Source organism: Meles meles, chromosome 10 (genome assembly GCF_922984935.1).
Source record: "Meles meles chromosome 10, mMelMel3.1 paternal haplotype, whole genome shotgun sequence".
Classification (NCBI taxonomy): domain Eukaryota; kingdom Metazoa; phylum Chordata; class Mammalia; order Carnivora; family Mustelidae; genus Meles; species Meles meles.
The window spans coordinates 29717646-30871078 of record NC_060075.1 but is presented as its reverse complement, the minus strand read 5'-3'; the positions used below and the strand labels follow the sequence as shown (position 1 = coordinate 30871078).

The 1153433-nt window shown below is 37.4% G+C and overlaps 4 protein-coding genes, 1 long non-coding RNA gene and 3 pseudogenes across 8 annotated transcripts; 4 read left to right on the top strand and 4 right to left on the bottom strand.

The window, feature by feature from the left end:
• Window positions 1-30945: 30945 nt before the first annotated feature.
• Window positions 30946-31993, bottom strand: LOC123951502 (annotated as a pseudogene).
• A 74487-nt stretch (window positions 31994-106480) lies between these two features.
• LOC123951501 lies at window positions 106481-107107 on the bottom strand (annotated as a pseudogene).
• A 74821-nt stretch (window positions 107108-181928) lies between these two features.
• KCND2 (potassium voltage-gated channel subfamily D member 2) lies at window positions 181929-678237 on the top strand. Its single transcript, XM_046021625.1, has 6 exons — window positions 181929-184064; window positions 659644-659806; window positions 669441-669536; window positions 670400-670492; window positions 673586-673833; window positions 675602-678237. The coding sequence occupies exons 1-6, from the start codon at window positions 182950-182952 to the stop codon at window positions 675777-675779; spliced, it is 1893 nt and encodes a 630-aa protein (XP_045877581.1). The 5' UTR covers window positions 181929-182949; the 3' UTR covers window positions 675780-678237.
• On the top strand, window positions 257263-258903 carry LOC123952098 (annotated as a pseudogene).
• Window positions 678238-684887: 6650 nt separating the features above from the next.
• On the bottom strand, window positions 684888-690671 carry LOC123952283. Of its 2 annotated transcripts, XR_006820600.1 has the most exons (3): window positions 690498-690671; window positions 688528-688654; window positions 684888-685053 (listed from the first exon to the last, which is right to left on the bottom strand). It is a non-coding gene; the product is annotated as an uncharacterized LOC123952283 (long non-coding RNA). The 2 variants fall into 2 exon arrangements; XR_006820599.1 differs by lacking the exon at window positions 688528-688654.
• A 26510-nt stretch (window positions 690672-717181) lies between these two features.
• Window positions 717182-779734, bottom strand: TSPAN12 (tetraspanin 12). 2 transcript variants are annotated; one of them, XM_046020790.1, is made up of 9 exons: window positions 779618-779734; window positions 779196-779364; window positions 778109-778244; window positions 765664-765746; window positions 764429-764564; window positions 743032-743106; window positions 738451-738558; window positions 734380-734523; window positions 717182-717594 (listed from the first exon to the last, which is right to left on the bottom strand). In XM_046020790.1, exons 3-9 carry the CDS (start codon window positions 778172-778174, stop codon window positions 717289-717291), a joined length of 918 nt encoding a protein of 305 aa, XP_045876746.1. In that variant the 5' UTR covers window positions 778175-778244; window positions 779196-779364; window positions 779618-779734; the 3' UTR covers window positions 717182-717288. The 2 variants fall into 2 exon arrangements, with proteins under 2 accessions (XP_045876746.1, XP_045876747.1); XM_046020791.1 differs by lacking the exons at window positions 779196-779364; window positions 779618-779734 and adding an exon at window positions 778418-779062.
• A 61489-nt stretch (window positions 779735-841223) lies between these two features.
• Window positions 841224-867816, top strand: ING3 (inhibitor of growth family member 3). Its single transcript, XM_046021360.1, has 12 exons — window positions 841224-841352; window positions 841598-841669; window positions 844263-844363; window positions 846610-846675; window positions 857237-857333; window positions 858922-858993; window positions 859843-859962; window positions 860242-860399; window positions 860999-861192; window positions 862335-862527; window positions 865064-865102; window positions 866885-867816. The coding sequence occupies exons 1-12, from the start codon at window positions 841325-841327 to the stop codon at window positions 866999-867001; spliced, it is 1257 nt and encodes a 418-aa protein (XP_045877316.1). The 5' UTR covers window positions 841224-841324; the 3' UTR covers window positions 867002-867816.
• An 8589-nt stretch (window positions 867817-876405) lies between these two features.
• Window positions 876406-1152921, top strand: CPED1 (cadherin like and PC-esterase domain containing 1). 2 transcript variants are annotated; one of them, XM_046020851.1, is made up of 22 exons: window positions 876407-877612; window positions 904388-904571; window positions 935268-935374; window positions 941958-942033; window positions 972685-972817; window positions 974431-974599; window positions 1002596-1002738; window positions 1003493-1003565; window positions 1004968-1005135; window positions 1006397-1006501; window positions 1008027-1008196; window positions 1012244-1012314; window positions 1014939-1014989; window positions 1019301-1019484; window positions 1021615-1021783; window positions 1111750-1111867; window positions 1119161-1119297; window positions 1131860-1132080; window positions 1132337-1132438; window positions 1132845-1132932; window positions 1137213-1137359; window positions 1150969-1152921. In XM_046020851.1, the coding sequence occupies exons 1-22, from the start codon at window positions 877364-877366 to the stop codon at window positions 1151188-1151190; spliced, it is 3087 nt and encodes a 1028-aa protein (XP_045876807.1). In that variant the 5' UTR covers window positions 876407-877363; the 3' UTR covers window positions 1151191-1152921. The 2 variants fall into 2 exon arrangements, with proteins under 2 accessions (XP_045876808.1, XP_045876807.1); XM_046020852.1 differs by lacking the exon at window positions 1014939-1014989 and having other exon boundaries at window positions 876406-877612.
• The last annotated feature ends 512 nt before the right edge of the window (window positions 1152922-1153433 follow it).

Genomic DNA, 1153433 nt, shown 5'->3' with positions numbered 1-1153433 from the left:
TTGGAAATTTGGAATTTTTAAAATCTAGCCAGTTTAAAATAGGATCATGAAACATCTAGATGTCATGTCTATTTATTCATCCTCCTTAGCACTTGGTTGACCTTGATTTTTGTTTCTTTCTACATTTTGCCAATTTTGATTTTCTCTATTCTCAAGTAAAAATATATACATTTTCCAGGAGTTTGTATTAGAAGAAAGTTGGAAATGTGGTACCTCAATTTCAATGGAGTATCTCTTGAACTTTTCTTTCTTTCTTTTCATTTATTGACTTTTATATCACATATTAGAGTCTGTTGCAAGTGGCAAGTAATCACTTAAACTACTTCAGTCTAAAATGGAATTTATAAGCTCATCTAAATGGAAAGTCAAGAGTATCGTTGACTACAGATGGACCTGATGTGCTTTTAAAGTCATAGAGCTTGGTTCTTCATGTCTCCTAGATAAGCTTTTCAGATGCCTTTCTTCCCAGAAAATATTTCTCCTTGTGGTCTCTAGAGGGCAGCAGCAGCAGCTCCAGACCTCATGAGACTCGGGAATTGAGTATGGAGAAGTAGATTTTCAAAAGAAAATGAAGAAGTCATGACAAGAAATAGATATGAGTAATGGTTTCAAACCAACAGTTACATAATGTACACTATAACTTGAACAAACTCCTAGGTTTACTAATTTTTTCTTTAGTCTTCCCTATTTTGCTGTTTAGCCCCTATAGCTAGGTCTCCTGTGGCATTAACTATTCTCTGGCTTAGAGAGGGCTTTTGCACACTCCTGGTTTCATCAGCTAGCTGCTCAGCCAGCTCTGTCTTTTTCCTGAGTTCTCACACTCATTGACCCTGTCTGGGGATCAATATTTCTGCTACCCTACTGGACATTATTAGCAAAATCTTGATTTGCTTGGTGGATTCTACAGCAACACTCCAAATGGTGATTCAAATGTTGACTCTGGTAACTGGAAAATCATGTCCCTTATCTTTTGTATTAGCATTCCTGCTCATTTGGACTTGTGATTTCTTTTCTCATTCAACTCCATGCATCTTTTCATATGGATATACTTCTTTTTTTTTTTTTTTTACATCTTTTACCTATTTCTAGGGATTTGGGCCAAGATGAAGAGACTATACCTATTAGCTACTGAATTTTCACAGTTTGCCACTATCCATATAGTACCAAAAATATACATGTTATTCCATTACCAGCTTTTCTTTCCATATTCGAGATACTTTATTCCTTTTCAAAAAATACTTTTACAGTTTCCTTTGTTGAGTGAGAGATGAAATGTCTGTTTTCAAACACTGACTGTTAAGTACCAATGTTATGGATTGTAAAGCAGTAAGTTTTCATCACATTCAGTTTATTATCTTTTCTTGGAATATTTATTTATTTATTTTTTACATAGGTATCTTTTACTTTGGAATATGGCTCTCATTTATATTGTAGGCTAAAATTATATCTGTAGGACATTAAATCACAGTAAATATCAAGAAATACTAGATTTAAACTGATACAGTTTTCAGGAAAGTAGCCATTTTTACAAGAAAAATGTATTTAGTTATATAAATATAATTAATTGAATTTTTATTGTTATTAAGTATCAAAATATTTATCTATTAATAGATACCATATATTAATTTTAAATTTAAATAATTGAATTTAAACTATTTGGGGGAAAAGGGAGAGTGCTTCCTTCAGTTCTTTTTTAGTTGGTATTCTATATTCTTTCCATGTTTGTTCATCTTTAGAATTCCAGAACAGTTTTCCTATCTAGTATTGTGCTCATACAGCAGGAGGGAATTCAACCTACTCATAGGCTACATTTGTATAGCATTTAGAGCTCAGCTGGTATAATTTACAGTGTTCTACAATGTGGTTTTTCTTCTTATGTGTATAACATAGAATGTACTTGCCAGAGAGACTTAATCACATGAATTTAAAAAAGCATGAACAGCTAACAATACCATTGCAAACAATTATACAGTTATTACACACAGACTAATCTACTTTTGGCAAATCATCAAAAACCCAAAAATAGAAAAAAGAAAGAAAAGGAAGGAAGGAAAGAACATAGGTAGAGAAGAATGTAGGTAGAAAATTTAGCAGAAGATATTATTGCATTACTAACGTGTATGATCACAATTAAAATATGTAATTATAATATCATTTTATATTATTAAAATATTGGATAAATTATTGGCCATTTCATTTACTGAAGCTACTAGTTAGCTCAGAATAAAAACATTTTGTAAAGTATTTTCTCCAAATACCATGTGAAAAATAGAGATTTAATGAACTGTAATTTCTGTCTGGTGCTCAAATAACAGGGGCTTTCACTTTCAAAGAAGAGTATTGCCTAGGGTTTATCTGAATAGCTTCTTTACTCGTGATAACAGGCATAAAATCATGTCAAGTTTGTTCTCTTATGAATTAAAGAATCACCATTTCCTAATTTTGTAAGTAGCATGTCTACCATCCTCAGTCCATCAGTCCTGGAACACATACATTGTTCTGCTAAAGAAGACGTGGCAATCATTATAGCTCTTTATTATCTCTGAAAATTTTGCTATTTCAGTCTTTAAGAAATTGAATGTTTGTTAATAAAAGAAAAATTTTATAAGAGTGATTTTCGAGGGGTGCGTGGCTGGCTCAGTCAGTGGATCATGTGACCCTTGGTCTCAGGGTCATGAGTTTGATCCCCATGTTGTGTGTAGATTTTACTTAAAAAAAAAAAAAAAAGGTAATCTTTGAGAGCCTATTGACACCAGATCCCCATCTGCCTCTTAGAGACTTAGCAGAATTTTATTTAGTTTGAACAAGGTTGATTAACCCAGCAGGGGGCTTACCAGAGGATTTAGAATAGCACTATTTTACCTGCTGCCCTGTGAAAAAGGCAGTATCAAATCCACATACCAAAACAAGTGAATTGGACTTTGATAATATAAAGTGTCCGTGTAAATTTTGCCTTTGTAAAGTAAAAATTAATACATGAAAAATAAATTTTGCCTTTGTGATTCAATATAAGAGAGAAAGAGAAACAGACAATGTGAAGTGTGAACAACCTAATCACATCACTGTTTTCCTACATGTCAGGAAACTAGTTTGAATCTCTTTGATTTTCTTGTTGAATTAACGTGGTGATTTGGAAAAGAAAAAAGGAGCATTTTTACTTAAAATATGTATTTTCTAAACAGAAAAGTTAAATGGGAAGTAAGGAACTCATAGAACCAAACAAAGATAACATTTGGGCAACCCTTATGGGGAAAAATATTGAGTGAGCCATACTTCCTTCTAAATACTTAAGTATCTTCATATCTAAAATAACGTGCAAGTAGAAACTACAATTCATTTTGCTTGACAAACATGTTAGGGCAGAAGACGAGAATGTCTAAGACCCCAAGTCCTTCTGCCTACTTCCTCATTTTCCAAAATCATCATTCCCATAGAAACAAATACCAGTAGAGTTAATGTTAAATATCACTCTGAATGACGACCAAAGGAAAGAAGGAACTTACCTGTACCTTTCTCTCTTTTCATGGAAAAGAGATGGAAGACATGGAAATCTAAAACCAGTTACAGCCTGCTAAAATTCATCTCTTTATTACAGGTTAGTGAAAGATAGACAATTACAGCTGATTTGACTCAGACATGGAACCCCTTGCAGTCCCAATAAACCATCTGCTTACAACTTACTTGAGTCCCATTACTAGCAAGTTGTACCAGATTGGTGCGAAAGCAAGTGGATTTATGTAATCTGCCTACTGAGATATTATACCTCATATTTCTTAAACAAATACCTCTTCCTTGCCACATACCTTATTACTATCAATGACATAGCTGCGTCTCTTATATCCAGAAAATAAATAGCATAGTGCGATGAAATCATGATTTGCCAAGTCATATGAAAGTTATATTCTTTTCCGCTTTTCACTGCATGATCACCAAAAACATTTGAGCTTTGTCAGCTGTCCCGTTCTGAATGAGAATGGTGATCTCTCCTACCCAACTCCTTAATGAAAAATTAAGGCTTCTGTAGCTTAGTTGCTATATTCCAGTGCCCTGAATCACGGGGTAATGACCTAATCATCTGATGTTGATTTTTGAAAGCAAGGTCCAATTACGATATCAGCTAGACTTTCAGTTTTTTTTTTTTTAAACATTTTATTTATTTGACAGAGAGAGAAATCACAACTAGGCAGAGAGGCAGGCAGAGAGAGAGGAGGAAGCAGGCTCCCTGCGGAGCAGAGAGCCTGATGCGGGGCTGGATCCCAGGACCCTGGGACCATGACCTGAGCCGAAGGCAGCGGCTTAACCCACTGAGCCACCCAGGCGCCCCTAGACTTTCAGTTTTTGACAGCAGTGAAAAGTGTTTTATCTTTGTGAACCCCTTGTTTCCATGTGAGTGTATTGCTCTTACCATACAAATTGAGCACATGGAGAACTGACGGCTACTGTATACACATTTGAACTTGGTAGTGCTTGGATCATTAAGAGTGGAATAGGCAACATAGATGAGACAAGGAAGGCATAATTTAAGTTTCTTGGCTCTAAACTAATACTTAGTGGTTAGTTCATACACAAATTCACAGGCCTAAATAAAATAATGATAGAAGTAAATATTTGAAAGAGTTCTTTAGGAATTTTTATTTTAACCAGGGTTTCCCTTGTGTGCTTATACTACAACATCTGAAGAAGATTTTGATTTATTTTGCTTTTTTAAAAGAAGGATTTTGTGGTCCTGGCCCTAGAAATCTAGAGATTCTGGATTATATATTGGTGGCAGAATCTAAATATCTGTTTTTAAAAACTCCTCATATAATCCTTGTGACTATCTAGGTTTGGAATCATATTCTCAAGCCAGCTCTTAACCAGTTAACTTGATGCTTTGATTTATTCGCCAGATGCCTTTAATAATTTCAATAGACTAGATTTCTTTTCTCATTTGACAGAAATTGTCCTGCAGCATGAGTTCATCATTACTGTTCTAACATGAGATAATAAGTGGCCATTTAATTTTGAAAAAACACATGGAAATAAATACATAATAATATATGCACAGTGTGTTTTCATTCAATTAATATCTACTTGCAAAAAATTAATTTCTCAAAAGTTTGTGATGTAGCACTAGAAATGGACTAGAGAAAAATTTGGGCTATGTCTGATATAGGATATTACTTTACCAGACTTTAACTATTTTCCTATTAATTTGTATTTTAATTGATTTAATAAACACTTCCTATAGCATTTTACTACCTGCCAAGCTATTTTCTTAGTACTTTTACAAGCACTCATATGTAATTTAGCCTTATAAATTAAGTGCTTTTTAAAAATTCTTGTTTATGGGTGAGGAAATAAACACAAAGATGCATTAGCGATATTTTTCTGTCTTTTTTTAAAATATTTTATTTATTTATTTGACAGAGAGAGAGGTCACAAGTAGGCAGAGAGGCAGGCAGAGAGAGAGGGAGAAACAGGCTCCCCTCTGAGCAGAAAGCCTGATGTGGGGCTCGATCCCAGGACCCTGAGATCATGACCTGAGCTGAAGGCAGAGACTTAAACCATTGAGCCACCCAGGCGCCCCTTTCTGTCTTTTTTTTAACAAGTCACACAACTGCTAAATATTTGAACCAAGAGAGATTTAATTTTAGGTACTCTCGGCTTCTGAGTCTGTGGACGTAAATTCTGAAATACATAGCTAGACTTAGTTTCCAAACATTGATGGACAACTTTATAACATTGAAATGATTAATACAATTGTAATTCAGAATGTCTAAAACATTTACATTTTATAGTAAAAATTGTCAATTTGTATTTAATTTACAAACTAATAGAATTTAAAAACATCAGAAGGCCCTATGAAAGGATTGAAATTATTATCATAATTTACATGTAGAGATTCAAATTTATAGCAAATAGTGCACAGGGAGTCAAAGCAGAAAGATAGGTCTGAACTACTGTTCTCATCTCTTTAGAAATTCTGAATGAAAGATATGTTCTCATTTCTCAGTGGTCAGCAATTGATGTCACTAAAAATGATCAAGTTGATATAAGTTAATGGAGACTCTATGACCTTATTCTTTATTCTTTCAAAAGAAGAAAGTGTTTTATTCTCCAAAATGGCATATATCATTACACTATAATTCAAATATTTCTCAGAAACTCCTGACTTCTAGAATTTGTATTAGTTCATACACCTTATTAGTTAAGAGTGTAATTAATTCATGCTCATTGTTTTTAAAAAGTCTAACTTGAAGGCAGATCGCCTCAGTTTAATTCTATATTCAAATAAATATATGTATTTAGAATTTAATACATATTCTTTCTAGAACTGGAATTTTTCACCTGATTAATTGGAACATCTTTCTTTGAAAGCATATATAGATTTATCTTATTCTGTGCAATTGCATCTTTATGTTCCATTGATAAAATGTATTTCATTAACATAAAAAGTAACTTATTTTTCGAGCACCCTCGGTGTCTTAGTCAATTAAGTGTCTGCCTTCAGCTTAAGTCATCATCCCAGGGTCCTGGGATGGAGTCCTACATCAGGCTCCCTGCTTGACAGGAACCTGCTTCTCCCCCAAACCCTACCCCCTTCCTGTGCTTGCTCACTTTTTCTCTCTGTCTCTCAAATGCATAAATAAAATCTTTTTAAAAATATATCTTTTTTTTTTGTTCTAATATAGTGATGATGCATATAAGTGGTAATCACTTTCAAATGACGCAGAATATAGAATTCAAAATAAAAGCACCCTTCCTCTTTCTCAATCATAAAGGCAACCAGTACTAAAAGTTTTTAGGGTGCCTGGGTGGCTCAGTAGATTAAGTGTCTGCCTTTAGCTCAGGTTATGATTCCAGGGACCTGGGATCGAGTCCCGTATCAGGCTCCCTGCTCAGCGTGGAGTCTCCTACTTATTTTACCCCTCCTACCTGCTTGTGATCTCTCTCTCTCTCTCTCATGCTCTCTCTCTCTCAAATAAATAAATCTTTAAACAAATTTTTTAGAAGTTTGTGATTTTAGCTCTTCTAATATTTGTATCTATTATATGCACATATATATGTGTATATGTGTGTATTATATATATATATCTAATATTTTATCTATCTTGAGCCTATTTTGTAATTTCTTTTTAAGAGTATTTGTTGATGTGCCATCATGAATTAGAGCAGTTGTACCTTAGCTGTTATTCCTTACCCTGTCCATATATGTCAATAAGGATATTTTTATTATGATTTCTTCTGATATGGGTAATTTTCATGATTCAGGTATTATGTTAAAACATTATTTGTTGATTCATAAACTCAAATAGGCCCTATTGGGGCACCTGGGTAGCTCAGTAGGTTAAGAGTCTGCCTTCAGCTCAGGTCATGATCCCGGGGTTCTGGGGTCAAGCCCCGCATCAGGCTCCATGCTCTGCAGGAAACCTGCTTCTCCCTCTCCCACTCCTCTTGTTTGTGTTCCCTCTCTCGCTATGTGTCTCTCTGTCAAATAAATGAATAAAATCTTAAAAAAGAAAACAAAACAACAACAACAAAATACCAGGCACTATTGCCATGTGAAACATTGCTCCAGCAACTATCCACCTTTTTTCCTCTGTCCTCAATTTTTTTTTTCACTTTTTATTGGATCATTTCCATGAACAAACACACAGTCCCACTGTTTTTCCTTCTCAAAAAAAGTACTGTTCTTATCCCCATTTTCCCCACCAGCTACTATGTTCCTTCTTTCCTCTTCCTTCCATCTTTACAGGAAAACCCCTTTGAAGAAGTCGATTATATTTATTTTCTCTAATTTCTGTCTTTCTAGTCAATGTATCCATGTTAATTTTAAAATATTTGATATATCTTTTCCTCAGAGAGTTGTGGTTTTTTTTAATCAAAAGCAACCTGTGCTTATTATGAGATCTATAGTATGTTCTTTTTTTTTTATGCTTACTGTTTTATTTGGAGTTATTTGATAGGTTTCATTTTTTTCTTAATCCAAAAAGAGCCTGCTTTTTGAAGGAATGTTTAATCTATTTATAATCATTATAGTTGCTGATTTATTTGGGATTACTTGATATGTACCATTTTGTGTTTTCTATTTAACAATTTGTGTGTGTGTGTGTGTGTGTGTGTGTGAGCTTCCTTCGTTCACCTTTCTTGATTTCTCTAACACGGAATGGATTTGACTTTTGTTTTTCTTACTCTATTGGTTTGAATGGCATATACCTCTACATATACTTTCAGTCCCCTCCCTTAAATTTTAAGAAAAAAATACATATATGTGCATATTTCAGTGATTTAAAAGCTTACTTTAACTTTCTTTTCAAGTTTCTCTTTGCTAATTTCTATTTTATTAATATTTAAAATTTTAATTTAGCTAGCTTTTAAACACATCAAATTAGATTATTCTAACTGCCATGTTTTAAAAATATAGTTATATGGATTAGCAATATACTTAACTGATTTGCTTGTTTACCTGTTCTCCTTGTAGCTCATTGCTTTTTTCTCTGGTGCTTTATAATTTTCTTTCTGGAATATATTCATCCTCTGAGAGTTTATGTACTCTCAGATAAATCAAAAGACATTTATTTTCCTAATGAAGACTGTTATTCCATTGTAAGCAATCAGTCCTTGAAAGTTATCTATAATGTGTGTGTTTATGTATGTTTTATATATATATATAAAATATGTATATATACATGTATATATACATATATATTATGTATATATATAAAACATGTATATATCATATTATATATATATATGATTTTCCTTCTTTTTGAGCATTTTTGTTTAGAAATCTTTTCTACTCCATAAAGATTTTCCTTTCTTATTTTTAAGATGTAATATAGCTTTATTCTAGTATTTAATCATAAATATTTCCCTTTTTATAGGAGTTGTCTTCATATTTGGGAGTCAGCTAAAGTACTGAGAATGTTTCAATAAAGTATTTTGGCATTCGTAGTTTAGGAAAATATTCAGAGATGGAAATACTGCATCTTTTGCTATCATCCAATCTTACATCATCAAACACACTCAATGTACTAAATAAATTTTCCTAATAATGTACAGTTCACTGAATTATTTCCCATTATACAAACAGCGGTAGGAAATTAATTTCTTCTGAAAGAGATAAAAAGTTAGGAAACTTTTTTTTTCCTAGACACCTGTGCCCTTTCTTAAATGATAACTGCTCTTGTCCTCATTCCCTAAAAAGATAGGAAGCTGAGGAAACTGAGTTAATCACCTCCCATCCCTTATCCCATCAATACCATTTCTCAGCTGACTGTGTCTGCAGAAGTTAGCTCATTAATCACTACCCCTTGTCTACCTGATCCAACAAATGGAGGAAATTGAGCTTGTTTCAGTCACCCAAATCACCAATTCATCTTATATCTGGAAATGCTTACACCTGTTTTACAGCTTCTCTTTGGTCTGGGGTAAGCATATTACTCAGTTTTATAACTTGCTTCTCTTACTTCATAGGGTATCTTCTGGATTCTCTTCATACTAAGCCTTTCTCTGTGTATTAACGTGCATTGCTGAGTGTACCTGTGTTCCATGGGATTATATCATAGAGCTATGGATACATTAGAAAATATATAAACTAAGTGCCTCGAGCTCTGTTCTAACTCTCAAATGTGCTTAATTTCTTCTCCTTTATTCAACATCACCCTCTCTCAGAGAAAGCACGGAAGTTAAATAATTAACTATACATTTTCAACTTGGAAATATTACCATTTTAAAAATTTTTTAACCCCTTTTCCTTCCTTCCCATTATTACTATTATTACTTTATTCAAGACATGTTTTCCTTCCTTCAGTCCTTAATAACATCTGTATAGGAAACAAGTATAATAATTAACAGTTCAACTGCTCTGTGGCAAAAGTTATCATTGCAGTCTTTCAATACTGGAAAAAAAATAATAGCAGTCATGTGATCCTCCACATCACTGTTAAACTATTCTATTTTTATATAAATGAATAAAACCATGTAATGATTTTCTTTATGTGAAGATATTGTGACCGTGTCTCAATGTGGCAAAAGTACCAAAAGGTTTGCTTATTGAAGGAGAGATGAAACATTGAAGGAGAGGCATTGTTCTAATTTTCACAAAGGCAAATAGAATTATGTTTAAGTTTTTGAAGTACAGTTCTCAGAAAATAATTATTACAGTAACAACTTCATTAAAAATAAAAATGAGCTCATTTAATTGAATTACTTGTAATTGCTAATCAATTAGAAACACTTTCAGAAAGGTTATGGCATTCTTGGGTTTCAGGTTAGATAACCCTCAGGGGAAAAAAGGCTCATTAACAGTTCTGTATTTAAAGATGAAATAAATTAGGACCTAGGATTGCAAAGAATTAGGCAATTTCTTAGCACATTTAAAATAAAATAGTAGGAAAAGGAGTACAGAACCTTAAATGAAAGCATGAAACAAATTTTTGCAATATTCAAGGTTCAAACATAGTTCATATCCAAACAGTACATGACTACGCAGTGTCATTTCTCATAATAGTTGTTTTAAAATTTTATACAGTGGATGTTTTTTGGTTGTTAAAATCACACTTTCTATCAATAATCTAGGATTGGCCTGCAGTTCAAGGTCTTTGCAGCAAACTTCAGCCCTGTATACGACGTCAGCACCGCCAGCACTGTTTACCAGTGGTGCGACCCTGGTGAATTGATTGAACACTCTGTGTCTATTTCCTGATCTATAAAATGATGTTAGTAATAGTTAGTGCTTCTTGGTTAGTTTGAGAACTAAATAATATAATAGCTGCAAAGTACTTAAAGCAATGCTTGGAATTGAGGAATATTTAGAAGTTCAGTGGTTGCTGTTATTATAATAGTTACTGTAATAATTATTAATACTATATAATCGTAGTTCTTGTACTTTGCTTTCTGTCCACTTGTGCATTTCCCTTCTTTCTTTAGATATAGAGGACAGTTTATCATCTAGAGCTCCAAGTACAATCCATAATTTCCCTCAAAATCTCACCTTGTACATTTCTCCTCGAATGAGGCGGCCTACTATTTGATCACCTGTAACTCTTGACATGAGAAAGATTTTTCAAAACAAGCAGAAGTATTTTTTTCTGTCAGCTACTGTTTTCTAGTGCTTTATTTGTGGGAGCTATACAGTTGAGAATTTAAAATGCCATCATGAGTGCAACCACCACCCGCCTGACGTGCGTGCGCACACACACACACACACACACACACACACACACACATTCTCTCTCTCTCTCTCTCTTTTATCCTCCGTGATTTTTTCTCTCTCCTGAGAATCTCTACCTTTGAATGCATGTGAAAAATGGTAGGTAGCTGAAAGGTCAGTACTCTGTCTGGAAGAAAAAGAATCAGCAAACAGCCAAAATATATTTGGTTGCTCAAATTTCATGTCATCAAAGACTGATTCTTTGATGCAGTCGATAGGCCATAAGAAAAATTTAAAGCATCCTCTATCATTTTGCAGGCAGCTGCTGTTTAATGAGAAGGAGAGAAAGAAAAAAGGTGAGAGGAAGAGAAGCAGGTCGAGGAGGGAGAAAGAAGCAAAAAAAAAAAAAAAAAGAAACAAAAGAAAGATGCTTTGTAATGAAGGGAAGCTTGGTAAATTCTTCATCACAAAATTGCTAGGCTTTGGATATGTGCTCATTTACAAGATTCAGACATTGTGTGCTTCTCTTTATTCTATTTACATTTGTGGGTTTTCATCATTTTGTGTGTATTTATAGATATTTTATGGAGTGGTAGGAGATGTTATATTGGAGGTTCTCAAATACTGTTTAATAATTCTATTTCTGAACTACAAGAAAATGTTGAAGATTTTATTTAACCATTTGAGAGAGAGAGCGTGGGCACACAAGAAGGTGGAGGGGCAGAGGGAAAAGGTGAAGGAAAGGGACAAGCAGACACCACCCCCGAGCATGGACCCTGAGATCCAGACCTGAGCCGAATTCAGCCGCTTAACTGACTGAGACACCCAGGGGCCCCTCTTCATGAAAATGTCCACTTTGAAATAGGTGGATGGATGGGTGTGCATATGAGTATGTAACAGAGAAAGAGAGAGAGAGAGACTGTTGAAGTTGTAAGTTTTGTGTGTTTATGTTAAGAGAAGAGAAAAGAAGAAAAAAGAGAAAAACTTTAACATAATCGTTGGTTTCTTGACTTGATCTGTCAGTAGCCCTCTTCCTGATCTTGCATATATGTGTTTTTCTATATTTTTTGTATATCATCCCACAATTCGAGACTTACAAAACTTGAATTATTTTTTTTCTATGAATAAAAACTGTTGTGACTTACCACAAACAGACTACATCATCTTATTAATTGATAACTGTGTACCTAAGGCAAGACAGGATTTATTAACATTACCTTATTAGTCAATTGATACTTTACAATCATGTTTTCATTAACTTGTTGAAGTAGTATTATTTAAGTATCAGCCACACACAGTTAGAAATACTTCAACCTGGTAAGTGCCTGGTGTTTCAAACACCATAGTCTATTAACTAGACACACACAATGTCAGCATGTTTTGGGAAATACCTGAGAACATGCAGACCTAAAGTTGCACATTCTTCATTCTTTAAAGAGTACAGTATTCTTAGATTACACTTTCCATTATCAAAAGCTTCTCAGTCCTCATTGCAGTGTTCTCAAACACTTAACAGTATTAGACAAACGAGGCTGTGCTGAATTGTTCCCCTTAATGCAAGTTTATCCCCTATCTGGTGACTAAAACTTTTTTTCCTCAAACTTGAATTTCTGTCCTATTTCTTTATAAAAAAGATCAAAAAGAGTGTGTGTGATTATGCTAGTTTTACCTAGTCCGTTCTGCCTCTTGCTATTTTTGAATTAATTTTGTTTTTTCAAGGGTTATTTTTGTCCTTTTTTTTAATCTGCAAGTTACATTTTCATCTCATCTTTTTCCCCCTTTATCTCCCTCTCCACATTTCCCTCCCTCTGCTTGTGCACTTTCTCTCTCCCTCACATAAATAAATCTTAAAAAAATATTGTTACACTATTTGTAGTGTTCTTGTCATTTATGGGAAATTTTTCTTCTGTTTCAGCATATACAAACTAATATACATTGTGCATGTATTAGTATCCATTTCTTGTCACTTTTTTCCTGCTTGGCTTAACTTTGTCCAGATCTTTTCTTTGCTCTTTGACGTGTTTTGACAATGTTCTCACCATATCCATATGGCTTGTACTCCCTCCTTTGTTACTGTTTAGTACCAAGTTATTTTCTGTTTTAACTACATTTCTATAGCCTGAAAGCTTGACAGATAAAGGAAAAAGCTTGAGGGAGACAGTATGCAATCCTTCTTACAAAACCCAAGTTCTGTTTTGGTTTCTGCAGTGACATTAAGTGACCACCACACTCTGTGTCCTCAGTGCCTGCCATAGAACCTGGCACATTGTTTAATTATCACTGCTAAATGATCATTAAATAAAAGAAGGAATAACTATCTTAGGCCAGAACACCTGTTACATAATTGGATGGTTATCACCCTTCTGCTCCAGAATGTTTCTTCTATTCATTATGTACTTTGAAATTCACACTTGAATTAGAATTAGCAAACTCATGCAATGCTGCATAAAACTGGAATTGGCACACTTTGCCTTCACTTGTATTTTATTCGTACAAGGAAGGCACAGGACTATGCCTGCTATTGGGGAAGAAGTACGTCCACTGTCCACAAGAAAGCTGAAGAAATACCAATGGGAAGAGGCATGTAGTCTTTGAGTGAAGGGGAGAAATATCCAGAAGCAAAAATATAACATACCTTAAGTTTCTCACACCTTCCATATAGACAGCCCTTTCTAGAACTCACCATTCTTTTTTTTTTTTTTAGATTTTATTTATTTATTTGATAGACGGAGATCACAGAGAAGCAGGCAGAGAGAGAGGAGGAAACAGGCTCCCTGCTGAGCAGAGAGCCCTAGAACTCACCATTCTTAATAAATGTAAGATAGGGACACAACCTCAGGTTTTTATTCTTTTTTTTTTTTATTAACATATAATGTATTATTTGCCTCAGGGCTACAGGTCCGTGAATCATCAGGCTTACACATTTCACAGCACTCACCATAGCCCATACCCCTCCCAATGTCCATAACCAGCCACCCTATCACTCGCCCTCCACCACCCCTCCCCAGCAACTCTCAGTTTGTGAGATTAAGAGTCTCGTATGGTCTGTCTCCCTCCCAATCCCATCTTGTTTCATTTTTTCCCTCCCTACGTCCTACAGCATCCTGCCCTGCCTCTCAAATTCCTCATATCAGAGATATCATATGATAATTGTCTTTCTCTGACTTATTTCACTCAGCCTAATACCCTCTAGTTCCATCCACGTTGTTGTAAGTGACAAGATTTCAGGGTTTTTGATGGCTCCATAGTATTCCATTGTATATATATGCCACATCTTCTTTATCTATTCATCTATTGATGGATATTAGGTTCTTTCCATAGTTTGTCTATTGTGGATATTGCTGCTATAAACATACGGGTGCATGTGCCCCTTGGAATCACGTAAATACCCAGTAGTGCAATTGCTGGGTTGCAGGGTAGCTCTATTTTCAACTTCTTGAGAAACCTCCGTACTGTTCTGCACCAGATTGCCTTCCCACCAACAGTGTAGGAGGGTTCCCCTTTCTACACATCCTCTTCAACATCTGTCATTTTCTGTCTTGTTAACTTTAGCCATTCTGACTAGTGTGAAGTGGTATCTCACTTTGGTTGTAATTTGTATTTCCCTGATGGTGAGTGATATTGAGCATGTTTTCATGTGTCTGTTGGCCATCTGGATGTCTTTGCAGAAATGTCTGTTCATGTGTTCTGCCCATTTCTTTATTGGATTATTTGTTCTTTGGGTGTTGAGTTTGATAAGTTCTTTATAGATTTCGGATAATAGCCCTTTATCTAATATATCATTTGCAAATGTCTTCTCCCATTCTGTTAGTTGTCTTTTGTTTTGTTGACTGTTTCCTTTGCTGAACAAAAGCTTTTGATCTTGATGAAGTCCCACTAGTTCATTTTGCCCTTCCTTCCCTTGCCTTTGGCTATGTTTCTAGGAAGAAGTTGCTGCAGCTGGGGTCAAAGAGATTCCTGCCTGTATTCTCAGGGATTTTGATGGATTCCTTTCTCACATGGAGGTCTTTCATCCATTTTGAGTCTATTTGTGTGTGTGGTGTAAGGAACTGGTTCAGTTTCATTCTTCTACTTGGTGCTGTCCAATTTCCCCAACACCATTTGTTGAATAGAATGTCTTTTTTCCATTGGACATTCTTTCCTATGTTGTCAAAGATTAGTTGACCATAGAGTTGAGGATCCATTTCTGGGCTCTCTCTTCTGTTCTATTGACCTGTGTGTCTGTTTTTGTGCCAGTACCATACTGTCTTGATGATGACAGCTTTGTAATAGAGCTTGAAGTCCGGAATTGTGATGCCACCAACTTTGGCTTTCTTTTTCAACATTCCTCTGGCTATTCAGTGTCTTTTCTGGTTCCATATAAATTTTAGGATTCTTTGTTCCATTTCTTTGAAAAAAAACGGATTGCATTAAATGTGTAGATTGCTTTAGGTAGCATAGACATTTTCACAATATTTGTTCTTCCAAACCATGGAAAGTCTTTCCAATTCTTTGTGTCTTCCTCAATTTCTTTCATGAGTACTTTATAATTTTCTGAGTACAGATTCTTTGCCTCTTATTTAGGTTTATTCCTAGGTATCTTAGGATTTTGGGTTCAATTGTAAATGGGATCAACTCCTTAATTTTTTTTCTTCTGTCTTGCTGTGGTGTATAAAAATGTAACTGATTTCTGTGCCTTGATTTTGTATCCTGGCACTTTACTGAATTCCTGTATGAGTTCTAGCAGTTTTGAAATGGAGTTCTTTTGGGTTTTCCACATAAAGTATCATATCATCTACAGAGAGTGAGAATTTGACTTCTTTTTTGCCAATTTGGGTACCCTTTATTTCTTGTTGTCTGATTGCTGAGGCTAAGACTTGAAGTACCATGTTGAATAGCAGTGGTAATAGTGGACAGCCCTGCTGTGTTCCTGACCTTAGGGGGAAAGCTCTCAGTTTTTCCCCATTGAGAATGATAATTGCTGTGGGTTCTTCATAGATAGCTTTGATGATATTGAGGTATGTACCCTCTATCCCTACACTTTGAAAAATTTTGATCCAGAAAGGATGCTGTACTTTGTCAAATGCTTTTTTAGTATCTATTGAGAGTATCATATGGTTCTTGTTCTTTCTTTTATTAATGTATTTTATCACATTGATTGATTTGCAGATGTTGAACCAACCTTGCAGCCCAGGAATAAATCCTATTTGGTCATAGTGAATAATCCTTTTAATGTACTGTTGGATCCTATTGACTAGTATTTTGGTGAGAATTTTAACATCTGTGTTCATCAAGGATATTTGTCTGTAAATCTCCTTTATGGAGGGGTCTTTGTCTGGTTTTGGGATCAAGGAATGCTGGCCTCATAAAATGAGTTTGGAAGTTTTCCTTCCATTTCTGGTTTTGTTTTGTTTTTTTTTTTTTTTTTTTTTGGAACAGTTTCAAGAGAATAGATATTAATTCCTCTTTAAATATTTGGTAGAATTCCCCTGGAAAGCCTTCTGGCCCTGGGCTCTTGTTTGTTGGGAGATTTTTGATGACTACTTCAATCTCCTTACTGGTTATGGGTCTGGTTATGGGTCTGTTCGGGTTTTCTATTTCTTCCTAGAAATCCAGTTTTGGTAGTTTATAGGTCTCTAGGAATGCATCCATTTCTTCCAGAATGTCAAATTTGCTGGCATATAATTTCTCATAAAATGTTCTTATGATTTATTTGGTGTTAGTTTTGATCTCTCCTCTTTCATTCATGATTTTATTAATTTGGGTCCTTCTATTTAATTTGGTTTATGAATCTTGTTAATTCTTTCAAAGAACCAGCTCCTAGTTTTGTTGATTTGTTCTACTGTTCTTTTGGTTTCTATTTAATTGATTTCTGCTCTGATATTTATTATTTCTCTTCTCCTGCTGGGTCTAGGCTTTCTTTGCCATTCTTCTCCAGCTTCTTTAGGTATAGGGTTAGGTTGTGTACTTGAGACCTTTCTTGTTTCTTGAGAAAGGCTTGTATTACTATAGGCTTTCCTCTCAAGACTGCCTTTGCTGTGTCCCAAAGATTTTGAACAGTTGTGTTTGCATTTTAATTTGTTTCCATACATTTAAAAAAAGAAATCTTCTTTAATTTCCTGGTTGACCCATTCATTCTTCAGTATGATGCTGTTTAGCCTCCATGTATTTGAGTTCTTTCCATCTTTCCTCTTGTGGTTGAGCTCTAGCTTCAGAACATTGTGGTCTGAAAATATGTAGGGAATGATCCCAATCCTTTGATACCAGTTGAGACCTGATTTGTGACCAGGATGTGATCTATTCTGGAGAATGTTCCATGTCACTGGAGAAGAATGTGTATTCTATTGCTTTGGGATGGAATGTTCTAAATATATCTGTGATATCCATCTGTTCCAGTGTGTCATTTATAGCCTTTATTTCCTTGTTGATCTTTTGCTTGGGTGATCTGTCCATTTCAGTGAGGGGAGTGTTAAAGTCCCCTACTATTATCATTGATGTGTTTCTTTAATTTTGTTATTAATTGGCTTATATAATTGGCTGCCCCCATGTTAGGGGCATAGATATTTAAGATTGTTAGATCTTCTTGTTGGACAGACCCTTTGAGTATGATATAGTGTCCTTCCTCATCTATTATTATAGTCTTTGGCTGAAAAATCTAATTTATCTGATATAAAGATTGTGACCCCAGCTTTCTTTGGATGTCCATTAGCATGGTAAATTGTTTTCCATGCTGTCACTTTAAATCTGGAGGTGTCATTGGGTCTAAAATGAGTTTCTAGTAGACAGCATATTGATTGGTTTTGTTTTTTTATCCATTCTGATACCCTGTGTCTTTTGATTGGGGCATTTAGCCCATTAACATTCAGGGTAACTATTGAAAGATATCAACTTAGTGCCATTGTATTGCCCGTAAGGTGACTGTTGTGGTATATTGCGTCTGTTCCTTTCTGGTCTACTACTTTCAGGCTTATGAAAGTATGCTTAGAGGCTCCGGTCATGATCTCAGGATCCTGGGATCGAGCACCGTATTGGGCTCTCTGCTCAGCAGGGAGCATGCTTCCTCCTCTCTCTCTGCCTGCCTCTCTGCCTACTTGTGATCTTGATCTGTCAAATAAACAAAATCTTTTTTTAAAAAAAAAATGGCTACTAGGCAAACCAATGTGATTCTAGAAACTAGAATCTCTCTCTATGCTTAGAGGACCCCTTTCAGTATTTCCTGTAGGGCCGCTTTGCTGTTTGCAAATTCTTTTAGTTTTTGTTTGTCTTGGAAGCTTTTTATGCCTCCTTCTATTTTCAATGAAAGCCTACCTGCATATAGTATTCTTGGCTATATATTTTTCTTATTTAGTATCTTGCCAGTCCTTTCTGCTCTGCCAGGTCTCTGTGGATAGGTCTGCTGCCGATCTAATATTTCTAACCATTGTATGTTCCAGACCTCTTGTCCTGAGCTGCTTTCAGGATTTTTCTCTTTGTCACTGAGACTTGGAAGGTTTACTATTAGATGACAGGGTGTGGACCTATTCTTACTGATTTTGAGGGGGGTTCTCTGTGTCTCCTGGATTTTGATGCTTGTTCCCTTCACCAAATTAGGGAAATTCTCTACTATGATTTGTTCCAATATATCTTCTGCCTCTCTCTTTCTTCTCCTGGGATCCCAATTATTCTAATATTGTTTGGTCTTTTGATATCACTTATCTCTCAAATTCTCTCCTCATGGTCCAGTATTTATTTGTCTCTCTTTTGCTCAGCTTTATTCTCTGTCATTTGGTCTTCTATATCACTAATTTTCTCTTTTGCCTCATTTATCCTACTGGTAAGAGCCTCCATTTTCTATTGCATCTCATAAATAGCTTTTTCGATTTCAACTTGGTTACATTTTAGTTCTTTTATTTCTCCAAAAAGGGATTTTAGTTCTCCAGAAGTGGGTTCTCTGTATCTTCCATGGTTTTTGGAGCCCATCTAGCATCTTGATACACTTCATTCTGAACTCTAATTCTGACATATTACCAATGTCCATATTGATTAGGTACATCCGTTGTTACTGCCCCTTATTCTTTCTTTTGTGGTGAGTTTTGTGCCTTGTCATTTTATTCAGGTAATAATAAATGAATGAGAGAGCAAAATACTAAAAGGGTAGAAATAACCTCAGAAAAATACACACTAACCAAATCAGAAGAGACCCAAAACCAGGAGGAGAAGAAAGGGGGCAAAGAAAGAAAAAAGAAAAAAAATATATATGTATATGACTTTTGAATACAACAGCACTACACACTTGATTTTGGCTGTATTTTTGTCTGTTAGAAGAAACTACCTCTGAAAATTTTATAGAAAAGCTTATTTATATAAAGACAAATAAGGTTAAACATGATGAAGGGATGGAGTATGACTCTAAAGATGAAAATTACAAAATTGTAAGATAAGAAGGTGGTTGGAAAAAAAAGGAAAAAGATTGAATTGGTAATATAAGAAGGAGGTAAAAAAAGGGGAAAAAAGAGGAAGGAATGTGATCAGGCTGGAGACTAGAACAAAGCCATCCTCTAGATTTAGGTCATATTTTGATCTATTAGAAGAAACTGTATCCCAAAATTTTAAAGAAAAAAAAACTATATGTATACATAAATTAAGGTTAGATACAATGAAGGGATAAAATATGAGCATAACAGTGAATATTAAGAAAAGATTTTTTAAAAGATATTGATAAGATAAAATAGTTAAAAATGTAAAATAAGAAGGAGGGAAAAGTTAAAAAATAGAATAAGAAAAAAAATTTAAAAAATTAACTTTGAAAGACTAAAGGATCATGGGGAAAAAGCCATGAATTCTGGGTGTTGCTTTCCCCTAGCTCTGGAGTTCCACAGTTCTCATTGAATAATGAACTTGGTCTTGGCTGGATGACCTTACTGATCTTCTGGGGGAGGGACCTGTTGCATTGATTCTCAAATGTCTTTGCCCAAGGCAGATTTGCACCGCTCTTGCCAGGGGCCAGGCTAAGCAGTCTGCTTGAGTTTGCTCTCTGGGGCTTTTGTACTCTGAACTCTTTGCTTTCCATACAGCTTTGGAGGATGGGTATGAAAATAGCAGCCTTACAATCTCCGGCCCCATAGAAGCCAAGAGCTCAGGACCCCACTCCTCAATGTGCCCTCAGAGAAAAGCAGTCAATCACTCCTGTCTCCCTGGTCTCCAGCCACACTGCATGCTCACCCAGCCTGTGATTGAGAATTTCTATTTCTGGCGCTCGGCCTTGTTTGGAGTATCCAAACCCAGACAATTCCTACAGCCCACTTCCATACTACTCCTCCCAGAGGAGGAAGGCGGGTATTGCCCTGGATCTGCCACTTGTGGGTTTCCTGATCGAAGAGCAGTGGCATGACTGTGCCTTGGATGACAGCTTAAGGTAACCCCGAGCTGAAAGCCTACTCCTTGACTCCATCTCTGCAGCCTGCTTCCCTGATCGAAACCTGGGAGCTCTGCCACATTCAGACACCTCTGGTTTTTTTGTGACCCCATGGGTCTTGAGACCATACTGTTCCTGCAAGGGCTCCACCCTCCGCTTAGCCTCTGGAGTGACATCCCTCAGTGGAGCAGACTTCTGAAAGTTCCAATTTTATGATCTGCTGCTCTCTTTCTCTCTGGGAGCCAGCCCTTCCCCCATTGTCTATCTTCCCATCTATTGCTTCAAATTCACTTCTCTGCATGGTCTACCTTCCGGAAAGTTGTTAATTTTCTGTCCATATTTTTATACTTTATATTTGAGGGTAATATGAATTTCCTGGCCTCTCTTTGCCTATCCTGTGCTCCCCTGGGTTTATAGGCTTCAGTTATCTTGATAGCCAGTCCTCTTGGCAATTTTTCTAGTTTCTAGAATCACATTGGTTTGCCTAGTAGCCATTTTTTTTTTAAGATTTTGTTTATTTGACAGACCGAGATCACAAGTAGGCAGAGAGGCAGGCAGAGAGAGAGGAGGAAGCACACTCCCTGCTGAGCAGAGAGGCCAATGCGGGGCTTGATCCCAGGACCCTGAGATCATGACCGGAGCCAAAGGCAGAACTTTAACCCACTGAGCCACCCAGGCGCCCCAGCCTAGTAGCCATTTTTAAAGGCTTTTGTTTATAATGTGTATTTTAATATTTAAAGAAAATGATACTGTGTTGCAGTCGAGTTCCACCATTTTTACATTGTTCAGGCTCAAATATTGGCCAAGATCCTTAAAGCAATAATAATATGTACTCTGGTATTCTTTCGTCCTGTCATCCCTCAACATTATCTTATTTATGAGTTAGTTTTATTCAATGCATATTTTCACATATTTACTATATGATACATCCCAGATGGTTAGTACAGTGTTCATACAGTGTTGGTGCTTCTGTTAATATTTTCTTGATTGCCTATTAGTATTATTTATGTCAAAAGATTAAAATTTCATCTGTTTAATTAAGAATTTAATTTATACTCCTTTTAAAAAGTTCACAATTAAAGATACCTTGAATTTGCTGATATTTTAAATTTTACAGTAACATTCTCATTTAGTGGACTATGTTTTGAAAGCCATTAAATCTTTAAAAAAAAATACGCCTTTCAACATAAACACATTTTGCAATGTGATGTTCATATTCGCTGTGTTCTGTTAGGATCAGTAAAAAAACTACGAGGTTGTGGGTTATATTTGGGGTATCAGAGTGATCTCGGAACTTGTGAATAACCAGAATCTCCATCCTTACCAGCATTTTTTCTTTCTTGTCTTTTTCATGATAGCCATTCTAACAGGTGTGAAGTGATATCTCATCGTGGTTTTGATTTGCATTCCCTAATATTAGTGATGTGGAACACCTCCTCAGGTTGGTCCATTTGAATATCCTCTTTGGAAAAATTCTTTATTCAGGTCTTTATTTGGCCAAATCATTTCCTTCCTTCCTTCCTTTCTTCCTTCATTTCTTATCAGATGTATGGTTTACAAATATTTTTCCCATTCCATAGGTTGCCTTCTCATTTTGTTAATCATTCTTTTTGCTTTGCAGAAACTTTTTAGTTTGATAGTTCCATTTGTTATTTTTTATTTGGTTGCTCATGTTTTAGATGTCATATCAAAAAAATCATTGCCAGGACCCATGTCAAGAAGCTTTTCCCTTATGTTTCTTCTAGGACCTCACTGGTTTCAGTTCATATATATATACGTATATGTATATGTATATATATTTTTTAAACGATTTTATTTATTTGACAGAGATTACAAGCAGGCAGAGAGGCAGGCAGAGAGAAAGGAAGGGAAGCAGGCTCCCTGCTGAGCAGAGAGCCCAATGCGGGCCTTGATCCCAGGACTCTGGGATCATAACCTGAGCCAAAGGCAGAGGCTTTAACCCACTGAGCCACCCAGACGCCCCTCAGTTCTTATATTTAAATCTTTAATCTATTTTGAGGTCTTTTTTTAAAAAAAATCTTATTTTTATTTTTATTTCTTCTAAAGATTTTATTTTTAAGTAATCTCAATACCTTATGTGGGGCTTAAACCTACAACCCTGAGATCAAGAGTCACATGCTCCTGTGGCAGCCAGCCAGGCACTCCTGAGTTAATTTTTTTAAGTGGCATAAGATAGGGATCCAGTTTCAGTTTTGGATATGAATATTCAATTCTTCCAGTCCCAATTACTGTCTTTTCTTCATGGAACACTCTTGGCTTCCTTGTCAAATATTAGTTGTTAGTGTTTTTGTCTCTTTTAACTACCTCTATTTTTTTACATTACAGAATATGAAGATATCCACTTACTGTTCTTTTTTTTCTAGTTTTAATATGTAATGTGTATCTTTTTTCACTGTAAGGTGCTTGAATTTTATAATTGCCTAGAAAAATGTGGAGGTGTTTAAATTGATGAAAATATGTTGGCGTTGTTAAAGCTAATTGCCCAAAGATTTATAAATAAGACACATTTAAAGGCACAGTAAGTATAGTAATTGCTGCAATGAATGCTGTGAACTTTCAGTATATTGTTCAGTAGTGCCCTAGAGACGTGTCATTTCTAACACATTATTTTTGATATCACATCTCTTAGACATTTCCCAGCAAGTGCCAAATTTATTATTGAATATATATTTCTAGTTAATATTTATGAAATCATCCATAATCAATTACAAATTATTACAACTCATAGATCTAATTTATAATCTAGGAAAAATTATGGAGAGTTAGATTTTAACATTTGTGGCAATAAACTATCTTAAAACAAATATGTTTACTTGGTTGAAAAGCAAACTTGAAGGAAAAATAAGCTCAGATTATTAAAAGTACAATACCACAGCCACCTGGTTTTTCAAAGCAAATACAAATGACAGAGCTTGCAGAGTTTTAAAAATAAAAAACTCAAAAAAACAAGTGTATAATTTTTAATGTTTAGTAAAGAATAAAAATAATTTAGAATAAACTGTTAGTCTAAATTAATGATTATTAAATTAAAAGAATAAATTATTTAATTTAGAAAATACATTTTTTTAACTCTAGTTCCACACTCTGTGAAAGATGAATTGCAACAAAATGTGTTCACTCAATTAAAAAAAAAATCACTCTTCCAATTACTGAAATTCAACATACATATCTCTGAATGTAACTGATAGTAAAACATCCTTCAGAGTGAGGGGTTTGAATCTCATGCTGTGGTTACAAGTGGCATGATTTGCAAGACGTACTTTTAGTTTGAGATTTTCAGTGTGTATTGATCAAGATGGCTTTAATGTTCCCCTCAGCTTCGCTATACTTTAGACAAAGCTTCTTCCAGACTATAGGCCCCAGACCTCCCCTTTCTTAGAGCATTTACTTTAGAAAACTTTTAATTGTAAATTCTTTCTCTGACCTGTTGAGATGTAAATCTTTTTAAAAGCTTCTTGCAAGTTTTACAACCCAGAAATGGTTTTCTCTAGGAAGTAAGACCCATTTATTTGAAGTGTAATCATCAAAAGTGACCGGTACTCTTATCGCTTCATTTCTGTGAAAGAATAGGGACCTAACTTCTGCAGGTGTCTTGCTTCGAATTGTAAAACTGCTTTCTGTCATAAAGATATGACAACCTTATCTTGCTTTTGGATAAGCCAATTGAACAAATACAGATGACCTATAACATTCTCCACTAAATTTCCACTATCTCATTCCAGCCCTAAGGAATAATACCACCTTCTACTTCATTGGAGTTGAGTTTAGACTTAGTTCCAACCTCTCTCCCCTATCACAATGATCTTTGAGGTCTTCCTTGCCTGATTAACTTTGTCCAGTGTAATTTTTGCCTTCACAGAATCAATGTTCAAATTATTTTAGTAATTTATGAAGGCACCTTTAATTTCACTTGTTTTATTATACAGTGGGAAAACAAAGCAAAATAAATAAAAATATCTGAACTTGAATAAGATAACCTGGATTTGAGGTCATTTTTTCCATTTGCAAATTATTAAAGGATATAGTTTATATTTTTCCTGTGATCATCAATTAAACATTAACAACACACTAAAGAAGGGGTATATACATTTCCTAGCCCTTGCCATAAACTGAATATTTGTGCTCACCACCACCCCTAAATTTATGTATTGAAACCTAATCCCCATTGTAATGATATTTGGAAGTGGGACCTTCAGAAGGGGATTAAGCCATGAGGGTTGAGTCCTCATGAATAGAATTATTAACCTTAGGAAAGATACCCCAGAGTACTATCTTACCCCTTCTGCCATGTGAGGGCACAGCAAGACAGCCATCTAAGTGGGTTCTAATAAGTCACTGAATCTGCTAATACCTTAATCTTAGATTTCCCAGTGTTCAGACTATAAGAAATTTCTGTGTATAAGCCACCCAGTCTTTTGTAATTTTGTTATAGTAGCTCAAGTGGACTCAGACAGCACCTTATACTAATTTAGCATTATCAGATTCATTTTTGTTTTCCTTCAAAAGGACAGATCTAATGATGGTATGATATATAAATAATTAACCAGGCGCATGAATAAATTTGGTCTGAAAATTACTTTCAAATATGTTGTGAATAGATACCTCTAAAAAAAGAAGTGCTAAGATATGTTCTCTTTTTTTTAAGATTTTATTTATTTATTTGATAGACAGAGATTGTAACTAGTCAGAGAGGCAGGCAGGAGAGAGAGGAGGAAGCAGGCTCCCTGCTAAGCAGAGAGCCCGATGTGGGGCTCGATCCCAGGACCCTGGGATCATGACCTGAGCTGAACGCAGAGGCTTTAACCCGCTGAGCCACCCAGGCGCCCAGCTAAGATATGTTCTTAATGTAATTTTATTATAGTTCTTCCAAACATTAGCACATCAAAAGATGAATCAATTTAAATGTGAAAGAACATGATTTATATAAAAAGCATATGCTAATTATTATTCTAAAATAGTAAAACAGAGCCCTTCTGAGATTCCTATAGACATATCTTCAAATGACAATGTCTGATCAGCAATAACAACACTCACTCGCAGTCCACATATCTTTTCTAACTGTGTAATATGCCTTTGATACCTACTAATGTTACAAGAATTATAATCCCACTCACTAATTAAAGATGTATTTATTTATTTATTTGACAGAGAGAGACCACAAGCAGGCAGAGAGAGAGAGGAGGAAGGAGGCTCCCTGCCAAGCAGAGAGCCTGACACGGGACCCGATCCCAGGACCCCGAGACCATGACCCAAGCCAAAGGCAGAGGCCCAACCCACTGAGCCATCCAGGAGACCCCTACTCACTAATTTATATTTGCTTTGTGAAAGCGTTCTCTGAGTTGGTTTTCATGCAGAATTCCTGACACTCACTTTGATTTTAGTTAAGAAATCCAAAAGAAAGTCAGAAGCTATCAATAAAAAAGACCAACAGATTTGCTTACACAAAGATGAAGATATTCTCTGCATTAAAAATCATAAATATGTTTAACAGACAAGCAGCATTTGGGGGAGAAATATTTACAACAAATATAGAAGATAAAACATTAATAAAGGTTTCCTGAAGTATAGAAAATTAGAATAATGGACCAAAAAAAGATACAAGCAGAAGTTTTAAAGAAGTAAACTAATTTCTCAACAAAACCACCAAATGTTGAAAACTAAAACAATTTAAATTACCCATGTATTAGAATATTTAAAAATATAAGATTGTTAATACACAATATTATTAATAATGAAATGATATTTTATCTAAAAAGTTGATTACTACAGAAATATTGAAGGTATTTTACATATATATGAATGTTTATTACAACATTGTTTATAATGGCCACATGTTACTAATAACATCCGTATCCACTTAGTAGGGAATGTCTTTAAATAAATTGTGAATTATTCATATAAAAGAAAATTATAAAATCATTAAATATACTTATCAGGAGCAAAGAGATCTAGAAGTATGTTTTAGGATGAGAAATTTTTAAAAAAGTAACTAGCAAGTTGCAAAGTTATGTGTAAGAAAGTATATTTTATCCCACATGTGTCAAAAACAAATATATACACTTGTATCTACACACACACACACACACACACACAAATGTACAAAAATATTTTGCATCCTCATATCAAAATTTCCATGATTGCCACCGATGGGGTGTTGAGAGATTAAAGAATTAAATGAAAACACACTGATGTGCTATTAGTTTGCTCACAGTACTTTAGTTCTGAAAGACATAAAATATAAAATGGTTGACATCAAAATTATTCCCAAATGTAATTATTTTAGAATAGTGATTTTAGTTGGAATAAACATTTATGTAGTTAGATTTTTAAAAAATTTAGTGATTGGGGAAATAACTATTGAATTAATATTATTAGATATGCCATTTCTTTGTAAAATTATATCCTATCCTTACAATTTTTATGCTTGTGGATATGTAAAATTCTTTAAATTTATTTTGAATTGATCTCTTTGGGAGAAATGATTAAAAGAGGTATTAACATTTACTACGAATTCTTATAAATGATAGAGTTTACTGTGATTTCTTATCAGTGGTAGTTGACTGGAGCTCCATGGTGATTACTTAGCCAAAACCAGATGTTCTTTAATCATATCCAGTAATCACATTTTTATCAGATAACATTTATTTCCGACAATACCTGACCGAGTGGAACCCATATTAGTGCTTCTGTAGGATATCACATTTGAGAGAGTGGACTAGCTCTAATCTTGAGTTAACCTTAATTTTGAAAGCCAGTGTAGCTGGTACAAGAGTTGGACATAAACCTTCATTCTGTCTGTAGTATTTGGCTCCACTGCTTTGCAGAAACTGTACCTTACTTACTTTGTCACTCATGTAAACTATTTCTTGTGTTTTCAGCTGAGATTAGAATTCAATAACATCCTCTTTTGCTTTTTTTTTAAGATTTTATTTATTTATTTGACAGAGATCAAAGTAGGCAGAGAGGCAGCCAGAGAGAGAGAGGGAGAAGCAGACTCCTTGCTGAGCAGAGAGCCCGATGTGGGGCTCGATCCCAGGACCCTGGGATCATGACCTGAGCTGAAGGCAGAGGCTTTAAACCACTGAGCCACCCAGGCCCCCCCCCCTTTTGCTTTTTGTTTTATAAGTAGTTGTATCACTATTCACTATTAGAATTTTAGAGTTATCATTGTCAAAGACCTTCATTTTAAGGCTTTGCATATTCATTCGTACTCAAGTAGAGAGAAAGCACTGCAGTGGAGGCTGTAATCCATGTTTTTTTGCAAAGCATCTGCTGAACATGTGAACGGTAGCTCAATGAACAGTAGCTCTCTCTGTCTCCCAGTTTCTGAATAGATTGATGGCAATAATAGCTAACATTTCTCATGTTCTTAAAATGTACCAGGTAAAATTCTATGTTACACTCTTTTTTATTCCTCACAGCTAGTTGAGCTGACTAGAATTTTATTCTTTTTTCACAGATTCAGAAAATGAGGAACAAAAGTGAAAAAGTTATCCAAGATCTTATTTCTAGTAAGTAGTGGGGCTCTGATCGGAATCCAAGCTATTAGCTTTCTTTTGTTTTTGTTTTTGTTTTTTGTCCCTCCCCCCTTATTGGCTTGGTTTGGTTGTGTTGTGTTGCATTGTATTGTTCACTTCTGCCTTTAGACTGTACTTCAGAAGGCCTACCAAATCAATTTAAAAATAAAGAAACTTGTTAGGGAGTTGAGATTCAAAACCAAGCAGTCTGACTCAGAAGCCATGCTCTGAACTACCGTTCTGTACTATCTAGATCCATTCCTATGTCTGTATCTGTGCTTTTACCTACCCGTTGATGTATTTATACTTACAAAGCACATATACTGATACATACATGTATATATGCTTAATTTGCAAGGCATGTATAAACACACAGTTATTGTATTTCAGGGAAAATACATACTTCATCAATTATATTTTCCCCAAAACTAGCTTGTCTAGCCAAATGGAGACAGACACACCTTGCTCCTGACACAGGTCTATATATGGAATTAGTTCCTTTGCTGTGAGTCAGAGACAATTTATTGGGACCATCTGAGATCGAAAACTAAGACAGTTCCTTTGTTCTCTGAATAGAAACAGAGAATCTTTATGCAGCACCATAGTTGTCCATGTACCACAGGGAGTCAGGTGAGAGTTTTGCCTCTGAGAATCTCTAGGATTGCGTAGAGCCGTCTTCTGTTTTATCACTCACTGTTAATGCCTGGCAGTGGGTTATCTGTGGATTGGACTCTATGGCTAAAGGAGAGGCTACAGGGACCCTGGACAAAGTTACTCAAGTGCACCTAGCTTAGATTTCTCCCTCTGTAAAGGAAGGATAGGAACTAAACACTCTACTGTTTGTAATAAGCTTCAGGTAAATTCTCAGTCCCCAATAAAAACATAAATTTCCACAAAATAAAAATTACTATCATAATCATCATCAACAAAAAAGTAGTCGTTTCTGAGAGGAAAGAGAAAGTAAGTGCAAACAGTGTAGGTTAGGGCAGAACAGGAACAAAGTCTGAGGGTGAGCTGAGGAAACAGGCCCCTGGGGAATGCAGACTTTAATCAACAAGAGCCCTGGAACAGAAGGGAGACCAAGGATCCCTTTCATCCTGTACCTACAGTAAAAAAAATATAGAGACAGATGCTGAAATTTGAAGAACTTTCATTTTCCAATTCTGTATTTTTTGGTATGACTTGGGTATTTGACAGTTCTCTAAAACTTTAAGAAAATTCCTAAAAATACATATTTTCATTCTCTTATATAAGAATATTGATGTTGAAATCTGGGAAATCTCAGGAAAAAATGTTCATAATTGGAAACAGATCATTATGGACTCTTATGAAGAATTCTCTTATAGTTTAAAAAAAAGATAGGAACATGGAAGATGAGACTGACAGATCAGAAAACTATATTTTACTTTATTTTACATTAGTTTAATAACTTTTATTTTCTTGAAATGCAGAATTTTATTTAGAAACTGTTTAATGTAGGATGCCTCAGTTGGTTAAGCGTCTGCCTTCAGTTGCCTCAGGTCATGATCCCAGGTCCTGGGATTGAGCTCCTCATTGGGCTCCCTGCTGAGCAGAGAGCCTGCTTCTCAAATAAGTAAATAAAATCTAAACAAAAAAGGAACTATTTAATGTAGAAAAAAAGACCTTTCAAGAAAGACCAGGTAGAAAATGGGCTCCCAATAAAATGGAAGTTTAGGGCAACAAAAGTCTAAAAGGCCACAAAAGAGAAATAGTACCATTGTTATTGGAACACCAGCTAATTCCTTGCATTTTTTGGCATTGTTAATCACTGAATCTGGATTTTTCTCTGAATTCCACACAGAGCATGCACTACACAACAATTTCACATAAAATATCTGCTTTCTACGTACATTGTAGGCAAACTACCACCAGAAACAAATCAAAACATCAGAGGGTAAGCAGTCTTACTAGTGGGTGGTGCACATTTTGCAGAATCCTGCCAAACAAAGGAACTGAATAGGCTAGGGGCAGAGAGGATGAGGAAGCATTAAGGAATGAAATATGTTATAGATTAATAATTCAGACATGGTACTGTATAAAAAAGAATTTAGCAAACACAGTAATGAGTTTTATCTCCAAAGAAGTGAGTGCATTGATAAAGTATTCCGATAACAGTGCAGGGCTGTGGACAGCAGGTAGAAATGCCAGGGATAACTGGAAAATCAGCAGAGAAGTAGTCAGTGAAATTCAAGCTCTTCAACTCAAACACCTCAGGCCTGAAACACACCTTCTGTTTATCCAGACAATGCCTCTTGCTTTGTAGAGGGGATATCATTTGGCTATAAAGCCAAATGGCTTGACAGTGTAACTTTTTAAACTTTGCTTTTGGGCCAAGGTCTAGGCCTTTGCAGATTCAAGCAGTCCTGCAAGGCCTGTGAACACCAGATTGCAAAGGTCCAGAGGTCTGGCCCGCCCTTCCCAGACACCATGTCAGACATGTAAAATCTCCTGTCATGTTACATTTTATATTTTGAAATATGGAAGCATATTTTAAGTACTCTTCAGGCATTTATTTATTAAAATATTCTCTGCCAGGATTTCACATGAGCTTAAAATTCAAATGAGTTCTTACACTTCTCTACTGAGGACTCCACCTCAGTGTGTTGCATAGAAACACCTTCTCCAGCAATGAGTGTCACCAGCGTCCACACGTTGAGCCCCATGGTCCGCCTCTTTGTTCCCTGGGTGACCCAGTTAGATGTTAATACTGCTTCGCTAAAAAGCTCCTGACCCAAACTCCTCGGAAAAGAAGTAATGCTTTTGCAAAGTGCACTTTAAGAAGAGGCGCTTTTTGATTACGTAAAGAAACCAGCGAGCCCTCTAAGAATAAAGAAGGGAGTATTTTACTGGTAAGCACATGATTTGAAGTGAGGAATTCAAATGTTGCTCTGCTGGTCCAGGCTGGGAATATCTTCTTGCCCCTCCTGTGGACCCCCTTTGGCAGGTAACACAAAGCCTTCATCTGTGCCATAGAGAATGTCCACAAACCTCTGCAATACAAGGTTGTTTTCCCTCTCGTTCTCTTGGCAAATCAATTCCATGTTCCTTAGCTTTCCAAAGTAGAAACGTCTCTCTTTCTCCGAGTCTTAGACAGTAAGTTTCGATATGTTGACCTGCTGTATCGACTCAGCTGCTCCATCATCTCTCTTTTTTTTTTAAAGATTTTATTTATTTATTTGACAGAGAGAGAGAGAGAGAGAGAGATCACAAGTAGGCAGAGAGGCAGGCAGAGAGAGAGGAGGAAGCAGGCTCCCTGCAGAGCAGAGAGCCGGATGTGGGGCTCGATCCCAGGACCCTGAGATCATCACCTGAGCTGAAGGCAGAGGCTTAACCCACTGAGCCACCCAGGCGCCCCCATCTCTTTTGCCCACACCAGGATTCTTTCACACCACACCCAGGCTGGCCTCCAGGGTTACCATGGTTCTCTGTGTTGCAGTGGGGGCTTCTGGGGAGCTCACTGTTAAGCTGAGAGTTTTCTTGGGTTTGTTCAGAGCTGGAGCAACAAGGGAGGGAGCCCCTGCAGTTCCTTGACCCTGTCTGTAAGCTACAGGGTCATACTTTTCCATCATAGTTTGCATCAAAAAACATCTTGAACCAGTGAACAAATTCAAAATTGTCTTGAAATGTTCCTTTTTACTAATTTGTCCACAGAAGTTATTTTGTCAACTCCTACTCTTTTAAAACCCGCGTGTCCTATTTTGAATTTCTGGATGTATTTGTGTTCCAGCTTAGCCTGGAGGTTCACTTTCTTCAGGGTAGAGGAGCAGGGAACCACCTGTTCATAAGCTAACACCAGGCAGCCCCTGAGCATGACTGTTCCATTTTTGTCAGATTCGGTTGCAGGGACTCATTGATCCAGGCTCGCATGTCATGTCTACTGAAGTTATTGCCGGTGAGTAGCACTGAGTGTATGTTCACTGCCATCTTCCACTCTTGGCGGAGCTGTATCTATTGGCTGTGCCTGGCTTCAGTTCAGTTCTGGTGTCTTCTCATTCAAACCACTGGGCCTGATGAAAAAGAGGCCTGGATATTTCCCCTCAACCTAATTCTGTGTAAGCCAAATAAATTTGAACAAAATGGAAAACAATACATTATAGAAAAGCAAGCATAGAGATTTGAAAATGTTTGATTCTCTATTCAAGGTTTTATTCATTGAAATCTCAAAGAACTACACTGGGAAAGAGTGACAACTATCACTATAAAGAAAAAATAGGATGTACCTGGAAAAAGAGGGCAAATATACCTACTACTAAAGAAAGGGAAAAAAGAAGAGTACACTTAAAGCGAAAGGAAATAATTATATTGAAATGGTTATCATTAACAGCAGACCTGAGGACAGCAAGTACCAGTGTCATCAGCTGTTAATGCTGATTTCATCAGGTGGATCAGAACCTCCATGTTTCCGGGAGGAAATGCAACCTATAGCTATAATTTCTAATTCCGTAATTACTCTCTTTTGAACAGGGTAGAAAAGAGTCACTGCTAGATCCATTCAGATCATTTCTTCTCTGCCTGAGGGCCCTACATTGTAGAAAAGCAACGTAAAAGAAATTGTGACTTAACTGTCCAATAAACCACTAAATCTCTCAATCAAAATGTTACATTTAAGAAGAGGGTTGCAACCATAGAGTTCATAATGATTAGCGGAGCTGGATCTGGGGAAGGGAGAGAAGAAATGGTGAAGTGTGGGGCATTTTTAGGGCAGTAAAACTACTCTGTATGACACTGTAATGGTGAATATATGACATCACACATTTGTCAAAACCCATGAAACTTCAGAGCACAATGAGTGAATGAACCCTAATGTGTACAAATTCAAAAAACAAACCAAAAAACCCCCGAAAACATGCAGAGGTTGCAGAATCTCAGGAAGAAATGTAGACTACGGACAAGAGGACCTACCAGCATTACGAATCGGTACAACAGCTTCAGTGACAAGAGTGGAGGCTCTCAGTTCAGTGACTTTGCAAGAACTTAATCCTGCCAAAATCACGAGGAAGCTTGGAAGTGGTTCCTTCCCCCACAGAGCCTTCTCTTAAGATCGCAGACACTGCCCTACAACACCTTGACTGTAGACACGTCAGAGGCAGAGGAAAACAAACAAACAAACAAAAAAAACCAAAAAACTAGTGCCTGGATTCCTGGGTCACAGAAACTGTGAGATAATAATTGTGTGTTGTTTTAGGTCACTAAGTTTTGGAGGTAATATGTGATATAGCGAGAGATAATGAATACAGTCAATTATTTCTTTTTCATCTCATTAAAATGCCTCCCAATTTGAAAAAAAAAAGGGTTGCAAAAAAATTATTTGAAACAAATACAAAGCAAAACTCTATATTTCTCTGCAGGCATATAAATGTGAATACATGAATATACACAGAAAGATCTAGAAGTTTAGACATTAAATTCATCATGGTTACTTCTTAGGAGATGATTTTGTGTATTTGACATGGAGAGATATTAATTTATCTGGTTTTTTTTTAAGTTTTTAATGATAAGGTTTTATTTGATTGTTTTATTTTAAAAAGTGGCTCAATCAGTTAAGCATCTGTCTTCAGCTCAGGGCATGATCCTGGAGTCCTGTTATCCGGCCCCACGTAAGGCTCCCTGCTCAGTGGGGAGCCTGCTTCTCCCCCCCTGCCCCCATCTGCTGCTCCCCAGCCTGTCACTCTCTCTCTCTCTGTCAAATTAATAAATATAATCTTATAAAAAAGTGAATAAAAAGGATAGATACATACATTGATAATAGCTAGATAGATACACTTCAGGGAAAAAGGATGATCTGCCAAATTTAAGATTTTATCTGAGTTTTTAAATATAAGTTTGAGTTTCAAAGCACTCTTAATATGTCAAAAAGCTAAATAAAATGTATTATGTTTTTTTATCCCCCATACCAATTTAGGACTTCCAGTATTCACTTATGCCTATGAGAGACAGAGACATATGTGAGTTTATCTGTCAAGCAAACTAAAACTCCACTGTGCTATCCTATAATCTGTATTACAGGAAATGAATTAGCTCATAAATTATTAGGTTTATAGTAGCATATGTCTTCCAGTCTAGCCTCTACTATTAATTAAGTTAGTACTTTTTCTCCCTCTACTATTTATCTGTCTTCATTCTCAATTATTTCAAAACTCAGAGAGGAAGAGAGGTGTTCTTTGGTAAGCCCCTTTTAAATATTTCACATTTTGTAAACTGTAAGTGTGTGTGTTCTGCCTCCATAGAAAATAAGCCACAATTGACCCTATTTTAAATAACAAATGTAACCTCGTAGAATTTCCAAAAATAAGATATCAGCCATTCATATTCTGTGACTAAAATGAAATAAATCTAGAAATTAAGAATAAAAACATAAAATCAAAATGTATTAGGACACCTCAATGACTCAAACAGTTAAGTGTTTGACTCTTAATTTCAGCTCAGGTCATGATCTCAAGGTCACAAGGCAGAGCCCTGAGTCAGGCGAGGAGCCTAAGATACTCTTTCTCCTTCTCCCATTTCCCACCTCTAAAAAAATTAAAGTTTACAAATCAAAGAAAAAATTAAAAATTAAATTTCCTAAATATAAATTTTTTTTTAAAAAATAGATGTGAGTTTTTCATAGGTGAGCAGAATTTATATTAAGTGAATCAGTGAAGAAAAATATTTTTAAGGGCTCCTAGATCACTCAGTTAGGCGGAACATATGGCTCTTAATCTGGAGGTTGTGGGTTCAAATCCCACATTTGGTGTAGAGATTACTTAAAAATAATTTTTTTTAAAGATTTCATTTATTTAAAAAAAAAAGATTTCATTTATTTATCTGACAGAGGTCAAAAGTAGGCAGAGAGGCAGGCAGAGACAGAGAGAGGGGTAAGCAGGCTCCCTGCTGAGCAGAGAGCCCGATGTGGGGCTCCATCCCAGAACCCTGGAATCATGACCTGAGCTGAAGGCAGAGGCTTAACCAACTGAGCCACCCAGGTGCCCCCAAAATAAAAATTTTTAAAAAGTATTTTAAAACAAGAATGAGAGGCAAGATGGTGGAGGACTAGCAGAGTGAAATGACATTAGATCCCAGGAGTTCAACTAGATAGGTATTAAACTATTCCAAGCACCTACAAACTCAACAGGAGATAGAAGAGAAGAAGAGCAGCAATTCTAGAAACAGAAAATCAACTACTTTCTGAAAGGTAGGACTTGCAGAGAAGTGAATCCAAAGTGATGGGAAGATAAACTGCGGGGGGAGGTGCCGGCTCCTGGCAAGCAGCGAGCAGTGGAGAACAAAATCAGAACTTTTAGAAGTCTGCTCCACTGAGGGACATGGCTCCAGAGGCTAAGCAGGGGTGGAGCCCTCACAGGGACAGTATGGTCTCAGATCCTGTGGGGTCACAGAAAGATCGGGGGTGTCTGAGTGTGGCAGAGCTGCCAGGTATCAGAGCAGGGAAGCTAACTACAAAGACAGAGCCAAAGAGTGAGCTTTCAGATTGGGGTTGCCTTAAACCATGATCCAAGGCACAGTTGGACCAGTACTCTTTGAGCAGGGACCCCACAAGTGTCAGATCTGGGGAGACTCATCTTCCTGCTCTGGGAGGAGAAGCACGGCAGGAATCTGCTGGGTTTGGAGACTCCAGATGGGGCTGTGTGCCAGAGATAGAAATGCTCAGTCACAGGTCGGGTGAACTCAGAGTGTGGCCAGAGACCAGGGAGACAGGAGGGAGTGATTGCTTGTCTCTGGGGTGCACTGAGGAGTGGGGCCCCGAGCTCTCAGCTCCTCTGGGCTGGAGAGTAGGAGGCTGCCATTTTCATTCCCATCCTCCAAAGTGGTGCGGAAAGAGTTCAGGGAACAAAAGCTTCGAGAGTGAACCTGAGCAGATTACTTAGCCCGGTCCCTGGCAAGAGTGGTGCAATTCTCCTTCAGGCAAAGACATTTGAGAATCACTGCAACAGGCCCCTCCTTCAGAAGATCAGGAAGACCATCCAGCCAAGACCAAGCTCACCGATCAAGGAGAAGAGCAGAACTCCAGAGTTAGGGGAAAGTGACGCATAGAATTCATGGCTTTTTCCCCCATGATGCTTTAGTCTTGAAAAGTTAATATTTTTTCAATTTTATTTTTTTCCTCATTCTATTTTTTTAACTTTTCCTCTTTCCTCTTTTAACATTTGTTAACTAGTTTATCTTAACAATACCTTTCTAAAAAAAAAAATCTTTTTAAACCTTCATTGTTATAGTCCAATTTCTTTCCTTCATTGTAATTTAACCTTATTTTTTTGTATACATATAGGTTGTTTTTTGTCTTAAAAATCTGGGGACACAATATCTTATAATAGATCAAAATATACCCTAATCTAGCACATGGCTTTGTTCTAGTCTCCAGGCTGAGCACATTCGCTCCTCTTCTTTTTTTTTTTTTCCTTTTGCCAACCAGCTTATCTTATCAATTCCTTTTTTAAAAATGTTCATCTTTACAGCCATATTCCATACCTTCATCGTATTTACCTTTATTTTTGTATATATATAAGTTTTTTGTTCTTTAAAATTTTGGGAGGTGGTGTCTTCTAAGACACCAAAATACACCAAAAGTCAGGTAGGTGACTCTGTTCTATTCACCAGTCTAATATGTATGTGTATATATATATATGATTTTTTATTTTTGTTCTTTAATTTTTATTTCTTTTATCCCACTTTCTTCTCCCCCTGGTTTTGGATCTCTTCTGATTTGGTTAATGTACATTTTTCTGGGGTCTTTGCCACACTTTTAGTATTTTATTCTTTCGTTCATATATTCTTCTCTGCATAAAATGACAAGGCAGGAAAACTCACCAAAAGAAAGAGTAAGAGGCAGTACTGACGGCTATGGACCTAATCAATACAGACATTGGTAATACATCAGAACTAGAGTTCAAAATGACAATTCTCAAGGTGCTAGCTGAGCTCAAAAAAGGCATGGAAGATATTAGAGAAACACTTTCTGGAGAAATAAAATCCCTTTCTGGAGAAATAAAAAAACTAAATTCTAACCAAATTGAAATCGAAAAACCTATTCATGAGATGCAACCAAAAATGGAGTCTCTTACTACTAGGATAAATGAGGCAGAAGAGAAAATTAGTGATATAGAAGACCAAGTGACAAAGAATAAACAAGCTGAGCAAAAGAGAGACAAACAACTACTGGACCACAAGGGGAGAATCTGAGAGATAAATGATACCAAAAGACCCAACAATATTAGAATAATTGGGATCCCAGGAGAAGAAAGAGAGAGGCAGAAGGTATATTGGAGCAAATCAAGTAGAGAATTTCCCTAATTTGGTGAAGGGAACAAGCATCAAAATCCAGGAGGCACAGAGAACCTGCCTCAAAATCAGTAAAAATAGGTCCATACCCTGTCATCTAATAGTAAACCTTCCAAGTCTCAGTGACAAAGAGAAAATCCTGAAAGCAGCTTGGGACAAGAAATATTAGATTGGCAGCAGACCTATCCACAGAGACCTGGCAGGTCAGAAAGGACTGGCATGATACATTAAGAGCACTAAATGAGAAAAATATGCAGCCAAAAATACTGTATCCAACTAGGCAGTCATTGAAAATAGAAGGAGGCATAAAAAGCTTCCAAGACAAACAAAAGCTAAAAGAATTTGCAAACAGCAAAGCAGCTCTACAGGAAATACTGAAAGGGGTCCTCTAAGCAAAGAGAGAGCCTAAAAGTAGTAGACCAGAAAGGAACAGAGACAATATACCACAACAGTCACCTTACAGGAAATGCAATGGCACTAAATTGATATCTTTCAGTAGTTACCCTGAATGTAAATGGGCTAAATGCCCCAATCAAAAGACACAGGTATTAGAATGGATAAAAAAACAAAACCCATCTATATGCTATCTACAAGAAACTCATTTTAGACCCAATGACACCTCCAGATTTAAAGTGAGGGGGTGGAAAACAATTTACCATGCTAATGGACATCCAAAGAAAGCTGGGGTCACAATCTTTATATCAGATAAATTAGATTTTCAACCAAAGACTATAATAAGAGATGAGGAAGGACACTATATCATACTTAAAGGGTCTATCCTACAAGAAGTTCTAACAATTTTAAATATCTATTCTCCTAACATGGGAGCAGCCAATTATATAAGCCAATTAATAACAAAATTAAAGAAACACATCAATGATAATAGTAGGGGACTTTAACACTCCCCTCATTGAAATGGACAGATCATCCAAGCAAAAGATCAACAAGGAAGGCTTTAAATGACACATTGGAGCAGATTGGACCTCAGCTGCAGCAACTTCTTCCTAGAAACTTCACCAAAGGCAAGGGAAGCAAGGGTAAAATAAACTAGTGGGACTTCATCAAGATCAAAAGCTTTTGCACAGTAAAGGAAACAGTCAACAAAACCAAATTACAACTGACAGAATGGGAGAAGACATTCGCAAATGACATATCAGATAAAGGGCTAGTATCCAAAATCTGTAAAGAACTTATCAAACTCAAAACCCAAAGAACAAATAATCCAATCAAGAAATGGGCAGAAGACATGAACAGACATTTCTGCAAAGAAGACATCCAGGTGGCCAACAGACAGATGAAAAAGTGCTCAACATCACTTGGCATCAGGGAAATAAAAATCAAAACCACAGGGAGATACTACCTCACACCAGTCAGAATGGCTAAAATTAACAAGTCAGAAAATGACCAATGTTGAAAAGGACTCCTACACTGTTGGTGGGAATGCAATCTTGTGCAGCCACTCTGGAGAACAGTATGGAGGTTCCTCAAGAAGTTGAAAATGGAGCTACCATATGACCCAGCAATTGCACTACTGGGTATTTACCCTAAAGATAAAAATGTAGTGATCTGAAGGGGCACATACACCTGAATGTTTATAGTAGCAATGTCCATAATAGCCAAACTATGGAAAGACCAGATGTCCATCAACAGATGAACGGATAAAGAAGAAGTGGTATATATATATTAATGGAATACTATGCAGCCATCAAAAGAAATGAAATCTTGCCATTTGCAATGACATGGATGGGACTGGGGGTATTATGCTGAGCAAAATAAGTCAATCAGAGAAAGACAATTATCATATGATATCCCTGGTATGAGGAATTTGAAAGGCAGAGTGGGGGGTTTGGGGGGTAAGGAAGAGAAAAATGAAACAAGATGGGATCAGGAGGGAGACAAACCATAAGAGACTCTTAATCTCACAAAACAAACAGGGTTACTGGGGGGAGGGGGTATGGAGAAGGTGGTTGGGTCATGGACATTGGAGAGGGTATGTGATATGGTGAGTGATGTGAAGTGTGTAAGTGAAAATTCACAAACCTGTACCCCTCTGGCAAATAATACATTATATATTAATAAAAATAATTAATAATTTAAAAAGTTTTTTTAAAACCACAATCTATGTCATTTCCATGACTAATCCATGCATCCTGAGTATTCTGATTTTCCTTTATCAAACAAGTCATGTAACAAATCATCTCAAACTCAGTGTCCTAAAGAAGAGAGAGGAAAAGGCAGGGTATATCTTAAAGTTACTACTTTTAAGATCACTTTCCCTTGCTTGAAATAAGCAAGACAATAGAATCTTAAAGATGATTAAAAATTAAACTGGCTAGGATTTGTCACAGGACTTTAATAGTATTTTAATCTCTTTGGACTTGTCTTTTATTTTTCCCCAGGACTAAGCTTGAATGGTGATACCATTCAGATTTCTAACATGACCCTCAATTGAGAAATTGGTGGAGAAGTAAATAAATACACTATTATGCCAGGGTGTGGGCAGAAAGTCAAATAAGGAAACTGCAGGAAGTAATGGACTGTCCTAGTGCTAGCAGTAGTCTACCAATAACATACAGAAGCCCAAGTGGTGAGCAGAGGGATTTGTAGAATAATCCAGAGAGAGAGAGAGAGAAATGTCATGCGGCATACACAGAGAAAGAAGACAGCACAGAAGAGAGCCAGGATTGACCTTATTCTCCTAACCTCTTTTCATGCTTCTAGCAGTGTTCTTTATTTTCTACCCTTAACTCTAGCACAAAGGATCCTTCTAATGAAATCCATACAGGTCAATCTCCCAGGGCAAAAAGCAGAGTTGGAGGAGAGTCAAAATAAACCCAGTTCATGTACCACAAAGAAAGATACAAACATAGCAAATGGTATTTGGCATTAATGCTAAGCCTCATAACTGACAGACCTACATAATAATTTTTCATCTTTGAGAGAGCATGCCAGTGCCTCAGCAAGAAGAGAGGGTAGTGAGGACATTGATGATATTGATCCAGAGATAAAACGTCAAGATTTTCAGTTGTATTCAGCCCTTTTGGCAAACCTAAGCTTTAGAAATATCTTAACTTCTTAATAAGATAGAAATACACTAAATTAGACCGTTTAAGCATGCCTTTCCACTTTCCTTCAAGAAACACAATATGAAAATAAAAATATGACCTCCAGTCAAGATATTATAAATACCTAGGGAGAGGTCGTTGTCTATTTCACATGCCTCAGGCTAACCTTCCTCCTGAATTTGTAGGAACCACCTCTGTCAGAATGGTAGCGACAGACTTCCCTTTTAAAGAAGTGTTATATAGGGATGCCTGGGTGGCTCAGTTGGTTGGACGACTGCCTTCCGCTCAGGTCATGATCCCGGACTCCCGGGATCGAGTCCCACATTGGGGTCCCAGCTCCACGGGGAGTCTGCTTCTCCCTCTAACCTTCTCCTTGCTCATGCTCTCTCTCACTGTCTCTCTCTCAAATAAATAAATAAAGTCTTTAAAGAAGTGTCATACAGCCTTCATCAGCTTTGATTTGAGTAATATGTTGCTTAGAATATGCAATGAATTTGAGATAGCGTACAAATTGGCTTAAGAGAATAAGAAATATTTTAACTGCCAAGTAGTAATAGATGCTGTCACTTTAAATAAACTATGTATTATGACAGTAATATAATTTCCTGCTTTTTTAGAGTGTATCTTAGGAGGGATAGCCTTGTTTCTGATTTAATCAGAGATGTGATCCGGTTGGGGGCTGTTCTGCTCTACCAGTCAGAGTTGACGATTTCATCTAAAACAGGGCACGGGGCTGGTGTGGTATGTATTTTGGACAAAAGTTAGGGGAAAGCTATGGGGAAAAGGAAGACTGGTGTGGTGTCTGTTTTCCTTGTTGAATCAGATGATGTTTGAGATCCAACTGGAAACCTATCATATTCCACTACAAACACTGGGAAATGAATATAGTTTAAAATAGTATACCAAGAAAATCAAGTAATAGTCCAAAAGAAGACATTAATAACAGAATTAATTTAGCAGAGCCACATCCAAGTCAAGAGATAAATCCAGGGCCATAAGTATAAGTATAGTCCTTGAGGGATAAAACTGGACACGTCCCCACTCCTATCCCTTAATGAGCCCAGTATATTTGGATAAGCTAAGCTTTAATTTCTCTAATTACTTTAAAACTATATGAATACTTTGGCAACATTATATAATGTAAAAATTTCTTTGTTCATTTTTACTCCATGGGATATTTATTGAATGCTGTTGTGTGCAAGGCACTGTTGGGGGCACTGAGGATATAAGATAAACAAGACAGACGAGAATTTGACCTAATGGAGTTTACATTCAAGTCCACAAGACAGTGTGTAAATAAAAGACTTAGATGCATAACAAAGCACAGATAATGTTGTATACCACAAAGAGAGATAAAGTAGGATAAACAGAGTCAATGGAAATTGTTTCAGATAAGGTGGTAAAAACCTGACCTTTGAACATAAACTTGAATGAAATTTGAGAGCCAAGCATACAGGAATCTGAGGGAAGTCTATTCCAGAGGAAGGAAGCATCAAGAGCAAACATCTTGGAATCGATTGGTAATTAGCATGTTCCTAAACAGCAAGGAATCCACTATGTCCAAAGTATCAGACAGAAACTTTGATAAGACAGAAACTGATAGATTTGTCAGGAGACAAATCTCATAGGGCTATTTAGGCAAAAGAAGTGGATTTGAATTTTATTCTACATGTGATGAAAGGCCTTGGGAGATTGGGGTAGAATAATTAGATGTCCTCAATCAAAAACTGACTCCTCTGTATTGTCCACGAATAATAAACTCTTAAGGGAGGAAGATTTATTCCGGGAGACCAGTTAGGGAATGATTATAGTAGTTTAGGTGAGAGATGATAGCAGTCTTATGCCCTTAGAACTTGTGACCTACTCTTTTAACAGTCATGCCATATGTTAGTTAATGCTTGTTTTGAAATGAAAACTCTACTCCTTTTTATATTTCTCAAATAATCATACAGCTTTTTCACTTAGAGGTAAGAAGGCCACTTGAAAAACACTGGGTCTGGGAAACATACATAACCTAAAATGTCATCTGACACATGCAATAAGTCTCTGCTGGTTTCTCTCATTAGTTGCCAAAACGTCCTCCACTTACTATTTTGCATTTGCTTCGAAAAACTCAGCATAATCTTCTGTCATCTCTGGACCAGCTGTTCTGATTGTGAAACTTCAAATAGTTTCTCTAATCACCAGCCTCCCATGACTGTGTTTTAAGTTCTGAAAACAACCTGGGATATATTTAGAAATGAAGAACAAAGCATACGTGAGTCTCTAGATTTAACAGTTTGTGGCTTTTAATGGCATCTGTCATCATGTCTTTGAAGAGCTATTTATCACCACAATTCCCTACTGTACTGTTTTGAAATGGTGGCCCTTTTATCTTCTTCACCCAAACATTTCATGTAAACAAAATCACTGGGATGAGAATAGGAATATCATATTTGATCAAGAATTCATTTCTGCTTTGGAAAAACTTAAAGGTATCAGGCATCAGATACTCAGATGAAATTAAATATGGAATTGTCATCTCATAACACTCATTTCCAGTATTACCAGGTCACATGACATCATGTCAGACATTTTCTCCACTTCACACAAGCATGGGCAGCCTGGGATACCGCAGAACAGAGTGGCGGGAGAGAATAGGAGAGTTGATATTAATGGTGTGTTCTATGCCACTGAGCTTGAACATCATCTGTATGGGCTATCATTACCTCATTGCAAAATTAGAAATTTCAATTAAATATATTTAAATTCCCTTTGGGGTCTGAACATTTACCCATTTTTGAGTGATAAGATAGATCTTCTATGTTTAGTTCCTCAAGAAAATGATAGGATGAATCACTAAGTAGAGGATAGATTAGATCTTTAGCTCTACTAATTTAATACAATTCATTACCAAGATAGATTTTTACTCTCGAAGTGCTTAAAATTAGCAACACACAATACCGAGTAATTTAGCTTGTAGTAATTTTTAGTAGTTGCGCAATGGGATTTTGTACTCTACTTTAAGAAAAATCATTATTTATACACATTCTGAGAACATAGGTATGGTAATATTTTCTTGAGGGTGGATGTCAGGTTGGGGGTGTTTTGTTTTTTTCCCCCCTCCAACCTGCATTAACTTAAAAGTTTTCCCTTCCTCTTTCTTTCAGCATCTCCTCAGTGTTTTCTGAGGTGTGTCAAAGTTTGGTTGGTAGTAGTAGATTTTAAATCAAACTATCTGCGTCATTATGAGGATGTCACAAGGCTCAGAATCTTTCCTGTCTAGGGACAGTCCAGTGTTCCATAAAGGCTCAGCTATCTCTGTCTTCAGAAATCCACTTCTATGGATTCTTTGTCTGAGATGAATACAACTCTATGCAATAGCTCAGATGTTTTCCTACTACCCTTGCCCTTTATTATTCACTTTGCAGAACCTCTCAGACCACATTAATTGAAACTGTGAATAAACTCCGTATCTGTTCATGGAATGATAATTCAGGACATTGTTATTTTGCAGATAATTTCCCATCTACAAAAAATTAACGTTTAATTTCACAGGGAAAGCTTTAGTGTAAGACAGAATGTGACATGTCAGTATATGTCAATTTGCTATTGCGATGTTTTCTGTCATTTTCCTATCTCACTTTCTGAGTGATAGTGACTGATGCATCAGAAGGACAAACCAAGGTACTCTATTCATCCCTTCAGGCAGGGCTGAATAGGCCTCTCCCTGCAGTGAGATGACAGCCAGTGTGGGCATGAGCCTCGCAGAGAACAGAGTTTTACAATTTTAGAAACAAAGAATGAACTCAGTTTTTTTCAAGTAAGGGACAAATCAAATATTAGTCATAGCCATATACATGTGTAGGTTCAAATTCACTTTCTAAAGCCTCACGATAGCCCCCCCAAAATTAGAAGACCACTGGAAGCAGCATAAATGCCCCATGCATTCTTATTAATTTCCAGTGATAAGTATCAATAAATTTCTAGCTAGTGAGTGACCTCAACTCTTCACTTTTTTTTTTTTTTTCTGGTTACATAGAGCACTGTATGCTTTGTTTGAAAAAAACAAAAAGAGGTTTTTGTTTTTATTTTTGTTTTTCTCATCAGGAAAATCTTACTCTTCATTACACTTGGACACTGCCATGCCCTGAGACATCACCTTCATGCAGTTCACAAATATCAGAAGTATATGTGTAATAACATAAAAGGGGTATCACCCCAATCAGTTTTCTTGATTTAGAGTCACTAGGTTTTATGATGATTTCTATGTTAACATCAGATTTCAGCTTTCAGTTTTAAATCATCTGTCTTCCCAGTATGTATTATTTCTTTCTAGCTTATAAAAATTTAGTAAACCTTCTATAGTGGTGAAACTGAACAGAAATCAGAAACGATGTTTCCTGTAACTATGACTAGATTTTAAGAAAAAATATTCCTAGACACTTATGAAACCAAATTTGTGTGCCTAGATACCCTATTTGAAGTGATGAGAATTGCTGTTTCGATTTCAGAAGCCCCCTGAAACTAGTTCATTAAGTCCTATGGATCTTGAAATAATTTGAAATAGCTATAGAATTCATGGGCGATATTAGTGTTGTTTTCCACATCTTCTCAGTATTAATTGGCTGTTTTGGAATTGGAATTGTTGGATGTGTATTCATATTCTGTTGATACTTGATATTGTGGCATTTTTGATAATACTTAATTAGAATCATAATTATACCAGATAAATATTTTTGTCTTAATTTGTGCATAGGTCATTGATACATCTGTATGACTTTTTCTCATTTTTTTCTGTAAGTAGGTTTGGTTTACCAGCTCCTACTAGAACTGTTTTTATTTTGTTTTGTTTTGTTTTGTTTTACTTTATTGTCACTTAAGTAAGATCCAGGCCCAGTGTGGGACTTGAACTCACAACCTGAGATCAAGAATCTCATGCTCTACTCACTGAGCCAGCCAGGCACCCCTAAAATTGTTTTTTAAATGTTTATCTTGTTTTCAAGGCTAAAATGAGTCCAAAACAAGTACCTTAAATATCGATTAAGGTATTCATTTTCTTCACCTAATTATCTTACTGGAGGTTCCTCTCAGATCTACAGTTTTATCTTAAGCCAATTCTGTCAACATAAAAGAAAAACTCAATCCATTTAGTTTAGCAAATATTAACTTCAAAATTCACTACTAAATTGTTAGTTTTCTTAATTTGTAAAATGTTTTAGATTTCTCTAAATTCAAAGGATAATTTTTAAAGTTAGGAAAAAAAAATTTCTGCATAAAACGAGACATTAGTTTAAGGATCCATTTTTGTTATTTTCATTACCTTGGAGGGGCCACAAGCATGCACTCATATTTTATACCCCTTGGTATACTTCTTTACCTGTCTACCTTATCCTCTTTTTATTATACTCTCAAGTGGGGCACAGCTATCTGGAGTTTCCCATCATTTGTATTTCCACCAACAGTTATCCCTATAGGTGCTGCTAGATACAGAACCCCTTATTACTTAACCACAGTGCCAAAGTGCAGATTTCTATTAAATGTAACCATAACACTAAACCGACTTTTAGGTAGATCTTCATGTGACCATCACTTTAGAACGAAACAGCAATATACATGTTCTTACAAATATAAGGATGTGGGGTTTTTTGACAAGTAAAAGCATGTTTAATATTAGGATTATCTTTGAATAGCCAAAAAAAGAAAAGATTTGAATATCATTTTGTATGCACATTAGGATGCAGGGCACTACCTCGTAATGTTTAGTTTCCAAATGTAGACTTACAAACTCAATTCTAATAATGGCCTTTTATTATCGTTATATCATCTTATCACTTAGACCTGGAGTGAATTTATCAGACATTTAAAAGGCTTTCTACAGTGCAACTGGAGGGCATTATGCTAAATGAAATAAGTCAGAGAAAGACAAGTACCATGTGATCTCACTTATATGTGAGAATTTAAACAAATAAAAACACAAGCTTATAGACACAGAGCACAGATTGGTAATTGCCAAAGGCAGAGGGTAGGGGATGGGGAAAATACATGAAGGCAGTCAAAATGTGCAAACTCGGGGTGCCTGGGTGGCTCAGTGGGTTAAAGCCTCTGCCTTCGGCTCAGGTCATGATCCCAGGGTCCTGGGATCGATCCCCACGTCGGGCTCTCTGCTCAGCGGGGATCCTGCTTCCTCCTCTCTCGCTACCTGCTTCTCTGCCTACTTGTGATCTCCGTCTGTCAAATAAATAAATAAAATCTTTAAAAAAAAAAAGTACAAACTTCTAGGGGCACCTGGGTGGCTCAGTTGGTTAAACATCTGACTCTTGGTCTCAGCTCAGGTCTTGACTTCAGGATCATGAGTTCAAGCTCCGTTGACATTTGGGTCCATGCAGAGAGTGGAGCCCACTTGAAAAAAAAAAATTACAAACTTCCGGTTATAGGTGACTATAGCTAATAATACTGTAGTGTGTATTTCAAAGTTCCTAAGAAAGTAAATCTTAAAAAAATTTCTTATCATAAGAAAAAAGTCACTAACTCTATGGTAAAGAATATTAACTAGCCATTGCAGTGATCATTTTGAAATATATACAATATGGAATCTTTGTTTTACAACTGAAATAATAAAAATGTTGGGGGCGCCTGGGTGGCTCAGTGGATTAGGCTGCTGCCTTCAGCTCAGGTCATGATCTCAGGGTCCTGGGATCGAGCCCCGCATCAGGCTCTCTGCTCCACAGGGAGCCTGCTTCCTCCTCTCTCTCTGCCTGCCTCTCTGCCTGCTTGTGATCTTTCTCTCTGTCAAATAATAAAATAAAAAAAAAAAAAATGTTGTATGTCAACTTTACCTTAATTAAAAAAATAATAAAGGGCTTTCTGTAAAAGTAGTTTTTAAATGTAACCTTGCTATAGATTTTTAGTGAATCATCAACTTGTTTTTTTTTTTAATATCTCAAATTACAACCAGAATCTTCAGAGATATAATGTCCTAAAAAATGATGAGGCACCCATCACCACCTATGGCCCAGTGATTCAGGGTGATCATCATTAGATAAATTAGGTCCCCAATTGCCATAAACTAGAGATAAATTAGAACTCCAGAATCATTTTATTTTTAACATAATTTGATCCCAAAAGGGTAATCTTAATGAGAGCATCATAATGGTTCTTAAGAAGATTCCAATTAATTTACCATGTGAGCTGGAGGAGAATGAATTGAGGCACTAAAATTAAGTTTAAAAAATAGAATTAATATAGCAAAAAATGTCATAGTGAAAGCAATTACACTTGTATTTTCACTATAAAAAATAGTGGAAAACACCACATGATTTGTCAGTGGGTAGGACTGTGAGACATATTTTTAACAATCAGAAATATAAGCCAGATTTGTTTTATAAGTTAATATTTATTCTCAATAAATGTATTACATTAAATTGGTTTGAAAGTAGACTATTCCTGGAAAGTTTAGTGTTTTTTTTTTTTTCCTTAAGATTTTGTTTATTTGAGAGAGAGAGCATGAGCAGAGCGGGGTGGGGAGGGCAGAGGGAGAGGGAGAAGCAGGCTCCCCACTGAGCTAGGAGCCCTACATGGGACTCAATCCCAGGACCCAGAGTTCATAACCTGAGACAAAGGCAGATGCTTAACTGACTCAGTCACCCACATACCCTCTAAATCATTACTCTAAAGAAAATTTTCCCTGACTCTTTAAGACTTCTTCTATACCTCAAAGGCAAATACATTTAATATTGAACTACTTTGTTTGGTAATATCTCCATAACTCTAAAGAATATGAATACGCTGCTGTAGCTTGTTTAATCAATTTAAACACTACCTAACAGATTCTTACTGTAAGGTTTTATTAGTTTTTTGGCTCACTTATTCCTTCTCTTTTCCTCTCAATATATGTATACCTCAATTTTTCTTAAAAACATTGTATTCCCCAAAACAAAAACAAAAAAACAAAAACAATTGTATTTCCATGATGACTTTTCAGATATTGTTCACTGTGAATCAAGAAATGTATTCTGATTATGTTTCTTTCCTCTATGTTGATTTTGTTACTGGAGTTAAAGATAACAACCCCCACCCTGCTTTGATTTGGTTTTCTTTGAACTTAGGAATAAGTCACCCCAAACATTCCAAAAACTCTGTAAAATGCCTCATCATAAAATTTTCCATATGGCCACAGCTTTCAACTCATTTTCAAGTATACTTTATTATGCTGAACACATGTCTAATGGAGACATTTGACTCTCCTACTAAAATATGACGTTGTGCACTCTAGTCCTACTTCACAACTATCACATGGAGACTTCCTTTTTGCTCTGATCTCGGGATTTTTTTCATCTCCCTACCGTGTTAAGTCTCCTACTCTGGGTCACAATTCTTCTATGTTGGTTTATTTTCTTGCTTTGACAGAAATCATCCTCACACAGCTTCCTATAAAGGTACAGGCAACTCAAATGTTCTATACTTTGAAAGTCTAAAGTACTTTTATTTTCTGATATGTGTTAGATACTCTAATGGATAAAGAATTTTAGGTTGTAAATAGGTTTTTCCTCAGAATTTGGAAAACATTGCTGAAAATTCTTCCTGTTTCTCCTGCTACATTTGAAAATCTGCTTCTGATTTATCATCATTTTTATCTGAATTTTCTGTTCTTTAAAATATTTTAGTGTTTCAGCTGTCCCTTATTCACCCCATTAGTGAGGGAGGAACTCATGTTCTGTGATTACAGGGATGTCTGAACATGTGACCTCTGACAGTGAGCAGAGGAGATTAACACCATTTTTATTAGGTACATGTACTTACAGTCCAGGGGAGAAGGACACTTCAGGCCCACAGGGGGATGCATTCTGGAATGGAGTGAAGGACAAGAAGCTGGAGAGGCAGGTGTTTTAGTACCAAGAGGTTAGGATACCCTTCATTCCTGTGGAAGGATGTGAAGCAAATGATATCAATTTTAGGACTTGGATACCATGTCCAAGTAAGGGGACATTCCCCTTACTTTCTGGGTGCTCCTATATGTTTGTGATAAAATGCTCTAAATAAGGGTCCATTTTTCATTCTCTGTGCTGAGCATTTTTTGGATCCTATGACTCCAGATTCCATGCCCCTATTTTGGCATTTGTTTGTTTGTTTGTTTTAATGATTGCTTTCAAGATTCCCTTTCTTTCATTTTCACTTTTCTCCTTCTGTTGGAGTTGTGTTAGCCAGATTTTGGATTACTTCAATTTCTTTACCAATTTTCTTTTCTATTTTCTCTTACTGAAAACCATCATCTTTTTCTTTTCCCTGAGAGATAAGATTGACATATTTCCAATCATTTTACTATTTTATGGCTATTTAAATTTTCCAAGGTTTCTTTTCTTATTGTCTGAATGATTTTAAAGTATTGTTTAATGCTGCTGTATCTTCTCCAATATCTCTGAAGATATTACTAATATATTTTCTGCTTCCATCATTGTCACCATTTCCTTTTTCCTATTTGCTTGTTTTGTCTATATCATTCATCCTTACATGCTGGCAGCCCATTTATATTTACAAATGAGGCACTAAAAATTGATTGGAAGCTCTGTGTGCATTGAATTTACTGTAAGGCAGTCAGATCTCCTGCCTGCATAGTATAAATCTGGCTGCTGTTTTTCTAGACCTGTTTAGGAAAAAGGGTGGATAATCAGAGGCTGACCTAAGGCAAAAAGTAAACTTCCACATTGCCTGCCTCTATCAGATATACGACATAGGGGACAAATACAGACTGCCTTTTTTTTTTTTTTTTTTTTTTTTTGGTCTTTTAATCAACTTCCCATCAGGCTCTCGTTTTCTGGTACAGCTGCCCATGCTCTCATAGCACCTGGTACAGCAGTTCCTGAAGCTTTCCAAAGGTTATGCTAGCTTTTCTTCCTCCGTCCCAACTTGACATAGGACTTCTTCCTCTTTGCTAAGTCATTTATTATGTATTCTTCAGCCTCGTGTATTTAAATACTCTGTGCCAGCTGTGCAGATTTATCCTACTTTCACTGAGAATAGATTTTGGGGTTGTACAACCTTGGTGTTTTGTTTTGTTTTTTTGCTTTTTCTTTTCTTACTACTTTTTTTTTAAAGATTTTATTTATTTATTTGACAAAGGGAGATCACAAGTAGGCAGAGAGGCAGGCAGAGAGAGAGGAAGAAGCAGGCTCCCCGCTGAGCAGAGAGCCCAATGTGGGGCTCGATCCCAGGACCCTGAGATCATGACCTGAGCCGAAGGCAGAGGCTTTAACCCACTGAGCCACCCAGGCGCCCCCTTTTCTTACTATTAAAGGAAATATTTTTAAAGTTAAGATTTAGGGTTTTTAAGTTCAAAACTACCCCCCCTTTTTTTAAATCCTGCGGTTGTTTCTTCCTTTGAATACTCTGAATATCACTTCCTCAATATCTAAAAAGAAAAAGGAAAAATAATAATCTAGACCTGAGAGATATGTTCTAGGAGTTAAATCTGAAAAGCTTTAAAAATAACTGGCACAGTGGTTGGCATATAATGTTATTTGCATCTTCATTATTGTCTTCATTATTGCTGATTAATTATCAGCAATATTATCTGAATCATGTTCATCATCGGTGCAAATATCTTTGTCCTTCAGCCTGACTTCTTAATTTTTCCTTACCCTCTTTCATTTAAATGTAGGCTTTCTAAATGGTAAAATCTTTGAATTTTTATTTATTCATTCATTCATTCTTATTATTTATTTAGTAATCATAGAGAGCAAGCACACATGCAAACTGGAGCAGGGAGGGGTAGAGGGAGAGAGAATCTTAAGCAGGCTCCATGTCCCGGCATGGAGCCCAACGTGGGACTCAATCTCATGACACTCAGATCATGACCTGAGCCAAAATCGAGAGTTGGGCATTTAACCAGCTGAGCCACCCATGTGCTCTGAATTTCTTTTTTATAGTTTCTATTCTTTGAGTAGCATATACTTTCATTTTTTTAATCATTTCTGTAGCATAGATTATAAACAAAACTTCACCTGTAGAAATTACCTTTTTTGAGAAATCCTGTCCCACGATTGACTTTATCCTACCTACCTTCACCCTAGTCTTTCATGCGTAGTTGGAATTTAGCCTGTTCTCAAACACTGATGACCCTACTATTCTTGTTTTTTTTTTTAAGATTTTATTTATTTATTTGACAGAGATCACAAGTAGACAGAGAGGCAGGCAGAGAGAGAGAGAGGAGGAAGCAGGCTCCCCACTGAAAAGAGAGCCCGATACAGGGCTCGATTCTAGGACTCTGGGATCATGACCTGAGCTGAAGGCAGAGGCTTTAACCCACTGAACCACCCAGGTGCCCCGACCCTACTATTCTTAACCTTCTTTCTCTTAATTTGTTTTTTGATGCCTTGTTTTCCATTCTTTTAAGTCTTCCGGATCAAAACCTTGGACTCAAACCTTTGATTTCCTTTTTTTAATCTTAAATTTCAGTATTTCTATTTATTACCACTTCCATGTCCTATTTCATGCCTCAATTTCTTTTCTCCCCCAAGTGTTTATTTATATTCCGGTTAATTAACATACAGTGAAATATTAGTTTGAGGTATAGAATTTCATGACTCATCCCTTACATACAACACCCAGTGCTCATGCACTCCTTAATCCCCGTTACCTGTTTAACCCATCCACCCACCCACCTTCCCTCTAGTTACCATTAGTTTGTTCTGTATAGTTGAGAGTCTGTCGTGGTTTTTTTCTCCCGCCACCCCTGCCTCCCACCCAGGTTCATTTGTTGTATTTCCTAAATTCCACATGAGTGAAATTACATGGTATTTGTCTTTCTCTATTTCAGTTAGTGTAATACTCTCTAGCTCCATCCACATCATTGCAAATAGCCAGATTTCATTCTTTCTCTTGGCTGAGTAGTATTCCATTTTATATATATGTATATAAAATATATATGTATATAAAATGGAATACTACTCATATCTCTCTCTATATATATATATATGAAGATGTGATATATACATATATATAGATATGTGATAAGATATGTATAGATATATATAGATAAGATATGATATACACACACACACACACACACACACACAAAACATCTTTTTACCCATTCATCAGTTAATGGACATTTAGGTTCTTTTCATAATTTGGCTCTTGTTGATAATGCTGCTATAAACATTAGAATTAATGTATCCCTTTGAATTAATATTTTTGTATCCTTTGAGTAAATAGTAGTGTAATTGCTGGATGGTAGGGTCATTTTATTTTTAACTTTCTGAGGAAAATTCATATTGTTTTCCAGGATAGTTGACCTTTTGCATTCCCACCAGTAGTGTAAGAGGTACTCCTTTCTCCATCATGCCTTAATTTCTAGTTGCTTAGAGAATAATAATGGTCTTCAAACAAGTTTAATAATTTCTATACATTTTACTCTTTCAAGCATTGGGAAACACTTTTTGCTTCTCTTCTGGGTGTCAAACACTATACCAAGCTCTGTAAATAAGTGCAATTGAGGTGCCATTCTTTATAAATATAAAGAGTAAAATGATGAACTTAAATTTAGGAGTCCATTTTTTTGCATAGAAGGGTTATTCTTTTCTTTTCTTTCTTTCTTTTTTTTTTGAGAGAGAGAGAGAAAGAGCACACAAGCAGGCAGAGAGGCAGGCAGAGGCGGAGAGAGAAGCAGTCTCCCTGCTGAGCAAGGAGCCCAATGTGGGACTTGATCCCAGGACCCTGGGATCATGACCTGAGCCAAAGGCAGAGGCTTAACTCACCGAGCCACCCAGGGTGTCCCTAGAAGGGTTATTCTTTAATCCACATAAAAGCCTTTGAAAAAGAAATGAATTGGAAAAGTGGTTCATACAGTTCATTCTAGATAAAATGACTGTGTTAAACTTTCTTCTTCACATCCTTTTTTTTTTTTAAGATTTTATTTATTTATTTGACAGAAAGAACAAGAGAGCACAGCAAGGGGAGCAGTAGAGGGAGAAAGAGAAGCAGGCCCCCTGCCAAGCAGGGAGCCTCATGCAGGGCTGGATCCTAAGATCCTAGGATCATGACCTGAGCTGAAGGCAGATGCTTAGCCATTTGAGCCACCCAGGTGGATCTCTTCTTCATATTCTTATCCAAAAACTTTTAGTTTCTCCATTCTATATCATGTACAATCTGGCAAATTCAGGCTGTTAGCAATATGACCAAACCATACTTTTTAGCCTTTGTATTCCAGTACCTCTTCAGATGCTTAAACCATTTTTTAATGTACCTGGATTGCTCACAGTTTCTTCATATACTACCCCCATTTATTTTGCACACTTTTTTATTTCTTCATTTGCGGGATCCATCTAAAGCTTTCTCATCTGACATTTCTGCTTATTAAGCCCTATTTATTTCCTTCATGAAACATTTTCTGATGTTTTCACCCATATGACCTCTTTTTCCTTTCCCTTTCCCTACTGTACATATTCCGCAGTATTACTGGTATTTAGCTTCTTTATTATATATGTACTAGATTAGAAACTCTTTGAGAACATTCCCCATTTTTTATCGTGTGTGTACATAAGTGCTGTACTTCCTAGGCATTCAAACATTTATTGATTTACATATGATTTTTAAGGCCAAGTTAATTTTTTTCAAAAACAAAAAATTTATTGGAAGTTTTTGTTTTCATAAATATTTTGTATTCAGCAATTATGCTGAGTTTAATATCTATTTTTTTCCAAAATAAGTGTATTTTAAAATAACAATGAAGCCTCTAGCCTCCAGTATCATTACTGAGTTCCTTCAGAGGTCAGAATTATGATAAAATGTTTGCTACATGAATTTCAACTTAAACTGAATTGCCAGGAGGCAGAAAAAGAATACAAACTGTCTTTAAGGCTAAGAAGGACAGCAAATTTTCAGTGCTTCTTATTAGAATTCATATCTCTAAAAAAATATGCTCTGTGAATCCACTAGTTTTGTCCTGTTAAGCATATTAAATAAATAAGGTAATTCATGGTTTGTACAACTCATGTACACACTGTCACTTTAAAAAAAAATCCGACGTAATACAATACAAAGTTGGTATAGTATTAGTACAGAGTTTAATAAGTACAATAATTTTAAAATTTATTTATTTTTAGAGAGGGGGAGGAACATAGGGAGAGGAAGAGAGAATCTTAAGCAGGCTCCCTGCCCAGCCACGCCCAACCTGGGGCTGTCTCATGACCTTGAGGTCATGACCTGACCCGAAATCCAAAGTCAGACACTTAACCAACTAAGCCACCCAGGCACCCCTAGAAATACTATATTTTTTACAATCCTTTCTGAATAACACAGTTACATAGGTAATAATTATAAGAATTATTTAAATATATCATAATCTATTCAATTTGAAGCTATTTATAGAATATTTACATTTACATATAGCTCTTGTCAAGGTTCTATACTTCCTCATTTTAACAAGATGCAAAGCTTAATTTTTTTTAACTATTACGGACTTTTAAAAAAAATTTATTTGAGAGAGAGAGAGCATGAGTCAGGGCCAGGGGCAGAGGGAGAGGGAGAAGCAGTCTCCCTGCTGAGCAGGGAGCTTGATCCCAGGACTCTGGGATCATGACCTGAGTCGAACACAGGTATTCAACTGACTTAGCCACCCAGGCACCTCACAAAATGTTATTCTTAATTGAAGTTCTTAATTATTATATTTATTTTTGTCATATTTATTAAATTTATTATTATTTAGTATTTTGTTATGCCTTAGTCTGTTTCTAACAGAGATGTTATTTTGTAAGTCATGAGTGCAAATATGTCAATTTCAGTGTTTCTTGTAGGAAAAATATCCAAGTTTACATAGCATGGCTTGAGTGAGACCTCAACTCAAGATCCTGCAAAAGAAAGGAAGGAATCCATAGTATTTTTTCCAGTCAGTACCTCTCCTGTGATTAGATTTATGCTGTTCCATTTACAACTTAATAGCTATTTTGATCATAAGAATGGAGGGATATTGTGTCTTTTTCAGTCCCCATTACAATTTCTGTAATGAGAATATTGTATGGAAATGTTAATGTTTTATATATTTCTGACAGTAGTAATGTACAATTCTATTTTGACCTTTCCAGTATGATACAGATCGATTGGCTGGGTACTTTATTTCTTCCTTTGTCTACTACTGTAATAGTCTATTAAGAAAAAGGGCAAAATAATCAATCAATCAAACTTTCTAATGTGTTGGATAATAGTCCTCCGATTTTGCCTAGTTTAGATAGACATATGTTCATTGTTTAAATACATCCATAAATATATTCATGTCAGCATAGGTGTTCTATTATTTAGATATACCGTTATATATCTTTTTTATGAATTATAGTTTTATTTAATATCTAGTCTCATGCTTTCCATTGCCAGTTATGGATTGTGAACAAAAAAAAAAAAATGAAAGTAGTGGCTTTTAGTTTCTAGCTTTTAGAAATTCGGGTGCTTTGTTTGACAAAGTGGAATGATTTCTCTAGGTATATTGGACAAAGTAGCAAGGTCCCTCAATGTTATTTCAAAATAATAAAAGGTTGTGCACCTTGAGGTTTGTGCACACACATGCAAGGTAACTGAGCTAAATGCATATTCTCAAATTGTTTATGTATGATAACACTGACAAGGAGAAAAGAACAATTCAAGTCTCATTCAAAGAGTCAGTCCATTACTGTATAGTTTAAACTTATTGGTTCTTATTTGTTTCATACAAAGGCATCTCTGTTCTATAAACCCAACATTTCACTCTAAAAATTCTATAAGGAATATCAAAATCACTGTTACGAGTGGGAGAGAGGTCTAATAACTTGTGTCCTGGATCTGGCTTACTCCTAAGGAAATCAATTAATAGCAATACAGTGATTAACAGCACTGTAGGCCTGGTTCCCAGAGTCAATAATTTCCATTTTCACCGCTGCAGGGATTTCATAAAAGAAATGCAATATGTTATCTTGAAGTTAAAATTAGTGTTTTTGCCACCTATTTGGCAGTCTTCAAAGCATTGCAAATTATTGAGGGTCATTGCTTATTAGTCCAGGTGACTGTTATACTTTTGATTTCCAGGAGGACATACTTGAATACTTGGAACAGAAAGTGTAGTGTACACTTCTTTCCAAAGTGAAATAAAAAATGTAATATAATCTTACAATTTTTGGAGGACTTAGCATGGTTTGAGATACTCTAAACAAAAAACTAAAATTGCTTATCTTCTCCCTGGTAATCTTTGATGTGCACTCAATTTTTCCAATACAAGGTGTAGTCCATTATTCCATTAGAGAAAGGAGAAAGAAAGGAGAAAAGGAGTTACAAGCTAACACTCGTGTTTATATGGAGATAAGGGGTACAATTAAACACTTAAGATGCATATCTGTAACCCCAGAGTCATTTCTTTCTGAATTATCCCAAGGAGAAATCTAGGAGTCATCTTGATTACTTTGTCTACCACACCATTTATATCTAATAGATATTCAGGGAAGGCTGTGCCTCCCCTTCTTACCATTTCTACAACCACTGTCTCCTTTTCATTCAGCAAGTAATTGTCCAGTTCCCAATTTGGGACAGGAACTCTGCTTTGAATGTCGCCTGGATTTTTGCAGCTATTTATGTGGCTCATGTTGCTCATGTCTCCATCCTAGTGTCATCCATGACATTCACTATTACGGCCTTTAGATCATTTTAATGTCTCTAGATAGTGTTAAGGGCTTCACATATCTTTTAAGGTTTGGATCCATAAGCATTAATGCCATCACATATTCCATAAATAATTGGCCAGTAACTCTTTCACCAAGAGAATCTCTTGTTTCTTACCTAAAGGATATTTAAAATTACTTAACAGTACTCAAAAACAGCATGTTCTAGACAAAACTACACTATTTGCATAAACTGATCTTTAAGCATGGACTGCTTCAATTTTACTTGCTAATTGGCTAATTTCCTTTTACTCAAATTCTTTAACCTGCTTATTTCAATTGTATAGCCCTACTATGTGCCCTATAACAACTCATGCTTTCCTTTATCTTCGCACTTACCACCTTGCATTTCAGTTTTAAGTAAACCTTTTAGTTTGAGATCATTGTAGATCCACAAGCAATGGAAAGAGATCCTGTGTCCCCTTTATCCAGTATCCCTCTATGGCAATTACCTCGCAAAGCACAATATCACAATGAGGATATTGACATTGATATGACCTACCAGTCTACTCAGATCTACTCAGACATCTGTGTAGTGTGTGTGTGTGTGTGTGTGTGTGTGTGTTTAGTTTTACATAAATTTAACACAAGTGGGTTTGGTGTAACACCACCAAAGTAAAAAATGGAACACTTCTATCACTACAGGGATTTCTCACTTTGACTTTTACTGTGCTTGATTTACCCTATACAATAAACTATGAGTTTATTGGTCCTATTGAGAAGTTTAATAAATGTTGGAGAGTAAATTTCCTGATTATATACATATATATATGTTTGTGTGTGTCTATGTACATGGATAGATAAATGGATAGACATATGTATGTATACATATATGTACATATATAGTTGTTTGAATTGGTATTTTGTTACGTTCATTTTGATTAAGGTTCTCATCAGTATCTCTGATTTATACATCCTAATTTTTTGTTTTATAATTGCTATCTAATACTGTAACAACTCATGTTGTTGGAAAGGGTGTGTGTGCACATGTGTGTATGCGTGTGTGTGTGTGTGTGATGTGACTCTAGAAGTTTGACCCTTAAAAGCTTAATAGAACTTGTTGTACATGAAATTTGGTGTTTTGATAGCTTGGATAAACCATGGAATGTGTGATTTAGCATTTCACATGATTACTGTGATTCACACATATTTGAATTCATGCTGATGCTCTGTGCTAAATTCAGTTAGGTGCCAAGATTTGGAATTTGGGTGCATCCACAATATTTTCCCCTCTTCTGTTTATCTGCTTGTTGTGATTGGTGATTACCAGCAGCTGCTGTGCACATTTGCTGATAATAAGAAATGTTTAGAGTTCTGTATCCAGTTTCTCTTGCTTCAGACCCTCCATGATAATCAGCTTATCTGCATTTGGCTTTCACATGATAAGATTATCTTACCCCTGTGAGTTTAGTCCTTCCATCATGGATATAAATCATTATGATTGGGCACACAGAGATGTTGGCTAGAGAACAAGCAAGAGTAGATCATTCTGGCTCAGCAATTGGAATCAGCCCCATCCCTTGGAGAAAAGATTAAGAGTTGGTCATCAAACATTCTTTTCTGCATATCTCTTCATTGTTAACTGGTCCCTGGAGATGGAGGACTGTTTCTTAACAGTGTTTCTGAGGAGAAGGTCCAACCATTCGCTAGAACTCTGTCATATTTGGATGTTAGCATGAGGATACCAGAGGGAATGTTTCAGAGATTGTCAGTAGGTATTCTTCTGTTCCATTTGCATACTTCAGTCACAATATGGGATGCAGAAGGGGGTATCTGGAACAAGGCTTTAAAAACCCATATACTCTTCTTTCAGTTAATGTCCCTTTAAGTATCTTTGTGTCAGAGTAGGAAATACAAGAGAAGCTAAGACAGAATGAGAACAAATCTATTGATTGAGAAGAAATGGTGCTCTTCATTCATCTTAAGAAATGTAGTTTCTTTTATTTTTTCTCAAAGATTTTATTTATTTATTTGACAGATAGAGATCACAAGTGAGAGAGGCAGGCAGAGAGAGAGAGAGGAGGAAGCAGGCTCCCTGCCGAGCAGAGAGCCCGATGCAGGGCTCAATCCCAGGACCTGGGATCATGACCTGAGTGAAAGGCAGAGGCTTTAACCCACTGAGCCACCCAGGCACCCCAGAAATGTAGTTTCTTTAGCAAATCTCATATCATTTAGTTAAGCAGCTTGAAAAGATGGATCTGCATACCCACCTCTGAATGGTTTGTGTATGAAATCATTTATCTGTGTCAACAGCATCTATTCGGTAATCTGAAATACATCAAATGCTTCTAAAGCCATCTTTGTTTAACTTTAGGGGAGTCTCATTCCACTGGCTTCAGCTCAACCCGAGAATGATTGATTATCGGTTCTTCAAATTTGCTGCATATTAGTATCTCCTGGGAGGCATTCAACACTCCTACCCTGATGTCCAGGTGATACCCTCCTCCAACTGAATTGTGACCTTTGGAAATGAGACTCAGGCATCCTGTAGAGCTTACAAGTGATTCTAATGGGCAGCCAAGTTGAAGAACCGGCAATTAACTGCTCATTCTCAGATACTCATATCAAAATAATCTTCTCCTCGGTTTATTGGGGTAGGAAAAATCTTTAATTTACATTTTCATCTCTTTCATTCATTTATATATTTTAAAGTTTTGTGTTACTCTTTATTCCTTTTTGCTATTATAAGCACCTCCCTTTTTGTTAAGGTGTAAATATCTACAAAATATTTCATCCTCAGATCTCCTAATTTTATGTCCTAACATACCTCAACAAACTCATGGTGCCTTCTCTGTTAACTTTACACGTTGAGGTATATAATTATATTCAGTTAGATGTAGAAATAAAAATTCAGTGACTTTTGGCAAATGTGTATACCCATATAACTATCCCTCCAATCAAGATATATAATATTTCCATTGTTCTTATTTTCATCTCCATACAACACAATTCTTAATGATAGGATGATATTGATTTGTAAGGATATACTATACTTTGTTTATCAGTGCCCTAATAATAAATAATAGTGCTGCTTCCTTCATTATAAGTTGTTAATATTCATGCGCGTGTATATATACATACACCTGTATATACAAGTATTTCTTTAGTATAGAAGTACAGATGTTCATTCAAAGCATCTATACATATTTACTCTTACATATTTATGTATTTTAGAGCGAGAAAGAGAGGGAGAGGGAGTCCTAAGCAGACTCCGCACTAAGCACAGAGCCCCACACGGGGCTTGACACCATGCCACCAAGATCATGACCCAAGCCAAAATCAAGAATCAGGCACTTAACTGACTATGCCACCCATGTAGTTTCTTTAGCAGATCTCATATCATTTAGTTAAGCAGCTTGAAAAGATGGATCTGCATACCCACCTCTGAATGGTTTGTGTATGAAATCATTTATCTGTGTCAACAGCATCTATTCGGTAATCTGAAATACATCAAATGCTTCTAAAGCCATCTTTGTTTAACTTTAGGGGAGTCTCATTCCACTGGCTTCAGCCAGTATTTTCATAATACTGTCAGATTATCTTGAGATGTATTGCTTTGTACTATAGGCTAGTTTTCCCTCATGTTGTGAACACAGGGAGCCAGGAGACTGCTATTAGGACCAAATTAAGAAGAGGTTTACTTGGCGTATGATATTTAAGTGTGTTTCAGCAGTGGGGCTGACTTTTCTCTTCACCCATTACCTCTCCATATGTATTGTGAAAATCCGGATTTATGCTGCTTTGTTTCTATTTTGACCCCCAAAACAATAAAAAAAAAAAAAAAAAGCTCTCACCACTTTCAGTTTATGAGTTTATCTGGAGGAAAACATAACAATCCAGTTACTTCACTTCCAGTGAGTTACTGACCTTATTTCTTAAGCAGTCCTTCAATTAGATATCATAAAATCTTGTCACAGCTCACTTTTAGTTGATCTAAACTGAACTTGGAGTTTCTCAGCAGCTTTGGCAAAGCCTATTCTTACCTACGCAATAGTCTTATTTTGTACCTATTTTGGTTGATAAGGCTTTTTCCTTTTCCAGACATGATCCCATCTGTTTTTCTATCTTCTAGTTTTTTTCTACTATTTCCTTTATATTGCTATTATATATTTAAAAGGATTATCTTTCCTGCTAATTCAAATGAATTTAATTGAAAATTAGTGGAAAGAAGTAATAAATGCATGTGCCCAGTCTGTCATCTGTAAACAGAATTCCTATTATGCTTCAAGAATCACAATTCACTCATACAGCTTCAGTGACTGTGGTTCACCCATGGTATGTAGCCATATCTCATATTTTATTCTCTTCCTGAAGTTAATAATTATACTATGTTCTTTATTCTTTTTCTTTAACACAAAAAAGAGGCAAATGTTAGAAAAATTTTCAACATTGTCTGATTTAAAGTGTTTGTTAATATCAGTTTACTCTTGGTATTTGAGCAGTTTTGATTGTTTATATGTCTTTATGCATGAATGGTTATATGGATATATGTTTATTGGGGTTCAGGGACTGTTTCAAATTGAGATAGTTCTTGCAAAGAATTGGTAATGAGTGCTTGATTTCATGAACATATAAGAATCTGTATTTACTGCCTTTTCTACTTTTTGAGATTCTATGACTATATTTTCTGAATAAAAACAATAGTATCCAGACTCTCAAAAAGAATGTATAAGCAACAAAATACTTTTGCTTCTAATTTCAGTTTAGGATACAAGATGAAATTGGCTACGTGTTTAGATTACATTAAAATTGGCTTAGTTGAGTTGTAACAAGTTACATTAAACAAGAAACCACTGAATTAAGAAGAAAAAAATGGAATTTACTTCATATGAAAGCCAATTTCCAATTTTTAAGTTTTATTTCAAGCTAAATGATGAGTAGTTCTTTTTTTTTTTTTTTTTTGAGGAAACTGAGCCTTAATAAAAGTTCTTTTTGAGAAAAGATGCTTATAGGTATTTTAGTATTTTGGTCATCACTAACCAAAGAAAAAATTTTATGAGTTTGTGATTTTTTTTTTTTTTTAAATATTTTATTTATTTTTTGACAGACAGAGATCACAAGTAGGCAGAGAGGCAGGCAGAGAGAGAGGAGGAAGCAGGCTCCCTGCAGAGCAGAGAGCCCGATGCGGGGCTCGATCCCAGGACTCTGGGATCATGACCTGAGCCGAAGGCAGAGGCTTTAACCCACTGAGCCACCCAGGCGCCCCGAGTTTGTGATTTTTTGCTCTTTGTTTTATTTTGTTGTTGTTGTTGTATTTTGTTTTTTGCTTATCTGTACAAAAAGTAAGATTATGCAATGGGAAGAAATTTGCCTTGGCATATATAGCGGAAGTTCATAGGACTCCTTCATACACATAGCCCTAGACCAGCGGCTGCCAGGGACTTTGAATGTTCATGGGATAATATATACAGCTTGATAAAGCAGAGCTCCTCCAGAACATCTTGGGAAATTTTAGTAACTTTAGAATCATGACCAGTATTAATAATTTTCCAATTAGGTGCAAAGATATTTTAATAATATACAGCACTATGGCTTATTAATAGGTTTTACATTTTTTAAAATGTTTAAAATTTTATGTAAAAAACTTTGATAACTGTGCTTCAGAAGAACACACTAAAGTCCAGCATACTTAAATAATATGTGTTAAAAATATAAGAGGGAGAAAGTTTCAAATTCAAATTAGGGTTTTACCATTTTGAATCCTTATTCTAAGAGTAATGGAGAAGTATTATAAGAACTCAATTTCATTTATTGAAAATACGTGATTAAGAGTAGTAGGGCACTTCAGCCAAAGAATGGTCCTATAAAAAAACTCTTCGTTAAAAGAAAACATTTTTCTTAGTTGAAGAATGTTATTTTCTAGGTTTTGCTTCTATGAGTTTAAAATATTATCCATAAAAGAAAACTAAAATACAACAAATTATTTTTTATCTTATCAAAGGAGTTTAACTGATCAAGAGGTAATTGAATCCTATTATTCAGCTACAAAGTTTCATATATCTGTAATACAAAATGTTTCACAAATGTAGAAATGAGAATTTAGAGATTCTGTGTCAGTTAGGGTAGGCTAAGCTACAGATGCTAATAACAAAATGTTAAAGACTCAAGGGAAGAATAACATATTTCTGTCTTATCTAATAGTGTGGGGCCAGTATTCCAAGACAGTGAAAAAAGTGTGTGTGTGTGTGTGTGTGTGTGTGTGTGTGTGAGTGAGTTGGGTGGGGGGTGGGGGTAAGGGGAACGGGAAAGGGATGGAGTGGAGGGTGTCTTGCTCCAAGTGTTCATTTGAAATCCCAGATCAATAAGAACTCTTCCATCTTCAATATGTGACTTCTCTAATTGTAGACATCAAAAGAGGAAAGAGCATGGAGGGATGCACACAGAAAAATTTAAGGATCTGTCCTAAAGGTAGCACATATCACTCTGTTTAATTGACAATGAGTTTTATAGCCATATCTAACTGTAGTAAAGGTTGGGTGGTAGCTTTTGCTGTATGCCCCAGTGAAAAACAAGAAAAAAGATTTTGGTAGATAGTTTGTAGCTTTTAGCATGCAAGCCGGTGTGCATTACTAATTTCTGAATTTGGGTTTATTTCCTTTATGTCCAAGGATCCTAAATATTTTAAGAAACTGGTTTCCTCATAAACATGATCAGTTTCTTCTTTTTAGAATACTCTCCTGACTTAAGTGGAGAGCAGCCTTTCGGCTCTTTTACACACAGAAAGACACCAGCACACAGACATACACATGCACACACACAGAAAATGATTCTGTACTGGAAGAAAAAGAAGAAATTGAAAGCTAATCTTCCTGACCGCAGGTACTGGTTTGATTTTTCTCTTGAGCAGTCAGCTCTGCCACATCATCCCGGGAAAGACATGACATGGCGGGAGAAGAGTGCCCATGAGTGGGAGATGTGACGGCGGGATGGACGGGCATGATCCTCGGTCACTTGGGCTGTAAGGAGTGGGCACAGGTCTGACAACTTTCTCCTTCTATGAAAAGGGGTGCTGCTTTATGAGGCCAAATTGTAGAGACAATGGAATTCTGTTGGGGAGTCAGGAGCCCAGTGCAGAGGAAAGTAGGCGAGAGTTCTGTCCTCTTACACCATGGCCTTCTTCGAGGACCCCTGTGACAGCTTCTCTATCCTTTGCAGAAGTGACAATGAAGCACAAAGATTTCTGACTGACAGCAGTTCGAGTCCCTCAAGTACTTAACCAGCTCCTCCTGGATTAGCATTCAAGAATCCTCATGTGCTTTGAAGAATCTTCCTTCCATGCTGTTCTGTTTTGCAATTCTTTCAAGTATCACAGCACTCGTGTAGAACATTCTCCTCCTTTTCCTACTCCTACCATCCCTTCAGATCTCTTTAGCTTATAACTGTGCTCTTCAGATCTCAATGCTCTTGATTCCCTGAGCACACTAGCCTGAATTCGCTCTCCCAAGTAGTGATTGCTCCCTTAGCCATCTGTCCTTTACCTCTTTTTTTTTTTTAAAGATTTTATTTATTTATTTGACAGAGAGAGACCACAAGTAGACAGAGAGGCAGGCAGAGAGAGAGAGAGGGAAGCAGGCTCCCTGACAAGCAGAGAGCCCGATGTGGGACTCGATCCCAGGACCCTGAGATCATGACCTGAGCCGAAGGCAGCGGCTTAAGCCACTGAGCCACCCAGGCGCCCTGTCCTTTACCTCTTAAATAGATATGACACTTACATGGGTCTCTTAAATGCTTGACTTCCCCTACTAAATTGTAAACTCCCTGAGAACAAGGGATGGCATATCCATAGTGCATTGCTCAGGACAGAGGACAGCCCTTAGCAACAGTAACTACCAATAAAATAGTTATTAGTTGAAAATTTTTTATTTTATATTTTTCCATGTATAGTCTGTATTATCCAATCCTGACTGTAAGCAATCACATACTTGAAACAATTTTTTTTTTTTTTTAACCTTAGGGTTTCTATACTAATTGCAGAAAACCTACGGGGCTCAGAATTAAAGTCACTCTGATTGATTCTGAAATCAAGTGTTCCCTATGTTGTTTTATTTCAGTTGTCCAAGCACAATATGTGTGTGTGTGTATTTATATATCTATACATAACTTATATATATACTCAAAGATATGGGATACTCATAGATTATCTTACTAATATGTTTTCATCATGAAAGATTACAAGCGTGTAAATGGACAACGTGATTTAAAAAGTAATTTTAAAAATAATTTAAATAGCAATTAAAAATAATTTAAAACAAATATTCTACTTCTGGATCAGTAGATTTTCATGTTTAAAAAGAGTTCATAGAACTTGTGTTAGGAAAGCAACATTTTCCAAAGTTATAGAAAAGATGGTATAGCATAATAGTTAAGAACGTAGGTTCTGGAGGTCAGTTGTGGGGATTCAAATCTCAGTTCCATTACCTGTGTGATTTTAAGGGAGTTATGTAGCTTTTCTGTGCACCTAGCACCTCCTTGGTAATGAAATGTGATGAAAATAATACCTCATGTTGGATACATCATATAATGTTCCTTCTTCACATCCTCCTCCTCCTTTTTTTCTTTTTCATTTTCTTAATTTAAGGAAATGCTCTACATAAATGCTGTTGTTTATTTTAGGAAGCATCAACAGAACATGATTTCTGAACTTATGAAAAAAACTGGCCAGTGAAATAAGAACCTTACTGATGTGTTAATTAATCCAATATTATTTCATTAGATTACACTCTTGAGTAGTGGTTATGTATGGCAAAGCTTAAACAAATACCATGACTGTATTTTTTTTAAAAGATGCTGTGAAACATATAATGTATTTTTATCCCCAGGGGTACAGGTACATTATATGTTTATAAAAAAAAAAAAAGAAAGGATGAATACCCAACTTTTGTAGCAACATGGATGGGACTGGAAGTGATTATGCTGAGTGAAATAAGTCAAGCAGAGAGAGTCAAGTATCATATGGTTTCACTTGTTTGTGGAGCATAACAAATGACATGGAGGATATTGGGAGATGGAGAGGAGAAGGAAGTTGAGGGAAATTGGAAGGGGAGGCGAACCATAAGAGACTATGGACTCTGAAAAACAACCTGAGGGTTTGAAGGGGCGGGGGTGGGAGGTTGGGGGAACCAGGTGGTGGGTAATAGGGAGGGCACGTATTGCATGGAGCACTGGGTGTTGTGCAAAAACAATGAATACTGTTACGCTGAAAATAAATAAATAAATTGGAAAAAAAAAGATGCTGTGAAACCATGTGATAATTGACTCTCTCTGCTTGACTTATTTCACTCAGCATAATCTCCTCCAGTCCCGTCCATGTTGATACAAAAGTTGGACATTCATGTGGAGTATAAGGAGTAGCACGGAGGACATTGGGAGATGGAGAGGAGAAGTGAGTCAGGGGAAATTGGAGGGGGAGACAAACCATGAGAGACTGTGGACTCAGAAACAAACTGAGCATTTTGGAGGGGAGGGAGGTGGGGATTGGGTGAGCCTGATAGTGGCTATTGTGGAGGGCACATATTGCATGGAGCACTGGTTGTGGTACATAAACAATGAATTTTGGAACACTGAAAAAAAAAATAAAAGAAAAAGAAAAAGAATTTTTTTAAAAGCAAAAAAACCCAAACAAACAAAAGAACTACCATGTCTGCTGGGTACATGAACAATAGAAACTAAAATTTAGGACCAAGAGGGTGCCCAGGTGGCTTAGTCAGTTAAGCATCCAACTCTTGATTCTGATTCAGGTCATATCCCAAGGTTGTGAGATTGAGCACCAAGTTGGGCTCCACACTGGGCGAGGAAAGATTCTCTCTTTCCGGGGTGCCTGGGTGACTGAGTGGGTTAAAGCCTCTGCCTTCGGCTCAAGTCATGATCTCAGGGTCCTGGGATCAAGCCCCACATCGGGCTCCCTGCTCGGCAGGGAGCCTGCTTCCTCCCCTCTTTCTCTGCCTGCCTCTCTGCCTACTTGTGATCTGTCTGTCAAATAAATAAATAAAATCTTAAAAAAAAAAAAAAGATTCTCTCTTTCCCTCTCCCCACTCCCCACCCCCGCTTGCATTCTTTCTCTCTCTTCCTCTCTCTCTAAAAATGTAAGGCCTTTATTTCCTTGTTGATCTTTTGCTTGGATGATCTGTCCATTTCAGTGAGGGGAGTGTTAAAGTCCCCTACTATTATTGTATTATTATTGATGTGTTTCTTTGATTTTGTTATTAATTGGTTGATATAGTTGGCTGCTCCCACGTTAGGGGCATAGATATTTAAAATGGTTAGATCTTCTTGTTGGACAGACCCTTTGAGTAGGATATAGTGTCCTTCCTCATCTCTTATTATAGTCTTTGGCTTAAAATCTAATTGATCTGATATAAGGATTGCCACCCCAGCTTTCTTCTGATGCCCATTAGCATGGTAAATTGTTTTCCACCCCCTCACTTTCAATCTGGAGGTGTCTTCGCGTCTAAAATGAGTTTCTTGTAGGCAACATACTGATGGGTTTTGTTTTTTTATCCATTCTGATACCCTGTGTCTTTTGATTGGGGCATTTAGCCCATTAACATTCAGGGTAACTATTGAGAGATATGAATTTAGTGCCATTCTTAGCCTGTAAGGTGACTGTTACTGTATATTGTCTCTGTACCTTTCTGATCTACTACTTTTAGGCTCTCTCTTTGCTTAGAGGACCCCTTTCAATATTTCCTGGAGAGCTGGTTTGGTGTTTGCAAATTCTTTCAGTTTTTGTTTGTCCTGGAAGCTTTTGATCTCTCCTTCTATTTTCAATGATAGCCTAGCTGGATAGAGTATTCTTGGCTGCATGTTTTTCTCGTTGAGTGCTCTGAATATATCATGCCAGCTCTTTCTGGCCTGCCAGGTCTCTGTGGATAAGTCTGCCGCCAATCTAATATTTTTACCATTGTATGTTACTGATTTCTTTTCTCGGGCTGCTTTCAGGATTTTCTCTTTGTCACTAAGACTTGTAAATTTTACTATTAGGTGACGGGGTGTGGACCTATTCTTGTTGACTTTGAGGGGGGTTCTCTGCATCTCCTGGATTTTAATGCTTGTTCCCTTTGCCATATTAGGGAAATTCTCTCCAATGATTCTCTCCAATAGACCCTCTGCTCCCCTCTCTGTTTCTTCTTCTTCTGGAATCCCAATTATTCTAATGTTGTTTCGTCTTATGGTGTCACTTATCTCTCGAATTCTCCCCTCATGGTCCAGTAGCTGTTTGTCCCTCTTTTGCTCGGCTTCCTTATTCTCTGTCATTTGGTCTTCTATATCACTAATTCTTTCTTCTGCCTCATTGATCCTAGCAGTGAGAGCCTCCATTTTTGATTGCACCTCATTAATAGCTTTTTTGATTTCAACTTGGTTAGACTTTAGTTCTTTAATTTCTCCAGAATGGGCTTTAATATCTCCAGAGAGGGTTTCTCTAATATCTTCCATGCCTTTTTCGAGCCCGGCTAGAATGTTCAGAATCGTCATTCTGAACTCTTGATCTGACATAGTACCAATGTCTGTGTTGATTAGGTCCCTAGCCTTCGGTACTGTCTCTTGTTCTTTTGTTTGTGGTGATTTTTTCCGCCTTGTCATTTTGTCCAGATAAGAGGATATGAAGGAGCAAATAAACTACTAATAGGGTGGCAAAGACCCCGGAAAAATGCGCTGTAACCAAATCAGAAGAGACCCCAAATTGTGGGGGGGGGAAGGGGATAAAAAACAGGTTCTGAAAAAAAAAAGAAAAGAAAAAAAAAAAAAGAAAAAAATTTAAAAAATAAAACAAATAAAAAAATATAAAAAAGAAAGAAAAAATATATATATTTAGATGAACTAGTCAAAAAACGTTAAAAAAGAAAAGGGTAAAAGTTTTTAAAAAAATTTAGCAGAAGAAGAAAAAAGAAAAAAGAAAAAAAATTGAAAAAAGAAAAAAAAATAAAAAATTGAAAAAAGAAAAAAAAATTGAAGTAGCCGCAAGACTAAAGAATCATGGGGAGAAAGCCATGAGTTCCGTGCTTTGCTTTCTCCTCCTCTGGAATTGCTCTGCTGTCTTAGGAATTGAATCTGCTTTCTCCTTGATAGATGAACTTCGTCCTGGCTGGATATTTTGTTGATCTTCTGGGGGAGGGGCCTGTTGTAGTGACTCTCAAGTGTCTTTGCCCGAGGCGGGATTGCACCGCCCTTACCGGCGGCCGGACTAAGTAATCGGCTCGGGTTCGCTTTTGGGAGCTTCTGTTCCCTGAACGCTTTCCGTAGAGTTCTGGAGGACGGGAATGAAAATGGCGGCCTCCCAGTCTCCGGCCCGGAGGAGCCGAGAGCCTGGGGCCCCACTCCTCAGTGCGCCCCCAGAGGACAGCACCCAATCACTCCCGTATCCCCAGCCTCTAGCCACGCTCCGAGCTCACCCAGCCCGCGACCAGTTCAAGGTAACCCCGAGCTGAGAGTTCAGTCCTCGGCTCTGTCTTTGCAGCCGGTTTCTCCGTTCTAATACCTGCGAGCTCTCCGACACTCTGACACCCCCGATCCTTCTGTGACCTTGCGGGGCCTGGGGCCACGCTGGCCCCGCGTGGGCTTCACCCCGGTTTAGCCCCTGGAGCAATGTCCCTCAGTGGAACAGACTTTTAAAAGTCCTGATTTTGTGCTCCGTTCCTCCGCCGCTTGCCGGGAGCCGGCCCCTCCCCCCGCGGTCTATCTTCCCGTCGTTTTAGATTCACTTCTCCGCCAGTCCTACCTTTCAGAAAGTGGTTGATTTTCTGTTTCTAGAGTTGCTGTTCTTCTTCTCTTCGCTCTCCCGTTGGATTTGTAGGTGTTTGCTATGTTTAGATAAGCTATCGAGCTGATCTCCTGTTACCTGATGTAGTCTCAGGCTGCTACTTCTCCGCCATCTTGACTCCTCCCCCTCTAAAAATGTAAATAAGAGTAAAATAAAATTTAAGACCGGGATATTTTATCATAATTACATTCTTACTCACAAATGAAGCAATATTGAAAAATACTAATTATATTTAATAATAGTATGTCAATTAAGACAAATATATTGCCAAGCAACATTTTGCCTTGTGCAATTCAGTTTTTTCCTAATAAATACTGATCTACTCTACTTGAATGAAACCTGTAGACATTATTAGCAAAACATTTTTTTTTTTCAAATGGAAAGAAAAACAAGGGAGAAAATTAGGCAGAAACAAAAAAGCCACCTTTAGTGCTAACCAGGAGAATGTTATGTGTGACAGGATACGTGCAATTATTAAAAGACTTTGTTGCTACCAAAATGAGCTTGTTTTGGACACCAATCAGGGCAGAGTAGTTCTGCTCAATATGCGGACACTCAGGCATGTTGTGTAATTTGCCCTAATTGCCACAGTATTGTCTTAGTTCATAATTTATGTTGTACTGTTCTGTGGAAGCACTTAATACTGTTGTAAATGCTCTAGAGTTTTCCTGTAAGATTTGTTCGTATTGCATAGAATTTGACTATTGAATGATAACTATAACCTGAAAGTCAGTTGCAGTATACTTTAAATTTAGCATCAGTAGCCTAGAGCTTTTTAATTCACATTGTATAGAATGTCATTCTGACTATAATTTTTTGTTGAAATTACCAGTTACAGTTATTCCACTGCACATAGTCACAGCAATCAATCCAGGTCTGCTTATCAAAGAAGTAAGTGATCATCTATAAGAGACAGAAGAGATTTTATACTTTAAATCTGGAAAAAATATTCCTTCCCAGGAACCTAGGAACAGAGACAGATACTTGGATTAATAGTGTATAAATGACATTGGAAAATATAATTATTAAGAAAAAATATCAGTGTTATATTTTTTCCCTAACATTTATCAGGTCTTTTCAGATATAGACCTATGACTTGTGTCTTAAAATCTAGACCTAAAGGGGCCCCTGAGTGGCTCAGTTGGTTAAGCTTCTGCCTTTGGTTCAAGTCATGATCCCAAGATCCTGGGAGTCCACATTGAGCTCTTTGCTCAGCGAGGGTCTGCTACTCCCTCTGCCTCTCTCCCTGGCTTGAGCTCTTTCTTACTCACTCACTCTCTCTTTCAAATAAATAAATAAAATCTTTAAAAAAAGTCTAGACCAAGATTTTCTTATCTAATATTGAAAACCAAAGTCCTATTTCACTCCTTCAAATCTGTAAGTTTCAGGAAACTAGAACTAGCCATGTTCCCTAATCTATCTGACAGGTGACAGAAATCCACATGGATCCTACTTACTTAGCAAGACACAATCTGGTATTGTGCTCAAAATACAGATCTGTCACTTACTTGTTGTAGCTCTGGGTGTATTACATTTTTACTTTGTGCCTATTCCTCAAATACATAGATATAATAATGTTAACTTTAGTATAATACCTATCCCACAGGATTCTGTAAGGACTAAATGAGCAAACCCATAAAAAGCATTTGCCACATGCCTAATAAAAGCTTGTTTAATAGGCATTACATATTATGATTAATATTTTATACAAGAAAATGTTAATTCCTCTCTACTATACTCTTTCCACAAAATTGCTAATTCTGAAGTAATAGTCTCTTAAAATAAGAGGTCTATATGTGTGATGTTTTAGCTAAATTAAGGATGACAAAATAAGAATAAATAGAGTCAAGATAAAGTTTCAGGTAAAAGATGTTAAAAACTAGTTTTGTGATATGTTTTAAGAAATTGAACTTTTAAACAAAAGTCAGTTTACCTTTCTATTTTTAAATGCAACACTTAAAACATTACCACTTCTCCTTTCAGGAGATTAACTCCTATTAAGCATTCAGAATTCCCAATAAACTATTTAATTAGTATTTATTTAATAAGAATTTAATAAGAATGATCTTAATTTTACTACATTATAACTAAGCAAACATGCCTATTCCCAAGAACTCATATATTAACAGAACATGCAGCTGTCAAGTATTTTTTGAAAAGGCAATCAAAATAACTGAGAAACTCTTTTTGGATAACATAATCCAAATGCAGAAATGCATTAAAACATCCTCTGCATATTCCATAGCTTAATGACCAGTCTCATCTTCATTTAGCATTTTCAGCTCCTTGTGTGTAAAAGGATAGAAGTAATTTTAAGATCATCTTTCATATAAACACAAACCACCTCTACAAATTATAAGAGCTACAGGGAATGCAAATGTAATATATTACCTGAGCAAAACACAAGGCCCTTCACTCTGATGTTCACAGCTGTACCTTGGAGAGGAACTGCCAATTATGAATCAGCAAAATGTGTGAAATTCTTTTATAGTGGAAGTGCCCAAAGTCTAGCAATTATTAAAGTTAAATACAACGAAGCTGCATGATAAAGAGAGTGAGATACCTTTCTTATAAATAAATGTGTTGGGTGTGGATAACATATTAGTGAAGTTCTTATTGACCCTTTCTTTTGAGATAGTGACTATTTTTGACCTTGGGATACAGAAGAATCAAATGTTACCATGCCAGATGGAAAATGATCATACTGATTTCCTTACCCAGCAATTGAAAGCCTCACATATGATAGAAAATTTTTATTTAAAAAACCCCTAAATTTCATGTTTTTCATTTACAGATAAGTGACTTCCCTTGAGGACAATGTTAACTTTGTACTTCATATTAGATTTAAAGATATATTGTATTTTGTAAGCAGTTATCTCCTAATTAATATCAGAATGGGAATTTTGAGTCATTTTCAGAAACCACATTTTTGTTTGTTTGCTTGTTTCTTTTTTGGTTTCTGTTTTCTGTTTGTCTGTTCTTACTAAGTGATTTGTATATGCCTGGCATCAACTAGTTTCCTCAGTTACAAATGTCTTTCTTTTAAAAACTAGGTTTGATTTAGGAGCTTTTATGTGATTTTAAATATAATGCTCTTAGGTTTCTTAAACTGTCAACCAAATATCTTTTTAAATGTATTATGACAGGGATTTCATATACTAAATTAAGCGAAGGAGGAAGATGTTTTACCCGAGTGTCATGATTGGGTTTCCTTTTCTTCTGAGCTCAGCCCTACTCATCCCCAACACTTTTTCTATTTCTTTGAGTAAGGTAATGAACTGAGAGGATTCAAGTTGGCAACCTGCCCCCTTCTGATTAGTTCAAAATGGGTTCCCCGTCATTATTTTCCCTGTTCAACAATCTATTCAATTCCAGGATTGTGATAATGATGTTTTCTCTTACAGAGCTATTGTGCTACTTAATTAATGTTTGTTACATACTTGGAGATCCTTGGATGGTAGATGATATTCTGGAGCCAAGTACATTATTATTTCATTAAAATTAATGCCAAGATGAAACACAATGTGGAAGGTGATGGCCTGGAAATTGTTTCCTATCACCAAGTGGAAAGGATATGTTTGTTTGGCAGCTTTCTAAGTACAGTGAAACAGGTGGCCATCAGCAAACTGATATATAGAAGGGAAATAAATAGTTCATCCAGATAATTCGGATTTTAATTGAATTATTTCCAAAGTATATGAAGTTTGAGTTTCTTTTGCAAGATGGAGACTTTGACCAGTTACTTTATTAAAGGGCAAATAGAGACCAATAAAGAAAAAAAAAAAACCACAAATTAGATTTACCCCAAAATGTTTACTTTCATGTAGTAAAAAAGCATGAGCTTGGAGTTAAGAAGGGCTTGAATCCAGTTACCATCAATGTTGAAGTTCCCTGACGCATAGATTAGATCTGTCTTGTTTACTGCCATTTTCTCGATACATAAAACATATCCTTGCTTCCACCTTATTCATATTTCTTCTTAACTAAATGTTCTGTTTTTTTTTATATATGTTTCACCAGTCTTTCCCGACAGACTTTGTAGTTTTTATATGTTTCATTAAAAAAGTCTTCCCTTGGTGTGCCTGGCTGGCTCAGTAGGTAGAGCATGTGACTCTTGACTCTTTTTTTTTTAAACTGATTTTTTTTTTAAATATTATATTTATTTGACAGAGAGAAATCACAACTAGGCAGAGAGTCAGGCAGAGAGAGGAGGAAGCAGGCTCCCTGCTGAGCGGAGAGCCCGATGCAGATCCCAGGACCCCAAGACCCCGGGATCATGACCTGAGCTGAAGGCAGAGGCTTTAACCCACTGAGCCACCCAGGTGCCCCATGACTCTTGACTCTTAATCTCGGGGTCATGAGTTCAAAGTTCGCTTTGGTCCTAGAGCTTACTTAAAAAAAGAAAAAATATTCTCTTAATTGAAGTGATTAAAACAAGTGCCTATATTTTATTCTATAAATTTTACTTTTTATACATAATCAATCTTAATTTATGTGGATTGCATTCTTTTGAAGTAAAAATTTAAAAAATTATAAGAGGAAAAACATTGCTAGTCTACTTAGAATTTTAATGTGGGTGCCTGGGTGGCTTAGTCAATTGAGCGTCCATCTCTTCATTTCATCTAGGCTCATGACCTCAAGGTCATGAGATCGAGCCTGGTGTTGGGCTCCACTAGAGAGTCTCTATCTCCCTTTCCTTCTGCCCCTACCTTCCCAAAATAAATAAATCTTTAAATAAATAAATAAAAATAAAAGATGTATTCGGGAATAATTAACATACCAATACTCTGTCTTCTAATAATGAATTTTTGTGTTTTTTCCCAATAAAGTCCTATACATATTTTAAGTTTTTATACTTAGTTTCATGTGCTAATACTGTAAGTGGTATACTTTTTAAAAAGAAATTTAAATATCTGATTAAATGTACTAAACTTGGAAGTGTAGTGTAGGTCAAGAAGTATCTATATTTTTATCTAACAGGTGCTTTTAAATAAATTGTTTGATCTTCCTTCCCTGCCGTGAACGACTGCTAAGATAAAAGCCATCACTTTCAGAACACTTTCAGTTACAGAAACAAATTTTATCTCAGTAATTATAACTCATGTTGAGGTATTAACATGATGGCTCCATTGTAGAACCCAATTTAAAATGTAAGTCTTCCTTCAAGTTCATAGATTTTTCCCTCTCCCTAGTGTAGGACTGACTTATGCCTAGGAGACCTGGGCTGGAGGATTCTGTCCCCATCTCTTCCTTCCTCATTCTTTTACCAACCTCTGTACAACTTCTGGGTTCCCCTTTCTTCTCCAATGTAATCGTGGTGTCAAAGCAGAGACTGCAGTGAGCAAAATGGACAGGCATGGAGGATTTATTCCACACTGTTGCAGTAGGACAGAGAGTCCAGAGCTCAGTCTGAGCTCAGCCCTGCTTGAAATAAAGGGTTGGAGAGTCTTGGGGGAGTCTTAGGCCACCTGTGTTTGCTAATTGTCTTTCCCCACAGGAAAAATGACCTATTCTTATCTTCAAAGCAGGAAGTAGTTTTACAACACAGAGCAAGGCTCCCACCAAAATTTGGTTCCAGATAGGTCCTCTGTCTTCCTTGATGAGTACATTTCAAAGGATGGCTCTCAGGTCCTCAGGAAAGACATTTTTGGTTGTAAAACCGGCAAGAGGCTTTTAAAAAAGATTTACATGTTAACAGGGCAGAGAAAGAATTTATAAGTACACTTTTCCTAAAGTAAGTGTTCTTTTATTTTCTTTAAGATTTTATTTATTTATTTGATAAAGAGAGAGTCAGAGAGCACAAGCTGAGGAGATGGCAGAAGGAGAGGGAGAAGCAGGCTCCTGCCTGAGCAGGGAGCTTGATGTGGGGCTCTATGCCAGGGTCCTGGGATCATGAGCTGAAGGCAGACACTTAACCATCTGAGCCACCCAGGCACCCACAAAAGTAAAAGGGAGCTCAGGGCCTGCCTGAAGGAAGGGAAAAGCGTATCTGAAGTTTAGTTGAGCTGAGGGGAAGGTTAAGGCCATCTTTGTCCATTGCCCTCCTCTGTCTTGTGCCTTAGCCAAAATTTAGAGACAACAGGAAAATCCCTTTTTCATCTATAACTTTTTCCAATTGTTTATATTGGTGTTTAAGAATACAGTCAATTTTTGGCGAACCATAAGAGACTATGGACTCTGAAAAACAACCTGAGGGTTTTGAAGGGGCGGGGGTGGGAGGTTGGGGGAACCAGGTGGTGAGTAATAGGGAGGCACGTATTGCATGGAGCACTGGGTGTTGTGCAAAAACAATGAATACTGGGGCGCCTGGGTGGCTCAGTGGTTTAGGCCGCTGCCTTCGGCTCGGGTCATGATCTCAGGGTCCTGGGATCGAGTCCCACATTGGGCTCTCTGCTCGGCAGGGAGCCTGCTTCCCTCTCACTCTCTCTGCCTGCCTCTCTGCCTACTTGTGATCTCTCTCTGTCAAATAAATAAATAAAATCTTTAAAAAAAAAAAAAAAAAAAAAAAAAAAAAAAAAACAATGAATACTGTTACGCTGAAAAAAAAATAAATTAAAAAAAATACAATCAATTTTTGTAAATTAATTTTTGTTTTATTCTGGAAAACTTGTGGAACTCTCTTTATTATTACAATAATTTTTTTGTGAAGTCTGTTAGTTTTTGTATGTAAGCAATTATTTTGCCAGTGAATTATGAGAGTTTTGTGTCTTTCTGATTAATCTTTCTCTTTTTTCTTTTGTTCTTTTTTTTGTTTGTTTTTACTTTCAGTGCTCACTAGAACCTTTTTTACAATGTTCAATATATGCAGTGATGAAAGGCATTCTTCTGCCTGACTTTAAAAAGAATGCTACTGGTCTCTCCTCACCTTTAAGTATGAAATCTGATACAAGATTTTTTAAGAGGATTCTACTTAAAAAGACAATACCTTTACATTTTTTATTTTATTAAGAACTTTTACCTTGGGATTGGATTTTATAAAGGAATTTTCTCCCTTTGTTACAGATTTGGAGATTTAATACAAATATAATATAGTCAAAGATAATGATGTTTGTATTCTATATGGTTTTTTTACTTATTTATTCATTTTTCATTTCAAAATGACACAGAAATTGACTAACACTTTTTTCTAGTACTTTTGAAATGTTATCTTTTTATATTTAAATATTTAATGCCTCTGGAATTAATGTTAGTAAATGCTGTGTCCCAGGGCTCTATAATTGTTCTCATTTGTGATGTCATTAGAATCATCCATAACATGGGGTTATGCTAGAATTTGTTCCTTGGCATAATTCTTTATGATATAATGATAGATATCATAGACTCTGAAGATAGTATACTCAGGTTCAATATCCAGCTTCTCTACCTTTGACTCTATGTCCTTGGCGGATATTTAACGACTTAGCACCTAGTTTACTCATCTGTACAACTGAGATGAGAATAGTACTAGGGCAGGAAGAATTATAATGATGTTCCCCCAAGATTCTCACCTTCTGGTTATTCCACAAATGCTAACCTAGGTACCACTGTCGTGGAACTTTGCAAATTCCATTTGCAAATGGAATTAAGGTTACTTATCAATGAACATTAAGATGGAAAGATTATCCTGAATTGCCTAGGTGGGCTCAATATAATTGCATGAGCCCTTAAATACAGAAGAGGAAGGAAGAAGGCAGCCAGAGATATTTGGCTAGAGTAGAAAGGAGAGATTCCAGAAGGACTCATCCCACAGTTGTTGGCTCTGAACACATGTCAAGGAATGTGGGCAGCCACTAAAAGCTAAAAATGGTAGTTAGCTGAGAGCCAGCAAAGAAATAGGGACCTCTGTCCTATAACCACAGAAAGTTAATTCAGCCAACAATTTAATGAACTTGGAGGTGGATTCTTCCACAGAGCCACCATTAAGAAACACAGCCCTAAGACACCTTGATTTTAGACGGGAAAAAATTTTGTTGAACATGTAACCTGTGGAAACTATGTATAGTAAGTTTGTTGTCTTAAGGCCCCAAATTTGAGGTAATTTGCCATGGCAGTGAGGGGGTTCAGGAAACACCCTATCCCACCCTGTCTTCCCCCGGAATGTGCCACTTTGTCATGTGGATTATTTTGAACTGAAGGCACGTGAGACCCTTTGGGCTTAAGAGAAACTTCTGTTCCTTCCTTAACCACACAGAAGAATCTAAATTGGGGGTCTTTCCCAGAATAAGTGTTATTAACAGAGATAAATTTTATTTGGGTATCCCATCTGTATGGTAGGGCAAATATCTAATCACCAAACATCTGCTCTTCTTATCACCCTGTGAAATGCTTTCCTTTCCTCTGAAATCTCAGATCTCTATACCCTTCTCCTTAATTCAGAATGACATATATACCTCATTTTGCCTGACTGTCTTTGGAATTTCCATGTCTGTGTGGATTCCTTGTATATACGCCTATTAAATTCAGTTTTCTCCTGTTAATCTATCTCATGTCAACTGGATTGTTAGTCTGATTCTACAACCTTTGAGGAGACAGGAATTCTTGCTTCTGACAGTAGATCAGACAACTAATGGAAGTACATGCATGAAAGAATTATGCATTTTAAATAAGTTCATTTGTGTAAAACACAAAGGATAGTGCCTAGTGAGAATTAAGTGAAAGATTGTGACTTTTATTAAGCTACTCCCTTTATTATTTCCTTCACTCAGATCTGATCTTATTTTTTATATTATTAATAATTTGGTATAAAATGTACCCATATTTTATATATATGTATATGTGTGTGTATATATATATACTAAAAATATGTTCTTAGGTAGCCTTACTCATTTATCCTTCCTCATTCTTTCAAATTTAAATCACCATTGGAATTTTTATTAAGAATACTTAAACATGTATGCATCAGATTCTACTTTCTATTTGATTCTATTGATAAAAATCAAAACTTTTATAAAAGCCAGGTGGTTATTGAATACTTATTATATTTGTGCTCTCTCAAGAATTATTTTTGCTGTTTCTCTTACTCTTGTGTCCATGTTTATATTATTTCAGTCAATTTTTCTTTTATTTGCAAGGATACATGTTATTCTCTGGTTGTATTTTATTCTCTATCCTTTATATCTGTTATTTGTTGCATTATCAATAGTGTATATTTAATGTTCTCTCATTCTAAATATTTGTCTTTATTCTCTGGACTATAAGGGACATTCCTACAGTTCTCATCTGCATCATTGAATAAATTTTATATTGTTTTCATTCAAAAGTAGATCAAGTTTTATGAACTTAAATTTGTCTTATAATATTTTTATATCCTGGTGAGTTCTTCCCTCCCTTCCTCCCTATCGTCCCATGCTTTGTTTCTATCACTTAACTTTTTCATTTGAATTAATTGTTATCATCTCATCTTTTATCTATTTTATATGGTCAACATTTTCTTTAATTTTTAAGAGTATTCAATTATATTTTTAATATTTATCTTCATTACTATTTTACTTTTTATGTTGACTTTTTTTCCATTGGTTTTATTAAGGAATTCAGATATTCTTTGTTTCCCAGTTGTTAATTGGGGAGATCTCTAATTTGGCTTAGGTTTTGACATAAAGAGAATGGGTAAATTATTTCTGCTCTTTTCTAATTCTTTGAGTCAGAAATGAATCTGGATTGTAAAATGTATCCCTAACTAACATTCTTATTAAAATTAAAAGGCTTTCTTGTTTTCAATGACAGGAATTTATAATAGTTGAAACAGGTTACAGTTCCTTCCTTTTCAGAAACAGTGCATGAGCCACTGTAACCCCTCACTCACCAACATTCCAGTATTTTCCATCCCTGTCCTCCCTGTAATGGACTTCACATGCTAGGCTGTTATCAGTCACTGGATGTCAACTCAGCCCTGAAATGGAAATGGATGAGAATTAAAGCATCCAATGTGGTTCACATTCTTGGGAAAAAACAAAACAAAACAAACAAACCGGAGACTTCTCGTGTAAGGTGTATGGATGTATGTTTTGGCTAGAAAAAGGAGTAGATATTTCTCCTTTCTAGTCTGGGAAGATTTGTTTTCTCTGTGATTGAATGAAAATCTGCCATCGTCTTCTCAACACCTTTCATTTTTTTGTGTTAGGGTCCTTTCTCTGCTATGATTCGTGACAGTTTCTTTGGAACTTGGAAAATTCTTGACCAGTGGTTCAGTTTTTAGCAGTTTGTTTGTTTTGAGAGAGAGTGTGAGAGTGCATGTGCGTGCACATGCACACGTGCACACACACACAAGCACAAGCAGGTGGGAGGGGCAAAGAGAGAATCTTAAGCAGACTCCATGGCCATTGGCCATGGAGAAGTCTTACACAGCTCAATCCTGTGCTTAACAGACCCAGATGCTAACTGGACTGAGCCATCCAGGTGCCCCCAATTTTTAGTAGTTTTGTAACATTATATCTTTTTCTGTGTTCTCATGAGTATTTCCATTGGAAGTCAATAGCCCTTGCTAGGGGTCATTATTTCACATTGTAGTAAAATTTCATTTTCCTGTATATTTCATCAAACCATTAGGTAGTAGAAAACCATCTAAGATTTTGACAATAGATGGAATGTTGATCTTTCCTTGTAATGGATGAAATTTTGGTTTCTCAGATATTTTGAAGTATTTTGTGAAAACTGGGCAATGGAATGTCTGGTAACATCTGAAATTCTGATTTTTACTTTGTATTTTTTATGATCACAAAATAAGCCAACTAAGCTTTCCATATTTTTTTCAAATTATTTGGTCACAATAGAGAAGATATTTTTGAAATACTGTTTAGTCAGACTTTTCAGGGGAGAAGTCCTCTATAGTTATGTGTCAGTAGTAAACCCACAGAAGCTGACAGATAATGATGTGACTATCCACAAGACTGTGTCTTATTTTGGTGATGTTTTCCCAGTGCAGTGCAACCACAGAACAGAATTCTATATGTATGTGGATTAGAAGACTACATGTTATTAAATTCATTTTGAACAGCTGACATCAAGAAATCTCAAATGGTTTGTCCTGTTTTAAGTAGGTCACAAAACTGTGTCTCACCCAACTTCTCCATTCCTATTATTGTTTTTCCCTCTTACTCTTTTGAAAATAATTGACTTTCTTGAAACCCTTTTATCTTTTTCAAAAGCTGAAAGAAGGCCTTTATAAGCAGCAGACTAGGCAAAAATAATAATAATAATAATTAATTAATTTTAAAAAAACTTCAAAGGAAAACTGAAACACAGTTTGAAACTGTGTTGCAAAGCTGGGAGCTGCTGAAACACAGAAAATTTTTCAGACTTATGGAGAGCTGCCTGGATGGAGCATGACTTCTCCAGTAACTTCTTTGGAGAGTTATAAGCAGTGATGCATTCACTAAAACACAGCTGCATTCACTAAAACACAGCTTTGCGCTCTACCTTCAGTTCAGTGCTAAAGGCCATTCACAACAACTTGGCTGGCTTTTGACTCATTCCTCTAAGGTTGTCCTATTTGTATGTGTATACTCTTGTCCTGGGCCTGTTCCTCTTTCTAGAATCACGAAGAGGGAAAGGGAGTAGATCAAGGTTTTTGATGGAAGAAACCATTCAGTGCTGTCCCCTGGTCTTTCCTTAACTCAGATCCAGTCCAAGTCACAACCACTATATATAGACATGAAATGTTATTGAAAAATATGCAGTAGTCATATAAGTAATTAGGAGACTACATAGATTTCTCTCATATTCATAGGGCATGATCTTTTTAATCTATGGATAAGCAACAGACTACTGAATGCTTTAAACAACAACCCCTTTAATATGCCTCACTGTTTTGTGAGGTATAAATATGGACACAGCCTCAGGGAGATTTTTGTGTTTCATGTAGTAGCAACACCCCCGTGTTAGTGTTTTGCTGATCTGTCTGGCACATTGGAAAGGAAAGACTGAAGGCAGAGCTCAGCTGTACACTTCTTCCACATAGTTGTAGGGCCTCTCCAAATGGTCTCCCCAGCCAAGGAGGTGGACATTTGGACATCTTTCATGGTAACTCAGGTTCCAAGAGGTAAAGATTGAAGTTGTTACATGCTTTAGAGCATGAGCACAGACCTTTATTGATCAAAGTAGTTTTGAGCCAGCCCAGATTCAAAGGAAATAAGAATATAGTCCAACTCCCACTGAAAAGAGAATTAAAGAATTTGTGGCATTCTTTTATACACCTCAGGACGTAATATGTATTCAGTGCTTAATACCAATTTATGGAATATTTAAGGTCCTTCACTTCAGTTCCATCTGTGTATTCAGCCCAATTCAGCACTTGGCAGACAGGAATTCACATTTTAATACAGTATCTGGGTGCATGCAAGCAGTTCTCTCCCCCTGCCCCTTCTCTTTCTTCCTCTTTCGCTATGTCATCTGTGTTAAAAGAGTGAATTTGAGGCAGCTAGCCTGAGCTTCAAAAGGTTTTAAAGTGTTACACGGTAAGAGGTGAAGAAGATAATCTCTCTCTAGGAAACAATATGGCACAAGCTCCATATACTCTGCGGTGGGTTAACCAAGTGTTACTTTAGAATTACACATGAGAAATAAATCACCAGTGGGTGATGAACTGAGGCCCAACCTCTCCAAGCCCATCACATGCTTTGTCCTTAACACACTGATGGGAGAGATAGCAAAGTCAGAGCTAATGAAATTGAAAGTGATAGGTCATGATATGGGAGAAAAATAGCAAGGTTTTCTTATTTGTTTTCCTGACTATGATAGAATACAATTATGCAAAGGAAAGAAGGAGGAAGGGTGGTGGTCAAGGAAGGAGACCAGAAGGGGAAAGCTGAAAGCAGGGTTGGGGTGGGGAAGATGAAAAATACAAAGAAAATGAAAAAAGGGGTGGAAAAAGGAAGCACTCCTCCTAGTTACTTTCTTCATCCGAGACCCATATAAATTGCATCCTACCAAATATCCATCAATACAAAATAAGCTTTGTTGCCATCATGGCTACCCCCAGGTAAAATATTTTAAGCTGTCATTAACTACTAGAAGGGAAGAGTTGTTTCTTTTGTTTCTTTGTCCCATGGCCTTTTCAGTATTTGACACAGTGCTAGGTAGGTACTATGTATGTATTAAAACCAGATTATATGAAAGATAATATAATTGAATCTAAACATTTCACCAGGTTGGGATATAATGAATGCATCAGATGTATTGACTTCATTGTTACATTAAATGTACCATTTATATCACCTTTATAGATATGATCTAAGTAAAGTAAAATTATTAAAATAATTAGGTATTTGGGAATGAACATACGGTCTTTTCACACTTTCTTAAGAAATGATTGCAGACTTGTTTGAGGATATGTCAAAGACAAGTGGGTAAGTATTAAAATATATCCAGTGAACATCACAATTATATTTAGAATTCGTTTTTTTTTCCCCATAATGTCATAATGCTTGTTCAACACCAAGCTGCCATTGCCCTATAGCTTAACACTACCCATTTGTATAGCAAAAATGTGTCTTACTGGGGCACCTGGGTGGCTCAGTGGGTTAAAGCCTCTGCCTTTGGCTCAGGTCATGATCCCAGGGTCCTGGGATCAAACCCAGCATCGGGCTCTCTGCTCAGCAGGGAGCCTGCTTCCTCCTTTCTCTCTGCCTGCCTCTCTGCTTACTTGTGGTCTCTGTCAAATAAATAAATAAAATCTTTAAAAAAAAAAGAAAGAAAGAAATGTGTCTTACTTACAGGCGTCTATTACAGGAATTTAGAATGAGAATGCCATCATAAGAAAGGCTATCCTCAGACTTTCAACTCATTAAAAACAAATCTACACCAATCTATACTGGAGATCCAAAGTCATCCTCAACTGAACACAAGGAACACCTTGTCAATATAGATTAAAAAACACATCATCTCTCATTTTATATTTCTCTATTATATTGAATGGTATGGCATATATATGTAGATAGCTTTTTAGAACATACACATCAAAATTTTAAGCAAATCTAAAAAATGTGGCTTGGCAAATACTATTATAGAGTTCTATATTTAATAGAAATGATTCCTGGAAAGTAATTATCACATTTACATGACAGTGATTTTGTAGTTGTTTTGTCAGTTTCTGGAATCAGTTATAATATATATGTAATATATATTGTAATAATATATATATATGTAAATTTAAAAAATTCATTTGAAAGTATCACATCATAATGCTTTTACACCAACTTTATTAATTACCATAGAATTTAACTAAAGCCTCTGCTTTGTGTGTGTGAATGTGTATATATGTGTGCACATGTGTATATGTGTGTATACATGTAGTATATATAGTAATTTCCTTGTAATGTCTGAAGCTTTATTAACGTTATAACATTGTGTGACTTATCACTGTTTAAAATGGTTATTTAGGGGCACCTGCGTGGCTCAGTCAGTTAAGTGTCTGACTTTTTTGGTTTGGGCTCAGATCATCTCCGCATTGTGAGATCTAGCCCTACCTCAGGCTCTGTCCTGGACATGGAGCCTGCTTAAGATTCTCTCTCTGCCTCTGTCCCTTCCTCCCCCACCCCTCTCATGCTCTCTCTCTTAAAAAAAAAAAAAAAAAAAAAAAGGTGTGTGTGTGTGTGTGTGTGTGTGTGTGTGTATATATTTAAAGAAATCTGTCTCATATTTTTCAAAGAAGAAACAACAGAGACTGTATTTATGTAGTATTTATTTGTATTTATGTAGTATTTATTTGTATTTATTTAGTACTATTGTTTTATCAAAACTATTCTTGGAGGCAAGGATCTCTACTATTTATTTGGAGGCTTATGATTTTTTATTATTTTTTTTCTGGTTCAGAGAAAAATAGTCAAAAGAAGACAGCAACTTCTTTAACTTATTATTCATGCATCTCATAAATTTAATCTTCTAAATTTTATGGTATTTGTATACAAAAACACTTTATATAGGAAATTTTAGGAACTCTGTGTTTTGGGCATGCTTTCCACTATCAACCACGAATTTCAATAGAAAATAACACTATATTGAAAATGTCACTTAAGTAGTTTCTATTGCAGAGCATTCTCAATTAAACTTAGGATATTTTTTTCCTCTTTAAACCGTACAGCTAACTTACTTTCAAAATTTAAATAGATGTGAAAAAAAATGCAGACAGAGATGGCTTGATAACAAATATAGAAATTAAAATGCTTATATAATAATGATTTCAAAATATTTAAATTAATGCTTAAAATAAGTCCATGCACATATAGTTTGGGCAGATAATATAGCACATACTACATGTCAGGTGCTACGCTGCAGGCTGGAAATTTAATGATTAATGCATGTGCTGTGGACACGGTTAAGGAGATTTTCTGCAAGAAAAGGTATATCCAACTTGAATCAAAATGTATTTTATGGTAACATGAAATATTTCAAATGTTATTCTTTAGCTCTAAAACATGGTGAGAATTTTTCCAGGTTAAATCAAGAATATAAATGAATTTTAAAGTTAAATTATTATTTCTTTCAAAGTCAGAAATGAGTTTATCATTTAATCAAACATATAATATATATGTTACATGCATTATATATATAATTATATATAATTATATATTATATAGATAAAATGTTCATATCATATAATCTATGGATTGTTCAACATTATCCTAAATTCTTTCAAGAGGCAGTCTGTTTCACTCTTTTCAGGTGCCCATAGAGCAAAATATTTATTTAACATGAGCTCAAACCTGCTGGTTGTCATTCTCCTGTGCTTGGGGAGTGGGGAAAGAGGATATAGATAGTTTTACTATCAAAATCTTAACCATTCTATCTATACCACTCAGTTACATGTTCATGTGCTCTTTTTTGTTTTTTAATGTCTGTCTTCCCCACTGGAATACAGTTCCCATAAGAATGACTGTTCTGGGCGCCTGGGTGGCTCAGTGGTTTAAGCCGCTGCCTTCAGCTCAGGTCATGATCTCAGGGTCCTGGGATCGAGTCCCGCATCGGGCTCTCTGCTTGGCAGGGAGCCTGCTTCCCTCTCACTCTCTCTGCCTGCCTCTCTGCCTACTTGTATCTCTCTCTGTCAAATAAATAAATAAAATCTTAAAAAAAAAAAAAAAAAAATGACTGTTCTGTTTTGTTGACTAGTGTTTCCTAGCAGTTAGAACTTTTTCCCAATAAAAGGTGTTCCATGAATATTGGATGAATAAACAGATACTACGTAATAGTTTTGAAGTAGAGAGTGGCAGATGCTATCGATGAACCAGCACATTTGCCTTGGGCCATCTGAGGTCACCTGTCGCTATCGACGGTTTCCAGCTAGCTTCTTCAGCTCCTGCTTCTTAACCAGAGGCCCTGCATCTGTTTCCCTTCTCTGCCTGCAAGCTTTTCTCCACCATTCAGGGAGCTTATTCCCCCCATCAGATGCAATTCTGTAGTGTGGTGCTGTCACCCTTGAGAGCAATGTTCCACTGCTCCACCTCCACCGGTGCATGATGGGAGTTAGCAGGAAAGTGCTAGAGTTTGCCTGCCCTGCGATAAGGCAGCCCTGGAGTTTTTTCCAGTGCTCCTCAGAGGGCCCCACCTCCAGGCAGGACGGAGCCTTAGTTGTTCTTCAGACCAGCTTCTTCGTTAAGGCGTTCATCCTTGACTTTTCTCTGTCCCACTTTCCCCACTACTTTCCCTGTGCTTCTCAGCACTCCACTTTGGAGAGGTCAGACTGTGGACACTTAAAAGTCTTCAAGGATGGTATTTTCTCTGAGCATTGCTTATTTATTTCATCAAGTTAAGTTAATGAGCAAATGCATAAGAATTTGCCATTTTTATTTTGTTACTTTTCTGAAGTAGGGGAAAAAATTCAGGAATCATTAAAATTATGCATCAAAATAATTTGGTCAATGATTATAAAGTACTAACAGATTTCAAATATGTTTTGTCCAGAAGTGTATATTCATTCTTATGCTTTACATCAGTGCCTAGCTCCCTGCTACTCCTGAGTACCCTTCTAGGTTTAAACTGTAGAAAAGAACCCATCTTATATAAAGTATAGATCATCTCATTTCATGTTTAACAATTATCTTCCCTGGATCTTAAAAAATTACATTTCAAGATAAGTAGTTGAAATATAGAAGAATGAAATCTTTTGTATATTATCGATTAGAATTTTTAAACTTTATGTATAATCCTTCCAAATGTCATTTTGATTATTTGTTTTCTAGTGAATTTTCAACAACATTCCATTTTTGAAGCATCTCTTTTTGAAAGATTAACTTTTAAAAATGAAGCTGAAAGGAACTTTGCAATAATTAACTTTAAATGAGAAACATCAAAAGTGATATGTTTTTATACATTATTTACTTCGCAATAGTAATTTTTGATGTTTGGTATATTTATTTTGTGTGAGTTAGCAAAATCATATAAAATGAGATCCATCCTTTTCTTTACCAAAAACGTGTTACTAGCTAACCCATTAAGAAGAAAGTGCGAAAAAGAGACTCTACTTTTGATGAGAGTGTTCTATCTTAGCATCTGTCTGCATATGTGCTATGTAAGAAGGTAGCACTAAAATTACTATGCCTTGTTGCTAAATCAAATGACCATAATGAGTTTCTTGGTGTTTATATAAGCCTCATAATTACAGTGTTTGAAAAAACAGGCAAGTTTATCTCACTTTTATGTAATAGTTCTAAATTAATAGTCAGCATTTACAAGACAAGTCTGTTCTGCCTGGACATTCAGAATCTTGGATATCTTCCACATCATGGTGCAGCCACAATCCCATAAAGCATTTCCATTGTCTCAAAGCTGAATCATGACGGTCCCTAACTGTTCTCTCAATGGAAAGGACAAGTCCTCAAGATAGTGGACTAAACACAGAAGTGGAAAGCATCACTTTTGCTCATAATCCATTGATAATTACTTAGAGAGACATACCTCACTGCAAGGGAAGAAGGAAATACATTCTTACCATTTTATCAGAAGGAAAGACACATTTTGGAGGACAACTCACTATTCTTGAAGCAAGTGGTTAAGGTTTAGTCACTACTGGGTATGAAAACACTTCATGTAATTTTAGAATTCTTGAGATTGGCATAAGTTTAAAAGGCAGTGTGTGTAATCTGCATTCCCATTGTGTTTGCTTAATAAATGTTGACCAGTCTTATGAACAAGGATTTTAGTTTCTAATGTATAAATTAAATCTAGCTTATGACATGTTTTAATAAAATATTAATGTAAAGCAATTAGTAGCTTGTCATATTCAAAGATGTTTAGTAGCAAAATGTCTCATGTAGGCATGTCTAACTACTTGAGCATAGATTCATTTCAAAATAATTACAGAATCATTCTGATTCATAACACTGCTAGATTTTTGCCAAGGCTGAAATACAGCAATTGCAATCATTGCACACATTCTTCCTTGGTGATAAAATTCATGGTGCTGAGCATGTAGGCAAGGACAGCTTCATTTTTTTTTTTTTTTAGTGAGCTTATGTGAACATTAATAACATAACAAACAAATAATCCTCAAACCCTCCTCTATTGCTACCCCTTAGCAGAAAATATCAGTAATGTTATCTTCCAACACAGCTTAACATATAGTTGGAGAAATTGATAAGCCAAATACACAACATTGTTAGAAACATTTGCACTTTAAATATTCATCACTGTAGTTATAATTATTTAATAGTAATTTAATAATAATTGTCTCAGCTTTTTGTTTCAGAAATATCAAGCTTCTTTGCATTGTTCTATTGTGTAGAGATTGAAAACGATATATTTAAAATTGATTATTTGATTTATATATAAGACTATAGCATTAATTTTACAAAACAGAAAACCAGAAGTAATCAACTTGAAAATGGTGTCATCTAGTTTCATGAAATAATTTTTCTATAGTATTTATTTTTGAAATAAAGTAGGCCTAATGGTAAGGGCATAAAAAATACAAAGGTATTTATCTACTTTACCCAGTGTGTAGATTGTATTATTTATTCATGGTATTTCCTCTTTTTCTCTCTCTTGCCATAGTTTAATGTGGTGGAAAAAATCTACTTTCCCACTGACCTTTGCCTTAGCCAGGTAACTTTCTTTTTTTTTTTTTTTTTTTTGGACCAGTAGAATGCAAATAAAAGAGAGTTTGCCATTACTGAGCAAAGGTATTTAGAGACATTGTGTGTTTCCATTCACCACTCTGAGAACACATTTCATATTAAGATATGTTCCTTCATTCTGGTTCCTAAATCGAGGAGACACATGGAGATATATTTCACCCAACTTGCATCCTACATTCAAGTCCAGCAAAGATAAACCCAGTAGAACTCTGAAGAATCACAGTAAACTCTCAGATGCTGAAGTAAGACATAAATCAAGCCATTGTAAACATCAGACTTGCCAGTTGAATGTTGTGCGTAATTACAACAAAACCAGGCTAAAGAGAGTGACAGCAGATGTAGAATGTTGCCGTAACCAAACCTCAACAGTGTGACATTGGCATTAGAGATACATGGTGGTTAGCCATGAGGCTGTTATTGTAGACAGAAAATATTCAACCCATGTACAATATTGTACAACCATGTACAATAGTTCAAACCCATGAACAAAATTTGAGAAAACTGTAATTGAAGTAACTTCGGGGTAGAAATGTTCCTAATGAATTCCTGAATGAGTGCACAGAAGTTCCCTGAGCTGGGGTGATTTATGCTAGTTCTGAGTAGAAACAATAAGAGGCATTGCATGTTTCTGTTTACTCCTCTTGCTGTCTTCCTCTTTGATGAAACCCCACATCCCAGGGGAGAGGTGCTCCTTCAGTTTGTGTCCTAGAATGAGAAGACATGTGGTGCAGGCTTAATCTTAACACTTAGTCTGTGGCCAGTCACAGCTAAGTCTAGCAGAGATAATCTCAGCAAATCACAGTATATAGCTCAGTAGAGAAGCAGCCAGAAACGCAAAGATCTGGGAGTGATTAACAAATGTTTGTCGCTGTCATTCACTGGGTTTCAAGATTATTATACATATATGACAGGTACAGATACTTACATTTTCACGTTCACTGCCAGAAATATATTGTTTGTCATTAAAATATTTTGAAAAAATTTTTTGTTCTTTTCTACAATAATATTTTAAAGTATTAATGAAATGGTTATACTTATAACCCATCTAAATATTTATCCTTTTATATCTTTGCATTCTATTGCTGCCCTATATTTTAGAATCTTCATATAGATAAGTAATCTTTTTTTTTTTAAGTATTATTTCACCTGATATATGTGTCTGGGATATTACTTTAGATTCTTGAAGGGAAAACTTGTCATTTCAATCAGCGGTTGAGCCAATTAAAAAAATAATTTCTGCTAAATTAGCTGGTATTTGAATTGCATATAATATTGTCATTAAAGGAACACATCAATAATTACCTAGAGATAATGTTTTTGTAGGCAACGTTTAAAAGAATCTAGACTAATGAATTACAAAATCATTCTAAAAAATCAGTCATTATCTATAAAAGATTCCTTCAATAACTTGCCTAATGTTCAGATTTTAGATTTGTAATTACTCGGTTTTAAAAGCTACTACAATCAGCGAGGTGCATCAGTAATTTTCTAAATAAATTAAATATTGTATACTAAATCAGACTTTCTATGATGAATAAAAAGGTAAATTCATTACAAAAATGAATATTTGTATCATGCAGCATTTTGATCTAAATTTCAGGCTAAAAAAAGTAATAAGGAGAAGAGATTATAATAATAGTTTTGGTGCAGACAAACTGAGTCTGAGAACCCAAGGGAGGGTCCCACAGGACCAGCCAAGAGGGTCCTTGGCTTTTTGCAGGGGGTAATCAAATGTGAGCCAGAGAAACTGAAAACAAGAGGTTATTGCATGGTGTAAATGACAGGTGTAGCAGATGGATGTCTGGAAGACTCGGAAAGGAAAGGAGAATGAGTCTCATTGTTGCTTGGAGCTAGGGGTTTATATTAAAAAAGGGTCTAGAGTACATGTTCCCCCAGGAATCCAGGGTAAGGTCCAACCAAAGGCAAGTGTCAAGTGAGCAATAGGTGTTATTCCATAAATGATCAAAGGCAGGGGTATTGATGCCACTGTCAGCCCAGGTTGGTTTGAAGCAAATGTGTTTGGGATCTGGTTGTTGGGTGTTACTAGGTGTTTGGGGCGTAGGACACAACTCAGGGAGTGATTCAGTATCTTGCTTCCCCCTTGAGGTGGGAACATAGCTTCTTTGGCTTATTCAGAGGCAAAATATGGAACATGAGTAAATGGAGCCATGTCGAAAAACAGCAGACAGGGAGCCTTTCTAAAATGGAATCCCTTCAGCCTCCCTAACTTGCTTCAACTCTTTCTTGTAAAATGATCCCTAAATAACTTCTGTGTCCATTTTGAGTAACTGATGTTCCTGAAGGTGATTTTGTTCTTAGGTCATTGCTATACTGTGTCAATTCAGTACCTCTTTCACTTATAAAATAATTAGATTTGAATCCCAGTCTATTACTTATCGATTGTGCAAAGTGAAAAATCATTTATTTTTGTCTTATTTCCTCATTTAATGTGGACAGTAATGTTCTCATTTTGTTATTGTCAGTAAAATTTCTTAGCACAGAACAGAGTATCTAGTATCTAATAAGTATGTAACTGTTTGTGCATTTCCACTTCACAGAGAAATCCCCTTCTCATCCCTGTGTAATCACCTGTATTGTTTCCAGAAGTCTTATTTATTCTTAAACATAATTTTCTCTTCATGCATAGGATTGCCTATGAGGAGTAGACAAAATATTCTGGTATTAACCTTATACAAAGGAAACCAATATGTATTTGTATACATACAGGTTATAACTCAACATTTGTATAGGTAGCTGTACAAATGTTGTTGTAACCTGTATGTATACAAATTATACATATATCTATATATATAGAGAGAGAGAGAGAGAACATTATACATGGATACCTATGTGTATGTGCCTGAGTGCATTTCTCAGCATGTTTATATTAGTATAAAAGAGGGAAAGAGATACACTTTGTAATAGATAATACACCCTTTGTTGGAATACAAATGATAAAGAAGTAACAATAGGTATGGCCTTTGATTCATTTTTAAATGACCTCCTTCTCAAATGTAAGTGAATCAAGTCAAATTATTTAATTTGAAAATAATCTTTTTTTTTTAATTTGACAGTGATTAAAGCTCAAGTTTCTGGTAAGAGGCCATTTATTGGACTGTAACAATAAAAATGAACACCAACGTTTATTAAGCCCTGAATCTTTTCTCTGGGAGGAACTGTCTTGCCTGTTGTTTGTCATGAATGCTCTTTGGCCCTAGCGGATATGAATGAGTGTTTGGGGGCACTCCATCCTTGGTATTGCACTCCCTTTAAAGCTTGCTGCTGATGGAAGACTAAGGGTCTAAATGATTCCAAAAGCCAGTGGTGTTTTTAGTTCAACATCATGGTTTCTTTACTAATAAGATCCATTCACAAATTTACTAGGCATTGCCTTCATCACTAACTACATGCTACGTTGATGCTATGTATGAGATGCTGTCATACATTTCAAACCTGCATTATGTTTGGCTGCTTTGCTCCCAGGTGCCCTGGCCTCAATTCAGTTCTCAAATTTGAGCACTCTCTCATGCTCCCTCCCTCCCTCTTCTCTCTTTCTTTCTTACACACTGTTCAGTAGAGATATTTTACCAAAATTTTGGTTCTTTTACCCCCTTGTTTAGAGTTAGAATCAGTGGCTTCAGCTCGAAAGACCTTTACCCCTTCATCTATGACCGCCAACTGGACGGTTGGTTCATGTATTAACCTATCTCTTAGGACATGGGCTTTAAATCCAGCCTGCAGAAGCCAAGGCAACCTAACAAGGTTTTGTATTCTAAGTGCTATTCTAGCTTCTTCCCCAGAGCAGCTGACCCACCAAATACATGGTGGGTTTTTGGTTTTTTTCCCTTCCTTATTGCAGATGATGATTAAGTAAATCTTTTGCTGTTACAAACATGGATTACTGTTTTTAAAATCTCCAGTATTAGTTTTCTCACTTTTTGCCATGCAGCTGTTAAGTCAATGCCACATATTTTTGGGTTTTGCTAAGACAGAACGCTGCTTCAAAAAGTCACTTTCTGTGTTAGGATGCTAATTTTCTATATTGTTAGGAGCTATATTTAATAAAGAAAGAAAAACTATCCATCCCAGAGTCTTCATCCTAGTATTACAAAGAAGTCAAAAGGAATGTTCAATAAACCAGTTATTTTATGGTAAATACGTAAAAAAATGCAAAATATGAAAGGCAACTTGAGAAGGAATAGGAATAAAACACAGTAAAAGTAACATCCCATTAAAAAAAAAAGAGAAATTTTTAAAAATTTAGTCCTTTGAAAATATCTGCATTGCACTTTTTAAAATTATTAATTGGGTGTTATGCTTAAATAACTAAATCTCCCTCCAGATATCAAGAAGTCAGATTAAAAAAAAAAAGCCTTCAAACAGAACAAATAAATTGTTTCATTACGATTAAGCCAACATCTTCGGACAGTCCTGATTTTTTAGATGAATAATAAGTAACACAGAGGTTTTTTAGAAATGACTAGTGGTACCATTCTCTGTGAATCAAATAATGATAGCTATAGGGTATATATTCATATAGTTACATGTATAACATAGGATTAATTAAAGGTACCTAGGGCATTCATTATTCAAGGGTGGAGAGAGGCAACTTTGAGTGAGAACCCCCCAAATATAAACAGAGTAGGGAAAAGTAAATTACTTTGTTAAAGGAATGAGCTTCAAGAAATTGATTTTTACTAATGATAACAAATAGAAATGTTCTCAGGAAAGCAAGTTCAAAAGGTAATGAGTCCAGGAAATGACATTGCCAACTTTCGGAAATAATTTCAGTGTATTTTCTAAATGTTTATATAGAATAAGAAAAAGAATAAAAACAGACCATCAAAACTCATAGCTACATAATAATGTGAAATTTAAATCTGCTAACATGGAAATAGGAAAAGAACAATCAAGACAATGGTAGTTCGAAGATATACTTCTCCTAGAATACAAAACAGAAGAACAAACATTAAGATATATTTTGTATTTAGGAAAAGATAACCAAAATAAAGCTTCAGTACTGTATTTTAAAGTAAATGAAATAAATTTGATACTAATGATAGCAATTAAAGCATATAATCCTTTATATATTTTATTTACATTTTATTTATTTTTCCATTAGTAATAGTAATATATGAAATATGGAAAATTGAGCTTCTATCTTAACACTGCCCCTAGCTTTATTTATTTACCAATAAAACACTTTTAAACATAATGTAATGGCAGTACTATTTTATATTGAACACTGGTAAGCCCACATAGTTTCTCTTTTCTTTTTGAAAGTTATTTACTGGTCACACACACACACACACACACTGTGTGTGTGTGTGTGTGTGTGTTTCTAAGTCCAAAAATTATTTTTTGGTATTTTATTGAGCCACAGAAAATTTATATATAATTTATTTATCAATCTACAAAAAAATTAAGTCTTTAGGATGTTAAGTAGTTTATCAAGAAACATGGCATATTTTAAATTTTTTTTATGTTATTTGTATCCCAGGATACCATTTTCTGTCTTTTTCATGTTATGTTTTTGTTGTTAAGATAACTATAGATTTACGTGAAATTGTAAAAAGTTTTTTTAAATATTGATATTAATGTGATCTTTTTATCATTAGTCTATTGATGTGGTACATTACTTTGATTGATTTCTGATTGTTAAACTTGTCTTCAATAACTAGAATACATACTTGTAGAGTATAATATATTATTGGATTTTATTTGCTAAGATTTTGTTGAGAGCTTCAGCATCTGTATTAAAGAAAGATATTGATCTGTAGTTTTTTATAATACATTTATCTACTCTGGTTATAAATTAGTCATCAAATTATTTAATAGATATAGGTCCATTCATGTCATTGATTTCTCCTTGTTTGAGTTTTGGTTTGTGCATTTCAATTATTCTGTTTCATCTACATTATTAAATTTGCGGGCATGGAACTATCTGTATTATTCTATTATAATCCTTTTAAAGTCCATGAGATCAGAAGTGATGACACTCTCTCATTTCTGATATTTGTGATTTATGTCTTCTTCATCCTGGTTAGACTGTGGGTTTTTCAATTTTATTAATCTTTTCAAAGAACTAGCTTTTGGTTTTGTTGATTTTCCTCGTTATTTTCTTGTTTTCAATTTTATGCATTACTTCCGTAATTTTTATTATGTCTTCCCTTCTGTTTGCTTTAAATTGAAAATTGTTCTTGTGCTCTCATTTCCTGAGGGGATGTTTAGATTATTGATTTTTGGATATTTTTTTCCATATACACATTCAGTGTTATAAATTTCCCTCTAAACACTGCTTTTGCTGCATCACACAAATGTCTTTAGTTATCGTTATATTTTTTATTATAGTCAAAATATTTTCTTATGAGAATTTTTCATTGAGTCATGTATAATATTAGAAATGTGTTGTTTAATCTCCAAGTATTTTGGAATTTTCCAACTGTCCTTATGTTACTGATTTCTAATTTGAATCCAGTTCTGAGAAAATACTCTGTATGATTTCTGTTCTTTTAAATCCATCAAACTATGTTTTATGGTGTAGAATGTCGTCTCTCATGGGGAATGTTCCATACAAACTTGAGAACAGTGTGTTCTTTGCTATTGTTGGATGGAGCTTTCCATAAATGTCATGTTCAGATAGTAGGAATTTCCTGTAGGGGCGAATTCCCTTATTCTCTGCTTTTCTTGAACCAACCAAGATCAATAACTGTAGGGCTGCTAACCCTATCGTCTCTTTTCCTCACCCCTACCTCCTTGCCTCATTGAGAGATTGATTCCTTCAAAATTTCTTATCTGTGTAATTCCTCAGTAACTATTATCTTTTTTGCTTATCCTTAGACTCTTTTGAAGTCAAATGGAATCATTCTACACCATGCATTGATATATCTTTTGTTTCAAATAAGGTATGTTAGGCTTTTCAGACAAAGTATACTCCTGCCTTTGGGGTATGGCAGAACATGTTGGTTTTACAGGATTGTCTGACATCTACAAGGATAAGTTGATCAATGTACTGTGTCAGATCTTTCAAAAAGTTTTGTCCAGTTGGGCCACTCACATGAAAATTGTTTGACATTACTCTAATAGGAATAGTTTTCTAAAAAGCATCCTAAGGTAAAAATATTTGAAGAAATTCTGTTAATAAATAGCATAACTATGGGCTGAATGCATGAAAGTTCCATAAAATGTGTTAATAAACTGCAGGGGGACAAAGTACTTAGAAAAAATTTATTAGAAATTAAGCAAACACTTTATTACATGCTAATCATAAAAACCAATATTTTAAATCACCATTTTATGTTTTGTATGAAACATTTGTTATAATGAATGTGATTTTTTAAAAAAATGGAGACAGTGATGAGGTAACAAGGCTTAAAAGATCTCAGGATTCTTTCTCTTTTATTTTATTTGTTTATTTTAGAGAGAGAGCACATAGGTGCATGCATGTGCAAGCTAGGGAGATGGGGAGAGGGAAAGAGAATCTTAAGCAGGCTCCATGCACAGCACGGAGCCATTCACACCATGGAGACTGATGTGGAGCTCCATCTCAGGACCCTGAGATCATGGCCTGAGCAGAAATCAGAGTCAGCCAGCCACTTAACCGACCATGCCACCCAGGCACCCCACAGTACTCTTTCTCTTAAGCAAAAGTGCTCAACAATCATTTATAATATGCATATCCACCTCTTATAAACCAGAACTGTGATAGAAAATGATAAATGTAATAGAAATTCAAGCAGTTGGTAGGGGAAAAAAAGAAAAAAAAATCTCTAACATTTACATAATCTCCTGGTACTGAAGTGTTTATTGTTTCAAATGACTGTTATTTACTTAATAATCTATAAAAAGTCATCTGACTTCTCCATAGATTTTTCTCATGCCAAAGCCCATTAGAGTCTTTCCAGTGAAATATTAAACCCTTAGGTTATAAAACTTGCAAATGAGCCATTACTGTCTATTAGGTCAGTACAGGTGTAAGTATAGGCCATCTCTTGGTTAAAATGGCTTATAATATCTCAAAGATAAAAATATCAAGCCTGTATGCAATGATTTACAATAAAAGATGCCATAAAAATAAAATGCATACATTTTCAAGAAAAAATCACTTGTGAGATGTTTGAAAAAAATTTAATCTCTAAACATTTTAAAAGCATTATATTTCAAAAAATATTTTGCAGCTGTAAATTTTTTAGAAAGATATATATTTAGAGATTAGTCAGATGCTATTCTAATTTATTCTGTTACGTGGGAACAAAACTGGAGGAATTATCCTAATTTATATCTAAGGCTGGAAGAACAAGACCAGAGACGAGGATGGAAAAGTAGCAACGTTGGAAACCGGAAAAAGCACAGTAGAGTTCAAAGATCTGTATGGTAGCCTGGGCTCTACCGCTAACTAGCTCTGTTATCCTAGCAAGGCAGTTCACTTTTTGTGCTTTCAGTCTTACTATCTCTAAAACAAAGTGTAATGTAGTATAATGTGTAAGGACACTCTCTTGGCTAAACTAATTTCTTAACTATGAGTGCCTTATTTAAAAGAAACTGAATTATAAATTCAAATGCAATTTTTAACAAAATAAAAATATACACTTAAAATATCTAACACTACCAGTGGAGTGTTGAACTAAGAAACTTCTCTAAATAAATAGGATAGAAATAATATAGTATAGAAAGTATACAGTTCTAAGGAAATAAAAAAATATAAGCTTGATGATCTAAATTGAGGTTGACATTGAACATCAGAGGTAGAACAATCACATAATTCCCAGTTGCTTTTGTTCAATGTGATATTCTTGATTGGATCCAGCAATAATAACAAAAGGACCTAGGTAAAACTTAAGAAACTATTAATGTAAGTATGAATTATAGTTAATAATAATGGATCTATAGTGTTTCATTAATTGTGACAAATATATATTACTAATGTGAGACATCAGTAAAAAAAGGAAACTGAGCTTGAGCATATGAAAATTTTAACACCTTTAAAACTTCTCTGTAAATCTAAATCTATTCTAAAATTCATTTTTTCTAGATGAAAGATTTTCTTTTAGCCTAGCTAATTTATCAATTTTTTAAAGAACTTATGTATTTATTAGAGAAAGAGCACACACAAGCAGAGGGAGAAGCAGACTCCCTGATGAGCAAGGATCCTGATGAGGGACTTGATTCCGGGACCTGGGGATCATGACCTGAGCTGAAGGCAGACGCTTAACTGACCGAGCCATGCAAGCATCCCTCTAGTGTATCAGTTTTATTTAAATTTTCAGACAACGAGATTTTGGCTTTAATTTTTTTTCCTGTTGTTTTAAATTTAGTTGATTTCTGCTCTACTTGTTTTTATTATTTCTTTTCTTCTACTTGCATTAGGCTTAAACTATTCTTATTTCTCTGGTTTCCTAATGTGAAAACTTAGATTACTGATTTCAGATCAACCTTCTTTTCCAATGTTTATTCCATGCTATAAATTTTCATTTAACCACTGCCCTTGAATCCCACACATTCATATATATTGTGTATTTATATTCACTTACTTCAAAATATTTTAATTTGTGTTATGACTTTTTCTTTGACTCATAAATTATTATAGTGTATTGGTTAATTACCAGTTATTTGGGGGTTTTCTAGTTATCTATTTTGGAATCTAATTTCATTTTGTTCTGAGAATGAACAGATTGGAATAATTTCCAGTCTGTATAATTTGTATATAATTTGTATAATTTCTTATTTTTAAATTTGCAAAAGTATGTTTCATGGCCCCAAAGGTGGAAAATCTTGGTTAGTATTTTGTATGACTTGAGAATAATGTGAATATTGTATTTTCTGCCTTTTTTAGATTGAGCATTCTGTAAATGTCACTTAGAACAAGTATATTTCTATTGCTGTTTGGGTCAACTATATCCTACTGATTTTCTTTCTGTTTGACCTGTCACTTACTGAATGAAAAGTGACTAAATTAGTGGATTATCTATTCTATTTTTAGTTCTATCAGTTTTTCCCTCATGTGTTTTGACACTTTACTGTTGAGTTTTTATTTATTTATTTATTTATTTTAAAGATTTTATTTATTTATTTGACAGATCACAAGTAGGCAGAGGCAGGCAGAGAGAGAGGGGAAAGCAGGCTCCCTGCTGAGCAGAGAGCCCAATACAGGGCTTGAACCCAGGACCCTGGGATCATGACCTAAGCCAAAGGCAGAGGCTTTAACCCACTGAGCCACTCAGGTGCCCTTTGAGTTTATATTTATTTTGTTTGTTTTACTTTCTTAGAGGATCGATCTTTTATCACACTTAATGTACTTCATTATCCCTGAAAGTCACTCTTGTTCTGCTTTGTCTGTAACTGATATAGCTAATTCAGATTTATTTTTATTAATGTTATCATAAAATATTTTTCTCCATCTATTTGCTGTCCTTTTATCTATTTCCTTGTATTTAAAATTAGTTACTTTTAGACAACATGTAGGATTTTGGTTTTGTTCATTTATCAGTTCTGACAGTTTGTCTTTTAATTGGTGTATTTGATCATCTATATTTAACTATTACTATAATTCAATATATACCATATTTGTAACTTCTGTATGTTGCATTCGTTCTTGTTTCATTCCCCCCCTTTACTTTTTCTGTTTTTCTTTGAGTATTTTACAAAGTCATCTCTCTTAGCACATCAATTACACTGCTTTTTGAAAAATTTTAATGATTGCTCTAGAATTTTCAATACACATACTTAACTACACTAAATATACCTTCAAATTACATTATATGGCTTTACATATAGTACAAATACTTAAAATAGAGAATTCCTGTTTCTTTCCTCTCATTTCTAGTAACTTCACTGTCATTTACTTATCTATATGATATAATCCCCAAAACATTGCTACTATATTGAAGTTAGCAAGTTGCTTTAAAATTAATTATTAAAAAGTAACGTATTTCATCTTCACTTCGTCTTTCTTTGTGAATTCTTTCTCTTTATCCTGATCCAAGTTTCTGATCTATATGCTTTGCTTTCTGCATTTAGAATTTCTTCTAAGATTTTTCAGTGCAAGTCTGGTTAACAATGAGTTACTTCGGTTTTTGTTTCGTGAGAAAAATCTTTATTTCTCTTTCATGTTTGAAGGGTAGTTTCAATAGATACAGACTTTTTTTTGAAAATTTAAATATATCTATATCTATTCTTAAATATTCCCTCCATTCTATTCTTTTTTCCAAGATTTCTTATGAGAGGCCCACTGTAATCTTATATTTGTTCTTTATTGCATAAAGTGATTTTTTTCCTCTGGCTTATTTTATTTTACTTTTTAAAGTGATGTCTACACCTAATATGGGGCTCAAACTCATGACCTAGAGATCAAGAGTCACATGCTCACCAACTGAGTCAGCCAGGTGACCTTCATCTGGCTTACTTTAAAATTTCTCTTTGTCTTGTCTGCAGTTGGAATATGGTATGTTTAGCTGTAATGACTTGTCTGTTTTAGTTTTAGTTTTGTCATTGTTTGTTTATGTTGCTTTTACTCTTCACTCTACTTGGTGTTGCCTGAGCTTCCTGGTTCTGTAGATTAGTGTCTGTCATCAATTTTGGAACCCCTTAGCCATAATTACTTCTTCTTCTTCTTCTTTTTTTTTTTTTCTGATTCTCTCTTTTTTTCTCCTCTGTTATACATTACACATATTTTATACTTTTGAAATTATCCCAAAGTTCTTAGATACCCTGTTCTACCTTTCTAATTCTTTCTTTCTCTTTTTATTTCACTTTTGTAGGCTAGTAACATTTGAGGAAGTTGAACATTCTCTGGTCTTCCAATTATATCTCATTATTTTAGTGGCCTGTTTTTTAGAGCTGTAAACTTCACATCAGTTTCTACCTCTGTACCCTCCTCATTCCGCACCATCTATTTTCTTCTCTAGCTACAATATTCTAGAGCCCTCATGACTCTTGTTTTTCTCTTTTCTGTTGAAACACAAAGGCTGGATGGGGTTAAGACTAGGCTCAGAATTGTGCTCAAGTTCTTTCCCCCAAGACAGCATGACTTTATTATGGTGAAGTCTCTAGACATGTTGCATACTGATTATTCTTTCCTTTTCTCTACCAGAGCCATGAAGGTGTCCTTCTTGGATCCTCACTCTGAGAAACTGGTGAGACTTCTAGAGGTAATTTGTGGTCCCGAGGACTTTCTCCTTCTCAACACTAGTGCACATTCAGCAGTGCATCGAAATTACCCGGTAAGTGTTCCTGCCAGTTTATCGCTCCCGTGCCACTTACTCCAGGTAAGCAAATTTCTTTGTTAGACAGGTCGGTCCTGTTTCTACACACTTGGGGCTCTGCACCCTCAGTTCTCTGATTTGTCCTAGATGTCACTGATTTTTGGTTTTTCCAGCTTGATCTTGTTGTAAGGATGATGTGATGATTTCCAAGTTCTTTACATGTAAGAAATGAAACTCAAAGTGTAATTAAGGACTTTTAAGCATAAAATTCTTAGCTAGTGGTTTCCAAATGCTTGTCCTATTTTTTTTTTTTTTTAATCAGAATGGCTGTGGAAGTAACATCTAGTCAGCTTCTTAGAAAAACAGATTCTTAGATATTCTCTTTCAAAAATGTTGTAATCTAGACCCTAGTATTGTTAAAAACTGCCCTTGGTGATTCTGTTTTGCAACCAGGTTATAGAAACTAAAATTCTAGAAAATAAAAAGGTTTTTTGGCTGATGCTATCAATTCATTGTTCTCTGTTTTCTACCTTTTCTAATATCTAGCATACAGCTTTGCTTATTTTAAAGCAGTTACTATGATCTTAAATAGTCTGTTTTTTTTAAATATTTCTTCCAGAATTTGTCCCACAGGATACTATAATCCAACTTATGGTTATCATCAATTTGTCTTGGGCAAAAGATAGCATGTTGGGTCACATTTGACTGGAACCAGTTATCTATTAAAATTCTAAAAAGACCTTCAAAAGATGATACATGGAAGTATTAATCAGTTTTCTTAGAATGATAGAAGCAATCCATTCCATTCATTGACAGGGAGGGAATACCCAAAAGTTCTTTAGAATTCTGTAGTAGAAAATGGCTAAAATTAATTAGGAAGATATATTTAGGGGGTTGAAAAATTTGATACATAAAGTGAAGTTGGGGACTATGCTTAATATTCTGTTAATATAAAAATTAATTCATGAGGGAAGGTGGGATTGGGAGAGGGGGAGGGGGCTATGGACATTGGGGAGGGTATGTGCTATCGTGAGTGCTGTGAAGTGTGTAAACCTGGCGATTCACAGACCTGTACCCCTGGGGATAAAAATACATTATATGTTTATTAAAAAAAAAAAATTTGGAAGGGGAGGCGAACCATAAGAGACTATGGACTCTGAAAAACAACCTGAGGGTTTGAAGGGTCAGGGGTGGGAGGTTGGGGGAACAGGTGGTGGGTAATAGGGAGGGCACGTTTTGTATGGAGCACTGGGTGTTGTGCAAAAACAATGAATACTGTTACGCTGAAAAAATAAATAAAATGAAAAAAAAAATTAATTCAGATCCCAGAACACACTTGACCTGTCTTTTTTATAATGCATCACTAAATATATGATTAGAACTCTAGAGTATTTGATGAAATAAACTTTTTACTCAAAACTGAACCTCATAATTTTGATTTAAAATTGTTTATTGTTATAAGTAGTATATGTGTATGTATATGTACATATGTATGTGTATTTCTCTGCTGACATGTATAGTTTTCTATCAGATGTAAGAGATTAAAAATTTGCAGAGACAATCAGAAGAGAGAAAAGAGTTAGAAAGCTATGTGCTTGAAAAGCCTAGATTTTTATTTCTCCCAAGTAGAGCTTAATGGAAGAGATAAACCTGGAGGGCCCTGTTCCTGCTTTTAGTTCTGAAATGCTTAGTCCTGCAGAGAATGTTATTGTCCCAATACTTTGACATGGTACAAGGGAAAATTTTAAATAAAATTTCTGTACTACTAAGATATTAATTTTTAAGTTCCAGAAGCCCGCGTAACAGATGATGTCACTGGGCACAAATCTATGAAGAATTTTACCAACACTAGAGAATCTATAACAGTAATAATTTCTTATATCTGAATATGCTGAGGGTAGAATGGTGGTAGCCTTGACTAAAACATTTAGAGACTCTTGGCCAACACAGAGTGCCTAGAACAAAAGCAAAGTATTTTTTAATGTATATTGCCATTGGGGGAACTAGGGAGGAGGAAATAAAATTGTGGTTAATTATACACCACATGATGTACTGGGTTTTGAATCTTTTGCTCCCTACCAATTACAATATTAACAAAGAAAGTAAAACAAGATGTGAATCTCGTAGCATGTTTTTGATTGTAAACTAACAGCACTGAGAAGATGCTTCCTTGGTCCCATAAGGAGTACAAGCTCATTTAAAGTCTGTTTAGCTAGCAAGTTGTCTTTATGGTATATAATAAGGTTTCCCGTATCCTGGATAAGAATAAGGAAATCAAACTTCATCATGGTACATGACACTTCAAAAGGTTTTTTATCTCACTTAATTTAAGATTCATAACTAAAGCCAGGCTATGATTTTATTCTGACATTTCATCTGCTTAGCATAAGGAAGAGTCATCATGACCTCAGAATCGAGCCAGCCACAGTCATTCGGCAATCTAATTTTATACTCAGTGGGCTGGAATACTTTTCATCATTCTGGAAATGTTCTGGTTCATCTAGGAAATACTGGTTCTTGTATTTTATCTTCTTAAATAGATAATGGAGTAGTAGTGATCATGCAGATTAAGATTAAGTTCATTTAATGGTCTTAAAATGTAGATTTAAAAAATCTTGTTAATGAGAATAATCCTCTTTAGGTATTTTGCCAGATGCTTGGTAACAACTGTTCTTGAGTGCGATTTATCCTGAGATATTTGCTTTTTGAAGTTTTCCTGATTAAGTGAAACAGAAGTAGTTAGAAGGCAATTTATACTCCTCTCAGTTCCAGATTGATCTGCTACACAGATTGAATTAGAGTTAACTGCTAAAAATGTTCTTTCTCATGCCTTCTTTTTCAAATTCTTGTGTACTTACTATTCCCCTCTTTAACTTTGTTTTAATCTGATGCAGTTCTGCTCAGCATGTATAAAACCAGTGGTGTAAGAACAATCTAACTTTTTCAAAGAATTGCATATCAAGATTCTAGCCCTTCTGCAGGTAGATAAATGACTAATACATTTTTTTTTTAATGGAGTGATTGATTAATCCTACTAAACTCTAGATAAAAACCAAGGCCCATTCATGATTAACTAAAGCATCAACATACTTTGAATGAGGGCTTTGGGAAGGAGATGAAAATAATAAAGACTATCTAGTCAGTGAGTTGGGTATATGTGGGCAAGCTTTCTAAGGAAAAGTGAAGAGGGAGAAATCCTTGATTAATTGAAAATGCTTGTGTTCCCATTGTGTTAGCATTTATGAAAATGAAAATTGGGTCACCTGTTCACTTGACAAATAAATAAAAACAGTAAATTTGTTAAATAAGAACCAAAAAATGCTTACAACAATTAAATAGGTCTGAAATCATATAGTCCTTGTTAAAACATTTTTTAAAAAACTCCCCACCACAAATTTCCAAAGAGTAGAGTGTTATGGCTGAAGCAGAAACTTAAGGAAAGAAGAAATATCCTGCTATCCAATTATCTGGGTTTTTTCCCCCCTCACAGTAGTCCCCCAAATATCTCCAGATAATCCAGAGACTCTGGGTAACAGAATTGGAAAATTACTATTCATTCTTTTTGCATGCCTATAAGCTTATCTGCAGCATTTTTTCCCAATTCTTTTGTTAAATATCATGCCTCTCAGCAGTGCTTTAAGAATTGTCTCTTAAAGATGATGAGGTCAAAGAGAGTTGTGACATTTATTAATAATGTTTAAAAGGTCAAAAACAGAGAGGATATGAAGCATAAAATAATATAGCATTCTATGGCTACGTGTGTTAATACCTTACAGTTAGGAGCAGAGTTTGGCTTGAAGCATGTTATCACTGAGACTACCAGTAAAAAGGACATAGAAACTCATAGATATGCGCTGGACAAGATTTATAGTTCTCCAAATGTGATTTGCAGGAGACTGGTTGTCCCCAAGGACATTGCAGGTTGTCTGCCAGCCCAGGTCTCTTCATGTTTATATTGCTTAATTTATTTATATCTTGCCTAATTCCAAACGTGATTTGGACCTAAAATACATTCAAGAGAAATAATTAAGTAAATGGGCAAATAGCTTAGCTAAGACCCAAAAGTAGACAAAATATGATACATCCATGGAGACGTTACTACTTAAAATAATACATGAGGTCCTCTATTATTGTCAGAATTGACACAGAAATTACGATAAGTTCACAAATGTCTACCATAAGAAGGAAAAATAATTCTATTAATTATAGTGTCCATGACACAATTCCAACCTTCTCAGTATTTACAGTCTAAGCTGTGAGACAAATACAGAAATGCCTAATTTCAATTCAGTGCCTAAATATTGTGATACATTGGTCAAAACGTGTGACCTATTGTATTTCAAGATAGGAAGCAATGAAACATGTTGGAATGCTGTTGTACAATCCAGCAACTGAGGTAGTTGTAGCAGGACGACAGATATTAAAGAGGTAGGTTTATAAAATTCAGTGATTGCTTGTATATGGAATATGAAGAAAGGATAGCACCACATCTTTGGCTAGTTGCACCATTCTCCAAGATTAATAAACAGGGAAAAGAATATGTTTGAGGCTGCTAAGGAGAAAAACAATTATTTTTGGAACTAAGGACAGAGTGAATTTTTCCATGTGTGTCTTCTTCAAGGCAGTATAGCACAGTGAGCAGACTTTCTCAACGATATCTTTGTAATTAATAACCGCAAACTTCTTTGGTCATTTCTTATATATTCTTCTACATAGTCCAAAAACAAGATTTAAATATAGCTAAGTAAAAGCAAGTTTAAGGGTTTCCAAAAGTATATCATTCAGATAGACAACTTGGAGAGTTGGGCTGTGGATAATTTTCTTCTTAAATTCTTTGGATTATTATTAATGGAAACTTCTTCCCTTTGGGGATTATTGGGAAAGCGATTTCTGCCTCTCTCTTCACTCTTGTGATTATTGTTTCTCAGGAGGAATGATTTATTTGATTTGTAGAATGACAAGAATCTCACAGCTACTGGTTATTCCTTTATTATAAAGGGCTGAGGTGTTAAATATGACCATTTCATTGTGGTTTTCTCTTTTTACTTTTAGGCTAGTTTGTGGCAAGAGATCATTCTTCACTGAATGTAGGTTTCATAAAATAAGCACATCTGGGCACAAGTCTAGGGCTGCCTTTTAGAACCAAGTTTGAATTGCAGCCTATTTTATCCCCACTCTCAGACCAAGACGAGTATAAAACGGTGATTTATCTTAGGCTGCCTGAGTAAATTTCCCAACTGCTGACCAAATCTCCTTCTGCCTGGATCTCAGTTCTGAATTTTGGAAAAGGTGGCAGAAACCTTTATTTTTGTAGCTTTTAATCTACTCTCATCTTCCCAGAAAGAAAACTGATTTTTTTAAAAAGATTTTATTATTCATTTGTTTATTTATTATTTTTTGGCTTCCTGCTTGGAAATGCTATTGGTCCTGGAGAAAGGAATGCAGGCAACCCCGACTTCCTGCCGAGGGTGGCCACGAGCTCTGACTACTTCCCCTGCTGCTGATGGGGAGGTTCACATGCTCGGAGAAGGCCAGGAAGGCTTGGAGCTTGGACTGGGCACTGAGGCATGCCACGCAGTTGCAAGTGGGGGGAAGGATTCCAGGTGACTGGGGGCCACGACCTGGTCAATCAGCAGCAAGCCTAGCAAGTTGTTGTCCACAAAGATCTGGTTGCCCACAATGAAGGCCTGGCCCCCGGTTCTGGGACAGCGAATTCTCAAAAGTCTCCAGGTGCCCCAGTGCCTTCACATACTCCTCTTTGCCCGCCTCCTAATTGGTGTAGATAAGGAAGAGGTATTTTCAATGGAGATTCTCCATACTGTCAGTCACCATGCCCACCAGGGGCACCTCCCTCTGGTCCATACACCCCAAGGGAGCTGTCCAGGTATCGCAGGATGGCATTGGGCTAATACAAGATGAGGTCTCCATCCTGGAACTTGGGAATCTGCCCATACAGATAGGAGGGCTTGAGTGAGCCTGAAGCCAGATCTCCCTTGCTCCAAGGTCCTCTTCCCTCCAGCTCAGGCCCAGGTTGGCCATCAGCATGTTGTATGCTCCACTTAGTGGACCAGCCAGGTGGCCCAAGAACACTGATATCTTGATTCCAATCTGATGTTTGTGTCTGCATTTCCAGTCTTTAAGAATCTGTAGTAGTGGATATACAGTTTTGTTTCAAAAAGAACCCAAGCACAGATCTCTCATTGGGGTGACTTTTGGAGTATTTAAAGAGGAGATGATATATACTGTACTCAAAATGGTCTAAAGTAGTATTTTGGTAACTATTTTTTGCAAATGTTTCTAAGTATTTTGATTCTTTGGCTATGCTTGAGAAACAGTAAAAATGCATTATTTTCCAATTCTAACCAGATAAAATAGATCTGGAGTGAGATCCAGTATGTATATCTTTTTAAAAAGGCCACAGAATATTCCGATTCAGATACCCACAAATTACCTAGGAGATACTGTTATAAGTTTAGAAGTAAAATACTTTTTAGTTGAGCTTTTGTTAAGTATTATCCCAAATAAGCTGTTTTTAAATATTATCCATTTGGAGTCTAAAACTTTACTCTTCAATAGCTACTGAAAAATAACTCCTACCCTCATCACTGTTAATTGAAACAAGGTTGGGTACCCAAATTAACACCGATGGTGACTTCTATTGTGGGCTGAAATATAAAGCTAAGAGGAAAAAAAGTAAATATCATTCTCTTCATAATGGGAACTAGAAAACATGTAAAGAATGAGTAGGAAGCAGTAGAATCAAAAGCCAAGGTCATAATATAGAGAAGAACTTGAGAGACAAAATGTATTGCTTTTCAGCTAAGTTTTGTGGAAGCAAAAATAAGAAAATGTGCATATATTTTATGAAACCAAGAAAAAATATTAGAGCCAAGAGTAAACCAATTTGCGACAGAATAGAAAGATCACCATGGAGCAATAGAGCCCTGTCTATGTTCAGTGATTACCGAAGCTATAGCAAAATTCCTGCTTATGTTTTCTGCTTTCCTTAAGTCTTTGTTATTTGGTTTGTGTGTGTGTAGTTTGATGCATATTAATCATTATAGTAAATTCTTCTATTTGGGATAAATTGTAGTTATCTTTACTTTTTTAAAAAGTGGTAAAACAGATGTCTTTCCTGGGTATGATTTCATACAGTTTCAAATCCAAAGACTATTTCACTTTATTCATTTTCTATCTACCTACATTGTATATCATACTAATAAACAATATTTTTATATGTTCAATTATAGTTTATGTGTTACTATTATTGAATAAAAACACATGACATAGTATGCCATGTTGATTTTTGTAACTCAGTTCAGGAAAGTATTTTAAGAGAACTCTGTTACCTGAAGAACCACCTAGGTATTTTCTTTTGTGCCTCTGCCTCTGGTGTTTGTTAGCATTTTGCTATAACTTTCACCTGCTCAAATTATAGACTGTTTTTTTTTTTTCACTCAATCTATCTGTGGGCATTACTTAATACTATGAGATATGATGAGGATATTTATTTTTTGTTATGTAGTAAACTTCTGGACTTCAAGAAATATTAGTATTAATTCTAGGGATGTTTTTAAATTAGCCTTCATTTTCCTCTTTTGATGGAAGTTGGATCAGTCAGAATCCATCTAGAAATTAGAAATCATTCCTGTCATTTCGGAGGAACATTGGTTACATGGCTGTTGCAAGACATAAAGAGTTGAAAGGGGATTCAGAGAAAATAAAAATTAATAATTATAGGAAGCAGCTACCATGTCTAAGTCTAAAGGGAAAAAGGAAGTGGTGGAATTAGAAGAACCTAGTTGCTCTGAAGAGGGACCCAACGAAGCTGATTCTCAGACCGTTCTGAAGGTGATACTTCCCAATGCTTCTCTTACCTATGGGGAACACAATCATGTTGACTCTGAAACTGACAGAAAATGGAAATCTGGAGATTTGCCTGCTGCTACTTTTAGGACAACGGATAGGAACAGGGAAAACAGGAAGTCAGTACCTTCTCCACAACTGCCACTTCCTACGATTTCTCTAGGGCCTACTCTCTAACCTGGATTGAAGCCAGCTCACAATGAAATGAATCCTAAGAGAATCATGCAGAGTATAGAAGTTTAATATGGAGATGACAGACAATAGATAAATTCACTGAAAAACATTAACCTTTTTTGATGTAGTTTTAGTGTTATGTAGACATTACATGCCCATCATTATACTAATTCATTTTCCTTGCTGTGCATATATATATATATTTTATTTTAATATATTTGAAATCGTTGTAATAGTAGAAAATATATAAATTATAAACAAAATAATGCTCTGAGAGTTACCACCCTAAAGGTAGAATGAGACGCAAACACAGGAAATTTGATGACTCTTCAAATAGCTTCTTGAAATGTTTCATCCTTTCTTCTTTTCCAACATATATGGGGAAGGTTGTAATTGTCTCTTTATGCTCTGCTTCAGCTGCTTCTCACAAGTTTTGATAAGTCTTATTTGTTTTTCAGTTACAAGTATTTTGTAATTGTCATTTCAATGTCTTTTTTGACCTGTGGGTTGTTTTGAAGTTTATGCTTAATGTCGAACCCTTTGGGGACTTCATAATCATTCTGTTAGTGCGCTGAAATCACTACAATTTAATTCCACATTATTCAGAAAAATCCTCTGTATTATTTTAATACTTTGCAATGTCTTTATACTTACTTAAGTGTCTACCATATAGTTCATTTTGAGAAGTGTCCCATTTATATTACAGATGATGTACGTTCTGTTCCTTTTGAGTGTAGGGTTCTATAAATGTCAAATAGAACAAGTTGGTGAAATGTGTTTTCAAATATTGTATATTTTTGCCATTTGTGTCAGTCTTTTCTAATAGTTACTAAGATTTGTGTTCAGATATTCATCTATGATTATAAATTTGTCTATTTTTCTTCTTAAATCTTCAAATTTTGGCTTTTTGCATTTTGGAGCAAATTTAAGATTATTATACCTCCATTTTTATAGGTACCACTTATCCATATAAAGTGTATTTCCTTGCCCCTAATATTTTCTACATTCAATTTTTTATATTATTATCACTATGTCAAATGTCTTTCAAGTATTTGCATATTTCACAGGATACTTTTTTTTAGTCACTCTTCTTTCAGATCTGTTTATATTTTTATCCATAGTGAGACTTTTATAATGGGAAAATAATTGTGTCTTTTGTTTTTAATCCTTTCTGACAACATTTGTCATTTAATTAGAAGGGTTTTTTTAATGTTTAATTTAACCACTGATACAGGGAGATTTAAATCACCATCTTGCCATTTATTTACTGATTGTTCTTTATATTATTTATTTCTTTATTATTTTCTAGCCTCCTTTTGAATAATCAAGTATCTTTTATTTTTTTGTTGTATCTCCATAATGTACATGTTATTTATGCTATTTTACTTTTACAAGTTAGCTGGTAATATATTCTTTTAAAAGTTAGCTAGTAATCTAGAGATTAAAATATGAAACTTTTGCTCCTTATAGTCTACCTTAAACAAATGCTTTTAGCATGTCTCAAACAATTTGAGAGTCTTAGAACAGTTGAACTCCATTTATCCCATTCCTCATCTTCATGCTATTATTGTAGGTTTTATATATTTGCTTTAACATTCACATACCATACTTAATTTTTTCTTTTGTTTTTAAATATAAGACTACTTTTTAATTTTGCTTATATATCTGTTCCTTTTGCTGCTATTCATTCCTTTTGGCATGATGGAGCTTCTGTCTGGTATAATTTCCCTTCCATACGGGATACACCTAAAATAATTAGCCGAAACAGTCTCAGGTGACTAGTGATTTACAAGAGGAATAGGAAGACCCCACCCAGAAGTTACGTGCAGATATTGCTTTTCTGCATGCTTGACCACCCTCCTCCTCATGAAGGCTAAGCAGAAAATAAGGATAACTTGTAGTACCACCCAAACTGTGTAAAAAGAAAAAAAGCATATATAACAGAAAACTTCAAATGCAAAGGAAGTACAATCAGGACTCAACAAGCATATGAGAAAAGCCAATGACATAAAAGGCTGATCATGACAAATCAAAGTAATTATAGTTGCCTAAAATATTATTAAAATCTAATATGGGGAAAGAGTTAAATCAACCCTTACATATTATAATCTGTTTCAATTTGGACCTTCTTTGCTTCTATGCTTCTGTGTTAGAATTTTCCTGCACTGTTGCTTATTTATTTGTTTGTTCGTTTATTTATTATGTTTGTGTCTGCCTTATGGAATAGGGACAGAAAATAAAGCATCATGCATTTACTTTGTCTCTCCAGAGGCTTAGATGAATTTTAACTTTTAATAAATAACTCTTCTTAACTTTAAAGTCTGAAATAGAAGTGATCTATGGGAATCTAAAATGAATGCAATTTTAAATAAGTACAAACAAATATAATCAGCAGGACAGCTTATCAAAGGAAACATAGATAAATACAGTTGAAAATTTTAGGTGGTTGTTGAAATAGTTTTTAAAATATTTAAATGTCAAATAGTAAAATGATAATTACGCTGGATTTATTATTTTTTTTAAGAGCTGAATAAAACACTACTTTTCTAAGATCTAGCCATGGAATCATTCTAAAATGGAGCACAAAGGGTTGACAATGAAGAATATGGAGAATAAAGACAAGTGAAATAGGAAATAGAAGTAGACATTCAAAATCTAATGGAGAATGAAGGAGAAAAGAGAGAATGGAAGAGTTTCTCTTTAAAGAAATAAAAGAGAAGGATGCTCCAAAACTGATGAAAAAGAGGAATACACAGATTGAAAAGGACATACAGCTCCAGGAAAAGAAAAAAAATTATGTTTCTCTCTCTCTCTCATTATATATGTATATATATACATAAACGCACACACACAATTATATATGCACATAATAAATATAAATATACAGACTAAATGCATAAATGTATAATATATAAATATATGTACATATATACTTATATATAGTATATATACAATACCAAAATTGATAACATTAACAAACAAAAAAATCTGAAATTATTATTTATAATAAAGCAGAATCAAACTGATATCAGACTTCTCATCAAAATAGAATCTAGGAAAGAGCAAATGGCATTTTCAAAGGAGAATTAACAGGTTCTATACCTAAGCAGGTAGGATGTTGAAGTAAAAATTACTCAAACATGAAAATTCTCAAGAGAGTATTTCAAATCTTCTAAATCCCCAAGGGAAGAATTTCTGAAGTGTATGCTTCTTTAATCCAAGAATTAGGTTGCAGGAAGATAATAGGAGCAATGAAATTAGTAAAGCAAATGCTAAATGTTAACTATAAATACATACAAATGAGAAAAATTAATAAATCTGGAAATAAATTGCCAGACAAAATATCATCAGAGGAAGTGAACACTAATGGTAAGGAAATGACACTTTCTCCTTGTCTAACTTGACCGCAGATAGCAGTCATTGGTCTGCTGACCCAAAAATGGGATGGGATCATTTGTTTTCCTGAGACGTAGACTATAGATACTAATTAATTCTATATATTCCTGGACAGCATAAGTTTAAATATGTGTTCTAAATATTGAATACTGAGAGACTTCTGATTCTTGAAACTAGATGTAGAAAAAAATTCTCCTACAATTCAAATAGCTTTGAATTTCTACAAACATACCTCTTAAAGCATTTCTGGGCTCATTGGAAAAAAGAATGCATGAGAATGAGCTAAATAAATGAGTAAAAAATAAGCTAAATTGATTGGTTTCATCAATGCACACAATTGCTTTGCCTCAGGTCAAAATGGCACAAGGCTGCTAAGATCTGGAAATGAAGCCTTGAGTTCACACCAAGGTGTAAGCTTATTAGGGTGGGACATTCAAAGTTAATAAGGTTGTTGCAGATAAGTAACATCATTTTTTTCTTCCTGGCAAAAATAAATGTAAACACAAATCTCATCTACACCCAAATGAAACATATCCCCAACTCAACTTGCCCTCAGATCCCTCCAAATCTCAGCAGCCACTGCAATGCCATTTAACCAGAGAGAGATTGAAAGGGACCCCAGACTGCCAAGTGGTCATGACCACATATATATCTTCTACTTGAAAACTTAACAAAAGGAGCTGATCCAGGAAAAAATTGCTGCAACTCTTATGGTTAGAAGAATAAAACTTTTTTTTGTTTTCTTCCTGCAGAGGTCCAGCCAAATTAGGGGCCCTAAAGTGTATGTTTCTCTAGCTTCATGGTTAGTCCACCTCTATTGCCCTGGCCTCCTCCCTCTTCCCCACATGTATTTCTCATCCATGTATCCCTGAAGTAGCTCTTAGGAGATGCAACATTGTGATGGCCCTGGAAGGCATAAGACTAGTGTCATATTAATCATCAGTTTGTTAGAATAATTAAGGAAATACCCCAGTTCAGATGATGCTTACTTAAATTTATTGCCCATGGCTTATAGTTCCTTTGACTTCTGAAACAGAATAAGAAAGACGAAGCCAGAAAGAAGAAGGAAGAAACTTTAGCTGTTATACCTCAAACAGAACCATTGACCTGCTGAACCTAATAGTCTACTTAGCTATTTTCCACAGGTTACAATGATAAGACTTGGGGAACAGTGTAATTTTGGGGAAGTTTATACATTTTGAATGACCCAAACTCTTATAAGGATACTTGTTGGCTCAGTTGGTAGAGCATATAATGCTTGATCTTGGGGTTGTGAGTTCATGTCCCCTGTTAGGCTTAGAGATTACTTTTAAAAATTAAAATAAAATAATAGAATAATGCTTAAACTAGGAAAAAATGAGACTCAGGTTCTAATGTCAATCTACATACTGACTAAGATAGCTTAACCTAATTTTTCTGAGATTTTTCTTTTTGCTAAAGAAAAAAAGCAAAACCGAATGAAGGAAAACAACTAGATTAAAAGGTTAAAAAAAAAAAGTCTCCTGTGATACACTCTCAGAAAACCACTTTGATATTGAAAATTTCACAAGCATGCACACACATATATGCAAACACACAGGTACCTATGTTTGCTTAATAGTGACGAAAAAAGATTACAGAGCAAAGGAAACACGTTACAAACTAGAACAATACAGAACAATACGATAACTTACCTAATAAATTAGGAACACCAAGAAAGAACAGTTAATGGTGAAATCTCTGTTGTCACTTTAAACGCTGAGGAAAAGGGCAAAGAGATTAAAGTGATAAGAATGAGATAAGTACAAAGAGACTGATGATCTAACAGAAGTTTCCTAAAATGGAGAATGCATCAATTGAAACCTGAAAAATGTATTCAGAGAAATGACACAGCAAAATTTCCCTGAAATGAAAAATTGTATAAGTAGATTAAAATATGCCAATTATACCAAAATGAATTAAAAGATAAAAATCAACATTGAATTATATACTGGATGTTATAAAGGTCAACTCTTTTTAAAGTATACTTGGTTAATCTAGGTAGAATATGAAAGTCACCTGCAGAGTGAAAATCAGGCTGGACTCAGACTTACCCACAAAATCGAAAACAGTTCAGCAACATTTTGAAAACACAGAGGAAATGTTGTTACCAAGAAAATTGTATTTAGCCTAATTTTCATACAAGTATAAAAACAAAAGGAAGATATACTCGAATATGAGGAAGCTCAAAGAAGACAGCATTCACAGTCACTTTATGGAAAAGCTACCTACTGGAATTTCACCAGGAGAGTCAAAATACACAGGTTGGAAACGAAGATATCATTTAGAAGGACTGTTGGTATATATTGAAATCCTATATAGAACCAAGATTCTGAAACAAGGAAAATTGTTGGTACAGACCAGATAATGTAAGCACTATAAAGTCTAATTAAACATATTCTAAAAATGCAAAAGTTGTACGAACGGAGAAATTAAAGTAAAAGTTATAGTGCTAATAATTTCATCTTTTACAGCAGGGACTTCATAATAGTAATACTTACAGAAACATGGGATAGAACTATTATAAAATACAAATATACATTACATTAACTATTATAAAATAGAAATAGCATTTTAAAGGGAAAAAGGAATGATTTCAAAATCTCTGATACCCCTTAAAGCAAAACTCTATAAATGCCTGTGCTCACTATCTGCGTTTCTCTCCCAAACCTGATACAATGAGTCCTTCATCCTCTCTCCACAGAAACTGCTTTTGTGAACTCTATGTTGCCATACCTAGTGGTCATTTCTCAGCCTGTATCTTATTTTCTTTATCTTCAGCGTTCGACACTCAGATTACCCTTCTCTTGGCAAGACTGACTCTCCTCTTAGAGGACATCAATGTCTTCCCATATTTTTTTTGGTTTTATGGCCTGCAATTTTTTAACATGTCAATCTTTCTCAAACTAGCAGCTATAAAGGTTGTAGAGTTCCTAGATTTAGTACTTGAATTTCTTTGTCTTTATGACTTCTTAAGGGATCGCATATGATTTCGTCAATACGTGAAATGAATTGTCAGCATTTATATACTGTCAGTTTTTAAAAGTACATCCATCCTAAACCTCATCCTGAATTCTAGACTCAAATATTCAACCACTTCCTTGACATCTAAATTTGAATATCTGATAACTATCTCAAACTTAACATGTCAGGAGTGAAACTCCTTCCCCCAAATTTCTCATCCTGCTGCTCATCCAGTTTTCTCCATGTTAATAAGTGACAACAATATCCTTCCCATTGACTTTTCTCTCTCATATCCTACCCACAATTACTCATCAAATGCTGTTCACTTTACCTTCAAAATATATCCATCTCCAGTATAGCCTGTACAAGTCACTATTAACTGTCAATGTATTATTCCAATAGACTCCTTTCAAGCTTTCTGCTTTTATCTTTATTCCTACAATCTATTCTTAGAAGAATATCTAGAATGAACATGCTAAAAATTAAATCAGATCATTTACTTTTGTACTCAAAATCTAATGTATTCTTGCCTCATAGTAAAATAATAATAAATAAGAATAATAATAGTTGGTGTTTACCGGTTTTTACCAATGAGAGTGAGGGCCTCCATTACATCTCTGCATCATAAGAAATAACCTTTGTTCATCTGCAATGAAGAGATTATTGAAGGCAAGTCTTTGATGGACCCACAAACCAGTATCAAAAAATATATATGGTAATGAGTAATTCAAGAAAGAGTTGGTGAACTGATTGTCTCTAACTACACTGAAATTTTTTAAAGAAAGTGAATTATAAACTTAAAATCCAAAATTCTCATCTCAAAGTCTAACCAAAAGATAAGAATTTTCTCCAATTTTATAAAAGAATTGACTGTAGTCATAACATTTAATCTACAGTGTACCAAACTATAGCATTAGCTGAATTCAGAGCCATGACCAGACTCCTCTGTGGAAAGGGTCTGTGAACTGAAAGGCAGGTATCATAGAGAACTCGGGATCTCCCTAGGAAACAGGAAAAGCTTTTCTTCTATTTTATAAGGGTCTTTATAGCTTTCTAGAAGATGTAATGATGTCTCTAAGGTATTTTATTGGCAAAAGGAAACAGGGTTGTTTTGTTTTGTTTTGTTTTGTTTTTCCCATCACTTACTTGCAAACACCCTTCTAGGCTTCAAGAGTCAGAGTCCAGTATTCTCCAAAGAAATAATATAAGTTTAAGCCCAAAAAAGTATGCACTCAAATCTCGAGATCTGCTAAATCCTTCATATTGAGAAAAACTTGGGAATGTGTGGGAATGGATTCCAAGATGATAGACCAGAAGGCTCAATTTATCAATTTGGATACATGTACCAAAGATTTGAATTTAAAAATGTGAGGGACATAATTTCTGGCTTTGTTAGTTGGTTGATGCAGAGGCTCAATGGTTGGCATTAACCAAAAGTGAATTCTCAGGATTTCTTGGTGTGTCACATACACTTCCTAAGGATGCCCAAACCAATACATTCTATCTCATGTGCTTTATTTATAACATGATTTTGATACTCCTCCACCAAAAGGTGTAAGTATGTATATGGGTCTCTCTCTTTGAAATCCAGGCAGGCCTATAACTCAGAAGTAACAACTTATATCTAGTCAATATGGGATACTCACCCTTGAAACCAAGCCACTTGACCATGAGTATGCCAAGCAGCCACATGGAAAGGCCAGACAGAGTCACCCAGCTCAGCTGAGGTCCTAGTTGCTAACCATCACCAGTACCCAACAAGCTAGTAAGTGAGATGAGATGTTAGATTCCAAGTTACCCAGCCAAAACTGAATACACCAGAACCCTACACAAATTCCCATTCATGAGCGAAATAATATTTCTATTGTGTTAAGCTACTAAGTTTTGGGCTGGTTTATTATTTTTTATTTTTTTTAAAGATTTTATTTATTTACTTGACAGAGATCACAAGTAGGCATTGAGGCAGACAGAGAGAGAGAGAGGAGGAAGCAGGCTTCCTGCTGAGCCGAGAGCCTGATGCGGGGCTTGAACCCAGGATCCCAGGATCCCGGGATCATGATCAGAGCCAAAGGCAGAGGCTTTAACCCACTGAGCCACCCAGGCGCCCCAGTTTGGGGCTGGTTTAATACTCAAAAGTCAATAACCAGAACACTTGGTGTAATGTTATTTTTTTGGCCTGTTGGTGCTCACATCTCTTCTTCACCTTTTCCCTGCTCTGCTCTGTATTGAGCAAGTATGAGACCTACAGGTTGCATCCCCAAATTCCTGCAAGTTGGCTCACTGCTTGTTTAGTTCAGTAAACAAAAAGAACTGGAAGTGGTTTAGAAAGTGGGAGGAAAGGAAAAGCCAGGATACTTAACATGAACATTCTCTCTCACATGAAATACCTTCAGTAACTATTATCTTGCCCATGGCTCCAGCTTTCACCAGATAGGTCCGTGGTGGTTTGAACTCCTTGTGGTTGACTTTATGTTTCTTGGAATATGGTAAAATGGCCTCCTTCCTTTGTCCGTCCAAGCTGGTAGCTTACAGCAATTCTAGGAAGCTGGTGCTTCCTCATCATTTATTATATGGATCCTCAGATAGTCCTTCACCTTTTTGACAAATTCTCTGTGTTAAATTCCCTGTATTTTAAATACTGTAAGTAGTTTATTTGGACCCTACCTGATATAAATATAGAGAATACAAATAAACAGAGAATCCAGAAAAGAATATAATAGAGAATTCAGAGGAATCCAAACAAATAGAGAACTAGGACATTTGGAGTTGATCCTTCATGCATGAACTTTTTATCTATCCTTTAATCATGGTAGAGGAGGGAGTAGTCATTAATAACCAGAGTTTTGGCAATATTGATGCTCATACTTGGCTTAGTCAACCCTTAGTTGTATGATTATTAATCCAGTTTTGAGTATGTGTTTGGAATAGATTTATTCACCAAGTCCCAAATATCTGGAACTGGGTTTGTATGGAGGCAAGTGGAAGTCTTAGGTCTCCCACTACTACAAAAAAAGTAAATCTGAAAGAACACTTAATCACAGTGGGAAATTCTAGGGTGATACTCTCATATTCCCTTTTAATTTACTGATAACCATACTGAAGAGAGATATTGGTGTAAATGTGATCTTTTAACTTGAGAAAATTACATAACCTGTGGATCCTGGTATATTATCCACTGATCTGGCAAATTCTTCATTTCTATCCCTCAAAGGAGAGAAGAACAATAGAAACAGTTGACTTTTACCAAGCAGGGAGAACAGAGTCCTCACAATCTTGTCTCAGATTCACATAAACTTCCCTGCTATTTATCATATGTCAATCCAAAGAGATCTTAGTTATATATATCAGCATGTGTATGTGCATGTATATAATAATCACTGAACATCACACTATATTGATGGCAAATGATGATATATTCTTGTGAATAAGACACAGTAGATACCCTAAATGCCTTGGAAAAGCACATGGATGCCAGTCATAAGAAATAAATCCCAAGAAATTCTAGGTTTCTGCCATCTGAATGAATTTCCTAGGAGGTCCAGTGTTGTGGGGTATATCATAACAACCATTCTAAATCATCTTTGCTTTTTTTTTTTTTTAATTTATTTGACAGAGATCACAAGTAGGCAGAGAGGCAGAGAGAGAGGAGGAAGCAGGTTCCCTGCTGAGCAGAGAGCCCGATGCCGGGTTTGATCCCAGGATCCTGGGATCATGACCTGAGCCGAAGGCAGAGGCTTTAACCCACTGAGTCACCCAGGCGCCCCTAACCATTCTAAATCAAAAGACATATTTAAACTCATTGCACTCCCTCCTGACTAAAGGAAGCATAGTGCTTAGTAGGTTTGTTAGCTGTTGGTTAAAATATATCATATTTGGGTATTTTTTTCACATCCTTTTAGTGAAGTCGTTTTTTGTTTTTTTTTTCTTGGAAGGAAAAACAGAAGTGTCTCTAGTTAGTCTCCGCTGCAGTTCAACCCATGCTACCTCTTGGTCCTTATTTCCCAAGATATCATGTTGTTTAACACTTCTGAAGTAGATCAGGTTAATGTGTGGAGTCTAATGTAAGCACCATGATGTAATACTGAGAAGGTCTTTAAATTTTTGGAACAAACTCTTGGCCTCTTCAGACAAATGATTATTCTCCATTTGATAACTATTAACTTGTCATTAATTGATTGTCTGACCAGAAGATATGAGAAGTCTGTGTCAACTGAGTTCCACATCATGAACTGAGTACCCGGGAACATTCCTTTTTCAAGTAGAGGAGGTATTTATAGGACTGAACTTTGACAAATAATGACATTCCAACCTCTGTCAACAAAAAAAGTTGTATTTCTATATATAGTTACACATTCTGTATGCCTATCCATGCTATATTGTCCACTGTCTTCAAATCATATATATAGCCTCATGGATATTTCCTATTACAATGTCCATGTTACCAAGGAGGGGGAAGAAAGAGGTCTTGCTTGACAAATAGGTCCTGGAAATAAACTTAGATAACCAGGATTGGTAATACTGCTGTTATGCAGCCTTATTCAGGAGTAGAGAAGAAAGAAAATCCTGCCAATGATTATAAATTCAACTTGTGTATCTCATCATCTACCCAGTCCTGAAGAAGGGAAGCATGAATTCATGGGCAATAGCTAAGAGATTGGCCAGACGTTCAGAGAGTGAAAGGAATATGACTAAAGTCTTAGAGGCAAGGCTATTTTCTATGAATGTACCCTGGTTGCCTTACAAATAGGCCCAGGCTAGCCTATTGGAGATTGAGACACCACATGGAGAAGAGTGATCTTTCCCAGTTGAGCCCATCCTAGACCAGCCCAAGTTCGGCCAACCAGCTATTCCCTGCAAATACATGTGTGAGCTTAGCCAAGGGCAAAAAAACAAAAACAAAAACAAACAAACAAACAAAAAACAATACCCATTAGAACCCAGAACAGTTTACTCAGAATTGCAAGTGAAATAAATTATTGTTTTAAACCATCTGTTTTTATTTCCAGCAGTTAAAGCAGAGTTTTGTAATTAAAATGTTCTGGGATCAGTTAGAGTCCTAGAATGAAAAGAACAACATGCTCTATTTAGGAAAATATAATTCAAGGAATGTTTAATGAAGGGCAAATAGGTGTGATGAGGTGGGGAGATCATAAGAAAGATCTTAATTCCTAGTTCTAGCAGCGCTAAGGCTCTTAGCATACTGATACCCAAAGTACCAAACAGAATAGAATGATTATTAGAACCTAGAGGAAGCGAGGAGCTGTCTTCCTTACAAGAGTCATACTCATCCCAAGGAAGCCAAAGAGAAATGGAGTCTCATCTTTCCTTTCCTTCCTTCTTCTGCCTTTTTTGTCACATCTTTGAAGCTTAACCCAGTCTGAGGCCAAGAGTAAGGAAGCCAGTTCATGTGGTTAAATAGATAATCCTCCTAGAGCAGAGAACAGGGCACACGATGGCATATAATGTATCTGGGAAAGCAAACATGATGTACATATTCTAGCACTGAAGAATATATATATTTGGATGAATTAGTGAACGCATGGATGTTGCTGTAGAACGTTGCAGTTACTCTGAAGGCAGTTTGGAAGCATTCCTTGGCATTTGAAATATTTGATCCCATATCTCAGAATCTAAATGAAAGAAATATTAGTACAAATGAAACAGGAGTTAAGTTTGAGAAAGGTAACTGAAAGATATAATTTTGGTCACCATCTGAGATTAGTGTAAGCTTTGTGGATAATCTTCTATCTATCATTAAAAAGTTAAAAGGATATTTTGTATGTATACAATGCAGATAATTACATGATAATTTATATTTTAGAAAAACAAATACAGTAGTTATACTAGAGCCAAGACAGAATTATTCCTCTTGGGTTCCTGGCAGCCAAGACAAAATGAACAATATAAAAGATTATATAATATTAATTGTCAAAAGCAAACAGACCAGTTGAGATAAATGTTTTATTTCTAGTAAGCTCCTTTCAATATTAAACACAATGTTTCTGTAATTTTTTAATATGAACTATCATATAAATGGCAGAAATAACATTCAAGGTATTATCTTATTGGGAGTTTAAAACAAATTGTAAAAGCATTCTTTTTCATGAACATTTTCTTACACCAAGTAGATAAAAATGATAGACATTGCTATTTGAAGGCCCAGTGAAACAATTAATGCAATCTTAAATACATTATGTTCAAGTAGTGTAATGTGAGCAAAGGATAAAAATGCCATATTTTAATTTTACATGCTATGATATACTATTTACATGAAAGTGGTTTTATAATAAAGAGTATATAAACTTCATCTTTTTATTAAACATTCTTACCAAAAACAATGATAGTTCAACAATAAACTGAAACCAGATTACAATAGGTGACCTATTGCTGTTTTTCAGTTATTCATCTTTCATGTATGAGTAGAAAAAGCAATAAAATAACGTAGGGGCCACAAAAACACAGTTTATAACAAAAATGGGATTGTGGGATTTTTCTGTGTATGCAGTTCTTCTAACTTTCTCACCTTGCTAACTTCACAGTTAAGTGCTCCTTATTAGAATGCATTTCAAATATTATAATATTTTATATACATTATACATATATTGGGACCTCAGCATGACCAAACTAGTTTGAGCATAATATACAAAGACAGTTATATTTTTATGGCTTTTAAGAGTTTTATTACAGAGAGTACCAGAAGAAAGAATTGTAGTTTTAGCATGAATTTTTGTAAAGGGTTGTATTTCACCTGCTTACAGATACCAAAATCATCAATTAAGTCTGAAAAACAGAAATATGTAAAAATGACGATCTCCTTTTCAAATAAAAAATACTGGTTATGACTATATAAGCCATAACTCTGGAATTTCCCACCAAAAATACAATTTCTTAGTATTAATAGCTGTTTGATTATGTATTTTGGTAAATAGAACATCCTAGTGATAGTTTATTTCCCATGTATGTAAATATTTACAAAAAAGATCAGAGTTCAATAAAAGGCATTAAATATTTTTAAAATTGTCATGTATATATGCCATGTCATATAATGGACTTTAGGAATTGGAAAAGCTAGACTCATGCTCTTGCCTCTTTATTCCCCCTTTATGTTGTCCCAGATGACAATGAATATGTGTATCTTACCAGACTTTTGAAAAACAGAACTTAGTGAATAAAGTCAAGTTTACAGGAACTTTTAAAAAGTGAAGAGAATATTGGGACGCCTGGGTGGCTCAGTGGGTTAAGCCGCTGCCTTCAGCTCAGGTCATGATCCTAGGGTCCTGGGATCGAGTCCCACATTGGGCTCCTTGCTCAGCCGGGAGCCTGCTTCTCTCTCTCTGCCTCTGCCTGCCACTCTGCCTGCTTGTATGCTCTCCCCCTCTCTGACAAATAAAATCTTAAAAAAAAAAAAAAAAGTGAAGAGAATATTGAAAAAAATGTTTTCTGCTAAGTCAAACTATTTCAAAAGTTGCGCAGAGAGGGGCGCCTGGGTAGCTCAGTGGATTAAGCCTCTGCCTTTGGGTCAGGTCATGATCTTGGCGTCCTGGGATCAAGCCCCACATCGAGTTCTCTAATCAGCTCTCTGATCGTGGGATCATCAGGGAGCCTGCTCTCCCCTCTCTCTCTCTGCCTGCCTCTCTGCCTACTTGTGATCTCCCCCTTTCTCCCTCTGTCAAATAAATAAATAAAATCTTTTTAAAAAGGTTGCACAGAGAAATAAAAGTATAAATCAGTTAGCTAACTCAGCTATTATTAATGGTTAAACTGGTGAGAGGTAGCACTGGGCAAAGACTCCTTGTCAGTATGGTGTTATAGGGCTGACTGTATTGACAGGGTGCATTTGGGGTAAAATGTGCTCGTGAAAAAAAATCAAAGAAAGAAAGTGGATGGGGGTAATAACTGGCTAAGTTAGAGCTATGTAAGGTTTAGTCCAATAGGATATTACTGCAAGGAGAGGTACAAGCAATGGTGAGTCGTCCATCAGCAAATTACTTGAAATTTCTCTAAAAATCCCTTTCTGTGTTATATCATGTCTTCATTCCAGACAAATAAAAAATGAATATTAACTGCATTATTGATGCTTGATTCATCTCGGAGGATGAGGTCAAAGTCTCAGCAATCGAGATTTTTAGCAAAGTCCTGACAACTTCAAGTCTTAGCCTAGTGCTTAGGAGAACAAGCCTTTTTCTACATAGCAATTATTCTCTCACTCTAAAGGCAAGGGATTTCCTTAGATATGATTACCCCCCCATAAAAAATTTACATTTTCTTCATGTACAGACTCAGTGCAATTAACTTTTGCTTTGCCTTCCCCAACTTGACACAAGAATCACTTCTTAATATCTGGACAGATTTGTTACATTCTCTCTTCCTTCAGAAACACAGATATGAAGGAGGAGATGACATCTACCTGACATTGCCAGGCTTTAAATAAATCAGTTTATCTGAAATCACCTGAGATTGCTATTATCCACATTTTACAAAGAATGGTGGATCACTGACTGGCCCAAGGTCAAATGGGAAGGAAAGGATTTGAATCCCAGATTTTGAGCTTTCACTTTTTCTAATAAATGATAGTTTCTACTAATATAAAGCATCTCTTTAGTATTCTGAGCTATCAACAATGTGCTAGATTGAATAGTATCCCACAAAAAATCCATGTTCACCCAGAACCTCAGAATGTGACCTTGTTTGGAAATAGGTTTATTGCAGGTATAATTAGTTAAGATGAGTTCTTGTTGGATTAGAGTTGGGCCTAAATACAATGACTGATGCCCTTTTAGAAGAGCATGTGAAAACACAGAGACATAGATAGACATAGATAGACAGAGGGAAGAAGACCAAGTGGAAACAGAGTCAGAGATTGAAGTGATGCAGCTATAAGCCAAGTCAAGCTAAGGACTGTAAAGCAACCACTAGAAGCTAGGAGAGGCAAGGAACCATTTTGCCGTATAACTCTGAGGAAACGTGGTCTTGCTGACACTTTGATTTCAAACCTCCAGAACTTAAAAGAATAAATTTCTGTTATGCTGAACCATCAAGTTCCTGATATTTTATAGGCAGGAAACTAATTTTTAAGGTATTTGTAATTTTTTTTTTTAATTTTAAAGGTATTTTGTATAAGGGGAAACTAATATAAAGGCCCATTAACAAAGTAGTTATAATTATCTTGCCACAGCGCTACTGGAAATAAATATCCTTTAATAATTTAGTGGATACTTTAGAATGTTGTATTTCCTCAAAATTATAATTAAAATAATTACCAGCCACAGTTTTTTTTTATCTATTTTTTTTTTTTTTTTTTGTCTATTGCCTCATTTGACTACTTTTCCCCACCTGTATAGCTAAACCCAAGCATTTGATGCAGTATATTCTCAGTGCTTTTATATTTGCTGGAGGAATGATTTAACAAAGGGTTGGCAGAATTTGTCATTGAAACTCAGAGTGAATGTATAGAGAAGCTGACTAGTAGAAAGTCTTAATAAAATTTGGCAAAACATTCAAAGCAAATATGGGACCTATGTCACTGACTTTTTCTCCTATGTAAACAAAAAACATATAAATCTGATGAAGTGGCTAAAGAACTAAACTCTATCATTTTTTATGCACAGCTACTGCCTCTTGAAAGAATACTTGCCAAGTGGCAAAGTAAGAATTGGATATATGAATTGAGAAAATAACTCTGAGATTGCCCCATCTCAGAAAAAGAGAAGTTATTGCCAGAAGTATCTGCACATAGATTAGGAGTCATGTCTCCAGTACCTGCAAAATCTTAATAACAAGGAATGGAAAACTAAAGCTATTGCCATACAAGTTGATAAAGTTTCTGAATATTAATACCTGAGCTTTAAACAGTTACAAAAGACAAATTTCTTTGCAATCATATTACTGTTATTCAAGCATCTATCTGAAAAGATTTGAACTGATTTGGACCTGGATTATTAAAAAAATAAAAGAAAGGATGCCTGGGTGGCTCAGTTGATTAAGCATCTGACTCTTGATTTTGGCCTAGGTCATGATCTTAGGGTCAAAATCTTAGGGTTGTGGGATCAGGCCCTGCATTGGGTTCTGTGCTCAGTGCAGTCTTCTTGAGATTCCCTCCTTTTCCCTCTCTCTCTGCCCTTCCCCTTGCTCTCTCTGTATCTCTCTCTTAAAACAAAACAAAACAAAAATCAAAAAAAAAAAAAAAAAAGGAAGGAAAGACAGAAGGAAGGGAGGAAGGAAGGAAAGAAGAAAGAGAGAGAGAGAAAGAAAGAAAAGGAAGGAAGGAAGAGGGAGAGAGAGAGAGAGAGAGAAAGGAAAGAAAGAAAGAAAGAGAGAGAGAGAAAGAAAGAGTGCAAGACAGGACCAAGATAAAAGAGATCAGTAATGCCCTTAGTTTGGTAATTAATTTTACAACCCCACCTTTAGATGTATCTATGAGGTATATATTTTTTGTCTTTGATATTTATACTTAAGTCATCTGTTTAAATAGTGTGTCTTTCATAACACATCTTTTCTGTCATTGACAAAACTGCTTTCTCACCAGGCAAGAGGAAATAAAACTCACAACCTCAAAAACAGGGAGAAGAGATCAGCTAAATCTACTCCTTATGCTTTTTATTTCCTTGGTTTTGCTCTTCTATAAATAAGAAAAAAAAAGTCTCTTCCATTCATATATTTAACATATGCAGTAGCTGTCAGCTCTGAGTCCCACAATTTATCACTTTTAATCAAGCTTAAACAAAAGACTGTGACATAATTGGATATATGATCCAAGAACCTAAATTGTCTTTTGTTAAGCCCACTTGTTTCCATAGCTTCACTGAATTCTAAAAAACTGAATTCTAGGAGTTGCTGAGCATGGCTGATAGCACATCTAGTAGGTGTCTAGAGCATCCTTGATGTTAGCACCGCAGGACAAGAGAGATCTATCCTTGTACATGGTACAGACCTCCACAGGGACAGCTCATTTTCTTTTGTTTTCAACTTGCCATAAAACACATTTTTCTTACAACTCAATGTTTAAAAAAAAAACTAGATTAAGTTCTCTGCTATTGAAAATTGATATAAACTACTTATAAATTTATTAAACTTGATTAGATCCACTCAGGTGTCCCCATGTTTTTGACAATTTAAATAAGAATTACTAAGTGGGTAAATTTTTTCATCTGTTTTGACATATATTATACAAGTACTTCCACAGTGGAGATAAAACATTATATATAGACATTTCCAGTAAAATATATCCCTTGTGTAGAAAGCATATTAAACTAGCAACCAACATCTTAGCAGCAGTGTATATAAATAGAACCTTAACCCAGAAGAAGATTCAGGTTGTACTCTTAGCACCACTTATGAATATGTAACCCTAGGCAAGTTATTTATTTGAGCCTCAAAGAGGCCATCTGAAATCTGGATAAGAAGATAAAACCTACTGAACTTTTTGGACTAATAACTGAGTTATTAAAATTGAATCAGATGGATAAGAAAGCACTGTGAAATAAATACATCATATATACATATATATATATACATCTGTAATGTTTTACTTTTTTTTAAATTTTTTTTCCCATTTTATTTATTTTTTCAGCGTAACAGTATTCATTCTTTTTGCACAACACCCAGTGCTCCATGCAAAACGTGCCCTCCCCATTACCCACCACCTGTTCCCCCAACCTCCCACCCTTGACCCTTCAAAACCCTCAGGTTGCCCCAACCTCCCACCCCTGACCCTTCAAAACCCTCAGGTTGTTTTTCAGAGTCCATAGTCTCTTATGGTTCACCTCCCCTCCCCAATGTCCATAGCCCGCTCCCCCTCTCCCAATCCCACCTCCCCCCAGGAACCCCCAGTTTGTTTTGTGAGATTAAGAGTCATTTATGGTTTGTCTCCCTCCCAATCCCATCTTGTTTCATTTATTCTTCTCCTATCCAAATAAGGTAATCTCATACTTTAAACATTTGACAAATTTGACTGTTAAAAGACATGTCAGAAATGGTAATCTTCTGTACATTTTGGTGTCCTCTAATCTCACTTCCCGTAGTCAACAACTTTCAAAACTCTGAGTATTTCTTCAGCCATTAATGCCCATGTTTTTTTTTTTAATATTTTATTTATTTGACATAGAGAAATCACAACTAGACAGAGAAGCAGGCAGAGAGAGAGGAGGAAGCAGGCTCCCTGCGGAGCAGAGAGCCCGATGCGGGGCTCGATCCCAGGACCCTGGGATCATGACCTGAGCCGAAGGCAGAGGCTTTAACCCACTGAGCCGCCACCCAGGCGCCCCAATGCCCATGTTTTTTAAAAATATGTTAATATAATTATTTATATATTTATAAATGTCATAGAATATTGATAGATATCCTATTATAAGTTATTTAGCTCTTTTGAATCTCCTGTTCCACCTTGAATCCCAAACCCCTTACCCTACCTATTCTATCAATATTGAAATTGTTGAATGTTTGCATTACTATTGACAATGTAATGTACTAGAATTAAGTTTCCATTCTTGTAAAAAAAATTTTCTCTGGATTTATTAATTACTTATTTCGGACATCTGTAGCTAATTATTAATATGCTCTAACAGATCCATCAAAGCACAACAATTGTTCTAACTGCCCAGGCAGATCAGGTTCCTTTCTTCCCCTTGGACACCACCCTTCCATAGCTATCTTCCTACTCTAATTTTGACTGTGCAGCCTTTGATGTTGCAAATGCCTTCCATAATTCACCTTTAGGAATCTCTTGTTTCATGAATGTCATCTCTTTTTGTTTATGTTTCTTCCTTAACATCTTCACCAGTCTTTCTAAAAGGAGGGATTACAAAAGAATTAACTGTTTTTCTGATTCCTTGCATGAAAAATGTTACATTGCATCCTCTCTTTTGAATGATTTGGGCCAACTATAGATCTCTTGCTCCTTACACTTACTGAAGAGTCTCCCTCCTCTAGAGATCATAGGGAACAGCCAGCTGTTGGGAGCTAGAAACCCCATGCCTTCCCACTAAGTCCTGCCCTTGAAGGAATACACATAGGTAGCAGACAAAGCAATGTAGATAAGCTCATCAGCCTCCATGCCAATGAGAAAAACAAGAGGTTTCCAATACCCAGAGGTTTCAAATGTACAGGTTGGGATTTACCTATATAAATACTTATTTTTGACCCAACTGTAGACCTCATCTAACTTCCCCTCCAGTCTCACTCAGGGTAGGGCCACAGATGTGCTTACTTCTCCCTCCAATTAGCTTGTTTATGTATAATGTCATAATGCATGAACTGAGATTTAAGCTATATTTTTCATGCCTCAACAGTCACTTTTTTCTTACTATGTATCTCTTTAAAATCTTTGTGGAGAAACAGAACATTCTTTTTCTTAATACCTTATAGACAACAGTTGGTATTAAACAGGATCCATCTGTTTTTTTTTTTTTTTCTTTTCCTACTGTCTGTACTTTGGTTTCCATTTTTAAATTCAAGCCATTTTTTTTCTACATATTGGTAGCATACTTCTAAAATACTATGTTAACTTGATTTTTTTTTTTCGTATATTTTATCGTCAGCCTTCAATCTATTCTCTAAGGTTGAGAGGTAAAAACCATCAGAAACTTGAAGTCATGACTCTGCTGTCTTCTGGGACCCAGGATTACTCTTCCATTCTGATTCCCAGTTTGGATATTTACTGGCTGCATCAGGGTGGACTTCACTAAAGAGTAGGCAATTTCATAAAGCTGATATTGTGCTGAGAGTGTCTAGAAACTTTAAGGTAAAAGAAGACAAAAAAAAAAAAACCATTCAGAAGTAGAAATCTTTGCAAGAAGGCCTGGGATTTCAATTATTTCCCCTAATTTTAAACTAAAAAAGTTTAACTTTTTATAACTGTACTGGGAAATAAAATTTATAGACACAAATATGGAGATGCATATACAAATGCACATGGATATGTCTATACACACACACATACACACAAATATATGTCTTTGGTAGCTAAAGGATTCTATATTATACCATAAGTTTAATAGAGATATGTGATTACTCAGCATAAAACAGTTTATTATTTATCTTTAAAACATAAAATGCCAATAATTCCAGCTAATTGCAACAAACATGGTGCTGAGTTCTGCTTATTGGCCTGTTTTCCAGCTTCATGGTAATTGCCTCTGCCTATTGTTTATTTCTGTTTTTTATAAGTCCAATTCACAGAAATCTATGAGCCTAAGGCTATTTTAAACAATTGAGGAAAGTGGAAAAGTGCCAAATGAAAACCAAACATAAATATATAATCAAGAGAAACTGCCAAATTAAAAAAAAAAAATTACATGTCCAGAAACTTATATATTGACTATCTACACAGTCTTATCAAACAACTGCCAGCTTTTAACCTTATTTTTCAACATATTTTCATTGAGTAATAGTGAGAGTAAGAGAAATTACCAAGTTCTTGTCCTTTCTGATCCATTGATTTGTTCTATGACCTTCTGTCTTGACACTGTTGGACCTCAATTTCACAATCTATAAAACCATTCCTGTTAGATTTACTATGGTACCAATTACTCTCATCTTGGGATACTTTAGAAAATAAACAAAAGGGGAGAGATGACATATCTACCCCACCTCTTTATAGTATGCAGTTCAAAATAATGCATTTCTTTATTACTTATGTTATTCTCTAATCTGAATTTTTCACAGATTATAATTTTTGTTATTTGTATGTATTTTATACAAGTTCAAGATATTGTTTTAGTAGTGATTTAAAAAGAACCATCTTCAATCTAAATTTAAATAATTTAAAGTATAATTGAAAACTACAGAAAGTATCATAGAATATATGATAGCAAAAATTATATTTGTATAATTAATTTTTTTTAATTTTTTTCCCTTCTTGGAAAAAATGAAAGTTCTCTTCTAATGGCACTGAAGAAACAGGTGATAGCTAGAATACCCACTAAAAAAAATACAACCTCCATGGATTCCTTATATAGATTTGATGTGCTATTCTCCTCTTTACAGATAAGAGCATTTTCAGTTCTCTGGTGTATGTGTTATAAAGTAAAAAAAAAAAAAAATCCCCCAGGGTATGTAGAGAAAACAATGTGCATAAATTTGGTGCAAAATTTACCAAACTATACTCATATGGTATCTTTTCAACTTCTTTAGTCTTTATGCATATAGACGGTTTTTGCAAACATTGTAATGAAGATCCCTAGCATTTTTTCCAAACCTTTGTCTTTCTTAAATCTTAAATTTTGCTGCCTTAATAAGGCAGTATCATGAGAGGCTTTGAAAAATTATTTTACTCCTAATTCAGGATTATTAGTCATGAAATCAATGGAGTTGACTTTTTAAATATTAGTCATTTTGTATCTTCATAATGAAAAAGTTGCTTTTATTTAAAGTAGAAGCTTCACTTCAACATTTTTTTTTAATTATCAATATATTTGTTTCTCCTTTACTGTGAGTCTATATAACTGAGTAGGGAGGATCCTTAAGAAGACAAAAAAGGAAGCATGCGACACCTAGTATCAACAGTCATTCTATTCTAAGGATACCTTTAAGAAAAGCTTCCTCACTAACCACACAAATAGAATTAAGACAAGCTGAATTCAGCTTTCCTTAACCCAATGTCAAGCATCTGGAATTCTTGCTCCCTCCCTTCTTAGGGTGACTGATAATACCGCACATTTCTTCTTAAAATATTTATAGGTCATTTATTAGAAATCAAGAAATGCCAGGAGGCCCAAAGTCAAAAGATACTTTACTAATGTTAAATATCTTATGTGTAACTTAGCAAGAGTAAACTGAATTTCGTAAAAGAGATATTGGTTGTGTGATATTACATATTTATTCTATAGTTAATATCAATGTGTAATAGAATATATTTGTAGCTGTATATTTGTACTAATACAAATATAATTGGTGCAATTGAAACCATTGAAAGGCAACTGAATCAATTGATATACAAGTAATACAGTAATATATACTTAATATAGAAAAATGAATTTGGGGAGCAAAATTTACCATTGATGGAGAAAATCTCTGGGTTTAAAGACCCAACATTATTTTTCTAAAGTATTCCTTTTGAAGCATCTAATTGTAATTTTGTAATCCTAGGAAATAAAATATATGTATAAAATCAGCTTCTATTTAAATATAACCCAAATTTATTTGAATCTTAAACATTCAGTTACAGCAACTCCAGAATCTATGTAAAAGAGTTGTTTGAAGGGTATTCAAGAAAAGTAGCTCCCTATTTCTCTAAAATGTAGATATTTTGCATATAGCACCATGTCATCCATGTATAAAGAGAGTTCTACTTCTTTACATTTTTTAAGATTTTTTTTAATGTAATCTCTATACCCAACATGGGGCTTGAAACTATAACCCCAAGATCAAGAGTTATATGCGAGGCAGGTGCCCCAGAATTTTACTTCTTCCTTACCAACGTAGATGCCTTTTATTTCTTTATGTTGTCTAATTACTGTGACTAGGATGGCTGGTGCTATGTTGAATAAAAGTGGTGAGAGAGGACATTCTTATCTTGTCCCTGACCTTACGGAAAAGCTCTCAATTTTTCACCCTTGAGCATGATGTTGGCTGTAGGTTTTTCATATAGGGCCTTTATTATGTTAAGATGTGTTCCCTCTAGACCTACTTTGCAGAGAGTTTTATACAACTCAGTACCCCTAAAAGAGCAAATAATTCAATTTAAAAATGGGCAGAAGATATGAACAGACATTTCTCCAAAGAAGATATCCAGATGGCCAACAGACACATGAAAAGATGTTCAACATCACTCATTGTCAGGAAAATGCAAATCAAAACTGCAATCAGATATCACCTCACACCTGTCAGAATGGCTAAAATCAAAAACAAGAAAGAACAGGTCTTGGTGAGGATGTGGAGTAAAAGGAATCCTCTTGCACTGTTGCTGGGAATGCAAATGAAAATTGGCAAGCCACTGAGGAAAACAGTATGGAGGTTCCTGAAAATGTTAAAAATAGAACAATCCTATGATCCAGGAATCGCACTACTTGATATTTACCAAAAAAAAAAAAAAGGAGGGGGGACATATGCACCCCTGTGTTTATTGTAGCATTTTTTACAATAGCAAACTGTGGAAGCAGGCCAATCCGTTGTCCATCAGTTGTTGATGACTGGATAAAGATTTGGTACACATACACACACACACACACACACACACACACACACACACACAGAGGAATATTATTCAACCATAAAAATAATGAAATCCTACCATTTGCAACAACATGGACAGAGCTAAAATTATAATGCTGAGCAAAATAAGTCAGTCAGAGACAAATACCATATGATTTCTCTTATATGTGGAAATTAAGAAACAAAAAAATTTTTAAAAAGGCAAACCAAGAAACAGACTCTTAACTGTAAAAGAACTGATGGTAAACAGAGGAGAGATGGGTGGGGTGATGGGGGAAATGAGGGTTTAGAATTAAAGAGTATACTTACCATGATGAAAATAAGTAAAATAAATAAAATGAAAACATAAAAAAGGAAATGTAGATGCTTTAGGTTGTTTCATATTTGTTCAACATGCTGTGCTTTATTTTTCCTCAAAGATATTCTGCAGATCTCATTTCTTAGATTGAGGGTTAGAAATTTCTGTGTACAACTATGATGCTACTATATGTATATATAGTTAAATATCTGTGAATACAGAATATATATATGCTATGTATATATCACAATTTATTGATCCAGGACTCAACAGCATTTGATTAAATGGTCAAGAACATCTATCAGTTAAACAAGATGACTCATGCATCAAGTTATTGATTTACCTTTATATATGGTATTTTGGTATTGTTTCAAACATAAGAATAAAGAGAAAATAATTCCTGGTGAATGAAATTCTAATTTCAAATTGTGTAATTTAGGGATGATTATCACTTTGCCTTATTTTACCAAGCAATTAACTTAAGGTGTATATTTTAAATGTGCTGGATACTTGCCCTCTTGCTATAATATAAAATAACGTCCTCACTGCTGCTCACATGGTTTTATGATCTTAGTTGTTAATAGCCTCAGGAAAGAACCCAACCATCTATCACCTCTATGTGGTACTTTGATCCTGTCCGTTTGTGTAGCCCCACCATGTTTTGGAGACTTCTGAGAAAGGAGGCAAGACAGTGACTTTCTTTTCTAGGGACCTTTCTGTAAGGAATTTGGTTTGCCATTTGGGCCCTGGTATCCTTGCATGGTGTATCTTAATGAGTACAAGAGAGAAGAAATTGTCCAGGATATGTGTGTACTACTATTGTATAACATTAGGGCAACAGAAGGCTGAGCAGATTCCTGTTTTATATGATGTCTGGCTAGCAATCAATATTTTTGGAGCTAACACAATTCTGCATTAGCTCCAGACTGCAATTCTCATGTCAATTGCATGAGATGGCAATTTTGTTGAAAATTTGGCAGTAGTTTGGAATTTAATCTTTAATTTTGAGTGCTTTGACTTTTTTCTAAATCTTCATAGATAATTTAGAGATAATAATTTACTGACTGCTGCTGATACCAAGATTCAAATTCTATATCAGCATAAAATTGGGTGATGATTTTTAGTTTAGATTAATATTAGACTAGAGAGTTCAGTATTGGCTAGAGTAAAAGACAGCCATCCATTTGAAATGTATGTACACAAATACATTTATTCATACATATCTACACACAATGTGGTGTTTTATATGCACTGTGTCTTAAATCTGCATTGTAAGTAAATGATGTTGATAGTAAATAACAAGAATTTTACTTGAATTGGTAGATGTTTTCAATATTGTGGAGAACAAATTTGTGGATTTCTCAAGCATAAAGAGGAAAATGAAAAAGAAGGTAAAATAAAATGTAAGGATGAGAGAGGATAGATATGACAAAACAAACAAACTTCTAAGTAAAAAATTATAGGTATTTCTCAGGAAAAATCATAATAAATCTCTGGAAATATGCAACCTATCAGGACTAAATCATGAAGAAATAAAAAAATATGAAAAGACCAATTATGACTAAGGAAATTGAATTAGTAACGAAACAACTCCCAACAAAGAAAAATTCAGGACCAGATGGTTTCATTAGTGAATTCTATCAAATATTTAAAGAAAAATCAATGTCATTCTTTTTCGTACTCTTCTAAAGATTTTAAGACAGGGAACATAATCCAAACTCATTTTACTAGGCCAACATTCTCCTTATACCAAAACCAGACAAGAACCCTACAAAAAAAGAAAGTTACAGGAAATATCCCTGATGAGCTTAGATGTAAAAATACTGAACAAAATATTAGCAAGCTGAATTTAACAGCACATTGAAAGAATTGTACACCAGGGTTGAGTGAGATTTATTCCTGGAGTGCAAAGATGGTTCAACAGTCAAAAATGAATAAATGTTACATACCACATTAAGAAAATGAAGAATAAATAGTATATGATTTCTCAGTAAATGCAGAAATAGCATTTGACAAATACAACATCTTTTTTATGATAAAGCTCTTAACAAATTAGGTATAAGTGGAATACATCCAAGTATAATAAAGGCCATATATGACAAGACCCACAGCTCTCATTTTCAGTGGTGAAAAGCTGAAGGATTTTCTTCTAGGATCAGGAACAAGAGAAGAATGCCACTTTCACCATTCCTACTCAACATAGTACTAGAAGTCCTAGCCAGAGCAATTAGAAGAAAAAGAAAAAGAAATAAATGATACTGAATTGTAAAGGAAGAAGTAAAATTGCCACTGTTTGCAGATATTTTATGTGTGTGTGTATACATATATATACAGATATGTACATATATACATATATATACAGATATCTATATATCTATAAAGACTGCACAAAAACAAACAAAAAACTATTAGAACTAATAAATGAATTCACCGAGTTGCAGGGTAAAAAAATCAATACACAAAAATCTGTTGCATTTCTTTATGATGAGGCAATATATCAAATATCAATTCATGATAGTAAATGCAGAGAAGAGGGCAAACATGTCCTATAGTATTTACATAACATGACTGTATTCAAATTACTAATCCAATCTTCTTCTTTTTATCTTTTCTTTCATATCTATGTACGTGACTCTAAGAAGATGTTAGCTTTAGAGGAGGTTGACTATTGCTTTTTCCCTTTCCAAATTTGAGTCAAGTAAAGGGGCTGCCTTCGAAGAAAATAAAGGGAATGCAGGAGAACCAGTCAGAGGGATTGATGGGCAAGGTGTGGGGCATAGATGAAAGGGAGAGTTGCACCCTAGTTGATAGCTGGACGTCTTTTTTTTGTTGTTGTTTGTTTGTTTTTTTGAGAGAGAGAGAGAGTTGGAGGTGGGTAGGGACAGAGAGAGAGAACCCTAAGCAGGCTGCATGCTTAGTATGGAGCCTTACATAGAGTTTGAACTCATGACCCTGAGATCATGACCTGAGCTGAAAGCAAGAATCAGTGGCTTAACTGACTGAACCACTTAAGCTCACCTGGACATCTTTTTATATAGTAGATTGTGCTTTACCTTCTGTGTTCATTTGAGCAAAGTCTGAAGAAACTTGGAGAAAAACAGCAGGTCAGAGTCATCCACAGAGCAGGCTGCTGTACCCCCACTAGTAAGACAAGTACTTATGAGTTTCTTGTGGGTGAAGTGTAGTTGGGGGTAGGTGTGGAGTGAAGGGGAAGAAGTCTGATCACAGACCACTTTCAAGGATAGTGAACTGTGCAATTGGAGATTTTCTGAGATCCTCTCATAGCAATCTACTACAGCTCAGTATTTGGAAACCTGCCCCCACAGAGTGCATTGTCAGTCTTCATTAGTGTAAAGTCCTCTGCCTTTCCCCTTCTTCACCCCAGCCTGCTGGAGCGTAGACTACAAAGGGAGGAAAGGAGAGATTTAACTATTTCAGGAGGAGGACTTCTTTGCATTCTAGGTCATGTGAGCTCAGGTGTAAACTGGTGTGGATTAGAAAGGAGGAGGTCACAAAGCTTTAAACTGGGTATGAGATTGGAATTTTTAAATAGCCTAGACTAGACAGAAGTTTATGAAATAGAGATTAAAATCTATAGATTTTCCAAAGGTATAATTTTGGAACCCAAGAAAAAGAAAACGGGTGAGGGTACATATTTCACAGCATGGTAAAAGGCAGTAACTGGAGAAATGAAAGCCATTTTTGTTCTGTAATCCACTGATTCCAGATAGTTTAAAAATTGGTTAAAGTAATTGCTTGACAAGAAAATTAATAATGGAAAAACAGCCTATCATTATCACTTGTGTCAAAACTCCAGATAATAATTTTGACTGCAGTCTTAGGAAAGGCTATATGCTAAATAATTTCATTCTCTAGGTCAATTATTTAATAACCTAGGAATGGGGGTGGAACTCTTTATAACTAACATTTCATGACAGGCCCTAAGTTGGTAGGCTTAATAATTTCTACTTCAATTAAAGTGCCTAATGTCTAATACCTAACTTTAAAATTTTAAATACTATATTATCTCTTCAGTCTATGACATGGAAATAGAAGGTTTCAGCCAATTATTTGAATAAATATAAAGATACTTTTTAGGACGGTTTTGGCCTCATTGATGGCCCTCGTGGAACATTTCTTCAGGTTGAGAGGTGATGACAGTTCTTGGAAGCAGATGCAGGCTCACTATTTTATGGCTTCATTTGTTGTGCTTCTGTGAAGACACAGGGATCACCTGTCAGTCAGTAACCAGGACATGCACTTATGCAGATCCTGACAATTCATGGTAGCTCAGTAATATGAGGCGAAGGTGCTAGAGCCACACTGCCTGAGACCACATCTCAGCTTTGTCCCTTCATGTTTACATAACTTTTCTGTGCCCCAGTATCCTCATCTTTACAAAAGGGGCTTAAAAGCTCTTTTATTCCATGGGGTAATTGTAAAATAGAAAATCAAAATAATGCACAAAGTCATTCAGAATATTGGTAGTAACTAAGACACCAGTTTTGAGTGAGCTCTAAACAGCTTTTGCCAAAAATTGGACTAAAATAATCATTATTTGAGAAAGATAAGAAAAAAGGATAAGTACATAATACCCTCTCTTCCCCTCAGATTTAGTCCTGTTTTTATCTTTATACCTGAACCATGAACCATATTATTTTAACACTCTGACATTTTTCTAGATTATATTTCAAGACTCATACAGCTCTAGTGGAGGAAATGGGTAATAAAGAAGATTGCATAGGCATGCCCTTGTATGATCATATACATGATACTTTTATAATTGAATAGCAACAATTTTTTTTCTCTTCCTTTAACATGAAATAGGATTATATCCTTTTTTTCAGTGGTATGTGGGAAATAAGATATAGTAATCAATTGTAACCATATCAGAATAGAATTTTTATATGATCTTCTCCCTTCAAATATTTTGCATTGTATTATTGCAATTATAGAAGTTCAAGTTAACTCAAATCCTATTGTTGAAGCAAATTGAAATTAAATTATAAAATTAATTTAGAGGACTATGTGTAAACTACTACTGACCTAGACTTTCCCATCCCATAGAACTAGCATTTCTCTGTTGAGTGAAATGCAGTCAGTTAGCATTTACCAGTAATCTATATAAAGAGTGGAGATTAGTATCTAATACAATTTGCCTATGATAAAGGAGTCCATCTAAATAAATCCTCCTGGATAGAGACAGAAAAGAAAACAAAAGAAAGATTGAGGAAGAGAGGAGAGAGGGAGAAGATGAAGGAGAGGAGGAGAAAAGAGAGGGAGAGGGAAAAAGAAAGGGAGAGGGAGTCTAATGTTAGGTGCAAACATCATAGACCACAGCTTCCACAATCAGTCATGGGCAAGCGGTTCGTAGGAGTAATTTATCTTTGTGTCTTGTTGCTAACCTCAAGAATAGTAGAACCCTCGGGATTGGGAAATTCTAATTGGGAAAATAACATACAATTGTATGTGAATTTGTTTAAGACCAATGATTGCTTTCCACAGGAAATCCTCACATATATTATTTTTACTTTGTTAGACACATAAAATATAAACATTGTGTGCTGTACAACCACTGACTCCATTTCACTTGCCCCTGCATTAGCAGTGAGAAAGAAGATTCACAGGACACAAAATATACTCAGTTTGCTTAAATTCAAAGTGTGCAAACAAGGTAGGATAGCATTCAGCCAAACAGCAGTTGTATCAGGAGTTTTGTTTTGTTTTGTTTTGAAAGATTTTATTTATTTAGCAGAGAGCGAGAGAACATAAGCAGGGGAACAGCAGAGGGAAAGGGAGAAGCAGACTCCCTGCTCAGCAGAGGATCCCAATGCGGGGCTCGATCCCAGGACCCAGGATCACAACCTGAGCTGAAAGCTAACGATTAACCATCTGAGCCACCCAGGCACCCCTGCCACAGGAGTTCTTGCAACATCTCTCAGCTTCAGAATCTAGGCCCCCTGCTTCAGAGGGAACTTACCATTGCAAGACAGGAAAATTGAAGCATGTATGGATCACTTCAGTCTGGGAATGGAGCCCCTCTCGTTCCTCAGATAATAAACTATTGCAAATAACACTTCTTGGAAAATATGCCAGTTGTATTGAGCTGAAACCCACCAATCAGAGGTTTAGCAGTGAGCACTTCTGATACCCGAGTTCAAGCTGCTTAATACGGCATGAACCAATAAACATTTCACATTTATCTTAACTCAGGACACTTTAGAAGGCAGAGTTCTTACAAAGATTCAAAATATAAATTTGGATCTTTGTAAGAAATTTGCACTATTTTTACTAGAAGTGAAGGTGAAAGAATGCCAAATCAAGCTAGTCAAGGATTTGAGTTATCCATCTACTGATTCTTATAAAAATACAGGATTAAGATGATTTTCCTTTGGAGACTCAAACTTAAAATACTCACCATCAGGCTGAGGTTCCTTTTGACAGTTAATCTGATTAATATATAGGCTATAGGTATGCATATCTCAAACAGGGAGAGCACAGTCTGGAAACTAGTAAGTGCTCAATAAACAAACACATATTTGTTAAATGTATTAATTTGTTAATCAGCACTTTTTGTTTAATCATTTATATTGGTTTTGTTTTTCAAAGCCTAGTTTGAGTTTCATAATGTATACCATGTATTTGAAATTTGGTTTTACCAGTATGATAGAATCAGTTGTCTTAATATCGTGATATCTTGGGGCGCCTGGGTGGCTCAGTGGTTTAAGCCTCTGCCTTCGGCTCAGGTCATGATCTCAGGGTCCTGGGATCGAGCCCCGCATCGGGCTCTCGGTTCAGTGAGGAGCCTGTTTCTCCCTCTCTCTGCCTGCCTCTCTGACTACTTGTGACTTCTCTCTCTCTGTCAAATAAATAAAATATAAAAAAAAAAAAATATCGTGATATCTTGAGCTGTCCTGTCAGCACTGATAAAAATATGTGCATGCCGGGGCACCAGGGGGCTCAGTCAGTTAAGCTCCGACTCTGGTTTCTGCTCAGGTGTGATCACAGGATGGTGGGAGATTCCTTCTCCCTCTGGCCCTCCCCCGCTCTAAAATAAACAAACAAACAAATAAATAAATATCTTTTTAGAAAATGTATGCTATCTCATATTAGTATTTTTATAATTAATAACATCATTTAGAAAATTCATCTCCTAGGAGATGAGGACTTATGTGTTCACTAATAGTTCTCCTTTTTTGATACATTTGGCCAAGAAAACATGTTGATCACAATATATAAACTTTTTTTTCTCTTTGCTCATTGTTTGTGACAAATGATGCTGATTACCTGCTGGACCCCAGGATAATCTCCTATCTAACTCATATTGCCATTCCTCATCATATTCTTCCTTTTCCTGGAATAGTTGTGGTTGCTTCTGAAATACTGGCATTATTATTACTTCCCAATGCTTACTACTAGTTCCTGCTTATATCCTACCTTTTTTAATACCTTACTTTTGTATCCCAATTACCTTTGATTTTTTTTTCATTATCTCTTTCTAATTGAAATATATACTAGTTAGGGTAATAATGTTAGCTGTGTAATGAACAACCCTCAAATCTTTGAGAATTAACAATACAAAGGTTTGTTGTTCACTCATGTCACAGTACAACATGGTCCCCAAGAGTGGGCTTAAAATTCAGATTGATTTAATCGAAGGGGTAAAAGAGATTGTGGAGCTTTTAACTGTTCCTATTTCATTGGTATCAACCAAACATATGACCCCATCTGTAATCAAAGGAACTAGAAAACAGTGTAAGAGCATTCAGAAAAAGGGGGAAAGTTTAGTGAGCATCCAGCCAACATTTGACATAACTTTCACATAAACACATGGATATTATAGACTCAGCTTTTTCCATGGAATTATTTTTTTATCATTACCAGTATGATGCTGATATAAAAATTGCCATGGCATTTCCAGTATAAGCTTTCACGCTATTTTCTGAAAACATATTACAGTTTGAGAAAATTCTTTTATTCTAGACAATGCGAAGATAGAAAAGATCCCTCTTAATCTTTTTCTTTACTCAAGACAGGGATTCAGCTATGCTCCAGATTCCTTTTAAGTGGAGAATAGTAGTAAAATCCAACATAAACACACATGGGCCAAGACTGCCACAGCTGCTGGGTCAGTTTTAGCAGTGACATATGGAAGATGTATATATTTAAGGTTATGAAGTGAAATGTATGTTTTAATTCAGTGATTATGTGGCAGTACTTTTTTTAAAAAAATAGTAATAGGGCTTCATTGACAACTAAGATTTCTTACAACTTTGACAATAGTTATTTTAAACTTCAGTTAAAACCTTTTCAGACTCAGTTGAGAGCCTAATCAAGGTATTTCCAGGTGAATGATGCTTGAGTCCAGTCATTTTTGAAATGCAATTTTTTTACTTATGACTATAATCAGAAAGCTGTCTGACTCCCATTACTAATAACCAACTGTGTCAAAATTTTCCTTGTAAGATAACTAGTAAATTGTACTAAAGATATATTCTATTATCTTATAGGGAGAATTGAGCTTAACATGCTATCACAAGTTGGTCTAAAATTCTAAAACTTACATAAGTTTCAGGTTTCCTTTTTCCCTTCACACTTTGAACGGAAAAACATCATCACTTATTTTTATTACTGAAGCCTAAAATTCTAAAAGTTATTTTGTGTGTATTTCATTTGCTGGGCCTTTTCTAGTCCCAAATTCATTCATATGCAGAATTACCATGATATTCTGAAGAAAACAGGATGTCATTCTCTAAATGAAACACTTGGAAGGAGGATTATTTCTATTTCAAGCCTCCAGTTTATTTTAATTTATTTGCTGATGGAGCCAAGATCTGCAAGAACAGTCCCACATTCTCATGCTGATTCTAAGTGCAAAAATCTACATCATGACCTTTGTATTAACAGACACAATATATCTTTAAAAATAGAGTATTCCTGCCATATGTGCCAGGGCCCTAGTGACTTCAAGTCCAAAACAGACAACATTACTATAGGAAAGCTTCAGTCTAGAGAAGAATGGCTTTCCTGCAGCTGAATGAGAATTAAAACAAGACCAAAAAAGAAAAAAAGAAAGAAAAAGAAAAAAACATGCTGTGCTCAAAATACATTGTCAGAGTACCAGAATCCAAAATAGGGTGAAAATGTATGCCTCAACTCAAGCAGTTTTTGTCTGTCACTCATCTCCTGGTTTATAATCATTCTGAAGTGAATATTATTAAGAAGGCACATTAGCCTCCCCAGTCTCCGTCTCCCGCAGGTACTCTTCTGTATGCGCAGGAACAATCCCCAAAGGAACCTTAGAGGCAGACTGAATTTGCTATTTACATCTGGGCTTCACAAGCTCCAGGGATGGGATCGAATCAGTGACTCAGCAGCTTTCTCTCTGTTCATGCTTGTTCTTCCCACTCTGCTATGATCACAGAAGACAGATCACCACTAGCATGTTTGGAGGAGGTTATGTGATAACAAGATAATTGAGTACTTGATTTGTTGTTGTTGTTGTTAGGATACAGATGTCACTGAGTAATATATCCTTGGAAGGCAATATAATTACTTAAAAGGAGAAGAAACTGTGGAAATTGTGGGCAGTTGGTCAGTGGAACTGGGGAAACACAAAGGAAATGGCAGTCTAGATGTTTTCCTCAGAAGATGGAGAAATCAATGTCGATTACAGCATCAATTAACAGTGTATAGCATTGCGTAGTTTCCTGTGAGTGACGTCTTATTCAGGTATTATTATAGTCAGTTAGATGGCACAGGTGTTATCTATAGTTATCAGCTGAACAAATGAAGATTTGCAGAATTTAAGTGATTTCATTTGTCTTCAACTTAATATGCTCCAGAATCAGCATTTTATAAAACTCTGATCCTTTGATTCAAAATCCTACATCTTCATCTTCTCGCTTTCTGTTTTTCTTTTTTCTTTTTAAACTACACTACTGATTTTCAGTTTGTATCTTGCAGTGATGTGAGTCTCTGGAAATGAACTTTGGGGTTACTATAAGGGGAAAGCAGAGAATCAAAGCAAGTGAGAATGTTAATAGCTTCTCCTCTTCCTTCAGTCAAAACAACCCTATTTTGATTGATGTTGAAATTGGGTTTTGTTGTTAAGCTTACATTTGAAAAATTTTAAAAACAGATCCAATAACTGCAAAGCATTGTACTAGGTCTTGTTTTTTTGTTGTTGTTTTTGTTTTTTGTTTTTGTTTCCAAATAGACTGCTAAAAATGATTCCTACATAAAAAGTTCATCTAGCGACCATCCTAGAACTCAAGACCTTTGGACTGTAAGATTGATGCACAGCTGGCTGCACCAAGGGGCAGCTCCAAATTTGCCTAGAAAAACCCAGGAATGGGGCACCTGGGTGGCTCAGTGGGTTAAAGCCTCTGCCTTCAGCTCAGGTCATGATCCCAGGGTTCTGGGATCGAGCCCCGCATTGGGCTCTCAGCTCAGCAGGGAGCCTGCTTCCTCCTCTCTCTCCCTGCCTGCCTCTCTGACTAGTTGCAATCTCTGTCTATCAAATAAATAAATAAAATCTTTAAAAAAAAAGGCAGGAATTACAAGGTTAGGATAGTTTTAAGCTAATAAATTAATGTATATGTTTTCTCCGCTAACCTTGTTTAAAAATCAAGTTGTAAATTCATTGATTAGACTCAGCAAATGTCCTATTTACCTACTGGGATTCTGCAAAGTAGACTAGCTGCATTAGCTCTTCTTTGAGAAGGACAGATGGATCCTTTGATGACAGAACCCAGACTCTCGACCACAGCCTGTTGAATTAAGGTTGACATCTAACCCAAGTTGGGTCAGTTTCATTACTTTGCAAATGTAAAAGCCACAGATAGCAAGTTAAAGCTGGAAGCTGAGTCACATTAATAGTGTAGCCTCAGCATACTGCAAAACCATCCCATCTCTGCCCATTCCGAAACATATTTTTTGATATTTCTTTTGAATCCTTGGCATTACTGCTCAAGTTAGCTGAAGCTTTTGTGTTTTTGTTTTTCCTCTTTCACAACCAACAATCTTACATTAAAGAGCAGTAACTTAAAAATCTATTTGTGGGGCCACCTGGGTGACTCAGTGGGTTAAAACCTCTGCTTTCAGCTTGGGTCATGGTGCCCGGGTCCTGGAATTGAGACCCACATTGGGCTCCCTGCTCGGCAGGGGCCTGCTTCCTCCTCCTCTCTCTCTGCCTGCCCCTCTGCGTACTTGTGATCTGTCTGTCAAATAGATGAATAAACTCTTAAAAAAAAAAAAATCTACAGGGCGCCTGGGTGGCTCAGTGGTTTAAGCCTCTGCCTTCGGCTCAGGTCATAATCTCAGGGTCCTGGGATCGAGCCCCGCATCGGGCTCTCTGCTCAGTGAGGAGCATGTTTCTCCCTCTCTCTCTGCCTGCCTCTCCGCCTACTTGTGACCTCTCTCTGTCAAATAAATAAATAAAATATTTTAAAAAAAATCTATTTGTGAAAGCAGCTGTGTTCTATAAGTCAGAGTGGTTTTTTTTCTCTTTATTCTTCTTTGTTAATGAGTTTAAGATAAATGCTTAATCACTACCATATTTTACAATAAGTCATAAATTCATCAATAAGTACAATAATTTTCTTAATTTGTTTCTAGTGTATTTTTAAAAAAATAGAAGTGATCTAAATATAGATAAGATTATATTTCCATAAAGCCTGTAAAATAAATCAGCTGACAGTGTTTTTCAGATATTAAATTCAAATTTTTCTTTTCTTAATTTCTACTGCTAATTCTAAAAATGGATTTCTATATTTGAGGAATCAAGTTTTTGCATGGCTATTACTCTGCTAAAATATTTGAAAATAGACTACTTAATTTTACAGTATTATCTCAAATATCATTACTGCATATGGCAGTTTATCTAAGTACATACTGTAAAATAGGACTATTCCTAAATGATCACCATATGAAGTAAAATTCCTATTTTATATCTTACTCTATTAGCAGAAATGTGGGCTATACAAAATGAGTAATTGTATATAAAGGAAGATTTTACTGATGATGATTAAGCTTCTGAGATTTTATTGTGTTTCACAGTGTATTCTTTTATTAACCTGGGGAGAAGAGGACACCTTGCACATCTTTTAGCACCCATCATTATTCAATTAAATAGACTATTTGAAAAATAAAATTCTCACAGTAAACTGCTGAATTGGGTCATTCTGAAAGTCTTCTAATCATTTTTATGGTTTGTTCTTAATAGTTGAACAGTATTGCCTTATGTTCCCGTGGTTCAGGTCTCCATCAATGCAGAATTTATTACGATAACCTCTCAACTGTCCTCCATATCTCTGGCTCCTTTCTTTCTTGTCACCCCAAATCCAATCCAACCTATACCCAATCCATAAATCAATCCTCATAAACACCATCTTCACTGGTCAGCAGCTTTTGAAAAACAAAAAGTACTTTAATTTCATTTTAAGAAAACAATTTAACACTTTTGGAAGTCATTCAAAAGTCTCTAACTTGATACTAGTTGGTCCAATATAAACCACTTTTATAAAGCTGAACTTTTGTAATGCATTTTTCATAATGCTCATAATAAACTTCTCAAGTACATTCAGTTATCCCAGTTTTACAGCTGAAGAAACTGAGACCCGAGAATTTAATTTCCCACAGTTATATAGCTAGTAAATAGAGACATCTGTTTTGAGCCCTAGTCTGTCTGGATTCCATAAAATATGTCATGAAAAATAGGTCCCGGGGCACCTGGGTGGCTCAGTGGGTTAAGCCGCTGCCTTCGGCTCAGGTCATGATCTCAGGGTCCTGGGATCGAGTCCCGCATGGGGCTCTATGCTTGGCAGGGAGCCTGCTTCCCTCTCTCTCTCTCTGCCTGCCTCTCTGCCTACTTGTGATCTCTCTGTCAAATAAATAAATAAAATCTTAAAAAAAAATAGGTCCCAAGGTCAAGCAAGTTTATGGAAATAATGTAGAAGTATATATTCATCTTAGAAATTCAAAGTTTGCGGCCACATTTTAGGGAACTGGATCGTTGTATATTAATAAATGCATTCCAATTTGATTAATCCTACATTTCCCAAACCTATTGGACTTTACTATCTTTTTCATGTTCCACTAATGTACTATCACTAGCAGACTATTGTAACAGTATTTTTCATCGGCCTAAAATGCGTTCACTTGCCATTTTCATGGCTTCACTGGGAGCTCCCTGCCTTGTTAAGGCCAGAGTCGTGGTATCAACCCATATATTTGCCTCCTCCCATTGCAGAGATAGATGTACTACTCTGGTTGTTCAATGAGAGGACCACATACTATAGGACACTGTAATTATTTCAAAATTACCAGATGTTCTGGGGGCACCCATTAGAATCTTTCCTGGGCATTAGGAAAGAAAACTTACCTTTACAGAAGCATCTTTATGTGTATGTAGAATAAAGTCAAATAAATGTGAAGGATGGAGAGAGTAACTGAATCCCGTAGGTTCAACTATAAAGTAAACTTATCCTTGAGTTCCACAGACGCAAAGGACAATGAATTTTCTTTTGGATTAAACTAATTTGAATTGAAATTCTATCACTTGCCATCAAAAATAGTTCTGACACATAAAAACTTGTGAAATTTATGTACCATGCTATGTACTTTGGCAAAAAGTGCACAGGTCTATGCTAAAAAATAATGCTTCTCATTTCTTCATAATATTGTGGATCCCAAAAAGCAATTTTTCTAGATAATATCTTTTCATTTTTCATTTCATTGTGATGTGACACATACTTACATGTCAAAAACTGCTAGGTTTTATTTGTTTTTGTTATTTACCTATAATGAACTTGAATCATATCACTCTTTAACTAGTTACTACAAACCTCTCTTAGATTCTCTAACTCAACCTTAGTTCCTGGGTGGGGATTCTTGAGCCAGTGAGTTACTAAGATGCTATGCTCAGATGAAACATAAAAGGGAGTGAGAAAAATAGGAGAGGGGAAGAAGCCTACAAACCTGCGCATGAAGATAAAATCCGGCCTCAGTCTGATCCCAGGGGGAGTTCTAGCACAGGAATGTCCACAGGTCCATCCAACCCTGAAGCAAAATGTGTCCCACACCCTGACAGTAATTCTAAGGAAAGAATGGAACTCAGCTGCTAGCAGCTACCACTCACAGAGGCTGGGAGATGGGTGATCTCAGACCAGTAAAGATATCTTGGCTAAAGCAACAACAGCCTACCATAACCACCAACTGCTTCAAAAACATACTTAAAAGAGTTTTGAGAAACTGTGCAGTATAATCGAGAAAGACCTTGATTGCTATGATCAGATTCATCTAGATTAAATTCTAGCTTTTGAATTTAATTTCTGGGTTAACATAGACAAGTTGTTTCACCTCTCTTGCCCTAGGAATATTTTTTGTGTGTGATTTTTTTTTTTTTTTTTTTTTTTTTTGGTGATGATGAGAGGTAGTAATATATTTAAAGCTTCCTACATAGAGGGCACTCATTAGCTACTAAGAGTTAATAATACATACAGTATCAAGCACTTGGTGGTTTTTTAAATCTCTGCCAATTCTGAGAACATTTATTCAGCATAGAAAGACAAAATAATTTAAAGATATGTTTTCTATATACCCTCTCTCCAAAAAAAAAAAGAAAAGAAGAAAAAAGAAGTTCCATTGGGGGATCACACCACTACCACATGTCCAACTGCTTTAGAGTCTTCATTTGTAAACTCTCCCAAAATCTAAACCACGAAGCAGCTGTCTCTAAAGTTTTAATCTTTCCTCCTTCTAGACTACCCCAATCCACCCCTCAGAACACAACCTTTATTGGGCATCTTGAGTTTGTTCTTTTGTGTATTCATTTGCTAGGGTTATTGTAACAAGTACCACAAACTAGGTGGCTTAACCAGCAAAAATTTAACCTCTCCCAGTTCTGGTGACTGGAAAGTCGGCTGTCAGTCAAGGTGTTGTCAGGATTGGTTTTCTTTCTGAGGTCTCTTTCCCTGGCTTGTCAATGACCGTCTACTATCTTTCTTTACTTGGTCTTCCCTCTGTGTGTGTCTGTGTCCTAATCTTCACTTTCTAGCCTGTCATATGCGATTAGGAGCCATCCTAATTATCTCATTTTAATTTTATTACCTCCCTAAAGGCCCTATCTCCAAATATGGTCACATTTGGAGCTACTAGGGGTTAGGAATTCAACATCTGAATTTTGGGGGAATACAAGTCACCCCTTAACACCTTCACTTGTACTGTAGCTAACATCTGTTAGATGTTCTTTGTTCTTTTCAGAAGCTCTCTATTCTTTCCAGTGTAAATTCTATTGACCCTTCTGGTTTCACAACTTCAGCTTGTTATTCTTTACTGTGATGCATAACACAATGACCCAGGAGTCACTCTGGCAAAGGAGAACTCTAATAGGCACTTAGGCAGGTAAGAATGAGTAAATATGATCATAAATTAAGTTTATTTCTGCCAGGGCATCTGGGTGGCTCAGTCAGTTATTGTCTGCCTTCAGCTCAGGTCATGATCCCTAGATCCTGGGATTGAGCCCCGTGTTGGGCTCCCTGCTCAGCGGGGAACCTGCTTCTCCCTCTCTCCCTGTGTGAGCATGCGTTGTCTCTCTCTCTATCAAATAAATAAATAAAATCTTTAAAAAAATAAACAAAATAAATTTGTTCCTGCCATACTTTATAATAAAAATAGATTAAAAATAATTTAAAAATAGATCTTACAGTAAAAGATCTCACTGAGATTCAACACGGGTAGTAGTAATATATGTTAAAGCAGGCAGTGATCATCTTACCTGGGAGGTAAGGAAGAGCCGAAAGAACTTAATTCTGTGAACCTGAAAATATTAGTTGAGGATAGTATGACTATTTCACCTTTTCCTCAGGCAAGGTTTTGTTTTACTTTAATTTCAAATCCAGAGTAGAAAATAGACTGAACTCTTACAGAGATGGTATTTACTTTATAAAACGTAGAGCTCTTGCAAACAGATAAGATTACTGGAAAGAAAATTACTAGATCAAGATTATTTTGTTTACATATACATCATGTCATAGTTCTTGAGAGCATAGTGTTATATTTGCCTGCAGCTGCTGCCTGAAGGCTGTGCCAGGGCTGGACAAACACAGGCACTGGAGAGAGAGAGAGAGAGAGGATCTCTGACATTTTTGCAATGGATGAGTCGGCTGCTGTGCTGAGAACCACAGGAAAGAAGTCACTGGTCTGGGGAGAATCGTGTATCCTCCAGTTCAGAGGAGTGGAAATCACTGTTGAAAAGAAACAGTCTAAGGGTCAAAATCAAGAGCCAGTGAATGAGGAAAGGAGAGGTAGAGGCTATCAATTTACAAATTATTTAAACTGAAAGTGAGAGACAGAGAGGGAAGAGAGAGAAACCAAAGGCCAGTTATTAATATTTTTTATTTAAGTTAAGATGAATTTCTTAATAATTTCTAAATAAAACCATATTTTATTTTCATTTCATAATTCTCCAAGATATGTCTGATTATTGCTAAATAATCCAAAGCTTTCCATTCTTTTATTTCTTTCCAGTATGAATTTTTAAAAATGAGCTCAATAGCTCAGACCCTTCAGAACCATCATTAACTTACCAGTCTTTATTTATTAATGCCCCTCCCTCACATCTTGTGCTCCCTTTTCTCCAAACTATTTGTAAAATTCTATTCTCTTCAAACCCTTTGGCTACCATGAATTATTTCTGCCTTTTTTTTTTCTTGTACTGAAAACTACAAATAATACAGCATATCTTTGTTGTTTCTTCTTTCCTTTTTTTTCACTTTCAGTGTCAGCTTTTATTATAACAAAAGATAGAACCATACTCAGGTTTTTGTAAGATAATACTAATGACTTAATAGTACAGTTTGCCGTAATTATCTATGTATTTCCAGGCTATTTGAAAAATAGAAGTATATAAGACTCATCCAATTTATAAGATATATATATATATATATATATATATATATACATACACACACACACATATATATATATAAATTCACATATAATGGCACATTCACATGTTGTTGGTGACATTTTATACTAATTCTAGTAATATGTACCAGAAATATTTGACAAAGTTTGTAAAACAGATATGCAGATACTAATCTGACTCAAAATGGATGTGTATTTACTGGAGTGGTGGCATATGCCACCTAGATTCCCCTTCAAGATGGAGGCACACCTTTCTGCACCTACTGGGAGTGTTGGCTACTGATGGCTCTTTGCTGATTCCCACTCAGGAAATTGTCTTCACCTGAAAAGAGTATCCTATCTGTGGTCACATCTTCATGGAAGTCAGCATGCATTCAATGAGTGGTTGATACTGGGACGTAAACACCTGGTGCCCTTGCCTCAAGCGGGAGCAATTTTGAAGCATTATCCCATCTCTAGAGTCTCCACTGGATTGACTGAGACCTTTCTTATTAACCCTCACCACTATGACATAGTTCAGTTCTTCCCTCTGTCCAATTTTCTTTCCTTTACTCTTCCACAGATGTGGACCCTGAGGGAAGTCCCTTATAAATTTTCAGCATAAAAAAATCTCTGCCTCATAATCTCTTTCCCAGGCAAACCACCATAAAACTATTGTTATCAGGAATGGCCCAAGGAAGCAGGCTCTAAAACAGGATTTTGAAAGTGGACCATGTACCACCCAGATGCCAAATCAGACCCCATTGGTTGCAAGTTGTTACAATGTAACTATGAAATTTTGCCAATGTTAATATCTTTGAAATAAGATAAATATGCACTGTAGGTATAGTATTTTTTAAAGTTCTTTGGAAGTGCAAATTATAAGAACAATTGTATTCTGATAACTCTTGCTAGGTGCCATTTATGTACTGGAGAAAGACATTAAAAAGTAGAAGGTCATTAATCACTGAATGAAAGTAAGTGTGCAAGGAAGAAGTCTTCCTTGGCAGCATAAAAAGAGACTCATCTCCTACAGCCAGAGGGCAGAAAAAACTAAGGAAGAAGTCTGCGACTTAATTAGAAAGAGTAGTAGATTTCCAGGGGAGAGAGGAGGGGGAAATCTAATGAATTGGACCAGGACCTGATTATATGAGTAGCAAAGTCGACAGAAGGTTAATTCTTAGCTTCCTCTACATGTTCCACATGTGCTGTGCCAAAGCATATGTGGGAAAGAGTTTGGTATTGAGACCTCCTTGAGGCTATCTGTTTCACCTCACTCAGAATCCTTGAGGTTCCAGACTCCACTGAACTCAGTGGGCCTGTAGAAGTGGCCCACTCCTTACTATTGGAGGGGAGAGCTACCTTCTTTCTTAAAGCTATAGCAGAAATCTCTGCCTTTCAGGACAACATGTATGCCCTTTAGGATCAACTCATACCTTCCCTCTTTTGCCAACCACCAGTACTAAAATCAAGTCACAACATGCTTAGGGAAGTTCCGGGCATTCTCTTATAATACAGGATAGAACACTCTAGCAAAGATCTCAGGAAGCAATATTAACTTACTGCTCTTGGAAATATGGAGAAAGTAATGGTCCTTGCTAGGTTAAATAGAGACACCAATGGCAGATGCTGAGAGAAAAAGATCAAAAGACTCAGAGAAGTAGGTTAGAATAGATATACCACATAAGGCTGAAAAATCGGCCAACTACCTATGTTCTGCAGAAGGACCTGAGTGAAGAACATCCCAAAATGGTACAGAATGCACGAATGAGAGAAACACTAATTTTACTGTAAACCTCAGTGGTTGCTGTCCTCTGTAGCAGGGGCTGATGGTAGATCTCTTGGAGAATTAAGCTCACTGATATCAATGGAGATGGCACACTCTCCCTACTCCCATAAGAGAGGCCAAAGGGAAACATTCAATTGTCAGAAGCAAGTAGAATTACAGTAATCCTAGCAAGAGATAAGGTTGGCATGAAAGCCAAGAAAGCCTCATTGCAGAGAGGTATGGATATGTTTAATACAATACGGCATCTCTAGGGTCAAGAAAGTTGGACAGTCAGTGAGCTCATTGTTCAATTTGCACCATCAAGAAATGAGGAGGAGTGGAGGGAGAGCGTGAGAGAGGGAGAGGAAGAGGGCCGAGGAAGAGGAGGGGACAAAGAAGGAGAAAGGAGAGGAAAGGGAGAGAATCATCAAGAAATGGAAGCCCACTATCTCACAGTCATGATCCTTCATGAAGTTTGTGGATCTGAGCCTATTTCCAGACCCTGATCCCATCGACAGAAGGAGATGCCAGATACTTAGAAGAAGTAAACCTGCACTAGCACATCAAAAGCACGTGGCCTAGATCTCTGCTGCGTTTATCAGTTTCACAAATGCCTTTCTCTGCCTTTCACCTGTCGCCACTTGGGGTGGAATACAGGTTACATCACCAGATAACAGAGGAGGAAAAAGAGCAAGCTTTGTTGAAAGACAGGTTGTCTCTGTGAATGCAGAATGTCTACTGCTGTACTTCTGCCCCACTAAAGACAGTAAGGGGAATTCTCTCAGTGAGCAAAGCTTCAGGTGCTTTGCTCCTTTAAATGGGCACTAAGGGTGAGGGTCTTTGTATTTCTTATTAACCCTCACCAAAAAGCCTCCACTACAGAAGGTGCACTAAACAGCCAAGAAGACATAATTACTGAACTAGTAGTTCTGACTTGGATCAGCTGGATTTTTGTCATTGTCTACTCCAGAGCAGTCATAACAGACGGACGAAAGACTCAATGGTAGTAAGGATGGAAGATATGCATGAGACTAACTACATAAGTTCCCACTCAACGAAGCAGATTTAGCTACTGCTGTTGCTAAACATATAGCTTTTCAGCACAAAGGCCAATGTTTGAGTCCTGATACAGCATTCTACCTAAAGGAAACAAGTCAGCGACTTGGCGGCACATTGATGACATTTGGCTACCTCCAGCCTGAAAAAGTCAGTAGTTAATTTTGAACAGAAAGAATACATATTTAGGGTGTATGTTTGCCCTTTATGCCCTTCTATTTAAAAACTTAAAAAAGCATTTAGTCCTCTGATAGACCCAGGATGACATTGCCCTGGACTAAGAAACCACTTTATAGCAAAGGGGTACAGTAGGAGGCACATGACCATTGAATTCGGTGGTCTTAGGAGATACCACACCTCCCAGAAGATTTTAACATGTTGTGTCCTCAAGGGATAGAATATATATGTCCAGGAACCATGCATAGGAGAAGGAGTGAAAAACCTATACATAATCTCATCGATTATTTTGATAATTGATCGATTTTGATAATAATTAAGCTTGCATCCTTATTTTAAGAAGAATTAAATAAATCCCCAATGTTGAAATACCTAGAAAGAATACTAATAATTTCCACCTTGATCTCATTGACTTACCATTTTTCTTTCCACTGAGAATCACCACCATTCCATATTTGCACCTAGATCAAAGCACGGAACAAACAGGAAGAACAGCAGAAATTAATAGTCTCTAAGGAAGAGGTGGGGAGGAATGCACTTTAGGGCCTCATTTATATGCAACAGTGTTCACATTTTTTAAAAATATTAACAAACTGAAATCAACTGAAATCTATCTTTAGGGAATTAGTTATACAAAATATGATATGTATGCATGAGCATGCAACTGTTTAAATTTTTTGTTGTTGCTTGAGTTACCCAATTTGTAGTTAGTAAGCAGTAGCATTTGGTCTGTAATGCATGTTGCTTTATGTTTAATCCAATGAGCCATCCACATCTAACTGGATTGATCTTAATCTCCTCAGACATCATCTGCGAGCACTACCACTCATTCATCCTCAACCCATTACCTTCCCTTCCAAATTATGTATTGAGATCAAAAAAATTAGTCAAGTTTTGATCAGTAATCACAATATGTGCATATAATTCATGAATAAGTTTTATCTCTGCTACTATTAAAAATGAATAAATTTTTCATCTTGCTTTTTAAAGTATATAATGGCAAAAGTATCACTATATAATAGTATGTAAAAATCAAAATATAAATAAAATGCATAGCATGGCTATATTTATCAATACATAATCACTGGGTATTAACCACAATATGATAAAATTTGAAGTGCATTGTATATCCTTTTTTATTTTTTTTAGATTTATTTATTTATTTATTTATTTTTTGACAGACAGAGATCCAAGTAGGCAGAGAAGCAGGCAGAGAGAGGAAGAAGCAGGCTCCCCACCGAGCAGAAATCCCGATGCGAGACTCGATCCCAAGACCCAGGGATCATGACCCAAACCGAAGGTAGAGGCTTTAACCCACTGAGCCACCCAGGTGCCCCTGTATTTCCTTTTTTTACTTTTCCACACTTTTCAAACAATTTCATAACTTTGTAATCTGAAAGCAAGAGCTACATTAAGACACAAATAAGGAAAAGTAATCAAGAAAGAAAGCAAAAAAAAAACAAACAAACAAAAAAACCCAAGTTAAGTGACGTAAAGCCCTACCACGATCTCCTGTGTACTGATCTGAACAATTTTAAAGGCATTTTTGGAAATGGTGTTTCTTTGTTGAGCATTATTTCTATAATATCTAAGTGAATTAAAAGTAACTAACATTTCTCCTTAATGAATATTAGCAAAGTTGTTCTCCAGGGAATAAAATTTTCTTGGAAAAAAAAAAAGGGTCCATTAGGATTTACAGAGTACACACAAGCTAGTACACTAGGTCAAATGCAAGCAGAAATTGCTTCTAAGCCTTGATATCACTTCCTTCGTCTCCTCCCAATCTTACTATGTTAGTTTACCAATGAAGTGGAAATGAGTATCCATCACCCTTTTTCTCAATCAACAAGAAGTTAAAAGCAACACCATGGTATATTATAAGAAATAAGGACTTAAATCAGGCGATATATTTCTTAGCCACTTACTTTATACCTTCCTTTATATTCTACCCAAAGGATTACATTAATGACAAAGCTATTCCCTTTGATTTTAGAACAATTGGGATAGATAGGTAGGTAGGTAGGTAGGTAGGTAGGTAGATAGATAGATAGATAGATAGATAGATAGATAATGCATTGGGCATGATGCATGATAATCATATCATCTGCTTTTCTGCAATGATTCTTCATAATAGCTGCATCAAGGTGCCTGATCATTCCCTGCTTCACTTCACTACTTACATGAAGTTAATTATTAGTTTCTTTGCTCATTGTATAGTTAAAAATCTTGATATACAAATAAGTAGTGTTTGTTATTTGAATAGCCACATTAAAGCACAAAGTAGCTTTTTAAACAGAGGGAGGGGGAGAAGCAGACTCCCCGCTAAGCAAGGAGCCCAATGTAGGACTCGATTCCAGAACCCTGGGATCATGACCTGAGTCGCAAGCAGGTGCCTAACTGACTGATCCACTTAGGAGTCTCCGAAGTAGCTTTTTTGAAATCACTACACATATTAAAATAAGCCATGAAATCAGAAAGTTGTTTTAATGTCTAATATATTTAATCATATTTTACCATACCAGTCAGATTCCCGACAGACAGAAATCAATTAGCACACTTGAAATAGCATATACTTTAAGGACTGTCTTTGTAGAGGGACTGTTTACAAAGACTGGGAGTCGTGGAACCTTGGATAGTGCATAACCTGGAGTTAGTGAGCTGGAACTCAGAGGGAAGAGGAGAAAGACTACTTGCTGGAGGAAAAGAGGAGGAAAGAGCCCTAGAGAATCTAGAGCCTTGGGAAGAGTAGTAATCTTCAATTGAGAGGCAAAGCCAACCCAAGGCATCCTAACAGGAGCACAGCCAGATTAAATGCCCTGATCTCACTCACTTCCTTCTCTCTTGACTTCTTGGAGTGGTTGCCCATTTTCAAGCTTCAATCTGACCTAGAAGACATGGATGCTTATAGATATATATTCTGTAAATTCATCAGAGAAAGATGCAATGTGTATCTGGAGGGAAAAAAGGTTTGCTTTACATGTTACATTTATTTAACCAGTTAAGAAAAATTAATATTTTTAAGGTTCAGTTTTAATTGTTGTCAAAATTATTCATGTTTCTTTTTAGTAAGTCAGTTCTATAAAGTTTGTTGTGGAAAAAATAGTTTCCACCTCTACTCTCCGGTTTTCCTCTTTCAGCATTAATTCTTCTTTGCTATATATAGCTTTTTTGTATTGTGACATCTTGATTGTTCAATTTCAGATATTTATTAGTTTGCTTGGGCTGCCGTAACAAAATAGCATAGACCAGATAGCTTCAACAGAAATTCATTTTCCAAGTTCTGAGGTTTGGTTTCTTCTGGGGATTCTCTTTGTGGCCTGTACATGACCACCTTCTCACCGTGTCCTCACATGGCTGTCTCTCAGTCAACATGTGTCTGTATCCTCATCTCCTCTTGTCCTGTGGACCAGTCATATTGGATTAGGGTCTACCATATTACCTCATTCTACCTAATTGCCTCTTTAAAATCCCTATCTCAGGTAGCCACATTCCAAGGTACTGGGGATTAAACTTTCAACATAGGAATTTTGAAGGGACACAATTCAGTCCAGAAACAGATATTTTTCATTGACATCTTACTAGGAAAGGTAACAGAAAGGTCGATTTGTAATTTACCTGGTAGAACCGCAGAAGCATTCTTCCCATCTTCTTATGTATTGAATATTGTTACATTGTAATATGCTTAAATCAATATCCAGTGTTCACATAATTAATATTATATAAGCCAATTCATAGCTTTTAAATTATTTTTTACTTTGTTCTGAAAATTTCTTCATTTTCCCTGGAGTTCAAAGCTGTCATTTTTGAGTTGTTTTCTCTGCAGTTATATTATTTTAACCCCAAAATGCTTAACTCTTTTTAAAATGTCTATCAAAGCATTCAAAAGCATGTGAATTTCACAGAGTTTATCTTCCTGGCGTGGCCTTCCCTGAGCTTTCTGACCTGCTCCAGGTCCAGGCCTGCATGTCATCTGCTACAGATCCATACTGACATTCTGGGATCTCCATTTACCAGCACTGCAGATATTTTTCTTGCTGCTCTTCAGTTAGGGCCTTTAGATCCTTCTTTCCCATATCCTAACTTCACACATGGCTGAAATAGAATTCTGGTTGGGAAGAACTTATCTTTGTGTATTTTAAAGGACATTTATTTCATTATCTTCTAAATGCTAGTGTTGTAGAGAAGTCTGAAGCTGAGCTTCATTGAGACTTTGTGTCTATGCTCTGTTTTCCTCTTTCTCTCTGGGATCTTCTGTAATTTTCCCTTGATTGCCTGTTTTCTTAAATTTTGTAACAATGTGTCTTTGTCAGTTTGTTTTATCTGCTTTGTTAGGCACTGAGTATTTACAACTTATCTGTTTGGTAACATTTCTTTTAGACTTAGGGCTTAAAAAAAATCTCATTGACCATTTTTCCCTTGCTTCTTTTAAAAAATAAACATGTCTGTACATAAAATCTCCTTTCCTCCTATACATACATACAGAGGATATGTATTTTTTCCCTGTCCCTCAATTTTCCCTTAAGAAACCAGCATTCTGGGCCCTTGGGTGGCTCAGTCTTTGGGCGTCTGCCTTTGGGTCAGGTCATGATCCCAGGGTCCTGGGATTGAACCCCATATCAGGCTCCCTGCTCTGCAGGAAGCCTGGTACTCTCTCTTCCACTCCCCCTGCTTCTGTTCCTTCTCTAGCTGTGTCTCTGTCAAATAAATAAATAAAATCTAAAAAAAAAAAAAAATGGAGAAAGAAAGAAATCAGTGTTCTTCTGATTGCTGAGGTTAGACAGTAGACTTTTTCCTATCTCCTTCATCCTTTGGCTTAATGTCATATTAATCTTACTGATCAATCTTACTCTTTCTTCCTTTAACTTATCTCTCAGGATTTTCACTTTCTTTGCTTTCTTAGTAACCCTATTCTGGGTCATTTGCATGTCACTGAAATCCCAGCTCAGTAAGTGTGAGGCCATTCAATGAATTTGTGTTGTGTTATCCAAATGAGATATCTTGCATAACTAATGATCATTTCAGAAGTGAATGTTGGAAATGTTTCAAACTCAAATTAAGGTTAAACCAGTTTCTATTAATTTATGTAAATATCATAATTTATTGATATCCGAAAGTGGAAGGAGATATAAGAACCAAGTGAATAAGTAGTGTTTTATTATTATTACATCATTGATTTAATTCATATGGACTTTGAGAAACACTTTTTCAAGTTGATTATTAAGCCCATGTATCTTTAAGGTGAAAGCATATTATTATATATTCCACACTGACGAGTTTATTCAGTTCCTACTATGTGTCGGTTGCTGTGTTGGAGTTTGGCTGAATTTTGTTTGGATGAGGATAGAAATCTGAATACGGAAATTAGAATGTGACCTCCCAGTCTTCCAAGTCTTTGTGATTGGTATGCTTAGTGGTATAATAGAGGTAAGGTCAAAGGGAATAGGTAGAAAGCAGGGAGTTAAGGAAGGCTTCTCAGAGGAGGAATCATTTGAAATGGGTATTGATATTATAGGGCAGGACATTCTAAGTGAACTCATCAAATAATGAGGTAGGATATGTTTAATCAATTGTGTAATTATTTTTGACAGTTCATCTTTGCGTTTCCATCACCTGAGATAGATAGCAGCACTTACTATGTACTTATTAAGATATTATTAAAAATTCATTACATTTCATTAATTTAAATGAATGTACCACATATGTTTTTAAAAAATGCACTACAAGGTAATATCCCTTGTGTTTTTGATAGGTATCCTTTATCTTTGTTCTCAGAACTAGGCTCTAGATGCTGTATCCCCTGCCCTCAGAATGATGAACAGCCCTGTTGAAAAAGAAAGGCTTGTGCAAATAGCCCATAATAGAACAATCTGTTCGGTATGTATGCAAAATAGAAGGTTTTGTAGAAAGAGCTCTGAACCAGAAGTCAGGAAACCAAGGTCCTATTCCCAGACTTCTCTCTAATTAGCTGGGTGACCTTTTTAGAATCAATTATCATTCCTATGTCCCATGTTCTTAATTTAAAAGCGTGTCTTGTGCTGGATAACGACTAAGTTTCTTTTCAGTTCCCAAGTTATATGTCGGTAAAATGACAAATGGACAATTCCCCCTGCCTCTATTCTTTCATAATTGTCTCTGGCAAGCTTGACCTTTGCTTCTAAGGTCAGCACAGAAGCCAACTTGTCTCTTCTGAACTCACATGGAATTTTGTTTCTAGCTCTCTTAAGGTTTAAGGTAGAATACGATTTAGAGTTTAGGTTCTGGAGTCAGACTGCCTGATGTTACAATTCAGCTTTACCTCTTACTTACTAGGTGTATAATCTTGGAAAAGTTATCTTCATCTCTCTGTTCTTTTGTTTCCTCATATATTTACACAACTCTTTTAGAAAACAAATGAAGAGGGACTTCAGTTTATGAGACCAGCATAAACCATAATGGTAATCCAGAGATAAGTTATAAGAATTATAATATGTATTTCATCATATTATCAGTATAAGGAGAAAAATCTTATTATTTTGAAAGCTTCAGAAAAATACTCTCAAAAATTGAATACCCATCCATGATAAAAATATTCAAGGTATTAATAATAAAAGGGAATTTCCCCAAACTGGTAATGGTAATGTAGAAAAATATATACTACTAACCTCATACGTAAGGGTGAAAGACTAAATGCTTTTTCTCTAAGATCAACAACATGGCAAGAATGCCCATTTTCACCACTTCAATTAAACATTGTGTTTGAGACTCAGACCACTGAAAAATAAGCAGAAGTCTTACAAATTGGGAAGAATTAAAGTTATATTTATATGTAGACTGTGGCACATGTGCGTTTAAAAAAGAAAGAAAACAAACAAGCTACAAAAAAGCTACTAGATTAGTTAATAAGTTTACATGGTACAAGGTCAATACCAATTTGATTGCATTTCTATATCCTAGGTAGGAACAGTTGGAAATGGAAAAATTTTAAAAAACACTTTATAGTAGTATTCAAAAATATAAAGTAATTAGGTATGAATTCACAAAATGCTCTGCAAATTACAAAACACTGCTGAGTAAAATTAAAGAACTAAATAAATAGAGAACTATACTATCTTTACTCATCGCAAATTGACAATTATCACCAACTGATCTATAAAGTTATTATAGTTCCAATAAAACTTCCACAGGCTTTTTATGTAGAAAATAAGAAGATGATTCTGCAATTTGTATGGATATACAATAGGCCTGGCATAGGCAAAAACATTTTGAAAAGATGAACACAGTAGGAGGACTTAGACTACCTGCTTTTGACACTTATAAAGTCATATATTATAAAGCTACTACTGTAGTCCAAAAGAGTAATGGTGTTAGATACAGCTATGGATGAGTAGAGCAGAACACAGAATCCAGAGATATACCTGCATATGTATGGTCAATTAATTTTCAAGATTACCAAGGTGCTTCAGTGAGAGAAAAAAAGTCTTTTCAATAAAATGGTCCTGGAGAAAAAAACCCCACATATTCATATGGGAAAAAAACCCAGCTTTGACCCTTAGCTCATGTTATATATACGCATTGACTCAAAATGAGTCACCTAAATTTAAAAGGTAAAACTGAACTAAAATAAAACTTTAGAACAAAATATAGGAGAAAAACTATAAGGCTTTTGGACAGGTACAACTTCTTAGGATATAAAAAGCACAAACAGGAGAAGTAAGTGATGGATTGAACTTCATCAAAATGACAAACTTACACTCTTCAAAAGAATCTATAAAGAAAATGCAAAAACAAGCCATAGACTAAGAGAAGGTATATTCACAATGCATGCATCAAAGTTTGAACTTGCATGATGAATGTTTTTTAAAACTTTATGACTCAAAACTAAGTAAATAACCTAATACAGAATAGCCAAGGGATTTAAACAGATGGCTCACAAAAAGTTATATAAGTGAACAAAATGTACATGAAAATGCTCAACATCATATGTTATCAGGGAAATGCAAATTAAATCCATAATTAGATATTGCTACATACGTGCTACTAAAATAGCTAAATTTGTAAAGATTGACCATACCAACTATTGGTGAGATTATGGAATGACTGGAAATCTCATTCCTTGCAAGGGGTAATATAAATTCTACAACCACCTTCCAAAACATATATATATATATATATATATATATATATATATAAAATAATACCTAGTAATTTCAATCCTAGGTATTTACCCAAGGAAATAAAAGTATATGTCTTAAAAAGACTTGTAAATAAATCTTTCTAGAACTTTTATTCAGACATAGATCTATATCCTATGATTGCAAACAAATAGAAAGTGATTGCCTAGAGTTGACTGCAGGGGATCAAATTGACTGGGAAGGGATATGGGGAAGCTTTTTGGGTGATGCTGACACTTCAGTTTGATTGTGGCCACTCATTAAAATATACACTACTTATATACTTAAATGGGGACATTGTATTATATGTAAGTCAGACAGAATCTCATTTCAAAAAAGTGTCAGGATTTTTTTTTAAGATTGTATTTATTTATTTTAGAGAGAGGGACACTCAGATCCTAGTTCTCTGTTTCTGTATACTGTTACAGAATTGTCATTAGGATGGTGTGCTGTCCCACTGAGGGTTTGTCATCCTTGCTCAAAAACATCAGATTGTATGCTTAAATGTGAGTATGCTCACCAGGCCACATTGTGGTTGGACACCAGCACATGCAGGAAGAAACAGAGGAAAAGGGAGAAAGAGAATCCCAAGCAGAGTCTGTGCTGAGAGCATAGCCTGACACAGGTCTCAATCCCACAACCCTGAGAACATAGTACTAAGCACCCAGGTGCCCTTGATTGAAGGAGAGTTGCTATTCAGTGTTACATTGGTTTCAGGAGTGGGGTTTTTGGGGCATATGATCTTAAATCAACCAATCATCTCCAGATTACATCTTTTTATATTCTGTGGTGTGCCTTCACTTCGGTGAACCCTGAAGAGCTAGTCTGAGCCACATTCACAAGCAATCTTTCTCTCTGCCAAGGTTCCAAGATGGCTCACAATGGACACCTCAGACTTAGCAGAGGAAAAAAACCCATGTACATGAATCTATATTCCTGCTGTCATATTTCCTCTGTAAATAAATTTGATGATATTAAAGTTTGTACTTAGAAGATATACTTTGTTTAAACTCTTCATGCAGTATACTGTATTTCAAATGAGAACTATCCATTTGAATATTTTAAAAAATACAAATGCTTAGAACTCCATAAATGACCCATGATTATATTCTATCCAACCTGAAATATATTTTCAAGGGCATTTATAGAGATTTATAAAGAAATTCTATCAGAAATACCAGTTTCAATTTGAATTACTTTCAAATGTTTGCCTCTCCTTTTTTCTGTTCCCAGAAGTTATTCCCTTTGCTGGGTCCATAAGCGTGGAATTAATCATGAAGCAGTAACTATGGCAATAGAGTCTAGACTAGACAAGTCATATAACTATTATTCAATTTCCAATAGAAAACTTTAACTTGTACCTTATTTCCACCAATTTAAAGTCATCATAGTATTTTTTAATGCTTTATTTGCTCTTATTAAAGGTATTTCCACATTGTTGTAAAAGTCAAAATTCAGCCCACTTTTTCTGATACTCTATCAGAAAATGATTCAGAAATGAAAGCGGAATATATCCAGCTTTTCATCCTGTAAAAATGAGAACCATATGGTACATAGTGCTGGCTACCTTCACTCTTTCATATGTATCCAGAAAATTTACTTGTGATGCCCAGCTTAATGATATATACATTGAACTAACCTTATTGGGCTGGGTGGCTTAGAATCTGCTGTATCTCTATAAATCCAATTCAAAAATCTTTGATAGGGGCGCCTGGGTGGCTCAGTGGATTAAGCCGCTGCCTTCGGCTCAGGTCATGATCTCAGGGTCCTGGGATCGAGCCCCGCATCAGGCTCTCTGCTCCACAGGGAGCCTGCTTCCTCCTCTCTCTCTGCCTGCTTGTGATCTCTCTCTCCGTCAAATAAATAAATAAAATCTTTAAAAAAAAAAAAATCTTTGATAAATTGACCATTAATCGTGATTTTCTTGGCATATTTTTTTCAGATCTACATTTATGGTTCATATAATATCCATTTGTTCAATTATTCAGACTCTAACATTGCTGGTTGGGGTATTGTAAATTGTCTGCAGATTTTTTATTTTGTTCAAATCAGTATAAACTTGCACAGAGATGGAGATATCCCTATTCACTATACATAGGAATAGGCTCAACAGCTTAATGTAATCCTTCTAAAGATTATAAGTTTGCCTAGGCATAAAAATTCAACGATGAGCATGTTTTGTAAACTGAAATTGATGAGAGGAATAGATCTGTGTAGAGTCTAGACACTTTGCAGCTTGTGACTTGAAGTCAAATTATATTTCCTTTCATAAAATACATTTCTTGACTATAAGTAGCAGTATACCAACAGTATTCTATTCATTGGTAAGACTAATGCCACTGACATATCGAGGAAAGAGAGGTCCATACAGTCTGATGAATTTGCAAAAGCATAGCATTAATGTTTACCATTTCTAAATACCAATTCCAAGTAATATGGCTAATTATATAGCAGAAATCCATACACAAGCAATGTTAGCTTTAAATTTATATGGTAAATATTTTTATAGTGCTATTTAGTTCCTTCAATCAATTCTGCAATCTCTCATTAATATCTATGCCTATAAACATGCCTCTAAAATGATGGATAGAGTCAAAGTTCTTTTAAGATGGTGTTTTATTACCTTTCATAACTTTGCTTGTTTTAAATTATGTGTAGTCACTTGGTGAATGCTTCTCATGGTTTCCTTTTCTCAAGAAGTAATGTTCAATGGAGCAGTAAAGGGCACTGTATTTACAGCCCGAAGATAGCACCTACTATGGGTTTATCAAGTGAGATATGAAGATAATGGATACCATTCCATCCTTGCAGAATTTAATACATGATAGACATTATTATACAGATATAAATTCTATGGGAGCAAAGTAGGGGAAGCATGCAACTTATGGTTTTGAAGAAAAATTTTAAAGAGTGAAGTTGCCAGATAGAGAAGGGGAGAAATAGCATTTAAATCAGTGGATACAGGAGTGCCTTGGCAGCTCAGTGAATTAAGTGTCTGCCTTCATGAGGTCATGATCTCAGGGTCCTGGGATGGAGTCTTGCTTTTGGCTCCTTGCTCAACAGGGAGCCTGCTTCTCCCTGTCCCTCTGCCTGCTGCTCCACCTACTATCTCTGTCAAATAAATAAAATATTTTAAAAATATATAATAAAATAAATAAATCAAAGGATACAGATAAAACATGTACAAAGAGATAAAAAGAAAATCTGGAAATTTGCAAGTATTCTGACATGGCTATGTTACTATATGTGATGTGGGCAATCATTTCGGGGATATGGGTAATGATGGGGGGGGGATGTTCAGATTGCAGGAAATGAAATGGAACCATTGTAGAGAGCATTGTAGCTTTGTGTTCCAGATAATTATGAGTTCTTCAAAGATTCGAAAGAGGAGTGAAGTAAATCTGTTTTTCTTTTTTGGTAATTTTTAATTTACGATATAGTGCTGTGCACTATAGATCTTGCTTGGGTAGAAAGCAAGGGCTAGTTGGGAAGTTTTGGCCATAAGCCACATGAAAAAGAGTTTATAGAAGAAATAGGAGTGAAAAGGAATGGATAGATTTGAGAGTAACTTTATACCTTTTTAAAAGTACTTTACTTACAAAAGGAGCTAGTAAACTTTTTATTGACTCAGCACAGAAAATGATACAAGTATTTCAATTCAAATTCTTATTTTACCCTATTGAATTAAACTTTGTCATAAAGGCAATAGTCACACTCTTACTTTGGGAGGAAGTCCCATTTTTCCCCCTCATCCAAGTTTCTACCTCATTATCCAAAAATGACTCCTCTTGTTAGGATCACTCACACATCTAATACATCACTATGATTCTCTTCATCATTCCACCTAGGTCAGAACTGATTTATCCTTCTTCTTCACTCCCATGTTACATATTGCTTATACCTTCTAACTTTTATTTTCTTTGCTACATTTAGTATCTTAAATGATCCTTGGGGGTGGGGATCTTGCCATGTTTGACAATCTGTGACAGATCTTCTATCATAAACGCTTGATAGATATTAGATTGAAAAGAAGAATAATTTATTCATACTCAACCCTAATTTTGTAATGTTTCCAAGTGATAAGAAGCTGCCAAGTCATATCTGTGGTGCAATATAACACAGAATTCCTGGTCGATGATTTTTGTGTATATCCCTCTTTACTCAGGTCTATATACAAAACATAAACATAGCTTTATGTCCCATCCATAAATGAGAGAATTCACTCTTGTTCTCAAAATCTTCATGTATAGTGTTGCATAATTATTTTATTGTAATTTTGGTTGTGAAGAGTTTTACCATAACATCTAACTTTCAACTTAACTAATTCAAGTTATCATTGCTACTAAAAACAAACTATTGGTTATATAAAGTATTACATTTAAATAACATCGTTTCAATGACAAGAACAGAATACTAGAATGGAATTATATACCTAATGGTACCATAGTTTATTAATAAGCCTTTAAGTATGGAATCCTGACAAGTTTTTATAACTACACCTTGATTATAAAGGCCATTATAATGTAAGACCTTTATTTTTTTAAAAGATGTTCTTTATTTGTCAGAGAGAGAGAGACAGCACAAGCAGGGGGAGTGGCAGAAAGAAAGGGAGAAGGAGACTCCCTGCTGAGCAGGGAGCCTGAGAGGGAGCCTGACAGGGTGCCTCAGTCCATGACCCTGGGATCATGACCTGTGCCAAAGGCAGATGCTTAACCGACTGGCCACCCAGGCATCTGGAGACCTTTATTTATTTTTTTAAATTCAGATCCCACATGATCTAGAATCCTGCCTCTCCACCACCACAGGATGGAGTATCCATATCTACTCCTCTTGACCTTGGGTTAGCCTCTTGAGGCAATAATGAGGTAAAAGTGGCACTATGTGGTGATTGTGATTATAAGTGGTAGAGCTGTCTTGCTCTCACTGCCGGTGCCTGCCTTTGGAACCCAGCTATCATGCTGTGAGGAAGACCGCACGGAAAGGTCTAGATAGAAGGGAACTAAGGCTACAGCCCTCAGCTCTGTCTTGAGCCTCCATCCAACAACTAGCACGATCTGTCAGCCATGTGAGTTTCTGTCACATGGCTTAGAGATGAGCCTTCCTTGCCAAGCCCTAACAACATTGCAGATGATCAGCAGAATGGAATGATTGTTCTTATTTGAGGCCTAGCAGTATTAAGGTGGTTTATTAAAAGGCAATGGTGACTTGAACAAAAGTAAATAAATCATTAATAGGAGATACATCAGCAGATGTGATATTGGTGCTTCCTGTTTGGTTGGTTTCTGTATTTTTGGTGCTTAGTACAGGGCTTGGCCCATAGTATTCAATATATAAAATAGTAATGAATGTATAATAAGATGCGTAAACATAAAAGATAATAAATGGCTATGAAAAACATATGCAATCAAGAATGTTTTCAAATTGAAGAGCACCTGGGTGGTACAGTTGGTTAAGCCTCAGAATCTTGGTTTCAGTACAGACCCTGCTTGAGAGTCTCTCTTCCTCTCCTTCTGCCCTCCCACTTGTGCTCTCTCTCTCTTTCTCTGAAATAAATTAATAAATCTTTTAAAAAGTTTACAAATTGAAATTTGTTAAAACATTACCCAAATTTATGAAAATGTTAGTATACATAAAAATTAGCAAAAAATATTTCTGTACATTTAAAACCATAAGAATTTCAAAATATAACACATACTTCCTTGTCACATTCAAGTCATGTTTTATTTCAAATAAGATTACTTATGTTGACCCTCCTCAGGATTGCTAAGTTTTAAATACCAAGTTTTGACTTAATAGTCTACATTTGGTTCATCTATTTTTTTAAGAGTACATGAGATATAGGAATTGATTTAAATATCTCAAAAATGTATTTTCATGTGTTCTTTCAAATATCATGTAGTTTTTATTCAGAATGTACTATGTTATCTTCTGCAAGGCAACTGTCCTTCTCATTTCTTCATTTATAATATAGGGTGCAAAGTAGGTGTGTCTTTCTTAATGTTTTCTCCTAGATGAAAAGGTCCCTGCAGGTAATATCAATCCAGAATTTCAGATTCAGCCATGTGTTTTCCATCTTACTGACTTGAAGCAAAGCATATCCTCTCTAAGCAATACAGAAGGCTTTGGGGAAAAATTCCATAACTATGAAACATGTTTTATTATTTACTCTGCATTGTGATGCAGAGCTCATTCCAAGTGTGATTGACAAGGAGGAACATTAAATAGGCAGAGGCACATAAAAATCAGTGTAAGAAAAATTATTGAGTAAAAAGTCAGTGAGTATGATATTAGCCATTTTATAGTTCTGTAATACAAAATTATCTAAGATGAATCTGAGAAACCTCCCATAAAGATATCCAAATATGTTCTAAAAATAACAAAACTATTCATTGGTTATTGTCATAATAATCACTGGTTCAGGAAATTCAAAGGAAATTCTATAATTTTAAATATTTCCTAAACTGAAATTTATTAAAACTATCAGAATATTGCCCTATTTGTGGAAATGCTATGCTGAATAAAAAGAATTATTTGGGAAATAAAATTAAAATAATATTTTCATATTTTTTTATATTTTATTTATTTGATAGAGAGAAATCACAACTAGGCAGAGAGGCAGGCAGAGAGAGAGGAGGAAGCAGGCTCCCTGCTGAGCAGAGAGCCCAATGTGGGGCTCGATCCCAGGACCCTGGGATCATGACCCGAACCGAAGGCAGAGGCTTTAACCCACTGAGCCACCCAGGTGCCCCTCATATTTTATTTTATTCAAGTTACTATCTAGGTATAGTAAATAACTTAAAAATTGCTAAAAGACAGATTTGTGTTTTAAAAATTAGAAATACTGATGGTTAATGTGAAATTGCAGAAATCCTTCACTTTGAAATGATAACCTATGAGAAGTTCTTGAAATTAAAAAATAATAGTATAAAGTAAAATAACAACACCAAAACCCACCGCAAATATATCTAAGGCTAACCTACTGGTCTCAATGTTTTTCCCAAGGTGGTCTAGCAAAGAATGGAGATGAACAGCCTTGTTTTTCAAAGGCAAATGTTAAACAACCTCATCCATACAGACACTATATTTTACAGACACTGTATTTTAAGTTGTTGACAGAGTATTTCATATTGCATATAATACATAAGTGATAAATTTCATTTTGTAGATGTATTATATTTTGAAACTTATAAGGTGGTTCTAAAATTGACAAACACCCCAAAACATATAAAACAAAATGCTAATATCACTGAGTAAAGAATGCCAAATTTATTGCCTCTTCTGATGTTTATCAGAATTTATGAGTAGGATAAAAATGTATCATAGTCTATTGCAGGAAATAGTTATTAAGTTGAAGAGAACTTCTATGATTCTGTTTTTTTTTTGAAAATATAAAATACCAAATAGCTAATTGCTTAATAATTTTCCAGAGTATCAATAATTTATTGATAATAGCACAAATAATTTTACTCAAAAGTGTAAATAAGGATAAAAACCTATCATTCTTTCTCTGTCCAGGATACCCATTGAATCACTCAGCTTTACTTTTTCCTCATCCTGAATGCTTCCTAAAGTATTAAGATGGGATACTTAATAGAGGAACTTCTGAGATCTGCCTTCTGCTTATATTTTTGGACATGGCTTTCCTTGAAATTACTGCTGAGGAAGCGATGTATTAGTTATGGATCTTCCTCTGCCCAGGGTCATGTTGATTCCCATTTATATGTTTGGTTTATGCTGTTTCTCCTGCCCAGAAATCCCATGAATGCCGTTTTCACTTAACAAAATTTGACTTAAAACTCAGTCCAAGACAAACCATAACTGACTCTTAATCTCACAAAACAAACTGAGGGTTGCTGGTGGGAGTGGGGGTTGGGAGAGGGGGAGTGGGGTTATGGACATTGGGGAGGGTATGTGCAATGGTGAGTGCTGTGAAGTGTGTAAACCTGGTGATTCACAGACCTGTACCCCTGGGGATAAAAATACATTATATGTTTATTAAAAAATAAATAAATTAAAAAAAAAAAACTCAGTCCAGGGGAGCACCTGGGTAGCTCAGTCGTTAAGTGTCTGCCTTGGGCTCAGGTCATGATCCCAGGGTCCTGGGATGGAGTCCCACATCTGGTTCCAGCCCCTCATCAGGCTCCCTGCTCCACCAGAATCCTGCTTCTCTCTCTCCCACTCTCCCTGCTTGTGTTCCTGCTCTTGCTATGTTTCTTTGTCAAATAAATAAATAAATCATAAAAAAAAAAAAACCACCTCAGTCCAGGAGTATGTGCAGTGTCTCCAGGACACTACCGCTTCCAGGATCGGCTGGACAGATTCACAGGAGTCAGCACGCAGGTGCCTTACCACAGAGGTGTAGTACAGATACATGGCTCGATCACATGCAAAAAAGGCATAGTGTCTGGAGGGACTCATGTGGTATATATATATATATATATATATATATATTTTTTTTTTTTTTTGCTCTATCCATCCCATGCAGTGTCCATAGGGAGTCCTTTTCCTGCAGTAAAGAAATGCAGCAACATGCAAATAGTGTCTCTGCCCAGGGAAGCACATTAGAGATGTAGCTGGGGACCGGTCATGCAGGCACCCTCTGCCTTGAATGTATGAACACAGACTTCGAGAAGAAAAGAAGGTATTTAGCATAGAGTATATTGTTTGCACAGCACATATTGTGTGAACCTTTATTAGTCAACTACTGACTGGGGGGGGGGGGCAAGTTTCTAGATGCCATCCAGGGCCAATACTTCAAGCAGGTCCTTCTAAACAAAGCAATGTCAGGCCTGCAGTGGTACTTTCCCTCTATCCCCCCAAAGAAATAGCCCCTAAGGACTCTGGCTCTGATTCCTGTAGAGGTAGGTGCTGATCTTCAGTGACCCCAGGCCTAGATATATATCTCCTAGTGTTTCTTACTTTGGAATACCATTACCAGTATGTTTAGCTTCTCTCCCATGTTATCAGGGGTAATACACGAAGCTCTGCACATGAAACTTGGGAAATAGTAGGCACTTAGAAAAGCTTGTTGGAAGTCAAATAATGAATCATCAAGTCCCTTTCCTTTAAACTAAGGTTTAAAGTCTTATATAGGTCTCCCTTTTCCCCATCTTTTTTTCTTTCCTGAACAATTTATTCCTACATTAAGTAAGGCTGAGCAAAGTGTGTGTCCCCATGTGAGGTAGAAAGGAAGCAGGCTGAGCTATGGTGGACCAAACCTGGAGTTAGAGCTGTGTGGAATGTGGAGGGACCCCAGGTGAGGAGTAGAACAACCCAAGATGTTGGAGCCCAGGTATGGTGAGGAAGGCGTCCCTGTGGGGAGGCAACCCAGCATGTTGTGTCAGAGCCTAGAGGGGTGATGGCAGCAGCCACATAAGGGGAGGCCAAAGGCAGGATTTCAGTTCTTGGGGGGGTGACCACATGGGGGTGGAGAGCGGTAGCAGTGTCTCCCAGAAAGTACGGGAGGCTACATATAGGGAAGAGAGGCAGCCATAGGTGATTAGTTGCATTAAAGAAGATCAATAAGTAAGTGAACATATGTAGGATAAGGAGAAACAGGACTCCAGAACAGAAAAGTACTACAGTTATGGAAAGGAAAATATTAGGGTTGGGTTAGGAGTAAGTAAGTAAGATGGAGAGAGAAAGAGACAGGAAGACAGAGATAGATCGATAGATGATATTTACATAATATTTAAATTATATGTTTATAATTTATACATTATAACAGGCTACGTAGGTATTGCTGTTCTCTGTGGTCCTAATACATGAGCAAAAGAGAATTTTAAATATTTTAAAACATTTTAACCCAACAGTCCACTGGCTGTTGGCTGAAAATGTATTCCTTTGTTAGGGAGAGGGAAGTTACTAAGTAAACAGAATATGAGCCCCAGTGAAATGCATTAACGCTCTTCATCGCTAACAGGTTCTCAAAGATTTTCATTTTCCCCTTTTCAAGATTAGTTTACTGGATCTAAGAGAATTGGAAGTGAAATTTCAGATCAAGAACACAATATGAATGTCCAAATGTTTAATATCAAAAAATAAGTTTCCAGAAGATCTGGAACTGTGAAGTCAGGTCTTCCGATAAACCATTCTATCTCCTGCATAAAAAGCTTACTGCACCCGCTGCCTTAACATGCCAATATGAAAGGGGAGCGGCTTCTTTCCCTAAGAGCTTCCTTTGATTTTCCTGTCTCCTAGCCTTGTTCTCTCAGTCACCGAGCTCAGAACTGGTGTCACCTGTCTTTTTTTTATTCTTTCTTTAGACTTCAATGTCAAATAATCACACATAACACATTTTTTTTCCTCACAGTCTTATGTCCACCCTTCATTTACTTTTTTTAAATTATACCCTTTATTTTGAGTATATATTTTTTCCCTGTCAGTTTCTTCTCTTTTAGCTTTCTCCTACACATGACTATCATAAAACAAAGCATATTTGTTATTTCCTCCTTAAATCAGTTACAGAAATAGACACAGTCTGAGGGAGTAGGAGCAACGTTAGAACTTCTTTCTCTTCAAACTTCAGAATTTATTTTTCCATACCCTGCTTCCCTCATAGCAGCTTGACCTCATATCACACATTGTCCAAATTTCTCTTTTCAGAAAGTTTATATTTTATAAAATGTTTTAAATATTTTTAAGTGTTATGTAATTATTTATACCCCGTTCTTAATGTGATTATCTTCACTAGGGTAAAAAAAGCTGAGCTTTCCAAATTTCTTTATTCAGAATACAATTCACGTTTCCAAAAAAGAAATGATGTAGAAAATTAGACGCATATAGACACATCAAATGCAATTACTTGATAAGCATTGCAAACCTGTTGCTCTTCCCAAATCTATATGCACAGGACTCTTCTCAGTCAGTGGGAGTTCTGCCCCACAAAGGCTTCACACAAAAGAAGAAAAAGAATTTAAACATAAATGAGTAGAACAAACTTTAATAAACTCTCTCAATAAGTATTTACCTGAGGGACTCGAACAGCTGCAATGTAAAACCTGTTTAATAACCCTCTATTAAATAATTTTCTTTATTTGAATTAAAATCCAGCACAGGTTAAATTGTAAACAAGCAAGATTTACATAATAGCAGTTTCTAAAAGTAAGGTAAGGCAGGGATCTTCTATTAACCAAATATTTTAAAGTATTACATTGTTCTGCTTTTTTTTTTATACTTCACTATTTTGAGTGATTTATTAAGGCCAACTACATAATTATGTATAGAAATAATGAAGCAAATATACTTGCGTATCAGAGTGGCTTGCTAGAGCATATCAAGCAGTTTTTAAAAAAGTAAACAGGCAAATTAATTGCCAATTTTCTCACAGAATGTGGCTTCTTAAATGATGAAAACTTTATAGACTTCGTCAAGATTTTCCACGACCATAAACTATTTGGAGTAATTTATCTTCTTCGCCAACATTAGTAACATATGCAAGAATTTACTTTTCTCCAGTTTTAAAAAAGAAGGCTTTTATTTCTTCGGAACACTCACTGTTTCTTGTTTGTAGTCACAGTTCTTACTTTATGGCTCTGGAATTATTCCATAGCAATTAATGCCAAAGTTATAAATATGATAATGAGTCCAAGAATCTAATTTATATGTTCCCTCTTACCTCTTTTTCCATTTCTAACAAACAAGTGGTTTCTCAGGATAAAACATTTAGGGAAAATATCTTGAAATGAAACTCACAAGTAAGTTTACTTTGGGATTAAAACATATTTACATGTTCTATTATATCCATCCTAGGTGTCAAGCTCCCTGAGGTCAGCTGATCTTGAATAGCTTGGGTCATTGCTCACATACAATGTGGTGCTTTTGCACAGTGTAAGTGACTGGTAATAGCAATGTGTTAAAAACTGGTTTTCCCTTCTAATTTGTGCCCTGGCTTTCTTGATCATAGGAACAACATGTGCATCACCAACCATCTCTAATTTCATAAAAATTTTAGCAACAAAGATACATTTGTGAGACAGCAAGAGAGGGACTACAAGCAGGGGGAAGTGGGAGAGGGAAAAGCAGGCTTCCCACCAAGCAGGAAGCCTGATTCAGGACTCTATCCCAGGACCTTCAGCTCCTGACCTGAGCCCAAGGCAGATGCTCACCAACTGAGCCACCTAGGCACCCCCCGCCAATACATTCTTTATGTTAAAAACAATCAGTATGCTTCTTTATGATGACAGGCATCCCATGAGGTGGAATTGAAGCAACATCATGGCTAGATTTTGTGGTTGTTTACAAAATGTATTAGCTGACAGAGTTCCAAACACATAGGATGTGACGGTCCCACAGCAGCATTGTGGGAACCTGGAAAGTCAAGTCCATTTCATTATATAAAATATATTTAAGATGTTCTGTATATGAGGAATAAAGTCCCTGAAAATGGGTTATTTTTAATAGGAGATGTTCAAGGTCTAAAACTTAAAAGGGGGAAGATCCTTTGAAGAGGACTTTGAAAAGGACTTTGCAGTATTAATAAATGGAAAAAAGAGGTTAAAAAAGAAGTTAAGCGTAGGTTACCAACCTATCTTTTTAATAGTAGTCCAAAAAAAGATAGGGGTCATTGCCCTTTCCCCGATGACCATATTCCAGGGATACGGTGAGGTATTTGAAATCTCAAGTATGTTTCCAGCATTTAACTAGCCTTACCTATTCTGTGACTTTCTCATATCTTCCATACCTTATTAGTATGTCAGATTTTATTTTTATTTTCCCAGGAAACAAAATAAACTTAAAAAGGAAAAAAAAATATAGCCATATACTTCTGATGAACAGACGATCCAGACCAAACCAAAATTTACTTTGAATAAAGTACATTTGCCAAACACAAAATAATATGAAACCTAGAAAGTGAATAAAAATGAACTATATATATCTTGTGATCAGATATTTTAGGGTGAAAATGTTGATTTTTTCCCTTGATATTGAATAATATAAACAAATATTTTTCAAAAAATTAATAGAACTTAATCAAGATTTATTGCATATCATTTTAATTCCTAGCTAGAAGTTTTATTTATTTTATAAGTTGATTGAATTCTTTCTAAACATAGGATTTTGTTTCTTTAATAAAGATGATACTATATTTTTTAAAAAACCTAATATAGGGTGATTAGGAAATAGGTGAAAGTTCAAAAGATACAAACTTCCATTTATGAGATATACAAATTACTGGGATGTAATGCACAGTATGATGACTGTAGTTAGCATCTTTCAAATATACAATTCAGTATTGTTAAGAAAGTGGATCTTAAAATTCTCATCACAAGAAAAAAATGTGTTACGTGTGGTGATGGGCTTTAACTAAATTTATTATAGTAACCATTTAGCAATATATACATATGCCAAATCATTATTCTATACAGCTAAATGTATCTCTTAGAGACGTGCCATAGGGGATGAGTAACACAGTATGCACCTGTCTGCAGCTTCATCACCAGTATGAAAGACAACAACAAATGGACAAAGAGACTTTGTTGTTGGAGATAATAGTGTGTTTATAGAACTAAAAGGATATGTGATTTAGAATCAGAAGGCCTGGGAATGAGTCAGCTTCTGCCACTCAGTTATATGATATAACCTTGGAAAATCATTTAACCTTCTTGAGCTTTGTTTCCTTTTGGATAAAATAAACATAAGAATAACATATCACAGACCTTTGTGAGAACCAACTATAGTGAGCCTATCAAGAAAGCACTTTTTACACAGACAAATGCAGATCATTTGTCTCATTGTTAAGGTAATTTGTTTTCCATTGTACATCTTGGTAGAAAAATCAGCGTGATACTCTATGAATCTTTTGGAGCATAACAATAATAATCTATAATGGGGAAAAGTGAATATTGACTATCTAATGAGAGCATCCAGTCCTTTAACAAATAGTTACTTTATTTCCACTGTGTGCCAAGTACAATGGCAGATCCCGAGTATACAGAGATAAAAGACCATTGCCTTCTCTCAAAGAGCTTATAGTCTGTTGGCTAAGAGAAAGAAGGAGACACACTCCTCTTCTAGGTTGTTACAGTTTCTGATGGAGCACATGAAATAGACATAATAATAAAATAATAGACATAATTTAGAAGTCGGTTCTAGAGACTGTGACTCAAGGTGAATACTTGAGAGCTACAAGAAAGAGAGGTGTGAACCAAGACCCAGAAATCAAGATAAAACATACGAAATTCTGCAAATGAAAAATAGTTGAACAAGACAGTGAAGTTAGCTAATTTAAGGCAGCATGAGATGAGGCTTAAAGGGTAGAAGAAATTGAGATCCTGAAGGCTTTTGCTTTCTCTGCTGAGGAATGATTTCTGAAAAAGAGGTAAGACTATCGAAAGGGGGAGTGATGTGTTTATATTTTCAAAAAAACACACTCTAAATCAAAGGCATACAGATTGCAAAAGGAGAAATAAAACTGGCATGATTGTCTACATAGAAAACCCAAGAACTAACAAGGAGGTTCAACAAAATTGCAGGTACATGATCAACATACAAAACCCAATTTGGGTTTCCATATGGAAACCGAGATTTTAAAAAATGCACAATACTACTTATTTATAATTTTTCCAAAGAAAATGAAATAGTATATACCTAATAAAATGTATATAGGATTTGTATCCTGAAAATTGCAAAAAGCTGATGAAAGAAAAAAAAAAGAGCTAAATAAATGGAGAGACGTATAGTGATCATGGATTGAAAGATTCAGCATAGGAAACATGTCTATTCCCCCATATTAATTTATAGGTGTAATGCAATGTTTATTTAAACCCTACAAGATTTTTTGTACATGAGTATGTTTACTCTAAAATGTATATAGAGGGGCACCTGGGTGACTTAGTGGGTTAAGCACCCAACTTTTGATCTCAGCTCTGGTCTTGATCTCAGGGTTGTGAATTCAAGCCTCACACTGGGCTCCACACTGGGTGTGGAGTCTACATAAAATAAATAAATAAAATAAAATGTATTTGGAAAGGCAAGGGCCTAGCAAAACTTAGTTTTGAAAAAGAATAATAAATCGGAAGGAAGAATTATAATTGATGTTAAGCATTACTAGATAGCCTCAGTAATCAAGAAAGTATGGTTTTAGTGAGGAGATAGACGATACCATTGGAACAAAGAATAACCTAAAAATAAACTGCCATAATATACCCAACTAATTTTTCTTAAAGATTTTATTTATTTATTTATTTGAGAGAGAGAGAGAGAATGGGAGGAGAGGGTCAGAGGGACAAGGAGACTCCCTGCTGAGCAGGGAGCCGGATGCAGGACTCCATACTGGGACTCCAGGATCATGACCTGAACCAGAGGCAGATGCCTAACTGAGTGAGCCACCCAGGTGCCCCTTACCCAGATAATTTTTGACAAGGGTGCAAAAGTAATTCAATATAGGAAGGATAAGATTTTCAACAAATGGAGCTGAAGCAAGTAGATATCCATAGGCAAAAAAAATAAAATGGGCTTTGACCTAAACCTCATACCTGATACAAAAATTAACTCAAAATAGATCATAGACTTATGTTTAACATGTAAAACTATAACATATTTAGGAAAAAGAGAAAACCAGGCAAAATCTTTGGGACAAAGAACTAGGCAGAGTTAGATTTGACACCAACACCATGATCCATATAAGGAAGAATTGACAATTTGGACCTCATCAGAATTAAAAACTTTTGCTTTGTAAAAAATCCTGTGAGGAGGATGGAAAGACAAATTACAGACTTGGAAAAATATTTGTAAGGGACATATATGACAAGGGACCATTATTTAGAATACATTAACATCTCTCAAAAGTCAACAATAGGGGCACCTGGGTGGCTCAGTGGGTTAAAGCCTCTGCCTTCTGCTCAGTTTATGATCCCAGGGTCTTGGGATCGAGCCCCACATTGGGCTCTCCGCTCAGCGGGGAGCCTGCTTCCTCCTCTCTCTCTGCCTGCTTCTCTGCCTACTTGTGATCTCTGTCAAATAAATAAATAAATAAATCTTTTTAAAAAAGTCAACAGTAAGCTTTTTATCTCTCCTTCTATTTTCAATGATAGCCTAGCTGGATAGAGTATTCTTGGCTGCATGTTTTTCTCGTTTAGTGCTCTGAATATATCATGCCAGCTCTTTCTGGCCTGCCAGGTCTCTGTGGATAAGTCTGCTGCCAATCTAATATTTTTACCATTGTATGTTACAGACTTCTTTTCTCGGGCTGCTTTCAGGATTTTCTCTTTGTCACTAAGACTTGTAAATTTTACTATTAGGTGACGGGGTGTGGACCTATTCTTGTTGACTTTGAGGGGGGGTTCTCTGCACCTCCTGGATTTTGATGCTTGGTCCATTTGCCATATTAGGAAAATTCTCTCCAATAATTCTCTCCAATAGACCTTCTGCTCCCCTCTCTCTTTCTTCTTCTTCTGGAATCCCAATTATTCTAATGTTGTTTCGTCTTATGGTGTCACTTATCTCTCGAATTCTCCCCTCGTGGTCCAGTAGCTGTTTGTCTCAAGAAAGAAAGAAAGGATGAATACCCAACTTTTGTAGCAACATGGACGGGACTGGAAGTGATTATGCTGAGTGAAATAAGTCAAGCAGAGAGAATCAAGTATCATATGGTTTCACTTATTTGTGGAACATAACAAATGACATGGAGGACATTGGGAGATGGAGAGGAGAAGGAAGTTGAGGGAAATTGGAAGGGGAGGTGAACCATAAGAAACTATGGACTCTGAAAAACAACCTGAGGGTTTTGAAGGGGCGGGGGTGGGAGGTTGGGGGAACCAGGTGGTGGGTAATAGGGAGAGCACGTATTGCATGGAGCACTGGGTGTTGTGCAAAAAGAATGAATACTGTTACGCTGAAAAAATAAATAAAATGGAAAAAAAAAAGTCAACAGTAAAAAGCACACAAGTCAATTAAAAACTGAGCAGGTAGGAACATGCATTTTACCGAAAAATATACAGACGGTAAATATGTGCATAAAGATATATTCAACAAAATTAGCCATTAGGTAAATGTAAATTAAAACCACAATAAGATGTCACAACACACTATCAGAAAGGCTAAAACAAAAAGTGGTGATAATGCCAAATGTCGGCAAGGATGCTGAGAAACCAGGTAACTTAGAGTTTACCAGTGGGATAGACAGCCATTCTGGAAAAGATTATTGAAACTTCTCACAAAACTAAACATACACTTGTCATAAACCTAGGAGTTATGCTCTTGGGTATTTATCTTAAAGAAATGAAAATTTATGTTCACACAGTAACCTGTACATGAATGTTCATAGAAGCTTTATTCATAAAAGCCCCAAACTGGAGCCTCTCCAAATCTCCTTCAGTGAGAGAATGCATAATCAAAGTGTGGTACTAGTCAGCAATAAAAAGAAATGAACTGTTGATGTATTCAACAATGTGGCTAGATCTCAACTAATGCTACTGAGTAAAATAAGACAAATTGAAAAGTTTATTCTGCATGAATCCTTCTATATAATATTTATGAATTGGTAAACTATAAAGAAGAACAGATTAGTAGTTGACAAGGGATAGGGAAGGGAGGAGGGAGGGAGATGACTATAAAAGGGGGTCCTCATGGTGGAAATCTTTTAGATGCTTACTGTGATGGTGGTCATATAAATACATACATGTGAGAAAATTATATAACATGCAAAAATTGTTGTATGTAAAACCGGTTAAATCTGACTAAGATCAGTGGATTGCACCAATATGTCAATTTCCTGGTTGTGATATTGTACCATTATATGCAAAATGTTAACTTTGGGGGAAACTAGGTGATTGGTGTAAGGGATCTCTTCTTTCTCACAATTGCATGTGAATCTATCATTATCTCAAAATAGTTTTTAAAAAATCACTGTAGGTACAGTATAAGGATAGATGGGTAATGAGGGTAGAATATACAAGCTTATTGGATCATTGGATGAGTGTGTGTGTTTTGAGGGGATGGTACAGGGAAGTGGTAAAGAACAGGACAGTGTCTGTGGAAAGACCATGAGGTTTCTACCTGGGGCTTTATTCATCAGGAGAGAAAACTGAGTAGAGGAGGAAGAGAGGTGGATGAATTCAATTTAGATCTTGCTGAGTGTATTTTCCATCCACCAGGCAGAGTATGTAAAATGGGAATAAAAGAAGGAAGCACAGGAATCCCTGGGCAAAAGAAGCATAGAGACTGAGAATGTTCTGCTGAATTTTGTATACATAGCCTTCATACAGCATTTCAATGCACGAATGAATAGTTGAAAGATCAGAGTCACTGCTGTATCTCAAGGAACTCTTGAACTCAGATGCGAGAGTAAACACAGAAGTACCTGTGGGAATTTCAAATACAGGGTTGATAAAATATTCTTAATTTCCATTAGGCATAGAAAGTAAAAAGGAATTGATATTGAACACCATTTGTGTGTATCAAATTCTACACTGGCGTTCAGGAGAATTATCCTATTTAATCCTCACAATAGGCTTAAAAAGTTAAGTTTTATTATCTGCAACTTCTAAACAAAAGTTAAGTAATTTGCCAGATGAAACAAAGCCTATGAGTAATTTCTTGGACTAGAATTTGAATCTAGATGGGTTTAGCTTCTAAGCCCACATTCTTTCTGTTGCATCAAGAAGCTTGTAGAGAGTAGGGGAGAACAGATCTCAAAGTCTTAAGAATTATGGATTTTCTATTCTTGCTTATTTAAGGGTTTTGTAGAGTTAAACATCTATGTTTATATTCATTAGTGTTCAGCGTCCTGCTGGGAAGTTTTAAAAGCTCTATTTAGGTCGCCTGCCCGGGTCTTAATGGGAGGTCATGCCAGTTTGGCATCAATTGAATATTCATGGCTCTCCATTCTCTGGAGACACCTGTCATGTTGGCACCTTATTTTCTGGATTAGGAAGGGGTTAATTTTCTTGCAGTAATTGTTAAGTAGTCCCTTCTTTATTTTTCAGTTAATATTTTTTTTTCGTGTATGCAGGCCATATAGACTTGTTAACAAGCATCTTTCACCGTGGCTCATCCAAACAGATAAAACAGCAGGTGTTTTCAGTTCTGTGTTTCCAAACTTTCATGGTGCATTAGCTCTGACTTCATTAACTACTAACATGGGATTCCCTAAACCTCTACTCCAGTAAACAAGTAAACAAAAAATGCCTTTCCATCTCTATAAAAAGTCCTGCACATTAGAAAGTTTGTTTTACTCCTTCTCTGGTGAGTTTCTGTAGACTCTATTTTTTGTTAGTGTCCTTTTCTTGAGGTATTCCATTTCAGATTTTTAAGGTTAACACATCCTGCCTAAGATCTCTAGGGCTTGAAAGTCAATTCAAGACTATACATCACAGTCTACTTACTTTTCAAACTAAAAACAAAGGAAGCCTTGAAAAGATAACTTTTAGGTAAAAACTAGACCCCCCCTTAATCAATAAAGATGAAGTCTCACTATTTCTAAAGACCTTTATCATCACTATTATTCAGTAATCGAAATTTAATTTTCAAATTAAATTTCAAAATAAATTTGAGTAGTGCATCTCACATAAATACCAGAAAGGTATGTTTGGTATTTGGAGAGGGGGAATTGAGGGTGTTTAATGTGATCGGATTTTCCGTTTGGTCACCTCATTTTGATCCTTCACCTTTCCAAAGCATCCAAACCTTAGGTGTAAATTTAACTTCTCTCCATTCACGCCATCTAGTGGTTACAAGTGGTATATGTTTGATTTTGAGGACGATTCCTAATGACGGGATGGGGGGCGCTGGGGTGAGGAGGCGGGGTACACGAAAAACAAAACGGTTGGCCACAATTTCCTGGTCTCTTACCCCATCACTTACCCCGCACACGGACACCTTTAACTACTTTAACCGTTTTAGAGATGCGCAGAGATGCGCAGAGAAAAGGAAGGGGACTCACGCCCCCTGACTCTGACATTTGGAAAGGGGTTCTAAATCCTTCCTGTCATTCTCAAAGGACGAGAAAAGGAGTTGTGGCAAGACCTAGACTGAGGGGGACTGTCTGACTTTTCGGCAAGTTGGATAGATGACATATTAGCTCCTGCAACATCCACATCTGGTTTGAACAAATAGAAAGAGGGAAAAGCACTTAAAAATTCCGCCGCGGGGCTCTGCAGGTCTTGCTACCCAGTAGCCCCCAGAAGACAACCAATTCCTGCGCGTTCCGCTCCGCTCACCCTCCTTCCCAGCTTCTCTCTCTCTCTCTCTTTTCCTTTTTTTTTTTTTTTTTCTTTTCCCACGCTCGCCTTGAACCGGGTCCCAGGGAGGCAGAAGCAAGGCACCGGGCCCCTTCCTCCTCTCCTCCACCAAACCACCGCAGCCGAGCGCGTGAAGCTTCCCTTTGTTCATCCAGGCTGCTCTCCTCCCCGGCAGATCCACCTGGATGCTCTCCCTCGGTGACATTTTGCGCCGGGGCTGGTGGGTGGCTGGGGTGGAGCGAGAGGAGCCCGAGGGGGCGGGGGCGGAGAAAGGTCAAGCCGAGGGAAAGGCAGGAGACGCCTTTCATAACCTGCGTGGCGGGGCGTGCGCGCGGTTATTTATTTATTTTCTCCTTATTTATTGATCGCACGAGCAGAGCGGCGCGGGGAGCCGGGGGAGATGCAGGACCACCCACTGGCGGGGAAGCAGCCAGCCGCCCTCCCGCGCCCCCGCGCTGCCGAGCGCCTCCTGCCTCTGCGCTCAGGCGATTGCCCGCGCCGGCCCCGGCTCCGGCTCCCGCCCCGGCCCCGCCACGCCACAGCTGCCGCCAGCCCGGCCGCCCCGCAGCCCCGCAGCCCCACAGCCCCGCACCGCCCGGCTCGGGCCTCGGTGACAGCGGCGGCGCAGTAAGTTGGCAGGAGCCAGTCCCCTCCGTTCTCGCCTCCCCCGCACCTTTTGAACTTGTTGCTGCTGCTCGGCTCGCCTGCGCCTGGCTTTTGGAAGGTGAAAAGGAGGAGGGAAGCACAGAGGGATGGGGGAAGGGGAAGAAGAGCTCGCTTGAGCTTTATTTATGCTCTCTGGGCGCATCGGATTCGGCTGCTCGGGAGCTGCTTTCTCTGCTTTTCCCTTTCCGGGTGCACGGCGAGGAGAAAGTCTCTATGCAACTCAGCCCCGGCGCGCACTTTGCCAGGTATGTACCGCGAACCAGGCGCGTTCTGCGCGGAGGCAGATGCAGCTGCTGCCGCCGCGGCGGCGGCGGCTGCCAGCTCCCGTGTTCTGTAACTGTCACACTGCACCTGAGCTGAACTTGAAAAGAGAGTGAAGGGCCGATTGGGCAAACGCTTTTGGCAGACACAAGGGGTGCTTGCAGACGTAGGGGAGGAGGCTCCGTATTAACGCCCCGCACCGTGCCCACCAAACAGCACCTCCATCTCTGCAAATACGGCCCAAGGAGTAGAGGCGGCGACCCGACTCCCAAAGAGACGTGGGGCAGCGGCTGTGACCGCATCTCGGAAGCTGCAACAACAGGTCGCCTTTCTGAGACTCCGTTGGCGGGAAGGGCCACTTGGAAAGGGAAGGTTTGAAAGAGCTGAACGGGAAGGTGGAAGGGTTGTCTAATTCACCAAAAGAATACCACTGAGTGACTGCCCTTCGTTTTCTCTATCCTACACGACGCATACTGACCCTACATTATCCGGACTGTGTCAGGGAAAAACCAGACACCTGTTTGAAAAAATTGCTGCGTCTAAAGTCAGCTGTGTACTTATTTGTGCCAGGAGTGGCCTGGTTCACCTGCTGGAAGAGGTTTGGTTAGATTCCGCTGGGCGTGATTGTTAGGACATTGTTTTTTGTTTTTTCTTACTACTACAAATTCCTGTGTTTGAGGGAAACTTGCCCTTTTGAGAACTGTGACTTCACCAGGAGCTCTACCGTGGAATAGGAGTGATACCTCCGGACCACATTTCTCTGTGGTATTTTGTTTGACGGGCGCAAGTGAGTGATTGGGCTGCTTTGCCCCATTGTAGAGGCCTGTTTGCCCTTCTTGCCTCCACTTCAAGGAACCATGGCGGCGGGTGTAGCAGCATGGCTGCCCTTTGCCAGGGCAGCAGCCATTGGGTGGATGCCTGTGGCCTCGGGGCCCATGCCAGCTCCCCCAAGGCAGGAGAGAAAAAGGACTCAAGATGCTCTGATTGTGCTCAATGTGAGTGGCACCCGTTTCCAGACATGGCAGGACACCCTGGAACGCTATCCAGACACTCTGCTGGGCAGTTCTGAGAGGGACTTTTTCTACCACCCGGAAACTCAGCAGTATTTTTTTGACCGTGACCCAGACATCTTCCGCCACATTTTGAATTTCTACCGCACCGGGAAGCTCCACTATCCTCGCCATGAGTGCATCTCTGCTTATGATGAAGAATTGGCCTTCTTCGGCCTCATCCCAGAGATTATTGGCGACTGCTGTTATGAGGAGTACAAGGACCGCAGGCGAGAGAACGCGGAGCGTCTACAGGACGACGCCGACACTGACAACGCCGGAGAGAGCGCGCTGCCCACTATGACTGCTCGGCAGAGGGTCTGGCGGGCGTTTGAGAACCCCCACACCAGCACCATGGCCCTGGTGTTCTACTATGTTACAGGGTTCTTCATTGCCGTCTCAGTCATCGCGAATGTGGTAGAGACAGTGCCGTGCGGGTCTAGCCCAGGGCACATTAAAGAACTGCCTTGCGGGGAGCGCTACGCGGTGGCCTTCTTTTGCTTGGATACAGCCTGCGTCATGATCTTCACCGTTGAGTACTTGCTTCGCCTGGCTGCAGCGCCTAGTCGTTACCGTTTTGTGCGCAGTGTCATGAGTATCATCGACGTGGTGGCCATCCTGCCTTATTACATTGGGCTGGTGATGACAGACAATGAGGATGTCAGCGGAGCCTTTGTCACGCTCCGGGTGTTCCGGGTCTTCCGGATCTTTAAGTTTTCCCGCCACTCTCAAGGCCTGCGCATCCTGGGGTACACACTGAAGAGTTGTGCCTCAGAACTGGGCTTCTTGCTCTTCTCGCTCACCATGGCTATCATCATTTTTGCTACGGTCATGTTCTACGCAGAGAAGGGGTCTTCAGCCAGCAAGTTCACCAGCATCCCTGCTGCCTTCTGGTACACCATCGTCACCATGACTACACTAGGGTGAGTGCCATCAAGGGAAATGGGATGGAGGTTGAAGGTATGGGAGGTGATTGTGAGTGGACTCAGTAAAGTTACATAATACAGAGGAAATAGCTCTTCTCTTTTTAAATGGATTTAAGAAAGCATTATCTAAGTGGTTTTGAGGAACTCCCTGAAATGGGTATGATACGGCGATTGAAGTGTTTAGGGGTTTTGCTGGCAACTGTTGAGTATTGGCTCCTGAGAGTGATAAATATACAAAGAAATTTTAAAACTCTTGAATATGGGAAATATTATATATATCAATACATAAAGATATAATGAACAACACAACATTGGCACCCACATAAAGGTATGAATATGCATAATATATATTGAAATGCCTAGAAAGTGTTCCAGTGTATTCAAATGTAAAGTTTTCATGTATATTTGAAGTATTATTTTCATGTAAAATAGATACTTTAGGCATTCATTTTTCCTCCAAGAACCATCATTCTTATTTTACATTATAAAACACAGATTATAGATATCATTATCCAAGAATTTTATAATATATATGTACATATTCATATACATGCATTTTCATTTTGGCTGATAGAGTATACAGTTTTCAAATATTAGGGCTGAAACTGATCAACTCTACTAAATGAAGTAGAATGATATTTGCAGCATATTTAAGACTAGAGGTTCATAGTTTCAAAATAAGAAGTCAATGACTATTACTCACAGTTTTTTTATTTTAGAAACTACAGATCCCATCAGGCAATGAGCCTATGACCATTAAATACACGTAGAAGATAGAGCAGTATCTGGTGAGATTGATGGTCACCAGGAGCCAATTGTATAATAGAATTTTGTGCATTCTGATTTCCATCTATAATTCTTCTGTGTATTCTTTTATTTGGGGGTAATGGTGTTCTGCAACCAAAGGGGCATATTTCAAATTAATGTTTTTTCAAAAAATTAATATGAAGCTAGAATTAAGATTTTTTTAAGTTGGTAGAAAAAAGGGAAAGTGAATGATTAGTGTTAATCAAACTGTAGAAAAGTAGCACGATTTATATATTACAGGATCTAATAAAATAAAATAGAGCCTTTTACTTTTATGAGTTCTTAGGTAAGCCAAGTAGTGATGTTAGTGCCCTTTCTTCAGCTTTTTGCTGCTTTTCTTGCATAGTTAATCAGTTCAGTAAGGGTTTGGTAATGGCTGTAGGAAGAAGTTATTCCCAAGGCTGCTTTGTAAAGTTGTTTCTGGCTAATTTAATTGTCTTCTTTAAATGACAATGTGATTAAAGTCAACTTAATTGTATTAGCCATATTGCATTGAACAGAATTTCTCATATTGTCATATGGCCAACTAATGGAATATTTTATATGTGAAGAATTTTTGGCTAAGTTAATTAAATTGTGCTAAACAAAAGCTAAACACTGCTTGTGATTTTGATTTAGTCTCATGTATTTTTTTAAGACCTACTGGTGCATTAAAAAAATGAATTAGTGAAAATTCGTATCCTACTGCTTGTATGTCCTTCTTATCCTGTTGGTAGTTTTGTGACAAATTTTGAAGGTGTAGTATAGGTATTTTTTTCTTACCAAAGAGAATTTTATATGTGTGTGTGGTTTGGAGTCTTGTAGTCTTCTTGTCATATGAAATCTTTGTTAGGGACAATTGGGTAGTGCAAATCACTATTAGGACTTTGGATCAGAAATACTTATGAAAAAGAAAATTCTGCTTTAAGAGGAATTAAAGAAACATTAAAAGGAAATACATATGGTTTAAATTTAGTGTCTATGCTGGTGTTCTTCATGAAGTATCAGTGAATCATTTTGATTAAGTTTTATTAAGTTAATCATTTAATACCATATACTGTGTATATGAATATCAGTATTAAAATGAATGTTGTTGAGAGGCTAATTTCATCTGGCTAGAAGTTCTATTCTAGACATGAGGCACTACTATTATTTTAAAGTTTGTTTCCTGGAATGACATTAATTTTTAAATTTTATTTTAAAACTTATTTTTGCTTTTAGGAAGAAAAAGAGGAAGTATTAGCTATCAATGATTTTTTTTACTGTATAAATAAAATACTTATAAGCATCTACCTTTTGAAATGATTTAAGAAACTAAATCATAATGCCCAAGTCAAATCTATGAAATGGATTTAGCTCTTGCGTTCTTATATAAATAGATTAGAAGAATTAAGTATATACACTTTCTCAAAACTTGGAAGCAAAATGCGAGTTACTTTTAAGACTTAAGTTTCACTGAAGCTGAAATTCTTAATTTTCGGGAAATTAAGCTAATTAATGATCTGATAGACTAGAGCAGTCATACTTTTAAGATGTAGAAATGTTGATGCAGTAAAAATACAATCCATTTATTGAAAAATATATATGAACATTTAAGAAAGTGTATGCTTTATAATACAGCGAAGTTTCTTAGAAAGACATCTTCAGTTCCTCATTAAAATATAGTTATAATGTATTTTATTTTCCTAGAGAAACAGATTTCTGTTTTAAAGATCCTGCCTTGTTGGTGTCTTTGGTTGCATTGTGACTCACAGCTTTATTTAAGAACAGAAAACATTCAACAAAAGCCATTGCCTGAATTTATTTTTTCACTGTAATTTTAAACTTATAAGCTAAAGTGTCAGATCTAAACTTTCTGGAAAATATACAGTAGTTTGAATTAATATCGAGCTGTGTCTGCTAGATGACCCAAAATTTCCTATTATCCTTTCTAGGCCCTTTTTACTTGGCTATTATTTTTAATAGAGCTAATATTAATCAATGAATGATAATAGAAGTGAAAATGGAATCCTAAACAGTGGTTATCAAAAATCTAGCTCATGCAAACATCATCTACATGTGAAGAAAAGACAAGAGCTTTGTAATTCAGGACTGGCAGAATTATCTACCTCTGAGGTCCTTTTAAACAATGTTCAGTTGGGTTTTGGTCTGAAGAAATGACCAGGTCTGTCTTAGAACTATTGTGTATTCATCTCATCATCTTTGTGCTCCTTGAAATCTCAAGCATATCACTATACTGTAACTTAACCATGCTTGTTATATAACTAATTATTTAATTTGCCAGTAAAACTAATGCTTTGAAGTATAATTTTAAGCCTACCCATTTCCTGTTAAAGAAACCTTAAAAGTCCAATTTTAAAAAAATCAGTGAAAGAAAGAATATCAGAAAGATTTTTTAGAAGTGTTTAGACTGAGTAGCCATATATATCTGCTCTTCCATTTTATCTTTTCTTTCTCTGCATATCTATTCACCTTCACTGGCCCTCAGTACCCTTTTACTCCCCCACCTCCCTCCTTTCCATAATATGAACTCTAATTGCTTCCTTAAACAGCCTTGGGAGCAAAAGAACCTGGAACTCCTCTTTTATCCTAATGACCTTTGGCATATAGCATCCAGTTGTTATTTTTCATTCAAGTGGTAGTACTCAAATGGTGCCAAATTTAGGAAATTTTCAAATGTTTGTCAATAATCAAAAGTGACTTTGCAAAAAATATTTAGTAACTTTACCATTGTACCTCAGGTTCATGACTTGTGAGTAAGAAGCAGTACCAGGTGGCACGTTAAATAATTTGAGGAGCTTGGATGCTAGGCAACATCTGCATTTTGGGGCACGATTACTAACCATTTAGACCCTTGTTTTAAAAACAGAGGTTGTAGGGGCGCCTGGGTGGCTCAGTGGGTTAAAAACAGAGGTTGTGTTACTCATCACATAAAACTTAAGAACTTGAGAAGTGCAGTTTCTGTGGTCCACCACTTCTTTAATTTTAAAACAGAGTTGTTTTTATCAAAGTTTTCAGCATGGGAAAGAAAGTCACTATGTGGCATTTCTGTAAAGTTTATGTTTAAAATGCAACTTTATGGGGTGCCTGGGTGGCTCCATTGGTTAAGTGGCTGCCTTGCCTCCGGTCATGATTCCAGGGTCCTGGGATTGAGCCCCATGTAGGCTTCCCACTTAGGAGAAAGCCTGCTTCTCCCTCTGCTTCTGCCTGATACTCCCCCTGCTGTGCTCTTTCTCTCTCTCTCTGTCAAATAAAGAAAATCTTTTAAATATATAAAATAAAATACTACTTTATGATTTTAACTATAAAAATTATGTTCTGATTTCTAAACAAATCTAGGAAAAAAGAAGTTCATCTGTGGTATACCATCATCAGAAACAAATACAGTAGAATTACTTCTGCACTCTCAGAAAACTCAGTGTAGTTGTCTATTTATAAGACTCTACAAAACTACCACTATAATATTTCAATTTTAATAGTTTCAATAAATTGCTATTTTAAGAAATAAAAACACAAAATAGTTTTTCATCTCAGTTTTCCTAACAGTGTATCCACATCAATGTGTCCTCTTTTTAGAGTGGCTTGATTGGAGAGGGATTATATATAAAAATATGTCATGTATATGTCACATATGTTTTATGTACTGCAGATATGTTATATATCCCATATAACATAAATATATTAAATATGTTGCATGTTATTTATCTTTTAACATATATGTGTTATATAACACATGTGTTGTTAAATATATATTCTTAAAAAGAATGAACCCTTAAATATTTTCCTGCTATCAATCACTATTCTGATTGCATAGCTTTGGGGAATGCCGGAATAAGCTTGCAGAATCATTTACATAGAAACTTTTGGTTTACCCAGTTATTACTCAAAATGAGTAGAATTACTTTCCCCTGCATCAGCATCTGCATGTAAATATTGCTAGCATGTTAATCAAATACTTCTTTACACAGTGGGAAGTACCAAATTTATCTTTCAGATGAGGAGCCATGCTATTGGTAAAAACCACTTTTATTTTTGCATACTATGTTCATTGTGTGTGTGCGTGTGTTTAAGGGAGAGTGCATGCCATACAACGGGGCAGGGAGGGGCAGAGGAGAGGGAAGCAAGAATCTCAAGCAGGCTCTGTGCCCAGGTGAGAGCCCGACTAAAGGCTGGATCTCACCAGAGATCATGACCTGAGCAGAAATCAAGAGTCAGATGCTTAACTGACTGAGCCACAGGCTCAGCCATAGGCTCCCTGCAGACTATGACGTATATTTTTATAAAATTCTTTATAGATCATGTTCATTGTTGGGAGTCGAAAATGAACTTTTAAAGAAATGTAGAGAAATGTGATATGCATTCCAAGTAACCAAATCTTAACTGTCTTTGTTTTGTTTTAGTCATCATTTGAATATAGGTAATATATGACATGACATGCATACCTATTTTTAAATGTGTATATTTGCTTAGCATTTTCCTTTTTTTCTTTAAAATAAATATTTACTTGGTTGCCAAGAAGAGGTGTGTCATGTGTCACATAATAGTGATGTAATTAAACTGCAGGAGCATTTTTTGTTTGTTTCGTGTTTTTACTTATTTTTTTTTTCTGAAGACCTTGAGACATTACCTGGGAGTGTGTAATAATAACTAACTAGGGATTACTGCTGATACTGCAGGGATAAGAAAGGAATCCGTTCTGTCTTTATTCTATTGACATAATGCATTTCTCTCCTAATTCTGCTTTTTGGGACTCACACAACGTTTCTCAGTATCACTGTGGGCTCTGCATGTACTTACACAGTCCTGGGCTCTAGTCTCACGGTGCCCAGCTGATGTAATAAAAGCATGTGTTCTTGTTCAGGGAACTGTTAGGCCATTTGGAAGCAAGCTATGTGGCAGTAACTATTTTACCTGGCCTGATGAGGAAGAAAATAATTCTTTGACTTGAATGACCTAAAAAAGAGTTGGCCTGTGAGTTGTTAGAATGATACAGTTTAACTTCTGTATCATTGAAAGACCAAGAATGTTGGAAAGAATATTCATCGAAAAGGAAATATTATTTATCCTTCAGAGCTATAATGATGATTTTACTCTTTTTCCCCCCAGTATAAGACTCTTCATGTCTTATACTGTTTTCTGAGCACTTAATACATATATATAGTATATACTATATAGTTTTTCATATATAATGTATCACACACATACATATTTATGTATTGCTTATGTTTATTTAAATATATATAAGTATATATATGTATATGTGGGTATGTATACGACCATCGCTATCCCATTGGCAATAGCTAGATTTGACAGTGTGGGATATAGTTTCGTATTGAAAAGAAACATAGGAGTGCAACACCATCTCTACATTTATGTCCACACTGAGACTGTCCCTTGCTTTAGTAGATCCCATTGGAATGTTACCCTTTAGTTACTCCGTCTGAGAACCAGACTTCAACCATGATCTTCTCCACGAGGCCTTCTCAACCTCCCAGCCGCCATTATCTATAGTTAGGATTTTACTTGACATTAGTAAGTGCTATTTTATATATAACTTATGGTTTTACTCCTTGCCTTTCTAACTAGATTGAAAGGCTTTTGAAGTATGGGTCTATACCTTTTGGGGACTTACTACCTACTAGCTCAGTGCCTAAACATAGAAAAATCTATATTAAAGCTTTGCAGACCATGGTGTGAGTGACACCAGCCCACCATGCAGAGCTCCTTAGCTGTAAACAGTCTCAACATTGGCAATAATTTACTAATCTAATCTTTGGCTTCATTCAGTGTTAGGAAAAATTGGAATTTATTACTTGAATATTTTGTCTTTGTACTACAGTCTACCCTTTTTAGACTTGGGAGAGCTGTGAGACTCCACCACTCTTTGATCTGTAACCAATTTTCTTCAAAAGTTAGAATTAATGGCTGTCAATGGCTATTTCCTTAATCAGTTTTCTTCCTGGTGAAGGCTGGTAAATTGCAGATGCCTCTGGGAAGCATATGGGGATGACTTACAAGGCAAACGAATCAGCACAGAAATGTTCTGCCTTGTCTTTCAACCTCAATTCCCCCAGTAAACATGAGCTGGCACTTTTTTCTCTTTCCAGGCCCACTCATTTATGCATAAAATGGAATTGTTTAAAAATAGTGCACTGTTGTCTATAAATGACACATAAGATAAATGTAGCCTATCAGAAAGAAGTTCCTGCTTGAAGCGATTAAAAGGCAGGTGTACAAAATGTAAACATACATGTAGATACGTATCCTGGCACTTTGCATTGGGAATTTTGACATGTCTGTTATGTAAAGAAGATCTGAATTATAAAAAGTGTGGGGAGAATAGGGGGTGAATTACCAAGTTAATAAGGAGAAAGAAGAACATTGAAAGAGTAGGATGACAGTTGAAATAATGTCAGATAGAATGGGAAGGTTTTGTTCTAAAAGTGAAAGGTCTTGTCTTTTTTGCTCTCATGTGGGCCTGATTCTTCCGTTGTCCTCATTTTCTTCACTTTTAAGAATAACAATAATCATGCTTTTGGAAACCCACAGTTTTACCAGTAGCATATACCCCCAGCAAATCAAAATGTGACTCATAGAGTTCATTGCAATTTAACAGACTTTTGTTGATCACTTACTACCTGTCATTGACCACAGCAGTAAATGTAACTGCAATTTCCTGACCTTAAGGACCATGTATTCTAGTGGCGGAGGTGGAAAGAAAACCATATAAATATATAATTCCAGGTAGCTGTCGGTGCTACCAACAAAATAAATGAGGTAAGACAAGACTGTTGACCAACTGAAGGGATGAAGTGAGTTCTGTGACTATCTGGGTAAAGAGCTTTAGATGAGGAAGGAAAAGAAGTACAAAGACCTCAAGGTAAGAGTAGCCTTGGTGTACACCACCTAAGGCCACTGTAATTAAAGCAAAGAAGGGGAGGGGCTTAGTAGCAAATGCTATCTGAGAGGTAGTGGGGACTAGATGATGTGGGACATTGTAGACCATAGTAAAGACTTCTGGTTTTATTCAAGACATAATGGGGACACATTCAAGAATTATGAGCATGGTAAAGATAGAATATGATTTTTGTCTTTAAATGAGCACAAGTTCTGAACATTTAACATTTTTTAAATGGTCATTTTAACATTAATTTCTTCACTGTGTATAAATCCTCATCCTTTGTTAGATTCATTATACTTACCTTAACTTGAAATTTATATCTACTTATTCATGAGATTTTCCAGAAAAATGGAGTATTTTATAAGAATGCATGATTAAAGTATTCCCAAATGACAAAAATAAACCTAGTTCAAATGAGAAAATGAATTCTACATGTTAGCTAAAAAGACCAAAGTGTTTCTCAATAGATATGGAGCTATCTGAGAAATGACTAGGGATTATTATTTATCTTGAATATAGATTTATAGACTTATAGTTGTCAATTCTAATGTTCATGTGCAAGAATGTCATATATACTTTGGATTCTACTTAAAGAATTTTCATTCCTTTTTTTCTTCCCCTCACTTTTCAGTAGGTACATATATCCCTGGTCAGGTGTTTGGCTGTTTCTGTGAATCTGAAAGAAAAAAGGGTTTACCTGTCTTTAAAACTTTAAAAATGCCAGAGGATATGTATTTTTTTTTCTTTTTTTTTTCTTTTTTTTTTGCACTGTTTCCCTTTTTATTTATTTTTTTTTCAGCGTAACAGTATTCGTTCTTTTTGCACAACACCCAGTGTTCATGCAAAACGTGCCCTCCCCATCACCCACCACCTGTTCCCCCAACCTCCCACCCCTGACCCTTCAAAACCCTCAGGTTGTTTTTCAGAGTCCATAGTCTCTTATGGTTCGCCTCCCCTCCCCAATGTCCATAGCCCGCTCCCCCTCTCCCAATCCCACCTCCCCCCAGCAACCCCCAGTTTGTTTTGTGAGATTAAGAGTCATTTATGGTTTGTCTCCCTCCCAATCCCATCTTGTTTCATTTATTCTTCTCCTATCCCCCTACCCCCCCATGTTGCTTCTCCATGTCCTCATATCAGGGAGATCATATGATAGTTGTCTTTCTCCGATTGACTTATTTCACTAAGCATGATACGCTCTAGTTCCATCCACGTCGTCGCAAATGGCAAGATTTCATTTCTTTTGATGGCTGCATAGTATTCCATTGTGTATATATACCACATCTTCTTGATCCATTCATCTGTTGATGGACATCTAGGTTCTTTCCATAGTCTGTCTATTGTAGACATTGCTGCTATAAACATTCGGGTACACGTGCCCCTTCGGATCACTATGTTTGTATCTTTAGGGTAAATACCCAGTAGTGCAATTGCTGGGTCATAGGGTAGTTCTATTTTCAACATTTTGAGGAACCTCCATGCTGTTTTCCAGAGTGGTTGGACCAGCTTGCATTCCCACCAACAGTGGAGGAGGGTTCCCCTTTCTCCACATCCTCTCCAGCATCTGTCATTTCCTGACTTGTTAATTTTAGCCATTCTGACTGGTGTGAGGTGATATCTCATTGTGGTTTTGATTTGTATTTCCCTGATGCCGAGTGACGTGGAGGGCCAACAGACACATGAGGATATGTATTTTTAAACTCAAATTTAATTAGAACCATACATGTAGCAGATGTGTATTTGTGAAAACTTACAGAGGCATTACCATTGCTTTGGTAAGAATCATCATGCTGGAGTGTGTGTATGTATCCCAGATGAGCAATTTGTGAAAATATTTCCTAACTCTAAGGGAAGTCAGTGTGGCATCTCAATTTGGCGTTCTGTTCCCATTAGAACCTCTGTCCTTCGGATAATTCTGCATCCTACCCAGTACTTCTATCTGCAGACTTGATTTCTGATGATTTTAAGCTAGGGTTCATGAGGGTCATCACAAAGGAAAAAGTCCTGGCATTCCCTGTCCTTTGCACGTGAAACGATCAAGACAATTACATTCTGATAATTACTAGCCTTCCTTTGTTTTGAATGGGGAACTTTTTCTTTTCATCTTGATGCAGAAATTGAAACTATGTAACCCTATACCATGTTAATACATTTGGAAAAAGAAAATCCTTATGCATATTGTTTTAGATCATACTGTGGAACTTTAGTTTCTAGTTCTTACCAAATGTGGTGTTTGGGAATGAAAAGTAAACACATGTATTTGTAATCTTCTTGACTTAGATCAGCCTAGTAATGCATATTGGACACAATCGGGTCAGGAAAAAAAAACAAAACATATGGATTCTCACAAATGTCTGGTTTTCTTCTTCATTCTAAAGTTACTAAAATCATGGAATTTTGATTTGCAGGGATCTTTAGAAATCATCTTGTAGAAACTTCTCAGTTTATACTTGAAAAAACTGGGAAACAAAATCACAAAGCTAGTTAGTGGAAGAATATAAGCTTGATTTCTGGGGGATCTTTTGAAGTCTAATACACTTAGGGCGCAATTGACTGAAGTCTTTTTTTCCTCCATATTTCTTTCTCTATTGTATAATCTACTTTCATCATTAAAGAAAATATTACAAACAAGCAGAGCAATAAAGCCAAGTACTATACATATATATAACTAGTCCTTAGCCCCCATTAGATAAAAAGTTATATGTGTGTGTGTATATAATACATATATATAATATATATATATTCCCCCGTTATACAATAAATTATACATATATAACTGAACTAGTAATGTAGGTAAACAAGTTCATGCAAAAAGTCTCATCTTGTCATTCTTCCCTTGGTCATCTGATACTTGTTAAATCTTTGAAATTAAAGGCAATTATTAAATTGAAGTTTCAACTCTGAATTTTAGATGACTATCTAAAGTTATGATTTTGTTAATTTTAATATTAGTGATGTTAAAAGTAGGCCATGAAATCAGTGTCAAGTCATTTGTTTGACTTGCTTTGGTCTGAAAAATAGGAATTCAAATTTTAGAATATCAGATGCATTCATAAATTGCCCCAGAAAAATCATGTTATGTTTACTTCATAAAGTTGAAAGACATGTTAAGGTTCAAATGAAAGAATTTTTTAAAATATTTTTCAATTAAACACCATAACAATGAGTATATGTTGAGAAGATCATCTCAAACTTGTTTATATAGTATAATTCCACTTTGAAAAACATATAAAAATATTGTCTTAATCCCTGGAATTACTGAAGGGAAAACAACTCCTTCTTTAATTCCCTTGAGATTTTAAAAAAAAGTTAACATTCTGAAAAATTACGTGGTAACCAGAAATTGCTAGTACATTGGGAGAAATCTTCAAGATGAAGCCCAATTGATAAATCATAAGAGGACCTTGCATTTCAATAGCCTATATTTAAAAGAGCTATATGCTTGAAGAGCTAAGCCAAGATGCATTGCTTTTGTTTTTCTCCAGATACACGGAATTTAATTATCATCTTTTTCATGACACACTTCTATCATTCATTCATTCGTAGCCCTGTTTATCATTTTATTTGTTTAATAAATTTTAATAATGTGATATGCAAACATAATATGTACAGGCAAGAGCCTACCCCCAAACTAAAGCTATAGCATTGATATTAACCTACATCTAAACATTAGCACCTTGGGCACCTGGGTGGCTCAGTTGGTTAAGCGACTGCCTTCAGCTCAGGTCATGATCCCAGAGTCCAGGGATGGAGTCCCACATCGGGCTCCCAGCTCCATGGGGTGTCTGCTTCTCCCTCTGACCTTCTACCCTCTCACGCTCTCTCTCTCTCAAATGAATAAATAAAATGTTTAAAAATAATAAAATAAAATAGACATTAGCACCTCTTTTTCCCGTTGTGTCCCACTGTCTTTCTCTGCTGGAGATAACTATCATCCTGTATCCTGTATTTTCATTCTTAAAACTGTATTTTTTAGGGGCGCCTGGGTAGCTCAGTGGGTTAAAGCCTCTGCCTTTGGCTCAGGTCATGATCTCAGGGTCCTGGGATCGAGCCCCGCATCTAGCTCTCTGCTCCACAGGGAGCCTGCTTCCTCCTCTCTCTCTGCCTGCCTCTCTGCCTGCTTGTGATTTCTCTCTGTCAAATAAATAAAATATTAAAAAAAAACCTGTATTTTTTAATTGGGAGATTTTTTAACTTTATGAAAGGCTACTATGTTGCATACAGTCTTTTGCGTTCTTTCATATAATGTATCACCAAGGTTCATCCATATTGTTGCTGTGCACAATAATTCATTTTTTTTTTTGCTACTATATAATCTCTTGCTCCATTATGTGATTATTCCATAGTTTATTCAACACCTCTCTAGTGCCTTCCAGGTTAGTTCTAGGTTTTTTTTGGTAGAATGCTATTGTGCAAATTGTTGGCATGAGCAAATGTTTTTCTTACGTATATAACTTGGAGTGTAATTGGTGGGTCATAGGTATGAATACTTAACTTCGGGGGATGATGCCAAATTTTTCCAAAGTTGCTGCATCAATTGACACTTCTGCTACTCACAAATTAATAAAGAAAATTTCAGAAAAAAGGATTTCTATGAGGCAGTGAGATGCAATGGGAAGAGGAAGGTGCATATGGTTAGATGTGAGTTTCTATGAAGAAATTAAGAATGCAGTTTTTTTATTGGCAGCATTTTACCTTGATCTTTTTGAAATGAGCAGGTAATATAATTGTAGCAATCCTAACTTGCATTGTGTTTAACTCCATGACTTGTAGTTGGATTTTTCTTTTTCTTTCAACCTGAAAAGATTCATTCTGGTAAACATTGCATTTATGTTTTCACAATGTGAAATATTTTAACTTCAGCTTCATGTTTGAACTCAAGGCCAATAATATGAAAACATCAAACCTGAAAATATCTTGCAAGGCTTTGGTTTACTTATTCATATGAAATTAAGAATGAGGATTGAAAATGACATTCAGTTGGTTTTCTGAGACTTTATAGTATTTTATAAAATGTTACATACAACTTTCTACAAACATTTGTACAACCAAGAAACTGCCCACATCTTCTCCATTCGTATTATCTAATTTATCACAATATTACTGCAGTTAGAAAAAACTGTGCTAATTTCAAGGCATCTCATAGACATTTAGAAGGAGACACATTACTGTGAAACAGGATATATGAATAAATGTCAAAGGAAATTACCTCCATTTCAGGAAATTCTTAATTATGGAAATTAAAGTGAATATTATTTCCAGTTCTTCATGGATGATCTTGCATTTTTTTAATGTTTGCAACAAAAGGCCAGTGTTTTGGGAAAAGCATAATTAATTTACAATGCATATATGTCGATCTGTTGCCTTTTTTTAACATAGTGTTTGTGCTTTTGGCTTTAAAAATCACATGAGGGGCACCTGCGTGGCTCAGTGGGTTAAGCCCCTGCCTTCCACTCAGGTTGTGATCTCAGGGTCCTGGGATCAAGCCCCACATCAGGCTCTCTGCTTAGCAGGGAGCCTGCTTCCCCCTCTCTCTCTGCCTGCCTCTCTGCCTACTTGTGATCTGTCTGTCAAATAAATAAAATCTTTAAAAAAATAAAAATTACATATTTACAAATTTGTTACAAAATTTGTTACAAAATGTTAGAAGATAACAGTAAATATTCTTATAAAAAAGAAAATATAATTTACAAAATGGCTATAAACTCTGCGGAAATAGGCACTTTTTATTCAGGAATGCCTGTTGATTTCAGAGAGGACTTTATTATTCTCATGTGAAAAGTCCAAATACCTTCATAATCACCTAACTTAAAAGTAAGATTATTCTATTTCAGAATTAAAGGGTGTTGTTTTTTCAGTCAAGTACCGAATTTTAGCAGTGTGTTCTGAAATATGCTGTTAAAGCCAAACTAAATAAATTGAATAGTCACTTTAGACTATTCACATTCCTTTTACTTCCATCTCTTCATTAATCTCCACATTATACAGGGTCTAGTTTCTGGATTCATATCTGTTATTTATTTATTTAAAGATTTTATTTATTTGACAGAGAGAGAGAGCACGAGTAGGGCGAGTGGCAGGGAGAGGGCGAAGGAGAAACAGGCTCCCTGTTGAGCGGGGAGCCCGGTGCTGGGTGCTCCCATCCTAGAATCCCAAGATCCTGACCTGAGCCAAACAGAGGCAGGTTCTCACCCAACTGAGCCATCAGGAACCCCTATATATATGTTATTTTAAATATTACTAAAATATGTGTTAATGTATATACCCATATATTTTTTTAAAAGTACAGACACATAGACATCAATATAAAGTGTGTAAATATGTAAGTAAGTATTATATACATGTGCATAAGTTGATACATACGTACTCTCTCCTGTTATTTTTCTAGGAGAACACAATGATAATACTTTTAAGAAGTGAGGGAAGAACAACTTTATATTTCATTTTGTACCTTTTTGTATTCTTTTTTTCTCCCATTAGTCTACAGAACTTCTGTTATAAAGGACTCTTTGGTCACATTTGAGGCCTTTTTCTTCGTATTTTTTCTATGTAAAAATCTTATCAGATATTATTTAGAATTAGATCTCTTCTACAATAACCCTTTTGATGACTCACTCAAAAAGGTCATAAATATAGAGGGTAATATATTAGAAATGGCCTGGATTTAAATACCAGCTCAATGGTGTTGGTCAAGTTACTTAAATTCTATTTACCTAAGATTCCCATTTGTGAAATAAGTTAGCAATTCCTGCCTCTTAGGGCTTTTATGGAAATTAAATGCAAATATATAAAGTTCTTAGAACACTACCTTCTACAGAGGTGCTACATGAGGGATTATTATTTTGATTATTATTAAATATATGATACTAATATTAAATATAGTACTTTTTTGCATAAGAAAAAGTAGTAAGGGAGTAGGAGGAAACTTTGGAAAGTAATGAATATGTCTGTGGCCTTGATGGTGGTGATGGTTTCAAGGGTGTATACTCATCCCCAAACTCATCAAATTGTAGACATTAAGTATGTATAGCTTGGAAGGAAAGGAAGGAAGAGAGGGAAGGAGCAAGGAGGGAGGGAAGGAAATAAACTAGGAATAGAAGGGGGGGAAGTCTTTAGTGGGTCACCCAGCAGTCAGTCAGGAAATGATCTCTGGAAATGAAGAGATACTGACTGAAGACACACCTTAAATCAAGAGGTGCTTCCTATTTAGAAACTGGAATTTTATGTCTTCCTATAAAACTTTTCATTGTTGTTGAAAATGCAACAGTTAATGAATTTGGGTTATCGAATTACAAAAACTTTGTGTCTCTGGCAAATTTGTTTTGGAATTACATGCTTAATCACTCCTTTATTATTTTTTTAACTATGCCAGTTTTCAAAGAGGATTTGAAACTATTTGCTGTCAAACGAACCAAAAGATTAAATAAGCAAGTACCAACTATTAAAGATGAAGGGGAAAAACAATTAAATAAAGCATTAGTGAACATAAATTCAGCTCTGAACTTCCTGGCAGCCAAAGAAAAAAAGGAAAAGTGTAGCATATTTCACAGCTCTGTTTATCGAAGAAGGGAGGATATCATACATCTGGAAGAGTTTCTTTTTAGAAGAGGTAGAGTCTAAGATAATCTGCTCAGTGGATCCTATTAGCCACCAACATAATGAACAGTGTCTGCACCAATAGTTTCCGAAATATTTAGAAGTAGTTTTGATTTGGCCTTTTTATGCCAAGCAAATACTATATGAATATAAAAATATTTTCGTAGGAAATATAAATGATGTGATCAAAATATATAACTTTCAGATAATAAGATTCATATGTAGAGTTTAGCAAATTCTGAGTGACATTTCTGTGTGGACTAAAAGCCACCAGAATTAGGATTACTTGGAACACTTATTAAAAATGGGTATTGCTAAAAAAAAAAAAAAAAGGTATTCCTGGTGTTCATCTAAACAGTTTAAATAGTCTCTGGAGATAGGAATCATGATGGCTGCATTTTCACTTCTCACATTACATTTTAAGAACCACTGATCTGGAAGAATATATGAGCCTATCTCTACCATTAACATCCTGGAATATTACTGACGTTGCGCTCGAATTTTGAAATGAAGTAAAAAACAACCCATGTAAGGGACGCCTGGATGGCTCAGTGGGTTAAAGCCTCTGCCTTAGGTTCGGGTCATGATCCCAGGGTCCTGGGATCGAGTTCCGCTCAGCAGGGAGCCTGCTCTTCTCTCTCTCTCTGTCTGCCTCTCTGCCTACTTGTGATCTCTGTCTGTCAAATAAATAAATAAAATCTTAAAAAAAAAAAAAAACAAAAAAAAAAAACCAACCCATGTAAAATAATGATCCAGACAAAGTAGATAATAAGAGGTCGTTTTCAGTATGACTTAATGAAGGTGTATAGAGAGAAACATAGATAGGAATTCAAGAATCTTGACTGTAGGTGATAACCTGATTCTTTTTTGCAAAAGCCCTATTCTGTTCTGTGCTATGAAATAAGGTTTCATGGACAGTAACCAATACTCTCTAGTATTTTGGAGAGCAACTGGAATAAAGAAGACACAGCTGCTTCCTTTGGGGAATTTAGGGTTGTACATATTAAAAGTTACTGATTTCTTAACTGCCAGGGATGGGTGGGTTGAGCTTTCCTTAGTGGAGGCCCAAGGTACCAACCAGTTGGTCATAATGAAAGCCAAGAATGTGCAGTCTTGGTTCAGAGCGGCAGAATAAGGGGAGAGCTTATGAGGAGCAAAACAACAGCAGGCATAAAGATATCTAAATCTCATCAGATGAAAATTTTCTTTGGGTAAATATTTTTTCTCCTTTTTCCCCCCTCCTTTTTCTTCTATATAAACAGAAAGTTGATTTGAAAGGATTTACTTTCCAAAGAGGATAATTTTTAATCACATGTTAGAGATTTGAACCGTGGAAGATCTAAAGATAGAAAACAAATTACTGATGGATTCTTAGATCATAATGGAGCATAAAAGGAGGTTTTATGTAGAAATCTACTAAATGGTTGATTTGATGTTGAGCTTTTTAATTGGCTTTTCATGATGTTAGTCTGTCCAAAATGACTTTGTGTTCTTTCCTGGTAGACATAGGGAAGTATGCAATAAGACTTTTCCCAGGAGGTCTAGGTATAGAGAGCGTGAAAGGCCTATTGAAGGTCAACATGGCCAAGGATTGATGTTCACTTTCTTGCCTTGGAGGATGCTATCTGATTAGCTGTGGTTACAGGATTTCTGGTTATCAGCATTCATAAAGAAAGGAAATCTAGAGTCAAAGTTATGATTCAATTATAAAAGTTCTCATGAATATAATCTCATTCAAACTCAAATGTTGTTTAGTATTAAGATCAGGAGGTCTGATGTGACATTTGACTTGGTTTGAAGTGAGATAATGTAGATGATGCAGATTTATCCCAAATCAGATTATTGGAAGGAGAGTCTTATGATGCTTCTGTAAAGCCTTTCTTCCTGAACAGGATATATATGGAGAGGGAGGGGGAAATGAAGAAAAATGTGTAAGGAGATAATCTGACTCTTACAGTGGGGCAGAGAAGAGTCTACAGTGATTGGGCCCCTAAGCTGTGGCAGGCACCACCCCTATAGACATAAACAGTATTATTTTTTCATACATGTATTGACTGCTCCGCTTGCTTTACCATATTTTGAATCAAAATATTCCTACTGGTAAGACATAAATGAAAATATGCAAAATAATTACTCAATAAAGTGGAAAACATGAGATCAAAATTAGACCACTTTAGTAAGAGTACATTTAAGTTCAAACAGTTGGAACTAGCATTAAAAAATCAGGCAAACTTTTAGCTCAAATCAGAGGCTGGAACCAAAACAATAGAACGTGTTCTGAGAAGCAAGTCTGAATTTTGACATACAAAGTTCTTCTGGAAGAATACCAAAAAAGATCCAACAAAAAGTTAATGTCTCTGATCAGGTATCCCAATAAAAGAACCTTATGCTTCTATAGAAGATTTTGAGCCTTGAGTCACAGAATTGAGTAAGTCTTCTTCCTGCAGAAAAGCTCAGTGGATTGGCTAAGAGCAACTGCTGTCCTTTCCCTGTGCCTTAGGTCAGACCATTGTCAGCCAAATACCAAGTGCTGACCTGTTAGTGGAATCTCAAATATTGAGAACAAATTTTTTTTAACTTTTAATCCAAGATACATTCTAGTTGAGTCTATAATTCCTGTCCACTTGTATTTTATTTCACATCATCATCATCATCATCATCATCATCATTATTTTAGAGAGAGAGCATGCACACACACATGCTGGGGAGGGAGGTGGAGAAGGAGAGAGAGTATCCCAAGCAGGCTCCATGCTGAACCCAAAGCCCCACCTGGGGTGGCTCTCATGACCTTGAGATCATGATCTGAGCCCAAATGCCTTTCACCTTTATTTCAGTTGATTTTAAGAGGAATGGGTTTTACTGAAGAGCTAGGAATAAATTTTTAAAAAATCATTTGTTTCTACACTCTCATTGTATTTCTGTTTATTTATAGTATCTCTAGAAACCAAATAAGGAAAAAAAAAGTCCATGGATCAATAATACCATAACTGCAGACTTAGGTTTAAGGTACCTCAGTAAGCCTGCTGACAAAAGTCCTCTCATCAAAGAACCTCACACTTGAGTTGAAATCTCCCCCATAGGTTTTATAACAATGGCTAAAACAATGCTTTGTGCATCACAGATACTGAACATATATATATATATATATATACACACACACACATACATACATACATACATATACATATATAGTCTTTTTACTGTGGAGTTAAAGTTCCAATTCATTTTGGGAACTGAACATTGCTCATAATACTGTTGACCCTTGAACCACATGGGTTTTAGGGGTGCTGATGCTCCCCATTCACACTCAGAAATCTTCAAGTGACTTTTGACTCCCCAAAAACTTAACTATCAGTAGCCTGTTGTTGAAAGCCGTACTGGTAACACAGACAATCTACTAATGCATATTTTGTATATTCTATTTACTAGATACTATATTCTTACAAGTAAGCTAGAGAAAAAAGTGTTTTTAAGGAGGTCGTATTAAGGAGAAAATACATTTAAAGTACTGTATTTATCAAAGAAAATATGCATGTAGTTGGACTTGCCCAGTTCAAACCCATGTTGTTCAAGAGTCACCGGTAATTTCTAGCTGCTTCTCTCTCAACTGCACAACTTGGGATACACAAGTAGCTACATACAGAAGGAAAATTCCCGCAGGTGCTAAGTCTTCAGCTCAACATACCTTAAAAGAATTATACATGAAATAAATTTCTAGAGTTTTGACACCTTTTTAATATGCTGATTGATTCCTCTATAACTGTTTTCTAGATCCCTGTTCATTTTCCTTAACTGTCTAAAGAATTCCCCTCCATTTCTGTGCTATTTCTCTCATCTCTATGCTGTTGGCTCATAGCTATACATATCTACCCTGGGCCATTCTTCTGAGCTTCAGACAATGATTTCCAGATTTATGCTATCAGGAAATATTATCCCCTTAGCTTTTATAGACAGTCAGCGTAAGTAATGGCCATATAGAGAATATTTCTAAATCTAATGCAAAACCATTAGGCATAGAGTATTGTCTACCTGGCACATTACTCACCAGCCCGTATTAAGAGCTATGAAAATATAAATATATATATGTATATACATATCTTTTTTTTTGTATGCTAACTCTATTAGAATTTGGATGTTTCCTGTGTGACTAATGAGAAAAAATTCTCAGGCATGTCCAGGGTCACCAGTAATGGGTGCCATGACCAATTAGTGATGACAGCCATAGTAGGGAATAGAGGAGAATTTCCTTACCTGGCATAAGCAAAGTCCCAGTGGCAGAAAAATGCAGAGTGTATTCTGGGCACAGTGTGGGGATTCATTTGGCACTAAAATGTCTGTTGAATGTTGACTGAACAAAAATCTGGGATCACTTGTCACTTTTTGAATCTTAATAAATTCTGCTGTGAATGAATTTGAAAGTAATCATTGTAGCATAAATAATAATCCCTTCACTTATCAGTTATGTTTGTTCTCATATATACTTTTACTTTTCTTATGTGTTTTGACTGTCGTAAGTGATCAATAAAGATCCATGGAATGCATGAAACAATAAATTACAAATGTCTTTCTGAGCACATAAAAATTTGAGTTATTTTTATGAAATGGGAGAACCAGTTTTAGCAGGAGGATGGAGCAGAGATTGAATTAGATGACACTTGAATCTTTTATGGTCTTAACCCTTGATACCCCCAGATCATCTGTGACATGACATATTAGTTTAGCTCACTATAATACAGTTCTCTGTAACACTCTCTCACTGTGACTAGAAGATTGGTATTTATTAATAATCTGTGAAATTGATGTACACTAGGTGTTGCCTACAGTCTAACATATCAGAACACTGTTAACAGAAGCAAATATGATGCCCAGAAACACAGAAAACCAAACGCACAGTCATATACAAAACCTAGCAAGTAAACACAGAATCCAGATTTCATTTAACTCAATGTATTGACTATTCCTATGTGCCAGAAAATATACTTGGCACTATGAAAGAAAGATAAAAGTAGAGAGAATAGAGGAGTGCAAAGCTGGAATTTTAAATCCTGGCTCTTCTCACTGACTGACTCTGCAGAGCCTGGACGCAATGTAAAAATATATTTGTGTTTGTGTGGTAGAAAATGTGTGAGGAACTTTTTAATGCTTTGAAATGAGCGATCATTTGCCTGAGTTGGAAAGAGCAAAAGTCAGCCATCATTCTTGTAGTCAGGTTAGAGGCTGTGGATTACATGAAATTGCCAGGATATTTGAACATGGATTTTATCCTATCAGTGCCTACCTTTCTCTCTGTAGGGCTGTCCTAGTAAAAAGGAGAGAATGGCTAGGATGCATGTAAGCTCACTTTTTTTTTTCCCTTTTAAGTATGAATTTTTATTTTTTATTTATTGCATGGTTAAGTTTTTATTTAGATTCATGCAGGTAAGCTAGTATTTGAGCTGATTTCTATATGTATTGTTTTCTCTTAATTTTTTTTTTTTGTGGTTGGTAAAACATAGTCAGTGTTTGCTTTTTTCGAATAGTTTAAGTTTGCCTGTACCCATTGTAGTTTTAAATGATGCATAGTATAAATAGATAAATAATGCACTATTACTATTGAGAATATTACATTTGCTCTCTGATATAAATATGTTGTTTCAGAGGTAATTACATTGAAACAGATTAAATGGGTCTTTATTGTAAATATTCTAGCTGTATTTTCGGGGGTTTTGTTTATTTGTCTAGGATTTTATTTTTAAGTAATCTCTATACCAAACATGGGGCTCAGACTTCCAACCTGGAGACCAAGAGTTGCATGTTTTGCTGACTGAGCCAGCCCAGGTGCCCCTGTTGTAGTTATTTTGAAAGACACATTTTATGCCAAGAAAGTAATTAATTTAAATATTACTACTGGATTTTCTTAGTGCCTCTGCTCCCTTTGTCCTAATTAATTTCCACTCATGAGCAATGATATCCAAATCCCTTTTGATTTCATCTTCATTGTTTAAACCATCATAATTCATGATGCTTACGTAAATTTAGTGGCATGTTCATAAATACAGACACTTAGGTGGAATTTTCCAGACAGTAGTTCTTTCTAAGAACCATAGAATCTTGAAACTAACAGTTTTCCTGTAGGTCACCTAGTTGACATTTCCACCAGTTGAAAGACTCTCTAGTATTTTCTCTATATTTATATAGCCTTCTATGAACTTTTCGAATATTCTGTGTAATTGGAAGTTTAAGGCAGCCCATTTCTTTGCAGCAGGAATCAAATTTTTATCAAGTTTTTTAAAAATTGTGCTGACATGGACACCTTCCTCTATCACCCATTTATCCAAATTAGGTTTTAGAGATGGAACAGAATGAGTTCTCTTTTTCATATCCTTTCTAGGGCTGTACTTGAAGAGGGCTATCATGTCCCTCCTTAGGCTTTTCTCTGCTGGGGTGAACTTCCCTAAGTCATTTGAACATTGCAATGTAATGTGTTTTCTGGATCCCCCCTCATTGCCTTGATCTCAAATCCTCTGAAGTTCATCTGACTGGAAGAAAGTACATTGAGATCATGAACTGTCATGACATTAACACTGTGTATCTCTGAATGGGGCCTAAAAGCAATGACTTGTATCGATCTTGTGGTAAAATAACAGGTCTTTTATTTTTACTGGAAATGCCATAAAGCCATTTCTTTCTTCTCTTTACTTATAGTATTTACTACTTAAGGATAAATTCTACCAGATTTTTTAAATCATTAAATTTCATTCTAGGAGCTAATAAAAATGCATTGTTTGAGTGTTACCTAGCTACGTGGCTTCAACTTCTCCATGAGTCTGTTTAATTGTGTTATAAAAATGATACAGAGCACACAATAGATGATGTTCTTCTGAAAAAGGTATAAAGGAGTCCATTCGTCAGTGTGTTTATCTAAATCTTTGTAACCAAAAGCATCTATCTAGACATTTGAAATCCAGTAGATGAGGGAGACAAGAAAGAAAAGAGTATATTAAAAACCCTAATTGAGATGTTCCCATGCCCACAGGATATTCTGGTTCTGTCTGACCAGAGGCTGAGGTTCATTCAGGTTTCTGATCATTTTTCCCTTCAGTCCCAAGGAGGATCATCAATAATGAGCCTATTAAGGCAACTGGGATGGATTGAGGAAAAGGGTCAGACACATGCAGCTTTCCTGTTCCTTCTTATTTGATCTAATTCATTCCAAGGGATGAAATGGCAATCATCATCATCATCCTGACAGAAGCTCTCACTTAATGAGTAATTAGCCTGGGTCAGGCGCTGGGCTCAGCTCTGCTTTACGTACATTATGTCTCCTCACATGTGATTCTACAACACAAGGCATTGCTTGTATTTCATAGGTAAGTAAAAGATGACTTAGAAAGAATTGACGATGTCAGTTCTGTTTGTCCCCAAAACCTGTGCACTATCCACAGAAACATTTAGGCTCAGAAGTTATATGTGTCAAATAATTAGTAGTAGGACTGTAACTATCTTTCTGGAGATAGAAGTGCTGTGGAAAGGCTTAGTTCAAAGTGTGACAGGACCAGCAACAACAAAACTGAATTTTCTACTCTCGAAGTATATTTACCAAGACTGTTATAACAGAGTATTCCAGCCTTGTGTTGGTTTGTGATTTGCAGGTTTCTTAATTGAAGTCACTCAAGATGAAACACAGTCCTCAACACAGCCCTTCTTAAATAGTGTAGTGAAAAAGTGGGTAGATGGTAGAGCCCTGTTTCTTTTATCTTATTGTAGGAGGAAAAAATTCTCTAGCATATTTCCTAATGTCTTCTATATAGAGTTATCATCTACACATATTTGCATAAAATATACATTGATTATAGCAGAGGATTGATTATGTCACAACTTTAGAAATAGACATTACATTGAATGCAAGGAGAAGTTCATTGTAGACTCTTATCTGACTTGCTTATTGGTAAGTCATGTCAGCAAGGATGGACATACAGTAAGTCAGAAAATGATGCCATCTTACCCTTGATACACAGACAAGCAATATTTTTAACAATCTTCATCTTCTTTTTTTTTTCTTCCTGGAAGTAATTATTTTATTGTAGTGGCTCTCATTTATAAAATCACTAGATCATATTGAGTACCCTATAAAATGAAAAAGTATGATTACAAAATACTTATATAGACATTATCATCTAACTTAAAATTTAGAAAGAACATGCATATAGGTTATAACAAGTATTTTAGAATGGGACCTGAGTTTGGGGTGCCTGAATGTCATGCCCATTAAGTGTCTGACTCTTAGTTTCTGCTTAGGTCAGGTCATGACCTCAGTGTCGTGAGATCGAGCTCCACGTCAGGCTCTGTGCTCAGCACAGAGTCTGCTTAGGTTTCTCTCTCCCTATCCTTCTGCCTCTGTCCCCGTTCTCTCTCTCTCAAATAAATAAATAAATCTTAAGAAAAAAAGAAAATGGTGTATGAGTTCACTAAAAATCAATTAGGACATGACTAAAAGTTGTTCCTGTAATGAAATAATATTTTATCTTTATTTTACTTTATTTTTTTAAAGATTTTATTTATTTATTTGACAGACAAAGATCACAAGTAGGCAGAGAGGCAGGCAGAGAGAGAGGAAGGGAAGCAGGCTTCCTGCTGAGCAGAGAGCCGGATGCGGGGCTCAATCCCAGGACCCTGGGATCATGACCCGAGCCGAAGGCAGAGGCTTTAACCCACTGAGCCACCCAGATGCCCCTTTATTTTATTTTTTATAAAATAATATTTTAATCATTAATGTGGCAAAGATTTGCAAGAAAAATATGCTAGTTAAGTAAACAGACCTGTTGTACATTTAATTTCTTTAAGTTTCTATTACATACATATCATAGATACATACATAGATACATATACACATAAATACATACAAAATATATTTGAAAAATATCTATGTTTATTCATTTTGTACTCTCTCTCTCCTATATTATAAACTCTTGGGAGGTCAAGACCTGTATCTAACTTAATTTGATCTAATAGTCTGGGCATTGAATACATTATTTTGCTGACTTTTATGTTGGTTTTGATAAAAATATGCAGTATTCTATTTATAAAGGGAAATTATCTTGGCTTGGAGATAATGATTTTCAATATGTAGCACTAAGGATTCATATTGATGGCAAGGAAGCAAACTCAATAAAACATCAGTTTAGTTCAGCTTTGGCTGCAAGAATGTTATAATGTTCTGTTTCAGTAGCTATTAGAAAATATCAAGATTCTTTTCTTTCATTTATTCAGCAAATATTTGAGTACCTACTCTGGGCATGCTCTTGCTAAGTGTTAAGGATACAAATTAATGAGGCATAGTTTGTGCCTTGAAGGCATATGCTATAGTGTAGTCTTACACACACACACCCATGCACACGTGTGCACGTGCACACACACACACACACAGAGTTCTACCTTAAAGTGCAAAGAGTACAGTAATAAAGTTATACCATGGAATTCTGGAAGCCCTGCAGAGGGATTCCTTATCTAGCTGGGAGTCTCAGAAGAGGCTTGCCAATAGTGAGTCTTGAATGCAATATTTAAGGATGCATATGGGCTATCAACAAATGTAGAGATGAAGAGTAGGAAGGCCATTACAGAATGAGGGAATAATAAAAACAAAGGGATAAGTAGGGTATTTAAAAAACAATACAAATTTTAGGATTATTTGTTGTTCCAGGTCTTTGAAAACTGCCTGTGGAATTTTGACCGGGATGGCATTGAAAGTATAGATGGCTCTAGGCAGTATAGACATTTTAACAATATTTATTCTTCTGATCCATGAGCATGAAATGGTCTTCCATCTTTTTGTATCTTCTTCAGTTTCTTTCATGAGTGTTCTGTAGTTCTTTGAGTCTAGATTCTTTACTTCTTTGGTTAGGTTTATTCCCAGATATCCTATGGTTCTTGGTGCTATAGCAAATAGAACCAATTCTCTAATTTCCCTTTCTGTATTTTCATTGTTAGTGTATAAGAAAGCAACTGATTTCTGTACATTGATTTTGTATCCTGCCACATTACTGAATTGCTGTATGAGTTCTAGTAGTTTGGGGGTGGAGTCTTTGGGGTTTTCCATATAAAGTACATGTCATCTGCGAAGAGAAAGAGTTTGACTTCTTCATTGCCAATTTGAATACCTTTTATTTCTTTTTGTTGTCTGATTGCTGTTGCTAGGACTTCTAGTACTATGTTGAACAGGAATGGTGAGAGTGGGCATCCTTGTCGTGTTCCTTATCTCAAAAGGAAAGCTGTCAGCATTTCCCCATTGAGGATGATATTTGCTGTGGGTTTTTCATAGATAGATTTTATGAAATTGAGAAATGTTCCCTCTATCCCTATACTTTGAAGCATTTTAATCAGGAACGGATGCTGTATCTTGTCAAATGCTTTTTTCTGCATCAATTGAGAGGACCATGTAGTTCTTCTCTACTCTCTTATTGATTTGTTCTATCACATTGATTGATTTGCCAATGTTGAACCACCCTTGCATAAACCACCAGGGATAAATCCCACCTGGTCATGGTGCATAATCTTTTTAATGTACTAGTGGATCCTATTAGCTAGGATGTTGTTGAGAATCTTGGCATCCATATTCATCATGGTTATTGGTCTGAAATTCTCCTTTTTGGTGGGGTCTTTGCCTGGTTTGGGAATGCCATCCCAATCAAAATTCCACCGACATTTTTCAAAGAGCTGGAACAAACAATCCTAAAATTTGTATGGAACCAGAAGAGACCCTGAATTGCTAAGGAAATGTTGAAAAAGAAAAACAAAACTGGGGGCATCACATTGCCTCATTTCAAGTTTTACTACAAAGCTGTGATCCCCAAGACAGCATGGTACTGGCACAAAAACAGACACATAGACCAGTGGAACAGAGTAGAGAGCCCAGATATGGACCCACAGCTCTGAGGTCAAATAATCTTTGACAAAGCAGGAAAAAATATACAGTGGAAAAAAGACAGTACCTTCAATAAATGTTGCTTGGAAAATTGGACAGTTATGTATAGAAGAATGAAACTCGACCATACTCTTATGCCATACACAAAGATAAACTTGAAATGGATAAATGACCTCAATGTGAGGCAGGAATCTATCAAAATCCTAGAGGAGAACATAGTGTAATCTCTTCGACATTGGCCATAGCAACTTCTTTCAAGATATGTCTCTGAAGGCAAAGGAAACAAAAGCAAAAATGAACTTTTGGGACTTCATCAAAATCAAAAGCTTCTGCACAGCAAAGGAAACAGTCAGCAAAACAAAGAGGCAACCCATGGAATGGGAGAAGATATTTGCAAATGACACTACAGACAAAGGGCTGATATCCAGGATCTATAAAGAACTCCTCAAACTCAACACACACAAAACAGATAATCACGTTCAAAAAATGGGCAGAGGACATGAACAGACACTTCTCCAAAGAAGACATACAAATGGCTAACAGACATGAAAAAAATGTTCATCATCATTAGCCAGGGAGATTGAAATCAAAACCACATTGATATACAACCTTACACCAGTTAGAATGGCCAAAATCAACAAGACAGTAAACAACATGTGGTGGAGAGGATGTGGAGAAAGGAGAACCCTTTTACACTGATGGTGGGAATGCAAGTTGGTGTAGCCACTTTGGAAAACAGTGTGGAGATTCCTTAAGAAATTAAAAATAGAGCTTCCTTATGACCCTGCAATTGCACTACTGGGTATTTACCCCAAAGATACAGAGGTAGTGAAAAGAAAGGTCATCTGTACCCCAATGTTCATAGCAGCTATGGCCACAGTGGCCAAACTGTAGAAAGAACCAAGGTGCCCTTCAACGGACAAATGGATAAAGAAGATATGGTCCATATATACAATGGAGAATTATTTCCATGAGAAAGGCTGAATACCCAACTTTTGTATCAACATGGACGGGACTGGAAGAGATTATGCTGAGTGAAATAAATCAAGCAGAGAAAGTTAATTATCATATGGTTTCACATATTTTTGGAGCATAATGAATAACACGAAGTCATTGGAAGATGGAGAGAAGTGAGTTGGGGGAAATTAGAGGGGGAGACCAACCATGAGAGACTGTGGACTCTGAGAAACAAACTGAGGGTTTTGGAAGGGAAGAAGGTGGGGCTTAGGTGAGCCTGATGGTGGGTATTATGGAGCACTGGGTGTGGTGCATAAACAATGAATTCTGGAACACTGAAAAGAAATAAAATAAAATGAAAAAAATACGAATAAGAGATATTATGTATTTAATATTCACTATGGACTAGCAACTGTGCTAATGGTTTGTAATGGATTCTCTAGTTTTTGCCTTACAGGAACTTCATAGATTGAAGCAACTTTTATCATATTTTGCAGATGAGGTAGCACAAACTCAGAGGCCCAATGTAAAGAAGCTGTGATTCAGATGCAGGCCTCTTGACTCCAGAATCCCTGCTGTTAAGCTCCCCAATACAACCTTGAATTAGGATACTCCCAATAATTTAGGGCAGCTATAAACTGTTCCCCAAGGAAGGATTCATAACAATTGGGCTGGAGCCTCACAGCAAAGGTTCATGGAAATTTTTGAGGTAAACACTGAATACCCAAGTATAACCTCAGGCAATTTGACTTTTTTCTGATGTATAGCACTGAAGATTTAATTCTGTTTTTCACACGTTGAAAAGGTTGGCATATATCTTACTAGTGCTGGAGTACTTATATATAGTCATTCAGCCTGGTTTTGGTGGGGTCAGGATTTGCATTCATACACAGCATATAAAAAGTGTAAGTGTTGCATTTGAGGTTGACGTTTTTCCCAGTTCTGGAAAGCTGTGTTTTACACACCAGTTCTTCCAACTGAAGTGTTTGAGGTCATACTTCTAATTGTGACTTTTGTCCCACAAATCTTCAAAAAGATTCACAGTGCTGGATCTCATTAAGTTTAATTTCTAGGACCATGGAGAGAGGAAATGTCTATTTCAATTTAATCTCTAAAAGTGAATTTCCCATTTCAAATAATTCTCCTGAGAAAGACTTAGGGCTAATAATTAGCTTCATATTATCCTTCATTTTTTCAAAACCAGAACTTAATATGTGCCTATAGTGTGATCATATAGGAATACTAATTGTTTATTTGAAAAAAACTCTTTTAGTCCATAGTAAAATAGTCTATGAATGAATTCTTTATAGCTATTGTAATTATCTGGGTGGTTCTCATTACATAAATTTGGAAGAATACTTTAAATGCAGTACTGTACTATACATAGTTACTGAGAGAAGCAGTTTCCCAATACTTAGAGATGAAGAATCAAACATTTGAAATAGTCTTTGGATCTGTTGGCTAGGGTGAAAGAAACCAAAGCCAGACTTGGAAATGAGACATCAATAAAAGGAGCCAAGAAAGAACAATTATAATACCCAAATACTAAACTTCTTATTGAGTTAGCAATTATTTTCTAAGAATTTTTAAGCTTTTGGTTTTTAAGAAGTACAATTTTGAGATGATAAGGGGACATGATTCCATTGCCCTTTCTATTAGTTGAAAGCGCTTACTTGGCATTTATATTTCCACAATGCCTCTTTTATTTTCTTTTTAATTTTTTATTTCTTACTTTTTTATAAACATATAATGTATTTTTATCCCCAGGGGTACAGGTCTGTGAATCGCCAGGTTTACACACTTCACAGCACTCACCATAGCACACACCCTCCCCAATGTCCATAACCCCCCTCTCCCTCTCCCAACCCCCCTCCCCCCAGCAACCCTCAGTTTGTTCTGTGAGATTAAGAGTCACTTATGGTGGGGTGCCTGGGTGGCTCAGTGGGTTAAAGCCTCTGCCTTCGGCTCAGGTCATGATCCCAGAGTCCTGGGATCGAGCCCCGCATCGGGCTCTCTGCTCCGCGGGGAGCCTGCTTCCTCCTCTCTCTCTGCCTGCCTCTCTGCCTAGTTGTGATTTCTCTCTGTCAAATAAATAAAATATTAAAAAAAAAAAAAAGAGTCACTTATGGTTTGTCTCCCTCCCAATCCCATCTTGTTTCATTTATTCTTCTCCTATCCCCCAACCCCCTACATTGCATCTCCACATCCTCGTATCAAGGAGATCATATGATAGTTGTCTTTCTCCAATTGACTTATTTCACTAAGCATGATACCCTCTAGTTCCATCCATGTTGTCGCAAATGGCAAGATTTCATTTCTTTTGATGGCTGCATAGTATTCCATTGTGTATATATACCACATCTTCTTTATCCATTCATCTGTTGATGGACATCTAGGTTCTTTCCATAGTTTGGCTATTGTAGACATTGCTGCTATAAACATTCAGGTGCACGTGCCCCTTTGGATCACTACGTTTATATCTTTAGGGTAAATACCCAGTAGTCACAATGCCTCTTTTAAATCAGAGTATTTTTAAATAACTTCTCTGTATCATTGCTGTTTTTCAGAAACTGTGTTTTTTTTTTTGTTTGTTTTGTTTTGTTTTGGGTTTTTTTTTTTTAGGATGTATTTATTTATTTGAGAGGGAGAGTGAGAGAGAGCACGAGCAGCGGAAGGGGTCAGGGGAGAGGGAGAGAGAGAATCCACAAGCAGACTCACCACAGAGCTCAGAGCCTGGCACCGAACTTGATCCCAGGCCCCTAAGATCATGACCTACGCCGAAACCAAGAATCAGCCACTTAACCGACTGAGCCTAGATACCCCAGCATCTCTGTCTTTTTTTAAACATTTCTACTCTTGACTGCTTTATGAATAACTATCATTTCTCATGGAGTTTTAAGCCTCCTGGCCTCTAACTGAAATCCTCTGGAGACCTTTTTGGTATTTTAAAAGTTCAGTTGAGTCAGGATTACTGTGAACATGTTAACTTCTCAGTTTTGAATTAATAGTCCTCCAAAGTGTGTTGATACATGAAAATCTAGTTCAGCATTGTCCCATTGAACTTTCTGTGATGATATAAATGTTCTCTATCTGATCTGTTCATTATGGGAACCACTAGCCTCAGGTGGCTGTTCAGTACGTGTAATATGGCCAGCTGACCAAGAAATTTAACTTCTAATATTATTTAATATAATTTAAAATGTAAATAGTCACATGTGGCTAGTAGCTACCTTGTTAGAAAGGCAGTGATAGTTAATGCATTTTAACTGTGTGGCTAATAAAGTTCTGTATTTCTAAAAATGCATAATTGAGATAATAACTTAGACATGCATGCACATTGTCAGAAAGGTCTCTCTATATAGGTATTTTGGGCTTCTATGTGGATTATCCCCTCCCAAGTAATTTCATTGTAACATTAGAACAATCACCAAAAAGGGAACTCATTTAACTAGAGCACATCAACCATGTCATTGTGCTATGGTGGTATTGAAAATCAAGAGAGTGTTTTCACATTTAGGACAACCAGAAAAATGAAATATACCGGCCCACTGACTAAAATTTTCTGGGCCTTTAATCCCTTTTCAGTTTGGCTACTTAGTGATTGATGAGTTCCTGATTTTAAATTGAATATTTGGTATGATCTGGACGATGGGTGATTGAGAGCACTTCCTTTCCAGCCATACATTTCTGGTGCTCCTGTTAATAAACTCTAAAAATAAATGTTGAGAAACAGCCACAGAAAAGTTTTCAGGGATGAGGATGTTGCTCTAAGCATCAGTTGTAGTTTCTGCTTTAATGAATTCAAAATAATATATGTTACAGCAAAATAGGAAATGTGTCTCTCAAAGGCTCATCTTGGAAAAACCACAGAGAGAATTAAGGCCCATTGTTATTCTGCTCATGCAAGTTAATAATGATTGAATGTCACTGTTAGAAAGTCTGGCTCTTAAGCTATATCTGAGATGACCACTGGCTCTTGACAAATCACCAGTGCAAGTGAAAGAGTTGAGAATAGCTTCCCTGGTCAATGCAGGGTCTATCATTTGCTTTGTTATTACTGATGCTTATATTTTGTCTTGTTTCCTTAGTGATATTTTGTACTGTGGGTAAAAGAAAAAGACATATGCCATTAAATAAATGAATCACAACGAGCTCGATACAGAGTAAGCTGGTCATAGCTATCATAAATTCGCCTTTCTGGATTTGTGTGTGTGTGTGTGTATGTGTGTGTGTGTGTGTGTGTGTGTGTGTGAGAGAACTTTTGAATGTGAAAATCTCTTGGATATCTAAATTTGTCACTATCGTGCTATTTAACTTATAGTCACTCATTTTTAAACATCATATACATGCAGTTTAGATTTAGATTCAGCTATAAATAAGAGAAAACCTGAAATTAAAATCCTTAAACAAGAGAAAAATGTCTTTGTTTCTCAAATAAATGAGGTCAGTATTGCAGAGCTCTTTTATCTATTTCTACATCGGAGACACAGGCTTCTCCACCAAATTCAACACATGGCTTCTGCCTTATGATTAAGACAGCTACGTGAGCTCCAGATATCCCATCTGCATTCTAGAGAGTAAGAAGTAAAGGAAAGAAAAGGGACAAATTCCTTATATTACATGAATACGAAGAGATTTCTTGGTAGTTTCTACATGAAAATTTTTGTTGACAAGCCTGAATATGGCCCTGCCTCCCTGTAAGGTAGCCAATCCAGGGTTTTTTTTGTTTTGTTTTGTTTTTGTTTTAAAGATTTTATTTATTTATTTGACAGATAGAGATCACAAGTAGGGAGAGAGGCAGGCAGAGAGAGAGAGAGAGGAGGAAGCAGGCTCCCTGCCAAGCAGAGAGCCCGATGCGGGGCTTGAACCCAGGATCCTGGGATCATGACCTGAGCTGAAGGCAGAGGCTTTAACCCACTGAGCCACCCAGGCGCCCCCCAATCCAGGGGTTTTTGACAGAAGAGATGAAATATTTGGGTCTCAGTAATATTTCCTTTTGAGGATTAACGTTGAACGAGAATGACTTTCCTGCCTTCTTATAGGAATAGACCATTATTTGGCACATATTAGAACTATTTATGATATATACAGATCTCTGCAAATAAAAATACAGAACTGACCAAGCATATATGTGCTGGGTTGTAGCGAAAGTAGTGTTAAGAAAGAACCACTGTAAACAAGTAGGTCCCATTGATGGGAACAATGAGGCCAGGGCCTAATAAAAATATACCTGATAAAGGACAAACTCTTCTTATAGAACAGTTTGGAAAAGATTCACCTCACTAGATTGACTTAACTTAGAATGAACTAATTCACGCTAGTAGGATATTTATTTATAATTTTTAAATCCATTGTGTCGTGTCCAGAAAAGAGGCAAGCGATAAAACTTAAAACTCACAGTGCACTCCTTGCAGCAAATAGATAAAGAGCTAAGTGGTCTTTCCACAAGAATGAATCACAGGGGCGCCTGGGTGGCTCAGTGGGTTAAAGCCTCTGCCTTCAGCTCAGGTCATGGTCCCAGGGTCCTGGGATCGAGCCCCGCATCGGGCTCTCTGCTTGGCAGGGAGCCTGCTTCCTCCTCTCTCTCTGCGTGCCTCTCTGCCTAGTTGTGATTTCTCTCTGTCAAAGAAATAAAAAATTAAAAAAAAAAAAAAAGAGTCTCTTTCAAAAAAAAAAAAAAAAAAGAATGAATCACAAATTCATATGATGTCCTTGAGTAGTGGATTTGCATTCTGATTGCTAACTTGGCAGAAAGACTTACAAAATCAACTAAAAGCCTATAGATTGCTATTTAAGAATACTGGTATATCTCTCATGGTTCATCTCCCCTTCCAGTTTCCCTCAACTCCCTCTCCTCTCCATCGCCCCATGTCCTCCGTGTTCTTTGTTATGCTCCACAAATAAGTGAGACCATATGATACTTGACTCTCTCTGCTTGACTTATTTCGCTCAGCATAATCTCTTCCAGTCCCGTCCATGTTGCTACAAAAGTTGGGTATTCATCCTTTCTGATGGAGGCATAATACTCCATTGTATATGGACTCTGAAAAACAACCAGAGGGTTTTGAAGGGGCGGGGGGGGGAGGTTGAGGAACCAGGTGGTGGGTAATAGGGAGGGCACATACTGCATGGAGCACTCGGTGTGGTGCAAAAACAATGAACACTGTTATGCTGAAAATAAACCAAAAAAACAACAAAAAAAAAGAATACTGGTATGTGTTGTTGTCATTTTGAAACTATCTGAAGCATATTGTTTATCTTTAAAATATGTAATGAACATGGATATTATTCACACTGAGTGGTGAACATATGCTAAGATAGTATTTTCTTTTTGATTAGGTTATTTGTATAGTTACTGATGTATTATAAAATACTGATGTATTATAAAATATTCCAATAAATCCAACAAAAAAACTGAAAGTCTTCATTATCATCTAGAAACTTAACTGACAACATTCTCCCCGACATACGCCCAAGTTAACTAAGATTCTGATGTCCATAGGCCAACTTCACATTAAACACTGTAGACATAGTGCCTATGACCCACCCTACTTTTAGGTGGCCCATGAAAATAGCTAACTTACTTTTAAAATAAGAAGGAGAAATAAACTTTTTGGCCAAATTTGTGTGAATATTTAATATTAGTATATTTATATTTATACCAATATAGTTATAAAATATAATTTTAAATTTTTTTTAGGAAGGAAAAGGCCCACAGAGGCAAAAGTCCCGGGAGCCCCTGGAAGTTATAACATGTCCCTGGATAACCAAATAAGCATCTGCACCAATATCTCCATTTGGCATGTTGAATTGCATATGTAACAATCAAAAAGTAACATGCAACAAATAGTAACTAAAACTTCTTTTTTTAAAAAGATTTTGTTTATTTATTTGGAAAAGAGAGAGAGACAGAGAGAGAGGGAATACAAGCAGAGGGAGTGGGAGACAGAGAACAGGCTTCCTGCTGAGCAGGGAGCCCAATGATGCAGGGCTCCATCCCCTCACCCTAGGATCATGACCTGTGCTGAAGGCAGACGCTTAAGGACTGTGCCACTCAGGTGCCCCAGTAACTAAAACTCCTAAACTATTACCTGAGGAGCAAATGCTGTTTGAAGTGTTTCATATAAATTAACTAATTTAATCTTTACAACAAGCTTATTATTATTATAATCCTTCCCCCCTTGTGCCATCTTTAACTTCTAGACAAGATCATGGAAATACCTGCTTCCAAGCAATAAACATAAAATGCTGCCACAGCTGCATGATAATCTCCTCAGTAAAGCGATGGAGCAGAAACAGAATCAGGTGAACGCTGAGTTTCTCCTGCCACATTTACCAAAGATCTTATTTTGGGGACATTGTCATCGAAAGGCTTTAACAGACTTTATAGGATTTTTTTTTTTTTTTTTTTTTTGGTCATTGTTGTTTCTAAGCTTAATGAAATGTTAGAATTGTTCCTGCCAATTTGTTAAATCCTGGAATCACTAACTTTCTTTATAACAAGAACTATGAAAATCACCACGACATTGGGTCCAATTCCACGGCAGTGCAGTTTCTTCAGAGGAATGAAGCACAGCCACTTCCGAAATTGTGTTACTTCAGTGTTATCTTTGCTGGATATAGTATTTGATTTTCTTCAACTTAAAAATTTTAGACTTACATGCTTACATTATGCACTTAGAGGTAGGTACTTAAAGGTAGCGTTTGTGTAAGATTCAATAGAGAATATAAAATAACTATCTTTAATTGATTAATTAATAAAAATAACAGAAATATATGCTACCATCCTATCTGTGTAACCACAGTGCTTACTTGAATAAGAAAACATGGAAGAACTGAAGTAGGTAACCAGATGACCAGTTTTTACCAAAACCCATGTTTGCTAGAATCATATGATGATTTCAATATCTCTGCATTATGTGTTTTGTCTCTAAATATAGGTTTAGTTTACTGGTTAGAAGTTAGAACAACGGGGCACCTGAGTGGCTCAGTGGGTTAAGCCTCTGCCTTCAGCTCAGGTCATGATCCCAGGGTCCTGGGGTTGAGCCCCGCATTGGACTCTCTGCTCAGTGGGGAGCCTGCTTCCTCTCTCTCTCTGCCTGTCTCTCTGCCTACTTGTGATCTCTGTCTGTCAAATAAATTAAAAAAAAAAAAAAAAGAAGTTAGAACAACAAGCTACACATGTGACAGTATTTTGATATGTTGTTCTCCTGTATCGTATGTATGTATATATGATACAGAAAACTATTTACCTAGCTCATTCATTTGCAATGACCAATACCAATAGTGAAGACTTCCTAAAAATTGAAACCAGTTCTCTAACAACTTACCTAGCTGCATTATGACTGTAATAGAATGGGTGAATTATTGCATATACTATGCACTTGAAGCAATATTAATCAATACACTAAGATACTGTTTAAAAGGAGTCCTAAAACTGTTTTATGTCTGGTTGAAATATTTGAATCTAAGAGTGTTATAAAAATGGCTTGTTAATTTCATTTCTATCAGACAATATAATGTTTTGTTAGAACCCGTGCACAAAACTATTTAAAAGCATATTTCTGCACTGGGAACTTCATCTGTGATCTTATCCGGAAAGCCCTTTAACCTGTAACTATCTGAGGACTATAGACAGTTTATCAGAATAAATTATAAATTTGGAGAGCTTGAGTTGATTTTAGAGGTTACCTAGTCTAATGCTCTCATTTTGTATATGAGAGAAATGAGATGCATAAAGGTGAAATGCTCTTTACAAGGTCATGCAAGCTATTTAGAGACAGAATAGAAATAAAAACAAGATATTAGATCCCCAACCACTTCATTCCCCTCCTTTACAGTACGCTTTGTTACCTGTGCTACATGTTACACTATTCAAAGTTCTATTGCTAATATGTTTTACTTTGTTTGGCAGATACTTGTTATAAAGAAAAGATAGGAGACGGATATTCAAGTCAAAATGACTTGAAAACTGTCAAGTCAATAAAATTGGCAATAAAATTTTCATAGATTACAGCAGGGAGAGATGAGACAATTGCTTTATGAAGAGAGATATGCAATTTTTGAGAAAGAGTAGATAATGAGGTTTATTCCTAGAGATCTATGATCAAAGTCACCTATAATTGTGAAAAATATGGCTAGTCTTACCTCTTATAGATGATGAAACAACAAAATCGGTGATCTTTTCCCATAGAAGTAGAGACGTGCATTTGCAAACAGAGCTATTATTTCCTTTTTTGGAATAAGAGGTTTAAGAGGTTAACAATAAGATCATTAAATACTTGTCCTTGCAAACTCGGAAAAGGCATTATATAACATATGTGCTTTTTCTTAAATGTCTCATCTTAAGTCATTTTTAGCCTCCAAAGTAAAATTTTGAAAATGAGTTTGCCTTTTTTTTTTTTCTTTTCAGTGTTCTGCAAGGACAAAGTTTTGATTTTGGATGAATTAGGGGAATCCCTCTTATGACTCCAACGTCTCTTTGGACATTCCAAGATTTAGAACTATTTTCATGGATATCCATCCAGAGTAGGAGAAAATAAGTTTAGTTTCTTCCCACCTAAGCATCCTTAGCTGGGTGACATGGAGAATGTACTTTCTTTTTACCCTCATGCTGAGTAGGTGTAGACCTCCATTTTGTGTGTGTTTCAGTGTTGCTTTTAAAATCATACCTGCACAGATGAAGAACTAAAAAAAATGGATTGGACCAAAGAAAGTGCGGTGGGATTCGTTTGTTCCGTTAGGGTTATTGCGAGGATTGACTGTTACTAACACATGAAAGGACTAACCAAATGCCTAGCACAGAGTAAGTGCTCAGTTCCTGTTGTTACTAATTGTGGTTGCAGTAGTACCTTTAGCTGTCGAGTTAATAAGGCTTTTTTCACGTGGCACCAAAAGATATTCTGAAATAAGTAGACCAAATTCTACTTGCACCAGCAGTGAGTGAGAATCCCCATTTTATCTCTCACTAACCCATCAGATAAACGTGTACTGCTACTTCGGACTTTTTTTTCCCCCCACCTCTGATATGTAGTAAAATATAAAATAAATCCATTTAATCTAGCACAAATATAAGTAATAATGAATCTATCATATGCAAAGGTAGGAGAAGTTCAGTGCTTTGAAACAAAATAATACAGCACATAAAAATGACAATGACTTTTAGAAAGATGGCAATTGGAACAATTTTCTTAATGTAAAGAGCAAACTGAATTACACACCTGCTTTTTTTCTTGGTGAAATTCCATATAGATGGATACCTATCATGGTGTTCTCACGGTATGGTTCTCACACCAGCAGCACTGGCCTCATGTAAGAACTAAGAGATGCTAATTCACATGCCCTCCTCCCTGCACCCCACAGACTCCATTAAAAACTCTAGGAGTGGGACCCATTAATTTGTTTTTAAAAGCCTTCCAGCTTATTCTGATGCCAGTTAAAGTTAACTGATATATAACTAGGCCTCCCTCACTCTCTTCTTCCTTCAGTGTCTTTTGGTCTTCCTTCTCTTTTGCACCATCTCTTTCTCCTTCCATAGTCCTCTTGCTCTCTTCATCCTTCCCTTTCTGTTCCTCCTCCTCTCCCTCCACTGTGAATTGGTGGTTGAAACTCGTCATGATATTATTGTTAAATTACAGAAGTTGACTAATTTGACCTAAATATTCGCTGATGATTAAGTGAGCCTGGACAGGAGTGCATTTCTCCTTCCCTTCAGCCTGGCATTCTTTCCACTGCACTGCAGTATGCTAATAGGCTGAAATGCTCTTGAAGAAACCTCCTTCTATTGTCAATATTATTGTCCTTGGAGACATTGCCTCTTTGACTATAATAGAATTTCAAAGCTTACTGATTTAATCTTTCATGCTTCAAATCCAGACACCGTGTTATATTCTAGGTGAAAGATTGCTGTTTCTTTATTATTAAAGGAGGAATTGTGTCTTCCTAGCTATAATTAGTTACATCAGCCTTCACATCAAAAGGGTAGTAATTTTCTGAACCAGAGCTTTGAAAAGTAGCAAGAAAATAATTTTACAAGTGTCTTTTTCAAGAGCATGAAAATTATGAGGCTGTAGGTTCAAACTATTCAGTTGAAAATGTGTCCACGTTAAGCCAGACATAAATTCATATTCTTTCTTTCTTTTTTTTTCCCCTGTGCCCCTTACTATGTTGCTATGACATTTCATCCCACCCTGAAGGCTTCATGAGGAGATGGCTAGGTATAAGGTAAAGTTGAAAAAGTAGACAACCTGCAATAAAGGAAATTAAGTAGCTGACATACCTTCAATCCAGAGACAATAAGAGATTTTTTTCTCAAATCTTAATAAAGCTGTGATAAAGCCTTTCGTCGTTGCTTCCCACTTTCATTTCCTTTATACTTAACCATGAGCTCATTTTTCTCAAAACACGGTTCCACTTGCATTTTCCAACTCAAAATCCTTGGTGACTGCAGATCTGTGGGTTTACCCCTCGGAAATATTTCCTCCCTGGATTTTTTATCTTTAAACTCCACTGCCTTCAAAATGAAGCCTAATTGTCTGCCCCAAGAATAGCCTCATTTTTCCTGACAGCACCCTGTAAAATTAAAGGAATTATAAGCTCTTGGTAATAAACTTTTTTGCTGCTACCTTAATTTTGAGTTTGTGAGCAGTGTTTTAAATTCTGACTTTGATTTTTTTTTTTTTTTTTAAGGCCCTAACCCCTGCTATCAGTTCAGTTTGTGAGACTCTTCAAACTTACCCGTCTTTTGCCTTTGGAAAGGTTCTTTAACATCTGTCAGGATGGTACTAATCTTAATATATGGAAAACAACGCCTTTAGGGTAGAGGTGTTTGAGGATTTGTTGCAATGGCATAGGCAAAGTGGCTAGCATATAGTGGGCCCAGATTCATTCCTTCACCAAGAATTATATGTCCCTTCCCTTAACGTTGGGAATCCTGTGTTGTTTTATGATCTGTCTTCAATGCCTCCTCTTCCATAAAACACCACTTAGACACTGCCTCACAAAATTTACAGATCGTTGACGACCATACTTCACTCCATTTATTGGTAGTCCACTATGTTCATTTCTCAAATCTATCCATGACTTTTTTTTTTTGTTAAAAAATTACTCTTTTTAAACAGTCATTTAGTTATTGTTTTGAACTCTTTAGGATGCCCTGTTTATAGAAAATATTCAATAACCTTTGATGAATTTAGTTTTAAATTTTAAAAATTGAAGTTGAGAAGACTGTAGAACAAGTTGAAATATTACAGAAAATTTCTTGTCTCTCTCTTACATAAACATTTAACACAAGTTCATTAGTTATGTTTCTTCCTATCACTATAAAAAATAGATTTTTTTTTTTTTTGCAAAAAGTATCCCTAACTTGATGAGGCCATATTCTTCATCAACTAATAATTGCCAGATTCCTCAACAAAATCCTAAAAAGATTTTTGAAATAGAATTTAACAAGCTGATTCTAAATTTTATTTGGAAGAGAAAGTGTTCAAGAATAGCCAAGAAATGGCGCCTGGGTGGCTCAGTGGGTTAAGCCACTGCCTTCAGCTCAGGTCATGATCTCAGGATCCTGGGATCGAGTCCCATATTGGGCTCTCTACCCAGCGGAGAGCCTGCTTCCTTTCCTCTCTCTGCCTGCCTCTCTTGTGATTTCTCTCTGTCAAATAAATAAATCTTTAAAAAAAAAATTGCCAGATTCCTTAAAAACCTTCTCTGTAAAACTCCATGTTTAGGTGTGTATATGTGTTGGGGAGAGGGTGTGTGTGTATAGAACTCTTTGAAATATTGATTTCTATACCTTCTGCTGATTTCTTCTCTTTTTCAACCCAAATATGTTTTATTTCCAGTAACTTAAAAACATGGCAAGGCATGAAAAATCTTCAGGTGTCGCTAGATACAGGGGAAAGAAATGGAGAGATAAATCTAGGAGTAGGATAAAGCAGAGAAATAGAGAATATGTAACCACTTTTTAGACTGATACACCTTACCTTCCAAGACATTGAATGGTCTTAGAGCATTCTGTAGATTAGTAACAGTGACTGGAAAGTGAAAGTCGTACAAAGATTGATAAAAATACTAAATCACAGTCATGTATAAGTAGCAACTATTAAGATTAGGAAAATATATGTGTATATGTGTGCGTGTATTATTTAAATAACCATATTTTATAAACTTAGTCTTTCATCATAGATTGGTAATAACTCCAGTAAATAGAGAAGACCAAACTCTCTCATTAAAAAACACAAATATTCCTCCCAGATAAGTGCACAGTGGAGAAGTTCCAGGTGATTCTAAGGCTTGGAATACCTCTCAGATATTTCTATCTCAAACTAAGATCTTATGATTCCTTACATTTTTAGCTATCTGAGATAGAGTACACGGAAGAGAATTTTGTAAAACAAAAGTTTCAAAAATGCTTTTTTAAATGAACTGAGAGAATGTAATCATGTTTAACTCTTAAGTATTTATATGTAGATTCTCTGGGTGGCTCAGCTGTTAAGCATCTGACTTCAGCTCAGGTCATGATCCCAGGGTCCTGGAATTGAGCTCTGCTCCCTGCTCAACTGGGAGCCCACTTCTCCCTCTCCCACTCCCTGGCTTGTGTTCCCTCTCTCGCTGTCTCTCTTTCTGTCAAATAAATAAAATCTTTAAAAAAAAGTGTTTATATATGAATTGGGGACCCTCTAAAAAACATAAAATGTATGTTGTAATATATAAGCCATTCTACACAAAATCATTAGGTATATCACTAGCTGAATCTCAAAATAAATTACATAAACTACTAGTGACTTTCTACGATAGAAACCATACACAAATATTAATTACCACTCTTTTTTTTTAAGATTTTATTTATTTGTTTGACAAACAGAGATCACAAGTAGGCAGGGAGGCAGGCAGAGAGGGAGAGAGCAGGCTAGCCCCTGAGCAGAGAGCCGGAGGCGGGGCTCTATCTCAGGACCCTGAGATCATGACCTGAGCTGAAGACAGAGGCCTTAACCCACTGAGCCATCCAGGTGTCTCTTAATTACCACTTTTAATGAAAATCTTAGTTAAAGATTTTTACATAAATCTTTATGTTAATGGCTGCTATTATATCCACTAGTAAGAAATACATATTTTCACAATTGCTTTAATGTATGTTTAATGCTATTAAAATAAAGCATGCATTTCTTATATAATAGGCTAAAAATTATTTTAGGTGTTTGAGCATTACCTAACTACATATTAATACAATTAAGTATTTGTTTTGTTTTCTTTTGTTTGTTTGTTTGTTTTTTTAATATTTTATTTATTTATTTGACAGAGAGAGGTCACAGTAGGCAGAGAGGCAGGCAGAGAGAGAGGAGGTAGCAGGCTCCCCACTGAGCAGAGAGTCCGATGCGGACCCTGAGATCATGACCTAAGCCAAAGGCAAAGGCTTAAACCGCTGAGCCACCCAGGCACCCCGAGTATTTGTTTTAAATCAAAGGGAGTATTATTAGTTCACAAATAATATTCAGTATCAAAATTAGTGACACGTGTACGTGCTGAACATCTCCAGAGTTTTGGACTGTAGTCTGTCACACAAATTGTGAAGCTGAGCAACTACTCTACCCCAACGGTAGTAAAAGATATTTTTTCTTAGGTGAAATTAGAGTGTACTTTAAATAGGGAAAAAGAATATCAGACCTAAGCAACAGTTGGTCACTCTAAGGTTTTGATTAAAATCAAATTCTACTATTCATAGGTTTACCTTTAAAATCCATGCTGTGTTTAAGATAAGAAGTATTCATGTCTTGGGGCAACTGGGTGGTTCAGTTCATTGAGCATCTGACTCTTGATTTTGGCTCAGGTCATGAGCTCAGGGTCCTGAAAAGGAGCCCCAGTATCCTGCTCTGTGTTCAGCAGGGAGTCTGCTTGGGATTCTTTCTCTGTCTTCCTCTGCTCTCCTCCCCTCCACCCCTGCTGGTGTGAATGTGTACACACTCTCTCCCCCAAATAAATAAATCTTTAAAAAAAGTTTCATGTCTTATATGTTATGTTTCTTTCCTAATATTTTTTTTTTCTTTTCCTATTTGCAAGGTGGTGAAAGTAAACAAATAAGGGAATAGTGGTGTACTCACCTCCTCTTTGCCTACCTGATGGGCTCCCTGTAACTTGAACTGAAACAGTATTATCTCTTGAACATAGCACATCCATAGTGCCGTGATATTTGGGTACGAACTACAACAAGCAAGACTTCTGTCTCTTCTTGAAGATCATTCCAAGAACTGGAAATCCTATGTCTGTCTCGTTTCTGAAATGAGACAGTCTTCCCAGTCATAGAAAAAGGTTGAGCAAGTAGAGAAAAGTGTTTAAACATGCCTCTGTGGTCAGATATATGTTCTATCATAGCATGCATTCCTCATGTTGCATAATCTACCGAGAAAGCATGCCTCAGTCATCTGAGCGGAACATATCAATGTGTAAAAATTGCAGTTACTCTTGAAAACCGAAGCAAGCTTTAATAGATGCTGCGCAAGCTTCTGAGACTAGACACCGTGAAGATTCTCTGGGCTGTTTCATTAACAAATTGTATCTCTGCAGCCTGCATTTCTCTACTTATTTATCGAACAGATAATAGGAAATAACTACTTTCTTTGTGAAGTCATAAATAATACGGCAGAAGGATATTAAATGCGCTGAGATGTGACAGAAGAGCTAAACTTGTGAGTTTTAGAATTTTATGATGCAAGCCTTTTTTTTCTTTTTCCATGAGTACATGTAAACAGATATATTTGAGTTGTTTATGTGAACAATTACCAGTTTAACATTGCAGCTACTGAAAAGCAACTATCTTAAACCCAGAACTTCTTGTACTTTTTCCCAGAATATCACTTGCTGAAGGGCTTTACTAAAGAGAGGGGGTATGGAAAAGATCCCTTAGCCTTTTCCATAGTCCGGCTAAAAATGATGTAAAACCTTTTATGATTAGAAAGGTGGTTTTATGTCCATGCTTCTCATAATCACTGTATGGTGCCTGTAAAGGTGATAGGAGGGCACCAGCTTTTCTAGCCCAACATAGCTTTATCCTGTTTACTGAAATAGTTCCTAGCAGTCCCACGCGGAGATGATACATTACCATTCTTACTGCTATCAGCACGAGAGCTCTTTCTGTTTGTCTTTTCAGGGCTTAGCAAGATTTACAATTATTTTTTAACAGTAAGTGAACAGAAAATCAAGTAAAGGTAAAATAATAGAATTAAGGCTTCCAGGAGCATAGGCATTGCATTTTTTTATTATCACAATTATTTCAAATTAAATCAGTCGAGATGACTTGTTCTTAGAAGCATTGTTTTCAGTTGTTATGGATTACTAAACATGTCTTAGATCTGATCATTTTGGTTTTCTTATCAAGAAGTCATATTTACTTTGTTCAAAGAGGTATGAGATAGGAGAATATGGTGCTGGAGGCAGATACGTCTAGAAATAATTTTGTCCTTCACCAGTTATCAGCTGGGTAAATGGTAGGTTATGTAACTGTGAGACTCAGTTTCCTTATCTGAATAAAACAAATGAGAGATTCTAGTTTACAAATAAACCTGGACACATTTATCTCTAGTCCTTTCTGAGACGTCGTTGAATTGAAAGCCAACACTAGGAGAGGAAGTGACAACAGATGATACTTGTTTCTTATAAGTTTTTAAGAGATGGGAAATAGGTGGATAGGGGTAAATGACTCAGTAAATTAGATAGGCTAAAATCTAAGTGTTTTCTACAGGGAACGCCAATGGAAAACAAGCCAGTACATGCTGTAGGAAACCATCAAGGCCAGAGAACTGGAAGTACTTGATGTTTTGGAAGACAATGGGTGGAGAATGAATTAAAAGTCTATAAAGGTGATGACTAGACCTCAATCCCAGTGTTTCACTCTTTGCATCTAAGCAGTTACTCTCCCCGACCCTGGTAAAAAAAAAAAAAAAAAGCTAAGATATGTATTCTTCATGAAATTCAACCAGAAAGCCTTTGTAGAAAGAGAGGCTTTGTACAAGGGAGAAAGAGGTGAGGCATTATATTAAATACAAGAGTATTTCTAGAAGGTTGACATACTACTTTATATGTAACTGGATATATCCCTAGAGGAAGAAGAAAGATGTGCATAAGAATAAGGGAATTTAGGCAGTAACCTCTTCGATATCAGCCACAGCAACTTCTTTCAAGATATGTCTCCAAAGACCAAGGAAACAAAAGCAAAAATGAACTTTTGGGACTTCATCAAGATCAAAAGCTTCTGCACAGCAAAGGAAACAGTCAACAAAACAAAAAGGCAACCCACGGAATGGGAGAAGATGTTTGCAAATGACAGTACAGACAAAAGGTTGATATCCAGGATCTATAAAGAACTTCTCAAACTCAACACACACAAAACAGATAATCATATAAAAAAATGGGCAGAAGATATGAACAGACACTCTTCCAACGAAGACATACAAATGGCTATCAGACACATGAAAAAATGTTCATCATCACTAGCCATCAGGGAGATTCAAATTAAAACTACATTGAGATACCACCTGACACCAGTTAGAATGGCCAAAATTATCAAGACAGTAAACAATGTGTGTTGGAGAGGATGTGGAGAAAGGGGAACCCTCTTACACTGTTGGTGGGAATGCAAGTTAGTGCAGCCACTTTGGAGAACAGTGTGGAGATTCCTGAAGAAATTAAGAATAGAGCTTCCCTATGACCCTGCAATTGCACTGCTGGGTATTTACCCCAAAGATACAGATGTAGTGAAAAGAAGGGCCATCTGTACCCCAATGTTTATTGCAGCAATGGCCACGGTCGCCAAACTGTGGAAAGAACCAAGATGCCCTTCAACGGATGAATGGATAAGGAAGATGTGGTCCATATACACAATGGAGTATTATGCCTCCATCAGAAAGGATGAATACCCAACTTTTGTAGCAACATGGACGGGACTGGAAGAAATTATGCTGAGCGAAATAAGTCAAGCAGAGAGAGTCAAGTATCATATGGTCTCACTTATTTGTGGAGCAGAACAAATAACATGGAGGACATGGGGAGATGGAGAGGAGAGGGAGTTGAGGAAACTGGAAGGGGAGATGAACCATGAGAGACTATGGACTCTGAAAAACAACCAGAGGGTTTTGAAGGGGCGGGGGGGGTGGGAGGTTGAGGAACCAGGTGGTGGGTAATAGGGAGGGCACGTACTGCATGGAGCACTGGGTGTGGTGCCAAAACAATGAACACTGTTACGCTGTAAATAAACAAATTAAAAAAAAATAAAAAATAAAAAATAAAAAAATAAAAATAAATTAAAAAAAAAGAATAAGGGAATTTCTATGGTGAATAGTTAAAATAAAATATGTAGCATTTGTTTGTTTAACTCTTACATGGGTCATTGTGCATGAAGCTGTGTTCGAAGTCCTTCACAAATACTAGCTCATGGAATTCCCGGGACAGCTGTGTGAGGTGCTGTTACTGATTGGTCACCTACCTTCAGATTCCCTTTACCCATGTAATCCAATCCTGATCTTCTCACTCTACACTAAAATGGTTCAGTAACAACTCTCTATGTACAAAAATCCAAACTTCTCCATTTTGGCATGCAAGAAAGACTCTTCTTCCATCTACACACCAGGCATGGGAAATTCTTTGCCACAAGCAAAATCCTCTCATACATGTTTGCCTTCACACATGCTATCCTGTCTGTCTTTCTTTCTTTAAAGTCAGTTTCTTCAAATCTTATTTCAATTGTTACTTCTCCTGAGTCCTTTCCTGGCTTTCCCAAGAGGAATCACTTGGTGCTTTTTTCCCCATGTTTGAAGCACATGGAATGTTCTATTATAGCATAGGGAAAGGAAGAGGGAAGGAGAAAAAGAGAAAGAGAGTCCCATTAACAACATGTGATGTTAATTTTAGGATTAAGAAGAGCTTAAAAATGTATAAGTAAAGAATAAATGACGTGCCAGAAACTATGTCACTCATGTTAAGCTAAAATTTTAAAAATTGCCTTATCTTTTATAGTACCAATAAATAAATTTATAGAACTTGTAATTTTCTTTCAGTTAGTGGCATGGTACATATTATTTACAGTTTTTAAGGACAATGAAGAACAACTTAACTTGATTCATCCTCCATTATGTTTTTCTTTAAAAGAAATGTTTTTCTTATCCATAGATAATTAACACCTGTCAATGATTATTTGCAAAAAGCTCGCATCAGTTTCTGGCTTAAAACATGCAGAATGATGCAATCAGATGGTTGAGTCTGTTTCTGTGCCTTTATTTTCAACAAGTAAATGAAACTGTGTTTAAATAATTTGATTAAAGAAATGCTAATGTATATTATAAAATGTTAAAATATGTAATGTAGTTTCTATTTTGTTGGGCTGGTGAGTACCTTGGACTCATTGTGTTCTTTCATAGTAAGTCCAGTTTTGTTTCCCCTCTTTTTTGTTTTGGTTTCTGATAAATAGAGCATAGACTCATAGCACATCCTCTTGTTAGCAAAACTGTGCTCTTTGATAATTTTTGCTGACATAGCCATACTTCTTGACGGAAGTCTCTATGACCCAGCAATGGCACTACTAGGTATTTACCCCAAAGATACAGATGTAGTGAAAAGAAGGGCCACATGCACCTCAATGCTCATAGCAGCAGTGTCCACAATAGCCAAACTGTGGAAGTGGCTGAGATGTCCTCAACAGATGAATGGATAAAGAAGATGTGATCCATATATACAATGGGATATTACTCAGCCATCAGAAAGGATGAATACCCAACTTCTGCATCAACAATGGATGGAACTAGAGGAGATTATGCTAAGTGGAATAAATCAAGCAGAGAAAGTCAATTATCATATGTGTCACTTATTTGTGGAACATAAGGAATAACATGGAGGACATTAGGAGAAGGAAGGGAAAAATGAAGAGGGGGAACTCAAAGAGGGAGGCAAACCATGAGAGACTGTGGACTCCAGGAAATATAGTGAGCGTTTTAGAGGGAAGGGGGATGGGAGGATGGGTTAGCCCTGTGATGGGTATTGAAGAGGGCACATATTACATGGAGCACGGGGTGTTATACTCAAACAATGGATCATGGAGCACTGCATCAAGAACTAATGATGTACAGTATGGTGCCTAACATAACATAAAAAAGAAAAAAAGGGAAAGAAAGAAAAGTAAAGAAACCAAGGACCTCCCTTCAGTCCTGAGCAGGTTTTTCCCTCTGATTTCAACTCAAACATTTTATATACCTTTCTAGTTTACAACTCACTAAATGTGTGAATACACTTCACCCCCTTTACTATTCTGTATTCTTGAAGTCCTATTTTTACTTTACATTTTAAAGATCTTTCAGAAGGATTTGGTAGATAATTATTTAAATGCTGTTTGTTATAAGAAAAAAAGAGAAAACAACATAAAATTTTTCCAATATTTGCCAGACTTTTGCACTACAGTGACACTAGGGATTTTAATTACAGAGGCAATTGGGGCAGAATGTGATGTTTTAATTTGAGGAAGATTCAAGAATGAGCCCAAAGTTTCTAAACTGTCTCCCATTGGTAATAGCAATGACCAGTGTTTATTGGGCACCTATAGTGTTATAGTAATGATCCTAAATGGACTATCTCCATATATTCTTAGAACACTAAGCTACAGGTAATGCTTTTATGCACATTTTTTAGACAAACTATGCAAAACTGTAAAGTCCTTGCTAAGTTCATGCAGCTAGAAAGTGATTGGATAGAAGATACTTGATTCAGTTGTGGGCATTCAAAAATTTACCTTCATAGCTATGGCAACAAAACATCTGCATGTGCAGCCTTAAAAAATTACTTAAATTCTTAACTTAATTACTTAAATTCTTAACTAATCTCCCCAGGTGTCGTCCCCTGCCTAGTTCTAGCGTAATTTTTAATGGAGGAGCATGAAGAAGCATTATCATTGTTGGAATTATAGAAAATAGAATGAACAGATATTGATAATAGTAGGGATCATAACCAGAGAATAAAGCTGAGGAAGTGGCTGTATGAAGGGATGGATTGGATGAGTCTTCACTAATTGTTTTAAGAGGGTCAGAAAGGTGTTCCTTTGTTATTTTTTTTCAAGTATGATTAGATCCTTTCCAAAATTTTTCACAAATCTTAGGCTTTCAGCTCCGACAGTTTACCTGATCTAGAAGCACCTAATGTGACACAGGGTGTTAAAGACATCCTCAGGGCTTTTCCTTTGCCAACATTTGAAAAAGGAAGTTTACCGATGCTAGTTTGTTGATCCATTTGGAGCTTTATTAACCAAGTCTGCACCCATCTGGCCAAAAGCTGTCTACTTACTTACATACTTCCACTCTTCTTTGTGATCTCTTGAAAATTTCACAGGAATGTTCTTTATCTGGTTCACCAGAAGGTTGGCTTGAAGGATACATAGAGATGCTTGTGGAATAGAAATTTAATTTCTATTATTGCTAAGTAGGAAAATTATCTTAAGCAAATGCTTTGAAAAAGGTAGTTGTTCATGCTGATATCATAACAGATACAGTATTTCTATTGTATATGTATATAACTTTATACATGAAAATTAAATAGTGGGCAGGTTGTTTCATTATGAAGGTGAGGTCTTGGGGGGATGGAAAGCATATGTTTTTAAATGTGTTCATGTGAAAAGAAGTGATATTACTAAAAGTTTAAAAGTATATTGTATTAATATTAAATACAGAAAGCATAGCTATAGTTGGTTTAACTGACACTACATTTTCTGTCCCTTCTGTTTTTCCTTTCAGTAATAATTAAAAGATGTGGATTGCAAAGATAGGAAGACTTCTTGAAGTGGTGACAGCGGGGTCTTTGTAGAATGCCATCGCATGCCTTGTTGGTGGCTCCCAAATTGCTTCTAGGTCTGCCCTTGCTGGTGGAGTGCTTAAGCTTTGTTGTTTTTTTAGAAACTCTGCGCAAGGGGTCTACAGGGAATTTTTTGTAAATTTAAAGAGCAGTGTCCTTCTTTGGAAACATGCGGTATTTTTAGAATCCTCTGATATTATACTATAAGACATAAGCCAACAGTGTACACACCCCTGTCCAGGAAGCTGAAAAAAAGTAACCCTGGGAATTTTAACCTCTATTTTCAGCCTCCATTAGGATGCTTTTATTTCTTCTGTATAAATACAAAAAACCACAGTCTGATCTTCTGCTCACTTCAAAACGACCCCTATACTAGGGCTTTAAAAAAAAAAAAGAAGAAGAACAAATGCAAGTGGAAAGATAACTATTCAGATTGAGTGAACTTTTTATTTTTTAAAATTACTTTTGTGAAAGCAGATTATGGATAATGTGGGACATACATGATTTATATTCCAAATGCATTTGTTTTGTTATTTGATTGTTTAAGGTCAAGCAAATAAGAAAAAGGCCATATGGACTTCTTTTTCTCTAACTCTTGGTTTAAGAGGCTCATTAGTAAAATGGATAATTTATAGAAATGTGGAGGAATAATGCATAAACAAATTAGTACTTAGTAATTCTTTGGCATTTCATATATTTTATTCTGATTATCCCTCAGTATCATAAAGAAGAAATTATAAATCCCATTTTATGCAAAGGGAAACAGACTTTGGAGGCTTGACTGGTCATCCATCCAACTAATATGTGTCAGGACTGGCATAAACAATGGATCTATAAACAACATAAAGAATGTGAATAATTACAAATTTGTTGCCTATATATATATTACAAAGCAAACCAGTACATAATTATAGCCAATCACCAAGATATATGTTACATGACTTGAAATTCACAATAACCTTTACATAGAATACAAGCAGGAGATCTTCATTAAATATACAAAATAATGAAATATTATAAAATGTTGACTGTGTTAAAATTGCTTCTTCCCATTAGCTACATTGGAAGATGAAGTCATAGAGCTTTTTCTTCTCTGAGATTATCACCACTGAGGCTTTTCATGAAACACACACACATACAAATACACATGTACAAATACACATAATCTGTGGAGAATATGAAAAGTGCAATTATTGAAAGATATATTGAAGTAAATTATCAGTTTACCAATTGATTAAAGCTTAGTCCAATGTAAATTGCTTTGTGAAAGGTGGAGGAAGCATCTATGAATATGATCTATTTCAGATCCGGGCAAGCTTGAAAGAATTGAACTTTCTCATTTCATTAGGCCCTCTGCTGCTTCTGCCATCCCACCACCACCACACATATAAGCTTGACTCCCACTCAGAGAAGAATTGTTAGAGCAGACCCAGAATTTTCTGTATAAGTTGGTGCATTCACAGGAAACACTGAGTTAACAGTGATCATACTTTAATCTGAAAAGTCCTGTTGATAACATAGTATCCGATGCTGCTCAGAGTCTCTAGGAATTTCCACCTTCCCAGGTTACTTTAGGGTGACACAGCAAAAGCAGAAATACTATAAACCTGTGATACTTGAATTTTCTCCAGTGAAGTGGAAGACTCGGAAGCAGAATGATACCTAAAATTGTCTACACCTCTAATGAATCTCAGCATCAATTCCTTTGCTAGACTTAGAACATCACGTATTTCATGTCAATGGAATAGTTGACATTCTGGTGTCACTCTTAGGGAATAGTCCCTGAAGCACAATGTAAGAGTCACTCTTGTTCTTATAATGTTCCCTAGATCCCCATGTTGTAAATTTCATGGTCCTAAACCCCTATAGCAAATGTAAGGAAAGTCATGCAGAACAACATCAAATACCTTGTGGTTTTTCTGTGAGCACTGTTTTTTGTTTCTTTTTCTTTCCTGATGCTTAATAATTTTAAGTGTTAGTGGCTTAGTGATTAGCTTCAACTTGGGAATAAGCAGATAATTGAAATCCAAGGATGGTATACATTTTAGAGTACACAGATCTTAAAATTAAAGGAAAATGTATGCAATAAGCCATGGGTCTTTGGCATCTCATAGATGTTTAGTTTGTATTGAACCATTGGCTTTTGTATACGTTATATATTTTTTACACATATTATATTTAACTCTAGAAGAAGTATTTCTAGTCATAAAGATCCAATAATAAGATATAATTTTGACATTTTAAATGGCAGTGACTATATTTAGCATAATATTTATAATTCCCCTTTTCCCCTTACATGTTCATATAAATCACCTTGTTAGGTATATTATTAAGTAAAATTTAAAATTATACCTATATTCACCTTAAAAATTAGATAACAGCTGCCTTGTTGGGTATTTTATGTAAGAGATGAATTTAAACTAAAATATTTTGGGTGAATTTCCAAGTTAAATGATCTCATCAGTGAATGCCTAAAAATTATGTTTCGATAGTCACTCAAAATATGAATGAATAAAACCTCAATTTTCTTTCAAGATAATAATTCTTGGGTTTTATTGCCTAAACAAAACTTAAGAAGTAACACATGGACTATGTTACACCTCACAATTTGGGAGGTGTAGCCATAGGTTTATAATTCTTATCTGTATAATGTAGTATGCAACTGGGAAACAGATGGATTTATCAACCAAAACTAATCTCTTATTCTCCAGACTCTCTAAGAATTCTTACATCTTCTTTAAGTTTTTCACTACTGTCAAGTGGCATTTACAACCACTGATAGCCTATTCTAATTTGTAGCTGACTGAGAAATAACAAATAGTGGTGAAAAGTTATAGTTAAAATGACCTCATTTTATTGGGATCCCTGTGAACAATGAATTTCATGATATGCTCTCCCAAATTCACTGGGAAAAAGAGGTTTTTCAGAGTTGTAACTTAGATACCTTTGTTTGGGCTTTCATATCTAGGAAAAATGAATATGATGATAGATAATGTTGATACATATTCTTAGATAAAACTCCTTTTCCTAAAAGTAAAAATCAAACCAGTAGAAGAAAGAGAAGTTATCAGGACAACTACAGTTTTATATATAGAACACAGGATAAGTTTAGTTTTTCTTGATAAAAATGCTACATAATTGCACTTCATTACAATGGCAGCAATTTTGATCTGGTTTTGGCTTTTTTTGTCGTAAGAAGTAGTTTCAATGGTACTGCAAGAAGTGAGGCAGTGCTCAAGACATTGTCATTTTACTATTTGGACAGAACTACCTAGCAGTTCATTACTAGGAAGTGACCATAGCAAAGATGAACTTTTAATCCCTCACAGTTGGAGAAAATGAACTATGTGAATTAATGTCATGCTTAAAAATTTTATATAGGTCTGTGGCGGGGTGGGTGGGGGAAAGTGTGTGGGTATGTGTGTTTTCCCTGAGGTGGACTCTAGCAGTAGTGTTTGCTAGACCATACATGTTGATGTAGAGTTCTGGAGAGATGACAGAATAGCAAATGTTGAGATTTTACCATATTTAGCATGGATTTTGACAGCATTCCTCAGCATCTTGAAAATTAGGATGGATTCAAAAGACTTGGAAAAATAATAAGATTTAGGACTGCCAAATCAATAGTAATGGACTGAAGAGTGTCAATAAAGAGTCATCAGACTACTTGATGAAGAGTCAAGAAAGTGCATTGGGGTGTGAACAGATCTCAGCAGCAGAAGACTTCCCAACAAAGCATTAATCAAAGAGAATGTGTGGCGCTCACCCAGTTCTGAGTGGGTTCATCACAGGACGTGGGGCAGACCAAGTCCATACCACAGAATCTGCTAATATCCTCTCCTAGAACAGTTTGGGAAAAATAATAGCCGTACAGTTTTTTCCAGAACTGTCCAGAATTTTGACCCTACTTGAACCCGCTAAGGGTAGTGGTCTTTTCTTTCTTCATGCATGATACATGTATGCTTGAAAACATGAACCTATCCAGTTTTTCCAATCAACTACTCTCTGCATTTAGTTTTCTTAAGCACTTTCACCTAGCTTCTATGAGCAATACTTAATGCTTATATTAGCTTTCTTAAATGCAAAGAAACCTAGCAGATATCACACAGCCTTACTGATATTTTTGTGTCACTTCTTCCACTGCTGCCACAAATGAGGCTGTCCTATCAATTGGTCAGCATCAGCCTCGGAAATTTACCCATTGCCAACTGATGAAAATTGAATATGATTTGATCATTAGGTAATGTTGCCAAAGTGGGGTTTCTGTAGGTGCATCAAAATTCCAGATATCTGAAAGGAGTAGGCACATCTTAAAACACAGAGAAGGAAAGAACTTTTAAAACACGCATAAATACATCAACAATCAGCTTATGTAGTTCCAAGGGGGGGAAAGTTAGAAATATTATTTGTTTATTCCAAAAACTTAAATCTAGCCATAGTTGTAAAGTCGTAATACATTATTAAAGTAAGCTAAAAGTATCTCCAGTTTGAGAAATTTGAAAGATACAGCCCTATTTTTTTTTCAGCTGTCTTAATGTGTCTCACAAGAGATGAAAATCCAGGTGTTTCTGGTTTCCATACCACTTTTCTTTGCACCTATTAAAATTCCAATTTTGCTTTGAGAGAAAGAAAAATGATTCCACTTCTAGGATTATTTAGCTAGCTATGTGATGCAGAAGCAATTTTCAGATTTGCATTCTTATCATTGCTTCTGTAAGCTCAATTATTTTAACAAGGTGTCTCCAATTTCCCCTAATGTTTTTCATAACTACCTCGAGCTTACATTTAAAGCAAAACTCATTTTTGAAATAACTTATTTCTCTTAGACTTTTGGAGCTTTCAACATCACACTTCCTGTTTCTACATACTGAAGTTTGGTACAAAGATTTTCTTTCTCTTCCAGTGGCTTTATTAAGCTGTAGTCAAGTCATTAATGTAACTTTTAGATTTATATTTAACAGGATCTTTTTAAATCTTGTTGACATATTGGCTACTTATTCTGGTTAGTAACCAAACATTAAAACAGAGAAGCTTCCATGATACAAGATAAGTAATTTCTAGAGATCTGCTTTACAACATAGTGCCTGAAGTTAACAATATTGTAATGTACACTCAAAATTTTGTTAAGATGGTAGCTCTCATGTTGTGTTTCTTACCAAAAAAAAAAAAAAAAAAATGAAAGAACGCCTAAGGGTAAATCTTTTCATTTGACAAAGAAATGGTATAGTTTTTTATTGTACCGAATTCTGTATTTGATGTTCAGGATTTTCAAAAATCAGATTATACATTTTAATGGCAGATCATTTTGTAAGCCATTCATATATTCAGTGGTTTATTGAGCAGAAATGTATCTCAAACTTCTTTAAGAAACTATTAGGAATACTCTATATCATATAATCTGTTATATGCTGAATGGCAAATGTTCTCAGAAAAATAAAACCATCAAAACATGGCATCAAATCCTCTAAATGATGCATTAATGTTAAATTAGATATTTTTATATTAATTCATTAACTTTTAAGATATTTCGACAACAACGTTTATGTGTCATACTAATCTAACACTTAGCAAGTTTGTGTCCTTTCTTATAATTACTTTCTTCTCCCAAAAAGCTACACTGTGCTTTCTGAATTCAGCTGAACATAGTGTGAATTATGCATCTTTTACTGAGAACATCTCACTCTAATTAAAAATACCCATGTTGGTCCTAATATGAGTTACAAGTTACAAGTTACCAAAGATTTAAAGAAAGGTTTAGTGAGACAGATTGGCTTTCATTCTTAAACCTCATCCCAGTTTGATTTGTGTGAATCTGTGATTTGGCTGAGATTACAGTACATGGCTTCAGAAATTAAATTGTCTTTGGAGATTATTGCTACTGTGCATATGTAATTAAGTGTACTCATTATTGTCTATGAAGCCTTAAAAACCTGCAGTTTTGTGGGAAGAATATAAACCCAATGATTTCAAATCAATCAGTTGCAGAGAGTTCTGAGATGTTCCAACAATTAGTTTGTGAAAAACTTTAAGAAATACAACATTCCTGCAGTCAGCCTAGATGTATAAAGTAGTAAAAACTATGCCATATTAATTAAGCAGGCACTCATTAAGCACCTGCTGTGTATTTGCCACTGTGTACTCTAAGGTAGAAGAGAGTTGTGGAATGTTAGATTTGGAAAGAACTTTAGAGAAAGTCTTGATCCAATTTTCCTACTTTATTGTCGAGACCTAGAAAATGCGAATGATTTACGTTCTCACCTCTAAAATTAGCATCAGTACTCAAATTAGAACATACAAGAAAAAACACAATTAAAATGAGTGAGCCTCAGAGCTCAGAGTATGTGTTGAGTTGCCTAAAGATAGGAAAAGTGTAACCCTACAAATTACACAGTCATGAGATAGGAAGGAAAGTCAAGGAATGATTAAATGTAAAATCTGATCTTATTGTTACATGTAGATCATAGTCCTGATCTTTTTCAGAAATAATATCTGTCACTTTTACTGATTCCATATGAAAGATGAATTCTCTATTGATTAAAGTTATTCACAGTGACAGAAACATGTGCTGAATTAATACTTTTATAATACTTTACATTTAATCATAATATCACCACTCTTACATGTGTATGCAACATATCTCTTTCTCCTAATGGTAATGCTTACTAAGCTCATAATGGTTTTGAAAGTCCCTTGAAATAACTTTGTGGCGATCTAAATACATAGGTTGGGAACCAAACAGAAGCTCATGAGAAAGTTCTCCCTTCAATGGCATATGCAACGGTTTTAGCACTTGAACACTCTCTTCTAGGCCTCAAATCAAGAACAGGAAGTATGTTTTGTCAATCTAAACAAATAAAATTCATAGATAATGCTAGCATACCAGATTCAAAACATGGCTTTCAACAAATTTCTGTTGCTTTTTGAGACAATATCATAAACATTTATAAATAAAGAAATGGAGATTCATTAATATATCCGGTAGCAATCTAGAAATTAAGCACACTAACCCTATGTCAGCATACAGTTGACTTCGAGTTTTGTAAATATTTTTTTCATGTTAAATTATTCACCTGTAATTTAGGACAATTTTATGCTATCGTTATCATCGGTGTTCAATAGATTAGCATAGTTTGCTTTTCACCTACCGTTTTTCACCCTCTCCTTCCTTATAGCATTACTGCGTGGAAACAGTAGAGCATTTAGACGTATATTTTCTGAGCTGTGATTCCCTTCCATTAGCCTCATTATTAGAGATGATTCTAATACCTTTCTTCCTGAATGAACCCTAAGTTTGCTATTCATTGTTGTTGGTTTTTTTTTTTTTTTTCTTATTTCTTACAGGGCTCTAAATATAATCTCAGGCATTCCTCCAAAATTGCCATGAAGTAACAAGGGAGTAGCTGTAGAGCTATTTTTATTTTTAAAGGATAAATTGTAGAATAGTAATACACTGTACCAAATTACACTTTTCTTAAACAAAAATCTAAGCCAAAAAGAAGACACAGACCTTACACTCACCATTCTATTCCATATATTTCGTATATTATAATAGACTTTCTTATTAACACCAGGCATAGGTTCTGGGCTTTTAAATTTCTTCATAAGGTAGATAAGCTTATCAAAATACTAGCTATGAAATAGAAGGAAAAGGGAATATAGAAGCAAATTCTTTCTCGCTGCTAAAGTTAGGTCACAATAAATAATGTTACAGTTAATTCACCTAAAATGCGCCATATTCTTATATCTCCTTCCTGCATTAAGATACTGAGAAAGAAAAACCGTGTCCAAATCATTTTGGAATCATTAAAAAAATATCCTTTAGATAACTATATTTTCAAGTCAATATTTTATGTATTTCGAGAAACTAGAGATAAGATTTAATATAATTACATCTCTATTCTGTGAAGTCTAACTATAGAAACATTTTTGCTCTCCATTTAATGTAGTAGAAGTCATATAATCAATATTACACTTCATGTTTCTATCTAAATATGCTAATTAGTATCATACTATGTTCTAAGCTACGAAATAGTTTCTTAGCGTATAGATATTAGTTGGTTAGCATTTAAAAGGTCCTGACACCCACTAATGCCAATGTGTGGGGAGAGGGTATTTCGCCACCCATACAACAGGACCCCAGACACCAGCTACGGTCCTACAACTCAACTTGATTTTGACACTTTCCACACATTAAGGATTCAGTCCATGATCCCCTCCTTAGATTTAATTGACTTGCTAGAGAGGCTCACAGAACTTAGACAAATATTTTACTTACTAGATCATTGGTTTATGATAAAAGTATATAATGCATGAATAGAGAGGTAGAAGAAATGCATAGTACAAGGTCTGCAGAAAGGGCACAGGGCAGCCATACCGTCTCCAGGCATGCCACTTCCGCCATATATTCCTGTGTTCACCAACCTGGATGCTCTCTGAGCCCCTTTATTTTGTTTTGTTCTGTTCTGTTTTGTTTTATGGATGCTTCAGTATAAAGGAATGATTGATTAAATCATTGACCACTGGTTGTTAAACTAAATCTCCAGCCCCCCCCTTCCCTAAGGGTAGGAGTGGGGAGTGGGCTGAAACTGAATGTTTCAGTCCTCTAATCGCATGGTCAATTCTGACAACCAGCCTCAGTCCTTGGGTGCTTTCCAAAAGTCACCCCATTAACATAGCAAAAAATAACTTTATTATTCTCATCACATAGGAAATTCCTAGGGTTTTGGAAGTGGTGAGCCAGGAACCTTGGACAAAGACCAAATAAATATATATGAGAAATATATTTTGGTCATCTGAATGACCAAATATACATTTTTTTCTTATAAATCACAATATCACAGCATTAAATATTTTTATTTATTTATTTATTTTTAAAGATTTTATTTATTTATTTGACAGAGAGAGATCATAAGTAGGCAGAGAGGCAGTCAGAGAGAGTGAGAGGGAAGCAGGCTCCCTGCTGAGCAGAGAGCCCGATGCGGGACTCGATCCTGGGACCCCAAGATCATGACCTGAGCCGAAGGCAGCGGCTTAAACCACTGAGCCACCCAGGCACCCTATCACAGCATTTAATATTAAAGTGCCTGTGTTAGTGTAGGGTTTGCAAATAGAGAAGTAAGAAAATCATGCTTTAAACTAATAAGAAAAATACTGAAATTAAAAATCCTTCAGTCAATCGGTCTGAGTGGTTCTGTTCCACTTTGAGCTCCTTTGTCAGTTGGTACCACTTAAAAGATAATAAACAATGAGTAATTTTAGAACTGAATATGTTCTAGGCACTAGAGATAGACGCAACTTGAGTAGGTGACTGACACCTAACAGTAAGAAGTGTAATAATGAATTATATAGTGGTAACAGGGGTGTTATAAAGGGAAGAGGGATCATATTTGCGGGGGAGGGGGGGTTAAGGAAATATTCACAAAGGAAAAGTCATTTTAGTAAGGTCTGGTAGAATGAATATGGCACTGCCTGGTGTTCAAGATTGGAAAGTGTCCAAGAGGCAAAACCTGTCAATGTGAGAATTTGGTATGTCTTTGTGGTTTGGTGTGTGTGTGGAGCTTATCTATCATGCAGCCCCTGCAAAGCCATGTGGGCAGCAAACTAGGGAAATACCTCTCCCTTTACAAAAGGACTTTTACTTTATCCTGTCATAGACAGGGACTGGCTAAAGAATTTCAAGTCAAGAAGTAACAATGTGGCTGCGCTTGGAAAATTGATTGAAGTGGTTTGAAACTGAAAGCAGAAAAGCCAATTAAGAGTTTATTGTAATGGCTTAAAAGGAAGAAAATGAGAATGAAGATGTAGTAACGGAGAAAGACACAGACTTTAGAAAGGAGAAGCGAAGGGATAGAGTGACTGAAAAGACACAGACTTTAGAAAGGAGAAGCGAAGGGATAGAGTGACTGACGGAAAATGGTAGTTGGCGGGAGGAAGGTGATCACTCTCTCTAACCTGGTACATAGATTCAGAGTAGGACAAGACAAAGAATGCAAGAACAGTAGTTTTGTTGAAGAGGAGCTCTTTTTTTTTTTTTTTTTTGAGAGTTTATTTATTTATTTGAGAAAGGGCAAGCAAGAGAGAGAGAGAAAAAGAGCACTCAGGAGCAGGGGGTGGCACAGAGGGACAAGGAGAAGCCAACTCTCCACAGAGCAGAAAGCCTGATACGGGGCTCCATCCACGTCTCTGGGATCATGACCTGAACCCAAGGCAGACACTCAACCAACTGAGCCACCCTGATGCCCTGAGGAGTTCATTTTTGAATATATTAAGGCGAAAGAATCTGTGGAGGTATTGGGAACCTACAACAAAATACTTTGTGAATGACTGAAGGATTGTTCAGTGTGCCTATGATGCTGTGCTTGGAACCCATGTCCAAAATGTATTGTTTGAGAGTACTCAATCCATGATACCGTCCTAGCTTTTGGTAATGTCATTTCCATTCATGTGTTCATTAGTAAATTCATTCATCAGATATTTGTAGATTTTGCTAGGTAGTAGACACATGGATGCATCATTAAAGACCACAGTCCAGCCTTCCACTATTTTAATTTAGCAGGGAATACTGTAGAAGTATATTAACAATCAGAGTATTATGGGTAAGTACAGATTGACTGAATTCAAAAATAGCAGTTGATTATTTAATTTGTATTTGTGCAATTATTGGGACAAACACTTGGATAATTATTACATAGTTGTCTTTCTAGCCATGGTTTTTGTGTGTACATCACTAGAATATTTGCTTGAAAAATTAATGATTTTAAACATAATTTTTCTAAGGTCTTTATTTTTGTGATATTAATACGCCTTGCATATTGAACATTTTATTGTCCTCCATGTTTTATATTTAAATATTGTCTGTTATTTATACTTTAAATCAAAAAGTATCTCAGAAATGGAGATTCCATATGTGAAGGTATATGACTCTGTGCCTAGCAGAGATGCACATCCACACTCTTATTTTCTATGTTTTTTTCTTTACTTCCTAGTCCCTTCACATATGCTAGCTAATGTTCTAGTTATGTCCAACACACTTGTTCTTCCATACTTCATTATGAAGTGTTTGAAAGAAGAAACCAAATTTAAGATGTCTTTCTGTTCTCATCGATCCCAATTATTATTAATCATTGACACAATAAGCATTTATTGAGTACCAAAAATATGGCATTCAGGAGATGCTGAGATACATAAAATATGCCTTAAGTGCATTACAGAAACTCAGAAGAGGTGACATTTATAGTAACGAGAAAATACAAGCAGGAAATTGCTCAAAAATGCCTATAAAAAAGTGGGTAATGATATTATAGGTAGAGAGAATAAGTTTAAAGATTCATAGGCTTTAAATGATAAGTATGTTGGAGGCAGTGGATGGTTCTGTGTGACCAGAGAGCTGCACACAGAAGAAAGTCATGTAGGCTAAGAAAAGTAGACTAGTCAGATGGTGAAAGGTTTGTTGTGTCTTAGCAAGAAATTTAAGGGTTTTTTTGGAATTTTGTTTCTTTGTTAGACACCGAGAGATGCCAGTTATTTTAATCAGGAGAATGATATGGACAAACAATTTTAAAGGGTGCCTATTTTCATAAGACAGGATGGACAGGGCCCCTGGGTGGCTCAGTTGATTAAGAATCTGACTTCAGCTCAGATCATGATCCTGGGGTCCTGGGATGGACCCTCATGTGGAGTCAAGTCAAGTCAAGCAGCCTTGCGTTTCGCTGGGCTCCTTCAGGAGGAGTCTGCTTCTGTCTCTGCCCCTTCCCCTGCTCCTGAACCCTCCCTCATACATGCACTCCCTCTCTCTGAAATAAATAAAGTCTTAAAAAAAAAAAAAAGATGGATTGAAGAGAACAGATGCTGAATGGGTTAGCACATAGTTCTAATTGGAGTTTTAGTTCTAAATGGAGTTATTAAACTCTGCTCATGTGTGTGTTGTGTGTGTGCACATGTTTGTGTGTGATTTCTAAAAAAATGCACGTTGACTATGTATGTTTTTTAGGGAGGCATAAAGGGTGTTTGGTAAAGATACAGAACTTTTGTAGAAAGTATACTGAACTGGAACAGGTTAGTACTTTCTGTGTCAATGTAAGATGATTATTGAGTATTGAGACCAGGATGTTACCTGAAGAGGAATGGGAAGATTAGAGTGATTTTTATCTCCTAAAGTCAATACTTCCATTTCAACAGCCATGTTTGTTTGTTTGTCCTCCATTATTTTCAATGTTATTGAAAGGTAATTACTAGTAACATGTTAAATAATGTGTAGGATAAGGTGTAGTAGATGTGGTCACTGAAATGTACATTTTAAAAATGGAAAACATACTAAAATTAAGAAAGTGTACACTGTTTATCTAAAAATTAATGACTAAAGTTAGTGACTAAAATTAAAATAAAACAAAGCACAAAACCAATATTTGTCAAGGAGCACAAATAGTTGTGGAGTTTTGTGTTTTTGTTTTTACCAAATATGCCTTTTGGGAGATACATTTTTTCAGAACTATAAATGACAAGTTGATTTTGAACAAATGAGTACAAGAAACATTTTAGGATTATCTGTTGAGCTGACAGAAGCTACAAGTATAGGGTAAGGGATTAATAAGAGGTAGAAAAAAATAAGAGTGATGGGATGCTTTAATCCCCAATATAAAGGTTTTGGAATCTAATCCTTTACATGAAGTTTCTATAAGGTCCTAAAGAGAAGCTATCATAAAACATCTGGAATATCTGCAAAGTAACAATTTATTGGAAAGGGAACTAGAAATAGGAAGAGGAAGTTCATGATCAAGGTTGATATGTCAGATGGATGAATTGTCCCTGTATTATTTATTTGGTCATTCTTACATTTTCAACATAATAACTTGACAAAGAAACTTTACTCCTCTGAAAACCAACTTCAGGTTTTATGGTAAACCCGTGTGAGAAACAGTCTAAAATATCCATTTTGCCTTTATTTAATTTTTGTTACTAAGTAAAGAAAATGTAATTTCTGATTAAATAAATCAGAATTGCTGTGAAAAAATCATTTTAAAAAACAAAATTGATATAATGGCACGTGGCTGGCTCAGTTGGAAGAGCATGCAGCTCTTGATTTTGGGGTCTTGAGTTTAAGACCCACATTGGGTATAGAATTTACTATACATAAATAAATAAATAAAATCTAAAACTAATATCAATATAGTACATAAAATGGTCTAGTTCATATCATATTTTATATCGAAGATAAGCTACCTTTATTTATTGGGCTTATAAGTTTTAGAAAGCTAAGGAAATTCAACACTCTGTTTTTCTAGATTCAGGAAACTGAGACCCAGGGAAATTAAATGCCTCCCATGAAATAGGGACAAAATCCAACTCCCTTCCCTGGTCTGTGTTTTTTTCTGCCACACAGCACTGATGTGTGTCATATGTTCAAGTTTAGGGTATTTTAAAGGATGCAGTTCATAAAGCAAACAAAATTATTTCTAGTTATTGTAGCATAGTTTCTCTGTCTTGAGATGGTTATTTTAGTCTTGCATAGTTTAAATAAGATGTTATGTATACTTTACAGACAATTTATCCTTTTAAGGAAAGAAATATATATTTTACTTTTCCCACTGATGTAATCTAACATTTAGAAAATTTTCCATATCCTGTTACCTGGGTGTTAGGTCACTGTTTCAGTAAAAGATGGCATCCTCCTTTTGTTCGCTAGTTAGTTACTAATATTTTCTATAGCTTGAGTAAAAGTCAGTAGCATTATTGTCAAGATACACAATACCTTTGTCTTGTGGTAAAGATGATTTGTTCCCCTAAATGGCTTTTTGCTGGTAGATCAATGAATACACGGCTTTTTATCTAGTGTCATTAACTTGAAATTTTTAAATTAAATTCTAAATATTACCAAAAGTAACCCTTTACTATAAAGATAATTTTCTGATTTATAATAAAAATAAAACAGCTCTGAAACAGGGTCACTTTTCAGCATGTTGGCTTTAATGAATAGAAAACTTGTTAGTATTTTTTTTTAAGATTTTATTTATTTATCTGACAGACAGAGATCACAAGTAGGCAGGGAGGCAGGCAGAGAGAGGGGTGGGGAGCAGGCTCCCCACCGAGCAGAGAGCCCTACGCTGGGCTCAATCCCAGGACCCCGGGACCATGACCAGAGCCAAAGGCAGAGGCTTTAACCCACTGAGCCACCCAGGTGCCTCAGAAAACTTGTTAGTATTTCAAAATAGAATCAACCATTTGAAAATAACACCCTAGGCTTGGAGATTAACATCGAGGCAGTAGTGTTAACATGTGCTTCCATGTGTGGTCGACCTTTGGTCATAAATAATCCCAGTACTCACAGTAGGAAAAGAAAGCTGACATCAACAAGAAGGCATGAGAGTAATAGTTCAATTACCAGTGAAATTAGGAACCCTGGTTTTCAAAGTTTTTCTTAATTGTACAAATTGATTTCTTTAAAAACACGAGTTTGATAAATAACATGGTTGGGCTTACATAGAAACTTACAAATGAAAGTGTCTCTGGGCACGTTCTACTTTCTTAAGTTACTATATTATTAAACTATCATTTGTATATAAATTTAAATATTCATATTGAGTTTACATATGTATATTTTTATATGACTGTCAATGGATACATTGAATGTGTAATCCTTTGTTTGGGAAAGATGACTCAGAACACTTGTGTGCTGATGAGGCCTACTCTTCTTTTGAGCTGCCTGAGCAGAGCACTCTGATAAATTTAACATAACCTTTTTAGTGTAGCTCAATGATAAATGTTTCATTACTTTATGACAGAGTAGAATAGAAAGATGATATTTGTTTTATACTTTGATCCTGGACATCTGGCCAAAACGAAAACAACAAAATAAAACAAAACAAAGAAAGAAAGAAAAAGTAGAAATTTCTGTCTTAACTCCAAAAAAATTCAAAAGGAAAAGAGATTACATATAATATTTAGGATTAATCTACTTCTTAAAGTGACTCATTCAATTACAACAATATGCATAAATGTGCATACACATCCATGTATATTTATAGATATGGAAGTAAATTAAAAAGTAATTGATAGTCTATTATGGTAGGGGAGATATACTTTATTTGGTCTCCAAAGTGGAGAATTAGAACTCTTTGAGGAAGTTGTACATGATCATCCTACCAGAATAGAGATTCGGTATTTAATTTTTTGTTCAATATTTATTGTTTGTTCTTTCACATGTTTTGCAAATATGTAGAGAGCTTATTTGTTTATCTTCTCTCTTGCTCACAAGAATGTGAACTGCAAGAAAGCAGTGACATGGTTCACCTGGATTATACCTTGTACTACTAACTATGCCTACACAGCAATTGGCCTTTAATAAACATTGATCAGTGGGTGAATGCCAATTTCTGAACTGTGTGTTAGGTATATGCTGCTGACTAAAACAAGTGTAGCCTACTATATTAACGTCCAGCTGAGAGGGTGGTGGAGCTAGGATAAAGAAATCAAATACTTAGTCAATAAATATTTAATGATAATTGTGTGGGACAATAGGAAGAAAAAGGACTTTTTTTTTCAGATGTGAAAGTGTTACTCTTGTTTGATAATAAAACTTCCACATTGCCATAAAATATGCAGTCTACAAGGCTCTCCAAATTACTTAAATTTAGGCTCAAAATATAAGGAAAATGTCGTCTATGAACTTCTGGAAGAGTTTATTCTAGAATTAAGCGTGTGAATTTGCATATAGTTACTAATAGTGATTTGTTAGCATGAAAGGCCTTTAGAGAGTGCAGGTAGTATTTTTTTTTTTTTTTCATTTATTTATTTATTTATTTATTTATATTTAATTTTTTTTTTTCCCCCTTTTATTAATTTTTTCCGCGTAACAGTATTCATTCTTTTTGCACAACACCCAGTGCTCCATGCAAAACGTGCCCTCCCCATCACCCACCACCTGTTCCCCCAACCTCCCACCCCTGACCCTTCAAAACCCTCAGGTTGTTTTTCAGAGTCCATAGTCTCTTATGGTTCGCCGGGGGAAATCGGAGGGGGAGACAAACCATGAGAGACTGTGGATTCTGAGAAACAAACTGAGGGTTTTGGAGGGGAGGGGGGTTAGGGGTTGGGTGAGCCTGGTGGTGAGTATTAAGGAGGGCACGTATTGCATGGAGCATTGGGTGTGGTGCATCAACAATGAATTTTGGAACACTGAAAAGAAATAAAATAAAATAAAATGAAAAAAAAATACTACCTGCTATGGACATTGGGCAGGTAGTATTTTTTTTTCATTTTATTTTATTTTATTTCTTTTCAGTGTTCCAAAATTCATTGTTGATGCACCACACCCAATGCTCCATGCAATACGTGCCCTCCTTAATACTCACCACCAGGCTCACCCAACCCCTAACCCCCCTCCCCTCCAAAACCCTCAGTTTGTTTCTCAGAATCCACAGTCTCTCATGGTTTGTCTCCCCCTCCGATTTCCCCCAACTCACTTAAAGGAGCTGCATTAAACCTGTAAGATGCAGACGTCCCAACATGAGTTTTCAGACACAGCTCTAGGAGGAAACCTTTAAACACTGAAAAGAAATAAAACCTTAATGATTACTAGATTCAGAATATGTTTGTAAAAGTTTTCATCTCCCCATTTATTTAAAATGTTTCTTCTGCAAACTAGTTAATGTTTAGAATTCTCTCTCTCCTCTTGCATCAAGAGTTACTCTCCTAAAACTAAATGGGATTCATTGTTTCAAGACTACAGACAAAATTTTGTTTGCTAGAATCAATCCCAATTGCGGCAACTAAAGAAATTTATAAGTTAATAAAATTATAGGAAATAATAAATTCTTTTTTTTAAAGATTTTTTATTTATTTATTTGTCAGAGAGAGAGAGAGAGAGAGCGAGCGAGCACAGGCAGACCGAATGGCAGGCAGAGGCAGAGGGAGAAGCAGGGATCATGACCTGAGCTGAAGGCAGCCGCTTAACAAACTGAGCAACACAGGCATCCCGGGAAATAATAAATTCTAATATGGGGCACACAATATACTGTTTGACACCTTTGTGGCCTTTGTTGTATTTACTCAACCCTGTTTCATCATGAAGGAGTGGAAAAATATGCAAACTCATGTTTTGAAAGAAGTATACAGAGATAACCACTCTCCCTTTCTTTTAGAAAGTTAAAAACATAACTTCTTAAAAAAAAAAAAAAAACACCTTGCCCAGATCATTTGAAAGTTTTGGGAATTTATTTTTAATTGAGTTATATGTAAAACTTTGTGAAAATATCTATTCCATAATCTGATTCCCTTCTCACTGAGTCCTTTCTGTTTTAGTGGAGTTTGAAAGCATGCCACAGCCATGTGTCACTCATTCCACAGATTTGGTGTTGTCTCCCATCTCACTGAGCAACTACTACGGTCTATGACACATACCTACCAAGACATATATTTTGATTTCACTCAGTTACTTCCTATAATTATTCCAGCTGCTACAGCCATTGGAATTTATTTGTATTTTATGATGTGATGTCATGGAGTTCCCAACTGGTCTTGGTGGTGCATCTTTCAGTGGTTCAGTCTCTGTTGATGGACTTTCCACTGCTTAGTTATACAGTTCCTGTGACGCATTATAAAAAGACTTCCTAAGTACTTAGATAGCCAAATTCATTATTAATTTTTTACTCAATAGTCAATAATACTTACTGAATATTTACTTTTTGCTATACTGTGTTACCTCATTTAATTTTTAGAACCATCCTATTGGATAGATACTATTACTATTCTCACATTATAAGTTAGGAACTTGATGGTTATGAAATAATTTGGCAACAGCCATTTAGCTGGTAAATAGTAAGACTGGGAATCAAACCAGGATTGTCTGTTTCAAACATAAGCATGCTTAAGCTTGTGCTATGAATAGATGGATATGTTGAATTACAGCTTCAGGAGGAGACAATTTATCTTAAATAATAAATGAGTGAATAAGTGAGTGAATTAGTGCATAAAATGTCTCTCAACCCTAAAGAAATAGGGGAAATTTCTAATCTGTAAGTTGCCTATCTTTGATATTCACATTTTGGTTCTTAGCTTCAAAATAGGAAAATAACAAGTTTATGTATGAGAAGCATAGGCATATTACAGCCCTTTCATTTCCCTCAAGTATTAGGAGTCTAAATATACATTCAAGGGCCATATGGGCGACTCAATCTGTTAAGCCTCCAACTCTTGATTTTAGTTCAGGTGTAATCTCAGGGTTCTGAGATGAAGCCCTACATTGGGTTCCATGATTCTCTCTATCTCCTTCTGCCCCTCATGCACCTGCTCTCTCAAAAAAATAAAAATAAATAAACAAAAAATATGCATTCAAATTTGGTTTTGTGGTATGCTGTTTATATATAAATTATGTGAATTAATAGATGATTTATCGATAAGTATATGTTTGATATTTGTGAAACTCAGCTTTCAGTACTTTTTAACATATGTTTGTTTGTTTTTTTATCTCACTAAAGTCATCTGGGAAATGCCATAAAAATATCTCACTATAAATTATTTAATTGGTTACTTATTTGCCCTGTCTTAATTTAGTTATGAATCCCCTTAACCTAGCTAATGGGCAGCTACTGTAATCTACTGTCATGGAAATAAAATAATATCATGTGGTAAGATGAAACTACAAGATAATGAAAATATAACTAACTTATTATGTATTTATACCCATGCATACTTTCTGATTCAGAACCTTAATGTGAATTTTCCTTGCCGTTTCAAAATTCAGTTACATCTCCCGAGAGTTTATTCTGATGTTGTTTTTGTGAAAATAGAAAATTTAATGAATTTTAAAGGAGATCACTTTTGCTTTTCCCTATAGAAAATGGAGGATTTTTGGCAAATAAAAGGAAGACACAGATCTTTTTCCGGTCATTTTGTATTTTCTGATCTAGCACTCCTGCTTTCTCAAGTCCTTTTTGACAATGAATGAGCTATATTCTGAGTTCTGGCATTTGCAGTGATTTGATAAAAACTTCTGACCCGGCAACCTGAGGGTTTTGAAGGGTCAGGGGTGGGAGGTTGGGGGAACAGGTGGTGGGTAATGGGGAGGGCACGTTTTGCATGGAGCACTGGGTGTTGTGCAAAAAGAATGAATACTGTTACGCTGAAAAAATAAATAAAATGAAAAAAAAAAGTAAAAAAAAAAACTTCTACACTGTCCTTAAACAGGCCACTCTAGATGTCAAATAACTGATTCTGTGTAGGCAATGGAAGAAGTTCTTCCTGCTTTTATCCACACAGTGGGGAGTTTTACAGAGTTGGATGAATTTCTGATTTTATTTTATATTTATTTATTTATTTTTAAAGATTTTATTTATTTGACAGACAGATCGCAAGTAGGCAGAGAGGCAGGCAGAGAGAGAGAAGGGAGGAAGCAGGCTCCCTGCTAAGCAGAGAGCCTTGATGCTAGGACCCTGAGATCATGACCTGAGCTGAAGGCAGAGACTCAACCCACTGAGCCACCCAGGCACCCCAGAATTTCTGATTTTAGAAAAATGTGGCAAATTCTTGCTGATTATGCTGCAAATTCATCCAGGTCCCATGTTGTTTATTCATGATTTAAATGCAGCATATACTACAGTGTACTTTACATCTATAGATTATTTGGTGGAATGCTCCATTAATATTCACCATTTAGAAGTATTTTTTATTTGTTCCTTTTGTTTTGCTGTAAATAAAACAAGATCTATACAGGGAGTATATTGATCGCACTCTAGAACATAGGCTGGCTGGAACCCAGCTCCCCATTTATTAGTATGGGAAACTTGGGCAAGTTGCTTATACTTTTTAATGTGTCAGTTTCTTCCTCTGTAAAATTAGGATCATGAAATACCTACTCTAGATGGATGTTTTAAGGACAAAATGCTTTATTTTATTTTTTAATTTTTTTTAAAGATTTTATTTATTTATTTGACAGACAGAGATCACAAGTAGGCAGAGGCAGGCAGAGAGAGAAGGGGGAGCAGGCTCCCCGCTGAGCAGAGAGCCCGATGTAGGCCTCGATCCCAGGACTCTGGGATCATGACCCAAGCCAAAGGCAGAGGCTTTAACCTACTAAGCCACCCAGGCGAGTCTTTATTTTAAATACTTAGAAAAGTGCCTTGCACATTAAAAAAAATTAGTAAGCATTAGCTAACATTATTATTTTTATTATACCTTTTTTTCTTTTTATCAAACTCAAACACGAAGCTGATGAAATAAGCAAAAGGCGCAAGAAACCGAGCTTATGTGCTTATATCAAACTGATGGATGAGTTCCATTTTAGAATGTGAAAAATGATAGAACAATCATGCAGGTGCAGAGAAATTAATATATGTAGATATTTGGGTATTTCATTATTTTTATGCTACTGTTTCTGTTTCTAAATAAAGCAGGATGCTTTCAACACCTCAGAAAGGATTTTTAAAATGGATTATAAACTATCAATGTTGTTAACTATTTAAAATCGACATACAAATATAACTGAAATTGAACTGAGAAATGAAACAGTTTTGATCTGAAGAGAAAAATAACAAGAAAATTAAGTTTAAAATAACCTTAAAAATTGCATTGCATGACTTTTGTTCTTCATCATTTTTTTAAGATCTCAGAACAGTGTCATTTTCCTGCATTTTAGCTTTTTACACTATTGAAGTTTAATAGCCAGGATAGCTTGAAACATTTAAGAAAACAACATTTTCAGATTTAAATTTTAATCATATCTTATTGAACTTCCTCACTTTTATTAGTAGAAATAAATAGTAACATTAATGCAAAGTAATATTATTTTAATTCTCATTTAGTCATTTTATGATTGTAACTTATAATGAAAAAGGATCAAAGTAAGACCATTTTCATTTTTATCCTTTAAGAAATATTCTGTTTTTAATGGTTCTAAACTTTTGGTAGTTTTCAAAATTACTTTTTTCCTTGGCCTGGGGTACTGGGTGTGTTTTTCCTAAGGAAGAAAGAGAAAAAGAAAGAGACAGAGACAGAGAAGAAGGAAGGAGTGGGAAAGGAAAGGAAGAAAAGAAGTTGAGAGAGAGGGAGAAGGTAGTGTGTAGTTAGGGAAGGGATTAGAAAGGCATTTTGGTAGCATTTATCATGTTAGCAGAAACAATCAGACCAGTGTTTTTGCTTTGTTTTAGCTTTCATAACACCACAAGTAACTGAAGAAATTAACAATGAGTATAACAGAGTAACTATGCTTATAATTTATCTTCTGACACAGCATGTAAGTATTTGTCATGCTAAAAGAAAAAGGCCACCATAATAAATTGTCTTATAGCTCTTCTGAAGTAAGTGAAAAAAATCCAAAGAATTCTCTAAAGTCACCAAGAAGCTTTGGTTGCACATTTAAGTGCAATATTCTGTGTCCCAAGAGTTGAATATTCAAATGCCTGCACCACCCAGGGACCCCTAAGTTTTTGTTGTTGTTTTCTTTTTAAGTAAACTCTTTTGCCCAACATGGTGGGGCTTGAACTCACAAGAGTCGTGTGCTCTACTGACTGAGTCAGCCAGGCACCCCAGTTCTAAGATTGCAAAATACCCTAATTTCCCCTTTCTCTCTAGCTATAGCCTCCCCCCTTTTTTGTTTGTCCTTTTAAAATATCACTTGTGTCCCATCCTTCTGCTCTGCTTTCATTTTTTTTTTTTTATCCCATTATTCACCTCCTCTGTGGAAGCAGGGATGTTGTGAAGACCTCCTTCACATATGTTCATCTTACCTTTTTGTTCTTTCTGTTGTTTTAACATTTTATATACCAACCCCCCTCCAGCTGCAGTGCCACTGAACATAAGTTGATATTACTGATTATCTCCAATGTCTACAGCGGTAGTATCAGTAGAATGTAAAATAAGCAAGCGAACATCAGAAGCCACTCTTTATCCTCCATCAAATTAAAACAATAATAAAATAGTCACACCTTAAAATACCACAGAAATGCAAATAGCCACTTATGGGATCATCTTTTAAATGTTCCTAACTTGAAGCCAAGGATCAGCTCCTTTTGTGGCATATGAAAGCTTATATTTAGGATTGTCAATATAAGACATTAAGCAATAAGCCACATATATTTTGTTTGTGCTTTTAAATCAATGATAATATTTGTGAAACAGGATTGAGGGTACTAATTGTGTCAAGTAAGAAAAAGTAGGTAGATCTGGCTGACATTTGTTGGAAGGTTCTATATTAAATGTAAAAAACCCAAATACAGTTAGCTTTTCATTTAATCAAGTCGTGTTTCCAGTATAAATGAATGGCTATTGAAGTCTTTATAGCCCGTACTTTTCTTAAATGCTTCGCTGAATGTTTAATACTCTGGCATCCCAGTTTGGAGCTTCTTTTAAAGGAGTCTTTCATAAAACTTGGGACAGAAACCTGCTCTAGATGACCACATGAAGAGCTGTACAAAAGAGAAACAAATTATAAAAGCTCAGTGTTACTTGGTTGCTTAAAATTTCTCTCTTCCTCTTTCTTAAAAAAAAAAAAATGGAATTAATCAATGGCCTACTTTAGTTTCTAGAGCCTAAATAGTTGAAAATTTTATATAAAGGCTCATATAAAATCATTTTATTAAGTGTAAAGGGAACTAGACAATCTTTCAAAATTAAGCAAACAAAAATTTAGCCAAGATAATAAAGACAGCTTATTTAACACATTCAAAATTACTTTACTTCACATACTATTTTAAATTATGTAAATCAATACACTCACCCAGAGTTGCTGTGAATAGTCTTCAGTGTTTTGGGTATCTTCTAGAATCAGTCTTTATGACAAACATTCCCTACAGTGTCCTCTGTCCATTGGAAGTGCATGGGGCTGGAGGAAGGGAGACCTGGGTCCTATCCTGTTTGAACCACTTCTGTATATTAATTCTGATGTGTTAAGATAGTTGACGTTCAGCAGGATTAAGTTATCTGGAAAGGAAATTCATAATTTGTTCGGTGACTTTTTCATTAATTTATTGCAAGAAATAAACATTATTTGTTTCTAAAGAAGAGATTGCAACTACAGATTAATTGATGTAATTGTATTCAAATGAAACTTTACTACTTGGCTGGGTCCCATTAAGGTTAGTTTCTATCTACACCTGCAGATGGTTGCTGTCAATCACCAGAAGAAGTGGATGATAAAACAGAGACAGATTCTTAGAAATTCTGCCCCATTTGTTGAAAAGCAACCCAAATCTTAATGAAACCAATAGACAGTTTCCAAGAAAGTGTTTTAGGACCTTTGCCATATGGCACAGTTTGAAGGGTAAGAAAAATACAAGAAAAAAATTTGTGGGAAGAATCTAATTTTTTTTTTCCAAAATATAGTCCACTGATTATATAAATTCTGACTCTCTGAAATTTAACTGATTATATTGCAATTATTATTTTTGTTTTGATCAACACGGATATTTCAACTAACCAATTCCATCCATAATAACAATGATACTGGATTCAGTAGAATTAGCTAGTCACGCTAATAAAAATACATTATTGTTGCCAAACTACTACTTCATTTCATGCATCTCCAGACAATCTCTGAGGGCCGTTTTCCAATACACTTTCCAAAACATCTTTTGGCACTTTAGATCTTAACAACTTGTGAGTAAGTTTTAAAATGTTTATTTTAAAATGCCATGTAAATATAATCATTTTTAGTTTATGTAAATGAATTATAATCAGAATTTTGTCTGCTGCAGTATAGTGGTGGGAGAAACTAGGTTCTTGAGATAATATACTTTAAGATTTGAAGTCACTTTTATTTTGTTTTCTGTTACAATGTATAGCTCTTTAAAAGGAACGTGGATCAACCTAAGTTTAGAGGAAGAAACAGGGGGTTTCATCATATGAGCATCAAAAGAGGTAAAAGAGCATGACAGGTTAGCCTAAAGAATAATATATTCAAGCATCAAAATAGAAATTTTGAAGTATTTGAACAGATGCCATTTTGAAGAAACATAGGTCAACTATTGTCCTTACAGAGAGTTGATAATTGTTCCTGACTTGGAGGATGCATTTTCAGGGGTAAAAATTACCTTCTGAGAGCATGTAAACCAGCCATTCAATGACAGTCGATAAAACCATATTTTCCATATCTAACGTTTGCGCTAAGGGTCTTGGCCGCGTAATTATTGTGTAAGGGTATTCCACTGTGGAAACTTGTCCTCAGATAGGGACAAGAGTATGTGTCTCACCTCATCTTAAAATTCACACAGGTACTTGGGTCACCAGTAGCTGCCTCACCCCCAGGACCCAACATGGTCTTCCTGGTATGTAAGTTCTTTAGGCATAAGATGTTAATCGGTGCTGCAGTAAATAAAGAAAAACTAGATTCTCCCTCTATCCTAACTCTTTCCTCCAGAATAGAATAACATTTTGGTTTAGGAATCTATTTTCCAAGGTGGATGTGACAATCACCAGAGGTAGACTGTGCCAAGTTTCTGTCAGGTGACATTCTTCCTCCACTGAGACGGTCAAGACTGAGGGAGTAGAATTGGTTTTAAGAAGTAATCCAAGAGGACAACAGTGTTGCTGTTACTCTGCAGAGAGAACAGTTGGTAAAAAGGTGCAAATGCAACAAAATCTTTAACTCAGAGAAGCAAACCCATACGCCAAGGAAGCATCATCAGCGTCACCACCAGCAGCGACAGCAGCAGCCACCACCAACACCAATGCCTGCAAATGGACAACAAGCCATCAACCAAAATGAATGCTTGACTATTAACCTGAAGAATTTTAGGAAACAGGGAGAGATCTTTGTGGGCAGTCTTCCTCCTGACCTCACTGAGGATGAGATAAGGAAACTCTTTGAGAAATATGGGATGGCAGGGGGAGTCTTCATTCATAAGGAGAAGGGCTTTGGCTCTATCTGCTGGCAAACAGGAACACTAGGGGAGATTTCGAAAGCAGAGCTGGACAACATGCCACTCCGTGGAAAGTGGCTGAGTGTGTGCTCTGCCTGCCATAGGGCACCCAGGATGGTCCGAAACCTTCCTTGGTGTGTTTCCAACGAACTGCTGGAGGAAGCCTTTCTGTGTTTGGTCAGGTAGAAAGGGCTGTAGTCACTGTGGAGATCGAGAAAGGCCCCCAGGGGAAGGAACTTGACTTCTCAGGGAAGCCAGCTGCTCAGAAAGCTCTGGACAGGTGCTACGAAGGCTCCTTCCTGCTGACCATATTTACTCAGCCAGTGACTGTGGAGCCCATGGGCCAGCTGGATGATGAAGATGGACTTCCCGAGAAGCTGGTGATAAAGAACCAGCCATTTCACAAGGAGTGAGAGCAGCCACCCAAATCTGCACACCCTGGCTCTTCTGAGTGTGAGTATACCACGTGCTGGAAGGCACTCACTGAGATGGAGAAGCAGCAGCAGGACCAAGTGGATCGCAACATCAAGGAACTTGAGAGAAGCTGGAGATGGAGGCCGCCCACCGTGACACCAGCTCATGCTAATGAGACAGCGTCAAGAACTTTGGAGGATCAAGAAAGGCAAAAACAGAAGCAACTGGAGCTCAGACAGGAGGAGGAGCACAGGCGCTGTGAGGAGGAAATGCGGCAGCAACAGCAAGAAATGAGGCAGCTACAGCAGAAGGATCAAGGGAACGTGCCCTGATGCAAGAGAACAGGAGACACGGATGGGCCAGGTGGCAATGGGAGGTGCTGTGGGCATCAACAACAGTCACCGCGCCCCTGCTCCAGTGCCAACTGGAACAGCTCCTCCAGGACCTGTCACCATTATGCCAGAGGGAACCTTGCGGCTGACTCCATCAACAACTGAACGCTTTGGCCAAGCTGCTTCAATGGAAGAAATTGGGGCAATTAGTGGAACCCCGCCTCACCCCCACCCTGAGTTTAACCATGCAGGTCCTAGAACTGAATTTGCTCTAGACAAACATCTCTGATACTAACAAAAATCTCAATGTCTAGTTTCCCATAAACCCTTAAAAGAAGGACCCTAGCCTAGCTTGAATTCTGCCTTGGAAAAGTGTTAGGGGTTTCTCCCAATAGTTGGGTCTTCCTTGCTGGACTACTCTGAGGGTGTTTGCTGGAGGCTGAGGGTGAGGGAGGGCCGATATTTAACAAATCAGTTCTGTGTGGTATATCATTTCACAGATTGATTCTGTGTAGTGCATTCCTGAAGTCTCCCTTGATTGTTGAGGGCCTGGGGGTGTGGGTGGGTAGGAACTGTGGCAAAATGGATCTAGTTAGAGCTCCCATTAATCTTGATCATTCCATTCTTTACTCATCCTGTTGTATTTGCTTTCTCATTCTTATACCCTCCAAACCCAGGGGCACTGCCACATACACCACAAAACCAAACCTCCCCCAGTGACCTTAGTCCCATTGTTCCATTCACTCACAGGTGGGAAATCAGGCAAATGTCCACAGAGGTCACAGACAAGATGCATATGGTTGTATTATATCCCATGTATTACCCCTTTATGTCCTAAGGAAGACATTTTCTCTTAGAGATTTTCATATGGAGTGTATCTTTAAAAAAATCTTGTGTTAAATTGCCTCCAACTTTTTTCTTGGGTAAGGACAACCCAGGAATGGCCCTTTTGTGTCTCTGATGTTGCTGTTCACAGATTTCTTGATAGGCCTAGCACAATCTTGGGCTGAAGGTTGGACAGTTGCTCTTACCCTTGCCTATCCTAGGTAGTTATGCTGTGCATTTTTTTTTTTTTTTTTTTTTTTTACTGGTGTACCATGTTGATTTGTCCCTGATATCTTTGGAGTTTTTCTGAGAAATGGAGCAGTAATGCAGTAAACTTATTAAAATACATTTTAAGCCTTAAAAAAAGGGGGGGTAATCAACATGGGAGGCAAATAAATGACCCTGATAGCAAGACTTGGTTTTCTGTGGCTTTTTTTTTTCCTTTTAATTTACTACTTTCTTCCCTTCACTGGCAACAATAGTATGGGAATTGCCATTTCATAGTAAAACTTCCCTCAAGTTACTGCATTAGAATCACAGTTTAATTACTATATTCATATTAATCATGAGGTTTGTTTTATTTGGCTCAAATACTTAATCAAATTTAGGGAAGCACAAAGAAGTAATATCACAACTAATATTGCAAAGAAGTAAACATATCATGATATAAAAACTCAAAACTATATATCCTACTTATTTTTTTACATCCTAGTTATTTTTTGCTTAACCCTATTATTTAAGGTGGTATATAGTCAGAGTTTGTTTTATTTTTTTGTTCCCCTTCTCATTTATTTGTCATGAGAAGTCATGACACCCCTTGTTAAGAATATTATGTAATTTATGTAAGGAGAGGATGGGAAACTATATTGAATAATAGCTATAGACATTTCCTGATATGAGAGCCTGTGATTCTGTGAATAATCACCCTGCTTTCCCACTATCATCTCCTAGACTTGAGATTCCCCTAAATTGTCCATATTGTCTTCTGTGATGAAAGTGCCACCTCCTTTTGTTTGTTTGTTCCTTGCAGTCATATATGGCTTAATTTGAGCTCTTTCCAAGTCCCTTGACACATTCTGTCTTTGAAGTCCGGTTCCATATGTGGTAGAAATTTTTTTTTTTTCTTGTAGCTTATCAACATAGAGATATAATTAGTGGCAATAATATTAACATTAGAAATGGATAATTACACAAACCATTTGGATTCTAAGTTTTTATCAAGCTAACAAAAATCAAAAGTCCTTCTTCATAGAGAGATAGTTATTCCAGATCTCCTTAAATTGAGTACTTTTCTGAAACAGTAAGTTGTACTAATGGTAGATGGCTGGCAGAATGAGGGGAAAAAAATGTAGAGATACATTCAGTGCCTAAGTATCAGCTAGGATACTTGTTAAAATCTCCAACTGGTGGCAGAAGTGGGATTGACAAGGGTGTATAGATCTATATGTAGGTATAAATGAATATATGTGTGTATAAATAACATACAGTGTTATATTTGTCTCAGGTGTCCAATATAATGATTCAACAATTCTTTATATTTTTCAAAGTTCAATCAAGATAAGTGTACTCTTAAGCCCCTTTTTCTATTTCACCAATCCCCCCACTTTTTTTTATTCTGGCAACCACCTGTTTGTTTTCTATGTTTAAGAGTCTGGTTTTTTGTTTGTCTCTTTGTTTTCTTTCTTAAATTCCACATATGAGTGAAATTATATGGTATTTGTCTTCCTCTGACTGACTTATTCTACTTAGCATTATACTTTCTAGGTCCATCCATGTTGTTGCAAATGGAAAGATTTCATTCTTTTTTTCTTTTTTATGTTTGAATAATATCCCATTGTATCTGTACATCACTCTTTATGCATTTGTCTATGGATGGACACTCGGTTGCTTCCATATCTTGGCTATTGTAAATAATGCTACAATAAACATAGGGATGCGTATATCTTTTCAAATTAGTGTTTTCACTTTCTTTGGGTAAATACCCAGTAGTGGATCTGGATCATATGGTATTTCTATTTTTTAATATTTAGAGGAGGCTCCATACTGTTTTCCACAGTGGCTGTACCAACTTGCATTCCTACCAGTAGTGCACAAGGGTTCCTTTTTTTCCACATCCTCACCAAAACTTATTATTTCTTGTGTTTTTTATTTTAACCATTCCGACAGGTGTGAAGTGATACCTCACTCTCATTTTGAATGATGTTGAGCATCTTTTCTTATGCCTCTTAGCCATCCCTATGTCCTCATTGGAAAAAAATATCTATTCAGATCCTCTGCCCATTTTCTTTTTAAATATTTATTTATTTGACAGAGAGAGAGGTCACAAGTAGGCAGAGAGGCAGGCAGAGAGAGAGGGAGAAACAGGCTCACCACTGAGCAGAGAGCCCGATGCGGGGCTCAATCCCAGGACCCTGAGATCATGACCTGAGCCGAAGGCAGAGGCTTAAACCACTGAGCCACTCAGGTGCCCCACCTCTGCCCATTTTTAAAATCAGATTATTTATTAATTTTTTCCCATGTTGAGTTATATAAATTCATTGTATATTTTGGATATTAACCCCTAATTGGATATATCATGTGCAGATATCTTCTCCATTCAGTATGTTCCCTTTTTGTCTTGTTTATAGTTCTCTTTGCTATGCAAAAGCTTTTTGTTTTAGTATAGTACAGTAGTTTGATTTTGCTTTTGTTTCTTTTGTCTAAGGAGACATATCGAGAAAAATGTTTCTATGGCCAATGTCAAAGAAATTCTGCCTATGTTTTCTTCTAATTGTTTTATGGTTTTAGCTCTCACATTCAAGTCCTTAATCCATTTTTAGTTTATTTTGTGTATGGTTTAAGAAAACGGTCCAGTTTCATTCTTTTGCATGTAGCTGTCCAACTTTCCCAGGACCATCCCTTGAAGGGACTGTCTTTTCCCCATTGTACATTCTTGCCTCCTTTGTCAAAGCTTAACTGACCATAAAATTATGGGTTTATTTCTGTTGATCTATGTGTCTGTTTTTCTGACAGTACCACACTGTTTTGATTACTACAGCTTTGCAGTATATCTTGAAATCTGGGATTTCAAAATAGCTGGGGTACCTTCAACTTTGTTCTTCTTTCTCAAGATTACTTCAGCTATTTGGGGTCTTTTGTGTTTCCATACAAATTTTAAGATTATTTGTTTTAGTTCTGTGAAACATGCTATTGATATTTTGATAGGAATTGCATTAAATCTGTAGATTGCTTTGATTAGTATGGATATTTTTAATACTACTGGTTCTTTCAGCATGGAGTTTCTTCCCATTTGTTTGTGTCATCTTCAATTTCTTTTATCAGTGTTTTATTGTTTTTGTAGTACAGGTCTTTCACCTCCTTGGTTGAATTTATTTCTAGGTATTCTGTTATTTTTGGTGGAATTCTAAGTGAGATTTTCTTAATTTCTCTTTCTGCTACTTCATTATTAGCATGTAGAAATGCAGCAGATTTCTGCATATTAATTTTATAACCTGTGACTTTACTGAATTCATTTATCAGTTTTTGTAGTTTTTGGTAGGATCTTCATGGTTTTCTATATATAGTATTATGCCATCGGCAAATAGTGAAAGTTTTACTTCTTCCTTACCAAATTGGTTGCCTTTTATTTTATTTTATTTGTCTGATTGCTGTGGCTAAGACCTATAGCACTATGCTGAATAAAAGTGGTGAGATGGACATCCTTGTCCTGTTCCTGATTCTAGAGGAAAAGGTTTTCATCCTTGAGTATGATGTTAGCTGTTGAGCGTTTTTTGTTCCTTTTTTTTTTTTTTAATTGTGTATTTTTTCAAGGGGTCAGTAGGTAATTTTAATGAATTACTATCGTTAAAATAAACACTTGCTCAAGAAGTTATTTTCTCTCAAGTAATGATTTGTTTATAACCCAAAACACTGTGTCCCTGCTTGAAATGAGAAGATAGACTATGCAGTGTGAGTATTTAGTTAGAATTTGGTTTGACCTGCCCTTTTTTTTTTTTCCTTTGTGGAACTTATATATGGAAAACAGAAAAAATAATAGATGTCTTTTATACTTTATACATATTTATACTTATCATACTGCAGAATATGATCTGCATCTTTAAAATATTATATTTGAGTTTTGAAACAAGAATAACCATATATATTATTTTCCTTTACCTGGAAAAACAACAGCAGTTCTTTCATTTATTTAACTTTTACATACAGGTGACTTAAAACATGAAGGATATTATAAATGAGTTTTCATGCAGGTTGCAATTTTTGCAGTTGAAGTTGATGTCATTTTCTAAATCTGTTCAAGCAGAGATTATCAGATCTAATGTGTATATGACATAAAATATCAGCGCCTAGCAAAGACTCTATTTAGTGAGGCTCCATCAACTTAGTGTATACAGAGAAGCAGTAGTATAGAGCACTAGGAAGAACACTGCAACAAAAGTCCATTGACCTGAGTTCTGTTGAGAAGTTGTTTTTAAATGTCTTTCCCTTTCAGTCCTCTACCAGTAAACATCAAGTTGGAATAGATTACTGGTAAACCTCCTCCGCATTCTAAAATTATAATTCCATAACTTCTATTTTCTAAGAAGCTATATGCACAAGTATACAAAAGTACATTTAAGCAAACATATGTATATAAAATACATATATAATGGCAAAACAAGAACACAATTATAGGAAGTCTTTGGAGGAAAAGTACTCAATGAGAATCAGTTTACAGTCTTAATGAGGTGTGTTTGTTGTTTTGAAAACAAATTTTCCTGTTTTCTGACATAGTATCAAGAACTTCCTCCTTCTCAGAGATGATTCTAAAACACTCTGTTCTTTTGAAGTTTTTAAAAGTTTTTATTGAACTGCACAGAATAAAGTCTACTTGAACATGATAAGCTGACATAGTAAATCAGAAATGTCAGGCTGTTTTACATTTCAGAGTCTCACAGTAATAAAAATTGTTCTTTAATCCATTAAATATAACATCTTTACACAAGAGAATTCTGATATGAAGATCTCTAGGAATTTGAAGAATATAATGATATCATTGAGTACTTACAGTTGTTAGTCATGATTTCTGTGTTGTATTTAGGCATCCTAATTATGAATATTTTGTCTCCTATAATTTTGTAACTTCTTTTAAATTTATTTGTATCACAGTGTGCTACACTGAGCAGAAACCCAAAACATAATTAAAATATGAAACACTTCCACAATTCAGACATGGTGTTTAGGTTTTCTTTCTTTTCAGTACCTCTTTTAACTCATCTACTAGTAGAAAGTACAGTGATTCTCTAGGTGATGTAGTTAGTCTTTGCCTGAATTATTTTGGGAGGGAAACTTTTCAAAGGATTTGTTTAATCTAAATTATGTCCATTCTTTTATTCTCATTTTCACCTTTCTAATGCAAGGTGGATTTATCAGAGCATAGGATAATGGTATTTTGAAGTTACCTATGGAATTCTCTACCTCAGATTTTTCATGGATTATTTTTCTCTAGGTCAGGTATCTCTTACTGGTACTATTTTTTCACATCACTGTTTTATCATGAGTAAACTAACAAAATAATTTCAATTTCAAAATGAGTGAGTGTTTTCCATGTTCTTTTGAGGTCCGTCTTTATACAGACTCTTAACAAAGCTTTAAACCTTATTTAGTTGAATAAGCATTTTTCAGTTATCAAGGACAAATTTCCAGTTCTCTTTCGAGCTGTGTTTGTGTAAACATGCATGCATGTGTGGGTTTGTACTATAGCTTATACTATCGCTTATATTTATACTATATTATTTTATACAAGCTTATACTATATTATTTTATACATTTATTATTTTGTATGTTTATTATGCATCTGTCATGTGACCGTCACTGTTCTGGACACTAGGGTTACATTAGAGGAGCACACACACAAATTATTTAGATACCAGAAAGTGATAAGTGCTAATGAAAACACAGAACAGAGGAAAAGAAAAGGGAATTAGGCTGCATTTTTTGTTTAGGTGGTCAGATTTGACCTCACTGAGAAGGTGGCATCTGAGCAAAGACTTGAAATAGTTCAAGAAAATAAGCATGCGGTTATCTAGAGGACAACATTTCTTGAAAGAGTTATACTAGGACAAGCCTATAAAGCATAAATATGCCTAGTAAGTTTACTGGATAGTAAAGTCAGGCAGTTGGAGGTGAATAAGTGAGGAAATGGTTAGATCAGAAAGGAAGGGGAGGCTGACCTTGTTATTATTGTAGGGTCTTGTGACTTGAGTTTGACTCTGAAAAGAGGAACTAGTAGATGGTTTGGAGCAGAGGAAAGATGTGATCTAATTTGGATTTTACTCTGACTGTTATGTTGAAAGAGTTTGCAGTTAGATGGAAACAGGAACCAGTTAACAAATGATTATAGTAATCATTGGAGTAATAATGATAGTTTGGTATCAAGGTAGTAGCCATGGAAATTTTGAGGATTGGATTCTGACTATATTTTAAGATATTACAACAGGAGTTCCAATAAATTTGATATGAATGTGAGAATAGAAAAATCTGAATGAAGCCAAGAGTTTGTTTCAGCAGCTGAAAGGATGGGCCATCCCTTTAAGTGAGAATTGGAAAAGACTCAGTAAAATAGGTTTGCAGGGACAAGGGAAATGAGAAGATCAGCTTTACATGTGTGAATTTGGAGAAATCTATTTGACATCTCAGTGGATCTGTCAGGTAGGCAGTTGTATATATGAGTTTGAAATTCCAAAGACACATCTGGGAAAGACACATAAATTTGGGTGATATGGGCATATTGCTGTTATTAAAGTTATGTGCTGATTGAGGTAACAGTGTTGTGGTTGTAGGCAGAGAAGAAAGAATAAAGAACTGAGATCAGGGAACTCCAGTGTTAAGAGATCTGGAAGAGGAAGAGAAACCAACAGAGGAGATTGAGGTGGAATAATAATGTTGCTGGGAGAGAATCAAGAGTGTGGTATAGTGGAAGCCAAGTGAAGAAAATACATCAAGGGCAATATACTTGATGTTGATGAGTTTCAAGAATTGAAAAGTGACCACTGGATAGAGCAATCTGGATGTAATTGGTGATCTTGACAAGAATAGTTTTGGTGTAATAATCAGGGGGAAATCTGATTGGCAAGGATTACAGAAGAAGAAGAGAAATGGAATTCTGTGTTACTGAGTATAATCAAATATCACAAGATATTTGATTACAAAAGGGAAAAGATAATCAGAGTTATAGTTGTTAGGTGAAATGGGACTTAATGGGGGATTTTTTTTTAAGATGAGAAAAGAATAACATTTTTTGCTGGTAGTATTCATCTCTACTACATAAGAAAAAATGTAGATAAGAAGGAATAAATTCCATTATGTGGTTCTTGGATAGGTGATAGGAAATTGTACCTAGTACACAAGGGAAGGTTTTAGAAAGGAGTAAATATCATTTATTTCCAGAAACCTGAGAGGGAGCAGAATTTCTGGGTTCAGTTGTAGGTTGACATATGTGGCTATGAGAGTTCCTGGAGATTCTTTCTCATTGCTTTAATTTTCTCAGTGAAAAAAAGAAGCAAAGTCATCAAATTGGAGTGAGTATTAGAATGAATATGTTGGAAATTTAAGAAGAAAGTAGAAAAGGGGTTCCTGGGTGGCACAGTTGTTTAAGCATCTGCCTTCAGCTGGGGTCATTGTCCTGGGTCCAGGGGTTCTGGGATTGAGCCCCAAGTTGGTCTCTTCCCTCAGCTCAGTGGGGAGTCTGTCTCATCCCCTCCCCTAGCCCGCTCATTCTCTTTCTCATGCGCTCTCACTCACTCTCAAATAAATGAAAAAATTCTTTGAAGAAGAAAGGAGAAGGTATGAAATAATACTACAGGATAGTAGAAAATACACGAACTAGTGAAATATAATTGATTGTGGGTAGACTTAGGGGACCTCCAAGAGTTTGTCAAACTGAATTTAAGGTGAGATCATTCAGAGCTGTTCTGTATTTCTGCATGCATAATTAGCTGCCATATGCAAGTGCTGAAGAGGCAGAGTTAGATTTAAGCAGGATTGTAATTTGCCTAGTAAAGGTTGTTGAGGGACATTGAGATGTTTATAGTTCAATTGATTGATGGTCCCAGTGGATTGTTAAAGCTGAGATACTAGAGTAATTGAGCTGAAAAGATAGGATGATGGTCAGAGGACTGGATACATGAAACAGATTATGGAAGTATGGGCGTTCCTTGTAATGAATAGGTCTAGAAATGGCCAGGGCATTGATTGGTTAAAATAATATGAAGGACAAGATACTTAGAGGAAAGAAGATCAAGCAATCAAAAGGCCAAATTTCAGGAAGGATCGTATATGTATATATTGAAATTATCTAGAATTAAATCAAGAGTTATGTTGGGAAGAGAGGCAGCATCTAAAATACTTGAGAAACATGAAGGAGTTAATTGCAAGATAATCCAGTGACTGCAGCAATGAAGGCAATGAGCAATATAATCTAATGACAATAAAGTAAATGCTAGAATTTATAGGGAGCAGGGAAGGAAAATGGTGTAGAAACAATCCTAAGAATGAAAGTGGCCATCTTTCAATATGACCACATTATAATAGGCAATCTCTTATGTGATTTTTAAAACTTCCTATGACTAGCATAATATAGAAACTCATTAAATAATAACAACTAATTAACTTAAGTGTTGATATTTAGAATAGAGAAGTAAAGTGCTTCAAACAAATATGTCATAAAAAATATGTAGGTATGGGGCGCCTGAATGGCTCAGTGGGGTAAAGCCTCTGCCTTCGGCTCAGGTCATGATCCCAGGGTCCTGGGATCGAACCCCGCATCGGGCTCCCTTCTCTGCAGGGAGACTGCTTCCCCCTGTCTCTCTGCCTGCCTCTCTGCCTACTTATGATCTCTGTCTGTCAAATAAATAAATAAAATCTTTAAAAAAAATACATAGGTGAACAGTGCTAGAGAGAGTTCTGTGTTAGAAAAAGTATGAAAGAATAAGGCAGTTGTGGGTTTCAGTCACAGCTCTGCCATTTACGAGCTATGTTCTTTCTTAACTTTCATCTCTGTTATGAGGAGAAAAACTACTACCTCACAGAGTTATTGTGAGGGGTAAGAACAACGATTTATGTAAAGCACCTGGCACAGAAAAAACATCTAATTAATGTTAGTTCCCTCCCTTTAAAGTAGAGATTCAAATACTGAACATCTTTACAAGGTACCACAACAAAGAGTTCTGAGGTACATAATGTCTATTTCCATCACCACAGATAAATGATTCATGAACTCATTCATACACACCAACTGTGTGTTATTTCAGTGACTTGAAAATGTGCTTGTGGACTCTTACTGGGTTTGGTTTTTTTTTTTTTTTTTTCCAATTTCTGGCTGCATATCACTTATTATAACACCTAATGGAAGCAGTCACAAAAAGAAAATTTGGACATTATCATTTTCTTTTTAGTGAATCATAAAGCGAGCAGTAATTTTTTTTTACTTTCTTAAATTATGTGGTTATATAATTAGCATGATCATTGGATAACATGTAATTATATTAAATAATTATTTAGAATATTTCATGAGTAGCGAAATGCATATAATTGAATGATAATGTGACAAGATGGAAAGTGATATGTATTTTCTATTAAAATACACTGATGTTGAATGAATCTTATTAAATGATTGTAATTGGTTGTATAGAGAATTTTAAAGATTTGTTTATTTAAGAGAGAAAGAGAGAGCACGATCCATGGGGAGGGGCAGAGGGAGAGAATCTTTTAGACAGATTCCACACTGAACACAGAGCCTGGCTCTGGGCTGGATCCCACCACCTATCATATCATGACCCAAGCCTAAACCAAGAGTTGGGTGCTTAACCACCTGAGCCACCCAGGTGCTCCAGTTATATAGAGAACTTTAAAAAGCATGAAGATAAATTTCTGGCCTTTATATGATCAATGAGGGGTAAAAACTGATGCAAGACAAACAAGGGGTGGAGAGAGGAGCTTTATCCATACAGTCATTGAGCACCTAGGACTTCTGCCATTCCCTGGAATCTTATAGTCCTTGTTGAATCCTCTTCATGTGGCCAATAGAAGAGTACAAAGAACGAGAGTGCACGAAGCATTTAAAAAGTTCTGTAGGTCAGCCTTAAAGTGGTGAGCATTATGTTTGCCTACTTGCCACTGGCCAGAACTAGCCAGATGAAACACCCAGATAAAAGGAGGCTGGGAAATGCAGTCTAAATGTATGTCAGGGGGCATATGGGCTTACAGGTGTACCAGTTGGTCCATTCCAGAGCTGAGCTGAAGTGTTACTAGATGTTACATTAGAAGGATGAACACTGTGTATTATAAAAATGTGGAAAATGGATGAATCAGTTTAAGCTATCTGGGTACTAGCCAGGCAGATACAGGAGGGATGGATGGTACAGTGTGCCTTGCAAGACACTGAAAATTTGGTCAAGTGTATTTTTCAGGGAGTGAATAACAGTGAGAGTAGGAAAGAACACGTAATACATTTCAACAGTGAAATTCATCTAAGTACTCAAATTACTTGTCTAAGGAATCACGGTTATCCTGAATCTACATCTGGAAATAGGCCTAATAAATTCTATGGTTTCAGATTGTTATGAAGGAAATCATATTTCCTGTTATCTTAATTATACCAACAGCACTGTGCATATCTTACGTAGAAAGGGTCTTGACTAGATTGTCTTATTACTTTGAAAAGTAGCTTAATTTAGCCACAGTTTAAGGAAAAATAGAATAACTAATATGACACACAAGTGGATATACATTAGAAAACAAATTATGGAGAACAGACTATGCCGCCTACTCAGGACTGAACCAGACAACATCAAGTGTATAGGAACAGATATTGCAGTAATGAGAGCACAGCTGTTTAGGATTATGCTGAAATGTAGGAAACATTATTCATGGAACAAAGAAAGGAAACCAAAGAGAACAGCTTTAAAACAGCACCTTCATATTTAGCCTCGTATTGCATATTTTACATATTTTAATCATATCTCACTTTCTTCCAAAATAGACTTGAGGCGGTTTATAACAAGATAATGTTACAATAGCACAGACGCAAAGACAAGACAAGATGGGCTAGTGGTGGAATAATACCAGATTACTCACGCTAGATTACTAATTCTCAGGGTAAACTTGAATTTAGGACAAACGTTTGGCATTTAGCTTCCTGGCACTCGAGTCAAAAAAGAAAAACAAAACTATGTTATATCACTTGGTAAAATAATATATTCTTTAGTAAAAAAGGAGCAGGTGGTTTTTTACTCTCCCATAGTCCTCATTTCTAAGAGGGACTTATTTCACAATTATTTCATAAGGCAGTTTTACAAGAGATGGCTTCAGCAACATCCTATAAATAAATCCTGAACTTCTATTTCTTGCTTGGCTCTCTGCTGAGTTCTTGGGACACACAGATGAATATGAAGCATCCTTACCCTTAAGGAGCTCACAGCTAGTATAAATCTAATTGGGCAGTAAATGCAATAAATGAGTTACTTGCAAGACATAATGGTAGCCCAAAGGAAAGAGTGTCAGCACAGTCAAAGAGACAAGACCTCACAGAGGGAGAAATGTTGAACTGATCTTAAAGTGTGAATAGGTCAAGGATTAAAAGAAAAACAAGCAGAACTTTCTCTTTTCTCAAAAAACAAAAACTGCAATGCTTAGTTTTATGCAGATACTTGCGAGATAATTTCTTTGAAGTACTGAAACAGTATAATTCAGATGTCTAAAATTTTAAAACATTTGTCTAAAAAGTGCTAAAATTAGAGGAATGAATTTTTGACTGATCCCTTCAGCTTTATTTGAAAGTAATTAACTGTATATTTTTCACCTAGCGGCATGCTTTCCCACAGCATAAGTAGCAAGATGGAAATATCTCCTTTTTTTTTTTTTTTAACCAAGTCTGGATTATTTTTAATTATGGCAAAATATATGTAACAAAATTTACTCTCTTAACCATTTTAAGTATATAGGTCAGTACTGTTAAATATGTTTACATTATTGTTCAACCAATCTCCAGAAATATTTTATCTTCCAAAACTGAAACTCTACACGTGAAACAAACCACATTTCCCCCCTCTTCTCCTCTTCCCATCCCCTGGCAGGCACCATTGTACTTTCTGTTTTTGTGAATGTAACTACTCTGGATCTCTCATATAAATGCAGTCATACAATTATTTTCTTTTTTTGCAATTAGGCTGTTTCATTTAGCATAATATTCTCAAGGTTGATCTATATTGGATAGCATACAGTGTGTCGAATGTCCTTCCTTTTTAAGGCCAAATAATATTCTTTTTTGTGTATATACCACATTATACTTAACCATTCATTCATCAATGGGTGTTTCTACTTTTTTTTTTTTTTAAGATTTTTATTTATTTATTTGACAGAGAGAGAGATAACAAGTAGGCAGAGAGGCAGGCAGAGAGAGAAGGGGAAGCAGGCTCCCCGCTGAGCAGAGAGCCGCATGTGGGTCTCAATCCTTGGACTGCAAGATCATAACCTGAGCCGAAGGCAGAGGCTTAACCCACTGAGCCACCCAGGTGCCCCGCATTTCTACCTTTTAATTGTAGTAAATAATCCTTCTAGGAATATGAGTGCACAGATATCTCTTAGAGACACTGCTTTCATTTCTTTTGCATATATACATCCAGACGTGGAATTGTTGGATCATATGGTAATTCTATTTTTAATTATTTGAGGAGTGATTATACAGTTTTCTGTAGCAGCTGCATCATTTTATATTTGCATCATTGATGCATAGGATTAGTGATCTTGTAAAAGGAGACCTGGGAGAGCTAGCTTACCCCCACCGTGCAAGATTACAGCTGGAAGGTGCCCTGTGAGAACCAGAAAGCGGGCTCTCACCCAACACCAAATATGCTATGCCTGATGTTGGTCTCCCCAGCCTCCAGGAATGTGAGAAATGAATTTTGTTGTTAGAGGCCACCCAGTCTATGGTATCTTGTTATAGCAGCCCAGACAGACTCAAGACACCTTCCCAAGATGGTTTGGGAAGATGTCCCAGCATGGCTGCTGGGAGCACTGACTTCCTTTGGTGGGCTTTCTCTGACAGAACTTTAAGAAGCCATTTGTGATCATGTTATTATTAAAGCCTCCCATGATTATGTGATTGTTCAAATTATATTTAAGGATTGAAAAAGTTATTGATTTAGAACGAAACAAAGGTGGCCCACACACCTTGTCAAAGAGAATACAGACCTCGACAAAAACCTAGATCTTATCTAAGAAAGAGTTGAGCTCTTAGTACTTTTGTCCCTGCAAGAGAATGAAGAAGTAGTTCCTCTGATAGGAACAGAGATCAAAGCAGCCAGCCTGCTCTGTCCTCAGTGGACAGACCTAAGCACCACATTGTGAACACACGCATTTTCCCAGATCCAGCATTCTAACAAGTGACATGAAAGACCAAAAAGAAAGGGTCTTATCCTGCTGCACTTTAGGAAATGCTGCTTTAGCCATTATTAAATGTATGTTTGGGGATTATTCGTCTCTCTGCTTTTTAGAAATATAGGAATATGTATTTCTAAATTTATATGTATTTGTTTTACTGTTGCTCCTTAGTTCTTGTAGTTTATTTTAGTGCTTGGAGGAAAGGTCATGCCTGCCTCCTCAGCATGGCCGTAGAGGAGGATTTGAACATTATTATTAGCCTGCGTAGATAATCCTTAATACTACAGCAGATGCTCAGTAAGTATTCATTGAATATGTGAATACACATGTTGGCATGTATCTGTGCTATAAGTTTTAAAGAATAATTTTAGTTGACCCACCCTAGAGTGGGTCATCGTCCCACTCCTTTAATTTCTCATCCTGTCTCCCGTGTATGACACCGCCTCTTTCTCAATCTTCCAAAGAAATTTACTGTTGTTCTTGTACATCCACATAAGGAAGATCTACCTTGTTTTCCTGCTGCCTCTCGCGGGCCTAATTAGATGGATATCTGGAGTTGTGTGAGGAGCCCAAGGCCATCACTACCACCACCACCACATGTCCAAGCTACCCAATCTTCCCCCTCCCACCAAGCATGCATGCGTGTGCGGCACACACACACACACACACACACACCATGTTTTCCCAGGGAATGTAGGCCTTTTAATACTGTCTTTCTGGAATTAATGCACACGTCTTGTTGTTTAACGTAGTGAGATAAATGCAAGTGAAATGGCCTGATGTGCAGCCACAAGTCTCAAATAATCTCTTGAGGGGGATCATTGCAGACACACCTTGATTTTGATTTTCTTCCCTGCCACCCACCCCCTGGAGTGTGTAGCTCCTATGCTGGTTACTCAAATATGCCCAGCTGCTAAGTCTCTCAGGGAACCTAACTAGGGGAAGCTCTTCCATTTCTATATTATTGAAGATCCTGTGCAAGTTTATTTACCCAACAAATGTTTTTGTTTTAAGACTTGATTTCTTTATTTTGAGAGCAGGGGAAGGGGCAAAGGAAGAGGGAGAGAGAGAATCTCAAGCAGACACCTGGCTCAGTTTGGAGCCTGACTCTGGGCTCAATCCCATGACCCTGAGAGATCATGACCTCACACGAAACCAAGGTTCAACGCTCCACCAACTGAGTCACCTAAGCACCCCAATCCGTCAAGTGTCTTTAAGCAGTTATTATAACCCAGATAGTGTTATAGATTCTTCTAGCACCAATCATTTGCATACAAAGAGTGGCCCCCTTGGGGCTTTAATTTTACTATTATTTATCATTTATGTTGTTATTTGGCTATCTGTTACTCCTCTCAGTCTGTGGCCCATTACAGATATCATAATAACAATGAAATCTTAATTTTATTTATTATTCCTTCCATATAGTACTTTTTGGGTACCTTTACAAATGTAACAAACAGTAATTGCATTAATTATATATGTGATATGTATATATACTACATGAATTTGTCTATATTATTTAATGGTTAAGAATTCCGATAATTATATAACATTACATAAATGAAGTTTTACCAATCTGGCAGACATATATAACATTGTCATTTTATGAGGTAACTTTATGAGTGTTTATAAAAACTACTAAATTATTAAAGTTTTCATCTGTTGCCTTTGAATGTGGGTGCTGTACATGTTCCATTCAAGAAAACAGATATCATTTTTACTGAGTGAGCATAGTTCATTTTCTCAACCAGTTTGTTTTATTAAATTGCAGAACCCTATGCTAATACAATATTAAGATTACAAATTTCAGCCTTCATAACTCAAAAAAGTAAAAAGTTATAGTTTTCATAACAGCATCAATTTCCTTACATTTCTTTTGCCTTATAATAAAGTGTACACTTAGAGCACTAACCAGCAATTCAGGAATTATATATAATCAGTGTTGGACAAGTTAATGTTACTAAGAGGATCTTAACTTTCATATTCTCTGATTTGTTTTTAAATTTACAGCTTTAACAGTGCACTAATGGAAAGATTTTGCATTTAATTTTCTAATTTTTATGAAGCAGACAAGAACAGATAATAAAGGTAGAAATGTTGATAATGATTATTTCAGTATGAATACTATTTCATTAGTGAATTTAGAGGTAATCCTGTGAATTTTTCATCAGTGTGTTTGATTTCAGAATGTTTATGCTTATAATATCCATGTTATTTCTACCTCAGGTCCTCAGAAAATTTGAACTTAGGGGCAGATTGCTATTCACATGATAGCCCAGCACATGATAGCTGAACACCTTCAACATAAACTGCAAGTAAAATTAATTGCCAAGTCCTACACTGTGGTTCCAATCATACTTATGTTTTGATAAATACTGATTTAAGTAATATACACCCAGGTCCACTTTGTGTATTTAAACATTAAATTACATATAAACTATAATAACACAAAAATGAGTCCAAAGAAAAATTGATCTTAAACTGGTATATCCCTGTTAAATGTTGCTATAATGCTATTTCAGTTTAGTCACTGAAATATAAATGGATTTAATTATTGATAGAATAATGACTTTAATCAAATTACACTTATTAAAATCTTAAAGAATTATCTATATCAGCTATGAAAATTATTTTAGTAAGGTAGAAAATCCATAAATTTTTGAGAGCATTGTTATGTATTATCCATTATGTATTGCATATCCTTTATATTGCATATCATAGTTCATATTTCATATTATATATTCTGTTTTATAAGGTACATTCATAGTACATATTATATGTCATGTATATATGCTTTTAAAAAATTTACCTATGTTGGGGCACATGGGAGGCTCATTTGGTTAAGCATCTGCCTTTGGCTCAGGTCATGACCCCAGGGTCCTGGGATCTGAACCCCACACCAGAATCCTTGCTTTGTGGGAAGCCTGCTTCTCCCTCTTCCCCTGCTTGTATTCCCTCTCTCTCTGTGTCTCTCTCTGTCAAATAAATAAAATCTTTTCAAAAAATAAAAAAAATTAAAATTTACTTATGTGTTTAAATCAGGTCACTTACAAAATCCAACAGAATACACACAGACAAAATTCAAGGTTATAATCAGCACAGGTTCTCTCTAAGCCCCCGGCATTGTTGGCAACAAATACAAAATATACTGTAAAGAAGTGCACAGTAAAACTGGCCCTGTGATTAAACAATTTTATTTATTGGCTCTTGTTCAGAGATCAGGTACTTGGGCTCAGGGTTGTGGACTTCATATGATTTATTTTCAAAGTTCAAATAAAGGTAGACCTGGTAGGCAGTTGTCTTCGCTATGTGATTTGACATGTTCCAAAATGTTTGCATGCTAAAACATGTATCTCTATCAGTTGGTCATGAACTCTGCCAAATCCTGGTATTATATTCTCTGCCATCTTCTACGCCAGTGGCTATTAACCTTGTCTGGGTCACAAACCTCTTTTTGAGAATATGGAAGAAAGCAGTAGACATTCTTCCCCCCAAAATGGTATTCATGTATCTTCAAGCCAACCCCGGGACAGGTTTAAATGTTTGCACTTACGAGTCTTTGGAAGAAAGGTGTCTAAAAATGGTTTTAGGATTTTGTTGATTGGGGATAATGTGTACGCATATTAGTCCTAGTATGTCATTTAGTTTATGTGTGTGTTACATATTACAATAATATATTGACTTCTGGTAATTAGGTAGAATCTTAAAGAATTGAGACATATGACTTAAATAATTCAAATAGTACTAAACTGAGTCTACATTTGTAGATAATTCAGAGAAAACTCTTTTGCATTCATTAACTGGTAATTATTAAGTATCAGCTGTGTTTCAAATGTTTACTATGCCCCAGGCATAAAGTGAAGATAATTTAAAGTTTCTAACTTAAAAGAGAACATAGTCTAGGAATGAGAAAATCATATCAGGTAATGGTTACAACAAAATGAGAAGAATTTGAAGGAAAGAACTGACAATAATTCTCAACATTTATCAACAACTTCCTAGATATCAGGCTATGTGATGATACTTTCTATGAATTTAGATAATGCTTTATATTAACTATCTCTGTCTTTGCAACCATATGTGATAAATACCTTTACTTTTTTTTTTTTTTTTTTTTTCCTTACAAAGGCAAGCAGTGTAACACACAGAGCCTGAGTAATTTGCCAAGGTTGCTCAGCTGGGAAAAGGTGGAGGAAGGAATTGAGGCCAGTACTGTTGACAAGAGCCTCATCTTTCAATATTGCAGTATTTAAATTTGCTTTATCAAAAGATAGTATTAGTAGAGAGTGAAGTATGAGTAGTAGGAGAAGAAGATTAGGGGAAGGAAACTAGTTACGGGGCAATTTTTTGAGATGCTGAAGGCTTGAACTAATTCAGTCTTAATTGCACTGGACAGAAATGAATATATGTAAGAGATTGGACTTCCTGACTAATTAGATATAAGGGTCTAAAGAGAAAGAAAAATCAAGAGTGACTCCTAGATTTCTGGCTTCAGTGACTTGTGTAAGGATGGTACCTAAGATAGGAAATGAAAGAGGAATAACCAATGATCGTTTGACCATTAATCAATTAAGCACCTTAAAGTAGTAGTGCCTATAGGACATCTAGTGGACCACTGAGCATATGGGTCTGGAGTTCCAGAAAGGGTTTTGAGCTAGTATAAGATCACTCTGATTGCACTCCACTGATTGCTGGGGGGTTCTGAAACACTTTGGGGGAATTCACACAGTCACACTACTTAAATATTATTCTAGGGCAGTATTTGCCTTTTTCACTGTATTGATATTTGCACCAATGCTGCAAAAACAATGAGTAAAGGTACCTGAACACAAATGAAGGCAGTGGCCCCAGATTGTCATATTCCTCGTTGTCACATTTTGCTGTTGAAAATTAAAAACTGGTTTCACTTAACAGTGTGGAAGCAGTGAAAAGCTATTATTTTTATTAAATCTCAACCTTTGAAGTTTTCAATATTTAAATATGTTGTGTGATGAAATGCTAAATAGGCCTAAAGCACTCCTTTAAACAGAATGCCCCGATTGTCTCAAGAAGAAACCCTTGTACACTTGTTTAAGTGGCAAACCAAATTAGCCACTCTTTTTATAAAAAACTTTTTTTTTTTTCCTGAAAGAACAACTGACAGGGACAGGCCAACCATGGTTTTTCAGTTGTGGGTATTTGGCAGACATTTCTCAAAAATTAATGAAGTGAGCCTGTTATAACCATGATTATGAGGTTTACAACCTCCTAAAACTTAAAGACTTTTCTGATATGAAAAGTAATGTTGAAAATTTTTTAATATCTGTATTATATATAGATATGTTTGTGTATATAATATGATGATATGATATTGAAATGTGTCAACATTTGAAAAAGGAATGTAACCCAAGGGACTAATATTTGATAGATGTCCAATGCAGGATGTTGCAAAATTATGCAGGGGTAAAAGGCTCATTCAAAGTGTAAGCTAGAGGAATAGATTTTAATGTAAGAGAAAATGAAAAATTCATTGATACGGTTTCACATTCCACCTTGTTACTCATCTTTTGTGCCACTTGTCAAGATTTGGTATAGTACCAAAAAAGAATATCCCAAGTTATCTAAAAATACTATTAAAATATATCATTCCTTGGGGGTGCCTGGGTGGCTCAGTGGTTTAAGCTGCTGCCTTCAGCTCAGGTCATGATCTCAGGGTCCTGGGATCGAGTCCCGCATCGGGCTCTCTGCTTGGCAGGGAGCCTGCTTCCTCCTCTCTCTCTCTCTCTGCCTGCCTCTCTCCCTACTTGTGATCTCTATCTGTCAAATAAATAAATAAATAATCTAAAAAAAAAAAAATCATTCCTTCCCAAATATTTATCTGTGTGAGACAGGATTGTCTTCATATATTTCAACCAAAAGAGCATATCTTAACAGATTGAATACGGTAGCAGATAGGAGAATCCTGCTTTCTTCTATCAAGCCAGTCATTAAGAAGATTTGTAAAAATGCAAAAAAAAAAAGGGGGGGTCACTTTTCTAATTTATTTTACAAAATATAGTTATTCTTCATAGTAAGGTTGTTATTTTGTGAACATGTAGTCAATTTATTATTGTTCTTTTAAAAGAAATCCATTAAAAGTTTAAATAAAAAGTTAGACTGTATTAGCTGATGTGGAAGTGGCTTTAGCCTCAGTTCTAAAGCAAAGATATATCTCAGCCATTTGCCATTCATAGAGGTTTATTTTAGATAGTCTTGTGGTCTTTTACATAAGACATCGATTGCATAAATGGGTGCACACACTTCAAGAATCGTGTGACTAAGGAGACCTTGATAAAGGCAAATATGCTTCAAGAGATTTTTTTATTTTGCTTGAGCAACTTTAATTACAAATTCTCTAAAGAAAATTCATCACAAACATTTTACATACAAGATATGTAAACTGTAATACTCTTTAGTTTTGATGAGTATCCAAAAAATATGAAAATATGAGTACTGGAAGTAGTGAAGAAGTCATCAAGTGAATGTCCAGGTAAACTTCATCATTTTTCTTCAGTCTAAAGAAGCAAGAAGCGACCTTTACTCCCTTGCTTGCTTTTTTATTGAAGCTCACTAGCAGCTAGGCTTCTTCTAGTAGAAAATTCATGCAGTGGAAATCACATCTTCATCATTTTTTTATCATCATCTGTCATTTCTGAGGAACTTTACTTAATATTTCTAAATCCTTCATGAAAATTCTTTATAAATCAAAACCTCTCTAATCACTTGAGCAAATTTGCATGATTAACTTATACCTAGATATGTAGAGAATGTTGATTGTATTACTGTTTTTTTCTGAATTCTTACAGTAAGGAACATTTACAGTGTTACATTTTAGAGGCAAGAGCTCCTAGGATATCCAGTAATTCATTTAGATGAGGAAAATTGATGAGAAAGGACAAACCAGTCTCAATCGGAGTATGATTTCTGTGATTCCTGTGTTAACCTTGAACCAAGGGAGGGCTCCTAATCCTTTCTGCCAACCCCGTATCAGTAATGCTGTCATGGAAAACTACTGGGATGTTAGATGCTCCCTGAGCAAACAGAACGCCATCCCTGGTGATTATATAATTATAACATTTTTCATAATGTCATGAAATAATGTGTGCTTTCCTATATATGCCTTTAACATCATACAAACTCTAATTACACTGCTGAGCGTATAGCTACCTTAAGGATAATAGCAAGTATTAGTCTTTTTCTTAATAAACATAAAATCTAAATATATCTTAATGGGAATTTTAAATTATAGATGAAAATTTTGAATGATCACAGGTCCTACAGTAGTGTGTCATGACAATAGGTAAGAAATGAGATGATCGTAACATCAAAATCCTGTTGCCATGACTTAACTGAAATAGTTGAATGCAGTAGAGGAACCCAGTTTGGCTAACAGTTTGGGTGTAGCCAAGTGTGGAATTTTGAAAAGCCATTCCAATTGGTCAAATCAAGAAATAGCTGAAATGGAAACAGGAAAAAAAATCATGATCATGATTTCCATATCCATGCCCACCGTTGCTACCAGCTTCTTCTTGTCTTGTGATATTTCTTACCCAGCACGGACTAAGCCTCTATTTCACGGCATTCTCATCCTCCCCATATATTCTTTTATTTTGGTTTTACACTCCAGACTAATCTCAAGCTCTGTGCAAATCCATCATTCTCTTCTCTTGTTATTTCCAGGCTAGATGGTCTTGCTGGAAAAAAGTGCATGACCTTGTGGATAGATATCTTTGAAAAGCTAGGGTTCCAGACCAAGCTGCACTCTTCAGTACTGCTCTGCCCTTAGGGAGCTTTTTTTTTTTCCTGTCCTCTCTACTTCACACCATCTTTCCTATCTCTCATAATACATTTACCCCTCCTTACAGGTTTATTCTTTCCCTAATTTATATCTTTTCTAACTGTTCAATGTAAAAATTGTCAGAATAGCCTACACTGGTTAAGCAAGTATCTCCAGAAATTAGATTCAGGGCTTAGCAGTTTCTTTTAATTCTAATAATAGTAGGAATTAAGTATTTATTGTTATTATCCAGTTTGATGAAAGTCAAGAACAACTTACCCAGTTATTAACTGAGGAGTCAAAATTCAAAGTCAGGGTTTTATGACTCCCCAACCCACATCATTTCCATTACAATGCACTCTTCCTGTTTTATCCTGGGACTCTTGAGAGATTTTCACTTTGCTATCCTTGTAGTATTTTAAATCTTTCTAAAAAGTACTTTCCTCTGTAAGAATCTTAAATTCACTCCTTTATGTATGCAAGTATATAACCTTCTAATATTACTGCAACAAATAAAATATCACAAGCATTATAAGATTTTTTTTTAAACTTAGATAATTTTATTTCCTGCTTTCTAGAGGATCAGAGTCAAATACAGGAGATAAGGATTAAGTAAATACAAGCAGTATATTAGTTTTTCAGGGCTTCCACACCAAAATACCATGAACTGGGTGACTTAAACAACCAAAATTGATTTCTCACAGTCCTAGAGGCTGAAGTCCAAGATCAAGGTGTTTGCAGGTGGGGTTCTCCTGAGTCTTCTCTCCTCAGTGTGTACATAGCTGCCTTCTGGCTGTATCGTAACATGGACTTTTCTCTATGTGTGTATACTCGTGGTGTCTCTTCTTATAAGGACACCAGTCCTACAGATTAAGGCCCCACCTTCTCACCTCATTTAGCTTCAGTTATCTTTCTAAAGGCACAATTTTTAAATGGGGTGGGGGTGGCTAACACATGAATCTTGGGAGGACATAATTCAATGTATAGTAGGTAGCAAATATGACAATTATTTCCAGTGAGTTAAAAAAAATTACTATAGGTGTTTAGAAATTCGAGAGTTAAGAATAGTATAGATGGAAGTGATTCTGACACATATGCTGGAGAGAAATGTAAACTAGAACTTCATGGATGACTATAATCTGGGGAAAAAAAAATTGACAGAAGAGAAAGACTATTTCTTATGATGGAAACTAACCATAAAGGCAAAGTTACTTATATAGGAATTAGCAATGTGTATGTAACTGGTGTATATCATAGGCTGGCAAGTTTTGTTAGTACAAGTGGCGTTGCTTTGAAAAATTCTCTCAAGGTTAGCATTAGTATAGTCCTTGAAGTTAGAAATGTTTGTCTCTATCCTTCTTTATTCATAGCAAAATCCAGCAGACTTAAAGTTGTTGGCTTGAATATCAATACATAAACCTTAATCAGATTAATTCAAAACTAAAATGATCTCTTGGTGGTATGTGAAGCAAACAATTGCCATGGTTTGTTGCATGGAGTTCAGACTTCCCATTTTAGTGATTTAATGCCTTCAGTTTGTTTCATTTTGCCTATCCAACCTTATCTCATCCTGTCTCCTGGCCTGACCCCTGTTTCTATTAGCTCAGTATTAGCTGTATCCCTAATGTTTAGACTCTGTGTCTAAGTCTACCCTTTTGCATTTGTTCATGAATTTATCTTGTCTGAAGTGCTCTACCGAACTCTTCTTCATTAATCTAATGGCATTGTAAAGGCTACCTTCAAGTTCAGTTTCTATAATGGTCAGTCTTCCTTGAGGTTTGTTATCAGCGAATTACTAACCTACGTTATAGACTATACTCTTCAGCAAAGTATTTGATTATATGCTATCTTTCATAGATCTTTGAATATTTCATGCAGATAAATTTTGTCTAAATGATTAGAGGTAAGGATTTTATTCGTTACCTCCTATGCGACTATGATAGATACACTGTACACTTTTGTTGACCCAAAAGCAGGAGCTATTCTGTAGCATATAGGTCAGATATTTTAAAAGATAGAGAATGACCCTCACAAGCCAAAGGAAGTATTCATTGATCCTTAGTATTTAATTCTTCCCATTGTTCTTCATGAGGGATTAGTAGTAGTGGTATTTTACAAATTGGAGTAAGCACGTGATATCCAGTGCTTCCTAGAATGGCAACAGATTGAGCTCTCTCTGAAGCCTACTTACAAATGGCAACTCCGGGAAAGATTTTAGTCATGTGTTTAAGCATTTTCTTGAATTTTCTGCCAATAAAGGTGTCCTCCTCTCTTTGTAACAACAGACATTCCATATACTTTAATCTATTAAGTGAATATGTGGGAGGAAGGGAAATTGTTTTATATTTCCCCTCTGGTGACCTTTTAAACATAGCATGGCTTGTACCACCACTTGTATAGGTTGCAAAGTGCTTGACATCTCCAGGCATTTCAGATATTATGAGACCTCATGACATTTTAAGGTCTCATGTGGCTTCACAATGTTTAGTATACCTACACCTGTAATCAAACAACAAACAAAAAGTTCTACCCGTTTTGTGTAAATGGTAAGCTGAATTTTTTTCCTTGCTATTCCCGTATCTTTTCCATAAAAGGAATGGTCAACTATAAATAAGTTAGGTAGATGTCAGAAAGTTCCCTTTGACAATGAAAAGCACTTTAATATGGGAACAAATTTATGCATCTTCTTAACCAGAAAATTAACAAGCATGGAAATTATGTAAATATGGTCTTTTCCTTTGGGGCCAGGATAACTCTTCATGGAGAATTCTGGGTAGGCTACTGACAAGGATGCTGATGATTACTACAACCAGTGCATTTTCACTATAATTCAGATTGTTACAGTCTATTTTTACTGACCTTTATCATATACGAAGACTGATAGATTTTGCAGGAAGAGGACAGAGAGGTACATGTCTTGATCTCAAGTAGTTATATAAAGTTATCTTTTGGTCTAGTAACTTTCTGACCAAAGATTTCCAAAGCTCTTTTGTTATGGGTAAGGTTTATCAAAGCTGTCTCTGCCTACCCTTCATATTATTGCATGCACCATCCTCTTAACACGTCATATCATACTTCAGTCTTTGATCTGCAAGCTTTGGAAAACTATCAAGTTTAAAGCTACAAAAATTTAACAAAGTAGACATAAACTTTATGCAAAGATGATACTTCTATACCAATGTTATTTGACTCTATAACATTCACTTTGAATGTGACCTGAGTAGCTCTAACTTAATTTTTTTTTTATTAACATATAATGTATTATTGGCCCCAGGGGTACAGATTTGTGAATTGCCAGGTCTAACTTAATTTTTAATTAAACATTTGATTTAGATGATTTGGGACATGGTGACATTTGATTTTATTTGTCCCTGTCATTAACCCTTTTTTCTATAGCCTCTCTTCATGAAAAGAAATGTGATTTGGTCCTTACCTCTAAATCCTGATTCCACTTTTAACATACATTTCAGTTTAAATGAAAGTAAAATTTTACAGACAAGAAAACAATGGAACACTTATGGAAATTCAGAAATAGAAATAAAAATAAAAAAATAGAAAATGGTGTTTTACCCTTTTTACTTCATCAAAGACTTAAAATGATGTGATCATTTTTTATTTTGTTTTTCTTTTTCTACTTCATATTTATGAGTCTACTATCTGTAAGCAACAGGTAAGATTCTTTTAAAATACTTGTGCAGACACTAATATACATCTTTGTTTAAATCAAATTAGGTTCAGCTCAAACACCCATCCTTTCCTGAGAGATGGACATACGGTAGGACTTTCAGTATTGGTCGTTCATTGTAACAAGAGAACCCATGCTTGTCTGACTACATATTTGATGTTTGATAGTAATTACAAAATCTCAGAAATAGTCCCTCTGTTTTTGACTGTCAAAAGCCTTTATTTCTGCAGGCTTCATGTTACTATGTAATCCAAGTATACAATGACCTAAACTCTGAAAGCAAAGGCTGGTTAATGAATTGTCTTTAGCCTGTCACAGCTTAAAAATTCTCCTTTCTAGCTCTGAAATACAAACAAAAAAATGTGTTTCCCTGGGTGCCTAGGCGGCTCAGTCAGTTAGGCGTCTTGATTTAGGCTCAGGTCAAAATCTCAGGGACGTGAGGTCCAACGGAGCATCAGGCTCTGCACTGAGCACGGAGTCTGCTTGAGGTTCTCTGTCTCCTCTCCTCTCCCCTCCCACCTCTCTTTCTCTAAAATAAATAAATACAAAAAATATGTTTCCCACTTCTTGGTAAAAGCAGAGCTCAGTCTTGAGGAATAATTTCTTGTTGCATTCTTAGAGATGGGACAATTTACCCTCTTGCTTTTCTTAATGACTACAGCTCTAAAATAAAACAGAAATTAATTTCTCAGTAGATTCTCTGTCTCCATTACATTTTTAATAAATCAGCTTCCTGGGTTTAAAAGGATAATTTGTAAAAGTCATTGATTTGAGGATGGAGAATTGTGATTTGAGGCATTCAGGGCAGGTGAGAAGAATGAGCAAGAACACTGCATGACAAGTGAGTTGCATGTTGAGTGTGTTGCATGCAAAGGAGAGAGACATGATCGAAGATTGAAAAGTAGAAAGGCAAAGGCAGAAGTGCTTAAAAACAGCTTCAACAATTTCACATACTGATTTGCTATAATCGCCATTAATCCCTATTTGGCTCACTAATGTAATGAGAGAACCTGGTTGAAAGGAAGTTCCAAAGTAAGTTCTAATTCTATTTAAAGATTATCGTGCAGCTGACTAATCACCATAAAGAAGTCTAGGCTATTTCTATACTGTCAGAACTAAATAGAAGGATTTGCAGTCCTCGATAAATCTAATGCCTTCTTTGTGAATCCAATAAACATCATGCCCTTGTGACGATTTCCTGAAGAAGATATAGAAAGTACAGCTTAAAAATGATAACCAAACCAATAATCTTCCATTTCATGTAACTATGGACGGTTGTAATTGAAAGCTGTTCAGTATTACCTTACTGAGTGGGATTTAACCCATTAGTTGTTCGCATTTGATCCCAAACTTTTCAGTTGTCATTATAGCCAACCTGTAGGAGAAAGAAAAAATGCTGCTGTAAATTCTTTTTCAAAATTGTGATAGTCCAGCACTCTCAATAAATGATTTTTCAGAACTGTTGTAATGTCATGGTTTTTATGTAGCTCAACTCTACTCATTTAAATGTCTTTAAAAGTTAAAAGTTACATTTTCTCTGGTTTAAATCCCAGACCGTCTTATTGGGGCAGATCATTTATCTGCTTGACGTTTTACAATCCATAGTTCTATTCATCTTGAGGTTAACTGAAGGTCTCAAAGGCATTTAGTTAGAAAAGGAGGAAAAGAAAAAAGTTTTGTTTTTGAGGCCAAGGAAGTGGTGACCCTATGCTAACAGTCTGGTATTTAAATATATCTCCAAATAAAAATATATAAACAGAATGTGAACACTGCTGCATATGAATAACAGCAAATGAAGGAAATTAACCAACAGAGAGACCACAGGCTCAAAGAGATTACAGGATTCCCAGGTTCTAGCTTTAGCTCTGTAATAAGGACATGAGTGACCCTTTCAAAGTCCTGTATCATCCCTGGGCTTCAACTTCCTCCAGTATAAAAAGAACTCCCTGTAGTTCCTCCTGAGGGTCCTAAAAGCCTGCTATCCTATGACATTGGCTGTATATTACTAACAAAATCATTTCCACAATGAAATATGTTTTACCTTTGGAAATCATACTGTATCTTCTGCCTTTCTATTGAACACTCCTATAGGTTGGACCCATGGTGAACAGAACCAGGAAATTCCAAGCACAGTATCTTCTGTAGGAAATTATTAATTGGGACCTAAGGAATGGCAATAACTGGGAGGAGGAGAACTAAAAAGGGAAAAGAGAGATTTGTCTTTTAGGGTGACTCTGGTCTAACGTCTTAGATGTTTAATAAATTTCTCAAATTCTATATGCCCCAAACAACCTCTGATCTTCCCCACAAAAAAATCCTCTAAGGTGTCTCAGGTATCTTAAATCCTTCAGGTAATGGATAGCACATCCCTCCAACTTCCAGATGAAACATCTTGGAGGCATCCTTGATCTCAGTGTCTTTCTCCCACACATGGAAACTGTGACTTTATGTTCATAATACAGCCAGAGAGCACCCGCTTCTCATTGCTGCCACCTTGGTCAAAGCCATTGTCATCGCTTACCTATATCATTGTACCAGCTGCTTAGCCAGAATCCCTACTCAAATCCTTATCCCGTTTTAGTGGCCAGAGTTATCCTGCCAAAACCTGATCATGTTACTTCTCTTCTCAGAGTTGTGCAATAGCTTCTCATTTGAAACAGGATGAAATCCAGAAGTTTTTTATAATAGTCAACATGGCCCACATAATCTTCTGCCATCTGGACGCTCTTCTCTGAGATCTCCTTACCCTTCTGCCGCTCTCGTATGTCTTTTCCAGCTGTTTGTCTTGCTCACTTTGCCTTAGCCTCACCTGCCTTCTTACTGCCTTTTTTTTTTTTCTTTTGTCTTTGCCTGGGACACTTTTTTCCAGATATCCAATTGGCTAACTGCATCACGTTTTTCAAGTTTCTGTATTATCATATTACTGAATCTAGCACCTTTGTCTGTTTTGTCCACTAATGTATCTCAAGCATCCAGAACAATGCTTAGCACATAGTAGATACCAGTAAATACTTGTTGAATGTATAGTTGACCCTTGAACAATAAGGATTCAAATTGCATAGGTTCACGTATATGCAGTTGTATGCGGAATTTTTCAATAAATACAGCACAGTATCATGAATATATTTTCTCTTCTTATGATTTTATTAACATATTCTTTTCTCTAGCTTACATTATTATAAGAATATAGGATATAGTGCATATAACTTACAAAATAGTGGCAAATGAACTGTTTGTATTATTGGTAAGGTTTCCAGTCAACAGTAGGCTACTAGTAGTTAAGTTTTGGGGGAGTCTAAAGTTATATGTGCATTTTCAACTGCGTGGGGGGCTTATTCCCCTAACATTCATGTTGTTCAAGGGTCAAATATATTAATCTTCGATGTTATATTTCTACCACTGGGATTTGTCTTCTTTTCTCAGTTGTTGATAACATCCTCAGTGTGCCTAGTTTATAAATTCAACCCTGATATCTGCTTTGTATTTTATTTTGCCAAGTTCTCTTAGGAGGACCTTACCATGGCTCTGTGTGCTATCAACAGCTCTGAACTAAGTGTTCTTCAGAAGGAAGCCTGGTATAGTAACTGAAGCATTTTTGATACCCAGATTTCTTTGGAGAAAAGCAGTGAGAAAGAGAGTAGGTCACCTTTTAAAGCAAAACTGCCCACAGACACACCTTAAGGGAGGGATAAGCTAAGATGATGACAGCAGGAGAACAAAGATTGTAAGAAGCAAAACAAAAATTTATAAACTGCACAGAGACTATATTGGAATATAAAATTGATATTGTAGAAAAAGATCTAGAAAGAAGCATTTAAAGATATAACAAGATGGTGATGTTATGACACAGCCAAGGCAAAGTTCATAGCTGTTACTTATCTCTTTATATACTGCTTTGAGATAGGATGAAAGGAAAGTAACAGAAGGAAGGAAGGGACGGGAAGGAAGGAACGAAGGACGGAAGGAAGTTAGGGAGGAAGGAAGGAGCTAATTCCGGAGAACTAATTGAAAAAGCCTACTTTTGAAATGTGTTTTGAGCCAGGCAGTCACTCTTAGATACGGTCAGCAAAAGTTCAAGCCTGGGTAGAGGAGGCAAGACTGGGCATTGTGTCAGAGAGTAGCAATCCAGCAGGTTGCTTATGGGGTGAGGACCTGCAGAACTAGAAAACTGAAAGGCTGAGCGCAAGTTAGACAAAAGATCAGTGTCTCTGTTAGAGCTTCATTTCCCTCTTTCAGTCTTTACTCATGGAGAAGACAGAAAAGCCGGTGTGTGTTTGCCTTTATTGCAGGCAAGGATTTAGTCAGCACCTTCAACAATCCTGCCTTCTACTGATTAAGGTGAGGGGAGAGGTGCTGAGGCTGTGTGGAGGGAATGCAGGGATGAGAAAAATACCAGCGTGTCAAGTATTATTACCTAATACTTTTTGACACATATCAATAGGGCTACAGAAAAAAAAGAATTAGAAAATGCCCCTACAAGAAAAGATAAATGCAACGTTTCTAACAGGACACACGTGTTCTAAATAAAATTCATATGTATAGCTTCAACATAAATAATGGTAAATATGAAAAATGGATGTTTAGGTAAAGAATCATATATCATGGGCACTGGGTGGCTCAGTCGGTTAAGCTTCTGCCTTCAACTCAGGTCATGATCTCAGGGTCCTGGGATCGAGTCCCCTGTGGGGCTCCCCGCTCAGCAAGGAGCCTGCTTCTCCCTCTCCCTTTGCCTCTCCCTCCACTTGTGCTGTCTCTCTTGTTCACCCTCTCTCTCTCTCTCTCAAATAAATAAGTAAAATCTGAAAAAAAAAAAAAAAAAGGAATCATATTCTTAAGAAGAACAAATCCTGATGTCTGCCAAGGATCTGCCATCTTACCTTATGACACGTTTGAACAAGGTGGGTCTTTTCTTGGTTCCCGCTTGTATTGCAACCAGGGCTTGAGATGAATCCCCCATATCACACACCATCTGTGAGGGAACAGATTTTCACAACTTACAAAACATTCTCATCCAAAAGAAAGGACATGCAACAATCTATGTTTTATTGTCCCTAGAGAGAGCCTGGTTAGGTCAGAGCTCTGCGGGACCACCATGAGTGTGTGTTACAACGAAGAAACGCTGCCCTCTCTGGTCAGCTCTAGTGAAAGGGTGAGTATGAGAGCCATCTTGCCGGTGTGAGGACTGAGAGTCCGCGTGGGCTCTCAGTCCTCAAGCAAGAGGGTTTAGGTGCTGGTTGTTTATGTGTTCTCTGGGAAAGCCAGCTGTACGGTGCTGGGAGACCTTACGGGGTGGTGTAGGTCCCCCTGCCTGGAGGAGGAAGCTCTACCAATCACACAGAAAGCTGAGTTTGGAATCACTCCTTGCACCAATAGCCTAAAGCCTGAGGTAGTTTATTGCCCAGGGAGCCCAAGAGTGTCTCAGTAATTGTCAGACAATGCTGAGTGTTGAATCAGACCATGTGTTTTGAAACATTAGCAATTTTGCTATTTTTAAATATGGGTTAAGAGTTGATTAGCAGAATGGCCAGACTTACAAGAGATCATGAACAGAGGTAAATGGATTTTTTTGCAGGGTGGGGGGTGGGAGGTAAGGGGTTAGTTCTGTATTTTCTATCGTTGTATACCATGTACAGAAGCTAGGACAGGGAAATCATTGTATATATTTGGTTTGATGGTGAGAAAATAAATAATTTTTAAAAAAGAATTTGGTTTGAGCTATTCTTTAAAATAAATATGGTTAGGGTATCTGGGTGGCTCAGTCATTAAGCCTCTGCCTTCAGCTCAGGGACCCTGGGATCCAGCCTTCAGCTCAGGTGCCTGGGGATCGAGCCCCACATCAGGCTCCCTGCTCAGCGGGAAGCCTGCTTCTGCCTCTCCCACTCCCCCTGCTTGTGTTCCCTCTCTCACTGTGTCTCTCTCTGTCAAAAGCCTAAATAAAATATAAATAAATAAATATGAAAGGGCTCCCTCCCAATGAGAACTAAGGCACTTCAGAAGGCATGGGGTGGGGGTATAAGGGGTGGTAGAGAGATTTCCTTGCAAAATTTCAGAAGTGCCATTCTAATTACTAAACAGCTATGGGTTTGCTTCTCCGAAGACCTGGAGACTCAGTTTGTAGTGTCATTTAATTTCAGAAAATAGTGACCAATTACGTTCATAATCATTTCAAAAGGAAACAGTAGCGGTGGGGACACAGCTGTTAATAGCTAAATTCTTCTCTTTCATTGTCCTGGCAAGGTGACTAGGGAAGGGCTGCAACAACCCTGACATATTTCTGCTTTAGAGGTTTAAGTTCCTTTGGGATCTTTGGTGCCAGAGTGTAAAAAGGCCTGGGATAGTTGTTTTATTTGATACTAATCCAGCCGGGCAAGCCATAACCAGGAGTGTCACATCTAAATGTCTGAATACACCGCTCATCTTCTGCTGTGATTGGTCTCAGATTATAGGACTATGTCAAGGTTCATTTGGTCCAAAGCATTTCAACTTTAGATTTTACCTCTCACTGGCTTCAGTGAAAGAAATTTCCCGAATGTAAAGGCTGAGAATTCCTTAACCTTTAATAATGTTATTATATTATTCTTTGGATTCTTCTTGCAGATCCAGAGACAATTTTTCTCATTAATGGTAAAACTGCTAATTGTGAGTTGTGAATAGGGTAGAGTTTTTATTTTTAGTGTAAGTTTCTTGGGTTTCAAGGTTTTTTTTTGTTTGTTTGCTTGTTTGTTTTTGCCAGCTTGATTTTTTTTTTTAAAGATTTTATTTATTTATTTGACAGAGAGAGATCACAAGTAGGCAGAGAGAGAGGAGGAAGCAGGCTCCCTGCAGAGCAGAGAGCCCGATGCGGAACTCGACCCCAGAACCCTGAGATCATGACCTGAGCCGAAGGCAGCGGCTTAATCCACTGAGCCACCCAGGCGCCCCTGCCAGCTTGATTATTTTTGTGTGTGTGGAAGTCAAACTACTACACATTTATTTATCCTTAATTCATTTATCCTTCATAAATTTTAAAAATTCTATTTAAAGTGCTTCTTATTAAATATGGAAAAGGCCAATTATCTTTCTTTATTCTAAAAGTTAATTTTATCTGCTAGTAGAATGCTGATTATAAGTTTAAGAATATTCGACAGCATTTTTATTTGTAATAAAATGTACAACCGTAGCCTAATCCAAAGTGCATTAGCCCTTTATACATTCCATTTAACTTTTCAGAAGTATTCATTTCTATTAATTCTCTTCTGTCCTTTGAAGTTTGATTAATAATATGAAGGTGTTTATAGGAAATTTGACTATAAGCCAAATCTCTTGGAAGTAATTATTGGTTTCCATTAAGAATTTAAAAATTGAAAAGGGAAGAAGACTATAATGAAGACATAGAAGGCTTTCATGGAAGATGAAGGACAAGATTAAATTAAAGAAGGCATCAGAGAGAAATTGAACCACTGTGTTCCTCCTCCAACAATTTACTTCATCAGATTTCAGTTATTCATTGTCCTTAAAAGATTATACTTTCAGTGGATAGCCTGTAGCTGTTCATTTCCCAAACTAAACTGGAGCTTCTAGTCGGACACACATACAAGGATGTCGATGGGTGTGCGGTTGAGATTGTATTTTGTGTTGGTTTTATTATCCTCGATGCTTCCTTCTTTGATAAATGTGTATGAGCTAGAGTTTGGGAGTTAACAGTGTTTGTGGGGGTTGAAGCAAACTGGTTAAAATAGAAAGGGATTTTGGAAAGCATAATAATTTCAAATTAATATTTATAAGGATCAACTTAAAGTTTCCAAATGCGCACCAACCCACTTTGTTGTCTCAAAACAAAAATAAAAACAAAAAAACCTGTGAAAGATGTGGTTAATTAGTTATCTTTCATATTTTGCCTTAGTTTATTTTTAGCTCTGTGAAGTTAGAAAGATGTCACACCAGTGACTTGTTTTATAAGAAGAAAGGCACTATTTTAATCTTCAAAAAACAACAGCTTGCGGGGGTCAATCTTTTAAAGTGTATGCTTCACTGGCTGCAATTATTAATCAGTTTCCTTCAGGAAATATATGAAATTAAATATTAAAGTACAGATCTAAACAGCGCTATAGTCTCAGGGCTTCTGAGAGCATGATTTCCTTATTAGCCTGAAATAACTGACCTTCTTCAATCCAAATATAGAATCTGCATGCATACAAGATCCCTCATTCTGTCTATACATCTCATCATTTGGGCTTCATTTACCTGTTAGCACTTTATCTCTTTTCATAGGCACAGCTTCTTAGAAGTTACCTTTCCATGATGGCATAGTTAACTGCTAAATAAAGGTTTTGTTTGTAAAAAGGAAATTTGCATATTTTGCTCAATTTGTTGTGGGTTCACTCAGCTAACAATATTTATTTACCATCTATCATGTGCCAAGCACTACTCTAATTACTTGAAATCAGAGAAGAAAATAAAGGACCTGTTGGGGAGGAAAATTTTTCTTTCACCCCTGAAGGTTCTTTTGGATGGTCTAAGAATTAAACTGACATGAGACAGATTCACAGAGGAAAATCAGATTTAATTATGTACATGCAGGGGCTCCAGAAGAATATGAGGCCCATGGGTGTTCGGGCACCTGACGCTTATATGCCATCCAGAGCTAAGGAGAAGGTGATAGTGGTCTTGGACTTCAAAGGGGAGGAAGACAATTCATAAGAAGATGAAAAGATCTAATATTTGGTAAATAAATGTTTGCTGGGCCTTACAGAAACAATGGGACACACAGAGGAATTTTAACAAATTGACTTTGTGAGGTTTCTCCCTATCTACCACACATAGTTCATATTATACTATAGTTATCTAGGATGATAGCAAGTGTCCTGGAACAGGTCCTCTGTCTAAATTCTTTTAGACAGTTAGTGGGAAAAGGAAAAACTTCTTGAGTTTTCTGTTTCTTAAAAATAATTGGCCTACAATAATCCACATGCCAGAGAGACATATTTGGGGGTCCAAATTTTGCTCCCCTATAGACTCTATCCAGTGAAGATTACATTTTTATGGAAATAAAAGATAGTAATAATAAATGTGTGTCAAGCAAATCACAAGGTATGACAGGAGGTGAAAAGTACTGTAGCAAAAAACAAAACAAAACAAAAAAAAAACAAAACAAAAACAAAACCAAAAAAAACCAAAAACAAAAACAAACAAAAAAAAACAGACAAGGTTAAGGGGAGTCATGAGTGCCAAGTGTTTTTGGGTACAAGGAGGAGAGTTGCAATTTAAAAAGGATGATGTGTTTGCCTTACTAAGAATGTGACGTTTGGACAAAGACATGGAGCAGGTGAGGAACTTAATAGTGCAGATACTTGGGAGAAGAGCATGTCAAGCAGAGGAAGGAACTAGAGCAAACACTCAAAAGCAGAAGCATTTCCTGGGGTATTTAAGGAGGAGCAGAAGGACAGTTGTCTGGAGTAGGGTGAGTGAAGAGGTGGTAGCAGGAGAAGAGATTAGAGAGGAGTCAGAGGCTTATGGCCCTGTAAAGATCTTGGACGGCATTACTGGCTATTGTGAGGAGAAAAATGGGAAGCCACTGCAAAGTTTTGAGCATAGAAGTGCTATCATTTTGTTTATATGGACTCTGGATACATTTTCAAAGTAAAGTCAACAGTATTTTTAAATGGATTAGAATTGAGTTGAGATTTCATTTCTTTTGATGGCTGCATAGTATTCCATTGTGTATATATACCACATCTTCTTTATCCATTCATCTGTTGATGGACATCTAGGTTCTTTCCATAGTCTGGCTATTGTAGACATCGACGATGTGGATGGAACTAGAGCGTATCATGCTTAGTGAAATAAGTCAATCGGAGAAAGACAACTATCATATGATCTCCCTGATATGAGGACATGGAGAAGCAACATGGGGGGGTAGGGGGATAGGAGAAGAATAAATGAAACAAGATGGGATTGGGAGGGAGACAAACCATAAATGACTCTTAATCTCACAAAACAAACTGGGGGTTGCTGGGGGGAGGTGGGATTGGGAGAGGGGGAGCGGGCTATGGACATTGGGGAGGGGAGGTGAACCATAAGAGACTATGGACTCTGAAAAACAACCTGAGGGTTTTGAAGGGTCAGGGGTGGGAGGTTGGGGCAACCTGAGGGTTTTGAAGGGTCAGGGGTGGGAGGTTGGGGGAACAGGTGGTGGGTAATGGGGAGGGCACGTTTTGCATGGAGCACTGGGTGTTGTGCAAAAAGAATGAATACTGTTACGCTGAAAAAATAAATAAAATGGGAAAAAAAAAGAATTGAGTTGAGAAAGATGTAAAATTGCATGTATTACCTGTGGAAACCATAGATATCTTGGAAAAAATATTTATAGCAAATAATATTATACTCATAGTAGATATTAATATCCAAGGCACTGCCATGTGCCAGATGCTTGTGTTGTTTTTTTGCTTGTGTTAACTAAGTTAATCCTCACAACGCCCTCTCAGTTGTAAACTGTTATTATTCCTATTTTATAGAAGAGGAATGTGAGGCACAGAAAATGAAATTCTTTGGAGCACCTGGGTGGCTCAGTCAGTTAAGCACCTGCCTTCTGCTTGGTCATGATCCCAGGGTCCTGGGATGAGCCAGCTCAGGCTCCTGTTCAGTGGGAGTCTGCTTCTCCCTCTCCCTCTACCATTCCCTCCTGCTCATCCTCTCTCTTGCTCTCTTTCAAATAAACAAATACAATCTTAAAAGAAAAAAAAAAAAAAAAGGAAAGAAAGAAAATGAAATATTGCCCAGGATCATAAAACTGAAAGGGACAGAGTTGGATTTAATTTGGGGCATTATAGTGTGTGCTTATGACCTGAAAAGTTCATATATTGAAGCAAAAGTTATTTACAGGAAAGTCCAAAACAAGAAAGGGTAACAGATACCTCTTTATTTTAGAATAAACTTCTTTTGCTTCTTTACAATGAAAACATAACAAAACTGGAAGTGTTGACAGTGCTGAAGGGGAGGGATTATATTACCTTAGATAGTACTATCTTGGGTTTTTTTCCCCCCCCTGGTGTTACAAGTCTCTCAAGAGCCAACTGCACTTTACTTTTACTATCTTTGTTATAGAACTCAGGATGATGGAGCAGCACCTGGAACATGTCTGCATCATAAATAAGAGAGTTAATGTGCCAAGCTGTAGGCTGCCTCTTAAATCTTTTTTTGGGTAGAGGTACATATCGCCTCTGCCCATCTTTCATTGGCCAAAGAAAGTCATGTGGCCACCACTGAGTTTAACACAACCATGCTATACACTTATAGAGAAGAACATGGAATTGTGAGTAGATTCTAATCTACCACAGTGACACTACGATGCTAATCTGTTATCATTTTCCAGAGTTGGACTGGCCCAAAAATAAACACACAACACAGCTAATACATTCTTTGAGTCGGGAGATCTCTTAGACTGTTTAACCTAGTACCAAGGGAGAGAACCCTTGTGAAAAACTTTGATAGGCTTTCTGACTAGGGCTTGGTGTGGGGAGATAAAGGAAGGGGTGTTCATTTAGATTTTTCTCAGCAAATGGATTATAATATTCCATGAAACCTGTTTCTTCCAAAGGACAATAAAGTGCCATACTCTAAAATATTGGTGGGTAATCTGAACTTCAGCTAGCTAGATGTATCTCATGAAGGGGAGAATTAATAGGACCTAAACAAACTATTTCACTATTGTTCCTTTCTGTTTTTATTAGAAAACATATGTAATTTTATAAGGTATCAGTTTGCACATTTCTCCCATAGAATTGAAAATGAGAGCTGTGTTTTATAAGCTTTCTCTCTTTACAGCCTGGCATACTGCTTGCAAATAGAAAGCAATAAAGGGATACCTGGCTGACTCAGTCAGTAGAACATGTGACTCTTGATCTTGGGTTCCTGAGTTTTAGCCCCAGGTTGGGTATAGAGATAATTGAAAAAAATTAGTCAAAATTCACAGAATGAATACATGAGCCAGTGAATGAATGAATGAATGAATGGATAACTCAAAGTTAGGTGACTTCATCTACTCAAAGTTGTCCTGAAAGCAAGTGGTCTATGCCAGTGACTCTAATAGTTTTAATTTTTTTTTAAAGATTTATTTTATTTATGAGAGAGGAAAGGGCAGAGGGACAAGCAGACTTCCTGCAGAGTGGGGAGTCCAACATAGGGCTCCAACAGGACACCAAGCTCCTGACTTAAGCCAAAGTCAGAAGCTTAACCAACTGAGCCACCCAAGCGCCCCTCTAACAGTTTAATTTTTGCTCTTTGTGCTTCACTCTAGAAAATCTTCATAAATGGATCAGTTGAATCAACAAAAGTGATTTTACCAAGGCTTTCCCTAGGAATAGACTGTTCAGGAAAAGTGGCCATGTCATAAAAATTTGCATGTCATAAAAATTTGCATGTCATAAACGAGAAGTTTTTTGGATATCAGAATACATGTTTTTTTGTTTGTTTTGCTTTGTTCTGTCTTCAAGAAGCCTCTGGTATTGTTTTAGAAATGAGTTACAATCTCTATGGTAGAAATTTTCTTGAGATTTAAGATAATTTTAATGATACTTTTATGAGAGTAATTTACCATTTATTTAGTGAAGTTCTTGTTTTGCTAAAGGTTCTCCAGTTTCCAAAGTATTTGATCTACCTTATCTTTTAAATTATGTCCCCCCAACAACTTCTCATGTACATCTTAAATTGCTATACATCATTTGATCTGAAAATTCTCTCATGACCAGTTGAAAACAACTGGTCATGAGACTAGTTTCATTGCTATTGTTATTCCACTATATAATAAAGGTCACTTTTTATTTATTTATTTTTTAAATTTTTTAATTTAAATTCAATTATTTAACATATAATATATTATTAGTTTCAGAGGTAGAGTTAAATGATTCATCCGTCTTATATAATACCCATGTTCATTACATCAAGAGTCCTCCTTAATGTCCATCACCCAGTGACCCCATCCACATACCCTCCTCCCCTTCAGCAACCCTCAGGTTTTTTTCCCTATGATTTGAGTCTTACGGTAAATGTTAATTTTAAAAATCTGAATCAATTTTATTTTTGCAGAAGAATTTACTTCAGTATATATGTGAACTATTTTTTTGGTTTCATTTTGTTTTGTTTGGGATGAAAACATGCCTAGTTTGTAGATCACACACACAAAAAAAAAAATCACAAAATTTGTAATGATTTTCAATTTTCCACAAAGGGGAAACCATCTTATGAATTGTAAGCTGATTTTATAAAAAGTCTCATTGCTTTTCCCCATCTTAAATTATAATTCTGGAACTCCTGCCCAAATGGTGAAAAGTATGAATAGAAATTTGTCTTTTTGTTTTACTGATAAACTTCTTTCCTGATAGGTGTCTTTTTCCGTAAGGGAACAGTACTAAGTTTAGCACTGTCAAATACTCCAGGATCAAAGCTCTCTGCTCAGTCTCCGAAATGGAATAGCTGCCACCAGCCTTTCAACTACGAGTCTTTATGAACCTAGACTTTTTGGACCCAAGTTAGAAGTATGTCAATTGAATTCCCTTTATAAAGTTTTACTTCAGATAGGTGCCCTTCGCTTCATTTCCCCTCAGGGTTCCTGTAACTTCACTAGAATATTCTCTGGAAAATGATACCTTTCAGTGACTTGTGTCTGAGTCCTATCAGAATTTTTATATTAATTGCTAATGCTCGAGTACTTTCTTTTCTCCGTATATTTGCTAATTATACAATTCCGGGTGTAATTTGCTTCATTTTTATAGAGATTATTTCTATCCTGACAGTTTTTCATCTTGTTTTTGCTTTCCTCTGATCTAGTACTAGAGTTTTTAAATAGAACATTGACTGACTTCCTTTTTCTCCCATAAAGAGAGTAGAAAAAATACAATAACCTGATCTTTTTGCTTAAAGACCAAAACCTGCACCTAGATCCCGCCCTCACCTCTAACCTGAATTAACTGGCACATTTCAATCCAGAATAACTGGTGTCATTTAACATCTCACCTTAAAAAGCAGGAAACTCTTTTGTAAGGAGTGATTCATATGCAAATCTGAAAAGCTCTTTACCTCCCCCTTAGAACTGACTTAGCTTCAGTTGCTTCTTCGTTTGGAAAGTAATAATGAACTTAATTGTTCTTCTGACATATCTCTGCTACTGTAAGGAGGGACCTTCTGCAGTTTTAGGATTTTGCCAAAAGCTGTCTCCACACAGGGAAGAATAGTGGTCATGAATATTAGCACTTAACATTTTAAGTAACTCATACCTTCCTAATTTGTCCATTTAGATCTGTGGATAGATTAGGCAGAAAACAATATGAAAGTCTATTTGTTAATAAAATTTGTTTGGCTAGTTTTTGTCTTAAGCATTTATTTGTGTGAGTATTGTAAGTGGGGGGGGGGGGGGGGGAGAACACCCAAACTTTTCCTTCTATCCTTCTAGGTTTTGTCTGAGCCACCATGTGATAAAAGACAGATTAAAAGGAGAAAAAAAAAATTTAGTAACGTATACCTTTCATGTGACAGATTACTTCATAAATGCTGCTAGGATAAGTCCCAATTGACCAGTTATGACTGCATTTCTGGGGGAGATTGAAATTGCAAGTGAGTCAGGTTATTGGGTACAGTTTTGATGAGTTGGCGTAAGTGAAGCCCTGTTGGGCCTGTGGTTTTCTTTTTAACAAGGGTTACCCCTTAGTAGATAGTCAAGTAAAAAAAAACGTTTAAAATTTTTTTGAAGGAAACTAAAAGGTCTGTATTGGTAACCTCTCAAAGATAAGGATTTTAAATGAGCATTTTACAATTCTTAGTTAGCTTACTTCCTTCTATAATTCAGTTTATTGCAGGAGGCAAAAAAAGGCAGGTAGATGTGAGCTAAAGGTTAGCTTAATTAATTATATTTGCTGTGACTATTTTAAGATAAGTCTTAGTTGAATTACTGTAAATTTCTCCATACAGGTCTCTCTCTGCCTTGCCCTATGTCAATTTCATCTCCCAAACTGCCAACAAGTTAAACTTCTGAATATATACTTGATCTTCATTAAGAGACTTTCTTTAAAGATCGCACATTGCTTTCCAGATAAAATTTAGAATCTTTAATGAACAACTCTACTCCTTTCTCATAGGGCCCCACATTTACTTCCATCCTAAAAGCCTACAGAGCTTGTTCTAAATTACTAAAGCACTTTTCCCAAACACGCTTTGCCCTTTGGCATTTCTGTGCCTGTAGGGATTGTAGTTCTTTTGCCTGTGTGAGCATCCCACCCTCTACTCACCCTGTTATATGAATATCCCTTTATGATACAAATGTGATAATATTCTGATAAGCTTCACCAATCTTCATCTATTCTGGCCAAAATACTTATCTTTTCAGAGTTTATGGAGTCCTTGGTCCTTCTGGAAAAGGAACTCACCATATCCCTGCCTTGTAGCCATCTCTCACATTGGAACCTGAGCTTGTTGAGAAGAGAAGTCACTTGCCTCCTGCCCAACAGTTGGCATAGTGCTGAGAACCGTTTAGATACAGAATGCATGGTTTTGTTTCACTCTCTCTCTCTCTTTTAATTTTGTTGTAGTTGTTTAATGAGTATTCCATAACTGCTAATTTTAAATCTCTGAAGTCTCTTAGACTGTGTTATTTATGGTTTGTGCAGGTATTTTTGTTTCCAGAGGAACTCATTTTTAAAATACGAATAAGAAAAAGAGCTACCTTTTTCTTCATGAAACACTATGAAAAATAACAGCTTATTAAAAAACTATTAACTGAGGACTTCTGTCCATGTCACTTCTAATCAGAAAATACTTGGAAAGTTAGATTCCTTTCAATCCCCTATATGTGAATGCTGCATGGCCTAATGCTTATTATATACCATAGAAAGTCTTTTAGATCAAAGAATCATTGTTCAGTTCTATTCCTTGTCAGTTTAAATGTACCATAGCAATGGAAATATGCCTTTTCAATATGCTACATGAATGTATATCAAGGCTTGATAGCCGAACTGTCAGAAATCCTAAATTCATCAGAGACTACATTATTTTTATGTAGATAAAAAGATGTGGTTCTCCATTATATTACATGAATTGTCATCATAATATTACAGTTAAAGCTAATGAACCGTTCTCTGGCATTTGAAAAGCCAGTTAATGTAGTGTTTTCCTGATAAAGCTCAAGTTTATAAATGAATTAAATCTGTGTGGGTGTTGCAATGATCATGAAGTGATTTCTCAACATTTTAAAATAACCCCATTCTGCCCCCAATTAAGGCTAGCACGACCTATGAAAAGACACGTTATATTCATTTAATCAAAATAACATATGTAGGGCTTTAAGGAGAAAAATTTTTCTGTAAGGAAAATTAGTTGTGTAGCAAACATTTCCTATTGAAATCCAAGTTGTGTATTAGGCTTAAAGTTTTACTTATTTATTTGCTTTTAAATTATCCAATACCCACACCCTTGGTATATTTCTACTGTAAGTAGAAGTACATTAATATTTGATATGCCTTCCTTGTCCCTCAAATAACAAACTGAAAAACAAACAACAACAACAAAAATAATAAAATTTTAAAAATTCCAAGGACTTTTTATCTGTACTCTACTCCTTTTCTAGAAATTGTATTGAATTTTAGATGAATTCCAGTTATCATAAGAAGGGTGTTATTGAGTGGGAGGAGACCACATTTACATTGTGAGCCAAACCACCCAGTTTGCAAGACAATCCTTACAAAAACCTTTCAGCAACTTTTGAAGAATTTCAAATTTTCTTTGCCTTATTAAGAGAGTAGATTATTGGAAAACCTCACATATGTTCACTCAATGGTAATTGATATCCCCCTACTGTTATTTTTTTTTTAATATTTTATTTATTTGACAGAGAGAAATCACAACTAGGCAGAGAGGCAGGCAGAGAGAGAGAGAGGAGGAAGCAGAGCAGAGAGCAGAGAGCAGAGCAGAGAGTCCGATGTGGGGCTCGATCCCAGGACCCTGGGATCATGACCTGAGCTGAAGGCAGAGGCTTTAACCCACTGAGCCACCCAGGTGCCCCCCCCTACTGTTATTTTTAAAGACTTTCTCCTATTTTTATTTTATATAAAAAGAAAATATAAATATATTTTCATATAAAATAATTTATATGTGCATACAAATATAAAATATCATATGTGTTTATGTGTGTGTGTGTATATATATATATATATATATATTTGCATTTTATTAGAACCCCTACACCTGAACTTACCCTCCTTGAAGTATCGAATTGAATGACAATATTGAATTAGCCATTGCACCTGGACTCCTTTTATTTCAGTGCAGCAGCTAATTCTACCTACCAAGAATCCTAAAAAACTTAGTCTCAACTGGATGCTAAAAGGACAGCATTAAAAATCCACCCATGTTAAGTTTTTTGTTCCCAAATTTCTGCCTGTTTAGCATCTCTTTTAAAGCATTTGTGTGACTCACGAATTTTTTTTGTCTGTTTGTGTGGAGCTGTTGTGGCTCTGGAGGAACAGTGACTGATTGTGACACAGAATCTATGGCTTGGGTTTTTCCTCGCACATCGGAGGTGGGCTTTCTGTGTGTGTCTTTCATTCACACAGTCTCTCCGAATACTTTGACTCAAGTTGAAGTTAGGACATTTTCAAATTAGAATTAGATTTTTGGTTTAACTTCAGATGTGGTATTGAAGAAAGTGCTGACGTTGAAATCTGAAAAATTGGGTTCAAATTCCGGCTCAGCCATCTATCAGCTGTGTGATGTGAGGCAGGTAACTTAACTTTTATAAGAGTTAACTTTGTCCTCTTAAAGCCGAAGTAAAAATATTCTTAACTCCCTCTGAGAACTTTTAGAAGGCTCAGAGGACTATAAGATATAGATCTAATTTTAAAAACCAATTGTGATATGTAAGTGAAGCATTTGTCTTAGGATATTATAGTTTATTTGTTAATTAAATGAATGAAAAATAAATCCAGAGAAGACAAACAACTAGAGGTATGGTGGGCTCAAGTCTTTAAAGCCAGAGTCTATGCAAGGATTATTAAAATTTGATTCTCTCACCACTTAACTAATTTTCTTAAGTACATTCTATTTAATTTTCCAAAGTCTGTGAGTAGTATGATAGTAGTTTTCCTAGATATGACAATATTTTAAGGCACCAACTCTGTTTATGTGTCATTCCCCACCCCCTAATTTAAAAAAAAAGGAATATATAGTGTCAAGGCAGTTGGTTAAGGAGTTGGACAGTCATAAGTTTATATCCAGCTTGCCGTTTAGATCTCTAAACTCTGTCTTTTTTGTAAGAGGGGGAGCCAGTATATTTATTTTGTACTCTTCTTTTAAATGGAAAATATTCTAGGAACTAATGATGTTCTGTTATAGTTCCATGGCTTTGCACATGGAAATATAATTGAGCCCAGCATGCTCGTCCCCAATCTATCCACCTTGAAAAGTTCTGTACATCCTTTCAATTTTATCATGGAAATAAAATATCATTAATAATGTCTTCTGTGATGCAGTCAGCCAGCTTAAGTGTCCCTCTTCATATGCTCACACTGCATATGTAATGTAACCCCCAATGAAGCAATTAAATTATTTACAGCTTTTTGTTTATTTATCCTTTCCCAACTAGAGGAAAGAGAATGATGCATCGGAAGTACTAGACTCTTACTTAGTGAATAAATGAATATCAAAAACATCTAAGCCTAACGTTTAAAGCAAACAGAGTGTTCATTTATCTTTTCTTCTCTCCCTTTTTTTTTAAAAAGAAAAAAACATATATATGAATAGTTTATATAGATATACTGTATATCTGTGGTTAAATTTAAATAGAAGTAAAATTTTACATGACATATAAATATATAATCTTAATTTTAAAATGATCTTTAAAGTATTTGTATATGTAGTATTCAAAAATTTACCTTGTTATTAGCACACGCCACAATTAACATTTGAAGGGATAAAAAGATGACTCATTAAAAGTGTAGAAATACATCAAAATCCAAGTATTTTATTACTGCTTTCTTTCAATGGGTACAAATATTGACAAAGACATTTAAAGTACAAACCTTAGACCAGCAGTCACAAAATTTGCAGATCTCCTTTGACAAGTGAAGTGGAATGAAGTTTGTTTGTTTTTTTCATGGAATATTTTGTGGGAATTAAAAATAAGCTAAAGAACTCACTAAACCCATGTATTTTCTCTAGTGACACATAATACATAAAATTTTGAGTACTGTAAGTTAACTGAATATAATATGATACAATACAGTAATTAACATAAAAGTCTTTTGTTAAGTCTATAAGATATTTGGAATAATGGATATTATTATTAGAACAAAACTACATGCAAAGCAGTTTCACAAGAATGTGTTTTGGGGTGTTTTGTTTAACTGGCTTACCTATCCATATAAATCTTTAGGGATAATTTCTGCTTTCAACATAATTTTAAGAGGTCATTCATTGTTAAATAGGAGCTCAAAAATGCCAACATCTCAAAATGTAGCAAGAAATAGAAAGTTTCTTTGAATAATTTGTTTTTTTGTTTAAGACTCTTACTTTTTAAAAATATAGAATCTCATATACTAGAACTATTCTAGGGACTGAGAGGGTGATAAAATCCTTAGTTGTAATATTACTTTCCTCAGTAGCAAATGGCTCATGTCCTCTACTTTAATCTATGATGGGAATTTATATGCATGTTTAAGAGGAGAACTCATTTGTAACTGAAAATATAATAAAACTGAAATAAGTGGCCAGAAAATTTTAATAGTTATTTAAAAGCAGATAGATCTCTACCCATGCAAGTTTTTTATATAAAAAATGTTTAGTGTGCTTTTTCTTCAAGGTTAACTCTTTCTTAAGAATGGAATAAAATGATTCTGACATATAGCATAACCCAGGAAATTAAGACAGCATGTCTTCTACAAACCATGGTATTTCTAATCTTGGTAATATAGTTGAGTTTGAAAATACCACTGATAATATTTTGGTTATTGGCATGCAGCCATGGAAGAAGTTCCTCATCCATATGTAATAACATATGTCAGGGAAATAGAAATGATTACTGAATTATTATTACTATTACTTGGTTGATGGAATGGTGGCACAAAAAAAATTAGATAATGTGTCATGCTTTAAGGTCACAACTGATTAATTTCAGTTCAAATTTCATGACCCTCGCTTTCTTGCCCCTTGACTATACTACTTTGAAAAATGATATGTTAAATATTGTTTATTTCAGTAAAGTAAAATATGTACAAATGTCTGTGGGCAACTGCCAGGGAAATTTCAAATTTGTCTTTCTTAAAGTCATTCTTAAAATCCCTGCATACCCTATTTCTGCCTGTGGCCTGGAAATCTTCCTCGAAGAAATTTTTTGAAAAAATTAGGACTCTTTGTTGAGTACACATGAAAGTAGACTTTCCAGATGTCTGGAGTAACTCAGACTACTTCACGCTGAAATGTGATTTTGACATTGAAATGTGATTGGAGAAGCACCTGTGACGTGTGGGCAGGGCCAAGGAAAGAAGGTTAGCTTGTTATTCGGTTTCTCTCCACCTTGATGCTGCAAACCGAGACTAATGTTCAGATGGTAGAGACAGACAGAGTCAAGTTGGCTTAGATCACTGCATGTATCACTTGTACAATGTCTGCCCCAGAATGGTACAGGCACAAATACACTTTATGTCAATGAAATTTAAATTTCTCATTGATACTAATTATGACGTTATGATATGATACCGAACTTTGGGGTTTGTTAGCACAACACAACCTATTCTGTCCTGATGTATATCTTTTTAGTTTTTGCTAAAGAAAATAGGACTTACATAATAATTGCAATAAATAAATATATCTAATATACAAAAATATGAATTTATAAGAAAGTAGAAGGCAAGCATCACAGTACCAGTTCAAATTATAGAAAACTCTCAGAAATGCTTACTGTACAAAGGAAGGGACACTGATGGTCATAAGTATTTTTTATGGGAATGATATAAAACCTTACCAGAATTGTTTTACCAATGTCATAGCTAATTGTCCTAGAGAGAGAACCAATCAGGACTACATTTCTGTGACTGTGTGTTCTAGGGTGGCACTGGGTTTGTTCATTCATCTGTGTCTCTCCTCTTCCATTTATAAAACCCTGGATTTGTTCTGAAGGAAGTAGGGTCTCTAGATCAGAGAGTGTGTGGATGACAAATTGGAGCCTGACGACTCAGGACCTGCAGTGACTTCAGACATAACCCAAACTCCTAAGTAGTATGACTTTGGGAAATAACAAAAATAAAAGTTAAAGACAATACACAGGAATTAAAATTAAATCTTATTAATTATTAATAAAATTAAAATCAAATTAATCGATTTTCAAGCCTCAGTCATCATCAGATGGATAGTATTTAATAAATTTTACCTTTTTTGTGATTTTGCTATGAGCAAATTTTAGAGCTACCAACTTACTAATGATACCACATGAAATATTTTTCTAAGAAAAATTTCTATTCGTTATATAAGCATTGACTACCTTAGGGACAAATCATGGCCAAATATGTAACAAACTCTGGCCAAGAAAGATAGATACAAGACCTTTCCCCAAACCCAAACTGAGATAGCATCCTGCCCCATGATATATTACCAGCTTTGCAGAATTTAAGTATACATATTTATATGTTCCTTTTTTTTTTTTTTTTTTTTTTAGATTTTATTTATTTGCGAGAAAGAGTATGAGAGGGGAGAAGGTCAGAGGGAGAAGCAGACTCCCTGTGGAGCTGGGAGCCCGATTCGGGACTTGATCTGGGACTCCGGGATCATGACCTGAGCCAAAGGCAGTTGCTTAACCAAATGAGTCACCCAGGCGCCCCCATATTTACATGTTCTTAAAAATTGTTGTAGATATATTTATCCTGAGAGTAGTGACAACCTACCAACAATTGTGAGTTAAATAAATTGTTTTAAATTCACAAAATAGTTTCTTAAGGAGTTGTCAAACACATCAAAAATTCCAAGGTGTTAGTAACACAAAATTTAAAGATAGGAACATTTTCCAGTGTATACTGTTAAAGAACTCTGGAAACAAAATACTACACACAATAAAATTCTTATTTTGTGAAAGGTAATTATATATTATAATTGTTTTTGCTTAAGGGAAGTGATTTCAAATTTTATTGGTAATAATATGATTCACAATGAAAATAAAACATGACAGATTTATTTGTGGCCACATTCTGCCAAATTCTTCATTATCTTTTTAATTTGATATAATGAGAGGGATGAAAGAAAGCCTTTTTAGTGCTACATGGAAAAATAAGTCATAAATTAATAGGATAGAATAGTACATAGAAATGTTAATAATTTCACATGTAAGTGAGGAAGATTCATTTATCCTCAGAGATAGAATCCTCTAAAATATTAGCAAAAAAATTAAAAAATGATAAGCAAAAATTATAAAGAAAGTATTCCAAAACTGTGAGAAAATAGTTGCTATGATGCCATTTAATTTTAAGAAAGAGAAAGGAGGGTATGCTCCTGGGTGGCTCAGGTCATGATCTCATAGTTGTGAGATCAAGTTTGCACTGGGCTCTGCACTGGGCATGGAACCTACTTACCTCTTTTCCTCTGCTCCTCTTTTTTTTTTTTTTTTTTAACAGAGAAAGGAAGAAACTAGTACTTTCTCATTAGGGTAAACAGAAAACTGTCCAAACAATGAGAAAACTTAAAAGTCAAATGCACAATTTTTTTTATAGATTTAAGAGTTGGGATGGTTAGTAGTTTTATGTGACTTACTTACTTGACTTTATAGTTATTCTAGTTGAGTCAACCTTGTCATGCTGAACACATTTTTATTTTTCCTTGAGTTTGAAGAATATGTGGCTGATTATGAAACATACTCCAACTAGGAGAAAGTGTATTGTTTTTTTCCTTTCTTTTTTTTTTTTTTCTTAATTCAAGAAAGCTGAGAAATGTTCAGAGTCTAAAAATATGCAATTTTATTTTAGTCTCCCCACATAATCTTCTCATGGTTTAAAGACTGAAGATGAAACTGAGATCTAATTAGTCAAATATTGATTAGGGCATTTAAAACACAAATGAAAAATTTATATAGCAAGATTTCCATGCTGGAAACATGAACTTGGTAAATTTTGTTAGCTACTGAAAAAGTGCAAGCATAGAAAAGCAATCTATTCAATTTAGAATAATTATAAGAAACTGTTTCTTGGTCCCAAATGAACCAATAATGTTTATCCTTATTAGAATTCAAATACAAATGTAATGACTTGGTGATTGTTTTTTAAGTCCCACTGCAACATGTTTGTTGCACTTTGCAACAGAAACATCTATTTCACTTTGCAGCAGAAACATCTATTTCATTACTCCTTTTAACTTCTTACCTTTTGCTACTCTGAGTCAATGATCATCATTAACCTGAAAAGATTTATGTGTCTTTCCAGAAGTTTGTTTTTCTTATCCTACCACTTCTAACTTTCATATAGCTAAAAAGTAACTTCACCAAATAATAATCAAATTGAATTATATTGCAATATTGAAGACTTTGGGGGTGCTTAGTTAAGAAGAAATCCTATGGAGAAATCCCAAGGATCATTCTTTAGTTATGTTTTAGATCATCTTTCTGTGTTCTTAAAGAATATATTCTAGCACATGGTACCCATGATCTTTCTTCTACTTCCTATTCAGTTTAAAAATTAGCAGTCAGTGTCACTCAGTGGCTGTGTTTGCCAGTCACACCATCCCCATCGTCTGAAATGACAGTCACCCTTTGAACCACTAGACACATCAAGTTTGCAACTTTGACCTAAGCCCACATGATTCTAATACATAGATGTGATTTTATGGTTTCTCTTGAAGACAATATTTCAAGTGAGTTTAATGTTCAGATATTGCAGAATTGTTCAGAAATTAGTTTTGGATGTTATCTAACCACTCTTCACTTTCCCTTGGCTTCTCAATGCATTGCTTAAGCTACTTCTCTGTCTTTTCCTATCTCCTTTTTTTTTTTTTTTTCTGCCAGATTTTGTATTCTTGTCCACTTCATATCAACCCACAGAATCCGGGCTAGATGGCTCTTGTACTTGCATTTATTCTTTACTGTCTTTTTGTCTTTGTAGTAGATTATGGTCATCAATGTACTTAAATGGTTTACTTAAGGAAAGTAAATACTATCTGTGAATAATATTAAAGTTAAGTTTTTCTTATTTTTGGTTAGCAAAAAGTAATTATTTGAACTATTTGGGTCCTTTAAAAGTATGAGAAAGCATGTAGTACACTCATCAAATTTAGCATTTATATACTCTGAAGTTCAGTCAAAATTCACTCACCTCTCAAAACAAACAAAAAAACAACCAACAACCAAATTCACTACTTGTTGACACACTGGCAAAATAAGTGACAGGACTTGACTTGAGTATAACATTTTTGAATATGTAAAAGTAGAGGCGCCTGGGTGGTTTGGTGGGTTAAGCATCTGCCTTCAGTTCAGGTCATGATCCCAGGGGCCTGGGATCGAGCCTGCATTGGACTCTCTGCTCAGTGGGGAATCTGCTTCTCCCTCTCCTGCTGTCCCTTGCTTATTCTCTCTTTCTGTCACGCTGTCTCAGCTAAATAATAAAATCTCTAAAAAATAAAAATAAACAGACAAGCAACATTTTACTCCACATTTGGTGTGTATGTGTGTGTATAAAATACATACTTATAAATACATGTATATATCTACACATGTACACACACACACATTGGTGTATGTGCCCTATTATCCCTGTATATCTCAAATCATAAGAAAAAAATATAATGCAAAGCTTAACTAAAAGGACATTCTTTGGCACTATTAAATAATATTTAATTATTAAGAAGATGGAATGTGCTTCACCCTTCATTTTATCCTCCAAGCAGTCTTAATCACAAGCTTGTTTATGTGTAACTAAGGCTGGGTTAGTGAGATAAGGTCTATCTACATTACTAATTTTATTAAATTACATGTGGCAAAATGTAACAAAGTTCATGTGTGTTGCATTCTGTCTTCTCAGTTATACATCCACTGATAAGTTTTCTGAATAAATAGGAACAGAAAGCAAAAGACTGTCAACAAAGTTAATATTTAAAAGGTATTACAGTATTAGATACTGTTAGGCCCATCAGCACAGATTACTCCCCTCCCCTCCATCAGTGACACATGTATTTAGCATACATCTGAAACTCCTGAATACTTCCTAAAGTTTTTAAATTAATTTTTTTTAAGATTTTATTTATTTATTTGACAGAGAGAGATCACAAGTAGATAGAGAGGCAGGCAGAGAGAGAGAGAGGGAAGCAGGCTCCCTGCTGAGCAGAGAGCCCGACACGGGACTCGATCCCAGGACCCTGAGATCACGACCTGAGCCGAAGGCAGCGGCTTAACCCACTGAGCCACCCAGGCGCCCTTTAAATTAATTTTTATGGGACTATTTTTTGGTGGGTTTTTTGGTGTGTGCATGTTTTGTTTGTTTTTTTTGTTGTTGTTGTTGTTTATTTGTTTTGATTTGTTTTGCTTTTAAGTAGGCTACACACCCAGCATGGAGCCCATCATGGGGCTGGAACTCATGAAGCGGAGATCAAGACCTGAGCTGAGCTCAAGAGTTAGATGCTTAACTGAGCCACCCAGGTGCCCCAGGACTGGTTTTTTTGTTGTTGTTGTTGTTGTTTTGTTTTTGTTTTTTTTAAACTGGACATATGTATCAGTTGTCTATTGCTGCATAACAAACTACCTCCAAAACTCTTTAACTCAAAACAACAATCATTCCTTTTGTTCATTCATTAGTTCTTTGGGCAGAATTTAGCAGGTGCAGCTGGGCAACTCTATACTGTACAAACTGGGGTATCTCCCCTGAGGGCTGAAGAGGCCACATTCAAGATGGCACACTCATGTGGCTGGTAGGCTAGTTCAGGTATGCCAAACACCACTTGAAACTATATCCTGTAGGTGACTTAATCCAAATCATTTTTACACAGATGCACAAAATCTTTGATTTTCTTGCCTGAAAGATATTGGGAAGGAGACAGGTAATAGGCTCAGTAAACCTTTGCTTAAAAATAACACTCCCAGGGGGCGCCTGGGTGGCTCAGTGGTTTAAGCTGCTGCCTTCGGCTCAGGTCATGATCTCGGGATCCTGGGATCGAGTTCCGCATCGGGCTCTCTGCTTGGCAGGGAGCCTGCTTCCTTCTCACTCTCTCTGCCTACCTCTCTGCCTACTTGTGATCTCTCTCTATCAAATAAATAAAATCTTAAAAAAAAAAAAAATAACACTCCCAGCCATTTTGAGAGCAAAATTCAGAACTGGCTCATATCACTGGCACACACATTCAAGTGGTCAGAACTTAATCACATGGCCATAGTGGCCATAGCTAGCTGCAAAGAAGGCTGGTCATGTAGTCTTAGCAGGGGTGGCTTATGTCTATCCTAAACTCTGTTTTTACAGAAGGAAGATGAGTATTTAGGTAAAACTAGCAGTCTCTCATATCTTCCCAGACTTTTTCATTACTCTTTCCTTTGTGTAAACACAGCCACTTGTACACAATTCTACTTAAAGTGTGAGTCTTACCATTTTGTTAATAATGAGTTACTTGAATGTGAGAGTCCCCTAATGTGTCTCTGAACATCCCATGCCTGGATCAATGCCTGACCAAAAAAAAGTAGGTGTTTAGTAAATGTTAATTGAATGGACAGATTTTCCAGCTTTTGGAAATATCCAAGTCATCCCCAGTCATATTTACCTCTAGTGTAAGGAGAATTAGCAAATGGATGAATGCCAAAAAGGGGCAAATTTAACTTCTAAATTGGCACAGGAAAAAGATTACTCAATTCTTCCAAATTCTTGGTAAGAAACAGCCATCAAAGCCAATAATTTATGCAGCAAAAAAAAAAAAAAAAAAAAATACATGGTTCCAAAGGAGATGATGTTTTCATTTGTAGACTCATTAATGTGCTAGAAATAGCTGAACTGTGAGCTATGCCTAGCCAAAGACAGCGTTAAAGGTTTTGAGGAAAGAAAAATGTTCTTGATACACACAGTTTTATCAGTCTTATACCAGTATTTTCATATGTTTCTCCTTTTCTTCACAATTGTAGCTCAGTTGGCGTATGCACTGGTTTCCAGTCGTTCTGCATTGAGCTATTTTCATTCCAGCACATAGTTATTTTCAGTCTCAACTGGAAATGAGTGCAGGGCCCACCTGATGATCCTGATTCCATCCAGCCTTCTTTGTATTCCAAGACTGCGCACACATTATTTTTGGTTTGACACTCCTTTGTATTGATCCTAAGAATTCAACGCAAGCCCCACCTTTTCTGTCTAGCCTCAGGAGTCTTCCAGAATGACACAGCCATTAAAATGTAGGTTTGGTGGTCGGACAGACAAAGTCAGAAGCATTTGTATCGTATTTACCTCAGGAGTCGCTACACTCTGATTTGGGCTTAGAAGAAGACACTGGACTATCTCAGGATTCTCAAGAATAAAAGTCAATTTATTTTTTATGTTTAGTCTGTATCCATTTGTGAGATCAGTGTTACGTGATCATGTGTGATCGATGCATCACCAAGTTAATAGTTTCTCTTGTCCACACTTTCCTCCTCTGTTTGCTGTCTCCTTGCCTCCTCAGTGGCTCTTCAGATCAAAGGGTGATGTCAATAAATATTTCAGGGCTGAATGGGATCCACAGGAGGATCTTTAGTAATTAATTAGCAATTCTTAAAAACCCAAAGAGTCAGAATTGACATCTGTTTCTTCTATATTTAGAAATTCAGAAATCTTTATGGGATCCTGTCATTCTTAGTTTTGTTTTTGTTTGTTTGTTTTTTTTTAAAGATTTATTTATTTGATAGATAGAGACCACAAGTAGGCAGAGAGGCAGACAGAAAGAGAGAGAGGAGGAAGCAGGCTCCCCGCTAAGCAGAGAGCCCAATGCGGGGCTCGATCCCAGGACCCTGAGAACATGACCTGAGCTGAAGGCAGAGGCTTTAACCCACTGAGCCACCCAGGCACCCCTGTTTTTGTTTTTTTAACCTAAAAAATAGAAACCATTTATATTTCTGTTCTCCTGGCAATTTCTGACAGTTTAACAAATTTCTCTGTTGTCTGAAACTTTTTTTTTTAGATTTTTATTTGTTTATTTATTTGACAGATAGAGATCACAAGTAGGCAAGAGGCAGGCAGAAAGAGAGGAAGGGAAGCAAGCTCCCTGCTGAGCAAAGAGCCTGATGCGGGACTTGATGCAGGACCCTGGGATCCTGACCCAAGCAGAAGGCAGAGGTTTTAACCCACTGAGCCACCCAGGTGCCCCTGTCTGAAACATTTGATTATTCTTCACCCCTCTAAAGAGGCACGTCTTAATATTATTAATGTATTCTTAACATTCTTTATATTAACACTGCTTTCCAGAAGTTCTTTGTTTCGTTTTGTTTTGTTTTGTTTTGAAGGAAATGGAGGAGAAATTATTGAGGAATTATATTCTGCTTACATTATTTTAATAAGCATCTACAATGAACTTATGACAATAAGTAAAGGATATTTTTGTTCTCACCAACTTCATTTCTTTATTCAAAGTTGTGTTTCCTGTGAGGCCATTCTAACAAAATTAACTAAACCACCACATCCATCACCATTGCTTTGTTTTTCTTGTCGGTACTTAATCACTCTCTAACATACTATATACTTTTTGTTGCTGCTGTCTTGTTCATCATTTCTCTTTCTCCATTAGAATGTAAGCTCCTTGGAGATAGGGACTTTTATTCTGCTTTGATTACTGCTAAATTCCCAGCAGGTGGTAAAATAATGTCTGCTACATAGCAGATTCTTAATAAATATTTGTGGATTAAATAGTTAAATGATATGTGATATTTATTTAATATCATGTGATACTTATTTAAAATATCATGTCACTTAAGAGATTTTCTAACTTACTGTCAAAATATTTTGGTATAAATCAAAGTTTATGTAACTTTGTTTTGTCTATTAAAGGAAGTAAAGATGATGACTTGGAAAAATTGCCCAAAATGGCAAAAGTTCTAATTGTTTTCTATTCTGATAAACAATTTTATGAAGAATATTTTTTAAATCATTTTTATATTGGAGTGACTGTATTGTTGCCTATATGCCATTACATAAACCAAATACAGACTTTTGCACTAAATTTCTAAGCACATGGTACTCCTTATAGTTATACCCCTGTGTCTTCTCATTATGGAAGCTATTAAGAAAGCAGCATGAAATCCAAATTGTATTTTATAAATTGATTAGGAAAATAATTCTTCAAATGTCCTCTTGTGAATGACAGAGATAGGAAAACCTTGATCATCAGATGTTGGACTAAATGGATATTCTGTATTAACTGTCTTTCTTCAACAGTTAAGAATTTACTTTTTTAACAGTAGTGAAACTTCTATTTTTTTTTGATTTTATGGTGCAGAAATAAACTCTTCTGACTCAATGCTCTGGCCCTTCTTAATAAAATGCTGGTGGTAAAAAGTTATTCTTACAAATATTATTTCTTTTATTTTTTTTTTAAGATTCTATTTATTTATTTGACAGAGATCACAAGTAGGCAGAGAGGCAGGCAGAGAGGCAGGCAGAGAGAGAGACTGGGAAGCAGGCTCCCCACTGAGCGGAGAACCCGAAATGGAGCTTGATCCCAGGACCCGGGATCATGACCCAAGCCGAAAGCAGAGGCTTTAACCCACTGAGCCATCCTACAAATATAATTATTGCTACCACTAATGTGAATTTACAGGGTCTCTTGGTCATCATTACACGTGAATACCAGTCACCAACATAGATGTATCTAATCAAAGAAAGTATACAACAGCCTTAGGCTGGAATTCTGATGTATATGTATTAACTGTTGCCTATTTCCCATAAAAGTAGTTTATTATAAATGTGTTTATATTTTTAAAGTTTTTATATATTTAATTTTTTTTTGTTAAATGGGTTACCGTTTGAGTGTTTACTAATTATTTATGGGATGTGTCTGATAAAGTATTAGCGACAGAAAATTTTATGGTGATTTAGAAATTAAACTCTGCCCTTAGAGAAGTATTTTTCTATCATTGAATAAAAGCCAATTTTTTTTTCCCGGATATCACCTTTATTTTTAAAATTTCATTTAATTTAAATTCAATTCATTAACATACAGTAAAAAGCCAACTTTTAAATTCAGCTGCATAGGCTTCTCTGTCATTAGTGAAATATACCTGCTGATGCAAATGAGAGTTTAGTAGGAGACATTTTGACCCAACAATATCTGGATAATCCATTGCCCTCCCCGCAGTACCAACATGTGGTATTGTACAAAGTAGATGCCCAGTAAGTATATGCTGGATGAATGAATGTGTGCGTAAACATAAATCTCTGCTCAGCAAGCCAGGGTCCTGGGTCTCTGACTCAGGTTGGGTAAAAGAGGATGTAAAAGGATGTGGGTAATACTGGTTTATAGTTTTAGGAGGGAGACAAAAGAGAACCAGAGTTAGAGTCCTGAGTCAGGAAGTTTGGAAATAAAAGGACAGGTAGAAAATAAACAGGTGGAAGTTAAAAGACTTTAAATCAATGGGAGCTAGCTGAAAGCAAGAATCATAACCCAATAGAGATTCTTCCATGGAAACCGGTCCAGATGAACTAGAAAAAGCTACATATATGGGCTTTCCATGCATATATTCTAGAGATGTGTGTATTCACTGCAATAATTTTGTCTTGGAATGAGTGATATCTTTTTGGTGATAATCTAAAGTAAATATAAGCCTCTTATTTAATATATATATTCTATTGCTAGATTTTACTTTTAACTTTGGAATTTGTATGTATAAACATTTTGGTACCCTGTTGTTGTATATAATTGTGTAGGGCTACTGGGAAAAGAATAGAAATACACAATCCATAAATAATGCATTTTCACTGAAGAGATGGCAAATTACTTTAATCCACACCATTGAAAGAAGATTTTTACATTGTCTAGTATGGAAAGTGATGGGAGAATTGATCTTTAGTAGTATATTTGTTAGTATGGGCTTGCTGAATGTAAAAGGTTCATGGTTTAGCAATTACTTAGATTTCAAATTGCTAAAGATTGTTTCACTTAGAAATCATTCTTTATATGAACTTATTAATTTAATTCAGAACTTTAAACTGATTTTTATTGGTTTTATAGTTTTGTTGTATTTAAATTGTAGCATTTTAGTTATTTTAGGTTCATAATTATAAGCATGGGGAGTGTTTAGCCTATGTTTATGTTTAAATATAGTAATATAATATAGAAACAATTCAAGCCTAATCTGGGTTATGGAAACCTTTATAGGGAGCTCTTTTCAAACCTTTATTTTGAGTGTGGGCATTTCTCAAGTTTAAGAAGTGGAATCATGAGGGGTGCCTGGGTGGCTCAGTGGGTTACAGCCCCTGCCTTCGGCTCAGGTCATGATCCCAGGGACCTGGGACATGGGGCTCTCTGCTCAGCAGGGAGCCTGCTTCCCTTCCTCTCTCTGCCCTCTGCCTGCCTCTCTGCCTACTTGTGATCTCTGTCTGTCAAATAAATAAATAATTTTTTTTTTTTTAAAAAGAAGTGGAATCATGAGAAATTCCCTTGGTTAGCTGCTAAGAAAAGAGAGCTTCTTTGGATTTTTTATCTCATAATAAATTCATGTTCATGGTCCTTATTGGATAATTGGTGGAAATGCTAATTTCCTACTAGAATCTTTAATCTCATTAGCTAATGAGTGAAAAATGAGCAAAAATGTTTTAGTAATTTCTAAATTTCAAATTTTAGTAAACTGAAAAATGTTTTTAGTAATTTCTCAAACCAAATACTTTCTACATTGCTTTTCTTTTACTTGGTTTCATAAATGTAAGATGTTACATTAACTAGGAATGGAAATATAAAAATGCATAAGGTACCATCAGTTTCAAAAATGACATACTCCTTGTTTATGGACACAAATTTTGTTACGGTGATTCTGATGATAATCATCACCATTTCTGTCACTCACAGGGAACTTAACACACGTTGGCATGCACATAGGTTATCTAACTTGATCCTCACATTACCCCTATGAGAGACGTACATTTATTATTTCTGTCTCACAGGTAAGTAAACTAAGTCTTCAAGTAAACTGAATCTTCTTAGGTCACACAGTTCTTGTAGAGTGGAACTGGATAGAGATTCCATTTAATTCCTATACTATATACTTTCCTCAAAAATTAGATAAAAATTATCTGTATGTTTAAGATACAGTATTAAATAATGTAGCTCTAAGAGATAATTATGGTTTTTAGTTTTCTTCATTTTGTTTACCAATATATAAGTATATCATTTTTTTAACTTATTCAATAATAGACATGTATGATCTCTATATATCATTCATTACTCCCTGAATAATTCAATTTAAAATCTGTGTTGATTGGAAGTGAAAGATGTTGGTTGCCTTTTCTTCCTGACTCACCAAATGCATCCAAATATCAAATATCCAGAATATCCAGTATCAAAAACTTGGTCATAGCAAACAGAAGGGGTTTTTTTTGTCTATTTGGTTTTTTTCTTAAGATTTTATTTATTTATTTGACAGACAGAGGTCACAAGTAGGCAGGTAGACAGAGAGAGAGGGGGAAGCAGACTCCCTGCTGAGCAGAGAGTCAGATGTGGGGCTACATCCCAGGACTCTGGGATCATGACCTGAACTAAAGGCAGACACTTAACCAACTGAGCCACTTAGATGCCCCACAAACAGAAGGTCTTAAGAGAGGAAATCTCTTCAAAGTCAGACCAATAAAGAGTTTCCAAAGTCATTATTTGGATGTTATGAGTAATTTTGTCCTTGTATTTGCTAATTTGTTCTTTATGTAAAAAGTTATTTATCACAACAAAACCCAGGTCAATGAGTTACAAAACACTTTCTTTAACCAGGCTGATTCTTTTGCTAGTCCAGAATTCCTCTGCCAGAACTCTCAGAAGCATCATTTTTGCTCCTGCAGTGTTTACAAGCAGTTAGTTCATGGGCCCGGAGCTAATTGTTTTTATCTCAAGTCACTGCTGTATTTAGGATATAAAAATGGGTAACTATCCATATCATAGAATTTAGGAATACCTTATTACTCCTAAACTCTTTGCTGTACAGACTTTCCTGTTCTATATAAAGTCCAAGGGTAAGAATATATGTTTAACCGAACATTAGTGAGCATATAAAATTACGTATCTATTACTTTCACTTTTTTCTCCAAATAGCACAGAGCGGATGTCTGACACTCCACATGAAAATTGAAAGTTAATAGAGTAGCTTCAAAAAAAAAAAAAAAAGAAAGAAAGTTAATAGAGTAGCTTCGATAAACTCATTTCCTCTACCTTTGTTTTTTTTGAACTGTCCAAAATATTTAGACCTTTTGAATTAATCTGAGTTCATGTCCCATCTCATAGCATTTACTATGTGCCCTTGCACAATATTTAATTTTGGTGAACCATAGTCTACATATATTTAAAAAGTAGGGATAATGACGTATGATTATCAGACTTCTTAGGAGAAATAAATTGGATATCAATGTTATTTATTTAAAAATTTTTATAGAGTCATAATTTTAATTCCATTATTTTTAACATACAATATTGTTTCAGATATACAATATAGTGATTAACATACAATAACGTACAATATAGTTTAATAACATACAATATAGTTCACATACAATATAGTTTCAATTATATATACAATATATGTGGTTTAGTAATTCTATATATTACTCATTGCTTGTCATGAAACGTGTACTCTTAATCTACATCATCTTATTTCACCCAGCCTCCCACTTACTTCCCCTTTGGTAACCACCAATTTGTTCTCTATAGTTTAAGAGTGTGCTTTTTGTTTTGTCTCTCTTTCTCTCTTTTTTTTCCCCCTTGCTTTTTTTTTTTTTTTCTTTTGAGATTCCACATATGAGTGAAATCATATAGTCTTTTTCTGACTGATTTAGTTGGCTTAGCATTACACTTTGTAGCCCCTTCCAAGTTGTTGCACATGGCAGGATTTCATTCTTTTTTGTGATTGAATAATATTCCATTATATATGTTATATATAATCAATGTAAATACTCCTATATATTAATAATATTTCATTAATGCACTACATCTTTATCCATTCATCTGCCAATGGACACTTGGACTGCTTCCATAATCTGGCTATTGTAAGTAATGCTGCAGTACACATAGAGGTGCATATATCCTTTTGAATTAGTGCTTTCATGTTCTTTGGGTGAATACCCAGTAGTGTGATTCCAAGGTGATAGGGTAGTTCTATTTTTAATTTTTTTAGGAACTTCCATACTGTCTTCCATAGTGGTTGCACCAGTTTGCATTCCCACCAACAGTGTATGAGGGTTCCTTTTTATCCACATTCTTGCCAACAATTCTTGTTTCTTGTGTTTTTTTTATTTTAGTCATTCAGACAGGTGTGAGATTATGGCTCATTGTAGTTTTGATATGCATTTCCCTGATGATGAGTGAAGTTGAACACCTTTTCATGTGTCTGTTGGCCATATATTTGTCTTCTTTGGAGAACTGTCTGTTCATGTCTTCTGCCCATTTTTTACTGGATTATTTGTTTTCTTGGTGTTGAGTTATGTAAGTTCTTTATGTATTTTGGATACTAATTCTTTACAAATATCTTCTCCCATTCAGTAGGTTGTCTTTTAGTTTTGTTGTTTATTTCCTTTGCTGTACAGAAGCTTTTTATTTAGATGTAATCCCAGTAGTTTAAGTTTTGCTTTTATTTCCTTTGCCTCAGGAGACATATCTAGAAAAATGTTGCTATGGCTGATGTCGGAAAAATTACTATCTGTAGATCTCATTTAGGGTTTTTGTGGTTTCAGGTCTCACATTTAGGTCCTTAGTACATTTTGAGTTTATCTTTGTATATGGTGTAAGAAAGTGATCCATTTTCAGTCTTTTGCATGTAGCTGTCCAGTCTTCCCAGCATCATTTGTTGAAGAGACTCTCTTTTTCCTATTGCATATTGTTGCCTCTTTTGTCAAAGATTAATTGACCATATAATTATGAATCTATTCCTGGGCTTTCTTTCCTGTTCTGTTGACTGATGTGTCAGTTTTTGTGCCAGTACCATACTGTTTTGGTTAGGACAGTTTGTAGAATAACTCGAAATATGGAATTGTGATACCTCCAGCTTTGTTTTTCTTTCTCAAGGTTACTTTGACTCTTCGGAGTCCTTTGGGGTTCCATACAAATTTTAGAATTGTTCTAGCTCTGTGAAGACTGTTGTTGGTATTTTGATAAAGATTGCCTTAAATCTGTAGATTGTTTGGGTAGTATGGACATTTTAACAATATTTATTCTTCCAATCCACGAGCATAGAATATCTTTCCATTTGTGTCATCTTAAATATCTTTCATCAGTGTTTTATAGTTTTCAGAGTAGAAGTCTTTCACCTCCTTCATTAAGTTTATTCCTAGGTATTTTATTATTTTGGGTGCAATTTTAAATGGGATTGCTCTCTAAATTTCACTCTCTTACTTCATTATTAGTGTATAGGAATGCAATGGGTTTCTGTACATTGATCTTGAATCCTGGGACCTTATTAAATGTTTTTATCAGATACCAGTTTATTCATAGCCTAGTACAGTGCCAGGCTCAGAGAAAGCAATTAGTTTCTTCCATCTTATTGGCACCAAAAAAGCCATTCAAAATTCTTTAACTTCAACTCTTAGTCTTAAATATCTTCAGAAAGAGAATTCGTTAGTATCATCTAAAAATGCTTTGACTTCTCATTTCTTTTTTTTTTTAAGATTTTTTTATTTATTCATTTGAGAGAGACACAGAGAGCAAGCAAGAGCACAATCAGAGAGAGGGTCAGAAGGAGAGATTGAGGGAGAGGCAGACTCCCTGCCGAGCAGGGTGCCCATTGCAGGGCTGGATTCAGGACTCCAGGACCCTGGGATCATGACCTGAGCTGAAGACAGACACTTAACCAACTGAGCCACTCAGGCACCCATACTTCTCATTTCTTTTTAAGCAGGTGAAAGGTACATACATACCATTAGAAAGTTTTACATACTGTTTGTAATGTTTTATGTACTTTCTTTCTTCTTTATCATGTATCAATGTATCCTTGATAAACTAAAATTTATTTAAATACCATACATCCCATGATATTTAATTATAGAAATGTGTGAAGTTTTAAGATTTAGAAATTTCAGGCCAACTAATTTGTTTTGGTGCTTAGATTACTCACAAATTGTTTCATGTGATGATTTTCTCAGCACCTCATTGGAACATCTCCATATAAGGCCATTAAGTGACGTGGGTGAATAAGGGCCATTACTTTCTGTTTTCACCTTTTTTGAAATTCATTCTGAGAAATTTTTTTGCAATTCTGTTGTGTCTAATAATCAAAGATATGAAATTCTCTAATCACTATAAACTTCAAAATGGTGATATTTTTGGAGGGGAAGCAACTTTTTTATACTACTTTAAAAAATAGGACTTCCTAAGAGAAAGTAATGTGATAAATTAACATAGGCAGATAATATATTTTTAGGACATAAATAATTGTTATAAGTTTATGCTATAATGAATTTATATTAGGGAAAAATAATCGGAAATGGAAGGGACTTGTAGTGATTATCTGAACTTCCTGCTGTCAAGTCACCACTTAAACTATCTAAATCAAATGAATGGTCATATATGTTCTAAGATTTATGTTGCTTTTACCTGCCTTTGGCTGAGTGGGAAAAAAAGGAGTTTCTTTTAACTTTGCTGGAAGCAAATAGATTCTTCTTTGGCTATTTGGTTGTCAGAAACTTGCTATTCCCTGCTATTCAAATTAATGATGCTAAGTTTAGATGTCCTGTCATTGAAACTTTCTTATGACATCTCCTCAAACCTTTATGTCCTGAATATTTAGCTATACTGGAGTTCACTCCTGGAGATTTCTAGTTTTATATAATCAATGAAGGGGACATTATTTCTGAAAGAATATGGCTCTGCTTATATTTTTTAAAAATCTTCAATGTATGGTAAACTTTAAAAGATTATTCCATGTTCTTTCATTACAATTATACATTCTACATAGTAAATATATTTGAAGCAGTTTTCAGGAACTATTTTAATATTTATTTTCAAACTATAAGTAAGTGTTAAGTATAATTCAGTATAAGTAAGTGTTAACTAGTAAAATGGTTCCAGTTCTTTGACTCCTTATTTCATTTTCAAGGTAGAAAACATTGACATTGGTGTGGAGTATTGAATAAGCAATTTTTCCAATGACATAGAAATTGCATTTTTTTCCTTCCTCACCACAGTCACTCAAATTTTACACTCTCCATGCAAGTAAATTGCTGCTTTTACTTGGAGCTACCTTTTATGTTTACTTAGGACTTCCAACAAAGCAAATCCCAGAAGTTCAGCCATATATTGAGGTAAAAAGATTATACAGATTTAATAGCTGAACTTCCAAATAAAGCCAGATTAATAGATACAAGTTCGCAGTCTGATATGTCCACATGCTGGCAATTACTTGTTTAATTTGATCCATGTAGATAGCTAAATTGGTCAATGTCAAACCCAGTATTCACTCTTTGACCTAAATGTGCATTCTGTGTTGCTCAAATTAATCATAAGATCAATTGGTTTCTCTCCTAATTGTTGAGGACATTATGTAAGACTCTGTAGAGCTTCACAGAATCAACTGGTGTGCCTCAACTAATAGTTTACTGATTTTTATCCTCAGGGTCAAGAAGCATATTTTAGATTAAATGCCCATGGCACCCTACTGACTAAGCCTGGAACAACTCCAAACGATTTACTCTTTGAACTGGACATAATAGTTATATTTTAACATTAATAATAAGCGTTTACTCTATGATTTCATTTTCAATTGAGCATTAGTCAACTGATTTGAGTTTATATTTTTCACAGATTTATAATTTTAGCTAGTTAGGTTGATTATTATTTGTAAGTTCTTGGTTTTTTTGTTTTTGTTTTTAATTTTATTTATTTGAGAAAGAGAGTGAGAGACAGAGAATGAGAGCACAAGCATGGAGAGCAGCAGAGGGAGAGGGAGAAGCAGACTCCCTGCTAAGCAGGAAGCAGGATGCAAGGCTTGATTCCAGGACCTTGAGATCATGACTGGAGCTGAATTAACCAACTGAGCCACCTAGACGCCCCTGTGAGTTCTTGTTAACATCAGGCAACAGTGTAACTTACAGCTAACTCAGTTAAATAGAAGATAAGTGTTCAGTAGTTTAAGTTAGAAAGAGAGAGAGAGAGAGTGTGTGTGTGTGTGTGTGTGTGTGTGTGTCCCTTAATAGAACTCTCTAAATGATTTCTGTATGTTTAATAAATGCCAGCCATAGGGAGACAGAATGGCAAAAACAAGGGTTCATGTCTGTCATACTATAGACTGTCATGACCATATAATACAACAGATCAGGAATGAGTGGGCATTGTTGTTGCTTGTATTTTTACTGAATGACTTGTCTTGCTAAATGTCTATACTGTCTTATTTTATCAGTATTAATATATCCCTCCAGGCTCTGGAAAATGGAGCTATACACATTATATTATTTTCAATTTCCTTTAAGTTAATCTTCTGGAATTATTCCTCTACTGGTTATCTGATTTTCTTTCCTAGTTTACATATTCCTAGGAGAATTATTCCTCTACTGGTTATCTGATTTTCTTTCCTAGTTTATCTACATAATCCTAGGAATGAAGGCCTTATATCTATGTGTACATATCATTCTCCATAGGATAAATACCAACATATCACCTTAACTCTGCACTACCATGAGAGAAAAAATGTCTCAGCCAGTAAAAGAGTGCACATTTTAACAGCTAATATTAGCAAAATTCAAGTTGAATTTTGAGTCTTATTATTAAACTTATTCACCCATGTAGAAAATGTCATTTTAATTAGATGCAGAACACATCCAAGAAAATTATTATAGTCCCTGGTAGATATGACTACATATTTTGAACATACTTTCCACTTATCCAGTCAGGAGTTGGTACTCCTTCCCTATTCCACTGCTGTATTTAAGTTAGTTGGACCACAACCACAAAATGTAGAATAAAAAGTTAGAAATCCTAAAGGATGTGTTTCCTTTTTTCTATATAATGGTCTTGCCAAAGTTAAGGACTTTTAAAACTCTCAAGTGTTGGGGGTGCCTGGGTGGCTCAGTGGGCTAAAGCCTCTGCCTTTGGCTCAGGTCATGATCTCAGGGTCCTGGGATTGAGCCCAGGTCATGATCTCAGGGTCCTGGGATCGAGCTCCGCATCGGACTCTCTGCTCAGCAGGTTTCCTCCTTTCTGCCTCTCTGCCTACTTGTGATCTCTCTGCCTGCCTCTCTGCCCACTTGTGATCTGTCAAATAAATAAATAAAATCTTTAAAAAAAAACACACACACAAAAAAACCTCTCAAGTGTAGCATTGTAAATCGTTTCTATATTATGCCAAATTTAACAGTGCTCTTTAATTTCTTTAAAATGGGCTGATCAACATCTAAGTCATAAGTTTTTGGTCTGTTTACTTGGTAGCTGAGGCCAAAGTCCAATGAAAAGCAATAGGATGTACACATTCGGGTTGTAGTTTTAGCATTTCTGTTACATAGAAAAATTTTAAATAACCATAATATCTTGGTAATTTGTATTTTTATGAGTTTCAAATAAGATAAAGTTACCTATAGCTATTGCTGCTGCTGCTGCTGCTGCTTCTTCTTTTGGTTGTTACTTAATTTGATATGAACAAAGTCTGAATAAACCTGGGTGGTTTATAGAAAAATGGAAATATAGAGATAGAAAAAAGACATATAGAGTCAGTCATTTAAAAAATGGCTCAGAGGGTTAAGCCTCTGTCTTTGGCCCAGGTCATGATCTCAGGGTCCTGGGATGGAGCCCCTCATTGGGCTCTTTGCTCAGCAGGGAGACTGCTTCCCCCTCTCTCTCTGCCTGCCTCTCTGCCTACTTGCGATCTCTCTCTGTGTCAAATAAAATAAATAAAATCTTTAAAAAAAAAACCTTTAAAAATGTTTTTAAAGTTGGAGAAGTATCATAGGAATAATGTAATAACCAATTTTAATAATTTGAGGCAGCGGGGCACCTGGGTGGCTCAGTGGGTTAAAGCCTCTGCCTTTGGCTCAGGTCATGATCCCAGGGTCCTGGGATCGAGCCCCATGTCCGGCTCTCTGCTCCGCAGGGAGCCTGCTTCCTCCTCTCTCTCTGCCTGCCTCTCTGCCTAGTTGTGATTTCTCTCTGTCAAATAAATAAAATATTTAAAAAATAATAATAATAATTTGAGGCAGCTATATTATTATTAAACGGAGCTTCAAAGCCTTTGTTTACAAGGTACCTGGGTGGCAAAGTTGGTTAAGAGTCACTATATACTCAGCAGGCAAGAAAAAAAAATTAACTAAGTATTTAATTGATGGCCATAGGGACTATCATGGTAGTTTTGGTCAGTTCACCTTTATTCCTCTTAGCTATTCTTCCAAATTTTCTGCTTGTTTGACTTCCTTGCTAAAATCAGCAGCTGTCTGGCCAACCAGCCAGTCCTCTAGCCTACCTACTTACCTATCTACTACATAAGCAAACAAACAATAAAAACATTCTGTGGCAAACAGACTAACAAATGAAAACATTTCTCTAACTCTTAATAGGATAAAGTGAAAATTCATTGGTATGTGTTCTGTTCACTCTTGACTATGTTTCTCTGCATATTACCTCCTGTAGTTCTTTGGGTGAACACAAAGCCAGACACAGAGGACCCTTCACTCTTACTATCCAAAGTCTCCTTTGCACCTACTCTCTCTGCTCTTGCTTTCTCTTTTGGGTCCCTGGTTTTCTCTCCATCAATTCAGCCTAATTCAAAATTTAAAGTCCAATTCATTTCAGTTCTCTGATACTTCCTCTGCACCCCCATAAATTTCCCTAATACCTTAAATATGTATGATTCTTTTCTTTTTTTTTAAAGATTTTATTTATTTATTTGACAGACAGAGATCACAAGTAGGCAGAGAAGCAGGCAGAGAGAGGAGGAAGCAGGCTCCCTGCTGAGCAGAGAGCCAAATGAAGGGCTCAATCCCAAGACCCTGGGGTCATGACCTGAGCCAAAGGCAGAGGCTTTAACCTACTGAGCCACCCAGGCGCCCCTGTATGATTATTTTCTTAGGCACTGTTTACCCACTCCAGTTTGGGATTCATGAGGGCGGTGAAAGTATCTTGGTTACTAGCAAGCTTAGCACGTTATTTATATGTACTAGGCCCTTATCCATATGTTATTGAATGAATAAATGAAAGAATGAATGAATAAAATAATTTAACATATTTTAATTAACGATTTAAAGTTATCTGGGGGCTCTCATAAAAATCAACATTTATCATACAGCTATAAGTTTATAGTACGTGGGGCATATTTCCGTTAAACTTTTGCATACACACACACAATTTTATACTGAGTCCTTGGGAAAATAATAACCAATTTTAAATCTCTAACCTTAGAAAATATGATTTGCTTTGCAACATATGAAAGAACATATTTTGGCAAGCATGAGGGCCACTTTTACATCTTCCCAGTGCTTATTACACATTTTTAATGATTAATTGTTTACAGATAGATAGTGCTTGCATTATAAGTTGTTAGGTATATTTTGACCTTAAAATATAATGCATGGAAAGGAATAAAATGGTTCTTTTACCCTTCATTTTTTTCCTTTTATTAAATTATTTATCTGAGATCAGGAAAAACATGAAGCATGACCTGATTTCTGAGAGCTTTTTATGTAGTAGAAATCTTATGGTAGTTGTTTTACTTCTGTGTAGCCTACAACATAATATCTACTTTATGTGATGTTAAATTGATTTTATGAAACATTGAATGATATTTAACACCATTTTTGATTATGTGATACATTTTAATTTTAATTTCTTTTATTTCATTTTTCATTTATTTTTCTAATTTATTTCACAGGGTTGTTTCCTTTTGAATGCCTTCCTAGACTTCACAATGTATCTGTTAGTCAAGTATCTGTCATCCTTAAAGTCTGTGTTGTCTTGTAATTCATTATTCACTTAATAATATACAATTGACATTTTCCCATATAATTGAATATTTTTCTATATTGTCATGCTGGTTAGAAATTACATATCTCTTATGGCTTTACTAAGTCTATACTAAGCAATATTAGAATTAAAATAATTAAATTATTTATGGTAGACAAATTTCTAAAAACTGAATTGCTGCTTCCAAGAGCTTGAACAGTTTTGAAATATATATACACATACATGTATATATATTGCTCTTTTGCCTGCCAAATATGTTTTAAGTAATTATATCTCAACCAGCTGGTTGTAAAGTTGGCCATTTTCTGAATGCAGTACTGGGTTGAGTGTGCATGTGTGTATGCATGCGTGTGTGTGTGTATGTGTTTATTCTTTTAGCAATAAAATAATGATAATGACATGGTGTAAGTGATAATTGAAAGTGAACACTAATAAATTTTATAAAAGCAAACTAGAAAAAATATACATTGAGAACTGTTCTAGAAATAATGTGTAACTTCCGTGATTATTCATTCATTCAGCCTTCATTCACTTTTGTAAAAAATTGTTTACTGAACACAGAGTCTATTGCAGACACCATGCTGGATGACTGGGATATAAGGCTCAGTGTGCCTTGACCTCAGCCTTTCACCTCTGCAGAACGCACTTACATAGAGCAGGTCCATTCCTGTAAAACATTGCTGCCAGCAATGCTGGAACAAAGTGTCATGCAAGTGAGTTGCATGTTGGTGGAGGCTTCACAGAGAAGATAGTTTGTGAGCTAGCTCTAGTAGTATGAGTAGGAGTTTACAAAAAAGTGATGGAAAAAATAGAAGTAAACCAATATAAATGTATATAATGAAGATAATGAACGGGCATTTGCTTGTTTGATTTTTCAGGAAGGGAAGTGAGGTTGTGTCCCACCTTTGGGAATATGGAGTAACACATACCTTGCTAAGAAGTTCTGGTAATTAGTATAAAAAGCAAGCAAAAGAGGTTTTTAAATAAAGGAGTAGTAAACTGTTTTATAAGAAAAATACTCTTAAGGCAGTGTAGAGTATGGACCAGACTGAAAGAAAAACTGGTGGCAGGAAAACAATGGATAGGCCACATGATGGAAGCCGTGTGTTAGTGGTGGTGACCATGGAGAGAAGCTCAATGATGGTGCCCACAGGATGTGTTGGTTGCAGAGAAAGGAGGAGAGTAAATGTCTCAGGTGCTAAAGACACATTACAGAGTAAGTTCCTCTCCTAATTGACTCCCTGTGTCTAATATACCATCCTCTGCTGGGACCCTATTCCTGAGATAAAAGGGTTCCAGAGACCCGAGAGAACCAGTGAATGCCTTGATTTCATGGATAACAACTCAGAGATGAGGATCTAGTTTTCATCAGATTCTCTTCTCAGATTCCTGGATACTTTTAAAAGTTGTAAGCCGATATATTTATAGGTACTTTGCCAGGAAGAAAGATTCCATGCTTTCATTAGATCCATTTAATAGATTATAACTTTGAATGGCTGAAAACCAATAAACTATTGTATGTTTATTTACTGTATGAACACACTTTTATTTTCACAGATATTGTTTGTATTTAGGTCCAGTCTTTAGAGCAGTGTTATAGGGCAGTGTGGCAGAAAATACATGGCAAAATTGGCAATATTTCTTAAACTTTTTTTTAAGATTTTATTTATTTATTTGACAGACCGAGATCACAAGTAGGCAGAGAGGACAGCAGAGAGAGAGGAGGAAGCAGGCTCCCCGCTGAGCAGAGAGCCAGATGCAAGGCTTGATCCCAGGACCCTGAGATCATGACCTGAGCTGAAGGCAGATGCTTTAACCCATTGAGCTACCCAGGTGCCCCTTAAACTTTCTTAACTGTAATTTCTTTACTTATAAAATGGGGAGAGTAACATCCAGTTCAAAGGGGATATTAAATAAGAACTTATTAGCCTAGCAGTTAGTAGCGTGGCTGGTTAATAGAAGGCACCCAGTAAGTGGTAGCAATAATGAACATTGTTGTTATTATCATTATATTTAATAAGTAGCAGTGATAAGTCTCATCTCAGTTCTCCTCCCCTCACAATTCCTTTCCTTATGACTCCGTCTAAAGTCGGTCTCATCCTCTTTGGAGCTCTTTGCTTGTACTTCCTTTTGACATCTACCTTACTTTAACTGAAATTATAATGTATATGTCTTTGCCTCATCCAGCTGACTCAAGATAAGGAGATTCATCTTGTGTTCCCTTTAGCATTGGCTGTTGTTCATTCTGCATAGTATAAACACAGTATTTTAAATATTTTATGTACAACATGATATTTAATATTTTTTTTACTTTTTTTAAAAATTTATTTATTTTTTCAGTGTAACAGTATTCATTATTTGCACAACACCTAGTGCTCCATGCAAAACGTGCCCTCCCTATTACCCACCACCTGTTCCCCCAACCTCCCACACCTGACCCTTCAAAACCCTCAGGTTGTTTTTCAGAGTCCATAGTCTCTTATGGTTCGCCTCCCCTTCCAATTTTTTTTTTTTATAAACATATAATGTATTTTTATCCCCAGGGGTACAGGTCTGTGAATCGTCAGGTTTGCACACTCCACAGCACTCACGATAGCACATACCCTCCCCAATGTCCATAACCCCCTCCCCCTCTCCCAACCCCACCTCCCCCTAGCAACCCCCAGTTTGTTTTGTGAGATTAAGAGTCATTTATGGTTTGTCTCCCTCCCAATCCCATCTTGTTTCATTTATTCTTCTCCTATCCCCCAACCCCCCATGTTGCTTCTCCATGTCCTCATATCAGGGAGATCATATGATAGTTGTCTTTCTCCGATTGACTTATTTCACTAAGCATGATACCCTCTAGTTCCATCGACGTCGTCGCAAATGGCAAGATATCATTTCTTTTGATGGCTGCATAGTATTCCATTGTGTATATATACTACATCTTCTTTATCCATTCATCTGTTGATGGACATCTAGGTTCTTTCCATAGTTTGGCTATTGTAGACATTGCTGCTATAAACATTCGGGTACACATGCCCCTTTGGATCACTATGTTTGTATCTTTAGGGTAAATACCCAGTAGTGCAATTGCTGGGTCATAGGGTAGTTCTATTTTCAACATTTTGAGGAACCTCCATGCTGTTTTCCAGAGTGGTTGCACCAGCTTGCATTCCCACCAACAGTGTAGGAGGATTCCCCTTTCTCCGCATCCTCGCCAGCATCTGTCATTTCCTGACTTGTTAATTTTAGCCATTCTGACTGGTGTGAGGTAATATCTCATTGTGGTTTTGATTTGCATTTCCCTGATGCCGATATTTAATATTTTAATAGCATATTTGTTTCATTGATAACTGTCAAGCATGTATCCACCCATGTTATCTCCTTGATAACACCATGGACTCTGGGCAGAATTTATGGTATATTCATTGTGCTTATACTACATTAGAGAGAAAAATATATTGTTTGAATGAATGATTGCGGACTTCTCACACTTAAAAAAAAAGTGAGTTTTACTTTTACTCTTTACAAAATAAGTTTTAGATTTCCCATCGCTTACGTGATATAATATAAAAACTTAATCTTTATATAGTGTTGTATATATTGTATTAAAATTGTCCCTGGGACGCCTGGGTGGCTCAGTGGATTAAAGCCTCTGCCTTCAGCTCAGGTCATGATCCCAGGTCCTGGGATCGAGCCCGCATTAGGCTCTCTGCTCCGCAAGGAGCCTGCTTCCTCCTCTCTCTCTGACTGCCTATCTGCCTACTTGTGATCTCTGGCTGTCCAATTAAAAAAAAAGAGTTAAAAATAAAATAAAATAGTCCATATTTACTAAAACCTCATGTAACCTGACATCCGGACAAACTTAACAGCAAATAATGTATATATAGTTCAGAGATTTGGTTTTTATAATTCTTCTTATTCTTCTTCACATAATTTTCATGTATATTTTGCCAATAGGGTAATTTATCCCTAGCTAATTACATGAATTAAAAATTTAATAAGGCTGTGTTTATGAAAGATTATCAACTCAATTATATTATCTCAAAACATCATATAGCAACTCACTGAGAAGGAACAAAAATAGAGGTCAAGCATTTTGATTGTCTTAACATAACTCTTCTGTTTTGATTTAAGTTACATGGGAACACAATCATTTTCAATCTCAAAAATTATGCTATTTTAAAACATCTAGGGGTGCCTGGATGGCTCGGTGGGTTAAAGCCTCTGCCTTCGGCTCGGGTCATGATCCCAGGGTCCTGGGATCAAGCCCCGCATCAGGCTCCCTGCTCAGCAGAGAGTCTGCTTCTCCTTCTGCTCCTCGCCTGCTTGTCGTCTCCCTCTAATAAATAAATAAAATGTTCAAAAAAATTTTTAAAATGCCTAAATGCAAAAAATTTGTACAATAAAGAGCACTGTGGGCTTGTTGGAAAGAATGTAAAAAAACATTTTATAAAGCACACAGCAAACACCTGGCAACAGGCAGTTCAATAAAGCAAACTCGTACACAGCTGTCAAACAACAACTTTCCAGAATCACCAGAACTAAGTGGGGCACCCCTTTTATGTGCTTAAAGAGCCCTGTGTTTACTTATCATAACACCTATTCAGGCTCTATTTCAATCATCTATTGACTTGTCTGTATTTCCCATCATAATGAAATACATTCTTTTTAAACCATCTTTAGGCTTCCAAAGCCTATTGAGTATCTGGCACATGGAAGGCAATAAATTGTTTATGGAATCAATTAAAGAAGTCAGTAATTGTTACATTTTTTAAATGACCACTGTGTTTTCCAGTGGTTTTCAGACTTTAATGTACATAATAATTGCCTTTCAGAACTTAGTTTTAAAATGCAGATTCCTTACTACTCCACAACCTAGATTCTAATTCAGTAAGTTATGCAGCCTGAGAAGTGCATCTTAACAAGGACACCAATGGGGGCGCCTGGGTGGCTCAGTCGGTTAAGTGTCTGCCTTCAGCTCTGGTCATGATCCCAGGGTCCCGATATCAGCCCTACATTAGGCTCCCTGCTCAGCGGGGAGTCTGCTTCTCCCTCTCCCTCTCTCCCTGCTTGTGTTCCTCTCGCTTGTGAATCTCTGTCAAATAAGTAAATAAAGTCTTTAAAAAACAAAACAAAACAAAAAAACAAGGACACCAATGTTTCTGATTCAGTGCAAAGATCATTCTTTAAAAACATGAATAGCATATCATCAATGTGATTAAAAATTCTTCTTGCTTGAAGTAACTTCCGGCAAAATCACTAAGCCATTGTTCACTGGTTCTGGATTGACAGTCAGAATGAGTGAGGAGGGGTGCTCTGTGAGAGAAAGCCTAAGACATACTGGCAAAAGTTTACTCAAACTTTCTTGGATTCTGTACCTGTTAGATTCATGAGGTCAATATTAATAGAAAGTAAAGCTGAGTATAAACTTGGCAATGTGGGCAGACTATGGAACCACCTACGGATCCAGATAAAGGATCTGGGGCTCCAACTGGGCTACACTGGGGTCACTATCCAAGAGTTTAAACCACAAAAAACGCAGGGGGCAAAATCGAGGCCAGTATCAGAATAGCATCTCAAGATAAGACCATGCAGGCATATTGACAGCAAAAAACAGTCTTGAGTGTTGCTTCTGATACCTGGAAAGACCCATTGCTTCTTCAGTTCCTATTTTAAGTTGACTTTCTTCATGACAGTGGATGGGAACGAGTCCAGTATGTGCTATTCCCAGAGCTGGAATTGCTTCTTAGGGGTTGACCATGGTGGAAGGTTAGATCTTTTAAAGCATTTATACTTTCAGATTCAGCACAGAATCTTTGAAAAATATTGTTTAGGTTCTTGAACTCTAAGTCAGATCTAATAAATCAGTATCTTCAGGGAGCACACAATGGAAGTTGATTTATGAATGCTCTTTAGGTGATTCAGATGATTGGCCTGGTTGTGGGAGCCATGACTTTGAAAAGCCTTCATAGATATTTCAGTCATGAAAAATGTGTTAAATGTATTTATAAGAAGTCATATCCCCCCAGTTCCCATCTTTAACTATATGTTTTTCCTCCTGCACACATCCCTTCTCCGCATCTCTTAGTAGCCCCCATCCAAAATTATTTTGCCACAGACTCGCTTTTTTTAGATATTCTAGCTCTCTAACCATAATCGTAATTTCCTCTATTCCCTTTTCCATCACTTTTCAGGCTAAAGATTTTCTCTTCTTTTTTCCCTCTGTACAATTTTTACCCTAACGCACATTCAAATTGCATGTCATAATGTCATACACAGCCCTCCCACCTTTTTATGAATGCCCACATAGGTAGCACATCAGCGGGGCTACATTTCGAAAATAATTAGGGGCCAGTGACTCCATGTCTGAACAAGGGAGCAAGGTCATTCTTCATCTAAAAATGTTAGAGAAAAGTTAAAAAAAAATGGAGAAAGTTGCTTTTAAAAATGGAAGATGGGTTTAGAATAGAGCAAAACGCATAAGACGTTTACATCCTGACTTGTTTTTACAAGATAGTACTTTTTGTAATTCATTTATAGAATGGTTATAGCCTCCCAGTGGCTCAGTGCTCCCATTTATTCAACCACTGTAAATAATAGCCATCAGCAAAGCTTTTGAAATCTTCAGATGAAAGGAACTAAATTAAGGAAACTCCCCGAGTGCATCCCATCCCCACAAAATGGATGCTGACCAGAACACAGAAAGCAAGAACAGCAAGTACAGAGCCTGGTGATCTTAGCAACCTAAAGTGGTCCAGCTTTTGAGAACCATGAATGTTTCTTTTCTGTGTATGGAGGGTTGGATTTTCTAATAGTTTTTTTTTCCTCAATTGTAACAGGGTGTAGTGGATTTATCTTAAGATATGCAAGATATTGGCGATATTGGAGAAGGCAATATCAAATGAGCTACATTATGTGGATTAATGCTGCAGTAATTTCATTCTTTGGTTATTGCGAAGCTGGTTGCTATTTTAAAGCTATTAGTCACATGATACTGTACCTGAGAGTGAAATTGTTTATTTCCATCTGAAGATGCTTCCTTTTGTTGCTTAACAGGAGAAATTTCGATACATAAATTCTAGCATTTTTTTTAATGCTCCCAAGGATTTAAATTTACCTGCAATTTAAAAAAAATCATATAGATTATATTTTGTCAAGGAGTTTATTTATATAATGTGCATATTTTAAATTATTAGATCCAAGAGCTTTAGGGGATGAGGTTATAATCTTAATGAAGTATTTTGTAAAATCTTCTTATGATAAGATTGTTGAGTTATGAAAACAGTGCTTACTCCTCTGGGCCCATAATGTTTAATTAGACCAATGTGATAAATAAAGTTGGGAAGCATTACTTGAAATATAGAATCTGCCTAATCCAATAACAGTGAATTTGTAGTCTAAAAAATTTGTGTTAGAGATCTTTGTCATTTAATCACTTTGTTAAATCTGATAATGTCAATATTCAGTGCTGGGGAAGGCAGTCAACAAAAAACCTTGTTGCCTATGAAGATCAAGTAGCTTTGGGGGATATAAGAAATGTAGACATCCTCTTAGCCTTCCAGGATCTCAAAGTGCATTTGGTCAGACTGGGAATACACAGACACACAGACACACACACACGGGATACCTATATATATGAATAGGATGGGTAAGATAGATGGCATTTATTTTCAATAACCCACATCTGACATTCCCTATTTTTTTACAACTGAGTTTACAATTATTTATACCATATAACATCTCCTGTGCTATAACTTTAAATTATTATTTAAATTCATGACCTTCTCGTACCTTGGAGCAGATTTGTTTGCTTTTTTTTTTTTTTTTTTGCTGTTTGTTTCCTGGAATAACTAGGTATAGTGGATAAAGAAAATCCTTTTAAGTGCTAAAGTATTCATTTTATTTCAAATTGTTATTTTGTTATCTTAGGATGTAAGCATTTTTAAATGTCCAGTTTATTTCCCCGACTTCTTAAAAGAAAGAAGTGTTTTTAATCTATTCAGAGGCATTATTATGTGCATCAGTGTTTGCGATATTCTCAAAGTGAAAATGTCAATAAAGAATGGATATGATGGAAATCCCTGGGTTTCCTGGGGGAAAAATACATGCCTTATTGATCTACTTTTATGTCATTTTTATTTTTTTCTCCTAAATATTTGTGAAGCAGGAAGGTGATTTTCTGTACACTTTCTAAATTACTACTAAATTCATAAGTGGCTCAAAGGCTAAAGCATACTTCTTCCAAGGGGTAATTTCAATTTATAGAAAGCTATCAACTTTATTATTGATGTCAGTGATCCTGAGTTTGCCATATCTTTGAAATGTCATCTCAGAATTCTTCGTTGCCAATATGAGGGATCACTTGGGCATTGCCATATTCACGCTTTCCTCTATAGCCCTTGCTTTGATTTTGTTCCTGATGTAGGAAAGAGTATTTTATCTTTTGCAGCTTTTGATGTTGCATCTTTGGGGTAGCAAGCTGGAGTATAGGGAGCATTTTTGTGACATATCAAAGATTAATGAAATTAGAAATCCCATAATCTTATGGTAACGGTAAAATTAATAGCTGCTTGATAATCTAGTGTTATCTTGAGATTCCCCCTTTCCTAAATTACAATTTCATTTATTTTATGAATATTCCAGGAGGTAGACTCTATTAAGAAATGAATCTTCTACAAGATTCATGAAACTCTTCTAACACCTCAAGGCTTTGCTTGCGTTCTTTGTTTAAGTGTCTAATGTAATTATTCCCTTTCAAATGCCAAGCTCAATTCTGTGACTAATACAGCTTAATAAACTGGATCTACTTATTTGTAAAATGCTTTTTTAGAAAGTGTTGTAGAAAGAATCATGGTCCCTAAAGATGTCTGTTATCTTAATACCCAGAAAAGAGTTGATCTTAAGATAAGGAGATTATCTGTATTATCTTGCTGGACCAAGGGTCCTTACGAACAAAAAAGGAGATCAAAGGTTCAAAACCAGACATCTCAGGCATCCTGAGAAAGACAAATCACTGGTGGGTTTGGTGGTAGAAAGGGGTCATGGATTGTGAGAAGCCTCTAGAAGCTGAAAGGCAAAAGACAATAGGCTTTCCCCTTGAGTCCCGGAAAAGAATACAGACCAGTGAGACCCATTTTGGGTTTCTGACCTTCGGAAGTGTAAGATGATAAACTGGAGTTGTTTTAAGCCACTGATTTGTTACAAGAGCAATAGGAAACTAAAACGGTTAATACTAGAGTCAAAGACAGGGTCATTCTTGTACCATGTCATAGAGAGTCAATCAAACAGTATTGCTGAATTCCCATATGTGGGTGAATGTGTGGAGGGGTGCCTCTCTGTAACTTCGCATCATTCATAATCTTTGGGCAGTATAAATAGCTACCCAGGCTGAGGCCCAGTGCAGAGATAGGGTAGATGAAATACTTCTCTACTGACATAGCAAGTTTTCCTGTATTTACTTTTAAAAATGAAATTATATAGATCCATCTTATTTCAGTTTATATTCACTCTTCACACATTATTAGATAACAAATTAAAAATCGTTACTGTAATATTTTTGTTATAATGTATTTTTGCACCCCTATCTTAGTATTTCTACTGTGGCTTACAATTAAACAGGTCATGGTGCCTATTCTGTATTTTGGCTTAGGATGATAAAATTGCTTTAAGCCTTCAAGAAGCACAGTAGCGACAAGCTTCAAGGCTACCGAAATCCAGTTGAGTTGGGTACTACTTACATAGACTAGACCTATGCTAAGAATATATTACATAAAAATAACTACAGTGACCAGGCCAGTTGGGAACTTGATCTTGACTCTATCAAGGGGAAGTGCCTCTTTCCACAACCTGTATTCATTATCTGAAACTAATTTAATTCCATGGAGTCTGGAGATTCACTATGGAGTATCTAAAAATTCTACTTTAAGCTTATTTACTGGTTAAGCAGAGATTCTCAACCTTGACGTTGTTGACATTTGGACCAGATTGTTCTTTATTGTGGGGGGCTATTCTGTAAAGTTCAGGATGTTTAGAAGCATCCATGGCCTCTGCCCACTGGATGTCACTGACAAACCCCCACTCCACTTGAAACAACCAATGCTTTCAGATATAACCAAATGTTTCCAGTGGGGCAAAATCCCTTCTGGTTGGGAACCACTGGAATACAGTACTTGAGAATTTAACTTTTTTCTTGCAACTAAGACTCTGTTTTTTGTGTTTTTTTTTTTTTTAAGATTTTATTTATTTATTTGACAGATAGAGATCACAAGTATGCAGAAAGGCAGGCAGAGACAAGGAAGCAGGCTCCCTGCTGAGCAGAGAGCCCAATGTGGGGCTCAGTCCCAGGACCCTGAGATCATGACCTGAACTGAAGGCAGAGGCTTAACCCACTGAGCCACCCACGCATCCCTAAGACTTTGTTTGATAACCCACTTTGAGTGGCTGGGTTCTGCTTTAACACCCCCTGTCAAATTACCTGCAATTATCGCCAAAAATTATCTCAGGGATAGCCCAAATTTAAATACTATACTTTCCCTAGACTTTGGTCACTGTGGTAGGAGCTCTGCTACAATGCAGAGATATCCTCCCTTCTTTTCATGAACAAACTGTGTGAAAAACCTCCCTGGATAAATATTCTACACTCTGTTTTTTGTTTTGTTTTGTTTTATGCTCTATGATTTTATCCACTGACATCTGGAGGCATCTTCCCTGATAGGCCCAACCTGGTGGATACCCATAGTTTTCTTATCGTGTTAATCTGTAGTTTTTCCCATTCTACTAGAGCCTCATTTCTGGCAGTTGGATTTTTTAAAAACAACAATAATAACAAAAACTTAACTGGTACTTATTCTTATTTCACATATAAACACATACATCACCATCACCAACAATGATTAAGTACCCAATAAGACTATTTACAAATTACAGAAAGTAATTTGAGAAAGCTTAAGTAGAAAAGCAATGCAAAGCAAAGGGAGGGAGAAAGGGCAATTTTGATTAAAAATTGTCTCAGAAAGTCAAGGCATGGGAGTGTGTGGGTGGCTCAGTAGGTTAAGCCTCTCCCTTTGGCTCAGATCATGATCTTGGGGTCTTGGGATCAAACCCCACATCGGGCTCTCTGCTCCATGGTGAGTCGGCTTCTCACTCTTGCCCACTATCTCAAGTAAGTAAGTTAAATCTTAAAAAAAAAAAAAAGGAAAGAAAGAAAGAAAATCAAGACATGCAGAAGCAATGTGATTGCATGCAGAACTTGGAAGTGGTGAGAACCTCAGGGCCCAAGGAATGGTATTCATCCTTCTTTCATCTCTCTCTTTCACATTGCCATGATTCTTTCCGTCTTGTGATGGAAAACATTCCATATGCATAATTTTAATTTATAAAAGCAACATAAAAAAAGACCATATCATCTTTTGGAAGAACACACACTTAAGTAATTACATATCAACACTTGCATTGCAGATTTTATTTATCAAAGGAATATTTTAGAAGCAGTTTTGTGCAGACACAATGACTCTTTTCTGTCTGGGAAAATAGAAATTTAATTTTTCTTCTGCCAATAAACAAATGAAAAATCAAGATCTTCTTAAAAGAGTCTCTAAGATTCTTTTGCACATCATTGAAACTAAAGTTTAAAAAAATCTATTTCCAAGATAAAAAAGATAATATAACCTTTATGTGAAGCTACCAAGATGATTTTTTTTTTCTGTAAAGCATGTTTGTTCAGACCCTGATTATTACTTATTTCAGCAGAGCATACAGGAAATTTCAATGTATTAAGACAAAAAAACTAGAAAGTTGGGACCTTTATGTTTTCCTAATAAGAATGCTCTGCTTTATTTTCTGACAAGCTCACTGACAGAGATTCAGAGGTAGTGTAACAGTATCTGCACTTACCTGTCAGCCTGGAATGAGTCATTCCTGAATTTACTAAAAATGACATGATCAACATGGCATAGTAATGAACCCTGGGGAGGACCTTAAGATACTAGATGGCACCAGACCCTCTCATTAGTGCCATGGGTCTTATTAGTATCTGTCAGTTTTCTAGCCTTTACAGCATTGCTGGCAGAATACAGCAAATACTGAATGTCTCTCTCTACATTGGTCACATCTCTTAATGTCACATCTCTTAAAAAAAAAAAACTGTTTATTGCTAGAAGAATTTTCTAAACATGTTTTAAAGATGAGGAGATAGTGTCAAGCAAGGAAAATGAGAAAAATGCATAGACTTTGTAGAAAAAAAAAAAAAAAGAAAGGAAAAGTACGCTCATTCATTGAATGGGAAGAAATGCTTGCTCCTGTCAGTCCTTCTGTCCTAGGGAGGCAATATCGGACAGGGAGGGGAAAGAACCTGTGGTTGGGGCGGGAGTTCTAGACTCAGCTCAGCCAGTAAGAACTTGTGTTACTCTTAACCTCTCTTGCTTTCATTTTTGCCATGTGTGGAAGAGAGTCCTAGGATTCTTTTTTTATTAGCACTGATTTTCTCAGGACCCTTTGTGAATATTTCCTCTCTTGTATCCCCCTCTCTCCTTTCTTTCCTTCTTCCCTCCCATCCTCCTTACTCACAAACATTGAATGAGCAAGTTAACAAATGCCAAGCATAGTGAGAGGCACTGCAGATACAATCAGGGAATTCATTCTATATATGTAAAGATGAGATAATCTTCTAACTATATGCAGGTGGACTCATTCAACCCCAATGCATATTCAACTGTAGAGAAAACCCCTTTGGGAATGAATTTAACAAAATTTGAATGTTGTATATTTGCAGTTAAAAAGTTAAAAAGATGCAGTTAAAAAAGCTTTTGGAGAAAAGCTGCTGACTTAATTTAAATACCTCCATCTAAATTTCATAAATTGTCTTGAGAGAGCAAAGGATCCACATTTTTCAAAAGGGCCAGAAATAAAGATATCTAGTAAAGCTTTTGTATTTTAAAGGTCAGTGCGAGTAATAAAGACTGGTTAAAGTAAGTCCAGTATATCATTTGTTATTTTCATTTTTGAAGTTAACATTTACCATGTGCTACTTTAAGCCAACTTTACAAAGCATGTCACTACTGATATCCAGTGTGGTGAATCCTGGATGAGTCCCCAGTGTCTTCTCCTGACATTTCCCCCAGAGTGACTGATGGTTGGGCAGGCCCAGGTTTTCAGAGTGGTGTGGATTGATACAGATACACCTAAGGTTTAGAAATAAGAAAGGGTGGTGGAAAACACATCTTACTTAAAGATGACATCTTATTCGGTTGACTTGCCAAAAATGCAGCATAATTTTTACGTGAGATTAAGGAAATAACATATTTCCATAATATTTACATAAATATTTCAAGTAAAAACAAGTAAATAAGCATTATATATATATACACATATATAAAATTCACATACATACCATTATACATTTATATCTGCCAAATTCCTAATAATAAATGTCACCTCAAAATCAAAATTAAGAGAACAGATTTTTTTAAAAAAGCCATCTGATTTGTCAGGTAGTTAGTGAACTGCTTGTCATCATATGACTAATTTGTCTTCCTAAAGGCAGAATCATGACACATATTAAAGGTAGAATAGAAGTAGGAGTACTCATTACTTCTCAAGGTAGTGGCTTAGACATTAGGAAAGCTCCTGGGAAAATACCATATGCTAGTGAGACTATAAATTGCATTGAGTGTTTATTGGTTTCTGTCATGGTATGGTAAGTATTGGTTATTGATAAAAATGAAGGAAAATTCATTTGTTTGTAACTTTCATATTTCAGTTATTTGCTTTCCGGTAGGTACATTTGTCTTATGGAGGAGTAGCTACTTTAGAATTCAGTTCTAATCACAGACAAAATATTTTAATGTAATTTGTTTTTCCCCCAGTGGAACCAAAGAGGTTTAAGATACCTGGTGAAGTAACAGTCGTATCAGTTGTTAATCATAATAGATGAAATCTGCTCTTGCTTCTTGAATACAGTTCTTTTTCCTTGCTGAAGGATAATCATTTTGAATAAAATTCAAAGTGATTTCTTTAAGATATACATTATTTCTTCTAGGAATCTCAAAATTAACCTAGTTTGTACAACATAAAATATGTAAACTCCCATCATTTGAAATTCTCTTTCCTGCCTTAATATACGATAAAGCTTATGATTTAAGCAAATCCCTTCTGCTGGTTGAGAAGCAGTAGCAAAAAGATCAGCCTTTTTTGGTATGCCTGCTTATATGTACCACACGGAGTGAACAGGGAGAGACTTCAGGGATGGGTTAAAGGGTTTATAGATTTTTATTTTAAACCAAAACATATGCTTGCTAAAAATTTAAATAGCCTTTCTAATCCACGATAGAAATGTGTGACAAAATAGTACATGATTAACAGAAAATTAATGGTTTAGGCAATAATTGCTAAAGGAGTACAGAGGAGAAGATTACTTCTCTGCAGAGGTGAGCTACATATTAATCCAAAGATAAGAACTGAGCCACGTAATGACGGCTGGAGTTCAGGCCACAGAGTCATTCTAGGCTCAAGAAATGCCCAGAGCTAAGGCAAGGAGATAAGAAAGGAGAATGATTTCTTAGATAAGAGTGAGTATGGATAAATGAAGGATATCTGTAGGGAGTAGAATGACTAGAAAATCAGCTTAGAGTCAGGGTATAATGGCGTTTGAATGTCTGGGTAAGTGATTTTGACTTTATTCTTTAAAGCAGAATTTCCTGGAACACAGTTTCCAAAACTTGACTAAAGTTCCAGGAGATACGAGAGCTATCCCTGGGGGTGGGTAAAGATGGGAGTGTAATTTAGAAATTCGGTATGTGTAGGAAAGTCTCAATTTAAAAAAAAAGGAAACAAGTTTCCTTGTATTAGGTCTTTATCGAGCCCTTAATATGTTAATATGCATTGTGAAACCCCAGGAAGAGGATGTAGGCTAGATGAGTCCCCAAGTGCATTTGACTGCAAAATCCTTGTTCTGTGGAGCATCCTACAGCATAAGGTGTACATGGAGCAAAATTTAGGAAACACCAGTGTTGATCACTGTTGAATAGGAAAGAAAAAATGTCTGATTAATTCAAAGTTAACTCATCCCTGCTGTATGTCAACACTAGATTAAGGCCTAAGGATGTAGAGATAAATTACAAATAAACATTATCTTCAAAGAGCTCAGTGTCTTCTTGGGGCACCTAGGTAGCTCAGTCAGTTAAGCGATGGACTCTGTTGGCTCAGGTCATGGTCTCAGGGTTGTGAGGTTGAGCCACACATGGGGCTCTGTGCTCTGCAGGGAGTCAGCTTGAGATTCGTTCCCTCTCCCTCTCCCCTTCCCTGACATGCACAGACTCTCTCTCTCTAAAATAGATAAATAAATCTTAAAAAAAAAAAAAAAAGAGCTCAGTATATTCACAAACAAGTCCACAAAATAGCGTTAACATCCCTCAACGAATGCAGTAATAAGACCATGCCAAGGTAGAGAATGTAGTATTTGTGCACATGGATTGAAACCACTGGTTTTTGCGTTCTGGTTTCACTACTAACCAGTTATGTGTCCTGCATAAAGTACTTGCCCATCTTGTGGCTCAGTTTTTTCACCTGTAAAACGGAGAAAATAATACCAGCTTCAGATAGTTGCTAGGAGGATTAAGTGCTAATCCACATAGACCACTCTGACCGTAATAATAAGTAATAATAAACCCTATGTAAATATTCATAGTTATATTATCATATAAAAGCATAACAGAGTAATGATGTCCAAGCTGCCTTGGGAGGGAAGGATAGAAGTTCATGAAGTGAAAGGTAAAAAAGAAAAGTGTAAGGATTAGGCATTCCAGGAAGAAGGACACAGGTTTGGGAAATACCTTTGTGTTTTCTAGACATTTTAATTAATTTGATGTTACTGAAGGGCACTGTGCGAATATGTAAGAGGCAAAAGATGAAGCCAGAGAGTCATACTGAAGAATTTTCAGTATGTGCGGGTTTTTGATTATGTAGGTGATGGGAGGCCAAGGAAAAGTTATGGGGAATAGGTGGTCATATCTAGATTTATAGTTTTGAAGGGACATCCCAGTAACAAGAGTCTCCTGTAATCAGTTGCTTAAGAAAGGGAGCCTGAACCAAGGCAGTGGCAGCAGAAATGGACAAAAAAAAGTTCTAGTTCAAAAATAAATATAATCCTAAATTCTTGACGTTTGAAGGGATATGAAAGATAGGAAGGAGTTGAGAATGAGTGTTGAGTTTGTAGCTGGGGAGGCTGAGTGAAAAGCAGTATCACTAATCAATTTAAGGAACAAAAGGACAGAATGGGATAAGGGATAGGAATAGGGCAGGAAAACAAATCACCAGATTGAGCTGTGGTGGTTTGGAGTTTGAGATCCCAAGGGTACATACGGAGGGATCTAGCTAAAAGATACTCAAACTTGCATATCTAACCCAGGAGAGAGATCTGATCTAGAAGTAAAGTTTGCAAGTCACTGCTATGTCACAACACAATGGGTGAAGACACAGGGGATGATGAGAACACCTACACAGACCATACTGTGACAACAGAAGGATCACGAAGGACATAACATGGGAAAAAAATGATGAAAAAATATATATATTAAAAGATATTAAGATTAGCCTTATCCAAGTGTGGTATTAGAAATTGTTGTACAGAATCTATCACTGTTCAACTCAAAATGGGACTTCCTTGTTTCTTCACAAGTTAGTTGTGACCTTTGACCCCGGCCCGTGTGCGTGTGTGCATGCACACGCCCATGCACGCAGACTTTGGTACCCTTGTTCACTGAGGGGCACAGTCATACATAGATTGCTCTCCTTTTTTCTCTTCTTGACATTATTCTATGGATTTGTTTTCCCAAATAATTCCTATATACGTATTTGAAGACTGCTGTCCACCAAACATGTTGCCTTCAAGGTACAGTAGGTGGATTCTTTAAATACAGGACCTGAGCAAAAAAACACAAGAGGAAAAACGTGTTAGGGGGAAAAAAGAGAGAGAGAGACAATGATGTGTTGATACATGTTTCCTGAGAGGGAGAGAGACTAGAAAGCCATCCTAAGAGCAAATTCACCTGCTCCTTTTTTTACTTATGTCTGAGAATCATTGCTCCATCTTTTAATCAAGACTAAGGCAATATACATGACTTACTCCAATTTAAAAGACATAGAGCTGCTGGGAAGTGCTGTGACAGAGTGGAATGAAATGTTGAATTTAGACAGCTCTAAATTGAATTTATGGTATGGCCTCATTCTTGGGAAGGAACCTGAGACAAGATATTTAACCTCTATGAGTTTCTGTTTTTTTTCATATGAGATATCTTACAAAATAATAGCTACCTCATGGGATAATATGATTAAGCAGTATAGGTAAAGCACTTAAAACAACACATGATATATTACATTAAACAATTATTGTCCCAATAGTGTGTAGGTAGTCATGGGTACAGGTGTGCAGAAGTAGCAACCCCCATGCTTTTGGGCTAATCCGTGTGGAGACTGGGGTGCCTGCCGCCTGCAAATTGTTACCATCAGCTTGAGCAGCCTCATCCATGTACTCCACTGGAGTATAAAAAATATTATTCCTCCCAATCAGCACCATGACATAAAAAGGCTAAAAGGAAATAAATAAAAAGGTGAAAAATTTAAAAAGTTATGATAACAAACAATTATACACTACCGGTATTGAGTAGTTGTTTGATAAATGTGATTTCCAGTTGTGTTTAATTTTGCCATTTTTAGAACAACTACTGACATGGCTTCTTCTGGTGGCTAAGACTGTAGAACTTACTACAGTTATTAAGTTGCCTGTCATATTGATTGGAAAAAAACAATTTTATTGAGGTACAATTTACAAACCACAAAATTCATTCATTTTAGAGATAAGCTTTGTTGAGTTTTGACAAATGTACATAGTCCTTTAATCACCACCTCAATCATGATAGAGAGCTTTTGTATCACCTTCCAAAGTTCCTTTGTGTGCCTCCCACCAAACCCAAACCCAGATGACCCAGATGATTGGCTTTCTATTATTAGAGAATTTTCTGGAATTTCATATAAATGGAATCATACAGCATGTAGTCATCTATGTTTGGTGTCTTCCACATAGAATAATGTTTTTAACATCTGTTCACATTGTTGTTGTGTCAACAGTTTGTTCTCCTTGAATGGATATGCCACAATTTGTTTATCCATTCACCAGCTGATAGTCATTTGGCTATCATTACTAACATACTGTACTTGTAAATTTATGTTTTCATTTCCATTCAGAAAATATCTAAGTGTGGGATTGCTGGGTATGTTTAACCTGTCAAACTGCTTTCCCAATTTTTTTGCCATTTTGCATATCCACCAACAGTGTATGAGAGTTGCAGTTGCTGTAACATCCTTACCTTTAACCCTAACCCTTACCCTTAACCAAACTTGGCCTCGCCAACCTTTCTAACTTGATTCTTTCTAATGGGTGTGAAGTAGTGTTGCATTGTGGCTTTAATGTTCATCTCCTTAAAGACTCACCATTGTAAACATCTTTTCACTTTGTTTGGTTTTTTATTTTGTTTCTTTGTTTTAGTTTTTTTGTTTAGGGTTTTTTTTGTTTGTTTGCTTGCTTTTGGGTTTTTTTGCTATATATATTGTATTTTGTTGAAATAACATTCAGATCTTTGCTCCTAAATTTGACTGGGTTGTTTGACTTCCAGTTATTCAGTTGTAAGAGTTTTTTATATAACCGAGATATAAATTTGTTGTTGTTGTTGTTGTTTTGTCTTTTGGGCTGTTTTTTTTTTTAACCAATACATGCTATGCGAATATTTTCTCCCAATCTGTGCTTGCCTTTTAATCTTAATAGACTTTCTAAGAGCAAGATTTTAAAATTTTGATCCACTACAGTTCATCTTTATTTTCTTTAAAAACTTGCTTTTTGTCCTATTTTAGAAATAGTTGTCTAATATGAAGTCCCATAGATGTCATATATTTTTCTAGAAATTTTTTACTCTTAGCTCTTATGTTTAGTATCCATTTCTGGTTGTTTTTATATGGCATGAGGTAAATACTCAAGTTTTATTTATTTTTTTGAATATGGGTTTGAATTTGGATATGAATTGGATATGAATTTGAATTTGAATGTGAATATGAATTTGAATATGGCTGTTATATTGCCATTTGTTGGAAATACTACCCATCCTCATGGAATTACCTTTGCCCTTTGTTGAAAACCAAATATGTATCAGTCCATTTATAGATTCTCTGTTGTGTTCCATTAATGTATATGTCTGTCTCTATGCCTTCATTACACTATTTTTCATACTATAGCATTACATTGTCTTTAAATGATATAATGTAATTCCTTCAAAATGTTCACTAAAACTATTTTGGCTGTTAAAGGACCTTTGTAATTCCATGTAAATTTTAGATTAAGTTTGTCATTCTCATGACGCTTGAGTAGCTTAGTTGGTTAAGCATCTGCCTTTGGCTCAGGTCGGGATCCCAGGTCCTGGGATCGAGGCCCACATTGGGCTCCTTGCTCAGAGAGGAGCTTGCTTCTCCCTCTGCCTGCCACTCCTTCTGCTTTTGGTCTATCTCTCTCTTTCAAATAAATAAATAAAGTCTTAAGAAAAAAATAAGTTTGTCATTTTCTACCTAAATTTCACCTGAAATTTTGATATTGCATTAAATATGTAGAGAATTAAAGGAATATTGACAACTTTATAATATTCTGTTTTCCAATCCATGTACATGGCATATCCCAACACTTATTTATGTCATTTTTACTTTCTCTTGGCAATGTTCTGTATTTTTCAATCTAAATATCTTCAGTATATTTTGATAAGATTATTCTTATGCATTTCATGTTTTTAGATGTTACCATATATGGCATTTTTTAAAAGATTTTATTTATTTATTTGACAGACAGAGATCACAAGTAGACAGAGAGGCAGGCAGAGAGAGAGAGAGAGAGAGAGGGAAGCAGGCTCCCTGCTGAGCAGAGAGCCCGATGCGGGACTGGATCCCAGGACCCTGAGATCAGGACCTGAGCCGAAGGCAGTGGTTTAACCCACTGAGCCACCCAGGCGCCCCATATATGGCATTTTTAATTAAAATTTTACTTGCCCATTATCCTTGAAGGTTGTCAAGACAATATCCATAGGGAAAAACACATATCTCTTAGTTTTTATTTTACTTGATACCTGGTTACATGGTGACTAGCCTTTTTTTTTTTTTTTTGCCTTTTCAATATTTATTTTCAATATTTTCAATAACTTTTTCAATAACTTTCCTAACTTTCCTCAGACACAGATATTGGTAACCTTAATACATTCTTTACAGTTCAACTTTAATAATGCTAAAAGAAGTAAAAAAAATAAAGATTACTATTGTAATTATAGTTATCTATCAAGTTAGGAAGATAAACTAAAAAATGGGCAATGAGAACCTGATCAGATCCACTCTGGGTGTGACTATGTATATGTGTGAAAAAAAGGTGGGAGGAGTATAGAAAGAAAAGACCCAGTGGAAGAGGAAGGGAGAGTACCAAGACAGTAGCAAGAAAATAACATTTAAAATTTTTTTTTTCTTAAAAATTTGTAGAGTAAATACTCAAGTATCATATATTATACAGGTTATATCCATTATTATTTTATGGATGAAGAAATTGAGGATTAGAAATATAGTGTCTTTCCTAATGTTATGGAAATAGTAGCAAATGATGCGTCGGTACTTGGGTCTTGTGACTCCTCTATCTCTTTTGATTGTACTGGTTCCCTCAATTACCTAGGTAAGATCTTTTGCAACTCATGTAACTAATTGCATCTTACAGCAGATCTACATAGACATAATTATCCCTGCCCGAGTCCTATCCAGCAGCCAGTTACTTGGTAAACCTGAATTAATGTGTTTTACTTCTAACAATATTATACTACATTTTATATTTTATTTATGTTCTACTTGGTCCAAAAGAATTTTTGAGGGGCTCCTGGGTGGCTCAGTGGGTTAAAGCCTCTGCCTTCGGCTCGGGTCGTGATCCCAGGGTCCTGGGATTGAGCCCCACGTCTGGCTCTCTGCTCAGTGGGGAGCCTGCTTCCTCCTCTCTCTCTGCCTGACTCTCTGCCTACTTGTGATCTCTGTCTGTCAAATAAATAAATAAAATCTTTAAAAAAGAATTTTAGAAAGAATGCTTCACTAAGATTGCTCAGTCATGACACAAGTGAAAAGAGATTGAGTTAAAATACTTTAATCCTGTTGTGGCTAAACTTTATTATTGAATCACTGAAAAGTTACACATTTAAATCAAACAAATGAATAATTAAATGCAGAATTACTGAACTAGCATGAGCTTAGTTTTGATGCCAGATCTCTTTCTGTTCGAAATTAATAATGGTTGTCTTTTGACTGGGTTAATCTCAGGTTTGTGCTTGTTTTTTTAAAGTCTTAGTGTACCATCTCCTTTTCATATGTGTTGCAGAAAGAGTTTAAGAATACTACTATAGGGCACCTGGGTGGCTCAGTTGAATAAGGGAGTATCTCTTGATTTCAGCTTAGGTCAGGGTCTCAGGGTCCTGGGATCAAGCCCAGAGCCGTCAGGCTCCATTCTCAGCTGGGAATCTATTCGAGGATTCTCTCCCTCTTCCTCTGCCCTTCCTCTTGCTCGTGCTCTCTCTCCCTCTCTCAAGTAAATAAAATAAATCTTAAAAAAAAAAAAATCCACTGGGGCACCTGGGTGGCTCAGTTGGTTAAGTGTCTGCCTGTGGCTCAGGTCATAATCTCTGTCCTGGGATCAAGCCCTATGTCTGGCCCTCTGCTCAGCGGGGAGCCTGCTTTTCCCTCTCCCTCTGCCTGCTGGTCCCCTTGCTTGTGCTTTCTCTCTCTCACTCACTCTCTCTGTGTCAAATAAATACATAAAATCTTTTTTAAAAAAAGTTCCCACTTTATAGTTAATTTATAATTAATTTATAGTTAATTGCAGTTAATCTATTACCGAGGCTTTATTTATTTATTTATTTTTAAACTTGGATTCACCTACGTTCTCTCCTCTTTTATTATTATTCCTTTTAAAAAATTTTACATATAATATATGCACTGCACTCTTGGTCTCCTATATGTTTTCCTACTCCTTATTTTCTGTTTTTCTCCTTTATGCCTTAAAATCATTATATGGCTCATGTTGCTCTGTCCCTGAGCTTCCCACCGTGTGTAGTCACCAAGTCCTTTTGCATTGCTAGACTTTTCTAAAACAATGCATTCACTGTGGTGTAAAGTTTGAAATATATTCCAAAATGCTTTGTATGTACAGTGAATGTTCTCAGGAAATTCCATCAGTTTTGCTCTCTGGTAGAACATAATATCCTGGAATATCAACCCAAGCTCCTAACGCTTCTATTTTAAGATTGTTCAGGCCACACTAAAACAGCAGCACTTTGAAATCTACAACTTCTACAGAAGCTTTGCCAGCACTGCTTTACAACAGATCGTGTGTTCCACATTCACATGTTAAACATAAATTCCCTGCTTCTGGTTAATCCTGTGAGATCCTACCAAATGAAAAAGCATGAAGATGGCCTGCAGAAGAAGTTCGTTGTGATACGGGGTCGAGTGGGAGCTATGACTACTGACACCAACCTCCCATTACTGTAATGATGAAGGGTGTTTATTTAAGAAGTAAGAGATTTAAAGGAAAACTCAACATTCACAACACTGATGTAACTGATGGTGGCTAATTAGCAGGAATCTGCTGAACAAGCCAATGAAATGGTAAAGTACTATTTGACCATAATAAAATTTTCAAGAATTTCTCAAGTGATATATATGGTTAACTCTGGTTAAGCTGCGTACAGCATCAAACATTAATATTTCATTTAGATCATTTTTTTTCAGTTGGAAAATAGACAACTGTAGAAGAGTTATCAGAAGAGTTATCAGGTACTAAATAAACCATCATTTCTTCGGGGTTAGTTTGTCTGGACAAATATGTCTACATTTGCTTATTATTTTAGAAAATACATATAGTCACTTTTGACACTTCTTTGTTATATAATGTCAATAATTGTTCAATTTTCCAAAATATTTATACACACACCAATACATACACATGCATATATCTAGAGAAAATAATAATTTCACACTATTCCATACAAAATATCAAAATTATATTTTAGTAGCAATTGATCCCTTTTCATATAAGTTGTCCTTGGAATTTTAAAGCAGCATTGTTCTATGGTTTATAATAAAACACCAGAAACTTTCTTCAAGTTGCTAGGAAAAGAGAAATTCTTTTGTTACTGTTAGTTGATACTTCCTATCTGAATATGTTAAGTAAAAATTTCATGTTAGGTGATTAACATTGGCTAGACAGTGTTTTATTTTTCCTATGGAATACAGACAAATTAGTGTTTCCAGGATGGTTTTTTTGGCATCACGATATATAGCACTGTTTTATTTCTCACACTGATTTATTATGTTTCAGATATTTCCTAAGGCAATTTCCTTTTTTTTTTTTTTAGAACATGTACAGTAAGTTAATCTATTAGACTGAAGCTCAATTTTTCCCTCCTGTGCTAAATCTGATGATGAGGTTATAATTCTTTTCTGCCAAAGAAGAAAGACACAATACAGAATAAAGGCTTCTATTTGGAAAATTTCATCCTTCATTACTGATATTTTTTATTTCATATTGAGAATTGTGCTATGCTTTAAAAATAATAACAAAAACTCACTTTAATAATTTATATAGAAAATGTAGTTCCAGAGAACAAAAACTTAAAGATATTATGTTTTTTAATAAGCAGATGATTCTATTTTCACCTAGAAGAAAAGCCATTTGGGATTATTCTGGAAAGTCTCAAGTGAACATTAAAAAAATAATGACCTATTTTCCAATTACCCTTATCCCTATATGACTGTTTTGCTATTGTGGATCACTTAATTAAGATTTGTTGAGTATATTTACTTCAGTTTTCATCTGCAGCTCAATTCCTACCATTCATCATTGGTACACGTTCTTGTGATGATGCTTACGATACTCTAGTTACTAGAGTTACTAGAACTTAGTGTTTCATTTTGACCTCCTCATCTCCCATAAATTTCTGGGCTATACTGCAGGCAATCAGCTGTGTGCACAGCCATGCTCTATACTTATCCCCCAGAACCTATCTCCTCCAGAAATCACTAGTTTAAGCACTGTACTTTGGGAGTATAATTTTTATTGTTCAAGTACTATCTATATGCTTATTTTTCTACCTCATTCTGACCTTCATTTCCTTGATGTCTCTATTATTGGCCTCCCTTTATTCATTAGCTTGATTGTTGACAAGTAAGGTCATTCTTCTACCCTATCATGACATTAGGCAACTTCGTATCATTGCCATAGGCCACATTATTCACTAGCTGCTGGTGCTCTTTCCTTCTGTTTTTATATTTTTTAGATTTATTTAAGATTATTTATTTATTTATTTATTTGACAGTTAGAGATTGAGAGAGCAAGCAAACAGGCAGAGCGGCAGGTAGAGGGAGAGGGAGGAATAAGCTCCCTACTGAGCAGGGAGCCGGATGCAGGACTCCATTCCAGGACCCTGAGATCATGACCTGAGATGCTTAATCAGCTGAGCCATCCAGTCACCCCTGTTTGTATTTTTTTCTTAAGCAGCTTAAATTGCATGAATCATTAGGTCAGTAAGTGCATGTCAATATCCAAAATTCCCTTGCCCCACTGTCTTTGACTTTTTGATCATAAAAATCACCAACCACTGATGAAGCCAACTATTTGCTTTATCTGTCCTACATATATGCATCCAGACAGCTAGAGACAGTAACAATGCATGTAAAATTATAATTATTGTATATTTACTAGCCATGCAATCCTACCACATTTTGTTTCTCCCACCCTATGAAAAGATTATTTCGAGATTGCTCTGTTCTCTATAAAACTCCAGCATCCCTGTTATTCCATTTATTCCCTATAGATAACCTAGCCTAAACAAAGGAAACAAAACAAATCAAAATCTTCTTACTTACAAAAGTTTTCAATGGGATAGGGGAGACAGAGAAGTGAACATGTATAGGGAGCTATTCCATAGGACCTTTGTCATCTGCACCATCTACTCTATTGCAGCATGTTACTAAATTCAAAGTTTTGGGGCCTTCTGCTTAGCTGACCACACCTTCCATCTTGCAACAATTTGTGTTTCTGTCTTTGGGTTTTTCTTCCTACCTCTCTGCACCCACCTCCTCCATGTTCTTTGCTTGCTCATTTTTCTCTACCTTTCTGTTAAATGTTGGGATTGTGTAGGCTCAGTGAAAGACATCCCCTTTTCTTTCCATCCTATACTTCATGCCATTGACTCCGATTATATTTCCTGCCCCATTCTCAGCTCATCTCTGGAGGAGAATATCAGCTGTCTTCCAGATATCATAATTTAGATGTCCAGAAGCATGTCAAAGTCAGTATGTCCCAAGTTTCATAATATTGCATGCCTGCCTTCCTCCTGGATTTCATTTCTTAATGGAAGATACAATCATCCACCGGTTCACAAAGCCAGAAACTTAGGAATCATTCTGGCCTTCTTCTTTCTTTTCACCCTTTATTCAGTTCATTAGCAAGCCTTGTTGATTTCACCCTCATATGTTTGGGTCACCACATTTCGCAACATCACCACCGTCATCATGCCAAGTACAAGCCACCATCTCCTCTGGCCTAGACTCCTTCAACAGTGTCCTTATCTGGCCTGCCCACAGTGTCTCTTAGGGCTCTCTCTTGTGTGACATAACGGGAGGAGTTTAAAAGGCAAATATGATTATTAATCTTTTTTGCTTTTTTTTTTTAAGATTTTTATTTATTTATTTGATAGAGATTACAAGTAGTCAGAGAGGGAGGCAGAGAGAGAAGAGGAAGCAAGTTCCCTGCTGAGGAGAGAGCCTGATGTGGGGCGCGATCCCAGGACTCTGAGACCATGACCTGAGCCAAAGGCAGAGGCTTTAACCCACTGAGCCACCCAGGCGCCCCTCATCTTTTTTGCTTTAAACCGTGCTCCAGCCACACTGTTTTGTATCAGTTGCTTTAATGTGTCAACCTCCTATTTACCTAAGGGCCTTTTCACATACTCTTGTTTCTATTTCATGTGTACCTCCCCACCCTCAACACACCTATTTCCCCCTCCCTCACCCCTCTTGCCTACTTGGGTTTTTGATCTTGACTCAAATATCACTTCTTCAAAGAATCCTCCCTTGACATTCCAGATAAGCTCAGTCTCCTGCAATTGATTTTGACAGTATTCAATAAATTGACAATACCCTATAATTGTTTCCCATAAAAGCTGGCTTAACAACGTTAAGTATGTACTGAAACAATGATACAATTTCATGAGAAACAATCGTTTACTGAGTGCCTACTATACTCTTGAAAATCTCAAAATCTATCAGGGAAGTCATCGACATTAAAAAAATAAGCAAAATTATATTTTCAAAGATTAATGCAGCCCTTATTTCAGTTGACTGAATGTTTTTTTCAAGTACCTACCATATGCCAGCCATAAACAAAAGACGTAAGCCCTGCACTGGAGGGACTCAGACTAGCAGGGAAAACATTAAAAAAACAAACAAACAAACAAAAAATACTATAACATAATGAGCTATATATAATGCAGGTGTTTAGAAAGCTTGCAGATGAAGGAAAGATTGAGCGAACCTGATAACTATTTTAAAATAAATACTCCCTAATAGATAGGACATCTAGTTCCTAAATCTATATTATCACATAAAACGATTGTGCCCTTCAGGCAAGAAAGAGTCTATGGAAATGAAATTTCAAAGGGACTTCTAGAATCATACATTTGCTTTTCTTGGTTGTTTGAATAAATCTGAGCTAATCATGCCCCACCCCCCTCATCCCTCCAAGCTTTTCATTTTTTCAGATGACTGAAAAGATTTATTGAGACCTACGGCTGTTCACTCCCTAATAAAGTTCTCCCTCAGTCATCCTGCTAATTTGGTTGACTGGTCTATTTTTAAAAATTAGCAGTTTTCAGAAACAGCCTCCAGTATTGTGGCTGTGAAAAATCTGTTGAGAAGAAATAAAAGGCTAAAACAAAATCTAATACTGTAAGCAAGTATAAATTTTTTGGAATGATATATGATTCTATGTTGTGCCAGTTTGGTCCCTGAGGCAGGAAAGAAAGCAATCCAGTTTTCTGAAACATTCAAATTTCTTACCTAAGCTCAGCTAAGAATACATCATTATGGGAAGCAGAGTGGAAAGTCACCATTTTATCCTTTAATTTACAGTGTCAGTGGGAACAGCACAACACAAAATCCAAAGTTCAAAGAGAGAAAAAGATCTGGCTTATGGTGGATATAAACTTAATTTCTTTGAATCAGATATCTAGGCCCTGCTGTGTAGATTTAACACTGGGCATTCTAGACTTCTTTTAATGGTCTTTTATAAATTTAAGCAATATGATAAAATATTCACTTAAAAGAAAGCCAGTTGGTAAAAACTGATCTAAGAAATGATTTGGGTTGGGTTGGTTTATGAAGTATTTTACTTGTTTTAAGAGAGAACAACTTTTTTAGATTGCCCTTCATTTAATATAAAAGGTCAATTCCACTTTCTACCTCAGTTGTGATATTAATCTCTCCATTTCTTTCTAAATCCTATTAAGAGAGAGTAGAAGCTTAACTTTATCATCTTAATGCCAAGATCTCAGCAAGCATTTATCTAGATATAAACAAGAATGCCTTTCAGAAGGTTATATCCTCATTGTGATAATGAAGAAAGGGGCTCATATATTAATTGCCATGATTTCACAAAATAGAGTGTTTGGTAAGAGTTATAAGCACCTTTTATTATTTTTACAACGTGATAAATGAGAAAAGTTAAGGAGAAATTATCTTGTGATTTTAAAAAAAATGCAACTTAAGGACAGACTCCTCTCAGCAACCAAGGTCTACCTTGGACTGGACTTAATTCATATCGAGTACACCAACAGATCTCAACCCAAGCTGCTTATTAGCATCACCGTGAACAGAAGTAGCTTTTAGAAATACCCCTTCAGGGGTGCCTGGGTGGCTCAGTGGTTAAAGCCTCTGCCTTCGGCTCAGGTCATGATCCCAGGGTCCTGGGATCGAGCCCCGCATCGGGCTCTCTGCTCAGCCTCTGCCTTCGGCTCAGGTCATGATCCCAGGATCCTGGGATCGAGCCCCGCATCGGGCTCTCTGCTCAGCAGGGAGCCTGCCTCCTCCTCTCTCTCTCTGCCTGCCTCTCTGCCTACTTGTGATCTGTCTGTCAAATAAAAAAAAAAAAAAGAAGAAGAAAAGAAAAGAAAAGAAATACCCCTTTATCACGTGCTCCCCACACAGAGTTTCTGCTGAAATTGGTCTCAGAATGGGCCCTGACCTGGGTGTTTTTTTATTCATTTCCCCAGGCTATGCTTATACTTAGCATCACTGGCTGGATGCTTGAGCCCAACTCACCTCTCTATTAATTAAGTGAGGATGGCAGTCTGCTAAAACCAATGGCTTAGAGTATCTGAAATTCAACTCTGAGAATGCTGTCTAGTCCCTCGCCCATGCCCCCCACAAGTGATTATACTCTTTTTTTTCTCACTTAATTGTTCCATTTAAAAGATCCCATTGATTTAATATCCTAACCATTGCTAAAATAAGGCATTAATTTATTCCAGGAGGCAGGAAATTCAGTGGGAAGAAAAACCATGAGTTAAGTCACTTGCCTGGCTAAATTGACACTTGTTCTCTCCTGAATATTCAGTGAGATAGCCCTTCCCCAAATTCTCCATTGGTGAAATAATTTATCACTGTACCACTGAATCTCTCTGCCTTTTTAAAAATACATAATTGAATATGAGTGAATCCCTGCATTATATTTTCTTCTAAAAAAGTACTGTTCCTGTTGTCAAATTGGAACATATTGTACTTCCTATATATATCACCCACAAGTCATTTTTAAACCTGGATCACTGTCTATCCTGAAATAAAAGGTCTACTACTAGGGAGGGGCAACTTTATCCTCCTGCATCTATTAAAGCTTCCAATTCCCATCTGCTGTGCATTGCTGAAGGGGCCACTGTGAATTTCCCATGGTTTCTGCAGTTTTTAGGAAATAAAATTTAAACGGTCAAAGAAAAGAAAACCCTTTATAAGTGAATTCTGTGAAATTTAAGTATATTTAGAATGTAGACAAATCCCATTTGTCTTGGCAACATGTTATAGGCATTTGTATGTACAAAGGAATTGCCCTTTAATCCAGCTGATCGGCAGCAGGATCCAGTATGAGGACACTCTAAAAGCCAATCCAAAATGGGTCCATAACTACTGGAGCACCTTAACTGATAATGTGAGGAATGGCCATGGTGGGAGATTTATAAATATATACAATACACACACACACACACACACACACACACACACACACAGAATTCCATGTGTACATTAGTGACCGGTGGCATTTTAATAATATCCAGGAGTGGGACTCCACAGTGATGACGATGCTGTCCTATGCCAGTTCTGTGTACCCATGTGTCTGGGACACACACATACACACATATAGGTATGTAATTATGTGTGTGTGTGTATTTATAGCTATTTTTCTATCTACCTGCCTAACCCAATATATCCTTCTTCCATTAGCAGAAAGAGTTAAAACCAAAACCATCTTTTGATGGTTGCAACCACCCTCTGATCAGACCTAAGAAATAATTTCACTCATTATCAGGCTTTTGAACCTGAATTTGGAAAAATAAACATGGCCGGTTTACATAAATTTCACTCCCTGTGCCCCTCACTGCATGGGGTTGGGGGAGGTGGGGAGTGGAAACATAGGTTTTGGGTTTTTTGTTTTGTTTTTTGTTGTTGTTGTTTGTTTGTTTTTAATGCTCCCTGAACTCTGCTAACTAAACCCTGGGCAGAGAATCAAGAACTAAAGAACCATCAGTTTTGTATAGCAGTTAAAAGTACAGTTCTCTGAATTTGATGTCTGGTTTTTACCAGGTTCTTACAGTTTGACCTTAAAGATTTACTAATGTTTCTAAATCTGTTTCTTTTCTAAAAATTATGACAAAAGATCTGCATTATGAGAACTATATGCGATCAATCCATGCAAAGCCTTTAGTTAGTGCCTAGTATAGAATAATTACTCTGTAATTAGTAATGATTAATACTGCACTGCAAGAAAGATATTTTTAAAAGTGGATATTATAGTTATTTTATTTTTACATCTATTCAGAGATTAAAACAGAGAGAAACAAAGAATTTATAAACCGGAACCGGAACCGACTACCTCCTATAGTCAGTGCATAAATAGAAGAGATTGAATGTAATATTGCTTGGTAGGTTATCGGTGCTCAACAAATTACTTAAAATTATGAAAAAATTAATGAAAATAGGTCTTGATAGAAGGGGAAGGAGAAAGGAAGAGGTTACCACTGGTACCTCTTGAAAGAGCAGTTTCCAAGATACTTCATGAGTTCAGCTTCAGGTAATTAGCTGGGAGAGAGTCATACAGCTCAGTACAACAGGGGGACGCTGCCTGCTTAATGGTCAAGGATGACATAAGTAAAGGAGGTGTTTGTCCACCTGGAGTGAAGAGGGAGAGAGGGGGGAGTATCCAAGAGAGGTATCTGATCAACTCTGGCAGTAGACAGTGAAGCAAAATCCTTAATCTTTTCGTCTTATCCCTTGATGACTAAGGAGCCCAGATAAGTTTTCATTATATGAGCATAAGTAAGAGGGGAAAAAAATGAATTCAAATGAAAAAAAAAAGAAGAAGAAGAACTATAAAGATCCAAGGAAGAGAACAACATCTTCCCTATGATTGCTGAAAATCTATGCCTCTGAAAACTACCAACATAGAAATCAAGCATTTACTTACATCATTGGTATACATGAAATCATGAGCTATGTAAGACAACAATTGAGATTTATGAGAACAAATTGGAATGCTGGGTGATAACAATATATTATAATTGTTATAATAACAATTATGATCATTAACAATGTGACAAATATATCTATCAAAAAAGGTATTAATAACAATAATGAATATATTACCGAAGTACATTTTAAGTTATGAGATTATACTTGACATTGTTAGATTTCCTAACTGTTGCCTATGCAATTCAAGTACCTGACATTTTCATTAATGTCAGATATGGCCAAGAGGTGATGCTCAATTGTCAACAACAACAATTATGTCAATGTCCTTTATATCCGGATTGAGTGCTGTTATCACTATTGTCATGGTAATTCTCAATGTAGATAATTGCCTCTCTTCTAGAGATGATGGAATTGTGGCTCAGAAAGGTTAGACAATTTACCTAGAAATAAAAGTACAGGACAAAGCCCTTGTCTGTGGCTAGGACACTAAAGCATTTCCAGTCAAATGACCTGCACACATGACAACCTCATTGAAACTCAAAGTTCTGTTTTGAATAATGGAGAGCTGGACATGTCCATCCAGTGCTATTTTGTAAGAAAAGCAATGTGAAGGTGTTTTAAACATTTTACTATGATATTGGATCAGACTTTCTACAACGACACTAGGATTCCTTTTGCAAAGGTTTAAAGCTCATCATTTGGAAACACTATTTGAAGTGAATCCAGCAGGAACTACTCGATCTCACATACTCCTACATCTCAATTTATACAGCATTCCCATTTAAATGTTTTAATTTTTTATTTATTGAGTTATTTTTGGAGAAAGAGAGAGAACATGTGGACAGGGGAGGGGCAGAAGGAGAAAGAGAGTCCTTTTATTTTAATTTTTTTATTTTTAAAAGATATTGTTTATTTATTTGACACACAGAGATCACAAGTAGGCAGAGAGGCAGGCAGAGAGGCAACAGGAAGCAGGCTCCCCACTGAGCAGAGAGCCCGATGCGGGGCTCCATCCCAGGACCCTGGGATCATGACCAGAGCCGAAGGCAGAGGCTTTTAACTCACTGAGCCACCCAGGTGCCCGAGATCCTTTTTTTTTAAAAAAGATTTATTTATCTGAGAGAGAGAGAGGGAACTGAACAGGGGGGAGGGGCAGAGAAAGAAAGAAAATCTCAAGAGACTCCCCACTAAACATGGAGCCTGATCTCATGATGCTGAGATCATGACCTGAGCTGAAATCAGGAGTTAGAGGCTCAACCTACTGAGCCACCCAGGTACCCCTACAGCATTCCTGTTTATAGTTACAGCTATATGAATGTGAGTCATCATTTCAGATTATACCCTTTTATCCCAGTATCAAGCTTTGAAATGCTAGGCTATTACCTTCAGCCTAGATGGCAAAATAGAACTCCTCCATCCATAATCTTGGTACCAGCCAGCCTGTCAAAACTGTTCCCCATGGGTAAAGAAGTGGGAGCTGGTGGAGTGGTGGTCACTTCTTAGAAAGCTGTGCATGGTTAGGAGATCACATGTCAAAGGCGTGGCTGCTGGGAGATTTCCTCCAGAGATCCAGCAGGATGGCAGAATGGCAGAAGGCTGTTTATTACATCTTCCTTACAAAATCTTTAGGAAAATTACTAAGTTGATGAAATGCTAAATGTGGAAAAAGAGTGAAGGGGTGGATCCTCTCATCTGGGTCTGACATATGTAGCATGGTTGAAATTTTGCACACTCTAATGCAGATAAGCCAAAATCTGTACTCTCTTTATGTTTTATAAGTGATCTAAATATCCTTATGAGCCTTACCATTCTGGCTGGTGGAAAATGAATATAAGGTTCTCAAACTCTTCTTATTTAAAACCTCTGCTGTTCTTCTTCAAAACATTTCAAAACAGTCTCAAGAAAATATACAATCAGTTCAAATCCCAGATCCCTCTCAGAACTATTTTCCCATTTTCTCCCAGCTTCATTAATGCAGTTTTATCCTTTGAGTTTGGTGAAGGATCAGTTTCCTTGGGCTGTCTTCTGGGTTTATGCCACCCCACCCTCATGTGACATGGTGGGCCTCGTCTTTCCTGTAGGCATCTGGCATTGGTAACTGCTAATGCCTTTTTGACGCTGCTTTGGTTCTTGTGTACACTGTCAGCAACTCCTAACACTGAGACAGAATGAGGGGAGACCCATGATGTTCCCATCCTTCCTATCTTGTTCTCCGGATTTCACCTCTTCTTTCACAGAAGCTGCAAAACCCAAGGCTGAGACCCTTCTTCCTTTAAGCCCTTGCTTTGGGCTTCCTAGCTCATAGTCTTGGCTACTTGGTTATTGCACTTGTTGTGAAGGTAGCACTGTGACAGTCATCTAGCTGTTAACACAGCTTGTCCTCCCTGTACCCAGTGGGACCCTACAAGATTTGGGGAGTATCTTCTACTTCAGGAGTCAAGATAGAATATCAAAGTAAATTCAGCTAACTGCTATTTTCCATCTGCTCAGAATGTTCCATGTCTACGAAGGAGCACACTGCAAGGCAGTCTGTGTCCCTGCCTCCATTCTGCATTGATACTTTCCTCACCCATTTCTGAACAGCTGCCCTGTAGTGTCAGAGCCCTGCTGAAATATGGGACTTCTCTCGGCAGCTTGTAATCATTATGGGTTACACCTGGAGGAGAAGAAAGAAGCAAATCCCCTGCAACGGGACTTTCCAAACCCAATTGGTCAGTTTTCACCACCTTATTGTTTTGATTCTAAATGAAGACCCTAGTGTCTGACTTTTTTGTTTGTTTGTTTGTTTTTATTCATTTGACAGACAGAGATCACAAGTAGGCTGAGAAGCAGGCAGAGAGAGAGGAAGGGAAGCAGGCTCCCCGCTGAGCAGAGAGCCCGATGCGGGGCTCGATCCCAGGACCCTGGGACCATGACCTGAGCTGAAGGCAGAAGCCTTAACCCACTGAGCCACCCAGGTGCCCCTAGTGTCTGACTTTTGACTTGACTTCTCTGCCCCCAACTACTTCCCATCCAACAGAATGGTAGTCATTTACTTCCTTCTGGTCTTACAAAATTCTCACTATCAGCCTCACTGTCCCCTCCAAATGTAGCAAGAACCCTTCTTTCTAACCTGGGGGCATACCCTTGAAAGTGTTGCAGGTGAATATGATTTATTCGTCAGCTCAGTACTATCTAAAAGGTTTTCCTTTTAAATTGGATTTCATGCAAGGCTCTGGGGTAGGCAATTCTATGGAGACACCAGAAATAGGTTGTCAAACCAAACCTTCAGTTTGACCTCAAAAGTAAAAACATACTGCCCTCCTGAAGATCAGTCTCATGGATCACAGTGAAATTGATGCCTGGGTGTGTTTGTTTGTTTGTGTGTATTTTTCTTATAATCCTGCTTGTAGATTCTTCCTGTGGTCTGAACGCAAGAATCACCCTATTTAAGATGGGACACAGTTGGAACTGGACTAACTTGTCTTCCTTTACCCTCCGTGACAGTCAGGGAGTATTTCTGTCTCTGGAAGAACCTGTTACACTCACGCAGTATTACTGGCTCTTATAACAAAATGATACATTTTATTGCCTTGTTTACTAACCCTTCCTGTTCTAGTATATACTACTGCAATTTAAAATTTGGCTTTCAGTCAGAACCACACAGCTTCTTTGAGTGGTTTTACTCTTTATTTTCTACCAAAGCATTTTAGCCCAACCTGAACAAAATAAGATACAATAAATTGGGATATATAAATTCATACAACCTTTCAAATTTGTCTGTTTCACATTAGGTTTACTTGTAAGGCATTTCCCTAATTCTTTTCACTATTGAAAAAAATATTGAAAAGGTAGAGGCACCTGCGTGGCTCAGTTGGTTAAGTGCCCATCTCTTGGTTTTGACTCAGGTCATGATCTCAGTGTTGTGAGATCGAGCCCTGTGACTGACTATGTGCTTGGCATGGAGTTTGCATGAGGTTCTCTCCCTCTCCCTCTTCCTACCCCTGTGCCTCTCCCCCTGCTTTCTCTCTCTCAAATAAATAAATATATTTCAAAAATATATTTAAAAGATAACAGCTAATTTTTCTATTTCCTCTAAATCCTGGCTCTACCTATGCCATTGACAAACTGTTCCAGCTTACATTAATATTGATGACAAGTTGATATCATTTCAACATAAACTTGACTATCAGGTTGGTGTAGCTCAGTGGCTATGAAGCCGAGCTTTGGGAAACTCCTTGGGATTTAAGTTCCAACACTGCCACTGTTGGGTTTGTGATCCATGCATGTTAATGTCTCCAAGGTTATCATCCACAAATTATAGATAATATTTACCACTCAGTAGAGTGGTAAACTGAATAAAGTAGAACTGTATAAAGACTACATGAGATAAAGTAGGTAAAGAATCTGATTCAGCATAAGACCTCTACGGAAAGAATGAATATGTTATCTAATGGTTTGTCAGATACTATTTGCTGCAACTAATTAAGATGATGGTATCAGCACTGCCATACAGATCAATCACAACAAATTAAAGTGATGAGATATTTTGGTCACATTCATTTCTATGAATGGCCATAAGCCTAGTTCTGGAAGCCAGAAACAGAATCCATAGAAAGAAAGATATATTTGATCTGGAGCTATACAGTTTCTTGCACTGTCTCCTGAAATAGATCCCTTTTCTAATAAATGATGCCTTCCTACGGATGGATTTGACCTCATCTTCTCCTTCATGGGCAGAGTCCACAAATCAGCCCCATGTAAGAAATCTGAACCTAGCTACTTGGGAAAATAATAAAAGGCATAAAAATAAATGAAGTTACAAATAAATTGCCAGCTTACTTGACAATAGATGTGAAGTCAAGTTTAATCTACCCCTTAATCTAGAGACAAATTAGTGAAGGACATTTTTTTCTCCAGAGCTTGGAGACAGAGCTAACTATTTTTGTCCTTTAGTGCAACATGCATTTTGCTAGTTTATTTCCACAGTTAATATCTGCTGCTATCATAGATTTGGCCTGAAAAAAAAAATATTTCAAGGCAGAGATTACTCAAAGGGGGAACAAATTGATTCCATTTTTATAGTGAAACTTCAGAATCATTTTTCTCTCCCTGTTCTTTTTCAAAGGTCTACATAATTAGTTTTCTTTGTATTGCATATTTGTATATGCTTTTTTCTCTTCCTTATGTTCTTCTCTGCTCTGTTTATATTTATATACCAGGTGCAAACTGAGCATATAATGGAGTGAAAAACGCAGTAATAAACAGTAATTTCTTGGCTCACCCCCTCTACCTAGGTTACTAGAAAAGCATCTTGCCCTGCCCACTCTCATTATACAGAACATTTTGCCACTTAGTGAAGGGAAATTGGAATGAATATGCAGGATAAAACACACACACACACACACACACACACACACACACACAGCACTGCCAAAGCCACAGGTAATGTGATGCTTGACTGAGACAGTGTTTCTCAACATTGGTCAATCAATAACCATTTTTTAAGGAATTAGTATGCTAAGGAGTGTGACATTCAGAGATGAAGTAGTTGAAATAAACACAGGAATCCTGCCTTCTTGGTGACCCCAGTACCAACATCTCCTATTTAATTTGCAGCTACTACTGCTGTATATCTAGCTACTTTTACACTACAGAAATTTTCCATTCTGATGCTCTGCTGCAGGGTTTTCTCTGTAACCCAGCTCTATTCAGCATCTCCCATTGTTGTTTAGCATAGTAACACTGTGCTGTGAGTATGCTACCGAGTCCCAGAGTGGGACTGGTTCTAGACTGTGTCCCCACCAAAGTCCCATTACTCTTTCCATAGACATACAGGAAGCACATTGATCCTGGATTTTTTGCCAGGCCAGGTGATGTGTTTTACTGCTTTGTGGGGAATGGGCAGTTTGATTGTTGCAATTAGTTCGCAATTAGTGCTACTTTTCTTTTGTATTTTTAAAAAATTCCCTCCTAAATTTCAGCAGCTTTTTCTACTTTCCTCTGTCCTCCACATTCCCCATTCTTTTCCTCTTCATATATTTTAGAATTTGTCAATTTTCTTTCAGAAGTAAGGGAATATCCTAAAATAATACTTCTTAACTTCTTTGTTTATATGTAAATTATTTTTTTTTAAGATTTTATTTATTTATTTGACAGAGAGAGATCACAAGTAGATAGAGAGGCAGGCAGGGAGAGAGAGAGGGAAGCAGGCTCCCTGCTGAGCAGAGAGCCCGATTGTGGGACTCGATCCCAGGACCCCGAGATCATGACCTGAGCCGAAGGCAGTGGCTTAACCCACTGAGCCACCCAGGCGCCCCTTGGGTTTGATTCTTAAAAGCTAAATAACAAAGCTAAATTAAAAATGCTTTATTGATATTTTCTGCCACCTTAGACTACACTGCTCCCTTTGGAGAGTTTTTGTATGGAGATTTTTGTATGGGGTGGTGTACTCTTGGTTTGCAAGTCTCCCTTGGATTTTTAATACTGTTACTTCTGGTCAGTGGCAAAAGTCCTTAAGGAAATATCTTCATTGTCAAGTGCACCTAATGGATACAGAAAAATCCCAGATTGGCATGTTAAGCTCGTCATGGTTTTTTTTTCCCCCCAAGTTTTTAGAGTTTCTCTTTGCTGTAGAGAATGGTCTCAGAGCAAATCCCCCAGTGTTTCTCAGTGTCTTTCTCACAGTTTTTTTCACGTCTCCTTTTCCTAAGTCAGTGTTGTTTTACTGTTTTGATCATAAACCAGCATCTGTCACTATTTCATACAAATTTAAACTACAGGTGGATCCAGAATTCCTAGGGCATGGGGCATGATTCATTTCTCCACCCCTTTTCTCACACCCCTTGCCATGTTCAGGAATGCCCTTCTGTGAGCGGAACTTTGTCCATCTGCCCCATGCCACATCTGCCACACACTCAACATAATTCAGCCAACTAGGACATCTTGGTGAATTTTAGCCTGAGCCCTGGACTACCCACTTTTGGTCTCCACTGAAGAGAGCTCTTGAAACCATTAACCTTAGGGCCACTGGGTGGCTCATTCCGTTAAGTGTCTCCCTTCAGCTCAGGCCATGATCCCCGGGTCCTGGGATCAAGACCCATGTTGACTTCCTGCTTAGCAGGGAGTCTGCTTGTCCTTCTCCCTCTGCCTCTCCCCTGCTTGTGCTTTCTCTCTCTCTCTCAAATAAATGAAAAAAATCTTTAAAAAAATTAACAAATGAGGAGGACTTAGATGGGCATACCAACATTTCACCTACTGTTATGGCAATGCCAAAACTCTGGTACAAAGTACAGTGAATTGTGAGTGGACTATTGAAAGCTGAAAGCAAATGTGTTTTTTTAATATGTGAAACGAAAGTTAAATCTAAGAGCATAAAAAAGGTGTGAAATGTTTATCCATATTTCTAAGAAACTTTATGTCAAGTGACTGTTTAACTCTAGTAAAAAGATAATATTGATGTATTTTAATTAAAAAATCCAATTCTTGTTTTCTTTGATACTGGAGTATTTTTTAACTCCATTGCTGCTTCTACTCTTTTCTCAACAGATAAGGCAGTTATCTAATAATTGAGAAAGATCCCTGAATCTCCCTCTCCTTTAGTCTTTGACATATCTGAAACTCTTTCAAGACTATGTATTCTCTGTAGCAATGGTATCCTTTTGTTTGATCATAAAATTTTCCCTGTTTCTATTTTGTATAATAATGAGCTACATTATAAGGCAAATCTGACAAGCTCTTGGTATTTTAATTGGTTTACATCTTATTTGAAAGTTTTAGGAATGGAAGTAGTGTAGTTGTAGAACAATTTCTATTAAATTCTCAGAGCTGTATTTTCAACTTGAATATTATAAACACTTGAACATGGGACATTAAAGCAAAGCAAATTTATCATACCCAGTTTGATATTTTATATTATGTATATCAACCCAGTTTTTATAAATCTATTCTATAACTAAAATTCTATAAAAAATATTCTGTAAAACCAAGCCAACAGGTACCTGCCTTGGTTGATTGTATGACAAACTTCTTTTTTTTTTTTTTAATTTTTTTTTTATTTCTTTGACAGAGAGAAATCACAACTAGGCAGAGAGGCAGGCAGAGAGAGAGGAGGAAGCAGGCTCCCTGCCAAGCAGAGAGCCCGATGCGGGGCTCGATCCCAGGACCCTGGGACCATGACCTGAGCTGAAGGCAGAGGCTTTAACCCACTGAGCCACCCAGGCGCCCCACAAACTTCTTAACCATACTTGCCCTCATATTGCTTAAGATCTAACAGGGGCCACTGATAATGGAACAGTCGATTACAATATGCTATAATAAATGCTGTGACAAAAGAGGTGACAATAGATGCTACGGAAGCAGAATTGGACAATGACAAAGTGTTACCAACGGTGAAACCATAGCATGGAAGGAGCAGGAGTAGGAAATGAATATCAGGAAAAAAAGAATGTTCCACACAGAGAAGATAACATATGCATTGATTAGGAGTCTAGAGAGGAAAGAATATCATATTTAAGAAGGTGAAGATTGGGGCGCCTGGGTGGCTCAGTGGGATAAGCCGCTGCCTTCAGCTCAGGTCATGATCTCGGGGTCCTGGGATCGAGTCCCGCATCGGGCTCTCTGCTCAACAGGGAGCCTGCTTCCCTCTCTCTCTCCCTCTGCCTGCCTCTCTGCCTACTTGTGATCTCTCTCTGTCAAATAAATAAATAAAATCTTTAAAAAAAAAAAAAAAGGTGAAGATTGGAAAATCTGTATTTCAATGAATCAATATTTTCCAAGTGACTGGTGAGTGATTTTTCAAGATTATGCATGGAGAGCAAATCCATTCAAAGTGAAAGCTAGACCAGTGGATTTTAACATTACAGAGTTCTTAAATTTGACTGATCTGTATAGTCGTTCCCTAGGGCTGTCATAACAAAAATGCCATGGGCTGGGTGGATTAAACAACAGAAATTTATCTTCTCACCATTCTGAAGGCTGGAAGTTCAAGATCAATGTGCTGACAGATAGGACTTCTCCTGAGTCCTCTTGCCTTTGTTTATAGTTTATAGTCCTCTTGCCTCTCCCTGTCTTCAGTCAGTCTTTTCTCTGTGTGCATATGTGACCCTGGTATCTTCTCCTTCTTATAGAGACACCAGTCAGATTAGATTAGGGCTATACCCTTATGACATCATTTTAATCTTAATTGCCTTTTTTTTATTGTTGTTCAAGATTTATTTATTTGAGAGAGAGAGAGCGCACAGGAGGAATGGGCAGAGGGAGAGGAAGAGAGAAACTAAGCAGACTCCACACTGAGTGCCAAGAGCCAAGCACAACGTAGAGCTCTATCTCAGGACCCAGAGACCATGACCTGAGCCAAAACCAAAAGTGGGAAGCTTAACTGACTGTGCCACCCCGGCACCCTTAATTGCCTCTTTATAGCCCTATTTCCAAGTGTAGTTAACATTGGAGATTAGAGTTTCCACATATGAATTTTACAGTACACAATTCTGTCCATAAAAATGTGTTTTTAGATTCTACATGGAAATCAATTTTTAAGCTTCTACCACTTACCAAGTTTTAGTGTAATATCAGAGAAGACTATAATTATATAAGGCTATTGAAATACCAATCTCTTTCCCAGCTATTTCCTTAACATACTTCAACCAAAACAGTATATCATAAGAGGTTGATGGCAGATATGAGTATACAACTATCTTTTATTAGCCACACGTTTGCAAAAAAATACAACAGTGTACAAAATGTACATTTTGTTGTACATTTTTTCAAAAAAATTTGAAAAATTTGAAAAAAAATTTTCAAAAAAATTTGAAAATTTTTATTTTCAAAGATATTGATCATAAAAACATGTTTTTAATAGGCAATTACATTTTTACTGTTTTTAATGAATTAAAAAATTTCTGTCTTGATAGCTAACTTACTAAGTATCAATAAATACACCGCACATAAATAAAAGCCCTTTGTCCCTCATTAATTTCCAAGTGTCCAGAAAGTTATTAAGACCAAAAAGTCTAACATCTAAAGCTTTAGAATATTAGCTTGGGTATTAGATGTATAGATTTAGAACTTGTGTTCATCCCGAAGATGATTCACCAAAGCCAAAGAAGAAGTAAGAGAAAATCATTATCTGATTAAAAAAGAAAAAAAAAAAAAGCAAGCTTAAGGCTTACCTGTATTTAAAGACCAGATAGAGGAGGATGAGCTGGCAAAGAAGAATGACAAAAAAAGCCTACATATTGTTCCATACTATGCTGAAATCTCGTTACACAGAAATAAAATAAATGTGACCCATGCCTTCACTGGGCTTACAGTGCAGTGGAAAAGAGGGGAGAAAACAACTTTTTCTGCAAGTCTTGGGAAACTAGTTTCAAGGAGGGGAGTGGTAAGTGTCAGTGACTGCGAGAATTCAGTTCAGTAAGGACAGAAGTGTTCCCTGTAGCATCAAGGAGGCTGCTTAAGGTGAGCTTTTCGAAAGGAGCCAGCGGACTGCAGTGGGGATGAATGAGTGTTAAGACCCAAAGCTTCTGGCTTTGCGGGATTCAGGGAATGGATCATCTTCCAGTCCTTATCTCAGACGGGAAAGGAGAGTTGTTCAGTGCCTTTGGGGGAAGGAAAGCTTCTGGGTTACTCCACATATCATTATTTTTGTTGCCCGTACGTTTCATATTTACTATAAATAACTAGGGGACTTGTACTTTGACATGATCTGGCACTGCGTTTGAATTATGTCTGTTGATAGACATCAAAGGTTGCTCACTTTAACCATCTCTCCCTCCCTTACTCCCTCCCTCCCTCTCTCTGTCTCACACACACACACACACACACACACACACACACACACACACACATCTTCTGTTCCCAACTGTTCCTAAAAGCTTAGATATATGCAGTGTTAGGAAGGTTATTACTTCATACAACAGCAAAAATCTCTGTTGCTCAGTTCTAATTCCTAAAATACATGGCCTCAGGATGAATCTACATTTAACTCTGATAGATGTATGCTCACTCATCCGAGATATGTCTTCTGAATCAACTGAAACATTAATATTTTCACTCTGACAGACCTTCAAATATCTGAAGACAGTCAATACTTGTTCTTTTAGTATTTTGAACCCCAATGTAAATATCAGCAGTTTTTTCCTAGCAGTTCTCAGATGAGAAGATTTTCAATACTTCACCCATCCTGATGGCTCCTCTCAAGGCATATCTTGGTATATTAATGCCTCTATAAAGACTGCCCAGAATTGCTAATGTATTTTTGGGTGTGTTTGCTGTTATATATGTACACTGGTACTATTGATATAGACACTACATTTTTCTTGACAACCCAAGAAAACTTCCTATCAATGTATGTATCATATCAGTGGATTTATTTCGCTAGCATGGCATGAATAATGCTCAGTTTGGGAGAAGCAAATGGAGTATATCCATACCTCTTGTGTGTGTGTGTGTGTGTGTGTGTGTGTGTGTGTACATACATATGTGTATGTTATTCACACAGCACTTATAGAAAGTGACATGAAAATAGTCGTAACTTTTTAACCAAGTAACATCATTCCTGATACTATAGAAAGATAATTTTTAATAAAAGAAGACCCCTCTGCAGTTGCCTTAGCTTAAACATCATTGTCTCTCCATTAGAGAATTGTCTCATCTGCAGTCCCTTTTTTTGTCAGTCTGCCCACTACATTATCCTCAGACTTCTTCTAAGTCCAGATTTAATCACTTCCCTGTGCTACTTCAAAACCCTTTGTGGTTCTCCATGAGTTGCAAAGCCAAGCCCCCTAACCTGAGTTCCCTGGCCTTTCCCAGTCTGGATCATGCCCATGCCTCCACTTATGCCTCCTACCACTCTCGAGCTGTTCCTCCAGGCTTCAATCACACTGAATGGGTGGGTTTCACACCTTTAGCTGGGACTTTTCAGAGATAACAGAAAGGAATTTGGGGGAGGGAGAGAGGACAATAATAATTAGTATCATCTGGAAATTTCTTCAAACTCTAATGTCCTTCTCACCCTTCTCAGAGATGTTCACATTCCCCTACCTTGTTGAGTGTGACTGCAGTGATGAGTCGTTGCTAATACCCAGAGGATGTCATGACCCCTAATTAGAGTGAAATAGGCAAAGATAGAGCAGCACTGCTTTCCCCACCACTGTGCTATATAAACCCAAAACTTCCATCAGAATCCCGCACAGATACTACCTCTTCTCTGAAGCCCTGACTGACTCTCACGATCAGGGATTCCAATATACATTATATTGGTTTGAACTATATCAAATAGGCCATTATTTGGTCTTTTGGGTGCTAAGGGAACTCCATATGGTTGAATGTACCTGTAGCTCTATGAGCGCGCACATTTAATCCTTTGTTTACAAGTCTATCTCCTACTTAGATTGTATGTCCAGAGTATAAAAACCATGTTGTATCCCTGACAACCAGCACTATTGCCTAACTTGTAGTAAGTGCTCCGTAAATGAGTGTTGAATGAGATGATGATTAGTAAAAACAATTAATCTAATACTAAACAATGGAAGAATGATGGCCTTTTACAATCATCAAAATAAGTTCAGTATTAAGAACATGAGCAAACATGAAGTCATATGGTATATCAACAAGGTTAAAATACAAGAATACGGTTTATGCAAATAGACAAAATACATAAGGAAACCTGAATATAAGAAGTGTTAGAGTGAGTGATGATATTATGACTATCTAATTTTAAAATTATGCTTTTTAAACCTAATATTTTTTAAAGAAATACATTTTTAAGCTTTTGTTAAATGTAGGTTAAGTGTGTGTCATACTATTTACTCACTGTTGAGGGCATAGAATGTCTTAAATCTTTGCATCTCTTTACATTCTATACAGTGCCTGAGTGCCATAGATGATCAATAACCATCTATTAAATGAATGGAAAATTTAAGTGCCCAAATTATACATAAGGGAAGTAATAGCCAGAAAATATTTTGTTAAGGGAACTCAATGATTCAAAGCCTAATTTGCTTCATTGCATTGCAAAGCACTGGTGAAACAAGTAAAAAATGGGTCCAGTATGGTTGGATGTCTTACTCTCTCACATTCCCCCTTGGGAGGCCACACCTCCAGGAAGGGTTGGACTAAACCACAGAAGGGATTTGCCAAAGGAAAGATGGCAAGTCTTTGCTAGTCTTTGACTTTTTTTTTTCTTTTTGTGCTGTGGATGAAATTATCAAAGGAATAAAAGCAGGTATGTCCATGCCTGGAACTCCCATCTCTTTGAGTGCTGTTGGTATAGTTTCCATAGGTGCCTGGGGCAGCTGAAGAATGGAGCTCCTGAGCCCTGGTTGTGGACACCTTCTCTCCTAAGCAGAGCCCCTTGGTACTTGGGTCTGAGCAGAGGCTATGGTTCTAAAAAACACCATTGCTTCCTGGTTTCTGATTTCTTTCTCACATCTTCTTTATCCCTCTATACCTATTTCCTCCCCAGTGAACAATGCATGAATTCAAATGCAATGAAACAGTGGCAGCTCTGTTCTGGAGAGCCTCTGTTCAAGAGCCTCTGTTCTGGCTGGAGTTTATTGCTTATTTGCCTTTGGACAGTGGCCTCTTGTGGGGATACAACCGAGAGAGACCGTCAAAGCTCATGGGTCCCAATGTGATGCTTTGACCTAATTAGTTTATTTTCACTGCTGTGTGAAAAGATCCTAGAGAAAAAATAGACCTTTCCAGGTGTGAGCTATTACCCCAAAATAGCATTTCCCACCTGCACTAGTCTGTGATCATTGTCCATTAGTAGATGTCAGAGGACACATTGTCTTCTAGTCACAGGACTGGAAGACGATTTTTTTTAAAGGAATGTGATATATTTTCATGGTAGAAAACTATTCACATCTAATCTGTAGGGGGAAACATGAATAATGTATCTTGCAAATATTAAAATTTATATGTAGAGTCGAAAAAAATAAAATTTTAGACTTGCTAACCCTCCCATTCCTTCTAGTTTGCAGTATGTTTTAGAAATCTAGTATCTCTCAAAATTTAAAGGTAACTGGATACACAGTAAGGAAGTTATCTCACTTTTATAGGATATAGTATAAAGCATAATGTAATGATGATTGTAATAAATGGAGGACCTTATTTAAAAATTAAGTGTCATTCATACAACTTAGAACTAATCAAAACTCAGTCTGAATATTTGAAAATCAAATATACATAATAATATTTATTATTATACAATTTTAAAAGGGATCCAAACCACTAAGTTGAACTACATTTTCTTCTGGCACATAAAACCTTTTAGATATGTATAACCATCCTCGTTGAAGCCCATCTTCTCTGCTCTTTAACCTTTTCCCATCCCAATGGCATATGTCTGTTTGAGTATTGGACCAATGAGTTTGTTTTCTCAGCTCCCGTAGGAGAGTTACCTGCACCCTTAAGGTACTGTGCACTGTATTAAGGAAAATAGAATTTAGTATCTGCAGTCTTGTGATACCCGGTCGAATCAGCTGAAAATGTTAGGAAATTATTCTAAGAGTAGAGTGGGAAGGCTGAAATGCTGACCAAAATCAATTAAAATAGGACTACAGACTTGAGACTTATGTGCCTGAAACCAAAATAAAGAGACACATGAACAGTAAGAGAAGGGAAGGGCATAAAACTTTAATATACTTTTAAGACTGATAAACTACTATTATCATATATAAAAAGAATACATTATTTCTAGTAAAAATTGGCCTTCATCGTTGACAAGCTTAAGGGGAATAAAAGGAAAAAAGAAGTAGAAATGAAACATGGGAAAGAATAGACAAATATCCTCTTAGTAGATTTGAATGTATACCATGATTACAGATGAAGGGTAATCTGTCAATAAGCAGTTTTCTTGAGAAACAGAGTAGAAGGGTAACAAAATAATTAGGTATATTATGCAAATACAATAGTTAGAATGCAATATTTGGTTAATAGGGGTTGTCCTATATGTCGTCTGTAGACTCTTAGCAGAGAGAAATCTCCATGTATAACTTCAGGTGTTCAAGTATGCAAGAAAGTTTTCTGCATTTTTCTCTAGCTGAATTTAATTTGTATTCTGGGCCCCAGTTCCATCAAGTGGCAGAAACTCAATCTCAACCAGCCCTAACCGACTCTCCTCCAGGACTATGTCTACAAAAAGCCAGGTGGGGGGCCATCTGGCCCTCAGTGTCATCAACTCTCCCTGCCGGCACCCACAGAGACTTCCTCCTGTCTGTCTGGTCTGTGGTCTCTGGTCCCTGCAGGTGGCCACTGCAGCCTCCTCCTCCTCATTGCAAGGACACATTAGGCCTGCAGGCTCTCTGTGCGTTTCTCACTGGTAGAATCTTGCTTCTCCTGTACTGCTCTAGGCTACAGAGAACTCTGCGAGCTGCTCTCAGCCAACATGCCTCGTCAGATCTAGCTTTTAGAGAGCCACAATTCATCTGAAATTTTTGTCATTCTCTCCCAACACTGGGGCTTGTTTTTTCGGCATCAGTAAAGCGAGCACTCTTTCTCAATGATGTCACAAACATTTAAATCCTTCTTTCTTGCTTCTCATTTTCTTTCTCTTCCTAACCTTTGAAATTTTACCCTGGCAAGGGAGCTGAGATAGGAAGAACAACTTCTATTTACTCAGTCTTACTCTTCCAAATCTTTTGGATTTTGAAACTCAAAATCTAATACTAAGTCTTCTTCTTTTTTTTTTTTAATATTTTATTTATTTGACAGAGAGAAATCACAAGCAGGCAGAGAGCCAGGCAGAGAGAGAGGAGGAAGCAGGTTCTCTGCGGAGCAGAGAGCCCAATGCAGGGCTCAATCCCAGGACCCTGAGATCATGACCCGAGCCGAAGGCAGAGGCTTTAACCCACTAAGCCACCCAGGCGCCCCTACTAAGTCTTATTTCTAATGTTAGTAACTGCTTAATACAATAAGCATGGAACATTCTAACCGTCTGAGACAGGGAAAGAGGCATAAGTTTTTAAAAATACCACAAACAGAATTCACATCGGTAATATAATAATATACTAACCTCCTGGAGATAATTTTCAAGTAATCGAATAAAATTAATTAAACCTATGCTATGTATTTACGTATATGATACTGAACAATATAGTGATGTATTTATTTTACTTATTCCCATATCAGATACTGAATAATACAGCAAATATATTTCTAGATTTGAAATTTCTTTTCCTTGTAGTAACCATTGGAAACAAACTGAAGCTATCACATTAGAATGCAGCCCGATAGAGCCAAATTCTGAATGGCTAAGCAAATGTGATCCAACTTTATCTGACAATAAATTTTTGAGTGCCTTTGGGAATGCGTGCCTCTTAGATAATGCTCCATAAAAATCACTTCTCTGACTTGAAGAATTAGAAATTGAAGAGCTGAGATTCTGGATTGTGCTACATCATGAAAGTCTAGAAGGTCTGGCTTTCATTTTCCTCACAGAAGGTCAGATACCTGCTTTGGAAACCAGGTGAGTGACTTCCAGGCTTGGCAAGTTTTTCGGAGGGTGAAGAGGCTTTACAAAGGAGCAGCACACCTCCAAACAAAGGTGTCTGTAGGCAACCTCATTTTTTCCAGGAACAGTTTTGGATGTGTGGCAGCATGTGATCAAGTGCATAATTTAATATCCAGAATCCCACTTCATAGATAAAGCAGTAATTGAGAAAAATTCAATCCAGATGCTATCAGAAGTTGGTTACAGTGATAGAACAATTTCCAGATGCTTTCCTGGAACATCTTTCACTCATTGGTAAGATTATTGTTGTAGTCATTTGATAATAATGTATTTATTTTATTCAGCCTTAAATGTAATCATTTTATATAGGTTAATTTAAATAATGTTTTCCAAACATTAAGGCAATAATCAGAGAAAGAGATAGAGAGATGGATATAGGTATTTAGGTATCCAGACCTTCAGAAAAGCATTTATAGGCACTAAGGTCTGTTTGTTTTTATTGTTGTTATTGTGGCTACTTCATGATCTTAATAGTAATAAAATCATATAACATGCACAACGAGAATTGCTGCAGTCCAGTTAAATCTAAAATGATTCAAAATCATAAGGTCATACATTAAAAAATATATCATGAGAATGGGAAATGGTCTGCCAAGATATCTCTGTCTGCTTTGATTCTTCTGGCACTAAATAAATCAGATTTTATTGTATACATTCAGTCTGACTCATAGCTTGTTTTAAACAGCCTTTTTTTTTTCCTATAACATTCATGCATTCCTCAATTCACAGTATTTATCAATCTTCGTATTCGTGCCAGAACCTTTGTTCTCGAAACTTTAATCTCGTTCAGTATGGCTGGATCTTAGTTCAAGAAGGTCAGTAGTGGAATAGTCATGACTGATGGTTCTTTGCTCCACTGATGAACTTTCAGGCTGAAAAAATCAAGCCTCCACTTTGTTAAGAGAGCAGATATTATATTTTGAAGGAGATTGCACTTTGAATTGCATTTTCTGGAAAATTAGGGTATCGTGTGCTACAAATATATGTTATTGGCACTGTGTTTAAGGAAATAATTGAAATAGATTTCTTTTTTCCTGGATCTAGAGTCTACCAATTAGAATAGAGTTTACATTAGTTTTGAGTCAAAGAATCTTCTCTTAGCATTTTATTTGTTTTGAAATATTTAATCAAAATAGTAGTGTTAGAAGAAATAGTTGAGTTCTAAGCACAGAGACATCTTGTCTCTATAAAAAGCATAAGGCAAAACTCTAAGAAATACTTGGATTCCTGCTCTTTAGCGTCAGTTACATCATTTTTTCATCACCACTGACTATTAAAGATTGACCACATCCTTATTCTGTGTCTTTCAGAGTATTAGGCCTGGGAGGAGCCATAAACTGAAACGACAGGGCCTTCTCTTTAGAACTGATAAGTTTGGGGTTGATAAGTGCATCTTCATTTCACACAACTTCTCCCCTGAAATGATGCCATAAAAATTTACCTGCATCATTGGTTCATTACGCATTTTCTATATTACAGGCTGTTAGGGGAAATACAAAACTGGAAGTAAGGTTTGAACATACTTCGTCCCTAAGTAGGCTCTTTCACTTTTTCTCAGACAGCTGCCTCACCAAGAAGGAGTGCGTGTGTGCGAGTCACTGTGCTTGTGTTGACCTCTCGAATCTCTGCTCAAACCAGACGCTGGAAGGTCATAAATAACATTCACAATTCAAACTATTTTAAAATACAATCCAGTCTTTGAAGATGCAGAAGGCACAGAGGATTTTGTGGTGATGGCTTCATCATTATGAAACATTATTTTTCAATCTTGCATACACATACTATGATATTAGACAGTAATGAATCACATTCCATATATCATCAAATAAGCCCTAGCAGATTTCACTGAATTCTAGGATTCCTGGAGTTTGTTTACTTTGAGTATAGAATTATATTAATCAAGACCCAATAAAGAAAAAGAAATTCTTAAGCTAGCTCTGCGATCTCAGTTAGCGCTCCTTAAAGAATTGTTGAAAACAAATATTGTATTTTATATTCATGTTCTAGGAAGGAAGAGTAACAGGAATAAAATATAATTTAATCTTTGACTTTTAGATGAAGTTGTTTACAAAATTAAAACAGATGGCTAATGTTTTCAGATGAGTGATGATGAAGAGTTTATAAGAATGCAAGATTTTATTTCATTTTATTCATGTAGATAGAAAACAAGGTTTTCTTCAGTTATTTTAGGTTTCTGAATTCTCTTTGCTATTCAGAAATTGTCTGAGGGAATGATGGGAGGTAATGAGATACTAACAAATTGTTTTAAAAGGAGAGTCGTTGACCAAAAGTGTGTGCTTAGAATTTCTATATCTCATTTATTTTCATTCATTTCCCTCCGAGAGGGACGCTTCCAGAACTCCTGTGTATAACTAGCTACCTACCTGAGCCTCTGACACACTGAATTATGCTTCCATATGCCTCCTCCTGCAGTGAGCTCCTACATATTTTCTGAATCCCAGGGTCTCTGATCTTGGTGAGCGTTTGTGTATTCTTGGTTTTTATCTTTCCAGGATTGTTCCTCTCTGAAGATATCTTCAATTATCCTATCCTTGCCAAAAGAATGTCTTTAATATCAGGACTTGTTTTTCAATGAGCAGGTAACCAAAACACTCAAGCTGTGAGGGTATCCTTTTCTGTGTTTTTAACAATCCTTTGGCTGAGTAAGAAACAGCCAGAACCCTCTTGCTGTTGATTCCATTTCCAGTTATCCACACTGATAGCTACATGACAATAAAATAATACAAGACCACATTACATAACAGTACAACCAACAATTTCATGAAAGACAAAGTAAATCAAACCAATTGCCTGGCTTTAGAAAGATGAAACTAGTTAATAAGGGAAAGGTTAATTTATGGATATTTTTAAATTGAGCAATGTTCTATAGAAACAGAGGGACCTGTGTTTTAGTCCTGAGTTTTTTCTTTGCAGTTTTGTGAAATTGTGGAAGTTATATAATTTCTCTGTTAGAGAATTTGTTTCACCTGTATTAAGAAAACATGCCTCAAAGTTGTCAGGAGAATTAGTCTGAAATTTGTGAGAGATATATGAGTACGTGGCACACAGTAGGACTTTAATATGTATTTCCTTTATTTGTTGCAGCAGCAAGTGGGCATAATCCATTCATTTTATTCTTCAGGGGAAAGGTCTTTGATTTGGAGCCTCATTTAGCAAAGTCAGAGATTATTTTTAATACTGGGGTTGAATGGCAAGGGTGGGCTTTTTTTTACTTTTTCTTTATGTAAAGAATGAGTATAAAGTTTATAATATCTATAAAATAATAAGTGACTTGTAAAATAAATGAGTATCTAACAGGCAGCCCAGAGAAAATGGGCCATAGAAAATTCTCTTTTATACAACATGTAATTAACCTGTAGAAGATTTTTCTACACCTAGTTAGACAACAACTAATCACAGAGTGAGTTTAACAAATGGCTAGAAATGAAACTAAAATTAATTAAGGGAAATATCATTGTGCTTCAGGGAATAAGTTTATCAGAAAATAATGTATGTGATCAAGATTTATGGTTACCACACTCTCCCCTAGGCTGTAAATTTCTTTCTGGCACATCGGCTATTTTGTGGGTTTGTGTAAACTGCCAGCAAGTTTACAGCCAACTGATATCCAAGACAGGTTTCCCTAGTCTCCACCTCTTATCCTTTCTTTCCCTTTGGTTAGCTGACACACAAGGAAGCCCATTCACAATCCAGAACAAGGCCCAGTTCTTGGTAAAAAGTACCACAGACACCAGCGTATACTTACTTCCTATTGTAACAAGAAGTGCTTCACCACCACAGTGTATAGAAGAAGTTTAGAACTTCCAGCATCAGAGTCATACTCCATGGAGCCAACAAAGAGAATCTTCCATGGACTGTGCTCTGTGGGTGCCCCCAAGAACTAAAAAATGAAGGATGCATTATGGTCTGGGACCTCAAGCTTGCAGACTGTGGGCCTAGTGTATGTAGCCAACACATATGTTGCGTGTGTCCAGCATGGCGACTGTTACGATGGAATGCGAATGCCTTTAGTTGGGCATGCTCTGCATGCCTGACTGCAGCCCCCTCTGCAACCTGTTATCCTAAGTTTGTGGATTTGGGTTTGCAGCTCTTGATGTTGAACAGCCTCTCTTTAATTGAGAAGGAAAATAATAAGTAGAGACTTTACAGAATTCTGTAAAATACAAAATGCCATGCAGAAGTAAGTGGGAACCTAAAAGTCGGCAGAGCGAAAAGAGAAAATAGCAAATCCTTTTTGAAGCAACATGTAATTAACCTATTGAACATTGTGATTTACATAGTTGGATAGCAATTAATTGCTGGGTGTGTTTAACATAACAGACATCAAATGATTTTCATAGACACCCATCTAGGAAGTTACACAACAACATTTTCAAGAACACAGAATGGCTTTGTGACTCGTTCTGACAGCTTGCTCTCTGCATAGCCATCAGCGTTGTCTACGCAGAGCTGGCAAGTGTGGTTGGTCATGTGTGTCCATAATTTCCAACTCTTGCTTTAAAGCAAACTTAGGAAAAAACAATCAGCCTATTTGAATATTTACTTAAAGATCAAAGAAGAAAAGTAAGATCTATAAATGTTCTCGGGATCATTAATTGGCCACCTTCCTTTGGTTTGCTTTAGGGGAAAACGGATGTACAAGAGTGTGTGTGTGAGCACGTGCATGTTTGTATATGTGTGTGTGCACGCACCTTCTACCACTCCCAAGTATTTCTGGGCTAGTGGCTCTTATTCATGAAGAGCTGATGTGGTGTCAGTTTTGACAGACAACCTCAGGTGTGTAGCCTCAGAGTAGCAGCTCCTATGCTTGCTTTTTACAGCTAATCAGAGTGAGGTGTGCTGCTGAAATTGCATTTCTGATGCTTGCTTTCCCACTATCTCCCTCAAGGCAATGTTCTTGTGACAGACTAAAGAGTGGGATAGAAGAAATTCTGGCTTTGAAAGATTAGATAGAATTTTCTTCCCTTTCTCAGGTCCTAACCCCTCAGAAAAACTTGAAAGTCTCACTGGTTAATGAATAACAAGGAAAAGGAAAAAAAAAAAGTTGTCCTACAGAGGAAAAGAATATAAGTAAGGTACTGGGGTCTCAGCCTCTTTCCCTGAAGAAATTGATATTGCCATCATTTCTCTCTTCTTCATTCTCCCAACCTGTAAAGTCTTCCTGCAGGTCTCCCCATGGCCGGTTTTTCCCCAGCTCAATCACCTTGCCAAGGCATGAAATATTCATTTTGTTGAATCATAATATTCATTCTCAATACTTCCAAAGACTGACCATATCATACCCCAATTCCAAAACTTGCAAAGACTTCCCATTGCCTACCAATTATGACACATTTATTTCCATGGCATTTGATGTCCAGTGTGATACAGGAGCTCACTGTTCCGACTTCATTTATCACTGCTTCCTTTTGTAAACCATATCCTCCAGTTTCTCTCAGCTGGAGGTTTTGGCATTCTTGGAGGGATAGCATTTTGTTGTGGATGACACAGATTATAGAATCTTTGGTCTCCTTGACTTCAGCACAGAAAATGCCAACGCACCTCTCCATCACTATGACAACCAAAAATGCCACCACCCATTTCTGAACCCCCAATGGTAATACTTCATTCCTGTTCAAGATCTGTTCTTGAACTTCCGTTGCTTTCCTGCCTTCATTCCTTATTCTTCTGCTTCCTTGGCTTGAAATGGCTTTCCTTCATGTCTTCATACTCTAACTTATGATGGCTTAATGAAATTATCTTCAACCCTAGTTCAAAGACATTTCTCCTTCCTCCTAAACTGCTATAATCATCGAGTGCCTACCACATGCCGGATAGTCTTTTTACTTCATATATATATATATATATATATACATTTTCCCATTAACATTGTACTTCTTTTCTCATAGTGAGTGGTATTGAAACTTACTTAGTTTGCAAAAGTCACCCTTGCCAACTTTTTCCCTCTCCCTCCCACCACAGGACAAATTAGAGGTGAAATCTAAATTCTCTACTCTTGTTAGACCTTGAGTATTCACCTGTTTCTATCCTAGGTAAGCACCTTTTACTAATTTTCTTGAGGGCACTATATTGATTTAGTTATTGCCTAGACTTGTCATTCATTTCTTACTTTGAATACTGGACCAGTAGCTCCTTAAAGGCAAGGCATCTGGTCCATCCTCTTATTTACTAAGGACACTGAGTGGTATGCACTGGGGTCTCAAATACATCTCAAAAAATGTTGGCTGTAAAGATTTGGATTCTGAAAAAAAAAAAAAAAACCTAATGTATTCCAATTTTAAGTGCTCATTTTAAAACCTAGAGCAGTTCAAAAGAGTCAAAATCTAGAATATGAAAATATTGGTTGGGGATGGGGGTAGTTGAGTGAGAATAGCTTAAAAATTAAAACTAAAGAAACTTAATGAGGTTATCTTCAAGTTTTCAAACAAATACATAATAAAAATGTCATACTATAAAACCAACTTAAAATGCCAGGAACTTTTTTATATTTTGAGGATGTTAAGGGGTAATGATTCAGAGCACATTAAGAAGGGCAATTGCACAATTCCCATTATCATCAATGATACTCACATGGTAAAATTCACACACACTTCAGTGGAAGCATGACCTCAATTGTCATTGGACATGTTACTTTCATGGTGTGTGATTTTCTTCTCTAATTTGAGGCAATTTAATTTTCTGCCCACTTCACAAAGAAATGTCAGGCTGAACGACTAGAGCATCAATGTTGAACATCTTTCTTCACACATTGTATTTACAGTAAAATTGATTCTGTTATTCTTGATATCACCAAATAAAGGCAAAAACTGCAATATACTTCAGTATATACTCACTTTGAAAATAAGAGTTTGGGCACAAATTACAGACATATTTATAAAACATCTTAGTAGAAATGTGAAATTTTAAAAACCGATTTTAGTAAACAAATGAGAAAAGCCATTATTGAAAAACAATAATGTCTTATTTGTGTTCTCTGAAATTTCAGGATGAATTTTATATTGGAAAAGATTCAATATTTGGATGGTATACTCATTTTGAATTTTATAGATCAGGGGCACTTGGCTGGCTCAGGAGGAAGGGCGTTAGACTTTTGATCTTGATGTCATGAGTTTAAGCCCCATGTCGGGATAAAGGTTACTTAAACAAATGAATAAATAAACCTAAAAAAATAAATTTTATTGATAAAAACAGAATCGTGGTTAAAAGGACATCTTTGGAACCACACTGTTCATACACTGGTTCCACTGTTTACCAGCTCTATTATCTTATAAGGTGAGTTACATAATGTTGCTGGACCTCTTTCCTTACTGACTAATTGAAAGTACTAGAATTCCTACCTAATAAGATTGTCGTGAAGTTAAAAAAAATAAGTTTAAATCACTTTTAAGGGTGTTTAGCACATGGTGATGTACAATAAATATTCATTGTCAATATTAACATCTTATTAATAATATGATAGGCATTCTATTGGGAAAGCAGGAAATAATCCAGTTCTCACACTGGTTTTATTATTATGCTGTTTCAAAATATATTTGTTCTGATTAGTCTATTTTACTATATTTTAGGGAAAAGATATTAATGTAACACATATGTTTTATAATTATTCTAGAAGATTCTTAATTCATAAATATCAACAAATAACCAGTAATATGACTTACTCACTAAGCCTCATGAACTTTTTATCTACCTTCTCCTTTAATCCAACACAGCCATTCAATCTAGCTGCTTCAGGATAGAAGGGACCATTTCTTACTGGATTCTTCATTTTTATTACCTAATGCTGGCTTAGCATATAGTATGTACTCAGTAAATATTAATTTAATCCAATCTTTCTCAAAGTAAATATTCCACTTTATTTCTCCATTTCTCTATCTAGCCAGTGCATCCAACCATCCTTAACCATGCCCTGGGGCCTTTGATCTTTTCTCTTTTCCATCTCAGGAACAGTTGGCTCTCCCTCACCCCCTCCTATACAGCACTTACAGTCCACCCTAATGTCCGCCGCCTCAGACTTCCTGCAGTCAGATTCAATGCAACAGAATTTAGCACTACATTGATTCAGTTGCATGCTGAATTTGACTCTAACTGGATCTTGTACAAGTTAGGGGCAGAGATAAATTCAATACTTCTTTTGTAACATCTTACAGCTGGTCCTCAATAATAATTATCAATTGATAACCAACACCCAGACTAGGAGCTCTTCCCTGCCAAATTCATCTCTCTACCTGCATTATTTGCTCTTTGTTCCAGTTTTGGACTGTAGTTATTTCAATGTTAAAGGAAGGAAGATCTGTAATATTGCGTATTGTATGTCATACACACACATAAACACACACACACGCACACATCAAATGAAGTAGGGAAATTGGGACAGGATTCTAGCATCTGACTCAGGGACACTGAATGAGTACATATTTCCTTTATAATTTATACACCAAATGGAGACTAAATCCGTTGACCCTAAACATGGTTTCTATTGTTATGAGGGATGGGGGATGACAGAGCAAATGACTTGGAGTTTACTGAGTCTAACACAGCTATTAATCAGTTATAGAGACCATTAAGCATCTACTAATATAATTTCACTTGCTATTTTAATGTATTTTGCATTTCTAAAAAATTAGTATACTATTTCTATTCCTCTAAAGAATCACTTAAAGAGATTCCAAGTTTTATTGCAGTTAATCAAATAATGTAGGTTTTACTACATAAATTATAACCAAATATTTTATAAGTAATAGATCACATTAATTGAAGGAGACACTATTTTATCCCCATTTTATATAGATGAGGAAATTGAAACTCCAAGAGGATCACACAGTTTAGAAATGGATGGGCCAGGATTCAAACATAGGAAGTTTGACCTGACAGCTGTCATTAATACTATCATAACATACTGCAGGTGACCTCATCGGCTGTGTAAACAGAGCCTCTGACACCTATTTTCTTTCTGAAAACTGATTTGCATAATAGTGATTTTCCTGGTTTCCTTGAAGGCAAAATGCGCAGTATAGCCTAGATCTGGCCAACTAGATGAGCAGAAATGCTCTCTGGGTCTTTAATTTTCTACCCTGGGGGTAGAGGGGTGGGGGTGGGGAATAGAAAGGTGTGTTAAAAGAGGCCATTTTTTTCCCCTAATATACTCGATATTGGTAAGTGAGGTTGTGATGCTTGGGGCTTTTATAGCCATTTTACAACTGAAAAAAAGGTCAAAAGAATTACGGAAGAAACTCTTTAAAGGCTGTGTATGTTTAAGCTTCTGGACAAGACACTGTACCTCCTTTTATATGAATGTTTTTTACTATGAGAACATAGTAAAACTTAGTCTGTTGTTTGTTGGATATTATTACCTGCAGCTCAAAACCTCCTAGTAGGTAAAAAGATAAATTTCTAAGACTTATTCAACTCTTAGATCTTGTCATAGAATATAGCATTTTACTTCTTACAATTGGCAAAATTAGTATTCTCCTCTGAATATTTATAAGCATCTTTTGGGTTTTCTTATAGGTGTGACTGCATTTGTAAGACTGGGTTTTCTCCCATATGTATAGGTTATATATATTATTCTTGGTCAGACATGAAACAAATACAAAAATTCTGTTTTTTCAAGTTCAGTTTTTACTAATTATTAGATTAGATCACCACTTTGATTCATGAGTTATTTTAACAAATGTTCTAAATTGCGTGGCAGATTAAATTAGACAAAGAAAACCTTAATTTTAAAAATGTGTATCCATTTGAATTATTGGACTTTTTTATATCATGTAATAGTCAGGTAAATGCAAGGAAATTTCCTTTTTGTATTAAATTGAACTTATACTTGTATTAATATGTCAGTATTTGTCATACAGACTTTATCAGCCCCTCTCACCTAAACAGTAATACATGAGTAAATGTAAATCTTTCCTCCAAATTTAAAAATCTGGTTTTCAAACACCATACTTGCCTAGATAGCCCCACTGGCTTTTTCCTCATGCAATTGAAGATAAGAATTAACCACCATATCGGGGCACCTGGGTGGCTCAGTGGGTTAAGCCGCTGCCTTCGGCTCAGGTCATGATCTCAGGGTCCTGGGATCGAGTCCCGCATCGGGCTCTCTGCTCAGCAGGGAGCCTGCTTCCCTTCCTCTCTCTGCCTGCCTCTCTGCCTACTTGTGATCTCTCTCTCTGTGTCAAATAAATAAATAAAATTTAAAAAAAAAAAAAAAAAAAGAATTAACCACCATATAAGGTGATATTAGAGTCTATGTAAGACTGTGTAATATGTTTCCAATTTGTTTTATTTTTTATTTTGTTTTAATAAAACATTGGTTCATTAAGAGTTGGACATTTTTTAAGATTTTATTTATTTATTATTTGAGAGAGAGAATGAGAGAAAGAGAGAGAGAGCATGGTAGGTGGGGAGGGTCAGAGGGAGAAGCAGACTCCCTGCAGAGCAGAGAGCCTGATGCGGGACTTGATCCCTGGACTCCAGGATCATGACCTGAGCTGAAGGCAGTCGCTCAACCAAAGTGCCCAAGAGCTGAACATTTTTAACATTGGAAAAATACTCCTCATTGAAAGCTAAGAATTTTAATTTCATTGTGAATGTGAAGACTTAGATTTATGTACATTAATAGAAACAAATGCATGATTTCTAAACCATTAAGATAAGAATATCATTCCTTAGTGAGGAAGCAAAAACAACAAAATAGTGTTTAGTTAAGCCTGCCATTCACTCTGTAATTTATCTGCAGTGCCTTGATAACTGTGACGTCAAAGTACATAAAGCTACAGCTTGCTGAGCCTATTTCAAATGTGGATCTTTAATGACAAATTGCCAGTTTCAGCCTTTTGTGAATAACTTCATTGAGCAAAACTGAGAGGTTTAGATATATCGCAATAGTCACCCTCTATAATATAAAATTTTGTGAAAAAAATCTAAATTAGTAAGAATTCCTACAGTGAGACATCATATAATATCCTCTGAAGCTGCTATCACATGTATTACTTAAATACATGTGTTTGACTCAAGTAGAGAAGGTACCTCTTCTTCACTCAAATGCATAATGGGGGTTCAGTAAAAGTTTGGTGACTTCAATGCTTGGAGAGGGGGTTGTACACGAGGAGCGGGAATGGAGTAACAAAGGTAAAAGCAGCAACAGAAAGAGGACTAGGTCCCCGTAGACAGTGGTGAAAGCCCTGTGGATTTGTGGGAAGGTCACTCAGCAGCAGTGATGCATGTATGGAAATTGGAATTCTATATCAGATGCAGTGTACATGCTGTAGTCTCTGCCATATGACTTGATTGAGAGGTATTAAGAGAAGAGACTAAGGAAATGTGATTTGTCTCAGGGTAAGTATACAGACATCTCAAGTTGTAGGCTATGGACCATGTTTGGCATAGAGCACGTTTCCTTCATCTCACATCTCCACAAGAGAGTGAAACTTCTAATCCACTCTGCCCAGGAGAGATGATATTAAGGTGAATGTTTCTAATACCTCTCCTACTTACCTTTCCCTGAAGGGGAGATGGAGGGATTTACTTGTTGGCAGGAGACCAAGGAAGCTGACATCCACTAGGCCATGCCCCAAGGATCGGTGGAATTTCCTTTGACTAAAAGCAAAAAGTAGTCCTCTGTAATTCTCACTTTTCTTCCCTCTCCTCTCTCATTCCTTTTCCTTTTTCTCTCTTGCCTCTTTCTCAAGCAAAGCATTACCTCTCTTTGCTTTCTGTCTGCCTGTGGCTCAGAAAGAACTTTTCCATTGCAGTGGTCCATTTGGGGATTGAGGTAGAATATCTGAATTTTCCACTGTTGCATGTGCCAATAACAAAGCCAATACTATGGATTGTTATGTGGTGCTCTGTATCTGCTCACAATTGGTTGGAATTTACACGAGGAAACTAGTCACCTGCATGGCTTACTTTAATGTCCAATAAATCACTAGATCCAGGGGAGCATCAGCTCTCAGGAAAAAAATATATTTTAGACCTCCTCTGTGGACAGAGTGGGGAATTTGAATGGCAGACGCTTTTGTTTATATAAGAAGTAAGAAGTGCAGAAGTCAGAAATCAATAAGGAAGTAAGAAACCAATGAAGTTGTGTAGCTTATTTAGATGTTTCTTATAAAAATTAAAACAGTGAAAATAATAATAGGTATCATTGATAGAATGTATTATTATAAGCCAGGTACCATACTGTGTGCTATATACATTTATTTTATCAATTCTTCCAGACACGAAAAATTACAGATTGACAAATTCCTGTTTCTAAATAATGACTGAAGTTTGGTGTAGACTGATAAAGCCCAATGAGTGACCTAAGAAGGTTTATACATAATAGCCAAACACATGACTTTAGTGATGTCACCTCCCTTTCCATGCCCATTTTAGACTTTGCTAGTCAAGCACAACACAGTCACAACCAATCAATCTGCATTGATCCAGAGAAACAAAATCTATTCACCATTCTGATGCTGGCATATCCCCAGAAGGGTCTTAGCTCTTGATTTGCTATGCTTACATGGTACTTAGAAATCTCAGTAGCTTAGAAGAATTTTCTAAATAGCAAGTCACAGGCTAAGCCCACATGTACTGATAAATCAAGAGAGTCATCTTTAGTACTTTTTCTGTTTTGGGAACTATTTGGATAGTATTTATGTCTGTGATTATCGAAATTGTAACCGAAGTCAATAAAAGATGTTTTACTGATAAAATGCTTTCTAATTTGATCACTTTCTTCTTATCTAAGAGCTCATTTTATAGATAAAAGGTAAGGAAAATATGAAAATAGAACAGACCATAAAATTAAACTACATAACATTTTTAAATGGAAGGGTTTTTGAGTATAGTGACTTAGAACGCAGGCTTTGTTGTCAGATAGCTCTGGGTTCAAGTTCTGGCTCTGTTACTCTATTTCCTTGTGTGAGTTACTTGACAGCTCTACGCCTTGATTTGTTCATCTGTAAAATGGAGTTAATCAGTAATATTCACTTCACAGTCTTTTTTTTTTTTTAAAGATTTTATTTATTTGAGAGAGAGAGAGACAGAGTGAGAAAGCATGAGAGGGGAGGTCAGAGGGAGAAGCAGACTCCCCATGGAGCTGGGAGTCTGACATGGGACTTGATCCCAGGACTCCAGGATCATGACCTGAGCAGAAGGCAGTCGCTTAACCAACTGAGCCACCCAGGTGCCCCTTCACTGCACAGTCTTGATGGAAAGGTTGGATGAGATAATGTATCCAAAAGCACTTAGACCTGTACACACATAGACCATCATTCTTATCTAATATTGCATATTATAACAGACGGCAGAGGTGATAGAATGCATGACCTTCAAGCCATGATCCTCATAGAGAAAATTGGCATGGGTTTGAATCTAAAATTTCATTTGAACAATGAGTAATGTAATGCTTTCCGGTTTAAAACAACTGATGTAATGAAAGGATATTCCTGGGCTGCCTGGGTGGCTCAGCTGGTTAAGCATCTGACTCTTGATTTCACCTGGGGTCATGGTCTCAGGGTTATGGAGTCAAGCATTTCATCTGTGCTCAGCAGTACATCTTCTTCTCTCCCTCTCCCTTCACTCTTCCCTCTGCTTGTTCTCTCTCTCTCTCTCAAGTAAATAAATAAATAAGTCTAAAAAGAAAAAAAAAAAGGAAACGAAAAAGAAATGTTATTCCCCTGTAAGTAATGACTAAGTGGGAGACATTGGGCAATCTACCCAACTTCTCTGAATCCCATTTCTATAAAATAATGACGTCAGTTTGGATGATCTCTTAATCTGTACAATTCTCAAAATCCATTTTTAGTTGGCATTAATGATTTAGCATTGATTTAGCACTTCAAACGTTGTGCTTATCTTTGGGTTTTTACAATATTAATATTTTTATATCAATACAGTGCCTAGAGAATTTCAACTGTTTCTGTCTTCCCAGCTTACTTTCTCTCTAGGAGTATAACAGTAAGTAAATGCAATTTCATTACTATGAAACTGATTATTGTATTAACTACAAATTTGAAATTATAGTCATGTTAATAACGTGTAAAGCAGCACAGTAAGAATAGATTTAGTGTAGATTTAGTGTTCACATTTTAGAATGTGTTATTGAAAACCATATAAAGTTGTATCAAAGAGAAAAGATGCCAAAGTACTTAATCTCATTAAAATTTCATGAAAAATGTCTGAGCTTTTGCTTATGTGCAATTTCATATGGAAAGAATCCATACTATTTACCAGGTTCTCAAATTGTCAGTGACCCAAAAATCAGAAACTGTTTCTAGTACCTCTTACCTGTTTCCTGTCAGTTCTCACCTGACCTGTGTTCTTTATCTTTCAGTAAGTTCTTCCATATTTTGCAAATGACAAACAGGATGATAGAAGTAGGAATTGCAGCCTCTTTATTCTGTTCTATCACAGGGTAAGGTAATGCATTTCTTAAAGGAGGGTGTAATGTTCATGCTTTCAGTAAATGATTATTGAGCATTACATTGGTGAAGGTTCTTCATTCCAAATAACAAAGCTAAATAGGGCTTTTTTTTTTTTTTTAAGCAAAAAGGCAGTTCATAAAAGGACCTTGGGTAATTCATAGAACAGTTGAGAAGTCTAGGCAGTCAAAATTTTACCTGAAACCATACCTCAGAACTAATCTGACAAAGGAAGGGCAGCTGAGAGAAGAAAATGCCAACTGTCCCTGCATTTGGAGAGCACTGACTCTCCAGGCTGTGTTCTTTTTTGGATGCTGCTGCAGAAAGGGTCTCAGATCATGAGTCTGGTCCCAAGACACAAGGGAAGCTGTGGGAGCAAATATTTAACATTTCTACCTTCTGTAAGTCAGACAGTCTTTGATGTCAACAAGCCTCATTCAGTGAGAGAGTTTCCACAATCTAAAAATGGCTTCAGATGCAGGATGGGCAGAATGAACTGCCATGTTGTTGATTCTATGCCCACCATATAACCACATGGTGTGTGTCAGTCAAGTCTCGGGAAAATGAAAACGAATAATTCACATTCTTTGTTTTCAAGAGAAACAAAGTCTAGTTAGGGTAATGGTTAAATGAAAGTTTGAAATTATGTAATAGAAGGTATGGGTGCATAAGACAAAGAGAATGAAAATATATACCAAAATTATTTGAAAACTGTCTAGTTAGTAACTTTAAATGAAGATAATGAATCAAACCTGCTTCATACACAGACAATCCTTGGGTTTTCATCTCTGACTCCTCTTTCACACTTCTGTCTGATCCCCCAGCAAATCCTGTTGACTCTTCTTCAGTTTGTATCTAGAAAAGTATCATCATCATCATCATCATCATCATCATTATCATCGTCGTCGTCGTCGTCATCACTGTCACTACATCCTAACTCCTATTGCCTGCAAAACAAAGCAGCCAGTAGGAACCAATTAAAATGGAAGTCAGAGCATGGCATATCTCTCAGAATCTTCCTGTGGCTCTAAATCTCTCCTGGGATGGGGGGGATCCCAACTACTTAGAGTGGACTGAGAAGCCATACAAGTCTTGGCCTGTCCCCTCCACCGCTACTGCTCTGGCCACTTCCTGCACTCTGGCATTGACTACACTCTGACCACACTTGCCTCCTGGCTGTGCTTCCAGCATAAGGGTTGTGTTCCTGCCTAGGGTGCTTAATCTTAATTTGTTGTTTGTTCCATCTGCCTAGAATGTTCTTCCAGAAATTATCTACATGGTATGTTCCTTCATCTCCTCTGGTCTTTATTCAATCATACCTTATTAGTGAACCCGTCTCTGATCATTCTATTTAAAATTACAATGTCTGCTCTCAAGCCCAGCATGGCATGTCCCATCCCTTCCTTGTTTTACATTTTTCCATAGCACTTATAGTTATCTAGTATTTTATACCGTTTATTTATTTTATGTATAATTTGCATCCATCCTCCCCTAGAATGTAAGCTCCGTCTGAGCTAGGATTTTTATCTCCAGCTAGTGCTGTATCCACAGTTCCTGAAATAGTAAGTTCTTGGCATATAGTAAACACTCAATAAATTTTTGTCTAATAAATGATTGAATAAAAACCCCCAACTGAAGGATAAAAACAGATAAAGATTTCTTTATTTTTTTTGCCTGACTTTTCCTCCTTATGCCTCACAATGTATTTTCCTAGTAATTTAATTTTAGAATCTATTATTTCAGCATCCTACTTTCATCCTCAGTCTTCTGAATGCACAGTCCAGGAATCCTCTCTCTCCCCTAAAATAAATGCCAGCATAAAGACACTTTCTTGTCCTCTAAATGTCAGGGAGAAAAGAACAAGGAAAAAAGCACAATTAATAAACTGAGAGGGCATCTTCTACTTGCTTCTTTTTCCATGCTTTTTTTCCTTTTGCTTCTTTCTGCTAATGAGTCTCATCTTAGAATTTAATCTAGGCAGAAACACAAATGTTCCCAATTAGAAGGGAATGTTTCCCTGGTTCAAAGTTGGGAAGAAGGAAATTCTTTTCCTAAGTGTATCCTAGGTCACCAACTCCCTCCGTAATGAAGCATAACATTATTATCTTTATGTAGACTTAGTGGAGCTCCTTTTAGAGAATTTTATTAAATGAGTACTATAGACCAGGCACTTTCAGGAGCTTTCAAAGCTGTAGTGTAATGTCAATCAAAAAAGAAGAATATTAGAGATCTAAATTATTAACCTCACATTACAGTTTAGAAAACTGAAGCTGGACAAACATAGGCAATGTGCCCAAACTCAGCTGTCTAGGGAGAAACTTATAACCAAACTCACTTTGGCCTGACTCCAAAAATGGTTCTCTTTCCACTTTCCTACATCCTGATTACAAATATTTCTTCATGCATCCTGTCTCCTCTTTCATCATTACAGTTTTATTCTCAGCCCCCTAAGGCATCCTTAAGGGACTAAAAAACTTAAAGGGATTTGTTTCAATACGAAGGCCCCCCTTTTTTTTAACATTTGAAATTTGAATCTAGAGTATAAACCACAGAAACATCCATTTTGAACACATGTAAGGAGGTAAGCTATAAAACAAGCTAAAAACAGCCTGTGGAAGTTATCAGAGACATTTACATACTGATTCTAATTATATTTTATGGGCTAGGGAGAAACTAGGGGCAGGCTGAACCCTCAAATTAGGGTGATTGCCTCTTTCAAAGAAAGACCACTTTCTTTCCATCTAAACAAAAAGAAGCACATAGGAGACAAAAAGATTTAAGAGGCTTGACACTCTTCTTTACAAATTCAACCAAGATAAGTAGTTCTTTTTCTTATAGACTATTAGAAAAAATGAATACCTGCCCAGATAGTTGAGAGAGTGCTTTCTTTTTTTTTCCCCCGCTTTGATATATAACTTGGACAAAAGGGAAAGTGTGTCCCTTATTTCTACTTCATACGTTATTGTTAAACCTACTGTGTAATTTTTAGTCTGCTGTCACCCAGCACCTTCCATGTTCCTGGATGCCAAAATCCTCAGGAGACAGCTTGCCACTTCAAGTCCTCCTTGGTTATAGTTATGGTGTCATTAGCACCTTCTGCCCCAGGCACCCTTGCTGAAGGAACTTGCTCCTGTAGCCCCCAGCTCCTGCAATGAGTTGTACCGATGGACAGGATAGCAGCTAATTAGCCTCGGTGGCTTGTCAGGGCTACCCCTGAGGTCACTCTGCTTCTGTCCTCTTTGTGGAAAAGTATCTATGAAAGTAAGCATGTTTTCTTTTTTTCTTTCTTTTTTTTAATAAACTTTATTTATTTGTTTAATTTTATTTATTTATCTTGACAGAGGGAGTGAGAGCACAAGCAGGGAGACAGAGGGAGAGGGAGAAGCAGGCTCTCTGCTGAGCAGGGAGCCTGATGTGGGGCTCCATCCCAGGACCCAGGGATCATGACCTGAGCTGAAGGCAGATGCTTAACCGACTGAGCCACCCAGGTGCCCTGCAAGCACGTTTTTACTAGGGTTCCTAGAGCAAGTTACAATTACTTTTTCTTTCCAATTAACTAAACATTTCTTCCATCACTTCTCTGTCTTCAGGCAGCTGGATGCAACTGATATTTCAGATATTTTGTCCCCTCTTCAATTTCAGTTGAAGACCCACAGATTCTGACATCACTTCCCTGTTCAAACCTTCGTGGCTTTGTTTTTAGTTTCCTTTTCATTCATGTTATTCTTTTCACCATGAGTATGGTTATAAGTGGCTAAATATTTGAGTTGCTATTTGAAATTATATAATTGACAGAGACTTCTACTGTCAGAGTTTTCTAGGAGGTGCAGGATGCATCTTCAAAGAAGACTATAAATATGTTTGTAGATTAATGGGAATTGTGTTATTTTTTGCAATATATAATGCTATTTTTATTTAAAAAAAAAAAACAGATTTCTGCCCTCATTTAATTCTGCTTTTGTTACCTTTCTAAAATCATAATCTGCCCACTCCTGTACTTGTAGTTTTCCACTGCAGATCTAACAAATCAGTGGGTATGCTTAGTAAATTCAAGATATTTTAAAATACGCTCAAGAAAGTTGGATCCTTACATGCATCCATCTTTAAAAATAACCAAAAAGACAATCACGTTTATCAACCTGAATGGAAATTAAGTCACTTAGACATAAGAAATGTCAGATAAAATTACAAGGTTGCAGTATTTTCACAATGCCATGGGATGTGTAAGATTTTTGGTATTGATTGCTCTCTCGACAAGCAATTTCATTGGTATTTTCTTAGTGCACTTCCAAATGTATTGTTAAAAACATCCGCCCAATGTCCAAAAAACAATGGAGTTCTGTTGTCATTGTTAGTATGCAATGGTCTAAAGAGTTAAGGCTGTTCACTGATACTTAACATTTGATAGCTGAAGGAGCATCCTATAAATAAGGTTATTAAACCCTAAAAAATTCCAATAGAGTACCAACCTTTTAAAAGAAGAAAGTCCAATACAAATACTTGCCACTCTACTCTTTTTTTTTTTTTTTTTTTTTTTTTGCAAACAGCAAGAGGTTCTTTATTGTAACACGGGCGCCTGCGGGTGGTCAGCAGCTCCTGCCAGCTGAGCACACCAGGCTGGAAGGGTGAAGGGTTTTTATAGACAGGTACTTGGCGTTTACGGATTGGCTTTGAGAGACCCCCTCTACTCTTTTTTTAAAAAAATTCCTGGTTCTGAGGTTCATTCAGCTTTGCCTTATTGAGATTAAATTTGCAGGTAACTGAGCATTTTAAAGAGTGAAGACCATAACTATAATGGGTCTCTGGCCAGGAAAAAATATTACTATTTCTAATAATGTTCTTTTACTAGAATAATACCTTTAAGTATATAAACCCCTAGAATGCTTTTGGAGATATACCATTATAGAAAATGTGCACACTCTCTGCCATGAGCCCTTTGTCTTGTTGGCTGAAATAATCATCTACCTTGGTACTTTATCCTGTATTAAGTGATAATAATCCCAATTTTATCATACAATGTGCGAACCCTTTCTATGAAAAGAAATAAAACAAGAATGTAACTACCAGAAAGACACCAGAGATGAAGAAATGACCTTTTCCAATAAGAACCATAAGACAGGGGTGCCTGGGTGGCTCAGTGGATTAAGCTGCTGCCTTCGGCTCAGGTCATGATCTCAGGGTCCTGGGATCGAGCCCCGCATCGGGCTCTCTGCTCTGCAGGGAGACTGCTTCCTCCTCTCTCTCTGCCTGCCTCTCTGCCTACTTGTGATCTCTGTCTGTCAAATAAATAAATTAAATCTTTAAAAAAAAAAAAAAAAAAAAAGAACCATAAGACAAAACCGTGTCACTATATTGATTTTCATATTTTCAGTGGAGTACACAAATATCAAATATAAAAACAAATAACTGAGAGCAGTAGTTTGTTGCTCTGCTTTATTCCTCTTTTCATTTATTTATTTATCTATGCTTACGTTCTCAACAATCTTCAGAGCAAGCCAAGGTAGGCATGCTGCTACTAGTAACAAATCGCCAAACCTCAAAGCTTAACACAACAAAAGCTTATTTATGCTCTTGTGAAATCCTATGGAGACTGGTGAAGGTAGCATGTAACTTACTAGTTGGTTCCGATGTCTACTTTTTAAATGTAATCATTCTCTTTCATGCACTAAGATAATTAAATCATGACTTAATTTTAAACTTTGGCATATGTATTGTACTCTTTAAGACAGAGGAATTATGCTTTTGCCTTTCAACTTTACTTGTATAATCTGGAAGAATACAATAATCAGGTTTCTCAAAGTAAAAGCAATCGATGCTATTCTTAAAAGTTATGTTAAGAAGTTTGTTTTTTTTCATGTCCGTAATCTCTAAACTCAGACTCATAGATGTATAGATGAATTGTTTTTATTTTGCAAATCACTTTGTATTATAAGGTATTGCAGGTAATGCATTGTGTGAAGCATAATTCTTCTACACGTTTCAGTCACTCTGGTTCTTTCACATTTTGCTATGACCTAGTGTACAATGAGACACACATGCTTTAAAGTGCCTAATCCGTATAGTTAAAATCATTCTTCTGTTGGTCTTCACTTTTTACTCTTGGGTTGGTTGTAAATTATAGGTTGAATTCACTAGTAGCCACAGTATTTCAGGTACAGAAAGAAATAAAGGAGGCATCTTTGATTCTTACATATTTTACCACTTATATCCTGGTTTATCAGAATTGAAGGTGACACTGTAAATTATATTACTCTTAGAAAAGGACTGCTGGTCATGGGTTGGGCTTTTTAACCACACAAGCAAAATCTCCACATCTAGAAAACAAGGCCAATCCTTTCTTGAAAGATAAGAATTGAAGTATGTGTATGTGAATACACATATGAAGTATCTGTATATATATATATATATATATATACATATATATATGTATATATGTATATACTGGCTGTATATGTATATGTATACTGTATATGTATATGTATATGTATATGTATATGTATACTGGCTGTATATGTATTTGACTGGCTCAAATCAAGATGTCAGCAAAGTTCAGTTCTTATCTAGACAGTCTGGGGAAGACTCTGCCTCCTGCTCTTCCAGGTTGTCAGCAGAATCCAGTTCTTTGGGACTAGGGCTCTGAGGTCCCAGTTTTCTTGGTAACTGGGCAGAGGGCACTGTCTTCTCTTTGAGGCCCCTCCCTTCTTTCTCTTGGCCCCTCCCTCAGCAACAGCGCTGGTCGCCTTCATAGTTCACATGTCTCTGACATTTCTTTCGCTACCAGCCAGAGAAAACTTGTTTTTTAAGGGTTCACATGATTAAATTAAGCCTATTTAGATAATCTCTCTATTTTAAAATTAACTGATTAGTAATTTAACTGCAACTGCAAAATCCCTTTTGCCCAGTGAGGTAACAATCACAGGAGTAACACCAGAGGGCAAAGGTTATGGGGTCATCATGGAATTTTGCCCCTTACAGGTAAGGGAAGTTTTTGTTTGTTTGTTTGTTTTTGCAGAGCGAAGGCTGAACCTCCAGCATTTTGGAGTGAAAGGCCAGATACAATGGGTCATTAAAGTTTAGGTCATATTGTGAAGGAAGCTGGGAAAGTCCAGTGTGATTGTATCAGAACAAGCAAGAGATAGCCAATGTGGGTTCTTATGGAGAAATATGCAGATTCATAGATTTTTATTTCTGTGTGGTTGATTGCTAATACCGTATGGCAAATTGTGTAACTAAGGGAGCACAAGAGGAAGCTCTAAGACCATAAAGGAAGAAAAGAGAGAGAGAGAGAGATCTGATTCAGCTCTTGGTAGTTGGAGATGTCTGGAGGGGGTTCCATGAGGAAACTTGAACAGAATTTTAAAGAGTAGGCATTACTGGCAATTAAGTGCATGGGGCAGTGATTGGACCACAGAAAGAAAACAAAATATCAAAGACTTGAAAAATTTAGAGGGGAAGAAAGTGACAAATGCAGGAAAAAGAAGTTTTGTAAGGACCTATTTAACCAGAGGCTTCCATTAAGGTTAAACAACAACCTTGTTGTTTAACCCTTAAACTGTCCCTGCTCCCCTTCCCCCAGGGGACTGACTTAAAAACAAGTCCCAGAAACCAGCCCCAGGTAACAAAGCCCAGATACAAGGGTGGGTCAGGCCAGGTGGAGACATCTGATCAGTGTGGGGTTGCATACTGTCTCCCCGGCTACCAAGGAGTATGGGCCCTGCCCTTTGGGAGCCTTTGGGCACCAATTCTAACGAGGCTGATAGGCTAAATCAAATGTCTACTATAGGGTAAATTGTAATTCAATTGGTCACTTATGTGTGACCTAACATGACTGTGGAGTTTCCTTTGTGTATTACAATCTCATTGGCCACCTGTGCATGGCCAGACCCGACTGCATGGCCTTTGCCCTTAAAAATTTCTCTGTGTGAAACAGAGAGGAGAGGTTGCCCTCTCTGTAAGAGGCGCAGCCCTGGCCGGTCAGTTTGATTCTTGGTGCTTGGCGTGAAATAAAGCTTTGCTTGACCTTCGCTTTATATCAGTCTCACTCCTTTAATCATGGACCCATTTTGGGGGGTGGGGGCATAACAGTTTCAGTGATAACTGATGAGATCAGTTTGTATATGTTCAGTTTGAGGTGTTTGAAATGAAGAAGTGGGGGTGCCTAGCTGTCAGTGAGATCAATTTGTCTGACTTTGGGGGTAAAATTGACAAAACAGAAAGATGTGAGTCTCATTTGCACATTGGTAATATTTAAACTCCTGCATTTGAGAGAGTCCTCCCAAAGGAGAGGATAGGGATAGAGAAGTTAAAACCCGGTGTGGTATAGTAAAGGAGTAATAGGGAGTAAAGAGGGTAGACAATAAGCATGGAGTCTACTTTTTCAGGAAGCTTGACTTAAAGGTAAATGAGAGCTATAACATAAAGAATGGTGTATTGTCTCAAACAGGGTCTCTCATGGGGTGCCTGGGTGCTCATTCAGTAAAGCACCCAGCTTTTGATATTGGCTCAGGTCATTGAGGGATGTAAGATCTAGTTCTGAGTTGTGAGAGGGTCCTGTTGTGAGATCGAGTCCTGAGTCAGGTGGTGAGGGTTGTGAGATCGAGTCCTGAGTCTGTCTCTTAAACTTAATCTTAAGATTCTTTCTCTCCCTCCCTATCTGCCCCTCCCCGCCCCCCCTCCCTCTTAAAAATAATAATAATAATAATAACAAGTTTCTCAACAGCCAACAGTAGCATGATTGACATTTGAATCTTGATTATTCTCTGCTTGAGGGACTGTTCTGTGCCTTGTAAGATAGATATTCAGCAGCCGTCTCCGAGCTCCACCCACTGGATGCCAGCAGCACATCTCCACCACCCCCCGCAAGCTGTGACAACCAGAATGTCTCCAAGCATTGCCAAATGCCTTCCTGGGGGGCGGACTCATCCCCACTCGAGAACCACTGCTCTAAAAGGTGTTCATTTTAATTAAACAATCCACAGAGATCACTGCAGTTAGAAGAGGATAAGACTGACTATTGAGATGTCTAATGAGGAAGAAGAAACAGTCTGTTGATGGGATCATTGTGAATAGAAAACATTCAAAGATGGAGGAAAATCAATCCAGGAAAAAATGGAGAGTAATACTGTTCACAGGGTTTGGAAGAAAACTAAGAGAGGTTGTCAGCCAATGATATCACAGTCTATGATATTCTTATCATTAGAGATAAAAAAAAATGAAGCCAACTGTCTCTGTTCTTAGCTGAATACAATCCTCCCACTTGTGTCCTGGCTTCCAGCCGGTCTTACTTTCCCAAGATTATTATTCTGGCAATGTTCCCTTTACTCTCCCTCTGTAACAAACTGTCCCTCTCTAGAGAGTATTCCTATAGTAAAATGATTGAATAATTCTGTGAAAACAGTGCTTGAGCCCACAGACTCTAAGGGTATGTGCATTACTTTCCCATTGCTGCTGTAACAAATTACCCCAAACTTAGAGCTTAAAACAACACAAATTTACTGCCTTACAATTCTAGAGGCCAGAAGTCCGAAATGATTCTTAGGTGGCTGAACTCAAGCTGCCTGGCAGTACCGTGTTCCTTCCATCCCCTTGTCTTTTCCAGTTTCTGGAGTCTGCCTACATCCCTTGGCTCATTGTCCCTTGTCCATCTTTAAAGCACATCATTCCAATTTCAGCTTCCATCATCTTGTATCCTTTTTATGACTTTGACCTCTTTGCCTTCATCTTGGAATGACCTTTATGATTACTTTGTCACATTTCCAAATTCCCATTTAACAGATAAGGTGAAAGACTAATAGGTTCCAAGGATTATGATATGCACATCTTTGAGGGGCTTACCATGATATCATAAAAGATGGACTATGACAATATGATGAGATTATGGAAGTTAAATACATGGGATTGGGTATGAACAATTACATCTGGTAGACATTTGATGAAAAAGAAGTCAAACCTTAGTCATGATATGTGAAATAAAAGAGACTGGCCTAGCCATAAGTTCCTTGATTCTCAAGACTGATCATAGGACCAGTGTCATAGGATCAGTGTCCCTAAGCAAAGGGACATAGGATCAGTGTCCCTAAGCAAAGGGTAATACGGTGTAGTTGCTGTTTGCTCCATTTTGTTCTCATTTTTATCAATGTACTAGAAAATTTAGCAGTTTAATTTCTGGTGTATTTGGAGGCCATCAGGTGTTCTTTAAATGCAGCCTCTCAAGAAAATAAAGTTTCATTGGAACCATCTGGCAAGTCTACATTCACAAGGGAACAGAGTGGCAGACCCAGTCTGCTTAGGATACACATTTCATGTAAATGTGTTAGGCACAAATGCTGCTGATCCCATATCTGGAAATGGTCAATGGAGGTTGCTTTATTGCTGTGCATTCTATTATTAGCAATATGAAATTTCCAGTCTGTTTACTTCTTTCTGTCACCTGAGATCAGCTCCTAATAAGCTATACACACCACATTCTACTAAGCACTGACTCAGGAAAGAAAGTGATTTTAACCAGAAGTGGGTGTTGATGCCTAATACATGTAAATGTAAGAAGAAACTATTAGACAATGAAAGTTAGCTCCCAGATGGTACTACCATCTGGAACATAAATCCATAAAGGTACTTCTGTAGTATTTTTGCAATGAAAAATCAGGCCTTACTGAGAATTTTTAATGGCCACTTACGAAGTTCACTGTTAACATTAGTGTTGATAAATGACAATTATGCATATATATACAAACTTGCATTCATTGAGGTAGGCTCTAGAAGCTTCGGGCCTCTGTTAAAGAAAAAGTATACTGCAAAGTAATTGGTATTGGGGAGAATGCATGCATCTAGCTTAGTAGATGGGATGTGAAAATTTTTAATTCCACATTTTAAAGTATTTTAAGTGCAGAAAACTGCATTCATGTATTAGGACTTTTCTGTTTTCCATTTAAATCCCTCGTAAATATTAACTAAGTACTTTACTTAACTCTCTCCTGCATTTTCATTTCACAGACATACGAATAAGAGATAGAGAATTAGTATTTATTTGCAGCTTTAAAGTAAAAACAAATGGAGCCCCTTTGCTGTAATAAGATTTCCTCTAAAGCAGATAGGGAAATAAGGATGCCTTTGAACACTGTTGTAAGGAGTGCCTTTCTTAATGTCATTATGTTATCTGCAATACAGATCTGTGGCATCCCCCAGATGGACTGTAGTAATGGTTCTTTCTACTGATAATTTGCACAAAAACTCACAAATTTATACTTGTAACCTTCTTTTTTGGAAAAAAATTCAAGTGACATCTAGTTAGGAACTTAATTTTCTATAGGATATTTTTAGAAAATTGTATCCTTCTATGGATATTTAAAAAGCCATAGCAACAACAAGCCTATATATATGCTACGATTTTATTTACATATTTATGTATTTTTTAACAGTGAATTGGTTCCACTGTTGCTGTTTTCTATGGAATGAGAGTTGAAGAACTTTAGGGCTGAATTTCAATGTGATCTATCTGAGAAATGTGCAATAAACAGCAGACAGATTGATTTCCTAGAAACCTGTCATAATGAGATTGCACAGGATATAGGCCCAGCTTCAGGCTTATTCTTCATTGATCCCTGACTAAAGGCAGGGATACTGCTGACCATGAAATCCCACTTGTTTCCATATTAGAACTTACCAAGGAAGCATGGTCCTGGATGATAATAGCAGATTCTGGAAAGATCTTTATGAATACAATACACATAGACACACACACACACACACACACGCACACACACACACATGCACACACACACAGTGCCTCTCATCGTCAAAGTACCACTCCCCACTTGAGAGTCCCCATATTTAAAAATGAAATGGAAACTTACTAACTTTTGATCCATTATGCATTTTATTGGTATAAATTCCTCAAATGTCAAGCATGAGTAACTCACAAAACATAGATGAATCGGCCCTTCTCATTTGTGAAGCTCAGCACTTCATCTTTTTCATACCTCTGTAATGGAATAGGCTTAGTTATTAGCCAAGTGTAATTTTATAAAGATGTGTATTTGAAAGTAAAATGGAATTCATGATTTCGTCCATGAGTGGCATATTTAAATTCTGTTTCACAGTGAAGTGCTACATATAATTTCATGTTGGAATTTTAAATATCTTCAGTGGATGTATAGCTTTTTAGCATTAAATATGTCCTGCGTGTTCATTCTTAGCTCCCTGGTGCCAGAAAACTTCAACAAAAGGATACAGAAGAGTCTAACAACACTAATATTGTTAGAAAATCATTATTAGCCAATGTTCTATTTCAGCAGTGGAGAACTGGGAGCTCAAGTCCCAGTTCCATCCCTGTCTGTTTTTATCTGCCAGATGCATATGATATTCCCCCCAGAAAGGCTCGGTGGAATATGACAGAGTCAAAAACCAAATTAGCAGCCCTGGACTGTGGCCATGAACTGGGGTGAAATACAGATCAGCACAAATTTCTCCCATCTTCTCTGTTAGTCCAATTGTGAGTGCTTTTCTGATTGAAATAATTATAAATCTGATAGGAGTCTGTTCAATCAAAACCTACCCAGCTAATGGCAGGACACTAGCATTGGTATTACCCAAATCAGATGCTAAAAATCTAACTTCTGGTTTATGAAGAAAAAATAAGACAGAATTTTAAAGTCCCATCAGTAGCATAAAATGTCACATTTGGCTTATTGGTTCATTAGATTGATTAAGAATATTGGTTGACTTATATTTTGAGATTAGAGTTTCTAGCTAGTAATTTACCTCTGATGATAGGAGGATACAGTGGAATTTCATTTTACATTCTTACTTAGTATTTATTAGTATTTATATTACTTAGAGCCTAGAACTCTAGAATGACATGATATCTGAAATTGTTGTCCTTTTAATAAAGACATTAGTATTTATTCTACACTTGTGTATTAAAGTTAATACCTGTAGTACCTCTTTTCCCAAGAAACAGTCATGCTATAACAAATGAAGGAAGCTCAAATTTTGCAGAGCACTGTGCCCCACTACTATGACCATAAGCTATATCTATACAAAAGAAAGGGATAAAATTTACAAACTTTGTTAAATGAGCTGTGCACTACTAAGTTTTTTTTTTTCCACCTAGTAATGTCCTTAAGTCTGGAACATATATTTTTGTAAGCTCCTACTTCATTTCCTGCTCTGCTATCAAGCACTTTAACATAAGTGTGTTGCATGTGCCCTGCTGATTTATCTCTTTACTAGGTGAGCTTATGTCAATGTCTTTTTTTAATGCAGAACCTGATGTTTTATGTCCTAGATCTCAAACCACAATAACATTTTTCAAAGGTAACCATGCAAAGGCGATTCTTCCCCTTCATAGACACCCCTCCCCCCACCAGTTCCTCATCCAATTTCCATAAACTTGTTAACTAGAGGCTGTGTTTTCTTTGCTGTAGTTGTTTGGTTGGTTTTGTTTTCAGAGGAATGGTATATAGAAATGAGAAGGAACTAAGTGACGTTTAACTTGCCTTTCTTTTTTTTTTTTTTTTTTAAGATTTTATTTATTTATTTGACACAGAGAGAGAGAGATCACAAGTAGGCAGAGAGAGAAGGTAACAGGCTCCCTGCCAAGCGGAGAGCCCAATGCGGGGCTCAATCTCAGGACCCTGAGATCATGCCCTGAGCCAAAGGCAGAGGCTTAACCCACTAAGCCACCCAGGTGCCCCTTAACTTCCCTTTCAAAGCTTAAGGAGTTTATGATTTTATAAGATTAATAACCAGTCTAGAAAGGCATAGAATGTGAACTATTTTAGTAGACAAGAGGGAATAGAGAGGAATAGATAGATGTCATGGTAATTCAATACATTTGTTATATTATACATGCATTATTATATGACATTATATATGTAATATATTATATAGGTAAATGCATCCAATCATCATTTTGTTAAACTTTTTTTTAATATTTATTTATTTGACAGACAGAGAGCACTAGCAGGCAGAGAGGCAGGCAGAAAGAGAGGAAGGGAAGCAGGCTCCCCACTGAGCAAAGAGCCAATGTGAGGCTTGATCCCAGGACCCTGAGATCATGACCTGAGCTGAAGGCAGAAGCTTTAACCCACTGAGCCACCCAGACACCCTCCAATCATCATTTATGGATTGAGTTTATATTCTTGGTAAGGCCCCACAGTTAAGCCAGTGTGTGAATTGGTCATAGAGCTTAATAATTCCCCATATGCATTCCACTAACTTACATTTTAAAAAAAGAAAAAATGTGTTGTATATGTAATATTAAAACCATTAGAAATTACAAGTGAACCTTGGCATTTCCTCTACATCTAACACTAACCAATTAATAGACACAAAGGATACTAGAGCTGTTTAACATGCCGACCAAAATTCCATGTAATCGACCATCACACCAAATTATAGGCACACTATCCTTAACTATTATATAAAATATTAATAAGGAAATTTTTGAGGGAGCTACTATGTTTTAATATGATAGGAGAGACTACATTTCTTCTTTATTAGTAGTATTTCTTGAGAATCAAAAGGTTGGTTGGTTGGTTGGTTGGTTTTTTAACTTTATCGAGGGAGCCTGGGGTCTTGTGATAAGTTTGAGCTCTGAAACAGCCTTACCAGACTTAGTGAACTAGACTCTTGAAATAGGAATCACCCGAATGCAGAATGCTATGAACAATGGGAAATCCAAAACTGGCAATAATGGTAAATTTGTAAAGACAAATGGTGACATTTGGAAAGGCGTTTAGGACCAGCCCTGGCCATGGACCTGGGAATCCACATGAAACTGAAAGCCACAACAAGAGTTGGTAAGAGATGACAAAGAGTTGTGAACAGTTAATAAATAGGGACTTGAAAACAAAGCCAACATGAAATCCAGCTGTGATAGACAATGATGGTCAGGAGTGCACTGACAGCCAGGATGACTGTAGATTGACCCCAGAATGTGAATCTTACCAGTCACAACCAGCCCTGGGAGCCTGCACAGGGCCAGCACAGCTTCTGTGTTAGGTGTGCAGGAAATGCCAAGGCTACACTCCCCAGAGATGGACTAGTTTCTGGTTCTCAGTTTTCTGGTTCTCAGTTCCTTGTGAGAGCTAGGCATGGAGTTTATGATTGTGCTGGTGGTTGATGGAATGGGATACAAAGCAACAATGGGTTGTGCTTAATTTAAAGGACTTAACCTCGGGGCACCTGGGTGGCTCAGCCAATTAAATATCTGACTCTTGATTTCAGCTCAGACCATGTTCTTAGGGTTGTGAAATCGAGCCCTGCATTGGGCTCTGTGCTGGGGTTCCAGCCTGCTTATCTCTGTCTCCCTCTCCATCCACCCCTGACTTGTGCTCTCTCTCTAAAAAAATAATAATTTTTTTTAAAAAATAAAGGACTTAACCTTTATGGACTTAACCTTATGGCCACTCTCACAGGGAATGAAATGTCTGCTGACAGCAACAAAAAGCATCATTAAAGGAAGCCATCCAGGTCAGAATTCATGACTCAGGGTCTCTGTGCTTTTTCCAATAGAAAGACTCACCACTGTGATCATTTGGCTGAGCCTTTCTAATCATTGAGAATGCGCTTAAGTGCCTTCTCTTCAAAAAGAAGAGATCCTCTGATCACCCATCTAATATATCCTCTTTCTTCTGCCCTGTTATCCCTGTATCAGGAAGCACATGTCACTCAAACACCAACTCATGCTTAGAGGTAATAAAAGTTCTTCAGTATGTCTATAATTAACCTGGCCTCCTTCATGTGTACTCTATGTACTGGTTAACAAGGAAAAATAAAAACTTTTCATCCAATCAAAGGCTTTTTAAAATTTAATTTAATAATTGTAACAGTGTAGAGGAACAGTCAGCTCCCACGTACGAAATGCTTAGTCTCTTAGCTGTTTTTCACTTACTTCCTTCCCTTCCTAAACTGTCACTGGAGACACGGCGGGAGGGAGGAGGCTTTGTAACCATGTGCTGAGAAGGGGGATTCTGCTGCTGGGAACTTAAGGGTAGCACTGTTTATCCAACCAGTTGCTGCTTGTCCTGCTGTTCTTCTGACTGAAATCTGAAGTCATGTAAGTTGGGATGTGGCCTAACGAGGCGCCTTGCCTGTGTCCTCCTTGTCACTGTGTTACTCTGTGATCTTGCCACATTTTCTTGTCAGCTTGAGCAACGCACAGTCCTTTTTACAAAGCTACCTACTCCCACTCTTTTCTGTAGTGCCCACCTCCTATAGTCATGGCATCTAGGTGGGGGCCATGGACTCCATCTACGTGGGGACTCTGGTCCACCATTCTACTTTGCCAAGTTCATTGGAAGGCATCATAGGTGCATGTGGGGTCATTCATTTCAGAGTCCTTATTGAGGAATAGAAACATGAGTGTTCTCTGCCCTTGCTGCTTCCCTCAGTTATCCCAGCAGCCCTGACCACCGTGTCTCTATCTCGGCACTGGTGATCTTCATCTAGTTTCTCCAGGAAAGGAGGGGGGAAGATGTTGAGGTCATGAGCTTCTCTACATATTCTCATTCTAGTCCTTGCCAAGTGGACCGTCAGTCATTTGCTCTCCTCAAGGCCTTCCTTTTTGACCATTAAGGACCTGGATTTAGACACCAAAACGGAGCACTGTACCTTCCACTTCATGAGAATTGTGCTATAAGAAATGCCAGTCCCTTTGAGACATTTTTATTTGGAAAAGTCTTATGATAGAAAACCAAAGGAGAAAAGGAGGATTAAGCATTTTTAAACGTTATACCCTTAAGAAGTAAGAGGTAATTCGATTTCTATCCTTTAATTTAGCTCTGAAAGTTGTACATAAATAGATAGGGATATATTCTAGCTTCTATCAGGGGAAAAGATAAAGTTAACTAACATTTGTGGAGTGACTGCTATGTGCAAAATACTTCTCTTTATCCTTTTATTTCCTCCTCCTTCAAATAAGGATTTTCCTAATGATCTTGCATAATGCTTGCTATGCAGAAGGCTAAATGCTCTATCCCTTTCCTTCAAATTATTTGCAACTTAAAATTCACATAATTTTTCAAAATTACAAAGTCTTTTTATTTACATTTTCTATGTCAGATCCTCGCACCAGTCCTGTTGTTGGGGAGGAAGGTCTTTAGTGACTGTGTTTTGGAAGTAGAAACTTAGGTTTCCAGAGCTCAAATAACTGTTTCCAGTGTCAAATAACAGCGTGATGAATTGACAAATAGAATGCGTGGAAGAAAAATCATTCTGCTCTTCGCTTCCAGGTTTTCTCATGCCCACAATAACCATGTAATATAGCTTTATAGTAAGAGTCAGAATATTTAATGTGCTTACATATAAATTGTGTAAGCTGTGACAATGTAGATTTGCTGAATGCTAAGTTAACAGAAATCTAACCATTTGGTTAAATTTTGTTAAAATTAAGGGCAAAGAGACAAAATTCCATCAAATTCCTCCTAAATCAAATCCCAGCGCCTCAAATTGTATGCTGAAAATTGCCAGAAAACAGTAATGGAAAGACGGAAAATGCACCAGGTTTCCAAGGTGGATACTCATCATCGTAACGAACCCTAAGAAAGGCTTTTTCATTCCATTAGAAAAGAATGCTATTCATTTTGAGGAAACAGTTGCTTTATTAATGGTAACCTTTTAAAGCTTCCATGAGGCCTGGCCACTAGCGCATAGACCCTGGGGAGAAATTAACCCAGTTCAAATTCCAGTACCATTTCCCACTTGCATGACCACAGGCAAGTCACTAAACCTTCAGTACCTCCGTGTTCTTATCTGTGTCCGTTGTTCCTATCTGATGGGGTTGTTGGGAGGTTTAAGTCAACTTCAACACTTTAACAGTGTCTGGGGAGCACCTAGGTGTCTCAGTTGGTTAAGCGTCTACCTTCGGCTCAGGTAATGATCTCAGGATCCTGGAATCGAGCCCTATGCTGGGCTCCCTGTTCATCAGGGAGCCTGCTTCTCTTTCTCTGCCCCTCCACCCCCTCGTTCTCTCTCTCTTTCTCAAATAAATAAATAAATAAAATCTTTAAAAGAAAAATAAAGCAAACAGTGTCTGGTATGGAGCAGGAAATTTCCAGCTATTACTAGAGTGTAAGCTTCTGAAACCAGAGACTGGTATCTGTTTTCTTCACTATTGTAATTCCAGAGCCTGTAAGAGTGCTTGGGCTAGAAATCTGCTTTCAAATACAAGTCAATGAATTGAATACATACCATTTACCCTATTAAGCAAATGAGGCAACGTGAAGCAACCAGCCCACCCCATTCTATTGATACCATGAGTCAGTCAGTACTTTATACTTGACCTGTCCTTCTGCCTATTAAATTGTTGTTTTTCTGCTATGTGGCTTGTGTCTGTGTGTGTCCGTGTGGGAAGGGAGAGAGGGGGTAGGAAGGAAATAGTGCTTTTATACCTAAATTCACCAGCTCTATTCTTATGCCTTTCAAAAACCCCATTATTCCCTCTCTGTGTTCAAAAGAAATGTGTGCTGACGACTTACGTTAGAAAAAAATGCAATCTAAAAAAATAGAAATAGGAAATTACAACCAATAAAAGGAAAAGAAAGAACTATCTAAACCATAAAGAGTAGTTGCTATGTTTGAGCATCAAAATGGGCTCTACACTTTTTGCATAGCCCTTAACCTTTCCAAATGCCGACCAGCTGGCCTCATCTCATGACTGCAGTAGTAAATTAGGGAGCCATCATCATGGGACATTTTTGAGACGTTAGATTGTACAATAACCCCAGCATATTTCTCCCTCTGTCCTAGCATCAGTATGTGAAGCTAAGATACAGACATAAGGTAATAGCAACAGAATAGCTCAAATTTGTTTAGAAGGGCTCTTATTATATATGGCTGCTTTACTGTAAGCTACCTAGCTTAGTATATGCTAACAATCTTACTATGTACTAAGTATCTGAGATGGGCATTTTGAACAGTGAAGCACTAAAAAGTAAAATTTTAAGAGAAAAGAGAATTGCACAGAACTATCTACTAAGGCAGGTGGTCTGAGTAAGGCACTGCAGTCAAGCATGCCACACAGATTGGGGTGGCATTTATCTGGAGTTAAGTAAGTTAGAGAAACATAGGGCCAACCAAATAATTCAGCAATAGCTGTTAGAGGTTCGGATTCCATACTTGTAAGACCGGCATGAATACCTATAATTATTACAAGACACACAAAGTGGAGTCAAAACTAGTAAGAATTGCTTTCTTTATCAGAATACTGCTCACAAAACTCATTTTCTGTCTCATCACCAGCTTTTCCTTTCAAGTACTCAGAATGGATTCTTTTATATGCTAACAATATAATGATAATAATAATGATGATGATGATGATGATGATGCTCTTTTAATCATCCTTCATGCATCACATTAAATTTTCAACAATTTGTAGCAAAAAGTAATTAGAAATAGACCTTATAAAGTCAATTACATTATAATCTCTATACAAACTCTTAGCATCACCCTTAAATGCAGCCCAAATGAGAAATGTGTCCCAAAACATTGTATTACTTGAAGTATGCTACAGAGGCCCTTGGCTGGCTCAGTAGGTAGAGCACAGAACTCTTGATCTAGGGTTTGGTAGTTCAAGCCCTGGTATGTGTGTAGAGATTATTTAAAAATATTCAAAGAATATAAAAAATTAAATATTTTTTAAAAAGCATGGAACAAACATAAAAGATATAGTACTTATCATATTATATATGGCATTTCTAGGTTGTGCTTTTATCACTCATAAATTTTCACTTATTTCACACATTTAAATGACCTTACATCACTCATAAATTATCACTTGGTCACACTAGCTGCCCCATCAGTATTAGGTTCTGATGATTTTCAGGTGAAAAAAAAAAAAAAAACCTTGGCAATGAAGTAACATTTTCACTTTATTATAGGGATCTTACTGAAACAAAGTTCTGCTATGGTCTTCATTTTTTCTTTATGCCAGAGGCCCATGGAGAGAGTGGAAATTAATTTATCCTCAACTTAGATAATGAATCATGAAAAAAAGATTTATTTTCCCATATAATATGAAAAATAAAAAAAACTTAAAAATATTTTTAGAGCTCTGATGAGCTAGGTGATGATTTGTTTAAATCTTTTTTAATAATATAGCTATGAGAAAAAAACTGAGTTAAAAAAACCTTTACTAACAATTCATATTTCTGACTCAATAACAATTTCTTGTAGTGGCCTCTGGCTGTAATGTTTTCTATCAGACTCAAGAGGCAGAATCTTTTATCTCTTTCTTAGACTAGCCGGGAAAATAACCATAGCGGAAATTTTATAATTATATCCAAGTAAAATAGAAGGAAACTTGATCCTCTCTAATTTAATAATGTATTAAACCATTAATATTTTTCTCCCTCATTATGCATTTTTGTAGGAAGGATAGTACCTTAGAGTCTTTTCCTTGGTTCAAATGATAAAATTCATTTGAATTTGATACTAACCAGGGAAATAAGTATTTTCTGCATCTTTGCTGTAGGGAACAATTGAAACAAATGTATTGAAATTCATGACTCACACTTGACTACAGGCTGTATCAACTTAAAATTCAAGGTTGTAGTATTGCAGATGTGTTGTGAGGCTTCTTGCATACAATTTCATCAACAGGACAAAAGAAAAGCAAGATCTCATAACATATTTCCTAAGAAGCTTAAACTACACCCTATTAAAGTGAAACTATACTGGTGTTTATTAGAAAAATATAATCTATATTACAGATTCCTGTTTGTTTTCATTTCAAATGCAGAACATACTCAGAGTTAAGGTAAAGTAATATTTCAATTTTAATTGTAGGTTTAATAGGTCATTGTTATCTCCACTCAAATTTTACCAACATATGCATTTGTGTAGAGCATTTTGATCATAAACATCTGTATAGCAATCAGGTTAAGGCAAAAGTTATACTGTTTGTAAAATATCAGCTCTCTTAAATAATAAAATTAACCTAATATTTTAAAAAGAGGTACATTTTCAAACATACAAATCTCTGTTTTATCAGCTCATGGGAAAGAGTATTTTTTTAGCTTGATTTTGAAATACATTTTACTTTCAGTGAGTTGGTGAACTGAAAAGACAAGGAAGGAATGTAAGCATTTGGAGTTACAAAAGAACTAGAAGAAATATATGTAACTACATTTTATTTCTTAAAACGAACCTGTAATGAACCTCAAAATATATATCATTATTTTCAACAGTAGTTGCTTTTTATGGGAAAAGAATTTCAAGAAATATTCTAAAAATATATTCTGATGTTTTTCCAAAGAGTTCTAAAATGTTTATTCTAGTAATTCTCAGTATTTTCTATCTGAAATGTATAAATATTCCTCTAAAAGGAAAAAGAATCAGAATACTCAAATATAGAAGGGAGATATAATCCAGAAATAAGTGGTTGTGATGGGGTGGTGATGAAAGCTGATCAAAACATAAACTTCTGTTTTCAGTTATTGAGAATTTTATTTATAAAGATTTTAAGGTTTAAAGTGATACGAGTACCATGTCTTATATTAGATTCTTCTTTGACCATATAGGTCAGCTTTTATGTGGCGATTAGAGTAAGTTGAATATTGACTGTAATTGGGTCTGTGCATACGCTAAATTCTCTTCCGATAATTTTATGACGGTTTGGTTTATTTTTTCTCTACATTTCTATGTTTAGTTTTTTCATAATAAAGCTTTTTAGAAGATGTATTTTTTTTAAGATTTCATTTATTTATTTGACAGACAGAGATCTGAGAGAGAGGCAGAGGCAGAGAGAGAGGGAGAGAGGCAGAGAGGCAGGCAGAGAGAGAGGGGGAAGCAGGCTCCCCACTAAGCAGAGAGCACGATGTGGGGCTCCATCCCAGGACCCCAGGACCACAACCTGAGCTGAAGGCAGAGGCTTTAAACCACTGAGCCACCCAGGTGCCCCTTAGAAGATGTATTTTTAGTTGCCATTAAAATTCATAAATTGGTACTATGCAAGCATTTGTCATATTTGAAATCGGATTTAATTCTCTTATCTCTGTGCTAATTTGAACATTACTAGCTTCAGAATTGTATGAGGAAAGTATGTCTTGAGTTCTTTCCGGTCATTAAAGTAAACTTTTTGTGACATTTTTTAGATGCCTAAAAAATTGTTCCTTGAAAGCTCTTAGAAATCTCTAAGACAAAAAAAAATCTTTTCTTTTTACTTTTGAAGGCCAACTTGATTTTTTTTCACATTCACATACATTTCCCATTCACAGAGCATCTAAACCTGCAGTCTATACTCTATTCAAATTAGTTCTAAATGTGAATCTAGGGAGCCTTGAAATCAGTCTCTCATCATATTTTTCAAGTTAATCTATAAACTTATCTATAACTGCTCTTCTCTCAGAAGTAATCACTAGATAAATTAATTGCCTTAATTAAGCTTATATAACTAACATAATTAAGTCTAATTGATTAATCTTGCTAAACTTAAAACTACCATAGTCCTTAGGGCCGTGAAGTTTAGTTGCCTACCTGAAAATCCATTCTTCTCCCTCCTTTACCTTATTCACAATGGCCTTGCACCCAACTAAATAACACATTTCACAGACTCCCTTGCCACTGTGTTTTGAGAAACAGAAGATTGGCAACATCCAAGAAGTCTTTTTAGAGAGAGAGAGGGGATGTCCTTCTGTTTATTCTTTTCCTTCTGTTCTGAAGGTAGACCAGATGCCTCCAGCTCAAGCTACCATTGAGGATAATTTCTTATACTCTAATATTGTATTGTATTGTATTGTATTTATAATAATAATCATTGCTAACATTTATTGAATATTTGTTATCTTCATATAATGGGCGAAAGAAACAAGCCTTAGCAAGGTTAAGCGGCTTGAGAAAGTTCCCAGTTACTGAGAGGTAGAACTAAGTTGCAAACCTAGGGATCTCTTGAGTTTAAAGCTTAAATTCTAAATCCCCGTGCTGTAGGACTTTTGGCATAAAGGCTTTATATTTTATTTAAGAATTGCTTTAAAAAAATAATAATTGCCCTTTTTTAATGATTATCAGAGACTTTAAGAAGAATGTACCATCGGTACCAGGTCTTCAAAGGTTATGTGGCTTTCAACAAAGAGAGTGTTGAGAACAGAAACACAAGAAAGGAAACGTGATGATTTAGACTTTGCGCTGTGGTGTTTGAGACACCCAACAACCAGGAGGAAATACTCAACAGGCAGTTGGAACACAAGTCTGGATCCTTTAGCTTTTTAAAAAGTCAGAACTAGAGATTTGCAAGTCATTTTCATGTAAGTGATAAGTAAAACAATAGAAATATCTGAGATTACCTGAAAAGACGAATAAGAAGCTAAAAAATAAGACTGATGAAGGATTCCTGAAAATATTTGCCTTTAGAGAGAGAAGGAAATAAAAAATGTAGCAGGGGCAACTGAGAGGATTCATCCCAGTGAGAAAGGAAAATCAGGGGCCTGATGTGTCAAAACAAGCAAGGGTTAGAAATGGAAGAAAGAAATAGTAGTAGAAAATGTTATAGATACATTCAATAGAGCAAGGATCCAGAAATTAAAAATTAGAATGGGACTGGTAACCCTGAAGAAAGCAATTTCAGGCAACTAAAATAGTGAAAGACTGGCTGTGTCAGATTAATTAAGTAAATTAAGTAAGATGAAGAATTAGACACACCAAGTATAGAATATTGTTTCTAGAAGTTTGACAAGAGAGCGGAGAATGGATATGTGCAGGCACGTGAATGGGAAGAACCAGAGAAGATTCTTCTGTTATTGTTTTTGCTTTGCTTTATAAAATTTAGCATGAAAGAATATGAGTATGTGATAGCAGAAGAGAAAAAACTAGGTTAAAAAAAAAAGTAAGGATAAAGACTAGTAAGAGATTAATGAGAAGCAAGATCCTTGGAGACACAGGAACAAAAAACCTCAGTGAACATAGGAGAGGTGAATTTTAGAAATGAAGAAGAAATCCTGCCTTGGAGACAGGAGATGAGGGCAAGGTAGGCAAGCATGGAGGACATACTGATGTGACTGTCACTAATCTATTATGCGTTGAGTAGTTATTGTGACTGTCACCAACTCTTTTGTTTCCTCTTCCAGATTTAGAAAGGGCTTTAGGTAACAGCTAACCCAAGACCTCAGCGTGGTGGACAGGTGTCTCTTGTTTTCTATTCTTGATGCCTCCCATTATGGAGTTATTTTCCATAATTATATAAAGGTTTTACATTTACTTTCTATTATGCAGATATGGAATTGATTTCATACACAGGTAAGAGTAGAAATATCCATTTACAAAAAAGCAACAAATTTCTCAGATGGAATGTATTTCAGTATACATTGAAATACAATTTAACAAATACATTTTTTCCCTAGGATTAAAAAGGTTGTTTTCAACATTCCCACTTAAACTTGCTTATTATACCTTTTAATACTTTTTCTACTCTGAGTGCTTTGATTTTTGCTAATCACTTTTTATGTAACATATCAAATATATAATACAACGTTCTTGCAGAACCTCCAGTTGAAAGATGGAATCGACCTTTATGGTACCCCTCATTTTATTTTAAAAACTTATCAAGGGGGGGGCGCCTGAGTGGCTCAGTTGGTTAAGTGTCTACTTTTGGCCCAGGTCATGATCCAAAGGTCCTGGGCTCGAGCCCCACATTGGGCTCCTCACTCAGCGGGGAGTCTGTTTCTCCCTTTCCCTCTGCCTGTTGCTCCCCTGCTTGTGCTGTCTCTCTCTCTCTCTCTCTGTCTGTCAAATAAATGAATAAATAAAATCTTTAAAAAAAAAAAACTTATCAAGGTTTCACTGTTTCACAAAAAAGCTATCAAAATGAAAGCTTTATACCCTTGTGTTTTTCTTTTTCCTTTGTAATAAAATAAGTTACACACACACATATGCACACACTTTTGCTAAGACCCAGGTTTATATGCATTATAGCTATACATATATGCACACTTTACATATATATTTATATATAAATATCTTACATTTATATTTAAGTATATTTTGCATAGATATATACCATATGTGTTTATATATATGTAAAAATAAATTTAAAAGTTTTATTAACATTTTAATCAACATTATAAAAACTTCAAATTTGTTAATGTTTTTGTTTTAATTTTGAATTAACTAGAATATGATCTTTTATTTATTTTTATTTGTTTTTAAAGATTTTATTTATTTATTTGACAGACAGAGATCACAAGTAGGCAGAGAGGCAGGCAGGGAGAGGGGGAAGCAGGCTCCCTGCTGAGCAGAGAGCCTGATGGGGGGCTTGATCCCAGGACCCTGAAACCATGACCTGAGCTGAAGGCAGAGGTTTAACCCTCTAAGCCACTCAGGTACCCCTGATGTTTTATTTATTATAATACTTACAACCATTAATATTTTGTTACAGTAACTGGTATGTTTAGTATTTTTTTTAAGATTTTTTATTTATTTATTTGACAGAGAGAGAGAGAGAGATCACAAGTAGGCAGAGAGGCAGGCAGAGAGAGAGGGGAAAGCAGGCTCCCCGCTGAGCAGAGAGCCCAACGCAGGGCTCGATCCCAGAACCCCGAAACCATGACCTGAGCCGAAGGCAGAGGATCAACCCACTAAACCACCCAGGCACCCCTGTTTAGTATTATATTAATGAGAAATGACCAAGGGGGTATTTTGGAATGATTTCTTCAACTTATAAAATTCTCATCTAAATATCAAATCTTAAAATGCCTGGAGTTCATTATCTTAGAGTAGAAAAAGTCTCTATTTCCCCTCAATAATGCCAAGAAGGACTTGACTCCATGGCAACATGAAATATCAAAGGATATACAGTACCTGCCCAGGAAACAGGACAAAGACATGACCATAGCTTTTCACAAAGCACAAAAGAGGAGAACAGTAGTCCTTGATTTGCTCGGACAAAAGATTGACTGTGAGGTGTTTCGCAGAAGTCTTGCCTCTACTGGATTCTCTGTGGTTAAAACCATGTACTCTGTATGTGGAGACACTAGAGAATTTTTTTTACGAAACAGGAAATACGAAAAAGAAAATTCATAATAATTGCCACCTCATCCAAGAAGTTACTGTGACCATTCTTTCTAAAAGAGTAACCTTCAGGGGCGCCTGGGTGGCTCCGCGGCTAAGCCTCTGCCTTCGGCTCGGGTCATGATCTCAGAGTCCTGGGATCAAGCCCTCCATTGGGCTCTCTGCTCAGAAGGTAGTCTGCTTCCCTCTCTCTCTCTGCCTGCCTCTGCCTATTTGTGATCTCTCTCTGTCAAATAAATAAATAAAATCTTTAAAAAAAAAAAGTAACTTGCAAGCCTTTTACAATGTTTATTATTTTTCCTAGCATTTGTTACCACCATACTTACTTTTTTTGTTTTTGTATTTTTTTATCTCCCTTCTTTAGAAAGTAAGCTATGTGAGAGAAGGGAGCTTGTTGGTATTCACTGCTATATTACCAGCACCTAATGTACATATGTGTTCAACATATAATTTTAAATGCATAAATAAATGAATGAACAGATCTGAACTATTAGAGCTCAGTCATTCAAGAATTAATGTATTTTTTAAAGATTATAGTTGATATAAAATGTCATGTTAATTTTAGGTGTCCAACATAGTGATTCAATAATATATTACTCAGTGTTCACCACAGTGAGTATAGTTACCACCAATCACCATATGACATTATTACAATATTTAATATATTCCCTTTTCATCTCTGTGGCTTATTTATTTTATAATCGGAAATCTGTACCTTTTAATCCCCTTCACCTCTATTTCACCCATCCTCCTTCCCCTCTGGCAACCACAAGTTCTCTGTATTTATGAGTCTGTTTCTGTTTTTTTTTTTGTTTGTTTGCTTGCTTGTTTTTTTTTAAATTCCACATATATGTGAGATCACTCAGTACTTGTCTTTCTCTCTCTGACTTATTTCACTTAGCATAGTATCCTCTAAGTCCATCCATGTTGCTATAAATGGCCAGATCTCATTCTTTTTTATGGCTGAATAATATTCCATTGTATAGCTATCTACACATTTTTATCCCTTTATCTATCAGTGGACACTTAGGTTGATTCCATGTCTTGGCTATAATAAATAATACTGTGGGGCACCTGGGTAGCTCAGTCAGTTAAGCACCTGCCTTCAACCCAGGTCATGATCCCAGGGTCAGGCTCTCTGCTCAGTGGAGTATCTGCTTCTCCTTCTGCCCCTCCCCCTTGCTTGTGTGCACTCTCTCTCTCTCTCTCCCCAATAAATAAACAAAATCCTTAAAAAATGATGCTGCAGTAGACATAAGAGTGCATATATCCTTTCAAATTAGTGTTAATAATGGGAGACATTATGAATGAAGTATATCATAGAAATTTTGGAAACCAAGAGCAAACAGAGGAGTGGTTGTTGACCTACCAGACCAGAAAATAATGAAATGTAGTTCTGTGGGGTGTGGAATCCAAGAGGATGTAAGTTAATTAATGCTGTAGAACTCTAGAAATACTAGGGAATGGTGGGAAACATATTTTTCTAAAGTTGGAGAGGGAAGGTAAGGGAGATTCATAGAAAGTTAAGGTAAGGAACAGTTAACCAGCCAACCAGTATATGAGGAAAGGGCCAAAGTTTGCTTTCCACAAACATTGAATAAGAAAAACAATATATAGGGGTGCCTGACTGGCACAGTTGGTAGAACACGTGACTCTTGATCTCAGGGTCGTGAGTTCAAGTCCCATGTTGGGTGTGGAGCCTCCTTAAAAAAAAATAAAATAGAAAATCCGTACATTGTTTCATGGATTCTGGGTGTAGGTGGTGTGTCAAAATTCAAATAAAAAGAATGAGTGAAAATGTCCATGCTGAGCGGTGAGAAATTCCAAGCTTCTTCCTCTGTCTGGCCCACTTATTTGTTGTTCTCATCCTGTTTTAGGTAGTTCACCAATGATCTGAGTCAGTTGTAGTAATTGAGACAATGCAAGGGGAATTTGTAAAATACTAACTACTACCTACCAGTGCTGTCCTTTTAAGCATATATATAATAAGCTCAAAATACATGGGACAAGAACTTGAGGAATGCTAGACATTAAAAAAGAAAATCAATGTTAACTTTCAATCCCAATTTAAATGAATTGAACTATTAAAAAATCAGAGCTACAAAGGAAACATGCTGCCACGGAACAATTTCAGTGTTCCTGACTGACATAAGCAAATTGGAACTATAAGAAGGATCAAGGCTGCAAATGGCTTTGAGAGCCATAAATTGTAAAATCGATATGCTAAGCTACTGGAAGCCAATGTGAAAAGCATAGCACAGGAGCACTCCAGTGATCCCGTCTGGCTCCCACCAATGCCTGGTATCACGATTCTATAAATTAAATTTCAACAGGTTTGGCTTTCTCGCCAAATAGGCTTGCAGCTTTTACTAGAAAAAAAGACATGTTCTTTAAGTAAAGGGGTGGGGGGAGAAAGATACCCTTTATATGAGAGCAAGCAACAGTTTAGCTTTCAATATCAGAAGCAGTCTAATCACTCTTCTGGGTACAACTAAGCACCGCAAGGTAGAGGAAAATGACCACTGTTTAAAATATTGGGAAAGGGGCACCTGGGTGGCTCAGTGGGTTAAAGCCTCTGCCTTCGGCTCAGGTCATGATCCCAGAGTCCTGGGATCGAGCCCTGCATCAGGCTCTATGCTCCGCAGGGAGCCTGCTTCCTCCCCTCTCTCTCTCTGCCTGTCTCTCTGCCTGCTTGTGATCTCCGTTAAATAAATAAATAAAATCTTTAAAATAAAATAAAATATTGGGAAAAGTGAAGGAAGTGGAAGTGATGAGGCAGAATACAGAAAAGAGACAGGAAAAGGAGTGACATCACCTATCTCCAATGTCACTGAATTTCACAGAACCTAGACAAGAGGACCGATCGCAATGCCAGGTGTGGTCTCCGACATCCTCCCCTTCCCTGGGGTTGTGGAGAAAGACTAGTATTTCGACAGCACACTGTCAGTTTTTGGAAGGGCCCGGTAATGAAATACTGGAACCACACCTCACCTCGAGTGCCTAGACTTCACCTTATGTAAGACTATTTCCAATACTATAGAAAGAATCTGAAGATTTTATACAAGAAGTAAAAAACAGGTTGGAAATGATTGATTTACGCAACATCCGGGCAGAAGATATGCAATTAAAAGGGGGGGAGGGCGGGTGTCAGGAAAGTAGGAACAGCGGCTTTATTGTCTTAAAAGTATTAAGAATGTATTTTATTTAAATTTTTGTAAAAGCTTGTATTATTTTAAAAAATTAAAATAAATTTTTTAATGTAAGATAATTTTTATTTGGAAAAATATTATCCTCATTTTCTTTATTCAATTTATTTCATATTTATTCATGAATTTTATACAATCTTTTATGAATTGTCATTTTGGTCCATTTATGTATATTTGCAAAAAAGAGCCACAAATTTTTAAAAATCTTATTATCCTTTAAATAGGAGTAATATACGTAGGAAAACCAGCATAGTCGATTGTGACTTATTTTGAGTATCTAATTAGAATGCTAATTAAACCCAAAATATATTTTCCAGACATAAAAAATAAGCACATATTTAATAAGTTACTCTAAATAATCTGTTCGATTTTCCCTTACCATTTGAAAGTATAGAATATTAGATCATTCAGATAAATTGACAGTTATCGCTAAATGTTCACAAGTATCCTGATTAAAATTACCACTCTGCTAGAAATAAATTCAATCTTTCTGCATATTTATTCATATTCTGTATATTAAACACAGGCCAAAATAATCCTATTTTCCATCTAGAGTAGTTTATATTTGTGCAACTAATACTTCATGTCTAAAACATTTAGCATAAATAGGAATTAATTCATACATAATACAAATGACCAATGTAGCTATAGATCATTCTGTTATTATTACAACTCTGTGTAAGTTCTGTTCAATTGATGTATGAATGATTTAGATATGGATTTAAACTTTATATATATATGTTACTTTATATATAAACATACATATAATAAACTATATAATATATAAAGTAATAAATATATAATAAACTATATATGTTGATATGTATGCAGTATACAAATTACAGATTAATAACTTTAATAGAAAATTCATTCTATCATGTGATAAGCGAATTTCTTTCTTTTTCCTTTTGAACGATAAGCATTCATTCATTTGAGGCAGTTTTGCAACTTAAGTGACAAACCTCCAACGGAAATAAAACAGTCATCATAATATTCCTTAAATAAATACATTTCACAGAAATGCCACATCCATTACAAAGATCTTCTCCCTCTCTCCCTGATGGATCATCCAGCTTGCTGACAGAAGCGTATTCAGTCATTTTTCCATGTTCCATTTATGGTGATTCCAGTAGAGATGAAAAGGCTTTCATTTCAGTTGTAATTATTCACATCATCACGCCTCTATCCAGAAGCAGTGTTAATCTTGAAAAGTGGTATTTTATGTAGTTAAAGAAAGCACTGAGCTTCATGTCCCATCCCACAGAGATGTAGAAGGATGATCTGAGGTCTGAAGTAGTAAATATTGTGGCTCCTGTAAATTTAAGACAGTAATAAAGATTACCTAAATTTCTATTACAAGTGCTCTATGACAATTTCAGGAGAAATAAGTCCACCCAGAAACATTTCAGATAATAAGTCAGTCTAAAAACCCACTCCTATCGGTGGGTCGGCCAGATGAGCAAGGAGAAAAGGAAGAACCAGGAGAGTCATCCTGTCACTCTAAACAGAGAATCACTTTTATTAAACTAGGCTTCAGACTTAGGCTTTGCCAGGGTGACCTGCAAGCCTAAACCCTGGGGATGGATCAGAGAATGACTGGGTCACCACAGCTCACTAGGGCAGAGGTCATTCTGGCCTGAAGCATATTACTTACAAGAAACAGAGATTTCGGTAATACTCTAGTGTCTGCGAACTTGGGAGGACACAAAATCACAACTTAATTTTCCCTCAAATCTCACTGGTAATTATTTAGCTTTTCTCTCATTATGAGTGTAAGAAATGGACACAGGGGGCGCCTGGGTGGCTCAGTGGGTTAAGCCTCTGCCTTTCACTCAGGTCATGGTCCCAGGGTCCTGGGATCGAGCCCCGCATCGGGCTCTCTGCTTGGCGGGGAGCCTGCTTCCCTCTCTCTCTCTTTCTGCCTGCCTCTCTATCTACTTGTGATCTCTCTCTATCAAATAAAAAAAAAAAAAAAAAAAAAAAAAAATAAATAAATAAATAAAAATCTTTAAAAAAAAAAAAGAAATGGACACAGTAGTATCACTACACTGTCATTGCAGCCCATTGTATTACAGTAGTCAGCCCCCCTTTTTTTAAAGATTTTATTTATTTATTTGACAGAGATCACAAGTAGGCAGAGAGGCAGGCAGAGAGAGAGAAAGGGAAGCAGTGTCCCCAGTAAGCAGGGAGCCCAATGCAGGGCTCTGCCCAGGACCCTAAGATCATGACCTGAGCTGAAGGCAGAAGCTTAACCCACTGAGCCACCCAGGCACCCCTACAGTAGTCATTCTTATAGGGACTTGCACTCATCATAACTGTGTGATCTAAGTAGTTATTAGACTCAGTCCTAGCTATTATTTTACATGATTTGTTAATAGAAAGCATATCATGATTTTAGACTTTAATAAATTCATAACAACTTCAGTATTCATGATTTTTATTTTAATCTCAGATGTTTTATTTTATACATTCAGAAATCTATGCGGAAAAGGAATCCATAGATTTCAGGAAAATACCGCCGGAGCGCATGCATATGCAGATGCTCAGAGTGCAGACCTCGGGTTAAGCAGCAGCGTCACATCACAAGTCTAGGGGGTGCAGTATTTTTATGCCATGCCTCTGTGGCTCTTGTCTATACCTTAAGCACTCCCTGGGGGATTGTGAAAGTGCCAAAGAGCCACACAGGGATTTGGAGTGATTGGATAAAAGAATTATTTACCCAAAAAAAATATGGATAGCTCAGGCAATAACATTCCTCTTCATATTCAGCATTAGTCATGACCATCTGGTGTAAAATTTCTGCTTAAGCAAGTAAATCTGTCCTCTCATTGCTGAAGTTATACTGAAACTCAGGGGATGATTGGACAGAGTACCTGCCCAATAGGCCACAGTCACAAGCCAGAACGAGGGACTTAGTGAATGTTGACTGGACGCTAAAGACCAAATGACTAAAGAACTTCTACTGGGCTTTCACACTGATGAGACATAGGAAGGAAAACCTGCCATTCATACTTCTAAGACAGGAGGGACTGAGTACATCCTAACACTCGAAAATAAAGAGGAAAATTTTTTTGTGACATCACCTTATCACAGTTAGTTTCTGAATCATGTTTAAGAAACATAAACATACACGAAGTATTGAATTCACTGGGTTGAAAAAACCACAGAGGCGAAAGAAAATTTTCTTACTGGGTAAGACTGTGGTCCCCGAAATATATGTGTATCAGTTAATTATGAGACAGGTAGTTATTGGGTGTCCACAGTGAGGTGCTGTGTCATTCCTACAGCAACAGAGCAGATATATGATTACAGACATCCTAGAATCATAAATAAGGGTTTTCTAGTATTTCAGAAAAGCTTTCCTTCCTTTTGCAGAAATAACATATTATACTTGGTATCCTATCAGTCACGGTTAAAGGTAACTATTTTTCAGGTTTCTTGGAACTATGGTGAAAAGACTCACCCAAGACAGGTGGGAAAAATAGTGTAGACTCTTAGGATGTAATAGAGCAAGTTCTGTGAAGAGGCGCACAAGAAATGGGCATGTCTTTAATCGTTGGTGACATAAGAATAATATCAATCCTAGCAAAACATGTGTGGATTTATCTTTAGTACTAAAAACACATTATTTTTAAAAAATGAATTCTCGGAATTCTGCCATCTCTTCTTTTTCATTTTACTTTTAATTCTATTTCATGCATTTGAAATTTTAGAAGCAATTAGAGAATGTTTGAAAGTGCTACTACCCATTTATGTGATTAGTGCAGTTATGTAATTAATGTAAATAATTACAACCTGACAATTATGATTTGTTATCTTTTAATAAAATATCTGTAATGCTGAAAGATTTCATATAGTAGTAGAAATTTTAATTTAAATCTTTGGCCATTTATATCATGTCTAATTGAACTTTTTATTAATAATGCTGTGCAAAATAGCAGTTACAGTTTCATGTTTTCAGATGTCTTCTTTATGCCTTGCATAAATTTTCTCCAGACATTAGTATTTTCCTGACCACACTATTTCATGGCCATCAATCAAATAAGAAGTAATTTATTTCTCTAGATATTGGAACACTTCAGTTCCTGTCTCTACTCATTCTTGTGGAATGAGAATTTAGTAAAAAGTAAAAGACACAGATGCACCAAAAAATTAGGTATTCTCTGTAGTAACTGAAAATCATAACATAATGTGTGATTTATAACAAAAGTCTTAATGTAGGTGGATTTCTTGAAATCACTTTTAGAGAAGCTTGTGTACCATGCCAAAATTTGATACCATCTTTCCACTGGATCATATATATATATCATGAAGATTCTGTTCCCTTCCTACCACCCGGTCTGATTCCGTCATCTCATAAGTTTCTTGTAGACAATGATTAATGCTTTCCTTAATGATTTAAGAAGAAATTTTAGCAAAAGGGACATGTTACTATCGACGAAAGAGAGAACTATCTAATTGAATCATGATGCTGAGTGCTAGAAAGCTAATAACAAAGAAGATACAGTCCTTTCCCTCAAGGCATTTAAAGTTTAATAGATGGAAACAGACTTCTGAAAAAACAATGTATGATTTCATAAAAAGTTCTTGCAAATACAAAAGAGGAAAGCAAATGACCACATAGAAAATTGATAAGGGACAAAAATCGGCATTTCCTTTTCACAGCAAAATGAACACAAAAATACCAGAGACCAAAAAAAGAGTCTCAATACTATCAGTAGTAATAAGAGAATACAAATAAAGACTATAACAGGATAACATTTCACATCCACTGTATTTGCAAAACTTAAGGATTTTTAAAAGTCCAGCGATTGGTGAAGATGTGAAATAATGCAAATTTGTATATTGCTCGTGGGACTAGAAATTGATACCACCACTTTTAAAATTCTTGGATGTTTGTATCAGGAGATATTATCCGGAGTGTTCACAGGAGTACAATCCAGAATAGTGTTAAATTGGAAACATTTCAAATATCCAATTGGTAAAAAATCATAATCTATTACTATAATGGATATTAAGTAAGCAGTAAAAATTACTGACCTACAAGTAATTACATTCAAAATGAATGAAATCACAAAATAGTAAAAATGTAAACAAGCAAATAGTGCCATTTGACTATATATAGAATAATGTCATTTTGAGAAAATTTTAAATCATAGAACTAAATAATACACCACCTAGAGACATATATGTGGTATACAAACTATATTTTAAAGCAATACAATCATAAGAAAAAGCTTTGAGTGTTTTGGGAGGAAGATGGAAAATGTCATCCAGAGGAGAAATCAAGTAGCTTCCAGTAGCAGTAATGTCTAGATATTAAGTTAATTGATGCATTTTCATTTCTACATTTTATCATTTTCCCTTAGTTTCATATGCATATAGTTTTGTATGCATTACATATGTCTTTTTCTATATATTATGACATCATATATGAAAGGAAACCATTTCTACAAGATGTTTGTGTCACATTAAAACATTTCTCTGAAAGAGCAATATTTAGAAAGCGTTGCCGAGGAGTTGCAGTTGTAGTAGAGAGAGAAATCACCTGGAAGAGTTATATGTAGATCAGATTAATATAAAAGATAATTAAAATTAACCAAGTCCTGGGTCTCTATAAGAAGACATCTCCTATCATATGTATGGTTTTTGTTTACCTTAGAAATGTATTAATGCTCCAAGCAAAAGCCCATTTAAATGATTCTAAAAATATCCAAATCCCCTATTAAATAGACCTGCTGTCGAATCGAAATGATATTTTAATCCTCTAAAATATGGTTGGGGACGTATTCTAATGCAATTTAACTTCTATACAAATTTGTGTGCATGGCATGCTGTTTTATTTTTCAGTGCTCTAGTCTAATGCATCCTTAGAGGAAGTGATTATATCGCTGTATGTTAAAGTGGATAACATGTCTGAAAATAGTCAAAATATATGTAAATCAGTATTTCAAGTAGGACCTAATGGAACCGTTTAAACAGGCTTGTTGAAGTTTGACCCATAATTGTGATTGTACCAGTGTGTTGTCAGTTTTACTTCCCACTGATAGTTGATCACCAGAGGACATAAATAGCCATGGAGTGTATAATTGGTGTTGTGTTGCCACAAGTAGTTATTTAAATTCAGCTTCTTTCTACTCCCCTGAAATCATGTGCATTAGTAATAATAAAGCTGCTGAAATAAATAGATGCTTTGGAAATATAATGAAATCTTGGAAACATGTTAGTTTTATTTTTTTTTCTCACTAGCATACTAACCTGGAAACCCTTCGTGTTTATACTTTATGAAAGCTAACATTCCTAGTCTATGAGCAGTAGACGATGTGGATTGTTTTTAAGCACAGCATTGCTTTGAAAATTAATGAGATCAAACATTCCATTAAAAAAAAAAAGATATTAGCAGCCTGCTCTTGGATATTTTAAAGCAGGATAGAAGGGCCACTTTTTTTTTTTAACCCAATTCAATGTGATTCAGCTCTTTGATGAGACCTACTTTATCATTGTGTGATAAGAAACAAGCCTGTCAAACCAACGTGCCCAGGTCACTATGTCCCTTTCAATCAGGAAAGTTGGGGCTGTCCTGTTGCTGACCCAGAACTATGCAGATTGTTCATTAGCATAATGACTGATCAACTGAATGCATTTTAATGACATTAACTTTTCCCTATGCCCAGAAAGGAAAGAAAATGTAGAAAGTTACAATTTCAGATTTGTCATGGTAGATTTTCAGTTGAGATTCTTTTTCCCAAATTTCGTAGACTAAAGGTCAGTTACAGAAGCTGCACTCACATATTCTGGTCGAGGTCAAGATGGAGAGGTGCATTTCTAGAGAGAAAGGTGAAGGCAACAGTTCAAGTATTCTACCTATGCTCATGTTCCACCAACCTTACGACTAATGACTGAGTTTTAGGAAAAGCAAGGTCTTGAGACAGTAGCTCCATCTTTATTTTTTTTAGAGTATTTATTCGTGACAGACAGAGGGAGTGTGTGCACAAGCAGTGGGGGGCAGCAGGCAGAGCAGGCAGAGGAAGAAGCAGGCTCCCCACTGAGCAGGGAGCCTGCGGCGGGACTTAATCCCAGGACCTGAGATCATGACCTGAGCCCAAGGCAGAAGCTTCACAGACTGAGCCAGCCAGGCATCCCAGTAGCTCTGTCTTTAAAGCAGCAGGAAGGATAAGTATTTCTTGGCTTTGAAAGAGTAAAATATTCATTTACCTTATTGGTAACATGCAGCAAACTGGTGGTGGGCAGCAGGCACGTGGCATGGCCAAAGAAATGCTAGAGGAAGTTGAATTAACACAAGAAACAGGCAAACTTATTAAAAGTTATGGAAATCAAGAGGACAAGATCAGTGGCTATTTGAAACACAAGTTCAATAATAAGAGGAAAAGGGATCACTCTAGCTCAGAGATCTCTTTGGGCAAAAGCTGTCCTATAAACCTGCATCAATCTACCTGAAGAAGTTGACCTGATGGGCTCTGAGGTTGGAGAACTTAGGTCTCCAAGCCTGACTCACTTGGTAGATTCTAACCTTTCTCTGTATCCTGTTTGTGTCACTGCTGGTTTTAGTTGAGGCCACAGTCAATGTCAGATGAGAAGGCTGCGTATTATAAATTGACATGCACAGCCTGTTACTGCTGCCTGCTTCTTGATACTTTTCCTAATCCCTGCTCACTGGCTGCAACCTTTCTCTTTTCCAGATCTCTGTTGTACGTTGCAGCAGGTATCATGCTCTGCTTTGTGTAGTAATTACTTTGTCTTACCTTCACTGTAAGATGATAAGCCTCCTAAGAGTGGGATTTGTGGGTAATTTGTATACACACCGTGTACTCCCTAGTACAATCACTTGTTGAGCTGAACAAATTACCCAACCCCATGAAAAGATATTAATCTGACTTAATGATGATGATGATGGCATTTGAATTTGTCTAGGTTCTTTTTAAGATAAAGATAATTTACATGAACTGTCATATATCTGAGACTATAATAATATCCTTTCTCTGCTAAGTGTTATGCGTAGCATGTAAAAATACTGATTAATCATTCTCTTTGTTGGGGTACCTGTGTGGCTCAGATGCTTAAGTGTCTGCCTGCGGCTCCAGTATGATCCCAGGGTCGTGGGATTGAGCCCTGCATCGGGCTCCCTGCTTGCTTGGTGGGGAGCCTGCTTCTCTGTCTCCTACTGATCCCCCCGCTGTGCTCTCTTGCTCTCTTTGTCAAATAAATAAATAAAATATTTTTAAAAAATCATTCTCTTTGTTAACTAGGCTGAAAAGTAAAGGATACTGCTAACATTTAGAGATAAAAATAATAAGCATGTAAGAACATCCAATCTACCAAGAGCTCTGTAACTGCATTATTATCAATTGCCAGAAAGATCCCAAGGTCCCTCCCATGTGATGTATATTTCAAGAGATCATCTTGTCCTTAAGGACCCTTGAGAGGGTCAGTATCTCCACAATTGAAAAGTGAAATATTCATAAGGGCATCTATGCAATATTGCTCAATCTTGGAAGACTTTCTGAAAGAGGTGACTTCTCAGAGTGTAGATAAGAGAGAAGTTGTATTTCATAAGATTAGATTTACATGTTATTTAAATTAGGGTTATGTTAACAGGTTTTAGAAAGATAGAGATTTTTATTTCCTTCATGTCAGAGGTAAGTGGTACTCTTCTTCACAAAGTCCTTAGGGACCCAGACACCTTCTAGTCATCCGAGGATGTATCCATTGTTCTCATGTTCCAAGATGGCAAATGGAGCTCCAGCTATTACTCTCAAGGTCCGTGGACAATGGAAAAAGTGGCCAAGGTTAGAGCCCTGCTGTATTTTAAGGAAGTCCAGAAGCCCAGAAGTACAAGGCATTTCTAGTTGGATTTTATTAACCTGAATTCATCACATAGTGTAACTTAGTTAAACAAAAGAGCCAGGCAAAGTAGTTTTATCTCAAATGAATATCTATATTCAGGTAAAAGTCAGAGTTTTTCTACTGTAGAAAGAGGATTATGGATATTAGAGGATACCTATGAGCCTCTGCCACAAAACAGTACAGATTACAAAGGAGGTATTTAGAGAAATAAAGCAATGAAACAAAAGTAGAGGAAGAAACAAGGTCTTGATAATTTTTTGCAATTTGCCACACTGGTCCTTTTTTTTTTTTTTTTGAAGATTTTATTTATTTATTTGACAGAGAGAGAGATCTCAAGGAGGCAGAGATGTAGGAAGAGAGAGGGAGGGAAGCAGGCTCCCAGCTGAGCAGCGGGGAGCTGAATGCAGGACTCAATCTCAGGACCCTGAGATCCTGACCTGAGCTGAAGACAGACACTTAACCAACTGAGCCACCCAGGCATCCCATTACTGGTCCTTATTTAATATCCCTTCAAAAAGATACTAATTTACCAACATGTTACAAATATCAGGTGTTGCTTTCATTGAGACAGGCATATTATAATAAGGCACAGTAACTCAGAGGGGCTATTTGAAGCACATTTATTAGGGACTCTTGGGTGGCTCAGTTGGTTAAGAGCTGATTCTTGCTTTCAGCTCAGGTCGTGATCTCGGGGTTGTGGGATTGAGCTGTCAGGCTCCGTGCTCAGCATCTGCTTGGGATGTGCTCTCTCTCTCTGTCTCTCAAATAAGTAAATAAATATTTTGAAAAAAAGAAGAACATTTAATAAACCAAGGGTGAGCAATATAGTAAAAGGCACTGTGGAAAGCTGAACATGTTAGCTCTACCCACAGGAAATAAATGTGCCTGAATCTTAGGCTGAGGCCTAGTATACATTTTTTATTTTATTTTTTTAATTTATTTTAAAGATGCCAAATGAATTGCACTAAATACTATTTTCTAGCATAGTCACTTGAAGATATAAGTGAAACTATTAATGTATTATATAATTCAGTTCTTTGGAAAATTTTTCTTTGAGCCTAACATAAGAAATCTGTGATGTGCCTTGCATTCAAAATTATAGGCAGGAAGCAGTTCATCTGCATGAGCCTTGTATCATAAATTATATTCTAATTGCCTAACCTGTCAAGTTTCTATACTGCTAAATATTCAGCTGAAGCAAAGGGAAGGAAACCTCATTATATACTGAGCTGTATTTAAATGGATTCTCTGATAAGGGAAATTTTTACAAAGCTAGCTCCTACAGGCTTATGGAAATTAATGAGTGTTCAAAATATATTTGTGTATTTTATTGTAAATAAATTATAACTGAGTTAGAAACAAATAATAAATATTTTTTATTAGCCCATTTATCTTACATTTGAAGTTCCAAAATAAAAGAGGAAACTATATATATTTTCCTTATTTTCATCACTGGTAGCAAAAAGATATTTTATTTCTATATTTGGAATTTGTAAAAAGCACATTAAAAGAGGTGCAGCATTACTTTCCAAGAACTTAAAACTATTTTCAAGTAATAATTTTCATCACAGAAATTCTTTGGGGGGGTGGCTTTTAATCATATTGGTCTCTTTATCTAGAATGTCCTTCTTCAATTTTCTTCAGTCCCCTCTGCTCATGTCCTGTCCCCATCATACACTTTTCTCTTAGAGCATATTTTACTTACCTTTCAGACTCAGCTTTCATGCTGTCACAGCAATGTTTGGTGCTGTCCCCATCTGGAAGCCAAGGCTGGCTCTTTTATTCTCTGTGTGTGCAGATCTGATATCATGCGACACATACTGTTTTGTTATAATACGTTGTCTCCATTTTATCACCCCTACTAGATGACTTATTTGTTAGTATCAAATGCCCATTTGATTAATTTTGGTACCACCATGGCCCCCATTATAGCCCAGGGTACCCAGTACATAGTGAATCCTTAAAAAATGCAGAAGCTCTGGATACAAAAGAAAGCAACACTTAACTAAATCCTGGATTATGTGGACATAGTCATAAAATTATGTTTTGTCTGTGGGCTTTTTTAACACCAAAGAGCTGATTTGCTCTGAACGTTCCCTTATAATTATTTTACAAAATTAGATACTGTTCTCAGAGATCAGACAAGGTCTCTAACTTGCATTTTTGGCAGTTTTTGGTGTGAGTTAAGGTGCTATTTGGACTAAGCAGAGTCCAGAGATGGGAAGTGACTGATTATTCTGTGGTTCACTAAAGCCCCACAAAGAAGGGCTCAGATAGATACAGTTTCCATTCAAGACATCATCTTCACCAATCATCTTAAACATAAGTGAATGATTCTTGTCTCCTAAGCACTTTGATTTTCCATAACTTTTTTTTTTTAAAGATTTTATGTATTTATTTGACACACAGAGAGAGATCACAAGTAGGCAGAGAGGCAGGCAGAGAGAGAGAGGAGGAAGCAGGCTTCCTGCCGAGCAGAGAGCCCAATGCGGGGCTCGATCCCAGGACCCTGAGATCACGACCCAAGCCGAAGGCAGTGGCTTAACCCACTGAGCCACCCAGGCTATTTTAATAGTGCTTATTATTTTCTCTCTTACCTGAGAATAAGGTACATTGTATCTTCTAAGGCCATCTAACTTGATGCTAAGCCTATTGAAACATTCTTGCAAAATCTGTGAGGATCCTCACAGTCTCTAGTGCTAGAAGTTCTAAGGTGCTTATAATTTTGAAATTCTTCCAAATAAACACTTTCAGTACCACATGTTAAAAAACTGCAGTATCCGGGAGTAATTCAATCCAAAAACAAACAAACAAACATAAACAAAACAAAACAAAAAAACCACTTGACAAAACCAACCAATCCAACAAACTAACAGCAAAATAAACTGTTTCTGTTCTGCAAATTTCTAAAGGTTCACAACATTTAATTAAGTTAGATAACTTGATATTTTGTCTCATTTCAGAGATAAACTTTGCTTTTCTATTTTTAAAATTTTTTTAGTATTTTTCAAGTAATTTCTATACCCAGTGTAGGGCTCAACCTTACAACACTGAGATCAAGAGTCTCATGCTCTTTCGACTGAGCCAGCAAGGCTCCCCTGACCTTTGTTTTTCTGAAACACATATACCTCCATGAGTAATGATTAATATGGGTTTATGTATCATAACAGATAATGTCCTATCTATAATGTGAAAGCCACTGAATAAATAATATGACTTTTGATTGACTTTCCATTCTGATGTACCACAAATAATGGTTAAATCTTGTGTTTGACTTCTGGCTAGAATTTGTTCTACTTGTATGAAAAATGCAATGTTAAATTCTCCAGATTTCATAAGCACTCATCAAATGTTAGCTTAAACCCTAAAGCTATGTTTTGAGTCTTTTTTTTTTTTAAGTACGTTTACATACTCCAGAATCTGTTAATCCATGCTCTTTGCTTCTTCATTGCACCATTCTTTATACTTTGACATATGTCATCTTGGCGAACAGACTCACAGCATAGTAATGACCTTGCCAAGGACCAAGAGGTGTGTCTTAAAGAATTATAATCTCTTATAACTCGATTTATGTGATTACTGTGTAAAACAGAACTTGTTCAGCAATGATGGATGGCAATGCTGCAGGTGTTGACTGATCTTTAGAAATATTTATATGACAGGTCCCTTAAGGTTTTGTACATTGTAGAAGAGAATAACTGCATACAGAAAAGAAACGAGTTGTGATTGAGGTTCTCAAGCAGTGCACTTCATTATCATATTTCTTCCATGCCCAGTCTAAAAACTGAACTTTTGCCAAGGAGGTAGAAACAAGTGGCACTTAAGTAAATGCCCTCTGGCCTTTCAGACCATTACCTTCGCAATATATGTATGTATACGTGTGTGTGTGTTTGAAAAAAAAAAGAATTATTGGAAAGGGTAAAGAATATATTTAAAGTCAAAATCCATTTGAATTATTTAGCTTTTAAACTCACTATGTTCTTTGATATATTTCCAGTCTGGGAACTTGCAGGCATAAGTAGACACATGAACATAAGAAATTCAACCTCTACTGGCAATTCTGCTTTGTTTAGAGAATTCCAACTCTTGGTTCATGTGACTATAGGTTTCCTTCCATGGCTTTCTGTATTCCCCTGGGTGTTCCCGGTTTTTAAAAATATTCACTTTTAAATTTTAATTTTCCATTAAATATTTGCTTTTGAGTGGCTAGAAGTAGAATGTCTTGACAAAGCTAAAGTTTTTCAGGAACTATACTTTTTAAATGTTTTATTAAATAAATTAAGTAAAGCATATCCATAATTCGTAAAACTGTAAAGTACTCTGAATAAGTTAGACAAATGTGATAGGATCAGAAACATCTTTATTTTTGTCCCTACTGCCCCTTAAAAATTTCCTCACTGAGGGTAATTCTCTAGCTAAGGGTTAAAAATGTAGGACATCCATAGTTGCTTCCTTGTTTAGCAGCAAACAGTTCCATGTTACATTCAGTTCTATATAACAATCAGAATTCTAAGAGTAAATTTTTTCACCTTCCAAAGTGGGAGGTGGGGGTTGGGAGGAGGCTGATAAATGGGGGCTGCTGGCTCAGATAATTTAAGATATTACCTTTCCTATCCCCTTCCCCTGTCCCAAGCTTTTATTCCCTCTTCCACTATCATGTGAAGTAAGATTTCTGAGCTGAAAGACTTGCAGAAAGATGGAGAGAGGCACGCAGAGAGGAGAGGTAGGAAAGTTGACTGATAAAATGGCTTTGCCTTTCTTGAGACTAGTGGATATTTAAGCTCTCCTGTAGGCTGCTTAACAGGGACCTGTCACCTAACATTCCCTTAGTCTGGATAAAGTTTCTTTATTCCAGCTGGTTGCTCACTGCTTTAACAGTAACTAGAAATTCACCAGTCCACTTCCAGCTCTGGTGTGCTGAGTGTCCCTCCATTGCCCTTTTAGGTGGTCTTATCAATCAAGACTCTCTGTTCCTTTTCTTGAATGCAAGCTAATTCCAACACAGCAGCCACTCTCTGTCAGTTCAGGATCAAAACAGTTAGCTCGCTTCTTTCCTGTGAGGTTTCCTGCCTAGAAGCCAGACTCTGGTTGTGTCTCCCAAAAGTGGGGAAATGTGTAAAGGTTTTCCAAGTGGTCCCATTAAATGCTCTGTCTCCTGACATGCGGTACCCTGGGAGCAAACTCTCTTCCGTCTTGGTGGAAACAGGCTCACAGCACAGCTCTCTCCAGGAAAGCTGCTCGGCAGATCTCTCATTTCATGTCTGCTTTCCCAGCCAAGTTGTGGGCTTGAAGAAGGCAGGACAAAGCTGGGTTTCCAGTTTCCACTTGGCTCTTGCGGAATTCTTGCAGGGCATACCCCCCTTCCTCTTCCACTACCTATTACCTTAGGATCTAGGCTGAAATCTATTTTAACATCTTGTCAAAGTACATGTAATCCAGCTCTCTTAAAACACTTAGTTCTTGGGGCGCCTGGGTGGCTCAGTGGGTTGAGCCTCTGCCTTCAGCTCGGGTCATGATCTCAGGATCCTGGGATCAAGTCCCACATTGGGCTCTCGGCTCAGCAAGAAGCCTGCTTCCTCCTCTCTCTCTGTACCTGTCTCTCTGCCTGCTTGTGATCTCTGTCTGTCAAATAAATAAATAAAATCTTAAAAAAAAGAATTCACCTATTCCTGAGAATAAATAAACTTGAAAATTCATTTAAAAAAAAACAGTTCTTTTGCAAACATCCTAAAATGGATCAAATTCAAAGAGAAAAAGAGGGACGAGGAAGACGAGGATCATATGTTGAATGTGTATCGTATGCTTTCTCAGCAACTCATACTTTATTTATGAAATAAAATCAAATGGCATATTCCAGATAAAACCAACAATAATCCATGCGAATACTGCAAAGTTTATGTTTTAGAGCTGGAGATTACAAATTCCTGTCCTAGTGAGAGAGAGAGTTGAGAGCTGTGGACAGGAACACATGTGAGACTGGGTCCTCTTAGTCACGCTTTAAGACTCACGTAGGTTTGTCAAACTTTCCGCTCTTTCTGCCTTCCTCCCTCTTACTCTCTCCACTTCCTACACCATCCAGCCTGTTTCCTGCAACTTTCCTCATTCTTTCCTTCACTCTTCTCTATTTACTTCTGACAATGATGAAAACTTGTCCACAATTCTGCTCATAATACTTCAGTGTTCCTATATGTAGTCCCTTCTCAGTCCTGAGGTCCCCAACCATTCAAAACTGCGAAAGGTCGTCCAGATGTTCATGCAAACAGGTTGGCAGGTCCACTTTGTATGAAACCTGTCATTAGGCAATAGAAACAGAATACGAAACAATGAATCTAAAATTCAGTTCAGGACCTTGGAGAGGGCCCTTGCAAGAGAGGGGCCCTGAAACTTCATTAGTTTTACAGCAAATCCGCCTCTGCATCCATATATAAAAAGCCCTGAAAATTTTTTTTACTCCTCTCTTCTATCTTTCTAAAACAGTCATAATTAGATAGCTGCTTCCCTCCGTCTTTCCCCTAGGTTATATAAGAATAAATAATGGAAGAAACTTGTTAGTTCAGATCTTCAAAATCTGATTCTTAAGTGGGTGTTAAATATAAAAGCTACATCACAGTAATTAAGTAACTCTTTTTGGTATGCACAAATATATTATAGTGTACAAAAACAGAATTTTGGCTCATTCACCACCCTCGCACTTATATAACTAATAATGATGCCAAAGTAATATTACTATGTCTCTTAAAATAATGCCTTAGTTCAAAACATGCAATAAATAGAATAATTTTTGAGTTCTTAGTTCCTTATTATGCTGACAAAATTACTTCAATACAATGAAATGTGGAGCGTTAGCTTTCTATTGTTTCGTTATTATTTTATATAAACCTTAAAATTATAACCTCGAGAATATGGATCTACTTTTATCATTCATTGAAAGAAGGCTTTATGTTGCTTCTTATTGTAAATAACTAAATTTACAATGCTTGTCCCTCATGTTATATTTGATGACAGTTAATTGTTAGTTGGTTTTAATTATACATCATAGTCTTTGTTCTGGAGACAATCCAAAGAGTAGATCATCTTGGTGTGTAATTTACTGAAACAGTTTCTAGGCAGCCTGCCATACTAAAAGACCATGTGGTACAATTGTCATTAAAATTAGAAAAATATTGGTATACACGTTTGAATTAAGGATTAGGGGGTGGTTGTATAAATTATGGAAAGCTCTGCGTAGTATTACTAAAGCTTGAGTTCAGCCAAAGGCCTAATTTCTAAATATCATTACAATATACAGATATACTTCTTGTACCTGTGGTAGGACTTTGATGAATGCTCCTTCTGCTGGTAGAATTCTAGATCACTCATGAATATTGATATGCTCTTTTTTAGTGGGTGAGTAGGTGGGTAAATATTGTTAGCATCTGAATATTGGATAAGACATTAAGAAATACTGTCCCATTACAAAATGTAGAGCACTTTAGCTTTTGAAATAAAGGGCCCAAATTCTGGTTCATATTTTTTTCAGTTAAAGAGAACATTTTACCCAGTTTAAAAAATAATAAAAATGCTTGGGCAGTATTTAAAGTCATAAATTCATTTTCACAAAATATAAAGCAACTGCTCTGCTAGCTACCATTGACTAACGTCATTAAACGTTATCTTATTTTTTTTCTTTTATTTTTGGAACAGTAAAAATATGTCAGGCAAAGATGAGCATGAGCTGGTTGAAAATTTAAAAAAAAATGCACCCTTTTGAAATAAAAGACCCATCTTCTCTCTCCTTCTTCCCCTTGACATCTATCTTAGGAATCTTCAAAAACAAATCTCAGGGCAGAGAGCAAAAGAAGCAAAACAAGACAATAACAGAACTTGTATTTGCAGAAGTAAAGCATTCAGCTGTAAATACAACTCTGAAAAACTCAATCAGTTGTTTTTATTTTAGTGTTACAGCAAAGCAATATTCTTGTAGAGTAAAAATTAGGAAAATATAGAGAAATTGCATGTTTGTGATAAAATAAAAAAAACAATATTTTTCTTTTTTCTAAAATCAAATTCTATCATGTCAATCAAAAATCTAACATTCAGTGAAGTCTTTTGCCCCTGGACCACTTCAGCTTACATACTCTCCAGCTTTGACACTTCCCCCTAGGCTTACCTAAACCCAGAGAGATATTAGAGTGATACATGAATAGCTAGCAAAAGTGGGAAACATTCTCTACTCAGAGTCAATAAGAAAGATAAAGGAGAAAAAAGAACTGATAGAGAACAGTTCAGTCATGAGGATTAGACCTGCTTAGTCCTAAATTTACCCACTATTCAGTAACCTGGGTACAGGTGCTGCTTGCCCTTATCACCTCTCACTCCTTTTGACCTTGTAATGAAAACAAAACAAAACAAAACAAAAACACACATTTGACATTAAAATCTATCTTCTTATCAAGAAAAATAGAGAAATTTTTAAATGTTTTCTTTGATATTAATAAAGGAATTTAAAAAGTAATTCTATATTGTATTTGCATTCAATAATGTAAATTACTGTTGATTTGAAGCCCTCAATAAGAAAAATGGCAGTCTTGCCTTCTCTTTCTGTTTTTTAAATCTTCCCCCCATAAAATTTGGAAGTCAGAAGAAATACATTAAAAAAGCAGATATTTCTTTGAATAGTCTGGGATTATAGTTTTACCTAATAAATACTAAGTTCAGTTTTTGTATCAAGAAATGTGCTAGATGCTGGGTACACAAAAATAATATGATTCATACCCTTGAGCAGCATATAGACAAGGGCAGCGGCTGGTTAATTGGATTAGAGCAGCATACTAAATGATGCCAAGATCATAGATTCCACTTATGGACCAATTAGTTCGTCTTTGTTCTATAGCCATAGATTGCATACAGATTAGATACTTTCATGGGTTTGTGCATTTGTACTCTATCTCTTGCCAAAAGGAATTTGAATGAGCATACAGCAAAGATATATAGAGTACAAAAACTCAGTGAAAAATAATAGAAAAGGTTTTTGAGACCGTATTTCATCATAAGACTGTTCAAGCATACAAAAAGTTTGTTTGAACATGAGCCTATAAAACATGTTGGAAACAAAATTACTGATTAACTCAGTAATGTGGCAAATATTTAAAACTGTGAGATGATTTTAATAGAGGAAGGAAATTTAATAAATCCCTAATTCATTTATTAGAAATCATGCCCTAAGTAGAGAATTTAGATTTAGAACAAAGAATATAAATAGACAAAGATAACAATTCGCAGAATAGAGAGCTTTCTTAGTTGTAGCTGAACTACCTGTAGACACAATTTTCCATAACAGAATTATCAGTGAGGTCCTGTTTAGGTTTCTTATTTAATTGTGATCCATGATATTTGCATAAGTCTTTAATCTGTGTTGGAATCATAATAATCATCTTATTTATTCATTTTCTAAGGAAACAAGAAGAAACTAAGGATGGCATATCTGATTAAATATCATAAGCTGAGGGGTGCCTGGGTGGCTCAGTGGGTTAAAGCCTCTGCCTTCGGCTCAGGTCATGATCTTGGGGTTCTGGGATCAGGCCCCGCATCGGGCTCTCTGCTCAGCGGGGAGCCTGCTTCCTCCTCTCTCTCTGTCTTGCCTCTCTGCCTACTTGTGATCTCTGTCTGTCAAATAAATAAATAAAATCTTTTTTTTTTGGTGATCATCTTAAGTAAAAAAATAAATAAGTAGATATCATAAGCTGTGTTTATGTAATTATATATATAATACATATGGCACATCCATTGTTTTATAGGGATAACTTAACCAGTTGATTTGATTGGTTCAGCTAAACATTCAAACTGGCTATTTTACATTATTTAGTGAATACATACATGAACATAGATCATTGCCTTCATCTTTTGATCAGTTACATTAAACATTTTTGAAAAATAGTTTTCCTTAGTTTTGTTCTTCAGAATAGGGACTTGAAAAGGACAGAAATGTTATATCTAGAACATCCTTTTATGAACAAGATTTATAGTTATTTATCAAATTTGTTGAGAATGGGTACATCTGTTGACTTTCTGTATTAACATATGTAGCAGAGATTTCTGGTTATCCTCAGTATATCTGTCCTCTCCTTTTTTGTTACTGATATTTGCCCTAATTTTTATCTGGGAATGTCATCATATAAAATAAAGACTTCTTTCAGCCTTTCTTGCAGTTAGGTGTGACAAAGAGATGAAGTCTGGCCAGTAGGATGTAAGCAGAAGTCATGACTGTGCATTTTATATGAAATTTCCCCTATGGAAGGAGGCATGTTTATTCTTTTATTTATTACTTTTTTTAAGACTTTTACTTATTTATTTTAGAGAGAGAACATGCACACATGCTCAGTGGGGAGGCAGAGAGAGAGGGAGAGAGAATCTCAAAAAGACTCCACACTGAGCACGGAGCGCAGCGCGGGGCTCAGTTCCATGACCCTAAGATCGTAACCTGAGCTGAAACCAAGACTTAGGTGTGTTTAACCCACTGGGCCACCGAGATACTCTGAGTATGTTCATTTTCTTTCCTCTTCCCTGTTGGTTGGAATGCATATCTGATGACTAACATTTCAAGAATTATCCTGAAATATGAAGTGGTCTAGAGAAGGGGACCCTATGTGTTATGGAATATCAGGATAGAATGTGTCTGGATTCCTTATATCATGGATATAAGGGATATCAGCCCTACACCTCTTAACTGTGGATTTTCTGGTGAAAAAGAAGTATGTTCTTATCTTACATAAGGCACTACGTTTTTTAAAGTTTTTTTTTAACATACGTTCCAAATTATGCTTTAAAAAGCATATAAAAAAGCATTTTTGATATGACATGGCAGTAGGATTATATATGTTTAAGTTGATTTTCATATAAGCATTTCATAAACATAAGCTCATTGATGGTCTATGTCAAATATTTGGAAGTTTAGTTTGAAAGTATATCATCCTTAATTTCATGATAAGCTTGTTCTCTTTAGAGACATATGACACATAGAGACATATGACATTATACCTTGTTAAGAGGTGTTAGGAGTCTATATTGCCATTTTGAACATTTTAATGAAATTCAGAGTTTTGTTCATTATTAGCCACCATGCAAACTGAGGCACATTTACAGAATTTTAATCTTTTATTAAAAAACAAAAATTATCAACAGAATTGGTTGGTTTTCTTTTCCTCTTTATTAATTAAATTTTTAAATTTTTTAAATTAAATAATTAATTTTATTTCTTGGGGTGCCTGTGTGGCTCAGTTGGTTAAATGTCCAACTCTTGGTTTCAGCTCAGGTCATGACCTTGGGATCATGATCTTGGGTCATGATCTCAGGTCATGACATTGAGCCCCACATCAGGCTCCACGCACTCACCGAAGACTCTGCTTGTCTGCTCGTCCCTCTACCTCCCCTTCTGCACCACCAACCCCACCCCTGAACACAGGTGCACTCTCTCTCTCTCTCTCTTAAATAAAGTCTTTAAAAACACACAAATGCATCAGGTTTCAAAAATGCATATTTTAACTGTTCCCTTGATTCTATTAATTACCTTAAAAACTGGCCCCCAACAATATATAAAGTCATTGTTATGAATGGTGGAAATTCTGTTGTGTCACAGGAATTACATATCTTTTCTGCCAGGTTTGTGGCATCCACTCATATTACCTATCACCAAAAGCAAAATCAATGAATCTGCTTTTACCCTCCTCCAAAGACACATTCTCAATTTAGAAGTTACCTTTTATGATGGATTTTTTTCCTCAATAATTCCCCCACCTTTGCCCCCAGCCCCACTGTTGCCAGAGACTGGCACAGATTAAATATTCAATTGGATACTGATGACATACTACACACTGATAAAATATTAGAAACAAAACATATTTGTGAATATGCATGTGACATAAACTGGCAAACACGGAAGAGATATTTCTGCCAAGAAGTTTTCAAATCAACATAAGGAATGTATCAATTAAGATTTTTATTTAACTTGTAATTATATTTTTAATGTAAAAATATTATGGTAACTGTCACAGCCAAGAGGAGTCTAAGAAAAAATGACTACTAAATATAATGTGGTATCCTAAATGGGATCCTGGAACAGAAAAAGGACATTAAGTAAAAACTAAGGAAATCTGAATAAATGATGGGTTTTCATTAATAATGTATCAATATTGCTTCATTAATTATAACAAATGTGCCACACTAATATAAGATATTAATAATAGGGGAAATTGAGCATGGGATATATGGGAACTCTATACTTTTAGCAGTTTTTCTGTAGACTTAACACAGTTCCAAAATGAAAAGTACATTTTAAAAAATACATTAAAATATATTATCCAGAGATAAGTGTTCAAAAATAATCTCTTATCTGGGGTTAGAATTGTCACTTCAGTTTACCAGTTCACCTTTTAACCTCTTTTGGCAATATACTAGAGGAATCGAATGGCTTGTTAAAAGTCAAATGGCATCTTAATTTTTCACGTTTATTATATCTGTTCATGGAATGACACATGCACCCTATCACATTAACAAGTTGCTACAAGGACATTAATTTTATTGTTTATTTCAATGCACCATAAAGCAATCTAGCTGCAAAAACATTTGCCAACTTATGGTCATAAACTTAAAATGGATTTTACCTCTAGGTAAGACAATAATTCCCACAATTCCATCAAGAAGGTATAAACTATTTAGGACTCATGTTTTTTATTTTGTTTTTTTACTTTTTTACTAATATATAATGTATTATTAGTCCCGGGGGTACTGGTCTGTGAATCACCAGGTTTACACACTTCACAGCGCTCACCATAGCACATACCCTCCCCAATCTCCATAACCCCACCACCTTCTCCCTACCTCCCTGCCCCTGCAACCCTCAGTTTGTTTTGTGAGATTAAGAGTCTCTTACGGTTTGTCTCCCTCCCGATCCTATCTTGTTTCATTTATTCTTTTCCTACCCCCCAAGCCCCCCATGTTGCATCTCCACTTCCTCATATCAGGGAGATCATATGATAGTTGTATTTCTCCGATTGACTTATTTTGCTAAGCATGATACCTTCTAGTTCTGTCCACATCATCACAAATGGCAAGATTTCATTTCTTTTGATGGCTGCATAGTATTCCATTGTATATATATGCCACATCTTCTTTATCCATTCATCTGTTGATGGATATCTAGGTTCTTTCCTTAGTTTGGCTATTGTGGACATTGCTGCTATAAACATTCGAGTGCATGTGCCCCTTCGGATCACTGCATTTGTATCATTAGGGTAAATACCCAGTAGTGCAACTGCTGGGTCATAGGGTAGCTCTATTTTCATCTTTTTGAGGAACCTCCATGCTGTTTTCCAGAGTGGTTGCACAAGCTTGCATTCCCACCAACAGTGCAGGAGCATTCCCCTTTCTCCACATCCTTGCCAGTATCTGTCATTTCCTGACTTGTTAATTTTAGCCATTCTGACTGGTGTGAGGTGGTATCTCATTGTGGTTTTGATTTGTATTTCCCTGATACCGAGTGATGTGGAGCACTTTCCCATGTGTCTTTTGGCCATCTGGATGTCTTCTTTGCAGAAATGTCTGTTCAGGTAGGACTCATGTTTTGACTCCATCTAGGATAAGTTGTTACTTCTTTCTTCTAGCCAAACACTTACCAAATAGCAGAAACTCTGTGATAGCTGTTGCTGTGAAGATACTCTCTCACCTCTATTGGACCATCTGGTAGTTAAACCCTGTGGAAAGTCAGTCCCTTTCTTCCCATCATGTTTGAGCTTTAGTATCTGAAGCAATGTTTCTGCTTTCCTCTGTGACAAAGACCTCCTAGTAGCATGCATCACTAGCACCAATGTTCAGGCTAATCTCAAAGACCCCTTGTCAACTAAATAGGTTGATGGTAGCATATAAAATGCAGCATGTCCTAGATTCCAGAGACAGCCAGGTAAAGTTCTAAGTACTTTACAAATAGTACAGTTCATGTTTAACAAAACCTCTGAGGTTAGCAATAGTATGAACCTAATTTTAGACGAAGCAGAAACCGAAGCCAGAAATTTTAATTTACTTGCCCAAGATAACCAAGTCTTAAGTGGTGGAGCCAGGTCTTGAACCCAGGTAGTGTAGATACAAAAACTCTCATCACACACACCCGCCCCCCACACACACGCCCAGAAACTTGTCGGTGTGTGAAAATTCCAAGAAAAGTATTGTTTGGGGAACTTGAAGATCTAAAATCCAGCCCAAATTTAGCCAAAAGCACCTCATCTCAGTTTAGTTATTAATAAATGTGTACCATTTTTACTAGATTCTAGTTTCCTAAAGATTGTTTAGGGGAAGGGAACTACTTGACATGCATCTTTTAGCAATCCTCCATACATTTTTGAAAAGTCTCTACCTAAGAAGCACTAAATTTTTTTCCAATTACTGACTCCCTTGCATACTCATCCCCAACTACTTTAATCTCCTTACTAGTTCCTCCACATGTCAAGAACACTCCCAACTCAGGGCATTACAGTTCCTCTCTCTAGAGCATGCTTTCACCTGGAGAACTCTACGGTTCATTATCAGTTTTGTTTTGTTTTTTTCACACCTCTTCTAAAAAAAATCACCTTATCAAGGAGATCTCCACAAATCTTCCCTGACTCTATGCCCACAAACCCCTGTTACCATGCTTTGTTTTTCCCCCAAAACTTACCACCATTTGAAATTATTATGCACTTAATACTTTAATTTTTACTTGTCCTCTTCCCCAAGCCTATGATCTTCTTGAGGGCAGACTAGTTTTGTTTACTAGTTCTAGCACCTGGTCTAGTGTAGGCATTCAAGAGGTATTTGTTGAATGAGTAAATGAATCCAAAAAGTGTTGTATAACTTATGAAATGTGTAGGGGATGCACTGTGTAGTGGGATACACTTATTAATAATATTTCTTTTCTTCCTTGGTAATTTATATATCCCAAGAATGCTTTCTACATTGGTGGAATACAGTAAATTGTTACTATCTCATTTTCTGTATAGCAGAGGCGTTTGGCTATAAATTTTGATAGTATCATTTTTTTATCAGTGGGACTATGTGTGAGTTTTTTGTTTTGGGTTGTTGTTGGGTTTTTTTGTTTTGTTTTGTTTTGTTTTACTTTCTTGAGCTTGTGTTCTCACCTATAACATGGGAATGGTAACACCTTATCTTGCAGATTTCTCTGAAGAGGAATACCTTGAATATAAAAATACAGTTATAGGAAATATGAGGCTAATATACAACTGTTCATCATTGAAAGCATTTATGCTCTAACAGAATAGGGATCCCAGACCAGCCCATTTGTATTATATCATAACAGCCCTACCTCCCCATCACTTCCCAAACCTGACACAAAGGCTCCCTTTTCATTCAGATGATTGGAGCAACTTGAGATAAACTGCCTCTTCCTTACCCCAGATTTTGTGAATTACCGACCTGTATTATTTATTCATACCGATGGCTCCCTTCATTGACATTGAATAATTGAGAGTTGATTGTGTTTAGGAAGATCAACAATCCCATGGTTCAATTCACTTTTCAAAGCACAGAATTCACCAGCCTTCAAAAGAACAGAGAAACTAATCCATTTTAAAACACAATGCAAGTACATACTTCTTTGAAAATCAATAATATTAATGAAAAATATAGATTAAAAGTAAGAACTGGTAGAATAGTAAGAAATACTTTGAATATATACTTTATTTTATTGTAAATATTAGATATAAAACATTACTTAAATATAAATATCATAATTCTTGGTATATATTATGGTCAGTTTTTTCAAAACTTTTTTTAATTTGCTAATAAAAATTTTCATTTAATCTATTGGGCTATCTTAGCATCTCATTAATTTCTTCTAACCTTCAGAAATTAAGAAAAGGTAGCAATTATACTCTTAACAATTTGCTTTAGAATCAACTAATTAATCATTCATTGCCCATGGCACTAATAAGTCATTAGTCTGGTGGGGGCTCATTATAAGGAGCAATATGTAGACAGGTTCATTTAGGTAATCCTTTCTGAATGTTGATGAGGTTATTTGTAGATGATACATGCATGTTAGATTCAATTATAACAAATTAGTGAGAAGTTTTTTTCTCCTTTTTTATAAAAGCGGGAAAGATAGACTTTCTAAAACAACTAAGAATTATAGTTTGGAGATGTCTTTGAAGTTTCTTTAGATTGGATAAATGGAGTGATTTTTTAATGAAATGCAGTCGTAATGTCTTAATCTATTAACCTGAGCAGTTCACAAAATTCTAATGACCGTACACACACACGTTTTGAGAAGTGCACATTTGTAAGGTTTTAACCTCTCAAGACTTTGAAGCCAACCAATATAGGCAATCAATAGTCACATTACATCACTATTTTTCTTCTCTTACAGACAAAAAAAAAATATTTTTTATTATCTAATTCATTTAGCTTTTAAATTCTCTTTGCCACTTATGATACAGATTTAGGTTGTGTCTATGTGAGGTTAAAGAACTTAACATTTTTGGGGTGCCAGGGTGATTAAGCCTCTGACTTCAGCTCAGGTCATGATCTCTGGGGTGTGGGGAGTTGGGGGAGGCCCTGGCATCTGGCTTAAAGAGGCTCCTTGCTGCTCAGCAGTGAGTCAACTTCTCCTGGTCCCTCTGCCTCTCCCCCTGCACTCTCTTCCACTCTCTCTCTCTCTCTCATAAATAAATAAAATCTTTTTTAAAAAAGAATTTAACATTTTCATAGACTCGGGTACTCCATTTTTAAAAACAAATTATTGGAGTGATTTTTTTTTCATGGAAGTGATCTTCTCATTACATTAAGTTAATGGAATTAACCAGTTGCTTTAGTTTGATAGATACAAGGTAAGCAGATGAATATAAAGATACAGAAAAACCTAGTTCTAAATAGCTGTAACACTTGGTGTTATTTTTTCCTAATTGCCAATTCTTTGTTTATCTGTTTGCATATGTAAGTATAGAAATATGTATCATTAAAGTAAAATCACATTTAATGTGAAAACAATTATTTTAAGAAACTAATATGGGTGCCTGGGTGACTCAGTCCTTAAGCATCTGCCTTTGACTCAGGTTGGCTCAGGTCATGATCCCAGGGTCCTGGAATTGAGCTGGCATCAGGCTCCGGGCTTAGCAGGAAGCCTGCTTCTCCTTCTCCTTCTCCCACTCCCCCTGCTTGTTTTCCCTCTCTTGCTGTCTCTCTCTCTCTGTCAAATAAATAAATAAAATCTTCACAAAAAATAAAAAAGAAATTAATAAAATGATTTAAAATATTCAACCAAAGGCCTTAAAACTACTATATACTTCAAGAATTGTTTCAAGGACAGTTTGAGTAAAACTGTGTTAAAACACACAGACTGGGGCACCTGGGTTGTTCAGTGGGTTAAAGCCTCTGCCTTCGGCTCAGGTCATGATCTCAGGGTCCTGGGATCGAGCCCCACATCAGGCTCTCTGCTCAGCGGGAAGCCTGTTTCCTCCTCTCTCTCTCTCTGCTTGCCTCTCTGCCTACTTGTGATCTCTATCTGTCAAATAAACAAAATCTGTAAAAAAAACAAACAAACAAACAAACAAAAAAAACCATGCAGTCTAAAACACACAGACTAACATTCAGTGTGTTATTAATAACAATTTAAACCTACTAATGAGCATTTAAATGTGACTTCATTAACAGTAATGGCCCATACTCTGGCCTTGGGTGTTTACATGTTGCTTCCATTGGGATCAAGGGAACATATGCTGGAAGGACTAGGCAGTTGATATAATGATTTATTTTTTAATCTGTAGTGTACTCATACTTACAGTTTCCTGGAAAAAATGTTGCAAATATAAGTGGTATAAGTTGAATCTGATTCTCACATTAAAATACTGGTATGATTGAAGGTTTTGCTCATGACCGATGACCTGTTCCTATTCTTACCTGCCCACACCAAAAACCCAGAAGGCAGAGAATGCTTTGTAACTGTCAAAAATGTGAAAAAACTGTCAAAAGAACATGAAATCAGTTGTGAAGCAGAAGTCATGGTTCAGTTTTCTCGAAGACAAGTATATAAATTGCAAACGCCCATGTTGTAAGCCTCCCACAAATATATGTCACACAATGCCCAGGGGGACTGATACCTAGTTCTTACAGATTAAATCAAACGTCGTACTTAGTCAATTATAAGTTCGTCCCTATCTAACATAAATACTTATAAAGTATATTTAAACTGGACCTTCCAGTACCCAGACATGTAAAGTTGTGAGGGTGTTTTGTTTGTTTGCTTGTGTTTACTTATTTATAAAGGAAGGTTTTGTTTGTTTGTTTGTTTTTAATTACAACAAATTAGATGGTGAACGTGTACTTCCAAATGAATTTTGAAGTCAGGAAATTCACTCCTACTTAAATTGCATTCTTATTTTATTCCATTTTTAAAGCCTATTACTCTCGTATATTATTTCATAAGATTAAAAGGCCTCTAGCCTGTACTTTGAGTTATTTGTACACCCAAAATGACAAGTAGTTTTGGGTTGTTCTCACTCTTCCTGTTCACCTACCCTCCTTCTAGTTGACCTGCTCATCCTCCCTCTGTAAACTGCTTTCCTGCCACTTCCTCCTCTATTTTCCTGACCTTCAGGCTCGCTTTACGTCAAAGTTATCTGTCTCGGCCCAGTGGGAAGGCAGATATTTTGTAAAGCCTTTCCTGGTCTCTGCATCTAGTAGTATATATTCCTTTCTCCAAGTTTCTATGTCACTATCAGTCAGAATCTAGTCAGAATCTAGTCAGAATCTAGTCAGAATCTAGTCAGAATCACATCCTATGCCACTTGTTTTACCAGAGAGAGTTTGATTTAGAATTAAACGGGTGCTTTAGGCCAAAGGAGAGGGAAGACTTGAGGTTATATGGAGACAGTAATTGTAGGAAGGAGATATTATGCCTAAGGCTGGGAGAACAAAGGAAAGACGTTGGGATTATGAGAACCCAGGAGCTCAGAGAAGGGTCTCTGTTGAGGCTGGGATTTACAACTCTAAGAAGGATATGCCCCACCCCAGCTGGTGCTATGGGAATTCAGCAGAGGTCCCTCCCCCACAGAATTAAGACTTAGATTTCTGAGAATGAGGCATCCCAAATCTCTGAGGTTTGTATCTGCTTTGGGGATTGAGAGAGAAATGGCATGTGGAACCAATTTATGATGTGAAGATGAAGAGTCTGTTGCTGGGATGGTGTTGATAGGAGCAGGAAGCAAAACAGTGGATTGGCATATCCCTCTCCCTTCTTCAAGCATCTACCCCTGTGGTTGGGGAAACACAAACAGGAGCCAGCTGGCAAAAGAGAATTCAGCTCCAGCATCACAAAACAGCATAGAACTATGACACTGAAAGATAATAACTTAATAACCAGCACCTTAGCATTTTAATTAAACCTCTTTCAGGTGCTTAGCATTTTCTTCCTTCTAATATAGAGCTCTATATTATCTTATCTTCTATCGTCTCTAAGATCCTTGAGAATAATATCTGGATATGATTCATCTGATCCAAATTTCAATTAATATTGTTGAATAAATGAATATATAAATTCCCCCAAATCAAAGGCCTTTCCTTTTCAATTATAAGTACTGAATGTTTTATTATAAAAGAAGATCATTAGAAAATTAGTTTCTCTTTTGCTTGACACTTCAAATAATTTTTCTTGGATTTTATTGAGTATGCTTTTGATAACACATGTATCCAAACAAATACACACGAGAGAGTGTTCTTTTTAAAATTAATCTTTTAGTAGTCTATATAATTATGCAAATGTTGCTTCAGGTTTCCAAAAGATTTATTACTTCTTAGTCCAGCCTTACCCTTTCCTCCACTATGGGAAAGTAAGAACTGAATCCCAGAAAGAACCCTTGATGAATTCCGGAGCTGAGCCACCTGAAGGGAGCAGTGGTGTAGGCTAGTGCATGAAACAGCTGAGGAAGAAACTAAAGGTTCAGGTTGAAGATTTTTGTGCTGCTCACAGTCTGAAATGACGTGATGCCTTTGACTGGCACAAGGCTATGCTTGTACTGGCTGACTCTCTAGGTGCTGTAAGTTGAGCTCATGGGTATGGATCAGCTGAATCTCATTAATATTTAACTTGACCCACAAATACATGTCCACACACACAAAATACACATGTATATCCACAACCATGTAGAGCTTTCTCTGTTCCACTTCAGAACCATAGGAAGACTTTTTAATGGGTGGGAAAGTTTTACAGGGTGGCCTTTCTATAGCAACTAACTTGGACAGGCTCTAAAACGTGTTGCATAAAATTCTAAATAAAACTCTGGAGATTGTTCTGAAAAGTATAAAATCAGCTTTGATACCTCGTTGTCAAAATTTCACTTGCTCCAAAGGAGAACATTTGTTCCAGTGAAATAATTTTATGTAGAGCCTGTCAGGTTCTAGTCAATGAAACATAGGTAAACCAGGAACTGATTATTCATTTTACAAATTATTGACAACATGATTATGTTTATTAAAGTAACCCCATTGCATATTTAAAAAGCAATTCCATTTACCAAAATTGGATTTGCACACAATTTCACAGGGTAATGATTTTTTGGTTAATTGATCTGTATTGCATGAGGCAAAGTCATAGTTAAAACTGATGAGAGTTAGACTTTGTTAATGATATATTCAATATCCTTCTTCAAATATTTTTGAAGAAAATAAGGAAAATGTTATTCCCAGTGTGGTTGTAGAGTCAGAATCGCATCTTCTGTAACTGTTCTTGTAACTGTTGTTCACTCATACTATCCATAGCTGAAATTCAAGTTGTAATTAATATCAGTAAGCTGTGGAGTGTCAGCAAAAGCACTATTTAGTGTCTGTTTTATATAAGGAGCAGTGCAGCATCAGTCAAAAAGCACAGGATTTGAGTTAAAATTACAATCTCCTTACCTTACTAGCTATAATGACCTTAGACAAGTTATGTAACTTATCTGAACCTCTCAGTGTACAAAATAAGGAGACTTATAGCCTTCTCTTAAATTTGTTATGTCTATTAAAAAATTAGGAGGTCAAGTGCTTAGCACATAGCTTCAATGAAGGGTAACTATTATGAATACACTACTTCTGTCAAGTTTAGCCACTTTTATCTATCTGCAATATACATGAATAACTGATAATGATATTCATTTCAGGAGTGCATTTAAATACAAATCCTCTTGCATTTCATAACCAGTTTTCAGTCTCATACTACTCTTAATCTAAAGCCTCTTGTGCTAGTTAAAATAACATGTTTTAAAAATGTTACACGCGTATGTGCTACAAGCCTTCTTAAAAGACTCGAGAATGCATTTGGTCCCCTCTATGCCCTATATACTTCTCTGGGGATTACTAATTTCAGTCATTGATTAGTAGTATATTCTATAGGCACTTTGTGGCTAGAGAGCATACAATCATCTGAAGAAAGAGTTTCCTAAATAGGGATCTATGATTTTCTCTCTATTGAAGATAAGCATCAGGTCTGGAAATTTTATAAAAATGGATGGGAAATTGCACGTGTGTAACATGATACTTGACCCTTTATGTGTGTTATCTTGTTATCAGAAAGATTCTGCTGTAACATTTTTCTTAGGCAAATCTATGCTATCCTATCCATCCAAAAGTCTTTCCTGGCAAGAAAATTCAACTGACTATATAGTGTTGATTCAATACTTTTCATTATAAAAACTTTTTTAGGGTTGCCTGGGTGGCTCAGTCAGTTGGGTGGCTGCCTTCAGTTCAGGTCATGATCCCAGAGTCCTGGGATCGAGTCCCACATCGGACTCCCTGCTGCATGGGGAGCCAGTTTCTCCCTATCTCTCTGCCTGCTGCTCTGCCTGCTTGCGGTCTCTCTCTCTGTCAAATAAATAAATAATAAATAAAATTTTTTAAAAAATTGTTTTTAAAATTCAGTTGACACATTGAGACAAATGTTAACTGCTGAAAAATAAAATAACCTAGGGGTCTCTCAGTGGCTCTGTCAGTTTAACTTCCTCCTTCAGCTCAGGCCACGATCCTGGTGTCCTGCAATCAAGCCCCACATTGTGGGGCATGGGAAGTTCCTGCTCAGCGGGGATCTGCTTCTGTCTCCCTCCTTCTGCCACTCTCTCTGCCACTCCCCCTGCTTGTGTTCTGTTTCTCTCTGTCAAATAAATAAATAAATAATAAAGTAACCTAAAGAACAAAATGAAGCAAATAGCTTAGGTATCAAACAAAGGGTAAGATGTTAAATCAACAAATTTTTAGGATTTTCCCCCTGAATCATCTGGAAAATTATCACACTCTTCATTTGAATTCGGTAGATTTTCTGTAAAACTCATCCATATCCTAAACCATCTGCTAGAATAAAGTACAGATTATATTCATTCATTCTCTGAACATGTGGATATGGTGTGGAAATATTGTTAGAATGAATCTAAATTTCATTATTATTTGTTATGTAGGCAAGAAATATGGAATCTGACCTAAATTCGTAAATAGATGAGAAATGAAGAACTGAAATAATGTTTCAATGTGGTGATACCCCATTGCCATAGGACGAATAATGGCTCCCAAAGATGTCTGTGCTCTAATCCCTGAAACATGTGAATATGTTTCTTTACCTGGTCAAAGGGAATTTGCAGATGTCATTAAGATTGCAGATATTAAATATCATTAATTTTTCAGGTAGTTCCAATTTAATCACATGACCTTTTAAAAGCAGATAACTTTCTCTGGCTGGAAGAAGATACACCACAGAAGAGAAAGTCAGAGATTTGAAGCCTGATAAGGACTGGACATGCTAGTTTGAAAATAGGGACAAGGTGACAAAGAATACAGGTAGCCTTAAGGAGCTGAGTGAATATTCAGAAAATTCCTTGACTGATAGCAAGGAAAGAGGGACCTCACTCCTACAACAAGGAACTAAATTCAGCTAATAACCTGGATGAGCTGGGAAATGGTTTCCCTTGAGAATTATATCTCATGATTCCATGTATGACCCTCAACCAATTGACACTCTGATTTCAGTTTTGTGAGACCAGGAGCAGAGAAACCCGTACCTTCCACCTGGACTTCTGACCTAGAATACTGAGATAATAAACTTACATTGTTTTAAGCCACTTACTTTGTGGTAATTTGTTGTGGAATCAATAGTAAACTAGTATATATCTTTCCTCAATTCTCTTTCATCTGAAAGTGTTACTTCATTAACGGAACTATCAGGCAAAATAAACTTAAAAAAAAAATCTACTCAAATATAGTTGGGGTTTTTACACCCAAGCCTGACTCATTACCTTCATATTTATTTAAAATAGTTTCTAAAATTCTTATCTGATTGAAGTTAATGTAATATTTATGCAATCAGAGTTAATGTTAAGACATATAATGATTTTATCAGGTAAGCCATGAATATAAATTACAAATTATCATAATTATTTAAGATCATAATATTTGCATGGTGAAAATATTTTTTCAAAAGTAACACTTGTTCTTATTAATTTAGTGAGTACACTTTCACAATGAATATATTAACAATAGTTCTTTGTAATGAATAAATAATAATAACCATATAAGAATAAAAATAATTAAAATATGGGTGGAAGTGTCCTTACTTATATAGTTTTGTCTGTTATTTATGCATAATACGAGGTAACAGAGGATATGGTACTTAACAAATATTGTTATTTCAGTAATCCCCATTCTGAGAACCTATTTTAATGAAACACTTCTAAATATGAAGGAGTTATGCATAAGGATATTCATTGCAGTGTCATTTATAGTAACAAGAATATTGAAATGAACTAGGCAATAGGGAAATGCTTACCCAAGTTCTGGTATACAGAGTCAACAAAATTTAATATATCTATATAAAAGATAGTTGTGACTATATAGTAACTCATAAGATTGTGATTTTATGGAAAATATTTTACAATCTAGTTTATTAAGCTTATAATTATTTTAAAATTTTAATATTTGAAAAGGAAGAGAATACATACAAATATTAATAGTTCTTTTGGCTAATGGAATTATGGTGATAGCTCATTTGTGTTTTCAAGTAATTTATGGTTATATGACTTTTATGATTGTACTGACATGTATTAAATAAATATCTGGGGCACCTGGGTGGCCAGGGGGTTAAGCCTCTGCCTTCAGCTCAGGTCATGATCTCAGGGTACTGGGATCGAGCCCTGCATCGGGCTCTCTGCTCAGCGGGGAGCCTGCTTTCCCCTCTCTCTGCCTGCCTCTCTGTCTACTTGTGATCTCTCTCTCTGTCAAATAAATAAATAAAATCTTTAAAAAAAAAGAATAAATATCTGAATCATTATGCCTATTTCTTAAACCTATCAAGCCCAATTAACAGTCTTCTCACCTAATTCAGTAGCTTGATGGTCTAAACTTGGACAGGAATAGGTGTTGTGTTATGCTTCCAGTAAAATAAAAAATAATAATAAAAAGAACAAAAAAACAAACACTTGAAAATGAGGAAGAAAACACTGACTTTTGAGATTTTGCTCATGGAATCCCTGAGAGCTCCATTCTCTGCTGTTCATCTTTCCCAGTCCTCGTTCAAGCAGCTTCAGTTCTCTTCTGGACTCTTGCCGCAGTCACCTCCCCTTCCTCCAATCCATCTCTCACATCCCACTGTGGTCAGAGTGATGGATTTCAGCAGGAGAACTGCCCCTGTCACCTTGCTTTAACCTTCTAATAGCTCTACTGAGCTCTTAGGTTAAAGGATACAATTCTTAACTTGGCTAACAAGGCTGAGCATGACCTACATAATACCCCCCAGCCTCTCCAGCTGCTTTTCAGGGTCCTCACATTCTCACTGTCTTTTCTTCAGCGGCATCGCCCTTCTGTCTGTGTCCCAAATATGTTCCTGCTGCTCCCTCCTCACCACTCCCGCATCTGTGGTGTTAGTACCCAGTTGTCCTTCATGTATCAGCTTCAACACCTTCATTATAGTTCAGGATCTATTTGTGTTGAATATTCACTTACGTAACGCTCATTCCTTTGGAGCACTTCTTTTTATCAGTCTATAATTATCTTTCATGTTTGTGATTATTTTAACATAATAATTCACATATTGCAAACCCTGGGAAGAAGGTCTGTCCTTGTTACCTTTGTTGGTGCTTGCAACAGTGACATATAATAGGTGTTTAATAAATATTTTGTTGAAGATTTTATTTATTTTCGAGAGAGAGAGAGAAAGAGAGAGAGAGTAGGAGCAAGGAGAGTGGCAGAGGGGGAGGGAGAGGAAAAGAATCTCAAGGAGACTTGGCACTGAGTGCAGAGCCCAACGCAGGGCTCGATCTCACAAACCTGAGACCGTGACCTGAGCTGAAACCGAGAGTCAGTTGTCTAACTGACTGAGCCATCTAGGCACCCCTAATAAATATTTTTAATGGGTGAATGAGGGAAGGAAAGTTATACTATAAATTAGCTCACACATACAAACAAAGCTCCTTTTTTTTTTAAAGATTTTATTTATTTATTTGATAGACAGAGATCACTAGCAGGCACACAGAGAGGGGAAGCAAGCTAGGCTCCCTGCTGAACAGAAAGCCCAATGCAGGGCTCCATCCCAGGACCCTGAGATCATAACCTGAGCCAAAAGCAGAGGCTTTAACCCACTGAGCCACCCAGGCGCCCCCAAACAAAGCTCCTTTAAACAAAAATCAAATTGCTAGTACAATGTGGCAAATGAAGGTGCCAATGGATTTCAAGTATTAGAGTTTCATTGGTAGGGTTGGCATTATTGTATATATGGGTCCGCCAGGATGCCTTAGTCTAATCCAGTAAATATTTGAATCAACAAATTGTTATTTCTTCATGTTCTTTAAATAACCTTTTGATTCCAAGTTAGCTTTTGAAGAGATTAGGTTTACAGGAAGAAAATGTAACAGCTATAAAAATGTGAACATGTTGGCTTAATTTGTTAGTTTTGCAGTTCATCATGCAAGTTAGTTAGCATTCTGATTTTATGTAAAGTTTTACATGTTAGTTGCTGTGAATATAGCCTTAAGAAGTAGGGCCCTTTCAAAATGGTGACAAAATTAAGTTTGGGGGTTTCTGAGATATAGCTATAACCCTAACCTATGAAACATCTACTGAACAAAGGTATCTCGCAACTTCTTACTGAGGATGGAAACTAATTGTTTCCAGGCAATGTACAGTCATTTATAGTGTACCTTTTAATTTGATAGGCTGATATCATTGACTTCTGCACAGGATCAGAGAAAAAGAACTCTGTATGTGTAGACAAATAGAAATCTTCATTTAACAAACACTTCCCGAATGAGATTAAAAGAGTTCTTGACCTTGAGAAGGTTAGAGAAAAATAAAACATGAATCAGTGAAATGAAAGAAAAAAACAGTGGAAAAAAAACCACCAACAATGTTCGTGCCCAAGGATGCTCCTGAGAAAGAATAGAGACAAATGGATCGAGCTGTTGAAGAAGCATGATAGTAACCAGACTATGTGACAAACATGAAGCTAAAGATATTTTATTGTCTTAGTCAAATGATCAGGTAGGCCAATGACACATTTGATTTTTTATTAACAGTAAGTTACTAGTAAATGAAGAAAACGATTAAAATATGGAATTCAGAGCATCTGATAAAAAAGAGAAAGAGACAGAGAGAGTGAGTTTGGATGTGTATATTAGGAAAGGTCACCGTGGATGTTATTATAAACAGCCTCCAAATTTTTTGTGGATAAATATCGTAGGAGTTTATTTAGCTCTCAGGTATCAGGATGGGTATCTTTCTTCCATGTAGTGACCGAAGAATCCTGGTTTCATCCATCTTTTGGCTCTGCCATCCTCTTCTGTATCTGAAAAGGGAAAAATGGAGAAGACATACCCATTAAAGCACCAATCTGTACATATTCCATTGGTAGGAAATAATCATAGGGCCAAGCTTGGATTCAGGGTAGCCTGACTGGGAAACATAATTCATAGATGACACTATAGAAAGAGGGTCATTATATGATAGTAGTTTTCTACCAATTAAGCACTGTGCAAATCATATTGTCTCCCATGAAAGCAAAACCTATAACCTTGGCACCTTAACATGAGAATGCTAAAATGTAGTAAGAGGAAAATATATTCTAATTTAAAATAACTTCATCCGGAAGTGTACAATTTCCAGTTCACAAAGCATGGAACTGCATAGGCCTGCCCTTAGAGTTCAATATAAGATGGCCAATAGGATTATATTACAAATGTTTCTTTTAATCTTGACTTGTAACTCTGAATTACAAATCAAAGAAGTCATTTCTAAATCAAGCAAGCAAGCATATTTTACCTGTATCAGATTTATTTTATAAGCATCATCAAATAATCTTACATTTGTAGAACATTTTTATCCTTCTTCAACTTTGAAAAACTTTGATGCATTATTTTTTATTAAATATTGAAAACATGGCAATCTGGACACTGGCTGACATTTAGCAAAGAAATAGATAAAACTGAATTTTTAAGCATATTCAATTAACACTTGGAGATATTTATTTCCCAACCCCTAAACTGAGCATAATAATATACACCTTACTTATCTCATAGGGTTGTTTTTGCAAGATTCAAGTGAAGAAAAAGATCTAAAAGTTATTAGAACATAAAAAATGCTTCAGGGGCACATGGCTGGCTCAGTTAGTAGAGCATGTCACTCTTGATCTCAGGCTTGTGGGTTCGAGCCCCAGTTGGGCATGGAGTTGACTTAAAAAATGCTTTATAAATACAATATCTATTTGTCATTGATCCGTGTGTGTGTGTGTGTGTGTGTGTGTGTGTGTGTGTGGTTTGTGTGTATATACACGTGCACAGGCAGACCTAAATTACATGTAGTATGGTAATGGAACATAACAGAAGAATCTATTAGGTATATTGGAAGAAAGGCCAGTTGTTGTTTTTTTTGTTTTTTTTTTTAATGAGAGTCTTGACATCCCTCTGTTCTGTATCATCAGCTGTTCTTTTGCCTAAAGGCAAATATTGCACCCAGAGATCTCTCAGGGTGCCATCAACCTCCATTATTCTGTGCAAAAGTACAATGGAAATGATATGGAATTCCATTTCACACACAAAATTGCAACGCACCCTTTCTAGTCTCAGCTTCCACTTTTTCAGCTTCGGTTCTGCACCTGCATTTATGGTGTTCCTTGCCATTCTTCCAAATTACTCTCTTGTATACCTACATTGGCCTTTCTTATCCTCAGCCTGTTAAGAAGTGCAATTATTTTCTGCTGCTGTGTTCTCTGTTAGCTTTCATTTGGGCTTTCTAGAAAAGTTTTGTGTAAGCACTACTCAAAAATCTAAGTTAATCTACCCCAGTTGGACACAGGTACAGCGTTAGAATAGGATATGCAAAGACTGACTTCTCAACCAAGGACTTAACTGCATGACCCTGAGTGAATCACTTAATCTCATCAGGATTTAGCTAAGGGAATTACATTAGTTACTCACTCCAAGATAGATATATTGAAAGATCAATGGGATAATATATGCAAAGTGGTCTTTGGAAGGAAGCAGAGGGGTTAACAGGACTTCTTCCATCCTTTTCTTGCTTTTAGAAACGAGCTGTTCTTTTTTTTTTTTTCCATTTTATTTATTTTTTCAGCATAACAGTATTCATTCTTTTTGCACAACACCCAGTGCTCCATGCAAAACGTGCCCTCCCCATTACCCACCACCTGTTCCCCCAACCTCCCACCCCTGACCCTTCAAAACCCTCAGGTTGCCCCAACCTCCCACCCCTGACCCTTCAAAACCCTCAGGTTGTTTTTCAGAGTCCATAGTCTCTTATGGTTCGCCTCGCCTCCCCAATGTCCATAGCCCGCTCCCCCTCTCCCAATCCCACCTCCCCCCAGCAACCCCCAGTTTGTTTTGTGAGATTAAGAGTCATTTATGGTTTGTCTCTCTCCCAATCCCATCTTGTTTCATTTATTCTTCTCTTATCCCCCTACCCCCCCATGTTGCTTCTCCATGTCCTCATATCAGGGAGATCATATGATAGTTGTCTTTCTCCGATTGACTTATTTCACTAAGCATGATACGCTCTAGTTCCATCCACGTCGTCGCAAATGGCAAGATTTCATTTCTTTTGATGGCTGCATAGTATTCCATTGTGTATATATACCACATCTTCTTTATCCATTCATCACTAGCCAATAGGATTCAACAGTACATTAAAGGGATTTATTCCAGGGCTGCAGGGTTGGTAGAAACGAGCTGTTCTAATGTGCTTTGTTATGATTGCCATGTAAGCTGTTCCCTTTCAAACACTGCTACAAATCCTAGGAAAGGGATTGTTCAGCAGGTTACAACAACAGTCCTAAGAATCATCCCTAATGGGCCAGAAAGGGTAAATTAAAAGTCATGAATATTCAGGTTCTTTGTGTTTAAATCCCCAATTTGATGGAGTTCTTTTTTTGTTTGTTTGTTTGTTTTTGTTTTTGTTTTTTTTTTAATAATGTTAGGCACATAACAGTGTGACAAGTCTCAGGTTCTGTGTCTTCAAAATCTGGTGAGTTTAGTGCTGGTTTCATGAATAATAAAGCCAAGCTCTGTAAAGTGCTCATTTTATGGAAATACTAAATAATGAAGGGTATCCTTGTATTCTGCCAATTTGCCAAATGCTTCTTGCCTTTGTTCCTTAGACATACCTATCTTTTTTATTCTTATTTTGAATTCATAGTATTTTCACTAGATTGTTCCTAAATTTTAGTAACCAGAGATAGAAAACCCAGAGCCTGTGTATGTGAACGATACAGAGGAGGAGGGTAAAAGTGTCTTTAACCCATCGTATTTTGTAATATCAGGAAATGCCTTTGAAATGCAGCCTGGGTACATAAATGGATTTAAAAACATAAAGCCACATGCAAAGCTGAGGGAAGCGAAATTGTCCTTACCGTAACCTGGCAAGGCTTAGGGTCATGGTGTTACAAACCATCAGACAAACCTGGAATATTTTCACATGCTGTATCAGACTGGACTATGAAAAAATTATTTATTGCCAGGGACAATCGAAAGGGTGGAGAACAACCCCTCATTACTTTGGGGATATCAAGAACCCTTGCAAATCCTGCAACAGATACGCAGTTCAGAAGCTTTGCTACTATCTGTTTCTCCCCTCTTCATCAGCTAAGTCGGTGGGATCATAAACCTAATCATTTATGCTAATTTATTTTCCCTGTCTGCACAGCTGCACTTTTATAAGTCTTGACGCAGAAAGTGATTTGAGTATGTATGGATTTCACGGATCTGACTGTCTAATCAGGATACTGTGGTGTAAAGTGTAGCTTTAAAGTCTATTTGGACTTTTATTTTCAGCTCTTCAGTCTTTGAAGATACTAATTTATTGTATGCCTTCTAATTTCATCCTGGTATTTAAATGTTTATAAGTTACCAAGTGGATTAGTAAGTTATCCCTATACATAAATTTGAGCTGCCTGGACCCCTGGGACAAGGAGAATGAAAGTCCAAACCCTACCTCTCATCTGGAATCACCTCAAATGTCAGATCTTGAATAAAGATGCCCCTGATTCATCTGGGGTAAGAAATGGCTTGCTTAGAACTGCCGTAGTCAAAAAAAAAGAACTGCCGTAGTCCTCCTATGAAAGAGCTAACTTCCCATTTCCTCCTACATGTACTGTGCATAGGTTCCATCTCTTCTGCTGGTCTACAAGGTTCTAAAAGTTCAGTGCTACAATGTATTCGTCTCTGAATCAAAAAACAGAATGTCATTTCCTGCTGTATATAGGATAACAACCAAGTCTTTACTGCAGCTTCTAAGTAGAGCGGACATGGTATTTATCTCACCTTTTTATGTTGCTAAATACTTTTTTGATGATAAGCATAAACTGCTATTGTCCTAGGCAAACTGGGGCATATGGTTATTGTACTTACACATACTTGTCATGATTTGGTCATTACTTCAGTTTCCAGCTTCATTCTCCATCAGGGTCTCCTACCCACACTGAGCTGAATTAGCCATGCTAAATTATTTGAACAGCCCACAAGTGTGTTGAGTTCATTTGTGTTTAAACCTCTGTGCGAGACTCAGCCAAAAGAGCAGTTCTCCATAATCCTCCTTTCAGAGAAGACATCAATCCTGACTGTGTATAGGTTCTGATCATTCCCCACCGCCCAAGAAAGGTTTGACTTGTTGTAAGTCATAACTAATTATGGTGTTCAGTAAAAGAATTATTTTAGAAAATTAACTTTAATCCAAGGTGGACCCAAATATTACATTCTGGTCTGAACATAAAACTAGAACATTAAATTATATGACATCAGGACACCTATGTGGCTCAGTTGGTTAAGCATCCAACTTTTGATTTTGGCTCATGTCATGATCTCAACGTCATGGGATCAAGCTCTGAATTGGGCTCCATGCTCAGCATGGAATCTGCTTGGGATTAGCTCTCTGCCTCTCCCTCTGCTCCTCCTCACCATCCTCTCTCTCTCTAAGATAAATAAATCTTTAAAAAAAATTATATGGAATCAAATTTGGCTTCAAATTTTCTATCTTGAAAGAGACCCATTTATGACCTTTATGCCCTGAATCACCAATAATGTTTAATAATTTATTAAAGGATAAGCAATTTGGGGTGGCTAGTTGACCTAGTTGGTGGAGCCTATGACTCTTGATCTCAGCGTTGTGGGCTCAAGCCTCATACTGAGTGTAGAGAGTGCTTAAAAATAAAATCTAAAATAAAATAAATAAAAGATAAGCAATGAAATACTTGGAGAAGGTCACCACCTGTTGTATACATGAGCCCATCACATTTCAGGTATGGTGAACTGTATTGTGATGATGCGTTTCCACTATCCACGTTTACGGACCCCCTTCAGTACTGGAAGCTATGTTCTTTAACATGACCACTCTATTCTTAACTGTGCTTCCTGTCATGAAAAAGTATTGTGCAAAAATCCATGGAGACAAAAAATTCTACATATGCCCTAAGTAATGGAAACAATTTTGAGACATTCAGAACAAAATAGTCCTATCATTTTATAAAGTAAATAAATGTTTACAATCCCTATGATTTTATTTGACTGTGTAGTCGTCTGTGTATGTTTTTATAGCTTTACACGGACAGACAGCTTAGGGTTTACATGGATTCTTTTTTTAAAGCTGACATGATTTTTACACAAAAATAATCATGAGCCAGAGCATACCAATTCAACATTTTGAAACATCTCAATGAGAAGTAGAAACACTGCTATTCTTGGCAAGCCAAAAAAAAACTGTTGGATCTAGAGAAGTGAAATATGAGAAGTATAGACATTTCATGAGAAAATTTTTGAGAATCAATGCTTCTTGAATTACAAAACCGAGTGTGAGCTAATGACCTAAAAAGGCCGAAGTCAGAGAGAACTAATAAGATGTACTAAGGGGGCGCCTGGGTGGCTCAGTGGGTTAAAGCCACTGCCTTCGGCTCAGGTCAGGATCCCAGGGTTCTGGGGTCAAGCCCCACATTGGGCCCTCTGCTCAGCAGGGAGCCTGCTTCTTCCTTTCTCTCTGCCTGCCTCTCTGCCTACTTGTGATCTTTGTCTGTCAAATAAATAAATTAAAAAAATCTTTTAAAAAAAAGATGTACTAAGAATAATAAGGGGTTGAGATATAGGAGTAGAGCATGACAGCAAAATAATATGTGCAACTATTACATTGCTTTTTAAAGTTTTTGCTTCAATTTCCTGCTAGCTTTTAAAATATAACCTAAAATGCTTTTCCTTTGGCATTTAGTCTTCAGGGTACTAGATATGAGCACAACCTTCATTTGTTTAGAAATGTAATTTCATTTTCCATAATTACCATCCTAACTGCTATTACGGTAGGGTTTTGTTAATTCACACTAATGACAGGGAGACAATTGCTGAATTTTGCAAATTACTAAGTATGTGAACAAATACAATAAAAGTCACGGATATTTTATCTCAGGATGTACTTTATTCATTTATTTTGCCAATTTTAGTTTAGCTCTTAATTATTCTGATAATGCTGGGACTAGTCAATATCCTAATGCATATTCTGTGAAACTTAAAATACTCACAAGAGATGCCTTTTTGCCAACAAATTGCTTGGGTTAGCTAGTTTAGAATACCAAATTATCCTAAGGGATAATTAATAAGGTATACTTTCTTGGGAGTGTATTCAACATTTAGGATAGCAAAGCTGTTGTGCTATACCTGTATAGTGTGACACAAAACTTGTATTTCTTTTTAAGTACTTAGCAATCTTCATTTATTCCTGATTCCCTTCTTTAGTCATTCTGAATTAATGAAGTATTATCATAATTTATCTTGAACTGTATTTTAGGCTAAATGGCTTCTATCTTGTGTTAGTTACTGTTATCGTTGTTGTCAGTTTTAGATAGGATAAATTCCCCATCTGTGATGCCTTTTAATTCTTTCCCCAAATGTTTATTTGCTATTCTGTACAAATTAAAGTTGTCAACCACTTGAGAAAAAACTTGAAAATTATATCTACAAACTATGACTTGGGGAAGAAGTTTTAAAGCTTAGAACTCCAGAATGAAGATTGAGATTTTTAGGTTCTGAGCCTGAGTCATAAAATGTCTGGAGGCAAGATATCTACCCACTCTGAGTATCTGGATTTTTTGTTTCTGAATACTTACATTGCTACATTCTGGGAATGTTTTTATTTTATTTTGGGGCACCAACTTGTGTTCAGAATGCTATGACTGTATAGTCTTAAATCAGCATAATAGAAGCGGGTGTAAGTGAAATAAATTCAGACTTCCTACTTACTATTCTGAGGACACAATTAATGTATCTAGCAGGAAATCCCAGTCTTTCCCCAGGTGGCTGCATACTTGGTGAAGTCATGCCTTTGCAAGGGTTGAAAGGACTCACAAATCTTTCTACCCCCTTCATATAGCTCATTAACATTATACAGTCTTTTGCTTACGAATGCAAGCAAACACCATCTGCCTTTGTAATACCGTTATTCATTCGGTAATCATTTGCAAAATTAATGAGTGAAAAAAGACAAGCTATCATAAGTGCCCAGTTGAGCTGTATTATCTCAGCAAAGCCAAATTGAGATTTCTGATATTTGTTTCTATGCACTCAATCTTGTCTAAATTCTCCTTTAGAAATATATTCAAGTTTCCCATATTAATAACCTTATTGTACCCTGATTTTTTTTTTAATTCAATTAGCCAACATAGAGTACATCACGAGTTTCAGACGTAGTGTTCAACAATTCATTGGCTGGGTGTATCACCCGGTGCTCATCACATCACATGCCCTCCTCAGTGCCCTGATTATTTACTGTGTATGTCTGGCCGAGCATGTTTTTCTTCTCCTTTAACAAATGATAATCTCCCTCCATAATCCTGGGATTTCCCTCCTTCTCTAAAATCTTCCCCACAGAAGAATGGAAGTCACTGCCTTTTATCTTGATGCAAAGCATTCTCACCAGGTCATGCTCCTTACCATGCTGACAAATGAGAGTGTTCTTCTGTACATTCTCTTTTATGAATTTTTATGTACAGTTCATTAGATGTTACTTTTTTAATTCTGATTCAATTCAGAATTTAATTAATTGATATTGATTGCACATTTCAAAAAGATGGCAGAGTGTAGAAGAAGGAGAAATGGATCTTAAATCACAAGGTTTTGGGATGAATCCCAAGTATGGAATTTATATGGCTTTGGAGGGGAATAATTCCATTAAACTCTCCTGAGGTTTTCTCTTCGTATAGAGAAGGAAGATTGTACCTGAAAGTAAAAATGTAACGACGTAAACTTTACCTACAATAAACTTCTTAAGGAAGTTTCTTATTACCTTTTTTGTTCTGGTTGTACCTAACAAAAAACTTTAAATACAGTGCTCAGTGCTCCATGTACCCCAAAGAAAACAGATTGAATTAGTTTCAGAAACTTGACAAATGGAACCTGATACTTTGTTGATTTGTTCATTTTTTAATGTATCAAGCATCCAACAACCCAACAAAATGAGCAATGAAACATATTGGGGGGGGTTTAATTTAAATCTTAAATATCAAGTTTTGGTAATTACCCATTATATAAAGTATTTATTTAAATTTGTAATTGTTCTAACAACAATTTTTTTTTTTAAATGTCAGGATATTCATGCTGGACATACTTGCTTTCAACAAAGAAAACTCTGATGTTTTTTAATCTTTCCATTTCTATTGACATTTCATTCATTATCAGAAGGACAATAAGCTGAACCCCCAAATAAGCATCCAGAATCAATTTTGAGAAGAAGGTAATATGTCTTTTCTATACCTGAGAGCACCTGAAATATTTGACTTTAATTCAATAATAACAACAATGGATCATTTTAACTTTTGTAACCAATAGAGCTCTTGATAATATAATGAAGTACATCAGATTCACTGAGTAATTATGGTGGCACTTTATCAGATCTGTACAATGTGCTGGCTGAAAAGTCACATCAATATATTTACTCTAATGTATATTGTTGCACAGTATATAATAAATTCTCTATTTTATGGTCTTCTGGGAACTGAGGGAAATGATTCAATTAGCAAGAACACGTGAACTGAGGGAAATTAAATCAACTTTAATAAAAACATCTATAAAACATGTTGCAAGCCAAGTATAGTGGTGATTAGGGACCTCATTCCTGGAAATCAATAAAACATTTGAAGGGTCCTATTTTTTATAACTTCTTGCCTGTTAGTTGGACTCAGCTCAAGGGTATCCCTAAAACTGCCAAACACCTGAAGGCTCCTGACTTTAGGGACACCACATCTCTAATGAGTTTGCTGGGCATGCATTAGCCCTACATATTAAATTGGGCCTGAGAAAAGTTCACAGCAGGACACCTGGGTGGCTCAATCCGTTGAGCATCTGCCTTGTTGTGATCCCAGGACCTCGGGATGGAGCACCACATCAGGGCTCCCTGCTCAGTGGGGAGCCTGCTTCTCCCTCTGTTCCTTCCTGGTTTGTGCTCTCTCTCAAATATATATATATATATATTTTTTTTTTAAAGAGAGCTCTGCAGCAAGTGATATGTGATTTTAACATATCATTGGTAGGAAATGCATGCAGAAAGGTCAAACTTAGGAAACTTAAGGTTTCCCTGGCTAGAAATTGTTTTCAGCCCTTTTAGATATCCAGATCCTGCTTTTCATTCATGATTGTGGGAGTGTGGATGGTTTCTATTGCTTCTTTATACACTTCTGTATTTTTCAACTTTTCTAAAATAGATATATGTTTTTGCCATTACAAAATAAATAAATTCATGCACATTTTAAACAAAGCAAAAATACAACTATGATGTCTTCACTGCTCCCACCCTCCCCCAACCTTCTTTTTCAATTCTACCCTCTTGGGTAATTGCTATTTATGTTTTGTTATGTATTCTAGAATTATGTTTTGTTGACTTATATGGAGAGAAAAGTATATATATTCTATGTTACCACATATGAGTTCTCCATATCTGGGATTATATTATACTTATTATTCTGATGGGGTTTTTATTTAATAATATATACAGCACATTTTTAGAAAAACTCCATTTTATTGTCTAGAATGAATATGCTATAATGTAATTTAACCAGTTTTGCTTAAATGGCTTCGTTGTTTTTCTGATCACAAGATTATACATAATATATCTATAATTCCCTAGTATATTTATAGACCATTCTTTTTAAGTTTACATTTTTTAACAGACTTTTTATTTATTTATTTATTTATTTATTTTGGGGGGTAAATAATGAGATTGCCTTCACATTAGCCTACTGTAGTAGGCTAAGTATTCCAGCACATTTAATTAATAATTCAGAAAAAAACCCATGGTTTTCTCATTTTTTTTTTCTGCCAACTGCCCCCCAACCCCTTCCTCCAGGCTATGAATTTCAGTTGGTTTTTTTTTTGTTTGTTTGTCTTTTTTTTTAAGATTTTATTTATTTCTTTGAAAGAGCTCAAGAGAGCCTCCAGCTTGGGTGGGATGGCAAGGGGAGGGGCAAAGGGAGAGGGAGAAACAGACTACTCTCTGAGCAGGAAGCCTGGCTCCTGCCTCAAGCCCAGGACCCTGAGATTAGGACCTGAGCCAAAGGCAGACACTTAACTGACTGAGCCGCCCAGGCACCCCTGGACTTCAATACTGAGGTTTTTCAATGTTGAGGGTCTTGAGTTTCTTCTGTGTGGATCTGCAGGTTTCTTAACTCTGATGGATTTAGCAGTCAGTTTGTTTCCACTGGTATGAGGTCCTCCAGAAACTCCTCACAGACTCCCTTGTTGAAGGCACCACCCCCCAACCCTATCAGAAATTAGGAAGAAATTAGCCAACACAACAGAAATAAACCTTAATAGCTCTTCTATAGATTTATTTTTATTTAAAATTAATAAACATTTTAAAAGGTTCTGTGGATCTTTCAAGACCCAGATGAGGGAACTCACTACCACCCCTAAAGCACTTTTCAAAATCTTCCTCCTGGTCTTATTTGCTTCTTTCTTTGTGTTCCCATAGTTCTTTGGTTAAAGTTCTACCACAGCATTTATTGCACTCTGCATTGTTCATAATTGTATGCATATGTGTCCCTTTTCCACACTGGACCCTTGGTTAATTAAAGATCAGGACAATGACTAATCCATCTTTATATGGAAATCTATGCTCACAGGAAATAGAAGGAAGTATTTATTAAATGAATAAATGGGTGCATGTATGCATATCTGTGAAATAGAGGTAAGTACTAAGGAACAGACAGGTTGTAGGGGTATGTATCCATCTGTTTTGATCACAGAGAGTTGCTGGGACCTAATTGTGGAAAGTGATAAAAAATACATTTTTTAAATGTAGCTGTGATTTTTGTTATTGTACTATGCAATAATGTATTACAACAATTCAGATATACTTACTTTTTCTCTGTGATTTTATTACTTTCCTGCTATAAAGACAAACATTGTTCCAATACTCTCAGACCCTCAGGGAAGGAAGAATGATTTTTACAGTAGTTTATACAAACACTGCTTTTTAAATTAGATCAGGAAAGCTTCTTTAAAAATGACAGCAGTCATAGAATTTAGACTCTCGATTGCAATATAAAATTAAATTTTCAGTTTTTCCTAGCTGTGGGGAATGATTTAGAGGTTAGATTGCAAAGGAGAACTTGTTACATGTGTAGAAGAGGTTTTGAAAGTGATAAATTATTTTAAAAAAAAAGAAAAAACAAATTGATGACATTTTAGAAGGTCACTTAGCAGCGAGCTATTCTAGTTTAGGGTTCTTGAATCAATCTAATTAAATATACAGTTTGGACACAATGTTAATTCATGGTCATGTAAGGCATTATATGTCACTTAAAAGTAAACTAAAGTAAGATTAAATTAAGAAAAGGGTAAATATTTTCTATATTTTTGGACTCCCTCCATCTTAAAATGCTCAGACTGACCAGCACCTTCCAGAACATGGAACAGAAATTGGCTAACTTATAGAAATAACCCAAGTAAAGGAAACACAAAGGTGATACAAACTTCTCTGCTGCAACTACACTCTTCAGAGCCATAACTACAGTATCACAAAAATTGTTCAACTCCACACTGAGGTTAGCTCTTTCCTAGTCATGCATAATGATAACACTTGTTCCAATTTGACCCCTGTTCGCAGCGTCACTTTCTCTTAACTTCAAATGTGTTGACCAGTGGGGCACACTAGAGGATAAAGCTGTAGCATTTGGGGGACCTCCAAATTAACAAATCTGTTTATAAACCTCTGTTACTGATTACTTCCTACAGTTTTTTCCACCGGCAGCTAATACAGGACTCAATACAGAAAAGGTGGGTATTATGAGTTGATGTCTCCTAAAAACAATAGTTGGAAAATTTTCCTGCTTTATATTTTTCCTCCTCGGCTGTTGGTAGCTTTTACTACAAAGGAAGTCTAGTGAAAGTAGTGTACAGCGAATATGTGTGGTGAATGGAGCCATTTTGGAACACATGGAGCCATTTTGAAACTAAGTCCAGGACATGCTTCCTGTCTCCTTTCTTCCCTGTCCCTCTTAGGTTCCCATAATGCCAGTTGTATTAAGGTTTGGCATTAGCCAGTGTTTAAGTTTAAGTTTAAGTGAGAAAGATACTCTCCTAGTGGCTTTTTCGGCAATGAAACTAAGTATCTGAATTATTAGAATGTAAAAGATGCCAGGATTTCAGATATACTTGGGCCATTTCACCTTCACCCTCTTCTCTTCTAGAAAGCTTTTGATGGCAGCCCTCCAGCCACTTTTCTTCCAGTTGAATTTGAAATGCTCTATTACCTTGGCTAAATTTCAACTATGTCAGTAAAATCCCAAAGAGCAAATCAAGCTAGTAGCAAAAGTGCCTTTCCTAAATAAATAGACTGCTAACCCCCAATATGAGAAGAGACACCCTACCACCAGGATTATTTCGTAGTCGGTTTTAATGGATGCAGTCATTTTCTTGTGCAGAGGCATTCAGTTGTTTAACTCAAGTTGGAATGCAGTTTAAATGACCTGCCGGTCTCTTTGGACTGAGCACAGTTCACAGTGGCACACTCCATAGGCTTCCAGTATGACCAACACTACCATCATCACCACTGGGAATTGCTGTAGACGAGCCTCAAAAAGGAGGCTATCCGTTTTCCCCGAAGAAGTGATCAGTGCTAAATCCATGTCATACATCCTTGATTACTTTGGCTTCTATTAGAAACCCATTCCTTTCTCTTTTGAAGCAGGTGATTCCAAGCATGTGTTTGCTGAGGATTACATCTACCCCCTGCTTTGCAGCAGCTAGGTAACATTATTTGCATTTCCAAAGACAGCTCAGTGAAAAGTTAATATCTGTTCTACTCTTTCAGCATGCTTGGTAAGTCCGTGAAAGTCTTCCGTCTAACACACAGATGCATAGTCACCTCTTCTAACGAGCTTCTCTTCCATCCACCGTCTGTACCTGCCCGTTCCTAGGGCTCCCAAGACCTGGTTAATACCAATCATCATGGGCAACATCTCTAAAATCCCAGTTTCAAATACTCCACTGTTTGATCCCCACCCACTTACCCCCCTTCCTCACTTCTCCTAGACCAATTTCAGACATGATTTAATTCCACATGTACCTGCGATTCATTGATGCTACCAGTTTTCTCACTATCCCTCACCCTTTTAACCTTAGTCACTGCCCTTTACCATAACTTAGATGACACAATTCATCGTCATAATTTTATTGTTCTCTTGCATACTTCTTCATGTTCTTTGGCTGGTTTGTTTTGTTTTGTTTTGTTTCCTTAACAAATTCACTTGTCAGACCTCAACTTTGGTTAAAAATCTAACTCTCCTACTACCAGCCCAACGGTTTTACTGATTGATGTTCAACTTAGGGCCACAGAATTTTGACTCCGAATTGACCAGATATCCTACCGTATTTCTCTGGTCAATTCATGCTCCCATATTCTGAAATAACTATTTGATATACCTTGTCTTCTCTTAAAACCTCAAGAGTCTCCTCCCCTATCCTACCTCTCTCAGCTGATTACCTTGATTTTTATATCCCTTTAAAAAAGGCATTCTGGGGGCGCCTGGGTGGCTCAGTGGGTTAAGCGTCTGCCTTCAACTCAGGTCATGATCCCAGGGTCCTGGGATCAAGTCCCACGTGGGACTCCCTGCTCAGCAGAGAGCCTGCTTCTCCCTCTCCCTCTGCTGCTCCCCCTCCTTGTGCACTCTCTATCTCTCTCTCTCTCTCTGTTAAATAAATAAATAAATAATCTTAAAAAAAAAAAGTCATGCTGATGATAACTTTCTCATTGTTTTACCACCAAATCTACCAGCCTGCCTTCACTTTTACCCATATACTTCTCTTTGTCCCTGTTTCAATGGAGGAACTCTGTGAAAGCTATTGAATTTCAGGAGTTTAAATGGCATCTCACCCCTTCTCATGCATTCAAAGTCTTGGCTCTTGTAATTAGTTTCTCTTTCTTCTATATTGATTGATCATTCCCATCAGCATATACACTTTCTGTAATACCCCTCCCCCTTAGGAAAAAAACCTCTTGATCAAATATCCCTCTCCAGCTGTCACCCTTTATGGAAAAACTTCTCAGAGTGTTTCTATTACCCTCTTCCTTAATATTTTTTACAATCAGGCTCTCAGCCCACTTTCTCCCTGGAGCTTCTCTTTTCTGGGTCACCAGTAACATCAAGGCTGCTTACTCTTGTGGCCAATTCTCAGGCCCCATTGTATTTGATAGTTACTTCTGATATAGTTAATTACCACCTCCTTTACAGAAGACTTTTTATACAGGGCGTTCTTACCACAACACCTTTCTGGTTTTCATCTTATTTGAATAGCTACTCTTTTAGTCTCATTTCTTGGTTCTTTTTTCCATTTCAAGAAATGTTGGAGTTCTGCAGCTACCTGACCTTAGGCCTCATCTCTCTTTAATCTACACTTACTCTCTAGGTGATCTTATACAGTCTTCGGGCTTTAAATATTGCATAAACCCTCAGGCCTCAAGCTTCAAATTCTCCTTTGTGTTCTGCTCTGCTGTCCAATAGGCATATCAAACAGAACTCTTGATGTGTGAGATATGGGGATTAAGTCATATTTTTAAATTTTATTTTATTTTTTAAAAGATTTTATTTATTTATTTGACAGAGAGAGAGAGAGAGAGAACACAAGCAGGGGGAGTGGGACAGGGAGAAGCAGGCTTCCTGCTGAGCAGAGAGCCCAATGCAGGGCTCCATCCCAGGACCCTGGGATCATGACCTGAGTCGAAGGCAGAAGCTTAATGACTAAGCAACCAGGTTCTCCTTAATCTATGCAGTGATTGCAACAATGCCAATTACATTCTGAAATTTTCTCCATGGTTTGAATGCATCATTTTTATTTCTTTAAATTAAAATTAAATCTATGACGGTGTTCTTTAAAAATACCAAACATCAATACCTGTGGACATGTGGTAAGGTTACAGAGAAATATGTCAACAGATAAGCTCACATCTAAGTAAGATTTAAAGTTTAGACAATAAATCTAAAAATCACTTAAACCTAAGCTAAATAGTTATTTTTCAAAGATTTATTTATTTATTCGAGAGACAGCACAAGTGGGGGAAGAGCAGAGGGAGAGAAACTCAAGTAGACTCCCCCACTAAGCGCGGAGCCTGGGCTCTTATGACCCATGACATCATGAACTGAGCTGAAATTACTAGCCAGATGCTTAATCACTGAGCTGCCCCTAAATAATTATTTTTAATATCCTAAGAAAATCAATAATAGAGTATTTAAATTGTTAATCCTGATTTTTAAATCCTGTATTTTATTTTTAATTTTTTTTAATTTTTATTTAAATTCAGTTAATTAACATAATACATGATTGGTTTCAGAAGTAGAGTCTTTGATTCATCAGTCTTGTATAATACTCAGTGCTCATTACATCATGTGCCCTCCTTAATGTCCATCACCCCGTTATTCCACCCCCTTACCCCACCCAACCCCATATTTTAATTTAAAAAGAGATATTCACAGAGTTAATTGTGATATATACAATTTGAGAAAATCAGGGTTAAGGACTAACTACAGAAAATGAAAGTATCCCCAGCTGAAATTAAAAAATCACATGTTCCTCTCAAATCATTGTAAAAACAAAGGATAAGCAAAAAAAACCTAAAATTTAATGGAAGAATGATATATAGAAAAGCAGAATAGGAAAAACATGATGAAGAAGTAAGATGGATTTTATCAATTACGAAAAAACAAATGGAATAAAATATCCAATTCAAAAAATACATGCCTTTTACAGGAGTCATATTTAAGACAAAATAATTATGAAAAGTCATGATAGAGAAAAATTCTGACAGGCAATATAAAATAAAAACATAGGATAAGTTACTATATAGTCATATTAATGTAATGTCTTAAGAAGAATAAATGCATATGTAAACATACACAGCACACATACTGTCCTGGAAGGATATAAAGTAAATATTTTTAGTAGTTCTCTGATGGAAAGTTGACAACTGGTTTTATCTCTTCTCTTTACTTCTTTATATGTTAGTCAGTAAGTAGTCTTCATTTTAATATCAGCAAAAGTCAATGTCCATATATTATTTAAATAAACCACCATTCATCTTTAAAACCTTTAGTCTCAACCCACTTACAACTTATTTCCCCTTGAATTAAAGGACTTCTGAAGTCTACTCCACTTACCAAACTTTCTATCGTTTTTCTTTCCTCTGTTATGTGAAACTATTCCAACCATAGAGGTCTGCCTTCTGATATTTAGGCACTGTTCATGTTCTTACTTTTGGCCAAAGCCTTCAAGGTCCAGCTCACACTTTATTTCCTCCAGGGGGTCTTTGAAATCATCCTACTTTTTGGAAATTGTTCTCTCCATAGATTCTCATAACATTTTCCGTATTGTTCATCTCACACTTGACAAAGTATTCCTGGCATACTTTTAATTTTAGTAATTATGTTCCCTAAGTATAAGAGATAAGATTTTAAAAACAGGGAAATACCCTATATCTAACTAGAGCTCTACCTACAAAGGTCCTTAAATTTTGGTATTGCTCTAGTAAAGATGACATGTGGGTGAACTAATGTAAAAACCATTAGTAATATTTGAAAATAATTTCTATTAAACGCAGTCATATATATGTTTAATCCCAGACAAATGGGAAATATGTTGGTTTTATGGAAAATTAGTATAGGTCATATTAATTGGATAACTGGATCTACAGCATCCCACTCTTACTTCATCTTGCCAAGATCTGTCCATGGTTCCCTTCATGTTGACATATAAATGCTTCCACAGGTCTCTCTTTGGGGTCTTTTAGCCACTGTACGTAAAGGGAATTAATACTTTGAATATCAATTACATAAGATGACCTGGTTAAATAATAATTATATTATTTAAAATAATGTCTATATTATGTATAATAATAATAATTAGTACAGAATAAGTAATGAAAGTGACCAGGTTAAAGAAGCATTGACAGTTATCCCAGTAATAAAAGTAGAATGGTAAGACCAAGAAAAATTCTCTAACTCCCTGGTGCAAGGATGGGGGGGGATATACACACACACACACACACACACACACACACATATCGAAGGAGCAGGAGCAGGGAGTAATCTTGCATTCCTGTAAAACACTACTTCACCCATGTGATCATCAGCATAAGTCCTATTGATAGCATGTGCCATTGTTTGATGTGGTAAGAATGGCATTTTACCTCGGCGCTCTTACTCCCTAAACCCCTAACTTCAGTCTAAGCACTAGAAAAACAACTGACAAACCCACACTGAGGGACACTCTTCAAAATACTCAGTTAATATTCCTCAAAACTCTCAGATTCATCCAAACAAGGAAAATCTGAAAAACTGCCCCTGCCTCGAGGACCTGAAGGATACATGATGACTAAATGTATGGTGGTATCCTGGAACATAAAATAGACATTAGGGGAAAACTAATTATGTCTGAACAAAGTGTGGAATTTTATTAATAACAATGTACCAATGTTGTTTTCTTAATTGTGACAATGTATTAAAGTAATATAGTGTGTTAATAGTAGAAATAAGAAAAAAATAGTAGATGGTGTGTGTGGTATATAGGTCCTCTCTACTATCTTTGCAAATTTTCTATAAATCTAAATCTATTTTATTTTTTTTTAAAGATTTTATTTATTTATTTATTTGACAGAGAGAGAGATCACAAGTAGGCAGAGAGGCAGGCAGAGAGAGAGGAGGAAGCAGGCTCCCTGCGGAGCAGAGAGCCCGATGCGGGGCTCGATCCCAGGACCCTGAGATCATGACCTGAGCCGAAGGCAGCGGCTTAATCCACTGAGCCACCCAGGTGCCCCTCTAAATCTATTTTAAATCAAAATCTAAGGGTTATTTAAATTTAAAAATTTCTCTTGTACTGTCCACTACAAGATAATATTTAATGTTTATTTAATGTGGAGTAAAAATACTCCACATACCTCATCAAAAAGAGTGGGAAGGAAATAATTTTTGATCTTCGATATGTAATGTTCTTTAAATGAAAAGTGTGCTGGTTGAAGAAGAATGTATTCCAGAAAGTCATTCTATCACTCCAGCAAGATTGTGTTTTATGTATAGTCTTTGGTTTTAAAGAGTTGTAACTGCTACAAATACAGTTGAAATACACGTCTCCATAAATAAGAGGGAAAATGGTTGAATCCCAATAAAACCTTACTATTACAGTAATCTTATGGAGAATTATGGGCTATTCTATATCCTTTGGATGTCTTCATTCTGCTGTAGCTAAAGTATGACTTACTTCTGTTATTATTCTCTTTCAGAAATAACAATATATACACATTCTGTGTGTTTTTCTCATCTGATATACATAGCCCAGCAATGCAAGTTTACTTCTGCCGATTTGTACCCTTTTAGTCATAGATGGTTTAATATCATTTTCCTCTCTACTGTTATATTACAGTTTCTGGTATCTTCAGGAAAAAAAAAAACTGTCTTACAAACTTTTATTTAATGAGTGTTTTATGCAACATTTAGATGAGGACATGTCCTTTGTTACTAAACTTATTTTGGAGGTGGAAGGTAATATAGAGTTCACTTGCTACAGAAATCTTTAGTCTTCAAGGGCAGAAACAGAGGTAGCGAGGGTTAAATCATTTACCTAAGACCCCATACTTAATTGAAAAGCAGGTCCTGGAAACCTGACTCTTACTATTCTAACAAACTTCTCACAAAATAGTATTTACGATAGTGATTTTCCCAATGTTTTGGATTTTAATAAAATTATTTGAAATTCTAGTTCTCATAATTTCCAACAGAATATTTGGCATTAATGTTTTGACAAATGGAGCAACCATTTTAAAATTGTACTGTGTCGTTTGTGGACGATGATAGGAAATAAATGAATGTGCTGTCTGCAGCAGGATAAAGGGATCCAGCTGGAGATAGTCCATGATCCCCAGAAGACCCTTCAGCCCAGGCTGTAGTGCTGAATTACTTATGTGTATATGTTCGTGTATGGGGAGAAGGCATACATGAAAGATAATTGAAAAGAAATACAGCCCGCTAATTCTTGTCTTTTATTCACTTTTGTCCTAGAAATCTTCAGGTAGTGTGGCCACTAGTTAAGGTTGTCATCTATCTGAATTATTTTTAAATAAGCAATAATTATTTATAATATACTAATATTTATATATTAATATATATTAATATAACAGAATTTAAATATATATATGAGGGTAGATAAATCCATATATAATATATCTTATAGGCAAGAACAAAAGGGGAGATTATTACCAAAAATCAAACAAATAGATCATCAACTGACAGATATTACAGATGGATATGCATATATCTTTATCTGTATTCTTCCTCAGAAGCACTTCAACCCTAGCACCCATGTCTGTTTCCATTAATTTGCATATATGCCTTAGGAGTTCAGGGATATTTATGGCAACTCTCTGGATTTGGTTGCCAAAACCTTCAAATTCATAACCAAAATCATTGAAGAGAAAGCTCTAAGGAGAGCTTTGGGACTTGGGATCCCTTACAGCAATATCTATGTCTGCGAAGCATTTGATAGAAAAGCAGGGGCGGGGCGCCTGGGTGGCTCAGTGGGTTAAAGCCTCTGCCTTCCCCTTGGGTTGTGATCTCAGGGTCCTGGGATAGAGCCCCGCATCCGGCTTTCTGCTCCGCAGGGAGCCGGCTTCCTCCTCTCTCTCTGCCTGCCTCTCTGCCTAGTTGTGATTTCTCTCTGTCAAATAAATAAAATATTAAAAAAAAAAAAAGCAGGGCTCACTCTGAGCTTGCTAAACAACAAGAGAACACAGGGCAGCAGAACCATGTAAGGAAGATTGGAACGTGAGGTTCTTAAAGATGCTAACTGGCAGCCCCCATGTAATTCCTGGGGCTATGACTCAGGCATCACCAAGAATGGAGTCCACTGATGAAGACACAGAAACAAGTTTTGGCTGTTAAGTCCTAACCGGAGGTAACTCCTAGAGCAGCTAGAAATCCCTTTAACTCTGAATCCTTCATGTCACAACTCCAATGTTGTGTAGCAAGACACAGATGAATATAAGACAGGGTGGGGTCTTGCTTCTTTCTTTAAGAAAATTGTCTTCTAAAGAAGGGCAAGCCTTTACCATGGCGAACCCTGTAAGATGAGAATTAGAAAAGGAAGTAGCTAGGACAGCAAACGAAATAAGAGGTACTTGTAAAATGTTTTAGCAGTCAGTAGTAGGTATTCTACAACAAGGAAAATGCTATTTTAGCTTATCTTATAATGCAAAATGGCCAGTCACTTTAAGGCTATTTGTATACATTTTTGTAGAAATTGTAATATGAGTATACAGACCTTGATACGTCTATAAATTTAAGATGTATTTTCATATAGGCTTAGTTTCATGTCCTAATACATTTATTTAAATATTCTCCAGCTGCTTTGAGAAGACCCATATAGCATTGTCATACCTTGTTGGTAACACTAGTCTTGACAGTGTTTTTAAAATATGTCAAAATTTAAGAGTGACGGGGCACCTGTGTGGCTTAGCGGGTTAAAGCCTCTGCCTTCGGCTCAGGTGGTGATCTCAGGGTCCTGGGATCGAGCCCCACATCGGGCTCTCTGCTCACCAGGGAGCCTGCTTCCTCCTCTCTCTCTGCCTGCCTCTCTGCCTACTTGTGATCTCTGTCTCTCAAATAAATAAATAAAATCTTTAAAAAAAATTAAGAGGGACATTATAATTTTTCTTAATTAGTCTCAGACATTCATATACAGAGTAATGCTCAAATTTCACACACTTTTTAAGCAGGTCAACTACAAAAGAAGTATCCAATAAAGCTGCCTTCTCACAGGATGACTACTGCCTACACAGGCAACTCTCAACTACTGTAGTAAAGTCAATAAAAATATGATCAAATTCATCAAAATAATATGTTAACATTCTTGACCGAATTTCCTGAGTGGGATTCATTCTATTTCACTAGAAAAGAAATGATAACAGCGTTCACTGATGAATGGCTGAATGAGTTAGTTTCTGTCCACATAATTCAAAAATATTTTGTAAGATCAAAGTGGTTAATTTACTAACTCGATAGTTTCAAATTGATCTATTTCTCTGTAACCTCTCTTCAATTTATTGAAAATTATTTTTTTATTAAAAATAACTTGGGGGGCGCCTGGGTGGCTCAGTGGGTTAAAGCCTCTGCCTTTCGCTCAGGTCATGATCCCAGGGTCCTGGGATCGAGCCCCGCATCGGGCTCTCTGCTTGGCGGGGAGCCTGCTTCCTCCTCTCTCTCTCTGCCTACCTCTCTCCCTACTTGTGATCTCTATCTGTCAAAAAAATAAAATAAAAAAAAAAAATAACTTGGGATGGCAGAACTTTGAACAGTTTTGTTCATTTTCCTTCTGTCTACCCTGGCCTATGCTCTATTTCAGGTTTCCCCCAATACTTTTTTAAAAATGTAGTGAAAAAAATTGTGAAAAATAACCAAGGACATATAGAATGCTATGTATTGGGGCACCTGGGTGGCTCAGTGGGTTAAAGCCTCTGCCTTCAGCTCAGGTCATGATCCCAGGATCCTGGGTTTGAGCCTCACAGCGGGCTCTCTGCTCGGCGGGGAGCCAGCTTCCTCCTCTGTCTCTCTCTCTCTGCTTACTTGTGATCTCTGTCAAATAAATAAATAAAATCTTAAAAAAATGCTATTTATTATTGGATTCAAAAATCATAAATGTATTTATCAAATTGCTATTAGATTTTTAAACCTGTACTCTCCATTTCTGTCCTTTTCTCAATGGGAAATGGGAAGGAAGTCATGAACCCTAGTTCCTTGGAGTACCACTGCTATAGAAGAGATCCATTGTTCCCAAATCTGGTTGATCACCAGAATGACCACTGATGAAGCTTACTAAGATCAGAAAATGGAGGAGATGGAAATAGTTTCCCCTATAGACTAGGGAGGGATGCATCATCTACCCACACTAAAAATAGCTGCGACAGTACCTCTTAAAATACAGAAAGACCACAGCGCTTACAAGTCCAAATTCCAGCATCCTCAGTCTGAAAAAGGATTTTCTGTGCTCACCAATGAGGCTTGCATCACTTACGCATATAAGTCCTTTCACTGCAACCAAGACAGGTTATAGTCTGCTTACTTTCCAGCTATCTTTGGCCACAAGCCTGGAAGCACTAGAATGATCTGAGAGCAGAAGGAGGGTCTTGGCCTTCGTGGTTTGTATAAACGTGATGTCATCATTCTTCTGGTCAGGAAGAAAGAGAAATGGACCATATTATATCACTAATCATCAAAATGGACCATATTATATCATTAATCATCAAAATTGTATGTACATGTATATATTTGGTAATAAATTCACATGCATCCAGAGCAATTCATTAGAACGTTTTTAATAATCAATGTCATACTGGGTCTTCTTTTTCAGCATCTTTCTTTATGATGAAGGAACAGATCATTGTAATGTTTGCCTTAAACACATACCACTTTACAAACCTTTATTTGTTTAATGTGATGCTTCTGTGACCTATTTTATTAAATACTTTTTAGTGCTTTAATATCAGGAACATGAGTCAATTATTTGCTTATTACAACTTGGTGAATTAATGGAGCTAGAAATAGATCCTGAAATTTCAAATCCTCAAGACTCAGCTCTCCAGTTTGAAAGGCAATAAACAAATCAAAGACAGTGTCAGTCTCAATTGTCGAACAACAATATCAATATATTGGATCAGATTCAAATTCATTGCAGTAAGCACTTACTATCCATCGTGTAATTTTATTTCATTTTTGAGTGCCAACACCTCTTAAGTGTCTTCAAATCAGTTTTATAACTGGTTTTGGGAGAAACAGTCACAGCACTTGACACTGTTTACTTGGCTAATTATCATGTTGTATTATTAGGATAAAGCAGTTTTAAAAGAAATTGACTCATGTTATTCCTTCCCAGATAACACAGGATTTCTAATGTATTGATTCTGCATAACTGTGAGAAAAATAATAAAATTATCCTGATAATTGTCCGGCTTCCAGCACAGCAGCAGCATTTAGTGAAGCAGAACTAGTGTTAACATTGTTCTCATTGAAATGTCCAAACCGGACGCCTGGGTGGCTCGGAGGGTTAAGCATCTGCCTTGGGCTCAGGTCATGATCCCCAGGGTCCTGCGATCAAGCCCCACATCAGGCTCTCTGTTCGGTGGGGAACCTCCTTCTCTCTCTACCTCTGCCTGCTCCTTCCCTTGCTTGTGCTCTCTCTCTCTCTCTCTTTGTCAAATAAAGAATATGACAAAGTACAGCATCCCTTCCTGATCAAAACTCTTCAAAGTGTAGGGATAGAGGGCACATACCTCAATATTATCAAAGCCATCTATGAAAAACCCACCGCAAATATCATTCTCAATGGAGAAAAACTGAAAGCTTTTCCGTTAAGGTCAGGAACACGGCAGGGATGTCCATTATCACCACTGCTATTCAACATAGTATTAGAAGTCCTAGCCTCAGCAATCAGACAACAAAAAGAAATTAAAGGCATCCAAATTGGTAAAGAAGAAGTCAAACTATCACTCTTCGCAGATGATATGATACTATATGTGGAAAACCCAAAAGACTCCACTCCAAAACTGCTAGAACTTGTACAGGAATTCAGTAAAGTGTCAGGATATAAAATCAATGCACAGAAATCAGTTGCATTTCTGTACACCAACAACAAGACTGAAGAAAGAGAAATTAAGGAGTCAATCCCATTTACAATTGTACCCAAAACTATAAGATACCTAGGAATAAACCTAACCAAAGAGACTAAGAATCTATACACAGAAAACTATAAAGTACTCATGAAAGAAATTGAGGAAGACACCAAAAAATGGAAAAATGTTCCATGCTCCTGGATTGGAAGAATAAATATTGTGAGAATATTTTAAAATTTAAATAATATTTAAAAAAATAAAAGAATCAAAAAAAATTAAATGTCCAAACCATTCCTCCATGTTCTATTCAGTTCACTTCAGCATCAGCATATTTCCTTTTTTGTTTTTTTTAATGAAATGTGTCCTATAAGTCACTGACCCCTCCACAAGCCAGTGGAATTTATTCTTAAATAATTGTAGCAATATCTTTTCCTTTCCTGTAACCTAAGGATAGCATCTGATACAATTTGGAAGCCTGGGCACCTTGGCTTGGAAAGCATGGCTAATATTGAAATGATGTCTGTTGTAGCAACTCTTTGCATTAGGATGCAGCAAATAGCTACTATTTATTGCTCACTCGCTATGTGTCATGCAATGCAATAAATAATTCTGGCTGATAGAACAGTCCTGCAAGGCAAGGGTTATCCCTGTTAACTTGGCTATTCGATCTTACTTGCTCTTCAGAAAGTCAATTTTGACTATTTTGCATCCAGAAAAGGATAACATACACAACATTGTGTGCACCCACACCCACCCACATACACACATACACACACATACACCACTCATCCTGGTCTCTATAAGTATTAAAAAATATTGTAGATACTCATTATAGTTTTTGTGCAGAATGTAGATGGTTTCCAATGCGTGTGTCACAGAAATTCTTAAAATAAATCTAAGCAATGTTATCTCCAAATTCCAGCTCTTCTTTATTTTTCCAGCCTCAGTCCCTCTGGCTTTGCTCTGTTCTGTCCACTCCCCCTCTGGCTGCTTCGACAGTCTCCTCCTCAGTCCAACTTTCATACCCTCCAAGAGTTCCTCAGTTTTCTCAAGGAGAGCAAGCTGGTCCTTGTCTTCTCCAGTTGTTCTCTCCTTATGTATCTTTTTCCAATTCAACAAAGGGCCAGCAAATTTCTGGTTTAGAAGATACGGGAAGGAGAAGACAAAAAATCCTATATTCTAAAATTCTTTGTCACATTGCCATATCACAGATAAGAAAAATGAAGTTAAAAGTGAGGTTCTGGGGCACCTGGGTGGCTCAGTTGGTTAAGTGTCTTCCTTTGCCTCAGGTCATGATCCCAGGGTCCTGGGATTGAGCCCTGGCTGGGTCCAGACTCCCTGCTAAGTGGGGAGTCTGCTTCTCCCTCTCTCCCTAGCCCTCCCCCTACTTGTGTGCTCACACACTCTCTCTCTCTCAAATAAATAAATAAAATCTTTTTTAAAAAGGAGTTTCTGATAAGTGAGGTAGCTTGTTTAGCTGCTTAAATAATTAAAATACTAAGTATTTGTTAAAATGCTACTAGGTATTTTAGTAGTAATGCTAAGTAGTATTTTAATAAGAATTCAAATAAGGTAGTTAGATTTTTTTTAATTATGGGTTTTTCCCCCCCACTATGTAATGCTGTCTTATTGTGGTAGAAATTATATCTAAATCTGCAAGCTTTAAAAGCCAAAGACAGTTGTCTTACATACAGGATGTATCTTTTATTTGAAATTCCTATTGATTCTCAAAAATCTATCTGTCCCTTTTATTTTATCTTTCTTTTTAAGCCATTGTTGTATTTCTCATCTAAACATTTAATTTGCAAAGAAGCTTAGAAGTTTTTTTCTCAGCCAATCTGCCCTCTGAATGATAGATACTATCGAACACAGCCAACTCATCTGTTTCTGATGGATGCCTGCATTGGAGGCAATTATAATCTGTAAAAAAACAGTGTCACCTTATAGGACCTTCCTGGTTATAATGTGCATTTGAAATAGACCACCACACTAACAAGTTAACCTGAGAAACTGACTGAGGATGCACAAGGAGGTGATGATCACATGACTCTTGAGAAAGCAGATGTTACTGTCGACTCCATGACCAATTTGAATTATAAGTTTGACAAGTAAAAAGATTAGAATTCATATGGGAATGTTCATTCCTCCCTGAACTGGCTACTCCCCAAAAAGATAGGGTTTGGGTTTTTTTTAAGATTTTATTTTTAAGTAATCTCTACACTCAATGTGGGGCTCAAACTCACAACCCCCAAATCAAGAGTTGCATGCTCTACAGAGTGAGCCAGCCAGGTGCCCCCCAAAAAGATAAGTTCTAATTGAGGCAGGACTATATTTTGGAAAACCAGTTTTGTAAAATGGATAATGTTCTATGTTAAGGCAAATTATACTAGGTTATGAGCAGTAGGAAATAAGAAAGCAGGAAAACTACAGCTGGGAGGATTAGCAGGAATTCTCAGGAATGGTTCATACTTGGATTCCATTATATAATAGAGGTACCACCTTATACACAATTGGGAGTGAAGAAGTAATTTAATTTAGATGTGTGCATTAATATTTATGATGGAATTATAAAAAGTAGGATCATCATTAAAACATCTTGTTTGTTTTAGCCAAAGTGAAATTTATCTAAGAAAACATTTTAAAATTTGTTATCATTCACAAGATTCTTCGTGAAACAATTTCATGAAGGATTCAAATCAACCCGAGGTTAGGAGTGGTCTCTTGACCTTAGCTTTTCAATAAGTTGAGCCTTAAAAAAAAAAAAAAAAAATTCTATGGATCATGGCTTTACCTGCAAATAGCAATTCAACAACACCAGGATTATTAGGACAGATTTTGCTCTTCAGCATTTCTGTCCTTGAAAAAAATTACACATGTGCTCACAAAAAAGCCAGTCTCGATGACCTATGCTCCTTTCTTAATTCTCAGTGACTGAAAAAGCTAATCCATTAAACAAAGTAACATAGGAGTTCAAAATCACCTGGTCTTGGGAAGTCAAGTGGTAAGAGATGGTAAGAGCAACTGGGTTGAAGTCCGCTGAGGGTTCCATCAGTTACCTTGTAAATAACCAGCCTGAATGTAAAAAATATTGAGATAACTCCTACTTAGAGAAAGCCTCCTAACATACTTAATACTAGTAGTCCTTTCATGGCTTTGCAACGTATTCTATAGATCTTTTCATATTTATATAAACTTACTACGTTTTCCTCCCATATATCTCTCACCAAATATTGCCATAGGTATAAGCTAAATACTTACATTCTAATCCTTGACACATCTTTGAAAGGAAAAATGTCTTGCAAAAGTAACTCAATTCATGCTGGTATTATAGGCAGAATTTACTTCTACTTCCCACCCATCAGTCTCTGCATTTCTGTGTGCCTACCTCTGCACTAGTTAGGCACTGAGAATGAGTACAATCAAATAACAAGGCAGATGTCCATTTTCCTAATCTGCCTTCATTGCAGTTAAGCCAGATCTCGTAGAAGAACCTGAACAGCCTCAACTAATATAAGATTATTGGCACATTTGAGTACTCAACTTTGTCTTACAACAGTTACATAAATAACAAAATGTGGAGTAGATACCTGTAGAAAGATTTTAATTATGTATATTGCATGAGTAAAACATCCTTTCCTGATGCCATAAAGCTTTACTCTTGAATAGAAACTATTTAACAAATCGGTAGTAGAAGTTGTTAAAGGAAAGAATCAGAACAATTCCTATGATAAATTAACCTTTTAGACAGAAATATATTTTTCTGTTTTTAGTTTTTCTCATTGATCTGATTGAAATTTCAAGTATAATCTGTGTAGAGGCTCTTTGTACCTTAGTTTGCAAATAATAGATCAACAGCAGCATAGGACTGATCCACTATGAAATGAAATGTAGGGTTTAGCAAGCATGACTTTGAAAACAAGATAGAAATGATTGGTGTTAAAGTAGTTTAAAAAAATACTCAGAGTTACAGAAAAAAAAAATCATCCTGAAAATAAATGAAGAACACGTTCTAACCTCTCATTCAGCTAAAAAAAAAAAAAAGTCAAATTTGAAATAAATCTTTCTTTAGACAGTCAAGCTGTTAGAGCTCAAAGATTGTGGAATTCAGAATCCAGGGTTAGTTTCTTGACTCTGAGTTGACCACATACCAAGAAATAAACAAAGGGGAAAAAATCACAGTCTACAAGGAGAGATTGCTCAAGAAATTTAAATGAAAACATGCAAAGCTAAAAATATATAAGAGCTTGTTTGCAGCAAATGTAAATGTTTGATTTTCCTCCAATATTCTAACAAGATAAATATCAAATGATAATCATCTGACCTCTGCCTCTTCTTCCCAATGGTCCCCATCAATTCGGGAAAGTAATGATCTGTATTTTGAAAATCAAATTTTTTGGTTGATGCCAGAACTTGCTGGTTGAACACTGTTCTAGCACTGTCAATCCAACAGTGTATGTGGGTTGAAAAGGAGAAGATAGGTAGAATAAGGACATCAACAATAAGATTCTCCTCTGAATTTTGGAGGAGGGATCTATATAAGCCATGTAAGATAAATCATGTTATGTGCAAATTTTCAAAGTTATTCATATCCATTATATTACATGGTTCTCTTATATAAGTGTATAATTTAATATATTATAGTTATAATTTTAAAATAATAAAAATATCTAATTTAACCCTCTGATTTAAGAGAAAGAAAGTCTAACTATTTCTGGTTTTGAAATCAGAATTCCAAAAACTCAAAATATTTAGGTGATTTTCTCCACATCGATGACTATTAAGTCAGAGATACAAAAGTAGAATCCACCCGAACTTCTGACAAGTTGATGGCCTTTTCTTTTAAATTTTTTTTATTCCTGGAAAACTCATAAATTCATCCAAATTGTGAGTTGGAAAGTTGGGTTGATAAACTCCTGGATAATAAGTAATTCACTGAGTGCTCAAAAAGTTAATTGTCTATGTGGCTAGGAATGCAATTCAGATTTTAAGTTTATTTACCATTTATATAAAGTTACCCATTCTATACACTAGTATCTGGTATAATATGAATTTCATGATATCTATGATATACGACCCTGAAGCATAAATATCATGTTTTAAAAATTGCATTTTCAGTTATGGATTCTCAGTCAGTATAAAATGATATTTATATTTTCCATTTATATCCTCGTTCTTCCCATGAAATCTAGATTTTGTTCTCGAAATCAGAAATAAGTCATCTTATAATCAATGTTCTTCAGCAATTATAAACTGTAAGCACTGACACTAGTATCAAAACAGTAAATTGAAAATAAAGTACATACTATACTAGGAGTTATGAGAAATTCATCTGAGTGCTTAGGAGTTACTTATATTTAAGTCTTCATTCTGCTAAATTAAAATGAGTCTTAAAATGTCAAAGATAGAGAGGCAAATTGTGAATGAGTCAAATTTAGCCAGCCTTGGAGTTACTTGGCCAAAATCCCTTGGGTTTGCATCATGAACTTCAATAAGAGCTTGGTGACTGAAATCATTCTCCATTCTACTCTGATCTTATCTGAAGAAGTTCTGCTTCTGACTTCCCTTTCTAGGAAAGTGGATTTTTTTTGGGTCATGTTGTCCCTGAGCCTCCATTTTCTTTTCAGTTCTTCCTGCAAAAGAATTTTTTCTTCCCCTATTGCTCTGGCAAAATGGCAAGCAGAGACTCTGGGATAAGCTTGTTGCAGTCTTGTAGAAGCTTTTAGAACTCTCAGTTGCCTCTGCTTTTTCTTTCTGTTGCTATTAAAGGGTCCAGTACATCCAGGGGTGATAAGGATTTCACAGTCAGCCTGAGGATGTGGATAAATTATTCACTCATCTTAAAAAAGTACTTTACTTAAAATAACTCTAGGCAACTAAGAATTATGCTGTTCTTCTATGTTTAATTTTAAGTGCAAAAAAGACTAACAGGTGCTTCCTGAATGCTCTTTGTATTGTCAGTGATATAGAATGTCACCACATGATTGATGCTACATTAATACTGACTTGAGACTTGAGTAATATATTAAGAATGTGATGCAGTCAGCTTTGTTCTCCTTCATGTGTCCTAGAGATTTTTAGATACAGCCATTTTTCCAGGATGGAGAGAAACAACAGCACTTCAGACAGAGCTTTGGCCTCAGACTCTGTCACAAGCAAGTTATGTGTCAGTGACTAAGAGATCGAAACTCCCGGAGACTCAGTTTCCACATTTGTATATTGAAGCAGTTGTTCCGGCTATATGACCTTAAAGCATTTTGTAGTTTCCTCAGTTCTATAAAGAAAAACTGTTTCTCTAGGTAGCAACTGAGTGCTCCAGAGAATTGCCTGAAAGAAGTGACTGGTAGGATTTCCAACAGAGCACGCATCTACCAGGGCAATCAAGAGCCACTTCAGAAACCATAGGAGGAGTCTGGAGACTCATTCAGAACAGCCCAAGCTCTCACTCTTGTTGAAGTCTGCCTCACTTGTGACTTCTTCAAAGTCTGCCTTATGTTGTGTCAGAATGAAATTGACCCAAATCACAGTGTTGGGTAGAGGATAAGGAATGGAGGGAGGAGGTAGATAGTCTTATTTATGACTAGATGAACTAATTAAAAGTACTGTCGAAGCCATCTTCTTCTTTGCTCTCTTCTACTCGGGCTGTATGCAGGTTTCTTCTTCAGTTTAAAATGGTGTCCTCAGTGTCTATATGGGTTGAATTAGGAGATGTGAAAGCCCTGAGTCCTCCAACTTGCTTCCCTTCCAGCCAGTCTGCCTTTCTTCTCTTGGCCAACCCATATTCCTCAAAGAGACTGACTCCCCCTCCCCAATCAAACAAGGGAGGTGCCTCCACAAAGTTCTTAGTGTGAAAGGAAGGTTTCACAACAGTACCTTAGCAGTATATGCTCATTGAATATTTGTCAAATGAATGAATTAAAAAGAAAGAATGGGGCTCTTAGAGCTTTGCCTCAGGAAAGACACAGAGCCTGATGCAGGTGCTCTGGTACAAAGTTACATTGCTGTGAGTGGGAGAAGAAAGGGATTGTATCAGTGTAAGTTCATGGCTTTGTGTTGCTGATGAAGACTAAAAAGGTGACACCAGAAAAGCTGGCAAGGGAGGTGCTGAGCACTGGACCAGAGGGTAAGCAAGGGACACACCTTGGAGGACTGACCAAAGAGGGCATTGAGCTCATAGACCATACGGCAACACTTTGCTCCCATGACCGTTTCAGATGGATGGTGGCATTTTTTTTATGTCATCTTTTTATTAGATTTTGGATTCCAAAGAAGTACTCAGTTGTAGGAATTGAATTTTAACAAGGTTGATATCTCAGGAAAAACTGACAGGACATCCATTATGAGGTCAAAAGGCAGAGAAACAAGGGCTGGTCCTTTTGAAGTGAAGGCAGAAGCAGCCCATTGGCTTTAGACATGGACATTCAGAAGCGAAAGCCTCTCCCAACTGTATCATGATTGGGCAATGCTGGAAATCAGAAAGCATGCCGTTTTAAAGGGGATTTCTATCCTGTTATCTGATTTAATAAAACATTCCTTTCTCTTCTATAGATCAGTCACGATGGCAGAAATTAGCTGTTTTCTGTGGAGGACACAGTGAAATGTAGAGAAAAGTTAAATGGGAAGAGGAAGTAGGAGAAAGCAGAGAGGTGGAGAAAAGAGTCATTTTCTCGGAGTATAATGGCACGCTCCTGCCGAGGCTTTAGTCTCCCCACACTCGGTGTTTGCGTGTTGATTAACAGTGTTATAGTATATCTGTTATTACTTAACTGACATGTTGCTGCAAATTATAGCTAGAGCTCTGTAGTGGGTTACAGATACAAATAACATTTAAAATAATTTCTTTCCTTTATACCTAGAGGAATTGTGAACTCAACAGCAGGTTTTCCCTTTACTCTAAAAGCATCCATCCTGCTAACTGAGTAAAATAGCTGTTTTTCGGTTCATGCTGAGTTTTAAATGTAATGTGTTATAAGGTGTTTATTCTCTCACCGATTAGCTCCCATTATCATTAATGGGAGTTGCCTGAACAAGTACTCCATGAAGTAGTGAAAATATCATCTGCTCAGAATTGCTTTTGCTGGAAATATTTTTTTTCGGAGAGCATTCTTTTCTTAACCTCAGCTCTCCTGTAATGTTACGTCATTTGTTATACTGTCAGGATTGGGGGGCGGGGTGGTTTCCTATAGTATTGGTCAAACAAAATGAAGCTAGCCACATCAAAAACGATGATAATAAAGGGCATCAAGACAATAACGGATATTCTTGGGAAGAATAGATCCAAACATGGATTATTTAGCGATCTCCCCCAAGTGCAGAGCCAATCTCACACATAGCTGGAGTTAGAAGCTGCCTCTGCCGTGGGAATTCAGGTTCATATGACACCCCCCCATAAGCAGCAGCCCCCCCCCAGTTCTGCTTATTGGCTTTCGGTGGGCAGGTGTTAACATGGGAGTTAATTTTCTCTTTTTTTAAAAAATTTAAGTATCTCTTAAAAGCAAAGTATATTACCAAGGTGATTTAGTGAGACCTACAGTGAATAGGATTATTATTCCCACATTACCAATGGGGGGGGGGGGGAGTGAGGTAATACAAGATTCAATGACATGATGACAAGAGATTCTTATCTCTTAGCCCAGTGATCAGAATAAAATGGTTAGAATTGCCCTGTCAGTCTATTTCATATTTTATTTTAAACAGGGAGATCCACAACATGTGGCCAAACTAGGGACACAGAATTAATTGCATTCGGTGGGCCAGACCTCCTTGTGCGCTTACATACCTGCAAGATTTCCAGATGGTACTTGACTGTACTTGAGACCATTTTATGTTAAGAAACAGGAAATGGCTTTGCAGCCAAGCACTTTGTAGTCAGCCACAGGAAGCTCATGCTGTTTGTATTCACACATGCTCTTCAAGGTCTCCTGGGAGCCCTTTTGGGATGAAACATGCCTTAACTCCCTACCTCTAGACTAAGAACAATTTGCCTTGATGTTTGTGGAATCTTGCTATCAGTTTGAAGGAGAACAAATTTTGAGGAAAGAGGCAAAGTACTACGCCACCTTCAAACGGACCTTCCTGGTCAAAGAAACACATGAATGGAGTTGGAAAAGCAACATTTTATAGCAGTTCTCAAATGGAAGTACCTCATTTGAAAAGATTAAATTGGGGATGTTATGCTCAGTCTGGGGCCAGCCCTGAGGAGAGGACCGGGTTATGTTGGAAGCCCACAAGGAAAGAGGAGCAAAGACTAAAGAGAATTCACCATTATTTATGGTAGAGAACAGAAGATTGAAAAATGCCAACTGGCATTTAAATACAATGAAAGCGTCTAAGTTTCTTTTCTATTCATTCAGAATCTTTAATAAACTTGCAGGAATTTAATGAAGTTCTTCTTCATAGTATTTGCAAAAGATAGATGCTACTAAGGAAAGGGAACAGAATTGTTACTTGGAAATATTTGAACAACTTAAGAAAAAATGATTCCCACTGTCCATAAGCCTATAAAAATTTTTGCTAAAATAAATTATTATGCAATTACAAATCATTCTTATCTATTAAAAGCAGGTCCCTGAGAGCCCCTAGTAGTGAAAACACTCCACACACAGGCACATAGCTCCTAAGTTTCCTTTATTTGTTCATATGTGATTACTCATTCATTGTTCAGTAGTAATTATGCACCTGCCCATGCCACGCACCGTGCTAGGTGTTGGCGATACGAAGTTGAATCATGCAATGTATGTGGAGAAAATTTGAAATTGCATTTCTATCTGGTGATAACATTGTACCTGTGAGTCAGGGTTTTTCACTGGATAGAACGCATCGCATTTTCTCAGCGTACAGAAGGACATGCTATCACATTTGTTTTTGTTGGAAGTCAGCTTTCTTTCACACTTAAAAAAAAGTGTAAAAGCCATATGATTCCTCATTAGCTAAGCCATTAGAAATCTAGCTTTTTAGAGGTATTCTTACCTTTCCTCCTATCACGCTGCGTCTGCTCTAAACAGGATAGCAGTGTGTGCTCCCACTATGTATAATCTGTGTATCCAGTCATTCGGCCGTCTAATACTCATGGAATGTTTCTTATGAGCCAGGCACTCACTGAGCTTGGGTACTGAAAGAAATGAAGTTGAATGAGAGAAATGCCTTGCCCTCAAGTAGACTCTCGAATCATAGCACTTCCTGGAAGGTACTGGGTAACCAGAGACAGAATGCTAGGACCGGTTATAATGCATCGCTCTTCTGCCTTCTTCAGGGATCAAGACACAGGATACAAAAAACCAAATGGGAATAGACTCTAAGACTCTAGACTGCAGTAACTGTCTACCCTCCAGGGAAATTAAAGTTTCGTATAAGGATATGCAAATCCTACAGTGGGATGTTTTCTTTTAATGTCATATATGTAAATTAGAGTGAGATCCGAGTGTATTAAAATTCCAGTGATAATGGACCAACAGAATTCACAGAAGTTACTTTCTATTGGATGAAGAGAATGGGCAGTTTATGTAGTGGTTGTGAAGGCGTGACTGACAGTGGGAGAACATTGCTAAAATCCACACTTTTTCCAAGTTCATACTACCCATTCATTCCTGGCATTTACCATTCCTTTGAACACCTTACACTGTTGTCTGTGTTATTTTTTTTTTTAATTACTACTTTGTTTTTACGATTAGGTAATAGGTCCCTAGAGGGTATGGCCCACGCCCCTGTACACAACGTCCCCCAAACTGGCTGTTCAGTATGCAATTTCTCCCAGTGGGGGAGATAAATTATCATCTCGATCCGTTTCTAAATAGAGAACACCCTGCATCTTGGGATGAGTTTAGGCCAACCTGTGAGCCCAGAGATCAGATCACCTGGCAAAGGAAAATGAATTTCACTATTTATTGGCCAAAGGGAGATTTTTAAAGAGATGGGCTGGAATCATGTACAGGAGAAAAGGAGAGTCTGGCAGCTTTTTACACTCACATCACATGGTTTGGAGACATGTGTGCGTTGAGGCTCCCATCCTGGGCATCGTTAATTTTCCTGCTCTTCCCTCAAGAAAAAGTTTATGAAGCAGGTTGCTTGGGCAAAAGCTGGAGGTCTTCTGGGATCATCTCATCCTGTGACTTACTGACCTTGATAAGCAGCTCACATCCTCACGGGCCTTTGTGTTTAATGTGCTTCAAGGGGGGATTACTAGTGTTTTGTTATTACTCCCGAAAGGGTTAGCCTACTTTCCAGCAGAGCTGGAAAGAATTCGAAGATCTGTCTTGGCCACAAGTATGTATCAAATAGTAAAGAGTAACTTAGGACCCAAGCGGCAGTCACTCACTTAGTCGTTGAAAGAATCAACTCAATTAGATCTTTTAAAGTAAACACAGTATGTCCTTCCTGCTACTCTGGACCAGTTTCATATTATCTTACAAACTTTTAAGTTAGAGCCATGGTTCTTGAACCTTCAACAGGCATCAGAATCACCTGGAGGGCTCATTAATCACAGATTGCTGGCCTTTAGCCCCCAAGTGTCTGGTTTGGTAGTTTTGGGGAGATGCCAAGCATATACGTTTCTCATGTACCCAGGAGATCCTGATGTTCCTGGTCCTGGGATCACACAGTGAGGACCCCTGGATTACAGAAAGATCTCGTAGATCTTTGGAGTTAGCCGCAGAATGCAACCTAGCCAGCTGTGCTTCTGACATAGCAGGTTCCACCTTCCTTGTCTTGCAGTTGCCTGACTTTCTCGATTTCTTCTAACCTTCCTCCATGGATTCATTTACATACTCAAAGGCAGTGAATCTAAGGATAGAATATTGAGAATCTATAAAGGCCTGATAGATCCCACACGAAGATGCATGAAGATGCTTTCACTACAACCTGAAATAAAATTGAAGTGTGCGCCAGGGAATGACAAGGCTGTACACTCACCCGGAGGTCTGTAGGTCCTTTGTCTTGTGATTCCCTCACGGGGACAAGGATACCACGCATTCCCGGTGTCTGCTGACCCCTAGTGGCCGGCGATGCCGTCCGCTACTCTATGGATTTTTACAAACTGCAAACTAGGGGAGGATTTGGGGTTGAGGTGAGGGTAACGACGAATAATTCATCATATTGACCATCCTTTAAAATTGGGGAGAAAACATGGACATGCAATTTTTTTCCTGTTTTGTACTTTCTCGGTAAAAAGGAACAATGACTTGCAAAGTCTTCTCCAGATCTGTCAGGCCAACGTCTTTCAAATTCAAGACCTACAGCTCCCTACAAAATCCAGCTGTTTGCCCAGGATTTAGTGTTATAACTGTAGAGATTAGAATCTGGGTGTAAAGAGGTTTTATGCGATTCCAGCGAATGTAATTTAAAGGCATATTTAAATAGGTATACGGTGTAAATCAAATGTGAAGATAATGACAGTTATTTCAGGGAACATTTAAGTCAGATTAAGTTTCCAGTTGAGTTGCTCAATATCCCCGAATATGAGCAGATCCACCAGAAAATTTGCTGGCTTTAGTACAGTACATCGTTGCTAAGTTAGTATTACCCATAAACAAAATTCAGAAATGTTTTTTTCCTTGTGGACCAAAACATTTCAAAGGAAATAGCTTAGAACGCATTAAATATGCTATATTGTTTGTATTAAAGGATCCTGATTTTTGATTTTTCAACATAAGAGAGTTTAAAATTGAGAACAGTCTTGGAAATCACTGTGTCTTCAGCAATCTGTGAATTAAGAGCAAACTTGATTCCACACACATGAGATACAGTAAAGTGCTGATTACATCTATAAATTCTTCCCTACCATCCTCTTGTATCTGCCTGCAAAGAGATTGATAGTAAGTGAAAAATAGTGACCCCCCCAAAAAACTGTCTAACACCACTTTTTGTCTTCCTGTCCCTCAAGGCCTTAAAAGTAAAAGATATAGAGAACACTAAAATGAATAAATTCTTCTGGGGGGCCATTGAGAAGGAACCATCTTCACAGTGAATAATGTTTAAATTAAGTGCTTGCCTGACTGCCCCAGAGAGCACACACACACAGAGTCTCTTATTTCAGCCAGATTAAGGTGACCCAGCTATTCTGTATGTACTATTAAAAAGAAGAGAACAGAACCCAATGAAGATCCTCTCCTCAAGGAGCACAGAAGTCTGCTCTAGCAGAGCACAGAGGTCCGTCGTGTGGATGCTTTCAACATTTAAGGCTCTCCCCTTAGAACAGACAGATCACCAGGTGAGAATTTGCTGCTTCTGCTGCTTCTTCTTCTTCTTTCTTTCTTCTTCTTCTTCTTCTTCTTCTTTCTTTCTTTCTTTCTTTCTTCTTCTTCTTCTTCTTCTTCTTCTTCTTCTTCTTCTTCTTCTTCATCATCATTATTTCAAAGTCTGTTTCTGGCAGGTTCTTTTAGGGTCTCATCAGAATGTAGCTATAGTGCTTTATTCATGATGACATTTCATTTTATTGGGATGGAGAATGAGGGCTCGCTCCTAAAGCATGGATTTGGAAGAGAGAAGATTGATTGCACACATGCACAGAGAAACAGCATTACCTGAAAAAATTTGTGCTGGCAAATGACCTAGACTTACAATATTAATAAAACGGATTTACCTGTGTAATAGACATGTAATATAAATCACTCTAAGGAATTTGTGACATATTAACATTGCAGAAGCAGAGTTCTCTTGGGTAGGGATCTTTCTATTACCTTCATCCCAGTTGGAGAACTTGCAGTGCCATTCACTAACATTTCACAGGTGTTGCTGTGCTTGTTGTTAAAACAACAAGGGTGTTCATCTATAAAAGTTCCCAACACTTGGAGTTTGTAACCCAGACTGTGATTTCTGAATCTTGCCAGCAGGCTGCTGGTCTTTCATTGTTCCCATTCGCGATAATATATCACTTGCTCTTACCAATGAGAAATATTTTCTAGAATATTTTGTGTCAACTTTTTTAAAAAATTGTATACACATATCTTTAAAACCATATACTAAACCATATACTAAAAACCAGTTTGGGGTCACCTGGGTGGCTCAGCGGGTTAAGCCTCTGCCTTCAACTCAGGTCATTGTCTCAGGGTCCTGGGATCGAACCCCGCATCGGGCTCTCTGCTCAGTTGCTTCCCCCTCTCTCTCTGCCTGCCTCTCTTCTTACTTGTGATCTCTCCCTCTCTGTCAAATAAATAAATAAAATCTTTTTTAAAAAAAAGTTTGTATACATAATGTCTCAGATTCCATGACTTTTATCATGCTGTTGGCCGCACTTGAAATATCCCTCTTTATTTCCCTCTTCTGGTACAAAGTCCATCTTTTCCAAAGAGAGCTCTCTAACCCCTTCAACACCTACATTTTTTCTTGTTTTTATGACTGATAACCTACTTAGTATAATAACATAGGTACAGCTTTCCTACTAAAGCACATCCATATTTTCAATTGATTTGTGTCTTTCCAACTGTAGCTTAAGCTCCTTGAGAGGTTCAGGATTTGTTTTCTGTTGTTCCTGAATTTCACGTAACAAATATTAACACTTAATAAGTGCTCAGTAAAAATCCTTTGCATTAAATTGCACATCAACACCCAGCCTAATCCTAGTTTATGTGGCTAGCTGTAGAGGAGCCTAAGAAATAATGAGCCATTACAAAAAGAATCGTTCTTGTATTGTGGTTTTCAAGTACCAAACAACTGAAGAAAGAGAAGATCTGAATATTCACAATTGCCCTAATTGGCTAAATTCCTGCGAACTGGCTGAGAAAATTAACAATATAGGCCTCTTAAATTTTTACTAATGCTTCCCCCTGATACCTTTGTTATTAATTTTCTTTTTGTCATTCTACAAAATATTCAGAGTCCTTTAGAAAATTGTCACATTGATTTTCGTAGCAATTTAATTATGTTTTCATATAGTTTAGAACTCAACAAAAGGGTATGCCTCCAAAAAATTATGATCTGATTCTCATAAGGTAAGATTTTATTCCAGGCTTAAACAATAAAAGCAACTAGAAAACTATGTGAGGGAAAGAATAGAAATGGCCCTGATGAATCACAAAAGGAGAGGCGTTGCAATCATAGGTATTGGGATAAGACAGTCGGAGAAGGACAACCATCACACCCTTAAATTATAGCATACTTGATGACATGAACAGCCCTGAAAACCCTTTCCTCCTACACACAGACACACCCTCCCCCTAACTATTCACCCTCAGAGATAGAGGGGGACATTAACACCTTATTTTCAGCTCAGAATTAAATTAATTTTATCTATCTGTGCATAACTTAGGATTCTGGGAAGAACTAAATGGGATCTGTAGGATATATGTGAATAGTTAATTAGCCACTCTGTTTCTTATAATATCTTCACTTGAATGATTCTTTCATTGAAAATAATGGTCTGTGTCCTATGGTGAAACAGATTGAGTCAGCTGTTCCCTGAGCTTTTCAAGTGATGAGCTGATGAATTTGTCCTTTATTTGCAGGATAATTTCGATCTTAAATTCCTATTTTTTTTATATAATTGTTCTCTCAAAATATCTACTCCTTTTGTCTATGTAGACTCAACCTAGTCTGATAAGAAACAAATGTAAATATCTAGAAAATCATTATATCCAACAGGGCGCAATAGGACAGAAGGAGGTAGGCAGTCCAAAACATCATGCCAGGACCCTCTGGTTTATAAATTATCTGAATCGATGAATGATTGATAAGTGTGATAGCCAGAGTTCACAAAGTAAATACATTTTTTTTTTTTTTGCATTACTGACATGTAGACGTAAATACTGGTTTAAAATGTAAATGTTAATAGATTCCTCAGAAATCGAGTCACCTTTTATGAGAACATGATTAGCCTTAATTGCAGAAATTTATTCCTTGATTAAATGATAGCCATAGTGCTGCCATTAGCAAAATTAGCAAAATTTTCTAATATTTTTAAATTCAATTTCATGATGATAACCATAAAACTACTCCTGCTAATGATAATAGCTAGAATTAGCTGGATACTTTTTATCTGCTTGTCGTCGTGCACATACCGTTTCTCATTTGATCTGACAAATAATCCCAAGTAGTAAGCACTGTTGAAGAGTAGGCAGGCCCTCCCATTTTACAGATGAGAACACGAAGGCTTAAGCTGACTAGAGAATCTTCTCAAGATCATCGAGGTAGAAAGAGGAAGACCAGGGACTCAGGGCTGAATACCAGCCGCCACCCTTAAAGATTTACTCTACAGGTTACCATTTGATCATTATGTATCTAGTTCTGACAATTTCCTAAACCAAAAAATGTAGGTGCGTGGTCTGATAGGAACAAAAGTATAGCCAGGAGAAAATTGGGCAGTATATTTGACCTTGAGACAGCTATTGCTGCTTGTGTTTTAGAGCATGCCATGAAGGCCAGTCTATGACGCAGCTGGGCTGCCATACATTCGCACTTGGCTTTAGTTAATTATAGTCTTCGAAACCCGATATGTTCACTTTTTACATCAAAATAGGAGTTTATGGATTAATTTCCCAATGATAATCATCCGATGATTAATCAAGGCCCTAATAAATAGTAATGCTGATATCCCACAGATGCATTGTGAAATATCCACCAGTCTTTAGGAGCAGAAAGTTCTCAGATGAAGGACAGCACTAACATAAAATAAATGATTTAATGTTGCGTTCAAAACAACTTTCTATGCACCATGATAGAACTGGAATGACTTTCCTATTTCTCCACTGAAATCATAACGTGAGTGTCTTTCATAAAATAATAATTTTAAGCAAACAGTGCATGTGGGCCAAAACTGTTGGGTCGTTCTCAGTTAAAATTTAGCATTAATATGACTGACTCATAAATTATTCAACACTGATATAAACACTGATGGTTTCCCCAGGAAAATCTTTCTCCCAGGTCCCAGAAATCATTTTTGCAGCCCATTTTTATCACACAAAAAACTTGCCATAGATTAATCAGAAGAAATTTTAGGTATTCAATAGTTTTAAAAGACTACATTTAAAAGACTTGCTACTTGAAGTGAAATGATGAATCAAATTTGATTTAAAATATTTTGCCTTTTGAAAAACCTTCAATCAAATAATCAGGGAGAAAAGTAACAATAAAATATTGGAACTAGTCATTTTTAAGAGCCAATATAATCTTAAATGATAGGGATTCAGTTTCTATAGAGCCCTTTCCAGGCTCAAGGTCAAAACTTTAATGTGGTAACCAGCTTAAGCTAAAATCTTTTGCACATTTTGGAGAGAAGGGTTTGGTGTTTGAAAGAGATATAAGGGAAAGCTAAGACAGGGGAAATCTTGCAGAATTAAATTAAAAATAGTGTCTTTTAGAAAACCCTGTCTACAAGCCTGTCTCATTGAACTAAGCAACAGGCTGAGAAACCAAGGTCATTAGTTTAATATCCCCCTGTCTGAAATTTTCTAAATGATGTGTTTTTCTCAGTGTCTCATATTTCAAATATTGAATAACTGCTCAAATCTACTGAAATCATTAAGTGTTAAAGGATCATCAAGATAATTCTAGTCCAACTTACTAATTTTAGAGGAAAAGAGAATGCAACTCAAGAGAAGTTGTATGTGACTTCCCCCCAAATAGCAGGGAGCAAAATGTTCAATTTTTACACTAAATGTTGATTAGCTGGTGAACTGGCCATTCATACTGTGACATCCCAGCAGTTTTACAAACAGCTGGACTGATTAACAAATACACCACTATGCTTATGTCCAAATGATCAATCTTTCTAAACAATTACTTTAAGAGGATATACAGTGATTACTGAAAAGAGTTCTGGAATTCCCTTTCTAGAGTCAGGTTTTAACAACAGGTATACACGACTTCAGGTGTTACTTAATAGTGACTGAGAGCCTACTATGTGTAGGGCACAGCACGTAAAGAGATCAAAGCCACTATGCCCGTGTTGTCAAGGACAGTAGTAGAAGAAATGATGGACAAGAAGGGGGAAGAGGAAATACAATGAATAAATTTGGAAGGTTGGACTTAAGGCTGGTAAGAGAAGGTGGAGATGAATAATTACGTATATATACCTGTGTCGGGCACTGCTCTAAGCATTTGTAAAGACTCAGCTTCAAACCAACACCATGAAATATAAGAAATACGTCTTGATTTGACAGATGAGCAAACTGAGACCCAGAAAATTTGAACTACTTTCCCCAAATGAAACAGACTGTTAAAAGACAATTTTTTGCCATCATATGGGACCAAAATATGTGTTACAAACTCTAACATAATTCCACAAAATAAAACTCAGATGTATTTTAGTAAATACTAATACCACTTCACTGTATAGATCAGTAATGAGCAAAGATGGACACAATAAGAAATGACTTAGTGAACAAAAGTAAGTATGTCACATTATCGGGAGATCATGAAAAACACTGTATGTCACTAATAAATTCTATGAGGTAAAGTATCTGTGAAAAGGTATTTGAAAGCTATAATAAGGTTCAGGAAAAACCATCACCCTATCTACAGTACAAACAAGTTTGACTTGAAATGTCAAACAGTATAAAATTTTTGTATTCTTGGTTTATCTTAGACCCTGATCAAGCCATTTATTGTTTACTGTAATTAGAAGTTCCAACTAATGTTTCTTCGAAAATAGAATCCTGGCATATCTGTTTGGGGAAGACTCAACATAATCATTTTCCCTACTAACCAAAGAATGTTACAGCATTCTCCTTTGTAAGAAAATACTGTCTCTTAAAAGTTTCACATTTTGGGGCACCTGGGTGGCTCAGACGTTAAGCGGCTGCCTTCTAGGCTCAGGTCATGATCCTGGAGTCCTGGGGTCAAGCCCTGCATCAGGCTCCCTGCTCAGCAGGAAGCCTGCTGCTTCTTCTCACACTCCCCCTGCTTGTGTTCCCTCTCTCGCTGCCTCTTGCTGTCAAATAAATAAATAAATACAATCTTTAAAAAAAAAAGGAAGAAAGAAAGTTGAACATTCTATGAGGATACATGTGGTGTGAAAAAGAAATAAAAGTAGTGTTCCAGGAGTTCCATGTGTTCAGTCAAGAGCTGGCTGGAGAGTAACACAACATGTTAGAGCCAGATCACCATTAGAAACAGAATTATTCCTATCTCAGATGGCAAAGCTCTTCACTTAATCACCCAGCATGTGAGATAGCATTCTGGACTGTTCATTTCCCCCATCACCCACATCCATCACTGAGCTCTTTCAGCTCTACTCCTCGATATGTTAAACGTCTCTACCCTCTATAGCCCCACTAGATTTGAGTTATTGAGTTACCCCAACCTAGATTTGAGTTATTTTTTAAGCCTTCGAACTGGTCACATCGCTTTCAATTATGCTTCTTCCCAGTCCCTTTTCCACACTCACATGAATCATTCTAAAATGTAGATGTAGTATCTTCAATATCTTGTGCTCACCAACAGATTGAAGTCCAAATACCTCAACCTGATGTACAGAATCGTTAATGATCTGACTGGTGGTTTCCTCCACCTCTATATCCAGGCCATATTGAACACTCTGCCATGGCCCCTCTACTTGGAATACCCTAACTCCCATCTTTTTTTTTTTTTTAAGATTTTATTTATTTAGGAGAGAGAGAGACCCGTGGGGGGGGGGGGGGTGAGCACAGGCAGGGGGAGGGCAAAGGGAGAGGGAGAAGCAGACTCCCTGCTGAGCGGGCAGCCCGACCTAGGGCTCCATCCCAGGACCCTGGGATCATGACTTGAGCCAAAGGCACACGCTTAACCAACTGAGACATCCAGGTGCCCCTCTAACTCCCATCTTTCCCACTTTCTACTGGGCTAACCGCTACTCTTTAATTTGTCCACATGGGTGTCCTCCCCTTCAGGAATGCCCCTGCAGAGCCCTGAAGCTGAGTTAGGTATCTCTTATATGCAGCCTTTGCAGCCTGTACTTACCACATTTGAACATTTCTAAAACTACATTGACAGTGCCTATTTATATCTCTGTGTTTCTGTTTAATAAAGATAAAGGATATAGGATATAAGGATAAAGAGTGTGTATGCTTTACTTTTAGGTGTTATCTAGTAGAAAAAAAATAAATGAATAAATGAATGGGGATAAACCTTATCTGTATATATAATACACAAAACTTTTGGATCAATAACTTTTTTTCCATAATCCTCTGTTTTGTCATCCATAAAAGCACAGGATTACTGAAAAGATCAAAAGGGATAGGAAACTAGAACTGATGAATAGTAATAAGGCAAATATATAATATATACTATATTGTTGAGACTTTTGTTCTTGTTAACGATTCCTTGGGAAATGGTGCCATGGATACTGCTGTTTTTATGAGTGGCTCGATTTGGCACACTCTACTCACTCTTGTGCAGAGCTCCATACCGTAGATCTGGGCTCTCCCATCCATGTTTTGGCAGTCCATCAGTCAAAGGATTCCCTGGAGAAAACCAGAATAGTAGCCCGTGAATTAATGACTGGTTACTAAGCATTTGCTTCAATAAATTAGAGCTGTTTCATTAATAAAGATGTTACTCAACAAGGATATAAATGTATATAGTTCTGCAGTACAGTTCTTAATAGAGTGTAATAAAATCAGACTTAACCTCAAAACCATCAGAATTAATTAACTCTTTGGGGTCTTCTCCACAGAATTAGTGTGGGTTGGAATTTTTAACTTGGGTTTTACAAGTTTACAAGTAAACTTGGGTTTACTAGGAAAACGTATAAAAGCCAAGGGAACACATTCTTTTTGTTTTGTTTTGTTTTCTGTGAAGCATGAGAAATGTCAAGAATAGTCTCTAATAATCCTTAGGTAGTTGTATAAGCCTTAAACATGTGATTCTCAATATTTCTGAACCTAATTATTACTTAAGACTTATAATAAAATATATAATTAATGTTCCCACTGCTAGACATTCTGATTCAGTACTTTAGTTCAGGGCTGAGGACTTTGCATTTTAATGAGAACCTTAACTGATTCTGATACAGGTTTTAATCAATTCACTCTTTAGAATCCTCTACAAAATGTACCCATCTTCGTTCTTATTTTCTTACAAAAGACACTGTATTTTTAATCATATTTAATAGATTGCTGAACATGCCCATTCATGCAAAGTAACATTTATAGACATTTGTAATGGGGGCGAGGTTCTCATTTTCAAGCTTTGTGTTCACACATACTCAAGTTACAGTAATATAAATAATATATTTCTCTTAAATTTTAAATAGGACCCTATCTCCTTATAAGTAGGTACCCACAGAATAGGCAAAGATAACATTGTTTTCATGTGGCTATTTTCTTATTACTAGCATTAGATTGTAAAATGGAGTAGAGAGACCACAGGGGACTTGAGGAGATCTGCCCCTGTGACTTCTTCTGTGACCTTAGACAAAATACCTAATGGTTGTAGACATCGAGGCCCATATTGGCTCAAAGAACTTGTACTGAATATTCTTTAAAATTCTCTCCAGATTGAAGACCATGACATTCTCTTGCATGTTAAATCATTTTAGTTTACAGAAGCAAATTTTTTTCTGTCTGAGAATGGTTGCTAATCTGGTTCTCAAGAGGAAATATAGGATATTTTCAAAAGTACCACTGTGTTATATGTCTTATGTATTACTTATAGTCTCTATCACAGAAAAGAGAGGGAATAAGATTTGGTAAAAATAGTCATTCCAGGATCGTAAGAGCCTCTCAGATTTTATCTCCAGTAAAGGGATGATGGCAAGGCCCTATCAGATATCCATCCAATGGATAAAAGTATCAGACCATAATATACTTGTGTTGACAGCTTTTCTATGAAAATCCTTTTTCTTTCAGTAAGTCCTGATACTGTTGGTTTAAGAAATTCTGTTTGCGAGACTCATTCTGCACAAATGTGAAGTTACAAAGTGTTGTGTGGACAAGAAGGAGGATTCCTGAGAGTCCATGATTTTTAAAATGAAGTGCATGTCTGTTAAGTCAGGAAAAAGAGGCATAGGATTCTCTTCCTATAGGTGTTCCTTCTTTGAGGGATAAAACTATAGCTGTATGTCTTTGTAGACCACCTGAGAAGAAATTTGCAAGACTTCTCCTGCCCTAGTTAGGAAATCAAAGCCTGCATTGTTGACAAATACTTTAACTTTCAGAAGTTCTGTCAAGGTGAGAATGATTAGCCAATTTTCCAGTGATCTAACACAAGGATTACACAATTATTCTCTAATTCCTGTGTGTACACGCCATCCTGTTCATCAAAGCAAACTTAAGGGACTTAATATTGAGGGCGCACAGACCGTAGCTTCTGTCCGTGGGGGATAGCTGATGGTTGTCATGGATAGAAAAAGCCTCTGAGAACTTCTGGTACTGATAAAAGCACTTGCTCAGGAACTTGTAATTTCTTTTTTTCTTACTGACATGCATGTTGAAAGGGCCACTTTGGCATTTGTGTTCTACTCTCAATTAGCAGAACAATGCATGAATTAGGGTGAAGGGGAAGAATTAATTGGGAAAATTACTTGAGGTAAAATAGTCTAGATATTAATACATCTTTAAAAACATCTGTCACCTCCTCAACAAGAATTGCCATTTACTATTTTATAAGACTCACTGAGGCTCAGAAACGTCCAAAATATCAGCTTAACATGTGTATATGTATATTTTGTATATTATATATGTATATTCAGAATGTATGTATATGTATATTCTGCTGTTATGTATATATATATATTCTTTTTGTTTTCATTGTAAAGACATTACTTTTTCCTAATGTTTAAGTTGCTCATCTTTCTTCATACGTGATTTTCCTAGAGAACTTTATACAAATAAATTTAAATATATTTACATTCATATCTAAATCTTAAGCAATAAGGCTAAGTTGCTGGCTCCTTCATGAAGTTTATGATTATGCTTACTAATGAGTGCATTGAAAAGCACCATTTTGTTTGTATATAAACCTGTTTTGCATTTTTAGAAATAGGAAATTATCTTTCATCAGAACATCTATTTCAGACTTATTTCTGTGAAGGAAAAAATAAATCCTGTGAAAAAATCTCCATGTTTTGGCCTCTGTTGTACTTGACAATGTTCAAAAACCATTGGAGTCAACGCTTTTATTGTCTCTTCAGCAATTGTAGCGATCGCCATGCTTTCACATAGAATACAAATGTTCTCTTTTATAAAAACTCTATAATAAATATAACCACAGTCTGCTCTAGCTACTCAACCTGTAAACAGCCATACATAATTGTATGTGCTTAATATAATTCCCTGGTAATCCAAACTTGGAATACAAAGGTTATTCTATTTCTATTTGTTATACTTTTCCCTCAACGTGATACAAATTACTGCCCTCTGGTATAGTCCCGGTTTTGAAATCCATGTATCTGTCATCTGAAAATAGCCCAGGATCTGAGAGGAAAATAAATTTGCCACACTTTAGAACTCAGAAGTTCATTTTCTTTCAGGTATACCTAAAAAGCTTCAGCTATAGGTCTCTGTTTCAAAGAGCAATATGGTAGAGCACTTACAGAATTTCAGCTCCCAAGGTGAGAACGTCTGGTAAACTTATGTAGTCGCTTGTCTTTATATGCAAATATTTTCAGAGAAACACAAATATCTAAAATGAATAAATGCTTTTCTCCTCCCACTGTAAAGAATTGCTTGTAATTGCCTCCTGACATGATAATGACACAGTATACCATTTTCATTAAGATTTATATTTCTGCCTGCAAAGCTGGTTGCAGGTTTTAAATCTCACACTCCAACATCAGGCATGCCACCAGGCTAGTAAAGAAAACCAATGTTTAGGAAATAAAATTAAATATTTGTGGACTAGATTGCAATCTATAGCACTAAACTGGGTAAGCACTTATTTTTTTACCTTTGCAGTTAATGTACATGTTGCATCAATGATGTGTATATTACTTTTGGATTTAACCAATCTGTGCACAAAGGATTAATTTAGCACTTTCTTATGTATGTTTTTGGTAAGGGACCTACAAGAAAAATGGTTGACACAAATCAGTTTTCAATTTAAAGCATTGCAAAAAATATCCAGGAACATCTACATAAGTCTTTTCTCAACATAAGTGGAGGTACTAAGTTTAATGACTTTGAGGCAGAAGTAAATACACCCTTTTCTAATCCTGAAGATTAATGTAGAAAATTCAGTGGGGTTGCATGAATACTGCCATATATTAAACTAAAAATCTCAGGTCTAAAACCCTGTAAATATTTTGTGATGAATTAAAAATCATTTGATCTAGAGCTAGTGAGTTTTTAATGAGACTCACCAGATTCCTATTTATCCCTGGCAAAAATGTATATTCCCACTGTTGGGATAAAAGTCTTATCAAAGAAAAAGTCTTACTGAACTTCAAATAATTCAAATGACTGTAGATGAATGAAAAATTGAGGGCTTATGCTCCTTTTCGAAACACATTTGTACCTTACTCCAGGCAAAGATTTTATTCAAATGAAATGTCAGGACTTTAAAAAGAGTTACTTAAAATTATGTGTCAGATGTTCCAATCGTGAAAATATGGCTTTGAAGTGCAATTAACCATCAGGATTAGAACAATCAGATTACAATTAGTATTGAGAGAGAAATTAGCACATGGATTCTGGGCCAGGCTGCTTGGTCTCTAACATTTCTTTGATTCGTTACCTTCAGCAAGTTACTAAATCTCTCTGTATCTTCAATCCCCTTATCAGTAAAATGAAGACAGTAAGAGGATCTACTAACTCTTAGGGTTTTTATGAGGACAAATGAGTTGATTTAGACTTTAGTACATGTGTAAGTGTTTGCTATGATAAAGATGATAAGGATCCTTAATTATTTGGGATTTTGGAATTGAATATTCATCTCTTCTGTGGGTAGGGCATATCAGATTTTTAAAATTGTTTGTAAAAATTAATTAATTAATTAAGTAAAATTGTTTGTCCCCTGGCACTTTTAAAGAAATGTTTGATAATTTTATCTGAATAGGTGGGTGACTCACTTCCAGTCTCTGTGTTTCTCACTAGCACCATCAGAGATGGGAAGGGTAAGCACTAGGGCATAGAATAAGAAATAAAAGGTTAGCTTTGGGGCAGAGTTCTGATTTCAAGTTGATCTGGGAAGAACATTGCATTAATAGGTACATTTATTTTTCAGCTTACTCATGTTGTGCCTATCCTTTCTATATAATGATATTTCTGAGGTGACTGCATTATATGCTCTAGTTAGTATCTTTTTAACCACAGTATTAGTAAAGAACCTTCACAAGTAAGTGGATGCTCTAATTCCAGACTTGATGCCTTGATTAATCTCATTCCTCAACTAATGATAAGACAAGCAAAATACCCCCCAGGGCTGTATTCCAAACAATACAATTTTTAATGTTAATTGTTGCCTCTGAGAATTATTTATCCAATTATTTCCTGATTGTGACCCCTTACTTATAAATAAAACTTAATATCCCAAATTATTTATTTCACTTTGGGGGATGTTATTATTAGTACAAATCAAAATTAAAAACTCACAAAAATAAACACATAGATTAATGAAACAGAGGGCCCAGAAATAAACCTGCACTTTCATGGTCAATTAAGCTACAGCAAAAATATACAATGGGGGGAAAACAGTATCTTCAATAAATGGTGTTGGAAAAATTGGAAAACATGCAGAAAGAATGTAACTGAACTACTTTTTTTGAATAACATATGCAAAAATAAATTCAAAATGAATTAAAGACCTACTTGTAAGACCTGAAACCACAAGATTCCTAAAAGACAACATGAGCAGTAGACTTTTGGACATCAGTCTTAGCAATAAGTTTTTTGGATCTTGTCTCCTCAGGCAAGGGCCACAAAAGCAAAATTAACAGTTGGGACTATATCAGAGTAAATAGGTTTTGCACAGCTAAGGAAACCATCAACAAAGTGAAAAGGCAACTTACTGAATGAGAGAAGATATTTGCAAATGATAAGTCTAATAAGGGGTTAATATTAAAAAATATATACATATATAAGAATTCAAACAATTTAACAATAACAAGACCTGATTAAAAATCTGAACCTGAGCAGACATTTTTCCAAAGAAGACATACAGATGGCCAACAGACACATGAAAAGATGCTTAACACTCATCATCAGGGAAATACAAATCAAAACCACAATGAGATATTATCTCACATTGGTCAGAATAGCTAGTATCAAAAAAGCAAGAAATAACGAATGTTGGCAAGGATGTAGAAAAAGGGAATTCTCGTGCACGGTTGGTGGGAATGTAAATGGGTGCAACCACTGTGGAAAACAGTATGGAGGTTCCTCAAATAATTAAAAATAGAGACGCCATGCTACCCAGTAATTCCACTTCTGGTTATTTGTCTGAAGAAAACAAAACACTAATTTGAGAAGATGTATGCACCCTTATGTTCACTGCATTGTTTAGAGTAGCCAAGATATGGAAGCAGCCTAAGTGTCCATCAATAGATGAATGGATAAAGATGTGGTAAATATATATACCAGGGAATATTAACCAACTATAAAAAAAAATGAGATCCTGCTATTTTGTGACAATATGGATGGACCTAGAGTATATTATGCTAAGTGAGATAAGTCAGACAGAGAAAGACAATTATCATTTTCTTTATTTTTTTAAAGATTTTATTTATTTGGCAGAGAGAGAGCATAAATGGGGAGCAGCAGGCAGACAGAGAGGGAGAAGCAGACTCCCCACTGAGTAGGGAGCTGATGTGGGGCTCAATCCCAGGCCCCTGTCCGAAGCCGAAGGCAGACATTCAACCGACTGAGCCGTCCAGGCACCCCAACAAATATCCTTTGATTTCACTTATGTGTGGAATCTTAAAAACAAAACAAATGAACAGACAAAACAAAAGGGAAAGACTCATAAATATAAGGAACAAACAGGTGGTTGCTGGGGGGGAGGGGTAGGAGTGGGGATGATAGGTGAAAGGAATTAAAATGTACAGATTTACCATTGTAAAATAAATATGTCATGGGGATGTAAAGGACAGCATAGAGAATATAGTCAATAATGTTGTAATAACTCTGTGTGGTGACAGATGGGATAACTAGACTTATCGTGAACATTTCATTACTTACATAAATGCTGAATCACTATGGTGTACATGCAAAACTAATATATTATTGTATGTCAACTGTACTTCAATAAGAACAAAATTAAGAACTCAGATTGGAGTAAAAAAGCTTTTCATTCTCTGCTCATTTACAAGCTACTCTACCACCATCCTGCTCACCACCCCCACACATGGTGCTCCCGCATCACCAAAAAGAAATACAATCAATATTAAAAAAAAAAAACCACGAAACTGACATTGCATCAATAAATATAAAACATTGTCATAGGGGCGCCTGGGTGGCTCAGTGGATTGGGCCGCTGCCTTCGGCTCGGGTCGTGGTCTCGGGGTCCTGGGATCGAGCCCCGCATCGGGCTCTCTGCTCTGCGGGGAGCCTGCTTCCTCCTCTCTCTCTGTCTGCCTCTCTGCCTACTTGTGGTCTCTCTCTCTCTGTCAAATAAATAAATAAAATCTTTAAAAAAAAAAAAAAAAAAAAAAAAAAAAAAAAAACATTGTCATAAGGGAAAATGTCCTTATGTTTGCCAACTATATCCCTAGCAGGTATTACTTAAAAAAAACCTAGTTGGGAGAATAGAAAAAAAAAAAAAAAAGAAATTTAGCTTAAATGATCTTTCCAACAAAACTTAGTATAATATGTCTCTAAGACGATTTTGTGAAGTCTTATTTATAAATTGGGATTCTGAGATAGAGGACAGTTGAGGTTGATTTGTTATTGGAGAGCAGCCTGCACAGGGCCACAAGAATGACAGGTTGATTGAGCAGTAATAGAGACAGGGGACCTTTCAGATGGGGATTGACTTGTATTTGACAAATGTTAATGATGGTTGAAAAAAGATAACTGAAATGCTCCAAGCCCTGTCTCTGTTAGGTAATACATTAAGGGTATTTAGAGAAGTGTCAGTCTCTCTCTTTGTTTAATACTGCTTGTTTTAATTGATGTTCCTCTTACCTCTTAACATTTTGTAAAGAATTTGCATTTGTTAGAACAATATTTCAAAATATCTGCATAATATAAGGAAATCAGATGCTTGGACATTGACAATGGAATGCTAGTGGTATTTGAGATTCCCTTTTTTTTTTTTAACTTTTCTATTACAGTTAATCTTGGTGTAATCCTTGCTTTTCTCTTTTCTTCTATCAAAAACAACTAATTTTTACTAAATCTCATGCTAGCCTCTTCTTTTTTTTTTTTAATCTATATGCTATCCTCTTCTATATGCATGTATAAATGCTACCTTTCTCACTAACGATGCTTCTCAAGAAGGATTTGGCCATTCCTTTATTTGTTATAGTTTATCTCTATTACAATTTTCTCCCAGTGTTACCTTCATCTTCGCATTTCTTGACATTCCAATCACCAAGCAGTGTTTCTTTCACAAATTTAACAACCCCAGTCTTGTTCTTAAAACTAAGTGTAACTTTTCCTTTCCTGGCTAGTAGCCAAAGTGGTATAAACAGTTGCTCTTTATTACATGGTCCTGTGTGGGGTCATGTTAAGAAGATTTGAAAAACAAAAATGCCACCAGGAAACAAATAGCACTGAAACTTTGTCGATGTTGAGGACTTAGGCCATACTGTTCATATCTTCACCTCCTTTTCCTGGGACCCCTGCAACGCCCTCTGACGCCCACACCCACACCCCACCTTCACCAAAACAGCTCTGAGTTCCTCTCCAGGGCAACCCATCTTCAGACATTTGTGGTATAGTTGATGTATAGACTCTGTGTCCCCAACCAGCTTTTCCTAGCTCAACGCTTACTATATTTAGCCTTCATTTGTGATTAATAAATCTATCTAGCTTTCTAGCTTTGAATTAAAGAGAGAAGCTGAAACATGAATAAAAGAGAGAAAAGGATTTAAAAAGAAAATATTATAGGTTTAATAAGTGACTTAAAACTGAAACCAGGAAAAGTAATACGGAAAGAATCATGGACCAACTTGGGCACAGTTCTTTAAGCTCCGAGCCTTGCACAGAACCATTATTCAATATGGTGGGTCTGTGGAAGGGAAGGAAGGAGGGACAGAAAGAAAAGGGTGAAAGGTAAGGCAGCCTGGCTTTTCTTGGAAACAGTTCCTGGACTGAGGGAAGACTAGATTTCAAGCCTCTCTCACTCTGTCCTTAAAAAAAATGGGCAGGAGGGGTGCCTGAGTGGCTCAGTGGATTAAAGCCTCTTTCGGCTCAGGTCATGATACCAGGGTTCTGGGATCGAGCCCCGCATTGGGCTCTCTGCTCCGCTGGGAGCCTGCTTCCTCCTCTCTCTCTGCCTGCCTCTCTGCCTACTTGTGATCTCTGTCTAATAAATAAATAAAATCTTAAAAAAAAAAAGGAAAAGAAAAAAAGAAGAAAAATGGGCAGGAAACAATTTAGGTTTAGGTTTTTATGTTACATAAAGCATCATGACAAGAAATTACTCCTTAGGGTCCCTTCACATGTTCAACATCTGTCTTCCCTCTAAAAGCTATTTAAGTCTTGCTCAGTGAACCACCTTGTACAACATATATCACCTAAACATCTGGCTAAATAAAACCAATTATACTATTAAAACTAAACCAGAATTTGCCAACAATACAATTCACTTGCCTGGTCTTCTTCAAAGGGAGATATATGGTACTCAGAATATAGTGTGGGTTTGCTGCTTGCATTTTTCACCCAGAATGTTATTCCTCTTGCTTTTCTCTTGACGTCATTTCCTTTTTACTCTCTTATCTCTGAAACCTGATTAGAGTGATAAAACAAAGAAATAGTGACAGAAAGTTGAACAAAAATGAACAGAAATGCTTAGATTTCCTAACTAGGATTTGCCCAGATTTATCCTTGTGACCATTGCCTTCTATGTGGTGTTTCTCTGCTTAACTTTCACCCATCTATCAGCTGCTTAAATGAAAAGAATGATTTCCTTGATTCTTACCATATAGGTTTAGACAAAAGCTGAGTTTGTCATCTCATCAGAGTTCCCTCTCATCAGAAAAATGTCTGTTTTTTTCCATAGTAAATTAAAATATACTTCATTGGTTGCTTAAACAATATACAAAGCCCATCTGTTCAAAAAATGTTTTCCTACATTAATATGAAAGTAGTACATGTCTAGGGGTATAGGTTGTGGTATTGCACTAGAGAATGGATTTCAAAGGTAATTCATTCTATACTATCACTATTTGTGAAAACAATGCATGCTGTATGGATTCTATATATATCATCTCTATATAGTTTCTTACTTAAACAAATGCTTTATGCATACATCATCAGGTAATACATTCCCTTACTCAGTGGGACGTATTGTGATGATTTGTTGCAACTGGCAGATTGGGAAATTGTGAACATAATCTCTGTAACCACTCTAATAAGATAACTTCAAATGAGAACTAAGAAACGTAGATTAGTAATTGTACACACACACACACACACACGTACATAAACACGCACCTACACAACAAAAAATGTACAAGATCTTTTCTTTTTAAAAATGCTATTATCCTTTTGATTTATAAAACACTTATTTACATGGTTAATGTGAAATACTTCCAGGTTTTGATGAAAATTGATTTGTTAGACTGTAAGAATTCTTTTTACCTTTTGCATCCCTCAAGATATTCTATTTGAAATATTATCGTATTTGCTTCTCAGTTGTAGTTCTTTAAATTCTATCTTTAAAAACTCTACTAGAGCAGCAAAACTTTGAATACTTTAATCTCCCACAACACTCATGCTTGCACATATGAGAAAAATAACTGTGTTGTAATGCTTCCCTTTTTTTCCATTTTTTTTTGTTTTTTATTATGCATTATCAATCAGGCTTCAGATGCAGTTGCAAGGGCACACTGGAAGCTTAGCAGCCATTATTGTCCTTGAGGTTTGACTAAAGTGTTGAAAGTCTCTACGAGAGATGTAGAAAGAAACACATTTCCAAATTTAGCTCATTCCGCAAACCAAAATGAGGCATTTTTCCCCCGAAACAATTATTCTGCAACTTGCAGTTTTTCCCCCATAAGTTTATTTGACAGTTACTATCCTCTCCTCACCAAATGCTTCTCTTCATAATCCAGGACACCTAAAGACATTTTTTCCCCCTAAGAAACAAAGGGAAAGAAAAAAAAAAAAACAAGGGAATGCAAAATGCATTTTCCGTTGGTATTAAGAATCCCATGGCAAATCCTGTCTTCACTTTTCTGTACACTGTTCCATTCTTTAAAGAACTTAAATTTGGGCATTATAAATACGTATGTGTTGTTTAACACTTAAATCTCTGCCCTTCTATTCTTTTTTTTTTAAGATTTTATTTATTTATTTGACAGAGAGAGATCATAAGTAGGCAGAGCAGCAGGCAGAGAGAGAGAGAGAGAGAGAGAGAGAGAGAAGCAGGCTCCCCGCTGAGCAGAGAGCCTGATGCGGGGCTTGATCCCAGGACCCCGGGATCACGACCTGAGCCGAAGGCAGAGGCTTAACCCACTGAGCCACCCAGGCGCCCCTCTGCCCTTCTATTCTTGTGCTGTAGGCACTTGAAGAGAGGCTAATAAGTTAAAGATCCTTTTAGAAGGAAAAAATTATACAACTAATGGAAGTGAATCCTAGGAAACATTAAGGTTTAAGATCCCTGCCTTTTCTTTGTTCCTTCAAGAGAGAGAAGATAGTATTTACATTTTTCCATCACTGAATTTAATCGAGAATGTGAACAATGACACCGTGGACAGTTGGTTATAATGCGGTTACATGTATTCACTTTCAGCAGTTGATGGACATTCTTTTAATTGCCTCTGTAAGGAGTTGGTTTTACGTGTAAACTGACCAAGGTAGCTTGAACTCAATCACTGTCAAGTGTCTTGTGACCATGCATATGAATAGAAATACTTGCTAATGGTCAATTTCCACATATGCTATGTGAAAATAAAAATGAAAAATGATTAAAAACAGCAATGACAACACTTGAGAAGAAACAAATGAAAGAAAAAAAATAGCAGTAAATGTGCCCTTGGTTACGCTACTGGACAAAGGACCCCAGCATTGAAAAGATAGAGGGAACCTGCCCACTTAGTAAGGGGCTAGGGCAGCAAAGGATAAAGTATCAAAGAATTAAAAGAAGTTATGAGAAACTACTAGACTGGTGGTTCTCAAACTTGGCTGAAATTGAAAATCACCAACTTTTGGAAAATCACCAATATTTTAAAAAATTAGCAAATACCAATGCCTGAGTTCTCTCAGAAATTGTTCTTACAGGAGTGGGATGCAGCCTGGGCATTGGGATTTTTATAGCTTCCCAGGTGATTCTAATGTGCAGCCAAGGTTAAAAACCCCGGTTCTAGATTATTCCTCTCTCTGTTTCTGTCTCTCTCTCTCTCAAACAGCTTTTGCAACGTCAGCAAAACAAATAGCAGTAGTTTGATCTTTGGGGGAACTTACGATGTTTTTTTCGTTTTTGGTTTTTGGTTTTTTGGTTTTTTGGTTTTTGTAGCTGGTTTATTTGAATTGTCCAGAATTTTCATACTTATAAATAAAGCTGATCCGTACTACGAAGTTGAATTCCACTCTCCACTCCTTACAAAAAGATATCTCAAACAAATGAATAAAGAACTACTCGGGGCGCCTGGGTGGCTCAGTGGATTAAGCCGCTGCCTTCGGCTCAGGTCATGATCTCAGGGTCCTGGGATCGAGCCCTGCATCAGGCTCTCTGCTCCGTGGGGAGCCTGCTTCCTCCTCTCTCTCTGCCTGCCTCTCTGCCTACTTGTGATCTCTCGCTGTCAAATAAATAAATAAAATCTTTAAAAAAATAAATAAATAAATAAATAAAGAACTACTCATGTAATGGTTTATTTACAAATTGATTCTGGCCCCCCCGAGTCTGTACATGTGGCTGTACGGTGCTCAGAGTTCAGAAGACTTACAAGTCAGGAGAATATGCTGACCAGCCCTGATTCTCAAGCTGTGTTTGGTTGGACCAATGGTGACACTGGCATCACCACATGGACAAGTACACTCCTAACCGTGTGCCCTTGGAAGAATTTTCTCATCCCTGACTACAGGGTTCTCATCTCTAAAATAAATGAGTTTTGACAGAGTCACAATTAAAGTTCTTAACAATTCTCAGATTATATGTTTCATTTTGCTCACATCTTTATGAATTTCTTCTCCTTTATATATGTACATATGCACTGTTCTACTAAAAAACTGGGGCCATGATGCATACAAAGTTTAATATCCTAATTCTCCCATATCTTTATATTGTGGCTGATTGTGAACACATCATGATCATTGTGGAAAATAGAAAAAGTTATTTAAGAAGTCAGCAATGACTCCTGTCTCTCCACTATATTTTGGCATATTCTTTTCCAGTCATTTTTCAAAGAATTGTCTAGATCGTGTTTGTGTCTATGTGTATAGTTTGTGTGTACAAAAATTAATAATGCTCATATTTAAAGTTGGATAAAAAGAAGAGAATTGAATGAATTGATATCACAAATAATCCTCCACTGACAATCAAATATTTTGAGGATTTCTTTCTTCTTTAGTATTATAACAAAAGTATTTTCCAGTACCATGCAATTTTAAAATACAGTGTTTTAAGTCATGCAAAATGTTCCATCTTACAAATTTCCTTAGTTCTTACCCCACTCTTAAACATTGCTTTCAGTGTTTTCTGTAGTCATAAATAATGCTATGAGGAACAACTTTGTGCCTTTGACTACCTCTAATTATTTCCTTGGGCTAGATTTTTGAGTTTGCAAGTTCAAAGAATATGAATGTTTTGGAGCTCTTTTTGCATATTGCCAAACTAGTGTTCAGTTTGTGTTTTTGTTTTTGTTTTTTTTTTACAATTTTTTGAAGTAGGCTCCATACCCAACATGGAGTCAAATGTGAGGCTTGAACTCCAGACCCTGAGATCAAGACCTGAGCTGAGATCAAGAGTCAGATACTTGCCCGACTGAGCCACTCAGGAGCCACCACCCCCACCCTTTTTTTTTTTTTTTTTTTACAAATTTAAACTTCCTCTAGCAGAATGTGAAAGGGACCTAGATACCATCCCCTCACTAAAATAGTACATCTTTTTTGTTCAGTTGTATACATGAATGGAAGATTTACTTCTAAACTTTTCTTCATTCTCTTGAGAAATCGTCTACTCCACTCAGGTCTGTAGTAGAACCTGAGAACTGCAAATGATTACAGCCTGATAAAGACTGATGTGCTTATTGAATAATGTCTTACTGAGCTTTTTTTTGTTTTTTTGTTTTGTTTTGTTTTGCTTTCATTTCTTTTCAGCGTAACAGTATTCATTGTTTTTGCACCATACCCAGTGCTCCATGCAATACATGCCCTCCCTATTACCCACCACCAGGTTCCCCCAACCTCCCACCCCCCCCCCACCCCTTCAAAACCCTCAGGTTGTTTTTCAGAGTCCATAGTCTCTCGTGGTTCATCTCCCCCTCCAATTTCCCTCAACTCCCTCTCCTCTCCATCTCCCCATGTCCTCCATGTTATTTGTTATGCTCCACAAATAAGTGAAACCATATGATAATTGACTCTCTCTGCTTGACTTATTTCACTCAGCATAATCTCTTCCAGCCCCTCCATGTTGCTACAAAAGTTTTTTTTTAAAGGATTTTATTTATTTATTTTACAGAGGGAGATCAAAAGTAGGCAGAGAGGCAGGCAGAGAGAGAGAGGGAAGCAGGCTCCCCACTGAGCAAAGAGTCCGATGTGGAGCTCAATCCCAGGACCCTGAGGTCATGACCCAAGCCAAAGGCAGAGGCGTAACCCACTGAGCCACCCAGATGCCCCTGTCTTACTGGTTTTTAAAGGATTTTGGCCCCAATATCCTTACAAAGAATGGAACAAAAAAAAATTTTTTTTAAAACAATGTTAAGGGATTTTAAATGATCAATTTCATATTTTAAGAAAAACTAAATGATGAATCTGAGAAGATAGAAAAGAACAGTACTAGTAAAGCTGGAAGGTCACTGGATTCTTTTCCTTTTGATTTATACAAGTTTTTTGTTCATAAGTTATTATGAATGTGCCAATTGTGAAATATGTCTTTCCTGGAACATACATCATTTCTACAATTCTGTTAAGTGACTTTCTCATGGCTGCAGGAATAAGAATGGAGACCTACTTGTCTGCCATTACAGCCTGTGGTAAGCAACACTAGGTTAGCTATGCCTTCCTGGACTTAAAAAAAAAATGTATTTTTAAGAAAAAAACATTTCAGTTAAATTTTTATTCACTTGGAAAATATCCTCTTGCAAAGCAATGAAACACCAACTTAAAATTCAACTCATTTTATATTGCCATAAAAAATGCTAATCTAGCACATTAAATCTTATCACTTATGGTTGCCCCACAGGCCTACCGTTAGCCAATAATTGCTTCATAATTATTTTCCATCCTCAACAAGGTGAGTAATAAGATATACCACTCAAGAAATAAAGTTTATAAAATCTACATTTATTCTTCTTATAAAATGAAAACTACCCCTAGAGATCCACTCCTAAATGAGCACTTTAATAATGATGTTTTTCCAAAGATGTGCAGAGTTCATATATTTCTAATTTTACTTCAAGTTAAATAAAAAACATTTATTTTAACCATAATACACCAGAAATAAACTATAGAAAGAGTATAATATAAAACTGGGCAAGCTTCCCCAGGGGCCATAGTAAAACTGAAAACAAGTGAAACACTGAGAGAATGGTGGAGAGGACCTACGTATGGGATCCACCAGCAAAGGGGCCTACGGCTGGACACCCTGCCTTCCCTCTTGGATGCTGAGAAACGTGTGGTTGAGGACTGAGTCTTAGATACGCCAGTGTTCCCTTGATTATCCTCATGCCCATGGATAACATTTCATGTGAAAGTCCCACTTCTCACAGATTCTAACCAGTCATGCTATCTTCATCAGGGTTCACATTTCAATAGAGCCGAACCCTTCTCAGTAAAGCAAAATAAACCTAAAGAGAAGAAGAAGAGAGAGTGAGATGATACCGAGGACAATGGACTGCCTCTCCTCCTTGTCCGCCTTTATTGTCCTCTCCCGTCCTCTTCCCCTTTAATCCCCAAACAGTCAGCAAAGCAAACCCACAACTTGGGACCCAGCAGAACCCACGACTCGGAATTGGGGCACTGCATCCATATGCCCTGAGTGATAATTATGCAAGCCATCTTGTGTTGTTTCCAAATACCTGCCCCTGCTCCAAATGTCTAGTGTTCTCTTTTGATTCTTGAACACATTTACAAAATTCACCTTTGCTTACAGCTTGTGTTCTATTACTAAGAAAGACGCAGTCAAATTACAAGGAGCCATTTTTATGTTCTGACAAACTAAAGTCTTATGCTCTCTGCTTTGTAATAGGCAGCCAGAATCTGAAAAATAACTTGCACCACTTTAGTATTTGGGCTTGTTTTTATTCTGATATAATGATCAACCTGAAAAGTTAGTGAGCTCTCCATCTCTAAAGCACTCCAAAAAGAAGACCAAATGACCTTCGTGTAGGGATAGTTGAGAATGGATTCCTAACTTCAGTTAGGACGAAATAATTTCTACATGTTATCTCAATGCTAAGAATTCATACATGACACCTATTTCCAAAATTCTCTGAGATAGTATATAGTAAAATGTATCCTGTAAGTCTGCTAAGCAGGAATGTGAAACTAAAACTTCTGAGAACTCAAGATTAAATGATTCCTCCTGCAAATGCCTAATTAGAAAACATAATAGAAAGGGGTACTCCCATCCAAGTACTAACCAGGCCTGACCTGAGGGTTTTGAAGGGTCAGGGGTGGGAGGTTGGGGGAACAGGTGGTGGGTAATGGGGAGGGCACGTTTTGCATGGAGCACTGGGTGTTGTGCAAATACAATGAATACTGTTATGCTGAAAAAAATAAATAAAATGGAGAAAAAAAAAAAAAAACCTCGCGAACGGGAAATAAAGATGTGCCTGAAACTGAAAGGGGTACTCACTGGGCAGTTTTCTCAGCTCACTCATGTTGCCCTGAACAGGTTTGCTAAGTGCGACAGTGTCGACAGATTGTCGTTTTTAGAGCCAGTTCAGTGTTCCTTTTTCAAAAAGCAAGTTTAGAGTTTATTTCTCACTTGCCTGTAGAAGCCCCATAGAAAATATTTGATTTCTAACTCTTGTAAAGTTTTTTATCACAGGCAGCCCTTACCACAGACAGTACCTTGCACCCCGTATGTGCTACACAAACGTGTATGGATTGTGACACTGAGAGTGTGGTATGTGTTAACTAACTACAATTTGAATACAATCTTGAAAGAAAAAAAAAATGTGTATGGATTGAATCGAAGAGCCTAAGACAGAAAGTCCTTATCCAATCCTCCCTAAAAATGTCTTATTTCTCACTGAGGAGTAAAATGTATACTGATGGAGATCTAATGAGATTGTAAACGATGAATAAAATACAATAAGGACCAAAAATAGCAGCTATTCAGCTCTTCTCTGTGTGGAGAGAAGCAATCCTCCACCTACAGTTTTTTTCCTCCCAGAAGAGAAATGCGGCTTGCAGCTTTAGGATCCTGCTCAGAGAGTGGGCAAGAGGAGCACAAGCAGCAAAGTATTTGCCTGGAATCCAGAATTGGTAGATCTTAACAGCTTATCATGTAACAGAAAAAGAAAAGAAATCCTCTCGATCCTCTTAATATTTAAGGATAACCTGTATCACTCTTCATCTGGAAAATGCAATGTCATTAATTGCTCCTGACATTTTCTCATTGGATTTTTCAAAACCCTTGTTCCTGGCCCCTTCTAGCCCCTGTACTGAGCCATGTTCACCCTTTCCTCCTCACGGCCCCTCAGAGATCCCAGCACCTCTCTCTCTGTCGTGATAAAAAAAATATCATGTGACCCTTCTCCTAATAGAAACCCTTCCCTTTTTTATTTCTAGCAAACCTAAACTTTTTTTTTCTGCCACACATGGACCCCCACATTTTAATACTCTGCAGTTTCTACCCAAACCCTGTACTAAGATTATTTTAAAGCTGCAAATGATCATCTGCTCATCAATGTTCTCTGTGTTTTCCTTCACCTTTTGGCTGCACTTTCCATATTCTTAAAAAATATTTTATTTATTAATATGACAGAGAGAGAGATCACATGCAGGCAGAGACAAAGGGGGAAGCAGGCTCCCTGCTGAGCAGAGAGCCCAACGCAGGGCTCGATCCCAAGACCCTGAGACCATGACCCAAGCCGAAGGCAGAGGCTTAACCCACCGAGCCACCCAGGTGCCCCTGCATTTTCTATTATTAGCTACTCCGTTTCCCCCATGCCTTCGATTCTGTCACACCCAAGGTCTTTATTCTCTTCTAAGCCCTCCGATGGTTCCTCCTCTGCCTCTTTCCCTAGTATTTCTCTACCCAGCCATTCCATAAAGTTTGCTTTTCCCTCCAGATATTTACTTTCAGCCTCATTTTTTTCTTTCCCCTTCATCTTCAGAGATCCTACCCATTCCCAGACTCCCAAGGATTAAGTCGATGTGCCAGCAAATCTTCAAAGAATAATGTAAATAGAAATATAAGATATATGTAAGTAAACAAACAATTTTTCTCTGAAAACCTCTCTTCATCTTTTGGTCAACTTTTGTCTTATCCTTGGCCTCAGTCCTGGCTGAGAGGGTGTTTTATTCTTTATATTATTCATTTCCTTTCCTTCCTTTCCAGGCTCACTTTCAGGTGTTATATCACCCAGGAAACTTTCAAATGGCTTCCAATCGTTTTCTTCGTTTTTAACTGTAGTTTCTCTCTTACCTCATTTCCATCACTGGAGTTCTCTCTGTAGCTTTGTGTGGTTGGCACGTTCATGTCCAGCTTCACCGTGTGCTCCTGCAAGGCAGAAAGTGTATTATATATTTTCAGTATAATCTAGAGACCTAGTGGAGTGACTTACTCATAGTCGCGATTGAATAGATACTTGTAATCATGATGATGATTGATAAGAACTCCATCACTGTTAACGAATATGGATGAAAGAATACGGTGTACCCTTTCCTGCATTACTTCAAATCCCTACTCAGATGCATACGTTCCACACACAGGACTCACTCCATGTTCATCACCATTTTCTCTTCTTCTTGATGACCATGTTCACTGATTTCCCAAATATGCAATCCAAAATATGACTTTTTCTTAGGAGTTTTACATTATTGATATAATGTTATTTGACTTTTGAAACTGAGCTATACATTGTTGATTTGGAGCCAGTACACACACACAGGCAGAGGGTGTGTGTGTGTGTGTGATACATTGTATCACCTTGCTAGTTGTTGCCATAGCAAAGTACTGCAGACTGAATGACTTAAACACCAGAAATTTATTTTCTGACAATTCTGGAGGCTAGAAGTCCAAGGTCCAGGTGTTGGCAGCATTGGTTTTTTTCTGGGGTCCCTGCCCTTGGTTTGTAAATGACTGTCTTCTTCCTGTGTTTTCAAATGGTCTTCCTTCTGTACTTCACTGGGACCAGATTTCTTCTTCTTATAAGAACAACAATCATTGGATTAAGACCCACCCTCATTACCTCAGTTTAACTGAATTACCTCTTTAAAGACCCTATCTCCAAATAGTCACATTCTGAAATACTGAGAACAGAGTTCAGGCCATGATCACTATACACAGTATGTGTGTACAGTGACATAAATTCAAGTAAAAAAAATACTTTTTTGAAGATAAGAAAATATAGAAGACGTTAAGCTTTGAAGGGAAAAGAAAAAAAAAAAAGAACCACGCAAAAATGTAACCATCTAGGCTAATGTCTGAAGAATTCAGCTGGGAAGGCACCCACCACAGGACATCAGGGAGGTCTCTGAATCTAACACTGTCTCAGCAAAGAAAAGGAAGTAGCTGATAAACCCAGTGGAATTTCAGAGGGTGTTAATCATATCAATTTTTATTCCCTTGAGAAATTCTCATCAAACTGAGGTAAATATCTGGAATGCACAATCGACAGAGACATATGGAGTGCATGCTTTAATAATATAAATAAGCTTTCTATCCTCTTTGGGAGCATAAGTTACATTTTCAATTACCTCATAGTACATATGCTGCCCTTGCGTATCACCGGGTTGAGCATTCCATGCAGATCTATTTCCCAAAACTGTCCCTGGACCCGGGTCATTTATTGATTGTGTTCGGTCGTGGCTTTTACTGATCATTTTTAGTCTTGCATTTTGGTGGCTCTTTCAGCACATTTTAAAGTTTCCTTGCTGGTATCCCTGCTGTTATTTCTTAGATGACTCATGTTGTAATTTTCCAAACCAACTCTCTTAACTGTAAGAAGAAAAGCATTCGCTCAGCCAAGATGGATTTTATGTTCAGTGCCATTCTAAACTATCAGTGAAAAAAAATTGAACATGTTAGTATTTGAAACAAGTACACTGGGAGCAATAGAAAGAGACCCGTTTAGGCTGCAGTTGCCTGCAAAACATCCTCGTGTTGGAGAGACAGAACCCCCGATTTTCCCCAAACTCTCACAGAGACATAAGGTGACCCTCAGCAATCCTGGAGCCTGCTGGGAATCTTAAGCACATGGACCCGCTTTCTTGCAATTCTCCACATACGACCATCTACAGACCGTGTGTGCATACACATGCATGCACATACACACGCCCACTTTGAGTAAAAGATGAAATATTAGCTAAAACAAGCAAAATAGCTAAAAATTTACATTTGTATTGGGCTTGTAGAAAAAGAATACCTTATTTATTCCCATATCAGCATTGGAATGAAAAATAATTCAATTGTAGGAAATTATAAGGAGATGATTTTTTTTTTAAGTTTTTATTTATTTGAGAGACAGAGCATGAACTGGGGGAGGGAGGCAGAGGGAGAAGGAGAAGCAGAGAGACTAACGATGTGGGGCTCAATCCCAGAACCCCCGAGATCATGACCTGAGCTGAAGGCAGACGCTTAACCGACCGAGCCACCCAAGCGCCCCGAGATTTTATATAGATAGATAGAGAGAGAGAGATTTATATGAACTAGAACAGCGACTTTTTCCACCTGGATGAGCATACCCTCTTTTAGGATGGCAACAGGTGAGATTTGGGTTAGGCAGAGCTTTGTCAAAGTATAAATATGCCCTCCAAGCTCCTGATACATACATAGTGCCTCTCCTTCTTGGGAATGGCCAAGTATATTAGTGACCGTGCTTATGCTTGCCTTTTGTGTGCATGAAGTGTAGGGACACAAAAAAGAAAACATGCTGGGAAATAGGACAGTAGTATGAAATTCACTTCAGTGAGGACATCTGTCCCTTGGACTTACAGGGAGACAAGCATGGAAGAGCACAGGCAGAGAAAAGGGAGCAATAGGTCAAAAAGTAAGGGAAGACATCGTTGACCCAGGGAGTTAATATGGTCCAATTTGAAATTCTTAAAACATGGGAATGGGGGCGGTCTGTGAGTTTGCTCACTTGGTAGGCATGCCTTGGGCTGACAGAATAAACAGAGGAGAGAATGCAGAGAAATATGTTGTACCAGGACTTTGTAGAGGAACCCAAGGCCTGAAATTCAGGTAGACTGGAGGAGGATGTGTTTGTATATTAAGGAAAGAAGAGATCACACACCAGAGACCAAGTGGAGAGAGAAAGGTAGGAAACAAATAGAGGGCAGCTGCCATCCTCCTAAGCAGGTAAAGAATGAATTCCAGGAAGTGGGGCAGGACATCAGGGGACTATAGACAAAATGTGGTCAGTGATACAACTCTGTGCTGAGTGCTTTAAAACTGTCTTTGGACCTTTATACCAAAACTGATGTTTGGAAGCAATGGTAATGTGTCTTAAGCTCTAGTATGTTCATCTCTGGTAAATTAGATCATCTTCCCTGGTGTCTTCGAGCCATCACTGACTATTCATTTAGTCCTCATTAATGAGAAAATTCCTCAGGTTTTGCTGGGTTGAATTGGTAGCTTTTAAGGTTGATCTTTTAATAGTCATATGGTTCAACCCAGCTGAGCCTATAAATTCTGAATTCACTCTCATAATCCTTAAGAAAAATACTAGGACTATGCTTTTTAATCTCTATATGAGGGTTTTTTTTTTCCTATTATAAGTGTTTTATGACCTGGTTCCTAAGTATTTTAGATATCATACAATATAAAACATATGATGGCTATGAACACATACCGATGTGTGTGTGCCCATGCATAAAAGCCAGGTAATTGCAAAATAAAGACACTGTACCTATTTCCTATGAAAAACATGCTTATGTAGGTAACTACACTGGTGAGCATAGCTTAATGTGGAATCCCCTATGCTGTATACCTAAAACTAACATGATAGTTGTGTGTCAACTATATTCACATAATTTTTTTTTTAAAAAAGAAAGTCACGCCTATGTATTCTGAAGTTAAACTAATGATCTGGTCCTTCATTTATTTTTTACTGAAGGCTTTTCAAGTCCCATTTTATCTATTCAAATACTGAAATTCTCCCCATTATTTTTTGTCTCTGTTCTTGTCAAAGGACAAAAGAGATTTTTAGTTACACTTAACATTCATCAGAATCTTTATCCATAATTAAACTTGTAAGATACAGTGTTATTATCAAAATTACTATAAAGTGAACCTATATTAGAAATTGTCAGGCATAAAAATTATTCTGTTACTTTTAAGCAATTCTCCCTTTACACTATAAAAGTCTATACAATTGTTGTGCATTCTGTAGCCCGACTGTCAAATAGCTAAAGATAAATTATTAGTGATTTGCTGTATTTTATTTTTAAGATCTTCAGTGCTTTCTCAATGGTTTCCTGACTTTCAGAGGACTTTTTTTTTCCTTCTTTTTCTTCTCATTTCCTACCAGGATAGCATTTTAAGTAGATGTTATAAATCTCTGCCAAAGGCACATTCATAGCCCTGCTTGAATGGTTTCATTTAGACTAGGACTACCCTTACTTTTTGAGTTTCTTCAAGATCTTTATCATGGTGAAATAACACTTTGTTCTCATTAAAGAATCAAGTGCAACTTCCTAAAAATCCCCCAGAGTAACTAAATATAGATGATTTCTTTGATTTTGGAGTAGATCCAATACTATGCCCCATTAGTAAATTAACTTTAAACTTCTACTTGAAATATAAACATGGATTATTAATAGTTTTTTAAGATAAGGGGCACTCTCTGAACATATCTATATTTAACACATCCACTATCTTAGCTCTAGAAATTAAACATGTTTGATGCCTGCCTGCTATAAACATTTTCTACAAAGGCAGACAGGAAGCTGGTATCTATTTTTGAAATTTTAGTCAAACATTTTCTAAAAGACTAGTGATGAGTGTGGTATTTTTTTCTTAAAGTCTCCAAGACCCCCTAATTCAGGCCACAGACATTTCTTTAAAACATACCAAATCTAGCTGAGAAATGTATTGAGTCAGAGATTCAGAAGGGGAAAACCGGAAATAGAAATCTTTCCCAGATTCCATTTCTAACCTAGCCAAGTAGACACCGAGAATACTAATTTTTTTCAAAGGTGTCATAATTTTTCAAAATTTTAGCCTGAAGACAGCTATAGACTATTCTTCTTGATCTGTTTCATGATCAGGAAGAATGGTTTATTCATGTGGTTATAAGTGACAAGGGAATGCATATCGTAATGACTTACAGGATTTTTTTTTCCAGGTAACTAGATTTCCTAACAGATATCTATCTTTTAGACCAGAAAAAAAGAAAAAAGAAAAAGAAAAAAAAAAGAAAGAAAATTAAGTGAATCAGAGATGAGATAACTTTTCTCATTCAACATTTCTTTTGTAACATCAGTCACTTTGTTCTCTCTATATAATGAAAAACAAGCACTTTCAGTTTTATAAAAGCTTCTATCTTCACAATGTCCCATTTTCATGAAACATTACCTTGCCTTTAGAATAGTGCACATGGTCTATACTACAGCTCCCATTTATTCTTATCACTTTAATTTGGGGGTTTCAAATAAGAGAAAAAGTAATTTTGTAGTATTCACACATGCTAATCTATAGACACCTCCTATGGATTTTGTGATAGATCCTAATGTCTGAGACCTGTGTTCACAAGTTGGCATATACTTTTATAATATATGGTGTATTCATATCCACTCATGAGTACAAAAATGTCAGTCAGAAAGGACAACCTCTTTGCCCGGTAAATAACAAAACAATCTATTCTTATTTCAACAATGCTGCCCTTTCCTCAGCTGAGTGTTTATACAGTTACAACGTACATGATTCCGTAGTCCTCATGTAATAAAAATTCACATTAAAATTGATGAGACTTTTACCCAAGTAAATTGGGGGAATTAGTGGCATTTCTGACTTTAAATGCTTTTTGTATTATTTCATTATATTCTAACAGGTGACTGGAAGGCAATTTAGAAGAGCCTGTCTCATTCTAACTCACATTTTGTTCCTAAATACCAGAATTAAAATGTTATGAATGAACTGTGTCCCTTTGAAGGGCACATACAGTGAGAGTTGATTTTTATTGCAGCAAGGAATAACAAAAGAGGGCAGTGACTATGCAAATTGTGTGTGTGTGTGTGTGTGTGTGTGTGTGTGTGTGTGTGTGATGTTTTCCTCCTCTTTGATTTACTTATTTAAATGTCCAATACCACTGTATTGCACAAAAGGCTCAGAGTGGTCAAAACTCCAAAGACATTGAAATTGGGATCAATAGATAGAAAAAGGCAGATGTGCAGGCTGTGACAGCGGCAGGCCAGGCAGGTGGCAACATAAGGATGTGAACCAGGTGGGCCAGGAGAGGGCAGGCACTGCCAAGGGTCAGCTGCTCCCACTTCAGTTGCCGTGGCCTCCGGAGAACACGGGTACCTGATTTCTCAAAAGATGGCAGAAATGCAGATTTCTAGATTTATAAATATTAGAAACTTTTTTTAAAACTCCAGGTTTGAATATTTGAGATTGGAAGTGGTTTTCCTTGGGAGGATGGGAATGACCAGGAGGGGACACAAATGGGATTGTTGAGAATGTGGTGCACACTCTCTCTCTCTCTCTCATCTATATCTATAGCTATATATGCATATATATGATTTCTGACCTGTATCAAATATGTTAAAACCAGAGTGGTCCAGATGAAGCCCAGTATGTCAGGAGACCAGATTCTACGTCTAGGAGCAAAGGCCTTCAGATTCTAGTTCAGTTCTTGGATGTCCCAGGATTTGTATCCAGGGCCCTTGTGGGAAAAATGATGAGTGTCTTTCTCCTCAATGGGTCCCTCAGACTAGAAACCAGGATCAAAACTTAGTTTGGGCCCATTATCTTAAAACTGAATCCAACAGGAAACTGCTTACAGAAAACAGAACACCCTTCACCCCACTATTTATGGGGGAAGATGGAACTGGATTCTGTTTCCCAGCTGCATTCACTCCCACTCCTCCTGACAACATGGACTGCGGGAGCACAAGCGTGTGAAGGAAACTACATTCACTCACCAATTACAATGAAAACTTTATAAAGGGGTGGAGGAAGGAATGGCAAACTAGACAGGAACAGGAAGAGGGCTGAATTAATTTTATACCATTGCCTAATGTATGTTTTAACATTTTCCTTATTTAATTTCTTTAAGTTCGGGACATGATTATCCACCTGCCTGTCTGACAGGATTTTATTCAATAATGCTTCATAGAGCAATGTCTTAGGGTTTCTGTGGTGCTACGTTTGAAAACCCAAAATTAAAATGTGTGTTGTCTTAAAGCAAAACAAAATGTGTGCTCTCGTAAAGCAAGGCAATAAAACATTCATCAGAAAACACCTCCCATAAGCTGGCCCAGAACCATTCTTCTGAGGACACAGGCCAAAACTGACAAATATTATTTAACCCTAACATTAGGAGCTAGCTCGCATGTGCAGACAATGCTTATTTTAACAAAGCTGAATTCAGTCATTATAATACCCAGAGAATCTTCTTTCTGAGATTAGAATTTAAGTTAACATAACTAATGGATAATAGAATTACATACTATTATAATAGAAGTACATACTAGAATAAATACTCCTGGGAGAAGATAAACTCATGGCATGAAATAAATATCTGATATGAATGATGAATATTCATAATGCAGGAACAAATAGAAATTTAGACTTTAAATTTTAATTACCAATTCACCAAAATATACATTTAATATATAATGTACATAAATATATTGAAAAATTTGGTATACAATTTTGCGAGGAAAGGCTGCAGATTTTTTAAAGCCATAGGACCAGGACCATTTGGCAATCATTTACTAAAAGTCAAAGCATTTGCAAGGGGACAGACAGAGTCACTATTGAAGTGCTTTCCAGCTCACTGAGCCTAAAATCCTTGAATAGTAGGACAAGGCAGCAGGCAGTAAAATACATTTTATGATTGTTACTTTTTTATTTTGACATCCATTTTCATACAAAAGTTTGCCTCTTATGGATTCAATTTATTTTAAAATAATTGATTCTCTAGGAAAAGTAAATGCTGCATTTTTTTTTAAGTGTAGAACTGAAATCCTTCCAAATGAATTTTGTTAATTCAGGTATCCTACCTGGAGTCATACCGTATGCAAGTTACTTGCCGTCACTGTTCTTCATTTTATTCCTATGTAACGCGAATATACTGATAGTACTAACATTACGGAGTTGAGTGGAAACCTGAGTTGGGAACATCTAAGTCTTTGAAAATGGTATTCTTACTACTCTTATCACTGCCATCTTAAGTGCTTCTTGTCTGACAGAGGCCTCGAAAGTTCATGTGTTGGTTTTGTTCCTTTATTTTCATAAAGGCTCTTTTTTAAAAAAGATTTTATTCATTTGGGAGAGAGGGAGCACAAGCAGGGGGAGCAGCAGAGGGAGAGGGAGAAGCAGGCTCCCTGCTGAGCAGGGAGCCAGGCACAGGGCTCCATCCCAGGACTCTGGGATCACGCCTGAGCAGAAGGCAGACACTTAACTGAGCTACCCAGGCACTCTCATAAAGACCTTAAATCCATCCTTTTCACAGTGGATTCTGTCTCCCTTTGATCAGTCATCAAAAATTATAAATTTTTGTCAGAGATTTCAGCCTTCTAACCTTATTAATTTTTACCAAAAGCTTGGTTGTGGTAAACATTAACAGGACATTAAAATTATCCATTTAATTATTGGAGAGATTCAAGATGTGAGGAATGGGCTTCTGGGAATAAAGAATGCCACTAGATCTTCAGTTCTACCTAGAATTTTTTCATTAAACATATTGCAGCTGTAATTTTGTGTCCATGTTTTCAGAGTGAGAAGTTCCAATTACAGCTGATTCTCAATAGGGTAGGTGGCTCCACAATCACATTTTTTTTAGGGGACAGGAGGGGCAGAGGGAGAGGGAGAGAGAGAGAATCTTAAGCAGGTTCCATGCCCACTGCAAAGCCCCCCATGGGGCTCGATCTCACAACCCTGAGATCATGACCTGATATAAAATCAAGAGTCAGGCACTCAATGGACTCAGCCTCCCAGGCACCCCCACACCCACATTTTTTGTTGAGATTTTCTGAATATTCTAATATTACCCTTGGATCAATTCAGGCCTTCATGAAACTGTATATGTGAACCATAGTGGTGTTGCCTTTCATAGAACTTATAACTGAATACAATTTTGGCAGTATGTCATTGCCATCTGGTTTCTCACAAAGGTCATTGTCTAGAACTCCCTTTACAATATCTTTTACAAAAGTCTTATTGTGAGGACTTGATAAGTTAAATTTTATTTATACCTTAGTTTTGTGAAAATTTCTGTAAAGTTGTTTTTACCTTATAAACAGATAAAAAAATTTTCCTTGGACCACTGAAATATCTATACCACAATTCCTCTGCAATTCATATATGTGGTAAATTTATGGATTGATGATTTTCCTATGAAGGTATTGCTTCATCTGGATTTCTCACATATTTCCTTTGAAAAAGTAAAACCTGAAGAGTCATTTCCCCAGTGTTTACCACCACTCATGTTCCTTGTCTTTCAGTAAATTTCCATCTCAACTTTTTCCCACCTAGCTGTGACTACAAAAAAAAATTTCTTTGCAAAGTTGGTAAATACTTATGAGATATTTGAAAATTTGGGGTTAAAATGTAGCAATATTAAAGTGTGCTCTTTTGTAGCTTGCTTTATTCTGAATTATTGCCCACTGAATAGCACAATAAGCAAAAGAATGGATTGGCCCCATGAGGGAGACAGGATGGTTCAATGGAGAGTGCCCCACTAACGGAATTAGTAAATTGATTCTAGCCCCAGGTCTGCAGTTTTGGGCAGAAGTTTATCCTCTCGATGAGTAGAGGACAATACCACAACACCTGCACACCTCATAAGATAGTGCTAGGATAAATAATACAGATAAAAATAAAAATAATACAGATAAAAAATATAGAAATACGAAGTATTGACCCAACCTATAATTTGAAAAAGTTCATTTCCCCAATCCCTCTGTTTAATAAAGAGTCAGAACCATGCTCAGTCTTGTACTTTGAACCTGTGCTTAAAATGCTGTCAAGTCATAAATTTATTTAGCCTATTATTTAATCTGCCTTCACCACCTATTTTTTAAGTTTTGGAGCCTGCCCATCCATCAGTCTTCTCACAGGCTGTTGAGAGGAATAAATGAGATCATACCACACAAAAACCCTTAATGCCGTATTTGCCACATGTGTGAAGTTCAATAAATCGTAGCCATTGTTATTAACATGCAATTTCTTCACTGTGTCCTTAAAGTTAATAGGCGTTACGAAATGGAAGCCCATTTCATTAAACAAAAATATAAATGTGTAAATGGATCCATATCGTAACAACTGGTGATTTTGTAAACAATAATTAATGAGATTCTAGGCCCTGATCAAAATGTAAGGAAAAAAAATTTAGTCTAACAATTGCTGGTCAGAGAGAATCCTCGTCACCCAATTTTAATTGAACGGCGGTGGGTGCCTGGAGGGACTTTAATGAGGGGTCTGCGGGTGTGACTGTGCTGTTAGGTGTGTTCACCAAGCACGTAGCCAGCCATCTACAAATCTGACAAAACACAGTCCTGCACCAGCACAGGCAGAGTCCCCTTCTTGCACACACAGAAGCAAATGGAATAGAATGGTTTATTACAATTGTAATTGCATACACAATTTCAGGCAAACTCGACAGAGTTCCTTATAAAATCACAAAGATGTGTTGGTAACCTCGGGATTCAGTATGGGTGCCACAGCCCTTCTTCACGGTCCTTTTATTACACACTAAATCTAGTTGGACACAATTATACAAATTGTAAAGACGAGAAAACATTAGTGTGTCTAGGTCTAATAGAAATAAGTTCAGTTTGATCTGAAGAAAATTAAGATGCACAGTCATCGGAGTCCTTGAAGTGCTCCTCAGAATGTCTTCACGAGAATCCATTTCCTATCAATACACGTTCTGGAGGTATTTATGAATTTTAAAAGGAGAAGGAAATGTCTGGCGGGATTATAACATGATCCTGATAAACACTCATGATACTCATATTTTCTGGGACAGTGGAGTTGTTTGTTGCCACTATGCACTGAGAAATATCAAATATTACAAGCAAACAGTTTTTGTTCAAATGTTCACAGAAATTGGCCATCACGAATACCAGCAAAAACAGTTTGATGATATAAGAACGAACATAAAATTGTTTCAAAAAGATCCTGTGAAACCCTTTTTCAGTTTAGCTAAGTACTAAGATAAAATGAAAGAAAAGCTCCTGCCTCTCGAATATTCCTTCCCAGAGCAAGCATTGGAACCCAAATACGATGTAGGACGGAACCGCTGATCCAATCACATACTAATTTATCTCTTCATTGTTCCTAAGGAATACTTGACTTGGGATTTAAAGAAGAAAAAAAAGCCCTCCTGATTGAAGTTCCAAACAGAATTAACTTAAAATGCACAAGCAAGGAGCTAAGCAAATTTCTCTCTCCGATGAGGTCCACAGGCGCTGTCCTTTTATATATTGGAGGAGAATGTTACAGGCTCCTTAAAAATACAAACTCCCTGTCACTTCCCACTGTTATTACAACCAGGATCATCTGCTAACCTTTTAAAAATTGATCTGGGGAGGGCACCTGGGTGGCTCAGTCGGTTCAGCATCTACCTTCACCTCAGGTCATGGGTCCCGGGATCGAGCCCCACATTAGGTTCACTGCTCAGCATGGAGCCTGCTTCTCCCTCTCCCTCTGCAGCTCCCCCTGCTTGTGTCCTGTTGCTCTTTCTCTGTCAAATAAATAAAATCTTAAAAAAAAAATTGATCTAGGAATTTCATCACTGACCAACCTAATGTGAAATTCTGGGAGTAGATCTCAGCTATACAACCCCAATAAACAGATTAGCATCTAGAAATCACAGTTCATACCACTGCTCTTTTCTTAGAACACCTACTTCTTTGCCCAAACATACAGAAACAGTTAAAAGAGTTCCTTCAATATTCAATAACAGTCTGGAGGTTGGTGTGGCCAAAGTACACAGGCTACCTCTTAGGAGAGGTGTTACCTGTGTCTTCTGCATTCCAAGTGTAAGAGTCCCTCTCCAGCTCCCACTGAAACCCAAAATGGAAATCAGCACTTAAAGAATCCCTCTTAAAGAAATTGCCCTGTCACTGCCAATATCTCAATGAATACATTCAGTCTTAGAAATAGCTAAGTAAAAGCAGTATCAGACACACCTCTTAATCCCATTTTGAGAGGCCTCAGTGTAAAAAGAGCTGAACTTTAAAATGATCAAGTGTAGGGGCGCCTGGCTGGCTCAGTCAATACAGCATGTGACTCTTGATCTTGGGGTCATGAGTTCGAGTCTTATATAGGGGTGGAGAGATGACTTAAAATGATCAAGTGAGTTTCTCTGAAAACTACACTATGAGTTCCCCAAAGGTAAAGGTCTGTATTTATAGCATGCAACACATAAAAGGCACTGACATCATATGATCTGGAAGAAAGAAAAGAAAGGAGGCAAGAAGGTGGAAGGATTGAGAGACAATAATTTCTGAGTGAATGAATGAAAGACTTTTTTTTTTTTTAACATAGTTCTGTATTGGCTTCTGCTAATCTTTGTGAAACCAGAAGGTAAAATTTCTCACCCTCCCCATTGTTAAGATGTTAAGTGAATTTTTCCAAATAGTCTCTTTTTGTTAGGTAAAACACTGTCTGCCTTTTATTTACTTGGATTTGCTGTATTTTTCAAGAATGTAAGACAGGAGATATCCATCCAAACTTCCCTGAAGAATTCTTTTATAATTATGCTAACTTTTGGACTTTTTAACAAATTAAGTATTAGCCAAACTATTGCCAAATTGTTATTCATGTATGAAAATGATGAAACCAGTCAATTGCGCTGAGAGAATAATAAACCAGAAATGCACTGGCTTCCAAACCTGAACGATCCGTATGCATATTTGTATGAGGGATTCACATATCAAGGGAGAAAATAACATTTTGTGTTAGTAAAAATGACAAAAAGCTATGTTGCAGAGATTGTCACGCCAGTTTTCCTGGTAAAGGAAGGAGGCACAAAAAGGTTCTGAATCTTTAAGAAGTCTTCCCAGTTTGTATGTCAAGTCAGATTTGGAACTCAGTGTGTTTGACTTCAAATTTTATGTTCTTTTTAGGTAAATATTATTAGGATCTGAATCAGGATTAGCCTATGCCTGATAAGTAAAATCTACCCTACTATGTTTACTATGTGTTAGTTTATATACAGTTTGTTGCTTAATAAAGAAAAAAAAAAAACAACAAACAGATCTGGTATCTACCCTAAAGAATTTCATGGCCTACATGGAAGGATAAAACAGTGCACGTGTAATTATACTGCCTTGTGTTGCGATCTGAAGAGGAGGTAAATGATCGTGGTTAACCTGTGTGGAGCAATTCTGTGCACTAGGCACTGTACCAAATGTATGCCAACCTCACAGGAAACTCAGAAAACAGAGGCTTAGAGACACAAAGTATCTTATCCAGGACTGCAGTTCAAACTCAGGCAGTCTATTTCTGGCACTCTTATACTTAATTACTATTCTATATTTTTTCCCAGGTTGAAAAGTGAAGGAGAGACTGGAATAAGAGAGATCAGTTAGGTTACTGCAGTAATTCGCGTGAAAGATGTTAAGGACCTGGACTAGCATGGCAGCAGTAGAATTGGAAAGGAATTGCACAAGAAATACTTGTGTTCTCAAGAGACAGAAATGAGAGCACTTGATGCCTGACTGGAGGAAGGGGAGTCAGCAGGAGATACTGATAAGAGACAGAGAGGGGTCAAAGATCAAGGGCTCTGGCCGAAATGAAGAGAAGAATGGCATATCTTTAACAAAAGCAGAAAATGTGGAATCAAGAGAGATTTGTGAGGAGGAGGAATGGGTTTAACTTTTGACATATTGAGTTGAAATAAAAGATTTCATAGGTGCAATAAGGTTTCTAATCAGTTAACACTCAAGAATAAAAATAACTGAAAAAACATTCATGGTGGGAAAGTAAGCCAATAAAAATGCTATTTATGTATGAAAAGATGAATGTGTTGTTTAGTGTCCCTTAATGAAACTTTGCACCATGAATTCCAGTGTATTTTTACTGGGGTCTTACACCCTTGAGAGGGGTGCATCACATCCAGAGCTTAAAGAGCTCTGCATTTTCTCTCTACACCATGTAGACAAAGACCTGGGAACCATCTTTTGGGAAAGTGAGACAACTTAAATAATTTCTGTCCTAAAGATCCTGGGGAGTAGCCCCGAAGGTAAGCATTCTTTTTCTTTAGAATTTTCATGCTTGAAGAAGGCTATTTGGAAAATGTAAATACTTTTAAATTTTATGAGATTCAGTACCTGGCCAGTCTTGCTACATGAGTTGCCTTGTTCTCTTAGAAGACAGCCTTGCTAAATTGCCAGAAGCTGTGATTTGGGTAAGGACACATCAGCCTCTATCTCTAACAGGACTCTCTGAGTCCAGAGGACCATCTGCACTTGGTGTGGAAGATTTGTTTGCAGATGCTAAAAACTGCCTCCGCAAAAGTATTTAGCATGTTCACACTCCCCTCAACAACATGAAATTTTCCTCCAGATAGGATACATCAACCCCAAGCCATCGGCACTTCAGTTTTGCAAGTAAAAGCCTTTATTTGTGTTTTTCTCCTTTAGTAGATATCTAAATCAAGTTATTCCATTGAAAAAAGATTAGTCTGTCCTTTATGACTTGAAGCTTAGTATTATTTCTTTTTGTATTGAGAAATCAAACACATTAGTAGGAATAATAGCCCTAACCCTGAAAGGTAGTTCCTTTTACTAATGAATAATGGAAATAACTTACTGCTCAGTAAGTTCACTGTATTTATATGGCAGCCCCATAGTTGTATGGTATTGTTAAATTTTCATTTCATACAGAAAAGAAGCATAGTTTATGTAGTACTTTATATGGGGTTCCTGGGTCATTTGAGAGTGGTATTTTTAGGTTAAGAAACTGACAAACTGTTTTCAAAAGGGGTTCAATATCTTGCAAGCTTACAAGCCATGGATGATTGTTCTAGTTGTTTACTTGCTTGTCAGAACTTGGTATTGTCAAGTTCGAGGAGGGTTTATTTTCATTTTCCATTTTTTTCTCACTTCAACCAAATAATTGTTCAGAACTTTTACCCACTTTTAAAAATAGAATTGTATGCCTTCTCGTTTTGAGAATTGCAAGTTCTTGGTGTATTCTGGATAGAATTCCTATATAGTGCATTTTCCTGCAAATATTTTCTCCCAGGCTGTTGCTTGACTTCTCATTTTCTTAACAGCATCTTTTTAAAAACAGAAATTTTAAATTTTATTAACACCAATTTATGTAAGTTTTTATTCCATTAACGATCACTATTTTGGTATAATATTAAGGAATCTTTCAATACCCAAGGTTATGACAATCTTTTTTCCTATGTTTTTTTTTCTTTTTTTTTCCTATGTTTTACAAGTCTTGTTGTTTTGCACTTTATTTTTAGGTTTCTGGTCCATTTGAATTAATTTTTGTGTATGGCGTGAAGTATGGATTGAACATCATTTTTTTTGAAATGTGGATGTCCAAAGTTCCAACACCATTTGTTCAAAAGGGTATCATTTTTGTTAAATTGCCTTTGCATCTTCATAGAAAATCAATTGATCATGCATGTCTATTTCTAAACTCTTTATTTGGTTTCACTGATATGTTTGCCTATCTTTTTGCCAATACCACACTGTCTTGATTTCTATAGCTTCATAGTAGGTCTTGAAATCAGAAAAGGAGTCCTATAACTTTGCTTTTCTTCAAAATTGTTTTTGTTATTCTGAATTCTTTACATATAAAAATTAATTTTGCAATAAATTTATTTCTGCTAGAAAATTTTGTTGACGTTTATCCTGGAACTACACTGAATCTCTAGACATATTTTGGGAAGAATTGACATTTTAACAATTTTGAGTCTTTCTCAGTATATTTCTCCATTTTTTTAGGTTTTCTTTAATTCTTTCATCAATGTTTAATGGTTATTATAATACAAATCTTGCACATTTTTACTAGACTTAATATATTTCATGTTTTTGATGCTATTTTAAATGGTACTTTTAAAAATTTCCAATTACTGATATGTAGAAATAGGATTGATTTTTGTGTGTTGACTTTGTATCTTGCCACCTTGCTAAAACCATGAGTTAGTTCTAGTAGCATTTATGTAGATTAGTTGACATTTTCTATATGGAAATCATTTTTCTGAATAGATACAGTTTTATATCTTTGTTTCTGATCTGTATGCCTTTTTTTGTTTTTTCTTGGCTTATTGCATGGGCTTCCAGTCAAATGGTGAATAGGAGTAATAGGCACAGACATCCTTGCCTTGTTTTTATTTATAGGGGAAAACATTTAGTGTTTCATAATTAAATACAATGTTACATCTGGATGTTCAGTAGATGCCTTTTTCCTAGGTTGAGGAAATTACTCCTCATTCCTACTTCTATTCCTACATTCAGAGAGCTTTTATCATGGGAGGATGTGAATCTTGTCAACATTTTCCTACATGTATTGAGATTATCAGATGGTCTTTATTTTTCTTCTTTTGTCAATGTAGACTTGTATTTGTTCACTTAAAGAATTTTGTAAAAGTCTATAATGTATAATCAAAGGGTGAAAGCTGCAAGTCAGAGAGTAGAACCTCTTTGCAGATTTATAGGATGAAATCAGACTTCAAACATCCAATGCCCTTCCACCATTCTGTATACTCTGAGCAGATAGATACTGAGAAGCCTTTTTAATCTCAGTAAATCCTAAGGAAATCATCCAAATATTAATTTTTTAATAATTTATTTCTACTCTTTCAAGTTCAAAATTTGGAATACTAAAGTATAGTCCTATAAACTCCTAGAGTTTTATGGTGTGTAAAATATTCAGGTATATCTCATTAGAATGAGTTCTACTGAGTTCTTCTGTGGACAGAGTATTAGAGACTTAAGAATGCCCACATTTCCAAGTGGACCTCAAACTGCATCAGCTTTTAGTTTCATATAATTTACCAAGTGTTCATTCAAAAGAAAACTGACAGCCTGTGAAAGTAAATTGTAAACCGATTTTTCAAAATAGAAAGGACTAACAATAATAATGTGTCTAATAACCAGATGAGCACCATTGCTTATACTAAGACATAATTTGCCATTATTTATTAGAGATTTGGGAAAATTAATTATAAATTTCCTTTATTCCTAATTGTAGATAATTTATTATGTGATTTTCAAAATTCAGTATAGTATACAGAACTGGGAAGATATCTTAATGTGATTTTTGTATTACCTTGATGAATATTAACTGAACAACTGAATGAATCAATGGATCTATGAGTCGTGTATTATTTTTCACTAGAAAAATATAAATATTGTATCATGTACAATGCCCTAGTTGTGGTTCATCCAATTTCATTTGTTTTTGCCTTTGTATGTTTTTATTAAGAGTTACATTTTATCTGATAACTAGGATATATGTTTTAAGTTCATAAATATATGTTTTATATTCAATCAGCAAGCACTTTAAACAGTTTTTTTTTTCTGTGCAAGTCCTTGTGCAAGGTGCTGAGAAATGCAAAAATCAATGAAACACAGTATATATATATATATTCTGGAATATATATATATATATATACTGGGTGAATCAGATGCATAAATAGGAGGCACAATATTATGAATCCTTTCGGAATAGGAATACATTGTATTTACTCATATTTGCGGCCATTGTGTTAAGATGGCGTTTGCCACATAGCATACCCTTACATGCCTGATGTTGCAGTAGTAGAACGCTGAAAAGATATGCAAGGAATTGACCAATTCTTTCTAGAGAAGTCTATTTAGAGGAGGTGGCCTTTGAACTGAACCCCATAGGAAGAAGGAAAAGAAGAGAAGGGTAGGAGGGAAAGGGAAGAGGAAGGGAGGAGAGTTCACAGTAGAACAGCATAAGCAAAGGTGCTCTGGTGCTAATTAAAGTGGTTTCCTAGACACAGCTGACCACCATAGTACGATGGTTGCAGAAACTGCCTGTTGTTAATAAGAGGTAATCTGAGGACAGGGAATTGAGATCCTGTCTTGCTCAGGATCCACTTCTCTCTAGGAAATTCCTGTGACAGCGAGAGAACTCTTACTGTCGTGTGTTGTATAGCAGGCAACACGTTAAGATGGTACCATGGAATTTCAGAGCTGTACATTTCAGCAGTCCTTCAGTACTGCAAAACCGTCCTGTTCTTCATACAAAGTCCCTATGACAGTCCACTACTAAAAGCATTAAAGCTTCTCACCAACAGTGAACTAGAGTATCCCTTGGAATGCATATCACTTAGCTAATTTATAGGTCCACCTACTCATGGGAGAGGCCAACATAGAATTCCATTCAGTGACTCTTGCAATTTGATCAGCTCGAGAAGGGGATAAGGGAAATCTTCAAATATAAAACTGTCCAGTGAAGATAAGAGCATAAAATTTAGGACCTGCGGCAGCAGACAGCTTTAGTTATTGCTCTTCCCTGTACACTGAACAAAAGCTGCAGAGTTCCATACCAACTGACAGAATTATGACCTCCACTTCAAGCCTTTTGTGGTACAGATGTAAATAATAAAGTCATGTAAACAGGAATAAGCGAAAATTTCAAATCCTCTGCATTTATCGGATTTCCTCATTTTCGAGAATTCATGGGTGTTAAATGGGTTATTAAAGGAAAGTGTTGGGTTTCAATGATTATGTAAGTGTGGCAAAATTCCCAGGATTGAGATTAATCTGTTTCTTCTTTTCTTCTACCAAGTACATCACTGAGCTCTAGCGCACATTTTTCTTGTTTGCTTTCTTCTTCGTCATCCCACTCCAGTGGCACAGGCTTGCTGCAGTCATCTGTCCGATATGCCTGGGCAGAGCTATGTGCTTTCCAGTATTCTGTGACCCAACCTCAGCATTTGCAAGTTGTGGAGATGCTAAGCAGAGAAAGACATTAATGCAGGTAACATGGATGAGGGCATCCCCTTAAAATACACTAATAAAACTTCAGCGTTTCTCAGCCTCTGGAATATTTCATTAAAATTATAGAGTATGAGTTTATAACCTAAAATGTTCAGGAGACATGTGAAGAGAATCCCTTTTAGAAATGGATTTTACCTCAAAAACAACCATCTCAACTCTCTTGAGGAATGAATGTCCAAATTCAGAAAGACATCCACCGAGAATGTTATATAGCTCATCATTTTCTTCTCCAGGTGTTTCTATGGAAACATTTTTAAAGGAATTCTTGAAATAGAGTAAAACAGACAGAAATAAAGACTCCAATTCAGAAGCAGTTTGTGAGAGTAAATATTGCTTTTAGAAATCTATTGAAATGTTTCCTTCTACTCCTAAGAGAAAGATGAGAAGGAACTCGACACAAATTGTGTGAAGGATTCACTTATTATCAGCCTAGACCAATATACTTTAATCGAGCAAAACATGTCCTAGGAAAAGATTCTGAGGACCACATAACGAGCCTGGTATAAGAGAAAGAACACTACCTATGGAATTAAAAGACCCATGTTTTCCCACTCATTGACGTGTGATCTTCTGGAAGTTACTTAAACTCTATGACTCTCCATCTCTTCATATGTAAAATAAAATCATAGTAGACTTTTGATTACCATTTCAATGGGTTGCTATGAAGCTCAAATATAATAATTAATATGGACACGTCATTTATAGTGCCCTCCCCTAGAAGGAATCTATGATTCCTCCTTCTAGAGAACAACTTCTCAAGTTTCCCCAGTGGGCTGCCCAGGTGTCAGAGCCCCAGACCAGATCATTTCCTAAAGTGAGGCTTTCAGCTTTTCTGAGCAGTGGGTAAATATGTGTTCTCTACCTATACCGTGTACACAGTTGGGGTCTGGCACTGGTCCTGAGCTCTGTGTTTGATATGTGTTACCTGCTTTGCAAGGTTATGGAAGGCAGCATGGTGCTCTAGAAAGAGCAAGAGGTCACTAGTGAGAAAGGTTCAATGGTTCAGTCTGGGCCCTACACTTATTAAGCATCCCTGGCTCTGAATTCCTGCCCTGACTCTTTCAATAGAACCAGCTGTCATATCCTGGCCTTCTCCAGGCCCACCACAAATTCCTGTGTCAAAATTGTCTCTGGTCCCTGTTTCATGAAAACATATTTGCAAGATGCTCAACATAGTAATTTTTATCTCTACTGGCAAAGATGGAGCAAAAATTCATGTAATAAGAATGCAATGTAACTCATACCCTTTGTCCTACACAGTTTCTTCTTTTTATTTTTCCATTTCAATTGCAGTATAGTTAATATACAGTGTTATATTAATTTCTGGCATACAATATAGTGATTCAATAATTCTATGCATTACTCGTTGCTCATCATGATAAGTATACACTTAATCCCTTTCAAGGATTCTACTTAAGATTTAAGAATTCGAAATTTAGTGGGTGATTGGTAAAATGCTTGGACTTTGAAATTCAGGACCCAATATTTGCCCCTTCTTGCCTGTATGTCCTGAACCTTATTAAATCTCAGTTTCCTTAGCTGTAAAATGGGAGTGATCCCTTGAGCCATACTTAATAGCATCATGGAATTAAATGTAATTTAAAATAGGCAGTGCAAGCTCTGACCCATCTTGTGAATTCTGAAATTCTGTTTCAATGGTTACTATAATTTTGACTATTACTCTTATTAAATCAACTTCGATAAAGAAGCTCTGCCTTTTCTGTCTTTTTACCTTGATATTTTTAAACTAAGGTGATGTCTCTTCTTTTAGAGAATCCAATTTAGATTCAGTGTTCTCTCTGGCAATTAAAGTTGATAACAGGTGCTCCTTGCCTTCTCTTGTCTCAAATATGCAAAAGTTTGATTTATTTTTCTTTATATAATTATGCTTTAATCATTGTGGAAAACAGACTGAATATTTTGCAGTACTGTGTTAAGTACAGACTGTAACAGGATAAATATCTTTTTTTATGGTGCAATCATCTTCCATCTAACAATTATAAAAAGAAACACATTCATAAATGTGATCTATTAATCATTATACCATCTCTTTGATGTGGGCAGAATATTACTATTTATTATTCATATAATAAATTATTTTGCAGATTATTCTTACCCTCTTAATTTCAAATTTGCTTCTTTCCTGAAGTGCAGGCAAACTTTGAAATGAACATTAGTGGAATTTTTTTTGCTGTTCTAGATTTATTATTATTATAACTATTTAATAATACATCTCTGATACCTTTCCACATCAATAAGTATAGGTCTGATCAGTGGTTATCAGCAGGGCAAATTTGACTCCCATGCTATATTAGGCAGTATCTGAAACAGTTGCATAACCATGAAGCTAATTCCAGAACATCTTCATCACCCCAAAAAAGAAATTCTATATGCGTTAGCAATCACTCCTCACTCTCCTGTTCCCCAAGTTCCTGGCAACTAATATTCTACTTTCTATCTCTATGAATTTGCCTATCCTGGACATTTCCTGTTAATGGCCACCTTATGTGGCCTTTTTTATCTAGCATCTTTCAACTAGCATAACGTTTTCAAGGTTTACTCATATTTTAGCATGTATTAATACATCGTTTGATTTTGTGGCTGAATAATATTCTAGTATGTGGGTATACTACATTTTGCTTATCCATTCATCAACTGATAAACATTTGGCTTGTTTCCACGTTTTGGTTTCATGATTAGTTCTGTTATTAAATAACATTCATATATATAAGGTTTTGTGTGAACATGTCTTTTTAGTTCTCTTAGGTACATAACTAAGTGTAGAATTGATGTGTCATATGGTAACTTAATGTTAAACTTTTTGAGGGACTGCCAATTTATTTTTCAAACTGACTGTAATATTTTACATTTTTACTAGCAATGTGCAAGAGTTCCAATTCCACAAACCCTCACCAACACTTACTTATCTTTTTTTATTACAGCTATCCTAGTAGATGTGAAGTAGTATTGTGGTTTTGATTTTCATTTTCCTATGGTTAATGATATTTAGCATCTTTTCACATACTTACTGGTCATTTATATACCTCTCTTGGAGAAATGTCTATTCAGATCCTTTTTTAAAAAAGATTTTATTTATTTATTTGACAGAGAGAGAGAGAGAGAGAGAGACCACAAGTAGGCAGAAAGGCAGGCAGAGAGAGGGGGGGAAGCAGGCTTCCTGCTGAGCAGAGAGCCCAATGTGGGGCTCGATCCCAGGACCCTGAGACCATGACCTGAGCCAAAGGCAGAGGCTTTAACTCACTGAACCACCCAGGTGCCCTCCTTTGCCCATTTTTGAGTTACTTATCTTGATATTGTTGTATTATAAGAGTTCTTTATATATTCTAGATACACATTCCTTTTCAGATATATGACTTGCAAATATTTTCTCCCATTACATAGGTGTCTTTTCACTTTCTTGATAGTGGAGCACACAAATTTTAACTTTGATGAAATCTGAGTTATCCATTTTTTTGTTATTGTTGCCTATGCTTTTGGTGTTTTATCTAAACTATTGCCTGATCTAAAATCATAAAGACTTACACTTATATTTTTTCCCTCTGAGTTTTGTAGTTTTAACTCTTACATTTAGACATTATGAATATTGAGTTAAATTTTGCATATAATGTGCAGAGGGGTCTTTCTTTACATGGGATACATAGCTATCCTACTTGAAAAGTAGTACTACTCATTAAAAATACTATTGTTTCCCAATTGAATTGCCATGTGACATTCTTATAGAAAACAAATTGACTGTAAATGTGGAGGGTTATTTATGAACTCTTAATTCTATTCCATTGATCTACATTATTTATCTCTATACCAGCACCAAACGGTCTTGATTTGTATAGATTTGTAGTAAGTTTTGAGATCAGAAAGTGTGAGTACCACAACTTTGTTTTTCACTTCTAAGACTGTTTAGGCTATTCCAGGTCTCTTGAACTTCCATATAAATTTTAGGATAGCTTGTCAGTTTCTGCAAAGAAGTCTACTGGGATTTTGATAGAGATTTTATCGACTGTAGATTAATTTTGGGAGTATCATCATCTTAATAATTCAAACACAGGAGATTTTTCCATTCACATAAGTATTTAATTTCTTCCTATGATGTGTTGTAGTTTTCAGTGTACAAAACTTGCATGTCTTTTATTAAGTTTATTCCTAAGCATTTTATTCTTTTTGTAACTATTGTTAAGTGTGATTGTCTTCCTAATTTTGGTTTGGGGCTGTTTATTGCTCATGTATAGGAATATAATTGATTTTGTCTATTAATTTTGTTTCCTGTGATCATACTGAACTTGGCTCTAATTGTGTGTGTATGTGTGCGTGTGTGTGTTCCTTAGGGTTTTTTATTTACAGAATTATGTCATCTGCAAATAGAGATAGATTTGCTTCTTCCTTTCCAACCTTGGTTGTCTTTTATTTCTTTTTCTTGTCTAATTGCTTTGGCTAGAAACTCCAGTAAAATGTCTTCTTCCTAACCTTAGGAGCAAGGTTTCAATATTTCCCTGTTCGGGATGATGCTAGTTGTGGGTTTTTCAAAGTTTCCCTTTATTAAGTTGAGCAAATTTCCTTCTATTATTCCTGGTTTGGTGAGTGGTTTTTGCCATGAAATAGTGTTGGATTTTGTCAAATGGTTTTTCTGCATATTTTGAGATGATCATCTGTTTTTATTCCTTGTTTATTGCTATTGTGTGTTACAGTAATTGATTTTCATATGTTAAACTAACTGTGTATTCCTGTCAGTCTGTTAGCTTTCACAGTGGTTATAGAGCTATTAGTTTTAAAGGAGAAGGAAACGAGAATAAGGCAAGCTAAAATATGACAAAATTTACTTTTCTTAGGGAGATTCAGCCATTCTTTTTTAGTAAGTGCTTACTAGACTGTTGCAAGCCTTTGGTTAATTCCAGACTTCTGAAAAATGTATTTTGACAACTTTTCTGAGTTATCATTGCTTTTAAGGGAGGTAAGATTTTCAGGGTCCTACTTTGCCATTACCACTGACATCACTCCATTAAAGACATCTTAAGAATGATGCTAAATTTTCCTGAATATTGAATTTAAAACATTTGTAGGGTAAAAAACCTACAGACATTCAGCTTTATTTTCTGGTTCTGTCTACCCTCATATTACTATTTACTTCCATTTATCCCTCTATCCCAGCTAAATATTCATTTATTAAATTCATTCCTTCAAATGTTTATTCAATGTCTTCTATGCTTAAGGCACTGTGATAAACTTTTTAGTGGATACAAAATTAATAAATACAAATTATTCCCAATGTGATAAGTAAGACATGTGTATAACCAAAATACATGTTAACCATGGTAAATACCAAAAAAGAGACAGACAGTAAGTTTTCAAAAAAAAAATGTAAAGGAATATTGTTCTCTTTTCAGAGAGTAAGTGCAAAATGTTATACAGAGACTGCCATTTGTTTTGGACAAAGCATGAGTAGGATTGGAATATGCAAGGTGGAGGAAGAGAATTTCAGAGAAGGAAAAGAAGGAAAGCAGTAGGAACAATGGCATGGACATTAAGAAAACACTAGTTCGAACCAGGAAAGGGGAAGGAGGTCTATTCTGCTCTGTCTCTGAAGAGTAGTGACAAACATGGTTACATAAAGATTAAGCCTCGGTGAAATAGTACATTTAATGTCAGTCTAAGGAGTGTAGGCATGGGTATGTTTTCTCTGTAGGAGGCATAGAGCTGTTGAAGATTACACAATCAGACCTCTTCTCCAGAAAAATAAATTTTCATGTAAGTATTTGAGAAATTTAAGGGAAGGATATAATGTGATTGGATATAACCCGTGTCAAGCAAAAAGCAGTATAAAAAAGGAAATTATAAATTGAAATCCAAAATAGCATGGGATAGAGGCATGAGCCTCCTGATTATTATATGACTTTTTTGTTTTAGATTTATTTGCTTTATAGAGGTTCTTATAAACAATAATCTTATATAACATGTACAAATACAAGTGAAAGTCCCAGGCAATAGGACACCTAATGGCAGAGATAATGCATGTCTTCTATTTGCAAGTATATAGAAGGGATTTTTTAAAAATATTTTATTTTATTTATTTGAGTGAGAGAACATGAGGGAGAGGGAGAGGGAGAGAAGGGTCAATGTGAATCAGACCCCATGCTGAGTGTGGATCTTGACACAGGGCTCAATCCCATGACCATGAGATCATGAACTGAGCCAACACCAAGAGTTGGCCACTTAATCAACTGAGCTACCCAGGTGACTCTAGAAGGGTTCTTAATGGTGTTGCCACATTTTTTATTCACAGATTCCTTTGTTTTGGCACCTTCTGGTTTTTAAGCCTAATTTCTAGTACCTCTGATCCCAGCACAATAGGTTAATTTGCCTCTCATCTTTTGTTTCCAGAAGTTCAAGGCTGAGCTTCACTTTAGTCTTCGAAGTCCTTTTTCCTTGTTTTCCTCTGTTGTCTCACTTTAGCTGTTTGGGCTTCCCACAATCATCTATCTGTTCTTTACTCCCAAACCTCCAGAATGAAATGATTTCCAGCACCTTATTCACTCGACCACGGCATCAGGAAGACGAGTACTCTTTAACAGTTAAAGTTAAATATGGCCACCAACTCCTTAAAACACCTGAGGCTGAAAAATTCCTTCACAGTTGGAACTAGTGGCTGACATAGCACAATCGGCCAGACTTCCAAAGGCCAGGCTGGCTTTCATGATTAAATTGCCTCCTTTCAAAAAGGAGGGAAAAAAAAAAGTAACTGACCAGTTAGATGGTGTGCTTTCTAAGGAGTCACATTTACACGGCTCAGTTGTCTGTTACACAAAGAAAATCTGGCTCTTTTTTTTTTTTTTAAGATTTTATTTATTTATTTGACAGAGAGAGATCACAAGTAGGCAGAGAGGCAGGCGGAGAGAGAGGGGGCGGGGCAGGGTGGGGAAGCAGGCTCCCTGCTGACCTGGGGGGGAGTGGTGATGTGCAGCTGGATTCCAGGACCCTGGAATCATGACCAGAGCTAAAGGCAGCGGCTTTAACCCACTGAGCCACCCAGGTGCCCCAGAAAATCTGGCTCTTTGTGGGATTTTTTCCTCCTTAGGCTGGGATATGACCTTGACTTTCAGTAGGTTGAATCATCTCTCAGTGCTATGCTGGTAGTGGAAGGCAGTTCATAGGATTCTGGATTTTTTTTTTCTTGCACAGTTAAGAATGCAGTACTACAGCAGCTATTAAATCACTGTCTTGAGAACTTTGATAATGTCCATAGCCTATTAAGTTGAGGGAAACTAAGATCGTGTAATTAAAAAAGCTTCCATTTCCCCTGTGTTATCTTAGAGCAGAGATTGACTGAAATTGCTAACCAGCATTTTTCACTTCCTTGATGAGAGGGAGAGGGTTGCACAGCACTCTGTCAACTCTGACATAACTGTTCACACTATTTTGGAGTAGTCTCGGGAGCTTCCTCAATATTTCTTAGCAGTCAGAGTTACTGAGACTTTGCCAGAAAATGACCCATTGGTGTAAATGCATCAATATACGGTGAATGAGAGATGAATGCATCTACAGATGGCCCTTAAACAATGTGGAGTTTAGGGGCACTGACCCACCCATGCAATAAAAACTCCACATAAAACTTTTGACTCCCCCAAAACTCAACTACTAATAGGCTACTGTTGACTGGAACCCTTACTGACAGCATAAACAATCAACACACATTTTATATGTTTTATGTTTTATAGACTATATTCTTAGAAATAAGTAAGCTAGAGAAAATAAAATCATAAAACACATTTATAGTACTGTGTTTATTGAAAAAAATCTGCATGTGTGGATTTTTATATGCAGTTTAAGCCCATGTTGTTCAAGGGTCAACAGTAGCGTGGCTATTCTGACATTACTTACTATTCTCCTATAATGGCCATGCAAACAAACAAACAAAAAGCAAACCACAAAAAACCCATCATGTTTTGTGAACTTTTGAAACTTGAAGGTGATGCTGACTTTGTAGAATGAAAGCCATTTTTGAAGAATGTTCCCATCTAAAGTGTTTGCAGTGAGAGAACATAAGGACAGAATCTCTGGTTGAGTTTAAGAAGCTGGCTCTGCTTACCACTATCTCTTCCACTCAAGCCCAGCCACAAACTTTTCATAATGAAAATGTAGGTCCGGTTGTACGAAAATCATTTGAAAATTCCAAGATAGCTTTAAACCGACGGGGGGCTTTCCTAGGCACAGGTGCAGGCGCCTAGAGCTGGTCTTCTTCCAGGCACCCCCTAACTATAAATGAAGATCGGTATGGATGTCCTCCTCCTTGGACTTGAGAAGTTCACATCCTGCTCATATAAGCAGAAATACCGAGTCCTTAAATGTGCCATGCTGTTTGGCAGTAATTTGGAAAGAAGATCAAAATCAGCCCACCAATAACACAGATCTATTTGAGTGCCTATGAGGGGCTGAGTGCTTTCAGATATGTTACCATATTTACTCCTTATGAAACCCAGATACGCCACGGCGTGTGACTCTACTACAGATGTCTGCCTCGACGGCCCTGAACGTGAAAGGGCAATAGAAAGGATATTGAAAGGAGGTGAGGCAGGCCTCCGTAGCACCTCTTAGGTGAACCAGCTGCACTTCTCGGGCTCCCCGAGGATCACAGAACCATCTTTGAAACATTGTAAAAATAAGAAGCCAGATCCCTCCTCAATAACGGAACAGCTCGCAGTGCTGGAGCCAAGTGTTTTATGTGGGGCAGGTGGGTTTAACCACCTCCATCCCCAAAGGGAGGAGAAATAAAGAATCTCCTGAATCAGTGTTCGTCCTACTCTAATATGCAATGAGTCACGGAGGCTATGCATAAAATGCAGGGTCTGATTCTACCGTGGGGTAGCACCGGAGGTTCTGAATTTCCAAACAAGGTTCCAAGAGACGCCGGTACTGCCTATCTGCAGACCATGCTTGAGAGGCAGGGCCCTCTAGAAAACATCAATCACCCGCCCTGAAATAAACACAGCATAGATGTACTATGTAATCACTATTCATGAGGAAACTAATTACTTCCAGAGCTTTGTATAGTCATTCCACGGTTATATCATTTTTAAAGAAGGTGCAGTCTCGCTTCTTAAAAAATGCATATCTTCGTACTGAAGGGGAACATTAACAGCATGCTGTTCATCTGCTCACCTTGTTTTATTGCTCGGTTATGTAGGCAAATGTGTATTTCCAAGATTATGAACCAGCCTGCCCTTTTAGTCTCTTCACCCTCTCAGCTGTTGTTTTCAGAACAACTCCATCCCCCCGTCTATCAAAAGTCATTCCTCACATCAGTTCTGAAAATGCCCATCTTGCTCCCCCAAAGAAATCACACATGATCTCAGCCTTACTTCTATCATTAAGGGAGGATAATTGCTTACTAAATAAAATGTCCTACAGCCTCCAGCAGCCCTCCACAAGTCCTGAACCGAGCCATTAAATGAGAGTTGGTAATAGACGAGACCGCCCCAATGACGAATACCTGGTTCCCCTCCGCTGTTATTTAGCAAACTCCAGACGGTTCTCAGGTTCTGCCTGATGATTATACACATCATTTGTCAGCCTATCTTTTTGTGCTTTTCTAAAATGTGAAGCTGGAAGCAGTTTTGTTATAAATTCCAAACTTGGTATTAAGAAATAGAATCCTAAAGAAAATTAACGTAATGGAACGTGACCTTTTGCGGCAACTTGCAGCAGTCCTACCCTTCCTCTGGCCTGGCTCTGGAACATTTGCCCACACCTCTCAGGGGGTGTAGGTTAGCACAGAGATGGAGTTTTGATGAAACGTTGTGAGAGAGTTGGGTTTGTGATACTAATTTGATTAAAGTTGGGGTAAAGGATGTAAAAGGGGCGTTGGAGAGAATCGTTCTTGCGACTCGACTCTGTCCTAAAACCCTGAGTTGGTGAGATTAGAAAGAAACAGATGAGTAAGGATGTGGAGACGAAAACCTGTGAGATACCAATATAAAAAGATTTCAGGGGCGCCTGGGTGGCTCAGTGGATTAAGCCGCTGCCTTCGGCTCAGGTCATGATCTCAGGGTCCTGAGATCGAGCCCCACATCGGGCTCTCTGCTCAGCAGGGAGCCTGCTTCCTCCTCTCTCTCTGCCTGCCTCTCTGCCTACTTGTGATCTCTCTCTCTGTCAAATAAATAAATAAAATCTTTAAAAAAAAAAAAAAGATTTCAGTTTTCTCTTCTCCATAATAAAATGAAAAACAGACTCTGTTCTGAGGCAAGTCTCCTGATCAAATGACCTTTCAGGACATCCTTTTAATGATATTTAAAATATCATCAAAGGTTATAAAACCCTGGGATCATCACAGGGCTCTTGCCTGAGTTTCCTTGGGAACGACATTAAAAGAAACTAGAAGAGAAAAGGATGTTTCCTAGGAAGAAGTCTTTGGCCTATGGTGTTTAGACTCCACGGGTAGGGCTCTGCAGTAACCGTTCTGTTCAATTTTGTCTTAACCGACAAAAGTATGTTTATGCATCACCAATCTGGGTTCTCTGAACTCTGAAATGTGCCATGTTCACAATGAAGGCAGAAACTTGGTTCTTAGAGCTTTCCCAATTCACTCTACAGAATGTTTAGCCAATAGCGCTCTCTATCCAAGATATGTCTTTTGTGAATTGCTTACTACTAATGAGCAGACAGAGAGCTATTGCACAGTTGCTAATTTTTCCCTGAATTTGTATATAAAGCATTGATCAACAACTCAGGCTGAATTTGAACAAGCAACTGAGTCTGGAAAAAAACCTGTAACTCGTGTCTCAAATCCCCTCTGCCCAAACACTTAAACTTCTAGTTCACGAAATAAAGCGCTAATGGTGCACTTTAGTTCCATAGCTATGTCCCCTCACAACACTTATTTTGTGTAAAGTAGTGTTTCCCATTAAATACAGTAATTAAGAATCATTCAGCACTGGAGGAAATAACACACGAGGTGTGCTGCTAAGGTACTAAGTAAATTATGGACGAATCAGTGGAGAGGTGAGATGGTCGTATCTGCTCTACATCACTACATGTGAGACATGCATATTTCTTTTACACTTTTCTGCTTGATTCGTCAAATAATTGTTTGGCCCCTTTTATAATAAGACATGGAATACTCAGAATATTTACTGCACACATGCACTGAGGTTCCAGTCATCCATAGAGTTCACTGGCGAACTGTAAACCTTAAGAAACATGCGTTTCAATCCTAGAGGTTAATTTCTGAAAGAATGAGGTGCTTCTTAGTGCATACTTAATTATTCTGTCAATAGCCCTTATCATCTTTTCTGTCTAAGAAGCTTGAAAAAGTCATAAGGACTTACAATTATCTGGATCTCATTCAGTTACTTTTTTAGGCATTTGAAGAAAGATATGAAAATAACCGAATTTCCATTGATGAATTGATAAAGGATGGCATGTTTTTCTCAGAGCTTGTATATCATAAATCATTTTATAAATTCATATTATAAAATAAAAAATTCAGATAAACTTCATTACAGAAGAGTGTGCATATGAATCTAGGAAAGGCACAGAGATAGCCACAGAAATGGAGTGAGGTATTCAGCACCGTGTATAATAGTAAACTGAATATTTAGCTTAATTTCCATTCCTTTCTTCCTGGGGTGATCTGGATTTGGGGGATATGTGCCAGCTATTACATTGTGATTCAGAAAAACAGCATACTACTACAGAAACTCGAAAGGCCAATTCTCTGTGCCTGTAGACAGCTGAACAAGTAAAACCTCAAGAAAAAAGTTGGCAACCATTTACATAATTAAAGACAGTTATGATTCAGCATTTGTTTCTGTTTCTCCTCCACAATGAACAAATTCCTATACCTTGAATTGGTCCTTGAAATACACCATGGTGTAATTTATCCCTGATGCAGAGGGGAAATTCTGGCTGAGGAGACAGGTCCTTCGTTTTCCTTACGAGGTCCTTTGTCATTTTCAAGACTAGAATTACAGTCCTCTCTTATATTTTCTTGATTGTTAAAATTCCTAAAAGGCAGCTCCTACATCCCTATAAAGAGATTAACCAAAGCTGAATTCTACATTTCACATCCTAGTACATTCAAACTCTGAAATGTATGCTACTTTTGTTGTTGGAATCTAAAAATTATCTGCATATATAATGCTTTTTAGATAAACAGATGTTTAATAAAGCATTCTAACCATAAACAAATCTCTAATAAAGCGTTTTAACCATTTTTGGAATAATTTGAAAAGGTTATACTCAAAGCTCAGTGCTTTACACAGTCATCACAAAGTGCTCCAATGGAGAATTACTTTGAGGTTTGCTTGATTTGAACCTCAGGGCCCTTTCATCGCTAATAAAGTCTGTAGAACTAAAAATTCACCTCATCCAGTTTCATCTGCACGTGTAGAACTCTGCTGTTTCATTCAGTTCCTTTGCCAGCAATCTTCTGCATTCCACCTCCCAACCCCCTCTCCCCATACACACTTACTCCTTTCCCACTTATATGCATATGTTCTCCAACTAAACTCAGTTAAAATGTGACGAACATCGGATTGAAACCTCATTTACTAACTGATGTGTTCCAGGAGATAGGCAATGTCACAGGAGAGGTATGGTACAAATGTTTTGTATTGGTTTTTCTTTTTTCTACTTACATTTATCATTTTGTATTAAAATGAACAAGGCTAGGTTATGGAGTAAAATACAACATTTGCATAATTTTTAGGATAAAACAAGAGACTTTAATGAAATTTCCAGAGGGGGATGTTTACCATTCTCTGCTTAGGAGAAAACGTAGTGGAAAAGTTTTTTTTGTGTGTGTTTTGTTTTTAAGATTTTTATTTATTTATTTGACAGCCAGAGATCACAAGTAGACAGAGAGGTAGGCAGAGAGAGAGAGAGGAGGAAGCAGGCTCCCTGCTTGAGCAGAGAGCCCGATGCGGGGCTCGATCCCAGGACCCTGAGACCATGACCTGAGCTGAAGGCAGAGGCTTTAACCCACTGAGCCACCCAGGCGCCCCCGTAGTGGAAAAATTTAATAAGTTTTAGGCTTGTGTCATACCTTGACTTTTTCTTTTCAAACAACACACACACTAACAATTTAAATGTATTTATCATAGACTCATAGAATTCAGTGTAAGGAAGAACAGGTAAGATATGTAAATAAGACTTAATGCGCAGTTAAATTGGAGGCCCCGAAAACTTGAGTAATTTCAAAGAAAACATTCATAGAACTGGATAGCTGTGATAACCCTGTTATCAGTCCTGACTACAGTCCTGACTCATTTCTCTTCTTCCAACTGTACCGTAATGTCTCATGGACATGCCCATTGTCCTTTGTTTTGGCTTCAGAAATCTATAAACAGAAGGAGAACTTACCAGAATCAACAGTGATAGAAAGTAGCATTGCCACTGATAGTTGTCCTCGGGAACCTGGCTCCAAGATTATTTTTACCTTTTAAAAAGTATTTATTTATTTATTTATTTATTTATTTATTTATTTATTTGAGAGAGTGTGAGCACACACCAACATGAGCAGGGGGATGGAGCAAAGGGAGAGGGAAAAGGGGAGAAGCAGACTCCCCTCTGAGAACACAGTCCATCCCAAGACTGGATCTCCCAAGCCTGAGATCAAGACCTGAGCTGAAATCAAGAGTCAGACGCTGAATGGACTTTGCCTTCCAGGCACCCCTGGCTCCAAGATTATTTACAAACAAAACAGAACTTGGGTTGGCAGAAAGATTGCAAGCCCCGCTGAGGAGGGCTCAGTTTCTAAGGCCAAAGGGCCTAATTATAAGGTATTCTTAGCTGGAGGTGTTTGCTAGCCTGACCCAGGAAGATAATATTAGTGGAAAGGTCCCATGTGTTACTCTTTTAAAGGGCAAATAAATAACGAGAGACATGCTCTCTTCCAAGGCCATATGCTCAGTTGTCTTCCCAGAGGTTGACACTTGTTATAGCTTTCCTGGGTGCACTCTTATTTGATAAGGGGCAGCCCTGTCTCAGAGTGACAAGATGCTAAAGTGCTGCTGTTTCTTCCCCATAGTCAAGATCTCCTCCATGTTGTTTATTGCTGTTTCCTTCAGCATTTCTCCTGTAAATCCTGCTTGTGTTTACCAGAATTTAGTTCTATATAAATCACTGTTTTAACTGCCCCACTACTTGTACTAGAAAACAGGAGAGAGTAAAATGTAGCAAATAATTGCTTCTCCAGGGCATGGGTTTCCTCATACTATAGTTTCATGGCATGATCTGGATCTGCAACAAACTCTATGGGCTCCTTTTCTGAAGGAGCATTCCCCGCCCTCAAGACTGAATGCTTTGCCTTGAAGCTATTTGATGTTCAGTGATGACGTGTTAAAATGACTGGCGTTGCATTGAGTTGAAAAATCCACGGAGTTCTTACTTCTTGGAATTTGTTCTACATCAGTCAGGTAGATTGTGTTTTTCACTGAATTGAAAGTAATTACACATTCAGGGTTACTTGTGACAAATATTGAGGATATTATTTTATTGGATGACAGGTGAGTCCCATAGGTCAATAGGGCTGGAACACAAGGTGCATGATTGTTGAGGAGGTCTGATATAATGGAGACAACCCTGGGGGATTTTGGAGAGTCTTATGTGTCTCTCTCATCTAAGTACCTCTGACTTTATCCTGTGGGTTAGAGGAAACATAAATATTTTGGAGTCAACAAACTTAAAATACTCTGTAGTTAGTTTCCCGAAGATCAAGCTGGCGACAGAAAAAGGGTGGAGAGGTTGCAATAGCACAGAAGAGGCAGACATTTAGATTTTACAGTAATATAGCTAAGAAACAGTGATACTCACCAAACAAATGCTTGAGTACGCATTGGGTGCCAGATTCTGTTTGGGTTGCAGCATGATAAAATAGACTGACGTGACTCTTGTCCTTCTGGAGTTTACTTTCTACTGTTGAGGGATGGATTTAAAAAAAAAGAAAATCTAATAACTGCTGGAAAGAAAATAAACATATAGAATAGAGGGTAACCTAGGAGAATATACTTTAAATAGATTGGTAAAGAATCGGGCTCTCTAAGAAGTTGGTATTTTCAGCTAGTGTGAAGAGTGGGAATCTCAACACAACCAATGACAAGACCACATTCAGAAGGTCAAGATGAAGCTCTACTTGTTCAAAGAAATCAGAGAAGACCAGTGCAGTTGGGGCTCCAGTGATGTGGGGAGAAAAACAAGGCTATGGTGTGGAGGGGGTTGGAGTGAGTAATTCACAGCTATATAAAGGCATGGCAAAGACTAGATTTTTTTCTGAGGGAAATAAACTGTGACAGAAAGGATCATGAAATGGGAGCCCCATGCTTAGATTTATCTGTTAAGAGGATCATTTCACTGTGGAAAGAATGGTTTGTGGAAAGGAGATGGAAAAGAAGAAATAGGCTAGGAGATAACTGAAGCATGATCTGAAACAGGCTGATAAAAAAGAAAAGAAAAGGCTGGATTTGAGATTATATTTTTTAAAGAAATTGCTGATGATTCAGGGTTCCAGATTTCTGGCTTCACCAATGGGGTATATTTATGCAAAAGAAAAAGAATGGGAAGGACAGGTTTAAGGTTATGCTTTGCCCATTTTAAATTTGAGATATCTGAAGATGTCCACAGAATGAGAAGCATCATCACTCATGGGATGGCCAAGGGACTGGGAGATCCCATCCCATTCTCAGAGTTGGTAGACACTCATCCAAACCTATACACGAACAGTTCTCTCTGTTCTTCTGTTTAGTGTCACAGAAGTTCTCACCTGGGGACCCACTGGATGTTTAGACACTATTTTAAATGTCATATCAAATCTGCTAAAATGAACAGTACAGCAGCATTAGGAATATATCCCGAGGAGTGTGAAGGTTTTTGTCTCTCCTTTGGTCAGTAATAAGTGTTTTACAATGTAATGTTGTCATAGCAGAAATTTTATCAACATTATGAGAACTTACATATCCAAACAAGTCCTTTTTCCCTTCAAAATAATCCCTTTAGGAGGCTGCATATTTTCTCCAGAAATGCTAGCTTTCTTGACAGTGTTTCTAGAAACTTTCTTTGGAATTACTCCAGATCTTATAGGATATTTTTAAATGATGGTATGTTTTCTTCTCTAAAGGTTAATTAATTTTCATAAATAACCAACTTTCAATAAGCAATGTATGATGTATACATTGAGTATCAAAATTAGACAAAGGTTACAGAGGAACTATAAATCAAATAGACGTATTTTCCCATACAGCTCATCACTGGCTAAAAATATAATACCTGACGAAGAATTACAGAATAATTGAAATTAGTTGTACCTTCCCATATTGACTCTTGATTTGTACATGATAGACATTTTCTACACTTGACATTTTCTTACAACCTTAATACTTTAAAATCACACTGAATATTCCAACAGATGACACTAACTTGAATCAATTACTGTGAGATTCTTCACCAACATTCCACGAGTTCCTAATAGTTAATATCAATGTTAGCCAGCATCCATTGCAAAAATGTATCTGTTTAAATTTAGGTGAAATGGATAAGGAAAGATAAGGCCTTAGCTAGTAGGTTGAGTTCTGTTGTCCATTGTAATAAGCAATTTAACCTGGAATGATTATACGTAGAGTTCTGTTTTGCCATAATTCTGAATCTGTAGTAAACATATTGTTAGAGAAGTTGGCACGTCCATTGTGAATTTCATGAGTTACATCCAGACCTGGAGAATTTGACCTTTGCTAAAACTAGTTCCATGATGAAGAATTGCAGCACTGCACCACCTGAGCCCTTTTCCCCAACCAAGATAACACCAGTGATGGTGCAGATTTCAGCACGGGTTGCAACTACTGCAAACAGTAACTCAAGAGTGAACTGGTGAATGCTCAAGAGAATGAACTTTAATCCCAACCAAGCACCCTCCAGGGTGACCTGATGTGCCGTGGATAGTCTAGTACCCAAAATTTCAGGATAAACCAAATGTGGCAGATTCATAGATTACATATTTGGAAACTGCCAAAGCTAGCATTGTTTTCTGATCTGTTACGAAATTTATAAAAAAACAAAAACAAAAAAAAAAATTTGTCTAAAGAAAAATTTGCCTTAGTCTCATGGTCAACTTGTGTCTGTTTCTGCTTTGGGGTCTCTTATTGTGGTTTTTGAAATGTCCCTCAGCCTTGACTTCTGTTTGTCTTTCACTAGACTATAAGGGCTCTCAGGGTAGTCAGTTTCTTTTATGTTCTCAGTGTATGGCACGGAGCAGGTCATAAATAAATCTTTTTTTGGACGGAAGAAAGGGAGGGTGGAAGGTTAGGAAGGAGGAAGTTAAGTTTACTGGACTTCACAGGCTTAAAAATATGGTCTGGAATCAAATTGTTGGCATTGAAGTCCTCTTTGACATTTACTAATAATGGAAGGAAAAATTATTTTCTCCCACTGAGCATTAATTTCCTCATTGAGGAAATTCATACCAATCTAAAAAGGCTATTATAAGGCCTAAATAACACATACAAAGGTGTTAGTAGAATATTTGAGTATTATATACCATTGAACTGTAAATAGCTCTATATATTTTAGCTTTTATTATCTTGAGGAGATGTCATGAATCCATTTGAGAAACTGATAGAAACGAACTCTCCCCTCAAATAATAATTTGTCTTTAATAAGGTCTTCAAACCTATCCATGTACTGTATACAAGAACCATTCACTAAAATTAATCACTTTGTCCCCCAGCTACACATCACACCACCTTAGTGAGGAGAAATCTACTTATTTTTATAGGGCCCAGTAATATTTTTTAATGAAAAAAAATAGACTATATCTTGTATATGATTTCATTAGAATAAGTAACGTTAGAAGTTTCTTGAAACTTTATTTCGTGTGTGTGTGTGTGTGTGTGTGTGCATGTGTGTGTGTGTGTGGTTACACTGTAAAGTTACAGCCTTTTTCAAGATGGGACTCACTTGCGCATCCTTCAGACCTAAATGCTTAGTCCTCTTTTTAGCCCTTCCTATTCTTATTTCTATACAGTATCTTTGATTCTCAGCCCTTTCTGGTTTTAGTTTTACCTCATCTGTTTGGTTTCTCAAACATTTGAGCACAACAGCCATGTTTGCATATGCAATAGACCATAGAGTTAATCGTTAAAAAAATGAATTAACTAACTCTGATGATCACATTAATTATTGCATATTAACCCCACTAGCAACATAAATGTCATGTTCAGAAGATAAGATGTATGCATCTGAATTCCAGATGTGTCATGTGGATGACTTATATTCAAGTTTCATTGTCATACTGCCCTTTGGCTATGACCTGGGAGCACGTTATACATGAAACAGATATAGCCAAGTGCTTCTAGTAATTACATTCTTCTGGATAATGTCCAAAGTACCAATTCTAGGCCAGACTTTGTGCTGCATGATGCCTTATAGTGAAATTATAATGAGTGTGTGTTCCAGGATTTTATAATGAAACTGCTTTAAGCCCATTTATCCACTTTCTTAATTTGAAACCAGAATGAAAATACAGGTCCTATATGAGTCAAGTGACTCTTGTATAAAAAATAATTTCATACCTGCATTTAAAATATTTTCTATTTGAATTTTAGGTACCAACAGTTATATTCACAAAAGCCTAAAAAAATCTGTGGATAATGAAGACAATCATCTAAACTGTCTGCTCAATGACCATTGATCTAATTGTCTTCTTCCTCAAATTGTGTCTTTAAACTGAATTACAGCTGCATTAATTTTATGGTCCCTAATTATAAATGTCTTATTTATTATAGAAGTTTATCAGCTAATATACTTAGACATATGGGCATATGGTTAGACATACCAGTTAAAGAAAAACATATATATAGACTATTTCCTTATGACATCCTCTATTCTCACATTAGAGATTTTAGAAGGATTTGCCAAAGGAATTGCAGAAGTTGGAAGTCATTATTTACTTACTTTCTCTTATCTTAACTATTTGTTGAATGAGGAATGAACTGAGTTATCATATGAAGAAATGAAAACACAACTAAACTTTTTACTCTAACATTACCTGACCTGTTGACTATATATATATGGACCTTTCTTCAATAAGCTTCAAAATATAAATGTTTGAGATGTGTAGCTTCATATATGTAACGGGAATAGCTGAGATGAAACAGCTAGCTGTTCATGCCTGAATTTAAGAGATCAGAAAACCAACCACTGGTGTAATAAATAGTATTTTGTGCATTGTAAACTTAGAAAATACAATTTACAGGCATGAAATAGAATTTGTAACAATGGCAACAGAAACTAAACAACCAAAATGTAGTCACATGATACGGTTCCTTGAAGAGCATCAGCCCACCAGTCAGGAAGCCTTAATTTTATTTCTCTTATTGTCATGACTATTCTTGGCTTATTGTTGATCTTTTGAAAGTTGAACATCAAATTATGAATTTGTGAAACAGAAATACAAAGGCAAGATTCATGTCTGTCTTGTTCAAGATTATGTGTGAGAAAGGACTGAAAAGTGTTTGTTTTGTGAATAAATATAACCAAGTTTTAGCTTTATTCACAAAGCTAATATTTAGGCACTGTGAGTCTCTTCCTTCTAATGTCTTAAAAATTGAACATTTTTTCTGTCTAATTACATGAAAAATTATTTACATTGCCTCAAATAGTGAGAATCTTGAGAATAACTTCATAAATACAGGCATAGGTCTATTAACTATGACAAATGATCTCAATTACATAATATTTAAAAGTTAGTATTATGAGTTCTTCATTTAAATGCTGTCATTCATTCTCTCATGTGAAAACTGGCAGAATTCCAACTGCAAACAAACTCTTTACTCTTAAGAGGCACTCAGTCACTTACTCATTTACACCCATAATGCAGAGTCCATGAAAAACCACAATTTGGAGTTCAGAATTAAACGTTCAGGGCAGGAAGCACATTGCTCTAACTCACTGCTGTATCTCTAGCACAGCACCTAGCCATAGTACTAGTAGGGGCAATGGAGGTAATATGTTTTGTTCCTACATTTTGAATAAATGAAGGAACAAAAACTGAATTCAGAAAAACTAAACATGACAAAAATCATTTGTGGTTTTAATGCAGAGGAATAAATATTTCTACCAGGCATTCTTCCCTGTGATGTCCTAATACAAAGGGCTTTACATTTCTTGGGAAAACTAAGTGAACTTTTGTCAATTTATTGTCCAGGAATTTGTAAAAGCTCTAATTTTAAGAGTTAGGTACTTCTCTCTGCTGATAGGAAAATCAAGAATTGATTTGTCAAGTCATAAGGTCTTGATACAAATAAGTTGGATGATACCGGGCAAGTAAAAAAACCTTAATGTGTAAAGGTCTGGATCCTGGGCAAACCCAGGTTCATCCTGGGTAAAAAATTTTTTGAAAGTGGCTTTTAACATACCCCGAAGTTATCTTGTCACCTTGAGCCTTTCTCTGTTCTTCCAAGTTATCCAATAACCTTTCATTTGTGCTTCTCTTAGACACATTGGAGGATGAGATGCCAGGTTTTGGCTCTGGGCACGATGTACCTGTCTTTATTATTTACCCCAGACGCCCCAAACACAAGTCAATGTACTCTGAAGTCTGTGATAACTATTTTAATGATCACGGGACAAAAGTAAACAATATGAACAGTGAAATGAGCCTTTCCACTAAAATAGTTTCTTTGGTTTTAAGATCTGCTCTTTATTACAAAACTCTATCTTTTATAAAATAATGGTGATATTAAATGTGAGGTTCTTCTTCCTATTAAAATTAAGTTGTTATGCCTTAATGTCACCAAGTAAAAATAATTCATAACATGTACACATTTGATAATAGAAAAACACATCCTGAGACTGAACAAAAAGAAGAAAATGGAAAATGTTGCATGGCTTCATGCAAGAAGAAAACAAGGTTGAAGAAGTAGGTTTCAGTAGCTTTATTTACAACTGCTATGGACTAATGAAGGTAGAAAGTCTAGGAGTGGTGTGAATGGGGTTTTATCCTCTTTTGTTCATCATGTCGGAAAGAGTCCAGTTACCTCTGATACTTCTGTGAACACTAGCATCCAATTATATTAAAAATGAATGGATGTCTTTTTTATTTTTATTTAGAATGAAATGAGCTATTTTGGGTAATTCCTTTTTTTTTCATTAATTTATTATGACCTAACCAATGAAATGACCACTGGAAGTCTCACAGCACAGTACATATGTTGTACTAGATGAAAAGCAAAATGCCACCTATTCAAAAATAATCCTTCACTTATACAAATGGCTTACTGTCACGTTACACTGGATTTTAAACAACCTAGAACTGATGTGTCTGAGTTTGTTTTAAGGGACTCAACATATGTTAAGCCTTCTTAGGATGGTTCAAGTATTAAGGTATCAATGCCAAAGTTTAGAGATGCATAAAAACCGATATATTTGCATTTACAGGATTCTTTTTTTAAGAGAGGGAGCCTAATGCTACTTCAAAATAGATTTGTAAGGTTTTCTATGAGTCAGGGAATGGGAGCTTTTACCCAAAGATTATTTACCAAGGATTATTAGATAATTTAAATAGTTAATAATGAAATAATTCACACAAAATTATTATATATACAATCTAATCATTACTGTTGATAAGTAAATAAATAAATACATAAAACATATCCTAACCTCCCACCATATTCTGAGATTTATAACAGAATCATGGGACACTCGTCCAAATGCCATTATTTTATTCTCTCAGGCTTTAAAATAACTCTTCCTTTTCCTAACAGATGCACACTCTAGACCACCTTCCTTTACATCTAGAAATTTGGGGTAAACCAAGCCAGCATATGCCCTGTATAACCAAAATTGAAAGAATTCTCCTTAAGAGAATCATTAATTTTCAGATATCAATGAAATATTTATTCAGTACCTTTAATCACTTCTGTAGGAACATCAAAGAAACATAAAGAAGACTTCAAAATCTTTGCAGTCAAGTTTGAGAGAAATAACACATATTCAATGGAAATGGTAATAAGTGAATAAAATAATAAGTATATGCAGGGAAATGTCAAAAAATTGAAAGAATGGAGAAAATAGATGTGGATTGAAATCCTGACCAGAACCAAAGTTGGCTTAGTGCACACTATATATCTTGGTTTGAACCCTTTTTTAAATATGTGAACCCCTTTTTTTAAAAAAGATTTTATTTATTTATTTGACAGGGAGAGAGAGATCACAGGCAGGCAGAGAGGCAGGCAGAGAGAGAGAGGAGGAAGCAGGCTCCCTGCTGAGCAGAGAGCTTGATGCGGGGCTGGATCCCAGGACCCTGAAATCATGACCTGAGCCCAAGGCAGAGGCTTAACCCACTGAGCCACCCTTTTTTAAATACAGAGATGAGAAGCAGGAGATGTTCAAAGCCAAATATTGGGCCAGGACATACACCAGAATAAGCAAATGAGTATTATTAATAGTATTTCATGACATTACTAGTTATGATTATATTTGGTTGTGATCTTTTCTCCCTTTAACATCGCCCTGCCCTGGAAATGTTGTGCTTCTCTCCTGACCTTTACTTTCACTGTGCCCTCATTATTTAATGCTCTGCTATTAGTCAGTAAACTGTATGAGGGCAAGTATTATGATTTGCTCATGGGCGTATCCTCCAGAGCCATGCTTCTCTACCTTCAACTCTTTGGGGACTCTCGTTACTTACCATTTGATCCTGCCTCAGTAGGTCTAGGCAGGGTTCTGAGAGTCTACGTTTTCAACAACACTTCTCATTCCTGTGACTGAAGCCCTACTGCACTTAGACATTGCCTTGAGTGTGGGAGATATTCGGTAGTATTTCTTGAGTTTAAAAGGTAACATGAAACACGTGATTTAGATCGTCAAATTACTTTCAAAAACAATCTTTTTTTTTTTTAAATGATGTTCAGAGGAAGAAGCTACAGAAAATTTTATGGAGCAGGTGAGAATTCACTCAGGTCCTGCAGAATTATAAGAATGTGAATGGTTGCAGTGGATGACAGGCAATTCTAGACTTGTAGAAGAACGTGAGGCAAATTATGAAAGGAGCACAGCATAAGAAATGTTTGAGGATAAGGACAGCCAGTGTGCCCAAAGCATAAGATTTAAGTTAGGTTAAAAGTAAGTTGAAAATATTGGTTGATGCATATGTTTGTCCAATTAAGCAGTGAACAAGTGTAGAAAATTTGAGGAATCTATGAAATGACCACTATGTTTTTAGGGAAGTTATTCTGGTTGGTGTGTGTAAAATGGTTGATTGTGAAGAGAGGATGAGAGGTCCAATAAGCTCTTAACTTTAGCTTCTAACCATATATTCAATTAAACTTCTAAGATTTTTATTTGACATCAAGTATAAAACAAACTTACATATCATTCCTGTTGCTATGTCAAATCATATTCTAACCAAGCCTGAAAGCAATTAGACAAGAGTATATTTTGGTCTCAATATAAATTTGTTTCATGGATCCTTTTTCATGGATTCTCCTACCAGTTACACACATTAATTATGGTGCAGCTTTCCTGAATTTGAGCATCTCCAGACTTCTGAGATCTCCAGCAACTTTACCACCAGAAAGAAAAATAAAATAAAATAAAAAAGGGGAAACACAGAAATAACTTCTTGCATTCTATTGGGAGACTTGCATCTAGTACATATTGTCATTATTTTGTCATATTTAATAACATTGCTATTAAACAGTTAATGCATGGAAGTATTAATAACCCATGAGGAGAGAAGTAGGCCAGTCAGATATTTTTCCAAAGAGATTAAAATATAAAAATAGAATATGACATTGTCTAATAATACATTTAATGATAGAAGGAGTCAACAGTCATGTTTTTGGAAAGCAATTTTGATTTTATTGTAAAAGAATCAACACAAGTTTTGATCAAATTTATGAGGCTCACAGCTGAGAAAAATCACTCACTAATGTATATCTGAAAGCATCTAATTGCAATTTTGCCTATTATGTGATTCATTTCCGGGGGGGATTAGAATGAGACTTAGTCCATCTTGTATGGTATTAACATCTAACTATAGTATACAGCTGCCATAAAATTAACCCAAGAGTAGCCCTCATAAGTGATGTCTAAGATCAAGTGATTTAGTATATTGTATTACTTACAACCAATGAAGCAGAGTAAGTAATTGGCAGAAGAAGAAAAAAAAACCAGTAAAATAGCAAGGCAAGGCAACTGCCATTAACAGAAAAATGTAATGATCTCATTAAAGACATTGCATGCAGTCTCCATTCCAATTTTCACATCTCTGGATTTTTCTCTAGGCTTTGCAAAAATATTATGTACTATCACATAATTTTAACTGTAATTCAAATGTAAAATAGGAATATGTTTTAGAACTTTATTACAGGTTTCATAGTTATGTTGCAGTGTTCCATATACAGTATCAATATCTCAGTTGATTTCTTCTTCCCCTTCCCTTTTTAAACTGAGATAAAGTGATTCATCGAATTCCAAAAGAAAAGTCCTAAGGCGCAGGGCCATTAATTCATGCTGTATATGAGGTAGAAAAATTTATTTTACTTGTGGAAGACTCAATAGAAATCATGAAGAAATTCAAAAATTATTGTAATAAAGCATATTCAGAAGCATATGTAAGTTTTTCGAACTGTGAAATCTGACTGAAAAATTCACAAGAACGACTTTCTTAGGAGAAAGCTGAGGGAATCATGGTCTCAGGCAAAAACTTAAGGATTCATTGGTGATTCCAGTTTCACAGTTTACTATCACTAATGATGATAAAATCACTAATACCTTGTCCTACCTTTGCTAATTGGAAAAAGAGAACTTTTAAATTATCTTTCTAAAATTGCTTTGGGAGGGGCGCCTGGGTGGCTCCGTCCTTAAGCATTTGCCTTCCGCTCAGGTCATTATCCCAGGGTCCTGGGATCAAGTTCCACATCCCGCACACCGCTCACTCCCCCTGCCTGTGTTCCTTCTCTCATTGTGTCTCTCTGTGTCAAATAAATAAATAAAAATCTTTCCAAAAAAATTGCTTTGAGAGAATGTAACTTTAAATATGTAAGGAAGTTTACTCTAAATTTTGCAACATTTTACAATCTAAAATAAGAATGTATTTTCAATTATTCTAACAACATTTATACTCCTTATAGATTTTATTTTAAATTTAATATCACTATTAAGAATGTGTGGTCTGCATTAATATTTAATCATTTACTTTTCTTGCATTTTCTGTTTTATTGCTTCATAAATAAATAGTTTATAAATTTGTCTGATCTATTTTTGTTTCTACAGAGAAAACTGGACTCTAAGAAGAGTAACTTAATATTGTAGATGTATAATAAAAAATTTGTTGAAAACCCATTTTGTTATTACACATTACAGTGCAGAACACATAAAAGAAAGGGCACGACCTATTCTTTCAAGTACCATATAATCATTTTGAGACATAACAAGGATTCATAAAAGTAAATGCTGATTATCAATGTGCATATTAGTGTATATATTTTTAAGGAAGTGTGAGTTAGAAGAGTAATCATAATGAGGTGGTACGAACCAAGGTGATTCCTGAGGTTAACGAGTTTTGCGTAAAGTACGTGGATGCCTGGTTGTGGTGGAAGTCCATCATCAATCAACACTATTTAATTCCACCAAAAGTAACCCAAAAAATGGCACATGCTTAAATCAGTCCATAATTAATGACACCAGTCTCTTCTGGAATACGGGAGCTTACTTGAAAGTAAATGTTACAAAAGCCTGCACTAGACAGTAAGATGCAACTGTATTCAAGATTTGAAAGCTGATATACTTGGGCAAATCACCCCTTTTCTGTTTGTAAGATTTTCTTCCTATTTTTAAAAGGGAGATTTTGGTTTCTGTCCTGTGTAAGTCATAGTGTTGTTTGGAAGTTCAGATGAAACTCACAGTAAATATGCTTTGAAAAGTGCAGTGCACTGAAGAACTAGATCACTACAAAGAAACTCCTGAAGAAAACATCACGCTTGTTTTCTCATGATCCCTGTGTTCCCTTCCAGCTCTGTGATATGCAGTAGACAAAGTTTCAGTCTCATTGAGCTTGGGTGATATTTTATCTAGAGTTGGTCAACATTGACTCCCATTTGTGCACAGTATAATTTTCATCATATACCACAAGGCTATTATATTTCAATATAGCTTCAATTAAGCACTCAGTACAGCAGGAACCTAGATAGAACTGGAATTGAATTCACTTTTTCCACAAACCCTTATTAAGCATCTGCAGTGTGTCCAGCACTGTGCTTATCATGGTAACACAGAGAAGACAGTTCCCAACCTTAAAGGGAATTTCATCTAGCTGAAGAGAAAGGCAGATGAACACATAATAGCATCCTACTTCCAGTAGGATTATTTAAAAATGGATAAATAAGGGATGCTTGGGTGGCTCAGTTAAGCGTCCAACTCTTGATTTCAGCTCAGGTCATGATCTCAGTGTTGTGAGATCAAGCTCCACGCTGGGCTCCACACTGGGCATGGAGCCTGCTTAAGATTCTCTCTCTCTCTCTCCCTCTGCCCCTCCCCCCGACTCCCTCACTTAAATAAAATAAAAATGAAAATGGATAAATGAGAAATTCTATTTACTTTAAGAAAGAGATATTTGATTTAAAAGGTTATGATATAATTCATAATGATTATTTATGTCAACTTTTCAAATAAATGCCTCTTTTGAAAAGTGAAGTTCTTATTAAATGTTACCCATTCTAGTTTATTTCAGTTCTAAAAGAACTGTTCTTTGACTCGATTCACTTGTCAATGTCTATCTAGTAGTCAAATTTATAATCTTCTTAGCGAGTTAACCCCTTCTATTGAATTAAAGTGATGTTTTGGATTATTCCACCATTTAAAGTGGGAAGATTGTTGTATTACCCATATAATTTAATCAAAGATTTTCATGCTTGTAGAATTATATATAGGCACTGTGCAGATGCATTTATTTTTTTTTGCAGATACATTTATAATAGATTACATACAATATTAAAAACTGCATATTAATTTATTATAAATAAGTGAGGAAGCATCTAATTATTTGCAGACACACAATAATTGCTGTTTTTATTGCCTTTGCTGGAGAGGCCTTAAAGAATCCGAAGTTAAGACTTCAATTAATCTATAATAATGAGTAATTTGAGAAATTAAAGGAAAAGGTAAATTAGCCCAGAAAGTTTGACATAAAAATTGCACAGGCTGGTTCCAGGAATCTTTGGCACTGAGGAAATACAGCAGCATATCTTTTTTTTTTAATCTAAGAAGTACTGAGGGCAGCAAATGCACCAAGATATTGAAAGGAGAAAAACCAGACTGTAAGACACTGATTCATTATAAAGAAGTAAATAAAGACCCCGAATAATTAAGATAAGCGTTTGGATTGTTTCCTTTCATAAATTGAGAATAAGGATGAAAAAGCTAAAGGTATAAAACCTAACAAATCTGCAAACCAAAAATCTAAACTATTTTCTGAATGATAAGGTCACCTTAGAGGTGGAGCCCAGGTACTCAGACACTGAGTGAGCAAAGTACTATAAACTTTCCACAGTCCCAAAATCAAAGGAATATGTACATTACCAGACACTGAGGCAATGTTCGCTATGATGCTGCCAACCAACTGTAACTGTCCTCACAGGAAATCTCCTCTGAGGTCATTTTAATTTTAATGATAGTTTCTTCAGGTGAATAAGTCAGATTTTGAGACGAAGTACACCTGCAGATCTGTAATTGAAGGAACTTAAATGTCATTTCCCTTGGCAAGTATCTGTCACAAATAAAGATACATTAATGAAATCAGAACTAACCATGCCTCTAGGGGGAAAACATTCTTTCCCTTATACGCCTAGGAATTCTAGAGTCTATAGAAGAAGCATATTCTTTCAGCCCAAGTGCCCAGTTCCAGCCACTACATAAATGGATGGCACTCCAGGAAACTTCTATAATTAAATCCATATTTACCACATTCTCCACCGCATCACTTCATGCAGCTTTTCTGAATTAATTCAACAAATTCTTATTGTATTCCTATTTTGTGCTGGGCACTTTTATAATGTGCTGGTGAAGCAAACCACAATGAAAAAAGAAAGTTCCAGAACTCAGGGGCTTATGTTCTAGTCAGAGAATGGAGACAAGTATGTGATGAATAGAATGATGAAGCTATTAAGAAAAATGGGCAGGGTGAGGAAGTGAGTTATACAGGAGCTCAAGGAAGAGCTGTCTAAGGTGTCCCTTCAGAAGTGGTTGAAATAAACTAAAGAAAGAACCATGTGCATATCTTGTGAAAAGAACTTTCAAAGGAGAAGAAGTAAGTTTAAGGGTCCACGAGGTAAGAAACTACTCAGACTGTATGAGTATCAAAAAGAAGTTTCAGTTGGTGGGTCTAGTGTAAGCAAGGAAAACAGGATGAATTAGGTTGAAGGAGAAGACATAAAACAAATGATGTAGACCTTGTAAGCCATGCAAAAAACTTCTGATTTTGTGTTTAGTGAGGTGGAAATTAACTAAGCACACTTACATTTTAGATGAATTGCTCTCCCTACTGAATGATGAATGGAGTAAGTAAGGGGTCAAGGTGGAAGCCTGTAAGTCAGAAGGCTATTGAGGTAGTAGAGGGGAAAACCATATTGGCTTACACTGGAAAGGTAGTTGGCATGGTTAGACTAGACAAGATTCGGGATGTATCTGAAGGCTGTTGGGTGGGCTGTAGTATGTGTGAGAGAGGATTAAAAGATGATTCTAAAGTTCTAGTAGGAACAATCGAAACAATGGAGCTGTGTTGGAACAGATGAATGAAAATTAAGTTTGGTTTTGATCATAAGAAGTTGGAGATGCTGATCAAGTATCTAAACAAAAATGTTAAGTAGGCAGTTGTATACACAAGTCTGGAGTTTAGGAGAGGTGTAATTTGAGAGTCATTAGTTTAGATGTCATAATTAAAGATTTACGAATGGATACATCACAGGACAGGAGTCCCAGCACTGACATTTAAGGAGGATAAAGAATGTGAGCATACAGTCTTGGCATTTCTCTCATTAGGGGAAAGTTCTCAGAAGACAGTAAACTAGTTTTCTGGCAACGCTCAGCATCAAATTATTTGTAGAGTCAATTTGCAAGTAGTTTTTCATTATGATGGAGGAGACTCATATGTTATTGACCTCAACACATTGAGACAGTTATTCTTTGGACAGTACAAATGTATTAACATTTTGGAAATGATCGAGGCACTCTGATATCTTAAAAAAAAGGGGGGGGGATGTGAGTCAGAGTCTTAGTGCACAGACTATGATCTGAAGTGTCAGAGTTGCTACTGCATTTCTTTAATGTGCAGCAAGGATTTGTATTTTTTTCCAAACTACCCCAAATTTTAGATATCAATTTCTATTATTCTACTTGTAAAAATATCCAGCTATGATTCAACCAAGTCCATTCTTTCAGGCATGAATGATAGAGACTGTTGAAACAAAAGCTCAGATCTTTTTAACTCATAGCAATTTAAGACAAATATTTTATGAAAGAACTATTCAGAAAACATTTCAATAAAAATACCCGTGTAATACTGATAAAATTTCTCCTCATTGTTTATATCATTTGGGGAATTCCCAAGCTACTAGAAGAATAACTGTGGCATCTCACTTAAAGGCTATTGAGTTATATGTACTTTTCGCAGTATGGTTTTCTGAGTTTTAAAACATCTAAGTTAAAGTTTTCCATTTTCCTTTGTTGTTGCACTAATATGAAAATTATCCTTGCCAGAAGCAGACTACAACAATATTTTAAGGAAGAAATTGAAATTAGGCAGATATGTCTGCTAATGTTATGAGAATAGTACTAACTACATCTGCTAAGTAAATCTGTAAATTAGAAAATCTTTGGTTTAGTGATCACATCAGCCTTAAGGAACTGCAGTTTAAGAGATTAGATGTATTTCTAACAAATGCTTCCCAAGCTGTTGATAGAAAAGGAAATGAGTACCTATTATCTTGGGAAATGTCTGAAAATTTTATCAAGGTAATATTTTGATCCTTTTTTTTATTCAGATGGCATTAAATGAAACATAGGGTTTCGTAAAATACTGCTTTTGCAAGTTTAAATGATAGTCTTACAATCTTTATCTACTGCATCCTTATCTATCTGACCTTTTTTTCTGAGATGCTGCTGTATTTTTGTGTGTGTATGTATATATATAGATAGATAGATAGATAGATCTATATCTCTATATATCATATGACATAGCCCAGAATTCAGATAGTCACAGCATTTCCATTTGAGGCCCAGTGATTTTTAAGATCAAAACTAGTGCCTAAAGTTATTAAAGCTTATTACTTTACTTAAAATAATGTTATAGGTGTAAATAATTTAAAGTCTTAAAATAATATAAGAAATACCATTAAAAATGCAAGCTTTTATATGTGGAAGGATAAAGAGAGACATCAACATTAGAGTTTTCCTCTGGCAGGAAATAAAATTGCATATTTTACTTAATGCAGGGCCTTCTAAAACAGCATACTTAACTATATGGAGTTAGAGTGCTGTACAGTATAGGAAAGGAATGACTGTTTTTGGACTATATTGCATAGATCAGCTTTTATTTCTATAAGTAGAAAATATGGAAAAGTGATTTTATAGATGCATAATTTACTTAATCAGCTAATAATAAGAGCATCAAATACAAGTAGTTCATTATTCTCAATTTAGCCTAGAAATGGGGATGTTAAACTCATTATACAAATGTACAAACTCTAGCTTGAGATATTCTTACTAAGGAACAACAGAGAAAGATTAAAATGCTATCCTATGTGGTAAGCATTGTCCTCATTTTATTCATGTACTCAGTATGTTGTGGCTTCACAAAACAAAATCATTAGGACACTGTCTCCGTTCATAGTGTCAGGGCTCCCAACTTGATTTCAGATTCTTGTCATTACTCTAAGACCCCAATTTTCTTGGGGAATAAATGGATTTCTATATATTTTTATAACCTCTCTGGAACATAACATGGTTTCTATATGATTAGAGAAGAGCAAATCCAGTAAATGTATTCATAATATAGCATCTGCTATTAAACTCTCTCAATTTTCTATTTCTAAAAAAAAAAAAAGATGGTACAGAATATCTCATAATTCTGCAATTTGCTATCATTAGGATGTAATTTCAGCAGTAAATAATGCACACATCCTGAACAGTGGGAAAACAAAGGCCTACTTCCAGAAAATAAATAATTCTGACTTGTATTTGTATACACCTTGCATCCGAGAAATTGAAAGTAGTTAAAAGAAAAGAATTTTTAAAGCCAGAGATAACCACCTGTAAATGACAGTTACTAGTTTCTCTGGAGAAGTGTAGTAGAGAATGTACAGACCAAGAGAAGGGCTCTCCCTGGAATCATTTGACACATGAGAACACTCAGGATACAGCTTTTACTACTGACATACAGAGGTCCGTCCTTAAAACATCACGAAGTGTTTGCCTTTTCACAGATAAGGAAATGGCTGTGAGGAGGTGAGACAGCCTGTCCCCAGGTCACGTGGGGAAGAGCTGGGGCTGTTACCCTGCTCTGCTACCTTTAGAAGTAACCTTTGAACTTGGAACTAATCTGTGTCACACAGGCTGACATCTACCTGGCTGCCTATAGCCAATTTGCAAAGACACACCAAGAATCTAGATTAGGGTGGGATCTCCCATCTTGGCATAAGGAGAGACCTGAAAACCTGCAACAGTTCTTACCCTGACAGTCACACTACCAGAAAAATAATGCCACTGGTAACAGCACTGTGTAGGCTGTATCATTCACTGTAAATCACATAAATAAAACCTTGATTTATTGTCATTTCAAGTATTGAGAGAAACATCTCTTTTCCTTCTCAGAGGAAAGAGGAATTGAGAGCAGGTAGGGTTAGGGATGTCTGTCTTTCATGTTAAATCAATTGCCTGTTTGTTCACTGTTGCTCTTATAACTGGTTGTGGATTCACTGGAACTATGTAAAGAAGAACAATGCTACTGGTTATAAAGTTTCCATTAGGGCAAACTTGGCAGGTTGGTCCAAAGAGATTAGTGCATTTGGAGTAGCTATTTATCAACGCAGAGAAATCACTTTTCAAATGCAGACTACTATATTAAGGCATGACCTGAATCTACAATGGAATTAGAGAAAAACCAAGCCTAATGATGGCATTTGATGGATGGTCAAGAAAGAGCAATACATTTGGGAGAAAAAGATACTATTTCCTATGGCAATACTGACCCATCCAGACTGGAATGAGAATCAAACATAAGCATATGTTTATCAAGATTATTTCATTTAATTCCCCCCCAAAAAAATTCATGAGTGTTACTATTTCCCATTTTATAGATAAGGAAAATAGAGTTCAAAACTTTAGATGCTTTGTCAAAATTATATGCAAACCGTGGCCCCAACATTAGAACTCACAGAATTCATTTTCATAGCCCATGTTCTCAAACCATTTTGCTTCTCTGAATTCATCACGTGGTATAAAACGAGAAAGATTTGTAGTTTCTAACAAAATGGCAGCATTTGCATTATGATTAAGTAAACATATAAGCCTGACCTGATGTCACTTAGATAATCCATATCCATTTTAAACTGGATAAAATAGCAAGGATTTAAAATCTGAGCATCTTGCAAGTATTTTGGACCTATTTGAGTGTAAGGAAAACAAATTTTGTTACATGCATGAAAAATGTGGTCATAAAGATGAAGTCATCTTTTTAAGTTCTGTCTAATATCACCATGATCCTTGACATTTGTAAAATCTTCTCATTTTAGACAGTGTAATATTGATCTAATGCACAGTCTATAAAATTTGAAGCTACAGAGTCTAGGCTTGTATTCCAACCCTGAACAATAAATTCTTTTCCATTCTCTGAACCTCTGCTGCTTTATTCATAAAATGGGGCTATTCAACAAGCAATAAATTATTAACTGGATAATAATATGATAGCTTCTTACATTAACATTTTATTTATAGTTGTAAGTGAGAAAACATGCTGTGAACACACTAAAATTTGATCCAAGGATGGATGGTTTTATGTGACTACTTGAAAGTCTGCTTCTTTTTATCTCTATGACTCTGTTTCAAACACATATCATATTGAATAAAACCAACACTAGCTCCTCCATTCACCATGTTCCCTAGCACAGGAATTGGTACTACCATATGCTCGGTATTCAATGCAGAAACCTGAGTGTTATACTTGTGACCTCCCTCAACTCACCTGCCACATCCTGGCTATGAACAAGTCTGTTGATTGTACCCCAGACAGCTTGTAAAGCCCCCCACTTCTCAGCATAGCTGCTGCCACTGTCATCTCTCCCCGTCCCACCACCCACAGCACTTGCAGTAACTTCTAAGAGACCCCTCACATTTTCTCTCACGTACCACCTTTCTATTCTCCACTCTGCAGCCAAAATAAAAATTTTAAAGTGCAGAAGTGACCGTGTTACCTCCCAGTCTACAACCCTATAATCACTTCTCCCTAGCCTTAAGGTAATGTCCGAAGTCATGACGAGACCTGCCCCCTGCCCCGACTCTGCCTGCCCCCTAATCCAACCTAACATCAGGCTACTCTCTGACTTTCTGGAACTAGACATCAACAATTTTGGAATTGCTGCAGAACTATGTCATACCACCTCTTCCTCATACCTTAGACACATTATGCTGCTCCCGTTTTCTGGAATATTGTTACCCTTTCTTCACTTGGGTGAATCCTACTGATCCTCAAAATCTACTTGTTGACACCATTTCCATAGCAAGGCTTTTCCCAATTCCTCTCACCAAGTTAGAGCCCCACCGTCAGTAAGAATCTCATACCTTCCACTTTCCTTCTGAAAACAGTCTTGACACTTCAGTTTCTCATTTTACCAGCTTGTCTGGCTTATTCACAGCTGTAACCCTACAGTCAAGAACAGGTCATCATACATATAGAGGTGTTCAGCAACTGTTGGATGTAACAGGTAAATGGATAAATTCAATGACAGTTCTGACCATTCAGTTGACTGGGATAGGAATCAGTCTATTTCGTCTTAAGACCTCTTGGCAGGACCAAGCATTGGCTGTGGTTTCTACCACAATTTGATAAGTGCATTAGTATTTCATACAAAGTTTGAGAACAGGGACAATACCTGACTTCCTTTTCTCTACTTGGAGACTCTGTGAAATCATGAGAGCATTGTAAGAACCACACAAATAGGAGTGGTTTTAAGGGAAGGGCTGAGATTTGTTTGCTAAAATGCAAAAGGTTGAAAATACAACAGAGATCATCAGATGAATGTTTGTTTCTTCCTTCACAACAGACTCCCTGGAGCACATGTACTTATTCTGGGGATACCTCCATCTTTCATGATACGTGATAATCCTTTTCTAAAAATTTATATTCAGGGTCGAAAAACCTTTCTTTGGAATGCCCTCACCAATTGCAAATATTTGACTTTCAGGTGGACCTTTGAATTTTTAAACCATTCAAATTTAAGTGCTGCATACAGTAAGGATAATTAATTACAGGGACAAAATAATGTTTTTGAGCTTGAGGGGAAAAAGTAGAAAAACAATGAAACCAAATTTCTTGGATGAGTTTTAAATGCTCTAGAAAAAAATTCTTAAAGATTTTCAAAAACATTTAAAACAATGGAATAGAAAGACTTCAAATGACGATATTAATTTGCTTGTTTAGGGATAAGTTGTTTATTTATTTATTTATTTATTTATTTTTAAATCAATCCCAAGACCAAGGACACTATTGCTAAATTCTAAAACACAGCTGTGGCCGTGGCCTTCCTGCTCCAGAAGCTACTGTCTTGTGTCTAGAGGCTTCCTGGGCCTCATCTCTAATTCCACAGTTATTCTCTTGATGGATTAGTTTATTTGTGCACTGATTGATACACTTATTTATTCATTTATTTAACAAATACATGGCAATCAGAAATTATGTGTTAGAGAAGAGATATATAACAATGTCCTAAAAAAAAATCTTACTTTGTGAGGTTAGAGTCAGAGCAAGATGCAAAATTACAACCGCAGACAGCAGAAGTCATGTGCATAAGCGTTTTTCAGGTTTACTGAAAGGAAGAACTTAAGTGAGCTGCAAATTCCTTATTACTGTTATGTAATAAGCACTCTTCCTTATTATAAAATATTTATGTTTGCACTAAAGAGTCTAGAGCATGTTTCTTTGTATTTTAATAATGCTTCACGGACTATGTTTGCCGTGGATGTTATTATTTTTTGCCTAATTAAGTAATGAAGCAATTAGCACAGCAGGCACATGTCAACTAGATAGTGGTTAAAATTTGTGATTAGGATTTTTTTTCTGTGTTTGCCCATATTCTCCTTCTTCCTCAAGGAAGCTGTATTTTTTTTTTCACTGTGAAGAAACTGAGTTTCCTTCAGATCTAAGTTTTGCCCCTATAATAATATAACGAGATGAGTCTTAACAAAATGTCTTGGTGACATGAAAGCATGCACCGGGGAGCTGGCTGTGAAGATCTGTGAAGTAAACTATTAAGAATGTCATTTAGGTTTAAAAAAAAAAAATTGTAGAGGCAGAAGCGTTTTTGCAGGATCCCTAAATTGGCAGCTTCTCCGTCTACAGCTCACCGAGTGCATCACAGCTTGGTTCTTCTGCGCTGTGCCTACACACCCTCTGCTAGATCAACCAGCAGATACCCTACCGTTAAGGACTTGCAGAACTCGAAGCAGGAAGCCTGGTACATATAAATTCCGCCTTTGTGGCTCCATTATGTAAACGAAGCAGAGAGAGAAGGTAATTCATCCAGACTCAAGGTCCACTATGTAATTCATTCACCAGGCAATCACTGTGTCTCATTCCATGCCAGCACTACACTCTCGGAGCCAAAGATGAGTAAGAAGTGCTGTCTGCCCTTGAGGGACGTACAGTCTAGACTAAGTGAGTAACTCACTCTGATTCATACTTACATCACATTTCCAAACACGTAGTAAGTGCCAATAAGTGTTTGCTACACTTTGAGTCTCAGGAGTTCTCGATTTGGGTCTCTATAACCTGGAATCTAGCTTTTTTTTCTTTTTTTTTTTAATAGATTTCTAAAGAGTTGAATTAAATAAATTGGTGAACATAGTAAAAAGAGTGCAGGCTTTAAGTCTGAAGACCAAGTTCATCCTCTGTTTCCGATTTGCCGGATAAATCCAAAACTTTTTTGAGTCCAGAATATGTGGATTATAATAAGACCTGTCCCACCAAGGCATAGGATTGTAACCAGACTCAAAACAGAGGATGGATTGGGAGAATACTATTCTTTTTCAATTTTTTTTTTCTTTAAAATGTTTGCATTTCTTGCCTATTTCAAGGTGATTGTCCATGTAAGGAATAAAAAGCAACTGTAGGCCAGTACTTTCGTTGAGTATCAATACCACCATACAAACCCAGAAAAGATCCCATTCTATCCATTCCTGATGTAAGCATTAACCAAAGGCCACAATTGCTCATGCCATTCCAGTGCTTATTTTGTATGTGGACAAGTAGTTTAACTTGACTTAATCACTGTTAAGATGAAAAAGAAACCCATCTATGGTGAGCTTTTACCAAGTCAGAGTTGGGAAATATATTCTTCAAATTTCTTAAGATGATTGAAGTGCTTGAAGTGTCTTTATCCCTATCAATAGTCTGAAGAACACGATAGCCATCACAGAGTTCTAGGACCCCGGTTCGAAGAGACTGGCTCCCGGGTAGCTTTTGCTGAGAGTTTGAAAATGAAGACCCAGTGGAATGTCTGCCTCGAAGCTAAAAATAAAGTATAAAGAAGCAGACCCCGAAGATATCCATTCTTTAAAAATGCAAGCACAACTGATACGGGAAACAGTAAATATAAACCTCAAAAAGGCATTAAAAATGAGGTGGTAGAGTATACTGGCTTACATAGTAGAGAAGAAATAAAGTGGCTGCAGTCAAGTCAAGGTCAGAGTAAAAAGTTTGGCATGTAAATTTAGGAGTAAGGTCCTTCTTCGGAATTTCTTAGATGTGTGTGCTACAGAAGCTCTCTCCTGCATGCTGGGCTGTTCTCTTTCCCATGTTACTGTTTAAGCTCGATACCAAGTAATGGAGAGATGTAAGACATCTTCAGGGCAGACATCCCATGACTAGCACTCTTCAAGAGATTTGACATCTGTAAGGCGCATTGAACCACAAACTGAGGGACACATCTATTCAGTATCATAAATTTTTTTTAAAGATTTTGTTTATTTATTTGACAAAGAGAGATCACAAGTAAGCAGAGAGGCAGGCAGAGAGAGAGAGGAGGAAGCAGGTTCCCCGCCAAGCAGAGAGCCCGATGCGGGACTCGACCCCAGGACGCCGAGATCATGACCTGAACCGAAGGCAGAGGCTTAACCTACTGTGCCACCCAGGCGCCCTCAGTATCATAAATTTAAGAGAACCCATAAGTACACCTCTAGGAATGGCCAGAACTGAAAGAGATATCACAGAAAACTAAGTTGCATAAGGGATAATTTCCCCTAACATTCAGGGAGGGAGTTTGATACCCTCCCTAATTAAACATTAGATATTTAAGTTTATTCTCTTGAGGGTTAAATTTCATGTAGATCCTAAAAGTGCCCCGTGGATAGAATATGATATCACCCCATAGGAGAGGAGTAGAGATGATATATGTATGGTTCTCAGTTTGATGACAGATGATTTTCTTTTTAAGATTTTGAGAATAAAAGGTCCCATTTGTAAATAGTGCATTCATACTGAGAAGTCTTGCATACTTCAAAATGGAAAGTTCTCTCTGGAAATCAAATGTGTGTTTGCACCCAGCAGGTGCTTCATACATGCTCTGGGCTGTATAGAAATGAAAGAGACCATCAAAAGTGTTAAAGATAGGACCAATTATTTAAAATCATATGCATCACTGGGAGACAGGGCTTATGATGTGTGTGTATGTGTGTGTGTGTGTGTGTGTGTGTGTGTGTGTGTGTAGAGAGAGACAGAGAGATGCTTATGAAAGTGAAAAACAAAAATATACAGATTGTCACTTTGCCAGGTTCCTCTTCAGTGATATTCTGTTAAAAGTGGTTTTCAGCCCATTTTTCAAGAATGAATTTTAGAATGGTTTTCCTTCAGTGCTTCATAAATATACTCAAGAGAACTTGAAATGCTAGCAGACACACGCACTTTGGTGTTACTGAATAACGCCCGGAGAAGGAGCTACTACAACAACTTTGATAGCGTCGGAGAGATCACGGGGAAGAGATGTTCTTGGCATCGGAAGACAGAAAATTCTATCAATTTTTCTGATTCTATTCACAGAGCAAATGCAAGTGAAAAAGAGTAACTCTGGAAGAGAACAGAATCAGGAGGCCTTCTTTTACTGTAGGATATTGGGGAACTTCTCTTTTCAATATGATACATTTTTAAGCACCGGGGAACAAAACTTAAGAAACAGTGAGGCTGGTCTTTTCATAGTGAGTAAAATGATTCCTTCCAAAAGATGTGAGGGATACAACTGTGGGTCGCTGCCCCTTCCCTTTAAAGTAGGATACTCCCAGGTCTAGCAGGAAGTGGTGTGACTCCGCCCCTGGGGAGAAAAGCCATATTTCTCCCATTCTTCCCATTGCTGTTGGTCATCTACCACAGCATGGGCAGAGTGTTTTTTTATAGATTCACGTCAGCACTTGTCTATCATGCTGAGATATTAGACACTAAATCAGTGGAAACTCAGAATACAGGAAATGTAAGCAGCAGATACAAGTTTATGAATGTATCCAATCCAACTCTAACGTTCCTAAAACTGGAAAGTTTGCCGGCTTTGTTCTGGTGCGTGCTTGGGTTGTGTGGGGAGTAATTCTGTGCCCGCTAGCAAGCACAGTCGCTGGAAACTAACAGACACTTCACACAGAAACTAACAGACACTTCACACAAAGAGATTTTTCCACCCCCGGGAATGGGGTTTGTGTCCAAGCCTTAGGATCACTTACACCCCATTGTATTTAAAAAAAATTTTTTTTGTTTACCAGATGATCTTCATACTGAGAACTAGAAAGGTAGGTGCTCCATACAGCTCTCATACCCACACATACGCATCACACTACTTCCGACACATTCATTTTTTAGACTTATGGATAGTTTAAATGTAGCTTTTTTAATAACGTTGAATGCTTTCAAAGATTGATTATTCAGCAGTATTTCTTCTTTCCCTCTGTGGTTTTAGCCTACCCTGTGGCGCGTGTTGATGAAAAGTCTTGTAATATATTGAGCCTTCATTGAAATTTATTGTCCTTTTTAGATGACACATATAAATATCCTAAATGAAATGTTGGCACCGCCATCAAAGTGCTAAAATATGTCATCATTCCTCTCCAGCAATTTCATATTTTACGTGTGTTTGATGTTAATGTGAATGTTATATTCGGGCTTAATAAATATATGGGAAGAAGAAAAGTAAATGTCAATAGGCTTTTTGAACCCTTTCATTAAATGGTTGTGTTGCATAAAAATACATCATAAACATAAGAGGCATTGTAAATCTTGTTTATCAATGTTGTATAGTTCCATATATTCAAATGATTTATATTTGTATAAATGTGCATTTCCGTTGAGGACAGCCTAAAGTTATAATGCAAATTCTTAAAAAAATGGCTTATAAGAGGAAAATTTTTACGTTAGTTGTTTTGTGAATTTGGTTATTACTAAGAGCTCCTGGTGTAAATCCTTCATTTGGTTTCTTGTTCAGAAAACGATTGTTCAGCCATTGGAGAGATCCAGCCGAGGACCAGGTTAGTGGCACGATTTGCATTTTTTTGCTACATGAGATACATTTCTCATAGGAGGATTAGAGAAGGAAGACAAGGGAAAGAGAGATAGCTGAGGAATGCTCTTTCTACAGCCAGTGTGGGCTGTCTAATTATCCAGAGAATTAAAATGGAATCTGATTGAAGTCCTCAGGGCTTCGTTTAGGCCAGCTGCTTAGTTAGCCCAGCAGTTCCAATTACCTAGACTGTGTAGATCTGGCATCAGCTCATTCAGGGACTGTCATTTTGGCAGCCCCCAGCTAATCCTATAATGTTGAACCTAAGAAGAACACATGGGGAAAACGAAACGAGATAGTCTTTCTGGAATAGCTACTCTAAAATGCCCTGTGCCCTTTGGAGTCCCTGGAGACAGGCAGGCAAGAGGATTTCCAGCCAAGCTTTCCCCCCTCTGGCATGCTTTTCGTGACCAAAATAATCCATGACCTTGTGTAAATCACATTGATAATGGACATTTTCTCCAAGTGCCTGCCTCTCTTTTCCTATGGGTACCTGACTCCCACTGACTTTAATTGGACTTCTGCGTGGGCACCCCAGGAGAAATGCCCCCCAACATGCGATGGCCTGACGGATGAAACATCAAAGTGTCTCTGCTTAATATCCATGCCATGACATGAAGTGAAATAAGACACTATTAATGCCATTATTACATCACTCAATTGGATATTCCTTTTAGAGTAAGAATCTTATTAAAACTTTTCTGAGCAGTTTCCCTTTTTTTCCCACATTTGATACTTAAAAATCCAATCATAAAAATTTCCTGGGAATAGTAACCAGTGTTCTATGTTATGGAACATAAAGATAAAAGATAATGGAAAAGAAAGAAGAAAGAAAAGCACAGCACTCTCACATCTACCTACTAACAGGTAGCCTGAATCACCAGCCATTGTCATTTCCAGACAAGATAAGAACCCTTGACCTCGTGGTTGCTGGCATTTTGATACCTGCTTTAAGTTCATATGACAAAAATATTATTAAATCAGAATATAATTAAAATATCACTGGATGCTTGCGAATGGGATTCTCTTTGTAAGGTGCCTCATTTTCTCTGTATCCTTATGAGAGATGACTATCGACAGTTTTTTTTTTAATCTTTTCCCTATTTATATCACAAATACATCTCAGAATCAAAGATACTGATCTTGCCCTCAAAGAGATATACACACCCAGAACTCTCCTTTCACATAAGAAAATATAATGTTACTTACACAGGTTTTTATTATATATTTTGCTTATAAGTCTTTTATGTACATTTCTTATTCTATAAAATATATTACATAGATGTAATGAAATACTTTAAAGAGAAATAAAGATATCTCAGTGTAGTTTAAGAGGCTTTTTTCTCTTTTGGTAGATATTCCACTCCTTTAAGGCAAGAACTAGGTTTTATCATAACAATGAACATTTATAAACTACCTCAGAGTTTACAAAACATTTTCACATACTTTGCCTATTTAAATCTATGTCTCTATGAAGTAGACATTGTAGACTTAAAACAAAAACTGATTCTTAAAGCAATTACACATTTAAAAAAACAAAATAATGAGGACTTTAATCATGTTGTGTGAAACCAAAGCAACATGCTTTTTTCCACAATATGTATCGAAATTTATGTAACAAAATTCTCATCCCTGCAATACTAATAACGTCTGTCTGTCGTATGGCATTCTCCAGCTTCCAGAAAACGTTACTGTAGAAAATCTATCACAGAAGTTCTTGCAACTGCAACTGTCCCTAGCTATGCACATAGTAAACATGAAAAAAAAGTGTTTGCTAATTAAATGAATGACAAATTCAGAGCAACATACAGTGGAATCTCTGACAGAGTAAGGTACTATCTTCTGAAGCCATTCTTTATTCCACATATAAATATCTTTTTGTGCATAAGTCAGGACATAAGAATATTAGCCATGGGAAATGCAGTTTTAATCTTGTGAGTGTCATTAACATAATAAGAATAAGATTTAAAAGTAGGCTTCTTACGATAGGCTGCAGGTGCTGAATGTCAACACAGAATAAGAAATACTCTAATTTGTGAAGTTAACTTTATCATACAGTATTGAAAGACATTTCTCAAAAGCGTTAACTTAGAAATATATACTACTCAATTGTAAAAGCATGCTCTGTGCCACAAGTGCAATGATTTGATCAAAGTCATAGATATTTATATCTCAAACTACATAGTGTTCCCTTTACGTTTCTACGAGGGGTTTTAGGAAAATAAAATGACTCACGGTATTTCAGGCTTTGGGGAAATCATCTCAACATTTTGGAAGCCACAGTCCTTTTAAAGACCGACTGTGCTTGAAAGACTGGCAAATAAAGATGACGATAACCTTTTTTTTTCAAAATTTCAAAAATTGATTTTGATATTTACAGTAAAACTACTGAATAATTTTAATATAATGTTATTAGCTTTATATGTTCTGTTATTATTAGCTATTTTTAAGGCATATTATCAGGAAAACTACAAGTCATCTAGACACATTTCTTCATAGTGGCTCACCAAAAACCATGTCAAAATGAACTTTGGTGAGGCCATGTATGTGTTTCAAGTGAGATATGGTTAAAGATTAATATATCCTAGTTCTCAAGAAACTGAATGAAATCTCTGTAGGGACACAACTTACACATCTGAGAATTTAGGGTATGATTTAAAGACGAGGACAGGAATTTCAGAATATTCCATAAAGAGATAGAAAATATAAGAGTGTCAGATAATCGTTCTGTTTGGGAGAGCCGTCCATTTCAGGGACATTCCTGTTTTCGAGTCTACTGGAAAATATATTTTCACATACTTGAACTTAGTTCCATTTCTGAGGCCCAGAGATTCTAGCCAGACAATATTATCAAATAAAATCTGACGATTCTAGAAAGGTAAATACTATAAATGATAGACCTGTTAACTGTACCAAGGAAACTGCTCAGATAAATGATTTAAAAATCAATTTCCAAACTTCTAGAATGAGTACCAGGAAATGGCCATATTTAATTTCTATAATACTAAATAATGTTAGCATAAAATATATCAAAGCAAAGAAATCATTAGCAAAGATTTTATTTCTGGTCACGATGACAGCATCCGTTTTTGTCTCAACTGGATTAAATGTTCTTTGTGGGCAGAAAATGTTTGTCTTTTCCCCAAAGCTAGGGATGTGAACATCACTAAAATCCACTTAATGATTTCATGATAGGTTTAGGTTCTGTTTACGGGCAACTACTTGTCACTATCAGAAGCCAGGTCCTATCTTTAGGAGTTAATTAAGAACACTTTTACTCAAGAGCAAGGCCTTCTACAGAAATTGTGTGTGTGTGTGTGTGTGTGTGTGTGTGTGTGTGTGTAATATTTACCTCTTCTTCTAATATATTCTAGACTCAAAATAACCTTTATCAGTAAATCTTCTAAACTCTCATAGTTTTGTTTTCTGATTGGAATTTGGTCCTGTCTACACATATAGGCTAGAATCAGACCCTATTTTCACCATGTTTGTTTTGATGGTTGTTAACAGTATCCGAACTGTGCTAGACAAGGAGTAGATATTCTATTTTTAATGTATTGCTGGTTTATTTGTTTTTTCTGTGGATTTCTGCCTCTTTGCAAGCTTTGTATATGTTCTATATCTGCCTTTAATCTTTCTTTGTGCCTACTGCCGTGATCCCCATTTAGGAGGGCATTTGTTATATGTTGTTAAATGACTCAGGAAATTGGTTTAGTAAAACAGATAGACGTTCAGAAATAGTTCCAGTCCTCACAACTAAATGAAGAGATTGAACAGAACTGTAGCCTTGGGCCCCATTGCTATAAAAGTCTGCCTCCCAGCTGGGCACGTGATAAATGGCACGTTAACACAGGCTCACAGAGCCAATGGATGACCACATCCATGAATGGCCTGCTACTCTAGGATTATGAGTCCGATGGCCAGATATCCTGACATTCATTTGCATAAAGCCATGAACTCAGTAGACATTTGTCAGGTTCCATTTTCTCTCTCAGGGAGAATTGGAAGCCTTTGCACTTAGTGAGGTGAGAAAATAGACACCATCATGTAAGCATGACCACCAGGGTGTAGATGGCTCTGTGCAGATCTGGACCATGGGATCACTTCACTTCAGAAACATAAAAAGGGAGCACCAGGAAATTAAAAACAGATCTTCAGGAATTACTTGGCAATCCAGACATTTCCCCATGACACTCTGAACTAAGGTTTTCTTCCTGCCATATGTGACACATTTAACACAGGCCAATAAGTGACTCCCTCCTTCTGAATGAATAGTGAGAAGAAACTTGAAGAGAATTCACCCCACAACAGCCATGCGACCACCCCGGCATCCTTGATCTCTCTGTGGCCTGATTCCTGCCTGTTCCTCTCCTTCCACAATGATGGCTCCTTCTTTTCCCTTTTCCACAGCTCAGACTTGTTCCACTCTTAGATGTAATCATGCCCAAAGACATTGAAAAAAATTTGTCTCTGTTAGTGATTTTGTGGATTGTTGCTTATCTAAAATTAGATACAGTCTTTCAGTTTTGTTCATTGTGATATGTTATCTCAGCTCTCATATTTGCCTTTGTTTTGTATGCAGTCAGATCTCTCACCAACCTTCTTTTTAATTTCTGCCCAAACCAACATGCAGTGAAAAATATTCCCATTCCAAGATTCTATGAATAGCCATGTAGCTTTCACTTTATGGGGGGCAAAGACGGAAAAAACCCTAGAGCTCAGTTTCTAAAAGAAGGCATTTTAAGCAAAATGCTGGGGAATTTACAGATACCTTACCATTGTGAAAAGAATTAAAAGAATTAAATAATTTTGTTTTCATCTCAGCAAAGAGATTCAATACTGATTTAGGTCTATTTTGTTAATAAAGAGATAAGAAAAGTACATTCTCTGCTAACCAAATACAAGCCTCACTTTGGTTTTTGAACATTTCCTTTTGATTTTATTTTACTCGGGTGTGTTTGATCTTATGGAAAGACAACTCAAAGAGCCATTTTTTTTTCTTAAACTTTCAGTTCCATTTCTCAGATACACAGTTTTTGTTTTTGTTTTTTAAAGATTTTATTTATTTATTTGACAGACAGAGAGCACAAGTACGCAGAGAGGCAGGCAGAGGCGGGGTGGGAGGGAAGCGGGCTCTCTGCTTCGGCAGATGCGGGACTCGATCCCAGGATCCTGGGATCATGACCTGAGCCAAAGGCAGCGGCTTAACCCACTGAGCCACCCAGGCACCCTCAGATACACAGTTTTAAGAAATAGCCTAAATGATAAAGTATTCACTGAAAATCATATAAGGCTGAGAGTATTTATTTCATCTAACGCATCTACAGTAATAATCCCCATACTACTAGGCTTCCAGTATGATTTAAGGTTTTTCTGTTTTTAGGTCTACCCTTGTGTATTCTCCTCACTGACCAAATATTTCTGAAATCATAGACTTGTGATCATCTCTTGCCTTACGTTAACATCATATCAACCTTCAGGGCATACACTTTGCTTTCACTGTACCAGCTCCAGGCTGCCGGACTGCCCTTGAACCCAGCTCTCTGTGGCTGGCTCGAGGTCTGAGGATAATACCTTCAAAGATTTAAATCACAGATACCGTGGCTTTTAGGAAAGGTGGAGTGTATATCGCCATGGACATGCCTTGTCTCTCCTCCAATCTGACAACCACCAACTGACCACATGCCAGTATTTCTATTTTGTGGCTGTTAAAACTGTTTGTCTTCTGTGTATCCTATACTACAAGATTCTTTTCATATTCCTCTTTTCCTTCACAAACACATTAATTTTTTTTAGGAAAGTAATTCATTAGTCTGTTACCACATTTAAATGAAGCTCTTTTTTTTCGAGTTAAGAAGGCAAAAATTGTTGACAGATTTGGGTGTGGAAAAAAAAACGAATCATTTTCATCTACGTTACTAGCTTACCATTCATGTCTAATTGCTGTTCAGTGTCATACTGTTAACCTTCTTTTATTAACTACTTACTGAATTAATTTTCTTCTAAGTCTTCATTAGTTTTAACATTCATGTTTGTCTACATGTGTATACAGTATTTATAGTTTTATGTCATTTAACATGGAAATATACTCAGAACTTTTACTAAATTTAGCAATAACATTGATCAGAACACATAGATTTTTATTTCCACATATATGGTATAGTTATAGACTTAGCTATACACATATATATAGATATACATATAGATATACACATAGATACAGTTCTTTTGTGTTTTTTTTATACAGGTGCATACAAGCATATTGCCTTGCTTATAGAAGTCATGTCCAAGTTTGTTTGAATCTTCAGTCGTAATATTAGCAATAGTTGTAATATTAGCAATGGCAGTCACTTTTTATTTTTTATTGATTAAGTGGATGAATTGTTTCATCTTATAACAAAGGATATGATTTTTTTAAATCTCCTTTTCTTCCCTCCTAAATACTTATTTTGTTCTCTAATATTTAGTCGTATGGAGAGAGGCATGAGGAATAGCATGGAGGACATTAGGAGAAGGAAGGGAAAAATGAAGCGGTGGGGAATCAGAGGGGGAGACAAGCCATGAGAGACTGTGGACTCTGAGAAACAAACTGAGGGTTTAAAGGGGAGGAGAGTAGGGGTTGGGTTAGCCTGGTGATGAATATTAAGAAGGGCACGTATTGCATGGAGTACTGGGTGTTATATGTAAACAATGAATCTTGGAACACTACATCAAAAACTAATGACATACTGTATGATAACTAACATAATATAATAAAAAATAATTTTAAAAAAAGCTTAATCGCACAAAACAGAGACCCAGTAAGTGTTTGGTTAAAAGAATGAAAAAGTGAACATAATAATAATCACAGATGGAATGAATGAGTTTAGACAGTGCAGATCAAAAAAAAAAAAAGAATTAAAAAAGATAATAGTAGGAAAATAGAGGTTCAACGCAAGCATGCCATAGAAATGGAAGCGAAAAGTAAATTCAGAGTAGCAAGTGGAAGAAAAAGAGAGTAAAATGAAGAAATATATGCTAATATAAGGACATCAAAGTAGAGAAGAAGAGAGTAAAAAGATAGACAAGGAGGTAAAAAGGACGAGAACAGTCATAGAGACACAGAGAGAAAGAAGAGGGATCCCAAAAGGATCAGTAAGGCACAGCAGAAAGACAAGCAGACACAGAGAGGAATCCCAACAGTGTGAAAATAGAAGGGACATCTCAATGCAAGAAGAGCAGAGCTGGACCACTGTGTTAGCTCTGTGCCTCCATGTGTCAATGAACTTTGGTTGATTTTGAATTTCAAACTTAAAAATCTCCTTAATCCTTTTAAAATAACAAAAATCCATGTAGGTTAGGGGACTTGAAAACCCTGAAGAATTAGACTTCCATTTGCACTGTACATAGAGTTTACTGCAGCAACCCCAAAACATGACTTACCCATGTATTCCAACTGGAATAACATTTCTTACCAATGGTTACTTTATTTCTTATAACCTAACTTATATCTCTTAGTAGTACTACAAAGTACTGTAAACTGTATTTTAATTTCTCAGAAGTCAATTTTTATTTGATGACATTAATTAAAAATTCATAAGCCACCTAATCACATTAATGAAGCTTTTGCTTAGCAAATTGAAATGAACCTATTATAGAAGCAAGTAGTTTCATCGACTCATTGACACAGGAAGTAAAGATCTTAAAGATAGTCTAATCCTAACCCCTCATTTAAATGTTTAGGAAAGTGAGGCTACCATTGTTAAGGGACTCTCTCAGGGACATGTAAGCAATCAGTGGCAGAATTATGGGCTAGAATTCAAAGTAGCATGTCCTTTCCCAGTTATGATCAAGATATGTAGTCTTGTGGATTTTTTTTTTCATGTAGGTCTATATTATTATCTAAGAAATGCATCATTACTTGCACATTAGCACTGATGGGATTTTTTAAATTCTGTGGCATTTTTTGTAATGTGGAGATAGTCAAAAATTGAAATTCATTACAGAGAAGAAAAAAATCTTCTAAGATAAGTAAATCAATCATATTCCATGTATAAACAATGAAATACTTCAAGAATGTTTACTTTAAGTAAATAGTTAGAAGGAGGGGGCAGGAGGAAAGAGAGACAGTGACACACACACACACACACACACACACACACACACACACACAGAAGGACCTAATAAACTATCTTTTCTCCAAAGGGCAAAGATATTTCATTGAGGAGTAAAAGAAATTAATCAACATTGGACTTAGATTGAATTAAGTCTCATGTTTGTGAGTTCATAAAAATCAAATAAAGAAAAATGGAATACCAGAACTACACCTAAGTTTTCATATACTGAGTATGAATTTTGAGAAGAGTGATACAAACCACTAGAATTCTGGGGAGGGTCATAAATATTTTTAAAATTTTTCTTGGTCTACAGAAATTATTCAAGATTTCTTCTATCTGATATTCTGGTCTACTTCACCTAGCCACATCACAGTTTTATGGGGGAAATGGAATGCCAGTGCATTTCATAGTAGATCTGGCTTCTTGGTTGTTTTGGTGGTTGCTTTGCTAGACATTTTGATCAAAATGGCTTACCAGTGTAAGTAAGAATTCAGAATCAATGCCTGATGCAAATATCTCATAATGCTATGATATACAGAGCTATGATGAATAATACAGAGTAAGTATCATTCTGTTACTTTGGTACAATTTGATAGGCTTTATATGGTGCTTTCACATTCACTCTCTATTTTTATACAACAATGTGTGAGACAAGTAGAATAAACCTCAGGTTTGAAAATTAGGTTAGACATAGGTGAAGTGATTTGCTTAAATTCATATGGTGAGTCTGTCTTGAAGTTATGATTAGGACCCAGTTAACCTAATTCCTAGCTTAGATCATCTTTCATCCAGGAGAAAATACATCCCAAGATGACAGGAACTTTTGTCTGGTTTGATTACTGCTCTATCTCCACCAAACTGCTGGGCACACTGTAGGTATTTAAAAAGTTCATGTTGAATTAATGTGTGTAAATTTACATCATTCTGCTTCTCATCAGCATCCCGTTTCATTTTTCTAGATTTTAAATTTGAGTTCATAAATCACTTTAAAATAATCAATTATTCAGAGCACATTTTCCTCCACCTTAAAATAAGTATCTTTGTTTGTCTTCCCCAAAGGAAAACATTTGGTCCCCCATGAACATCTTGTATATTTCTGACTTTATGAGTATACTAATGATTCTACCTATTTTTGGCAAATAATATGCTTCAATTCAGCTTATCAAAGCTAGTGGAAATCTGTTAATTTTAGTGTAAGGGAAATTGCCTTCTACCCCCAAATTATCCAAAAGCCCTTCTATCACAGATAATGCAATATAATGGGACATCTACTTTCAGAGTAGAAAGAAGAACTAGAAGGGTAGAAAGGCCATGTGATTCTGCTCTAGATGCCTTCATGCTTCTTGACTTCAGCTGTCTATATTCCTCAGTGACTAAAAACAAACAAAACTAAAAAACGATGGAGGGATCCATTATTAACTTATAATGTAAAGACCGAGACAGTAGAGATAACTAATCAGAAGCTCAGGTTTCCTTGTGTAGTCTGGAAGCATGGCCCTTGAGAACTATGAAGATTTCTGAAAATGATCCCCCCTTTTTAAAAAAGATTTATTTAATTATTTGAGAGAGAGAAAGAGAGCATGGGATGGGCGGGAGCAGAGGGAGAGAGAGAGAGAGTCAGACTCTCTCTGTGCAGACTCTGTGCTAAGTTCAGAACCCAACGCGGGGCTTGATCTCACAACCCTGAGATCAAGACCTTGAGATCATGTCCCTGGGATCATGACCTGAGCCGAAACAAAGAGTTCTCCACTTAATGGACTGTACCACCCAGGTGCCCCTGAAAATGATCTTAATTGGATTACAATTGCAGTAAAAGGAGATGGACTTTCTCTCTGTGGTTCCATGAGCTAGGTTAAGGTTGGCATTTGGAAGGCTCACAACTTCAAAACCATTGTCCATCTCAACTATAATTTTGGTTCTTTCTGCTGGAGAGAGGAAACTTGGCATGGGTTGAGTCTGGAGAAAAAAAGAAACTGAGATATCTGGATACCATAAAAGAAAAACAATTGTTAACCTTTTCAGATCTTCTGTAATTTCCTCATCTTATTACATTGTTTACCCCATCTTCTCTCTTGGTGATTAGCAGGAAAACTTTTAGTATATAGAGGATACATTTTTGATGACAAGAACAGAGACGGCTGGAGAAACTCAGTTCTCTACAATCCTCCTTTATAGAAAAGAACCCCCGGGGACAGTGGAATAGTCAAAGTTCATTAGAAGAAAGATTTGAGACCAAATCTCAGTGATTTTACAAAATTGAACCATGGGCCACTTAGTGATCTAAACTGAGCCTGAGAGATGCCTTCATTAATTCATTTGTTCCCTAGTAGACGGTACCTCACCTTTCATCCAAAGTCTGAGTTTAGTATCAGAAAGTCTTAAGACATGAAGTCTGCCTTTGCAACTACCTCATATGTAACATAGAACAAGCTATTCTTCATAGGCGCCAGTTAGCTCATCTAAAACAATATTATTTGTATCACGAATTTATTGTGAGGACAAAAAGAGATGTTCCTCAGCATCCATGTATTCATAAAACAAACAATAATTATACACTTGCTATGTAGCCAGTGTTATGCAAATTATTGAGGATACACAAAAATTCCAGTTCCTGACCTCAGTGGCTCACAGTCCAGAAGGGTTGCTGAGAAGTCAACAGATGAGTACAATACGCAGTGAGAAGGAGTGGAATATAAGTACAACACTATGGGAATGCAGAAGATGAACTCATTAACTTTGCTTGGGGAAAGTTAACAAGCAATAGACTTTTAAAATATATGTTTTTTTTATACATCTGTATACCTAACTTTAAATTGTGGCTTAGATGTACTCGACCATGCCCAGTACTGGGTTCTTTCTTCAGTACTTCCTATGTGGTTAGGGATCAACAAATATTTATTATTAGCAATTATTTTAATGCCCTTTTCCATTCAGTTTTACCATTGTATTACAGAGAAGACAGGAGTGGTTGAAATCTCTCACATGATTCTTTAGCTGGTTTCAGTAGCAAGTTGTGCTTGATTGTTTCCTCAAATCCTGGAATGACTCCAAGAATTCAAGATATTTGATATTTTCAATAAGAAAGAAGTTCTTTTACAGATTGTGAAATATCATATCTGTATTTAATTAAGCAGGTATTTGACTGGCGATATCATACTTCCAACATGAAACACTCTGTCAGTGAATTATTTCCATTGCTGGTTGGCACGTTAAATGATACAGTTTATGCGGAGAGTGATTTGGAAAGAGCAATCATGATGTATAATTCAGAGAATCTTTGACTCAACAACACTAACTCTAGGAATGTATTCTGCAGACATATTGGCCCTCTGTGAAGTCACATATGTATAAGGGTATCTATAGTAGTGGTTTTAGTAGCAAAAGATTAGAACTCACACAAATGTTCAACAAAGTAGGGGACTGGGTTATTGAATTATTAGATAAATTTCAGATATTGTGTGTAACGTATATTCAAAGTTAATACAATGAAATATAATTCAATAGCTAAAAATAGTGAGACATCACAATATATACTGGTATAATAAGCAAAACTGCAAAGTTGACTATAGTAAGTGTAGTATAAAGTCATCAGTGCAGAAAGATGTAGACATATGGGTATAAATACAGATGTAGCTTTGGATATGGATATGGACATGGACACACACATGTACATTTATACAATCTTGTCTATGAATAACTATCCCTAAAAGGATACACAAAAAAATAGTCACAATGCCTCCCAGAGAAGGAGATAAAATAGAAATATTCTCTTATTATGACATACACTTTTGTTATTTTTTAACATATTATAGGTATCTATCACCTATTCAAAATGTATTAAATGAGCCAACAGACACACAAAAAGATGCTCAACATCACTAATCCTCTGGGAAATGCAAATCAAAACCACAGTGAGCTACCTACCACCTTATACTTGCTGGAATGGCTAGTCTCAAAAAGGCAAGAGAGTGTTGATGTGGATGTGGAGAAAAGCAAACCCTTGTGCACTGTTGATGGAAATGTAGATTGGTGCAAACACTTTGGTATACAGTGTGGAGGTTCCTCAAAAAATTAAAAATAGAAATGCCATAAAACCCAGTAATTCCACTTCTGAGTATTTACTCCAAGAAAATGAAAACTCTAATTTGAAAAGATTCATGCCCCCCTGTGTTACTGCAGCATTATTTACAATAGTTAAGATAGTGAGGCAACCAAAATGTCCAACAGTACTATGCTAAGTGAAATAAGTCAGAGAGAGAAAGACAAATTCCCTTGCTTTCACATATATGTGGAATCTTAAAAAAACAAACAAACAAACAAACAAAACCAATGAACAAACAAACAGAAACAATCATAAAGACCAAGAATAATCTGGTATCTGCCAGAGTTGAGGGGATTGGGGAGTGAACAAAATAAGTGAAGGGGATTAAGAAGTATAAACTCCCATTTGTAAAACAAACAACAGGGATGAGAAGTACAACATAGGGAACATATTTAATAATATTGTGATAATATATGGTGACAGATGGTGGCTACACTTAGTTGTGGTGAACATAGCATAATGTATAGAATTAATCAGTCCCTATGTTGTACACCTGAAACTAACATAGCATTGTGTGTCAACCATACTTCCAATTTTTTTTAATGCATTAAATGAGTTAACAAAAGAAATACCTAAAACACAGAATGTCTTCCTAACCATATTTGTAATAACTGTCATGTTGGAAAGTTTTTCTGCAAATTCACAAGAGTTATACTATTTAATCCATTTTTATATGTATGTAGAAGAAAGTTTGGGTTTTTGTAGAAGGAGAATATTTTTTAAAATCTTTAAATTACTTTTTCCCCCAGGAAGTCAATAAACTTCAATTACTTTACTCCAAAACAAGCAGCATCAGCTATAAAAAAGGGATGAATCCTATATTTGATAGCATAAATGAGGCATAATAATCAAAGAAAAAACTTTTGAAAAGAAGAATGTGTGAGCTACTAGATCCTTGGGACACCAGCTGTAATTTACACACCATTACTTATTCAGGGTTGCATTCCTAATTACTCTTTGGGAAAAAAAGATAATTATTATACTATAGTGATTACTCCTTTCATCATACAAGAGAAACAATGCTGATATAGGCATATCTTAAAGAAATATAACTTTACTCTGTTAACAGAATTTTTTATATACAAAATTTTAAGGGGAATATATTAATAGCCAAATATATTTCTTAAAGGAACACTAGGCTTTCCAGTAAACTCTTGTGCTCACATATTTCTAGAAAAATTTATATACACAAGTCAATTTAACACTAGATTCTAGATTGTTCATGACCTAGCAGCATTTATTAAAACACCTTTATAAACCAGTGGACAGAACACTACTGAACTGTATACTTAAAAATGATTAAGAGGTAAATGATATGTTGTTTTTTTTACCACAATATTAAAAAAAAAACTAATGGAGGGCTGAGAGAAAGGAAAAGGGGAGAAAAAATTTGCCTTTTTAGTGTGAATAATTATGTACATCCTACTTACAAAAATCAGAAAACATAAGCATTATTATTTGCCTACAATTATAATTGAAGTTATCCTGTATCTGTCAATCTAATCTAATCAATCTAGTTATACAAAGCAAGATTAAAGAAGTAAGTCTATGCCTGATTGCACGTGCTCAAAACAAGAAACTTTCATGGTTTTCTATCTTTAAAATTATATTTAGTTCATGCTTTTGTTAATAAAGGAGTAGAACTTTTAATATTTTATCAACTTTCTCATATCTGCCTACAGATTATCTGTATCATATATATTTTTTAAGGATTTTATTTATTTATTTATTTGACAAAGAGAGAGAGATCACAAGTAGGCAGAGCAGCAGGCAGAGAGAGAGGGGGAAGCAGACTCCCTGCTGAGCAGAGAGCCTGATGTGGGGCTCGATCCCAGGACCCTAAGATAATGACCTGAGCTGAAGGCAGAGGCTTAACCCACTGAGCCACCCAGGCACCCCTGTATCATGTACTTAACACTAAATGGCATTCTATATTAATATGTATCTCTTCTCATGGTCCGGCTTTCCTGATCATCAGTTGGGGAATATTTATAAATACAAATTGTAATAATATGCTAAGCCAAACAAAGTTCAGGAGGTGAACATGCAGAAAGTCAGAGAGTACTTAAGGGTATATTCTAGAGGCAAATGTGTGCTCATGCTTTTTAGATTATGCACATCACTGCTTCTTTACATTACTGTGGACTAGACTTGACTCATAGGTATTTAACCAAATGAACCGTAGAAAACTATTTCCTCTCATAATTTGTCACTGTAAAGCGAATATCTAAATCTGAAATAGTAGGAATGGATTTTTTATTATATTTTTAAATACACAGAGCATACTGGGATTAAGTATTTAGAATTCATATCCAAGTGTATCTATAATGTGTTTTAATAAGGTCATGAATAATGTAGTAATTTTATACAATGTGGAAAAGCTGTGAAGTGTAGCATTCAAGTGATATTTATCTATGAGGTGTATCCATTTTATAGTTCTCTTTTCATAAATTTCATTTCCACTTGTAGAGTGGTGTCATAGGCAGACTAATTAATATGACTTATCCTGTGGCTAAGCGAGAATGTTTTTCACTTTTCCTTTATCCTTTCACCTTGTGCAAAATTATTATTCCCTTCAACACTTCATTTATCTCTCCCATCCACCCTAGGGAGTCTCTCGTGCAGAACAACTAGGGGGTGTACCTAGAGGAACAGCAGTCTGGCAGCCTCATCATAAAATGTGATATGTTAGCTATTTCCCTTTCCAAGGGACCTATCCAGCTGAGACTGTACGAGGCCTTTGGGCCACACATGCAAATGCAGCAAACTCACATCCCAAGAAAACTTTTTGCCAGAAAGGTGGAGGGAAATAGCTCTTTAAACAGAGCATGCACAGAGGGAGGGGAAAAAACCAAAAACAACAACAACAAAAAACAAAAAATAAATAAGGTGTTTTCTGGGAGTTTGACATGCAGGAGAAATAAGCAGCTATAGCTGTCTGGCAAGAAAGTGATTTTTTTTTTTTTTTTACTGGGCCCGATATGCTTAGGAATGGAGTTCAATTTCCATGCATTCTCACTGCTAATTCTGAGAGAAGACTGTTCATTTCTGATATACAAAGGCCATTTTTAAAAATGGAGTAGGCTGCTATCAAAAACAGTAAATAGTTTGAGCATGTGTTACTAGAAACAGATCATTTTTACTCATAACAGATGTGGAACAGGTCTTGATAAACAGATCAAATTTTCTCTGCTATTATGGAACTGTCCCTCGTTTGAGTCTATAGCTGACTTCGTAGGTGGAAAGATTTTACTCTTTGTTTATGTTCTTTTGGTATGTGTTTGCTGATTTGGTGTGTGTTGTGGCTGATTTTCAGCAGTGGACAGATTTATGGAGGCTTATATTACCTGGGTTTACTCTTAAGCAGTAAAACACATTCTGAAGGATTTTGCTAATATTCATGCTAAAGCTTGTCTAGAACTAAGAAAGTTAATTGGCCTGGATATCGGTTAACCTCATCCCTCATCCATATTTCCAACAGAACTGGATCAATTCCCCCAATTGACCTCAAACAAAGAAAATTGCACATGTGATCTTGATATTTTAGAGAGGGACAAAATTTTTTTCAAGAGGAAGAGTTATCAGTAGTGATAGTTGTAAGCTTCCAACAAGGGAGAAATTGAGTCTGCTCTGTTTCTGCTGTATTCCCAGCATCGAGAATATTTCCTGTATTTGTATCCTTTCATGGTTTAAATTCAGGATGGTTCCCCCCACCCAAACATGAAGCCAGATGAGTGACTTCATTATTTTTTAATCAAACAAATTAAATCTGTCAAATACTTAACATACACATAATATCTGCTGGCTGACATGAGGCTTAGGCATAAATAATAAGCAATTCATCACATAAATGATTGAAATTAGCATTATCTTATACAAGCAAATGAAGTTGTTTTTTTGTTTTTTTGGTTTTTTATCAGTGTTATTCTCCCCTCATTCAACCTGTTTGGGGGGCGGGCATTTTCACCTTTGGCTGTATTTCCTCTTGCGATGTGAAAATTAAGTCTTTATCCATATCAGCAGCACCATCATACATCCTAACATTCAAACCTTAAAAGAAAGTTCTGATTCTTAACTTCTAAACAGGGAGTGATTACGTGACAGCGTCCTTGCCCCAACACACCAAGGACTGCTGTTTCCTTTGCCCTAGTATTCACTACTATTCACTCTTTTAATCATTATTGTGATTCTTTTACTGCCTTACAATTGCTTTAACTGAAGTTGTGCCCCTTACACACATTCATTCCACACTTGTGGAGTACGTGACAGGAATTGTGGGTTGGGTCTGTGACAGCAAGAATGTGTTGAGTCCTGGAAAAATACAAAGATGAATAGAACCCAACCCTTCAAACTGACACCACCGAGAGAGGTCAGATAGATGCAGGGATTGAAACCTTCCTGACTTCATGAAAAAATCTACAAGTGTGACCAATCGTCTGGGCTGCTATAATAAAAATACAGTAAACTGGATGGCTTATAAACAATAGAAATTTATTTCTCACAGTTCTGGAAGCTGAGAAGTCCAAAAGCATATTGAGTGTCTGGTGAGAGCTCCTTTCTGGTTCCTACATAACTATCTTTTGGGTGTCCACACATGCCTAAGGAGACCAGGGAGCTCTCTGGAGGCTCTTCTGTGATGACAGTAATGCCATTCGTGAGGATTTCAGTCTTAGGACCTAATCACCGCATCAGGTCCCACTTCCAAATCCCATCACATGGCATATTAGCTTTCAACATACGAATTTTGGGGGGGACATTAAGTATTCAGTCTGTAGCATTTTTGCCCAGATTGGTTTTTTTTTTTTTTTTTTAATAAAACAGGAAAGCCCAAAATTCAGAGATGGTGAATTTAGGTGCTGGAAAGGGAAAGAGAAAAAATATATACCACCTAAGGAAAGGGGAGCAAAGAACAAAGAGAAAAGATCTTTCAAATTTGCAAGACTTCACAGTTTCCCTCTGGCCTTGCCATGTTTTCGTATGTGCTAAGTATGTAGATGGTATGTCTTTGGGCTACAGCTCTAAGATGAGTGGATCTGAGCTACTGCATATCCTACAATAAAGTTGATAGGGACCAGGTTCCTCTTTAAAACTCTTTACTACCTTGAATCTGAGTCACAACTACTGATATAAATGACACAACCACGTGGTTTCCTTGATTAGAGCCCTTAGTCCAACAAACATGGCAATATCAAAAGACAACACCTGCAAAGAAGTATTTGTGTGTGGCATTATGTGACCTATTTAAATTCTATATATACAATGGTGGAAAATGACTGGCAAATGCATCGTTGCATCATATACTTAAATTGCAATTGTGAAACTTTCCTTTGATTAAGATGTTGTACTTTTGATTGCATACCATGAGGAGAAAATGGTAAGTAAATTTGCAACTGTCCTAACACGTCAATCCAATGAGTCATTTATATTTAAACAGAAAACTAATTTCCACAAGGCAAATATAGCAAGAAAGACTACTTTGGGATTTTTTAGTTGCTTCAGAGATCAGAAGGAAAAAATATCACCCTTCAGAAATTCTGTAGGTTTACATGTGGCTGAGATATTGTGGGTGGTCATGGTTGATATATTATAAGGAACATAACTTGTGATAGACATTTCCCTCTACTGCAACATACGGGCATGACATACCTTTAATTATATTATTCAGATTCAACTAACTTTTAAAAAACTTGATAACCAGTGTCCAAAAGGAAAACAAGTTTTGATTCTTATCAGTTCTGAATTCTTTCAACGAGTTAAAAGCAGTGACTAAAACGTATATATCCTTTCTTGTTTAATTGTTAAGAGAAACAATGACTGGTCATGTGAAGTAAGCTTCTAATCAAGAAAAATGGTTTTTCCCTAAATAAAAGTAAATGTAAAAAGGATCTTCAATTAAGAACGGATCATTTCTTTTCCCTAAATATCATGACCTCCTATTTCTTTCCAGTTGGTTGGATTTCAATGGAAATAACCTTTATGTTAAGTTTATTTAGTCTTAGTTTGCTATGAAAACACAAACTGTGCCTCTATTATTGATTAGAAAAAGGCTGTCTGCATGGCCTTGGAAAACTGTTATATGCAAATACACAAACACAGTTCATTATAATATGAACTAAGGCTTGCTTGCATACAAAAGTATCAATGGTATAGTATAGCCATTAAAGATTTTTAGGAAGAATATGTTCTAACAGGCTCCTAGTTCCAATGAAGAACCTGTGGTGCTCTTGAGTTTGATATAATGATGTATTTATAAAAAAACATATTCATTATCATATAGATTTTTTTCCACCCAACATTTAAAAAGGAACCATCCCAGAGGACTTTTTCCTAGAAACTGAGAAGAGTAGGAGAAGGAGAGTTGAGTATCGTTTTCTTTAAACCTTTTAAATGGGAAACTTTCTCAAATGGTATTTAGATAAGGCTTTTTAACCTTCCTACAGTTTATAAAGACAAGTGTGCTCAAAATATCTGAATCTAAATGGTAAGACTGGGAGGGGTTGGGGAGGAGAGAGGATTGATTCTCCTAAACCCCAAAATGGGACATCTATGCTGCTCCCAGAAGCTGAGGCATAAACTTCTATGCGTCTAAACATAGAAGAAGCAGTTCATCATTCTTTTAAACACAAAATATTCTAAAGTGCTATTAGTAATGATACTCACAGCCACAGGGTGCTGAGGCTGTGAGTGAGGAACACGAAAGCAGTAAAAGAAAGGAGGGCAGCAGGTCTACAACTACACAATCTTCTGGTGGATGGCACTTCCTCTTATGATAATGAATGATACCTGAGCTTTCTTAACACCAACCTATCCCATGACCGGACTTTACGCTTTTTTGACCGTTGTTTGTATACTTTCTATGGAGTGATCATTCTATGTTACTACAGCGTTTGCCATAGAGAGAATTGGTAGATACTTCATACATTTTTTTTTCATTGAAGTTAAATGAATATACTTCTAAGCATTTGGAATCGTGTTGCTTTTAATCAGGTAAAAGTCTTATTATAACAACATTTTGGATATCAAAAACTTCTGTGTAACTAAGCCATCTCTATATCCCAGCCCATGTCCCAAATAAACAAGGCTTCAGTAATCTGATTATATTTCTTTCCTTACGACACAATTTTACAATGGCTTTCTTTGTCTTTCTTTTTTTATTACTATTGTTGACTTTTTCTATTGCTTTTTACAATAATAGATATGCTTTACCAAAAAACGAAGTAAAACAGAACAAAACAAACAAAGACATGTGCTATTTATAACATGTCAGGGAAGGCAAACTAAGCTTACATATCTAATAGAAATACTTGTCCTTTTATTTTGTTCTTAAATGAAAGTGAAATTATCCTTCAAATTCTCTTAACCTTCCTACTCCAAATAACTCAACCATCTAAATAAAATGCACCTATGCGCCAAATTATCCACTAAAACAAAAGATCCACAAGAAAAGGTATCAGACCAGAAGGTAAGGATACAGTAAAGATCTGGATCTGGTCCTGATTTCTGACACCTATTCATTTTCTTCAGTGGATTCCAAAGGCTTTTACCTTACAATGACTACCAACACATTGACTGATTCATCCAAATGCTTTCAGGCTAGGAAGAACTTTAAACAGATGGTCCAACTTTGTTTGTTTCTAAGGATGACTAACCAGGTATATAACTAGAACTATTTTGTGGCTTATCAGAAATCCTTTGGAGCTCACCAAACAATCTGGACCTAAGCTCGGTTTGTGGAAGAGCAGGTTCCTCTAGATGATATCTAATATGTAATGTGACTGAGAAGAATAAATTTGTGACCCATGATGGTACATCATATGCTGGAAGTAATTTAATTGCTTCTTCTTCGAATTTCTTAGACACTTTTCTAAGTATGTGTCTTAGAGAAATAATCACTTATTACTTTTCTTACTTGGAATCCACTGTCCATATTAACCATATTAACAAAAAGGAGAGGTTACAAACAAAATGAGTTTATGATCATATTTCTCCAGTCAACAATTAGAAGTGCAAAAATAACAATGTGATTTTTCATAAAGTGATTTTATGCCTTCCCTACACACTTGATATTTAAATACTTTTTTTATTTTATGAAATAATGGGACAATTAAAAAGGTGAAAATCCATGATAGTCCTCAAATTTCATGACAGTTTTGCTAATCTATGATAAATAAAGCTTTAAGAGCAACTGGAAATTTGTGTAAGCCTTTACTTTCTTAATTTACTCAATTTTTTTATTCTCATAGCAAACCAGCTAGCTATAACAATAAAAATACAATAAAGAATTTTAAAATTCAATTATTTACCACCAGCATTCTCCAGTTTCATCTCCCTGAGGTAACCAATACTAACCTATGTATTATTTATATTTCCTCACCTTTTTCTGTGCTCACAAAAATGTTTACGTATGTCAGGGAGGAAAAAAATTTTCTCTACCTTTTTAGGTGGTTTTGGCTGGTCCATTAATTAACCTGACATAAGATAGATCAACAAAAGAAAAACAAATTTAAGTGGGGCAATTGAGGCTTATATGCCACCCTTAGTTAAGGAGAAGAAAGCCGGGGTCTGGGACATCAAAGGAAAGAAGATAAATCACAGGCAGATGGGAAGAGCAAATGTATGGTAAACAAATATTTGTCATGCCACACAGAGGCAACTGGGCACAGAAAGGAATTTGAATAAATAAGCTGAACTCTCCCAGCTTACCACACCTCACCCATACTCTTTGTAGCTATCTCTGGTGATAGCTCTCTGCCTAGACCACGCCCTCGACCTAAATTCTTTTAGGCACTTAAGAGAGGAGGTGAAAAGCTCCTCATGACACTTCCGGGCCTTGATTCTCTTCAGCTCAAAATAATCCACATGCTAAAGTGGCACATTCTGGAGCAGCCTGCTCTGAACCCCATCAGTTCCCTTCTCTGAAACTTCCCTGGAAGTTTCATATAATATGAGCTGAGCTGTAGATTGCTTCCTTATTTCATTGATTAATCTGTTAGGCTTGAAAATGGGTCAGCTCAGTTAAACAGTTGTGTCTCATTTTAGGAGATGGTGATGCACCTGCGCTTTTGAAGTTAGGCCTGTATTGTGCAAGAAATCAGGTATTTAATAAAGCATTTCTATGGAAACAAAAGAAAAATGATGGTTAATGATTGGAGCAAGTTATAAACCAATTTTTGAGCCCAGAGAGCACCCAGTCAAGATTTCTAGATGTCAGGGTTAAAGCATCTTTTGCAGTTTGAATGTCTCCGATGATATTGTCAATGTTCAGGTAAATTTTCTGAGTAGCCCACATAGTACAGGTACAAATATCGTCTAAACATGAGTTATTGTGGTGATTTCTCGGATGTTTATATCAGATTGTTCACATTCAGTTTACAGGGCTTCAGGGAAAGGGCAATTTTTTTCTTAGTTATTCCAATTCAAAAGTGGTAGAAGATTGAAAGTTTAGAGATTTGTAGCCAAATTTTGAAAGAAACTAGAATTCAAGATCAAGCTGATTTACTGGAAAGAAACAAAACCTCAAAGACAAGTAACAACACTAGCATCTGATACCCATAAAGGGTATTTGGAAGTAGGTCAACTCTTCCATAAATTTCAAACCAAAGAGTAGTACATTATTTGCCAGATTTTCATCTTACAGTCCCAGGCCTCATACCCAGAAAAAATAGGAGGATATCTGTCTACAAAGATACTGAATGTCATATTTAATTATAATTTGTTCTGGATTATTGCTTTTTATTTTACAAGATCCATGAAGCCATGTTTTAATTAACCAGATTTTAAAACCCAGGGACTCAAACACCAATAATCTTTCCAGAAAAGTTGAGTTTTTTTGCAGTGGCACTCCAATTCATAAACCAAATTACTTTTTTGCCACTCAGGTTAGAATATAAACAAGTAGATATTTAAGAGGATGACAGGTGAAGGGAAATAATCTTTGTGTATCATAATTATAAAACAATCTATTGAGGAATTACTGAAATAATCTGATTTTATGAGTTGGTTGGTTGATGAGTTGATCATTATTTGTGTCTTTTTGTAATTCTACATTTAAAAGCCACACCAGGTATTCCAGTTGAATGGGACACATCTACCTCTCTCTCGAGCAATCCCCAAGCTCAATATGCTTTCCATGCACACCTTTACTTGATATATCAATGTACTTTTCATTATCTTAAATTGAGTTAATTCCTCATTAACTAGTTTTATTTTACTGAGTTGCATGCCTATATAGCACAAAAAGAGATTCAAGTTCTCTATTTCCTTCCAAATATTGTCAACAGCTTTAATTCCTTCAGGGTATGGAACAAAGGTGTTGTGTATGCCTATGGACTTGCCGGCAATAAAGCCAACATAAAATTAGTTAAGGAGGAAGAAGGGGAATTGGGAAGCTTTCTGTGCTGCTTTTACTAATCTAAAAGAAATCACTAGAGTCATATACTTTCCATTCTCTTTACGATAATTGACTCACACAACCCATCTCTTTTTCTTCAAATAGTTCTGCAATGATCAAACTAGATTGGATCTTTCTGTGGTTGTGTCTTTTATTTTATAAGCACAATTATTTAAATAACAAATGGGAAAATTATCCATAAGTATGCACACCCGATCAAGGATAGATCTGCAAATGTTCTATTAGTAATTATAGACAGTATTTCAAATATGGCCCATATTTTTGCAAATACCTGATTTGCAAATCAGTTATTTGATTTGCAAATTAGTAAGAACAAATATGTTCTTACTAAGTTCTTGATTAGACAAAATTTCAAATCAACCAGAATATAATATTAGAGGGGAGGACAGTATTATTAAGAAAACTATTTTTGGGTAAAAGTCCCTCAGAAATTTGAAAGGTTTTTTTTTTTTTAATATATTTTATTTATTTATTTTGACAGGGAAAGATCACAAGTAGGCAGAGAGACAGGCAGATGGAGAAGGGGAAGCAGGCTCCCTGCTGAGCAGAGAGCCCAACTCGGGGCCCGATTTCAGGACCCTGAGATCATGACCCGAGCCAAAAGCAGAGGCTTTAACCCACTGAGCCACCCAGGCGCCCTGAAAGGATTTTATTTTAAAACCTCAGGCAGGTTTGATAATTATCCACATGTGAGTGCATAATGCCACACAGCATTATATTATGAAATATTTCCTAATTGGACCAATTTGGTAAATTATCAGCCATAATTCTAAATATGCCAGTTTTGGAGAAAGGGGAGGGACAACTAAGATTTAAGGAACATTATGATCCATGGTCTTAAAAATCAGGAATGAAGAGAAAGACCATAATCAGCAAGGGGAGGAAAAGTGAATTCCTACCACATAGGATTAAGAAATGTAGTTGACCAGTTTTGAATACCTACTATGTGCCCTATATCCAGCTAGTTGCTAAAAATACTAAGGTAAAAGATGCAGTTATTTGACTTAAAGAATATACAGTCTAGTACATACCAGAAAAGTGCAATTCAGAGAAAACAAGGCCACAAAATGTGAGGTTACTTTTAGGAATTGCAGATTAGGGTTTTGTATCCCTATTTATTCAAGGATAGAATAACATACGTGCAAGAGAGAATGTCCCCACTGTCTTGTTCTTTGTCCAGTTGCGGAGTATGTGTAGGCTCTTGCAGAAGCATCCCTAATGCCTACCATCTGGACCCAACACAGAGTTTGCTAGGGTAAGTCACCACAGTTAGCCTAACTCTTAACCACTAGGTCCTTCCACTGTATCCCAAAACAAACTCTATCAAAGGATAATGCTTCAACTTGTCCATTTTTATCTACCACTTATATGTAGTTCTCTAGATAATTCCAGGTGGTGGTGTGGATCCCTGAATACTTAGGGTATTAAGAGTAAAGAGATTTTAGGGCCAAATTTATTCAGGTCTCTAATTCATTCTTTTTAGCTAAACAAAGGAAGAAACAAAGGACAAGTAAGGAAAGGGTGGAAGGAGAGAGAAGAAGAAACAGAAAAAGAGAGAAAGGCTATGTAAGTTCTACAAAAGACTTTGAAGAGGGGCATCTGGGTGGCCCATTCACTTAAGCATCCAAGTCTTAGTTTCTGCTCAGGTCGTGATCTCAGGGTTATGAGATGGAACCCTGCATAGTCCCCACATTGGGCCCACATTGGGGTCCACGTTAGTGCCCCCCTTCCCAATGCTCAGTGCAGAGTCTGCTTAGGACTCTCTCTCCTTCTCGTTCTGCCTCTCCTCCACCTCTGCACGTGCACATGTGTGCACATGGTCTCTCTCTCTCTTTCTCCCTCTTGAACAAATAAATCTCAAAAAGAAGAGACTTTGTAAGAAAAAAATACATCACAAACTGAACTGCAGGGGCGCCTGGGTGGCTCAGTGGGTTAAGCCGCTGCCTTCGGCTCAGGTCATGATCTCAGGGTCCTGGGATCGAGTCCCGCATCGGGCTCTCTGCTCAGCAGCGAGCCTGCTTCCCTCTCTCTCTCTCTGCCTGCCTCTCTGTCTACTTGTGATCTCTCTCTGTCAAATAAATAAATAAAATCTTTAAAAAAAAAAAAAACTGAACTGCAATCCGTGATCTATCATTTAGGCAGAAAGTAGCAGACTAATTATAACCTTTGTCTCTTTTTTCCCCTAGTATAACAAGGCTTACTACAGCAAAGATAGGCTGTGATTTCTCATTTTAAATTAGATAAGGAAAACCTGGTATGGCTGTTAGTTAGTCATATGGTCCATTTACAAAGATTCTTAACTTTGGGCAATATTTAAGTAGACTCTATGCCCAACATGGCGTTCACTGTGGAGCTTGAACTCACAACCCTGAGATCAAGACCTGAACTGAGATCAAGAGTTAGACACTTAACCAACTAAGGCACCCAGATGTCCCCTATGGAGGCATTTAAAATTCTGGTAAAGGCTGTGGATGTCCCCCAGAAAAGTGTAGATGTGCATACATATAAGACTTTTCCATGCGGCTTCAAGGTGGTCCCAGAATCCGTGCAGCCAACCATAGATCCAGGTTTGGGTTAACATGTTGTCTGTCTTAGTTGCATTTCCAGGTCATTATAGTAATGACAAAGAAGAAGAATATGAATTCTATGCTGTATGTATCTAAAAACCTGCGAAGCAGCATACTGGGTCAGAGTAATGCATGTATTTAATAAGAACATAAGAAACAGGATGCTGGATAAGATTAAAGGGTCTCTAGCTCTTTTTTCAGTTTCTAAGAGTGGTCTTAAGAAAAGTTGGAGAGCAAAAGAAATAACTCATGATTCTCATTTTATCTAAAAAAATTAGAGTTCTTCAATTAAATATATCTAACCTTCTCTGAGTAATCCAATTACTGTCTCTACTCAGTGGACAAGAATATACCCAAACTTGTCTCTTTCTTGAACTTCAGAAAAAGGAGAAAAAAATGAGCAAGTGACCAAACAGACAACTGGGCCAAATACATCCCTCTGCTTTGACCTTGACTCCTTTCCCTTATAAGTATCACAAATCCTCTTCTCAGGTGTTAGAAGGTAAAGATGACATGAAACACCTAAGGAAACTGACCATATACTGATAGCCCCAATAGAAGCACAAAGCACTCTTAAGTATCTCAGCAGCTAAAAAGTTTATTTATTACTATGCCTGAGAGACAAAGAGGAAGAATATACACATTAAAATATGTGTGCCTCATATCCTCCAAATAAAATAAACATTCACTGACGCTCTCTGAAATAATGGCTTACTAGAGGAAAAAAAATGTGTTAAGAATAAATTTTTCATGGGACAAAGTTTGCATTTAGCCAGTGTGCCGCTTATCCAAATGAATGGATTTTCTTCCTTGAAAAATTTCACACATCAATGGTAACATGAAGTTCAGTAATTATCTCCTATCTTCTAGATTTCTGACATTGGGTGATGCAGTAATTCTTCTATGTCAAGATGTAAAGCAGCTGGGAATTGAACAAAATTAACACACACATTTCACGTTGGTCATGATCTGAGAATACCATTTTTGCCCAAGTGGGAAGCATGGGGAGAGGGGGGGATGGGGGCTTTCCTGAGAAAGGAAAGTTGTTATAACAATAGGACTTTAAAATAATTACCCTGCACTAAAAATGCCAAAAAATAAAATTTAATTAAAATAAAATTTTAAAAAAATTATTTTATTTTTTTATTAATTATTTTAAAAAAAATAAAATTTATTATAAAATAAATTTGAATAGTCCTTTTTAAAAATGTTACTGATATTTAGGATGTTTCCTACATAAGACAATCAAGATGGCTGTATGAATAATAAAATTACATTGTATCAGTTTCAGGGTATTCGTTCAAGTCTAATAAAATTTTAATAGAAATATGTTTGATGACTTTAACTTACTGCTGAATGAATAGTATTCTGCAGGATTTGATAGTATATGACTCGAGAAAAGATTATGAAGAAGACATATAATGCACTTTTATAAAAGATACTTGCAGGAAACCATTAGATGATACAGAAAATCAATAATGCCCTAGTGCCAATTTCAGCAACATTAAAATTACAGTGCTCGTTGATATTTATGATGATCATTTCATTTTTATCTTTCACCACATTGGCATTTTTCTTTGTTATCCAGGATCAGTTGCTAATTTTGATCAGTTTCTTTTAAAAGTGTTTTATTATGATCTTGTTCCTAAACAGCTCTTCTCAGGGAACTTTAACAGTCCATTCTTCCTAATTCAGTGTATAAATGGATTGGTAAATCTCTGCCCTTTTAGGAAAGGCATAATAATTGTAAAATATTAAGACATTCAAAACGAATCTTAGCAGAACCAAGTAAATGGGATTTAATAAACAGTTTCTCAGCCTCCTTTATTTCCATAAGGAAAAAAAATAATGATGGTCTAGCCTCATTATCTCACATGCGTAGAACTGAGGTCCAAATAGCAATGAATTACCCAAGAGTAGAGTTCTACATAGGGTACAAACAAATCTCTTGCGTTTCAACCATGTCCTTCTCCAAGGCCACCCAGCTTATCATCTCACACAAAGAGGAGTACAGAACTTATATTTACTTGGCTTCGGAAGCAACTCTATGATTTTTTCTTAATCTACTAAAATGTCATTGCCAGTGGAATCTAGATAAATTCAGAGAACTAGAAGAGAAAATAATGGATATGGTGAGATGCCGTTTCTCCAGTTTGCTGCCTTGGTACTCTGGCTATGGGAAAACAGAAGCTATTTGATTGCATCCCTCAGTTACTAGGCTTCTCCACAAGTAAGGAGATGCAATAAGACACCCCCGCACCCAAAACAATGTCTAGGATTGCTGTCTCCTTCTTGAAAAGGATAAGAAAAACTTTGATGATTTCCCAAACCCCGAGCCTGTCTAGTTGTAGAATATAGAAATAGCAACTATCAGAGGCAGAGTCTTTTCACTGATGGCTTCCATGAGCTAGGAGGTCTGCAGCACTGGTAGGAAGCTGGGAGAAACTATTCAGATCTTATTCCATACTGAATCTCCTGTGCATCATCCCTTTCCATAGTAACCAGTCTCATAGACACTAACACATGTAATAACGGCAGCAGTAATGGAAGGTGAAGGAGAAAGTTCACATAAACTCCCAGTGAAATTTGTCTCCAAAGATGACTCTACTGCCTCTATCTTCAAAAATGAAGGTGTGTCCATAATATAAAAAGATTTATGTCGAACCATAGTCTTTTGGAGCTCTGAAAGTCATAGGTGAATACTGCATTTTGACATAAAAATTTTCTGATATGCCATTCCATCCAGACTATTTTTATCATTTTTTCCTAATCTATATAGAGAGTTCCATGGAATTTTCCAGGTCAATCCTGAGAGCCAAATAGAATTTTTACATTCTCCCTGGGTGACCCTATCTATCGTTATGTTATGTTAAGCTAGCAACTGTGGTGGGCAAGTCCCACATCTCTCTGTAGATCAGACCTGTTATGGGCTGAATCGGCCTCAGAAGAAACCAAATCTGCCAACACCTTGATCTTGGCCTCCAGGACTATGAGAAATACATATGTGTTGTTTAAATTATCCACTCTGTGGTATTTTGTTATGGTAGTCCTTTCAAACTAGTACAAGATTCTTCTCAGCTCCAGCTCCATAAATATAACAGCATTCTAGTTATCTCAAACTGCATGTTTCATAACTTCCCCAAACCTAACATGTTTAAAATTAAATTCACTTTATTTCCTTCAGGATCTGCTTCTCTTCTTTTAGTCCCACACTGATGGTAGGCATCTACATCTAACCAGTTGCTGAACCAGAAATCTGGGAGTCTTCGTTGGTACATTCTGTTTCTTCAACCACCTATTTCTATTCAGTTACCAGATAGTGTTACTCCTATAGATCTCGAGCCCATCCTCCTTCTCCGTGTCATTATTTCCCTCTTAAATGCTTCATCAGACCCTTAACTGGTCTCCTGTCTCATCTTGCCCTGCTCTAATCAGTCTTTTGCACTGCAGCCCAAACGAGCTTACCAAAATGCAAATCATATTATATCATGTCCCTGCCATAAATCTTCTAATGCTTCCTCATAGACTACAAAATAAAATCCAAGTTCTCATTATTTGGAATCAATCTCATTATGGTGTGAAATGCCCTCCCTGACCTGTGTCATCTGCCCTCCAGGCTTCCTGAACAACATGGAGTGTTTGAATGTTCACTGCTCCTCCTTCCATGCCTTTGTCCTACCCTCGCTTCTTTGCCTACTTACCTCTAATTTTTCCTTCAATAGTGGCCACAGATGACACCTATAAAAAGCCTCGCTTAAATGGCCTGCCACAGCCCAGCCTATTCTGCATGCCCCTCAAATAAGATCCAGCAGCATTGTATATACATTAGTCCAATAACAGACACTTTTCTTATGAATCTAAAGCGCTAGATTTAACGTCTTTGAAAAACCTTGTCTTTGCATCCTGAGGGTCTCATATGAGTTCAATAAATGTAAATTGATGGGAGAATAAATTGAGGAATGAATATGAGTGCAGGTTTAGATGTGTTAAATTGTATCTAGAATTTCCTAAGGTAAAGTCATTAGTAGACCTGTTTATATTCTATGTGTCTGAGAATTTTTGTAGATAAATATTTTCAGATAAATACCCTAATCCCTCCAGTTACTAAAATTTCCCTTCTCCTATTAAAAAATAACAACCTCATTCTGAAAGTAATTTATGGACATGTCTTCCCAGTTCTGCAGTTTCATAAACTTCTTCTAGCTTCATGGTCAACCCCATGTGCCCACAAGGCCCAAGACCCTCAAATTAATATTACTGCATTTTTACTTACATTGTACCTGGAGTGTGTATGTGAGGGGAGGATTCTTTTCTCAAAAAAGTTAAATAGTAAAGTATGCCTTTGAAACAAAACTGATTTCAAAATAAATATGCCTTCGCTGTATACCTCTTTTTTTTTTAAGATTTTATTTATTTATATGACAGAAATCACAAGCAGACAGAGAGCAGGGTGGGGGTTGGGGGGGAGGAAGCAGGCTTCCTGCTTAACAGAAAGCCCAATGTGGGGCTTGATCCCATGACCCTGAGATCATGACCTGAGCCAAAGGCAGAGGCCCAATCCACTGAGCCACCCAGTAGCCCCTGGTGTATATCTCTTTATAAAGTAATTCCTTGATTTTTACACAATTTTTATAATGACTATTTACCAAAACTTTATCTTCTCCAACACTTGATTAAAAGTTAAAAAAAAATAAAAACTTTTCCTACCTGCAACTTTTTTTTTTTGAAACATGACTTTCTTTACCTGTCTTATCTTACAAGTCTTTTGTCAAATGACAACTTATTCATCTATCTAGTTATTTGGAATCAATACAAATTGTTCAAGTTAGCAAGCTTGCTAACTCCTTGGGTTTTTAACTTTATGATTCTTTATTGAGTTTCTGTTTTTCTATGGTGAATGCATGCTTATGTGCAGCATATGTCTCAGTTTCTGGAATATGTATAAGAATGAATTGCAGAGAGACTACCCATCTGCCACATACCTATTTCCATCTCAGGCCTATATGCCTTCAGCTAGAACGTAGATGTCAGGAATGAGAATGACTCCGAATGTTATTGTGCTCTCATAACACTTTGCTTATTCCTCAATGATCTCACTTATCATAGTATTATAATGACCCATATCGCTGTTGACCCCTTGGCTAGTTTGTAAATTATCTGAACGTAGTATCTACTGACGCATTTTCTATTCCCAGCACCAAAACAACCTAACACTTAGAAATGCTCAATAAATGGTGGTTGTATTGAATTGTTTTGGCTAGATACTTTTCAATCGCTAATGTTGCAAAGATTTTCTTTTTTCTTTCTTTCTTCTTTTTTTTGGGGGGGTGAAATCTTTTAAAAAATTCTCTCCTTCCTTTTTTGCAATTAAACAAAATTTTATCATTAACTGAAAATGCATTTTGAGTGTATTTCATTCGGTTTAATTGCAGGTTAGGCATCGCTTAGTCCCACTGTGCTCAGTTCTGCATCATTGAATTTAACTGCACTAACTTTAGTTTCTAGGTGTCTTTAAATTGTATGGATTGTTAATCTTTCTAGGTTGTAGCATTACCTGTGGTATTTTCTGTCTCTGGCTTAACATTACAATCATGCTTTGAAGAATACAGGGATTCTATATTGGTCAGAAACTCATATTTCTTTAATAACGTACTGAATATTATAATGCAATTCATTTGAAGATAGATATACTTCAGGATATCAAGGATGAGTTAAGAAGTGAGGAAAAATCCTGATCAACAATTTACATTTCTCTTGAGAAATACTATACATATATTTGCCATGGTAACCAGGCTTATTTTCTAGTTTGTTTTTGTTTTTGTTTTACAGTATTTCTTCCCCTTGCATCTCTGGCTATTTCAAAATACAATGGCCAAGATGCTTACAAATCCAATTGTTTGGTGATTCATAATGGAAAGGAGAAAAGAGGAATCTGGGTGACCACAGTCTACATAAGAACTAAGAATAGTATCCTTTTTAAAAAACTTATATGAAGTAATCAAATTTGCTCTGTTGTTGAAAAATGGAAACCTGAGATCATAAAATCATAACTAGTGAAGTAGGGTCCTAATTAAATAAGTATTCTGTTGATTCAATGGGTAATCACTATGGAAAAATCGAGCAAGTGCATCATCACAGTTAAGTTGAAAACTGCTATTCATATCCTGGCGACTCTTGCAGTGATCAAGCTATTAGGATTTAAGATCAGAGGGTAGCTATAACCAAGTCTTTGGAACTGAATAAAGGCAGCAATCACAGGTACCTGGTAGAATTTTTTTTTTTTAAGATTTTATTTATTTGATAGAGAGAAATCACAACTAGGCAGAGAGGCAGTCAGAGAGAGAGGAAGAAGCAGGCTCCCTGCTGAGCAGAGAGCCCGATGAGGGACTTGATCCCAGGACCCTGAGATCATGACCTGAGCTGAAGGCAGCGGGTTAACCCACTGAGCCACCCAGATGCCCCTAGAATTTTTTTTTAAAGAATTGATATCTGTAACAATAGAGAAAGAGCTACCAAAAGTTATCTGTGAGTAAGTGGAAATATACATTTACATGACTGATGTCAGAGGGACCCCGAGTAGCCAGTCACCCTGGAAAGAATCAGTTCCAGGCAAAAGTAAGCCAATAAACCAAGAAAGTCAAGACTGATGAAAATAAGGTGAGAGGGACCATTTGCAAGTCCCCCAAACTCACTATCCAGCTAGTCATTTGTGAAATAGTTAAGTACAGAGGTAGGTCTACTATTGAGTTCAATTTCCATGACTGTCTACAATTGGTGGTGAGAATGCAAATATATAGAAAAGATCCAATGCTGATCTAAATGTTACAGAAATTTGAACATCCAGAAGATGGAATGTTGGAACACTTACTTCCAGAGACATCAAGAGCATAAATTAGATGAGGTTCCTTAGTCTTTGGAACATATCTCCAATTATTATAAGTGATGTTAGTACTTTCATTTTTGCTTTCAAAATGCTAAGATATTCCAAAGACTAGTTTCAGTAGAAAAAGTTTGCAATACGAAGGAGTTCTTTAATTCCTAATTTGACTAATGTTGGCTTATGTTTTAAAAGGAGATTAAAGTGTATTTCTAGGTCAGTAAGAATATGTATAGCAAGTATTATTTTAGGGTTCATGAAACTAACCAGCAATCCATATAGCTTAATCGGTGTTCCATCTATGTATTTTATTGGAAATGTGATCATTAATTTATGAGCCATTTTTGTTGAATTGTCAGTGCAATAGATGGCTTTAATGAATTGAGATTGAGGCTGATCCTTCATGCCATTTATTGAAAATAAGCCTTATCTGAACAGAACACATGCAGTGTGTTAGCATGGGTTACATTTAAACTTCATTATGATTTCTGAATATTAACTCTAAGATAGGTAGGGGAATCTGACCTTAGCAAGAACATCACCTACATTTATACCAGAAGCTAAAAAAGAATTGTGAATTTCCAATTCTGTATCGCATTCAATTGCAAAGGACTTAGCACCACAAAAATATATATATTTTTTATTCCCTAGAACTCTTAAAACGTACACACACATATATGTATGTGTGTTTGTTTACATACACACATATATATATTATTTTCTCTCATACTTATTTTATATATTTTACATGTATTTATACTTCCTCTTAGCAAGGACATATTGTGATACAAAAGTCCAACATTGGGTGTGTATGTTTTAGTTCACAACATAAAAACTTCTGAAACTTGACCCAATTGTACTTGACTTTAGAGTTACCCTTCTAAGGTAACAGTTCTTTCTAAAAAATGTATGTTGTTGTTAAACAGTAAGCCCTTAAAAAGCACTAAATGTGCTGGAGAATATATACAGAAAACATGCTTAAGCACTTACATAGCTTACATAAGCAGTGAAGTTTCCATATTTGTATATATTTCCCTCCTGTATGTATTATTCCATCTGGTAGCCTACCCTGAGGCTTCATTTTATCACCCTACTTGTCCTGCAAAGTTTCTTGAGATTTTTATTGAAAGAAACAATGAAAATGCAAATTAGTTATATTTTTCATCATAATCTTTTTTTATACTGAAGGATCCCTCTCCCTTTCCTGTTCCTGTTTCTGTACTCTACTTCCAATGAGTTTCATTGCCCCAAAGCTATCATTTTTAGGCTTCTAATATTGTTTTCTGTTCACAGGGCTTAATAACTACTTTCTAATGGATTCTGTTTACCTCAGAGGCAGGTATTTTGGAGAATTCAGCTTATATTAGGGCAGGATTAAAAACTTCTATGTGACTTTGGGGCTTCTTCCCTCAGAAAATTAAAACGGCTTAATCTTTTGACTGAAAAAGGAACTGAAATGATTCCTTCTAAAATGAGACACTTGGGATTTGAAAGAGATCACTAAAGAGACAGTCCTGCATGTAGTTAAACGCATAGGCAGCATATTTTACACAGAGAATTATTTAAGTTCTTTTTATTATTATTATTATTATTATTAATTATTTTTTTTTACCTGCTTAAAAAAAATGGCGGCCTAACCAAGCACTAGAGGTGGCCATTCTATTGCTCCAATAAAATAACAGTGGAATCCAAGTTGTATAGTCCTTTAAAAGTTTCTTTTTAAACTTAAAATTTTCTCCATTTCTCTGATTCCTTCAGTCATGAAAAGTCCATTTCATAAGTGATTTAAATAATGCCAAATTTAATTCCCAAGAAGAAGTCCTTTCATTTATTCATTTGCTCAAACTTACACATATGTCGCTCCTGTGTCCCTAATACCTGCACAGATTGACAGGGGACGCAAAGTCTTCTCTCATACCCTGCCTACTGGTAGATTAAGGCAGAGGAAGAAGTCCGGAGATGGTTTCAATTTGGGTAGACAGAGATAAGAGAATTAAAAAGAAAAAGCTGCCTTTCGTTATTTTTTTAGACATGATTCATTTACATGTGAATATTTGACCCCTACAAGGCAATTTAAAGGAGACAACCACTAACTGATGGAAGAAAGGATAGTCAGAGAACAATACGCATGATCTACAACAAACTTCGATAGTTCAAACAGGGCGCCAACAAGGAAGGCGCTGTGCTACAAAGTTCAGGTACAAAGAAGAAAAAGATATCATTCCCACCTCCTAAATCTGTGGCTGGGAAGACAAGATTAATACAAATAAGCACTCTCTTCATTTTCTTTCCCTCTTCTGAACTCTCCGGCACTTTATCAGTATTTATCGTCTACGTTTCCCATTATCTGCCTTGTTCTAGTTATTCCTACGTATACATGTGAGATCTCTGATTCCAGACTGTGAGTCCTATGAGTTCAACAACCATGTGACTACTTCATCCAAGTATAGTACCAAGAAGCATACCTCACAGCAAAGGACACATAACAATAGTTAATGAATGAATAAAAGAAAGTATAAGGCAAAAGAACGCATCAGCTCTTCAACTAAATGTCATATTAGAGAGTCCACATTGTTCCCTAGCCCACCACCTCTCTGACCACTCACATTGCTTCATTTGCAAAGTTTTTATTGCTGCCTTTTTTAATATGAAATATTAATTTATTTGCATTTGAATCCAATACTACATAAGCTTCATGGGAAAGCAGAAAGAGTCTGTTTTACCTAATGCTATGAAAATCCCTTCCTTTTAGGGCACTACCTGACGCAAAGAAGTACTCAATAAATGTTGAATCAAGAAATGAAGAAATAAAGTTGTAGGAAATGGTGATGAGTTTAATTTTAGATAAAATGGATTTAAGGCACTAACAAGCCTCTAGACAGAGTTAATAAACTTCCAAACACTAGATCAAGAGAGCAGACCCCCTGTGGTGCTGAGGGCCCTGACTGACATGCCAACATGTACTACATGTTGGTGTAGCTGTTGGCTGATCAGTAATAACACGCTAATTAGTATTTAAGGTGAAATCCCATAGTTCATATCCAAGCACTGAGTCGTTTTAACAGCTTATTTATATGTACTGCGTCTCAAGCTATACAAACAAGCAGTTCTCCAAAGGAGACATTTCAAACTGGCATTTGGATGGGATACTTGGCCCCTGAAGAATTAAGACTGCCCAAGAATAATCATTTCAGAGAACTGGACTGAAATTTAGACTTCAGGACCTCTGCTGCTACCAAAGAATTAAGGAAGCTTGGATTTCCATGGCTCAATTCTCCCCCGCCCCATTGAAGTAGGGGGGTATAGAGACATATATGGATTAAAAATTCTGTCCAACTGTAAGGCTTCCAGATCCTATTATCATCACACGGAAGGTTTTGGTAGTCAGAGCCATGGGGAAGATGATGGAAAAAGCAAGACGATCGTGTTCTAACTAAATACATTCATTCTGCAAGCACCATTCTTCACCTGTGCCGACATCTGGTGACATTTGTCTTAGAAATATTTAAAATGCATCAGTAACAAATAGTTTCTAAATCCACTTCTATAAAATGAAGGAGTAAGCTTTATGATTTCAGTAGAAAGGTATTAACCTTCTTTCTATTAAATTTTCATCAAGCTAAGGCAGGTTCATAAATGAGGTTTCAACTTTATAATTTCTGTCTACCTTTGGTCATAATTATTCACATTTTAATTGTTGAATATCAAGAAGTCCATTTGCCAGCAGTATTATAAAAAAATAAAAACAGGTAGAATATGTGAATGCTGGTTTTATATCAGAGATTGAGAGTTATTTTTAATAACATACATGGAAATATCCTTTGCTGAATGTCCATATACAAGCACTTTATTTATCACGTAATAACATAATTAGGCTAACTAAGCAGCTAATACTAACTTAGAGATAATTAAATGAGATTCCCAAAAAGGCACAGTTAAACTTTAAGTAGATAATAGTGCAATAGAAAAGACACCGTTTAAAAGCAAATGATAAAATCCAACATAATGTAATGAATATAAATTAACTTTAATTGTAGTTTATTGTCTCATTTTCAAAAACACAATCTCCAACTCTGCTAGAACACGAGTTATCATAACTTCAAGCAATTCATTTCATCAGTGCAGTAGTAACCTTCCCTGGTTTTCCTTTTTCCAAATTAAGGAACATAAACGTAATTTCACAAGATTTTTGTATGTTTTCTCTAAGTGAAGTTTGCTTTCATTATATCAGTTATTTCTCTCAGAGATATGTGGAGAAATAAAAGATAATATTAACAAATATTAGAGCAATAGTACATCTGTTGGTGTATACGATAAATTATATTACCAGAGCATTTAAAAATTAAAAATCAGCAATCTTTTAGATGCATTTTCAGTAATGGTCACTTTTCCTAATTGATAGAATCAGAATAAATTAAAATCAGGACTGTGAATTAAACCAGAATGTAAAATGAGTTCAGATTCATATGGTGTGCTGTGCTTTCCATAAGACAGCTATATATACGAAAAGCACAGACTCCATGGAACCAGCCAAAAATTACCCCCTCTCTGCACTAATATGATAAAAACTGGTCCTACTGATCAGCCATTTTAATGATTACTGAAAGACACAGCACTCTCTCTTTTATAACAGCATTACACAGCTAAAGCTGAGGCAAGGCTTCAGAAAGGAAGCCATGAGTCAGGGTTACTTACATGGGGAACATGGTGGTAATATACCAGTTAAGATTCTTTAGCTACATGTAACACAGTGCTCAGCTAAAAGTACTTTAAGTAATAGTCATTTATTGTCTCTCCTAACAAGAACTCTAGGGTTAGGCAGTTTCATGGTTGATTCGGTAGCTTAATAATGTTGGTTTCATTTTTCTGCTCTAATTTGGTGTGTTGCTTTATGGTTTTAAGATGACCACAGCAGCTATAAGTATCATATCTTCATAGAACAACTTGCAAATGAATAAAGCCTCCCGTGTTTCAGGGACTTGCAGCAGACCATCCCCCCAACCCCCCACCTAGCCTATTGGCCAAAACTGCTTCACATGTCCAGTCTCCAGTTACTGGCAAACCAGTCACTGGCAAAGCCAAATGGGGTCACCATGACTGACTTGGACAACATACTGGTTTATCTCACAGAATACTGGTTGGATGCCATTTTTTCAGAGGAACACACTAGTCCATACCTAAGCAAAATGAGACTTCTTTCAGGAAAGAAGAAAGGGGTGTGACTGTGGGGGGGGGGGGATGTAACTGTGAGGGGAAAACCAGTAACTGCCATAGGAACTGAATATGAGTACAATTTTTCACCTGAAAAATCTGATTACATTCTGACTTCTAACCAATCCTGATAGTAGAGAAGCTGAGAAAATTGCTTCATCCCCCTAGGAATCAGAGCCAAGTTCTATACCAAGCACCAAGCATAGTGCCTGTCATTCAGTGCATGTTTGGTGAATAAATGAAGAAGTCCTACCATTGTTGATTTCATTTCTCTGGTGGGGACACTACAAGTAGAGATGGAGGAGGAAGTTTAGTCCATAGTGATGTACTGGTTCACATTTCTTAAACTAGTCAGAAAGAGGACACACTAGTAATGAGTGTCCTGTAGATTCTGAAGGGGACAGTGTTAAAAGTTGTCAGTGGAACTCAGAAGTGCTTTATCCTCTGTGGAGAGGGATACCATCAAAAAAACTAATTGGAAAGATACTGGTCATGTTTTTATAGTCAATGCAAGAAGCAAACACCCAATGCAAATGTGAGAAGTTCCATTCTCTAAGACACTTAGCAAAAGGAATAATTACTTACGGAATATTATAACCAGCCTTTAATATTTGTACAACTTGAATACATATAACACAATTTGAACATTCCATGCTCAGAGAAAAAAGAGAATTAAGGAGCATGGAAATTTGAGGATGGCACTGTAACCGATGAGCAGAGAAGACTGGCATAGTCGTGACAAAAGCAAGTTCTAGGTCAGAAACTCAAGTAAGATAGGGGATGAGAATTCTGAATAATCAAAAAGTTAAATTCCTTTCATTTCTCTTTAAGAAGGAAAATAAAGCAGAAGTAGAACTCGACCTTCAGGGACAGCAGACTTGAGGTCTGAGAACTTATATAAAGATAGAATAATGGTAAGCATGGTAGAGTAAACACAGATGACTCCATTGCAGCTTGTATAAAATCATCATGTTCTTCCTCTCTCTCTCTCTCTCTTTTAATGTTTTTCTGGCTTCCTACATGAGCCATTGGGATAATAGGGGCCATCTCCCAATAGATCATTTATGTAGTAAAATAGTTGTAATAAGAAAATGGAGTACTTCATCATCACCTAAAAGCAAAAGGGATACTGCTGATTAACTAGAAAGCCTCTGTCAAGACAAGGCCTAATTTTGCACAAAGGATTGAACTCTGTGTGCATGCTAGCATGGAGTAGCCTTACACCTGGGGCCTTCAAATATAGCAAGTTCATCTTTGCTAAAATACATTTCATGAAGTTTAAGTTAGCATACTGCATTTCAGTGCCTCGGGCCTGATGGCTTAAGCAACACCAAGTAAGTACAAGTTATTTTCAAGGAGGCAAAGATGAATAATAATAAAAAAAATTGCAAAAGCCCTCCTGAAATATGATGCCAGGGTATGTGAATTTCCTCTTAGATCATGAGGACTGTGGTGGATTGGTAAATATTTTTCATGATTCCCACCAGCTTGCATTTTAAGGCAGAGGTTTTGCACTCCAAACCGATTTTCAGCCACAGAGGAAGTCACACACCCTGGTTAGACCAAGTATCTCTGGGTAATTACCCGGGGTGGAATCCTCTAGACAAGACGGCAGACCCTACAGCTCAGAAGCAATTGACAGAGTAGACGAGTACAGATAAAGATGGAGTCTCAGTGTGTGTCTACACCAAGACTAGGAGAAAGAGGAGACTCTCTTTCTTCACTGTAGGGAAGATGTCTGCTATAAATTTGGTAGTTACCTAAGCACTAAGATCATCCGAGCTCCGAGGATTCTACAGAGTCATTAGACCAGTCATGGTCCAATATATACCCGGATGCAGGCATCTGCCCAGGTTCTCACAAATACTTCCTTTTCATCAGATTACCTTTGCGGGGACAACCATCTGATAACCTGCAAGGAGCACTGTGCCACTAGGAAGCTGATGCAATGATATCAGATGTCACAGCGTCCGTTGGCAGAATTTGGAGCTCTGAGATAAAGGCATGATCACACAGCTGAAGACAGCAATGTACGAATTCCAGCATCGCCAACACCTGTTGGAGGAGCTGTTTGTACGGCAGAATCTAGTTTCCATTCAGCTCTGCACTGTCACCTTTGTATCTGCTGTCCTGAAAGCAGTTAAATTTCTACTCCACAGCTTTATTTGAATCCTGATAAGATGTTTTGTTCTGCATAAGAGAGAAAGCTCTTAGGAAAAGCAATTTCTAAGGAACATTCTGACCAAGCCAATTTTTTAAGAAGTCTCTCTTACTAAGAAAAAGTAAAAACTGATACCATTCTGATGAGAAGGAAACCTCATTCTCTCCCACTCCCTGGAGATCAGGAGTTGTTCTGTTAGAATCTGTTTCTACTTTTCTTCTGAATCCTTTATAGGGAAAAGAAGCAAGAATTCCTAAATCTCAAGGAGCATATTCAAAAGACTGAAAAGATTAATCAGTCCCTCCTCTCCACACACTCTTCTGTACATTAAGCAAAAAGTAATTAGAAAACTTTTTCTCTAGCGCACGTCAAGACATTGGTCCATGAGGGATATATATAGAATCTTTACATCAAACATGCTTGCATTTCTGGAGTCCCACATATGAATATCTTGATTCTAAATTAAGATTAAATGGTAAATCACTATTAGCAATATTATAACCAAGGTTTTTTCATGACATTAAGGGTACATAAATACATAATCCTTACAGTTAGTGAATTACAGGTTGAAATTTACCTTTAAAAACATTTCACCTTTTAAAAACAGCGTACTTCTTTCAAAAGTATCTCTTTTGTTATTGAGGTTCAGCTATTTCATTGTACTTTTAATAGTAAAATAAGGATAGGCAAAGGAATATTGCAACAAATATGAAACACATTCAGAATCCAATCTGGGCTATGAGTCTGAATCCCTACTATAACCTGGAAAGCCCTTTCCTCAATCTCAGATTCAATCAAGTCTATGGATGAATGTGGCTTTCTTAACAGTTAGGGCTACAAAATCTAAAGCTATACTATGTAACAGATGCATTTATCCCCGAATTTATATATAATATAAAAAAACTGCAAATGATCTATGTGCCAATTTAAGGAAGAGTTGTATAAATTGTACCGGGAGTCTGCAAGCTTTTTCTGTAAAGCACCAGATAGTAAATATTTCCAGCTTCGCAGGCCATCGACTCTCTTGTCAAAACTACTCAACTCTGCTGTTATAATGTTAAAGCAATCACAGAAAATAGACAAACAAATGAACATGTGTGAGTTCCAATAAAACTTTCTTTATAGGCACTGAAATTTGAATTTCATACCATTTTTATGTGTCATAAGATATCCTTTTGATTTTTTCAGCCATTTAAAAATTTAAGAGTCATTCTTAGCTTGCAAGCTAAGAATACAAGAACATGAGGCAGACCAAATTCGCCCATGGGCTGCAATTTGCAAAACCTTGCTCTGCAGATGGAGGTCTTCCTGGGCCCTGAAGATGTTACACATAACAATGAGTAATTCATTGTTCTCTTCTTTGAGCTTCTGAAAACCATGTTTGTCATCCTTAGTCTTTGTTTCAAGACTCCATCTTGATTCCATAATCTTTGAAGAAAAAAACATAATCCTTAAAGAAAAAAAAAAAATTAAAGCCTAAGACTCAAGCCCGTTGTGGTTTTAAAAATAAAGGTACCTGCACCACTCTGAAAATACTTTTGTCTATATTTCCCAGTGTTATCAAGTTACTCTCAAAAAAAGATCTTTATACACACACACACACACACATATATACACACACATATATATGTGTATATATATATAAGATTGAGCACAGGAAGGAAAGTCTTACCTCCTTATGCCAATAGCTACATCCTGAATATGAAGGGAAAAAAAGGGTTTTTTGTTTTTTGGGTTTTTTTGCAGATGGGATAACTCCATGATGGATCTAAAAGCAGACTTCACATAGTCAATCCTCTCTTCCAACTCGTGTCAGTATGTTACAGCCTTATCTTATGAGAAATGGGACAGTAGGTTGAAAAATGCACAGTAGTGGGCCTACCTCAGTGATATCACCTCAGAAATATCTCCTCCAGTGATATTTCATGGAAATATCACATTGCATTTTCACTTTCTGGACAAGAAAAATGCAACACAGAATGCAAAGTTAAAACATTGAATAAGCACCATACAGAATACTAGGAGGCACTGGTATTCTTTGCTTTTTTTCTTGTCACCAATTTTGAATCACAGTGAATAATACTGCAAACAAATTTAAAAAAAATGTTTATGCCTTAGATATATATTGAAATAGATGTTTAATTTTGTCTTTGAACTAAAATGTTTCCAACTCAATAATCTGATTTTGTAGTTTGCTTCACTTTCGTATATAAAGAATGAGTTAAAAAAAAAAAAGAGTGAGTTAAAGTCATCATCTGTATCATTTGGACCTAATATTTACTTGAAATATATGTAATAAATCCCAAATCATAAAATGTATCATGCAAGTTGTCCCTCATTTTATTTCTGGATCAATATTCTGGTTTTGTAATTATGATTTATATGAAAACTTGGTCATAAATCATCACTGTGCTTCTTTCGAAAACAACTCGGATAATGTACTTGAAAATTGGAATAATGTGCTCCTTCGTAGCATGGCATTTGTGTAGGTCAACTTCATTTTGCAATCCCATTTTTTTTATCCTTAGAGACAAATAAATAAAATGAGGGTAGACGATTAAACAACTTTTATCCTGTGAATATTGTCCATTACATAATTCCCTAGAGCATCCTCGGGCTAAGCATCAGGATTCTTGGTCCTCTGTACCATTATAGGAGAGTGGGAGAGCTTAGAGTGTATTTAAAAGTGCCCACCTCTTAAACCCTTTTTACCATCTGCCGAGGGGTGTGTAGTTCTAGTCAAATCAACAAGAATGCTTGATACCTCCTTATCTTCTCCTTGGCACCTTGCAGATTATAGCACAAATCTTTCTATGTGATCCTGACATTAGAAAATATTCCTTTCTCCAATGATAATTTTTTGGTAAAAAATGGAAATATTATTTCAGGGATAGGCATTTGCAAACAAGCATATGCCTTGGGACTTGCCAATGAAGAATTAATATATTATTCAGGTATAAAACACGCAGAAAAATATCTTCTTTACAATGACTTTGAAATTTGGTTTTTTTTTTTTTAATAAAAACATGCATGCACACAAAGATAGTTCTATTACCTTTTATATAGTCTTCTTATAAAGGAAAGGAATCCACAAACAACTTCCAGAGAGGGCTTGACCCTCAATATTCATTTATCTATTTTTATATGAGTATAGTTAATATACAATGTTACTTTAGTTTCAGGTGTACTACTTAGTCACTTGACAAGTTTATACACTATGTTACGTTCACTGTAAGTGTAGCTACCATCTATCCCATTACATCACTATTATGATATCATTGGCTATATTTCTTATGCTGTGCCTTTTACTCCCATAATTTATTCACTCCGTAACTGAAAGCCTCTCTTCTTTACCCATTTGGCCTCCTCCCCCCACCACAACCTCCCCTCTGGCAACCACCAGTTTGTACTCTGTATTTATAGGTCTGTTTTTTGTTTGTTAGTGTTTTTTCAAACTCCACTTATGAGTGAAGTCATATAGTATTTGTGTTTCTTAGTCTTACTTATTTCACTTAGCATAATACCCTCTAGGTCTATCCATGTTGTCTCAAAAGACATGATCCCATTCTTTCTTAGGGCTATATATATTACATTATTTATTACATATATGTAATAAATATGTATATTTATTTTTATATTTATATATTTATATAAATAATATATATTTATATATATTATAATATATATATTTAATATATATTATATATTTATATTTATATATTTATTACATTTATTACATATATGTAATAAATAATGTAATAATGTAATAAATATGTATAATGTAATGAATAATGTAATAATGTTTTATATATATATATATATCACATTTTTCTTATTGTTCATCCATTGATGGACACTTAGGTTGCTTCGGTAGCTTGGCTATTTTAAACAGTGTTACAATGAACATAGATGTGCATGTATCTTTTCAAATTAGGACGCTCAACATTTGTTTATTTCCAGATATCATTGAAGGGTGGCCTCAGGGTGGCAGGGAGAACCATGTGCTCGCATGGACAGGCAGAGACACCAGAGTACAAGCCCATACAAGCCCTAATGCTGTTTGCATCATCCTCACCATCACTATTACCTACCCACCCATCTGTTGATGTGCAGACACCGGAAGACTGTGTGAGAAGCAGATAGGAACAGGAAAGTAGAAATACATTAGACAGGATGAGGATGCATTTCAGAGTCACACATAATAAATTTTATTTCTGACAATCACATCTGTCCAGTTGATTACTTCCATGGGCCAAGCCCTGTTATAAGCTATTCACAGCAGTGAGTAAAAGAAACAAACTATTTTGCCTTCATTGGAGCTTAAATTTTAGTGAGGGGAGGGGGTGGCAGAAGGCAGATCAAGGCAAAAATAAGTAATATATGTGGTATGTTAGAGGGTCATGCAAGTAACGGAGAGGAAGAAACAGGAGTGGATATAAGGAGTGTTGGAAAGAAGTGTGGAAATTGAGATTTGAAACAGCAGCCTCAGGAAAATCCACACTGAGAGGATGACATCTCCTGTAGGTGAAGACCTACAGGCCTTGGGATATCTTGTGAAACAGAACCCCAGGCAGGTACAAAAGCAACAAGGCAGGAGCACATCTGGGGTCTGTGAAGAGCATCAAGGAGACCTGTGAGTGGTGCTGGTATGGAATGAGGTCAGGGAGTGAACTGGCTATCAGATCGTGTGGCCTTGTAGACCATGTCAATGACTCATTTTATCCACAGTGAGACTAGAAGCCAATGCCGGGGTTTAAGGAAAGTAGTAACAGCTATAAGACATTTCGAACATCTGCTTTAACAGGATCTCTCTGGCTGCTAGACCAAACTGGTCTGTGACGGACAAAGCACAAGCAGGGAGACCAATCAGGAGGCTGTGTCAATAATCCAGGAGGAGAAGATGGTGGCTGGACCCAGGGTGTTGGCAGAAGAAATGCAGAGAAAAGATCAGACAGTGTATCTCAGATGTTGAGTTGACCTGGTTTTCTGACAGTTTGGACTATAGTGTCAGAGAAAGAAGTCTTGGATGGCTCTGAGTTTTTCTGGCTGAACCAAAAATGGAGTGAGGCTACCTTTACCTAATTGGGGGGAAATACAGGAAGCAACAGAGCTGGAGGTGGGGATTAGGAGGGGAGTTTTCATCACGTCAATGCTGAGATGCTTACTTGACATCAAATGGGCAGTTGGCTGTGTGAGTCTGAAATCCAATGAAAAGATCTAGCCTGGAGATAGGCATTTGGGCCTGACCTGAGTATAAATGTTAGAAAGCCAGTCACGGGATATGCTCACCAAGGGAGTGAGTATGAAGAGAAGAGACACGATCCTGGTGCTGAGAGCTGGGTGGCTCCAGTGCAAAGGGGGTGATGTAGCCTGGAGACCTTGAAGCAGAGGCCAGACAGGTGGGAGGAACAAAAGGGGAAGGCGGGCCCCTTAAAGCCAAGTGAGGAACTTGTGCAAAGGAGAAGTTTGTTGTCAGCTGTGGCAAATGGGTCAAGTAACAGAAACACCATGAATTGACCTTCAGCTGTAGCAAGTTAGAGGACCATGACAGGAGCAGTTTCAGTAAAGGGTCTAATTGGAACACAACAGAGATACAATGAAAGGAAGTGATCAAAATGGCAATGCTGTTGAGGAACATTGCTGTGAAGGAAAGGAGAGAAATGAGGCGGGGGCTAGGGAAGGAAGTGAAGACAAGAGTTTTTCTTTGGTGATGGGCAGTGGAAGGAGAAATAACTGGTGTGCCTGTGTGTTGTGTGTGTGGTATATTACATGAAGGCCAATTCTAAGTGCAACAGTCACCATAGCTGCCTGGCACCAAGGGTGTCTTCTGAAATGACAGTCCTTGACCGTGGTACTTTGTGAATCACTTAATTCCAAATTCTCTATTACAGATTTTTCGGTAGCTCTCTTTTATTTTTCTCTTCCAGTTTTGTCCATAAAAATAGCCACCTACTATAACAACAGGAAAAGTTACACTAGATTATATTTATGGGACATAAACACACTGACAGGACCCAAATTCTGCAGCTTTGGCAGGCAGGGCAAGAGAGGAAAAGACATTTCCCAGGCAAAGTCCTGTAATAAAAAGATAATTTTATCCCAGACTCCAAGGCCCCCTGCAAAGAACCCATCCCTTCTAGGATTAACAAGGGGAGAATTATTATCCAATAAGGGAGTGTCTTGCTGTTTGTGACCACTGACTTTTGTCACTTCACGCAAGAGCTCTTATGTAGATGGGGACTTTGAGTTCTCTATTCTGTCCAAGCCACAGGGCTTGGGGGAGGCTTCAGCCCCTAAAGGGCATTCCATGCTGTGAAGCTGCCTCAGCTCTATTCATTATGATGAAACTCCTACGAGGAAAGAAGCTTTATTTTCTATTGAGTGGTTGTAACGTGACTGAACATAGAGTTTTTGGGCAACCCACTGTTTTGAATTCCAGAGTACATCCCCCCACACACAAAAAGGAACAAAGGAATTTCTATTCATTTAATCAAAGAAAGAATAAACCTATGAAAGTCCACTAAAACAACTACTCATCAGAAAAAAAAAGCATAAAATGCAAACATGAAATCGAAATATTTTAGGTTGTGATGTCTCTCATCCAACTTCCTGGTTCCTGAATGTCAAAATACGGAAGTACCAACAGTCATACATTTTCAAGTCAGTCCATCAACACATGTAAATATTTACGTTGCCTATTAATTTTCTGGGTTCAACTCTCCTCTAGTTGCCGGAGAAGAGGAAAAGATATTAATGATATAATTAATCACTCTCATAGCATCTTCTACTTCTGCTTTATACAGTTATAATATTTTGTATTCACTATGTCCTACTTTGATTAATGTTTGTCTCTCTTATTAGATTGTGAGCTGATGAGAGCAGGGATTATTTTTCCCCTTCAATGCACCAATTTATCCTCAGAGCCAGACATAATCCTCAGCAAATGGGAAGTGGTTAAAAATATTTTCCAATATATGATCAATAAAGAATGAGACGGAGGAGGCAAAGAAAAGAGGGATGGAGAGAAGGAGAAAGAAAGTAGGGAAGAGAGATTTATTTCGTAACCTATTATTGAGTACCATGATGCTGAAAACATGATAAAGCATAATTATGTTTTATCACAATAAAAACAGAAAAAAAGATTAGTTCAAACTATACATATCCCAGAAATCTTCTGCCTTATTGCTTGACTTTCATTTTAAGAAACAGCAAGCATATGCAGAAAAAGTATGTCTCACTCTAATTATAAAGACAAGAACATTTCACAATAGAAAACATGCTAAATTTAATGTTTTGTATTTTCTTTGTTGATGAGACAATGAGATTTCCCACTTTATGTCACATCTTTTGTGAGAGAGTGACAGTGTAGTCTACCACACTATCTGCTGCTTTTTAAGTAGGAGAGAAATCAGCTTGATTTAAATTAGCACATTTTTTTTTACAGTGAAGATTGTTTAATTAAAATTTGTTGCTTAGAAATCCAAATCTCTCAGAAATTATATGTGGATGATGTCAGAGTGATTAAAAAAATGACAAAGAAAGTGCATATTCATTTATAAGTAGAAATAACTGGAAATATTACATTTAAAAATTATTATTTGTAGGGACGCCTGGGTGGCTCAGTTGGTTGAGCAGCTGCCTTCGGCTCCGGCCATGATCCCAGCGTCCTGGGATCGAGTCCCACATCGGGCTCCTTGCTCTGCGGGGAGCCTGCTTCTCCCTCTGCCACTCTGCCTGTGCTCGCTCTTTCTCTCTCTCTCTCTCTCTGACAAATAAAAAAATAAATAATCTTAAAAAATTATTATTTGTAAGAAACAGAATATTTCTTTTTCCAGTGTTATTGAGATATAATGAGATATAATTGATAATATGACCTTGTGTACATTTAAGATGTACAATAAAGTGATTTGATTATATGTATATATGGTGACATGATTACCAGAATAAGTTTAGTTAACACTCATCTCCTCACAGTTGCAAAATTTCTTCCTTGTGATAAGAACTTTTTTTTAAGGTTTATTTATTTTTTTGAGAGAGAGAGAGAGAGAGAGGCAAGGGAGAGGAAGGGTATAGGGAGAGGGAGATAGAGATCCAAGCAGACTCCACACTGAGGGGCTCCATCACACAACCCAGAGATCATGACCCGAGCAAAAACCAGGAGTCAAACGCCCAACCGACTGTGCCACCCAGGCATCCCTGTGATAAGAACTTTCAAGATCTGCTCTCTTAGCAACGTTCAAATATATAATACAATATTATTAAATATAATTATATCCCTGAACTTATTTATCTTAAAACCGAATGTCTGTATCTTCTGACTGCCTTCACCCATATCTCATCACCACATCACCCACAGCCTGATTCTTGAAACCACCAATCTGATCTCTACTTCTAAGAATGTTGGGGTTCTTTAGATTTCACATATCATGAAATCATACAATATTTGTCTTTCTCTGACTTGTTTCCTTTTCCATAATCCCCTCAAGTTTCATCCATGTTGCCACAAACGGCAGGATTTCTTCTTTATTATGGCTGAATAGTATTCAGTTATAGATGTAGATAACATTATATATGTTACAATATTATACATAATATATACAATCCATTTTCATCTATCAATAGACAATTAGTTTATTTCCACACCCTAGCTATTGCAAATAATGCTGCAGTGAACATGAGGATACAGGTATCTCTTCGACATAGTGAGCTCACTTTCTTTGGATGTATACCCAGGAGTGGAATTGATGGATCAAATGAGAATACTATTTTGAGTTTTTTGAGGAACCTCTATACCATTTTCCATAGTGGCTGTACCAATCTACATTCTCACCAAGAGTACACAAGGGCTTTCTTTTCTCCACATCTTCACCAACACTTTTCATCTTGTCTTTTTGGTGATAGTCACTTTAACAGCTGTAAAGTGATGGCTTGTAGTTTTGATTCGTATTTTGCTAGAGATTAGTGATGTTGAATATCTTTTTTATATACCGGTTAGCTATTTGACAGTCTTTTTCAGGAAAATGTCTATTCGGGTCCTTTGTTCATTTTTAATTGGATTATTTGTTTTGCTTTTTTTTTTTTTTTTTTTTTTTTTTTTGCTATTGAGATGTAGGAGATCCTTACATATTTTGGATATTAACCCCTAACCTGATATGTGGTTTGCGAATATTTTCTCCTGTTCCATAGGCTGCCTTCTCATTTGGCCAACCATTTATTTTGCTGTGTAGAAGCTTTTTAGTGTGATGTAGTCCCACTTGTTTATTTTTGATTTTGTTGCTTGTGCTTCGGGTCATATCCAAAGATTGTTCTCAAGGCCCATGTCAAGGAGGTTTTTCCCTGTTTTCTTCTAGGAGTCTTATGGTTTCAGGTCTTACATTTAAGTCTTTAACTCATTTTGAGTTAATTTTTGAGTGGTGTAGGATAGAGGTCTTGTTTCATTCCTCCGCATGTGAATACCCTGATTTCTGAATACCATTTATGGATGAGACCATCTAAATCAGCATGTTTTAATAATGCTCAGATGTGTATGCCTTCAAGTGGAACTATAATGAAGAAAAAACAAAAGGCAAGTGTATATGTGACTTGATAAATACATTTATTATTGATGATGATGATGATGATGATGATGATGATGATGACGAGAGTAGAAATGGAAACTTCATTTTCTTCTGCTTACACACGGAGCCCTCTACTTTTTCCACTCTGCATTTAAAGACCTTGATTCATTTATTTTTAGTAAAGTTTGAGATGATCTAAGACTAATCAGAATACATATAAAGTATCTCAAAGTAAAAGTACACTGAGTAGTTTATAGATGGAAGTTGATTGATTGGCCACACTGCCATGAGCTGATTTAAAAAGAGGTGTAAAATGAAATGCCAAAATAAATCAAAGAGTCAACTAATCCTCATACAAGGGGCACCACTGACTGGAGTTCCATATCACATCAATCCTTTTATTTAATAGTCTCAATGGAAACCACTTCTGGGAGCATCAAACAAGGCAACCAGCCAAAAATGTCATTATCCCAAGCAACACTTCTGTTGCATAAAGCTACCTAACTCTAACTGTAACTTACTTTGAGAAAATCTGGTTTTATTTTTCCTGGATAATCCAATATGATGTTATTTTACATATAGGTTGCAGACATTCTTTGTTGGTACTGAATGGGTAAAAGGAAATCATTACACTGTATTTTTTTTCCTCAACAGAAAAATATTTTTGTTGAACTGAAGGCCAAGTTAGCACTTTGTAAGTGCCAGAGCTAAGTTTAATTTAGCCATTCCCATTGCTAATTAGGAGTGGCCTGCAGAGACCCCACCCAACATGTATTACTTTGACAGAAGTATAGCGTGAACTCTTGGGTCATCTTTCCATATTAAAGTGATCACATTACAAAACTGTGTGGATTGAACTTAAACCCTAAATTATCTTTCTTGACCAAGTAAGTAAAATGCTTATAGATTTTCAAGCAAATATAATTATTTAAATGTTTGAAAAGCTTAGAGTTACATACATTTGCAAATAATAACATTAGCCTTTTCTTTAATCTTGAAGCCGTTCTATTTCATATAGCTTTGAACTGCTAAGTCAGTGAAAGTGTTACCATTTTCCCATAAGAAGAAAATGTATTCAGGGGATCAGTCTTCCCTAAGCACTTATAAATGAGTGAGTTTGCATTCTAATTACAGATATGGTTTATGTGTTTTCTCCTTTCAAATGAGATTACTGTGAGGTAAAGTAATCAGCAGATAACTTTTTATACTGCAACCAATAATTTTTGCATTACTTAACTAAGCATCTTTCTGGTGTTGATTTTTAGAATGCCAAACCCTAAAAAGTTAATATTTTTTCTGCCTAGATGGGTAAAATAATTCCTTTTTAGATTTATCTGGGCATGAAAGGATTTTTTTATTATAATTATTTGTTTTTGGAGTTAAGAAGAGCTTGAGGATACTTAAAATGAACAACAAGATACCTCATAATAAAGAGTCCCTAGTCTGATATGCTGAACAGGTTTTTAACAGCTTTTGCGGAGTATAAATTTTTCTTGTATACTCTAATATGTAAGTCATGCGTGCATTGATATACAGATTATCCTTTAGAGAGGTTTCATAAAAACGTGAGAGCATGTAAAATTCAAAAGAGTGAGGTAGCAGTAGATTTACCCCAGTGGACCAACCGCCAGAGAGTGAAAAACTAGAAGCTGAGAGGCTAATGAGAGGATAATGGTTAAGAACAACAATCCACAAAGGTGCGAAGTATACAGTTAAAATGAAAGTAGCCTGCCACTGAACAATGAAATATACTCGGCAGGGCCCGAGATTGCAGAAATCTTTTTAACATCCTCCATCAGCTGCTCTCAAATAAAATTGCTGGACATTTTAGAAAATAATAAAGAGCATTTATTTACTGTCCACCCAATTATGGTTGCGGATTTTTAAATATCATTATGGTTATACCCTGAAAAAATGTCGAGGACTGATTATTTAGATTACCCATAATCCTCATATTTTAGGGACGCATATTCGGCTATATAAATTTACTTTAAAAATATAATTGGAGCCCCTTTGTTGTTTGCAGAATACCTCAGAGCATGGAGGCTGGAGCCCCATTGCTGGTCTTAGTTTCGGTTCCACTGTTTGCTAGTGGTGATACTCTAGGCAATTTACTAAACCTCTCCAGGGCTCAGTTGTCCAATTTGTTAAAGGATAACAATAATAAAAATCTATATTATAAGGTTGTTAAGGGGATTAAATGAGATAGTACATATAAAATGATAAGAAACAGTGCCTGGCACGTATCGTGCTCTCAGTAAATGTCAACCATTCATGATTCCCAAGACTATTGAACTAATCCACATATCATATCTCAACTTAAAAAATAGATTAAGTCATCTGTGCATAAAATCACTTACCAAATATTTAGTGAGTACCTACTGGGACCAGGCTATAGATTAAGTGACCAGAGTTTAGAGTGAATCCCAGTGTCAGACCCCATAAAGAGGTTAGGTTTCTAATCACGATTGCCCTCTAAGAGGAATTTAGAATTGGAATCTTTTCTTCTTATTATTATGTTATGTAGATACCATACAGTACATAATTGGCTTTTGAGGTAGTGTTCCATGGTTCATTGTTTGTGTAACACCCAGTGCTCCATGCAATCCATGCCCTCCTCAATACCCATCACCAGGCTCTGACATGAATTTCTCCCTCACCACCAAGAAACTGGCCGTGTTCTCTGGGTTCAGAAGACGGAGAAGCAAGAAAATACAACTATGATTCTTTTTGCTGTCCTTTCCAAAACACATAAGTATTTTAAGTGTAATTAAGTCTCTAAATTAAAGGATTTAATTTATGATAAGAGAAGACTAGTTGAGATGGGAGATGATTAAAGTCTAGCAAATGAAAAATGGGATGGAATTAGTGAACAATGTATCCAAGCTATGCCTCTATTTGCCAAGGTGGAGGAAGCCTTCATTCATTTATTCAAGAGGATTTTTTGAGCTGATTTATGTGAATCATGATTGAAGATCCTAAAGACACAGATACAAACAACCCAAAGCTCAGCTCAAAAGGAATTAACAGTGGAGTGAGGTTGATTTATAAGTAACTTAATAATGACACCTCAGGGTGAAAATATTAAACAGAAGTAAGACCTTGTTGTTACAGGGCTAAAGAGCAGGAACACATAACAGGGAAAACTCCCATTAAGGTCGGGAACATTTCCAAGCAGAGATGAGACTTGAAATTAATCTTAAAGGATGAATGAGTTTTCCAAGGCAAAGAGAGATAGACAAGGAAAACGATGATGCCATTGCCCAAAAGAGAATTCTGTTGGATGAGAAGGTGGAGGCAACAGCTTGACATTTAAGGTGGGTGAATTCAGTCTTAGATTTGTGGATTTCTTTTTAACGATTACAGAAATACAACTCTGAATTTCAGGGAATGAAACGTACAGTCATGAGTCATCAGAAAATAGGTGGTATTTGAAGTGAGAAAGAAAGAAACTCAAGATAGAAACCTAAAAAAAACCCCAATATTTTAGGCGTGATGGGAGAAAAGACACAAATGAATGAGAATGAGGGGTGGCTACTAAATTGAGAGATCCAGGACAAGAACTCTCATGGAAGCTGAGAATCAAGACAGTTTCAGTGATGATGTTTAGAACAGTGGCAAATGCCAAAGGTTGGTCAAGAAAAAATAGATCAGAAAATCTTCATGAAAGTGAGGGTTTAGAGTGAGAGTAGACTCATCTTTCATGAAGTTTATCTCCAAAGAAAAGGAGATAAATAGGACAGTAAAAAGGATGGATATGGACTAGTAAGAAGAGGGTTTTTTGGGATGGAAATATTTTGATCACACGGATTTCCTGCAAATAATGAGCTGGTAGAAAGGGAGAAGCTTCCTATGCCTAATTCATATGAAGCTAATTATACTTTAGAAAAGAACACTTTCAAAGTATTCATATTAAGTTTCCACCTAGCAGGACTGTTCCTTACTGAAGCTATACGAGACATTATCCCAAAATGAGTGATAGCCTATTCAATTTAGAAAGCCACATTTTTATTTGTGGCCATCAAATGAAACTATGACATGATAAATAAGTTGTCTTTTAGTTTTTCCTTAGTTTCAAGTTAATATGCCATTTAGATATGATCTTACAACCAAGACATAAATCATTATTAACACATTATGGCCCCTCTTAACACACAAACTTCGGAGCACTTGAAATAGAAAAATTTATGTTTTAAAAGTTAAAACAACAATATTAATCAGTTTGGCAAAGTCTTTAATGATGCCATCACATTTTTTAAAGGATTTTATTTATTTATTTATTTATTTATTTATTTATTTATTTGAGAGAGAGTGAGAGACAGGGGGAAAGTTAAAGAGGGTGGGAGAGGGACAAGCAGACTCTGTGCTGAGTGTGGACCCTGACACAGGGATCTATCTCATGACCCTGAGACCATGATGTCAGCCAAAATCAAGACTTGGATGCTTACCTGACTGAGTCACCCAAGCATCCCTGAAGCCAACAAAATTTTAAATAAATTTTCTCAGTTATGTAGCTGTAGCCCAAAACTGCCCTAGGATAGTTAAGATTCATGTACTCATCAAATATTTATTGAATGCGAAAGCTCATAAGTTTCTGCCAAATCATGAATGAGAAGACAATAGTTAATAAATATGATGTTAAAAAAAAACTTCCATAAAGTCCATTATGATCTGTCTTATGATTAGTTTTATCATATAACTTACACAAGATAGAAGTCTATTTGATCCTTACATAAAAGAATAAAGATAGGAAGTATAAGGCTGATACAGAGATTTCGTAAAGTCTTGAGGGACCTACATTCCTTCCAGATCATTGTTCTACCATCCTTAGAATATAGCCCCTATCGATACTCATGACAAAAAGAAGGCTGATAGAGTTCCTTCCACTTACTACATTTGTGCTCTAGGCAATGGATGGTAGAAAGGGGAAAAAAATAAAGATGTTCCCTTTCCTTTTTAAGAAAAGTTCCCAAAGTTCTTTCCAACTTTTCTGTATATATTTCACTGGCCAGAGTCTAGACACATGGTAATAACTAGCTGAATTAATACCTAGATGGACGGCTGCAATGCATAGCCAAAAATTAGGGTTCTAGTTCTATCCCAAGGAAAATATATATCTATATTGGCTGTATAGCAATTTCTGAGACTTGGTAGGAATTTCCACCACATGGTTCCATTCACCCTGAAGATTTAAAATTTCCCAAACACCTTTTCTTGGGGGGGAGGAAAGTGAAATAGGTAATAGGTGAATTTAGGTTGGAAATTAGGATGGTTTGTTGCTTATGTTCTAAAGGAGTGTTTGTGGGCCTCCTGGGTAGCTCAGTCAGTTAAGCATCTGCCTTACGCTCCTAGGATCGAGCTCCAGGTCAGGCACTCTGCTCCGCTGGGAGTCTGCTCTCCCTCTGCTCCTCACCCCTGCTCACACTTGCTCTCCCACCCCCATAAATAAATAAATAAATAAATAAATAAATAAATAAATAAAGGTGTGTTTATGTTCATCTTTCTAAATCAGTTGCCTAGGAAGTTATATTAGTTCATTTTGTGATTGTTCATTGTCGTAGCTCTGTTTACACAATTCCAATATGCCAATGAAAAGAATAGAAAACTTAGCCTCAAATGTGGAATATATAATCTAGATGTCCTAATTTGTCCAGTGCTGTGGGGGGCTAAATTGGCATGATTGAGAAACTCTTAGATTGCTGCTGTCAAAGACGAGAAGTATCTGAACGTGAGTAAAATTTTCACTCGTGCCAATTTTCACTGGCACATGAGCTCTGGATACAGCCATCGCTGCAACCAACTGCCTATTAAATTAACAGCAAAATCATAGCTGCTCCTACCCTTCATTAGCAACTTCCTTCAGGAATTATCCAAGGTCAATGCTCTTCCATTCTTACTTCTCATGACAGGAGTCAGCACTTAGCCCTCACCCTCCAGATGGTGCTATTCAAGACCTTGGCAAACTGCCTTTCAAAGGTTGTGAATCCTAGTAGAGAATAATTACCTGGATATTGAACTGATTTTTTTCACCCCTCATAGTTAAAATAATTTGGAGCAATGTGGCTGTGTTGATGGAGTGTTTGGCTGCCAGTTTCTCCTTTTAGATAACTACATGTGGAAAATGACATGCGCCCACTCGTCTGCTGTAACATTCAGAAGAACAGTTGTCACACTAGAACCTAAATGGGAGCCCTAAGTTCAAGAAGAGGAGAAAAGAAAGTGCATCCCAGAGTGAGAAATTGGGTATTTGTTAGAGGTATGTGGCACTTTCTGGAGGAAAATTGCTGATCCATTGCGGGTGGCACAGGCCACACTGTGGTGTCAATGGTGTCACCTCCGCAGGTCAGATCAGACTTCCACAGTAATCGACAAGGGCTGTGACATGGCTGGCACAAAGCCAGGTGAGAACCAAATCCCCTCCTGTAGCTACATAAAGCCCTTTATTTCATTACTAGCCTAGCACACTTGGACGTCTCATGAAACATTTGACAAAATGCTATGTTCATTCTAGGAAGTCATCCACGTCTCTGATGGGTTCCTTTGCATCTTCCTATAGCCAATAATTAAAGGAACAATAGCTACCATTTATTGAGCTTTTAGTATACGTCAGGCACTATGCTAAATTTAGATTCATTTCATCTCACATAATAACGGCTGTTGGCCAAATACTATCCCATCCTATCTACTTTCCTGCTAATAGAATCCTGAGTGAAAGTGTCTAGATGAAGAATATTAGCTTTCATAACCTCTGTTTATTCAAGAAAAACAAAAATCAATATCAGTGTAATCAACCATACCATAGCCCAAGAAGCAAATTTTAGAGAGAGAACGTTTCTAAAATATCAGAATTTTATAATAGATTCTGATTTATTTTTGGGTGATGCATTATGCAGGATGGTAGAATTCCTGATTGTTTTTTTTCCCTAGGGGCCTAAGTAAATCTTCTAAATCCTTGAACTTCAGTTTAAAATACAGAAGTGATTCTTAAATCTTAAAGCTCTAGTCAGGTGAGTTGTTTTCCTTATAGGGTATCTTTTTTTCAAAGGCTATTTCTGCTCAATGAGAAAATTCACAGTCCTGAATATTTATGTAGCCAGGTTTCTGTTGAAAGAATATTTAAAAGCTATTGACCAGATCGTTGATTTCAATGGCAAGCCATAATCATTTCACAGATAGTAAGAAAAGAAACACAAAATAACAAGGACGTAATATAAACCATGCCTAAATGCCCACGTGTTTAATCTCATATACGTTAAACTTTAACAAAATTGGTAAAATATTTACTGTTAGTAGCCAACCAAGAGCTGGGTTAAATTCTATTTTGCCTCTTGCCATTTGAGTGGCCTCATATAGGTTAGTTAATTTATCTGCATTTCGTTGTATATATAACATTAGATTATAGAACAGTGATACAGCAGGTGCTATTGATAATGAGTATTATTGCTATTTTTTCCAGTTTTTTAAAAAAACAAATTACATATAGAATAAAGTCTTTAATATTAATCAACATGTGGCATTAAATTTAAAACATTTTTAAAGGAATTAATATTTCAGTTCCTTCAATATTGCCTATTAGTGTTCTCATTTGAAATAAAAAATGTGAATTATTAGATGTGAATTTACCAGACACAAAGAGTCTCATTCAAGCAGAAATAGTATTGGAATATGTCTGGGATTCTCACATACTCTCTGAATAGATCAATCTTTTTTTTTTTAAGATTTTTATTTATTTATTTGACAGACAGAGATCACAAGTAGGCAGAGAGGCAGGCAGAGAGAGAGGAAGGGAAGCAGGCTCCCCACTGAGCAGAGGGCCCGATGCAGGGCTTCATCCCAGGACCCTGAGATCATGACCTGAGCTGAAGGAAGAGGCTTTAACCCACTGAGCCGCCAAGGCGCCCCTGAATAGATCAATCTTAATGGAAGGAACCCACAGGACTTCCGTTCTTGGTTCCATTTGGAACCTTGAGCAATATTGCTTCCAAGAACTTAGTGACCTTAATGTGAAAATGAAGGGTTAGATTAGATTATCTGTGCAGCTTCCAACATCCAGCAATTATGTGTTCAAAATCGTGTATAAAAGCCCGTGGACTCTGAAAAACAACCTGAGGGTTTTGAAGGGTCAGGGGTGGGAGGTTGGGGGAACAGGTGGTGGGTAATGGGGAGGGCACGTTTTGCATGGAGCACTGGGTGTTGTGCAAAAAGAATGAATACTGTTACGCTGAAAAAATAAATAAAATGGAAAAAAAAAAAAGTCCGTCAGCAGAAATTCATTCCTTTGGCTTTAGACGCTGGCAGACAGTATAGTAAAACAGAAACGATGCACAGTTTGGAATCAGCCAAAGCTGAGTTCTGATCCATGACCTTTAGCAAGTCACTCCCCTTCACCGAGGCTGTCTTCTCACTTGTACAATGTTGATGCTAGCTGCCTGCTGGGAGTGTTGTGAAGATTGGAGATGGTAGAGGTATTCAATGATTTGGCTGGCATTCAATTAATCATAGCTATTATTTTCCAGAGTCCTCCAGTAAAATGCAAATTCATTGGGAAGGATGACTTTTGAGGACATTTTTGGATGCCAGGAATAGAGAGCTACTCAAATCCCAATAAATGAGAGATGTGAAGCCAGGGTGTTATAAGGTTATAGATAGTTGCATGGATCTCAGGACACAGAAGGTCTGGAACTGGGACTTGAACAGAGATAAAGTTCTCTCTGCTCATGTGATGTGATTCTTCTATCAGATCATCTGTGCCATTTCTCTCTCTTTTCTCTTTCCTGCTTTAATACCCACAGCTCTCTGGAACCCCCTTCCATATCTCTTATCTCCACACAGGGTCCCTGATTTACTAACTTCTACTTCGCTGTCAGCTCTGTGACGGGGGGTACAACCAGAGGGTGGTCAGGCGATCGGGGTAATCCACTGTCCATTTTGTAGAGTTGGCTTGTAAGAAAGACCCTCGGGGTTGGGTATGTAGCAGAGACTCAAACCCTAACATAGAATTAGCACAAAGGGTAACACAAAATGCTTGTTTCCACCCTAATACTCATTTTCTGGTGAAAAGATGTATGGAGTTGGAATCCAGGATGAATACAGCTTGTAAGGATCCTGAAGCTTATATGATTTTGAAGCCCCTCTTTAAGACAAAAAAAAAATAACAATAATAAAGTTATGAATACAAAATATGTAGGAAAGTAAATTTTTTTAGAATTGGAAAAGAAAGTACAATAAATTATACACTTTGAGGAAGTAACATAAATATCACAAAATCCAGTAAATATTTCTACAGATTAATTGCTTAACACACATATATAATACATTTTCCTGCAGTTTTAGTTTGCATGCTTGCTCACTTCTTTGTGTAATAATAATATTTGTAATATTTCTTCAGAGAGAATGTAAACGGTATTTTCTAGAGCAACGTTGATCAAAATTTGGTTTTATTTAATTGATAGTTGATAGTTGAGATCCATAAAAACAGACCTACTTATTTTTTGCTATATAATTATAGGGTTATTTCCTAAAAAGACAAAAATTCCGTCTTTCTAGAATTATATTGCAGTTCAATTCTACTTTAAATTTTCCATTAACAGTACAGGGTGCAGTGTGCCCTGCATTGTCAATTCTATCTTTGACAGGAGATAATTTGACCTGGCATTAATTAGAGCTGCAGCTTTTGCTTGCTGGTTTACACAGATGAGATTTGCAAGACTTTTTCTCAGACTAGCCTCTGACTAGTCTGGGAGAAACCTACCTATTTCCAGTGTCAGCTGATTTCCGACACATTTACATATTGATACAGAGCCTAACCTTGTGCCTTTGTGTCTGGTACAGGGAGACAGGCACAGAAGGTGGTAGGTGTATTCCTGGAAAGAGTTCCTACACCAGGACAGCTATAACAATAATAATTATCCACAAGAAATAACAAGTGTCAGTGAGGATGTAGAGGAAAAAGAAGCCACGTGCACTGTGGGTGGGAATGCAAACTGGTGCAGCCACTGCAGAAAACAGTATGGAGCTTCCTCAAAAACTTAAAAATAGAACTATGATCTAGAATCCCCTATGATCCAGTAATCAAACTATATATATTTATATATATATATATATATATATATATATATATATGGAGAGAGAGACACTAATTCAAAGGGATACATGGACCCCAAAGTTCACAGCAGCATTTTTTACAATAGCCAAGATATAGAAGCAGCCCAAGTTTCCATCAACTGATGAACAGATAAAGAGGAGGTGGCATGTATATACAATGGAATATTAGTCAGCCATGAAAAGAATGAAATCTTGCCATTTACAATGATGGGGTGGAGCTAGAGAGTGTAATGCGAAACAAAATAAGTCAGTCAGAGAAAGATAAATATCATATGATTTCACTCATACTCAGAATTTACGAAACAAAACAGAGCTACAATAAGAGACAAACCAAGAAACAGACTCTTAACTACAGAGAACAAACCAGTGGTTGCCAGAGGGGAGCAGGTGGGGGATGAGTGAAGTAGGGAATGGGAATTAAGGAGTGCACTTGTCCTGAGGAGCACTGGGTGATATATGGAAGTGCCGAATCACTATACTGTACACCAAAACTAATATTACACTGTATGTTAACTGTACTGGAATTTAAAAATAAACAAACATAGATAAATAACAATAATAATTATTCATGGAAGTGCTACAGATCTCATGAATGTGGCCCATTAAACAAACCAAAGATACATCCAACATAACCTTTTAGCCAGATCCCAAGATGCTCCCACACTCTCTAACCCTAGAGGCAATCCCAAGGAGGGAAAGTTGAAGTGGAAAGAGCAGCACTGATCTGTACCAGTTACAATATCTGACTTTGGAGAATTAAATGTATAAATGCACAACCTTGTGACCACATTGGCAGACTTCCTCTCAGAGCCTGAAGTTCATGCTTTTTAGGATAATGAGGGATTTTCAAGCACTCAGAATGCTACAAAGCGAAAACCAGCCAGGCAGATGTAGAAAGACACCATTCTGTCACCTTGAGGGTTCTGGGTGAGCAAGGAAAGAAGGCTATAAGAAAGTTCGTGATGAGGTAGATGAAGTTACAGCGAAACCAACTTCACTGATTACAGTAGTTTTTCTGGGTGTAGATTTACATTTGCTAACACCTGCCACATGTGTCTGCTTTAGCCAGAAACTAGTTAACTTGACCTCAGACCAGGGATTTCATCAGGCAAGATGACACAAGAGGCTGTTTTCAGATAAAAGGCATATAGGAGACACCAACTCCGTGACTGGCAGGAAGAGAGAGACAAAAGTGACAACTCAAAGAGAAGAAAGACATTGTTTTTTATTTTCATAACAGTTGTTAAAAATCAATGACAAGTGAAAGAAAACTAAAGATGGGAAAGAAAAGAAAGGAAAGACCTTCATTAGCTTTCTTAAGTGAAGTGCTCTTGTGCCCAAGGGGAAGTTTCCTCTCACAATACACTGAAGCAAGACAGAGTCCGAGAGCATAACCATTCAGACTGTGAACTCCGGGTCTCCCAGGTAAATTCGTTAGAAACTAATATATGTGTCTACAAAAGAGCTCTACAAAGAAAGAAAATTACCAGAATGGAATTGTATTACGTACTCAAAGGTCAGCGAGATATCATTAAATGAGTGACTATGTTGCTAATGAACCTTCTAGAAAAATATTTACACACACATTGCCTAGTATGAACCAAAGGTGAGGATAAGGCTAAAAATCACTTTAAGACTAATATCTGCCTTCTAGTAATGACCAAAGCTGCTCACACCTTCTCTGTTAGCCAGAACTGTGCTGTTTTCCATACGTATGACATAAGCTTCACAGATTCCTTATGAAATAGGTATTTTCATTTCTTCCCTTTCCCGATCCTTTTCCCAGCTATCTCCTACTCATCTTCTGTGTCTCAACTTAAATATTTCATCACCCAAAATACATTATCTCAACATCCTTCCCAGCTTTTTCTCCCCCCAGATATCCTGGACTTTCTTCACAGCATTTACCATAATGTGGAATCACGTAATTATTTTTTGTTTATTGGTATACTTTCCATCTTCCACTTTATGTGTAAGGTCAGAGTATACCCAGTGGGTTCAATGAATGCAAGTTGACTAAATAAACAAATGATGGGAAAACTAAGGCTTAAAAAAGAGGAGCCATGGCTAAGATTCAAATGAAGCTCTCAGTGCCTTCAAAGCCTTTGGAATGAACCACTCTGTTACCCTACCCATGCCAGCCTGGTGATATAATTGTCAGGGATCAGTGCAAAATAAAAATGCAAGCTCTTGTTCAAAAAGCAGGGGAAGATACCAATGATGGTATTAAAAAAATAAAGCTTTGGGGCGCCTTGGTGGCTCAGTATGTTAAAGCTTCTGCCTTCGGCTCAGGTCATGATCCCAGGGTCCTTGGATGGAGCCCTGCATTGGGCTCTCTGCTCATCAGGGAGCCTGCTCCCCACCCCTCTGCCTGCCTCTCTGCCTACTTGTGATCTCTGTCTGTCAAATAAATAAATTAGAAATTTTTAAAAAATAAAGCTTTATTTTTTCTTCCACAGCTGCCTTTCACTTGATGTTTTTTTGTTTGTTTGTTTGCTACTCAGTGTGGTTCTAAGTAAAGAAAACATAAAACTTTAAATTATTACCGTGAAATTTACTGTTCTCTTGATATAGAGCAATAGCAGCTTTAGATGCAAATCTGAATATTGCCTTGTATGCAGAATTCTCATGCATGGAGAGTCCCCCAGAATTCTGTGCTCCAGGGACATGTGGAGTGCCATATGCAAATGGAGCGGCAAGGAACAGCTGACGCAAATGCCGTGTGTATCTCCTCTGCTCGCACACATGCGCCATTGTCCCACAGGATTTCATTTGCAAAACAAAAAACAAAGAATTATTAAGAGCTTCAGTAGCAGAGCATTAAACGAAGCAGGGGGCCCGGGTGAGCACCTGGTCTGGTGCTGCTGCGTAGGGCACACAGACATGAGTGTCTCAATCCACTGTGTGTTGCTAATCTGTGCCCGATGGTGCTATATCCAAACTCCAAATTTGCAGTAATGAATCATATTATAATAAGGTAAAGATACCTGATTTTAGTACACTGTGAGGACAACGAAGGATGACAAATCACTCCCAAGTCTTTTTTCAGACTTCTGTTGTAACTACTAAAGGAGGCAGATACATATGTTTATACACCAGGAATAAGGAATTATTTTTATTTGCAGACATTTATAATTGCTTTGCCATTGACTGAGCTATTAAATATTCAAATCTGAGTAGGGAGCAGGTAATTTAGTGCAGCAATAATTTCTACTCTGCTTCATTATTAAAATTGAGTAAAAGTTAAATTAGACAATAATGCAATTGCAAATATTTTAGACAGAAGGATATCATTCTCTTAGCCTTTTTTGGAGAGAGGAGACAATTACAAACAAGGTCAACCATCCTTACTCTTCTTTGGGTCTGGGCTGATTTTGCATTTTTCTCCAGAAAAAATTTGTATTTTTCTGCCATGCACCCCAGTTCTGAGGACATATGCTCTAGCATCCATAACAAAAACAAGTTTTTCTTATTTACCGTTGCAACTTGAGACTGTCTTGGCTTAAATATCCATTAGTTAGACTGTCTCAAGAAAATTAACAAACAGGTTTGCTAGTCTGTAACTAATGAGAAAATTTATTCTCCTAAAGGTTGAGAAACTCACACAGCTGTTAAACGGTAGCATTAGAATTTGTACCCAGGGCTGGCAGAGTATGCATTATTACCCAATTCTTTCTCAATAAGCTCAGTAAAGCCAGGGATACAATGATGATAATATCTGTATGATTCTCCCAAACTAGAGCTATTGTATCCTTTACCCAACTCTGTCTCACTGTTTAAATTTATATTCATCATTAGCTCTGTTATGTTCTTATACAGTAGAGTACACGTACTTTTGTCTGTCTACACTTTCTCGTGTATTTTTTTTTACTTTGCTACCACTATTTATCTGAAGATATAAATACACAGCATATTTCCTTAAACTACACTGCAACTAGAAGCTTTGTCCTAAACTTTTTCCTTAGTATTCATATATATGATACCAAAAATATAATATAGATTATATATTACACTTTATATACATTAAAATATATATGATTTACAAGTGATTAAATAGAATGACCCGGGGCGCCTGAGTGGCTCAGTGGGTTAAGCCGCTGCCTTTGGCTCAGGTCATGATCTCAGGGTCCTGGGATCGAGACCCGCATCGGGCTCTCTGCTCAGCAGCGAGCCTGCTTCCCTCTCTCTCTCTCTGCCTGCCTCTCTGTCTACTTGTGATCTCTCTCTGTCAAATAAATAAATAAAATCTTTAAAAAAAAAAGAAATAGAATGACCAAGTAGAGGTCTCAATTGTCAGAGAGATGTCATACTCTCTTGTTGAAAATACTGATTTTAACATTTGATCAAAGCACCAAAGACACGGATTTCATCATTATATTGCCTAGGTACATTTCGTTCTCTAAGTCTGTGTTCCACATCCTGTATAACAGTTTTAATTTACTCAATCCGGAGGTTAGTGTCTGCAATGCAGCGAACTCAACATTGTATTTGAATGACTTGCATTCACTTTACCAGGTTGTATAAAGCAGTTCAATGTCTGATCTCTATGAAGAGTTTCTTTCTCAAACTTAATTTTTTTATACTTTTTTAAAAAGATTTTATTTATTTATTTGACAGACAGAAATCACAAGCAGGCAGGGAGGCAGGCAGAGAGAGGGGGAAGCAGGCTCCCTGCTGAGCAGGGAGCCCGATGTAGGGCTCCATCCCAGGACCCTGAAAGACCCTGAGACCATGACCTGAGCCGAAGGCAGAGGCTTAAGCCACTGAGCCACCCAGGCACCCTCTTTCTCAAACTTAATTTTAAACTTAATTTAAAAAAACAATGAACACTGTTACGCTGAAAATAAACAAATTAAAAAAAAAACAATATTTACAAAGAAAAAATAAATAAAAGTACCAAAGGGGGCAGGAGTGCCTGGGTAGCTCAGTCATTGAAGCGTCTGGCTTTTGATTTCTGCTCAGGTCATATCTCAGGTTCACGAGATGGAGCCCTGCCTCACGCCCATACTGGGTATGGAGCCTGCTTTAAGCTTTTCTCTCTTTCTCTCCCTCTATCCCCTCAATCCCACTCCCACCACCACTCATGTACTCTCTCTCTCTGAAAAAGAAAAGTACCAAATGCCCACACTGAAAAAAGTCGTGATCTCTTCTGAAAACAACTAGAGCCAGACAGGCCATGGGGAGGGTCATGTCCAGAAAAGGAAGCCAATAGGGTTCCCCAAGTTAGATCACATTAAGGAGATACGATTCTTGTCACTGAGGATTTGACATGAATTCTTTGTCTCTTCAGGAATAAGTAAAACACTTCAAATGGTTTTTGTGTTTTGTACAAATTCTGTTCAGCGTTAGCTCAGAGAATATTCTATTTCTACTCTCTGAAGCTTTGATTTCTCAGCAAAAGCAGTTTAGATATGCCTAGGTGGCTCAGTCAGTTAAGCCTCTGCCTTCAGCTCAGGTCATGATCTCAGGGTCCTGGGAGGGAGCTCCCTGCTGAACAAGGAGCCTGCTTCTCCTTCTCTGTCCCCACACATTCTCTCTCTCTCTCTGACAAATCAATAAAAAGTCTTAAAAAAAAAATTCTTTTAGAGCAGTTTGGTACAGATTTGTGGGAGTGAGTTTATTTTTTATTTTGGTTTCTTTTAATATGAGGGTTCACTGAGGTCTATATTTATGGTTAGGGTCATAATTTATTCTATTTAAGCACCTGTTTATAATCAGGCAACTCAATAAAAATATACAAGTGGACAGTAAGAAAACTTATTGTGTAACAAAAACTCTACAGAATGTCAAGGAAAATTAAGAAGACTGAATATTTATGGTACTTATGCTCTGAATGATAGTTGATGTCTCTGGTGCTTCCTCCCAATTGAAAAGATTAAAAGTTGATGTGAACAGGTTAAGCTGATGCTTCTTGCTCTCCTCTTTGTCAGCCTGGGCCCTAAGTGCACTGAGATAAGAAAGCTGTATCTTTTCGGGCTGGTAGGTCTAATTTGTACTTGTATCTGTGGAACCACTGTCATTTCTAAAACTTCCATTTTATGGTTTTCTTTTGACTTTGGATTCTGAAATGTATTTTTTTTTAACCAGCTTTAGAGTCTAGGAAAAATATCAATGAATAAAAGAGCATTAGATAAGGAGAGCAAACAGAAGTCCGTAATGAAAAGAGGAAAGCATTTCCATCTAAGAAACTAAATTTAATTTGATTTTAAAACAGAAGGAAATGAAAAGAAATAGTAATCTTAGACTGGAAGTTCAAAAAAAACAGCTACAGGTCCCACAGTGATCGCTGAGCCTACATTTCCTGAACAGATTCAGGATTGATCCAGTTTGCTTCTGGAAAAACTTTTATTTCATTGGCAAGACCCAGAATGCTTGGGCTCAGATTTTGGCTCTGCCACTAATAAGCCTGAACGGCAACTGTCTGCACGGTTTCATTTGTAAATCTTTCGACGGCGTATGAGCTCTTTGAGGATGTGAAGTCAGGTCCACCTAGCTCCTCTTGCCTCTCTCATGATTGTCCTTGTAGGAACCTCATCCCATCAAGCCTCCTTTCTCTTATTTGCAAAATAGATGGAGTAACAGTAGCTACCACATGGTGGGGTTATGAATGTATCATAGATGATTTTTCCATATAAGTTTCTTACCATCATGTCTAATAAATGGATTAACTATTTTAGCCAAGGTAGACTTGACCTGACCAGTATCATGGACACTCAGCCCTTCATCAGGAAAGTTCCTCAGGAGTCTCTGGGGACTCCAGGCACCAACTCATCTCAACAGCAAGGAATCCACCTGAGGTTATAACCTCCACACAAACCAAGAAGCAGAAAGAGTGAATATGCTTGGGTGACTGGATGGATCAATGGGTGAAGCCTCTACCTTCAGCTCAGGTCATGATCTCAGGGTCCTGGGATCGAGTCCCGCATTGTGCTCTCTGCTCAGCAGGGGGTGTGCTTCTACCCCCCCCCACCCCTGCCCGCCTCTTTGCCTACTTGTGATCTCTCTCCGTCAAACAAATAAATAAAATCTTAAGAAGAAAAAAAAAATTTTAAAAGAGTGAATATGCTCATCTCTGCACTTTATAGATAAGCAAACAGTTTCAGGTTAGATTATTTACTCAACGTCACAAGGCTGGGAGGAGACAGAGCTGAACTTGACTGCAGGTGCTCTGACTTCATGTCTTCTGTCTTCATGTCTTGTCAAAATTAAAATAAAATCACTCACAATCATGTTGCTTCAGATTAAAATGCCTACAACTGGCGAACAGTAACAAGAGGCGTAATACATTAGTGTTCATTAGTGTTTGATAATCAGTAGTAGTAGCGGTTTTTGGTTTGAGGTCACAAATCCGAGCAAATGTGCCATCAGAGATGGACATGAATAGTGACAAGTGCCTCCATGTAAAACCCTCATTCAAATGAACCTGTCATCCTGTCATCTCTTGCTAATCTGAAATTTAGTTGCATCAGTTTTTTCCCGAAACATACTGATGTGCCAACTGGGACTTGCAGACGTCACTATCATTGGGAGGTGTTGCTGTCATGGTATTAATTATGCGAACTGCCCAGTTTTAAAGGTGAGGGTATGGGACTTCAGAAGGTCTGGATTGTGGTGACATGCTATTCTTGTTTTGTTTTGGTTTAGTGTTTCTGGAATATCAGAAGCAAATTCCATACATAGCAGTAATAGTAGTGGCCTGATGGCCAGCATTTTACCCTGGGCAACAGCTTATTTCAGGAGAGCTAGAGAACAAAAAGAGGTTTTTGCTCATATCTGGGGGATAGTATCTTTTACAGTGCTCTCTTGAGCACATCAATTATTATTTATCTCAAATGCTAATAGATATGCAATTGATACAAGAAAATCAAACATTTGATATGTAATTCTGAGCCTGACAGCCTTTCCGTTTCCCTAAACAAACTCGTTTTCTTCGTTAAAAAAAAAAAAAAAAAGTCATTTCCTTCATACGTGCTTCCATTGAGAGTGGTATGGATATGTTCAATCATTGAGAATTTTAATTTACCATTTAAGTTGATCAGATAAAGCTTTCTTTAGATGATAAGGAAGTTCTGACAAAGAAAATAAATTACTGTTTTTATCTAATTATGTAAGTAAAAGCATGTGTTTGTTATAGAACACAATGTAATTAACATAAAAAGTGTTCAGCTATAATTCGTAGATTTGTTTGTACTACAACACAGGATGAGCCAACATTGTGCTTGCAAATAATTATCCATAGATACAACCAATCACAACGATGTAGTTTACCAGTTGTTATTTCTGATCTTTGAACTCTTGTTCCCAGAATCGTATATTAATTTGGTATCGCGAGAATTTAGCAATGTTCAGATACATTTTGTCTGTTCTTTCTGGATCATCCTGTTTGCTCACATTTAATATTTATGGCATTTACCTTCCCATGGGGAGCAATACGGCATAATGAAATAAAGCATGAAAACGGCAAACCTCATTACAGTAGGCATCCCTAGTTTGGGGAATGGAGACGTCCTTCTTTTCAAGTTTTGATTTTATAACATACACCCATTTTTTTAAATTTATTTATTTGACAGACAGAGATCACAAGCAGGTAGAGAGGCAGGCAGAGAGAGAGAGGGAAGCAGTCTCCCTGCTGAGCAGAGAGCCCCATGCGGGGCTCAATCCCAGGACCCTGAGATCATGACCTAAGCCGAAGGCAGAGGCTTTAACCCCCTGAGCCACCCAGGTGCCCCCACCCATTTTTAATTAGAGGGGAGAACTGCATATACATATATATACATATATATATACACTCTTCCAGTGAATTGGATATAAATTAGATTACAAAAAAAAAAAAAAAAAACCCTTTTGGAAATAGTAAATAGCCCTTGAGATAATTAAAGACTTATTGGAATACCAGCAATTGATGATTGTGAATCAGGAGCTTCAAGATACCACAGACCAGATATCCCCAGTATACTTCCACACATTTCTCTGGCTTTCCTTGGCATTCATCCTCTGAGGCATTAGAGATAGAGCACTGCCACTGCTGATCAAACCTGATGGATTAAAAAGGATCTTGTCTGGTAGAGGTGGTTGCTGTAGGTGACTCCCATCTCTCTGCTTGCACATGGCATGGCTTTGGTAGGGTGTTTGTCTCCGATGGTTTGTTTTGTTTTAATTTGTTTTAGAGATGTTACGATGAGTCTTGAAAAAGAGAAAAACGATAGTTGCATAATGGGTAAGGTCAGAAATTGTTCAAGGGTGATTTTGCTCCTTTAAAACTACTCAGACTTGACATATCGAATTTACGAAAGCATAGAAAATATTTCTTTACTTATGTTTTTGCTTTCGGTTAATAACCCTTAACTGCTGGCTGCTTTCTTATCTGAATTCATGACTCTATGCCAGTGAGATATTTCTGCTCACAGAAGAAGACATTGCCACATGAAGGATGTTCTGTATACACAGGTGCAAAAACGACTAAAACAAACCCGTTTAAATTACCCTTAGAGTCATTTACTTCCTATGTTAGTATCCGAGAATTAGAATTAGTGCAAGATTACTTTTGTTTTTGAGTAGGAAAGCTGAGATATTAAAACGGCACATCACAAATCATGAGAAAGATCATAGGGCTTAAAATTAGCACGTATCACATCCTCCTTCATTAATGGCACTATATTTCAGTAGGTATACAGTGACAGCTCTTCACAGAACCAGAATATTCTCCCACTTTGTATTAAATGCAACATGTAACTTTCTAAGTTCTCCACTTGCTATCTTCCCTAAAAACCACTTGTACGTTCACTTGACTTTTGTCATTAAGTAATAATTAGGGACTTAAACTTGTATCCATGTCTAATCAGTCTAGTGTAAAAAAAAAACCAAAACACTGCTTTTCTTAAATGTAAAATTTATTTGAGATCATTCAGACAAATTATCAACTAAGAGAACTTTCCTACCTCTGACTTTAGTAAGCCTAAGCAAAATTCCACTCAAAACGAACATGTTTCTAGGATAGCAAGAGCTCATAATTTGAAATGACTCACTCATTTCAAATCTAGAATCTTTTGGGATGTTTAAACAAGAAAGCCTCATGAAGGCAAAAAAAAAATTACATTTTATTCATTCTAAAATGTGAAATAATTAGCAGCATACTATGTATAAGCGGTAAAGCAAAAAACCATGAATAAAGTTGGGAAGTTACATAAAAACCTGGTTTTCTTCTGACTTCACTTAAAAGAGTTTAATGTAAGGAAAACAAAACCTGTTGGCCACATTCCCCTTTTGACTTCCCTACATTAATTTGTTTATTAGATTCTCTGCTCCCTTCTCCACACAGAGGGAGGTTTCATAAATGCACATTGACATGCCCACTGTAGGCTTATGTGGAAAGGAGAATTAATCCTCCATTGTGTAGCAGTCAAGTCCTATTTAGTGGTTTGTCTGCGAAGATCAATACAGGGTCTCTAAGGCATAATGGCTGGCTCCGTTCACTCTTGCTAGACAAACAAACGCCCTTTTAAAAGTCAGTTCACGAAGAAAGCTTTTTCTAGGCACAACCCAGCCCTGAGTAAAACTTTAAACAGTCTAAGTTTGCATTTCAGTGCTGCAGGCTTCATTCCTGGGCCCTTTTCCCTGCTTTGAACGTGACTTCACCAGCCTCTCCCCATTAGAACCTGCCTTCAAGAAAATAATTTGATGTATAAATTCAATCCCAAAGAGATACTCAACAGTTCAAAGGCGTAATGTGTTTCCACTCTCAAGAATAGTTGTATTTTAGCAAAGACAAGGATTCTTAGGCAGAATTAGTCTCTAATTGTGGAATTTGAGTCATTCAAAGAGCATGAAAGACATTTATCAGGAAGTAATTTCAATACTCTCGTAGACAGGGACTTAACCCCATCTACTCATAGGACTATCTCTGCAGCAAGAAGTTGCCTAAAAGCCTCTTGACAACACATCCTTTCTCTCTATTGCTGGGATAACTCCTTTTTAATCTTCTGGATCAGTTCAAATCTTGCCTCCTTGTGGAACTATTTCCCAAGTACATTCAACACCCAAGAAGTCCCAGGATCTATTTCTATCACAGGAGTTACTACACCTCATTGTTCTGTCCTATGCTGCCTCTCACCCTGCTAGAAGTCACTAAGAACGAGCGCTGCTGCCTTAAACTCTGCCTTTCCACACACAGCACAGTGTTTGGTACATAACAAACCCTTCCCTCCCTGCCCCTACCCCATCCCCAAATTTCGTGAGTACTAGACAACACCAGGGCAATCAGCTCATTCCTGCATTCACCTGTCATATGCCTCCTGACATCAGGCCACCCATAATGGCGGAGAGGGCAGTAGAAGAAGAGGTGGGTGAGCTGAGATACAGAGGCTCCCCTCTCCTCTTTTCCTAGGATGTACATTTCCTACAGTCAAGAATTACAGAATGTTTGATGAAATACATTTAACAGTATTGAGGTAACGTTTTGTCGGATGGTTTCCAACTCTTCCACAGGAAAGCAAAGGTTAACCTTCCCAAAGTGAGTTGGTTGTACCGAGAATGGCCGCTCCAAGTCAGAGGTTGGTAAACGAGGACCCATAAAGCAAATAGAGCCCACCTCCTGTTTGTATACTGTTTGAGATCTTAGAAGAGCATTTACATATCCAAATGGTTAGGAAAAAATATCAGAAGGATGTTTCTTGACACATAATATCATGTGAAATTCAAATTTCAGCGTCCACAAATAGTTTTTATTTATTTATGAATGCTGACATTTTTATTGGATGATAGTCGTCCTCGCTCATTATGGAGTATCTATGGCTGTTTTTGCACCACAACGAAGTTGGGTAGTTGTAACAGAATCCATATGTCCTGCAAAGCCTAAAATATTACCATTCTGCCCTTTACAAAAAAAAAAAAAATGCTCTAAATGAGCATATTAGGAACAACAAAGGCAACCCAATGACATTGTTTACATCTTTTTAAAAAAGTAGTTCAGAAAGAATTGGGCCTGAGGAAAGGAGATTCACTTAGGGTTGACAAGAGTAAGCCATTGGTGTGATCCTCCTTACTATGAATAGCAGAGCAGTGTAGACAAGATAATTAACAATTATTTCTAGTAGAAGTTAGATCAGATAGAGCACTATGCAAGCAATATCCTTAGGAATCTTGGAGATAGGAGGAAAAAACATAAATACATAGAAACCTGAGATCATGAGTTCAATTACTTATTATTCTTACTACCTTGCTTAACTGTGAGATCTTTTTGGAGGAAAAAAAGAACCAAGTGTTAGATCTATTATCAGTAGGAAAGGACCTCACTCATTATTAGAACTAGATAAAATTTTGAGGAAAGAAAGAAGAGAGGGAGAAAAGGAAGGAAAATATATTTAAGAAGAATATTTGCGTTCAGCTTTTATCATTTACTTTAACTTCTTTTTCTTTTTTTTTAATATGTGGAAGTTCACTACTTTAAGTACTTTTATTCCAGCAGACAATTTTATTTGTACATATCAAACCAGCACATGTTTTGAGGGATATTTCAAGGAGGTTTCCTCTGCTGTTTCAAGTTTAAGCCTTGTTTTCTCATAATGAAAATCAACCACCATTGATCCCGTAGTGACTGTTCTCGGAGGCTAAGGCGCTGTGTTGTGAAGGCTTTAACCTACAACTGTAAATAAGCCATTATCATCAGCTGTCATTAGTGGTAGAAACATCAAGTTGTCAAACAAATTTTAAAAGAGTATTCTAGCTATCCATGTTAATGACATCTATAACGGAACCACTGTGTTCTTTCTTATGGTTAATTTAAAGCACACATTGTATGTTTTCGTTTTATTACCAAACCCTCATCCACCATCTTATAGTCTCCTTTAAACATAAGAATATTTTTTTCTTCATTTAAATTTATAACTAACAGCCAGGCTCTGGCATGTTTAGCTATAGACTTTCATTACTGTAATAAAAAAACAACAACAAAAAAGAAAAGCTCCTGCAACGAGAGGGTCATGAGCAACGGGACTAATTGCGGAGCTATGTTCATTTAAAAAGGCAACTTGGTTTTACATATATTCACCTGCCCTTAAAATATGCTTTAATTTATTACTAATGGTATTCTCAATGATCTGTTGAAGGATACAACTCCGAAATGATTTATTCTAATTAAGAGCCTCTTGCCAGCACTTAGTCACCACGAGGCTCGGAAGCCCCAGGGACTAGCTTTTATTACACACTGTGCCCATTTCATACAAGTAGAACATTTTACAACCATCAAATCTAATGGGGCATCTTTATAATGTAGCTTCACGTTTGGCAGTTTTCTCCTCACTCTGTCAAAACAGATACTTTGGTTGTTTAGCTCATTTTAAATGTACAAAGGATTGAAATGCACCTCTTTGACAGCCACTGAAAAGCCTCGAGCCTGCTCCAGAAGATCCAGCCATCCCTCAATCCTAACAGGTTCTTAGGCTTGCGCTGTTTCAAAATACAGGATGACGTGACACCCAGAACCCCTACCCAGAGGGCTCCTCTCAGTCTCACTACAGGGATTCTCATTTGGATCAAATGTAATTTTCTGCTTTTAGGGGAAGGGCTGGGGTCTGTCCACAAAATAACAGCTCTGCATTTGGGTCATAACATCTTAGACCAGAATGACCTTAGTCGGGAGCTACAGTGAGGTAGGCAGAGCCCAAGTTTGCGGGGAAAAAGCCTTGGTTTTTTCCCAGTTTGGTTATGCCTTTTACTAGTCTCCAGACTCCAGTGGGCTGCATTTCCCAGGCTGGCGTGTCATCTGATTTTTCTGCCAGTTTGGACAAAGGGAGCATTGGCAGGAGATGGGAGGATATGGTTGGTGGGAAGGCCCCAGAGTATTTGTCCTTCTTTGCATCTCCTAAGATAGCAGATGACCCTCTTCAGTGGCTCTAGTTCCTTCCCTAAAATCCAGCGGCCACCAGGGACTCTGCCTTTGGGTTCAGAAAGCTGTGTCCTCCTCTGCCTCTCCAGCCTCACGACGGTTGCAGCTTGGACTGCCATCTCCTGCCTCAGCTTTAGCCCCGTGATGGGCTGGCCTCTTGGGAACTGCAATGCCACACTCAGCCCCCTTCATTCTCTTCATGAAGTCCGAGCTGCTGTAAATAATTAGAATGGTTTCTGTTTTCCTGTTTAGACTCTGAACACAGGCAATACTATTACCTTAATTACCTTAAAAGGAAGGCATTGTGCCTGTAATCTAATCTCATTTCCAGAAGAAGTAAGTGTAGATAGGAACATACAAAGAGCAGTAAGAAATTGTGCATTTTACGTGCTTGGAATGTGAGCTATATTCTGGAAATTTTTAAAATTTCATTTCTAATTTCAACTTATTTTCACCTACTTTGTTTCCTCTTTTACCTTAAAATGAAACATCAGGAAAATAATTATTTTAAGATTTTATTTTTAAGTAATTTCACACCCAGTGTGGGGCTCAAACTTACAACCCCAAGATCAAGAGTTGCATGCCAGTCAGGCACCCCGAAAATAACTTTTTTTTTCTGAAAATAACTTTTTTCCCCTAGATTTTTAAAATTTATTTGACAGAGGGAGACACAGCAAGAGAGGGAACACAAGGGAGTGGGAGAGGAAGATGCAGGCTTCCTGCTGAGCAGGGAGCCTGATGTGGGGCTCGATCCCAGGACCCCAGGATCATGACCCAAGCTCAAGGTAGACACCCAATGACTGAGCCACCCAGGTGCCCTCCGCAAAAAACTTCTTTATAGAAGGTTCTTTTTAGTTCATTTATGTTTAATCGGGTATGTTTTTTGTTTCTTTTTTATTTATTTCATATTATTATTACTATTTTTTAACTAGATACAGTCAGAACGAAACCACAGGAGCATTTTTGTATAGGAATCTGACCAGTTAGAATTATAGAGGCAGAGATATGAATTTATTTAAGACCCTCTTCATTTATGCTTATTTGGGATATACCCTAATTTACATAGTTAATAGAAAGAATGGCAAATCAATGCTCTGATTGCCTAAGAAGAGGCAAAAGAATCTAAACATAAAATTCCATGTAATATCTTCATATAACTTTAGGAAGTAACTTTGACTCACATTAAATGGAATAGAACTGTTCTCCAAAAGCATCTGTAATGTAAATACAGGCCATTGGATTCTCATCAAAAACAAAGTTTGTTTAAGGATATAGAAACTTTCTAGGTTAAATAGAAGACTTGAATTTTAGTAGAAATACCTGACTGTCTTTGGGAGGTTAAATCACAGCTCCTCTGCACTGCTTTCCTTTTCTATTTAAACAGCTGTGACTCCTTACATGAAGCATAATCATATTAAATTATTTATGCCTGAAGAATTCTGGAATTTTTAGCAGGAAAGAAGTCCCTAGTCAGTGACTAGGCAGAGCCACGCATAGTTGAAGAAGGAACAAGGCAGGTCTACCAGCCGGCTGTATGACTCGTGAGAAACTGCCTTTGTTGGTGAGATACAGACTGGACCTTCAACTCTACCACAACTCTACAACAGGAGCCCGCGTTCTGCCCAAGGTGGTCAGTTGAGTGAGGGGCACCAGGCCAGTCATGGGACTGCCATTAGATCATGCTATTGACTGAATATTTGTGTCCCCCCAATTCATATGTTAAATCTTAACACTCAGTATGGTGGTATTAGGAAATGGAGGCTTTGGGGTTGATCAGGTCATGAGGTGGAGCCCTCATCAGTGGGGTTAATACCCAGGGAGCTCCCTTCCCCCTGTCACCATGTGAGAACACAGTGAAAAGACAGCCCTCTATGAACTAGGAAGTGGGTTCTCATCAGACGCTAGCTCTGTGGTGCCTAGACCTTGGACTTCCCAGCTCCCAGATCTACAGGAGGGACACAGCCTGCATTTGGGTCTCAGTCAGACACTGCTGCCATTAAAACAGAGCCTAATTCCCTGGCCTAAAAGAGGGTGAAGTCTTACCTCCAGTACAGTGAGAATTCTGTGCAATCTTTTCCGTAAGGCTCAAGGAGACAACGGGTGGCAACATTATCAGGTCTTCCTGGGCAGAATTAGAAATAAGAGATGTGTTAAGTCATTACTAGATAATCTATAAGTAATTTAAAAAGTACAGTCCAAAATAAAATAGGTAAATACTTAAAGACATCTTAAAGGTGTCATGAGGCCTATAATGGCTAATAGGTTTGAGACTGTGTAAACTCAGGTGGAAAGAAATGAAAACTTTCAGGATAAACATCTCCACTTCCTGCTTTGATGCTGCCTAACTGATTTCTTCCCTCAGCCTGGTGCTGCAGACATGACTCTGCGGACTTCCTCCCATGGCAAAGGCACTTAGTAGTCTTTGAATGGATTGTAGGCAGTGAATAATTTCGATGGTATCAGCAAATGAGATAGGTGGCTGGTTGTAAAAAAACAAACTTAGGAACAGAGCTGGTGAAATGGCGCTGGGATTTGGCTCCTTGTTGAGTGCCTGCAGGCAGCAGCTGGGCAGGGAGCTTCTTCCTATAAGAGTTACCGTTCAAAGGACAGGAAAAGAGGAAGCTGACAGCAGCAGGTAAGTGAAGAAAGCCCCCATCATGAGAGAAGCTCCGATAGCATTGAAGATGAACCCCCTGGGATGCAAAACCAAGACCGGCATCCTTTGGAAGCTTGTGCCATCCGCCCAAAGCCAAAATGACCAGGCATTCACAGGGGCCCTGATAAGCTTGATGGATTTGTGTTCATCTGAGGGAAGACAGGCAGACCTCCTCCACTATACTCTCAGGGCATAACTGGAAAGGACCAAGTTAAGAAAAATGGATCCCAAACAATGGAATTTTCAGAGAATTGCCGGTACTCCCTAAGACTAGCAGCATCTTCGAGAAGATTAGAGAGATAGGGAAAGGCCCAGCTATTTCCCAGCATGATATGTGAGACTCAGAGAACCTTAAGTCCTATTCATTCACATTGCTGGGCATTTGAGGATTGCAAAATCTGTCAAATTTGGGAGGATTTGTATTTTGAAATTCTAGCAGGGTACATGTTGGTTAAGCATGTGATAATGGAAAACAAGTAGGAATTGGAAAATTGTCAGTTCTCTCGGCTTCTCTGTTCATTTAAAAATCATGCAGGTTAAAAATTATTTCTCTGGGTATAAAAAGTGAGATTAATTGACAGTGTGGAGCTAGGTTATTCTGGGCATATCATCTAAGTCCAAAGAGGAATTTAGACATATTGAGGGAAGGAGATGGTGCCAGGCTTGGAGAAAGAAAGGAAATCTGGTGAAAGGAGAAAGAGCAGTGGATGTGTATCTCCCTCAGTCCCTCCCGTATTTATTGGTTACCATCAGACCTCTCCCTGGAGGATTTATTTAAGCTGTAAACATTTATTGGCTTTCAAGTGTTTGCTCAGCTCTGGGCAAGGTCTGTGCTAGACTTGGGCTTATAATGACGACATGATCCTTGACCTCCTGGACCTCCTAGTTTAGAGAGAAAACAGACCTTTAAAAAACTAATTGTACTTCTTTAGTTGCAAGCGCCTTGGAGGCGGTGGGGAGGGAAAACATCGCTCTGATTGGACAGAGATAAAGCAGTGAAAAAGTTCTTCAAATAAGAACTGATACTTGAGCTTTAAATTAGGAGATCACCCGAAGGATTTATGCAAAGGGGGGTGTTCTAGAAAGAACAATATACACAAAGGCATGGAGGAATGGAAGGACAGAATCTGTGCCAGTAACTGGAAGGGATTTGTTCCCAAATGGAGCATAGGGTATGTGTGGGTGAGCCGAGGAGGATGGGATGGCCAAGCCATGAAGAGCTGTGTCTGTCATATTAAGGAGCTGGAGCTTTTTCCTGCAGGTGATAAAGCAACAAGGAAGGCTTTTATGCGAGAGAATGACATGATCCGACTCTAAGCAATGTGAGGGTGAAAGGAGAGCTCCAGGCAACAAAGACTAAAAACCCAAAGCAGGAGAAAACAGTTCCGGAGGTCCTACAGCTGGGAAAGTCAGCTCCTAGTGTCTTTAGAAGGTTGTGCCTCACAATAACCAATTGTACACGTATTTTTATAGCCTTGTTAAAAATGAATAAAGTAAATATTACAAATGTAGGCTTTCATTAGCATACCTTGAAAATAAGAAAACACTCTTTAAAGGAGACTATAAAGACTTCTATTGATGATACTCATTTAGGTAAAAAACACTTCATTAGGATATTAGGTCGTAATCATATGCTGCATTTATAACCCTTAAAGCCTCATTTGATCATATAATGGGCAAAAAACAAGAGGAAAAAAAACAGGAATCAGGAAAGAATTTGTTTTAGAAAAAGGCACAGGCTGGAGGCACACAGTTAGTAAGCCCGACTGAAATCTAACGTTGAGAGGTTAGAGCATGTGAGTAGACGTGCTAAAAGCATTTTGGCCGGTCCTCAATTTTCCCCTTTTCTATATGCAAACCCAGTCCTTTCATTTCCCCTAACTTTCACACTAAGGGTCTTGGTTAAAGGGCTTCTTGTTTAAAATTATGCTTTAGTGATATCTCACATTACAGAAATGTACCCTTCTTGCTGAAAGAAATAGAAAATGCTGTCAGAATTATTTTGCATCTTCTTTAGCAACACCATGAAAATAGATAATCTATGAAATTGGTGAGGTTTTGTCCCGTTCAACTATTTCCAGAGAAATAAGATGCCCAAAATATATCCTAAATATTGGATGTGTGTAGGCAAAGATAGGGAATTGGTACAGGCGACTTACTGGAAATACTTTTCTCTCAGCTTACGAAAACCAAAAAAGATCCTGGTTGGTTTCCAAACTTTGATTTAGGTTTTTATGCCCCCTAGTGGGTATTTGGCATTTCTGCAGTTGTAAAATAATGGTGATATCTTTACAGCATTTCCTTTGGGCAATATGTGCTCAAGCATTTATATCAACAATATATGACATTGACTGACATGCCCTTACATATTCAAACCAAAGCGTTTAACATTAGTTGAACCAAAAAATTTTGATAATTTAATAAAAGCTCTGAAAACTTTCAGGAAAATGCCCATAAAGTCACACTTATCATGGAGTTCTCTGACCCACTTGAATTTTATCCATGAATTTCTTAGGAATTCATCGATTCCAGGTTAAGGTCCTCTAATTAAGGTGGGACATCCTCTAGCTGCCCCTTTCTTTTAGTAGGTGCTAAAATTATTAATGTTGAGACAGTAGGAAAAGGAAAAAGAAAATATACACTTTTAAAAGAATAGTAGCTACAAATTTGGCTGAGACTTAAAGAAACAGAAGCGAACACAGACTACTTCAAATAACTATACATGTGAGATAATCCAAAAAAATTCTCAAGCTTTCAATGCAGCCAGGATATTGTAGGATCCAGCCTACAGGCAAGAGAGGTGGAGATAAAAATCAAAGCAGCTTTTTAGGCAAACATTGATTTTAAAATGTCAAAGAGGAATCTTCCTGTTGTTGAAGTAATACTAGGGTCCTTCTGGCAGACAAGTTGCATACCAGGTGTTATAGAGCACAACAACAGTCATTCACTTTCTGTAAACATTGCAGCTACTATAAAAATTAGCCATCAAACTATGATCCTTCTAGAATGCTGAACTGATAGCAGAAAATCCATGAATAAAAGAGCTACTGAGACCGTAAGGAGTAGAATTATTAGTTGAGAAGTGATGGAGCTTTCAGATCAGAAGAAATGATTCCACAAACCTCTCTGGCCAGTAGTTATGTCTAGGAGAAAACTGAAGCACAAAATCGTAATTAAAATACACACACACACACACAATCAATTAATAGATTTCACCAGGTTATTATTATACATATCACTTTAATTTAATTTTTTTTAAGGATACTGTCTTAGTCCATTCAGGCTTCTATAACAAAATACCACAGACTTGGTAGTTTTTAAAAAACAAAAATGTTATTTCTCACAGTTCCAGAGGCTGAGAAGTTCAAGGTATCATGTCACCAACAGGTTCCATGAAGTTTCATTTCCCAGTTCATAGACCACCCTTCTTGCTGTGAACTCATGTGGTGGAAGGGGCTAAGAAGCTCTGTAGGGTCTTCTTTTAGAAGAGCCCTGATCCCATCTGTGAGGGTTTTGCTCTCAGGACCTAATCACCTCCCAAAGCCTCCACCTCCTCGTATCATCCTATGAAGCGTTAGGATTTCAAGGTATGAATTTGGGGGAGACACATTCAGGCATATCATAGCCAATGACCTGTTTCTTCAAATACTTCCATTTCTAAATACAAATTCATATCCCATATGAAGTTGTGGGGTTCTGCTTTTGTTTTTTGTTTTTCCCTAATGTGGTAGCTTTAGAGAGCCAGCAGCACCTGCCCTAGACAATATACAGGATGCTCCTGGAGTCCTGTGCAGGTGCACACGATCCATTCGCTCGATTCCTTCCACCGAGCAATTCAAGACATTTTCATTGTGAACAAGAGAAAGGGAGAGCAAGAGATTGAGTTCCAGTAAGCACTGAGGTTTCTATTTAAATCAACATTTCCTTCCTGTTAAATGAAGATCTTTTCTACCCTTGTGAGTGTTGATAAAATCCATGGCTTTTGTTTTCTTTCTTAGTATCCATGGGAAATAGTTTCACAGATGATAAGTCATTCCTTAGCTGAGGAGCTTTGCTTATATAAGATCTCTCCTTTATAAAATGAGCCTACATTTATGCTCTTCAAATAAAAAGAGAAGAAAAAATAGAAACTATATGAATAGGACGAGGAAGCTAACAGTATTGTGTTTGAGCACTGCGTAAGAAAATTCCAGGAAATATTTCTCCATTAGAGATCTAAAGACAACTGTACTTTAAGCATATGATTTCTGGAAAAATTGAGTGGATATTAATAAAATTGGTTTACAATATATTATCTTTGAAAGTTACAGACACTTTCTCAACTATTTTCATATTACTTGATAAACTGGGAAGATGGGTGGATGGATGAATGGACAGACAGAAGGAAGATATTCGCATTCTACTTGTTTGTCTGAATGAACCAGATTTAGCCACTTTTCTGTCATTGAGTGCATGCCATAGTTTAAGTACTTTGCAGAAACTTTTGGTTGACATCCAAAATCAAAATCTTCAAGAACCAATAATGGAATTTCTTCTGGGGAATTGGTCTTCTGTTCAATAGGGTCTTTAACATGCAGAAAAAAACCATCAGTTTAATTAAGTATTTTGGGAAGTATGTGCAAATTTAGAATTAGTATTTTTTTTAATGTGAGTGTTACCTCCATGTTATATCTTTTTAACTGGTATGAGGAGGGAAAGAGGCAATAAACATAAGGTTTGGCAGATGTCCAGAGTAAAAACAAAACACAGAAAGAAACTGGACTGGCTCTACGTGGTGAGTGGAGGAGGAAAGTGGGAAAAGTGAGAAGCGGAGCAAAGTAAAAAGATGGGGAAATGTCCTTGCAATGAAAGTTCAAGTCTGCTTATTTCTAGTATGTAGAATTTTGGAGAGTGATTCTTGTATACTATGCCATCCTTTCTCCTGTTTTCTTCTCTCTTTTAGGAATTCAGTATTTACCTTAGTAGACCTTAGAGGCTCCGTAAAATCTTTCAACAAATTTTCTTTAAAACTAGAAAAAAAATGTCTCTGTGAAAAGCAAAACCATGTCTACATCATGTTTCGGTGTCAGTCTTCTTGGGTAATGGATGTTTGAAGACTGGGGACATAAGATAAAATTCTGAAGAAAAAAGAAAGACTAGAATATATAATATCACTGGGCTTAGCATCAATTTAAAGATAGGGGCTCAGGAAAAATGAGGCATGTTTTCATACGGAATGAAAAGCATAAAATGCCAACCAGTAAACATGACACCTCGGATGGAAATCACCATTAAAAGATGGCAGTATTGTAGGCAATACTTAAACTACACGATCATTTAGTCGAGCTGACTGTCACCTCTCATTATGAAGCTTTCTATTCTAAGCCTTTCCTCTATCGAGTCTGAGGTAGGATTCCTGAGGTGTATCAAGAAGCTATTTTGCTTCTTAGTAGGAATTTGAATACTAGTTAAAAGAGCCTTTGTTAAACAAAGGAAAGCAGCTGATTTGGCCAGAGAGCTATTCCCTATCCCCAGTAGATTCTGGGTCCAGTTATAAGTCTGCAGATTAAAATTACCTGTTTCCATTCTCAAGGTGATTCCTAAGTGAGAAGAGAGACAAAATGGACCACGGTAAGAACAGACACGAACCACACTGGGTTATCTGTCGTGATTCTCCGACGGAGTCAAACTAGTGATACAGGCTTCATATTGCCAAGGGCAACAGCAGTCCGATCCGGGAAAGGAGGGGGAACAGGAAGAAGAGCGGGAAGAGCAGTAGACACAGCACGGAGGGGAGTGTGGAAGGAAGCAGCAGGTGCTCCTTGGGGATCGGCCTGACGGGAGTCCCACGGAGCCCTCAGGGGCAGCCGCCCCGCAGCCCCCTGCCCGCGCCCACCGGCACCCCCACCGCAGCCCCCTGCCTGCCCCGCTCCCTGTGCCCTCCGCACATCACCCTCTGCCCCAGCCGCACAACAGCGGGGCCCTGGGGCCCATCCTCATTTTCCGTATCACAAGAAAGTTCTGTCCTTCTTTCTACCCAGGAGTAGGACGATGGGAGGAGAAGGTCCCACCAATGAGCACTGTGTTAGCCCTCACTTCGCACCATGATCCCGTGATCACGGCAGGCGTGACCGGTCCCCTCAAGCACTCACCCTGCTTTCCTGATTGTGAAGGGAATTTGGACTGTAAAACAAATATGGTGGAGGTAAATAATAAATACGGCTTTGATGCAGATTAGCACAGCTGCATGACCTTGAAGCAATCCTCTTACCTCTCTTCCGTTCTGGGTCCTTCCAGACTGAATTTTCTGCCTTTCCGCAAGCTGGCTCATAGCCGTCCTTTCTACCCCTTTGTTACAAAATGAACAAGAAATCTCACTTTACCCATTTTTCCCCCTCTTGAGTAACAAGTTCACTTTCTGCTTTATTTATTTATATTATAATCTCTGTTTACATTCATAAAAGGATTTGCAGTGATTATTTCTGTAGTTGAATCCTCGGCACCTTGTCAAAAATTGCTTTCCCAAGAAACACTGCTTTATCAATTGGCTCAGCATCCCTTCGACGGAATCCCTCAAGAGTTTATTTTCTCCCTTCTTTTTTTTGGTGAGGACTTTCTGGACGTATGACTGTCTTCCATCCCTGCACACCACCCACTCCCTGAACTTACCAGCCTCTGTCTTCTTAAAGTCTTACTGAACTTTGGGTCCATTCAACACAATCTAGCCCTTAATTTTCTCCAATAATTACAAGAGTGCTGGCCTTGCCTACTCTATGATACAGTTGAGCCTAGGATACAAAAAGTAGCTGATAAATGCTAATTTTTAAAAAATCTCTTGGAGAGAGACAGGACAAACTTTATTTTGGATACATTTCACTATTTATTTCATTTTATGTATTTATATCTTACAAAGTTTATTTGAATTGCATGGACTCAATGCTTGTCTGTTCTGCCCACAACAAATATAGTTGAGTTTTATTTATTTTTCTTTTGAGAAACACTTTCTAGATCCTGATTGGTAGACCTTAAAATCAAATCCCTTTTTTGAAAAACAGCTTGTGTGTGTGTGTGTGTGTGTGTGTGTGTGTGTGTGTGTGTGTTAGACTTTTCCAGGACCTACTGTATAATCAGTGCAAGGAGAAAAAAGAGGTCAATAAAGTATGACTGGGCACTTAATGTGAACTGTGGCAAACAGAAGTTGGTTCACACGCACACAGCATTGTATAAAAAGTTGATCTTCCAATTCCATTGATAGGTCCCTATAGTAAGAAAGTCCTCAAGACTTTTTTGCTCACCTTATGAATTCTTTTATGTGTGACTGTTTCCTTACTAACATAAACCTCAGATTATGATTTACCTTCCCTGATGGACTACAGAAAGAGACCCTGTTGGGGCACCTGAGTGGCTCAGTTGGTTAAGTGGGCTGCCTTCAGCTCTAGTCATGATCCCAAAGTCCTGGGCTTGGGTCTTGATCCCTGAGTCCTGGGATTGAGCCCTGCATTGCCCGCTTCTCCCTCTGCCCCTTCCTCTGCTCATGTGCTCTCTCAGGTGCTCTTTCAAATAAATAAATAAAACCTTAAGGAAAAAAAAAAAGAAAAGAAAAAGAAAGAGATCCTGTTTCATATGGACACAACATTCCAATTCCTGGGTTCGTTCATTCTTTCTTTTTGTTTTTTGTGGTTTTTTTGTTGTACTATAAATGAATATTGTCATTCTGATGCCAAAACCTTGTGGGAATTTTAGTTACAGGGAATTAGTTCAACTGCTGATCACCCGCAAACACTGACAAGAGTGAGTAACTGAGCCTTCAAAACAAGGACCACAGCCTGGACTGGGGTCACCAAATGTTCTAGTCAGTAGAGCCTGCTGTCACTCTCACCAGCTTTCCCTGGGCCAATCCCTCTGCAACTTTCCTTTCCATATCGACACACAAATGTTTTCCCACAAAACGATGTTAATTAGAGTGATCATTTCCTAGGCTACGCTTCAGGATAAAAGGCAATCCCAAGTCCTCCTAAACCTCCTTGGGTCTGGATTCCGATACCCGAGCCCCTTTCAGAGTGCTGAGCTCCCCAGAGCCTCAAAGTGAACATGGAGTAGTTGGGGATCTACAGGCAGAGCTGGGTAATTTCTAGTCCTATAATCAAAAGATCTTCTTTCCCCTTCCCTAGGGATAAATCCTTAGACGTCTGTATTAGTAAGATAAGGAAAAATGGATTCTTCAACTAATATTTATTAAAATCCTGCTTTGTTTTGGTGAGACACTCAGTAGAGCAGATCCTGCTTTGCTGATGTTATATACTAATGTCAGCAGGGCGGGTGGGTAGTCAAAAAATAGATACGTTAATAAATTATAAAATATCCTGTGTTAACAGTACTGTGAAGGGCAGTCAATGGGGAAATGTTATCGAGAATGACAAGAGGAGAGAGTAAGACCACTGTGGATAAGGTAGCCGGAAAATAACTTATGGAACAGACACGTGTAAGTCTCAACCTGAATAATGATGATCTGGGGTCCGCACACGTGGACAGAAACCAGGTGGCCAGTGGACTTGGTTGGAAATAGAGGCAGTAATTCAACAGTATGGGTCCTCGGAGATGAACTTGAGGAGTTTGGATTTATTTTAGTTCCAAGTCTATCAGAAGGTTCAAGCAAAGTAGCAACAGTCCGATCTCCATTCTACAACCATAAGTCTGGCTGTGATGTTGGCATGAATTGTGAAGTGGTAAATATGGAAGACAGAGTTCAGGCAAGAAGCTATATCTACCCATGGCTCTGGCAAGGGATAGAGATAGCTTGGATTGTCATGGTAAAATGGAGGTTAAGGAAAGAGACCTGAATGGGATATAATTCTGTTGGGTCAGTGATAACAAGACTAGCTTGGAAATGAGATGCAGGAGTGAAGACTGGGGCGACTCTTTCAATTTTGGTGTGAGCAACTGGATGGTTTGCAGTTCCATGTAATTGGAGGTGATAGACTGTGGGAGGAACAGGTTTGAGGGTGGCAGAAAGAAGAGTTCTTTTTTTGGCTCATTTGTCTTAATTGGCTCTTAATAGGTTCTTAAAAAGTCCAGGGATAGGAAAAAGCAGATCAGACCATTGAAAATATGAGTCTGATTTTCAAAATAGGAGTCAGGGCTGTCAATATAAAGTAGGATACCAGCAGCATGAGCTATGAGATTGGATGAAATCACATAGGAAAGGGTTTATATGGAGACAGTAAGAGTCTGAGACCTAAGTTACTGCATGATTTAGAAATCAGATAAGGGGGACAAAAGCCAGAAAAGAAGGTGGAGAAGCAGCCATGAGGTAGGAGGACCACAAAGGGAATTTTCCAATACCGGAACAGCTAACAGAGAGTGTTCCAAGGAGAGAGAAAACTAATTAAATACAACTGAGAGAATGAATAAGATCATCATGGAGAAATGGCCATTGAATTTAACAAGTGAAAGTTAATAAGACCTTGGAAAGCTTGTTTTTTAAGTGATTGTATCTGACCAAAGGAATGTGCTATACCACTTTTTCTACTTAAATTTCATAACCAATCTAATGCTGGAAAAATTAAGTGGAAAAGGGGGTTACCTAAATTATAAAATTCAGCATGGAGTTACTGACCATAAATAAATATAAAGAAATTTGCCATATTATATAAAGGACACACTGAAGAGCTATCATTACACCATCTGGCTTAAAATATTTTCCAATAAAAATAATATCTAAATGTTAGAATCAATTCTTCCAAGATTGAAAGATTATTTCTTATATTCAGATATTCATAATTTCTGGTTTATTAAAGCCTTAACTCACGTACATAGTCATCCTGAAGTAGAGATAGATTGGTCCAAAAAAATAATTTAAGGTAAAAAGCTATTTGTAGCAGGCAGTAGCTTTCTGTGACTTAAAACCATATGTTTTTTGTTTTTTGTTTTCTCTAACCCAGGTATGGTGACATGGTACCAAAAACCATAGCAGGGAAGATTTTTGGTTCCATCTGTTCGCTGAGTGGGGTCTTGGTCATTGCTCTACCTGTCCCGGTGATTGTCTCTAACTTCAGTCGGATCTACCACCAAAATCAACGAGCAGACAAACGGAGAGCACAGAAGGTGTGTATTCAGCCCTAGGCAGCCATGATTTAGCATCTCCCACTTTTTATAGGGAGCTTTAAAATCCCTTACTGGCTATTCAGTGTTCTAGATTCCGTTGATAGCTGCATCAGTCAGCACAAGCTAGGCTATACCACAGTTAAAAAAAAAGAAAAAAAAAAAACACCTTAATATCTCAGTGACCTAAAACAATAAAACAACAAGGAATATTTCTCAGTCATGCTGCAGGGCCATTACTGGTCCAGTGATAGAAACTCCCTTCTTGACAAGGTATTTCTGCAATCATTCAAGCAGGGGTAACAGGGCATGATGAATCACAATGAATCCTAAAACCTCCTCCTGGAAGTGGGCCAGCTCACTTCCATTTCTACTGCATGAGCCAAAGTCAGTCACATGACCATGCGTGGCTTCAAAGTAGGCAGGGAAATAGAAGCCTACTATGCAATCAGAAGCAGAGAGGAAAAATTATGTGGTAAACAGTCCTAATGATGGTAGCAAAATCAAAGATAGAGTCTTGGCAAATTTTATCAGAATCAGATTTCTAGATCTGATTCATTTAGTCTCTATCTACCAGGGGTCACGCTGGTTCCAGTAGACCAGGATTATTAAAAGGAGCTAAGATATGTCTCAGATATTTTAAATAGTTGACCCAGGAAGTAGGAGAAATCTGATCGTTAGTAGCTGAGTTTTATTCCTGGCCCAGCAGTTTACGGTTTCTCTGAACTTCATGCCAGCTACTCATCCCTCTGCAAGTAAGCAGGATGCGTACTCAACTGTAAAAGGGGGAAAACATACTCACCTCACAGAAAGATTAAGAACATACGCCAAGATATGTAAATCGATGTAAGCATATCATAATACTGGCAATATCTAACATTTATTGCTGGGTTACTGTGCGCCAGCTACTGGTTTGATGTTTTTTAAAAATAATTCATATTGTCTTCATGAGTCTAGGAGTGAGTTGTTATTATTTTCCCCATGTTTTAGATGAAGATCCTAAGGTATCCAGAAGTTGAGAAATTCTGAGGGCAAAGACCCAGTAAATTATGAACCATTGTTCAGCCCAAGCCCACCAGGCTCCCAGATTCATACGCTTAACCACCCAGGGAGACGGCTTCTCAGAAGAACTAAGTACATGTTAGAACCCTTCCCTTCCCTGATTTTTGTCAAAATAGTCACCTTTAGAGTCAGGGCCTTTGCTGCCTAGAAATAATTTTGGGAATCTCTTTTATAGTATCCTCAGCATTGTGGTACTAGATTTCCAGTATTCCTCATGAATACTGTATCATTGTCCTTGATGGATAGATTTTTTTTTTAATTTCCAAAACTATCCCTCACCATGATTGTGGATGCAAATTCCTGGTAATGTAGTGTAACTGTAAAATATCATGAGATATTTGGGTGCAGTTCATAACGGGCCTTGTACGTAATTCCGGAACAGGATTTTAAGTATGCTTTTGAACAATGTTAGTCTTTTAGTAGAGTATAAAATCTCATAAAGTAACTCTTGGCATCACCAACCATATTGTCCAGAGAACATGTTCATGTCCATCACTGCAGATCCTCTTCCATGTGCGAAGAATCACATTTTCAGCCTTGTCCCTTCTTGCTTCTCAGAATCCCCCATGTTTGGACAGGTACCCAGCCTTGAACTGATTATTGTAGAGCATAGAATAGTCCAGTTAATATGAATATATGCAACTGATAACTCAACAAACAGACATTAGCAAAAGTCACCCTCTGAACAGTTGGAGTCTCATGGAGGGCACACTTTGGCAAGCAGAAAGGGAGAAATTTTAGCCACCGCTGGCCCCTCCGCCAGAGACTTTCATGCACACAACTGTGGCTCTGCCCACACGTGGCACTCTTTCTCCTGGGCACATGTGCACATTGTTTAAAATAACAAAAATCCTACAAAAATCTTGGTTTCCCAGGACCCATCTCTCCATTCTAGAAACCTCTTCTTTGATAGAAGAACGACCTATAATTCATTTCCTCAGTGTTAAAAAAAAAAAAAAAAGCTTCTATATTGAAACTGTAGGAAGTACAAATCAGATTTTCAAATAAATTGAATGCCAAAATATCTGCATTTTCTTCAGACTTTGTCATCTGCAACAGACAAATCAGTAAAAAAAAAACTTAAAATCATTCAGAAAACCTTTTGCATAAATCAATCCAGAATGCAAAAATAAATGAATAAGATTTTTCAAACATTGAATAAGGTATTTAAAAATCATGATATTTGTATATCATAACTACTAGAGAAATTAATAAAACCAAATGTAATAACTGCTATGTTGTGTGCAGCAAATAGTCTGTGATCAGTAAACTGAACAGTGTTATCCATGAAAGAACAATGCGTATGGAACTAAGTTATCAAGGAATAGTTCCTATTTTCCTTCCCAGGAGATTGAAAAAGCAAAGAAACAGAATAAATATTCCTTAAGAGAGTTTAGTTAAGAGAATTTAGGTGTATCTGGAATTGGTGATTTGACAAATATCAAATTTATGAAAAGATAGCCAGCTTATTCAATCAAGCCAACAGTCCATTCAGTAAAAATATCAGTCAGACCAAATAATAAGAAATATTACAGGGGTGCCTGGGTGGCTCAGTGGGTTAAAGCCTCTGCCTACTGCTCAGGTCATGATCTCGGGGTCCTGGGATCAAACCCCGAGTCGGGCTCTCTGCTTGGCAGGGAGCCCGCTTCCTCCTCTCTCTGTCTACTCCTGATCTCTGTCAAATAAATAAATAAAATCTTAAAAAAAAAAAAAAAGAAATCTTAAAAAAGAGAAATATTACAAAATGTTTTTTAGACCATATTTTTTTGGTGTTTCGTCCCATTTTCAACTTCAAGCTCAAGTGAAAGCATGAAATATATACAATATGCATTTGATAACATTCCCCTGAGCATTTAGGGATACTGTCCTTCTTCTAAGCTCTTCCCCCCCGTAAGTATTCCTGCTTTCGCTACCTGGCCTCACTCTTAAAAAGAGTGCATCATTTACCCATTTCTAGCAATCTTTGATCATTTCTTAACTAAACACTGACCTGTGGGTGAATAAAGAACTGTGACATATCTCCTTCACCCCCACCACTGGTAATTGTGTTTGAATAGATTTGTTTATCCAGTCAGTTATTCAAAAAGTATTTATTGAGTAGAAAGTGTTTGCCAAAATAAAGCTGAGTTGATGCAATGACATTTGGTAGGGTTGATATTTTGAGGCAGGGAACCGACCGTGCTTGAAGATACAAATCACACCAGTCTATCATCTGCATATTTACAAGGCTAGCTTGTAAGTAATTATGTATAATAGTAATAGTAATTATAATTATAATTTTTGATAGTGCTAATAGCAAAACAACAACAGTCTCTAGATTTTCTAGTATATCCCAGGTGCCTTATATATGACATTTATATTTTCACAATTAACTTACTAAGGAAGTGTTATTATTTCCATTTCACAGATGACATGCTTATGCTTACATGCCTATTGATTAAAGTCTAAGACAAGAAAATTCTGGCATCATTAGAGCTATGTCTCTTTAGGGATTTTTCTTATAGATAATTCTAAACACAGTGAGAAGTTTCAAATCAATGAGCCAATGTGCAGCCAAGGTACAATGTAAGTGAATTTTTTACTTGTCACATAAAGATGTTGACATTGATACAGAAAGAAATTACCAAGACTCATTTATCACACTTTACCTGGTGGTTCTCAAGCTTTAGATTCATTGAAATCATCTGAAGAGCTTGTTAAAATACAGATTGTTACCCCCCTCCCCAAAGCATTTGATTTAGCAGTGTGGGATTACAGTCTGAAAATTTGCATTTCTAACAAATTCCCAAGTGATAGTGATACTGTTGGTCTGGGAACCATACTTTGAGAAACATCTGTCTAGGACATTCTTTCATGTCCAAATCAAGTAATTTTTAATAGCAGTCTAGAATAATTAAAACAAACAGTACCCTGCTATAGTCTGAGTATGATCTCTCTTAGATTATCCAATAGTAAAAAGTATCACTCAGTTCCTATTCCATATCTCTGTGGATAACTGGATTTTTTGTCTGTGGTTTAAGAACCCCCATTATCAGCACACAGTAAGAATCTGGAGGTTACATACTTCTTGATATCCACTCCATGTTTCAGCCTAACTGAGTTACCTACTTCCGCCCTCAAGTCTCCATTCCATCCCCACACCACCTAATGGAGCCACCTGGCAAACCCCTACTCAGGGTGCAACACTCAGCCCACATGATGAAAAATTTCCCAAATGATGTAGACATCATTAATCGCTCTATTTTCTCTTCTCCCACAGTTTTATGCTCACTCTATTATCATGTTTTACACTATATTCTCCCTCTCCATTGTTCTGAGTGCAGTGCCAGGCATAAATAGCATTTAATGTTTGTGTAATAAAGAAAGAATGAACAACGAGGTCTTGTTCACCTTGACAGTGTCCTCCATTCCTAGGGTAGGGTAGACATTCTGAGGACCAGTTGAAAGCAATATTAGGAAGCATGATTTGTATCTCTGGTGCCCTCCTCCACCTTCTTTCAGTTCTTACCTCTTCCCACTTAGAGCTAACCCTCGTTGCCCTCTCTTTCACCGACCCATCCGGTGTCCCTTCCACTGACCCAAATGCTGGCACTGTTTCTACCCAGCCCTGTCATCACCAGGGTTCACAGGGCTCCAGAGCTGAGTGGGGATCTTGTACTATCTTCCACTGATTTCCTCCCTCTCTCTCTTTTTATTAGTATTTGGCACTAAATTGTCTCATTTCTTTTTTTTTAAGATTTTATTTATTTATTTATTTATTTATTTGACAGAGATCACAAGTAGGCAGGAGGCAGAGAAAGGGGGTAGGGGGGAAGCAGACTCCCTGCTGAGCAGAGAGCCCAATGCGGGGCTCGATCCCAGGACCTTGAGAGCATGACCTGAGCTGAAGGCAGAGGCTTTAACCCACTGAGCCACCCAGGTGCCCCTGTCTCATTTCTAGAGGACCTATTTACCTTAACAAATGGAAAGATTCCAATAAATGCCTTAAATTTGTAAAAGCTGATAAAGCTAAATATGATACCTCCACATAAGGCATTTTACTAAACCTTAAATGAAAGAAACGAGTCCAAGTAGAATTTCCAGAATAGATGGTACAAGCAGTATGTGGGCTGATGTTTGAGGAATGAGGAATTGCCTCACATTATAAAAGAGAAAGGATTTTGCAACCTCACTTTGAAAGCTACCTAGGATACCTTTATTTTTCAAAAATATTGAAAGCAGTTTGTGATCTGGCAGCAACATGGTCCAATAGCTTTTCGCAGTCTATCTCGTACCTCATTTAGAAGATAGATTGCATTGAAGAACATTGCTATCTCAAGCGTTTTTGGCTTATACTCTACATATTTCTCTGATTGGGTCCCCCGCCTCTGGTTCAGAGACTACATTGTAAAGTTTATGTAATGTCATTTGGTACAAGTAAAATACAATCTACTGGGCGCCTGGGTGGCTCAGTGGGTTAAGCCGCTGCCTTAGGTTCAGGTCATGATCTCAGGTCCTGGGATCAAGTCCCGCATCAGGCTCTCTGCTCAGCAGGGAGCCTGCTTCCCTCTCTCTCTCTCTCTCTGCCTGCCTCTCTGTCTACTTGTGATCTCTCTCTGTCAAATAAATAAATAAAATCTTAAAAAATAAAATAAAATAAAATCTACTTGCTGAAAACTACTGACTACTCCACAATTAGAGGGTTCTGTGTCAAATTAGTTTGAGAAAAATTATATACTATACCCCCCTCTTTGTCTTCACAGTGAACATCCACAATGTATGTTGTAAGGAATCCAACAGCAGAGAAACCTGGTTAACCTCTTAGCATGTTCCAGACCTTTTGTGACCACAGAACCAGTTGTCTGTTTCATTTGACTGGTTTGGATTTTACCCATAACACTTACTAATCCCTTGAAACCCAACCTTGAGAAATCCTTCTGAATTTAGAGAATTAAGAAGAAAACTGAATTTATGAAGAATTGAAATGCATGGGGGAAATGTGCTTATGGGACAATTTATTTTTCCCAGCACCATCGGTGTTTCTCAAGGCAGCTAAAGAATTCAGAAAATAACTTCAAAGCTTTTTTTTTTTTTTTACACAGACAATATAAGCCTTTTTGTTTAATTAAAAATTTGGAAGCCTCCGACTTCCCAAATAAGCTAAAGTATTTACTGAAACCTTCCTCTCAGTCCATAACATTTGCTGGTACTTGGCATGGTCAAGAAGTTGTATTTCCTACAAAAGTGGGGGGGGGGGGGTGGAGGGCTGCGAGGAATACATTTCCTCTTACCAGTGGATAGTTTTCTTTTAACCTCCCATTCACATAGCCGCCATTGCCAAGATCGTCATACTGAGTGGGTCAGAAGTAAAGTGATTTTCTAAAATATCTTTGTAAAAGAAATTTCCTCAATTACCTACTGAAAGCAAAGATGTAATCACAGGTCATAAAAGCTAGCATTATTCAACAGACATTTGGTGTGGTGTACCACAAGACCAATTAAACCAATTAACTCATACAGTATTGTTGTAAAATGAAAGAAAAGTCGTGATTGAAATTGAGATGGGAGGTTTTTTTCTACCGTCGTACATGGCTTAGCAAAATGGCTATTCTGTCTCTAAGACAACTGCTTCTTTTTCCCTAAGCTTAGAACTCCTTCTGTTGCAGCGGTTGCCACCATATGTAGGCTTTCCAGTGTGGGAAATACATGTCATTTTCCTTTGCTGGACAGTATTTTTGGTTAATGTAAATAAATGTCTCATTTATGAAAAAGAAGTGTTTTTTTAAAAGATTTTATTTATTTATTTGACAGACAGAGATCACAAGTAGGCAGAGAGGCAGGCAGAGAGAGGAAGAAGCAGGCTCCCTGCTGAGCAGAGAGCTGGATGTGAGGCTTGATCCCAGGACCCTGAGATCATGACCTGAGCCGAAGGCAGAGGCTTAACCCACTGAACCACCCAGGTGCTCCCCCCCAAAAATTTTCTAATACAGCTGCTCAATGCTTGGAGAATGACATAGATGAAACTAGTAACTATGATATAGGCAATGTAATTACATTCAGTAGTTGCCAAAGAAAGGAAAAAAGGAGGGAGGGAGGAAGGGAGGGAGGGAAGGGAGGAGGAAGGAAGGAGGCAGGGAAGGAGAGAGGGAAGGAAGGAGGCAGGTAGGGAGTGGGGAGGAGAATGGGGAAGAACGAGACCAGAAAAAGCAAACTAAATGTTTCAGGAGACCAGTGAGACTTTAGGATTCAAATTTCAGCAATAATCCTTTTCTAGAAACCAAATGTATATTTAAATTACTTACTTCTGAATTAATACATCAATTCAAAGTCATTTTCAAATGTGCTTGTCATTTCCCATTGTTTTATCAAGACTGGCCTGAAATCCTGGCTGCGCAACCCAGCTTTTGAAGTTAAAAATTTCCTCCCTTCCAACTTCATTCTCTAGTGTTGTCTCAGTACTTTGAGGGATCTAAACTCAAATGTGCTGCTTCACTGGCAGCAAAGAGTGAAATTTGTCTATTTTTCTTATCATTTATAAATATGATCTTTGTACAAAGTTGTTATTCTAACCTGGAATCAGCAAACAGGAAGAATAAATTCGCAGAGGAAGAGAGAAGGGGTGGTGTCGAAGCCCGGATGATCTCCTGATGCTATTTTGAGAGCTTCAGACGTCTCAGTGCTATTCTCAAACCCTGTCAGTGGAAGGGCATCTTGGTACAACTTTGAGGGAAGTTTGGAGAAACCTATCAAACAAAACACATACGCACAGCCTTTGATCTAGGAATAGTTCTGCTTCTGGAAATTTGTCTCACCGATAAATTCATCATGATGTTCAAGGCAGGCAGTATAAGCAAAAGAGGCTTTCAAGAGTTCATGGTGGTTGGCTGGCGAAATAAAGGATGCTTTATTCATGGGTCTATTATATATTTGTAATGAATGAGGTGGATGTATATGTGTAGATATGGAAGGAGTTCCAAACTGGATTAAATGAAAACAGCTGAGTGCAAAGGAGTATGAGGCATATTGTCCCAACTGTAAAAACATGTGTGTATAGAGGTATGATCATACACACACACACACACACACACACACACACACACACACTTTTGTATGCCTAGAAAATTTCTGGCAAGATTCTCTAGAAATATTACCAGTGGTTCCTCTGAAGCACAGAATTAGGGCAGTTCCAGGGTCCAGAAAGACTTATTTTTTTTTTAAATATTTTATTTATTTATTTGACAGACAGAGATCACAGGTAGGCAGAGAGGCAGGCAGAGAGAGAGAGAGGAGGAAGCAGGCTCCTTTAACCCACTGAGCCACCCAGGTGTCCCCAGACTTACTTATTTTTGATGCACTTTGTATTGATAAAATTGTTGTCATATGTATATATTCATTTTCCATTAAAAAAAATCTAGATAATGTTTAAATTTTTATTAGAAAGAACATCCCAGGGCTTGAAACTACAGATAGTCTTTATCTGGATGGTTTAGACAGAGAAAAGGAGGAGTCTTTATGGGGTAATTCTGTAAGAACTTACCAAACCATTCCAGTTGCTTTCTTATGTACACTTGCAAGATATACAATCCTACAAACCGACTGTTTAACCAAAATAGCGCCCTCCAGGATGTGAAAGCCAGACTCATTCCGTGACTCACTCCAGAAACAACAGGAGTTCCGAAGGAGAATGAAATACCAGAAATGTGGCTCAGCCGTCTGTTTGTTCAGTACTATCACATTGGTGATCTCTCTGGAACTGTGAACAATTGAAGTAACCACCCTAAGCCCTCTAAATTGAAGAACATTGTCTATTGCAGACATGGTTTAAAATTTTAAAAATAATGTTATCAATCTCCTTGGACTGGCTCACTGTGCTCTCATTTCAACAAACTCAAGAAATAGAAATAAGATAAGCATGTTCTAGCATGGACCAGTATCAGTAGAAAAAGTGGATAAATTATGGCAGATTTTTTTTTCTTTTTTTTTTTTTTTTTGAGACTCCATGTTACTCAGCATGGAGTCAATTTGCCCATTTAACAAAATAATTGCAAAAAAAAAAATTGATATTTGGGAGTGCAGTTTTTTTGTTTGTTTGTTTGTTTTAACCTTTCAGAAGGCAAGATGGAAAGAAGAAAGAAGGCGGGCAAGCAGGCCATTGGTCCCTGGCATGTATTTGCTGTTTCTAAAAGGACATTAGTTTAAATAAAAATGATTTGGAAGCTGGTTTGCTAAGTCTTCATTTCATTAAGTTACTCAGATTGGGATAAGTGAAAATATAAATAAAGTAATACTGCCGTTTTTCTCTTAACACAATTGACAGAAACAATAATGAAATAAACTTGATCTTACTATAACGACTTCATTACAAGTCTTAAATGCATAACCCAACTCCAAAGTAGTTAATTGATCTTACTGAAGAAGTTAAGGAAAATAAAGTACTCCAGTGGTGAAAGTTTAATTTTCAATAATTACGTGTGAAAAGCTAGCCTACTTTTAAAAACTGTATGCTGACATTAGCATGACACAGGAGGGCATTCACTGTTTGAAGAAAATAATCCATAAGTATTAACACAACATTTCTTTTTCTTCTGGCTTCTAGAAAGCCAGACTCGCCAGGATCCGGGCAGCCAAAACCGGAAGCGCCAATGCCTACATGCAGAGCAAACGGAATGGCTTACTCAGTAACCAACTGCAGGTACCGTCAAGCATTTCACTTTTTTTTACTGTTCTATTTATCGGTGTCATATTGATTTACTTCTACTTAACCATATAATTTTATTGTGGGTAATTAGGAAAATGGCTACTCAAAAAACAAAATTGTCATTTTTAAATAACCTGGTGCTGTACGGTCTTACTGGCTGTGGCAGGTTAGGGGGTCCAGACTATGAAATATTGCCAGTGAATCGTGACTCCCATTCGTGACTGGGCAGTATTTCTGTACTGTCTTGTATAAACAAGAGAAAGGTCAGAATTCTCAACTCAAATACCTATTTTTCTTTCAAAATTATTTATGTTCCTTAAAATTCGTTTGAGTGGGGTTAAGATGCCTTGTTTTATTTTTTAATGGAGGGGGAACCCTCCCCTTCAGTGTTGTAAAGCTCACATGGTATGAAATCCAAGGGAAACAGTGACTTTTACCTCAAAACTGTCCTTTAATATTTAGGATTCCACTCATTGCACCATCAAAATATCTTTTATGTGGGTGAGCATGATCATGGTGTCAGGATTATCTAAATACTAGATTAAATTTTATTATCCAAAAAGAATAGCTTCCAGACTTTCAAAGGTAGTTGGTAGATGAATGAGTAAAAACTATTGAAGTTTTCAATTCAGAGAGGCAAGCCTGAAAGACCAGACCGCTAATGTGACAGGAACATAAAGGCTGATTGCCAAAATTAAAAGCAACCGCACATTGGTTCCTTTTTAGTTAAAAAAAAATTAAAATGCTGCCATTTAATCTCAGGAAATAGGCTAGATCTCTCTGTGGAAATGGGTAGCTGAGGTTCCCATTGTTTGCAAATAAAATAGAAAGCACTTCTGTCTTCTGTGTGTTAACAGTCCTCAGAGGATGAACAAGCCTTTGTTAGCAAATCCGGCTCCAGCTTTGAAACCCAGCACCACCACCTGCTTCACTGCCTGGAAAAAACCACGGTAAGGAAAAGGCATGACTATCTGCCCCTGTACTGAGACAGGAATCCCATTTGCTTTTGTGAATACTCAATGCTTCCAAGTATGATTTCACTGTCTACATTACTGGAAAATATACTAAAAATGAAAAAAAAAAAAAAAACCAACCCAAGGATATTTGAAATTGCTTTGAAAGACAAGAGTGACGTTTCAACTTGGAAAGTATTTTAGAGAATGATTTGAAATAGTTTTATCTTCAGTGGTTATCCTAACTTTAGTGTGAAATATCAGTTTAATGCAGATGGAAAGTTGTTTCCCAAGAGCTGACCGCAGGTCCTACAAAATATCATTTTTCCCCTGATGATGAAATGCTGATTAAACAAAAACCAATGTAGTTCAAGCGGTCCTGACATTTAGATAAAAGGAATACCAATAGCAGTAACAAAAAAATAGAGACTAGCCGAATATAAGCATTTCTTTCCCTAACAGGTTGTAATGAACAAGACAGGTAATTAAAAACTATATGCTCCCATAAGAAAAAGGACACATTTCTTCACTGGCAAGCCCCTTGGAGCTGAGTTTTGAGTCTGCATTTCTCTGCTTACAAGCTCTCAATCAGATCTCCACATTAGCAGAGGTACCTATTGCCTGACTGGCTTGTCCAAAGGGGTCACAGTCTTTGACCACAAAGCAGAACAAAACTTTCAAACTTTCAGCATATTTGAATAGGTCTGCTCACTCACTCCCCAGAGGTATATCCTTATATTCTCAATTCCAACATATCGCCCATGCATTTTTTTTCATTTACTTATATAGTCATTCAGCTGATTTGTATTGCTTACCTACTACGTGGCAGACAGTGAGCCAGACCCTAGATGCACCACGAAGTCAGGTGTGGCCTTTGCCCTCATCAAGCCTCCACGGATGGGACAAAAAAACACCGATATTCCTGGAGAAGGGTCATGGCACAGAAGGAAAAATGGGGCCACAGTGCAATGACACAAGGAAGGCAGAGCCATGAGAGGACAGCATCAGACAAGGCTTCCTGGAGGAACATGCGTGGAGAGCCACAGGATGACTAGGAACTAGTTTGGCAAAGAAATGAAGGGGCTAAAAGATGATGTAGGCACCAGGGGAAGGCTGGAACTTGGCCTTAGAGGAACTACTAAGTTCCTCTAGGAACTTAGAGGAACTTAGGGTGATCAGAAGACAAGGAGTAGAGTGACCCAAGAGGAGACGGAGGAAGGCTAGATAATGGCTAGGCTTTGGAGGCATGTGAAGAATTTTGATCTTTATCTCATAATAAATGGAAAATTATTTGAGGGCTTTAAACAATGTCGTTACATGATTATATTTGCCTTTGTAACTAATGATCCATCACTTACAGGGTAAGGTCTGTAGCTTAGGATAACTCTTTGAAAGGTAAACGGTAACATTAATAGTCAGATGTATTTATCTCCATGCTTTTTTATTTTCATTTTTTACTATTTTACCTTTTAAATAAAAAATTATTTGACACCAATTACTATCGTTTAAATTAATCTACCTACAGAAATAACCAGCAGTGGAAAGACTTTTTTCACTTGCAGTCACTGATGTGATAAATTAGAATCTCATGCATTATATACTTGTATTATGTGTGTGCAATGCGCATTGTAGAAGAAGAAAACAGCATGTGAATCCTTTATGAGCTATATTTTTTCCATAAAATTGGATATTGAAATTCATTTCTTTTTTTTTTTTTTTTTAGATTTTTTATTTATTTATTTGACAGACAGAGATCACAAGTAGGCAGAGAGGCAGGCAGAGAGAGAGGGGAGGAAGCAGGCTCCCTGCTGAGCAGAAAGCCCGACGTGGGGCTCGATCCCAGGTCGCTGGGATCATGACCTGAGCCGAAGGCAGAGGCTTTAACCCACTGAGCCACCCAGGCGCCCCCTGAAATTCATTTCTTAATGAAACTGTCTTGTCTGGTCATATGATTCTCTTGACTTTACACAGTGGATTCTAAAATTTTGTTTATTTCAAAATGCTCGTCTCAGCAAAGAAACAACAGAATGAGTAATGAAACAGTCTCGTTTTGCTCTTGGCCAGTGAATTGCTTTAATTGTTTCGCTAATATTTCAGGATGAGAGATGGTTACGTGGAATTTGGCATGTGCAAAGCCTTCCATTACGAGATTATTCCCACCTACACAAAGAAAAAAAAAAAAAGTAATTGAAGTCGCTCTCCTGAAGTTCAGACCCAAATGTTTTCCCTTTTATTTATGAGGTGAAATTCTAACATAGGCATTTTAGGAAGTGAGTCTTTATTAAATATTCTAAAGGCAAAATTTGCAGTGTGGTTTTTCTAAAACGTGGCATATGAAATGATGCCCAACACTGTGTGCCTCTTGGCTAGAAGAACTCTGAATAGAGGCAGAGGTGGTGATGTATCATGAAGATAAGAAAGGAGACCTCCGAATTCAGGGCTGACCCCTACTAGATCAAACACAGAGTGGCCCACTTTGCATATTTTGCCTGTTTAACTCATAAGTCACTTGTCTGTACGCTGGGAACTTTAGAGGAGCCTCTAAAGAAATACAAAGTATCTTCAGGTTCTCATTTTCTAATTAAAAAATGTTTTCAATCCCAGGCAAAAGTATTTGCTAATATATAACAGTCTAATTCTGGGCATTCTATTAAAATAGTCTCTTATCTATGATTCCAATCTGTTTAAAAAGGGAAAGTCCATGCAAATTAACACATTCACTGTGAGCACCGTCTTACATGCATTTTCAAGAGTTTTTAAAATTTTTTCTCCCCCTTTGTTTCTTCACTTCCAGAAATGATGTTTCAATTAATAGGTGGTATTTCAACATGAAGTTAGTCTATAAAGAGATCCTAAGTCAGCCCGCCAATGTCCATCTCAAGGGCTAACTAGGGAGATTTGATTTTCTCGCAAAAGCCAGCGTGAGGTGGCTTCGATATTCCAGACTTGATGAAAATGGTCTCAGTTGCCCGTGGGATCGTCTCAGTGTACTGGCATGTTTGTTTTAAAAAATAAAGCAATTCGTTGCCTTCCTTAACGTTGCAATGCGTTTCTGTGCCTCCTTCTCATGTCCTCCCCGCTCCGGACCAGAATCACGAGTTTGTGGATGAGCAAGTCTTTGAGGAAAGCTGCATGGAAGTTGCCACCGGAAACCGGCCTTCGAGCCACAGCCCCTCTCTGTCTTCACAACAAGGAGTCACCAGCACTTGCTGTTCACGACGACACAAAAAAACCTTCCGCATCCCAAACGCCAACGTGTCCGGCAGCCACCGGGGCAGCGTGCAAGAACTCAGTACGATCCAGATCAGATGTGTGGAGAGAACCCCGCTCTCGAACAGGTACCGGAGGTGATCTGTGTGGGTACACACCCCTGTGCCCCCTCCCGGAGCGTTTCTCCCACCTGCAGGCGTGCTGCTGCCTCGGTGTATTTGGCAATTTGGGGTATGGGGCGAGGAGCTGGGGGGAGGTGGGGGGGGGGATACTTTTTATTTATTTTGAACAAATACGCCTTAGAAGCATCATAGCGTCCAAATCCTGGTTCCTAGGGTTTAGAATGAGACAAAACAAATACCCCGAGTAACAAGTAGGAACATGGGTCTGCTGTGATACTCACTGAGTTGGGAGTAAGTCTGCTGAGTAGAAAGAAGCTAAGATGGTCAGGCATGCACATCTGTACATCTGCCTCATTCACTCCACAACTTTTTTCCTATTTGAGCACACGGCTTTATACCCAGGAGCCCCCTACGTAAATGCAAGGACCCTGAAATGGTAGATGGGCAGCACTACTACAGAGACAAATTAAATTGACACTGATATCATTGAAAAGCACTCAGCAGCACCTAAAAATACATCAACACCTTCAACATAAGAGTGAAAAATAAAACCGTACCTACACAAATCTCTTGAATCAATATATAATTTTGATCATAAAGATATTTGGGGCCACGGCAAACACACACAAAAAATCAATCCAATACAAGAAAAGATAAGTGAAAAGCTAAACTCGTTCACCTCTGGTTCGTTCATGGATAATTGAAGTGAAATTTTTCTATTGGCATTTTCCTTCGCTTCTCGTTCTTTGCTATTTGTTTTTACCACAAACATGTACGTGTAATAAAAAGTAATCCATTTGAACTATACAACTCATTAAAACGATCAATTTATGCCAACATAATTTTGCTTTGTTCCCCAAATTAAATAGATATGTTTTTATATTAACAATCCATTAATTCAGTGCTGCTCCTTTGTTCTCACTCAACAATCTTTGTGAAAAACCTGGATGACATTCTGAATTCAGGCTATGTTGATTTACATAAATCAGATGTCTCTGGGACCAGAATATTAAATTTTGGAACAATGAAAGATTTGTGTCTCTAAGATATTCTACCTCTGTATTGTTCTACATCCATTCCAAAATTAAGTAGGAAGCAGAGAAGTTCAGAAAGAAAATTTTAGGACATAAACATCTTAAATAAGATTTCCATGAAAATAAGGTAATTAGATTGAAGTAATTAGCACCCTGTGTGCACCCTCCTTAGTCCTCTCCCCTTTTCCCTTCATCCACATGGAGTGTAAAACGCATGCAAGAATACCACTTGGGAAAATCTTGAATTATTGGTAATGGCTAACTTTCTGGAGATTCTTAAAATTGGCTGTCACTAACTGGAGAGCTAAAAGCATCCTCTTTCCCCAAGAGACAAGATAGTAAAATGACCCGGTGGCCAAAAGAACTGAGACATATTCACAGGTCAGTGAGGTACATCCCTTCCAGAGGTCCTGTCTTAAAGACAACTGTTTTACTTTGCTCAAACCAGGCTTTCCGAAACTGACCCGATTCTCTTCCTTGCATTTTTGTAGAAACACTTTGAGAAACACCAACTGAACCAAATTGAGCTGGCTTTTAGAGACTCATTTAATGTTACTGTCCTGGCTAATGTGCCCTTCAACACATATTAGGTTTGGTACTTCGTTTTTAAAAAATCGGGGTGACTGGTCTTGGATATTTAACATGTTACTGATAAATATGAAAACACATCCCTCAATTGTATGGAAAACGTTGTTTAAGTAAACAGCTTACTTTTTTAAAATCTATTTCTTCCTCATCAGCCGATCCAGTCTAAATGCCAAAATGGAAGAATGTGTTAAACTAAACTGTGAACAACCTTATGTGACTACAGCAATAATAAGCATCCCAACACCTCCAGTGACCACCCCTGAAGGAGATGACAGGCCAGAGTCTCCGGAGTACTCAGGAGGCAATATTGTCAGAGTGTCTGCTTTGTAAGACAATTGGAACCAGGTCTAAGAGAATTTGAGCTCCGGCTATGGAAAGAATTCCAATGTGGAAGAAAGAAGAAACAATAAACCTTTTGCAGATGAAAACAGCAAAGCAAGAAGGTTGGCAGCAAAATAAAAGCAAAGCTTCCAAACTTGAAGATGGAAATAAAATCACCAAATGGCATTTCTAGACAGAGTTTGACCTGTTCTACAGAGGAAGAGTCCGTGACCCTTTGACTTTGTGAATGAGCACAATGAAATGCCGCCTATTGATGCTTCTTATGATCTGAACTCTTTTTTAATAAAATAAATAAAACAAATCTTTGAACATAATGTTCCGGTTGAATGCAAAACAAAAAAAATATGGAAAACGTTTTGATAAAAATTTTTCCTGTTAAAATCATGAACATTGGCTATGATGAAGATTATTACATATTAAAAAACTATGACACATTTGTATTGACTGAAGGAAACCATCATAATGCATGCTAGAATTCTTTGGAGCAGTGATTTCAGTGTCCTTATGTTGTCTTCAGAATAGGCATGATAAACTATAATTGTAGAAAGGGGAATTTCTGTGCACTTACAACAAGCTGATTGTTCATGTTCCATGGTGGGCTGTGCCAATACACTCCTTTTAGAGCTGCGGTATTTCTCATGGGGATGCTCATTAGTAAATCTAAAGTGTTCAGATAGTTCAGTATTAATTATTGTTTTACCTTGCACCTAGATACTGTTACAACTGCAATAATTCATTGTACACCTGTTGTATCAGGAATCAGGATTTTTTGTTGTCGTACTTTCCAGATCTTCATAGATACAGTAAGAGCCACGTTCATAGAAACACTTCCGGTGTGGCCAGGTTTTAGATAACTTTTTAATCCAAAACTGTTGTGCCATAAATGTTTTTCAGTAATAACCTTTGGTCCACTGTGTCCCCGTGACAGTGCATTATCCGTTCTTGGACTTCTATAGCGCCTTCCTATTGGGTTTGTCGTCAGCGACTGGACTAACGTTTTGTAGTTCAAATGACTTTCCTACTTTTGTATACCCCGACATATTATCTTGTAAGTTGATTACTATCATCAATCCCCTTGTCAAAAAATAGGAAAAAGGAGTTGACATCTATGAATGCTCTCTAACCTCTTTGCTGTTAGGGAAAAAAGCCCAGACACTGGATTTTTCACTATGTGTTTCAGGCAAAGAGTAGGCTGGGATTATTATCACAAAATCAGTGATCCCAGAATCTCGCTTGATGTATTATTTATTTTACTTTAGATCTTGAATACTTTTTGAGAATAACTAATGTGAATTGAAATGCAGAGATAAACTCGAGTGCTCTATGTAGCAATATTTGACGAAAGCACGCTCCTACGCCATTGGAGAAGGCAGCACAAATTTACTGAGAAAGACTTCTGTATACTGCAAGGAGCAGTTTTCTCCACTAAATCAGGACAGGAGTTTGATGATGCAAAGTTGATCTCTGTGTACATTTAAGTGAAAAGACTTTATACCTTTTCACCTTTAAAATATTTTAGCAGACATGTCTGCACGTGACAGTGTAAAAAAGTTTAATGTCCAATGAAAAGTTTTGTTCATTCCAAACCACCACTGTAAGAAATAAAGTTTAGCTTCCGTACATGGAAAGAATTAATAATTATCCCTCTACTATAGAGATTTTAAAATGCTTATCATAATTTATCATAAGAAGGAATTAATCCAACCATTTTCAAGTAAAGCCAGAAATTCTTGCTTCCCATTTCTAGAATAGCTTCTAGAACAGTGCTGTGCACATGGTAGATCTTAATAAACATTTGCTGAGTAAAAGTAAGATACACTCTACTATCTCTCGGGAAGAACTGGCTTCATTCCTAGTATGTCTTTTAAAAAGTTACTAATCTTCCTGGAGCGTGAATATTAACAATTATATTAACACCTGCCTCATGTCACTTTATGCTTCTATAACAAATACAGTGAAACTTCTTTGGTGACATTTGTTGAAAAAACTTTTTAAAAAGTAGACTAAGGAAACCACAATCGGGAATACTTAGGTCTTTTGAGTCCCAATGAAAAGTTCTATTTTCATGTTCTTAATACTACATTTTAAAAAATGCAGTTAGAGTATTTCAGTTGACAATTCTGCCTCCTTTTTGACTTATCATTTATCCCAAGCTATTAATTTCTTTAGAGTTTTGGAAAAGAAAAAAAATTTTTTGGTGTTTTAGGTGATTTAAAAATATACTGTGTTGGTGGTGAATGACTATTGATGACTGTGTTAAGTGCATCTGTATTGTAAGTGAAATGTAATTATTTCTGTGTACCATATGGAGTAACCAAGGTCATTGTTTTTGACAATTTTGTTTGAAATTCATATATCTTATTTCAAAGGATAGCATAATATCTGCATTATGCTGGAAAAAAATAGACCTTTGGAGAATACTTAAATAAAACATGTGCATGCTTGAACAGGACAACATGGTTGGCTGTTGCTCTTTTTTCTTCGACTTCCTTCCTTTCCAAAACCTAAGATGTGTCATACCCATATTTGGGAGAACTTTGTAACATGCACAAACACAGAACCCATTGATTGTGAATAACACTGAAGTCTAGTCCAGATCGGTAGAGATAGTAGATTTCTGCCAACAATGCGAATTTAGGAAGAGACATTTAAAAAAAACAGTTAATATTGTTTAAAGATAAAAGAATGCCACTGTTTTAGATAATCCGCTTTGGAAACCTCTTGGCAAGTACAACTCCATAGCTACTAACTAATTTAAGTGTATTACAAGGTTTTGTTGGTCAGTACCCAAAAGAGGTAGCATGGTTACAATTCATTGTCTTTGTTTATGTGATACTTTTAGATACTCTGTGCAGTGTGTGACCCAGTTTATTGGCCTACACCCTACATGCTACATGCCTTTTGGACAGTGCACACCAGAGAGAAGACTGGTGCACGAACCTTATACACTTCTTGACTACCGCTACTTGAGTTAAGCAAAGTGAGGTTCTAAGGTAATAACTTTGGTTGGAACTCAATCAGATTTTTAAAAATATTTTATTTATTTATTTGACAGAGAGAGAGAGATCGTAAGTAGGCAGAGAGGCAGGCAGAGGGAGAAGCAGGCTCCCTGCCGAGCAGAGAACCTGATGAGGGGCTCGATCCCAGGACCTGGGATCATGACCTGAGCCAAAGGCAGAGGCTTAACCCACTGAGCTACCCAGGCGCCCCCTCAATCAGATTCTTAGTCAGAGATTTTTTTCTATTCAGGGGAACAGACAAAGTGATTTATTTGTCCAGTTGTATATTTGTGTATGTATGTATATTTGTACATATTTGTTCAGATATACACACATAGATTTTTATTCATTTTTTTAAGATTTTATTTATTTATTTTTGGGAGAGAGAGAGAGAGAGAGAGATAAAGAGAGAAAGAGATAGCACAGTGGGGCAGAGGGCCAGAGGGAGAAGGAGACACCTCACTGAGCAAGGAGCCTGATGTAGGACTCGATCCTGGGACCCCGGGATCATGACCTGATCCGACGGCAGACGTTTAATTGACTGAGCCACCCAGGTGCCAGATTTTTATTCACTTTTTAAAAACATGCTCATCTGATGATTTCTCTTCAGGGGGAAACAAAAAGCAAGGAAAAGTTAAGAGATTATTAGAAGAGGGAAAAGCACGGAGTAAATCATTTAGTACAGAGAGTGATTTTCAATAGTAATAACTAGTGATCTTCTTGGTGGATAGGCCCTTTTTTTTTCCTTGTTAATTCTTTTCTTTTATAGCCCTTGATTTATTGAGATGCCAATCCTGCGTTAAGGTTTAACACACCTCCCTATTCCTTCAACTGAGTTACAGTGCTGGCTTGGAAATAGGCTCCAGGGAGTTATATCAATGTCTGCCGGCAGCATAACTCAAAAGAATAAAAAGGGTTCTTGGTATCAAATACGTGACTCCTCTGAGTTTCATAAGAAAGGCATCTCCTCTTCCCTGGAGTGTCATTAGGTGTTTGTTTTATTAACTCACAGGTACAAAAATGGTTATTGCTCTGCACCGTGTAAATATCATCAGACTTTTCAACACAATTGCGCAGACACACAGTATTTTTTGAAAAAAAAAAAAAATAAGAGCTTAAGTTGGACATACATCAGCTGGTTGTGTTTAGGGTAGTAAAACATTCTCAAAAGATATTTTACTTTTAAGGAATTATTACTTTTGAACAGCACAGTTGCTTAAGACAATTATAAAATATGTTTATTGCAAAAAGCTTTTAGTGGGAATAATAGTACATCCATACTTTCTAAGTCTTTGTTCTCTACTGTCCACTTTTTCCCCCTCCTTTCTCTTCAAACATTAATCATTCCTTTACTAGAGTATTCTCTCCCTTTCCCTGATCACTTCCCCCTCTTTTTCATATGGAAACCCACTAGGTAACTACTGTTTATGCTACATAGAATTCACATTCTCGAGTCCATCGCAGGAACCAGACACTGATGGGTGTTGGAGAACTGGAGATTAAAAATCCAAACCAAATCATTCTCGAGGAGTTGCATACTGAAAAATAGCTTGACATGCTCTGTTTTGCACTGCTGTTCACCGTCTTACACTACAAGCGGTTTTCTCTCTGCCATAGTAGCAGTCATTTTTTTTCTATTTCGATCTCCTGAAAACATGTTTTGAACAGAGGCGTCATCAAGGTAGTATTCTTCAAAGTACTTTCTAAAACCCTCTCATCATATGAGTAAAACCCTCTTTCTTTAGGCCATGGTCTTCTCTCCATGGGAGTGCAGGGAAAGGGCACACGAATCCCTACCTCCTGACTTGGAGAAAGATTAGAAAACAAGACAAGGCAAAATAAACGAGGAAAGGAAGTCGAACTTGACATTTACAATTTGAGTGTGGTAAAAAACTAGACTTCCCCAAATTTCCCTTCTGTCTTTCCTACCAGAGTTTCAGGCAATCTAAAGAAAGCTACTAAAATAGTTTTGCAAGAAGAGTACCACATAACACCGCTGTGAATCCTAATGCCCCATTTCAAATATATTCATCTGATTAATCCCATTGAAAGATCTGAGAGATACTCTGACAACAGACCAGTGAGTCTAGAGAGATAGCTAAGTTTATCAACAGCAGCAGCACTCACCATTAAGGTGGGCCCAGGTGGTCAGTTCCAAGGGATGTGGCTGGCTGAAGAAGGGTATTGAAGGGTGGATACTAAAGATGTGGAGAGAAATTTGGAGGAACCCCAGAACAAAGATGGGCATGTGACAAGGGCTACAAGGAGGCTACAAGAAGCATCCTTGAGCTTTGATTCTAAGTTCAATCTTCTTGACTTTGATCGAGTTAGTTTTGTTAGAGCTACAAATGGTAACGCCAAAAGGTATTTATCCTAATCTATGATCGGTTTTTAATATTCAAGCATCAACAAATTGCTCAGAGGTCTCCTGGTCTCCCTGTACAATGGAGAACAAAACCCTAAAAGAACAGAATAAGGAAGTGATACTGAGAAATGGGAAAGATTTGAAAGAGCTAATATCTACCCTCAACCTTGGGCAGATGAATCATAAATTTACCAACCAGAGGCACTGGATACACAATTTTCTTTTCTTTCTTTCTTTTTTTTAATAGACAGAGAACATGGGGCGGGGGGCAGAAGGAGAGGAAGCAAGAATCTCAAGCAGGCTCCACACTTAGCAGAGAGCTGGAAGCAGGGCTGGATCCCAGGACCCGAAGATTACAACCTGAGCAGATATCAAGAATCCAACACTGAACTGACTGAGCCACCGAGGCACCACTGGATATAAAAGGGTCAAAAGTAAAAACGTCATACACAAGTTTACATAGGACTTAATCTAGACTTCGTAAGCATTCTGTTTATTCCCAGCCCACCTAGTAAGGAACCAATATACAAACCACAGAAGTAAAACCCAAATGTGTCCTTTCCCATACGCAGTTTCTTTCTTCTGTAGGTTTGTAGTGAACACTAAACAATGATTAAAACCATCATGAAAACGTAACAATGGTAACAATGACTGCTAGTTTTTATTGTGTTCTAAATATATACCAGCACTGTGCTCATTGCTTCTTGGGGATCGATCCCATTAGGTGATTGCGCGAGCCACATTACCTTTCTTTTTTTTTTTTTTAAAGATTTTATTTATTTGGATCTCTCTCTGTCAAATAAATAAATAAAATTTATTTTAAAAAAGAGATTTAATTTATTTGACAGGGAGATAGAGATCACAAGTAGGCAGAGCTGCAGGCAGAGGGAGAAGGAGAGGCAGGCTCTCTGCTGAGCAGGGAACCCGATGTGGGACTCAGTCCCAGGACCCTGGGATCATGACCTGAGCCGAAGGCAGCCATTTAAGGGACTGAGCCACCCAGGCACCCACGAGCCACATTTCTGTTGAGAAAACTTTAACACTAAAAAATAATGGCTCTGGATATTCTAATTCATATGCTATACATTTTTAAATTAAATCATGCATTTCTGTGATAAAGTTCTATTTTATAGAAATACACATTCTCAAAAAAAAAGAAAAAAAGAAATACACATTCTCACTCTTTTTCCTTTTTTTTTTTTTTTTTGTTTTTGTTTTTTGTGTAAAACAAAACTTACAGAAGATGGGGGCAAGAAGAAGCCTATGTCATTACCAAAGTCAATTTTTCTTCCCATTTCTTTGTTCTAAATTTCTCTTATCTTGAAAAGTGTGCTACTAATAACTATTCCTGACTGACCATTGATGAATTACAATAAAAATGAACCTAGCTGGGAAATACATTGGTGTCCTAATTGACAAGGATTTTTCCAACAACTCCATAGCACAACATGCACACTGAGATAATTTCCCAGTAACAGAGAGAACATCCATTATCAGGGGACCTGGGTTATATAGTCAGTTAAGCATCTGACTCTTGATTTTACCTCAGGCTGTGATCTCAGGATCATGAGATCAAGCCTCACATCAGGCTCTGGGCTCAGCACGGAGTCGGCTTGAGATTCTCTCTCCCTCTGCCTGTCCCACTTTTGCTCACTCTCTTTCTTTAAAATAAATAAACCAATAAATCTTAAAAAAATCTATTCTCTCCAATTGCTCCCTGTTGAACAAGGTCTGCCAAAATTGTCAAGGTTGTTGATCAAGGACATAGGGCTAACTGTAGCATTTCATTGGCCCATAGTCTATGTCCTAGAGGCTTATAATAACGGAACAGAAATATTTTGGAGTTAAGGTCCATAACCACAATTCCCATCCTTCATTATCTTTTGTACCTTCTTCAGATTCTTGCAGGCAAAAATTCCAGAGGCTGACCATGAAGTGCCTATTGACATTTTATACCACACGCAAAATTAGGTACAGAGAGATTTGGATAGGTAAAATAACTGCATACTTCAGTATCCCAAATTAATATGATACAATTTAAAATATCCTTGGAGTTTTACATTCTCACAAAGAATTCCAGAATTTTTCTGTAAGTCCTTGTTATTTTTTTTATTTGCTTCTAATAAAATAGAGAACTTCAATAAAGGTGTAAACACAGACATTTGATTTATATAGAACTGTAGAAAATTTAATGTACCTTTTAAAATGGTACTTGGGATATAACTACTTGTCATAAAACTTCTCTGGGCTTCATCATTTGCTTGTTTTATGTTCCAAAATAACACTGGGCTATTAATAATATCTCTTTACCTCCCATTTCAATCTTTCCTACTTCTCAATAGGTAAATGTGTTTGTCATAAGTATTAAAAGTGTGTTCAAAACTTTTCCATGAAAACTTAAGTTGAAACTAAGATTAAGAAGAAATGTATAGAAAATGTAATATTACATAAGGTTTATCATTGTCAAATCCTACTGACGGTGATAATGAAGGGTAAAAATTCTCATTTCTGTTTTTCCCCCCCTAGGTAGGAATATACAGCAGGTAAACCCTAATATTAAAAAACCACACTACATTTTGGAAAAGGAGACAAATATGTGTATAATATCAAATGGCTCCACTAGTATTGAAAACAAAATGCTTTATTCATCCAAGTGTGAGTGGGCACACTAATGAAAGACTAAAAGAAATGGAGTCATTTGTGACTTAGAGGAACCTGAACCCGCATACTGTTTGGAAGATGCAGAGTTTGAAAACCAAATAAATTTAACACCGTATCTGTTTCTTTGGCTACCTTACCTGGTGTTCAGTTCCTGGGCCAAGATTCTGAGAATGTAGTTTGCTTGTTCTGCATTTATTTACTATTAGACATAGATTATGAATTTTTTAAGATTATCTGAAATTAGTCCAAGTCATTTCCCCCATCACCAGAGCCTCGAATTATATTAAGTATCTCAACATACATTTAGACTAAATGTTAAAATAATTGCAATAAACTCAAATTCAGTTAAATTCAGTTAAGGCCATCATCAAAAAATGAGGATGTAAATGCTTCAGTTTGTGTGTCTGAGAATCTCTGATTCTAGTTAAAAATATTTCTATGGTAATTCCTGACTCGGGTCAAAACTTAAACACAAATGAACTTTATTACTGCTATTGTTTATTTTTAAATAGTTGCGCTTCCCTTTCTCATAACAGAGAAGAATATATTTGATGCCCCAAATATATGAGAGGAACAGAGCCTCAACAAATGGCTTTTACAATATAAAGGAAAACCAAACAAATAAGTGAATGCAAGCATCCAATGCATTTTTCATAATAGGAACATGTAAAGTAATATAAAATACTACTATATGAAAAATAAGTTCTTAAGAAATGTCTTGTATGTACTTTTTTTTTTTTTTTTTTTTTTTGACAGACAGAGATTTCAGGTAGGCAGAGAGGCAGGCAGAGAGAGAGGAGGAAGTAGGCTCCCTGCTGAGCAGAGAGCCCGATGCTGGGCTCGATCCCAGGACCCTGGGATCATGACCTGAGGCGAAGGCAGAGGCCTTAACCCACTGAGCCACCCAGGTGGCCCGTACATTTCTATTTTTAATCATAGATTACCATATAAAATTTATGTAGTAGTTCTGATATGAAACCTCTTTTATGTCTCCAATAAAACTCAGAAGGGAAATGTTAGAGGGAGGGCTACACACACATACACACACACATAAACACACTGAAACGGACAGAATGTGGAGTTTCATTTATTTCAGGACCTGATGAAATAGAACTTTAAGGACATTTAAGGTTACTTTCTTGCCAGTAATCATTGTATCTTCTGGTGCACTTTTTTTTTCTTTGTTGATTGTAGAAAATTATAATGTAGCTATGTCTAGTCTCTTAAATGAATCTTCCTGAAAAGACAGATCAAAAATAACATTCTCAGGATTACCAAACAGCATTATTTTTTGTTTAAAGCTTAAATATGAATGCCCGAACTTGCATTAGTGAGTACAAGGAGGAAATAAGATAGTGGTGAGCTTGAGAGCAGATGTGAAACTTGCAAATGTATTGGGGATCTATGCCTTTTAGGTTACTTTTAAGTAAAGCAACAGATAGGTTTCCTTAAAATTTAATCCATTTCTTAGCTAAATTTGTTTTAAATTTAAAGGTAATTATATCTTATAGTGGAATTGTGAAAAACTACCGTTATTTTATTGCCATGAAATGGAAAAGGACACCAAGAACTGGAAATTCTTCTTTTCAAAATGCATCTATGGGTTTCTATCCTCTTTTCATCCCTACTTTTTAAGTGGCTAAACCACCTTCTTTGGGTTCCGTAATCTGTAAGGATCACAGAGAGTACATATGCCCATGTTCTCCAGTCCATGATAATCACTGCATATCACAGTCCATGGAGAACTGGGGACACACCAAGGGGAAGGAAGCAAGTCCTCTCATTCAGGGGGCTGTTAATGCATCCTTGTTGGGTCCCCCAATAATGGGTCTATGATTAAAGGAGCAAGACTGATACAAAGCAAAGGTCAAGCAAAGCTTTATTTCGTGCCAAGCATCAAGAATCAAACCGACGGTCAAACGGACCAGTCGGGGCCGCCCCTTACAGAGAGGGCAACCCCTCCCTGCCTCACAGACTAACTTTTATAGAGCAAAGGCCATGTGGTTGGGCCTGGCCACGCATAGGTGGCCAATGAAGTTTTAACACACAGAGAAAGCTGCACAGTCATCTAGGTGACCAATTGAATTACAATTTACCCTAGTAGACATTTGAACCAGCCTATCACCTTAGTCAGAATTGGTGCCCAAAAGGTGCCCAAAGGGCGGGGCCCATACTCCTAGGTAGTTAGGAGACAGTATGCGCCCCCACTGATTGAATACCTCCACCTGGCCTGACCCACCCTTGTACTTGGACTTTGTTACCTGGGACTGGTTTCCAGGACTTGTTTTTAAGTCTGGGGGGCGGGGGGCAGGGTCAATTTAAGTTTTACTGCATAAACAACAAAATGGCAGTTCAACAGGGGTGGGACCTCTCTGGCTAAATAGGCCCTTACATCCTGAATATTAGAGGGTGAGTTGCAACTCCAGAAAATTGTCTTAAGCTCCCTGAATGGGTACTATAATAACGTCTACAGCTTAAAATTAAACAAATGCCAAGAGATCTACTAGTGAGAGATTTTGTTTTAAGAAATGATCTTGCATTACACTTCAGCTATGACAAAAATAGTACTGCAAGGTGGGGAGAGGTGCACAGTGAAGCTCGGACTGTGGAGGTTGCCTATTCCTGATAAGGAAATCTATCTGCTGCTTTACTTAAACGTAACCTAAAGGAGGTTGCCATTCTACTCATTGACTTTCCGTGTGAGCACATTGTATGTTCCAGGCACTGTGCTTGGTGCTGGGCTAAAGGGACGACAAGGTCCTGCCCTTGTTGGTATTTTAGGGGAGGAAAGATCATTTTCCCCCTACTTTCTGAGTTCTTAGCTGAGATTCTCTGTAACAAAGCACAGATTAAGACGAGAAAAACAGATATATTCATTTGTGTGCATGCCTCAACACACATGGGAGAGACATAAAGAATGTGAATAACCATCTGAGTTGGCCTAGATTTCAGGAACAGACATCGCCTCAGTGGGGAAAGAGGAAGGGTGATGGAGGCCTCTTAGCAGATGAAAGTAAGTGATATTGAGGAAGGAAGAATAGAAGGTATCATCATTTGTGACAACGTTTGTCTGGAGGGGGCAGGCAGGTAAGGGGAATTCAGAGGAAGGCTCGCCCTTCATTAGCTATTGTTCAAATGCCTGCAGCTCAAAGTCATCAATATACCAAAGCAGAGTATGCTGGGAGCAGCAAGTCCTGACCACCTACAGTCAGATTTTGGGGTGGTGGGTTCTGCTACCCTTCAGGATTCATAGTCTACTTGTTGACTTGGACCCAAAACAGGTAGAAATATAATTGAGCAAACTAAGTTCATAGTGAGATGTGTTCTAGGAAAAAACATATATGGTGTTCAGCTCAGCAGATGCAGTATTGAGGAAGGGAGGGTGAGCAGAGGGAATGCTTAGCATGGTGTTCAAGGAAAGGCCTCTAGGAAAAGTTGTGTGAGACCCGCAGAGGAAAGAGCTCCAGGCCTGGGAAATGCATGTACCTTTGTCCTGGGAATGTGAAGAACCAATCTGTCTGACTTCAGTGAATTTCATGGGTTTTAATTTTTCCCTTCCATTCCCTGTTAATTCAGGCCTCTATCTGATTTGGGGCCAAATTTTTCTGGATATTTTAAAGAAATGAACAATTTATCATTCTTCACTCCTATTTCTTTCACTTTCCTAGTGAAGTGCCAAAACAAAGGTCTTTCAGTGAAAATGACAGCTAACATTTATTCTTTAAGCAATCAACATGAGCTGAGCCATTCACTTCCTTTCAATTTCTCTGTAACAACTTCCGAGCTGGTATGAGGATAACCATTTGCCAAGTGAGGAATCTTAGGTAAAAGGAAGTTAACCAGCTTGCCCAAGGCCGCAGGACTGGTAAATGATTAAGACGGAATTCAGCCCCAGGTTTAACCACAAAGCCCGTGCATTTCCGCCTCTAACAGTCTCCCATTTTGTCAACAGTAATATTAACTAGTACTAAATCTGAGTACAGCACACAACTCTGGATTTCATCGCTTAAAGGCAAGAAGTTTAGGAACATCTTGTGACTTGCTTCTATTTCTGTTCTTGTGTTTTCATCACCAAAGTGACAAACACGATCCCTGTCATGACAGGCTTGCGACTAGTTGAGAAGACGACTGTGCGGCAAATAAACAGAGCGAACACATGCCCGTGGTAAGTGGCGCAACAGGAAATAACAGAAAGGACCACAGAGAGGTCCTCAGTTAAGATTCAAAGTTCTGAAATGTTCTCCGTGAGGAAGTGACACTTCCGGGGACCCAAAGGAGAAGTGGGAATTATCTAAAAGGGGAGACACACATCCTGGAAGCAATATTGCAATCCCCAAAACAGCAAAGCTCTTGGGCCATCTGAAAACCTGTGAGGAGGCCCAAGGCTTGGGCCCTGTTGAGGGAGAGACAGGATAACAGCAGAAGCCAGAGGCATGAATTCACAGAGCCTTCCTTTCACTTTGTCCTCTGCCCAACAGGAAACTGTGAAGAATTTTGAGCAAGGGAGTGATATGATCCAACGTATGCTTTTTAAAGATCATTGTAGTTGCTTTATGCGGAAGAATGAGTTGGAAAAAGGCATGAAAGGAGGCTGGGAGACCAACCTGAAAACCTTTTCAGTAACTCAAGTGAGTGACGAGGTGTGACTGAGGTAGGCACCTGAGAGGAGTGGAGGACTTAGGCAACATTTTAGAGTTAAAGTCTGGGAGACCTGGTATTGATTGAGAGCAGCACCAGGAGATTCTAGGAAAGCTGTCAATTTCTGATTCCTGTCGGTGAGTGGAGGAAAGTGTCATTTGCCGAAATGACAAGTTCTGCTGGAACTTGAATGACGAGTTCTGCTGGAATACGTCCATGAATCGTCCAAGGGCAGGGAGGACATACTAACAAAATGAAAAGCATTAGTAAATATTTATTAAAAGTTGACTCTATGTCAGACACAGTTTTTAAGTGCTTGAAATGTATTACTTCATTAATCATCAGACCTTATAAAATGTATACTCAGCTTCTCTAGTTTATAAAGCAGAGGCACAGAAATGTTACGTAATATCCATAGGTTGCCCAGCAAATAAGTTGTAAACTTGGAATTGAACCCCAGGTATTGAGTCCAAATCCTGGAAGCTTATCCAGGGACCTCTGGCTTTGGTCTAAGTAAGCAGTTAGATACAGGAGTACCCAGTGTTGTGTACACAGCACAGTCCCCTGGATTTCCTTCTTTGAGCTCCTTGCACTCATTCCTGTCTCTGATTGTTGTCAGGCTGTGCTGGGAGGAACACAGTCTAACTGCAATAGCTCAGAGGAAGATACAGATGATGAATGCAACTCCCAGGATATTTGCAATTGAAAAGAGACCACTTAATGAATCTCTGGAGAAATACTCTCTTTGAGGGAGAAGATATCTGTGGCCCCTGAGTATTCTCAAGGAAGCTGATTTGCTCAGTCTGCTTATCAATCAGGATGGTCCTGCTCACACAGAGACACACCAAGATACACACACAAGCCCCCCTCCACCGACACACACAGGCATATACTCAGGTACATACTAACACATGGCGATGTATGTACATTATACACACCCACACAGCATGCACACACACACACACACACAATGCAGATATGTGGAGCGCCTGAGTGTCTCAGGTGGTTAGGCATCTGCCTTTGACTCAGGTCATGATCCCAGGGTAGTGGGATCAAGTCCCACATTGGGCTCCCTGCTCAGCAGAGAGCCTGCTTTGCCCTCTCCCTCTGCTGCTCCCCTTGCCTAAGCTCTCTCGCTTTCTCTGTCAAATAAATAAATAAATAAATAAAACCTTTTTAAAAAAATGCAAATACGCATGTGCAGTCAGAATGTGTTAATATGTCCAAGTACTGTGTATTTTTTTTTTACCTGGAATATACCTTTAGTAATAGCACTTATATTACCATCTTTATTTATCAGCCTACTGTTCACTAAATTAGAGTGACCTACTTACTGGTGTGCCCAGCTTAATGATCCCAATCCTCTTCATCATGTTTGGTTTGGTTTGGTTGGGGGGGGGGGCTTTTTTGATAGAACATGCACAAGTAGATAATCTCCCTCATTTTTATAATGATACTCCTGACCTTGGATCTTCTGTTCAATTATTTCCCATATTTACTACTCAAACCATGTGTTCTAACTTTTTAGTAATAATTGAAATAAGATTTAAATTCCAGTTAAGCTCCCCCTGCCCAAATTGTGTATTATATGTGAGAGAGAAAGTGTGTGTGTGTGTGTGTGTGTGTGTGTGTGTGTGTGTGATCAGTGTGGCTGGCTAGTGGGCAGGGACAAGGATATGCACAAAACTCTACATCAAAACAAAGAGTTTGGATTTATTATTCTAAGTGAAATAGAAAGCCACAAAGAGTTTTAAACAGAGGAATAACAAGAACTGATTTCCTTTTCAAAGTGTCACCGTGGCTATACTATGGAGAATACTTACAAGGACCAGAGAAGAAGTAACAAAACGAGACAAAACAGCCAATAGGAGGCAATGGGAGCAGTCCAGATGGGAAGGCAAGTAGCTCGAACTAGAGCAGCAGTAGCAGCGGGGAAGGAAGAAAGTCTGGTAGGTTCAGGCAAGCTCATGCAGGAAGTACTGACAGGACCTGCTGGGGGACTAGACAGGAGACAAGTAAGAGCTTAGACAGCGGTGGACTTACCAAGAAAGAGAAACCCAGGAGAGAAGCAGGGGCTCAGGGTTCTCTTAGCCATGGTCCATCTCCGTGCTTGCGATCTTCATGGAGAGGTCAAGGAGCAGCTGCATACATAAAACTGGAGTTATGAGGAGAGGTTAAGGCTGAAGACAAATACGAGAATTATGAGAATAAAGATGGCGGGCGAAGCATGATACTAGCTCATGTTAGTCGGTGAGTGTGTACATAAAGAAACTGTGAACAGCTGGGACACTCCAGCGTTTTCAGACAAACAGAGGAGGAGGGGCAGTGAAGAAAATAGAAGGAACTCCCAATGAAGGATGGGAAATAGCAAGAGAGTTTTTATCAGTTTTACTAGCATATGAACCAGCTGAAAAGAAATAAATCTATTTTTATGTGCTTTCTTCTGTAAGAACTAAGAATTGGGGCGAGACATTGTGGTGATTTGAAGATATGTCCATGAATTCTTTTATAGTCCTTCCCCCAAAAAGTGGGGTTGACTTTCCCTCCCTTTGTGTGTGGGCTGCAATTAATGAATCACTTCCAATGAATTGAATCTGGCGATGGTGATGGGCTATCGCTTCAAGATTAGATTATTAAAAGACGGCAGCTTTTCTCTTGGGTGATCTCTCTGGCTTTTTCTCACTTTCTCTTGGATCACCAGCGCTGAGAAAGCTGGCTGCTAGGTTGCGGGGTGACCCACGCAGCACGGAACTAAGAGCCACAATCAACAGCTGGCATCAACTTTCCAGATGTATGAGTGAACCAAGGAGATCCTTCATCCCCAGTCACACCTCCAGTCACGACGGCAGCCACATCCCATGTCTTCACAGGAGACCCTGAGCCAGAACCACCCCGCCAAGCAGCTTTCAGAAACAGTGAGAGAATAATCATCTGTTGTTTCAAGCCACCAAGTTTTGGGGTAATATGTGAAGAAGCAATAGATAATTAATTCATCACCATATTGGAGATGACAAATGTTCTGGAACTATGTCTAATAAATTTCCCCTCTAATATTTTTGTTACTTTACTCCTAAGGGGGGAAAAAAATCAAGTATGTTAAATGTGTTTGAGAGAGACCCAGAATTGATATCTTTTCTCCACAAAGAAGTGAGACCTCGTGGCATGGACCCCTGTTTGGTGAACATTTTCCATAGTCAGTCACTTTGGTGACTGCCTTACTCCATTAGTATTCCTGGTAATAAAACACAGTCTCTAGAGGTTAGTTTCAACACGCGATGGGTTTTGTAAAATACTCCCAGAAAGAATTACTTTAAAGTCTCCTCCCCAAGTCTCCCTGAAATTGGAAGGGCAAGACCAAGAGGACATAGAGAGAGTGAGGAGAACGAAGAGTCAGTGAGCTAAGATATAAAGGAAAGCATAGAAGCTTGGGCTCTCCCTGCACTGGCTTGGAAATGTTATCTAGGCTTTAAAAAAAAAAAAAGATTTTCTTTATTTATTTGGGAGAGATAGAGAGAGAGAACACATACATGAGCAGGGGGAGGGACAGAGGGAGAAGCAGAAAGCAACTCCCCACTGAGCAGGGACCCCTGTGTGGGGCTTGATCCCGGGACCCTAGGATCATGACCTAAGTGGAAGGCAGACACTTAACCTACTGAGTCACTCAGGCGACCTTGCATCCAGCCTTTTGAGCCTCAGTGTCTTCATCTCTAAAATGAAGATCTGCCCACTTCACAGATGGATGAAAGGGTTAAATAAAATAACATATGTGAAAATTCCTTTTAATGACAAGGTTTTATGTTGATCACACAGGCCATCCTGTCTACACCCTCTGCTACTGGTATATTTGATGGGAATAGTGGATAAAGGTCACTGATTTGTTTGCGGATAGAATGCATTTATACAGGTGACCTTGAATGTTCCTCTTTCAAATTGTTCGTATAGTGTATGAGCTCAGCACATTTTGCTCCAAAGCACACATTTCTACCTGTGTCCCCATATAGCTCTAAACACCTGATTCAGCTATTCTTCTGTTTTAGTTTTATAAGTGATTATTAGGAACTTGTTCCTTCTCTTCTCCTGTTTGATAAGTCTTGAGCTATTTTATCTGGAAAAAAACACAGAAAATCTCCAGGGATTATTGTAGATTCCAAGTCAGGGTAGCTAGTATTTTTAGCTTTGGGTTCTACTCTCATTTCTCTGAGTTGAAATCATTGAAAAGAATCATACTAATCACAGAAGTCAACTTGAAGCAGATAACCATGTTAAAGTTCATTTATAAATAAAACCCATACTTTGAAAAATCCTTACATACAGATGAAATGTGTATAAACAAAATATCTGTGCTCTTAGTTGGGTATTAAGAGAACTGTGGCATCAGACTTGATTTTTTTTCTTTTAGCTTTCTCCTTTCCTCACCTTTAATATAAAGGAGAATAGAATTTGTAGGGGAAACTTCTGGTCTCCAGGAGTGAATGAATAAAACCATCATAATGATGAGATTGACCTACATAACTAGTCAAAGAAACATGCAGAATTGGCATCTCTTCATAAAAAATTTCAAGTTAGAACATAAATTTCATCTATTTTTGTCTTTGTCTTCTCAGAAGTTAATTTGTTTGCAGTCAATTCTTTTTAAGGGCCTTTATTTTAAGAATCACTTTTCTGAACTTCAACAAATTGTTTTGCAATGTGATCTGTACGACAAACATATTTGCTCACAACTGTTGGCTTCATCTCAATTGTTTGAGATGTTAAAATATATTTAATACGAAATATTTTGAAAATACTGTAAAGTAAGGAAAATAAACACACACTACATTCTCACCACTAAGAAGCAACAAACGTTAATATTTTGACTTGTTTGCTTCAGATAGTTCTATTATTTTTTATGATTATTAATATATTTTTTAAAATTCTCTAAAGCAGTACAACGGAGCAGAGAAAATGTTTTAAAATACAGTGAGACGAGATACTGGGTGGATTTTTTAAGCCATTAAGGCATACGTTTTGAGTCTTCTCTTTCTTGTAGTATTAATTTATAAGCTGCAGGTTTGAACAAACTTTGTACTTATTGTTTGACTAGGTCAAATATTACCATGATCCAAAGTTTCTCCAAACAATGAGGTTGGTTAAAACAAAACAAACAGAAAATGGTGGACAGAATCAAGATGACCTTTCTTGGCTGTTCGAGAATAAACTTAACATTAAGGGGGAAAAGAGAGGGGCACCTGGTGGCTCAGTTGGCCAAGCGCCCTACGTTGGCTCAGGCCACCATCCGGGGATTGAGCCCCACGCCAGCACCGGCTCAGGAGGGAGTCTGCTTCTCCCTCTTCCTCCACCCCTCTGCCTGCCCTCCTCACTCTCTTCCTCTCTCTCAAATAAACAAATACCCGTCCCCCAAAATAAAGTTAAAGGGGAAAAAAAGCCACACACAAACTATAGCCCCTTGCGGTGGCCTCCCACCGTGGAAAGAGCGGAGTCTTACAATCTGAGGTCACATACGGACCCAGCAGCTAGCAGCCCACTAACCTCCTCTCCACATCTCTGTTTCCTCCCCTGAAAAGTAGGATACCAACTACTCTTTCTGTTTTTCATCTTATTTTTTTCATCTTATAGTTTTTTCCAAGTAAGCTTTTAAGTCCCATTTATAGCCTCTGTCTTCTAATTCTGCATCACCGTCAGGCGGAAGAAACAAACTTCCAGCAGAAACTGGAAGAGCAACAGGGCCAGAGCAGGCACCAGAGTACCCGAGAGAGTGAAGCCTGCAGAAGCTTGCTCAGATAATCAGCGGTGAGGTCACGGGCTCCCTGCATTGCCACCTCTAGTCTTCATTATTCCATGACAAAATTAGAAGAGTAAAGCTCTTGATCCAGTATGCTTTCATTTATTTTATTTTTTTTAGCATTTTATATCTTTTTAGGATTTTATATATATATTTAGGATTTTATATGTAATAAATATATATGTTTAATATATATTTATATATACATTTTATATATTTATTTGAGAGAGAGAGCACAAGCAGGGGGAAGGACAGAGGGAGAGGGAGGAACAGACTCCATACTGAGCAGGGAGCCTGCCTCATGCCTCAGTCCCAGGACCCCCAGGTCACCACCCTAGCAGAAGGCAGGCACTCAACCAACTGAGCTGCCCAGGCACCCCTCATTCGTTTATTTTAACTAGATCCTTTTATTACCATGTACCAGTCATCCGTCTATAAACTGTGATTTTTTTTTTTTTCCTTTCTAATTTCCTCTTGAAATTGTTTCGTAGTGCTTCATGAGTGCAGAGTTTCTGTTTGGGTTGATGAAAATGTTAGAAATAGATACTGGTGTTGGTGCCACAACATTGTGAAATGTAATTTATGCCGCTGACTTGTTAAAACTGCAATTTTATATTAGACACATTTGACCACAATTTTTTCTTAAAGTCAAACAAAATTAAATAGAGGGGCACCTGGCTGGTTCGGTCGGTGGCATGTGACTCTTGATCATGAGTTTAAGCTCCACCTTGGGTGTAGAGATTACTTTTAAGAAATGAAGAATTTAAAATTACAGGTGAAGTTTTTCCAGATTCCATTTCCCTTCTTGGTTTTCCATACACAAACCTTACCCTTAGATATGTTACAAAGTTTACTTATGTTTTAAAAATTGTCCTCTATATGTGAGTATGCAAATTAAATGAGATACCAGAATGTCTTTGGTGTATTGCAGAAGGGATTCAAAGGCTGGGGGACAGGAATTTGGAATGTTTTTTATCATATGTGACCCACTCACCCACCCAATAACTCTATCTTAAGGCAGTACCCCCAGAAAACACTACCTTTACCAGTGCATTGAGAAATATACTGGTAAAGAATGAACTTACATGCTAAAGAGCTCAAGGTATTTCAAGCCCATGACGTTGTTGAGAGATGCTCCCTCTGAAACGGGCTCCCTGGTTCTCAGCCTTACGGGACAGCTGGAGGTGATCATCAAAATGGGCAGCAGAAGGAGGGCAGGAATCAAAAGAGTTTAGCGCACAGAGATCTTTGGTAGTACTAACTGATTATGGTGCTCTTTGAAGAAATATATTTGGACACTCTACATCCTAAGGGAAAAAAATATAATCTTTAATTCTTGTGAATGGTCTTGACTTTAATTGACTCAGTGGGGTCACAACTTGTCATGCAATCCCCATTATTATTTTTTCTTTTTTATAAAGATTTTTATTTATTTATTTGACAGGCAGAGATCACAAGTAGGCAGAGAGGCAGGGAGAGAGAACAGAGAGCTCCCTGCTGAGCAGAGAGCCCGATGTGGGGCTCCATCCCAGAACCCTGGGATCATAACCTGGGCCGAAGGCAGAGGCTTTAACCCACTGAGCCACCCAGGCAACCCCATTCTTGAACCAGATTGTAACCAGGAGTTCTTTAAGAGAAGGGAGGACCAGGTTCCTTCAGGGATTTGCCTGCCACACAACCACCAGAAGGTTGTGTAAATCTTCTCTGAGTTACCCAAAGACACCTGCCATCATTAACTAGTGTGGCTGTGTAACGGGGAAAGACACATCAAGAAGTATACCCACTTCAACCCTTTGATCTGTAGAGTAAGGCCAACAAGGCAGGAAGGATCAAATGAACGTGGCTGGAATAGCCTTTCTCTTCAAAAATGGAAAATCACCAATAATATTTCAGAAATTCGTGCCACTATCAAATCTCAAAGGTAGAGGGTGGGTGTTTCTGTCACCTCTCCTGATTAATTCACCTACGTAGTCTATGCCAAGGACAGATGGATCTTATAGAATTATGTGGATTATCATAAATGTAATCAGTAGCATCGCCATTTGCACAGTTGTTCAAGCTGTGGCTAATAGTATGCCATCATCAAATCTGGCAAATGCTTTTCCTCTCGTCCAGTTAGTAAGGACCAGAGAAGCAATTTACTTTTATGTTCCCTGGACAGTGCTAGATATTTCCAGTATTAACCCTGTGCTTTGAAGACTCTCTGGGTCTTGTGACAGCCTAGCACTAAGGATCTTGAACATCTCACCATGCCATCGAACATTGTGTTGTCCCACTGTTTTAGCAGCATAATTCTAACTGACCCTGGAATGAAATGTGTGGGAATGTTATTACACTGAAACTGAATTTTTGCACATTGTCCCTCACCTTAAGAAACATTACACATTTTTCTCAGTGTCCTTGTTTTATCTGTTTACCCGATTTAAAAAAAAAAATCATACCTTAATTTTCCCTTAAGTGACTTCTTTTACAAGACATGCTCATTTTTCTCTTAATTTTCTGACCATTTCTTCTCAGTGTCTTTTTACTGGTTCTGTTTCTTTAACACACACACAACTAAAGCTCCATCTAGTCATTGCCTGCAATCTCTTTACACAGATTTGCTTTGTGTCAGGATTCAAGAGGAAAGAAGGAAATATGGGGAATGACAAACATACACAATTCTAGAGCTTTAAGAAGCAAAAGTAAGTCCAGGAGGTGGCCAGGTTTCCAGAAGGGACTGTTCCCAGGTGGGAGGCCATTAGTGAGAAGCCAGACTCCAGCAGCCGCAGGGGGGAAGTGAGGACTGAGCCTCTGAACATCAAGAAAGTGGCTCTTCATTGAATGATCTACCCTGAAACTATATAAGAAGGAAACGCTGAGGAATGAGTTCCAGACTTTTCTCCTATGAAACACGGGTCAACAATGAACCAGAAGGCTGCTGAGTTGACAGAAGAGAATACAATTGTTTTCAAACATCTATCTCGAACCTGAGCTTTTCTTTTAAAAACCTGTGTTGTCCTGACTTTGCCACGATAATCTCAAACTTTGAGTCCAAAACAAAATCTTCTTTACAACATTTCTGCTTTCTAGTTTTCCCTTCTGTCTCTGGGGCTGTATTATGATGAATCTCTCTGACTTCTACATCAGGGAGTCAGATTTTATTTCCTCGTCATCATCTGGGAGCCTCATTGTTTTCTACCTTCCAATGGCTGGTTTCTTTCTGGACAGCAGAGCTGCAACATGGTACTTCAAGTTGTCATTTCCAGTTCCTTACATTGTTACATTCAGTTCTCTCCGCCTGCAAGTGTTTGCTTTCTTCAGCCTCTTCTGCATGCTATGCAAATGTAGACTTCAAAAATACAGCCCTGCTGCTAAACACCCACGTGGGGCTCTCCATGGCCTCCGAATAAAGTCCAAAATTCATATGAGGCCCTCCTCTACTCTCTGACACTGCCCTACCTTCTCCGGTCATAACGGGCTCCTTCCTGCTGTGAACATACACTCCACTAATGCCCGTCTTTTCTGGCTTATTCATAATGATCCTAACCTGAAATATGCTTCTCATTTTTTTCTCATTAAAATCTGCCCCACCATGAGTACAATTTTCCCATGATGTGCCAAAACTTCAGCCTGCTTTGATGTCTTGCTTTCTCTGAAATCCTGTATCTGTACCACGTACTTCTGCATTTAGCCTCATACAAATTTTCAGCGGTGTTGATTCTCTTCGCACGTTCATGAGTCCCTTCAGCTGCCAGAAATGGTACCAAGCGCTGGTTAACTCTTCCATGTCCATTTGTCTGATCTCTCCAATGACACTGGGAGTTTCTCAAAGCGGGGATTATAGTTTATTTATTTTTTTCTGATCTCCCCATGGCCGAGCCCAACCTGTTCCACAGAGCAGATGTTCAATGAATCTTACTAAATTGAATTGAATTGGTCTCAAACTTGGCAAGAGAAAATAAGATGAATTCCAAGGAAAACTAGGAAAAGTAGAAGGGAATTAGGAACCATCATTAGAAATCTGATTGTCAGATTGATTCATATTGAACCTTAAGCAGAATAATAACACATTATACCTTCATCACAGCAATTTTTTCCTCCAATTTTGCCAGAGCACAGCTTTCCAGAGGGGAATAGGTTTTTAAGCTATGCACGTGTGAAGAACTTAACAACACAAGGGCAGTTAAATTCTCACACACTTCATCCATAATACATAAAAGGTAATAGTCCGACGCTTAGTTTTAATTCTGGAAAATACAACTTTTTTTCCCTCTCAATGTTCTAGTTTCAGGAACCTGCCCTTTGACAAGCATCTAACAAAGAATTATAAAACAAAGGGAACTTTCTCCCGCTCCAGTAAGTAACAGATGCCTTCCATCTTTCTTACTAGATCAATCAAAGATCATTATTTACAGGCCTATATTGTTAAAACTTCTTTTCAGAGGCTATATATATATATATATATATATATATATATATATCCTGGGAGCATAGTAGAGATGCCCTGGGTTGGAGTAGAATGAAATCCCTAAGAAATGAAAGAGATGCTGCCTCTGATTGCCTGGGTAGCTGAATCATCACAAGGCCCTAATATATCCATTTTAAGAGCAGGCTCAGCATTTCATGTGTTCAGCTCTGTTCTAGGGAAATTTCCTCACACTAAACAGGAGAAATGTACTCACGTCCTAATAAAGTACTACCTACTCGACACTGAGATTAGGAAATTGCTCTAATGGTTAATGAGGAATGGATATCAGCAAAGCTCAGGTCAGGACTTCGAATATCCCATTCAAGAAGAAGCAAGGCAAGAGGGGATCAAAGTCCGAACAGGCAAGTGGAGACCTGACCTCGTCTCTACATGGTCAGAGTTTGCGATACATCTTCAGTTACCTATCATCCCCAAGATCGTGTTAATTTTATCTCCCTCCCTTTCCTTCTCGAGGCAACCACTGATCTGCTTTTTTCATTATGGGTTAGTTTGAATTATCTAGAGTTTTATATAAATGGAATCATGCAATATGCATTACTTATTGTTTGACTTCTTTCACTCAGCATAGTTCTTCTGACTTTGACCCATGTTGTATATATTGATAGGTCATTCCTTTTTGTTGTTAAGCTTCTTTCTCTAGGCATAATTACTTTGAGACTTATCCATGTTGTTGCATGGGCCAATAAGTCATTCTTTTTTTTTTCTTATTGAGTAATATTCTATTACATGATTTAATACAGTTTGTCCATTCCCCTGTTCATGGAATCATTTGGCTTGTTTCCAGTTTGGGGCTATTGCTGATAAAGCTGCCATAAACATTCATGTATAAGACTCTGTACAGAAATATGCTTTGTTCTTTCTTTAGTAAATAAGTACCTAGGAGAGGAACAGCTGAACCATAGTTTAGATGTTTAGCAATTTAAGAAACTGTCAAACTCTCTTCTAAAGGGATTGAGCCATTTTACATTTGCACTCCAGTGCAACTGAGAGTTCCATTTCCTCCGTGTCCTCACTAACACTTAGTATTGTCAAGATTTTAATTTTAGCCTTTCCAGAAAGTGATACATTGTGGTTGTAACTAACTTTTTCCTAATGAAAAATGGGTTTTAGCATTTTTTTCATGTGCTTATTCTCCATCTGCAACTCTTCTTTGTGACGTGTCTATTCAAATATTTTACCCATTTTTACAAGGGATTTGTTTCCATATTATTGAAGTTTGAGAGTTTTTATAGATTCAGGACACAAGATTTTTACAAATACATGTTTTGTAAGTATTTTCCCCCAGTCAGTGCTTTGTCTTTTTATCCTGCTAATGGTGTCTTTCAATGAGCAATGTTTTAAATTTTGATAAAGTTAAATTTATCAATTTGTTATTTTATAGATTATGTTCTGGTAGCCTATCTAAGTAATCTTTGTCTATTCTGAGGTCATTAAGATTCTCTATGTTTCCTTCTTAGAAGTATTATTGTTTTAGTTTTACATTTAGGCCTGTGATTCATGTTGGATTATGCCATTTTATCTTCATGTAATGGTCTTGCACCATTGTTTTTAGTGGTGTAAAGTATGGAACAAATTTGGGGTTTTATTTTGTTTAGTTGTTTTAGTTTTGCATATGAGTATCTAATTGTTCCAGTACTATTTGTTGAAAAGACTATCCTTTTACCACTGAATTGCCTTTGCATCTTTGTCAGAAATTCAGTTGCCCATATTTACAAGGTTTATTTCTGGATTCTCTATTCTGCTTCATTTCTCTGTTTGTCTACCTTGACATCAGTACCACACAATCTTGAAATCCAGTAGTATTACTCCTCCAACTTTGCTCTTATTTTTCAACTTTTTAAAAAAGATTTTGTATATTTGACTGAGAGAAAGAGAGAGATCACAAGTGGGCAGAGAGGCAGGCAGAGAGAAAGGGGGAAACAGGCTCCCTGCTGAGCAGTGAGCCCAATGCGGGGCTCGATCCCAGGACCCTGAGATCATGACCTGAGCCGAAGGCAGAGGCTTAACCCACTGAATCACCCAGCACCCCTATTTTTCAACTTTTTAAATGTGGTTTAGGTATTCGCATTTTCATATGTGTTTTAGAATTATCTTGCCAATGTCTACAAAAACACCTGTTGGGATTTTGTCTGGAATTTGAACCTAAAGTTCAATTTGGGGTGAATTATCATCTTAAGAATATTAAGCATTCTGATCTTGAAGCATGTTCTAAGTCTTCATTTACTTAAATACTCTTTAATTTCTCTCAGTCATATTTTAGAATTGTCAATGTTTGTGACTTGCATATTTTTCCCCAGATACATCCTTAAGTATTCAATATTTTTAATATAATTGTAACTTGTGTGGTTTAATTTCAATTTCTGATTGTTAGTTCCTAGTGTATAGAAAGTAGTTTATTTTTTCATATTGACTTAAAATCACTTACCAGTACTAGTAGTGCTTTTGTAAATTCTAATGCATTTTCTGCATAGACAATAGTATGGTCTTCAAGTAAAGACAGACAGACTGGATTTTTTTTCTTTTTCTTGCCTTGTATAATAAGAAAAAAGTCTTATATAATACTCATGTGATAGGCCCTCCATTAACCTTTAACATTTCTTGTAGTATAGTCTGGTGGTGGTGAATGCTTTTCAGCTTTTGTATGTCTGAACAATCTTTGTATTACCTTCATTGGAAAGATATTTTCACTGGATAGAAAATACTAATTGGGCAAATTTTTTTTTCTTTCAGTACAAGATACTGTTCACTTGCCATCTTGCATGCTTTGCTTTTTCCAGGAAATCGGTTGTTTTCTTGGTGGTTGTTCCTCTGTATAACATGACTTTTTCCCTCTGGCTGCTTTATTTATTTTATTTCTCCTCCGGCTATTTTAAAAATTTCTTATGTATCACTGATTTTGAGCCAAATGATTATACTGTGCCTTGTGTAGCTTTCTTCATGTTTTTGTGGTGGAGGTCCTCTTATATTCCTGGAGCTTTCACAGTCAAGCTTGGACAATTTTCTAACATTGTTTCTTCAAATTCGTCTTTTGCGCCTCTCATTTGAGGGTTCTGATTACATGTGTATTAGACCACTTGATGTTGTCCCAGCTCAGTGATGCTTTTTTCACCGGTTCTAATTTATTTTTCTGTCTCAGGCTTCTTTCATATACTTTATATTGTTATGTCTTGAAACTCTTTAATCTTTTCTTCCATAATGGCTCATTTGCTGTTAATTATAGGCAGCATACTTTTCATGTCATGCTTTGTAGTTTTTATTTCTAAAAGCTTGATTTGATTATTTTAAAAATATCTTTCCTATCTCCACTTAATTTTTTTAACACATGGAATATAACTGTAATTACTCTTAATATCTTCTATGCTAATGTTTCTGTCAGTTCCAGAGCTATTCCAAGCGATGTTTCTTCTCATTATGGGTCATAATGTCTTGTTTCTTAGCATGACTGGTAGTCTTTGACTGGATGTCAGACAGTGAATTTTCCCTTGCTGGGGACTGGTTATTTTTGTATTTGATGAAATATTCTTTTTTTTTTTTAAAGATTTTAATTATTTATTTGACAGAGAGAGAGATTACAAGTAGGCAGAGAGGCACACAGGGGGTTGTGGGGGGGGGGGGCGGTCAGGCCCTCAGCTGAGCAGAGAGCCCGATGTGAGGCTTGATCTTATGACCCTGAGATCATGACCTGAGCTGAAGGCAGAGGCTTAACCCACTGAGCCACCCAGGCACCCCTGTATTTCATGAAATATTCTTGAGCTTCTTTCTGGACAGAATTATATTACATGGAAAGAGTATGATAATCTAGGGTCTTACTTCTGTAAATTGTTTGGGTGCCAGTAGAGCCATATTTATTCTAGGGCTAATGATCCCTCACTACTGATGTGAGATTTTCTTTCTTTTCTTTTCTTTTTTTTTAAGATGTATTTATTTATTTGATAGAGAAAGAGAGAGATCACAAGTAGGCAGAGAGGCAGGCTGAGGGAGAGGGGGAAGCAGGCTCCCTGCTGAGCAGAGAGCCTTATGGGGGCTCAATCCCAGGACCCCGAGATCATGACCTGAGCCGAAGGCAGAGGCATAACCCACTGTGCCACCCAGGCTCAGCCACCCAGACTTTCTGTACTCCACCCCTTTGAATTAGAAGATGGACTCTTCTAATTCTCATCTGGCTCGTGAGAATAGCACTATTTCCAGTTTGCTGTGGACACGAGTACCATTTGCTCTAATCATTGTTTTTTTTTTTTGAGGCGGTGGGGAGTGGTCAGTGAGAAAGCTTTATTTTAACAACCACATATAGAAAGTGGGCTTTATTTATTTTATTTTTTATTAACATATAATGTATTATAATCTTTTTGAATGTGTTGCTCAGTACTCTTCTAAATATCAAAGGAGATATTTCACATATCTGTTGAGCTCTACATTCATGTTTTTCTCTTCTCCATTATTCTCAAACTCACCTGTCTTTGTCTCCCTATACTCTGAGCTTCATCTCTTCTAAATATGGAATTCAGGTTCTGCTTAGATTCTCTCTCCTTCCACCATATTCTGGAAGCTCTCTCAAGGAAATAAGTTGGAGAAACCACAGCACTCACTTCATTCCTTACCAGATACTTTCTTCTTCTTTTTTTTTTTTTGTTTTAAATTTTTTATTTATTTCTTATTTTTTTTATAAACATATAATGTATTATTATCCCCAGGGGTACAGGTCTATGAATCGCCAGGTTTACACACTTCACAGCACTCAACATAGTACATACCCTCCCCAACGTCCATAACCCCACGCCCCCTCTCTCAAATCCCCTTACCTCCAGCAACCCTCAGTTTGTTTTGTGAGATTAAGAGTCACTTATGGTTTGTCTCCCTCCCAATCCCATCTTGTTTCATTTATTCTTCTCCTATCCTCCTAATCCCCCATGTTGCATCTCCACTTCCTCATATCAGGGAGATCATATGATAGTTGTCTTTCTCTGATTGACTTATTTCACTAAGTCTAGTTCCATCCACGTCATCACAAATGGCAAGATTTCATTTCTTTTGATGGCTGCAGAGTATTCCATTGTGTATATATACCACTTCTTCTTTATCCATTCATCTGTTGATGGACATCTAGGTTCTTTCCATAGTTTGGCTATTGTGGACATTGGTGCTATAAACATTTGGGTGCACGTGCCCCTTCGGATCACTACATTTGTATCTTTAGGGTAAATACCCACTAGTGCAATTGCTGGGTCACAGGTAGTTCTATTTTCAACATTTTGAGGAACCTCCATGCTGTTTTCCAGAGTGGATGCACCAGCTTGCATTCCCACCAACAGTGTAGGAGTGTTCCCCTTTCTCTGCATCCTCACCAGCATCTGTCATTTCCTTCCTTGTTAATTTTAGCCATTCTGACTGGTGTGAGATGATATCTCATTGTGGTTTTGATTTGTATTTCCCTGATGCCGAGTGATGTGGAGCACTTTATCATGTGTCTGCTGGCCATCTGGATGTTTTCTTTGCAGAAATATCTGTTCACGTCCTCTGCTCATTTCTTGATTGGATTGTTTGTTCTTTGGGTGTTGAGTTTGCTAAGTTCCTTATAGATTTTGGACACTAGCCCTTTATCTGATATGTCATTTGCAAATATCTTCTCCCATTCTGTCAGTTGTCTTTTGGTTTTGTTAACTGTTTCCTTTGCTGTGTAAAAGCTTTTGATCTTGATGAAATCCCAATAGTTCATTTTTGCCCTTGCTTCCCTTGCCTTTGCCGATGTTCCTAGGAAGATGTTGCTGTGGCTGAGGTCGAAGAGGTTGCTGCCTGTGTTCTCCTCAAGGATTTTGATGATCCCTTTCTCACATTGAGGTCCTTCATCCATTTTGAGTCTATTTTCATGTGTGGTGTAAGGAAGTGGTCCAATTTCATTTTTCTGCATGTGGCTATCCAATTTTCCCAGCACCATTTATTGAAGAGGCTGTCTTTTTTCCACTGGACATTCTTTCCTGCTTTGTCGAAGATTAGTTGAAAATAGAGTTGAGGGTCTATTTCTGGGCTTTCTATTCTGTTCCATTGATCTATGTGTCTGTTTTTGTGCCAGTACCATGCTGTCTTGATGATGACAGCTTTGTAATAGAGCTTGACGTCCTGAATTGTGATGCCACCAACTTTGACTTTGTTTTTCAATATTCCTTTGGCTATTCGAGGTCTTTTCTGGTTCCCTATAAATTTTAGGATTATTTGTTCCATTTCTTTGAAAAAAAATGGATGGGATTTTGATAGAGATTGCATTAAATGTGTAGATTGCTTTAGGTAGCATAGACATTTTCACAATATTTATTCTTCCAATCCAGGAGCATGGAACAATTTTCCATTTCTTTGTGTCTTCCTCAATTTCTTTCATGAGTACTTTATAGTTTTCTGCATATAGATTCTTAGCCTCTTTCGTTAGGTTTATTCCTAGGTATCTTATAGTTTTGGGTGCAATTGTAAATGGGATTGACTCCTTAATTTCTCTTTTTTCTGTCTTGTTGTTGGTGTACAGAAATGCAACTGATTTCTGTGCATTGATTTTATATCCTGACATTTTACTGAATTCCTGTACAAGTTCTAGCAGTTTTGGAGTGGAGTCTTTTGGGTTTTCCACATATAGTATCATATCATCTGTGAAGAGTGATAGTTTGACTTCTTCTTTGCCAATTTGGATGCCTTTAATTTCCTTTTGTTGTCTGATTGCTGAGGCTAGGACTTCTAGTACTATGTTGAATAGCTGTGGTGATAATGGACATCCCTGCTGTGTTCCTGACCTTAACCGAAAAGCTTTCAGTTTTTCTCCATTGAGAATGATATTTGCAGTGGGTTTTTCATAGATGGCTTTGATAATATTGAGGTATGTGCCCTCTATCCCTACACTTCAAAGAATTTTGATCAGGAAGGGATGTTGTACTTTGTCAAATGCTTTTTCAGCATCTATTGAGAGTACCATATGGTTCTTGTTCTTTCTTTTATTAATGTGTTGTATCACATTGATTGATTTGCGGATGTTGAACCAAACTTGCAACCCTGGAATAAATCCCACTTGGTTGTGGTGAATAATCCTTTTAATGTACTGTTGAATCCTATTGCCTAGTATTTTGGTGAGAATTTTTGCATCTGTGTTCATCAAGGATATTGGTCTGTAGTTCTCTTTTTTGGTGGGATCCTTGTCTGGTTTTGGGATCAAGGTGATGCTGGCCTCATAAAATGAGTTTGGAAGTTTTCCTTCCATTTCTATTTTTTGGAACAGTTTCAGGAGAATAGGAATTAGTTCTTCTTTCAATGTTTGGTAGAATTCCCCTGGGAAGCTGTCTGGCCCTGGGCTTTTGTTTGTTTGGAGATTTTTGATGACTGTTTCAATCTCCTTACTGGTTATGGGTCTGTTCAGGTTTTCTATTTCTTCCTGGTTCAGTTGTGGTAGTTTATATTTCTCTAGGAATGCATCCATTTCTTCCAGACTGTCAAATTTGTTGGCGTAGAGTTGTTCATAGTATGTTCTTATAATTGTCTGTATTTCTTTGGTGTTAGTTGCGATCTCTCCTCTTTCATTCATGATTTTATTTATTTGGGTCATTTCTCTTTTCTTTTTGATAAGTCTGGCCAAGGGTTTATCAATCTTATTAATTCTTTCAAAGAACAAGCTCCTAGTTTCGTTGATTTGTTCTATTGTTTTTTTTGGTTTCTATTTCATTGATTTCTGCTCTGATCTTTATGATTTCTCTTCTCCTGCTAGGTTTAGGGTTTCTTTCTTGTTCTTTCTCCAGCTCTTTTAGGTGCAGGGTTAGGTTGTGTACTTGAGACCTTTCTTGTTTCTTGAGAAAGGCTTGTACTGTTATATATTTTCCACTCAGGACTGCCTTTGCTGTGTCCCACAGATTTTGAACCATTGTGTTTTCATTATCATTTGTTTCCATGAGTTTTTTCAATTCTTCTTTAATTTCCTGGTTGACCCATTCATTCTTTAGAAGGATGCTGTTTAGTCTCCATGTATTTGGGTTCTTTCCAAATTTCCTCTTGTGATTAAGTTCTAGCTTCAGAGCATTGTGGTCTGAAAATATGCAGGGAATGATCCCAATCTTTTGATACCGGTTGAGACCTGATTTAGGACCCAGGATGTGATCTATTCTGGAGAATGTTCCATGTGTGAATGTGTATTCTGTTGCTTTGGGATGAAATGTTCTGAATATATCTGTGATGTCCATCTGGCAGTGTGTCATTTAAGGCCTTTATTTCCTTGTTGATCTTTTGCTTGGATGATCTGTCCATTTCAGTGAGGGGAGTGTTAAGTCCCCTACTATTATTGTATTATTATTGATGTGTTTCTTTGATTTTGTTATTAATTGGTTGATATAGTTGCCTGCCCCCACGTTAGGGGCATAGATATTTAAAATTGTTAGATCTTCTTGTTGGACAGACCCTTTGAGTATGATATAGTGTCCTTCCTCATCTCTTACAGTCTTTGGCTTAAAATCTAATTGATCTAAGGATTGCCACCCCAGCTTTCTTCTGATGCCCATTAGCATGGTAAATTGTTTTCCACCCCCTCACTTTAAATATGGAGGTGTCTTCGCATCTAAAATGAATTTCTTGTAGGCAACATATAGATGGGTTTTGTTTTTTTATCCATTCTGATACCCTGTGTCTTTTGATTGGGGCATTTAGCCCATTAACATTCAGGGTAACTATTGAGAGATATGAATTTAGTGCCATTATATTGCCTGTAAGGTGACTGTTACTGTATATTGTCTCTGTTCCTTTCTGATCTACTACTTTTAGGCTCTATCTTTGCTTAGAGGACCCCTTTCAATATTTCCAGTAGAGCAGTTTGGTGTTTGCAAATTCTTTGTTTTTGTTTGTCCTGGAAACTTTTTATCTCTCCTTCTATTTTCTTTTCTTTTTTAAAGATTTTATTTATTTATTTGACAGAGATCACAAGTAGGCAGAGAGGCAGGCAGAGAGAGAGGGGGCGGGGCGGAGTGGGGAAGCAGGCTCCCTGCTGAGCACACAGCCCGATGTGGGGCTGGATCCCAGGACCCTGAGATCATGACCTGAGCCGAAGGCAGAGGCTTTAATCCACTGAGCCACCCTGGTGCCCCTCCTTCTATTTTCAATGATAGCCTAGCTGGATAGAGTATTCTTGGTTGCATGTTTTTCTCATTTAGTCCTCTGAATATATCGTGCCAGCTCTTTCTGGCCTGCCAGGTCTCTGTGGATAAGTCTGCTGCCAATCTAATATTTCTACCATTGTATGTTACAGACTTCTTTTCCAGGGCTGCTTTCAGGATTTTCTCTTTGTCGCTAAGACTTGTAAATTTTACTACTAGGTGATGGGGTGTAGACCTATTCTTGTTGATTTTGAGGGGGGTTCTCTGCACCTCCTGGATTTTGATGCTCATTCCCTTTGCCATATTAGGGAAATTCTCTCCAATAATTCTCTCCAATAGACCTTCTGCTCCCCTCTCACTTTCTTCTTCTTCTGGAATCTCAATTATTCTAATGCTGCTTCATCTTATGGTGTCACTTATTTCTCAAATTCTCCCCTCGTGGTCCAGTAGCTGTTTGTCCCTCTTTTGCTCGGCTTCTTTATTCTCTGTCATTTGGTCTTCTATATCACTAATTCTTTCTTCTGCCTCATTTATCCTAGCAGTGAGAGCCTTTATTTTTAATTGCACCTCATTAATAGCTTTTTTGATTTCAATTTAGTTAGATTTTAGTTATTTTATTTCTCCAGAAAGGGCTTTTATATCTCCAGAGAGGGTTTCTCTAATATCTTCCATGCCTTGTTTGAGCCTGGCTAGAACCTTGAGAATTGTCATTCTGAACTCTAGAGCTGACATATTACCAATGTCTGTATTGATTAGGTCCCTAGCCTTCGGTACTGCCTCTTGTTCTTTTTTTTTGTAGTGAATTTTTCTGCCTTGTCATTTTGTCCAGATAAGAGTATATGAAGGAGCAAGTAAAATACTAAAAGGGTGGCAAAGACCCCAGAAAAATGAGCTTTAACCAAATCAGAAGAGTCCCCAATTAGTGGGGGGGGGAGAAAGGGGATAAAAAGAGGTTCAGGAAAAAAAAGAAAAAAATTTTTAAAAAGAAAAGAAGAAGAAAAAAAATTGAAAAAAAAAATAACCTCAAGACTAAAGAATCATGGGGAAAAAGCCATGAGTTCCGTGCTTTGCTTTCTCCTCCTCTGGAATTCCGATGCTGTCCTTGGTATTGAACCTGCTTTCCTTGGTAGGTGAACTTCGTCCTGGCTGGATTTTTTGTTCATCTTCTGGGGGAGGGGCCTGTTGTAGTGACTTTCAAGTATTTTTGCCTGAGGTGGAACTGCACCACCCTTAGTGGGGTCCAGACTAAGTAATCCGCTTGGTTTTGCTTTCGGGAGCTTTTGTTCCCTGACCACTTTCCGTAGAGTTCCAGAGGACGGGAATGAAAATGGCAGTCTCCCAGTCTCTGGCCCAGAGGAGCTGAGAGCTTGGGGCCCCACTCCTCAATGCACCCCCAGAGAACAGCGCCCAATCACTCCCGTATCCCCCGCCTCTGGTTGCGCTCTGAGCTCACCCAGCCTGCAACAGGTTCAAGGTAACCCGAACTGAGAGCTCACTCCTCAGCTCTGTCTCTGTAGCTGGCTTCCCCGTTCTAATACCTGCAACTCTGTGACACTCCAACACCCCCGATCCTTCTGTGACCCTGCGGAACCTGGGGCCACACTGACCCCGCATGGGCTTCACCACGGTTTAGCCTCTGGAGCGATGTCCCTCAGTGGAACAGACTTTTAAAAGTCCTGATTTTGTGCTCCGTTGCTCGCTACTTGCCGGGAGCCGGCCCCTCCCCCCGCAGTCGATCTTCCCATCATTTTGGATTCACTTCTCCGCCAGTCCTACCTTTCAGAAAGTGGTTGATTTTCTGTTTCTAGAATTGCTGTTCTTCTTCTCTTCGATCTCCTGTTGGATTTCTAGGTGTTTGCAATGTTTAGATAAGCTATTAGCTGTTCTCCTGCTACCTGATGTAGTCTCAGCCTGCTACTTCTCTGCCATCTTGACTCCTCCTCTCCTTACCAGCTTCTTAAATCTTTTTTTTTTAAATTTTATTTACTTATTTGACAGACATAGATCACAAGTAGGCAGAGAAGCAGACAGAGAGCGAGGAGGAAACAGGCTCCCTGTTGAGCAAAGAGCCCAATTCGGGGCTCGATCCCAGAACCCTGGGATCATGACCTGAGCCAAAGGCAGAGACTTAACCCACTGAGCCACCCAGGCACCCTGCTTCTCAAAGATCACTCTCTTTATTGCCTAATCTTCAATGTCTTAAAAAAACATTGTTTCAAAAACTGTTGTTATTGTATATTTCAAGCAGAATAATTTAATATCCATTATTCCATTTTAGCTGGTAGTGGAAGTCCTGTTTTTGCATTCTTAATGTTGATAATAAACAGATTTTTAAAAAATTTTTTATCTCATAGAATTAAAGACAGGTTGTATACCTTCTAAATTATCAGACTAAAAATAAATTGAAAAGAAATATATTTGTAGGACTCTAGCTTGTCTATGATACAATATCTATCAAAGATAAATGAATTCACACAAAAATAAATGAATATAACTTTCAAATACATACAAAAAATTTCTAAAAAATACAAATTAGCAAAATTCAACAGCATATTGAAATAACATGTCATGACAAAGAAATTAAAAATAATTTGGGAAATCTGTTAATATAGCTCTCTTATAAAGTAGTTAAGAGCATGAACTTTGAATTTAGACAAACTTGTTAAAAATTGTACTTCCTTGCTGTGTAATTTTGGGTATGTTCCTTAAGATCTCTGATCCTCAGGTACCTTTTTCTTTCTTATAAAACTTACCTCACTGGTACTATGAGCAGGGAAAATGAAATGCTATATCGATACACTCAGGGCAGAAATTTTGAATGCCACATATTTTTTGTTACTTTCTAGAACTACATGAAAATTACAAGATTAGTAGTAATCTGCTACAGTCCTTAACTCTCCAGAGTTTTTTTCCCAGTGATGTGAACTCAGCTTTTACTCTGTACATTCCAGTTTAACAAATGTAGATTATAGGGTTTAGAGTTAAGCATTAAAGCATTTTATAAATCTAAGACTATTATAGTGTTACACCACAAGTACAATTTGATAGTTCACTCAGACATTTATAAGACATGACTGAGCTCTAACTACATTCTGCAGATCCAATCTACAACCACTTATAGCTAAATGAGTACTTAGCCCATGACAACCCAATGTCTTCTATCCCAGTCAAGAACAGATGGCCTCCGTTAGAGTAGTTTCTCCTTATTGGAATCATTTTGGACAATAGCTTTTGATTCACTTAACTAACTCATAATTCATGCATGTATTAATTCATACACATAGTGAATAGATATGTACTGATACCCAGGAAACACTACCCAGCCCTAAGCAAAGTGTTGAGTGGGATACAATGTAGCATGCTTGTTCCTAAGAAAAAACAACATGCAAAAAGAAAATAATAATATAAATGAAAAATAGTGTTATAAAATAGAAAACACAAGGAGCTACCTAGTATCATGGCAACTAATAAGTGCTGAGCTCAGAGGAGGATGTTTTGCTGAGGGCTGGAGATGTCAGGGGACGCTGCTCATAGGCAGTGGCTGCTGAGCCGGGATTTAAAGGCTGAGGGTAGGTGTGCCTGAGTGGTTTAGTCATTTAAGTGTCTGACCCTTGATGTCGGCTCAGGTCATGATCTCAGGGTCTTACAGTCTTGGAATGGAGCCGCATGTCAGGCTCTGCACTGAATGGGAAGTCTGCTTAAGGATTTTCTCTCTCCCTCTCCCTCTGCCCTCTCCCATCCCTGCTTGAGTTCTCCCTCTCTCCCTCTGAAATAAATAAATAAATCTTTTAAAAAATCAAATTAAAAAAGGCTGAGTGCAAGGTGAGCCTGTGGAGATGAAGTTATGTTGGAGGAACATCGAGATGTGAGCTAAATCAAGGAGGCCCAAGATACATCCCACAATGTCAGAGGCAATGAGAAGACCATGGTTGGCCCATGTGGCTGGTATATATGAACCTGTGGGAAAGTACAAAGGGATAGTTCTGGAAAAATTAGTTCAAGTGGAAGATTTTATTGTACAAGCACTGAGGAATGTGGTAGAGTTTGCTAACTGACACCTATACCAATTTCTCCTCCTATGGTCATAGAACTTCCTAGTTCAATTGGATACATGGGTTTCTGGAACAAAGACTATCCCCTCTCCCCTTTAAAGCTGTGAGATGTGAATGGATGCCATGTGTGTTTCTGCATGTGCCTGTAAAGGAAAGAAGCATGTTTCCTCCCATTCCACTTTCCCCTTTCTTCAGCCTGTATGTGTAAGTAGAGTGATGTAGGACCACGTGAGCCAGGGAGATGCCTTAGCACAGCCGAGCAGCAGGAGAGAAGGCCTTGACTCCTTGGGATACTTACACATGTATGTTTTATGACTCATAAACTCACTTCTATTTTGTTTCAGACCCTGTATTGCAGCCTCACCTGGGCGCTGAGCTATTGCTTCCATGTAATGGACACTTAGTTGGGCAAGACCTAGGATAGTCAGTCATTTCTGACCTTAGTCAGTCATTTCTGACCTTCATTTAGCCCAAAGGGCCACATAAAAGACACATACACAAATGAGCTAGAAAACTCTGTTTTAATTCAAACAAAGAAATCCTGGAAGTGTTTGAATAAGGAAGTGATATGATAGGAATTGTGTTTTATAAGAATGAGTGACATAGTGAATCAGTGTTGCCTGGGGCTAGGAATTGGGATTGTTGAGTTTTACAGCAAAGGCATGCAGTGCAACTTTTTTGAAATAATGAGATGTTCTATACCTCAGTTGCGATTGTAGTTGTAGGAGTGTATATATTTGCAAAACTCGTACTTAAAACATGTGAGAGATATATATATATATATGTATATATATATCTCACCTAAATAAAGTTGATTAAAGAAATTAATTTGGGGACACCTGATTGGTTCAGTCGGTTAAGCATCTGCCTCTTGATTTTGGATCAGGTCAATCTCAGGATCATAAGATTGAGCCCACATTGGGCTCCCCACTCAGCGTGGAGTCTGTTTGAGATTCTCTCCCTCCTGCTGCCTTGGTCCCTCTCCCTGCTCTCTCTTTCCCTCTAAAGCAAATAAGTAAATAAAATCTTGAAAAAAAAAAAGAGAGAAATGAATTTGGCTGTGTATGCATGTAAGATAGATCAATGGGAGGAGACAAGAGGTGGGAGAAAAGAGAAGTGTATGGCTTCAATCAAAGTTTTAGATAGTTTGGACTTATTCTGGTAAATAGTGGGAAGAATGAAATTAGAAAAAAATACTCATTTTGAAGAAGGAAGTACCAGAATTTGGAGATGCATAGGGCCTGGAGTTGCTGATTGACCTGGAGGAGGATTCAGCTTTCTACGGAAGGCAGTGGCTGAGTCTCACCACAGGCTGATGGAGATGCCATGTCCCAAAGTGGTGAGGGGGAAGGTTAGAGCACTACCACTCACTAGTAAAAACCACTTCCTCCTTCTCTCTGAGTCCCTGTTCTTTTTCATCTGTAAAATGAGGATTATGATGCCTGTAGACTGCAAAAAAGTTGTAGAGAGCTGAGAAAAATCTGTGTAATATACCTAGCACCCTGGGGCCTGGCCCTTGGTAGGCACTGTGAATGCATAAGATGAAGAATGATCGCAATAACGTATTCTAAGAGAAAATAAATGAGTTTTCAAGATGACTGATTCTCCCATACATGCTTCTAAAGATGCTTGAAGCAGAGGAAAAAGAACTCAGTTACCAGGAAAGATGACTCCACTTGTAAATCACAGGGCGATCATTGGAAGTGGGGTTGGATAAGCCACATAGCACTTGGCAGTAATTTTTTTTTTTTTAAGGGTCAGCTCCTTTTGCCACAGAAGATTCCATGGTATGTTCATTTCTCTTTTCTTTACCTTGCTTGACTCATTCTCTGGAGTGGGAGTTCAGACAAAAGGAAGCTCTTGTAGCATCCCGCTTAAGATTCTTCTTGTATTAGATTTGGTTCTCTGCCCATTTTCTGTCAGGCTTTCTGAGATCAGAAAGAAATGCATACAAATTCTCGGGCTCAACAGTGAACTCTCTGGGCTCCAGACTGGAATTTACAGCTGCCTGTAGACATCTCCATCTGCAAGTCCTGCAGGCATGTCCAACTCAGTATGTCCCAAACAAATTAATTACCCTCCCACACACCCGCTCCTCCTCCAGTGTTCTATCTAGGTTAATGCCACTGCCAGTGCACTAGCTACAAAATCCAGAAATTTCAGGTCTTTTACTCCTCATTCCGTACTCAATCTGATGCCAATTTTTGTGGAGTCACCCTGGTGTAATCTAATGCATGCATTGCATTTTTTTTTTTTTTTTTTTAACTTCCATTGCCCTGGTGAGGTTTCCTCTCTCTCCAGGACCACAGCAGCAGCAATCTAGTCAGCCCTCTGCCAGAGTCTGGAGTGTTCTAGAACCTGGAGTGGCCAGTGCCTACACAAGATAAAGAATGGCCACCCCATGGGGTTGCATAATACTTGCACCTGTCTCACTGCCGCCCGTCTCTCACTGGCTAATCTGGTTAAATTCCTGAAAGGCAAATCGCTTCTTCTGAAAATACGTCAATGACCTCCCACTTAGCTTATGAAGTGAAGTTCAAAAACCTAAATTTCACCCATTTCCTTTTCTATGATAGCTCTTCAAGCATCCTGTCCTCTGTCTAACACATGAAAGGACAAGCTCCACCCCCCAGATAATACACACTTTTTAACTTCAGAGTCATGGAATGTTCTCCGTGAGTTAGGGAAACATCACTCTTCCTTCCTGACTCAGTTGGAAAGCCACCTTTTTTACTTCCCCTCTTCTCAGTCTCCTATTCCTCACCATGATCCCACTCACTGTGTCTTCTCCTGTGAATTTTATCTGTGACCAGCACGAGCGTCTCACCACCAGATCGTACAGTGCTTGAGAACAGACACTGCCTTCTACTATCAATTCTGACTCCAGGAGACTCTGAATGGACTATTAACTAGCCTGAAATAGTCTTAAATTTTTACTTTAAAAACGTGGTGATTTTTAGAAAAGAAAGCTTTTGAAAAAACTCTCCAAAAATACTTTGTTATTTTGTTTGCAGCATACCCAAACAGTGAACTCCTTCAGCGCTCCCATAGTCAATAGACTTTTTAAGGTGTCTGGCAGCTGTTAGTCCAGCTGCACGCACCCCCCTCCACCGTAAGAGGTCTGCACCCCCCGAAACAGCGTTCCTTCCTTCTCCGTAAGCCAGTGCAGTCTATATAAGATCATTGCCTAAATTTATGCTGGCTGTTCTAGAGTACTAACTCAGGTGATAAATCAAAATATCAGAAGTCTAAAAATGGAAAAATTGACTTTTTTTTATAATTTGAGGATTTTTTTTTTTTTTGAGGATTTTTTTTTTTAACTGAAGTCAACACAATATATGCCTGTTCTTTCTGTGCCTGAGACACATCAACAAGATAAGCAGGCGTTCAGGGGCGCTGGGGTGGCTCGGTAGGTTAAATGTTTGTCTTCTGCTCAGGTCATGATCTCGGGATCCTGGGATCGAGCTCCATATGGGGTTCCCTGCTCCGCAGGGAGCCTGCTTCTCCCTCTCCCTCTGCTGCTCCCCCTGCTTATGCTGGCTCACTCTCTGTCAAAAAAATAAATAAAATCTTAAAAAAAAGAAAAGCAGCTATTTGGATAATTTGACCATTATCCAAATAATTCAAATATTACTCATAGCTGCCTCAATTTTAGGTGAAGTTATGGGGGGGGGTGTTGAGGAAATTATAAAAAGGGATGCTTTTGGTTCTGAATGAGCAAAGGATATACTTAATTTTCAATTCAACCTATGGAGGAGATGAAATCTGGCAGTTGGCTTCAAATATTGCTTTTCTTAGGCTTGTTTTCTTCTAAAAATTACTTTAAGAGACTGGGATGTAAAACATAGAGAAGATAAATTAGCATGAATGTGCATATTTTTATATTATAGAAAAAAGCTGCATTATTTATCATTTAGCTCAAAAACAAACCTGAAAAGTAAATGGGTATCTTTTCATCTTTCTTCACTGAAGATACATCCTCTTACAGACTAGTTCCAGAGTCTGAAAATCATTATTGTTACTTTACTCAGTGATTTCTTCTTATATTTCGCTCCCCTTGCTAATCCTGTTGAGTGGTAAACATGCTTATAATGTATAAAAATTAGAGACGAATTAGTACTCTCTAGAAAATATTTATTGACACATTTTAATTTTCTTTCCATTTTCTGAGAAATGAATGTAATACACAAAATACAGTAAAATGCACTCTCCCCATTTCAAATAAATATATTTTACTCTCGTAAAAAATTTAATAATCTGTGTAATTCACCACAGTATCTTAATCAGTGAAATAAAGCAAAGTATATCTCTAGTTAAATTGTCCCTTATTTTAATGATTCTAATGGCATTTTTCTGGTGAAAAGGAACAATATTCTCTGCAGAATTATATTCAGACTTGCAGACTATTGCCTCTTGCTTGGAGAAGACAAAGGTAAACCGATTTTAAAAAGTGTTGAATGTCAGACAGAGCCTTAGTTTGGGAGAAAGGTAACATCCAAGATTGTGCTGGATGAACGACATTATGTGTAAGCTTTCTTGTTAATACTTCCTAGAGACCAGACTACATTCTGAATTATAATGATTCCTATGCATCACACAGGCAATTTTTCAAAATTAGTGGTTAAGTATTTAAGTTAACAGTTATGTACGTAATATAAGCCCAAGATGGAATTTTAAAGCTCTATTAACAGGAAAGGTTAAAAATAATGGTGCTATACAGGACAATTTTATCCTTTTCACTCACACTTGTTATTCTTAACATTGTAAGAACTGAAATCTATGGAATTTTACAGACTTAACACAGACTCTTATATACACATAGATCCCTGATCAGTTTAAGACAATGTGTTAATTTGCTCTTGTGAGTAATAAGAATATTTTAAGTAGCCAGAAAAAAATCACATTTAGGTAGTCACCAATCTTCAGAGTTTACTTATGTATAATCTACCCACTCTCAAAAGAATGTGTCACCAAACAATATAGTTCATTAATACTGCCTAATTTCCCATGTTAGAAGTTCATTGCTTCTTGATATACTAGCAAGTTTATGGATGTAAATAAAACTTGACTGTAGCCCCAAATCCACCATAACTTAACTTGTTTACATGGCTTCAGAAATGTTGGTCAAACTATGCCAAAGCCTAAGCCTCAAAATATAATTGTGTTCAGTAAAAATCTTATACAGGCTATAAAGTGGGTATTAGATCTGTCCTCAGCATTATAAAGGGCATCAACCATTGTCCAGTGGGTGACTTATAAAATGGAATTTTCCCTCTTTATTTTAAAGGGTAGAAAATTCTATGCTTAGTCATTCCTTTATGGCCACATTTTTATTTCTACACATTTCTGAAACAGATAAGGGTGCGCTCAAAAATTCACAAGTCCAATAAAATGAATTTGTGGTTTCCTTCTTGGACATTCTCTACAATTCCTCCATCTCAAAGTGTGTAGTAAAGCTGTTTGCCATCGATGTGTGTTCAAAGATCCTCGACAGGCTGGGTTTCAACAGTTCTACTGAGTGACATGACAGGTGCTGAGTCGTGTCATTCTTCAGGGACATCATCTGGTCTGTCCCAGGCTCCCTTCTATCATAATAAAGAGCCCAGAGCAGAGTAATGGTGAGAATCATGGCCAAGATTTGTGTCACGCCAATGGAGACACCCAGAAACCTTAGCACCTGTAGTTGTTTGGTTCCTCTCAAGAAGGAATACATTTTCTTCCCACAACCCTGTAAAAGAAATAACACAGTATTACTTTGGGGGTGTTACAGAGGGTCAAAACAATGAAAACAAACAATCTACATCAGTTAATGGAGCCAAACAACTTGAATCATAAAAGTTTAACACAGTGAATCTCAACAGGGAACGCCTCTGAGAAACCAGAGGGCAGATGGAGGTGAGCCTGCCCAGGGGATTCTGCTGAGCTCAGTCCTTCTTCTGTCTTCCTCACAACCGGAAATTGAGAACCATTGGCATAAAACACGACTAGAGCAGGGGTCGGTAAACTCCTTTTTTTGTAAAGGGCCAGATAGTCGATCTTTTAGTCTTTGCTGGCTGTATGGTTTCTATGGCAACTGCTCACCTCTGCCACCTTAACCAGAAAGCCACCATAGACAGTATGTAAATGAATGCACATGGCAGTGTTCCGGCCAAACCTCATGAACAAAAAAAAAAAAAAAAAAAAAAAAAAGCAGTGGGCCAGATTTGGGGCACAGGCCATAGATTGCTGACTCCTGAAAAAGAGTAATCCAAATTTTCAAAAATAATATTTCCTTACTATTATTTGTGTTCACTGTTAGATGATAGCTCATCTGGTCAGAGACTTTCCCCCAAGGATCAGGAATGTTTGCCCAGTCTACTGCTGAAATATGCTGGTGGGCAGAAGTCCATCTCTTCCCTTTCCCCAACTCCACACGCACCCACTTCTGCCCAGTGCCTGCAGAAGTACACGCAGGGAGCGGGGGTGGGGGGGCGGTTCTCGTATGACATCAAGTTCTAGTTCCACCAGACAAGGGTTTGAAAGAATCTTTAGCTCCCCTACACACTAAAGACACCTGACTTCATTTGCTTGTCTTTAGTTTTATATATAAAAGACTAAGGAGTATCTGTGATAGAAGAGAATTCCGAAATAAGAAAAGGGGGTGGGAAGAACTATAACCAAGGATCATGGGACGGGTGGGGCAAAGGGAAGGCCAGAGAATGTAACTAACAATTGCCATAAGATAGTTCTCCAGTGAATAAAGCCTGGGGAACATGCCATGTCTCCAACTGAATCCACAGCAAAGAAACAATAATTCATTCTTCTAAAGTGAAGTTCATTCTAAATGAAGGTGAAAATCTAGGAAAGAATTTTAGAATGATAAATTTCAAGAAGTTTGAAGATTGAGATTTTACTCTATTTGGAAGCAAACAATTTCACTTGTCGCAGTTTCATGGACTTCTGGCAGAAGACAGAGACCAGAGACTTAATTACTCATAACAATAGCAACAGCCAGAGTAGGTGGCAGTTCCTGGAGATCCAAGGGCAGCACAGAGACAGCCACATGATGCCTGCATACACGGCAGGTTGCGTGATGGAGGAGAAACCTCAAGTTTGGAGAACCTTAATCTTTCATAGTGGGCAATAAACATACTTGTCCTTTGCTTTGAAGAAAGACGTTATCTTTCTTATACTACACAGAAAATAAACCCACCCTTTACTCTGGAGGGAGACACTATCTCTACCTTCAACGCTCTTTTCTGTGCAAAAACTCTTGAAAAGAGGGGTGCCTGAGTGGCTCAGTCAGTTAAGTGTCTGATTCTTGATTTTGGCTCAGGTTATGATCTCAGGGCCATGAGATCAAGTTCTGTGTCTGGCTCTAGGCTCAGCGTGGAGTCTACTTGTCCCTCTCCCTTTGCTCCTCCCCTGCTCATTCTTTCTCTCTCTCTCATATTAATTAATTAATTAATTAAATTTAAAAACCACCCTTGAAAAGATAGTCCAAAACAAACACATCCAGTGCTTCTACTCACAAGACAAACAGAAATGCAAGAGACCCATGGAAAATTATCTCCCAACAAGAACTTGACTTTTCAAAACTTTTCTTCTGAGTTTGTGGTAGCAGTGTCTCACAGCCTGCCTACCCTACTGAGGCAATTACTTGAATAAAAAGAAATTGATAATTACTTAGAAAATTGCCTCCTTGCTTTCTTCCCCACATTCCACAAAGAACTCAAGGAAATTAACAACTGAATTTTGTGCATTATACTGGAGAAGAATGAATAATACACAATTCTTAGATTTCCAAAGACATTGATCAGTAACTTTACTCCAGTAAGTCATTATTCTTAAGAAACAAAAAGCTGTGTAAAATCGTGTAAAACTAGCCAAAGACATATTTCTAGAGCATTTCCTGATCAATCATGTAATGCAAATTAACGGTAATAGATAAGCAAAACATCATCAATTTTACCAAAAGCAAATTTAAAATATTTAAAATTTAATACTAATTAACACTGGCTTAATAAAATCACTTCTCTGGCCATTGTACTTTTTATTATGCACACAAATATGCATGTACAGGCACATATACACATACACGCACAGACTTATTCTATGTGTCACAAAGAAAATTCACCGAAGTTCAAATCCTTTTCAAAGAGTTTCCTTCAGCTAAGCTCTCAGAGCCAACTCACTCTTATGTTTATGTGTAATTCTAACAAGCATCCTTCCATGATACAGGATAGACTAAAAGTTAAGATCATGAACCACAGAGCCAGAATTCTGAATTTCAAATCCCTGCTCTACTACTTCTAAGTTATGTGACTTTGGGCAAGTTACTTACTCTCTCTGCTTCAGTTTTCCCATCTGAAAAAGATAATAATAGTGCCTACCTACTTGGGATAGTGGGAAAATTAAGTGAATAAATATACTTAATTCTTAGAGTGGGGTCAATCCATGGTAAGAGTCCAGGGCTTGTCAGTTTTGATCTGAAGTGTTGGCCACTAAGTATTCATGGAACAGCCCTTGCCCCCAAGAGCCACGGGGGCTAATGCTGTCTTTCAGGACAGTGAAGTCATGATCTAAAATGATTTTTTTGCCACTCAGACATTAGATCACTACCTTCTCATGAAGCAGAGAGGGTCACATTAAAGTGAGTTAAACTGAAAAGGTTTAGCTTCAAACATTTGGAAAATTAATTTATGTGGAGACATTATTTAACCTCACTGCCTGTACCAGATCACCAGATCCATCTATAGAAAAAAGAAATTGATACAAAATGGCTGCGGTTTATGTTTAGTTAATTTCTTACCTATATTCTCTGTGGCTTAGAACAAAAATGGATGTTTAATAAGTAAATAAACAGAATCGACATATCAATAATCTTATAATAATTAAAATGAACTTGAGAATAAAATGTAAACCATCCAAGAAACACATATGGTGATGTTTCAATCTTGTGAAACTCTTTAAGTCAATTATCGTTTGATTTTTACCTTATCAGTAGTCACTGCTACTTAAATATTACCTAGATAGTTCTTTTTCTTTTGGGGCACAATGTTATGAATGAGGCAGACTTATCATGATAAATAGGTCTTCTTATTAACATAAGATCTCCTTCCCCTTTTGAATAATTCATTCTAACTTTAAAAAACTATAGGAAAGGTAATGTTTCTTTTTTCCAATCTATGAGTAAAATCAAGCAGAGACCGATAACTACAGTCTATTGTGTTTCATATTTTGGCTTTGGCGAGAGTCTGTTCTAATTATATTTTAAACAACCACATTTATAAAAAAAAAGGAATAGTAAAATGATACCATCTGGGATGGTTTGGGGGATGTGATATACTGGTTAACAATTAATGTGCTAGAGTGGGAGGGGACTTTGGAAATTAATGAGCTCAACTTTTTAACCTTTAAAAATAAAGTTAAAAAGCACTTCCAGAACAACATCAGCAAAACCGGCAGAGAAAGGACCCTCAATAGTCTCTCTTCCATATAAGCCATGAAAGAACTAGCAAAATCAACTTTTTAATGTTTTTTATTTTTATTTTTTTTAAAGATTTTATTTATTTATCTGACAGAGAGAGAGAGATCACAAGTAGGCAGAGAGGCAGGCAGAGAGAGAGGAGGAAGCAGGCTCCCTGCGGAGCAGAGAGCCCGATGCGGGGCTCGATCCCAGGACCCTGAGATCATGACCTGAGCCGAAGGCAGCGGCTTAATCCACTGAGCCACCCAGGTGCCCCTCAACTTTTTTAAAACTTTGAAAATTAACCAAAGTTTGTACCAATTTGAGGAGCATTATTCAAGAAAAGTACCTAAGTCTCAGTCAGATAGGCAAGCTCTGTCACATTTTAATTAGCTCTCTCCTATCCCCTCTACCCAGCTCTGCAGTAGCCTTGAAAATCAACAGCCCGTAATTATGGTGAAAACCAGTGGCCTGGAAGCCAGAGGCAACAGAATAGGACTGGAGTCCCTTCAAAGCCGCATCCTCAGAGAACTGTCATTACGCGTCCTATCTTGAGGTTCCCTGGAAGACCTCACTTGCAAGCTGTTTTTCTCTGAACCTGAGTTGGAGCACCACCAGCCCAACAGCCTTTTCCCTGAGGGTGTTTGTCAAAAGCAACCAGAGGAACACTGAGGTTGCCTGAGGCAGCGCATAATAATTGCACACGAGGAGCTAGTCAAAAAGCTTAAAAAGAAAATCTGGGGAATGGGAAGTCCCCAGAGACCTTCACAAAATTCTGGGATACTTGTGGGGATCTACAAAGTTACACACCTGAGTCGAGCGGTGCTACTGCCCAGGGCTATGTCCATGCTAAGGAAAGACCCGAAGGCACTAAGATCTTACCTCTGGCTAAATTTGAAGCTCTGTGCACCCTTGCCAGAGACTGGGAGGCTTACTGGTTCCAGGTAGCAACTGACCCCTACGTTAACTGAGCAGACTTCAGTGGCCACACATGACAAAAAATACAGCCTTCACAGAATTAGTTCAGGAAAGTTATTAAGGAACAAGCAAACCACAACCACAACAAACTCTGGGGTTATTATTTAAAAGGTCTAGTTCTCAACAACAATAACAAAAATTATAAGATGTACAAAAAAAAAAAAAACAACAAGAAAGGATGGCTCATATACACACAGAAAGAACCTTCAAAGAAAAGGTACTTGTAATGAAAGGAATTCCCTGCCTTGCGAGACCATCCTGTCCACACTTGAAAACACTAATACTTCAACTTTTCCTTATTGGAACCTGTTGTCTTTTTTTTTTTTCCATTTTTTCTAAGACTTTATTTATTTATTTGTCAGAGGGAGAGAGAGAGCAGCAGGCAGAGAGCAAGAAGCCAGATGCAGGACTCAATCCCAGGACTCTGGGATCATTACCTGAGCCTAAAGGGGATGCTTAACTGACTGAGCCACCCATGCGTCCCTGGAACCTGTCTTCTAAATAAGATGTGTTGGTCCTGGTTCTGCTCTCCAATGATCTCTTTTCCATAAAGTGGAAAGCGGTTATCTGAAGCCATCACTTTCTCTTGAACTACTCTCTTCTCCAAACTAAATATTCCTATTTCCCTCAAGTTTCTAAATATATACACTGCATCAGCCTACTGAGCTCTTTCTGGATTGTGCTGATTTGGTCAATGTTACTCTGAAAATAACACTGATTTTTAACTTTAAAAAACTAGAAAATGCAGTACAACATTCAGACACCCAAGGCTGTTGTGAAGGTTTGAATTCCAAGCAAAAAGCTCTTCAGATTCCCAAGAAGTGTGGACATGAGATTGTATCATATGACACACAGTCAGGACCTGGTCTCCTTCCGGATCTCAAGTAATAATCCCTAAAGATTATTTCCACATGGAGGTGGGCAATAGTTGCTTATTCAAAGCAAACATCTCAGATTCCTTAATTTTTCATAATAATACGTCAACCCTATCACTACCTCATTTAGCTTAAAAAGCACATAGATAACCCCTCAAACCAGACAGAATTTTAGTACTTAAGTTTGTCATTAAAATTCGTTAAATGGGGGGGGGAGACGCCTGGATGCCTCAGTCAGTAGCCTCTGCCTTAGGCTCTGTTCATGATCCCAGGGTCCTGGGATGGAGCCCTGCTCAGTAGGGAGCCTGCTTCTCCCTCTCCCTCCCCCTCTGCCCTTACCCCTGCTTAGGCTCTCTCATTCCCTCTTTCTTCCTCTCCAATAAATAAGTCGAATCTTTAAAAAAAAAAAAAAGAATTCATTAAGTACAAATCTCTCTGTACTGAATACAATTCAATATTTTCTGATGATGACCAGAAGGCATTGTAGCAACTGCAGCATATCAAGCTTCATGTTGAATATCAGGGAATCATTTACACAATTACTTAAAGTTAGGGATTAACTTTCCAAAAGAGCATCCCTCTTCTTGAGGACAGTGTTTTCCCAGATTCCTGTATCAGCACTGTGTATAAGCGCCGTCCTCCTCCACCACTCTACACGCTTCATAGAAAGAGCCCCAGGGCTGATGGTCCATTCCCCATCATCCTCATTGAAGAAATTCAATCTGAGCACAGGTTGTGAGCTTGTTTTCAGCCAGTCAGATAATCACGCTTAAGGTTTACACTTTTCAGTGAAACTTGGACACTGTTGTTGAAAAACAAGACACCAAGTCTAGAGAAAAAAAAAAATACAGATGTGCCTCTCTATATATTCTATTGTACTATTCACAGCGACTTAGTTGCATAAACAAACATTTCTGTTGAGTGAGTCAAAGAGGAAACAGAAATGTTAGAGTTCAAAACTGCATTCCATTTCACAAAGGGGGTTTTATTCAGAATTGGAAAGAACTGAATTACACTTACTTGCTTTTCTCAAAATAAAATACTCAAAGTTGATTTACCTTGAATATTTTTCTTCCTAAACAAAGCTATGTTAGTCCTACATTAATAACTTCAGAAAATTCAAAGGTATGAATAAACATAATGACTAACCTACTTTACTTGCTGAAATATTAAAATTCTGGTGAACTGTTAATTATAAATAATAACAGTATCTTTTTATCAGAGAAAAAAAAATCACTAATCCCCACATTTCCTAGAATCTGTTGGAAGGCATGTCAGGAGACCTCATTTCACCTGAGGAAATGATATCCTTGAAATTATGCTCTAATCTATCTCTAAAATTGGAAGAACCCCTTGGCTCTTTAGGACTCAATATTCACAGCCCACATGAAAAAAATTAGGCTGATTACAAATCTGCCTAATTAAAAAAATTAGGCAGATTTGTAATCAGCTTATGAAGATAAGGTATAAATAAAATCTAGGTGCCAATACATGCCAGTATTGATATTTTTCTAATGGACGTTTGATAATGACTTTAAAGTTTGAAATGACTGTGTTAATTATCAGGTACAAATACATAATCGTCAGCCTTATTTCTTCTAAAATCAAAAAAAAAACTGCGTGCAGTTCATGAGTCCATGAGATTTACACACAGGTTGGACCAAATGTTCTCCACTGATAACCATAAATGTTGCAGGGAAAGAAATGTTTCTTCAAAAAAAAAAAAATTAAATAGCAAGTAATAAAATTCACCATGGGACTTCCTCTTCTCTTAAGAGTAAGGTTAAGCAAACCCATGCATAGGAAATGCAGTAGAAAAAGTCTTCCTATTTCTTTTTCAAAAGATTTAATTTTAATTTTTTTTTTTTCTTTTGAGAGAAAGACACAGCAGCACTAGCGTGAGAGAGGTGGGAAGGGGCAAAGGGAGAGGGAGAAGCAGGTTCCCCTCTGAGCCCAACTCTGGACTGATCCCAGGACCCTGGATAATGACCTGAGCTGAAGTTAGACACTTAACCGACTGAGCCACCCAGGAGCCCAAAGTCTTCCGATTTCTTAATGACAGTTCCGCATACCTTGTTTCATTCTCACAATATTCCCACTGCATAGACAGAATCACCAAATTTAAAAGACTGCATGTACAGAACATTTTTCGTTTTTACAAAAAGATGTAGTTGTAAAGAGACTCTAGAGTCAGAAAACCCAGGCAGCGTCCTCCGGGCCGGTGAGGCTCCCTCCAGCAGCGACCTCTCCCTGATTGAAGAAGCAGAAGCACATTTACAAGCTGCTCCTTCAGTGTCTCTCACTGGGCCCTTTGGCCACCTAAATTTCAACTGTAAGAAGGGGGAAGGTGTTAAAACAAGGGAGTGGGTAATCACGTGACATCCCCAAAAACCTTGACCTGAAAATCCACTTTCAGCCGGCACAAATACATATAACCAGAAAATACATACTTTTCCTGGATTTACTCTCAGAACTGGGTACAATTTGGCTGGTTAAAAATCTAATCATAGATCGCTAATTGTTCTATTTACTTTAATAAATACATTCATAACTTACAATTATTGTCATTACTGTCATTAGCTACCACCAGGCATTGAAGATTTGTGTTTATTATTTGCCAAGTGGTTTGCTAAGGGTTTCGCATTAAAAGCTCCATTTATCTTCGTACTACTGGAATGAGGTAGGTACTGTTATTATCTCATTCTACAAATAAAGAAGCACATATACAAATAAAGACATTGTGATTCACCAGTGAAAAAGAAGCTACAAGCACTCAGCTTGTCCCTCACCATGTATTCCACATCTCAGAACTTTAGTGTCTAAAAATATGGGCTTTGGAATCAAATAGATCTGAGCTCAGTCACTGACAAGCTATGTCACGGGGTTAGGTTACTTAGCCTCATTGTGCCTCACTTTTCTCATCTGCAAAATGGAGGTAATAATACTGCACCTTCAAAGAAATATTTTAGAGCTCAAATAAGGTCATGCATGTTTACAGAGTTCTATCAACGTGTATCTTATTTGAAAAATCCAAGATGTGCTTTCCAATCCCTAATTTACTTTATCTCTCAGCTATGACTTGTAGTATGTCATGTAAACAGGCACTGTTCTAAGGGTTTCACAGATGTTAATTGACTCTCCAAACAAAGCCTGAGCAGGGTACTTTGGTTATCAGCATTTTGCAGCTGAGAAAAATTTAAAAAACAGAGACACGAAAACCTTGCCCAAGGTCACACAGCTAGTAAGGGGCAAGCGAAGATTTAACCTCCAAAGTCTTCACCTCTGAACCAGGCTTCTTCACTAAGGAAACTCTTTCTTAAAAACTTCTGTTTCCTTGACTTCCAGGACACTGCTTTCCATTTCTCCTCTGCCCCCAGTAGGTGGGTCTCCCATAGGAGGTGCCGTTTCCCAACTTTGGCCTCCACTGCAGATCTCACACCATCTCCCTGTGGGACCTCATCTCCCCCCATGCGCTCACTGCATCATCTACACTGACAATACCTGTAAACTGTTAGTCCCCCCTCCCTAGTCTGTTCTCCACTTCTTCACAGCAATCAGTGTCCTCTGTGGGAACACAGCCTCCCAGCCAGAGACCCCACTTCTCAGCCTCCCTTGCAGGTGAGCAGCGCCACCTGAGCCCTCCCATTGCAGAGGTGATGAGTGCCTTGCTGAACGTGTTGGATGTTCTCCTTCCCACGCTCTCCTTCATCCCCCGGACTGGAACTGGAGAAAAAGAGGAGCAATTCTGGAAGACAGGTATTATAAAAAGATGAAGCTGTCTCACCATCCTGGGTCTCTGGATGACCCCATGCAGCAGAGTTGCCCAGCAGCCTGCCCCCTCCCCCCTTCCCCCTCCCAGTTTACGGTTTATGAGAGTAAAATAGACTCCCACCGTATTCAAGTCATTGCATTTGGAAGCAGCTCTTTCCCTGTATAGTCCACGCAAAATCCACATCTCTGCCCGAATTAGGTCTCTGGCGTGTCACCTAATCACTCCCATGGCTCACGTGCAACTGTTTCCTAGCTCTGTTCCCCGCCTTGAGACCCAGTCCTCCTCTCCACTCTGCTTCACAATGCTGACGGAAAGATTCTGAAGCACAGACCTAAAATTGTTACTTTGGGACATACTTCTTTCAGGTCAAAATATTATAATGGCTTTCTTCTGCGTCAAAACTCTAAAGGCAACATTTGCAAGTCTTCATTAACAGGGCACAAGAAGAAAAGTAGAACAGTGAAGAGGTAACAGGAAACCTACAATGGATCCATGGTGGAAAGAGAGGGAAAGGAAAGCAGAATACATTTGTATACCTGAGGCAAAACTGGCAGAACAGTTAGAAGCCCGATTAGATAAGCGAAGCCCAGAGATGAAAGGGATTTTCCCCCTACCAAGCACTAACTGGTCCTGCAGGGCTCTGGGTGATAAAACAGACATCACCCCAAGTCAGAGGCAACCCGACCCCCACCGGCAGGTGCTGAGGAGATAATGGAGTCAGCCGAGAGGCAGGAGGGAGTGTCTTTGACTTCGTATAAAAGAACCCCGAGAACAGAACTTCTTGGGGATATTCCATCTAAATAACCACGGAGCCTGAAAGCTGCCTACCATTTACTATCCAGGCAGGAGGTCGTGTGTGTGTTTATCTGAGAAGGGAGTTTCATTATTAATAAATCAGAATCCTGTGACTACTCAGGGCTAAGCCTTCCTTTCATAATAACACCTCGGATTTGTCAACGTGCTTGCCTTTCTGTTTGGGAACTACTTATGGGATTCAGCATAAAATGCCTGCGGTGGCCGGGCAGACAGGGCGCTTCCTCCCGCACCTCCTGCCCTGTCCAGCCCTGCCAGGGGGCCCTCGTCGAGCCCTGTGCTCCAGCTGAGTTCCAGCTCTAACTTTGCACCACGGCCCCTTCGCTTGCAATGCCCTCTTCAGCCATGCTTCCAAATATTTCCTGCATGTGACTAGCACATGTTTATCTCAATGAATGATGAGCCCTTCTATGTGCTCGCGTTGCATGTCTCTAACATAAAGACCATGGTGATTAAAGATCGCCTACCCTGTGTCTGGCTCCTTCTTGTGCCCCAATTTAGGTTCATCTAGTTCCTATCTCTTATTCTAGCCACTGATGTGTGGATCATTACCATGCAGACTTGACTAACTTTATGCAACTGGCCAGCCCTGGGCGGGGGGCCCTACACTGTTACCCCTTGTGTCCTGCCTTGAACTTCTCTTTCAACACTCGCTCCTCATTTTGTTTAGTTTGTGCGTGTGTGTGTGACAATTTCCTTGGTTGTAAGAAGAATCCTACCAGTACTTTAAGAGCAGGGTTACCTGGGAGAAAAGTCATCAATCTCATACCTATGTAGAACTTGCCAGAAAGCGATACCCCATCTCCCACCAACTCCTTTTGTATCTTCAACACTCTGTCATGTCTCTACCACAGAGAATTGCTAAAGAATGGTTATGTTTAGGATGTTGTGTGTGAAAAACAGATATATAGTATTGACTCACCTTCTAACTGTTCAGAGAAGAGTGTTAACAAAAAGTGTTAAGGGCTGCGATGTTACCCAGAAAAAAAAAGGGAGCATAGATTATAAAGCAAATACCATTTGCCAACAACAGGGTATAAAGGAGGTAAGGAGGAGCAGACTTCCCATCTGGGAGGGAGGACAGCACGGATTCATGACTCTTGGCTCACACAGCAGATAACAGACAACAGAGAGAACAAAAACTTGAACCTCCAACCCTTGGTTTCAGTTCAGATTGTGATCTCAGGTCCTGAGATCGAGTCCTGCACGGAGCTCTACACTCAGCAGGGAGCCTGCCTGAAACTCTCTGCCCCGCCCCACTTCTGCTCTTCTGGGTGTCCACCAAAAACGAACAAAGATTGCGAGCCGCCTTCACCTTGAACTGGGGTGATGCGGGGCAACATCTCTATATGTCCCTGTACCTTCTGTGACCACTACAGACCTATACGTACTTGTCACCATCTGGGTTCCTCGTCCTGTAAACCAAGGCTCAGCGAGATCACACCCCTGCACTTCCACGCTTCCTGCCCTGCTCTCTCAGACTGTTTGTAAATGTTTTCTGTTACTCAGAGAAGAAATAAACAACCACCTAAAGAGGCAGAAATGGTTTGGGGCAAAACTACTTGTCACAAAGGGAATAATGATAACAAGCATCTGCTATTCAAACCCAGTACCACACAGAACATGCAAAGACTAAGGGTCTAAAAGGAAAGTGTTCTGAAGGCACTCAGCTGTGCGGAAGCCATCTCTCTGTCCAGCCCTCATATAACCTGCTGTGAATAGCACTTTTCTGAAGAAGCAGTCAGTATCTTTTCATAGCGGTCTTTCTTCTAACTACAAAACAAAGAAATGTGTCTACGGGGGTACATTTTACTTTACTCTCCATTGTCTTTGTTTTCCATTTTGAGTTGGTCCATTTGAAGTAGGGCCTGTTGTGCACCTGTCTACTTCCACGCGTTTGTCTTGAGGGGGCACACAGAGGAGGAAAATGGCACGTTAGTCCCTTTGAGGAAATGTTGATGCTTCGTTTCGTATCTGCGGTGACAAACACTGCAACTACCTCTCAGAAGAACGACTGTGGTTCTTCACGCTTTGAGGTATAAAAAACCCCAAGAAAAGCTGGTGAGGGCTATGGATCCTAGTCACAGAAGAAAATGCACAAAAAATATTGAAAACAATCTCAGTGGTATCACCTTTCCCTTGAAGCCCGTCCTATAAGAGCATAGGTCCACAAGCAAGACTTTCTCTCTGCTAGCCTTCTTTATTTTTCTGTCTCTCTGGGTTTTTGGTTTGTTTGTTTGTTTTTTACTCCAGATCAGGTCTAGTAACGATACGGTAGACGACTCAGCAGGTGAGAGAAAGAAGAGATGCATCCCAGGCCTCTATTCTACCAACTTCAGCTTGGGGTCTGATGTTTTGCTGAAGCCAGGTCTCACACCTAGTATTTAGACAGTGTGGCTCCACAAGCAATCCCAAAGAACAAGGCAGTAAGTAGTCAGTAATCACTAGGGTAGCCCTGGGTTGGATTTTGCACTTGTAGTTTCTTAAAGTTTTTTTTCTAAAAAAAAAAAAAAAAATCTTCAGTGGATCTTTGCAGGGCTTGATCGTTGGCATCAACTGCTCTCAGTTCAAATGTCACTTCCTAAAAGAGTGGGTTCCTAACCATCCTAAGTAGCTCCCTCGCCAATAAAGCCAGCCTCCAGCACATGACCCTGTTTAGAGTCTTCCAAATGCTTTTACCACTACCTGAAATTATTTTTGAGTGCTGTTTTTATCTTGCTAAATGTGTATCATGCTAACTAGAATATAAATTATACAGGACAGATTTTTGTCTGCAACATTCTTGACTGTATCCTCAGACTTTACAACAGCACCTGGAGCCCAGGAGGCCCTCACAAAACATTTGACTTCATGAATGTGATGGAACCAAGCTGCTGGTCAGACAGAGTTTCACCTGTGACTTCTACAACTACACTTCTCTACAAGCGTGTAGCTCATTACAGGTTTGGAGGAACTGTGTACCAAACCCAACAATACTTCCGATGGGAATGTTTCTAAAATGTACAATTGTCGCTCTATTTCTGCTCTGTCATTTTTCACAGGTTTCAAATGTGTCATAAAACATTATTGGGTCAGGGACCATGCAGGCCACCAGATGGTTGCGAATGATTTATTTCCTTGATTTCAGACTACTGAAGAAAGATTGCAGGAAGAAAGCCAGTTCTTATCTCTGAGCTTACAGAATAGGAAAGATAAAAGGGACCTTGAAGTTCATCTAGTCCAGATCCACTTTTAATTTAAAAACCCATTCTACCCGCCAATGACATGGTTATCTGACCTTGACTTTAATATTTTTAGTGATGAGACACTCATTATTTTACAAGAGAACCTGTGTCACAATCGGACGGATTTTGATGAGCAAGGTCTTCCTTCTATTGATTCAAAATTTCCTTCCTCTAGCGTCTGGCCCTTGGAGCAACAATGAGTAAGTCTAGTTCCTGTTCTGAATGATGAACTTTGAAATATTTGAAGACATCTGAAATATCTCCCCTTAGTATTTGCTACTTCGGAACAAGCAACATAAATGCCTCCAGCTGTCCCTCACTTGTCCCTCCCTGCTAGACCCCTCATCTTCCAGGTGGATGGTCTCTGGGCACTCTTCAATTAGGAAACATATGTTCTCCAGGGCAAAGTAGAATTAAGTCTTATTTTTAATGATGGATTTAATTGTACTTGTGCCATAAAGCTACTAAGTGATCCACTTTGGTAAGTCAACTATGCATATAATTATGCACTGTATTATTACCAATACCAGCATCTGTTATTAATTATAAAATGTAAAAGCTGACTTACTCTGATATAATGAACCTCCATCTCTGCGGGAAGTCTGTCTACAGAACATCTCGTAACTGACAATGCCAGCTTGCTACTGAAAGTCTTTTGATGAAAATATGAAAAAGCCTTTCAAATAGTCTGGTTCCTCAACTTGCATGCACACAATCCCGTGGCTTCTTTCAATCTCGAAATTCATGGAATAAGCAATTATAGACAGCCCCAAAGTAAGGCATTCCAGGACAAATACTACTCATGGAAATAATCTAAGACAAACTAGTAAAAACGAATTGCATTTTTACAGCAAGAAAATTTTATCAGATGTTTAATTGAATGCTTTTCAACTAAACAAAGTACAATCGAAGTGACTCTGTCCATATTCAGACTTTATGGGAAGATCTGGTAAACGGATTCATGTTTTGCCATTCTTATGATCAATGTCAGTTGTAATCATATTATCAGCATTAATCACTAAAGAAGGCAGAGATTATTATATATGGTGGTGTAGCCCAGTGATTTCCCATATTGACTTGCCATTCCTAAAAACTAACAAAAGTTCACACTAGGAAAGTGGATATGTTTCCATTCACATCTATACTGTGATCATCTGTGTCTTTAAAACCTAGTGGTGAGTTATAATACATTTGAATATCCACAATTATGTTTGCATTTAATAATATCTTGGAAATACTAAGCACTGTTTTATTGTGTTTTCTGTTTTCTGGAATGAACAGGGCTTTCACTGTTGAATTTGTTAGTTGACTGTCCTTATTTCAGACTTTGAGAAGAAACGACATAGCACAATCACGGAGAACTCAGAGACATTGAACCAATAATTCTTTGGTTATCTTTTCAAATAAACAACCTGAGTAATTCAGTTGTCTCAACAATTTTTGTTATGAGTTGAGCTGTGCTTCCCCCAAATGCATATGTTCAGGTCCTAACCCCCAGAACCTCAGGATGTGATCTTATTTGGAAATGGACTCATCGCAGATGTAATTAATTAAGTGGAAGTTGTACTGCAGAAGGTTAGTTCCCTAAAGCAACAGGACTGGTGTCCTTAGGAACAAGGTGAAATCTGGGGACACAGAGAAACAGGGAGAATTCCATGTGAATGTGAAGGCAGAGATCGGGGTGATGCTTCTACAAACAAGGAAGAACAAAGATTGCATCCAACCACAGAGGCTGACAGATGGGCACAGAACTGATTCTCCTCACCCCCTCAGAGGGAGCCAAGTTTGCTGACACCTTGCTCTCAAGCCTTCAAGCCTTCCGGACCATGAAGCCACAAAGACCTGCTGTTTAAGTCACTCACTTGGTGGCACTTTACTACAGCAGCCCTAGGAAACTAACACAATTCTGAATCTCTTAAAAAAACACTTGGCACACTTCTCTGTGGCATGTCTTCGGAGCCCAAAGCACTTTATTTTGGATATGCTTAATGCGGCATAGTCTTGTCCTCTGAGACGAATTTTTTAACAGCCAAAAGCTACTCGTATCTAAGATATAAAGAAGATGGATGATTTGTGTACGTAATCCACCATCTTTTTCAAATAATTCACACCATAAATTAATGAAAGTGATTTCTGTGCAACTCTGTAACTGATTTTGGCAGCCTAAAAGATGGCTTGAACAATAATAGTATTTCTGGGGAAAAATGTATAACGTCCTAAGGTCTTGAGATAGGTATAAAAATGCATGTTTTATAAATCATGACATTCTGTTTTAAAGTTTCACTCTTCATAGCTATATCATATATAGGTGTGTGTGGGCGTGCACGCACGTGTAGGTATGGATGACGTATTATGCGGTAGGAGTTGTTATTTTATAGTAAGCCAGAGGTTTTCAATACTGTTTTCTGATATCCAGATGCTTGACTGGAGATGTTTCTGGGAAATGATCCCAGCCCCTCAGCCTGAGAGCTCCCTTCCATCTGATTTGCATTTTGCCCTTCCATTCTAGCTCGAGTCTGCAATGAAATTTTCTGTAATGTAGCCATGTCTTATATCTGCATTGCCTAATACAGAAGCCGCCAGTCTCAGGGGGCCTTTAAGCATTTGAAATGTAGCTATTTCAACTAAGGAAATGACATTTTCATTTAATTTAATATTGATTTAAATAGCCATGGGTAACTATTGGCCACTGTACTGGATGGTATAGTTCTAGATTTTAGTTTGAATTCAGATTCTACTGCTAACAAAGTTCAAAAATTCGCCACTAAAAATGGAGGACTAGGAGAACTTCTGCTAATAAAGGGATAACTGATTATTTGGATAAATTCTCCCAGAAAACACAGACATGCAACTTTCTTGGGCATGTGATGACTGATTTTAAACCCAGTGAGCACCTAACTCCGTTCAATCTGCCAACTAAAACATCGCTGTTCCTTATTAGCCAGTAGGGGGAACTGAAGAGTAGTGGACAGCAGTTTCCCTGGAGAGTGGTATTTATTATTTTTTTCCCCTACATATGTTTTAGTGGAGGCCCTAAAATACATATCGTGTTTGGGAACTCCCAGCCTTGTCTTTCTGAATATGCCGAGTTCTTTACATACCCCTCATGGACCTGTTTTCAAAGGATCCCTAGGAGGCAAGAGAAACTGGTTCTAGACAATACAGTTTAAAACCCAGTTGATTCTAAACATGGTTTTCCCAATTTCCTTTGTTCACATGTGATAAGGTTCGGTTTTTTATACTGATTTTTAGCTTTATCCTGTTTCTCCACATACCCGAGAAAAATTTCAAGGGTCTTTGTATTTAGAAGAGGAGAATTTCATGGCCATGTTGTCGGTTCTTTATTTAAAAGTCATTGTAAGAAAACTTGTATACGTGATACGTTACCCACATATGGCCTTACCTCTTGATAAAGGTCACTGAGATCTTCTTGGTGGGCCTGTTTGGAACATCCTGGGAATTCCCTAACACAACAGGAATCCGGGGGCCAGTCCATCTCTGTCATTTCCAGCCAGTCCGTGAAGTACACCACTCCACAGCACTTAAACTGCGAAAGAATGACTGGTCAGGCTCAGAAACTACACAAATATTTTCTTAACTTACAGAAGATTAAACGTTAGATTTCTTAAATTTTTGTACCCAGAGCTAAAACTCACTTCTGTCATCACCTGAAGATATGTGTACATTCTATACTGACGACAGAAATGTGGCAAAGGGCTCCATAGCGGAACAATTCTGAACAATAATGCTCAGAACCCAAGAAATCAGATGAGGCGTGGCTGAGTGTCCCCCAACTGTACAATCCTCTATAAATGATCATATAGCAACAGAGTCATTACGCACAGTAACAATTAGCTGGATTATTACAGTTCTCATTAAACCTCTGGCCATGAAAGAACAGCTGATCAATCTGTTTGTGTATCACTTACTTACCAATTTAACTGCTTAACAAATTCAAAGATTAAAAGTTTTTATAATCTCTGGAGAAAGAGTTGTTGACCAAAACCACACATCACAAAAATGACCCAACTTGAATTCATTAACCAGTAGATTTTCAAAAATGTTTGAGATACAAACTCGGGTTTGGCAAACACATTTTTATTTAACTGAACGAGAGTCTTGAAATAAAGTATTGTATTGTCTCACCATAAATCCCGAAGAAATTATGTGCCTTTAGCTTGAATAAAATTGGATTTAAGAAAAACTACACTGTCTTTTGTTCTTTTTTGTCTCCTTTCACCAAGTTTTAACAAAAACTTTCTCCGGTCAAAGTTTAGAAACACTGCTTAAGGACATATGTAGATTAGATTCAGAATAATTAACTATGATAATTTTCTGCCCTTGGGTAGAGGGAGTTACTCTTCCATATAGTCAAAAACAAGAACTCTGGGCAATCACTGAGAAGAACTTTGCCAAGAGTGACTGGCTCTACAAATTATGTAGCCCCACAGACCAATCTGTGTCCAGGATTAACACCGTATCATAAAATATCACAATCCACCATTTCAAAATCCAACTAAAATCAGCTACGGAGAATTCTGAACTTCTTGTGTAAAATGAAACAAAGGAAATACGAAAAATGATTTTATATTTTTCATTTGCCTAAATATCTAATTTTTAATATTTTTAGTATATGTGCTGCCGAAGAGAGCACAATATCTAATTTTTTAAAAAGAAAACACCATCTTAAGAGGATTATAAATGATGAGCTACTGGTGTTATGAGTAATACTAAAATTTTCAGAGAAACATTTTTTATATTTTTGGTATTTTCCTTTTATAAACTTGCTCTAAAAGCTACAGACATGCCATAAACATCACACATTAACTCAAACACAATTTAACATCATGCATTTTACATAAGTCATTGAATATCCATAAAAAACATATGTGGTTAGAAAGACTTCACTTTCTAAAAATCATAAACTACTACATTTCCAAGTCAGGCTTTTTAAGTCGTTGCACTCAGAGAACACCTACTTCTCTCATTTCCTAAGGACATGTGTTTTCCTATGTTGACGACAAAAGTACAGTTCTTGGAACTCATACTCCATCCACAATAGAACAGCCTATTTATCTGGCCTCGTCAGGAAATGAGGTGCTCCACAGAAACGATTTTTCCAAATAACTTAAGCATATCATGTTCAGTGCCAGATTTTTTTTCTTTTAATAAGTCACTGAGGTATTTTTTCTTGTTACATAGTTGTTTTTCTTTGTCAACATTAGATAGTAGATTGGCAGTGAAATTTTCCCTATGACCCTCTACACGAACCCACTATTATGGCACATACATGACCGTGATCTCCATCTCCTTGCAGTTTTCCCACCTCCTTTAAATTCACATTATGAGATAAAGCCATTCTTGCTAGCATCGTGTCAAAGCGGAAAATACCGCCACCATTTTACCTGCAGCGGAAGTGAGGTTTCCCCAGGTCCAACAACTTGTGGACACCACAGACTACTGTGTGGCAGAGCCTATTTATTTCAAAGCCGGTTCTCCAACCATTAAGTTAAAATAAACAAGTAAATACATTTTTAAAAATCGGTTTTTTAGAAAGATATTAAAGAAAGAGCCCTAGGGCTCATATGAGAGTCCTTGACAGTGAGGTACATGCCCACAAGTGCACTGAAGGAGTCGTCAGGACAACTGGGGCCTGATGAGGTCACTTTTAGCTCTACAATTTATTGCGGGAGCCAGGTGTTGTGGGCTGAACTGTGTTCCCCGTCCCCAAAATCCATGTTGAAGTTCTAGCTCTCAAAATGTGACCGTATTTGGAGATAGGATCTTTAAATTAAAACAAGGTCCACAAGGATGGGCTCTAATCCCATATGATGGATGTCCTTATAAGAAGAAGAAATTTGAACACAGACACATGTAAAAGGAAGACAGTCTCCTCCTTGCGAAGACACAGGCAGAGGACTGCTCTCTACAAGCCCAGGAGAGAGGCCTCCAAAGAAATCAGCCCTGCACACCTTGATCTCAGACGTCTAGCTTCCCAAATTGTGAGATGACACATTCCTGTTGCTTCAGCCACCCAGTCTGTGATCATTTATTTTGGCCGCAGCCCTGACACACTAGCACAAGAGGCTTTAAAAAATTCTTTCAGGGTGCCCAGAGGTCGTCATCCTCCTTTTGTGTGAAATAGGTCTATGATATGGAGGAGGGAACTTACCAGGCAATAAAGCTAAAAACATACAGTACTATCATTTGCAATGTTATACATTGTCTATCTAGATGGAGCCCCTTGAAAAAACTTCCTTTGTTGTTTTAACCTGGATTATCATGGTCTACATCAGAAATCCCAGAAAATAAAGAAAATCTGAGCAGCTTCTACCCAGGGCAATAGCTGAATCCAGCTTACTATAAATTCCCTAATGTCTCACCTATTTTCCCTTCCTGTTGTTTTTAGTACAAATGAACGGTAAACAAACAAAGCCAGGAAGCATTTAAATAAATAGGAAATCTGTGTTACAATGATAATTTTCACCATCTCAACAACTGAGCCAGATTTGGCCATTATCCTGGACTGAAACCTCTGCCCATATCCCAGATAGAGTAATGGGCAGAGAGTTGGATATCCATCCTGTAAGACACTGACTCTCACAGGCCTTGTGGCTCAGCTCAAAATGATGGAAAAGAAACAGGTATACTTGGTCACCCAGGAATCTCCAACCATAAGGAAACTGCTTGGGAGAAGAGCTTGGTTTGAAGCCATACTAGTGGTGAACTTCAAGTCACCAGATTTTAAAAATCTACATATAGTCCGTGTTTGAGAAGATGAGTGGATGCAGGGCTCTATGGAAGTTAGGAAGAAAAGCAAAAAGAAACTATGCTTTATCATGCTATCGTAATGGTAAGCTAAATGAAATCAAACTCACAATCCCATTTAATCTTCTCAAAAACCCAAGGAGGCAAGTACTGGTCTTATCCCTATTTTACAGATGAGGAGACTGAGGCTGAAAGAAGCTAAGGAAGTTATAGAAGTTCATGGCCTAGTAAGCAACAGAGCCAGAATCTGAACCAAGATCTTTCTGACTAGAAAACTCATACTTTTAATGATATACTGATGCTTAATTCACAAACGAGAGCCAGTATTTTTTAAAAAATTGTAGCTGTTTAAAATAAAGACAGCTCTAAATGTCATGAAAAATTATCTCTTCAAATAAAACTTGGATATTTATCAAGAAACGCTTAGAAAGAGGATATTTCACAGTAGTTTAGCAAAATGGCTTTTAAAAAATTCTTAAAACATACGAGGACTACGTGAAATGAAGGGGAAATGGTATACATAGGAAGAAAAGCAGGGCATGGTGTCACTTAAGGAATTTCTCAATAAAGAATTACATCAGTGGTAACTGAATCACTGGCTTAACTTTTCAGTGCAGAGAGAATGACCAAAGCAAAGCTTTGAACATTTGTTTTGAAAGTATGCCATTTATTCCATACCCTCTACCTCAGAAGTTGTAGCACTTACCTCTCTCTGGAAAAAATTCCAAGCGTGAGTAAGCCACCGGTATCTAGGTAAGCCATAATTTGTCATTCTGGCTTTCAAAGTGACCATGTCTGACCACTGAACCGGGACCTGGAGATAACAAACAAAATATCAACAACTGGAACATACAAACACACACATTCAGACACACAAACATTCTCATAGTCACAAAAATAATCGCTCACCCACTCATGTATTGCAATTAGCAAATACTGTTTTAAAATTTGTATTTGTTTATGGCCTAAATTAAGCTCAAAGTTATTAGCTACTTATGAAACAATCTCTATGTGTAGATGTTTGCAGTAAATGAGAAAGTTCTTTACATTAAGCAAAGAAAAAAAAAATGAAATCATTTAATGCCAATGTCAACCTGAAGAAAATCACAAAACAAGCAGTTTACTGTACATCCTACATGTTTGGTTGAAGAGCTCCTCGTAACAAATGATGCCTGCCCAGAAATGCCCTTGGATCTGATTTGATAATGTTATGGAGTCAGTCTTTGAAGGGACTGCAGCGAGGCCTGGGTGGATCAATCAGTTAAGCATCTGCCTTCAACTCAGGTCATGATCCTGGAGTCCTGGGATAGTCCTGGGATGGTCCTGAGATGGATCTCCACGTCCTGCTCCCTGCTCAGCAGGGAGTCTGCTTCTCCCTCCGCCTCTCTCCATGCTCCTGCTCTCTCTCTCTCTTTCTCTCTCTCTCTGAAATAAATACATGAAATCTCCCTAAAAAACGAAGTGACTGCAGATTGTAGTACCAAAAATAAAGGGATAAGAAGTAGGAAGGGAAAGAATTCAGCTCAAGTCATGCCTCGTTCTGGAATAAGTGTGCAAATCTCTTTCCCCAAATTGGATTTTGGATGCATGCTAGAAATTTAGGAAGAGGGGCGCCTGGGTGGCTCAGTGGTTTAGGCCTCTGCCTTCGGCTCAGGTCATGGTCTCAGGGTCCTGGGATCGAGCCCCACATCGGGCTCTCTGCTCCACGGGGAGCCTGCTTCCTCCTCTCTCTCTGCCTGCCTCTCTGCCTAGTTGTGACCTCTCTCTCTGTTAAATAAATAAATAAAATATTAAAAAAAAAAAAAAAGAAAAAAGAAATTTAGGAAGAATACCTCACAAATTAAAGCACTTTTTGTGCTTCCAGTCCCACGTCACCGAGCACCGTGTCCCTTAACAGAGTGTTTAATCATGACAGAGCTTAAGGTACACAACACAACATTTGGCTGAAGATCCAGTCAGCGCATCACGTGGTGCTTTATCTCCAGTGCCCTGGGGGAAAGCTGATGCATACACATCCTCGTCTCACCACACATGTGGTATTATGTTGAGAATGTTAACTGCGAAACTGGACAGATATCCATATCTGATGTATGTGGTCATACAGACCAGGCTTAGCCAAGCAGGCCTGACACTAATTTAAGATTAGGAATATTTTGCAATCTCATTTTAAAAATAGCAGTATCAGTAGAAGTAGCTTAAAAATTCCTGACCACAAAAGTTTTTTATTCTTTTCCTTTGTTAATTCTCTTTTTTATTACTTAGAGATGTATGTACAAAAGAAAACATGGTAATACTTGGGCACACAACTTTGCTCCTTTAGCCTGACTGTGGGTACTTCATGTTCACATGGTTTCAGCAAAGTTCAGGGAGCTAAACCAAAATTCAAGCTACTCACTAGAAGTTATTATTTCATATCTCTTTGAGTATATAAAATTGGAAATGAAGTAAATCTCTAGAAGTCTATAATCTGAAACAGTTAATATTATTGACAGATTTTTCTGAAGAAGGAATCATGAATAGGAGGTGACCACGTATAAACAACAGAAATAACGGGAAACAGACTGATGTCAAATCTCTTGAATTGGTTATTAGAATAGTCTTATTGTAAATTTTATTTTACAAAGTAAATATAAGTTGTTTCCCTCGTGTAACCACAATTGATATGAGGCCAAATATGGCAAGAAACAGAGGAGACCACTGAGGTTCTGGCACAAAATACTGTGATTTGGCCATGAAGGAAAACACACACTTACTGGCTTCTTGCATGGAACAGCTAAGAGCACAAAGCCCATTCTATGCAAAGGCTGGGTTCTGCAAAATTTGGCAGCTAATAAACTTTAATGGCACCTTTCATTCACACTGCTATTAGTGCAAAAGCAATAAAAAAATTCTGACAAACTTTTCTTCCAAAGAACCATTTTCCACATTTCCCTTGGAAACAGCCCCAACAGCCCTTGCTTTCTCCTGGTGACTTAATGGGGGAGATTTACATAAGCAAACAGTGGTGTATGCACTCAAAGGAAATGGCAGCATGTATCCATTTAGTACCACCATGATACCCGGAAGATGGCCCCCTAACTGAATAGAAGAAAGTATCTTCTAGAATTAGATTGTATTAGAATCAAAACATTTCCTTTCAAATCCCTTAAATTAATTCATTTCATATTTGTTATAACTTGGGAGATTTATCAAATGATGATATGACAGGGGCGTCTGGGTGGCTCAGTGGGTTAAGCCTCTGCCTTCAGCTCTGGTCATGATCCCAGGGTCCTGGGATCAAGCCCAGCATCGGCATTGGCATGGCATCGGGCTCTCTGCTCAGCAGGGAGCCTGCTTCCTGCTCAGCAGGGAGCCTGCTTCCTCCTCTCTCTCTGCCTGCCTCTCTGCCTACTGTGATCTCTGTCAAATAAATAAAAAAATCTCAAAAAGAAATAATAATGATATGACATAAAAGCTATACAAACCATTTCAAAATCCATAGAAACTAAATTCATTTCTAAATCCCTTTTAATTATCAAAAAAAACATAAGGACAAGCAGTGGTGAAGGATCTGGGACTAATTCTAGGACTACTATCTATTGCTTGAATGTCAAGGAGATACACGTACTTCCTGAAAACAGAAAAATTTAGAAGCGACCATCTCTTTATCAATAAAACCCAGAAACGGAGTCTGGAGCCACCAACTACTCTTTCACTCCCGAAATATATGAGGTTTCTAGGGATGGAGTGAAAATATGATTCTCAAAGACAGCAAGAACATTCCTATTTTAACAGGAGATTTCATTTTGAAGAAAGCTTTTAACTTTATTAAACTAGTCAGAACCTGCCCTGACTTTTCAATTTTTAATAGAAAAAAAAATCATAAATTCTCTCTTCTTACTAAGAGTTGTCAGACATGGATGGGAAGCAGGAGCATTTTCAGGCAGGTTCAGATGGGTAGCAGCGCCCAAGCATTGTTTACATGCAAATTAGAGTATGCAAAGTACTCATTAGTCTGTAATTACCGCTTAGCATTCAAAACAGTCTCACAATACAGTAACAGATTCACCGCCATATCAGTACCGGTACCAAAAGGACTTCACTTTCAGTACTAAAATGCCTCTCTGAAACAAATACAAAATGATCTTCCTCTCTTCTTGAAAGCTTCTACACGTTCAAATGTCAAAGGTTCATCTGGGGAACTTGTCACAAATGTGAATGCCCTGTCCCTACCCCTTCTTCCTCTGCCTTCCCCTCTATTCTGATTCTGTCCTGTAAACTGTTCAAGAACTTCTTGTTGAAAAACATCACCTTCCCAAAACAGAATTACTCTGTGGTGCTTGGAGGGGACAAACCTGGCCTGCCACGGTGATAGCAGCCAGCAAATAGACATGCAAAGGGGCTCAACTTCACGGGTGATAGATGCACCAACTGTCACCCGTGAAGCTGGCAAACATTAAGAAAGTCATCACGCCCTGTGTGAGCGGAGGTGAGGAGCAAGTGATACACCCAACGGGACTGGTAAAATCCCCTCTCCTTGCTCATTCTCACATCGCTCTGAAAGTTGATTTCAATTCCTAAAATGAAAGAGAAAAATGCTTAAGAGCTGTTTTCATGTAGCCAAGTCTCAAACTGTCAGAGTGTTTCGAGGCTGAAGTAAACACACAGCAATTCTTCAAATATGCTTCTTCTTCAAGGAATTTGGCTCAGCTTGTTGGGAACAGAAAATTCATGCTTCCTAGTCATCAGAATACAGCTGAGGTGGGCATTTTATGAGGCTTACATGTAGATTTTCAAGCTTTCCCAGATCTTGTAGTGAACACGAATCTTTCCTATTACATACTCAGAAGTTGGAAAAATTATTTTAGGACATGTATTATTTCTGGTCTATTACATCGATGTTTTAGAGACCTGTGGAATTAAAGACACACAGTACAGCAAATAAAATTATACAAATTATGATTTGGAACTACGCTTTAGACCCAGACAAGAAAAGTGTTCATTTTCAGAAATATTGGGACCAGCATTGTTATTATACAGTATAAACATTCAAATTAGAGGTACTGGGTGCCTCAGTGGATTGAGCCTCTGACTTTTGATCTAGGCTCAGGTCTTGGTCTCCTAGTTATGAATTTCACCCTCATTTTGGGCTCCCCTCTGGGCATGAAGCCTACTTAAACAAACAAACAAATAAACAAAAAACCATTCAAAATCACAATCATGTGCCTAAATAACTCCAAAGTATATGATTCAAAAGGCTGAACTGAGTATTGTTCCAGATCGTGACTATACCCCACTTTGAACTCACCATAATTTCCTGCTCATATGTCCAAACACCACAAGCCAGTTCCACACAGAAAATAACAAGCAAACTTCCAAAGTACTGCAGAAGAACAAAAAATTAACGCTGTTAGGATAGAATCAAAATAAAATATGGCCACCAGAGACAAGCTAAATATTATTCAGCATTGTTTACCCAAAAGACAAGTAAACAGAGACACATATTTAAGAAGCTCCCTTGGGGGGAGAGGAGAAAAGTGTCACAAATTGAAACAAATCTACAGGCTATATCTGATACTCACCTGAATGGGACATTTGACTAGTGCTCTATTTATGAAGTACTTTCATAATTCATTGGCTCAAGAACCTCGTGAAAGGGATAGGACTACCTCATTTTACAAATGACAAAATTAATGCAAAAAGTAGACAATGTGAGTTGCTCAAGAATATGCATAGTAAATTGGTGGTGGGGGGGGCGTTGCTAGAGCCTTATGGCTGTGTTCTTTGTGCCACATACACCTCGACCCTTCTCCGGTTGCAGAGGTACCTTGCAGAAATAAACAGTCAAAGTGTGAGAAAGAATGAGCTCCCTGAAAGTTCTCTTCACTAATGCCGGCGGAAATAATGGCATCATGGATCTTCTGCTCCTTTTATGTCACTGGGTCAGGGTACGGGTACCTGATAGTGATGATTATTGACAAACCCCCTTGACTGCAATGACATCTCCCTTAAGGGCAGGAACTTTATTGTCACAAAGTGGGTGCTCAGTAAGTATTTGTTACTTAAATGATAAATGAAAACAAAGCGGAGTGATAGCCTAGTAGAAGGCTAGGAGCCGCCTTGGGCTGGGTGATCTTTCTGAAGGTAGTTGTTTTTTTTGTTTTTGTTTTTTTTTTAAGATTTTATTTATTTGACAGACAGAGATCACAAGTAGGCAGAGAGGCAGGCAGAGAGAGAGGGAGAGGAGAAAGCAGGCTCCCCGCTGGGCAGAGAGCCCTGGGATCATGACCTGAGCCTAAGGCAGAGGCCTTAACCCACTGAGCCACCCAGGCGCCCCTCTGAAGGTAGTTTTTGAGATGAGTCAGTAGAGACAAGAAGGCAAGGCTGATACGATTGGTGCAGAAGCAATCCAGGAAGAGGATATACCAAGTGCCAGGCCACCTTCTGGGTCAAGCCAGTTAGTGAAGAACTGGGAGGAAACTAGAGCACACAGAGGGTGGGATGGGCACAGACAGATCTCCAGGGGCAGTAGAAAGGACTCTGGCTTTTCTTCTAAGTGTAATCAAAATCCAGCAGCATATGACACAGTCTGACATACATTATAGAAACATAATTCTGGTGGTTTTGTAAAAAAAAAAAAAATAAAACAACCTGTAGGAAAGCAAAGATGTGATCAGGGCAACTAAGTGAAAAATTGCTGAGCTAGGACGGTAGCAGGGAAATGGGGAGGAAATGGACTGATAATAAGATTGTGAGCTGTCAAAAACATGAACGCTGAGTTTCTTTGCTCATGATTTTTGCCCAAAAAGGGGAGGAGGAAATAAAAAATCTAGAAAATTGAGCTGATTTTCTACTACTCCTATGATTTAAAAATATAAATCACAGCTATTCGTTTTAATTTACTTCTTTCATATGAAGACAGAAATAATATAGACATGGCTGCATAATGTCTTAGAAACTAACACACTGAAAATAAAAATTGGCTCAAAAGATAAAGTAATATTTTCTTAAGGGTAGCCCACTTTATAAGCACTTTGATTTTCAACATATGCAATACTCTTGGTCAGCTTCAATCTACTCAAATCTCATTGCCTTACTTTTAAGATTTTTTTTTTTTTTACTTTAAAGATTTTTGCCTTAAAATGATGATTCGAAGAAATTTTGTGAACACAGCACTCCAAGTCAGTTTTTCTCCAAACTCTCTTTCCTGGTTTATTTAAGAGATTTCTAGACACGAACAATACTACATGTACACCATAGGTTACAAAGAGACCAAATATTCAACAATTGTATGCTAGATCCATTTTTTTCTACCTTTGATAAGACCTTACCAGACAGTAAGACTTCAGAGAAAAATTACACCATGGGATAGTTTTGTTTTCCCAAATCCCTAACATTTTTATTTTTTCTTCAAAATTGATGTTTGGTTATGATGAAAACCAAAGCAGCCCCGAAAAGGCATGACATCCCGAATATAAAACACAGACATGGCCACTGCTGCTGGTCAGGAGATAACTTTACTATGCCTTGGGGGAACACCATGCAGATTTCTGGATTGATTTTATATCCTTGTAAGTCCCACTTGAGTCACTTCTCTTGTTTCTCGCTTCCTGGAGTCACTGGCCAGTTTATGACGTCTGTACTGCCGCAGCAGAAGGGCCCCAAACACAGAAGCAAGGGCGGAGTGCCCAGAGGTAAGCAATATTGCAACACCTGAGTCGCTCTGCCAGGAAGCCGCGCACTGACTACATGCATGACAGCACCTCTCATTTCTTGCGGCGGCTTTGCCATGGCTTAGCAACACCATAACTTAAGCATCCCCAGGAAAGCATAAAATACATATGACTAAAACAATCTCTCATTAAAACCCCCAAACCGAGGGGTGCCTGGTGGCGCAGCTGGTTGAACATCCTCTCGACCCCTGGTTTGGGCTCAACTCCTGATCTCAGGATTGTGAGATCGAGCCCCACCCCCCCACCTTGGGCTCCTGGCTCAGTGCAGAGTCTGAGATTCCCCCTCCCTCCACCCTGCCCCTCCGCACTCAAGCACACTCTCTCCCTCCCTCTCAAATAAATAAATCTTATTTCAAAACAAAACAAACTCAAAACTAAAATTACCCATCATGGGAAGGAGGGTGTCCATATAAGTTGGACACCCCTTTAACTCTGGGAAAACTCTAAAATGATTTTATCGTTCAGATTTCCGGTGATGTCATCTGATGCAAGTTCTTCCATATAAAGCAGTTCTTCTGTCTTTCTTCTACTTATACTCAGAAGCACAGATTTATTCGACCTTCAGATTGATAATACATGTTTTAACCACATTATAAAACTTTCTTGGACCAAATCAAATCTAAAATTTAATTCAAATCATAAATATATGAATATGAATATATATATATATTTTTTCAAACAATGTTACAGCTTTGTGGTCAGCTGCCCTTGCTTTGTTGTCATTGTGTTGGCCTCCCACATCCAGTCTTCTAAGTCCAAGGAAAACATTAAATGCCAAATCCATTGTTAACACGACATACAGAGATCAACTTCATTTATCCCTACTTTTTCTTTTCCAGTGAGCTCTGAGGCCTCGATGCTCATCCTCATGATTATAGCCCAGAGAATCACTCTGCCACTATTTTGTTTAAGGGCTGGATCTGAGCGAGGCATCTGTTAATCCACAGTTTGAACAGTACAAAGCTAGCAAAGAAGAAAGCAACAACTCCTGCTGACCTCTGCTACGGTGTGAGGCGCACACACTACGGTATGTGTCCCTGCAAAGCCATCCGTCGTCCTCGACAGTATTGGGAACATGTATATATCTGTCCTGACGGTGTCAGCCTGTGCCCCCCACGCATCCCTCCTGTGCACATGCCTGGGTGAGACGGTCTGTGCCATCCAGTTTGCAGACTAATCTACCCCTCTCGTCTCCTTGGGTGCTGTCCTTCCTGAATGGTGGGAAAAGCTCAGAATTTGGAGTTGGAAGACTGAAGTCCAAAGCCAGGTCAGAACACACGCTGTGACCTCGGGTGAATCATTAAACTGGCCCGGCTTCAGTTTGCTCGTCTGTGTACCAAAGATAAAAATAAAGCCTTCTTCGCTATTACCATCAAGGCTGATGGGATACCTGGGAAAGTGGTTTGCATTTTTTTTTTTAATTTAAACCTGTAAAAAAACATATACAGATGCTATTCTGAACCATTCTGTGCAGTGCAATCCCAAATGGACTTGTCCTCTCTTCTCCTGCAGAGAACCTGCATTCCCCACAAAGTGACAAGGTCTTTGCCTCATCGTCATTCTCCAGCATTGCCTCTCTGGTTCTTTACCACTTTACTTTTGTCCTTCCCTCCCTGTGTAGCAGCACGCCCCTGTCTGCTGTGCACCAGGCTTCAGAGGCTTTGGCTTTTAAACCAGATGGCTGCCTCACACACAGGTCACAGAACTTAACTGCCAGACCATGGGTTCTGGCTGGCAGACATCTTGTTCTGAAACATGATTTTATCCCCAGAAAGCACCTATCTCTAAGCAGCACCTGTCATGCAGCAAGTTGTCAATGAATGTTTGGTGGAAATAATGATCAGTTTACCAATGAGAAAGATTTCCTTGAGATTCTCTAATTTGAACTGCGTTTCTTGCTAAACACTGAACTCCCTTTGACTTCTGCTTACACATTGAAAGAAATCTGAAATATTGTCTCTCTGTTTTACTATTTTTTTCCTCTGTTTTACTATTGTCTTCCTTGTGCATTGTTCTTGATAATCCAGGGTGCCTTTAAACATTTGGGACAATTTAACGAAACTAAAGAAAAGGAGCCATGTACTGACTCCTCTTGTCTTTCCTCAGCTACTAAGGATTAAACATTTTTCCTCAGCTACTAGGGACTAAACATTTCAAACAAATGAAGAATGAGAAACTGGTGTTTATACAAGGAAATTAGAATGTGATCATTTGCATGACAAACTATTTTGTTTGCTTGGAAAATTATTCAATACTGAGTTCCTTAAAATAGCTAAGTTCCTCTACTGTAATTAAACTAAAATTTGTGTTCTACGAATAAGTTTTATCTTCAAGCATTTGTTCATGAAGAAACTGCATCAAATAAGGCAAGCAGATAAGAGGACGCACACCCCCAAATGATGCAATTAGTGATTTTTCTTTTCTACCAAATCTCTCAAGTTGAAAATAATTTAATTTCAGTTAAAAAATGAGAGCCCTCTGGAGGCAGCTGGGTGGCTCAGTGGGTGAAGTGGCCGCCTGCAGCTCTGGTTGTGATCCCAAGGTCCTGGGACTGAGAAACCCCCTCCCCCAAAGCACCCCCCCCCCATACACGGGGCTTCCTGCTCAGCAGGGAGCCTGCTTTCGCCCCTCCCATCATGCACTGGCACTCTCTCTCTCAATCTCTCTCTTAAATAAATAAATACAATCTTTTAAAAAAATGAGAGCCCTCACTAGGTTGGATAAAAGAAGATCAAATAAAACATTGTATGTGAGATTGCTTTGTTGACTCTTTCTTTTTAAACAAGACAGATAAGAACATGGGCTCTGAAATAAAATAGACTCGGGCTTTAGATTCTGGCTGCTTTGCATATCAGTTGGATGAACTCAGGCAAACCACTAAGCCTCAGTTTCCTGACCTGTAAGATGAGAATGCGAAGACTTACATTGTGGGGTTGTGCTAAGGATTCAACCAGGTAGAGCACTGTTGGGTAGTAAGCATCCCCTAATAGGAGCTATTACATCACAGCATCTATTAGAATATAAACTCAGCGAGGACAAGAGATACCATTTTGGCTTAAATACTAACATGCTGACTGGCATACAGCAGGTACTCGAGGCCTATTTCTTGGCACAGTGTACTGTGATCAGAGGATAATGGTGAGTAACATTGTTCATCTCCTTCCATCAGGATCACTTTCACTAAAGGACATTCAATCTCACAAGCAGTTTGATAAAAAATCTTTACTAAAATCCCTATCCAGTGAGAATATAGCTGGTATTTTTCCAAACATCTTTCTTAGGAAGTTAAGCAGGAAGTGGTGGGTGGGGAACCCAACTTCTTTTTAAAAAGGACTGAAATCAATTTATCTTTTTTTTTCAATTTGTTATTTTAAACTAAGACTGGCCACAAAATGTTAAGAAAGGCTTAACCACTCCCTTTGTCCACTGGAAGTATCTGAAGAGGAAGAGAAGGACAGGAAATCCCATCTTCCTATTTAAGTCCTCGGTGACCTGTAGGTAAATCCTTCTCTACTAGAAATAGAGGGGATTTATTTCTCACTATTAAGGGTTATTTCATCTCATTATATGTATACAGACAAAACAGGAAAATCTCAAGGAGGTCCTTTCTTAAAGAAACATTTATTTATAAAAATGATTTTGTTCCCTGATACTACCTACCCCAGGATTTCCTCCTAAAGAAAACAGATTAATAAATGTATGCCCCTATCCCTTCACCCTCCTGAAATTTCGCTAAAATAAAAAATAAGGGATCTTTTCTATAAAAGGCATAAACTCAGGGGTAAAAGAAAAGGAGATGACAGCAAGTAGAGCTTGGAATGTGTGAACTTCTCAGCAGTCCCCCAAAAGCTGAAGGCTTAACCAGTAGGGAGGAAAACTGAAAACAACAGAATCCCCTGAAAGCTCAGGAACTGGCAGGTAGGATACCCCTGGACATGGACGAAGGTAGGACTGAAAACAGAATGACTTGCTGCAAATCTCTTTAGGAAGAAGTTAGACCCCATGTCCCTTTCTCCATACTAGAGAGCTGGGTGACTACCCAGATCCACCAATACAGAAGCTGGGGTATTTATCCTGTGGAGACAGCAAAACAGAGGACACTAGAAACAGTGGAAGACAGAGGACAGTACTGGCAAAGCACACTGAAGTTCAAATTTACACACTTTTTTCACAACGGTTCAAAATTCCTATCAAACCAAAATAAGCTTTGGATTTCTAGTAGGATACTAGGAGCTAAAGGGCAATGGAGGAATGTTTTCAACATGCTGAGGGGGAAAATGATCTCTAACCTATAATCCCATAATAATTAAAATTATCATGAAAAAGCAAATAGGGCCATTTTTAGCCATAAAGACTTTTAAAAATGTATGTCCTCTGTATGCTTCTTCAGGGAACTACTGGAAGATGTGTGGACAATGACTTGGAATCTAGAAAACAAGGAATCTAAAACAAGAGAGAGGCAAAGGTAATCCCAGAATGGTAAGTAAAGGGATAGCTTTCAGAGTTTCAGTGAGTCTAGACTGGAGAGGTCTAGAATGTTCTGAGATAGATTTCTTTAAAAATAAAATCAACAGAATACTCCAAATATTTGAATATATAAAGAGAGGAGTTATACCAGAGTGAGTTTAGAGTTGAATTAGACAGAAATACATAGAAAATAGAGTTACTAATTCCAAGAAAAACAAAGTATTATTCCAGAAAGAATAATCAAACCCAGTGTCTCCCTGGCCCAGCTGTGAATAACATTTACATAGTTATAATCTTAAAGACCGAACTATCTGGAGTTATGACAAATCTGTGTCGAAGTGTGATAGGAAGTTTGCATGGGAGGTTGGGGCATGAGGACAGGACAGGGTGCCAGATCTCCATCTTAATAAGTTCTTCATCATAAGAGGTCAATGGATAGTGCTTAAAGCTGAAGACTAAAAGAGTGTGAGAAGAGTTACATAAATATGAGATTTAGAGATGGGTAAGTAAATTCTCAGGGAATCTGCTAAAACAAAATGGAAAGTGGTTACCTCTTAGAGTGGAAAATGGGAAGGTGGAAGACTGCTATTTCTCATAATAAGACTTTGAGAATTAAATTAACTGTAAATTATGAAGCATTCTGGTAAAAGTAAAAGCAAAATTAGAACAAACTATAGTCGTGCTGAAGCCTTGACATGAAAAAGAAGAAAGTCAGAGGGGGAAGGATGATCTATGTTTTACGTAGACAAAGTTATTCAAAAGGCTGAAAATTATAAGTGGCCCAATTACACTTCATGGTTACTGGAACTAAAGGAGGTGGGTGGCAGCTGGAAACTTTATGCTCAGGTGCTGTCATCTTTTTGCTCAATGTACCTCCAGTAGCTCAGAATAGGAGTGCTGTAACAAAATACAAAGTGTATAGCTGAATGTGATTCATAGACCCAGCTCAGAGGTCTCTCTCTTTCACTAGACCTTCTTTGGCAACTTGGATCTCTCCTGCAATATTACTCATTAAAACCACACATACAGTCTGTTTAAATCAGTGTGAGCTGGAATGTTTTCCATGGAAGTTCACTTCAGTCACTAAATTATGAAGCTTAGAACTCTATGTTATGTACAATTTCATTCAATGAGGAAGACCTAGATTTAGTTCACTTTCTGGAGAGATACATATGTTTGTATATCCCAGTATTGTGAGTATATAAAATGAAAAGTATATAAAGTATATTAAAAATACACAAAAACTCAAGTATATAACTATATACTCAAATATGTGTATGGGAGTGCACACACACACGCACACACATAAATGCATGCACAGATAATTTATTGTGCCAGAGATTTACAAGCACTATATAATTTACTCCTTAAGAAATATTATAAAAACATCATTATCTCTACTTCTTAGAAAGAGAAAATGGGGGCGCCTGGGTGGTTCAGTGGGTTGAAGCCTCTGCCTTCAGCTCAGGTCATGGTCTCAGCATCCTGGGATCGAGTCCCACATCGGGCCCTCTGCTCAGCAGGGAGCCTGCTTCCTCCTCTCTCTCTCTCTCCGCCTCTTTGCCTACTTGTGATTCAAATAAATAAATAAAATCTTAAAAAAAAAAGAAAGAAAGAAAAGAAAAAGAAAATGGAGCTATAGGCAAATCCATCCCCAGCTGAGAGACAGCAGACCACGAAGTCTTATGAAGCACAGGTTCTAAGGTCAAGCATCCTAGATTCTGATCCCAGCTTCACCCCGTAATAGTTGGGCAAACCATTTAACTTTGGGGTGTGTCAGTGTCCTCATCTGTAAAATGGGATAACAGTAGTGCCAACCCCATAGTCTGGTCAGCAGAAGTTGACAAGTCAATACATGTAAAACACCCAACAGTGGCCGGCACATAGCACATGTTCTATGAGGGACGGTGGCAGTAGTGTTAGTGATAGTTCATAAGCCACCATCTCTAGACCCACAGCTTCTTACCTTTCTTACCTTTGAACTGATGGGGAATGATTTAAAACCTTATGGCGGGTGATGGACATTGGGGAGTGTATGTGCTATGGTGAGCGCTATTAATTGTGTAAGACTGATGAATCCCAGACCTGGACCCCTGAAGAAAATAATATATTATGTGTTAATAAAAAAACAAAAACGAAAACGAAAAACCATATGTTTCCCTCCTTGATCCTTCCTAGTTGGGAAAAGGAAAAAAAAAAGGACTGCCAATAATATCAAAATTTTAAGGATGGCAAAAAAAAGTCCTTTTCTTTTCCACCTATGATGGTTATTTAAAGGCACAAAAGCTGCTTCAATTGCAAAGTAAAATCCTTGACAAGTTATATAAAAAATTCCATCTTTTCTTTTTATGTTTTGAACTTACATTGTCAGTCAGATCAGCTTCTTCCCAGTAGTAAAATTAATTTTTCCTTTTATTCACATTTTACAATTTTATGATGAAGTCTGGTGCCATGTAGCCAATGAGTGCTTAACTGTTCATTAAATGGAAATTTCATAAAAGCTCTAATAAGTGCAAGTGATTTATTTTCTTTTTATACCTTTAATTCTTTACTGTTAATAACCAATAATAATAAAATTTCTAAGAAAGTAATATTTTTTGTATAAAATATCAAATAATTTTCACTTTTGGGAAAATAGATTAATTTTTTAATTTTTTTTTTTAAGATTTTATTTGCCAGAGAGAGAGAGTACACACAAGCAGGCAGAGAGGCAGGCAGAGGCAGTGAGAGAAGCAGGCTCCCTGCCGAGCAAGGACTCTGGGATGATGACCTGAGCCGAAGGCAGGGGCTTAACCAACTGAGCCACACAGGCGTCCCAATTTTTTTTTTTAAAGAATTTATTTATTTATTTGACAGAGAGAGATCACAAATAGGCAGAGAGAGAGGGGGAAGCAGGCTCCCTGCTGAGCAGAGAGCCGGATGTGGGGCTCCATCACAGGACCCTGAGATCATAACCCGAGCCGAAGGCAGTGGCTTAATCCAGTGAGCCACCCAGGCACCCCAGGCGTCCCAATTTTTAAATTTTTATTTCTAACTTTTATTAGTCTAATAGAAACATAAAAGCAATATGTCCTAACAAACAAAGCCAATCAATGCACTGAGCTCGTAAATTCAGAGAGTGTTTAATTTTATAAGTAGTTGAGAAATATAGGAAAAATATTTTTGATTACTAAGAATATTTTTATAGAAAATATATTCTATTAATACAAATTAATACAAATACAATCTTCATTCTATCCAGCTTTATAGAGAGAGGAAGCAAAAAAAAAAAACAAAACCAAAAAAAAAACACCTATATCCAACCTACCATAAATAGACCAGGCACTTATTTTCCCAAACTGCTTTTTTATATAAATGTCAACTGGAAATTAATTTTTACATTAAAACAAAATATAATGATTTCCTTGAACACCTTTAAACAAATTTCTCTGTGTAAGCAAGCAGATAATCAACCAAATATCACAGAATACTTTCAGTAAGAATATTTTTCACCGAGAGAAAGGTAAAAATTATAAACACTGTGGAAGTTATTTTAACCTGTTACTTTCTTAGTTTATAACTAAAAACTGAGGTCATTTTATCTTAAGTAACATTCAAACTAATTTGAAACTGGAAAAGTCAGATTTGCTTATCTTGGAAAATTAGTACAACCTGAGATTCCCCTCCCTCCAAATAAAAACAATTTCAAAATACAACATACTTTACTGGACATTTTAATATTTTAAAAACCTGGTGCCTTTTGACTCCTATCTACATGCCACATACTCAGCACTTTTAATAAACAAAAAGTTTGATTAAAAGCCTGCATTCGTGAAATGATAAATGATAAACTCCAGTCTCTACCCTGTCAAATACTAAACTCTGCAAGATTTCAGCGCTAAGTATCCCTCTGTCAGTTGTTTATTTTTCCTTTCCTGGTGATTGGAGGTTTAAAAATATTATATTACTTATAGTTAGTAAATAAGAGAATTCCACTGCCAAATATTTGTACAAGATAATGGAACAGCTGACATTCTGTTAAGAATCCACTGGGACGAAACTACTAACAGTCCAAGAGGACTTGCTGCTTAAAATACACACCCACACAAAGCCTCCGTTTAAGCCTGCTCTCCAAGCGATGTCATAGGTTTGGGACTTTCTGACAGCCAATTAATTATTCGCCGTGTTCCATGTCTTTCTACAGATTCTACAGACAACGCAACATTAAATTATCCCTTCTTCTCAGAATCATAAATGAAATGAGATCAGTCTAATTTAGGAATGCCAGAACTATAAGCCAATTTTTGAAGAAACACAATCTTGTAACTCCTGAACCCCTGCAGAAATTCAGGGTAAGGCACAAACATATGGGCACGCTGTGGTCCTTTGTCCATGCTTCTGAATGAATAACTATAGAATATTTCTAGTAACTCCTCTTAATGTGCTCCCTTTCGGCGCGTTTGCACTGGTAATTGCTGAGCTAATATCCTTATCAAGGATGTTGCTGAAGCTCAAATTTGTACATATTTGCCTTATGCACTGCTCAGACTGTTTGGGAAATGTGTTACACCAGAATCTGAGGGACTTAGCCAGGGGCTGCGAGTTCCAGGGTCAATGATCTATATCATCTTGGGTAAAACATTAAGGGCAAGGCAGTCAAGTCGCTGGGTATGATACCGGACAGCTTCTGCTGCTTTGTAAGCTGGGTCAGCTCATGTCCGCGTGCTCAGCCTGAGCTCCAAAGATCTGCAGGGTGTTACTGGTTTCTGAAGTTAGGGCTCTCTTTATATACTTTGGGGCCATTCCTCAGAATTTGAGACAGGGCTTCCCATCACCAGACCCAGAGCAGGAAAGTGCAAACAGGAAGGAGGCTTAGAAATATCCAAAGCCATGCGCCTGGGTGGCTCAGTGGGTTAAAGCCTCTGCCTTCAGCTCGGCTCAGGTCATGATCACAGGGTCCTGGGATCAAGCCCTGCATCAGGCTCTCTGCTCAGCGGGGAGCCTGCTTCCTCCTCTCTCTCTGCCTGTCTCTCTGCCTACTTGTGATCTCTGTCAAATAAATATATAAAATCTTTAAATTTAAAAGAAAAAAATATCCGAAGCAACAGTAGCCAAAAGAACACCAGACTCAATTCTCATCCAGACTGTGCCTCTTACTCAGACCCAACCAAATGTGGCCAGATCCTTCCCCAAAACCAGAGGGCCAGGAGCTCCTTCTTGCAGGCAACTTTATGACATCTTTTACAAGACAATGATGTGTTATTGGGTGGAAAGAGAGTTTATACTTTAGTATCAGCCGTTAACTTTTGAACCTATATGTAACTATGTCTGTGAAAGTATCTTCTTCTAAACCACAATCTTTAAATTATTTGACTTTTATTTTCAGACAAGATAGGCACTTGAACTTACTTTTGTATGCTCTCCAGAGTAATCACAGACCCTATTTGTTAAAAAGAGTGTTAAAATAACGTGTTCCCTTTAAATTGTACAAATGTATGTATATGGATATTTATTATAAGTACAGAGGTGTGACTTTTCTTCTTGTTTTGATCAATCTGTTCAAGTAAAAACTTTCTTCCTGAACCAAAAATATATTTTCTTCCTTAAAAGAAGAAAGCATATGAACATAACTCAATTCACAGTCATGCTTAATGTTCAGGGAAAGAAAACCACATGTGAATAATGCTAAAATCTTTAAACTCTCACCAAAGTTGTTCAAACATAAATAATTCAGTCTAACTGATTGAAGATGGATAGTTTGAATTAAATCGTATGAATTACAGAATGATTTTAAAGAAATGCACCCTTGTCACAACAAATATTTGAGCTATACCAATGGTGAAAACTAGAGATCCTCCAAGACCTGCTTTTATAAACAGACCAACGATCATTCGAAGGGAGCATATCCATTATCTGTGGGTAAATGCTTCACAGGTTTGAGAAGTTTGTTCTTGAACAAGTTAAGCAGTTCTACAATAATCCTCTCATACCAGTCATTTGTTTATGAAACCTTTTCTCCCCCAAGGCTGGAAAATTCCTGTGGCATTCCAAAGAACTACTGTTCTAACCCTTCCCCAAGCATCCTTGAACCTGGCTTTTCTCCCTAAGGGCACCTTAGCTCAGCACCCGGTTTCCTGGTGCCTACTTCAGCTGGATAATCATGTTTTTGCTATGACCCCTGAACTAAACACATCCAGATTAACAGAATTTTTTTAAAAGATTTTATTTATTTATTTGACAGACAGAGATCACAAGTAGGCAGAGAGCCAGGCAGAGAGAGAGGGGAAGGCTCTCTCTTCCCACTGAGCAGAGAGCCCAATGCGAGGCTTGATCCAAGGACCCTGAGGTCATGACCTGAGCCGAAGGCAGAGACTTAACCCACTGGTCACCCAGGTGCCCCCAGAATTTTTTTTTTAATAATACACATCTGAAAAAAAACTCTAAGATGAAAGATAGACTTCCCCATCTGAGTACCTTTATTTCTTCATCAGTAAAGGCACACTGTTAGAATAAAATATGTCTTCCATTCTCTCTTCTATCATCCAAAAAAAGGTTTTCTAAGGGGTTCCTGGTGGTTCAGTGGGTCAAGCATCTGACTCTTGATTTCAGCTCAGGTCGTGATCTCAGAGTCCTGAGATGAAGCCCCATGTTAGGCTCTGTGCCCACAAGAGGGTCCAGCTTGAGATTTTCTCTCCCCCTGCCCCTCTTCAGCCCCCACCCCATTGCCGCTGTGCGTGTACTAAATAAATAAATAAATAAATAAATAAATAAATAAATAAAATCAATCTTTAAAACAAACAAACAATGTGAGGCTCCTTTAGCCCAGAGTGGCTAAAACCAGGTAGCTATTTTCTCCCAGGTAAACGAGCAGAAGCCTCAGATACAAGCAAGAAGCATTAAGTAGCAAAAGAGAGATCACATGACTACTACGCTCACAGAACTTCCAACTGCAGAGCAGGTATGCATAACATTCAAGACTTTCCAGAATCTGGTTAAAGTTCACATAGCCAACTCTCCGCCCTGCATACCTGGCACACATTTACCGTATGACTGACAGACGCCCTTCTCCAAACACATCGGGAGCTTCCAAGTCCTATCACTACTGCCCTCTCCAACAGCCTTTCAGTTCCGGCAAAATATCTTCTCCCCCAGCAGAAACCATTCGGTAAGCCACTGCCTACCTCTGTCTCCCAATTCATCCCTCATCTGCCCCCCTGAAGAAAAAACAGGGAAAACCAGATGTTTTTCAGATGTGTATTATTAACCACTTATTTTAGACTAACTCAAATATATTGCTCAACAAATGCTAAGTGATACCACAACAGTATTTATACATTTCATATAAACTTGAAATTAGTGTTTCTGTCATGTGAGCTGAGAAGATTCATTTTAATCTGAGCACATAACCAGGTCCTGTTATCATCTTTTATCTGATAAAAGGGCAAAAACATATGGATCACAATTCTGAAAAAGTGTTCTAAATCTAAGAAATTCCATGAAAAAAGAAACCTTTAATTCATAAGCTATTACTTCATCACCAACTTCATGAGACATTGCATATAAAGTAAATATTAAACATCATTTTTCTAAGAAGTTTATCTGAAAGCTACTTTCCTCATTGGCTGAAATGACACTTCTCTGTCCTTTTAACTGCGTTCACTTGCCCTCTTGTTTTAACTCTGTACTTTTATTTTTTTTTTTTAACTCTGTACTTTTAGAGAACTGTTTCCTGAGTCATCTAGACAGCCACAGGATTTTAAATGAACATCTACTGTTTTACATTTGCCAAGGGAAGTCAACCGATTGACAAAGCAGAAGCAGATGATGGAGAAAACCCATCACACAACTGCTGAATTCGCCTCCAAGGTACCGTTTGCTGAGTGGGCAACCAGCACTCCTGGGCTAGGACAGACATTTCAGTTGCATGTGTTGCCACAGAGATACCTGGATTTAAACACTGTGCAGACTAACGACATTCACCAAATTAATGGATAGACATGTACATGGCTTATATTTAACTGATGTTATTTCAAAAAATATATTAAGAAACAACATATAATGAAGCTTAAAATGTTTACCGTGACAGAGTACACCTAAATTATGCGCAGGTCAGAAATATAAAAGATTTGGGGCACCTGAGTGGCTCAGTGGGTTAAGCCTCTGCCTTCAGCTCAGGTCATGATCACAGGGCCCTGGGATCAAGCCCCACGTTGGGCTCTCTGCTCGGTGGGAAGCCTGCTTCCCCCTCTCTCTCTGCCTGCCTCTCTGCCTACTTGTGATCTCTGTCAAATAAATAAATAAAATCTTTAAAAATATATATATAAAAGCTTGAACTGTTCACACTTTGAACTGCAAAGTAAGCAAAAATCCAACAAGCACTCAAAAATCCTGTCACAAAAAACAACCTGAGGGTTTTGAAGGGTCAGGGGTGGGAGGTTGGGGGAACAGGTGGTAGGTAATGGGGAGGGCACGTTTTGCATGGAGCACTGGGTGTTGTGCAAAAAGAATGAATACTGTTACGCTGAAAAAATAAATAAAATGGAAAAAAAAAAAAAATCCTGTCACAAAGACCCATGCTAAGGGCCAGAATATCACAGAGTTGTCCAAGGTCCCCGTCTTGGACACACTAACTTTAAAGACATCTGCTTATGTGCTTTTCTGGGGCATAATTAGAGTCAGTCAAACCAACATGACTTGAGAAAACAAAAGAGGTCACGGAATCCTGTGCTGGGCTTCTGTGCATACGAAAGCAAGTGGTGAAAACCGAGCCTCTGGACCCAGAAATGCTTGCATCGCCTTCAGTTTCCTCTGCCTGAGACCTTTTGTGAGTTTAACAACTAACTTTGAAAACTATAGCTTTTAAAGAATTCACAAAAAAGAAATGTCACAATAATCTGTGTTGAAGAGATGTGTTTCCATCATAGGGAAAGTGCATAAATGTAGAGTAATACCTCATTTCCTGATGTCAAGTAATACAAATATGACTTGCACATGCCATTAAATGTATCCGTAATTCTATTTCAGCGAGGTCTACTGGACTCAGCCACCTTCCATCCAGTCCCCAAAGTCTTAGTTCAGACCCCAGCTATGGCTAACTAACTAACTACTAATAGGGCTTCTCAAGGTCTTTAACCCTAAATGCCGGAAAAACCCATTGGCTCTTCGTAGCCCAAGGGACATCAGACTTTCTCCTACAAAGATCTTCACAATTGGACTACTACATGCGCTTCTCGCCGCGCACTGACACTGCAGTGTCCCATCTAAGTTGCCTAAGCTTACCATGTTCCTTTAGTCCTCTGTGTCATTGCACACTCTGTGTGGTTCTAAAGCCCCTTGCCTCCCTGTCTCCATGAGAAACCTCGGACACATTTTCAGTATCTTTTCAAAGTAGCTCAGATAAAGACCTTCCTTGGAAACCTGCTGGAAGTCTCCAACTGCTCCTTAATCTGTGTTCCCATACTTATTTATTTATAACTTTCATGCTGTATTTCGCTTGTTGTTTTTCTGTATTCTCCCCTTTCACCTCGTATCTCCAGGGTCGACCACAGACCGGGTACATGATATCTGTTTAAGGAGGGAAAAGGGAAAGAAATGGGGATTAGGAGGGCAGAAGGGGAGAAAGGAAAGGAGAAGAGAGAACTGTGGCAGAATTTTTAGAGTTTCTTTTATGAAAAGGACATTAAAAGATTATATTTTCAAAGGTTAATTGACTACTGAATGCCTTGGAATTATAAATGAAGCATATTTAAGTCTTACAGAAATAATGCTGATAATTAATTAAATGTATTGTAACAGTAGCTTGGTGGAGTGAAACAGGCACAGGCCCCTAGCAAGGACTGTATTTGAATGCTAATGATGGCAACTAGGGGCTGTATATCTTTGGACATCTTTCCTTCCCTCATCTGTAAAATAAGTCTAACCATATAAAATCGCAGAGAACAGGGTAAAACACTCAGCAGATGCTGAAGATGTGGTCAATAACATGATGGACCTTGACTGACATATTTGCTAGGCTATCGCCCAAAATCATAAAAAGAAAATAAAAAAGATATTTAACTTAATAGTTTAATTTTAGCTCAATTGCTTATGACTAGCTATATAATTATAAAATTTATAACTACTTGAAAGAAGCCCTTAAACAGAAAGTCTGTAGAAAATTATTATTTCAAGATCTTCTGGTTTTACATGACGACTTCAACCAACAGAAGAACCGAGGATGGTTCATTTCCTCATGGCCATTAAAAATTTACTTGACTTCCATTAAGGGAATCATTTCAAATCTGGTTCAATCACAGTGTATTTTAAGAAAGCTTTACAAGTACTTCCATATAATCACTAGCCATATGCAAATGTTCTGGGATAATAAAACTGAAACAAACAAACAAAAAAACCTTCCCTTGGAAACACAAGGTCCTTGGTCTTAAACTTATGAAGTGCTTCCAAAGTAGGTTCTGACCAGCGCTTGACTAAACTGGTTTGCGCAGGAGGTAGAATGTAGATTAGCATCACACTCTGACAAGTGATGATCTCCTGATGGCGACATTCAGCTGTTGTCGATATTGTAAACATGTCTGCTCAATCTGTTTACATTCCCCTGAGCTGGCTCCGCTTTCCTAATGCCTGTGTTAATAGGAAGGTAGGATTGCAGTAACAAATGAATTTCATTTAGTCTACAGCTAAAAGCCTTGGGAGTACCCAACTAAGGTTTAAAAGCAATTTCCATTAGCTTCCATTCGTCTTCAAAAAAGAGAAGGAATTTCTGCTATTAAAATCACTCTGCAAATCATGGCGTATTCAAGTTTATTTTCCTAGTCATTTTTGCCTTGTTTTCCTAATATAGTTAGAATTTAATTACTCCTATAAATATAAAAGATATATTCTTATAAATACATAAAAGTTTCTGTTCTATGACAATTTCACATTTATTAAGAACAAATCCAGTTAGAGTAGGGTTGCCAGATTTAGCAAAGGAATTCCTGGATGCCTACTTAAATCTGAGTTTCAGATACACAATATATAAAGTTTTGTAGATATAAATCCCAAATAGTGCATGGAACATGCTTCTACTAAAATATTATTTATTGCTTATCTGAATTCCAAATTTAATTGTACATCCTGCATCCAATATGGGTACCTTATATGGGGACCTTAAATTAAGGTATTTTAACAACTTGCAACCATAATTCAACAGAAGGGTCAAAGTTCATGACCAAAGTTCACCAGAAATGTTTTCCTGTGGGTAGCCTCTTAGCCTGCCCAGTTGTTGGTATTTTGGGGGAGTGTTGTGAGGGGATGGCAGGTTGGTTATAAAGACTTGTTTCGAGAGTCTCCCACTTTTTCTTGATCAGTCCAATGAATAACAATGTTCTGACTTTTGCTTGAGCAGCTCCATAGCCCGACTGGTTTTTGGTAATCATTCAAAAGATATGGCAACTCTTAGGGATACTGGTTGTCTTTTTGTTTTGTTTTGAGGTACTGATTGTGTTAAAAAAAAACAAAAACAAAAACAAAAACAAACTTCTTCCTGCTAGAGTCTTATTTACAAGTGAAAGAAGACTTCTAATACAGGAAAATGAATGAGTTGGATTGAATGTACTGGACTTCTTTAAATATTAATTAGGATAATAAGCCAAAGGGCACAAAGGAAGAAAACATGAGAGTGTTGCCTTGCAAATATTTGCCAAAGACCTAACATCCTGTCATATTTTGCATTAATGCCCCTCTACTCCTTTATGAAGCCTTTTCCCCTTAAGGATAAAGAACAAACTGAGGATTGATGGAGGGAGCTGGCTGGGGGGTGGGCTAAACCGATGGTGAGGATTAAGGAGGACACTTTTTATGAAGAGCCCTGGGTGTTATATGTAAGTAATGAATCACTAAATTCTACTCCTGACACCAATATTACACTATATGTTAACTAACTAGAATTTAAATTAAAATTTGGGGGGAAAAAAAGAGAAGTCATTTTCCTTGAAGTGAAACACTATCTAAGAGTCAAGTTCATCCTTCTTTTTTTTTTTCATTTTATTTTATTTTTTTTTAACATTTATCACTAGTTGATGTATTTGCTTATATTTCTTTTTTTTTTCCATTTTATTTATTTTTTCAGCGTAACAGTATTCATTCTTTTTGCACAACACCCAGTGCTCCATGCAAAACGTGCCCTCCCCATTACCCACCACCTGTTCCCCCAACCTCCCACCCCTGACCCTTCAAAACCCTCAGGTTGTTTTTCAGAGTCCATAGTCTCTTATGGTTCGCCTCCCCTCCCCAATGTCCATAGCCCGCTCCCCCTCTCCCAATCCCACCTCCCCCCAGCAACCCCCAGTTTGTTTTGTGAGATTAAGAGTCATTTATGGTTTGTCTCCCTCCCAATCCCATCTTTTTAAAGATGATAATTTTCATATGGGGGTTTAACAATTTCAATATAGATCCAAACAATAAATCTGCTTGAAATCAACCCTGGTGTTCAAATAACATCCAAAGGTAAGGTGATGAGGATGGCAGTTTACTTCTTGCACCAAAATGAAGATCTGCTTTGATTCTATAATAATTACAGTTTAGTGGGTCAGTCTCCTTCTTGAAAATCTCACTCTGTTCATGCCTTCCTAGCTCCATCTTCCCTCTGAGATGCTGGCTGCTCCTACTCGCACTGTTCTAATGTCCTGTCCATTATTCGATTTAATAAACATTTATTAAAGCTACAGGCAAGGTGAATAGTTCATACTATCAAGTTGTTTGTAGATAGTTTGAGCTGGTTATAAAAATATATATATAATTAGGGAAATGCACTAGGCTTCAAAGATTGAGAAGCATCTACTAGAGACATCAGTAAAGGCCCAATGAAAATGGGCTTGGCAGTCTGAAACATTGAGGTTTGGATCAAAGCTCCACCCATTATTGCTGAGTGACTTCAGACAACTTACTGAACATCTCTGAACCTCATTTATAATTATCTACCTCTGATGATTGTTACCAGGTTGAAGAAATGAAAGATCATACAAAAATGTTTTACATAATGTGAGAAACATTTGTAAGCACTTAGGAAAAGGCAGCAGCTATAAAGTAAAATAGTGAAGCTGTTAAAAATATATTGTACTGGACAGCCATGGTTTGAATAGCATATTCTCTATTTACTAGCTAACTCAGGCAGAGCGACAATTCTGTGCCTCTTTTCCTCATCTATATCATGAAAATAACAATATCTATCTCATTAGGATTGTGGAGGAAACAAAATTGATTAATTCATATAAAACTCTTCATATAAACTACTTTATCATCATCATCTTTGTCATTATTATGGTTTCAGTCCCCCACCTCACCTTTGCATCATAAGCTTCTTTCCAGCTTCACGAACTAGACTCTCATCACAGGTAACCATGACTCTTCCTGCCTCAAGCAAAGACCAAATTAGTTCTTCATCAACTTGCTTTACTAGCATTCAAGCTGCTTAACGGAATGCATAAATGGTTCTCAAAATGTGCTCCTAAAAGTCTTTGAGGTTCTATGAAATACGTTATCCCACCCTACCCAAACCCACAGTCCAAGGACCATCCAGAATCACACAAGCTGGAGACAGGGGAAGACAGTTATTCTTAAATTGTTGTGTAAATCAGACAGCATTCTAAGATTGTGGGTTTTGTTTTTTTGTGTTTTTTTTTTGTTTTTTTTTTAAGATTTTATTTATTTATTTGACAGAGAGAGAGAGAGATCACAAGCAGGTAGAGAGACAGAGAGAGGGGGAAGCAGGCTCTGCATTGAGCAGAGAGCCCGATGTGGGGCTCGATCCCAGGACCCTGAGATCATGACAGAGCCTAAGGCAGAGGCTTTAACCCACTGAGCCACCCAGGCGCCCCTTAACTTAAATTTTTAATGTTAAAAGAGAGTTTCCTAATTTTTGAATTAGAAGTTGAACCAAAATTTTAGCATCATAGAATTTGAGTGCTGAGGGGAATTTAAGAAGCAATCTGGTCCAACTGTTTCAGAATCAAAACAAAACACAACAAAACCCACTATGATTATGGAAAACCAAGACTCCCATGTACCTGCTAATCTATGTAAATGCAGTGCTGAGATTTTAATATCTATCCTTAGTTCACCACCTGAATTTCCACATAGGTTTTTATGGCAGGTTTGTTTACAAAAAGAAGAGAGAGAGAGAACGAAGTGTTCTGTCATAACTTCTTTGTTCTAGTCCCGAGGGGCCTGTCCAGGTGGTAATAAGGTCCATGACACAAGGAAACAACTCATACTTTCAAATGAAAATCTCAATACATAGCCTGAGTGAAATAATTAAATAGCATGCACATTTCCATACCTCATCATTTGAGTACAACAAATACGTGTGCTGAAATCATCTCTCATGGAAAGAACGCTTCCCTTCTCACAGGATGTTGAACAATTACCACAGATTAGAGAACTGCTATCACGGTTCCCTAAGCACGTAATCCTGTGCACTGATGAAAAAATAATACAGTACTGGTTGGTCTTTTCACCCGTAATAAAGAGAAGATGTAAACACCATACCCATGCAAGAAGCAACAGATTTCTTTTCACTGTTCCACAGTATCCTAACATCCCCACGATGATAAGGAAGCAGCAAACAGCAATCATGACTGGGTGAACGACAGGAAAATAAGTCAAGATGACAGCCTCCTCTACCCTGAAAGAAGAACAATGATGTCATATTACACATAAAATAAAACCGAAATGCACCTACGCCACAGTACAAGACACAGCGGAGATTCATGTTCATAATCCTTTAAATCGTCCTGCCTCAAAGCTGACGACTGTGTACCTATTTTCAAAATCACTGCGCTATCGCTGATTTGCTTGCTTGTCTTGTTTTTGTTTCATTTCGTTTAGTTTTTTTATACAAGCAGTAGCATTTCTACCTCAACTCATGTAAAATATCTTATAAGATGGGGTCCCCAATAAGAAGTCCAGCTACTATCAGCTCTGAAGCTTTAGCCTGAGGAGTGGGGGAAACAGGCCCTGCTGTATCCCAGCTGAGGAGAGTCTCTCTCCTCTTCTCTGACCTGGCCAGCACCTCTTCTGGGCCCTCCCCTGCCCCCAACCACGGATCCTCCCCCAAAATGCAAAAGACTGCTGTGTAAAAGGAAATTGGTCTCTATTAAAAGAAAGAGGAAGGGAGGTGATTTCTGCTGGAAAACTATGAAAAAATCATTAACTAGAACCGTACTAGTAAGAGTACTACAACAAAAATCAGCCATTACTGTGTGCTTAGCTCCCCTGTGTTAAGGACTTTACAAACATGTACCTCAGTCCATTCACCAGACGTTTTAGAGCCATATATGTGGAGTCCGCATTCAGTTATGAGGAAATGGAGGCTAGGAGAAGTTAAGTAATTTGCCCCTTGTGATATTAGTGGATTAACCTTTTGAAATTTGAGAGGAAAATGGCAATGTTGAGTTTGGTTTTTCCTCAGCTGAGGGGGATGAAGGAAAGAAGGTTGGCAATAGTTTTCTTACAGAAAAGTAGCTATGCTGTCCTTTACACACAAACACGATGTGGCTGCCACACTGTCCAGAAGCCAGGAAACTGGCGCCACCATACCCAGAAACGTTTTCTAGGACAAGTGGCCTACCTTAAAGAGAATGCTAGAAAACTCAAGTGTCTGTAACAAAGGTTACTGATCATGGGAGAGCATTATCATCTAAACAGCTTAGGGCAAAATGACTCAGAAACTAGGGTCTAAGGAAACCTGATGAAAGAAAGCAATCATTGATTATGAAGCCTACCTTGTTTCTGCAGTTAACGTCAGAACATTATTGAGGTAGTCCCTCATCCAAGCAGAAACTGCCAGCACACTGATGGACATTAACTGGAAAGAAAAAAAATACCAATTGGTGATAAAGGATTTATGCAACATTCCCTGCAGGATTAATCATTCAAGCAATTAAGGACTTTTTCTTACATGATCATTATGCTTTTTTCTAATTACTGTTGAGAAATTCACTATTGTTGTAAATATCTGTCATTTCATTTTGTAATCCTGTCATAGTCACTAAATAGAATGTCACCAAAGGAGGACACAGATAGCTCGACAATTGAATGGCTGATTCTAGGTTGAAGACAGGAATTGTACAAGATGAAGAGGCCACAAAATGACTAAATTATTAGATGTACATGATGAGCCTAAAACACATTATATAAAATAGCAAGGAAGCAATCAAATCCATACTATTGATGTTGCCAAGAAAGTCACAAGAGTACTTGAAAGAGTTTCCATTGGATAAAGGTCAAACAGTTTGGGCATCAAAATAACAGTAATAATAATAATAAATGCAATGATTTGAAATATCAATTACGCTAAAATCTGTGAATGGATAATAAAACTTAAAACTCACTTGTCACCTTTGTAGGATGGTGGACACTCAACTCAATATTCAGAAAACTGGTAAGAATCCAATTTTTTTTAAAAAAGATTTTATTAATTTATCTGATAGACAGAGATCACAATTAGGCAGAGGCAGGCAGAGAGAGAGAGGAAAGGAAGCAGGCTCCACTGAGCAAAGAGCCTGATGAGGGACCCTGGGATCATGAACTGAGCTAAAGGCAGAGGCTTTAATCCACTGAGCCACTCAGGTGTCCCAAGAATCCAATTTTTATCCTACATTTCCTATACAAACTAAAGAAAGAGTCAAAGACTTCATGAAAGTTTTTGTAGAATTTCTGCTAATAAATGCAGAAAGCATTAAAAGAATATTACTGTTTACAACCCTTATTGAAATAATGGATCTCTAGGCAAAGATCCTCAATGATTATCCAAGTTATTAAGTAAGTAGTTCTCAGTCCTGCCTGTGCATCAAAATCACCTAGGACTTCTTTAAAAACAAAAAAACAAGAACCACTCTGGATGAGCCCAGAACCACCCTGGATGAATTCTTGAAAGTAGGGCAAAGACATGAGAAATGTGTAAGGCTCCGCAGATGTTCTAATGTGTAGTCAGGGCTGAGAACTGCATAATGTGAAATATGCATAAAACTGCATAACTTCTAGAACAGGGAGATCAGGCTGAAGTAAAATACCGGCCCCCACTGATTAGTTTTAGTATTACAAGAAGAGATAATGTGTCTCCCCCTACAAAAGCGAGGCAATCAGAAGGCATTTTTACCAAATTGAAGTATTTTTACCAAAAAGTCAAACCTGCATCTACCCAAGCCTCCAGCTCTAATTATCAGTTTATGGGAAACACAGGGAAAAGTGGCTAAAAGCCACTGTGGGGATGCACTGAGCAAAATCAAGAATAGGAAAAATAATCAGAGGACAAATGATCTGGTTTCTTTAATTTAAAAAACTGGCCATGTGGGAAAAGAAGAGGGAAGGAGAAACTATTATAAATTAAAAGAAATTTAAGAGATTACCCGAATGACCTGGTTTAGCTCCCGATTCAAAACAGCCGCAGAGAGACCTTTATACGACAGAGGATGTTTTCACATGACTGGGTACTTGAAAATGTTAAGTTGTTGTTTTAGATAAGAAAATGATATGAAGTTTTTTTTTAAAGGATCCTTATGTATATGCTTTATATTTTCCATACTTAAAAAAAAAACAACACTTTTTTTTAAAGCAACAATGTAGAGCATATTCAAAAAGAGTCTTCCTGGGAAGCTTTTCAGAAAGTCGAACGTTAACCCCTAAATTCTGAAGGTCTTTCCTATTTAGATGGAAATTTTTCTAATGTGCGCCTTATCCTTATCTTAAGAACTTAATTTGACTTGAATTTGATTTTTCATTTCTGGCATCTTAATGAACATCAATTACCATCATGCATTATAGATTTTGCTTTTAAATACAGAAATAATGAGTATACAAGACAGGAATGGGTCTATACTACTCCAACAGTGCTCATGGAAATGCTTTCTGGATAAAGGCTCCAAGGCTAACAGAACAGGCAGATCTCTGTGACCTCTTGTACAGTGAAATATGGCTACCTGCTTGGAAAATCAGCTAGTGAATCCACTCATTCTTCATCCAGTGGCAAATATTTACTCAGTACATACTGTCTGCCTTGTATTGTCTGTAGTAGATTTGGAGACCCAACAATGAATAAGAGATGCTGGATCTCAGCCTTTGTGAAGCTTCTTGTGGGACACAAGGAATAAACAGACAAGACAGATAATTACAGACTACAAATAGTACGATGCAGCACAGAAAAATGAAGTGATCTGTTCAAGGTCTTATAGACTCTAAATGGCAGAGCAGAGATTCAAATCCAAGCCTTTGGTCTTTGGAGCTTTAGGCTTAGTCACTAAGTACTTTCCACGTTTAGAAATGAGCACATTAATTTCTACAGGGAGGAGACTAGCCTGCACAGCATGCAGGGTTCTTTTTTGAAAAGGGGAGGGATTGAATGGGAGTAGTCTGTAGTGGCCAGGCTAAGCCTGAATGTCTTAACTATATTCTTTGGTGAAGAGAGTCTCAGGGGTCAATAGCTTAAAACAGAGTAAGGATCCTGGGACCACAGTGCAGAGAAGAATAAGGCCAGTTATTACTACCCTCACTTCTGATGGGATAAAAGCAGATGATAAACTTAATAAAAGTTACCCAGTGGGTCAAACACAGTTTATTAAGCATGCTTCTAGCTTCTGTGAATTCGATGCTTTACCATCTGTTCTGTATGTTCGGGCTGGACACACCTTGGCCTGAACAAACTGATAATGTACCTGAGCCACGCTGCCTTGGCAGCCCATCCTCTACCACCCTCGGGAGGAGTCTTTCTCCCAGGTTCTCACTTCCCATTTTCCAATACAAACCAACCAATCCAGACCCCACACCCCAACCACCTCTGTTAATGCGTTGTCTCCCTCTGGGCCACTCTACACCTGCTATAACCACCCCAAGGTCTAGGTGCCAGACAATCGAGGAGAGCCCCTGTACCCCAGACGCTGCTGAAAGTATTTAAACTAGACAATCCCAAACCTACTTACTTTGTCTGGCCTGTTCCTTGTTTTTGTTCGTTTGTCTGTTTGTTTGTTTGTTTATTAACGTATAATGTTGGTCTGTTCCTTATTGATGTAACCACAGTAAAAGTACAAGGCCAGTCCCTCTCTTTTGGTCTTAAGATGGACCCCAATGCTTCCCCTCTCAGCCCTTGTGATGAGACATGTACTGTCTTGCACACACTATCTGAGTATAATAAACTATCTTTTCAATGGCAGTCATCTGATCTGTTGGCTTCTCCATACCTAATAATAATAGAACCTATTAAAATGCACAGGGCAAGGAGGGTACCTGGACCACATGACTAAACCTGAACCTACGTGTTCTCCCTCTACTTGGCTGTATGTGGACCTTTAAATACCTTGTAAGTTTCATGGGGGGACAGGAAAGTCTATTAATGTGCTTTTATTATTTTTTAATTACCTCAAATTCTTTTTTTATTTTTTAATACTTTTTTTTAAAAAGATTGTATTTATTTATTTGACAGAGAGATACAGTGAAAGAGGGGACAGAAGCAGGGAGAGTGTGAGAGGGAGAAGAAGCCTCCCCACTGAGCAGAGAGCCCAATATGGACCTCGATCCCAGGACCTTGGGATCATGACCTGAGCCAAAGGCAGACCCAACAGAATGAGCCACCCAGGTGTCCCTAATTACTTCAAATTCTTGCACAATTATAAATAATTCCTTTCTTTATCATTCTTTAACGTAATAACTCATCTTGGTTTCTCCATCTTCTAATTTCTTATAGGCTGTTTAGCCAATTTTCAATACCATAGTTCTGAGACAGGTATCAATAAATTAACAGATTCTTTATTTTGGCATAGTCTGTTATCAGTGGTCATTTATACACTGTTCTTCCATTTATAACAAAAAATGTGTAATTCTTCCACGTGGTATATTCCAAAACATTTCTGGCAGCATAGAATGGTTAAGTGCATGGGTTTTGAAGTAGTTTTTCCATTCAAAAAATATATACCAATCAGCTGCTCTTGGCCAGGTCCTTCATGATGTGCTGGAGATACATGGATAACAGCACGGCAATAACCGGCACCATCTCTAGGCTATGGTGAAATTTACTAAAAGGACACACATTAGCCAACCCATCAAAGATGTAAATGTGTAACTGCAAACTGTAGTAAGCCCTGGGAAGGAATAATACGAGTTGCTCTAAGCCTCCTTTGTGGGATGCCTGACCTATTCCATGGAATCAAAGGGACATCTCTCAGAGACAAAGATCTGATGGTTAATTATCAAGTTCATTAGGGAAAGAGTGATTGAAAAAGTACATTCCAGTCGGAAAGAAAAGCAAAGATCCCAGGGTGGAAGACAGCATGACAAGCTCAAGGAAGGGAAACGGGCATGTGGTAAGAATGAAAAACCAAGCAGGGACCAGATAATACAGACTTGGAGGCCATTTAAGGCATATGGGCTTGGCCATAATGATTGTAAGAAACCACCAAATCCAAAAGCCTTGGTTGCAATTCCACGCTTGCCCCTTTTTAACTCTATGACTTTGGGTATCATTGAATCTCTCCTAAGCCTGTTTCCTCACATACAAACTGCTATGATAATAAGCCCAACTTCACAGAGGATTTATATGATGAAAAGAGTAGGATTCTTCTGTATATTACCTACTACTACCTCAAGTCACTTTTGACCTCAGGGGTTTCTCTTAATCTTTCTCAGTCAGTTTAAGAGACGACTCCTAAATCAGTTCAGAAATGGAATCTTCAGCTATCTAAAGGTCTAGCAAACGGATCAGAATAAAGCTCCGTGATACAGCTACCTACTGGACTTGCATGGCCCTTCTCAGTTTTGACATCTCTGAAACTGAACTCATTTCCATTCCTCTCAAAACCTCTGGGTCCCTCCCATTGTGTTTCCTATCTCAGTAAATGGTATAATCAACGCTTCAATCACAGAAACTGGCAACTTGGCAGACAGCCTGAACCTCTCCCTCTTCCTCAGTCCTACAACTAATTACTTTCAAGTCCTACAGATTGTTCCCCCACCATGGCTGGTGAATTCCTCCCCTCTTCCTGCCACTTCTGGCAGGTTCAGGCCTTCAGTCTCTTGCCAGGTAATTACAACCACTTTCTGATGAACTCTCCGGCTCACAGATTCCACATCAAATTCGCCCTTCAGTAGCTTCAGGAAACACAGATGGAGTTCTGCTTATCCAGCTCCCCCAAGCTGCCCCTCGGGCACCTTCTTGGCTCTCACTTCCACTACCCCCCACTCTCTCCTAGAGAGTCAAATTTAAATGCTTCAGGAGGGCACAGAGTCCCTTTTCAATCACCTTGAAACTGTCTCTTCAATCTGCTCGCTACCAGCTCCTTCCCACATGTATTCTGTACTCAGATGACAAAAAGCTGTTTGCGCTTCTCCAACATGCACCAAGCAGATCTCCCCAAGCCCCTGTGTCTTTCCCCGTGCGGTTCCCTCTGTCTGGGATGCCTCTCCATCCCCAGGAGCAGAGTAGAGCAACCCTAGCCATCAAGACCAGCTCAAATAGCTGGCATGTAAACATCTTCTCCCTACTCCCTCCTTCCCCACAGCCAGTGCTCTTCGACAGACTTCTCAGAGCAATTTTCGAGTGCTTTCTGTTTTCACCCACCCATCTCACTCCACAGACCACTGCTTACAGCCCATCACTAAGCAGAGTACCAGGCCTGGCAGTGAGGTCCAAGAGATAGTCGATGAATGAATGAGAAATAATTAAAATAAAGAGAATTCATTTCAACTTGCTACATGAGAACATCAGCAAAATTAGGAGATGCTTTAAGAAGAGCTAAGCTTTGTACCACTGGAAGTTTTCCAGGAAGAGAGATGCTTGCTGAATTACAAGACTGAAGATTTATATATCAGGTCAGAAGCTGGTTTAAGTGTTCTCAAGTGTCCTTTAAACTACAAACTTCTAGTTGACTCTACTGTTCTTTTGCACAGTAGTTACCCAAGCATGGCAGTCGTGCCTAGAACATTAGTCAAAATAAATAATATCAATCCAAAGCCTTATCTTATGGCAAACAAGCAACTCTGAGACTAAACTGTTTTTTATTATGACATGATTTCCAGCTACATTAAATATCTGAGAACAGTTTCTTTCTCAAGGAGTGATGTTACTCACTGGGGTTGAGATTATCAGAGCTGTTAACATACAGAAAGCATGCTATACCAAGAAACTATGCTAAAATGAAATGAGGTCACTTCAATACTAACATTGATGCTATTGAATCTAGAAGCACAAATTATGCAAGCCATTCAGGACTCCTTATTAATAATAGTTTTCTACTAATTTCTAAATTAAAATAAAATAATTCTTCAACTCTCATTCATCATGATTAAATGATTAGGAACACCTTGCTATCATATGTAACTAGGCATATAACTCCTTATTACATTTTCTCCACCATTGTAAAATATTGTTTGTAGTTCAAGGAAATGTTTAGAAAATAACACAAATATTGCTTTAGAGAAATATATTTAATATACTACTTAGCAGGACATTTGCCACATTCTGTCTTGCAAAACATTTAGAAAATGTTAGCTCTCAACAAATATTTATACATATGAAATTTGCTGTGTTGGAAACATATTCCGGTTTTGCTCAAATCTAATTATGTAAAAATAAGGATTGCATCAAGTTCTTTTCTAAATCAGAATTTAATGCGTGTGCACATTCCCTAAATGTATTGTGAAGTGTACGCCTATAGTTTTCACCAAATAGCTAGGGCATAGTCACAAAAGAGAATTTTAAGTCCTTCAACTGTCTGCCATCCATAACACAGAGTCTCATATAAGATAACAGTGACACCAGTAATTTCTATTCTAGGCTGACAGATGTTTAAAACCACCACCTGAATTTTCCTTTCTATGTTAAATCTGGCAGCAAAGAGCAGAATGCAGAAGAGAGATGGGGAATTTAGTTACAGTTCGATCTCTACAGAGAACCTAGACAAGTAATTCAAACTTCTGGAACCTTTGTTCATCCTGAAAATGGAGAACTGGACTAGGCAATTTTAAAATCCCTTTTTGTCTTAAAAAAAAAGGGGAGGGGGTTCAAGTTGTGATTTATTGAAATATAAAGGTAAACCAATCCTCAATTATTTGGAGCCTGGCAGCCCAATGTCAGTACCCATCGGGTCTGCAGTAGGGACGTGCCCCGAAGAATCCCCCGTGCCCTTCTCCAAAGGGTGGTCCTTATGAACCATGTGATGGCTGACCTTTGCTCAGCAGGGGCCACACTATATAAAAAGCATGTAACAGCTTTGCCCCAAGACCAAACTTTATATAAAGTTTATTTTGAAACAGCAGTAACATTTGAGGCGCCTGGGTGGTGCAGTCGGCTGAGCAGCCTACTCTTGGTTTCACTCAGGTCATGATCTCAGGGTGGTGGGATTGAGTCCTGCGTCAGGCTCCGTGCTCGGCCCAGAGTCTGCTTGAGATTCTCTCTCCTTCTCCCTCTGCCCCTCCTGCTCCTGTGTATGCTCTCGCTCTCTCTCAAGAAAATAAATAAATATTAAAAAAAAAAAAAACTAACATTTGTTGGAAAGCTCTCCCCTATCCCTTAGAATTAAAGAAAATGTCAATGACTTTCAGAATATAAAGTCAGGGCATTAATTTTAAAAAGTCGTATTTCTATATAACTAAATAAATGCCACGTGGACACAAATGTCCTCTTGCCAAGAATCTCTTTAGGGTCTGCTATGAGCCAAACAATTAAGGTTCACCACCTATGGCCAAGGAAAAAGAAACATAACATTGACCTTCTGCTGTGACATTTACCCTGCATATATCCCCAAGTGTGAACTAGAGTCCCTGTCCATTGCCCAGGTTTTCGTTAGAGAAGTTTATCTCTACTGCTACTATCTTTAGTAATGGTAGGTGAAAAGCAATGGCTTTTATAGGACTTAAAAACTAAAGATGAGATATTGTATTTTTATAAAATAATAAACAAACATATTTGATAAATGTTAAGTGTTCATCAATGGCAGGAACTTCCAAAAACAACTGTATTTATCCATATTTGTAACAGCAGAAAATTGCCATCTATGAATGGCAAGGGTTTATATTATAAAGCCACAGAAGCTGTCTTTAAATGGAGGAAAGCTTTTATTTACTTAAATAATATGCCATTTAAACAGTAAAAGTGGGATAAGTTCGAAGTAAAAATAACTCATTTCCTTGCTTCTTTGTGGCCAGAATGTGAATCATGGTTTCAAAAGAGTTCTCGGGGTGGTTTACTCACGTGCAGGGCGTCCCCAGGGACTTCTCCCATGACAAACCCACAACACTCATGAGAAACCCAGAGGGTCCAATATCTGTGCGCCAACTCCAGTTCAGCTGTATTGGGATCAAGCTTCTTCAAAACATGCAAAAGCCACTCAACAGAGGGCAAATCGAGATGACTGGATCCATAGTAATGGAGAAAAAGCAGTGCATTTGTGACCTACTTGCTTCCTCTTAGGTCCATGTCTCATATTTAAAAGCATACTCAAAAGGAAAACCACTCTGTTTAAGTTTAGCTCTCAGAACAGCAAAATAAAACTGTAGAGGTCCTCAGTTAAGATTTAGTTTTCTTTTCCCTAACATCCTTTGGGTAAAGAAAGGGAGATGGTAGCAATATAATAGAAAATAGATAGGGAGAAAAGAATTTCAAAATGCCAAGTGAGGAGTAAAAGGCGACAGCTTTTGATCCCAGAGGTTATAAGGGCAGGCTTCTTGGTTCTGCAAAACTTGAGGCAAGAAAAACCCCTCTGCATACTCCGAATGTGAGGTCTATTTAAGAAGTTGGGCTTATATGCTACACTGGTTTATTCTGCTTCTGATTCTAGTGACAACTCAAAGCAAGGACGGGTTCCTTGTTCTGCAACATGTGGCACTCAGACCAACAGCATCACAGAGGAGCTAGAAAAGCAGCCTTCCCGGCCCAACCCCGGAGGTCCCGAATCAGAATCTGCATTCTGACAAGATGCCCAGGTGACTGGTTTGAGAAGCGCTGCTCCAGTGGACTTGGAATGAGGAGATGGACAGCTAATCCCTTCCTACGGAGTGCGTCTGCCTCTCCACCGCAAGTAAATTCCCCACTGTGTCCAGCAGTACAACTTCTATCAAACCTTGGAGGAAAAAAATTTGAACCTTGAGTCTCTGTTCTGGCACTTACTAGCAAGTTACTGAACTTCTCTGAGCAACCTCTGTTTACCCCCCACAAAACAAACAAACAATTTTCCGGGGCTGTTATGAGAATTAGATGCTTGAGTACTGTAAGAAAGCCCAGGAATGCGCCTGGCACAAGGCTGAAAACAACATCTGACTCAGTAAGGAAATACAGCATCTGCAAACATTGTTTTAACACTGAAAGAATAATGCTAATTCTCCCAAATTTAGATGTACATTTCATACAATTCCAACAAAAACCCCAACAGATATTTTTAATCATATAAAATAAGCTTAAAGTCCATAGGCAAAAAGAAACCTTAATGGAAACAAGAAAGGTGGGTGCTTTGAAAGAACAGAGAAAATGAAAGAATATTTAAAATCCTAGAGAAAAATTCTACTAAAAACAGCATATGAAACTTTGTTTAACTATTATATAGTAACAACACAAATGAAATCAATGGGCAAACAATAAGGCATACTATATGGTAAATATGAAATATTTAATGAATATGAATCATGAAATGAAATAATATACATGAAATATATATAGGTCTAAAGAAAGTTATGTTAATGCTCAACTGCGGGTGGGGGGGGGAACAAAGTAGCAGTCAAATAATACTTTAAACCTTTCCAATTGACAACAACTAAAAGGTGCCTATAGACCAACAAGATGACAACAAATATTTGTGCGCATATAATGGGGTTGTCATTTTTGTTCTTCTTCCTAAGGAACAGATTCCCATTACAGGAGTTCTGGGTCAGAGAAATGGTAGTGGTATTAATCACAAGAATAACAATTACTGCTATTCCTAACACAGGCACTCCTTTGACCAAGCAATCCACTTCCTGATAATCTACTTGAGCGTCATTACTGCAGGAAGAGTGGTAACGACCGAAAATACCACTATCTACTGTCACCACTACCACACAGGGAGCATCGTTAAATGCAACTGTACAAGCACTATGCATATTTTAACTCTAATCCTCCCGACAACTCTAAAAAACTTTCATCCCTGTTTCATCCCTATTTCACTGAAGCATTAAATGTGCCTGGTCAGTGTAAGAACTATATGAAGATTAGCTATTTTGTTTTTGTTGATACTGGGTACGCTCCAAAGTAGCAATCCCATTCCTGTGACTAAATGAGAAAGACAATTTAACAACAACAACAACAAAAATTGGCAATGTACATATAAATGTACATGAATGCGTATATGTGGACAGGTATGAGTAAATACATCTTTGTATGAAATAAAGAAAAACACAGAGGGATCCATACGATGCAGTTAACATGGATTATTTTGCTGGAGGGAAAGTTGGCAGAAGAAGAAAGCTGGAGAAAGGAGGAAGGGATCTTAATAAATAAATATATCAGAACATGCACATAGAAAGTGAGAAAGTTAAGTACAGGATAAAAACAAGGACATAACATTTTACATTCTTCAGAGATAGAACAAGCCCTGGAGGAATTGAAGGAATAAATTTTTTTAAGCAAATTCATTACTCAGAAGAGTGATACATTTGTTAAATAATTGGGATTCCCCCCCATAATACAGATTATTAAGAAAATCCAAATCATCATTCTTTGGACAGCAACAACAAAAATCCTAGTAATTCCAAGATTGAGAATTCAGTAATTATCCACGTAAAGGCACTATCTTGGAGCAAGAAGACTTAGTGGCGCTCCTGATACTGTCACCATTGGGCCATTTAACCTCTGGTCAGCCATTAACCTACACTTAGTTTTCTCATTCACAAAGTAAAGAAGTTCAACAAAGTCATCTTTAAATCTCCTTTTAGTTATAAAAATGTGATGATTCTAGAATCAAAAAGCATAAAGCAGAAAAGTGAAAAACTAGTAAATAGAAGTGATATTATACATTAAAAAAAAGAAAGTTCAAAATCTTAACCTTATGGCTAAGTAGGTAATTAAATGACCCATTGAAAAAGGTACATATTTAGAATTGAAAACTGCAATAAGATTGATTAGTGATTTTACGTTTCCAAGTGGTGAATTTAACTATTTGATGCTTATTCATTTTCCTGTAGAGGGGAAAAAAATGATGCCCGTTTAGGTTATCTTTCAGATTACTCACTGAAGTAAACCTTAATTTGTTACTTTAAAATGGAGGCACCCATAGGAATTAATTCAAACCAAAATTTCATCCTCTAGAGACCACAGTTACCTCTTATGAAAAGAGGCTGGCAAACGCTAGCCAGTCAGTCACACAAATAAATCACACATTAATATTTCTAATAGAAAATGATGAATTATTAATAGAACACAAAAGTGGCAAAAAATGATCCGCTTAAGTATGACAGCTTCTCAAAGCATCAGTTTTAATTTTTATATTTTCCACATAAGTTTTATAAATAATAATGTGATTATTAATAACAGATAATGAAAATTTATGCTTGGGTGCAAAGCCTAGAAAGTCACTAGCTCAGACAGCATAAAGATTTCCATGAGCTTGTTAAATTTTATGTATTTTATTTCCTTAAATGGTTATGGGATTTTCCAAAAGCATACACAAAATTCCTTAAAACTTTGCCAACTTAGAAATAGTTGCATGAAAACCACCTTTTCAGGCTGTATGGAATCTCCTAGAAAAATTTACCCGGTCCTTTGATAGGATATCTGTGTACGAATTCCTACAAAAACAGAGCAGGACTCCTTGCCCCAACCAAATTTTATAGGCTAGTATGAGGTAAGGAAACAATTTATGGCTTGGACAGTTATCTGAAATTCCTGAAAACAAACAGTTCCCTAAGTAGTATGGCATAATTTTCTTATCTGCAAGCACAAGCACGTGCATTTATTTATATCCCTAGATTAACTTCAAGTCTAATTTTACTGCCACCAGTATCCAGGCGTCCATTTATTTTTTTCTAATTACGAATGGCACTTGAGCTAGATCAAAGGCATTTTAAGGTCAAAATTGACTTCTCTGAAAAGTAGAGGGTGCGATCCTATGTAATTAATTAATGCTTAGCCATGCCCTTTGGCACATTAAGTGGTAGCTGTAAGAAACCGAGTCCAGCCGTCCCCACCTGTTGGTACAGAGGAACTGCTCGACTTACCCAAAAAAGCAGATTGAGGGCATAGAGAAGGCAGCGCAGGCACTTCACGGAATCTTCTCTGGCCATTGTGAGCCCCGAAAGGGAAAAGCCCCATCCTTTCACCACATCCTACTCCCACCGGCCAAGCAGCGGCGACCTGCAGGGGCAGGGAGAACAGGGGACTTATCACCGCGCTCCGCACCCCCAGCCCATCCCTCCTCCGCCCGCCCTCAGCCGGGTGCCGAGTCTGGTCCTAAGCCTAGGAGGTCATTCGAGACACCGCTTCATCGAAGATCATTTGTTAAAGTTGTAATTGTAACGTAAACTCGCCTAAAGTTCCAGACTGGCTTCGGATAACACCTGCTGAGAAGAGAAAAGACTGACTCCCGGATGAATGAAGGCACACAGTGAACTCCCGTTCTCAGGGGACGCGCGGCGGTGTCCTCTGCATTCTGATGAGACGCTCTTGAAAACCTCCCTCAGTCCACGCCCCTCCTCGGGGACAGCTCAGCTCAGAACTGTCCCCAAGGTTGGAAACCACACTATCCCCGGGAGACGTCAGAGGCGCCGCCGTTGAGTCCGCGGGTGCAAGTGTCCCTCTCGTTAGGACAGCTCCTGCGTCCCCCAACTCCGCATCCCCCACCCCATCCGCAGTTCGGGTGTGAACACAGGGCACTGGGGGGGGGCTGCGGCGCTGAGCTGGGATTCCGCCCCGCGACTAGGGTTTCTTTGGGAGAACGTGAGAAATGGTGCTTCGGCCGGGAATGATGGATTAGCCCGGGGCGGGGGCGGGGAGGGGCGCCGGGGAATTAGGGCCGGTGCAGCTGTGCAGACGCCGGGTTAGTCACTCATGTCCCCCTCCCCCGGCCCCGGCCGCTGCCGCGACCCCGCGCTCCGGGCAGCCAGAGCAGCACAAAGCCGAGCGCGGTCCCCCCGCCCCGCCACCGCGTCCGCGTCCGCGCGCCCCCGGCAGGGCGCGGGGGGAAGCGCCGGCTGCGCGGAGCCCCACGGCCAGCCTCTAAGTAGTTTAGCACACAGCGCCAGGGACAACCGCCGGCGGGCTGGAGGGACAGCCGGCTGGAAAGACGCGAGACGTGCGGCCACTCACCGTCGGCGCTGGGCTCCGTGCCCCACTCCCGGCGGGGGACGGTCGGGGACGCAGTGCGGGGGCTCATCGGGGCAGGGACGCTCCTCCCGGGGAGCCGAAGGGCTGCATTGGCTCAAGCAGAAGACGCTTCCTTCTCTTCCTCTCCCCCCGCCGCCGCCGTCGCCGCCTCCTGGGAAAAAGAAAAAAAAAAAAAAAAAAAAAAAGAGTCCTGGGCAGCAGTTGCTGGAAAGTCTCTGTTAAGCCACCTCCCAGCGCCGCTGTCCCTCCCAAGTCCTCGCCAAGTCCGGACGAGGCAGCGGCGGCAGCCAGGGCCAGCTGCACAAACTCTCGGCGCATGCTCCGGCCGCTGGCTGCCCCGGCTGGATCCGAGTGGGTGTTTCTTGTCCCTTCACCCGGCGTGAGCCCCCGAAGGGACGCCTCACCTCGACGAGACACGGTCCGGAAAGAGAGAAAGCCTGCGGACTTTGGGAAGGTCCGCTCATCGAACCCCTTTAAAATGGTGGTGTCCGAGGAGGGGAGGTTCGGTTATAACCATAGGGAAACAGGCTTTTATTATATGAAAATATTTGTGTTTGGGAAGGGGGGGAGTGAAGGAGTGGCCCAACGCAATTCCTGCAATGAGAAACTAGTTTTCACAACCTTTCTGGAACCACCCCCTGTGATTTGTCACTAACATGGTGCCCTATGATCCTTCTTACTGCTTTGTTGCCCTCCTGGTTTAAAAAAACAAAAAAACAACAAAAAACAAAAACAAAAACTGTTCTTTCCCACTTCCATGGTGCACTGATAGAATTTATGTAAACACCAGAGTGGACTTGTCCCATTCTGATATGCAGAATAGAAAGAAACGTTTTTTTGTTTTTTGTTTTTTTTTTTAAAAAAAAACAACGTTTTTTAACTCTCACAAGTAACCCAAAGTTTGCAAAATTTTCTCCCAATAAAGTTGTCTGAATTTTAACTGGATGACTTAACTTGAATTGGGTACAGAGTAATGGGTCTTTGAATTTGTTTTTAAACTAGAAATTCAGGAAGTATTAAAGTAATAATAGTAGACTATCCCTCCAAAATTACCTTCCCTTTTGGAAGGAAGAAATTTCACACTTAAAATAAAATCACTCAATTAGTCCCCATATAAGGTTTTGATGTTTTATGCTTTATGATAGTCCACATATCTATGATTACTTCTGTGCACATTGTGTGGCAAATTAAACAATACTAACAAATACAAAGTCCATGAAATACAAGCAACATCTTTGAGAAAACCTAATAATGGAAGCCCTCCTTAAATTTCTTTAGGGGAAAAAAGAAAATTGGAGTTCTGTGTCTCTCGTCACCCGATTGCAGTCAGTCGCTGCATGAACAGAGTGACAATGAGACACACACTCTCATTTTGGTAGAAGTAAAATCAAGACTGAAAGAGAACCTGAGAGTTCTGGGTTAGGGTTAGGAGCAATCTTGGTAAGCAAGTCACTAAGCTGAAAGTAGGCAGCAAGCCCAAAATAATACAAAGATAGACTTCTGACATAAAAGACCAAGAAGAACCTGCAGTAATCCATCCGATGACTCTAACCCTGGCCATAACGTATATTCTGGAATCATGGAGAAGAGTAAAGAAACCTGTTTTATGTCTTCTACCAGTTTGTGCTCAAATTAGGCTGTACACCAGCTCTCAGCAGAGGAGTGCGGAGAAACCCGCCATCTGAGCACTGCTGGTGCACAACATTCCTCTGTGAGGTAGAATCATCCCCATTTGAGGGGATTCTACAACTGCCAGGAAAACTGACAAAAAGGGGCACCTGGGTGGCTCAGTGGGTTAGGCCTCTGCCTTGGGCTCAGGTCATGATCTCAGGGTCCTGGGATCGAGCCCCGCATCGGGCAGGGAGCCTGCTTCCTCCTCTCTCTCTGCCTACCTCTCTGCCTACTTGTGATCTCTCTGTCAAATAAATAAAACCTTAAAAAAAAAAAAAAGAAAACTGACAAAAAGGGTGCAAAGGAATTCCCACGTCACTGAATAGAGCTCTCCTCTACTTGGAGGAAGCAGTTAAGTTGCCTTTTCAAAATTCAGAAACTTTAATAATGTATTTTATTTATGTATGTATTTGAGAGAGAGAGCGTGACTGGCAAAGGGAGAAGGAGAGAATCTCACGCGGACTAGATGCTGAGCTCAGAGCTCGATCTCATGACCCTGAGATCATGACCTGAGCTGAAATCAAGAGTTGGTCACTCAACCAACTGAGCCACCAGGTGCCCCATAATTCGTAAACTTCTAAGGGCCCTGAATTAATACAATTTTTGAGGACAGTGCTTTAGAAATATGTCTATCCCGCTTCCTTTTAATAAGTAAGAAATGTAGAGCCAAGAGAAGGGACAGAAGTTGCTCAATGTTCCATCTCTGGTTAAATCAGATTCCAGACCAAAATCCAGAATTCTAATTTTTTAGTATGCTAGCGCAGTGATTCTCAAAGTATCTGTACATTCCAGTCACTTGGAGAGCTTTGAAAAAAATCCTAATACTTAAGCCATACCCCACACCAATTAAACCAATCTCTGCAGATGTGGCCTACACATCTAGATGTTTCCAAGTTCCCAGTTACTTTTACTGTGCAGTGAAGTTTGGAAACCATTGCAACTAGCACTTTACAGATGCTGGAAAACCAGCAAAGGAGTCTCTTCAGACTTAGCTGGATCAAATCTCTCCCCTGGGAGCTGATAAATTAGAATTAATATCCTCATTTTACAAATGCAGAAGAAGAGAGCTGCTATAATATTCCTGATAAATGGTCATCAGAGTCTGTGTCAACATTTCCGTGGAGGCGTCCTCACCACCTTGGAGGCATTGTAGCACCAGGCGTTCTGGTTTTTCAATACTGCCCATCCCTCCTCCACTCATCTTCTCCCCTTCAACCATCTTTCTGCCTTTTGGAGTCCCCAGCATGAGCGGGCCTCCCATCCAACAGCCCTTCATCTCCTTAACGGGGCTGCCATTCCCTCCTTCTCCATTTCTCTTCTTCCCCACGATTATAGGAACACGGGAAGATTCTCCATGAGAATAACTTCTTTTGTGCTTAAAAAGAAGATATAAAAAAAAAATAGGACATGACAATTTGAATATAGAGTAACACGTTAGAAAGATCATGTCATCTTTGCACATGCCCATGAGGTAAGTACCCAACTTCGGGGTCATGTAGGCTTCGTTATATACCTTTTCAGTGTGTGGTACCTACAGTGCCACATGCTAAAGATACTAAGAAAGAGATGGGCCTCGGGGTGCCTGGGTGGCTCAGTCAGTTAAGCCTTTGCCTTCTGTTCAGGTCATGATCCCAGGATCCTGAGATCAGCCCCACATAGGGCTCCTTAACTCAGTAGAGAGCCTGTTTCTCCCTCTCCCTCTGTCTGCTGCTCCCTGTGCTTGTGCACGCACGCTCTCTCTCTCTCTCTCTCTGTCAAGTAAATAAATAAGATCTTTAAAAAAATTTAAAAAGAAAGAGATGGGTCTCTATCATCCAGGAAAAGGAAAAATTCTCTGAAGCACATGGCCAAACAGAGGAGGAGGAGGCTAGATAACTGAACAGAGGCAGAATTCTGGTTGAACTTCAGAGTGGAGAAAAGAATGGATGCTACTATCTTCTTTCCTGTTCACTGCTAATACAACCCAGCCCTCAGCCAACTATTTCTTGGCAGTACTCAGCAAAGGCCCTTAGTTATTGAGAGAACCAATGAAGCAGGAACCTACTGGCAAAAGCAAAAGATCCTAAGACAACCCTATCACATTGTTTCCATTTCATGACATAAGCTTACGTCTCGCACCCATATTTGTCTTTGTACACCATACCGTTGATTAAAGGATTGCATCCTCATAAAAGCTCCTGGAAGAATTTCCTCTTGAAGTTTGTACAAACCCAGCATCTGTACAAAGTTCAGAGATTTGGATTAATTTCATCAGTTGACATTGGTACAAATAATCCAGTCTTATTCGATATTTATTGAATTGTTGCTATGAAAAACTCAGAATTGTGATAGGAGATACCAAAAATTCTAACACAATTTTGACTGTCAAAGAATTTTAACTTCATTAGAATACTTCTCTTCAGAAAGCAAAATTTATAGAATGTAAGAACACTTTCCCCTTGTAAGAAGTCTTAATTTACAGTTCTTTGAAACAAACTGTATGGATTCCACTTACAAACAGCTGCGAAAGCCTACCTTTTTGACTAAGATCCCTCAGGAATTATTCCATTATCCCACTACATCAACTTCTTGTCATGCCCATAATACAACAACTAGAACGAAGAGAGTGACCATGAATATTAGATATTTGTCTTCATCTGCTGTCCCTTCCAATCAACTGGCTATGCTTTAAAGATTTCAGGTTTCTCCAAAAGTGCTTAAATAAAACATTTATTTATTTACACTAGATTAAAATATTTAATTTTAGAAGCTATTTTCAGTTAGCTAATGCAAACACACTTATGTCCTCATCTTACCATGTAGCAAACCAACTGTTTTATGTGACAAGAACAATTGTGATTTTGTGGTGATAATTCAGCTTTTACAAAAGTTTTACCATTGCGGGGCACTTGGGTGGCTCAGTCGTTAAGTGTCTGCCTTCCACTTGGGTCATGATCCCAGAGTCCTGGGATCTAGCCTCAGTCCAGGGATCAAGCCCAGCATCAGGACTCCCTGCTCAGTGGGAGGCTTGCTTTCCCTCTCCCACTCCCCCTGCTTGTGTTCCCTTTCTCACTGTGAATCTCTGTCAAATAAATAAATAAAATCTTTAAAAAAAAAAAGTTTTACCATTGAAACTTGGACTTTCTATTCCTATGTTATTATCTGTATGTATGTGTATTAGCTATAACATATATGGCAAACTAGAGATATAGTAAATTTTCATTTCATATTTCATAGTATGAATGAATAAATGACCAATGTTTAAGAAGAAAAGTTAGTGTGTCTGCTGTCTTTGATGATGATCCATTTTATTTTTGTAAAGAATTAACAATGGCCATTATGTTTTACTGTATTTGTATTGTCAGTATTGTTTCCTAGAAAGCAGTATTAAATGATTACTATTCACTGTAATAAAAGAAGAGATACTATGTCAGGGACATAAAATATCCATACATAACATATACAGATAGTTTTAAAAACTTACAAGCATTTCTATCAGTTTAATGCTTTTTCTTAGCTTTATCATCACTGTAACTGACTAGAAATAAGACTTGGAAGGTAATATGTTTGATTTAGAAAATGTATACATATTTTGCCAAATGACTAGTAAGAATGAAATTTTATGTTTTTGCTGTGAGTTGCATACTGGTGGTGTTTCATGAACCCCTGCTGCATTAGCACTGGGTCACAGAGGAGAATCTTTCTGAGCCTGCCAATGCGAAGATGACTTGGTTCTTTCTTCGGGGAAGGTGGCTTAAAATGTAGCAGCAGCCAACGAGGGCTGCAAGGCTGACCATATGTTAACTTAATTAACTAGGTCCCAACAGCCATTCCTCGGATCAGGCGTAAAAGCTGAGCCCATAGCAGCCAAAACTTTACATTACTTAGGTGTACTCTGTTTCTTGATCTTTTCCTTCTTTTACTGTTCCCAACTTGCATATACACTGAGAGCATCATAAATCATGTCCCCTCTTCCCTCCCTTCCACAACCTCCCTCTTCAGGCTTGTGTTGCCAACTATCCCATGAATCCCATGAACTCACCATGTTTGCTACACATGCAAAGTTTCGCAAATGTGCCTCCTTCCGTTATGGGAGTGGGTGGGGATGGCCAGAATCTAGAAACTAGACCAATCAATTAGGGTGTGACTGGAACTTGAGTGAAGACCCATCAAAAGGCGATGTAAATTCAGGCAGCCAAGCGGAACTAAGTATGAAGGGAATGTGTTGGCAAGCGGGAGGTGGAAATCTAGCAGGAAGACAGATGGCAGCATCAGAGAGGCCCAGCAAATGGGAACAGGCAGGTGCCCTGGCAGACAAACAGAAGTCAGGGGCACAGGGGTTGGGCAGCAGAAAACAGGAAAAGGTTCACAAAGTCAAGGAAAGCTGCCCTCCCTCCATGTCCTGGCGATTCAGTCCTTCTCCACCAAGACACGATCAAGGAGGCTGGTCCCGGGAGATGAATACAGGTCCTTAAAAAATCAGGATTTGAGAACAAGAACCTCAGTCCCAGAGAAATTCCTCTAGTTCCTAGTTTAAAGAGTTTTAATATTAAGATTAGAAACATCTGTGGTGTCCAGATTCAGGATCTTAAATTTTGGGCAGAAGAGTTTGTACCTCATTCAGAAGCAAGGACAGCCACAGAAGGTTTTGATGTGAGCAGAAGAATAACAAAAGAAATCTACAACAGGAGTTTTCAGTCAGACCTGAATTTGAAGGCTGGCTTCAACAACTTGCTAGTCATGTGATAATAAGCAAACGACCTTACCTCCAAAAGCCTCAGTTTCCTTATCTGTGTACTTACCCTTAGAGTGGTCATGAGTATTATGTAAGGTGTGAGTGGCCTAAATTTAGCTGGGGTCACCCTGTCCTTAGCGGTTTCAACAGAATCAGTTGAGCCTCTTTCCCGCTAGCAGTGGGCAAAGTCTTTCTGTTCTCCCCTTGCAGTCCCTCTGGGCATTATTTTGATGAAAAGTAATGGGAAACACTACTTCTAGAGTCCTGAGGCCATTTAAGGGCCATCTTGTCATCCCACAGACTCTTCTTTTCTCTGAAGGGTGACAGCCGTCAAGAAAAGATTCCTCCCCTCTCAGAGTATGGCCAGCACAAGCCTACATTCGTAGCTGCCTTTGACTGAAATCTCAGAGATGCTGAAGGGATTTCTGTAGCAGCATCACATACAACTCAAAAACGAATATTTGAAATTCTCTGGCTACTCTAGCACCACTTATTTCTTCCTTGTTGCCTTTTGCTGAAGTTTCTACATTGACTCACCCTCCTCTTATCACTGCTTATACTGCAACATCAAATTCCTGGTAACTTCTCATGCGGACGACATAGCTATCTATTTTGTTTTATGGCTGACTTTGAAACGATGCCCCCACAGGTCTCAGCTTTCACACAATTCTCTCCCTAAGTGATATTCTGGTGCAAAGAAAGTGTGAAGAGATCCCTGGATCTAATGAAGATAGAGCCTAGAGTATAAACTGCTAATTTTCAGAAGAGAACCTGGGATTAAGATAGTTTAGGGTAGGGAATCATTCTGGGATCGGAATAAAGAGCACTGACGTCAGAAGCTATTCCTTTCAAGAAACTGCCTTTTTTATTTTAAGATTTTATTTATTTATTTGACAGAGAAAGACCCCGCGAGAAAGGGAACACAAGCAAGGGGGAGTGGGAGAGGGAGAAACAGGTTTCCTGCCAAGCAGGGAGCCCGATGCGGGGCTTGATCCCAGGACCCAGGAAACATGACCTGAGCCAAAGGTAGATGCTTAACAACTGAGCCACCCAGACAACCCCAAGAAACCGCATTTCAATTGGATGACTTCGTAGAAAAACAAGTACCCGGGACCGTGGTTGAAAACAATACCAGGACTGGCAGGCAGTTAGTGGAACTGACCAGCTGGCTGTGGTCAAGGGAAGAGTAGACGAGCGCCTGACCAGGACCACAGTTACCCCAAGATGGCTGTGGTGTCCCCCCCACGCTGTGCCTTTTGAGGAGCACCACCAGAGGTTTACCACCAAGAAGGGGGGAAACACACTTCACGAAAATAATCTAGCCAATTTCTAAACTCATGAACAAGCAAATAACAATAGCAAGCCCTGAAGTGGGAGGGAGCGGCCAGTACCTAGAGTTGCTGCAATATATTATCTAAAAATGTCTGGTTTCCAACAACCAAAAAAAAAAAAAAAATTGAGGTCTGAAAAGAAACAGGAAAGGATGACTCATCCTCCAGAAAAAAAAGCAGACAGCAGAAACTGCCCGTGACAGTGACCTGATGTCGGATCTAACAGAAAAAGATTCCAAGTAGCCATTATAAATATGTTCACAGCACAAAAGGAAATAGGGCTGAAGAAGGAAAGGAAGGTGTGATGGCTGTGTCATATCACACAGAGAGTATCGATAAAAAGATATCAATTATTAAAATAACCAAATGTTGCTGTATCTTCTAGACCCAATAGTACACTTTATAAGAACATTTTGTATAAGCAACTATGTATATGTGTATGAATACATTATATATAGTTATATATGTGTGTGTGCATGAAATGTGTTGTTAGGCCTAGAACACAGAAATATCATATAATTGCAATTCACTTGCTAATAACAGCACAAAGGAGGTGGGTAGGAGCAAAGCAAGCTGTAAGGGGCTTAGAAAATGACTGTGGGTGATGAAGCAATAATTACATAAAATAGAAAAAGAAGAAAGAAAGAAGGAAAAAGGAAGGAAAGGAAGAAGGAAGGAGGGAAGTAAGAAAGGAAGGAAGGAGAAAAGAAAAGAAAGAAGAAAAGGAAAAGGAAGGGAGGGGAAGGAAAGGACAGGAAAGGAAAGGGAAGGGAAGGGAAGGGGAGAAAAGAAAAGAAGAAAAAGAAAAGGAAAGAGAAGAGAAGAGAAGAAAAAGAAAAGAAAAGGGAATACCCCATCTGCTTCACCGAAGACGAGGATACCAACCCATCTTCCCCAGCAGTTGCTGGCTAAATTGCCGCCGGCCTTCGTGGGCATGCTCACCCCACTCTGGTGCTGCAACAAGCCTGATGTTGCAATGCAGATGCTATAACAGGAAAGGCAAGCCTATTCGCTGCCAGGGCTTCCGAGAATCCCTTTGTCCTCCGGCTGCAGCCTATCCTTATTGGCCCTATTGGCCCAGTACTAATTATGGGCTCTTGCTTCTGCTTTTACTACCTGACATTCCAATTTAGAATTATATTTAGAATCAGAAATGTTTCCTCAAACCCCATCTTCTTTGTTAGGCCTTAGTACTATTCTTAATCTCCCCCTCCAGAGGCTAGATCTTGCTCCCTATGTTTCATTTGCTTTCTTACTTTTCTGGGACCTGTTGGGATGGGACTCTTAAACCATCACAACATTACCGACTGCTTAACTTGGAGTTTTCTTGATGTTGTGCACCATTAGCCAACACCCCCGCCCCCACACTGCACTACACACACACACACACACACAGAGTGTTGGATCTCCTTAGTTACAAAAACCAGCCTGAAGCAAGTCTAGGTCTGCCTGACCCTTCCAGCATGTACCTCAAGCCCTTGGGACAGTGTCTGGCCTTTCCTGCACTAACCTGTAGGGATTATTATGGTCTTTGTGTCTTTGTATTGGTTTTGCTTAAACATGTTCCAATTTTAACGTGATTGCTCTAAAGTCTCTTCAGTGTGGCTCTCACAGGTCTGGGAAGTAAGTGGGTTATCAGCTTTTCTGCTGGGTTTGTCATATTGCTTTCTGTCTCCTTACTGTCAGGCTGCTTTTTGCTGGTTTGTTTGTTACTTTTGCTGATCAAAATGTCCCTGCAATCAGCTGCACAGCTCTCCCCTTCACTGCTCCCTGCTCTCCTTCCAATCAAAAGCAAAGGAACAAATTTTCTAATTTACTCTGGGCAGAGAATCAGGAGCATCAAGATGATGGAACAGAACTCAAAATCAGAGGAAATATACTCTAATGAAAGTCTAGAAAAGTCCCTGAACTTTAGTGTAAGGATTTTGTGTTACCTGATTTTGCTAAGGATTTAACGTAAGGATCGTGTGTATAGGTGTGTGTGTTCATGTGTTTTTTACTCCTCTGTATTCTGTGCTACGTTTTTAAAATCAGTGGCCTCTGGTCATGAAAGTATTATTACATTAACCATTTGAAAAAGACTGAGGAAATATTTGAAGGGAATTTTACTTTTAGCAGATTATGATATTTCCAAGTCTGATTTTCTATCTGAGCTACTTCACACCTATCTAGTGAGTGAAATGACCCCTGAACTGGGAAACAGAAGACTGAGCTTCTAATCCAGATTTTTCCTGAGCCAGGAAACCCAGAGTTGTTTAATGGCTTTCCATCTGGAGGGATAAGAAAGAATTTAATTTAGTTAATTTTAGTATCATAGTTCCAACTTTGAACAATTCAATCACATTTAAAATACCATCCTTCATAGTTCTGATAAAAGTTACTACCTAAAGTAATTTCTTTAGAGGCAAAATATTCATGACTTTACATCCTTTTCTTAAATCTAAATACTATGTGCTGATGGGGAAGGGATGTCCTTCAACTTTATTGTTAACAATAGTTCAGTGATTTGATAGTATTATGACAGATCACATCCCAATTGTTAAGATTCAATATTGGGTTTACAATATTAGTTTATATATTGTCTTTAATTTAAAAAACAAAAACAATCTCCTGTTTCTAAGAGATCTTTAGAAATGGTCCTTGTGGGGCGCCTGAGTGGCTCAGTGGGTTAAGCCGCTGCCTTCGGCTCAGGTCATGATCTCAGGGTCCTGGGATCGAGTCCCGCATCGGGCTCTCTGCTCAGCGGGGAGCCTGCTTCCCTCTCTCTCTCTATGCCTGCCTCTCTGCCTGCTTGTGATCTCTCTCTGTCAAATAAATAAATAAAATCTTTAAAAAAAAAAAAAAGAAAGAAATGGTCCTTGTGTTATATAACCAAATACTCATGTCTCCTCTAGGCATACTTAGGCATTATAGATGTTAAATTTGCTTTCTTTTTTTTTTTTTTTAAGACTTTATTATTTATTTATTTATTTATTTATTTATTTGACAGAGAGAGAGATCACAAGTAGATAGAGAGGCAGGCAGAGAGAGAGAGAGGGAAACAGGCTCCCTGCTGAGCAGAGAGCCTGATGTGGGGCTCGATCCCAGGACCCTGAGATCATGACCTGAGCTGAAGGCAGTGGCTTAACCCACTGAGCTATTCAGGCGCCCCTTAAATTCTTATTCTTCTTTTGTCTTTCAACTTGGAAGATGGCTCTGATTGAAACATACAGTTGTATTATGCATCCACATTCATACTTAGTCCTGTAATTTTTTTGTTCATTGGACATTCATAGTAGACATAATTGTGCTTTATAAATCTGTGCTAATTAGTCACTGCTAATTTCCTCTGTTAATTCAGATTCAAGACCATAAATCATGATGTATTTAACCTACCATTCTTTCATTTACAGGATAAAAATGACAATGTGATACGATTTTTATGACTTGACAGTCATCACAAAATAATTAGTGCATTAATAATCAGTAATAGCTCAGTTTAAGTACATTTGAGATTTTCAATTGAATAGAAGGGGGAAAGGTGGTTTTCAAAAGACATGTTTTCGGCTAAAACTAACACGAGTGCCAAATGTTTTAGAAATTTTTGCGACGCAGATAATAAAACTGCAGTGAGTTGGACTAGAAATATCAAACTCATTTCAAACAACTGGCTCATTCCTAAGTCAGACCCCCCACTTTGCACTAAGCGCCCTCTACATGAATACTGAGGAAGAAACACTTAACTTGCCTTGATGAATGCAACAATTATAACACAAAAGAAATCATTAATGCATCAGAACAGAAGAGTATGGTCTGTTAGCATCTAATTAGGCTCCTGCTGTAATTATCCTCCATTTGAGAAATTTTCTTAATGTAAAAATGATAAAACAAATCATAAGTATTCACTTGGTTTAATTAGTTATCAGCACTAAGGCACATTTCATTTAATCTGTATCTTTTTTCCATACTTTGTTCTAATGATCTTAACTATAGGAAAGCTGAATATTTTACCACTTTAAACTTTTTACAATACCCACATCATAAAATCTTTCTTATACACCCTTGTCTCCCCCACGAAACTTGCCCAGACAAATTTCCAACATTGTGCTTGGTTATTTGTGCTGGGGTGCTAAAGGAGGAGAAAAAGGATTAGGGAAGAATTGTGCAGCTTGAGTTCCAGCAGAAAGGGCATGAGGGAGGGAAGGAACTAGAAAGGGAAGGGGTGAGGGCTGGGGAGCCATATGGGCGAGGGAGGAAGAGAAGGAGAGGAGAGGAGAGGGAAGGATGAACCAAAAAAGGAAGAGTCAACCAGCTGGCTGAGATAGAAGCAAAAACACAAAGATTGCACTCAGCACTCATTGGTGTTCCAACGGTGATTTTTTAAAAAAATTATCCGTTTAGGGGCGCCTGTGTGGCTTAGTCGAATGAATGTCCAGCTCTTGATTCCAGCTCAGGTAATGATCTCAGGGATCACTGGGATTGAGCCCCACATGGGCTCCTAGCTCAGCACTGAGTCTGCTTGAGATTCTCTCCTTCTCCCTCTCCCTCCCCCTGATCGTGTTCTCTCTCTCTCCGTCTAAAATAAATAAATAGATAAAATCTTTAAAAGAGGATAAAAATTAAGTTATCTTTTTCTTAAAGATTTTATTTTTAAATAATCTCTACACCCATTGTGGGGCTCAAGCCCATAATCCTGAGATTAAGAGTTGCATGCTTTACCAACTGAGCCAGCCGAGGCTCCTGTTTATCTACCTATCTACCTACCTACCTACCTGCTTATCTACCGTCTATCTATCTATTATCTATATACTTGACAATGGATTTTTTTTAAGTCATTCTTCTTTCTCTGGGGAAAAGCAAAGGAAGAGAAGACTAAATTCTGCCTCTGATTCTCAAGAACAAAACAAAACCCTCCAACTACCCCAATGATGTTTTTTCCATTTCTCCCATAAAAGACAACTTTCAGTGACCCAACTAGACCAAGTCAGTCTTGATTCTTGGGATCACAAGTTCTTACTGTCGCCTGGAAGATATGACCCTTAATCAACAGAGGGCTCTTAAGAGGGTAGGGACAAACCACATCTCAGGACTGGAAAACAACTTAATGGGCATGCTCTATTTCGGATAGGCAGGACAACAGTTCGGATAGGCAGGACAACAGTCCATCTACACACGCTGCTAAATTGAGCTGCAGGCCAGTCCGTTTCTTTCCTGTCTGTATTAGGGGAAGAAAAAAAAAATCTATCTTTCCTACTAGTAATTTTTTTTTAATAATTTATGATGAGCAAAGCTTATTTGCTATTCTGATTACGTTTAAAAACCGTGCTTGGAAAGGCTGTGCTAGATGAATTCTTTCCAGCTCCTTCGCTGTAATGGTCCTGAGATATTGCAAATGCATATATGCATTAAAACATTTCAATACATGAATGAAATCTTGATTTGGACCTATAAAAGCCATTTGATAATTGTTCAGTTTTGATTCTAGATCTGAGGTATAAAGAAAGTTTCCAAGTAAGGAGTTTTCAAATCTTTTCTATCATCAAAATTCATGTTTAGTAAAATAAATACCGATGAATGATCAAGGAAGCATGCTTAGATTCATTGCTTGAAGTAAGACGTAAAAAACAAGCTGCACACCATTGACCCAAGTTTTTAAGATGGAAGAAGCACTTGAGAACTGTTCTTTAATTGCATCAGTTTTTATTCATCTGACAAGCATTGATAGGGCCGTGCTGGTCATTAAAACATTAAATGGCCTGAACTACTTGGTAAATGGTTGCTGCTCTGAGTCCTTGACTCCCAGCCACCCTGTCCATTCTCTTATCTTTGCACGAACTAGAAAATAAAGCGTTAAGGTCGGGGCAGCATGTGTTCTCCAGGAATTCATCCCAAGGCTTTGGATCATTCATGCTAGCTTGTTGGCATCTGAACCATAATGGTATTAGAAATTTTAAATCTAACCTCTGAATGGGATCTGTGCTGCCAGCGATGACCTCATGTGAGAATATGTGTGCAAGGGGAAGGAATGATGTAATTACCATAGTGTTTTGTTTGTTTTTAAGCTGCAAGCTTGTGTACCCTTCTTTCCTTTAAAATGGTTCAGCCTATTTCATCGAGTCTCTGAATAGCACTGGAACTTTCATGTACAGACACAGGGGCCAACGTAGTGTCTTAGTTTCTGTTGCCACTGTTGAGCTCCATTTCCGTACCCTGTGGCTCCTGGTCATGGGGGCAAAACATTGTGGGACTGCATTATCTTTCTTCCTACCATCTTTTCCACTCTTCCCTTGAGTGAAGAGGGAGAAGGATATGTCTGTGGAGGAATGAGGTGGTCCTTCTCCCACCGGCATAGTAGTTCTTTCTTTCTTTTTTTTTTTTTTAAGATTTTATTTATTTATTTGACAGAGAGAGATCACAAGTAGGCAGACAGGAAGGCAGAGAGAGAGGGGGAAGCAGGCTCCCTGCCCAGCACAGAGTTGATGTGGGGCTCAATCCCAGGATCCCCGGATCATGACCTGAGCTGAAGGCAGGGGCTTTAACCCACTGAACCACCCAGGTGCTCCTAATAGTTCTTTTAATAGATTCATGATCAGAGTGATTTCGGACCCCAGTATTTTCTTGTACAAATTGTTTAATATGAGTTCTTGATTTTTCTTTCCAGGGCAAGCTTCCTCTGGAGCTAGATTGTAGGTGCCACGACCAACAGAAATCAACACTTCTCACTAATAATTACATTCACAGGTTTCAAATGAAACACCTTTACTTCTTTTCAAATTGAGCTCCCCAGGACTAGGACTAGTGTCAAGAGAAATCCCTCTCTGCTCTAGAGGCTCATCCTCAAAGCCCTGGCATGTCCAGACATCACATCTCTTCCAGGTGGTAAATAAAACCTTCGGGGCACCATCTAGGTGTGAGATGATGCTCGCAAGATAAAATGTGATCTGGCTCCCCACTCCTTTAGATACACAGGACGCAGTGGGCTCCAAGAACTACTTCCTCTCTCAATCTTCCTTCCTACATTTAACATCTTCCTTTTAGCTCTTATCCTTAATTGTTCTATTCTAGTCAAAGACAAATCCAAAATAATTGTGTGAGCTTCTCTTTCACATGAAAAAGCACAGAGGTGCCGAATAAAACAACACCGTCTCTTCTTTCTGCATTTTGTGAGAAGAAAACATTTTGCTGATGTAAACTCTCCTCATTTCAGTTTCATTATTTTGTTTTCTCCCTTTTCTCTGAGTTAAAAGGGCCTCAGGTGAGAAGTGATTGCACATTGATGTGTCACATGAAACTTTCTCTTTCCCACTCAGCACTAATGAAAATATTTGCCTTCTACTTAACTAACAGGCCTTTTCTTTAAAACTTGCTGAACTTGTTTTTTGACTGAGCAACTTCAGCACAGACCATAACAGGGATGCTTTAGATTTTCATCTCTTTCATTCCTCAGGAAAAGAGAAAGAAAGGTGGGGAAAAGTCCTGAATTTTACAAGCCGAATAAGAAAAACTAAGAAAAGAATCTTGGTTTTTAAAACAATTTAAAACTCCCATTGGCTTATTAAATTATTGCTTTCCATTTAAATACCCGCCAAAAATCACGTACTATCCCTAACATAATATATGTAAATTGCCAATGTACTTTAATTGTATGTAATAACAATGTGGAAAGCACAAAGAGAAATGAGCATTTATCATTAATCATTATATAGTGCCTTAAAATTTTTAACAGTAATGTTTGTTCCTTGGACTAACTCAGACCTAACATACGGTATATCTAAGTGTTTTACATCTTAAAAACATCAGTTCTAAGTAGGAATGTCCTTCTATAAATCCACCCATGCAATTAAAACAATTGGTAAGACATAAAGGTATATACAATCAGCATAAGAATATGTTATGTTGTTTTATCTACTCAACAAAATTATTCCACTAAAGCTAAATAAATAGTCATCAAATTACTACCCCGGCTGCTTCTGTTTAAGGCTTACATATATGTCTTTACTGTCCCCTCCCTACTCAGCCAAATTAACCCGAGAAAGAGACAGTCAGATTAATTTCAAGAGCTCTTTCTCCCTGCAGGGCACTGGAAATGATGGAATGGGGAACAGCTGCATTTCCTGAGCCATTCTGTCCCTTCTAGTTATTTTTCTTCTTTTTTCTTGCCCTCCACAGTCTCTCCCGTCCCTTATACAATCTCAGTGAGTTCTCAAGCTTTAAATTACATTTCTATTTTGATGACAACTGTAAGTACCTCTCTATCCCAGGCTCCCTCTACTGGGAACTCCAGATTCTAGTATTCGACTACAGAATATCTCGGCCTTCATGTGTGCAAAATGGGGCCCGCAGTGATGGAACACCACACCACTTCTCAACGAGTAAGTGGAATCACCGTTCATTCATTTTCCAACTAAGAACCCAAATTTTATCTTTGATTCAAATTTCTCTCTTATACTTGTACTTAATTCACTCTGATGGAAAGTTCTGTTAATTCTACTGTGAAATACATCTCAAATCCAGCCCACTCTCTGTCCCCACTGGCAACAAACAAGGCAAGAAAATGGCAATCTCTCAACTGAACCACTTTGTTAGCTTTTGTCACATCAATATTTGCTCTTCTCAATTCATTCTCCATAAAAAATAGGAATCATCTTCCTCTTGTTACAAATAAGAAAACTGAGGTTCCTGATGAGAAATAAATTTGCCCAGGTTTACATGGCAGTGAGGACAGCACTAGAATTTTAAGCCAGATGAGCCAGCTCAAGATTCAACAATTTATTCAACTTCGTATAACTATAAAATGGATCCAGCTAGTTCAAATTTTGAGTTCTTTTTACTAAACTATACTGCTCCTCTATATTTAAAAGAATAGTGACCAGAGGAATAATTTTTATGTCTCTCAAATTAAAAATGGGTCAGGAAACTCACATGTGTATGTGTGTCAATACATATATTGTAGAAAATATCAAAGCGTTAAGAGGTATTAGGAAGGGAGTATGAGACGTGAAATTATGATTACTTTATTTTCTTCTTCATAATTTTCTATTTTTGCATTTTCCTGAATTTTCTACTAATAACATATACCAGTTATAATCAGAAAATCACAATGAAGTTTTTTTTTGAAGATTTTATTTATTTATTTGACAGACAGAGATCACAAGTAGGCAGAGAGGCAGGCAGAGAGAGAGGGGGGAAAGCAGGCTCCCTGCTAAGTCCAATGCGGGGCTCGATCCCAGGGTCCTGGGATCATGACCTGAGCCGAAGGCAGAGGCTTTAACCCACTGAGCCCCACAGGCGCCCCCACAATGAAGTTTTAAATAGGTCTGGATGTAACTAAAATATATATATTAAGTAAGCGAAATTGAACTGAAACACTTGACCTTTTTATATTAACTTTGTGGCCAAATTTTCGTTACTTCCATAGTTTTTTTTAAAGATATTATTTATTTGACAGAGAGAGAAACAGTGACAAAGGAAACACAAGCAGGGGGGAATTGAAGGAGAGGCAGGCTTCCTGCTAAGCAGGGAGCCCGATGCAAGGCTCCATCCAAGGACCTTGGGATCATGACCTGAGCCTAAGGCAGACACTTAACGACTGAGTCACCCAGGCACCCCACTTTCATAGTTTTTATGACTTATTTAATTTTTATTAATTTTATAGATTGTGTTATAGGGATTAGTCAAAAGGTTCTTTGCAAGTTAGATTAGAAGTTATAATTTTTTAAAACTCGGCTTCCTTTCTGATTTTCCTGAGCAAAACTATCATCAAAAGTCTTCATTAACTCTTAAGCCACTCTAAATAATACTTATACGTAAATGGCATTTTCATGTACACTTGAAAGTAATCATAAGGAATAACATAGCATTTGCATATGAGTGACAAATGGTTCATAGAGGCCTTTGGCTTTTTCATGATTGTGAATAGTCCCTAGAGTTCCGTCTATAACCTTTACTTGCTCTAAAATTGCAACACCACCCGTCCAGCTTCCATTAACAACTCGCTTGCATTTTCGACACAGGACGCCTAAAACTGAACTCTTTGACAGCTCCAGGCTGAATTAAGTGTCCCTCATTGACACTCCCATAACACCCTATGTAATCTCTTGTAACACGTAAATTGTGTGTCATAATTACCTGTTAGTCTACATTCTCCCCTAGACTGTAACGTCCTTAAGAGCCGTCTCTCTCGTCCATTCCCTCCATGTCTAAAAATCGTCTACAAAGATGCTGTAAACCTATTTCTCAAATTTAAAAAGTCAACGTCTCCAAAATAGTATAATAAAAATAGTTTTACCCAATCAAAATCTATATCATGACAAAAAGCGTAATGAACTGTTGAAGGGAATTTAAAGGTAGTCAATCAACATACATTCCAATGCCTAAAAGATTCAGTCTCCTCTAGGCCAGACTGGGAAGACTGTTCAAGAAAACAAATTATCAGCTGGAAAATTTTGGCTTTGGCATGCTAAAGAGAAGATATCAACAAAGTGTCGCTGGGTCGATGGGAGAGTATTTGATGTCAGTGTTCTTTAGTTCACGGAATTGGTCTTCGCTTTTGCTCTGTCTCTAATTAGATCCCATCCCTATGATTCCATTTAGGCATCTTTAGATGCACAAAGACTTCATGGAAGAATAATGAATTTCAGTAAGGCTGAAATGGAGGGGATCATTTCCCTTTCATACAGCCCTCTACAAAACCTCACTCTTTTTGCTACCCAAATATTGTCAACATCTTTGCAAGCTCTCTCCGTCTGAATTCTAGGGTCATTGTCAATTCTTTGAATGTTGTTTGGCATTGGCACCTGATATAAAACGCCACTTTTAGAATTTCATCAACCATAACAGTGTGTAGAAGACAACCATTTTTTACAGTTTCTACAAGAGTTTCAAAATCTTCTATTTTGCATCAAATAATAATGGTCTAAAAAAAAAAAAGAAGAAGAAGAACCTAGGCATCCACTGGCTATAGGAACGAAACTAACACCAGGGCATTTGGTTGGTGAATGAAGGAGATCTTAAGGAATTAAGTAGGCAGCCCTGAATCTAGTATGTGGTAATTGTTGGGCCGAGGGATTCTTCTCACTCCAATGGATACAGGATATGTGATCTCTGGGAGATTGTATGAGGCCAAAGTTTCAACCCCATGAAGTCTGAACTTAGAGTTCTTGCAGGGTATCGTTTACACTATGCAGATCATTGCCTAACATTGTACAAGGGTCTTTGGAGCCTCTGTTTGGCAGCCAGCCATGATTCACTGCTGTAGCATATTGTCAAAGCAGCTGGTCCTCTATGTACGTGTACACACACACACACACACACACACACACACACACACACGACCCACTACAGAAATTAACCCTTTCTCACCTAACAATACATTCATACCCTTGACTTCACACTGCCCATAAGAATCACATCTTACTCATTGAGGGCCAGTTGTGTACCAACTCATTTCATATAATTCCTTTAAGGTATACAACAACCCTTTAAGATAAGTATTACCATCCCCAATGTACAGATGAGAAACATAGAGGTTGAATATCTGCCCAAGTTTTCAGAACTAGTATAAGGCTTAGCTGATTTCAAACCAAGATCTGTCTGGTTCCCAAACTCTCTTTAAAAACTAGTGATCTAAAAAATAATAATAATAATAATAATAATAATAATAATAATAAAAACTAGTGATCTATTCCTACATAGCAGCAGGACCTAGAGAAGGAGTAAAAGCTCTTTTGAAGTGAAAGCTCATGAAAAGCCATTAGGAAGTTAGCTCAATTCTATTATTAAAATGACAAGCCTACCTTCATAATTACCAGAGCTGACTTGCTTGAGAATGATAAGAAACTATGATTATTTAAAGTGTGTGCTTTAATCTCAATGATATGCTGTATTTTAAATATTCATTATTCTAAAGACGTAACTTATTTTTAATAAAGCCCTCAATAAGTTGTAGAAGTTCCCAAAAAAGGAAGGCACTTGCCCATAATGTGGTCAGAATGCAGTATGGTAAAGGTCAGTACCCATCTCCCAAAGGGCCATCAGAAGCTGGCATTCTCTAAAGAATTTCCCATGACCTAACTGAGGGACTAGCTTCAACTTTATCAGGAGCTTGACTTGTGTCTGATACTAAAAGTTATTTCTATTAAATGAGAGTTTTTGTTCCTCCAGTCTGGTTTCTATTTTGGAAAAAAATCATTAATAGGTTGTTAGTTTTTTAAATATTCAATTTATTACAGTTTTAAGGAGAAAGGGATGAGTTCTTTACATTTGTCGGTTCATTTTATAAACTGTATTATCTCATGTAGAAGACTAGCAAATTTTCACACTTTAAAGGAGGCCTTTAATTACTATCTAAAACGAGTTATAAACCTTGTTAATTAAACCACTTTTAACATTTTAAACTGCATTGATACATTTAACATACTCAGTTTCTTTCAACACATACATAAATCATCTAACAAACTTCCTCAAGTATTTAAGCATATTTACAAAATTAACAAATGGAATTTTAAAAATGGTCTCCTTTAAGTTTTCTTGAGTGTTCAAATGTTCAAATTATATTCTGTCTAGATACACAATTATAAATCAGTTTTTAATTAGCCATTTTTAAAGATTTTTATTTATTTCTTTGACAGAGAGAGAGATCACAAGTAGGCAGAGAGAGAGAGAGAGGAGGAAGCAGGCTCCCCGCCAAGCAGAGAGCCTGATGCGGGGACTTGATCTCAGGACCCCGAGACCACGACCCGATCCAAAGGCAGAGGTCCAACCCATTTGAACCACCCAGGTGTCCCAAATTAGCCATTTTGAAATGGTATCCAGGTTAAAGTCTCCTATACATTACAGATATTTAATATCACAAGTATGCACACATTAATGAATATGAAAATAATAACCTTAGGCTTTGGATCTCTAAAACATTTCTGCAACTAATTTTAAATCTTCCTAGATATGTAACATTCTTTTCCACAAAGGAAACATACCATCTCACAAAATTTTAGGGGTTATATCCCTTCATAACCTTTGGAGCTGCCTTCTCACCTTTTCAATGAGCTGAGGCTAGTCCTGTGATAAGACTGGATCCTGTCCGTGACAGGGAGGGAACACACTGAACCCTGTAGAATATTGCAGACTATCATAAGGACTTTGAAAGTGAAAGAAGGAAACGTCATGTGGGTCATAGCCATTAAAAGGAAATCACATCATTATCTAATTTTCAAGTCAGGCTAGAGTCTCTAACTCTCACCCAGGTGGCCATGCCTCTTAAATGGATTTTGCTTTCCTTAGTTCTTAAGACAAGTAAAATGTATTCACATCTAGGTGTAAAGACATTTCAATGCAAGGCATTCCTGCATTTTCTCACATTCATCAAACCATCCAACTCTTCCTGCTATTAAAACCATACTGCACTGAATTCTGAAATGTCTTGGAGCTTTGTCTGACTATTTTGCTCACAACTTCCAAGGTCATTCTGTTGACAGACAGATCTCTTAAGGGCAGATGCACAGTAACCCAGCTTACAAAAGGGAAGTAGCAAAACAAAATGCCAAGGAGAAGTAGGACTGATAAGGAAGCCGGGCACTTAAAATCCTCTGGTGCACACATTATCTTCCTTTAATCAGGCCTCATAAAGAGGTGAGTTATTACCTGAAGGTTGCCCAGTGAGTATCTCTCAGAACAAGAGAAATTAAATATATGATTTGGATGATTAATGACATCAGCATGAGACCATCTCATCTACCTACCACGGTTTAGAGGAGCCTAATAGATAGCAGCCCTTCTTACCCCGAAAGTTTTGTCCCAACTAAGGCAAGTGTGGAGTCAAACAGATGGAGTTCAAAATGCAAACTTTATAACTAATGATGGCTAGAGACACAGCTTTAACTATGCAACTAAATGTATTTGATGATATTTCTTCACTGAATTGGACCAACTAACCCTATCACTAATCCAGATGCTCAATCCCCGTGGCCCCCACAGGCAGTACCAGTATCTGTACCTGTGGTCAACAGGGAAGGAGATAGACCAAAATGCAGGCATCCTGTGGGAAGGCTGGTTTCCAAAAAGGGGAGAGATTGAGAGAGAGAGAGAGAGAGAGAAAGAGAGAAAGAGAATGGCAGCATACCATCTCTTCCACTTTTCACTTATGAGGTAAGACATTTCTTCTGCTAGAGGGGTACACAGAGGAAAGAAGAGCCAGGAGCGTTTCTCTTCTCTTCTGTGAAATCCTTCCACAGAAAGATTGGGGAATACGTGCTCACCACTTATTCCTTGGTGACATCCATCTCCCCAGGAGGGAGTAATCTGAAATGCCACAGGACCAGGAAAGGATTGTTTGTATACCTGGACCGGGTATACAAACTTATGTCACTGATGGAGCCAGGTTAAGCAGAGCCAGCACATGGTTCTGGGATTCTCATCTTCCTAGGCTTCTATTGCAGATCAATCCCTCTTCTCATCTGCAGGTGGTTGGTTGGGTTTGGTTTGTTTTTGTTTTTTGTTTTTCCTGTTAATATATTAAATCAGGTTGATGTCAAGTTCCACTGGGCCAGGAAGCTAGTCTGCCTTTCTAAACACTTTTTGCATGTCTCTACCGTGATCCATTATAATTCAATCTTAATCCTCTTAATTCCAAATTCATGAAGGATGATCAGTCCCCAGGAAAATCATAATAGATTCTGTGGAGCTAAAACTCCTCTGCGAGATGGAGAGCTTCTTCTCTGTTTCCATCCTCCTGGGGACCTTCATTTAATGGTAGTAATTGCTTTCTTTTTACAGATACATCTGCTTTGCTGCTCAGTTTTTCAAAACTGAAAAATAGTTGCTTAGGAACAAATACATAGGTGGTTTTTTTTAAATAAAGGAAGATTAGTGTAAAAGTAAAAAGTTGTGGTTACTATTGGGAGAAGAGGAGGGGCAATGCAATTGGGAAGGCATAAAGGGGACTTTCTAAATACTGTGAATGTTCTATCCCTTTACCTGGCTGGTGAGTATGGAGATGTTTATTATTGTCATGTATACATTAGTTATGTGTCTTAATATTTTTGTATATGAACAATACAGTTCAAAGAAAAGATCATTTATGCATGATAAAAATGGCAAGTGTAGTGGTTCTATTTATGAAAAATTTTACATATCTATATGTATATATGTATAAAAAGAGATGTGCAAAGTGACAGTCATTAAAATGTTAATGGAGGATTTCTTGACATAATGAGATTTCAGATGGTTTTTGGTTTGTTTGTGTTTGTTTGTTCTGAGTTAATGTTCTCAGGTTATGAATATAATTGGAAAAAATCAATAAAGCTATTTTGATTGAGATCCCAAAAGAAACAGAACTACAGTTCACAAAAAGTTATTAAATGAAGTTGCATATGTAGCTTTGTGTTTTGAATTCATTATTTAATTGCATTTCTAGGCAAAGGTGATACTTAGTATACTGTGTACTACATGGGCTCAAACCTCATTCCTGGTACCAAAATCTGCATTATTTTTGCATTGTTGCTGTAACGTTACCACAAACTAAGTGACTTAAAATGGCACAAATTTACTACAGTTCTGGAGCTCAAAAAGACCCTAATACGGGTCTCACTAGGTTGAAATCCAGATGTTTGCAGGGCTGCATTCCTTTCTGGAAGCTCTGGGGATGGTGTATTTCTTTGTCTTTCGTAGCTTCTAGAGACCATCCATACTTGCTTATGCCCCCCTTTTTCCATCTCTCTACCCATTCTTCCCTCTGGTTGTCTCCTTAGCCTGAAAAGTTCTTGTAAGGGCTCATGTAATCAGGTTGTGCCCATCTATAAACTCCAGGATAATTTCCCCATTTCAAGGTCTTTAAGATTAATCATATTTTCAAAGTCTCTTTATTCATATCATGTAATATATTCAGAGGTTCTAGAAATTAGAACCAAGACATCCTTGCGTGGCTATTGTTCTGCCTGCCATATGTCTTATAGATACAGAAATATAATTTGGTTGTGATCTAGACATAATGCAAAAAATATAGAAATTTATTTTAATCTTCAAGAAACACATTGTCAAATATGGACATAATTTTAATTTATTCCAAGTAACTTCTAAATAAAAAATGGAAAACAATGTTTATGATAATGACTCAGTTGAAAAATAGATACATTTTTAAATTGTCAAATAAAAAAGGCAGTCATATAAATACTGAAAACTCAAACCTTATAAATAATTTAGGGTTGCAAAAAAATAAGGTTTCTTCAATAAACTTTTAAAAAGACTATAAAATCAGACTGCCATAAAGCAGGAGTAGGAATTATCATGCATATTATGTATATCCCTCAGCCATCTTCCCAAACCTGTGGCAAGAATGACAATGGGAGGGGCACCTGGCTGGCTCAGTCGGTACAGTGGGTGACTCCTGATCTTGGAGTTGTGTGTTCAAGCCCCACATTGGGTGCAGGGATCACGGTTAAAAAAAAAAGAATGCCGCAAAAACAATGAATACTGTTATGCTGAAAAAAATAAATAAAATGGGAAAAAAATTAAAAAAAAAAAGAATGCCAGTGGGAGTCACTTGCTACACATGATTCAGGCCTCTTTTTTGCATCCCATCTATTACCTCTGTTGAAAACTCTTTCAGTAAAGATTTATTCCTTGGGTTCACATTCTCTCTTATGCCAGCTCTCAGAATATAAGCTAAATACTGACAAAAGCCTTGGCCTGAGCTTGTTAAAAACTAGGGGAAAACTTGACATTTGAGGAGGAAATTGTACCAGAAGAAATCTACCTGAGGCTAGGAATGGGTCATTGAAATGGAAAATATGACAATCCAACTTTTACTATTTTTGGTTTTTTAAATGCACCATCCCGTACCAATAATGACAAATCATGCCAACCAGCCAGGGGAAGATAAAATATAAGGATATAGAGTCATTTTTATTAAATTTTAATAATTTGATGCCCTGGCCAGAGAGGAGAGTGACAAGGGATTCTTGATGAAATAATATGAAAGGTAGATGCAATTTTTCAAGAAATGAAACAGATAGATGCAGCCTATCATCAATCATTGATCATATTTATGCCTAATATTTTATAACATTTTCCCTGCAGTGCCCATTGTTGATTCATATTAATCAAAAATAATCTGAAATTAATGCCAAATGCAATAGGAAAATATTGCAAAGAAAGGACATTACTTACAAGATCACTTCTGCTTCTGCTCAAAAGAGTTTGAAAGCTTTATATCACTCGGTGGCATATTTCATTTTAAGCAGGCTTGTCTACTTTCATCTCTGTGCTATGTATGGCATGCTGAACTATCTTCGTAAGATCAAAGGGAAACTCACTGTACTTTATTTACAAAGGCAAATTTAATGGGTAACCAAGGTACTTATTTTACTAAACTGACTAGTTCCTTTGAACTAATATCTTCACTGATCCATAGACCATGCTCAAATGTGGAGAAGGGTTCCCTGAATATGGAAAAATGTTCTTAGTCTAATTGGTGCACTTTCTTTGAACTGCGTGCCATGGATTTTACTAGGCTGTAAGTGCACGAGAGAGAGAGGTTTCTTCGGGACACCTGAGTCTGAAAATCCTTTAGAAAACAAAAAACAAAACAACAAAAAAATGCACCGCCCCTGCAAATTTGAAGACATTTTATTTCATTATCAACACATAAAAATACTTCATCCAAAATGCGTGAGGCTGATACTAAGTGTTGTTATCATAATGAATGCCATTATTTGCGTGCACCCGGCTCTGGAATGGCTTACAGTGCTCCCTTCTGCACTGATTCAAGTGGAAACTGTGTTGTGTGTGTCACATCAATGTAAATATGAAAGGGAACATATGTGAAGCAAAGTCATGCGATGGAAAGAGTATAGACTGGGCAGTCCGACATTCTAATACCACTATTCTAAGAACAGAGAGGTTTTGCCAAAGTTGTTAATATCGCTGACCCTCAGATGCTTCACGTTCAAAATAAGCAAAATAAGAAATCCTCTTTTTCGATAAACATCAATGCTCCTCACCAGAATTGCCGGCTTTTGTGCTTTGGGGCACAGGAGAGAATCGTATTCTCTTGCCCGTTGTGGTGACGCAGGGTGCTGTGATTTGCTTTGGCCAAAGAAATATGAGAGCAAGTAACACATCATTTCTGGGAAAAAGTATTAATTGGCATTATGAAACTCTACAGAAATATCTTTCTTTTCTGGGACCATCTTAGAAATATGTACTGATAGGATATTGGTCTTACATTGAGTGTTTGGGCTTTTTCTGTTTTGTTTTGTTTTTAATTTACTGTGGGACCTGGAAAATGGAAGCATACAGAAGTCCAACAAAACAATTTTTCTAGTTCAGTGAATGCAAGAAATGGCCCAGAACATACTATCATCAAGGGCTAACATAGATAGACTACTGACTATGTGCCTGGCATTTTGCTAAGCGCTTGGCAAGCAACCCTTTCTGTAATCCTCATGATCCTATGAAGTAGACACTGTAATCAAGAATGATGAAGCTAATAAAAAAAAAAAAAAGAATGATGAAGCTGAGTAGAGAGAAATTAAATCACCCACATCCTTAGCTACTAATGAGTGGAGCAGAACAGGTGTCCAAGTGGTTTGACTGCAATATTCATACCCTTAACCAATTCCCCGTACGCATTTCATAATATCAGTCTTGCCCACAAGGTCATTTTGTAATTTACTAAGTCATACGGTTACAGAACTATATAAGCAGATCATTCTAAATTGTTTCTTATATACCAAGGACCATCCTTCAACCCCCCAAATTTGACCACATCCCACATTCCTCCACAATAAATGGATTGCCTGCATATACATACAAGAATATCACATAAAGAGAGTATTTGTATCTGTAAATTTCCTGGAAATCAGAGGAAGAAGAGGAGGATGCTTTTATTTTCTCTTTTTATCTTTCTCTTTATTTTCTCATCCAGGGCCCAAGTAGCAATTATTTCTTTATAAAACTCTTGGATTATTTACAGAAAACATTTACAAGGAGATATTTTAACCCACATTTACCTAATTATTGAATGTGTATAGAAGTATAGAAGACACCACACTAGGAACACTTATGAAATACAGAGATCTGACTCTCGCCTCCCCGAACTCAGTTTCGGAAGAGGAAATGGTTGAAAGGTTCACTAGATTCTTATTGTTGTTGTGTAGCTGTGGTCACCTGGTGTAATGGGAAGAGAATGACACAGTTCTACTTTTCTTTGTATAATTTTTAAATTTCATTCCATGTTTAAGTTATTTAAAACTGTTATGGAAAATTATCTCTGGTGCCTTCTGTTTTCATTCCTCTCTGAGAGGAAAGAAAGAGAAGGCATTGATTACTCTACCCATTAATTTCCTCAATGTTAATTTTTTAGTATAAAGAGACTGTTTAGAATCCTTTAGAAGTTCTGAGATAGGAAGGAAAAATTACGTATAATAACTGAAAGAACAGAGGGATAAAATCAAGGAGCAATTGAATAGTTAAACATATGATTTGCTACATTAGCAAGCACTATTGCTGTAAAATGGTAACTAGCTTCATTGTGTTCTCACATCATATTTATTTCTATCTCAGCTTGTACATATATGTTTCTACTATCTGTATATATATGTATGAGGAAGGAAGGATTCTTGACTTGTGCATATATATTAATTAATGAGAGTTTTTTAACGGAAATTTCTTGAAAGTCTGCCATTCACTTGACTCCATTGTAAAATACTTCCTAATTGTACAGAGACAGAGCTATATGGGAGAACAATATTTGGGGCTACAATGTGTCATGTCATTTCATAGTTCAATATGGATGAATAAATATATGAATATAACTATTGTGCAGCGTCAGAAAGAATGTGAGAGGACACCTAGTTCATACCATGCCCCTAGGTAGAGGAGTCCTCACACTATCAAAGGCAGACAGTTATTAAGAACTTTTGCTTGATCAGCCATGAATTTGCTACAGGGAGAAGAGCTACAGATGGAGGGATAAGTAAGCTGACGCTTGCTCAGACAGCTATTTAAAATCTTAATTTTGATAAATGCCTCTAAATTATAACACTAACACATGCTAATTATAGCAACTGAACGAAGCAAAAGTCACGCAAAGAAAAAGGAAGATTCACTACTCCATGCTTTTTAAATACCTTCTGCCCACCTAACAGAAATAACCTGCATTTCCACGTGATGGAGCAAACCAGTGCATACACACGTACCCACCCTCTCTCTCTTTCTCCCTTTTTCTCACATGTACACCCTCACTGGTTTTGTTATTTTACAAAAGTGAAGTAATATATTCATCAATATATATGCACTCTGTTTTTCCCTTTAAAAATACATCATATGCATCCTTTTGAGTCAATAAACATAGAATTCATACTTTCGAATAGCTGCATTATGTGAATATATGAAATTTATTTACCTGTTCTTCTATTAATAACTTTCAAACCTTTTGTAGTTTTTAATCATTAAAAAATTTCCCACAGGGGCCTTTGGGTGACTCTGTCAGTTAATCGTCTGCCTTCGACTTGAGGTCATGATCCTAGGGTCCCGGAATCAAGCCCCACATCCGGGTTTGCAGGCTCCCTGCTCAGAGGGGAACCTGTTTCTCCCTCTCTGCTGCTCCCCATGCTTTTGCTTGCTCACGCTCTCTCTCTCTCTCTCTCCGTGCCAAATAAATAAATAAAATCTTAAAAAGAAAGTTTCAATAAATATTCTTACGTGCAAATACTTATTATTTTTATATTTGTTTCTTACATGCAAATACTTATTATGTTTATTATTTGTTTATTATTTTTAAATTTATTTCTATGTAGTAAGTTCCTTGAGGTGATTTCAACCTAATAACACTTTGTGTAATAAATACTCCTGATATTAATCACAGCTCTGTGAACCATGGCTCTCAAAGTAGTTCACCTATAGCTAGCTTACCTGTAAATATTTCCCTTAATGATCAATCTGTCTGAAAGTCAGAATGAGGCATGTGGTTTACCATGTAAGCTCACCATTTGTTTCCCCTTCTTTAAGTATCTGTTCAATATTAACTCTGTGGGAGAAAATAATTTTCAGCTAATGAAGGTTAAATGCCAACTTTAGGTTCAAAAGAATGATTTAGTGTACATCCTACATTTCACAAAGCATTCTAATTTTTTTGTAAATGTCTTTCATTTCCAAATTCCTTCCCCATTATTCTTTTAATTGTATTTTTTCTTTCACTGTGAAAGAATTCCTCCAAAATAATCAGCTTCTCAGGAGGCTTTTTAAAGGTTTTTAAGTTTACATAATAAAATAAATCACTTGTTCCTGGACATATTATGTGTCTGAAGAATTAGGGAATGGAGAATTAAAATAGAAAGATGATAGAAAAATATTTAGTAAGTAAAAAAGTGTGACGTATTAATGTGGGAAATGAAGCACATCATGGTACACTGATGTTTCTTCCTTGGGTTCTTGCTGTGTCTATATCTATCTATCTATCTACCTATTTATTTATCATCTCTCTATGCAAATATATATATGCATATTGATGCATTATTGACATATGCATCTTGATGCATATATATGATATATGCATCTATACATATATGCATATATTGCATATATGATATATGCAATATACACATGATATATACATCTTGATGCATATATCATATGTATATTGATGTATTTTTTTATTTTATTTTTCATCAGATAAGTATATGATGCATCATTTAAAAAACATTTATTGAGGGGCGCCTGGGTGGCTCAGTGGGTTAGGCCGCTGCCTTCGGCTCAGGTCATGATCTCGGGTCCTGGGATCGAGTCCCACATCAGGCTCTCTGCTCAGCGGGGAGCCTGCTTTCCTCTCTCTCTGCCTGATTCTCTGCTTACTTGTGATCTCTGTCTGTCAAGTAAATAAAAATAAAATCTTTAAAAAAAAATAAAAAAATAAAAAAAACATTTATTGAAACCTTTATGCATGGAGCACTATTCTAAATGATATCAAGTGCTATGTAATTTAAAAGACACTGTCTCACATTTGTATTATGCATTTAGGCAAAACTCTCTGCATTGCCTCATGTAATGCTAATTTATTTTCACCTTGGTCAGCTGCTCTTGGAAAAAGTATACACTAGCCTTCTTTTATGTATCTCTGATCACTTTACCATTAAATGCTATTTCTCCTAGGTAAGGGTCTTCTGATTCCTATCATTCCTATCATTCTTTGACTGCTTTTAAAGAACAAGCATGGAATTATTTTAATAGTTTATATTATATATAATATATAATTATATATAATATAAAATTATATATTATATATTATGTATAATATATATTATATTATATTATGATATAATATAATATATTTTATTATTATATTATATATAAATATATATTATATATATTATTTATATTTTATATATATTATTTATATTTTATATATATAAATTTATATATATTTATATTTATATATTTATATATAATAATATGTAAAATATTATTATATTTTATTATTTCTGTGTAGGTTCTTAAGAAATGTATCAATGAACTAACTTGGTTAAATGAAATAAAATATTGCTAGCTTGTATCTTTATTTATTATTTCTTTCCAATTGTGATTTTCAAAAATTTTGTAATGCATTTCATTTTATATATATATATATAATATAATATATTATATTATGTTATGTAATCTGAGGACAACTGAGTCCCAAGCAGGTGAGGATTACACTCTAGGCCTAACCCTCAGTGCTAAAGAATTCCTAGATGACAAAGATATCAGACAAGAAATACTTACCTATACCGTGATCATAAGTAATATGTTGCTTTGTCAGGAAGATACCTCCAAAAAAGTCAAATGTAATGCTTTGATTAGACTGAATTATTAAACCATTCCCACTCCCATGAATTCATCTTCACTTTAAATGGGGATTTAGAATATAGTAAGAGTAAACTAAATGTTTGTAACAGTTTTATGTAATTGCCAAAAATTGGAAACAAGCTACATGACCATCAGCTGTACATCCAGCTGTACATAATGGGATACTATTTAGTTGTTCAAAGGAAGACATTTCTGATCACACACAGAAACATGGGGGAATCTCAAATGCATTACACTAAGTAAAAAGAAATTGCTTAAGTTGAGTCAAAGAGTTACACAGAATCTGATTCTGTTTACATGACATTTTCAAAGTAGCAAGCTATAGGGATGGAAAACAATTCAGTGAAGTGTTTTGTATACCAGGGACTGAGTATGGGGAGTAAGGATAATGACAAAAGGGATATAATTGAATTTGGGAGGATGGAACTATATTATGTCTTGATTGTGGTGTGTATTTTAAAATGTAAAAATAATGACTTTCATTCTGTGTGAATTATACTTCAACAAAAAATAAATATCACCACCAACAAAAAGGAACATATTTTCTAGGAACTGCAAAGTATACTAATGTTAAGTGAAGCATTTAACTCTAATGAAACCTGATGTATTAATTTTTATGGATTTCCCTAAGATGAAAGAGGTAACTATAGTTTGGGACAGAGCTTTCTTTTTGGTATTTAATTCACAAATACCTATGTATACATGATATAAAGCTCATATGTCCGCCTCTTTAAAAATGTATGCTTTGTGTGGCACAAGCAGAAAGTTGGTAGCTTTGCAGCTGTTGGCATTTATTAGGTAGTCCTTACTTGTGCATGGGAAGTAAATCTATTCTTTTGTCAGAAGTAGCAAAGTGTCTGGTTTTATTAAATAATTAGTTTAAATAATATTTTTCAAACTGGAAAGACCAAGAAAACTTTTTTACAAGATTTTATTTATTTATTTGACACAGAGAGAGATCACAAGTAGGCGGAGAGGCAGGCAGAGAGAGAGAGGGGGAAGCGGGCTCCCTGCTGAGCAGAGAGCTCGATGTGGGGCTCCATCCCAGGACCCTGGGATCATGACCCGAGCCAAAGGCAGAGGCTTTAACCCACTGAGCCACCCAGGTGCCCCGAAAACATGGTTTTTAAAATAAGGGAATTAATTAAATATTATTTTTAAACTAAGCATACATGCCCATTTTAGTGACATAAAAATGGAAAATCTCAGGAGAAATTATTATAAAATACAAATAATTGTTGCAAGATACAGATGTATACATAAAAGACACTTGTTCGAGAAATCTGTTAGGAAAGTAGAAGGATCATATTAGAAAAAAGAGATAATGTGGAATAAGGCTTTCAAGAGTAGACATTGATGGGGCACCTGGGTGGCTCAGTCAGTTAAGTGCCTGACTCTTGATTTCCGCTCAGGTCATGATTTCAGCATCCTGAGATCTAACCCCAGTTGGGCTCTGTGTTCAGCAGGGAGACTGCTTGACATCCTCTTTCTTCCTTTCCCTCTGCCTCCTACCCGCTGTGCATGTGCGTGCTCTCTCTCTCTCTCTCTCTAAAATAAGTTAAGTACACCTTAAAAAACAAAAAGGAATAGCCATTCATCAGATTTCTGAAATTTCTGAGCCCTTTCTCTCCTTCTTGAACTGATTGTGTGATCCATTGTTAACCAGGGCCTCAATCCATTCAAATACAGAGCAGTTAATATCAAAATCTATCCTGCATAATTTTTTTCTAGCCAAGTACCCTCAAAAATACCTTAATGACTTCTCGCAATGATATTCTGAATTAGACCTAGGTGTGCATTTATTTCTTTTCTTTTCTGTGTAGGTTCTTAAGAAATGTATCAATGAACTAACTTGGTTAAATGAAATAAAATATTGCTAGCTTGTATCTTTATTTATTATTTCTTTCCAATTGTGATTTTCAAAAATTTTGTAATACATTTCAAATGAATATAGATCAAGCTAAATTATTCTAAATCTGTTTGTCTATTAGCAAGTTGATTCCAAGGGAACTGAACCAGATCCTAAGATATGTGATGGAATGAAATTTCTTAAGTAAATTGAGCTAATTCATGAGATTTTCTAATTCCTATAAAAATAAATTTATAAAGAACATTAATTCTCATTTTATAACTTTTTATGCTTGCATTTTGTTATCTTGGTTTGGCAATAATCTTTTCAGAAAAGAGAGGATGGTGTATAAAATATAAGGAAATGATTCTTAAGGAGACAGTGGAAAAAATGTGCTGACCCACATACCCTTTTCTGTGTAGCTGTTTAAAGTTTAACAACGTAGTGAAAACAGGATATATGTAAGTGACTCATCAATGCCACATTAATCACAGAAAAGATAGTTAGTCTCTTACTCAGTGGTGACTGAAATTTAGGCCTGAGTAATTCATGGCTCATTTAATGAGGGAGAATCTGTGGAATGTCTCTGTCTCTCCGTGTTTCCAAGTCCTAATACAACGGAGAAAATCTGAAGGCCTTTGTCTCCACAGACGAGGTGTGGGGAAGAAGACCATTGGCAGATTAGGTCCTCATATTTAAGCCCTACCCCACCTAAGTAGAATGCATGGTCCCAGATCCTTGTACCAGTTGGAAAATACCGATGTTGGCCAGCAAAATTCAGTGTAAGAAAACACTATGAACATCTGAGTGGCGTGGCTCCCTCCTGGATAGAGGTGTGGAAGCCATAGCTAAATGTCATGGCGGCGTTTACTTTTCTTCCTGGAAATATCACATACACAAGGAAATGAGAAATGGGGGGAAATGAGAAGGCTGATGGAAAGGTAAAGGGGCCTTGGGAAGCAAAGCTAGACACTCACACGTTCATTAGAAGAGTGACCAAAGAATCGAAGATTATGCTTCCAGTTTAGGTGGACACAGGTGCCCACAAACCAACAAGTGTTTTTTGGGAGAAACTAAAGCCTCTGGGGTTTGAATGCATACTCTCAGAAGGGAAGGAGAGAATCGTTTTTGACACTATGTATCCTTCCCTCATCAAATGTTTCAAAAGCTGCGTCAGTGCTGAAGTGGTACTTTTAAGTGCAAAAAGGGGTCAGTCCCATGCTTCTGCCCAAGGCGGAGAAAAAAACTAGAAACCTATCTAAAGTTATTCCATTGATCCCTAATTATCACAATAAAATATCATCTTCCTGAAAGTGATTTTTTTTAATTACAATTAAGGGTGAGGCAAAAGATTATATGTTTGGGGCTGTGTGATGAGTAAAACTGAGCTGAACTTGTAGAGTTTCCTCAAGGAGATTCTGATAGAGGCCATTATGGGACTTTCCAGGGAGAAGTAGGAATTTGAATGTAAAGAAAGGCTCTTGTCTTGGAGCGTAAGGAGTTCATCTTGGTTGACTAGTTTTCACTTGTGGAAAAGCAAAAACTTGGGGGAATAGGTTTTCTTAGGACTTCTCATAGTGCAGATCAGTTAGTCTCACTATCTTCAGGAAGTTTCCATCATCTTAGAGGATTGAAGAAAGAAAAAATCTCCAATAGCAAATTGTAAGTTCATAAAATACATTAGAAATAGAAAGTGAGTTAAGTTTTAGATCTACTATCAGAAGTGAAAAATGAAAACTTTATAGAGGTTGACATTATGTTTGGGACTCATGGAGAGGGCAAGCTCTGAAGCTACCCTTGCTACTGACCCCTTTTGAACCACACACTTGAGTCACAGAACACGGATGCAGACACAGATGACTCATCCAGTCTACACTGACAAACACTCTGTTCATGTCTAAACTTGAATCAGGCTCTTCTGAGCCCATTTTCAACTAAACCCTGACTTCAAGGTTGCTGGGTCCATCTCTCTTTGTCCAATCTGAGCAAGATTCTTGTTAAGTTGGTTTAGCTAGAATTCTGAGGTCCCTTTCACCTATCTCAGTAGTTTTCTGAATAAAATCTGTTTTTGCTGCTCTAAGTACTGTCCAGCTCTGGTTTTTCTTTAACAATACTACCTCTGAGAAGACCACCTGGCCAACCAGAAGGCTGCTCTACACTAGCTGTTGCTATTGTGGAACAGACCTTGTTAATAACTCCGTGTTGGACCTGATCAGGCTCCTGCAGATGGCTGCTTCTCTGGCAGGGCTCGGCCAGTGCTAACTCAATGCTTTGGGTCCCCAGCAGCATTTTAGGGCATGCAGAGTCTTTATATATTTGAGGTCCAAGAAGCCATAAATAGAGCCATTGGAAGCTAGGCTCTTTAGCTATAGCGAGGTCTTTCACCAAATTTACTCAACTCAGATTGCAGCAAATTCAAGTTGCATCTTACCAGGACATCTAGGCCTTTACTAATTATATTTTAAACTGCAGGATCCTTTTTATAATGGCTAAAACTGTGAGGCTCACAGAACTGCCATCAATTATTTGACTTTGGCCAAGGGACATGCATTATTCATCTTTCTTATTGTCATTTTTTTTTTAGCTGTGCCAGTAAGTAAAGTGTGTGTGTGTGTGTGTGTGTAAGAGAGAGATAAAAAGAGACAGAGACAGGGACGGGGAGAGAAAGGGAAAGACTGGGGTCTAAAGGCATACCCGTATACATGTCTCTTTGTATGTTTATGGTATGTCTGAAATTTATGTGCAGAAGGACAGACAAAACTGTATGGCTGGGGTGAGCAATAAAATTTATGGAAAATGAAAGTTTTGCAACTATAATAATAGCTTCCTAACTGTAGAGGTCACATCTTTGAAAATTCCTGTGTAGCAGAATTCAGTTGAGAAAAATAGACTAGAGTAACTGAATTCAGGAATTAACCAATTAAAGTTGTTACACTTTTATGTTCACTACACAAAGCAGAAAATAAACTCTTATTCCTAAGGATAAGATCAACAACGATTGATGAAAGCAAACACTAATTTGTTCTCTACTATTATTTTTGATTTACCACTTAAATCACTACCCAGCCTCCCTCTCTTCACTGTAGCCTCAATAAGATATATGCACAACTGTTTGGTGTTTATGGACTCCTAGCCCATGAGGTCCAAGCTCAGATCAGCAATGTAGTCAGAATGCAACCAAAGAGATAATTTTAAAATAGATTAATCCCTTCACATGTATATCTCAGAGTCCACGAAGGAGGCATATTTCTAACATAATATTTAAAATTCTCCCTTCGCTCATCAGCTCCTCTCTCATATTCTGTGCTACTCTCTTCAAAATTCCTCTGAAAAACTTCCATGAGAGTTTTAATCCTCAATCCATTTTATACTCCAATTCAACCCACATTCCTTCTTCTCATAGTTCATCATGAAAGCCCCAAAGACAAGTGGAACAAGACAGGACGTTTTTGGGAGATCAGTTGGGGGTGGGGTGGGTGGCAGGAACCGACAAGATGAAGCCAGAATTTATTTTAGTAGATAAGGGAGAGGAGAAAGGCCAGCATCATTCATTGTTTAATAAATTTGCCATCTCGCATACAGAAGACTGTTTTTTGCTTAAGGCCCTTCTCATTGAATGATTCAGAGATACTGACATACTGACATCTACATGCCAGCCCCCGTCCTTTCATGCACCCAGAGCTCTTGTACATGACCCAGCTCACTCAGGCCTTTTTTCAGGATTTCCTTCTTTTTTCCAAGACTTGACTGCAAAAGACAGCATTCTCCCTGTTGCTTGACTTACCTCCTTTTCCTACTCCTCCTAACCTTGGTTCTTTCTTCTTCAATCAACAGGAGTGATTTGAAAAATCATATCCACTAAAATCCTGAGTCGGATACTTGACACAAATGTACGCATACATAAATTAACCAATTCTCTAATTTTGCCAAGGGAGAAACTTTTTTTGGGAAATGGCTACTGTATTTCCAGATCTGCTTTGGCTTATTCAAGTCAACTCTTACCCAAGAAGATTCTGTTTTGTTCAAGGCATTATTGCAAGACTTGAACTTGCTCTGTGCAATTTGCTGTGTTTCTTCTGCTCAACGATTGCAAAGACCCCCTTGCAGCTTACGGTAACAGCTGCTTCAACAGCCTATTCACAGTGGTGTTGGGTTGCAGGGAGGATCCCTGAAATGCCAGAAGACTGGCTGTGGTCCAGAGTCTTGGTAGTGGTGATATTATCTCATTGCGGTGATATTATCTGGTCATTTTAGATGAACTATGGCTTTAATCGATGGTGATGAAATATATTAAGAATAAGATAAAGTAATTATGACAGATGAGATCCCACAAATATGCAACAGGCCATGATTGGCCACCATTCTTTAAGCCTTTTGTTGGATTAGGAATCTGAAGCCAGTACCTGAGATGAGTCTGTCTTTCAGTCCAGCAGATTTTGAGTGACTATTTCAGCTAGTTCATTATTTCACAGTGTGTGCCTAGGCATGTACATAGTGATGGCCTTAATTTTAATGTGGCTGATACAGATGTTCAATGCATGCAATGTATCTATGCATCCAACGCATGCTACACTAACCCTTCAAAGTGGTTGTTTAAGGCTCGATGATATTGCATGTGTCTCATGCCTCGGGAAATCTGATCAATGCATAGTGGATGGTGAATAGATCATTGCCTGACCCAGAGAAGACCTGGTCCAGCAACTTCTAAGAGCTCTGCTAATTACAGAAGCTGTGATTTGGATAGGGACTAACTGTGATCATATGACTCCCTTTTTGGAAATCTGAATGCAACAGAGAGACTACAGTTAGTGAAGAAAAAAAATACCATAAGAGCAGACATCTATGTAATAGAAATAATGAGATTTAAAATAATTTAAAATAAAAATTTAAAAAAAAATTGAAGTAATGGGGAATGAAACCATACAGCCAAAGTTTTACTAAGGCTACAAGTAGGGAGGAATAAGGAGGCAGCCACAAACTGAGTTTCTTTGACTGGCTTTCATAGGGATTATGATTTATATCCATCAAAAAGATACTGGATTTTATTTCACAAAACATGTTGATCATGGCACTATGTGTGATGTTGACTTATGAAATTTTTTTCCAAAAATATAAAGAATTTTGGAAAACCTCTAGAGTTTTTTAAAATGAAATATTTAGGGGCACCTGGATGGCTCAGTCACTAAGCGTCTGCCTTTGGCTCAGATCATGACCTCATGACCCCAAGGTCCTGGGATGGAGCCCCTCATCCGGCTCCCTACTTGGCAGGAAGCCTGCCTCTCCCATTCTCCCTGCTTCTGTTCCCTCTCTAACTGTGTCTCTCTCTGTCAAATAAATAAATAAAAGTTTTTAAAATAATAAATAAAATGAAATACTTATATGCTAATTATACATTTTTGTAGTAAATACACATAACTGAAAATTTGCTATTTTGACCACTTTTCTTTTTTTGGACAGGTAGAGAAAGAAAGAGAAAGAAGGACAGGAGGTGGGGTGAGGGGAGAAGGAAAGAGAGAAAATCTTAAGCAGGCTCCGCCCCCAACATAGAGGCCAATGGGGTTCTATCTCAGGACCCTGAGATCATGACCTGAGGCGAAATCTAGAGTCCAACACTTAACTGACTGAGCCACCCAGGTGCCCCACCATTTTAACCATTTTTAAGTGAACGATTCAGGAGTATTAAGTGTATTCAAAATGTTGTGTAAAATAAAGAGGAGCTGGATAGAGAGATGTAAGGTTGGTTTGAATAACCTATTGCCCATAACTTTAAATGTTTTATATCCAGGGCTTTCTCTATTAAATAAGATTTAAAACTGCCACCTTTTAAAACAAATACTTGTGTTAATTAAGCTACTTATTTATTATTTAGCCTGTGGACTGTTTTCATCAATCCAAAAATTAAATTTATTTTTGAAGTAAGACGTGCTGGAAGGTTTGATCAAAACTGCTTAATTCATATATATTTTAACTACATATAAGTATATACATATAGTCATTTAGGAGAAACAATTCAAACCCAAGTTTTCCGATTGACTTATTTCACTAAGCATGATACGCTCTAGTTCCATCCACGTCGTCGCAAAAGACAACTATCATATGATCTCCCTGATTTGAGGACATGGAGAAGCAACATGGGGGGGTAGGGGGATAGGAGAAGAATAAATGAAACAAGATGGGATTGGGAGGGAGACAAACCATAAATGACTCTTAATCTCACAAAACAAACTGGGGGTTGCTGGGGGGAGGTGGGATTGGGAGAGGGGGAGGGGGCTATGGACATTGGGGAGGGTAAGTGCTATCGTGAGTGCTGTGAAGTGTGTAAACCTGGCGATTCACAGACCTGTACCCCTGGGGATAAAAATACATTATATGTTTATTAAAAAAAAAAAATTTGGAAGGGGAGGCGAACCATAAGAGACTATGGACTCTGAAAAACAACCTGAGGGTTTTGAAGGGTCAGGGGTGGGAGGTTGGGGGAACAGGTGGTGGGTAATGGGGAGAGCACGTTTTGCATGGAGCACTGGGTGTTGTGCAAAAAGAATGAATACTGTTACGCTGAAAAAATAAATAAAATGGAAACCCAAGTTTTCATATTTTTACCGGTAGGTGTTTCTTTCTTTCTTTTTTTTTTTTTTTTGTAAGATTTATTTATTTATTTGAGAGAGCAAGAGTGAGACTGAGGTGGGGACTGGGATGGGGGGTTGTGGAGAGAGGGAGAAGCAGACTCCCCACTGAGCAGAGAGCCCGACATGGGGCTGGATCCTACAACTCTGAGACCAGGATCAGAACTGAAGAGAAATGTTTCATTGACCAGGCCACCCAGGCCCCTCAGAAAATGTTTCATTTTAAAAAATCAAGCACTTTTTAATTGTTTGATTGGAGGATGCTTTTTCAAACAATTGACTACAGTTACTTGAGATTTCTGAACAACATTTTAATTTTAAAAACTATTTTTTTAATAAATAACAGTGCTGGGGGCTCTTTTGAGAGACTAAGTCCTGCATCTATAAACTAAAAAGGGCTTCACATTAAAACAGAATCATTAACATTTATACATATTCAAAGTTCAGTGTCTATTCAATACACCTTAGACTAGTTAGGGTGGCACATACGGTTTGGAGACCCCCTTTAAGAAAAATAATAGAAATAAAAATTCAATACAAAAATCAGTATCTATATAAAATGTGTAATTTCCCACACTTATATTAATTGCTCATAGTACTACTAAAATTAGGTGTCCTAAACACAGGAATTCTGTTTAGTAAAACTTAGCTTAATTTCCGTGTTGAACAAATATCCATTGTGCATTTACAATTCTATATGTTGTATTATTAAGTATATTCCTGATAAAAGAAACAACTTCTTCTTCTTCCCATTCTTCTTCTTCTTCTTCTTCTTCTTCTTCTTCTTGGACAAGGCATTGACGAGAACTAAATCTTTTGCTCACAGCTCACAATTTTATAAGCCAAATGATTGGAAGAAGTTTCCACATATTAACTTCTTGTTTCACAAATTTAAGCCCTCACCTTTTTTTTAGTTGACACATATACTTTCAATGCTGGTTGCTGTCAGACACATTCATATCACGATATCCTTATGACTCTGCACCACTGTATCTTGGCCCTATGTGAGTCCCTACAGTGGGTACAGAAGGATTTATGCAAGCCATCCCTACACCTGGATGCTAGCAATAACTTAACTGTACTTACAAGTGACTACAAATACATACATATATCCTTTTAGATTCACATTAAATATTTGTCCAGCTCAAATTCCCCTCAGATCCTCAAATGGCTTTCAACTCCAAAACCACCCAATACTAGCAAAAATATGACAAAGGAAACACTGCAGTGGAAAGAGACATAAGGCTTCAACAAGTACACTGGAAACATTTTTTTTTTGCAAGCTTTGCAAAAAACATACAACTGTATGAAGTGGCCCCCAAAAGAGATAGCCACGTTCTAACCCCCAAACTTGCGAATATGACCTCATCTGGGGAAAAGAGTCTTTGCAGGTGTAATTAAGTTAAAGATGTTGAGATGAGATCATCCTGGATACCCCAGGTGGGCCCTAAAACAAATGATAAGTATCCTTATAAGAGAAGGGGAGACAGAGACACAGAGAAGAAGACCATGTGAGGACAGGGGCAGACACTGGAATGATGCAGGCACAAAGATGCTGACAGCCCCCAGAAGCCAGAGAGGCAAGGAAGGATTCTCCCCTAGAGGCTCTAGAAGGGAACATTGTCCTGCCAAACCTAGATTTCAGACTTCTGGCCTCCAGAACCGTGAGACAATAAATTTCTCTTGTTTCAAGTCACCAAGACTTCAGTAATTTGTTATGGCACACCATTTCATCACTAGAGCCCTTTCTGGGGCCTTATAAGAGGTCCCATAAGCCAATAGATTTCCTCAGCCTTGAAAAGAAATAGGACAGCTGAACGTCTTGTTTATAACTTTATATTTTGAAATAATTTCAAGTTTATCTTTCACTCAGATTCCCCAATTGTTAACATACCATATAGATAAGTGTGTATGTGTATATACATATATTTGTGTGTATACATATATGCATGTGTGTATGTGTGTGTATGTGTGTATATATATATATATATATTCTGAACAATTCAAGACTAGCTACAGACATGAATCCCTCTGTCCCAAACACTTCAGTGTGTATTTATTTCCTGAGGAAAAAATCATTCTTACATATCTATGGTAAAATGGTGAAAATCAGAAAATTAACAATGATTCAATATTATTATCTCAAGATCCTTTTCATTTTTCCCAATTCTCCTAATAACATCTTAATTAAGGAAAAAAATCCAGTCCAGAATCAACATACGTGGCATGTAGCTCACAAGTATTAGTCTTTCTTTTTTTTTTTTTAAGATTTTATTTATTATTTTATTTGACAGAGAGAGATCACAAGTAGGCAGAGAGGCAGGCAGAGGGTGGCGGGGGGGGGGGTGAGGGGGGGGGAAGCAGGCTCCCTGCTGAGCAGAGAGCCAGATGACGGGCTTGATCCCAGAACCCTGAGATCATGACCTGAGCCAAAGGCAGAGGCTTAACCCACTGAGCCACCCAGGTGCCCCTATTAGTCTTTTTAATCTGGAACAGTTCCTCTGCCATTTTTCTTCTGTCTTACATGATCTTGACAATCATTGAAGACTACCAGCCAGTTATCTTGTAGAATATTCTTAATTTGGACTTGTCTGATATTCCCCCATGATTAGATTCAGGTTCTACGTTTTTGGCAAGAATACTACAAAAGAAATTTGGGGTTCTTCCAAAGCATCATGTGAGGAGACTCATGATATCGGTTTGCCTCATTTCTGTTGATGTTCACATTAATCCCTTGTGTTTAGGTAATGTCTGCAATATTCTCCGTTGTAAAATTAGGTATTTCCCTTGGAACTAATAAGTCCTTTGGGAGAGATACTTTGAGACTTCTTAAATATCTTAGTTCTCATCACACTCACACTACTTGTTCTGGCATCCACTGATGATTGTTGCCCCAACTGATTGTTGTCAAATGGTTACTTTCAAACACCATCATTACTTCAACATTTAATAGCTGACAGTCTACTTAAGAGTCTTTCCTCCTCTGTTGTTTATCTTTCCCAGCTTTGGCGAGGAACCTTCAAATTGGTTCCTAAAAACACTCTAAACTTTTTACGGTGTCCAGTAGGAAAGATATGAATAGGTAGGTGTTGTATAATAAAAAATACATTTGGTCTCTGTCCCTGGTTCCTGATCCAGAGCTCCTAAAACTCTTGGGTTTCCTGAATGGTAGGAGTTTCTTTTGTTATTCCTAACAATCCCCTTTTAACAATACCTGACTTTTACTAATGAGATGACTTGGCAGGCCCCAAGTCAGCTCTGGGATGAGGCTGACCTCAAGAGAAATCAACCAGGTGATTAGAGGGTTAGAACTTTTAGCATCACTCCTCAACCCCTGGGCAGGAGAGAAAGGCTGGAGATTAAGTTCAATCACCAAGCCCAACGATTAAATCAGCCAAGTCTATGTAATGAAATCTCAATTTAGAAAAAAAACTACAAAAAGCTAAACAATAAGGCAATCAAGGTGCTGGGAGGGTGATGTGCCCTGAGAAAGTATGGAAGCTCCCTGATACCCCCAACACTTGAATCTTAGACCCAGAGATCTCTACCATGTGGATGTCCATGAGTTGTATCCCTTATAATATGCTTGCAAATATACGTAAAGTGTTTTTCCTTCTAATTCTAGTGAATTACTGAGATGACGTGGTTTGAGGAGTTGTGGGGATCCCATAATTTGTAGCCAAGTCAGGCAGACGTACAGATGGCCCAGGGACTTGGGCCTTGGGACTGCCATCCAAAGTCAGTGCAATCTTATGGAACTGAACACTTAAATCTGTGGAGTCTGATGTTCCCTTTGGGTAGTTAATGTCAGAATAAGATTAAATTATAAGATGCTCAGTCGGTGTCAGAGATTGCGGAATTCTTGGTGTCAGAAAGAACTCAGAGTGGGAATTATCCAGTCTCCCAGGAGCTGGACACAGAATTAGTTTATAATTTTTTGCGAGAACAATGCGTTTGAATAAAAAAACAGATCTAGGATGAAAACAGCCTCAACAACCCAGGAGAGTAAAGAGGAAGCTAGGAGGTTGAAAACAGCCAAGAGTTTTACCTTTCCTACCTGGTCCTCAACCAGATGTTCCCTCCGATCTTCTCAGGATCTGACGATCCTCCCAAGTCTTCAGCAAATTGTCTTGGAAAATAAGATGACAGACTCAGATTTTACAGCTGGACTTTGTCAATTACAAGGATGCCAGAACGGGAGAGAGACACATAAATTCAGCCTGACTCTCGACAAACCTCAGTTGCTTAATTAGGCTTGCTAGATGTGCAGTTTATAGTCAAAAAAGAATCAAGGGATTTTCTTTAGGTACGTTAAGTCATAAAGCAAACTGATTGTGGCATTTATGCTAACTTATGATGGGTTGGCCAACTTGGAGAGTTATTTAAAAGAGTGTTGATGAGGGCTGACAGTGCATTTTGAAAGTGGCCACAGTATGTTTGTTCAGGGAAAGTAAAACACACGGATCTTATCAGTTCGTTGAGCTCATAACTACATACATGACTCTGCAGTTTGTATTATTATGGAGATTGATTTCTTCTCCTGGAGAAAAGAGAGGAGACAGAGTCTCAGAATAAGTAAGACATTACACAAAACAGAGTAACTTTTAAGGGTAAAATTTCTGTGGTTTTCATTAAGACAAAATGTCCTCTAGGGAAAGTGTCCTGGAATGATGTGGACAAGAGTTTTCCTAATAATCTCCAAATCGCCTGCTCCCAGAGTGATAGCCACTAATTTTACAGCAGAAAATTTTGTTTAATTCTCTAAATTAAAAGGTTAATAATTAGAGGGTTAATAATTTATTACTAACAATAAATTATTAAAATATTTATTCTCTAAATAAAAGGTTTAATTCTCTAAATTAAACCAACCTTTGCTTGGTTATAGGATTATAATAAACCTACTGGGTTAGCATAAGACTAAATGATGCCATTTTGGTTGATCAAGTTTAAGGATATTTTATCGGTTGATGTAGCCTCCTTTTTTCTAGCCTGTTCCCTTTGTACCAGGCTCCTTGCTGTTTCTATAACCTCCCTCAAGGTTTTTTTTACTATTTGTCCCCTCTGCCTAGAACATTCGCCCTTAACATATCTGCCTGTATCAGTCAGTTCAGACTGTGAAAACAAAAATGCCATAGACTGGGGTCTTAAACAACAGGCATTTATTTCTCACAGTTCTGGGGCCTGGGAAGTCCAAGATCAGGTGCCTAGAGATTTGGTACCTCACCAGGTGAGAGCCCTCTTCTTAATATAGAGAGCTACCTTCTTGCCATGTCCTCATGTAGGGGTGACAGAGAGGGCTCTGGTTTCCTCTTACAAGGGCACTAATCCTATCATGGAGTCCCACTCTCATTACCTCATCTAATCTAGTATCTCCCCAAAGCCCCACCTCCAAGTACCATCACATTGGGGAATAAAATGTCACCATATGAATATTGAGGTGACACAGACTCTTCGGTCCACAGCACAACTTCTAAACAGGTTCTAATCGCTCTAAGTGAGCCTCTTGCCTTATCCTTCTTCACTTCCTTATCTTGTTTACTTTTTCCTATGATTTTGTTGTTGTCACTATTGTTTTTCCCTTCCCAAGGATAAAGAACAGATAGTGAAAGACCAGAAGGATGCAGACTGGAAACTTAGGACTAGTGGAAGCAGAGGGACAGATTATTTCAGTTCCTTTCCCCAGCATTTTCAATTTTGAATTCTACCAGCTTCAAGAATATTTCTAGAAATTACCAAAAGTTCACTCATATAGCTTGCTCAATGAGCTATTTCAGGAATTTTTAACGGGAAATGTTATCTCCTATGAATTTCACTGAGTCACTGATCCACAGTTTAATAAACTCTTCTAAGGATACCAACTTTAAAGCAAGGACCTACTTCTTAAAGAAATGTGTTTTGCTTTGTTTTAATATGTGTTAATAGGTTTTAGTTGAAATTCCAGTGAATCAATTAATTTATACTAGCTTCACACATTTATTCTAAAATACATATTTAGAAAAATTTTAGGCCATTAATTACTATTTGGTCAGGTTTTAAAAATTTAATATCTGCTCAATAAATCTACAAATCTAAATCCAACATAATTTACACAACCTGCCTTGGGTTGTAGTTTTTGTTTTAGAGAATTGAGTAACACACAAAAAAAATGAAACAATGTTTTGTTCTAAAGGGAATGTATGAGTCACCACATTCTCTATATAAGCATCTTTGCTTATAGAATTCTATGCTTATAGAATTCCATCAATAACAGCACTCCTTGCTTGAATCGGTCATAGAATTATCATTTTGCCACATTCTTGTATAACTATCTTGACTTATAGAGCTATGTGCCATTAATTGTTCCACAGTTAGGCAAAATTGCTTCTTATCAAGGAAAACTTATACTTGAATCAATTAGTACCAAAAAACCTTAAATTTAGCAAGATCAAACAATAACTTCCTCCTTGAAAGTCTTGTTCTCTATGGTCAACATGGGTAGAGAGTCAAAACCCAAACAAATAATAATTTTAAGGAAAACAAGTGTGGTAGGACAGTTTGGAAAAACAAAAAGTTCCAATGTATATTTTAATGAAGTTAATATTCTTTCTCTGGTTTCCATACATACTTTATCCAAGAGAAGGGAATTGTGTAAGACCCCAACTGACAAAAAAAGCAGAGGGGCTTACCCTGACTGGTGTAATGTTATGAAGCCTGAGAAGGGAACAAGATACAAAGCTTGTTGGCTAATAATTCACTGGGAGTCACAGTATGGTTACTAATTCTTGGATAATTTAATTGAGATGTGTATATCCAGTAAAACTTAGATTTCTTGCGTCCTAGTTAAGTTGAATCAAGAAGACTGAAGTTAGGCCATTAAAGGCCCTGTGGTTTCTGCTTTGGCTCTCTTGGATTGCTTGTGCTGAGGGAAGCCAGCCACACAGTGCAGTGTGGACATTGAGCAACGATATGGAAAGATCTATATGGAGAGGAATGGAGATTTGCTGCTAAAAGCTGCCACCAATTCACAGTCTTCATGAAAGAGCCACCTGGGAAGCAGATATTCCAGTCCTCAAGCCTTCAGATTATTGCCATCCTGGCAGGCATTTTGACTGTAACCTCTTGAGAGACCCTGGTCAGAATTGCTGCCCAGCTGTGCAACTCCCTAATTTTGACACAGAAACCGTGAAAGATTATAAATGTTTCTTGATGTTTTAAGTCACTAAGTTTAAATTTGTTGTGACACAATAGATAAATAATGCCTATGGCAATCATTATTAAAACAATAAAGAAGGAGGCAGAAAATAACAATAAATCAGGAATACTCAATATTCAGAGCACAAGGGTTACCACAACAATGACTCAGATCTGAGGACCAGGGTCAGAGCTCAATTAGCCGTGAGAACTCGGAGAAAGAAATGCCTGAATATATCCTATGTAAAATGTGCTTTCAGCTAAGGCATTAGAGGGGAGGGAGTATACAGTTGAAAGGCTAGTGGGCCAATTTGTGGAGAGAGGTCTACTGTTCTGATTCAGTCTTAATACATCTAATATGTGCATAATATAAATATAAATACAAATTATACTGCTTGCTTTTTGAGATGGAATGCTAAAGTGATTTCTGTGAGTCATGGTCCTATTTGTACTGACCTCTAGTCCTGAATTCGTGCTTTTTTTTCCCCAAGAGGTTATTTTTAACCATTGTAAAGCAGGAACTATTTTAATGTTATGATTTCTTGATCTATAAATTAACAAAAGTTTACAAAAAATTCTACAAGTGTGTTTAATGATTTCTTGCTGTGTTTGTAAGATATGGGTATTTATAAAAAACAGTCATTTCATTTTGTATTTTAAATTTAAAGAAAATTACATCTAACATTCTTCAAAGGTGGTTACTTTCTGAGCTCCCTAGGGCATGCGGAACAGATCACACCCTCCAGGAAATCAACTGGATTTTTAAAATACTCGTCATCATGTACCTCATTCAAACATTATTCTATAGTGCCCTGCTCCTTGCTTCCCTGTTAAGAGGTAATAGATAAGCCAATTCACAAAACAGACTCCTTTCTGACAACACCCAAGGAATAGGCATTTTTATAAAGAACAGTATTTTCAGTGGTGACTTATCTGTGAAGAAACTATTCTAGGGAAGTCGAGCCTCTCCACACAGACATTTAACAATCCTGCAAGAACTTAGGATCAGCATGGAATTTGTATGTGCATAAATGAGGACATAGACTAAATAGGTTTCAGAGTAAGGAATGAGAGACACAGAGTTAAGTTAACTTGAGTCAGAGGGATTTTCATTACTGTCTGCCTCCAAAGTCTGGCACTTAATAGAGCAATATTCTTTATACACCGAAAAATACCATGGAATACAAGCCTCTTTCTTTCTTTCTTTCTTTCTTCCCTCTTCCCTGCCCCTTTTTCTCTTTTGGGTTTGTCTGTTTGTTTTTGGCCTCTTTTTACCATACCATTTAAAAGTTGCTCTTTGGTTTCCATCCAAAAAAAAAAAAAAAAAAATATATATATATATATATATATATATATATATATATATATTTAAAAGACTCAGGACCCCTCTGTCCAATTCTTGGTTTTGGCTCAGGTCATGATGTCATGGGTCATGGGGTCAGTCTCCATGCTCAGTGGGGAGTCTGCTTAAGACTCTTGCTCCCTCTGCCCCTTCCCTCTCAAATAAATAAATAAATAAATCTTTAGAAAATATTTAAAAGACTTTCTAAAACATATTGGGAGTTTCTGGGCCATTGGGTTCTTACTGCATGGTAGGTATCATGTTAACCTTTTCTTCTAATATGGCAAGTATGTGTTATTACCCTCATTTAACAGAGAGGGACGATTCAAGCTTGAAAGAGAGAGCAACTAAGTGCCCTACTAGTACTGAGCTGACGTGTGGTTGAACTGGGATTTGGTCCCAGGTTTGCCCAGTTCTGATGGCCATGATTTTAATTGCTACACTATATATTGGGGGGGGGGGAGTAGCTAACATTATTGTGGTGCTTATAAACGTCAGGTCTTCTTTTAAGAACTTTACATGTATCCACTCTTAATCTGTACAACAACCCTGTGAACTAGGAATTGTTATTATCCCTATTTTATAGATAAGTAAACTGAGGTAAGAAGACTTTATGTAATGGCCGGTGAGTTATGAAGAAGGCATTTAATCCCACGCTGTCCAATTCTTAAGCACATGCATGCTACAATCAATACACCAACTATTTATTTTCAAAACACACATTGTCTTTTGAAGACAGTGCACTATTAAAAAGTTTTAAGAAAAATTAAAGTCAAAATATATCTCTAATATTGCCATAGCGTGACGAGCAATAAACCATCTCTAATAAACAAGTTTGAATAGGAGTCCATTTTTGGAGATAGTTCACTACTTTAATGATCTAAAATAAACCTTTTAAAATAACAGTATATCTTAACTCATATAAAACAATTGTAAAGATGGGTGTTCAGAACTTGTAGTTTTTAACCACACACACGAATAAAATGTTAAGTAGAAGTAGATTTTTTAAAACTTTTGTCTGAGAATTACCACTTTTAGAGATGTGAGATCTTTGTGCTAATAGGAGTAGGTCATGAGGACATAAATTAGTGCACACAAATTTTTGATAAAATGGAAATAAAATGGTTAATAGCTGCCACTGTTTTTGAAAACTGTGAGGAAACTATGACTAATTCAGCTGTAAATGAAATGAACTAAAAAGAGAAGGTGTGTATTTGTCCAAATCTGGGCTAAAAGTCAAGTTTGAAGATATACGGAAATTCCATTTTCCTGTTGATGAATCAAATAATTAATCATCTTGATCTTGAAATAGATAAGTTACCACCCCAAATTTATTCCTTCAGTTGAAATTACACATGGTTTAAAGTATTTTTTTTTCTTAAAAATGAAATGTCAGTGGCAAGGCACTATTTATTCAATATTTATCATCATCAAATTGCATTTACTGACATCGCTATCTCTAAGAGTTTACAATGAAAATGGATAACACTCATGCTTACTACTGAGAAAAGAATGTATGATTGCATAATCCTAAAAACCAAGTTGTGTATGAGCGTGTGTTTATAATGTAGACTGGAAAGGGAATGTGGGAGGAGAAAAAAGAGTCACAGTCCCCATTAGATGTAAGTTTATGTAAGTGGTACGATTTAAGAGAAGTGAAGATTTTCCTAAATAATTCAATAAGCCTTGACTCCAAGGCTTTGAGCATTAAAGAAACGGGAGGAAAAATCCATTTGAGTAAATAACTCTTGAAAAAAAAAACAAAACTAGAAATAGATAGCTCTAAAAATTAGGGACACACATAGATCATCATGACCTCCTTTTCTATCTAATTATACCACATGGTTTTAAAGTAGAAAACACTGCAATCAAGAGGGAAAAGAAAGCAATTTCTTCCACGCAGGAAAGTTAGTTGAAAACACTCACAGGAACATTATGTCTTATATGTGATACATCAGCAGAAAAATACCTAAAATGTGAACTCAAAAGCTTAGAGCTGGGAAGCCACAGAGATTTTACATGACCGGGGATTTGACACTAAGAAAGACTCATGATTACTGTCTTCCTTAATGTAGAAGAGAAAGCCAGAGTTAAGCAGTAATCAATGCAACTGATGGCTGGGGAGAGAAGAGTTTTTCAATATTTTAATCTTTTAAATTAAGCTCTAAATCATTCTTTCTTGGAAAAATCATAGAAAACAAAGGAAACAACAAACACAAAACAATACGTAATTAGAACTAGATCGCAACATATTTGTCATATCATGTGTAATAGAATACATTAATCTATTAGATTGACTATAAAATAATGACAGACAGAGATTTCAAGTAGGCAGAGAGGCAGGCAGAGAGAGAGAGAGGAGGAAGCAGGCTCCCTGCTGAGCAGAGAACCCGATGCGGGGCTCGATCCCAGGACCCTGGGATCATGACCTGAGCCGAAGGCAGAGGCTTTAACCCACTGAGCCACCCAGGCACCCCAAAAAATTGAACACTTTTTTAAACAACAAAGAATGCAATCCACAGTATCTCTCAAGGATTTTTGTGCATCAAATAACAGCTGCAAAACTCAAAAAACCAAAGTTGCAGACAACACAAGTAGACATAGAAAGACAACAACAGTATGTAGCTCAGCACATGGTAGATCAACCAGGTAAGGCTAGAAAGGCCCTAAATAACAATACTGTAGAAGTTATAGGCAGATACTGCATTTAATATCCTCAAAATAAAAACAACTTTTCAGAAATCCCCTTTAAGCATTTAAAAAAATCACATATTAAGTCACAAAAATTCCATGAATTCTAAAATGTAGAAACAGGGGCACCTGGGTGGCTCAGTGAGTTAAGCCACTGCCTTCGGCTCAGGTCATGGTCTCAGGGTCCTGGGATCGAGCCCCACATTGGGCTCTCTGCTCAGCGGGGAGCCTGCTTCCCCCTCTCTCTCTGCCTGTCTTTCTGCCTACTTGTGATCTCTATCTGTCAAATGAATAAATAAAATCTTAAAAAAATAAAATGTAGAAACAACACAGAACACATGACCACAAGGTAGTCAAGTCAACAAAAATACAAAACAATGACATAAAAAGTCAGAGTTTAAGATAAGCCATTTTTTAAAATATTCAGTGCTATTATCCTTCCCCTTGGTAATAATAGTCATAATAACCCTATCATTATCATATTGATAATAATAACAAAAATCGTGATAAGTAAGCTAGGCAAAGACAACTCTCAACATCGTGGACATGTGTAGATCATCATGAACTCCTTCTACCGGATGACACTACATGGCGTTGAAGTAGGAAGCATTATGAATGGGAGACAAAATCCTCAGAACCGCCTAGAAAGCAGTTTCTTCCATGCAGAAAAGTTAGTTGGCAGCACTCACAGGGAACATTATGTCTCATATTTGCTGTGTCAGCAGAAAAATATCCCAAACGATCAGTCAAAACCTAGAGCTATTGCTTAAGCCCCTCGGTCTGTGGAGCTCCATCGTAGCAGCCCTAGCAAACTGATATGGGCAATTTTCTTTTCCATTTTTTCCATTTCTTTCTTTTCTATTTTGTATCCAGTTACACTGGGTAGAACCTCTACAGTAACATCGTGGTTCCTGTATCTCCGGAAGTCATATTTTAAAATTTTTAGTACATCTTTGCATAAAATGTGACATGTAAACTCACGTGTTTACCCCTTTATTTCAGTCCTAAAAACACACAAACATGTTGAGCTAGATGGGAAAGCTATCCAAATGATACCATGATGCTGATTGTACTTTTCCTCCTCGTATAGCTCCCTCCAGCCATCAGCACAGTGCGAACAGGTGGAGAAGCAGGACGGAAGCTGCCATTCAGAAGATTCTCTTCTCTGTTTTAATTAGTTTCAAACCATGAATTATGTTATTTCTACTGCCTCAGCTGACCTCAACTTAGCGTTTTGCATGTTGTCTTGTGTTCCGGGATTTAACTTGGCAAATAATTCTCTCCTTGTATTCTTGATCTCATTTCCTATTTGTGTATCTGCTTCCCCCAGATCCTGACCTTTATGTGTCTGACCCAGGGCCGGTAATGGGACTAGGTAATGCGACTCCAAATCCTGAATGCTTCTTTTGCTTAATTACTTGGCTTGGTCTTTTGAAACCTGGACACCGCTTTGATCCTGATAGCAGTATTAACTCAGCATGAGTTAACTCAGAACAAAATTGATTTTTCTAAGAAGAGTTAAGAGATTTTTGCTAAGTGTTACAGGACTTGGAAAATTTGGGGACACAGACAGAACTTAATACATAAGCTACCAATCTGATTGCTTTCATTTCTCATCCTCTCTTTTTCTATCCCTGTATATATTTCTGAATATAAAATTATGATTTTAAAGGTTGGGAAAGAGAGAAATTTGTAAAGAAAATAGAGCCACCTATAAGTCTACTGTGCTCAGAAATAACTATTGTTAACTTCCTAATCAAGAGAGGAGAAACGTTATCTGTGTGTATCTATTCACATACACATTTTTTTAAAAGATTTTATTTATTCATTTGACAGACAGAGATCGCAAGTAGGCAGAGAGGCAGGCAGAGAGAGAGGAGGAAGCAGGCTCCTCGCTGAGCAGAGAGCCTGATGCGGGGCTTGATCTTAGGACCCTGAGATCATGACCTGAGCCCAAGGCAGAGGCTTTAACCCACTGAGCCACCCAGGCATCCCACATACACATTTTTAACAAAGTACTATCATATTTCACATAGTATTTATAACCTTTTTTTAAATAAGATACCCAGGAGTGATATCTAATAATTAATAACCCAGAGCAGAGGCTGACATTACTGGAGCAGGGTCCTGGTGCCTTGTGACAACTCTGTAATAGCTACATAAGAGCCCCAGAAAGTTCTATGGGAAGAACCAAGGAAGCCATGGTGGTAGGGACCCTGGTTCCTCCGAGAAGCTACTATACGCCAATCAGTAGAAGTATCTCAGTTTTTTGTTTTATTTATTTTTTATTAAGACTTTATTTTTTAGGGGCACCTAGGTGGCTCAGTCATTAAGTGCCTGCGTTCCGCTCAGGTAGTGAATCCGGGGTCCTGGGATTGAGCCCCACGTCACGCTCCCTGCTCAGCAGAAAGCCTGCTTCTCCCTCTCCCACTCAGCCCTGCTTGTGTTCCTTCTCTTGCTGTGTGTGTCTCTCTGTCACATAAATAAATAAATAAAATCTTGGGCGGGGCGGGGGGAGAAAGACCTTGTTTTTTAAACCAGCTGTAAATTCACAGCAAAACTGAAAGGAAGGAAAGTCAGAGATTTCTCATGATCCCAGGCACAGCCTTTCCCATTATCAATACCCTCTACCCATAGGTACTTTTGTCACAGTAGATGAACTCACATTGACACATCATAATCACCCAAAGTCCATAGTTGAAATATGGCTAATTTTTGGTGTTGCATATTCTGTAGGTTTGGGCAAATATATAGAGACATGTATCCATCATTGTAACATCATACAGAGCATTTTCACTGCTCCAAAATACCTCCATTCCCCCTTCCTACCCCTGGCAACTGCTGATCTTTTTACTGCCTCCATAGTTGGAATTAACTATGCAGCCTTTCCAGATTGGCTTCTTTCACTTAGTAATATGCATTTAAAGTTCCTCCATGTCTTTTTATGCTTTCATAGCTCATTTCTTTTTAGCACTGAATAATATTCCATTGTCCAACGTGGCTGTGCTTTTTAGCATTTCCACCAACAATGAATGAAAGTTCTTGTTCCACATCTTCACCAGCATTTGGGCTCTCAGAATTCCAGATTGTGGCCGTTCTAATAGGTGTGTAGTGGTATCGCTTTTCAATTTGTGTTTTCCTGATGACATATGCTGTATAACATCTTATCCAAATGTTTTAACAACTGGTTAGGGTTATATCAATGTAAATCAGCTGATTAGCATCCCTGAATATATTGTGTTTTAATATCTAACTAGGTAGGAATCAGAAGCCTGATATTTAGGGGCACCTGGGTGGCTCAGTCGATTAAGCATCTGCCTTTGGTTCAGGTCATGACCCCAGTCCCAAGATCAAGCCCAATGTTGGACTCCCTGCTTAGCAGGCAGTCTCCTTACCCTTCTGACTCTCCCCACTCTGGTGCTCTCTCCCTCCCTCTCTCTCTCTCAAATAAATAAACAAAATATTTTTTTTTAAAAACCCTAACATTTAATGACTACAAAGTACTTAAATATGTGGATATTTCATCCACTACATTTTTATATTGGTCTCCAGCACTTTGTCTTTTTGTTGACTCTGTATGTTCACTATTCATTAAAGAAACCATCATTAATTAAATTTTTATAAATTCCTCTTAGTTCTCCCTCAAAATTTGATCATATGATAGCACCTACCACATCATATTTAAATGATATCCCTAACCTTCTGTTTCTCTTACTGAGCTGTGCATCCTGCAAGAATAGAGACTGTGTCCTGGTCATGATTGTATCAGTGGTGTTTGCTGTTTAATAAATGTTCACTGAAATGAACTGTAGTAATATTCTTTCTAATGTTCCCTAGAAGCCTTATTTATTTATTTATTTAATTTTAAATTTCGGGTCTATTTTATTTAAGATTTTATTTATTTATTTATTTGACAGAGATCACAAGTAGGCAGAGAGGCAGGCAGAGAGAGAGAGGAAGGGAAGCAGGCTCCCCGCTTAGCAGATGCCGGGCTCAATCCCAGGACCCTGAGATCTTGACCTAAGTCGAAGGCAGAGGCTTTAACCTACTGAGCCACCCAGGTGCCCCTAGAAGCCTTATTTATTGGCCTCAATTAATATCTAGGTTTTAGTGGATTTTTAAGAATATAAACCATCATAAATTTTCACATTACTTTCATCTTCCCTCTGCCTACTTCTCTAGGCAGGCCTAATTAAAAACCACTTTGGAAGTGAGTCTACTGTATTTGAGAATTTTTCAAAGCCTTCTGTTGAGGAAATTCTTCTCAGCATTCCAGTCCAGTTAGTCAAATGACCACCGGGATCCTATTTTATTCACAGATCTCAGTAGAGAGCGATCATGATAACTTCATCTTGCCCCTTCTGATCTGAACTTGGAAACTTAGGAACTTGTGCTCGATGTTCATACATTCGTTCATTCAAGAATTCATTATATCTTTATTGAACTCATATTACCTGCCAGATCTGTGGATCGACAGATAAATAAAACATAGTCTCTACCTTTGAGGAATTCCAGACTAGTGGGGGAGGCAAGTTCTATAGCACAAGGTAGTAAGTCTCATAAGATATTTATACACAGTGTAAAAATGCACTGTATTGTCATATTTTGACACCTTACTTCCTCCATGGGAGGAATCCCCTAACCAAGTTTAGAGAAACACTTCACCCCTACTAGCAAAACAAGGCTTCCTAAACCCTTCATTATTGGGAAGTTTTAAATAATTTTTCTAAAGCTTTAATTTTCCAAACACCACTTCTTGTCAATATCAGAGAGCACATGACTGATAAAGGAAAAAGGAAAAAGAAAAGTAGAATTTTAAATGTTTTCTAGCAATGTTAAAAATCTTCCCAGTCACTGAAATATTTTCATATCACATCACAAAGAGAAGATGCTTGATAACTTATCTTTACATTACCTGTCTCATGAAAATGATTATTCGAGAGCCTAAGGCTTGCAAAAATCAAGCACGGGAAATAGTTATAATGATACCATTGTGTATAAGTAAACTTACACTTGCCTTCTGTGAGAAGCCTTTAATAATTATACCTAACATATCTGACACATGGGAACAAGTCATTTTCTTAATACATCCTTTTTCTTCACAAGAAAATTATTTTCAAAAAAAATCATTAAATGAAATAAATAATGATAATGGCCAGAAAGGAAACTCAGACAGCATAAAATTTTTTATTAAATTTCATTACATAATCATGCTTGTAATGAATAATTAATTTTACGGTGAAAAGGAAAAAGGTAATAGATTAATTCCTTTTAATTATATTTAAGGATTTTTTTTGAAAAAGGAACAACATATGGGCTTGTTGCACTAATAACTACATTAAAATGTAATAGCAATTAAGTACCATTTAACAAGAATAACAATTTTAAAAGAATGCATTTATTTTCAAGATACTATTTAAATTCAGTAATATGTTTCATCTGTGAATTAAATTTGTGTTTAATGAGCAAAAATATTATACCTAGTAGCTTATAGTTTCACTGCTTTAAATTTTAAATACAAAGAGAAACTCCAAGTGATCATACAGCATTATATAATTGAAATAACTCAAGTTCTGTGTCTTTGTCTTTCTAATCACTGTTTATGAGTCACTGGTTTTCCATGTTTATTTCTGAGCCACTATTTAACAGGAATGTGTAATGCCTTTTATTAAATTCAACAATGACTTCAGAGATAGTTTAGAACTTAGACCCACAAAATATTTTTTTCAGGGAGAAATATTTTATCACTGACATTATTTAGAATTGCTGGCATGTAGAAAAAATAAAAAGCAGACTGTAAAAGTTAGTTTTATTATTGTATTTAAATTCTAAAGACAATAATTTCCCTTATTTGACTGCTCTGGGGCAAACATTTCCATCCCAAAGCCCTTGGAATGGCACTTACTAGACCATTTACCTAATGGTACTGTCACTTCTACAAATAATACTGTTTCATGATTACCTTTCTGCACAGGTCACTGTGCTAGGTACTTTCATTATTTCCTTTGAGCCTCCCCACACTCTGACAGGACAAGTACCATTCCTTACTCTCATTTCATGGATGAGGAAACAATCTTAGGGACGTTAGGTAACTTGGTTCAGGTCCCATGAACAATAACATAGTTGGCGTTCAAGCTCAGGTCTGTCTGATTCGAAAGCCATAATCCAGCAAATCCTGCTTCTATTTCTTTTTTTTGCATGCAACAGGTATGAATTGAGTGCCTTCTGTAAGCAATTAGTAGAGCAGTGCATAAGAAACAGTTCTTGTCAGCAAGGGTTCTAAGATTAGTCAAGCACCTGCTTTCCCCAGACATGGCCACTCTCCTATGACTATCACCATGGATTGATTTTCCCTATTCTGAAACTTCATCTCAATGTTATCATAGAGTATATAGTCTTTAGTGTCTCCTTTTTTTTTTTTTTTTCTGTTCTCTCTTCCTGGAACTCCTATTAATCAAGTGTTAGAACTTCAATCTTGAAGACTGACACTCCAATTTTTATATCTTTTCTATTTTCTCCTTATTTGTTCTTCTTTCTGATTTCCTCAAAGTATGAATTCCAATACTTACATGTTTAGAATTCCCATTTTTCCTATCTGCTAAAGTCTCTCAGAGTTTTCATTTCCTTAAGTGATTTATAATATTTGAATGTGAGCTCACTTCCAACAGAAGTTGTTCTTTATGTCCTAGCTTGAGGCACAACCCTAATAAGTATACTGTGTTTGTCTCCTAGATGGGCCCCCCATGTTTCACTGGGCCAGGCCAGTGTTCACTGTTTTGGCAAAGGGTCCCTGCACCTTGTGAGAAGTATGAATTTGGACTCCACACTCACGCACGGTGCAGGTCTGAAATCTAAATTCTTCTGGGCTGCTTTCTCTCCCCTGATTTTAGGTGGATAGATGGCTTCTTTTATGTTTCTCCCAGTCAGTTTCACAGAAGCAGTCTTTGGACTGCTGGCTTTTTGCAAGATGGTTATCTTTAGTTCCCCACAAGGATATGACCTGAGGCTTGTATTTAAAAAAAAGATTAAAGAAGACAATTTAGAGGATACAAAAAAAAACTTTATTTAACACTTCATGAAGTGGACAGTCTCCATTCGGAGAACCACAAAAATGGGGCAGAAGAATGGGTTTATATGATAAAGACCAGGGAAGAAAAAAAATAGAAAGTATCAGAGTAGCTGGAGCCACGTAGTCACCCTTCTTTGGCATGAGAAAGAATAAGGAAATAAATATAGGACCCAGAGTTAACTTGCATCTGGGGACTGGCTGATTGGGAGATACTGCATTTCCGCTCAAGTGGAGCATTTACAGAGACATGAAAATTATCATTTAAGTTTCAGTTTGCTGACCTGACACCCTGGCTCCATTCTGGGTGTGAAGTTCACTTCACATTTTAGTGTCTTCACTACTGTCAGAACCCCAAGACCCAAAAGTTAAGGCCTATAATCCCTCACCTCCTTCAGATGTAGCTCCTGTTCACTGCTGAGACTTTAAGTAGACTCTTTACTTCTGGCACCCGAGGATTTCATTCTCTTAGTTTTAAGCTTTTTTTTCCCCCCTTATATTTTGTCTAGAATTCCCCCACCCCCACTTTTTTTTTTGAAGGAATGGTTTTGTAACAGTTTCATATCCATCTTTCCACCCCCCTGCTCCTTACTTCCCTCTCCCATCCAGCAAACACCCACTCTCTTCCCATTAATTCCATGTTGTCTTCTCCCTCCCTTCTTCAGATTCTCCATTGCAAACACCCAGAAATGAGGTCAGGCGACTAGAGTCTTCCTTAGAAGGGTCTTTCTTACTGGGTACTTGGAGTAGAAAATGCTGGAAACATCCGTAGATATGTAACGTGAAGGCTATTATCCTGCTATATATAAGGAGACACTAAAGACTATATACTCTATGATATATGGATTATCCTGATCCAGTGAGTGATTCAATGGACTTTAAAAGATGTAAAAGATGTAAAATCAGAGTCATTCATGTAAAGACAGAATTTTAGCTGCATTCTTCCCCTATTACAAAAGTCTTTCAGGGAGGATATACCACTGGGCACAAAGTTAAGAAAATATTTCATTTCAAAGTTTTACTAGCAAGGTTTCAGGATGGTGATTTTCTTTATCAGATAGGGAAGAAGCAGGATCTTAAGGCAAAAGGCAAAGTTCAGCCTGAAAACATGCTACATGAAGGAGTTAAATTTTCCTTTTTCTTAGACTCCTGGTTACAGGCATATTTCGCATCCATTTTGAATCTTCTCCCTACATTCTAATTGCTTCCACTGAGCCAGTAGCCTTCAGCACAGTCCTCTTAACATAACCTTCCCCTCATTACTTCTCCTTTGAATTTCACACAACAGTGAGGTACAAGAGTTGGAGGTGGGATAATTCTGGAGTTTGAGGTGGCATCTGTCCTGCCACAAAATAAGCAGAGGCACAAGGCAAATGTAAGAGAAGCACAAAGAAGCATTTGCAATATGAATCACTTAGGAGGGGACTTAAGGGTATTAATGATGACGGTAGTAGCTGGCATTGATCGCATCATATCATTTACTAGGCATTAACCTAAGCACTTTGCGTAGACCACATCATTTCAATCTAACACTAGCTACTATGGCTATTTCCAGTTTACAAATTAGGAAATGGAGACAGAGTGTTAAAACAACTTTCTCAAGGTCAGACAACTTGTGACTAGTAAGAAAGTGACAGAGAAAGAGGGGAAAAGGCAAGGAGAGCCCTAGAGTTGTTCAGGAATCCCAAGCAGCCGGAGCTTGTGGACCGTCTATTTATTGTGCGACAGATCTGTCATAATGCCTTCAGTCTCCAAGTCTCTTCATTCCCAATTTCAAATCCCAAAAGAGTGCATCCAATAGGCCCAGCTCTGGTCTGTCCCTGGTAAATTACTGAGCGAGGATCAGAGAGCGCAGTAATGCACTACAGATATGGACACCCCTATATATGGCCGTGCTGCCTAGAAATGTGGTAGTGGGGGTAAGTGGGTAGCCACCCCAAGAAGCATCTCCTATACAACCTAACGATGTAAGAAATTATCATATGTGTGTATGTGTACAATGTTCTGCAGCTGATACATGATCTAATAATAAGAATTACATTCATTAAAATATATAGCATGTTGTCTTTATTATTTTTTGGTTTCTCTAAAGTGTGTATGTATATTCAATGAACTGGGATCCATCTATTATTTCATTTTCCTTAATATGGAAAACTCCCTGAAAAAACTCAGTTTTCACTGAAATGATAAGCCTTCAATTTCTGTTACTCTTATTTCTCACAGCATGCTATTCTCGCTACTCTGAATAGCCACCTGCTGAAAACAGGGAAAACTACTAGATTAAAAAAAAAATCAAATACACTGATGAACTGGTAAGAAATGAAGGAATTCTCATAGAGGAACTAAAGAAAGAAAGGAAGCAAAGTGAGAGGATCCTGAGAATAAGTAAGGGCCAAAGTGGGATGTTGCTAAGAGATTATCTGTCAAATCCTGGACACCTACAGCTCCTGCTTTGGTAGCTGTGCAGCATGCTGAGGCCAGGAAAGAAAGCCAAGAATTCATCTAAGAAGAGGAATCTAACAGGGGGCAAAAATTTGAGGCCCTAAAAGGCTGCATTCCCAGTGTAAGCGTGAATGAGAAAAAGATCTGATGCACAAGTCAGTAAAGAAACATGGTTGACTTGACCTTGGAATCCAGAAAAGGAAGATAAAGTCTCTTCTGAGAATGTCCTCTGAGATTCAAATCCAAGCCGCTTGGATCTGAGGCCAAATGAAATCTATCTGTGCAGTCCAAACACTTTAAGTGAAAAATTTAATCTGGTTGTAGGGTTAATGGTGCCTCCATGCAACCTACAGAAGCAAATACTGTCTAGGAAAATTCAATTTTTACTCTGGCCTTAAAGAATCCTGACAGTTGCAACCCCAGAAACTTGAGTGCAGAATCCAAAATCATAACCCACAAAGAAATAAACACCATGAGCAAAAGCTAGAAGAAACAACAAACAGCACAAAAGACCCATAAAACTTTCAGTTTGGGATGTAACAGACACAGAACATAAACCATTTAACAGTTATGTTATGTTAATCTTATGTTTAATTTGTATAAGAAATTAGAAAACGGTTGAAAAAGAACTAAATAGAATTTGTAAAAATAAAAAGCTACTTGAAAATATTGAGATGGACCATATGAAAGACCAAAAAAAAAGAGGGGGGGAGGATAAAGTGAGAAAGTCTTAGAGATGTCCCATAGATATTCTAAGAGAGAATGGAGAAAATGGAAAACAAGCAAACAAAAGAGATAAATGGTTGATAATTTTCTGCAATTTTTCCAGGGCACTAATCCTGAGATGCAGCAATCTTTTAAAATCCCAAGCATGGTTTAAGCATTTTTTGAATGGTAAGAAGGAAGAAGAGAAAGAAAGAAAAAAGGAAATGACTAGATTCCTAGATTCACCACTGATAAACCATAAAAACATCCAAAAAATCTTAAAGGCAGCCAGAGGAAACGAAGGAGGGAAGGAGATGAGGAGGAAGACAGAAAGCACTAGATTTTACATAGAAGCACAGAAAGTAAACTAGGTAATTATTAGAATTGAGGTAAGTTTCCTTTGACATTCATCAATATGACAGATAAGTATCCCAAATAAGAGCAACGGAAAAAAAATCTTGAGTGTAAGAAAAGGTAAGGGAGGGGTAAAGGTGGAAACTCAAATGCATAACATGTTTCAACGCCAATCTGAAAAATATAAAAACAGAACATTAAATTATGATCCAAAGACAAATTTTCCCAAAAAACGAAAACAGGTAAGACAGGTGGGGGAAAAAAAAATCCCCAATCTTTACTGAGTGCAAACGTTTTTAAGAAAAAGGAAACTGACCAGTGAAGATCTAAATATATCAACGGGTGAGCAATTTCGGAGAGAAGCCAAAAGGTAGAAAAAGACACAGCCCAGGACTATAGACAGCCAATACAGGCTATTTACTTAACATAGTCTAAGTTATTCTTAGGATAGTTCAATAGGTATTAAGTCTTCATCCGTTATTTCTGCTTGCTCACTATTTCTTCTTCTCTTTGGCGGGGGAGGGGGTGCAGGTTCTACGTATAGCTTAATTACATTACGATGACGACGAGAGAGTGCAAAATAAAATATGCAAGAGGCTGTCGAGGGCTATCTGTATCTTTTAATATGGGAAATTCATATTCACCCCATATACTTAGTGACACTGTTTTAGTTACAAGGAAGCCCACCAGACGTCCCATTTATATTTTTAGCAGTGGGTACCAAGGATAAATTCCAACAAAGAGTTCTGTTTAAACAATCCAAATCGTCCGAACTTTGCTGATTATTCTAGCGTCAGAACATTTTCTATTTGCTTAGCACTATTTGAAATCTATGACTCACAAACGCCAGGGCATGGAATTGTAGCAGTAAAGAACAGGTGAAAAGTTGTTCCTAGTTGTGTTCTGCAGGCGCATACAACTCCCGTCTTTCCCTGTGCAGAAATCAACAAATAAACAGAGGCACCGCATTTCAGGTTCTCTAGCGCACCGTTCGCAAGGACGACTGGTTTTTGTAGTTTCTACGCGGGTAACTGCCAAGCACATTAACCCTTGCTGGAAGGGAATCAAACTACACTCCCCATAAAGGCGCGGGGGCGGCCTCCGATCGGCTTACGTCATTGCTTGAGCCAACCAATGACAGCTCCGGGCGGCAGTGAGGCAAGCGCCGTCAGGCGCCAAAGTGGTTTTTTTTTTCTTTTTTTTTTTTTTTTTTTTCCGCCGAAGCTGAGCGGGTGCTGCTAGCGGAGGCGCCATATTGGAAGGGACAAAACTCCGGCGACAGCGAGTGACACAAATAAACCCCTGGACCCCCTCGTTCCCCCAGCTCTAAGGGCCGCGATGTTGTACCTAGAGGACTATCTGGAAAGTGAGTGGGCGGCGCTGGCGGGGGCCATCTGTGGGACCTGCGGGCGGGCAAGAGCGCGAGTGGACGGGCAGGCGGGATGGCGGGAGGGAGGGGGAGGCGGGGGATGTTTCTTTCTCACGGTAACTGGCAGCCTCGCTGTGGGCTGCCGACTCCTTCGACCCCCCCGACGCACGCACGCACGCAGCGACGTAAGCGCGTACTTTCGCCGTTGGCCCCGCCCCTCTGACGGACTCTCCCTTTGACAGTGATTGAACAGCTTCCAATGGACCTGCGGGACCGCTTCACCGAGATGCGCGAGATGGACCTGCAGGTGCAGAGTAAGTCGGCGCGTTTGCGGGTCTTGGCCGCGCGCGTTCAATGCCAGACTTACTTGCCGTCGACTTCATCGCCTCTGCTGTTTGACTGTCCTCCGGCTCACTGGCTAGTGCGTAAAGAGTTGTAAAAAAGAAAAGGCAGTGCCGAATCTTGCCTCTTGCTTTCTACGCTACTTCTCCTTGCTTTTTACAAGAGGAGGAGGTATTAGGGCACGTGTATGTGTTCCTTTCTCGAATTCAAGACTCTGCAACAAAAGTTTGTGTACCTTCAGTGAGAACGTAGATACATGTCTTAATGCACATCGATGTAAACTTTGAGAAGATTTTGACTTGAGCCCTTACGTATGGAACATAGATTTCAGCATCTATACTTTTGTTAAAGTTCGTTCTACTCGAACACTTTCAAGAACGGAAAACACAGAAGCATAGGTTATATGCGGTTGTTTAGTGACCTGGTGAACTTGGAATGTCAGATTTTGAAAAGTTACACCTTATAGGATACATTCTCACTTGTCAACAGGATGGTATTTTTTCAGTCAAAATGAGTGAGGGAAATAGAGTCTACTGTAAAGGTTTCTATCTGTTGTAATAAAAATTTTGACTTTTTTTCTATCAGCGATAGTTTGGTAGTCTGGTTACTTTATCCCAAAATTAACGTTGTTCTTTCATAGAGCAGTATTTGGTTTATCTGATCATTTTTCCTGTGACGTTTCTAAAAAAGGGTTTATGGTTCAAAGATGTAAAGAATCAGTGTTTATGGAGCTAAGAAGGTAAATACTTAGAGCGAAATTACACTTAAAATTACATTTAAAATGAGTACAAACTTATGTCCACCATGCTCTAAAAGAACCTTACAAACCTTCCCCTTTTATGAAGTGAATGTAAATAGCTGTTCCACTTATCTTGTAGAACTACTGTATTAAAAATTAAGAGTGTGAAATGAATTATACATTACATAATTAACATGTACAATCAGGTGTACTCTTATGGCTGGATGTTACTCTCTTTGTTTAGATGTAGGTACTCCTTAATTAAATTGTATAAATGACATTAATGACTGGCCTTCATGGGGTCTGTCCTCAGAAAATCTGTTTCTTGATCCCATTTATTCCAGCTATGTTTAGGCTATGTACATAAAATGTTTCTCATGCTTTCAGGTTTTTTTCTTAGAAAAGTAGAGGTGGAAGAAGATCTGGGTTTGGGGGTATAATTGGGAGGAAAGGGGTATCATGGAAAGAGATCAGAGAACCAGCATTTCTTGAGGTAGCTAAGGACCTGTCCTTTCTCCCCCTTGCTTCTCTGCCTCCCCCCCACAGCGTACTTCCATATCCATTGTTCATGAATACTTGTCTCAGCCTCTTGTCAGTTTCATGTGGCCATGCTTAATACAAGGTGATATGATATGGGAGCCTTTTATTCAGTGGATTGTAGTGTAGAAGTCTGAACTGTGTGTTTCTTTAGCTTGCTCACAAAATTGATTTTAGCTTCAATGTAGTTGAAATGCTAAACTAGTAATATCTGCAGGTTTTGATGTCAGATAGATCTGAGTTCGTATTAGAGTTTTCCTGACTTATTTTTTTTTTTTACCTTGACCATGGTTTTCATTGCCTATAAAATGAAAATTATCTGAGGATTTAAAATAACACAGTTAAATTAGAACTTACAGTATCTGATACAAAGTAGGAATTCAATAAAGGGTAGCTTATTTTATACTTCTTCATTGTTACTACAAATTTTACATTCTCTTGTGATTTGTACTTAGATTATGTAAATGAGAGGTTTTATAAACTTGCATTTTATAATAATTAGAATTTTCTTAAGTGAATAGGTGCTATGGATTAATAAAAGAGACTTATTTATAAAATTAGTTAGAAATTGCTTATTTAAACAAAGAAAAATTTAAAAATCACCGTAAGACTTCTTAGAATCTTTAAAAACCAATTTTGCCCTGAAAATCTCCAAAAGGTTTTCCTTCACTTACATAACAGAATCACTTTTTTTTTTTTTAAACTTTTCTTTTTTTACCAGACATGGAATGAGATGAGTATTCTTGGCACACACTTAGGGAAAAACTTATCTAGAATAAATAATACAGTGTATCAACTGAACAAATTATTGTAACTTCTACTTTCAGTCATGATATGAAATGATGGAGTGCTTAAAGCTGTATAGTGGGAGGTAAAAATCTTTTTATTACTTTTTCTTATTAAAAGAAAGGTGAGGATTATCTATTGGTACTTTTAATAAGAAATTGTGCTTTAGCACATTCAGCTGATTTAATACCATTAGCTTTTGACCTGAAGGCTGTACTATTGAAATAATCTGGTGTAGAACCTATCTACATTGTTGACTACTTTGACTACTGGGAAAATTTTGAAATAACAAATACAAATTGTCGGAGAAAATTGTAACTTTTTTTTTTTATGGGAGTAATTAAACCATTTACATAATCAAAGCGTGACATATTTAAATAAGTTATTGGCCAAGTGAAAGAGTGTATGTTGTCAGATATTTTTTTCTTTCCCCAAATCAAAGCATGTATATTTAGTGTATGAATTTGGTCATCTAAATATGAAATGTTTTTATTATGTCATAGATGCAATGGATCAACTAGAACAAAGAGTCAGTGAATTCTTTATGAATGCAAAGAAAAATAAACCGGAGTGGAGAGAAGAACAAATGGCATCCATCAAAAAAGTATGTTCAACATTCTGGATGATCTATCAGTAAATACCGGCGTCCTCTGAGAAAGATACTTTAAAATGAGATTGTTTTCTGGATATCAAAATGAGGGAAAGTTATCAATGGCTCTTTAGAATTTATATAATTTGTGTTTTAGAGCTTCAGGTGTAGGAATTTTTAATCATTTTGGTAATTTAAAATCTGTTTCAATAATTAACAACTTTTAGAGAATTATAGAATCATAAAAAGTTCATATTTGTCTTTTAATTTATTTTATTTTAATTACAGCTAATTAAGATTGCCTTGTCTTCACAGACATTACATTGCCTTCCAGTTTGGGCCACAAACTGGGGTGAAAATTAGTGACCTTGAAGCATATTTTATATATTGCTAGGTACCTAAGTTGGTAGAATCACAAAAGAACAGAATCTTAAGAGTTGAAAGGATCCTTAAAAAGTCTTTTAGTTTAAAACTCTAAATTTGTACATGAATGGAGACTAGAAATACAGAATTTCTTGTGTTTTGATTAGTTTGTAGTACTTACATGTCTCTTCCAGATTAGAATGAGTATCAGATCTCTTCCCAAGATTTTCTGTAAATGTGTGATCCCGTATAATTGGGGTACATTGGAAGAACTACATAAAAGGCCTGGGTTTGGTTGTGACTGCCATTTAGCTGTGTGACATTGGATAGGTTCTTTAATATCTCTGAGTGGTAATGGCTCCCTCATGCCCAACCTTCTTAGAATTGTTCAAAAATCAACCAAGAAAGAAATTTGAAAACTACGGATTTAGAGTATTGTGTAATTTATTTTGCCACATGGGGGGAAGCCCAGAATTGGTTCTGGCTTGAAAGATACCTGGAGACCCCATGTATATGAGTATAAATGTTATCTCACATCTATACAGGTGACCCTTGAACAGCCTGGGTTTGTACTGTATGGTTCCACTTACATGTGGATTTTGTTTTTCATAAATACAGTGTAGTACTGCAAATGTATTTTCTTAATAACTTTATTCTCTCGCTTACTTTATCGTAAGAATACAGAATATAATACACAAAATATGAATTAATTTGCTGTTTATGTTGTTAGTAAAGGATTTTGGTTGACAGTTGGCGATTAGCTGTTAAGCTTTTAGTCAGAAGCTTATATGTGGATTTTCAACTGCATGGGGGACACCATGTTCAAAGGTCACCTCTGCATCGCAAATCAGTCATCATCCCTGTAACCTATTAAGTTTTTGGTGTAGTGCAATTTGGCTATACACTTAAACGCCTGGTTCTCCATGAGAATTGATAGAATCATGTTTTTGTTTTTAAATGATTTGCTTATACTGAGGAGAATTCTAAATATAGGTTTAATTGTATGAATTAATACCTAACTTAAAATGAGAGTTCAAAAAAAAAAAAATGTGAGGTCCAGGGGTGACTGGGTGGCTCAGTGGGTTAAAGCCTCTCTGCCTTTGACTCAGGTCATGATCTCAGGGTCCTGGGATCAGCCCCACATCGGGCTCTCTGCTCAGGGGGGAGCCTGCTTCCCCCTACCCCCTCTCTGCTTCCCTCTCTGCCTACTTGTGATCTCTGTCTGTCAAATAAATAAATAAAATCTTAAAAAAAAAAACATGAGAGTTCTGGAATAATTGGAAAAGAGGGACATGCAGGTCAGAATCTTTTCAGTAGTTATACTTTGATTAAAAAGTTTTAAAAATGGGGAGAGCTAGGGTGCCTGGGTGACTCAGTGGGTTAAGTCTCTGCCTTCAGCTCAGGTCATGATCTCAGGGTCCTGGGATCAAGCCCCGCGCTGGATTCTCCACTCAGCGGGGAGCCTGCTCCCCCCCTCCACCTGCCTGTCTGCCTACTTGTGATCTATCTCTCTCTCTTTGTCAAATAAAAAAATAAAATTAAAAAAAAATGGGGAGAGCAAATATTCTTTATAAATTAAACAAATTGTAACATTTTCTGTGAAAGAAAGAATATTCATTAGTTCACGTAACATTTACTAGCTTAGAGGCTAGACTTGGACTGGTATTTAATTTTACTTACATCTTTTTTAGGAATGCTGAACATCTTCCTTTAATTCTTGGTCATTGTACATAATTTCTAATCCTACCCCATCCCCATCCTATCCTTAACTGGGTTTTTATTGCTAATGTAGGGTGACCGACATTAAATGCAAGTTTTGATAATGAAAATGCAGTTATATGTGCTGAATATACATATTTTTAAATTATTAATTTGTTCTTGAAACTGTTTTTATTCAGGATTACTATAAAGCTTTGGAAGATGCAGATGAGAAGGTACAATTGGCAAACCAGATATATGACTTGGTAAGTAAAATTAATGTGCATGCTATGCCATAAGTACTTAAATTATGGGTTATGTCTTAAGTTTTGTTGGCTTAAATATGAATAGGAAGAACAGACTAAATTTTGAGGTACTGCTTTCGTCATTTCATTTTCTTCATTTGAGCTTTCAGTGTCTATTTTTTGGTTTCTTTGTGGAGAAGAAACTAAAACTGTCAGAGTCCTTAGTTTTAGTAATAGGTCAAGAACCTTACGTTCTAGACAAATTTACGTTATTATAAGATTTTAGCTGATGTTAGACTTTTTTTTTAAAGAAGAATTGGTGTTTAAATTTATTTTACTTGTACTTATCTTAAGGTAGTATATTTACTTACCTGATAAATCATCTTGAGATTGTTTCTGTGGTGATAAAATACATGTAAGACTACTGTGTTGACAAGACTTCTTAGTTGTCTGATTAAATGAAGAAGAGAATCATTTGAGTCCGTGTTAAGAGATGGTACTCAACTATCTGTTAAGTGATGTCAAATAGGTAGCACTCTCCAGCTGGCTCAGGTGGCAAAAATGGGAAACACTTGATTAAAAAAAGTTCTTTTTTTGCAGTAGCAATACTTGCAAAGGATTAAAATCACTATAAGATAGAGGCAGTATTTCTCAAACTGGTATAATTATGAAGCTCTCTTTTATGTAAAGCATCTTCTAAAATATATACTTATTTATATATACAGTATTTATATATTAATATAAATAAATATATTATATATATTATATTTTATATATTTTTCTATACACAGTATTTCATTTCTGGTTCTGCTTCACAGCAAGTTAAAGCTAAAAACAAATGGACACTTATGGCTAACTTCAGCATATAGATTTCATATCTATTTTTGTAATCTTATCTGGATATAGTCTTATTACTGAACAAGTGTATATAAATATAAATGTTACTGGTAAGACACAAGATAAAAGAAGGTACATACCACATATGGTATACATTGTAGATGATATAGAAAACTAGAAAACATTTGCCATGTGAAGCCATAGGAAATGTTTCCTTGTTCTCATACCGCAGAAATTTTTAATGGCTGTAATAACCTAGGCTTTTTTGTTCATGCAGTTATTTTGAAAACAATTTCATAAAAGATAAAATGACTTAAGAAGGACAGAGTACACTATAGCTTGATTTACTATGGAATTGAAAAAAAAGAAGTTCTTAATTGTTTTGGTCTTGAATTATGTCTATAAACACAGAGAAAGACATTTATATTTGAATCCAAGAGAAATTTCTTTAGTAACATTGCGCCTCATGTTTAATGATTATATGTGTCAGTCTTTATTTAGAGACTGCCTGCATTTTAAATCTTATAGCTCTTTGGCTGTGTTTTTTATTTATATGTTGCTGCTTTGGTACTTTTTATAATTTAAAAAAATTCAGTGTATTTCAAACATTTAGAAAAATATGTATAATATAAATATGTTCTCTTTAAATATGTGTGGATTTTTGGTGTGTATCTATCCATTATTTATGAACCACACTGTTTATTCACTCTTGTGCTTTGTATAATGGGCTTTTATCTGCACATAACAGAGGAACAAGGTGTACGTACTACGAACGGCTTCTGTTCTCAAGGTGTTGGTAACTAGTTACGAAGACATGCACACAAATGAAGTGAGGAGCCTGTATAGAAACATGGAATAAAGATTATTGCAGTTAAATATGAAGTATCTGGTAAAAGACTGAGCTAACTCATGTAGAGTATTGTTAATTTCTTAGAGGATATGAGATGAGTTTTGAACAGAATTTATTCAGAAGCTCTGGGACCTGGATTGGGTGTTGTATTGAGGGGAAAGCAGTTCACTCAGAGATATGATAAACATAGAATGAAAATAAAGCTTAATAAATTCTTTGAATGGGATAGATCTTTTAGGCTAGGCTGTTAGGTAGTAGAAGGTGATGTAATGAATTGAACGAAATGTAATAAAAAGCAAGTGCCCATAATGGATCCACACAAACATGAGTTCATCCACTTCGCTGATAGCGGGACTTTGGATAAGTTACTTAATCCCAAAATCTTAGTTTCCTTATCTGTAAAATAGCAATATTGATTTGTGCCTTACAGGAGGATTTTACACGTCTATAAAATGATCTTAAGCTTGTGAGAGCGCCACGCTGCTTCCCTTTCAGCTCTTCCAAGTTTCTTCCCCCTTCCCCCAGTTATTTCCAGGACACCGTTTTGTCTTTCCTTTACACTTCCTCCTTCCTTCCTCTCCCCTTCCTTCCTCTGTCCTCCCTCTCCCTTTTCTTTTTGTGGCTTTTCTTTGCCTCTCCCTCCTTCCCATCCTTCCTATTTTAGCACTCCATATTAAATGGCTATTTCAGGCGATCATGACATCCTTAATATAAAAATCCATTCTTTTTTGAGACTTAATCATCTATATCGTCCTCCCATCTTCGTGACCTTCTGCGGTCCCTGTGGCTATCACTCATAATGGTTGCTGTCTCTCAGAGCTCTGTCTTTGACCTGCATTGTTTCTTACCATATTTAGGTGATTCTCACACAGTCTCCTCCCATCTTTTACCCAACTCCAGAGGCCAGGAAGACCAAATGCCACATGGTGAAGAACTGTTCTGTCAAATGCCAGTTTTCCTCTCAGCCCCACACGCAACCCAAGCTGAGAAATGTTCCTCCATTAATTTTCCGGGTGTTCTCTTAGTTTTAGCTATTAGACATTAATGATTCCTCAAGCTCAGGCTTCTCTTCTGAGCCTATTCATCTTAACTGAGAATTCCCAGGCCCTGGAACTCAGTGTATTAATATTAAGACTTAACTCAGTCTCCTCTTTTCCTTCTCTCAGAAGAACCGCTGATCTTCCAGTCATTCGCATTAGAATACTGGAAGTCGTCCTAGTCTCCTCCTTGTCCCTCGCCTCCCCACATTTAGTTACTCAACATGTCTTGCTCATTTTATCGTCTAAATATTTTTCATTACCCCTTTCTCTTCACTTCTGCAGCCTGCCACAGTTCAAGAACTTTAAAAAAGTTCTTCCAGGGGCGCCTGGGTGGCTCAGTGGGTTAAAGCCTCTGCCTTCGGCTCAGGTCATGATCCCAGGGTTCTGGGATCGAGCCCCACGTCGAGCTCTCTGCTCCGCGGGGAGCCTGCTTCCTCCTCCTCTCTCTCTCTGCCTGCCTCTCTGCCTACTTGTGATCTCTGTCTGTCAAATAAATAAATAAAATCTTAAAATAAAAATAAAAATAAATAAATAAAAGAGCCTTTCCGGAAATCTTACCTACTGACTTTTGCTTATATCTTCTTGGCTCCCTGTAGCTGCATCTTGAAATATTGCTTACCAGGGCACATTGCCACACCAGGTATATGGGGTTCTGTCAGTAAGGAAGGAGGCTATTGAGAAGGTACTTAGCACTTTGTACCTTACCCTACCCCTCAATAGAATCATACCACCTTCCTAATCATTGTCATTCCCATGATTGTTTGAATTAAATGTTAATTATTTATTTACCTTCTCCTTGAATGTTTGTATTATCACCTACTATAAATGTCAAGAACTCTGCTTAAAAAAAAAAAATGAGTGTCTTCAGACTCTACGGTAGTTATTTCTCTGTAAATATTTGTTCAACAAAATCGCCTAAATAGATTTGTAGAAATGAAAAGGTACGAATATGACTCCCAAGTTATGAGTCTTAGGGATAGAAGTAATGGTGTCATTCTTTGTGTGAGATATTATAGTCGAGTGACATTTTCTCAGAAGATAATACAGTCACATTTAGTATGCTAAGACTGACTTGGTTTTGATGGACAGACAAGGGTAGGCTGCAGTACAAATAACCCCATCTTTTCAATGTATGACGTTAAACCAAGAGAAGTATAAGTAATGTAATTCAAATTAGGTTAGTCTTCTTTATAGAATCACTTTCGGAGACCAAGCAGTCTTATAATCTATGTCTTTGCTCAGGTCTTTTCGGTATCCCTCTCTTTAAATTGTTCTTCTTTTTTTTTTTTTTTTTTTTTTTTTTTTAGTTTCTTCAGTTTAGATAAATTTCTTTCATACATAAGCTCATTTTGGAAGTTCTAAAACAGGCTTTATAAATGTGCCTTCAGCAAAAGGGGCATTTTAAAAAATATTTAGACTTATTGTGAGTTGCACATTTTATTTAAATACGCTTTTTTTATTGAAATACTTTTCACTTTATAATTACACAATATTTTTTGGCTATTCTCAGTTCCTTTGCTTTTAGAGAGATTCCTTTTAAATTACAAAAATATTTAGTAAACACTATTAGACCTTACTGTACAAAGTAATGACAGTATTATTTTCATAAAATAATAAAAAAATTGTGTTTCATAAAATAATAAAGAATTTGTGTAAAAAAAATATTAGATCTTCTAACCGGAGCCCTTAAGGGTATGTAAGGTTCATAATCCTTCTGTATCCTCAGAGCCTGGCTCAGTAGATTATAGTTGAGCAATGAACGGGAGGACAAAGAAGACTTTTGAGGTAATCCGATCGAGTGTTTCCCAGACATTAATATTTGCATCCCACCTTCAAGGTTTTTAGTTTATCCATATCATATGTACTAAGTAAAATTTTAAATGAAATTTATTTAAGAATAAAATGTATTGGGGGGCACCTCGGTGGCTCAGTGGGTTAAAGCCTCTGCCTTCGGCCCAGGTCATGATTCCGGAGTCCTGGGATCGAGTCCCACATCGGGCTCTCTGCACCTCAGGGAGCCTGCTTCCTCCTCTCTCTCTGCCTGCCTCTCTGCCTGCTTGTGCTCTCTGTCTCTCAAATAAGTAAATAAAATCTTTAAAAAAAAAAAAATGTATTGGGTGCCTGGGTGACTCAGTGGGTTAGGGCCTCTGCCTTGGGCTCAGGTCATCATCCCAGGGTCGTAGGATCAAACCCCGCATTGGGCTTTCTGCTCAGCGGTGAGCCTGCTTCCCCCTCACTCTCTGCCTGCCTCTCTGCCTACTTGTGACCTCTCTCTCTGTCAAATAAATAAATAAATAAAATATTTTTTAGAAAGGAATAAAATGGGGACGCCTGGGTGGCTCAGTGGGTTAAGCTTCTGCCTTCGGCTCAGGTCCTGGGATCAAGTCCCGCGTTGGGCTCCTTGCTCGGCTGGGAGTCTGCTTCTCTCTCTGCCTCTGCCTGCTTGTCCTCTTACTCTCTCTCCCTCTCTCTCTCTCTCTGACAAATAAATAAATAAATAAAATCTTTAAAAAAAAAAAAGGAATAAAATGTATTTATCTGATGCTATTAGCTTAAATGAAAAACTAGCATCACTTAACACAAATAAATAATTATAAAATGTTAAAAAACAATGTATGGCCTCTGTAGAATGCTTATGCTTTGTGCATGCACCACATTGCCAGGGTGGCTTGTGGTATTTGAACATTTTATGCTGGAGACTAAGAAATTTACTTTTGCAAGTAATTGCAGTTGAACATAAGGGAATTACTGCCTTGTTCATAGGGAGGTTACTACATGGATTTACCATCTCATGTTAGTTATATTCCCCAAAATATCAACAGTAAATATCCAAGTGAAAGTCTTTATAAATAGGAAAGAGAAAATAAATTCCTGCAACATTTAACATTTGAGAGCTTAGAAAGCTAAGTGCTTCAAAAGTGAGTGGGTGGGACATAGTATAAATGTATAATTACAGTAATTTTTAATCATAGATCGTTTATCCAATAGACAGTGGTACTTCTATTTATATACTTCTACTTAATGGGAGAGTATACCTTTCATTCTTTTGGTAAATACTTCTAGAGCACCAGCAATGAGCCGTCACTGGTGCTAAGTGGGCATTAATGACACAGAGAAGCGATGAATATAGGCAAACTATTAAGTTAAGATTCATTTAGATTTTGATAAGTGCTATGAAGGAAATAAACATTGTGGAGAGAGGGATAAAGAAGGAATTACTAGGGAAGCTGTTCAGAATGTAGTCAGCAGGAGTGGCGTCGTCTCAGGAGGTGACATTTGAGGAGGTTCTTGGAAAGTGAGAAGAGCCAGCTGCGGGAAGAGAGCATCAGGAAGAACACTACAGGAAGATGATGGACCAAAGGCCACGTGTGAGGTGGGAGAGTGCTTGGCGGGTTGAAGCAGAGACAGGCCAGTGTGGTTGGTGGATAGTGAGGAAAGAAAAGGTGGTGCTAGGAAGGAGTCAGGCAGGAGCCACCATGTGCAGGGTCTTCTAAGCCAATGGCAGCAGTGTGTTTTTTCCTCTGAGAAGAGTAGGAGGCCACCTTAAACAGAGGAGCGAGGTGTACCTTAGAGGAAATTGTCTCAGTGCCTTTGCTTAAACATTGCATTGTTGTGGTAATTTTAAGCAAGCATGTATTATTTTTACAGATTTTAATGCACAGGAATTAGGTACATTGTTTGTTTGATTTTGCCCCTCAGTGTTTTACATAACATGGTATTCATTGTATTATTTACTATTAAAGTCACTCGTACACTTTTTATATACCTATGACTAGTATTGTACTGATTACTTCATTTATTAAGGAAAGAAACCAGACTGCATAAATATCCACAAATGAAGAGATTGGTGGAATTAGGGGTTCAGTAGAACAAACCAAAAATTTAGTTATTTCAGTGGTTGTTTTAGTGGAAATGAGCAACAACAAAAAAGCTGTCCTATCAAAATAATTTCCTTCTAAAATACTGATACTCTTAGTCATTAAATACTTATTTGTGTTTCTCAGCCAGATGTCACTGTCATCAGGCTGTATTAGATTACAATACATAATAAAGTTGATTTATATATACTCTGATAAAATTGAGTTTTTAGTTAATGCTTGAATGATTTTAGCGGTCTCATACTGCTCAGTACCTTTGAACTTGCTTCTTTTTTATATTTGGCCTATTACTGAGATGATTATATTTCAGGTATACATTTTACCTATAAATTGGAGAATTCTTCATCTGATATTCTGATTAAAGAAATATATAAGTTTGACCTTTTGACTTGTCTCTGATCCTTACTGTCTTTTAGGAAGGTTAGATGTAGTTTATATGCTAAGGCCTCAAATATTTGATTCAGCCTAAACATGGATCAGATTTTCACCTATTTTAAATATAATTCAGAGATATGAAAAATCATTTTCATGACATAACAGAGAAATAATTTGCCATCATGGTTCCTTTTTCTTCTCCAATTTATCCTCTTTATTCACTATTACCAGATCTTCTCATAGTTAGAAATTTAACTGTCATTGCCATGGATTTCACCTTAGAACTTTATAGAATAACTTGTGTTCACTCGGAAAGGGCAAGCTAAATATTTAAATTTTAGAATTTAATGGTATTGGAAGCCATAAATCATGTAGAAACTTTTTGAAAAGCTGTATTTAGTTCAGTTTGGGTGCATCGGTGACATCTTAAAATATGAATATTGAGACCGGGAGTCAAAAGAGAAAGAATAAAGGATTACAACTCTATGCTAAAATGTTAAAGTATGAGGATTTTTTTGTTTCATGCAGAGGAGCCAAATGTGACTTATCTTTGTGATCATCAAGATGTTAACAAATAATGTTGACAGAATTTCCTTTGGCTCTGAAGAGGTCAGAAAGAAGAGAATTGATTTAAAATTAAAGCAGTTGTATTTGGGGTTGTGAGATATGATTTGGGTCCATAGAATAAGGAAGCTTTTGTGGCTAGTATTTATTGACATTAAGTGGGGAACAAATCGATAATTAGACTCTGTGGTCAGCCTTGTGTTAGGAGTCTGTGGTTAATAGAAAATCTCTCTCGATTAGAGTAGTACCCTCTTTACTACTATAAATCAATCTTATGAGGTCAGGCGTATGTGGAAGAGTGGGGTAATTTAGGTTCTTGCTTTGCCTGATATCTATGGGACCATTATGGTAATCTGCCAGATTAGGTGCTTTTGCCCCTTCAGAATCATGGGGGTAGAGGAGATGTACTCTACAGGTTTCAAGAAAGTTCAGTTGAGCTCTTGCTATGGCTGTTTAATGCTGTTGAAGTACTCTGTTACTTCATAGTTTGAGTTAAACCTTGTGGTAAGCTTTCTAACTTCTAATTTGATTTAGTACAGTAGCCGTGATTCTAAGAAAAATAATCCTCATTGCCTAATAATTGCTTCTAATATTCATCAGTTCATAATCTTTTTTTTACCTACCAAGAGGTAGGAATGACTGGAACCTATCTTACAAAGCTGTCTACCACAATGTGGTTTAGGCTTTTCTGTATTTAATTACGTATTTGTTTTTAGAATTATTAAGTCTTTGACTTCTATTCCTTTTTCGGAGCTGCTAGTATTGGAAATTCCGTCATTATTTTCCATGCTCTCATGTGTAATAACCCCTATCAGTACTATCTTTAACACACTGAAGCAGTTCTTAAACTCTGGGGTGGAAGGAGGTGGGAGAGGGTACGTGATGTCTTCATCTCTGACTGCATCCTCCTGACCAGGAGTCTAACATTCTGCCTGTCTATACTGTAGATAACTGCGGTAGACCACATCATACTTTTACTTTTTTTTTTTTGCCACCTCTGAGAATCTTGTTTGTCTTCCTGTCTCTATTCATTCTTTAATTATTAATTTTTCTTTCCATCTATTTGAAAACAGTACATTCTTCACCCTCTAACTCATTTACCTCCTTTGTGTCTACCACAGCCCAAGGTTATATATGTATTTTTTATGTACTACTTCTAATCCTTTTCTAGCTGTTTCTTATTTGCTGCATCTAGGGTATGTATAATTTAAAACATTTATTATGTTAAAAAGCTCACATAAATCTTGATTTGTCAGCCAAATTGTAATTCCTATGAAAGCAGGGATTCTCTCTCATTTTTCATGTATTTTCCATTTAACCCAATGCCAAGCACAAATCTCAATATTGTAGGTAATAAAGGTGGCGGAATATTTTCATTGCATTAAATGGTCTTGGAATTTAAATATGAGTACTTTTTCTGACTTCCCTTGAGATTAAATTTTGACAATGTAGGAGATATTCTTGAATAACTGAGGTCTGTGTTCGCACTTAATTAATTGGAAGGGAGTTTCCATGAAAGGATGCTCAATTACCTGCTTGTTCTTTGAATAGGAGCATTTGTCCATAATACATGCCTCTATAGGATTTTAAATATTGTAATTTTAGATTTTGCCAAACTCTGAACAATAACTTGAGTGTGAAGATGGACAGAAAAGTGGGTTTTAAATTATTGAAAAGTCACTAACCAATACCCTCCTGGGTGCTGTTAATATAAGAAATGTAAATAACAAGAAATTATTTTTATTTTTCAATTTGAATTATATTATTCTGAGTTTAAAAAAAACAGTTGGCTGCTACATGCAGAAGTTCAGAGGACAATGTTAGGTATAAATGGTGAAGAACAATTTATTACAAATAGATCAGAGTTAAATCCCTTTTCCATAATGCATTAGCTATTCCTTTGAGCATGTTACTTAACCCTTCTGAGCCTTAGTTTCTTCACTTATGAGATGGAGACAGTAATAACCTATGTCCGAAGATTAGCGCAAGGGGTAGAAAAGATAGAAGAACATGAACATTTCATGGCAGCTAACACACAAAAATTGTCTTTTGCTACTTTTCTACCCATCTCCTTCAATTTAGGTATACATTATTTCATTCTTACTTAATTTTTTTGCCTTCATGATGAATTGTAGACACTTTGATATTTATAAGAAAGTCACTCTTAATTATTTAATAATGATCCGTTGCCAATCAAGAGTTTGATAGAAGATGTTGTCAATAATATAACAATATTTTTCAGAAAATTTATGTTTCCTTTTTTCACTTATAGCGGTAAATTTGAAAAAGTATTGAAAAATATTTAATATTCACCTGAAAAAATTAAGACTTAGTTGTTCTTAGTTTGAGGTATCATATAATTTTCTGAAATCAGTCAAGAGATCTGTAGTTGAATGAGAAAATAAAATTTGCCACCTTCACAAGGGCCGTAGTATTAGCAATAAACCCATTTTAACCAAGCTCTTTGGGGAATGGAGTTTTCTGGCTAAAAACCCCTTTTGTTTCAACCCTTTGCATAAATGTTTACAAGTATAATGGTTTACTTTTCTGCCTTAGAGAAACGTATGTGTAGAATATAGTAGCCTCTTTGTTTATAGACTAAGGATCTTTCATTTTTCATTCTAAGTAACAGTTATAGTATGGCAGAGTGGTGGATGGCCTTACTATAAGTAGGAGGAGATTAGGTCAAAAGTAATCCCAGGGTATACTATAAAAAGTTACCAACCCTCCCGCACTTCCTCCCACCGCAAGTCCCAAGTATCAGTTTTGTGTAGTTTCACATCTCACTTCTTCTGAATGTTTTCTAACCAATTGTGATTCTGGTTTCTTAAAACTGCAAATTTATTATGGGAGGCTTGAGATATTATTTCACCTAGCCCTCATTTCATAGACTAAAATATTGAGGTGTAGGTTCATTGACTTGCTCAAGGATACTAAGCAGATGCACTAAAAGAAATAAAGATTTAGTTTCCTCATTAAACTGACACTTTAATAGTGTCCCAAATTTTGGTGGTTATCTTTGATCTTCTTTGAAACAGGTAGATCGACACTTGAGAAAGCTGGATCAGGAACTGGCTAAGTTTAAAATGGAGCTGGAAGCTGATAATGCTGGAATTACAGAAATATTAGAGAGGCGTAAGTAAAATTTACAGTTTTCCATCAATGTTGGACAGCCTATGTGCAAATCGCTGAGGAGACACTTGTCCCATGGAGACTTCTCAGATGGTGTGCTTCTGTGGATGGTGGCAACCGGGTGGAACAGCATGGACTGGACTCTAGCAGCCAGAACTGTTTGGGTTGGGTATGGAGACAGATGATACAGGATATCCTACCCTCCCTTTTTATTAAAATCACATATTAAGTCATTCCATTTTTTAATATGGATATGTTAGTAAGATGAGTGATGAGAATAAAGATTTAAAGAAATAGAACCATCTAGAAACAAGTTAACTATCTATCATTAAACGTGTGGACTTTGCCATGCCTGTGGATACACTTAAACTCTGAGGAAGGCTGTTATTTTTTCTTCCAAAGAACTGCCTTAAGGCCTTTCCTCAACTGTGTTAGTAAGAAAGATTTAGTTGATTCCAAAACATTTATTTCCTCTTTTTCTCAAAGAAGTAAATTTCTTCTTATCAGTAAGAAACAGTTTAATATTTCCTTGCAAGGTTCTACTTGATCTCCTCTTATAATTTACCTTTATTCTTTTTGGTTTTTTTGATGCATTTCTTGCAAGAACATGTACCTTTTTGTACACACTGATAAAAAATTTCTTTAATGATGTTAAATTATTTGTATATGTACACACTCCCTAGAATAAGGGAACAACCTAATCATGAATCCATCTTGGTATCCATAGTGACATTTTTGTATTCAAAAGTAGATCTATCACTTCAGATGATCATCTGATTTATTTGTGATACTTTTATTCCCAGAAAACCCTATCTGAGAATAATAAGTATTTTGAGACAAAATAAAATATTCTATAGCTATTCTAGTTTTTTTTAATGCTAATAATAGCTGTGAATAACAGTAATTCCTGCCTATTCAGTACTGCGGGAAGGTTAATGAAGCATCCTCTTTAAGGACACAGACACACAAAACTGAATGAAATCGAGTCATAAAATCTACTCCACCCTGTGCCCTGCCATAATTTCATCTCAAGGGATCAAGATAAACCCAGAAAGCTTCTTAATAAGTATTTAATGCTTGGCGGTAGAGATTCTGTGACTAACTTCTTTTAGGAAGTCTTTACTATCGTTTGTTATTTTAACAATCAAAGAAATTTTCTTTCATATAGTAATGTCCCATCACCTAATCACGTTAGGATCTTGCATAGAAAGGTCTTCAAACCCAGTATAACTAGTTTAAGTTTTTCAGATCTTATCAGTAATGGAGTTATAATATCCATTCATCCACTTATGTGGTACCTACCCGCTGTCCTGAATTCCCCAATTAGACATTAACATGCCTTGAGCTGTTTCATACTCAAGGTGAATAGTAAGAAGTAGATTACATATTATTTAGAAAGAGGATGAAATTGGCTCAGTGTGAAATTGGCAATGGTTATTCTCTATCATGTTTGATTAAAATGACACAGGGATATGCATCAGGGCTTGCCAGTCCTCTGCTAGGTGAGGGTACAGAGTGCCAGTATTTGATTGGCCTGTAAAGTTCTGCTTGACATTGAATAGAGATGTATCTTTGTGCCTTTCTTTTTTAGGATCTTTGGAATTAGATACTCCTTCACAGCCAGTGAACAATCATCATGCTCATTCACATACTCCAGTGGAAAGTAAGTTTGGTTTAGGGCAGCTAAAATTTTCAGTACAATTAAAAACTCATTATATTGCCTGTATATTCTTTTCATTTAGCTCCATACAAGCAATTGAGAAAAAATATATATATATATATCCTTCCCTTCCTTTTATTTTGTGAGATCTACATTTTCCTTACAGTTCCTGGTGGACTTACCTTCGTCATTTGGGAAAAGTATATTTGATTTGGGAGTAGAGTGTTTGCTTTTTCTGGAATACATTGAGGACAAATGGATAGTATTAGTAGCAGCATATACTTCCTACACACAGACACCTGATTCTCTCTAGAGAGTATTATAACCCAAAACAAATGAGAAAATACATGGTGGTGGGCTCTTTGTTTTTTTATCCTTCTTGCTTCTCTAATGCTTTGCCTACTGTTTGGTATATTAAGGAGGCCTCAAATGATTGGTGGTTTAGTGAGTAAATGGTTGATTGGATGTTGGCCGGTTAGAAGACTGTATCAGTGTAATTTGTGACAGATCAATTTGATATGAAAGAAGGGCTGGTTGAAAACTGTTCAAAATTGTGGATAATGTTTTGAAAACAAACTTCCTGTCACGTTCTATGTAAAATCACGGTGCATCGTAAGTTATCTGCAGTACTTTGCTACTGAAGTTTTCTTTTTTAATGTGCGGGAAGGCTACTCTTAACAAAATAGGTGACCCAGACAGTTCTGCTTGTCCCATCCTCCAAGAAAACATATTGTTCTGTATTCCATGAAGAACTCAGAACATAACGTACTTGTTTATAGCTGAATGAAAGTATTATGTCTTGTCCATGGTCCTCTAAAGTTTAAAAACACACAAATTCTTTATTTATATCAGAAAGGAAATATAATCCGACTTCTCACCATGCAACAACAGATCATATTCCTGAGAAGAAGTTTAAATCTGAAGCTCTTCTATCTACGCTTACATCAGATGCCTCTAAGGAAAATACACTCGGTAAGTTCAGTATTTCAAATAGGAATGTTTGCTTTTTGTTTGTGTTAAAATACGGGGAAATGAAAGCGTTCAGGATTAGTGAATCATACAGATATTTTTACTTGGTTATAGTCTACAGATGGGGAAAGGAGAAAAAGGAAAAATGGGACATGAAAATTTGATAGTGGCATAAAAATGTTAAATTTAATGATTATATCTGTACTGGGAAATAATGTATTTTAAGATCACTAAAATCATGTTCTCTCCAACCATTTTTATTTCTTCTTTAATTTGACATAGGGTGTCGAAATAATAATTCTACAGCCTCTTCCAACAATGCTTACAATGTGAATTCCTCCCAACCTCTGGCATCCTACAATATTGGCTCATTATCTTCAGGAACCGGTGCAGGGGCGATTACCATGGCTGCAGCTCAAGCAGTTCAAGCCACAGCTCAGGTAAAAAGGAGGAGGTTTGGAAGTAGCAGGTGCATTTTCTCTGATTCATTGGCAAACTCTAGTAGAAACAACTAGATGTGAACAGAAGGCATTCTCTTACACTGTAGAGTTTCATTTTTACATCATGGTTTTATGATACCTGACATTTTATTTGATGAAACTTATGTGCATTAATTTACCTGATTGATCATGAAAAGTAACAAATAGATTGGTGCCAGCTCGTGCCAATCCGTTCACCCAATGATGGCTCATGACGTGTGTGTTGTTGACCGTGAGCCCTGGCACTTGCGAGGACAGGACTTGGTCCTCCCTCCCAGTGCCAGGATTCCTCCAAAAGCCTCACAACTCACACCGCCTTAATGTTTGTTCACCGCTCTACAGTTTGTATTCCAGATTAAGTTACCAGTTCTGTAACTCCCTACTAACTGTAAAAACTGGTTTTAAATCTTTACATAAAATAGCTGAAATGACAGTGATGAAAATAATGGTGTAAACAAAATAGTATTGGATAAACCAACAAAATACTCTAACTAGTAGAACTGAAAAAGAAAATCTGCATATATATGCGTATTAATATTATCAGTGGATGTCTGTTTAAGATGAAAGAGGGACGAAGAACATCGAGTCTAAAAGCCAGTTATGAAGCGTTTAAGAATAATGACTTTCAGCTGGGGAAAGAATTTTCAATGCCCAGAGAAACAGCTGGCTATTCATCATCTTCAGCACTCATGACTACATTAACACAGAACACCAGTTCATCGGCAGCCGACTCACGGAGTGGGAGAAAGAGCAAGTAAGTTGCATTGTTACAGTAGCCCTGTACCTTTACTATAAAATATGCTCTGTAGCTCTACTAAGTGTGCAGTCTGCTTGGCATCCAGCTGGGCTTGGGTATGTGAAACAAAGGTAGGTATAATGGATCTGGATGAACTTGGGGGAGGCAGGAAGACATGATGTAAAATTTATAAAATTCATAAAATTTAATTAGCATATAAATTTTGGTAAATTACTTGTGAATTTTAACAGTTTCCTGTCTTGCACAGGTAAGTGTTCACATAACATTTTCATTCACACTGCTGTACTCTGGAAGAGTAAAGTCTTTAAAAGGTTTTAAAGTCTTTACTGTTTCTAGAGTCTTAAATTGGGTAGAAATAACTTCTGCTTACGTTCTTTTGTTCATTAGGATAAGCCATTATATGGAACTTTTTTTCTTATACCCTTATTCTGTTATGTGTTTAATATAAACTAATGCAAAATCTAAAATACAAATACACAAAGGCAGTTGATGAGATGATTTTGATGAAGAGTATTCATTTTGCTTAAAAATACAAAGAATGTCTGCAAGATAGCCATAACTAATACTAGATCTTAAAACTATTACCTGTAATTTAAGTGAATGTTAAGTAGTAGTAAATTTAAAAAATTATCGTAAAAACATAGCTTGAAAGAATTTTTTTGAATATCTTTATTCTCTATAAAACAGAAAATGTCAAACAAAAATTAACTGTTACGGGGGCGCCTGGGTGGCTCAGTGGATAAGCCTCTGCCTTTGGCTCGGGTCATGATCCCAGGGTCCTGGGATCGAGTCCCACATCGGGCTCTCTGCTTGGCAGGGAGCCTGCTTCCTCCTCTCTCTCTGCCTGCCTCTGTGCCTACTTGTGATCTTTGTCTGTCAAAAAAATAAGTAAAATCTTTAAAAAAAAAAATTAACTGTTATGAAAAATTTTGCTCTTTGTTGCTGTCAACAATTGTGCTTTTAAATCTGTGTATCAGGTTAGTTCAACTTCATGTTAAATGTTAATTTACACGTTTAGTGTCATTTCATTTCATACCACTCATTTAGGAATTATTCTCCCGTAACTTCTGGATGCTGAGCCAATGAAACTGATACTGTTTTTTTGGTTTTTTTTTTTGTTTTGTTTTGTTTTTTGTCAGAAACAACAACAAATCTTCAAGTCAGCAGTCCTCATCTTCCTCCTCCTCCTCTTCCTTGTCGTCATGTTCTTCTTCATCAACCGTCGTACAAGAAATCTCTCAACAAACAACAGTAGTACCAGAGTCTGATTCAAACAGTCAGGTTGATTGGACTTATGACCCAAATGAACCACGATATTGCATTTGCAATCAGGTAAAAGTCTGATATGTCTATACAAGCATAATCTGAATAAAATAGAAAACAGAGAGCTATTTCATTTTTTAAAGTGCTCTTTCTTCTCCAGTTAAAATACTTTTGCTTTCTTCTGTAATTTTCTTCTGTTCCTTGCAAAAATCACGTTTGCTGTAAATACAAAGAGTGTAAAGGAATGTGTAAGTCACCCATGCTCTCAGCCCTTGGATATAACCTGTAATTAGACATTTTGGTTTATTACTACTGTATACCCCACATGCATGGTGTCTGAGTCTGCTCAGGCTGCTATGACAAAATACCACAGACTGGGTGATTTAAACAGCAGAATTCTATTTTCTCACAGTTCTGGAGACTAGGTAGTCCACTATGAAAGTGCTGACTGATTCCATTCCTGGTGAGGACTTTCTTCCTCCCTGGCAGAGGGCCCCCTTCATGCTGTATCCTCATATGGTGAAGAGAGCTCTGGTGTCTCTTCTTATAAAGGCACCAGCTCTATTGGATTAAGACTCCACCCGTCTGAGCTCATTTAGCCTTTATCGTCTCACAGACCCTATCTCCAAACATAGTCCTAGTGGGGGATAGGGCTGCAACACAGGAGTTTGGGTAAGAGATGCAAACATTCAGTCTCTTACACACACAGATGTGCATGTGTGTGTTTGTGTGTGTATGTATGTGTGTGAATTTGACCAGTTGGATCACAGTATATTCTTTTTGTAATGCTTTTTCATAAAGTCATGTGTACTGAATATCATTTTTCTTGAAGTAATCCTTTAAAATTTTTTCAGTTATGTGTTATACTATGTGTAACTTTTTTTTAAAATATTTTATTTATTTATTTGATAGACAGAGATCACAAATAAGCAGAGAGGCAGGCAGAGAGAGAAGGGGAAGCAGGCTCCCCGCTGAGCAGAGAGCCTGATGCGGGGCTCGACCCCAGGACCCTGAGATCATGACCTGAGCTGAAGACAGAGGCTTTAACACACTGAGCCACCCAGGCGCCCCTGTGTGTAACTTTTTAAACCAGTATTTAGCTATAGGTTTTTGTAGTGGTTTTAATTTTTTTGAGATTGCAAATAACATTATGGCAGGCATTTTTTTTATGTAACCCATTTTACACATCTAATTTCTAAGATAATCTTTTAGAAATAAAACTAAGTTAAAATATTTGTTGCAGACTACCAAATTACCTTCTGAAGTTCATTACCAAAACCTGATGAGCATGCCTGTTTCCTAAACGCTGTCCAGTGCTGGATACTATTTTGTCTCAGAAACCCTATACCAGTTTGATAGTTGTATATCATACAGTGATTTCAATTTACCTTAGTAGTACAATTGGACTCTTTTGGCTACTTTTATTTCTTTTATGAATTGACTCATTGGGGTTGGCCGATATTTCTCTCATTTTTGTCATGTACATTATAAATACTTTGCTTGGTTTAGTTTTTTATTTTGTTTTTAATTCTGAAATTCCAGTTTTATGGCTGTCAGTCTTTTTCTTTATGAAGTCAGCTGTGGGTTATATGCTTATTAAGACCTCCTTGCCTTTTCCCCATATAGCTGTGTCTTGCATTTTTTTTCTCATTTGCAAATGGCTTTGTCTAGCTCTTGATATACTTCAGTTTCTACACGCTTAAATCTTTAATCCATCTGCAAAAAAACCCCACTTTAATCCATCTGCAATTTATTGTATTTATGGTGCAAGTTGGCAATATAATTTTTGAGAATTTGCCATTTAAGAGACTGTTAGGTTTTCCCCTGTCACCTGACAAACATTTTTTAAAAATCAGTTATTAAGAAAATTCTGTACAGATCCTGGTAGTAAAAATAGATCACCTAAAAAAGAACAAAATCAAATTCACCCTGGATTTCTCATCTATAACACTAAAAACTAGTTGATGGAATAGATCTGTAGAGCTTTGAGGGAAAAATCTGAGTGCCCCCCACAAATTGTTAACCAGAGTCGTTCATGTGTGTAGAACCATATACAGATATGCTCAGTCATGCAGAGAATCAAATAGTGTTTGATTCTCTAGTCATAGATTCATCTAGTCATAACCCTGTCTGAAACATTTCTCTGTCCATTGAGAACTTAAATTAATTCAATAATTAGTGAGTTGTATTATAAAGTGCTGGTGATGAACAGAAGAAAGAAAAATGTGAAAGGGCAGATAGTAAATTGGTAATAAGTTTAGAAGTTTCAACTATTGACTGCAAAAATATAAATGACCCAATATGACCCAAGAAAAAATAGAAACCTTAAGTAAGTAACCCAAAAAGAAACTTAAAGTCTTACAAAAGAAACCACCCACAAAGGTAATTTGTCAGGGTTCTTTCAGATTTTCAAAGAGCACATAATTTCTGTGTATTTCCCCTCTGTGCTAGAAATCTTTATAAACTCTTTACTAAAAAACTATATACCCTATTTCTTAATGCAATTGTATATTCCTCTCTGTTTTCTAACAGTATCATCAACAATTTGGATTTAGATGCTTGTCACATAGTCATAATAAAAAATATTTACTTTTATTTTAACTAGGTGTCCTATGGCGAGATGGTGGGCTGTGATAACCAAGATGTAAGTATTAAATTTTTCTATTTAGGAATGGAAAAAAAATCACGAAATATTATTACTTAAACATTTTTCTTATAGTATCACTCAGTCTGTGAAAACAAGTCTGCAATTATATTAATTACATTATATTAATGCTGGAATATTTCTCTCCAAAACACGGTAGTGTCCCTTCATGTGCTCCCAATTTAAAACTCTTTTAAAGCTAGTTTTGGGTTTTTGTTTTTTTTTTTAAAGATTTCCTTTATTTACTTGACAGGGAGAGAAATTACAAGTAAGCAGAGCAGCAGGCAGAGAGAGAGGGGGAAGTAGGCTCCCTGCTGAGCAGAGAACCCTCTGTGGGGCTCTATCCAGGACCCTGAGCTCATGACCTGAGCCGAAGGCAGAGGCTTAACCCACTGAGCCACCCAGGCGCCTCCTAAAGCTAGTTTTCTGGTTTCATCTGCAGAAAATAAATCTCAAAAGGTGATACATTGTATGAAAATTAAAAACATCCTCCACCTCCTTTGCTAAATAATACTGTGTTGACTAGAATCCAGTTCACTTATCACAGTGAAGAACTGGAGCTTTAAAACAGTACATTGTGTCAGGAAGCCTACGGCTAGCGGGAGTGGGGGGGTCGTATAATGTGAGCTTATTTTCCTCCTATCAGTGTAGTGTATCCTATTGTATTCAACAGCTGTCTGCTGGTAAGAGCCACTTGTGATATAAAAAGTAAAGGAGGTTTGAAAGAAAAGAATTCCTTTTTTTTGTTTTTTTACGAAGCTTAATTTTGGTTAAAGATGTATTTTTTTTGGATGCTGAGAATATTTTTTCTCGTAATTTCACTCCCTCCTCACTTTCTCAAACTTCCAGCCCCTTTTGTTCCATCTTTTCCTGCAGAGGACTAGCAACCCTGAATTCTAAAAAAGTAAGAATCCACAATGTCAGAATCCTAAGGTTAATAGTAGCAGTTTAAAATTTCTAAAAATAACCTGAAGATTGAGCAGGTTTGGCTTGGTGCATTAAAGTCAGTGCTCTCCTGACCTGACAGGGTCCCAACAACATGTTCACATAGTTAGAGAAAGACTGTCCTTTCACTTTCCCCTTTAGAATTACTTGTGGGCTGTTTGTGATTATTGTATAGCAATATTGCCCAGTCATTCCAAGAACACCATTGTAACCTCCTGAGGAAGTTAGTGAAAATGATGCATTTCTGTGAATACCCCATCATATTCTCTGATTCTTCTCATTCCTACTCGTGCTTTTCTGAGTGCTAAGATTTTCTGTGCAAGTGTAGAACTGCTTAGTACATTACAAAGTAGGATCCCTTTTCTCTGCATATGTAGGAATAGATCTACCCAGAGAGGAATTCCAAGGCATCCCTTTATGATTTTCATTGTAACTAGCTTATACTACTTTACGAGGGAGTGAATAAAGCTGAATAGTAAATAAAATCTGTAAAATGTATTTGCCTTCTTTGTGAGAGATCCCTCTCACTTCTTGTCCTTGAAAGTTAGTATCAACTTACTCTCTGGCTTAATGAGAATTAGTGAATTTTGTTCATTACTTGGGATCATGGATATAGATGACATTAACCTCTGAGTTAACAGAGATGCATACTTTTTCTGTACCTCCATTTCCTTATCTCTTAAACCTATCAGTGGGATTCAGTGACCTATAAATCAGCTCCTAGATCTAAAAGTTGTTCCCATGAATCTTATTATTAATATTCAGTCTAGTGGGCATATTATACTCTGTAATCTTTGGAGGTATTAAAAACTATTTCTCTGCCATTTTGCTTTCCAGTGCCCAATAGAATGGTTCCATTATGGATGTGTTGGGTTGACAGAAGCACCGAAAGGAAAATGGTACTGTCCACAGTGCACTGCTGCAATGAAGAGAAGAGGCAGTCGGCACAAATAAAGGTGGTCGTTTCATTTGAGGAAGAAAAAACTTCAACTAAACATTTTATATAGACTTGAAGAAAGAAGAAAAGAGAAAGACGACACGATGCATTTCCAGGCAACCACTTCAAGGATTTACATAGACAATCCTGTAAGATCTTGAACTTGAATTTTATGGGTTGTATTTTAATAATGTAAGTAAATTATTTATGCACTCCTGGTGTGCTACGAATATTATTCCAGTTAGCCTTGGATTATTTCAGTGGCCAACATATGCAGACATTTGTACTCCTCAACCATTTTCTCAAAGTAATGGGCATTCTATAATTTAGACTTCAGAGAATTCCAACGATGAAGATTTTAAGAAAAGTATTTTATATTCAACAGGTATGTTCTGCTGCATGTACTGTACTCCAGAGCTGTTATGTAACACTGTATATAAATGGTTGCAAAAAAAAAAAAAAAAAGTCAGTGCTTCTAAAAAGAATTTAAGATAATGGTTTTTCAAATGCCTTTATAATAAGCTTTGTTTCTTTGTGAAACTAAATTCAGCAGGCTGAAGGAAATGGTTCATGTGATAAAGTGGGCTGGTGTCCTCTAGAGTACCTGGGTACATAAACAGAAACTCCTGTAGGTAAAAATGAATCTGTGCCATTAGTCTTTATATGTTTCTGCATCTGGATAGAGTGCAGTTCATAGGGGGAGGGGGAGGGGCCGAACGGGAAAGGGTGTTAAAGTGATACATTTTTATACCAAATGTGTTTATTTTTTTGTGCAAGTAATCCTTAAAATTGGAATTGTATTAGGTGTTAAAATAAAGTTTTTAAAAAATTACTTGTATTTATACTTTACATACTTAATAAGGAAAATTTCTTAATTCCAATTAACTTCCAGTTTTCATAATCTAAAAAGGACAGAGGCCCAGGACACAGAATGCTGTGTAATCTTTGATTTCTTTAACAGTGCTTGGAATTCATGACGTGAAAATAAGGGAAAGACATTTTTAATATAAATTTGAAATGCAAATGTATTTTTCTAGAACATCTCTCTGGCTTTTCCTTCAGTCTAAGAGACATGAAAGAAGTCTAATTACGGTAGATAAAATGAAAATAATGGTAATAGATGTTTTGACTTGAGGCAGTGTGGTCAATTGAAGTAAAGAGACCTCCTGGATTGGAGCTTAAAATGCAGTTCTATTTTGGATACTACCACATACTGGTATGATGGTTAATTCACATTTTGAATCACTCTGGGCCTTATTAAACCAGGGTGATGCTGGCTGCAGGATGTCTGTAAAGCACTCCTAAGGTTTTTATTCTATAGGTGCTATTTAAATTATAAATTTTGCATAGTGGAGGTTTTATTTCAGGTATACTACCAAGTCAGGTTGGTAGAAAAATCCTTAAAACTTTAGAAATACTTATTACATCATTTCTTTTATGTTGAAACTTACTGGGTCCATTAGATTTCTACTTTAATCAAAACCACTTATGAGCCTCTTAGAACTTATTCAGAAGACTATAAAATCTATGCAATGCTACCCAAAGGGTATGGGTTAGATAGGGGATTTCAGAGGTCTCTCTTAGCTTCACGAATCCTCAATTCTGAGCTGTTGCAGACTGATTTTATAGCTGGACAGCCCATAAAACAAAGTTGGTTCGTTTGTGGGGATTCATGATTTCACAGTATCATGAGTATCATGATTCCATAACACTCAGTATTTTCATGGAGATTTTATAAAACTTCAAGGAATAATATATAAAGTAGCATTGTTAGCTTATTAGCATGTTGTCTGGAGATACTCTGTGGTATTGTTTAATCTTCTAATTATATATAATGACTTTTCCAAATTCATTCATTTTCTAGGAATTGGTCAAAGGAAAAAGCCTTATATGTACAGCCTTATTTTAAGAGAAAGTTCCTTGTCTGAATCGGAAACATCCCTATTTCCAGCTGCTGCAGCCCCTTTACGTGTGTGAATTCCACTGCTTACCAAATCACTTGAAAACATTTTGACAAAATTTAACCTCAAACGTTGACTATTTTATGAAGCCTCTCTAAAGAAGGAAACCAAACTTTCATTCACTTATTTAGTAATTGGTGGAACCTGTTAGTATCTGAGATTATATAGATAGATAGATAGATAGATAGATAGATAGATATGGGCCAAAACATGGAACTACCTCCTCAAAAAAAAAAAAAAAAAAAAAAATGTGGCCAACTATTAATATTCCTTGAGGCATTTACACCAAGGGGTGAGATAAGCATTTTTGCTATTATAAAATACGGATTCAAAATCTTTGTTCTGTAAAAACTCGTGTAACAATTGATGACACAAAAAAAGTCCAAATGTGGGTTCACAATTTATAGGTGGTGAAAACTGAGGCCTTACTGGTGTGGAGTGTACATTAAAATGTTCATGGTGACACATTTGAAGCAATAAATGGCTTAATTAAATGCCTAAATGAAGCTGAGTGTTTGATAAACATACAATCGTTCTTTTTAAGGGCAGTTCATGTTTTTTGCTCTTTTCTCCTTTAAAGCAGATGCCACATACTTCAGATTTTTAACCATGTTTGGTTCGTGCAGTGTTAATGCCCTTCATCTTTCGATCTCAGAAATGGGCTTGTTGACCTTATTAATTAATCTTAGAGAAACAAGTGTCTGATACACTTGGGTTGTGAGAGGTGAGATAGTCTGTGTAGACCTTGCAGTGTTTTCCTTCAACTCATATTTTTAAAAGAAATCTTTACCGGATGGGTTCTAAGAGAAAATGAATACCTCAGAAGCATTTATTTTTGTAATTTTACAAACGTCCAGCACCTAGATGTTGAGAACACGCAGTTGCGGAGGAAGGTACTCGGGTGTGGGTCTGGGGAGGACAAGGATGTTAACAAGTAATTGCGGTGCGCGGAAGGATGGTGTGATGGGCGGATGCACAAAGCCCTGTGAGGACACCCGGAGACTTCACAGAGGAGGTTTCCTGTGAACTGCTTCCTAAAGACACACAGAGTAGGGAAGGTTTTTCAAGACAAGAGACCCTTCAAGGACCACGTACACTGTGGTAACCGCCAAGTACTCTGGAATGGGTGGACGTCCAGTAGGGAGACAGCAGTTGAGCGAATACAGCCAGAAACCTGAGCAAGGGTCTAAACACAAGAATTTCACGCTGCATCATAGAACTACTTGTTGGTGAGAGCAGTGGTGGCATTGGCATATTGTTGGCTAAATACCTTCTGATTATTTTTACAGTTTAATGAAACTGTAGCACTTTTCTTATTTCCATGTGGGGATGATGCAAGTAGTCTATAACTTGGAAATTGCTAAAAAAAAAAAAAAAAAAAAAGCTTCTAAATTTAAGGTGAATCTTTTCTCCTGGTTTTCGAAACTACGAATTAGAATTGCGAGTGAAGGGTTTTTTTTTTTTTTCCTTATTTAGATGATAAGATCTACATTACCCAGACTGTAATTTCTGACCCAAGATCTTAATATTCCTGACTTGATTCTGCTATAGAGAAATAAAGCTTAAAGTGATATAAACATGAACTGACTTCAGATTTTTTTTTTTTTTGGATCGAAGTTTAACATAAGACGTATACCCCTTTCTGGCCATTTCCATTTTAAAGTAGTAAGTATATATACTTCATAAGTCAACAAATAGTTATTAGGCATTATTACAATTTTTATTAGGTATTATTACAATTTTATAAATTATAAAATATTTATTAATAAATTATTTAATAATAAATATTATAAATTACAAGTTTTATTTGAAAAAAATTAGCAGTTTCTTAATAAATCCTTTAGGGCCATATAATCCAGTTTTTGGTTAATCCAGAACCACATTTTACTTTTGTTCCTAATAGCAGAAGAGACCATAAAAGAATATTACAATCATCCATTTCTCCCCTGCTTATTAAAAACTCAGAAGCCAGTGTGGGAAATGAGGGTAGGGAATGTATACACTTGTGTATGTGTTGCTTATTCCCATTCCCCATTTCTGCTTACCTTCTGCTTTCCTATATTAATGAGTAAGAGTAGTTTTTCTAGAAGGGTGGGGGGAGCAAAAAAAAAATAGTTTTTCTGGGGAAAGTGTATAACTGCTAGTCTTTAATGGTGAGCTAGTTTAAAACATTCGCAGGTTTAACATCAGTCATAAGGAAAAACAGTGGTCATATTTGAACTTTTTTGCATTGTAGAATCTAATCCAGTAGAGGGACCCTCCATGCTAATATATCAAAATAAGAACAATTGTAATAGGTACTAAGTACTTTAGAAAGCTGCCTAGGTTAAATGTAATACAGGAGGCCAGCCAGAAATCTTTCTGAATAACCCTTTGAAATAAATATGAGTTAGCTATTTAGAATTTTGCTAATATTTTACCAATTTTACTAATATTATAACTAATATTTTAACTAGCTAGCAGAAAGTTTTAGTATAACCTCTCCCCAGTATTTCTCATTAGAATTTTAAAAAATTTATGTCCGTATCCTTGAAGCACTTGTGTATTTATCTTTAATATGACAAATGGCTATTTTCATATTTTCACAAATGTGCCAAAAGATGTTTTCATTTTACCAGTGCTTATCATTTATAAATGTTTGAAAAAGAGTCCAGTTATCTGTTGAAAACAACAACAAAACAAGTTTATATATTAGAGATCATATGGTTTAGATATAAGAGTAATCTTTTAAATTTAAGTGGTGTATATATATATATATATATATATATATATATATATATATATATGACCAAAGAGCCATACTGTGTCAAAGAATGTGTCCTTCCTACTCACCCAGATTAGCTAAATTATTACCAGCCTTCATTGGAGTCGTAAGATAAAATGTCCCTCCCTTCTATCCCCTATCAAACATCCGTCTTTTAGGTAGTAAATTTGATGTTGTAAAAATTTCAAAATATCTTTCACTTTCTGAAAATATGAATGGATGATTGAATTATAATTACATTTTAAAAAAACTAAATTATGTGACTATCTTGCGATAATTTTTTGAATGTATTATGGTTTCCACAGGTTTACAGAGAAGATATGATATGTCTAATTTAAAAACATAATTTGATGCTATGTTCATGTTTTATAGAATGATAGATTAAAACAGGAATTCTGGCTCCATGCCAAGGTGTGAATTTGTGCTCTAAAAAAAGTAAAACAAATAGTGTAATTCGTTGGATTAAATGTTTGCCAGTCCACCCGTGTGCCCACTGATTGAAGTGATTCTTTTTCTTTCTTTTCTTTCTTTCCTTCCTTCCTCCCTCCTCTTCTCTCCCTTCCTCCCTCTTCTCTCCCTCCCTCCCTCCTCTTCTCTCCCTCCCTCCTCCCCTTTCTTCCTCCCCCTTTCTTTCTTCCTCTCCTCCCCTCCCCCCTTCCCCTCTCTTCTCTCCTCTCCTCTCCTTTCCTTTCTGTCTCTCTCTTTCTCCCCTTCCTTCTTCCTTCCCTCCTAACCTCCTGCCTCCCCCCTCCCTTCTTTCCTCCCTCCCTCCTTGCCTTCCTTCCTTCCCTTAGACTGTGTGCATTAATATGGGTATGTATACATGTATGTATACATATATCTCCATATATGAATATATAGTCTTCTAAGAGGATGCATATCTTAAAAGCAAATCTGAGAGACGAAAAGGAAATTATATGGGCAAAGTTGCATTTATTTGAAGGGGTGGTATAATTACACATTCAGGAAGTGGTTAAAATCCCAGTGTCATTGCCACAAGCTGGGCAGGTAACACTATTCTAACTTAAGTAACAATCAGGCAGCCACATATAAAAATTATGCAGTAACTATTCTTTGATTAAATTTCAGTTTTCCAACCTCAGTCCTATAGTCATTTTCTACTGGATGCTGCTTTGTTGTGCAGGGCTGCCCTGGGCCCCGTGGGACATCAGCAGCCTCACTGGCATCTACTTATGAGATGCCAGTAGCATACCCCTGGGCCGCAAGCTGTGACAACTAAAAATGTCTTTAGACATTGCTACATGTCTCCTGGGGAACAAAATTGCCCCTGCTGTGTTGCATGTTACCAAGATGTGAAATATTTCCTGTGGGAAAAATGGAAATAGTATGGAAACTGTTTAGATCTATTATGCATAAACCTCCACAAATAGGAATTTTTAAATCACTTGCGGGGAGACACTGCTAGATGCTGTAAGGATATGGTGATGAGGAAAATAGTTTCTGTTACAAAGCAGTTCATACTGTAAAAAGATACAAGTATACTAGTCACTAAAATACAGTAAAGAATTTGATAAAAGTCATCTTGGTTCTAGTGCATGCAAATTCAAAGTGCTTATACAGAAAGTTGTGAAAAATAAGTAAAACAACCAGTTGAGAACTGTGGAGAGCTGGAGACTTATGTCCCATTTAAAAAAGGCAGCACCAAGTGTTGTCCTATGGAATCTCCAGGTGATTTGCATGCTCAGAAATGCTGGGCTAGTGGGCAATTTAAAATGAAAAGCATCAGGGCGCCTGGGTGGCTAAGTGGGTTAAAGCCTCTGCCTTTGGCTCAGGTTATGGTCTCAAGGTCCTGGGACCCCACATTGGGCTCTCTGCTCAGCGGGGAGCCTGCTTCCCCCTCTCTATCTGCCTGCCTCTCTGCCTACTTGTCTCTCTCTGCAAAATAAATAAATAAAATTTAAAAATAAAAAAAATGAAAAGCATCTAGTTCAGAAGATGTTCTATCTGGACTGTTGATTCGTCTAGAAACTAGTTTGAAAAATAGAATACATTTTCAAATACCTTCTTCAACAATCACTAAATTCACCCTCTCCCTTCACAGCACACTCCATACCAAAACCCCCAAATGGAACAGACATGTGATGGAAGAGTATGTTTTGTGTTGGAGAGGTTTGCGGAGGAAGATTGTTCTGTTTTGTCTGTCCTTGAAATGAGAAAACTCCAGAATTCCTGTCACTCTACTGTCCCAGGCCGATGCTACTTAAATACAGATTCTTGAGTACTAACAGGATCAAGGAGAAGGGTACTTTATGAAATTACTTGCACAAAGCACTCGGTCTGAAACACTGCCAGAACCCATAGGTCCATATTCCTACAGCATGTCACCCTCCCACTCCTCTCACTGGAGCAGCTTCCTCTACATTGTTCCCTGTTCTGACGCCTTCAGACTCTAACACATGCTCCTACTTAGCCTTCCATCACAACTGGGCCATGAATACCCACTACTTGTTTTCTCCACCTACTGCTCACGCTCATCCCACTCTTGCTCTCATTCTCCCAAACCAGTATCTGCCACCAACCTCCACCTCACAGAACGGAGGAAAGAGAACACACTAAATGCTCGTGTTCGCTTTTGGGCTTCTGGGTTCCAAGAGGTCCAGTCTTTGATAATTACCTGGTTTAGTGTCTGGCACCACTCCAGACTGAGCTCAACTTCAGCATCGAAAACATAACAGGCATGTGTTGAGCGTGCATTCTTCCAACACCTGTCCACAGAATGATTGGGTGCTTTCCGTACATTACATTATCTGGCATGCCAACAACACTTAAAAGAAGGCCTAAGTACCCTCTTTCCACAGATCACACATTTAAAGACAGTTAAGACGTTGCACCATGCTACTACCCAGACTGGGAATCTGAAGTTGTCTGTGACCCCCTTGGGCTATTTGGTGTTTTTCCTGCAGTATCTTCTTTTGCATCTTTTCCTTCACCTTTCCACTCTCCCTATTCTCACTTCAGCAGATATCCTTTATGTATGTATGTATGTATGTATGTATGTATGTATTACCATCCTTTCCCACACCATCAGACTTGGTGGTTGAAACAGGGAATTGGGTTTTTCAAGCCACCGGTATCATTTCTAGAACATCAATTTTCCACTTTCTTTATGATCCCTGTTGAAGTTTAGCTATAAAATCATCTATGCTGTTGTCTCATGTTTCTCAGCCCAAAGGCACTATGATTTTAGCATCTTGATTTATGTTTTCTTTTGTATCTTGTACTCAACAACTTAACCATATATAAAAATGGCCCTCTGTCTTTCACACTTTTTGCCTTAGTAGAAATGCATGTCCATTATTTTTCTCCTAGTAAAGAGATAACTTTATCTCATCCAATCTCAACACAGGAACACTTGCGATTTAAAGATCTCATAATTCTTAGTATCTCTCAAATCACATTGCATAAACTAAAAATATACCTTCCAACATTATTGTTCGGCCATTTTTCTTAAAACTCTCTTGGCTTCTAAAAGTCAAGTGATGCTTCATTTTTTTTTTAATACTTTTTCATTTGTCATGAGATTGAGGACTCTAAATATATAAATAAAATAATATTAAACACACCAGAGGGGATATATGCAAGAATTGGGATAAATCTAGCTTTCATGTGAATACTTATTCTGTAAAGCTTTAATTAATTTGTTTTATAAAGGTGTTAAACTAGTTTCTTAAAAGTAAGGAACCACAGATGCCCATTTCTCTAGATCTGTAATAGCAGGGCGCCCCTAGGGGGCGCTCCGTCTCACAAAATATAAGGGTGCATGACCGACGGAAGCGATCCCTTCAGGGGTGTGGGTTCACAGAAGAACCTCAACCCACAAGAAAGAGGTTGCGTTAGAAACAGGTGACAAAACCTTCTTAGGTTCAGAGCTTTTGGAGAATGTCTGCTATGATCCTAAGCAGTCCTGTGTAGCCAGGTTTCGCAAAGCAGGCGCTGGAAGAAGAGGTGAGCCACAGGCCCCGCACAGACTGTGCTTCGCCTTGGCTTTCCCTCAGCTGACTCGGCAGAAGTAGATGGAGTTTGCAGAACTGCCCTACTAGGAGCGTCCTTGTGGCGGTGTGTAGAGCGTTAGGTTGAGTGGAACTGTGGACAAAGCCCGCTGCATATCCCTTTCCGCAGAGCAAAATTACCCGCTACTCTCCACTGACTATAGGAGCAAAGAATCAGGCCATTAGCCTCTGAAAGACTTGGTCATTAGCCCGGGAAAGGAGCAGCAAGTGATAGGAGTTAGGTACCACCGAGGCAGAAAGAGGACTTGCAGTTATCCTGGCGCACACTCGGGTTTTCCAGGTCTGGGGTCCAGGCAATACTCGAGACCCTTGTATCCCCCATTAGAGTGACCACAGTGCCCTCGAGTAAAGATCCTTCCAGTTCATGCGCAGAGTTCGCTTTCGTCTCACCCTCGACCTTTGCCATCGTTTGACGAAGGACTATTTGTTTTTCCGATGCAGTGAGAAGGGAAAGAGAGGACCCAGGGCGTCAAACATCAAATGTGTATTTAAAATTCTGCAGCTCGGGGGAGGCAAGGCGCCTTTCCAGGCCAGGGAGAGGCGCGGCTCCCAGGCCGGGGAAGCCCACAGTGTCTCCGCGGGGGAGCTGCCCGGGCGCTGCGGCTGCCCCCGGGCTCCGCGCCGCAGGCCGTAGCCCCGCCCCGCCCCGCCGGCCCGTGCAGCGGCGTTCCCCCGGGCCCCGCTCGCGGCCGAGTGTCCAGGCGCGCGGGGGGCGCTGTGCCTGCGGCCCGGCGTGCGCGTCGGGGGTGGGGTGGGGGGATGAACTGGAGTCACACGACTGGCTGTTTCCTTCCGAGTGCTTTTGGTCAGCAATCCAGGAGGGGATGATCATGGAAACTTTTTTTTTTTTTTTTTTTTTTTTGGCTAAAACGGTGAAAACTGAGTAAGTACATAGAACTTTGAACTTGACGCGGAATGAAACTAATACAAGCAGAACCCTAACAGTCACCGTGTCCCATCACACCCGCATTCCCTTTTGATGCTAAAAGCCGAGAATGCTTACGGGACAGTGGCCGCGTCAAAGTGGTGGAGGGGACGCAGCGGAGAAACGCGAAAGGCTGCAAGCCGGGCTGCTCTGAAACCTGGAGGAGCAATGAGGCACCGCTGAGGCAGCCAACCTGCATCCCGCGGGCCAGCAGGCACTTTCCTTTTAGTCTGTTGCGCTCTTCAGTGCTGTTTCCAGGCTCCAGATTTACTCTGGGGGTGTTTTCTTTTTTTCCTTTCTTTCTTTTTCCCCCTGTGAAGTTTTTGCTGTGAGTTTAAGGATGTTTTGGAAATAAGGCATTACCGGAAGCAACAGTCTGGCAGCCTGGGGTACGCTCTGGTTGTTAGTTACAACTATTATTATTTGGATTTTTTGTTTGTTTTTTGTTTTGTTTTGTTTAACCCGGGCCAGCCACTTTTCACTGTCATCCATGGAAGGGATCTTATTAACCGCCTCAGACTTTGGGGACCTATGACTCTTTGGCATGAACCCTTCGGAAAGTTCTTCAGCGGGGATGGAGAGATCTTGATTTCAATTGTGGAAAAAGAAGGCTGATCTGTATTTTTCATGCTGACAAAAATTAGCTGCTATGACTTTTCCGGCAACGTGGACTGGGGCCAAGTGAAGCTGAACTGGTCATGGTCTGTCGTCCAGTGTTCCCTTGTCGCCGGCGATTTTGTCCCCGGCCCTTCTTGGTGGGCTTGGTGGTGGCAGTCTGTCTCTTTTACCAGACCTTGACCCTCCGAGGGACGAGGAAGCTCACAGCTGCTGTCTCTGGGGCTGCCAGGAACACACCCCCCGAAACCCGGACAAGCAAATGCAAGAAGGGATTCTCCCCCGACAATCAGTGCTTCCTTCCCTCCGGTAATGCACAGGATATCAGAAAGGTAAGATGGTCACAAGCTTAGCCTTGACATTTTCTGTAAAGATAGCAGTCTGCCTCTCTCTGTCCTTTCTGTAAAACTAAAATTAATTTCCATGAGGTCTGAAAGGGATCCAGAGTACACAACAGCCCAGAGAGTGACCTTATGACAGTGAGACACATGCTAGCTTCAGCTTCCTATATTTACTTCCAGAAAGTCCTGGCCATTATTCTGTCTCTTAGAATTTCACTTCCCCTTCAGCTGAATGAACTAGACAATTGGGAGTTGGTGGGAGTATATGAATTCTTTATAAAGTTTTAGGATTCTGAGAGAGATGAGGATTTACGGTTCAGGAACGTAAATCAAAGACTCATAAAATTTGATCAACATTGAGTGTTTCCTTAAGGTAATCAGTTTGAGTGCCCAGACCATTCCAAACTCAAAGATATTCCAGAATGCCATTTTATAATTGACTAAATCGATTTTTCATTGGTGAGCAGATTTCTAAAGCAATGTATTTATTTCTGAACCATTTAAAGGAATAGTATAATGTTTCCTCAAAAGAATTGACACCAGGCATTTTATTGTTTGTAGAATTGGGAATTATTGATTATTCTATACTTAAATATTCTAATTAACTTTACTAATTGTTGTTGAGTGTTGGGAAAAAACACAAAACACGTAACTCCCCCCACACAAGATTTCTGTTTCAATATACCACTCTGTTCATGCCTGTCAGTGAGAGGATGACCTTTAAAAAATCCAGTCTAAAAAAGAAAAAGGAAAAAGAAAAACACACATGCAAAAAGTCATGGCCCCAAAGCCACTGATTTCAGTGCTCCAGCAAGAGTATAGCAAGATAATTTAGGAAGATGTAGGTACTATCTCATACCTGCCGTAGATTTGGCTATGACTGTGGTTATGTTTGGAGCAGAATTTCCTATTGAAATTCTAATGCCTCCATCCTACTACCATCTCGTTTCAAGAACTCCTTTATGTATTTCCCCTCAGACTCATAACCCTGTGAGACGGGTAGGGTGCACACATTTGCCATCATTGCACAGGTAAGGTGGCTGTCACTCAGAGACTTGTAGGCAAACCACAGGGCGAGCAGGATGACCTGGTACACCCACCTGGTTCCTATCACAGCATTGGGGCAGAAATCAACGCTAAGGTCAAGGCTCTGATAACAGTTGGTGAAAGCACAACTCTAAGAACTTATTGAAATATGATATAATAGGTTAGAACAAAAAATTTTTTTTAAACTATTGAGTGACTTAGTTTATCAACAATGTCAAGAAACATGACAAAGAATAGCAGATAATATAACTAGAAATACCCGCAGATGAAACTCTAACTACGAGTGTGAGTCAGTTATTGACTGTTCTAACATCACTGAAGAATCTGTATTTTTTCTTCATTTGTACTAGCATTAATTTTTATTTGCATTTTTAATACATCAGATTTCTAATGGGTGTAAACTCTGACTTGGCAAGTCACTTCTTGTTGGTTTTTCCCCCAATATTAATAAATACAGTTTCTTTAAAAATAGTTGAAATGGTTTTGCTCTTTTTTTTTAGATGGTTTTGCTCTTTAAGTAAAGAGCAAAAATTGGTGCTAAGAATTTTCAACAAAAAGGTTTTTATTCATTATTATAGCTCTTCTTTATTCCGTGCTTGACTTCATGTGACTCCTGCTTTTGCCTGTAACACAGGCATATGCTAACTGTTATTCGTAGGCTGTCACAGAAAATTCCATCTCAGCTTTGGAACTCTGGCTACTTATAAACCATCTGAAACTTATTGGCTGCTTGTGTAAAGCATTCACTCTAGAATTTTCCTCACACACACACAAAAGCCAATCACATGACTTTTCCCCCCAGTTATTCACAATCTTAAATACTTCAATCATAAACAAGATTGTCAATTCACAATTATAATTCATAAGCCCATGGATATAAAAGTAAATTTCCAAACATTTGCCACGTATCTCTATTTTTAACTGACTTGTGTCAGCCATTGGTTTAGAGCCAGTTTTTATTAGAGATAGAAAGGAAACTAGAAAGAATCATGTGGAAGTTAGTGAAAACCAGATATAACAGTTCTCCTTGTAATACATGTTCCAAAAAAAATCAAATAATAATCCAGTTTTTGAGATTAAACATTTTGTAAGATCGCTAAAGTGAAGAAACAGATGTCTTTGGGATCAACATATATGGATCATCCTCAAAAAGAACGACCTTTTGAAGTTCATTAAAGAAAAGTCACTGATGGGTGCTTGTGTAGATTTTCCTCAAGACTAAAATTAGCTTTTATAAAATTAGCTTTATAGAAGAAGCATTGTTTCTGCCTAGAAATTTTAGGTTTGGGTATGACTTTTATTTACAAACCAAAATGTTCATTTTTCTAGGGCTTTCCCTTGCTGATACCCACCCATTTTTAAAGTGATTTTTAAAGTCACTTAAAATAACTGATTTTGACGTAAGGTTCATGGATTCCAGGAAGTATTCGGATTTATAAGATGACTACCAAACACAGACATTTCACACAAAGTATTGTACATATACATGTGTGTACATTTGTCTGAGAAAAATCCTGATGCCCTGCAAGTATTCAGACCAAAGGAAATACTAAGAAACAAACAAAATGCGTAAAAAGCAATGCATTTAAACTTTCACTGTTTTTCCAGGAAGTATAAGTTGGGTTTGGATTTATAAATCTGAAAAAGGAAAAAAAAATCTTAATGAAATAATCCATGCAAGGACATTTGGAAAAGCGTTACATTCAGATAAACATTCAGAAACTAAAATACACTCACAGAGACTTTCTTGGATCATAGTTTTCATACTTTCGTGAATAACAGTAACTATTCCCCAGTGGCTTTGGTTGTGGTTCTTTCTAAGAGAAGACCTTTTGTCCTTTATCAGTCTAGCAACAGAGGGTTCTATAGTAGCAGATAGTTAAAAGTGGGTGACTGTGCCCCTAACACCTTTGCAGCTGGGACTTGGTTCACTGTCTGAAAATGTTTTCAATACAGATTGAGATCATGGTCTAGTATACGCCAGCTTTCCATAGTGAGGGAGTACTCTCCTTCTTCTGGCCAGATTTTAATTCTTTTTTCCGTTTGAACTTTCCAAAGGCCCTTGCTAAGCAGCTGTACTTTTGTCATTTCTTCGGAGTTTTCTCCCAACCTTAGTTGTTTGAGTGTTGGCTGATAATCTGCCATGTCTTAAAATTATTTCAATTTAATGTGTCAGCTGAAGACAATTCTACTTGTCTTCATTGAAGTAGATCGCTCAGTAGATTTATTTGTTTTCCTGGAATCTAACACTTTAATATTTCACAACATAGGAAGCACATTGTATTATAAACAGGCACGATGGAAGAAAATATGCCCAATATACATCCTTACTTTATGTTCCTTTAATGGAAGCTGTACTCTTTGGAGAACACGTTTATACTCACCGTAGCCATGTGTTACTGATTACCTCCTGCTGATGCTCCACTTAGAGAATGAGTAGTTCTTCCTTGCTTGACTTTTCATTCTCCATGTCTTCTGGACTCTCCATTCTCCTTCAGTGACCCTTCTCTACAACTACACTTCCCAGTATACGAGCATAATGCAATGTAAATAATTGAATGTTTACATACAAAAGTGCTCTATTTGACTTTGTGTCTCCCGGAATGCATAATATATTTAACATCTGAAAATTTCTAAAAATTGCTTGTTTAGCCCTGGTATTCTAGAGACAGGAACTGTGAGCCAAGCACTTAAATGCTAATACTTTATTGGATACTGCAATCCCAGGGATGCAAGAGTGGGAGGGGAAGGAATAGGGAGAGCAAAGACAAGTGGGTATGTTTATGTGAGACATAACCAGGGAGACTGTATTAAACTCCACATCTCAGAACAAGCATTGTAGGGAAGTGTCAGGAGGGGCAAGCAAGCTGTCTCTTGGTTTTCCCCTTCTGCCTTTCCTTGGTTAGAATTGCCCCATGCTACTTCCACATAGTGTCACCCGGAGTCTTAGGGTGGCCACTGGGGAAGCCAGGGTTTCAGTGGGTGCAGTCCTGTCAGGGAAAAGTGATTCCTCCTTCTCAATCAATATGACCTATAGGAACTCCCAGATCTGTGGTAATCATGGTGGTAAAAATGGTGTCCATGGCTTACCACAACCATGGCATGAGTAATGTCCACTGGAAGGGTATGTGAGGCAAAGTGATCTGGTGTCTGATACAGTAGTCATGCTAATGTTGCTTCCTAAAAGCCACAGAAAATGTTGAAATATGCACTTACTCTTGGAAAATGGCATCACTCTTTAAGTGAAATATTTATAATTATCTCACTGAGAGCTTTCCAAATTAAAAAAAAAAATGCTCACTTCATCTTTACCCTTTGTCTTCCTAATTCAGTTCATTCTTTCATTTTCTTCATTCCTTCAGTGACTGTCTGTAAAGCAGTTTGTGCCAGACACTATACTAGTCACTGGTGACACAGAAGAGATGGATAAGTAGTTAAATAAATGCTAGGAAATCCCTAACTTTAATAGAGCACTTTGAAAGATGAGCAGGAGTTAGAAGGGATAGAGAAAAAGAAATGTTTTACAAACAGAAAATGCCACATGTGAAAAGAAGAAATTAAATGGCCTGATAGATTTGGAAGATTCAAATTATTGTATGTGTGGAGGGTATGTGTGTTTGTGTGTGTGCATATGTGTGTGAAATGTGTTGAGGGGGAGCACAGCAGGAAGGCAAATAAATGAGGCAGAAAATTCGGCAGGGTGGAAATGTGGAAATGTGGGCAAGTTAGAGAGTCTGGATTCTATCCTGAAGGCCACAGGGAACCCCTGAAGAGTGGTAAGCAAAAGTGGCATAAGTAGATTTATGTTGTCGAGAGCATTCCAGAACACATATTGCAGAATGGACTAGAGGGAGAAGAATTGAAGGTAGGGGATCCACTTGCAAGACTGTTTCCCAATGCCTCTTCTTTGCCAAATCTTACATTCCTCTTGTGTTCTTGAACACCTCCTTTCAGCCTTTTCCAGAACCGGTTCCAGAGTTACTCTCTCTTAGTTACTATATTGCCATTTCAGACCTTTCCATTGGACCATGCCTTCTGTCAGTAAACATACTCATAACTGCTAACAATAAGCTTTCTTTGTACCCGGCAATCCACTTCACCTAATGTGCCCTCCTCTCTCCCTTCCCTCAGAGAAGCTTTGGATTCACTTCCTGGCCACCCCTACCCATCCCTTCTCCTTTTCATTTAGACTCACACCAGTGAGTCCGTGGCTATCAGATGAAATGATTATTTTCAATCCACATCCTTCTTCTCTGAAGCATCTTACATTATTGGTCAACAACTCTTTCTTGAAATTTTCAGTTCAGTGACAGAACAGGATTATTTTCTGATCTCTATGGATAACTAGTGGTCTACTTTCACAGTACATTTCCTCTGATGCTAAAAGTAGACGTTGCCAAATTTAGTGTATTGGGCCTTCAGTTGTCTTGTTTTATACTTTCCCTTGGTGATTATATCAACTTTGTGTACTGTTAATTTTTCAACCTGCAAGATAACCTATTGCATATATTTCTAGCTTGGATTCCACTCTTGAACCCCACCATGTGCATCTTTAATTTCCTGCTATCTTTTATTGAGGAGTGATAAGAACTGTGAGAACCCAAATGTTTTTCTTTCAAAATTTTCATGCCCAGGGGCGCCTGGGTGGCTCAGTGGGTTTTATGTTTTGTGTTGGTTACCATGATTAAAATTTTTAAAAAGGTAGCAATTAAAAAGAGAAAAGGAGGAACCTGAAAAAAGGTGTGGCCATTCTAATTTGGAAATGACAGGCCTACAGATTATTCAGAATCATTTGTTTCAACCAAACTCAACTTGTATGTTGTTTCCCTGTCTGTTCTCCATTTCCCTGACCCCTGGCCTATTCCTAGATGCCCTCTTTGTGGTTTATATCATGCCTCTAGACATGCTGTTCCTTTTTTAGTTCTGACTTCTGATTTCTCTCTGAGACCACTATGTACATTGGGCCCTTTATTATTCTAAGTAATTTTAGTTAGTATCACCTTAGAACAAGCCTCTATGACTGGTATAAATGGGTTTTTCCCAAGTCCCCCAAATGAACCCAGATAATAACTAATTAATATTCCAAATTTTTAGAGTTTACCATTACAGTCTAATGCTGTGTCCTCATTGCTACTAACCTAGACTATTTTTAGTCACCTAACTAGTTCCCTTTCAATCTACTGCACATTCTAAGCTACCTACGTATAACTCCTATAGCATCTCTCCTAAATAGCCTTCAGTAGTTGTTATATTGAACACATTAAATTGAATAGAATCCATCCTTCTCATGCCTAGTATGTTCCAACATACTTTTCTGGTCTTAGGTCCCACTCTTCTTTATTTGTAATCCATAAGCAAGCCATACCCTTGTTTCCAAATGCCACCATCTCTGCCTTTGCCTGGAGTCCCCGCCAGCAAGTCTGTCCTAATCAATACCTCTAGACATCTTCATAAACATTCTTAAAGCATTCTGGAAACTGGAATTTTACCCTCCCCTTCGTGTCAGGCCTTATCTCCTTGACTTGATGTGTGCTTGAGCATCCCTAATAAAATTTATTTTCATTATAATTATTTAGAAACAAAGAAACATGAGTATGTAGAACTGGAAACAAGTTGGAGATCATTAGGTTCAAGATCTATATTCTATAAGTAAAAAAAATGAAGCTCAGCTCACAGAAAGGAAGTGCCTCTCAGAGTAACAAATGGAGTTGATAATGAAAGATTAGACTAAGACCTGTGCTTTTCTAGCTGTCTCTATTCTATTTCCCAACTATCTCCATTTTTTTCCCATATATTCCATTCTATTTCCATATACTATCTCCATTCTATTTTCATTTACTATCTCCAGTCTATTTCCATACACTCTCCATTCTATTTCTATATACCATATCCATTCTATTTCCATATACCCTCCATTCTATTTCTATATACTATCTACATTCTATCTCCATATATTATATCCATATTCTATATCCATTCTATTTCCATTTACTATCTCCAGTCTATTTCTATATACTCTATTTTATTTCCATTTACTATCTCCATTCTATTTCCACTTACTATCTCCATATACTTTATTCTATTTTCATGTACTCTCCATTCTATTCCCATATACTCTATCCATTCATTGGCATTAGGGGTTGAATTGTGCTCCCCTCAAAAAAGATACATTGAAATCCTAACTCCAGAACCTCAGAATATGACCTTATTCAGAAATATGTTTGTCATAGATATAATTAGTCAATATGAGGTCACACTGGAGTATCATGGGCCTCTAATTCCATATGACTGATATTATAAGAAGACAGTCAAACAAGGACAGAGACACCCGGGAAGCGTGCCATGTAATGATCATGACAGAGATTGGAGTATGTAGCTACAAGTCAAGGAAACCTGAAGATGGCTGGCAAACTATCAGAAGCTAGAAAGAGGCAAGGAAGAAGTCCCCTACAGTTTTCAGAGGGAGTGTGGTGCTGCTGGCACCTTGTGTTCAGGTACCTAACCTCCAGAATTATGAGACAATACATTTCTGTGACTTTAAGCCACGCTTTTGTGGTACTTTGTTATGGCAGCCTGAGGAAACTAATAAAATTGGGGAGGCAGAGTAGTTCAGCATATGAGCTCTGGAGTCAAATTAATAGCACTTGTTACCTTGCTACCTTGGGCACATTTCTTGATCTCTACAGGATTTCATTTTCTCACCTCAAAAGGGATTTATTATCACCTACCTTACAAGGCTAACATGAGGCTTAAATGAGATAAATCTTGTGAAGCACTTAAAGTGGCTAACACACAGAAAGCGTTCAATAAGTGTTAACTATTGTATAATTTCCTTGAGGATTTGCTCATCCTCGTAATCCCTACAGACCCTAACATTTGGCCTTCACAAAGTAGGCGAGCAGTAAATAATTGCTTCAGTGACTATGGGTCCTAGGGTAAGGAGCGCCTGAGAAGAAAACCTTGTTGAGTTTCTCTCCCTTTTGTCCTGTGTCTACGCTGTTGTCTCTTCTCTAAAATGAGCCTTTAGAATCAAGACAGAACTTGGGGAAGCTGTTCTGTCTGTCAGAGTCAGGCCTGCTTATCCGTAGGCAAGGTCTTTGGTTTGGGCTGAAACTTATTAAATTTTTATTTGTTTTTTAAGTTTAAGATGCCAGGATTAACGATATGCTATAGTTGAGGATGTGGAGAGATGAACTGGGTGGGGAGTAGAGGAAAGAGGTTAAGATTTCAGACTCTGAAGAAATATATATATATATATATATATATATACATATACATTTTTTTGTTTTGTTTTTCTCCCTCATACAATACAAGCTCCTTAAGAGCAAGTACTTGATTTAACTTGTTAACTGCTTCTGGCAGTGCCAGAACAGTTTCGGACACATAGTGAGCCCTGAATAAATATCTAGTCAATAAATAAATGAATGAAGGAATCATGACTTTGGGGATCAGAGAAAGCCTACTTTAAAGCAGAAATGAAAAAATGACAGGAAGTGTTCGTTTCTTCTTTTTCATTTCTGTTGAGCTCTCGGGTCCTCCACCCCATCTTTATCTTGTACCAGTATCCCTTCAACCCTTTCCTGTACCATCTTTTCTTATGCTTGTGGCTAATGTTAATCATTTGCCATTTTGCTACATTGTATCTGTTTTACTTAGCATCCATTTCTCCTGTTCTCTTCAGATTTTTTGTCTTGTAGGGATTTTTATCCTGTAAGAGATCACAAGTGTCTCCCATATTTAAAAAAGAAAGAGGGGGCACCTGGGTGGCTCAGTCAGTTAAGCAGCTGACTCAATTTCAGCTCAGGTTATGATTTCAGGGTCGTGGGGTCATGCTCCATATTGGGCTCTGCACTCAATGTGAAGTCTGCTTGTCCCTCTCCCTCTGTTCCTCCCTCTGCTCACGTGCGTTTTCTCTCTGTCTCTCAAATAAATAAAATAAAATCTTAAAAAAAAAGAAGAAGAAGAAAGAAGAGGAGAAGGAGAAGGAGGAGGAGAAGGAGAAGGAGAAGATCATTTCCCAAGCAATGTGGTTTTCTAATTACTTCCCATCTCTCTTGGCTTCTTGGTCGCCATCATCTAACCTCTCTTTCTATGTAGCAATTCTCATTTTTTAAACAGATTAATTCTACCAAAATTGAGCTTTTCCTTTTATGTGATTTTATTTTTTAACCGTTTTGAAAGTAAATATTTAAAAAGTATGCTGATGGGAATCTAAATACAGGGGACTATGCACAGGAGGCTGGCAGGAGATGCTGTCAGCATACTAACAGGTATGCGACTTTCTTAGAATCAGCTGGGCTGCCTGACGAGCATGTAATGCCTGTGGATTTCTTTGAGATAGTTGATTAGAGCTGTGTTAGATTTTAAAAATGAAATATGCACATGGGTGAAAAATTGTTCATACTGAATTTTAAACAAATTCAAATTTGCTTACATTAAATAAATTTTAATGAAGTCTTGATGAAGCCCATATTTAATCAAGTTATGTTAAATTTCCTATGAATCGAAGAATTAATCATTTTATGGGCGTCATTCTCCCTTGTTTTTTTGTTTTTTTTTTCAAGGCAGTGACAGTAGCTTCTGTTTCTTTCTCCCTCTAAGCAATTCTGTTTCTTGTTTTAATGGAATTGGAAACTCACATAAACCCTCTGAAAGGGAAACCACTAGATACACTCACATTATAAAAAGTGCTTCCTGTTATCAACTTCGAGTCTGTGGCCTTTTGGGGTGAAAGAAATGTTTGGTTTCATTTTTCCCTTTGGTTTCCTTTGGATATTTTTTCTAAGGAACCATTCTCACTAAAAGGATGAGCTCATGTTCTAAAATAGGATTTATGTTCTCTAACAGAAACTATACCAAAGTTGGAAATTTACACGGTAAAGAGAACTTTGTCAACGTTTGCACTTTCCAGATACTTGTTCAAAATGCAAAACTAAACATCTAGACTAAACATGGACAGAGGTAAAAAGGACTATAATAACAAGCTACAAGTTGAGTCTTTGCCATATACAAGCATTAATGAAAAAATTTATATAACTTTCAATTAAATTCACTAAGGGAAGCTAATTCACTCATGATCCAAAATAGTAGATGAAGCAAAATAATTATTAAGAAGAACACATGGACTTGGAAGAGTAGAATGGGCCCAATCATGTGTTCTGAAATATACCTGCATTTGATATCTCTAATCCTTACTTGGGGACTCTTGATGGAACCCCTGCCAATTGCCTGTAGTGCATCCCAGTCGGGCACCTTCTTAAGGGGTGAGGTTGGCGGGGGCTGGGGGGGCAGGCTCCAAGACCCTACATACTGGTGGGAATAGACCTAACGATCTCCATCAAGACTTCTGACCTCAAACCTTTTAAGTGTATTGAATAAGAAGTCCAAGAGAGCATAGGTGTATTGTGGAACAAACATGGCCTTTGGTGTATAATGGTTCAAGTTCTGTGTCATTTATTAGTATAGCTCATAGGCAGTTTTTACCTAGATTTCTAAATTCTGAATTTTCTCACAGAAAAAAATGGAGCTAAGCTTGATGTGTAAGAATTGGTTATGTGTCTGAAAACGCCAAGCGTGGTGGCTGACTAGGGTTTGTGTTCAGTAAATGCTGGTATTTTTTCTGCCCACAGAAGCTGGATTTAAGCTTTGACCTCAAAAACAAACAGAACTCAGAGCCTATAGGATATATATTTTTTCAAGAATGCACATATGTAGTTCCGATTTTTGATCTTCAGCCTATGTGCTTTCTTAATTATATTCTGCTTAGGCAGAAGTTGAAGGTAGCATGTTCTATGCTAGTGGTCTTCAGAGTTTCTCTCTGATAGCTTGCGATGGGTCAAATGCAAGCTTTCCACTGGTTTTTCCCGGACGCATATTACTTCCTTCCCCTCCTGCTCGAGAAAGTGTTCAGCTTCAAGTAGTAGGAATGCAGCACATCTTCCCTGATTTATAAAGTGCAAATTATTCACTGATGTTGATATTCTAATTCTTTTCATAGCCAATTTCTTATAGCCCACCTCAAAGCTAATTTTAACAAATCTAGGCTCGTATCTGCTGCCCTAAAAGTATATTCTGACTCTGTGTAAGAGAGGGATCTGGGAAAAGTGACCACTCTGGGGGAGTTAGGCAGGGGAAAAGACTCCTAGTAGTAAATAATCTATGGGGAGAAAAAATTCATTAAATAGTAATATGGCTTCCAGGTCCTGGTGTCTCTTCCTGGTTTTGACAGAAGGAAAACTGTTGGGGTCGTGGTCCACCAGTTAAGGTTCAGTCTATCTGAGGCAGATCCTGCTGTGCCCCCCTCTCTCTCTCTCCAGGTGAAAGAGAAAGAGAACTAATGCCTGGTAAGGAGGGCACTTGTTGTGATGAGCACTGGGTATTATATGTAAATGATGAATCCCTAAAGTCTACTCCTGAAACCAATATGGCCTTATATGTTAACTAAGAATTTAAACAAAAACTTGAAAGAATAAAGAATTAATGGAGGCCCACTTCCGATTCTGAAGAGATGAGTAACCACAGACAAGTGACTTCTTTGGTTTCTTTTGGTAGCCTACAGCATAAGGATGAAAATACACGTTACAGAGATGTCACGGGGTCAGTGTAGACACTAGCTCAGAATGCTTTGGAAAGCATTGAGATTATAAGAGGCAAGGAAGTCAACATTATCACATCTGTTAAAAGATAAACTGAAGCATATTGGAAAATTTAAGAGTTTATTTGAGCAAAAATGGATTCCGATCAGGCTGCTGCAGACCGGAAGTAGTTAAGAGTGTCTCCCCACCAGGAGCTCAGGGAGAGACTTTAAGAGAGAAAGGGCACAGGAAAGGTAGGGAAGTTATTGACCGGCTAAAGCTTAAAGCCTAGTTGGCTGTTTTTGATTGGTTGTCCTTAGGTTTGGATTTGCTAAGCTTGAGGTATTTACAGGCTTAGATTTTGGTTTGCTTACCTAGACCACCTCGCACTCAAGCCACTTCAGTCTAATAACCTCCATGTTCAATTAATTTAATACATCCCAAAGGATAATGTCGTGAAAATATTCTCACTGCATTTGGCATCTTGAGGGAAAAAAATGCATGTAGGCAACATAAATGTGAGTACAGGGAATACTCCTTTTTTCATTAAAAAGTTATAGTATAATGTGCTACACAAATGTCAAGTTATGCAGTTATGTTTCAGAGTGCTACTAGGAGTCCAAAATTGCACTGTCACAATTGAGTTTCCTCTTGATGCTTCACTGTTTCTTTAACAAGCAATAGGAAGTATAATAGCATTCCAATAGTTTCAGCCCTAAGCCTCGTTCTTCCCTGGTGGAAAATCTAGCATTAATTTAGCCAAGTGCACAAATGCTTCAGGAAAAATGGAACAGGAAATTAACTTTTCTGTAGCAGTGCAGAAACTATCTGACCTTAGCAAAGCATCCACTAAAAAGTCGACTTTCATATTGAGCAGTAAACCTTCCCCGCTAGACACACCCAGAGGGCAGAAGCGATTTCAAGTGAGTTTTCCCTCACTCCTCCCTTTATTATCAATGTTCTTTCTCTCTTTTGAGTAAACACTGAAAACGTTAACAACTCATCTGAAGCTTCCTACACACAAACTAAACCTACTCGTCCAAATATTTTAGGGCTACATAAGTTGTTTTAAAAGTGGATTGATTGGGGGCAGATTTAATTTTCTTTTTTGTGGAGGAGAAGAGAAAAATGAGGGAAAAGTACGTAAGCTGATTATTTTTCTTTTAAAGAAACAATGGTTAAAGTAATATTATGTCTGCTTTAAACAAACGTGCTTTCTGGTGAACAGATAAAATGTATTTGTGAAAATATATTCTGTCAGAAATACGAACTTTAGGAAGCTAGAACTGTCTCCTGTTTTTAATATAAAATAATGACATTTTAGAAGGAAGCCCCTTTTCTGTGTTATAAATGGGAGGATGTCTCATCCCCCAATGATGTACACATGATCCTAAGCACAATTCTTAGGAAAACCCTGAAAAAGTGACCAAGAATTTATAATAATGTAACAACTTCCTATGAAATCTAGCATGTATTAGTTTTTTAAGATTTGTTTATTTACATGAGAGAGAGAGAGAGAGAGATAGCATGAGTAGGGGGACAGAAGGAGAGAGAGAGGAGAGAGAATCCTCAAGCAGACTCCCCACTAACTGCAGAGGCTGACATGGGATGTGGGGCTCAATCCTAGGACCTCGAGATCATGACCTAAGTTGAAATCAAGCGTCAGATGCCTAACTGACTGAGCCTCCGAGGTGCCCCAGTGAAGTCTAGCATTTAAACAAAACTGTCTAATAAGTTACTGGCAGCTGGATCGGGGCGGGGATCAAGTTGAGACAATGCCTGACACACTGAGTTGAATGAAAAGATGAATGTGATCTCGTATAATTCATGCCATGTGTCCAGTGTAAGGCTTCCCATGGTCGCCTGTGGTCCTTAAATTTTTCTTTTTTTTTTTTTAATATTTTTTATTTATTTTATTTGACAGAGAGAGGTCACAAGTAGGCAGAGAGGCAGGCAGAGAGAGAGGGAGAAACAGGCTCCCCACTGAGCAGAGAGCCCGATGCGGGTCTCGATCCCAGAACCCTGAGATCATGACCTGAGCCGAAGGCAGAGGCTTAAACCACTGAGCCACCCAGGCGCCCCCTTAAATTTTTCTTTTCTACTTTCAGTTGATTTTTAAGCTCTGGTCTCCCCTGACCACCCATCCAGGTGTTCCTCAATCTATAAGATGTCCACATTTTTCTGAAAAGACCAAAGCAATTTATTACGCAAGAAGAGATGGTTTCTTCCTTCGATCTGGCCTATAAGACCTTTTGTTGGACCCTTTAAGAATAAACTGGATCTCTAGGAAGGGAACTCACTTTTCTAGCCAGTCACAGAAGAAAGCCAAATACTATTCTGCAACATAACATAAGGGAAGAATTACAGTTTAGGGACCTGAACATTTGATAGCAGTATTATATGATGTCTTATTCTGCCCTCCAGCGATAGTGCTTATTTTGTGGTATTACTAGACACTATCATTTCCTGCCAATTTTCAATTTTTAAAGCAAAAAGTTGGCCATCAAATACTTAAGCATTCTAGAGTGAGTGTGTCATTTGGAAAGTTCGAAATTTGGTTTTGAAGGGAATACGTGAGGTTGTGTTATGATGTGTTGGTGTAATAGTGTAGCATGTGACAACATGAGCGTGATGGTTGGGGGGAAGACTAGGTGGAGGCTTCTAGAGGGGAAGCATGGGAAAGAGGGTTCTTAGGTCTCCATCGGGCCGGGAAGGTGGTACCCAGGGTAGTCCCCAAGCCAAGGTTGTATGTTAGTACTGGCCAGTGCGCTAAAGGGATAAGAAGCAGCCTCAAGTGTGTTCAGAGTAAGCAAGAAAACAGAATGAGAGCCAAGGCATAAATGTGTGCTTTATGGAAACCTCATGTATAAATTTGGTTTAAAGCAAGATGTTTTTTCATGTGGAGTGTGGTGCCTGAATATGTAGCGATCGTTCCTCCATTCATCTTAACACTCTGACCTCCACATGGGTAGGATGAGGCAGGATTTCTCTAGGTTCATGAGGTACATGCTTCTATCCTGGGGCCTTTCATTCCAACAAGAACTGCCGCTGACCTTTACTGCCCCGGAGATGCTGGGGCACATGCAGGCAGTATGTTGGTTTTCCGTCCTTCCCCATCTGTGTAGGTCATGGTGACCCTGGATTTCTGGGGAGAATCTGGATAAATTGGTTGTTACAGGGACATGAGTGCTGAGGGGGAAGACAGAAGCCAGAGATTCTAGCTGCATGGGATTGACAATATTAGACACTGACTTGAAGTGGGTTTAGAAACCTTTATCCTCCTGTCCTGGGAGGTCTGCATGTGGTGACTGGGTAGGCTGTGGATGGAGAATCTTCATCCCCAACTCATGCCTGAACTCTACCCTTACATCTGGCAGATGTTAGTTTAAGGCTGGAGTCTCTGTGCAGAGTGGGGCATGTTCCCTCTGGTGCTGAAAGAGATCCTCGTCTGGCCAACACATGTTTTCTTGCCATGGCCTGCTGCGGAAGCCTGGGGTCCGTGTGTGCTGTGTTGAAATGCAGCAAGGACTGCGGGCTAGGAGGACTGTCAAGATCATAAACTGGGCTCTGGAGGATGCTGGGAGGGTTAGCAGCAAGCTTTGTAGCAGGCAGGGGTGAGTGGGGAGAATGAAGAAGGAAATGAAGAATGCAAATGAGGAGTTCAGGAATTTAATAGGTGAAAGCTAGGGAAGATCTAAAAGAGACAATGGTGACCATTATCTTCTAAGCCATAAAGAGGGAATGTAGGGGCACCTGGGTGGCCCAGTGAGTTGAGGCCTCTGCCTTCGGCTCGGGTCATGGTCCCAGGGTCCTGGGATCGAGCCCCACATCGGGCTCTCTGCTCCGCGGGCAGCCTGCTTCCTCCTCTCTCTCTGCCTGCCTCTGTGCCTAGTTGTGATTTCTCTCTGTCAAATAAATAAAATATTCAAAAAAATTTTAAAAAATAAAAAGAGGGAATGTAATGTGCTAAAGGGCTTTTTATATCTTTATTGTGAATTCCTTTATAGAATGTTCTAACAAAGTATAAAATTAAATCATATTTAGTTACACAATTAACATGACCGCCTAATTTTTATCTAGCACCCAAATCTAAAAAGTCCATTTTATATATGGTATCATTGGTCATATTTTATTTCTTTTTTTTTTTTACATTTGCTCTATCATCCCATTTTTATAAAAGAAGAATAGTAGAAATGATGATCAGTGATTTTTAAATGTGTTACCGCCCCTAATACACAAGCAGGACCCTATCCTATTCCACCTGTAATTGGACAGAACTCCTGTGAAATCACATGATTAGAATGTTTAAGATTTTTATTTTGTTAATTCATTACACAGATGTGGCTCTGATGCCCTAGCAACCTAAGTCTGTAAATATCTCAAGGTTAGGACACCAAAATGCTAAGGACAACCAATCACAGAAAACCAAGCTGTAGCCAATCAAATAATTTCCATTCTTTGTTTCCACGCTTTCTCTGTGTAAGGCTTTCCCTTGGCTCCTATGGGCAGAGAGCTCCTAACTATTTTGGGTTTGGTGCTGCCCAATTGGAATGGATTTTTGTTCAAATGAACCCTTAAAATATTAAGTGTGCCTCAGTTTACCTTCTAACAATTTAAAACATTTTACATTTTTTTTAAAGATATTTATTTATTTATTTATTTATTTGACAGAGAGAGAGAGAGACCACAAGTAGGCAGAGAGGCAGGCAGAGAGAAGGGGGGAAGCAGGCTTCCCGCCGAGCAGAGAGCCTGACTCGGGGCTCATCCCAGGACCCTGAGATCATGACCCGAGCCGAAGGCAGAGGCTTTAAGCCACTGAGCCACCCAGGTGCCCCAATTTAAAACATTTTAATTTGTCAAGAGGTTCTTTTATGCAATAACTTCTTTAAGAGATATTTAATACGTGTTAGGTTTATGAGGGCTGTATGTTTTCGACTGCTTTTTATCTTCACTGAAATCTCCCTTGATCCTTACACTAGCGTGAAAAGCAGGACGGAAGGCTGGTGCTTGTTTGCAGATGAGGAAATTGAAGTACATCAAGTAGCACTTCAGCGACATCAGCAGATAATGAATGGAGGGTGGGAAATAGAGGGATGACCCAGGATTTAGAAGACCTTGGGGAGGTCTTGGGAAGTTGGCTGGCAAAGACTCAAACTGAGATTCAGAGTCTCTGGCATCTATAAAACGTTTGGTAGATTGTATGATGCTTAGGTACTGATGCTGCTCTAATGACCCCAGTGCTCTTTCCTGTCTGTTATGTCGCTTTTGTAGGGACTTGCTATTTTAAGACTGAATCGCTGAATTCACTTGTTGTTTGGGCACGGGGAATGGGGTGGGGCGGACAGAGACTTGCTATTATTTTAACGTTTTTCAAAAGAACAAGTTCTCCCCTTGTTTTCTGCCTGCTGTTTCACAATTGTGGACTGTCGATTTTCTATTTTCTTCATCATGTATGTCCTTCAACTACTGCTGACACCGTGGTAAGGTTCAGGGGGGTGGAGAACATTTACTCTAAAACCTACACACATGATCAGGGCTTGAGGATGGGACGAAAGTAACTTCCTCTTCTTAAACTCTCTGTGCTTATCCGATTAAGGGGAGACTGAGAAGGGGGAAGAGTGTAGAGACAGGAAAGCAGAAGGAAGGAGAAGAGACAACAGAAGAACACTTGGGAGCGGTTTTTGGTTTTTGTTTGATCCAAAATAGGAAGCAAACTCCAATGCGCCCAAGGAAAAAGAAACCGTCCTTCTCTCCCTAAAGCTTTATCTTGTGCTTAAAAGACCTCTCCAAGGACACTATCATGAGCATCATCTCCCAGCCATCTCTGTGTTTTTGTAATCTCAGCTGGGTCTTTGTTATGTCTGAAAAGTTACAGCAACCAGTAAACTGAAGACCCACAGCTGTGCATCGTGGGTGGCAGCTGAGCCAAGGGGGGGCCTTGAATTAGTTGGAGGAAAAGCCTCCAGAGGGGGCTGAAAACGATGCTGCATATGACTTTCAAAACAGCTAGGAAAGAGAAAAAGAGAAGCTGGGAGGAGCAGAGAGGGGAATCGAAGTTCCTCCATGTTGGTTGAAATGGCTGAGAGGTCAGGGGCGGGGGTGGGTGGATAGAATTTTGCTAGCCAACTACAGCAGGAAGGCATGAAGGGGAGACACCACTGTTCTTGTGTTCTTAGTTGCATTTTTAATTTCTCTCCATCTCCAAGATTCCTACACATGTGAGCCTGGTCAGCCTGGGGAAGGTGTGAACAGCAGACATTTCCAACCGTGCTCCGGCATGCCTGTGTGTTGGCTGGAGTCTGAAAAGCCCAGAACTGTTCAGTCTGCCTTCTTTCTTCTTAAGTCTTTCCAGTTGTCCTCCACTTGTCTCTCCTCTTCCTCCAAACTATACAAGCTCGGCACTGTGTGCCCTGCTGAGAGAGGCATGTGCCGTTTGTGAGTGAGGAGACTGGGCATCAGACATAGCGACGACCTGGGAATTCTCAGGATGGAACTTCAGATTTTAGAGATGTAGTGGAAAGTCTTTACTGATCAACAAAAATCATTCTATATCCCCAAAGTCTCAGTATCGCAGATGTTCCAGTGCGTTAAGGCGATACGACGATATTTATCTGTCAATAATTTCTAGTTTAGGATGGCCAGATCTGGGTCACTCCTGCTGTTCTTTTCCATTTTCCTCCTTTGTGCTGCTCTTCTTCTAGTATGTCAGCCTTACAGCCTCCCTCTCTGCCTGCTTCATACCTTCACGGCAAATCCTTTCTTCTGGAAGGTTTTCATCCTCTGTATCTTGCCTCTCTCTTAGCAATACATATTGTGATTTGATGGTCCTGTTGCTGCTTCTCCTTGCTCTTTCCACCCCAAACCAGGCTCCACAGTGTTGTACTTACTGCCCCTCCCCTCCCAGTGCACGTCCCATGCACCCCCGGTGTCTTCAGGAATCTTCTTAGGACAGGTCTCCTGTCTCTCTTGCAGCGTGATCACTCAGGTCATGGAGTACTTCCATTTTTAAAAAACTCTTCTTTATTATACGAATGATGGCCTATAATCTTTAGGAAATCTTGTGATTTAGAAAGTAAAAGTCTGGCCTTCTGGACTTCTGTCAGGACCCCGTCCACCCAGAAAACAAAATAAAACAAGAAAATACCCTCCCAGTTTTCCTCCTTTGTATCTTCCCTGCCATGGCTTTTGGTAAAAGGAATTGAAGTTCATCGAGGGTGTCCCTAGGTAGAAAGACCAGCATGAAGTTGCCAACTTTTTAATTCTCTGCTACTGAGGAAGTTTTGGTTTCCTACTGGCTGCTTAAAAAGATAACAAGTACTGTTGTATAAACTTCCCTGTTCTCCTCATTGTCAGCGATTTCTTATGCCTACCTGACCCTATTTACCGTTCACAGTAAAAAGCACCTATGGTGCTGACCTTCAGGAACTTCCTGTTTTAATTCCTCTGCCCATCTTTTCTCTCCCTCTAAGAATTTTCTTTTCTTCTCTCATTTTTTTTTCTCCCCACACTGACAGCGTTCGTAACACGTGCAAGTAACAGCATCTAAAAGAGCGCCAGGGTCATTCTTGAACACTGTTCCCAGACCAGAGATTTTACCTCTGCAGGAACTTACCTTGCATTTGATTTCATTCACTGTTTATTGCTCCGCCCACTCAGAAGTGAGCTCAGTGAGGGGTAGAGCTTTGTCAGGTTCTTCACTTGCATTGCTCAGAGCCTAGCACCGTGCCTGTCATACAGAAAGTGTTCAAGAATATTAAGGAGGTAAGTGAGTGAATGAATAAAAATTGAGAAAGAGCCAAGGGGGAGGGTACATGAAGGATCCAGGAGAAGAAGAAAAGACGGATGAAGTTCTCAGGGATTTGAAGGTAGAAATTGGAAGGTTTGTTGCCTGGAGGAAAGGGAGATATGGAATCCGGAGAGTGATTAGCCATGGATGAGAGGAGGACAGGTTTCTTCTATGGACGTCAACAGAAAAGAGGAAATGTTAGTTGTGCTGAAAGGCTATGGGTCTGCCAAAACAGAGGCTGTTTAACCCAGTGTGTTTCCTTCTAATAGTGCTAATTTCCTCTATGAATGGGAGGCAGTTCTCTGTAGAAATAAGAAGGTAGCTGGAGAGTGGGAAAGTTAGTCACTATAGAGAATTGACCAGGGAAAGATAGTCTGGGGACCCCGAAGACCGAACTGGTTTTGCCAATAAGAATCTGTCCATCCGGGCACTTTTCTTCAGAGCTCTCCACAATCCAGCCCAGGTGCAGGGTGGGAAGGCTCCTGGGATCTTTGGGTCTCAGCTTCCATGGCACTCTAGTCCTCCCGATTTACCTGGCACGTCATCATTTATTATAACTAGTTGTTTATGTCTGCTTTCCTTGATGGGCTGCCAGCTCTGTGGGGGCAGAGGTGTGTCTGTCTTGTTAACAGCTGGGTGCTCAGCTCTTCCTTGCTTGAAGCTCTGCTGTGTGAATGATGTAAGCACAGTGGAAGAAGGGAATTTAATATACTGGGGAGGGAGTGATGGGTGTTGGGCCATGGAATCCAAACTGAGAGGCTAGGAGAAAGTTGGCATTAGGAAGAAAGACTAGTGGTTGAAGAACTGATGGGAATAAATGAGAAGAGATGGAAATACAGGAATGCGATCAGAGGATAGAATATCTCATTTTATAATTTCAGAGGTGGGGGTGTTTGGGGAACACAAACTCCAAGCTGTTTCATTGGAGTGGGTGTTTGTAGTGAATTGCAGGAGAGAGTCATTGGGGATGAAAAAGTCGTAGATATTTTATGGCTTGAGATGCAAATGTTGAAGCTTCCTCTGAGATTTTTCTAGTTGGTGTTTTCATCAGAAAGTGATGAAATAATGCGTTTACAAATAATGAACTTATGCTTGGCATTCATGAATTCACTCATTTGCTCATTCATTCATCTCTTCCATCTTACTTAGAACCTGACCTTCAGTATGTACAATGACTAAAGCAGACACATCTAGGCTTCTATGAAATGTACAAATTTATGTAAGAGGCAGACATCAAAAAAGTAATATGTACTATAAATTGTGAAGCGTGCCAAAGGGAAAGACAGATTGAGAGATAGGTGATGGTAGATTTTGGGAATAGCTGTTTCGGTGGGCACCATTTCATCACAGCTGTATTGAGAATACACTTTTTTGGTATTGAAACTTTATTGCTTTTGTTTCTCTATTATTTATTTATTTATTTTTATTAACATATATTATTTGTTTCAGGAGTACAGGTCTGATTCATCCACCTTACACAATTCACAGCACTCCCCATAGCACATACCCTCCCCAATTGTTTCTCTATTATGGTTTAAAACTTACATAGAGGCACAGATGAACAAACATGCCTTTCATTGGATGTTCGTGGGTTAGTGTAGCCCCAAGTGCAGTTTGGAAGTGCAGTCAGAGGTGCTCATTGTCATGGAGTGGGTCTGAGAAGCCTGTGTTCCTTCCATGATGAGCTTGAGATCCAGTTTGAGTCTGTTGTGCCATAAAGGCAGAGGTTAACTGAAGATTCATTTGGGTGAGGAACATCCTCACAAGGCTCTGCTTACCTATTCAGGGAACCTATGGTTCCTAAACTGTCCTGTAATTATAAATAATCTTTCAGTGGAAAATGTGTAGGATATACATCCAGGAAAAGCCCATGTTGTTTCTTGAATTCTCTAAAGTAAGTATAAATTTCACCCATGGGTTAAAAAAAAAATCCTTATTTCATTCTTATAATGGAAAAATTAAAACATAATTCACTATGATAGACTCCGCAATATTTCTAAAATGTCAAAGATCTAGACTAGCAAGGCAGTTTGACTTTTAGTTATATATAACACACATCCGAGGTCTGCTATATGATTTGTATTTGAGCATCAAAAGGTGTCATAAATACATGGCTACTTTAATAAATCTAGAAAAAATTTCTCTGTCATGTGAAAAAAAAAAACCCAAGTTTTATTTTTCATCCTTACTATATATTAAAGAACTGTATTTCTTGCTTTTGTGGTAAGTCTTGGTTGAAGATTTTTTAATACTATAAGTAACTGAGAAATATGCTTTTATAATATAGCTCTTTATTTGATTTTTCTACTACAAATTCATTACTTTGTTCAAACATTTAATTCTATTTTTGTCATTCTTGCTACTATTTAAAATTCTGCTGAAATAAGTTTCTTAATACAAATGTTCACCACTTTCTATTCCCAGTCTCCCTTGGTAGTATTTATAACCAAGACTTATACATATTGAAAAAAAGATGTTTGTATTCCTTCATGCCAAGAATATATATTATGTGCCCCATATGTGGCCAGTAGTATTCTTTGGTTGGAGAAACAAAAGTGAAAAAAATATATGGTTTCATTTACCTCCATTTATGGTGTGAGGAGACAGACAATAAACATAATAAATAAACAAATTATATTTTTGCATTAAAAGGTGATGAGTTGGGTACCTGTGTGGCTCAGTCTGTTAAGCATCCACCTTCAGCTCAAGTCATGATCCTAGGGCCCTGAAATGGAGCCCTGTGTCAGGCTCCCTGCTCAGCGGGGAGTCTGCTTCTCCCTCCCTCTCTGCCCCTCTGCCCCTCCCCCTCCTCATGTCCTCTCTTTCTCAAATAAATAAATAAAATCTTTAAAAGAAAATAAAATGTGATGAGTCACATAGATAAAAACATGTATCAAGACATATGGAAACATACAGTTTATAGCAGAAATGTCTTTTATGATCAAGGCCAAACTATAGTAATTGTAAAGCTTATAGAATTCATTTTCTCTTTAATATTTATTTAGAGAGAGATATTTAGAGTGCAAGGAGGAGGGGCAGAGGGAGAGGGAGAGAGAGTCCCAGGAAGACTCGGTGTTGAGCTCAAAGCCTGACGCAGGGCTCAATCTTAAAACCCTGAGATCAGACCTAAGCTGAAACCAAGAGTTAGATGCTGAGCCAACTGTGACACTCAGGCACCCCTAATGCTTATAGAATTCTTAAAGGAAAATCAGAGTTAAAACGTACTGTTATTCAATTTTATTAATAATTCATATCATTTATTGATGGAACACTGTGTTGGATACTTTCATATTACAAATTAATTTAATTCCCCGTACAATTTAATGAGGTAGAATTTGTTATCTTAACCATATGTATGAGAAAATTTGGAGGTAGAGAGATAAAAACAACTCCCCCTGTCCCAGTGGATGAACCAACAAGAGGTAGAGTCAGAATTCAAATCCAGATTTCTGATCCCTGGTCCTCCTCTATTCTCCCCCACATTACTGCATCAGACACTTCAGGTCGTTTATTACAACACTCTGTCCTTTGCTTTATCTAATGTGGTATAACGGTTTCAGATTTTGAAGGCTTTACAATAAAAATAGTAAGTGTTCAGTTTTTTGTTTTTTGTTTTTTAAGATTTATTTATTTGAGAGAGAGAATGTGAGAGTGCAAATGGAGGGCGGGGCGGAAGAAGAGGCAGAGAATCTCAGGCAGACTCTTGGATGTGCACAGAGTGCAAGAGTCTCATGACCTTGAGATCTCAACCCTGAGATCACGACCTGAGCTGAAATTAAGAGTCGGATGCTTAATCAACTGCACCACCCAGGTGTCCCAAAAAGTGTTGTTTTAAAATAACTTTCGTAGGGTCACCTGGGTGGCAAAGTCAGTAAAGCATCTGAGTCTTCATCTCTGCTCAGGTTGTGATCTCAGGGTCGTGATCTCCTGGTCGAGAGATCGAGCCCCATGCTGGGCTCCATGCTGAGCATGGAGTGTGCTTAAACCTCTTTCTCCCTCTCACTCTGCCCCTTCCCCCCCTCTGAAATAAATCAATAAAAATCTGAAAAAATTAAAATAACTTTCAGATAGTCTGGCAAAGTGATTTCTGAGGGACAATTTTTCAGATCTTTCTAGAAGAAGGGAGAGAGAGCCGTGACTTGGGAGTTCAGAATGTTAACATCTAGTAACATTCTTTCTCCTAACGTCTTCTCCACAAGCCTGTGAGTCTCAAGTTAAGTTGCTGTAGTGGTGGCCAGGTTAAATTCTGCCACTAAAAATACATCTTCAAAACTGTAGGTGTAATCAAGAGCTCTCATTTCCCAAAGTGCTGCTTCTGGCATTTGATAATCCTGCCTTTGCTGGTGCGGTTGACGTAATTATTCACCTAGTTTTTATTTCACGGATGCAGCGTGTGCACCTGTTGTTGGACCAGTTAAAATTGTTCTTGCCCCTTGGTCTTGGGTCATTTTGCTGATACAGTGTGTTATAAATATGACCAGGACAGGAGCAGTTTGTATTACAGGATAATACAACATAATTTGACTGACAAGCTCACTTCCCATTATTCTCTTTAGTCTGAGATGCAAGTTAAAATGTCAGTCTATGTTACAAAGGTTATTAGAAAACATGGCCAGTAATTACACTTTATTTATAATATGCTCTATATAACGTAAGAGCTACATTGCTCTTGCTTAAACTGATCCTGGCTGGGGGAGGGGGAGGGGAGGGAAGGAAGGGATGTATCTTTCAAAATAATAATAACACAGAGTTTGAAAATACACTCTCCTCATGTGAAATCACTGCTCTATTTGAGCCAGCTGTAATAGAGAGGAGCATCCTGTGATTACGAAAGAAAATAATGTGAGAAGGGAATTCTGGGCACCAAGCATTTCACTTGAGTGACACTGATATATTTGGAAGCATCTGTCTTCCCTTGCACCTAGATGCATGTTTGTTTATTTTGGCCTCCTGTGGGCTCATGGTTCCCTCTAAGTCCTGTGTACAAAGGCTCAACCTGTTTTCAACTTCGAATACTCCTTCTTACAGTTTTACCGTGACAAACAATGATGTTGGCTGGGGAATCGTGTCCCAATCTGCAGTTAAATTTTTGAGTTTAAAAAGTTTCATTATCAACCAATCAATCATCAATCAATGGTTTCACTATCAAAAAAACAAAAACAAAAACAAAAAAACCCAGTATCGTTTAACAAAGGAAAATATCTAATTAATCATGTTTGCCCAAAGTGCCACACAGGGGAGGTGTGATTAGCTAGCCTTCTATTCCTTTCTATTAAATTCGTCACACACATACTAAACGTCCGTGTTACCATGTGTCGGGCAGAGCTCAGACTCAGAGATAGCTTTTCTGACTCTTTGCTCTTTATATTATTATTTAAAAAACACATACATAGGGGTGTCTATGTGACTCAGGCAGTTAGGCATCTAACTCTTGGTTTCAGCTCAGGTCATGATCTCAGGGTCCTGAGATAGAGCCTCAAACTGGGCTCCCTGTTGAGTGAGGTGCCTTCTGAGATTCTCTCTCTCTGCCCCTCCCCCCACTTGCATGCTCTTTCTCTCTCTCTCTCAAATAAATAAATCTTAAAAAAAAAATCACATATATAGTATTTCCCATATACTGGGCACAGTTGTAAGCTATTCACATATAGTAAGTCTTTAGTACTAACTGCACCCTTAGGAGAAGGTATTGTCCGAGGTCATACAAAGAGTGCTGGTGGGACCGGGGGATTCAAAGCCAGCAGTCTCTCCAGAGTCTGTGTTCTCTAGCACGTCACTCTGCTTTGTCTATTCATTGACAGATGGCAATAGTTTGTATAAAATGAAGAATAAAATATGGTTCCTGCCCTCAGAGGGTTTATAATCTAAATCTGTTTCTTCTTTCTTTCCACACATATCTTCAAAGATCTTGATAGAGAACTGTGGCTCATTAATTTTGTAGATATCTTCATTTATTAAACATGTACCATGTGTACAAGTGTACTGCCAGTTAAGGAGCTCACATCAGGGAGATGTGCACATTCCCTTTCATAAGTGCTAACGGAAGGGTGTATTTCAATGAAAACTTCCCAAAAGAGGTGATGTTTGTTTTGGAGCGAGCCAGATGGATGAGTGGAGCCAGAGGATGGAATTTTAGGGAGGAGGAACAGTGGGATGTGGATGAAAGAAGAGTGGGATCAGGAATGGAAATAATTAAGAGTGTGATATGACCAGAGAAGAAAGACAGGGTTTAAGTTTAATGACCTTGTGTTCCCTGATGAAGATTTGGAATGAATTCTATCAGTAATGGGAAGTAATGAAAAAATTTAAGTGAAAAGTGAAAGAAATTTAAGTGAAAAGACGTGATACATATGTTTTACATCCATAAAGTGGACAGTATGATTCAGAAGTGTCACTCTAAGTAATTAGATTCCCAGTTTTGTTTTTTATCTCTTCTCGCTCATTGTCCTCACCCAACTCCTTTGTCTCTTCTTCTTTGGCCTCTCCCAGTTTTTGCTCTAACCCCCCTCCAATCTGATTGCTCCTTCTCGTAACAAAAAAATACCTACTTTATCAAGGTTTAATCTCAAGTTTTCAGGACAATACCCAATGTTTGCTACTTTACCTTATAATGAACTCAGATATTAGCATTCTTTCTACTTGTCAGTTGTAAAATTCCCTTTTGTTGTTGGAATTTTGAACATCCTTGTGAGATAGAGGAATATTTATTTGGAGGATCAATAAACTATGGAAGGAAGAGCCTGAAATTATGACATTCCTCTTCACGAGCAGGGATCCACCCTGCCACACTGAGCTGTATTCCCGTTTTGCTGCATCCTGATTGAGAGAAGCAGCAGCGTTGTGCATCTCCAAAGAGCTCTGAGCTTGTTTCTCAGTGCTCCCCATTCCTGAACGTGTCCTGCCAGCACAAAGTCCATCCTTTCTGAGTCTGTTTCCCTGTGTTTACCGAAAAAGCACCGTTAGAAGATAATGCAACTGGAGGTACTTTATGTAAGCACAATGCAGATAAAAGGCATTGCTGCTAATTTATATTTTCAGCTAGAGTTGAGCTCTGTATTTCTATGTAATAGTATTCCTCGAGGACCTCTATATTTTAATGGCCTAAAATTTCATCTCTCTGTAATAGAAAAATTCAAATCACCTTCAGTTCTCGCATATGAGGTCGCCTTTGTCCTTGCCAGCCTTTCAGAGAGTCTGTCTTTCATTTCCTGAGACAAACTGACAGGATAACTTTCTGAATGGCCTTTGATTTGCATTAATGGTGTCCTTCAAAGGCAGTGTGTTACTTCTTCCTCTTGAATTTTTATGCCTCCTTTCTTTCTTGTTTTTTTTTGTTTTTTGTTTTTTGTTTTTTTTTTTTAGATGGAGAGATCACTAGAGGCACATTTTGGCAACCATGACAGAAGGGCTATACTCTACAGGCCTCCTTCCTTCAGCAAAATGGAGCTTCAGCTCCACCAGCACATTCTCACTCAGCATCGCTATACAGTTGTCATCGCTGAAGAAAGGCTCGGTGCTGGCCTTGGGCTGGGGCTGCTAGAAAAAGGTCAGAATAAGAAGTAAATACCCAAGTTGCTTGATATATAATGTGAAACACTTTCTAGAGTGTGTTACATTCTTTTCCTAGAGAAATTTTTGGGCTGTCTGGGTGACTCGGTCAGTTAAGCATCTGCCTTCTGCTCGGGCCATGATCCCAGGGTCATAGGATTGAGCCCCACATTGGGCTTCCTGCTAAGAGGAGAGCCTGCTTCTCCCTTGGCCTCTTCCTGCCACTCTTCCTACTTGTGCTCTCTCTCTATCTCGCTGTCAAATAAACAAACACAGTCTTAAAAAAAAAAAAAAGAAATTTATAAAAACAAATTTTTACCCATGATCAACTTTCTTACATCAAAGAAAACTTGGCTCCTTTTTTTACTTCCTCTCAATTTTTCTTTAGCTATATTTCTTTATTCCTGAAATTATTTTGTTTATATTTTTGTAGCATTTTGGAGTTGCATAGTTCATATTTAAATGCTACATAAAAAATGTTTATGTTTATGAGCCTGAATACATGTTCTGCCCAGCACCAAACTGCTCCATATTTTAAGAAAATTGCCACTTCATCTGACTGCAAGTAGAATGTGCTGGAAATTGTTTCAAGAAGCCAGCTTAAATGTGATTCACAGATTGGCTCTAAAATGTGAAAGAAGTATGGGTATTTATCACACACCCTATTACTAGTCAAGTACTTTTATTTCTATCATTTGAAGTGAGAAATAAAAGACAAGTTTTTAAACAAGGTATTTGAAAAGAAAGTTTGAGGAGATGATGAGGGTCAAAAAGGGCAGTCACAGTAACAGTTAACATTTCCTGAGCAACTGAAGGCATTAACATTTCCTGAGCAACTGAAGGCAATTCACCATGTGACAGATACACTCCACCTTGCTCTTTCAACCGCTAGCTTATGACGCTGAATGAATGAGGGGAGCGGGACGGTTAGCCTCAATTCCCCTTCACCATGTTCACCCTTTTCCTGCACCGGCTATAAAGTTATAAGCTCCTTAGCTAGCATAGCTTTGGAGGACAGGGCCTCAAAACATACACTTTGATGAAAAGAAAGATTCTAAAAATGTGCAGAGTATGGGCCATGAGGACAGGTCTTCAGCAATGCCATTTGCTGGGCCCTGTCCCATTAGAGTCCTATGGAAATCTAGAGTCCTGAGCTTCTGGAAGCAAATGAGAAAAACAAAAGGGAAGGCGAAAGCTCTGGAATATCCAAGAGGGCTGAAGACAAATTTTAGAAACTTCCTTGTGGTTGTTTCTATTAAGGAGAGACCAATGGAGAGTTCTGGAACATCCATAAATGATGTTGTCAGGAAACCATTTATCTGGGTTAAGGAAGGATATAAAATGTTTCGTCTCCCTCTCATCCCATAAAACATCTTAGCCCATCCCTGAAGTAGGTGTTTCTAGGACCACCGTCCCCATGCCCCCATGCCCCGTGAGCTGTGCACCTGGAGTCATGCCCAACACAGCCGTGATGACACCCTGCTCGTGTTTGCAAGTCCCTCTGCCTCTCTGATGCTGCCACTGACCGTGTGGGGGCACGACATGGATTCTGTGTGCGTTTCAACTTCAATTCAGCTTCAATTTTCAATTCTGTCCAGTTGCAATTCAGAAGGAATGCAGCTGCTCTCTCCCTTCGTGTCCTTGGGTCCGTTTTACAAGAAAAAGGAGGATGACTTTGCAGCTTCCAAATATCCAGAAAAGCGCAAAGACAGCCTGAAGGCAATAAACTCTGGCAGGCAAAGGAGCTTCTGGGCACAGCATAAGATAAGGAGGTGGTGTCACCCGACTTTGACATTGTGAATGCTGATTTGGCTCGCGTACCCTGTATTCCCTCAGCCTGTAAAACAACCACTTCCTGATTCTTTCTTGGTTTCTTCAAGTCAGTACAATAAGATATTATTACTGGATAAGGCCTCCAGAAAGGGTAGCAATGTCACGAGTATGCAAAATTGACTTTTGTTTTTTCCATCCGATTTTGTAGTTTTCCCTGTGAAGGCAACCCTCAAATAACAGAAATTTTAAAAAATTCTGTGACCGTAATCTAACTTCTCCCTGATTTTCTAACATACAGAAAAAAAAAATCACTTTTTTATGACAGCTTATTTTCCATGGTCACAGATTTAATCTCTAAATTATGTTTGCATTGAGGGACTCACTATAAAAATATTTTCTAAAGATTTTGTTCTTGACAAATTCATTTTTCTTTAGTTTCCCATATTCAGCTCATGCTTATTTTACCAGACATATGGCAGCAGAAAGTATGATGCTGTATTTGCACATTTGAACTTAATTTCTCCATGTTGAGCATCTTGGGGGAAGTGGAAGCAGTTCAGAATGATCTGGAGACCTACCCCCTCCTATCTTTAACTTTACCATTGGAGCTTCTTCTCTTTGCTAAACTGAAATTTGAAATTGCTATATCAAAAGTAAAATAGGTACTACCACAAATGTTACTAAGTGCCCAGGTGCAGATTTGACACATTTATAAAATACCTGCTTGGTTGTAGGAAGATAAATATAAAATAAAATTTCCCTATTTTACCTATCCATTTTACCTGCTTTTCTTTCCTCTTCTGATCTGACCCCAATCAGCTCTGCTGACCTCTTTCTCTGCCATCATTTGAAACACAGGTGGCCTCTTTCCCGCTTGGAGCTATCTTTTTTTCTTTTTTAAACCTTTAAGGCCAGAAATGAATAAAAATTAGAAAAAATAAAAGGGTCATAGCCAGGCAACATTCCACTATTAAGTATAATCTGTTCTTGTAGAGTAACATTTGGACTTTATAATTTATTCAGCTTTCCTAGTACTTATTTAGTAAACATTCCTTGGAAGGAAAAGTAAGCAGTCTCGGTTCTAAGTTAGAATGTGGGCATTGTGGGTTTTTTCCCTTTGATGCCATTCTAGCGATTAACGAAAATCTGTGGCTCTATCCAGAAAGACAGGAAGGCTGTGGATATACAACTTTAAGCAAGTTCGGTTCTTTGAGCTCTAGTTCTCTTAATCTGTTACAGGCAGTAATGTCATTATTTTGTGATAGTATGTTGCGAGAATTTGATCACTTTGTCTACCCCATCAGAGTTCTGGGAGGAGACAACGTAAAGCCCAGCCACTATTTTTTGATTCAGTAGTCTGGGAATGGGGCCCGGAAATTTATATGTTAAGAACAGACACATATGATTCTGATATATGGCCCATCAAGGCACACTATCCTAAGGGACATACTATTGGTTCAAGAAATAACAATCTTTAGACTTAATTCTGGGAATAAAATAATGCAAAGGTCTGCTTGCTATAATGCCATTGTATTGCTTAAGTTTTAATTGTATCAGTATTTACAGGCATTTAATCTTTAAGCTAATTTTGAAAACAGCAAGAGGACAATTGTCTTTACCCATGTAGGCCTACAAAACTCAGCAGCATGTAAAACATGTACTTTATGGTCCTTCAATCTCTTGCTTTGGAAAAATATATCTTATGTCCCTGAGTTTATGAGAATATATAATTCTCTAAAGGAAAAGATAGTAGCACCCACCAATTATTGCCCTGCCTAGTATCTAGGTACTATTTAGTAAATCAGTGCTTTAGTACATGGAATAGTATAGTAGCCTAAATGAAAGTAGATGTTTTCTGAAAGTTCTTATCCTATTCCCATGGTAACATCCAAGTAGTATGTGGTCTGGAGACCCTGTCTCACTAGGCTGTATCATTGGATCATAATTATTTCTGCATGCTCGAAGAGTAGTACATATTTATCAGTTTTCTGTTTACTTCTGAATATACCTTGCACTTCTAAATTAAGTGATGTTTTCTATAGTCCCTGTGAAAAACAAATGCCAACCCACTACAGAATTGGGTACTCCAATGGTTCAAATTGCTCTTGTTTTTGTAATGTGGGGGTTTACATGCAATGTTTTTTAAAAGAAACACTAAAAGTGGAAGGCCATATCAATTTTCTTGCCAGGGGCTGGCAAATGATGGCCTGCTGACCCAAGCTGGCCCAATGCCTATTTCTGCCAACAAAGCTTTATTGCAATGCAGCTACACATTTGTTTTCATACTGTCTTTGGCTGCTTTGTTTTGCATAGCAGAGCTGAGTAGTTAGAGATGGTGGGGCTCTTAATCCTAAAACATTTACTGAGCCCTTAACAGAGAAAGTTTGCTGACCCATGTAGCTAGACTAATTCTATGTCATCGGATCCCATCCCAGACTGATGGTTAAACTCTAGGACTGAGATAGTTTAGTTTTGTAACTTACACCAAACCTCATTCAAAAAGGGTTTGATGGTTTACAATAAAACCTATAATAATAACATTACTAAAATGGAAATATAAAGTCAGGGCTCAGGCTGGATAGTCCTCTTAGTTACCATAACTGAAGCCTAATTTTGGCTTGAGCCTACAAATCCCAAGAACAACAAGGAAAAGAATGGAAATTTTACTCTCAGAAAGAAGGGAACAGGACGTTCCTTCCCCTAACCACCCACATGCCCAAGTAATATATTTAAAACAAATTTCTTGAAGGGATCATTAAGTAAACTACCCTACGTTATGTAATGGGTCGAGAGCCAGAGCAACATTTGTATTGCAAATAAAGTGGATGTCATATCTTCGTTCATAGAGCAACCTTCCAACAGGAGTTGAGAATATAACATTATAGCATGGTATGGCGAAGGCATTTCTAGGAAGGGCTAGAGTTAATATGGTGAGAAGTATATCAATATTTGTATTGATATTAAACTTGATATATTGTGTTCTGGAAAATGCTATTTTAAATAATGTTGCTTCACCATCCCCCCTCCCCCATGAGGACACTGTAATTTATCCAACTGTGTTCTTGGGAAGCACTATTAAAAGATATAGTTAATAGAGTGAGAGATACAGATCAGTACTTAATGTTGTGGAAAATATATTAGAGAAGAAAAAACCTATTTCCTTCCCTGTTTATAATTTAATAGTTTTCTATCCTCCTATATTTTTATTTACATTCACTGGCACTCTCAAAAATGTCCAACACATCCATGTACCATTTGAAATTTAGTCTAATTTTGAGGATTTATTTATAATGGCTACTTGTCAAAAGCTGTTTCTGGGATTTGTATGGAAAAGAAACCCCTACTACAGCCCAATCTTGACTTTTGTGATGGAAGGCATATTTCAGGGTTTTTTTCTTTAGTTTATTTGTTTTCGAGAAGAACCTATAAGGAAGTTGAGATTTAAATCACCCATAAGTAAGAAGAGCTTAACCACAGTAATTGCTTTCTTAGGGAGGTAGTAGACTGTGGTAATTAAAGAAGCAGCAGCTTTGGAGTAAGATCAAACGTGGGCTGAGTTCTAGTGTTACCTTTAATGGTTATATAACGTTGGACAAGTTACTTAACCTCTCAAAGTCCTAATTTTCTCTTTGGGAATTGATTGTTTTGGATTGTTCTATGAATGCCCCATTACGGGCACTCTAGGAATCGGAGATAATATTGTTACTTCTGTCAAGAACTAACTAATTACAGAAAGGAGATTATGGAGATTCCTTTCTGGGGGAGCACATTTAAAATGGGTTCTATATGAAGAACATAGGGATGCTGCTGCTGGGTATTTAGTGATAAATGAACTCGATAGGTGTTTTCTTTTTTTTTTTTTAAAGATTTTATTTATTTATTTGACAGACAGAGAGATCACAAGTAGGCAGAGAGGCAGGCAGAGAGAGAGGAGGAAGCAGGCTCCCTGCAGAGCAGAGAGCCCGATGCGGGACTCGATCCCAGAACCCTGAGATCATGACCCGAGCCGAAGGCAGCGGCTTAATCCACTGAGCCACCCAGGCGTCCCTCGATAGGTGTTTTCAAGGCCCTCTTTATCAACCTACATTCTCCCATTGAAGGGTCTGGGTTGTAAACCCTCCTGAAATTTCAACACATAGTTTCCTGGACCATTCCCTTGGGAAAGACCTGTCATTAAGGGGGAAAAACAAAACAAAACAAAAAACAAAAAATAAAACCAAAAACCAAACCTCTAAGTTCTTTGAGGTCAGGGACCATGTCTGTTCTGCTTATCACTTAAAACCTTGCCCTCAACCTAGAGGCACACCAGGAATAATTGTTGAATACAACTGAATGCATGAATAAATGAAGATAACATAGTGTACCATTATTTGAGCCCCTTAAATATTGAACTACCTCAGAATAAAAGTTAATTAAAAGTTAATTGATAAGCCTTTTATTTTTAAATAACTTTATAGGTGCATTGATACTCTACGCATGCTCAGATCTGCTCTTACATAAAAGTAATGCAACCACGGCTACCGTAGTATTTAGGACTGATACTACCTGTTGAGGCTGTAAGTGCTTGTGTCCATTTTTCAGAGTTCTTTTCTTCTTTTGCTCTTATGATTCCTCTGTCACATTTGCAAGGGTTACTATCTGTTGGTTTTAGAGGTGGATAGATGAGTTTAGTGCTGAGCATATTTGGTCTCAGATGCTATCAGCTCTTCATCCAAATGCATTTGACAAAAACTGAAGAAAACATGAGAGACCAGGGCAGGAGATGAGAATTTGTGAGTTATCTGCTTAGCGGTGAGGCCTGATTCACTGAGGGTTTCGTATTCCATAAAACAACGAACACATAGCGCTCTCTACTTCTCTGTTTAGCATAGTGTAAAATATTCATGTTTATGTTCTTCCAATCCCTCCCTTTGGAAAAATATATCGTATGACCCAGGGATTTTATAACATACACCTTCTCTACAGAAAAAGACAGAATCACCATCAAATTATTGTCTTTCAGCTCATCCAGGTCCTATTTAGTAAATCATTGTTTTAGTTCATAGAATGGAGTAGGGGGCCTACAAGAGAATAAATATTTTCCAAAAGTTTTTAACTTGCTCCCAGGATAGAGGTCTAAGTAATCTATGGTCCAGGAGATCATATATTTTATCATTGGGTGAGAATTACTTATGTAGACTTGAGGAGGGCATATTTCTGCAGTTGCCACCGAAACCAGATCTGCAGCAGGCACAAGAAAATAAATGGTTCCAATTGCAAAGAATGTTTCTGGGAGGCCCTGGAAGTAGTTGGACCAATATTTTTGTATCCCCACTGTTTAACGGGACACTTGAGGACAAGATTTATTTGTCGTAACTCTGGAAGACGTAACCAGGATCAATTGAAGGATGGACATTTTATCAGTCAGAGTCGCCCAGCAGTGGAACTGACTCTCTCAGAACATCGGAGGTGTTGTGGGCCAGCATCAAGGCAGGGGTGGTCCCGAACACTTGCTTTATTACTTAGGAGAATAAGTAAAATCATCACCCAAGTCTTTTTCAGATCAGCATTCTAACATTATACACACAGAAACGCTATGTGTTTATAACATTTATACACACAGACGAGGGAAAGCAAGACAAGGTTTTAAACCTTGTCATTCTAAGGATTCCTTTTCTTTAGTCTTTTTAATCTCACGTCCAAGGGTGGAAGAGAGCAGTGGTGAGCAGAGAAGCAGAGAAACATGGGTCTGGAGGCAAAATGCGGGGTGATTCTCTTTTGGCTAGTAGTACATGTTGACAGCAGATGCTTCCACTGATCCTTTAAAACTCAAGAGCCTAAGGAACTCCTCTTCTCCTTCCTTCCTGTCTGCAGCCTCACATCAGCACCCCTGCTGCTCCCCTGAGTTTAATCTGCTCTAAGATTATTTAGCAGGAAGACGAAAGAGTAAAGGTCACATTTAAAAGGCACAGTGTGTTTCGCCTTGTCAATATTTCATCTAAACGCCTTTGTCATACGTTTTTTATTATGCAAGGAATAGGTTTTCGGTGATATCAGAAGTGCTTCTGTGCCTTTAGTTAATCAGACTGGGGAGTGGGGAAAAAAGGAAATTGAATCAAAGAAACTTACTGGTCTGCACCATTCTATTTTATTGTAGTATGACAGGCAGTAATTGTGTGCTCTGGTTTATTGTTGTTTTCCTCTGTGCTTATAGAATTACTGATGTATTTATGACCAAACAGAATTTGTTCTTTAATTGGCATACTAGAGCTCAAGGAATGTTTATTTAACCTTAACTCAGTTGAGTTGTTTATACTACAGAGACCCGAGTTCAATTTACTTTAGTTTTTGAAAAAAGCTTTCTTATTTATAAAAGTTGAGCTTCAAGTGACCTCCCCATTCTGATGTTTCTTTTACCCTCCACTGTGCAAAGAGAACAAAAAGCCAGTGTCTCATTTTTACTCCAAAGAAACTAAACTGCTTCCTTAAGTGGGTTGGTTCTTACCATTGAAAATGGTAACCAGATGTTTACTGAAATCCCCCATTATTTCTCGTTCAAGCCTAGCTTCCTTCTAATCGTTTGATCTTTTTAAGTTTCATAGAAACCAGATTGCGTATTTAAATTTTCCAAAGCTGGGAAATGTTTAATATAGCTTTGAAGATACTTTCTCTGAACTGTTGTTTTAAATGCCCCTTCTGCTACTTTTATTTTTTTAAAGGTATAGCATTAATCTTTTTTTTTTTTTTCAATACTGTGGATTCTATTTAACCACTTTACAAATAACATATTGTGCTATTGTTTGGTTTAGTGTGAAGGGAAAAAGTCTTGTAGGTTTTTTTTTTCCCTTGGCAGATACATATGGTTGCTTTTGTGAACAACAAAAAACTACATGTCATCTGGTTTTGCCTCAGTTACAAAATTAATAGCCAAATTCAGTGGTCAGTTAAAATGCTTCATTTCAGACTCTAGGTAACATGGATTCCCTCTGATCTTTTTAGAACAATGATTCTCAAACTTGGCTGTCCATGGACATGCTCTGAAGAGCTTTAACACCTGCTTCCTTGTCTAGGTCCAGATGTTCTGATTTTATGGATCTAGAGTTTAAAATCTCTAGGTGATTCTAAGAACAGGTAAATTTGAGAACTTTGGCTGATGTTTTCATCTCAAATTAATTTTTATAAGTACAGCTGGCCTTTAAACAACACAGATTTGAACCATGCGGGTCCACTTAGGCACGGATTTCTTACAGAGCAGTCCTGTAAATGTATTTGCTCTTCTTTATGACTTTCTTAATAATATTTCTTTTCTGTAGCTTACGTTATTATAATAATACAGTGTATAATACTCGGAACATACAAATTATGTGTTAGTTGACTACTCGTGTTATTGGTAAGGCTTTTGGTCAAAGGTAGGCTATAAGTAGTTTAGTTTTGGGGAATTTGAAAGTTTTATACAGATTTCTATTCCACAAGTGTTGGTATCCCCTCACCCCTGCATTGTTCAAAGGTCAACCAGAATTTATTTCAGGTCATTGTTCTTTTCATATTTCTTTAGAATTAAAGACTTTTTTTTCTTTCAGAAATTAGACATTTTGTCTGGTTTTTGCTATGGACTAAACTATGCTTATAATGACAGATTTAATTTGTAAAAATAAATAATATTCATATTATATTTAGATTAAGGAAAGACTCCAGGAAAGAAAAGCAAACTGTTTCATAGGAGACTTTTCAAATGACAGAATGTGAGGATTTAACTGCAAGGGAGTTTGGTTTTGGAGTTTGACTCCAGATATAGTGTGTTTACTCTGCTGGTGTATTACCAGATTTAGATGCTTGAAATACTTTAGACGTTTCCCTCCATTTGGGAGGAGTTTGGGAGCATCTGACCACATTTTCAAGACTGCCTCTTCATTTTTTACCACTTTTGTTTTCTGCTCTCCATTTTATAATTATTGTAAACCTCCCCAATCACTTCCCTTTGAGACTTGACTTGCCCTTTGGAGAATTAATTAACTAATTAATCATATTCATTAATATTTCCCTCTGGAGATCCTCTATGATTTTTCATCTTCCTTTTAGCTAAAGCTGCTTTTTCCTAACAACATCTCTTTGTAGATGTCTAGACTATAGTTTGGGAAACAAAGACTCAAGAAAAAGTATTTTTTCCTTAGTAATTGCTCTCTGATTAACCCTCAATAATCTGACTCCCCCCTCTTTAAAATCGTTTTTTTTTTTTTTTTTAAGATTTTATTTCTTTGATAGAGAGATCACAAGTTGGCAGAGAAGCAGGCAGAGGGGTGGGGGGGGGGCGGAGCAGACTCCCTGCAGAGCAGAAAGCCCAATGCAGGGCTCGATCCCAGGACCCAGAGATCATGACCTGAGCAGAAGGCAGAGGCTTAACCCACTAAGCCACCCAGGTGACCCTAAAATTGTTTTTTTTGTTGTTGTTTTTTTTTTTTCAGAAACTCCTTTTTGTTACAAAATATAGTCACTATATTTATGATTGCCTTTTTTTTTGGTATGAGAGCAGATTTGAACATGATTAGAATATCAGTGTTTTTCAAAAGTTATATAAAAGTTTTTAAGAAACTGAAATTAAGCTTTCATGTGAATTGACTGAGGTAATTTCTCAGTTTCCTTGATTTTACTTAGCAGTGATTCCCAAACCTGGTGAAATGTGTGAGTCAGTGGAATAAACACCTGTCCTAGCAATAAGCGGGTCCTATGAGGTCTAGAATTTTCTTACAAACTCTTTTCTCCCTTAACTTCCTTAATGCTGCCCTCTCCTGCTTCTCCAACCTTTTTGACTCTTCTTTATGATCTTCCTCCAAATATGGGCACTCTCTAAGACATTTATCCCCAGTCTTCTTTTTCCCCTCTATATGGATAGTCCCTCAAGATGTTTTTCTTCTCTACAGATTCAGTGCTCTCCTCTGGAGAACAGATTGGTGGCAGCCAGAGGTGGGGGTCGCGAGGGGCCAGGCAAAATGGGTGAAGGTGGCCACTATGTACCCATTCCCAGTTAGAAACAAGTTCTAGAGATGCCAGGTACAGCATGGGGACTATAGCTAATAACATTGTACTTTATGTTTGAAAGTTGCTAAAAGAGTGAAAGGTAAAAGTTCTCATCACATGCACATATAAATTTGTAACTATATGGTGATGAATGTTAACTAGACTTATTGTGGTTGTCATTTTGCAATATATGCATATATTGAATCATTATCTGCTGCGCCTGAATCTAATATAATGTTATATGCAATTATATCTCACTACAAAAAAAAACCAAAAAAACAAAAACAAAAAACAAAACTCCCTTGGAGATTTAACCTGTGTATAATGTTGAATCTAAACCTGTCTTCTGTAGGCAGAATTTTTAGAGATTCTTGATTTTTCAAGTACCTAATAGATTGTTTTGATTTGTGTGTCCCAGTGTTTCAACATGTAACAAACTACACTTGTCATCTTCCACACCAGCAACGTCTGCGGTTCTGCTGGCCATGTTTCTCTTGCGATTACTGCATTCCCTCAGCTCTCCTGTGCTAATGCTCATCTTCAGGTTCTCCCTCTCCTTCAGCTGCAGCACACAATAGACATCTGGGCCATGGCTCCACATTTTGTGCCATTCATGCTATCACAGTGTCAGTTAAATACTCTCCCAGCTGCTGGTCTCTGCTTTTGACAGTACACCCCCACCACGATGGCTAGTTTATACTACACAAACATGGCTCTGCTCACATCACTTCCCTGTGCACAAGTCTTAAGTGACATCTCATTTCCTCCTAATCAGAGGACATATTTCTTGGCACGGCATTCAGAGCTTCTTATACCATTGTGTCAGACTCCTCCCCAACCCGCTGTAGCATGATTCTCAGGCTTGACCTCACACCTGAATTATTCAGGGATCTTAACAAAAGTCTATGCTCAGGTCCCGCTTCTGAAAATTATATCAGAATTTTAGAGGAGGAGAATGACCTGGGCATCACTATTTTTTTTTTTTTACAGGGCTCCTAAGTGATAGTAATTGTGGGCTCCCGGCTGTTGGCCTACTCAACCTTGCCTGATCACATTTCAAAGTTTTGTGATTTGCACCGCTACTGAGGTTTTTGGCTCTGAGAATTCCTTCCTGTCTGCCATTTCTTAAGATCTAAATTAATTTATAAGTTTACCCATGAATTTCCTTCAAAGTAGAAGTGGTAAATAAGTTATCTGAGACCTCATGATTCATGATTCACACATCTATGTGGCCTAGAGTATGTTTTGTGTTATATATTTTTATATTTTTTGTTGTGTTCATCTCATCTCCCCTTCTATATTACAAACTTCTTGTAAAGCAGGGAATGTTTTATTTATGTATTTATTCTGCATAAGACAGTGTCTTGCATATACCTAGTGGCACACTATTAAATGAATAAGCAGTTGAAAAAAAATAAACCTGCAAATATTCTAAGAAAATAACTGAATCTCTCCTTCGCATAGTCAAGCACCATTTGCTTCTTGGAAATCTAGGGAAAAACTACTTAGCGTGATAGGAAATAGCTGTGTGGTAGAGTGAACAGAAATGTGCTCCAGGCTGTGTCTGAGCAAAACCAACTGAAGAACAAGACTCACATACCCACTGTCCTTCGTGAAAATTCTCTGTAACCTTGTTTCAGAGTTGGCCAAGCCGGTGATGTCTCTGCTTTCAAGGAAGGAATTCCACCAAGAAGTTAATAATGGTCTTTTTTTTTTTTTTTAAAGATTTTATTTATTTATTTGACAGAGAGTGAGAGATCACAAGTAGGCAGAGAAGCAGACAGAGGGGGAGGGGAAGCAGACCCTATGCTGAGCAGAGAGCCTGCTGCCGATGTGGGGGGCTCCATCCCAGGACCCTGAGATCATGACCTGAGCTGAAGGCAGAGGCTTTAACCCACTGAGCCACCCAGGTGTCCTAATAACTGCCTTTTAATAGTATTATTAATTATTCTTTTCAGCTCTTTCTCTAAGAAAAAATATCAAAGTCATATGAGAATCTCATCATCTGTGCAACAAAATGGTCTATTTAGAACAGGGAACTTTTGGGATTTGAGAAATTCTGTTTAGCATTCCACCTCATTATCAGAATGACCGAACAAGTGATTAAGGGGTATAAAGGGTAGAGATGACTCTTAGCGGCCCTGCTTCTCTAATAGGGAGCTCTGTATTTTGTACTTACAGAAGGTAAAGGGAATCCCTGTCTGGATAGTTGTTTGAAGAGCATAGTTTTGGCAAAGCACCCGCAGAGTACCTACTGTTTTCTGGACCCATGATTCTCAAACTTAGTATGTACTGGAATTGTCTGGAATGCTTGTTAAATCAGACTGCTGAACCCTACTCCCAGTAGATCTGACCCAGTAGCAATGGGAATGTGTGTTAGGAAATAACAAATTCCCAGGTAATGCTAACATGCTGGTCCTGGACCATGTGTTGAGACTACTGTGCTAGATACTTCTTTATTACGGTTTCTCCGTGTTTCTTCCAGAAGCACAACATTCTGCCTATTTGCTGTTTAAGTAGTTAGTAGCCAACTAATTCACCATTTGCCTCTCCAGGAGTCTGAGCCAACCTTCCACATTGGCGAGAAGCACTGCTCCTGAAATCAAATAGATGCTAAACCCATTAATTATAAGTGGGCATGCAAAGCCATGGTACCTGTTGTCTTAATTCTTTAGAGTCAAGACCAATGGTCCATTTGAATTGATAGCAACAAGCAGCTGCATTTAAACTGTCTTTGAACGTGTTGGGCTTGCTTGAAGATAATGGGATCACGGTAAAAATATGGGCATATGATTTATCCTAAATGGTAATTATAGGCCCCCAAGGAGCAGCAAGAAGGTATAATGGAAAAGAGGAAAGTAGCCTTGGGTTGGATTCTCAATGTGAAGCTGTGGCTTCATTTCTTCAGATGCCTTTTATTTTACAGAAGGTGAAGACTTTTGAATTAGATCATCTTTAGGATCTATTCCAATTGCAAAATACATAAAAAGTATGATAAAGAATGGAAGAGATTACCTATAAGGCCACCAACAAAGTTAATTTTGGACATGTTTCTTTATAAGTTTTTTATACATATTATGGAATTTTCTAGCTTGCTTTTTTAGCATACTATTTATCAGAAACACAGGCCATAAAATCTTTGTGAACATTTTTCAATGGCTACATAACGTTATGTTATGTGGATATATATATTTTTTTAATTTATTTATTTTACAGACAGAGATCACAAGTAGGCAGAGAGGCTGGCAGAGAGAGAGAAGAAGGGAAGCAGGGTCCTGCTGAGCAGAGAACCCGATGCGGGGCTCGATCCCAGGACCCTGAGATCATGACCTGAGCCGAAGGCAGAGGCTTAACCCACTGAGCCACCCAGGCGCCCCATATGTGGATATATTTAATGTTTGCTTAATATAATTTTCTAAATCTTTTCCACATTGTTAAGTATTTATGATATTGCCAATATTTTGCTGTTATAAATAATTCTTGTATATAAATCTTTGTCTACATTTCTAACTCCTCTTAGCACAAATTTCTGAAATTAAAATTACTGAAATGGAGGATGAGAGTGCTTTTTGAAGCTCTTCATTCGTGCTGTCAAAATTCCACCTGAAAAGGTTAAAGCATTTCCCATTAGACATGCAAAAAAAAAAAAAAAAAATTCCCATCTCACCAAACATCACCAGTATCAAAACTCTGTCATTTGAGTAAGTAAGGTTGTTTTCAGAATGAGAACTTTACCGGTTGTTCTATGGAAGTATGTCATGGAAATCCAAATTCACAGCTATAGTATAAGACAGATTGTTTTTGTTGGAAATGGGTACTTGCATCATAGTAAGAATGTTGGGAATGCCAGAAAGGCAGGCACATTCCATGGTAATCTGAAGGCTCATCCAGAAAGCCAACATATCAGGAGTAATGAGTGTTTGCATTTCCACAGGTTTGTTTGCTCAGGGATCTCTATTCATTATTTGTCCATTTTTTGGAGAAATATCATATTAAAGTTTATCAGTAGGACCTTATTTTGTGGGTACCTGAAATCTCTAACTCATAACTACACAGCAAGACTGTTGCATGCTGAGACCAATTTTTATTTCTTGTCTTATGGAAAAAAAAATCCTATTACTTCATCACATTGAGTATTTTTAAGGTACTCTATGTGATATCAGAAACATTTTGAATTTTAAAGTGATCAGGATCCAGATTAATTTTCCATACATTTTTGTTTCTCTATAACAGTTAATTGACATTTTATAGTACTTGGAAAGATGCAAAGTGTATAAAAAGACAAATGTCATTTTTCTCAGAGAATAATATTTCTTTACTTGGCTGCACATGTGCATATCCTAACTACATTTTAAGAAAATAGTCCCATTTACAAAGATGTTACATGTTTGTGGTAGAATATTGAACCAAATGTTTGCAAATTCAAATTCAAATGTGAAAAATTGAATCCAAATCCCACCACCCAGAGATAACCCAGTTAATGTTGTGCATGTTTCCAGGCATCTCTCCAAGCACAGCCCACCCATGCACGTGCACGCGCACACATGAACACACATACTTGCACCTTCCCCTTTTGCCTCCTGCCTCTTTGTACAATAGCTTATCACCCATGTTTTAAGAGATGAAATGTTAATTTTCAGATATTCTGATAAAAGCTTTGCCATATCAACATAGATTTTCTGAATAGATTTTCCGATCAGTAGTTTTAAGTTTGTCTTTTTTTTTTTTTAAAGATTTTATTTATTTATTTGGCAGAGAGAGATCACAAGTTGGTAGAGAGGCAGGCAGAGAGAGAGAGAGAGGGGGAAGCAGGCTCCCCGCTGAGCAGAGAGCCCGATGCGGGACTCGATCCCAGGACCCCGAGACCATGACCCGAGCCGAAGGCAGCGGCTCAACCCACCGAGCCACCCATTAACTAAGTGTGCTGTGATAAGCGCTTTACCTATATGAGCGCATTTGAATTTTTCACTCCTAGTCTGTAAGGCAGATATTTGTTTCACCAATGAGGAACGGAGCAATGTGTCCCAGAGCTGGCACAGGTGAGGTCTGGCCCAGGACTGTCTCCCTCCAAACTGGAGTCTTTAAGCACAATAGCACACTAGTTTCTGGAAACTGCATGAAAAATTTTGGTTTCATTCTTTTTTGGTATTTTATTATATGGAATACTGTAGTATTTTTACTAAGTCCTTCTTGATAGATAGTTAAGAATTGTTTCAACTAATTGCTATAAATACAACTTTGCTACTATATTCATTTATATTACAGGTTGGAGATCTGAGTGTAACACTCCATTATTTGGCCAATGGGTGAAAATAATAAAACTGTGGTTATCCATGCCAAATTTCTCTACAAAAGGATGGTTTCTAGTTTGACTTTCATCACCAGTGCTAGTTCACAATCTTTTTTTTTTTTTAAAGATTTTTATTTATTTTATTTGACAGAGAGAAATCACAAGTAGGCAGAGAGGCAGGCAGAGAGAGTGAGAGGGAAGCAGGCTCCCTACTGAGCAGAGAGCCCGATGCGGGACTCGATCCCAGGACCCTGAGATCATGACCCGAGCCGAAGGCAGCGGCTTAAACCACTGAGCCACCCAGGCGCCCGCTAGTTCACAATCTTTAGGGCATAGATGTTAACATGTTTTTAATCTGATGAGGTTAAAAATGACACATCATTTTAATTTTTTACTAAAAAGGAAGTTTTGTTTCCATATTAATTGCAAATATTTTTATTATGCTAAATGCTGTTTTTTAACTTCATTTTTATCCAGAAAACTTTTTTATATAAAGCATGTAAATAAGTTTATAACGGGGATCCTGGCCAGCTTCGCTGGTAGAACACGTGACTCTTAATCTTGGGGTTGTAAATTCAAGCCCCAAATTGGGACTAAAGGTTACTGATAAAAAAAAAGAAGTTTATAGAAAGAAAATCCAAATGGCAAAACAAAGAAGAAAAGATCGTAACATTCAGACAAGGTTACAGAAAAGTGGTTTAAAGTATAGAATATCACCGTACATTTGTAGAATTGGCAAAACCCAAAATTGGTGATGTCATCTATTGCTGGTAGGAATTCTGGGTGTGGAAGCTCTCATACCTTGTTTGTGGAAATGTGAAATTTTCTAGTCTTCTTTTGGAAAGCAATCTGGAAAAATCTATAAAATTTTATATACTTACACTTTTTAAGCTAGCAACATTATTCTTGGGAATCAATCAGTTTGATAGAAGTTAAAGCATCAAAAGATAATAAAATATGTACGTAAATCTTAAAATTAAGAATGTTAATGAAACAGAAAATGATTTTAGATAACAATAATCAAAATAAAGAAATAAGTTTACTATACGAATTTTGAGTAGTTAATAATTAGAAAGAAAAATAGCAACTCATGTTCTGAGCCTCTTTGGAGAGGTGGAAAATTAATGTTATGAGATGAGGAAACCATGATTTTGCAGAATTCTGTTAAAATCTGTGGGATAAATTATACCCACTAGTTGTATAAGAACAAGTCACTTTAAAAGTATGGTGCACTTTAATAGTGCTTGGCATAGTTTCACATTGACCTAAATATTATTCATCACATGAATAATAGAATTATTAGCCTCAGGAGACATTTCCAATATCCTCTTGGCTTCTAGGAGCAGGGCCAATTTTCAGAAAATTGTGAAGTGGATGAAACTTTTCTTAGGTGGTAGACCTGTTTGCCCATTGCTCAGGTGTCTCCTTACCTAAAGCACCCACTTTAGGGTACTGTTGAGGCTGGCCTAGTTGCTCGGATAACACCCACCACTTGGGGCTTATTGCTACTCACTCATGAGAATGTCCGTTTCTTCATTTCTTTCAAGGCTTACCTATTCTAGCAAATGCATTTGGACTACCAATGAGAGAAAATTGCTGAGCCCTGTTCTAGATGATGTGCATGAATTTTAACTGGCACCTCCACAGTGATGAAGTCCTCCTTCTTCCTTAGATGGAAACCACTAATGAGTGTCTTTCCTCCTATGGCCTATCAAAGAAACAAAGGGACAGTAAAGAGTTGGAAGAGATTATTCACTGTGTTTCCTAAATTACACTTGTATCACTCTGTACAGAAGCCTTAAATAATAAGCTAGAAGATGTCGTATTTTGTTTCTTGAAACTTCATTACCTAGATCTTGAATTTATCAGCCTGTATATACCCTCTACTCACCTATTTATTCACTAAACAAATACTAATATAAAGCTCGTCAGGTACTAGGCACTGTTCTAAGCACTTGACAAATAGTAACTCATTTAAGCCTCATAACATTCCCTAAATGTTAGTACTATTATTACAACTACCTTTAGGAATGACCTTGAACAAGTTCGTTAGATTATCTATTGCTTGATTGAAAATGGAAGATAAATATCTTCCAGAAATATATGATTGGGTTAAAAAAATCTCCAAAGAGATTGAAAATAATGCATTATGAGCAGGAGATATGTAATCCTAAAATACTTGTGGCATTAAGTAATAAGCCATTGAGGGAGTTGGTTCTTTTTTTCATGTTAGTGAATTAATTTTCTTAAGCCTTAGTTCTCATCTGTGCTGAATTAGTGTGGAATAATTCTTAGAATAAATTTTAAATCAGTGACTCCCTCCTCCCTTTCAGATTGCTCATAGTCCCCAGTGCCTTATTATAAAATGTTAAACCAGACATGACTACGTTGTATTCATTGCATTTTAAAGAAGTCATGCAAAATGACTTTTAATAAAACAGGAAGAAGCAATAATATTTGGTTAAATGAAGTGTCACAATGCTAATTATACGCTGAAAACTCCTGTTCCATAATGTGGAATTTGGTATAAGAAATGTCTGTCAAAAACTCATGTCAAGTACTTAGGTAATAAAAGAACTCAGTTTAAAGCACCAATCTCATAACAAGTATGAGGCATAGGACATTATATTCAGGCATCGGGATATTTCATAAGTCACACTAACCACTCAAGTTATAGTCAACACATGGTTATTAAACAAGAACTATGGGTAGGGCCCTGAAGTAGGTGTTGGTGGGACAGAGAGCGTTTCAAAGGTGAGTGAGACCTTTCAATGAACTCTATAGGGCCTGGGTAGATATGAGTGCTTCTCACACATACACGTGCATAGACAATTTGTTATTGACAAATTCTGATTTGGTAAAGTCTAAGCTGGGGGCTGACATTTTTCATTTCTGGCAAGCTGTCAGCCGATGACAATGTTGCAGGTCCAAGGACCCTTGCTGAAGAGTAAGGATGAGCATTTTAACTGTAATATAAAGTATAAGCAGTATGAAGGGCAAATAAAATGTTCCACTACAGAAAAGGAAGTTGCCAGTTCTGAGTGCGGGGATCTAGGCAGGTGTGCGAGGAGAATACTTGGTATGTAACAATGAGCTCTCGAGCAGATCTAGGAGGGAAGAGCATTCAGCAACACGAGCTGCGTGCTGGTGTCAGGGACCAACAAGGGTTTGATGTGGCAGAAGAGGATGTGAGGGGTGGCTTTGAGAGGAAACGTGACTAGAAGCCTAGGTTAGGGCAGATACAAAGGGCCTAGGTTGCTTTGCTAAGGAATTTGACCTGTCTTGTGCTGGCAATGTAAGATCTGCTTTTGGAGGACGGCGGGCTGTAGAGAGGTTAGAGAAGGAAAAAGAGTTAGAAGCAGGGAGACTAGAAGATGTTGCAGAGATGGTGAGATCTTGGGCTTAGAGAATGTGATAGGATTTGGAAAAGTCAGGAAATATGTAAGAACTTCTAACTTAAAATTGATGGGATTTGGAAATCAGTGGGATGTGGGAATGAGAGACAAGTACAAGTTGAAGATGACCTTATGATTTCTAGCTAGAGGGAGAGAGTGGCTACACATTTGATGATAAGAAAAGTGGAAGGAGGGACAAGATTTTGGCAAGTGATAATGGGTTCAGATTTGTACTTGTTCAATGGGGCCTTTGTTTAGAATGTAGCTGGAAATGCCTCTCTGAAACCTGAGAAGTGTAGAGAAATGTAAATTTGGGAGTCCATGGCAAAGGAGCTATAGCTAAAGCAATGGTTGTAAACAAAACCACCAGAGGATTTGAATTTAGAAACAGTAACAAATGTAAATGAAGCCTAGAAATATGGGGAACTGCATGTATTAACAGGAGGGTCTCAAACCGCAAACTTGATCTATGTTTTAATCCTCTGTATTTTAAATACCACTGGAATTTTTATTAGCAGAGAATGCATCTTGCATAAAAAGTAATTATTTTTCACTTTCAGCATTGTAGTGCTGTTTGCAGTACAACAACCAGAGTATAAAATACACAGTGAGTTGGGGCGCCTGGGTGGCTCAGGAGGTTAAGCCTCTCCCTTCAGCTCAGGTCATGATCTCAGGGTCCTGGGATCGAGCCCCGCATCGGGCTCTCTGCTCAGCGGGGAGCCTGCTTCCTCCTCTCTCCCTGCCTGCCTCTCTGACTACTTGTAATCTCTGTCTATCAAATAAATAAATAAAATCTTTTAAAAATTTTTAAAAAATAAAATACATAGTGAGATATGTAATTAGTATGTGAGACTTTATGCCTAGTTACTTCTACATACTAAACAAGCATCTTATTTCCTCTGGAGAATTTGTTCATTCTGATGTATTAAACACTGAAGTCCATACTCTATTTAGATTTCCTTAGTTTTTTACACTATGTCCTTCTTCCATTCCAAAATCCCACTGGATACATATTACATTTAGTCATCACGTCTCCTTAGGCTTCTCTTGGCTATGATGGTTTCTCAGACTTTCTTTGTTTTTGATGAACTTGGCAGCTTTGAGAACTGGTCAGGTATTTTGATGCCCCTCCATTGGGATTTGCCTGATGTTTTTCCAAGACTGGACTGGAGTTATGGCTTGCAGGAGTCAGACCACAGTAGTTCTCATCACATCATATCAAGGCTATATAGTCTCACCATGACTTACCGCTGTTGGTGTTAACCTTGATCACTTGCCCGAGATAGTGTTTGTCAGGTCTTCCACTGTTATTCTTTTACTTCCGCTTTCCACACGGTCCTCTTCGGAAAGATGGCATTATGTTCAGCTCAGAGAAGGATGGGGAAGCTGATCTCCAGCTCCTTGAGTTTACAGTAGCTCCATACATTATCTGGTATTTTTCTACTCTCAAGGTTTGTCTCTTCATCCCCATTTATTTATTTATTCCGATCTTTGGTTTATATCAGCATGGACTTATGGATAGTTATTTGATATTTTGGGTTGTAATCCAATATTACTTATTCTGTTGCTCAAATTGTTCCAGTCTTGACCATTGACTCTTACGTCCCTTTGACATACTTCCATCATTGCTTTTGTTTATTTCCTTGTTTGTTTTTGAGCTCTTCCTTACTTTCTGGCACAACAATGCTCTAGGACCATCTTGTATATTTACTATTCCAGCCCCTTGAATCAGCAATTTCTCCAAAGACCTGTGGTTCCTTTTATTGGAGAATGATGTTAGAACCCAATATCTAGGCATGAGGTGTGGTCTGATTTTTAAAATTGCCTCAGTGTTCATTTCTTTTAAGGTCTTCAAGCTGGTGGGAATTCCAGACATTTAGAACTTCAGTAAAATGCTGTAATGAGAGTTTTATCCCAGACAGATAATAGTCCTGAAAGTAGTAAAAGTTTAAACATACGTTTGATTACACTTCAACAGCAGGCTAAAGAAGTGCCATGAAAATCTTTAAAAATGTCATTTTAAAAAACCCAAGGAGCCTTCTAAAGTAAATATATCTTGAATGTATTTCATAAGAATAAACTGATCTATTTCCTTTCAAGCTCTTGATGGAAAATTCCTTCAGAGCGGGAGTCTTTTTAAACTTTTGCAAAACTTTCTGCATAGTATTGGTTTCTTGAGCTTATGAGTAGAGCAGGAGAATTTCAGGAACTCAAAACTCCTCACAGTAATGATCTCACTGATCTTCACAACCTCTCACAGGGCAGAAAGAGGGTAGACAGTGGGATAGGAAAGCTTGATTTCTAGTGTGGATTTGGAACACCAAGGGGAGAATGGCTTAGAATTTCTCTGTGGCAAATCACAAAGGTTTTAGTCATCAGCTCAGGATAAGGAGCCAGAGGCATCACAAGCAAAAACCCATGACCATACTCTTGGGGTAAGGAACTAGACTTAATTAGATTTACGACCAGTTGTATAATCACTGAATATCTAAAGTTCTGTATATAATGATTTCTTTTAAATTCTGAAAATTGCAATAGTCAATCCAATAAATATCTACTAAGTGTCTATAATAATCAGTGTTAGATACAAGAACGGGAATGGTTTTTGTCCTTAGAGAAAAGTCATGAATAAAATTTACTATGGGTGCTGGATTACTGTTCTGTGGATCCATCACAGTAAGAATATAGTTAGGAGAACTGGTTAATGCAACTTGTATGATTTGGGAATAATACAGGTATTTGTACTGGCTAATTTATATCCAAACAATCTTATGGTGTTATCAAACATAGAACCTAATTTGTCATCAATAAATTCATAATGTATTCATGAATGTAGCTGTATTTACTAACATGATAAAGGATTGATGTAGGGAAAATGATACATTGTTATTCAGTAAAAATCTCACAGTCTACAAGTAAAGAGAAAAAGAGTATACAGATGGAACAGTGACTATATGAAATATTCTCATGTTGTATTATAAAGGAATATTATCTGTTATTTAAAATTTAAACATCTTCAGTATTTCTTGATTTTTAAAAAAAGCCACACATTTTAGGAAATCACTAAACTTGTATCCTTATGGAATATAACAGTATAATTACTGTGAATAAGTAAATGAGGCTTGACTTTTATAGCTATGTATCTTGGAAGCTCTTGGACAATTTTATTTTCCAAGTCAGACTTTATAAATCTTTTCTGCTTCAATGTGATGTATGTGTTCACGAAAAAAGTTTCCACTAAGTAAAGCACTTGGAATCTCCTTTGTTTTCATAATTTCTTTAAATGCTAAGAATGGTTAACTTTATTTTCTTAGGCTTACTTCTCTCTTATTCTTACTAAGAACCAAAATATATCTTTAGGTCCTCCTTGTAAACTACTTTTTTTCCCCTCATTATCTCCATTTTTAATTTTCACAATATGCTGGCTTTTGATTGAGTTTTAATTGTTGATCTGTCCCTCACATTCAGTTATACATTCACTATGGATCTCAAACTCTACGGCAAATTTTTCTGAAATTCCAGCCACTGTTGTAGATACTGAGGATATAGTAGTGAACAAAATAGACACAGTCATGCCCTCATGAAGCTCACATTCTACTGGGAAGGGCAGGCAGGCAATGAACACATAGACAAGACATATATAATCTGTCAGGTCATGATAAATGTTATGAAGAAAAGCAAAGCAGAATAGACTTAATATTCTGAGATTTTTATGTAGTGCGCCAGAAAACTGAAGTTGTCATTCCTTGAAAATACATGGCATTTATGTGAATGATAATATCTGAGAGCTCTCTGTTTTTCTCTGGGTTGAGTTACTGAACCGGTAGACTTTATCAATGAGGGAGGTCACTGGGGAGCCAGGAAATGATTGTTTGCTTTACATGGCAACCTGCCTCTGAGAGACTGGAAATATCCTTTTTTTTTTTTGGAAAGATTTTATTTATTTATTTGACACACAGAGAGATCACAAGTACGCAGAGAAACAGGCAGAGAGAGGGAAAAGCAGGCTCCCCGCTGAGCAGAGAGCCAGATGTGGGGCTCGATCCCAGGACCCTGAGATCATGACCTGAGCTGAAGGCAGAGGCTTAAATCACTGAGCCACCCAGGTACCCCGAGACTGGAAATATCCTAAAGACAGACCTTACTCCATAGGGCAGATGCTTTGAGTAAAACAAAAATGAGAACAAAACCTTTGAAAATAGCTCTTGTTTTTAACACTGAGAAGTTAGTTGATTCCTGAGAACAAGAAGAGAAGGATAAAAACTAACTCAATGCCATTTTATGTCTGAACTAATTAATCCAGACCCTGTCTGCGGTGTCTTGGTTGCTATCTGAGCCAACACCGAGGAGGCATGGTAATGTGGTGTTATCAGCAATTTTGTTCCACGTTTATGGGCAGAAGCCTATATAGATTTTTCTTGTTTTTGTAATTTTGAGTCAAAGAACAGAACATCCACATCCTGTTTTCCTAGAACAATGTCCTGTGACCTCTCTACTTACAGGCTTGGCTAGTCCAGTCTGGGAGTTTGTCTTGCTCTGGTTTCTTTGTGACAGGGAAAGAAATCATTTTAACTACCAAAAATATCTAAGACATTTTAGAGATCTTTTTTCAAAAGTAGGTGGAAGCCAAGTTAATATTTATAGTTCCTAAGTACATGGGCAGCTGAGTGCTCCCTCCTTCTAAAGATGAAAGTTTTACTTACTTCAATTAACAGTGATAGCTAATAAGGTTTTGGAGCACTATTGCTGGGTGAGGGTCTGGGAATGCCCCAGATAATCTGTTATAGTCCTTTTTGCCTTTGAGGTCCCAAAGGAAAATGGATGCACTAGAAAGTAGTTGGGAAAATACCAAGCCAATGTAATTCCTCTTTGTCTCAGTTTCCTTTCTTGTAAAGTGTGTGGAATAATTGCTTCTACCCCATGGAGTTTTGGAAGTTCTGCTTAAGTTAAAATACGTAAGGTAGCATAAGCTGAATTTCTCCTATTACCTCAGTGGTTTTTGAAGGGATAATGAGATAATGGTCATGAACATGGCCCCTGGAGTTAAACTTCCTGTGTTCATATTCTCTTCCCACCACTAACCAGATGGCTGACCTTGAACAAGTTATTTAATCTTCCTGTGCTTTTCAGAAAGAGAATAATCATATCCAGGAGGATATTTTGTGGAATAAGTGAGTCGATACAAATACTTGGAATAGTACTGTAATTACATGCTCCAGAAAGATTTACTGTTGATATCATCACTACTAATACTAGTACTGTTGTTGACTTAATTATTAGTGTGGCTTTGGCACCCAAATCCTAGTGCAATATGCTAAGGAACTAGGCAGAATGCTCTAAAGGTCTCCTTTTCTGTCTGCCAGGAAAACCCAAGAAACCCCCATCCAAGTTGGCCCAGGGTGGCTTTGTCTGTTTTTTTTGTTTTGTTTTGGTTTGGTTTGGTTTTTTTCCCCAAATCCAGGTCTGACTTCTCTGCTCTTACACTCTAATATTAATGTCAACTTTGCAGGGCAGAAGAAACACATTGAGTAAGACCAACATAAGGAATGTTTGCCCCGGGGGGCGCCTGGGTGGCTCAGTGGGTTAAGCCTCTGCCTTCAGCTCAGGTCATGATCCCAGGGTCCTGGGATCAAGTCCTGCATCGGGCTCTCTGCTCAGCGGGGAGCCTGCTTCCCCCCCCCCCAGCCTGCCTCTCTGCCTACTTGTGATTTCTGTCAAATAAATAAATAAAATCTTAAAAAAAAAAAAAAAGAATGTTTGCCCCAGTGCCTATTAAAAAAAAAACAAAAAAACCTATCCTAGGCTCCATAGAACTGTGGAGACAGTCCTGAGACAGGCTGAATGTCGTAAAAGAGTCCCAAAAAGAAACTGTGGATGAGAAAGGGATGAGAGCAGGCCCACCTAGGAATGATGATACCTCATTCTCTCTACCGGTCCAACCAGAGAGAAGAGGCAGAAGTGAAAAAAATGTCCACAGGCCTGGCCTGATTTTCCCAGTCTCCTGAGAGAAAGAACTAATCCAAGAGACCACACTTCAGTCCTTACCAACTTTTTTTTTAATTATTTATTTATCTATTTATTTATTTTTATTTTTTTATAAACATATAATGTATTTTTATCCCCAGGGGTACAGGTCTATGAATCGCCAGGTTTACACACTTCATAGCACTCACCATAGCACACACCCTCCCCAATGTCCATAACCCCCTCCCCCTCTCCCACCCTCCCCCCCCAGCAACCTTCAGTTTGTTTTGTGAGATTAAGAGTCACTTACGGTTTGTCTCCCTCCCAATCCCATCTTGTGTCATTTATTCTTCTCCTATCCCCCTAACCCCCCATGTTGCATCTCCACGTCCTCATATCAGGGAGATCATATGATAGTTGTCTTTCTCTGATTGACTTGTTTCACTAAGCATGATACCCTCTAGTTCCATCCACGTTGTCGCAAATAGCAAGATTTCGTTTCTTTTGATGGCTGCAGAGTATTCCATTGTGTATATATACCACATCTTCTTTATCCATTCATCTGTTGATGGGCATCTAGGTTCTTTCCATAGCTTGGCTATTGTAGACATTGCTGCTATAAACATTCAGGTGCACGTGCCCCTTTGGATCACTATGTTTGTATCTTTAGGGTAAATACCCAGTAGTGTAATTGCTGGGTCATAGAGTAGTTCTATTTTCAACATTTTGAGGAACCTCCATGCTGTTTTCCAGAGTGGCTGCACCAGCTTGCATTCCCACCAGAAGTGTAGGAGGGTTCCCCTTTCTCCGCATCCTCGCCAGCATCTGTCTTTTCCTGACTTGTTAATTTTAGCCATTCTGACTGGTGTGAGGTGATATCTCATTGTGGTTTTGATTTGTATTTCCCTGATGCCGAGTGATGTGGAGCACTTTTTCATGTGCCTGTTGGCCATCTGGATGTCTTCTTTGCAGAAATGTCTGTTCATGTCCTCTGCCCATTTCTTGATTGGATTATTTGTTCCAATGGAAAAAAGACAGCCTCTTCAATAAATGGGAAAATTGGACAGCCACATGCAGGAAAATAAAATTGGATCACTTCCTTACACCACACACGAAAATAGACTCAAAATGGATGAAGGACCTCAATGTGAGAAAGGAATCCATCAAAATCCTTGAAGAGAAAGCAGGCAGCAACCTCTTCGACCTCAGCCGCAGCAACATCTTCCTAGGAACATCGCCAAAGGCAAGGGAAGCAAGGGCAAAAGTGAACTATTGGGATTTCATCAAGATCAGTCCTTACCAACTTTGAACGGGTAGTAGTATGTCTCTGGAGTTGAAATGACCTTACTCAACCTTGTGGGAGAGCATAGTGGCCAAACTGGAGATGAAAGGGTGTGTTCAGACATCCTTTTAAGACTAACTGACCAAATATCGATTTGCCTACAGTCATCTTTCTCTTTTTTTTAAGATTTATTTATTTGTTTATTTGACAGACAGAGATCACAAGTAGGCAGAGAGGCAGGCAGAGAGAGAGGAGAAGCAGGCTCCCCACTGAGCAGAGAGCCCAATGTGGGGCTCGATCCCAGGACCCTGGGATCATGACCTGAGCCACCCAGGCACCCCTGCCTACAGTCGTCTTAACAAGACTAATGTACCTAATGACCAACTCTAATTCATTTGAAAGCTAAAGGGTGAATCATCAACTTGCTGAATGAGCAGCTCTTGCAAACTCACTCACAGTTTTCACACCAGGCCTTGGACTGTTGGCCTCCTGGAGGCAGAGCCAGGCCCTTGGGGCCCAGGCTGGGCCACATGGCAGAAACAGGAGAAAATGTGGGAAGCTGTTCTCAGCTCCCGTCCCTGGCTGCCCTCTGTCTTGTAGGAAATGGACCCCATAGCACCACAGCCTTCAGGTTTTCAAATGAAGGCAGAAATCTGGATTTTCAGGTGAATTGTGCTGACATCCACATTTTGGCAAATACTTAAAACTGAAAACAAACAAACAAAAAATAGTAATCATGCAGGCCACAAGCACCCTAGATGCAGACTGGACCGTCCCTATGTGGCCTTGGTCTGCATCTCTGCTGTATCCCCAGGGGCATTTGCTTACTAACTGCTCCTGCTTTCAGCTAGTTGAGCACAGCCTCAAAGCCCCCACGATATTTACCAATTTGTAATTTTGCTAAGGCAAACATTTGTTTCCCAAATGCTCCAAGGTTGATTTCTGAATGTGATTTTTCTCAGCTAGTGAATGTGCTTTTTTCTCTGCTGGTGAATGTGCTTTTTTCTCTGCTGGGTTTCTAACTACAGTGTGGCTTTCGGGGTTTTTAAAACCAAATTTGAATACATGGTGCCTCTCACAAAACAAATAAAGCTTTTTCTTTAAAAAGGGGCTGTGGGCCTCAGGGGAGGGAGTTAACTTTTAAGGTTGGAGATGGAAGTGAAAAGGTCTACTCAAGATTTATTTTTTTTGGTAGTTTTTAAAGTTTACTTTTGTCATTATTACTAAGACTGAAATAACACATTGAAACATGCATCAAATTATAAGCTTGAAGGTGTTTATCTAACATAAATTTCCATTACACTGAATATTTAACTATGAAACAGATTTAGAAGTTTGTGGTAAGACTCAGTGAGGATAATAATAGGAATTTTGAGTGACGACGATCAGCATTTTCAGACTGTGGTGGCAAGAATTAGACAAGAAGTATCTGAAGAGATTACTTGAAATTTTGGGCTATACTCTACTTTCATTTTAAGATTAAATGTATGTGCTATAAAGTGTTATTGAAATATTAGTTTTAAATTTAAAATATTTGTTAAATAGTTTTGAGAGGTAAGGGGTAACCCTTATGAATGTCAAGAAACTACATGGCACTTTATTAGTTATCCTAAATTGTTTTTAATATTCATTTAGGTCTCTCATAGATGGTTCAGGGCAGTGACGGTACTTTTCCTTTTTTTGTTGTTTTTTGCTATTTACACTCATAATTCCACTACAATGTCCTGCTCATAGGAGGTTCTTTACAAATTAAATGTTTTGAATTATTTAAACATGTGTTCCAGTTTTAAACATTTATGGCTTAAATATATGTATTGTAATCAAATTGAGAAATTGTGTGTACGCCTCGGGTAGTGAAGGAGGGCATGTGTTAGACTTGGAGGAATATAAAACCTACTGTGTTTTTAATGCCCAAACAATACAGTTCATGATTTGAAATCCTCTCGTCGCATAGCCTTGTCTTCTTAAAATATTGGGTTGAGTATATTATGTCAGGAGGTTTCTTCTAGAGTTTTAGTGTTTTAGTTTAGTGTTTCTTGGGCTAGAAATAATATTGAATAAAACCATCTTTGTTTTCCCTTTTAAGTCCATATCAAAAGGTTTTGGCTGTGCCAGGTGTACATTTTCAATAAAGTAGTGGGATCATCATGGAGTGTTTTTTTGGCTCTAGGAATCCATTTGGAGTTTCCTTCAAAGTAAGGATGCGAGGAACGGCATAGATCTTCCAATCCAGAGGTCGATGGCTATTAAATAGAGAGATTTCTCCCACCCCTCAATCATGTGCATCTTTACTCCATGTCCTATGAACTATTGTGCTATATTCCAGCATCTTGAGATAAATCAAGCAAATGGAGAACTCTAGGACAAGGGCTCACATGTTAACTTGAGTTCAGTTGTCTGGATCCCTTCGTTTGGTGGAAAGGTTTCTCTTCTAGAAACAGAACAATTACAAACAGAGGAACCAGTAGCCTAGAGAACATAGAGCTTGTCAAAATATAAAGGACTTGATTAGTGCAGAGTGAAATGTCATTCCTGATGGTCATAGGTCTCTCTTCCTTACCAATCTTTTTTTTTTTTTTTTTTCTATACAGCCCTTCTTTGAAAGCATTATGTGTTCAAGTGAGACATTCTTCTGTGAAATTTGTAAAAGACAGGATTTGGTTATTTTCTAGCTTTTTAGAAACCACAGATACCTAATGCAAGAGACGACTTGTGAGTCCCAACATAGTTACCGAAGGAACATTATCTCAGGACTGATCAACAAAAACAGACCATGTGTACAGAAATTGCTTAATTTTTTAAAAGTAAATTTCTACCTCAAATGGGGAAGTTTCCCAAGTAATATCAATCCTTTTATACATTATTTAGTGTTCTTCTTTTGGTTATTTTTGAGTTACCTATTTCTATATTGTCTCTAAAGTAACATGTTTAACACCATATCACAGGCTAGTTATTCATTCATTTAACAATTTTTTTTAAAGATTTTATTTATTTATTTGAGACAGAGAGAGCGCACGCATGAACAGTCGGGTGGAGGGTGGGAAGGGACAGGCAGATGGAGAGAAAAAAGTGGGCTCCTTGCTCAGCAGATGCTGATCCCAGGACCCTGAGATCATGACCTAAGCCGAAGGCAGATGCTTAACCAACTGAGCCATCCAGGCGCCCCTCATTTAAAAAATATGTTTAAAGCACCAATTATGTGTAAGACGTGTTGATAAAACATATAAATAAATCAAAGAGAGTAAGGGAAAATAAACTCATAACACACAAATGTTAATTTCCAAATGTTCAAGTACTATGCAAGAATGTACTCTTCTCAGATTATTTTTGCAAGTTACTAGGATTTATTGGCAAAGAGCTTTGTAACTTTGCTGATAACTGAAATATGATTTACTTTGGTCCATGTTATACTCTGTATTTTGAGCTTAACTCTGCTATCTATAACTAGACCACAAATTCCTTTTAGATAGAACCTGTTCTGTTTTGTTTTTTAATTTTCACTGAATTTTATTTTCTGCTGACCACAACTTAGTCTTTGTAAGAAATCTTACAAAAGTGTATTTTTTAAAGATTTGTGAAAAGTGATGGTGATACCAAAGCCTAGAACAAAATATTTGGTGTTTTGACTTTTCATTATTTGATTTTGCAATCACCCCCTATTTTAAAAGACTTTCTAATCATCTTTCCTCCCAATCTACAAATAAGACTTCATAAATTTATAAAATATGTGACTTAAAACATTTAATTTTTAGTCTTTTAAAGGAGTTTCATGACTTGCTTTACGTAAATGATTTTTCCCTGATATGATACTAACTATAAATATGTTTCTAAATTAGAAAAGTTGAAAATTTCAGTTACTTCAAATACTAACTTTTAAATATATTCAGATTCATTTTTCTTGTGTTTTAGGATTTAAATAATAACATTCTTAAATCTAAAAACAGTGTCTTCAATCTGATAAAAATCATTTGTTTTTCAATATTCTTCTGCTGTTAGGTGATTTGGGCGCATGGGATCTGCTCATTTGCCTGTCTTCTAGGAAAGCTGGTGGAAAACCTTGCATATCCAAAGAAGACGTATGCCATTTAGGTTTACATCAAAAGGTAAATATTCTTTTCAAAATGTTTACAGATTTTAACAGCCCTTTGAATATTAACACTAGCGTTTCTTGGTCCATAGTATTTTTCAAATGTGAGAAAAGCATCAAAACTAGCAGCTGTTTCTCAGTAGTGAAATAGTATTGTAGTAGCTACCCTGACTATTTGATACTTCTGCAATTGACAATCTTGATATCTTCTTCCTCCTTATAACTCTTGACTCCTGTGGCCTTTGGGCTGAGTACATGATTTTTTTTTCCCTTCTTATAAATTGTTGGCCTTTCCTTCTCTGTTTTCATAGCCTCCTTTCCTCTGCTCATACATGTATGTGCTCCTCAACACCACTCCCAAGGTGGTTGATAATTCCCAAAAGTAACATCTAAAATTCAAGCATTTTCCCAGGCTTCAGGCTCAAATGTATAACTGCCTGTTAAACATTGCTTTCATATCACACAGACACCTCAGACTCAACCTGGGGCAAACGAGCTCATATGCTCCCTGGAACACCACTCCTATTCTTTCATTCAGTGGCTCGGCAGGACTACTGTTCTATTGGTCATCAGTGTCCTGTCACTTCCTAAGTTAGAAATCTGGCCTTCCCCTCTGATCCCTTCTTCTCCTTTGTCCTCTGCATTCTGTCAATTACCAGTACTAAGGAGTTCAACTCCTAAATACTTCTCAAGTCTCTTATTTCTCAAATATCCATATTCACTACTTTTATTCTGACCAGGTTTATTATAAAATCCTCCTTAGGATTTTAGATCCTAAGATAGAGCAACTATGTCTTGCTCCTGAAATCCAACCTGCCTACAGTTATCAGGATGAAAAATAAAATGCTGAACAAATCTGGTTCTTCCTGCCCTTCAGTCTTGAATGGCTTCACATCAGCTATAGGATAAAGTCTACAGTCTTCCCTGTGAGTATCTGTCAACCTCTAAGCAGGAGACAAATACCATACTTGAAAGGATTCAACTGGGGCGCCTGGGTGGCTCAGTGGATTAAGCCGCTGCCTTCGGCTCAGGTCATGATCTCAGGGTCCTGGGATCAAGCCCCGCATCGGGCTCTCTGCTCCGCGGGGAGCCTGCTTCCTCCTCTCTCTCTGCCTGCCTCTCTGCCTACTTGTGATCTCTCTCTCTCTGTCAAATAAATAAATAAAATCTAAAAAAAAAAAAAAAAAAAAATTTGAAAGGATTCAACTGAAGAGAAACTAATTAAGGAGCTATTTACTGGAGTTTTGATAGAAGAAGAGAAACAAGATTAGAGAGAATCTAATAAAAAAAAAAAAGATAAGGGGGAAAAATGATTAGAGGCCCCAGGCACCAGAGTACTTGTAAGATTTTACTACCCTCCGTCTAAAGAAGCGTACTTAGAAGGGGTGGTTAGCCAAACCTAATGAGAGCTGGGGCCAAGAAAGAGGAATCACTGGAAAGGAACTATGAAGGAGGGGAATACGGCTGTTTCCAAATCATATTCCTGCAAAGAAGCAGCTGGGGAGATGAGTACTCTCTCCACTTTTCTGACCAATCTCTTGCCAAGGCCTCCTATCAGTGCCATGAGTCATTCTAAGTGCTCATATATTTATGTCCATTCTTTACATATGAAGAGATCGAAGCACAGAAAAATTAAGAGACTTGCCTAAGCCCTCAGAGCTAATAAATAAAGGAACCAGAAAATTCAAACTCGGGCAGTTTGACTTTGAATTATGTTTTCATGTCCACATCACCATACAATTTTAAAAAAAAATCTAGGACTGCATTTACAGTCTTGGCTAATGAATACTCTTAAAGAATTCAAACATTCTAAATGATACGTATTAGATAACTGTCACTTTAGAGCATGAATAATTTGAAGCTTTATGAACCATGACTTATTTATGTCAACATAAATAATTCAGAACAGAAGCTGCTTCAGGTTCGTTGGGGATTCTTAGATGAACAAAGGAAGAGCCCCTGCTCAAATTAGGATTATTCATCACATCAGAGCTTTGGAATTTAAGAGCTTAACGAAAGGATCAGAAGATCTGTTATGAAAAATGAGTGGCTCAGAGTCTCTCTAGTTAGTCAGAAGGAGAGGAACATGATTTGAAAACCGTATGGGTCCCCATGATGCTGGAAGTGAAGTGAGGTCCACTATTTGGAGTAACACTAAATTTAGTAACTTGGGCTGTATTTCACCTTTAACAGAAAGGTTCTAATGTTTCAAGAACAGAGGGATTCATTTCTAGCTCAAATGTTTGTAGGATTAGCAGTCCCTAAACCCAGGATGCTGTTTTTAGTCCTTGGAGGACTGAGAACGACTGAAATGTCTCTTAGTATAAAGCATTTGAGCACAATTTCAGGTGAATCTGATGGAACGATAACTGCATGGGAGAGAAAAGGAGATAACGACCCTTCTTGTCATTTGTTCTCTTCCTTGGGGATGATACTGAACAGCTTTTGGAGAACATCTGAATTTTGATAAAATAATCAATAGAACTGTGTACCAATCTAATGAAGATGAGGAGGAGTCCCTTAAGATACAGTGTGAAATGTGTGTCACTCTCAGTATTCTTGAGTGAGCCTTCCCATGCCCCCCCCCCCCCACAGTGCTTTCTTACACTTTACAAATAGTCCATATTCAAATGTCTCCTCTCCTTAACGAGTTCATGGTATCACTGTAGTTTCAGTTTTAGTTTATAAGCACTTTCTAAATGTTGATAACTGATAGGTTGTTGTTTTTATGAATAACTATGTCTCCAAATAACAATGATTTTTTACTTTTGCTTCTGATAATATGTAATAGGAACAATTTAAATGTACATCACCCACAGATTAGGATTGTGGAAGGTATGTGGGGATTGAAATCTTCTAAATGTACATTTCCTTTCTTTCAGTTTGATCTCAGAAATATCCCAGAGCTCAAATATCATTATCATTTTCCTTCTGCATTCTGATCCTTTCAAAGATATGAACGGTTCTATGCCAAGAAGAACAGCAGCTTATATAAAACATACACATACGTAGATGTGTATGGAAAGCGTTCAAGCCCAATACAAAAGCCTTATATATTGAAAATAATTATTTGGGTGATAATGATGTGTCAATGTAGATTCCTTAAGTGTAACTAAGGTACAGTCTGGTGGGTTGGTTGTTTATAGAGGAGGCTGTGCATATGTAGAGGCAGTGGGTAAATGGGAAATCTCTGTACCTTCTGCTGAATTTTGCTGTGAACCTTAAAACTACCCGAAAGTAGAGGCGCCTGGGTGGCTCAGTGGGTTAGAGCCTCTGCCTTTCGCTCAGGTCATGATCCTAGAGTCCTGGGATCGAGCCCCGCATCGGGCTCTCTGCTTGGCAGGGAGCCTGCTTCCTCCTCTCTCTCTCTCTGCCTGCCTCTCTCCCTACTTGTGATCTCTATCTGTCAAATAAATAAATAAAATCTTAAAAAAAAAAAAAAACTACCCGAAAGTAATAAAGCCTATTAAAAAATAATGTTAATGTTGCAATGTTGAGCTGGAGAAGCTTGTTGTATAAAAGTCAGCTATCCAAGTTAAAACCTCTTTGATGTTCCTTTCAGTAATGATGCAAATCTTATATGTTTTATGATGTGCATAAACATAAAAATAAAAAAACAAGCACAAGGATATAGAAAAGCATTATTGGGTTTAATGATGAAAATGCATGGAAAATACATGTAATATTGTTGATTTGCTTATAGCCAGATGACCCATAGCCCTTGAATATATTTCTTTGTGCCAAGTTATTTGGTTTAGCTGCTTAGTTTGGTGCTCTGTTACAGAGTAGAATGGAAATGTTATTTCTGGTGTCACGTGTCACCTTGGGTTATGTCATCTGTTGATTCTGTGAATTCCAAAGATGTGCTTTGGAGGCAGGAACATGGGAAAGAGGTCATTGAGTGGGAGATGGAAACAAGGAAGGCAGAAGCCTGAGGGCAGTTGCTTCCCTTGGCTCGGCTCGGCTTTCTTTTTTCTTTTCTTTTTTTTTTTTTTAAGATTTTATTTATTTATTTGACAGAGATCACAAATAGGCAGAAATGCAGCAGAGAGAGAGAGAGAGGAGGAAGCAGACTCCCTGCTGAGCAGAGAGCCCTATGGGGGGCTAGATCCCAGGACCCCGGGATTATGACCTGAACCGAAGGCAGAGACTTAACCCACTGAGCCACCCAGGTGCCGCTTGGCTCTGCTTTCTTGAAGCAAATGCTTGGTTGATCCTGAGCCAGTTTATTCTTCTACCTCAGGTCTCACACAGAAAGCCTCCTCTTTGATGACACACAGTGACCTATACTTCTGTCTGAAATCTGTGCAAGCTGTGCTCTGTCTTTGCAGCATCTGTACAAAGTCTTCTGTCCCATTAGTTCAGTGATGGGCATCCCTTTGACCAGGACTCTTGTATTCCTTTCAGTTTGTGTAGGATGGGACAGCACGTCATGGGACAGCACGTCACAGATGCTCTTGGCGTCTTCCGTAGCAGCACCTTTGCCCTGAGCTCTTCAGAAAGAGGGAGAAAGTCTTAAACGGGACCCTATCAAACACATAGCCTTTAGTAATACTTACCTAATATGCTACCTTTCTTTTCTGGGTCCTTCTATGAACGTTTCTATGTAGTCATTAGCAACTGATTTGGCTGATGTGGGGGAAATGGTTCAGGTTTATTGACTTTTAAAGTTTTTGCCTATGTAATTTAGAAAGGTTCTTTGTGTATTATCTTTTAAAAAAGAACAACTTTTATTGTACTTTCTCCATATTTTTGCAGCATTCTATCTCTTTCTTCCAGCCTTTCTTAGGAAGTCTGAATTGTAAACTTAAGTGTTTTCTGAAAACTATTCTTTGTTTTCTACTTTTAGTCTCTGAACTTTCTCATTTTTGAATTTGAGAAATATAGACTTCCCTAACATCTATAGTGTTCCGTACTTACAGCCTTTGCACTCCCAGTGCAGGAAGAATGAAAGTGACCCTGGTATCTTTGGAGACTCTCAAACTTGGGTAGTTAACAAGGTTGCTCACACAGATTCACAGGAACAGGTTCAGCGGAAGCCCCGGCTTCATTCCTACACAGCATGGGCTGAACTTTGCTGTTTGCTGACTAAATGAATAGAGTTAACAAGATGGCAAGGGTTAGCAAATGTTTAATCAATGCACTGTTTCAGAGCACTCTAAAGTGAATCATTTTGTAAAAACGACAACTGATGATTGAATTACCGAATTGATCAAACCCTCAGTGAGGCAGTGGAATTCAGAGACCAAGAGCCGTAAGAGACAAAACAAAGTGATGTGCTCAAGTATGAAATCTGTTAAATGTCAGAAGTGGGCCTAAAACCAGTGTTTCCGGTTCTCTCTTTTCAACTGCAGCTGAGCTCTTTTTTTTTTTTTTTTAAGATTTTATTAATTTATTTATTTGAGAGAGAGCATGAGCTGCTGTTGGGGGGTGGGGGGGTGGCAGCGCAGACAGGGCCAGAGTGAGAAGCAGACTCCCTGCTGCTGATCATGACGTGGCTCAAAGGCAGTTACTTAACCAACTGAACCACCCAGGCACAACTGAGCTCCTTTTTTTTTTTTTTTTTATTTATTTATTTGACAGAGAGAGATCACAAGTAGACAGAGAGGCAGGCAGAGAGAGAGGAAGGGAAGCAGGCTCACCGCTGAGCAGAGAGCCCGATGCGGGACTCGATCCCAGGATCCTGAGATCATGACCTGAGCCGAAGGCAGCGGCTTAACCCACTGAGCCACCCAGGCGCCCCTGAGCTCCTTTTAAATAGCCTCATGAGTAGGACACGGTGGAGAAACTACCATACTTGATAAGTTTAGAGGGAGGTAATTTGAAAGTAATCAATAATTTCTCAGAAGTGAATCTGATTTTCCAGCCAAATCACCTTGATCTCTTTCTGTTAGTTTTAACAAGGCTTTGGGACATTCTTTTGGGAATTTGGTTGATAATAGCTAGATAATCAGTCTGTAAATTCAGAAATGAAGAAGAAAATTTAGCGTTGGTGTCTTTTCTTTATAAGGTAAAATATATATTTGAATTTATGATAATGTCTGTGAAGCTTTCTGAGAACAAATTTTTGTTAGAAGACAGTTTGCAGTGACTATACTTTATATCTGGAAGCAATAATGCCCTTCAATGTGAAGTGAAATCTATATATTTAAGTTTGAAACAAGAATTTCCACGAAATGTCTGTGATACAAATCACTGAGGGCCTTTGAAACTTCAGAATTTAGTTGTTTTGAGGTATGTTTAGTGCTATTTTCTGCCAAAGCATAATTGGCAACTGTCAAGTTATTTGTGTTACTGTATTTGCCATAAGGACATAAGTATTTCCTTTTAGTTTTAGCACATATCATGGCTGTGAAATATATCAAGGTTTTCAGAAGTATTCCCAAATATTTCAAAATTTTCTGAGGGCAAGTTTTTGTTTTATATTATCAAGTAAACCACTTTATTATTCTGGATTTGAATGTTGGCTTGCAGAGATTTGAAGGTAGGGTGTAGAAAGGTAGAGAAGAGTTCACAACTCTACACTGTGGTTTTTTGCATTTCCTTTGCTTTAGCATTTATGAATGCCCAACTCACTAGAATCTTTTCATTCCTTTCAGGTAAACATATTACCAGATATACAGCATCAGCTTTGCAGAAAAGAAGGATTATGTCAAATAATTAGAAGATTTCCAGGTAATCTCTAGTTTGCTTCCTTATGCACAAACATGTGAGATATATAGGCTCCTTCAGCAGATACTGAATAATGAGATCTTAGATCCTCATATTTAGCTCCTCTGTCTATCATTCCACTATCACAAATCATCCAGAATCCACAAGGTTCTGCCCATGGGGAGATCCTGATAAAAAGGAATACAAACGTAACTTTGATATTCTTTCTTTTAGTTTTGCCTTCTAACTTTCTAGGTGAATATTCCTTTCTCCCCTTATGTTTGTCTTAAAAATAATTGCTATTTTATTTTAAAAGCAATTATTGTAATTATTGAAATACTTCTTAATTATATAAAACAAGGTTTTAAAAAATTATTTCATCATGATTAAGTAATTCTTATCTTAAGAAATTTGTTTCTGCTTTTTTTTTTAAAGATTTTATTTATTTATTTGACAGACAGAGATTACAAGTAGGCAGAGAGGCAGGTAGAGAGAGAGGAGGAAGCAGGCTCTCCATGGAGCAGAGAGCCCGACGCGGGGCTCGATCCCAGGACCCTGGGATCATGACCTGAGCTGAAGGCAGAGGCTTTAACCCACTGAGCCACCCAGGCGCCCCTGTTTCTGCTTTTTGAAGTTCCCTCAATTTGTGTGTTTCCGACAGGATACAGAATGAGTAAATTCCATGTCTTGACAACATTAGAAATTTGGGACAAAAATTACCATCTCATTTTCTCATAGGTTCCCAAGGTGAGGGAAAAAAAAAAATATCAGATGGCCTGTGAGTCTTCATAGATCAAATTATAGCTTACTTTAAAACCCATGTGTGAAAGGGTTCCTCAAGTTTCTTGTTTAAAATCCATTTAATGTTAAACAGCTTATGCCCCTAGAAAGTATTTCACTATATAATTACAGTTTAGATCTGCAGAACTTCAATTCTATTTTTAAAAATTTAATTTGTGTCCTAGTGGGATCAGAAACCTCATATCCCATGGGGTTTTCCGTGGAGTTTCTGCTTCCACACAAAACATACAGCACATTGATATATCCCATCATAAAGACTAGTCTTCTACTATCATTTCTCAAGGATTAAAATAAAGTGAAAATGAATCAACAACTCAACTTTAAATTTAAGGTAGTCATCTAAAAATTAAAAATATTTGTTTTTATAAAAAAATTTGTTTTTATAGTTACTGTTTTTCTATGGCAATTGTAACTGACTCCAATCTCTAAGTTTTGTTTCATTTGTTTCTGTAAACTTCCAGCTGGGTAGTTTTTTTCATTTTATATAAAAAATAATGTTTTTGTGAGATGCAAGTAAAATAATTATTTCCATTAATATATTATTAGTCAGTATCTAAGGATTCTTTATTTTAGGTAATTTGAAGGGAAAATTTTGTTTCCATTTTGAACATAGCCTGCATATTTTTAAAGTATGTTTTTCTTTGTTGCTACTTACATTTCAAAATGATTGATTCAAAACATTAAGTTTCTGGGGCACCTGGGTGGCTCAGTCAGTTAAATGACTGCCTCCAGCTCAGGTCATGATCCCAGGGTCCTGGGATGGAGCCCTGTATCTGGCTCCCTGCTCAGCGGGAAGCCTGCTTCTCCTTCTCCCACTCCCCCTGCTTGTGTTCCCTCTCTCACTGTGTCTCTCTCTGTCAAATAAATAAATAAAATCTAAAAAAAAAAATCTTTAGCTTTGGACTTAGCGGAACATGTAGAATCACAGGAATAAAAGCTCATTTATACCTAGAAATGGGTTACCCCTTTAAAAAAATTCCCCAAACAACTCTTACATAAGTTCATATTTTATATTTTGCTTCTCTGCCATTAAGAAACTTTTAACTGTCTTCTTTGGCTTTAAATATTATTTTTTCCTCAACGACATCTATAGGTTCTAGAACATAATGTAGTCCTTCTCCACTCTGTCTAGTGTTTTAATTTTCTATTTAGCTCTGTGTCTAACAGGATAATTTCATGGAATATATAGGCATTTAAATAAAATTATTTCTCCTATCATGTTATCTAAATATTATCAAAGATAATTTTCTTCTATGTTTACCTTTAGAGGACAGCATATAAGGCCCCAGTATTATTTTCTGATAAGCTTTGTATAGGTATTTTCCTGTAGATGTTGCTACAAATATGGACTATGTGATATAAACTCAGTATTCACAATATTAGAAACATTCTATTTGTTGTGACTAATGAATATTGAATATTGAATACAAATTAGATAGCAACATGTTAGTACCTAAATATATACTACTATTAAAGAGGTAAGATAGTAAAACCAAGCAAACTACTTTATAATTGAGCCATTTTATTTAAAGCCAAAATGGCCTGTGCCAATTTAGGCTGTGTTTCATTTGGAGGTAGACAAGACCCAAATTTTTGAAACTAGAGATTTACCTCTGCTGCGTATTAACTCCATGATTCAGAGGTGGTTGGTTTTTCTGTTTGCTTTTTTAATCTATAAAGTGAGGCTAAGGAAACCCATTTCATAAGTTTAATTTTAAAAGCATAGTAGATTGTGTGTGTGTGTGTGTGTGTGTGTGTGTGTGTGTGTGTGTGTGTGTGATATTGGATTTAAAGAATAAAGCATATTATATATTATACCTAACACATCGTGCTTCAACAATGGTAGATGGATCATCCTAGATTCAAAAAATGAAGCAACAGGCCTCACAGTATTTAATATTTTTTCTCTTCATATGATTGATTATCACTATGATTTTATGTTTCGGGCAAAACCTGTGAAAGATTTGAGATTTTATCCTATTCCCAAGCTCACAAGTCTGCCTGCCAGTTTCCCAGGGCATGGGCAGAAGACATGAGATTCCCGGGTCAGAGACAAACAACTCTTATTATTTACAGCAACAGCAGTAGGCAGACTACTAGCATTTGCACTGGGTCACTGAATCCCAGTTCCCACAGGGTGACGCGAAGCAGGCGAGGTGACACTTGTATACTTAGTGGTTTGCATTTCAGTGGAGGAGCTCTGAGCTTAGGGAGTTAGGATGTTTTATAATGGGCAGTGAGCATGCCTGCCCTTTGCTCCAGAGAGAGACATTATTTTTGTTACACTAGAAAAAAACCTTCTCTTTGCTCCAGAGCGAGACACCATCTCTATTTTTCAAGGATATCTGCTATATAAATATCTTTGAAAAGATAGTTCAGGACAAAGATTGTCTGTGCCTTTGTTTGCAAAATGTACAGGAATGTGAAAGATGCATGGAGAAGTGTCTTCCAACAGTTTCAGAGAAGAATACCTGACAAGTTCTAGCTCTGAAGCTTAATCAATGTATGATAACTCCAAGCAAGATTTAAAGCCTAGTGGTGCTTCAGTTTCCTTGTCTATCAAAATGCAGCATTTGGCAAGGATTAATAATGTTGAGATTCCATGAATCCACTGTGCCTTTTTTTCATGCAGACATGCTGTCCCAGACTTTACCTTAAGCAGTAGGTGGAGACAGTAATGCCAAGAGAGGAAGCCGGATCATACTGGTAAATGTGGTTGGGACTGTGGGTGTGTAGCAGGACAGAGTTTGGGCCAGAGGTAGAGAAGTGTTTGAAGACAGCAGGTGAGATTAACACCGTCTGTTCTGTTCCATCACCAAACTGAATGTACCTGCCATTAGACTTGTGACTCACTTTGAAAGGCACAAATCCATGGAATTTTTACTGGCTAGCACAGAGATTTATTTTTACCTTGCCATTTAATGCTTTGCCTTTTGGGGAAAAAAAAGTTTCATAATTTTAGTCGGCCCAAACTCTGGCTAAGGGTTTTTGTTCCTTTTTAGTAAGTTTGTTTTTTAGGTAAAAAAGGATTTTGGGGCACCTGGGTGGCTCAGTGGGTTAAAGCCTCTGCCTTCAACTCAGGTCATGATCTCAGGATCCTGGGATCCAGCCCCGCATGGAGCTCTCTGCTCAGCGGGGAGCCTGCTTTCCCCTCTCTCTCTGCCTACCTCTCTACCTACTTGTGACCTCTTTCTCTGTCAAATAAACAATTTTTTTTTAAAAAAGGATTTCTTTCCCATATTTAAATGAGATATAAATACAAAACAAGACAACAGAAAATGTTTTTACTTGGGTTGTGAGTTGTTGTTTTTGTTCTTTTTTATGCAGTATCATCATCCAACAAGCTCTGGTTAGAAGTGTGCCAAATTTGGGGGCATTACTCATTCTTTCCTGTCGTTTTATCTTAGCTCTCAGCATTGGCTTTCATGTGAAGCTTGAAATGTACCCAGACTTGATGCAAAGGTAGCATTTTGAACACTTTAGACTCTATGTCCTTGTTTTAATCATAACATGTGGGTACATGAAGAAAAAGGAAAACAATAAAAAAAAATTTTGTTGTATTTAAAGATAACTGGGCTTTAAAAAATAATAGATGTTTACTGCCAAGTATAAAACACATCTTTTAAATAACATAATAGAAATTATTTTTAAGTATTGATCAGTAAGTTATTTATCTCATGTGGCACTGATGATTATTTTTAATATTCCAGGTCTAAAAATTCCTGTTTGTCATATGATGTCAGCAAAATATTGTCAGGGAGTTGGGTAGCCTAGCTTGGATTTAAACAAAGTGACATGGGAAATTGTCAAAGCCTAATACCATTTGAGAATTTTTGTTGCTTTCATTTTTTCCCCTCCCCTCTGCTATAACTTGGAGGAATATTCTCCTACTAACAAGTGTATAAGAAATGGGAACATTTCCATTGTTAAGGACTGGGGACTTGTTTCTACAAGGCAATCAAGCAAACTTTCAGAGAAGGCCAGCTTGCTTGTTCTTTGTCCTCTCAAATACAAAATCCCTTCTCTGTGTCTCCTGTGTGTTCCTTCATGTTTCTGTCTTTCCAAAGACTTCCACATCCTGTCCCATACATGATTATATCCATTATGCAAAACATTCTTTCCCCAAGGAAAACTCATCTCTTTAGTATGACTGACTTCAGTTAGGTGATAGCAGAAAGTAAGCTGATGGAACTAATTCAAACTAAATTACACCCTTACTCCAGTCATAAGCCTCTTAGATGTATTTGCATTTTTATAAAAGAAGCTTGCAAACCCAATGAATTTCTAATTGGTAGAATTTCTGGAAGTGCATTCAAATTCCCATTTAATTCATCAGCAAGCTCTCCACTTCCAAAGCTACTTGGATCCATCTATCTACTTTCTCTGTCTCTACCATGAGCAGTTTAGTTCAAGACAACATTCTCTCATCCTCTCCCCCTTTCTTTTCTTGCCTGAAAAAATCCACTCCATTACTGAGACTCCAGCCAGAGTTATCTTTCTCCCATCCCTTTCATAAATAAAGCAATTTTTTTAAAGATTTTATTTATTTATTTGACAGACAGAGATCACAAGTAGGCAGAGAGACAGGCAGAGAGAGAGGAGGAAGCAGGCTCCCCGCGGAGCAGAGAACCCCATGTGGGGCTCGATCCCAGGACACCGGGATCACGACCTGAGCCGAAGGCAGAGGCTTCAACCCACTGAGCCACCCAGGCGCCCCAAATAAAGCAATTTTATTAGACCTCCTTAGAGCAGTCTGTCTAGGAACTAACCAATGAGGTCCAGCTCTCTCATGACTTGATCCAAAGTTAGATTCTAGAACAGAATGTTGTCAGGGACCTGGGATGTGACTTGCATAAATTCATAGCAAATTCAGAAGTTTGAGAGGTCAGATAACCTACACATTTTCAGATTTGGCCTGACATCAAATTTATAGACTCTTTAACATAAGCCATTTGGTCTTCAAGAAGGGAAGAGGAGGTGAAGACGTGGGAAAGTACAAGGCGGTACCACATGGCATCACCCAGATGCACCTCAGCAACGTTGCAGTGTGAGAAACTTAGGGAAAATGCCCCCATGTTTTTCATCCCTGTAAAATTCAGTTACCACTGAGATCTAGATCCCACCCATTGATCCTTCTTCTCCCACCCATTGGTCCTTCCTTATCCCTGTACTTCTCGAAGCTCCATCCCCTCAGCATTTTCCTAAAACCTTGTTAACTCCAGTTTCCATTTTCCCCACAAAACCAGTAGTTTTACTAACCCCTGAGAACAATGACATTGGGTTTCTGTTAAAACCTTAATCTCTGCAGTTGGGAGGGATCATCAGCATCTCTTTGCTACTTCTTTTCACTGTCATCTGCCGACATCCTTATCATTCAAGATATTCCATAAGGAAATTGTCACCCAGGTTCATTTCTTCCTTTCTACTTCAAATCTGCTATCAATCCTGTCAGTTTTGATGCCCATACTGATGACCTTTCGTCCTCCTAACCTCACAGCTCTTCGATGTCATCAAATCCATGACCTCCATTTTTTTTTTTTTTTTTAAGATTTTACTTATTTATTTGACAGAGAGACACAGAGAGAGAGGGAACACAGGCAGGGGGAGTGGGAGAGGGAAAAGCAGGCTTCCCGCTGAGCAGACGGCCCGATGTGGGGCTCGACCTGAGCCATAGGCAGACACTTAATGACTGAGCCACCCAGGTGCCCCCATGACCTCCATCTCTTATCAACTTCAGTGTCCAACTTTGGTAGCCTTGCTTCGTACCTTTCACCACACAGCACTGCCCCGTCTTTGGAAGCTTACTCATTCATGACTTCATAATCAGCCTTTCTAGCATTTTCACTTCTTCAATGCCAGAAGCTGGAACCTCAAATGACACATTTGGTGCTCTTCATTCTGCTCCTTTCTCTGTCAGCCATTTTTGGTCAGAATTCCTTTCTTACCAAGCACGGACCACTGAGTCTGCCGCTTGAAATGTTTCCCTGCAAGCACTTGGCAACATTTGTATTTTTCTTCCACACCAGCCCTTAAGCCACTAAGTATAGAAAAAATCCTACAACCTGACTTCGCTGCTGCTACACAACAGACCCCAGAGGAAATCACACGAGTTTGTTGGGGTTTTTTTGTTGTTTTTTGTGTTTTTATCCTAAGGATGTCTTCCTCACTTGCTAAAATGGACAGAAAAATCATACTACTCTGCAGTTGTCAGCACCACAGCTGGCTCATGGCCCCTTGAAGCAGCCTGTCCCAATTTCTAAAATACTTATGAGGACACAAACAAATTAAAGAACTATGCCTAGAACTTGCAATATAGATGTAAGAGGAACGTCCATGCCTCCTAAGGCTGATGGAAGTAAACTGTAGTTCTTACTGCTCTGTTCAGTTCTCTGGAGACAGAGAAAATCCTCTCCTCCTTGGTCAGGGTATATTTCAAAAGAAAAGCCAGCAGAATGTGCTGATGGTGTGGATGGGGTTGTAAAAGAATGTTTGCTGCAGTTTCGGCCAGCCATCATTTGGGCTAAACAAGTTAGATACCAGGCATGGAGTTTAATCTGTCATTTAGCTATAGGTCCCCTAAAAGTCAAGTGGCAAGACAGGGACACATTCCTTCCAAATTGAGCATCTTGTTTTTTAAAATAAAGAAAGTATAAAGAGGAAAAAATAAATATCCTAAATTCGCCAACCCAGAAATAATAACTGGGAACATTTTTGTGTATTTTGTTACTCAAGAGTACGTTCCAAGTGAAGTCAATTTTTGGAGATTGACACTTTCTTTCCTCTGCGTTCCCGTTGTACCACATGACAACCTCCATTATAGCCAAGTCACATGGTATCTTAGCTGTGTTTGTATGTGTTTGTTTTCCCACACGGGGGCAGGACATTTTTTTCACTTCTCAAGTTCAGTGTGTGGTCGTCGTTCCTGGTATATAATAGGCCAGAGAGGATATTAATGGAGGGGATCAGGGATGTGGAAGGAGAGCCCTACACAACATCAGAGGGTCTTGGCAAAACTTGGGTGGATTCATCAGTTTACCCATTATGAGCTCAATGTTGAGTCGAGACGTTGAGGCAAAGGACAGGGGCTGGCAAATTTGAAAATACTGTCGCATTCCTCTAAGATAGAATTACCCATTTTAAGAAAGAAGGTATTTGCACTTACAAAAGTATGACAGAACTATTATACTATTACATATATGTAAGGCAGAGAGATACAAATAATATACATAAGGTAGTTTCAACTTACAGGTGATTACCACTGCAGCCAAAATACTCATGACCTTAGCGCTTTCTAAAAGGACAAGCTTGGGGCGCCTGGGTGGCTCAGGGGGTTAAAGCCTCTGCCTTCGGCTCAGGTCATGATCTCAGAGTCCTGGGATTGAGCCCCGCATCGGGCTTTCTGCTCAGCGGGGAGCCTGCTTCCTCCTCTCTCCCTGCCTGCCTCTCTGCCTACTTGTAATCTCTGTCTATCAAATAAATAAATAAAATCTTTAAAAAAATAATAAAATAAAAGGACAAGCTTAATACTTTCTCTCACAGTTGATTGATCATTCATGCAGGCCAGACATGGACTTGTACTTCTCTTAGGTAGACTCCTATTTTTGTACCATGTCAACTCAAAGGTCTTTATTTATTTATTTTTAAGATTTTATTTATTTACTTGACAGACAGAGATCACCAGTAGGCAGAGAGGCAGGCAGAGAGAGAGGAGGAAGCAGGCTCCCCGCTGAGCAGAAAGACCGATGCAGGGCTCGATCCCAAGACCCTGGGAACATGACCTGAGCCGAAGGCAGTGGCTTTAACCCACTGAGCCACCCAGGTGCCCCACTCAAAGGTCTTTAAATATTTGTTCACCATTTCGTTAGAGGAGAAGCTAAGTGCTAACTTCCAGGAGGATGGAGTAGGGACATAGTAATGAAGATTTTCTCTCTTTCCTATCCCATACTGTTTTAGTACTTCTTATAGATTTAACTCGCAGGACAGTTTTCTTCATCTTAATGGTTCTACATTCAGACCAGAGGAAATCCAATACTTCTTGATGACTATTGTTCTTCAGCACTTTTTCTCTGTGGATCCTTTGAAAGCCAGGGTGTCTGAGATATGGTCAGAAAACCTACATTAGAAAGAAAGAGCATTGATCTCGATTGCAGTGAATGTTACATGGGTTATTTTTCTTTGTTGGACTCTAAACCTTGGGGGGGAAAAATCTCAGAAACTCTAACAAAGAAATGAAACTGCTTTGATCAATAACGTGTGGGATCCTACACTCTTCATCCTTTCCTCTGTTCTTGTTTCTTCATCCTCTTGGGGGCCCCTAGAAGCAACTTCCTGACACCTACCCGACCCCAGAGAGAGTTCTGCCTGGGAATCATTGCTTTAGATAAGGAACTTTAGAATAGAGAGAGTTAATAACAGTCAGTGGGGGCAGAAAATACGGTCATGATTCTGTTTGTCCAAGTATGAAAGGGAGAAATGTTCTTCTCTTTCCTTCTTGTATCCTATTCAGGTTTTTGGCCACCTATGAGAGGGAAGTTAATGAAAACAGAAGTAAAATTTTTAGAGTGATCAAACACGAATTTTTAAAATTCCTTTTACCTTTCCCTTTCATTAGAGCTTTATGACATTGGTAAGATACATTCATTATGAAAAGATTAGAAAACAGAGATAAACAAAAAAGGAAAAATGTAAATGGAGTACAATACATAATTTTTCATACCTTCCCTGTTAATATGTAATTTTTACATACTAGAGTAACAGATATCTCAAATGTGAACAAATTACAGCATATTTATCAGTGGAAAAAATGAAGACATTTAAAAATGATGGAAATCTACATTTATTGTCACAGAAAAATGTTTATATTGTTGAGTTAAAAATAAAAGAAAGAAGAGTAATCCCTTTACATGTGCTGTACATCATCTACTTTATAAGTTTTGCCTCTGTATACCATAGCCATCTGTAAAATGTATATTAACAATGTTTTCTCTTAAAAATATATTCTTACGTATAAGCATACATATATTAATTCATTCAGTGCTCACAGTGTCTCCATAAAGGAGATACTGTTATTTCTCTTTTACTCCAAGGTAGAGAAATTAGGTACAATTCCCAGAACCTCACATCTAGCAAGTGGTATATGCCCACAGGCACAATGAGTCCGGAGCCTGGTTTCTTTTTTTTTTTTTTTTTTTTCAGCATAACAGTATTCATTGCTTTTGCACAACACCCAGTGCTCCATGCAAAACGTGCCCTCCCTATTACCCACCACCTGTTCCCCCAACCTCCCACCCCTGACCCTTCAAAACCCTCAGGTTGTTTTTCAGAGTCCATAGTCTCTTACGGTTCACCTCCCCTTCCAATTTTTTTTTTTTCGGAGCCTGGTTTCTTAAGACCTCACTCTGGCTGGATCCTCAGCGTGGCCCGCAACACTGAGGCAGTCTACCTTCCTGCCAGGTCTCCCCTTATTCCCTCAACCTAACTCTGCTCAAGCCAATCTCCTCCTTCTGCTGTCCCTTCAACAGGCCACTTAACTGTCCTCTCCTCTTCCTGCCTTTGTCCAAAAGACCTCATTTGAACTTGATCATCTCTTTTAAAGACCTTTTCCCCCCCAAATGCCAAATTCCAAGGCACTAGGGCTTAGGACTTCAACATACGGATTTCGAGGGGACGTAGTTCAATTCGTAACAGCCAGAGATGGGTGGAGGAGGCAAGGGGCTGTGACGGGCCATTCCACTGGATCCATATGGAGAGAGGAGAACAGACCCTCAAGGGAAAAAAGAGATATTGGACAGGCAAAAATAGCTTGACTGATTATGATAAAGCCCACTGCATTCTCTACGCAGAACAACCCCTTCCCCTGCCCCCACCGCAAATCATTTTGAAGTGAGAGAATAGTTATCTTCTCTTCAACACCCAGAACTGGATCCTGTCCACTAGGTGCCCAAGTGCCCTTCTGCTGGCTGTATGTGGCTTTGTCTTTCTGCACCCTGCTTTGTTCCTACTTCCTGCCGCAAAGCCCAGTTCTCACATGTCCTCAGACCTTGTCTCTGCTCTCCAGAGCCAGCTGATTTAATAAATTAATGAGTGCTGCTCCGCTCTCCGGTCTCAAATGCACTTCTTTTTTCCCCCCAAACATACTTCCGCCCAAATGAATAATTCTATTGGTTAAGAATTTCAGACACCATTGCAGACTAGTCAGAACCTCATGGAAACTGCTGAATCATGCAAATGTGGCACTCACCTACACAGTCTGACCCAACCATAAAATTCACTGCTCTGCCTGTGAGACCTAAATCTCTGAGTTAACTAATCACAGCCAAAATCAAGTGGAGGTTTTTTGGGAAACTGATAGCAGAGCCTTGCTCCATTTCCTTGAACGTGGGGGAAATTATCGGCTGTTTAGTATATAGTCTGTTGTTTGGAAACTACAGAATTCTTCCTTCCACTCAGCATTTCTTAAAAAATAAGAAACAAGCTTGTCAGTGTGTTTAGGAGTACACACACACACACACACACACACACACACACACACTGTATAGTGCTGCATACCTGGCCACTGGCAAGATAGAGGGGAAGGGCGCTGGTAGCCAGTAGCACTGGGATGTGTGGATGAGGCTGAGCTTTAAGGGACTAATTTTGTCGTTTTCTCTTTGGGAGAAGCTGGACCGAGATGACTGACCCAACATTGTCTCTCGCTCTTGTATCACTCATGGCTTTACACTTTGCACATTTGGCAATGGGGCCGTTTGAAAGGCACAGCATGTCCATTTTTCAGTAAACATTTGGCAGCTCGTTGACATCTCTGAAGTCCTGCTAAAGACCAACCAGCTGAGGGATCCCTCTGCTCTTGGTAGGGCAAGTTTGGTAAATCTTTACTGGTTTGTGACCTCTGTACTTCATGCCACCAGCTAGGTATTTCTATTTGACTTGGAGTTTGTAATCTTGTGCCAAATACTGCTACATGTCAGAGGCAACATTGCAGAGCACACTTAAAATATGTGTGATCCTGATGATTAATTCTGAGTTTCAGTGGATCACAAAGGAGAGGTGGTAAGATTGGTAATCACTTTTGTGTCTAAATCTCTGTGGCAGGCCCCATTTACTTATTTTGATGAAAAATAGGCCAGTAGCATTGCATCTACACAATACCAAAAAACTCGTTAAACTGTGAAGAACTTCAAATGATAAAGGTTTTTTTTTTTTTGTATTACATATTGAAAACTCAGTTAACTGTGTTTGTTTATTTCATGGATTTTGTTACTCTGTCATCCCAACCTGCATTTATTAATCTGTAGTTGTATATCTTGTTATGTGCACATTCCACAACTTAGTATGTAGTCTGCTAAAATAAGCTATACTATGTTTGTTGGCATTTTCCTCAATAATTACATCACCCAAGAAGTGATTGTGCCGTTTTTCCCACCTCAGGTCTTCCTGAGCCACTGTATTTGTAACAGAAGTATTAGCAGTGAATCTGAAGTCTTAATAAGATGCCTGAAAAACGTAACTTGCTTTAAAACAGACAAAAAAGTTCTTACAGAAGTAGCCAAACTTTTTATTTTCAAGTGATCAAGGGCTGCGCTGTATGGGGATTACAGGAGCTAGGTTAAGAAAGTTGCAGAAAAAAAATCAGGTTCAAGGATTCAGCTGCTTGAAGTGGTGAGAATTCATCCTGACTGTTACATACTTGATTTGTGAGTAAACTCAAAAAGCAAAGGAGAAGTATACTGTAATTTTGATTCATTTATCTATGCACTTTTAAATCTATCTAGATAAATCAATAAAAATATAAATATATATTTATATGTTTATATATCAACATATGTTGATATATATATTTAATTTTTATATTAATTCAATCTATCTATCAAGAAAGAGTGTGGGTGTGTGTTTGGTGCTGGAGAATAAAATGTGTGTAACTTCAAAATAATCTCTCTTCCAGTCTCCTTTTGGTGGTAGAAATAGATATTGAACAACAAAATTGCAAGTGTTATGAAAGAAGAACATTGTTAGTAAGTTTTCTCTGCTCATTTCTTTGTCCATTCGTTTTCTTGGAAGTCTAAGACCATGAGCTGACTTTTGATTTGCAAGATATCATCGACATGAGGAAATAAAATCCCAGTAAAGTGATGCATTAACTGTAATGCACACAACTTCTTAAAGGGTATGTTATAGAACACATTATTCACGGGAAGATGCTTCTTGTTTTGACTAGTCTCTTGAATTTCTCATTATAACTGTAATAATTAATACCAATTTATTAAGACCAAAACACTTTAACAAGCATTTAATGTCTTCCAATGGGACACATTCTGTTGAAAAATATATTGATGAAGACCCAAAATGAGAGTTGCAGCAAGCCATATACAAAGTCAAATACATTTATTTTCCTAAATAGAATCTTAGAATCCTTCATTTGTAGTTAAAGTTGTGATTAGAAAGGATACATGTCTTGGCAGAACGATAATTAAGTGAATAAATGGGGTAGTTTTGGAAGCTGTTGTACTCGTTGATGGTGGGTTGGGTGCGCTTCTGTCTGGGAAAGCAGCATAGACTCTATTTTATAGTAAACCCCATTCAAACCCTCTGATTCATGACACCAGTAACTTTTGAGACAATTTTCTTTAAATCTCTCTTAGCACCATCTATTGGTAAAATAATGGAACTTTCTTTTCTTCTGAGTCATTTTAACTAATGACATCATAGAGTCATGGCAGCAGTACAATCCCAGTGTTAGTCATTTCATAAGAAAATGTGTAGCAGATCAAATAGTCAGCTTACCCCACAGAGGACAAAAGTAGATAATTCGTTCATATCCACTGAGAGGGCCTTTTGAAGGCCCATTTCGCCTCACCCATTTCTGAGCATCTGTAAGAAAGCATGTACCTGTAAGAATTCTAGCCTTCAGGTGCCTAGGTGGCTCAGTGGGTTAAAGCCTCTGCCTTCAGCTCAGGTCATGATCCCAGTGTCCTGGGATCGAGCCTCGGATGGGGCTCTCTGCTCAGCAGGGAGCCTGCTTCTTCCTCTCTCTTTCTCTCTCTCTCTCTGCCTGCCTCTCTGCCTACTTGTGATCTCTGTCTGTCAAGTAAATAAATAAAATCTTAAAAAAAAAAAAAAGAATTCTAGCCTTCTACCTAGTAAAAGTAGAAGTCAGCAGTCCTGCAGTCCAGGTATGAGAGGACCTGAATTCCAGTTCCACCCATCTGAAGTAGAGTCACGGGATTCTGGGAGAAGCACTTAGTCCATTTGTGCCTCTTTTCTAGGCTTGTGAAAGAGGAACAATTATACCGACCATTCTATTCTCATAGACTTGTCATGAAAATGCTTTATAAAAGAATACATCTTGTAAATCTTTAAAAGTAATATGTAAGGCATTATTTCTATATTACTCAGGATGTCCATGAATTGACTTGGAAAGGAAAATTAAGTGAGGTTTTCAATTCTCCACTTTGACATAAAAGTGTCACAATAACATATATTGTTCTTTTTGGAGGCACTCTGAGTTGGAAAGAAGTAGGCAAGTATTACCTAGAGTGAGAGGTTGAATCTGAGTCATCAGAGAATAAGTACTAAGTTTTGGGTTGTTTTGTAGACAATTATAGTAGGGCCTCTTGATTTATGGCACGGAATTATTTTATAGATAAATTATCCTAAAATAAGAGCAGGAGGTAACATTAAGTTTTTATTATATGTCAGGTACTGTCAAGCCATTTATACTTCTCTTCTAAGTCTCTATAACCATTTATGAGGCATTTACTGTCATGAGTTTTTAAAATACAGACACAGAAGCTCCAAGAACCTCTGGGAAACATAACCAGAAAGAAGCAGATCTATACCTAAAGTATATATTATACCCCTTCTATTAAACTTGAGCCACTATACTGTATTTTAAGTTTGTTTTATAATATGAGAAAATAAGAGAGGAGTTATTTAAGAAAGCTAATACCTGGGCCTAATGAGAAATTGAACTTGTTTATGCATTTTATGATGATGATGACGATGTTGATTCTTTCATCAACTAAAATAACCCTTTTAATTTCTTATTTATCATAATATTTACATATAGGCAGATGTTATGTGAATTTGCACAGGCAAAACATTGTTTGTTTTGTTTTAATCTTTAAGTAGGGAACTCAATAGCAGACAGAAATTGCCAGTCCTGGATAGTGAGAAGCTTGGCTCCTCAACCCTGACGGTCATTCCCTCCTGGGGGTCCCCTTGATGTTTTCCTTCTTACCTCTTTTCTGATGTGCCCACCCTAGGCTCAGCTCCCCAGACGACTTACAGCCTTTCTAGGCAGAGTAGAAAATTCACCACTGCGAACCTCATGCTACAGCCCCATTCCCGGGGTCAAGGGTGAGTCGGGTGTGGTCACAGCCACCAGGCTCAGATCTGGGCCTTTGGAATTCTAGGAACCACACTGGGCCACTTAGAAGGGCCCAGAATTAGTTGTCCTGGCTTTCTGAAGCTGCTTTTCTGATCTTCATTGGGAGGGTTTTGAGAATTCTCTTGATCATGCAGCCAAACAGGTTGATAAAATACCAATCTGGGGTTGTGGATTAATAGATCTAAGTAGAACAAAATTATGTTTTGTGGGAAATACATGACTTCTGTGGAATTAATGGTTCTTGAAGGTAGTTTTCAGAACAAGTGCCTGCTCTGACCTGATTGCACGTCTGCTGTTGGACAGGAGCTATGAGCAGACTGAGCCAGATTTACACATATGTGTAAATCCCATCTTGGCCACTCAATAGTCCAGTGTCCTTGGGCGAGTTGCTTACCATGTCTGTGCTTCAGTTTTCTGTTTGCCGTATAGGGATGATAATGGCTCTGTCTCCTAGGACTGGTAATGGGATAGGATGAGTTAATACTTTTAAAGTACTTAGAACAATGCCTTGCACAGAATGAGCAACCCACAAATGTTTAGTATTACGATTGTTTTTTCAATAAGTATTTTCACAAATATTAATTGATGATTATTAACTGCTGCTTTTATCTAGTTTGGTGAGATACGTTTTTCAGAAAATGTGGGAACAAGAAAAAAAGAAAGTGTGGGAATAAAATCAGGATCTTAAAATAGTCACAAAAATATTCCTTGCCTCCACTTACCCTCACTGTCTTTAGATCCTTTCATCTCAAAATCCTGTTGCCAATCACTTTTGGATCATCTTTCTGTTCTTATCAGATCCCCATCCTTTTCTAATAACAAATATATTTGTTGACCTCTGGTTGGTCTGGAAGGTAAATATCTCTAATTTACCGGTACAGACAATTTCAATAAGCCAATATAATGGCCAGACTTTAGTATAAAGGACAAATGGAAGGAAAAGCTTTATAATATAACAGTTCATACTCTACTATGTAAATTTTAGGCACATAAAGTGTCATGAAATTGTCAAATCCTCCATTTATATTTTGAATCACCATAAATGTGACAGATACAAATTCAGATCTGTGCCGTTGTATTGAAGGAAACTAAGATTCCAAGGGTCACATCACTACTGGTGATGTGCCTTTCCAAAATGATGAATAATTCGAGAAAGTCACAAATTGAATATAATTGCACTCCTGCAGAATTCCATGTATATTAAAACTGGGTAAAATGCTTAGAGTTTACATGGAAAATGGAGTCAAGCTCTAGGTTGAAATAATCACCATCAGGCATTTCACCCACATCAATGTCAAGAGAGATATTCAGAAGTGATGTGGGGTGAGGGAGAATTTGTTGTTGTACACAGAGTGATAGTCAACATGATAACAGCTGTTGTGGTTTGTGCACGGGCCACTGAGAATGGATGGCTCATTATCCAGACAGATGCTGGATTTTGCACCTTACCAATGCCTTCCAAATAAACATCATCTTGATCCTATCTAAAGCAGACATCTCACATTTATTAAATTATTATCTTTAATCCATTTCATCAAATTTCATTAAATTTTATCCATTAAATTTCAGTAGCATTCCTGATCATTGCAATGCCCTCAGATATCCTCTTTGTCTTTGAGGGTTTATACTGTGTGTTCATGAAGGCAGTCCTCACATTCCTGGATACCCTGGCCACTGTTTACTGCACTTCTGCTCTGCTGCCCTGTGTCCGTCTGCTGCAGATGTACACCAGTGGTCATGTCCACCAAATGTGCTGTCAGTGGTGGCCCACATGGCAGGCGCTGCTGCTGCTGTGCCTTGTTAGTGTCTGTGCCAAAATGCTAACTAAGCCCCACATCAGGGATACCAAAGTTCATGGTATGCCTGCTTCTCCCATGGCTGCTGCTGAAACTGTTGGTGCCCCATCCCATTGTAACACTTTCTGTTTCGCTGGAAGGCCTTTGGTATTCTCAGACATGTGAGTAAGTCAAAACTCAATTGACTTAGTAGTAAAGGGGGAGCGGGCTATGGACATTGGGGAGGGGAGGCGAACCATAAGAGACTATGGACTCTGAAAAACAACCTGAGGGTTTTGAAGGGTCAGGGGTGGGAGGTTGGGGGAACAGGTGGTGGGTAATGGGGAGGGCACGTTTTGCATGGAGCACTGGGTGTTGTGCAAAAAGAATGAATACTGTTACGCTGAAAAAATAAATAAAATGGAAAAAAAAATCAGTAGCTAAAATCCTTCTTTATAATTCTTTTTTTTTTTTTTAATTGCATGTAACGGTATACTCTCAACCTCTCATGGATAATTGGAAGAAAATTTGCCTTAGTGTTGTTTTTGCTCTGACTGAAACCTGCGGTGGAAGACAGGCTGTGGTATATAGGAGCAATGCACTAGAAAGTGTCCTTCTCTTTCTTGTTCCTTTATCCTTGGGCTTATCTTGCCAGCCACCTCTTTTCTCTTTAGAAAGATTCCTTATGATTAGACTTCACCCACAGTTCTTCCGGTTAAGGCCAGACATGGTGGACTCCTAATTGAACACAGATTAGTTTCACACTAAAATTCCACTACAGTGGTAAGTAAAACCAGGTAACCGTCTTGTCCTCTCCCATTGATGATAGGGTTTAAAAGAGCAACAACAACAACACAAGGAGGTCTCTTTTCCTTCTCTTCCCAATTTAGGGGGTTGTGAGGATGGCACTGAGCATTGTTGAATTCTAACAGTGTGACAACTGAACCTGAAATATTTGTCTTGACCAGAGTATGGAAATAGACATGTAGACCTGTATTTATCCCTCAACTATAAAGCCTTAACTGTTTATGTCCCTGTGTTCCAAATATTGCAGAAGCAGAAAGTTTACTTTGAATCTAAATACAGAATTGAGAAGAAAAGAAGAAAGATTACATGGTTAAATAAACTGGTCTTTGGCCTAATTTATCTTTTTCAGTTCAGTATTTTGTAATGTTTCTGTTTCTAGATTCCTTCCCTCTCAGTCCCGGGTAGTAGGGCAGTCAACAGCCAATTTTAGAAGAACTGGTGTCATTTAAGGGAAAGAACTTTAAACTTTATTCATAGCAGGCTATAAAAAGCAAAGACACCACCCACAACGTGATATTTAAAATTTTCCAGTTACGTGATTTATTGGTAAATCTACACATGTGTTGTGCCGAAAGCAAAATAAGCAATGTACCAGATGTACTCTAAGTTTTTTAATTAAGACTAATTTTACCTATAGGACAAGTTTTAATAGGAAATTTTCCTGTTTACAAGCTATGGAAACAACATTTTAAGCCATTTGTGGGTGAAAAGTCCTTATTAAATAGAATTTGGCTCACAGGGAATAGCAAAACTGAAAAGCAACCAAAAAACCTAGAGTCAGTTTAAGTCAGTCTTAAAAATTTCTAGTCAGAACCATGTGCTCCAATGTCAGCTCAAGTTCTAGAAGTAATGGAATACTGTAAATATTTTAAGTGACTTGGCAAATAAAAATCAGATTTGGGGGACTGAAGAAAACACTGAGTCAAGAGCAAAATTCTCTGAGAAATCAGAGGTTGGAGACTAGGTGAGTAGTTTTGAAGCACTGTGCTGAAAACCTGAATTGCAAATCATTTGATGGTAGCCATGAACTTTTGTCATTTTTCACTAGGTTCATGAAATTCAATGAACAACTCTTGTTTCAACATTTCTTCTAATAGAAATTTCATGTATTTTTCTTTAAATCTGATTTTGCTGGTCTGCCAGTGGCTACCCTTCCCTCACAGTAGAGTGCCCCAGCCGCCATCTTGGGTAAAGGGGCCTGATGTCGGGCAAAGGGAATGGAGTCACTAATGGCAGGGACCTAGGTAAAAATGGCCCTTTTGAGAGAATGTTGAGCATTATGTTGAGTTAAGCAAACAAACCAAAAAACACTCCTTTGACAAAAATAGGGCTGACTTAAAAAGCCTTGAGTAGTAGTTCAGATTTTTAAATTTTTCTCTTTTTGTTTTGAGGAAAGGAGAGGTGGGTACAAAAATGACAGTTAGGGGGAAATTAGCCTTTTCAACACACAATGAAATTTCTGCCAAATTCTACTTTTATAACCCACATCTCTCACTGGGCAACACCCTCTAGCTCACTAAAACACCGCCTGTACAACTTTTCTCCTAATTGGTTTCTATGTCCACTCTCCTCTATGAAATCATTTATATAAATCATAAAAATAAATCTGTTTCTTTCCATTACTCCAAACAATGTAACAAAGACATGGTTCCCACATAGGTATGTATCATTCTTTTGTAGATCGGAAAGGGTGAGGAGAGTACCTGTACTCATAATTTTTTTTCGTAATTACCCAGTGATTTCCCCTTTTGTCTTAAAGTTAGCTTGAATTTTTTCCCCCACTACTTAGCAATCAAGCTTTTTTCGTTTTATTGTAAGATTTTTTTTCCTTTCTAAAATTTATTTATTTGACAGAGATCACAAGCATGCAGAGAGAGGCAGGCAGAGAGAGAGAGGAGGAAGCAGGCTCCTCGCTGAGCAGAGAGCCTGATGCGGGGCTCGATCCCAGGACCCTGAGATCATGACCCGAGCCAAAGGCAGAGGCTTTAACCCACTGAGCCACCCAGGTGCCCCTGTAAGATTTTGTTTTTAAGTAATCTCTTCACCCACCATGGGCTTGAACCCATAACCCTGAAATCAAGAATCACATGCTACACCAACTGAACCAGCCAGGCACCCCAACAAACCAAGTTTTTAAATTCAGTTTCCATTGAGTCAAACTACAACTGAGAGTTGGATTGGTTAACTCATGACTCTGAACCCCTGACTGATGCCAGAGCTCATGAGATTTTTTAAAGCAACAACTAAACATTTTTAATTTATTGAAAATGACTAGATGTTATTGGGTGCCACATAGTCATTTCCCTAAGGCATTCAATATATTTGGTAAGAAAAAAACAAGATACAAATGACTTGTTGTCCACCATCCACCTATTTTAAGGCATTTGAGTGGCAGTTTAGAAAGGGATGTTCAGTCTGGGATTGCTATTCAGGGACATACAGACAAGTGAGGTTAATTGAGATAAAATGCTGATGTCAGAACTAAAGCTGAGTTAGATTGTATTAAATCTGGGAAAAATAATTCATATATGTATTTATATATAAATTAAATATGTATGTTATATAATTTATATACATAGACATGCATATATATATAATCTACATGCACATATATACCAAAAGAATCTTGGCAATATGAAAGATAAGAGATATATAAAGAAAATATGAGCAATATCCTTGGGGCACCTGGGTGGCTCCTTTGGTTAAGTGTCCAACTCTTGGTCTCAGCTCAGGTCTTGATCTCAGGGTTGTAAGTTCAAGCCCTTCATTAGGATCTGTGCTGGGCATGGAGCCTACATTTAAGAAGAAGAAGAAGAAGAAGAAGAAGAAGGGGGGGAGGGGGAGGGGGAGGAGGAGGAGGAGGAGAAGAAGAAGAAGAAGGAGGAGGAGGAGGAGAAGAAAGAATATCCTTATAGAAAATAGTCATTGAATTTAATGTTCTGACCCAAGTTCTACAGGGAGAAGAGCTTAACTTCAGGGTTTAAAATCTATACAAGAATAGGAAAAGAAAAACTTGAAATTTCAATCACCTAATTAACATTTTTAAAGACCAGCAATTACTTAGCACTTCAGATATGAAGACCCCCCTCCCCCTTTGGCTCAATTAATTGGTTAATTCTTTAGTCATTTACAGGATATAAAATAGATCAAATGTACCTGGCTAATGATCGTCTTACCTAGCTAAGGCTGAAAACTGAGACACCTTTCAGAAATTCTTGTCAGGTTCTGCCTGGCTCTGACTCTTGCCCTTTGTGTCCTCATCTATATTAGGAGTGGACTCATATTATGATGCCGCTCAGCCAAGCCCGACCTCCACAGACTCCAATTATATCACTGGTCAGTTGGAGAGGGGAAAGAACTTGAGGATGAAATGTTTCCATAAAAGTATGTTGCTCAGTGTCCTAACCAAAAATCTTTTCTGACATATTTCCATGTTACTGACTTCTTTCTGGCATTTGGATCTCTGGCCCTCATTAAATTTGTCTTGGCAACTGGCTCTAGTCTCTGTATTCTATATTTTTGTCTCAATCCTGGAGTCAGATATTATGAAAATACAGATATTCTAAATATGTACTTGGTTCACGTTTAATACATTTACTGATAAATAGTGTAGAAGTAGGGAAGCAGATTGAGACAATACTATGCACATTTTATTGTACCAAAAACATAGGGTAAAAATGGAAGATTGAGTTGGTCTGTGAAGTTGCCATTGAAGGAAAAATAGGTTAATGCATGGTTTCATTTAAAATAGGGGCAATAACCCCCAGTGTTTGTGTCTTACATTTAAATTAGGACTGACTTCAATATACTTAAAAAGAATTTAGAATCTCAAATTTGTAGTAAGTCATTAATTATTCTGATGTAAATTATATCAATAGTATTTCATGGTTTACTCCAGAAAATGTTCCTGAGAAAAAGTTTAATATTAATAAAGTGATTAACTTATTTTCACAAGGGGTGGGTTTAGACAGCTCTTCTATTATCATATTTGTTGCACTCTATGTATTAATATTGTGTTGGAGGTTGTGTTTCAAATTGTTATTAATGATGCTCATTAATTTATACTGAATTATTCATCTTTGGTCTTGCTGAACTAGTCAAGCATTTTTTCCCTGGAAAACTCATGCAGAAAAATATCAAAGCAAAATTAAGCTGCCATAAAGTAATAAAACAATCTTTCATGCTGCTTGGCCATTGCAGTGAAATCACAGGGGCAAGAAAATTGAAGTAGTAGTCTAGACATAGCTTTTATTACCAAGGAAAATGAACAGAATTCAAGGTTCTTATGTTGTCATGGTCAAAACATAGAGCAGTCCATGGGGAAAATTGTTTTTGTACTATTGCATGACTTTGACACTTCCACTGAAAAAGAACAGAAAGGAGAACATTAATGGCTTGCATTTACTGAGTGCTCAACAAGCATTTGATTGATTGGTTAGTTGGTGAAAACTTTATACGGTGACTACTTCTTTCAAGCACATTGTTGTATTACTGATCTGGTCATTTTTATGGGTCAGATGGTATCTCCATTTACATCAGGACATGGACTGTAACTTATTTCTTACAACACAAAATGGAAGTTATTCTTTTCCCCCCAAAACTACTATACTGACAGACTATGATATTTATATTTGTAGTTTGATGCACCCTTATTTGGCATCATAAGAAATATATTCTGGGAAACTATAGACAATAAACTATTGGTATCAAATCCACATAGGTAGTAGTGTCAAATCTTAAAAAAGGAATTTTGAGTTGCTTGGCTTAAGGTTAGAATTATGTATTAATAATGACGCTTGCTCCCTCTCTCTCTCTCTCTCTCTGCCCGCCTCTCTGTCTACTTGTGATCTCTCTCTGTCAAATAAATAAATAAAATCTTTAAAAAAAAAAAAAAGGGGGGCGCGTGGGTGGCTCAGTGGGTTAAGCCGCTGCCTTCGGTTCAGGTCATGATCTCAGGGTCCTGGGATCGAGTCCCACATCGGGCTCTCCACTTGGCGGGGAGCCTGCTTCCCTCTCTCTCTCTCTCTGCCCGCCTCTCTGTCTACTTGTGATCTCTCTCTGTCAAATAAATAAATAAAATCTTTAAAAAAAAAAATAATGATGCTTGCATAAAATGAAAGTGAAAAATTTATAATGAATTGATGTGTTTGGAGCACATAGATCCTCAAATTATACCATTTAAATTCAAGCGTAGGTCTGAAATAGTCTAGGGACTTTTGTCTATGGGTCATAAATTTGTTGACTAAGAGCTAGTTCTGTTGACCAAAAGTTGGTTGTGTTGGTGTTTGTGAAAAAGTATCTTCCTGAACAAAACAGAGAGGAATAGGTTTAAATCGTGCAAAACTGGGTCAGTCTGAGGCTTACCCCATCCACAGAAACCTGGCCTTAACACAGAACTCCTTTAAGTACATGAAACAGGAAATGAACAGCTTTGCTGGGTGATCGCAATGCTAAATTTGAGGAAAGTCACTAAAACCAGTGTGTTTTTACAAGCTACTTCAAATAAAATTGCTGTGTTTTATTTTGGTTTGGAAATATGCTTATCACATATTTCCTGCTTTGTTCTTGAGTGACTAATGTCAAATGTCACATGTTTAAGAATCACATAAAAAAGGATTTAATAGGTTAGACTTTGATAGTCAGCAGTAATGAGAAATACTTAATACTGAATAAATTCAAAAGAACTAACAAAGTTACACTTTGTGAAGTTTCTAGTTGTAAGCAGATTTCCTAGGTTATAGAAAAGGATTATATTAAACTACTACTAGTAGTAGCTATTTAACATTTTTTGAGAAAGGGCTGTGCAAAACCCTTTAAAGAAAATTTTATGTTTAATTCTGTCAGCATCCATATGATATATGTTCTTCTTATTATTACTGTTACAATTCTCATTTTCCAGATAAAGGCACTGAACTCAGAAAAGTTAAGGAATTTGTTCATGGTCATACTTATGAATAGGAATCCACTAATAAACAAGAGTTAGGATTTTTTGAATAAATATTCTTTGGAATATTATTTGTAAAATATTATTGGGGGATAAAAGGTATCAGATAGCAACTATACTGGAACATCCTGGAGAAATCAGCACATACATCTTTATTGGGTTCATCCAGGTCTTCCCAAAGCATAGATTTAGCTTGCTTGGGGAAACAAAGGCAGCCTTGGTCCCCAAATCCATCTCTTAAATGATGTCCCTGTAAGGGAAGCCTTCCTCTTGGCTGTCTACTGATGACTTTCTCTTCCATGGTTTTCTATGCTTGCTCTGGGTTCTGGGGGGCTCTGCTGATATTAAACCTCTGGGCCTTTGATAGTTCCATTCAAGACGTCCATCTCTGCTTCCTCCTGGAGCCTTCCCTGTGTTGTTGCAGGGTCCCCATGGGGTCATAAAATGTCATGTTACTCTAACAAATCCTGCATTGAAGTGAACAGAGAAAAATGAATTCTTGTCCATGTTATGCTGATTTCCTAGGTCAAGAACAAAAGGTTAAGCCATACAACTCTAGTAAAACTGCTCAGCAGTTGGCTTGCTCATTCTTTTCACTTCAGCCCCTTTTTCTATGGCCAGTGCACTTATCTCTAGTTATTTGGTTAAGAAGACATTAGCATTTACTTATTAAGCAGAAATATGTGTACGTCCTATGTTAAGTGCCAGCCTACGTGTGTTTGGCACTAGATATGCAATGTAAAGAAAAAAATCCAGAATTCCTGACTTCATAGAGCTCCTGGTCCAATAAATTAATTCCCTTTGAAGTACTTAACACTGAACACAATCCCTCCTTTCTAACTGCAAATGAGTGATCAAGTTAGTGAACCAGAATGTGCCCAGTGGTTTGTTTGCTCCCTCATTTTGTACAGGGCTCAAAAAATGAAAGGGTCATTGATATTCCCCAAATACTTTCTCACGGGGCGGGAGTTCAAAGGGATTCCAGATACAGTCTCTCCTACCTGGTTTATTGGGCCTCAGATGAATAAAATGGCAACTGGTTGACCTTGTAGAGCTTTCGGAATTGCTGGAATATATGTGAATTCACAGGGGGACCATATTCCAGCCCTGGCCTTGGACTCTAGCCACTTATCTATTCCATTAGGTCATACACAGCATATATTAAAAATTATAACTTATCACCTGCAATTACAGGAATTTAGAATTATAAAGGACCTCAGAAGTCTAGTTGTTTGTCCAGTAAATATTTGTTTAGTACCCACTGTGCTTGCTGCTGGCTTTTTCTTGATAATGCAAAGAAGGAAACAGATTCAGAGGTGAGCTGTTTGTTCTTTTCTAGGAATTGGCAGAACTTGGGCTATGCTTCTTTTGTTTTCCAAGCATCTACTAAATACTTATTGAGTGGATTCAAGTTTGTCCCTCATAGTAGGGTCTTCCATGGAAACAGAAAATAAGATCTATCTATCTTTCTATTATTTATATATTCTCTGAGAGAGAAGGAGAGAAAGGGATTTATTGTGTAACATATTGGCTCAGGTGATTCTGGAGGTTGAGAAGTGCCATGATCTGACATCTGCAAGATGGAGACACAGGAAAGCTGGTGATGTAGAGAGCCAATGGTTAGATTCTAGTCCAGGTCTGAAGGCCTGAAAACCAAGTGTACTAGGGGCAGGAGAAGATTGATGTCACAGCTCAATTAATGAGTCAGAGAGAGAGCAAATTCAACCTTCCTCTTCCTTTTTGTTCTGTTCAAGCACTCAACAGATTGGTGGATGCCCAACCACATCTGGGAGAGCTATCTGCTTTACTCATTCCATCAGTTCAAATGCTGATCTCCTCTGAGCATGCCCTCACAGACACACCCATAATGTTTAAGCAGCTACCTGGGTATCCCTTTGTCCAGTCAAGTTGACACATAAAATTAACCAGTGCACCCTTTCGTCATTCCTACCCATAGACATTCTAGCCACTGGACCCTTCTTTCACAGGTGGTATGTTTATGTACTCCCTTGCTTTTATCCAATAGGCATCACAGCATAGTAAGAGAAAAGTTATGAATTGCTGAAATTTGATCAATACTCAATCATTTTTTACATAACAAAATGCAGTTTCACACAATTTGTCTTAAGCCATGACCTATTGCCATGTACAAATGCTCTTATTAAAGATCAAAGCTAATGTTTCTTTCTTTTTTTTTTTTAAGATTTTATTTATTTATTTGACAGAGATCACAAGTAGGCAGAGAGGCAGGCAATGAGAGAGAGGAGTAAGCAGGCTCCCAGCTGAGCAGAGAGCCCTATTTGGGGCTTGATCCTAGGATTCTGGGATCATGACCAAATCCAAAAGCAGAGGCTTAACCCACTGCACCACACAGGCGCCCCTAATGTTTCTTTCTTATTCACTCTTCTCCTATGTGCATGCACGCGCACGCACTCTCATACACACATACGATTCTTTCTCTGGGACATGGGGCTAGTAAGAAGAAAACTGGAGCAGAAGTTTGTGTTTTCCAAATGCACGGTTTGCCTCATTCTCTATTTGCTCCCTCACTCTAGACACTTCCCCAGGACGCTGTCCTTCGCACATTGCATCAATGGGGCTCCCTTGTCCCCTAACTTTTGGCAGGAGATCAGAGTTCAGGAAGAGAAAACTTTGGGGTATTTGTCCCCTACCTGCTTCCCTGCCAGACCCTGGCTTAGAAGTGCCTGTGTTCTTCTACCTGTGGCCATAGCTCAGCATCCTCTCTCAAAGCTATGCCCTTTGCTTGGTTCTATACTCGCCGCCCTCCTGGGCTTGGGGTGGCAAGATCTTCCCTTTCATCAGCACTGGGAGCTTCACTACTTATTATTTTCCTTTATTGCTGCCTTCTTTAGTAGTCCCCTTCTGTAAGTTTCTTGGTTAATAGTCTTCACTTCCCTCTTTGACTCTGCCATCCATTCATTTTCTCCCAGGGCTCTGACTGTTTTTTCCTGGCTATGACTTTAGTTTGTGCATATATTAATTTACATTTGTTATGTATATAAGTTCTGCGGGTATGTTTGCATAGGTATACCTGTAGGCTAAGGAATAAGACTTGTAAATGTCTTGGGATAGAAAGAACAATTAATATATCCACAAATGGTACTTATTTTATAATTCTAATCTCAAAACTGATTGTTAATTATTAATTAAGACTTTTTATCTTCACGGGAGGTTTTAAAATAAGAAAATACTGGCTAACTATAGCTTCCTAATCTGAAATGCAAGCCAATATTCAAACATTTATGAAATATAATTACATTTTCCAATATTACTTTCCTATTAATTATTAGCTCTGGGCAAAACATTAAATCAAATATCGTTTAAATTTGCCTGTTAATCTTTGCTAGTTTTCTAGTGTATAGTCTTTGCCTATAGTGTATATAATTATATGGCATATAGAAGGGAAAAAATAAAATATTTTTAATTGGGATATCATTTTGTTCTCCAAGTACACGTTGACTTAAATGCCCCACCACCACCACCACCAAACTAGCTCATTGCTAAAACAAACTTTTACTGAGCAGTTGTTATGCTCCAACATTGTGTCCAGTGATGTGGGACAATCAAGAGATAGTGGGAAATCATACTCTGGATTCTAGAAGACTCCTTAGCATTGTCACACACCCATTAGGCATTGGTTAGTAAGAATCAAAATGAAAACCCGGGTCTTATGGTTCTGGTTGAATCTTTCTTTTCTTGAAACTGTACCATCCTCAGTGGGTACTGACTGCATGCCTCGCCAACCAAATGTTAGAAGGCAGGAGAAAAGCAGTCTTCATGCATCTTTAAAAAATTGTTCGTTTTTTTCCTCTGGGTAAGTGTTAAAATTACAAGCTTCATAGCTCTTTGAAATAAGCTAAGAGTAGCCAATAAATAAAAACATATAGATATTTCACATCTGTATCTGGTTATTCATTCAGTCCTCATATTGTGGAGTAGAAAAGCGCTAAGGATACATGGTAGGCCCTTCGTATTTAATTACTGTCTGAAAATAGTTAGTAAATATGTGTTAATGAATTACAAGGCCATTTAAGACACTCATAGGCATATCATAGACACTCATCTCCCAGATTTCTCCCAAAACAGAAGGAAGCTACTTTGGCATTGTTTATAGAAGATTTCTAGGTTCCTGTGTGTGTTTGTTGGGTGGTCAAGGGAAAAGGGGGAAATGGAATACACACACACACACACACACACACACACACACAAAGGCTAAAAGTTACTTTAATCAATATTAAATTCCATTGTTCAACCACAGTTTCAGGGGCTGATGTGAAATGTTGACATATTCTTGACAATTCCTATACTGGACTCCTTATGCTCTGTGTTTTAGGCTCTTCCCCTTGAACTAAGGCAAAAAAAAAAAAAAGGTGACATAAAATTATTTATTCTTTGACATATTTGCTGGCTACTACTTCCTGAAAATCACTGAGGTATTACCTTGGTGAAACACTTAATAGGGGCAGCTTCTCCAAAGTCCGCTCTGCTTGGGCTCAAATCAATGCTGTGCTTCCTGTCAGTACGGATAAAAAGGAAATCAGAGTCAATTACACTGTTCTCGTATTATACAAAAGAAGGCCACAAATTAGCCCTTCTGGAGAGACAAAATCTTTCCTAGTAATAAATCCTTAAAAATGTCTACTTACTGAAAAAAAGAGAATGCATTTTCTTACCGTGAATTTAAAGGATTATATAAACATTTCAACTCTTCTTAAGTTGTGATTCCCAAGAAGAGAAATTATCTTAATGACTCATCATTTGTCACATCCAGAAACAAGCAATTTGAGTATTTTTTTATTATGATGTATTAGAACTTCATTAATAAGGAAGACTTACAAGGAGGCCATCATTTTTTGAGAAGATCACACTGTGCTAAATAATGAGATATGGGAATACATTGAACAGCTTGACTTCTGCTGACTTTTACTTAAGAGTGTGAAGTGTTTTAAATTAGACTATGTTAGTATTGATGAAACGTGCACAAGGGGGAAAAATAATTTAAAGGCTTTGCTCCATTTTGAGAGCGAGATAGATTGTATAATTTAAAAATAAACCACTGTGACCTGACAGCAAGGAAACAACAACTCTCATGTGCTGTTGGAGGGAGTGGAAATTGGGGCAACATTTTCGGAAGCCAGTTCAATAAAACCTATCAAATTTACAATGCATGTATTCGTTGATCTGGCAGTTACACATATAGACTAGACTTGGCCCCTAGATAAACTTGTGAAAGTACACCAAAATAGATTTAGAAGAGCATTCATTGTGCAGTATTTTTGAAATAAAAGAAAAAATTACAAATATAATCTGAATACTCGACAATAAGAGAAGGATTAAATCAAATGTATATTCATTTAATGGCACGCCCTAAGCCATTAAAAAGTATAATGTAGGGGCGCCTGGGCGGCTCAGTGGGTTAAAGCCTCTGCCTTTGGCTCAGGTCATGATCCCACGGTCCTGGGATCAAGCCCCACATCAGGCTCTCTGCTCAGTGGGGAGCCTGCTTCCTCCTCTCTCTGCCTGCCTCTCTGCCTACTTGTAATCTCTGTCAAATAAATAAAAAAATCTATGTATGTGCAAAAGGCTAAGATTCCAGGATGGACTGGTAGGTAAATATGCCAGACATAGATCATTATATAGTAATCCCCCCCTTATCTGCAGGGGATGCGTTCCAGGAGCTCCAGGGGGTGCTTGAAACCACAGATAGTACCGAACCCTATATGTACTTTTTTTTATACATACACACCTAAGATAAAATTTACTTTATAAATTAGGCACAATAAGAGATTGATAACAATAATTAATAATAAAATAGAACAGTTATAACTGGACTGCAAGAAGGTTATTTGAATGCGGTCTCACTCTTTCGAAATATGTGAGTGTGTTGCATTCATCCTTCGTGTGATGATGTGAGAGGATACCACGGCTGTATGATGAGATGAAGATGGATGACGCAGGCACTATGACATCGCGTTAGGCTGCTACTGACCTTCTGATGGTACGTCAGGAGGATCATTTGCTTCTTGACTGGGGTTGACCATGGGTAACTGAAACTGAGGAAAGCAAAACGACCGATAAAGGGGACTACTGTGATGTGTCTTTTGGATAATAGAAAAAGCAGACATATCTGCATATATAAGTTGTATGGATATATTGATATATCAGTTTACATATGGAAGAACCGCATGCATCTTACCATTATGCACTGATACAGATTTCAAAAGGGAATATGTAAACATTGGCTTTGGCAGAGAGAGGTCCCAGATAGGGGTGGATTGCTGGATGTTTCTTTTTTTTTTTCTTTCTAATTTGATAACGTTCCATACAATTTGAATTTTTTTAACCATGTACATTCAATACATTTTTTTTTAAAGTATCAGTCAGCGTTCTGAGTAAACTGTTCCTGTTGGTCTTCACTTTTATATACTTTAAGAAATTTTAAATACTATTTTACAAAATGATAAAACACTGTTTTTGAGTTGACCAAGATCATGAAGCATGACAGACTCTCTGGACATGAAGGACTGTGCTATTGTCGGGAAATCAACTCAAGTTGTCCCTGTGATATTCTCATCACAAGCCAAAGTCAGGTCCTGCAGCCATCTTCCCATAGTAAGAGTGCATCTCCTATGTGTTTGGAGGATAGTTCTGCCTGGTGCAGGACAGTTGGAGACACCATATCTACCTCCCTTTCTGAGTAGGAAGAGTTGAAATCCATTACTACAATTGTTTTCCTAATCTAGTGTAAGAGAATGAACTGCAAAACAGAGGCCTCTCTGAACATGCATTATGGAATGGATCTAACTTTGATTCAGAATGAAGAAACAATGGTTGCCTGGTTCCCATACACCCAGTAGCAGAACAGAGCAAACACTATTTTGGAGCAATTTCAAAAAGAAGCAATAGAATGACTGGTTTTTGCTCTTTTGAATTTTTTTCAGAACTACGACTTCCGGTGAGCCCTTCTGTGTGTCTGGATCAGAGCATGCCGTTAAAGCTGAGCCCTTCGAGTCACCTTTTAAAAACAGTGAAGCCACATATGTGGAAACCATGGGACTGGCGACGTGAACAGCTGTAAGCTAATCATTTTGAATTGTTGTATCCAGCATGCATTCTTGGAAACAGCTGACAAGAGAAAACCCCTGAAGATGTCTAGGGGTGTTACATGTTTGAATTATCAGGTTCTGTTACATAAAATTTCATCTCTCTCTCTCTCTTTTAAATTTTATTTTTTTTTCAGTGTTCCAAAATTCATTGTTTATGCACCACACCCAGTGCTGCATGCAACACGTGCCCTCCACAATACCCACCACCAGGTTCACCCCACCCTCCCAAAACCCTCAGTTTGTCTCTCAGATTCCACAGTCTCTCATCTATCACTTCTTAATAGAGAATGCCATCACTGATTTTTTTTTCTAGAGTAATTCAAACCTCTCTTGGCGTAGAATAAACATTTGGGTAAATAGGACTCTTATCTAGGAAGTTACATGAATGGAAATTGAATTTGAAACCTTAACAATGTGAAACTATAAAATTTTAACTTCCATTTTATACTCAAATGACATTGCCCTAGTCTATGAGTATGGCCTAATGAATTTTTTTCCAGTTTTATATATATTTTTTGACAATGTGAAACTATAAAATTTTAACTTCCATTTTATACTCAAATGACATTGTCCTAGTATATGAGCATGGCCGAATGAATTTTTTTTCCAGATATATATATATATATATATATATATATATATATATATATATAATGGTTCCTAGGATCTAAGAAGACAACTGCAGTCCCAAACTATTTAAGTCCCCTCCAAGGAAATGAATTTGTAATGTAGATAAATTATAGTGAAAAATGAAAAGCTTTTCATATCTTATCCAAGAAACAAAATAGTTTACTTCATCTAATTTTATAATTATCTGGTAGATGTCAAATGCATCTTCCTGCTTACCTAGACTTCAAAAGTTGAAATAGAACAATCTTTTCATTGGTCAAACACAGATATTTGAAACAGAAATACTGTGTGAAAAGCAAGTAACTAGATATTTGGGGATCTTTTATGATGAAAGTATACTTGTTTCATCACAAAGTATTAATGTTAATTTTCCTTGGTAACCTTTAGTGTTATCTTCACACTTTTTTCTTTAAATGAACCCATAATTATCCATGGTGACAGTTATTGGGTAGAATCAGACTAGTAGGGAATGTATTTATTTTGGCATATTTTTAGTGACCTGTCTCCTTTTTTTGTCAAGGAGAAGATGGAGCAAAGGCAGGCCAGGGCAGGACAGGAAAATGTCTTCACTATTCCTTAAACTGTAATTTGAATCACTTTTGTTGTAATGTTGTACAACATTGTACAACAAATGTTGTAACATTTGTGACCAATTTATATTTTTTAAACCTTTAAACCTTACTTTAGGTACAATTTTCCCATCTTTCTTTCTCTTAAAAAATTTTTAATTAAATCTGTAAGAGTAGAGAACTCTTATCAATTTGATCCCCTCTACCAATACCTGTATAACGCTGGTAGTGATGCTAGTAAGTAGCGAAATTGTTTAAGGAAACCCACACATTGAAGACTACAGCCCAACAAAGGATAGTTGAGTGTACAATGCATCGAGGTAATTTGCAAATGAGGTACCCTAAGTTATGGAGCAGTAACTATGCTGGTTCATTTTTTTAGGAACCAAACGATAGTCCTTGCTCCACATGAAACAGTCTTCAGAGCTGAAGAAATATCTGTGATTCTTAAAGCGTATGTGTTGGTGACGTCCTTGACACCTTTGCGTGCATTCATTCATTCAACTGGCACAGTTTGGAATCCACCAAAGAAAAAACGCTTCACTGTCAAGGTAAAATTTCTGTCAAAGCTGTTATTTCACTCAAAGTATATGAAGATAAGTAAACTCAATTGAGCTGTCTTTCTCTAACCTTTATGATTATCAAATCCCGTTGAACAAAGATTGCCTCATTTTATTGCGGCAAGTAGAGGTTTCATTTAATAGGTGCAGGTTCAAAAAGGAACTGGAAACAGCTTAATTCACGAGAGATCACAAAATCTACAGCTTGTTTTCTCAATTTATCATTTTACTTCAGTTCATTGACCCATTTCAAAACTAATCCTCAGTTGTGTTCTGTTTTCTTGACTTTCCTCCCATTCAAGAAAAATACAGTCATTACAACAAATGAAAATAAAAATTTTCTCTTTTGTTTTCTCTTCATTCTTAGGAAGCAAAATGCCTATTTCATTACAGTAATCAATATGGAATATTTGCTGAGTGAAAAACAAAGCTCTTAAGTGTTCCTAAGCTAGAAAGCCCTGACATAAAGCATGATGAGAACGTTTTCTGGGAAGAACTTACTAACAACCACAAAAAATTTAGGTATAAAAGGTAACTCAGGCTACCTCCATTGAAAATAAGGTCTAGTAACAACACATTGGTAAATTTTAAGAAGTTTCCAATTCTTTTTTTTTAAGATTTTATTTATTTATATGACAGAGAATGAGAAAGAGAGCATAAGTAGGGGAAGGGATGGAAGGAGAGGGAGGAAGAAGAACAGAGAGCCGGATGTGGGGCTCCATCCCAGCAAACGGAGATCATGACCTGATCTGAAGGCAGACGCTTACATGACTGAGCCACCCAGGCGCGCCAACAAGTTTCCAATCTTAGAGAAATAATTGTTCAGAGGACAGGTAAGAGGAAATAGGAAGAAACTAAAAGAACACACAAGTATCCTAACTTGTATGTTCTTTCAGTTTCTTCCCATTTTCTCATATCCATTCTCTGAACAACTATTTCTCTAAAATAAAAAATGTCTTCAAAGAACAAATACTACATGATCTCACTTATAGGAGAATCCAAAATTGTCAAGCTCACAGAAGCAAAGAATAGAATGGTAGTTATCAGGGGCTGTGGGAAGGGGGAGTGAGAAGGGATTGTTTAATTGGTACAAAGTTTCACTTATGCAAGATGAGTATGGTCTAGAGTTTTATGGACAGCATAGTGCCTACAGTTAATAATACTAAGATTTTCTAAGAGAAGAGAACTTATGTTAAATGCCCATATCACTAAATAATACATACATACATACATACATACATACATACATACATACATAGGAGGTAAAATTTGGAAGGAATAGTTGTGATTATGGCTTGATTGTGGCAATGGTTTCATACATGTATTTATCTCCAAACTCATCAAATTTTATGTATTAAATATGTACAACTTCTTGTATTTCAATCATAATAAAGTGGCTTAAGAAAACAAATGTAAAAGTGCCTTTTATAGTGTCAAGAGATTGAGAAGTGACTGAACCTGATGTTTTTCAGAATTTATCTACATTGTATATAAACTACATTGTAAGTTCTGGAAAATCTTCCAGTGGTGAAAAATCTTTAAATGGCCCATTAGATATTATGATTAAAAAAAAAGATCAGCATCAGAAAAGATACAGGTGCCATATTCCTTAGTATAATAAATGGCTGACATTTTAAGGAAATACCATTGATTACTTTAGTCTTAAGGGCACTTTATTTTAAGGACAGTCATCTTAACTATATCAACCTAGGTGGTTTAGAGTTAATTATGAAAAAGTGGAATCAAATTTGGTTTGTCTTTCATGTTATCTCCCACTAGTTTTTACAGTGGTTGTTTATATTTCCCTAAATACCTTTCATTATTTTCAAATTTCCCTTTCCATTAGGTTGCATTATATGAAATTGCTGATATTTGGTCATTTTTGGCCTACAAAAAAATTACAGTTTCATACAATGAAATATATACAATATACAATATATACAATATACAATATACAAATACACACACAATACACAATATACAAATCCATAATATTTGGAACTCAGGTACAGAGAGAGAAAATGAATCATATTCCTCCATTCATGTGACACTCAGACACTCAACAAATGTTTACTCAGCACAGTCCAAAACCCCCATTCTTGTAGAATTACAATAGCAGTCTGTGCAAGACTCCTACATGGATCTATGCAATCCATTTTATCCCCTTTCCCCATTCAATCCCCTTGCTCCTCAAAAGACCACCATTATAATGATTTAATGTGTATCATTTAGTTTAGATGATTGTAAAATATGCAGTTTTGTTTTGTTATGCATATATATGCTTTTAACTTATGTAAATTGTATTAGAGACTTTTTTCTTTTACCTTTTTTGAGTGCAGCACTACATATTTTCAAGAAGGAAACATTCATGTTACATGTACACATTCTATGTCACTTTTCACTGCTGTACAGTATTCCATGCCTATATTCTGTTTACCTACCCACACCTCCAGTGAGAGATAGCTTGATTGTTCCAACTCTTGGCTAACCCAAATAGTGCTTCAAATGTACAAGGTCTTATATATGACTCTTTATGAACCAGCATATGATTTTTCCAGAGAATATATGCAAGTCTTATGACTTGCTAGGTCATAAGACATGTTCATTTGAAAGAATTAAATAATCCCAACTCACCCTCCAGAAGGCTGTTATCAGTTTCTGTGCCATGATCAGTCTCTCCATGTCCCCACAACCTGCCCAACACTTGACCTTTCCAGCTTGCAACAGGTGACAAGTGACATTTTACTCTTGCCTATTTGTCATCTATCTGTTAACTTTGTCCATAGTGTCCTTTGTTGGTCAGGAATCTTCAACTGACTATTGAAATTAGTTTCCGGGGTGCCTGGGTGGCTCAGTGGATTAAGCCGCTGCCTTCTGCTCAGGTCATGATCTCAGGGTCCTGGGATCGAGCCCCGCATCGGGCTCTCTGCTCCGCAGGGAACCTGCTTCCTCCTCTCTCTCTGCCTGCCTACTTGTGATCTCTCTCTGTCAAATAAATAAATAAAATCTTTAAAAAAAAAAAAAGAAAAGAAATTAATGTTTCCTTATAATGTCTGCTTTGGAGATTTAGTTCCAGAAATTGTTTCTTATCTCTAAGCCCCGGGATAGGCTTCTCCACTTTCTTCTATTCCCTTTATAATTTTTTTTCTGGACATATAAATATTTTATTCAACTAGATGAAGTATTTCATTCAACTTGATCCAGATTTATTTTTCTATATAATCAATTCTCACTGGCTAAAAACTCATCATTTCCCAGGAATCTAATATCATCTTTATTGTATATGTTCCCATTTGTATATGAGGCTGCTTCTGAGCTCTCTGTTCTGTTCTAGTTGGCCCACTTGTTTTTCTTATTTTGGCAGTGTACATATATCTTAGTACCTGGAAGGGAGGTTCCTTCATTCTACCTTTTCTTTACAAAATTAAATTAGCTATGTTGTAGACTTTTATTTCCTCATACATATTTTAGGATATCAAGTATATTTTTTAAAATCCTGCAGTAATTTCAATATATAATTACATTGAATTTGTAGTTTAATTTTTGAAGAATTGAATGTTCATAATATTAAGTCTATTTATTTACTCAAATCATTTTTTTCCTTTATTAGAGTTTAAAATGTTTTCTCCACAAAGATCTTATATGTTCTCACTTATGTTTATTTCTAGATTCCTTAGAATATTAACTGATATGCTTTTTGAAATTATATTGTTTATTCAGTTCTTACTAGGATAAAGAAATACTATATTTGAAGTTGAACTTGTATTTGGTAAATTTGTCCAATAATTTTACCTTTAAATCCACTAAGTTTGGGCTTTCAAGGCAAGTGATTATTTTATCTGCAAATAAGGTCATGTTAATCTCCTTCTTTTTCATTCTTTCCTTCCTTCCTTCCTTCCTTCTTTCCTCCCTCCCTCCCTCCCTCCCTGTTCCTGTGTTCCTTTGCTTGCTTGTTTCCTTCCTTCCTTCCTTCCTTCCTTTATCTTTTTCTTCCTCCCTTCATTCCTTTCCTTCCTTTCTTCCTTCTTTCCTTTCTTCCTTCCGTTACTAATTTTGGCCAGAATCTCCTGTACTAGTTTTAAAGGTAGAAATGAAAGGTAAATATTCTCAAATTGTTCTTCATCTCATGTTTCTCTATTAAGTATAATGCTTGCTGTGGGTTTTTGGTTTTTAATCTTTACAATTCCTGCCCAAGTAGTGAGACTATAACTAGCCAAACTGTATCCATCATCCTGTTAAAACTACTGCAACATATTGGTAATTTTGTTTCCTCTGCACCATCTCCCTCCTCTTTCCAGACAACAGTTTATTTTGAAGCAAATCCCAGACATCATATGATTTCATTTGTAAACCTTTTTAGAGTATAACTCTGAGGGAGATGGATTTATAAACTTTACTAAGTTAAATAAGTTCCCTTTTATTTTTAGTTAGCTAGAAGTCTTTGCCATAAAAAGATTTTGAACTTTATAATTTTTTTCTGCATTAATAAAATTATATCACTTTTTTCCTCCTCAAGTTTATTTTTGTGGTATATGACATTGCTAGATTTTCTTTTCAGAGAACCCCCTTGCATCACTGAGATAAAACCTATGTGATTATTTGGGGCTATTTTTTAATACTCTCTTGGATTTGTTTAGTTAAGGTTTTTATGTCTATGTTTATAAATGATATTGGACTATAATTGTATTTTCTTATACTTATCTTGTTTTTAGAGTTGAGATTACTGGATAAAATAGGACTGGATAACATTCAGTCCTTTTCAGTTTTCTGGAACAACTTGTTCCAGGAATTACTTCTCCTAGTTGTTTACAGTATCCTCCTAGACCTGTTTCTCTTCTTCATGGGTGTTTCCAATTTGGGCCTGAAGTCTTTTACCTTTTAATTCTGGGAAATTTGTTTTCATTATTTTTGAGACATCTTGCTCACTGTTTTTTCTTTCTTCTGTTGTCCAGATTTGGACCCCTTCATTTCATGGGCTGATACCCCTTAAGACATATGCACATTTTTACTTACATTTATTAATTTCTTACTTTATATCCTCTTGCTTCTTTTTGGTGATTTCTCTTTTCACAGTTCATTTTGCTTCCATCATTTCTTCTGTCTTCTGTCTTCCATCATTTCCTTGAGTATATCTGTCTTAAAGATTTTATTTGTTTATTTGAAAGAGAACAAAAAAGAGCATAGGGGAGGGTGCGGTGGAGTGCAGAAGGAGGGGGAGAAGCTGGAAGCAGGATGCAGGGCTCCATCCCAGGACTCCGGGATCATGACCTGAGCCAAAGACAGATGCTTAACTGACTGTGCCACCCAGGAGTCCCTTCCTTTAGTATATTCATCATGCTTTTTAAAAGTTCCTAGTGCATTAGTTTTAGAGATAAGTGTGTGATCCATTGTACCATGGTCCCCAAGTCCTTTAGTCCAAGTAGCATCATATAAGTCTTTTACTTCGTTGCCTTACCTTTACTTTGTTTGCCTCCTGCTGGAAGGAGCTGTATTTTCATGTGTCCCTGTTTTGTTCTTGAGCTTAAGTTCTCCTGCAGATATGATTTATTCCAGCCGGTATGCTCTTGGCGGAAGGCCAGTCCTGCAGGTATATCCGAGGAGATGGCGGAGGAGGAGTTCCAAGCATCCGAAACCCATTTTCAACCATTGCCCCCTGCAGCCCCTCTAGCAGTGGTTTCTCTGCTCAGAATTTCACTCCCTAAACTCTTGGGAAGTAAAGCCTTGAGAGGAGGCACTTCTCTCCATTATAGTCCGTCAAACTTGAGGTTTGAGAGGGAGTGTAGGGAAGAGTAGATGCCAGATGTGATATAATCCCACTCCTCCTCATCCAGTCTTCACCTGAGCAGGACATTATCTGCCCCTCCCCAAATTAAGCAAGCTGATTCCTGGGGTGGGCTTTATTACACCTTGAACAGGAATGGAGAAAGCGGTGATAGTCCTTAGGGGATCACAGGGGGGAGGCAGGAGGAAAACAAGACCAATTTCCTCCATCCTGTCCACTCAGAGGAGCCCCTGGCACTCACCGTCCCCACATTCCAGTGGTCCTGTCCCTTGCCACCACCACTGGCCAGACCAGTTCAAAAGAGCTTTCACAAACCCCCTTCACACAGGTTTTTATTATTTATTTATTCTTTTGAAGCTCCCTCCCCCTTGCCTTTTTTTTTTTTTTAAAGCATCACTTCCCTTAAGCCCAGTAGAAATGACGGGTAGAAATGAAACCCTTTTTTTTTGTGATAGTTTTTATGTACAGTACACCCCCTTATCCGCATATTAGCTTTCTGCTGTTTGAGTTCATCTCACGCCCCTGCCCTGCCCCCAGAGTCTTCCGGAAGCAGATGATCCTCCTTCTGATGAATCAGCAGAAGGTCTATAGTAGCCCTACTGCTACATCACAGCGCCTGCATCATCCGCTTCACTTCCTCCCTCACATAAGTATTTAATCTCCTCTCATCACAGAAGAAGGGTGAGTACAGCACAATAAGCTATTTCGAGAGGACAGAAACCACATTCACGTAACTTTTATTACAGCCAGTTGTTACAATTGTTTTTTTGTTTTGAAGATTTTATTTATTTATTTGACAGACAGAGATCACAAGCAGGCAGAGAGGCAGGCAGAGAGAGAGGGAGAAGCAGACTCCCTGCTGAGCAGGGAGCCCAAAGCAGGGCTTGATCCCAGGACCCTGAGATCATGACCTGAGCCGAAGGCAGAGGCTTTAACCCACTGAGCCACCCAGCTGCCCCAGTTGTTCTGTTTTATCATTAGTTATTGTTGTTCATCTCTTACTCTGCCTAATTTATAAAATAAACTTTATGTCAGGTGCGTATGTGTGAGAAAAAATGTAGTACGTCTAAGGTCGGGTACTCTCCGTAGTTTCAGGCATCCACTGGGGGTCTTGGTCGTATCTGCCCTGTGGATAACAGGAGACTACTGTATTTCCTGAAGATCAAGCATGAGACAAGAAAGCTCTTTGTGACTTGGTTTTCTTTGGGGTTTCATGCTTTATTCACTATTTTGTTCCTCATTCATATCCTTGATGCGTCTGCAGGACAGAGGCAAGCTGTAAGTGTAGCACGGGAAAGCATGCAGTCCTTGTCATTTTCATCCTCTCCTTGGGGTTTTTCTTTTCAAGATCTTGCCTGGTTGTTCTGGACAATACAGTTATCTGCTCTCAAAAGGAAGTAGTGCAACTTCCTGGGTTAATGTGCCAGAGAGCAATTATTTCTTACGAGGTCAAGGTTATACTTGATGCTACGGAGAGGTTTCTGAAAACAAGGGAGTATCTATTTACCCTTCAAGTGGAGTACTTATTGTTTCAGCTAAAACACGTGGATTATACTTATCCGTTAAATCATTTGACCATCTTCCCAAATACTGCTTCCTCCTGTTATTTTAGATGTGAAAAATACATGGACATGGTTCTTAGTGCTAATGTGGAAGACAGGACCAAGATCCACTGTAAGGACTATGTGACACCAGAGTTTCACTAAACACTGTTTTTAAATTCCACAAAACCTAGTGCGTGGTGTGTGTGTGTGTGTGTGGAGTTCTCAACTCAAAGGCCAGATCACTTAGTTAAATCAGTAGTGATGTATGCACTGTGCAGTGAGGCAAACCCACTAAACTGGTTATCAGTGGCCATTTATAGAATATTCTGGCAGCTAAAGGAGGTATGAAAGTAATAACAGATAGAGCTAGAAGCTCATTTATTTCCAATTAGGTTTGCTGCTGAGATACTTTCTCTACCAAAGCTTTGGAGAGAGTTGAAAAATATCAAGAATGCAAATTTGAGAAATAATGGCAAGTAGATGCGTTGTAAACTAAATTTTTCTAAACTCTCCTTCTATATAATAAAAATAATTTCGAATTCAAGTATTAGGTGTTTTCCAAAGGTTGTTCAAATTTAAAAGTGGGGGGAAGATAGAAGGGAAAGAAAATTAATAGCACATGTAACACTTGCTTACTATATCCTTTGATTCAATTTTAAATAACCATTTCTTGGTGAGTTTAATAAACCCAATTTTAAGTGATATTTTATTCAAAAAAATTCTTCCTTGAAAAGCTTTCAATTCAGTTATAAAACACTCCAGTTTTGGGCGCCTGGGTGGCTCAGTGGGTTAAAGCCTCTGCCTTTCGCTCAGGTCATGATCCTAGGGTCCTGGGATCGAGCTCCGCATTGGGCTCTCTGCTTGGCAGGGAGCCTGCTTCCTCCTCTCTCTCTCTATGCCTGCCTCTCTCCCTACTTGTGATCTCTGTCAAATAAATAAATAAAATCTTTAAAAAAAAAAAAACCAAAAACACTCCAGTTTTATCTAGGAATTCAAGAGTGAAACTCTCACACAACCATCGTAACTGTAACTTTCAGTCAAATGCGTCCATGGCTGTCTTTATACACAGGTCATATAGATTAACTGCAAGAAATGTCATAAATTTAAATTTGGCCCCTACAGTAAAAAGTCACAATTTATTCCTTTATCCATCCTAGTTACCCAGCAGAGAGGAAACTCTCGTATCTGTAACTTCTTTCTGACGTCTGGAGATTCTTTATACCTGTGATCATAGCAGACTGCTTTGATGAAGACGTGTTGCTTGAATGATTTGTGACTTACAGCAGGAAGACCTGTCAAAAGTCTTATTTTGTCTAGTTGAGACATAACTTAAATGAACCCATTGTTTGACTAGCCACCATCCCACATTTAAAGACGTTCCTTTGTTAATGTTTGGTAGTCAAAAGTTATATGAAGATGATTCCTCGGGTGTCATCAGTTCTTAATAAATGTCTCTTGGACTGAATTCCATCAAGGATCATTTAGGACATTTTTTTGAAGAAGGAAAATTGTCTTTAATTGTAGATGATATGCTCTTTTTAATTGAAGCATAATTGGCATACAGTATCTTGTTAGTTTCGGGCATATGTCCTAGTGATTTGAGATTTTAATATGTTATGAAATGACCCCCGTGCTAAGCCTAGTTACTAACATCATTTTAAAATGTTTAACTGTGTGAAGAAATTGCCCAAATCTATTTAAACCCTAACCATTCTAACTTAGCTCATATATTTAGCAATGGTCCTCCAGTGGCCTTCTGGCAAGTGCAGTAGACAGATGTCGTTGTTTGGATTTTTGAACAGGGCTGCTCTGATAGAAAGGGAGAACATGGGACACTGAAGCTTTTCCTTAAGTCAGTATCTGTAAGAATCATCTCCCGTGGAAACCCAAGTTAAAGTAAGCTCCTGCCCAGGCCGAGGCTCTAAATCACCAGCTCTCTACCACCGCCGTGATGGCCTTCTGGGGGTCATTCTTCCCTCTCCAGTGCCTGTGGTACCCTCTCACTTCCAGGAGATCAGCAAACATGCACTGAGGAGAGCATGAACTTTGGCAAAGCAAGAGATGTTGTTATTTACAAAGACCCTTTTTAAAGAAGGCATATATCTCTTACTCTGTTTTGGAGACATAACACAGTTGCAGGGATGAAGTTAGCCTCGTTTGTCATCGGTATTTACGCACGGTCTTTCATGGTGTCAGGGGAGATGGCTCGTATATTCCCAGGGTAAAAATGAGTAATGCCTCTGGATGCAGGTTAAAGTTACAGTATGGTTTATCAACCTGAGGAAGTGTTCTTCTTCTGATCTTCATTTTATGTCTAAAACTGCAGACTATGGGCCTGACCTTGTAAAAAACTTTTTCACTGAGCATCTGGCCCTTCTGCAGGCCCCTCAGAGATTTATGTCAGCTTGTGGAAGGAATGTGAATAAAAGGCTGCGCTCGGAGTTTGTAAAATGAGTTGATCTATTACTTAATCTCCTCTTACTTGGATTAAATTTAAAAATTGCATCTGGGTGTTCATATTTAAGTTTGATATTGTATAAAGAAAAATTATAGGTAACAAGCACGGAATTAAATAAACATGTGGCCAAAGCTGACACAATAAAAGCTAAGTAATAATTGAAAAGTAAAACATATTCAATCAGCCCACGCTGGTGTTAAATGTTATTTCAGAAATATATTTGCTATGGAGAAAGAATGATTGTTTTGCAACTGCACATGAGTTTTAAATAATTTTGTAATAATTTTATTATTCTGCATTGATACTGTTGATGGCAACTTTGTCTCTGATTTCAAAATTTTTCATTCACTCATTCATTTCATTTATTCATTCCCAGCTTTGTTTCATGAAATGTTTGTCAGGTAATTACATTCATTAATTCTTAATACTGCACCTGGATTATTATCCTAAATAAGAAAAGAATTATTCATTAATCAGAGTCATATTTATTTGATCAAAAATGAGCATGGGTGTGGTGCATAAACAGTGAATTTTGGAACACTGAAAAAAAATAAAATTTAAAAAAAATGATCATTTAAACATGTGACCATAAGCTTCAGAACAGCAAGCAATGTGCCTGTCTCCCTAGAGCCCCAGAAAATGCTGGGTACATGGTAGACACTCAAACAATGTTTATCAATGACTGGTTGTCTATCATTGTCATTTTTGTTAAAGGTATCTCATTAAAACATGCAAAAAAACTTTCCTTTTGGCAAAATAGATTGAAGAATCGGTTCAGCCACAAAAGATAGACATGACGAATTTACCTTTAATGATCTTTGTTAATTCAGATGTGTCTTTTTTAAACTCATGTAGTAAGCTGATTAATATATGCAAATAAAATTAGCTAGTATGTACATATATATGTATTACATATATATGTAATATATACATTACATATATATAAAATGTGTCACAATGACAACATAATGTAAAACTTAACCCTAATAAATAAACTTGCTAATTGTTATTTCCTTTAACACTAGAAAACTGATGGGCAAATATTAATTGTATATCCAGAAAAATGGAGGTTAGCTAATATGTAGAGATCTCAGTGTGAAATCACGGGAGGTAAATGAATTCTTTCAGAATGTTTGAAAGCTGGAAAGGGAATTTCTCAGTGGCATTTGGATGTGAGGATGTCTATTTCCCTACTCATTTGCTTCTCTCCTCCACCGGTCTTTTTCAAAGCCCGCTCCTCTCTGGCGCCATCTAGTGGATGCCTGTGCAAGGATGACAAAGGGGTCCAGATGAGGACTTGGAAGCAAGTGTTACTTCTCCAAACAGGAGCCTAAAAATCCATGGCATATGGACGTCATGGACACTCGTAAATTAGGTAATGCAGGCTCGCTCAGCGTGGGAGCATCGCTCTGATTTGTTACACCTTGCTGATCCTAAGTAAAAAGATAAAGATAAAGGCAAAGATAAGACACAGAGTGAGATAGAGTATTTAGAGCAAAAAATGAGCATGGAAAAAGTACTAATATAAGCAACGTTTCACATACTTTAATCATCCATAATGCATAGATTACAGAGCAGCTGTAATTCCTTCCTTTGCTACCTTCCATCCAATACAGAATGTTAAGATGGAGCTCTGGGTAATAGGCGCATGAATTAAGGCAAAACTCTTTGCAATCTTCCTGAATTTTTTCACTTCTGTGCAGGCACCTAGAGAGTTACTAAATTTAATTTTATAAATCTTGATTCCTAGATTTTGACAACAAGTCTCACCTGAGTTTTCCATCACTGTGTAATGGTAAATATCTTCTGAGGACAGAAAAATATGTTGGGAGAAAAAAAAAATCAGATAAAGTCAGCAAAGAATCAAGAGAACAAAAACAAAGAACAAAAATTTATTGACCCAAATGTGCTTAAAATCCTTGAATGAAGAGATTGCGTTTATTCATTTATTTTTAATTTAAAAAGGAAACAAACCTTTACTGCCTGACACAATACCTAGTATTTAGATGACAAGAGAAGAAAAATGGCTTGGAAGAGACTCCACTCACTAAATTGCTGAAAAAATAATTAGTAATTTATAAAGAGGTATGTGAATGCAGAGTAATAGCAATGAAGACAATAGCAATAAATGTCTCAAAAATTAATGACTTTAATGCTTAAGTTTATTATAAAATATTTGCCTAGTGGGAAAGACAGATGATATTTACAATTTACTTTGCTTATAGAAACAAAATAATTTTCCACCAGTACATTTTGAAGCTCATTATATGTCCACCTTTTAAATATTTCTATTAAAAATTGCTTTTATTCGGGGCGCCTGGGTGGCTCAGTGTATTAAGCCGCTGCCTTCGGCTCAGGTCATGATCTCAGGGTCCTAGGATCGAGCCCCGCATCGGGCTCTCTGCTCTGCAGGGAGACTGCTTCCTCCTCTCTCTCTGCCTGCCTCTCTGCCTACTTGTGATCTCTCTCTCTGTCAAATAAATAAAAATTGCTTTTATTCTTTGAGCTCTATCTCAAAGACTGTGACAAATTCTAAATATAAAATATCCCCAAATGTGCCAACTAGGTAAAACTGGTTTGTCTGCTAAAAGGAGACAGACTTTTGCTCCCTTCAGGAGAAAATCTGACTTGCATTTGTCTTATGTGATTTATGCATTGTAAGTTTAAAATGAAATACAGCCTTTTCCCTCCCATATATTAAAATGTGGTTTCAAATTTGAAAGAAACAGCAGTCTTTTGTCACTGAGGAAACTCACACAGCTATGAGGTAAGGCAAAAACAAGAATACTGTATTGCCCCCAAGTGATCTTTTTCAGTATTGCACCAACAGCCTGAGCTGTCCAACACTGGAAGGAAAAAGGGGGGAAATGTTTAGACAGCAGCACTTTGACCTTTTCTTTCATTGGATTATACACATTTATTTTTAAAACATTATTTGGGGATCCCCACTTGTGGTACGATGGGTAAAGTGCTAAGCAGATATTCTGAATGGTGATACATTTTCAGTGCCATTTAAATTGCTTGCTCTACAAAATTATTTGGAATGCTCGCAGCATTTGTCAGTCACCGGACATCATTTTTCCATTTAAGGCAATTTTGTGATAAATAGGTTCTTTTTAATTACTATAAAGTTTGCATTAGCCTTTTAGACTTAGGATCTGAAAATGCATTACTTTAGCCATTATCTTTTGCGTGTACTTCTATTTGAATTCAACCTGAACATCAAATTGGCAGTTAATTCGATTTCCTTTGAATTATGTAAATGATGTAATATTGTGATACGGAACTGAAAAGGTGTCTTTCATTCTTCTGAGTGCTACTAAGGCAGATGAAGATGGATTCTGCACACACATACATCCTGCTGCATTCTCTGTCTACTGCAACATGCAGATAGATTTCCTCACTCTTTTCAGTGCTTTCTCTGTGCAGCATTGGCCTCATTCATTCATCCTCTGACTTCCCTCTTTACTGATACGTAGCATCCTCAGACCCTCCACTCCATCCTCTTTGTCTCATAACAGCTTGTCCTCTTATCCCCCTGCCTGACTTATGAAAGCAGTTCTTAAATGCTCTATGAAGCAGGTCTTTTAAATTTGGAGAAAGGGACTGCAAATAGGAGAGGAAATCCCAGTGGTCCCTACTGTATGTTTCCTAATCCAGATGCTGGATTCCTCTTAGAGAGGAAGCTAGCTTTTTTCGTGCCTGGTCTCTATTCTTCCAGAATCCAGTAATTCCAAGGACCACAGCCTTCACTACCTGTTTAAAAGGTATTGTACCTGGGCACCTGGGTGGCTCAGTTAGTTAAACCACCAACTCTTGATCTTGGCTCAGATCATGATCTCAGAGTTGTGAGATGGAGCCATGTCTTGGGCTCCGTGCTGAGTGCAGAGCCTGCTTGAGAGTCTCTCTCTCTCTCTCTCCCTCTCCCTGCACCGCCCCCCTCAAAAAAAATTGCTATGCCAAAGTGATTTCTATCAGAAAATTTATTCCTGATGTATTCGAAAAGTATGAGAATTTCCCCATGTGCTTGATTACCCAAACCATCTACATAAAGAGTATATATTCAAGTCACAAAGAGTGAAATCATTACTCTAAACTCGGAAGTCACAGAAGAAAAACAGTATGCTCAGGAAATATATTACATTTTCATGCTTTCAGTGAGTTACTGTTAAAGTGAGAAGCAATGTGATTTTAAAATATGAATAGAACCATAATGACATCTTTTCAGTCTGGGTGATAAGGAAGTGTCTGGTTGCATTTTACTCTAAAGGAAAAGAGAATGAAATCACTAGCATGGGACCTATAAGACTAAAATGAAAATTACAAGGCACGACGACCTCTAGGAGCCTGGGGACGGTTATTCACTAGGAATGTTCTTGTACCAACGGTCCAACCTCAGGCAAGTCTTTCAATCTCTCCAAACTACTTTCTCCATCTATAAAATAGGAATAGTTTCCAATGGGCTAAATGAGGTTTTTCATTCCTTTTACAGATATTTACTAGGGCCTTCTCCTATGTGTTAGGTTCCAGTGATATAGTAATAAACAAGACAACGTCCTTGAGTCTATTCTTAAATGGGATGGGAGATGAAATACAGATAAAGAACAAGTTATACCTATACAAAAAATGCAGATGATTACAGACTGTCTAAAAGATTTATTTATTTGAGAGAGAGTGAGCGGAGCAGCGAGGGGCAAAGGGAGAGGGTGAGAGTTTAAAGCAGACTCCGTGATGAGCATGGAGCCTGATGCAGGGCTTAATCCCACGACCCTGAGATAATGACCTGAGCCAAAACCAAGAGTCAGTCGCTTAACCAACTGCACCACTTAGGTTAGTTACAGATTTTTACACTGATAATTTTCCCACCCAATAATTACTTTGGGTAATTATCAAAGCTAGATCTTTGATATAGCTAAGAATGAAATGAATGAGGGTGACATGTAGAGAGTAACTGGGTTGCCCAATTTATGAGAGGTAGAATGATCTCCCTGACTGGGTGGCATCTGGGCAAAGAGCTAGTGACGAAACATTCCCAGCAAATGGAGAATTCCAGTGTCTTGAGGTACGACAGTGTTTGTGCATGCAGAGAATGTCATGGGAATTGAAAGTGCATCATGTTGTACAAAAGAAGAGTGGTAGTGAGCAGGTGGTAGAGAAAGGCAAGAGCCAAATCTTGCAGGACTGAAAGGCAAAGTAACGAATTTGAATTTTTTTCTAGGGGCAAAAGGATGCCCCTGAAAGATAGTGAGCAGGGGAATGCCATAAGCTGATTTACTTTTCTAAGCCTACTCTGCTGCTGTGTGGAGAATGTATTGAAGAGGTGAGTGTAGGCAAAGCTATTTGGGTGTCTAGGTAAAAAGGTTGTTAACTTGGACTAGTTGGTGAGATGGTATCTACAGAAGGAGAGAAGTTTCTACCTTTTGGAGGGAGAAACAAGCTTTTGTAATGAGTTGAGAAAGAGGACAGAGATGGCTCAACGATGACTCTCCAGCCGTTATTTGAATGGTGGTGTCATTTCCTGAGCTCGATCAGATGGAAGGGAGTAGGACGGTGAAATGAGAAATGAGAAAGTGAAGAGGGAGCTGGGAGCCTGGTCTAGCAGCTGACCCCTGTGCAGGTTCACAACCATTTGTCTGGCTCTTAGACCTCCTGTGCTCCGTACCCTGCCTCAGGGCCCTACTTAGGAAAATTATTGCCTTAGGAATTTGGTGTTTCTTTACCCATTCACTTCCTCTCTGCTTCCTTCTCCCATTCCCCTCTCTTTCCTGCTCTTTGCAGCAGAGGTTTCCTATTGCTTGTTGCTTGTACTTCCTACTGTGACGAGACAGGTCCCATGTGTCCCAATTCCCATTACTGTAAAAACAGCCTGGGCAGAAATGCCTGTTTCTCAGACACCATAGGCTCAGGGTTGTTTTCAAATAGATGGGGCTTCAAATTATAAGTCGGTTCCCTGGAGGATCATAGGGTTATCAACTAGGCTATATTCAGGCAAGAAGGGGAGAAGAGAATACTTAGGAATCTGCCCACCTTAGAAAGGGTTGAATTTATTCAGCGTCAGGGATGGAAGTCAGAGTGAAGTTGGAGGAGTTTGAAATGGAGAAGCAGCAGGCATGACACCGCCCGCTCAGCTCCAAGATTAAAGGAACATGAAGTTCTTAGATCACTTCTCAAAGAGACAGGGGAGGTTTATGATGAAAGAGATGAAAATAAGATATAAGAGAAGAAAATAAGATACAATGTGAACAAATAAACAAACAGAAAGCAAATTGAAGGAGTTGGCTTTTGCTCCATAATAAATCACCCCCCAAACTTAGTGACTTTAAACAACATATATTTATTTATCATTCTCCTGATTCCATGGGCTGGCTGGCAGGCTCTGCTGATTTCTGCAGCTCCACTGAGCCTGGATGGTGAGCTCGCTTCATGTACATGTCTGGCTGTTGGCCTGGTTGGTGTTAGCTTGGATCATGGGGATGACTTGGTCACGTGTTTCTCATCAGCCAGCCAGCCACCCAGTGTCTTTCATATGGTGGTAGTGTCGGGGTCCCCAAGAATAGCCAGTGAGCAAGTTCCAAAGGCCAGGTTCTTTGAAGCTTTTGTTTGTGTAGTGGGCTGAATGGTGGCTCCCCAAAAGACATGTTAAGATAAAAGATAAAAAAGATAAAAAGATAAAAGATAAGTTAAAGATCTCAAATGAGATCATCCTGGATTATCCAAGTGGGCTTTAAAACCAGTAACACGTGTGCTTGTAAGAGAGAGGCAAAGGGAGGTTTGGCACAGAGAGAAGAGGAGAAAGTCACGTGAAGATGGAACAGAGATTATAGTTATATCCCTCAAGCCAAAGGAAGCTTATAGCCGCCAGAAGCTGGAAGAGGCAAGGAACAGATTGTCCCTAGATCCTGCTAAAGGATTGTGACCGTACCGACACCTTGATTTTAGACTCTTGGCCTCCAGCACTGTGAGATAATAAATTTCTATTGTTTTAAAGCACCAGGTTTGAAGTAACTTATTACAGTAGCCTTAGGAAATTGTGCAGTTTGCCCCACATTTGCTAATCCATTGACCAAAGAAGGTCGCAGAGCTAAACCAAGACTCAAGAGGTGAGGAAGGAGACTCCACCTCTGGGTGGAAGGAAGTGTGAGTCACAAGGCAAAGGTGCAGTGGGGGGCTGTACCTATAGGGGTGGGAAGAATTTGTGGCCAGTTTTTCCAAATTGCCACACCCACGTAAAGAAGGATTTTCACATCAGAGCAGATTGTCAGCAGGTTTCACAGGATGGAATTTATTTAAAATAGAGAACAAGGAAGTTTTTAAATTAGGGATAGGAGACAGTGAAAGAAAGGAAGGAGAGTGTATTTTATCTGGTGGCATCTCTACTCCTGGATGAGAATGAAGTTTCTAATAGTTGTATGTTCTTCATCAAGTAAGGTGGAGAAACAATAGAATCTCCCCATAAAAATTGGTGGGGAATCAATGTGTTTAATCTGTATCCTACTGTAGATGTGAGATTTTTGTGTTTGATCATGGAGTCAAAACCGACTCAAAGAAGCAATGTTGACTACTCAATAATGGTTCACAATCAGTTCAGCTCACTTGTATTCCATAATTGTTTCAAGGATATCTGCATGTTGGGCAGTGTACGGAAGGACTCAAAAGAAAAATGCTAGTTCTTGCTTTCCAGGAACGCTTCAATGGGACAAGGGAGGGAGAAAAACCCTAACCCATAACTGTAATACAGAGCAAATTGCAATAAATAGTTGAGTTGCTGGGATGGTCAAAAGTAGGAGAAAATTATTCAGCTCAAGGAAAGTAAGGTAAGTTTCACAAAATAGGTGGCATTTTAGCTGAGCTTGGAAAAATGAGAAGTGTTTCTTTAAAAATGGGGAAGGGACATTGACATTTACTTTGGAAAGACATCGTGAAGCAAAAGAACATAGGTTATAGTTTCAGAAGTATGAGCTGTCTTATTGAGTTGGCTAGAACATGTGCGTATTTCCAGGTGGGAGAAATCCTAGGGTAACCTACAGTGGGAGGGATAGAGAAAAAAGAAAGGGAGAAAGGCATAGGCTTTGTGGAGTAGGGGAAACAAGAAAAGGTTTGTTAGAGTCATATCCTGAAGAGCTTAAATCTCATGCACTATAAAGTGACCCCACTGTCATTTTATATTTCTGAATGTATTCTCATATATGATCTCGTTTGATGCTTTTAAGAATGCTGAGGGTTAGGGTGATATGTTTCTATCCATTCTATGGATGAGGAAATGAAGTTTCATGACTTAGTGGAGAAGATAGAAATAATAAAGATGATTAGGATTAGGACTCAGATCTCCAGTGAATAAAATTCCTCTTAATTACCACATAACTACTTAAGGTATTAAACAATGCTCTGTATGCCCTCCATAAAGTATATTGACTACTGAACCCAAGAACTCAATGCCCGAGGCAATCATTTGTATGCTTCCTGCCTCGTGCACTGATGAACTATAAGTGCAAAAAGAAATAGACTGACGTCTAGAAAAGCAAAGTTGAATATTTATAAAGGAATCAATCTGGAAAAATTTCTTGGAAACACTGCAGGTGAATTTGATGTGGAGTAATGACTTTTGCGGGGTCAGGGGACACTGTGGAACTTAAGATTCTGCCCTGAGATTTTTTATTTTTTTTATTTTTATTTTTATTTTATGTTTATGTTCTTGCTTAGTTGCGTTTACAACCAATGCATTATGGGTGAGGTTTCCGTAAGGTAGATGACTAGCAATTCCAACTAGTTCACCTGCATGCGAATAAAATACTTTGGCTGTATGTTACAAAATTGACAAAGTAATGATATCTATGTTTTTAAATTAAAACAAAATGTTTAAAAATTTCATGCATTGCTTTTTGAATACTCATATGAAAATAGTTGTCCCTTTGTAGCAAATAGGATAAAAGAGCTTCTACTGTTAATGATACCACCTCCTTCTGGAAACATTGAGCCTTCTGTCCTTTATGATTTGAACTGTGCCTCATAAAGATGACTGGTAGCAATGAAAGAGAAAGGTTGGGGCCAGAGAAATCAGAAGTCAGTAGTTGGGACTGCAATGAGAAGATATTTAATGACAGTACTAAATCATAAACCTTTAAATTGTGCATAATATTTAAATGCTCATTTAAACTATATATATCATGTAAAAGAATGAGTTTTGTTAGAACACTGGTAAGAGAGCAGTATAAGGTGCCTGACAGAAGAGAGGTGTAAGAAAATCGTAGAGGGTTGTAATACATATATAGATTCAACAGATTTTAACACTGCAGCCCTCATAAGCTAGGGCAAATAGCTCTATCGTTTTCTTTATTGTACAACCAGAACTCATTGTTTTTATAATGAACACATTTCCTTTTCTTTGGTGATTGACCATGAAACTTTATAAGAACTAAAATAGATACCCTGCATAAAATATCCAGAACATAAATGAAAAGCATCTTCCCTTTTTACTTTCTTTACTTTCTTACTCATTCGAGAGTATCTAGAGATAGATGAGATGGATATCTTTCTGCCAAATGCATCCTTGTTTGCAAATTTTTGTACTGCTTTTTACAAATATTTCCTGTTGGAAATATTATCAGACTTCAGTGTCATTTTCTACTCAAGACCATTAATAAAAGATGGAAGGTTTTCAAAACAACTGTCAGACCTTATTTTACTGGAGGCTTAAAAAAGGACTGCATTTTAACTCTAATGGAAATAGCTGTGACCTGCTTGAACATTGGCATTCATATAAAGAAAATGAGTAGACATATACATACAAAGTCTAATGATAAAATTTTTACAACTTTAGCTTTTGCTCTTTGCTGTTAAATCTCTCTGCTTCTTTATATTCCAGAGATTCCAGAAGGGGCAATAAAAATAACCTGCCAGTTTTCTGAGAAGGTTGAATATAATGCAATCAGGGTTCTATCATTCAAAGCAAATAATTAAATTTCATGCTATTCACAGCCTTTTGTATTTCTGCACCTTGCTTCTGATCAATTCTCTGATATACGTGTGGAAGAATTTTAAATTTCCAACCATGAAACTGATTAAATCACATTGAATCTTCTGAGTTTCCAAGTTTAACGTGTGCTTTAAAGCTTATGGTTGTTAAGAAGTATAAATGAATAAAATTATTCATGTCACGGGAAGCATGAAACTTATTTAAATATTGGAGTTTTGATCTAATTCCAGGGAATGAGTAAAAACTATCCTAATTCAGGTTTAGCCAATTAATTCCGTTTTTCCGTGGTATACCCTAAAGCAAGCCAATTTCCAATGAGCTAAAACAAATAATGAGAATATTTATGTTCTTAAATCATTTGACTTGACACAAGATTTTTTTCTTGATCCAGGCAATTTGATTTAAGTTACAAAGAAATATTCTTCATTTTTCCAAAAGGTGGATTAGGCTACAAAAATGCTTGTTGTTGAACTGATATTTTGTGTTGGTGTAAGGTCACATGCTTGAGAATTGTGACAGTTTCAAACACATTCTTCATGAAAGTAAAAACACATATGATTCATTCTTCTGCATTTCAGGGTCCATCCACATATCTAAATATAATATAATCGAAACCACAATGACAGAGTTCATGCTGGTGTTTTGTAACCAAGCAGATGGGCTTTAACACCCATATGGGTTACCTCTCGGCTTTTAGATTTAGACAAATTACTTGTATTCTCACTCCTTGGTTTCTTTGTCTATGAAATGGGGATAATGAGGGTCAACCTCATAGCATTGCTATGAATATAAACAAAAAAGTGCATGAGAAATACACAGTGTCTGGCACATGGTATCAGTTTGGCTAAGGTCAGTGATTGTTATTAAATGCAACAAAAATTATATCCAAATACCATATGTGCACTAAATGAAAAATTACACCAGTACTTGGGGTTGTAATTTAGTCTTTTTTTCTCTCCCTTTCTCAAGCTTTTTTCCTCTTTTTATTCTGTTGTTAAATATCTGATTTTCCCCCTAAATCGTATCACTTTAAAACCCAAAGGAGAGTTTTTCCTTCCTAGGGTTCAGAGTGCTCCCTAGCACTTCCTCTCCTGCAAAAGCACCTCCCACCCCCGTGAGCAGGCGAGGTTCTCCTGAGCACCATACACATCCAAACCTGTGATTCTTAAGCAGGGTGTCCTATATTTCTGAGGACCCATTAAGTCTTTCCGGGGGGTACAGGTGCTTGGATAGTTAGAAGAGAATCTTCTTTCCCCATCTCTTTCACTCTTCTACTCCTCAAAAAACAAAACAAAACAAAATAAACAACAACAACAAAAAAAACGAAAAAAACAAAAAACAAAAAACCCCAAAAACAAAAAAGAAAAACCTCTCACCTATCCCTCAGACTATGATGACTGGTTCATGGCGAAAAAATTCTGCAAAACAAAAAACTTCCCCAAGACAAAACCAGACAAATTCAAATATGGTGTTAGAGACAGTGATTACATAAGAAATTATACAGAACACTACGTAACACATCCTACACAACTCAGAGCGTTTTCAGTTTTTAAGAAAAATAAATATTTCATGATAAATCACTATGTGAGCTTCCCCCCGCCCCATACACTTTGGAGGGAGTTCAAGGAATTAGGTCATGTTGCTGTAACTAAATTCTTTCATCTCTCTCCCTCTCTGCCCCCCGCCCTATACGCACCACACGCGCACAAACACACTCTTCCATCCATATATCCCATATATATTTATGTGGACAAGTTTTCTCCATGCTTACATTAAAAATACTCTTAGTACTGATGCTGAACCCTTCTCATTCTAGACTACATAAGTAGTAGTCTCACAGCACAAAGGTGATTTACTTGAATAAAAAGAAATTGCATCCATCTAAGAGGTACATTTCTAATTCAATTTTACTTTTTTATTTCAGAGATTAATTAATAAGACTTATATTTCTGTTGTTCAGACCAATTGTGTACGTGCAATAATTGTAATCCTACCTCTTCGGGGAAGAAAAAAATATTTTTTAATTTAGAGCCATATGGTAACTATAATTTTAAAAACAAATTTATAAATTTTCCTTATTGAGAATTATAAGGTGATCAAAAAATCCATTTATATATAAAATATATTACATTGGGATAAAATGCTGAGGTACTTGTGTTCCTTTGGATAAATTTTGAGAGTTTTACAAGCACCTGAGAGACTGGTTAGGTTAGAGTCAGACAGAGAGGTCCTAGGTTAGTCTATAAAAGGCAGAAAGAATAATAGTATCAGTTAAAAAAAATAGATTCAAATTTCAAGGATACTGCAAATAGATTTGAATGCGTACTTTTTCCCTTTTTAATTTGGACAAAGAACATACCATCTTGGATTTCATATATTTAAATGAGTGCCCTTAGTTCTACCCTTGGATAAAACTGAGTCTGAGCCCTTCTGTGATATTTCCTTTTAAGCACTGATCAACTGATCACCTGTAACGATCATCCTCTAGACCGACTTTGTGTTCCATCATTAATTTGTCCTCTCTTCTGGATCATTCCTGTCAGTATTCAAGCTTGCTATGTGATTACTTCCCATCCCAAACAAATGAACAAAAAGCTCAGGGATCAAAGAGTGTTCATAGATAAAGCAGTGACTAGGAGGAGGTGAAGTAGAAATGGAGATTATTTCCACTATTTGAAGGAGCTGAGAAATGGAGCAAGGGAGGGCTTATTTTTTGTTTGTTTCTTTTGAAAATTTTTTAACCATTAAAGAAGTGCTCTTTTGGACTTCAGTGGTACAAAATTAGCAAGTGTTTAAACATGGTTGTTGGAGAGAATTAGGCTGTAAAGACCATAAAATTAACTTAAAATTTTTTTTTTTGCCATTTTATTTATTTATTTTTTTCAGCGTAACAGTATTCATTCTTCTTGCACAACACCCAGTGCTCCATGCAAAACGTGCCCTCCCCATTACCCACCACCTGTTCCCCCAACCTCCCACCCCTGACTTAAAATTTTAATTGTGGTAATATATACCTAACATAAAGCTTACCATCATAATGATTTTTAAGTGTATAGGTCAATAGTATTAAGTATATTTATATTCCTAGGCAACCAGTCCCCAGGACCTTTTGCAAAACTGGTTATACCCATTAAACAACGCTGCATTTACCCCTCCCCTCAGCCCCTGGCAACTGCCATTCTATTTCCTGTTTCTATGAATTTGACTACTCTAGATACTTCCTGTAAGTGGGACCATACCATGTCTTTTGTGACTGGGTTCTTTTTCTTAGTATAATACCTTCAAGGTTCTTCAAGCCATAGTATGTGTCAGAATGTCCCTTTTTGAAGGCTGAATGATATTCCATTATATATTTTGTTTATCCATTCATCTGTTGATGGTTGCTTGAGTTGCTTCCGCTTTTTGGCTATTGTAAATAACGCTGCTATGAAAATGGGTGTGTAAATCTCTCTTGGAGATTCTGCTTTCTCTTGTGCCGACCACATGCCCGGAAGTTGAGTTACTAGGTCATACAGCACTACAATTTTTTATTTTTGAGGAACCTCCATACCGCATAGTGGCTGCACCATTTAACATTCCCACCAACAGTGCTCAAGGGTTCTGATTTCTTTACATTCTTCCCCACACTTAATATTTTATGAGTTTTGGTGGTTTTTGTTGTTGTTGTTGTTTTCTTTTTTTTTTTTTTTTTGGTAAGAGTCATCCTAATGGATGTGAGGTAATACCTCTTTGTGGCTTTGATTTGCCTTTCCCTAAAGAGTGATATCAAGCATCTTTTCATATACTTTTCAGTGCAAAATGATTTTAACTACTCATATTCTTCTTTATACTGAGAAGATGAAAATTTCTGTCTGACACAATAATATTGAGAGAAATTCTAGGAAACTTCAGTAAGACAATGTTATTAAACACTACTTGAGGGGCGTCTGGGTGGGTCAATGGGTTAAGCCTCTGCCTTCAGCTCAGGTCATGGTCTCAGGGTCCTGGGATTGAGCCCCACATTGGGCTCTCTGCTCAGCATGGAGCCTGCTACCCCTCTCCCCCGCCCCACCTACTTGTGATCTCTCTCTGTGTCAAATAAAATCTTTAAAAAAAAAAACACACTACTCAAAGTTCAAAATACTAAAATGACAGTATTCTAAAATTTCCCAGTTAGTCAAGAACATGACTTAAAAAAAAAGAAACTCTAATATTAGTTAATCTTTCATCCTTTGTTTTAACTCTTAAATTTTCTTATCTCAAAATTCCTTTTGAACAGTTGTAAGCTTCTATTTTTCAAAGGTTTTATTACAAGTCGCCAAAAAAATGCATATCCTCCCTCTCTCACGAGATGGAAACAAGAGATAAATATATCCTAAGGAGAAGAATTATTTTATCCAGAAGCTCCAGTAAATTATCTCTCCTATCAAAGTCTCTATGGTTTCTGTAATGTTATGCTTAGCGTTACTCACTCAGTACCAACTCTGCGTTAGGTACTAGCCACCCAAAGGTAAAATGGTACAGTTTCTGCCCTAAAAGATCTTACAGTCTAGTGGTAAGAAGAGACGAGAAAGTTAGCAAGTTGACACAGAATGACCCATGTTGGCACTGAGAGCAATTTGTGGAAGGTCTTACGGGAATTTAAAAGGAACGAATCAGGCAAAGCCCAGAACTATCATGAGAAGGGCTGTCAGAGATGGGGCGGAGAAGTGAAGTGGATAGAAGGGTTCCTTAGAAGTATTTGAAGATATAAAAGTTGTGATGGAAGTTTTCTTGCAAATATTTTCAAGTTGATTTTCGACTCCTCGTGTCTTTCTAATTGATCATTTTGATTTATCTGTGTATATATTTAAATAAATCACTTGAATGGATAAAAAATCATAAATACCTTACTGGGTTATCACTTGACTCTTAACACAAGTAAGAACAAATAGTGGTGTTTCAACTGCCTCATTGTATAGCCATGATCTTACAAGGTCATTTCCTATATAATTTGTTTTGCACTAAATCTGTATTTCATTTTGACACCAAAGGAGGAAAATGTATAGTTCATAAAATAGTTTTATGTCATGCTAACTGTTTTAAGATGCTCTTTTATTTATTTTTACCTTGCTGCCAAGGCACTGATTTCCTTGGGAAATTTCCTCTCATGTTTATGTGATTCAGAAACATCCATTAAAAGTCTTGATCTAGAGAGGGAGAAGTCTCCTTGATATTTGAGTGTATGGCTTCATTGTTTCAAACTAGCAACGAAGGTGAAAGTGTTCCTTCAGGGATTTGTTCTTGAGTGAAGAAAGCTCCTGGATCGGATGTGTTCTTCAGGTTCTGATGGCTGTGAGTGGTATTAATGTCAAATAATTTCAGATTTGACATTGTGTAATGAGACCACTGAGCGCAATTCTCTTTCTACATCTGAACACACCAAGATGCGCGGAATTCAAGTGACCAAGGAAATACAGTTAAGTGTGACAAATTACAGCAGGACCAGAAACACAAAAGAAGTCTTCCCCTTAGCCTAAGTGGATTAGTTCCATGAATTGATAGAGGAACTATTGTGCCCTCTCTGGGTCACTCACTGAAAGATGATTTTTAAAATAAATAAATAAATAAACTCTTAAGCACTTGCATGATTCTATTTTCATTTCTGGCATATGGAGCTTGCTTGCCACTATACTAAGCAGATGAAATAGGTACTCGTCTAGAATTTCCTTTGAACTGAAAGGCTTCAGTAAATTGACATTTATGCAATGAGATAGAAGGAAATGCATACAGAGGCAAAAACTGGGGACAGTACTAACAAAAATAAAACGAGTCGTTCCATTTGGAGTCATGCTTGGGGAGCTCCACTTTTCTCTCCTGTCCTCGTACCTCTGTTTATATAGGCAGCTCTGGTCCCCTCCTTTCATGGCTGGTGGCCGATGTTAGTCTTTTAAGCAGCACATGGAGGTCTTAGGGAAACTGGAGGACAGCCAGTTCCTTGGATCCTTCCATTCTGCTCCTTCACTCATGTTGGGTGGCCCACCACTGGAGGGGGCCCTTCCACCACCATACTTCTTTATTCCTCTGGACAGGTTTGTCAAATATTTGTAAAACATTCTTTTTTGGTTGGTCACAAGCGTTTGAATTCCCAGAGGCAGTTTTGATTTTCCACAAAGGCACTGCATTATGAGAATCTGGGTTCAACAACCACATCCATTCATTGAAATTTCCTTAAATGGCTGTGGACTTTCTTGTTTTAACTAATAAAAGGAGCGAACATGCGCTGAGTGTTGACATGGGCAGGGTGGAAGTGTACCTCACGTGCATTCTCTCATTTAATCGTGGCCATACCTCTACAACATAGATATTGTTGTTAACCCCAGAAGCTCTCACAATGTGATAGTAGCAGGTATAGAGCCGAAGTTAAACCAAGGACTTATTGGGTCTCATGTCTGTAGACTATACTGTACACATGTCCCCCAGCACTCAGCACAGTACTTGCCACGTAGTAAAGTTTTCACTAAAACAGTCTAATTGAATGGAACTGAATCCATGTACCGATAGCCCATATTCAATGCTCATGTTACAGTCAGAAATTTAGAAATAATCGGTTCTGCAGCGGGAAAATCAGTATAACCCTAAGATGTTAATTTGCTAATTATTTCTTGCCACGGAAGATATCATCCGATCATCAATCTTATGCATCTCACATGCTACACAAACATTTCCAACTTTCTTAAATTATTAACCTTGACCTTTGTGATATTCAGGAAACATTAAAACAGAAAAGGCAATAAAATCATAAATATGATAAAATAAAACCATAATATGGTGAACAGAGTGAAATATGAGTTATTTTTATTTGGAAAAACAATATTACTCTGTTTTGACTCAAGGGTGTTAACATTTTTAGTGTTAACATTAATTTGTTTTCTTTTGATCTTACAATTATTACACTTATTTTCCTTAGTGAAATGGAAAACATCCCAATTGCCAAATGCTAATGATGTGTTCATAGAGTCTTAAAATGTACATCTCATTAGGTTTCTGTTTTTCAGCTGGTAAAAAAAGTTTATAAAGTCAGTATTTGTTTCTCTCGGGGAATTTTGCTTGATATTTTAAAGATACGTCTACCATCCCTTAGGTCACTTGTGCCAATATCTGTCCTTCATTTTCATAGCAACAAAAGTTTTCCCTTTGTAGTCTTATGCAGTTCAGATGGATCTAGTCTGTCCTTCCAAAAACATTAACAGAATACCTGCTGCATGTTTTTTCAAAAAATATTTTTTGTTCTTCATTCTTGAAAGATTATGTTTCTCCAAAGAAAGTCTATGACTTAATAAGAGATTTGTTTTATGCTTTTTAAAAATTTCAACTTGGACTTTGATGTTAAGCATCCTCAAGAGGTACTCTTGCGATTATTTTAATATTTAAGCAAATAAAAACAGCTGTTTATGATCTCAATAATTGTTTCTAAGAAAATATAAACCTGACCTTTATTCCCCTTTTGTAATAGTGCCCCATCTTATCTGTTTACAAAACGTGACATTAAAATGATGGGAGAACACTGAAATTCTCTCCGACTCTTCATTCGTTGGCTAGCTCTCCCACAGCAAAATGCTGTGAAGGAGTAACTTTCATCCATTTATTTTTGATCTGACACATTCAAGAAAGTGATAATACCAAAAAACTTAGATCTGAATTTCATACCTTATGGTCTCTTTCAAATACATTTTCTTCTCATTTGGGTTTACAGCCCTCTTGGTGGTGGTATTCACCCGTTTTAAAGAGAAGGACACAAAAATTCAAAGTGATTTGCCTAGTAGAGTCACATTAAACCTGGAGGTTCTGATCCCAAGCTCCTGTATTGCTATGATTAGATGCCATGAAATTAGAAAAAGGGGGAGGGGAGTAAAGATCTCTTTTTTAAAATAACTCTTAAAGTAATTTAAATTACAAGCTGTAGTGTCACCCCATATCCAGTTAAAAGGCTTATATTGTTAAATGTATATAATATATACACATTATGTATAATGTATACAACATTCATGATACAACATATTTTAGTATCTTATATAGTTTTTCAGTATATTATATAGAAGATATATATGTGTGTGTGTTATATACACATACTATATAGAGATTATCAAAATATCCTATTTAAGGAGTGTTTCAAAGACACGTAACCCAAAAGAATCTTTCAAACTGGTCACCTTGGAAATGATAGACTGAGATTATTGTTTCAATATTGAATTCTTTACTTTGTTCACAGCTGCAGACATTTTTTGAGACATTCCTGACAGCCAGTTCACCTCTTCAGGCTTTTGATAATATGAAGGAAGCAATTAGCAAACTCCTGCTAGCAGCTGAAGTATTCAGCGAAACATCTACTCTGGGACCAAAGGCCTTCAATAGGTAAAAGCCAATGCTAATATTAAAAAAAAAAAAAAAATTCTAAAAATTGTTTGTGAAAATATATCTTAATTATCACAAGTAGGTGCTACTTGGAAAATGTTATGTCAGCATATAAATATGAACTCATAAACATCTTTTCATATGTTTAGATTCTACAACTTCAGAGCATGTCACAGACTTGTTAGCATACAAATAATAGTGACAAGAAATAAAGCACACATTGTTTAAATTAATTTTAATTGCATCTCCTTTTTAAGCTTAGCTATTTTTAGCATATGATCTTTGCATTGACTAGGTATAATTTTACTTATGGACTTTATTAACAATATCCAATAGCTATTGTCTCTGTATTTCAGTTTACTTGACTATAATTTCGTGCCTCTTTTGTAGGCAATGTTAAATTTAGAATGTCAACAAGAAGGAGATGACTCAAGCAAGCTTTATCAAGCTTATATGTGAATAAGAATGCCTAGCAGTTAGGAGAAGGAGAGTTTCCTTCTCCGTGTTTAGGTTTTCATGAAGTAACTTTATTGTTTACTGTGTTGTGAATACTCTAGATATATTTGTATTTTCTGTAAGGAACAAAACAAATTCCAATTTAAAAATAAATTGCATGTAATTTCCAAGCCACTGTTCCTTTTACTTAGTACAGATCTTTACATTTAACTTTAGTAACTGTTAATAATGTATCAAATAATAGAATAAATGTAGCAAATAGAATATATTTTTATATCACCATTTGTTTTTATTCCAGATGCAGATTATGTTTTCAACTTTTCACCTTTGATATTGGTTACTACAGTTTCCCAGACCCTGTTGTGCTCCAGGTAAGTATCCCAAAAGCTTCTTGCGAACTTCCACCTTACACTGAATGATCTATTCTGTGTGTGTGTTGGGGGAGGGGGGTATATGTGTATGTGGGTGGGTTGTTTGCATTTATAATAACCAGCCAATAAATAGCAACTTGTATTAAAGTCATTACAGGCTTATAGTTTACTGCAGTTCAGAAAATTAACCAGTATGTGGAGAATCTCTGATTTATTATTTGAGTTCCAATCCCCACTATGCATCACTATAGAAAGGGTGTGGATTTTCTACAGTTCAATCCCCCGTTTACAAAATAAAGTGGCAAACATATAGATAATAGAAAATAGATTATCCAGCTTATTCACATGGGTTTGTAGAAAAAAGTAACTCTTATTCTTTACATAGAGATAGTTTTAAGTTGGCTTATATTTTAATTTAAAAAGCCACAGGCATTTTTAAAATATGTTTCTTTCTAGTATAAATATGTGTATATTAAAGAGTGCTCTTGTATACTCTGATTCTTTTACTTCCTTTCAAATCAACTCATCCTTTCGATGAACTCATTCAGATCATCCCCTCCAACATATCTTTCATCTAAAATATCCTTTAGTGGCAAGAAGATTAAAAAAACAGTTGATTGCATAAATCTACAGAAAACTTTACTTGGAGCTATGGAGTAGGAAGAAGGGAAAGGAACAAAAGAATAATGTGCAACCAGAATTCCGCTTCATATTGCATTGACCACTTTTCAAACTGTTGTACAAGGTGAATGACTGCATTATATGTGGCTCAGACATTTAGTTGAATAGCTCAAAGGTCTATCCATAAAATTTTGAAACTTCATGAATCTACATTTTTAATCATTTATTCATTATCTTGAACACATCTTAGTTTGTATTATGCTCTTTGAAATTTCTTGTGGCCAAGGTTAAAGAGGTCGTTGCCTGTGTTCTCTAGGATTTTGATGGATTCCTGTCTCAAATTTAGGTCTTGGATTTATTTTGTGTATGGTGTAAGAAAGTGGTCCATTTTCATTTTTCTGCATGTTAATGTCCAGTTGTCCCAGCACCATATATGTTAACTAACTTGAAGATAGATACAACCTAAAAATAGTAAAAAATTAATTAATTAATTAAGATTATTGTTCAGAAATGTCATTATTATATTTTCTGAATACAAATTCTTCAACAGTAAAGAGTTACAAGATAAACTATTGTGATTTTATAATCCATTACTTTTCATATAAAAAACTGTACCTTCAAAAGAGCATTATTTGTATTTTATAAAGCTGTTGACCTCCAAAAGGGCCACTAGATGTCAGTTCTGATCTACAATCCAACAGGAATGACTCATGTCTTACAAGTGATTTCACTGCATTAAAAGTCAATGAAAATTATTTGCTGTGCTTTTACTCTTTCACAGGTGCATGAGCATTTAAATTTTCAAGATGATGATAATACGGATTTTGAGGACCAAAACACAGAAGAATTCCTTTTACAAGATACTTTCAATTTTCTATTCTCTAATGAATCTTCACTTCCAGTGTTTTCTGAGATACTTCAGGGACTTTATAGATCAGGTGTTTTTAAGGTAAGTGCCTCTTTTTTCAGTGACAAATTTTTTTTTCCCCAACTCATTCTTGGAAAGGTGCCATTTTCTTTATTGTGTAGCTAAACAAATGGATAATGGATTTGAAATGAATTGGTATCTGTTATATTCCTCCTCTGTATAGTTTTCTGCCCTGAAGACCAAGATTATTTTATGTCTACTAAGTATGAGTAACTGATTATGATGCAGTTATGGGTTAAGAGAAAGAAGTTCCTAACTCCTAAGGAATGTTTGTGGATATTATGAATAACACATATTAGATGTTATTTAGAATACTTTAAAAGGAATAGTAGAATTTTTTGGAGGCAATCTAGAAGAACAATGGGTGTTCTAGATTGACATCAAGGGACTGGAGTTAGAATATTAATTTTTAGAGAATACACATCTGGTTAGTATCTTTGCTTGGCTGCGGATGATTAGGATGTAGTCCTTCATAGGAGCATTGGTTAATTTTTATAGTGCGTTCATACAAGTTTTCTTAATGCATCAAAAATCTGTACAGATCATTAAGTACAGTATTATTCTCTATATATCTTTCTGTTTTAAAACCTGTATTTGGAGAATTTGGGAGAGAAGGATGTGAAAGTTCTTACAAAAACACATCAATGCTCTATGGAGAGTTTTTGGGAGAGACAGAACATGGCTTTACAGACTGCTGTCTCTCCTGGATTTTATTCATTTTTTCCTTCTAGTTCCCTGTTTTCCTTCATTAGTGAGTGGACTGTCATTAAAACTGTTAGAAACACTTCACCCGGAAGTAATGGTAAATATGTGCAACTTCTCCTCTCAGGGATGCCTCAGAAAAAAATGAATGTGAGGAAAAATGGGGTAGGGGGACTGTTTATTAGAATCCACGAACTCCAAAATTGTAATGTCCCACAGATGAGAGTCTCCCATGTTCACCTGCTGCTCTTATCTCTGGCACCCTAAAGCCTGAAGGAAATGTTCCCTGCATTCCCAAATTGTCACACACAGTCTACCCTCCTGGACTCATCTCCCCACCCTCACTTACCAGCACACGACTGAGCAATTTCATTCAGGTCCTCTTCACCAAGTATGGAAATTTTCTTAGAATCAGACACTGTTGTGACAAGCTGAAGTCACTAGGCATGATTTGGCATTAATTAGCTCAGTTTTATAGAGTTCAAACTTCAATTGGTTTATAAAGGCGGGGGCAACTGGGCTAAACATGGTTTGACTTTGTAACAATTGCTTAAGAATTGTTCCTCTCCCTCCATTATAGGGTGAAAACTATCAGAAGGAACAAAACCAATGCCTGTCTTTAGAGGAGATGAACTCAATTATGACTTTCATAAAGGAACTTGGGAACTTGGGGCAATTCCAACTGGTAAAACAAAAGTGACATTTGATTCCTCATGATTACTGAGCTTATAGATCAGCCTTATTGGGTTTTTGTTTCAAACTGGGTGAAGATCTTTAAGAAACAGAAATCTTTGTAAGCTTCTTTCTTCTTTTTAGACATCTAAATATTAAAATGAGCAGAACCTATATTCTTTAAGAGGTTGCAAATAATACATGACTTATTCAAGGTAAAAGGATATGAGATCAGTGCAGCTGCCAGTATATGACAGTTCTGAAGGGGAAAATGTCTATTTTTTTCTGGAGAAGTTTTGCTTTTAGCTTTGGGACATGTAACAGAAATTTCTTTCTGCTCGTCATGTCCTTTCTGTTTGGGTCAGATCAAATGTTACTGAATGTAACCACATTTTAGAAAACAACCTAAATCTTAATTTGTTGCAACTCTATAGTAAACTTCAAAAAAGAAAATGTAAATAATTAGATAGCTACTACTGGGTTTTAGCCTAAAAAAATAACTGACATTTGTTTTCCTTTCTGTGTATTTTCCTGGGTTCTGTTAATTTATTGGTCAATATCAAAGGTCACTATCAATATAATTGATTACGTGTATGTGTGCATGTTCAGTACTTGCTTTGTTTCTAGTTTTGCCACTTATCTAGATGGACTATAATGGATTTCTATTTTTCCACCTAAGATTTGCTTATACAAAAAATCTTTTTAAAACAACATTTTTCAAAGTCCACTGATAATTTATTATTAATCTGTTTGGATCAAACAGTTATTTTTTACTTAAAAATAGCATGTATTCACATGCTACTTGTCTAAGTTATAACCAATTTACTAAGTTAATGAATGAATGTTTAGCACATGTCTTTATAATTTAATCTCATATTGTAGAGGGCTCAAAGCAAGCTTTTGCCCCAAAGATAATAATTTAATTGATGGATTATTTTAATTAATTTATATATAGTAAGTATTACGTTTGTGACAGTTGGCTCAAAACTCAACAAAGATAGAGAGGTTTCATTCTTTGGGAATTCATAATTTGAGATAGTGAATGTAGAGAACATCTCTTGGTACAAGGTGAAAACTGAAGAATTATTTTACAGGAAAAAGGGCAAACTCCAATTTCCTTACTCTCAGAGTAGAAAGAGGATAATCATAGATTTTCTTTTCCATGGGATTAATATCTCTTACCCTGACAAAGTTCACTTGCAACCCCAAATGATTTCCCTTCATTTTTCCTAATGCTTGAGTCACTCTTTCATTCAGCTGTTCTCAGCTGTCTATAGGGAAGAGATACCCATTTTCATTCAAAGAAAAGAGAAAGAGCACTTACTGCATTTGGAAATATGATCAACAGAATTAGTTCTTTATAAAAAGTGGCATTTACCTTGACAACTGCACAGAAAAATTATGATACTGACCAGTGGATTTTAAATAAATATCTGACTTTTAAAAATAGCTGAATAAGACAGAAAGCCTTCTCCATTTCTTTTAAATTATTTTCCGTAACTTATTCTGATATTCTCATTTTGAATATTTCTTCTCAGCTCTTCCCATCTACTACTCCTGGGATTCGATCTTTGATGCGTGAATTTCATGATATGGCAAAGGCTGTAGGACAATCTGGTTCAGTCCTGACTCAATCCTGGTCTCTTTTAAATGTATTTGAACAGTTTCAGCTCCTAAATAAAAAGGCACAGCTACATCCACTGGAATGGTAAGATAGCCACAAATTTGAATTGTGCAATCCAAAAATTCTCTAAAGATTGATTTCAAAAGATTTTGCCTACATTAAAGAAAGCAACAAAAAGAAATGTGTCCAAATATTTGTGCTCTGGAAAATAATCTTCTTTAAAGCATTGAAACCATAACAATTCTAGTGGTCTTCAAACACTGTAATAAAAACACATCCAACAGTTTTTCAAAACCAACAGCATTTGACTCTACTACAGAGTAATGTTTAAAATGAAAAAGTTTCGATCTCATTTCATTCTGTGATACATATCTTTGAATTATGGGACCATCAGAAAGAATTAGGTGACTTTTTTTTTCTTTTTTCTTTTTTTAAAGATATTATTTATTTGACAGAGATCACAAGTAGGCAGAGAGGCAGGCAGAGAGAGAGAGGAAGGGAAGCAGGCTCCCCACCGAGTGGAGAGCCCAAGGCGGGCTCCATCCCAGGACTCTGAGATCATGACCTGAGCCGAAGGCAGAGGCTTTAACCCACTGAGCCACCCAGGTGCCCCCCCCCTTTTTTTTAATGAACCATCAGTCAGCATAGAGCCCAGGATGGTATGAACACATATTTAGAGTTTCTGAGGTGTGACTTTGTCCTGGGCAAAATCTAGACAAATTTACAAATATGTCTGTCCCTGCCACAAGAATAGAACTTTTCTTTTTCAGAAGGTTTAGAATCTCAGAGGGAAACAAACATTTGTCCTTCCATTTCCACTTCCATTCTAATGAGAGGTGGTAATGAGGGATGGGAGAGGGGACAGGCCAGGTAAATATATTCACATCTCCTGTAGTTGTCAAAAAGGGACAGTGCCCAAGGAACTGGCTAAGTCTGCTTCTCTTTTATATGATGGAATTCAGGGACTTTTTGACTTTTCTACTGCCAGGAAAAGAGAAGCAAACCTAAACCTCCTAGGGAGATGAAAGACAAAAGGGCCGTGCCATAATCACTTGTGTCTCCTGCAGGCCCTCTCAGGCAGGAATGGCTTCAGCTCTCCTGACTTGGGTTCATTTCTCTCTGCCTCAGGAGGTCATGAAAGCATTTCCATAAGAATTTTTTTACAATTCAAAAATACAAATAATCGTGTATTTGAAGAATTCTTAGGACATTTCCCAGGATCAGAACTCACTTGAATTGCCACGACTTTATGAAGTTGGCCTTATTCCCTCAATGCTCAGAAGTAGTAAGCCTGACAGAAGCCTTGACTTGTTTGAAAAGTAGGTTTTAAATAACAGAGCTCAGTGCCCATTGGTTTGTTCTTTGCCCTCACTCAAGTCGGTCAAGTCTGTCTTACTCATCATTATCAATGGGGAAGAGCAGACTTGATTTACCAAGGAGCCAATTTAGGTACTGTTTTTAATTTTGATTAAATTCCCTTGAGATATACAAGTTTTGGGAAATTTGTTCCCCCGCAAGTTTTTCTCAAGCTCCACATATGGTCTAAGGTTAAAGAAGGGACTTATCTTAAATTTAGAATACTGCATTTAACGCAAACCCTAAGCCTAACTGTAATGATTCCCATCAAATAAGGGAATTTATTAGTGGTCAGTGTTGGAAGTGGTCAGTGTAGAAAAGGCAAAAACTTTTTTGAATCAGATAAACCTGGATTCAAATACCCCAACCCTAGAGTTTATTAATTATAGCAGCTAAAGTTTTGATACCTCTGCGACTTAATCTCCGCATCTGTAAAAGAAGGATTATACTACCTACCACTTGTTACTTCACAAGATTTACATAAGATAATTTCCATGTGCCATATGGTGTCTGGTATGTTGCAGTCAAAGTAGGTAATAAATATTAATATGGACTTTTCATGTTTCTCTACCATCCAAAGGTCACTTTAGGATCTACAGTGGAGGGAAACATTTTTCTTTCCTTTACAGGAAAAGCAAGACAAGTTTGAAAGATTTACCTAAGTTAACTTTGAGAACATTAAATTTTAGATCTTTATCAAAAAGCAATTAGGTAAATCACTCTGAGAACATTTCCAGAAAGAATAATTCTAATTATCTTCAAATTTACCTGGGAGCATATGTATATTTAATTATCACCCATGCTGTGTTACAAGGAGGTTGCATATTAGACAGGTTTTCTAGATGAGGAAACCATGCTGAGAAGGTGGGTCATTTGCTCAAGTCACAAAGCCCAGAGAAAAAGAGGAGAGATTAGGACGCTGGCCTCACGTCCCCGCCCAGTGCTTGATTCCAACATATCCTGCAGATGGACAGGTCAGGTGTAGTCATTCATCACCGTCCTTATTTCCACAATGGTCACCTCCAGATTTTCTACAGAAAAGCCAATTTTACATATTTCTGCTACCTCTGGGGAATAATGCTTCCTTTTATTTTTTAAAATGAGTTATTTATTTAAGTAATCTCTACACCCAATGTGAGGCCTGAAATCATGACCCTGAGATCAAGAGTCATATGCTCTCCAGACCGAGCTAACCAGATGCTCCCATTCTTCCTTCTAAATAAAGATCCTTTGCTTAGAGCAACAAAGTGAGAAAAGATAAAGTCAGAAAAGCAATGGTTAAAAAAAGTGACCATTATGCATGTCCGTGCCCTGAGGCTTAGAATCCAGAGGTCCCAACAGAATCAGTGTAAATCTGAACAGAATGAAAATATTAAAATCAATATTTGTGCATCATCTGCTAATTTTCACTTTACTAGCAATAGAGTTGCAAGTGTACTTTGCTCTCCTCATAGGCTTTCCATGAAAAAGCCACATTTTTAAAAATAAATAATTTATTCACAAAATCACATAAGGAATCACTGCAGGATGCTTTACCATACAAAGCATCTCATTCCACTAAGGTAGTAACTCAGTGTATGTGCATTTCAGGATTGTATCTTTTATGAGCTTCACTTAGAGTTTTTGCTTCACATGAATTCAGAGATTTTTTTTTAATTTATCCTGGCACCCAGTCAACCTTCAACTAAACATATCTCACCCCATGCTTGCTTTATCTGTTTCTTCATTCCTTGGGAGATGGGAAATATTTTAAAGTTAGTCCTAGACATTTTTCTCTCTCACCCCTAAATACTTCATGGTATGCATCAAAGAAAGAGACTTACTTTACAAGTAAAACTGCAATAAAATTATCACACCTTCCCACATTAGCAATATTTTTAATTCCTTGATTCTTGTAATTTGCTGATGTTTCTATTTTGAAGGAACTGACTATGCCTATTCATCTCCTCTCCACCACAGTGCCCAGTACAGTATCTGGGACAATAAATATTTATAAAATGTAACTTAACACAGAGCATCTGATTTCATGCTCATAGCGTTGCTGTGAAATCAGGCCAGTGATCTGTTCTCCATTCTGCTGCAGTGGAAATGCAGAAAGAATCAGAGCACAGCCCAGAAAAGTCCAATCACATCCTGCTCCATATTCCCCGTCCTCAGGACCAGCAAGAGTTCCGTCAGTGGTTTAGATTATTTGGTCTCTACTTTGAAGAGTCAAAGAGCAATCTGGCCAAGCACTTAGTTGCATAACAGAAAAACATGAGGCAAACACACGGAGAGGAATTAACCCTTACCGTTCAGTACAGTTAGCCAGAGTCTGAGGACAGAAGACGTGACAGGATCGTAGGTCGTTTTCTGCGTAGCACCCTTACATTTCTTGGGTTGTGTATATGTTCTTCTGAGTCTCTGCCTCAGACTTTCTAGGCCTTCTTGCTTCAAGACTGCGTGCTTTTAGCCAAACAATTTCCAAAACGAGTGTGTGTTCCCAACTCACTTCTGTTGGACCCAGTATCAGAGGTGGCTCGCTTTTGGACTAAAGAGTGACTTTTTGCCCTGGTTTTCTTCATATTTGCTTCTGCTGATTAGAGATGATGAGATTTCCACTCACCTCCCTTGAGGCCAGATTGCTGGTCTTGAGGAATGAAATCCGGAAAGTGTTTCTTTGTGTTCATCAGAATATCTTGGGCCCACATAGGGGGGGAAAAAGTGCGTTAGATGTGATTTCCGTGACTTTGGTTTATTTCATTGATCCAGACTCGCTTGGCCTTGTGTTTGCAGGAATTCTTTCACAGAGGATGAGAACATTGAAAAACCACAAGTGGCATCTGATGCAACTAGAAATAAAAAAGGTAAAAAGATACAGTCTCACTTCTTCCAATATGAAAACAAGTATTGTGTGGCCCCCAAAATACCTAAGAAAAATTTTTTGCTTCCTTAGCAATCAAAAATGGAAGTTAAACTAGGGAATGCTATTTTCCCTCAAATTTGAAAAGCTTTTTCCTCTTAAAGATCATAGAGTTGGGGGAGGGAGGTGCCTGGGTGGCTCAGTGGGTTAAGCCTCTGCCTTTGGCTCAGGTCATGATCTCAGGGTCCTGGGATCGAGCCCCGCATCAGGCTCTCCACTCAGCAACCCCACCTGCCTCTCTGCCTACTTGTGATCGCTCTCTCTCTCTCTCTCTGTCAAATAAATAAATAAAATCTTAAAAAAAAAAAAAAGATCATAGAGTTGGGGGAGGGAGGTGCCTGTGTGGCTCAGTGGTTTAAAGCCTCTGCCTTCGGCTTGTAGGGTCCCCCCAAAATTGGGTACCCTAATAATGGGTCCGTGATTAAAGGAGTGAGACTAATACAAAGCGAAGGTCAAGCAAAGCTTTATTTCGCGCCAAGCATCAGGAATCAGACCGACCGTCTAACAGACTGGTAGGGGTCGCCCCTTACAGAGGATGACCCCTCCCTGCTTTCCAGACTAACTTTTATAGAGCAAAGGCCATGTGGTTGGGACTTGCCATACACAGGTGGCTAATTGAATTACAATTCACCCCACAGTAGCCATGGAAACTAGCCCATCACCTTGGTAGCTAGGAGACAGTATGCCCCCCACTGATTGAACATCTCCACCTGGCCTGACCCACCCTTGTACGTGGACTTTGTTACCTGGGACTGGTTTCCGGACTTGCCTCTAAGCAAGTTCCCCTGAGAGGGGGGACAAGGTCAATCCAAGTTTTACAACAAAATGACAGTTCAACCGGGGTGGGGTTGCTCTGGCTGAATAGCCCTTACAGGCTCAGGCTGTGATCCCAGGGTCCTGGGATGGAGCCCCGCATGAGGCTCTCTCCTTGGCAGGGAGTCTGCTTCCCCCTCTCTCTCTCTGCCTGCCTCTCTGCCTACCTGTGATCTCTCTCTCTCTTTAAAATCTTAAAAATATATATATCATGGACTTGGGGATTGTGTAGAGAAATAAGTATTCTCAATCCACTGGTGCTGGTATAAATTAGAGCAACCTCCCTTAAAGGGCCATGTAATGACATATAAGAAAATCCTTAAAAGTTATTCTTATGGGGGCGACTGGGTGTAGATGGGTAAGCACCCAACTCATGGTTTCCCCTCAGGTCATGATCTCAGGGTCCTGGGATCAAGCCCCATGTCAGTCTCTGCGCTCTGCTCACAGTCTGCCTGAGATTTTCTCTCTCTCTCCCCTTCTTGTTCGTGATGTCTTTCTCTTTCTCTCAAATAAATAAATTAATTAAAAAAGTTATTTTTAATCAGAGAAATCTCACTCCTATATATTCATTTTAAGGAAATAATTAATGTACACAAAAGTTTAGTTACATAACTAATTAAAAACAAAATTTAAAAATATGAACTACTTCTATTGTAATAATAGTCAATTGGATAAATAAAGCTATAGACTTCCCATATAATACTGTAAAGCCGTTCTAATATTGCAGAAGCATATTTATGACATGAAAGATGTTTGTGGTGTGTTGTTAAATGAAGCAGTTGACTACAGGCAACATGGGCCTCGAGGAATATTAATGGCAGTTGTGATTTTTTTTTTCCCTAGACTTACCTCTGTTTTCTCTAATTCTCTTCTTTCTAAAGAACATCTGAGCTTTTGATCATACAGAAAGAAGATGTTTCTAATTTTAAGAATAAAAGATGAAAACAAATACCACATGTTTATAACTTTTTAGAAATCAAAATTTCCCTATTACAAATCAAGGTTTAATACAATACAGTGGTTCTCAGCACGTGGTCCCTAAACCAGAAACACCACATCACCTGGGAAATTTGGACCATTCTGATCTACTGAGTCAGAATCACACCTCTCTGGGTATGAGACCCAGCACTCTGTCTTGTAAGAAGTCCTTCAGATGATTCTGAGGCATGTTAAAGTTTGAGATCCACTAATTCAATAGAAGGAATTGGTAAGCCCAGTGAAGATTTGGTGATAAACTGCTATTCTGATGTCTTTCTCACTCTCATCATTATTCTCTTTAAATGAATGATTTAAGGACTCTGAGTGTTTTTACTCATTCCTTTGTTCCATCAGTATGTAGTAATGTGTTTTTTAGATAGATGTTTGGTTTAATTCAGAAATTTAAGAAGAAGTGCTTGTGGGATCAATTGGATAAAATTTCTGTAATTCTAATGATTTGGGATATTATAGTCATAAAAATCAAGGTACCTTCTAGAAGGAATCTTAACAGATCACCCTAAGGCAATGGATGATATTTAAGCCATTCATGTTTCTCCCTTAAAATTTTCCCTTTTGAAATAATCATTCTCCTGAGATTTGAACCAAATAACTTCTTTTGTTTTACTGTAGCTTTCAGTTTAACTAAGTGCTTTCTGATATAAGAAAAGTTAAATAATAAAATGGTTCTACTAAATTATGCTGTTTGAGATTTCTGAATATGTATTCTTTTTGTTTTGGTGAACCGTTTCCATTTTAAATTAACTTTTCTTTTTTTAGCTGTTGTTCCACGAATTATGAATGAAACCAAAGAAGTTCGCTGCAGTAATGGTGAGTTCCAGTGAAAGTGTTTTGGTGGCATAATCAAGAGTGAGGCACAGCCGTACTTTGAATAAATCACCATTTTATCATATTTGGGTACTTTTTTTTCTTTTCTTTTTTTTTTTAAGAATTTATTTATTTATTTATTTGACAGAGAGAGACACAGCAAGAGAGGGAACACATGCAGGGGAAGTGGGAGGAGCAGGCTTCCTGCTGAGCAGGGAGTATGATGCGGGGCTGGATCCCAGGACCCTGGGATCAGGACCTGAGCCAAAGGCAGACGCTTAACTATGAGCCACCCAGACTCCCGATATTTGGGTACTTTTAGACTGTAATGTATTTTAAGTAAATTTTTAGAAGTTTCTGAATGAGTTGCTACCTGTCATTTTTTTTTTTTAAGATTTTATTCATTTATTCGACAGACAGAGATCACAAGTAGGCAGAGAGGCAGGCAGAGAGGGAGGGGGGAAGCAGGCTCCCCGCTGAGCAGAGAGCCCGATGCGGGGCTCGATCCCAGGACCCCCGGATCATGACCCGAGCCAAAGGCATAGGCTTTAACCCACTGAGCCACCCAGGCGCCCCTCTGTCATTTTTGCTTAAGAACATTTTTAATGTTCTATTTTTGAACGTGAAATACTATGTTGTTTATGTATTTGTTTGTTTGCTTGTTTAAGGCCAGTGACTTTCAAACTTGTTTTGAGGGGTCTTCAGCGTGCTAAGGCTTTGCCTTGGAGACTACTCAAGTGGATAAACTTGGTTTATCTGCTCTATACATCGATTTTTAGGGCTTACACCAACCCACAGGGATTCCTTTTCCACCATACTGTTGACATAATGGATAGTACAGGGGCTGAAAATTTTTATAACAATTGAGAGTTTTTAATCTGATTTTTGGTTTGTTTCCTTAAAATTCATGAATTTTTTTTTACTAAGGTATAATCAAGAAAAATGGTATCTATATAATAATAATACATTTCAAGTATGTAGATTATAGGATTTAAAAATAATTTTTTTTATATATTCTCTGGTCAGTATTATCCCAGTGCGGCCTTGCAAATATATAATTCTAGAGAATCTAACTGACATTTCCAAGGTCACAGGGCTATTAAATCCCTGAGTTGGATCACTAAGCTGGATCTTCTAATTCTTTATCTAAGGCTCATGAATTATCTTAATACTTTATAACAATATGATGGAAAAATAAGAGTCGTACTTAGTAGGTTTGCTTTTTGGCCACGTGTACATATATACATATATACACAGTGCTAAAACATACACTGAGAAAATTCAGCCTTTCATAAAAAAATCCATTCCAGTAAAACATAAAAGCTGGAAAAAATAAGATTTATGGACTAAGATTTAATTTACTATAAATAAGAGTCTTCCAGTTTAATAAAATCTAATTTGTATCTTCTGAAAGGCAATTTAATTCATTCATTATATTTTAACAGTATCATTAAAATCAGGGCTGACTGAGAGGTTATACAATAATGTGGTTTAATAGAATCAACAAGTACATCCAATTAAAGAAAAATAGCATTTTAAATAAAGTATTGCTGATCAGGAAAAATAACAGGTCTGACTAATGCCGTTCCTTGCCTGAACTTTCCATCCAGTCTCTTCCTCGGAGAAAAATACATGCACCTCTTGGGAGACCAGTGCCTAGGCTGTCGCGGGGCAAGGACTAGGGGTAAACCTGGAGTAAATTGAGGGTACACATTTGTCAAGTCACTTCACCTCCTTGGTCTTCTCTTCTATGATGTATAAAATGAAACAACTCTCTGGGGATAATCTCACTTTTTTTACAGTTCCCAGGTAACCTGCCGTAGAGGCTGTGAACATGTTAGATAAGCTCTTCAGCTTAGTTCATATTTTTATGTTGATAAAAATCTAGTCCTACCTGGGTCTGTATAATTAATCTGCCTACTTTCATGGCATGATCTAAGATTTAAGAAATAACTTGATGATGCCTCAGAACAGGTGGGATTATCCTTCAGCGTCTAGGCTTTTCTTGAGTTAAATATGAGTTATGATTGTCCCTCCAGAGGGCAATAAAACTCTGTAGTTAAACAAATCCATTAAGAGCGACCAAAACTTCAAACGGCTTTCCCAAATACACTTGCCAAGTAGGTTAAGCAGCCTGCTACCGCCACAGCTCATGCTGGGTTCTCCGTGGACCTGAGGGAAGATGGCCCGAGGCGAGCTGGCACTGGGCTGGGAAGGATGCCAAGGACACTCCAGGTGTTTGAAGGCAGCAGCACTGATGATTCAGGTGAAGATGGTATCAAGATAGCTTTTAAGCAGGGGTTTATGATGCCGCACTTAAGCCAGAGGTGGAGAGTTTCTGATGAATCCCAAAACAAGCACTTGCTGGAATCTTGCTGAAGAGAATGATTACACATTTTGTCTCATGTGGGGCTGCGTTTCAGTGTTAAAATGGGCAAGCCCTCTGGAAACTTTTACTATGAAGTGAAAGTGTAGACTGCAGGGAAATTAACTCTCAGTGACTGTTTTATAAAAATATGTCTTCTTAAGTTAAAGTACATCTTCTGCGATGAGTATTTTGAAAAAATAAATCTTTATTCAATTAACTGGTTTTGAACATGGAAGTGTAATGCAAGCATTTATATTCCCTTCCTACTTAGGAAATGGTCCTCTCAAAGCACATTTTGAATCTCTGGATTCCAGCCTGTTTAAAGTGTTATGTTAGGTTCGTGGTCTCCATTTGAGTCAGATCTCATGACCAACCACAGCCTGTTTTTATTGTGCTTATCTCAGTCCTTGAGCATAGAGTGTGCAGAAAAAAAATTTTTTTAATGAATGTATTATTTTTTTATTAATGTATAATGTATTATTTGCTTCAGGGGCACATGTCTGTGATTCATCAGTCTTACACAATTCACAGCATTCACCATAGCACATACCCTCCCCAATGTCCATCACCCAGCCACCCTGTCCCTCCCCTCCCCCATCCCCCAGCAACCCTCAGATTGTTAAATGAATGCACTATTAATAAGAAGTTGAATTCAAACTTAAGTTCAGTGTATCGCTTCCGGCAGTGAACCCTGGATTATCTGTTTTGTTGCCCTGTTGTTAAACATCATTGAACATTTTATTTAAAGGCAATAGGATGGTACTTTCATTTTACAGATTTCCATAGAATCCACTAGAATTTTGTTCCATAAATACTGAAAAGTATCTTATGGAACAAAATACTTATTAATATTTCTTTGAAAAACATTTGCTAAGCTTCTTTTGAGTATTGTGTTTATTCCAAAGATGTAAACAAAATAATTTAGCAGTGGCTGGTATTTATGACTATACATGCATTTTCCTTTTTCTCATCAAGATACTTTTGTAAAAATTGGGTTAACTATCTAGAAACACATTTTTTAAATGGCTTAGAAGCAATGGTATGAAGTAATATGCTGGGTTCTACAGCAGGATTGAGCAGAGCATAACATTTCCTTCTCACACTGTAGAACATTTTCTTGGGTTGGGGTGACTGGGACAAGGAGGGGGGAATCTCGGGATGTCCTGCTGCTGTTTTTGCATCGGAGTGTTTGGTATAATATTGAATTTCACATTCTTCACTCCACCCTACTGCCTAAAAGCTACTATATCAAGTCAGTGGCAGTTTAATGACTCTCCCTATTAAGAAATTTTCCTCATTCCCTGCTGGTGCCCTTCTGTTCCCACTTCACAGAGTCATCACCCCCATTTACCAGTTGCTTGATAGATGCAATAAATGCCAAGAAAATGTTATCAATCCACTGGCGAGACGTTTTTCCCACCTTCTCACTGCCTTTAAACTTTTAAGAGCTGAGCAAAAACTATCATCCGTATAATACCAACAAAAGTCAACAGCTGTTATATAAGGCAGGCGCTACAAAATTTGGCAAATAGAAAATCCGGCTGAAGCCACAAATCAAATATGACCAGAGTGCCAAGTGGGAGATAGCAGTGATCATGAAGGTGGTTCAAAAGATTAAACAATAACAACCACCACCACCTGAATCATATATGCCTTTAAAAATTTTTTTTTACTTATTTTTTAAAAAAGATTTTATTTATTTATTTGACAGATAGAGATCACAAGTGGGCAGAGAGGCAGTCAGAGAGAGAGGGGGAAGCAGGCTCCCAGCGGCACAGAGAGCTCGATGTGGGGCTTGATCCCAGGACACCGGGACCATGACCCGAGCTGAAGGCAGAGGCTTTAACCCACTGAGCCACCCAGGCACCCCTCATATATGCCTTTTTTTAAACATTTATCCATTTCACAGTTGTCTTTTCTTTGCCATTGTTGTTTTATTTTAACAGATGACACACAATGTTATATCAAGCAGATCCTCACACATCCACATTTGGAACTAAACCCTGAATTTAACCCAAAGATCAAGGATTACTACTCCGAAGTCCCATTTGATGTGGTCATGGTGACAATTGGAGCGGAGACTTCTAAGTGTCAGTGCAAGGTGTACCTGCATGATCGGGCAGGACCAAGGTATGGGGCCACTGACCAGGGCTGAGCGGAGACATCATAGGGAAGCAGATATTTGAAGAAACCTTTGAAGGTTCAGAAAAACTGAAGCATCAGAACAGTTGGATAGATTGCCAGGGTGTGAAATCCTTCCACTTTTCAGGTGTTGTGTGGTTTTTTAAATTTATTTTTATTTATTTATTTATTTATTTTAACTTTTTTTTTAATATTTTATTTATTTATCTGAGAGAGAGTGAGTGAGAGAGAGCATGAGAGAGGAGAAGGTCAGAGGGAGAAGCAGACTCCACAAGGAGCTGGGAGTCCGATGCAGGACTCGATCCTGGAAGTCCGGGATCATGACCTGAGCCCAAGGTAGTCCCTCAACGAACTGAGCCACCCAGGCGCCCTGTTGTGTGGTTAAAAAAAAAAAAAAAGAAGAACATACCCGTGCTCTACTGATCTGTTAGCAATCTTCGATTTCAAGTTTTTATTTAAATTCTAGTTAGTTCACATATATGGTAAAATCGGTTTCAGGTGCAAAATTTAGTGACTCATCACTTACATACAATAACACCCAGAGCTCATCACAACAAGTGCCCTTCTTAATCCCCATCACCTGTTCAGCCCATCCCACACCCACCTCCCCCCATTCCCAGTTTCTTCTCTATAGTTAAGAGTCTCATGGATTACTTCCCTCTCTTTTTTTTTCCTTCTGCTATGTTCATTTGTTTTGTTTCTTAAATTTCACATATGAGTGAAATCATATGGTATTTGTCTTTCTCTGACTTATTTCTCTTAGCAGAATATACTCTAGCTCCATCCACGTTGTTGAAAGGGCAAGATGTCATTCTTCTGACAGTTGAGTAATACTCCATTCTGTATATATCACATCTTCTTTATCCATTTGTCAGTTGATGGACATTTGGGCTCTTTACATATTTTGGCTACTGTAGATAGTGTTGCTATAAACTTTGGGGTACATTTATCCCTTCAAATCAGCATTTTTGTATCCTTTAGGTAAATACCTACTATTGCAATTGCTGGATCATAGGATAGTTCTATTTTTAACTTTTTGAGGATCCTCCATACTGTTTTCCACAGTGACTGTACCAGTTTGCATTCCCACAAACAAGCAGTGTAAGAGGGTTCCCCTTTCTCCACATCCTGGCCAACATCTGTTTTTCCCTATGTTAATTTTAGCCATTCTGACAGGTGTGAGGCGGTATCTCATTGTGATTTTGATTTGTATTTCCCTGATGATGAATGATATTGAAAATCTTTTCATGTGTCTGTTGGTCATCTGTATGTCTTCTTTGGAAAAATGTCTGTTCTTGTCTTCTGCCCATTTCTTAACTGGATTACTTAGTTTTTGGATGTTGAGTTTGATAAGTTCTTTATAGATTTTGGATACTCCATTAGCAGTATTTGGATCTAATCTTTGTCACAATGTTGTAACAAGAGGATCTTGTGATTTGGATATTAAAAAGACTCATTAAGGGTAGCTTTCTTCTACCATATCTCAACTCCTCAAGATTTTGAATATTCAGGGGTTGAACAAACATTTTGATGACAATTTATGGACATTCTAACACTAATTTACCTAGTCTCATGGGATTTTTTTTCTATTGACTCTTTTGAGAATCACCAACTCTTCTGTTTATAATTTGGAACAGAAGACAGAACTTTACTACATGCCATGTTCATGGCAAGGAAGATACTGATGTTCCTGTGCTGTAGGGAAGGAAATGCATTAGACATCCCTGAGAGCTAAGAGAGTCTAGTAGAAAGAAAAGAGGATTCAAGTCAGACCAACCTGGATACCATCCCTGACTCTACCATGGGACTTTAGGCATAGAGTTGGTATATGAAATGAGATAATGTATGACTCTGAGAAGTAGGAAGTATTGGTTTCCTTCCTGTGATTGCTAGAGGACTTGCTCTGTAAGATAATTGTTGACATAACAAAGTATATAATTAAGGTTTTTTTTCATATTTTAAGTTTCTTATGACGTTGTATAGACCTTATCTGTTTTTGTATGCAAATTATTGGCATAAATAAATATTGATGTGTGATGGAGTCATACATCAATATTTACTTATTCGTACGGGCACACGAATAAATCTCTCTCTTTCTCTCTCTCTCTCTCTCTCTAGCTTTGCCAATTATCCTCTGGGTTTGGGAATGAACAAAATCTCGGTGCTGGTGGTGGATGAATCTCCAGCACAGGGGGAGACACTGATCACGTACAAACTCACCATCTACAGAGAAGACCGTCCAAGTCTGCCCTTGTTTGAGGACTTCACAGCATGTGGTTTTGTGCAGGTAAATGAATTCTATATTTGCACTCGGGTTGAATTAGGAGTGATCTGTTAACCCAGGTGAAAAAGGCCAAATGACAATTGTTAGGAAAACGTGTCTGCTTGCAAATCCAAAGTGTGGTCTCATTTCCAAAGAGCAAGGGTCCCAGGCAGTTATGCGCGCTCCCTCGTGAGTGTTTTGCCTTGTAGAGCGATGGCTGCTCCCTGCACTTACTGGGCTCAGTGGATCTATTGTGCTTGATACTGAAAAAAAAAAAAAAAAAAAAAAAAATGTCTGAGTGCTCACACTGAGTTATAAAATTGATTTTACATTTGAGTTTACATTTCCATGTTAAATTGTGCCATGTTTCTTGGATTTGTACCTGAATCTACTCTGAAATTTTAAATGAGTTTCGGTGTTTATTTTAAAGAATTAGAGAAAAATTGATGAAGCTATTTTGTGGAAGAGATACCAGACGTGAAATCACATTTGCTTGAGTGGATATATTTTTCCTCCACTTCTTGTATCGTGATCATTCCTAAAGGCTGTAGTTTCTCCTGTGAGCACCACACACCGTTGTAGCCCTGTTGATCTTGGAGGGTGAATATGACCCAGAGACTTTGTCTTATTTGGTGGTTCTTTCCTCCGTTCACACCTCCCGTGTGTTAGGATTCCAGATATAAACTTGTACGTTTCTTCATGTCATTTGCCCTCACTATAGGTGCTTCTGGGGAAGTAGTAATTCGTGTTAGTGTATCTCCTAATTCACTCAGAAAGCATAATTGCGAATATGTCGTGTCTCAGTGACTAATCACCTATTGGGAACATTGAAGCACAGGGGATTAGTAACAGAGAGAAGCAACCGACTGAGTCTCCGGGAGTAGGATGAATACCATGCTTCCTTAAAGGTAATAGCCAGAGAAGTGTTCTCTCCCCATCATTTGTCAGAGTGTATTTTATGCTCCTGCTAACCTGGCCTGATCACTCTTCCCCAGATACGCTTCCCAACCTGGGTGGTGGTTACATCCATAACCAGGAGATGTACAGATATATAAAACATGCAATTAACTATGCACTTAAGATTTGTGCAACTTACTGTGTATAAAATACATATAACTGTGTTTTGCTATATATATAAGTTATATATACCGAATATAAATTATACTTCAATAATATAAAAGAAAAGCATTAGTGGGGTAGTATGTATTATCTTCCAAGACATGCTTCTCTTCTCTAATATTAAATGCATCAGAAATAAGTTAATTACCATGCAATTACCTTAGACAATGGATTATATTAGGAATTTCTTACTATAATATGAAGAAAAATATTAGAAAATTCTTGTGGGATATATCCTACAGATGATTACAGAAAAATATTTCAGTCATTTGTAAGAATTTTTTCCAGAAGGTTTTAATTTAAAGTTTATGTGTGGTCCCATAGCAGTGCTATATTTTAAAACATGGAGAAGTGTCTAATAAGCATTCATATCTTTTTAGCTTTTCTTTTACAAACTGTCAAATGACTGAAGAGATAGTGAATGAATAATAAGGATTGATTTAGACACTTGGCGCGAGGCATGAGTGGCCTCAGGAACTGGGAGAAGTCAGTAACAGAGGTAGGATTTTTCTCACCCCTAGGTTCCAGTGACAGTTCTAATGCAGAGACCTTTCCCTTGTTTCTTGTTTATGCTTAATCTCATTTGAGTCTATGGGTTTCACTGCAAGCTGATACCATCATGAAGTCAGAATACAAACAGTAAAAGATACAATGTCAGAACTCCTATCAATTCTCAGCTATTTCCAGATTCATAGCTAAAAAGATACAGATTATGAGACTCACAAGTGTTTGGTCTTCTAAATTGTTCTTTATCTTTTTTATGAACAACTATAGTACCTTACTATATTCTTATGTTGAAGTCCAGAGTCAGAACGTTGCATATTAAATGGTAGACCATTCTATTTGAACCCGTAAAGTGTGTATGTGGCAAACCAAAGGAAATGAATTAAACTTTAATTAGAGTCTATTTGTTGGCTAAAGGGGAAAATTACATTTCCTCCCTATATTATAAATTAGATTTTGTCCTAATGGCTCCATTATTAAATTTTAAACAAACCTAAAAGGCAATCTACGTTAAAATAGCCAAAAAAAAAAGAGTGTGGTTAATTAAGCCTCCTAATTTCTCCTGCTCCCATTCTCACACCTTCTGGTTATTGGCTCTTCATTTTGTCCTTTCACTGAAAGACTACCAGTGAAGGGAAAGCATATCTAAGGCATACCAGTCAAAAAATCAATGTCTTTGACATTTTGATGAATAAGATAATTTGTTAATGGGCATTTTGTATCATTTATATGATTAAATATTGTTAAATACCTACTTAGCCTTAATTAACTGAGTTTGGTGTCTGTTTCTAATGATAGTGCCAGTTGGAATTTGTATATGGTTGCCACTGAAGCAACTCTTACTTACTGAGTTACCAGTTACTTACCTTACCAGTGAGGAGGAAAGGGCTCATTTATATGACTGATATAAAACAACTAGATTTGGACCGAGGCTTTTCAATCTCAGCACTATCAGTATCAAGGATGGATAATTTTTTTTTGTTTTGGGGAACTATCCTGCGCACTGTAGAATGTTTGGGAACATCCCTGGCCCCTATCCAGTATATTCCTCTCCAAACTGTGACAACCAAAAATGTCTCCAGACATTGCCAAATATCAGCTGGTTGGGGGGGGATTGACCCCAGTCAGGAACCACTAATATATACCAATAGCAGGCCTGCTTTTCTACTTTCCACTCGTAAATCTAGTAAACCTGCAGTGGATTTACTCAAAGTATGAATAGGTTAGAGGTAATCCTTCAGTGTTGAATGTTGAAGAATCACTCTTCTCTTTTCTCGTCCTTGTATTTTTAATCATTTCTATAGTCAGCGATACTACTACGGCGGCTCTTTATTCTTCTCATTAATTTGCCATCTTTTCTAACATAATTATAATCAGAAATATGTATTCAATTTTAGAAAACATGATTCTTAATGAAACATAACAAGTGATATAACATACCTAGACTGTTCTTTCATTTTGATTTACCCACACATAGCATAGTGTTTTGCTGTTAGGAAGAGAGATTTAGAAAGTAATAAACTGTTATTATGGCTGGAATATGTCATGCTTTGGAATTAATAAAATATATTTATGTTCTAAGGAAATTAAAACACATATGGGGAAATATTTCTTTTACTATCTCTTTCCAAATCAAAAAGTTTTGACATGGATAACAGTATAGCATCCACAGAAATTGATTTGTATAAAAGATCTATGGTCTCATAAACATTTTACCCCCAAAGTGTTGTGCCAGAATAGGGCCATAAATAAAATTTACAGAAAGGTCATATAGCAGAAGCGTAGGAGAGTACATTTCAGGGATCCATTTGTTAGAAACAGCCTTCATTTTAAAATAAATTACAATTAATAAAGGGAAAATACCAAAGAAAGAAAAAAAACCCCATTAAGAAAAAAGTTTGTCCTGCATTTAGCTATAGATTTAAAACTCACATTTGCTGCCTTATTGTAAAAAAATTAACTAGTGATCTATATGCTGAGCTATTAAATGATATATAAATGACTTCAGTTATAACAATTGGAAATGCTTTATAATTTTCCCATTTATTTTTGTATTGTTTCTCAACACAAAGGTTACAGAACAATTCATATGATAATTGTCTAATATTTTAGCAAACACCCACAATAAAAGAATAGGAAAGAATTTATTGATGACTACTTAAAAAAAAAACAAAAAAACCTTTGTTCATTTCCAAAGTTGTAATAACTATGAAATACTCATTATAGTGATGTTTTGGTTACCTTGCCTACGCCACTACACCAGAAGAATGTGATTCAACTTCTCAACAATAGAGCCTGTGTTGTAGTGAAAGGTTCCCAGCTAACAACTGTTTATTAATTAGCTGCTATGTACTTTGTCCTTACAAATACGTCATATACTGTAGGAGATACAATGCAATATTTGTAGAACTTTTATTATATGGCATACATGATATTAAGCACTTTACCTTTTATCTTATTTAATGTTCTTCACAACTTTAAACATAGGTGATATCTGTACCCACTCCTAACTTAGGGAGGACATAAGTCTTTAAAACATATGTAATTAGGGGGCGCCTGGGTGGCTCAGTGGTTTAAGCCTCTGCCTTCATCTCAGGTCATGATCCCAGGGTCCCTCTGCTTGGCGGGGAGCCTGCTTCCTCCTCTCTCTCTCTCTCTGCTTGCCTCTCTGCCTACTTGTGATCTCTCTCTGTCAAACAAATAAATAAAATCTTTAAAAAAAAATATGTAATTAGTAGCAAAGGTGGTATTTGAATACAGGTCTGACAGACTTCAAACTGATCCCCTTAATCATTACTCTGGACTATAGAATCTGAAGCTCTTATTACACTTATACTCTAATTAACCTACTTAGTAAATTCATTTAGCCAAAATTTAACCTGTTAAGATTTAGTTAGTAGAATTTATTTTCATGGTCATATACAACGATAATTTTTATAATGTTCTAATCACTGAAAAATTCTAAGGTCTTAATAATCCTTATTTTGATGAAGAATGTTATGGAATCAGAGTATTCCCTTCCATAGTGTATCTATCAGTAGGAAAATCTTCAGGGCTAACATCTACCATTTTACTAGGCAACATATATATCCTAATGTCCCAATATTTAATCAGGCTTAATATTTTATATATTGGAATTCTACTTAGCCAAACTATTACTTTTACTCCTTGTTAAAATGTTTTCCAATGTGCAGGCTTTTTAAAATTTTATGCTTGATGGGGCTTCTGGGTTGCTAAGTCGATTCAGCGCCTGCCTTCAGCTCAGGTCATGATCCCGGGTCTTCCCCTCCCTCTGCCACTCCCCCTGCTGTGCTTTCACATCTCTGTCAAATAAATAAATAAAATCTTTAAAAATACTGATAATAAATAAATAAATATTGTGCTTGATTACACATTAAAAATTTCCAGTTAACCCTTTTCACTATTTAACACAACTCACTACCTTATCGTTTTTATTAAAAATATCCACAGTAAACCATAAGTGACTCAATCTCACAAAACAAACTGAGGGTTGCTGGGGGGAGGGGGGTCAGGAGAGGGTGGTGGGGTTATGGACATTGGGGAGGGTATGTGCTATGGTGAGTGCTGTGAAGTGTGTAAACCTGGCGATTCACAGACCTATACCCCTGGGGATAAAAATACATTATATGTTTATAAAAAATAAAAAAATTAATAAAAAAATATATCCACAGTGTATGTTTTCAAAACTTAAAAAGCCCTTTGTTCACATGTACTTTATAATAGTGAGAAGAATGTACTGTGGAATGGGCAATTTGATGTTACTTCAATGCCATAGTCATTGGTGTTAAAGGACCTTACTTTCATACTCTTCACTTAATCCTCACAACAAATAGATAAGATAACACGGGTGATTTTTATTATCTACTTTACCCACTCCCTAATAAGAGAAAGTTAAGTCTTGGGCTATATTACATTTTCATATTCATTTATAAATTTATGTACTTGTTTCTATTTATTTCTATTTGTATTAATTTATATATTTATGTTTAACTTTAAGAGTTTTATTTTGTCGGTGTGTCTCAGAGTATTAAGAACCGGTTCTTCACGTGTCAGTTTCCACCTTCGATGCTTTATTGTGATAGCTCTCTGACTTTGATGAGTGAAAGTTAATAGGTTCCAGAATGCTGTGAATGAACACTATTTAGTTCTCACTCATGCAGAAGAGCATGTCTCCACTGTAAATGTCAGCATTTTCTTTTGCTCTATGAACGGGATGAAAGTCAGTCTGCTCTGTCGAGATTATTTTTTTTAAGATTTTATTTATTTACATGACAGACAGAGCACAAGGAGGCAGAGGCAGGAAGAGAGAAAGAGGGGAAAGCAGGCTCCCTGCGGAGCAGAGAGCCCGATGCAGGGCTCGATCCCAGGACCCTGAGATCATGACCCGAGCGGAAGGCAGAGGCTTAACCCACTGAGCCACCCAGGCGCCTCTGTCGAGATTATTTTATTAGAGCAAAATTTGCATCTTAGCCAATTATGTCGGGCTCTTTTACTAACCTGGTGGTTAAAAGCTATGGACACCAAGGCTCGTGCCCATACTTGCTATTAGGGAAGCCTGGGTTTCAGTCCTGGCGCTGCTTCTAACTGGTCTAATTTGCTGCGTCTCCCAGTGCAAGGCGTATAAACTCTCTAAACTTCAGTTTCTTTATCTTTAGGAATAGAACTAGTGCTGGAACTTGTCTCAAAGAATTGTTCTAAGAATTCAGCTGGAGGACAAATGCAAAGTTTTATCATGAGGCTAGTGTATAATCAAGGTCTCAATCAATATTCAATTATCATCATCATCATCATGAAAGCTCTTTTTGTCAAGATGCATCTCTAGGGCTTACCTGCAGGTGTGTAGGGAAGGAGAAAAAGAAAGAAGAAAGAGAACAGCAAAAGAAGTAGGAGCCAATAATAGTGAGGACGCTGAAATTGAAAAGGAACTGCGACGGGAAGAACTGGTTGGGAATTAGAAAGGAGAGAGGGACCTGGCTGATCCACACAGTTGCATTCCAGATGTTCATGAGTCCCAGGCACTTTGGCCTTTGGGGACCCCTTCTTCCATGAAAGAAGTACTTAAAATCATATTTTGCAACCATGTCAGTAGAAAGACGCCTATATATGCATATGTGCATGTATTCACACACATACACGCCTTGAAGAGTTTGGGTTTTTTTTCTTGTAATTATAGAGGAAAGTCAAACATTTTCTTGGGCTCCTAGAATTAGTCCTGTGTGCTGTAGGCAGGGTTCCCATTGTGCTTAATAGAGAATTGGCCCTACTCTTCCACTTCCTTCCAAAGGATGTATAGCAAAGGCATTCATATCATTATCAATGACCCAGGCTATTCCTTTAAGTCTTGTCAATTGCTCTTGACTTAGACACTGAGCCCTCTGCAGGTGTTTCAGGTACTATGTGCAGGGGCTGAGCACACCCTTACCAGCATTCTTCAAGAGCCTTTGAAGCAGCAAGGTGAGTGGAGTGTCATTTCCATGAGCAGTTTGCACACCCAGGCATTTTGATGGCAGTAGCCTCCTCCGTGGCCAGTAAGCATTCACATATATCTGAGACTTGGGAACTTTTATTTCCCATCGCTGTCTTAAAAAGCCAGTGAAGATTAGAGGGGTGTGTTCCTTACTTCATGATCTGTTTTAGTGCTTATATAAATTATCTTTCTGAGCTGGTGAAAAAGAGCTATGTTAAACACTCACCTCATGAGTTAATGTAACTTATGATCAGATAAATTACCATTTAAATAAAAACTTTTCTCAGCACATCTGTTCTCTATGTTTCTCCAAGTCACATCTGCTCCCTTTACAAGAAGAAACAAGCTTTTACTACCATGAGTGCAGCGGCACCAATACAATGTGGAAGAGAGTGAGATCTTCCTGGCTTCAGGATCCAGAAGTTTCTGAGTACAGCCTTCTGCTGTATGTGTACACTCATTTTTGTTTGAAGTTTCTGCTTTGGCATTCTAAGAATTAGTCCTCTGATTTGTGAACTGTACGGGGAAATTGAAAAGACCCCTGACAGGTCTTTAAATAAAATATTCTGTTAGAGTAACCAGATTTCTACTGTGACATTTGAAACTTTGAGGGAGGCTGTGGCTAACAGAGAAGCAGATAAAAGGGGTTTCTTTTTGATAACTCCTGATACCCACTTCTTTGTGGACTTTAATTGCTCCAAAGGGCCCCTAGATCTTTTACCTCTCTTTCTCTACTTCTTCCCCATTTTTCAGGTGCAAACTAACTCTAGCAGGGTACAAAGCAGGATAGTGAGGATGGTGGTAAGAGAGGGGAAAGTGTGTTGGGTGCTGGATTAGGCATTTTTGAAGTTCTTCTCCCCCTACCAAACCAAGCCTAGAATATGACTCATGTTTTAAAAAGCATTTTTGGCTTCACCAAACAACAGAATTTGACTCTGTATAAGACAAGTTAAAGCAAACAATTCCTGTGGACTGGTGGTCTTTAGTGTTTTAGAGGAAGCAAAGTACCTTTTCGCATGTATGATGAAAGTTTCCACCCCCTGTTCCAAGCAATAATACACAAGCATACACAATCTTGTATATAATTTCAAACTTATGAAAAACCTTGGGTAAAAAATTCTTATCCTAGTAACTCACAATCTGATGCAGAACATCACGGGCACCAACAAGCAGAATAAGGATGGCTTTACATCTGTCATAAATAAACATGATTATAATTCAATTTATTGAGCACCTACTTTGTCCTAGAAACTCTCCTAAGTGTTTATAGATGTTATTTTATTTGTTGTTTTCATGGCAAAAAAAAAAATTAGTATCTGTATAACAATATACCATTTTGGAATTATGTGTGGTTTTTCCAATGATCTCTGTTAGCCTGGAGAATTTGCAATTATTATGGTTCTCAAAGCAAAATGCCACCAGATCTAATATTCTCTTGGAAACAAACATCTGTGAGGAGCCACCTGGCCATTGTTTTCTTCTCACAGGCTCTGAAAGTGGTTATGAGTTGTAGGTAATGGTGGTCCTGGAAACACAGGGAAAATTAATAATATGTCCTTTAGACTGTTTACATTGTCCTCATTAGTCAAAGCCATTGATGTGCTTTCATCATCAGGCTATAACAAATTGTTTGTGTTCAAAGAAAGCTTGGCTGAATTAGGTAATGCTGAGAAAAATTTCCACATGCATCTAACAGACAGTAACATTTCCTTTAATAGGTGTGGGTTGTAGGAACAAGGATCAGGGAGGGGGTACTCCTTGCAGATGGTTTCACCAATTGCAGAACTGCAACTTGGTTTGACATCTGTTCCCTGAAGGCAGAATTAGGACACTTTACTGCCTGACATATTTAACTTCTTTTGAAAATGATGCTAATTTGTCTTTTTTTTTCCTTTTTCATTTGCATCCTTTTTTTAGGCAGGACTAATGAGTTTAGAACATTGAACATGACCTCATTCCTCTAAGGGGACCCAGTCTCTCCACCCCAGTGGCCCTCCAACTCTTTAGGGTCTCATTCTTCAGCAATGGTGATGGGAGGGGGCAGCCTTGCACTGGCATTCCTGTGTCTTTACCTTGTCTACTCACCCCCCCACCCTAAATGCTTGAGAATGGCTTTTTCAGAGCTCATAGGTTATTTTAAAGTTAAATTACCGCTAGAGTTAAGAGGTCCTGTTTTCACAAGTTTAAGAAACATCAGGAAGGGAAATTTTTTCTTTCAGTGGAATAACCATTCCTAAATACTTTGGTCAAAATATTATTTGTACGGTCTGATTTCGAGTCACAGTTCACCACGTATGTGTTGGAGAACTTGGGCAGGTTTCTTATCCCTCAGATAGGGATGTAATAGTACTGATCCCATAGACTGGTTTTAAGGAAAAACTGAGCTAATAATGTTGGAGTTTGGAATAGTGCCTGAGCACAGACAGAACTCAATATGCACATTTGCAAAATGTAAATGGACAGATAAATAAAATGCCTTCAGGCTGGTACAAGAGGAAAATTTAAAATAGGCTTTTTTTTTTCCTAAACCAAGGTCTAGTAAACTGAATGTAGATTTTTAAATTGCTTATATTTAAGGTTAGATTTAATAAGATATAAAAACATGAGGGGCTTTGCAGAACAACCACCTGTGCTAAATTATACAATAAATTTTGTAGTAAATGTTATGAGACTTCCAGAATTGAGTGTAAAATTTGTCCTGAAGTTGTTTTGATTTCGATAGTTGTACAACTAATTTTGTATGTCACCGTATTAGCCGTCTCATTGAGAGACTGGTTTATTTCACAAAAAGAGAGGAAGTATTTCTTTGCCAAGCACAGGGACATTCTTTCACAGATACTATCTGGTAGATTCCATTAAAGGTAAGGGGATGAATATTCCCTTTGCCATTTTTACAAATGAGTAGCAAAGGACAAAGATACCTATGTAACATCAGACAAAAGGTACAACTATAATGTAAGTTAATTTTTTAATATGTATCATTTTTCAAAAGCGCCATCACTTTTGAAAGCCATCACTTCGAAAGACAGGGAACGTATTCATACCTGATAATGACCTAACTGAGAAAATGTGTCCCATTCTACACATTCACGTCATAATTTCAACCCAAACTGCTAACCTCTCCTCCACTTGTTTAAAATCAGAATTTGTTCCAAATGGCATTTCGGTGTTTCCCAAATGCGAGTCCATCTCCACAGATGAGAGATTTGCCACTTCTGAGACTATTTAAAATGCGTAGTAGCGAACATTTTTTTGGCGCTTACCGTGTGCCAGGTCCTATTCTAGCTGCTTTACATTCAGTCACTCGGTTCTCAAAACCAAACCAAACACTGACAAGGCAGATACTTCGATAACACCCAGTGATTTTGCAGATGGAGAAACAGAGTTACAGAGAACATGCCCACAGTCACACAGCTTAGTAGAGAAGATCCTGATGGGGAAACCAGGCAGCCTGATTCCAGAGCTCTACTACCTACCAGCAGCAACCTCTCCTCCTTCCAAGCTCAGCTCTTAGTCACTGCATCCTGCTCCAGAGCTAGACACTGGAAGAAATATATGGTTTCCAAAAGACTTTGGCCCCTATAGTTAATTTGTAGGTTGTTATTTGAACTTGTAATTATTTATTTTTTTCGGTAGAAGAAAATTTAGAAGTGAGGTTAGGTTACAGGGAACATCCAAAAATCCTCCTAATATATGATATTTAATATGGTGAGAAGGGTCCTGAGGTCGGGGATAAGGATGCCAGGGGACCCTGCCATGATTCTGTGTGGGGGAAGGGCTTCAGTGTTCCAGGCCATTAATGGGAAGACACCTGTAGAGGAGGGTGTGAGTAGCGAGGCGTGTCCCTAGCGCTGGGATTGACCGATAACGCTGTGGGGCAGCAACTTTATTTATATTAAAATCGTTTGTGGATCTTGTATTCCAGTGTCGCACTGAATCAGACTTGGGGAGACCTTGGCTATTCTATCCTTCATCCTGCCTATCAGTAAGCTCCAATAACTTGCCAAGATCCATCTTCAATAATTTACCAAGATTCATTGCCAGTCAGTAGCAGAGTGAGGATGAGAAGCCCTGGGCTGGCTAACAAGCTTTTGGACAGCTAGTAGTTGTACCTTACGTAGAAGAACTTTTGGAATCCAGACCTAGATATGTTTCCTGAGATCTTGACCACAACGTTGCTATTTCTAAATGTATCAAATGAATGATCAATTGCAAATTTGCTGACCACTCTGCCTGACTAAAAAGAGAGCTCTATTTCTTCTTTAGAATATGAGCTCTGCTATGTCATATCCTTATTTCTTAAGTCTTAGTGGCATACTCTTGATATAATAAAACACAAAAACTATAAATAAATTTTTTGATGGAAAAAAGGCATGAATTTTAGAGGTGGTTGTAAATGATTATTAAAAAGAAAATCCTCCTTGAGTATGATGTCCCCAAAGATAAGACTTACTTTGGTCATCTGCAAATCTTCAATAGCCAATCAACAAATACATTTGTCTATGTCAACACTGGCACAGAATGAAAAAAGGATTCGTGGAAAGCCCCCAAAATAGCATGGATTGCCTAGGACTCTCTGGCATCTTCTTTCCCATGCTAAGTCCATCTGTGATCACACTAACCCCTCTGCCTGGCCCACAGCCCTCCTTGCCAACTGGCCACATGCTGCTGATGAACAGTCTCTCACCCCTTTCATAACAGAGCACAAATATTAGATGAATTTCCTTTGAACCTTGCTTCCTCTTGGCTCTTAATGTAGTCTGGCTCCTTACAAGAAACGCTCTGGGTTCTGGGAGCCACAGATTCCCTTATTAATCACTCTTTTTTTCCAGGATTGGCAAATATCAAAAGAATTTTTACACATCTCCAAGGTATTTGATACAATGTATTGTGATTAGAAACAATGTCCCATTTCTTAAATATTTAATTAGAATCTGTCACTGCAATATATGGAATATTAACTATCTGGCCCTTAGAAGGAGCACTAAGGTTTTCTGTGAACAATAAAAATATCGATAACAGGGGCGCCTGGGTGGCTCAGTGGGTTAAGCCTCTGCCTTCGGCTCAGGTCATGATCTCAGGGTCCTGGGATCGAGTCCCACATCGGGTTCTCTGTTCTGCGGAGAGCTTGTTTCCCCCTCTCTCTCTCTGCCTGCGTTTCTGCCTACTTGTAATCTCTCTGTCAAATGAATAAATAAAATCTTTAAAAAAAAATATCGATAACAATAAACCACAATCATGTTCTATTCGATGCTTTCTCTGGAAACCTATTTCCTTAGATACCTTCATGCATAAGTGACCAGACAATAGCTAATCCATATTTAACTCAACTTAATAAAATAATATGTGTTCCATGTTAGACGGAAGCATCTAAAAGATTATATTCTTTTTAACACCATTATCCACCAAGAACACTTTTAACCATAATAATAATTATTTCCAGCTGTCCCAAATCCTAAAAGTAAAGTACCAACCCCCCAAATATATTCTGTTATTGAGACATGTGTAAACAATTACGAATATCTAAACCATATTGGCGTTGGTTTTCAGGCTCTCTCCAAAACTGTAGGAAAAAAAATGCCTCTAATAAGTATGTTGATAGATACATACTACTTCAAAAGTTGCTTTTGCAGACCCGCAGAATAAAGATTTCACTTTTTATATTTTAATAACAAATTTTATAAAGTTTAAATTTCATGTTCAAAAAAGAGTAAAAAGACATCCCTGCAATTCATCTTTTTAATTTGAAAACTCAGATTTTTCAAAACCATCCCCAAGATCCAAGTGTACAGAGTGATGGTCTCTTTTCAAGAAAAGCCCATGGGTTCATTAGGCTAAGTACATGGATTCATTATGCCAAGAAAGTATTTGAAGGAATATACATGTTTTCATCTTAAAATGTTTAGTTTAAGTATATTTTTAAATGAAACTACTTATTTTTTTTTTTTTTTTTTACCAGAATAAGCACTCAGGACCTCATTCAAATCCTATTTTAAATAGAGTTGATTCCGTTAGCATGGTGTTGTTCGAGATGGTGAAATCCTGTGGTTATCTTTACTATGACATTGGAGTTGGTTAATAACTGTTCCTGGAGCTTACTTTCTGTCTTTGCACTACCTCTTTGCACCCCCCCCATTCTATTACTCGCATATGCATTTACACACACACACACACACAGTTTCTCTAGGCCAAAACCTAGATCTTTGATCACCTTGCTTAGCACAAGGTCTAGAAGCCTTGTTTGTTTGTTTTTTTGCTTGTTTGTTTTTTAGAGAGAGAGCATGCACAAACAGGGATGAGGGAAAGGCAGAGGAAGAAGAAGACAGAGAGTCTTAGGCAGGCTCCAGCCCCAGCATGGAGCTGGACTTGGGGCTCAATCTCACAACCCTGAGATCGTGACCTGAGCTGAAATCAAGTGTTGGATGCTTAACCGAATGAGCCACCCAGGTGCCCCTGCCTAGAAGGTTCTTAATTAATACTTATAAAATTAAATGTACTTCCAAGCTAGACACAAAATTGAATATATATTCTATTTTTTAAAGTTATTATGCTCTAGGTCATATGAATAAGATCCTTTAAAAAATGTTAACATGCATCATTATATTTGTAGCAGAATAATGATGGCATCATTCCTGTCCCTGAAGGTTACCAGATAATACAGTTTCTAAATTCTTCATGTTTCAATAAAAAGAAAGCCTCCTTCTTTCTTTTAGCCTCAGACTTTCACATACTCAGCAGCAAGACGGGTATGAAGGCACTGAGAGGGAAAAGCTCACCCATAGGGCTTGTATTCCTCATGAGGACAGGCTACCTGCTCCCCTCTGCTCCCAAAGGAAGAAGGAAAAGTAGTCCACAATTTTTCCTCTCTGAGGTAGTGACCTGTGACTTTTTTGGCGATGACTTCAAGAAGGAGAGAAAGGTGCTTGAATGTCTGCTTAGCAGCAGGGCTTATGGAATGGCCTTGCCCTAGCAGATGGACGGAAAAGCTTCCTTGAGACACTGTAGTCGCTGAGGCTTGCCAGGCTGAGAAGGGGCAAGGACCTAGAGGTCTATCTGTACCTAGAGGCCCTGAGGTATATATTAGCACTAAACATAGATCTGTCCCATGTTACAGCCTCCAGAAACAAAGCTGTGGAAGTAGAAGAAACTAGTTTCAAAAGCCTAATCGGGAACCAGCGTGGAACCAGAAGATCCCCGAGGCTCTCAGTATGTCAGGCTCCAGTGGAAAAGGCAGCCAAGACTCTGAGGGCTCCAGACAGCTGCATCGTCGTCAGGGCTGACTTGAGGAGACCCCTATCTATGTCAAGGGTAGACAGTGAGCTAGATCAACAGTGATGATCACTCTTTTCTCCTCTCCTTTCTCCTGTCTCAAATCAAGAGGAGTGAGTTTAGGTGCTGGTCAGACTGAATTTCTATCTAGGGACTCTGGGGAAGCATGGGTCTCCAAGCTCATTTAGGCTGTTACAGAAGTCAGGTCCTTGTGACTGTAGGACTGAAGTTCCCGTTGTCTCGCTCGCTGGCTGTCAGCGGAGGGCTGCTCTCTGCATCCAGAAACTACAAGAGTTTCTCACTATGTGGGTCCCTCTGTCTCCTAAGCCAGCAATAGCCATACCTGGAATTGCTCTCAGAATTTGTCTGTCTGTCTTTCCTAGACCTAGAGCTCCCTAATTTAAGCTCAACTGATTTTGGACTTTAATCACATCTGCAAAATCCCTCCACAGTGACCCCTAGATTAGTGTTTGCTTGAATAACTTTTAGTGAGTGGCTCACTAAAAATAGATTCAAGTCTTTATATTGAAAATGAGACTTTATAACTGGCAATGGCTAAGGTGTAATGATAAAAGGCTTTAATGTCCATTAAGGGAATCAGGCCCATTTAAAAAGAGGGTAGTTCAGTCAGTGGAGTGTGATAATAGTAGTAATTAGAAAAAAATTAGATTTTTGTCTTATTTATACCTTACAAGTTGAGACTCCTCAATCAAAACGATTGCACCTGATTAGAATATAAGCTCATGCAGTAAAGTAGTCTATCCTAATAAATGTCCTTATGCCACTTGCTGTGCTTGGCACATCTTATCCCTTCATATACATAATAACCATATGTAATGGGTACTATTTCACAGCAAACACGGGGCGGAGCTTGGACTTAAATTCAGGTCTATCTGGTTTTAAAGCTCATGATATTAATTCTTACACAATTAGCTGTTCTTAAACTACCAAGGTATTTTTATACCAGATGACAAATGAGGAAACCCACTTAGCCATAAAGTATAATGCCTGTTATCAGAGCTTTGGGTATTTTCATAATCAAATCATGTTCTGCCCCAAATAAATTCCTGTAAGTCCGATATACAGAGTATGATTAGGCTCTCAAGCATGTGTTAGTTCTTTTTCAAGATTAGCAGTTTCCCTGCATTATGTTTGCATTTCTTTGTTTGCTTTTTACTTAATTGAAATAACTTAAGAGACCATAAAGTGTTGCAAACACAAATCCCTCCAGAGGTGGGTAATAGATCTGGCAGAATTTGACTAAGTGTGAGGCAAAAGAAGGTCACAGGGACTGTGGTGAATGGAAAGCTTATGCTGTGTTGAAAGGGAAGAGCAACCACTCAGCTTAAGATGCTCGTTCCCATTTTGGAATTCCGGTTCAGGATTATCAAATCTTCTGGGTCTTCAGAAGAAATAAAAATATATGTATTTTGGGGTGCCTGGGTGGCTCAGTGGGTTAAAGCCTCTGCCTTCGGCTCAGGTCATGATCCCAGGGTGCTGGGATCGAGCCGGGCATGGGGCCCTCTGCTCAGCAGGGGGCCTGCTTCCTCCTCTCTCTCTGCCTGCCTCTCTGCCTACTTGTGATCTCTATCTGTCAAATAAAATCTTTAAAAAAAAATATATGTATTTTAACGGAAAACCTCCCAATTGTTATAGACTGGTAATACTTTTTAAAAGGAACCTTCTGGGGTCCCTGGGTGGCTCAGTGGGCTAAAACCTCTGCCTTTGGCTCAGGTCATGATCCTAGAGTCCTGGGATCGAGCCCTGCATCCGGCTCTCTGCTCAGCGGGGAGCCTGCTTCCCTTCCTCTCTCACTGCCTGCCTCTCTGCCTGCTTGTGATCTCTGTCTCTCAAATAAATAAATAAATAAATAAATAATATTTAAAAGGAACCTTCTGTCAGCCAAACAAATAAATAAAAATTCTATGATCAGATTCAAGTCATAGGCCATCACTTTGTATATTCTGATATCATCCAGTTCACTCATATTATAAATGATAAAGGTAGTCGGTGTGGGAGGTGGGAGGAGAGGGTTATACTGGTTAGAACGATTTATATTACTAGTGTTAAAAACCCAACCTGAGGGGCGCCTGGGTGGCTTAGTGGGTTAAAGCCTCTGCCTTCGGCTCAGGTCATGATCTCAGGGTCCTGGGATGGAGCCCCACATCGGGCTCTCTGCTCAGCGGGGAGCCTGCTTCCCTTCCTCTCTCTCTCTGCCTACCTCTCTGCCTGCTTGTGATCTCTGTCAAATAAATAAAAGCTTTAAAAAAAAAAAAACCAACTTGAGGGGCAGCTGGGTGGCTCAGTTGGTTAAGCGACTGCCTTCTGCTCAGGTCATGATCCTGGAGTCCGTGGATCGAGTCCCACATCGGGCTCCCAGCTCTGCGGGGAGTCTGCTTCTCCCTCTGACCCTCTCCCCTCTCATGCTCCCTCTCTCTCTCTCTCTCTCTCTCAAATTAAAAAAAAAAAAGTCTTTAAGAACCTAACTTGATCTTGATTTTAAAATAAAGGGGATTTGCTAGCTGATCTAACTGAAAAATTGATTTTTTGTTTTGGTTTTTTTTTTTTTTTTGCTTTAGTTGCAGTTTGATTCAGTACTTAATTTTTGTTCCTTGTTTCCTCTCTATCTTGCTGCTATGCCTTCTAATTGCTGCTGCTTTTCCCTCAGACTCCATCCATCTCCTTGAGCCTTCAGGCAGTGTGGGTCCTCTGTTATGTCTACACATGTCTATGGACATACTAGACTTTTTATCCTCAGATACATCCCTAGAATTTCTTGAAAATTCTGCACAAATCTCATTATCTCTGATCAGGTTTTATGCCAGCTATTTACCATTGATGGACTTAAACCAGTGGTATCTATCTCTAGGACTGGTAAGAGGTCAGTCTTCCAAAGCTCACAGCTAAGTATGGACAAGAATCAATTACTGAGGGGCGCCTGGGTGGCTCAGTGGGTTAGGGCCTCTGCCTTCAGCTCGGGTCATGATCCCAGGGTCCTGGGATCGAGCCCCGCATCGGGCTTTCTTCTCAGCAGGGAGCCTGCTTCCCTTCCTCTCTCTGTCTGCCTCTCTGCCTACCTGTGATCTCTGTCTGTCAAGTAAATAGATAAAGTCTTAAAAAAAAAAAAGAATCAATTACTGAAAGAAACTGGGAATACTCTTAGCCATGTGTAGAGAGATGGGTGCTGAGAAGCAAAGGTTTCCATATAAGGTCCATCTTCTTCTGTGGATACTTCTTCCAGGTTCTAGGACTTTAAACCTGAGATGGCTATGAAATACCTACCTCCTCATGCACTCCATCCACTTCTCTAACTGCATATGAACCACGTTTACTTAAATAATTCTCTCTCACATTCAACATCTTTAATCTCAAACTCATTATTTCTTGTATCCTCTTGACTTCTCCCAACCTTCCATCCATTAGTCAAGGTCTTTGGGTGCAAGAGATAGAAATCAGTTCCGGCTAACCTGACCAGGATATGAACTTATTTATAAAACATATATGGTAACTTAGAGAATTGAGCTATTGAGGGAAGACTAAAGAACCAGAAAATAGACAGGAATCAAAGGAAGTGGAAGGAGCCACAGACAGTGTCACGCCATGAGAACCGTTGGTCTGGATGCCACTCCTGGCGCTGTCACTCCTGCTGCCACTGGACACACTCTCTTTTCCAGAGCCCCCCTCTTCCAGATCCAACAGGCTACTGCTTCTGCCACTGCTTCATTCCAACAAATGAATTCAACACTGTCACTTCCTATTCACATCATTTGCTCCAAAATCAAATTCTTGAGGTGGGACATGCCATTGGCCAAGCTCAGATCACATGTCCTGTCCAATTTATCAAACAGATGGAACAGGAGCATCTGGCTTTCCTGGTAGAGGAACTCTCCTAAAAGAGAAAAGATTGAATAACAGGTGGTGAAAGAAATGACAAATGTCTCCAATTCTGGTATTTTGTTGAACCTCCCAACAGGAAGACAGCTATTGGTTCTACGTAAGTAAGCATGGTCTCAAACCGATAGCTCTCCAAAGAATAAAAAAGGCCCTCTCCAGAGGCAACACGTGTCCCTTTAAAGTATCCAAAGCATAGATTAGTTGACCACTTGGTGCCAAAATGGAAGAAGGAATTCAGGCATCACAAGCTTGGGTAGACCCAACAACTTTCTAAAACCTCACTTACTCATACGTTGTAAAGAAATGAAAAGGATTAGAAGAATATCCCACTCTCTGTTCTGCCAGATGCTATGCTCTTACTTTCACTGTCAGTGTGTGTGCAAACACCGAGGAGCAAAACTTCAAGATGTTACAAGTCTGCTCTGAAGGGCATAAAATTCTGTGAGAACCTCCCTTTTCCAGATGATACGGGGCCTGCCCCACGACTGGCTACTCGGCCCAAGGTTTGGAGGGGCAGTGGGCCAAAGCGCATTTGAAGGATTAGACCCACAGCTTGCCATACAATTCCTGTCCAGTCTACTGCACTTCTTGAGTTCACTGCCATCTAGATCATGGTTTCTTCAAGTGTCACTGACTGCATGTGCTCATTGTAGGAGCTGATGGTACCCTCCCCCATTTTCACCAAGGCTCACCACCCATCAGCCACCTTCATGCTCCTTTCTTTCCTCTCTTGTCACTACTTTTCCTTATACTAGTGATTCTCAAACTTGAGTGTGTGGCACAATGTCCTGGAGGGCTTGTAAAAGCATGGCTTGTTGGCCCCAGCCCATTTCTGACTCAGTAGGACTGAGGTGGGGCCCGAGACTGTGCATGTCTAACTGGTTTCCTGGTGATGCTGATCCCCGGTGTCTGGTCCAGGAACTGTACTTTGAGAACCATAGCTTTTTACCATCCCTGAGCATATGACCTTTGTTTCTCATGTAGAAAAAGCACCTGCTTTGAGGATTCTGTAGCGCAGGTGCATGCTCTTTTCAATGCAGTTCTGTGACGACTTATTTGCATACTAGGAATGCCTATTTCTTTACCTCTCAAAAAACTCTCTTGCTGTGTGTGAAAACACAAATTTCTAGGTAATGTCATCAGTGAGATAGTTTTCTGGAACAAAATAAATCCCTTCTACGGTGCATCCTGTAACTTGACTTTCAGTCATATATTGATCACTCTGTATTCTTTATGACACAAATGTGTTTTTATTCTTTTTCTTAATATTTTCTTAACTTTCCTGTAAGTGATTCTGAACAATAAAGATTATTTTGTGTATTTTTTTTAATTCTCCAATACCATCAAAGGCATTTATGCTTTACACATGTAACATAGTATATCAGATTATTTCAATAATTATCTCGATAACGTAAATTATTTTTTTAAAGATTTTATTTATTTATTTGACAGAGATCATAAGTAGGCAGAGAGGCAGGTGGGGGGGGAGCAGGATCCCCGCTGAGCAGAGAGCCTGATGTGGGGCTGGATCCCAGGACCCTGAGATCATGACCTGAGCCAAAGGCAGAGGCTTAACCCACTGAGCCACCCAGGCATCCCTTGATAACATAAATTCTTATGTTTTAAAGTTTTATTTGCCCTTGTTAAACATAATTGAAACCCATGAAAACAAAAAGGAACAGAACAAAACAAAAAGGAAAACCAAATACCAGATCAAAGACATATCATAGAAGACAGTATATTCTGAATAAAAACTTTAAGAGTCCAACAAGTGCTTTTTTTCTTAGTTTGTTTGTTGTATTCATTTTGGTAGGAGCAACTCTAAAAGCAAAAGTACACTTCTTTTTGTCAAATTTAAAAATTTTGAAACTTCTAAATTGTTCAGTGATGAAAATAAAGGCTGTACTCATTAATGGACCAGATTCATGTTTGGTGACAAATCACTGTATGAATATATTCAAATCATCTTTATCCCAATCCTCCTACTATTCAGTCATGAAAGGGCCATAATATGTTTAGCAATCATTTGACCAATCTGTACATCATTAGAAAGTCCTTTTCTAAGAAATTCATCCCTTCTGCACTCCAATTTCCTTCTCATTCTCTTTCCTTCTCTCCTTCTCTGTCATTCTCTCCCGAATCTCTAGAGACCTCCCCACAGAGTTCACAACACATCTACTGACTACTTCTGTGCTCTGTATGATTAATGACTACCAAGTCTAAAGTTTCTAAGTTATTTTTTCTTTCTTGTTCTCCTTTTATAGTATTTGGATTGGGAGGAAATAAATTTTTTACTGTTCAGAAAAAAGTCTTAAAATATTTTAAGATTGGAATTTATAAAGTCCAACTTTTTTTTGATTCTGGCTTTCACTAAAATCATTTGTATTTCATTTGTAAAATGTCTACATGGTTTCTTCAGAATCAAACCAAAATATGATTTCATGTATTTGTGGCTTTTACAAACTCCACGCTGTACAGAGTCATCCAAGTTTTTAGAAACACTCTCACGTATGTAGCTATTTTCACAAATCAACATCCTTCCTATTAAATCAGTTAAGTAAATCTGATTTTTTCACTTTAGAATGCTAATTGAGTGAACACAATCTACCTACTACCTTTGCCAATAGGTCCTCTTTGCGTGAACGGTATTTATTTTGAACCACTAGACATTCCACCAAAAGACCACATATTTCACACTGTTACTCAATGACACACAGGAATTACGTGTGGCATCAGAAGATCTGGGTTTTTGTGCTGGGTCTCTTACCTGTTATCTCAGTGACATTGAGATGCCACTTAACTTCTCAGAAAATTGCTACGATCTGTAAAATGGAGATAATAGCACTTGTCCCAACCTATTTCCCTGGGTTATTAAGAATAAAATGACAGGGGCACCTGGGAGGCTTAGTTGGTTAAGCATCTGCCTTCAACTCAGTCATGATCCCAGAGTCCTGGGATCCAGCTCCACATCAGGCTCCCTCTCGCACTCCCCCTGCTTGTACTCTCTCTCTCTCACTCTCTCTCTCTCTGTCAAATAAATAAATAAATAAATAAAATATTTTTTAAAAAAAGAATACGATGATGATGGATAGAAAAGCCTTTTTTAAATTAGAAGTTATTATTGAAATGAAAGAGATTATATTATATTCATTTATATATTAGGTATATTGATTAACTTTAAATAATTCCATTTACTCTTTTGCGGGGGTTTCATTTAAACATTATATTCGAATATCATACTCTACCAGAAGAAAAGCTGCTGCTTTCTTGGATAATAAATTGAAATCTGTAACCAAATTGGACAAGCTTGCATTGTTAAACGGCTCATAACGGTTTTCTCTCTGCCAATTCCAAGGAGATGCTTATCTTTGAATTTTAAGAGGTGAAGTTATTTTGGTTCCTTTTATCATTAGAGTAATTCCATGTTTCTTCTTCCTTGTAAAGTTAAGAATCATGTAGTTAAAATATATATATATACAATAGGCTATGACATTTTCCCAAATGTTACGAGAAATAAATATAGAAAAAAGTCCTTTAATGTAAAAATTCCTAAGTGTTAACAGATCGTGAAAATCGGCAACAACAGTTGTCCTCAGATCATGATCTACAAGTAGAGGGCAGATAATTCCACAGAGATGAAAAGAGTGCTTCGGGTGTTTAAAGTGTGGCCACACTTGACTGTCATGTCCTTTGGGGACAGGACACACTTTGTGGAAGAAGAAAGTTCACGCAGCTGCCTTTGCTAATCAGTCAATATGGCCCAGCCCTGAGGGAGGAAGGCAGAGGCAGCTACACTCTGAGGCCCACCAGTCTTGCTGATTAACAGCAAATATGCTGGTAAAGTCACCCTCTAAGTCTGTCTAGCCCATCAGGCCTAGAAATGTAATTTAGATGATTATCTCTGTGCCTGTTAAACCTTGTGACCTGTTGCAGTTCCTTTGAAGTCTGCCTGCTTACACTTGCTAATAGGAAAAAAGAAGGATTAACTCAGAGGTCATGAAATCAGAGTGCAGCCAGGATGATGATGGCCAGAGAGCATAAGAAACTTTCCTCTGCCCCTGTAGGAAAGAGGAAGAACCTTGAGAGTGAGGGGCTGTTAACGGAATTCATTTCTTTATGGAAAAAGGAATCCTTTGGAATGTAATCAAGAGCGAATCCTTCACACCCCCCCCCCCCGTTAGTTTCTGCCTGTTTGTTTAATGTACAGGCATCATATCTAGTAAGGTGGGATATCAGGATTAAGATCATGGGATTGTTGAAAAGGATCATGGCTCAGAGTCTGTTTGGGAAGCTTAATGCAGGTAATAGATCTGCATCTATAGTTATGTGAGGCAGATGCTTTCACGGATCTGGTATCTGTTATAGATGTCAGACAATCTGGGGGCACCTGGGTGGCTCAGTGGGTGAAGCTTCTGTCTTCGGCTCAGGTCATGATCTCAGGGTCCTGGGATCCAGCCCCGCCTTGGACTCTGCTCAGCAAGGAGCATGCTTCCACCTCTTTCTCTGCCTGCCTACTTGTGATCTCTCTCTCTCTCTCTGTCAAATAAATAAAAAAAACTTAAAAAAAAAAAACCAAAACAGAAAAAAAAAAAAAAAACCAAGAAGTTAAACAATTTGGTGTAAAAGAACCTACTAGAACCCATTAGTTTTAGTTCATCTCATCCAAGCCTATTGCTTTTTTTTTTTTTTTTTTTTTCCATTTTATTTATTTTTTCAGCGTAACAGTATTCATTCTTTTTGCACAACACCCAGTGCTCCATGCAAAACGTGCCCTCCCCATTACCCACCACCTGTTCCCCCAACCTCCCACCCCTGACCCTTCAAAACCCTCAGGTTGTTTTTCAGAGTCCATAGTCTCTTATGGTTCGCCTCCCCTCCCCAATGTCCATAGCCCGCTCCCCCTCTCCCAATCCCACCTCCCCCCAGCAACCCCCAGTTTGTTTTGTGAGATTAAGAGTCATTTATGGTTTGTCTCCCTCCCAATCCCATCTTGTTTCTAGAGCGTATCATGCTTAGTGAAATAAGTCAATCGGAGAAAGACAACTATCATATGATCTCCCTGATATGAGGACATGGAGAAGCAACATGGGGGGGTAGGGGGATAGGAGAAGAATAAATGAAACAAGCCTATTGCTTTTAAAGTTGCAATAGTTAAGCTCCGTTCCTAAGGTCCTTGCTCCATGCAGCTTCTCTGTGTATGCAGAGTATGTCACTCCTGGCATACTTTTTAGACACCATAATAGCATAAGTATTTATTACTGGTCAGAGTTTTTAATATGCGGAGAGAGTTGCTCAAAAAGCTACTTATCAGCTGACCTCTTTACCAGTTGGATGTTTAAACTTTTGCTTTATGAAAATCTGAAATGAATTCTTAAAATTCACAGTTTTTAGAACTTTAGTGAGAAGATGATTTCAAAAGTAGTCCTCCCCAACCAAAGGATCAAAGTTCTGGATTCTCTTAACACATTTAAAACATGACTTTAATTGCCAAAACAAGTTCCTACATCGTTTTTTGGAAACAAGACTATTTGTAAAGCTAGACCTTTTAATATGAGAAACTCTACAAATGTTTTGTGGTCATAAGAAACAGGAAAATTAAGCTGAAGTTTGAAAGCTTAACTAGGTCTTTTTATTTTCTAAATTCATAATGCCTGATAATTGAAATTAATATAAAATACAATGTCAGTGTTCTGTGCACATACTTGCAAAGTGTTCTGGTGAAATTTTAAATTACATTTTTTTTTAAAATGTGAAATGCATGGGGCTCCTGGGTGGGTTAAAGCCTCTACCTTTGGCTCAGGTCATGATCTCAGGGTCCTGGGATCGAGCCCCACATTGGGCTCTTTGCTCAGCAGGGAGCCTTCTTACCCCTCTCTCTCTGCCTGCCTCTCTGCCTACTTGTGATCTGTCTGTCAAATAAGTAAATAAAAATCTTAAATAAAAAATAAAGTAAAATGTGAAATGCAATTGATATAGAAGTCAAATTACATGTTTGGCTGAAAATGTATAGAAGTTTCAACATTTGATAGATTTCAGGTCATCATGTTTTATAAAACTGTCAAACAAATTAATAAGCTGCCTATAGCTTTCATAAATAGTTTAAATTAGCTTTAGTCATATTCCTAAGAAAGTGTTAAAATGGTTATAAAATAAATTTTTAAGGTTCTATAAGGAAGGTAATGAGATACAATTAACTTTAATTAAGAAAAAGGAGCTTTATTATTTATACTTTTGAAATCTTTGGTCCTGTTTAGTTTCCTTTTTAAAATGTATTTTTGTGGGACGCCTGGATGGCTCAGTAGGTTGGGCATCTGCCTTCAGCTCAGGTCATGATCCCAGGGTCCTGGGATCGAGTCCCTCAGCGGAGAGCCTGCTTCTTCTTCTGTGCCCTGCTCCCCCTGCTAGTACACTCTCTCTCTCTCTCCCTCTGACAAAAAAATAAATAAAAAATCTTTAAAAAAATGTATTTTTGTTCTTAAATACTGTTCTTTATTTTATATTAAGATCAGGATAGCATTGGGGCACCCAGGTGGCTCAGTTGGTCAAACCTTTGCCTTTGGCTCAGGTCATGGTCCTAGGGCTCTGGAATAGAGCCAGCATCAGGCTCCCTGCTTAGCAGGGGCCTGCCTTTCCCTCTCAGCCCCACTCTCTCCCATGCTCTCTCAAATAAGTAAATAAAATCTTAAAAAACAAAACAAAACAGTATAGCATTGAATTCGATTTAAAATCGAATTTTTTTTCAAAAGGTAGTGATAATCCAAGCTTCTTTGTTTTCATAAAACTTGAATAAAATATTTGATCAAAATAGAATTTTCCAAAAAATATATGATTTTCATTTTTTAATGAGCTACCAGAATTTAAACATCAAAAGAATCACATAAAAATCTGAATTTTCATTCCTGGTCATCATCTGGCAATCCCAGGTCTGTCTTCCAGATGACAACTATTACCATCACCTGGTTTACTCTCCCTTGAGAAATAACCTGGACCATTTTATACTCTCCATTTTTTTTACCTGTGAGCATTCCGGGTGAGCCTCTGACCCAGGGCAGTTCTCAGGAAAGGGCCCGGATTTTGGAATTAATAAATCAGGTTGATGGAGGGAATTGATTTCTTTCCAGTTATTTGTTACCATGTTTCCAAATCAAATAACCATTTATCCCATTATTCTCATCTCCCTGTAATGACTGCTCATGCAAAAAACTCAGTAAGCACAGGGATTCTTATCTGTTGTGTCACTCCTGAAGCCAGTGCCTGTGTAGGTGCTTAATAAACATTTGTTGCTTGAATGAAATTAGCTCTTCCAATAAAAGAGGTTATCTTTGGTCACATGGTAAAAAAAGTCATTTCATGGAATTCTTCACTTAAACAAGAATATCAAATATAAAGTGGTCCCTGAGAAAATTAGTGACTGAATCTCCTAAATTCATCATTCTTGTATCCCAGTGCCTGAAAGAATGCCTGACACATGATGGACATCCAATAAGTACTTGCTGAATAAATGAATGAATGATCTCATCCATCTGTGGTGAATATGTCCAGAGAAGAAGAGTGACAGCCAAAGTGATGCTTTTCATTCTGTGTTCAGGATAATGGTGCCGAGATGTGATTTCTCTTGGGCATTGGTAAACGGATTCTGAGTTAATATACATGATAGATTCAGGTTTGTTTTTTTTTTTTTAACATTAAAGGAATTGTGTTTGAAATTTCTTTATTTTCCCCATTGGAGATGGTTCCACTAAAACAAATGCTTTTATCAGTGCCTGTGGGAGATACCATTTTCTCCATTCACCCCCACCATATCCTACACTTTCTGATTTTACACTGACAATACCTTAGTAACACTTGTATTTACACGCATATCTCCCCAATCCTGTTTCTCCCTTGTCTTGATTATCCCTGCTACCCTGCTTACAGTGGTGCAAGGTTGATGTTTGCTGAATGTTTGTTGAATGAGTGTATGAGTGATGCAGAATAAATCCATGTAAGAAATACACATAGTTTTCATAATGATTTACTTAATGCAACAGAGTTGATGAGATACCCTATATTTAAGAGCATGAGACACATTATCACAGAATCTACATTCTTGGGTGCTTGGATGGCTCAGTGAGTTAAGCCTCTGCCTTCAGCTCAGGTCATGATCTCAGGGTCCTGGGATCTAGACACACATTGGGCTCTCTGCTCAACAACCAGCCTGCTTCCCCACACCCACACTCCCCCCCATGCCCCGCCGCCTGCCTCTCTGCTTACTTGTGATCTCTCTCTGTCAAATAAATAAAATCTTTAGAAAAAAAAGAAAATCTACATTCTTTAAGCAGGTCATTGTACCTCTCTGAGCCCTGGTTTTATCATTTATGCAGAGTAAGCAACTTTCACAGGCCTCCTCAGGAAAAAAGGTCTCCTGTGCTTCTTCTCTGTATCAATTTATATCTTTTGATTCATTATCAATGTATACTTACTACCTCAACAATTACAATTAAATAAACTTCACAGTAATATATATAAAATGCTTAAAACAGGATCCTAAAAAGTAATAATGACTCAATAAAGGTTAACAGTTATTTTTGTTGTTGTTGTTATTATTATTATTATTATTATTATTATAGTGTATTAGGTACAGTGTGGATTAAAATCGGCCCAATCCCTGTTCTCATGGGGCTCAGAGTCTACTGGGGAAAACTAATTTTCAATCAATATCCAAATAATAAATTAATTATAATTGTCATAAGTACTATGATGGGGACGTACAAAGTATAATGAAAAATGAGTTTCTATCCTTCGTTAAAATTCAAAAGATGAGATCTTTATGCCTTTCAACTTAATATTGCCTACCAAGGTGGGTTTTCATCATTGTTAAATGATTTTATAAAGTGTTGGTTAAAGACTTCATAGTATACTGAGTAGATGTTAATCTCCCTCTACCACTTAAATTTAGAAGAACTCCTGTACCAAAGAATTAAAATTACTCAAACTTAAGTGACTGTTTTTCTTCAGTGCATTTTTACATATTTTCCAATGGACTGAGTTTGTTTTAACTGATAATAGAAATAATATTTTAGGTTATCAAATGAAAAAATGTCTAAATTTAGAGAAACTCATAAATTTAGTTTGTGATCACTTGTGTATTCATTAGTTAGTAAATTTTTCTTTTCTTTTCTTTTCTTTTTTTTTTTTTAGATTTTATTTATTTATTTGACAGAGAAAGAGATCACAAGTAGGCAGAGAGGCAGGCAAAGAGAGGGGAAAGCAGGCTCCCTGCTGAGCAGAGAGCCCGATGCGGGGCTCGATTCCAAGACCCCGGGATCATGACCCTACCCGAAGGCAGAGGCTTTAACCCACTGAGCCACACAGGCACTCCGCTAGTAAATTTTTCTTGAATAAAAAATAGCTGTATCTTTATTAGCAACATGCCATATTCCAAATTCTGCTGTTATTCAATGACTGTAGACTTTATTGGAAGCAAGAATTTTAAAAATACAGACTGTCATTATACCCATCCATAGTATCTTTTGACCCTGCTTTCAAAGTAATGTTTTCTACAACCAACACATGGTATTTAATATATTATACTATAACCTTTTTGGACTTTCTTTGTAAATGTCACTCAATATAATAAAATAATGTTCTGAAATTATCTGAAAACCTGAATATTTCATTTTCCAAACTTTTCCTGTTATCTCATAAATATATCTTGTGTATTCTTACCACAATGGATGAAATAGTGTTTCTTACTGTTTTTAAGTCTCTCATTGCCTAAGAATTGGGGTATCTCTACTTAGCATTTCTAAATTAAGATGCATTCATTACATAATCAATGGATATTTGTTATTAAATTGAATTCTAATGGTCAATAATACATTTCCTACTATCATTATGACCTTAGAATTTGGAATCAGAAGGCCTTGGTTTGAGCCCCTTTTTCTCTTAAAAATCTATTTATTTATACCCTTCTGTGAAAAAGAAGGCTTTGAGTTGGCTTGCAGTGAAAGCTCTATAAAAATAGTAGCAAAATAGAGCTGGAGGGAGGGAAAGGTTAAATAATTTGTCAAGGTCGAGCAGCTAGTAATTCGCAGACCATATCCCTATGTAAGCCGCAGTTCTCTGTGCACTGAGGAGAATGATTATGTCTGCCACAGAGAGGGCTGTGCTGAACGGGTAGAAATCAGTGTCTTATGGACTGAATATTTGGAGACATATATTTGCAGATTTACAAATAACTATAAATCTAATGCTTAATTCACAGTACTAGGCAAGTATTGAAAACCAAGAATACTTTTATTTCACAGTTCTATCAATTCTGCCCAAAGTGAAATATTCTTTTTTTTTTTTTAATTTATTTATTTATTTTTATTTGCTTATTTACAGCATAACAGTGTTCATTGTTTTGGCATCACACCCAGTGCTCCATGCAGTATGTGCCCTCCCTATTACCCACCACCTGGTTCCTCAACCTCCCACCCCACCCCACCCCCTCCCGCCGCCCCTTCATAACCCTCTGGTTGTTTTTCAGAGTCCATAGTCTCTCATGGTTCATCTCCCCTTCCAGTTTCCCTCAACTCCCTCTCCTCTCCATCTCCCCATGTCCTCCATGTTATTTGTTATGCTCCGCAAGTAAGTGAGACCATATGATACTTGACTCTCTCTGCTTGACTTATTTCGCTCAGCATAATTTCTTCCAGTCCTGTCCATGTTGCTACAAAAGTTGGGTATTCGTCCTTTCTGATGGAGGCATAATACTCCATTGTGTATATGGACCACATCTTCCTTATCCATTCATCCGTTGAAGGGCATCTTGGTTCTTTCCACAGTTTGGCGACCGTAGCCATTGCTGCAATAAACATTGGGGTACAAATGGCCCTTCTTTTCACGACATCTGTATCTTTGGGGTAAATACCCAGCAGTGCAATTGCAGGGTCATAGGGAAGCTCTATTTTTAATTTCTTCAGGAATCTCCACACTGTTCTCCAAAGTGGCTGCACTAACTTGCATTCCCACCAACAGTGTAAGAGGGTTCCCCTTTCTCCACATCCTCTCCAGCACACGTTGTTTCCTGTCTTGCTAATTTTGGCTATTCTAACTGGTGTTAGGTGGTATCTCAATGTTGTTTTAATTTGAATCTCCCTGATGGCTAGTGATGATGAACATTTTTTCATGTGTCTGATAGCCATTTGTATGTCTTCGTTGGAGAAGTGTCTATTCATATCTTCTGCCCATTTTTTGATATGATTATCTGTTTTGTGTGTGTTGAGTTTGAGAAGTTCTTTGTAGATCCTGGATATCAACCTTTTGTCTGTACTGTCATTTACAAATATCTTCTCCCATTCCGTGGGTTGCCTCTTTGTTTTGTTGACTGTTTCCTTTGCTGTGCAGAAGCTTTTGATCTTGATGAAGTCCCAAAAGTTCATTTTTGCTTTTGTTTCCTTGGCCTTTGGAGACATATCTTGAAAGAAGTTGCTGTGGCTGATATCGAAGAGGTTACTGCCTATGTTCTCCTCTAGGATTCTGATAGATTCCTGTCTCACGTTGAGGTCTTTTATCCATTTTGAGTTTATCTTTGTGAACGGTGTAAGAGAATGGTCGAGTTTCATTCTTCTACATATCGCTGTCCAGTTTTCCCAGCACCATTTATTGAAGAGACTGTCTTTTTTCCATTGAATATTTTTTCCTGTTTTGTCGAAGATTATTTGACCATAGAGTTGAGGGTCCATATCTGGGCTCTCCACTCTGTTCCACTGGTCTATGTGTCTGTTTTTATGCCAGTACCACGCTGTCTTGGTGATCACAGCTTTGTAGTAAAGCTTGAAATCGGGTAATGTGATGCCGCCAGTTTTGTTTTTGTTTTTCAACATTTCCTTAGCAATTCGGGGTCTCTTCTGACTCCATACAAATTTTAGGATTATTTGCTCCAGCTCTTTGAAAAATATCGGTGGAATTTTGATCGGAATGGCATTAAAAGTATAGATTGCTCTAGGCAGTATAGACATTTTAACAATGTTTATTCTTCCAATCCAAGAGCATGGAACAGTCTTCCATCTTTTTGTGTCTTCTTCAATTTCTTTCATGAGTGTTCTGTAGTTCCTCGAGTACAGGTCCTTTACTTCTTTGGTTAGGTTTATGCCCAGGTATCTTATGGTTCTTGGTGCTATAGTAAATGGAATCGATTCTCTAATTTCCCTTTCTGTATTTTCATTGTTAGTGTATAAGAAAGCCACTGATTTCTGTACATTGACTTTGTATCCTGCCACGTTACTGAATTGCTGTATGAGTTCTAGTAGTTTGGGGGTGGAGTCTTTGGGGTTTTCCATATAAAGAATCATGTCATCTGCGAAGAGAGAGAGTTTGACTTCTTCCTTGCCAATTTGGATACCTTTTATTTCTCTTTGTTGTCTGATTGCCGTTGCTAGAACTTCTAATACTATGTTGAACAAGAGTGGTGAGAGTGGGCATCCTTGTCGTGTTCCTGATCTCAACGGGAAGGCTGCAAGCTTTTTCCCATTGAGGATGATATTTGCTGTGGGTCTTTCATAGATAGATTTTATGAAGTTCAGGAATGTTCCCTCTATCCCTATACTCTGAAGCGTTTTCATCAGGAACGGATGCTGGATTTTGTCAAATGCTTTTTCTGCATCCATTGAGAGGACCATGTGGTTCTTCTCTCTTCTCTTATTGATGTGTTCTATCACACTGATTGATTTGCGAATGTTGAACCAACCTTGCAACCCAGGGATGAATCCCACCTGGTCATGGTGGATAATCTTTTTAATGTGCTGCTGGATCCTGTTTGCTAGGATCTTGTTGAGAATCTTTGCATCCATATTCATCAGTGATATTGGTCTGAAATTCTCCTTTTTGGTAGGGTCTTTGCCTGGTTTGGGGATCAGGGTAATGCTGGCTTCATAAAAAGAGTCTGGAAGTTTTCCTTCTGCTTCAATTTTTTGGAACAGCTTCAGGAGAATTGGTGTTATTTCTTCTTTGAAAGTTTGGTAGAATTCCCCAGGGAATCCGTCAGGTCCTGGGCTCTTGTTTTTTGGGAGGTTTTTGATCACTGCTTCAATCTCATTACTAGATATCGGTCTATTCAGGTTGTCAATTTCTTCCTGGTTCAATTTTGGGAGTTTGTAGCTTTCCAGGAATGCATCCATTTCATCTAGGTTGCTTAGCTTATTGGCATATAACTGTTGGTAATAATTTCTGATGATTGTTTCTATTTCCTTGGTGTTAGTTGTGATCTCTCCCTTTTCATTCATCATTTTATTAATTTGGGCTTTCTCTCTTTTCTTTTGGATTAGTGTGGCCAATGGTTTATCGATCTTATTAATTCTTTCAAAAAACCAGCTTCTAGTTTCATTGATACGTTCTACTGTATCTCTCGTTTCTACCTCATTGATCTCTGCTCTAATCTTGATTATTTCCCTTCTTGCATGTGGAGTTGGTTTGATTTGTTGTTGATTCTCCAGTTCTTTAAGGTGTAGAGACAGCTGGTGTATTCTGGATTTTTCAATGTTTTTGAGGGAGGCTTGGATGGCTATGTATTTCCCCCTTAGAACCGCCTTTGCTGTATCCCATAGGTTTTGGACCGAGGTGTCTTCATTCTCATTGGTTTCCATGAATTGTTTAAGTTCATCTTTGATCTCCTGGTTGATCCAAGCATTCTTAAGCAAGGTGGTCTTTAGCTTCCAGGTGTTTGAGTTCCTTCTGAACTTTTCCTTGTGATTGAGCTCCAGTTTCAAAGCATTGTGATCGGAGAATATGCAGGGAATAATGTCAGTCTTTTGGTATCGGTTGAGTCCTGCTTTGTGACCCAGTATGTGGTCTATTCTGGAGAAGGTTCCATGTGCACTTGAGAAGAATGAGTATTCTGTTGTTTTAGGGTGGAATGTTCTGTATATGTCTATGAGGTCCATCTGGTCCAATGTTTCATTCAATGCTCTTATTTCTTTATTAATTTTCTGCTTCGATGATCTGTCTATTTCTGAGAGAGGCGTATTAAGATCTCCTACTATTATTGTATTCATATCAATATGGCTCTTTATCTTGATTAATAGTTTTCTTACGTAATTGGGTGCTCCCATATTGGGGGCATAGATATTCACAATTGTTAGATCGTCTTGGCGGATAGTACCTTTAAGAATTATGTAGTGTCCTTCTGTATCTCTGACTACAGTCTTTAGTTTAAAATCTAATTTATCTGATATGAGAATTGCTACTCCGGCCTTCTTTTGAGGCCCATTGGCATGAAAGATGCTTCTCCATCCCTTCACTTTCAGTCTGGGTGTATCCTTAGGTTCAAAATGGGTCTCTTGTAGACAACATATGGATGGGTCCTGTCGTTTTATCCAATCTGCAACCCTGTGTCGTTTTATGGGCGCATTTAGGCCATTCACATTGAGAGTGATTATTGAGAGATAGGTTTTTATTGACATCGTGTTGCCTTTGAAGTCTTTCTGTCTATAGATTGTTTCTATATTTCTGTTCAATGATATTCTTAGGATTTTTTCTCTTTTATAGGACCCCCCTTAATATTTCCTGCAGTGTCGGCTTGGTGGTTGCATAGTCTTTTAAGCCTTGCTGGTCTTGGAAACTCTTTATCTCTCCATCCATTTTAAATGTCAGTCTTGCTGGATAGAGTATTCTTGGTTGCATGTTCTTCTCATTTAGTACTCTGAATATATTTTGCCAGCCCTTCCTGGCTTTCCAGGTCTCTGTGGAAAGGTCTGACGTTATTCTAATGGGCTTTCCTCTGTATGTAAGAAGCTTCTTTGTCCTAGCTGCTTTTAAGAGGGTCTCTCTTGAAACATAATTCCCCATTTTAACTATAAGGTGCCGTGAGGACTTTCGAGAATCTAAAATCTTGGGAGGAGATCTTTCTGCCTCTAGTACATGAACATTGTTTCCATTCGTGAGATTGGGAAAATTTTCATAGACAACTTCTTCCACTATATCTTCTAGACTTCTTTCTTTTTCTTCCCCTTCAGGGATTCCAATAATTCTGACGTTGGAACGTTTCATGGCATCGTTTATTTCCCTGATTCTGTTTTCGTGGCTTCTGAGCTGTTTGTTCCAGGCTTCCTCTTGATCCTTTCTCTCTATCTGTTTGTCCTCCAGATCACTAATTCTATCTTCTGTCTCAGTTACCCTAGCTTTTAGAGAATTTAGATTGGACTGGAACTCATTGAGAGCATTTTGAACATCATCCCTGGTGGCTTTCAGTTCTGCCCTAACATTGTGAACATCATCCCTGGTGGCTTTCAGTTCTGCCCTAATCAATTCTGTTTGGTCATCCATGGCTTTCTCCAACCTAGCTATTGCCTGGATAATTGTTAGTCTGAATTCCTTTTCTGACATATTGTCTATGTCGATAGCCATTAGTTCTGTTGCAGAAGGCCCATCCTCTGTATTTTTCTTCTGTTGGGTATTCCTCCTCCTAGTCATTTTGGTAAGAGATGACTGAACAGATGCAGCTGGACTTATCGATTGTGGTGCAGTCAATGTGCACCCTGGAACGCTTCTGTGCAATCAGGATTCCCCACCCAAATGAGAGAAAAAAGAAAAGAAAAAGAAATAGAGAAGAAGAAAGAAAAAAAAAGGGGGAAAGAAAAAAGGAAGAAAAAAAAAAGAGAGAGAGAGAGATAGGAAAAAAAGGGAAGATACAAGAGAAGGCTCAGCCCAAATGGGCCACAAGGTAAGATTTGTGGAGTATACAAACAAAAACAGACAGACAAAAAGAGTGATAAAAATATATGACAAGAGAAAAAAATATGTATATATAAGCAAAAAAAAAGGGAAAAACCTCCTCAGAAAGAACCCCAAGTATAAGATTTATATATTGTCAGGACAGACACAAATTCACAGAAACACTGACAGAAGGAAAAATTGGGAGAATGGTTATAGATTCTCAGTGTGGGTGAGGAAGGTTATTTTGATTCTTCCTGAAGGTATCTTGATGTTTTTGTTAAGGGACTCAACTTTCCTAAGTTACAGGGGGATTAGAAACTGGTTTGCCTATAGGGGTAGCATTGATTGGGGAAAGGGGGTTACCTTGAAGTTTAACTCTATATGTATAGTAGAAAATAAAAATTAAAAAAAGAATAAACTAGACTAAACTAAGTTAAAATTAAAAAAATAGAAAAACAAAAGAAAAACACGGGTGTATGTATCAAAAATTTCAGGTTAGAAGGTTATTAAAGAATTTGATGTACTGGACATCTCAGTGTGATGGTAAATAGGTTAAAAAATTATCTGTATGTATTAAAAAAAAAAAGAACCAGAATATTGGTAAAGAGTTAAAAATAAAAGTTGTATTTATGAGGTAGTGGTGGTTGTTCTCTTGTAGTCTTTTTTTTTTTTTTTTTCCTTCCTTCCTGGTTGGTTTTCTGGGGGAGGGGCCTGCCACGTGGGTTTTCAGACAATGATGTTCCCTGAGTTAGGTCCTCCCACTCCCCTCAAGGGGGTGAGCTCTTTTTTTTTCAGGAAACTGTTTGGTTTTTTTTTCAGCCTTTTGTTCTCTGGGGGTTTTTATGTTCTTTCATCTGCTTTCTCTCGCCTTGACAGCTTTTGATGGTTTTTGGAGGTTTAGAGGAGAGCAAACAGCACCCCAACCTCCCTCTCAGAGAGAAGCCTCAGACTGTTTTGCAAAAGCTGCTGGCAGAGTTGGTTCTGGGTCACTGTCCCTGGGGATGCAGGAGCTCCTCGTTGTGCCCAAAACCAGGGCAGCTGTGGCTGTCTAGGCAGCTCCAGACTGCCGGAGATGTTCGGAGCAGAGATCGCACACTGAGATTTTCCCGCTGTTCCGGGCTGGGAATGTCTGGTTTTACGGCTGCCAGAGCTCCAGGCTAGCGCCTATGAGCACCTATCCCAAGGGAGGGTGTGGGACGCGCGCGTTTCAGGATTGCCGTCTGGCCAGGCTCCCAGCCCCTCACGGGAGACAGACCCCACTCGTTCTCAGGCGCGCTGGCATTCAGGTGCACTCGTGGCTCAGGGACGGAGACCTGATTTCTCCGCCGCACTCTCTCTGGCTCCGCGCCAGGGGAGGCTGTCCTGGGTCCGGGGACTTAGGTCCCTGACCCTAACCGCCCAGGTTCCCACTATTACCCACCCCCACCGCGATCCTTTGCTGTTTGTTTTTTGAGTGCTTTCAACCAGACTCCAAGTTAATGCTGGTCCCCAGACGCAGAGCACTCTCGTGTTGGGGTGTTACTTTCCAATCGGTCACCTCTGGTGGCTCCCTCCCCCTTTTGTTTATCTTCAGATATCAGTCCGATGCTCCCAGTCTGCTTTACCTGCCACTGGCGTCTTCTGCTCCTGTAGAGATCCAGACGTGTATAATTCTGATCTCAGGCTGATTTCATGGGTGGTCAGAGTTCTTTGGTAGGTAATGAGCTCACTTTAGGGTACAGGTTGAAATGGTGCCTCCTCCTACTTCCCCGCCATCTTGCCAAAGTGAAATATTCTTAATGTTTTTTCTCTTAAATTTTTTTTTCTCTATTGCAAGTTGGACCTGTACTGGAGATTTCCTTTTCTTCTTCTTTTGTTTTAATATAGTTAATAATTCTCCTATGAAACTTAAAGATTATAGAAAGCTACTTTCTGATAAAATGGCATAGTTATGGTAGCATCAAAACTATCTTAACAAATATGATATATATCCTTTCAGAATTTTGATTTATGTGCCTGTCTGTTTAAGGAAGACCTGTCATAAAAGGATATATCGATAGATGGCTTAGTCTAAAGACCTGAATAGTTTAGAGTTTTGTACTGTGCCTTGGTTTGCTCAAAGTCAGGTCCCAAACAGAATACAATCTGTGATAACCTGGAGTAAATGCACGTAACCCATTACTCAGTGTATTGACAGATCCCGCTGGCTCTATCAGGCTAAGAAGAATCATCTAGACTTATTATTAAAGGATTTACAAGTCTCTAGTGATTAATAATTTTAAATTTTATACAAATGAAAATGGATCTAGATTAAATATATATATATATATATATATATATATGACACACACACTGTCCTGTGATTTATCCTCTTTCTTCACATGTGTGCATATTTTGAATCTCCAACTTGACACCAATGTCTGGGAGGCAGAGATCACATTTTTTGTGTAGGGGTGGGAGGAGCTGGAAGGAGCTTTACATCTCCCCTTATCATTTAGCTCAATGACATGCACTTATAAAGAGGGGCTTATAACAACTCATAAAATAATAGAGTTTTACATGCTGATACTCATTTAATCGTCACAATGGCCCTCTGTGATATTATTATAGATATTAATATAATATTAATATTATAGGCATTAATTTTATATTATTATATATAATATTTATTGCTATCATATTAGTGTATAATTAATAATTAATTGTATTATATATAATGATTAATTATATTAATTACTATAAAATAGTGTGATATTAATTTTTTTTTTAAAGATTTTTTATTTACTTATTTGACAGAGAGAGATCACAAGTAGGCAGAGAGGCAGGCAGAGAGGCAGGCAGAGAGGCAGGCAGAGAGAGAGGGAAGCAGGCTTGCTGCTGAGCAGAGAGCCCGATGCGGGACTCGATCCCAGGACCCTGAGATCATGACCTGAGCCGAAGGCAGCGGCTTTAACCACTGAGCCACCCAGGCGCCCCAAAATAGTGTGATATTAATATAGACATTATTGTTAACACCCCTTTTTTTATCATTATAAAAACTAAGGCAAAGGGCTGTTAAGTATCTTGCTGAGATTACATGGGATAGGGGAGCTGGGGTTCAAATGCAGTTTGGTTCCAAAGTCTTGTATTCTCAACTGTTCTTCCTTTCTGCCTCAACTAAAAGTCATCAAGGTTATTCCTGCAATGACGTTTTTGTTTCTTGGATTCAAATATGAATATTTCAAGAAAACTGCAAAATTAAAGATGAATTCTCTCTAAAAGCCTCCTTTTTAAGGTAAAAATACATGAAGTGTAACGGCTATCGTACTTTAGGACTTGTCCACATGATATGGCTGTTTGCCCAGCAAAGGAAGAGTGATGGAGGCAGGCAGGCCCCAGTGAGCCAACAGACTGAGACGGTGGCTGGGAAGCAGCTCTTGATAACAAGAGGTTTGTCAGGCAAGGCAGCCAGACCCTGCGTGGTGGTTTCTCTGTTTTCCCAGGAACAGTGGCAGCAGCCTTACACAGAGCAAGATGACTTGAGGTGAGGGGCCTCTGATGCAGAGCAGCCTAGAATGAGTGACACTTGGTGATTTAGGACAAGCAGTTGAAACACTTAGAGGACCATCCCCACAGGGATAGAGTTAAAGCAATAACGGGAAGTTTTCACTAAAAAAACCTTCTTAATGCTAAAAACAAAAGCCTACTGGATAACGTTGAAAGAGAAGGGAATTTCTATAAATATTTCATGGACTTCATAGAAGCCACCATCTTTCTCATGGTTCTCTTCCTTCCTTGCTTTCTTTCCTTCTCTCTTTCTTTTTTTATTTCTTATTTTTTAAATTTGTTTCCGAGGGAATCCATAGCTTTTGTAATATTACCCAGAAAAGCATCATTTGGAATTATTACATTTAGTTTTGGTTTGCTCATCACTAAAAGCATAAACCCGTTGGATGGAGTTCAGAGCAAAGCAAGGGAAACTGTTAAGAGAATGGAAAGACTGATTTATTTGCCATGATTAAAGGAACCAAATACGTCCAAAAGGAGAGGCAAGGGGCATGACAACTACTCAGAAATATCTGAAAGATGCAAGGGCTCCCGAAAGGAGACCCCTTTTTTTAATCTGAAGAACAGCAAGTGTGCTTTGTCAAACAGATTTGGTTTAGAAAGAAAAATGGCTGCCTTGTGCATGGATAGGGACAGCAGAAGGAATGACTCTGATGTGACTTACTATACACCTTCTCAGCAGATATTCTCCCATTTTGAAAAGACAAGGATGAGCTGAAGTAAAACGCAAGTTATCTGTATTATTTTCACCCTGGGAATTTCTGAAATCCTTGGAAAGGAAGCATCTATGATTACAGGGAATAGGAGTGCTCCAGAGAATGGAATGATGGATGGCTTTAATCCGTCATGTGCTCATCTACAGCTACTTCAATTTACTGGCCAGGAAGGGAGAGGATCCTGGCAACAAGATGCTTCCTTAGGCTTAGCAAGGAAGGGTGGCGACTTACATTTTTCTGTTTGGGTTGGTTTGTTTGTTTTCATGGAAAGTGCCACTGGGATTTAGGAACAAATTATGTTCCAGCTACCTTCCCATTAGTAGAATGACTTCCTAGTGAGAGAGGTATGGGCTCCTCTCTTGGTTCTGTCACTTGCTCCTTGAAATGGGAACAATAAGGTCTTGTCTTCCTGACAGGAGTACGGGCTGTGTGTCCAGTTGCCCTGCTCATAGAAGGTGCCGAGTTGACATCCGTTCTCTCTCCTTGCACCACCCCATTCTGTCTTCATCCTCACAACCCCCACAGAAACTGAATCTGCACAAATTCCTGGCATTGCCTATTTTAAATATTTTTCTAGAGAAGCAGAAAAGTTGATTTTATCTGAAAACCCTCAAATCACCAAAAAAACTCCAAAAAAGCTCTAAAACCTGGTATAAGCCAAACAAAATATAAATATAGACATGATTTATTCCATAGAGAGTTAAGGAAATGCTGTGGTTGAGGTTTAAGGTGACCTAATGTCTTTATAAATATTGTAAATTTTAAAAAATTTTTAGAAAAGTAAAACAGGCATCAAATGCTAATGAACAAAGTTTAAACAGAAGAATTGTGCTGGGCAGTACCTTCCAAGTGGGTGGTGCTCCCCTGCAGCTCAGCGATCGCCCATCGTGGAGGATGGGTTTGCCGATGGTCTTTAAGTCCTGCCATACATGTAATGAGCTGTTATTTTGTCATATTAGCCTATGTTCCTGCCTTCCTGCCTTCCATGCAGGAATCTGCTCATACCCCCTCATAGTAAGGTTGCTATAGCATAAAGACAAGTAAGAAGATCGTCAATTCAGTCAGCTGAATTCTGCCCTATGGAAAAGGTTTCCAGGAACCGGTCCCTCAAAACCACCTCCAAGATATCACTGTTCTCTGGACTCTGGATGGCATAACAGGAGGAAAAAGCAACAAGGAAGAGAGAGAGCTGGGTGCCAGGAAGTGTCCCTGGGAAGAGGTCCTTGAAGATCCTGTCTGTCCCCAGAGTCACAAAGAGGTTGGAACTAGTAGCAGAGACAATCTCTCCCTCCCCTTTCGGAATGCAGCCTGTGAGGAGAGGGCAAGTTGAGCTAGCAACTTGTGAAAGCAGGAGAAATGACAGCATGGAGTACTCATGAGAGAGCCTCCTGAAGGACTCAGAGAGAGCCTCCGAGACAACCCCGCCCATGTCTTATGGCCCCATTACTGAATGCAGATGCAGCCAGATGTTTCCTGTCCTTGGACTTGCACCTTTTATATTAACACACGTGTGTATTTTTTTGGTTATGCTGGAGAGCACTACTCTTGTGCTGAAACGTCAGGGCAGAGAGGGTGTGGGGGACTGTTTGGTCAGAAAGACCCATGTGAAGTACATTTGAAGATGACTATTAAAAATTTAAAAATGTGGTACCTGAGTAACTCAGTTGATAAAGTAACCAACTGTTGATCTCAGCTAGATCTTGACCTCAAGGTCGTGAGTTCAAGCCTGGGGTTGGGCTCCAGGCCCAGGATAGAGCCTACTTAAAAACAAAACAAAACAAAAAAAAAAAAAACACACAACTGCAAAACAATAAGTTGTGTAGATAAGTGGGCCAGACTGTGAAAAATGCTGTGGCCCGAACAATAGTTGAGGTGATGCGCAGGGCTGTACGAGGAAGGTGGAGGTTCATGGCACAGGGAGTGAAGGATCAAAGCAGTAAAACTGGTAGAAGGACCTGAGTTTAGAAGCCGGCGGGTGGAGCGCCTGGGTGGCTCAGTGGGTTAAAGCCTCTGCCTATGGCTCAGGTCATGATCCCAGGGTGCTGGGATCCAGCCCCACATTGGGCTCTCCGCTCAGCAGGGGGCCTGCTTCCTCCTCTCTCCCTCTGCCTGCCTCTCTGCCTACCTCAAATACATAAATAAAGTCTCTTAAAATTTTTTTTTAAATTTTAAAAAAAAGAGGATGAATGGTGGCCAGTAAATACGCAGTTAGTCCACTGGGGAGGAAGACGAGCTGAGTTTTTAGAGCACATGAGGTCATCCACTGGACGAGCTGAGGTGAAGACACAGGTGGCCCCTGAGCAGACACTGAAAGGAGCAGGACAAGAGGAGGGTTGGAGATGTGGGGATGTGGGTGTCGTTGGTATGAAAGTGAACATCTGTGAAGCCAGTTAAAGTATCTGGGGAAAAGAGTAGCGCCAAGATGTCCAAGGAGAGAATTAAAGGAGAGCTCCCTACGTAGAGGGTAAAAAATGCAATAGAAAAGCAAGGTCAGAGATTGGAGAGGTGAACTAAGACCCAGAAAATCAAAGTGGGAGAGATGTTTCAAAAAAGGAGCCATCAGTGGAACCGAAGGCTGCGGAAAGGCCGAAGGGAGTGGGACACTGTGCCGGGGCCTGTTGGCCTCGTCAGCAAGGAGGTTGGCGAACTTAGAATGAACTGTTTCCCTGGAACAGTGAGGGCAGAAGCCAGGCTGCTAAAGGTAAGAAAGGAGTGATGAGGAGGAATTAACAGCAGTGGAGATAAGTACTCTTTGTAAGAAGTTTGGCAGTGAATGAGGTAGAGAATGACGGAGTCAGGTCAGGCAGAGCATGTCCGAAAGTATCCAGCTTCACGTAGCCCTTTATGTTTTAATGTATATGTGTAATAAATCTAAAGGATGGGGAGGATTATTATCTGAAGAGGATTTTATGTCCCACATCTTACTGAAGTCCTATCACCATAGTATATGGAATGGAATGTTTCTGGTACCTTCTTCCCACCAGCACCAGGAGGAAGCTCGGTTCATGAGTCTATAGTTTATGTCTTTAATTATGGAACTCACTTTATTTGCTTCATATCCTTTTTCGATTTTCTATTGTCTGTATGAAGTGAAGAGTGTTCAGATGCTTAAAATTTGAGATTAATCATAGCTCGACGGCAATGGCTCTTAAACTCAACATAGCAGTTTGCTGTTAATTTCTTAACTACTGTGTATTAAAGCTTACTGTTTAGCGCTGGTCCAAGGCAGGAAGGGACAAGTGCATTTCAGTTGTATTAATAAGTCCAATTAATTGCACTCCTTTGATAGTTTATGGTTTCCTTAGTCAATGCTTAATGTTTTAAATTATTCACAGTATCTGTGAAGGAAAAAAAAAGAAGCTGACCAAGATTGTGCTATGTTTATGAGATATATGGGAATCAGAAACATCACATTTAGAGCATAGAACTGATTTGTAGTTGTGTTTTTCTGTTCCTTTTATGAGTCTGTCAAAGTTCCCATCACTTTCCTATTCTCTCAGTGAATGAGTTCCTTGTATTTACAGAATTCTGGAGTAGTATCAGATGTGGCCTACATGACGTCTAGCTTTCTTCCTGACAAATTCTCAACAGTCAGGGTCCCACTTCACTTAGGGCAATTGCAAGAGATGTGTGTGATGATTTTGAACTGACTCATCACGTCTTCATAGAAGTGGTTATCACACTGCCAGACAAATAACTGATGGCCTGTTTTCACATTTTCCCAGCTGATGGCCTGTTTCACCTTTTGTTTGTTTGTTTGTTTTAAACCAATACATGCATAGTTTCCCCAGATTTTTAGAAGTATAATTCTCTGGGAAAATATCAACACCAAAATGGAAATAGAGGGGAAAAAAATAATAAAATGGGAATAAACTTTCAAGGGGCGGGCAAATCTGATTTCCTTTTAAGAATTCTGAGGCTCTTAATTTGGTTTTCTCCATTATTCATGCCCAAAGAGATACTATGTTTCTTTTCAGTCAGAATATATCTCTTTTGTTTGGTTTTCTTTGAAAAACACTAGATTCTATATTTTTATCACTTTAATTGGTAGCTTAACTCACCATTCAACTAATTTTAATGTTTTAAAGACATAATAAAAGTTAGACTTCAGAGAAGCCAAAAATGACAAAATAAGCAGTCCTTCAGATGAGGATAGGAATTTTTATTTTAATTTTTATTTTAGACCTTGAAGCCAATAATAATATGCTCAAAAAATATTTTAATACAGAGGCACCTGGGTGGCTCAGTCAGTTAAGCATCGGAGCTCATGTCATGATCTCAGGGTAGGGAGATCAAGACCCTTGTCGGGCTCTGCACTCAGGGCAGAGTCTCCTGGAGTGTTTCTCTCTCCCTCTCTTCTGCCCCTCTCCCAAGATGGGAAGAATGAATGGGATGAAGATGTGTGCTTCATCGCCCTCTCTCTCTTTCTAAAATAATTTTTAAAGAATTATTTAAATACAACTGCATAGAGTTTATGACAAAAATCTAGAATCCCATGGTATATTTTCTGTACACTCTTATTCTCCAAGTGTTTCCTGTCTTATTGTCACTTCCCCCGCCAGTGAATCACATCTTAATACATACTTGCTGTTTTCATGAGTGGTTATCACACTGTAGGAGAGAAAACAGTTTTCAGCTAATGCCTATTTTACATTTTTTAAAAAAGATGAATCACTTCCCTAGCTTGCTTGACAGAGAGGTATATTCTTTAGGTATCCCTGAGGGTTTAGAAGCATTTCACCCATCAGCTATGAGGAAAAGGATATTATTCCATGCAAAGGGAGCAGAATGAGAACCGAAACATGAAAACTGAAGTTCCCAGTTGTTCAAATATCAAAATATTTATGTATTGCTTAGTAAAGATCCATGATCTCCAGGCCCCAGCAATGATTGAAGTGTACTGGAATCTGTACATTTCCTTGGATGGAATTCAAGATATTAATTTGAAATACATTTCTCACAAAATATTGCAATGATTAATACATAAATACATTATTGATTTTGAATGAAATCACAACACTTAAAAAATGCTTATATTCTATATCAGAAAGATGTCATAAAAAGTTCTATCCAATTCCATTGCTAACCAAGAAGTATTAGTCAGTTCTTAACTAAAATGTCAGCTGGGCTAAAATGTCAACCTAAAAGTTTGCAAATATTGTTGCTTGCATGGATGGATTTGTAATATTTTAATGAACTTTAGTAAGTTTGTTATTCTAAAAATATGAGGAAGGTTCTATAATTAGGTCCATTTTGCAGATTGGGAAAATAAAGCACAGAGCGGTTGAGTCACTTTCCAAAGATCACACAGCTAGTTCATGACTGGTCTCGAATATGATTGTCATACTCTAAAAAACTCTAACTAAAAGAATATTGAATGCATATTGAGTATGTTTCAGTATCATAACTCCTAGTATAATTCTGAGTTAGGTATTTCTGGACAAAACTGATCCGTGGAGATTCATAGGCTATCTCCATTCCAAAATAAACATGGGAAAGTATTTAGAGCTCATTTATGTTTAGCTACCTCAGCTGTGTCACACATGTGTACTTCTCTCGTAAAAACATTCTGCACTGGACAGCCAACATATTAAAATATTTCTGTTCTTTTAGACAATAAGAAACAGTAAAAACCACTATAAAAGCTACAGTGGAATCAGACATGTCAGCCCACACTAAACACTTAAATGAGAGCCTTTTATTTTTAGTTTAATGATGTTACATTTCCTGAAATAAAGATTCATGTAAAGTTCGTGCAGATAATGCCAGAAGAGTTAGGTTGACCGTGTTCAAGTATTTACCCCTTCATTCAAAACAGATCGACCCTTATGCAAATGAAAGAAATCCACTTAATGGAGGCAGTAATGGGTAACAGTTCAGTAAATCATCTCCCTCCCTCCCTTACCCCCTCCCCCTTTCCCCTTCTCCTTCCTTATTTCCCTCCCATCCACCTTCCTCTTCTTTCATTATTTGTCTTGTGGTTATTGAGCATCATCATGTTTCTAAGACTGAGACTTCTCTTCTGATTCACCTGATGTTCAGTGTAAATGGAAGCAGCATGCTGGTGAGACCATAGGTTCTAGAGTCAGATGGTCCTGGGCTTAACTTCCAGTTTTCCCCTTGCCACTGGGCTTACTTTGGTCAAGTTACTTGACTTCATCTCTAAGATGGGGATACCAGTACCTACCTCACTGTGTCATTGTGAGCGTTATTTAATTAAAGAAAACAACATATGGAAGCTGAAGAGACCACTGTGCCTGGTACATGAAGGTGACTAAAATATATTAGCTCCCTCCTTTTACCTTACTCCCCTTTTTACTAGATTTTTTTTTCCTTCAAGGAATCATTCCTATTTATCATTTTAAGGTCCAAACGTTATCCCTCTGAAGAAAAAAAAAAAATTCATTTGGTTTTTCTACAAAGCTTTACAAATATGTAAGAATCTGCCAGAAGTTATAATTATTAATAGTCACAGATAATTCATAATAATTACATGCAGGAGAACCCATAAGCTTTCCCCAAATGCCAAGGGCTTATCTAAACTTTCTGGGCTGAGAAATCATTTGGCTTATGGTAGTCCAATAGTTCTTTCACTCAAGAGTTCTAGCAGTTTCTACTGCCCTTCAGCTTTGAAATTCTCAATTTTGTAGCTTTCTGTGGGAAATCAATGGCAAATGGCAATTATACTTTCGAAGTTGGTTTCTAATAGATATTAAGAATTGGACACAGAATATGGTTGTTTGGATAACTGAAGAGGTACCAGACTGTACCTCTTTTTAATCATCTTTGATGATTAAAGACTCATGCAACTCACTTGGGGGAAAATGAGTTGTTTTCCACACTTCTTTAAAAATGATTTCTTTTGCCTGGCTCTTTTCTTCTGAGAGGAATGAAGTGGAACCACAGTGGCATTTTTCATGTGGATGTTGAAGAGCTTAGGTTGAGCCATCTTCTTCTATTATTTAAGTGATAAATTTGCATTGTACCAGGGAAAGAGAGTTCCATAAGGCTACAGAAAAACTAAGGGCAAACCATCAGTTTTTGTGACCAGTAAAAATGTGAACAATTGAAATGTAAATGCAGTTAAGATTCTAGTCCACTTCCACATAAATGTGAAATAAATAATATTATTATTTTAATTTAATCCTAAAGCTGTTTTTCATTATTTCTGTGTTTTACTACACCCATCAAACCCATACAATGCTTAACCTTTCTTGCAAAGCTTTTAAGGAGACTCGTGTTTCCTCTTAATAAGTTTTGCATTGTATTCCACACAGAAAACCAGTGGGTAGGTTTTCCACTTCTTCCAACTTTAACAATATTAGAGATAATTGTAACTATTTTCTGAGTTATACTTTGTTATACTGAGTTATACAGAGCACACTTAACAATTGCCTTAATCAAAACCTGGCAGATAAATTGGAGTGAGATCTGGAAGTGAACAGAAAATCATTGCAAAATGGATGCACTGGAAATGTGCTCAGTTGTCACGGATACTAAATGAATGGGGTAATAAGGATAAATACGTTTTAAGATTTTTATTTATTTATTTATTTGACAGACAAAGATCACAAGTAGGCAGAGAGGCAGGCAGAGAGAGAGGAAGGGAAGCAGGCTCCCTGCTGAGCCGAGAGCCCGATGCCCAGGAACCTGAGATCATGACCTGAGCTGAAGGCAGAGGCTTTATCCCACTGAGCCACCCAGGCACCCCCCAAGGATAAACAACTTCTCTCTGAAAACAGTTAAGTTTCTTTAACAAAGTGACCAATGCAAAGCCTAGAGAAGGAAACAATATTCTTGAAATTGAAGTTGAAAGCATAACCATAATTGTTGCCATATATGGAACTATTTTTAAAAAGACTTTAATTATTTATTTGACACGGTGAGGGGGAGAGATTGCAAATACAAGCAGAGGAAGTGGCAGGCAGAGGAAGAAACAGGCTCCCCCGCTGAGCAAGGAGTCAGATGTGGAACTCGATCCCAGGACTCTGGGATCACGACCCGAGCCCAAGGCAGCCGCTTAACCGAGTGAGCCAACCACAGGCCCTATATGGAACAATTTAATTGCTTTGGCTAAATGAAGAGTGAAGAAAACACAGGGATTCCTTTACAAGATTAACCTCACTCTGTTCTGAAGGTTAAACTATCCACCAGCTTGCAACGAAACCTTTCAGAAATGGGTGCTGTTCTCATAAACTGTTGTATAGTGTGTGCAAGCAAAGGTATGATTCATTGCAACACTATCCCTCCTTCTGAAACCCAAAGCAGAACAGAAGTTCTCTAGATCAATAGCGTCAACTTTATATGATTCTATATATCCTGTATGAAGAGGAATATACCATCCCTGGAAAGTTTTCAATGGCGTATACAGATATAAGTCATTACTAGACAAAAATGTAACAAAATGATGTATCTCTATTACAGAGAGGGAATGAGATACAAGAAAATCTATTCTCTTACTCTTCAATAATTATACATACACATATTTCATAAGTGTATAAGACAGTGTAAGAAAAGACTAGCTGTAGGGTTATTTCAAAGCATCTTTTTTTTTTTAACCTCAGACAGGTTTGAATTTTAATTCCAAAATCTTTCTTAAATCGTAGGAGATACAATAAATAAATACACACTATACAAGGATTGGTAGCATATAACAGCTAAATTCTAAAAATAAAATATATTTTATTGACAGTAATTAAGAATATAGGTTTGTTTTTATTTTTTGTTTTTGTTTTTTACTACGGAATCAATATCTCAGTAATTGTAGAGGTTTTTGGTTGAAACTATGTAGAAAAAGATGAAGTTCAATATGACTACGTCCTGCACTTCATTCCCTATCTCTACAAAATTCCATAATCTGGGAGTGCAAAACGCAGCAAGCAATTGCATTTGGTGAACATGGGCAAACTGTGCGTTTACTGGGGGTTCTTATGATGAACTGCTACTGCTGACATGTGTCCAATTATCACAGTTTCCTAATGGATTTTTAGATCCACAGTATTCTGCTGCTAACTGAGATTCTATGCTCAGAAATCCATAAGCCCCATTCCAGTGAGAAGGAAGGAAGCAATATGCTGGGAAAGTAATCTGACATAGGATATTTCCAATGCTTTGCAAACAACTAATTAGTCCTATGTGATAACGTATTAAAGTGTTAAAAACTACATCCAATACACTGGATACTACACTGATTACTATGGAATATATATTATATATATAATTTTTTTAAAGATTTTATTTATTTATTAGAGAGAGAGAGAGAGCGAGCACAGGCAGGCAGAGTTGCAGGCAGACGCAGAGGGCGAAGCAGGCTCCCCACCGAGCGAGGAGCCCCATGTGGGACTCGATCCCAGTACGCTGGGATCATGACCTGAGCTGAAGGCAGCCGCTTAACCAACTGAGCCACCCAGGCGTCCCTATATTATATATTTTTGATAGTAATGCTGGCTGCTTTTCCATAGCATCATTAAGAAAATAGACCCAGGATAAGAAAGACATTTAGTTTCATACATATTTTATTTGCTTTCTTGCCAAAAACATTATTCCATATTCAGGATCTGGTTATTTATAATTTTGAGCAGACAGGGAAACAAATTTACAAACGCTGTCCAAATTTCTGTTACGGCCCTTTATTCTTTCTCTATCTCTGGTAAAATATGCTTCAAATTTTGCTTCAAGACTTGGAAATCACCTAAAAATCATATGCATAGGAATTTTTAATAAGCTTATTTTTTCATAAGCTTAAAAACTTGTAACATGTTTGAATACTGTGGATGAGACACTAGAACATATCTTCTATATGGTTATTAAAAAGAGAGTCATTATGGCTCTATTTGGAATTCCTGATATTTTATGCCTCCACCAAAATGCTGTCCTTAGGCCAGTATGAATTTTTTATTTCCTGGTGCCTGAAAAACTGAACACCAGAATAATACTTAAGTCTTAGAAAACCCATAATGCATAAGATATATGTATATATCCAGAAGAGTTAGTAAAATAAGGTATTAGATGTTATAGGTGCTTAGCCATTCATTAAAGAAACAAAGTCTTTTTGCAAGACTAAGAAACGAGTTATACATTCTGTAAAGTGGCTGTAAATATTTTTATCTTAAATCTTTGTAAGTCTACTGGTACTGGTTTAATCAAGCTAGTCATAGCGGAATTCCTTACCTAGTGATTCAGTTTGTTTAAACTCGTCTTTTCTAGAGGAGAAAAAATTTCTCTATCCATCTTCTCAAAACCTCCACAAAGAGGTCCAAAGGAAGGATAAGGATTTAGGAGGCATCCCGGTGGAGTGGGGCCCTTGTGCTCCCGAGGGCTCTGCACATGGGTGTAGCCTCCTCTGCTGCTTCCGGTGTCCCTGCAGCCTAACCTGTGAGCCCACATGGCCCGGCCACCCCTTGGCATTCCCAGCCAGCTCGGGGACACCCTCATGCCTTCTTTTCATCATGGATCCAGTTTTCTAAGCACTAGGGTACAGGGCCTGACAAAGTAGAGATGATTCCTCTTCTGCTCTTCCGGAGCTCACAGCATACTTGAGGATGTAGACATGAACCCTCCAAATAAATGATGTAGTAACTATGGAATATGCTAAGTGCGTAAAGGAAGTGATGGGCATGACAGGGAGCTCCGTAGGTGGTGTTGTTAGAAGATGACTTGCTGTGAAGGGATGTTCCAACTCAGAGGAAAATAGGTTTGAGGAAAGGCTGTAGTGAGAAAACGCCAGGCATGAGGACCTGCTTGTTTAAAGATCTGTGGCACCCTTGAAGAAAAGAAAGGGCGGTTTGGTGAGAGCGTGGCTGGACAAGAAGGAAGGCAACACCTGAGGAGAACGGGGAGGGCGATGGGGCCATCATGTGGTGCTGTGTAGGCCACGGGAGCGGGTTTGGAGGGGATGTTCATTGTACCTAAAGGCACCTCAGATTCATCATGTCCAAAATTATAACTTGAGAACTTGTCTGTACCAGTCAGGTCAGCCAAGAAGAAGAGACATTCCAGGTCTTTCAGAAAGAATTAATTTAATGGAGGAAATTGCTTACGCAGGTGGTAGATGAGCTGAGAAGCAAAACAATGGGGAGACAACCTAGAAATTCACCAAGTCTCTACCATCCTGGTGAGACAAAGCGAGGAGCTGGTTTTTCAGACTCTGATGCTCTCTTGCTCCTGATTACAATGTGGCCATGAGGGCTGGAACATAGGTGATTTATCTTATTTTATTTTACTTTGCTGCATTCTTTTAATTTTATGGATTGAACAGACACCAGGTACTTCTTGACACAGTTCAATAAGGAAGTACATAGTATCACCCAGTTAGATGCAATGTTTGTTTTTTAATTTATTTTATTTTGAAGGACTTTATTTATTTATTTGAGAGTGAGAGAGGAGAAGCAGGGGAGAGGCAGAGGAAGAGGGAGAAGCAGGTTCCTGACTGAGCAGGTTGCTGAATGAGGGGCTGGATCCCAGGACCCAGAGATCATGACCTGAACTGAAGGCAGACTCTTAACAGACCAAGCCACCCAGGAGCCTCTAGATGCAATGTCTGGATCTTATAAGCCTCATAATTCAACCAAGCTAATGATCAGAAGACAGGTATAAGCAATAAGAGTGACACGTACAACAATAAACATTGGGTATTTGCTGAGGTTAAGGAATTATTAATTTTTCTAAATTTGATAGCAGTATTTTAGTTATGTTAAAAACTGTTTATCTTTTAGTGCTACATACTGAAGAATTTACAGATGAAATGACATGATGTCTGGGAGTGGCTTTAAAATAATCCAGTGAGAGAGGCACCTGGGTGGCTCAGTCGGTTAAGCGTCTAACTCATGATCTCAACTTGGGTCTTGATCTCTGGGTCATGAGTTCAAACGCTTCATTGGGCTCTACACTGGGTTCCATGCCCAGTGTGGAGCCTTCTTAAAAATAAAATAATAATGCAGTAAGAATAATCTGGGAGTAGGAGTTAGATAAAATAAATTTGATCATGTGTAGCTAATTGTTAAAGATGGATGTTCCATAATCTACTTAATCCGCTTTTGTTTTGTTTTCACTTTTTGACAAGTAAAACATTAAAACTAAATACATTTGTGAAAATGGATAGCACTTCCTAGAGAGAGTTCATGAGGAAAAAGAGATAAGAGATAAGAGATACAAAAGTTGAGCCTTGGAAACTAACTTTTAGAGGAAAAGGGAGAAACCAGAAAAGGAAATTGAAAGTGAGGAACAAGGACAAAGAAAGAAAGCAGGAAAGTGTAGCATCAAAAGCCAAGAAAGAATCAGGGTGGTAGTCAAAATATGTGGAATGTGAATGAAAAATCAATAGGAAAGCAGAAAAGTCCTTCTCATCTCAAGTGTGATTTGGGGGTCTGTTGTCTCATTGGCAACAGAGCAGAAAGAGGGAATTGGTCTTGGGGCAAGGGGACATTGCTTCTGGCACCTGAGTATGTGAACTGCCCAGTCTCAAGAAAACCAGGACACAGGGCACCTGGGTGGCTCAGTGGGTTAAAGCCTCTGCCTTCAGCTCAGGACATGATCCCAGGGTCCTGGGATCAAGCCCTGCATGGGGCTCTCTGCTCGGCAGGGAGCCTGCTTCCTCCTTTCTCTCTGCCTTCCTCTCCGCCTACTTGTGATCTCTGTCAAATAAATAAAATCTTAAAAAAAAAAAAAGAAAGAAAAGAAAACCAGGACACAGACATGAGCACAGGTAAATTTGATTCTCATTTGCCATCACACCTTGTATGGCTATCTTAGGAACCTCTAAAATAGTTATATCATGGGGCTCAGTGGGTTAAGCCTCTGCCTTCGGCTCAGGTCGTGATCTCAGGATGCTGGGATGGAGTCCCTCATCGGGCTCTCTGCTTAGCAGGGAGCCTGCTTCCTCCTCTCTCTCTGCCTGCCTCTCTGCCTACTTGTGATCTCTCTCAGTCTGTCAAATAAATAAAATCTTTAAAAAAATAAAAAAAATAGTTACATCATTTATGCTACATCTTATAGCAAGATTTAAGCATTACTCAATCCTGAATATATATATTGTCACATAATAGTACTCAATTCTACCATCAATTCTAATGTCTATCATTTTCCAAGATACCTTTTTTCTTTTATTTATAGAGGGTATTTTTAATCTCAGTATGAAGAAGTTCCATAAAATCCAAGAAACAGTGTTAGCAAAAATGATTTACTCATAATGTTTTTCAGTTTATGGGAAATAAAGGGCTATCCGTAGGTAATTTTTTAGGCTCTCACAATTTTTGCAAAAGAAATAAGATTGGTTCTAGCCATGCCCTTATTCTAACTTTCTTAAGTTTTTTTTTTTTCATTTAAGTTATATATTATTGCCTTGTCATCTTAACTTTATGCCCATTCAGGTTAGAGATGTAGGATTTATATATTCATTCCATAAGTAAATCAACAAGTACTTGTTGAGTGCCTATTAAGTATCAGGCACTGTTACACAGACACCAGACAATAATGGTAGACAAGAACCATGAGGTAAGTAAAAACAGATAAGAGCGTACCATCGTGAAATTTGCATTTGGGTTGAAGAGATATTTAAAATGTTTAACAAATAAATATACAGTTTATCAGGTAGTGATAAATGCTATAAAGAAAGAACAAGCACAGCAAGAAGACAGGAAATAAAAAAGGTGCTATTTCAATAGTTGGTCAGAGAAATTCTTGTGATGAAGTGGCATTTGAGCAGAGATCTGAATGAAGTGAGAAAGTGAGCCTTGCTCTCCAGAAAGAGCATCGCAGGCAGAAGGAACTGCAAGGGCCAAGGGCCTGAGGTGAGCACATGCTTGATGGTTTGAAGAACAGTGAGTAGAGGAGGCAGTGTGATTCCAGCAATGGGAGTAAGAAAGAGAGAGAAGGAGGATAAGGTGAGCACCGGGAAATGGAGACCTCATGAAAGCCTCATAGACCATGCTAAAGATTCGATTTACTTGAGGTAAGAGGTGGTGGTGGGGGGAAAAAAGGCTTGGAAAGACATTGGATGATCTTGAGAACAGGCATGGCATGATCTGATTTCTTTCTGGAAAAGATTTGTGTGTTTGTGTGTGTTCACTCATCATTTACTTGAATAAAGTTTAAGGACATTTTTTTAGAAGTGGTCAAACAAAGGATAAACATTTTCTTTTTTTAAATTCCTTAGTGGCTCTGCAAGTCCATTTAAAGTCCTAGAAAAGCTCACAAAGTAACTTGTGGCAAATAAATACAATATTTGGCATGTTTGTATAGCATTACTAACACAGCAAGGTTGCATTCCTAAATATCATGTTATTAAATTCAATGTGCTTGAATTTATTTGCTTGAAAGAAACTTTTAGCCCATCCTTTACCATCTCTAATTTGTATAAAAGAAACTCAGACCAAGAGCAGATAGTGCCCCTGTCCAGGACCACATATCTGAGTACTCTAAGTAGGACAGAGGTCTCAGTTTTCTCATTTCCAATCTTGTGTCTTCCACACGATAGACCACCTCTAATACCACGTGTCATCCTAGTGACTAATTTCAAGTCTAAAGTTAAAAGCTACGAAAAAAGTGTTTTCCTAAACTCAGGAAATAAATAAATAAATAGATAGATATAAATAAATTAAATAAATAGACCAATAAATTTATAAATTATTATAATAAATAGAACATAATATAATAAGTTTATTATATATATATTTTTTAAGATTTTATTTATTTATTTGACAGAGAGAGATCACAAGTAGGCAGAGAGGCAGGCAGAGAGAGAGAGAGAGGGAAGCAGGCGCCCTGCGGAGCAGAAAGCCCGATGTGGGACTAGATCACAGGACCCCGAGATCATGACCTGAGCCGGAGGCAGCAGCTTAACCCATTGAGCCACCCAGGTGCCCCTATTATATATATATATATATATCCAGATGATATTTTAAAAATACTTTTTATCCAGGGTGCCTGGGTGGCTCAGTCAGTTAAGTGTCTGCCTTCGCCTCAGGTCATGATCCAGGGATCCTGGGATCAAGCCCCATGCACATTGGGCTCCCTGCACAGCTGGGGGCCTGCTTCTCCCTCTCCCTCTGCCTCCTGCTCCCCCTACCTGTGCTCTCTCTCTCTCCCTCTCTCTGCCAAACAAATAAATAAAATCTTAGAAAAATTAAAAAATCTTACTTTTTATATACCCGCTTTTATTTCCTATTATCAGAGAAATGTATACTTTTTTTCCTGACCATCAAAAAGTCTCTCAAATAGTATGATCTCTCCAACTCTGAAAAATGAAGTCAGCTCTGAATTAGTCTGCATTTAACGAACATCTAAAGTCTGAAAACTAAATGTGATGACAGGATTTTATTAAATCTTGGTGAAGTCATGTGAGTTTAACTACAAATTAGTTTACAAAAGTCACCCACATACAAATCAGATTTTCCCCATCCCTGTCATTGCTGAGTTTTAAAGCCTGTCTGGCCAGTCTTGGCTGCTACAGTATAGTTCCTTTAGCCTGTAAATGTCAAGGTCACTTGGAGGTAAGGGCCATGTGGTATTAGGGAAGGAGAATTAAAGGAATGAGGAAAATATTCCCAAATCTCAGAGGATAGGTACTTGGGGAAAATGTAAAAGAACTGTTTGATGGCTGCTTTTTGCCACTTTTTGGAATATAAACTAAAATCCAAATCCTTCTAAAAACATTGAGTACAGGGAAAAGACAGCATTTTTAGAGACTAACAAATAGTTTACAGATTCATAGGGAAATTCATACCCTAGTGAGTGAAGGACACTGTAAACCTATATCCGGCAGTCTACAATGTAAAACATGGATTTCAGTGTATCAGAGAAGACTTCTTGGAGGAGGTGACATCTGAGATGATATTGAAGGACTGGTAGAAGGCAGACTGAGAGGGAGCGTACATTCTCGGCGCAAGGGTCAGCAGAAATAAATGTAGACTAGCTGAGAAACTATAAGTAGTTCATTGTTGTGCATGTGCAAAACTCAACAAAAACTACCTTGGTATTTCTATCTACACTGAAACTCATTTACAATGTTGAGAGAAAAGTGTTATTAACTATTGTTCAAGAGAGGCTAATGTTAATTTTCTGCACCCAAACAATGTAGAAAATAAGTGGCTTTTTATAAGGGACTTTCAGGTAGGCTGGTCAAACCTTCCTTTTTGTCTACCTCCAAGATTACTGTGAGCTTAATTGAGATCAAGCTGTGAAGTCAGGTAGCACATATTCTTGTAGTTCCCAACAGAAGAAAGAAACACATCAAAAAATACACTTAGGAAAACTAGCCTGAGATTTTTCATGGTGTTCTTTCTCTGTGCCTTTCTCTACACGTAATTGATCAGCAGGTCCTAGCTTTTCCACATCTTTCATACCTTGTGAACTTTATCTTCATCATTTCTCACCTGGACTTCTGACAAACATGTCTCTCTACTTCTAGTCTCATGCCACCCTAGACAATTGGGTGATTTTTCTATGGTGCATATATGATTTTATTCTGCCCATAAAACTCTTGGCCCCCATGCCTTCAGGACAAAAATCAGTCTCCCTATATAATGGCACCCATAGTTCCAGATACCATCTTGTGCCTCTACTTTTGGACTCCCCATTTTACTGCCATGTCCTCTAACTTGCTGTCTTTTACAAGCAAGCACTACGCATTTGCTTAATTACTCTCCTCTTCTTTTCCTGGTAAATACATTCAGTTCACGCTAATCTCTCCAAGGAACTCATCCTGAGGTTTTAGATCAAGGTGTGAGAGAAACCCTCCAGGCTTCCTCAGATTATCTTTTCTTAGCGATAAGGGAGCACATATCACACTGTATTATAAGGCTTTCCTCTCACCAGCTAGGAACTTTCTAGTGGCTGGGACCTTGTCTTTTATTTATATATCTAAGGCACCCAGTGAGGTGTCTTGATGCAGTCAATTTGTCAGTAAATATTTGTGAGTTAAAATAATGTGTTCTTTCCCTACAAGTCATCTATATTTTCTACTTCTCAAGTATAAAAAATACAAAAGAAAGATTAAAGGTAAATTTTTATAAAGTTGCCCACATTTTTGCCAAAAATATTCTTAAGATGCATTTTAGAGGCATATTTTAAAATTTTGTTGAGTGAAAAATTTATTCAAAATTATTATTAGACAGGTTTTTTTTTTTTCCCTAGGGAAGACTTCAAGTTGAAAGTTGGGGTTCTTTCTATGGTTGTTGAAGTAAGAATGCAGCAGTACAATTATGTACAATCTGTGTTCGTTTTTATACTTTCCGTCAATTCTTCAGATCCTTTTGGAGTGGTGGAATGCCTGTGGCTTTCTGACTAGTGTGGCGAAACAGAATAGTTCTAATTTGCTCAAATTTGGGTGGTTATTGGTTACATGCCTCTGTGGTTCTTTTTCATTGAGTTTTGGGTCCAAAACTCTGGGAGGTATATCAGTTACAGACCTCAATCCAAATGTATTTTTAATTGGCAAGCTCATCCCAGAAATTGAAAAAGATGGTAAAAGGAAATAAGAAACAGTGCTATTGGAACAATTCAATTTATACACGTTCCTTCGGCATTATTTCCCTGGTATAACAACAAAAATGACACTATAATTAAATCTACAATAAGTATTGTAATCAAAATGTTGTTTGCTCCTTTGTTTAGATGGCAGCAACAAAATCCTTTCTAAATAATGAATAATATTAAAAGTGTACCTTTACATACATTGAAAATACTTGTACAGTGTTTCTATTCCTGGTATAATGCGTGAATCAGAGAGCCAGAAGTAAAGAAGAATTAAATTGGGGAGGGAAAAATCTGTAAAAGCTTCAACATTATATTTGAATTTGCAACTGCTAACTGCCACATGTTTGGTCATTTTCTAAATATCATTGACACTGTCCTGTGTCATGTCACTCTTGTACCATTCTTCCCCATCCTTTCTGGTGCAGGGTATGTTTAAATGTTGGTTATACATTGGACAGTATACATGGACCCTGCTTTGTATGTATACTCTCCAAAATCTAGTAAGAAGGTCCTTGAACATAAAGGTTAACCTTATCTTATTCTTTGTACCTTTCACATAGCTTAATACTGTGCGTTAAATGCTTGCTACATAGGGTTCAAATTTGAGTAACTACAGTCCTGCTTTATGGAGGAAAACAGACAAATATTTATTAGAAGTCAGGGGAGCAGGAGGACGAATGGATGAAGACATTTTCAGGAAAAATGACCTTTTCTTCATTTCCGTGTCTGAATGCAAAACACATGCTTTAACATAAATAAATGTTTATCCCCCAATGAGAAAGAGAGCACACTTATATCAAAATGAAAGAATAAACGAAATAGATAAGATTTTTATGAGTTCAGCTGAGAGGCAGAGCACTTCCCCCTGAGTTTCTGACAATTTGTTGCTAGGCTCAACCATGTATTTTCTGGAAACTTCATCAAGTAAAATCGTTCTAAGACTCCACTGCTTTCAAAACCTAGATCAAATTTCCTTTTGTATCTGGGATCTGACCAAGAGCATATAGAGCTCTTAAGAGGGATTAATTTTTATTCTGTTCATCTGATCTCTTTCATTTATCATTTAATAAGTCGACAAAGGGGCTAAAATACAGAGACATGGAATTTTGGGTTACCCAAAACGACCTCCTCTGACTCAGTCAAATTTGTGGTTTATATTTTAGCCATCACTATGGTTAATTTCTATTTGTTTTTACAATGCATACGAGCAAATGTTTGATAAAAAAAAATTAAAAGAGAAAGAACCAAAAGTGAAATGTGAGAGCGGTGAGACCAGCCAACATTATATTAAAGATACCAAGCTAAACGATGGAAAATGTGAACAAGCTGGGTTACTTTAGTTGAAAAAATAAACCAATGATAGTACCCTAATACCTTTAAGGTTTGTTTGGTAAATGTTAAAGCTTCTCTTTCTCTTGGGTGGAAGTTTCTCTTGGGTCATTTTGACTAATAAAATCAAAGTCACATTAATTCAATTTCTTCTTTAAGTTCTTTGTCCTCTCGTGGATCATTACAAAATTTCAGCTATGACATGATGTACTCCTTAATTCCAAAGAGTAGGCTCCAACAAATGGAGTGGGAAGACTCAGAGCAGAGGAATGGTAAGAGAAATGGAGGGAACTGCCATTTCCTGAGCACCTACTGTGTGTTAGCTTTGCTTAGGTGCTTTATATCCATTGTCTCACAATTGCTCCCATCCTATGGGAATTATTAACTCCACATGCAGGGAATTTAGGACTTTAAAAGGTCAACAGCTTGCCCAGGATTGGTGGTAGATTTAAGATTCAATCCTAGTTCTGGTTCATGCCATATTTTCACTATTTTGTAAAAATACTTGTAAAACTGGGACACAAGAGTAATAAATGCATGATACAAAAACCCAGAAATAAATCAGATGTATTTTCTTACAAGTGCCTAAGAGTTAGGAATTAATATCTGTGGACTTAATTTACCTGTGCCGCTTGGCCTCTATTACCACGAATGAGCAAACACGGACTATAATATATTTTTAAATGATAGCAATAACAAATGTTCATGGCACTACCTGAATAATACTGATTAAAAATAATTAATTACCACAGACCAGACTATAAACTTATTTTACCAGTTTTCCAGGCCACTGAAGCAGAGCATATATTTGTCTCCGCATAGCAAGACTGTGACGGATAATCATTCCAATTACCAGCAGAACATGGTTTGGGGGTTTTCTTTCTCTGTTAAATCTGTCAAGCTTTTCAACTCAGTATGTCTCATTGCTTATTAGAAAATATAATATAATGTGAAGATGATAAATGAATCAGAATTCATTTGTGCTTTGGGACTTTCTAATGTCTCATATAGGAAAAGGAGTTTTTTAATTTTACAGAATCCATCACAGAAGAATGAAAATGATCTGTTACAACCCTTTTATTAGTTTTTCTCCAAATGGTAGGTCTTCTTCCTCAGTATATTACAATACACAAGCCACCATACTAAAGTCTCCTGTTTCTGTTGATTAGTCTACTAATTCATTCAAAATTAAGAGATAAAACTATAAACAGAAAAGGCGTCAGACCCACTTAGGAGACATGATGAAATACTGACACAGGTATCTAGAATATTAACCCCAGGAAATCCTTGTATAGTATTAACAACCTAATTATGAAGACACATAAGTTAAAACTTATTTTTTCCTTTTTCTTCCTCCATAGTTTAATTAATCTCATTTTTCTTGGGGATAGTGAGGAACACCTTTCTCTATAGAGTAACTGGTATCAGAAAAAGAGCTGTTTGTGTGTCTCGTGACTGGAGATACATCAACATAACTAGTGGTAATAATTCAAGTAAAGATTTAATTTCTTGACAAAAATCTGATCGTTGTAGGTCAGGGAAGTTCCTCTAACGCACTGACAATGGGCTGAGAATAAGAAGTGCTATTTCAAACGTTTGCTCTGGAGACAAGTGAAGAAAAGGAGAAGCAAGTCATGGACCGATCGTAACTAAATTTACCTCAGGAATATTTCCATTCCTCACTACCTGGCAATGACCATTGACTGGATAGGGAGATTGGCATTTGTATCTAAGACATTTGAAGGACATCGGGACAGCTACACATTCTGAAGAAAATATTTATCTTCTTCATAAAATAAATAAATGTTAGGGTTATTTTTCTTTCAAAAACACTACTCACTGCTTAATTCCTGGTGTCTTGACTTCTAAGGCGACCTCAAGCTTGGTCGGTGTTAGTCCGCATGTGTGTTCTCAGGAATGCGCTATAAATGGACTGTGGAGAAGTAGGGGTTTTCTGGAGTACAGGAAGCCTCGCTGTGTTGTTTGGCTCTTGCTTTGGTGCCATGAATGTAACACGTAAAGCGACCGTGTGGCTTAAGTTGCTGCTTTCCTAGAAGGCAGGGGGAGATGGTGTTTAGTGGGTCTGCTGGTGGAGTAGGCCAAAGTAAACTGTTGTAAGCACTGTCTCGTGGTAGAATACATTCTTTGGCCAAGCATGTCATTCAGTTTTCAGACATAATTTAGCTTCTCTGGGATGTGGGGAGCAGGGAAGAATTCTGCTATTGCCTGCTTGGAATAGTCCAGGTGAAGAAGATGGTAAGGGAGAAGATTGCTGTGAGCAGTCTGCTGCCAAGAGCTGGGGAGAATCGAAACTTCAGTGTGCTCAGTTGGCACCAGCTGTATGCAGTGTGTTGCAGGGGCTGGGTGGCAGCTACCTGCAGACTGCTAGTCTGGAAGCTTGTAGCCTCCATTGTACCCTCTGGCTGCTTGCAAGCAGAAGGCAAAAGCTTAATCAGTAGCTTTTGAAAAAGAGCACGATGAGTAAACACATAAAATTCTCTTCTTTGATTAAAGCAGCAACTATGGGGCAAAATCTATTAGAGCTTCATTAGAGGCCATTATAGTAGAGAAAATAAATTATTAAAGGGCAACTTTGTAAGTACTCTAGGAAAATAGATTTGGCTGGGCTAGTCCCATCTCCCAGCTGTGAGAATTAAATAGGAGTCTGGGGACATGTTAAATTTAGTGCAGGACATAGTTATAAGACAGCAGGGGAAAAACTGTAACTGCAAGGCGACAGTTCCCCTCCACAAAATGCACATTGAATTTCAAAGGCCAGAAAGTGGTTTTTCGGTCCCTGTGCTACTGGTAGAGAAGAAGAGATGTGACCACATTTTTTATCACAATTTTTTTTAGTTTTATTTTTAAACCCTTCCCATAAGTCTAGCTCATTAGAGCAAGAAAGCTTTAATGAGATAACGGGCATAAAAGCAATCTAGAAAGCTAAAAACATCCATTCAGTTGTCGTTCAGCCTTCCCAGTTTTTATTTTGTGTCAGTTTGTTGCCATTTAAGGATATCAAATATAAATCAAGATAGATGTTGGCTTCTCCAGACTTGCGCACTAAAATATGCATTTTCAAATGGTAGTTGATCCATAAATTGCTTGTGTTTATTTTCGTTCTTCCTTTTAAAGAAATTACATTTTTCCTAAAGAGTATCTAGTAGGTCCTAACATTGTTAAGAGAGAATTCCTAAGCAGGTTTTCAAAATAATAATGGACTAGTGCATTGATTCTCCCTTTAAAATCTCTTGCTTTATGCTCACTTACTTGGTCTTTTACTCTGTAAATGTTTATGAGTCGGATACAGTGTATGAGATCACATGACGTGCTGTCAGGAATACAAAACTAATACCACCGATACAATTACCATGACTCCTACTACTGATAAGCAAATCATGTACAAAAGGCATATTGTGTATCAAGCACTTCCTAGAAATTCATTTATTCCCACAACAACCCTATGAAGTAGGTGCTATTATTATCCTGAGTTTCACATTTTAGGAAATGGGGGCTCAGAGAGGTTAAGTAATGGCCAAGGTCACACAGCCAGTAATTGACAGAGCAGAGATTTAATTCAGGAAGAAGGATTGTTTACACTCGAAGGGGTGTGCGCCTGTATGTATGTGAGCGTGTGTGCAGGGAAACGGGTAGAAGGATGCTTAGAAAATTGCTAAGGGAACCCAGAGGACAAAGAGTTCCAGTGTTGGGAGAACCATGGAATGGGGCTGAACGTTGGGCAGTGGATATAAGCTGGGTGTGCAGAGCCGGAGGCTGGGGCTGCCTGGCCACGTGAGCGGAGGAGCAAGCAGCCCAAACTTCTTAGTCTGTGGAGTATACAAAATTGATTATGGGTGTAAAGCTAGACTAATAGGTTGAGCCAAATTATAAAAACTCTAAAGGTCAAGCTAGGGAGGATAGCCTTTGTTTAATGCCAAGAGAAAAATCATTGATGGTTTTTTAATATTGGAGAGATACACTCAGAAATGCATTTCAGGGTTTAAGTCTGCTAACACAGTGGTTGGATTGCAATGGAGAGTACGATTGCAAAAAAAAAAAAAAAGTAAGAAAGAAAAAGTCAGAAAATAGGATCTGGGGATGTCAGTGATACAAAAGACAAGCTGGTTCCCACAGAGCATTTTATGACTTCAGGGGAGGAACCCCTCAATGCCCTCCATCTCGACATCCATAAACTAGAAAATCTCCAAGACCTTCTGGGGCCAGCCTGAGAAAATGAGAAGCCTTCAGGCTCGTAGGCCAGTCCTGATTCATGGGCATACACATTTCCCCATGGCTTTCTGTAGCTTCTTAGCTGAAAGCCTGTCTTTGATCCTTGCTTTCGGTGTGGTTTCTTGCGTCCATGCTGTGCTTCTGTGCGAGAGAAGAGGATATCACATTCGTTCGCATTAATACTCTGTGGATGGCAGGAGCAAGTGGAGCGGGCGCACTTCTGTCCGACGGAAAGCATCTGCAGTTTATTTTCCATGGTGTTGTGCCCTATTTTCTACTCTGACTCATGCCTTGGAGAGCACTGCCCAATCCTACGTTTCTTCTCTTGATGTAACTTTCACAGGAGCTGCCGCCGAGACCGCCTCTCTGCGTTGTCTGAAACTCACTGGGCTGAAGTGGTTCTTACAGATGGTGCCAGACTTTGATCAAAGTGTGATTTTTATCTTATCTTTCATTTATTTTTTTAAGATTTTATTTATTTATTTGACAGGCAGAGATCACAAGTAGGCAGAGAGGCAGAGAGAGGAGGAAGCAGGCTCCCTGCTGAGCAGAGAGCCCAATGTGGGGCTCGATTCCAGGACCCTGGGATCATGACCTGAGCCGAAGGCAGAGGCTTTAACCCACTGAGCCACCCAGGCGCCCCTTACCTTTCATTTCTATTAGTAACCAAAAACACGGTGAAAATCAGTTATTTCTTGATTACATGAAACTTCAGAGATCAGAACACATCCATAAACAGTCCTCTGAAGCAAGTATGGCAATAGTAGAGATTCTATCCTCTGTTTTTCCCCTTACCCATCAAGGGGTAGGATTCTGGGTTATGAGAAGCAGTGGCCATCCATTCAGTGAATACTCCAGAAATTCCATAAATGCTTAAAAACTGTTGAAACTTATTGAAATGCCGTAAGAATGATGACGGTGCACTAAGACTTACAAGTGCACATTAGCATTACGACTGGGAAGCAAAGAAGAATCTAACAAAGGGTCTCAGGTGGTCGGTATCAGCTTAGCATTATGAAGTGTTGGTCTCTGAGATGTATAAACTGAAGTTGGACCACAGGAGCAATCCACAAAGTGACTACAGTAATGAATAAGACCGTGAAAACTTGGAGAAAAAGATTCAATTCCCTGGCTCTCTCAACCAAATCCCAACCTTGCTAACCAAATTAATTCAATCAGCAAGTATGTTTTCCCTGTCTTATTTTATGTAGCATCAATCTGTGTGCTGTAGGAAGGTACAAAATACATGGAACATACAATTCCTATTTTCTAAGCCTGTGCTGTTAGTAGAAAAATAATGCAAGCCACATGTGTAATCTTAAACTTTCTAGTAGCCATACTTAAAAAAGTAGAAAGAGGCAAAATTAATTTTTTAAACCTTTTCATTTTTTTTATTTTAGACTTTGAGCTCTGAATATTATATGAGAAAAGGGAGATAGCATATTCTCATAACCATGTCAGCAAAATAGTTGAAATACCACTTGGCTTATCTTAAAGTATCTTTCCGGTGTATGTTGGTGTTTACTTTTTTGCAGATGGTAAAGTAACATTTACCAATTGTTACTTTGTTCTTTTTTAACTATATTTTTATATTAGATAAAAAGAGGAGAAGTTAATTTCAATAAAGTTTTTAGCTAAATATACCTGAATTATTTCAACATGTAATCAATATAAAATTTTATATTTTATACTTACAGTGCATCTCAAGTGAGATGAGCTTCATGTGACTGTGGCTACCATATTGGGCAGCACAATTTTAGACATTTAAAAATGCAATTGGTATGAAAGTTTTTTTACATGGTGATAAAAATAAAATCTTGCAAACAAGTGGGATTTTCAAAACATTGAGTCATCATTTAATTAATCGATGAGTGTAATGTTTTCAAGGGTGTAGTCTGAGAAACATACTTTTCCTATAGGTGCTATGTAAAAAGTGAGGTATGATTACATAGGCTCAGAAAATTCTGGGTTAAACTAATTTTCATCTCCTCCTCTGCTAGTGAAAGCCTCGGATGTGCTGATATACATTGTGGATTTCCAAGAAGAGAATGTGTATACGATACTTCCTCTTCTTAATTGATCATGAAATTGTTTTTTCACAGAACATCTCTTGGGTCTAGTGTTACAAGGAACATACTGTGGAAAATGCTGGTTTAAGCCCAAAATAAGTGATGTAGGAATTTGGACATCGGAAAGAGGCGAAATGGAGCAGTCCTGGGAAGCCTTTGTGGGGATGCTGGTGTACCTTCAGTTAATTCTTCTCCAGTGTGTCCAACAGAATCTCTATGATTGCTTTTGGTGCATTCCACACTTGGCTGTGTCCGTATAAGTTCTTTAGGAAAAAAAGAGAGAGATTCTTATTCACATCTCGATCTCACACTGGAGCAAGCATAATTATCAGTAAATATTTGCGGGATTGAATTAAAGACAAAGTTTGATAGGGACCAGTGCTGAGTTGAGCAGTTGAAGAGAAATGAACTTCGTAAGTCCTAGAAGAGAAACAAATCACACTACCAAGCTGAGGTTAATGGGGAAAAGACAGTGAGGGAAAATATCATTACTGACACAGCAGAAAAGCCCCTCCTGACTCCTCTCAAGCATTCTGTGTCAAGGTCATTCACTGGAGAATATTCACATTCAAGACAGATCAGAGAATAAGAGAGAGCAAGGAGAGCAATGGAGGAAAGGGTAGGCAAATGGGGCAGGGAATAAAATATGTTCTTCACCTAACATATGTGGGAGTTCCTGCTCTTAAAAGGTAAATGTTAAAAAAAAAAAAAGGTAAATGTTTAGGTTTTGGGGAGTTTTTTGGGGGGAGGGTTGAGAAAATAAGATCTGAGACAAAAGGCAGGAGGAAGTGTGTCATATAAAAAGGTCAAGAACCTGAGCTTGGCAAAGAAACTCTGGAAAGTGTATTTTTCTACCCAGATACCCAAGAATCACATGATATACTGAAATGAATTATTTCAAGATGAACACTCGGGAAATTGCCTTCTTCACAGTTTTTGCTGCTTTTCTCAAATCTAGATGTAGGGTGATTAACTCATGCCCCTACCTGGTAAGCTCTCTGAGTCTAATTTCTGGGTCCACTTCTAGAGAAAGTCCCTCCCAGAGGAAGACAGAAAGCAGGAAGTAAAGAAATCTCAGTTTTGTCTTCCTTTCTACTATTCACCTAATCTGTCGTCTGTATTTTTTTCTTGTCTGCAAAATCCGGTTTTAGAAATGGACTCCCTCTCTCCCTCTCTTAGCCTGAACACAAAGAGAAAGACACCTACTGCTTTCTACCCCTGATGACAATTCTTGAATGTTTGATAACATGGAAATATGGGTTAAGATTGAGTATGCTAACGCAGCTGGGTGAGCTCTAAAGAAATTAAAACTGTGACCATAGCTGTAACGATAGACTCTTCCCAGAACTCTGGGATCCATTTCAGGGAATATTTTTCCTATTTTAGACTTAAACGTCCAAAAGAAAGGACAATTCCCTTAATTCTATGCCCAGAAATCCTCTCCAGAACATTACCTTTGACCTGGCTTACAATCCCCAGGCACACTCCTGTAGCATGTCCTTCCAAAGTTTTGACCACCCAAAGAATGCGCCAGGCTGAAGATCAAAGAGCTCATCTGGTTTACACTTGGCTGCTGGGACGGCTCTGTGTTGTGCCCCTGCTAGAATTAGCACCAATGTCTTCAGAGGAGCCAACCACAGGAATAGGGCAACCAGTCATTGGAGACATGAGGAAGTGGTGAGGATTCCATGAGCCTAGTGTAAAGCCGTGCTCCCTGCTTCCCAGAGAGACAGTGGCTGCCATTCCTGGTTGGGAAGCTGTGTAGGAAGGAGTTCTAGGCCTGAGGGAACCATGGGGCATTGTGTGGAGGTAGAGTCTTCTATCCAGAAACTATAGTCACTGTTAAGATCATGATCACAAGACAATTGTTTCAAGAAAAAAAAAATTGCTTTTCTATAAGGTTTTGTTTTTTCTATAAATGGACTCCAGAATTATTGAAATACATTCTGATGTCTCTTATGTGACCCTCCTGGTAGAGAGGTAGGGTAGGGAACGACTGGACTGGTGGGACTTGAGGACAGAGTGTCTTGTTTACTTGTGCCTACAATACCCAGCAGAGCTCCTGGCATGTGGTGGGCATTCAATGAATATTTACTGAGTGAATTAATGGATGCAAATGGAGAATCTGATTTGGGAAAAACTAATGATCATGCCAAAGACAACAAAGTGATTAAGTGGCTGAGTTGGTGCTATGACCTGGGTCATTTGATACATTTTTCCAAAGCACCTGTAGGAAGGCTTATGTACTCAGTAAGCTTGCAAAACACGCCTGATGCAAAACATGCAGACTTCATTTTTTTTCTAGAATTATTCCCTCCTTCAGGCATAGGCCTTTATTAATTTCTGAAACCAGTTGCTCCTATTTTAAGACACACTGGCATGTAGTCCCTTTTAAATAAGGATGACACACCTGGCCCACCACCAGAGGACATGATCCATCCATTCCAAATCTTTTCCACTCTTCTCAAGCTTTCATTCCTACATCCTAAGTCCCAACAGATCATTAACAAGATCAAAGTCAGCTGGTATGAACTCACAATGTCTCCAAATTCTTCTATACCTTCACAGATTCCTCCTTTCTCTGAGAGGGTGTCCTCCTTTCTCTGAGAGGATGTATGCCTCCTCTCTCGAAGATCCATCTCTCCCTCTTCCCTCAGATATCACACTACTTCCTGTCTCCTGGAAACTTTGCTCTGTCCGTTCATTATTTTTCAAACTCTTCCTTTCTACCGACTCCTTCCTCTACGTCAGCATACCTGTAAGTCACTTCCATATTTAAGGGTAATTCTTTCTCTGTGCTGTGACTCCTGGGGCCATCTTACCATCTTTCCACCTCCTCCTCTGTCAAAAGCCAAGCTGCCTACAGCATGACTTCCACTCTACCAATGGACCATTTTATACCATCCCCGAGGCCACAGTGGCTTCTTCTGTAGTTCTGTCCTTTAAGTCGAGTAAATCACCAACTACCCTCAGTATGCTTGAGCAACAAGTCCGGAAATTTCTGTTCCCCTTCCCACACGATGTCTGGTTTTCATGGTGCTATGGAAACTGAATTTTCTCTCTGAGAAAAACAAGGCTAACATATTTAGCAATTTCCATATTAACGGGAGGAAAGATGACTAGAGGCTTGATGGAGAAAGAGGCTGATTGTGTTGAGTGAGTTGACTATGAGGCCGTGTCTTATTTGAGGGTCCAAGGGCAGAAAACAGAAGATGGAATAGGAGAGTTAGAAAGGAAAGGAAAAAAAGTGGGGAAGCTGCGTGTTAGTTGGGGATGTGTGGCAGGGCTGGTCCCGGGTCTTGGAACTGTCACCATATGGGATCAAAAAGCCAGGACTTGGAGGTCCTGGGTGACTCAGTCCATTGAGCATCTGACTCTTGATTTCAGCTCAGGTCATGATCTCAGGGTTGTAAGACTGGGCATGAGTTGGGTAGGGCTCCCTGCTCAGTGGGGAGTCTGCTTGAGGATTCTCTCCCTCTACCCTTCCCCCCACTCATTTTCTCTCTCTCTCCTCTGTCAAATAAATAAATAAATAAATAAATAAATATCTAAAAAGAAAAAGAGACCAGGATGTCCCCTCTCTACCAGAGCTCTCACATTTGCACCTCTCTCGTCTGACACCTTTCCCCACTCTCAGGGAGGGAAGGCAGAATGGACTCAGGAAGAAGAGATTCACCGCAGCCTGTATTTCCTCAAACACCTGAATTCCAGGACACTCAGGAGAATAAATCTCTACTCTAAAAACTCCTTTCACATACTTAATAGATGTTTCAGTTAAAAACCCTTTGTTCCAAATCTGAGGAGAGGTGGCTTAAATGTAAACTAAAGTTCATTTAATTTAGGTAAGAAAAATAATAATATCCTTTGCTTTTTTGTGGAGGTGACCTAAATACTCTGAGCATGTCAGAAGCCTCAAAGTCCGTAATAGGTTTACAAAGTAGAAGCCCCTGAATGAGAAAGAGATCACAAAAAGCCTGGAGATGCCGAAGGAAAAGTACTCCAAACTAAAAGGTTGGAAAACTCTGCTCTGGTTCATGGTCTCCTGGGAAAAGGCAGGAGGAAATTCTGTATAGATATGTTTCAAAATCTGCCAGTTAGCACAAGCCTCCAGGCAGCCAGATCTCAGCCTCTGCTCCCATCACTGGAAATCCTCAGGTGCCCTACCTGGACCAGGGCTGAACTGATCAGAGTGATGGGCAGAGTGCTAAGTCACAGAAGCTGAACAGTGTTCAGATTATGAGCACGTCCCTACACACAGGACTGGTCAGTAGCCCAGATGATCTAAAAAGGAGAGGAACATTATCTCATTTCCCCTGGATACAATACTAGTTAAAAGTGGAAAGAATTATAAACAGAAAGTTACAGCTTCATTAAGCCCATGATGCAGGTCAAGTTTCCTGGCAGCTAATTCTGCCCCAGGCTAGTGCTAGACATGTAGTCATTTACAGGCAGAAATAATAGAGGATTATATAGTCCTTTCTGTGCAACATGTGTTGAAGCTTTATATAGCTATTAATGTTCCTTTCCTACAGAAAACGGTCAGATAAATATAACCAAAAAAGAGTCATTTCTTAATCTTGATGATTCAAGTGGGAGCTGCAGGCCACCCCCATAAAACATTGGTTTTCTTTTCTGAGATGCAGTTCTTTTTCATTATTAATTCAAAAAAGGATTGAATTCATTTACCCCCTGGAAAGCAAGCTTTGTTTGGATGATGAAGATTTCGGATGAATTTTATATGCTGACAAAACTACATAGCTGTGCCTATTAATAGCCAAGATAATTATTATAATTTCTCCTTTTTTGAAGATTTCTTCTTGCATTGATATATGTGACCATGCACAAAAAGTCTTCCCATGTTTTATGAGACCATTAGAAACACTGCCCTTTATAGTTCAGAAATAGAGAAATTCTGTAACTTTGGATCTTATGAATTCCACTTCTCTGTCAATGAGGCAATACTTTCATTTGGTGTAAGTTAATTATTTCATCCCTCTTAGTTTTCACCCTGTAAGTAATTCTGAATTCTGTGTTCACTTTTCACACTGTGGAAAATATTTTCTGGTCACCATCTAGTTGATATTTAGGAAAGTCTATTTTTTGGTACTTTTTTTTTTTTTTAAAGATTTTATTTATTTATTTGACAGAGAGAGATCACAAGTAGACAGAGAGGCAGGCAGAGAGAGAGAGGGAAGCAGGCTCCCTGCTGAGCAAAGAGCCCAATGTGGGACTCGATCCCAGGACCCCGAGATCATGACCTGAGCTGAAGGCAGCGGCTTAACCCACTGAGCCACCCAGGTGCCCTTTTGGTACTTTTCGATACAGTCTTTTCTTTACACTTCCAGAGGTTTGTGATATCGCCTTTATTTCCATTTTCTGGAAACTGAGCTCCTATTAAGACAGAGACAATTTTTTTTTCTTTTGGCTGTCTCGACCTAGAGGATCAGGTTAGATACTATTTTAAGTCAAGAAATAGAACTTAAACGCTTCATTTGGTTTATTTTTCTTGAATCTGTCAAAAGCATTCACTTGTAATGATTACTGGGAACGAGGTCATACTTTGCTCACTCTGAAAGCATAAGATGCTGTGACCTTTCTGTTCAAACATAATTTAAATATTCAGATACTCAAGAGCTCTTTAAATCATGAGTTGGAAGCAAGTAGAAAGCTCAAACAGGCCGATAAAGACTGACTTTGGGCCAACGGTAGGGCTTCAACATCCATGAGGAAGGAGAGCTCACTCCGCTGAGGAGAAAGCCACACAGGACAGCTGTTGATTCAGAATTTTTTTTTTTTTAATTCAAGCAACTCCAGTCATCTGTTCCCTGTATGTAAGTGCAGGCAGTAGTAACTTTCTTTCTTCCATCTTGAAATTGAAACTGCATCGATGCTAACAGGAGCTTCACCTGCCAGGGACAGGTGCCCTCCCTCGAAAAGGAAAAGGGGGTGAATGCATAGTAGTGAGGCTTGCAGTGTTCCTGTAGAGTGCTCATAAAAGCAAAATAATGACATTTTTCTCTGAAACCTTAAACAGATAATTAAGAAACTTTGACTTTTATTTCTCTGAAGGACAAGCATTAAATAGGCCAAAATGGGCAGCTGGGAGTCGTAGGTATTAATATCACAAAAGGTTATATTCTCTTTACAGAAGAATATTTTGCATAATTGAAAACTCTATTGTTCTAATTAAAATATAATTTTCCTTACTAAGATTTTAATTTGCACAGAACTTTTAAAGACTATATCTAGGGTATAAAACAAACCTTGATGACCTTTTATTAATAGTTATTTATTTTATTATTTTTATTCATTTTATTCCAAACGACACAAAATGTATATAACAAACTATGAGTATTTTTCTAATCCTGACCCTTGCTTCATGGTCTGGTATATACACATCTAGTCTTTTAACTATCATATATATTTATCAAAAAGTGAGGCAATTCAACATAAACTTTCATTTGTAACCGACATTTTTCACTTGTAATATTATGGATATATTTTTAGATCAATACATACCTTTCTGTTTTATTCTCTTAATTCTTTTTTTCTTTTTTTTTTGGCTGAAAAAAATACAGAGAATCACTGAAGAGAGAAAAAAATTACTCATAATCCAAAAACCTTATATAAAATAGTTGCTGAAAATCTCTCCATTCATCTGATCCAACTGACCTACACTTAGAATCTGGATAGTGAATGCTGTTGAGTATATCCCTCCAGATCTTGACCAAATTGATACTGACATATATCTAAATACTCATCTGCATATATATGTATTTTTAAATAAAAATGAAACTGTGCTATAATAGTGGTCTGATCTGGGAACGACCTCCATCTTTTTAGTTACTATGTAATATTTCATTACGTGAATAAAATGTATTGACTTATTTAATCTTTCATTGAAAGGCATTCAAATGTTATGTTCATTCAAATTCTTATGTTTTGCTGTCATAAATATTACTACAGTAATCATCCTTTTGCATATACATTTTTACATACGTGCAGTCTTATTTCTGTAAGAAAGAAAATAGAAGTAGAATTAATCGATTAAAAAGAGTATTTTAATGCGTAATAGATACTGCAAAAGTACTTTCCATAAATAATGTAGAAGCCTGCCTGTTTTTCCACACTCTCACCACCACCGGTTCATCACAGCATTGTATGTTAAAGTGAAGAATAGAAAGAAATATATGGTCAGCCTGGTTCTCAGACACATGATAAATCTTCCACAAGGAAGTACTCTACTAATTTACATACATCATGAAGAGATATTGATTCTTCTCTCCAATAGTTTTAACTTCAGGTTCTCTTATAACCAAGAGGGATATCATTACATGCCAAGAAGCCGTAAAAGAATTGGATTGACATTTAGTACTTACTAAATACACGGTGGAATACCTATCACATATTGAACAAAGGGCAAAGTGACTCAAATCCCAGATTTATTCAGCAGATGTTATAGGTGTACTATCTAGGTTGTCTAGTTCTTGGGGAAAATATATCTATATATATTTTATATATATATTATATTAAAATATTATATATATTATATATATTATATAAAAATAATTTATATATATATAGATACATACATATCAAACTGAGGAAGCTTAAAGAAAAAGCTACACCTACCTGAAGATAAGTAATTACAATAGAGTATGATATGTCTGAGGAAAGTGTCATGTTATGACAGTACAGCAAAGAGAGAACAACCTCTTTGAGGTAAGAAGGGAGTGGAAGCCAGGAAGGATTTCTCATAATAGAAAAGAATTTCACGTGGTCCCAGAGCACACTAGGATTTCTAGACAGAGGCGAAATCATGGGGGGACAGCAAGTAGATCTGCGGAGGTGGAATACAGGATAACAACGAGGAGGAGAAGGGAGAGGCACTCTAGTGAGAACAACTGATCTCAGTTGTGAAGGATTTTGGTTGTTATGCCAAAAATTTGGATCTAAACCAATGCCCACTGGTGGGCCAGTGGATTTTTTTTAAGCAAAGGGAAACCCAAATTTGAACAAGTAATGGTAGAGCATCATCATTCCAGAAAGTTTGGAAATCGTCACTAGGGTGGACATGTGCAACTTCTCATAATTCCCAGTGAATGAGTAGTCAAAGAAATATGACTCTGATCCCAAAAAAGAGTATTTTAATAAATATCACCATATTTGTCCTTTCCTCAGTAGTCTATACTTAAGCATTTTATGCCAATGTCCATTGGGCCGTCTACCTGCATATCCCATAGGCATTTTAAGCTTGAAAACTAACTGAACATTTCTTCATGCACCTCCCTTCATGAACAAGCTATTCTCTCCCTTTTCATGAGTCCATCCAGTAGCCCAAAAGTTTCCAAAAGATTTTCTAGATTTTTTTTCCCTCTCCTTCACTAATTACAATTTCCTGCTACAGGTCTCTTGTGTCCCAGCCCCTTCCCTACCATTCTGATGCAGACTGTGACCACCTTCTCCCTGAACAATTGCAATAGTTGTCTCACCTACCGTCTACCTCTAGACCCAGCAGTCTCAGTGTAGCCTCGTTAGGATAGTTTTTTTTTTATACATAAAGATTTTATTTATTTATTTGAGAGCGAGAGAGTACAAGAAAGCACAAGCAGTAGGAAGGGAAAGCAGGCTGCCCATTGAGCAGGGAGCCCAAGGTAGGGCTTGAACCCAAGACCCTGGGATCGTGACCTGAGCTGAAAGCAGCCGCTTAACTGACTGAGCCACCCAGGTATCCCAAGTTTTGTTTTGTTTTAATATGCAGATCCCAATATTCCAATAACCCACCCCGCCACCATCACCATCAAAATACTTCTATCGTGTTCTTTTTTTTTAAAAAAAAAAGGTTTTATTTATTTATTTGGCAGAGAGAGATCACAAGTAGATAGAGAGGAAGGCAGAGAGGGGGAAGTAGGCTCCCCGCTGAGCATAGAGCCTGATTCAGGGCTCGACCCCAGGACCCTGAGACCATGACCTGAGCTGAAGGCAGAGGCTTAGCCCACTGAGCCACCCAGGCGCCCCTCTATCATGTTCTAATATTACATTAAAATTAGAAAAGATGATTACAAACCACAGTGAACAGTTTAACTACATTTTTGTATTATGTATGCACATGTAATACGTACTATGTATATAATACACAACTGAAACATAGTATGCATGTATAGAGGTATGCTGAAATCCAAAATATCATCTGTACTTTCTATTCTTAAAATTTATTTTTTATTTTCCAACCTTCTAATGAACATCTATATATTACTAATTAATTGATTAATGAGAGGAAAGATAACATCTAAACCCTTTAACACAGTTTGATGCTTTTAATTTAATTTTAATCATTTTTACATATAATGAATTTTATTTCCTTAATATGGAAATGCCCACAGTTATTTTTATTATCATTAGAAAGGCCTCATTTAACTACATAGATGTTATTTAAGTTCACTGAGAATTAAATAAGCTAATATTTATTAAGTGATTGTAAAGGTGTTTAAGATTAATAATAGCAGAAAGAAACACAATAATTTCTTAATTCTCAAGCATATAAATATTACCAGCTTACATGTGTACTTGTTGAAACCAGTATGACCCCGTATATATGTGAACTTCTAAAGCAGGAGTTTTTTCCAATTTCTTTTTTTTTTGTTATGTATAACACAAGAAGTATCACTTGTCATCGAGAATTAAATGGGTCTTAAATAAATTGATGTCTGTATAACTGATTTGCATTTTTAAGTGAACACATTTAATTCCTATGTGTGGCGATAAGACATTAAGCACATAATCATTACTTTTGACAATAATTCAGTTCTGAAAAATTTGTCACAAGGAAATTATCTCAACTTTCCTTTAGATGATTTTGATCTTGTCTATCTGTCCATCCTCAGCTGTCAATTAGCTCTCAGCCCCTCATGTGTACTATAACTGAACTGTATTTTCAGTTCAATGTAAGCTCTATCCCGCCTGGAGTTCTGATTTTATAGCTCCTTATAATAAAATACTTAATTTTTAAAGCAGTTTTAGGTTTACAATAAAATTGTATCAACATTACTTACCAGAATGGTACTTCTTTTTTTTTTTCTAGACCAATAATGAACTTATATTGGTATCCCATATTTTTTTAATTATTTATTTATTTTTTATTTTTTTATAAGCAGATAATGTATTTTTATCCCCAGGGGTACAGGTGTGTGAATCGCCAGGTTTACACACTTCACAGCACTCACCATAGCACATACTCTCCCCAATGTCCATAACCTCACCACCCTCTCCCTACCCCCATCCCCCAGCAACCCTCAGTTTGTTTTGTGAGATTAAGAGTCACTTATGGTTTCTCTCCCTCCCAATCCCATATTGTTTCATTTATTTTCCTATCCCATATTTTATTTTACTTTATTTTATTTTATTTTATTTTATTTTTATCCCATTTTAAATGTGATGAAACTGAGGCTCAGAGCGAGTAATTTATTTGTGCCGTGTTGCAAAGCTAGCATGAACCCAGGCATTTTTCTTTTAAATTTAGAATGATAAAAGGAAATGAGTATGGATGTTAGAATCATATGGGCTTGTGTCTAAATTCTGACCTTCCATCAGACAAGTGCTATTTGTTTAGAATGTCTATCAATGGAGCTAATACTAATGCATAGATACATTGCATAATGTGCATAGCTTGGCTATTGGCCCCTGATAGATATTCAATTTTAATCATAACCACATTTGTTGAGCCCTTATTGTCATCGTGCATGGTTCTGCATTCATTACATGTATTCATTTATTTAATCCTCTCAGCCGTCTTATGAGGCAGGCTTTCCCAGAAGAGGAAACTAAAGTAACTAGGGACTTAATTTGCCAGAGGTCACAAAAACAGTGAGTGGTGGAGCCGAAATTAGAAGTTGACAGTCTGACCCAATAGCCCTGACCCAATAACCCACTGTACTGCTGATCAGGTTAGATCTGGACCCGTCGAGTCTCTTACAGGCCCCCCTGGCCTCAGTGACTCTGTTTCCCAGCACCCCGCAATCAAGCGTACTTCATAGGAGACCTTCCAATATATATAAACCAACTTCTGGGGTATAATAATGGACAGCATCTGAGGTAGCATGTGAAATATGATTAATATTTTTCAGAAAAGGAATCCCATTTAAAAAATTAAATTTAGGGGCACCTGGGTGGTTCAGTGGGTTAAAGCCTCTGCCTTCGGCTCAGGTCACGATCCCAGTATCCTGGGATCGCGCCCCGTATCGGGCTCTCTGCTTAGCGGGGAGCCTGTTTTCCCCTCTCTCTCTGCCTGTCTCTCTGCCTACCTGTGATCTCTGTCTGTCAAAAAAATAAAATATTTTTTTAAAAAATTAAATTTAATAGCATAGTGTACTGTCCGCATAATGACTTTTGTTATTGACACTCAGGAGAGTTGCTATAAATTAACAAAGAAATTGGTGTATTCATAGAATATGAATCATATCATGTGCATAATTGGTGACTTACTGAAAAAGGAAAACTTAGAGCTAGCTCAAGAACTTATCCATTCCCAGGAATGATTTCTTAGTGATGCCAGACAGATGTCTGTCATCAGAGAATATTTCTTTTGTTTATAATTTTAAAAAGAATAGTAAATGGATGTCAATTGTTTCCATATAGCTTTGTGACATTTTTTTCGTTTTGATCTTAGCTGCCACATATGAGTTTTTCACTCATGACCACATGATAGAACAAATGATCCCACATGATTTCTTAGTTCAGCGTTTTCAACACAAACTAGTCATCAGAGCAGCTGACTTATAAAGACTCTCCTGGTCATAGGTTCTTTAATAGATAGTCAAAGAGATTTCATCAAAAATGTTTTATTTCTCCTTAGGAAATAAAAATTTAAAAGTGCTGAATTATCACCAGTATAAACAATGACAACTTGTTAACCATATTTTAAGAAACAGCTTTATTAAATTAGAAAAAAGAAATGTTGACAGAATGACTTACTGCTGACAGTAAAAATAGGCAAAAACTATTTAAAACTTTTTTGCCAAAAGTTAGTTTGGTTGGTCTACACCATTCTCTTTTGACTTCACACCTACAAAGTGACTTCCAAAAGACTTATATTTCATGGAACACACTTTGGGGAACCTATAAGCCCTTCTTTGAATCATTATATCATTTTTATTTCAATAAAATCTTTAAAGCACAATGGAAATAGGATTTTGAAACTTTATGAAACACCATAGGGAATGATAAAAAAAATAATGACCAATCTGTTGAACAATTTATCCTCTTACATACTATTTTTTCTCCAACTATCAGCCTTCACTGTTAAAACCTTGAGTTACATACACAGCTCCAATGACAAGGAACACCCGGCATAAAGAAAGGGGACTCGGTGGGAATTAACATTGTCTAATGCTATGTCCCTTTTGGTTGTAACCTGTCAAGGTTAGCCAATACAGCGGACCCTTAAGACACAGTTGGCCTTTGAGAGATAAAACACTGAGGAGCAACAAAGATCTGAGCAGGGTAACAACTGCCGAGTTCTAGAACCAAGCCAGGCCTCTGACTTTAAAAGCAATGTGAGCTATAACTTGGCTCTGCGAGGCCAGGCAAGCATATCTGATTGGTGACAACAGGATCCCCGAACAGCTGTGGACTAATGCAGGGAAGTGACATATTCTGGCAATCAGCTTCAAATGCCATGTGGTTGTGGATTATGGAGAAGCAGTGGTACAAGACCACTGCACAAATCCATGGAGCCTGTGTCCAAGGAGGGAAGAGTCAGTGGTTTTCCCTGGGTGGAGAGAGGCAACCTGAGGCAGATGGAGAGCAGCAGCCTTTTGAGGCTGAAGTGGTAGAGACTTCGAGATATGTGATCTATAAGGACTCACTCTCCACAGCTGGCTTCAAATGAAAGAGTCGTTTCATCCCACACAGTGAGTTGTGACAACCGCTTACCAGTAATGATCAAATCACGGCAACAACATCCAAGTTCAGGAAATAATGAGCTAATCTGTAACCCATGGGAAGTTTCAGACAAGCTAAAGCACAATCTTCTATCTTGAAATTTCTCCAGGACACCTTCTCTTGGAAGTGGGAGTCCCAGAGTCCTGATTTCTTCCATGAAAATGGGCAACAATTCTGCATTGCATGCCAAGGAAGATAGCACATTTTCCACAGGAAAATGCCAGTTTTTCACTGGGCATACTTGCCAACAATTGGCAATAACAAAGCCTGAGCTGGTGTGTCTGGGTTGCATGGTGAAAAAACCGCTTCAGAGTTTTGCAACAGCCACCATATGATTTACATGGTCCCTGAACACAAGTACTCAAAATCTATTTTTCTGTGTGTCCTAGATTGTCTTGTATATTTTATGCCTAAGGACTGAAACCCAAGCTAACAGTCACAGAATGGAAGAAAAATTTGCCATTTCTAAATCCAGGGGGAGTTAGCTTTCAGATACAAAGGGCACTCACTCCTTCTTTAGACTTTAGCTGCTGGAGAGAATCAACGGCTTTGCCCGCCTTGCCCCTGACTCCCTTGTGTCTGATGCTTGGAAAGCCCACCTGCTCCCATCTGCCTGGTGAACTTTTGCGTATACTTCAAGTTGAAATCTTCTTTGCAGAGCAGGGTCGATCATGTTCCTTCGTGCCAACCCTGTGTCCAGAACGATCTTCATGACAGCCTTTAGCACTTTCCACAGCCGTCGTGTGTTTACAGATCTGCTTTCTCTGCTAGAGCTCCACGAGGGCAGTCGCTGTGGCTGGCTCATGGAGACGCTCAACAAATGTCTGCTAAAGGAATCAGCTTTGAAAAAAAAAAACAAGCAAATGAATGTCATAAAGCCTAAACGTCTTTGGAGCACTAAAAACACATGACATAGGAGTCCTGATGATTTGGCAAATCATATTAAAACAAATATTTTCCTTGATGATAGGCCATAATATGTAAATAACTGTTTATTGTCTACCATGGGAATTCATTTTAAGTCTTTAGTTAATAAGTAACTTTCCGATGTACTGTTATTCAAAAGTAAAAATATATTTAAAAATATATATATATATGTGTGTGTGTGTGTGTCAGAGTGACCAAGCATGAGCTGAAAAGTTATTCTGAGGCTTTTTCCCATCAGAGGGAATAGATTTGACCTGAATCATTCACATTCTTGCTTAGTCCCATTTTGACCAACTGTAAGCATTTTCAAGTGCAGCTGGTTATGTTTAGAGATGCCATCTGCGGCCATGAAAAAAGAGTCTTCCCTGATGAAGAGTTAATTGGTCTGGGAATGTTTCATAAACACAATCTTCATTTCTTAGTGTGGTGTGTTTTGCTTTATTTTGTTTCGTTTTTCAGTCTGTGAAGCATGGGTTTAAACTTAGACCCAGGATTCAAACTCTAGCTACTCAACTTATTAACTTGTTTGACTTCAGGAAAGCTTCCCCAAACTCTACAAATCTTGATGTCCTCATCTGTCGAGTGAATGTTCAAACAGTTGTAAAGATTCAGGGCACTCGCGCTTGCAAGTGCCAAGCCCAGTGCTTGGCATAACCCAGGTCCTCTACAAAGCCCATTTCTCGTTCTCCTTGTCAGCTCACCAGAAGGTTGGTGTTCCCCCAGGAGTTAGTCCATAAATACAGTAGGTGCTCCATACTTCTGCTTCAGCCTATAGACTGTCCTCCCACAATTGTAACAATTTTTGAGAGCAAAATGATTGTAGATTACAATTTTTGCTGTGGGATATCCATGGGTGCCAATAACACGTGACTATGCAGAGCTTTTGCTGTGTAATAGGACACTTCACCCAAATGGTTGAAAGCATTTTAATGACTAGAACCTTCTTCTACTGTTAATGTATATTTGCCCTTCAAGAAAACCCTACAATAGGACTACCAAATTGTGTTAGACTGTCTTTCAAGTTATAAAATTAATTCTACAATTACAGAAAGTCCCCAAATGCCCTTCACTTAGCATCTCCTAATACTAACATTTCACATGACCGTGGCACTTTATCAATACTCTTAATCCTAAGAAATTGATCTTGGTACAATATAGTTGCTCAACCAAACACCTTGTATGGGTTTCACTAGTTTTTCCAGTAATTTTCTTTTTCTGTTCCAGGACCCCAAATTGCTTTTAGTTATCATGTGCCTTAGTCTCCTCAAATCTGTGATAATTCCACAGTCTCTCCTTGTTTCTCAGGACTGTGACACTTCTGGAGAACACAGGTCAGTTATTTGGGAGGACGTCTCTCAATTTGGAATCATATGTTTTCTCTGATTAGATGAACTTACACATTTGTGGCAAAAATTCTGCAGAAGGAATGTGTTTCTCTCGTTCACTTAATGAGGATAGTGTTGGCTGGGTTTCTGCACTGTGGAGTTACATTTTTCTCTGTGTAATATCTTAGGAGGGGTGACCTTGAGACTGCTCTTAGAGTATTTTTAAAAGTCGAATTAACATGTCTAAACATATAAAACCACATAGGGAGGGCTGTCCTGTCATAGCACAATCCATTTCATAGCTGTCTAATATTTGCATTGTTAGGATGAGTTTAAACTGAAAATTAGTATTAACTTTAGATCTTACAATGCCACAGTAGCTTGGATGTTGAGCTTTGAATGCGTCAACATGTCCTTCTAAACAGAATGTAGCTACATTCAGCATGCTTTGATCTTAACTGTGGATGTGCAGGAAGCCGATTAGTGGGTGATCCTTAAAAATACAATTAGGGCTCAGTAATTACTATTAAAGCCTCAAAAGTGGTAGAATTTACAACTTAAGACATGTAAGGAGAGAATTCTTTTGTAGTGTAACACAGTTCCCTTTAAGTTTTAAATTCTCCAGTTCTAAGAATCACTGCATGTGGGTCCCAGGCGTGTATGTGTAGGCCTGTGTGGCTGTGGTGTGTTTGTGTAGCAGTCACCAAGATGCATGTAGGCAGGAAACACCCGGGAGGTGTCCCAAACTAATGTAACTGCACATTGGATGAAAATAGGCAACTCTCTTTGGTCCACTGAGAAGATTCACTGCCAAAGCTCAATTCTGAAGGATCACAACCTCATATGGTCTGTTAGTGGACTCTTGACCCGTGGCACATTCCATGCTGAAATCTATCCGTCCTATTCCCTATGAGGGATCAATATTTCCTGGGAAGATCTGCTTGCTACGTAGTATGTGTGCAAATGTTTGTTCTGTTTGGTGTCACCACTGCTGATAAGTAAATGTCAGTTAAAAGTTGTCTTTGCAAATATCTCTTGTGGCCTCCTGCCTCCTTCCACTCACTCCTTTTCCCGGGGCAGTCTACAGATAATAGGTTTACTCCTTTAAGAATATGAAATACCCTTTTCTAGTTGTTGTTGATGTTGTTGTTCTGTCACTTCCCAAACTGATCCAGATGCTTCGAAGCATGAGAGACCCCTCGGTCATGCACTCAGTTCCAATTCCACACTCCTTTGTTCACAAATCAAAAAGAACTGAACTGAGGGTTTGAGTCGGAGGGTGGGGGTTTGGGAGAGTCTGGTGGTGGGTATTAAGGAGAGCACGTATTGCCTGGAGCACTGGGTGTAGTGCATAAACAATGAATTTTGGAACACTGAAAAAAAAATAAGATTTTTTAAAAAAAGAAGAAGAACTGAACTTTTTCACATACCCAACCTATAAATTCATGCTTTCTTTTCATTTGCATTCACATCTACCCTCTGGATTCCATCTGGACCCAAAACTAAAAGTGCTGAAAGACCACAACAAAGGCTGCTTTCCTTGGAGTTCCCGGCTCACCGGAAGTGGGAAGCCTCAGTCCCTTCAGAGGCTCCAGCTTACTAGATTTCCAGACCCAAGTCCACAAGCCCAGACATTCACATGCACTTCTAAATTGAGAATACAGGATGCCTTTCAGAATGGACTCCAGCAAGCAGGATCATGCTGGCCCCATCCTAGTTAATTTAGAGGCCATGTAGGTTTAAAAAAAAAAAGAAGAGAGAAAATTGCATATTAGTTCAGGGATTTGGAATGCATGAGAAATATATAGAAGTATTCCAAATATTGATGTCATATTAATAAATTTAATTGAGTGGAACTAATTCATCTGTTTATAATTTGTTTCAATTTCCCCTTTTCCTGAGTTCATTGGGGACCAGCTTAATATTCTCAGGTAGTGTAATATACGGCCACTTTTCAGCTGATGTTTAAGGAAAGAAACACACAATTGTGTTATCATTTTGATGGCTCATTTCTACGTGGGTCCTAAAGTGTTCCACATAAGACTATGAACACCAAACACAAATAGCGAGTCAAGCCGCATTTATAATTCTGCTGCCTGACACCAAGTTCCACTATTCCTTAAAAAACATTAAAATTAAAAACCTATTGATAAACTCTCACTAAAACAGGAACATCAACTTTTAAAGCAATGTTCTTAGAGATCGCTTCCGCACAAAGTAGAATGATCTGGCTAGTTACTTGTTTTCATTAAAATGCAAAAAGAGAAACTTTGTATAGGTGAAGCTTATTCACTGCAAATGTTTTATTGGAGCAACGTGAAATAAAAGTTAAAGTGTCTCCTGCTCCTCAGTAAAAATATTTACTTTTGTACTCTTTCTTAAAAGGGCATCCATTTAGTGAAAATTTTTGTAAGTTTTATACAAGGGAATTCTGTGTTAACAATTTTTAAACAGAACAACACTGAAGAAGATAATTCATTGTCACCATTCTAATATTTGTGTCACTAGAATGAGCCAAGGATGAAAATCATGATTCCAAAATAATTTTACTGATTTCTACCCACTTCCTACCTCTGTCCTTAAATACCACCCACTCTGAACTTGAAGGGCTACCTTTGCCTTCAGCTCCAGAATGTTTCAGGTGCTCATCCTTCTACCTGGAACATTTATTCAGTTCTCTTTTGTGTTTCCACTGATAAACTACAAACACGGTGAACAGAAGACACTATTAAGTGACTGTGCAGGTTCATATTCCTTCACAGCCCTCAGAAGGAACCAAATGGGCCAACATCTTGATTTTGGACTTGTGACCTCCAGAATGTGAGACAATACATTTCTGTCATTCTTAGCTATGCAATTGGTGGTAATGTATTATGGCAGTCATGGAAAACAAATATACCTTTAAAGGAGGTAACAGTGTTTTTCCGACTTTCTTTTCATTTACTTCTCCATTTTAAATATTTTTTTTACTTATATATATATTTTTAAAAAATATAATAATGATCCATACCAATGGCGTGATCTTTAAAAAGAGAAGTTTAAAGTTTGTTTTTGCTTCCTCATGTCTGGCCTACCATTCTTTTTCTTTTTTAAGGTTGTTTTTTTTTTTAAGAGTTTATTTATTTATTTGACATACAGAGATCACAAGTAGGCAGAAAGGCAGGCGGGGGAGGGGGGAAGCAGGCTCCCCGCTGAGCAGAGAACCTGATGTAGGGCTCTATCCAAGGACTCTGGGATCATGACCTGAGCCGAAGGCAGAGGCTTTAACCCACTGAGCACCCAGGAGCCCCTGGCCTATCATTTTTAATCTTCTAATAGAGCCACTGTTCAGGGTTTCTTGGTCATCATTCCAATAATTATGTAGGCACAGTAAAGCAGATGTAATATCTAACATTTTATTTTACTTAAATGAGATCCTGGTATCCATAATCTCCTGCGACTTGTTTTATTGCTCTTAATAATGTAGCTTATATATCTCTCCATATCTTCACTCTGCATCCTTCTTTTCTAAGAATTACAAAATATTCCATTAAATGGATGTTATTTAATCAGTTCCTATTGATGAACGCTTGGAATGTGTCAAGTTTTCTGTTATTACACAAATAACTCCAGTAAATTTCCTTGCAGACTTTATGAAGTATATCTATAGGATAAAGTCTTTGGAGTATAATTATATTCACAAGATATTTCTAAAATGCCTTCCATAAAGGATATAAATCTCCTTTCATATGAATTTATATGCATTACACTCTTTTCTTAATGAAAAAGTTCAGTCTTAGGATCAGTGTAGTATGTAAAGGATGATTTCAGATGGATTATGCTGTAATTATTTATTGCTAATGTGTACCTCAGCTAATTTCCTACAAATGTTCACTGGATATCTAATAATATGAATCCTATAAGAGCTACTCAGTATTTTATGGCTTGCTGACTACAATACAAGGAAAGCAGTTGTTAAATTTGGAGACACTGCGAAGACAAAAAATACTTCATTCCTTTTGGAGCAAGAAATTAGCTCCTCTGAAGCATCATTTCTTTCTTTTTTAAAATGAAATATAACTGATGTACAGTATCTTATTAGTTTCAGGGGTATATCATAATGATCCAATATTTTTATACATTACAAAATGATCTCCATGACAAGTCTGGTTACTGTCACCTTACAAAATTATTGCAATATCATAAGCACGCATTAAATGACATTTATTGTTTAACTGAAAACTTGTATCTCTGAATCCCCTTTACCTATTTTGCCTGCCTCCCAGTAATTTGTTTCCTGTTACTGCCTATTTCTGCTTTGTTTCATTTGTTCATTAGTTTTGGCTTTTAGATTTCGTGTGTAAATCAATCATACGGTATTTGTCTTTCTCTGATGACTTATTTCACTTACATAATATCCTCCAGGTCCATCTGTGTAGTTGCAAATGGTAAGAGCTCATTCCTTTTTATGGCCAATTAATATTCCATTATGTGTATATCACCTCTTCTTTATCCATTCTTCTCTCAACTTAGGTTTCCTTCATATCTTGGCTGGTGTCAATAATAGCTCCATGAACACAGGAGTGAATATACCTTTTTATCTGTTTTGGATTGCTGTTTTCACTTTCTTTGGACAAATACCCAGAAGTGGAATTTCTGGATTTAGGGTAACTCTGTTTCTAATTTTTTGAGGAAACTCAGTGTTTTCCATAATGGCTGCACCAGTCTACATTGACACCAATGGTGCACAAGGGTTCCCTTTCCTCCACATCCTCACCAAGACTTGTTATTTTTGTCTTTTTTTTTAAAGATTTTATTTATTTATTTATTTGACAGAGAGAGATCACAAGTAGGCAGAGAGGCAGGCAGAGAGAGAGAGAGGAGGAAGCAGGCTCTCTGCTGAGCAGAGAGCCCGATGCGGGACTCAATCCCAGGACCCTGAGATCATGACCTGAGCCGAAGGCAGAGGCTTAACCCACTGAGCCACCCAGGCGCCCCTTTTTGTCTTTTTGATAATAGCCAACCTGATAGGTGTGAGGTGATATTTCATTTTGGTTTTCTTTTGCATGTCATCGATGGTTAGTGATGTCGAGCATCTTTTCATGTGCTTTGGCAATCTCTATGTCATCTTTGGAAAAATGTCCACTCAAGTCCTCTGCCCATTTCTTTAATTGGCTATTTGGGGTTTTTTGACATTAAGTTGTGTGAACTCTTCATATATTTTGGATATTAGCCCCTTATTGGTTATGTGATTTACAGATATCGTCTCCCATTCAGTAGGTTGAGTTTTCGTTTTCTTGTTAGTTTTCTTCACTGTGCAAAAGCTTCTTAGTTTGATGTAATCTCTTTTGTTTATTTTAGCTTTTGTTGCCCTTTCCTGAGGAGAGTGGTCTCAAGAAATATTACTAAGACCAGTATCACAGAAGGTTTTTTTTAACCTATGTTTTCTTCTAAGAGTTTTGTGGTTTCACATCTTATATTCAAGTCTTTAATTCATTTTGAATTTATTAAATATTACTAAGACCAGTAAAATAGAGGGGTTTTTTTAACCTATGTTTTCTTCTAAGAGTTTTGTGGTTTCACTTCTTATATTCAAGTCTTTAATTCATTTTGAATTTATTTTTATGTATGGTAGTTCTCCAGTCTTATTCTTTTGCATGTAGCTGTCCAGTTTTCCCAGCACCATTTTTTGAAAAGACTTTATTTTCCCCATTGTATATTTTTGCTTCCTATGTCATCAGTTAATTGACCATTATTGCATGGGGCTTGGGGAGGTTCTCTGTTCTATTCTATTGATCTATATGCTTGTTTTTGTTGCCAGTATCATACTGTTTTGATTATGATAGCTTTGCAGTGTAGTTTGAAATCAGGAAGCTCCTGCTTTGTTCTTCTTTCTCAAAACTGCTCTGGGATCTTTTGTGGTTCCATACAAATCTAGGGTCCTTTAGGAGCCTCATTTCTTATACTTTATATAAGGAACTTTTCTTATACAAAAGTTCAGTCTTGATATGGAAGGGGACTCTGCCTCCCGGGACTGTGCCAGGATTGTCAAGTTTGAGAGTCACTACTGAGTTCCTGGAAATAGCAACAGGCCAGGGACAGAGGAAGAAATGGGTGATTCAGAAAGAGTTGGGTGCCATAGGGAGTGAATGTATATTTTTAAATTTAGGGGGGACATTTTTCATTATTTAGTAGGAGAAGGAAACAATTATTTCATCTTGAAGGAATGATTACATGGGTCCAGAAAGTAAGATTTAAAGACACCTACCAGATTAAATAATCTATGGCTCCAAAAATATGGCAATATCACATTAAAAATTAGAACTACTATTCCTTACTACTATTCCTTTATGGCAAAACACTGTTTTATAAGAACTAAGTAGGCTTCCAGAAAAATTGATAACAAGAAATAGTGATCATGAATTCATGGGTAGGGCAGCAGACAAAACCAGGGGCACCTTCATGTTCTTCTGTTAGTCCCTGTAGCACTTCATGAAAAGTTAGTCAGTTTTTAAAATTAGATCCTAAACAGATATACTCTACACAAGTCTGAACAAGGAAACCCCTGCAAATTATCTTATTGTATTCTAGTGAGAGCTATGGCAATCCAGTCAGGAATTTGTGACATCTCCAACAAAACGATATACTTTAAATGTGGAGCTTTCCAAGGTTAATGCCATTTTAAGCAACTCTGCTAAATATTACCTTTTTTGTGTATCTAGACTCTGAGGCTCCAAGAGATGACACTTAAGACCTAAAGAGCTGTCATTCATTTTCTTGGATACACCCAAACCTGAACAAATTTCTAATCACCCCAGCGATGAAAGAAATGAGAGATGCTAATGAGTTTTTTCTTCTAAGATAGTTTAAAATTTGTTATTAGTAGGGAAATCACTTTTTAATATCTAAAGCATTACTCAGAAAGATTCATACGTCCTGAGAAGAACAGGCTTCACAGACTCTTAGAGGAAAAGAGAAGTTTGGCTGCATGTTCTTATTTCCATAGTGGTTTGACCAAGTATGAATTAGTTTTTCTTCCATAGCAAGAAGTGCAGAGCTAGACAACCTGAAACTGCATTTCTGCATCAGCACCAATGCCCTGGGCTCTTTCAGATTTCAGCTCACAGTTGTCTCATGGTCACAACAGGGCTGCTGCTCCTTTAGGCTCTCATCTGCATTGTAAAAGGAATCAAGAAACAGAGTGACCAAAAAAATGCACATCAAGGAGGCAAAGCTTACATCAGGGAAGCAAAACTTTTCTAGAAATCATAGCCAACTTCCTATTCCACCAACAAATTTTTCTTTCTTTTCTTTCCTTTTTTTTTTTTTTTGATGTCCTCACATGGCTATGTCTAGCCACAAAGAAGACTGAGAAATTGAATTTCTTCTTTTTTTAATCCTGATATATTGCTACCTACAGCAAAGCAAAGTTCCTCCTGTTAGAAAGGAAGGAAGAAGAATGGGTAGTGTGTAGGCACCAACATGGTCTGCTGCCATACTTAAGAGATCATTTAATGCGTTTCCCCTCTCTTCTCTCCAGCCTTCATTATTTTATGTTGAGAAAACGAGATCAGGTGACTTACTCAGCATTATAAAGCCGGCTCATGGCAAAGCTGGAACTGAATTCACACATATGACTCTTAACGCAGTGGGCTCTTTCCAGTGTATGCCACCATTCTCCTATTTCATAACCTGTGCGCAGAGCCCACCCAGCAATACTGATGCCACTTTTCTTCTCCTTAGTCCCCCAACTCTACCCACCAGTCTCCAGACTCGGGTCTGTATTTAGCCAGATGCTGTGTTTCTTTCAGCCTTAAGAGTAACATTGTTTGGCCGCGGCTGGAAAATGAGTAATGTCCACTTCCACGGGCTGCCTTGGTCTTCCAAAGTAGCCAGGAATTTAACTTAAAGGGTTAAGATTTATGAACTGCAAACAAGGATTAGCTGTGAAGGAGAATTTCAAAAGAAAACACAGAATACAATAGAATATTCTTTGACCTAAACTACAGAAAGGAGGTAGGGCTAAATTTCATTAACCTTGAAATCTGCTCTCCCTCTCCTACCCTCAGCTGTGTCTATCCTTTGCGATATCACTTTGATTCCTGTCCTGTCTTAGAATATGCTGGAGTCATGACTGTTCAGTTAGAACCAATGGGTCTGACCTACCAAGAGTCACAGAACCACAGCCCATGGGAAGTCCACCTGAGGTAGGACGAGCAGCACACCAGGTAACAGTTCACAGACCGGCCGCAGTTCCACGGAGCCGGCGTGGTCACCCAGTGTGACTCCCAGACTGCTCTCCTGTGCTCTTTGCACTATGTTTATGCTATTATCATGGGCTCACATGTGGGATCCCTGGTATTCAGAAAGTGCGAACAGTGGACATTGGAGAAGATTATCATGCTCTATTTCCAACCATTTGTTTCAGAAACTTTGAAGTCGGATCAGAAGAAGCTTCTGTATTATTACAGTAATTTTTTTCTAAGCTGCAGCTAAGAAGATCCCGTTAGAACAAATGAGATGTAGGTTTCAGCGCAAGATTAAGAAGGGCCTTCTGACGATGAGCTGGACGATGCCACTTGAGGTTGGGGACTTGGCGTTTGCAGCAAGGACTTTGCACTGGCTAGGTATTAGCACTTGTCCATTTTGAAGCTGTATTCAAAAATGCTTAGGACCACGTTATGAATTAATTGTTCTTCCTCTGAGTAGGAGTCTGTAGTAGATAAGCGTGGAGGTACCCTCTCAAGAAAGGTCCCATGATTTGACCTTTATAATGTAGATTGTCCACACATGAGTTCTTTAAAAAATGACTTTTTTTTCCCCTTTTCTTTCTTTCTTTTTTTTTTTTTTTAACTTGGGATGTCAGATAAATCCTTTTCCGGCCTTATCTTGTGGGCTTTGACCAGCAATTTCTTCTTCCTACAACTCTCATTCCCTGATTTTTCTCATTATTCCGTTCAGATGTTGTTACCTCAGAAAAGCTCCTGTGACTAACCTACCCAAAACAGCCCCCACCCACTCGTTGGTGACCGAGTTGGGTCCCCCACGGGACACGCCCTCAGCGCATGTAACAGCACATTTTTCTCAGTGATTGATACAAGTCAGTCACAGTCACATGTGGTGCTTCAACAGGGAAGAGCTAGGACTCTGTCAGCTGAGGTCCGGACTCTCTGATGCCCTCCTGGTGAATATTCGGATATGCTCTTGCACACCCACGCACACACACACACACGCCAGAGAGACCCCAAACAAGCAATGATTTTCCAAAGATTTATCTAAATCCAGATTTTTAGAAATGTTTCAACATTATTTGCATGTGTGAATGACTCTATCATCATCATCTGTCTGTGTCTATATATGTCAGCTTATATACGCTAAAAGGTATCTTTTTATTCATACACGGAGCACAGCTAAAGTGCTTGACTGTAGGTGATTTGGTGGCATGTTCATGGTGTGCTTCATATGACATATGCTGTTCTGCTATGAAGCATTTTAGGTTTGGTTTTGTTTTTTTCATTATCCTGGGTCTTGGAAATCTCTCCAAGTTAGATCTATACTTAGACATTACATGAGGGTTTCTCTAGAGTAGACTCTGACAAGTCTGACTTCAGGGTTATGGAGTCTGTGAGTCTTTTATTTTAATATAAATTTCCCTCCAAAAGTAGCTGGGCTCATTTGCAATCCCATCACTAGTGTATGCTGCTATTTCTCATTGCCCTTCCTCATGTTTGATAGAAACATTTTTTGCAATCTCATAGCTGCTTAATGTCATTTTTTCTAGTCCTAAAAAAGGTCCAGGCTGCACCAGAAATAAATGTGTAGATAGCTATCTCACACACATACACACTCATAGATGTTTATTCAGACTAAAACTCCTCACATTATCATTAACTTTGTTATTTTAATTGCTCCTTTATAATGAACACTTTAATACAAATCACATTCCTGATCTTTCATCAATGTTCTAAACCCCAGCTTCAGTTGTGAATTTAAAAATGGAAATATGTATTCTGAATCAAGATTTCCTGAAGTCTGTACATCATCCTCATTTCTTTTGTTCCTTAATATCCTGGATCTTCTCATACAAGATGTGGAAATCTGAGTTGGGTGTGAGGATATGTGAGAGGGTGAGGGAAGGTGACTAGAAACTGCTCACTAGAGACAGAGTTACAGAGCAAAGGAGAGGTCAAACCAATTATTTCTCTCTATTAATTTGAATTTATGATATAAAGTGGGAAACAATTACATCTAACCTTTTATGCATTCAATAAATATTTGCCTACTCTATGGGAGAGACTAGCTATACGTGTGCATGGAATAATTATTTGCTCTCATGGCATGTTCAGTCTAGTGGACAAGACACAAATAACAAATTATCACCAAATGGTGAAGGGTATGAAGGAAACAAGCAGGGATGACATGGACGAGAGTGGGGTTACAGAATCATGCCAGAGTTTCAAGAAGGCCTTGCTGAGACCTAAAACACAAAAAGATGCTCTCCAGGACAAATTAGAAGGAAAGCATTCCCAGCAGAGATAGCATTTTTACCCACCCTAAAGCGTGATAGACTGAGGGAAGCCGGTGAGAAGGGAGGTGGTAGAATCAGGCGAGGTCGGATGGAGGGACGCAGGTCAGGTACAGGAGTCAATACCTTGTAAGAAGAAGCCAGAAGATCACTTTGTAGTGTGCACCTGTTGAATTGTAGTGTTTTACAGTTGAAACTTGTGTAATGTCATGTACCAATTTTACCTCCTTAAAAAGAGAGCCCATGTGTGCATGAGAGAGAGGAGGGAGGGGAAGGAGAGGGGAAGAGGGAGGGATGGGGGGGCAGGGAGGAAGGGGGAAAGGAAGGAAAAACTAAATGAAAATAAGAGTGCTCTGACCTGCTTGAGCAGAGGAGAAAGGAAGAGAGATTTCAGAGAGCTAAACTGCTGTTCTCCACTGCACGTGTCAGACTAGAGAAAACATTGCTTAGTACTGAACGTGCATCTATAATGATATTCACTGCAGTGAGATGGTACCTACTTTTACAAACATGTGAACATGTTTTGAATAAAATATATGTATTTAATTCCATGTCTGTAGTAAATGTGCTTTGAAGTGAAATTCATTTGTTAACATTCTCCTCAAATATTTCCCATTTTTTTCACACTGATTTTTTTTTCACTTGGTATATTATCTCACAGTCTTATTTTTAATGAGTCAGCAACACACAGGTGTATTTTTTAAGGTAAAACTTGCATCCATTTCTTTAAAAAAATGGCAGAGTGTTAATAATATCAGTGGCAGTATTAATGCAGTAATGAATATCAATGCCAAAATAAAGGTTAAATTGTCCTTAGAATTTATATTCATCGCTCAATGCAAGTAGTTATTTCTAGCACAAACAACTGTTGATAAGTCAAAACCACAAGAAGGGTAAAAGTTATTTGCAAAAGTTATTTGGCACAAAAAATAATCTTATTTTTTTAGATTTTATTACTATAGGTCAGGTTCATTACAGCTAATTTCTACTATTTTAATGCAGGATTGTGGTTTGCTGATTCACCCAGAGGAAACCTGTGGGTTACAGCCTATTTCCTCTGACTACATTGAAGCCATTTCACAGCCCGAACTAAAGATCTGTCCATCTGGGGACACAACAGGTGACTATCACTCTGGATATCACTTCTCCTAAAAAATCCTCTAATACAGGGATGTAGCTACTTAGTTAAACTATCCTTATACAAAGAAAAGTCAAGGTACTGCATGACTTTTTCATTAGTGTGAACGGTAACATATCTAATTAATCTGAATGTATTGCTTCAGTATGTGAACTATTTTGATGCACCAAAATCTTTTTTTCTTCACCCTCTGCTCTTTGCCTGGTTAATCCATATCCATCTACAGATATCAACCAACAAGTCACTTGTACCAGAAAGCCTTTCTTGAGCCCCTGCTTTATTTCTTTATTGTATATTTTCATAGCACCCTGTGCCTTTCTTCCATGACCATTGCCACAATCATTTAAATGTTAAGTATGTAGGGGCGCCTGGGTGGCTCAGTGGGTTAAGCCTCTGCCTTCAGCTCAGGTCATGATCTCAGGGTCCTGGGATCCAGCCCCTGCATGGGGCTCTCTGCTCAGCAGGGAGCCTACTTCCTCCTGTCTCTCTACCTGCCTCTCTGCCTACTTGTGATCTCTCTCTCTGTCAAATAAATAAATAAAATCTAAAAAAAAAAAAATGTTAAGTATGTAAATAATTCTTCGAGGTCAGTCTTCCCAGATCGCCAGCTCTCTGAGGACAAGGAGTCTGACTTGTTCACACTCTGTCAATTCACTTAGCACTATAATTTCTACGGAGGAGGGACAAAGTAAATATCGGTTGGCTATTTTGGGAACCAAAGAACTGCTTAAGAGAACAAGTGTAGGTTTAAATCATTTATTAAGAAAAAATCATTGAGAATGATCACTAATGTCTCCCATATACTGAGCATTAATTAATAGAGGCAGGAAAATCATCATGTCAAATTGAAATTGCGGTGTTGAACCCTGCCTAATTCTAGAGCAGACCTGGAATGAGACACTGTGGTGCCACTGCCCACATTCCCTGTTTCTCTCCTTCCCCAGTGTTCTTCTTCCGGTGGAGACTACTGGGGTTCAGCTAAAGCTGGGACTAAAATTACCTCCAAAGGGATGAGGGGAGCAGGGGGCGTCTTCTCTGAGATTCCTGGTTGTCCCCCTGGCCTCTTGACCCCACGCCTCCCATCATCTAAAGAATCTGAGAAAACACTCAGGAACTTTTCTACCCTTGCCATGAACTTCACACCACAACTTGAATGGGAAATGAGTTTCACAAATGGGCAGTACAAATTGCAATTTGCCATGCACAGTTAACAAACGTGGACATATCCCCGTTCTTGAACATGTGTTCTAAATAATGAATTACAGTCGGCGCACAGGGAGGGATTTACCCATCATGGCGCGTCAGGTGGTATAATTTACGATTCTCAGCTAAATGAGATATAGGCTCTTACATACAAAGGAGACACCAATGTGTCCAGTTAAGGATTTTTTTATCAGATGACATTTTATGAGAATCATAAAACAACTTAATTCCATTCCTCCTGCTGAACCAAGTCAAAAGTTCTCCAACAAAAAAAGCCAAAGAGAGAGTACTGAGTTTCCTCAAGAAGTGGCACCTTTTTCTATTTATTAAGTTTGCTGTAACTTATGCCAGGCCCTGTCATGAAGCTATCTCTGTGCCTGGTTCTTTTTTTATTTTTTAAGATTTTTTAATTTATTTATTTGACAGACAGAGGTCACAAGTAGGCAGAGAGGCAGGCAGAGAGAGAGAGAGAGGAGGAAGCAGGCTCCCTGCTTGAGTAGAGAGCCTGATGCGGGGCTCGATCCCAGGACCCTGAGACCATGACCTGAGCCGAAGGCAGAGGCTTTAACCCACTGAGCCACCCAGGCACCCTCTGTGCCTGGTTCTTAACAGGAGAGGCTGCCTTCCAGCAGGCACCCTCTGGGACCTTGAGTAGCTAGGCTTCTTCACAGAAGACCCCAAAATTGACTCCCCAGGCAAGCCCATGTCCTTAGCCTGACAGTACTGGGCCTCTAAATCTGGCCCTCCCTGTCTCCCAGGTCCTCCCAGCCTCTTGGTTTCACTTCATGTCCACAGTACACCTGCATGATTCCACCCCCTGGTCCGTGCTATCCCCTGAGGCTCAGTCTTCTTCCCACCCCAGCCCCGTTCTCCTGATGCTGTATTTTCCTCTCTAGGAAGCCTCTCCTTACCACCCCACCCCCAGACTGGCTTCTCTGCTGTGCTCCCAGAACACTCTGGGCACATGTCCCCCTTAGCACTTACTTCATTTTGTTTCTCTCTCTTTCACTAGCCAGTCATCTTCAGAATGGAATGATCCATGGGAGCAAGGGAGGGAGTGGCATGGGACAGTCCCCGGGAAGAAGCCAGTAAAGATGAAAATATACGTGCATTTATTTATATCTAATCATCCTTATTTTTGTTTTATAATGAACTTAATACATAGATACAGGAGTATAGGTACACACATGACAATGTGTGTATTAATATAATCAAAGGTGCATTACTGATGACTGTCCTCGATTGCATGTTTCTCCAGAGCAGACAAGGTCCCTTTTTCATCTTTCAATGTCTAAGGTATGATTTAAAAATGGTTGCTGAACTAAAGCCAAGATCCAAGTCCTCCTCCTTTCCGTGGAACACTATGAGCAGTCAGGGCTCACTGCCCCACCCATACAGTCCTAAAGACCCAAAGATTCAAAATGAATGAGTGAGACCAGGGACAGCAGCTTGCAAGAATGGATTTTTTGCAGGCAGAGATTTCCTTCCTGGACAGTAGGACTCCATCCTGCTGAAAGCAGTTGTCATGGTGGACAGCAGTGGAAGGAAGTTGACCCAGGCCCTCCGGCTTTAGCTTGATGGCCATAGATTAGTTCCAAAATCTTATTTTCACAGCACATTACGTTACTTAGCAAACCGGATCCATTTTTTCACCTTGCCAATGAAATGATGGTCTACATGTCTTTTCAATAACACTAGCTAATACAATTTTGAGTGCCGGGTTGTTTTTTTTTTAATCTTTAAGTTGATTTTTAGCCTTTAGAAAAGAATTTAACTATAAGACACAACCAAGAATAAAATCTCTTGCTTAAGAAAGAAAAAACAATTCTTCTAATCTGATGAAGAAATTTATACAATGATTTTTGAATGAGAATAACATTAAAGAAAAATAGGTCTAAATGCATTTTCTGATATGTGAACAAAAGATAGTACCATCTTTTCTTTGTAGCAAGGAAATATGACAGCTTGTACTTTAATACTTCTAAAGTTGAACATATGATGTATTTTTTCCCTTAAGTGAAAACTGCTTTATTTTATAACATAGAGTCAGGAATCAGTGCCATCTATATGGTTTTACATCTCACCATGGCCCCAAGTCACAAAGGTGAATTTCTTCTCTCCATTATGTCAGCCAATCTGATTCACGTAAATGGCTAAACCCTAACATGCATTAAATATAAAGCTACAATTATAAACCAAATAACTTCTCCCAAAAGCCAATTTTATTCCTCAGAATGTCATTCCCTAAAACACATGTCATACTCTATTTCAGAAATCACAGCTTTGATTCATTCAATGTTTAAATATATAACATAGAATTTATGTCTCTCTTTTTGACAGTTTTAGTTAAGAGCTGGTATCATTTAAAATATCAAGAAACTCCAGTCCTGGTGATGTTATACAGATGTCTCTTTCCAGCAGAATTACTAAATCACAATAAAAAGGGGGTGCATTTTTAACCAATACAAAAATGCAAAGAGTTATGACTATATAAATATATAGTAGTATGAACCATTGGGGCCAAGTTTTCAGAGACCCAATCAGGAGTCCTTTTGATGTGCTTGAGATTTTATGCCCACAAAATAATTGTCCCCATATTTGGATTTTTGTGCCTGCAATTGGCCTCTTTTCTTCTTCAGCTTTAGATGCAAATGTCCGAAGAAGGCCCCAGTTTGTACAAAATTAGCTGTCAGCAAGGTTAGAGGGGGAGAGAGTGTTTGGGGGAGAGGAAGCACGCGCTCTGAAATACTCAAGAATCTGATGAAAACAGAGCCCTTGAAAATAGCACTAAATATAGTCTCATTAGCGGAAACACATTTAGGTCCCTAACATGCCACCATCCTATTAGAAAGAAAATTAATAATTTTTTTAAACATAGTCTCTGTCGACATATGAACCCACTAAATAAATTCCACATTTCAATATAAAGATCAATTCATTAAAATGACCTATTTGTGTGTTTTCCTGTAAGTGCTACCAAAGAGATCGTTGGGCCATATTTCATTTCTGGCTGACGGTGTTGTGCTCACCAGGCCTAACATGACAGAAGGATCAGCAAACTGGAGACTCCAAGACCTTAGTTCTGGTCCAGCAAGTCGTTAACAGCATGATCCCACTTCTGTCCTTCAATTCTTGGGTCCTCAGTTTACCTCATCTGTCAAAGAGGAGGATGGACAGGAGACCCAAAGCCCCACTCCAACTCCATTCGAGACGATGCCCACTGACCACAAATCTTTATGAAGATGTGAAGATATATATGCAGGAGGTGGTTATTGATTACAAATCCTATAATACAGGGAAAAGTTAGAATTAGAAGCAAGATGAATGAAAACCACAGAAAAATTACAAAGAGAACTGGATGGAGAAATAAGCATTTTTGAGGACAGTCTTCATTTTGCTGTTCAATACTCAACATCTCTCCTAAATTTTCTATGTCATTTAGGATATATACATATATAATGTATATGTAAAATATAATGTATGTATATAATGGACAGGGGTCATTAACTGCATTCAGTCTGGAGACTGAAGTTTTTCAAGAAGGAGAAAAAAAATTTTTTTCTATGTCATGTCTTTTTTTTTTGTTTAATTTATTTATTTGACACAGAGAGAGATCACAAGTAGGCAGAGAGGCAGACAGAGAGAGTGGGGGAAGCAGGCTCCCTGCCGAGCAGGGAGCCTGATGCGGGGCTTGATCCCAGAACCCTGGGATCATGACCTGAGCTGAAGGCAGAGGCTCAACCCACTGAGCCACCCAGGCACCCCTCTATGTCATGTCTTTTAGTAGCACTGCTCTTCTCTACATCTGGAAACTTTGGAAATGCCTTTTACCTAGCAGACTTCTTTTTTTCTCCTACATGGAATCTTTTGCAGAGGCCTCTGACTTCTTCAGTCCTACTGCTGTTAGGGCTACCTCGTCACTGTACCCAAAGTACCACCCATTCCATCTCTCCAAATCTGATCTATCCAGAAGACCCGACCTTGCAGACAACTCTGATCCTCATGATGCTTTCCTTATTCTGAACTGCCACGGCTTACTTAAGGTGGGGGAGAAAAATCTATCCCCTGGTTGCTAGGTATCAGGCACTATGTTAGGTGAATATATATATATTTTTTTCTCCTAGAGAGAATATTAAGTAATTTTTCCAAGTTAAATAGTGGTTCTCAACCGTGGCTGCAAATTAGGATCACCTGAAAAGCATTAAAAAAATCCTGGTGCCTCAGTTCCATACCAGTGGTTCTGATTTAATCAGTCCAGGATACAATTTGAGCATGGGGATTTTAAAAAGCTTTGTAGGTAACTCTAATGGGCCGCATTGAGGCCCGTGGAGCTTGCTGGAGGCCAAGCTCAGGCGTGTGTGTCTCCAGAGCCCACACCTTATTGGCACCACACAGATATCTTCACTCAATTATGCCTTACCTTTATTGTGTTGTAACTATTTTACTGTATAAATTGTAACCCTCTAACCTGATTATAAATTTTTTTGAGGTTTAGCATTGTAAGTTAAGAGGTTTATATACATTAATATATTAAAGTGCTCAGAATATCCCTAGCATCTGACACGTGCTATGAAACGTAATTTTTTTTTTAGTTATTAGGTTTTTAACACTAATAACACCTAACATCTAGTAGGGGAGATATTTCAATAACATAATACATTAAAATCCTCCCAGAGAGTACTATTTTATCTCCCCCAGTTCTCTCTTAATAGACCCACAATTTTTTTTTCCTTTTCTGTGAGCCATAAACTCGATCTTCTTTCATATTGTATTATTTATAACTTTTCCACAAACACACAGTTCTGACGTCCCTGAGGTCATGAAATGTTAATGCACCATATTCATCACCTGAAAGTAGGAATTCTTCTCACTAAAATTAGTGTCACACCAAATACTTTTGTTCGCAGAACGACAAAGCAAAGCCAGAATGGGTAAAGTTGTTCATTTTTTTTTTCTTTCTAACTCAAAAAGCAGCTAGGAATATTTACCTCCTCGGTATTTTGAAGAGAAACAGCTAGTGGTAACATAAGCAAGACCTTGAGGGTACGGCCTGTGATTGCTGGAGACATCAGGGTATTGTCCACAAAGGATGTAAGTAACCACTCCATATTCAGTGTACGGATTCAAACTCCATTTCTGAAAAGATGAAGAAGGAAAAAACAAAAATAAAAAAAAATTAATATCTTGAATTTTTTCTAATTATTAATATGTCAACTCACACTAAAATCGGAAGTGTTTGAATACATATCACCTTATCAATAAAATAGAAAAGATCTCAAATGTATTGAAAACAATTCATTTATCTCATAAACATTTACTAAAGCTTGTGACCTACTTTGTGCCTGAAGTCTGTTAGTAACAAAGGTAAATATGACATCGTAATTGTGCTAGATATCTAACGTGCATTAGCCCATGAAATCCTCCCACCAGCCGTGTGAGAACAATACAGGCCTCTCTTGCTACTGAAGAAATGAAGGCAACAGAGCTAGAACGAACTGAAGAGATTCACACCAAAATGGTCACTGATCAAGTTAAGGAATACCTAGTCTTCAAAACAATGAGTTACTGGAATATTAAATAATTCTTTTATACCTTGACTCTCTTGAAAGCAGGGACTATATCTATTATTGGATTGCTAACCTAAGCATATATATATATATATATATATGGTCAATGAGGATGTGTGGCCAACTGCCTTAATATTAGTGGCTTCCCATCTACTTTGGTCCTATTAAGTGCCTAATGCATTAAAAAAATAATAAAAATTAAAAAATTTAAAAAAATAAAAAAAAAGTGCCTAATGCATTATTTAAAAATGAGTAATAATTGAGGAGCATCCAATTGCTTGGTTTTTCGTCCAGAAGGTAGTTTCACAGAGCAGGACTCCTACTTGATTTCGGCATGGGCTGTATTACTTCAGAACCTCCCTACATGTTGCAATTCTATCTGGTTGGCGGGGGGCCATGCCTCACTCCGTGGACTTGCACGGTGAAGAGTGGTGTTCTCACCGCAGTGACTGACAAACTCATTTCACTGGGAAAATCTGAACAAAGTCTTCACTTTCCATTCCAGGCCAATGGATCGTGCCTTGCCTTAGCTGTTCAGACAACAGGACCTGCGACTGGAGAGAAATAACTTGGCAACCCCATGACTGCCAATATGGTGTTCTCACTAAGCCCCAACTCCAGCAGTGCCTGGGAGGAAGGAAGGTAGGTTCTGGATCCAGTGGGGGGAAGCCTTTCATTCATGCCCCCTGCAGCACCAAGAGCCATGCCATTGTATCAACTAGACCGATTCCTGCTCTCTTACTTGGCAGACGATAACTAACTGCATGCAGTTGGCTTTTGGAGTCACGGGTAAATGTTATCCTAGAAGGGCCTTAATGATCCTTGCTCAGAATGCTCCATTATTTCCAAGTAAGTCTACTTGACAGATGGAGGATATTAAAGTCCTGTCCCATGCTGCCCCAATTCCATGCTGGTTTTCTCAGCACACCTTGGTAAGAGCTTGCCACGTCAGCAGGGACAACAGTGCGGGGCAGCTGGCCTCGTCAGTGGCCACCCCAGCAGGCCCCATGGTTGCAGCAAGACATCTGGAGCTCGCTTGCTCGAGCAATGAAATGTCCCTGCATGTCAGGCTCCCTTCTGCTAGAGCTTCCTGAGTGCATGACCCGCTAACCTTCCTGATCTTCTTTCACGTTCCCGGGCAGGTCTCACGTGGACCTCACTAGGCTGCTTTCCCTTTAGTGAGGCCTCTAAGCTGATCTGTCGGACATGCAGTGTCTCCTTGCTAGGCGCGCTCTGAGTAGGTAGATCCCGGCCAAGCTCTTGGACGTGTGAACTGGGCACATAGACTGAGATGCCTGGTTAACATGAAGTAAGTAATTCTTATCCAGACTCTCAAAGTACTTTTTATTAGACAGAGATTTCCTTATAAAGTGTTTGTAAGTACTCACATAGGGACAAGACTGAGTTCAAAACCATATATATATATATATATATACACACACACACATATATATATATATTTAAGTTCTGTTCATGTGTAAGGGAAAGAATGCTGGGATGAACCTATGCCAGTTTTTCAGATCAGCCTAGGTTCAGATCCTCTACTAGCAAATAATTTAAAAATAATGACGGGGATGGGGGAGGGCGGAAGGACAGCACAGGAGGATGGACATTCTCCTTCACAGCGATTCCAATATAAATGCCCCAATTTTCATGACAGGGAGTAGCCCTGAAGATAAAGCAGCCCTTAGTTCCTTTTAGAAAGGAAAGAGAAGAACACAAACATCTAGAAATGTATGAACCATCAGTCTTATTAACTGAGAATTGATTCTGTGCAAGGAAGTAAGTGTGTAGCTACATTTTTCATACCTTAAGTCTGAACAGACGGTAAGCTTCATGAGGACAAGGGACATGTTTGAATCACTAACATAATCTCCTTGTTTAGCCCAACTTTTTGATATGTAATGGTTGCTTAACAAATATTTGTTGAGTAAACAGATAGGTTAAAATCCTTATTTCTAATCATAAATCTGTGAGATAGCTATCCTGTGTTTTCTACTTGAGAAAACTAAACCTCAGAGCGATTGAATAATTCTCCCATGATCCCACACAGATGTATGGCTACTACTCCGGCATTTTTAACCACCAACTTGGACAATCCAACATCCACATCTAAGAAATGCAGGACTGGAAGCAATGAAAATAGTTGTTGCTGCAATAGTTAGACATCTCTAAAGTCTTCCAGAATACTGTTCTGACCTCAGAATTTAGAGCGTTCAGGAAAATTCCAAGATGTCACAGTCTATTAACCTGAAAGGCAGTAGATGCTAATTTAAGTTCATAACTAAATTCCATGGCTTTTGACATGACACATATTGTCTCCCCGGCTCACGTTCTTCATCCATAAAGTAAAAGAAGCCTATATGATCTAATCCTGTAACGTAGATTAAACAGTTTGCAGAAAGCGAAAAGCCTTCTCCCTCATCTGTCTTAAAATACTGTAAACTGGGTGGCTTAGGCAACAGATGTTCATTTCTCATAGCTCTGTAGGCTGAGGAATCTTGAGATCTGGAGGCCAGCTGGGTTGGGTTCTGACGAAGGCTCCTTCCCAGCCTCCATCCGCGGCCTTTCTGCGGTTGTCACAAGACAGAGATAGAGTTCTGATCCACCTCTTCTTCTAAATACACTAATCCCATCATGGAGACCCCACCCTCAATACCTCATCTAAACCTGATTACCTTCCAGACATCCCACCTCCTAATACCAGGGTAGGGTTTCAATATAGAAACTGGGGGGAGTTGGGCGGCAGCACAAATGGTAACAGTCTTTGTTAATTTCAAGGCTGGTTATTAGCAACTGTACAAAGTAATGGTAAGAAAAAAGGAAGATCCCTTTTTTTCTACCTGTTACAGAAGATGTTGCAAAGTCTGAAAATAAACCGTGTGCTCAGATTAGGTGATCCTGGCGGAGACCAGCTGGCTGACTGCTTAGCAGTAAGGACTTATCTTAGTGAGTATCTTAGCCCAGAGGCACCATTCAGACCCTCCTACTCAGAACTCGGATTCACTGGCACACTGGCCATGGTTCTACAGAGTCTGATGTGTTCACCAGGATGCAAATGTATTCTATATACCGCAGGGAAGCATTGTACATTTTTAGCAGAGGAGAGACATGGCCAGAATTAGAAAAAATCCTTCCACAGCAGTATAGAGACTGCCAACAGGGAGGGGGATACGGGTGCGGGGGTGGCAGAGACTCTTTAATGGAAGAATTCCATCACACAACATTGAGGAGCCAAAGCATGTATAGATTCTAAGTACAGATTTCTAAAGTATGGGTTCAAAGATAGAATATATATTCTATAGTATATGTATAGAATAACACTATTGATGTAAAAACTAATGCACACATGTAAACATGCCTGTATACACAGAAAATTCTGGAAGTAACACCATCAGGAACGATTACATAAGTGAAGGGGAGCTGGAGAGGGATGGTGTGGTGACAGGACCAGTACATATTTGGCGAGGCCCAGGCAAAACGAAAATGCAGGACCCTGTGTTCAAAATGATTAAGAATTCCAAGGTGGTAGGAGCAGAGCAAGAAAGCAAGCCCAGGGCCCTCCCACTGCACAGACTCTGGGCAGCCCCCTGGGTCACATGCCCATGAAGCCAGCTCAGGGAGCAAAGCATGGTTGGCAAAGGGTGAAGAGATCTTTTAAAATATCTGTATGGTTTTCATTTTCATGGGTGAGCATTTTTTAATCTAAAAAATCTGTATTTTAAAAGGTTGTATAAGTCAGAACCAGGGCAGAGGCAGCGGAAATCCAAAGGAGAGAGAGTCAGAACAAGAAATTTTATATTTACAACCATGGGACCTGATAACATACAGACAGGTTCACATACACAACACACAGCCCAGACATAATTGTGTAAATGTTCACCATTGTGACTATCATCAAGCACTTACATTAAGAAAACTCCATTTATGAATATAATTAGGTGAACATAAAGCTTTCCCAATACATTTATTTCTCACTCTCCATGAGAAAAATATGCAAAGTATCTTAAAACTCTTTCATTCCTAAGCAAAGACAATTCTCATCCTACCCAGAATTTTTCATAATCATGATTCTATTCCAAAGACAAATGTATTCTTAAAGCATACCAATTACAAAAATAGAAAAACAAGTAACATAAATATTTTGTTTTTTAAACACCAAATGTACTGACATTTCTGGGGGAGGGGGGAGACTCACTTTGTACTATGTCAAACATTCAAAAGAAACATGTTACTTGAGCGACTTGGTACAGATATGTCCTTCCCATCTGCATAAGGATAGCAGGGCTGTGCTGGCCGTTTGCAAGTCTGTACTACAGCTCTCATCCCATCAGACAAGGTGATTGTCTGTGCACCAGCTCCATCAGATTAACTCTGCTGCCGCCCATCAGAAAACTTGTAATAACAAGACTTTTTGTAACTTTCTTGATGTTCCACTGCTCATTCACTCGTCTAGCTTTTGTTGAGTTAAGAATCTGTTCTAGGGGCATACAAATGCGATCCTCCAAAAAGCTAAATTCCTAGTAGAAGGAGATCCATTAGAGAAGCGACTGTTAGAACATAGTGTGTTGCAGAGGTAGAGAGCAGCTAGAGGCTGGCACTCTGGGCTTCAAGGTTCTGGAAGGTTGTTAAAAGTGCCTACACAGGACTGTGGTGGTTGTTACAGGTGGTCTACCAAACTCCTTACTTTGAAATGGCTTGGACTGGAAAAAAATGAACTAGAAAAAAATAAGGATTTTCATGCTCCCTCTCCCCGAGCCCGCAAAGAATATGCAGGGAAAGTCTGATCCCTCTAGGGCTAGTACCTTCTTGGATTTCCCTTGGACTAGAGGGAACAGACAATGAATGCAAGGCTATACTTGGAAATGCATGCCCACCTGTGGGGACGGAACAAGGCACAAATCCGTTGAGATTTAAAAAGTGTTTCAGGTTTCCAGTAACTTTGACCAGCAACCCACACTGTGCTTGGAGGCATGTGAGCAGCACTGTTACTTTCTAGACTCACTGGTTTGCCTTTGCTACAAGGATGCGAACAGGAGGTAGGTCTCTGGAGGAAACATGGGAACAAGATTTCTCCTCAAAGAGTCAGACCATAAGAGACTCTTAATCTCAGGAAACAAACTGAGGGCTGGGGTGGCTGGGGGATGGACAGTGGGGAGGGTATGTGCTACAGTGAGTGCTGTGAATTCTGTAAGACTGATGAGTCACAGACCTGTACCCCCGAAACAAATAATACAGTATATGTTAATTTGAAAAAAAAGAGAGAGAAAGAAAAAAAAGAGATTTCTCCTCAAAGCATTTGTAGCCCATTTCAATGCCACACTTGTTTGTGTATGGAGGGCAGGTAAACGTGGGGCTCCTTTTAAACCCTCAACTTATCCAAGTATGAGTGATTTCACAGCTATGTAGAGGTTTTGTGTTGTGTAACTGTGCTGAGTCAAAGCTAAATCAATAGAAAAATACAAGCTATGTTTTCAATTACACTCTCACACATTTCTCCAAATAGATACCCACCTCTTACTTAATAAGTTCTGAATGGAACATCCACAAAAATTTATCAGAGCATAACTTTGTAATCACAGTGCGAAATTTAGAGGCTGTAGTTTAGAAATATGATAATCAAATTTACAACGGAAAAAATGTAGGAGCCTGACCAAACGGAGTTAAGCAAGCCCTTATTTTGTTTGTCAGTTGAAGACACAGCTCAGAATTTAAAACAGTATCTGAGAGAAGAGAGCAATTAAGAAAGGAAAATATAATAAGGCAGTATTTACTGAAAGTACTTAAACTCAGCTGTTAAAACAGGAAATGTAACTTACATCTTTAAGTAATGTTAGCAAGTTAAGTATTGTCTTGGACTTGAAGGTGTTTAAATTTTTGAAGTGTGGCTAATTTATAATAATACATTCTGACAAATATGTGAGTTCTATTATAGTTACACAATTCATTGTTTCTTGTCAGTTTTGATATAAAGGGAAGAATAAAGGGGAGGGAAATCACCTCACTCTCACCAGGAAAGGATGGCTTATCCATAACGCCCTCGGTCCAGATGGAATGGCAATAAGGATAAATAATTTTCTTCCACACAGCTATAAGACCTATGTCTGGGTGATAGAGTTTAGTCGTTTGTTTCCCCTTTTTGCCAGATTTCATGTATTTGAGGGTGATTTGCCTAAATGGCAATTTATATTTGTTCTAGACCCCAAAGAGCAATTTGGCTGGTTATCTATAGCCAATTTAATCAGTATGCACCATTGGAAAACATTCATGTAACCATATTATATTTCACAGACAGTTGCTTTGCTGAGCTAGATTTTCATCATACCCTAAATATCATTAGCTCTCTGATCAGCCTTAGCTTCCTATTAGGACTGAATGACCCCTTGCTTCATTTAGAAATGAGTATCTTATGTGAGCAGTGAAGCTTAATCACAGGGCTCATCAGAATCACTGTGGAGCTTTCTAGATGGATGGGCTATGGTTGGCCCTGGATTGGAGGTAATGTGTAAAACGCCCCTTCACTTCACTGTCATTTCCTTATTTACCTACGAGAGAGCATTAATGGACAAGATTAATGGACAAGTAGCTTCTATGGCGTGCCTATGTGACTCCCTGTCCCGGAAGGTTTCAGTGGGTTCCTGTAAGTTGAGCTGAGTCCTGTCTTGGCATCTACATGCATTTTGTTCATTCTGAAGAAATATCCCTATTTCTGTGAATACTGAAGATAGAATCTCTGTAAGAGGAAAGAAAGGAAGGAGGAAAATTATTTAAAATCAAGGGTTTTTTCCTGGCCTATTGAATCTACAGACACCCAATTCTTTTTCAGCCTCAACAGACGAGGAGAATCTGAGAAGCTAATGAGCTCCAGCATTTTACTGCCTTTATATTGACTCAACCCAGATAGCCGCCAATGCTTCTCTTTTCATTTCTTTATAACTTGCTTTGCTAGCTATGTCCTTGGTACTTTTGATGACTCCGGAGGAAAGAAGTAATAGAGTACAATATTTGCATGTTTAAGTAGCACCGTTGTTAGTTCTCTTCACTGATGATGAATGGAACGAAAATCATTATACTTTTTTTTAAGATTTTATTTATTTATTTGGCAGACAGAGATCACAAGTAGGCAGAGAGGCAGGCAGAGAGAGAGGAGGAAGCAGGCTCCCTGCTGAGCAGAGAGCCCGATGAGAGACTCCATCCCAGGACCCTGAGATCATGACCTGAGCCGAAGGCAGAGGCTTTAACCACTGAGCCACCCAGGCACACCCCCCCTCTTTTTTTAAGAGAAAATCATTATACTTTTATATTTCAGCCAAAAATTCCCAATCTTGGTTGCATTTTCACTAATGCTAATACTAATATTAATACTAACAATAAATACTTCTTGCTATTTTTTTGTCTCAGGGACTGACTTTTCAAAGAAAACCTTTTTTGCATCATGGGGATTATAAATGTAGCTTTTCATATGCTTCATACTTTCGCTAATTCACTTGTGGAAAACTCTGAATGTAGGCTTTAGTTTTTTCCCAAGAAAGACAGCATGTAGGAGAATGTGTAAAGGCTAGCTAAGTGTTCATCAGACCCATTCCCTCTTCTTCCCCGCCAATGTAGCTTGACTACTGTTCTCAGTCTCCCTTGAAAGTAGGTGCTGCCATAGACGGACTGCTAACCCGTGGAATGTGTGAGCAGCAGTGATGTGCTCGGCTGCCCTGCTGGGCCCACAGACACCCTGGTAGCTCCTTACCCCTTCCCTCAGCCAAATACCAATGCCTGCAAAGCTCTTTGAAACCATCACTGAAGTAGGCACAGTCTAAACATCCAGGGACCCTGCCCGCACCCCACACATACACCTGCCCGGAACCACCTGGACTGTGTTCCTGAAGGAGAAATAAACTTCCATTGTATGTAGGCCATTCTACTTTGGGGGGATCTATTTGTTATAGCATGTAGCCCACATCACCTAATACGGGGCTATATAATATGAGGAAATGAAAACAAAGATAATTAAACCATTTTATGTGTTTCTAATACAGTGAATTTTAAATAATCCCTAAGGTTTAATAGAGCCTAGGAACATAATACGCTTCTAGGTCCTCTGGTCCACAGTGGTGTGAAAAAGAGTAGGAAATATGCCAGCCCCTGTAAACTTCTCAGTGACATATTGCTTGCTGGGTCTTGGAGCTAGAACAGATACAAAACTCCTCTAAACGCATCTTTGTCTCCCACTGATGAGCCGAGGTCCTGCCTCCCAGGACACAGCCAGGCACAGAGGCTTCTGCTCCTCTCCAGAGCCCATCTTGTTGGAGGCAGGCTCCCCTCTTGCACTGGAAGACCAGAAAAGATGTCGCATGGGAACATGCCATTCAGTCTTTGGAATAAAGTTGTCACTGGGATCCAAAATAGGATTCGCACGATTCCTGTGATGGGTTTATTAAACCGACCCTTAAGCCATTGTTTCACAAAAGTAGAAATAAAATGTGTTTAAGCTGATTATTTTTATGTGAATTTTCAAAACATTTCTAAACAGAATGGACTTACTGTGTTCATTTTCAAAAACAGAATAAACTGTCATATCCTCCCCTGCAAAATAACCATGGGTAACTTTCCACGACCCTTTCCACACATCCACGCACTTTCCTTTCACAAACATGCCATCATCACTTATAGTCAGATTACAATGAGCTTTTGATAAAAGTTAACTGAAATCTTCCCCATCACAATGTATTACAGTATCATCGTTAAAAGATTAAAAAATTCAAGTGGATGATTATACCTTAATAGAAGGAATCTGGTAGACATTTGTACTGTTTCCATTGTACTTTGCTTTTAAAATATATTGTAATAGACATCCTTAAATATTTCCTAGATGTGGAATTCCTTAAAATTTGCCAATTTATACACACGACAGCAAAGTTTCCATTCATCGATTTAACACATGAGAACCGAATCTTATGCCAGGCACTATTCTGGGACTTGGGATTCAACAGTTGAAAAAAAAGAAGATAAAACCTCTCCCTTGTGGTCCCTACACAGTTGTAGGTGAGAGGTGTCATTTCTCCAAGCTCATAAGATTGTAGGGGCTTTCAAAATCTTCGCTGTTTTGGTAGCGGGGGATGAACTACCTATTGCTGACATTGGTTATTTTTATAATTGCTTGCTGGTTATTTACATTTAATGATCACATTTTTTTCATTAATTGCCTATGCCAACCAGCACCTGTACATGCTAGTGTGGGGCAATAATGTTGGTGGGAAAGAAGAATTATTCACACATTTTATGGCCAGTTTTGAGTATTTTTTATGGAAATTTAGGCCTTTTAATGTGAGAGACCTTTAAAACAAATAACGTACAAATTTCCTTTTGAAAATTCCCAAATTGAAGGATCTAAAAGATATAAAGATTGGCTGTTAGCCATGTAACTGGGGGGAAAAAAAAAAACACTGTTTCCCGATGTTTTTCAATTGTGTACATGCACTTAAAAGAACTGACCTTTCGAAGTTAGAAATCTATTAGTTAAGAATACCCGTCAGCGTCTTACAAAACTGCTCCCCTACAGAACAGGCCATCTAAAAATCACAACTGCATTTTCATTTTAGTTAGAACTTATCATCTCTCTCTTTCATAGAATAGAAAGGCTCTGGGAGGGGCGCCTGGGTGGCTCAGGGAGTTAAAGCCTCTGCCTTTCGCTCAGGTCATGATCTCAGAGTTCTGGGATCGAGCCCCACATCGGGCTCCCTGCTTAGTGGAGAGCCCGCGTCCCCCCTTCCTCCCCCCTCAACTCCCCCGCCCTCCCCTCTGCCTACTTATGATCTGTCTGTCAAATAAATAAAATCTTTAAAAAAAAAAAAAAAAAAAGAAAGGCTCTGGGAGAAAACAATTCTCTAGGAAATATTCTTCCAGAGTCCTGTTCACCAGACTTGAAAAACGCTACCTAGTTATTTGCAATTTAGCACTCGTTTTGCACATGTTGGTGGTGAGGCTTCCTTCTCCCAAACCCTGAAGCTCTTGCCGGTCCCTGGTCAGGGATGGAGAGGCGAGGGCTGGTTCTGGCAGTGTCGGTTTGCTCAGGGTGCTGAGCTCTGTCCCGGTTCTGCATCCAGAGCTCCCGTTTCACCAGCAGCCCTGTGAGTCCGGGGGGGGGGGGCGGGGATCTGCAGCAGATTTCGCAGGGCAAGCGCTGTGACTGAGACATTCCCCATCTTCTCTGACGTTTCCTCTAAACAAGCTGCTGAATTTAAAGTGCTTAGCAATGCACTGCAAGGCCCCCTGGGTGGCTCCACACACGCCTTTCCGGTGCCTTCATGCTAGCTCACGTTGGGAGCTTCCTGTGTGCCAGGAACAAGATGGCTGGGACAGTCTCACTGACGTTTTCTAAGGAGGTGCTGCTATTCCCCCCGCCCCCCGCCATTTTACACATAAGAGGACAAAACCTTGGAGCAGTCATAATTTATTTAAGATTATCTAGTTAATAAGTAACTGTACCTTAGAATCCTGACGCATATCTCTTTTTGTCTCTGACGTTTTTTGTGGGCTGCCTCTTTGTATAACGCCACAAAAAAAGACCAGATATTGCAAAATGTTCTTCTCTCAGTAACAGGCAGCTTCTTTGATTTTCCTAAACCCCTGTATCTCTCCCTGTAGGTCACAGTACAGACCCCCCAGTGATCTTACTGACGGCCCAGAGATACCCTAGGAGGGATTGCATCTCCATACTATGATGAAAAGAACCCATCAGAAAACCTGTAGTGGCAATTTAGTTTAAAAAGCTGGTCTTAAAGGTCTTTCACCAGTGTTAAGAGCTGGAATGTTCTCCCACCCAACCAAATTCTCAAGTTGAGGTCCTAACGCCCAATACCTCAGAATGTGACTGTGTTTGCAGGTAGGGCCTTTAAAGAGGTAAAAAAGGCAAAATCGGGTCTTATGGGCAGGCCCTAATCCCGTGTGACCGGTGTCCTCACAAGAAGAGGAGATGAGGACACAGACACACACAGAGGAAAGACCATGTGAAAACTCAGAGAGAAGGTGGCCATCTACAAGACAAGGAGAGAGGCCCTCAGAAGAAATCAACGATGTAATACCCTGATTGTGGACTTTTGGCCTCCAGAATAGTGGGAAAATGAATTTCTGTTGCATAAGCCACCCAGTCTGTGGTACTGTGTCCTGGCAGCCCCAGCAAACTGATCCAAAGGGAGCTGGTAATTATTAGTATCTGAAATGAAGAGCTTTCCAGATTATTCAAAGTTCCCTTTTAAAAATCAAAACTCTAAATCAGAAAAACAAATCGTTATACAGGTTAAATCCAGTAAGAAGAATTTCAAGGGATTTCACAAATTATTTTATCATACTGGAAGTTTATTGTTCCAAATAGAACTTGACTAGGAGGATCAGTGACTGGGGCCTTGACACCCTAAATTATTCAGTTTAGCTTGATGGTGCTTCTGGTGTTTGATCTGAGGACAAATTGGATAGGTCTTGGGAATTTTTTCACACAGCTCATTGAATACAGTTACCATGGAAAGAATGAAATTTGCAGGTTCTCACTCACTTTGCTGTGCACGGACAAATGCAGTAGTCCTGAGAAATGCGAGCAATGGCTGCCATTAAAATCAGAGAAAAATATGTGCAGGACTAACAGAAAGAGAAATCCCAACACAGAGAAAACTGAAGAATGAAATAAACCTGTCCAAAGACATTAGAAAGGATTGTCTCAAACAGAAGTCCCTTTGACTTTCAACTCAATAAGTATTTTTAAATTGTATGCATGGTAGTACGGGGGAAATTCGAATTTAAAAATTAACCCTGATTCTGACCTCAAATATTTCTTGACATGAGATGACAAAAAAAGACACAGAGAGGAATAGCCATAATGTCATGTAGTCTTTGATAAAATCTGTAATGGAAATTAAAAATGTAATGAAATCACAGAGGACAGAGAAGGTCACTGGACAAGCTGGGGCGCTGGACAAGACCCACTGGGAGTTATGGTTTTCTCTTTGGGGTCTGAGCTTCTGCAGCGTTTACACAGGTGGGGTTGCCAAGGGAGGAGCTTGCTAGGCAGGCGGATTAGCACAAGGGAAAACAGATGTTGTGGAGTGCAAATCATGTTCAGCAAAAAAGTAGGAGTCTGACCGGCTTACCCGAGGGGAAGCATTGGGAGGATGGGGCCATTGACCCTGCACTTGGAGTCAAAGGGCCTAGGTTTGAGTCCTGTGTTCCCCATTTACCAGAATTATGAGCCTCAAATTGCTCCTCTGTGAAATGGAAATAATGACTCAAACCTCACCATAATGATTAAAAAGGAGTGCCCTGTGTGAAGTCTCCACCTAGTAGAGTCTGATATGCAATAAAAATTCTGCAAATGTTGGCTCAACCTCAATCACGTAGGCTTGACTGTATAGAGAAGTGGAGACCCAATAAGGTTTTCGAGCATGAAAATGAGAGGACCGGAAGTAGGCATTGAGAAATTTATCCCAGTAGTATCGCGTGTATAGCATGACTTCGAGGGCAGCCCTTCCCACAATTTTGGGGTGATAGGAGCCTGAAGCAGAGCTGCTTCACGGGGCAGTGGGAGGGTTATGAAGGAGGTGATGAGTAAGAGTCTTCCAGGGCAAATGGTGCTGGGGTCCGCTCCCTGGGACATAGAGGCTCAGGGTCCAGCTCTCTGGCTCTTTTCTCAAATAGTGGCATGACTCCTACTGAGCTATGCAGCCTCTGTGAATTCTCAGTTTCTCATCTATGAAATGAAGAGGTGGGAAAAAATATCTAAGTATTCTTACAACACTAAAATACCTCATGTTTATTTGTTTTTTGTTTTGAGTTTCCTTTTTTTTTTTTTTTTATGCTATGTTAGTCATCATATGGTCCCTGATTCAGGCCTATCTGATTCAATAAAATCTGTTAAGCTCGTTAGATGGGAAAGCAAACTACTTAAGGGATGGGGAGAAACCCAAGAGAGCCTAAAGCAAAAAGCTTTAAACATGAGTGAGCAGGTCAGTGGCTGATAGAATTATGAGGAATATGGAAGAGAGGAAAATGAAGAGGTTTGGGGGAGATTATGATTAATGTCATTTCTAAGAGCTGAAAGGGCTTTCTTCCAAAGAATTAGACTTGTGGCTTTAAGAGTATTCAACAAATGACTTGCTTTGTGTTGTCTCTCATACCATATAAACATCAGATCAGAAAGCAAATGTTTTTCTCTAATTCGTAGATTCTTTTCATTGGCGATTCAACCAACAGAGGAATAATGTACTACCTGATCGAAAGACTGAATGAAACCCTGCAGGAATGGCAGAAGGTGCATGGCACGAAATTCTATCACAATGTCAATGGTGGGAAGACTTTGATCAGTTACTCCTACTATCCCCAGTTCTGGATAAGCCCTTCATTGAGACCAACATTTGAGAACGCGCTCGAACATCTCTTGCAAAGGTACAATGGAACTATTATGGACGGCACAGTGCCACAGTGGACCGACATTTCGCTGGCGGTCATAATTGCTCCCTGTATATCAAATGTGCTGAAAAGCTTAAATCCCAAGTAATATGACTGAAAATGAGTTGGAAAGGACAAGGAGGTCCAGTGATCGGGATGCTAGCTATGACTCAGTGAAATGTGAGGCACTGCTGAGAAAATGTTGACCATCTGTTTCAAGGCAACATGTGTTGTTTTCCTTTCTGGATTTCAGATCCCGTCCCCTGGAGAACACTGGCCAGACGGTATTGGTTGTTGGTGGTGTTCAGTGGCTCAATTCCAATCACCTACAAATTATTCACAAGGTTTTGAAGAGGTGAGTTTCTGCAGCAAAAATTGTCATTAGTATTTGGAGTTAAAAAAAAAGTCACCGTTGAGGTAATTAAATTTTACCGAGATGTTTGTGGAAAGGGCAGCTTGAAATTTAGAACTCTGGTTTAAAATGTTTCAAAATACTTTTTGTATCCATCACAAGAAGGCTCTTCAGGATCCACATTTATATTTTCTACAGGTAAAAACACACCCACTAACACATAAAACTCTGTCTACACACACACACACACACAAAAACCCCTAAATTATTCAAATCCATAAAATGAGAATTTAGTTGTATATGCCAATTATCACATCCTAAAAGAATTCCATTGTATTTGTTTATGCAAGCACAAATACCAAGAAATGTAATCAAAGTTTATGACCTCAGAATTCTGATTATTTCTCAGGGAAAATTTACTCAATATCCTTGTGATCATCAAAACTTTGGGAATTGGATTTCATCTCCCAGTGGATGGATTGCATTTCTTGACACAGGTAGGCCCATTCCCTCCAGGGTACGTGAACTTTATGGTTCCTGAAAGGATCTTTGCTGGTGTCTGAAAAAGGACCTACAAGGCATTTTATAATAGTCAGCCACCTTCGTAAAAATCAAAGGAGATAATGTACTTAAGGATTAGGATATCAAATCCGTTATACTTATTCCTGGAAATAAGGAGACCGTGTCCCATTAACACATTGTGAATAATGCTTTGAACTCCTAAGACAAGAAAGGGGATGCCATGCTATAAAAAATAAAGAACTGAGGAGTCGATGAGAGAGATTCATCTTTAAGTCTCCCTTTACCCCAGGAATGTTTCATACACCTTGAAAGACTCATGCCGAAACCACAAACGAAATTGTCAGTATCAATGAGTACTTTGGGAAAGAGTGGCTTTTTTGAAGATGATTTCTGACTGATTGCTTTAAAAAAAAGTCTTTGAAGTAGTATCATTAGTTTTACCTTTGCTTGGATATTCAGAAAGGGGAAGAGTTAGAGGCCTCTGACCAGTTCTTATAGAAAAGCACTGAATAGAAGTCTAAGAAAAGGAAAGAAAAGAAAAAAGAAAAGAAAAGAAAGGCAATATCTGTAAGTAAGAGAAGCAGCAGCACTTGTTGGAGTAAGGAGAGTTCAAGGTCAGGCAGGACTGCATGCATTTGCTCCGGAGAGCTCAGGGGAGACAGGAAGCTGTCCATTTACTGTATAAATTGAATGAGGGGTGTGTGTGTGTGTGTGTGTGTGTGTGTGTGTGTGTGTGTGTGTGTCATGTTGAGCCCTCCTCGAGTTCCCCAGCACAGATGACACGATCCCCTTTGCCTTCTAAAATGTTGCCTGCCTCAGGGTCAGATCTCTGATCCAAAAGCAGGAGAACAGGTAGAATATGGCCCAAGTCAGGGATCCAAATTCAGCCTCTCGGAGGTAGTGTGGGGAGGGGAAAGTCCCTTCAAATGAGTTGACGTATTTAATATCTGGGGTAGCTGAAGGATTGGAGTCTGGATTAGATGACAGTTCCTTGTTAATGGTTTTTTTTTTTTTTTAAAGATTTTATTTATTTATTTGACAGAGAGAGAGATCACAAGTAGGCAGAGAGGCAGGTAGAGAGACAGGAGGAAGTAGGCTCCCTGCTGAGCAGAAAGCCCCATGCAGGGGCTCGATCCCAGGACCCTGAGATCATGACCTGAGCTGAAGGCAGAGGCTTAACCCGCTGAGCCACCCAGGTGCCCCTATCTTGTTAATGGTTTTGAGTTGAATGTCCTCGAATGTTATTTGAAGGCTACAGTCAAGGTTACAGTTCCTTCAGGAGGACTCCGCTTTGAGCCCCCACTTTACCCCTCTTGGGAACTGCAGTGCTTGTGGCTCCTACTTTTATTTAGGTTCCAAACTCAAGATTAGCTCATCACAGCAGACAGCAAACATTTCTACCACACTTTCTCTGTGCCAGATCCTGTGTTCAGTCATATGCCTCCCAGCACGGCTTTGATGATCCCCATCAGTCTTCTCAAATAGAATTAAGACAAAAGGAGAGGAGAAATGGAGGGGAGAGGATAGAACAAAAGAGATAGGGATAGTTGCAAGTGGAGGCAGAAAATAAGGCTGAACTCAATCGTCGCCGGCATGGCCATTCAAGAGCTTGACTCTGCTGTTCTCCGTAGACTTGCTACCCGTGCGTATGCACAAATGTGCACACATGTGTAAACACTCATGCACGCACTGCTACTGAGCTCAGTCCTGCTGGGCAAGTCTCACTTTCTCAAGCACGCCATGCTCTCACTCACGTCCAGGTCTTTGAAATCACTGTTCCCTCTCCGTGGAACCCACTCTCCCACCACCTGTTCACCTGAGCAACTTCGAATTACCCTTCAAGTTTCGTTTGCCACGGGCAGACTTAATGGATACTCTAGACTGGATTGGCTACTCCTGCCAGGAGCTCCTGTGATAGTGTCTCGCGTCTCTGTTTATGACGCTCAACAGATACAATCCTTGGTTGTCTGTCTCCCCTGCTAGACTAATTTCTGTGAGAGCAAGGACCGGGGAGGGAGGGCTGCATTGCACACTCTACTACCCCAAATGCAAAACACAATCTTCAGCACGTAGACTCTCAAAAAATATCTCATGCAAGAATGAGTGAGTGATACTTCGTATGGTTTGTCTCCTCCTAGATCGCCCCTTCAAGACTGAGACATTTATTCACCTGGGCCACTGGGGGTGTGGCCCAGTGAGGACTCCCACCTGACTTTTGGCAGGAATTGCCTTTTGCTGCCCAGGCCCGACTTGCTGGTTTAAGGGTACCAAGATTCAGCTCCTTTTCCCTAATTTGGGCCGTCTTGGAGGAACAAGCTCTAGAACTCCCAGTGGGATCCTCTCATAGAACTGCATCACTTCCTTATAGGTGTTGATCCCCAAAACACTCTCCTCTTAGTTCCCTGCAGGCAAATTCCCATCTCAGGAGTCTGTTTCCCAGAGAACCAGCCTTTCTCTAGAAAACTCTCTTTAGAACCTTCTTACTGTAAAGCTCCATATACCTTTCATATCTAGACATATTAAAATTGAGAAAATACTTGTAACCAGACAAGAAGTCTACAAACAATGCTGAGCATCATTGTTCACATGATGGCATAGACCAAATTCATCTATGTTCCTTTCCTCTAGATTTCTTCTTTAGGAATTCTTCTATTCACTACTTTTATCTTGGAGGAAATACTCTTCCTTAGGTATTACCTGAAGATAGGTATGCTAGCACAGTGGAGAAGACAGAAAATTAGACATATTTGTACTGCTGCTTTTTTCTTGCAGTTGGACCAACAAAAGCAAGTGATTTGCTGTTTCTTTTCATTTTGTTTTTTTTTTAATTACTTATTTGACAGAGAGAGAGAGAGTGCCCAAGCAGGGGGACTAGAGGAAGAGGGAGAAGTAGGCTTGGGAGCCCGATGTGGGACTCGATCCCAGGACCCCAGGATCATGACCTGAGCCAAAGGCAGAAGCTTAACCCACTGAGCCACCCAGGCGCTCCTGTGATTTTCTTTTTCAACTGGAAAATGAAAAGAATTTTTATCCTTTAGAAAAGGCAAGAGCAGTTTCCTTCCTCAGTCAGTTTGGGTTCTCCAGGAAACAGCAGACAATTAGCAGAGGAAGGGGATTTATTAGGAAGAATGTCCGGGCAGGATAAAGGGAAGGGTAGTGAGTAGTCAGGAAGAGTTTCAGGCCCCAGCACCTAAAGCGTATCACTCAGTCTTGCACCAAATACTTTTGGAGTGTCTGCTCTATACTGGACTCTGTTGGGCATGTGGTTGGCTGTTATTATCTGATATGAAGAGAGCCGAAGAAGGATGGATGAGGTGGGAGGAGTCTAGGACTACAGGTAGGTCTGAGAGAGTCCTAGCCTCCTAGCCTCGCTGATGAGGAATCCCAGAGCGAGAGTAGTTAGAGGAGGGGTTGTTCCTCTCCACAGTGGACCTGAATTGGACTTTCTGCCAAGCTCGCTCATTGCTCTGGACATGGCTGGGGAGAGAGGGAAGAATATGATCCGGCGAAGCAGCGGCTGGAGCCTGCACTCACTTCCCCGTTCCCTGGAGCCCACCTGAAGCCCATTCCCCTTAAACCTCACTCAGCTCTGGAGCCCTTCCTGAAGCCTCCCTGAACCCGCTGAACCGCAGTCCCCCACCCTGCTTGGCTGGTCCCTCCTCCCCACTAGCCCTTTACTGGATGTAAATGTCTTAGTAAATGTTTACAAATGTGTTTCTCCAGTAAGAATGCAGCATCTGAGGAAGCAGGGGCCATGGTCTATTTATCCTTCTTTTGTGGTCCCTTAGCACAGCGCTAAGCCCAAAACAGATACTAACTAATACTCAAATGACTAAATGAAAAAGAATCCAAATAGAGGAAGATAGCCTTCGTGATGTTCAAATTTTGACTTTTACAGTGAGAATTTTAAATATCTCAGTGAGCCTTTCTGGGGAAGAAACCTAAGAAGGTTAAAACAGAAGGAAAAGTTCCAAACCTTGTGTCAGTCTAGATATTTATGTGTTGCCATTTTAAGATACATATAAACGTTTGCACTTTTATTTTGAGTAAAAAAACCGAGAACACGTCTTTGTTTCAGAAATGCATGTGAAATTAATTCTTCTTCTTGCAGTGGGACCAATCTGTAAAAACGATGATATTTACATGATTTCTACTTGAGTTAGTAAATCATAAAACAATCCTCTTGATAAAAACTCTCAATCTCATTGAAATTAAATTTTTTTAAAAATTCCCATTCTCCTCCATTGCACTGCAGAGTGAAGTTCAGAACTTATGGAAGGAAAATGTGATTATTCTGGATGCTGCAAAAACCTATGGCTATGAAGTGGTTGACACATTTACTATAACGATGGGGCGATACAAGGAGTTTTTGCAAGGGACATGCGGGTGTCATTTTCATGAGGTATTTATGCTGGCTCTTTATTTATTGTAACTTTTGATTTTTTTAATCTCTCATTATATCTTCAGTTTTGTTGTCTGTGTTATTTTGTATTAAAAAAACCATGTCGGGGGGCAGATCAAATGAGGTATTCAGCATCACTCAGCCAAAGCATGTAGCAGTCACAACTGGAGACTCTACAAAATAAGAAGTTAAAAAATTTTTTCTTAGGTAGACACTTATAAACTAGGATCATCAGTCAATGCAAGCATGAGGATGGAAACCTGGAGAGAACCTGCCTTTTCTAACAGACTCTGAACCTTCCCATCAGAAATTGTGGCCAAAGAAGGTAGCAGGTCTTTAGTGGAGCTTGAAAATCAGGACAATTTAATGTGTTAAACTCATGAATGACCTTCTTCCACTGATTGAGCCAATGCATTAAACAGGTGGACCTATGTTTTGAGTAGCCCTCAACACCCCGTGGGGAAAATTATTTGATCTCTAGTCAACAAATAGAATATAATATTATAATAGGCGAAGCTGATAAGGTGTTAGCAGAGGCAAGAGCAGGTTTCTTCCTCGGTCAATTTGGGTTCTCCAAGACACAGCAGACAGAATTAGCAGAGGGAGGGGATTTATTAGGAAGAATGTCTGGAAAGGATAAAGGGAAGGATGCTGAGTAGTCAGGAAGAGTTTCAGGCCCCAGCACCTAAAGCGTATCACTCAATCTTGCAGTCCCTTGTAAACCGGAAAGCAGTCGTTGGGTTGACTAGGGCAATGACAACTAAAAGATTCTTGGATCCTGTTTTCCAGCTGTAAAATGACTGTCAGAATCCATTTTGGTCCTTGGGTTTTTATGGCTACCCAAGAGTTATTGACACTGTATTGGTTCTTCTAAATATTGTTATATTTTTTTACATGTAATTGTATATGACAAGTGCACCTGCATCTCAGGGAAGCAAGAGCCTGCACCCACAGTGGAGAGCAGGGCATTTCCAGTTTGGATCTAGTAACTTGAACTTGGCCATGCTGTTGCAGAGAAGCTTCTATGTTGTAGGAGACTGTGTGTCTATTTCTTTCTTCCACAAAAAAAAAAAAAAAAAAAAAAAAAAAATTTACACCCTTTGAATTCCTATCCTATCTGCAAAAAGTCAAGTCTTAGAAACACAAGAGCAGGTAGCCTGGAAGAGAAAGAAATGATCTTGCCACAGAGCCAGCCCAGTATCAGAGTTGGCTGCAAAAACAGGTCAGAGGTTGCCAAAACCCACATAAAATGGGGACTTTGAAAGACAACATACAGACAGGGGTTTTGCCCCTTTTAGAAAAGGTTTGTTTACTTACTTATTTTTATATAATGTGTCTTCAATTAGTATTTGAGAGGGGAGGGTATCTGTTTTTCTTCTTCATCGTTAGTCGCTCTGGAAGCCTAAAAAGGAGAAGTCTTCCAGAGATTCCCAGCATGGCTCCAATTAAAAACAGAAGATGCCCTTCCCACATGATTACATTGCACGTAGCTCCTGCCACAGCACTAACCAGTGACACTAGTAATCATGGAATTCAATGGCTGCAACAAAGACTCTTTGAACCACCACAACTAGAATATCGGCTTCTAAATTTTTACTAATAAAATCATCTTTAATTTGCATAACAATGATTTAAGCATGTCAGGTGAAATTATGTCACTTATTTGACTTTTTAATTATGTGCAATGATCGTGTATAAATTGTTTTTTAAGCCCTATTTCTAACATGCGTTGACTTAGCAAGCTATCTAGGTATCATCCAAATTATCTCAGCTGATTCCAAAACAATGTTATCCATGTCGAAGTTTTCTTATTTGAGCTAAAATACTTCTGGGAGCATTTGCCTTTCTACCGCAGAATGATAAGATCATCTTTCTGAAACTGACTATCTTTATCACAAAGTCTCTAACCCATTCATCACTTAGGCATAATTGTCACTTAAGTCTTGAACAGTATGTACTACTTGGACCTTGGGAAGTTTCTAGTGCAGACACTGATGTTTTATAATCTCTCCAAACCATCACCCAACATCTTAAATCACTGTGAGCTTCCTATAAACAATCAAGAAAATCTAAAGGCCCTTTCAAAGGATGATTTGATGGTTAATGTACCAAGCCAGGGAAAAGTACATTATTGGTCTCATGCAAACCATATAAAGGGCAGAAATCTATTAATAATAACCATTTTTGCCTCTATGCTCATCTTATGAGCTGGCAAAGCAATTTGTCATCCAGTAAGAGCAAGAATTAAAATCAGCTGTGCTAAAAACCATAATAATTTGAGTTCGGGAGCCTTGTATCTTCTAGTGTTCAATCAAACTACTCCCACAATAGATTCACACATACCTGAGAAGGATTGCTATAATCATTACAGTAAGATCTTGATGTGTCCTCTTTGATTTGTGGTGGGAATTCCATCATAGACATAACAAACCTACTTCAGTGGGGCTCTTGTCACCAAAGGTCTTGGGGGCAACTTTTTCATCTGTCAAGACACTGAGAGAGAGAATATGTTGCCACCATGAATCTATAAACACTTTCCCAACTGGCGTGCTTCAGTTTTGACTACAATGTTCTTGCTGATTAGAAAAGCAGGTGTTCTCTTCATGGGCAGAAGTGGAATTTTGTTTTTGCAGTGTTTATGCAGGACAACAAACACGATCCAGGTAGCTTTTGCCCAAGAGTGGTTTTGGATAGTACTTTAGTTATGTGGCAAACATCTACTATGAGCAAGCTAAAACCTGGGAAGGATACAAAAATATTATCAGCCCAGACCTGGCTGCAGGAAGAACAAATCCACAACTGTTATGTGATTATTAATTAGTCTAATCAGCTGTATAAACCTTACATGATATCTCTGTTTTCTGGCAGGCGTACAGCTTTTGACTCAGTCCAAAGGGAGGGAAAAAAAATCCCTTTGGCATTACTACCCAACTCTAATAACCCCAAGTTTCCTTTGATTCTGGAACCATGGAAAGAAGAAAGGATTTTCAATTCCTTTTCAGAGATGATTTCCCATTATTGTTTGACCTTCATCTTATATTCTTTATTATTTAATTTTAATTAGGTAAACAAAAACTTAGCTGACCTAGAAAAGTTTGCCTTCTGTGTGGTGGGCTTGAAGTTTTTCCCCTTTTCCTTCAAATTTTAAAAGTTTGTCATAAACACAAGGAAGAAAAAAGCCTTTATCATGGCTATTTTTAATAAATTAGTAATGGCAATTTAATTCAACAAATATTTGAGTGTCTATGTGAGCTCTCTACCAACTACTATAAAATGAGTTAGGAGAACATTTTTTAGGGTTCCCTTGAGTATCTCAAACGTAACATATCCCCAACATGCAATTCTGTGTATTGTAGAACATCAGTTAAAATCAGGGCCTGGGAAAGGTGGGCTAGGGCCAGATCATGGTAAGAGCTTAGACTTTTCCTATGGGTAAGGAAGAGCCAACAAAAGGTTTTATAGAGAAGTGAGATGGTCACATCTTTGTCTCAAATAGGTAAGCCTGATAACATTGAGGGGGGAAAACGGAGAGAGAACTGAGTCTGGGGGAGAAATTAGGAGACGTTTTCAGAAGTCATGTGAGAGATGATAAAAGCTTGCCCAAACTAGGACAGAGACTGCGAGCATGAAGGAGAAGGAGACAAATGCAAGCCCTATTTTAAAAGTAAAATCTGTAGATTTTATCTGCAGCATGGGGGTGTAGGAAGAATCAAAGACGACTCCTAACTTGGGTGATGAATTAGAGCTGAACCAGCAACTGAGTCAGAGAATGACTGAGAAGGTACCAGCTCAGGGAAAAGATGACGATTCGGTTTTGAACATGTTGTGTTTGAGATGCCTGTAGGACATCCAGGTGGAGATATCTCACAGGCAGTTGGCTACACAAGTCTGAAGCTCGAGGGGCAGGGTGAGGCTGGAGATAAAAGGTTGGAAGTCGTCAGAAAACACAACAGTTGCAACAATGAAGATAGATCATCCAGAGAAAGAGAGCAGAGTAAGAGGAGCTAAGGAACTCTTAGAAACGTCAATATTTAAGCAAAGTTTGCAGAAAGAGGAGCCTTTGAATTTAGAGGATAAACTGATAGAAGAAAACTATAGTAGAGTGTAGTATCATGGAAAGCCAAAAAGTGAAAATTTGTAGGGAGAGATCAAAACAGCATTACTGCTGTCAAATGTAATGGATAGATTTATTAAGATAAGGATTTTTACATAGTCATTGACTTGGCATTAAGAAGGTCCTTTCTGATCATGCAGGAGTAATGTTAGTAAAATATTGGGGCATGAATTAAACTACAGTAACTGAAGAGGTATAAGAAATGAGAAAAGGAGGGGCGCCTGAGTGGCTCAGTGGGTTAAAGCCTCGCCTTGGATCAAGCCCCTCATCGGGCTCTCTGCTCAGCAGGGAGCCTGCTTCCTCCTCTCTCTCTCTGCCTACTTGTGATCTGTGTCTGTCAAATAAATAAATAAATAAATCTTAAAAAAAAAAAGAAAATGAGAGAAGGAGGCTGGTAAAGCCTTTCAACAAGTGAAAATAAGAATAAAGCAAAGATACTGGATTCAAAAAGAAAGTGTTCTGGGAGCAGTTTATAGGAGGAACTACTTCTCATGTTTATGGGCAGAAAGGGAATAATCAATACTTAGGGATATATAAGGAAAACAGAAGGGCATAAAAGAAAGATCCTTAGTAATGTGGGAGAGGATCAGGTCAAGGACACTGTAAATCCTTGGAGGGTGCTGATAATGAATGAGGTTGGCTGCATTTACTTGCCCTGAACTTGTGCAATATTTCCATCTTGGAAGCTTTACTTTCAATTTCTCAAATTCATCCTTCACTTCCCCACCAGGATGTTTCTGTGGTTCCAATCCAATGTTGTCATTTAACACCTTTCAATGGCCTTATCACTAAAGAGGAGTCACAGGAGTTTCACTGCCTACCATTCCTAAACCTCTTTTGGGGGAAAGTGATCCTAGACAATTTTTTTTTTTTCCCAGTGCTCAGTCCATTGTCTCCAAGAATTCTAGCTTTTTCTGCCAGGTGATTAGATTACAAATCAGTGCCTGCTGAGAATGAATTGAGATGAGATGTTGATCTGTAAGTATCTCATATTTTCTTTTTGCAATAAACCCTCATTTCGGGGGATTTACTACCAAAGCTTTAAGAGTCAAGCTAAGCTGGACTCTGAACTGCCTTGATTAGCATTCCCTACTCTATGTTTTGATGTTCTAGCCTAGTGAAAACAGGATCTGTGGTTTGGGAAACTCTGTACACCCCTCTACTGTAAAGATTCTCAAATAATATTAGTATTTTAAATGATCCAAAAAGCCCTTACAGCAAAGAAACTATTTAGCTTCATTTGACCCAGTTTTTCTCAAACATTTTTGACCACAGAACCACTTTCCTTTTATTCATAACAACTATTAACACCTCACTAAACACACTTTGGAAAAACTAGCATAGAGGATAAGGTCAAAAATCATGTGGGGAGTACAGATTAAATGTGGCAGAATGACCACAAGCATTTATCTTCTCTTCCACTTGAAACTCCACCAAAAGACCTTAAAGACATTAAGCTATTCACCACCGTTCCCCCACTAAGACAGAATAAGAAATAACTCATAATGGCAAGAAATCTGAATTCATTCTAAGAAGTTCAACTTAGCCTGCAAAGGAAGCTACAACGTGAAATGTGAGAGAGGAGAATCCCCAAGTAGAGGTGAAGCACACTTGCCCACAGATCCTTTGAATGGCCCAGGCCTGAAGGGGCGGCCGGTTGGGGCAGAAGAAGGCGGGGCTGAGACACAGGTCAGAAAGTCTGTATGCAAAATTGGTGGACCCCTCACCCCACCACATGCGGCCAAGAATCTACATCCATAGATACGATTTCTGTTAAAATTGAACATCAGAGATGGACTCAGAAACACAGGAACACAGGTACAGAAAAGAACAAATTAATCTAGAGGCTGAAATCAGAAAAATGAAAGGGAAAGTTGGCCCCTGAAGGGTGGAGCTCCTATACTTTCTCCCCAGACCCTGTGGAATACCAGCAGACCAGCAGAAGGGCATAGACGGGCACCACCACCTGGGACAAGGGGCTAGAGGGTTCCTCTGATGAGAAATTGAGTGGCCCAGTGGAGGCTCCCCTTTCAAAGGCCCCAGTAGTGCTGAGCGCATCCCTACAGTGAAGTCAGCAGTTGGAGTGTTGGTCCACCCAAATTGTTTCTAAGTGACATTTCAGTGCCATATGTTTAAATAAAACCAGAGAGACAGATAGAAACAGACACCTGTGAGTGAAGGTCAAAATAGATTCCAGGACCAAAAAAGTACATGGAAATACAGCAGGGTAGGACCTTAGCTTGTAAGCCATTCAACAAATGAAGGTCATTCGAATAATATCAAGAATTCAGTGACATGAATATCCAACCACTTAGAAAACAGTTTGAAACGGGACTTAGTCTCAGGAGAACTGCTGAGGAGTACATGAGAGAACCACAGTTTCACAGGAAATGGTAAACTACTGGTCTCTAACTCATTCTATCCAGTCTCTCCACCTCAGAACAGAATTTGTCCCCAGAGTTGGAAACTGAGGCCTGTCTAAGGGGCAGGAGTTAAAAAGGCTCAGCTGTCAGAGTAAGAAGCCCTGGAGATCCGGAAGTAGGGGAAGAGACAGAGACATTGAAAATCTGGAAACACCAAAAGCAAAAAACAATTCCTCATTCCTAAAGAAATCTTTAGTCTTGCCTTCTAATCCTCAGCATCTTTGACGCATTCAGAAATTGGACTTCCTTCAATCAAAACATAGCTTATTTCATATGGCCATGATTAAATATTAAGGGGGGGTAGATGAAAAAAAAATCATTATTATCTGTAAAAAAATTGCATGATTTCCTGAAATGGAACTATGAATTATAAGGACTGGCTTCTAACTGTTGTTTGTTGCTTTATTTTTATTCCATTTCTGTGAATTCTTGGGCTACTTTTTCAGCTGGTTATAAATTTGGTGACTGGATCTTGGATTGAATGTCATGTCTGCAGAATGACTATACCAAATAAAAAGTACTTCAATTGTATGCATTTATCTTAAAAGATCACACGAGCACATTTTGGTCAATGTCAGGTTTTCCAGCCTTGGAAAGCCGTTACCCTCATTCCTCTTCCTATCCCATCCATGTCCATGGAACACATTTATAATCAGAACATCCCCCTTAATCCAGTCTAGAGAGATTTTGGAACACTTGCCCTACTGAAAACTGTTTTCTATTTTGTTCTGTGGATCTGGAACCACATCAGAAGTTCCTTGGGTGTTACTCAGGTTAAGATCAGTTTTAGGAAAGGTATTTGCTTCTAATATGCCGGACACTTTTCCAATTCACCGAGCTCTCCCTTTTTGTACTGACTTTTTGAAAATTCAAAGTTATTTTAGATGCAACAGTTAATTGACATGGTAATATACTCATTCTGATTAATATTTATGTGAAATCAATTTTGAGGGTTAAAGTTACATGCATTTAATAGTAAAAGTTGCAATGTGGGTTTTACTGCATTATTTATTAATAGATTTTCATTTGTTTGGCTAGTCCTACAATAGCCAGAGGACAAAGCCAGTCAAGTTGAATTGTAGCCATTTGTATGCCTTCTAAAATGTTTGTGTGCCCAAGTCTTTAATTATGTGGAGATGTAGAAAGATCTACAATCATAAGCTAAGAGATCTCTTAGCATATAAGAAACCTATGAAAAAGTAAAAGTTACTTCTGCATGTCCAAGCACAGAATTTTAAATTCTTGTTACACTGAGTCACAGAAGAAAGTGGTCATCTCCATATTCTATAATATGTTATCATGACAGCACTTGATTCCAGCACCAAAATTTCTCCTTTCTACGTTTCTGTAGTTAATATATTAAAACTATGTTGTTGTTTTGAAACACTATAATCTTTACTTGAAAGTCTATGTCTACATGTAACTTCATCTAAATGTGAACACTGCCATGAGGAAAATAATTTTTGATATTACACTTTTACTTGTGATTATAGAGCAAAGCTGATCTGACCAGGTGATCACAGTTCATGAAGACCAATTTTCCTTCACTCTCGTTTCCTAATTTAAATATAATTTGACAGGTAAACTCACCAAAAGAAAATAAACAGCAACGCATACACACAAAGCTAAAGACAAAGAGTTACTTCGGATCATTTTACAGCGTCAAAAGAATTGCCATTTAACATTTGTGTTTGGAGTAACGTAAACATGCAGCCAATCACATATACGTGCATCACTTAATTGTGTGTAATAGTTCCTTATCCCTCTGGATAGACATGTCTCTTTCTCAGTGCTGGAGTTATAGGCACCCAAATTTAAAGAAGCATTTGGCAGCATCAAACAGAATTTGTCTCTTTTTGAGGTGACCACCATACAAAGCATCTAGAGTCTTGTCTTCGGTTCAAGGCCTAACTCTTTCACTGGTGTTTTCCAATAGCTCACTTTTATTGTTTACTATTATTATTACCACCAAGCCCTGGAGGTAACCTAACATTTGTATTGCTAACATCTCTCTTTCAAAGCCACATTCCACTTGACACTTTAGGTGGATTTTAATAAACCCAAATGGTCCTCTGATTTTTGGGAAGGACCCAAATGGGCACATTTCCACACAAGAGATCAAAGGAAAGAAGCAATTAGCTCTTCATTGTACAGGTATCAAACATCTTTCACTTGCATAACATTTCCAAGCCTGAAAACTGTAGCTAAGTTCTTTTCCTTCACTTTAGAATCCGTAAGAGTAGGTAAAATAAAGTAATATTTTGAAACTTGGAGATAGCAGTTTGACAGGAATGCTGCATACTGAATTTAACAAATAAGTTCAAGGAAACAACAGCTCTGTGAACAGATGAGCATGCCCACCATAAATTAGTACTAAGTAATGTACAAAGGAACTATTCATTACATGGAAACAACATGGTGCCTGACCTTGGGGAGTAAGTCTCAGACAATGTCTTTGAAGTCATTTCATTCTTGTTCTTACTTCAAGTATCTTAAACATGTGTCTTTATATAGCCCCCTTGAGGGGAGGGACCATGTCTGAATTACTCCATGTGTTTGCTCACAGAGAACTCTGAAGATTGAAAGTTGGATACAATGTAGAAAAAAATAAATCATTAAGTCATCAATAACCTATTTTAATTTTATAAGATATGGCATCATTTTGTTCCTCTTCTGCTGTTTTTCTATTGTGAAAGGATTAGACAAACTCTTGCTAACTGTAAAAATATAAAAATAACTATATACAATAAAAACAAAAAACTCCTGCCTTTAGGGTTGCCTACATGGCTCAGTCAGTGGAGTAGGAGACTCTTGATCTCAGAGTCATGGGTTCAAGCCCCACATTGGGTATAAAGAATACTTAAAAATAGAATCTTAAAAAATAATTCCTGGGGCGCCTGGGTTGCTCAGTTGGTTAAGCATCCAACTCTTGATTTTGGCTCAGGTCATGATCTCAGGGTTGTGAGATTAAGCCCTGTGTAAGGCTCCAGGCTGGGTATGGAGCCTACTCAAGATTCTCTCTCTCCCTCTCCCTCTGCCCCTCCCCACCCTCACACATACGTGTGCTTGCTGTCTCTCTCTCTCTCTCTCAAAAAAGAGAGAGAAAATTCCCGTCTTTTGATCATATACACCCCATTAAGTCTCACTCCTTTCCCCACTGGTGATTCTATTAGCAGTTTGGTACATATCTCCATTTTAAACATACACTCTTGATTTTAATTCCAAGTCATTAAAACTCTTAGGCTGTCAAATTTATTGGTCACTAGATTTATGTAACACTGGGCTTTATTTAGAACTACCTTACTGTTCCATAAACATTTTTAGGAAAGAACAGCAGTTTCTGAAATGCACTTTAATGTAGTATGAACATTCCTATTTTTTCTATCACAGTATTGAATTCTGCCTATACTTGGCTTATGCAACCAATAAATTAGATCTATAGTAGGCTGATGGTAGACTCAATTAAAATTGATGAGTGAACATCTGGAATTAAAAAATCCCACATCATCACTGTTTTTCCCCCCTTCCCAAATGGCCTTGGCTATTTTCTTACATTTATTCTTCAAGATGTACTTTAGGATTTCCTTGTCATGTCCCCCAATACTGCTGTGATTACAGTTGGAATAGCATTTTCATTAACCTGGGAGGATTTGACCTGGTGTGTCTTTCCATTTGTTAATGTTTTCCTTTTATTAAACTTTGTGTTTTCTGCACCTGCACAATAGCTGAACTGAATGAAATTGTTTTCATATTGTAATGGGATCTTTTCTCCAATATATTTCTTATTAATTATTGATAGAATATAGAAATGCTATATGATTTGTAAATATTAACTTTATAATATCTCATTATTTTTGGTAGCTTCCTTTGGGGTTTCAAGGTGAACAATCATATAGTTATAAATAATTCTTGGGTAATTTCCTATAACAAAATGTTTCATAATGCTAACGCTTGCATTACTGAAATAAATTCTATGTGCTGGCGGTATAGCGCAAAATACTGCTGGATTTTTTTAAAGGCTCTGGATTCCATTTACAGTAACATTTGGGAGGACTTGTCACATCTCTATTTTGACAAATCAAAATTGAAGTAATTCTTTCTCTGTAGGTTTGTCACCTTTCAGGGGTGAGTGTCGGGGTAATCTGGCTTAACCAAGGCATTAGGACACTTAGTATCTTTGATTATTTCCTGCAAAATAGCTTTCAAAGGAAACTAACTGAATTAAGTGTTGTTGGGCCAAGCCCTGAGATAGACGCGTAGGAATCAATCTTCAGTAGCATTTGCCAGCACCGGCACGATGAGAGGCATTAGGCTGAAGCAGGAGGAGACCCCTAGCATCCTGTCTCCTTTTTTCAGACACTACCTGAGTGGTTTAAAAATAGAAATACATTGGGGGAGGGGGCTATGGACATTGGGGAGGGGAGGCGAACCATAAGAGACTATGGACTCTGAAAAACAACCTGAGGGTTTTGAAGGGTCAGGGGTGGGAGGTTGGGGGAACAGGTGGTGGGTAATAGGGAGGGCACGTTTTGCATGGAGCACTGGGTGTTGTGCAAAAACAATGAATACTGTTATGCTGAAAAAAATAAATAAAATGGAGGAAAAAAATAGAAATACATTATCAACCTTCCCATGTGATCGGGCAAAATACTTACACGACTCTTGAGTAGACGCTATAAGCTTCAGCAAATACAGTGGAAACACATATTTTTGTATTATCTCTTTTATAAATCACATTCGAGATTGCTTTAAGCATCTACACTAGCATTATCCAACGTGTGTGCAGCATTAACTGCAACACGAAACACAGAAATAATTTTTACAGAACTGTATAACCTTTGCAATGGGATTATTTTTATCTATTTTGCATTTAATTAGCATGCTGATCATCTGGCAATTGCAAAAACCAAACCTGAAGATAAAATTATATAAACAAAAGTAACCTTATTTTGGCTTTGGAACGCTGAAATAATATTTTCTCAGGGTTGAATGTAATATTTATGCTTAAGTGTTTCCTTAAATAAACTTCCTTAAAAATGTTCACTAATCTTGCTATCGTTGAATACACACCTCCTCCGCAATGGACAGAACCTTCAGAAAAACATTGGTGCACCTCCCAGCCGACCATATTTACAGTTGTAGGATAACCAAACAGGGGTGGAAAGAGCTGCACGTTAACAGCAACTTACAACCTTAGGACTTGGAATATTAATCAGTGGTTAACTGCAAACTGAGCTCTGATTTCCCATCCATTGGAATTCCTTACCACAACCCACTGATTTCACTGGTCTTAAGAGTCACTTCATCTGAGGGCTTGATCATAAAAAACTAAACGTCCCATAGCCACAGGAAAACAATTCATTTCTTTGGGGTTAGCAGGGTATAATTGGTTTTCAAATGCATTGCCATTACATTTTTTCTTCAAAATGGGAATAGCTTCAACATTTTTATGATTATAAAGGAATGCACATTTGTCGTATTCAAATAAAAAAGACAAGGCCAGAAGTTACAAAGAATACGTTTTAAATCACCTATAATTCCTCTACCCAAAGATCACTACGGTTAACATTTTGGTTTAGAATTTTACAGAATATCTGCTCAAATAAATCTTCTAAAAGGGTTCATGCTCTCTTGCACATAGTAACTAAAAATATTCATCTTCAAAATAAATAGCTTGTGTTTGCTTAAATACTCTGTATTTTTTGAGCTGTTTTCATTTTATTCTCTTATATGGAATTAAAAAGATGTGGCTCTACATCATCATAATCATCATATAGCACTTAAAGGAATTTTAAAAATCCATGAAAGCTAGTATTGCCTTAATTGGTTGATGACTAATATATAGTCTGTGTATCAGTACTGACCAAAAATAATGTCTTGCAATTGTATTAACAAGTAATAATTAATAAATTGAATTAATGTTTTGTTATTCATTTGTGAATATCTTTCAAATATCTTTGCCAGTATTTTCTCTCCACCCCACCTCTGGACCCTCCCCACTTGACACTTTAGTTGTATTGATCCCTTCGTGATTCCCTCTGACTGTTGGTATTAACAACCTGAGTCAATTAACCCAATGATTAAAACTGGCAATTATACTACTTCTGAAACTAATAATGCATTATGTATTAATTGAATTTAAATAAAATTATAGGATAGCACCAGGGCAATTTTTTGTAAACCATACAAATGGACTATAAATATGGCCTCTTTGTGTGTGTGTGTGTGCGTGTGTGTGTGTGTATGTTGATATTCATAAAATATCTGTAAATGGAATCACAAAGAAATTAGTGTATGTTGTTTCTGGGAAGTCAACTGAGTAACTGGGAGTGGGGAGGCAGGGCTGGGGAGGAAATTTTTCTTATATATCCTCTTATGCTTTATAAATGTTTTATAATTCTGCCTATTCAAAAAAGTTTAACATAAAATTTACATATGTAAATTTACATATGTACAAACGTATATAAATTTGTTAGCTTAATAGGGCATGATCTGTTTCTACAGATTCCTTACTAACTTACTAAGCACCCAGAAAAAGGAAATCACGAATTGTAAGTGTCAGCTTATGGCTGTGCAATGAAGAGTATTTTTCTTCTCTCTGCAAATAGTTTTAATATCCATTCTATAAAAGGGTGCCATGGCAGGTTTGGAGGACCATGTTTGAATCAGTGACCCAGCAAAGGTACATCAGGGTCTTTTCTGTATGTTAGTATCAAATTTAAGTACACATACACGGACACACACAGACACATGCACAGACAACAGTGTGGTAGAGAAACCATCTAAAATTATTCCTCAGCTGCATTGGGGCCAGCTGCCCTGAGGGAAGTAAAATGGCAGAAATTCTAATTCCAACTTTAGTTTTTTTTTTGTTTGTTTTGGCTTTTTGGTTTTGGGGGGGTTTTTTTTGGAAAGGTAAGTTTCTCTGGCTCTTGGTTATGTAGATCATATGTATACCCTTTAGGCAACGTCCACGTGATACAGATGCTACCGAATTTGTGAGTTTATTATACTACTCGATGCAGAGCTTGAATGTCCTTGATTGTAACTATTTTTTGCTCTTTATTTGCAGGTAGTGAAATCAAAGCTATCCAAAGAATATCACTTTATTAAAATGAAACAATCAAGAAATCACATTGTGGGGAAATATTTCAGCAATCAAAGCAAACTACGACGACGACGACAAGACTCTGTAACAAATTTTCAGTCCCCATATCATGTCAGAGGTCCAATTAATCAGGTTTGCTCTGAAATCCTTCTCAGCAGGATGTGTGTGAGTAAAAGAACTGTGTAGACTCCCTGCAGGAGGGCTGAACTTGGAATTGGAGGCAAGCCACTCACTCACCTGGGCAGTGGTCTAAGAACAAAATCCTGTATGTCACGTATATTTGGACCGACTGCACACTCAGGACCCGGGCACACACATACACACCAACGCACGCGCGGCTAAAAAAAGTAATAATAACACTTTTTTCCTACAGCTTTGTAAGTCTGAGGTGTGCACTTGAAAATCATGTGTTTTCAAGGGGAAAGCTAGAGCTAGAGAAAGGTTACTTGCAGTATAATCGTGAATTAGAACCACTGTGGGCTAGGTATTGCATTGTGATAATAAGGAGAAATAGAGACACTTGAATTATGTGGACAAAAAAGATAAAGCTCTTGAGATCGCATTATCTTCTCTCTTGGTACATTAATACTGAAAAGGAGAAAAAAGCAGTTACATTCCACTTGCAAGTAGGGATTGTGTTTGTGTCCTCTAACGGGAGAAAATGTGATCTTTATGATGGCTTAGGCTTTGTGAATCTAATGTTTATGAAAAATATGTCTTCCTCTACTTCTTAAATTTTACAATCGAAAGGAAAAGAACAGGGATGCCCCACAAGGAATTCGAAAAGATCCTATGAGAGATAGGAAATGTAATATTTTACAGTTAAAACACCAATGCATTTAACTTTGCACTCTGTCCTTTTCATAAACATTCCCTCCTACCCTGTCTATGAACTTGGATGGGTAACTGCAGTCTAAGTTGATTAAATATGGGATTTTAAAGTGTATTATTTTATTATGTTTTACTGACGATATCCCTTAAGAAAGTTTTTGTTTGCTGTTAGAATCCTGGGTAATTTAAGGTTACATTTTATGCAAATATTTTCAAAGGATTAGCCATTTGCAAGTGCAGAGGAGTTTATTTTCATACAATATTTGTATATGCCCACAAACATTATGTTACTGGTAACTATATTTTAATTTACCTAATACAAATTTAGAGTAAGCATAAAATTATTTTTTCATTAAAACTATGGCGTACATACACAACATGTCCAGTTCTAGTATTGAGAACTTTCTCTTCTATATGTTAATTTCAAAATAGTGAATTTCCTTATTTTTCAAGTTCTTTGTTGTGAACTATCCCACAGTTAAAATTGGCTTTTAAAGGATTGTTTTTCTTTTGGGGGAAAAATAAACCTGAGAGGGTTATTCAATTCATGTTACAAATACCTCAATTTCATTACTATACCCAAAAAAGACTATTTTGATCGATCAGTTCCTTTGTATGAATATCCACCTCTTTAAATACTCTATTTTTATATATATTTTTATATGGAAGTAAACATGAATTTATATTTAACAGTCTTAAATTATATTTAAACACAACTATCACTTGATATAAACATATCTGCCTTTGACAGATGATAGATTTTTCTTAAATGGTACAGAATTGCCCTTTAAAATGAAAGATCTTTCGAATACCTGCACCTATAGTAAGCACCATATTTAGGTTTTCGATTTTTTTTAACGATATAAAATGTTGCCAATTCATGCAACCTCTCCATCGTGTTTTAATGCATTACATGCTCTATAACAGGATTATAGTGTAGATGTTTCTTGTAATTTACTGTCAACCGAACTATAATAATCGTCTGACTGAGGTTAGTCTGGCATTTACCTCTTCACTGTTGAAATAATAGATTTTAGAAACAAGTGTAATAAAACTATTAATAAATGTCTTCCTGGTGATAGTCTGTATCAGAGAGTATCTTTTACTTTCCTTTTTACTGAAGGTATATCACCATACAGGGTCTACTTGGCAGACATGTCATCATACAGATTCAACTATTTGAGTGTGGTTTAATAGGATAACTGTCTAGTTTTTTTACAATCCTGATGTCCTCGCATTTTGATCAGATGAACTCCCTGCTGCACAATGACCAAAACTTTTGAACACAGTGCCATGAAGAACTATTGTTTTTCTTTTAAAAAATAAGGTATTGAAATGTTAGGAATCATTGTAGTTACTCCTTAATTGAAAAAACAACATTTTATTTTATGTTGGGGAGGTAAGGGTGTGTGTGTGTGTGTGTACTTGTAAGTGCTTAGCGAGTTCATAAATTGAGTGGAGAAAAATAGGAATAGGTATTTAAGTATATTTTTAGACGTAAAAGTTAAAGGAAGTGTATCGTTTTTGCTAAGAATGAATTAGTATCCAATCTAAACTGAACTCAACTAAAGAAAACATTGACAATATTAAAAGTCAAG

What these genes read in the sequence shown, in the direction of transcription:
- ING3 (XM_046021360.1), top strand. Translation starts at nt 841,325, where the DNA reads ATGTTGTACCTAGAGGACTATCTGGAAA. An exon ending in CAGTTCAAGCCACAGCTCAG is followed by an intron (nt 860,400 to 860,998) that starts GTAAAAAGGAGG and finishes TGTCTGTTTAAG; the next exon opens with ATGAAAGAGGGACGAAGAAC. An exon ending in GATATTGCATTTGCAATCAG is followed by an intron (nt 862,528 to 865,063) that starts GTAAAAGTCTGA and finishes TATTTTAACTAG; the next exon opens with GTGTCCTATGGCGAGATGGT.
- KCND2 (XM_046021625.1), top strand. Translation starts at nt 182,950, where the DNA reads ATGGCGGCGGGTGTAGCAGCATGGCTGCCCTTTGCCAGGGCAGCAGCC. An exon ending in GTCACCATGACTACACTAGG is followed by an intron (nt 184,065 to 659,643) that starts GTGAGTGCCATC and finishes TCTCTAACCCAG; the next exon opens with GTATGGTGACATGGTACCAA. An exon ending in AGAACCCCGCTCTCGAACAG is followed by an intron (nt 673,834 to 675,601) that starts GTACCGGAGGTG and finishes CTTCCTCATCAG; the next exon opens with CCGATCCAGTCTAAATGCCA.
- CPED1 (XM_046020851.1), top strand. Translation starts at nt 877,364, where the DNA reads ATGGTCTGTCGTCCAGTGTTCCCTTGTCGCCGGCGATTTTGTCCCCGG. An exon ending in ACTTGGGGCAATTCCAACTG is followed by an intron (nt 1,006,502 to 1,008,026) that starts GTAAAACAAAAG and finishes ATTTCTTCTCAG; the next exon opens with CTCTTCCCATCTACTACTCC. An exon ending in CATGATCGGGCAGGACCAAG is followed by an intron (nt 1,019,485 to 1,021,614) that starts GTATGGGGCCAC and finishes CTCTCTCTCTAG; the next exon opens with CTTTGCCAATTATCCTCTGG.
- TSPAN12 (XM_046020790.1), bottom strand. Translation starts at nt 778,174, where the DNA reads ATGGCCAGAGAAGATTCCGTGAAGTGCCTGCGCTGCCTTCTCTATGCC. An exon ending in CCCTCAATCTGCTTTTTTGG is followed by an intron (nt 765,747 to 778,108) that starts GTAAGTCGAGCA and finishes TTTTCTTTCCAG; the next exon opens with TTAATGTCCATCAGTGTGCT. An exon ending in ACGTTAACTGCAGAAACAAG is followed by an intron (nt 764,565 to 765,663) that starts GTAGGCTTCATA and finishes TTCTTCTTTCAG; the next exon opens with GGTAGAGGAGGCTGTCATCT.